We start from the raw sequence: 1,048,477 nt of genomic DNA on the forward strand, positions 1-1,048,477 counted from the left end.
GTCATAATGTACTAGGAGAACAGGCCACACTGACTGTGACTGGCTGTTATGCTGTTGTGTGCCCTAGTGCTTTCCTCTCTGAACTTATCTTCTCTTTAGTTCATCTGCTGGCTGCGGAGTTAACTTCTTCCTTTTCATGTGTTGCTTTGTTCCTGTTTTGTAGCTTATCTATTGCACTGATTGCCATCATAACCAAGTATTGCAGAAGACAGTGATCATCTCCCACATATACTTCATAGTATATTTATGTTTCATCCGGTCAAACACATAAATACAGTCATGGTGCATTCCCTGTATCCATTCAGTCACTGGATTGTAGTGGGACATACTTCAGCTTCAGGTCTCTTACCTCATCCAGAATTTCACAGTGAGCCTGGTTTATTATGCCCACTAATGCTTCCTTGTGTTGTAGCTTCTTAGATAGATGAACAGAAGTGAAGAATTGTCTATAGTCACTTTTCTTTTTTGAGTTATAGACGACTCTGTGAGATGCAAGATGAGTTACTCTCCCAACAGCTGGTTTGCTCAATTTGCAGTTTTCTTACCAATGTATAGAAATGAATTGCATGCATTCTTCATCTCTCTGTCAGCAGCAATCAGGTGTATTATGTCATAGTTGTCTGTTTTATTGGGCATATGTGAATGTGCACCCGGTTTTGCTGTATTATTTATGGGGGATATCAGGCAAGGCAATTTCCAGCAGTCTTCTAAATTTCAGACAGAACAATGATCTTACCAGGTTACTGACAGGGTGTGGTTTTTTTTTTTATTTTTTTTATTTTATTTTATTTTTTTTTTTTTTATTATATAAAAGAGAAATCTGAACTCTAGTTCTTCCCCTCATGTCCTCCCTAACTGTAGTCTCCAAAGCATACGACTACAGATCATCTGCTTATGTTCCTCCTGTGCAGGTGGCACCCTGAACATACATCATGGCAGTAGTTTATTCTATTTGCCAAATGACACAGTTCAACTGTTGTTCTTTAGTCTTTCTTTGAATATTTGACTCTACATTTTTTCATAAGTCGAAGAACTGATTCATTGACAAGAATTCAAAGAGCACTGGTAACAGAATGACCAAGTTATTAGGTGTAACTAATTTTTCCTCGGCACACATTTAGGATGTTCATATCAGACTGTTTTCCAGTTGATGACTATGGCGAGTCTGACACTTATCATGTTGTCCCATCTGTAGGTACCGTCAGTGCTAAATCAATTAAGTGAACCTGTTCAAATTACTGGAGTATGTCATGAATTGGACTTGCACCTGCATTCTCCTCCACCATAATTTGTTCATCCAGTCTGTGATTATTACTTCAGGCCCGGTTTGAGGCCCAAGCAACATAAGCTGCTACTAGGGGCACCAAGCTATGATGCAAGATTTCGGTATAGGACATTGAACAATTAGTAGTGGCTGCTTGGGGTGCCAAGCTGAGAGGGGCACCAGTGGTGACCAATTTGTAATGGAAACTGACATGGGTGAAAGTGTACGTGGGAAAAGGGGAGGAAAAAGTGGCACCAAATGCTAATTCGCTTGTGTGGAAAAATGTTCTTGAACATGCCCTGCATTTGTCTCTGATACAAAACTACATCCATTATGGAAGCAATTGGTTTTGGATACAGCACCTGAATTCTCTGAAATATGAAAGATTTCTTGTCAGAAAGTTTGTGCTGGAAATACAGGATTCAATAGTCTTTCTGGTGTCGTCTGAAACTTACATACCAAGGGTAGCAACAATGAAGGTTTTTTTACTGGCTGTGGATATCAACTACTGTTATCTCATTGTTGTATTATTTACTGCACTTGCCAATTTATTGTTAGAATGTTTACCACTAAATAATATTTATACTGTAGCACAGAGAGTAGAAATGATGGGAAGTCTAATTGACCCTTTTTGCTGTTCAAAGTTTCATTGAAAACATCGAATTTTGTATTTTTTAAGTTGCAATACATTATCGTAATGAGGGTAGAACATCATGAAAAAGTCATATAATGTGCTTTAAATAACTGAAAACTGAACAGATTATAACAAAAATATGTAGGCTAGGGATCATTTTGACCCCTTGTTCCAGAGTAAGTAGTACATTATTTTAATTTTAGGATGTTATTTTGGTTTTAGCTTTTCTGATGTATGTAAATGATATGTTGTGTTTATATGTCCGGTGGTGTGCCTGCGGGAATTTCCATGTCCAGAGTCTCTAAGGTGGTCATTGATACCAAGTGCTTTTGATTTTTGTATTTTCCACTTGACAAATTTCAATGAAATGGTTTCCTCTCTCATTATGAAGTCCTGGACCAAATAGGTCTATTATATCTTCGTAATTTCTGCATTAGTCTTAAAACTGTCCATGACTGCATTCAATTCTTTCTTGCCAGTTTTAATGGTGCTTTGATATCTTCATAAAATTAATCAATTTTTGTTAGATTTTTGGGGTGGAATATACAGCGAAACTTCTGAGTTTTTCTGATATGATTCCAACTCCTTACCTATAAATTCTACCGTGATAACCCTAACTGGGAAACAACATTTTTCACACCCAAACCATCAAGTTTCTGCAGCACCCAATTTATCCACTTGAAGCTTGTCAATTTCTTACATAAAATTTGAGCTTTTGCCTCAAATGAAATATTTATGTTGATCATACCAATGTTAATCTTCTTCTTTTCATCTATGAAGTGGTTCCATTTGAGCAAGTCTGCCCGCCCCCACCTATTCCTCAAAGGCGTGACTCAAAAACTATTTGTGGAACGTTTTGTCTCAAAAAACTCAGTGGATCTATGTAGTTCTTTGTTGCCATTTTCGTTGCCATTCCATTCCATATAACAGTGGTTCTTTTATTTTTTAGGGCAATTTCTCACCCCAGTGACAAATAGAAGTTTTAACAAATGCTTATCCTTGCATTTATTCAGTTCATCCTTATGTTAGTCACTGTATGACATTACTGTCCTCTACCACTGGGATGTACAGATAGGATTTTTTTCATGATTAAGCTTAGGAATTTGCTTTTAGAGGACTAATTGGTTCAGAAGTACTGTTTTGTTAAATGTGGTGGCTTGATAGATTTCCCTCCATAATTTTTGTCTTTGCAAAAAATGGGTGCTGTCATTCACTATACACAGAGTTTGTATAGGCTACTTTGATAACTTGATGAGAACAGACCAGACTGAATAGTATATTTTATAATGTAACATATATATCTCAAATGTCCCAAGGTAATATTAATGTGAGCAGTATATGCGGCCATAATGTGATGATTATATCAATAGTTAGAAAATGTACACCACGTGTTAGTGATTCCTGATGGCTGTACTGCTTGTAAGAATTTAAGTTTATGAAAATATAATAAAATTTTAGTATAGGAACACTTGACCCAGGAGAAGCTATGTAATTTTCAGATTTTCACACACAACCTTTTGTGTTCTGGTGAAACATTTTGTCAAAATCTTTGTGTATTTTATTTATGTAATTGAGGGCTCCCTGTCCCCTTTTTCAAGTTAGTTCATCACAACTGGAATAAGGTACAGGTGTGTTTCACCAAGTGATGTGTTTTGAGTGAAAGCTTTTCATTTAATTTTTCCTTTGGCCTTTACTCATTATTGACAGTCTTCAATCATTTACCAGTGGTGATCATAATGATATGAAGTGTGCTCTCTGAATATAATTTTGTAATACTGTATTTTTCCCCCAAATTTCTTCAATATTATGTTAGTCTCAGATAGTATCTGTCCTTTTGGTCATCATAAGTGGCATACATTATACTCTAGCAAAGCTTGTGTGCTACATGTACTAATTACCTTTCAGAACCACTTCCTGCATTTTCAACACTTGTGTCCACATTGGCAGAATGGATTTGTGACATAACGGCCTCCTAATGGTCTTAAAGTTTTCAGTCTTCCTGTATAAATGTGAAAATTTTATTAATATTAAAGGTGAAACCAGTGTAATTTGTTGCTGTAGTTGTCAAAGCAGCAATCTCATTTGAATCGTAAAACTAATCTTTCATGAAAGAACCACACTTGTAATCTCCAGGTCAAAGTTTAAAGCTTTGGCTGTGCTTTTTGTGGGTTGTAGGAGTTATTTATACACTCAAATAAATCCTTACCAAATAACACTGTAATTGCAAACAGGTCCTGCTGATTTTTCATTCACTTCTTGTTTTGTGTTCACTTTGTAGTGGTGTATTATTTGCATTATTATACTTGAATGCTATGAAGGTAGCTTAAATTGTTGTTAGTTTTCTGATAAACTCCAAACTGTGGAATACAAGTTTTGAAATAAACTGGAGTGTGGTGACTAAAGTCACTGCTTTGGCTTTTGGGATGAGTATGTAGTTGAACTTTTTGAATGCAGAATTTTGTTTGCTGTAAAATAAAGATCAAAATCCAACTGCAGAAATGTACTTGATGAGAACGGACAAGATTGAAAAGTATATTTTATAATGTAATGAATATATATCTCAAATGTCCAAAGATAATACGAATGTGGGCAGTATGTACAGCCAATATTTGATGATTATATCAATAGTTAGAAAGTTTACACCATATGTTAGTGATTTCTGATGGTTGTTTTGCTTCTAAGAATTTGTTAAGTTTATGAACATATAATAAAGTTTCACTTTATTTATGGGCTAATATTTTTTGACCGGACATCTGCTCTGTCCAAATTTCTGAGATGCCATTATCTCTGTTAAGAAAGTATTTTGTGCATATTATTTACTAAATGCAGATCAGTATTGCATTTTATCATTGTTTTATAGTTGTTGCTTGACTCTTGCCAGTTATTAGGATCTGTTACACATGCTGAAGCATATTTTTGAGAGATTAGAATACTAAATATGTCATAAAGAGAACTGTCTATATGTTATCAGAAGTGTGAGAAAACTCATTCTACTTTCCTCAGAAAGTTGGTACTGTACAGTTTTTTTAATGTTTTGACTATGTATTGCAGTATATTAAAAAGTATTTCAGTTTGGAAATAATTTACATTTTTCAAGTGTAAATTGTAAGACCCTGAATTCATAAGGGTACCACAAATATTGTTTTGTTACAGATGTTAACATTGTCAGTTCTATCTTTTCAACATGCATTAACTGCAGTAATGTTTCATTACTCAAACTGAAAACACAATCAAAGAGAATGTGATATTTTTTCTGGACTTATATCTGGAATAAGTATATTATACAGTATTATTAATGTACTCAGAGAAGTATGTAGATTTCATTTGCAAATTCCTTTCATCCTTACATGTAGATGTGCAGATATTTTAAAATGGTATGCTGGATGCTGTTTTAAAATGAATTTCTGTACCAAGTTAACTTTATTACTACCAGCTGTCTTTTTATGTTTCTGTTGAGAGGTAAGGGGAAAAATATCAAATGTGGTAACTGCCATTGACATTAAGCATTTTGAGATGTGTCATTGATAGTGCAATTGCAGTTTTATAAAGCATTTGATGGATGTGTAGTGAACTGAATATATTGTTACTGTGTATCTTTTTGATCTGAGAATATTTCTGAGTTAAATAAAAGATTTTTATCTGAAAATTGGGTATTATTTTGTAAACAGCTGGATTATATGCAACTATGTAGTGTGTTCTAAAATATCACTAAGTACCATTTTCAGTATGTTTTAAGTCATACGGTACTCCTAATGAAAGGAAAACACTTGTGACGTCTACAAACATCCTTTTCCCATTCACTTTCATGCATACATATGAAATGTGAATAGTCACTACATGTTAGTAAAATTGTCATTAATGCAATATTTGCACTCTGTTTGTGTGCATCTTCTTCTCAATACATTCAAATTACTTTGCAGTCAAATGACTAATTTTAATTGCAGTGATCTTGTTTTAAATTGAGTTTCTCCCGATTTGTTCATATGCTGAAACGTATCTACATCTACATCTACATCCATACTCCGCAAGCCACCTGACGGTGTGTGGCGGAGGGTACCTTCAGTACCTCTATCGGTTCTCCCTTCTATTCCAGTCTCGTATTGTTCGTGGAAAGAAGGATTGTCGGTATGCCTCTGTGTGGGCTCTAATCTCTCTGATTTTATCCTCATGGTCTCTTCGTGAGATATACGTAGGAGGGAGCAATATACTGCTTGACTCTTCGGTGAAGGTATGTTCTCGAAACTTTGACAAAAGCCCGTACCGAGCTACTGAGCGTCTCTCCTGCAGAGTCTTCCACTGGAGTTTATCTATCATCTCCGTAACGCTTTCGCGATTACTAAATGATCCTGTAACGAAGCGCGCTGCTCTCCGTTGGATCTTCTCTCTGTCTTGTATCAACCCTATCTGGTACGGATCCCACACTGCTGAGCAGTATTCAAGCAGTGGGCAAACAAGCGTACTGTAACCTACTTCCTTTGTTTTCGGATTGCATTTCCTTAGGATTCTTCCAATGAATCTCAGTCTGGCATCTGCTTTACCGACAATCAACATTATATGATCATTCCATTTTAAATCACTCCTAATGCGTACTCCCAGATAATTTATGGTATTAACTGCTTCCAGTTGCTGACCTGCTATTTTGTAGCTAAATGATAAAGGATCTATCTTTCTGTGTATTCGCAGCACATTACACTTGTCTACATTGAGATTCAATTGCCATTCCCTGCACCATGCGTCAATTCGCTGCAGATCCTCCTGCATTTCAGTACAATTTTCCATTGTTACAACCTCTCGATGCACCACAGCATCATCTGCAAAAAGCCTCAGTGAACTTCCGATGTCATCCACCAGGTCATTTATGTACATTGTGAATAGCAACGGTCCTATGACACTCCCCTGCGGCACACCTGAAATTACTCTTACTTCGGAAGACTTCTCTCCATTGAGAATAACATGCTGCGTCCTGTTATCTAGGAACTCCTCAATCCAATCACACAATTGGTCTGATAGTCCATATGCTCTTACTTTGTTCAATAAACGACTGTGGGGAACTGTATCGAACGCCTTGCGGAAGTCAAGAAACACGGCATCTACCTGTGAACCCGTGTCTATGGCCCTCTGAGTCTCGTGGACGAATAGCGCGAGCTGGGTTTCACATGACCGTCTTTTTCGAAACCCATGCTGATTCCTACAGAGTAGATTTCTAGTCTCCAGAAAAGTCATTATACTCGAACACAATACGTGTTCCAAAATTCTACAACTGATCGACGTTAGAGATATAGGTCTATAGTTCTGCACATCTGTTCGACGTCCCTTCTTGAAAACGGGGATGACCTGTGCCCTTTTCCAATCCATGAGTACTACAGTGTGCCCACACATGAGATACAGATGGTTCACAAACTCACCAAAGTGACATAGCAAGTGATCTGGTGTGTGGTGTGGCATAAGGAACAAACACAGTCTAACAAAGCAATGCATACTGAACTCATGCAATGTAACTGAGACATGTCGTGTCACATCACTGCAGATGAATGTGGCATGCTCCACTTTTACCACACACATTTGCGAGCGGTGACAGTTTATCAACATTTCTGCTTTGATTGTGTGATTGTCTCTCTACCCAGAAAAATGAGAGACTCCAGCATTCACCATTTGTTTTGTTAGTTTTGTGGAAAAAATCTATGTATTTACTATCACTGCAGTATTTACTATCACAGGAATATCTGAGATAAAATGTGGGAAAGGATTGCAAGTGAAATATGAGCAACTGGTATTGTAATTGAAACTCATTTAATTTATTTGTGGAAGAGGAAAAAGATGCGGAACTAAACAGAAATGCATAATGTGCTGTTCTATAAAACAGATCTACAAACATTTTTAGTTGTGCTGGGTGTAACATAATATTAGATCCTTTTGGTAAAACAGAGATACATAATGTGCTTTTTTATAAAATAGACCTACAAACATTTTTACTGTTTCGCCGGATGTAACATAATATCAGATCCTTTCGGTATGTAGCTACATATATACTTCATGTCAAGACAAGTCTCCACTTGGACTATGAAAGGAATTTCAGAGCCATTTTCTGAAGTGCATAGCATTTTTATAGGTCTCTGTTGGTTTCCCGAGTTTTGATGTGAGTTCTCATTCTGTACTGTCCTGCACAAGTGGCAGAAAATACACCATGATGAATCTGCATAAAGTTACGTAACATACAAATAACTTGAAATATCATATCAGTTTTATTCACTTTACAATTTACTGAAGTATCCAACACCTGAAACCTCTTCACTAACATACCAACAGAGCATTCTACACGTATTAACAAAGGTACAAGCGTATGGAATTGGTTCCCATATATGTGAGTGGCCACCATAGGGGACTTACCAATCTTTGGCAAGTTCGTGCTTGGCTACCATGGGGCTGTAGCCTTCGCAGCATCTTTTCCCTTCTGTGCTGCATGTCTATTCTCTTGCTATTCTTTTTCCCTCCTTTCGGCAACATGTCTGGGATGTTTTAGGGAATGTGTTCTGCATTTTCAGTGGCCTGGCACCACAACAGTCTCTCCACTGTGTTTTTTTTTTTTTTTCTTCCGATTCTCCTATCCTTCCTTCGCTTTGGCATTTGAGGTTCTTCTTTTTCTTCTTCCTCCCTGTTCGCTCCTGAAGGCCAGCCCACACATCTGACATGTAACAGGTGACTGGGTAATGTGTAATTCCCAGCCCCTGGTCGACAGGTAGGGTTTGCTCATACCCCCTGGTACAGGCCAGGCCCAGGAAAGGGTCATTGCCTGAGCTGTTACATTCTCAAATTGCCAATTAGACCTCCTGTCAGGTGTTCGGGAGGTGTGATACACAATTAAGGTGGTGCACCCCCTTTGAGGGGCATCCCCAGTTGGGAGGAGTGCAACATCCGAGACACTGGCAATCATGCAGGATTTTCTCGGTATCAGCCAATCATCTCTTCATTGTCTATGTCTACTAAACATGAACAGAATGAGGCTAACTATTAGAAGAACCTCTCAGTTGCACTATGGTTCCTCATGGCTTCACGTAATGAAGACTCTCAATCCTTTACTACAATAAATCTATTTATTATTCAGAAAGGTGCTGATGAAATTGCCGGCCGTGTGAAATCCTGCTCTCGTTTATGGAATGGGACTTTGCTTTTTGAGACTACGTCTGATTCTCAAGCACAATAAATGCTCGCAGTTTCACTCCTCAATGGCTATTCTGTTCGTGTTGAGGCCCATTGAATGCTGATTTGTTCATGTGTTGTCTTTTACACTAGGCTGCTCAATGCTCTGACCGAGGCAGAAATCCAAACTTAACTCCCTCATCACGGAAGTATTGCAGTCCATGGGGTGATGGAAAAGGTAGATGTATTCTAAGTGCCCACACACACTTTTTTCCTTATGTTTGATAGAGTAGTGCTCCTCTCAGAGTTCAGAGCAGGCTGTGTAGTTATCACAGTCAGACTGTACATTCCGAACCCAATGTGCTGCTACCATTGTCATCATTACAACCACACTTGAATATCCTGTTGACACTCACCCAAATGTGTAACCTGTGGTAGGGATGCTCACAAGGGTGATTATCCAGCTCCTCCTCTCCACTGTATCAATTATAATGGTGACCATGCAGCCTCCTCCTGAGATTGTCCAGGAGATCTGGGTAAAGGAAAACGTGACTTACCCTGTCGCTTGCAAGTTGTTGGCTAGTTGGAAAACCTGTGTTCTACCAACCTGCACTTATAGTACTGTTCTTGCTGCATCTCGCTCCACGAAGGAGAGAGCCATGCAGACATGCAACCTCAAATTCAGAACAGCAGATGTAAAATTGCCCATTGTCATGGTAACATCCCTCTCTCCTTGTCCTCCTCCTCCAGTTGTGCAACAAGCCTCCAAACTTTCAACTCTCGGGATGAAGTCTCTTGCTATACAACTGGCAGGCCAGAAAGGACAAAAATATTACTTCCGTGAAGACTTTTCACATCCCTCCAGCTAAAAAATGTCTGATTCTTCCTCTGCCAACTGGAAAGGCTCCAAGAAATCAAGCAGAGGCAAATGGTCTTCTCCTTCGCCGACTCTGAGATCCTCTTTAATGGTGTCGCCATGTGATACTCTCACCCGGCCGACCTCCGTCTTGTCGGTGCTCACCGCCAACCATTTTTTTGTTGGGGACTTCCCTTTCCCTGTCATGACTCTCCTCCACTGGAATGTTTGCGGCCTTAGATCCAACAAGGAGAAATTACAGTTGCTCTTGGAATTGCAGGATCCACTTGTTCCCTGCCCCCCAGGGAATAAGATTGTGTCCTCACAACTACTTTTATGACTCACATTTCTTTTTGATTCGCTTTGACCTTACAAATGTTATCCTTATTGTCACAGGACGTTCCATTCCTCGCACTTCATAATTACCACGCAGTGTCCTGGCTCCTTGGTGGACTGAGGCATGCTGCAACGCAATTTGCGTGCAGAGACATGCTCTACATGTTTTTAATTGTCATCCTACTATGACAAACTTTATTTGCTATATATTTATTCAGTATAGAAAACAAGCTAGCTGGGTTTCATTCACTAGTTCTTTTAAAAGTTCCACTCCCTCTTACGTCGTGTGGACCAACCTTTGACGGCTCCTTGGGACCAAGGTCCATTCTCCAGTTTCTGGCCTGACCATAGCAGATGATGTCATAGTGGACCCTATTGCTATCTCCAACACCTTGGGCTGCTATTTTGCGGAGATTTCGAACTCCACCCACTATCATTCTGCCTTCCTCCATTGGAAATGATTGGAGGAGGCTCAGGTTATGCCCTTCTCTTCTCAGAATCATGAGTGCTACAATGTCACTTTTACTACGAGTGAGCCAGATCATGCTCTCACTTCATCCCAGTCCTATGCCCCTGGCTGCCCAATGTTCACATTCAGGTGTTCCAGCACCTTTCTCTTGTGGGCAGGCGCTTCCTCCTTCACACATACAATCACATCTTGGCAGAGGGTATATTTCCCAGATGCTGACATGAAGCCACTGTCATACCCATACCTAAGCCAGGTAAGGACAAACACCTTCCTTCTAATCTAGCTACCACCCCATTTCTCTCACCAGCTGAGTTTGCAAGGTGATGGAACATGTGATTCATGCCCGGCTGATGTGGTGGCTTGTGTCTCACAATTTACTAACCACTGCACATTGTGGATTTCGAGCACGTAGTTCTGCAGTTGACCATCTTGTCACTTTGTCAACCCATGTCATGAATGGTTTTCTGTGGAAATACCAGACTGTGGCCGTGTTTTCTGATTTGGACAAAGCCTACATCATCTGCTGGAGGACTGGTATCCTCTGTGCTGTCTACATGTTGGGCTTACAAGGCCACCTACCTTGTTTCCTTCATCAGTTTTCAAGGTATATGTGGGTTCTGCCTTTTTGGACACCTTCACCCAGGAAAACGGTGTGCCTCAGGATTCCGTCCTGAGCATTTTTCTCTTTGCTATTGCCATTAACCCTGTTATGGCCTGTTTCCTGCTGGGCATCTCCGGCTCCCTTTTTGTCAATGATTTTGCAAAATAATGCAGTTCTCCACACCCGCTGTAACTGGTTCCCCAGTGTCCTACATGTCCTTAGCAGTACTTCATGGGGAGCAGATCGAATCACCCTCCTCAGTTTGTACGGATCTCTTGTCCGTTCGAAACTAGACTATGGGTGTTTCGTTTATGCATCTGCATGTCCGTCTATCTTATACCATCTCAATACAATCCACTATCATGACATCCTTTTGGCCGTTGCTCCCTTTTACACTAGCCGTTTTGAGAGTCTGTATGCAGAAGCTGCCAAACTACCACTGTCATACCTATGTGATGTTCTCCTCAACAGATACTCATACTGCCTTCTTCGATGACTCCTTTAACTGCCAGTACGGGGCATGTCCCTCTTCTCTGTTACCTCCTGGAGTTCACTTTTGCCCATTACTCCTGCAGCTTACCTTCATGCTACTTGCCACTTTTCCGATGGGTGTGAACCCTTAACCACCTTGGCTTTGTGTGGCAGACTGTGTTCACCTTGGACTTCATTCGCTTCCTAAGGAAACTACCCCAGACTTGCTCTATTGCTGTAAGTTTGACTTTCACTTGGAACTTCTCTACAGTACCTTTGTGGCTCTCGGACTGACCATGATGTCGGATGTGCCTTCATCATTGGCACCAACAATTTTTGATATCAGCTTCTGGAACTCTGCTCAGTATTTACAGCAGGGCTCTTTGCCACGTACCAGGGCATGCAGTACATCTGGTGACACAGACTTTCCAATTGTGTCATTTGCTCCAACTCTTTCAGAGCCATTCAGAGCCTGTGTGTGCTCTGCACCAATCATCCCTTAGTGCAATGGATCCAGGAAAGCTTTTGCTGGCTCTCTCTTGATGGAGCCTCTGTGATGTTTATGTGGGTCGCTGGTCATGTCCATGTGACGGGAAACAAGGCCACTGACCTGCTGCTTAGGCTTTAGTCCTCCTATCTCGGCCTGCTAGTTCTTCCATTGCCTCCAATAATCTTTGTCTTGCCATCTGTCAGCAAGTGGTATCAGTTTGGCATCACCACTGGTTTTCCCTTCATGGGAACAAGCTACGGGAAATGAAACCTCTCCCAGTGGCTTGGCCAACCTCCTTTCGGCCATCTCGCTGTGCGGAGATCAGTTTAGCTTGGTTGCATATTGGGCACTGTCTTCTTAGCCATAGCCATTTGTTAAGTGGTGATCCGCCACCACTTTATGCTCATTGTCCTCAATCTTTGACAGTTTGCCATTTCCTGATGGAATGCCCTTTTTTTAACCATTTATGTTCTAATATATGTTTACCATCTGAGTTATCAGCCATTTTAGCGAATGATGCACTGGTTGTTGACCACGTTTTATTTTTTATCTGCCATAGCAATATGGCCTAGAAAATTTAATCTTTAGTTCAGGACTTCCATTATCTCTATGGTGTATTTTATGGGTGTTTCTCCAAGTCCCTGTTTTTAGCTGTCTTTCCTTCTGTCAATTGGGCTTAATGTGTAGTTGCTTTTAACTTCTTTTTTGTCTTCATGCTTTATGGTCCTGACATAGGTGCATATGACTTTACTTGTTTTTGCACCCTTAGACAAAACAAATGAAAGAAAACGTACATGTGAGTGGCTTCAAGACTTCTTAAGTAATAGAACCCAATGCGTTGTCATCAATCGTGAGTGTTCATCAGAGACAAGGATATTGTCAGGAGTGCTCCAAGGATATGTGTGATAGAGCCACAGTTATTTTCTATATACATAAGTGAATTGCCAGACAGGCCGAGCAGCAATATGCGGCTGTTTGCTGATCTTGCTGTGGTGTATGGGAAGGTGTCGTCAAGTGACTGTAGGAGGAGGCAAGATGACTTGACAAAATTTATAGTTGGTGTGATGAATGGCATCTAGCTCTAGATGTAGAAAAATCGAAATTAATGCAAATGAGTAGGAAAAAGAAACCTGTAATGTCTGAATACAGCATTTGCAGTGTGCTGCTTGTCACATTGACCAAATTTCTAGGTCTGACATTACAAAGTGATATGAAGTGGTACAAGTATGTAAGGATTGTAGTAAGGAAGGCAAATGGTAGACTTTGGTTTATTGGGAGAATTCTGGGATAGTGTGATTAATCTGTCATAGGAGATCGCACACAAGACATTAGTGTGTACCATTCTTGAGTACTGTTTGAGTGTTTGGAATCCACACCAGGTTGGATTAATGGAAGACTTTGAAGCAACTCAGAGGTGGGCTGCTAAATGGGTTGCTGGTAGGTCCAAACAACACACATATATTACAGAGATGCTTTGGGAATTCAAGGGAAATCCTTGGAGGGAAGGTGATGGTCTTTTCGAGGAACACTGTTGAGAAAATTTAGAAAACCAGCAATTGAAGGTAATTGCAGAATGGTTCTCCTGCCACCAATTCACATTTTGTATAAGGACCATGGAGATAAGAGAAATTATGGCTTGTATGGGGGCATAGAGATAGAATTTTTCCCTTGCTCTGCTCACGAGTGTAACAGGAAAGGAAATGACTAATAGTGGTTCAGGGGTACACTCTGCCATGCACCCCTAGATCATCTGTTATTAAATATGCATCATTCATTAGGTGATTGTTTAAAATCACATGGACTCAATATTTGTTTTGTGTGGGGAAAAGCAACATCCACAGCAAAATAATAAGGAAGTTTGCAGTCTTCTTGTGGCAGTGGTGCAGGTTCTAGAAGTGAGAGCTCATCCCCATATAATATACTACTGACATGACTGTAATAATTTCCATCACTGATACAGCTGTATTCCACAGTATTTGATAAAAGTAGTCCATCTACATATGAAACAGCTGATAAGACTTTGAAAGTAAAACCTGTGTTATTATACAATGTTGACCCAGATTTAGCAGGAGCTTTAACTCTGATGTGCTTTCTGTCTAAGATACCAATACAGTTCGGTAAATTCCATAGTTTCCAATAACAATTAGAAGTCTTCTTTCAGATTCCTTGAGCTGGTGGTGTTAAATATTCAATCTACTGATGTTCTCGTATTGCTTTGCACATTTCACCCACAGTTATTCAAATTGTAGTGTGTCCTCGGAAAGAATTAAAGAAGAGCGTGAAGCGTATTCAACTCTGTAAATACTATTAGCACCTTGTTCAGTCACATTAGTATCCTAGTAAGGATGTACGAAACATCTTCTTTTAGACTTTCACTGATTAACATTAAGTTGATTAAAACCAGAACATTGTCAGAAGAAAACATTGTGCCATGTTATTAACAGTGAATCACTTCTATTGGTGTTGAGTCACATGCATACCACACTACTACCATGTATGTGTCACATCATGTGTTACACCACATCCACAGGCACCTTGCCTTAGGCTCATATACAATGAATGTGGTGTTAGAGAGAGAGAGAGAGAGTACTGAACATGGAAAGGACCCACATTCTTTTAACAAAATGAAGTCGGTCATAATTGTTATTGTTCATTGGTTACTTGCTGACATACTTCTACGTGATGAACATTACAGAGAGATGCAGTACAGTTCTGAATCTAATTTTAGGAGTGGTCTAATAACCCTTAGCCAGATACTAATTGATTTGGGTATGTCTTTTTCTATTTGGTTCTTTCCTTTATCTCTCTAGAATGTAATAAAGTAGTTACAATTTACGCATTTCACACCAAGTCTTTGTGGAGACAAGTTGACATACTTTGATGGTAAAGAACTCTTCACACCAATAAATAATTTAGAGTAATGAAATTTCAGGAATACATTTGACTAGGTTACATACTTAAGTGATTAATGTTGCAAGACCACAGGATTATGTAAGTGTGAGAAAAGCCACTGCAAATTTGAAATGCTGGTACATAAATAACCTGTGTAATTGTGAGAATGTTGAATGCAGGCATGCAAACATGCATGTATTGTAATACAGGTGCCAAATACCAGTTTGTGGGCTGGAATTCAATGCCTGTTCCACTTGGTTGGTCAATCCAGGGACAGCTACTGTTGTTTGTGGATGACACTAGAGTTGTCATCCAATGTTGTCCCATACGATATTGATTGCAGACAGATTTGGTTATCAAGCAGGCCAAGGCAACATGTTGACAATCTGTAGTGTGTGTTGGGTTACCACAGCAGTATGTGGATTAGTGTGGTTGGTTGGTTTGAAAGGGGGGGGGGGGGGGGTAAGGGACCAAACTGTGAGGTCATCTGTCTCTGGCACAACAAGTTCAATGACCAGACTGACGACCACATTTTTCAGTCTGGATGCGTGGAGTCACTCCTTTTGTTTTACGAAATTGTGCCCCAGACACTAACCCCAGGTGTATATCTAGTGTGTCTAGGCTGTAGACAAGTTGCTGCTTGCAGGCACTCAACTTGCCTCCTCTTAACCAACACATTGCCATTATTGGCACCAATGCAGAACTGGTTTTCATCAGAAAACACAACATACCTCCTCTCTGCCCTTCAGTGAGGTGTCGCATGACACCACGGAAGTTGAAAACTGCTATGGTTTGTGGTCAGTGGATTGAATGCTACAGGGTGTCTGGCTTTGAGCTGTCCTTGACTTGAAGTAACTGATTTGTAATGGCTCATTGTGTCATTACAGTGCCAACTGCTGCTGCAGACACAATATGATGTGCCACAGCTATACACCGAACACAACAGTCTTCCATCTAGGTGTTGCCACATGGTCATATGAAGCCAATCTTGTTGTGACCATACCTTCCCATGACCACTGTTGCCAGCAGTCATGTGTAGTTGCTACATTCCTACCAAGTCTCTCTGCAATACTGTGGGAGGAACATCCAACTTCTCATAACCATATTACACAATCTCGTTCAAACTCAGTGAGCTGTTAATAATGGCATCTTCATCGCTTTAAAGACATTTTTGACTAACATCAACTCTCTGTCCAATCTCAAAGGTAAGTAATGGTTATGACCTGTACAGTGCATTTTTAAAGCAAAGTTGATTTGCATCCTCATAGAGTTGCTGAAGTACCACTTTGATGCAGCTGGTGCAAAATTTGAATAGACATCAACCTCAAGGTGTAGAAACATGCCTACCAACTTTCATTTACCTCGCACAACTCCTTGTTGGGAAATTTTTTTCTGTCTGCATACAATGCAATCACCTAAAGATAGCAGTTACAGTTGACATTATTGTTATATTATACAGTATACACTTTATCTAAGCATTTAGTACACATTGTTCACAATTTTTAATCCTGTTACTAGCAGTATTTCTGTAGAAGACAGAATTTTCAAACATGCTGGTGAATGTGAGTGAACTCCAGATTTAGGTACTGTGTATATTCTTTAAATGGTTTTGAAATCTGCATTACATTCTGAAATGCCTTGCATTAACAGAAAACATATTTCAAACAGACTTGTTGCAAAACTGTCCTGCAGGTCAGCTGCTTTCTGATTTAGCATACTACTTATTAATTTAGACAGGTCTGCTTCAGTTTTATACAGATATTTTGGCATTCATTTGTGCAATATGTGTTGTTTGTTATCATATTGAATAAACAACTCAAAAGATCTTTGAAGCTAATAAGAAACTAAAAGGGTGTTTGACTCCAAAACCTTGAAAAATTTTCTTCCTGCAGTGTTCCACTGATTAATACTTACAAATGATGGGTGCATCTCTGGTGCATAAATAGAAAATTCTCCTGCTTTGATCGTCATACAAAATAAGGCATTAAATACTAACATAGAAGGAAGAATAAAACAAGGAAATTTGTTACTTAATAGTGGTTCTTAATTGCCCAGTGAATTATCTCAAAATGACATTAATCCCCCCTCTAAAAGAAAGCTAGAAGGTTCTGCATTTCCACAAGGGATATTCAGAAAGTAAGGTCTGAATTGCCGTAGCTAATCAAGTGTCACGTGAACATTGAAACACACATGCCTCCCTCATCAAATGATGCCATTTGCATTGATATTGTCACAGTGTGCTATTTATAGTGTTAGTTCAAAATGTTTAAACAACTGACCAGCCTGCCGACTGTGAATTAAGGTCAGTGATTCGTTTTTTGACAGCAAGGAACATTGCAGCAGTGGAAATTCATCAGCAGGTAAGTTAGGGGTGTGCCCCATTGTGACGAGTGACAGCAAAGTGTGTAAGTGGGTGAGAGCTTTCAAGGACGAATAGGAAAATGTCCATGATGAACCACGACCAGACTGACCATCAGTGATCTGGGAATATTTGTTCATAGGCGTGAAAGGAAAGATTTGTGAAAAGTAGCATTTTTCACAATTTCAGCTTAAGTGTTGAAATTTCTGAACATGGACAGAAAAACTCTGCACAAAATTGTCTTTCTTAATTTGCAATTCTACAAATTGTGTACATGTTCGGTTCCCAGGCTGCTTACTGAGGAAACAAAATGGGAAGAATGGCTTGTGCTCCTGATGTTTCTGGAGCAATGTCATAAGGAAGGTAATCTGTTTCTAGAGAAAATTGTCACATGGGGTGAGATGTGTGTTTCTCGTATGACCCCAGAGTCTAAACGTCAGTTAGTGGACTGGTGTCGCACAATATCACCAGTCAAAGTGAATGCTAAGCAAACAATCCCAACACACAGGGTTATGGCATCTGTGCTTCAAGATGGATATGGAGTCTTGTTAATCGAATTTATGCAGCAAGAGACAACAATAAATGCAGCTGCTTATTGCACTTCCCTGACAAAACTAAAGCATGCAATACAGAATAAGTGACGTGGCATTCTGACATCTGCAGCTTTGTTGCTGCATGATAATACCAGACTCCATTCTGCTATTCAGAAACAAAATATGATGAGGTCTTTTGGATGCAAACAGATTGTCCACCGACTGCACAGTCTAGACTTGGCACTGAGCTATTTAACTTGTTCCACTACCTAAAGGAGTTTCTTGATGGCAAGTGCTTCGCAACAGATGAAAAGGTGAAATGAGACAGCTTATCCTCACAGATGGCAGACATCTATGCTTAGGGATACAAAAGCTTGTATAACATTATGACAAACGTGTAAAAAAATATGGAACCTATGTAGAAAAATAGAGAAACATGTAAGGAATTAAATATGAACAGTTCTTTGAAAAATCTGTGACTGTTTATGTCTTATAAGAAACTACGCCTTGCTTTCTTAATAACATCCTTCTTGTGAGTGGTTGTGGTTGTAGTAGTAGTAGTAGTAGTAGTAGTAGTAGTAGTAATGATGATGATGATGATGATGATGATGATGATGATGATGACTGTCACTCAGAGGCATTTTGATATGACAGCTTGTCTACATCTACATACATAATCCACTAGCCACCATATGGTGCAAGGTGAAGGGTACCTTGTTACACTGCTAATCATTTCCTTTCCTGTTCGACTTGCAAATAGAGTGATGGGAAAACAACTGTGTATTGCCATCATGCAAGCCTTAATTTCTCATAGCTTATGTTTGTGGCCCTTATATGAAGTGTACATTGGTAGCAGAAGAACTGTTCTGCAATCGGCTTCAAATGCTGAGTCTCTAAAACTTCTTAACTGTGTCCTGCAAAATGACTGTTGCCTTACCTATAGGGATCCCCACTTGAGTTCATGAAGAAACCTCCATAATAATTGCATGTTTATCAGACCTACCAGTAACAAATCTAGCAGCCCACCTCTGAATTGCTTTAATGTCTTCTTTTAATCTGACCTGGTTGAAATCCCAAACACTTGAGCAATAATCAAGAATGAGTCACACTAGTGTTGTGTACACTATCTCCTTTACAGATGAACCACAGTTTCCCAATAAACCAAAGTCAACCATTCACCTTCCTTACTATCATTCTTATGTGCTTGTCCCATTTCATATCACGTTTCAGTGTTTTGCCTAGATATTTAATCAACATGACTGTGTTGATTAATATACTACTAATGGTGTATTTGAACATTATGGGATTGTTTTTCTTACTCATCTACATTAACATAATTTTTGTACATTTACAGCTAGCTGCCATTCATCACACCAACTAGAAATTTTGTCATCTTGTATTCTCCTACAGTCACTCAATTACAACACTTTTCTGTATGTCACATCATGAACAAACAGCCACAGATGCCACAGATTACTGCTCACCTTGTCTTGTCAGATCATGTATATAGAGAATAAGAGCAGTCCTATCACACTTCCCTGTAGCACTCCTTATGGTATCTTGTCTCTAATGGAGACGTGCTGTCGAGAACAACATACAGGGTTCTATTACTTAGGAAGTCTTCGATCCACTTGCATGTCTGGGAACCTTCTTTATCAGTGTACAGGGGCACCGTGTCAAATGCTTCTCTGAAATCTATGTATTATATTTGAACTGAGAATACATTCCAGAATTATGCAGCATACCAATGTTAAGGATATTGGTCTGTAATTTTGCAGGTCCATTTGTTTACCCTTCTCATATACAGGAATTACCTGTACTTTTTACCATTCACTTGGGACTTTGCACTGAGCAAGAGATAGGCAATAAATTTAAGCTAAGTAAGGGGCCAGTGCTGTAGAGTATGTCAGCCATCTACATGGAAGTTTACATCCTTATCTGTGACACTACAATGAATTACGGTAGTTATCAAGCTGAGGAATATAATGTATTTAGAAAACCAATAATTAATTTTCGATATTGTACATTACAGTTTCTTTAACATGTCATAATCTTATATGATACATTGTACAATGAACACTTGTTATGAAATACTGATATCTGTTGTATTTTTCAGAGGTAACATCAACAGCATACTTTTTATGTAAGTTTTTCATGTTTCTCCAAAATAAGAATTCAGTGTTGTAAACACTGCACTATCTTGTTCTGCTGTGTGATATGATAATTTCATACTTTATTATCAGTGATATTGTAATGAAGAAGCACTCTGTTTTTATGGCAGTGTTTCAGAATTGACAGAGCAGCTGAAGAGAAGTATTTCACTGGAACTCTTAATGGAAAGAGTGCTAGTATTATGAGGTACATATTACTTTCAAGTCCAAGAGGTATTAATACATTGCATGGGAAAGAAATGAAGCACCCAACAGTGGAGGAGGAAACAAAATGAAATGTCGTGGGTTGAGAGGGTGCGAGATGTTATTTCAGTGATTACAAACTTGAGTTAAATTTATGAAAAACTTTGCAATATAAGCCCATTTACCAGTGTGATGTTGCATCCCCCTCTGACCAGGATGCATGCACTGATTCAGTTGAAAAGAGAGTTGTAAAACTGTTTTATCCTCTCCTGAGGCAAGATGTCCCACAAGAGTTATAACTGGTCCTTGATATCCCGGATATTGACATTGAGGTAGAGCTGACGTATGAGCTGGTCCAACATGTTCTGTCATGGATGGATATGGTGATCTCTCTGGCCTCGGAGTGCCTCAGCGTCACACAATTAGTTCATAGAGACACATGCCATGTGTGTACAAGCATTGTCCTGTTGCAAAATAGGACAAAGATACTGTCGCATAAGAATTAACACATGAGGACACAGGATGTTCTTGACATACAATTGTGCCAACAGAGTTCCGTGAATCACTAACAACTGTAACCTGAATTCACACCCTATAGTCCCCCCACAGCATGACACCATGAGTAACACCACTGTGTCTCTTCAGAACATTGGAAGAATGGGACCTCTCTGCCACCATACTTGCCAACAGTGGTCATCCAGGGTAGTGCAGAATCACAGTTCATCAGTGAACACAGTGCAAGACTGTCCATCAGCAATCCATGCTTCCCAGTCATGACACCACTCCAAACACAGTCATTTGTGTTGTGATGTTAACAGAAGCCTATGTGTGGAAAGGTGATTTCCTAATCTGGCCTAATCCAACCAATGGTATGGGATGGCACAGAATGTTGCAGGGTGTCCATTACATGTTCTCAGATGACAGGTGCAGGCATGAAGGGGTTATGAGTTACTTGCCACACAATTCAGTGAGTCTTTCGTCTGATAGTCAAACGTGGTCGACCAGAACCAGAATGATGGGTATGCCTGCTGCCGCGTTTCCATGCAGTCCAGCAATGGGCTACTGTTAGATCAGAATGCCCTATATATATATATCTCAATATCACACCTCTCAACCAGTTGCCCAAATGGAAACCCACAATGAGACCCATTTCAAAGTATGTCGGGTGCTGATAACATAGCCTCACCTATGTATATGGCATTTCTTTGTCCTTCACAGTGATCACTCAGCGTGTGATTCTGTTCATACCCCTTATATACCCTTCCATGCCTGGTAACAACACTAAATATGAAAAACCTAATGCACCCTAGTGGCCATTCTGTCACAGAGAATCACAACTCTAATTATTTGCATACATGCTAATGTTTTGTACATTTATGGAGTTATGTTAGTATCTGATAATTTCTTTTGTATGCTTCATTTTCTTTGTCTGGGGTGTATTCATTTATTGAGTAACAAGGGGGAAAACCACCTAACATAAATTCTAAACAGATTTTCTCATCAAGTGGAGTACATCTTTTAGAAAAGAATGTCAACTATTAACCTGACATGATCTTTTTGAAACAAAGAAAGCAAGAATATTTTATTCCAAGAATACAGCTCTGAGAGATGTTATTAGAGGTTGACAGGCTGCAAGTGAGCAGAAACTTGTGTGGAACAAATATATGAGAAAAGCTATAGTTGGGTCCATTCCACAGGATCTACATGTTATGTTCAAATACCAGATGATCCAAAATAGCCAGTACACAGTATTACTCAAAATGGAAGGTGTGGACCAAGGTAGAAGAATAGAACCACACACTTTTTTTTTGACATTGTAAGAAAGGCAGTGAAAGGAATCCAGGCACAAATAGTCTGATGAAATCAGAAAATAATACAGTAAGGACTGCTACTTAATCTCTAGATCAGTTGGATATGTTGCAGATTAATATACTTGTAATGGGTTCTTTGACCAAATATCATACTACTTTAATGTCCTTGTATGCTGAAACAAAAATGAAGGCAAAAAAGCAGATTGAGTCTAGGATTGGTGTGCAGTTAATGATTGAGAGCTATGTGATGCCATTTTCCTGTCTTGCTATCCATATACAGTGATGATAAAATTCCTTCCACAGAAAAGATTGTAACTGGCTATCTACCAAATGAGTGCAGCTGTGAAAACATAATTTAGTGACTATGTTCAAGAAGACAGAGAAATAACACAAGCAATAATATTGTCACAAATTCATTTATTAAATATAAATATCAATAACAATTTCATTAATATACATAACTAAGTGAAATTTGAGTCTCTTCCAGAATATAAAATGTTCAAACAAATGGGGAATGCAGCTATGTGATGTCTTTGACAAATGCTAGTATTTCAGCAGGTGAACACCCTATCATTTTCAAGACACAAATGCAATGAGAGAGCACTGGCAAGAAGTTAAAACCTTCTGGAGGCCAGGCTATGATGACCAAGAACCATAATATGGCATGTACAGTAAGACAAAACACACAACTTAAACAACTAGCACCACCACAGAACCAAAGATGAGCAATGCCAGCAGTTATCAGTAATGAATATTAATTAACAGTAGTTGTGCAAATAGCATAAGCTTGGTCCCTCCGTTGTTTGACCAAGGAGAGAGCAGGATTCCAATCAAAAACCTCTGTGTTTGTTTATAAGATTCATTGTGGTTAACTGAATTAAGTTTGGTGTTGAATTACCTAACATATTTTGGCATATGTTGACTTCCACTTGCATTTTATGCAATGACAAGTTCTATGAGCAGGCAGATGTAGTAGTGATGTAGAGCCCTTTTTCTTCTATTATTGCCAATCCCTTTATGGAAGATTTTGAGGAATGTGCCCTGGAGTTGATGGTATTGCAACCTCCATGTTTTTTTAGATATGTGGTTGAATCTGTTATTCCTTGGTCCCATGTCAGTGAGAATTTGCACAGTGTTTTACAGGGCCAGTCACATTAATTTGATCATCACCTATGTGTGACATCAACATGCAATAACCACTCGCAGACAGCAGGTGACAGCACTAGCATGTAAGTGGATGCGGAAAACAGTGCACTCATTGCCGTAATGTGGAAACGGAGTCATTTATCTGACATCCAAAAGGGCACAATCATTGACTTTTGGGACAAGGGTGGAAGCATTTCTGAAATGGCAAAGTTTTTAAACTGTTCACATGCCACCATGGTTGAAACATACTTTGCGTATTGATAAGCTGCTATCCAAAACCAGTGTTGAGGCAAGTGTGGTACGCCATGGGCCATAGATGTCGGGTGGCTGCAGAGATGTGCAACTATTGAGCAACTGACCACCCAGATGAACCAAGGGGCTACCAACAATGTCCTTTCAATGACTGTTCAGTGAACATTGCTGCATATGGGTCACTGCAACAGGCACCTGATTCATGCACCTGTGCTGCCTGATCGCAACAATGGCTGGAATTTGCATGCCAATACCATAACAAGACATCAATAGGCCTTTTCAGATGACACATGGTTGTTGGCATGTACAGCATGAAATGTGTGAAAGATAACATCCTGCAACAATTGTCAGAAGGGTCCAGGCTGGAGGAGGGAGTGTTACGATCTAAGGAATGTTTTCATGGCATTCCCTGGGTAATCTCATAATTCTGGAAGGCACAGTGGATCAACAAAAGTATACATCTATCCTCGGCGACCATGTCCACCTCTACATGCAGTTAGTTTTTCCTCAGCACGATGACTTCTACCAGCAGGACAATGCAATGTGTTACACAGCTTGCTTTGAAGAGCACCTGGGTGAGGTTACTGTACTGCCCTGGCCACCAAACTCCTTGGATATAAATCCAATTAAGAATCTGTGGGACCAGCTGTTCGCACCACAGATTCTCACTCTACAAACCTAGTGAATCTGGCTGCAGCACAGGAGTCAGCATGGCTCCAAAGTGCTGTCAGTACTTTCAGAACATCACTGACACTCTTCCTGCATGTCTTGCAGCAGTTCATACTGCAATAGGTGATTATTCAGGCTTTTGGCAGGTGATCACATTTATGTGACTGGACAGTGCAGAACACATAATTGAATCCACCCGAACATTCACTTTACTGTGGAGATGGAAAAAGATATTTGCCTTTACTTCCTTGGTGTGTTGATCAAGAAGAAGGTTGATGGTACCTTGGGACATATAATTTATAGGAAGCCAATCCACATCGATTTTGTATCTTCAAGTTAATAGTTTTGACCATCCAATTCAGTGTGAAGGGATAATTTGTATCTTGGTTCATAGGGGTCATGTCATTTAAGACTCTGAAAATTTCTCAGGTGAGTTAGCCCACATCAAAGTCCTCTTTTACCAGAATGGTTATAGTGAAAGACAGAACAAATGTGTGTTGCACTATCAGCCAAGGTGGCACTTAAGTCTATAACCTTTTTGCCTTACACAACTAGCATTTCCTACAGATTTGGTCATATGCTGGGGAAACACTATAAGAACTGTGTTTTTGACCATAATAGAGACCTTTTAAGGTCTTTAATTGAGGACCTTGGTTTGTGTCAAATGGTGTCTACCATACACCACATCCAATGCAGTTGTGACATGTCTTACATTAGTCAGATCATGGAGGACCAGTGTGTAGAGCATTAGAACCAAACACACTTACAGGAGCCAAGCAAATGTGCTATTCCAGAACATTGCATGGAATATAACAACATAAGTGATTCCGGTGTGCACTTCCTGCTATTGGGAATTTGTTATCAAGGAAGCAGTTGAGATTAAATTAGCAAATTACCTTAATAATATAAATGGAAGTTTCCACTTAAATTCTGCTTGAAATCCTGTTCTCTTGTGGTCAGACAACAGAGGTAGAGAATTAATGCTACTTGCTCACTCATTGGTATTTATATCTATACGCTGCAAGCCACAGTGCATAGCAGAGGGTACTTTTGGTGCCACTATCTTCCTGTTACCTGTTCCATTCACAAATTGGAAATGAGAAAAATGACTGTTGCTAAACCTCTGTATCGGCTCTAATTTCTCTGATTTTTTCATTGTGGTCATTTCACAAGGCATATGTAGGAGGAAGCAATATGCTGCCCAATGCTTCCCAGAACATGCTCTCTTGGAAATTTCAACAGTAAACATCTCCAAGATGCAAAACGTTATAGACTTAAGTGCCACCTAGGCTGATAGTGCAACACACATTTGTTCTGTCTTTCACACCTGTGACTGGAGTTTATTAAATGTCTCCATGGTGATCTTGTGCTAACTCAATGATTCCATGATGAAATGCACTGCTCTTCTTTGCATCTTCTCAGTCCCTTCTACTAATCCAAAATGATGAGGGTCCCACACTGTTGAGTAATAGTTAAGTGTTTCATTAGCCACTTCTTTTGTGGATGAATTACATTTCCTTAATATATTTCCAATGAACCTCATCGTTGAATCTGCTTTTCCTTCAGTTAATTGTATGTGGTTATTCCACTTTCAGTTCTCCAGGTGGTTATTCCTAGGTATTTAATTTTTATGATAGTTACTGTGTTGGGAATTAATATTGACTATTGATAACTTCTGATGTTAGTTGTTTTCACTTCTGTGGTGACATTAGTTGTTTATTGTGTGTGTGTGTGTGTGTGTGTGTGTGTGTGTGTGTGTGTGTGTGTGTGTGAAACATTGGTGTTTTCAGAGATGTCACCCAACTGCATTTCCATAAGTTGTTTGAACGTACATACATATGTTCAAATTATTTATGTAGAGTCCAGAGTAAATGAAAACTTTCAGCAATGATTGATGGAACATCTCTTTCTCTTGAGCCATTCTGACGCAATAGCAGAATACTTCAGTTTCAGATTTGTATGATGTTAGTTTAGCAACAGTTTTCCACAAAGCAGAATTTCATAAACAGATTTCCATGTTATGTGACTTTCACATTACTTAGACCATGTGACAAGATTGGCTTGTGTCTATGAATGAAAAGTTGCAATAATGATCCCAGCCAGCTCTGCAGCAATGAATACCTGTCATTTTAGCTTCCAAATTTTTCTGGTGGAACTCATTCTGGAAAGAAAACTGTGTCCAGTATGGATAGTTACTGGCACTGATGACTGCTGTTTAAGCAGACCAAGTAATGTGGTGCAGGGGTTAAGACAGATGAAATCCCCATCTGGCCATACAGATTTAGATTTCCCACAATTTCTCTAACTCACTGAAGGCATTTGGTGATATTGTTTCTTTTAAAAGGGCACAGCCAATTTCCTCCCTGCAATGCAAGCTTATTCTCAGTCTCAGATGAAATTGTCATCAGTGGAACTTAAAACTGAGACTTCCTTCCTTCTCTGTGAATAGATTCTATTAGTGAAGTGTGGTTCTGCCATACATAACCTCCCCCAAATATTTTCCAGCTAAAGATTCTTTAAACATAGACATACATGAAGTCAGATGGTGCCAGCTACAAACTAGTTCACAAAATCAGTTGTATTCTTTCTCAAACTGTCAATAAATTGCTAGAAGTTTTTTTTGTTTTTGATTTTTTCAGCATTCAATAAATCCGGTGTTAGGTCATCTCAGTGGTGGATGCCAAGGAGTTGCTGTATTCTGAGACAGAGAGGAAAAATAATGAGATTTACGGGCAGTGTTTAAGTCATATTCCTTTTCTTAGTTTGATTAACAACAAGTCCAGAATACAATCCACTGTCTGTCCATGAGATAGGCCAGTTCATCATACACCATAGCAACAGAGCCTGGAATCAAATGTTCACGAAATTTCCTTACAGATTAAAGCTTAGTTATTACCCATATTTCTCTTTTTTCAAAACCTAATGCAAAGTATCAGTACAATATCTCTTCAAAGACTTAAAGGTCTGAACAGTGTTACAGAAAGGAATCAGATACAGTGAGATACATGGGTATACAAGTATTGAACAACAAGTCAGAGAATATTAAATATCTTGTGGATAAACATGTGAAGTTTAAGACTGAATTAAAGAACTTTGTCTTTCCTTGACATGTTGCCTGTTGGCTTCTGTCTTGTATTCTTCAGCCAGTGTTTGTCTGGTGATTTTTCTGACATTTTGCTAGCACAAGTGACTGACTGGAGTTGAACTTGCAGCCATTGATTATATGTACGTATCACACTAATATCTGAGGGCTATTCCCCGATCATCACCAATGTGTTTCTGCTCTAGCTAACAGAATTGTCGTGCTCCACTGTGGCTGATTTCTCCATATACTCTGACTGCCATACAATTTATGTTCAGTGATCCTTGTGTTCATTAATCATCCAGTTATTGCCACATAGAGATTTTCAAGGTACAGGGTGTACAGTATATTTCCGACTTTGCAAGTGCATCCCTTTTGTCCTTTGATGATCAGAGACACTCTGTAATCTTCTCAGTCAGTTTGTAAATAGGCTTTATGCTGTGTTTGCACAATAAATGGACAACTCTGTCCATCATCCTGGGGATGTACGGCAAAAGGGCCAAACCCAAGATTTCTTCCTCCAACTTGTCACTTCACCAAGTGTTAGATTTCTGACAATTCTTATACAACTGGTGGAGTATACACTGCTCTTCAGAATGCTTTACAGATGTTGCCTCTCATATCTGAGTTCTGTGGCTCATATATTTGTGTTGCACATATTACGAGCATATTAATCATTCCTATTTTCTGGCTCAGGTGATGATTTGACAGTTTATGCAGGTTGGTCCTTTTCTACTTCCACAGTACATTTTATGTTGGGATGGAGACTGTTCAGATGTCTTATGAAGTCACTGAGCTGTTCCTCACAGTGGCTCCAGGTGACAAAAGTGTCACTGATGTACCAGTACCACATGTTAGGTCAATAAGGTGCTAAGTCCAGTGTGTGCCTTTCAAAATGGTCCATGAAGAAATTGGCCACTAAGTGGACAACTTATGGTGATGCCTTCCAGCTCTTTGTAGAAATTTCCATTTCACATGAAGTAACTTATTGTGAGAAATGTATGAAAGAGCTTGGTGATATCACATGAGAATATGAAACAGATATATTTCAGAGAATCATTGAGTGGCACTTTGGTGATCAAAGAAACAATATTGGAGCTGACCAGCATGTTGTTTGGTCCAAGTTTTAGTTTCTTTAGCTTCCCAATGAAATGACAAGTCCTTTATGTGTGTGGCAGTCTTTTCCACATGAAGCTGAAGCAGACATACCAAGTTTTTTGCCAGTTTATGTGTTAGTGAGCCAGTAGCAGTTACGATCAGCGTTGGTGGTACATCATGTTTACAGATTTTTGGTAATCCACACCAGCCAGGAAGTAGGGGCTTCTGTGTTGTGAAGGTTCCTCTGTATGACCACAAAAGAAAAGATGCTTTGATTAATCAATTCATATTCCATATGAAATGCTGTGTTGGATGTGTGCGTAGCTTTTGGATCTAATAGTCTCAGATCTTCTGCTCATAATCTTCAGTCTTCATTACAACAGCCATATTTCCCTTGTCAGCAGGCAGAAACCAATATACTCTTTTTGGCGCTGAGGTACTTGATAGCTTGTAACGCACTCTCTTTTCAGGTTGCAAGCTGGTGGTTTTACTAAGTGCAGTATTGTGACAGTTTTAAAACTTTTTCACAAAGAATGGTTCAGATTGCTGTTTTGGTGTTAGCAATGATATCCTCTATAGGCAAAGTTTTAGGAATGATTGCAAAATTCCCTCATTTTTGAATGACAGACTGTTCATCTCAGGTCAATGTTCATTCACTGAGGTTGACCACTGTGCATGGTGTGTTGGGAATCGACTTGTCGATCTGCTCTCTACATCTCCCAAACTTTTTCTTCCAAACTTTTTCTTCTGTCACTCTGTGCAGCAGTTGAGTTCATTCTGCATGCACTTGTGAGTGATGTTGTTGATCTTATACCAACTGTCTCTGTGCATGCTGCCACTTTACTGTTATAAAATGTTCCAAAGTTCCTCATCAGATCTTACCAAGTCTCTACGTGTTGCATGAATTTGCTCATGAAGAAAATCCCATTCCATTCTGTCATAGATATGATGTGCCTGAAAGATGGTGATTAGGTGTTTACATTTCAGAAACTTTGGGGTGTCCCCTTTATCCTTCACCATGAAAGAAAGGTGAGAGGGGAGAGCAAATGGGATTTCTTCTTCCATCATTTATCAAAGCTTTCGTACAAGCTTATATTGTCCTTCCCACAGAGGCATAGTACAATATTGTTGAGGCTTTTGCTGCCACTTGTTGACATATTGCCTGCTGGCTTCTGACTTGGCTTCTGCGGCTGATGTTTGTTTGACAATCTTTCTGAGGTTCCACCAGCATGACTGGCTGCCATTGTTAAAGCTTCACTTTCCATTGCTGGTGGCAGACTGGAGTTGAGCTCATGACTGGAGATTATATATACCTATTGTGTCAACGTCTGTGGGCTTTTCCTTGGTCATTGGGGCTGTGGGTATCCCCTTGATACATGTAATAGTAATTTGCTGCAGCATGGGCAGTCTGGATCCATGTAGCTTGAGGCTTTCCTTTTTATTGTTGAAGCTATTGTCAAATTTGTAGATTTCTATGCCTTCCCTGAACAAGCAGGTGTGGTTGCTCTCCTCCACAGAAATAACTTCCATGTCGGCAAGTTTTATTATGTGGTTGGTCTCAGACTGCATGAGTTCTGCCACAGCTGATTTCTCTACCTGTACCAACCTGCAATACTGTTTATGTTTGGTGATCTTGGTAGTGATGGATTGTCCAGTCATTCTCACATAGACTTTCCCACATGTACTGTATATGCAATATATTCCAAGCATTGCAAGTGAGTCCCTTTTGTCTTCTCCATCAGCAGACATACAGAGGAACCTGTGCAACACAAAAGTTCTATTTCCTCACCTGTATTGATTACCAAAGATCTATAAGCATGATGTAACACTAAGACTGATTGTAAGCACCTCTAGTTCACTGACATATAAACTGGAAGAACATTTGACTTCTCCGCTTCAACCACATGTGGGAAAGACCAACACAAACTTAAAGGTCTCAGGAAATTTCATTGAGAAGTTCAAGAAACTAAAACTTGGATCAGATTATGTCCTCTGGTCAGCTTTGATGTTGTTTCTTTGATTACCAAAGTGTCACTCAGTGATTCTCTGGACCATATGGTTACATTTTCCCAAATGATATCACCAAGCTCTTTCATACATGCCTTAACATGAGCTACTCTATGTGAAATTGCGATATGTATAAACAGCTGTAAATCATTGCCACTTCGTTCAGTGGTGCCCAATTTCTTCATGGAGCATTTTGGAAGACAGGTGCTGGACCTTGAAGATCTAAGGTGTTGTACAGGTATACCAATGACACCTTTGTCATATGGAGTCATGGTGATGAACAGCTCAGTGACTTTCTAAGACATCTGAACTGTCTCAATGCCAACATAAAAATTTACTATGGAAGTTCTAGACATGCTTGTTATGATGAGTGGTGAGAAACTGGGACACAGCATGTATCAAAAACCAACACTCACAGACTGATAACTCCACAAGCTCTCAAACATTGCCAAACCTGAAAAAAGTAATGATAAATATGCTCATTATGCACATGAGATGAATATGTAAGCTGCAGCACCTCAGACATGAGATGCAACATCTGGAAAGCATTCTGAGGTTCAACGGGCTGTATAAGAAGTGTCACAAAATCTGACAATCAGCAAAGTGTCATGTTGGGAGAAGAGATATGTGGTCTGCCCTTTTTGCCACACATCCCCATGGTGATGGGACAGAACTAACCACATATTATGCAGACACAGTGTAAAGACTATTTACAAATTGACCAAGAAGATCAAAAGAGTGTCTAATATCAGCAAAGGATGAAAGGGGCCTACTTGCAATGTCGGAAGTATGCCACATGCCCTGTACCTGTTGAAAAGTCTATGTGGGAATGACTAGATGATTCATCAACACCAGGATCACTGAACATAAATGGTATTGCAGCATGGGACAGATGGAGAAATCAGCCACAACACAGAATGCAGTGTGTGTGACTGACCCCATAGTAAAATTTGCCAAGATGGAAATTATTTCAGTGTGGCTGCTTGTTCTGGAGAGCTGTAGAAATTCAGAAACATGACAATAGCTTCCACAAGAAAGAGGAAAGCCTCACAGTAAAAGGGTCCTGGATTCCAGTGCGGCAGCGAATGACAATTACAGGTAGAAAGGGGAAAAACACAGTAGTACTGACCAGTAAAAAGCTCTCAGACATTGGCTTAATAGATACATGTAAATGATAGTTATGAGCTTGGTCCAGTCCACCACTAGCAGCAGAGGGCAAAGCTTTGACAACACGAGCCATTTGTGCTGGTGAAACAGCAGAAAGATCATCAAACATTAGCTAAAGAAACTGATACAGAAGCCAACAGATAAGCTTTGGCCACAAAAGCCTAAAAAATTTTTGTTTTCTGCTCCAATGAAGAACATCTTTATAATCTTAAAATTAATGTTTAGTCTATTTTGTAATTATTAGCATCACTGCAGAACAAAATTACTTCATTGTGTAAAGTATACCCTGGAATACTTTCCTATGTAAAGGGTGTGGCAGGTGTTCTCTGGTGGAGAATGGTGGGTCGAGGTGAGTGATAAGCAGTTCATTGTCAGTAGTAATCCTTGTTTCTGTCCAAACAAGAGACCTGTTTCCACATCAGGTGGATGCTTGAATGGCAGGCGTCATGTTCTCTGTTGCCTATACATGAAGTGTAGTAGTGACAGCCTGGCTGTTGCTACATCTTCATCATGCTCAGCACAGAGGTATAGTGACCTTGCAATGTCTACTGCTGGAAGTGCTGGCTCAGCTGTGATGCAAGGTGACTCTGCTGGTCTCAGCTGTAAGGAAAGGTGGCTGCCTGGTGATGTCAGGTGCTGGTGGGTGCCCAGTGACTTGGTGGCTTAGATGGTTTCATACGCCCCTTGGCCCATTGATGCTGCCTCAGCCCATCAATGCTGCAACTGATACCCCTGGCATGTGGTCCTGTCAACATATCGTCAGAGCGTTAGTGTCCTCAAAGCTGAAACCAATACTACTGCAGATGCTGACTTGATGACCAACCTGGCCAGATGACCGGTATTTATATGCACCAAAGTGGGTTTGTTGTGGTGTGACTTTCACAAATGTCATGTATGCAACATGCCAAAGCGTCCCTGTTTTCTGTAACCAACTAGTCAACAGTCAACAGGAGGACTATAGTACCTAAGCTCGTACCATGGTGCAATGCTGCACCATCATCTTACAGTGAGTGGCTGCCTGTGGCAATGAATCCTCTTGCATTAGGCTCATGCCATTAATTTGAACTTCTGAATTGTCTCTGCTGCTGTACCTGGATGTAGTTTATTTTTCACCATTCATCTTCTTTGGCTCACTTTATTTTTAGAAGCCATTTTTGCAACCCAACCAGATACTTTTAAAACCTGTCTATGGTTTGTATAGTTCAAGTTACTAGCTGGCCCTGAGAACTAGCATTAGTCTTGTCAACAAATATCAGGATAGCTCATATGTAATATCACACTTCAAATTTTGTGTACAAAATACACACTTATGTCCACTTTTAGGTAATTCACTCACTCCTTGCTTACTGCAGCAGTCTCCATGCTGTCACACTGAGGTGTCCATAAGCTACTTACCATCTATGACTTTGACTTTTCCCTTTGGAAGTAGGGTCAAATCATCTCATAGGGATAGGGTTGCGAATTCTTGGAGGTGTCATACAACAGTGTTCCTGCTTGACTTGTCTAACATTACTGAATTATCTACTTGCTATTCCCTGTGAATTATCCTCCTTAAATCTACACCTAGCATCATCAACCTATGACTCATCATCATCAACATAGTCAACCTGTTCCTCATATTACATATTATCCTAAGAGCCTATTACATATTATCACATCACAAAAAAGGACAAAAATTTGACAAGAATAATTTAACATAAAATTTTACATAAAAAGGAGTCCGTGGTAAAGTCACTGCTGTCACATTTCTGAACATGTCTGTAGATTATTGCTTAAATCTTCAAAACTCATTCCTTTATGTCAAAGAGACTCATTCAGTGTATCGTGCTTCATGAGCTCTGTGATAACTCTCTGGCACTCTACCAGCTACACCGTGTACAGCCTTATTTCAACTCCTATTACTCAACTAACACTTTCTGATCATATTTTGCTGGAACCTGATACATTCTTCCATTACTTCTCACACTGATTCTGACAGTTATCTTAGGTAGATTCCCTGCTACCATGACAACTAGTCTTTGAAGGACCAGGAGTGGTATAATGGTGATATCATGGCCAGTGACTCATCTTGCATTTGTGGTATCTCATTACCTTGCTACAATATACTGAGTCATAGTTGCATGATGAGAAGGCAAAAAAACCTGAACCATAAGACACTGTTGTGACACTGATCTAGTTTTAGCACTGTATCATTGTTTACAACTACCTCACTAGAGTGTGTCACTGCTTACCTTACTAGAGAAATAATCGAAGGAGAAGGAGTACTGCACAGAAACATAAATAAAGAGGACAAGCTCTGTACATGATTCTACTAGTACTCTATGGACATCAAACTACATATCTACTAGTATAGACCCTTGGACATAACTCACATGACAACAATATTTACAATAAATTATGCCTTCACTCACCACTATTTACATTCCCCTAAACTTTCCTGATACCCACAGTCTACCATGTCTCAGCCATGCACTTTTCTGGCATTATGACCTCTTTGCCATCATGTCTAACATATCCCACCATGAGAGTTGGTAAATGGAGTCACATGACTTCATAAGTTTCACTGCATGCATATAACAGGTGTCATCGGTTTGCCACTTGGACACTCCCCAGATAACACAATCAAATACATTCCTCACATAATCAAGACATGTCAATAGGACATCAGGAAGATGATGTTTAAAAACTAAGGAACAGCAGACATGATGAGCCCATGGGGAATTACAGTATACACGCAATGCTATTTACTCTCGAGTGCACTGATGATGATGATGATGATTATGATGATGAAGACAGCACCTCCACCAATCCCACTTCTGACATCATTTACAAATGTTGTTGTAGGTGTTCTCTAATAGAGGATGGTGGGTCGGTGTGTCATAAGCAGCTTGTTGTCAGCAGTAACCTTCATGTCCATAGTGTTTACAGGAGGCTCTTGCCCATGTCAAGCTGGTGCTAGGGCAGTGGGCAGCATGCTCTCAGTCACTGGTGCATGAAGCATAGTGGTGACACAGCCTGGCTTTTGCTATGTCTAGCTCAGTATGGCAGTGCAGGGACCTTGCAGTATCTGCACACTAAGGCTGCCAGTAGTGCTGGCTCAGCTATGGTGCAAGGTGGCATGGCTGTGCTTCACCATAGGTGGGTTTGTTTTGGTGTGACTACTGCAGATATCATATACACTGTCTGCTGAAGTGTTTCTGGATTTGGTAACCAGCTGGTCATCACCTGATGGTAGGCTGTGGTGCCTAAGTGTATGCCATGGCACAATGCCATGCCAGCGCATTGGAGCAACTGGCTGCCTGCAGTAATGAATCATGTTGTTAGGTTTGCACTTTTACACCACATAACAGAGACTCCTTTCCATGGGATCCATAGATTACAACTAATATAATCTGATGACTTGCCTCCTCAGCTTCAGTTCTGCCAGTTCAATTCTCTCTCAGTTTCTGAACTTCACACAGTAGCTCTCCTACATACGTTGCAGGAGTATCACCTCTGCAAATATGCTTATTATTAAATTCAGCAACAGTTTAACAGTTTTCTTATTTATTGTCCACCTCCATAGCTGAATGGTTGGCACAGCTGACTGCCATGTGCAGGACTTGGGTTTGATTCCCCATACTGCCATGGATTTTTCCTCAGTGAGAGGACTGGTGCAAGGTGCACTCAGCCTCACGAGACCAACTGAGGAGCTACTTGACTGATTAGTTGTGGTTCTGAGGTTGAGAAACCTGACAGTGAACAGGAGAGCAGTGTGCTGAACAAGTGCCCTTCATACTGCATCCAGTGATGTCACTGACAGATTATGACATGGCAGTTGGTTGGGCACAATTGGCATGCCTATGACCAGAATGTGGAACTTTACCTTTATGTTTTTTTCCTGTTTATTGAGAACTGTGTTTTAGTAACAATACTCACGTGTAAAAAGGCATTCTGATGCTCTGTATGTGGCAGTCATGCATACAATCACTGACATTACTCATTGCCAATGAAGTGGTTTCCATGAGCATAAGAATTGAGTAACAGGAAAAGAAGGCTGGAATGGAAGATGTATGGGTGCAGTCATTTTTTTAAGAGTTTGATGAAAACTGCATAGTGATCAGAGTTATGGATTATGAGATGGTTCAGTTTTAATTAAATACTGAAATCAGAATTCACGGCAGCATGTAAAAGCCAAAGGCAACCGCAGTCATGAGTTGGGGTGAATAATGCATTGTTTAGAATTCACTGATGGCAATTTTTTGGAAGGCTAATGTAAGAATATGAAGGGCACAAGTCAAAAGTTAGATGCAATTCCTGGGGGCAGACATCCATTGGTAACAAGAAGGTGGAATGGATGACCAAGGAAAGAAAAATAGTTCATCTAAAAACACATTTCATAAGAGTAAGAATTAAGTGAGAATTATTTCTGATAGTGTGCCAGAAGAGTTTCTACTGGAGGAACTGATTAAGGACACTACAGTTTTGCTAACAAAATTAATGATAAAATGGCTTGACTGACATTGCAGAAGTCGCAAAAGTTAGAAGTGTGAGTGGCAGACCATTGTGTGGAAGAGAATGCATAGGGGCTTGGCTGAGGTCTGACCTACATTGCATAGCAGTTCACCTTAGTTACATCATAAACTTTAAACTTCTTCATTTATGTTAACTAAGTCTGTATATATAAAGTCATGTTGACAGTGTTTTAGTTGATGTTTTAAAGTATATTTTTGATGGAGACCACATCTACAGACTTAGATGGTGTTAGATTTACTGGACCAAGCTTATTGCACATCAACTAAATGTCAGTATGTTGGACAAGACCACTTATCTAATTGTGTACTGGTTCAGTGTTGCTATAGATTGTTGCTGATGGTCATCTGGTTTTGACCATGGGATTAAGATATTTTGTGTCTAGGAGAATTCATGTGACTTACCGTCAGCAATTTGAAAAGTATACTGATGGTTTGTGTCTATGTCCTGTATGATCATGATGTTTAGTTTGTGGGGCACTCAACTGAGGGGTCATCAGCGCCCATACAAAGTCCTAATTTTTACACAGTTCAATTTTTACACAATAAAATATGGCCACTGTCATGAATGATGATAATGAATATGAAATGATGAGGAAAACATAAACACCAAGTCCCTGGGCAGAGAAAACCCAGCCGTGAATAGAACCAGGGACCCTGTGACCCAGAGGCAGCAGCAGTAGCCATTAGACCTAGATAGACCTAGAGCTGTCGACTGTATGTCCTATATGACAGGACAGCAAAGTGATTGTAATGGTATGTGTGATTAGCTAATTTGGTAGGATGAAATTATCTTGTGAATCAGAATTAGTTTCAGTCTTGCAAGAACCTTGAATTCTAATGAGTCCTGTAGTCAACTTTGCATAAATGTTGTAATATATGCACCTCAACTCAAGTGGAGGAAAAAGGGCCTCAGTTATATATTTGAATTTACCAGATTAGCTGTTCTGTATTTAATAGTGTACCAATCCTATCTGGGGTATTGTGGTATTTATGCAAAGTTCCATCCGGTTCACATGTGGGAGTGCAGCGCATGAACAGCTGCATCACAGGTAAGGGCAGGTAGATTAACAGGTCAAGAATGTGTGGGTGGATTTGAAGTATGCAGAATCTGAAGTTAGTTCTGTGTTTTAACTTACTCACACACCTCTTTAGACCACTGCTCAACATCCCAAGCAGTTTATTTGATATTACGTGGCAGAAGTGAGTTTTTGACTGGTTCTTTCTCTTAAAGTAAACTCATGTATGTTGTTGTTGTTGTGGTCTTCAGTCCTGAGACTGGTTTGATGCAGCTCTCCATGCTACTCTATCCTGTGCAAGCTTCTTCATCTCCCAGTACCTTCTGCAGCCTACATCCTTCTGAATCTGCTTAGTGTACTCATCTCTTGGTCTCCCTCTACAATTTTTACCCTCCACGCTGCCCTCCAGTACTAAATTGGTGATCTCTTGATGCCTCAGAACATGTCCTACCAACCGATCCCTTCTTCTAGTCAAGTTGCACCACAAACTCCTCTTCTCCCCAATTCTATTTAATACCTCTTCATTAGTTATGTGATCTACCCATCTAATCTTCAGCATTCTTCTGTAGCACCACATTTTGAAAGCTTCTATTCTCTTCTTGTCTAAACTATTTATTGTCCACGTTTCACTTCCATACATGGCTACACTCCATACAAATACTTTCAGAAATGACTTTCTAACACTTAAATCAATACTCGATGTTAACAAATTTCTGTTCTTCAGAAACGCTTTTCTTGCCATTACCAGTCTACATTTTATATCCTCTCTACTTCGACCATCATCAGTTATTTTGCTCCCCAAATAGCAAAACTCCTTTACTACTTTAAGTGTTTCATTCCCTAATCTAATTCCCTCAGCATCACCTGACTTAATTCGACTACATTCCATTATCCTCGTTTTGATTTTGTTGATGTTCATCTTATATCCTCCTTTCAAGACACTGTCCATTTCTTTCAACTGCTCTTGCAAGTCCTTTGCTGTCTCTGACAGAATTACAATGTCATCGGCAAACCTCAAAGTTTTTATTTCTTCTCCATGGATTTTAATACCTACTCCAAATTTTTCTTTTGTTTCCTTTACTGCTTGCTCAATATACAGATTGAATAGCATTGGGGATATGCTACAACCCTGTCTCACTCCCTTCCCAACCACTGCTTCCCTTTCATGCCCCTCGACTCTTATAACTGCCATCTGGTTTCTGTACAAATTGTAAATAGCCTTTCGCTCCCTGTATTTTACCCCTGCCACCTTCAGAATTTGATAGGAGTATTCCAGTCAACATTGTCAAAAGCTTTCTCTAAGTCTACAAATGCTAAAATTGTAGGTTTGCCTTTCCTTAATCTTTCTTCTAAGATAAGTCGTAGGGTCAGTATTGCCTCACGTGTTCCAACATTTCTACGGAATACAAACTGATCTTCCCTGAGGTCGGCTTCTACCAGTTTTTCCATTCGTCTGGAAAGAATTCACATTAGTATTTTGCAGCTGTGACTTATTAAACTGATAGTTTGGTAATTTTCACACCTGTCAACACCTGCTTTCTTTGGGATTGGAATTATTATATTCTTCTTGAAGTCTGAGGGTATTTCACCTGTCTCATAAATCTTGCTCACCAGATGGTAGAGTTTTGTCAGGACTGTCTCTCCCAAGGCTGTTAGTAGTTCTAATGGAATGTTGTCTACTCCGGGGGCCTTGTTTCGACTCAGGTCTTTCAGTGCTCTGTCAAACTCTTCAAGCAATATCATATCATCTTCATCTACATCCTCTTCCATTTCCATAATATTGTCCTCAAGTACATTGCCCTTGTATAGACCCTCTATATACTCCTTCCACCTTTCTGCTTTCCCTTCTTTGCTTAGAACTGGGTTTCCATCAAAGCTCTTGATATTCATGCAAGTGGTTCTCCTTTCTCCAAAGGTCTCTTTAATTTTCCTTTAGGCAGTATCTATCTTATCCCTTGTGAGATAAGCCTCTACATCCTTACATTTTTCCTCTAGCCATCCTTGCTTAGCCAATTCTGCACTTCCTGTCGATCTCATTTTTGAGACGTTTGTATTCCTTTTTGCCTGCTTCACTTACTGCATTTTTGTATTTTCTCCTTTTATCAATTAAATACAGTATCTCTTCTGTTACCCAAACTCATGTATGTATGATGCTGGAATAATTAATCTGCGAAGTTGTGTACGGCAAGTTTTTATTCTAATTAGCATCAGGTTGGTAAAAAACGTTAATTAAATAATGAATGGGAAGTAAACTATCTTCTGACTCTATATTACACTTTCAAATGTGTTGGACGCTGTTTATCATAAAATGTTATTAATATGGAAATGCAAAATCTTAAGCAGAATATAAATAATATAGGGAGGAAGTTCAACAACTCGCTATACTTTTGGGGGTTGAATCATCACAAGGCACATCAACAAGTTATGAAATGTTTTGTTATAATGTCTAGATTGCTAGACCTTCTTCATTTGACATGACTACTTTCAACTGTACTTCACAGTCATATCCAGATCTATTTATAACAAAGAAAAATAATCAGAAAAGGCCAGTGGGTTAAAATACTACTTAGAATAAAAGATGCTGAGATGACAACAGTCATGGGATGCCTCCTAACAATGTACTGGACTTTCTTTTGCCCAGTGCAGTGTAGCAGCTTAATTTGACATGGACTCAACAAGTCATTGGAAGTCCCCTGAGAAATATATCAGACTTGCTGCCTCTGTAGCTATTCATAATTGTGAACGTATTGCCGAGTAGAATTTTGAACATGAACTGACCTCTTATTTATGTCACATAAATGTTCAATAGGGTTTGTACTGGGCAGTCTGGATGGCCAAATCATTTGCTCAAATGGTCCAGAAGCTCTTCAAACTAGTTGAGAACAATAATTGTGGCCGGGTGACGTGGCAAATCATCATCAATAAAAATTCCATCATTGTTTGGAAACATGAAGTCCTTGAATGGCTGCAAATGGTCTCCAATTAGCCGAACATGACCATTTCCAGTCAATGATTGGTTCAGTTGGACCAAAGGACCCAGTCCATTTCATGTAAACATGTCCCACACCATTACAGAACCACCATCAGCTAGCCAGCTAGCACAGTGCCTTGTTGACAACTTGAGTCCACAGCTTCATGGGGTCTGCATCACACTTGAACCCTACCATCAGCTCTTACCAGCTGAAATTGTGACTCATCTGATCATGTCACAGTTTTACAGTTGTCTGGAGTCCAACTGATACAATCACAAGCCCAGGAAAGGTGCTGCAGGCAATGTCATGCTGATAGCAAAGGCACTCACGTCAGTTGCCTGCTGCCTCAGCCGATTAATGACAAATTTAGCTGTTCTGTCCTAACAGATGCATTCATTATACATTCCACATTGATTTCTGTGATCATTTCATGGAATGTTGCTTGTGTGTTAGCACTGACAGCTCTACTCAAATGCCGCTCTTGATCATTAAGTGAAGAGAGGTAATGCCTGAAATTTGGTATTCTCGCCACAGTCTTGGCACTTTGGATCTCAGAATATTGAATTCCCTAAAGATTTTCAAAATGGGATATCCCATGTATCTGGCTACAACTACCATTCTGCACTCAAAGTCAGTTAATTCCCATCATGCATCCATAATCACATGAGAAACCTTCCTACATGAATCACCTGTTATATGTGCATATTGCATTCCCATGACTTTTGTCACCTCAGTGTATACACAAAATACCATATAGATATTACTACAATATCTCATTACTTCTCTAAATTGCAGTTTACCATACTGAATTCTGTGCAAACTTTGTACGTTAATATAGGGTCATGGACCCACATGATGTCACACAGGCTAGAGCAGATTACAGCCACAACTACAGATATGTTTGTCAAATTTGTTTGGCATGAACTGAGCCTTTTTACCTCCTACCATCTATACCGATGAGCTGCACCCTAGACATTGGTGCAGCGGAGAAATGTGTTGCAGTGTCTTGACATAAGACTTTTTTTTCTTTTTTTTTTAAATACTGACTCATGCATGCAGCCTGGAAGTTTGGTGGAGCCGTACTTCCTTCCTGCAGTGTGAGGCAAGTATCTGGATCTCAGAAAATGACGGATGCTGAAGACATTATCAGCCAACTTGGATGGTGTCTGCTGATTGTAATTGAGTGGCAACTGTCATAGTAATATGGTGCTGTCTACTATTGTATGACTTTTGTTCTTTGTGGTTTTCAGTAAGATATGCCTTCAGCAAGTTTTCATGAACATTGCTATATTAGTAGCAGTATTACTTATGTATGTCTGACTCATACTTGTGCTGTGACTTTATTCTCTTGCTACTGATTTCAGGGAACTGTTTACACACTCAGCCTTTCTTTACAAATTAATTTATCTTGTACTTTAACTATTGTTTTTATTTTTATCATTTGGAATGAGTTATGGTTGTAAGATGCTCATACATGTGCACCACCATGCAGATGCAATTTTCTATATTAATGTGTGAGGTTATTACAGCATTCAGTAAGTCAAAATGTTGTTTAGTGAACTAAGAAGTTACTGCTGTAATGACTATATAGGATCTTGTGTGCATTATATTCTATGTAGGTTTTCCATAGTTTACTTAAACCACTCAAGGAGAGGGCAAGGACAGCCCCTTCAGAAAGGTCATCAGCTATTTCCTTCTCCATCTGTACTGACACTGACCTCTTGGTCAATGTATAATAATGTAATACTAAGACCTTAATGTATTGGACATTTACAAAAGTCATCACATTGATGAAACAAAAACCTTAATAAATAACTAAACATCATGGTTTAACACATATTAAACCACAATCTTCCTTTGTATCTGTTGTTTCTCACAGAGTGAGAGCTTGTGACATTTTCAGTGGTACTTTGTCTATTTGATACAGACATTAAGCTCGGCAATTCCCTTGACACCATTTGAGAAGAGTTAGGTTCTCTCTATCTTTCTTTCTGCACTCACACAAAAAAAATAAAATATTTTAGTAATTTTACATGAGCCCATTATTGTCTAGTCTGAGCGTACTTTTCAACATTTTTAGTGGCCTGCCAAGGAAAAATGTTATTTTTAAATAACATTCCCTATTAGGTAACACAGTGAATTAGTAGACACTTGACATTTAACAAGATTGCAGTTTATTTCATAAATCTTAGTCTATTAAAAGCTTTCTCTCATAGAAACCTCAATATACAATAATGAGCAGGAGAGTACAGCATTCTCTGTTGAAAAAGTGCTGTATAGTAAACAGGCACTAAAAATTAGTCGTGGCAAGTTATTTCAACTTTTTAAGCCTTGTCTTTCTTCAGAGCAGGATCCTGAAATGCTTAAATCTAGACAAACAAGGAGTAGCCATAAAACTTAATTGGTCATGTAAAAAAGAGGTCGCATAGGATTTTTTATTTTATATACATATTTTTATTTTTTTAATTAATTAATTTGTTTTTAATTTTAATTTAATTTTATTTTATTTTTCTGTACATACGTCTGCAGTTCTGGTACACGCTGAAATCCCCATGCCACAGTACCATAGGATGCCACCAGAAGAGCGAAACAAAATGGCCCAGCCCATGGATAAACTGTGCTGTTTTGTCTTGCTGCATCTTGTGTCTTGCTACTTATTTTTAGGAAACAATATTTACCATGTGTATGACACAAGAAACAAAGAGAATTTAATACTTTTTTCAAACACATTAGAATTATATATGCAAACTGCACAATATATGTTAATGAAAACCCATAAAAAAATTAAAAGAGAGAGACTTCCACAGCACAGATTAGCTGTAGTATTGATCCTTGTGCAGGAATGCTATTATTCACCAAAGAATTTTTAACTGTTAGCATTATGTTATTAGGATTTAGAGCCAAAAATTTGTGCCGATAATGTAGGCGTCCTCGAGGGAGGGAGGGTAGGGGCGAGTAGGGGCATTTGTCCCCTTCCTCATGGAATCTGGAGTACAGGGTTTTTATTTGTGTACTGAGCAGATAACCACCACTTCTCTGGGGTATAATAAGTTTTTAGTTCTTATGGCATGACATGTCTCAAAATGGAGCAACTCAATTATAACCTAAAATAGCAATTTTAAAGCCTCATCACTACCCCCCCCCCCTTCCTCCCTCCTCTGAAATGTTTCTGCAGACTCTCATTGTTGGTAACTATAAATTTGATTAATGAAGGTATTTAAAGTTTTGGAAAAAGTGTGTGTGCTATATTATCTACATTTTAAAATAATGTAACTTATCACATTATGCACCTCACTGTTTGTACTTGTTGAGCCACCATTCATCAAACCATAATTTAAGTTTCAAATTTCTGAATGTGAAATAAAAGTAGGAACATTAAAATATTTAACTACTACATTGTTACTAATCTGCATATTCTATAGATCATAATTAACTACTACATTGTTACTAATCTGCATATTCTATAGATCATAATATCATAATTGTGATTTTTTGTCATGGCACAGAATAAGTCAGATTTACATTTATACAGCAATTTCTCAATGAAAATGTGGCAACTTGGTAACCATTTAGATGAGTGTCTTTTGCAGCTGAAGTTAATTTTGATAACTATTAAATTCTCTGCATCACTAGGTAAGTGGTCATAGTGTGGAGTCACCGCCAGACACCACACTTGCTAGGTGGTAGCCTTTAAATTGGGTGTGGTCCGTTAGTATACGTCGGACCCGCGTGTCGCCACTATCAGTGATTGCAGACCGAGCGCCGCCACACAGCAGGTCTAGTCTAGAGAGACTCCCTAGCAATTGCCCCAATTGTACAGCTGACTTTGATAGTGATGGTTCACTGTCTACATACGCTTTCATTTGCAGAGACGACAGTTTAGCATAGCCTTCAGCTACGTCATTTGCTATGACCTAGCAAGGCACAATATTCAGTTACTATAATTGCTATCTTCAAGAATGTATTCTGAACAGATAATATATTGTGAATCATGTACCGTCAAGAGCGATGTTCATCATTAATGGATTAAAGTTAAGTATCAAACTAATTACGTCCGCTTCCTGAATTCTCATTCCTAGTCATGTTCCAGACCTCACGTCAGTATAGTTCGTCCCTCCTCATGCCAGCCTGCATGAGCTAAAATGCGTGCATTTTGGCCTCCACTCATAACACAATGTTGGCTCTTCTGCTAACACAAAACATAGATTTTTGTGACTGAATGCCTCACTCAATTCTTTCTCTATTACTCATACAAAGAGGCTGAGTGACTGTCATTTCTCTTTCAAGTATAATGTTTATGAGTGTAGTTTTGTTTTCAAATTGCAATTGATTTTTGACAACAAAATTATAAATATAGTGAGGCATTTGTCAGTATGGCCAATAATTTAAAGAGTTATCTCCAAGAGGTTTTAGAAAGGACATCACATATTAGGATTTGTCCTTCCTACATGTTTCTTGCAATAAACTCTTCCTTCCTCAGTGATGAGTTACCTCTGAATATAATGTCGAAAGCCATTAGTGAATGAAAATGGGAAAATGTTGTCAACTTTCTGACATTTTTATCTGCAAAATCTACTATTATTTGTAAGGCAAAAGTTGCAGAGATTAGAGGATTAACAAGAGCCACATGTGACTTCCAGTTTAGGTTCTTATCAATATAAACACATAAGGATTTGGAATACTTTGTTTTACTTATTGTTTACCCCTCAAAAATTTCTTCTAATAGTGTGGTTGGCCCTTGTGTAGTATCAAATTGCATGCATTGTGTTTCATCTAAGTTTTGTGAGAGCTCATAGTGAGGAGATCCCCAAGGGTGTAGTATATGCCATAAAAAAGAATACATAACCCATATTTATAATGAAAAGAAAAAGATATGCTAATGCGCCTTCCACAGACCATAAATGGTCCTTGTGGATGTAGAATACATAAAAAAAGTCTTGAATGTGTTTTCATTTAAGAGGCAGTGGCAAATTTCATAAAACATTTAACTGTACACTATATTGACAAGCATATGATCACTATTAAGCGATCGTGACAATGCATCAGCACAAATAAATCAATTAGAAATACTTATTAACAGTAATCACATTACTGTACTGAAGATGTGGAAAAGTCAGATTTTGTGCATCACTTACATTATTTGGTATTGTTAATAATGTATACATTTATTGGTCCTACTAAGAAATTTATCAGTGAAGTAGCAGTTACGCACTCCTCTTAGTTTGAACTTTATTAACAGTTACACTTTTTTCATTTGTTAATTTGGTTGATATCCTATAGTATTTTCTCAATTGTTCTAATTTTATATATATACTCAGAGTTTGAATTTACAATATCAACCTAACATTATTGGAATATTAATAAAGTTTTGTGATTATTTTCAAGCTATGTTTTATAGCTCACTGTATGCCCTGAATTTAATCTTACGCGGATATAACTTCAAATCACTGAATCAAAAATTGGCATATTAATATAGAATGATGTAGACTTAAAATTATCCCAGTGTGTAGACTGTAGATTAATGAACTTGAGGCATACATGCTGCAGGAAGTTTTTACTCAAAAAACTGTTATCACCTTGACATAATGGAAACCTTTGTATGATGTGATGTGTCTGTGATGAGCATAAGTTTTAACTTTGCTCCTACACCAGTTTCACCATCACTAGTGGATTTTGTTTGCTCCATCAAAGAGGCTGTGTCATCTCTTGCAAGAGATGGAGCACAGGAAAAGTCTTGCTGTGTGCTGACAGAGAGATCTTGCAATTTCTAAACTCCATACTTGAAAACATGAAATATACTATGAAGATGGAGAAATGAGGTTGTTCGCCATTTTTGGACATCTTAGTGCAATACTACACTTGGACATTCAGTATTTCAAAAGCCCAGTCATACAGATCTGTAGTTACTGGCAACTAGATGCCACCGTTCGACACAAACAATGGGTATTCTGAAGATTTGACTAATCAAGCCCATACCATCCCTATAACAAGCAAATGGAATTGGAACATCTCCAAATGGTGTTCCTGGAAAATGGATGTTCATCTCAGCAGATATGGAGAGCACTAAGACATATAGTTGGCAGAATAAGGAAGACCTTCAAAATGACAGCCTCTGTACCATATATTGAAAATGTTTCTGCAAAAATAGGCAGAGTACTTAAAAAACATAAAGCTAAAGTGACATTTTGTCCTCCATGAATAATTTCAGAGCTCTGGGATTAGTTAAAGGCAACTTAGAGTTGGGCAAACAAGTTTTTATAAGATTCTGTGTGGGTGCAGCAAATCACATACAGGACAAATAACATGCACTGTTCAGGAGCACATTGTGGAACAACATCACCATGCCCACCTTGTCAAAGCCACAAAATTTGCTATCATAAAACATGGTATTTCTGGTGGTCATTTGATGAAATGCAATGCAATGAACATTGTGGCCCATACTTCAAATTACTTTACCTCCATTTCAGTTAATCAGTAGGAATACATTGTCTGAGACTGTAGTCAATTGGTATTGTGGTTTCCAGTTGAATTCTGCAGGAATCCTGTCATAGAAAAACTTTGTGCTTTGCTTAGCTGGTGCCATTCTGTGACTTTACCATGTGAAGATGATTGATCTGACGTGAATGAGACAAGTTTCTGTCATGAAGTGTGCTCTAAGCAGCACACAGACATGCAACAGAAGTGTATGCACTCAAAGAATGCATGCACATTTACAACTACAGGGTGTTTCAAAAATGACCGGTATATTTGAAACGGCAATAAAAACTAAACGAGCAGTGATAGAAATACACCGTTTGTTGCAATATGCTTGGGACAACAGTACATTTTCAGGCAGACAAACTTTCGAAATTACAGTAGTTACAATTTTCAACAACAGATGGCGCTGCGGTCTGGGAAACTCTATAGTACGATATTTTCCACATATCCACCATGCGTAGCAATAATATGGCATAGTCTCTGAATGAAATTACCCGAAACCTTTGACAACGTGTCTGGCGGAATGGCTTCACAAGCAGATGAGATGTACTGCTTCAGCTGTTCAATTGTTTCTGGATTCTGGCGGTACACCTGGTCTTCCAAGTGTCCCCACAGAAAGAAGTCACAGGGGTTCATGTCTGGCGAATAGGGAGGCCAATCCACACCGCCTCCTGTATGTTTTGGATAGCCCAAAGCAATCACACGATCATCGAAATATTCATTCAGGAAATTAAAGACGTCGGCCGTGCGATGTGGCCAGGCACCATCTTGCATAAACCACGAGGTGTTCGCAGTGTCGTCTAAGGCAGTTTGTACCACCACAAATTCACGAAGAATGTCCAGATAGCGTGATGCAGTAATCGTTTCGGATCTGAAAAATGGGCCAATGATTCCTTTGGAAGAAATGGCGGCCCAGACCAGTACTTTTTGAGGATGCAGGGACGATGGGACTGCAACATGGGGCTTTTCGGTTCCCCATATGTGCCAGTTCTGTTTATTGATGAAGCCGTCCAGGTAAAAATAAGCTTCATCAGTAAACCAAATGCTGCCCACATGCATATTGACGTCATCAATCCTGTGCACTATATCGTTAGCGAATGTCTCTCGTGCAGCAATGGTAGCGGCGCTGAGGGGTTGCCGCGTTTGAATTTTGTATGGATAGAGGTGTAAACTCTGGCGCATGAGACGATACGTGGACGTTGGCGTCATTTGAACCGCAGCTGCAACACGGCGAACGGAAACCCGAGGCCGCTGTTGGATCTCCTGCTGCACTAGCTGCGCGTTGCCCTCTGTGGTTGCCGTACGTGGTCGCCCTACCTTTCCAGCATGTTCATCCGTCACGTTCCCAGTCCGTTGAAATTTTTCAAACAGATCCTTTATTGTATCGCTTTTCGGTCCTTTGGTTACATTAAACCTCCATTGAAAACTTCGTCTTGTTGCAACAACACTGTGTTCTAGGCGGTGGAATTCCAACACCAGAAAAATCCTCTGTTCTAAGGAATAAACCATGTTGTCTACAGCACACTTGCACATTGTGAACAGCACACGCTTACAGCAGAAAGACGACATACAGAATGGCGCACCCACAGACTGCGTTGTCTTCTATATCTTTCACATCACTTGCAGCGCCATCTGTTGTTGAAAATTGTAACTACTGTAATTTCAAAAGTTTGTCCGCCTGAAAATGTACTGTTGTCCCAAGCATATTGCAACAAACGGTGTATTTCTATCGCTGCTCGTTTAGTTTTTATTGCCGTTTCAAATATACCGGTCATTTTTGAAACACCCTGTATGTGCACCACACATGTATTTGCGATGTTTTTTTTCAAAAAGGGGATCTCAGTCTACTGTAACTAGTGTTCACCTGAAGATGGCCAGAAGACTCTGCACTGATATACTGTGTCAGCAAGTTACTGACAACTGACAGTGTGCTCAAAATTTTATACAGTGATGTACTTTGCAAACACTATCAAAATGTGCTTACTGATTAGGTATTAAAGTAATATCCCAGTATCTTAAAAATATTAATAGGGTAACACCCAATCATATAAGATGTAATAAGTTTGGTATAAGGCCTGTGAAATTTAGTTCTTTAGGCATGACACATTCTCAAACTCACTCAATCATATATATTAAAAAGACCAGTTATAGTATCTCCTCTCCTTTTGGATAAATTTATGTGGACACCAATGTCTACATCACTCATCTTTGTAGCAGTGTGAGAATTATACTGAGGATGTAGTTCTGGATTTTGCTTGTAAAGTAACATTTGAAAATGGAGTTCAGCATTTATGCTTTTGCTTTACTACCATCAATTTAACTTCCTGTATCATCCAAGAGTTTTTAACAAGTTTAGTACCACTGAGAGCCTTTACATACAACCAGAATTTCTTTGGGTTTTGTGATGGGTCTTTCAGTAAGATCCTGGTATGGTGGTTACAGAAGCCTTTGCACATTGCCTTTCCAATAGCCAAATGTAATTTCTTTAGCCATCTCTAGCTATAGCCCTATGCTTTGTTTTATATGTATTGTGCAGTTTAAAAGTTTCTTTGCAGAGAGTATATACCGTGGAGGGTCCCTCCCAACATGAACATCTTTCCTAAGTATATACATCTATCCAATGTTTTGTAAATTATTTTTCTAAATATGATTCACAGAGCCTCTAAATGCTCCTGCTCAGAGTTAAATTTTCAAATTCCTCCTTAATGTATGACACTACCGCTTTTTTAATCTAGTTTACTGAACACAGAAATCTTACTACTTGGTTTAGTTGCCTCCTTGCATGTCAATTATTGTTTTCCCAGCTAACTCATGGTTACTGATACGAGTTTCAACATTGAAATCTTCAAAGAGGTTAATGTATTATTTGCCATTAGAGCCAGCCGGCCGGTGTGGCCAAGCAGTTCTAGGCGCTTCAGTCTGGAACCATGTGACCGCTACGGTCGCAGGTTCGAATCCTGCCTTGGGTATGGATGTGTGTGCTGTCCTTAGGTTAGTCAGGTTTAAGTAGTTCTAAGTTCAAGGGGACTGATGACCTCAGATCTTAAGTCCCATAGTGGTCAGAGCCATTTGAGCCATTAGAGCCAATATATTTTCATCATGTGTGGGATTCTGAACTATCTATTCTAGGTAAGTTTCAGAGAGGGCATGTAGTATTGTTTTGCATGATATCTTGCCATACATCACTTACAAAATTGTAATTTTCTCAGTGACATGTACGATCTAAGTGTCCTTCAGTAATGATTGAGGAACAGATGTATGAGTGAGTTGAGGTTTCCCTGAAAATTTTCAGTTATATCTTTGGGTTAATGTGGTGGAAAATAGAAGGATCCAACTGTAAATTTGTGGCCATCCTTGATACTGAGTCCTGACTGAATAATCTCACATGCAGCTTGAATTTTTATCTCCTAGGATTTGAGTTTCTTGCCTACTGCAATGAATAAAACCATCGCCATTTATCATTACCCTCTTCTTGCAATATGTGTTTAGATTTACTACAAAAATTTAACTGCTGCTAATTACTGGATTTAGCGAGTTTGCTATACGTAGTATTAAGTGAGTTCTACTGCTTTTTAGGGATATGGGACTTCGTTGTGAATGCTCTGTCAGTTTATCACTAGTACATTAATTTTCTCATCTCTTGGGCCCCTTCCTTAGATCTTCTATCTTTTGATCTCGGTGTCCTCTATAACTATTATTTCTGGACAGGACAAAGGGTCACCTAATACAGAAAAATGTGTGTGCACCACACATGCACATGCAGCTATCTTGGCAGCAGACGCTGATGTCTAGTGTACCTTTGACCCACTTAGAAGGACCTAAGAGTTCTTAAATCCCTGATGCAATTCTAAGATGTCACAGCCTAGCTTATCACAGAACATTTGAAGTTTCTGATTCAAGCCTTCCATTTGACTCAGAAACACAAGGGCTATGATAAATGGTGGAGCAGTGCTGTTTATTGTGAGTTTCACTGAAATTCCATGAGTGAGGCTCTTTTCTCAACATTTTGAAAGATCAAAGAATAACCTCAGAGTCCAGATGACTGGCATGATTTGTCCTAATGTGTGCCACAATCTACAGCTGGTTGTACTCTGATCTGTCAATGGCTACCAAAAAAGCTTCTTCAGCATGATGAATGAGACCTTCAGGCATACAAATACATAAGATGGTCCTTCCCGTTCCTTATTATTATTTCTCTATAGGGTACCATTATTCACTGCACATTCAAATTGTCAGTGCTTGCTCCTTTCTGGTCACATTAAGGTTAAACATTGCCACTAAAGAGAAACTGTAGACAAATAAATGTACAGGCTGTTGTGTGTCTCATGATTATGATGTGTTCAAAATACATAAATATGTTTTAGCAGATAATTTAAAAAAAATGTGGACAGTGCTCAGTATGAGAAACATTTGTGTCTAAAATGCTTCAAAGAGTGAACACTATTCAAAGTTTTGTAGTTATACTATTCTGTTACTGAGATTATGAGTGTTATTAGAGAACAGAATCCACTGTGATGAGTGTAGCCTCTTTTTGACTTCCCTTGTTAGCTACAATAGGCTATTGTGGAAAATGAACTATAAGGCTGTAGTGTCACAAATTTTCTCTTTGGTTTGACTATTTATTGTAGACTTGTCACATGCTCAAAAATAATTCTCAAAATTATTCATAAAGTACTTTGTGAGTATGTTGTGCTTAGCTGCATGTTGTGCCACTGGGTGGTCAACTTTGTTCTTGGACACAGTTTGGGAGTGGCCATTCATTCTGGTGGACAGCTGGTTGCTAGTCATGCAAAGATAAAAATCTGTGCAGTGATTGCAGCAGGGTTGGTATATGATACGGCTGCTTTCACAGGTGGCCCTGTATCTTCTAAGATAGGATAAGCCTGTGACAGATCTGGAGTAGGAAGTGCTGAATGGATGGATTTGACTAATCTTAAATCTGGGTGTTCCACAGGGATATGAGCCCTGGGAGTAGGAGTGGCATAAATATGGACCAGGATACTGTGTAGTTGGGTGGGTGATGGAATACCACTCCAGGATGGGTGAGAAGGGTCTTGAGTAGGATGTTCCTCATTTCCAGGCATGATGTTAGATAATTGAAGCCCTGGTGAAGGATATGGTTTAGTTGTTCCTGTCCAGGGTGATACTGGGTGATGAGAGGTGAGCGGGAGGTGTTCCTTTGTAACTGATTCTTTGGGTTGGTGAGAGGATTAAGGGTTTGTGAGAAATACCATGGGGAATCTTTTTATGGGCTACATTTGGGTGGGGGGAGAGGGGGGGTAGTGTCTCTCTGCCTATCTGAGACTTTCAGAATACTGGGCTAGGGAGTTCTCATCAATAAAATTGTATATGATTATTGGAAAAAATTGTCAGTTAATAAAATATTTGAAGTTTAAGATTTTGTTTCTAGAGTAATGTTGGTAAGTGTTAACTGAAGACATGGGAGAAATTTGTGCTCTAAAAACTCTGCTCATAAAAGTAGAACCAAATTTTAAGTCTATTTAAATAATGCTTAGTCAATAGTAATACAAACTAACTTCATATCTAAATGTGTGTAAGTATTGCCTATAATTCCAGTCTTTAAGGTTCTTATCAAATATGCAATTAATCTGTACAGTGATATTATGTAAATCATTTGTAGAAGATTTCCTACAAGATTCTCTAAACAAGCATTATGGACAATACTACAGCAGTTTCCACCAAATTGCACTCATGTTCAATTAGTTGAGATCAGTTAGTCTTCACTAAGCATTCTATCATGAATATTCACTGTTAGTTTCTGTTAAATAGTTCGCATCAATAATGCCACTCATAGAGTTAGGTTAGACTTGGTATGAGCCTATGTAAGCTACTGACCTCCTTTTGTAAGGTTAGTGGATAATGTGAACTGCAAGCTGAGCTTCATTTCAGAGAGATTGTTAAAGTAAATTGATATTGACTGTAATTTAAACTTTCAAAGTGTAACCTCGTTTACTGCAAATTCCTATCACCAGTTATTATATCACAGAGAGAGAGAGAGAGAGAGAGAGAGAGAGAGAGAGAGAGAGAGGGGGAGAGAGAGAGAGAGAGGGGGGGGGTTGGTGGGGAGGGGAGGGGGACTACTACATATGTGATAAAATGAGTGAATTTATGAAGAAGCTGAAAATATCTATATATAAGTATAGTTTTCATCTAGCACTGGTTGTTCTTACTTGTTATTTAAGTTCATGCTCTTACTGAGGTCTTGATTTCATTCCTGTGCAGGAGACTCCCAGAGAGGGAGATTCTCAGTGCTGTGTAACAGGTAATTAGAAGATGTCCATAAGGTTTAGCTATGGCTGAAACGTCCTGTCAGATTAAAACTGTGTGCCGGACCGAGACTCGAACTCAGGACCTTTGCCTTTCGCAAAGGTCCTGTTACTCTTAGGCAGTGTAACAGGATGTGAACAGCTTGGAATATTACTTGAAGGTTATAGTTGTTTACATGATCCATCTTATGAAACCACTGATAAGGATCAAATATCTATCATCACAAGTGAAGTCATTATGTTCCAGTTTCTACAGCATATGAAAGGTATAGAATGAATTTTCATTTTGCAGCAGGGTGTGAACTGATATGAAACTTTCTGGCAGATTAGATCTGTGTGCTAGACCAATACTCAAACTCAAGACCTTCACCTTTTGTGGACAAGTATAGCACTTGCCCACACAAGGCAAAGGTCCAAGTTTGAGTCTTGGTCTGGCACACACTTTTAAACTTCCAGTAAGTTTCTTATGAAAGACATGTTGATGTGAATGAAACCAGAGCCATAAGTACCACCTTCTCCTGTAGATGTCCGATAGATGGAATACATTTTTAGACATGAATGAGTAGCAATTCACAACTGATGTGGGATTGGTGGGCAGCCTGTCACTATACTACAGACATAGTTTGGTCACACTAGCTTACTGAAGGAAGTGTGTGAGCATCTTGCTGGTACTGACACTGAGTTAAAGTGACTTCTTCTAGAATATTCATATTTCTAAACTTTCTATCCAAGTTTGATGATCATGTTTCAATTCTTCATAGTAAAAAATAAGACTTATTCTGGTCATTACTAAGAATAGCATGGAATTCTGGTAACTTTATATCAGTTTTGTGAATGCAAGATAATTTACTTATCAGCTGTAGGAACATACCTCCTACACATCTAAAGAACATCTGAATACTGCTCTGCTCAGGCAGAAGGACAAGGAGGATGTTCTTGTAGACACAGTTAAGTGAGGAGTCAAACTTCAGTTCAAGTAACTGTCCATTTCACATTCTTTCATGGTTTCTGTGTTAATGTTATTAAGAAGACAACTAAAATCAGAATATAGGTAAACCTCACTAACCAAACTGAATGGGAGATCCATAGTATGCATGGAAGGTGGTTCTAGAAGTCACTATGGTGAGAAAACTGTAACTGTGAGAAATTTGTAACTGTTGCGGCTATGGGTACAAGACAAAGTACGATGGCTATTTGAATTTTGATACTAGTCAATCAGCATGTGCAAACTCAGCACTAGCCAGTGAAGAGCCATTAGGAACTTCCAAAGCACCTGTAAATAGTGACATGTTTGATAATATCAGCTTTTCCTTTATGGGCAGAGAAAGAAATCTTAGTGTTCAAGAATGAGTACCTCAATTGAGATTACACGATTAGAAAGGTGATAATATTTAAAAGCAATTATAAATCACAAAAGTTCCTGTTTGCCAGTAATATATAACTTGCATGTATGTTTTACTAAAAGAAGACAGGAGCTGTTACTAAATATCAAATTAATTAGATGTGAAGAACTTGCATTATACAATTGTTTAATTACACAATTCTGATGATGCAAAAACGCTTCTAGCAACTAATTAAAGTGTATAAATGGGAAAATAAGAATTTTGTTTGATAAGAACATAGACTCATATCAAATGCAGTTCTGAATAGTACCCTACTTATTGATACATACAGTTCAATCATCTCATCAAGTTTATCATTTATGCCATTTTGGTCAGAGGATCAACTGTGTCCATTTACTTAAAAATGGGAGTCAGCCATACATCACAACAGAAATGTGTACACATTTTACTATGTTTATATTTGTGGAGAGCAACAGCAGTTTACAAAATTTTTTACCTTTCAGTTTTGTGGCCTCTAAAACAGAATTTAAATCAATGACAGGTTAATTTCCATGATAGATTGTTATCATTTTTTTTTTGTGAATCTGACAAATCCAAGAAAAAAACTGCATTTAAAACAATGGAGCTGTCAGTAAGATATCCAGAGGTAACAAAAATTTAGCACATGTGAAACAATGAACAACTTATAGTAATATTCATTATTGAATTTCAAACTGAAAAGTATTTAATGAAACTAAAGATTAAGTAAAATTTTTTATTATCTTCTTAAAATGTCAACTGTATAGAGAGTATGTATTACTATTGCCTATATTGGTGTGGAATGTTGTCATGAGAGCAATAGATGTTTTCATCAAGAATACTCTGTCAGGAGGAACTATTTGTGAATTTTGCAATCTTAGCTTGTGATTAACATTCAACTGACTGTCCTTCAGTTCAGCTGATTAGAGTCATGGATGTTCCTAGGCAAGAACCAAAACTATCTGCATCAACTGATTTAAGAAACAGCAGAAAGTCTGGTAACTAAAACATCCACATTTTACTAGTATGTGTTTGTCTTCTGTGAAGCCAGCTTTGACTTATCCATTTAGTTTATCAACACTGCATTAGGTTCCTGTCCTTTAACCATTTCCTATATCAACAAGAATGAATAACATGTAGAAAGTTATTAATGCCATTTGTTGTAAAGCCAATTGACACATTACTTTAATTCACTGTTTTAGTTTATCATAACTGCTGCATGTACGATAGATAGTTGTGACAATGTCTTATAACTCTTCTTAGGCTTTTATCATTGGTGGTCATTCACAAAATTTCTCATAATCACTGTTCTTAATCGTTTTGCACTGCTTCAAAGTGTTTTGGTTATTGTCTCAAGGGATTTCATTGCCTCAGCATCTTGTTGTGCCCACTGCAGCACCTGTAACAGCAAATTACATCCAGTGTAAGAACAACATAAAAAATTGGCTCCCTGAAATAACTGAAACAAACATTAAAGCAAAATGAACTAATATTTTGAAAACAACCAGACATAAGATCTGTTAAGAACATGTTTTATGCCGTGTCATCCAAACACAACACAACCAGGGCAAAAGCACCACATGCACAAAGATACGAGATGGTGCCAGCACCAGAGAGATTCACCACTTGTGCGAGTTCCATCTGCACCACGGGCAGCACTAAGGGTGAAGATATCGACCTTGCCTCGGCCAGTTGCCAGCCGAGTACAATCCGCCAATGACCCATCAACAGCAGACAGAAATGTACTCGGAAGATATAAAAGCAGCTCTCGCCCACTTGGTAATAGATCATCATCCAGGGCTGACTTAGACAGGGAACGTCGCTTAGTGAACTCATAAAACTGAATAGACAATTGCTGTAAATTGCATTTGCTATTAACTGTACAATTTCCCTATGATTATTTGCACTTAGCCATTGAGGGCCTTTTATGTGTTATATTACAAGTAGTGTTGCAGGCTTCTTATTTGTCAAAACACAAAGATAAGTAAACCTTTTAACTCATTTGTGTGACTTGGTTACTAATCTGTTGGAGTGCTATAGAACCTTTGTTCTCCTATCCTGTTACCTGGCCCTGGGGCATAGCTATGTAACAGTGGGAGGCAGAAATTGTATTAGCAGTATACTGCACCAGAAGCCATTTCATGATCTCACAAACTCAGCCTCCACAGCAGTAGTGATGAGGCCTTTACAAAACTGACGATGAGGGTTTACAAAATTTTATAGTCATTAAAATAGTTATTAAAAACTGACTGGGTCTTTCTGTGACATGCATTTAACTTACTTGAAGCTAGAACAAAAAATTAGTGGAAAGCACAAAATTGGCTTAAGACTCTTTTATTCTTAACTGTTTGAGCAATGGTGTTCCAGACACTTACCTTGTTCTCTGTTTGTGGAGTGCTGACAGCTCTAGCAACTGTTAGTTCAAGTTTTTCTCCTGCTGATGCAATAAGAGGTACAGTTAAACAGCAGTCAAAGTCATTGGTCTGTGTATTATTTACCTGCAACAGAGTTTGAAATCATTAAGTATTCTTTGAGTCAAAGTTGCATTAATTGTGTAAGTATTGACAGATTTCATATCAGTAGTTTCAATCATGCTTTGTGAATACAAATGGGAATCTTTGGTGAGAAGATGGTGTTCTTTTCATGAGGCACTGCTCAGGAAATCTAGAGAAGCACCATTTGAGGCTGACTGCAGAATGATTCTACTCCTGCCACTGTACATTTCACATGAGGACCATGAAGATAATATGAGAGAAATGAGGGCTTATAGCAGGCCTATAGACAAATGTTTTTCCCTCAGTTTGTTTGCAAGTGGAACAGGAGAGGAAGTGATTAGTAGTGGCATGTGGTACCCTCCACCATACTCTACATGATGGCTCATGGAGGATGTATGTAGATGTAGGTGTAGATACAAACAACTGGGAACCAGGGACTGCTGATGAATGTCACTACCCTAGATGATTTGTCGGTGGGTATGGTGGTGACGTGGGCAGAGGTCCCATTCTCCCCTCAATCTGAGAGGGTGAGATTTCAGTTCACATGGAAAGAAAATGATTAACTGTCTAGTAGTCTTCTGAAGATCAATAAGAGGTAATGAAAGGAAAAGTGCTAAGAGGTGTTTAACTCTGTCCACTACCTCTCTAAGATCAAGGTAAATTTCATCCTTCTCAAGGTGGCTCAGGTAAGCAACAATAATTTCTGCAGGTGTGAAATTTCAGAACTGAAGATAAATGACGATATTTCGAAATTATGTCAATAACAAGTGCTACTTGTAGCCAAGAAATAAACTAATGTTACGTCTGACAATCCAGAAGTAGCTAGTACTAGAATCTTACCCACTACAAAATGTGAACACTGATGGTGGAGTGATGAATGTAAACAAGCATTCACTTGCAGAATAAATGCCTGGGAAAAGTGGAACTTCATGATGAAACAGGGATACTTTGGCACGTTTCATAAAACTGTAAAGGATACCGCCAATGCATTTCAGCAAACTGAATGATTGTATGTGAAACAGCATATGAAACAGAGTGATGGTGACTTCCATAAAACTGTGTGTGAGATTTTTTACCAGACTTTCAAGACCAACCTGAAAGGGTGTCAGGTCCACAGCATGTATTTTACAGAGGAAAATGAGAACCTAGGTCTAGATAGTAAAAAGAACTGTACCAAGTTGGCTTAGTGTTTTGATAGATTACTTAACTATGATCCACCCTTAAGCCAACCATCTCAGAAACTACAAAGTCACATACATCAAAATAATTAACAGATTGTTAGCAGCCTAAAAAGTAATAAAGCAGATATATAAGACCTGATAGTTACAGAAAATCTAAATATTGTGAACAAAGGTCATATACACATGACAGTTAACTCTTTAAGGTGTTTGAAGGTCTGGTAAGATAGCATCTAAATGGCAGTCAGTACTGATCTGTACACTACACAAGGAAAGAGATATGAAAAATGTAAATCATTCATTCATGCATCATCTTCTTTAAATACTGTCAAGAAGGAGGATCTACTCTCAGTGTTTCATTTAATGTTTAAACATTACTGTCTACTTGTGATACTTGTAAATCACTTTTGCTTGTATGAAATTCCATAATATGTCTTTGTGAATTAATAGTTAAATTGTTTGCTGTGGACCAATTGTAGTCATTCCCAGTTATCATCTAGCTGTGTCTACTAAGGTTGAATTTGGACCCTTGACTAGAACACTTGCATCAATGTTTGAACCATCTTTTAAAGTCAATGTCATTGGATGAGTAATTTTACACAGAGATGTACACAACTGAATAATGTAGATGTAGAAATGTGGAATAACTCCATTTATTATAATTTCACTCATTAGGTACCCAATTTTATTCCTCTTGTAGAGGTGTAGATATACCACATTTACTTAGGATATCAAAATTCTTATCTATGTGATGTTTCATTAAAATTATTTGTTCACTAAATCATTTGAACTGTGCTGATTTGGTTAATCATAAAAAATTTCTGTTAAGAGAAATCTGTAATTTATAATGTTCAGAAACCATGCACTCATGAGCTAATGATTGTTTATTTCCAATAAGACGCAGATCATTTGAAAGCTATAATTTCACTATTTAAAGTAAACAGTTTACTTTTTCTGAGAAGAATGGAAAAAATATTTGGAATTAAAGTTTCCATCCATCCACCAGAAAAGACTTGAGTTATTTTTACATTTACGCATGTTTAATTTGAAGAACTGGTGTCATGATTTTGTTGCCCTAATTTTTCCGAGCTGGGAAATATATTTAGTTATCATAATACTTAATTAAGAAATTAAGCAAATTATAAAAATTATGAACTAGAGAATTTTCCATGAATAGAAGGTATATATGCTGTTAATAAAAATTTCATCTGATTTTGTTAATTTTACAGTTACCTAACACACAGATCAGTCCAGTGACATCTATATGTAAAGGTGAGTGCCCAAGAGTTAGTATGTGAAAATATCTGTGTAAAAGTACTCATCCAGTTACACTTATGCAAATAAGTATGTGCAAATATTAACATATGACAGTCACTACAAGTCATAATGTGCAGTTATATTTTGTGTTGGAACCAATGTTCTTTGTTAATACTAATGAAGTTACACACACATATGAATTGCATCAACCAGTCTCCATTTGATATTTATGTTTTTAACTTAGCCTTGTTAAATTTTTATGACTTTTCTGACTACAAGAAACTTAATAATGAACACAATACTTTATCACTTCAAGTATTTAGTACACTAAAAACACTTGCCACAATGTGACTGCTGTACTAGGCCTAATCACATTGACTGAAGTAAATATCAGACTGTGCTTGAGGATGGTCAGGCCCGACTCTATAAGCCATCGACCAACCAGTACAGTATGAAAAGGCTGTGTGCATATCTGAGAGCAGCGGGCCTCTGCTGGTGCTGGCATCTTGGGACTTCTGTATTGCACCATATAGTTGCATGCCCAGATTGCAGCTGTGGAAATTTAGGTGGGTCACTACAGCCCTTCCCCTTTGGAGGCAGAGCATCACTGATTGCCTGGGCCAGGAGTGAATGGCCACAATGGGGAAATGGTGCCCCTGACCATGGAGGCCTTGAAGGCATGAAGGAAGAGCAACTCCTGGTTGGTGGAGCCTTTGGAATATGGGCAAACGTGAACAGCAAGAAGAGTGCCCCAACACCTCCCCTGTGGGAGCATGAGATGACAGGACCAGCAATGGAAAATCTGAGCTGGGATCTATGGTGAGTTCCAGCAGCATTGTGGAAGGTGGAAGTGACTCTGCCATAGGTTGAGACCATGCAGGAGATATCGAACCAGCAAGGGGTATGTACAGGATGCTCACCCAGACTTGGACCTGATTTTGATGGCTCCAGACCTCCAGGTACCCATTCACAGAGTGTGGACACGGTGGCTGTTCTGTCACATAATGGTTGCCAGTATCTAGCAGGGGCACCAACCAAAACTGTGATCCCTTTTGGTAAGCGCAGTTCAGGGGAACATGATGGTGGGTGAGAACCTGGATGGAGGAGGTGGAGCAGCATTGATGGCTGGTGGCTGTGGAGGAGCTCAGCAGGGCTACTGGAATCAATAGGAGTTGTCCAGTAGGCCTTCAGAAAAAAACAGGAATACCTCTTTGGTGGGAAAGTCTGCAGATATTTCTTCATCTGTTGTGAACCATTTGCTCAGCCTTCTTCTTAGATTGAAAGAACATGGAAAATGTCCAACCACACACAGATATCACAAAATGGCAGTAAAAGAAAATGAGGCCCATTGTCAGAAACAGGAGTAACTAGGAGACCTTCCACAGAAAAAGTTTTTGAAAGAGCCTGATTAGTAAGCTTGGCTGTGGCTGAGGAGCACCAGACCATGTATGGAAATTGCAAAAATGCGTCAATAACAATCAGCCAAAACACAGAAAGAAACTGACCTGCGAAATGCATATGGAGGCATTCCCAGGGCTGGGTCACTGGAGTCCATGGGGAAAACGGTGCCTTGAGAGCCGCCTGCTGACTAGTGCACTGGGGACAGCAGCCAACAAATTCTCCAGCTCCTGTTCAATGCCAGGCCATTACACGTATCTGCCAGCCAAGGCTTTGGTGTGGGAAACACCTCAGTGACCATTATGCAACAGTTGTAAGATCTCCCACTGCAAACTCCGGGGAATGACAACCTTGGGGGTTGCATCATCTGTGGAGAGCAGGAGGACCCTGTCTAAGACCAAGAGACAATGGCCCAAGACAAAATGGTTACAAAGCAGATTAGAAGCACAACCCAGGGCATGAGATGACCAACTCTGCAGGATGAGGTGGACAAGCTGCTTGAGGACAGGATCAGACTCTGTGGTCCTGGCAGCCCGGGTACTAGTGACTGGAAAGCCATCTACCACATGGCAGGAGACAACGTCTATGTGGAAACACATGAGGCCATGGGGAAAATGGTGCCTTGAGAGCCACCTGCTGACTAGTGCCCTGGTGGGGCACAAATGGATGTCATAGTGGTATTTGGAGAGGAACAATGCCCACCACTGCAACTTGTGGGCCGCCTTATCAGGGACCCAACCAGACAGACTGAATAATGAGACTAATGGCTTATGGTCCATAATGAGTTGGAATTTAGTGCAATTTAAGAATATGTGACTGCATACACAATAACCAAAGCTTCCTTCTTGACCTGAGAGTAATGGTCCTGTACTGGATTGAGAGCTTTGGATCCAAATGCCACTGGCTGCTCTGAGCGCCTGCATTACAATGGGCAAAGACAGCCCCCATGCCATACTGCGAGGTGCCCGTAGCAAAAACTGATGGTTTGCTAGGATCAAAAGTATTCAGACACAACTCTGACCTGAGGCAGGCTTTCAGCATGGAAATGGTGTGGTCACAAACTGGAGACCACACAAACGAAGCACCCTCATGGAACAGAAGGTGGAGAGGGTCCACAATGGTGGATGCCCTGAGAACGAACTGATGGTAATAAGCAATTTTTGCTATGAAAGCCTGCAATTTATGCAACAACAAGTGATGCAGCAGGTCAGTGATGCCTGCAGCCAGACATGCCAGGGGTTGGACAGTCTACCATTTCCTTCAGAAATATCAAGCTTGGAGAAGAATTGACCCCTGCTACACATGTAAACAGCTCTTCTGCACACGGAAATGGGTATGTATCAACCATGGGCTGTGAATTCATGGTGATCTTAAAATTACCACAAAGCTGCAGTTTCATCACAATAACAAGGGGAGAGGCCCACTCACTACAGGAAATGGGAACCACAATCCAACTCTGCCTTGTCTTGGGTGCAGAGGGCTACTGTAATCTGCTGAACGTGAAAAAATCTATGAAAAGCTGACTGCCTCAAGGTTATGTGGACTTTAAAATCTGTTGTGCACCCTAGGCCTTCCACAAAAATATCATGAAATTCAGAGCACAGAAATTCCAGTGATTGACAGGGGATATTGGTAGATACCATCTGTATGGAGTCCATGACTGAAAAGCCGAAGGCCTGAAAGGCATCAAACATAGAAAGGTTTGCTCACCTAACATTGTGAACAACAATAAAGGTAATAGGCCAAGTTACTGACCTATAGGTACCATCAGCTGTATATTGACCAAGCAAAGCAAGGGGATTTACTGTCTACCATATCTTCATAACCACCTGTTTAGTGGTGACAGCAGTGGAGAACCAAGGTCTGAATATGTTTGGGCTTTAAACAGGGAAACTGCCATGCTGGTGCCCACCTGCAGGTGCAGCTGTCATGAGAGAACCAAGAAAAAAAAACTTGTTAGACATCTGATCAGGAACCAGTCCTGATGATAACACTTCCAGATATCCATATCCATGCCCTCTGGTTCTGCATTCTGTGCCATTGATTGGCAGATTACCACAATGTGGCCTTTATTCTGGCACTTATGACAGATGGCCCAAATTCTGGGGACACACTGATCTATCATGATATATCATGATGCACACAACAGCAACAGGAAGTGGCACTTGGAATGCTCTTTACATGTTGCATGGAAGCTGCTGGATCTGCTGGCTTGCACCACCACTATATTGCCCTCCTCAGAGACAGTGGACACAGCTGTGCCACTCTGAACTGCAGTGAAATTACACCATGCTTCCATCTGCCAACCAGTGGCATGTGAGACCTCATAAAACTGGACAATGGACAACACCTCATTGAGTGAAGGGTTTTATAATTGGAGGGCCCATTTCAGGCATGATAAGACTGATAGATCTGTTTCTTGCATTGGTAGAGTGGCCAAAACCTGAGTGCGGTGGTGATAATAGGAAGACACCAATGAGCATAAACTGTCAAAAGACAACAAAGAAGGTTCCTGTAATGGGCAAACTGCCACAACAGAGAGGAGAAATCAAGGACAAAAACAGTGTATGACATATATCTGCATCTACCATGTAGAAATATTGCCATAGGTAGTGTTTGTATGCTTTCCAATCTTCCACTGCCTCATCAAGTGATGGCAGTGGAGGAGGAAACATAGCTGGAGATGAAGGGGGAGAGAGAAACATCAGCAAAGCCTAGTGCAGGACAGTAAGAAGTTCTGTCTGCTGTTGCACCAATGTTTGAAGCAGAGCTTCCATGCCATAACAAGGAAAATGTCACAACTGAAAGCAAAAATCAACTGCACAGTGTAACACATGAAAAATAACACTACTCATCACTACTGTGGTCTAACTACAAATATTGCTCTGTCAAATATTTGACAGAGGAAAAACAATTGGCACAGAGCAGCTGCCCTTACTAATCCTAGTCACATCAGCTGAAGTAAACATCAGACTGTGCACAAGGCTGGCTGAGCCGGACTCTGTAAGCCACTGGTTATATATTGAATCACATATCTGAAATGTTATCCATATGGTAGAATGTTTAGAGTAACAACAGATCACACAGCATTAACATGGTTGTTGGTGTTAAAGAATCCTTCTAGTAGATTGACACAATGAGCTACTTACACATCAAGACAACTAAATTCTGCAGAAAGAAATTAGACCACTATGGAGAAAGAAATGTTAAGTCTTATTTATGGAATCACATACCTGAAATGTTATCTGTATGGTAAAAAGTTTAGAGTAATAACACAGGAAAAATTTGAAGTGGATGATATGTCAAGAAAACTGATACAACAGACTTTCACAAACACTCTGTCAAAATTAAAATTCATGAATGACATCTCAGAAGCATTTGAGATCAAGACTGGTTTCATACTAGGTCATGAACTTTTCCACTGTTCTTTACAAAATTACATCTGACAGTGGAGAAAGATACTGCGCCAAGAAGAAGAAGGTAACCAACTCATATGAAACCCAAATGTGAAGGAGTTTTGCCAGTGTAACAGAGAGTTAACAATGAGTTTATTCACCTTCAAACATGTTACATGGCTTTGGTGTAAACATTTACATATAAAGCCAAGAGACATGAGGTACATAAAATTTCATGATATTTACATCAGTGACACATTGTTACATATAATCTGAAGATTATATGTGCAGGAACCTTTTGACTAATCATTTGTCCCAACTTAGTTTAACAGTAATTAGTCAGAACTTTATGTCATTTAAGTGAGCCCTCATACTCTTTTTATGGAGTAGTATGCCTTCTTCTTTGACCACTCTTCAAAAACAATTTTAAATATACTGTAGGGAATGGAATGGGTAGCTTTTGGAAGTCTACTGAAAAATCTGGGGCCTGCCAGTAACTTTAAAAGCCTTTGGGATAGTGACAACCCTATTATAATCCACTTTCATGTCTTGAGTCTTCATATGAACACATAATTGTAGCCAGATATATGAACATCAATTTTCTAACCAATAATCCTTCTGCTCACACTTTATACTGATTTGACTTGGGTCCACTCATACAGCTGAATCTCATATGTTTATCGATATTTTTGAAACTGAATCTCCAAATAGAGTTCACACAGATTGGATATCTACTTCTGGCTTGTCTGCTCATGATGTAATTCATGACAGTTTCACTACAATGCCCAAAGAAAAAACTGCAAGTGGCAACTGTTACAGATTTTAAGTGTATGAATATATCAGAACTCACATCCGATGCCTACGATACATTCACTGAGAGCTTTAATAATTTATATGATAAACACACTTTTCTTCAAACAGTAATAGTAAGAAGAAAGCCTGCACCATGGCATACAGAGCACCCAGACACCTTATGAGTGTCAGTGATGCAGCACACAGGCCACACAAATGGCACCCAACCTCTGATATCCATCACACCTACAAGCAATTACTTAACTGAGCTAGTCATTCTGTGAGGAATACAAAATTCAGGTATACTAGCTCGCAAACTGAAGATTTTCACAGACCCACCATCTTGTGAAAAAATCACTGAGGTCTACAAAGAGGTAAATCTAAATCTGCAACTCAACCACTGTTTCCTTTTGAGGATCTAAATGACTGTTTTGCCATGGCAAAATCTTTGCTTTGCAAATGCATAAGGTCACAAATCATAGACTCCCTTCAACTATCAGTGGTTGCTATGAATGACATTTTTTTTTCTGCACCCAATAAGTCCTGACATAGACTGGAAGTTCATTGTGTGTATTTGTCTGGCAACTAGAGGAAATGACACTATAACAGTGGAAATGATCAGTATTCTTTTTGATCCTCTACTGTCCAAAATAATGGACATTTTCAATTATTCTGTGACCTCCAGCAACCTCCCAGTGTCCTGGAAGCAGGAATTCATAAAGCCGCATAAAGTGCACCACATGACCTTCTGACCACAGGCCCATTTGCATTCTACCAGCATTATTCAAGGCTTTAGAACACATAGTCCATGAACAGCTTACCAATTATTTAACATCAGTTAATGTTTTATATGAATTCCAGTTGGGTTTCTGGCAAAATCACAGCATGATGACTGGTCTTATAAAAGTGAATGATAAACCAAAACAAGCTATGGACAAACTCCAGGTGACTATTATGTGCTTTTTGGATTTGACACTGATCGTTTCGACATTCTGCTTGCTAACCTCACAAATCAAATTTTTTCTTCTAGTGCTGTACAATGATTCCACTCATACCTGACATCCTGTCAACAGTGTGTAACAATTGAAACTAAAAAGTTGCAATGGACAAATGTAGTACCAGGGGTCCCACAAAGATCATTATTGTGCTCATTACTTTTCCCATTATATGTTAATGATTTGTCGATTATTCTCACATATTGTAAATATCACTTATATGCTGGCAGCCTTCAGTTATACCTATGTGCAAGTCCAAAACATTTGTGCACAGCCACCCAGCATGTACATGCTGGTCTACTTGCTTTATCTGAGTGGGCACAGAGTATATGTTTGGAACTTGACCCATCTAAATTGCCAGAAATCTTAGTCACTCACATGGTTCAGAGAATCTCTTCCACCCTTAATTCTAAATGGCACAGAAGTAACCTCTTCTTTTTCTGCAAAGAACTTGGACTTAATTCTAGACAATAATGTAGACTGGACTAAAAACATACACTATGTGATCAAAAGTATCTGGACACATGGCTGAAAATGACTAAGAAGTTCAACGTGCCCTCCATTGGTAATGCTGGAATTCAATATGGTGTAGGTCCACCCTTAGCCTTGATGATAGCTTCCACTCACAGGCATATGTTCAATCAGGTGCTGGAAGGTTTCTTGGGGAATGGCTGCCCATTCTTCACGGAGTGCTGCACTAAGGAGAGGTATTGATGTCGCTCAGTGAGGCCTGGTGCGAAGTCAGCATTCCAAAACATCCCAAAGGTGTTCTATAGGATTCAGGTCAGGAACCTGTGCAGACCAGTCCATTACAGGGATGTTATTCTCGTGTAACCACTCTGCCATGGACCATGCATTATGAACAGGTGCTCAGTCATGTTGAAAGATGCACTCACCATCCCCAAATTTCTATTCAACATTGGGCTGCAAGAAGGTTCTTAAAACATTAATGTAGGCCTGTACTGTGATAGTGCCACATAAAACAACAAGGGGTGCAAGCCCCCTCCATGAAAAACATGACCACTCCATAACACCACTGCCTCCGAATTTTACTGTTTGCACTACACACGCTGGCAGATGACAGTCACCGGACATTCCCCATACCCGCACCCTGCCATTGGATTGCCACATTGTGTACCATGGTTCATCTTTACACACAACATTTTTCAACTGTTCATTTGTCCAATGTTTACACTCCTTACATTAACCGAGGCATAGTTTGGCATTTACCCGCGTGATGTGTGGCATATGAGCAGTCGCTCGACCATGAAATCCATGTTTTCTCACCTTCCACCTAACAGTCATAGTACTTGCAGTGGATCCTGAAGCGGTTTGGAATTCCTGTGTGACAGTCTGGATAGATGTCTGCCTATTATACATTATGACCCTCTTCAGCTGTCGGCGGTCTCTGTCAGTCAACAGATGAATTCGGCTTGTATGCTTTTGTGCTGTACATGTTCCTTACTGTTTCCACTTCACTATCACATTGGAAACAGTGGACCTAGGAATGTTTAGGAGTGTGGAAATCTCATGTACAGACGCATGACACAAGTAACACCCAATCACCTGAGCGCGTTCGATGTCCGTGATTTCCGTGGAGTGCCCCATTCTGCTCTCTCACGATGCCTCATAACTAATGAGGTCGCTGATATGGAGTACCTGGCAATAGGTGTCAGCACAGTGCACCTAATATGAAAAATGCATGTTTTAGGGGGTGTCCAGATACTTTTGATCATGTAGTGTAACTGCAGTCTGTGAGAAGGTGTCAGTGTCATTTCATTCACTACAGAAATATAGGAAAGTGTTTCCTTTCAAGCTTAGGAGGAAGCTCATAGACTCACAAATACTCTCTATACTTGACTATGGTGATGGTATTCTTGAAGGACTTTAATATGAAAGGTCATGCAGGCTAGAACTGGGGATGAATGCTTGTGTTCGATACATTGGTAATGTATGCTATTTTGATCATGTCACTTCTGCCTGTGAATAATTATCATGGCTGTGTGCCAATAAGCATAGAGAATGTCATACTCTGTATCTGTTCAATTTTCTTCTCAATCATGGCACTCACTCTTATTTAACTTCAGCTCTAACACTACATGTTTTCAATGCAATAGAGTAGTATGCCACTGCAATGAATTTTTTGAAAGATTTTGTGATGCCTTCAGCTGACATTCTCTTTATTTCATGTAAGGTTGTACAGTTTTGGCATTATGCCATATTCAAGTATTTAAAACAGAGGCATTTTACATTGGATACATTACTACTGACACTATTGTTTGAACAGCATAGCAGAAATACTAATTCTCAACAAAGTAAAATCCTCTCTGTACCATCACATAATTATGTCATGTTCTCTAAATCATTTTCTGTATCAGGAACCCAACTTTGGAACAATCTTCCTAAAAAAAAATCAAAGCAATTAAAATCCTTCCAAACGTTAAAAGACAGTTCATTGCCCATGTTTTACCACAATAACCGTCGCTCTCATATACATGTCTGCAGCTCACTCTCATGAGTCTTCTCCTCCCCACAACTTTTCCCTCCACCATGTTGGCAGAGTCCTTTATTTAAATTCTGTTCTTTCTAACAGCCACTGTCACTGTCATTTTAATCTTCTCATCTTTCTTTACCTCGTCCACTTATATAATACTAAACATGTATTCAAATGTGCTAAACTAATCTAAATCATTCTTCAAGCCCCTTTCTCTTATTATCTTTATTGTTATTAGTATCAAGTACTATTGTCATTATTATTATTGTTATTGGCAATTATTGTTATGATTATTAATGTAAATTACACTGAAAAGCGAAAGAAACTAGTAACCTGCCTGATATCATGTAGGGACACCATGAGCATGCAGAAGTGCCACAATATGACATGAAATGGACTGGACTAATGTCTGAAGTAATGCTGGAGGAATTGACACCATGAATCCTGCAGGGCTTTTCGTAAGCTCATAAGAGTATGAGGGGGTGGAGATCTTTGCTGAACAGCACGCTGCAAGCCATCCTAGATATACTCAATAATGTCCACGTCTGGGGAGTTTGGTAGCCAGTGGTAAATGTTTAAAGTCAGAAGAGTGTTCCTGGAGACACTCTGTAGCAATTCTGGATGTGTGGGGTGTCCTGTTGTCCTGCTGGAATTGTCCAAGTCTGTAGGAATGCACAATGGACATGAATGGATGCAGGTGATCAGACAGGATGATTATGTACATGTCACCTGTCAGAAGTCGTATCTAGACATATCAGGGGTCCCATATCACTCCAGCTGCATATGCCCAACACAATTACAGAGCCTCCACCAGCTTGAACAGCCCTCCACTGACATGCAGGGTCCATGGATACATGAGGTTGTCTCCATACCTGTACACGTCCATCCGCTCGATACAATTTGAAACAAGATTCGTCTGACCAGGCAACATGTTTTCAGTCATCAACAGTCCAGTGTCAGTGTTGATGGGCCCAGGTGAGGTGTAATGCTTTGTGACCTGCAATCATCAAGAGTAGATGACTGTGCCTTCGACTTCAAAAGCCCATATTGATGATGTTTCATTCAATGGTTCACATGCTGACACTTGTTGATTACCCAGCATTGAAATCTGCAGCAACTTGCGGAAAGATTGCACTTCTGCCACACTGAATGATTCTCTTCTGTCATATTTGGTCACATTCTTGCAGGATCTTTTTCTGGCCGCAGGAATGTCAGAGATTTGATGTTTTACCAGATTCCTGGTATTCATGGTACGTTTATGAAATGGTCATATGGGAAAATCCCTACTTCATTGTTACCTTTTTAAATGGTGCATCCTATTGCTCATAAACCAACTATAACACCACATGAAAACTCATTTAAATCTTGATAACCTGCCATTGTAGCAGCAGTAACTGATCTAACAACTGCGTTAGACCATTGTTGTCTTACATTGACAATGCCGACCGCACCATCATATTCTGCCTGTTTACATTTCTGTGTATTTGAATACATATGCCTATACCAGTTTCTTTGGTGCTTCACTGTTTTATTAATGTTATTATTATTATTATTATTATTATTATTGCTGTGAATGTTTTTGTGATTTTTTGGTATGTATTGTTCCCAGTCAGATGTACGAGAGGACCTTATGACCCTAATCTAGTCAAGCTAAATAAGCAATAAAGAAATAGTAACCTACATATGGGTATGGTTTGTTCTCCATGAAAGTGAAGAAGTACCATACCAGTCACAACCCAGCATTAGCTGGATAAAGGGCACAAGAAAGAAAGGAAGTTTGTGTAAATATAGCAGCGTAATGACAAAATTTTTGTAAATGTGTTTCCCTATTTCTTGATAATTTAATTTGTTACTCTTGCTTAATAATTATTCACCATGAGTAAAATGGGGTTGTCTTGCCACAGAATGTTTTATTCTGGGGTATTATGTGATGGATGCTGTAGTTTTTTCCCCCTTAGGTCAACTGTAGTGATGTATGTATTTGAGAAGTAAATGGGGTTCTTCAGTGGATGCAGAATATGCAATAAGATTATATGTTGATGAAACAGAAAGAGAAAACTGCTGCCTTTTAGTCTGAATTAAGTGAGACTAGAAAGATCTAGACAGGTTAATGCTGGAGAAGGGTAATTAGAGGTGTGCAGTGGTGACAGGCTTCTGACAGCTTTGTGGTAAATGTGAAAATAAGTTTGAGCTGTTTCTTCAGCTAAGAATGGATGTTCCTCAAGAAGATATAGGTGTAGACAGGACACAACAAACTTTCATGAAGCAACTGAAAAGGAAGAATATGGGAAAGTCAGTAAAGATGCAGGAAATTTTGCTAGCTAGTTGTCATGCTAGATATGTGGGCCAACTGTTGCAGGACAATCAGAAATAGGATCAGAATATTGAGTCACAATTTTTCTAGCCCTAGTAATTGTCTGGGCAGGATGACAGAGAATTTAGAATCAGTTTTTAAGGATTTCACTAAAGAGGATATCATGGTTACAGTTGATGGGCAAGGCAATAGTATTGACAGAGAACCTGAGTACAATGTAAAGTGTTGCCCAAAACAGCATCAATATCTTTACATACTAGTGATGAATTTGTATCTGTTCTAAGATGCCATTTGAGCTCTTCTATCAAGAGAGTTAATTTAGTTTTCGAACAGTTGCTTATGTTGAATTAAGTGCCACACTTTGGTGTGGTTCCTATTGATTCTACCAGTAGATGGAATTATGCTGGAAACAGCATTTATATCAACAGAGTATAAACTGAGGATAAACTGGGCAGGATAACTGAGTGGACTGACAGCATAAACTGAGGATAAACTGAGTGGACTGACAGCAGAAAACCTAAGAGAGTGGGGAAGGCATTCTATTGAGTGGTAAAATACCATTGGTTACTTGTGACCAAGCAGCACCAGTTTTAGGGTTGGGAGAACAGAAGGAAACCAAATTTTAAGTGAGGTTAGAATTTAAACAAACATTCAGTTTAAGAAAGAAACTAAACTGCATAATTCTAGCAAACTACATCAGTACAAATATCCTTTATTTGAAAATTCTCAGCAATCATCACAAATTTATTTTCATCCAATTGTATCACAATTGGTCTGAAATTTGGGCTACTATTATTATAAATTGTAGTTTACTAGCTGCATAACATATATAATCTAAATACAGGAGACATGTCAAAATTGTAGCAAGATTTCATGAGCATAATAATTTTGTTATACTTCATTACCCCTTGATCAAATTATCATTTATCCTCCTGTACTGTATAGTAACATTTCTCCTGCAGTATCTGCTGAAGCCTTGGTTTTAGAATCTCTGGCTTCATATTAAATATGTTTTTGCCCATTAACTTGTTATATATTGTTATTACCATATACTGTGGTGTCCCATATACTGTGGAGTTCATGAGTATTATTTCAATTGATACATGAATAGCATAAAATTCTCTTTATTTTCTGTGTGCTTAATATCCAGGGACTGTGGGATAAAATTGATGAATTACTTACCTGCATTGATGAATTTAGTTCTGATGATGAACTTAATTTCAACTGTAAACTTCACTACTAGGGTAGACAACAGATCAAAAACAGGTCTTGGTAATATCTTATAGAAAGTTCTAGTGAACATAATTATATTACAAAACGAACAGTTAATGGCCTCTCAGACCATGGCATGCAGTTCCCTATGCTAAATGTTACTACTGACTAGCATACAAAATCTACTACATCTGAGTTCAGGATGGTAGTCAGTAAGCCAAAAATTGATTTTAGGGAACTCCTCAAAGACACAAACTGGAATGACATATAGAATCCTCGTGTCATATATGATAAATAAAATAAAAGTTTTAATAGTTGTGATGAAATATCAGCAAATTTAACTCAAGAGTATTTAGTCAGTCATTTGTCACTGGAACATTTCTCAATTAGCTGAAATATGTTAAAGTTAACCCTCTATATAAGAAAGGAGATGAAGAAATGTCAACAAACTTCCATTCAGTTTTACTTTTACTAATATTCTCTAAATTCTATAAATGATAATATACAAGGTGCTTTTTAAATGTCTGATGACAAATAATGTTTTGTCAAAGTCACAGTCTGGATTTCTACAGGGTTCCAATATTGTGAAGGTTATTTACATATGCAGCAAAAATGTATCATACTTAATTAATTAGATCATAAATTAAAGGCTACTTGTATTTTTTGTCATTTGTGTAAGGCATTTCTGTGTAAATCACTATATCCATTTAAGTAATTAGAATATTATGGTGTAACAAGAAATGCTGCAAAATAGTTTAGATAGTATATTTTTGACAGGAAACAAAGGCTGTCAACAGGAAAGCATTTTGTATTAAACTATCAGTTTTCACTATATCAAAACTAATGTCATGTGATATCAAATGATGTTTCATCTCAGAGCCCATATGTTTTCTTGTGTATATTAATGACCTTTCATTAACATTATCAGATGCCAAATTTGTTTTGTTTGCAGATGATACAAATGTTTCCATAAATATCAAATCAAGCATAATTTTACGAAAATTGATTAATGAAATTTCAATGGAATAAATGATTTCTAGTCACTATTTTGTCACTAAACTTTGGGAAGAGACATTATATGCTGCTCAGAATGTATGAAGTTTCCTCCCAGTATATGTATAAAATATGATGACAAGCACATGGAAGTGGTTGACAATGTTAACATCTTGCGATTACAAATTGATAAAAAATTCAGTTTGGAGAACTGCTGAAGTTCCTAAACAAATCTACATTTGCCATATGAACACTGCCAGACATAAGCGATTTTAAAATAAAGAAGGTTACGTACTTGGCTTTCTACCATTCCATATAATAGGATCATTTTTGAAGTAACTCATTAAGCCAAGCTAAAGTTTTTGGAGTTGAAAAGCATGTAATATGAATTATTTGTGGTATGAACTCAAGAACATCCTGCAGATTTCTAGTCAATGAAATGGGGTTATTAACTACTGATTCTCCACATATGTATTCCTAAATGACATTTCTCATAAGTGATATATCTCCTTTCAAAACCAACAGCTCAGAACAATGAATCAATAATAGAAATAAGAATTATGTTCATAAATGTTTAAATTCAGGTACTGTAGTCCAGAAAGGCATCTATTATCAAGGAACACAATTGTAGTAACTTACCAGCAGTCATAAACAGTTAAACTAATAACAAAATTCAGTGTAAGTGGAGCCTGAAAACTTATTTGTTCTCAACTCCTTCCATAAATCTGTTAGTAGAAAACACTGAAGTGTAAATCATCAGTAATACCATGTAACAAGAGTGTTACATACAATATGAGGAACATTATTGGAATATTCCATCTGTACAGGAATACTGACATATTAAAAACAGAAACACACTGTATTAAGGCTCCACAACTGTTGTGGAATGTTAATAGTGTGTGTTTAAGTTTTTAATAAAAATCTGACTTCTGCATATCTTTGGTGAAGTAATGTATTTAATGTAAATAATTATTACATACAACTTTCTATTTGATGATGTATGGCACAATAACCTAATGATAACCATAGGTACCACATAGTACTGTACAACTGTGTGTTTTGTGACAAGTTTGCCATTACCACTTGAATGGAAATAAATTGAAGATTATTTTATGTATTCCACATCCTTAAAGACCATTGGATTCAGAACCTGTGGAAAGGGATTAGTATATCTCCTTTTTTGTTGTAAATATTAATTATGTGTGTTCACATTTTGTGACAAATTTACATCACTAATGATCTCCTCACTATGGATCATATAGTATGTAACACAGCAACAACAGCATCTGTGCCAGGACAATGCAATGCTGCTTGCATGTGTCTGGGTCTATGAGAATCTAAACATTTAATACAACAGCGATCAATCTGATAACATGTCTGTGAAGACTATATGCTGTAAATTTGTGCATTATGTTATTCCTGCTAACCCCTAATGCATAATATGCACCTCACAAAATAAAGTGAGTCACTTGTAATAAGGATTAGAAAAAGTCTGTTGGTCTGGCAAATTATAGTTTTCAGTCACCTCCATTAATGGGTATGAGTGTGTTTCATATCGATGCCTGGAATACCCAATGTTTGTATAAATAGCAGAACTCTCCCTCCAGGAGTGCAGTTCTGATTTGTCTGTACATTGGAATTCATAATAAACATGCTTTCAGTGCCAATTGTTGTACTTCATTGACAACGAGCTTTTTGATTTGGACTTGACAGTGGTTACAACATGACATTGTTTGATGGATATGCTGGGTATACTCAAAACACCTTCATCACCATGGCTCCATCAGGCAATGTAAACACTGGCACTTGCAACAAGAACCAGAATACAAGCAGTACATCATTTCCAAAGTCCATATATTCAGGAAACCAATAGATTCTGAAACAGAAAACACTTCAGCTACACATCAGGTATCCATCTGTGTTTCCCACAATCAGTGAAATGGCAGATTTTGATAAATACAGCAAGTGGGATAATGTGACCTGTTCTGCAAATGTGTCCTTTTACTTGGATGGCACAGCCCAGCAGTGGTCTGAGATCAACAAAGAGAAGCTCGATAGTTAGGATACATTCTAAGTCAAACTGAAGAACACATTTGGTGACAATCAGCAGCAAGTCCGTTTAGTAGAAGAACAATTGAAGAACATGACATGGGGAAATAACACTGTCACACATACTGAATGTTTTGGTCCTATGTCACATTGTGAATTCAAACATGACAGAAGCTGACAAAATCACACACACTATGAAACGAGTCACAGAAGACATGTAAAAGTTCTTTTGATAAATGATGTCATAAAAACCAAAGCATTCATCAAGTATCAAGGAAATGCAATTGGAAAGAGCTGGCTAAAAGAAACATGACTGACTCCTGAATATGGTCCCAATGGCAGCTCTGGAAGAACACCATGACCACACCTCTCTCAAACACCAGCTAGTAATAGAAGAGATACAGCAGTTTATGGGAGCATCAAGTGTCATACCAAATAAGCAAAACCTATCAGCCATGAATGTTGATCTCAGCCATCAAAAGACAACCCAGCACCCTATCAATGAAGCTACAATTAACTGCTCCACCAGATATAATGCCCCACAGAAGGATAGACATTTAGAGGACAACATACCAATATGTTTTCACTATGGATGCCCTGAACACATACACTGCTGCAAAGGAAGAAGATGAGTGTGCAATGACTATTACACTGCAATATATCAATCATCACAACAGTATTATTGATTCCAGACAACTGCAGATGATTATAGTTGACCTGTGGGACAACGCCCATAACTGAATCCTGGACAAGGTCACTCCCCAATGTGCTTTAGCTGTTCCCATCCCCATACAGATGTACCAGCCACTTGCCTAGCTATCACAATCAGGGAAACTAGGTGAGGAGACCAACATGGAAGTACGGCCACCACAGATGGGAATCCTCCATGAGCAACAACTACAAAGATATCAGGAAACCTCACTGGTATCATCCTCAGCAGCCACCATGTTCAGGCTGTAGTCAACTCAGGGCCTTCCTTTTCAATTATGTCAAATTTTTATCAACACCAGCTATGGAATAATTACGATATTATGAAAAGGTGAGACTGCTACTCACCATATGGTGGAGATGATGACCACACACACACACACACACACACACACACACACACACACACACACACACACATACATGATAACATGATAGTGGTCATGTGTGTCTGATACTTGCATGTGTGTGTGTGTGTGTGTGTGTGTGTGTGTGTGTGTTGTGCTTATCATGAGTAGTGCTCTAACCTTTTCATAATAATGTCATTTTCCATCTTGGATTTTCTATTGGGTGATTCCACCCACAGAATACTATGTTCTGTGACATAAAACCTACTGTGCTGAAACTCAAATTGAAAATGTGTCCATACAACAAGAAAATGTATGTCAAGAATAACTATCAATGACAGAACACAGTCTTTTAAATAAGTCATTTTAACAGAATATTATTCTTGGATGGGACTTTTTGTAGACATCAAGGAGTCATAGACTGTGGAACATTAGAGCTTCAGATTCGTGGAGTTATTCCAACAAGCACACATTACAAAGATTGTTCCTGGTGGTGTTTTGTCATTGAAGATGTTATCCCACCATCATCAATGAGATAAGATCCAGTTTTCAATTGAGAGAGCTGAAATGTGAGATGAACTACTCAACAACTGAGAAAGACTGCCTTCCAGTTGTTTGGGCTATCAACAAGTTGCAGCAGTATGTATTTGGCAAACCCTGGATCACCATTATCTATGATGGCTGAGTAGCCTAGAGGATCCATTGGGTTGACTGGTGAGATGGGCACTGAGGTTTCAGCAGTACGACATCACAGTGTATACTAATATGGACACAAACAGAAGGACACTGACTGCTTTTCAAAGAATCCTTTGGTGGAACATAGTAGTGTAGATGAAATCTCAATCATCACTTCATTAAATGACATTGCTGCTGAAGAGAGGCAAGATCCAGCATTGCTAAAAACCAAAGAACCCTTGAAGGAGGAACCAACAGAATGAGAATTCCAATTAATGAACAAGAGGAACAAGAGGAACTATAATCCATTATGGTGGGAATAGCTGCTTGTCATCCCAGCTCATTTTCAACCAGCTATTCTGAAGTTTTACCATTACACACCAATGTCTAGTCACCTGGGATTCATGAAGACTCTAGACGAATCACAAACACATACCACTGGCTAGGTCTCTACTGACCTGTTAGACACTATGTGAGCCACCATAAGCACTGCCAGTGATGGAAACATGTGCCACAATTACCTTTGGGGGCATCAGGCATCAATTCTGCCTGCAGCAGCACCATTCCACCAACTGGAATCAGTCTCTTGGGGATATTCCTGAAATTAACAAATGGGAATTGATGGATAATAGTCTGCACTTACTACCACACTCACTATGCTGTTGCCAAAGCTGTGCTGGCTACCAAAGCTCTGGAAGCTGCAAGGTTACTTGTGCCATATGTCATTCTGAAGCATGGAGCACACTGTATGATGATCTCTGATTGTGGAAAAGTTTTCCAGTCGATACTACTATCACAGGTAATTTCACTATGTGCCATCACATGAAGGATGACAACTGCTTACTATCCACAGATGAATGGCCTCGCAGAACCCCTTAATAAGATGTTGGCGTATATGCTCTCATTGTACCCTGAATTAGAACACTGAAACTGGGATACATCACTGCTTGTCATGAGATTCACATGTAACACAGTGAAGCAAGACACTACAGACTTCACACTATTCTTTTGGCTCCACAATTGTGGTGCCAAAATGACAAATGGTATACTGTTCCCATTGCAACTGGATGATACTCAGGATGACTATGTGAAACACCTCATTACCAGGATTAAATAAGGAAGACAGCTGGCTTGCATAAAGATGTTGGATGACTAGGAGAAGGACAGAGAGTGCTATAATGCAAAGCATCAGCCAGTGAGATACAAACTGGGAGACTTGGTATGAATTTCTATGCCAGTGCAGAAAGTGGGACTATTGGAAAAGTTATTGAAGCCCTACTTTGAGCCATATTGTATTGTTCATCATTTGTTGGATATCACATATGAAGTTGAGGATTATGACGATTCACCAAAAAGAAAAAAGAGAAATGTGCCATCCAAGTCCTACATATGAAGCCCTACTACAGTATTGAAGTTGCGATAAATGGTGGATGCTTCTTGTTCTAGGAGACTGAAAGACCTGCTATTGACCATTCTGAAGTTCTGACACATTTCATGTGCATCATAGTGAAGAGCAAGTGATAACATACTAGAACATGAGGAAGTGCCAATGCTGCCTTACAGAGCAGCACTGGTGAGATCTAGGTGTAAGATGCTGTAGTCAGCTCCAACCAGTCCATCTAAAACAGTGCATCATTGTTTCTCCAAGAGAATGAGCTATGTCGTAAGGATTACTGCATGCAGGAGTTCCCATGACTGGCTGGCAGGCCATGGGTTGCTATTTCAGACCTGATCACCAGCAATTATTTGTTATTTAGTATTTACCATTTCTAGAATATTTGATGTTTGTATAAACAACAGCACTCTCCACCCAGGTATTAAGTTCTAATCTGTCTCTATGCTGATGTATGTGCTTTGTGTGCTAAGTGTTGTACTTTGCTGATGACATTATTTCCATACTGGGAGTTGATTGTAGCTATGATGTCACAATATAATTTACATGAGGCTATACACTGGCTGTGTGTGATAACCAAATGAACACAGTTGTGTTTTTATGGTGTGAACCATGTTTACCTGCCAAGAATCAGTAACTTAGTGCCCATGTATATACAGAGGAACACAAATCTAGTTTTGCAGTAGATCCAACCAGATGGCACTTCCTTCAGTGAAAAGAGTCATTTTTAAAAATGCAATACACCTAACCAACATGTGTCATATGCACAAAAATTTCAGTATGAAGCTGTGTCTTACTTAGTCATTCCACAGTTTATTACATGTCAATCCTGTTGAAAAATTGTGGCACATGTGGGTAAGACACAAACAGTCACTAAAATATCACTCAGCTCCACATTGACAATAAAGACTATGATTTGTGGTTGATCATACAACAAAAACATAAGTGACATTTCACAAAACACTAACATGTTGTGTGATTCCTGTATGGAATGTAAAAGGAGGGCTACATAGTATTACTGATCATAATTACTCATTTGTTTCTTATGTTAGCAGCTGATATCACTTATATTAGTAACACAAACATTTTTATTGATCTAATATCATTCAGCAACATCGTACCTGAAGTATCCTATCATATGGTTTCAAAACACCACACAAATCTGCTGGGCCTCTCTTTCTCATTCTGTTGATATAAACACCACGCTCATATAATCCGTCTGACACACTGAAGCCGAAATCCTCATATACAGGGTCCTTTATCAGTGTGACCTGAAACAAGTCATTTAGTTTCCATTTAAGAGTGTTAAGACAGTTAATATATTATATTACATGATAGTCTCATCTTTGGTGCACTGTGTTAGTGATATGTTCACACACAATAAAAACGTAAAAATTTTTAAAAAAGGTATATTTCCAAAAAATATCTCTGTCCTTGCATTTTGTGTTCTTCATAGGCATCAGTAGAAGGCAGAATTATGGAAGGTTTCATGACCTTTTATTTTGTACACAATCAGTGATGGTAGGTCAGGAAGTAAGTTTGAGAGTTTCAGTGTGAACACTGCACTGAACAATGCAGCAGGTACACACAGAACGCAATTAGCGCTCAACTAGTGACAAGCAGAACAAATCTAAATTCTATCTGACAGTTTGGTTACAACAGGCAATATTGCAATGAATACTTCATAGTGGAATATACCAGATTTACAGAACAGAAAAGAATTTTTTTTGAGACCTCAAATAACTGGTTTATGCTATAAGTAGTTTGGTTGTATTTTGTGTCTTAGTAGTGCAGAATGCTTTTATTTAACTTGATTGTTTTTTGCAAACAACATTTCAGATAAAAATATGCCATTGGAATTGTGTTCCTTGATGGTATCCTTTATTTAAGGGAAATATGGTATCCAAACAACCAAATATTTCTGGGAAATTACTGGCAACAGGCAATAGCAAAATTAAATAATTATTATTGAAGCATAAGTATAATACAAAAGGTCATGTTATGTTCCATATGAATATTGCACAAAATAACACTGAGTTTTATGCCCATCAGTCATTCTATATTGCTACATGTATTTTAAGTCAGATTGCATATAATTTATGTTAGAACTTCAAGTTTAACACATATATTTCGGAACGACTCAACAACACATATAAGTCACAGAGTAAGTTGACAAGTATGACATGTGTACACGTTAGCATTCGAATGAGCACTGAGTCCCAGTCTAGCGGCCGCTGCTCAGCTGGCTGCTTAGGTGGCGCAGCTGCTGCATGGCTGGCAGACAGCGCCGGATGTAGAGGATGCGCGTAATTGCGCGGCGGCACTTTGAATGATCGGCAAGTCACAACACTTTTCCCCCCTTTGAAATTGTTGCACTGGTCTTGATGGAGGTGTCCTGGAGATGGCTAACATCAATAGGCATTGTTTGACACGCCGTAAAGTCTCGAGGAGGAGGCTTCCCGTATGGACGGAAGTGTCCCCGATGACAGGAGACGTAGGCGTCGAATCTGCTGGGGCCCCATGCACCAATCTGCCCGTTGCAGCAAGTCCAGTTGATATGACAGGAGACATGGACATTGTGTCGGCGTCCGTTGGAGGAGGAGGCGAGTAGATTTTCTCTGACAGAGGGTGGTCCTCCGGTTCCTGCATGGGCACGTCTCCTGGTTGCGTCCGTTCTTGTGCTGGCATCGCGATGACGGTGAGAGGGCTGCGTTGTGAGTATTGAGAGATACCAAGATCCCGAGCGTCAGGAAGAGCCAAAGGTGGTGTGGCGGCATTCGGAACAGGTGTTGCTGGCACCCGAGGCCGAAGCTGGTCCGAATGACGCACTGCAACACCCGTGTCCGTCTGGATTTCATACAGGTGTCTGCCACGGTGTCTTAAGATGCGGCCCGGGCTCCATTTTGGCCACCTGCCATATCCCCGTACCCAGACGAGGTCGTCGGTGGTGAACCGGCCAAGTGAAGGCACCTGTGGCCCTGAGGTGGGAGGCCGCAGAAGATGAAGTAGTGTACGGGGCTGTCGGCCATGTAAGAGCTCAGTCGGGCTGTGGTCGCCCATGGGGGTGAAATGGTAAAACGCCAGAAACTGGAGAAGCGCATCATCAGCAGCAGAAGAAGAAGTCAGAAGTTTCCGCATCTGAGCCTTAAATGTGCGGACCAGTCGTTCAGCCTCACCGTTGGATTGTGGATGGAACGGCGGGGCCGTGACATGCGTAACGCAGTGATGAGCACAAAAATCCGCAAATTCAGAAGAGGCAAATTGCGGACCATTATCAGTAACAAGAGTAGATGGGAGGCGTTCCAAAGAAAAAATGCAGGCGAGAGCACTGGTGGTTGCCGCGGTGGTAGGTGACGTGCAACGGACAATGAAAGGAAAGTTAGAGTAGGTGTCAATTACGAGGAGCCAATAAGTACCTAAAAAGGGTCCTGCAAAGTCAGCATGAATGCGCTCCCAGGGCTTTTCAGGCGAAGGCCACGGTGACAAAGATGACTTCGGGGCAGCGGCCTGTGACGCACAAGGGCCGCAGGCAGCGACCATGTGTGCTATTTCAGAGTCGATGCCAGGCCAATACACATGACGGTGCGCCAGAGATTTTGTGCGAGACACACCACAGTGCCCTTGGTGAAGGAGGGGCAAGACCGAAGCACGCAAAGACACAGGTACCACAACACGTGGCAAAGCATTGTCAGTGGAGAGGAGGATAACACCATCCCTAGCCGTGAGGCGGTAGCGCAAAGTGTAGTAGTTCCGCAACGGATCAGAAGTCTTAGCGGATGGGCGATCTGGCCAACCCTTCTGAATACAGCGTAAAACCTGGGAGAGGGTAGGGTCAGAACCCGTAACAGCCGCCAGCCTGTCCCCAGTGATGAGGAACCCATCCACAACCTGCTGCTTGGCAACATCCAGGTGGAAACACAAAAGTTCATCCCTATCGATTGCCTGATCAGGACCCATGGGAAGGCGAGACAGAGCATCAGCATTCACATGTTGAGCTGTTGGCCGGAAATGAATCTCATAATTGAAACGGGACAAGTAAAGAGCCAAACGCTGGAGGTCGTGTGCAGCCTTGTAGGGAAGTGATGTTGATGGATGAAACAAGGAAACAAGTGGTTTGTGATCCGTAACAAGATGAAATTTTGAGCCATAGAGAAAAACACCAAACTCATGAAGAGCATAAATGATGGCCAAAGCTTCTTTCTCAATTTGAGAATACTTTTGTTGGGCATCCGTGAGCGTTATGGAGGCATAAGCAATGGATTGTTCCGAACCGTCAGAAAAACTGTGCGCAAGGACTGCACCGACCCCGTATTGAGAGGCATCTGTGGCAAGAACAAGATGTTGCCCAGGTTGATAAGTAACTAGGCACGGGGCCTGTTTCAGCATAGTCTTCAACTTCTTGAAAGCCGCTTCACATGACGCGGACCAGTGAAAAGTCATGTTTTTATGCAACAGGCGATGCAACAGCAGAGCCACCGAAGCCGCAGATGGTAAAAACTTGTGATAGTATGCTATTTTCCCCAAGAAGGCCTGCAGTTCCTTAACAGATGTAGGGTGAGGAAGGGCATCGATCGCAGCGACAGTTTGTTGAAGCAGACGAATAACATCCCGAGAGAGTTGAAACCCCAAATACATGATAGATGCCTGAAAAAGGTACATGATAGATGCCTGAAAAAATTGTGATTTCTGAAGATTACACTTAAGACCGGCAGTCTGTAACACATGAAAAAGTGTGTGGAGATTTTGAAGATGTTCTGCAGTGGTGGAGCCAGTGACAACAATGTTGTCCATGTAATTGATACACCCAGGGACAGGGAGCAATAATTGTCCCAAGAATCACAGAAAGAGAGCAGGGGCGCTAGCAACCCTGAATGGCAAGCGTTGGTATTGATAGAGGCGGAAAGGCATGTTAAGGACCAGAAACTGCTGGGAAGCAGCGTCGAGAGGAAATTGATGATAAGCTTCTGACAGGTCAATTTTAGAAAAGTACTGGCCTCCAGCAAGTTTAATGAACAGTTCTTCAGGACGGGGCATAAGGTAAGTGTCGATGAGGCATTGAGCATTTACAGTGGCTTTGAAATCGCCACAGAGATGAATATCACCATTTGGCTTAGCAACTACAATGACAGGAGAGGACCACTCACTGGAAGTGACAGGAAGCAAGACCCCTGAAGCAGTGAGATGATCCAACTCCTGTTTTACCCGATCACGAAGGGCCACAGGAATGGGCCAAGCCCGAAAAAACTTAGGCCAAGCAGTGGGTTTGAGCTTGATATGAGCTTCAAAGTCGTTTGCATGGCCTAACCCAGGAGAAAAAAGGGACAAAAATGTTGTCGACAAGGAATCCAGTTGAGCATAAGGAATAGCATCAGAGACAATATTGACAGAGTCATCTATGGAGGACCCAAAAATGCGAAAGGCATCAAAACAAAAAAGATTTTCTGCATTGCTCTGGTCAACCACAAATATGGGAATAGTGCGAATGATGGATTTGTAAGATACCTCAGCATTAAACTGTCCCAAGAGAGAAATCCTCTGTTTATTGTACATCCGTAATTGCCAAGTGACAGGGGACAGGAGTGGAGAACCCAGCTGAAGATACATCTGAGAATTAATTATAGTGGCAGCAGAACCGGTATCCACTTGCATGCGAACATCTCGACCAAGGATTTGGACAGTGAGGAATAACTTCCCTGAAAGGGAAGAAGTGCAATTGACAGACAACACAGAATCAGAATCAGCGTCATGTTCATGAACATCATGTATGCGGTCGGACTTGCAAACGGAAGACACACGACCTCTATTTTCGCAATTGTGACACACAGCCCAACATTGGGGACAATCCTCGCATGAATGTTTCATAAAACACCACGGACATGAAGGAGGTTGCTGGGGGTTTTGCTGCAGTTTCTTAGCGGGTTGTTTATGGCTAGGCCGAGGCTGCGCGTGGGAGCACACTGCGGCCATGTCGGCCGGCGGGGATGCGCCGCATGCATCAACAGCGCACAGAGGTTGTATTTCCCCGACATCACCCCACGCCTCTATTTGCGCCCCAGCGGCGCGAGAAATTTCAAAAGACTGCGCAATGGAGAGAACTTCATCTAGAGTCGGATTCGCCAACTGAAGGGCACGTTGCCGAACTTCTTTGTCGGGTGCCGACCAGATAATAGCATCCCATACCATGGAATCGGCATAGGATTCTTTGTGAACGTCAGTAACAAATTGACACTTTCGACTGAGGCCGTGAAGTTCAGCAGCCCAAGTGCAACAGGATTGATTTGGTTGTTTTTGACAATGATAAAAGGCAACACGAGAGGCTACCACATGCGTTTGCTTTTGAAAATAGACAGACAGAAGTGAGCACATTTCAGCAAAGGACAGACGCAGGATCCTTCGAAGGAGCCAATTGTGACAACAACCGATACATTTGAGGTGAAATCCAGGAAAGGAACAGAGACTTACATGGTTGTTCATCCGTGACATGAAATGCCAAGAAGTGCTTTCGAAGACGTTTTTCATAATCAGACCAGTCTTCCGTCGTCTCGTTGTAAAGAGGAAAAGGAGGTATAGCCAACGACAAGAAATGCCCCGCATTTGACGCCGCGACGTAATCGCGAGTCACTGCTGTTAGAAGCGTTTGCTGTTCAAGGAGATTTTGCAATAGTTGCTCGACAGTAGCCATGGAACCCTGTGAGTCAACTGTGAAAAGGAAAAATCCACTACCTCGTCGCCAATTGTTAGAACTTCAAGTTTAACAAATATATTTCGGAACGACTCAACAACACATGTAAGTCACAGAGTAAATTGACAAGTACGACATGTGTACATGTTAGCATTCGAATGAGCGCTGAGTCCCAGTCTAGCAGTCGCTGCTCGACTGGCCGCTTAGGTGGCACAGCTGCTGCATGGCTGGCAGACAGCGCCGCACGTAGAAGACGCGCGTAATTGCACGGCTGCACTTTGAATGACTGGCAAGTCACAACAATTTATTTCTGAAGTCGTTGAACAACATAAAATTTCTTAATTTTTATTTGTTTATTGGATGTAGATTTGAATTTATTAACTGGTATTTTCTTAAGTTGCTTAAAGTTATTTACTAAAGCAGATGAAATCTAAATATTTGAGAATACTGCGAGATAATGCTTGACTGGATTGGAGGATGTAGACTGGATGTCAAGCCTACCAATTTCTCTCACATTTATAAGGCAGGTTCTGATTTAATAAATAATAACTATCATATTATAATGTTACTGGTTGTACTTCTTAATGTTTCTAGTGTATATAGTTCAATATTACTTTTGGGTGCCTTTCCTTGTAAGTTGAATACAGGTTGTTAATAACAGAAACAAGCCAAGAGAAGAAGTTCATGAGTTATATATGGATAAAAAAGAGAATTTCAGTAACATAGAAGCCAGAAACAGCAAGAGAATTAAGTTATGGAATTATGCTATTACCAAGCACCATATAAAAGACTGCCGGGAATAGGGCCTATGGGTGGATGAAAACTTGAGGCGTGAAAACATCAAGAATTTTTTAAAATAAAAAACGAAGTAAAAGTTGTTATGTTTCAGCAATTTTTTGGCATTAAATCATCATAATATGCCTATTATGCATGTATGAACAGTTTGCTTAGATATGGTGTGATCTAGGGAAGCCCAGGTATGGAAAAAAAACATACTTTCGTACTTCAAAAAGGGTTATTATGATTATGAAAGGAGTCTTTCATAGATCACTAAAGAAAATTAAAGAAATCCATACACTCAAAGTAGAACAAAACACTTTCCAACAACATAAAGAATCTATAATAGTGAAGAATACCTGAGCCTGTGAATGTAAAAGGGAAACTTTTTACGCACATCCAAGTGAAATGATTGTATTTATATGTAAACTATTTAATAACATAAATATAAGAAGTTTTATTTCAACTAGCCTTGGCTATGAAACTGAATTGAAAGGCAGTCACACAAATAGGTTTGGTGTATAATTTACCTGCGGGTGAAACACAATTTAAATAATGATCAGTGTGAAATAAGGAATTTAACTGTCCTACTTTCTTAGTCTTATACATATAGATTAGAAATAAGGCATTTAGTTTCACTTCTGATTTGATGTTCAAACTTCTACATATTGTTACTGCTATATTACATAACAATTAATTTGGTTAATATTATAATTTATCAGTTTACTCTATGGCATAGCAAATATCCAAGAAAGCCATCAACATAAAAAGTGAAGCATCTTATGTTCAGACCTATTGAAATAGAAGAAGGAAGGCTAGAGTACATCATCTCACCAACAGAATGATCAGTACACAACATTGTTTAGGCAAAGATGGGGGATGGGCATGTCTATGCCATTTTTTAGAGAATTGTTCTGAAACTTCCTGAAATGATAAAGGAAATAATAAGATTTATATTAGAATCATGTTGGAAGCTTGACCCTACTTCTCCTGAATCCAAGTTAAATTTCTTGGGGACTGGTAGGCTATATAACTATTGTGATAATTGTGTATTGACTCTTTTTTTTTCAGGATAAATTTCAGTCATCAGCTCCAAAATGACTCAAATTTATCTTGAAAAAATAATACTACAGTTGCTGAAAATTACAGCCATGTATAGATTCTATTGTAAACTGTTTGGATATTTACCGTAGTGTCTAAGAGTACTGTACGTAAGTCCAATCAAGTCCAGTAGATGACATTCTTCTTCCAGGCAAAATTATCTGTCAGTATAATATGAAGGCTACTCAAAAATAGAGATACTATGGCACTGATATGGTAAAAAGTACATTAACACAGATGACTTCTTTTGAACTAAGTTTTCTGTCACATGGAGTGGCCGTATGTTTTGAGGTGCCATGTCATGGATTGTGCGGCCCCTCCCACCAGAGGTTTGAGTCCTCCCTCAGGCAAAGGTGTGTGTGTTGTTCTTAGCATCATTTACTTTAAGTAGTATAAGTCTAGGGACCGATGATCTCAGCAGTTTGGTCCCTTAGGAATTCACAAACACACTAAGTTTTCTTGACTAAAGGCAAATGAAACATCTAATCACCAAACAAAAAACGTAATAATACAAATAGCTCATGGACATTCCTTCAAAAAGGTATTCTGTATTTTATGAATTTAATTTCAATTGTAATGGAGTCTTACATAAATGGCTTTAGCAACCAATAAAAAGTATTCATAGCGCAGCACACTGATTGTGGCTCCACACTTGAGTAACTCAGCAAGCAGTGGGCCTCTGCAGTCAAAGAAGGAGATCTTTATTATGTTACCAGAACTTGTGTGAATAGCTTTGGATTTCTTTGGGGTGGGGGGCAGGAGGGAAAATGTGGGGTGTTTCCACTGTTGGCTTTGCCCTCCAGCTCGAAATAGTGGCACCACGTAAGGCCATGATGACCTTGCTTGGATGCCATTGTTGGAATCATCTGTGTACTGAATAATGGAATTACTACCCAAATACAAAAATAAAGAGTTGTGAAACAAACCAATGAAGGATTCGTTTAGTTTATAGTATTTATTTATAATATTTTCAGAACTTAATGCTCTGCTGTCACCATAATATTTAGAGATTACACACTCCCTCAATGTTTGACAGGAATTTCTAAGGTGTCATCTATATGTTTCTTGAACAAACTATCACATAGCATGTAATGATCTGCCCATTGTGCTGCTCCCTTTCTGTGGTGCTCTGATTAGTAAAATAGTAAGGTCCAGAGCAGATTTATTGTATTTTCCATCCACCCAAGATGACTGAAATGATTCTGTCCCATTAAGGACATAAGGCACAGTCAAATGAAAACCTACCACCCACCCACCCACCACATCAGGACCACAGAATGGTTCCATTCAAAAGTAATCACCACATGCATAAGACATTTATCCCACTGGCAGATGAGATGATCAATTCCTGTTTTGCAGAATGCAGTCAGCCACTTGTGGAATTCAAATACTGTGTTCATCTCTCCCAGCCAACCTGGGAGAGGCCTGTCTTCTCAGAGGACAAAATTCATTAATTATTACAAGACAGGCATTCTATTCACGATAAAGAAAACTCCAATACACATCAGAAGAAAGCAAAATTACAAACTGGTACCTTTAGCCATGGTTTGCTGCAGAATTTATGAGCATATTCTAAGTTCAACTATAATAAATTTCCTTGGGACACAAAATCTTCTGTCTACAGATCAGCACAGATTTATAAAGCTTCACTCATGTGAAACTCAGCTTGCTTGTTTCTCACACAATATCTTGCAAACCATAGATGAAGGACAATAGGTAGATTCTGTATTCCTAGATTTCTGGAAAGCATTTAATACAGTGGCCCACTGCACAATGTTAATGAAGGTCTGAGGAAAAGGAATGGGATCTCAGACATGAGAGTGGCTCAAACATATTTAAAGTAATAGAACTCAGTACATTGTCCTGGACAGCAAGTATTCATTAGAGACTAAGGTATCATCAAGAGTGCCACATGGAAGTGTGATAGGACTGCCTGTGTTCTCTATATACATCAGTGATCTGATGGATAGAGTGAGCAGCAATCTGCACTGTTCACATGATGCTACAGTGTATGGAAAAGTGTAGTGTATGTGTGACAGTAGAAGGATACAGAATGACACAGACAGAATCTCTGTTCAGTGGGATAAATGGCAGCTTGCTATAAGTGTAGAAAAATGTAAGTTAATGCAAATGAATATGGAAACTAATGCTGTACTTTTTGAATACAGAATTAGTGATGTGCTGCTTGACACAGTTACATTGATTAAACATCTGGGGATAACGTGCAAAGTGATAAGAAATGGAACAAGCACATACGGATGGTAGTAGGGAAGGCAAATGGTTGAACTTTTCAGTTTATTGGGAGAATTAGGAAAGTGCACCTACCTGTAAATGAGACCACATATAGAATAACAGTGCAATTCAATCTTGAGTACTGCTCAGTTGTTTCGGACCCCCCACAGAGGGAAAGCAGTGTGTAAAGTTCTGTGCTTGCACACAGCCTAGTCCTCTTGAGTACCACAAAAGGGGGAGCCCACTGATCTTAATATTCTCATGTGATGGTGAATAACAGTCAAAAGTATTGCATGCCCTTGACCCATCACCTACTGTGGAAATGTTTAAGGCTTAGCACTGGGCATTGAATATATTATGGTGATCAGTAACTTCCCAGCACCACATTTCCTATCAATGACAATTAACACATCAATGACAAAACTGTCAGGATACAAACAGTTTATCTTCAGGATGGCAGCACTGTAATGATAGTGCTAGCAACCACAGCTACACTGTTGTTGTTAGTGTTGAATTCTGGTGATAACTTGCAAGTGATGTATGACATAAGATGGAAATTTGGACTCAGTTTATCATAAGGCTCTCACCTTTCCCATTTAAGTAGCTGTTTTGCTCCTAAATTTATATTGCTTCTCTGAATAGACATGAATAGTAATTCTTCACTATAGTTAGAATTTGTGTTTCATTACACAGTACTATCTAGTATTGCATTAATAAACAACAAGGAAAGGATCTCTGTCAAAGTCTGGGCCATTATATAATTTCCTGCCAGTATAGCCCTTACTACCTCTGACAACAGAAATGGAAGGGTTACTAATCATGATAAAATGTTAGAAATTATTTTTCAGTCATTAGCTGAAGAACAAAAAACAAATTAATGGATATAATGTATATTATTAACAGTTCAGCTCTTTTAATGAAAATAAGCAGCAACATTTTGATAGCTATATTTCTTTATTTCTTATATGACAAGTGCTTCATTGTTGTTGGAGTGGTCTTGTATTGTATATTGGTTTCTTCAGATACTGATGCATGCATGCATGTGTGTGTGTGTGTGTCCCTGCAGGAAACTATCAATCTAGAATTATTGTAAACAATAGTACTTTGCCATTACTGATCTCAGGCAACGGTTTGCTTGCTGACTGATTCCAATAAACAGATACTGATGACATTAGAATTTCTTGTAACTGATAAATTAAGCAGAAATTTTAAAAGTTAGTAGTGACTCAGCAGCAAATGCATCATCTAACATAAGGAAAATGCTCTGGTCAGTGGCACTGCTGCTCCAGAGGACTTTATTGGAGTCAGTTCACTCCAAGCCCTTGTAATACGCACATGCATTTTGTTGTTGTTGTTGTTGTTGTTGTTGTTGTTGTTGTGGTCTTCAGTCCTGAGACTGGTTTGATGCAGCTCTCCATGCTACTCTATCCTGTGCAAGCTTCTTCATTTCCCAGTACCTACTGCAACCTACATCCTTCTGAATCTGCTTAGTGTATTCATCTCTTGGTCTCCCTCTATGATTTTTACCCTCCATGCTGCCCTCCAATACTAAATTGGTGATCCCTTGATGCTTCAGAACATGTCCTAGCAACCGATCCCTTCTTCTAGTCAAGTTGTGCCACAAACTCCTCTTCTCCCCAATTCTATTCAAATGGTTCAAATGGCTCTGAGCACTATGCGACTTAACTTCTGAGGTCATCAGTCACCTAGAACTTAGAACTAGTTAAACCTAACTAACCTAAGGACATCACAAACATCCATGCCCGAGGCAGGATTCAAACCTGTGACCGGAGTGGTCACTCGGTTCCAGACTGTAGCACCTAGAACCACACGGTCACTCCGGCCGGCCCCAATTCTATTCAATACCTCCTCATTAGTTACGTGATCCACCTGTCTAACCTTCACCATTCTTCTGTAGCACCACATTTCAAAAGCTTCTATTCTCTTCTTGTCCAAACTATTTATCATCCATGTTTCACTTCCATACATGGCTACGCTCCATACAAATACTTACAGAAACGGCTTCCTGACACTTAAATCTATACTCGATGTTAACAAATTTATCTTCTTCAGAAACGATTTCCTTGCCATTGCCAGTCTACATTTTATATCCTCTCTACTTCAACCATCATCAGTTATTTTGCTCCCCAAATAGCAAAACTCCTTTACTACTTTAAGTGTCTCATTTCCTAATGTAATTCCCTCAGCATCACCAGACTTAATTTGACTATATTCCATTATCCTCGTTTTGCTTTTGTTGATGTTCATCTTATACCCTCCTTTCAAGACACTGTCCATTCCTTTCAACTGCTCTTCCAAGTTCTTTGCTGTCTCTGACAGAATTACAATGTCATCAGGAAACTCAAAGTTTTCATTTCTTCTGCATGGATTGTAATACCTACTCCAAATTTTTCTTTTGTTTACTTTACTGCTTGCTCAATATACAGATTTAATAACATTGGGGAGAGGCGACAACCCTGTCTCACTCCCTTCCCAAACACTGCTTCCCTTTCATGTCCCTCGACTCTTATAACTGCCATCTGGTTTCTCTACAAATTGTAAATAGCCTTTTGCTCCCTGTATTTTACCCCCGCCACCTTCAGAACTTGAAAAAGTGTATTCCAGTCAACATTGTCAAAAGCTTTCTTTAAGTGTACAAATGCTAGAAATGTAGGTTTGCCTGTCCTTAATCTTTCTTCTAAGATAAGTCATAGGGTCAGTATTGTCTCACATGTTCCAATATTTCTGCAGAATCCAAACTGATCTTCCCCGAGGTCAGCTTCTACCAGTTTTTCCATCCATCTGTAAAGAATTCGTGTTAGTATTTTGCAGCTGCGATTTATTAAACTGATAGTTTGGAAATTTTCACATCTATCAACACCTGCTTTCTTTGGGATTGGAATTCTTGAAGTCTGAGGGTATTTCACCTGTCTCATACATCTTGCCCACCAGATGGTGGAGTTTTGTCAGGACTGGTTCTCCCAAGGTTGTCAGTAGTTCTAATGGAATGTTGTCTACTCCCAGGGCCTTGTTTTGACTCAGGTCTTTCAGTGCTCTGTCAAACTTTTCACGCAGTATCATATCTCCCATTTCATCTACATCTACATCCTCTTCCATTTCCATAATATTGTCCTCAAGTACGTCGCCCATGTATAGACCCTTTATATACTCCTTCCACCTTTCTGCTTTCCCTTCTTTTCTTAGAACTGGGTTTCCATCTGAGCTCTTGATATTCATACAATTGGTTCTCCTTTCTCCAAAGGTCTCTTTACTTTTCCTGTAGGCAGTATCTATCTTACCCCTAGTGAGATAACCCTCTACATCCTTACATTTGTCCTCTAGCCATCCCTGCTTAGCCATTTTGCACTTCCTGTCAACCTCATTTTTGAGACATTTGTATTCCTTTTTGCCTGCTTCATTTATTGCATTTTTATATTTTCTCCTTTTATCAATTAAATTCAATATTTCTTCTGTTATCCAAGGATTTCTACTAGCCCATGTCTTTTTACCTACATGATCCTCTGCTGCCTTCACTACTTCATCCCTCAAAGCTACTCATTCTTCTTCTACTGTATTTCTTTCTCTCATTCCTGTCAATTGTTCCCTTATGCTCTCCCTGAAACTCTGTACAACCTCTGGTTTAGGCAGTATTTCCATGTCCCATCTCCTTAAATTCCCACCATTTTGTATACTGCTGGAAAACCAATAAAGTGTTCTATTATGCACTTGCAATCTCAGTCATCTTACCTGCAGTATCCTCACCTTAATCCTCTCCACAGTTGGTGACCCTCACTATGAATATCAGTACCTACTATGGATTATTCTGCATTCTTTATCCCATCTGATATTGCAAAACAATGGAACTGTTTCATGGCTTTAGTGCTGGAAAAGTATTAACACATGACAGTGGCTTATATAGTATTCTGCTTAGTACTTTGCATCAACAGGAACAACTTTCACCCTTCACAAAACATAAAAATGATAGTTTCTTGTCCAGTGGCAATGGTGTCAACTATGCCCCCCCCCCTCCTCCCCATGTGTCTGAACAATGTGCACTCACTACCAGTCTTTTGGCTGACTTTGCTAATGAATGCGATTAATATGCGTGCAGTGGAATTTTGCTCCATTCTGCTACATCTACCACACAGTGTGTAGTTCCAACCAAACCATTTTTACCAACATGTTGAGTCTATCCAGTAGTGCCACAAAAAAAACTTTTTCAGGATTTCCTTCTGTGTCATGACCATCTCATGAGAGTTCATATGTCATTGTTCTCTGACCAACTGAGATACCACTCACTGAGTGCATCCTCTAAATTTGTGATGACAGTTCCAAGTTTGTCATGTTACTGAGCCATCTGGACAAGAACACCAACATTATTAGTGACATTTTTTTGTCACACTGAGCTACCAGAAAGTACAGCAGAGCAAAGACAGGATTGCTCCAATGCCTTGGCAGAACACCAGATCAGCAGTAATGCAAAGTTATTTATGATGAATATTTAGGCACCAAAATGCCCTCTCAATTGTGGAGACACTTTTGAACATTATCTGACATCACACACATTCCAGATCACAACTTGTGGACACTATGGATAGTGAAGTTACTCTCCCAGTTACGACTAGCAATGATATCACAGGAGCATCAGTAATTAAAATGGAAACTAATGTTAGCAGACAGACTTCTAGCTGCATTGCAACACCAAAAATGCATTAATTTAGCAGACAACAATGACTAGCTACACCTCAGTCAGGGATCATGCCCTGACATATGACAGAATGCAGAAAAGTGGAATTGAGTATGCATGGATGCTGCTGAGGATTACATCACTTGCACTCTCATGGGCAGCGACCTCCAGCAGTCAAAACAAACAAGCAGCCAGCTCCCAACAGTACCCCACAAACCAACAAGAAGTCTCAGTTGTGCTTTTGTTGGTTTCATCAAGTTTTGGCGATAAAGCATGCAACTATACAGCACACTGCAATCATTCGAATGGGAAGAATGACCTGCAGGTGCTCCAGATCATTGAACTACTACAAGTCACTTACCTACACAGCATGTGAGCTAGTCAAGTTATATGTTGTTTTCATGTGTATGGTTATGAAGACAACCTCATTAATCTGTGGACCCTGCATGTCAGCAAGGGACTGTTCAAGCTGGCGGAGGATCTGTAATGGTGTGGGGGGTGTGCAGTTGGAGTGATATGGGACCCCTGAAATGTCTAGATATGATTCTGACAGGTGACACATATGTAAGCATCCTGTTGTGATCACCTGCATTCATTCATGTCCATTGTGCATTCTGACAGACTTGGGCAACTCCAGCAGGACAATGAGATACATCACATATCCAGAATTGCTACAGAGTGGCTTCAGGAACACTCTTCTGACTTTAAACACTTCTGCTGGCCACCAATCTCCCCAGACATGAACATTATTGAGCATACCTGGGATGGCTTGCAATGTGTTGTTCAGAAGAGATCTCCACCCCCTCATACTCTTATGGATTTATCGATACCCTGCAGGATTCATGGTGTTAGTTCCCTCCAGCACTACTTCAGGCATTAGTCGAGTCCATTTCATGTCATATTGGGCACTTTTGCATGCTCACTGTGTCCCTAAACAATATTATACAGGTGTACCAGTTTCTTTGGCCCTTCAGTGTTAGTCTTCTATACTTCTCAACACGATCACGATGAGCATCTCAAACTAGTTTGCAGCATCTTGCATAAACTTGGCATCATAGTCCATGATGATAAATGTCAACTGTCACAGTCAGTAGTTACCTTCCTTGTTCATTCAGTCAGTTGAAGGCATACAACCTACAATACAATGGATTGAGATCATGCTGTTTTGGTGGCATGGGAAATTATTATTGCAAACATTCACCTCATGCAGCTACCATCCATGCACCATTCATGAACATGTTCACAGGCAATCACATGATTAGATTAGATTAGATTCAGTTTTTGTTCCATAGACTAAAAAATGAGATGAAACTCATGGGTGTGGAAAATGTCAGAAAGTATAACATAAAAAACATAGAAAATTAGAATGTAGTACTCAATTCTCTGGTCATTTGTCAGGAGATTGTCAAGGTATGTGAATACATTAAAGGAAACTGGAACTGTTAATATTTACAGAATTCATACTTTGTGAGAATGAAACACAGTTGTGTACTTTTAAAAATTTACCATACACAAAATACCTAATCTTGTTTGTTGTGACCAAGTGTTGTCGAAAGTGAAATGTAACAGACATTTTTGTTTAAGCAGTCCCTGTTAATAAACTGCGCATTATCTGAAACCAAGCTTTTAATGGTCATTGGAAACTTATTGAAAATGTGTGTTCTTGAATATTGGAACCCTTTTTGGACCAAGGCCAGTGATTTTTGATCTTTATGTAGATTGTTCTTATTCCTAGTATTGATACAATGTATTGATCTATTGGCTGGAAATAAAGGAGTATTATTTGCAACAAATTACATTAAGGGATTAATATACTGAGAACCAGTGGTTAGAATACCCAGTTCCTTGAACAGGTTTCTACACGATGTTGTTGAATTTACACCACAAACAATTCTTATTAGGTGCACTTGCACACTAACAGCTTTTACTTGGTTTCACGAGTTACTCGAGAATGTGATCCCATATGACATAATAAAATGAAAGTAAGCTAAGTATGCAAGTTTTTTTATATTTTATCTCCTACATCTGACATCATTCACACTGTAAATATAGACTTGTTTAAGTGCATCAGCAATTCTGTGGTATATCTTTCGCAACTGAATTTATTATTGAGTTGTTCTCCTAGAAAATTAACACTGTCAATGTCCACTGTCCACATGTCTTCATGTGTTGTACACATGCTGGAAGAAAATCTCTTACAGGTTCTGAACTGCATACAGTGGATCTTTTCAAAGTTTAATGACAGTGGATTAGCTTTAAACCATTTATTAATGTCAGCCATTTCTAAATATGTATTTGACTTGCTATTTATTGCAATGTTTTTATCATCTGTAAACAAAGAAACTTAGCACCTGACAATGTAACAGACAATAGGTCATTAATGTACACAATAAAAAGCAATGGACCCAAGATGGAGCTTTGAAGAACACCACATGTAATTAATTCCCAATCTGATGAAGACTGATTGCTTAGTCCAGAGGTATTTTGCTATGCCACTCTGTTAGTTAGGTAATTCTTGAACCATTTTGCAGCATTGCAAATGACACCATAACATTCTTTTTATTTATTTATTTACATTTTATTTGTGTGGAGCCATCATAATGATGGCTTTTGCAAACGTCCGACTTAATAGTGTGGTTATATTTACCCTTAGAAAATACACTATATTCTCTAGCTGTTGCTTCTTATGTTTATTTTTTACATTTATCACATTACAACTAATATGCTTATGCCTCATGTTAAATCACTATCTTAAAATTCATTGAAAGAATATAAACACTTTTCTATTAGAAAAGATTTTAACTTTGTTTTAAAAACATTTCCCGTGTACATTCTTAGAGAGTTTGGTAGCTTGTTATACCAAATCTAAGCACTGATATATGATAATAAAGGTTTTTATAATAATAATACAGATTTTATTGTCTTTAGGCCATTACAGCAATTGACAACGTTAAATGAAGTTAGAATTTATAATACAGTGTGATAAGGTATTGACTACTGAAATATTTTAGCTTATATTACAATAAATGTACAGTGGGTCATCTGTTGGATTACTGCATTTTACAGTTGAAGAACTCATTGATATCATAGAATGGGTGGGCAATAAACCATTAATGTAGTCTTTCTTTGAATGTATGTTCAGGAAGATCCTGTATAGCATGTGGCAGCTTATTAAAAAGTTTGTGCCCTGTGACTTCATAGCTATTTATTGATTTTGATAATCTGTAGTAAGGCGTGTATATGTGTTTGATGCTTCTTGTGTTGTAACAATGTACATTTTCTCTATGTTTCACATCTTGTAGGTTCTTCTTCATAAAGATTAAGACATTGTATATACAGAGGTTTATTACTGTCATAATTTTTTGTTTAGTAAATAATGGTTTGCAGTGAGCCTTATGTCAAGAATTTGTAATTATCCTAATGGTTTTCTTCTGCAATAATAGGATGTCATGTATATGACTACAGTTACCCCACAAGATAATGCAATAGGATATTATACTTTGGAAAAATGCAAAATAAGATGATCTGATATATGTTTCAAGTACACAATTTCTGAGTTGTCTTAATAATATGTAACCCTAGTAAGTAAGGCTCTGTCTTATCCAGAAGACTGGAACAAAACCTTTTTTGTAATCAGTTGATGTTGGATCAAAATAAATAAATAATAAATAAATTACTCTAGATAGCTTACTACTAATATAGTTTACATGTTGGCCCCAGGATAACTTCTCGTCTAAATAAACTCCCAGGAATTTAACAGAGCTAGGGTCATCAGACAGTGGGTTGTCTCTTAGAGTGAAGATTATATGCTGAGTTTTATTTTCATTTAGCAGGAAACCATTTGCTCTGAACCAATATGCTGTGTGAGAGAGTGTATTTTCAGCACAGGTATTAAGATCATTAAGACTGTTACTGCTATGAAAAAAAGTAATATCATCTGCATACAATACAGTGGTGGATCTAATAAACGAGGGGAGGTCGTTGATCATTATCAGAAACAGGAAGGGGCCCAGTACAGATCCATGAAGCATACCTACTTTAACATTTTCTATGTTTGACATTTGCTTACCAACACAAACTACCTGTTTACAGTTGTCGAGATAAGCTTTTAATAGTCTGAGACTGTTTCCTTTGATGCCGTAGAATTCTAGTTTCTCTAGTAGTGGCGTGTGCTCAACACATTCGAAGGACTTGCTTAGGTCACAGAATGAGACCTGAACAAAGCCTTTGTTCTCAAAAACTTTGAGGATGTAACTGACTACCGTGTTGATTGCATCAATGGTTGACAGATTCTTCCTAAACCCATATTGTGTAGCATTAATTATTCCTAGATTCTCAAAGTGAGATGATAATTGTTGGTACATGATGCATTCTATTACCTTGTAGAGAGCGGGTACTATTGAAATAGGCCTGTAACTAGATGGACAGTCTTTATGTCCCTTTTTGTATACTGGGACAATCCTAGACAGTTTTAACTCATCAGAAAAATATCCCTCAAGTAAGCACTTGCTTATGCAAGATTTTTTTTTTCAAGAATTTCAAGAATTTTATTCACCATAGATCATTTTACAATGATATTGGCTTCGTTATACAAGATGTACTAGTACATACAGAATAACAAAATAAACTTCTGTCAATACATTATAAATACATTTGAAGCATGGCAGTGTACCAAATTACAAAGGATAGTTTTTAAAAGCTAATGCAACAAGCTGTCTTATAATCTAATATAATAAGGTATTTTATTGTTTATAGTATAAACTTTGTAATTACCCATGATTAACCACAGCACAAAATAATATGTTTAACTACAGACAACTTTTAAATGCTTATATTCTCCTCAGGCATCTCAAAGAATTCTTTAATGTCATAGAATGGATGATCTGACAGTCAGCTGTACCACTTAATTTTAAAAGAATTTGTATCCATAGACTTAACATGAATTGGCAGTTTATTGAACATTTTGAGTGGGTTAACTTTGTGGGAATTTCCTGTTCTCACTAATCTGTGGTGCGGTATGTCTAAATTACCGTTTGCCCTGGTGTTGTGTTCGTGTATTTCCTTTCTGGCAATAAATTCTGAAATATTATTTTTAATATAGAGTACAGACACATAGATGTATAAATTTATAATTGTAAGTATTCTGAGTCTGGAGAAAAGAGAACGACAGTGCTCCCTATGACCTCTTTTACATATTATACGTATGACTTTTTTTTTGTAATTTCAATACGTTTTTGATGTGAGGGGAGTGCCCCCATATAATAAGACCATATGAAATATGTGACTGGAATAGCCCAAAGTATGTCACCCTGAGGTACTCCAAGCTCACTACCTCTCTTAGTTTCAAGAGAAGGTATGCCACCCGAGATATTTTTTCACATACATGATTGACATGTTCCTCCCAATATAGTTTTGAGTCAATGTGAATACCTAAGAGTTTTACCGACTTATTGCCTACTTCATTTGATGTTCCCATTAAAAGTTGTTGTGTTTTGTCAGGGTTGCATAGGAGCTTATTGGCTGCAAACAAGTCCAGGGCCTTATCTAGTGTTTCTTTTGTTAGGTTATTCAGATCTGAAATGCTCTGATGTGTGGTAAGTAGTGTTGTATTGTCAGCATAACACACAACAGGGTGAGCTATATTTTTAGGCAAACCATTAATAGCGACAATGAAGAAGAAGGGTCCAAGGATAGACCCTTGTGGTACACCTGTGCTGATTTCCATGATGGAAGAATTTAAATTTCTGACTGAAACGAATTGTTTTCAGTTACTTAAATAAGAATTTATCACAGATAAAGTGCTCCCTCTCACCCCATAAAACTCTAGTTTCCCCAGTAGTATGTCAACAGGAATGCAATCGAAAGCTTTGCTTAGGTCACATAATACCAGTGATACCATGTTATTATTTTCAAAAGCTGTTAAGGTTTGGTCAATGATTTCCAAGATGGCCCCTGTTGTGTTCTTCCCCTTTCGAAAGCCAAACTAATTGTTACATAGGATATTGTGTTTTTCAAAGATGTTGCTTATTTGTGTGTGTATCAGTGCCTCAAATACCTTTGAGAATATTGGAACAATGGAGACTGGTCTGTAGCTTTGGGGGAGATGTTTGTCTCCTTTTTTAAAAACTGGGACAACTTTTGATACCTTGAGTGCATCTGGAAAAACTCCAAATTCTACACATTTATTAAAAATATAAGCTAATGGTTTGGCGATTGAGTGTATTGTCTTTTTAATTATGTTATTTGATAACCAATAACAGTCCATACTTTTAGAACCTGAAAATTTGGATACAGCTTTTATAACATCATCAGGTGTGACAGCCCTCCATTGAAATGCCAGGTTAACAGGCAGTGGTGTTCCAACAAGGTTCATTGCAGATGAATTTGTTGCTTTGATACTGTTACTTATTTCTTTAACTGAGTTTAAGAAGTACTCGTTTAATTCTTCAGGATCAAGCAGAACTGTTTCTGTGTGTTTCAGTGTATTCTCTTGTTTTATTATTTGCCAGACTGCCTTGCATTTATTGGGAGCTCTTTCTATATAGTTCTCCACTGCTTGCTTTTTTGCCAGAAGAAGTTTAGCTTTATAGTATTTTTTGCATTTCAGATATGACCTATGAATGTTCACACTCTGTTCTGCCCCTTGGTCAGAGGCTTGTTTATGCATCTGGTACAGCATATGCAAGTTTCCTCTAATTTCTACTAGCTCTTGTGTGAACCAGTTCAGACTTTTCTTTTTCATTTTATTTGGATATCTAATTTTTTTTACTGGTGAGCAAGAATACCATAAATCTGTGTACTTTTTGAAGAAGTTACCAAAGCTAATTTCAGCTTCCCTTTTCCAGATTGACAATTATATATAAAGTCCCAATCTGCACTTCCTAATCTATCAACAAACATATTTGTGTACTCTTCCTTCTGTCTTCGTACCACTACTACTTTAGATTCTTCAGTTTTAACTGGCTGCCTCTTACAGAGGGTAAGGAGTAGTGGCTCATGATCTGCAAGTCCACTTTGTACAAATGTAGGTGATACTTCGGAGAAGGTTAGCATGATTGTATTTAGTGACTGTCTACCCCAATTTTGGGAGAATAACTCTGATGGACTAATGTCTGGTTTGATAACTGCATCTCCTATTTCTTTCACTGAATTAATAAAAAAATTCAGTGAGTGTTTGAGGTGGGATATTAATTTTGTCTTTTTTAATATCTGTGGCAGCACTGTTAATTACTTTCCAAGTGATTTTGCATTTATTGGTGGAATTATGTATGCTGTTGGCATTGTAGGTGTTTTTGACTTGCAGGATGGCTTTTTTGTATTCATTGCTGCATTCCACATATGCTGATGTGGCATAGTCAGACTTCATACTATTGTATATGTTGTACAGTAACAAAACTTGTTTCCTTAGATCTATCAGCTGTTTAGTGTACCATATATTTCGTCTGTTTTGAGATCTGGATTTGTGGATGCTGTCCATTATTTTGATTTTCTTTATGGGAATACTGTGGTTAAAAAATCTATCAAATATTATTTTGGCTGGCACGTCATTACTTGATGTGTAATGTCCATCGACACTACAATGGCCAAACCAGTCTCTGTCAGCAAGGGAATTACGAAATGTGTTAATTTTATCCTCAGTTACAGGTCTGGTAATCACAACTGTTGGGACAGGTCTGTTTGCACTGCTCCTATTGAGGGGAATTTTACTTGCATAATTTAGAGATTAATGGTCAGAGAATGGGAACACTACAACTTCACATGTGTTTTCAGTGGTCTTGAAGTTTACAAAGATGTTATCTATACATGATTTGTTTCTTGTGGGCCTGTTATTGACTTGATGTAAATTGTATTGTCTTAGTAAGTTTTCCAGATCTGCAACACTACCCTTACATTTAGTAACATCAAAATCAGCATTCAAATCACCTCCTATTGCAATATCATAGTGTAGCCATTTAATATTACTTAATTCACTCAATAGCATGTCCATTTTTTTCTAAAAATATGTTAATGCTTCCCTTTGGTGATCTGTACATGGATACTACTCTTAGCTTATGACTATTAATGATTATACCCGTAACTTCAAAGTGCTGTTCATCACACAAGGAATTTAGGTCTAGTTTGGTTATTGTACAATTGAGTGACTGGTTGGAATAAATTGCCACACCACCTCTAATGTGCCCTTTCCTACAGTAGCTATTTACTATACTAATATTGTCAAATTTGGTAACTGCAAGTTCATTCTCATTAGCCCAGTGTTCACTCAGACAAAAAATATCAAACTGGTTATCAAGACCAAACTCATTTATGATAAGTTCTTTATCTTTCAGTCCTTGAACATTAAGGTAACATATTTTAAGATCCATGCTCTTATTGCTTACACGCTGAACACTATGGTGATTGGTTTTCAAACCTTTTACAAGGCTTAACTTTTGGATTTCTGCCTCTTGTTGCCTTTTACTAAAAAATTGTTCACTTGGAGTGGTAGCACATCTACTGTTGTATGCCTATTCTTCCCTCCTTGTGATGACTTCTATCAGTCATTTTTAATGTTGTTCTGTTATGGAAATAGTTACACTTAGATCTAGTGTTGTGATCATGTACATCACTGCCCTTGATAGCTTCTGTTGGTTGACTTATAAAAAATACAACTATTTTGAAGATGTAAAGAGAATATATTGTCAGATATTTGTGCTGCACAAACACTTCACGACATGAATCTCTATGTCCCATCTCATGTATATGTCTTATTGCTCTTTCCTGTAGTAGTAGTATTCTTTTTAAATGTACATCAGCTGCACAGCCCCATAGTTCAGTCCCATAGTTGAGAAAGAGGTGCAGTGTTCCATAATATACTAATTTCAGTGCTTGGCTAGGAACTATCTTTGTGAGCTGGCTGAGGAGATATATGGCACTACCGACTTTTCTGCATACAAAATTAATGTGATATGTCCACCACAAATTTTCATCAACATACACACCCAGGAATTCAGTTACCATTTTCTGTTGCAGAGATATTACACACACTATTCATATTGTTGTGGTGTGAATTGCCTGTTTTAAATGCCAGTAGTTGAGATTTGGTGACATTCACCTTGAGTCCCTGATCATTGAAGTATTTTATAACTTCTGTTACACCACTAGTAGCAAGAGATTCTAGCTCATTTGTTTCACTTCCATAGAATAAGATTGATGTGTCATCTGCATAGCTTACAATATGGGAGTTAATGGGTTATGCAATGTTGTTAATATAGAATATTATATAATATAGAAAGGGTCCAAGGATTGAGCCCTGTGGTACACCTTGTAATATAGGTTCACTAGTGGATTGGGAGTTCATGATTTTATTATCTAGTTTGTATGACAATTTAGTGCTTTGCTTATGATTCAGCAGGTACTTGGTTAGAAGATTCATGGTTTGATCCCCAATACTATAAGATTTTAGCTTTTTAAGAAGTACCCTATGGTTTACCATATCAAATGCTCTTGTCAGGTCCAAAAATATACCTGCAGTCTGCATCTTCTGGTCCAACAGACAGTAAACTTCATGGATGAACTGTGTAACTGCTGTGGTTGTACTTAGCTCTTTTCTGAAGCCATGCTGTGAATCTACAAGCAGTTTATGCTTCTGAATATCTTTTTAAAAGTGGGAATTAATGATATTGGTCTATAGTAGGAGACATCTTCCTTACATCCCTTTTTATACACTGGTTTCACTACACTCATTTTTAGAACCGTTGGATACATGTTTTCTCTAATGCTGCAATTAATCAGGTGAGTAAGAGGTTTAGATATTTCTTTTAAGCACACTTTAGTAATAGTATCCCATTCAGATGAAAATTTTTTCTTTAGCATGTATATTGCCCTGCAAACCTTCTGCTCATTCACTTCCCCAAATTCATATTTGGTACACTGGCTGAGATGGCATCAGGTCTCTACCTGTGAATCTGAATATGTTTGCCAGAAATGTAGTAGTTATTAAAATTATTACATATAGTATCTGGGTTCTTTATAATGTTACCATCATGTCTTATGCTGAGTGGTTCCATGTTCATCTTGTTGCCAATTTACTTAAGAGAATGCTGTGGTTCACACAGTCATAGGCTGTTGACAGTTCACAGAAAATACCAGTAGCCTCTAATTTGTTATCTAACGAATGAAGTACATTCTCACTGATGATATAAATAGCATTCTCTATATCAAAGCCTTTAAGAAACCAAATTTGTGACTTGGATAACATATTATTTCAACTCAAATGCTTATGAAGATGTTTGAACACAAGCTTTTAAATGTTTAGGAAAAAACCAGCAAAACTGAAATTGGTCAATAGTTTTATGGTATCTCGTTATCCCCCTTCTTGTTGAGATATTTGACTTCAATGTATTTTTTCAAGTCTTGAATTGATATGCTGGTAAGAGGTTCATTACACAAATAACCTAAGATAGAACTCAAATTACATGAAGACTCTTTCATTTACTTCATTGATATGTTATCATAACCACTAGAACACTGATTTTAAGGATTTTTTGATGGATGCTACTTGTCTGGGAAGAGTGACTGTAATTTCCATTTTACTGGAGTTATCTGTAGAGACTGCTCTCAGATATTCCACTGCACTGTTTAGTGAACCTGATAATCCCAAGCTGTCAGTAAAAGAATCAAAGTTTACTTGTCTAAAAGGTTTGCAACAATACATGCACTTACTCCAAATGTCACATTTATTTTTAGAGATATTTGTTCGTTTTCCTATCTGACCCCACTTGTCTCTGTCTTCAATATATCTCATATAGTTTTTATTTTATTGCCTGATATAATAATTTTTTACTCGTAATAAAACTGCTTAGATTCCTAGATTACTTGCTTCAATATTTTGTAGTATTCTTTGTAATGCATTACAATACTAACATCAGAGCTGTTCCTAAATAGTAGATACAGTTTCCTTTTCATCACTCATGATACCTTTATTCCTTGTGTAATCCATAGTTTGTTTTTAGACTTCTGTTTGATATGAGTTACCTTTAGGGGAAGACAATTTTCAAATGAGAAAGTAACTTTACTAATGAATGATTTCTATGTTACATTTGACTCAGAAGTATTGTAAAACTCTATACAGTTCACGTCTACAAACAGTCTGCTAAAATTATCAATTTTTGCCTGCTTTATTACCCTCCTATACTCAGATTTAATAGTTTTTATATTCTGGCAAATTTCAACATTTAATGTAAGATGCTGCATCTCATGATCAGATAGCCCATTTACTATTGGTTTTGTAGAAGTATTGTAACACTCTATACAGTTCATGTCTTCAAACAATCTCCTAAAATTATCTTTTTTTCCCTGCTTTATTACCCTCCTGTACTCAGATTTAATAGTTTTTATACCCTGGCAAGTTTTAACATTTAATGTCAGATGCTGCATGTCATGATCAGATAGTCCATTTACTATTGGTTTTGTGATATGACTTTTATCCCTAGATTTGTCTACAAAGATATTATCAATAGCAGTCTCAGAGCATTTACATACCCTTGTGGCAAAGATCACAGTAGGAATGAAATTGAACGACAGTGTTACTGATTGCAGTAATTGTCACTGATGGAGCTTTTCAATAAATCCACATTAAAATCACCAGTGACCCCTATTTCCTTGTTTTTCACTATGAGACTGATAATGGGAAAAAGAGTCATTCAATAGAGTCCACAGATGCAACAGGCATTAGAGAAAATTGAATAAGTTATGTAAGGTACACATGAAAGATTACCCTATAGCAGCTTACTCATGAGAACTAATGAGGGAAAAGGAGGAGTTGTTACATATACTAAGATGGTACAAAAGTTCAAAACATTAAGATAAGTAGATTTTGTAGTGATCTGGACATAGAAATATGTGCTTGTGCATTAACACTGCAAAATAGTTCACTTTTAATTGTAACTGTATATAGATTCCAACAAGGAAATTTGGAACTCTTTATGAGGGATCAGGATTCTTTAATGTGCTATCTGTCAGACAGCATTAAGTAGTTAATAGTCAGTGGTGACTTCAAAGTGGATTTTCTGCAGGATTCTGACAGGAAAAACGATCTGGAACCCTTATTTGGATCCTACAATTTGATATCATTAATAAACTTTCCAAAATGGGTGGATAAAGACAGTAGGACTCTAATTTATAATATTTTCTTTGATAAAGCTCAAAGCAAGAAAATAACTGTTTACACAGTAACAAATTATCCCTCTGATCATGATGCACACTTAGGATAAATAACATAGAGCCTCACAGTATGGGTGCTCCTCAGTGGAAATCAAGCAGAATAATTAATGTTTGTTTTTTGTTTAATTTATGTTTTGTATGAAGTGTTCTTCTGTATGGTGCTGAAATGTGGACTTTGAGGAAGAAAGACAGAGAAAGGCTTGAGGCTTTTGAGATGTGGACATGGCGGAGGATGGAAAGAATAAGTTGGATGGACAGAGTAAAAAATGAAGAGGTACTGAGAAGAGAGAAAAGACAGTTACCAAATGTAATAAAAAGAAGGTAAAGAATTTGGATTGAGTATATATCAAGAAGAATGATGGACTGGTAAAAACATTTTAGAAGGTTATGCAGAAGGGAAAAGGAAGTGAGGAAGGAAGAGATTTCAGATACTGGATGATGTGATGGACAGTACAAAATACAGCAGTCTTAAGAAGGAAGCAATGGCTCACAAAAGATGTAGAGGCAGAGAACCTGCTAATATAGCAGAAAACTGATGATGATGATGAATTAATGACTCCAGGACAAATGTTTTTAACAATAGTTTACAGGAGATGACCTAGAATGAAATTTATAATGAGCCAAATGCTAACATAAAATTTAATCTAGTCCATGATATATTCATATTAATATTTGAAAAATGTTTTCTCTGTAAGCTAATCAGAAGGGACACTAAACAGCCATGTAAAAAACATGTATCACTAGAGGGGTTAAAGTATCTTGTAAAAGCGAAATTGAAATGTATCTCTTAGCAAGAACCAGTAGTTGCACACTACAAAAACTAATTAGAATTACTAAGAAAGATTATTAAAAAATGAAGAAAGATGCACATGTCAGAAATCAGTAACTCCAACAACAGACTGAAGGCTATATGCAATGTAGTGAAATGAGAGACAGGCAACCAGCCACAGAACAAGATAACATAACTATTGAACTGAATGGAAGGCTATAGATGATGAATCACAGATAGTAAATGTATTTAGTAATCATTTCTTAAGTATAATATAAAACACAGCAACAAGCAGTTCAAGAGAAAAATCACAACAGTATGATGAAAAAGTGACTCTCATAAAAGTCAATCATATGAATGTATCACCAAATTCTCCTTTTGAATTTAAGAAAATTATAAATCCTCTCAAAAATAAAAGCTCATCTGGCTTTGATGGTGTTTCCAGTAGAGTATTAAAGATTTATTTCCATATAATAATCCCAGTTTTATCAGAAAAATGTAACGCATCATTAACACAAGGCATTTTTCCAGAGACTGAAATATGTCATTGTTAAACCACTCTTTAAAAAAAGTGATAAGAGAGATGTAAATAACTATTAATCTGTTCCACTACTGATATTGTTTTCCAAAATTTTGAGAAGGTGGTGTATTGTAGTATAGTATCTCACTTTAGCAACAATAATATCCTCAAAAAATCACAGTTCGGTTTTCAGAAGTGTTGCTCTCCTGAGAATGCCATTTACATGGTCACCCACCAAATTTTACAAGCATTAAATAATTAAATAGTGCTGGTTGGTATCTTCTGTGACCTATCTAAGACATTTGATGTGTGAAACACAGAATTCTTACAGCTAAATTGAAGTTTTATGGGATTGACGGTATAACCAATAGATAATGTCATATCTAACCAAAGGAATGAAGAAAGTTGAATGTACTAATTTAAACAACATAGTCTGAGGACATAAATCTGACTGGGGAGAACTCATGTATGAGGTTCTCTAAGGCTCAATCTAAGGTCCACTATTCTTCCTCAGATATGTACACACTCTTCCATCTACTGTGCAACAAGCAGAACTAGTTCTTATTGCAGATTACACTAGTACTGTAATAAACCATAGCATAAATACAGAAACACAAGAAATAGTAAACAAAGTTCTTAAAACTATCATTGATTGGCTTTCTGTAAATGGTCTCACCTTCAATTTTAAAAGGATACAACATATTCAGTTCTGCGCATCTAGGGGTACTATACCAATCATACATGGCAAGGAAATAATAAATAGGGTGGAAACTTCTGAATTCTTGGGTGTTCATATTTATTAGAATTTAAGTTGGAAAAAACACGTTTTGGAACTCCTAAAACAACTTTGTAAAGGCACATTTGCACTTAGAATCATTGTAAATCTTGAGGAGAGACAAATCAGTAAGTTGACATAATTTGTACATTTTCATTCAGTAATACCATGTGGCATAATGTTCTGGGATAATTCATCTTGAAGAAAGACAGTCTTCATTGTGCAAAAACATGCTGTACAAGTAATATATGATGCTCATCCAGGATCGTCTTGTAGGTATCTATTTAAGGACTTGGGTGTTCTGACTAGTGCTTTACTATACATTTATTCTGTCATGAAGTCTGTTATAAATAATCCACAACAGATCAAAAGTAACACTGATGTACATAATTGCAACACAGGAACAAAAAAATGACATTTATTACTTCAAATTAAGTTTGTCATTAGCACAAAAAGGGGTGCATAATGGTGCAACAAAAATTTTTGATCACTTACCAGCCATATAAAAGTGTCTGACAGACAGCAAAGAAAAATTTGAAAACAAACTGAGAAAGTGTCACAGTAACAACATCATCTAATCTGTAGAAGAATTACTGTAATGTGTAAAAGATGGTGGGCAGGAATTACCAACTGACATCTTGTATATCTTTCTTCTTTTTGGAAAAGAAAGCAATTTCAAACTGTTGAGAATATAACCATATATACAAATTAATTTCTTATGTGAATATAAAATAACTCATTCTACATCACTATGATCTATTGTGCCAAATGATCCATGGAACATGAAACTAACAAACTAACAAAAGAGTGCCCTTCTCAGGCTATGACACTGGCACATCCACTGCCCCCTACAAATTTTCCATCAACTAATATGTGAGTGATTTGGAAATTGGAATGGTTCTCGGACCATTGGTAGCAGAAACATGACAACAACTATGCTTCTTCTCCAAAAAGATGGCTGACTCCCAGAGTAAGTGGTTGGCTTATGTTAGGGAGGTGTATGAAACAGTACAGAATTTTAAAGATGATGTGAACAGTGGGCCTCTGACCATCTACACTGATCATTGGCCTATGACAGATTTCATACAGAATCCTTGTATATATTCTCAGTTCAAATATAATAAATTTTCTTGAGGCCAATTTCATATGTTCATGAATCAGCGTGGTTTTAGAAAGTGTCACTCATGCAAAACTAAGCTTGCCCTTTTCTCACACAATATACTGCAAATTACAGATGAAGGGCAACAGACATATACCATATTTCTAGATTTCCGGAAAGCGTTTGACACGATGCTCCACTGCAAGCTGTTAAAGAAGATAGAAGCACATGGAGTAGGTTCACAGATATGTTAGTGGCTTAAAGAATTCTTAAGTTATAGAAACCAGTATGTTGTCCTAGACAAAGAGTGTTCATGAGAGACAAGGGTTGAAGTGTCCCGGCTTGGGGCACTTTCACAGTGAGTCAGCTGATTACACTAAAAAATCAATTTATTGAGACAGTCAGTTTATGTCCACAAATATAAGCTCTGCAATCTGTTAGCAGTTCAAAACAAATAAGAAGAGCCCTTCTTAAAAATAAAGGAATGACTTCTTTGACAACTTAAAATTCATGAAAAACAACACAAGTAAATCGGTGTGTGAGACTATCTTCTGCAAAGTTCTCATGCAAACAAAACAGACTATCTTCTTAGATGTCAACAGTAGGCAGAAAATTAAATCCCATCTCATGAGCAGTGCAAGGAGTTCCAGCATTAGAGTCCATGGCCAGACCAGCAGGTCATGACGCGTTTTGGTCCCGGGTCGCAAGGGCAACATCGAGCAGCATGGTATTGGCAATCTTCTGATTCTACTGGTGGAGACAGAACTCCCTGGTGCTAGCTGGACAAGGGCAGTTATATCAGGATGGTGGATGACTACCCGTCTGGGTCTAGTGATGTGAGCTAGGATTGGCAGAGGAAAATGGTGAGGCAGATGCAGCAAAAGGTCTGTAGGTGTGGCAGCCTCTACTGTTCTTGTGCATGTCCTCTAAACTAGGCTGCTTCCTGCAGATCAAGTGAAGTTTGTCTGACTTTGGATGGTGTGCCTGTGGAGTCGGAGTGATGACCTACAAAGTGGCATGTAATGAGTCACCCTCCCCTAACATTACCTTTTTTTATATAGCGATAACTGGTACCATGTATACTACCGATTCTTGCATAGGTTAAAATTATCTCAGCTGTTTCACTAAAAGAATGCATATGATTTTGTATATGATGTATTATATTTCAGGCTAAAATGTATAAAAAAGAAATTAATGTGTTACAATTGATATGTACTAACAGTTAAAATTACTCTTCTTTTAAAAATAACTGAAATTACAAAATTTCTGGCATACTTAAAATTCTTATTATTAATTGCACAATCTAATGCTAATTATTAAATTTGTTTCTGGATTTATTTATGAAGTAATCATATAATTTGGTAAAGATTCTTCTCCTGTCAAGAAAGTTTGTAAACTATTTTGCTTTGTAAACTCTTTGGAAATTGTGAGTACCGCAGAATGTCAGTAGTGGTGAGCATGCCTCTGATGGAAGTAGACATTTTTCTAAACTATCAACAACAATGTAATTTTTGGTGTGATAAAAGTGAAAATTGTAAAGTTGTTGTGATTTAGAAGAATGGGATAAAAATAAAAGAAAATCATAGGAACAGGCAAATCTTTATCTGTTATTTCATCTGCAGGAACCTGATAAATCAAAATTTTCAGCAGCAAGAATGTATTCCTAGACACAACAAGATTTTGAGACAGTAACAACAACAAAAAGATAAGCAAAAAAGTTCTTTTGTAATCTTACTCCTCTCAAAGTTTTCAAAATTTGTGCAAAGAGTGAGAATTTTAATGGTGATGTGTGGGAGGGTAAGGTTTCAGGTGCTACGTTGCACGTTGGCTGCATTGCAGAAGACCCTGGAAACATGCCAAGGTTATCATCAGGAATGCCCCACTGAAGTGTGATATGACTTGCGTCATTCTCTACATACATTAATGATTTGGCAGACAGGGTGGGCAGCAATCTGTGATTGCTTGGTGATGATGCTGTGGTGTACAGTAAGAAGTCAAAGCTGTTGACTGTAGGAGGTACAAGATAACATAGACAAAATTTCTACTTGGTGATATGGATGGCAGCTAGCTTTAAATGTAGAAAAATGTAAGTTAAAAATGCATGAGTAGGAGAAACAAACCTGTAATGTTCAGATACAGTGTTGGTAGTGTTCTGCTCAGTACAGTCACATCATTTAAATATGTGGTCATAATGCTGCAAAGTGATATGAAATGGAAAGAGCATGTGAGGACTGTGATAGGAAAGATGAATGGTCAACTTTGGTTTATTGGTGGAATTCTGAGAAAGTACAGTTCATCCATAAAGGAGATCACATATTGATTGTCAGAGTGACCTATTCTTGAGTACTGCTCAAGTGTTTGGGATCCGTACCAGATTGGGTTAAAGGAAGACATGCAAGCAGTTCAGAGGTGGGTTGCTAGGTTTGTTACAGGTAGGTCTGAACAACATGCAAGTGTTACGGAGATGCTTCGAGAATTAAAATGGGAATCCCTGGAGGGAAGGTGACATTCTTTTGAGGAACACTACTGAGAAAACTTACAAAACCAGCATTTGGAGCTGACTGCAAAATGATTCTGCTGCCTCAAACATACATTGCACATAAGGACCATGAAGATATATGAGAAATTAGGGCTCATACGGAGGCATACAGAGAGTTGTTTTCCCATTGTTCTGTTTGTGAGGAGAACAGGAAAGAAGATGACTAGTAGTGATATGGGGTACACTCTGCCATGTGCCATACAGTGAATTCTGGAGTACTGAAGTAGATTTAGATTCTATTTGCAGTCCAGCAAAAACTTTTTGCCTATGGAACTTTCACCATTTCAATTATATTGTGCAATTCACAACTTGTACTCAACATCTTCATGGTGCTGACACTGCCATAGCAGATTATCTCTTTAGGACCAATGCACTCTCAGTAGATACTGATTATGACAAACTAATAGAAGAACAAGTGCAGGGCATTCAATTTTATGAATTCTTGCGTGACACCATAACCAGTTTGCACACGGAATGCCACACTGTTCCCATTCCCACGAAACAAGTACTGTGTGATGTTTCATAGGATCATCTTCAGCCACTAATACCTCTCAGCATGCAAAGACTCATCTTCAATAAACTACATAGGCCATCCTATCCAAGGGTATTTCCAATAATAAAACATGTAACACACTGCTTCATGTGGCCAAATGTCACAAAACATTGTAGAACTTGGATGCAGACATCTGCTGCCTGCCAATGATCTAAAATAGGATGGCATGTGCAACCACAATATGGTTATATACAGTTCCTAAGAGCAGTTGTTAGCATATCCATCTAGACCTTCTTGGGTCCCTCGCCCACCCAGGTTGTATTTATTATATGCTTTAAGCAATTAACTTGGTAATCTGCTGGATTTAGCCCATATCAACACGTGATATCACTGCAGAATGTATGGCAAAAAGCATCTATCAATTTATGGGTTTGCATATCTGGTTGCTCGTCCTCAGTTATGACCAATCAAGGCAAACAATCTGAATCAGCACTTTCACCAAACTCTACCACTTGTGTGGTGTTCAGTGCTTCCAAATCACAGCTTACCACCCTCAAAGTAATGGAGCACTGGAGTTCTGTAATTGCACACTAAAAACAGCCCTCGTGTGTGATGGAGGAAGTGGATGGAAGCCCTACAATGTGTGCTTTATTCATTTGTTTGGAGTATAAAAAAGACCGCCACGTGTCTATAGTGGAAATCCTTTACTGGCAGACTTCACAGAGTCATCCCTACTACCAACAGAGAAAGAACTATTTCTGCTCATCTCCCTCCCTTTGCACATGACTCACATCAGACCCTAAAGGACTGCAACTACATAATGCTGAAAGATGATACTATCCCCCAGCATTGCAACCACTGTACTCAGGCCTGCACAGAGTGATTAGATGGAACAGTAACATATTTGACATCAAACTGAAGGGGAAACTGATAACTGTTACCATCAATAGAATCAAGCCTGCATGGAACCTACAGGATATGTCTGAGGTGACAGTAAATAGCACCACCTCCAGGAACGACATTAGTCACACTGGTCATGATGGCAAGATAGTTATAGTACAAGTAGACACACAACAGTCTCAACCTGAGGAGAACTCTGGTTGGCTCGCTGATGGCCTTCTTGTAGTGGAAGGACAGCACTGCAAACAGCATAGCAATGAAGTGACACCTCTGGGAATATACCCTTGCCATTACAAACTTCCACAGGATGTTGACCCTGACACCATCTTTTCTCTGTTGTTAGTTGACAGAACACTCATGGTCACAGCAGCTAAGAAACAACCACAGCCTGATACTTTGCAAATCAAACAGGATACACCTGTAGCCACAATTTCCCCACCTCCATCAATCATGGCTGCCCGCCCCCCCCCACTCCATTATTGATCAGAAATCCTGCTACAGATGACCACATCAACTTCCCCTTCACTTCATGCACTCTACTGACTGGTAGCACACATCTAGCTTCATCCACTTGTCATGCAAAAAAATGGTCCAGCTGTGCCTGACATAGGCAACCTGCCACAATACTGATCGTCATGCATGCTTATAAAAAGAGGAGGTAAATGGCAGTGTCACACACTCTCCAGTGCTCCACATAACCTGGGGTGGGGTCTCTCTAGTGATTCAGCAGCAACGGCATCAGCTAACATATGGAAAACTCTCTGGTTAGTGGCACAGTGGTTCCATAGGACTACCTCTGGAGTCAGTTCATTCTGGACCTTGGTAATATGTGCACACATTTTGTGTACTGCTGTCAAACAACACATGTGGTCTCAGGCATCTTACGTGGAGTACCCTCACCTGGGTCCTTTCCACAAGTATCAATGTAACTGAGTCATTTGATCACCCAGATAAAACACTTTTGTGATGTTGCATAGCTGGGCCATAATTAAACAACTTTAATTTGTAGAGCACATGCCAAATAACTTGGTCCATGCACAGAAACACATTCTCATCCTGAGCACTGTGTGAGTATATGCTTTTGTGCTGAAGGGATTGATACCCTGGCTGCCTGACACATGCTGTACTGTGTGCTTTGTCCATTAGTAGCAGCAACCTCAATTGTTTCTTATTTTTTCTGTTTCTTGGTGGTATAGACACGTACTACTGATTTTGAACATCTGTATTTCAATATTAAGAAAAGGACAGTGATCAGTCACAAAATCCATTGTTATTGGAGGAGATCTAGATTTTGGTTATTACATAGTCTTCAACAGTGCAGTTACCAACAGGTGACATAGGTCCCAATGTGTCAGAGTATAAACTCTAATAAATGACAGGGGCATGCATGTCATTTATTAGTGTTTATATTCCAACACATTGGGGCCTATTTCACCTGTTGGCAACTGCACCAATGATGAATAAGAATAGTCAAAATCTAGATCTGCTTCAAGAAATGATAGATTTTGTCACTGATTGCTATGTTTTTCTTAATACTGAAATTCTAATGGCTGCTGCACAGAAAGGGATCTAATGGATTCCAGTTTTGTCAAACATCTGTATTTGTCAAATTAATAGTCAATTAGTTACACTGACATAACTTGTTCTTACAATCAGTTTCAGTCTTATTAGCTGTATCTTAGAAGTTGTGTGAGATCAGCATATGTGTGAAAGTTTCAGCAACCACACTGCACTTGCCCTACTGTGCAGTGGCCCCACCATTACAGCTGTTACCTCCCATGCCACACTGTTCATGCATGTAGGGAGCAAGATTTTTTGTGCACACTCTAAAACAGTAACACTGGAAATTAAAATTTTATTTTTGATAAAATCATAATTATCTAGCTGAGGCAATGTGATTGACTGATGATAATGATGTGGTAGATTTGAGAAAAGAAAGTTGCTGCAAGAGTTGTGGAGACAATATTTGCCACCTATTAATAGCATTTATTTTAATTTTATATAGTATTTTACATTGTGGTGATCTGCGGTTAGCACACAAATGTACTTATTTCATTTTTTTATAATTTTAAAATACATATATTCAGAATATTGGTTAAGTACCATACATAGTCAACATACCTGATAGATTTCAACTAGCTGTGGAGAGTCATGCCAGAGAGAATCTGATAAACCACACTCATTTTTCAAGTTGCTGTTTTCAACAAGATTTTCATTACCACATAAATAATGTGGTAGGGGTAAAGGAGAATCCTGAGGTCTGTGTAAAGTTGTTCTCAGAGGGCTACCAACACAAGAGAAAACTGTCTCCCGTCCAGATAGAGTAGGATCTGGGAACAAAAATTCTTGTGAGAATAAATCCAGAATCCAGAGTCATTGGCTTCAGATAATCATGAGTATACATAAAGGTACATGATGAATTAAGATATTGAAACCACAGTAATATAAACTAAATGTTTGCTAATGAAGTAATAAATGCTACCTTTTGGGTTTAATTCTCTTCAGCAAACAGTTGTGCAATCAGTTCATCACAGATTACGAGTTAGCTTCTCCTTGAGCTAAAAATTAGTTTAATAATAATAATCATTAATTATGTGACATGCAGATAGCATTTTCTTATTTAACTTGTCAACTTCTGTGTACCATTCACTGAGAAGCACAAAATGAGTCATGACCTCTTCAAAGTATGTGATGGTGTAATTTTTATAACACTGGTCAACAATTCATTTAAGTAACTGGTTTAGGAAACAACTGATAGAAATTATTCCCTGAGTGCAAATGTTTATGATTTGTCTGAAATCACAGACAAGATAATGTGTCATAGGGAAGGTGAAGCACACTAAATGAATAATAAGCTTTCCCGCTCTACTAAGAGCAGTATTCTAGGAAATGTTCACATGACACTATGCCTTTAGGAAATTTAATATAATCCTTTTGAGTTATTTGATAGAGAAATGTAAGAACATCTTAATTTAAAGAAAAAGTGCTTGGCAGGTTGTTCATGATTGTAAAAGTCAACTCTCAGTGGTAGGAAGTACTTTGGAGCCAAATCTAGAACATACAATCTCCATAACTATCTTCAGAAGTTTCAGGGAATAAGGTCAAATGAAATTTTAGCTTGTGTTCTATTTTTTCAGTAGGTTCTCCAAAGAAGGATCAGTAATCTTTCCTTTTTTAGTGATTACTCATGTTGGATAGGCACTTCAAGAACACAGATAGTTACAACTGGGTTAATGACAACCATCTTACAGTATTTGTTACACTCCAGCTACAAATGTTTTTGTCAATCAACAGGGTTGGAAACGTTGTTCACTCCAGCTACAAATGTTTTTGTCAATCAACAGGGTTGGAAACATTGATTACAACAGACTTGGAGCAGTTATTGTGACATCTCATTTCAATGGAGAATCTTACTTTGATATGATTTTGATGTATTTACTTCATAATTTGTAGCTACTGACTATATGTTCTCCTTGTGCTGTGAGGAAACATATGGTATTAGGATAATGGGAATGTACTTCAGTTCAGCTTGATTTTATGAATATGTCTGAACAATGGTAAGTATTTGGTAGGTACAGCATTGTTTGTAGTATGGTCAGTGTGATCACCTATTTCAATGCCTAAACATTTCTGTTTGGGGGGATGGGAAAAGGGTGAGGTGCATCTTGTTTGCCAGCTGATGCACCAAGTATCAAATGAAATAGATATATTGTCAAACAACAATCATTTTGTGAGATTAATCATCTTCTGAGACTGTAGCAGTGGTCCTAATTTACTTCATTTGTAATTGCACAAAAAATGGTTCAAATGGCTCTGAGCACTATGGGACTTAACATCTGAGGTCATCAGTCCCCTAGAACTTAGAACAAATTAAACCAAACTAACCTAAGAACATCACACACATCCATGCCCAAGGCAGGATTCGAACCTGCAACCGTAGTGATCACGCGGTTCCAGACTGAAGTGCCTAGAACCGCTCTGCCACACCAGCCGGCTGTAATTGCACAACTGATAGTGAAATTATATCATGGAAAATGAAGCCTACAAAACAATCAAACTTGAAGGACATCAAAAACACAGTCTTGTGTGAAAATGATTAGAAGCGCAGAAAGAGATCATTTGCATGGGCTGAAGAGTAACTTTGGAGCCACTGAGTTGTGTATTTATATCAAAGGGCTATAGAAGAGCAGTCTATCAACATTAGAGGGTACATGTAAGATTGTTTGGATTCTTTGACAGCAGACTTTAAAGCTGCTGAGTCTGAATAGGCTGAAGGGTCAGCCTTTTTGAGTTTAGTTTGTTGTTTCATGAAACTATGGACCTGAGTTATAAAAACACAGAATTAAGTGCTTTGATTTTAACAATAATTTTTATGATTAAAACATAATTTATTGTTGTGGAAAAGTGTACAAAAACATTGAAAAACAAAAGATGGCAATTTACTCCTTACCTCTCCATTAGTTTTCTTCTTTTTACATGCGTGCTAGTGACTTTCTTCCCACATTGAGAACACATTTTTCAGTAACAAACTGCATTTATGTATTTTTCACAGGTATTATCTTCTTTAGAAAATGAAATGTAAATCCCCTTCCTTTTTCAAGCAATTTATTTCCCACTGTCATCATAAAGTCAAGTAGGCATACATTTTACCCTGTGTTTCCTTAATGTGAAATAAAGCTGTTTACACTGTGTACAATTAATAAATGGATCAAAGTTTCATTTACCACTTCAAAGTCTTTAACACAAATGGCTAACAGCTATAAACCTAATTTGCTTTGTCAATACCAGTGTCATAGATACTATAGTCAATAATCAAATCTAGTTTCACAATTTTTGTTATCCATCCTTTTGTCTTTATTGGAACTGACATAGTCATTGCTTTTCTTGATTTATTTAGCAGTTATTGGTGAGATATCCCTATCTTCATCCTCAGCTCTTAATCCATGTTTGTATTATACTCATTCAGACTTATTACACTAAAAAATGTAGTGTCTACATTTTGTGTTCTCATAGTGTTCAGGAGATTATGGCCACTCATATATTTTTTCTCATTTTTCTTAAGACCTTTATCCAGTTTAGTTCCCAACAACTTCTTATGTGCTATCTTTTTCTCTTCTTCTACATATTCTATGGTCTCATTCCACATTCCACATCAACTTTGTTTTCCTTAAAATTTAGGTAATATTTTTTACCAAGCACTTCAAAAATTACTCAGCTGATTTGTTTGTATTATTTGCAGAGCCATCCTGACTTGTACTCAATAAATTGTGACTGAACAGTCCATGAGTGCACTGCCAGTTCATAATGTGCAACAAGCTCAGTATTTTGGTGATCAGACATATTGCCATCTTCAGATGTGCTGACAAAGTGAGCTCCTGGGAGCATGTTGCTGATTTATATCCTGTTTCCCACCAGCCATTCTCTATGCAATCTATGCCTGTGGGCAATGGCATCAGTATCTGTGGTAGCATAGGTGTAGTTATTCTGTCAACCCTGGCCACTGGATCATTGTGTTTGCTGAGTGTCATCTTAATTAGACCCAGTGCTGGTTCCCAAGTCTTGCTGAGATTGTAGCAGCAGTCTTTGTTGATGAGATTGATAAGATGGTCCCTGGTGTGAATGTCAATGGCCTCTCAAATGATATGGTCCCAGTAGTTTGAAGGTTGTGCTACAATTCTGATACATTCATATTCCATTGTATGTTTTCAAGACAAACAGTGCTCTGTGACTATTGACTTGTTGGGCTGCAATAGTAGAGTGTACCACAGGTGTTCTCAGCATTGATCTTCAATAGATCACACTGTTTCTCCAATGTGTGTCTTGCTACATTGGCGTGGAATCTGATTTACCCTGGTCTTCTATAAGATGAGGTCATCTTTCACACTCCTCAATAATGTCCGTGTTTACTGAATGGGCAAAAGCCAGATTTTACTCAGTGCTTTTCAGTGTGTATCTGTTTCTTCCAGACAGTGTATGGTATAAAGGCAGTGGCCACATTTTCCTCTGTGACTTTTTCCATCTCCACAAGTTGTACTGTAGTGGCAGGGCAGAGTAATCTGAGTAATTCTGAGTACTCATTTTTTTAAACACAGTTTTCAGGTGGTCTAGTTCTTAGGGTGTGATCTCTATATCTGAGATGGTTTGTGCCCTGTGCATGTGTTTTTAATAGCCCATTCCTGTGTGCAGGGTAGCAGTGGCTGTATGCATGTAAATACAGGTCAGTGTGGGATTTCTTCCAAAGTCAATGAGTCTGTCCTTTCCATGGGGCCAGATGACAAATGTGGCATCCAAATAACACAAAAAGCAAGTGTGTTTCCATTTGGGTGACATCTTTCACACTCCTCAATAATGTCCGTGTTTACTGAATGGGCAAAAGCCAGATTTCACTCAGTGCTTTTCAGTGTGTATCTGATTCTTCCAGACAGTGTATGGTAAAAAGGCAGTGGCCACATTTTCCTCTGTGACTTTTTCCATCTCCACACATTGTACTGTAGTGGCAGGGCAGAGTAATCTGAGTACTCATTTTTTTAAACACAGTTTTCAGGTGGTCTAGTTCTTAGGGTGCAATCTCTATATCTGAGATGGTTTGTGCCCTGTGCATGTGTTTGGGTGACATCAGGGCTTCTTCCTGCCTTGGGAAGTGAGAGGGAACACTTTACTTGCCGGAGCATTGAGTACAACTTTCATGAACTATTTAAACCAGATTTACCTCTGGCCAACCATTTTAACCTCTGGATGTGGGACAGGATTGGTGGTGTTACCTGGGTGGCAGTTGATTCTGCACATAGGAAGGCTACAAGATGTAAAACATTAAAAAAAATTTACATCTTGTTGACAAATCATCACTGGAGGCCCTGTGAAATACTGCCATCTATCTGACCTACATGCAGCTGAGTGCCAATGTGGTTTCAGTTCTGGAGAGGGGACTGAACTTTGCCCATGTCCTTAAGTTCACACTGGTCATGGACATTGTCAGTGCAATTGAACAGTTTGCAGTGTAACTACCATCTGAAGCAGCTGAAGAAGTATGTTGTGTATCTTGTCATCCTATGACAAGTACTAAGCCTATGAAATCAAACATTACCAGCAGAGATAGGATGGCCAATGAATACTTGAGAGAATGCCTTGAAACTGTTGTTTTACCCATTGACAAAGATAATTCTACTGTTGTTCCCTCCCACAAGGACTACACTGAGGATCTCTCCCACAAGGACTACACTGAAGAGCTGGAGAACCTGTTCAATGATGACTCCTACAGGAAGATCAACACTGACACCTCCAAGAAGGTGGAGCACAAGACCAGGGTGTTTCTCAAGGGCCCAGATTTACAAGAAGTTCTTATCACAAGTGTTTGAATGCATGGTGTCATCCCACAAGAACAGACACCACATATTCATATAAATGATTCACCTTGATGGGCAATGAATCTACAACCTCCAGTGTGGATGCACATTTACATTCAATCTCCGGTGGGAATCTAAAATTAGTGAGCATAGAGGACATGTATGAGGACTGCAGATAGGTGGTGCTAGATGGGAATGTGGGTTTTCTGGGGAGAGTACCAAGATAGTCTGTGCATTTGTGATAAACACTGTGTCTGGGCGGTGCAGTGATTAGCACAACTGCCTAGTAAGCAGGAGATCCCAAGTTCGAATCCCAGTCCAGCACACGTTTTCACTCATTGCCACTTATTCCATACAACGTCCAGATGTGGCTGGTATCATTAGTTCCTTTCCTTTTCTTTCCTGTCACCCCCCTCCCCTTCAATTTAGATAATATTTTACCACAAGAATGTGACTGTCAAGATTTTATGGACTCCCTAAGCTCCAAAAAAGTGGGTTGCCGTTATGCCCAGTTGTCAGCAACACAATGGCTCCTACATATTTTCTGGCAAAATATGTGACAGAAATACCAAGCCCTTTTGTAGTTAAGTGCCCATATCACATATACAGTTCTGTGGATTTTGTGGCATGTCACAATAACTGCAGACTGAAAGATGCAGATATCTTTTTCAGCTTTGACATCACCCTGTTATTTACCAGGGAGTGTCTACAAGAGTCACCAGGACTCATTGGTCAGAGGTTTGATGGGAATACCACTGAACTTTTCAGCCACATACTGACTTCCACATATTTTCCATTTAATGGAGAATAGTATGACTAAACAGAGGAAGTTGCAACGGGCAGCTTACTCTTCCCTTGGTTGCAAATTTGTACATTAAAGGAAGAAACCCAGACATCATTTAAATTGAAACCCACTTACTGTTTCTGTAATGTGGCTAACACATTTGTCATCTGACCCTCTGGGATGGACAAACTCCTTGGCTTCCTTGCACATCTGAACTCCATACATCCCAGCACCAGATTCATTATGGAGACTGAAGCAGAAGGAAGACTATCATTTACAGAGATAATGGTCAAGGAAAGAGTTGATGGCACACTGGGCCAGTTGTGTATTTGATGAAAATCACCATGGAACTGTATATGCATGGAGCCATCTACCACCACTCTGTGTAGAGTAATGGGATATTAAAACCACTAGCACACAGAGTGTGCACCATATCAGATACAGAGTGTCTACCCAGGAACTCGGACACCTCAGAAATGTGTTCTGAAAAAAATGGTTAATCAGAATGGCAGATTTGGTGTGCTCTCTCTCCAAGCTCTATAATACACTCCTGGAAATGGAAAAAAGAACACATTGACACCGGTGTGTCAGACCCACCACACTTGCTCCAGACACGGCGAGAGGGCTGTACAAGCAATGATCACACGCACGGCACAGCGGACACACCAGGAACCACGGTGTTGGCTGTCGAATGGCGCTAGCTGCGCAGCATTTGTGCACCGCTGCCGTCGGTGTCAGCCAGTTTGCCGTGGCATACGGAGCTCCATCGCAGTCTTTAACACTGGTAGCATGCCGCGAAAGCGTGGACGTGAACCGTATGTGCAGTTGACAGACTTTGAGCGAGGGCGTATAGTGGACATGCGGGAGGCCGGGTGGACGTACTGCCGAATTGCTCAACACGTGGGGCGTGAGGTCTCCACAGTACATCGATGTTGTCGCCAGTGGTCGGCGGAAGGTGCACGTGCCCGTCGACCTGGGACCGGACCGCAGCGACGCTCGGATTCACGCCAAGACCGTAGGATCCTACGCAGTGCCGTAGGGAACCGCACCGCCACTTCCCAGCAAATTAGGGACACTGTTGCTCCTGGGGTATCGGCGAGGACCATTCGCAAGCATCTCCATGAAGCTGGGCTACGGTCCCGCACACCGTTAGGCCGTCTTCCGCTCACGCCCCAACATTGTGCAGCCCGCCTCCAGTGGTGTCGCGACAGGCGTGAATGGAGGGACGAATGGAGACGTGTCGTCTTCAGCGATGAGAGTCGCTTCTGCCTTGGTGCCAATGATGGTCGTATGCGTGTTTGGCGCCGTGCAGGTGAGCGCCACAATCAGGACTGCATACGACCGAGGCACACAGGGCCAACACCCGGCATCATGGTGTGGGGAGCTATCTCCTACACTGGCCGTACACCACTGGTGATCGTCGAGGGGACACTGAATAGTGCACGGTACATCCAAACCGTCATCGAACCCATCATTCTACCATTCCTAGACCGGCAAGGGAACTTGCTGTTCCAACAGGACAATGCACGTCCGCATGTATCCCGTGCCACCCAACGTGCTCTAGAAGGTGTAAGTCAACTACCCTGGCCAGCAAGATCTCCGGATCTGTCCCCCATTGAGCATGTTTGGGACTGGATGAAGCGTCGTCTCACGCGGTCTGCACGTCCAGCACGAACGCTGGTCCAACTGAGGCGCCAGGTGGAAATGGCATGGCAAGCCATTCCACAGGACTACATCCAGCATCTCTACGATCGTCTCCATGGGAGAATAGCAGCCTGCATTGCTGCGAAAGGTGGATATACACTGTACTAGTGCCGACATTGTGCATGCTCTGTTGCCTGTGTCTATGTGCCTGTGGTTCTGTCAGTGTGATCATGTGATGTATCTGACCCCAGGAATGTGTCAATAAAGTTTCCCCTTCCTGGGACAATGAATTCACGGTGTTCTTATTTCAATTTCCAGGAGTGTATATCTGTGGAGATGGAAGGTATCACTGGGGAAGAGGCTGCCACCGCCCTTATGCCACACATGGGGACACAGTTGGGAAAAATCAGGTGCTTACTGGAAAAGCATGAAGTAAGAACTGTCTTTTTCCCTCCCAATAAAACATGGGCATTATTGGGGAGTGTGGAAGGTGACCTCAGTTTGCAAGAGGCTGGATATATCAGACTCTGTGCTAATGTGATAAGACATATATTCAACAAACAGTGGGAGCCATGGAAGATACCTGTTGAGAACACCAGTAACACACTCTACTAATGTATCTCAACAACTGAGATGTCACAGAGTGCTGTATGTCTAAAAATCATGCAATGGAGTATGAATGTATACTGGGACAGTGTCATTAGAGAGTCAATCAAAATCTGCATCAGGGGCAATCACATCAACTGGGACTGCAGCTATAACCTCAGAGAAAGTTGGGAACCAGCACTGGGTCTAATCAAGAACACACTCAGCAACCACAATGATCTGATGGCAAGAGTGGACAGAGTAACTACACCTCTGGTACCACAAATGCTGCTGCCACTTCCTCTGCACCATTGGCTCGGGCATGTACAACATAGAAAATGGCTGGTGGGGGGAAGCTGTGCACCCCCAGGAGGTCAGTTTGTCAGTGCACCTGATGATGGCAACATGTTTAGCTACTCAAGTAATGTGCCTGTTGGACGTTATGAACTAGCAGCACATCCGTGGACTTTTGCTCAAGAAATAAGTGGCGTCAACAAGTACGAACAACATATCTCCATCATCACAAGATCTTTAACTCTTTAACCTAACGGTCTGCACCATCTTGCTTATTCAGTTCACTGTAAGACTTGCTGTAATGTGGATGTTTGTATTTACCAATGTGAAATATATCAAGTCTTACAGTATTAAGTGTGTTTTCCTTGGACTACAACCCAACCGAAATCCCACAGTGGTGATTCCCTAAGGAATATGGACTGGTAGAATGGCAGTATCACACTTTCAAGATAACACTGCAGTGTCAAAACAATCTTTGGATCAAGGCCCTCCCATGAGTACTCCTTGGCCTGCAGCCACCGTACAGGGCACCACGAGTGTGTTTGTCTATGGTGAAAACCCTGTCCTCCCTGTGGAGCTGTTCCAACCTACCCCCCACCCCCCCCCCACCCCACCCCCTGACACTCCCACTACCCTTCCTAACTCAGTAAGCCAGATCCAAACACATTTTGCAATGTGCATACTTTCACCATCTTCTAAATGCCCTCTGATCTCCTTTCATGCAAGTTTGTTTTTCTATGTGACAACACTGTTTGGGCCCCACTCCCCACCGCCATATTCAGGCCCATATGAGATCATAAACTGCAATGCTAACATGATGGACATCTGGGTTAAAGGTTCGCCACTCACCGTTTCTCTCCACCGCAAGAAGCCAGCACACCTCGACCCAGCATCTTTTGTGCCAGTAAATGTTATGCAGCCTCCCAGCCCTGAGGACTTGCGCTCAAGCTATGATGCCTCAGAGCTGCTGCTGCAGCCCTCACCTGAACATGTGCCTGCATCACCATCAACGTCGTTCCTGGGGTTCTCCTCCTCTCTCTCTACTCCCTCCCGGCTACCCCTTCTAGTGGTTCTGAAAACCAATGTCCCACCCGAATGTATGGAGGATGTCACCATCCTCATTGACAACAACCACATCTTCATCCTGCTGCAAGACAATTCGCCTGACACAACAGGGTCCCCAGTTCATCAGTCGATCACGGCTCCCGCCCCCTCCCATGAGGGGTTGACCACATGCTCTTTCGAGCTACGGTGATCCACCTAGGGAGGGCTACACTTTGGATGCTGCCAGCCGACCACATGGTGGACACAGTCCCTCCACACACTGCTCCATCCTCACACGTGGGCCGAAGCCTCGTCCACCCCCACCATATACAGGAGTTCCACGTCAGCCTCCCAGTGTAGACCCTTGAAGCTCACCACATTTGCTGGCAGTGTGGCTGATTGGCAGCATGGCTGCAAACAGATTGAGCCCTGTATACAAAAGCACAACACACCCCAGATGCCCTCTGGTGGAAACAGCATGTACTCTGTGTTTTAGTTCAATATTTTATTTTATTCACAAATTTCAACAAGATGTGTCATGTATAAACATCATGCGGTCTTTCTATTTTGCTTCTTAAGATCAAATTATTTGTACTGCTCTTTTAGACAGTTGTGTGTAATAGTTTAAGATGCATATGTCAGTAATTTATCTTGCCTTCCACCTCCCTCCCTCCCATAGCCATCATTTATGATGTATGGATTTTCATGCTGCATAGTGAGTTCAGTATAAAGCTAGATGCCACGGAATGTGCTCAAATGCACGCTTTTGTACCATCACCCTTATTCTACAACTCTGGCTGTGTTTTTCATTTAGTAGATGGTGATAGTTCATAATTCATGACAAATCAGGTACTATTTTATGTGCCCAGAATGAGATTTTCACTCTGTAGCGGAGTGTGCGCTGATATGAAACTTCCTGGCAGATTAAAACTGTGTGCCCGACCCAGACTCAAACTAGGGACCTTTGCCTTTCACGGGCAAGTGCTCTACCATCTGAGCTACCGAAGCATAACTCATGCCCGGTCTCACAGCTTCACTTCTGCCAGTATCTCGTCTCCTACCTTCCAAACTTTACAGAAGCTCTCCTGCGAACCTTGCAGAACTAGCACTCCTGAAAGAAAGGATACTGCGGAGACATGGCTTAGCCACAGCCTGGGGGATGTTTCCAGAATGAGATTTTCACTCTGCAGTGGAGTGTGCGCTGATATGGAACTTCCTGGCAGATTAAAACTGTGTGCCTGACCCAGACTTCGAACTCGGGACCTTTGCCTTTTCCGGGCAAGTGCTGTACCATCTGAGCTACCGAAGCATGACTCACGCCCGGTCTCACAGCTTCACTTCTGCCAGTATCTCATCTCCTACCTTCCAAACTTTACAGAAGCTCTCCTGCTAACCTTGCAGAACTAGCACGACTGAAAGAAAGGATACTGCGGAGACATGGATTAGCCACAGCCTGGGGGATGTTTCGAGAGTGAGATTTTCACTCTGCAGTGGAGTGTGCGCTGATATGAAACTTCCTGGCAGATTAAAACTGTGTGCCCGACCCAGACTCAAACTCGGGACCTTTGCCTTTCGAGGGCAAGTGCTCTACCATCTGAGCTACTGAAGCACGACTCACTCCTGGTCTCCCAGCTTCACTTCTGCCAGTATCTCGTCTCCTACCTTCCAAACTTTACAGAAGCTCTCCTGCGAAACTTGCAGAACTAGCACTCCTGAAAGAAAGGATACTGTGGAGACATGGCTTAGCCACAGCCTGGGGGATGTTTTCAGAATGAGATTTTCACTCTGCAGTGGAGTGTGCACTTTTTGTAGCTATTGCTTTGTCCAAGGCTTTGTTGCCCAACACCAGATCTAGATTTACATTTTGATTTATTTTCCCACATTGCATGTCATGTGTTTCTCTTATGTTTGATATTAGCCTGGTTGTGCTGAACTAATGGTGGACATGCTTGATGATTTTACGTGCAGTTTATGCAGCAATTGCTTTGGTGCACTTATTATCACATTTGTATCATCTGCAAACAGCATGACATTGGCCACATTATCTGATGTGTGTACGACACGTTCATTAGTTGGATATACTGTCATGACACAAGTTACTTTCAGAAAATATGATTTTTCCTTGATTTGTGGATTTAGAGCTTATTGACAGTGTTTCATTTGTGAAGTAAATGCATATCTAGTTTGGTAAATCTTCTTTTTTAATATTAAGATTTTATGCATTTTGGAGAACGATGTCCTCTTCTTCACATCTCTTCCCTATTTTGGTTTTCACATTACCCACATAGCTTTTGGCTTTTGACTTTGATGAATAATTAAAGTTTAGCAAAAGAACTTTAGATTGAGAGTTTGACTCTCTGAGGTGCACCATACAATATACCTAATCATGAGCTTGATGTTTTAAAATACTTTTTGCTTATGCAATTAGCTGCACGTTACACTATTTTGATATTTTAATAATTTTTGAAAAAATGTGAATTCACCACTTTTTCTGGCAATCATAGTTGTTCGAGGTGATCACCACCAGATCACTCTAATGTGATGTTCCAACTCTATTGCAATATATGTGGATGGGTTCAATATTCTTTTAAAAAAGTTCTTTAAAAAGCCATCTGCATGCATCAACATACAGGATGTTTATTTTAATTTCTGCATTTATTGTGATCTAGGAATGTTTTGATTTTGGCAAGTTCTCTTGCCTCTCACCTTTGAGGTGCTAGATTTCTGTGAGTATCCATGGCAGGTGCACCTGACTATCATTTCATGGACATGTTATCTTATTACAGTGGTTGTGGTTTTTATTCTCCCAATACTTACACAGTGACCAGTGCAAGAGCTAAGGTGGCTGGCACACAACAAAATCAGTCACCCTGATAGCAGGATTCCAGGGCAACATAAAAAATCATGCATTCTGATGGCTTGCAGACTCACTACAACCAACCCCATAGGGAACAGAAAACTAAGTTATCATACAAGTAGCTTATTTTCCAGAAATGTCAATGTCTAGCCATATTATTTGTAATGTAAAATCTCATTTGCAACACTCAAGCAACATTTGATCATAAATTCAACTGTTAGAACACAAAGGTTAACATTTACATCATAACTGAAATGCAAAATCAAATGCGCCAGTTTTTAATTGCAAAACCAGGCACAGGTAATATTTGTCAATTACAGCACCACCTACCATGAAGGGAAAACAATGGTATGGTAAATCATATGTATTACTTGTCATAGGATCCGAATATATAATAGAAATGGGGGATTCCCCTTTGAAAGTACTAAGTTGACCCCATCCAGTCCCTTTTACTAATAGTAACTTTTTACCTAGAATTTTTTTCATATGATGCAACATTTTGGAGATATTTAGTCGTCTAAAGTTAAAACAAATACTGTGTATATAAATATTTTTCTCTATAAGTCCTTCTGTAGTTTGTGAATGTAGAGCCATTTATGTGGTTAAAAGTAACATTGAAAGTAATCCTTAAACATAAAATGTCAACATCCTGATGTAAACTGCCAGCAGACACAGTTTGTTATGCTTGTGGACATTAGAGAGTATCTAAATAAGTGAAACATAAAATTGTTCCCAGTACAAAGTTCTGTGAGGCATACCACACTTATTTTGGTGTGCATGTTGAAGACAAACATGTAACATTGGCTCACCACATTATTTGTGGCAGTTGCTGGTCTACTTTAGAGGGTTGGCTATGTAGAACAAGAAGATAAATGCCACCTGAAATTCCCTGAATATAGCTAGAGCCTGCAAATCATCATGGAAACTGCTATTTTTGTTTGGTGGAGATTGCACATTACAAAAGTACCAAGAGCAGAGCAAATAAGCTGTACCCTAGCATACCATCATCTATTGCTCCAGTTCCACATAATGAAGACTTTCCAATTCCATCACTGCCAATATGGAATACTAGTGAAAAGGACATAGAGACAAATTCAAGTGATGACAGTGATTTTTGTTTTACTGGTGACTGCAATTTGGAACCACAGCTCTTTACTCAGCTGAAACTGAATAACTTTGTTAGGGATCTGTAACTAAATGAATCAAAGGCTGAACTTCTTGTATCCCATATGAAGCAATGTACTTGATAAATCCTGTAAAATAACAAAATATAAGGTAAGGCATGAAGATTTTGCATGTTTCTACCAGATGTAAGAAATCTTTGTTTTTATGGTGACGTCAATGGTCTCTTTGAACATACTAAGATTCCACATGAACCAGATCAATGGCATCTATTTATAGATATTTCCAGTATAAGCCTCAAAGCTGTCTTATTGCATAATGGGAACAAATTTCCTTCAATACCAGCACCTCATTCTTCATAACTTAAGGAGACTTAAGAAAATATAAAGCTGCTCTTGGAAAAACTAAAATATGGATGTTAAAAATGGGATGTTTGTGATGATTTTAAAATTTTGGGATTTCCTCTAGGGCTGAAGATGGCTACGCCAAATACTCTTGCTTCCTCTGCCTGTGAGACAGCAGATAAGATAATCAACATTACACTAAGAAAATATGGCCAACAAGAAAATAACTTGTTTCAGGTGCACAACATGTAAGCAATGAGCTTCTTGTGTCCAGGGAGCAGATTCTGTTACCACCACCCCATATCAGACTTGGCCTTGCTAAACAATACAGCAAAGGCTTAGGTAACAACAGTGAGGCACCCCGCCTAATCAGACAACCCAACATTATCTGAAGCAAAAACCATAGGGTGAATTTTCACTGCACCTCAGATTTCTGCAATGTTAAAATCAAAAGGAGCTTCCAAATATAATGACTCTTGATGAATAAAATTCTTGGCACACTTTTAGTATGACAGTGTAACAGTTTTGGGTAACAACAGTAGTGAGAATTACATGCAACTGATGGATAATTTGATACAGAGATATCATGTACTTGTATGTAGAATGTCAGAGAAAATGCAGGACTTATTTTCCCATATTGATTTCCTTAGTCCAGATTTAAGAGTTAAAAGTGAAGAACATGGTGAATGTTTTCACCAAGACATTCACTGCATGGAAGGAAGGTATCAGGGACATTTGAACTGTGTTATGATAGGGGACTATGAATGGGTTATAATATGACTGGAGGAGTCAGAAGAACATAAGAGGACCAGCCATTCTAATGCACATTATAGAATGTAACCATTATTGTATGAAGGTTCAGTGTTATTCAATATTTCTGAATTTATTTTAACCACTTCTTGAGGTACTTTATGTTACGTTTTTGTTATAGGACTCTAGTTGTATTACATAAGCATGCAATATTAGTAGCTTTTAAGAAAACAGAAAAAAAATCATCATGTCCAAAATAATGACACTTAGGAAAAACTACTTATATACTCATAATCAGCATGACCAAATTAAGCAATAACATAAAAAATATGATAATTTATTTATTTATTTATTTTATTTATTTATTATCTTTTTTGCATATAGTCACCAACTGGCGACTTTTGCAAACATGATAGCATTTTTGTGCAATTTTTGTACAAACAGTAGGAATTTGCAATTCACATGCACAAGAAGCCACTTATGGGTGATGCACTTGGCAATATATGGCACAGTACTTCATAATGTAACATACAGTTGTTACATAGTATAGGTATTTGAATTTACAGCATGCTGTTACAAAAATAATACACAGGGCGATCAAAAAGTCAGTATAAATTTGAAAACTGAATAAATCACGGAATAATGTAGATGGAGAGGTACAAATTGACACACATGCTTGGAATGACATGGGGTTTTATTATAACCAAAAAAATACAAAAGTTCAAAAAATGTCCAACAGATGGCACTTCATCTGATCAGAATAGCAATAATTAATGTAACAAAGTAAGACAAAGCAAAGATGATGTTTTTTACAGGAAATGCTCAATATGTCCACCATCATTCCTCAACAATAGCTCTAGTTGAGGAATAATGTTGTGAACAGCACTGTAAACCATGTCCAGAGTTATGGTGAGGCATTGGCATCGGATGTTGTCTTTCAGCATCCCTAGAGATGTCGGTCGATCATGATACACTTGTGACTTCAGGTAACCCCAAAGACAATAATCGCACGGACTGAGGTCTGGGGACCTGGGAGGCCAAGCATGACGAAAGTGGTGGCTGAGCACATGATCATCACCAAATGACGCGTGCAAGAGATCTTTCATGCATCTAGCAATATGGGGTGGAGCATCATCCTGCATAAACATCGTACGTCCCAGCAGGCATTTATCAGCCAGGCTGGGGACGATGCGATTCTGTAACATATTGGCGTACCTCTAACCTGTCATGGTAGCAGTTGCAAAACCAGAATCACGCATTTCCTTGAAGAAAAAAGGCCCAATAACGGTAGATGTGGTAAATCCAACCCATACCATGACTTTCTTGTCGTGCAATGGATTTTCCGCAACATTTCTAGGATTTTAGCTAGTCAAATTCTGCAGTTGTGGGCACTGACAAACCCTCAGAGTGTGAAATGAGCTTTGTCGGTCCACAACACGTTACTCAACCAATCGTCATCTTCCGCCATCATTTGAAACGCCCACACCGCAAATGCCCTCCACTTCACTATATCACTAGGTAACAGTTCATGATGCTGATGGATTTTGTATGGATAGCATCAGAGGGTACACCTCAGTGCCAACCAAACAGTAGTGTATTGAATGCCTGTGCGATGTGCGACTGCGCGAGTGCTGACTTCCCCGTGCATAGAGGAACCCGCTACAGTCTCCATTTCTTCCTGAACTGTCTCAGCAGCATTATGCCTTGTGCTCGGTTGGCCACTACGGGGTCTATCGTCTAAACAACCCATGGCTTCGAACTTCAAAATCATTCTCATCACAGCTGCATTTGTCAACGGACCTTTACCCGTTCGAATCCCCCTCCTATGGCGATAGGGTTGTAATGCTGAACTAGCACATTCCCCATTCTGATAATACAGCTTCAATAAAAGTGCCTTTTCAGGTAACGTCAACATGCTGCGACTGCTGGCGCATCTGATTCTCTCTCTCATTACGACTCCTTTTATACATGATTGTCATGCGCAGCCACTGACGTTTTGCTGTCAAGCACCATCTGTCAGACATTTTGTGAACTTTTTTTTTTTTTTTTTTTTGTTCTAATAAAACCCAACCCCATGTCATTCTAAGCATGTGTGTCAATTTTTACCTCTCTATCTACATTATTCCGTGGTTTATGAAGTTTTCAAATTTATACTGACTTTTTGATCACCTGGTATATTACAATCACCTGAGAATAGTACATCATATAGATAGGCCTACATTTAACAATAGCTACATTTTAATATCAGTATTCATTCAGTGAGTACAAACATTTGAGAGTTAAGAATGATTTTAATTCCCTTTTGAATACTTTACCTCTGTGGCATCTTATAGCACCTGGCAGTTTGTTAAACCATATCAGGCCATTAATCCAAGGACTATGATCTGCTGTCTTTAGTTTAGTTCTGTTTCTGAAGAAGCAATCTTTCTGTCTTGCGTTATGGGTATGCACATCAGAGCACTTAGTTTCATTATTTTTGTGGTCCACAGAGAATGTTATTAATTTGTACAGATACAAGGAATATACTGTTAGATATTTACGTTGTGCAAAGGTTTCCCTACATGAACCTCTGTATGCTAGTCTGTACATGGTCCTGATTGCTATTTTCTGCAGTGTTAGGATTCTGTTCATGTTTCTGTCAGCAGCACATCCGCATACCTCTATTCCATAATTAATATATGCAAATATTGTCCCATAATAATCAGTTTTTAATGTTTGTTCAGAGACTGATTTTGACAGTTTGCTAATTAAGTGCAGTGAACTGCTGATTTTATTGCATACAAAATTGATATGATCTACCCATCTAAGATTTTCATCTAGGAATATCCCCAAAAATTTACATTTGTCAGTCTCTACTTTTTTGATGCCACTTATATTATCAATACAGGCTTGCTATGAATTACCAAGTTTAAATGTAATAGCAGGGATTTGCTAATATTGACTTTTAGACTTGATCATGGAAGGAAGTAGTTATTTGACTTAAGCCATCAGTTGCAGTCAATGTCAAGCCATTAGTTTGTTTGCAAAAGAACAAAAGAGAGGTATCATCTGCATAACTTACTAATTGGGAGTACAGAGGTAAATCATTAATGTAGACCAGGAAAAGGAAAGGGCCCAATACGGAGCCCTGAGGTACACCCTGGTTTACTCTATCATAGCTGGATTGGAAATGTTTGCTCTGATGATTAATTTCTAACTGAGCTTTGTACACTGCTTATGATTGGTTAGATAAGTGATCAGTAGTTGTATGGATGTGGCATTTGTATTGTAAGTTTCCAGTTTGCTTAGTAGTAGTTCATGGTTCACTCAGTCAAATGCTTCAGTAAGGTCTAGAAATATCCCTGCTGTCTGCATTCCCTCATCTAGGGCATCATACACCTTGTGGAGAAATTTTGTAATTGCCGTAATGGTACTGTGATGCTTTCTGAAGCCGTGTTTCTGCTAGTTAATTATTCTTTGTGAAATAATCAATATGTTGTGTCAACAAAACAATTTAAAATATTTTATCAAAAATTGGTATTAGTGATATGGGCCTGAAGTTTGATAGCTCTTCTTTTGCTCCTTTTTTATGCACATGTTTACCTGTACTTTTCTCCAATAAATTTGGAAATGTGTGCTCGCTGATACTACTGTTGATCATATGGGTAATTATTCCAACTAATTCCTTATTGCATTTTTTAATTATAATACTACTCAGTCCATCACAGCGAGATGAGGTCTTATTCTGTAAGTTATTTTTTGTTTTTCCTGTTTCCTACACACACACTTCCTTAAATTCAAAAGCAGTTTCCAGCCTAGGGTAAGGCTTTACCATCAGATTCAGACCTGTGCTATTAACTGGATTCACAGCTGAAGATATAAAATATTAATTAAATACATTGCAGATATTATCTGGATCATTAATAAGGTTTCCTTCATGTTGGATTCTGTCAATTTGAGCATCTAACTTAGCAGTGGGTTTGCGATATCTATTTATTATAGTCCATGAAGTCTTCCCTATATTTGTCGACAGCTATTTCCTTATCTAGGATCAGTTTTCTTAAATTTGAGAGCTGTTTCTGAAACTGTTTTTTAGCTTGATTGTACTTATCCTCTAATATTTGCAATTTAGTTGACTTATGTAGCACACTTAGATCCTCAATATTTTGCCTGAGTTTAATAATGTAAGCTGGAAGAGTCAGTCTGGTGTTTTTTACATTTTGGTTGTGAGTTACTACTTTCTTAATTTCTTTCACTGGGCAGCAAAAATTAAGATAGTGTAAAATAATATCATAAAATTTGGCCCATTTGTATTCAGACTCTTTTTGCTGAAGAACTAGTTGCCATTCCTCAGATGCTAGTTTACTTTTAAAAGCATCATTTTTTTTCTCTTTAAGCATTCTTTTATGTTCTATGACCTGAGTCCTTTCTTGGGTGCTTGTGTGTTCATAGTCTACAAATTGAAATTTGTGGTCTGCATAGTGGAAGTCCACATTACAGCATCTAATACTATTTTTTACCTCTTTACTTAGTATTATGTATTCTTTTCTACTAGAAGTAGACTGAGTTACTCTTGTATCTGAATTTACTGCATTCACAAGATTATATGAGTTAAGGGTATCTATTAGCCTGCTGTTATGTTTATTGCAAGATGTTGCCTGCATATTCAAGTCACCAAGTATTATTACCTCGTTTGGATCACAGTGTTCCACTATTCTACTAAAAATATCTATGAAATGCCTTACCTCTGATTTTGGTGGACGGTAAATTCCAATAATTTTCTGTTTCACCATGTCCTTTCCGCAACCTTTGTACGGAGTTCAATGCCTGTCACTTCAGTCAAGCCTTCATTATTAGACAGATCTAGATGGTTTAATTTATTTACTTTGAGATGCTCTCTAACAAATACTGCTACACCTCCACCTTTATGATGCTGTCTACAGTAGCTGTTTCCTAGGAAATAGCCATCTAGTTTAAAGTAAATAATTTCCTCAGATTTTGGTCCATGCTTGGTTAACAGAACTACATGAGGTGAATGATCATTTACAAAAGTCTGCAAAACATTGAGCTTATTTCTAAGATATTGTATATTTAAGTGCATTAGCCTTAGTGGTACTTTTAGTTTGTCACTTTGAATTTCCTCCTGTTCTGGATTGTTTATATTGTGCCAAATCCAGTTGGAGTTGGCCCTTTCCACTAATTTCCCTGCATGTTGTGATTTAGGGCAATAGCCCATCTGTTTTCACAGCTGTTTTCATGAATTATTATGTCAACAGCTTTGTTTATGTCTGATGCAAGTCTTTTTTTACCAGATAGATTTAAATGTTGACCATGCATTGTGAAACTAGTGTTTTTGTAGCAGTTGATGTCAAGAAGTCTTACATTTTTAAACTTGTAGCAGAAATGTTTTAATTTTTGATTTGTTCATCGAATTTCACTATTTACACAAGACCAGTCTGCCAGATCAAATCTCAGAGCTAAATTCACTACTATCACATTTGTAGTCAATAGCAACTGCAAGATAACGATCAGATTTCTTATAAATGTACTAGCTTAACTGCAGTAAACATCATTTGATCCCACTATGAGAACAACACAGTCACTTTTAGTGGAACTGGCACATTCTTTTTGTATATTGCTGGTTACATTTCCGAATTTCGCTCCAGGCTTAACAACAGCAGATACACTCACATTCTCATTAGCAGAGTTTGATACAAAGTTTGAAACATTGCATGCATGGCTGTCTCTGAATATTTTTAATTTGAATCCATAATGTATTTGTTTTTGCATGGTTGAAGATAAACAAAACTTAATCAAATTTTGTTACATAGCGTTATATTCACCTGAAATTTATGACACTTATTTGTTTCGGGCAACTGTGCAACACAATCTACATTCCATTGTTGTAACAAGAATTGACCAATTCAGTACAGAATAGGCCAATCAATCATCATCAGGGAAGCCACCATGCCAATCACATAATGATACAGACTCATCAGACTTGTGAGAAGGGGGGAGGGGCTCTTGGAGAGGCCCTCACTGAACGGATTTCTCTTCAGTTCCAAGTCAGTGACCAGAGCAGACTTTAGTCCTCAAACTTTACCCTTTCATTTCTCTCCTGCAAGGAGAGACTGGATCTATTACAGTTATCTTCTCTCACCTTCTGGCAATCCTCATTGTCAGAAAATAAATCTGTATGGTTTCCTTTTATTAAACATGGGTATTTTATTTACAAGCCCACACCACTCAAAATTCCTGACTACAACCTTCCTGACCATGTGGTTTTACCATGAGATACAAAACTTGAGGTTTGTGTATGATCATGGTGTCAAATGTGAGGTAACTGTATTAATTGGAGAACATAAAAATGTTGACCTTATCTGAAAACTGTGCCTTTTTAGAGGTTTCCTATAGGTACCACATTTTCAACTTAGCAGCTGCTATGGTGTCATATACAACACATTTGTAACAGAGGATGGAAAGGAAGGTGAGGCATATTTTCAGTGTAATCATCATCATCAGTGTTCTGCAATATGGCAGGTCCCCACATGTAGTTTTCCATGCAGTCCTGTCATTTACTACCCTCTTTGTTTTCTCATAATTGTTTTCTATCCCTGCACTACCCACCATATGGTATCTTCTTCTTCCATTCACTGCTCCTTTCATAGCATCCATCAGTAAATAATCTCTTCTCATCCATTGTCCAAGCCAATTGTATTTCCTCTTCCTGATTACCCTTAAAATTTCTCTCTCTTCCCCATTCTTCTGAACTCTTCTCTGAACCTCCTCATTTCTCACTTTGTCTTCCCAGTTTATCCCTCCCATCCTCCTCCAGCTCCACAGCTCAAATGATTCTGTTCTTCTTTCTTCCTTCCTCTATTCTCAGTGTCCAGGTCTCAGCTCTGTATAACACTGTGCTCCATATGAAGCTCTTTGTCAGTCTCTTCCTGAGATCCCTGTCCATGCACTCACATAGAAGCCCCTTCTTCTTTTTGAATGCTTTCTTGGCAATTGCTATATATTTCACCTCCTCATTACATGTCATGTTGTCCATAATAATGCTTTCCAGATGTTTGAAAGCATTAACTTCTTCTATATCTTCCTATTCTAACTTTATACTCATCCTTACTTTTCTTGCACTTATCACTGTACATTTTATCTTTTTACTATTATTAATTTTCATTCTGAATAATGAAAAGAGTGCTAAAACCCCATTGTATTGCAATGAGGATGTATCAATCTGATAGTAACTTGCCCAATAACATATCAGTTGACAAGTACTTTCTGAATGTAATGACAATGTGCTGTATGTATTAGCATTGGCAGCTACTTATAGCACACTGCTCCCAGAAGTGCAGTTCTTCTTGAATCATCTCATGGACTTAGTTTTGGATACTGAAAGCTGTGATAAACACATTAAGCCTGTCTGTTAGGATGACATCCACTGAGGCATCCAGAAAATAAATGAATATTAAAATCAGTGTGCACAATTATCATTGGAGTTCTTCTTGAAGCATCTCATGGTCTTAGTTTTGAATACTGAAAGCTGTGGTACACACATTAAGCCTGTCTGTTAGGATGACATCCACTGAGGCATCCAGAAAATAAATGAATATTAAAATCAGTGTGCACAATTAAAAGTAATATACACCAATATTCAAGAATATTTCATGCAAGTCCTTTTTGTAATGTGCCATATATATTGTTCCATGGATAATATATACTGGGAATAGATTTATCAGCTGACAGCCGCTGTTAAGTTTTTGAGGTATGACTTACACTTATTGGAAAATATTCCCTCATGCTTTGTTAAGGAATTAGCATTTCATTTAATAATGTAACAGCTGATAAAGTTTAATAATGTCCACTGTCTGGGAAAGTGATAATAGGTTTAATATAAAAGTTATACTTTCAGTAATTATGATGTTGGTTTACTGTTGTTTACATTCATATCTGAATTTTATTGATTGGCATGCAGTGAAATTTATCACCTACCTACAGGGGTGCAGAGTTCATCATTGGAGCTCTTCATTAAATAATGGATGCTTTGCTCAGGTTCTGCTTTCAGATTTTTGCTATACAACAGCTTTTCTTCTTCTTCTGATAAAGCTCCTATGGAAAACAAGTACTTCCTAAGCTTACAAAACACTGTCAGTGAACATTTGAATGCATAAAAGTGAAGTTGTACCACACCGTTTGCTGTGTGGAATCAATGCTGACAGGAATTGTAGGTATTCTGATACAAAACTCTTTTAACTGCACAACAAATAATAACACAATTAAACTCTACCTGAACTATCGTTTGTGTCACATGCTTCAAGTAATTCAATGTTAATTTATAGCCCAATTTTTCATTTCATTTTAATATCAATACTTTTCAAATTTTCTACCCTACAGAGATTTTTTCCTTGTGTGAATCATTCCACATATTTCTTTTTGTGACTGAGATTAAAGCAGGTAAACATTCTCACACTTCGATGTAAACTGTTTATTATTAATTTATCAGAAGCCCCATTTTGTCCCATCTCCATTGCTCCTCTGCCCCTCTTGCTATTTTTTGGAAGTTCATTCTAAGGTTCATATTCTATAGCAATTTTATGTACACTATTTGTGATTTTAAGAAATTAATTAGTCTTATGTTAAAGCTGTGGAAAGTATGGAGAATTATGGTTTTCTCTATTAAGAGTATCAAGTGTGAAGTTCCTGTAACTTACTTTGGAAGAAATTTTAGAGAGATTTTTCTCATTTGTTTTATTTATTGGTAGTTTATTAAATATAATTAGATAAGATTATAGTTTTCATCCCTGTAAATCCCTGGATACGGAGTCTTCAATAGTTGTCATACGTACAATGTAGTTCCATCAACTGTTCAGTGTCTTTCATTTCTACATTTTTCTTGTTCTTTTCCCCAGAATACATCATTGCTCATAGAATTCTCATCACATTCTTTACTCAGTCCATACAAACTTTCCAAATATATGATCATCTATTTCAACTTTCTTACTTAATGACAGAATTGTCACTTTTGTTCTGTCAAAAATCTCTATCCAATGCTCATGCAATGTTCAAAGGAATTAACATATTTTAAGTTTAAAGATGCTTACGTGGATTCATAACAGTAGTTCCAATTCAAAGAGGTTAAATGTATTCATTACAAAGAAGTTAGATATACTAATGACTAGCCACTCTACATTTATGAGGATGCAAAGCTTGTTCTTTTTGCTTATAATACAGGTATAGCAATCACACAAAACAAACAAGAATCAGCTGAGGAAGTTAGGGAAGTAGCAGCTCTGGCAGTCACCCCTCCCTGGGCCTGGCCTATACCAGTGAGTACGTGCGAACCCTACCTGTCAACCCTGGGTTGGGAAGTATGTATTACTCAGTCACTTGTTACACGTAAGACATGTGGGCCATCCCTTAGGAGCACACAGGGAGGAAGCAGAAAAAGGGAACCTCAAACACCAAAGCAGAGGAATGATAGGAGAAGGTGAATGAAGAAAGGAAAAGGGAACAAAAAACAGTTGTGAGACTGTTCTTATGTCAGCTACAGACAATGTGGAACATTCTCAAAAAAATTTAGACATGTTCCCCAAGGGAGGGGAAAAAGAATAGCAAGAGGATAGACATGCAGCACAGAAGGGAATAGGTGCTGCAAAGGATGAGTCTCCATGGTAGCCAAGCACGAACCTACCAAATAGGGGGACAGAGAGGGGGGGGGGGGGGGTTTACCACAATGAAAACACTAATCCTAAAGATAAATTAATATCATTTGTATTATGGAATGTTTCGGATATCAATTATTAATACACAGTATTCTTATTATGTTTCTTATATTAGCTGACAAATCTTTTGCATTGTGATTACGTTGTGCATACCATGCTACTTCTTTTTCACCTAATTACAATTCAAACCTGCATTGATGTTAAATTATTTAATGGAAGATAGGAAATCTGAATTATAGATTCTACAGTAAGTTTGTACAAATAAGTCACTAATGACTGAGAAACCCTTCTGGGGAAAGCACAGAAGTTCTGTTAAAATTGTTGTGAGAACTTGTCATGGTAATATTCTTTAAGAAGTATCACATTCATATTTAGAAAATATTTGCAAAATTGGGAAAAATTTCATTGCAAGTCAGATCACATAATGTGAAAATTGTAACCTTTAAATGAAGTAAGCTATGAGTGTTCTTGTCGTGATTTGGTGATTGTGAAGTAGAATATTCAGAAGCAGTAATATTTATGGTTTTCTAGAGTTGATGGTTATGTAGTAAATATTAATCTAATACCTTCATGATGTTCTCACATAACTGTGAGATGTTACGAATATAAGGGAATGTAGGGATATTTCATGAATTATTATGTATTAGGGCTCTAGGAAGGTGAAGAAGTGGGGAAGATTAATGTTTAACATCCTTTTGACAATGAGATTATCAGAGCTGGGAGTAAGATGATGAGGATGATGGTGATGTTTATACTGATAATTTCATATGGAGGAGACCTGTGAGTAGGGTTGTAATATGGTGAAGTATATGATGAGGATAGGGATTCAAAGTCATGAAATGTAGTATACTTTAGCCATTAAATCATGAGATGCAATTATGGAGGTGATTGTAAGAAAGTAAAGAGAAATTATACTATCTTAATAGTGGTTCTGAAGATACTGCAATGTAATGGAATTGTAGTGCAAGGAAAAGGTTGATAATTTCACTATGGCAAACATATGGGATACTGTGTTGACAACTATTCAAATAATACCTTAACATGCAATAAGTTGCTGACTAGTATTAATTAAACCTGACAAATATAAATGATGATTACAATGAAGAATGCATAAAAAGGTGTGTGTGTGTGTGTGTGTGTGTGTGTGTGTGTGTGTGTGTGTGTGTGTGTGTGGAGGGGAGGGTGATCAGTATTACTGAAAAAATAACAAAAAGCTCTGCCGCGTTAAACTTATTTTGCATGAAAAGATTACCCAGATGTTGAGAAATGCACTTAAATGATTAGTATTTATTTTCTTACTTATTTATATACACTATTGTGGCTCTTACTACTTATCCATTTATATAAACACCAACTTATGACATTTCATGACGTTATGCTTGTTGTACATAGAAATTAAGGTGTACTCATAATAGTTCAGTCATAATTTGAACATGCTATGCATTGTAGTTGAATGAGAGCTTATGGTTGATAGATGTAGGTACTTATGGATACTGATTGACATTGACATCTGTACTCTTATTGAAACTATAGTATATAACTAGTGGTATGCTATACGGTGAGGATTTTGAGTTTACAACTGAATTTATGGTTACTCTTGAATGCTGTATTGCACAGACTGAAGTTATCTGTTGCATCATAAACAATTTAACAGAAATGTAAACCTAACATTGTGCATAAAGGAAAGTTAGTTATAATTGATAGAAGAGTTAACTTCAAACTTGAAACTTGTTTTAGTGTAATAATAGTTTATAACAATGCTTCTCTTGCTGTTGATTAAGTTAACTGCTAAGAAATGTAACCTCAAATTCTTTGATTTATTTGTCTGACAATTTTAACACTTTCATTTCAGCTGCTCAGTTTTTAGAAAATGGGAGTTTTTTTGTCATGTGTAGAAAAAGCTGGTTCTGCATACTAATTGTAGGATTGTACTTTGTAAGACAATTTGTTGGTGACTCAATAAGACGAAATATCACCACCATTATACTTGAACAGATGGACACTATGATGTAGTTACAATGAAGGGGAAGGACAACATACTACAAAGTAATGATCATGAATGTTGGTAAAGGAATAATCAGAACATATTGTGAGTAAAGACAAGAAGAGAAGATCACATCTGTCAGAATCTTTCTAATTTTCACCTCTGAAAAAATTTCCTATTTTTCCATTTGTAAATGAAAAAAGATGTGATTAATATCTACTTGTTAGCAGAATCCCAACAACAAATGTTTATGTGCAGAATTCTAGGGGGATATTGTAATGTAACTCTCAAATATCAATGTGTATAAATAATTTCAACTGTGCGGCAGTTGTCATTTCGAAAAGAGCAAACTTGTCACACACCACTCTCTATCCAAATAAAACTTCCCTATGCAGAAAATATGTCTGATCTTTCCTGCATATCCCCACCAGTAACCTGCAGCAAAGCTGCAACACAACAGGCGGGGATGCCGGCTGTTCCCGCCAGCGTTTCCGTCTCACTTTCCACCTTCCAAGAGGCAGTTGCCTCAAAGGACCAGCAGATTGCAGATCAGCAACAGCTGATCGAACTGCTGATGGGGAGTGAACACTCACAAACACAGACACACATTCCACACACACAAGCACCTGCTGCAAACATGAGAGATATGTCCTCACTCTCAGCTCTGGTGGCTCAGGCACCGATGGAATCAGAGCCAGAGCCAACAGAAGACACTAACAACTCTGAAGACGGACCGTGGCAGCAGGTCGGTCTACGACGCAAACAGCCAACAAACACACAAACAAGTGAGCCCACAAACTCATGAGGCAACCACCGAGTGCTGCTGCCAACTCCGACAACATCACAAATTAGCAACACCAGCAACACAGGTACCAATACAAACAACCCTGCGACTGCACCACATGCACACATAGAAGAAACTATGCAGAACCCCAACAAATCCTCGGCTGGCTTCCCACCAGTCATTATACACAACTATGGAGACCTCAGTATTCTAAACAAAGAGTTTAATAAAAAACACAACCCCACAACATTCTACTCAAAACTCACTGCGGACCACGCAGCACTGTATGTGGCAAACAAAACAGACTACTTGAATCTGCTGGGCTTTCTGAAAGAAAGAAAGGTAGAACATTTCACGTACAGGACAGTCCTAGAAAAAACACAGCTGTACGTGATCAATGGGATAGATTCACGAACCCCAATCGAGATGGTACATGAGGAACACACTGCTCTCAGATGGGATCACATTCATGTAAACCAAATGACGGAGTTCAGCACAGCCAGACCATCTCACAACTACCTGGTGGAGGTGGCCAACATGGCCAAGTCCTGCGACCTGTTGAAGTTAAAATTATTTCTTCATGTGGTGATCAGTGCAGAAGTCTACAACACGCTGTGCACCCCCAACAATGCCACAGCTGCCAGCGCTCTACGCACGCGAGTATCCGATGTGGTATCTCTCCCCGATGCCACAAATGCACATGACACAACAGTGCAAACTCCCCAACACAGCAGCACACAAATGCGCCAACTGTGGTGTGGCTCAACTACAGGGGGTGCATTGCATACAAAGAAGCGCTGATGTGCAAAATAGCAAAACACACCAAAACTAACGCCATCACAGCTCCAAAACCGCCCCCACACCGAGTAAGAAGTGGAATATCCTTCGCTGGAGTGTTCGCTGGGAGCCCCAGCAGCACGGGATGGTCAGAGGAGCCTCAGAGCTCAGGACACACACACTTAACACCCCCAACAACAGACACACAACTGATACACAAACACCCAACACCACACCTGCATCACATACACCACACAACACCAATAACAACACCACCCTACCACCTGAGATTGTGGACCGTAGCCCACCACAGGCTGCAGAAGATGCACCAACACAGGAATGACCACAATGCCAGAGAAGGAGAAGGAGAAACAATCAGAACAGGAGGAACATGACCACACCACAACAGGCACACAGACAACAGGACACCAATCCTCATAAACACAAATTGGACACCAACACAACGACCCATACAACACACTTGCTCACCACAGAGTCCATACAGGCACCCACAACTGTTATCAAACATCTGACACACAAGCCAGCACTCACCAGATGCCAACACAGGCAGCAGCAGCCACCAACACAAGCAACAACTCACAGGCCAACACGCCCATCATTATCTCAACATTCCAGAGAATAACGGAGACATTATTCCCCACATTCATGGCCACCAAAGTAGTCATGAAGATTATGGGGTGTGTCACACAACTCTTCACGCAGTTCATGTCAGGCTTGCTCAACTGGACTAGCATCCAAGCCATTATCACACCACTTTTTACACTACTACATACACACCACACTATCCCCGAAACACAGATGCTAACACAAACTCACAGATCCTGTTTTGGAATGCCAATGGGATCACAAACAAAAGAGCTGAAATGATCATGTTCATGGAGTGAAAGGGTATCTGAATCACCCTATGAATGAAACACTGCTTAAGCCTTGCAAACAGCTAAACATCCCAGGCTATTGCATTTATTGTACCGACTGAGCAGATGACAGGAAGGGAGGTGGCACAGCAATCATCATACACAAAGACATAGAACACACGAACATCTAGCTCCCTGAACTTGAGAGACTAGAGACCACAGCCATCAGGGTCAAGTTCAACAGAGCCAACATCACATTGGTATTGCTGTACAATCCTCCTAGAGACATAATAATACGTGATATTAGCACAGTTCTCAACATTGCACCGCGAGTAATCTCTTACTGCTGGCATCCAAGATGCAATGACTGATGCCATTCCACATTCAACACCACAACAACACTCAATGGCCCTGCCCCAGGAGATCCTGGGCCTTATCTCAATGAGGAAGTGCCTCAGGAGATACTGGCAGTGTACCAGGTGCCTGTTCTATAAACTGCATGTCAACAGACTCCAGGGTTTAATACAGGACAAAATACAAACATTTAGAAATGAACAATGGGGACAGAAACCTGCTGGGCTAGATACCACATGTCTTGGTGTGTGGAAGCTAGCCAGACACTTCACCAGGGAGAAACATTGCATTCCCACTCTATGAGGACCAGACGGCCCAGCTTACTCCAAGACGGAGAAGGCAGACATTATGGCCACAACACTTGCAGCATCTTTCAAGCCGAATCTGGCTGCTTCAGATCCAGTATTCACACTTGAAATGGACCAAGAGGTTACAAAACTTGTAGCCCAGCCCATGCATGATGAAATTAGCCACACTAGCACAATTGAAATTACATGGGCTATCAAGCATACCAACACTAGGAAAGCCCCTGGGCCTGATGGCATTCAAAACCGTGTCCTCCAGGAGCTCACAGATAGAGCCATAGGATACCTTACATACATAAAGAATGCCACCCTAAAACACCAACACTTCCCTGACTTTTGTAAGGCGGCCAAGGTCTTTATGTTCAGGAAGCCAGGGAAAGACTATTCCCTCTCACAAAATTACCGATCCATCAATCTGCTGTGCTCACTCAGCAAGATCGTTGAGAAGGTAATATTAAAATGCATCACTAGGCACTGCATTACCAGTAACACCCTAAGACCAGAGCAATTCATCTTTAGGAATCACCACTCAATAACACAACAACTCCTCCATGTAGTTGAACATATAACACATGGCTAGAATGTGAACAAAGCTACAGGGGCCGTGTTCCTGGACATTGAAAAAGCTTTCAACCATCTTTGGCACAATGGCCTTATATGCAAACTAAAGCAAAGCTGGTTTCCTGGATGGACTCATATGTCTCATACACTCATATCTCACAACAGATGTTTCAACACTGATGTGCAGGGCAAACAATCAACACAACACAGTATCCAAGCTGGAGTGCCCCAGGGAAGCATCATAGGGTCCATCTTGTTCAAACTGTACATTAATGACTTCCCAGAAACACAAAACATGATGTTAGCCATCTACACAGATCACACAGCCATCCTTGTGTAAGATTGGAAACCGTCAAACATTAATTCATGAATACAGACAGCACTCAGAACTGCCAAGCCTTGATTGGAACACTGGCATATTAAAGTAAACATTGACAAGTGTGAAGCAGTTCTGTTTACATGCAGACCAAAACTGCTGTGCAAAAATCAACACAGTAGACAGATAACACTATGTACACACCCAATATGTTTTTGAGAGAAAGTCAGATATCTTGGTGTCTGGCTGGACTGGAAACTTACATGGGGGAACCACATCGACTACATTGCCAACAGAGTGCACACGAGGCTCAAACAACTGTAACCAATGCTCAAGAGGGAAATCATACTGAATAGGAGGGTGTCCCCCCCTCCCCCCTCCCCCCTCCCCCCTCCCCCATGAACCACAGACCTTGGTGTTGGTGGGGAGGCTTGCGTGCCTCAATGATACAGATAGCCGTACCATAGGTGCAACCACAACGGAGGGGTATCTGTTGAGAGGCCAGACAAACGTGTGGTTCCTGAAGAGGGGCAGCAGCCTTTTCAATAGTTGCAGGGGCAACAGTCTGGATGATTGACTGATCTGACCTTGTAACACTAACCAAAATAGCCTTGCTGTTCTGGTACTGCGAACGGCTGAAAGCAAGGGGAAACTACAGCCGTAATTTTTCCCGATGGCATGCAGCTTTACTGTATGGTTAAATGATGATGGTGTCCTCTTGGGTAAAATATTCCAGAGGTAAAATAGTCCCCCCATTTCGATCTCTGGGTAGGGACTACAAAGGAGGATGTTGTTATCAGGAGAAAGAAAACTGGCATTTACGGATCGGAGTGTGGAATGTCAGATCCCCTTAATCGGGCAGGTAGGTTAGAAAATTTAAAAATGGAAATGGATAGGTTAAAGTTAGATGAAGTGGGAATTAGTGAAGTTCAGTGGCAGAAGGAACAAGAATTCTGGTCAAGTGAATACAGGGCTATAAATACAAAATCAGATAGGGGTAATGCAGGAGTAGGTTTAATAATTAATAGGAAAATAGGAATACTGGTAAGCTACTACAAACAGCATAGTGAACACATTATTGTGGCCAAGATAGATACAAAGCCCACGCCTACCACAGTAGTACAAGTTTATATGCCAACTAGCTCTGCAGATGATGAAGAGATTGATGAAATGTATGATGAGATAAAAGAAATTATTCAGGTAGTGAAGGGAGACGAAAATTTAATAGTCATGGGTGACTGGAATTCAAGCGTAGGAAAAGGGAGAGAAGGAAACATAGTAGGTGAATATGGATTGGGGCTAAGAAATGAAAGAGGAAGCCGCCTGGTAGAATTCTGCACAGAGCATAACTTAATCATAGCTAACACTTGGTTTAAGAATCATGAAAGAAGGTTGTATACATGGAAGAACCCTGGAGATACTAAATGTATCAGATAGATTATATAATGGTAAGACAGAGATTTAGGAACCAGGTTTTTAATTGTAAGACGTTCCCAGGGGCAGATGTGGACTCTGACCACAATCTATTGGTTATGAACTGTAGATTAAAACTGAAGAAACTGAAGAAACTGCAAAAACGTGGCAATTTAAGGAGATGGGACCTGGATAAAATGACTAAACCAGAGGTTGTACAGAGTTTCATGGAGAGCATAAGGGAACAATTGACAGCAATGGGGGAAAGAAATACAGTAGAAGAAGAATGGGTAGCTCTGAGGGATGGAATAGTGAAGGCAGCAAAGGATCAAATAGGTAAAAAGACGAGGGCTAGTAGAAACCCTTGGGTAACAGAAGAAATATTGAATTTAATTGATGAAAGGAGAAAATATAAAAATGCAGTAAATGAAGCAGGCAAAAAGGAATGCAAACGCCTCAAAAATGATCTTGACAGGAATTGCAAAATGGCTAAGCAGGGATGGCTAGAGGACAAATGTAAGGATGTAGAGGCTTATCTCGCTAGGGGTAAAATAGATACTGCATACAGGAAAATTAAAGAGACCTTTGGAGAAAGGAGAACCACTTGCATGAATATCAAGACCTTTGATGGAAACCCAGTTCTAATCAAAGAAGGGAAAGCAAAAAGGTGGAAGGAGTATATAGAGGGTCTATACAAGGGCGATGTACTTGAGGACAATATTATGGAAATGGAAGAGGATGTAGATGAAGATGAAATGGGAGATATGATACTGCATGAAGAGTTTGACAGAGCACTGAAAGACCTAAGTCAAAACAAGGCCCCCGGAGAAGACAACATTCCATTAGAACTACTGACAGCCTTGGGAGAGACAGTCCTGACAAAACTCTACCATCTGGTGGGCAAGATGTATGAGACAGGCGAAATACCCTCAGACTTCATGAAGAATATAATAATTCCAATCCCAAAGAAAGCAGGTGTTGGCATATGTGAAAATTACTGAACTATCAGTTTAATAAGTCACAGCTGCAAAATACTAACGCAAATTCTTTACAGACAAATGGAGAAACTGGTGGAAGCCGACCTTGGGGAAGATCAGTTTGGATTCCGTAGAAATGTTGGAACACGTGAGGCAATACTGACCCTACAACTTATCTTAGAAGATTGATTAAGGAAAGGCAAACCTATGTTTCTAGCATTTGTAGACTTAGAAAAAGCTTTTGACAATGTTGACTGGAATACTCTCTTTCAAATTCTGAAGGTGGCAGGGGTAAAATACAGGGAGCAAAAGGCTATTTACAATTTGTACAGAAACCAGATGGCAGTTATAAGAGTTGAGGGCCATGAAAGGGAAGCAGTGGTTGGGAAGGGAGTAAGACAGGGTTGTAGCCTCTCCCCGATGTTATTCAATCTGTATATTGAGCAAGCAGTAAAGGAAACAAAAGAAAAGTTTGGAGTAGGTATTAAAATCCATGGAGAAGAAATAAAAACTTCGAGGTTTGCCGATGACATTGTAATTCTGTCAGAGACAGCAAATGACTTGGAAGAGCAGTTGAACGGAATGGACAGTGTCTTGAAAGGAGGGTATAAGATGAACATCAACAAATGCAAAACAAGGATAATGGAATGTAGTTGAATTAAGTCTGGTGATGCTGAGGGAATTACATTAGGAAATGAGACACTTAAAGTAGTGAAGGAGTTTTGCTATTTGGGGAGCAAAATAACTGATGATGGTCGAAGTAGAGAGGATATAAAATGTAGACTGGCAATGGCAAGGAAAGTGTTTCTGAATAAGAGCAATTTGTTAACATCGAGTATAGATTTAAGTGTCAGGAAGTCGTTTCTGAAAGTATTTGTATGGAGTGTAGCCAAGTATGGAAGTGAAACGTGAACGATAAATAATTTAAACAAGAAGAGAATAGAAGCTTTCGAAATGTGGTGCTACAGAAGAATGCTGAAGATTAGATGGGTAGATCACATAACTAATGAGGAGGTATTGAATAGAATTGGGGAGAAGAGGAGCTTGTGGCACAACCTGACTAGAAGAAGGGATCGGTTGGTAGGACATGTTCTGAGACATCGAGGGATCACCAATTTAGTATTGGAGGGCAATGTGGAGGGTAAAAGTCATAGAGGGAGACCAAGAGATGAATACACTAAGCAGATTCAGAAGGATGTAGGCTGCAGTAGGTACTGGGAGGTAAAGAAGCTTGCACAGGATAGATGACGTACGCAGCTCCCGTCTGGGGATATGAAGTTCCTACATGACTGTGCCGCCTGCAGATCATACAGAACAAAATGCTATGAGTCATTGGCAATGCTCCATGCTTCACACACACCATGGATCTTCACAATGAATACTGAGCTGAAACCCTCAAGGGAGTATTCAAAAAAACATGCCACATGACTATACAGGAACTCAAGACACTCGAACAATTCTTTCATCCTTACTCTGGGAAACTATGATCACAACCATAGGTGGAAGCATAAGTGGCCAAAGACACTGCTAGCTAGGGCATAACCACCTATGGCAAGATAACACACACCAACAAGTGACAAACTTCGGCAAGCCCCTGCATATCAGCAATGTTGACTGGAAATACCAGCTGCTACTAAAGCCGACCAAAAGGCTACAGCAGGGAAACTGGCAAGCTCACCAACTGACGCAAAAACAAATTGCCAACATCACCCTACACTGTTCATATGATATATGACCTATCGGACACAAATCGATGACGAACATAACTGTTACAGGTTTGCTGATGCTGACTGAGAGATCAACACCGGCACCCAGTGGCAGCCTCTGAGTAACAGCACTGCACAATGTCAAAGGTATCGACATGCATGATACCCACTACTAACAAAGCCTATCTTTGCATGACCCGTCGCAGGCAGGAAGACATCCGCTGCTGCTCTTACCACCTGACCTAACTATTGCAGATGTTTTTTTCTCTTTGCTCTTGCCTTAGCACTTTTTTTCCTCTGCCCTTCAAGCCGCTACCCTTCATTCGACTTTTGACCCAATCTATCTCCAGATGAGCACATATTACTGGTTAACCTTAACCAGACATATGCAAACATCACAGTACCCACATCCTGTGACACCTCCCTTTAGTGAAAACTAACCCTTATGCAGAGATGACAGTAGACCTTTTGAGTTGGCCATCATGCTGGTGTGGGTGTGGAGGGGCTCCACCTCTGTTGTAAAAAGACGGTATCCTCATACAAAAATATTACCATCAGCTGTAGCACATGCAGTGTTGCATAGTGGTTAATGTCACTGGCTTGTGTGCTGCAGGTCATCAGTTCAAAACCAATCACCAGAAATTATTAGGATTTATCATTTATGGATGGTACTTGAAATATCTTACATTTGTTATGTTTGTACATTCTGGAATACAAACATTCTGGAATATTTGATGTTTGTATAAATTGCTGCACACTCTATCCAGGAGGTCAGTGCTGCTCTGGTTGTAAGGTGGTGTCAGCAATAAAAATGTTTTCAGATTAAGTGTTAAGCTTCATTTATGACCCTGCCTTTGGGTTTGGAGTTGATTGTGGTTTTGGTGTGACACTGTGGTGGAAACGCCAGATACTTCAAAACATGTGCATTACCATGACTTTTATTATGCAACATAAAAGCTGTTGTCTACATGGGCAGAAACCAGATACAAGCAGCACACTGTTCCTATTATCAGCATACTGAGAAGACAGATGGATTTCAAAACCATAGTAAGTCAGATGCATATCAATATTCCATTAGTGTTTTCTGGGGATTCTAGTCAGAACTTGATGAAAATGCTGAAAGGATTTGATCATGTCGTCAAATACAAAAAGTGAAATGACATGATGTACATAGGAAATGTGTACTTTTACTTGGATGGCACAGCCCAGCAGTGGCTTGTGAACAATGAAGAGAAGCTCAGTAGCTGGGACAAATTTCAAGATGAACTGAAGGAAATTTCGTGTCAATCAGGAGCAAGTCAGCTTCATGGAGGAACAACTGAAGAACAGGAGGAAATGACACAGTCATATATACATAATGTATTGGTCCTATGCCACATTGTGAATCCTAACATAGCAGAGACCAACAAAATCTCACACTTGATGAAATTTACTGAGCTCTTCTGATAAAGGATGTCACATCACAGAGGAATTCATCAAGTGGTGCCAGTGCACCAAGGAAATGCAACAGAAAAATAGTCAGCTGGAAGAAGAATTACTGACTCTAGAATATAGTCCCCATGATAGTTGTGGAACAACACCATGACCTCACTTCTCTCATATACCAATTAGTAATAGAAGAGATATAGCAGTTTATGGCAGCCACAGGTGTCAGATGAAGTAAGCAAAAGATATAAGCAGTGACTGACAATTACATACATCAAAAGGTAATAGAGAATATTGAAGAAGATGTGTACTAGGCTTTAGCCTGAAGTTCTGCTACCATCAAAGTGCACCAAGAAAAATGGACTCAGCCTACTCAGATATATCCAGCCTCCATCAAATGATAACATAGCATCTGACCAATGCAGGTACAACCAACTCTTCTACCAAGTGAAATGTCCAATAGAATAACAGACATTTGGAGGAAGGAGGACAATATGCCAGTCTATTTTCACTAGCATACATGTTGTGTGCTACTGCAGAGCTAGAATAAAACTGTCTGATGACTATTACACTGCAAGATATCAACCATCACAAAAGCCCTATTCATGTCAGTCAACTGCAAATGATTATAGTTGACTTGCCATCTGAAAGTCATTGCTTAATCTTGGTCAAGATGACTCCTTAATATGCCAGTCATTCCCTGTTACCATATACAGGTAATATCTGCTTACCACCCTTACAGTTCAAGAAAACTAAGAAAGTCAACCATGTATGGAGGTGAGGCAATCACAGATGAAAAGCCTCCATCGATGACCATTATCAAGATGGCAGTAAATCTCATCAATCTCATCATGAAAGGCCAGCCAGTCTATGTAATAGCCACTTCAGGGGTTTCGTTTTCTTTAATGTTGAATGCTTATCATCACCAGATAAAGAATTTTGTGCTCTATGATACAAAAGAAACTGTGCTGAAAGTTGCAAATTGGGAATACATCCATCTGACAGTAATGTACATTACAAGGATAATTACCAAAGTCAGAACACAGCCCTTTGAATTTGTCATTTTAACAGAATGTAGTCATAATGTTATTTTTGGATGAGACTTATTGTAGGTATTACAGGCAATTGTAGACTGTGGAAGATCAGACTTCCAGATTGACAATGAAAATAAGAATTACACAAAACAAAGAATGCTCTGGCCAGTTGTTTGCCACTGGAGTCATTGTTTCCCACCATCATCAGTGATACAAGTGCCAGTTGTCAATCAAAATGCTCAGTTAAACTGTCAACATTTTCGTGATGGCAGGAAGATACTCAGACACACAAAACAAATCTACATGCTAGCAATGTTCATAAAATTTGTAGCTGGTCAAGGAGAAATTTGGAGCAGTAATTGTCATGAGCAGCCACAACTCACCTCCTAAGGTATGTGGGTAGAGACAGTTGAACCAGTCAGAAAGACAGCTTAGTGTCACCAACAAAGAATCAAGCTCCATTCTCAGTACAGACAATGCAGGGGAGGAAGCTACTATCAAAATGCAAAAGGATCTGGCCTGATCAAGAATAACATCAGTGAGTGATAGCCATTCTTCATCAGTTTTAGGGTGCCTTGAAAACCAGAGTAGAGAAAAGACAGACCTAGCATCCCATGATGAGGCACCACATCAACACTGAGGATCATCCACCAATTAGTGAGCACTCATCAAGAGTGTTGCCACATGAATGACAGATTATCTGAGAGAAAAGAGAAAAGGTACTGCAAGATGACACCACTGAAACTTCAGAGAGTGTGTGAAGAAGAAGGGTGCACTGACTACTGACAACTGAACAGAACCATGAAGAAAGATGTCTATCCTTTTCCAAGCACACATAACACCCCAGTGCATTTGAGAGGAGCAAAGTATTTCTCAACTATGGACATGCAGATAGGTTACTGACAAAACAAGGTTGAAGAGGCTGACCAGCAAAAGCCTGCCTTCATAACTGCTAATGGCTCTATGAATTCTTTCTTCAAAGCCATTTGAAAAACATGTAAGTTGACCAACAACTGTGTTGAAGTGCATTTAGGCTGCATGTCTCTGTATGAATAAAAAAAGTGCCTCTTCATTGGCCAAGAAACAAAAGTCCTGGAATGTCTAGTGAATGGTGATGGAGTCAATCCAGGTGAACAGAAAATAAGAGCAGTCACAGATTTTCTGATACTTTGGCACATCTGTGATGTAAGAAGTTTGCTTAGAGTGTACTCATACCACCAGTTATTCATAAAGAACTTCTGTACCAAGGTACTTCCTTGCAAGAACTACTGCAGGAAGATATCAGATTCTCCTGAAAAAAAAGTGCAAGGAAGATCTTCCTGTGTTGTTAAAGGGATGCTAACATCTGTGTTTTTAGCATTTTATGATGAGAATGCAATGACAGAACTTCATGCCAATGCTAGCAGCTTCAGGATAGGGGCTGTTCCAGTAAAAATTCAGGTAGGTGCTGGAAAGGTGATAGCCTATGCTTTCACAGTACTCTCCAAATCTGAGAATACCTACTCTACAACTGACAACGAGGGCCTTGCACTTGCTTGGGCCACCAGCATGTTCCAGCAGTATTTGCTTAGTACCCATTCACTATTGTGATGGATCATAATTCTCTACAGTGGCTGACTAGCCTGAATGAGCCATTGGGTGGACCCGTGAGATGGGCACTGAGGCTTCAGGGGTACAATGTCACAATGGTTTATAAAAAAACAAATGCAAACATAAGGATGCTCACTGGCTTTTGAGGAATCCTTTGATGGATCACAGCAGTGTGGACCAAATCTCTGTTATCACTGCATTAAATAACATTGCTGCTGAAATGAGGGAAGATTCAACATTGCTGGAAACCACAGAAGCATTGAAATATAAGGAACCAGCAACAGGAACATTGTACAGGGGGAAATATGATCCAATGGGGTGGAAATGGTTGCTTGTCATTCAATCTCAACTACAGGCAGTAATTCTGATGTATTTCCATGATGCTGAAACGTCTGGTCAACAAGGATTTGTGAAGACTGTAGGCTGAAACAGATGCAAGCATCACTGTTAGGTCTCCAGTGACCCATTAGATAGTATATGAGCCACTGTAAGGAATTTCAATGATGGAAGCACATGGCAGACTTGTCTCTGGAGCATCTGGTACAAATTCTGCCTGCAGCATTGCTATTCCACCATACTGGAATCGACCTCTTGGGGATGCTGCTGGAGTTGACAAACAGGAATCAATGGACAATATTTCACACTAACTGGCGCACCTGATATGCTGTCATCAAGTCTGTGCTTACTAGCAAAGCTCCAGAAATGCCGAGTTCCTTGTAAAAGGCATAACTTGAAGCACAGAGCACCCTGTGTGATGATCTCTTTTTGCGGAAAAGTGTTCCAATCAAGACTAGTATCAGGTGTAATTTCACCTTGTCCACAGCTGAATGGTCTCAATAATGTTTTAATTGGAGTTTAGCAGATATATTCTCAATGTATGTTGATGTTGAACAGAGAGACTGGGGTACTATACCATTTACCATGACAGTCATGTACAACACAGTGAAGCAAGACACTACAGGCTTCAAACCACTGTTTGTGCTCTGCAGTCAAGAGACCAAAATGACAGTGAATACACTGTTCTCATTTCAAATGGATGACACTCAGGACGACTAGTTGAGGCACTTCATCGCCAGAACTGAAGAAGCAAGGCAGCTGGCTCACATACAGAACCTCGATGCCCCTGGAAAGACTGAGGGAACTATAATGTCAACCACAGCCCTGGAGACTTGGTATGGGTTTTTACACCTGTGCTGAAACTGGGGCTACTGCAAAAGTTAATAAAGTGCTAGTTTGGGCTGTATCATAGCCTTTGTTGCTTGATAGATGTCACATATGAAGTCAAGAATTATGACCCTTCATCAAGAAGGCAAAAGCAAATAGACTTCACACATGTTCTCCATATGAAGCCCAACTACAGTCTAGAGGTGCAAATCGACAATGCGTCTAGAGGTGCAAATTGACAATGGGAGGTTCAAGGAAATTGAAGACCCACTTGGTGATTGCAAAGCTTTAATAGAGGGACTACCTTTGATATTCATAACAGTGAAGAGGATGTAACAACATGAACCAAATCTGAGAACCCCACCAGCACCACCATACAGAGGGCCATTGTCAAGATTTACATCCAGTGTGCTGCAATCAGCTCCAATGAGAACTTCTGAAACAGCAGTTCACTGTTTCTTCAGGAGAGTGAGCAATGCTATGAGCTGTGGTGTATCTAATGTAGCCTAGTTATTAGCATCATTGACTGATGTGCTGCAGGTAGTTAGTTCAAACCCAACCAGTTACTTGTATTTAGGATTTATCATTTCTGGAAAGTTCTTGAATTATCAGGTATCTGTAATGTTTGTGTATTTGATGTTTTTGGACTTGACTGTGGTTCCAACATGACAGTATGTGTAAAAATATGATGTATTTCATATGAATACATTGCTGTTTTCATTTCATATGATCAGATTAATTTTGAAGTTACTTGACATGAAATTATGTAAATCTTATTTTATGCCAATTTTGTTAAGCTTAAGTAAAGAATATGTATCGTAAAATCTAAATAATGTATTTGCCAGTGATGTTCTTCAAATATAATCACTGATCTCTCTCTCTCTTGCATTTGGTAGGAAGATTAATCATCAATGAGAGTTTTTTGAAGTTAGTTGTAAAGCTACAACATGTTCCTCTGAGGACATAATGAATACTTAGAATTATGTAACCTATGTGAGCAGTTAAATATCATATTAATGTGCAAGTTGTGTAATATTTGTGATCCAGTTGTCTGAGCATTCTAAAATGCAGAGGTGTAAATGAACAAATTATTATTATTTTGTAGCTGAGGTGACCCAACAAATCAGAACATCCATAAAAATTACAGATTTAGTCATACAGGAAAATTCAAGACCATCATACCCCAGAGATGGACACAATGAATCCAAAATAAAAACCAGATAATTAACAAAATTCTACATTTAACAAAGTGGGTATGTTGTTCAATTATACACTCCTGGAAATGGAAAAAAGAACACATTGACACTGGTGTGTCAGACCCACCATACTTGCTCTGGACACTGCGAGAGGGCTGTACAAGCAATGATCACACGCACGGCACAGCGGACACACCAGGAACCGCGGTGTTGGCCGTCGAATGACGCTAGCTGCGCAGCATTTGTGCACCGCCGCCGTCAGTGTCAGCCAGTTTGCCGTGTCGTACGGAGCTCCATCGCAGTCTTTAACACTGGTAGCATGCCGCGAAAGCGTGGACGTGAACCGTATGTGCAGTTGACGGACTTTGAGCGAGGGCGTATAGTGGGCATGCGGGAGGCCGGGTGGACGTACCGCCGAATTGCTCAACACGTGGGGCGTGAGGTCTCCACAGTACATCGATGTTGTCGCCAGTGGTCTGCGGAAGGTGCACGTGCCCGTTGACCTGGGACCGGACTGCAGCGACGCACGGATGCACGCCAAGACTGTAGGATCCTACGCAGTGCCGTAGGGGACCGCACCGCCACTTCCCAGCAAATTAGGGACACTGTTGCTCCTGGGGTATCGGCGAGGACCATTCGCAACCATCTCCATGAAGCTGGGCTACGGTCCCGCACACCGTTAGGCCGTCTTCCGCTCACGCCCCAACATCGTGCAGCCCGCCTCCAGTGGTGTCGCGACTGGCGTGAATGGAGGGACGAATGGAGACGTGTCGTCTTCAGCGATGAGAGTCGCTTCTGCCTTGGTGCCAATGATGGCCGTATGCGTGTTTGGCGCCGTGCAGGTGAGCGCCACAATCAGGACTGCATACGACCGAGGCACACAGGGCGAACACCCGGCATCATGGTGTGGGGAGCGATCTCCTACACTGGCCGTACACCACTGGTGATCATCGAGGGGACACTGAATAGTGCACGGTACATCCAAACCGTCATCGAACCCATCGTTCTACCATTCCTAGACTGGCAAGGGAACTTGCTGTTCCAACAGGACAATGCACATCCACATGTATCCCGTGCCACCCAACGTGCTCTAGAAGGTGTAAGTCAACTACCCTGGCCAGCAAGATCTCCGGATCTGTCCCCCATTGAGCATGTTTGGGACTGGATGAAGCGTCGTCTCACGCGGTCTGCACGTCCAGCACAAACGCTGGTCCAACTGAGGCGCCAGGTGGAAATGGCATGGCAAGCCGTTCCACAGGACTACATCCAGCATCTCTACGATCGTCTCCATGGAAGAATAGCAGCCTGCATTGCTGCGAAAGGTGGATATACACTGTACTAGTGCCGACATTGTGCATGCTCTGTTGCCTGTGTCTATGTGCCTGTGGTTCTGTCAGTGTGATCATGTGATGTATCTGACCCCAGGAATGTGTCAATAAAGTTTCCCCTTCCTGGGACAATGAATTCACGGTGTTCTTATTTCAATTTCCAGGAGTGTATTTGAAACTGAGAAACATCCATGCAGTGAATATGTCATGAGATAGATATTCATTAGTGAAAGAGCATATTAAAGAGTGCAACAAATTTTGACACAGGAAAGGGTATTCATTGCACACATATAGAAATCTATGAGACTCTGCACTACAGAAATGCTGCAACTATCAAGTTTTCTCATCACTGAAATAACATATAATATTCTTACCAGACTGCCCACTGTCTATACTGTGTGAACTCTGTGAAGTTCCATCCCAGTGAGAGGTAGAATTATGTATAACAGTACTTCTGTGTTTCCTCTTCACTGAGCTGCTCTCTAGAAATAAATAAATAAATAAATTGTGAAACATGTTATGCTGCAAGAATTAATACCTATTGTATCATATGTAATGCTTCTCACTAAAAATAACAGTATTTAGTTGATTATGTAATCAATGCAATAATTAATAAAGTATTTTGACACTGTTTTTCTAGTTAAAACTTATTTAAACCTTTTGTTCAAACTCCAGTGTTTTGAGAATTACTCATCTTTCCTCATGTGCTTGTGTTTGTTTGAAGAAGGGTGAAATAAAAAGGAGAAGATAAAAAATATGCATGCAGATACACCCATCCATACTTGATTTCTCAAAATTAACAATTTGTTTCACAAAAGAATGCAATTCTTGATCAATCTAACAATATATATTCTGTATGTAATAGCTGGTCAATTTGGGGTGCAGGGAGACATCACGCAGTGCCAATCGAGCAGCCTAAAATTCCAAATTACTTTATTATGGCCCTCAGTACAGGAAGTGGCAGCATGACTGAGGCATCCAGCAGCCTCCTGCATATTGTCACCTCACAACGCTGACAGAGTGCAGCATCAGGTAGGGAGTGGCTCATGACACAACTGCTCCATGCATTCATGACCAGCAATGGCCACTTATGTTGTGGCATGGCTCATGCATCCTATGCTATCCAGCAGATGGGAAACAGGTGACATTATGGCAGTGACCCATTATTGTATACTAATGGCTGGCAACCTGCTTTCCAGATCTGAAGCCAAATGCGGTGATGGCTCCAGGTCCTGTGGTTTCAGGGTAATTTGCCCTTGATGCAGAGTTAAACTGTAGAGCCCAAACATCACAGTATCATGGTGATATGCTACTAACAGAAGTGACTTAAGTGTTAAATTGCTAGGTATTTATATGCATCCGAGCTGTGCCTGCTTAGGCTTTGCTGTGCCTTATGGCACATATCTAAACATTTTGGTGGCCACTGCTGTGGGAGGGCTTCTGCTTAGGTACTTCTGTGTCAACTGTTTCTACACCTCCCTGGGTTGGCCCATCTCACAATGTTACAATGGCTATGTTATATTTTGTAAAGCATTGTGTAGTTCTGCAAGGTCCACAGGAGAGCTTCTGTAAAGTTTGGAAGGTAGGAGACAAGGCACTGGCAGAAGTAAAGCTGTGAGGATGGGGTGTGAGTCATTCTTGGGTAGCTCAGATGGTAGAGCACTTGCTCACAACAGGCAAAGGTCCTGAGTTCAAGTCTCGGTCTGGCATACAGTTTTAATCTGCCAGGAAGTTTCATAACACTGATGCTTGTCTGCAGTTGGCACTACTGCTAAACACTTCCTACTTTGCGTGTTTCTAACCAAATATCATCATAATACATTTAGATTCCCTTTGTGGCTCTCATTAGAAATATAGTTTAAAAGGCAATAGAAAAGTTAATACTTTCAAGAAACAATTTCTAAAATGGTTTTGATAATGAATTTTCTTATGTGTTTACCTGTTGTTAATGTGCCTTTACTTCAGGAATCTGATGTCTTACTCGAGTTTTCTTCTATTATATTAACACAAAAAATCCTTTGCCCAGCAAAAAAAGTGAAGACTTAGAAGGGGAAGAGGAAATGAAATGAAACTTCACAGGTTGAGAGGATATGTGATGTCATGTCAGTGATTACAAAACTGAGTCAAATTTACAAAGAACTTGGCAGTATCAGCCCCCTTATCAGTTTAATGTTGTGCCCACTGTGGCCTGGATGTATACACTGACACAGGTGGGAAGGATGTCATAAGGCCATCGTATTCTCTCCTGAGGTGAGCTGGCCCACAACACTGGTCCTTGATATCATGGATACTGGTACTGGGAAAGAGTTGACATCTGTAGTGGACCCACACATGTTCTAATGGGGACAGTTCTGAGGACCTTGCTGGCTACAGAAGTACCTCAACATCACACAGACAGTTCATAGAGACACATATGATGAGGATGAGGATTTTCCTGAGAAAAAGGTCACCACAATACTTTCACCTGAGAGTTAATAAATGAGTATGCCAGAGTTCTGTGACATACTGTTGTTCTATCAGAGTACCCTCAACCACCAGCCACAGCCAAAAATCATACCCAACAGCTTCCCACATCATGATGCCAGGAGTAACACTAATGTGCCTCTTCAAAACATTGTAAGAATGGGACCTCTCCCAACATCGCTGCCATACACACTGACAATCATCCAGGGCAGTGCAGTGCTGAACACAGTGGTCATTTGGGGTTAAGAACTGCAATTCATCACTAAACACAATGTGAAGCCATTCATCAGCAGTCCTTGGGTCCCAGTCATCTACATCTACAAACATCTCTGCAGGCTACCATACTGTGCATGGTGAAGGGCACCATGTATCACTACAAGTCATTTTATATCCTGTTCCACTTGTAAATAGAGTGAGGGGAAAATGGCTGTCTATAAGTCTCCATACAAGCTCTAATTACTCTCATCTTATTTTGTTAGTCCTTACACAAAATGTATGGCACTAAAATCGATATGGGGTCAGCCTCAAAAGCTGGTTCTCTAAATTTCCACAGCAGTGCATCATGAAAAAGAGTGTTGTCTTCCCTTCAGGGACTCCCATTTGAGTTCACTAAGCATTTACAAAATACTTGTGTGGTGACCAAACCTACAGGTAACAATTCTAGCAGCACATCTCTGAATTCCTTCATATCTTCCCTTAATTTGTCCTGGTGGGGGATACTTGGGCAGTACTCAAGGGTGGGTCTCACTAGTGTTTTATATGCCATCTATTTTACCAATAAGCAACACTTCCCAGAAGCCTCTCAATTGAATGAAGTTGAGCATTCATCTTCCCGACTATGAACCTGATGTATTCATTCCATTTTGTATTACTCTGAATATTATACCTAGATATTTTGTCAATGTGACTGTGTCACATAGCACATTACTAATGCTATATTTGAGCATTACAGGATTGTTTTTCCTACTCACCTGCATTAATTAATATTTTTCTACCTTTAGAACAAAATGCATAGCACCAATTCAAATGCAGCCATTTGTGTTGTGGTGTTAATGGGAAACTACACATGTGATGATAATTCCCTGGTTGGACTGCTCCTAGCATCTGACCAATGGTGCAGTTGTTGTTGTGGTCTTCAGTCCAAAGACTGGTTTGATGCAGCTCTCCATGCTACTCTATCCTGTGCTAGCCTCTTAATCTCTGAGCAACAACTGCAACCTACATCAATCTGAATCTGCTTACTGTATTGATCTCTCGGTCTCCCTCTATGATTTTTATCCCACACGCTTCCCTCCAACATTAAACTGGTGATCCCTTGATGCTTAGAATGTGTCCTACCAACCAATCCCTTCTTTTGGTCAGATTGTACCACAAACTTCTCTTCTCCCCAATTCTATTCAGTACCAGTGGTGTGGCATGACACATAATACTGCAGGCAGGCCACCTCTCTTGTGTTGGTCCAACGTAGCTGACTGGAACCTTGATGATGCATATGCCTGCCCTCACTTTCGCATGCAGTCCAACAATAGGGCACTATCACACCTGAATGCCTCACAAATCTGGATATTGCATGATTTGACCAGCTGGACAATTGGGGACCCACAATGAGGACCATTTCAAACTCTTTCAGGTGCTGATAACACTGTCTAAGATGAGTACATGGCTTCTCTATGGCCTTTACAGTAATTACGCAACATCTGACACTGTTTATGCATCTTATATACCTTACCATGTCCAATAACAACACTAAACATGAACAGTTCTAATGTACTTCTGTGGCCATTTTAGTGTCTGAGATAATTACAGCTCTAATGATTTACTTATGTGCCAATAAGGTGTATGTGTACAAAGTTACATTGAAATCCTACCATTTCTTCTGGGTGCTTAACTTTTTGTCAGGATGTGTAGTGTACATTTTAATTTATAAAACTGTAACTTCATCATTGCCCCTAAGCAGGAGGGAATCCAGTGATTTTCAGACTGTAAATTACAAGAATTTATGTGCACATGTAACTAGTAGGAAACAAGTGTCATCATTTGTGTGTTTTATATGGATGCGTTGCTTGTGTTCTCAGCCAGGACCATTAGACCAGTGTGAGTAATTATAGTTGTATTATGCAAGTCACTTTTGTATTTTGGACAACAGTCTGTTTAGGCTCATTAACTTTTATCAGAACAAATATTTTTATGGGAACAGTAGTCACATAACATCCAGCTTTTTCCTAGTAGGCAGTAATTATTAACAATTAGCTGCATATTGAACTTCTGGTCAGCTTCTAATACAATTCTACACAGTCTTAAGAAACAATATATGCATTTGTGGAATATATTACATTATAGAGGACTGGAACAATGGGAAGTCCAGGATGGAATAACAACAATATTATGAAAATACTAGACTGTTACTCGCCATGTAGAGGAGATGTCGAGTCACAGACAGGCTCAACAACAAGACCACTATACATTTAAGTTTTCGACCAAAAGGCCTTCTTCCAAAATAGGGAACACACACATTCACACAATCACAACTCACACACATATGACCATTGTCTCTGGCTGCAGCTGCACCTGATGGAAGAATTAATACGTGGGTGGTGGGGGTAAGGAGGATGCTGGGACCAGGAGGGAAAGGGATAGAACAGTAGGGGTGGGGGAAGGTGGGGGCATGAGATGATACACCAGTTACCAGTACAGTCATGTAGCTGGGTGTTGCAGGCAATACAGATGATACAGTGTGGCTGGTAAGTCAGAGCAGGTGCAATTTGGAAGGTGACAGGTAAAACACAGGAAAGAAAAGGACGGACACTAAGTATTTAGGACATAACAGAAAAGTCCGCTTTTACAGTCAGTGTTTGGGACATAGATTGACCACAGGAGGAGAGAATGAGAGTATGGTACTACAGATACAGATGCTGTACCATGTTACACACATAAAATGGTGTTTGAGGGAAGGGGTGCAAGTTGAGGGCATGGGGATTCATAAAGCTATACAGGGTGTTGCACAAGGAATGCTCAATATTCAGGGATAAGACAGGAATGATCATTTGAAGCAAAAAAGTCAAGTAAATATGGGCTCTAAATTGCATTCTTAAGAGCTATGAGCACTTGTTCATATTCACTACTGTGAAACACATCTCTTCTATGGAATGAGTGCTCATAGCAAGATCATCTTGAAGACATCAGGAACTGAAGTTTCTGATAGAATGGTCAGACAAAGACTTTGTGAAAATAGTTTATGAGTGAGAATTCCAAGAATGAATTTTTATCTCAACAAAATACAGAAGGAGAAATGTGTGTTAAGGACTTTAGCACACAGAGAGTGTACACACAGCCAACAGGCTAGAAACATTTATTGTGATGAGATTAAGATAAACATCTTTGGAGGTGTTGAAATTAAGTTTGTTCATCATCAAACAGGCGAAGACTTATTGCCTGAGTGGACTACTACCACTATGAAGCAACCCATCAGTGTCATTTTATGGGTCTGCATGGAAAGATAGGGCATTAGGTGCTTGCAAATATTTAGTGGACAACATTAATGCAAGACCAATGATTTGTCTAAACGTAACAATAATTGGTGCATCTTTCAGCAAGACAGTGCACTATGTCACAGCACTAGAATCAATAAGAACTGGTTAGCTTACCATCACATTAGTGTGTTGACTTAGCCTGGCAACAGTCCTGACCTCAGTCACATTGAGAACTTGTGGTCAAAGTTGAAACTTACAGTTTCACAATGGAATCCTAGTAATGAAGAGCTGCTGGAGGCCCTTGTCAATTCATGGTTCAGTGTGATCAAATCAGAAGAGCTCTGACATTTGGTAGACTCAAAGCCACACACCATCTAGGTAGTGATTAAATCAAAAAGACATAACATGAAATACTGAGACATTTAAAACTTCCTGGCAGATTAAAACTGTGTGCCCGACCGAGACTCGAATTTGGGACCTTTGCCTTTCGCGGGCAAGTGCTCTACCATCTGAGCTACCAAAGCACAACTCACACCCGGTACTCACAGCTTTACTTCTGCCAGTATCTCGTCTCCTACCTTCCAAACTTTACAGAAGCTCTCCTGCGAACCTTGCAGAACTAGCACTCCTGAAAGAAAGGATATAGTGGAGACATGGCTTTGCCACAGCCTGGGGGATGTTTCCAGAATGAGATTTTCACTCTGCAGCGGAGTGTGCGCTGATATGAAACTTCCTGACAGATTAAAACTGTGTGCCCGACCGAGACTCAAACTCGGGACCTTTGCCTTTCGCGGGTAAGTGCTCTACCAGAGCATTTGCCCCAGGGTAGAGCAGCACTGAACGCAATGTGATAACATTCATGAGCAGTCCATATTTCCCAGTCATTGCACCATGCCAAATACAGCCACTTGTGTTGTCTTGTGGTGGTAAAGGAAGCCTAAATATTGAATGGTAATATCCTATTCCAGCTACTATTAGTCTCTGACCAATAGTGCAGTATCACAAAGAAAGTGGCAGGGAGTCCATTACTTTTCTCAAATGACAATTCAGATGTGAAGGGGCTACAATATGCTTGGTGCACAGTACAGTTTCCTCTCCCAAGGTAATCTGATGTAGTTGACGAGAACCTTGACGGTGAGTATGCCTGCCCTCAAGTTTTCATGCCACCCAACATTGGGGTGATGCCACATCAAAATGTCCCACAAATCTGGATATTCCATGATTGTACCAGTTGAGCAAATGGAGACCCACAATGAAGCTCATTCCAAACTGTCAGGTGCTGATAATGCTGTCTCACATGTGTATGCAGCATCTATATGTTCTTTACTGTGCCCACTGAAAATCTGATACTGTTCACACCCATTAAATGCCCTGCTAGGCCTGGTAATAATGCCAAACATGAATAACACTAATGCACTCCTCTGGTAAATCTACCTGTCACAGAGAACTGCTGTTCTAACAATTTACATACCCACCAATGGTATGTAAATATACAAAATTACATTGTCATCTGACTATGTCTTCTGGGAGCCTCACAACTTTGTCTGGCATTGTACATGTATCTGGACTCTGAAAACTTTAACTTGGCTTGATGAGTTATGCCAAAGATAATCCCACATGAAATTATGGAATGGGATGCTAACTTGTTTTACTTTCAAATTACTTACATATGACTACTTGTGCAGTGAAAATAAAGATTTTCTTAGGTACTTTAGTAGGTCTGTTGTATGCTCCTCCAAACTGAATTTACTGTCAAGTTGCAGACCAAAGAATTTAACAGTGTAAATCTCTTCTATCTGCTTGTCATTTGCATTTATGACACTGTGGGAAGCCGGCCGGAGTGGCTGTGCGGTTCTAGGCGCTACAGTCTGGAACCGAGCAACCGCTACAGTCGCAGGTTCGAATCCCGCCTCGGACATGGATGTGTGTGCTGTCCTTAGGTTAGTTAGGTTTAATTAGTTCTAAGTTCTAGGAGACTGATGACCTCAGAAGTTAAGTCGCATAGTGCTCACAGCCATTTGAACCATTTGAACACTGTGGGAGGAAACCTCCTAAAAGCCCTGAACTGCATATAATGTCTCTTTCCAAAGTTTAGTGAAAAAAATATTGGCTAGGAACCATTTGTTAATCTCAATTTAAATTTTATTAACTTATTTTTCAAAAACTGTTATTGTTTTGATGTTAATTGCAATGTTTATATCCCCTAAAAACAAAACGGACTTGGCATCTGGTAATGTTATTGGTAAAATGTCAAATCTTTACAAGACCACATGTAATTAGTTACCCAGTGGATGCTGATGGATAGCTCAATACAGGATATGACACTTTCTTATTGACATACTACTGGTATGTTTCCCACCAATTTGCGTCATTTCCTGTTACACCATAATATTCTAATATGCTTAAATGTATATTGTGATTTACACATTAAAATGCTTTTCACATATAAAAAGAAGTACCACTAGCCTGTAATTTATGGTCTAGTCCATTATGTACATTCTTGCTGTATGTGTAAATAGCTTTCTCAATATTGGAAACCCTTAGAAATCTAAACAGTGACATTATATTATTTGTTGTCTGAGGGTTAGTTGTATGTCACCTTTTTTAAAATTTTAATGGCTATGGTAAAAGTGGAACTGTACAGGAATTTGATGATATCTCTTTATCTTATTTCTTATTCTGAGGCTCAACTTCTTCAGCATATTTAAGCCAGTTGGGAAACATTCCAGTGATAGACAACTGGTTACACAAATAGCCTAATATGATGACCATAGCTACAGTAACTTTCGATTTTAAAGATTTTATGATGGAAATTACTAGTTCTGGTGTACTCACATTACTGAATGGTCTGAATAGTCCATGGCAGTGAATACTGAACCCAACAATCCCATAGTTTCAGTAATAGTTATGGAATGCTTGTTGAAAAGGTTCACAACACTGCACACATCTATTTCCAGTGTATCATTTACTCTTAGATCTAGCTGCTACTCCACATCTCTGGTTTTACCAGTCTCCTCCCTCATTGTATGCCATATTGTCCCTCTTTTGCTATCTGATGTGACCATCTGTATTTCATTATGCATTTGCTTTGATTACTATCTTCAATATTTTGCAATACTCTTTTTAATAAGATATAGTGTTAATATCAAAGCTGTTTCTGACTGGGCTTTTTGTAGACTTTGATCTACTCTGTGTTGCCTTTGAAGGAGAATTGTTTTCAGAGAAGATAATGCCATCAGTAATAAATGTGTTGTATTTTTCACTCATCTCATGAGCAATGTATATGTCACTTCAGTTCATGTCTTTGAGGAGTTTGCTGCACTAATTAATTTTTATCTTAGTAGATTTTTGTCCAGATAAATACCAACATTTAACATATGGGACCACACTACATGGTACAAATAGTCATTTTATACTGGTTTTGAAACATAATTTTATTCATTAGACCTTTCTATAAATACATTATCAAAGGCTGTTTTGGAGCTATTAGCTACTGTAGTTGGGAAGTTCACTGTAGGAATGAAGCTGATTGACAATGCTACTGGCTGTAATAAATTATTACTGAAATAATTTCTACAACAGTAGATTAAAATCACCTGCAACCACTAATTCTTTCTTTTCTTTAATTTTTACTGATAAATAGGCCAATAGATCCTCAATGTGATTTAAAAGCAGATTAAAATTATATGCAGGTGCTCAGGATACACTTACTACTATAAAGCATTTATTATGAAATTAAATTTCTGTTGAACATACTTACATATGCTGTTACAAGTAAAAATTATTTATTTCTATACTCTTAAGAATATGAACATTCCTGATGAATGTGCCACTCCTTCTTCACTTGTGCTTTACATTAGTGAGATGCTAACCTAAATTCTGGAACACTTGACACATCTATACCAGTGGCCATATGAAGTTCAGAATGGCAGTTTATGTAAACTGAGTTTGATGATTCTAAATCATCAGTGCAAGTAAGTATGTCATTGTTTTTTGATCCTCAGTCATAGAATATTCTGATGCAAGCACTAACAGAGATATAAATGGATCAAAATAAAATTTGCAATGATTGATGAAAAGTTTCAAATAATGTCTGATTGTACTGATGGAGTATGCTAGAATTATCCTGTCTGACTTCTTTCTCAAGCTGAATGTTTGTTTCAGTTCAAATCTCTATTAAAATATGGTTTTTCTCTTGACCTCCCTATCCTAAAAATATGCTACTCTGACACCTGTAACAACTGGTATTTTACTACTCACGACCCTGCCTCCCATCCTCCTTAGGTTTTCTGCTATTAGCACAGTCAGTTCACCCTTTCCTTTCCTGTTGGTGCAAAAGCTATTTCTAGTATAATGGCATCTCCTGACAGAATTAACAGGAACCACACAAATGTGTAATCGTACACTCAACATAAGCAGCTGTTCCGACTCAAAATTAGCTCCTCTGGCAGAAGAGTTCATATGAGATCGATCATGATATCTCAGGCCAGATACAAATTAAACACTGGTATCTCTTTACACTGATGCTGTCTTTATCAGGTCACACTCAATACTGTACTCAGGATATCTGTCAGTACTATTACCCAGCCCATCTGCTATAACCATGGCATTTTCTTTGGTGAACTCTTACAGAGTGATCCTATATCCTCTGTCACCTGAGACAGACCAACACTAGGTTGAATAAAATTGTTGACCTAGTATTCTGATAATAGTTCATCCTTTAGCAGTTGGCAGGTGCAGGAAATGAAGATTTAAGTGGTAGAAATAAAGATGAATAGAGACTTTTCCAAGCAAGCAACCACCAACAAAAAGTGATAAGTGATACACTCAACTATAAGAATACATTATGCCAGTTTTTCCCAGTTTGTTCAGCATACAGAATGATTTTTTATAGTCCTCTCACCTTTCAACTCAACCTCAGTCCCTATCTATAATAATTAATGTAATATAACATTAAATTAGGAGAGGGAGAAACTGACCTTTTTAAATGATATAAATAATTTGTTAAACTGTAACACTCCCACTTACCTCCACAGTAGTCATCGTGTGCAGTCTGAGGAGGAGTGTTGCCTCTTATACTACTTTCCCATGATGCCACTGCACTATCAACAGATGGCAAAGCTGAACAAAACTGTCTTCCATGGATCAAACCATCTGCTTGAATTTCAATAAGAGGACTTTCTGAAAAAGTATTCTATATATTACTATTTTAACCAACAGGTAAACAATTATTTTGTATTACATTGATAAAAATAATGCTCCTAAAATAGTTGAAGAAAACTTTTAAAAATAAATTATCTGGCTCTATTTATAAGTTTAGATGTTTGAAATGATTCATCTGTTAAATGTGACTCAAAATTTTTATCATCATTAGCAAGCAGTTCTGTTTATTTGATTCAATATTTAACAATGCATATTTACACAAAGATACTCACTACATCTGTAGATTCTAGATATGTGGGGTAATAGACAAATAAATCCAAATAATCAAAATAAAAGTCACTATTAACACTGGTGAGAAATTAAAATTTTGCAGTAGTCTGGGATTTGTATGTGAGCACCTACATGCAAAGAGAATTCTCTTCTAACAATGGATACTCCAGGTTGGAAGGTCAACAATACTAGGAAAAGGATAGATTGCTTCTCACTGTACAAATGAGCTGTTCACTTACAGACAGGCACAACAAAATGTGTGTGTTTTTTTGCTGAGGAAGGCTATGGCTAAAGCCATAAAGTGTAACAGTCTTTTTGTTGTACCTGTCTGCAACTCAATAGATTATCTCTATGGTGAGTAGCAATCTACTCTTTTCCTAATATTGTTCTGATGGACCTATTCCAGCATGTATAATAGATCAGCTCAAAGCTATAAATTGTCACTTGTTTCTCTCTACCTCTGTCAGCTATATATAAATTAATAAATTGTTCCAATTAGATTTAAGACTGAATCCAGTGCATTATTTTAAATTATTACAATTCCAATGTTGTGAGTACTCTTGTAAAAAGTGCAACATCTCATTTTGCTTACAATCCTGAGATGCTGATTAAGTCAGATTCTCCGTCACTGATTTATTTGAGAGATCTTATTCCTACTGCATTATAGGATAGCCCATGAAGATTTTCATAAGAATGACAAATATTAGTTTGAGTTGATTTGTGATGGCTCATTTGGAATTGTTCTGACTACTTAAGTCAGATTTATTTGTTATAGCCTTGATTGAGCCTGCACTTTTAACTGCTCACCATCATTCAGCAGAACATGTTCGTATTTACAATGTAAGAAAACTTATTTACAAAGTCATTATCTTGTGAATCATACTACTGAACCTCAAATGTGGTCATTTTAGCTCTGTACAACAAACATTTTATCAAACAGAATCAAGTCTGAAACACCATACAGTGACACCATGTGAACATGGAACATTACTCATAACTAATGCCACTTTATTGAAAGTAAACAGTAGTACTGTATTTCTGTGAAGATAACATAGAAAACATTACATGCCAGCAATAACTCCAATAACTGAAATCCTGATGAAATTAGTGTAAATATTTTAAGGATGATAAATGTTGTTTGGACAACAGAAGAAATCATATCACAGACAAATGGTGTCAATAACTCCTGCATTCCTAGGGAAAATAAATAATATTTTCTACATAGTTTACCAGCATGCCAAGTGAATACAGGACTTCAAAGCAGTTCCAGTGCTAATAAATGAGGCTGCATTTGAGAGGAGTTCTGCCATCTTGTTTTTGGTTTTATGTGATTTTCCTAGATCATGTATGCCAGGATGACTTCTTTGAAAGACTATGACTGTGATCCCACTCTATTCTTGTCTATACTGAGTTTATGTTCTGTAATGACCTTGTCATTAATGGAACATCTAGTCAGTTAAAAAATGTAGTTCATCATGATTAACATGATATCTATTCAAGGGTCTCCAGAAGATGTCTCCATGTTTCTTTAACTTGTTAACTTGTAGCAATAAAAATTTAGAGAAGAAATCCAGTTCAGTGCACCATAGCATTAAAACTGAAATTTCACTATTAATTGCATACCAATATACTATTTAATGTGCTATACCAGTTTTTATTTTAGATTGCTGCTTCTTTAATACACAAGTACTGACATTTTTTTCTCTGTAAGTAACAACACTTTGATTAAATAAAATAGTTTGTAACACAAACTATCTATTTTGTCTTTTACATGAAAGAAATAGTTTATTTAACTTCATAACTTAATATTGGATTTAACATGCTCACTTACGCGTAATACTCCTTTCCACTTTCAGAGTCACAGTATCTCCAGAACTCTGAAGAAGGGCAATTCCTTCTGATAGCGGTTTCCCTTGTAGTGACTGACCATTGATGGCTAATAAACGGTCACCAACATGCAATGCTCCTGTTTGTTGTGCTAGGCCACCTACCAACATAAATGAAGCAATGCAAAAGTCAATCCGGGAGGAATATATCTTTCAGTAATGTGGAGTAACATGTAATAAAAGTTGCTGCACAACAATATACAAATTTATACAAGGAGAGAACCCAAACTCCACTGAAAAAATTTTGGCCGTTGTTCAAGGGTACTTTATGAGTATTGTGGTATGAAGGGCTATAAAAAATAATATTACTATGCAATAAAAACAATAACAAAAATAAAAACAATCGCTTTGGAAGTGTTGATCTCTGTATATTTGTGAAATAAAAATTTGGTTGTGTGTAGCATTGAATACTTTGTTGCTCCACACCATTCACTGTAACGTGCTTGCTCAATTCTTAGAACACTGTCCACAAAGTTGTCATGATGTTGCTGCTCCAACTAGCTCCACTCTTCAATGGTGGGCCATCTGAGGTCATCAAGTGTGTGAGGAGGATTTCCAGTAACTATGTACTGCAAGTTTCAACTGGTCCCCGTTGTACTCAGCTGAGTATATGCCAACAGATGTCAAAGGCCACTCTATTTGAATCATTTTTATATTTGCCTTTTCCTCGTATCTCACCATGTCAAGCTTCTCCTTTTGTCACCACTAAAAGTCTAAAACTTTAATAGTAGTGGTGCATCAGAATATGGAACTGTATTAGTGGTAATTGAAAACATTGGCACATGATATTACTGAGTATGTTCAGTTTATTTCCACAAAACACACATAATGTCGATAATGCCAGTTACAATTCACAAAGCAAGTCTTGGGGTAAATGTATGAGAATAAATACTTAATACTTGCTTAAATACACATACAATGATATTAGTTCAGTATCTGATTATTTCTATAGTATTCCTACATAACACACTTTACAATGTTCAAATAGTGTTTTACCACTGTGAGTAACATAATCCGTGCTCTCATGTATACACTGGCCGATTGCCCTGTCCAACTTCACCTTTTGGCAGCAGCTTGCAACTTCACATTTCTTTTTTCAATTACAAGAAACTGATAAACAGAATAATAATGATAATAAAGAGTGAATATAGAGGCAACCACACTATATTTTTATGACTAATCATTTCATGTACGAACAACAATATTATGAAAATGATAGATTGCTACTCACCATGTGGAGTAGATGTTGAGTCACAGACATGAAGAACAAAAAGTCTGATTTACATTTGAGCTTTTAGGCATTATTCCAAAGTAGAAAACACCCACACATTCACACAAGCAGAACTCACACACGCATGACCACCTTCTCTGACCATTGAAGCCGGACTGCAAACAGCAACTACACCTGATGGGAGAAGCCATCTGTGGGTGGTGGGTGTAGGAGGCTGGGGTGGGGAGGGGAGGGATAGAAGGGTAGGGGGAAGGGGGGAGTAGCTGTTGGATGTAAGGTACTGCTCCAATGATCAGTGTGATCATGGTTGATACAGTGTGGCTCATAAGTAAGAGTGTGTGCAGTTTGGAACATGAGAGGTAAAACACAGGAAAGAAGAGAAAGAAAAGGTTGGACTCTGAATAAAGTAATACCTCAGAGAATAGTAACAAAGGAAAACAGCACTGGGTTGTAGGATGGAAGGAAAATCTCTAGAAAAAATAAAAAATGGAAAATCCAGGTGGGAATAATGACAATATTATGGAAAGGACAGATTGCTGCTCATCATGTAGAGGAGACATTAATTTAGAAGAAGGACTTTTGGCTGCGAGCTCAAATGTATAGTTACTCTTTTGTTGTGCCAGTCTACAACTCAGTGTCTCCTCTATATGGTGAGTAGTGATCTATCCTTTTCATAATATTGTTGTTATTCCATCATGGATTTTCCATCATTCAATTTTGTCTAGAGGATTTTCTTCCACCCCAAAACCTAATCCTGTTTTCCTTTGTTGCTGTTCTCTAACACATTACTGTACTGTATTTTGCCTGTCGCCTTCCAAAACACACACACCCTGACTTACGAGCCACACTGTATCAACCTTCTCACCCATGCACAACACAAAGCTATGTGACTGCACTGACTGTTGCTGCAGCATATCACATCCCCCCCCCCTCCCTCCCCAAAGCAGTAGTCCCTGCAGTCACACTATCCTTTGTGCCCTTGGTGGCTCAAATGGATAGAGAATCTGCCATGCCATGTAAGCAGGAGATCCCAGGTTTGAGTCCTGGCCAGGGCACACATTTTCACCTGTCCCCGTTGATATATATCAATGCCCATCAGCAGCTGAAGGTATTAATATATAATTCTAATTTCATTTTAGACAGCTGCAGATCATCAATGGTGTCTGTTCTTCTGGACATGTCTGAAAGAACAGACACCATATCCATATAAGTATATAGTTCTGGCAATACCAGCCATGACCTTATTCTAATGTGCAGATGCACACATATTACCCGAACTCTTATAGGACTTGGTAAGAATGTCTTCCATGAGTAATGAGTAGATTAGAATAGATTAATACTTGTTCCATAGATCATGAATACGACACTTCGTAATGATGTGGAACGTGTCAGGTTAATAAAAGATGTCTGTACAAGATATTACATTACACAAAATATCACATGACACTAATGTTTAAGTTGCTGTTCCCCCCCCCCCCCCCCCTTAATTTATATCTAAAAATTCAGCCAATGAGTAGAAGGAGTTGTCATCTAGAAATTCTTTTAATTTATTTTTAAATTTTGGTTGGCTATCTGTCAGGCTTTTGATGCTGTTTGGTAGGTGACCAAAGACTTTTGTGGCAGCATAATTTACCCCTTTCTGTGCCAAGGTCAGATTTAACCCTGCATAGTGAAGATCATCCTTTCTCCTGGTGTTATAGCTATGCACACTGCTATTACTTTTGAACTGGGTTGGATTATTAACAACAAATTTCATAAGTGAATATATATACTGTGAGGTTACTGTGAGGATCCCTAGATCCTTAAATAGATGTCTGCAGGATGACCGTGGGTGGGCTCCAGCAATTATTCTGATTACACGTTTTTGAGCAATGAATACTTTTCTACTCAATGATGAATTACCCCAGAATATGATGCCATATGAAAGCAGTGAATGAAAGTAGGCATAGTAAGCTAATTTACTGAGATTCTTGTTGCCAAAATTTGCAATAACCCTAATAGCATACGTAGCTGAACTCAGACGTTTCAGCAGACCATCAATGTGTTGCTTCCAGTTTAACCTCTCATCAATGGACACACCTAAAAATTTTGAAAATTCTACCTTAGCTACAGACTTCTGTTCAAAGTCTATATTTATTACTGGAGTTGTGCCATTTACTGTATGGAACTGTATATACTGTGTTTTATCAAAATATAAAGAGAGTCCATTTGCTGAGAACCACTTAATAATTTTGTGAAAAACATAATTTACAATTACATCACTTAGTTCTTGGTTTTTGGATGTTATTACTATACTTGTATCATCAGCAAATAGAACTAACTTTGCATCTTCATCAATGTGGAATGGTAAGTCATTAATGTATATTGAGAACAGTAAAGCACCTAAGACCAAACCCTGTGGGACACCGTACTTGATAGCCCCCCAGTTTGAGGAATCAGCTGTTTTTTTTTAACATTACATGAACCACTTATTTCAACTTTCTGCATTCTTCCAGTTAAGTATGAATTAAACCATTTGTGCACTGCCCCCCCTCAAACCATAATGAATTAGCTTATCTAAAAGAATTCCATGATTGTGTTGGGTAGGAATACTACGAATGTTGTGTGTGGACATATAAGGTGAGAATGTGGGTCTCACAGGAGGCATGTGCAAGATAGTCCCTGCAGTTGCACTATCCTCTGTGCCCTCAGTGGCTCAAATGGATAGAGCATCTGCCATGTAAGCAGGGGATCCCGGGTTTGAGTCCCAGTCGGGGCACACATTTTCACCTGTCCCTGTCGATATATATCAATACTCATCAGCAACTGAAGGTATTAATATTTAATTCTAATTTTGTTCTAGATGGCTGCAGGTCATCAAGGGTGTCTGTTCTCTTGGACATGTCTGAAAGAACAGACACCATATCCATATAAGTATATGTTCAATAAAAGGTTAAATTTTGAATATTTTCTGTAACTCCAAAAAATGGGAAATCTAAGAACATCACTGTGATCAGAAAAGTTTGGGCTGCAATATTATCAAAATAGATTTTAGAAACATGACATGGTTCAAAAATGGATGGTTCCTTTAGACTAGATATTAATTAATAACTTTTGAGCTATTGAGTTTTGAGATTAACCAATTAATTACACTGAATCAGAAACAGCTGGTTTACAGAAGTGACTAAGTGTTGGTGCTTAAACTGCAATTTTGACACATGTATTTTTCCGTAGCAATGAACTGACAATATCCTCAAATCATCATATCTCATGAAGTAAATTTAAGTGAAAACTTTTGCTTCATAATATTCAGAATTGAAGAAATTATACCTGTAATTATGGGAATTCAAAATGCAAAACAGAAAAGTTGACAAATACATGTAAACTTATTATGCATTCACAATTTTTGTATATATATATATATATATATATATATATATATATATATATATATATATATATATATATATGGTGTCTGTTCTTTCCAGAAGGACAGACTCCATTTTGAACCTGTAGCCATTATGAATCAAGACACAAAGGAATTTATGACATTTAACTCCTAGTGGACATTGATTTACATCAATGGGGAAAGTTGAAATTCTGTTCTGGACCAGAATTCAAACCTGAGTCTCCTGCTCACTAGGTAACTGCTTTGACCATTAAGCCAAGCAGACAAAGTGGTCAACACAACTGCACAGACTACCTAAGCATGCCTCCTATTACACCCAAATCTTCAACGTATGCACACATTACTGACATAGTGCCCCTATCCATAATCCTCATAACTCACCGTGTTTCATCAGTTCCTGAAAGAGTTCATGCATAGTGTGCAGCTGCACTGAAGGGATCATTAGCCAGTCTTACCTTTATTATATATGTGGTACCTGCTTTTTCAGACATGTTCAAAAGAACAGACACCATTCTGATCCTGCACCCATTATAAATCAAGACACAGAGGAATTAATGACATTTATCTGCTAGTGAGTATTGGTTTATATCAGTGGGGAAATTGAAAATTGGTGCCAGACTGGGATTTGAACCCTCATCTCCTGATCACTATGTGCAGAGGCTCTGTTCACCAAGCCATGCACACATAGTGATCATCACAACTGCACGGACTACCGTAGCATGCCTCCCGTCAGACCAAAATTCTCAACATATCCACATACTACTGATGTAGTACCCCTGCCCAATATACTCATTACTCACAGTGTCCCACCAATTCCTGTAAGAGTTCATGCATGGTGTACATTTGCACAGAAGGAATCATTAGCCAACCTCACCTTAATTATGTGTCTGGTGTCTGTTTCGACTCAAACTCTTATGAGAATCAGTGAAATGCTGCGAGTAATGAGGATAGTGGGCAGGGGCACCATATTAGTACTCTGAGGATAACTTGGAATTTGGGTCCAACAGGAGTCATACTAAGGTAGTGCATGCAGTTGTGATGACCATTGTATCTGGATGGCTTAGTGGTCAGAGCATCTGCCTAGTGAATAGGAGACCAAGGTTCGAATCCTAGTCTGTCACAAATTTTCAACCTCCCGGTTAATGTAAATCAATGGCCACTAGCAGCTAAATGTCATTAATTCCTTTGTGTTGACAATTTTTGGTAGTTATGATAAAGGCTTAGTGAGAGGTGTCAATGGCATGCCCGTAGTTGAATTAAGCATGCTACACTCTGTATTCAAAAGTATCCGGACACCTGGCTGAAAATGACTTATAAATTTGTGGCACCCTCCATCGTTAATGCTGGAATTCAATATGGTGTTGGCCCACCCTTAGCCTTGATGACACCTTCCACTCTTGCAGGCATATGTTCAATCATTTGCTGGAAGGTTTCTCAGGGAATGGCAGCCCATTCTTCACAGAGTGCTGCACTGAGGAGAGGCATTAATGTCAGTCAGTGAGGCCTAGCACGAAGTTGGCTTGCCAAAACATCCCAAAGGTGTTCTATAGGATTCAGGTGAGAACTCTGTGCAGATCAGTCTATTACAGGGATGTTATTGTAATGTAAAGACTCTGCCACAGGCTGTGCATTATTAACAGGTGCTCGATTATGTTGAAAGATGCAGTCGCCGTCCCCGAATTGCTCTACAACAGTGGGAAGTAAGAAGGTGGTTAAAACATCAATGTAAGCCTGTGCTGTGATAGTACCATGCAAAACAATGAGGGGTGCAAACTGCCTCCATGAAAAACACGACAAGATCATAACACCACCACCTCCGAATTTTATTGTTGGCACTACACACACTGGCACATGATGTTCACCAGGCATTTGTCATACCCACACCTTGCCATCAGATCGCCACATTGTGTACCATTATTTGTCACTCCACACAACTGTTTTACACTGTTAAATCATCCAATGTTTATGCTCCTTGCACCAAGTGAGGTGCCATCTGGCATTTACTGGCATGATGTGTGGCTTATGAGTAGTCCCTCGACCATGAAATCCAAGTTTTCTCACCTCCCGCCTAACTGTCATAGCACTTGCAGTGGATCCTGACGCAGTTTGGAGTTCCTGTGTGATGGTCTGGATAGATGTCTTCCTAGTACATATTACGAATCTCTTCAATTGGTGGCGGTCTCAGTCAGTCAACAGACAAGGTCAGCCTGTACGCTTTTGTGCTGTATGCGTCCCTTCACATTTCCACTTCACTATCACATCAGAAACAGTGGACCCAGGGATGTTTAGGAGTGTGGAAATCTTGCATACAGATATATAACACAAGTGACACTCAGTCACCTGACCACGTTTGAAGTCCGCGAGTTCCGTGGAGCACCCCATTCTGCTCTCTCACGGTGTCTAATGACTACTGAGGTCGCAGATATGGAGTACATGGCAGTAGGTGGCAGCACAATGCACCTAATATGAAAACCATATCTTTTTGGGGGTGTACAGATACTTTTTATCACAAATTGATACAATACTGCATAACCCTCAAATTATCCTAGATAGTGATGAGAAGCAGCTAACATCTTTAGACAATACTGACCCAAAACATCACTGATCTACATTGTTTCCATACCCTTGGGACTGCGCATCTAAGATATACATAGGTCTGTTAACCTCCATTCTTCAATGATGATTATAGACATTTGCACTTATCAATGAAGAGAAATTAATGGCATTGATCGAATTTCAATCCTGGATGATCCCTTACCCACTTTCTTCATACATCACAGTGGTGGGAGGTTTGTACCATTGTTTATGATGGGTGTGTATAGGATAAATTGATTGTGAGGAGCCAGCTACATACAGTAAAGGCTGGCACAGCCCTCCCATCTGCCATTGAAAAGGTAGTGTGCAGTTCATCTGCAGATATCGGTAATGTGCTGGTGTTGTCAACCATAAGTGACCGCTGTGAGAAAGCACTTCATTGTTTTATGTCTCACAATAACAGTTGAGTATTTGAATGATATTGCTGTTGTGTATACCAATCTCACAGGCAGCTTCCCAGGTAGACAACCTTCTAGCCCTAAAGTGACAACATGTATTTGATTTAAGGTTGAAGTCAACCTTTGTAGAATGTTGGCAGACTGAGCAGTGAAAACCCAATGTGTATCATCCCAGTCAAGCTGGAGACACAGCAAACTACTGATCTGCAGTGGGGAAGGAGAGAGGGTGGGGGCTACTATGCAAACATGAGGGTGGTGCAAAAGCTTTTTCAGCAGTTTATGTATGACAGAGATGGGGAATTCTGAAGAGCACGTGTACATCTGTCAGTGTGTAAATGGGTGTGTGTACACAAAAGCATACATGTGCTTGCATGAGAATGCATACTGTAACTAATTAAACAGATTAAGGCAATAAAAAAGCATTAAACAATAATGAAGTTATTTGTATGTTCAAACAATTAACATAGTATCACTAGAAAACAGAACTTCAGTAAGATTTGTAATGTCAAGGTTAGTAAGCCTTCGTATCTTCACATAGTCTGACAAAGCCACATTGGACAAGAACTACATTATAAAGTAAGGTAATAGCATAGGCCAAACTATTTTTAACCTGAGCTACTACTGAACATCAAAAGATATGCAAATTTTGCAACACATCATATTTGACACATGCCCAGATAAGAGGGACATATTATTTCACTGATGACACAATTAATGCAGTAAGGAAATCAGGAACTGTGTTTTCACTCACCAGCACTAAGGGCAGATATTGTTATTGGATCAAGCGGCTCTTCACTGCCAGCTATAGTTATTCCAAGAGGTCCTCCATGTCTCACTAACTCAACAGTATAAACAACGCTCTTGGTGTCTGCAATATCTGACAACAATCATTATTCTCTTTCTGAACTGTACTATACATAACAGACAGAAGATTCATAGTAATAACAACTGTTTTATCTAACAGGAAACATTTTATCTAACAGAAAACATGATCTGAATCCAATTACTTTAATGTCATTACAGAACATTACTGTGTTTACATAATTTAATATAATTGATGCTAGATTTGATTTGTAATAAAAATTCCTGTAAGCAACAAATACAAAATGCTAAGAGTTCTTAAACACTAATTATTATGAAGAATCAGCATTAACAGATCTTTCAACATTTTAAGAGCAACAGCTTTCTTTTCAGGTGGCCTTATATACAGTTAAAATGTTTTCTGTCTAATGCAGTCTGAAGGTGAGAAAGAGTTTTGAAGTACTCCTACTGTCAATGCAATAAAAGAAAAAATAATCAACAAAATGCAGCAACAATAGACTTTAATTTGAATCAGAAACATAGCAAAAAATGTACCAAAACTATTAAAAAAGTGGTAGTTGATAGTAAGACCATACAGAAATTTCAATCTAGAGCAACAATCTGCTACTGCAAATAAAACTTTAGGCAAGCAATATAAAACCATAGGCAATCAAAATCCTAACAATAACAAAGCTATAAACCTCTAATCCTTCATATCTCTGTAAAGGGATGTCAACATTCACACCTTAAGCTGTGCCTGAAATATTACTTAATCTTTAGAATGGAAAATCCAATACATTTAGTAATGTGTAACTCCAGAATTAGGTGTACATGTTGTCATGGTAATCAATCTAAAAACTGGTTCCTTGCAACCCTCTAAACTAGTCTTTTCTGTGCAAGGCCTCTGCATAACTACTGCAGCTTATAGACATTTGAACCTGCTTACTATACTCAAATCATGGCCTCCCTCTACAGTCTTAACTCCCACATCCAGAACTCTCTTCCACGAGGAATTTGATAGTTCATTGATGCCTCAGAATGTGTCTCATCAATTGGTTCCTTCCTTTACTCAAGTTGTGCCACAAATTTCTTTCCTTACCAGTCAGTTATGCACCTTCTCATTAGTCATTTGATCTACCGATATCATTTCTAACATTCTTCTGCAACATTTCAAAAGCTTCAATTCTCACCTGATGTCCACTTTTACCAGTTTTTCAATTCTTCTGTAAATTATTATAGTCAGTAATTTGCAACCACGACTTATTAAACTGCTGGTTCAATAATATTTGCACCTGGCAGCACCTGATTTCTTTGGAATAGGCATTATTACATTCTTCTCGAAGAAAAAGGATATTTTGCTTGTTCTATACAAGGTGACCATTAATAGAACTGACAGAATGCAGTGACAGATTTCTGACTGGAAATGGAGGCATAAAGGTCCTATGAACTTGTGTCTGGAAACACACTGTTGTAACAGTAGATGACACTGATGAATAAAACTTCCTCTGACAATATGCTGTGTGTTCCATGTGTGTTGGAGCCTGTATGATTGATGCATCATCCTGTAATCAGCAGAATAATCCAGTATTCATGTCAGGAACAAGCCAAGACTGTCTTTGTGTATGGCCAAGTAGATGGAAATGGTCAAGAGGCAGCACAGCTATACCAAAACAAGTACCCTGACAGACACCAACTGCATCACATAGCATTTCAAGCCCTTTTTAGGCATTTGTGTGACCATAGGTCCTTTCAGACAGACAAATGTGCAGGGAGGTGCTGGACTGAGCATACAGCAGATTTGGAGGACCAGGTTCAACAGGATATTGAGACAAACCCTAGTACAAGTTCCAGGGAACTGGTCCACCAACATGATGTAAGTCAAAGTACAATTCTATCGGCTTGTTCCCGACATGAATGTTGGACCATTCTGATGCCTACAGTACAGTGTGTCAGTCACACAGTCTACAACACAGAAGGAGACATGGCATGTAGTCAGAGAAACTTTCACCAGTCAGCATCAGAGCCATCTACCATAGCAACGATGCACTTCTGGACACATGCTCATAGGACCTTTCTTCCTCCATTTCCAGTCAGGAATCTGTCCCTGGACTGATGACCTCAGATGTTAAGTCCCATAGTACTCAGAGCCATTGGAACCATTTGAACCAATCTGTCCCTGCAGTTAGTTGGTTTTATTAATGTTCACCCTATATATCTTGCATATGATACAGAATAGTGTCATCATGGCTCTCTCAATGATCTTAATTATTCTAAAGGAATTTTGTATACACAAGGGGTCTGGTTTTGACTTAGGTGTTTCAGTCCTCTGTCAAACTCTTCTCACTGTATCATATTTCTCATACCATCTTCATCGACTTCCACTTCTATTTCTATAACATTGTCTTCACATTTCCTTTCTTTGTACAACTCTTCTATATATCCATTCCACCTTTCACCCTTCCCTTCTTTGCCCTGTACTGGCTTGCCATCTGTGCTTTTAGTATACACACAGTTGCCTCCCTTTTCACTACAGGTTTCTTTAATTTTACTATAGGTGGCATCTACCTTTCTGCAAGTCATGCAGGCTTCTACAGCCTTTCATTTCTCTTCTAGCCAATCCTGCTTTGCCATTTTGCACTTCCGGTCAACCTAATTTTTTAGACACCTGTGTTCCCTTCATTTGCTGCATTTTGTGTTGTCCAAAGATTTCCAATGGGCCTATATCTTTTTGGCTATTTGACTTTCTGTCACCTTTAGTATTTTGTCACTCAAACCTACCTAGTCTGCTTTTGTCACATTTCTTTCCCCTGTTTCAGAAAATCCTCATCTAATGCTCACTGAAATATTTCACTATCAGTGATCCTTTCAATTTATCCAGGTCCTACCTTCCTACAGTTTCTTCAGTTTTAATCTGCAATTAGTAAGCAATAAATTACAGTTAGAGTCCACATGTATCCCTGGAAATATTTTGCAATTTAAAATCTGGTTTCAGAATTTCTGATTACCACTGTATAATCTATCTGAAACCTTCCAGTGTCTCTAGGTCTCTTACACTTATATAACCTTGTTCCATGATATTTCAGTCAACTATCAGCAAGAATTAAATCATGCTCTGTGCAACATTCAACCAGGCAGTTTCCCCTTTCATTCCTCTCCCCCAGTCCATGTTCCCCTATTTTTCCTTCTCATCCTTTTCCTACTATCAAATTCCAATCCCACATTACATTTTACTTTTGTTTCCCTTAACAATTTGAATAATTTCTTTTATCTCATCATATATTTCTTCATCATCCACAGAGCTGTTCACCATATAAACTTGTACTAATACCTCCCCTCAGACTCAAATTCTCAACTTATACTACACTCTGCTGATGTAGTGGCCCTGTTCATGAACGTCATTACCACAGCATCTGCTGTGCATTTGCAACCATGCATTTCCTGTAAGAGTTCAAGCTTGGTGTGGATTTGCATTGTAGGGATCATTGGCTGTCAAATAGGACACTCCCTGAGGCTTCATGAAATTGTCTATTTTGTAATAGAGTAAAATTACTTGGGGGTAGTAAGAATCCTAGTGAAAAACCAAGGCTTGACTCCAATAAGGAAGTTTAAGTGAATGTAGGTTGTAATAGTTATGAAGGGATGAAGATGCTTTCACAGGAAAGACTAGAATGAAGAACTGCAACAAACCAGTCTTTAGAATGAAGACATCAACAGCAGCAACACACAGAACATTTTATGTCTTAATAGACCTACATATTAGTCCCACAAAGTGTGTAAAGGTAGTCTGATTTGTTCCATATATGAGTACATGAGATAACGAATGTGAAAGTTAAAGAAAATCTATAGTCCTCACAATATATCAATTACAAAAGCAAAGGCCTGATTAGCTGCACAGGTGATTATGTGTGTGTGCATGTGTGTATGAACTCTAGCACATTAAAGGATTTGTCCAAAAGATAGCAAAGTTTCTGTTCTTTTTTGGGTGCCTGTCAATGATTCAGCACCATATTTAAAGATGTGATTAATATCTTGACATGGAATTAAATGCATTTTCAGAGAAGTTGAACATAAGAAGGCTTCCAGTAATTTACAGTGTTCAGCTGCTTACTAAAATTGTAAAGGATGATTGGGAGGTTATTTTTAATATTATTTCAATATTTATGAGACTGACACAAGTCTAGTGAACCACTTCATGATCATTACTAGAAATAAATTATGAATATAATGCAGTTATTCAAAGTTGTCATTTAAATTCTGCACTTTTCTCCAAGCAAGATGTTGCTATTAATATTTTGAAGTAAACAAAAATGCAATTTTACCTGTAAGAATTTGTATGAATCATAGCAACAGGATACAATGCATCTGCCAATGTTACTGTAACTGGTCAGAAAATGTAGAGCAATATTCTTGAAGAAATATCACACATATTATGATAATTGTGTCACACTGAGAGAAAGAGAAGGTTTTGTAGGAAAACCAAATAAGTCCATAATTTCAGAAAGGAAACATGTCAGAAGGAAACCTCTACAACTAAACACATGTACTTCTTGTTCCAAGAGCATTGTTATTTCCTTAATAAATGCAACTTGTGGATGAATTGTTCATTCCACTCACTGAACTATACAAGTGTAGATAGTTATCAATAATTTGAAACAAGGCTCCACCACTAGAAGTAGGCATTTCCTTCTTCAGTTTTGCTATGACCACTGTTATCAGGTATGTGACTCCTTTAATTACCTTTTACACAGTCAGATTTCTTGATACGTAAAGTTACAATGTCAGCTGAATTTTTTAGTATGTTTTGTGTTTCCTCTAGTGTATAATGCTCCAAAGAAACACCATCTATTGCCAGAAGATGATCACCAGGCTGTAATGTGCCTGTTCTGTGTGCAACTGAACCTCTTCGAATATCAGATATGAGTAAAGAATCTCCCGGGAGGCGATTTTTTGAAGCTGCAAAAGAAGGGTATGATTACAGGAAGATTGTGTATATACTTTTAAACAAATAGTGTACTTATTTTTCTGCAAGGAGACTTAATGCTAGATAGTAGAAACCATTATAAAATATTAACTGTGAGAAATATTAAAGTTAGATATTAAAATTTTGTAGCTGACAATGGCTTCCATGCCTTCAAGATTATGTCACTGTAAGGGAAATTTCAGTACACTCATATCCCTGTGGCCAAATAGTTCTGTTTGCCTGCTTCCCTATTCCCATGTTAAGATTTTTTTATGAGGAGGTATCAGCTAACACACTTTCTGCTTCTCAGATTTCTTAATGTAGTTTTCCTTTGAGTTTTTTTAAATTTTTTTACATTCTTTGCTTCACATGACTGACTACAACGTATGTAAAATTAGACTTTATTTGCCTGTGTTAGACAATACATTAGCAATTTGCATGTTCCATGGATCATAATTGGAATGTCTCATTATGTTGTAAAATATGTCAGTTAGTTTCCAATTATAAGACACTCCCTCATTAAAAATATATAAATATGTTGTTTTTCATATGATGATTGATGATGTAAGCATAGCTCTGACCACGCGTACAACCTCTCTCTCTCTCTCTCTCTCTCTCTCTCTCTCTCTCTCTCTCTCAGACAGAGTTGTGAAACAGATAAGATGTCAGTTTCTGTTTGAAGTCAATTTTATTATCTATTGGATTCTTTACATGATGTAAAGACTAAATAAATAAACCACTGAGAAAGTGATCAAACAAAGATTTTTATGGCTGAATACCTTGGCCCTTTCTGTGCTGCACTAAGGCTGACTGATGGATGGTGTAAGTCATTTCTCCTTCTGGTATTGTATTTATAAATGTTACTGTTGTTTTTGACCTGTGACTAATTGTTGACAACAAACTTCATAAGGAAGGGAAATTACTATGAGGCTATTGCCAGTATGCCCAACTGTTTAAAAAGAAATTTTCTTCATGCAAGTCCTTAGTGTTGTACTCCCAAGTAATCCTGTCATGATCAATGCAGATTCTAGAGGGGATTATTACACATTTCTAGGAAACAAACACTTCTTCTTCTTCAATGAAGAGTTTTTCCTATAATGTAATCCAATAAGAGACTAGTTCCTCCATAAATTGTGGACCCATGAAGCTGGATTGCTTATCTGTCTCAACAACACAAATAGCTAAACCATATGATCTACAGCCATTATGTTTCCTGATGACATACAGCTCTATTAAATGGTTTAATTGCAGTGGCATGTTTGTGCAGAAACTATTCTGCAAGTAAGTTGGCCTGTCTATGGATCTTCAGATAAGAAATACTCAGGAGGATGTTGTTACCAGGCATAAATCTGTCATTCTACAGGTCATAGCATACAATATTAAATCTCTTAATTGCAGGGCTGCATTTAGGATGTGTACACTTCTATGGTTAACCTGTGGTCAGGGAAAATTTTGTGACAACTATCCCATAAACTTGGCATTTTAGAGCAGTTTCATTATTTAATAGTATAAAATTTTACTATTCAATTTATGATTTAAGTAAACTGTTAAGATTAAAAATGAAAGTAATTTAAATCATTAAAGTATTTGACATGATTTATTAACATTACTATGAACTACTATTTTTAATAAAGAACAAAACATGTAAAATCAAAATTTCAGTTTTAAAAGTAACACACTATACGGGTAACTAAAAGGAAACATATTTATTAGGAAAATTTAAGATAACAAAAAGAGTTTAACAGCCATGCAAATCTTACTTATGTGTAATTCAAAGAAGATACTTTCTGAAATAATCAGACTTAAAATGAAACTTTCAAATAATCTTATTGGCTAATTGGTTTGCTCCTACACTTCATTCTTATGATGCTATTCATAATATCTTCCCAGATAAGTTGTGTTGTGTACCAGCTCAACAAGTATAATACTATGATATGCTGCCACCACATAAACACAACCACTTCTCTGGCATCTTCTCAGTTTCAACCAGAGGTACTCAAAAACTTTCACTGATGAAATGTCACATAAATGCCATAATTATTGTCAATAATAAGTCTGTCTCTGTAACTCTTCAAGTTAATAAAGTGGCAATCAAGTTTCAAATTGACATAAAGTTGTCAGTTTCAATCATTAATCTACTGGCATACTGAAAATTAGGGTTATTCGAGCTGACAGATTTTGAAAGTTCACTGTTCTGTTACAGCAATCTGAAGAGTCCAGCGAAAGGACCATTTTCAAGAGATGTTTCTTAGAAACAGGCTGTGTTCATAGTAGTAAATTCAAGTAGGCCTAAAGGAAAAAGTTTACTAGGACTGAATGTCTTCAGTGTTTTGGGCTTCATCATTCATGAGGGAGTGAATAAAATATAACCTAAAATTCTGAATGGAAAGTTAAATCAGCTGTTGCAACAATATCAGGAGGTTCTTACAGAATGAGGATGTAGAAGACATAACCAGTAGCCGGTGAGTGATGCTGATTCTAGTTGTATAGAAACTGAATGTCTCACTATGCATTTGCGGAGATTTCAAAGCATTGGTTAATACTCAGTCATTGAATCATATCCAATTCCCAAGCCAGAAGAACTGATGTCAAAATTAGCCAGTGTCATGTACTTCACTGAGCTGAATATTAAAGAAGCATACTTGCAAATCCCTTTGGATGAAGACACACAGAGATTTATGGTGCCAAATACTCCATTTGATCTCTACCATTACAAAAGGTTACTCTTTGGCTTAATCAATGCATAGAGTTTGTTCAAGCAGTATTTAGAACAATTAATTCAGGACTCTCAGAATGCTATGTAGTACTTTGAGGATGTAACTGTCTCAGACAAGACCCCACAGGAAGTCTTATAGAATTTGGAATCTGTTTCCAAATTTGATATGCAACAAAGTAAGTGGATCTCCTTTCAGTATGAAGTGCAGTGCTTGGGATACATATTGTCTGCACAGGGCATTAAGCCTATGCTGTAACATGCCAACAAAATTAAAAACGTTCTGGTTCCAAAGAACTTCAAGCAATTCAGTGCCGTATTAGGATAAATAAATTATTATAAGAAGTTTCTCCCTCATGCATCATCTATCAGTGAACCACTGGACACATTGTTATGTGCAATGGACACATTGTTATGTAAAGACACTTCATGGAACTGGAACAGTGAATGCCAGTGCACATTTAACAACTCAAAATAGTGTTTGCTTGATGCCAAACATCTCACAACATACAGGAGTTTGACAAAAAATGGAAACATAAAAATCACAACATATTACCATTCCTAATATGGTGTAGGAAACCCTTTGGCATTCAAAACAGCTTCCAGTTGTCTCAGCATGGATAAACACAGGTCATGCATGGTTTTCAAGGGAATCTTATACCATTCTTCCTACAAAATAAATGAAAAATATATCTATTTAAAACAGCAGATAAAAATTTGCTTGATGTGATCCTGAGAGGAAATCTCCACTCCTTCCAAATTAAGAATGTAAGTGTAGACCAGATGTGGCTTGAATTCAAAGAAATGGTATCAACAGCAACTGAAAGATTTACACCAAATAAATTAACAAGTAATGGAGCTGATCCCCTTTGGTACACAAAACAAGTAAGAACACTATTGCAGAAACAACAACAAAAGCATGCCAAATTTAAATGAATGCTAAATCCCCAAAATTGCTGATCTTCCACAGGAGCTCAAAATTTTGCACGGACTTGAATGTGAGATGCTTACAGTAGTTTCCACAATGAAACTTTGTTTTGAAACCTGGCAGAAAATCTAAAGAGATTCTGGTTGTATGTAAAGTATGTTAGTGGCTTGACACAATCAATGCCTTCTCTATGTGATACTTATGGAAATACTATTGGTGACAGTGCTGCTAAAGCAGAGTTACTAAACACAGCCTTCCAAAATTCTTTCACCAAAGAAGATGAAATAAATATTCCAGAATTCAAATCAAGAACAGCTACCAATATGAGTAGCTTAGAAGTAGGTACTCTTGGAGTAGTGACACAACTTAAATCACTTAATAAAAGCAAGTCTTCTGGTCCATAGTGTATACCAAACAGATTCATTCAGAGTAAGCTGGTGCAATAGCTCCATGTGTAACAACCATGTTCATCAGCTCACCTAATGAAAGATCAGTACCCAAAGAGTGGAAAGTTGCACAGGTCACATCAACACTGAAGATAGGTAGTTACAGGTCCATATCATTAACATCAATATACAACACGATTTTGGAACATATATTGTGTTTGAACAATATGAATTACCTCAAAGAGAGTGGTCTGTTGACACACAGTCAACGTCGATTTAGAAAAAATCATTCTCATCAGACACAACTAGCTACACTCCTGGAAATTGAAATAAGAACACCGTGAATTCATTGTCCCAGGAAGGGGAAACTTTATTGACACATTCCTGGGGTCAGATACATCACATGATCACACTGACAGAACCACAGGCACATAGACACAGGCAACAGAGCATGCACAATGTCGGCACTAGTACAGTGTATATCCACCTTTCGCAGCAATGCAGGCTGCTATTCTCCCATGGAGACGATCGTAGAGATGCTGGATGTAGTCCTGTGGAACGGCTTGCCATGCCATTTCCACCTGGCGCCTCAGTTGGACCAGCGTTCGTGCTGGACGTGCAGACCGCGTGAGACGACGCTTCATCCAGTCCCAAACATGCTCAATGGGGGACAGATCCGGAGATCTTGCTGGCCAGGGTAGTTGACTTACACCTTCTAGAGCACGTTGGGTGGCACGGGATACATGCGGACGTGCATTGTCCTGTTGGAACAGCAAGTTCCCTTGCCGGTCTAGGAATGGTAGAACGATGGGTTCGATGATGGTTTGGATGTACCGTGCACTATTCAGTGTCCCCTCGACGATCACCAGTGGTGTACTGCCAGTGTAGGAGATCGCTCCCCACACCCTGATGCCGGGTGTTGGCCCTGTGTGCCTCGGTCGTATGCAGTCCTGATTGTGGCGCTCACCTGCACGGCGCCAAACACGCATACGACCATCATTGACACCAAGGCAGAAGCGACTCTCATCGCTGAAGACGACACGTCTCCATTCGTCCCTCAATTCACGCCTGTCGCGACACCACTGGAGGCGGGCTGCATGATGTTGGGGCGTGAGCAGAAGACGGCCTAATGATGTGCGGGACCGTAGCCCAGCTTCATGGAGACGGTTGCGAATGGTCCTCGCCGATACCCCAGGAGCAACAGTGTCCCTAATTTGCTGGGAAGTGGCGGTGCGGTCCCCAACGGCACTGCGTAGGATCCTACGGTCTTGGCGTGCATCCGTGCGTCACTGCGGTCCGGTCCCAGGTCGACGGGCACGTGCACCTTCCGCCGACCACTGGCGACAACATCGATGTACTGTGGAGACCTCACGCCCCACGTGTTGAGCAATTCGGCGGTACGTCCACCCGGCCTCCCGCATGCCCACTATATGCCCTCACTCAAAGTTCGTCAACTGCACATACGGTTCACGTCCACGCTGTCGCAGCATGCTACCAGTGTTAAAGACTGCGCTGGAGCTCTGTATGCCACGGCAAACTGGCTGACACTGACGGCGGCGGTGCACAAATGCTGCGCAGCTAGCGCCATTCGACGGCCAACACCGCGGTTCCTGGTGTGTCCGCTGTGCCGTGCGTGTGATCATTGCTTGTACAGCCCTCTCGCAGTGTCCGGAGCAAGTATGGTGGGTCTGACACACCGGTGTCAATGTGTTCTTTTTTCCATTTCCAGGAGTGTATTTACTCACATGAAATGTTGAGCACTATCGACAAGGGATTTCAAATAGATTCCATATTTATAGATTTCCCAAAGGCTTTTGACATCTCACAAGCAGCCTGTAATCAGACTGCATGCTTATGGAATACTGAATCAGTCAAGTGACTGGATTTGTGATTTCCTGTCAGAGAGGTCACTGTTCGTAGTAACTGATGGAAAGTCATTGAGTAGAACAGAATTGATTTCTGGCATTCCCCAAGGTAGTGTTATAGGTCCTCTGATTTCTTTATCTATATAAACAATTTTGGAGATGATATGAGCAGCTGTTTTAGGTTGTTTGCAGGTGATGCTGTGATTGATCATCTAGTAAAGTTATCAGAAGATCAAGACCAATCGCAAAAGGATTTAGAGAAGATACCTGTATGGTGCAAAAATTGGTAAGTGACCCTAAATAATAATAAGAGTGAGGTCATCCACGTGTATGCTGAAAGAAATCCAATAAATTGCAGCACTGGGCTGTACTTTACTGAGCAGAACACTTAGAAGGTGCAACAGATCTACTAAAGAGACTGCCTACACTATGCTTGTCTGCCCTCTTTTGGAGTACTGCTGCATGGTGTGGGATCCTTACCAAATAGTATTAATGGAGTACATCAAGAAAGTTCAAAGAAGAACAGTATGTTTGATATTATCGAGATATAGGGGAGAGGGTGTCACAGACATGATGCAGGTTTTGGGGCTGACATCATTAAAACAAAGGCATTTCTTGTTGTGGTGGAATCTTCTCACGAAATTTTAATCACCAACTTTCTCCTCTGAGTGTAAAAATATCCTGTTGATACCAACCTACATAGGAGAAATGGAGATCATAATAAAATAAGGGAAATTAGAGCTTGCATGGAAAGATATAGGTGTTAATTTTTCCAAATAGTGAAGGTGGTTCAGTGAACCATCTGCCAGGCATTTGAGTGTAATTTGCAGAGTATCAATGTAAATGTAGACAATAGTGGTAAGTTCAGGTATGCTGATGTAGGTGGATAGTGATCAAACATCCTTCTCTCCACAGAATACCATAAAGGTTCAATAATATTGAGACCACATAGCTATGGTGGCCAAGTGAGATGTAAAAATTCGTTCATGCACTCACAAAACTAGTCCTGAATGATGCAAGCTGTGGAAACAGGGGCCCTGTCATCTTGGAACACAGCATTACCACTGGGGGACAAACATTATACTGTGGGATGAACCTGATCAGCCAAAATGGTTACATGACGATTGACAGTAATATGACCTTGCAAAGTAACCACAGTGACCATGAAATACCATGATACAGCTGTCCAAATCATCACTGAACCACTGCCATGTTTCACTCTTGAAATGGCCAGCAGTTGGAAACAGTGTGAAACATCTCATCCACCCAAATGACTTTCTTCTGTTTCTCTGTAGTCCAGGTTTTGTGGCTTCAGCCCCAAATTTTCCAGGTGCAGCCATTCAAATTTCTGATGTGTGGTTTAAGAATTCCTGATTGCCCTGAAATTCCCTGAGTGTGGAGCTACCTTCATGCTGTTTTGGTGCTGACAGAGTTCGTGAATGTGACATTTGATTCTGCAATGACTTCTGTTATCTTCGTCCTTTTATTTTTTGTCACAGTCTGCATCGATGGCCGTCTGCCATGATCACTCAACACACAGTTTCATCCATGCTGTCACTTAGCAGGTGACTTTTTCTGGTTTCCCTGTAAGTGATATAAATCTTCAAGATGGTGCCTCTTGTAACACTAAACATTTCATCTCCTTTGGCCATGGAAGTGCCCACCACCTGAGCACCAAGAATTTGCTTACATTTGAATTCGCTTAGCTCTGACATAACACACTCACAACTATGCAGAACACCATTCTGACCATAACTAACACTTACAAAATATTGAGGACATAGCACAGGTGCCATTTATGGTCAAATACAACAGCAAAACTTACAGGCTTGGTGAGAATCTGAATTTATGTTCAAGTACACATTTATTATGATGGTAGAGCACTTGCCCGCGAAAGCCAAAGGTCCCAAGTTCGAGTCTCGGTCGGGCACACAGTTTTAATCTGCCAGGAAGTTTCATATCAGCGTACACTCCACTGCAGAGTGAAAATCTCATTCTGGATTTATTATGATGTTTCCATATTTTTGTCTAACCCATGTACAATCCAAACAAAATGATCACAACTGCTATGGATGCTTCAGACTATGGCACAGGCACTGTTCTGTCAGATTGATGTCATAGTTTTGAATGACCAGTTGTGTTCAGTTCAAAGACCAACAGTGGAACATAGAAATTATAGTCAGATCAAGAAGGAGGCTCTTGTGATTATATTTGCACTCAATAAATTTCATTATTACATTTACAAGCATAAATTTATCCTCCTCATAGACCAAAAACCTTCAGTGACTGTGTTTTGACCAAAAAATAGTGTTTTTACATGGACAGTTCAAAATTTGGAAACTTGGGTGCTACTTGTGTTCAATTATGAGTATGAAATTATATTCAAGTTCAAACCATAACTTGTGAATGCAGATTTGCTTTCACATTTGCCAATAGGACAAGACAGAAAGTTTGATTCATAAGTTGATGTTTGTTTTTCAATAGATATCAGTTATCAGGGCCCTGTAGGACATCTCCCAGTAAATTCCAATTTAAATGTCAAACTTGTGGCTAAGGATTCCATTTTGTCTAAGATCAAACAATATATTTAATCAATGTGGCAGAATGATAAGAAGTTACTTAATCAGTGAGAGACTAAATCTTATTGGAATGCACTTACAGTTTACAAAAGCACCATTCAGGTACATTCAGAATCAAGTAACATGTGAGTGCTTACTCTGTGGGCTTAAATCTAGGGCGCTAGAGATGCTACACCAATCCCTCTGGGGCATAGCTCACTGGCTATGGGTGTCCGCCGCTCGTGGTCTCGCGGTAGCGTTCTCGCTTCCCGAGCACGGGGTCCCGGGTTCGATTCCCGGCGGGGTCAGGGATTTTCACCTGCCTCAAGATGACTGGGTGTTTGTGTTGTCCTCATCATTTCATCATCATTCAAGAAAGTGGCGAAATTGGACTGAGCAAAGGTTGGGAAATTGTACGGGCGCTGATAACCACGCAGTTGAGCGCCCCAAGAACCAAACATCATCATCAAAAAACTGGCTATGGGCAGTGGTCTCTACAGGCTGCTGCCTTGGGGTGTAGAAGTTGAAGAGAATCTGGAGCATTGCATGAGACACCTCAGGTGTCACTTGTTTTGCCAATGGGCTGTGCTACAGAGGCACCTCACAGAGTATCCATCATGGTGGGTCTGGTCTCACAGTTGGATGAGTGGTGGCTGGTAATGCAGTTGCATTGCTCAAGACGGAGGGCCAATATAGACGCTGGCCATCTGATTTCACCCATTCTCCCTGTGAGCGAACAGGTGGCTGCTCCTTCAGCAGGGTCCAAGCAGTCACATGGGGGGAGGGGTTTAGTAGTTATCGGGAGCTCCAAAATTACGTGCGTTAAGGAGTCACTTAGGCAGATACCGTTCATGGCAGGAAAGAACGCTAACGTTCACTCAATATGTCTGCTGGGTGGCCTCATCTGAGATGTGGAGGAGGCCTCGCCTGCAGCTATCAAGTGTGATGGATGTAATCGCCTGTAAGTTGTTACTCACAACAACGATGCCTGTCACTTGGCTTCTGAGACCATCTTCAGTTCATACAGGTAGCTGGCACAGGTGGTGAAGGCTGCTGGCCTCATACAGGGGGTGCAAGAGGAACTCCCAATTTGCAGCCCCCAGGGTCATCCTGCTTTCTTCACTTTGAAGCCATGTGGAGGGTCTCAACTAAAGGCTTTATTGACTCTGAGACAGACTTGGCTGCAGATTTCTGGACGTGCTTTATTGGGTGGGGTATTGTAAGACACTCCTTGATAGTTCAGGTGTGCTACTTAGGTAGCAGAGTACGTGCGAAGTGCACATGGGGTTTTTTAGGCTGGACGGGAGGCTGAGGTTCTCTGATGAACACTCATTAGACAAAAAAATGGTTCAAATGGCTCTGAGCACTATGGGACTCAACATCTTAGGTCATAAGTCCCCTAGAACTTAGAACTACTTAAACCTAACTAACCTAAGGACATCACACACACCCATGCCCGAGGCAGGATTCGAACCTGCGACCGTAGCAGTCCCGCGGTTCCGGACTACAGCGCCAGAACCGCTAGACCACCGCGGCCGGCACTCATTAGACAACTCACAGATAGTGAAATCAGACTGCGTTCGGTGTAAAGATACTTTGACTGTCAAAATTTTATCAATAAATTGTTTAAGTATTCACAACAAAGTTCTCAAACTGACTGCCCTCCAGAAACTACTTGCACTTAAATTATTCTTGGGACCGAGAACCACTTGAAACACTAAGTAAAAAGCTCTGAAATATGTAGCAATTCATGGAACGTATATTGAAAAGACAGATTAGATGCCATACGAGGGGATGTGTTCATTGCAGCTGACAAGAATATTGTCGCAGAAGAAGCTGAGTAGCACTGTGGTGTAGTGGTTATGATACTGAACTGTTGCATGACAGGTCCTGAGTTCAATATTTACTTGGGCTGTACAATTTTAATTTATATATTCGGTTTGAGTACATTTTAGAAGTATCCACAAATGTCAAGAATCATTGTACTGGAATGTTCTGTAGCTGTATATACACTGTATGTGTTCCGACCGGAGGCAGTTTGCTCTGTGCTCTTGTATGTTCAAGTGCTGAATAAACCTTCTTCTATGTGGCATTATTCTGGTGGAGGTGCTGGATATAGAAACTTGTGATAGTGCACATTATCAATGACACAGTGGCTCCCATCAGGCCATGGCAGAGCCACCATTTACGTGGCAAGAAACCTGAGTTCGAGCCATCTGCAGCACATCACAATCTATCGGAGACAGAAGAAGCATACCACTGAAGAATAACTTGGTCATCTCAGCATCTGCTGTGTCATTTAAGAACAGATTTGGTGCTTTGTGGATAGTTAACTGTCGCCAAGAACTACAGATCCTTCCAAGATGCATGCGCATAGCGAATGCTGAGGTGTTAATTGCAGAACAGCTGAGAAACCTCCCGTGCTAAGTCTGTGGGCAAAATTAGCACTACCACTATGAGACAATATCTTCTGTCTTGACTATCACCAGATCTCACTAAGGAGCAACTGAAGAAGCTGCTTGCCATTCTTCAAGAGTTCTCTGAGTGCTTCAATCCACTGGCGAAGAGCAAATTAGACAAATTGACAGTGAAGCACTGGAGACCATCAACCAATAAGACAGAGAACATGCTGTGTGTCAGCAACGGAACATCAAATAATTTGCGACAAGGTAGAGAAAATGGTGAAGAATGACATCATTCAGCCTTCGCAGAGCCCATGATCATCATCAGTGGTTCTCGTCAGGAAGAAGGATGGCAGTTGGCGCTTTTGTGTTGATTACAGGAAACTTAATAATATAACTAAAAAGGATGTTTACCCTCTTCCACGAATTGATGATACACTAGATTGTCTGAAGGGGGATAAGTTTTTCTCAACCATGGACATGTACTCAGGATACTGGCAAGTTGAAGTAAATGATGCTGATTGTGAGAAAACTGCATTCATCACCCCTGAGTTGAAGGTAATGCCGTTTGGTTTGTGTAATGCAACAGCAACTTTTGAATGGATGATGGACAATCTTATAAGCCACCTGAAATGGACAATATAATGTTCTCAGAGACATTTGATGAACACATAAAAAGACTGAGGAGCCATTCCTAAGTATCTCCAACAAGGTGGACTGAAACTTCATCCAAGAAAGTGTCTCTTTGGAGAAAAAGAAATCAAGATACTTGGACACATTGCGTCAAATGAAGGTGTGTGGCCAGAGCCAGAAAAGGTGAGATGTATAATGGAATTTCCTATTCCTAAAAGTATTAGAGATGTGAGAAGCTTCCTCGGATTATGTTCTTATTACCATTGGTTTATCAAAGGCTTTTTTATCAAAGCCAGGCCACTCCAATAGTTGTTAAAAGCCAATGCTAAATTTATCTGGGGTGGTGCTCAACAAGATTCTTTCAATGTGCTGTGGAAAGCTCTGATGACTGACCCTGTACTTGGTCTGTATGAGGGAGCAACCACAGAACTACACACAGATGCCAGTGGGTATGAGACCGATGCTGTTCTGGTGCAAATTTCGGATGGAAAATAGAAAGAAATGCTTCTAGGACAATTACAAAAGCCGAGAGAAACGTGGTTAGACACTGGACTTGCATTCGGGAGGACGACGGTTCAATCCCGCGTCCGGCCATCCTGATTTAGGTTTTCCGTGATTTCCCTAAATCACTCCAGGCAAATGCCGGGATGGTTCCTCTGAAAGGGCACGGCTGACTTCCTTCCCAATCCTTCCCTAATCCGATGAGACCGATGACCACGCTGTCTGGTCTCCTTCCCCAAACCAACCAACCAACCGAGAGAAACTACTCAACTACAGAAAGAGAATGTCTTGCTGTGATCTGGGCCATGTGCAAATTTCGACAGTATCTCTATGGGAGGCCATTCACAATTGTTACAGGCCATCATTCACTTTGTTGTTTGACAGGTCTTAAGGATCCAACCAGACAACTTGCTTGGTGGGCACCTATTACTTCAAGAGCATGTCATTACCATAGTGTACAAAAGTGGAAGAAAACACCAAGATGCTTACTGTCTCTCAAGAAACCCTGTACAAGACCATCACAACTTTGATGAAGATAGTGACTGTCTCACTGTACTCTTGGATCTCTCTTCTGAGCAGAAGAAGGACACCAAGGTATCTCAAATTATGCTTGCCCTAAATTGGTCAAAGGATGTGAAAGGACAATTTAAGGTAGTTAATGGATTACTTTGCAAGAAAAACTTTGATCTGTTTGGAAAGAGGTGGCTACCAGTGATTCCTTAACACATGCACTTAGATGTTCTACAGAAATTCCATGAAACACCTGAGGCTGGACATTTAGGATTTATTAAGACATATAATAGGACCTGTAAGAGATTTTTCTGGCCAGGTTTATTTAGGAGTGTCCATCACTATGTGTTGGACTGTCAAGAGTGCCAGAGGAGAAAAAGACAGTTCTTCAGAGACCACCTGACCGACTCATACCAATTCCACCAGCTGAAACACCTTTCCAGCATGTTGGGATTGACCTCCTCAGATGATTTCCAATGTCTGCTAGTGGCAATAGACTGATTATTGTTTGCACTGATTATCTGACACACTATGCCATTACAAAAGCCGCGAAAACAGCTGAAGCATTCAAGGCAGCAAAATTCATTGTGGAAGACAATGTAGTAAAACACAGTGCCCAAAGGTCATTAATTACAGATCAAGGGAAAGGTTTTCAATTGAATCTTGTGACAGAGATAAACCATCAGTGCAACATTACTCATCATACAACAACTGCGTGCCATCTGAAAACTTACGGGCTTAGTGAATGCCTAAATAAGGCCTTAGCTGACATGCTATCAATGTTCATCAATGCTGAGCAGAGCAACTGGGATGAGGTGCTACCTTTCGTAATGTTTGAGTGCAACATTGCCAAACAATACACCACAGGATTTATGCCATTTTTCCTGGTGCATGGATGTGAGGTGACAACGATGATGGACACTGTGTTTCTGTTACATGCTGATGGCATGGACAATGACTACATTGGCCAGGTGTTAACCAGAGCTGAGGAAGCTTGGCAGTTAGCTCGATTCCGCACGCTACAGGCTCGAGAAAACGATTGTTGAAGGTATGACATGAGCCACCGCCCTGTTGTCTACCAGCCTGGTGACCTCGTCTGGATATTCACTCCTGTTCAGAAGGTTGGTCTCCCTGAGAATCTCCTCAGCTGCTACTTTGGGCCTTATAGGGTTGTAAGACAGTTGTATGATGTTACTTATGGAGCTGAAGATTTCAACCCCAACACAAGATGACAAAAGGTCAGAGATACAATCCATGTACTTTGAATGAATCCTTATAAGGATCCTGCAACCCAGGGTAAATATGAAGCTCCAGCAACAGGCAACAAGCTGAAAGGTGACAAAGAGCATAGTGGCAAAAGAAGTTCTAAGAAGATCACCGCCAGGGTGAGAATCAGTCATTAGGAGTCGGAGTATGCAGGACCGATGACTCATTCCCAGACTAGGAGGAGTAACACCAAGACTCTGTTCTCCTAAGGAGGGAGCAATGTCAGAGAAGAACCCGAGTAGCATTGTGGTGTAGTGGTTATGATCCTAAACTGATGCAAGAAGAGTTGTGAGTGCAAAACTCACCTGGACTGTACAATTTTAATTTCTATATTCAGTTCAAGTATATTCTAGAAGTATCCACAAATGTCAAGAATCATTGTACTGGAATGTTCTGTAGCTGTATATATACTGTATGTGTTCTGGATGGAGGCAGTTTGCTCCACACTCTTGTATGTGCAACTGCTGAATAAACATTTTTCTATGTGACAATATTGTCTTTACTGAGGTCAAATTTGAGTGTGACACTGAAGTTATCTGGCCATGTATAACACGTCTAGATGAAATACAGTTAATTTTTGGATGTTTTTATCAACCACATGAGTCACCTGTGATGGTTTTAAAGTTATTGAGAGAAAGTCTATGGTCAGTAGTGCAGAAATAACCAGATCTTGCAATATTAGTTGGAGGTGACTGAGCCATGCTGGCTTGTATCGATATCTGCTTCACAGCCTACTGTCATTACTTCACCATTCTGGCACACCGTGAGGTGGCGTGACTGCAGCTGCAAGTTTTGCAGTGATCTCTGAATCAGGTGCAAGAACAGTCTCTCCTGGGAGAGGTAGAGGAGAAGAGATGGCTGCTGGGACATGAGGTGGTGCCTATGTCGAAATCGTGTGCACTCTCATTTCAAATGATAATAGACAAATGATGATGGGCAAAAGTTAAAGAAATTCTTGAGTCTGTAGAAAGATGATGCACGAAGTTTACAACACATGCCATTGTCATACCTTAGCAACAGTTCTTGCTGACAAACCAAGAAAATTCTGGTCCTACAGAAAATTGCTAAGTGGGTCTAGGGCTTCTATCCAGTCACTCACTGACCAGTCTGGTGTGGCAGTAGAAGATAGCAAAACTAAAGCCAAAGTTTTAATTTTTTCATATAAGAAATTGTTCACACAGTGGAATCATACAAACATACCACCATTTTCAGAATGAGATTTTTCACTTTGCAGCAGAGTGTGCACTGATATGAAACTTCCTGGCAGATGGAAACTGTGTGGTGGACCGAGACTCGAACTTGGGACCTTTGCCTTTTGCAGGCAAGTGCTCTACCAACTGAGCTACCAAAGCACAACTCATGCCCCATCCTCACAGCTTTACTTCTGCCAGTACCTTGTCTCCTACCTTCCAAACTTTACAGAAGCTCTCCTGCGAACCTTGCAAGAGTAGCACTCCTGAAAAAAAAGAAGGATATTGCAGAGACATGACTTAGCCACAGCCTAGGGGATGTTTCCAGAATGAGATTTTTCACTCTGCAGTGGAATGTGCACTGATATGAAACTTCCTGGCAGATTGAAACTGTGCCGGACTGAGACTCGAACTCGGGACCTTCCTTTCTTTCAGGAGTGTTAGTCCTGTAAGGTTCGTAGGAGAGCTTCTATAAAGTTTGGAAGGTAGGAGTCGAAGTTCTGGTGGAAGTAAAGCTGTGAGGATGGGGTGTGAGTCGTGCTTGGGTAGCTGAGATGGTAGAGCACTTGCCTGCGAAAGGCAAAGGTCCTGAGCTCGAGTCTCGGTCCGTCACACAGTTTTAATCTGCCAGGAAGTTTCATACCATTGTTTGACCATCACACAGAGTTGAAAGCAAATACGTCACCAGGTACTGATGCAATCCCAAATTGGTTTTACAAAGAGTACTTTACAGCATTGGCCCCTGACAAATCTCTCACTCAGCATGAAGTCCCAAGTGAATGGAAAATAGTGCAGATGATGCCTGCATACAAGAAAGGTAAAAGAATGGATCAATATCTTTAACATCAGTTTGCTGTAAAATTCTTGAACCTAGTCTCAGTTTGAATATAATAAATTTCCTTAAGAGGAAAAAACTTGCTGTGGAATTCTTGAACCTAGTCTCAGTTTGAATATAATAAATTTCCTTAAGAGGGAAAAGCTTCTTTCCACAAATGAGCATAGTTTCAGAAAGTATTGCTCATGCAAAACTCAGCTTGACCTTTTCTCACGTGAGAGTTAACAAAGGTACAAACATACAGAATAGATTTCCAGGTATGGGAGTGGCTTGAAGACTTCTCAAGTAACAGAACTTAGTATGCTGACCCTGACAGCTAGTGTCCATCAGAGACAAGGGTATCAGGAGTGCCCCAGGGATGTGTGACAGAATGGTTGCTATTTTCTACATACATAAATGATCCAGTGGACAGTGTAATCAGCAATCCCTAGTTGTTTGCTGCTGATGTTGCAGTGTATGGAAAAGTGCTGTCATTGAGTGTCAGTAGAAAGATATAAGATGACTTAGACAAAATTTCTAGTGAGTGTGATGAATGACAGCTGGCTCTAAACATAGAAAAATTTAAGTTAATGCAAAAGCGTAGGAAAAACAAGCCCATAATGTTTGAGTACAGAATTAGTAGTGTGCTGCTTGACACAGTGAATCAAATATATAGGCATAACATTGTAAAGCAATACAAAATGGAATGAGCATGTAGAGATTGTAGTAGGGAAGGTAAATGGTTGATGTTGGTTTATTAGGAGAATTGTAGGAAAGTGTGATTTATCTGGGAAGGCGACCACATATAGGACATTAGTGTGACCCATTGTTTAGTAATGTTTGACTGCTTGGGATCTGCACCAGGTTGAAGTATGTGGAGTATGTGTATAGATGCAGGTATGTAAAGAGCACTGGTAATAGAAAAATACTGAGAAAAAAAATACTGGCTAAATCCCACTTATGTCAGAAGTACCAGTGAACTCTGCCTCTACAATATTTTCCATGGCCATGGGCATCAGAACCTTGGTCATGTCTGTATATTGATTTTGTAGGACTATTTCTCAGAAGCTACTGCCTTATCCTCATCTATGCTCTCTTCAAATTTCCATCTTTGATACAGAGGATATTTATATCTTCAACCAATACCATTCAGGCCCTGTCAGAGGTCTTCTCTATTGAAGGACTGCTGAAATCCATTGTCACTGACAATGACACACAATTTTCTGTTATGTGTTACTGTGCTCCAAGCATTGATCCACTGTAGGTGAGTGGTTGCCTTTCCCTTATTTTAAATATAATAGAATAATCATTAGGGTAAAACTGATAGTGAGGTAATTTTATTGATACAGAAGTGCAGAATATTAATAATATGCTGATATTCTATCCATTATAAATCTAAACATTTCTGAATGAAACAGAATGTCAAATGACTAAAATTTCTGGATCTATATGTGTGAATTCTGTACCATAATCACTGTGGTTGCCAGAAATAGTAAAACATATTTGGAGCAATGTCTTTCTATTTCATTATATGAAGATACTTATGTTGCTTGTTTGTTCGCATATTTCCTACAAAATTCATCTGTAATGTGGAAACTTGGAAGCAGATTTCTCTTTTCATTGTCTTGTAACAAAAGTACACTAGCTGTTTAAGTCTAAAGGCATTTCATCCACAATTTTTTTCTAAAACAGAACAATAAATGATCTACTATTGGCATCTACTTGACAAAATAAGGATTGATTCCTGAATATCTATCAGCAAACTGATGTTTCTTCATACATTGTTCAAACATCCCATTTCTTTCTGATTTGATGTATTGGTTCTTATATTTCAGTTGCCAGTAGAGCACTCCAAATGCAGTACAGGAGGATGTATAAAAGTTAAAGTGGAAACCCCTCATTTACTTGCATGTGAGTGATAAACTTTAGTTTTATTTGTCATGGCATCTCCTTTAACTACAGAAACAAGAGATGATTTAAAGTCACTATTCATGAGTACAAAAAGGATCTAATGAATAATCTAATGATTAGTATATTTCATTTTATAATTCATTTTCCACTCAGTTTATTCTGTGCAGCTTTTACATCTTTGAGCATTTAATATGCTACTGATGTCACAGCATATACAAAGCAAGAGATGCCACAACAATCACCATGGACACCAGTCAATGAACTGATTATAGTAGCTTCACATAAAAACATATTTTCACTGTACAATTGCACACTTTTGCAGTATTCAGTAAGTGCACTTTTTTCCAAGCCACTGTGTGGAAGGTGTAGTGCATTACAAAACTGTTGCAGTGAACGTTATGAAAAAGTTTATTTGCTAATCATTGTAAACAGGTCATGGGCATGTGAGAAACATTAAGTAGAAATGGGTTGACAAATTATGAGTTTCAAGGGAGTGTCTCGTTTAATTGAATTACCTGATCATAGGCTTAACTATTAAGTGGTCTTGGCTTTGCAAATTTGTTGATTGCTCTTCCTGTGGATCATCACCAATGGAAGTTTGAATAATATACACTTCATAGATGCTAATAACATTATACTAAACACTGAATCACACATATTTTCTAATTTCCATAATTCAGTACAATATGTGTTGACTAAAAGAGAGATGGTTCAAATGGCTCTGAGCACTATGGGACTTAACATCTGAGGTCATCAGTCCCCTAGAACTTAGAACTACTTATACCTAACTAACCTAAGGACATCACACACATCCATGCCCAAGGCAGGATTCGAACCTGTGACCGTAGCAGTCATGCAGTTCCCGACAGGAGTGCCTAGAACCGCTCGGTCACTGCGGCTGGCCCAAAAGAGAGAAATAAATGTCAATTGCAGGGCAGGTATGCCATGAGACAAAAAATCTGTTTTCCCATGATATAATTAAGTGCAAGGAATCTGCCATACTCAGTAGTTTAACAAAGATTCACACAGGAATGTTTTAAAAACAGTAAGCAGACTTCTTCTTTTTTTCTTTTTCTTTTTTTAAAAAAAAAATGGGTGAAGTAGCTGTTGGATCACATCCCCAGGTTTAATTTTCTGCAATACTGACTCAGCTTGTAGCCAGTATCATATAATATAAATATGTATCTATATGCAGGAGTATTTTACATAATGCATAAACCACTTTGAAAATATATCTGTGAACAATTAGATGCTTGCACAAGGAAACTGTCAAATTTTAACTCTATTTTATTGTTAAGTTTTACACTTTATAGTTGTATCAGGGTGACTTAATTCTAATGTAACAGTAGAAAGATGAGTGGATGAATAATTAACTAATTAATTAATTAACTGACTAACTAACATTTCCTTCACACTCTTTATGACTTGATATAGAATTATGCTTAACACTTGACATACATCATACCTGTGATGGTAATTCCCAGTCCATTGCCTCTCTTTGCCAGTTTTATTGAAAAAACACCACTTGATGGTACAACTGAATCTGCAACATCAAATTCTAGTTGCAGAGACAGAAGAGAACCTTCACACGCATCCTGTAGTATCTGAGTAACAGCTTCAGCAGGCAGCTGTTCTTGGTCAACCATCCTCCCATTCACAAACAGCAAACGGTCACCTATCTGGATGCATCCACATCTATAAACATTGTATAGCAAGAAAGTTTTTCAATTTTTAATAATTTAGAATAAAATAATTGATAAAATACATCAAAAATTAAAATCCAATATTAGTACCCACTTATCATTAGTAAACTAGACAGTAACAAAGAGAAGGTTCATTCAAGTTGTACCTTAGGCATACTTGGGATTTTAGCACCTATATCCACTGTCTATCTACTTCAATATTGTCAGTAGTGGTCATATGCAGAGATTATTTCATGATTCCAATGCCTTCCACAATGCTAAAGTGCAGTAAAAATATTAGACAACAAATACATTTTAACAAAAAAATCCTGCTTGTTTTTTAGAATGAGATTCTTTTTTTGAATTGGGAACTGACTAACCCTAATGAATATTGAGAGCATTGACTTAATGAGTTAAAATTTAGCATTCAAATTAAATTTACATTAATAAGTTATTATTATATTTGGATACTACACGAACCCTTTAAGCAACAAAACTGTGGACATAATCCAAACCTGAGGCAATATATCTGATTTCTTGATGTCTATATTATTGCATAACACTCATAAGCATTGTGAGTGTAGTGACAAGACTGATGTCCAAGCAAACCCTCTTCTCAGTTGGTCAATGTTGGCAAAACAGTTTACTCTGCTGGTAGTGTTACTGTCAATGAAAATTATTTCCTAGTTGTCAATATGTCTCAGCACAGCCTGGATATGTCATTTCTGCTGTACCACAATCATTTTGCATTCCCTTCCCATCACCTTTGCCTGAAGCTATAATTATTGTCTCTACATAACAGCAGATTTTATAAGGCAAATTACAGAGTTGGAAACTCTTTGCCACTCTTTCTTCTTGATTTTGTTTATTATATAACATCACATTACACTTATGACCTTTGAGATGGGAGGTTATCTTGATTGTAAGTGGTTAATGATAGTATATGATCCTGTTATGACATTCAGCTTCAGATTCAGATTCAGATTCTTTATTAGTCATTCAGCATTATTACATGCAATAGACTTCGTCAGTTCACTTAACCTATTAATTTTATAAAATAAATTTTTACATATTTAAGTTGATATTGGGCATTTCTAAAAATTCTTCTAATGAATAGAATGGATTAGTTAACAAGAAGTTATGAACATTGTCTTTAAATAATTTGTCAGGCTTGATTGACCCATTTTTAGACAATTTGTTATATATTTTAATTGCCATATACTTATGACTATTGTTAGTTTTAGCTAACCTATTTTGTGGCAACAGCAGAGAAGTACACGTTCTTGTATAGTAGCCATGCCTTTCATTTGTTACACTTAAATTAGGTAGTTCAACAAGTATGTAGTTAACACTGTCAAGAATATATAAATTAATTACTGTTAAAATTCTATATTTAATGAACAATGGTTTACAATGTGTTCTATTATCTACCTTAGCCATTACTCTGATTGCTTTCTTTTGGATCACCATAATTTCATTTATTTTTCTGCTGTTTCCCCAGAGTATTAACCCATACCTTAAAACAGATTGAAAAAAGGCAAAGTACGCTGTCCTTACATACTCAAATGTCACACAACACATCAGTCTCTTCAACAAATATATAACTCTTGACAACCTAACCACTATGTGATCAACATGAGAGTTCCATGTTAGACTGTTGTCAAGTACGATACCTAAAAACTTTGTCTTTTGTTTTTCTATTTTTGTAGTCTTTGATAGACTGAACCACATATTCTGGGTCTTTTCCTCATTTAATAGCAGACCATTGGCATTAAACCATGATGTTGCATTTTCTTTTGCCAATTTCATATCACTTACAAGGTTATCAAGTACATGGTTTACAGATAGAAAAGTTGTGTCATCTGCATACATATATGTCTTTACATCTATATTTCCTGGTAAGTCATTTATGTGTACCAGGAAAAGAAGTGGTCCCAATTTAGATCCCTGTGGCACACCGTGATGAACCTCGAGTATGTTTGACAGATGACTTCCTGAACTCACCACCTGCTTTCTTTTATTGAGGTATGATTTGATGAGTTTTAAACTTTTATCACATATTCCGTAGTCCTCAAGTTTAGAGAGCAGAAGTGAGTGGTCAACACAGTCAAAAGCTTTGCTCAGATCACATAAGGTTACCTGTGCATGCGCATGGTCCTCAAATGCTGCTAGAATGTCTCTGACTAAGAGCTCTATGGCATGTATAGCTGACCTTCCTTTTCTGTAACCAAACTGTGATGCACTTAACATACCATTTAGTTCTAGGTACTCATACATCTGCTTATATATTATGCCTTCAAAGACTTTTCCTAGTACTGGAATTAGTGAAATTGGTCTGTAGTTTGCAGGATCTGATTTGACACCCTTCTTAAAGACTGGAGTTACCTTGGATAGTTTGAGAGGATCAGGAAAAAACCCTTCTATGAGACACAGGTTTATGGAATATGTTAATGGTGCTGCAATGTAATGTATGATTTCTTTCAATAGATTGTTTGACATATTAAAAATATCTGTACTGTATGAATTTTTCATTTCTTGGACTATTTTAAGAACTTCATGTTGGCATACCTCTTTGAAGTGTTTCAATGATGATCTGGCCCTATTATGATTTAGGTTTGCTCTCTTCAGATAATCTATACATGTTACATTGGGTTTACTGATTAGCTTTTTGATATCATCAGCACAGCTTACAAAATATTTATTGAATGTATCTGCTGGTATTGGGACTGTCTTGTCAAAGTTTCTGACTTCACCTTTAACAGTATTAATTACTGACCAGGCTGTTTTGCATTGGTTTCTACTATTTTTTATGAAATTTGTGTTGTATCTTAGTTTCGCCAATTGCAACTCTTTCTTATACAGTTTCTTAGTGATTTTTTCGAGATCCTTAATTTCATTAGAATTGTTTACTTTGGCAAGGCGCTTCAACAGCAGTAGCTTATTTTTTAGATTCTCCAGTTCTTTGGTGTACCAAAATTTACCCTTTCTTGTTTTATGGTATTTCTTTTGAACAAGATGGTCTTTTAAAATACCTGTTAAGTAATTGTGGAATGTTTCATAAACTGTTTGGGCACAGGAATCACAGTTTTGAAATAATTTGTCCCAGTTTGTTATGCTCAGCTGGTGTGTTAGTTTTATGAGATTGTGTTTTGTTAATATTAAGGTATTAGATTTTGTTAACTTTTGTGCAGCCTTGCTCTCATCCCCTTTTATAAAGTGTCTTAACTCTACTGTTAACATGGAGTGGTCTGAGAAAACAAATTCCTTTACCTTGGTGGAGTACATATCACGTGCACAGTTGACAAAAGCATTATCCAAGCACGCTTGTAGTCTTGTTGGTTCTGAATTTACATGATGGAAGTTGTGCTGCCTTAGCATATTCAGTAACTTATTTACACTGGGTTTGTTACATGTTACATCAAAGCTTGAATTAAAGTCTCCCCCAATTACAGTTACATACTGTTTCCATTTCGTTATGTAGCAGAGTACACTGTCTAAATTATCTAAAAAAGTTTTATCATCTGAGTCAGGGGAATGGTAGATACATACTATGATAAGTTTCATTATATCACATATGATTCCGGTAGTTTCAAAGTGTTTCTCTACACATGCCCAACTAAGATCTAGTTCTCTACACTCTATTTCATTTGAAACATAGATAACAGTACCACCATTACGGTACTGAGATCTGCAAAAACTGTTTCCATATTTATAACCTTCTGGTACATAGTATTGTATTTGTTCTGGTTTAAGCCAATGTTCTGATAGACATAAGAAAGAATACTTATTCTGTGGCAATGACTCCTCCAGAATTTCAACTTTATTTTCAAGACCCTGAATGTTTAAAAATAGGATGTTGTTGTGACTTATCTGTGAGTTAACAGGTTGGTTTTTCACATTTTTATTTTCTTCTTGGCTTGAAACCATAAAAAATTATCACTGAATGACACAGATGTATTTTTCCTTTGGCTCCTCCTTAAGCGTTGCTGTGTTGCTGCTCCAGTCGTTGTCGGTTCTGCTGCTGTTGCTGCTTCTGCTGATAATGATGGTGCTGCTGCTGTTTCACTTATTTCTGGTGTTTGTTGTTCCATAACTGCTGTGCCTTTCTGTGAATTATTAACATTTGGAGTGTTCACTTGCATTAATAAAATTTCACATTTGTCTTGGAGAGGTGTAGCTTCACTGACAGCAGATTTCACATTGGAGTCTACAGGATACACACACTTCCTGTCCATGAGAGGTATGACTTTTCTATTTTCACACTGCACATTTGAGATTTTATTTACAAGTTCTAAAATTTTTGTTACTACTACGTTTTTTCCAAGTACATTTAGATGAGAACCATGTGTTGTGTGAAATCTTTTCCCTAAATTGCTGATGTTCACAAATGTTACATTTTCAAACCGCTTGCAAATATTTTGCATCTCTTTATTTGCAGTTTCAATTTCTTTATTTACACAGGACCATTCTATCAAGTCGTAACGGTGTGGCACTGAAAAAACAATAACATTTGTTCCTCTCAGCTCATACAGTTTTCTTTTTAGCGAGATTAAGAGATCGTTTTTTTCGTTCCTAGCTATATCATTTGATCCCGCCAGGAAGATGGAAAAGTCCTTTTTGCTCAGTGAGGAAATTTTTTCTTGACTCATTGACGTAGCAGCACTGAATTTTGCTCCTGGTTTTATTGTACAGCTAAAACTAAAATTCTGACTACTTGTACGCCGAAATTCAGCGGCTGTATTTCGTCCTTGGCTGTCGGCATACAGTTCAATTTTACCGGTACTTGCTGTTCCGAGATTACCTGTTTTCTGCCTATCTTTGCAGTAAGCGAAGTCTTGTTTGGCACTATTTATTATGTCTTTTTTGCTAACACATGTCGATATTGTCTCAGTTATTCACAAAGTCGTTTGGTTTTCCACATGGTACACTCGCACTGTTAACTTCACTTTCACAATCCGTAGTCGAAAGAGCTTGAAAGTAATTTTCGTTCACTATATTTATGTTTCTTTTGCCGTTTTCTGTATCTTGTATTATCTGTTTGCGTCTTTTGTACTTCACTTCCGTCCAATTCTCCGACATATTCGTATTTTCATGGCGCGAGTTTTTCATGTTCCGTTCACTTTTTTCTTCTTTAAGTTTCTTGATATCCATCTTCAAGGAACTGATAATAAATTGTAAACTAGACACCCGTTCGCTGAGCTTTGTAATTTCATCCTTACAACTGTCACAATTTTTCTTTTTCACGGCAAAATTCGCACTTTTTCTCGGACACGCACAACGAATTTTCACACTAGCCGCCATCTTGAATCTATTCATTGTTATATCAAATGATAGGCTACATTTTAAGCTCATCTGATGTTTTATAAATGGCTGAACAAGTGGAGGGATAGGCCAAGCTTTATAATTCCATGTCTAATCTTACAGCATATCTCACTGTTCAAACAGAATCAATTACTTGCTCAAGATCCAGTTTGATTTTATCAATTACCATTTCAGCACTGGCCAGTGTGGCCAAGCGGTTCTAGGCGCTTCAGCCTGGAACTGCTTGACCGCTACAGTTGCAGGTTCAAATCCTGCCTCAGGCATGGATGCATGTGTTGTCCTTAGGTTAGTTAGGTTTAAGTAGTTCTAAGTACTAGGGGACTTATGAGCTCAGATGTTGAGTCTCATAGTGCTCAGAGCCATTTAAACCAACCATTTCAGCACATTCCTCCTCACCAAAGACCTTTGTCTGATATGAAAATTCAGAGAGAGAAATTGTCAGTATAGACTATTTCCTACACAGCATCATTGCAAGCAGCATCTGAGAGGAAAGTATTTCTAAGAAATCAGAGAATGGCTCGAAGTAGTGTTCCACAGGCTGCTTTACTCCAGGTCTACAAGAAATTTCTTCTACTAAAGTAGGGCTCTAAATCATGTAAATTCTATGGCATGTCGCATATGTGAAAATTAACAAGAGAGAAAAATGAATGAGGGAATTGTGGGATAATATTAATTAAAGTCCTTTTGTTTACAGATTCATACAGTGTATGTGTGGTTTGGTGACTCAGTGGAAAAGTTATTGTTGATATTTGTTTTATGGGCATCAGGCCATGGTCCAAAGTAGAATTCTCTGGCTAACATTTTGTCTTCCCATTCTGGAGACACCACCAGAGGCTTTAAAGACTCAGAAAGCAGTTACAGCCTCAAACAAGCTCAGCAAGCTGAACTCTTTATATGTATCCATGCAACAGTCAATTTGCAATGTTATCAGACTGCAGCCCCATTGAGGAGTCATGCCAACACACAGGATGTTCATTTGAACTGACTTTGCCGGATTTCTTTCTGTGAGGATATTTAAAACATAAGGTTTAGCAGCAATTGCCAACAGGCCATGAAGACATGGTTGAATGCACCAGAAATGCCTTTGCTGACATTCCTGCAGATATGCTTCTGTCCTGTGTATGGTCATTTGAAAAGCAGATCACTAAGTGTATTGAAATTGTTGGTACTATGTTCAAACACTTACTCTAACTGGAAAAGTAGAGCAGCATTTTCCATGAGCCATGGCCACAGTGACACTTCAAGTAGTCCCCTGTTTGATATACTGGAGGAATACAACACTGCAAATTGAGTTTCCAATTAGAAGGTATAGAATACTGGCCTGTCTTACCCTCACAGCATGGAGGTGGGGTCCCACATGCCACAGGATATTGCAAGGCCATTGAGTAGCATGTTGAAAATTATGATTGTGTACCCATTTCTATTACAGCACCATCTGTGTCAAAACAAAGAAAATGCTTCAAACAAAAGTACATATATTTTGCCCTAGAATCGAAATCTGCAATAAAAAATGGAGTTTAAGATTTCAAAATTGTGCCCTCACCACCCACACACAGGGTGGAATGACGGGTCGAGTGTGGCATTATTGCATGTCCTCCTCCGAGACAAACAAATTTGAATTATAACTTTTTTTTCATCCGATGTGTAGTTCCTGAGATATTTCAATGTCTTCAGTTAAAATGAACACCCTTTACATTATGGTGCTTGCAGTGGAAAAGAGTTGGCACTGTTGTTTTATTTAGCACTAAAGCCCACAACTTGTCTAATTTCAGTCATTCTTCTTTTCTTTTAAAGTTGTTTTTGTGCTTTTGCATTTCTATGGTCTCCCTGTATATTCTTGCACAGTAATGATTGGATCTTACTAAAACAACACTGTCAGAGAAATGAATCTGGTGGTCCCGTGGTCCAGTGCATGATCATCTGTATGTTTACTGTAACTTAACATCACAGTTCACTAATTTTTTCCAGTATGTGAGTCATATGATCACCAACTCTTACTTTGCATACCTTCTTTTTTGGTATCATGAGATTAAATAGGCATAATTTTAGACTTCTGCACTCCACTGAAGGCTCATGAATTTATATAATCTTACATTGTATACTATGAATGATAATTATAAAACACAGTAGTCATATAACAGGGGAAGTTTTGTTGTCAGCAAGTTTCTTTATGTATTTGAAACTAGATTAGATGCTTTCATTGTTTTCCCTTTCATACTGATTTCTACCTTATCCAATGTACTAATGAAGCCTGTAATTGAACAAAACTGAGCAACAAATAATAGTGATGATGATGATGATGATGATGATGATGATATGATTACATTCACAGGCAAAGAGTTTGACTACATACTGAAGTCTGTTGGCAAAGAATTTTACACAGTTGTAATTTCAGTAGATGGTAAATATGATATCAATTACAGTACCTATTAGAAGTATTTGTCTCACATTTTACACCTTTTCTCCTCACCATCACTTACACAGCCAGAAAAAATAGTAGTACACCCTTTTAGATGCTACAATTCACTTAAGATTGTAACAGTGTGCACAGAGAACATGAAATGATTACAAATCAATAGCACAAGTTGTTCTGAGGTACCAGGTATCTACCAATGCCAAAACGCTCATATTAGTACGTGATGTGACCTCCGGGGTTGGCAATACAGGCACTGATGCTGGCATCTAGTTGATTGTACAGATGGTGAATACTGTCCTGGGTTATGTTATGCCATAACTGCTTGTCACATTCATGTAGTTCTGTAAGACTTGTTGGTTGATGAGTCACACAAGTCATTTCTTGTTCCATCATATCCCACACATGCTCAACTGGAGACAAGTCCAGGGATAATGATGGCCAGGGGTGTTGCTGCATGTCTTGCAGACCACATTGAGTTTCACAGGCAGTGTGTCAGTGTGCATTATCCTGTTGGAACAACACATCACCTTCCTGTTGCAAGAATGGCAAAAGAACAGGTCTAACAACTTTCTGCAGGTTCTGAGTGCTGGTTAGCATCCCCCTCAGAAACAACAAAGGTGAAGAAGAGTTTTAGCTTCTCGTACCCCAGACAGTTAAGCCTGGAGGGTGCCAGTGTGCCTTGGACGATTGCTCTCTATGAGTCAGTGCTCACCAGGTCTACATCATATGCAGAAACAATCATCACTTGCATGTAGGCAGAATCTACTTTCACTGATGAAGACCACAGACCACAGATCATCCTCCAAGAGATCATCTGATGGCACTAGTTGAGCTGTGCAGGTCAACACTGTGCTGTGAGTGGAAGACAGGCTAGAGGTGTGCATGCCCATTGTCCCACTCCTAATAACTGGTTCACAACAGTTTGTGTTGGCACATTTTGGTTCACAAGCCCTCTTATCTGTACAGTGGTAGCTGTACAATCTGCCACAGCTACCCTTGCAATATAATGACCCTGGCAGGTGTCTGCGCTGCGTGGGTGTCCAGAAACTTGTCTACAGGTGTGAGAATATTAATGTGACTGCTGATGCCAGCATCGTTGCACAACTGGTGCATCATTTCCAACTTGTGTGGTAATTCTCTGAAAGGACCATCCCGTTACTCAGAAGGCCACAAATTGACCCCTTTCAAACTCTCTCAGTTGGCTGTAGGAAGCGCAAATGCATCCAGCAGCAGGATTGTCTGATTGCTTGCTTCACGTGTTTACACCACACTGAGCCTTCTGGCTGTGAGCATTCCCTATTAAAGGGTAGACACACATGGTGCTCTGATAGCTATGCCACTATGCCGTATACTGGCAGATGATGCTGAAACCATTATTAGTACATCTACTACTCCCACATGGCATATGCCATCGTTGGATAAAAATTGATGTCAGCTTTCGAATTGTACTAATTTTTTCCAGTAGTGTATATGTTAGTTTTATTGTTTTTAGTGCAAGGACAACACTTCTGCATTAATTACACTGACTGCAGTTTGTAACTATGTTGATAATATAACAAATGAAATATAGCTTAAAGAAGTTCATAACCCTTTAACTGTAATTAAAACTATATTACTAAATGTTTCTGAGTAAAAGTTAGTTGAACTGAAGTCAGGTCCTGACCTCTATTCAAGCAGCACCAGGAGTGTGGATCACTTGTTTGTCTGTTACATTACAAGCTTCTAAGTAGAAGTGAGTTACTTATTTAAGTTTGCCTGTGTGCTTTTGTACTTTAATCTTAAATTTCTTGTATGGCTATTTCTTACCATGTGTAGTCTTGTATTTTAGTAGCTGTGTAGTGTATATTTATGCCACCTGCACTGTCACTGTATTTTGTTTTGAACAGGCCAGTGGGCTGGTGACCATTGTAGACAGCTCAGTAAGCCACTCACCTCTTTTCTAGCACCACAGATTTCCACAGTCTTTGTTATGGTTAGGAAATGCAAATGCTGTGTTTGAATATCAGGTGAGTTGGAATACCTTTGCTCACAGCTCCAGACAGTGCTGACTTCAGTCATGCAGCTTGTGGCTGTTGCCAGTTGGCATCACATCACTGTGGGAAACTGGAGGTGGGGATCAAAGGGATGTCCATGTGCTCCCCAATCAGTACACTGCTGTGGTCTGCCTATTTACTGCCGACATTGTGGTTGAACTGCACCTGTGGCCAAGTGGGAGGTTGTTTCTAGGTGTGGCAGGCAACAAAAGGCTTTTTGCGGAACCAATCAATAGGCCTCCCCAGTCTGTCTAACAAAAAGGTTTCAGGCTCTATCTGTGGCTGATGAAGATCCTGAGACAGTTGAAACCATGGTTTCAGAGGAAAATTCTCAGCCTCTAAGGTCCAAGCACATGCAGGGGGTGGCATTACTGGCAGCTGGAAGTTCCTATGTTAAATGTGTGTTGAAGCCTCTTAGAGACATGGCTGCTGAAGAAGAGAAGAAATCCAGTGGGTGCTCTGTGTGTGAATGTTAAGGGCAGCCATCCCAGATGTGGAATAGGTCCTTCCAGGTGCCACAAACAGCACAGGGTGCAGCCAGCTGAAGATAGTGGTTCATGTCAGTACAAATTATGTGTGTTACTTTGAGCTGGAAGAGATTCTCTCTGGTTTCCAGCAGCTATCTAAAGTGATAAAGACAGCAAGTCTTGCCTGCAAAATGAAAGAGAGTATCATTGACAGGACTCAGTGTGGATGTTTGTTACAGGGCTAATTGGAGGTTCTGAATCAGAGGCTCAAACAATTCTATGACCATATAGGCTGCAGATTCTGTGATATGTTCCATATGGTGAAGAGAATCTGCTTAATAGATCAGGGGCCCATTACATACAGAGGCACCTACATGTGTAGTGGGGGCTGTATGAAGTGAACTGGGCAGCTTTTTATGTTATAGGGTCTCAGAAAAGTAGAAATAGGGGTTCAGTCTCAAAGCTTGTAGGTCAAACACAGGATGAGCTTAGACCTACGAAACACTGGTGTTATATTTGTAAATTGTCACAGCTGTGCTGAGAAAGAACCAGAGCTCCAAGCACTCATAGAAAGTACTCAAGCAGAAATTGTTATAGGCACTGAAAGCTGACTAAAGTCAGAGATAAGTTCAGCTAAAGTTCTTACCAAGGACCTAATGGTGTTCAGAAAGGATAGATTGAATTAAGCTCATGGTGATGTGCTTGTTGCTGTTGAAAGTGGTTTATCTTGTAGTGAAACTGAACTAGATATTTGCTGTGAATATGGGTAGAGATTATAGTCAACAACCAGAATAAGTTAATAACTGCTTCCTCTTATCGACCACGCAAATCAGCTGAATGATGATATACTTGAAAGGTTCAAGAAATATTTCCATCTCATTTTGAATTGATATCTGACTCATACAGGTATACAGGTATGCCCAGTTTCAAAAGTAACTAATCTCACAACCCTTACTGCATGTATTTAAAGCAAATCTCATTTACATTTTCATAGTATTGCTACTACCACCACTAGTGTGAAATTGGAATAAACATCATCTTTCAGGTGTAGAAACGTGCCTACTAACTTTTGTTTATTTTGCACAACTCCTTCTTGCTGTTGTGATTTTTTTTTCGTCACTGTATGTTTAAAGTGATAGGCAATAAACTTAACCAAAGTTGTACTAAAAGCTTACTCCAAAAACGTTTTTGAGCAATTAGTTCAGGAGCCCATACAAAGCCATAACATAAGCTCACTGCAGTGAGACTCAGTACCATAACACCCAAATCGGCCAAAAATAAATGCAAAATAGATTTGTTTAAAAAAGCAGATACAATTTTGCTTGACACCTTCCTAAAACAGAGTCTCCATTCCTTCCAAATTATCTATGTAAGTGGTGACCAGGTAATGCTTAAACTTGTAGTGTTGGTGGTAACTAAGAGTTTCGTGAAGTAAATTAGCAAGAGATGAAGCAGATACCCCATGGTACACAACAAACATCAGGGCATTGTTGCAGAAGCAATGGAAAAATCATGCCAGATTTAAATGTATACAAAACCTGCGAGGTTGGCAATGTTTCACAGAAGCATGAAACTTAGATCAGACTTGAATGTAAGATACTTTTACTAGTTTCCATGACTAAACTCTGAACTCTGGCAGAGAATCCACAGAAATTCTTATTGTAAGTAAAGTATAGCAGTGCCAAGACACAATCAACACCTTCACTCCATGATGACAGAACCACTGAAACAGAGTTACAATACATGGTTTCCTAACATTCTTTCACTAAAGAAGATACTGTAAATATTCCAGAATTCAGATCAAGAGGAGCTGACAACAAAAGTGATCTATATGTAGATACTCTCTGTATAGCAAAGTCCAGATTCTATACCAGTTATGTTCCTTTCAGAGCATGCTGATAAAATAGCTCTGTTTTTAGCAATCATATACAACTACTCAGTCGATAAAGATCCATACTTAAGGACTAGAAAGTTGTGCAAGTCACACCAATACACAAAAAAGGAAATAGAAGTAATCTTCTGTCATTTATGTCAATATGCAGTCGGAATTTGGAGCATATACTATGTTCCGACATTATGAATTACTTTAAAGAAAACCATTTACTGACACATAATGAGCACAAGTTCAGATTTTTTTTCAGCTGGGTTTTGATTCACATTAAGTGAAGACTGCTATTGACAGGGATCTCAAGTTTATCCCATTTATAGATTTCTAAAAGGCTTCTGACACCATTCCTCACAAGCAGTTTCTAATCAAATTGTCCACATGTAGAGTATCACCTCAGTTGAGCGATTGGATCTGTGACTTCCTGTCACAAAAGTCACAGTTTGTTTTAACTGACAGAAAGTCATCGAGTAAAACAGATGTGGTATCTGGGGTTTCCCACAGAAGTATTATGGGCTGTCTGATGTTCTTAATCTATATAATTAATTTAGAAAACAATCTGAGCACACCTCTTAAACTGTTTTGCTGATGATGCTGCTGTTTACCACCTAGTTAAGCCATCAGAAGATCAAAACCAATCGCAAAATGATTTAGACATGTTATCTCCATGGTGCAAAAAGTGACTATTGGCCCTGTACTATTAAAAGTGTGAGGTCATCCACATGATTACTAAAAATCATTTAAATTTTGGCAACATATAAATCATGCAAATTTAAAGAGTGTCAATGCAACTAAATACTTGGTGACTGTAATTGGGAACAACTAAAAATTGGAAACATCATATAGAAAACATTGCATGAAAGGCAATACAAATTCTTTGTTTTATTGGCAGAACATTTAGAAGATGTAACAAATTTATTGAAGAAACTACCTACACTACACTTGTCTGTTCTCATCTGGAGTATTACAGAACAATATTTAATCTTTACCAGGTTTGATGGACATCAAAAAAGTTCAAACAAGGGCAGCTCTTGTGTATTATGATGAGGTAGGGAAGAGAGTGTAATGCGTATGATACATAAGATGCAGTGGAATTAATTAAAACAATTTTTTTTCTGAGGTGATATATTTTTATGAACTTTCAGTCACAATTCCACAAAGGGAGGAATGACCATCATACCAATGAAGGGTCCCTGAGAGCATGCGGAAATGCCACAACACAACATGGCATGGACTCAACTAATGTCTGAAGTAGTGCTGGAGGGAATTGACAACATGAATCCAGCAGAGCTGTCAAAAATCTGTACAAGTATGAGAGGGTGAAGATCGCTTCTAAATGGCATATTGCAAGGCATCCCAGATATGCTCAGTAATGTTCATGTCTGGAAAGTTTGGTGGCCAGTGGAAGTGTTTAAACTCAGAAGAGTGTTCCTGGATCCACTCTGTAGCAATTCTGGATGTGTGGGGTGTCACATTGTTCAGCTGGAATTGCCCAAGGCTGTTGGAATGCACAATTGACATGAATGGATGCAGGTGATCAGACAGGATGCTTATGTTCATGTCATCTGTCAGAGGCATATCTAGACATATTGGGATCACATATCACTCCAAATGCACATGCCTCACACCATTACAGCACCTCTACTGGCTTGAACAGTCCCCTGTTGACATGTAGGGTTCATGGATTCATAAGGTTGTCTTCACAACTGTACATGTCCATCTGCTTGATACAATTTGAAACAAGACTCATCCGAGCAGGCAACATGTTTCCAGTCATCAACAATTCAATGTCAGTGTTGATGGGCCCAGACAAGGCATAAAGCTGTGTGTCGTGCAGTCATCAAGGGTACACAGGTGGGCCTTCAGCTCCAAAAGCCCATGTAAATGATGTTTCATTGAATGGTTCACAAGCTGACACCTGCTGATGACCCAGCATTGAAATCTGCAGCAATTTGCAAAAGGGTTGCAGTTCTGCCACATTGAATGATTCTCTTCAGTCATCGTTGGTCCTGTTCTTGCAGGATCTATTTCCAGCCACAGCAATGTTGGAGACTTGATGTTTTACCAGATTCCTGATATTCACACTACACTCATGAAATGATCATACAGGAAAATCCCCACTTCATCTCTACCTTGAAGATGCTGTGTCCCATTGCTTGTGTGCCGACTATGAAACCATGTTCAAACTCATTAAATCTTGATAATCTGCCATTGCAACAGCAGTAACGAATCTAACAACTGCACCACACACTTGTTGTCTTTTATAGACATTGCTGACCACAGCACCGTGTTTTACCTGTTTACATATCTCTGTAATTGAATACGCATGCCTGTACCAGTTTCTTTGGTGCTTCAGTGTAGGATCTGTCTGTAATAAGGAAGTAATGTCATTGCAAATCTGCAGAACACTCACAGGCAAACCCTACTCCATACCATGATCACATGTAGATTGATGACAAAAATCATGGCCTGTGAATCTGAGTGCTCACTCCTTAGGTATTCTTACTATCATCTGGTGTCAAGACAATGACACATTAAACATGAATATTTTTACCAGTGTTAATAACATTATGAAGCTACAGATGCTACATTTGTAATGCAGGCCACAAAAACCCTTGTTAAACATCTTTAAATCCCTATGCTTTTTACTTTTCATCAATATTGTACCCTTTTCCTGATTTTATCTGTAATGTGCTCCAGCAGTGTCTGATATTTTCAGTTTCAATTTGTACAATCAAAGGCTGTAACAGCTAATTTAAGCTAATGGATTTTTGTGAAGAACAGATGGTAATTTACATGCTGTAATTTATAATACAAAAAATTATTTGCAAATGAGGTTGATAGAATATTCCTCTTATCAGCCTTTTAGCAGCTTACCTGTCAGCAGGACTATCTTTATCAATACCAGAGACAACAACCTCCCCTGCAGAAGTTCCTTGTACAGCTATTCCATAACCATGCAAATCAGACTGAAGAGTTAGGTACACCGTCTCTGAGTGGCATACACCAGTACAGCCAGCACTAGTCACTGAACCTATAAGAAAATAAAATTTACATTAATTTTATAAAATTTATGCAGCAGTTATTATCCAAATAATATTCAAATTACATATTGTGGAAGTTTAATATGTTTCCCTATGTTTCCCTTTTGACAGGTGTACAAGTTTCCCATAGAGCTATCTGTCTACAGACTGGAAAAAACTTAAATGAATGAGGTTTACAAAATATTTAACTTTGTAGCTTATTCCAAGATCATTTTAAAGTGTTGTAGCCTGTTGTTCATGGGAATAGGAGAAAATTTACTTATAAACTATTTTTACTCCTGCAGCTACTTCCAGGATATGTTGGACATTTCCTATGGAAGACACACACACGCACACACACACACACACACACACACACACACACACACACACACACACACACACACAGAGAGAGAGAGAGAGAGAGAGAGAGAGAGAGAGAGAGAGAGAGAGAGAGAGAAATACAGTTTGGGATGTAAGAATATATTAGAAATATATATTTGGGAGGACTAAAGCAGCTATCACAAACCGCTACTGAATGTTGCATTAACTACCCATCAATAATGACAAGCTTGTATATTTCCTCTTTCCAGTTGCAGTGTGCTACCAAGGTCTTGGAGGAAGATTTGTATATAAACACCCTGATAAATCTTATTGATAAATTAGTGCTACTCTAGCAACTAGCATAAAAGTACACACTGTTTTATGTCACAACACTAATAGTAAAAAGATATATATATATAATATGTTGCCCATTGAAAATATATGTAGAAGTATTAACTGAGGTTTTTTTTGTTGTATGTTATCATGTAATTTGTAGGAGCAGGAGAAATAAGGTACTGTAAACACATCAATAAAGATTTGAGTTTTTGTAGAAAAGTTGTTTTCTCTATAGTATACAAATTACTTAAGGACAATGGGAAATAAAGTGGGCATTATGGTTGAACTTTAAAATTTACAGCAAGACCACATCTTGACATTTTTAGGAGCAGTAATATCAGTCATAACAGTAAAATTAGAGGGAAGAGCTAAAACATAGGAAGTATTGATGTAATAGAATTATCACTGGAGGAAGAAAACTGGAGGCTGCCATGGAGTGGAGAAAAGGATTTAACAATACTATGATGGTTTTTCATAGAGAAATACAATTATGTCAAATGTATTTGTTGTTGGACACTGGTAGACACAGAATAGCCAGAGGCTGAAAAATGTAATGATGCAAACATATTGCACAGAAATTTTCAGGGAAAACATACCATATTTTATGCACTGTAAGGCACTACGGGCTATAAGATGCACCTTAATTTTTAAACAGTTAAAAAAAATAATATTTTTACTATTTTTATTATTAGATTGCAAAGTCAGAATAAAAAAAATTCGTAGTTTATGAAACCAAACTGACCTTTAAAATCTCTTAAAATCACCATCTTCAAGCTCTGGCCATTTTGAATCCAGCCCTCTATTTGCACATTTAGTCTTCTTCATTTTTTCAGTTCTTCTTTACTAGCCCACTAATCATGAATGGTTTTTTTCTGTTGGTGAAGGGCTGAAATGCCATTCAGCTGCTCTGTTTCCATGCTTTTGCATATGCTACTACTTTCAATTTATAGGTCACATCATATGAATACCATTTATTTTTTGGCCTTTAAAAACCTACCTACTAACAAAAATATTGTACTGTTGCCAATAATACAAATCAGCTTCAGTTCAAGTTCACTTGTGTAGACTGCAGTAATTTGGATTTGTGATGGCAGGGTGGGTGGGAGACAGTGTTAGTGAGCTCGTGAATCCCTGCAACTCATGTTAATCGCTTTAGTGCACTGCTGCTGCCAGTTGAATCCAATGTTACCAGACAGAGGTAGGTTTCCTGCAGTATGGAATATATTGCCATTTTTAAACCTACATCAAACACTGGACATTTTTGTATTAATTTCGAGTATAAGACACACCTGAATTTTGGAGACAATTTTTCGAAGAAAAGAGTGTGTCTCATAGTCTGTAAAATATGGTAGCTCCCATGATTGTAGGATATTGGAAAACTAATAAAGTAAGCAGAAAGATCACAATTTTTTTTATAAAATCAAATGAATAACATCACTTAAGAATACAAATTTCCCTTGACTAATTATGATGATTGCATTAGTGTTGGCAGTTCATGGATGGATATGGAACTAGAAACTTTTCCTCAATGGGTTGGTTTGGGAGTTTCAATGATATGGATCATTGGACCATAGGTGCAACCACATTGGAAGAATATCTGAGGAGAGACCAGACTAAAATATGGTTCCTGAAAAGGAATGACAGCATTTTCAATGACTGCAGGGGCAACAGTGTGGATGCCTTGCTGATCTGGCCCTGTAACATAAGCCAACATGGCCTTACTATGTTGGTACCGTAAAGGCTAAAATCATGGAGAAATGATAGTTGTTACATATGTCAAGGACATGCAGTTTACTGTATGGTTTAGTGACAATTGAGACTATAAAAAATATGTTGTAAGTCTTACTCCCATTTATGAATTTCAGAGAAGCTGGAAGTCATTAATGTGTTTTGCCATTGGGTGATCAACTTTTACTGATCTTACACACATTTTGGCAGTAACAATTCATTCAGATGGGCTAGCTGGTTAGTACTTATGTACACATAAAAGGCTGTGTGAAAGTTGTAAGGTATGACTTGTTTCACCAGCTGACCAGATTCTGATAGGGCAGGATATGTCTGATACAGAACTGAAACAGGGTGTGTATGGCACCTGGCTCTCCATCAGGAACATGACGCATGTAGCAAGGCTTTAGTAGTAGATGTGGCATAATGATCAAGCAAGATATTTTGTAGATTGGGGATGCAGTGTATGTATAGTACCAAGAATCTGACATGGCTGGGAGACACTGGCTAACAGACTGAAGGTGTTTATGGTGAGTCACTGAAAACCACAAAAGACAACAGTGGTGGACAAACAACAAGAAATCATGACAGAATGACAAATCTGGAGTGTAAACCATATCAAGAGCCTATATTAGCAATATCTGAAACCAAGCAACATTGCTTACAAGAGATGATATGAGAGCACAGTTGGAACATGACTGAGGTCCAGCCCCCATGCTGCTAACTTTATAGCACAGCTGCAGGAGCCAACAGGCTGGCACATGAGTCCTGGTCTATGTCTATTGCTGAAGCAGTGATAGCAACACTTGCAAAGATTAGGAGCATCACCTAGCAGCTGTCATCTACTTCCAGGCATTCTGGTGAGCTTTTGAACTTGTCAGATTGGGATACCAGATTCCCCTCTTCCAAATGGGTGCATATGGCCTGAAGCACCCTGTATGACATTTCAGAAGGTGAACCAGCAGCACAATTGGCATCCCGGTGGAGAAGCGTGACAGCTGGGAGAAGGAACATGGGATGCCAGACAATGCACTGGAGACTGGCGATGTGGGAGATGACTATTGAGGTTAAGAATGCTGCAGTATGTGCTCAACCTCCAAACCTATATCCATGCGAACCATCAGTGGGGTCCCTTGGAGTGCAAATTGTACCTCTGCAGTTGGGGGGTTTGCAAGGGGGCCATTCTCAGTCTGAGTGACCCACTGATGGTGGCGCAGTCAGTAGGTGGTGACGGAGTTGGTTGGTGTATCGACACTCCAAACCCCATGGAGTATCAACCAGCACAAGGTACCATCAATGGCTGCTCATCACTGTAGCCAGCATCGATGAAGGTTTTTCTCCATAGGAACACGTGCAGATGATTGAACCTGATGGGCATCATCCAACGTGGTGGATACAGGTTCTGAGGTCTGTTATGCCAGGAAGTGGAGGAGAGTACATGGCTGTTGCCCATGAAGGAGCTCTGCCGGGTTGTGGTTATGGACAGGGGTGGTCCTGTAGGTGCTCAGGAACATCATGAGCACTGATGTGGAGGAGGATTTGCCCATTGCTTTCAACACTTGTAGTTATTATTTACATACCATCTGATCCACTTCACCATTGGAGGATGGGTCAAACAGTTGGCTAAACAGATTTTAATTCCACTGGTATTGCAGAACTGTTCAAAGGCTGTTGCCATGAACTGGGGCCGGTTGTCAGACAGGGGGGTGTAGGGAAGCCCTTCGATGATGAGAATCTGGGTAAGTGCATTGAGTGTGGTGGTTGTAGTGGCAGATGCCATGCTAACCACATGGGGTAGCTGGAATAAGAGTCTACAACAATGAGCCATATGGAGCCCAGAAAGGGACCAATCCACTCCAGATGACTGCAGTTGCAGGAATGATATGGAGTGGACCAGGGGGTGAATGACTAAGGAGAAGCAGCCTGATGGTGGGTGCATGCAGAACAGCTGCCCTACATGGCCTTCATCTCTTTGTTCAGACCTGACCAGTAGGCATGTTGTCTGGCAAGAACTTTCATCTGTAACATAACACAAGGCTCACAATAGGAGAGTTCCAAGATATGAGGATATAAGGTAGTCAGAATGACAACATGGTGGGAATCTGCATCTGCATTCAGCAGAAGAACGTCAGAGACAACAGACAAATGATGAGCAAGGTGGTCCCAGGCCTGGAGTTCTGAATCAGTAGATTTGAAAAAATAAATGGGCAAGCCATTTAACACCTTCCAAGGCATGTTTTCATTCTATGTCAATGTTGAAACAAGATACCTCCTGTTGGTCAAATGCCAGGTCTTGTCCTGAGGGTTGACAAGGGAGCGCATCCACATTTGCATGTTGTGTGGTAGGATTCTACTTAATGGTGTAACTGTAAGAACTAAGGAAAAGAGTCGAATGCTGGAGCCTTTGAGTCATTCACTCTAGAAGCTGAGAGTATGGTCCAAAGAGTGCTACCAGTGATTTTTAGTCAGCAATGAGGGTAAACCCAGTCGCAAAGAGGTACACATGGAATTTCTTAATGGTAACGATGATTGCCAAAGCCTCTTTCTCGATCTGCAAGTAGTTTCTTTGAGCATGTGTCAGGGTATTTGATGCACTGGTGATGAGTTTCTTAGTACCATCATTGTTGTGGAACACAAGCACTTCACTAATGCCATAGGGGAAATGGCAGTAGCAAAAACGAGTTGATGTGATGGAGGAAAGGACATAAGGCAGAGTGCCAAGAGTAACATGTCCTTCAGCTGGGTGAAAGCATGTTCACAGACAGCCCACAACTGGAAATTAATGCCCTTCTTCTGCAACTGGTTAAGTGGGTGCATAATGTTTGCTGTTTGTGAAAGGAACTTCACTTTACCCAAAAATGCCTTCAGTTTCTTTAGCTTCTGAGGACATAGGAGAGGGTCAATAGCTGAGATGTTGTGATCAGTGGAGTGAGTCTCATCTTTGTTGAGTAAGTGTCCAAAGTATTCCACTTGCTCCTGAAGGAACTGACATTTTTGTAGGCAGCACTTGCATATGGCATCATGCAACATAGTAAAGAGGGTGCAGAGGTTATGCTGGTGGTCTTGGCACATGGAACCTGTAACTATTATGTCACCTAGGTAATTGGTACAAGAGGAAATGGACATGGTTAACTGCCCTAGTGATCTCTGGAAGATTGCCAGAGTGGAAGTGATCCCAAAGGGCAAAAGATTGTGTTTGTACAAGCCAAAGGGTGTATTGATGACCATAATGCATTGCAATTCCTCATGTGGAGGTCTGTAATTAAGCATTGGCAAGGTTTATCTCAGAAAAATATTCACTGCTAACAAGTTTTGTAAGAAGATCCTGTGGATATGGTATGGGGTAGGTTTCCTCATGTGTCTGGAACTAGCTGTTGACCCAAAATCTCCAAATAGCGCCAGAGGGAGCCATTTTGTTTCTTAACCTCCACTAGGGGCACAGCCCAAGCAGTAGTTTGGACATGTTCAATTACCCCTGCTTCATAAAAGCAATCAAGTTCAAGCTTAACTGCTGTCTGTACAGAGGCTGGAAGTGAATGTGCCAAAAAGAAATGGGGCACTGCATCAGGGTGTAGAGAAATATGCACCTTAAAATCGGTGGCACACCCCTGGCCAAGTTTGAACAGAGACATGAAAGATACACAAAGTCATTAAATTCCTGAACTGAACTTCATCCATGATGGAGAACCAAAACAGTGAGAAAAAATCTACACCAAAAATGTTGCCAGACAAGTGCCTATTGACAACAAACAGCTTTATTGGCCATGTAACTTTCTTGTACACTGCTGTATTTGTGAACTGACCTCTGAGAGGAATTGAGCTGTCACAATATGCAACCAACTTGCAGAGGTCGGTCCAATGCTGGGTAGCACAGACAAGCATATGTTGGGAGGTTCACCAGGGAAACCATTGCTCCTGTGCCTGCTTGGAAACAAATGTCCTGATGTGCAAAAATTAGATCAATAAACAACTTGTGGTAGGAGGATTGCCCTGGAGAACAATGGTCTGGAGTTCATGCAATGTCTCTCTGCAAGTATGGAGTGGGGTTTGACTGTCCTGATGCTTAGTGGCAAACATTTTGGAGATGTCAATCCTTTCCACAATGGGTGCAGTGTGCCTAGTGATCTGGACAGTCTGTATGGTTGTACATTGTGAAAGAGTCAGGACAAGATGGGAGACACCCACTGCATATGCTGATTTAGTGTAACTGGCTGCTCAGAGGTCACTGACATGTCAAAAAGTGATGAATCACAGCACCACCATCAGGAAAAGGACTTATGAGAATTTTGACCCCTTGGTAGTGGTTGAACCACTGCCACCTGGGTACAAGCCACAAAGTGTTTATTTTCTGCCTGCACAACCTTGAAAGAGTTTGTGATTTTTAAAATGTCTCCGAGGAAGGTTTGTTCAGATTGAGGGCTGAAATGTGAGCTCCAGGACTGGGGGCCAACTGGACCAGCACTCTCAAATCAAGCTATCCACATATGAGATTTTGCAAGACAGATCTGTGCAAGTGAAATCACAACATTTACTCAGCCCTTGCAAATCCATCACCCATGAGCAGTATGACTGACCCAATTACTTGTGGTATTGATGGACCTCAAGACATGATGGAACCACATGGAAACATTGTGAAAATGGTTCAACAGCAATGAGCACATCTCTCAGAATGTGTGTGCAAGTGGATTTGAGAGGGGAGGCAACTTCTTTAGTAAGAAAAATGTCTCTGGAGAATCCCAAGAGAGGAAGAAAGACTGTTGAAGAGTGTCATGAGAAACCTGAAATGTAGCAAAATGCTGTTTCAGCCACTGCAAATATGTGTTTTAATCATCTTTGGTGTCATTAAATGGCAGAAATGCGGGTGGGTGGGACTCTGCCCAGAAAGTGACCACAGCCCAAATAGGCTGTGAACCCTGAATCTGCAAGCATTCTGACAAAAGCTGAATTTTGTGATGTAACATGTCAGTGTACTGCTTCAATTGCTGCTGGAACTGCTGCTTCACGTGGAACTGCTGCTGTTGCTGTTCCACAAGTTGCACAAATTTCATGTCCATAAGACACTGTTAACCGTTTTCCTCATCACCAATTACAGTAACCAGAATCTGACATGGTTAGGAGACACTGTTCAACCAGCCAAGGGCATCAACAATTAGTTGAGACACAAACAGCAGTGGATGAACAACAAGACAACATGACAGAATGACAAGCCTGGAATGTGAACCAAATCAAGAGCCTAGAGGTAGCAGTATTTGAAACCAAGCAATGTTTCATGAGAAGAACAATACGAGAGTGCAGACAGAACATGAAAGCGGTCTGGGCCTCTGTGCTGCTAGCTGTATAGCACAGCTGCAGGTGCAAATAGGCTCTCATGTGGAGAGTGGCCTGCATGTAGTGCTGAGGCAGTGATATCAGCAATATCAAATATTGGGAGTACCTCAAAGACTTCTTAAATAATAGAACCCAGTATGTTGTTATCGATGGTGAGTGTTGATTAGAGACAGGGGTTTTGTCAGGAGTGCCCCAGTGAAATGCGATAGCACTGCTGTTGTTCTCTATATACATAAATGATTTGGCTGACAGGGTGGGCAGCAGTCTGCAGTTGTTTGCTGATGATGCCATGGTGTACAGTAAGGTGTCAAAGTTGAGTGGCTGCACAAAGATACAAAGTGACTTAAACAAAATTTCCAGTTGGTGTGATTAATGGCAGCTAGCCCTAAATGTGGAGAAATGTAAGTTAATGTGGAGGAGTAGAAAGATCACACCTCTAACGTTTGGATACAGTATTACTAGTGTTCTACTTGACACACTCAAGTCATTTAAATTTCTGGACATAACATTGCAAAGCGATATGAGGTGGAATGAGCATGTGAACTGTGAGAACTGTTGTAGGGAAAGCAAATGGTCGCCTTTGGTTTATTGGGGGAATTTTAGGAAACAGGAGACCACATATAGGATGCTGATGAGACCTATTCTTGAGTACTGCTCGAGTGTTTTGGGACCCCTGCTTGGTTGGATTGAAGGAAGACATCAAAGCAATTTGGAGGCAGGCTGCTAGATTTGTTACCAGTAGGTTTGAACAACATGTAAGTGTTACAGAGATGCTCCAGGAACTCAAATGGGAATCCCTGGAAAGAAGGCAATGATCTTTTTGAGAAACATTAGTGAGAAAATTTAGAGAACACATTTGAAGCTGACTGCTGAATAATTCTACTGTCGCCAACATACATTGTGCATAAGGACCATGAAGGTAAGATATGAGAAATTAGGGCTCATACAGAGGCATACAGACAGCCGTTTTCTGCTCACTCTATTTGCAAGTGGAACAGGAAAGGAAATGACAATCAGCAGTACAGGGTACCCTCTGTCACACACACTATGGTGGGTTGCAGAGTATCTATTTAGATGTTGATCTTCTGAGATATCAATAGCATTGGATGCACAGCAGTTGTTGAATCTTTTCATAAGAAATTCACTTGAAATTCTGCCCCAGCAGTAAGGATCCACTGGCCCAGCATGGGTACTGAGGGTTTCTTTAACTCTGCCCCCCTCAGTACGGGCATGGTCTCCTTGAAGAAACCACTCACTATAAAGCTGTTGCAGGGGAACCTTGAAAGGTCTACTCACAACAACATCTATTACTTGAAGTTGTGAAGTCATGCCACCAGGAATTATTACCAGGCCTGCATTTTTCTTTGCTATCAGATCCTTAATTTTCTGCATGAGGTGTCCCCTGAAAGAATCCGACACCATCTTTGTCCTTCTGGAAAGCACAGAAAATGGTATTCTGTTTCAAACAACCTTCAACCAATCTAGCTTCAGGTCATCTGACATCCACCCATTTACTTGGCATCTACAGATAAGCCCTGCAGGCAGTTTTTCTTCCAGTATCATTTTCCTGTGAAGGATCACATATGGGGGGAGCTTCCTTCCATCTGCTAGGCACCCATTATTATTGTTATTCTGGCCACTTCATTGCTAGAAGTCCTTACAGGGACACTTTTAATGCCATTAACATCAACAGTAACATCTGATAGCATATACAAGTAAACAGAACTGATCAATATTGCCCATATGACCTAGCAAACAGTTAGGCTGTTTCCTAAGAGTGATTATATGATGCTGATATGCAAATAGTTTTTTTGTCACACACTGTGGGAAACTGCTAGGCTAGCATAGTTCTGCACTGTAATGTAAACTCCACCCTTTTTATCATCCTCATTCACCAACCAAAACTTGCTCTGAATTTCACAATGCATGCAGTTGGAAATGCTTCTTCATCTCCAGTGCTTTCATTCAGATAATTTATCTAGTAATCACAAAGCCTTCATTGTGTTTCTCTTGAACATGCTGCCCCAAATTGTGAGAGCTTCACTGCTTTGCTACCATGAAAGTTTGGCATGTGGAACTGGTGTGCTTTAATTTAATCTTCATCTGACACCACTGATGAACACTCACCTCTGCAATTTCAGTGATACACTACATTAAAGATATTTCCAAAATGCACCATTTTTAGTATGGTTTTGTTGTGCTAAACTGGCAGGAAGTGCTACTTTGGTATATAAAACCCATAACTAATCAATTACACAACATAAAAGCAATGAGCTTAGCAGCAGTAGTTATGTCTGTGGCACACATGCTTGCTAATATGATACCACATTTAAAAGAATATTACTAAATTTGAAGCTTAAATATTGTAGCAGCTTGCAAAGCATATTTTGCCACTTATTTATGGGAGCATACTCTTGCCTGGCTTCATGAGGCTGATAGGAACTGATTACAGACCTTTCCAGCTACTGGAATATAGACCATGGCGCAATTTAACATTTTTTACACAAAAACATGCTTAAGGTGAAAGAAGTGAGGCATGTATTTAATCAGCAGAAATGCAAGACCAATTATCAGTTAATAATCACACACAAAAAATAAAAGATGACAGGTACTGAAGACATGTTAAGAAAAATGACAGCTAATATTCACTTTTAATGGCCTCATTGTCAATGGATACTGAAATTAACTAGCATGTTCCCAAATAAAATATCATGTGAGTCTGTCAAGTGGTGCAGCATTCACATAAAATAGTGCTACTTGACAAGACAGAGGCTAAATAAACAGCTTAAAAATTGTGATTTAAGTTTCGTGTCAGTTTCCAAAAACATTGAATGGAATGCCAGGATAGTCTTTCAGAGTGATCCTGTATGATTTTCCCCTACATCCTTTCTGAGCTGAAAATAAGAAAGACATAGGCCCTACTGCAGGACCAATATGGTGAAAAACTTAAATAAAACTAATATGACACAAATATTGGAACATACTGCCTACAGAAAACTTAATAACAAGGTAGTGTTGATGTTTCATATGAATTCAGTGAGATAATAATGTCAGTGTAATTATGTTGCTGTTGAAATCACTGTTGATACAACGAGTGATGTTTTTCAACAAACTGATCAGATAACATCTTACTTCCTTTTTCAATTCATACTGAAAGTAGTAGGAAATATTAAAGGTGCAAATGACAAAAAAATTGTTGAAATGTGAGCTCGGACTTTAAAAACACAATATCTGAGTAATAAATTGTCAAGTGTATGACACATGCCAAATTATAATATGAATATATGTAAGAGCAGTGAAGTATTACACACCAAAGTCCACAAAAATTCACCTGATTCATGATTGCTTGCCTCATTTTGCTGTCGACGTGCACGTGAATACTGTTTACTTTGATGACGGAAATCAAGAGTACTGAAAGAAGAGGAACAGGGACTAATTGTTGGCACTAAAGCAGTTCTTGCCTCTGGGGTCCCTGAAAGCATGTCCATGAAGCATGAACATCACAAAACTGATAAACAAACAGCAAAACATTTCATAGACTTACATGACACAATAATTATTGGTAAACTCTTCGGGTTTGCTGTCAGATCCAGTAATCAACATGCCTCAATATTTTTGTGAAAAACAATCTGCAATCATCAGAAGAATGCTGCTGTTGCTGAGACCTGCTGAAAAATGAAGCCAAGCCATGGCTACATAGGCACGCAGTGTATCTGTCCCCCACCACAGTTCCTGCCTCCAAGGCTGGGCTGATGGTGCTGCACCTGGTGGAACACCAGTATCAATGATGTATAGCACTCAAGGACTATCTTCAAACACTCAAGCCAGCTGCACCAAAAAAATGTGTTTTGATTTGAGATAGTTCAAGATTCTACATTATGTCCTACTAAGAGAAAAATCCTTATCTTTATTAATCAAATCATCCACCAAACTAATTTCAATTTCCTTTTTATAAAATCTGTTCAAAAATCCAGATGTACTGGCAACTATCAGGGTTCCATTAAATTACATCCTGTGTCCCTTATTTAAACAATGTTCTGCTACTGCCAATTTTTCTGGTTTTTGTAGCCTCATGTGATGACGATGTTCCATGCCCTGTCTCGAACTCTGTGAATTAAATGGCTGATGTAAGCCTTCCCATGTTGACATGACACTTTGTTTATTCCAGGCTTCCTAAGTCCCAAATCATCATTTACAGAGCTGAGTAGTGTCTGAATCTTGGAAGGTGGGCGGAATAAACTCTTAATCTTAAGACTCTTTGAAATTCTTCCAATATTGAACAACTTGCCTCCAGCCTGAGGATAAAGGCCACACAAATACACTGAAGCAACAAAGAAACTGGTTTAGGCATGCATATTCAAATACAGAGGTATGTTAACAGGCAGGATACGGTGCAGCAGTTGGCAATGCCTCTATAAGATGACTGTCTGGAGCAGTTGTCAGATTGGGTACTGCTACTACAATGGCAGGTTGTCAATACTTAACTGAGTCTGAATGTGGTGTTATAGTCAGTCCATGAGTGATGGCATACAACATCTCCGAGGTAGCGATGAAGTGAGGATTTTCCTGTACGATGGTCTCATGAGTGTACTGTGAATATTGGAAATCTGGTAAAACATCAAATCTCTGACATCGCTGTGGCTGGAAATAGATCCTGCAAGAATGGGACCAACAATGACTGAAGAGAATTATTCAATGTGACAGAAGTGCAATCCTTCTGCAGATTGCTGCAGATTTCAATGCTGGGCCATCAACAAGTGTCAGTGTGTGAACCATTCAACAAAACATCATCGATATGGGCTTTCAGAGCCAAAGGCCCACTTGTATACCCTTGATGACTGCATGACACAAAGCTTTATGCCTCACATGGGGCCATCAACACTGTCATTGGACTGCTGATGATTGGAAACATGTTGCCTGGTTGGATGAGTCTCGTTTAAAATTGTATCAAGTGGATGGGTGTGTATGGTTATGGAGACAACCTCATGAATCCATGGACCCTACAGGTCAGCAGAAGACTGTTCAAGCTGGTGGAGGCTCTGTTATGGTGTGAGGCATGTGCAGCTGAAGTGATATGGAACTCGTGATATGTCTAGATATGACTCTGACAAGTGACATTTAAGTAAGCCTCCTGTATGATCACCTGCATCCATTCCTGTCCCTTGTGCACTTCAATGGACTTGGGAAATTCCAGCAGGACAATGCAAGACCCCACGCATCCATTATTACTACACAGTGGCTCTAGGAACACTCCTCTGAGTTTAAACACTTTCGCTGGCCACCAAACTCCCCAGACATGAACATTATTGAGCATATCTGGGATACCTTGTGATGTGCTGTCCAGAAGAGATCTCCACCTCCTCATAGTCTTATGGATTTATGGACAGCCCTGCAAGATTCATGGTGTCAGTTCCCTCCAGCACTACTTCAGACATTAGTCAAGTCCATGCCACATCACGTTGCGGGACTTTTGCATGCTCGTAGGGGCTCTACATGATATTAGGCAGGTGTACCTATTTCTTTGGCTCTTCATCATATATTTATTTTCAAGCACTTCTGGGGATGGTCCAGTCTCCATAGCATGATGGACTTGCTTCTCAGAGTATCCATTTTCCTTAAGCCCAGTTGCAAAATGTGCAAGTTACTGTGTTAAACTACCCATGTTGGAAATAGCATTTGCTTTATATATCAGATTCCTAAGGACGTCATTGTGTTGGCTTGGTGGATGGCAAACTTTAGCATGCAGGTACCAACTGGTATGTACCAGGGTACCATCAGGTTTTTTTTGTAAAACATGATGTCCAAAAAAAGGAAGCTTCCCATCAGTTTCCTCCTCTATAATATATTTAATGTTGGGATGAAGACAGCTGAAGCAGTCCAAAAGTGAGTTAAGTGTATCATAAGCATAAGGCCAGATAAAAAATTTATCGTCAGCTTATCTCCAGAAGCACATTGATTTTATAGCTAAAGTTCTCAGTGCTCTTTCCTCAAAGTCTTCCATGAATAAATTGGGGACTATGTGTGATAATGGGCTACCCACTGCCACTCCATCATTCTGCTCAAAAATGTTGCCATTAAATGAAAAATAAATGGATGTCAGCACGTGATGACAAAGCTTCACCAAATCTATGTCCAGTTTGTTGCTAATCAAACTCGATGATTCTTTCAGGGAGACTTACGTGAACAGGGATAACACATCAAAACTCACAAGTAAATATGAAGCATCCATCCTTGTGCTACTGTTTCTCCTAGGTTATAGAGTCTACCAAAGATATATAAGGAAAGGGTAGCTTTACACCATATAATTAGTAATTTAGGTGCACCTACTTACAATCTGGTGAAGCACTAAACATCTGTCGTTAGCCCATATGTTGGCAAGTGTGAACACAATATTTCCTGTATGGTGGATACTGCTTGAGGGCTGAAATCTTTGAGACTGGACCCTTGAGATTTACTTGTGAGTTTCGCTGTGGTATCCCTATTCACACAAGTCCTTCTGGAAGAATCATTCAGTTTGATTAATGACAAACTGGATGAAGAGCTAGTGAACCTCTGTCATCATGCGTGACATCAATGTATTTTTCGTTTAATTGCAACATTTTTTAGCAGAATGAGAGAATAGCTATGGGTAGCCCTTTATCATACATAGTCACCAACTTATTCCTGGAAGACTTTGAGAATAGGGCACTGAGGACTTGAGCTTCACACCCAGTTTACTTCTGGAGATACACTGATGATACCTTTTTTGTTTGGCCTCATGGACATAATGCACTTAACTGATCTTTGATCACTTCAGTTGTCCTCATTCCAGCATTAATTTTGCCACAGAGATAAAAAATAATGGGAGGCTTCTTTTTTTGTATGTCATGATTTACAAAAAACCTAACGGTACACTGAGACATAGCATTCACTGAAGCCAACACATACTGATTGGTACCTGCATTCTAAGAGTTGCCATCCACTGTACCAAAGCAATGGCATATTTAAGACTCTGGTATGCAAAGCGTATGCGATTTTTGATGTGGAGAGTTTTACCCAAGAACTTGCACATATGATGGCTGGGTTTAAGGGAACCTGGGAAGCAGATTCATCAGGTTATGGAGTTTCGACCATTCCCAGAGGTGCATGAAGACAAGCATAGATCTGTGGCCTCTATTACTTATGTTGGGTGCTTATCATTCAAGATTAGAATAATTTTAAGTAGTTTTAACATTGAGAGTGTATTCTGCAAGATTAGGGCACTACTTGGCTCTATCAAATACGATTTGGGGCTTAGGAAGCATGGCATATAAAAATTCTGTCAATGTGGGAAGGCTGTTTGATTCACATACATCAGGTCAGGTGCTTGGAACATCACCATTACACAAGGCTTTAACAGCCAGAAAAATCAGTGGTAGTAGAACACTGTTTAAATGAGGGGCACAGGATGAAATCTGATGAGACTCTGATAGTTACCAGTATTTCTGGTTTTTGGAACAGTGTTTATAAAGAGGCAATTGAAATTATGTTGTTGGAAAGTTTGATTAATAAAGATAAGGGTTTTCCTCTCAGCAGGATGTAGAACCCATACTATTTCAATCAAAAGACAGCTTTCTTTGGTGCAGCCAGTCTGAGTGTTTGAAGGTAATCCTTGAGTGAGATATATTGTTGGTGTTGGTGTTCTACCAGAGGCAGCACCACCAGCCAAATCTTGGAGGCAGCAACAGTGATGGGCGGAGCATGCACTGTGTACTGTATGGATGCCTGTATAGGACTACAATTTGCGGCCTTGGCATCACTTTTCTGTGGCACTCAGCAGCAGCAGCATTCTCTTGAAGATGGATCACTGAAATATTGAGTCACATTGATTTTAGGGTCTGGCAGCAAACCTTAAGAGACTACCAAACAGCAGAACACATTATAGTAGTTAGTGTACATCCACCTTATGATACGTACTGGGACAGCAGCTTCATATTTATGTGCAATAATGATAATTCTTTCAGATATATGCATGAGTTTTTATTTACTTGAGACGAGTTTTGGTGGTACAATAAAACACCTTCAGGCCCCTAGATACAGCTGTGTTTCGGTTTTAAGCAACTTAAATATAAATTTCTGTTATTCGTTTACATCCCACCTCTTGATGCACTGTGCACCACAGCATTTGACAGTTTTATGTGACTGAAACAAGTGGAATACAGTCCTCTTCCTAAGGTTATTACAGCCTAATAGGTTTCAGACCTTATTGAACAACTTTAAGTACCTACAGTTTAGTGCATTTGGTCTTCCAATAATTACTGCTAATTTGTTACAGTAGAGGCACTATCCATAATTCATGTCTTTATAGTTTTAATGCTATACTCTTCACATACACATATACAGGGTGTCCCAGAAACTGCACCAAACTGAGGAACAAATCGAGGGTTGGAACCTGTGTCCAGAAATGTCATCTAGTGACACTGTAGAGTGTTGAAGTTATAGGCACCAGAACCTGCGACTAGGCCACCCCTTCAGCACAAATGTGACTTTTGTATGCTGATGGACTGTAGGCAGAATGTCTTACAAAGTCAGTGATTGCAACTGATTGCCATGATCACCGGCGATAAAGATGGAGCTAGCTTCGGTATAGAAAGACCTTGTCTTCTATGAATGTGATGCTCTGTTGCCTTAGTGGATGATGGTTCCAGACATACGTTTCCATTTACAGTTTAATTTTCTCCTGGACCCTCTAAAGCCCCAAAAATTTTCTGGTATACAGGAGAAAAGTAAACTGCAGGTGGAAACCACTGCCTGACACCATCATTCACCAAGGAAGCAGGGGATCACATACATAAGATACAAGGCCTGCCTACATGGCAGCTAGCTTCATTTTCTCCAGTGGCAATTGTGACAGTTGGTCATGATTACTGAATAACAAAGAACATTGTGAAATGTTCCATGTACAGTCTGTCAGCATAAAAAGTCAGATTTGCCTGGGGGTGGCCTAGTGGCAGTTGCTGGTGCCTACAACTTCAGAGCTCTGTAGTGTCATTGGATGATGTTTTTGGACATGGGTTCCTTTCCTCAATTTCTTCTGCAAGACACCCCTACAACACCTCGAAGTTTTTTGAAACATTTCTAGGACATCCTGTATAATGTAAATTGGTTCAGTCTAATATAGTTAACTTTTTATCATTTAAAAAAGTAAATATTGATATTATGATGTTGTCTATTGTATAGTATGATAAATAATATATTTGCTTTATCTAGAGACCTGAAGATGGTTGACCGTATCTCCGAAACTGGTTGCAAATATAGCTGAAGGTGTTTCATTATAGCTCAGTACAATAATGATATCATCATATTTGCAATAGTAAGAATAAATTTTGCTATATACTGGTGGGACAAAAATTTTCATAGTTTATTTCATGAGCATATAAAATTTGAAATGGATTTCACAGCTTCTTAAGTACAGACTATCTGAATATGTTACTCAATGCTCACAGAGACGGGCAGTAAGTGAAATCAAATTGTAAATTTAAAGAACTGCATTGACAGATCTGAATACACTCTTGCAACTGTTTGTGTAGAAGTACTTTCAATAATATAATTTTTTAAACAGAACAAGTGCTCTCATAACTTAAATGTCACTTATCTGAGGAGCTGTCATGTACTGATTTTTATACAACACAAATTTACTTCCTCTTGGTGGAACACTCACAACTGTTATTCATCATTATTGATAAAATCTGCTACAGGTGTGAAAATTATTTATTTCTGAAAAGGAAAATACAACCCAGTTTCAGGACATGAAGTTTTCTCTAAGAATTTTTGTTGGTTCTGTTTAGCTTTGATTATCTCAACCATGTTGAGAGGTATTATTATTGATTTACAATTTTGCAGATGCAGCTGAACATGGGATACATGTACTGAAACTGGGTTGTGCTTTTCTTTTCATATTTTTTACAACTGTAGTGGACTGTAACATTGATGACTAATTTACTTTCATGACAAAACTTTTTTTGTAATGATTCTTTTCCATTTTTGTACCTTTTCTTGTGTTTAATTAAACTAATGTGTCTTGATTTTATCAAGCAGGCTGTGAGCAGATTTTTTCCCAATTTTTTATCATGCACCTACATTACATATAGGCCTACTCTGTAGCTCACTATGCAGTGCAGAGTGGAAGGTACTAGTTACACCCTGTCCAGTTCCATTTGCAAATTCAGTGAGGGAAAAATGACAGTTTCTTATTAGTCATTACATTCCAGCTTTTTTTTGGATAATGATGGACGAAGTACATTCAGTTCTTGCATTGGTACACAAATTATGTGCTGGATTGCAAAAGAATCAATAGAAAAACTGTAAATGTTATTTACACAATGAAATTAAGTGAATTGTTATACAAAAACAATAATAATGAAAAACTTATGTGCTCATTATACACCATTTTGTTCAATTCATATCCCACTTCTTTTCCATTCTGTCATATTATCATATTAAAATTGAAATTTCAGTAAATTATATTTTATTATGACATTCCTTTTGCAATGTGTAAAGCAGATATTTCAACAAGTAAATGTAGAAACCTCTCTTACTACTTTTAGTGAAATAATTTAGAATGTTATCTGAGATTGGGAAACCTTACTACCAAATCCAAAATTGAGCACACTTTTGTAAGAGAGTTAAAATTCCTGTTTTCATATTGCTTGAATATTTTTATACTATGCTCATCTTCTTGAGAGTGTGTGTCTATTCAGTAAAATGCATGTATATATATTTATCTGGAAATTACAGTAGAAAATTACCTTTCATTTGGAGCAATTAATTTTCCATAATCATACAGTATTAAAAAAAGGAGCATTTTTCCATAAATTTAGTTCATCATTTATTTAAATTATAAAAGGACTTACACTGTAGGAACAAACAAAAAAAAACTATATGTCTTGTTAATAAAAGTTCAGATCAGATGTACACATATCCTCAATTTCAGTATTACCATGTATTTTGTTTTGCCATAGATCTGCACCTTTTTGAAATTATTGTAGCAAAAAGTTTCTGGTAGAAAGTAAATACTTTTGGATTAAAGGAAACCATTCACTGTAAAGCAGAAGCATTGAGCGATTGATAGGCACACACAAAACAAAGATTTCAATCCTTTTTTGAACTAGAGTAAAATACACACACACACACACACACACACACACACACACACATGTTCACATGACTATGCTCCTATGTATCCTATGTAGTGCTGGTTGCACATACAGTGCCAGTGCTTGCATTTTGGCAAAAGGACTAGACTGTATTTGGGGTTGTGTTGGGTAGGGTGAGCAGATGGAGAGAGAGGGACTGTGGCAGGTGGCTAGTGGCTTAGAGGGAGGCAGCCAGTATTCCAGCTATGAATGCAGGAGTGAAAGATGGCAGGTACATAGGCTTGGCATGTGATGTGTAGTTATCAGAGCCAGTGTAGGGCGATGCATGCTGAAGGTGATGTAGGGAAGTTTGACGGCTGCCATCCCTTCCATACTAAAAAATCCCTTCCATGCATCCTAACCACCTGTGGACAGTGAATCCATACTGACAAGAAATCCCTCAACCAGTATGCTGAAAGTCTCTCAAAGGCCTCGGTCACTAACCCCAAATCAAATCCACAAACAGATCTTCTGTGCCATATTCCCACACACGCCCAATCCTCTTGCCACACCCAAGAGTCAGCTACAAAGGAGCACCCCATCTTCACCCACTATCACCCTGGACTGGAAGAACAGAACCATATCCTTCATCAGGGCTTGGATTATTTCTCATTATGCCTTGATGTGAGAGACATTCTACCCAAGACCATTCCCACCACTCCTACAGTGGTATTCTGTCACCAACCCAACCTACACAGCATCCTAGTCCATACCTATGTCGCTCATACACCTAACCTCTTGCCACAAGGATCATATACCTGCAGTAGACCAAGGTCCAAGATCTGTCCAGTTCACTCACTAAAACTTCATACTCCTTTCCTGTCACAGGTTTATCCTATCCCATCAGATGCTGGACCACCTGTGAAACTAGCCATGTCATATAACAACTCTGCTGCAAACAATGCACAACTTTTAATGTTGGGATGACTACCAACCAGCTGTCTGGCAGGATGAATGGCCACTACCAAACTATTCCGAAGAACATGGTTGACCATCTGGTGTCACAAAATGCAGTTGAGCACAACATGTTCAATTTTGATGGCTGCTTCAAGACCCAAACCATCTCGATCCTTCCCTCCACCACCAGCTTCTCTGAACCTAACAGATGAGAGTTACCCTTACAACAGATCCTCCACCCCTGTGATTGCCTGGGCCTTGATCTCCAGTAAATCACTGTCCTCACACCCTTCACTCAACAGTTTCTCCTTCCCCCACGCTGTCACATTCTCCCACTTCATGTCCCCACATCAGGTTCAGCATGCGCTGCTCCCCACTGGCTTCAGCAATCGTGCATCACAAGCCTAGCCTATGTACCTGTCACCCCTCCCTCCCACAGTCCTAGCAGCCAGAAAACTGGATGCCTCCCTGTGAGGTGCTAGCCACTCACCACAATCCGTCTCCCTGCCTCCTGCCTCTCTCCCCCTCTACCCACCCAACCAGACACAACCCGCTGCACAACCTATCATGTGTGTGTGTGTGTGTGTGTGTGTGTGTGTGTGTGTGTGTGTGTGTGTGTGTGTGTGTGCCTCAGAAAAGGATTACTTTGAAAGCTTGCAAGTTGTGTTCCTTTGCTTGCACCTATAGATAACTCGATGCTTCTGCTTTTCAGTGAGTGGTCTCCTCTAATCCAAAAGTATTTTTGAAATCATTACTATTTTAAAAGTTTTATTATGGATATCCTTTGTTAAATATTACACTACTGGCCATTAAAATTGCTACACCAAGAAGATATGCAGATGATAAACCAGTATTCATTGGACAAATATATTATAGTAGAACTGACACGTGATTACGTTTTCACGCAATTTGAGTGCATAGATCCTGAGAAATCAATACCCAGAACAACCACCTCTGGCTGTAATAACGGCCTTGATATGCCTGGGCATTGAGTCAAACAGAGCTTGGATGGCATGTACAGGTGCAGCTGCCCATGCAGCTTCAACACGATACCACAGCTCATCAAGGGTAGTGACTGCCATATTGTGACACGCCAGTTGCTCAGCCACCATTGACCAGACGTTTTAAATTGGTGAGAGATCTGGAGAATGTGCTGGCCAGGGCACCAGTCAAACATTTTCTGTATCCAGAAAGGCCCATACAGGACCTGCAACATGCGGTAGTGCATTATCCTGCTGAAATGTAGGGTTTCGCAGGGATCGAATGAAGGGTAGAGCCACGGGTCGTAACACATCTGAAATTTAATGTCCACTGTTCAAAGTGCCATCAATGTGAACAAGAGGTGACCGAGACGTGTAACCAATGGCACCCCATACCATCATGCCGGTTGATACACCAGTATTATGGCGATGACGAATACACGCTTCCAATGTGCGTTCACCGCGATGTTGCCAGACATGGATGTGACCATCATGATGCTGTAAACAGAACCTGGATTCATCCAAAAAAATGACGTTTTGCCATTCGTGCACCCAGGTTTGTTTTTGAGTACACCATCGCTGGTGGTCCTGTCTGTGATGCACCGTCAAGGGTAACTGCAGCCTAGGTCTCTGATCTGATAGTCCATACTGCTGCAAACATTGTCGAACTGTTCGTGCAGATGGTTGTTGTCTTGAAAACTTCCCCATCTGTTGACTCTGAGATCGAGACGTGTCTGCATGATCCATTACAGCCATGCGGATAAGATGCCTGTCATCTGGACTACTACTGATATGAGGCCACTGGGATCCAGCACGGTGTTCCGTATTATCCTCCTGAACCCACTGATTCCATATTCTGCTAACAGTCATTGGATCCCGACCAACGGGAGCAGCAATGTTGCGATACGATAAACAGCAATCGCGATAGGCTACAATCTGACCTTTATCATAGTCGGAAATGTGATGGTACGCATTTCTCCTCCTTACATGAGGCATCACAACAACGTTTCACCTGCTGTTTGCGTATGAGAAATCGGTTGGAAACTTTCCTCATGTCAACATGTTGTAGGTATCACCACTGGCGCCAAACTTGTGTGAATGCTCTGAAAAGCTAATCATTTGCGTATCACAGCATCTTCTTCCTGTCGGCTAAATTTCGCATCTGTAGCATGTCATCTTCGTTGTGTAGCAATTTTAATGGCCAGTAGTGTATGTGTTTTGGGTTCAGGTTAATTATTGCATCACTAAACTTTCTAATTAATAAAAAGACTAGTCTAAAGTTGCATGTTAGTTGTTATTGAGACACCAACAAAATAATGGTGTATGAGTAACCACATTTGCACACACAATCTGTTATTCAATTAAGATTCAGTTTATAGCTAGTGAATGAGTTAGTCTGTGATACTTAACTCCTTTATGCATTTGATGCACTTGGATCTTCTCTGATAATGGAACATTACAATAGACTGCATCATTACACATCTTGCACTTAAAAGCTAAATATAAGAATAATACAACAATGAACTATTAACTGCTGGAACATTACACTCTGATAATAATAATAAACATACAACAAGACTATTTAATTCATTTTGGAAAGTTTAATAATGTACTAGGGAATATATATTGACCATACTGTTATTTAAGAGATGAAAAAACTGTAAACCAGAAATCACAATGCTTGTATTGGGAAGACTGCTCCAGTAACCATGCTAAATGCAATAGTATCACATGAAAATTGGGTGCAGGATGGGGTCAACTAACAATATCAGTAGATCTGGTGATGAAGAAAATGTGGGTGCTTGTTGCATGGGAACTCCACCTTTGAGGTCATTCAGGCACTGATAATTTCTTACATCATCATGTCAAGGATGTATCATGATTATATCCACTGCAAAACAACTACCACCATCAAAATCAATAGCCACAGGCAACAACCTGGTAATGAGGCTCACCACTGAATATCACAAATCACAGCAGCAGATGGATGGGCCACAGAGCTGCAAGTCATTTCAAAATTAAATCCTGGCCTATGACAACCTATGAGCAGCCATATCATACAGAACCATGGTCTCACTATGGCATACAGAAGCCATCACTCCAGTTCTATAAATCTGCTCACCACTCCAGAGCACAGAGATTTTCAGGAATGAATTAACACCATCAGTGGACACTCAAAGGGTGGAAAGAGGATTTGGAGTGATGTTTCATAGTATACACTGGTACATCTGATGGTATGTTACTGATATGTTTGAAACTACATGAGATCATAGATTCTGTTTGACAAGAGAGAACATTTCAGGCAGAGGGTGTGTTTATTTTCTTGTAAGTGTTTGCACTGGATGATGACTCCAACTGTGGTGCGGGTGAGTGTGAACACACTGAGTGTAGTGTTGCCACATGCATGTACTGCCAACTGTGTCAGCACAGGCCTACCACTAGTGGCCACTTGTAGGAAGCAAGCACATGGCACAGTCTTGACTGCTCCATCTAATGGTGACTCACACCTACACAGCTGCAGAGCAGTGCTGACTCATCCTCACTACATTCTTTTAGGTTTTACCACTCACACCAGTTGTTCTGTGTATTGCTTATGTTGCACCTTCTGTATGATTCTTTTATATTGTTATGTATGGAGTCAAGAGGCTTATTTCCATTATTATTCAGAGGTTTATGAATAAAACCATATTTGTAGTACTTCAATTGGTTTTGTGTATTACTTGGTTACTATGTGATTGATAAAGAATTTGAAACAGTTTCCGAGTACGCAGTCTTTAAGTGCAGTTTCATTAGGTTTAGTGATTATGGATGCCATGGTACTGGCCCTGATTGAAAAACTTATTTTGGTAGTGACCACTTTGTTGACTTCCATTAACAGACAAGTCCATCCAACCACTTTTCCTCCATACAATGATTCAGCCAAGGATTGGGAAGCTTACTAAAAACAACATTTTTTGGCTTTCGGTGAGACGAAATCAAATTTATGCAAATCCATTATTCCTCTTGTGGATTCCACCCAACGTGTATCAATTACTGTGTCTGCTTGCCCCTTTACAAGAACTGGCAGCTCTTAGTTCTGATCACATGTCCAGTTTATTGTCCAACTACTATTGCAAGTGAATGCATGTCATAGTGGTGCAAGCTGAATTCCACCAATGCTGCAAGAAACCAAACCAGTCATACAGAGCCTGGGCAGCTGAACCTCACAGCCTTAGCCATAACTGCCAATTTGTTACTGATGCCCATAATGACTCTTATGCAGATGCTATGGTTTGTGATGCAATTACACTCCTGGAAATGGAAAAAAGAACACATTGACACCGGTGTGTCAGACCCACCATACTTGCTCCGGACACTGCGAGAGGGCTGTACAAGCAATGATCACACGCACGGCACAGCGGACACACCAGGAACCGCGGTGTTGGCCGTCGAATGGCGCTAGCTGCGCAGCATTTGTGCACCGCCGCCGTCAGTGTCAGCCAGTTTGCCGTGGCATACCGAGCTCCATCGCAGTCTTTAACACTGGTAGCATGCCGCGACAGCGTGGACGTGAACCGTATGTGCAGTTGACGGGCTTTGAGCGAGGGTGTATAGTGGGCATGCGCGAGGCCGGGTGGACGTACCGCCGAATTGCTCAACACGTGGGGCGTGAGGTCTCCACAGTACATCGATGTTGTCGCCAGTGGTCGGCGGAAGGTGCACGTGCCTGTCGACCTGGGACCGGACCGCAGCGACGCACGGATGCACGCCAAGACCGTAGGATCCTACGCAGTGCCGTAGGGGACTGCACCGCCACTTCCCAGCAAATTAGGGACACTGTTGCTCCTGGGGTATCGGCGAGGACCATTCGCAACCGTCTTCATGAAGCTGGGCTACGGTCCCGCACACCGTTAGGCCGTCTTCCGCTCACGCCCCAACATCGTGCAGCCCGCCTCCAGTGGTGTCGCGACAGGCGTGAATGGAGGGACAAATGGAGACGTGTCGTCTTCAGCGATGAGAGTCACTTCTGCCTTGGTGCCAATGATGGTCGTATGCGTGTTTGGCGCCGTGCAGGTGAGCGCCACAATCAGGACTGCATATGACCAAGGCACACAGGGCCAACACCCGGCATCATGGTGTGGGGAGCAATCTCCTACACTGGCCGTACACCACTGGTGATCGTCGAGGGGACACTGAATAGTGCACGGTACATCCAAACCGTCATCGAACCCATCGTTCTACCATTCCTAGACCGGCAAGGGAACTTGCTGTTCCAACAGGACAATGCACGTCCGCATGTATCCCGTGCCACCCAACATGCTCTAGAAGGTGTAAGTCAACTACCCTGGCCAGCAAGATCTCCGGATCTGTCCGCCATTGAGCATGTTTGGGACTGGATGAAGCGTCGTCTCACGCGGTCTGCACGTCCAGCACGAACGCTGGTCCAACTGAGGCGCCAGGTGGAAATGGCATGGCAAGCCGTTCCACAGGACTACATCCAGCATCTCTACGATCGTCTCCATGGGAGAATAGCAGCCTGCATTGCTGCGAAAGGTGGATATACACTGTACTAGTGCCGACATTGTGCATGCTCTGTTGCCTGTGTCTATGTGCCTGTGGTTCTGTCAGTGTGATCATGTGATGTATCTGACCCCAGGAATGTGTCAATAAAGTTTCCCCTTCCTGGGACAATGAATTCACGGTGTTCTTATTTCAATTTCCAGGAGTGTATCTGTCTAGCTATGGACAAGGAAGTGCGCCAGAAGGCTTTACTGTGTGAAAAAGCCCTGTTGGCAGAAGTTTTGCAAATAGCAGAATTTTTTGTGGTTTCTTGGGCAGCAGGTGACCAAATTGAAGCATGAGGCAATGTGGCAGTAGTGTCACAAGATGTGCCCACTAGGACAACAGATGACTTGCACAAGGATGTGGCAGTGGTGACCAGTAAACATGTTGGCCCAGTGTCCAGCAGACCAAGGCCAGCACAAGAAGCTGCAACAACCACTGTGTTCTCTGTTTCCATTTTGTCCTTTTTGTTTTGTACAGCATGAATGTTTGGCATGCCATAAGTGTTAGGCTAGTTTTAATGCTTGCCAAAAGAAAGGCCAAATTGTCTTTGTGCATTGTTTGCTGAAGGTTGCTCAGGATATGGATGTGGATGTAAACTGTGTGACTCCAGTGCTTCTGACTTCTCCTAAGTTGTTTACAGAGCAAAGTGTTTTTTTTGCAAAGTGCTCCGGTTACAGGTTGACACAGGTGCTGCAGTGATGCTATTGAATTATAAAACCTGTGTGACTTTAGGCTCACTGCCCTTGACACCAGTCACACAGAAGCTGGTCCGTTATAGCAAACATAACATTGCACTGTTGGGACAATTTATGATGTCTGCCTCTTACAAGTCAGTGGTTTGTTCCATTACACGTTTGGTGGTTGTTGATACCGATGTTGAGAACTTGTTTGGGATGGAAGCATTTCAGACTTTTCGATTTTCTATCACCAATGCAGTTCACCTTGTATCCAATCAAGTATCATATTCTCAACTGAAAACACTGTGTGGGAAGTTTTCATACTTGTTTTCTGAAGGTATATGATGTGCTTCAAATTTTTCTGCTCATATTTCTTTGAAATCCATGGCTTGGCCTTGTTTTTGTTGAGCACATCCTAATTCCTGTTGCTCCAAAGGATCAAGTGAAAGCAGAATTAGACAGACTTCAGACTCTAGAGGTGGTGCAACCTGTTAATGGCTAGTGAATGGTCATCTCCACTGGTTGTAGTTTGGAAACTGTTGTAGAAACTTTGCCTCTGTGGCAACTTCAGTACTGCTGTCAACACATAGTCAATTACGAATGTGTATTCTCTCCCACACCAGGAGGAACTGTTGCCAAAAATATCAGGTGGCCAGTACTTCTCTAAAATGATTTGTCTGAAGCTTATCTGAAGGTTCTAGTGGTGGGTGAAGAGTCTCAAAGAGTGCTGGTTTTGAATACTTCTTTTGGTCTTTATGAATACTGACATCTTCCTTTTGGTGTGGCTAGCACCCCTACTAGTTTCCAACAATTTTTAGAGCAACTGATTATGTCTGTCCCATGTTAAATTAATTATCTGGATAATATTGTTGTCACGGGCTCCTCCATGGCTGAGCACTTGAAAAATTTGCAAACTTTGGTTTCTGTCTTACAGTCCGCAGGCTTATGGTGGAACCTTATGAAATCTGTTTTCTCAACCTTCTATTGTTTATATGGGGTTTAAGGTCTTGTGGGATGGGGTTTGCCCTCTGCCAGACCACATCTCCAGTGTTAGATCTGTGCCTCGCTACTTCTCCACAAAAGAGCTTCAGGCTTTCCTAGGGAAGACAGGTTGCTACCAAAAAGTGCTGCCAGGGTGGCCTCATTGGCCCACTCATAGCATGCCTTGTTACACAAGAATGTACCTTTTTGCTGGAGCCCGAACTGTGAACGTGCTGTTCAAACATTGAAATCCAAACTACTCTCAGCCCCTCATTTAGCTATGTTCTCTTTGGACCAGCATATAGTTTTGGTGATTGACACCTCATAGCATGGCATCAGTGTGGCCCTAACTCACCAATATGCTGATGGCTCTGAACGACCTATTGCTTTTGCCTTTAAATCTCTCACTTCAACCCAGAGGTGTTACTCTCAGGTAGAAAACGAGGCTCTTGCAATAGATATTTCGAGTTTTTGTGTATTGCGCAAAGTTTCACTTATTACTGATCATAAACCCTTGATTTCCTCATTTAACCTCACACTTCCTTGCCTGATAAGGCACCACATTGCCCACAATGGTGGACACTGTTCTTGTCTAACTACAATTATGAAATCGTTTTTCAACCTACATTGAAACATGCTAATGCAGATGCCTTGTCCTGCCTTTGTCCCAACTTTGATCATGAAGAATTGCTTTTCTTCCATCTTGATACTGAAATGCAAGCCACAGTTGAGGGTTTCCCAATTACTAGCTCATGAATAGCTGCTGCCATTGCCACTGGCCCAGTTCTCACCCAGGTGGTTTAGTTTTTTTCAACAGGGTTGTCAAGATAAACTGCCGGGTCAGGAATCGGATCCCTGTATAACTATCTTCCCTTGTGATATCGTCTCTCTAGTTTTGCTGTCATCCATGGAAAACCTTTCTCCCAGGGTAGTCATTCCCACCACATTCTGGCATGAAGTTCACCAGGGCCATTGGGGAATTTTGCACACTACACTTTTAGCTAGGAACATGTTTTTGGGCCAGGGATTGACTATTGACCTTTGGTTGTGGATGTATTTTCCTGCTTTCCTTACATTCTCTGGAGTGCGTTAACATTGGCTGAGGTCACAGTTCATAAGATTTTGAGGCTTTTTCTATTGATAGGTTGCCTTGTACCTTAGATTCTGATAATAGGCCCCAGTTTACTTCTTACACCTTCCAATTGTTTTGTTCCAGTCTTGGCATTCGTCATGTTACGGCTCCACCATTCCACCCCCAATCAAATGGCGAGTTGGAATGACATTCAAAGCCAAAAATCAAAAAGTCTGTTATGAATTCTCCACCAGATGATGCCCTTCACCATTTTCTGAGCACATATTGCTTTACACCTATGGGGACCAGGGCCCGGTTGAGTTGCTTCATGGCCAGCAGCCACATACAGTCCTCCATCTCCTGTGGGCTGTGCTGCACCTGCCATGACTGGGTTCATCAGGACCCTTCATGCTGAGATTGCTGGTGTGGGCTCGAGGGGTTGGTTGATGATATCTTTGTGATGTTCATATAGCCAACAGGCTGGTGGTGCACCACTTTCATCAGTTGTGTCCCCACTTACCCCCATGGCTGCAGCTCACCCCACCACCCTCCACCTCAAGCCTGTTATTGCCTGCTGTGGAGGCACCCCTGTCCTGTTGGTTGCCTCCTCCAGGTGTGGTGTCCTGGGGTACCAGCTTTCCAGCACTGGGTGCTGGTCTGTCTCTGGGCCTCCAGCCCATTGAAGCAAGCTGCTGTTCCAGTCAGGCCACCTCCACCAGCCCCCTAAAAAGCATCACCTCAGCCATTTTCACCAGTGGATTCAGCCCCATCCTCTCCACACTGGGACCTGCCTGCTGATGATGATGGAGAGATGGCGATGGCACCCTCCTCCCAGGTGCTGTTGTCGGGCACCGTGCGGGCACGATGCTCTTGGGCATGCCCACATCTCTGCACATTCCAGCCCTATGCTCTGGTGCCTGCCCAGCACATTGTCCCACCCCCGACATTGGCACCAGATGCCAGTGCTCTTTATCTGATTGAAGTGTCTCTCATTGGGCCACTGTCACTTCCTCTGTTGCCTGGGCACCCTCTTTGCCGAAGAGGTGCACATCTCTCTGCTTGGGAAGCATGCACACAGCAAGATCTCTGCTGCTCCATATACTGGCAACTCACACATATATACACACGGAGCAGTGCTGACTCACCCTAATTATGTTCTGTGCATCACTTGTTGCGTTGCACCATCTGCATGATTCTTTTGTCTTGTTACGTGGAAAGCCATATTCAAGTTACTTGGATTGGTTTTGTGTATTACTTGGTTACTACAGATATATCTTCCATCATGTCTCACTAGTGATGTCATGCATGTTGTTGACTACAGGCAGAGACTCACCAGTTTTGTTGTACCAGTCTCCACAGCCTATCCGGGACACAGGCAGTATCTCGAGGACAATTGTGTTTCCATGCAGCAAATCTGAAACTTCAGCTGCTGTCATGCTGCTGCCTTCGATTCGTGTGTCTGCGACGGCCAATATCCTGTCCCCCACATGCAGAGCTCCACACCTGAGAACAGACAACAGCTATGTGTACTGCAACCATGTGGAAATATACATTTACCATACCCACAGTTGGTGCAAATTACAGTACTGTACTTGAAGGTTTAATCAGAAATGATTGAGTTTTATTTCATATTTTACCTACTGTGATATAAAGCAATGGTCAAATGCACAGGATAATAAAATAATATCATGAGGGGTGGTCCCACCACAATGGGACCATGGAATGGCTCCATTCAAAAGTACTCACTATTAGAGATGGGGGATCCGCTCTTGAACTAATTCATAGAGTTCAATCTTTCAAAGGAGTGAACAATCAGTGATTCAGAAAAAAAGAACGGTAGCTCCAAACGTTTCCCACGGCAGAGAGAGAGAGAGAGAGAGAGAGAGAGAGAGAGAGAGAGAGAGAGTGAGACGGAGCATATCAGCGGCGCCTCTGCTGGTCACAGCACAGTGCACGCCACACAACACACCCAGCGCCGGCCTCTGCCCTGCTTCTACCTTGGCTGCCTGCATTGCGCAGTGCCCCATTGGATTTTGTGTTTCACATATGCGGTGGCGTCTCTGTGCGTCGTCTGCCGCGCTGTGTCTGGCGCAGCGTAACTTCGCATCGCACTCTGTCGGCGATCGTTTCAGTCGCACGTCCTGCCCTCTGGGCAGTTGATGCGAGCAACAGGACAGCGAGCCACCTAGCGGATAACATAGGAACTACTTGCAAAAACCCGCTCGCAAGGGAACGAACTATTTGTCTCGGAGCGGGTGAGTTCACCGCTACCCCCTCCCTCGGAACTCGCCCGCTCAACGCTCGCCCCACCGTCTCGACTCTAGCCAGAGCGTCGAGCAAAGCGACTCAGGTGTCACTGTGGTCTCTGCGGTCTCAGCTCACGCAGTAATACAGCTCGCGGCTCGACCTGCTCGACTCAGCGCCTCTGCATCGGAGTTCGTCCCCACTGGATATTGTTCTTCGTAGTAATGCCGCTATGTATATTACATTATTATGTTATGTATACATCAATTGTTTTTATTTTATTTTTATTTGTTTAAACTGATTAGATTAGGTTCCTGATGACTCCTCTTACTATAGGATTTTTATTATAGACACTCGAATTTACGCTTTAATTATGAGCGAACCGATAAACGTATCGCAAAATGTGATACACCAATATTTTCCTTGTTTTATTCTGCGTAAGGCTATATGCAGCACTTTCGTTTTACAGTCAAATTTATATTTTTTTTTCTTATTCTGGTACGGATTTTGCGATTTTAGGCGTCTTCGAAAGGAAACGTTCACTTTAAAAATATATGGCTTGCGATGTATTTGTATGAGGTTAATGAAATTTTAATACGTTATAGCCAAATATATTGTTAATGTAAATCTCAAGTTACAACATTTTCCGATCACCCAAAAAACCACGATAGTGCAAAATAAATCAATAATCAAAAACTTTGTCATATCGTGGAAATTTCAATAAACAATACAAAATTCTTACTCATTATCTGTGTTACTTCAAAATAGGATCAAATAAGATCAAAATACAGGTACAGTACTGGAATAAACCAAGTTTAAAGGGCAATGTGCCTTCCATTTATTTTATATTGTAAATGAGTGGTGAGTCATGAAAAAGAGCTAATTCATTTCAGGGAGTGAACAGTTCTGATCCAATCTCTGAAAAGAACAGTTTTGCCCATCTCTACTCACTATATGTGTTAAGAAATTTACCCCACTGGGAAAGAGATGATCAGTTCCTGTTTCATAGAGCATGGTCGGCTGCTGCCAGATCGACACTTCCTCATCTGACTAAAACCAATGTCCATGCACATCTTTCTTCATGTTGCCAAAGATGTGAAAATCACAGATTTGGACTGTGTGCAGTGTTTCCAATCAAATTGCTGAAGTGTAGCCTTCAATTATCATTGTGGGGTCAGACATTATTGTGCAACAGGATGATTCATCTGACAGCAATCTTGGGAGTTCTGACTTCATGGCACATCACAGCATCTGCAAAGAGTCTTCATAGTGCTGTGCACTGATTGTGGTTCTGTGCTCAAGGAACTTGATAAGCAGAGGGCCCCTGCAGTTGAAGAGGTTCATCTTGATGTTACCAGAACTTGTATGAGCAGCTTTGGATTTTTTGGTGGGGAGAAATGTGGGATGTTTCCACTTTTGGCTCTGCTGTTTGAATTCAGGCTGTCAGAAGGCTGTCAGACAGAATCATCCTGTTGCACAATATTGCCTGTCCCCACATTATTGCTTATTGGATGAATGGTATGCTTCAGCGGTTGGATTCAGAAACAGTGCAACATCTTCAGTACAGCCCAGATCTTTCACCATGTGATTTTCACATCTTCAGCAACCTGAAGAAAGATGTAGATCAATGTCAATTTCAGTCAGACAAGTACGTGCAAGAGTAGGTGTGGTTGTGGATCTGTCAGTGGCTGACCATATCCTACAGAACAGGGACTGATCATCTGGTCCCATTGCGGCAGGTGTTCAGTTTTCATTTGACTGCCCCTTATGTGTATCCATTTAGTGAAGTCATAAAGGGCTGCAATAAAAACCTCAACATTTTGTTACATTGAATGAAACAAACTCTGAACATCCATGACAAAGATATTTCCACTAAGTTTTTTCTGAGTTCAGAATGCATCTGTATTAGCAAATAGATGTGTGTTATGAGTGAGTCATAATTTGACAGCTTGAACAAGCTCCATAATTTAGACCATCTGTGATGCTCAATGGCACCAATACCACATGAGATGAATCTTTACAGCACACCACTGACATGACAATGAAATCAGTTTGTGCTGATGTCACAAATCATTTTCAGAGGCAGTTTTTCCACATAACATGTATTGTATGGGCTCTGTGATGTCAGGGTCTGAACAAACAGTTCTGAGTTTTTCAGGGAAAACCAAACAATTAGCAGTTTTTTTTACTGAAAATAGTAATACTGTTTAGGATTATGTTTGCACAACTGGGCGGTATTTTTAAGCACTGGAAATAACAGATCACTGACATGAAATAGCGAGTATTTTAGAATTTTGAAGAATACATTGCTGGTAATTGTGCTCCATTAAACTGCATTTAATGTACAACAGATTAACACAAGATTTTTATTTATTCATAGGTGTTCCAGCCTACTCTGATATGCTGTGTATTATTATGAAGTTCATACTATTGTTAACACAGATTGCTTCTTTCATACTGTTGAGAAAAAACAAGCCCAAAAGTCATTTGTTTACAGAACCTTGCACCTATTAAATTAGGCCATTAAAAACAGTTATTTAACCAGAATACTCCCAAAAATGGACAGCTATTCCTTTACAGAATGAATTTTCCCTCTACAATGGATTGTGCACTGATATGAAATTTCCTGGTGGATTAAAACAGTGAGCTGGACTGAGATTTGAAATCAGGACCTTTACCTTTGATGGACAAGAGCTCTACCAAGAGCTCCCTCTCTCTACATTTAATGTATAACAAATTAACACAAGATTTTTATTTACTCATAGATGTTCCATTCTACTCCGATATGCTGTATATTATTATGAAGTTGCACTGTACTATATTGTCAACACAGATTGCTTCTTTCATACTGTTGACAAAAAACAAACCTAGAAGCCATTTTTAGAGAACCTTGCACCTATTAAATTAGGGCATTAAAAAAGAAACAGTTATTTAACCAGAATGCTGAACTTCGGTGATCTGACGGGAACACTGTGGCAAGGCCATTGCCATCTCGATGTATCACTGCCCAGCAGCAAGCTGCCGCAGAACAACAGCAGGCTCTCACCACCACTCTAAATCGAGTGGCACCTTTGTGTTCGCTGCAGGTTACTCTACCATCAGCATTTATCATACGCTTTCCAGCATATGATAAATTGGCTGAAGATTGAGACTCCTACAAGACACGATTATGCCAACGTTTTCAGGTTTTTCACATGGGCGATGCGAACCTGTGTAGGGTTTTCTTTCTTTTCTGGCTTTCGCTGCGCACTTACCAGTTGTTGTGCCAACTTGCGCCTTTGCAAGGACCGATCAGCTTATCATTTGATGAAATGTACAAGCTTTTCTCAACCTATTACCGTGACAGAACACATGTTCTTGCAACGTGTGTAGAATTTCACCGTTGTCAGAAATTCCTAGTCCAATCTTACAAATCCTGGACTGCAGAATTGCACAGGTTGAACCATCATTGTAAATTTGTCAGTAGTGCCCATCACGAATCCTATGCTGATCACATGGTATTTGATGTTATAATTCATCTGGCCCCAGACAGGGAAGTCTGCGAAAAGGCACTTCAATGTGAGAATCCGAAGTTTACAGAGTTGCTCAATATAGCACAGTCCTTTGAAGTGTCACGGGCTACAGGCGATCAGATTTCTGCGGGGGTGGGGGGACAGCGTCGGGGGGAGGGGGGTGTGGAGGTATTAGAAGCTGCTCAGTCAACCCGTGCTAGGCACGCTGTAAGTGTTCAGGATGACAAGCCGTTGCAGCAGTACAACCTTCGACTCAGTATCATGTGGAGCAGTGACGGATACGGCCACAGCTCCAGCAGGTCATGTCACAACAATCTTTCTATCTTGCTCGTACTGCTTCGTCCAACACGAGCGTGCTGTGTGCGCTGAGAGTTGGTCTGTTTGCAACACATGCCAAATGAATTACCAAATTGCATTAGTGTGTAACTCCTTTTCAAACGTGGCGGATACAGTAGTACCAATGAACATAAACTGTATTTCTACAATGATTGTTTCCCTGAACAAATTGACTCGCGTGTGTTTAACAAACCGCTAAAAATGCAAGTGACCACGGGAGCTGCAGTGATTTTGGGAGTGCTTTTTTTTTTCTAAAAAAAAGTTTGAGGGTACTCCGACATTGAATATAATGTAGCGTGTGCTTTTAGCCATGACGTCATCAACATCATCATGGTAACGGGACCGTAGAGACATCTATCGGTAGCTCGGCGTTTGAGCGTACGCATATCCGTTTAGTACTACCATCGTCCACTATTAGCGGGCGAGGGTACTACATGATTGTCGAACTGGCTGGCAGCGATTCAGTTGTTGAGAACAGTTGCCGCAGCTGCAAATGCTTGAAACAGTCAATGGCATCGCTTTTCCCACCAAAAACTGCAGTGGTATCGTTTGTATTGCTATTACCAACACGAAAAAATGAAATAAAAAATTTACGTCCGTGAAATAAATCTTTTGCACTCTTCCAAGTTCTCAACATCGTAAAAAATTACTTTGTCAACGAAAAAGTTTAGGGGTACGCATCCCCCAGCGTTCCCCCAGAAAAAACAGCACTGGATTTTAGTAAACACACCAACGTACGTGCACTTGGGCTCCCCTCCCTTCACACTGGATTCATGGAAGCTGGTTATTTACAATAAACAGGCGATTTCAATTCTAGGTCAATTCTCCGCTCCTGTCCCCGACAAATCTGTTGTTCACCATCTCACCTTTCTTGTTGTGGATCATTCCCATACCGCAGACCTGTTTGGGTTAGATGCATTTAAAACTTTCGATTTCTCCTTTGCTAGTGACATAAAATTAGTGTCAGATGAATTCTGTAACAGCAACTGGAGGCCCTCTGCTCTGAGTTTTCGTCCCTGTTTTCCCCTGGGCTCGGATGTGCTACCAGTTTTCAGGCCCACATTACCATCAAAGAGTCAGCCCGCCCTCGTTTTTTTCGGGCGCGGCAGGTGCTTGTCGTATTGCACGACTCTTTCAAGGCCGAATTAGACCGTTTGACGTAGCTCGATGTCATTCGGCCTCTTTCTTCCAGTGAATTGGCTATACCGCTGGTCACCTTTAAGAAGCCGACAGGTGAGCTTCGCCTCTGTGACGACGTCAGGGTCACGATTAACACTTTCGCTGCGGCTGACGCTGATAATACGACAAACCACGAGCCAGTGCGGCTGACGCTTATAACCGTCCGCGCACACTGTCGGATTACTCAGTCTAGTTGCAGCGTCTAAGCTAGCATCAAAGCGTGTAAACTTTTATTTTGCGTGGTCAGTTATCGAATGTACACTCCTGGAAATGGAAAAAGGAACACATTGACACCGGTGTGTCAGACCCACCATACTTGCTCCGGACACTGCGAGAGGGCTGTACAAGCAATGATCACACGCACGGCGCAACGGAGACACCAGGAACCGCGGTGTTGGCCGACGAATGGCGCTAGCTGCGCAGAATTTGTGCACCGCCGCCGTCAGTGTCAGCCAGTTTGCCGTGGCATACCGAGCTCCATCGCAGTCTTTAACACTGGTAGCATGCCGCGACAGCGTGGACGTGAACCGTATGTGCAGTTGACGGACTTTGAGCGAGGGCGTATAGTGGGCATGCGGGAGGCCGGGTGGACGTACCGCCGAATTTCTCAACACGTGGGGCGTGAGGTCTCCACAGTACATCGATGTTGTCGCCAGTGGTCGGTGGAAGGTGCACGTGCCCGTCGACCTGGGACCGGACCGCAGCGACGCACGGATGCACGCCAAGACCGTAGGATCCTACGCAGTGCCGTAGGGGACCGCACCGCCACTTCCCAGCCAATTAGGGACACTGTTGCTCCTGGGGTATCGGCGAGGACCATTCGCAACCGTCTCCATGAAGCTGGGCTACTGTCCCGCACACCGTTAGGCCGTCTTCCGCTCACGCCCCAACATCGTGCAGCCCGCCTCCAGTGGTGTCGCGACAGGCGTGAATGGAGGGACGAATGGAGACGTGTCGTCTTGAGCGATGAGAGTCGCATCTGCCTTGGTGCCAATGATGGTCGTATGCGTGTTTGGCGCCGTGCAGGTGAGCGCCACAATCAGGACTGCATACGACCGAGGCACACAGGGCCAACACCCGGCATCATGGTGTGGGGAGCGATCTCCTACTCTGGCCGTACACCACTGGTGATCGTCGAGGGACACTGAATAATGCACGGTACATCCAAACCGTCATCGAACCCATCGTTCTACCATTCCTAGACCGGCAAGAGAACTTGCTGTTCCAACAGGACAATGCACGTCCGCATGTATCCCGTGCCACCCAATGTGCTCTAGAAGGTGTAAGTCAACTACCCTGGCCAGCAAGATCTCCGGATCTGTCCCCCATTGAGCATGTTTGGGACTGGATGAAGCGTCGTCTCACGCGGTCTGCACGTCCAGCACGAACGTTGGTCCAACTGAGGCGCCAGGTGGAAATGGCATGGCAAGCCGTTCCACAGGACTACATCCAGCATCTCTACGATCGTCTCCATGGGAGAATAGCAGCCTGCATTGCTGCGAAAGGTGGATATACACTGTACTAGTGCCGACATTGTGCATGCTCTGTTGCCTGTGTCTATGTGCCTGTGGTTCTGTCAGTGTGATCATGTGATGTATCTGACCCCAGGAATGTGTCAATAAAGTTTCCCCTTCCTGGGACAATGAATTCACGGTGTTCTTATTTCAATTTCCAGGAGTGTATATTACTCGTAATGGCGGCTAATGAAACGACACCTGGACGTTCCAATGTGAAACGGAGCAGGAAAAGTGTCAAATTGACAGAGGAACAGTTACTTAGTGTACTAGACGACAGCGATTTTCTGTGTAGTGCGGAGATTGTCATTTAGAGGCTGCAGAAGAATTGCAGAGTGATGATAGCGTGGCAGCACAGCTTTCGAATCTGTTTCGTGACGGTTCCGAATCTGACGATACACGACGATTGTGTGGAAATCGACGGCGAAAAAGAGTCCGACCTGTCACACGGAGATAATACAGGTGATCCCTGGCATAAAGAACCACATAATATGCAAGCGCACTGATACACCATACGAGTGAACCTGCCCAGACAAACCTGGATACTGCTTGAACTGCTATATAATTTCCCATAAGTAGCAAAAACGCGATAATATCGGGGAAATTCCGATTATCAAAGACAACTTCTTTTATTTCTTTTGACATTGCACAGTTTCTTTTTATGACGTGAAAGTTTTTTTCACGAGTACTCAGAAAATGAGGTTTCCTTTTGCGTTAAGTCGACTTATTTCTTATTGCGTTGTAAAGCGTTCACTTCAGTTTTTTTGCGAAAGAATTTGTTGTACTAAATTTGTTTTAATAGCACGGCAATTGAAGTGATAGGGGACACGAGAGAAGCCTCCACGTAGGGTGTGTTTCACTTACTAATTTCTACACATCCGGGCGTCCCCTGGGCGTCTATGATAAATGTAGACAGCTAATTCTCTCATACCAGGAGCAAACATGCTACTAAATTGACGACCTCTATCAGAGTCAATCTTAAAAATGCGCATTTGAAGTAAATATAATTTCAAATGAATCCAGTTTCCTTTTTCCTTTTTTTTCCCTCTTAAGGATTTGCGTTTTAGAATCCAAATTTTTCCTGAATGCAGTGGATTTGTTGCTTGTTTGAATTGCATTTTTTTGTTACATTATCAACAAATCACGAACATTTGAATGACGCCTGTGACCCCTATAAGTGTCAGACAGCAAACAGACTTTAAAACATGACCACAGTACAGTCGAAGCTTATTTGAAGTAATGCATCTAACAAGGGAACCTCCCCATCGCACCCCCCTCAGATTTAGTTATAAGTTGACACAGTAGATAGGCCTTGAAAAACTTAACACAGATCAATCGAGAAAACAGGATGAAGTCGTGTGGAACTATGAAAAAAATAAGCAAAGCATACAAACTGAGAAGTCCATGTGCAACATAGCCAACATCAAGGAGAGCATGAGCTCAGGAGAGCCGTGGTCCCGTGGTTATCGTGAGCAGCTGCGGAACGAGAGGTCTTTGGTTCAAGTCTTCCCTCGAGTGAAAATTTTACTTTCTTTATTTTCGCAAAGTTATGATCTGTCCGTTAGTTCATTGACGACTCTGTTCACTGTAATAAATTTAGTGTCTGTGTTTTGCGATCGCACCGCAAAACCGTGCGATTAGTAGACGAAAGGACGTGCCTCTCAATGGGAACCGAAAACATTTGATCGCAAGGTCATAGGTCAACCGATTCCTCCACAGGAAAACACGTCTGATATATTATATACGACACTGGTGACGGCATGTGCGTCACATGACAGGAATATGTTGTCGACCCACCTAACTTGTACACGTGGCGAATGGGTAAAAAGATTCTTCTACCTTTCGATGTTTGTTTAGGTGTAGCGTCCCCATATTGCGGCGCGGTTAGCTCGCATCGGACGGACGGACAGATAATAATTGTCTGAAAATAAAAAATTAAACTTTTCACTCGAGGGAAGACTGGAACTAAGGACCTCTCGTTCCGCAGTTGCTCACGCTAACCACGGGACCACGGCTCTCCTGAGCGCGCACGTTCCTTGATGTCGCCTATCTTGCACATGGACTACTCAGTTTGTATATTTTGCTTATTTTTTTCATAGTTCCTCACAACTTCTTCCTGTTTTCTCGATTGATCTGTGTTCAGTTTTTCAAGGACTATCCACTGTGCCAACTTATAACTAAATCTGAGGGGGGTGCGATGGGGAGGTTCCCTTGTAAGGTGTCATCATTAAGTCAGTATAGAACATGATCCTACAGACCTTACAAGGTCTTGACGTCAGCATATAGCTCAGGTGTGCTTAGGAGCGTCGGCTCCGAGCGGTACCTGCCGTTTCAGTGTTACCGGTCCGCACTCACACGTTGCCCAGCCGCACTGGAGAGTTGCGCGCCTGCACCGATGCCGCAGCGAAAGTGTTAATGCACAGTCTGTGACAGATACATACCCTTTGCGCTGCCCTGACGAGTTGCTCGCAAATTTACCAGGCAGCCTCTACTTTTCCAAGACCGATTTGTTGGAAGCGTACCTCCAGCTGCCCTTGGATAAGGCCATTAGGCGCCTTCTCATTGTCAAAACCCCCTTCGGCCTATGCCAATATCAGTGCTTGTCTTTTGGCATCGCTAGCGTGCCCGCAATTTTTCAGCGTTTTTTAGAACAGCTGACAGCCTCTGTGCCTGGCTGCATTCAGTATCTCGACGATATCATTGCTTCGCGCTCTTTCACCGAGGACCGCCTTAGAAATCTCCGATCGTTGTTTTGTGTTTTGCAGTCTCTGGGTCTCAAGTGCAATCTTGCCAAATCTCAATTTTTTTCAGCTGTCAATTGATTACCCTGGTTTCGTGGTTTCTCACACAGGAGTCCAGCCGTTGCGTCACCATATTCAGGTGATTGTGGCTTTGCCGTGGCCGACCTCCGTTAAGGAACTGCATGCATTTCAAGGTAAATTTGCGTACTTCCATAACTTTTTACCTGACACGTCCACAGTTGCTCAGCCCCCGCACGCGCTTTTGCCTTTTTCCTCGTCCCCATTTTGTGACAGAGCGCTTGCTTTGCTTAAATCTAAGCTTCAATCTGGCCGGTGTGTGGCCACTTATTAGCCGGGTCAGCATTTCATGTTGTCTACAGGTGCCTTTCAGCATGGTCTTGGCGCGGTGTTGGCGCACAAATACATGGACGGGTCTGAATGACCCACTGCTTATGCTTCTAAGACCTTAACTCCCTCTCAGCAGCGGTATTCTCAGATTGAAAAGGTGGATTTAACGATTGTGTTCGTTCTCAAGAAATTTCATGTCGTCTTGTATGTTTCTAAGTTAAATTTAATCACGAATCACAAGCCATTGGTTGCTCTTTTTAACCATTTGGTTTCTGTGCCGGACAAGGCAGCACGACTTTTGCAGCAGAGGTTCTCTTCCTCTCCTGTTATCATTATTAGATCAATTACTGGCCGACAGCACAACCCGCCAGTGCCAATGCCTTATCTCGCCTTCTGATCGAGCCGGACCCGGCGCTCAGTCTGGACGGGTTGCTTTGTTTGTATTTAGATATGTAGAACCAGAATGCGGTCGATGGTTTTTCCATCACTAAGTGCCATGATAGCATCGGCCACATCCGCGGATCTTGTATTTAGTCGGATCCTCTCTTGTGCAGCACGGTTTGGTGGAAAAACTCCAGGCCAGATCCTTTGCATAATTACTTCTCCCTCCAACACCACCTTTCTCCGTTTGACAGGATTCTTTTGTTAGATACAGATAATGGTGCTCCCTGGGTTGTGATTCCCACTTCCTTACGCCCTAATGTACTGCAACTTCCGCATGTCAGTCATTGGGGGACTTCTGGCACCAAAGCTGATGCTCACCAGCATATGTATGGGCCGGGCATAGATGGGAACATTACATGAATTGCACTCACTGTGTTCAGCAACATGTAGCCTTACGGGCATCTTTTTTCCCCTAGCCAACGCCCCAGCACCTGTGGGAGCATCTACATGTCGATTTTGCTGGGACCTTCCTAAATCAGTATTCTCTCATTGTAGTGGACGTCTGTTCCAAGTTTCCCTGCATGGTGCATTGTCAGTCCACATCCATGGTGGACTCTGTTTGAGCCCTGTGTAAGATGTTTGCAATTGAGGGACTTCCGTATACCGTGGTTGCCGATAATGGCCCCCAGTTTGTTTCTCAATAATTTGAATCTTTCTGTCAGGGTTGTCGTTTTTGCCATCTCACAGCTCCCCCATTTCATCCTTGACCCAATGGTGGTGCCGAATGCATGGTTCGGACATTTAAAACTCAGATGTGGAGGTCTGTATCTGACAGGTCCTCTGAAGCTGCTTTAGACCATTTTTTGAGTTCGTATAGTTTCATTCCGGTGAGAAACAAGAGCCCGGTGGAGCTGTTACATTGACGCCAACCACGTAACCCCCTTCACCTGCTGCATCCTATGCCACATCCACTGGCACTGCCACCTCCATGACAGTTCTGGCCATGTGCGCCTGTCTGGGCTCATGATTTCGGCCACTGACCGAACTGGGTTCACTAAGCATCAATGGGGTTGGTGCTTGTGCACTGTCCGCACTCCTGATGAGCGGATGTTGTGTCGCTTCGACCAGCTGAGGCTGTGGACTGTGGAGTCTGTTCCAGAGGGCCCACCACATCCTTTCTACTGCCGCCCCCAATGCCTGTGCCTGTGTCGCAGATGGTCTGGTTTGTACCACAGCACTGCCTGGCATATCACTGTCTGGGGTTCCTGCCTCCACCCCCACTCCCCAACAACTGTCGCCAGTGGAGCTCCCACTCATCTGAAGTCACAACCACTGCTGCCTCCATTGCTAAATCCTGTGCAGTTGTTGTCCCTGATGTCCCCGCTGATGCCTCCAGCTCCAACTGCTGACCTCGATTTGGACAAGGCTATGGAGACTCCATCCCCCGTCCTGCCCTATGGCCTCTCACAAGAGGGGGGATGGCCCACCACATGCTGCAGCAGCCGCCATCATTGGGCAATGAAACTGACTCAGTGGTGTCACTGGTGTTTTCTGTTACTCGTAATATATCTTTTTCTGTACCTAGAGTTTATATATGTAAGTGGTTTTCCCACCCCCTACAAGGGAGGAGTGATGTACCTTTATCGTGATGCATGTGATTGCAGAGATCATGTGTCCATACATTACACAGGCGCGCTTATAGAGGCCACCTGAGTCGGCCCCCTGGTGCACTCTGGTGACTTGCCAAAGAAACAGTATTACGAGGTGCATTCAAGTTCTAAGTCCTCCGATTTTTTTTCTAATTAACTACTCACCCGAAATCGATGAAACTGGCGTTACTTCTCGACGTAATCGCCCTGCAGACGTACACATTTTTCACAACGCTGACGCCATGATTCCATGGCAGCGGCGAAGGCTTCTTTAGGAGTCTGTTTTGACCACTGGAAAATCGCTGAGGCAATAGCAGCACGGCTGGTGAATGTGCAACCACGGAGAGTGTCTTTCATTGTTGGAAAAAGCCAAAAGTCACTAGGAGCCAGGTCAGGTGAGTAGGGAGCATGAGGAATCACTTCAAAGTTGTTATCACGAAGAAACTGTTGCGTAACTTTAGCTTGATGTGCAGGTGCGTTGTCTTGGTGAAACAGCACACGCGTATCCCTTCCCGGACGTTTTTGTTGCAGTGCAGGAAGGAATTTGTCTTCAAAACATTTTCGTAGGATGCACCTGTTACCGTAGTGCCCTTTGGAACGCACTGGGTAAGGATTACGCCCTCGCTGTCCCAGAACATGGACACCATCATTTTTTCAGCACTGGCGGTTACCCGAAATTTTTTTGGTGGCGGTGAATCTGTGTGCTTCCATTGAGCTGACTGGCGCTTTGTTTCTGGATTGAAAAATGGCATCCACGTCTCATCCATTGTCACAACCGACGAAAAGAAAGTCCCATTCATGCTGTCGTTGCGCGTCAACATTGCTTGGCAACATGCCACACGGGCAGCCGTGTGGTCGTCCGTCAGCATTCATGGCACCCACCTGGATGACACTTTTCGCATTTTCAGGTCGTCATGCAGGATTGTGTGCACAGAACCCACAGAAATGCCAACTCTGGAGGCGTTCTGTTCAACAGTCATTCGGCGATCCCCAAAAACAATTCTCTCCACTTTCTCGATCATGTCGTCAGACCGGCTTGTGCGAGCCCGAGGTTGTTTTGGTTTGTTGTCACACGATGTTCTGCCTTCATTAAACTGTCGCACCCACAAACGCACTTTCAACACATCCGTAACTCCATCACCACCTGTCTCCTTGAACTGTCGATGAATTTCAATTGGTTTCACACCACGCAAATTCAGAAAACGAATGATTGCACGCTGTTCAAGTGAGGAAAACATCGCCATTTTAAGTATTTAAAACAGTTCTCATTTTCGCCGCTGGCTGTAAAATTCCATCTGCCGTACGGTGCTGCCATCTCTGGGATGTATTGACAATGAACGCGGCCTCATTTTAAAACAATGCACATGTTTCTATCTCTTTTCAGTCCGGAGAAAAAAAATCGGAGGCCTTAGGACTTGAATGCACCTCGTATTTAAGTGCTTGCACACGAATGCTTGGGCTATTATGTAACCTGTATAACTGTTGTCCAGTCAATGTGTTCAGTGCTATGCACGACCTGTACTTCATTGTATTTACATATTGCTCTATAAAATACTATGTTCCATAAATCGTGTTTATTCTTGCTATAGTAAAATAATTTTTTATGTCTTTAGTGTTTTCTTTGAAAACGGTAGCCTGCAAAACGTAATTGCCAATGCAACATCAAGTTCAACAATGGAATTAGTGAGACTGTGGAAAATTCTTGGATTTGATGAGTCATTGCGTCATTGTGAGCATGAAGTGTGGCCTAAGAATGAGTTTAACCCATAACTCGAGAGGTGACTTTTCTATAACATATACCATGATGTGTGGTCTCTGGGACCCCTATGTTTAAACCGAGATTTAAGGCAAAAATCATTTAAAATTTTTAATTTATGCTATATCATTTATTTTTACAATTATTTAAATGTTGTTTAAATGCTTTTAGTTTACTTTATTGGACTAAACAAAGCCTGCACCATTTTACTACACACATCAAAACAAGTTTTGCATCACTCCTGTTCCCAGAACTCCTGAAGATAGACGTTGACTGTGGATATTGCATCACAGACACAGTCCCTTTGCCTGTTCAGAGATGTCACTAAACCCGCCCAAAGATGTAATCAACCATGCATGAGCAGCGCCTATTAGACGGAGGGAGTCCGACAACCGATCAGTTCGTCATTCCACCAGGAAGGAGGTACACGGCTCGTGTTGTCTGTAGTTCAACCATGCCTAGACGGTCAATAACGCGATTCGATTGCGCCTGTATTGTTACAATGTGCCAGGAAGGGTTCTCAACAAGGGAAGTGTGCAGGTGTCTCGGAGTGAGCCGAAGCAAGGTTTTTCGGAGATGCAGGAGATACAGAGAGACAGGAACTGTCGATGACATGCCTCGCTCAGGCCGCCCAAGGGCTACTACTGCAGTGGATAACCGCTGCCTACGGATTAAGGCTCGGAGGAACCTTGACAGCAACGCTACCATGTTGAATAATGCTTTTCGTGCAGCCACAGGACGTCGTGTTACGACTCAAACTGTGCACAATAGGCTGCATGATGCGCAACTTCACTCCCGACGTCCATGGAGAGGTCCACCTTTGCAACCACGACACCATGCAGCGCGGTACAGATGGGCCCAACAACATGCCAAATGGGCCGCTCAGGATTGGCATCACGTTCTTTTCACCGATGAGTGTCGCATGTGCCTTCAACCAGACAATCGTCGGAGACGTGTTTGGAGGCAACCCGGTCAGGCTGAACTCCTTCGTCACACTGGCCAGCTATTGCAGCAAGGTGGAGGTTCCCTACTGTTTTGGGGTGGCGTTATGTGAGGCCGACGTACCGCATTGATGGTCATGGAAGGCGCCATAACGGCTCTATGATACGTGAATACCATCGTCCGACAGATAGTGCAACCATATCGGCAGCATATTGGCGAGGCCTTCGTCTTCATGGACGACAATTCGCGCCCTCAGCGTGCACATCTTGTGAATGACTTCCTTCAGGATAACGACATCGCTCGACTAGAGTGGCCAGCATGTTCTCTAGGCATGAACCCTATCGGACATGCCTGGGATAGATTGAAAAGGGCTGTTTATGGACGACACGCATCAATACAAGAGGACGTGCTACTGGGTGTTAGAGGTACCGGTGTGTACTGTAATCTGGACCACCACCTCTGAAGGTCTCGCTGTATGGTGGTACAACACGCAGTGTGTAGTTTTCATGAGCAATAAAAAGGGCGGAAATGATGTTTATGTTGATCTCTATTCCAATTTTCTGTACAGGTTACGGAACTCTTGGAACCGAGGTGATGCAAAACTTTTTTTGATGTGTGTATTTATCAGAAAAAAGCACATAATTTTGTGCGGCTCTTTTAAATGGTACACATAAATAGAGAATGTAAAATTCAGTACTCTAACAATCTCTGTAGCAAATAAATTTTCAAGTAAAACTAAATTCCAAGTTTTAAATTTGTGCATAAAAATTCCACCTGATCGGTCCAAAAAGAAAGTCTGTCAGATTGACACTGATTGCTGGGAACTACATTTTTATCACCACTCAGAACACATTCGATTTTAACAGACAGTGCAAGAATTTCATTTAAGAAACATACAGATCCCTATCACAACTTTCCTGAAGTTCTTCCTCGCAATGATACTCCTGTTCGATAGCAGAACTGTGATCACTGGGTAATGTAAAGTAGTCGTCTTTTTGTTTTTTCTTGATCTTTGTCACTGACACCTTCCTCCATAGACCGACTAACAATTTCATCAAACTCGCAAAGTTAAAAATGCCGCATTCGTGCCGACACATTTTGAACTATGTGGTACGGTACTGAAGAGAACAGGCACGCAGTTCACGAGCCGCGGTCTAGGACACTCCAACACCTATCACTAACACATGTCAAAAATAAACACAGAAGGCGATAACGCTACCGACAACAAAACATCGTAGGCCTGGCAATTTAAGGAGGGTAGAGGGAGTATAGAAGCATTCCGCCACAACTGGCCTTGGAGGGCCAGTTCGAAAATTTTCGCGCGGTCTGAGCGACCACACCTCGTGAGTTAAGGGTTAAAACATGCATAAGTGTTGTTCCACTTACGCAGTTCGTTCCCAGAAGTAGTTTGCAGGAGCCTTTTAGCGCAACAATGAAAGTCCTGAAAGTGAGTGTTGCCACCAGGTCCGACGGATCTCGCAGGGCTCAGTGCACAAATATCACATTGCTACTGTGAAGCAAATGTTGCATCATATTGGATTTTAGAAAATGTCCAAAGATGGCCACATGCATTAGTCGTCGGTTCATAATTCTCAAGCCAGCACAATTACAGTTACACCACCACCAAAATAACCTTGCGTGTGGCAGTTCACTTTTGCGTTCGTTGTTCTACGATCGTGCCCTGTAATGTGCTAGTCTAAGTACATGGACGCCACATGGCGACAGCCACATTGTTATCTCAGTAATGCTGTAGCACTCCTACTGTCATGTGACTGTTTCTTGGGATTGTCATCAAACGAGCACTGCTTGCTTTACTTTGTTTAGTAATCCAGTATTTGAAACCGATGGAAAATTTACCATCATCATTTAGAAACTTCAAACTTTAGCACCACTGATCAGACAAGTCGAATTTTCGCCTGTTTTCTTGCCCCAGACATCAGTCCATTTTTAAAAAGCGATTATAACTGAAACCAATAAACAACCGAAAAAACTGATTTATCGTTTCTGTTGACGTTAGCGGCAGATAGCATCTGCCAATGCTGAGGTAAAGAATTACTATAATTACACCGTCTCCGGGATTCCCTTTGCTATTCCTCAAAAAACCTTTGCTTTCCTCAAAATATCACCGTTTTCGCAAACGCCTGATATCCGTCACCTGCACCCAGAACAGGAGAACTACCAGGTAGTAGTAATTTTGTAAGGAATGCACTTTGGTACATAACGGCACCAAGACCTGACCACTGTGTACCCCCACCTCGTCTCGAGACCTTTGAGTTTGCAACACTGACAATGAGTTGGCTCAATGGCTCTGAGCACTATGCGACAGCTTCTGAGGTCATCAGTCGCCTAGAACTTAGAACTAATTAAACCTAACTAACCTAAGGACATCACACACATCCATGCCCGTGGCAGGATTCGAACCTGCGACCGGAGCGGGCGCTCGGCTGCAGGCTGTAGCGCCCAGAACCGCACGGCCACTCCGGCCGGCGACAGTGAGTTGGTTTACAAACTTTTAACGATTATGAGTTTGAAGAGTGAAACCTGGATTTAACCCTTAACTCACGAGGTGTGGTCTTTGTGACCTTGCGAGAATTTTCAAACTCGCTCTCCAAGGTAATTTATACACTATGTGATCAAAAGTATCTGTACAGCACCAAAAACATGCGTTTTTCATATTAGGTCTATTGTGCTGCCACCTACTGCCAGGTACTCCATATCAGCGACCTCTGTAGTCATTAGACATCGTGAGAGAGCAGAATGGGGCGCTCCGCGGATCTAACGGGCTTCGAACGCGGTCAGGTGACTGGGTGTCACTTGTGTCATGCGTCTGTACGTGAGATTTCCACACTCTTAAACTCCCCTACGTCCACTGTTTTCGATGTGATAATGAAGTGAAAACCTAGGGGCACGTACAGCACAAATGCGTACAGGCCGACCTCGTCTGTTGATTGACAGAGGCCAACGACAGTTGAAGAGGGTCGTAATGTGTAATAGGCAGACAGCTATCCAGACCATAACACAGGAATTCAAAAAAAAATGGTTCAAATGGCTCTGAGCACTACGGGACTTAACATCTATGGTCATCAGTCCCCTAGAACTTAGAACTACTTAAACCTAACTAACCTAAGGACAGCACACAACACCCAGCCATCACGAGGCAGAGAAAATCCCGGACCCCGCCGGGAATCGAACTCGGGAACCCGGGCGTGGGAAGCGAGAACGCTACCGCACGACCACGAGATGCGGGCCACAGGAATTCCAAAATTCATCAGGATCCCCTGCAAATACTATGACAGTTAGGCGGCAGGTGAGAAAACTTGGATTTCATGTTCGAGCGGCTGCTCATAAGCAACACATTGCGCTGGTAAATGCCAAACGACGCCTCGCTTGATGTAGGGAGAGTAAACATTAGACGATTGAACAGTGGAAAAACGTTGTGTGGAGTGACGAATCACGGTATACAATGTGGCGATCCGATGCCAGGGTGTGGGTATGGCGAATGTCCAGTGAACGTTATCTGCCAGCTTCTGTTGTGCTAACACTAAAATTCGGAGGTGGTGATGTTATGGTCTTGTCGTGTTTCCCATGAAGGGGGCTTGCACCCGTTGTTGTTTTGCGTGGCACTAATACAGCACAGGCCTACATTGATGTTTTAAGCACCTTCTTCCCTCCCACTGTTGAAGAGCAATTCGGGGATGGCGATTGCATCTTTCAACACCACAGAGCACCTGTTCATAATGTACGGCCTGTGGCGGAGTGGTTACACGACAATAACATCCCTGTAATGGACTGGCCTGCACAGAGTCCTGACCTGAATCCTATGGAACACCTTTGGGATATTTTGGAACGCAGACTTCATGCCAGGCCTCACCGACCGATATCGATACCTCTCCTCAGTGCAGCACTCCGTAAAGAATGGGCTGACATTCCCGAAGAAACCTACCAGCACCTGACTGAACATATGCCTGCGAGATCGGAAGCTGTCATCAAGGCTAAGGGTGTGCAAACACCATATTGAATTCCAGCATTACCGATGGAGGGCGGCACGAACTTGTAAGTCATTTTCAGCCAGGTGTCCGGATGCTTTGGATCACATAGCGTAGCAAAGTAAGCACATACTTCACTTAATCTCGTTAAATCACCCATTCTATAAGGTTTTACAAAAAAATGGTTCAAATGGCTCTGAGCACTATGGGACTTAACATCTATGGTCATCAGTCCCCTAGAACTTAGAACTACTTAAACCTAACTAACCTAAGGACAGCACACAACACCCAGCCATCACGAGGCAGAGAAAATCCCTGACCCCGCCGGGAATCGAACCCGGGAACCCGGGCGTGGGAAGCGAGAACGCTACCGCACGACCACGAGATGCGGGCTATAAGGTTTTACAGTCGGTTGCATTATCGCCTTCTTTATTTCTTGCTAACACGTGTTGTTGACACATTCTGGGGTCTCCTAGACCACGCCTTGTGAACTACATACCTGTTTTCTTAGTATAGCACGAAATGTATTCTCAGAAATTTGTCGGTTTTATCGATCCTAAGTTTGAGGAAGATAGAAGTCAGTGAATAGAGTAACATGTCAGTGATATACAGGGCGATTATAATTAAACTTTCAAAACGCTTTAGAAATAACACCACTGGTCAGAATGACGTCAAATTGCAACGGAATATTATCGGAGAAGGGGGAAAACATATGCAGAAGAAAAAAAAATAGTGTGAAAATTGATCAACAGATGGCGCTTTATGTTTCAGAATACGTAAATGAAAACGCCCATCATCCGCACGACCCATTAAAGTCGGTATAAACATGCCGGGTACACGGCTTTTCCTGCTTTCGCGTCTGCGACATTCGCCATGACTGTCTCAAAGCAGGATCGCGCTCTGCTTGTAAAGCTATACTACAAAAATGATGACTGTGCACACGTCGCTCTGGAGAAGCTTCGGACACTGAAGGGTTTGAAGAAAGGCGTTGGTCCGATGACTGCCGTGGGTCTGGAGAATATGATTCGGAAATTCGAAGAGACGGGTTCTTTTGGTGCGCAGCCTGGGAGAGGGAAGAAACGAATTAATTCGGCGTCAGTGAAAGCAGTGGCCACAGCAATGCAGGAGGGGACGAGTGGTGGTGTGCAAACGTGTAGTGCACGGAGGATTGCCCGAACATTGGACATACCCATAAGCAAGGTGTGTAAAATCCTACGAAACATCCTTCTTTGCTATCCATTCAAAATGCCCATCTGCACGAGTTGCTTCCTGTTGACCCGCCAGCAAGAGAGACCTTTGATTTAGAATTTCTTGCTCGCATTGAAGTGGACAACGATTGGCCGTAGAAGATTTTGTGGACAGACGAAGCCCACTTCCATCTGGCAGGATATGTCAATACACAGAATTGTCGAATGTGGACAACTAAAAATCCACATGCAAATCAATCAGTACCACTTGATCCTGAAAAGGTCACTGTGTGGTGCGGATTGACGGCGTCCCGATCTCCTGATCTTAATCCGTGTGACTTCTGGCTGTGGGGCTATCTGTAAGGTGTGTTCAGTGTTCCGATTGCAAACTTAGCTGCATTGAAGGCACGCATTGCGCAACACATTCTGAACGTGACCTCGGTAACACTTCGACCAGTTGTGGAACATGCTGTTTTTCGTTTTAAACTTGTTGCAGAAAACGGTGGACAGCATATTGAACACGCTCTGCCGGCCGCGGTGGTCTAGCGGTTCTGGCGCTGCAGTCCGGAACCGCGGGACTGCTACGGTCGCAGGTTCGAATCCTGCCTCGGGCATGGGTGTGTGTGGTGTCCTTAGGTTAGTTAGGTTTAAGTAGTTCTAAGTTCTAGGGGACTTATGACCTAAGATGTTGAGTCCCATAGTGCTCAGAGCCATTTGAACCATTTTTTTTTTTAACACGTTTGGCGCCAGCCACACGGAAATTAATACTCCGATTTGATTTTGATTGACGCTTTTGATGCGGTTTTTGGCCACAGGACAATTAAAAACCGATGTGACTGATGCTTTTTATGCGGTTTTTGGCCTCAAAACAATTAAAAACCGATGTGAGTGATGCTTTTTTATGCGGTTTTTGGCATCAGTACAATGAAAAATCGATCTTTCTCATCTGATGTGATATGACCTTGCCGTGGTGGATGGAATTACGTAACTAACAGTATCACACATCTACACCAATTCACACTGAATAGTGCAGTTTGTTTAACGTCAAACGTACACCTTATGCATTGTTGTATGATTCATTTGTCATTTGTAGTCGACCACTATTAAATTATGATGCTTACAGCGCCATCTATTGCTACATTTTGTAACTATTTAGTGGCCGAGCGGTTCTAGGCGCTACAGTCTGGAACCGCGCGACCGCTACGGTCGCAGGTTCGAATCCTGCCTTGGGCATGGATGAGTGTGCTGTCCTTAGGTTAGTTAGGTTTAAGTAGTTCTAAGTTCTGGGGACTGATGACCTCAGAAGTTAAGTCCAATAGTGCTCAGAGCCATTTGAACCATTTGTAACTATTTTTCTTCTGCCATTCGTTTCCCCCTTCTCCGATAATATTCCGTTGCTATTTAACGTCATTCTGACCAGTGGTGTTATTTCTAAAGCTGTCTGGAAGCTTAATTTTAATTATAATCACCCTATATATCAAGAAATAGACGAAAAGGACGATGATTTTCCAATAGCCAGTGGCCACAGTTCTGCTAGCGAGCGAGAGTATCATTCACAGGAAGAACTTCAAGACAATTGTGCTGGACACCTTCCTCTTTAATGAAATACTTAAAGTGCTAGTTAAAATCAGACATGTTCTGAGTGGTGGTAAAGGAAATGTAGATCCCAGTAGTGAATGTCCGGTCTACAGACTTTCTTTTTGTCCAATGTTTATGTCCAAATTTAAACCCTGGAATTTAGTTTTGTGCGAAAATTTACCTGCTACGCAAAGGTACTATAATTTTTCAGAATGTACAAAAAAATGGTTCAAATGGCTCTGAACACTATGGGACTTAACATCTGAGGTCATCAGTCCCTTAGAACGTAGAACTACTTAAACCTAACTAACCTAAGGACATCACACACATCCATACCCGAGGCAGGATGTAGCTGTCGCGCGTCTCCAGACTGTAGCGCTTAGCACCGCTCGGCCACCCGGCCGGCCCTTTACTTTTCGAATAGCCCTCGTAGATAACATGCATGTGACAACTGACCTTAGACACTATACTAAAACTATACTCAATTTCAAAACAGAAAATATGATAAGAGAGTCAATGAAGTTAACGAGGAACTTCTGCTAGTGTGTATCTCAGATCGTTTTGTAGCATACACTGAGACTACAAATGTCGTGAGATACGCCGTAACATCATGTTGAAACTCAGATGTAAACGCATTCCCACTGCATTCTTATTGTTGCAGTGGGAATGCATTTACATCTGTTGGACGAATGTTATGAAAACAAACACTCCAAACCGACTGTTCACGTAAGTCACATGCAACGAAAATCTGTAACGCAACCATCTGTGGGTGGCGTGTGTATAATTATGTATTATTTATATTTTAGGACAATTAATCTGTAAAAAACACACCACATGTCATAAAGAAAGCGTATAAACCGTCTGAGGATGAATCACAACGATTCGAAACCGGTAACGGTACCCTTTGAATAAAGGAACTGAAAATAAATTGGTGGCTGGTTGCTGTCCTAACACCATCAACATTTGTCTTCAAACAACAGCCACGGTCTCTATCATGTCATCATATGACAAAATTACATTAACCCAAATATGTTTGCACTGTTTTCAGAATTGAGTATATGAAAACTTTGTCACCCCATGAAAAGTTGCTGGCAAACTATACATGTCATGGACTGGAATTTCTTGTGCATTGTAGGCAGACAAAGTAGAAGTAGGCTGCTTTATTGTTGGGCTACCGATTCTGGCATAAGTGCCTTTCTTTATAAGGGAAAGAGAACCACGAGTGTCCAACACAAACTTGTCTTTTGATCCACTTTTAAAAGGACAAAAAGTTTGTTCTCCTGCCTGTGTATTGCAGTGGAAGCTTTCTGTTACGCGAAAGTGCTCGGTTCGGTTCGCCTGTTAGTGAGTGGCATCGCCTGCATCGTGAACACTTGTTGACAAAGAAGCTGTGTCCGCCGGTCGCTAGCCGAAACTCTTACCGAGAAAGTCCGGCACGAGCGAAGAATATTTAATAGCAGGCCCGCAAGGAGACGAAAATCAGTGGAAGGCGCGGGTTGTACGTAAACATCTGAATTCAGAGCTTTAAATAAGGCACTGTATTGCAATACTTGCAATGTTGATTTTTATCGTTCAAGATATGTGCGTGTTACACAATGTTATCCGGAACTGTGGCGGAGAATTATTAGTACTTGAATGCACCAATACCATAATGTTAAACCAAATGAGCTGTGAATTACAACCACATCGAACAACTCCCCAATATACTGTATTGGACTGATTTCTTAGTTGATTGATTTGGGGAGGGGACCAAACAGCGAGTCATCGGTCCCATCGGATTAGGGAAGGACGGGGAAGGAAGTCGGCCGTGTCCTTTCAAAGGAACCATCCCGGCATTTGCCTGGAGCGACTTAGGGAAATCACGGAAAACCTAAATCAATGTGGCCGTACGCGGGTTTGAACCGTCGTCCTCCCGAATGCGCGTGCAGTGTGCTAACCACTTCGCCACATCTCTCGGTACCGTATTACAGAATATCTTTGAACACACGTTGTAGAACACCGTCCTATTCCATTTCAGGATAGTCATCGCATTCGCTAAACACTCCTAATTGGAATAACATCACAAAGCTAGTCGCGCTACATATCCACTTTATAGCTTTCACGTCCCATGTGATGCCAGAATAAGCAATAACTGTCACTTAGAGTCATTCTAGTAGGTAAGCAGCCCATTCCGGTGTGGCCACCACACCCACACTGCTGCTTGCGGATGCAGCTCTCTCCAAGACACAGCAAGGACATTACATGGTGTGTGATTAAGCAGCAGGCCGTCTGGTTATGAGATACACTAAAGCACTAACGTAAAATTCTGTCAGCCATTGTTCCAAACTAACGTCCAGGAAGGCAACCCTGTGATAATTATTAATGCAGTTGTCTATTTAGTTTTCCTTTAGTCTTAGTATGTGTAGGAAAGATGATAACTGTTTCATAAAACAATTTATATAGGATAGTTTGCAATCAGTCTAGTTGTGGAAATAAAAACCATTATATGCAGTCCAGTCACGTTAATGGAACCACCAACAATGTTTCAAAATGGTTCAAATGGCTCTGAGCACTAATGGGACCTAACATCCAAGGACATCAGTCCCCTAGAACTTAGAACTACTTAAACCTAACTAACCTAAGGACATCACACACATCCATGCCTGAGGCAGGATTCGAACCTGCGACCGTGGTAGTTGCGCGGTTCCAGACTGAAGTGCGTAGAACCGCTCGGTCACAGCGGCCGGCTCACCCCCAATGATTGACGTCTATGTGCAATAACTACTCACAGACGGCAGATGGCAGCAGTAGCAGTGCAGAGTATATCAAGCCTGTCAGGGGTATTCGGACAACAGTATATTATTTTCTCGCAATGCGGCAACTGAGTAATTTATCTGACGTCATAAAAGGGCAAGATCATTGGTGTTGTGTACATAGTTCCGCGTAGTCAGCGCGTACACAACTTTCCCACTAGAGCGCGCTCCGCTAAGCACAACAGCGCAGGCGCAGCGTCGTCCGTCTCCTCACTACGAGATGGCGCTGCCATAGAGACGGACCAAATTCTGCTTCCGCCGATCCGCGTATTAATATGTAACGCAGCCAGTGAGATTACTGCTAACGTAGAACCTCTTCTCCTCGCGGATTACACTCGCACAGCGATACATGAATGCGCACGGTATTATAACGAGTGTACAGACCTCCGATTAGTCAGTCTGCATTTGTCTGCACCAGTCTGTATGAGTTCTACATTTGTCTCTACCAGTCTATAGTCAAGTTGCAGTCTGTGCCTAATAAGATTACCATATTCCAGTACATAGCCATGAAGATAAATGTATAGACACTTTTGTCAAGTATCAGAGATATATGTGAGAATAAGATTAACATACCAATATCAAAAGAACTTCAGATTGTCAATTGTAAATAGCATCCTGAACCAAGTTAAGTAATTTTTATGCTTGTTATTATTTTAATAAATGTGTGTGAAAATTAATCAAGTACTGTTTAAAGATGGTCACCGTCAATCTGCTACTCTAAGCGTGCAAGTGGCATTTCTATCGTCTGACCTAATGGCAGTAGATAAATACGCCACGATAAGACCATGAGACATATTGCTGACACTCGCCTACTTCGTTAGAATGACAAGTCAAATAATATGATGGTGTGTGTACTGAAGGTCTTACAGTACGCACACCACAATTGGCTTTCGGGCCAAGGGTGAAATCATTTCCGGAACGGCTAAGTTTGAAAATTGTTCGCGTGCCGCCGTGGTTAAAGTATACCGTGCATGGGAAAATGGCGCTATCCAAAAGAGACGGCGAGGCACCTGTGGGGCACCATGGACCATAGATGCAGGGCTGAACGAAGCCTGCGAAGATGTGCACGGACGAATAGACGTACAACTGTTGAGAAACTGACCATTCAGATAAACCTAGAAGTTACCAACAGCGTCTCCTCAAAGACCTTTCAGCGAACGTTGCTGCGTATGGATCTGAGCAGCAGGGGTTATACACCCATGATGACTCACGTTCATAGGCGACGAAAGTTGGAATTTGCACGCCAGTACTGCAACTGGGTGTCCACTGACTAGCGAGAGGTGGCCTTTCAGATGAATCACGTTTTATGTTCCCTCGAACAAATGGCCGTTAGCGTATACGGCGTGAAACGTCTGAAAGCACACACCCTGCAACAATCTATCCTGGGGGACCATGTCCACCCCTACATGAAATTTTTTTTTTTTTTTTTTTTTTTTTTTTTTTTTTGCACTTGCCCGATGGCGCCCATCAGCAGGACAACGCAACGTGCCACATAGCTCGCAGTGTACATGCGTGGTTAGAAGAGCACCAGTATGAGTTTACCGTACTTCCCTGGACAACAATTTCTCCGGATTTAAACTCAATTAAGAATCCGTGGGATCAGCTCGATCGGGCTGTTTGCACCATGGATCCTCAACAGAGAAATCTAGCGCACTGGAGTCGGCATGGCTGCATATCCCTGTCGGTACCTTGCAGAACTTCACTGACTCTCTTCCTGCACGTCTCGCAGCGGTCTGCGTTGCAAAAGTCAGGCTTTTGGCAGATGGTCACAGTAGTGCGACTGGACAGTGTAATGTCGTCCGCATTACACCAAAACAATAAATCTGCATTACACTAGAACTGAAATACAGGTGATTCAAATCAACAATGGTAATTTGAGATATCGATTATCTTGTGATATGTTGTTCCCATATTTACACAAGTTAGAATATGAAATTCATAATCGTACCCCACTTCTATTTGGACCGGGGGGAGGGGAGTGAAACTGCACATTCGTTGTTCCGGAATTACCAATACATAATGATTTTTTGCACACATACTAAAACTAAATCATACAATCAGCTGCCAATTCCTATTGTATTGCTTCAAAAAGCTGAAAAACAAAGCTTAAGTCACCCACAAAACAGACAATCTAGTCCTCAGAAGACTTTACGCTGCATCACAGTCCTCCTCAATATATGGTTGCGGTAATGCTTCACGTACAGTTTCCTCGCTCAACACTCTGTGTTGATATTCTCGATATCACGTAATCATCTGTTTTTCACACATTATGAGCAGATCCTTAAGTTTTGCTGCTGGTACTGGAAATTTTTTTGAGTATGCTTGTGGAACAGACATATTTGCCAAAGATGTGTTAAAGGTCACTTCACTAAAAGCACTCCGTCTTCAGGCCACAAGTGACCATCCGACCGCTGTGTCATCCTCAGATGAGTATGCAGATAGGAAGGGCGTGTGGTCAGCACACCGCTCTCCCAGTCGTTATGATGGTTTTCTTTCACCGGAGCCGCTACTATTCGGTCGAGTAGCTTCTCAATTGGCATCACGAGGCTGAGTGCACCCCGAAAAATGGCAACAGCGCATGGTGGCCCGAACGGTCACCCATCCAAGTGCCGGCCATACCTGACAGCGCTTAACTTCGATGATCTGACGGGAACAAGTGTATCCACTGGGGTAAGGCCGTTACCTCACTTCACTAAAGCCCTTTCAAATTTTGTCTCATAAAACATTGAAAAACGTTTGTTTCTTTCATAGCAGTATAGGCAAATATTGTACTCTTGTGAGCAAACATGAAGGACAGAAGTAACTTTCGCATTATGTGTCACTACCAATGCTCAATGGAACTTAAACCATACATTGGAAGAACTGCTAGAGTACAGTACAGTACAGTACAAGGCCTTAATTGAAAGAAACACGCAGCGAGACGATTAGAAATGACACTTTTATTACACTGAAGTCAATGCGGTTTATTATGGCTCCTGGACATTAGAAATGGCGGGACACGTTTGTTAATGGGTGTGTGATCGTCATGGACAACAATGTGGGGTCTGCAAAGTCTCCCTTACTAGTCACAAGGTTGGTAAAGGAGTTCTAGTGGTATGGAGTTCCTTTTCTCCACTAGCGCGGTAAACAACTGCTGGATGATGGTTAGTGAATGTGGGCGCACGACAATACGTCTCCCCAACGCATCCTACACGTGAACGACGGGATTTAAGTCACGGGAAGCACCTTCGCTGAATATCCTTACATTTCAAAAGCTCCTCCACCTACAAAGTTCAATGCGGTCGCGCATTGATATACATAAAAAATGAAATCGCGGCCGAATGCATTCCTTAAAAGACGCACATGAGGAAGGAGTACAGTGTCACAAGAAAGCTGACTGTTAGGGTACCGTGGTCCATGATTTGGAAGTCAGTAGGTCCATACAACATTATTCCTAGTCAATTGACTAAATTTGGATGTTTATTGGACAGAGGTATACACATAGACACACACGTAGATTTGTTCCGCTGACCCCCCCCCCCCCCCCCCAACATTTATCTGACATCTTCCTCACCTATTTTTGGTACCGCCATGACGTAAACACAGACACATCTTACACTACTGGCCACTAAAATTGCTACACCAACAAGAAATGCAGATGATAAACGGGTATTCATTGGACAAATATATTATACTAGAACTGACATGTGATTACATTTTCACGCAATGTGGGTGCATAGATCCTGAGAAATCAGTACCCAGAACAACCAACTCTGGCCGTAATAACGGCCTTGATACGCCTGGGCATTGAGTCCAACAGAGCTTGGATGGCGTGTACAGGTACAGCTACCCATGCAGCTTCAACACGATACCACAGTTCATCACGAGTAGTGACTGCCATATTGTGACGAGCCAGTTGCTCGGCCACCATTGACCACAAGTTTTCAATTGGTGAGAGATCTGGAGAACGTGCTGGCCAGGGCAGCAGTCGAACATTTTCTGTATCCAGAAAGGCCCGTACAGGACCTGCAACATGAGGTCGTGCATTATCCTGCTGAAATGTAGGGTTTCGCAGGGATCGAATGAAGGGTAGAGCCACGGGTCGTAACACATCTGAAATGTAACGTCCACTGTTCAAAGCGCCGTCAGTGCGAACAAGAGGTGACCGAGACGTGTAACCAATGGCACCCCATACCATCACGCCGGGTGATACGCCAGTATGACAATCACGAATACACGCTTCCAATGTGCGTTCATTGCGATGTCGCCAAACACGGATGCAACCATCCTGATGCTGTAAACAGAACCTGGATTCTTCCGAAAAAGTGATGTTTTGCCATTCGTGCACCCAGGTTCGTCGTTGAGTACACCATTGAGGGCGCTCCTGTCTGTGATGCAGCGTCGAGGGTAACCGCAGCCATGGTCTCCGAGCTGATAGTCCATGCTGCTGCAAACGTCGTCGAACTGTTCGTGCAGATGGTTGTTGTCTTGCAAACGTCCCCATCTGTTGACTCAGAGATCGAGACGTGGCTGCACGATCCGTTACAGCCATGCGGATAAGATGCCTGCCACTTCGACTGCTAATGATACGAGACCGTTGGGATCCAGCACGGTGGTCCGTATTACCCTCCTGAACCCACGGATTCCATGTTCTACTAACATTCATTGGATCTCGACCAACGCGAGCATCAATGTCGCGATACGATAAACCGCAGTCGCGAAAGGCTACTATCCGAACTTTATCAAAGTCGGAAACGTGATGGTACGCATTTCTCCTCCTTACACGAGGCATCACAACAACGTTTCACCAGGCAACGCCGGTCAACTGCTGTTTGTGTATGAGAAATCGGTTGGAAACTTTTCTCATGTCAGCACGTTGTAGGTGTCGCCACCAGCGCCAATCTTGTGTGAATGCTGTGAAAAGCTAATCATTTGCATATCACAGCATCTTCTTCCTGGCGGTTAAATTTCGCATCTGTAGCACGTCATCTTCGTGGTGTAGCAATTTTAATGGCCAGTAGTGTAAATGAAGAGCTGTGTGCGTTATGTCATATTGTCACGCACGAAGTGGCGTAAGTAATGATGGAATATTTGATTGAAAAAAATTTGTAAGGATATCTGATGTATGTACATGGTTACAACAGAGCACCAAAATCATGAATGTTGCACATACCCTAAGATGCCATATCAAATACGCTGATTTTACACACTCGTGATTATGGGCCTTACATTTCTTCCTACACTGCGAAGGCAACTCATTCGAGATTTTGCTATAACAAAGAGCACAGAAAAATAAAACTCGCCAATCCATATGCGTCAAAATCACCGTTATTGTATATTCGTGGTTTTGCCGTAAGAACGACGATATACCTTCCTGCAGCTGATCCACCCAAGGCCGTACCAAAGGGGTGGCGAGATGGGACCCAGCCAAGGGCGCAGACACAGAAGAGTGCAAAGACTGACCGCAAAAACAGCAAGAAATAAAGACGGTTTAATAATTAACCGGGAAAGGCAAATGAGTTCTCGTACCCCTCCTGCCTACGAGAAGAAGCCTTTCTCTCGGTCCGTGTCTATAAACGCTCGCTGTTGTCACCATGTCATTTGTACAATGTTATTTCGTCTGTACGACGAAATAAAGGAGCGACTAATACTGAACATAAGTGTGTCGTTAATATGGTTTGTGTGGCAGCAGTGCATTTGGTTCACGTAATTGCCGCGTACATAGTTCACTCGTTTCCAGCAATGGAGTTCTTGTTGGTACTTCGCTACGGTGTTGTAGGAGCTTGAAAATCGGCGAGCGGTAGCTGAAGCAAGTACAAGGTTATCCGGAAGTGTTTCTGTGGTTTCAAAATACGAACGCGTGAAAAATGCAACATCCACAGAAAAATGACACAAGTGGACAGTGCATCTCTCCAAGTTTCGATTCGTAGTGCGCGTCGTAATATAGATGCAGAACGCGCCACTACGGAGCAGGCGTGTCAGATTATGATGAAAAATCATCCATTCCGTATTGCTACATCGAATTACACACATGTTCAGAAAAAAATGGAACACCTTGAACAACTAGAGATGTTGTTGTTGTTGTGGTCTTCAGTCCTTAGACTGGTTTGATGCAGCTCTCCATGCTACTCTATCCTGTGCAAGCTTCTTCATCTCCCAGTACCTACTGCAACCTACATCCTTCTGAATCTGCTTAGTGTATTCATCTCTTGGTCTCCCCCTACGATTTTTACCCTCCACGCTGCCCTCCAATACTAAATTGGTGATCCCTTAATGCCTCAGAACATGTCCTACCAACCGATCCCTTCTTCTGGTCAAGTTGTGCCACAAACTTCTCTTCTCCCCAATCCTATTCAATACTTCCTCATTAGTTACGTGATCTACCCATCTAATCTTCAGCATTCTTCTGTAGCACCACATTTCAAAAGCTTCTATTCTCTTCTTGTCCAAACTATTTACCGTCCATGTTTCACTTCCTTACATGGCTACACTCCACACAAATACTTTCAGAAATGACTTCCTGACACTTAAATCTATACTCGATGTTAACAAATTTCTCTTCTTCAGAAACGCTTTCCTTGCCATTGCCAGTCTACATTTAATATCCTCTCTACTTCGACCATCATCAGTTATTTTGCTCCCCAAATAGCAAAACTCCTTTACTACTTTAAGTGTCTCATTTTCTAATCTAATTCCCTCAGCATCACCCGACTCAATTCGACTACATTCCATTATCCTTGTTTTGCTTTTGTTGATGTTCATCTTATATCCTCCCTTCAAGACACCATCCATTCCGTTCAACTGCTCTTCCAAGTCCTTTGCTGTCTCTGACAAAATTACAATGTCATCGGCGAACCTCAAAGTTTTTATTTCTTCTCCATGGATTTTAATACCTACTCAAAATTTTTCTTTTGTTTCCTTTACTGCTTGCTCAATATACAGATTGAATAACATCGGGGAGAGGCTACAACCCTGTCTTACTCCCTTCCCAACCACTGCTTCCCTTTCATGTCCCTCGACTCTTATAAATGCCATCTGGTTTCTGTACAAATTGTATATAGCCTTTCGCTCCCTGTATTTTACCCCTGCCACCTTTAGAATTTGAAATAGAGTATTCCAGTCAACATTGTCAAAAGCTTTCTCTAAGTCTACAAATGCTAGAAACGTAGGTTTGCCTTTCCTTAATCTTTCTTCTAAGATAAGTCGTAAGGTCAGTATTGCCTCACGTGTTCCAGTATTTCTACGGAATCCAAACTGATCTTCCCGGAGGTCGGCTTCTACTAGTTTTTCCATTCGTCTGTAAAGAATTCGTGTTAGTACTTTGCAGCTGTGGCTTATTAAGCTGATTGTTCGGTAATTTTCACATCTGTCAACACCTGCCGTCTTTGGGATTGGAATTATTATATTCTTCTTGAAGTCTGAGGGTATTTCGCCTGTTTCATACATCTTGCTCACCAGTTGGTAGAGTTTTGTCCGGACTGGCTCTCCCAAGGCTGTCAGTAGTTCCAATGGAATGTTGTCTACTCCGGGGGCCTTGTTTCGACTCAGGTCTTTCAGTGCTCTGTCAAACTCTTCACGCAGTATCGTATCTCCCATTTCATCTTCATCTACATCCTCTTCCATTTCCATAATATTGTCCTCAAGTGCATCGCCCTTGTATAGACCCTCTATATACTCCTTCCACCTTTCTGCTTTCCCTTCTTTGCTTAGAACTGGGTTTCCATCTGAGCTCTTGATGTTCATACAAGTGGTTCTCTTATCTCCAAAGGTCTCTTTAATTTTCCTGTAGGCAGTATCTATCTTACCCCTAGTGAGATAAGCCTCTACATCCTTACATTTGTCTTCTAGCCATCCCTGCTTAGCCATTTTGCACTTCCTGTCGATCTCATTTTTGAGACGTTTGTATTCTTTTTTGCCTGCTTCATTTACTGCATTTTTATATTTTCTCCTTTCATCAATTAAATTCAATATTTCTTCTGTTACCCAAGGATTTCTACTAGCCCTCGTCTTTTTACCTACTTGATCCTCTGCTGCCTTCACTACTTCATCCCTCAAAGCTACCCATTCTTCTTCTACTGTATTTCTTTCCCCCATTCCTGTCAATTGTTCCCTTATGCTCTCCCTGAAACTCTGTACAACCTCTGGTTCTTTGAGTTTATCCAGGTCCCATCTCCTTAAATTCCCACTTTTTTGCAGTTTCTTCAGTTTTAATCTACAGGTCATAACCAATAGATTGTGGTCAGAGTCCACATCTGCCCCTGGAAATGTCTTACAATTTAAAACCTGGTTCCTAAATCTCTGTCTTACCATTATATAATCTGTCTGATACCTTTTAGTATCTCCAGGGTTCCTCCATGTATACAACCTTCTATCATGATTCTTAAACCAAGTGTTAGCTATGATTAAGTTATGCTCTGTGCAAGATTCTACCAGGCGGCTTCCTCTTTCATTTCTTAGCGCCAATCCATATTCACCTATTACGTTTCCTTCTCTCCCTTTTCCTACGCTTGAATTCCAGTCACCCATGACTATTAAATTTTCGTCTCCCTTCATTATCTGAATAATTTCTTTTATTTCATCATACATTTCTTCAATTTCTTCGTCATCTGCAGAGCTAGTTGGCATTTAAACTTGTACTACTGTAGTAGGTGTGGGCTTCGTATCTATCTTGGCCACAATAATGCGTTCACTATGCTGTTTGTAGTAGCTTACCCGCATTCCTATTTTACTATTCATTATTAAACCTACTCCTGCATTACCCCTATTTGACTTTGTGTTTATAACCCTGTAGTCACCTGACCAGAAGTCTTGTTCCTCCTGCCACCGAACTTCACTAATTCCCACTATATCTAACTTTAACATATCCATTTCCCTTTTTAAATTTTCTAACCTACCTGCCCGATTAAGGGATCTGACATTCCACGCTCCGATCCGTAGAACGCCAGTTTTCTTTCTCCTGATAACGACATTCTCTTGAGTAGTCCCCGCCCGGAGATCCGAATGGGGGACTATTTTACTTCCGGAATATTTTACCCAAGAGGACGCCATCATCATTTAATCATACAGTAAAGCTGCATGCCCTCGGGAAAAATTACGGCCGTAGTTTCCCCTTGCTTTCAGCCGTTCGCAGTACCAGCACAGCAAGGCCGATTTGGTTATTGTTACAAGGCCAGATCAGTCAATCATCCAGACTGTTGCCCTTGCAACTACTGAAAAGGCTGCTGCCCCTCTTCAGGAACCACACGTTTGTCTGGCCTCTCAACAGATACCCCTCCGTTGTGGTTGTACCTACGGTACGGCTATCTGTATCGCTGAGGCACGCAAGCCTCCCCACCAACGGCAAGGTCCATGGTTCATGGGGAGAGAGATAGAACGCTCATATTCAAAAGATTAGTATGTTCTGCAGAAATGATCAGCATTTGAACCATGTCAGCCGGCCTGTGTGGCCGAGCGGTTCTAGGCGCTTCAGTCTGTAACCGCGAGACCGCTACGGTCGCAGGTTCGAATCCTGCCTCGGGCATGGATGTGTGTGATGTCCTTAGGTTAGTTAGGTTTAAGTAGTTCTAAGTTCTAGGGGACTGATGACCTCAGGTGTTAAGTCCCATAGTGCTCAGAGCCATTTTAACCATTTTTGAACCATGTCAGCCTGCGGGTTCAAGGTCAATATCGATATCGGAGCGCAACACCACCTACCGGGTGTCGGGAGGAGGGCGCAACCTCCTATCAAATGTGTGTGTGTGTGTTGGGGGGGGGGGGTGAAAAAGAAGTGTAGCCCACGACTAACGAATAGCCTGACTTTATTCATCCAGTATCTGATAATGAGAGCACATGAGAGCACTTCATGGTTTGCAACAAACTTTACACAGAATTTCAAACCTTTACGAAACTACTTCTCGCTGACAACTCTTGCAAAGTGATGAAATCAAAACAAGTTCATCGGTTTGAACATTTTCGCTGTTCAAGCAGTAAAGCTGCCGCATGGGACATGACGTTTTAATTTATTACTTCTTTCCAACTAACTGCATTCGCCACACATTTTGCAGACAGTATTCGCATAATACCACTGAACCCGCCAGGATAACCGAGAGCGCTAACGGCCCCGGATCGAATTCGCCCGGCGGATTGACGACGACGGCCGGTGAGCCGGCCAGCCGGGATGTGGTTTTTAGGCGGTTTTCCACATCCTACTGGGTGAATACTGGGCTGGTCCCCACGTCCCGCCTCAGTTACACGACTCGCAGACATCTGAAACACATTCGCACTATTTCAAGATTTACACTAGACGCAGACAGCTGTGGTACACTAATTCCGTCCCAGGGAGTGTGGGGTGGCGGCAGGAAGGGCATCCAGCCACCCCTTAAAATTAACCATGCCAAATTCGTACTTAACCATGCCGACCCTGCGCCCAATGTGGGATAAAGGCAGTAACAAAAGAAAGAAAGAAAGAATTCGCATAATACCACTGAAGCATGTACCTGCAAAAATTATATCATTCTGCGACTCAGAGTTGTTCAGCAGATATCATATCATAAATACTGAGCCTGAGCTGTGTGAAAGACTGCCGCATTATGCAAGGCGTTTAAATTTATTACTTCACTGCTAGTAACTCCATTCGCAATGAATTTGGTAGACAGTATCTGCATATGCCCCTGAGTTTACCTACAAAATTATATCATTCTACGGGATATAGTTCAGGAAATATGACGTCATAAAATTTGAGCTGCAAGGAAACGGGACATCAGTGTCGCCGAGCGGTTCTAGGATCTTCAGTCTGGAACCGCGCGACCGCTACGGTCGCAGGTTCGAATCCTCCCTCGGGTATGGATGTGTGTGATGTCCTTAGGTTAGTTAGGTTTAAGTAGTTCTAAGTTCTAGGGGACTGATGACCTCAGATGTTAAGTCCCATAGTGTTCAGAGCCATTTGAACCATTTTAAACACTCGTCCACCTCCGGTGTTCAACCTACTTTTGCGATGTATATTCCTACCAGATTTTTTTTTTTTGCTATTAATATTTGGTTTCATCTAGCTAGCCCATAGTGCTCAGAGCCATTTGAGCCAAATAGGCGAACAAATATATTTGAAATGTGTGAAATATATGTAACATATACGTACTCTGGCAAAGCTGCGGTTAAACAGCTCCTCCTAAATCCCTGCATCAATTTCATCAAAAGCTTGTTGCATACATTACTTACTATCTGGTAACAATACTGTGGGTGTAAGAACAAGCAGGTTGCTATTGGGGTGCGTTTGATAAATTGGTGTTAGAGTGATATATATATATATATATATATATATATATATATATATATATATATGAGAGAGAGAGAGAGAGAGAGAGAGAGAGAGATAGATAGAGATAGAGAGAGAGAAAGAGATGATGGGGAGGAGAAGATACACAGAGAGGGGTAAGGAGGAGGTGGATACAGGTATGAGGTAGGAGGAGGAGAACAGAGAGAGAGGGTGGAGGGGAACGGCAGAGAAAGGGAAGAGGATGAGATGAACGGAGAGAGGGGAGAGGAGATAAGAGGGGGAGGAGATGGACAGGAAGGTGGGGATGAGGAAATTTACAGAGAAAAGGGGAGGATGAGATGGACGGACGTAGAGGGAACGACCAAATGGACAGATAGAAGGGCACGAGGAGACGGACATAGAATGGTAGGAGAAGGAGATGGACAGAGGGGAGAGTAGGAGACAGGGTAACAGAAGATCAGAATAAATACGTACCTGGGCAACGCTGGGTACTCAGCTTGTTATGAATATGTGAGAAGTAAGTAAAATCTATTTTTATTATACACAGCACTAAAACTAACGTACAGTAGCTGCCATTAACAATAAGATATAGAGTTTGTTTTAGTTACAATTTTTTAGCAATATTATAAAAATAAAAATTCACTTTGTTGGGTGTAGTATTTTAAACACTGCATATTCCTCAATGTCCGTGGCTCGCGGTCTTGCGGTAGCGTTCTCGCTTCCCGCGCACGGGGTCCCGGTTTCGATTCCCGGTGGGGTCAGGGATTTTCTCTGCCTCCAGATGACTGGGTGTTGTGTGTCTTTCATCATCATTTCATCCCCATTCACTCACAAGTCGCCGTAGTGGCGTTAAAGAACCGCTCCGCGAGGGGTCTCCCGGACACCAATGCCATACGCTCATTATTATTCATTCTTCAGTAATGTTTCGTTCTTATTAAACCTAATTGCGAGCGTACAAAATCTACTAAATATGCGTAGAGAAGATTGCAGTAACGTAGCTTTACGTCGAGGGGGAGGACAGGTTCGTAAGAGGCAGAGGCGCAGCTCTCTCGGTCCTGCCACGGCCGCAGGATGACCTCGGTACGCTCCGGACTTTTATTTGTTGCCAACTCGCAAACATCACAGTCGAGTGAAAATTTTATTACCGATAAGAGTAATTACTATAAATTAGAGTGTGGAGTGGTGTAGCGAACAAATGCGTGAGCGGTGTGAAGGGTGCGGCGCGTACCTGTCGGCGAGGCTGGCGGGCCGCACGGCGCTGACGACGACGGCGCGGCCGCGGTCGGCGAGCGCGAGGCCCAGGCTGCGGCCGGCGCCGGCCGCGTGCCGCAGCTCGACGCGCAGCGGGCCGCTGGCGCAGTGCAGCTCCCGCACGCGCGCCACGTCGTACTCGATGAGCAGCGACACGGCGGCGCCGCCCGCCACCAGCAGCGCGTGCGCCTCGCACAGCGACGCGCCGCGCACCGACTGCCCGTCCACCGCCACCAGCCGGTCCCCGGGACACAGGCTGCCCTCCCTGCGCAACGCCCCTTCCCTTACTCACACTCCCCTTACCTCTACACATTATTCCAAGTCAAACATCAGTCCGAAGAATGGCCCGATGCACCTCTACGCTAGTCTATCCTGTGCGAGCCTCTTCATCTCTGCCTAAATACTGGACTTCAGTTTCTTTTTTCTTTGTTGAATTTCGATTCCCCCGAAGAGGGCGGGCTGGCAGCAGCTTATTACGCTGCTCTGCAGCCTACAAACTTTTTAAAACGTAAGAAGAAGTTAAGAAACAATAAAAGCCGGCGATAAAACGGGAACTTAAATTGTAAAACGACGGAAAATTGTGGAAAGTTAAAACACAAAGCAAAGGGTTGGCAAAGCGAATAAAATACACAGGAAGCAGACAGGTAACATAGTAGACAAACAATTAAAAAACATGGCGACAGTCTGGGTTCTGTTTGCAGGAGATATAAAATCACACCCAGTGACAGTATGATGGCCGTTCGAATCACTTCCGAAAAGATACACAACACTGAACACTCACTGTAAACACTGCACTAAAATGGCGGCACAAACTGGACACACCATAGCCTGGGGCAGATGGGGGGTGGACCTGGACAAATGAGGGGGAAAACAAGGGAGCAGAGGAAAACGAAAGGGGGGGGGGGACCAAAGGAGGGAGAGGACTCATAAGGGGGGGGGCTGGACTTCAGTCTCCCCCGACAATTTTTATTCCTCGCACTTGCTTCCATTACCGAGCTTACGATTCCTCGATGTCTCAGAATGTGTCCTATCAACCGAGCCGTCCTTTTTTCGAGTTCTGTCACGAATTTCTTTTTCTTTCCAGTTCGATTTAGTACCTCTTCATTTGTCAGTCGAGCTACCCATCTAATTTTCAACATCCTATTGTAGCACCAAATTTCAAAAGCTTCTATTCTGTTCTCGGTTTGAGGCGTAGCGCCGCATACCGATCCTGCCTTGAAGGCGGTTAAGTGGGAGATGTGTCTCAGAGCTGGGTAGTGACAGATGGTGACGCGAGACTGGACGCGCACGTAGTTTATGTACCAGCCGATAGAGGACAATATTGGATAGGGGGACTGTGATTTTAGTTTCGATTCTACCTACTAGAGTGCACTAAAGTCATAGAATGTTTTTCATAAACAGTTCTAGTATTTTCATAAAGTGTTATTATGTCTTTTTGTGTATGTAAATGCTATATATGTGTTTTAGGAGTATGAATGATGCGTGAGTGTGGTTTAAGGTTAATATGAAGATAATTGTTTAACGAGTTATGTAGTACGATTTAGTGTGGGAACTTTTGGAAGAAGTATGGATGTAGACAAAGGGGATTTTTGTGCAATAGATTTGTAAAGTAAGTTTATGGTAAAGGGAAAGTTAGTTCAGGTATAAATAACAATAGTAAATAACGTTGTGCATAAACAAAACTTCAGCATATTAGAAATTACGTCGGTAAAAAGTGCAGTCGTTAGGTTTACTATTTCGCGATTGGTTATTGATGAAAAGCGCGGACTGACGCGGGAGAATGTTGTTTTGCTATTGGCTGTTGAGTAAACTGACCAATGGTAAGGCAGTATTCTTCGCGCGCCTTTCTCTGCTGGTAGAGAAGACTTAGAGTATTCTAGAGAAGAGTCGGAGCCTAGCCATGAAACAGTTCGGACGTGTGTAGTAGTAGTTCCGATGGAAATGATAAGCTGCCGGATCTAGCAGTGTTGCATACATCAAAAGTGTGGTAAAATAACGGCATAATTATTCCGATGGGCGTGTAGAAATTTCGGAAGTTTTAAGTGAATTTTGTGACGAAACAATACATATATTCCGCGTGACGTATTGAGCAGGTCGGTGGCTAAAAACTGTGACTGCATTTGGTACCGACAGACTTAATATTTGGCGAGCATTATCAATGAAAAACAATCAGTATTTTTGTAGTTATTAGTCACTTGCTAACGTGAGTGAAAGGGATTATGAGTGACTGTGTTAAGACTAGCACGGGCTTGGCAGTGATACTTGTTCACCTAAGTTTCAGAATATATTAACTGAGAACAAAATTTCCAACCTTTCATTTGTGTGAAAACTTACTCCCGAAACTTAGATTACTGATTTAAATTGCAGCCTGGTTCACGTCGAAGTACAGTAGGTTTCACTCTGCTTTCCTACTGATGATCTGCTGAGACAATGTTCACAGGTAGGTGCAGGTCCGTCGTAAAGGGACGGAAAGAACTGCGCCGCCGCAGGTTGAGCTGTTCGTAAGCCATACAGTAGAGCTGCCTGCCCTCGGGAAATATAACGGCTGTAGTTATTCCGCGCTTTCAGCTGTTTACAGTACCGATATAGCGAGGCAATGATGGCTAATATTACGAGGCCAGATCGGTCAGTTACCCAAACCGTTGCTCCTGCAAATATTGAAAATGCTGCTGCTTTTCCTCAGGCAGCACACATTTGTCTGGTCTCTCCGTAGACACCTCTCCGATATGGTCGCATCCACTGTACAGCTATCCGTACCGTAGAGGTACATCAGGTACCCCACTGCGCAAGGGCCACGGTTCCGAGTGTTCGTGCTAAACCATTTTCGTGCTTTATAAATGAAAAGCGCAAAAATGTGGATATCCTACAGTGTTACCGAAGCCATCGACATTTTCGTTCTTTTCATTTATAAATATGAAGTTACTCTTACAAGCAGCTACAGCGGAATCAGTTAACATCATTTTCACGGTGTTCGTGGGTTATGATAAAAAACGGCGACGAGGTGAGTCTGTAACGTATCGTTTCTGACCACGGCTGTCGACTCATGAAGTTTTCGATTTCTGACCCCACAGGCAGTTTTTTTTTTTTTTACTTTTTAATTTTATGGTTTCCTTTAGAGCTACTCCCTCTATTTAGAAATAGTTACTGTTTTTCACAATCTTAAGTTGTTACATGTTTGGCTTGATTATAAAGTTATGTCTCAGCAAACGAAACAGTTTCCGGTATCTGGGGAAGGGCGTTTCCTTCAGTCTTTCTTTCTACATTATTGTAAATGGCTTGAGTTCTGACTTATAACTAACGGGCTTGTAGGTAGATGCTTCCCAGCACCCATTGGAAAGAAACTTCTGAAAGTAATGACAGGAACTAGTACTTTACACAATAGCGCTATTAATGGGAGCGGTAAATTGTCAATGCGAATGCCTGAATCCTGCATCTGAGAGTGACTATCTGAAAGAGCTAAATGTTAAATAATTTCGTGAAGCAGTTTGGTGCTCGTGAAATTAAAGAGTCGTCAGGCATCCCTCGGCAGAGTCAGAAGCGAGACTCATGCCCTATAGGGTGGAGGTGGTACTTTATAGGTTGCGTTTATGAAGTCAGGAGTGAGTAATCCTCATCGATCAATAAAGTTATACTGCCAGTACGGACAGCTCTGAAAAGTTTTGCCAGTAGATTCTTTTATACTGGCATAGAACTCTACTTACTCACTTTCTTGTCATCTCGGCGAGCGTTTCAGTTTCGTGATCGTGGATGTGCGCGAGAGGCATAGACATAGAGTCAAATCGTGCAGCCTCTAGCTTTTCGACTTTTGAACAATCTGAACTGTATTCCTGTTTTGTATTTGTGTACCTAATCGGCGGAAGTTGTTAGGAGGGAACTGGTGGAGGACCTGTTGGCAATGCAGATATTACACTCCAGTGGTCGGATCTCGGAATCTTCCTAAGACTGGTTACGTAATTATATGGCTTCAGTTATTGATGTTGTAGTACTGAGAATTTAACTCTGCCTGCTGTGTCAGTACAAGGCTGGTGATCCTTATTTAGACTGATTTTATATGCATAGCAATGGAGGAACTAGTACTTTACACAATAGCGCTATTAATGGGAGCGGTAAATTGTCAATGCGAATGCCTGAATCCTGCATCTGAGAGTGACTATCTGGGTCCAACAGTTAACATTTCTGTGAGTAGTGGGATAAAGTTCGTTCTACGCCACTCTGTTAGTGCGGGTTTACCACATCAGGGGCAAGCATACATTCAGGTGTAAACCTATTGTTCTGCTCGATGTCATCCCTTAACCTATTGTTCTCTTTTGAGTGACAGGTATTTAACCTATATGCCGCTTTTGATACCAAATTGATACGCAAATTAATGAAAATGTGACAGCTGATTGATTTAGGACCCCCTCCCTCTCCCCTTAACCTGCTGTTCTGCTAAGTGGTTTGCGACCCCCTGTGGATGATCTGTCCTTCTGAGAAGCCTCCCCGCCCTTCCCCCTCCTCTCACCACCCCTCTGGGAACTCCCCTCGCCAATAAAAGCACACTTTCAGGCCTGGGTTACTTGAACAGCCCCCTCCAATTCTATCAATTTGATTGAGTAATTAATGAAATCGATAAATTAATTAACTCCTCTCCCTTGTGGAAACCCCCAGGTCTCCTCCTTTCCTCCCCCACACAGAAATTGCTAAGGAAGAGACTCAGTTGATTGGCTATTTGGAAGAGAATCGATTGCAGTGTATGGAATATTGTTTAAAAAATTTCTGGTAGACAAGGCTATGTGTGGAATATTGTTTATTTAAACAATTTATTGGATAAAAGGCAGTGTATATAACATAGTTTATTTATTTATTTGAAGAATTTGGTGGGAAATCGGTTGCAGTGTATAGATTACAGTTTAAACAATTCTTGGTAGACAAAGAAATGTGTGAAATATTGTTTATTTAAACAATTTGTGGGATACAAGGCAGTGTCTGGGATATATTTTATATATTTATTTAAATAATTTGTCGGGAACTTAACTACAGTATAGGGAATACTGTTTATTTAAACATTTTGAGAGTGACGAGGCAGTATGGAATATTTAAACAACTGTAGCGCTCTTTTACTCCAGTTGTGCAAGGAATACTGTCAACATAGCTCACCACACATAATTACACTGTTAAAAATCTTCCGATCGCAAAGCACGAGCCGTCCGCAGTCCACCGAACCGACTACTTTGTTTATTCCCGCACGCACAGGCAGCATTATGCCCCTTGGGCCCCGCAAGTGGCAGACTTTATGTCGCGCTAATCCCCAAATAAAAGCTTCAGGTGGTGGCAGCTTTCGACGTTTGATACCTGAGAAATTCCAGTCGAAACGTACGCTCTCTCTCCCTCACTTTCTCTCTCTAGCGGTCACACCTGTCATGTCTCACTTACAGGCCTGCATGTGTTGTTGGCTGTAGCAAGATCGAACCACAAACAAAGAAGAGATGGGCAAACTGAAACACGTAACTGTTTCGAAACAAATGAAACAGTACAATGCAATGTTTCGATACGCTGTTTCGAAACAGTGAAACAGTTTGTGTTTTGTTATCTAATAAACCTACACATTTTATCATCTTTACTGTCTACTGTATAAGTATATCCACAAACACAAATGAGGTGCGAGAGCGCTAATCATATGGCAGAAAGTATGAAATTATCACTTAGGCGTCTTGGCAGTTTCGTATTTCTGCAGCAAATGCGCTGCTTTCGTGTCGTGTGACTTTCATACTTTTCAATTGGCTGAGGACAGCCATAGCTGAAGACAGAAGAGCCACCACGGACGGAACTGGAGGTGGGAGCAAACTGCAGAAACAACGGATATGCTACTGGGATTCCCACATTCCGTTAGTATGGGTAATATACCGATCCTGCTAATTTCCATGCACACAAAGGGAATCATTGAGGATAATAGGCACAGTGACTATAGAGTCACAAATAACGCCAAATAATTCGAATAAATAACAAAATATAACAGAAAAAAATTTTGTCTTTCAAGGTGTTTCGAACCGTTACTATAAATTCACCATGCTTCCTAGTCCTTCCCGTTCACCATTACACTATCAGTGATATGTCAAACAGATTGCTTGCAATTATACCTACATCAAATTTATGTATATATCTAATAACTGTCACTCTCCGCCTTTTTTTAATTAAAAATGTTGTAGGCTTACTTACGTTTCTTAATATGATTATCGTACATGAACAGAGAAGCGCATGTTATCAAAAAGTGTTATTTAACTGAATGATTTTCACATATTTATTATTTTGAATGTGAATAGTATGCGTTGTTTTATTGCTTGGTTAGTGTTTATAAAGCAGATGTTACCCCATTTCGGAATATGACAGTCAACTAGAAACGAAGTTTTATTTTCGGATATCTTAAGCTTCATGCTATTGCTTGTCAAAAAGATTTCGACACTCTTGAAAGTGTTTCATGAAGTGGTATGTTAAATGTGTTTCAGTACCTGTGCCGAGCCCGAATCTCGTCCGACAGAGAGGGGAATGAAACATCACTGTTTCGATACAATTAGTCCGTTCCAAGCACTGGTGGACTGAAACAGCCTTATTTTGAAACTATGATACAGTTTCTGTGTCTGGCTCGAGACCGAATCTGGTCCAGTTATCCGAGACAGGGGTGGAATGAAACACCACTGTTTCGAAACAGTGAACCGTAGCCGTTCCGAAACACTGAAACAGTTCCACGTATCGATACACTGTATCGAAACATAGAAACAGTGGCCAAGTCTAAAACAAAGCAGAGTTTACCTGGTAAACCCAACCACTTGTGGATTTCTTGTAAATATTCCCTCACTGTATCAGATTGATTGGCTAATTAATTCAATCGATATTCCTTGCATGGGACAGTTTCTCCTTGCTTCCTACTGGCGGACTCTAGGATTGGAATATTTGGTGGTAGCCAATGGCTACAATCCAGTTCTTATTGACCACATCTTGCACAGGAAACAAAAACGGAAAATTATACCCCTCCTCTATGCCCCACCTGCTTCCCCATCCACTGTCTGCAAGAAATGGTGTACTGTACCATTTCTAGGTCAGGTATCACAGACTATAGCCAAAGCACTGAAATCCTGCAAGTATAGGGTTTCCTACTATGTCAGGAACACTACAGCCCAGTGTGTTTTTAATAGCAAAGATAAGATCCAGTTATTAGCCAACAGTGGGGTATACAAAATCACCTGTTCTGATTGTGACAAATTTTACATTGGTCAGTCAGGCAGAGACATATCAACTAGGCTGGCTGAACATGAACGCAGCTGGAGGTTGCAGAATTCAGACTCTACATTTGCTGAGCATGTACTGAGTGAGGGTCACAACTACCAGCCAGTGTCCCATGTACTTCACTTAGCAAACAAAGGCCATAAACTCAACCTACTGGAAGCCCTGGAAATTAACAAACATCTTGCTCACAGTCCAGATCTCATCCTAAATGACCAGACACAACTCAACACTTCCCCTCTCCTAAACTTCATATAATCATCTTTGTTGTTCATTACTTCCCACACTCTCTCTTCCTACATATTCCCATTTTCCTGTAGTCATTAAGTTGTTTTATTTGTTGCAGTTGTCTTTGTATTCCACATATGCTGTAGTTTCAATAGTTAAGGGTTTGCTTTTAACTTGTATTACTGTCCATGTTTAACTCCCCATGTAGTTGTCTCATCGAATACTGTTCATACTTTACTTTGCTCATTTATTTAATGTAAACTGGTATACAGCCACTGCTTTGATTATAATGTTAATGTTAAAATGCAGTACCACCACACTCTCAAACTGTAGGTTCCCTCAAACACCTCAATTTTCCTGCATTTATTAATTTCTGTTTATTGTATTGATATGGCTTAAGTTCCTCGTGTATTCTGTATTTACATTGACAACTGTCTCTTCTTTTTTTAATTGGTTGTGTATTACTCTCCATGATTCATACCTCTTGATGCAGCCTTGCCTAGTACTAATTTGATCTTATTTCAATAGTTTTGTTTATCAATAGAAACAGTTATGTAGGCATGCTATTCTTATTTTGCGCAAAAGGTTTTGCTGTCAACTCCATTGTTATTTATGTACTGTTCAGTTTTTACTATTTCATTGCAAAGATGTTACTCACTGTATGTTTCTACTTCACTCTAGATGTGTTACTTCTCTTCCAATGTTGTCTGCTAACATTTAACTTCTTTGGTGATAATACTCAGTAAATGCCTGAAGATGGCCTTGTAAGCCGAAAACCGGTTAGCAATAAAAATAATATTGTAGAACAAAAGCAAACTGGTACTTTTCATTTATTATTATAAATTTGTTCTACCAAGAACCGACGGAATATTCTGTTAATATGAGAAAAGTATTGGAAATACATCCATCTGGCGGCTGTTGCTCTGGAAATATCAATACTGACATAATTTTCCATGTAAAATCCTCCATACCCCTTACGGCTATCAGTGCACTGAAATCGCAAACTCCCACGTCAAATCCATACTTCCCTTATGAATGGACATAGCCATTTTCTTTGCACATGTCGGAATACTGACCATAGCAACTTTACGTCCCAACACAAACTTTATAAGGTTGCCGATCACAGCGAGTCTGTCATGCATCGCTTACTAAGTATAATACACTCCTGGAAATGGAAAAAAGAACACATTGACACCGGTGTGTCAGACCCACCATACTTGCTCCGGACACTGCGAGAGGGCTGTACAAGCAATGATCACACGCACGGCACAGCGGACACACCAGGAACCGCGGTGTTGGCCGTCGAATGGCGCTAGCTGCGCAGCATTTGTGCACCGCCGCCGTCAGTGTCAGCCAGTTTGCCGTGGCATACGGAGCTCCATCGCAGTCTTTAACAATGGTAGCATGCCGCGACAGCGTGGACGTGAACCGTATGTGCAGTTGACGGACTTTGAGCGAGGGCGTATAGTGGGCATGCGGGAGGCCGGGTGGACGTACCGCCGAATTTTTCAACACGTGGGGCGTGAGGTCTCCACAGTACATCGATGTTGTCGCCAGTGGTCGGCGGAAGGTGCACGTGCCCGTCGACCTGGGACCGGACCGCAGCGACGCACGGATGCACGCCAAGACCGTAGGATCCTACGCAGTGCCGTAGGGGACCGCACCGCCACTTCCCAGCAAATTAGGGACACTGTTGCTCCTGGGGCATCGGCGAGGACCATTCGCAACCGTCTCCATGAAGCTGGGCTACGGTTCCGCACACCGTTAGGCCGTCTTCCGCTCACGCCCCAACATCGTGCAGCCTGCCTCCAGTGGTGTCGCGACAGGCGTGAATGGAGGGACGAATGGAGACGTGTCGTCTTCAGCGATGAGAGTCGCTTCTGCCTTGGTGCCAATGATGGTCATATGCGTGTTTGGCGCCGTGCAGGTGAGCGCCACAATCAGGACTGCATACGACCGAGGCACACAGGGCTAACACCCGGCATCATGGTGTGGGGAGCGATCTCCTACACTGGCCGTACACCACTGGTGATCGTCGAGGGGACACTGAATAGTGCACGGTACATCCAAACCGTCATCGAACCCATCGTTCTACCATTCCTAGACCGGCAAGGGAACTTGCTGTTCCAACAGGACAATGCACGTCCGCATGTATCCCGTGCCACCCAACGTGCTCTAGAAGGTGTAAGTCAACTACCCTGGCCAGCAAGATCTCCGGATCTGTCCGCCATTGAGCATGTTTGGGACTGGATGAAGCGTCGTCTCACGCGGTCTGCACGTCCAGCACGAACGCTGGTCCAACTGAGGCGCCAGGTGGAAATGGCATGGCAAGCCGTTCCACAGGACTACATCCAGCATCTCTACGATCGTCTCCATGGGAGAATAGCAGCCTGCATTGCTGCGAAAGGTGGATATACACTGTACTAGTGCCGACATTGTGCATGCTCTGTTGCCTGTGTCTATGTGCCTGTGGTTCTGTCAGTGTGATCATGTGATGTATCTGACCCCAGGAATGTGTCAATAAAGTTTCCCCTTCCTGGGACAATGAATTCACGGTGTTCTTATTTCAATTTCCAGGAGTGTACTTCGCCAGTAACTGAATGCTGGTGGCATCAAGCAATACTGAGAGAGAATCCGCGATGGGTGGACAGGCCTCATTTGTTTTTTATGCCAGTGGCATCAGTATGTCTTAGGAAGAGAGACGTAATCGTCTTATAAGCGACCAGATGTTAAAGACACGATCGCAATGACCATGTTACTGTAACCCTGCATAAAAAAGGCGGTCTAAGTTCTACAGGCACTCAGAAGTTACGCTAACAATATCCATGTTAAAAACTATACATGCGTGGTATAGATGTGCTTCCAAATGAAGTGGTCTTCCACACAAATTCACAAATAGACGGTGATCAGGGGGTGTGTATTAACAGACTGAAAGTGCAGATGCACGTCGCTATGTGGTACAAGCTTGTAATAAAATACTCTTATCACCAAATTTAGAAAGTGATTTAGCTAAGCCGGCCGCGGTGGCCGTGCGGTTCTAGGCGCTCCAGTCCGGAGCCGCGCTGCTGCTACGGTCGCAGGTTCGAATCCTGCCTCGGGCATGGGTGTGTGTGATGTCCTTAGGTTAGTTAGGTTTAAGTAGTTCTAAGTTCTAGGGGACTAATGACCACAGCAGTTGAGTCCCATAGTGCTCAGAGCCATTTTTTTTATTTATCTAAAGAACGTGGTATTAATCTGGTATTTGCAAATCCCTCTTGCCACTGGTAGATATTTGTCACGCTAAGAAGCTGTATATGTAGCGCATTCCATCTCAGTACCATGTAGACAGTGTAACAGTGGTTCTCCGATATATCCACAGGGTTAGAGGCGAGGGAGGATGATGGTTGATTGAGAATGATCACACACAATAGATGGTATGCTATGTGAGGAACCAGTTACAAAATGAAACGCTAGATTAAAGTCATAAGAAATGTACAAAATCCAGTGACCAATATACTGGCTTTTCAGCTCTATAGTGTTACACTTTCTAGTTTAAATGCTGTCTGGGATTGGAATCAGGTCTACCCATTCAACCACATACTTGTCTTGGATCCTATGGAGACGTCTTCTAATAATTACGGTCACTGGTGAGTCATATTCGTGGTACTCCGATATCTTGAAACGAGTCACCTTTTCTGAACCTATGTGCTAAACCGCAATACTCCAGCGTGGTTTTATACAGTCCCTCTGCATCTTGTAACGGTTTCTCAGTCTCTGCCCCATCTTCCCTGCAGCTTTGTCCATGTGATTATTACAATTTAAGTTGTAACTGAGTGAAAGTTGGAGAGGACTATGTCGAAGACCTTCTGCATGCCGTGGAGAAACAGGGTGAGCTGAGTTAATATGACAGGACCATGTTTTGACCACTCGCAGGGAGTGCCCTACTTTCTTTGCAGCGGTTCACGACAGAAGAATGTATGGAAATGAGCAAATGAAGACAGGTCTGACTATCCGAAGAAAATGCGTCGCTTCAAGTTAGCTGCACACGAATCTATATAACTTCTCTGAGCTATAAGAATGTCGAAGTCGAAAAGAGACTTAAAGAATTGTAATGCCTTTTTCTTAGAGATAACTTTGTCGGAGGTTGTCGAAACACAGTAGCTTACTTGTGCACGGCTGTTCCTTCCACATCATCGATACGTTTACCTATCAGACACGAACTTATCATGCATATTAGGTAACGACAAATTATAGTTTACAACTTAGTTCGCAAGTACTCGCAAGATTTATTGCTGGCTAATTAACGAACTATTTGTCGCGGGGATTAAGACACACCATTCACATTCGGGAGGAGGCTGTGGCGGCGCGGTTTCGTTCTTGCTCACTGCTTGCCTACCGGAGATGGAGAAAAATGTGGAAGTACCGCGAGCAATGCACTCTTGAACTAAATGCGGGAGCTAGACAAACCTGCACGTGACGCTGTTGTATTTGACCATGAATGGCACCTTTGCAATGCTCTCAATACATTACAAGTGTTGCGTGTAATTGTGAGTCCGTTATTTCGGAGCTAAGTGAATTCGACCGTGGGAAATTTGTTGGTACGCATAGGGTGGTGCTTCCGTAACCAACAGAGACGAAGTGTCTGGTGCTTCAAAAGGCACCGTATTGAAGATTTATGGTGCATACAGGGAAAGCCGAGAAACATCATCCGCTAAGTCAGAACGTGGACGAACGTGTGTGTTAAGTGACGAAAAGTAAGAGTACGACAACTAGGAAAGTCACTGCACAACTGAGTGTCACACAGTCAGCGCAATGCAACACCTAGGGAGCTCCATAAGCAGGGAATTACAGGGCGAGCTGAATTCTAAAACTAATCATCAGTGATGCAAATGCCTGCAACAGGAAATCGTGATGACGAAGCTATGAAACCTGGACTATGGAGCAACCTGGACTTTGGAGCAATGGAAGAAAGTCATTTGTTCCGACGAGTCTTGTTTCACACTGTTTCCAACTTTTGGCCGGGTTTACGTCGCAAGAGTGAAACATTACGAGGGTTCGGTGATAATTTGGACAGTCATATCATGGTATTCCCGTCGCCCCATTGGTATTCTGAAAAATCGCATTTCTGCCATTTTGGCTGATCGGACCCATCCCGTTGTACAATGTATGTTTCCTAGCGATAATGCTGTGTTCCACTGACCCCTGTTCGCACAGCTTGCATCGTCCAGAACTGGTCTGTGAGTACGAGGAAGAACTGTCGCATTTCCGACGGCCATACAGCCACCAGATTTGAATGTTATTGAGCCTTTGTGGTATACTTTAGAGAGAAGGGCGAGAATCGCTATCTACCTCCATCAACGTTATCTGGTCTTGTCATTACTTTGCAGAAAGAATGGCATAAGATTTCCTAGCAAACCATACAGGAGCTATATTTATCAATTCCGAGGCGAATGGAAGCTGTTTTGAATGCCAACGTGTTTCCTATACCGTATTAGGCATGCTAATGTGTTGTGTTTTGGGTGTCACAATATTTTAGTCCAACCTCTTCCTCAGTAAACTCCACGCGTCCTGTGCCTGGCCACGGCAATATAAATTGTACCTCAACCGAGAAGCTGCTAAAACTTCATCGCATGTGTCGCTACAGTGCATTCTCTGCGCCGGTGATTTTCTGAAATTTCTTTCTACATATGAGGTCTAGGTAGAGTAATTAAATGAAAAATAATTGTGCTTTGTTTTCAAATATAAAAATCACAAAAAGCTACCATCAAGTTCGTACTAAGGCAACAAGTGCACATCTCTAACTGTCAGTTCATTGATTTAAAATTAATTATTATTTTCTCCAAATTTGGAGAGCGTTTCCGTTCAGCCGCTGTGTACTGAACTGATGAATAATCGCTCCAAAGTTCTTTATTTTACTACACTGCCGGTTTCGACATCTATATTGGAATTTTCTTTAGTGGAATCTGGTACTGATATTTTAAATGTAACCAAAAGTTGTACATAATGATATAATGAATATTGAAATAATTTACATAATTAGAAATACAGGAGATTCGACATGAAAAACTTTAAATTTGACCATGTACAATACAGGCACAGGAAAAAGAAAAAACAAACTAAAGATATAGCTTACATTGAATTGTGGTGAAGCAAAGTGAGACTATGGTGACGGTACTCACGACTCCAGAGAGTACCGCACCACAATCGGTAAGCCGCGCTCGAAATACTCGTAACGCAGCAGCTGTACAGGTTGGCTGTACCAACTATACCGTGGTCCGCCAGTAGCCGCAGCTGTCAATGCATGGGCATGACGTGTGCGGATAGTGATTGGTCGATGCCTCATTAAATACCAGAGCATTGAGCTACGGCGGACAGTTCTTGTCAGTCCGCCGAGTCGTGTACAGTGTCCAGTTACTGCCGAGTCTACAAGCTGCAGTGTTCGTTTATCGTCTCCGAGACTTACGCTCCGTAACCTTCGTAGGCCAGCTCTGTACTCTACATAGGCATGACTCAGAGGCACTGTTACAGGACTTTAATACACTACTGGCCATTAAAATTGCTACACCACGAATATGACGTGCTACAGACGCAAAATTTAACCGACAGGAAGAAGATGCTGTGATATGCAAATGATTAGCTTTACACACCACTCACACAAAGTTGGCGCCGGTGGCGTCACCTACAACGTGCTGACATGGGGGAAGTTTCCAACCGATTTCTCATACACAAACAGCAGTTGACCGGCGTTGCCTGGTGAAACGTTGTTGTGATGCCTCGTGTAAGGAGGAGAAATGCGTACCATCACATTTACGACTTTGATAAAGGTCGGATTGTAGCCTATCACGACTGCAGTTTATCGTATCGCGACATTGCTGCTCACGTTGGTCGAGATCCAATGCCTGTTAGCAGAATATGGAATCGGTGGGTTTTGGAGGGTAATACGAAACGCCGTGCTGGATCCCAACGGCCTCGAATCACTAGCAGTCGAGACGACACGCATCTTACCCACATGGCTGTAACGGATCGTGCAGCCACGTCTCGATCTCTGAGTCAACAGATGAGGACGTTTGCAAGACAACAACCATCTGCACGAACAGTTCGACGACGTTTGCAGCAGTATGGACTATCAGCTCGGACCATTTCTGCGGTTACCCTCGACGCTGCATCACAGACAGAAGCGCCTGCGATGGTTTACTCGACGACGAACCTGGGTGCACGAATGGCAAAACGTCATTTTTTCCGATGAATCCAGGTTCTGTTTACAGCATCATGATGGTCGCATCCGTGTTTGGCGACCTCGCCGTGAATGCACATTGGAAGCGTGTATTCGTCATCGCCATACTGGCGTATCACTCCGCGTGATGGTATGGGGTGCCATTGGTTACACGTCTCGGTCACCACTTGTTCGCACTGACGTCACTTTGAACAATGGACGTTACATTTCAGATGTGTTACGACCCGTGTCTCTACCCTTCATTCGAACCTGCGAAATCCTACATTTCAGCAGGATAATGCACGACCCCATGCTTCAGGTCCTGTACGGGCCTTTCTGGATACAGAAAATGTTCGACTGCTGCCCTGGCCAGAACGTTCTCCAGATCTCTCACCAATTGAAAACGTCTGGTCAATGGTGGTCTAGCAACTGGGTCGTCACAATACGCGTCACTACTCTTGATGAACTGTGGTATCGTGTTGAAGCTGCATGGGCAGCTGTACCTGTACACGCCATCCAAGCTCTGTTTGACTCAATGCCCAGGCGTATCAAGGCCGTTATTACGACCAGAGGTGGTTGTTCTGGGTACTGATTTCTCAGGATCTATACACTCAAATTGCGTGAAAATGTTATCACATGTCAGTTGTAGTATAATATATTTGTCCAATGAATACCCGTTTGTCATCTGCATTTCTTGTTGGTGTAGCAAATTTAATGGCCAGTAGTGTATTTATAGGACTTGTAAGAATATTGAACGTCGAATTGTAATTGTCCTGGACATTTTACAAGAAGAAGCATCATTTGAGTTGAGTATTTCTTCATATTTAATATATGTTATTTTATTACTAATTGTTGGGTATCTTTCTGATTGAAGATAACCTACGCCGTTCTCCCGCAGTCCCAACACAAATCATTAAGGAAGTAAAAGACGGGTAGATGTAAAAGTGATACGTTGAATTATATTGCAGGAAATATGGATATGTGATGATTATAAAAACTGTACATACTGAAGTTTAAAATATTGTCATGTTTTGACATTAAAAAGAATTTTATTTGACATGTCAGAAATTTTAAATTGTCTGCTTTAGCAATGAAAAGTTAAAGGTACCCAACAGTAAATAACTTTTTCATAAATGGTGCGGTTATTAATCAGTTCAGTAAAAAATAATGTTTATCTGTTTCTTAGCTCTTCAGTTCATTCACAAGAAACAGTTTCACTAACATTCAATGTATTTGCTGTTACGACTATGAGGAACCATCAACTGTATACTGGAATGATGACAGTGAAAATTTGTGCCAGAGCGGGACTCGAACCCGGATTTCCCGCTTATCGGGAGCGGTCGCCTTATCATTTTGCTATCCGAGCACAACTCAAGGCAGATCCAAACTTCCATGTGTCTCCATCCTGCACTTGTACATCCATTATGTGTATTACTGTACAGAGAGACATTTTACTTCAAAGGCGCTTGTCCGGTCTTGAAGGCTAAATTCGATATTGCAGTGCCTGTGTTATTCAGAAACACGGCAAAGCTCCATCGGACATGCGTACACTTTAACTACAAAACTTTACGTCAATCTGGTGATTCGACCTGTTGTGCTGCCATCAGTCCACGGGGTGTTTTCCAACAGGACAACGCTCGCCCACAAACCGCTGTTGTGACCCATGTGGACATGTTGCCTTGACCTGCTCAATCACCAGATCTGTCTCCAATCGAACACATGTGAGACAACACTGGACGATAACTCCAACGTCATCCACAATCAGCATTAATTGTCCCTGCGACAGGCATGGAACTCTCTCACAAATTGACTTCCGGCATGTGTACCACACAATACATGCACGTTTGCATACTTGTATTCAACATTCAACATTAATGTACCAACATTTCACATTTGCAATGGCTTATCTCGCACCTACATGAAGCTGTGATCTTGCAATGTTTGTCACTTAAATATTGTACCTACGCATATACAGGGTGTTACAAAAAGGTACGGCCAAACTTTCAGGAAACATTGCTCACACACAAAGAAAGAAAGTATGTTATGTGGACATGTGTCCAGAAACGCTTACTTTCCATGTTAGAGCTCATTTTATTACTTCTCTTCAAATCACATTAATCATGGAATGGAAACACACAGCAACAAAACGTACCAGCGTGACTTCAAACACTTTGTTACAGGAAATGTTCAAAATGTCCTCCGTTAGCGAGGATACATGCATCCACCCTCCGTCGCATGGAATCCCTGATGCGCTCATGCAGCCCTGGAGAATGGCGTATTGTATCACAGCCGTCCACAATACGAGCACGAAGAGTCTCTACATTTGGTACCGGGATTGCGTAGACAAGAGCTTTCAAATGCCTCCATAAATGAAAGTCAAGAGGGTTGAGGTCAGGAGAGCGTGGAGGCCATGGAATTGGTCCGCCTCTACCAATCCATCGGTCACCGAATCTGTTGTTGAGAAGCGTACGAACACTTCGACTGCAGGAGCTCCATCGTGCATGAACCACATGTTGTGTCGTACTTGTAAAGGCACATGTTCCAGGTAGAGTATCCCGTATGAAATCATGATAACGTGCTCCACTTAGCGTAGATGGAAGAACATACTGACGAAACTAAAATGAGCTCTAACATGGAAATTAAACATTTCCGGACACATGTCCACATAACATCTTTTCTTTATTTGTGTGTGAGGAATGTTTCCTGAAAGTTTGGCCGTACCTTTTTGTAACACCCTGTATATTGCCGAAATTTCATTACTCTATATTATTTATTTTTTGGTGTTGCGATTTTTCTTCCGCCAGTGTATATTCTCATAAATTGCGAAACAGACTGATCTTGAAAGTCTGCACGTTACTGAGCATCTTCTACACGTCGCGACAACATAAAAACACAGATAACACGGGTGTCAGATCACACACAGACACACACACACTCATACATGCAGAGGGAGAGGGGGAGAGAGAGAGGGGGAGAGAGAGAGAGAGAGGGAGAGAGAGAGAGAGAGAGAGAGAGAGAGAGAGAGAGAGAGAGGCAATGTAATAAGCCAACGAACTCCAGCCCGAGCTTCCTTGTGAAAGGACGAACAGTTATTTGGGGAGTCTGGTTGGTAGAGGCCGCTGCATGCCTGTACGGACGAGCAGGAGGTGACGGACCGTGAGAACCAGCTCTTGGTGGAACTAATTGCCTGGGAACACATCTACTGGCCGCTCTTGGAGTCAGACACAGAACAGGGAGAGAGCAGTTTGTGTACCCTCAAACATTTCTTCCTGAGATCAAGTTGTGAGATGTAAAATAATATACTTATGCTGTTCACTTTGACTTGAATACTCGTCAGTCAGCTGATATAACACAGTCTAAATTCATAAAAAAATCTTATTTGAATTCGTTTCTCGGTTATTATGCCGTAAACAAAGGAGGAGGAGGTAGTAAGTTGTTGATTTACTAATTTTAAGCTACATATAATAATGAATTCACCAATATCATTTTACTAACAGCTTTCTGCACTCGCGTAAACAGCGAAATGAACTTTTTTGTGCCTATACTCTTCATGCCTACAGAAGAAATAATAAAAAAGCTAAGTATGAAATTTAGTTTGCAGATAAGAGAATCTTTATATACTGACATGATTAGCTTTTAAACCAAGCGACAGAAAAATATAACTTGTTTATGATGGATAAATACGGTAGTGAGGTACTTTGATTTTACTGTTGGGCAGCATCAGTATTGCGCCAGGAAATATAGCACTATACTCAAGACGATTGGAACTGATGTCAGCGCTCATACATTTAGTACAATAATCATTTGTGAGAGAGAAGTAACAGATTTTTTTATATGTCCACAATTTTTGAAATATGTTTCTTCATAAAGACTGCCTTACAAACGTATCGAGCGAAGTGAGGCAATCGTTAAGACACTGAACTGAAGAGATGACATATTTTTACTTTTACTCAGAATATACTTTGCAATGAATACTTGCGATAAGTTCGTTTTGTGTTCTTGTATTCGCTGGGAATGGAACACAAAATCCTGCCCCCCTGCTCCTTCGATTAACGATATTGTCAAACTGAGCTAGTACTCCGCCTCTAATAACATGGACGTCGATGAGATGGTGAGTCTGACCTTTATTTTTTCCGTATGAAAATGCATATGCAGATAATTTTATTGTCCACTGATATTAGATCATTCTCAGTTACTGTAATTTTTTTAAATATTTAGACTGATCGACCACCAAGTAAGATGTTTTCATTGTAGTTAATACTTACCTGAGCCTAAATTTGGTATACGAAAATAAAAGCGACTGTTGCTACTTTATTAAGGACTTACGCCTACCATACCAGCAACACACAGTACAGCCAAGTTATGCGGACAATCGGCTTCGTTATAGACGACACTTGAGGGTTGCCACACTACACACACCAATCAGACAGCGACCGAAGCACCAGCAGAGGTCGCTGGTTCCACGGACCTCTTTCCCACACTGGTCACGCGATAGGAAGCAAGACAGAGTGTATCAAGTGCGTAGGCCCTGAGAGGCCAGTTCACTCCGAGTGAACTTCCTGGGCCAGGCGCCGAATGTTTATGCATGACTTCAATCAGGAACTCAATCTGGAGCCGCCGCAACGACAACGCAAAGCTTCATGTTAGTGGTTCTGTGAGTGGACTTGTATGAATTCTGGACTGTTTTAATTTCATCATACTGGAAACTTAATATTGCACTGTTCTTCATGGACTTTAACTTGAACTAAGTCTGACATCTCAAAATTTTAACACGGGACTGTCCTTTGCGACTCTGAACTTTTTTCTAGCGTGATGCTTTGTGGAATTAACAGTAAGTAACATTTTCTAACGGTGTTCGCTTTCGCTCTAGAGACCTTCTGCCTTTGGATTATACGTGGTGGTCAGAAACAGCCCAACAAGCTTGCAAGAGTGTTGCAGGATAGTTTGTGCTAAAAAAAAGGTCTTAAGGAATAAGTTCGATACGTAGCTCCGTTTCCGAATTAATTAGCATTGAAGTTAGCCAGTCAGGCCATATTCAAGTCGCCTGCCAGATACAATTAGTCTCAGTTGTTCTCATAGCGTAAATGATAGCAGAGACTGCTCAGCCGTTGCCTTCGGTTCGATCCTTACTATGATCCCTTGTCCAACTTTTGTGTCGCTCTCTTGTTTGGTTTTAGCGAACTACATGAAGAATACATTTGGCGATACTGCCTCTGGCGGGCCGCTTGAACCTGCACACGCAGCCGCCTGCTTGGCTACCTTCAGTGCTAACGAACTCTTACATGAATGTGTGGTGTCTGTTCTTTTGGAAATGTCCAAAAGAAAGGACATCACACATTCATACAATTGACTCGCCTATATGGTCAACGAACCCACCTTCTTCAGTGCAGATGCACAATGACCTCCTGTGGTAATCTCTGACTAGCGAGCATGGAGTCCGTAGGCACGGACTGTGGATAGGTGTCGCTATATTGGTGTGTGGGTCGGCCGAGAAATGTACTGAGATACTCCGCACATTTGCAATAAACACTTTGTCCGGATGGCGCAGCTGTTAACGCAACTGCCTAGTAAGCAGCAGATTCCAGGTTCGGGTTCCGGTTCGGCACACATTTTCAGTCGATGACACTGATTCCACGTCATGCCCTCACCTTCAATTTACATATAATGCTAATTATCTCGGAAGTGGTGCAACGTATCGAATTTTTTTCTTGACAATTATTTCTCATCACAACATACGTGCAGCACCCTTACAAGCTTTTCAGACTGTTTCTGACCATCCTGTATTTAAGTCAAATCTTACTTGTCACCGGCTGCACTACACCCAAACCTCCAAATGTCAGACACGCAGATCGGTACCATTGAGTGTCGATAGTGTGTCAACCAAAACACCGATTTAGTTCGTGCTGTGTGCTGTCGTCCACCAGAACATGCATAAAAGGTGCTTAAAAGCATCAGCAGAACTACAGAGTATAGGAAAAGCGTATCTGTGAACTGCTAACGTAATGATCTGTGGTAGGTGAATTGGTGAAGCGTCAGATTGTACTACTAAAGGACCGTAGCTCGAAAACTACTGATGGTGATTGTTTTAACAGTTTACGCGACAAATTGTTATATGGGAGGACATTTTTCTGCCATGTAAAAGGACGTTTCGGAATTTCTAGCCATGTTCCTTTGACAGTCTGGTTTTGCTTCGTTAGCTGATTATAGCAAAACTATATAGTACATTTGTATAGATGATACGATACCTATCTATACAAATGTACTCTACAGGTTTTTTACGTTCAGCTAACGAAGCGAAAGCGGACTGTCAAAAGAACATTGCCACAAACTCCGAAAGTCCTTTTACATGACAGAAAAATGTTCTCCCATGTAAAAATTTCACGTGTAAACTGTTAAAAAACTGTCAGTGGGTTTCAAACTCGGAACCTTTAGTACTACGATCTGAAGCTCTACCAACTCACCTACCAGAGATCATCACGATACGATAAAAGCTCACAGATACGCTTTCCCTATACTCTATAGTTCTGGTGTTACTTTGAAGTACCATTTATGCAAGTTATACTGGACGACGGCACACAGTGGAAACTAAATCGGTGTTTTGGTTGGCACTCTATCGACACACAACGTTTGGTACCGATCTGAGTGTCTGATATCAGGAGATTTGGGTGTTACATCTGAACTGAGATTTTGCTAGTTGTTATACCAGTGCCAAGGTAGCCCCTGAGGGCCGGCAACCCATATTACACCAAAGAGGACGAGGTTTTCTATGTCCAAGGCGTACCAAAAGTACCATGGTAAACACCAGCTATTTACATACAAGATAATGGGAACAGACATTCCGAGCACTACTTCCTGCAGGGGGAGCTCGAGCCACGGCCTGCAGGAAGTATCACTAAGCCAAAACCTGATTGGATGGAGACAGCTATTTAGGGCCCAGAACCAGCCCTGAAGTTTCTTTTCGCCATGTTACTCTTTAAATCTCCGATTTTATCCCCTGTTTTTATTATTTATTCTCTTCATCTTTCTCACAAAGTCTGTAGGCTGAAGAGCGGCATACTAAGCTGCTGCCAGCCCACCCCCTTCGGGGGGAATTGAAATTCAATAAAGAAAAAATCAAACCCTGAAGTTCAGTTCACCCCGGATGCTGACATCGTTATTGTTACCTTTCGTTCGTTGTACAGTCATCAACCTTGTGAACTTACATCAACAAAAGGTGTGTTTGTGAAAAACTGCGAATTGTCAGTCACAACACTAGTCCCTGCTGGACTCTAACTACTGTACCTTGTGCGAAGACTTCAGTTCCGAAACTTTGACTATTTACGAATAATAGGGAATCTGCCTCAAGTATTGCCTGTGTTCAAACCAGAAAAGTTAATTTTCCAAGGAGAACTGTGTTCTCTTAATTAAATACCCTTGGTATTCATCGTATATCTGGGCCTTCATTTTTTGACCGCCTTTGGCAGATGCTTTAACTGGTGACGGTTGTTTGTGGTTTTTCTGATGGGTGGTTCAGATGGCTCTGAGCACTATGGGACTTAACATCTATGGTCATCAGTCCCCTAGAAATTAGAACTACTTAAACCTAACTAACCTAAGGACAGCACACAACACCCAGCCATCACGAGGCAGAGAAAATCCCTGACCCCGCCGGGAATCGAACCCGGGAACCCGGGCGTGGGAAGCGAGAACGCTACCGCACGACCACGAGATGCGGGCGGTTTTTCTGAATCAGTGCTTACACATGTGCTTGCATCCCAGATAGACAGTGCTTTTGCGTGTGTTTTCGTTTCCTTCTGTTGCTTTGTGGCTGATGAGCCATATCCCATAGATATTGGTAATGAGCTATTCGTGGAATTTCATTTTTCATGCACATCCTTCGCACACAGTGGACGTTTTCTGGTGCACCTCTTTTCATTTGTGTGACTTTCGGTCTGTTTCTCAGACACTAGCTTCCATCTCCGTTCTTCAGCGTTTGCGCCTGATCTCTCCGTACCATGAATTGTATACAGTGTATCTTATGCCTTCTTCAATATGTCTACAGTAGCACAGCAACCTTCTATATTATCTAATTGTGCAACTACTGGCAGATTCAACACTGCCTTATAGAACTGCTGGCGAATATACCAAACCATTGGAGTTACACTACGGGGTTACCCTTTTGCAGACTTCACCATGGTTTTCAGTCTCTGGCACAGCCCTCATCTTCACAGTTCCAGAGGTAACCAGCCACCGTAGCGTCAGGGCTGGCCACCGCTACCACTGCCTCCTGCTTTTGGTGGGACACCAGACCCTATGGGTGACGTCATCAGGGCACCAGACACTTCCCGCCTCCATTCCTATCAAATGGTTCAAATGGTTCTGAGCACTATGGGACTTAACATCTGAGGTCATCAGTCCCCTAGAACTTAGAACTACTTAAACCTAACCAACCTAAAAACATCACATACATCCATGCCCGAGGCAGGATTCGAACCTGCGACTGTAACAGTCGCGTGGTTCCGGACTGAAGCGCCTAGAACGGCTCGGCCACTGCGGCCGGCGCCATTCCCATAAGTCCACCAAGGTCTACCACAGACAGTCTACACCACTGCTGCTTCCACCTCTGGACGCAGCACCGACATCTTTGTCTACTCTGCCCCAACTTCGTGGTTCTTCCTCAGCCTGTTTCCAGAACACATCATTGCGCCTCTTCTCTCTCCAACGTGGCACAGCCCCTTATCTAATCCACAAACGCACTTTTTGCTCCTTTTGGTGCATCATCCTTTCACTTGTCTTCCACTTTACCTTTTTGTGCCTCATACACACACTCGGGATCTTACTTTGTCGCCAGTGCTTTCACACAACAACAGTCTATCTCCATTGCTTTCAATGGCCAATTTCCCTCCCAAATGCTTCTGTGAAACAATTTTTTGTGCTACATACTTTCGCAGTACACAATTTCATCCCATGTGCTTCGCACAAGGAATTTTTATCACTACTACTTCTGCACACTCATTCTTTGATCTTATTTTCCACTTATTTCGACCCTCTGTGTCCAGTCCGTCACTTACATTGTGTGATCTCCTTACATAGTGACTCCAGGCTTCCAGTATTGCTGGTCACTCCAGGTCCACCCACATCAGCCCCAGAGGAATGGCTGCTGGATGTTGCAGATGACGCCGTCTGCGGTCAGTACTGGGGGTGGGGTGGAGGTGGGTGCTCTCAGCTTCTTCACGGGCTGCCAGCTGGGATTCTACTTCTCCACAGCTGTCGAGACGGGTCCCCACCATTCCGTGGCGGGAAACACCTCCAGAGGTATTGCCCGGAGACACCTCAGCGCTGCCAACTCCAACGCCCGTGTAAGTTGACTTCACACCCTCAGCCTCCTCTACAGTCAGCTCGAACCCACCACTGCCTCAGGTCATGACATGGGTCTCCAACCTCTCACCCTGGTTGGGGCTTGGTGTGCAGTAGAGAGGTATACTGTGTCGTAGGTTTACACATACTCTGTCAGCAACACATATTACATCCAGTTCACAAGGCAGCCAACTTCCTTACAGACAGCATTCGAGAGCTGCCACACTACACACCGCCACGGGACAGCAACTGAAGTGCCAACTGTCGTCGCCAGTCCTCTGGTCCTCTTCCCTATGCCGGCCACGCTACACTAAGCAAGACAGACTACATCCTTGCGCTAAGGTCTGTACCTAGGCCGACGCACGAGCTGTAATAGGCTAGTTCACTCCGTGTGAGCTTCGTGGGCCAAGCTCTGAATGCCTGTGCACGTATTCAATCAGGAACTCGCTTTGGAGCAGACGCAACAAAGATACAAAGCTTCGTGTTAGTGCTTTCGAGAGAGGGCTTGTATGAATTCTGGGCTTTGTTTCCAGCTGTGATACATGGGACTTGACTATGTTTTCGTCATATTGGAACCTTAATATTGGACTGTCCTGCGGGGGCTTCAACTTCAACTAATCCTCAGTTCTCAACATTTTAAATTGGGGCTGTCCTGTCGGGATTTGAACTTTTTTCTGTCGTAGTGATTTGTGCAATTAATAGCTAGTATTGTTTTCTAACAGTTATTTTTCGTTCTAGAGGCCTTGTGCCATTGGATTACATTTATGTCAATTCTTTATTGTCACTGATTCTAGGCACTACAGTCTGGAACCGCGCGACCGCTACGGTCGCAGGTTCGACTCCTGCCTCGGGCATGGATATGTGTGATGTCCTTAGGTTAGTTAGGTTTAAGTAGTTCTAAGTTCTAGGGGACTGATGAGCTCAGAATTTAAGTCCCATAGTGCTCAGAGCCATTTGAACCATTTTTATTGTCACTGGCTGCATCGAATTTACTTCTGAAATGAAATTTTGGTAGTCCTTGCTGGACTCTAAGTCTGATACCTTTTACGAAGACTTCAGTTCTGAAACTTTGTTTATTTACAAATAATAGGCACTCACCATCATGTACCGTCTGTGTTCAAACCAGACGGATTAATTTTGTTCGCGACTGTTTCAAGAGTTGTTTCCAAGAAACAAAATTGTGTACTCTTAATTTGGTAAGCTTGGTGTTCATCGTACATCTGGGACTTAACTTTTCTGACCGCCTGCGGTGGATACTTTAGTAGCAGATCCATCGTTCTTAATAGCACCAGTGTGGACAGTAATTTTTTCTCGTTAATAACTGTGCAAATTTTAAAAAGTATAGCCGTGAATGGTTGTATCTTATTAAATATATTCACAGAGTCTAATTCATCAGATGATTAGATATGTGCCTAATTTATTGCCGAAAAATTTATGGCTCAATGGAATACAGCAATTTGGCTACACACTAAGTGGTTTCATGACCTTTAGAGCACTGTTGAATACAAAAATTCTTGGTTTATGTTGTCTGTACCATACCTAAATCATGTCGTCAGTTCAAAATGGCCGATAATATAATTCATGTGGCCAAGTTACGAATTTCCGGATTTCCTTTATACTAGATAGGACTTCAGCATTGTAGCCGAGTTGTAATCTTTTTTTACTGCTGCATAAACGAAGGCTCTTTAGTGCACCTTTTGCTCTCGTTTCTCAAGAAACAACCCACTGCTCTACCGGAAACACATCTAGTAGTTCCGTCCGCAGCTCGTGGTCTAGTGGCTAGCGTTGCTGCCTCTGGATCACGGGGTCTCGGGTTCGATTCCCGGCCGGGTTGTCGATTTTCTCTGCCCGGGGATTGGGAGTTTGTGTTGTCCTCATCATTTCATCCTCATCATCATCATTCGTGACAGTGGCTAGATTAGACTGTGTAAAAATTGGACTGCATAAAAATTGGGACTTTGCACGGGCGCTGATGACCGCACAGTTGAGCGCCTCACACACCAAACATCATCATCATCATCATCATCATCATTATCATCTAGTAGCTCCTGATCTGCTATCTGATGTCCCTCTGACCAGTGTAGCTTATCGAGTGCCCGGAATTTTCTTGCGTGGTGTCACTGGCCATCATCATGAACTAGCCACGTTCTGCCATTGCACACCAAACCTTCATGGAGACACGGCTGATTAGAGAATGCTGAATGACTGCTTAACTTTGGAGATCGAGTTCTCCCGACATTTGACACTAGTAACTACTGTTCAAACGTTTCCAGTTGAAGATAAGTTTTCGTTTAGGTCACACGATTGCGTCTCTTTCAACTTTGAGACGAGTACTCTAAAGTTTATTATTAAAATAATAAAAGCCTATGAAAGCACAGAATTAAGTTAGAAAGTAAAAGCTGAAGCCATCGAAAATGTAAACAGATAGATGTGACAGGTAGAGCACTGACTATCAAGGGATAAATCGGCCATTCCGATACATATTAAAACATTCTACACAATAATTACTGCAGGAGCCCAGACAACACAAAAAACCTTAAAAAACCCCAGACTCATGTCATTTTTACCTAAAATGGAGGGTAGGCAGAAAATTTTACATGAAATTATGGATAAATTTGACGAACACTGGTTCGGCGAAGGGCTAGACCCCGAACTTCAACCAAGTATTAATCATGCTTTGCAAACTTCCACCATACGTTCGGACTTAGAGCAAATCGACTCCGTTAGTTCCAGGTTGCCGACAAAAGGAGAGTCTTCCACTTCTGTTGCGGTTCTACATATATTCCGAAAATCTGGCGGATGCTTGCACTTGTGTCAATGTCCATGGAGGTTTCTCACATCACAGTTATGCCGGTAAAACTATTCTACGAATTAAAACACTGATTAAATAGGAACACCTTCAATGACTCGTCACTAAAGGCTTGGAAACTACACATTGGAAGAGATGACTTTCTTTCCCCTATGTTCACACTTCACATTAACACCCGTAATTTATGAGCTGGACACATGTAACTCATAAATTATCTCTGACAGAAGGGCTGAATATGAAGACTCTTGCAGTAATGCCATTTTGGAACACATTTAATTCTTTCCATTGACTCATCCTGACACGGAAAGCACCTAAAGTTGTGATACATTATGCTTGCGTTACGACAGGCTGATTTTGAGCAATGGGGAAAGAGTATCGGGGTCATTCTTGAGAGGAAAAAAATGCAACTAAAGTCTAACGATCGCATGTCCATAAATGAAGGTCGTTCATGTTAAAGGTCATTTTGCTCATACCATATAGCACCTTGCACGATCATTTCAATCAACAACATTGTACACCTAGCCTAGATATGTTTTCGAAGAACCTCCCCTACCAAGTCCCCCACGGTCAGTGAGGCATATAGGAATGCGCCGCAATATGAACTGGCGAACTCGTTAAAACGCACGAATGTATGGACAAAACCTGGATACTTCACGACATAATTATGATAATTACACAATTAGTTCCTTTTTTTGTCACAGATCGCCTCTGCTATACCTCATCGTGCAAAATGTTTCACTATATCACTGTGTGAATAGCAAGACTTTGGACAGTTGAGATAGCGGTGTAGTGAGAATACCACACTAGAAGAGTTTGGACATTTGGTACCAGAAATACCGTGGAGGTCGTCCGCAGTAGGAACATCGCTGCTCGCAAATCAACCACTATGCCCGCGAGTATCACTTCCCCTGGGGCGGCAGCGCCACCAGGAAGATTCGCGCGCTTAAGTAACCAAGCACGAGCAGAAGTTGGAGTTACAAGTTGTAAGTCAGTCAGAGTATTGCTAGGGAGTTCCTGCAGAACGTTCGTCGTGTCTTCAACTCCTCAAATCGTCGAGTGAGATTGAAACAGTGATCGATAGATAGACAGTTGTTAGCCTTCAGTAGAAACGGAACAGCATATAGAATTATTGTGTATGGACACAGACCACCTGCGTAGAGATTTAGCTGGGTACTGTTAGTTTGGAACTGTTCTTCGAATAGTACATTAAGACAGAAAATTAGTTTTCTTCCAATTTTAGTTCACAGAACATTATTTAGTTTATGTTCATGGAACTGTAGTCAACGCAGGACAGATAGGCTGAACCTGCATTGTACAATTGCTGTGACCAAAGTCGATTACTATATTTTACTATTCACTATTCCGTGTTACTTTCATTGTGTGTGCGCTGCTCTAGAACCGACGCATCCATCCTACCAGGAACCTTTATTAGTCTTTTTCAGCGGCAACAAGATTTTCATCAAAGTGGACGCCCCCTCTCCTACAACAAAAATGGTTCAAATGGCTCTGAGCACTATGCGACTTAACTTCTGAGGTCATCAGTCGCCTAGAACTTAGAACTAATTAAACCTAACTAACCTAAGGATATCACACACATCCATGCCCGAGGCAGGATTCGAACCTGCGACCGCAGCGGTTACGCGGTTCCAGACTGAAGCGCCTTTAACCGCACGGCCACACCGGCCGGCTGTCCTATAACAGATATGGCTTGGAGATTGTTTTCTTTACACACAGCGTAGGTCATATGTGAAGTAAATTTAAGTTATTTTTAAAGATACATTCATGGCGACGAATTTTTTTGCGAATAGCAGCCTGTAGTGCACTGCCCAACACAACAATCTCGTGGGTGAGAGACGATACAAATTCTCCAACAACGCAGGTGCATCGACATTCGAGCGGAGAAATAGTTTCGTAGGTCACTAGCATCCGCGGTTTAAACTGGCACCTCAGCAGTTACCCTCCACAAGCAAGCACACTTTACACTCTTCTTTTAGTTCTAAAGAATCATACAGTATTTATGTTTTGGCAATGTTTATTCCTTTGCTTGTTTTTACAGTCTATTCACGTGTTCACTATATCGTCTTTGTTCTGTCCTTCATCTAACAATAATGTCGTCATGTTACAGCCTCATCTCCTGTCCAGACGGGCTGCTAGCCACTTATAACGGTGCCTACCGCCTTTTCTTCTCACGAACTGGATTATGAATTAGCTCTCAGGTCTTCTCGACCGTTCGTAGAGCTGTTCGTAGCTGTTGTTAAATATTCTCGCCACTTCCAGTTCTTCTGTGACGTCACGCAGATATCTTTGCGAAATTTACTGATAAGTGGTATATTCGGCGTAGCGGCTTATTTTTCAGTGTTTGCAGTTTTTGTAGGTGTATTTTCGCTGCATTTCCCAACAATATGGAAGCATAACTGTAAGCTCTCATCTCTTTATTGTTAGACCTCTGACAGTGATCCTAATGGCTGGTTATCGGACTACAGGGAGAGATACTAACTTCAACCCGATCGCACAGAAAAACTAAACTTTAGCCCAATAGGTTCCTCTGAAATAAAATATGACGTCCTTTAACTCAATTTATTCATCTAAAAACAATGGAAACTGCTCCTAACTTTCACACACGCATTCCTTAGATGATATCGAAAAAAAAGAAAAAAAAAACACGGACGATTCCATATTCCTATTTTAAAGAAATATTTCCCTCAGTGCACTACTAAACACTTAATAATTCAACTTCGCGTGTTTCTGGCTCACAGCTCTTTCACTACATGCCCACTCGACCGAATGTGCCCAACTACTGCTTCCCTGACACCCGCGCTCGCTATTAGCTCGCACTGTCAACGCAGTCCAACAATGCCCTGCCCGCCGTGGAAAGCGGGAGTTTCTTGGAGGATAAGCTCGCCAGCTAGCGTCTGCTGCTACATAGCTCACTGTTAAGTATTTAGAACACGGTATCTTTTCACAAATACAGAACCGAACTGACGAAAATCCGGTAAGGGCTGAGGGCATATTCTCCCGATAGTTCCGAGCTGTTGAGCAGGTAGAGTGCGCCGAATCACTGTGAGATATTGTTGCGTATTCGGCTATGTGATTGCCAGGTGAGCTTAACATCGAGGAAACCTCGAGTCATTTGGCCGTTGGAGTCCTGTCACAATCTAGAACCCTGAGCAACTCAATGACGTGTTGGTTTTAATGCCAGAAAGGCAAAAGCCAGCGCTACCTGCTATCCAGATTTTGTCGATATATGTATGCCAGAATGTTAGTTGTAGTTAATTCGGTAAAACCAAAATTTGTGGCTTTCCACTGTGACGTAACTTCTGAAGTCGTCACAACTGCTGGAAAGTTACATCATCTGTGCCATTCTCCACTTTCCCTACAGTTATATTTTTAAAATTCAATTAGAAATTTGAATTACTGTGCAAACAAGCGAGCGGTTAATATTCTAGATAAAAAATAAAGTAACTTGTTGTGCTAGTGTCAATTTCCAGAACATAGTACGTTGATAATTATTACTTTAGATACGTCTAAACACAACTGAATAAACCAATTTTTTCTTGTCATATGCACTTCGCTTTTAGTACCTGCAAGGCTCCGCCAGTGGCCTGGAATATATTCATATTTATGTTCAAAATATTTTGCTTTGCATTTTGGACATTATACACTCCAGGAAATGGAAAAAAGAACACATTGACACCGGTGTGTCAGACCCACCATACTTGCTCCGGACACTGCGAGAGGGCTGTACAAGCAATGATCACACGCACGGCACAGCGGACACACCAGGAACCGCGGTGTTAGCCGTCGAATGGCGCTAGCTGCGCAGCATTTGTGCACCGCCGCCGTCAGTGTCAGCCAGTTTGCCGTGGCATACGGAGCTCCATCGTAGTCTTTAACACTGGTAGCATGCCGCGACAGCGTGGACGTGAACCATATGTACAGTTGACGGACTTTCAGCGAGGGCGTATAGTGGGCATGCGGAAGGCCGGGTGGACGTACCGCCGAATTGCTCAACACGTGGGGCGTCAGGTCTCCACAGTACATCGATGTTGTCGCCAGTGGTCGGCGGAAGGTGCACGTGCCCGTCGACCTGGGACCGGACCGCAGCGACGCACGGATGCACGCCAAGACCGTAGGATACTACGCAGTACCGTAGGGGACCGCACCGCCACTTCCCAGCAAATTAGGGACACTGTTGCTCCTGGGGTATCGGCGAGGACCATTCGCAACCGTCTCCATGAAGCTGGGCTACGGTCCCGCACACCGTTAGGCCGTCTTCCGCTCACGCCCCAACATCGTGCAGCCCGCCTCCAGTGGTGTCGCGACAGGCGTGAATGGAGGGACGAATGGAGACGTGTCGTCTTCAGCGATGAGAGTCGCTTCTGCCTTGGTGCCAATGATGGTCGTATGCGTGTTTGGCGCCGTGCAGGTGAGCGCCACAATCAGGACTGCATACGACCGAGGCACACAGGGCCAACACCCGGCATCATGGTGTGGGGAGCGATCTCCTACACTGGCCGTACACCACTGGTGATCGTCGAGGGGACACTGAATAGTGCACGGTACATCCAAACCGTCATCGAACCCATCGTTCTACCATTCCTAGACCGGCAAGGGAACTTGCTGTTCCAACAGGACAATGCACGTCCGCATGTATCCCGTGCCACCCAACGTGCTCTAGAAGGTGTAAGTCAACTACCCTGGCCAGCAAGATCTCCGGATCTGTCCCCCATTGAGCATGTTTGGGACTGGATGAAGCGTCGTCTCACGCGGTCTGCACGTCCAGCACGAACGCTGGTCCAACTGAGGCGCCAGGTGGAAATGGCATGGCAAGCCATTCCACAGGACTACATCCAGCATCTCTACGATCGTCTCCATGGGAGAATAGCAGCCTGCATTGCTGCGAAAGGTGGATATACACTGTACTAGTGCCGACATTGTGCATGCTCTGTTGCCTGTGTCTATGTGCCTGTGGTTCTGTCAGTGTGATCATGTGATGTATCTGACCCCAGGAATGTGTCAATAAAGTTTCCCCTTCCTGGGACAATGAATTCACGGTGTTCTTATTTCAATTTCCAGGAGTGTATATTGAGGTTACAGCAGTTCTGGTACTTTCTGATTATTTATGATGCAGTGATAGTATAAATTTCTACTTACAAATTTCGTAGACTCTGGTCGACATGTGTTCTGTTTTCAGCTATTATTCTTCTGCTTTCTGCCATACGAAATTTTATTTTCATAGCACTAGGAAAAGACTATACATTTACGTGTTGTCGTGTTTTGGATGGTGTTGCCAACTGTTGAATGGTATTACCAACTCTTGTGTGTGTGTGTTTGTGGTTATACAAATGTTTTTCAACAGGTGATAATAACATTCAACAGATGGCGTCACCATCCAAAGCATAATACCAAGTAAACACACGTACATTTCCTAGTGTTGTGAAAACAAATTTTCGTATGTCAGAAAGCAGAAGAAGAACAGCTGCATGCCGGCCGGGGTGGCCGAGCGTTTCTAGGCGCTACAGTCTGGAACCGCGCGACCGCTACGGTCGCAGGTTCGAATCCTACCTCGAGCATGGATATGTGTGTTGTCCTTAGGTTAGCTAGGTTTAAGTAGTTCTAAGTTCTAGGGGACTGATGACCTTAGTGCTGAGAGCCATTTCTGAACAGCTGCAAAACACGAAAATAACACATATAGACCAACACCTACGAAATTTGTAAGTAAATATTTATACTGTCACTACGTCATCGATAAACAGGAAGTTCCAGAACTGTTCATGACATGAATATATAATGTTCAAAACGTACAACAAAATAGTTTAAACGCAAGTGTGTATATAGTCCAGGCGACTGAATATACTTTGCAAATAATAAAGGCGAAACGCGTATGGCAAGAAAAATAGTTGTATTCAATTGTGATCAGACAGATCTTAAATAATAATAAAATATCAGGATAATATTACATGCAAACTGTGGACGACAGGATAACAAATAGTTAATGATGTTCCACAACATAGCTCACTGTGTTGTAAATTAAGGAACAAGATTATAGAGATGCACTACATTGAAAAGCTCTGACAAAAATTAAACAGGTTTAGACCCTAGTATAAACTAGCGTAGGACTACGCATTTCGAAGGCTGTGAGGTAGTTCTCGTAAAGATGCTGGCACAATGTAAATCTTGAGATTTTAGCCCTTCTCGTTGTGCATTTAGAGTTACTGAACAGTTGTAGTGCAATACAGTCATGAATGTTGTTGATTCAAAAATTTAGGAAGCCACTTTTGACTTTGCTCGACGTCGTTGTCAGTTTAAAACCTTTAACTAGACACGTCGATATACATGATGGTTGATCGTTGCTTCTTTGTTGGTTTACATTCTTTGTTAGAACTAGTAATAGGCTTCTGGAGCCAATAACGTAAGATACCGTGAACTACCGAGCACATCGATAGATATCGCTTCAGTCACGCTACAGTGATATCTTACTGATTAATTACACCAGCAGCTTAAGAATACAGGTTAAGCCTTTCAGATTTCCGAAGTGTGCCTTTTGCTCTAGAATATATACGCATACAGTTTGAAAATATATTAATGTATTTTGCAATTTGTAACAAGAGGCATGTTTTGAGAAGGTAGCATTTATTTGTTTCGAGATCTGCGTTTGAGGATTTGTGAAGTAATTCAGATTCATTTCAATTCCAAACTTCTCTGTTATGTTTCCTGTGCCTACAATTACTTTAAAATTATAGGTACCTAGTGGCGGTATATTGCAGTGTTGAATATTCTTCCTCCTGAGAAATTTGTTTCGATTGCGGTCTTGTATTCTGTACTGATGCCTTACACATGCAGCTTGAATAGTTCTCGCCATGTAATTTTCACAGATTAAATGCTCGTCGTTTCGCGAGATTAATTGAAGCATTCGATACCACGTTCAGCTAAACAGGGGGCATAAATGCTGCTTCGACTGCAACATTCGTAGCCATAGCAATAATTACAATAGTTCTCTTGGCAACACCTTCGTTAACTACCCGAACATTCACCTTTTAGCCCAACCTAGACTTCGGGCTATTCTACATATTTATCTGCAAAATTTATAACCAGAAAATAATATTCACTCAAAACTAATGTCCGTATTCTATCTGCGCACGTATGTAACACGCCATAGCTTCCTTACGTCAAAGTACTTAAGATGCAAATACAACTATGTGATGAGAATGTTGTAATCTATAATCTTAACAATACAAAAATGGCTCTGAGCACTATGGGACTTAACATCTTAGGTCATCAGTCCCCTAGAACTTAGAACTACTTAAACCTAACTAACCTAAGGACATCACACACATCCATGCCCGAGGCAGGATTCGAAACTGCGACCGTAGCAGTCCCGCGGTTCCGGACTGCAGCGCCTAGAACCGCACGGCCACCGCGGACGGCCTTAACAATACAGCTGTATCTCTAAGTCCGTGGTTGAATTGTTACTGAGCAATTAACAGTTGTATATATCTGCAGTATTTGGAATGTGGAATACTAAACACCTTCGTTGTATGCAACTACTACTAATGCTATGAAAGATCACCGAAGAGTGAAGTCTGAGTAAATAGGCACCATGGAATCGCAAAGGATCATGGTAACGTGACCATAGCGACATCTATTAGCACCCCCTAATATTCAGGGGGTGCTGCATCTATCGATTTTCTCGGTATTTGAGGCTCCCTTACGCTGTTGGCTCCAGATGCCTGTGAACTTGTATATAGATGGAAGTGCTTCACGATGTCGGTGGATGTAATAGCGAGCGGTGAGAATAATATATGGTGTTTACCCACGGACGTGATGTACGCACCTCTTCAAAGGACTAGGCATTTTAACTGCGCCGTCACAGTACATAAATATTCGACGATGAAATTCGTCATTAACACTTTGCTGTCCGCTCGTACAAATTTATTCGCTTGGCGCCGGCAGCGTTAAGTCGTATTACTTGGCTTGTCGCCGGCCGCTTGTCACCTTTCCGTTGATGATAAGCTTCAAACACATTGACTTTTGCGCCCTTTAATTTTCCTGAAATCCTCTGTTTTGCCGTATCGTTCCACAAACTAGAAATTTCATTTCAAGTAACTTCTGCGCAAGTTCTACACTGTTATAATAATTATCCATGCAGAGGTGATGCCACTTTCCATCAGAAGGTGTCAACAGTTCCATCACTGTTTTTGCTAAAGGCTGCCCACCGCCGGAATATATCTTGAATGAGGAAATGTATCCCGTACTCGAATCACACAGCATCCGAATGAGTATGCCGTATTTCGTAATTTTCGACGGATTGTAAACTTTAAATTTTAACCGTCCACGCCACGGTATCATTCCTTCATCAACTGAGATTTTTTGACTTAGATTAGCCGGCCGCGGTGGCCGAGAGGTTCTAGGCGCTTCAGTCCGGAACCGCGCGACCGCTACGGTCGCAGGTTCGAATCCTGCCTCGAGCATGGATGTGTGTGATGTCCTTAGGTTAGTTAGGTTTAAGTAGTTCTAAGTTCTAGGGGACTGATGACCTCAGAAGTTAAGTCCCATAGTGCTCAGAGCCATTTGACTTAGATTAAACGTTTCTTTAAACTTTTAGGAAAAATTTTTTTACTCCAGTTTCCTTCTATTGCAATTTTGACTGTACTACTTTTTGGTTCCGTTGCTGTTATATGCAAATAGATCGTTCGCAATATATAATTGTACATTTGGACCCAGGGATCCTTCAAAATTTATTGTAGCGTTTGCCGAATTCTTCTTTGGCGTATTTCACATCTTCCTACGATTCTGCTTCACTTTCATTTTTTTTATATCCAATGTCTTCTTCCCAATCGGTCAAATCGTACGGAACGTCAGACAAGACGTCCGCCCATTCATCTTAAATAATCCTATTGTCTCTTTCGTCCGCCATGATGAAAGGGCACAAGTACTTTTAAAAACAAAACACTTGTTGACGTGTGTAACTTATTGTTACCTAAACAAAACACTAACAGAATGCAAAAGATACTAACGTGCTGTCGCCGGCCACTGAGCGATACCATGAAGGCGACACCACTGTGGTGTCCGGACGGCATAGTGTTAATAATCCAACACAGTTTGAAAAGAACAATGATGTTCATACGTACAACACAAGCGGGAAAAATGACCTTTATTACCCATTCTTAAAGCTGTCAGTGGCTCAGAGAGAATTTAAATATGCAGCAACAAAATTTTTTTATGATTTACCCATTAACATAAAGTATCTTGATAGGTAGCGAAGCAAGTTTAAATCTAATTTAAAATCATTACGCCTAGACAACTCCAATTCCACCGCGGAATTTCTGCTTAAAAACTGGTAAAAGAAGCAAGTTTTAAACCTAATTTAAAATCATTTCTCCCCAATTCCACCGCAGAATTTCTGCTTAAATACTGGTAACGAGTAAAAAACAAAACAAAACAAAAATTAGAAATTTAAGTGTATTTGGATTAGAAGGACAAAAAATTATGATGTGTGCAAAAATGTTAATACTAATCATGTGTACACATCCTGAAAACTGACTACACTCCTGGAAATGGAAAAAAGAACACATTGACACCGGTGTGTCAGACCCACCATACTTGCTCCAGACACTGGGAGAGGGCTGTACAAGCAATGATCACACGCACGGCACAGCGGACACACCAGGAACCGCGGTGTTGGCCGTCGAATGGCGCTAGCTGCGCAGCATTTGTGCACCGCCGCCGTCAGTGTCAGCCAGTTTGCCGTGGCATACGGAGCTCCATCGCAGTCTTTAACACTGGTAGCATGCCGCGACAGCGTGGACGTGAACCGTATGTGCAGTTGACGGACTTTGAGCGAGGGCGTATAGTGGGCATGCGGGAGGCCGGGTGGACGTACCACCGAATTGCTCAACACGTGGGGCGTGAGGTCTCCACAGTACATCGATGTTGTCGCCAGTGGTCGGCGGAAGGTGCACGTGCCCGTCGACCTGGGACCGGACCGCAGCGACGCACGGATGCACGCCAAGACCGTAGGATCCTACGCAGTGCCGTAGGGGACCGCACCGCCACTTCCCAGCAAATTTGGGACACTGTTGCTCCTGGGGTATCGGCGAGGACCATTCGCAACCGTCTCCATGAAGCTGGGCTACGGTCCCGCACACCGTTAGGCCGTCTTCCGCTCACGCCCCAACATCGTGCAGCCCGCCTCCAGTGGTGTCGCGACAGGCGTGAATGGAGGGACGAATGGAGACGTGTCGTCTTCAGCGATGAGAGTCGCTTCTGCCTTGGTGCCAATGATGGTCGTATGCGTGTTTGGCGCCGTGCAGGTGAGCGCCACAATCAGGACTGCATACGACCCAGGCACACAGGGCCAACACCCGGCATCATGGTGTGGGGAGCGATCTCCTACACTGGCCGTACACCACTGGTGATCGTCGAGGGGACACTGAATAGTGCACGGTACATCCAAACCGTCATCGAACCCATCGTTCTACCATTCCTAGACCGGCAAGGGAACTTGCTGTTCCAACAGGACAATGCACGTCTGCATGTATCCCGTGCCACCCAACGTGCTCTAGAAGGTGTAAGTCAACTACCCTGGCCAGCAAGATCTCCGGACCTGTCCCCCATTGAGCATGTTTGGGACTGGATGAAGCGTCGTCTCACACGGTCTGCACGTCCAGCACGAACGCTGGTCCAACTGAGGCGCCAGGTGGAAATGGCATGGCAAGCCGTTCCACAGGACTACATCCAGCATCTCTACGATCGTCTCCATGGGAGAATAGCAGCCTGCATTGCTGCGAAAGGTGGATATACACTGTACTAGTGCCGACATTGTGCATGCTCTGTTGCCTGTGTCTATGTGCCTGTGGTTCTGTCAGTGTGATCACGTGATGTATCTGACCCCAGGAATGTGTCAATAAAGTTTCCCCTTCCTGGGACAATGAATTCACGGTGTTCTTATTTCAATTTCCAGGAGTGTATTTTCGCATAATTGCGATAAAATAATCGCTAAATAATCCCTCGAATGATCTATGGAATATGTAGCCAAGAATTTAAAAAAATTAATAAAAATAAAAGACGATAAGCATATTCCTTCCTGAAAATTGCTCTTGGGATTTTCTACGTTGGTGTTCGTGAGGCGTTAAGCATCTATACTACTGGCCATTAAAATTGCTACACCAAGAAGAAATGCAGATGTCAAACGGGTATTCATTGGACAAATATATTATACTAGAACTGACATGTGATTACATTTTCACGCAATTTGGGTGCACAGATCCTGAGAAAAAAATGGCTCTGAGCACTATGGGACGCAACTGCTGTGGTCATCAGTCCCCTAGAACTTAGAACTAATTAAACCTAACTAACCTAAGGACATCACACACATCGATGCTCGAGGCAGGATTCGAACCTGCGACCGTAGCAGCAGCGCGGCTCCGGACTGGAGCGCCTAGAACCGCACGACCACCGCGGCCGGCCAGATCCTGAGAAATCAGTACCCAGAACAACCACCTCTGGCCGTAATAACGGCCATGATACGCCTGGGCATTGAGTCAAACAGAGCTTGGATGGCGTGTACAGGTACAACTGCCCATGCACCTTCAACACGATACCACAGTTCATCAAGAGTAGCGACTGGCGTATTGTGACGAGCCAGTTGCTCGACCACCAGTGACCAGACGTTTGCAATTGGTGAGACATCTGGAGAAGAACATTTTCTGTATCCAGAAAGGCCCGTACAGGACCTGCAACATGCGGTCGTGCGTTATCCTGCTGAAATGTAGGGTTTCGCAGGGATCGAATGAAGGATAGAACCACGGGTCGTAACACATCTGAAATGTAACGTCCACTGTTCAAAGTGCCGTCAATGCGAACAAGAGGTGACCGAGACATGTAACCAATGGCACCACATACCATCACCCCGGGTGATACGCCAGTATGGCAGGGCGAATACACGCTTCCAATGTGTGTTCACCGCGATGTCGCCAAACACGGATGCGACCATCATGATGCTGTAAACAGAACCTGGATTCATCCGAAAAAATGACATGCAGCGTCAAGGGTAACCGCAGCCATGGTCTCCGAGCTGATAGTCCATACTGCTGCAAACGTCGTCGAACTGTTCGTGCAGACGGTTGTTGTCTTGCAAACGTCCCCATCTGTTGACTCAGGGATCGAGACGTGGCTGCACGATCAGTTACAGCCATGCGGATAAGATCCCTGCCATCTCGACTGCTAGTGATACGAGGCCGTTGGGATCCAGCTCGGCGTTCTGTATAACGCTCCTGAACCCACCGATTCCATATTCTGCTAACAGTCATTGGATCTCGAGGAACACGAGCAGCAATGTCGCGATACGATAAACCGCAATCGCGATAGGCTACAATCCGACCTTTATCAAAGTTGGAAACGTGATGGTGCGCATTTCTTCTCTTTACACGAGGCATCCCAACAACGTTTCACCAGGCAACGCCGGTCAACTGGTGTTTGTGTATGAGAAATCGGTTGGAAACTTTCCTCATGTCAGCACGTTGTAGGTGTCGCCACCGGCGCCAACCTTGTGTGAATGCTCTGAAAAGCTAATCATTTGCATATCACAACATCTTCATGGTGTAGCAATTTTAATGACCAGTAGTGTACCTTCAAAAGTCTACCATTTGGGACTTTACACGTTTCTTGCGAGATATTCAATTCTGTCAATACCTGGACCGCATTTCTTCGAATAGATTCGATGTCTCCAGATATGGAACCCACAAAATTGAGCAGCATGGCATGGAGAAGGGCTTTGTAAGCAATCCATTTGTTCAGCATGTGGAGTTTTCCACTATCTTACCAGTAAACTACAACTTGCCATTTCTTTTACATATGTCTATGTGTTTGTTTCTCTTCATATCCTCTTCAAAATATTACTCTCTCATATTTGTACCACATAACAGGTTACAATTATAAAACTCGAAGGTTACTGCATTTTTTTCATGTATATTTTTTTGCATTAATGACTAGAGGCGTGTTCTTGCATCAAGATAATGTTTTTTTTATGATGAGCGTAGGTATAACTGCATTTTCTAACTGATATCATTTCTTCGTAGAGGAAGAAGTCCGAGACTTGAATTGTTTCCTTTCCGTAGATAGTGACGTAGAACAAGTAAAAAGAGAATGACTTCATTTCCATAGCAATATACACTCCTGGAAATGGAAAAAAGAACACATTGACACCGGTGTGTCAGACCCACCATACTTGCTCCGGACACTGCGAGAGGGCTGTACAAGCAATGATCACACGCACGGCACAGCGGACACACCAGGAACCGCGGTGTTGGCCGTCGAATGGCGCTAGCTGCGCAGCATTTGTGCACCGCCGCCGTCAGTGTCAGCCAGTTTGCCGTGGCATACGGAGCTCCATCGCAGTCTTTAACACTGGTAGCATGCCGCGACAGCGTGGATGTGAACCGTATGTGCAGTTGACGGACTTTGAGCGAGGGCGTATAGTGGGCATGCGGGAGGCCGGGTGGACGTACCGCCGAATTGCTCAACACGTGGGGCGTGAGGTTTCCACAGTACATAGATGTTGTCGCCAGTGGTCGGCGGAAGGTGCACGTGCCCGTCGACCTGGGACCGGACCGCAGCGACGCACGGATGCACGCCAAGACCGTAGGATCCTACGCAGTGCCGTAGGGGACCGCACCGCCACTTCCCAGCAAATTAGGGACACTTGCTCCTGGGGTATCGGCGAGGACCATTCGCAACCGTCTCCATGAAGCTGGGCTACGGTCCCGCACACCGTTAGGCCGTCTTCCGCTCACGCCCCAACATCGTGCAGCCCGCCTCCAGTGGTGTCGCGACAGGCGTGAATGGAGGGACGAATGGAGACGTGTCGTCTTCAGCGATGAGAGTCGCTTCTGCCTTGGTGCCAATGATGGTCGTATGCGTGTTTGGCGCCGTGCAGGTGAGCGCCACAATCAGGACTGCATACGACCGAGGCACACAGGGCCAACACCCGGCATCATGGTGTGGGGAGCGATCTCCTACACTGGCCGTACACCACTGGTGATCGTCGAGGGGACACTGAATAGTGCACGGTACATCCAAACCGTCATCGAACCCATCGTTCTATCATTCCTAGACCGGCAAGGGAACTTGCTGTTCCAACAGGACAATGCACGTCCGCATGTATCCCGTGCCACCCAACGTGCTCTAGAAGGTGTAAGTCAACTACCCTGGCCAGCAAGATCTCCGGATCTGTCCCCCATTGAGCATGTTTGGGACTGGATGAAGCGTCGTCTCACGCGGTCTGCACGTCCAGCACGAACGCTGGTCCAACTGAGGCGCCAGGTGGAAATGGCATGGCAAGCCATTCCACAGGACTACATCCAGCATCTCTACGATCGTCTCCATGGGAGAATAGCAGCCTGCATTGCTGCGAAAGGTGGATATACACTGTACTAGTGCCGACATTGTGCATGCTCTGTTGCCTGTGTCTATGTGCCTGTGGTTCTGTCAGTGTGATCATGTGATGTATCTGACCCCAGGAATGTGTCAATAAAGTTTCCCCTTCCTGGGACAATGAATTCACGGTGTTCTTATTTCAATTTCCAGGAGTGTAGTAGTTACCTTAGACAAGAAGAGGGGCGATTTCGTCACGGGTTCGTTTAGTAGGTGCCATGGATGTACCTATCAAATTCCAGTGGTGGAAGTGATAAAAGAGGTGTAGTGTGCAACGGACAGGCACAAGTAGTGGGATGATGTTCGTTTTGGCACACTTTTGACATCATATTTATGTGCAAATCAGTTAAATTGTGGCAGCTGATTGATTTATGACTTCGATCTATTGTTCTGCTAAGTGATTTTTTATGTAACCCCTCTCCCTCCACAACACCTCAAACTATCGTTCTGTTAATTGATTTATGGCCCCCTGAGGGTTGAATTATGACTCTCTGGGGATAATCCATTATGAGAAACTCCCACCCATTGTAAGGTGGCGTGGTCTCCTGACCTCCATTTCTGTCGTATTCTGTCCTCACAATCGTATTCTGCACATCAAGACGTTTCATTCGAACCCAAACTCGATAAGGTAGAGTCAATTTTGTATGAATTCATGTAAGCGATATGCAGATCTAATAAGTAAATCGCAAGTGCACACTGACGTTGAAAAAGTCGAGGCTGGCATACACAACATGACGGCCACAGGAATTTTCATTCTAGGGAGGCGGCCGGCCCACTGGGAGGCCCGTCCCTTCAGAGGGGTGGGTCGGCACACACCTACTTCGGCCGGAGCGACTGCCCAGAGAGAGGACAGCTTTTGCCAGAGGGAAGGGATAACGACCCCCATGTTCGACTTAAAGGCAAATTCCGCTACATTGTGTGGGAGCACCCAGAAGACGCATTTTTTGATGGACCGACTGCGTAGTTACAGAGTTCTCACAGGACAGTATACACCTAATGGAGATGCTACATATTTCTGCATTGGTTGACTTAAACGAAACGTCATTCTCCCATTTAAAAGAGCAACGCTGATAGGCGGAATATTTCTGATGCAAAGAGCCAGAGAAGTGAAGGAAGACAGCAAATGATATACCTCTGCAATTTTTCCAGAAAAAGAGGCTGTTCCGTTGTCGCTCTTGTAGCGGTAACACGTAACGAGAGCGAGTGCACTCATATGTGTACGCAAAGAGCAAGGAACAAAGTCTCTCCTCAGTACTTCACTGGGAAAGCATCTCTGTCATTAGCGAATCGGAGTGATACTCTATATTGAGTCACTCGCGATTAAGTGTTGTTCACTGTGTTGGCCTCCACACTTATTGTGCGCTGTGAACACGGACAGAGTACTAGTTAAACGCCTGCAAGCGAATATTGAATGGCATCGCGGTGGACTGGTTATCTGACTGGTGTACCACGGCAATAGTTAGACTAGGGGCGGATAGCAGTCCTTGACTTCATCAAGGTGTAGGGAGAGTTTCATTGGCGAAGGTCAATCCAGATAGAAAGAGATAGTTGTGTTATTTGTCAGCAGTGAGCGACGCAGCTAGCAGTCGTCACAGCTCACGGTATTGTGCGCTACAGCATATGCGAGCCCCATCTTTCCTCTCTAACAGTACACTCCATTACATTTCTCACACGGCAGTCTTGACTGTACCTAGAAAAGTTATTCAAGTTGTGTAGGCGCGGCTCTCAGCCATTCTGCTGAGTAAATAACCTTCTTAAAGAAAAGGGATAAAAGAACCTTTCCATACTTTGTAAAATAATAGCATTCCAATCCATGAGAGGCAATCTATTGTTCCAAAAAGAACCCAGAAATTTATTAATTTATAATAAAAAGTTTCACTTGATTTCTCAGAAATTTTTTGCAATAAATAATATTTTTCGCTCATTTAATGTTTATCTTACACTAACTAGCAATACTCCAGTACCCAAGTAATCCACTAGTTAGGTAAGAATATAGAATATTTTTGTGTCTTTTCCTTACAGTGGATGACTCCAGAAGATATTTATTGCTGAATGTTTTTCGAGCAGTTCTTGTTGGAGGTGGAAATTGTTTCTTGCAGGAGCCAAAGGGTACTTGTTGGATCAATCCATTGTGCAACTTGACAAAATAAAACCCACACACTCACACCACGTCCCTCCACCTCCTCTTCCCTGACTCCTCTAGAAAAGCCCCTCACCAATAGAAGCAAACCTTTGATATCAAATTAATTGACTAATTAATTAAACTGATCTATTAATTAACCTCTCCACCTCTGAAAAATCCCCCCAGTCCCACCTGTCCTCGCCCACCGCCCCTCCTCTCCCTCACCTGGAAATTGGTGGGAAAAAGGCGCAGTTGACTGGCTATTTGGCAGGAAATCGATTGCATTGGCCACAGGAGGAGATATTTTCTATACTTCGCTCATTGTGGAATGTCACCAGAGTGGTACTATGATCATAATATTTAAATGTAATCACACTGACAAATATGTGGCTCTTTTCCTAGCATGATTGTGCCTTTCATCCGGGTTCGTGCTGCAGGTAGTCGGTGATCAGAACGAATTGACATTTCCGTCTTACACTGTGAGCCGCCATCTCCGAGCATTATGAACTGGTCAGGCAGGTTACAACTGTGTCACCCCTTCCGCATTGCGAATTGCAACTAATACTCGGTATACGTTAGGCAGCTGACCTGGCGCAATCGCTGAGATGCGCATACACGGCGGCAAAGCAATCACGTGTTAGACCCTTCCTTCTCCTCCTCCTCCTCCTCCTCTCCATTGTTCGTCCTGATGTAACTGAGAGACCCAACGTAGGGATTATATAGTCCTTTAAAAAACTAATTGCAAAATCAAATTTCCGATTGATCAATTTATTGTTTCTGATAGTTGTACCACAAGGTCACACATCAATCCAACCCCTCTGCAGATTGTTTAAGGACATAGCATGCAGTTGAGCTGAAATCTGAAACTCTCAGATACCTACAGCGTAATGGACTTCCTACCAAATGACATAACTGTGCCAGTATCCACCAATAGGAGTCAAAGGAAAAAGAAGTTCAGAATGGTTTGGAAACAGGGCAGTTATGGGATACCAGTCCTAGTATCAACCAGTAGGATTCAACGAAAAACTGCCCACACACAAAATGTATTGATTTAATTAATTAGTCAATCAATCTGATAGAGTGAGGGAATATTTCCAAGACATCCACAGCTGGGTATCTACCAGGTATCCACTACTTTGTTTAGGAGAAAAGAAGAGTTAGCGCGGTACACGATGGGCGCTACCTATTTCTTTTTTGAATGTCTCTGTTCCATCCCAACAAGTTTCCCTAGATGTGGGAGTGTGAGAACAAAGGAATATGCCGACTACAAGCGCCAGATCTCCATGAGTGGCGAGGAAAGCAGGGGATTGGAATGGAAGGGAGGAGGAGTGGGAAGGACATTTGGTCTGTATGTGTTTGCATATATTGGTTCACATAAATAGGAAGTAACCGCTTGAGATATATAGAGGGAGGGAGAGAGAGGGGGAGAGAGAGGGAGGTAGGGAGGGAGGGAGGGGGAGGGATAGAGAGAGAGAGAGAGAGAGAGAGAGAGGCAGAAAGTGAGTCTGGTATCAAATTTCAGAGGGATGACGCTACCTGAAGTTTTGTTTGTGCAGATTAGCACAGTCCAGCAGCTGTGGCGGTCCCTGACCGGTGGCATGCGCTGTGCAGTGCGATTGGTCCGGCAGTCGGCAACGATATGTTTAGCGCTATCTGTGACTGTGTAATTACGTGTGATGAGTGTTTCATGGTGGTTATCCTTGCGTGATCGGAATAAAAAAGCGCCACAATTTTTAAATATTCCTGAACACCTTGTCACCCACAAATTGTTTAAGTAAACAGTATTCTATACACCGCAGTCAATTTCCTGACAAATTCTTTAAATAAATAAATGAACTATATTCCAGACACTGCCTTGTATCCAATAAATTTTTTAAATAAATAATATTAAACATTTCGTTTTGTCTACCAGAAATTGTCTAAACAATAATCCATACACTGCAAGCGATTTCCCGCCAAATTCTTTAAATAAATCAATAAACTATACTGTGTACACCATATTGTATCTCATAAACTGTTTAAATAAACAATATTCCACACATTGCCTTGTCTAACAGAAATTGTTTAAATAATATTCCATACACCGCAGTCGATTTCCCACCAAATAGCCAATCAACTGAGTCTTTTTCCCACCAATTTCCATGTGGGGGAGGGGCGTGGGAGTGGGGGAGGGAGTAGGGCTATGGATTTCCCAGAGGGGATGGGATGATTAATTGACCAATTTAATTTACTAGTCAATTTTAAATCAGAGGTGTACTTCTATCAGTGAGGGTATTTCCTCCCAGAGGAGTGGGGGAGGGGTAGGGGGGATGGCAGAGTGGGGGTTTCTCGGAAGGACAGATTATCCACAGGGAGTCATTAATTCATCTCGCTAAATGTGACTGACGGGAGAATCAGAGAAATTCGAGATCACGCGGAGAGTTATCGATAGTCGTTATTTCCGTAAACCACGCGTAAATGGAACAGAGGAGGTTTGAAACGACAGTTATTATGTATAATAATCATCTTACTGCATAGATTAGATGTGCAGAAGTTAGACATTACACAGCAGTCACATTTAGGAATATTATCAATAATATACAGGGTGAAGCCGATCTCCATCGACAAATTTCCAAGGTTTTCCAGGGTATATTCGGCATACTTTTGTATAAGAGACCTACGATTTCCGGTACCTCGCAGTACTTGCTCTTAACAAAACGATAGCAACAAGAAAAATCAACATATGGTAAATAATCGCTGAAGAAACAGGTTTCAAATATCTTACGCAAAAACAGAATATATGAAAAATATAAGAGATGCTCTTAATTACATGAACACAGATTACAGAAAAATTAAAAGAGTCAAATTTAAATACTATATTGAGGTAAAGCAGAAGAATGATGGTGGCGGCGATGATGATAAACCCAGGGCAAGGAAAATGGAAATGGCCTTTCAGTCGACTCAAAATGTGCTCAGTAAGATATCTACACTGGGTAACACAATTAAATGGTTCAAATGGCTCTAAGCACTATGGGACTTAACATCTGAGGTCATCAGTCCCCTAGACTTAGAACTACGTAAACTTAACTAACCTAAGGACATCACACACATCCATGCCCCAGGCAGGATTCGAACCGTAGCGGTCGCGTGGTTCCGAACTGAAGCGCCAAGAACCGCTCGGCCACAACGGCCGGATAACACAATTAAAGTGTTGCTTTTTCATAACGCTGTGGGTGTCCTCATAGCAACGCAGAAGTTTGAAATTTGGCTCAAAGGGACCTACAAACTTCCTCTGTAACGCTGCAAAAGGGTGGTGCCCTGCGACTTCACCCTCGAACTCGGCAACGCTTAAAGTAGCAAGGTGTCGACACATACGCAAAAAATACCAGAGCTCAGAAGTTGATGTGAGGTGTAAGGTGGGTAAATGGTGTCATATTGGCACCAAATTTCGCCACAGTTCTGCCCAATGTCGGCAATGTCAAAGGTTGTCAAGAATGTCGTCCTGTTGCTCATCGCACTGTGAGGCGTTATTTTCGATTGCGAAAGCCATGCGATCACGCGGTGGGAAGGTCGTCACACCCCCTGTTACCTTCATTTCACCCCTTCTTTTGATGCGTCCGCAATGCAGGCCAGAACCGCAATGCTCAGCGTTGAAATCACTCGGTTTCCTTATGGGTAGCCAAGCAAAACATTTCAGATGTGCCACCGCTCAGAACCGACATAAAGATCCTCAGGGGATGGCATTAAAGGGCTTCAATGAAATCACCTTTCATTTGGAGTGTTGATTCTCACGCGGAGGGATGAGCACCACGAGACATTTTGAAAAACTTTGACACTGTTGACACCACTCAGACGATTAAACCCTTCTTCTCTAAGTACATCGTAGGGCGGAGTGACAATGAACGTGACGTTGTCCCTTTGAGGTGTAGCACTACCTCAGTTTTTGCTCTGGCATACGGTATGGAACCACTGTTTGACGAAATTTGAACGTGATCTGAAGCAGAAAATGGTGTTTATGCTTTTTAAAATCTCATGCGTGGCGTTGCGACAGTGACACACACGTGAATAAAACAGCAAACGGGCACCTCTAAAACGCGCTCGGTACGGAAAAGCCCTTTGTTGGGCACTTTAAAATTATTGCGGTTCAGAGACAACCATTCACGGATACCTAGGCGACGACGTGAGTAGCATCCTTTTTGACACCCGTTATATTTCGAAAGCGACCAGCAGGCGCTACTTTAGTGATGTAGTCACTCAGCTGAACAATGCCGAAATGGTATCCTGTCACACCGACGCATAGTAATCAGTGAATGGCTGTTTATGTACAGAAACATTTTTAAAGTGCCCTACAAAGGGGCGTAGGTAGCACCAAGGGCGTCGCCGAATGGGATGAGCCGGCCGGTGTGGCCGAGCGGTTCTAGACGCTTCAGTCTGAAACCGCGTGACCGCTACGGTCGCAGGTTCGAATCCTGCCTCGGGCATGGATGTGTGTGTTGTCCTTAGTTTAGCTAGGTTTAAGTAGTTCTAAGTTCTAGGGGACTGATGATCTTAGATGTTAAGTCCCATAGTGCTCAGAGCGATTTGAACCATTTGAATTTGAATGGGATGTGGGCTGGGGATATTAGGGGACCAACACCCTTTGCTGCTTCGGATAACGTTCAGACTATGTTGAATGGTTCTGAACGATCCCTAGTGGCTCCACCCTGTACACCAGAGGAACCATTGTCGCTGCCATACACCCCAACGGGATCAGATCAAGTTCAAGGGATTGCAAACCCACGACGTCCGTAGAAAAGGACTGAATCGTCTTGGGGCTGGCAGCAGCACCAGAAATTATCAAGAACGTCGTCCTCTTAGTCATCGGACCGTGAGCTGTCGTTTTCGACCCCAAAACGTATGCGAATGAACGTCCTCAGGAAAGGGGTGGTTTCATTGACGGCCTCTAATACCAGCCTGTGAGGCTTCTTCGTATTGGTTATGAGCGGTGGTGTGTCTGAAATGTTTTCCTTGGCCACACATAAGGAAACAGCGTGATTTCAACTCTGAGCGTCGCGGTCATGGCCTCCAATGCCGATGCGTCAAAAGAAGGAGTGAAATGTGGGTAAGAGAGGGTGTGACTAACTTCACATCGTGTGATACGTCCACAGTGGTTTTGGGCTGAATTATGGTGAAATCTGGCGCGAATATAGCGCGTTAACCAACCTTACACTTCACATGTACTCCTGAGCTCTGGCCTTTTTTTCGTATGTATCGACACTTTGCCTTTTTAAGCTTCGCCGAGCCAGAGGGTGACGCCGCAGTGCGCCACACTTTGGTCACATTACAGAAGAAAGTTTAGGCTCCTTTGGGCTAAATTTCAAACTTGTGCGTCGCAATGGGAGACAATTACGGGGATACGAAAAAGTGACCCTTTAACTGTGTTGTGCATTGTATTTTCTCTCAGGTAATGTTACAGCACTTTATTAGTAATAAAACTAAAATTTTATACGCAGCTGGATATGACCAAGACAGTATAAACAGAAAACATGCGAGAGGAAAGAGGAAAATCTTAAGAAAGATAGTGAGGGCCAAAAAATAAATAAATAAATAAATAAATAAAAAATAAAAAACAAACAAACACGACGATGAATACAGGAACGAGAGCATAGAAGATCAGTACAACTAAATGTAACAATGAAATAACGAATAACAAAATAACGAAATATGTGAGGAGTATTTTTGAACATGCCAGTCGCAAAAAATCTCCTGGTGGAAATGGCTGCAAGAATTCAGAAATGATGTGAAAGAGACGAAGACCGTAGAACACGAAATTCGGATCAGGGATATGTTCCAAAAGAAGGTTTTAGATTCTGATCTCTACATCTACATCTACATCCATACTCAGCAAGCCATCTCTCTAATATCTCTGATTTTATCCTTATGGTCTCTTCGCGAGATATACGTAGGAGGGAGCAATATACTGCTTGACTCCTCGGTGAAGGTATGTTCTCGAAACTTCAACAAAAGCCCGCACCGAGTTACTGAGCGTCTCTCCTGCAGAGTCTTCCACTGGAGTTTATCTATCATCTACGTAACGCTTTCGCGATTACTAAATGATCCTGTAACGAAGCGCGCTCCTCTCCGTTGGATCTTCTCTATCTCTTCTATCAACCCTATCTGGTACGGATCCCACACTGCTGAGCAGTATTCAAGCAGTGGGCGAACAAGCGTACTGTAGCCTACTTCCTTTGTTTTCGGATTGCATTTCCTTAGGATTCTTCCAATGAATCTCAGTCTGGCATCTGCTTTACCGACGATCAACTTTATATGATCATTCCATTTTAAATCACTCCTAATGCGTACTCCCATATAATTTATGGAATTAACTGCTTCCAGTTGCTGACCAGCTATATTGTAGCTAAATGATAAGGGATCTTTCTTTCTATGTATTCGCAGCACATTACACTTGTCTACATTGAGATTCAATTGCCACTCCCTGCACCATGAGTCAATTCGCTGCAGATCCTACTGCATTTCAGAACAATTTTCCATTGTTACAACCTCTCGATATACCACAGCATCATCCGTAAAAAGCCTCAGTGAACTTCCGATGTCATCCACAAGATCAGTTATGTATATTGTGAATAGCGACGGTCCTACGACACTCCCCTGCGGCACACCTGAAATCACTCTTACCGTGGTGTGAAAGAGACAAAGACCGTAGAACACGAAATTCTGATCAGGGATATGTTCCAAAAGAAGGTTCTAGATTCTGATCACCAGAGACAACCGGAAAAGACTACTGGAGCAAAGTAGACAGACGCTCGGAAACAACGTCACTCTGATCGCACGACAAATTACTGAGGAATCGGAAGTTAAATCACTGTCCGTAGGGGGCTCAAATCGAGTGAAGAAATGAAACAAGCCTTACGCAAAGTACCTGTTTGTGATTAAAATCACGTCAAACTTTATACGGAGCTGCGGGCTTGCAGCCTGTCGTGCATGGAGAGTGTACCGACCTGTCTGCGGGCCCCCCGGGCCGCACGGTGGTGACGAGCAGCGGCCGGCAGACGGGCGGCTCCCCTGCGCGGCCGCCACGCAGCGTCACCCCCAGGCTGCCCGTCTCCGCGTCTCGCTCCAGCACCACCTGCGCCGTCTTCTGCACCGGCCTCTCCTCGCCGCCTGCAACAACAAACCTCCCGTCCTCACGCCGCCCCCTAATATTTTTTTTCTTTATTGTGATTTTAATACCCGTATAACAGGTAGGCTGGCAGCAGCACAATACGCCGCTCTTCAGCCAAAGATGGTACAATGATAAAACAGAGAAGACACACGAGTTGGAACAAAACGACGGGGAAAAACAGTAGACACACGAACATAAAAAACATGAAGCCGTTCACACTCGATGACAAGCCACACTACAAACTGTTACACGAAGCACAAACACTGAAGATGTCAATGGCACTGGTGAATGATAGAGTGTGACGGTGAACACTAAACACTAAACACGACGACACACACGAGACACTAATGGCGATGATCTCCGGCGCGCGAATGTCCACGTAGCGTGTGCGAGTCCGGGGACCTGCCAAGTGCGGAAGAAGGGTGAGGGGGGGGGAGGGGAGAACAAAGATGTCAATGGCTGAGGAGATAGGAGGAGGAGTAGAGGGACAGGGGAGGGGAAGCCCAGGGGAGGAGTGGGGAGAAATGGAGGAGGGAGGGAAGGGGGGGAGAGAAGTGAGGGAGGATGCCAAAAGGAGCAAACACAGGAAGAGGGAGGGAGGATCAAAGTTGGTAGGAGGGGTAGATGGAGGGAGGAGGGCATCATTAGGAAGAGGGAGCTGGCGGAAGCCACCTTGGGAGAGGGTAAGGGGGGTGGAGAGATGGAGACCGGGTGGGACATGGGAATACAGGCGCGGCATCGGGCGGGGGAGGGAGAGGATGGGGGAGACAAGCGGGTGAGGAGGATCGAGTTTTTGGGAGGTGTACAGGATCCGTATCCATTCAAGGAAAAGGTGGAGGTGGGGGAACGGAATGAGGTCTTACAGGATCCGCGTGGGGGAGGGGAGACGGATGCGACAGGCGAGGCGGAGAACATGGCGTTCGAGGATCTGAAGGAATTGGTAAAAGGTAGGGGGGCCAGATCAAGGCAGGATGGGCCGTCCCCTAATACTCAGCCACTCCACTTCATCAGACCGTAGCCGCAATCGAAAATCAGACTGTGGTACTTTCCCCACCCGTATGCTGTACCAGCAGATAAATTTTCCACCTCTCCTCAAACATCTTAACAAAAAAAAACTAATAACTTAGCTTTAAACCTTCAACAAAAAGTACAAAGTCAAAAACTCGAGTAATTTGGCAAGAAATTTAAAAGATATACAGGGTGGTCCAGTGATCGTGACCCGGTGTTGTGTACGTAGTTCCGCGTAGTCAGCGCGTACACAACTTTCCCACTAGAGCGCGGCCTGCTAAGCACAACAGCGCAGGCGCAGTGCTCGTCCATCTACGCACAATGAGATGGCGCTGCCTTAGAGACGGACCAAATTCTGCTTCTGCCGATCCGCGTATTAATATATAACGCAGCCAATGAGACTGCTGCTAACGTAGAACCTTTTCTCCTCACGGATCACACTCGGGCAGTGATACCTGAACGCGCGAGCTACACTCCTGGAAATGGAAAAAAGAACACATTGACACCGGTGTGTCAGACCCACCATACTTGCTCCGGACACTGCGAGAGGGCTGTACAAGCAATGATCACACGCACGGCACAGCGGACGCACCAGGAACCGCGGTGTTGGCCGTCGAATGGCGCTAGCTGCGCAGCATTTGTGCACCGCCGCCGTCAGTGTCAGCCAGTTTGCCGTGGCATACGGAGCTCCATCGCAGTCTTTAACACTGGTAGCATGCCGCGACAGCGTGGACGTGAACCGTATGTGCAGTTCACGGACTTTGAGCGAGGGCATATAGTGGGCATGCGGGAGGCCGGGTGGACGTACCGCCGAATTGCTCAACACGTGGGGCGTGAGGTCTCCACAGTACATCGATGTTGTCGCCAGTGGTCGGCGGAAGGTGCACGTGCCCGTCGACCTGGGACCGGACCGCAGCGACGCACGGATGCACGCCAAGACCGTAGGATCCTACGCAGTGCCGTAGGGGACCGCACCGCCACTTCCCAGCAAATTAGGGACACTGTTGCTCCTGGGGTATCGGCGAGGACCATTCGCAACCGTCTCCATGAAGCTGGGCTACGGTCCCGCACACCGTTAGGCCGTCTTCCGCTCACGCCCCAACATCGTGCAGCCCGCCTCCAGTGGTGTCGCGACAGGCGTGAATGGAGGGACGAATGGAGACGTGTCGTCTTCAGCGATGAGAGTCGCTTCTGCCTTGGTGCCAATGATGGTCGTATGCGTGTTTGGCGCCGTACAGCTGAGCGCCACAATCAGGACTGCATACGACCGAGGCACACAGGGCCAACACCCGGCATCATGGTGTGGGGAGCGATCTCCTGCACTGGCCGTACACCACTGGTGATCGTCGAGGGGACACTGAATAGTGCACGGTACATCCAAACCGTCATCGAACCCATCGTTCTACCATTCCTAGACCGGCAAGGGAACTTGCTGTTCCAACAGGACAATGCACGTCCGCATGTATCCCGTGCCACCCAACGTGCTCTAGAAGGTTTAAGTCAACTACCCTGGCCAGCAAGATCTCCGGATCTGTCCCCCATTGAGCATGTTTGGGACTGGATGAAGCGTCGTCTCACGCGGTCTGCACGTCCAGCACGAACGCTGGTCCAACTGAGGCGCCAGGTGGAAATGGCATGGCAAGCCGTTCCACAGGACTACATCCAGCATCTCTACGATCGTCTCCATGGGAGAATAGCAGCCTGCATTGCTGCGAAAGGTGGATATACACTGTACTAGTGCCGACATTGTGCATGCTCTGTTGCCTGTGTCTATGTGCCTGTGGTTCTGTCAGTGTGATCATGTGATGTATCTGACCCCAGGAATGTGTCAATAAAGTTTCCCCTTCCTGGGACAATGAATTCACGGTGTTCTTATTTCAATTTCCAGGAGTGTATGAACAGACACTTTGTCACATATCAGAGATATGTGAGAATAAGATTAACGTACCAAGACCAAAGGAACTTCAGATTGTCAATTGTAAACAGCATCCAGAATCAAGTTGCGTAATGTCTATGCTTTTTATTATTTTAATAAATGTGTGTGAAATTTAATCAAGTTCTGTTTAAAGTTGGTCACCGTAAATCTGCTACTCTAAGCGTGCAAGTGGCATTTCTGTCGTCTGACCTAATGGCAGAAGATAAACACGCCACAATAAGACCACGAGACATGTTGCTCACACTCGCCTGCTTCGTTAGAGCGACAAGTCAAATAATCTTGATGGTGTGTGTACCGAAGGTCTTACAGTACGGACACCACACCGGGCCAAATATCTCACGAAATAAGCGTCAAACGAAAAAACTACAAAGAACGAAACTTGTCTAGCTTGAAGGGGGAAACCAGATGGCGCTATGATTGGCCCGCTAGATGGCGCTGCCATAGTTCAAACGGATATCAACTGCGTTTTTTTGAATAGGAACTCCCCATTTTTATTACATATTTGTGTAGTACGTAAAGAAATATGAATGTTTTAGTTGGACCACTTTCTTCGCTTTGTGATAAATGGCGCTGTAATAGTCACAAACATATGGCTCACAATTTTAGACGAACAGTCGGTAACAGGTAAGTTTATTAAATTAAAATACAGAATGTATGTATGTACCAACATCTTATTTCGGTTGTTCCAATGTGATACATGTACCTCTGTGAACTTATCATTTCTGAGAACGCATGCTGTTACAGCAGTGGATGACACGCTTAAAGCTGAAATACTAAACACCTTTTGCAAAGTTGTTTCATAGAGGAAGACCGCACTGCAGTTCCTTCTCTAAATCCTCACACGAACGAAAAAATGGATCACATCGAAATAAGTGTCCAAGGAATAGAAAAGCAACTGGAATCACTCAACAGAGGAAAGTCCACTGGACCTGATGGAATACCAATTCGATTCTATACAGAGTATGCGAAAGAACTTGCCCCCCTTCTAACAGCCGTGTACCACAAGTCTCTAGAGGAACGGAAGGTTCCAAATGATTGGAAAAGAGCACAGGTAGTTCCAGTTTTCAAGAAGGGTCATCAAGCAGATGCGCAAAACTATAGGCCTATTATGTCTGGCATCGATCCGTTGTAGAATTTTAGAATATGTTTTTTGCTAACATATCGTGTCATTTCTGGAAACCCAGAATCTACTCTGTAGGAATCAACATGGATTCCAGAAACAGTGATTGTGTGACACCCAACTCGCATTATTTGTTCATGAGACCCAGAAAATATTGGATACGGGCTCCCAGGTAGATGCTATTTTCCTTGACTTCCGGAAGGCGTTCAATACAGTTCCGCACTGTCGCCTGATAAACAAAGTAAGAGCCTACGGAATATCATACTAGCTATGTTGCTGGATTGAAGAGTTTTTAGCAAACAGAACACAGTATGTTGTTCTCAATGGAGAGACGTCTACAAACGTTAAAGTAACCTCTGGCGTGCCACAGGGGATTTTTATGGGACCACTGCTTTTCACAATATATATAAATGACCTAGTAGATAGTGTCTGAAGTTCCATGCGGCTTTTCGCGGATGATGCTGTAGTATACAGAGAAGTTGCAGCATTAGAAAACTGTAGCGAAATGCAGGAAGATCTGAAGGGATAGGCACTTGGTGCAGGGCGTGGCAACTGACCCTTAACATAGAAAAATGTAATGTATTGCGAATACATAGAAAGAAGGATCCTTTATTGTATGATTATATGTAGCGGAACAAACACTGGTAGCAGTTACTTCTGTAAAATATCTGGGAGTATGCGTGCGGAACGATTTGAAGTGGAATGATCATATAAAATTAATTGTTGGGAAGGCAGGTACCAGGTTGAGATTCATTGGGAGAGTCCTTAGAAAATGTAGTCCATCAACAAAGGAGGTGGCTTACAAAACGCTCGTTCGACCTATACTCGAATATTGCTCATCGGTGTGGGATCCGTACCAGATCGGGTTGATGGAGGAGATATAGAAGATCCAAAGAAGATCGGCGCGTTTCGTCACAGGGTTATTTGGTAATCGTGATAGCGTTACGGAGATGTTTAGCAAACTCAAGTGGCAGACTCTGCAAGAGAGGCGCTCTGCATCGCGGTGTAGCTTGCTGACCAGGTTTCAAGAGGGTGCGTTTCTGGATGGGGTATCGAATATATTGCTTCCCCCTACTTATACCTCCAGTGGAGATCATGAATGTAAAATTAGAGAAATTCGAGCGTGCACGGAGGCTTTCCGGCAGTCGTTCTTCCCTCGAACCATACGCGACTGGAACAGGAAAGGGAGGTAATGACAGTGGCACGTAAAGTGCCCTCCGCCACACACCGTTGGGTGGCTTGTGGAGGATAAATGTAGATGTAGATTACCTGCAAATACCACATTAATGCAATACATGCTCAAAATGATGTCCGTCGACCTCAATGCTTTTGGTAATATGTGTAACGACATTCCTCTAAACAGCGAGTAGTTCGCCTCCCGTAATGTTCACACATGCATTGAAAATGCGCTGACACATGTTGTCAGGCATTGTCGATGGATCACGATAGCAAATATCCTTCGACTTTCCCCACAGAAAGAAATCCGGGGACGCCAGATCCGGTGAACGTGCGGGCCATGGTATGGTGCTTCGACGACCAATCCACCTGTCATTAAATCTGCTATTCAATACCGCTTCAACCGCACGCGAGCTATGTGCCGGACATCCATCATGTTGGAAGTACATTGCCATTCTTTCATGCAGTGAAACATCTTTTAGTAACATCGGTAGAACATTGCGTAGGAAATAAGCATACATCGCACCATTTAGATTGCCATCGATAAAATGGGGGCCAATTATCCTTCCTCCCATAATGCCGCACCGTACATTAACCCGCCAAGGTCGCTGATGTTCCACTTGTCGCAGCCATTTTCCGTTGTCCAATAGTGCATATTATGCCGGTTTACGTTACCGCTGTTGAATCACGCTTCGTCGCTAAATAGAACGCGTGCAAAAAAGCTGTCATCCTCCCGTAGTTTCTCTTGTGCCCAGTGGCAGAACTGTACACGACGTTCAAAGTCGTCGCTATGCATTTCCTGGTGCATAGAAATATGGTACGGGTGCAGTCGATGTTGATGTAGCATTCTCAACACCGACGTTTTTGAGATTCCCGATTCTCGCGCAATTTGTCTGCTACTGATGTTCAGATTAGCCGCGACAGCAGCTAAAACACCTAGTTGTGCATCATCATTTGTTGCAGGTCGTGGTTGACGTTTCACATGTGGCTGAACACTTCCTGTTTCCTTAAATATCCTAACTATCCGGCGAACTGTTCGGACACTTGGACGATGTCCCCCAGGATACCGAGCAGCATACATAGCACACGTCCGTTGGGCATTTTGATCACAAGCCGGCCGGAGTGGCCGAGCGGTTAAAGGCGCAACAGTATGGAACCGCACGACCGCTACGGTCGCAGGTTCGAATCCTGCCTCGGGCATGGATGTGTGTGATGTCCTTAGGTTAGTTAGGTTTAAGTAGTTCTAAGTTCTAGGGGACTTATGACCACAGCAGTTGAGTCCCATAGTGCTCAGAGCCATTTGAACCATTTTGATCACAATAGCCATACATCAACACGATATCGACCTTTTCCGCAATTGGTAAACGGTCCATTTTAACACGGGTAATGTATCACGAAGCAAATACCGTCCGCACTGGCGGAATGTTACGTGATACCACGTACTTATACGTTTGTGACTATTACAGCGCCATCCGTCACAAAGCGAAAAAAGTGGTTCGACTAAAACATTCATATTTCTTTACGTACTACACGAATATGTAATACAAAATGGGGGTTCCTATTTTAAAAAACGCAGTTGATATCCGTTTGACCTATGGCAACGCCATCTAGCGGGCCAACCATAGCGCCATCTGGTTTTCCCCTTCAAGCTAGACGAGTTTCGTTCGTCGTAGTTTTTTCGTTTGATTCTTATTTCGTGAGATATTTGGCCCGGTCACCCTATACAAATACTACCCACTGGTAAATTTATTTCATTTGCTGTCACCAATCTACGTACTAGTATAGGAAACTATCCAAACTATAATATATAACCTGTTACAATACAGGAAAATATCCTTGACTGGAACTCTGGAAATCATATATCATTTGGAATTAGCACTATCACAATTTTTTTAATTTATCAACAAAATTTATATCCAAGCAGATGGAGTATCCGTAGCTAATAGTGCAGCAGGCACATTATCCGATATTTTCCTAAATTCTCTCGAAGAGAAATTTTTTAACTCAAATTGGCCTACTCTCAAAAAATTGGGTACTATTTTAGGTATGTAGATGGTATCCTCATGTTGATTGGTAGCAACGATGCAGATATCGAAAACATCCACCAAAAACTCAGCCAACACTTTATAATTGATTTCGCTATGGAAATTGAGAAAGACAGTACCATTAACTATCTATATCTCACAATTAGCAAAAATAATAATCACCATACGTTTGATATCTATAGAAAAAATACCATTTCTGACAACATTATAAAGGCCAGTTTCTGTCATCCAATGTCGCATAAACTAGCAATTTTTCATTCAGTTATTAGTAGATGAAATAACCTACCACCAGAAGAACCATAAATTCAAAAAGAACTTAACATACTTCGTTATACAGCGCATATAAATGACTTTGACCCCAACATAATCATAAAATTATACTGTAAGTGTAAAACAGCAAAGCAGAACACAATACACAGCGAGATATGCCTGACTCGAGAAACATCACCTAAATAAAAAATAAGGTACGTACCAACTCTGTACTTTGCTAGAATTTCCAACAAAATTAATGTACTTTTTGAAGCCACAAGTATTCAACTAGCCTTTCCATTCAATAACGATTTTTCAAGAAAAATGCGTTCTGTCCCCATTAGAACATCCGAATATGGTAATGCAGGTATGTATAAAATCACACGTGGCAGTTGTAATAGCCTTTAAATTAGTCAAACGGGAATAAATTTTTACGTCAGATATAAGGAACACATCAGAGGCAGCGAGAATAATCAGTCGAGCTTCTTTCTACATTTGAAATATCAAAACCACACTGTTGATAAATCGAAAATACGCTCCAAATTCTGCCCAGAATGCCAAAAGGTTTTACAATAAACGTTCGTGAAGAATTGTAAAGCTATATACGCACGAGAAAATACCCACAAGAAATTTTAAAGGAGCATACAGAAGTTAGACACAAGTGCTACCTGAAATACAGACATCAAAAAAATTTTGCATCACCTCGGTTCCGAGAGTTCCGGAACCTGTACAGGAAATTGGAGTAGAGATCAACATAAACATCATTTCCACTCTTTTTATTGCTCATGAAAAACACAAATTGCATGTTGTACCACCATACAGCGAGACTTCCAGTGGTGGTGGTCCAGATTTGCTGTACACACCAGTACCTCTAATACCCACTAGCACGTCCTCTTGCATTTATGCATGCCTGTATTCGTGGTGGCATACTATCCACAAGTTCATCAAGGCACTGTTGGTCCAGATTGTCCCACTCCTGAACGGTGATTCGGCGTAGATTCCTCTGGAGAACATGCTGGCCACTCTAGTCGAGCGATGTCGTTATCCTGAAGGAACTCATTCACAAAATGTGCACGATGGGGGCGCGAATTTTCGTCTACGAAAAGAAGTGCCTCGCCAATAGGCTGCCGATATGGTTGCACTATCGGTCCGAGGATGGCATTCACGTATCGTACAATCGCTACGGCACCTTCCATGACCACCAGCGGCATACGTCGGCCCCACATAATGCCACCCCAACACAGCAGGGAACCTCCACCTTGTTGCACTCGCTGGACAGTGTGTCTAAGGCGTTCAGCCTTACCGGGTTGCCTCCAAACACGTCGCCGACGATTGTCTGGTGGAAGGCATATGAGACACTCATCGGTGAAGAGAACGTGATGCCAATCCTGGGAGGTCTAGTCTTCATGTTGTCGGGCCCATCTGCACCGCACTGCATGGTGTCGTGGTTGCAAAGGTGGACCTCGCCATGGACGTCGGAAGTGAAGCTGCGCATCATGGAGCCTATTTTGCACAGTTTGAGTCGTAACACGACGGCCTGTGGCTGCACGAAAAGCTTTATTCACCATTGTGATTTTGATGCCAGGGTTCCTCCGGGCCATAATCCGTAGGTAGCGCTCATCCGCTGCAGTAGTTGCCCTTGGGTGGCCTGAGCGAGGCATGTCATCGACATTTCCTGTCTCTCTATATCTCCTCCATGTTCGAACAAAATCGCTTTGGTTCACTTCGAGACGCCTGGACACTTCCCTTGTTGAGAGACCTTCCCGGCACAAAGTAACAATGCGTACGCGATCGAACCGCGGAATTGAGCTTCTAGGCATGGTTGAACTACAGACAGCACGAGCCGTGAACCTCCTTCCTGGTGGAATGACTGGAAAAGATCGGCTGTCGAACCCCCTCCGTCTAATAGGCGCTGCCCATGCATGGTTGTTTACATCTTTGGGCGGGTTTAATGACATCTCTGAGCAGTCAAAGGGATTGCGTCTGTGATACAATATCCACAGCCAACGTCTATCTTCAGGAGTGATGAAAACTTTTTTTGACGTGTGTACTTGATTGAACTATTAGAATACGGAAATGGATAAATCGGAAGTAACAACAACCAAAGATAATCGTGAAAAACTTTAGTTAGTAAAATAATATCGCTCTTCGTCTGCATAATCTTTGTAAACATATAACGCCGTAAGAGCTGAGTTGTCAAACTACTGCCAGATCACACCCAACGTATAATATTCAATATATTTACGTCATTTACCATCTTATCAAAATAGTGACAGTTATAAGACGGTTCGCTAATGACATAACATGAACGTCACATCAGTCTGCACGTTAGTACAATATATTCACTTTAATATAAATGACATTCACATTTACACACGTTCTCACCAAAATTGTATTGGTAGGTACTTGACAGTGGCAATAAATGTCAGAACAGTCTGTCGTGAATAAAGATTAGTTATTATAAGCAGCTAATATGGTGCATCTTTCTAACAATCTAATAACCTTAAATACTTTCGCCATTCCTGTTATCGAATTCCGACATCATATTGTATCCCCTATTGCCTGTATCAATACAAAATTTGCAAAAAAGTATGGCCAAACTTTAAGGAAACATATCTCACAGACAGAGGAATAAAATGTGTTAAACGGACACGGATAACGAAACGCAGTATTTCCATGTCAAACTCATTTACTACTTCTAATTATAATCATATTAATGATGGGAAACGACTGGTTTGACTCACACTTAATAAACAGAATGCGAGAAGTTCTGCTGAATAATTCAAACTGTTGGAAGGAAAAAAAAAATGTTAGTGATAAGGGAGAAAGTAGAAAGGGAGTCCCACAAGGTTCAATTTTGGGTCAACTCCTAGTCTTTATGATGCGTCATCGAGGATCCTCACGCGGTTGTGCAATCACGTCGTCATAAAAAAAAATGTTCTGTGAACGTTTGGGTCGGCATTGTTGGTATATGGTTCAAATGGCTCTGAGCACTATGCGACTTAACTTCTGAGGTCATCAGTCGCCTAGGACTTAGAACTAATTAAACCTAACTAACCTAAGGACATCACACACATCCATGCCCGAGGCAGGATTCGAGCCTGCGACCGTAGCGGTCGCTCGGCTCCAGACTGTAGCGCCTAGAACCGCACGACCATTTCGGCCGGCCCATTGTAGGTGTATGTTTCTTAGAAAATTGACCACGCTTTTTTAAAGAATGCTCTACCTGTTTCACAAAATTTCGGGAGAACTGCCGGATGTTTGTAACTTCTTCCCACAATATTTCGGCACGTGTCTTATGGTCATCTTCAGGTGGTACTGGCGAAAACGCACTGAGCTCTGCTATTTACGGCCCCGCTGGCACATGGCGTGGTGGATTCACTTGGCGTTTCGCGTGCGCTACTTGAGTGCGTTTGATTCTACTGCGCCGCGTGCCCTCCGCGGTGAAAACTCGCTGCATCGATATCAATTAGATTGACTTCCCGCGTTTCCCTCACAGAACTACGCCGGCTACAGTGGACACGAAGTTTTTCAATGACTGGATTTTATGCCGAATTCAATTCAAAACCGCCGTCTCGGTTAATAAGAAATTCACTGTCAGACATTCGTATTTAAACGGATTCATTAATAATAGAACACCAAAAGTTAGCCATATGGGCCACAATTTTCGTCTCACTGTAATTCATTATATGACCAGTGGAAATAACAGGGTTTGGTGATGGCAGACTTACAAGGCTGAAGGAGGTGAGTATGTCGCTGATGTTCTACTATGCGATCCTGCACGGAACTCGTCGTTTCCGCTATATAAGATCTGCTGCATTCGCACAGAATCCTGTAAACACCTGCATTGCGCAGCTCTAGGTCGTCTTTGACAGATCCCAACAGCGGCGAAACTTTTGCAGGAGGGCGAAAGATTGTTTTTACTTTATATTTTCTTAGTATTCTGCCTATTTGTGCTGAAATATTAGCAGTCTATGGTAAATAGTCAGTCGTTTTAAACGCCTCTTTCTCTTCTTTGCTCTGTCACTTACAGGTCTCCACTGCTCTCTCCACTTATTGGGACGAATACCCATTCTTCAGAAATACAGTCTGCAGGTGCTCCAGTTTCGTTTGCAAACTATCGGTGTCAGAGATGACGTGGGTTCGGTGAATCAAGGTCTTCAGAATATCCATCGTTTGTGCCGGATGGTGGCAACTAGCGGCTTGCAAGTAAAGGTCTGTGTGAGTGGGCTTTTTATATACTGAATGATCAAGTGTGCCATCTCTTCTACGTCTCACCAAGACGTTACAAACATCAGGCAGTTCTCCTGTAATCTTGTAGAACAATGTGTACGCCGTGAAAGTTTTAAATCTCACATAAAGCAGTTCTACGGGGAGGAACTGGTGCAGTGTATTCGAATATTCGATACGTTACGTGAAAAAAACAGCAAGGTTTCTTATCTCTCTGATATTCTTATTAAGTTGCAGAGACAAGGGTATTATTCCAAAGTTCGTAAAAACTGTGCATTTTATTAATAGCGCCGCTGTAAATAACATCAAACGTAAAACAAGTATGGCATTAGTGAGAGAAAGGATTCGTTGCAGTCTTGTGACAGATGAAACTAGGGAAGTGCGCCGGGGGTCTTGTGGTGTGTTGAGATGAGTTACACCGCCGAATAGCAACATCTCGCCTAAGGAGAAGGCAGCCCTCCGGAACTTGGGTGCAGACCCGGATAGAGTGGTGCTTAAATCGAACAAAGCTAATTCTACTGTTTTAATGCTACAAGAGAACTACATTAATAATATCAATGTTTTATTAAGCAATTCAAGATATCGCAAAATTGATAAGGATCCTACTACCCGAGTGGTGCGGGGAACAGCAGAACTTCTGCCTAACAGTTCCTTAACAAAGGAGGTAATTAACAGGCTGAAACCAAATAGTCCAGTTCTACCTAGGCTACATGGATTGCCTAAGATCCACAAAGATAACGTGCCATTACGTCCAATTGTGAGTAATATTGGAGCAGTCACCTACGACTTTGCAAAGTACTTCGCGTTTTTCCTCAAACCAATGATAGGAAAATGTCCACATCACAGAGAGAATCTAGTGATTTCATCGGCAGACCCAAGTTATTGCAGCTGCAAGGTAATGACTTGTTGGTCAGTTCTGATGTGGTTTCACTTTTTACAATTATACCTCTTGTGGACTCACCACAAATGGCTCTGAGCACTATGGGATTTAACTTCTAAGGTCATCAGTCCCCTAGAACTTAGAACCACTTAAACCTAACTAACCTAAGGACATCACACACATCGATGCCCGAGGCAGGATTCGAACCTGCGACCGTAGCGGTCGCGCGGTTCCAGGCTGTAGCGCCTTTAACCGCTTGGCCGCCCCAGCCGGCGACTCAGCACATCTCACTGGCAAAAGGTTTGGAGCTGGTATTACAGCACACCCTCTACTCTACATATTTTTTACTTAACAATGAGTTTTAGGAGCAATCATAGGGTGTCACCACGGGGAGTCCTTTGTCTCCCCTGGTGGCCAATCTTTTTCTGGAAGATTTTGAGGAGCGAGTACTCGCCTCAGCCACTTTTAAACCAACAGTATTTTGGCGATACGTTGACGATACTTTTATAGTTTGACCTCATGATTTGGATCGTCTGCGAGAGTTCCTACAACATCTGAACTCCATAAAATTTACTATGGAGTTGGAGAAGGAGGGTTGCCTGTTGCCTGCGTTTTTAGACGTCTTGGTGCGACGTAAAAGAGATGGCTCACTTGATCATTCAGTATATAGAAATCCCACTCACGCAGATCTTTACTTGCAAGCCGCTAGTTGCCACCAATCCGGCACAAACGATGGGTATTTTGAAGACCTAGATTCACCGAGCCCGCGTCATCTCTGACACCGACAGTCTGCAAACGGAATAGGAGCATCTGCAGACTGCATTTCTGAAGAATGGGTATTCGTCCCAGTAAGTGGAGAGAGCGCTTCAGACCTATAAGCGACAGAGCAAAGAGCAAGGGCAAACGACGCGTACTGTGCAGGATCGCGTAGTAGAACATCAGTGGCATGCTCGCCTCCTTCAGCTTTGTAAGTGCCATCGCCAAACGCTGTATTTCCACTGGTCATGTAATGAATTACAGTGAGACGAAAATTGTGGCCCATATGGCTAACTTTTGGAGTTCTATTATTAATGAAATCGTGGAAATACGACTGTCTGACAGTGAGTTTCTTATTAATCGAGACAGCGGTTTTCAATTGAATTCGGCATAGAATCCAGTCATTGAAATACTTCGTGTCCACTGTAGCCGGCGTAGTTCTGTGATGGAACCACTGGAAGACAATCGAATTGATATCGATGCAGCGAGTTTTCACCACGGAGGGCGTGCGGCGCAGCAGAATCGAATGCGCTCAAGTAGCGCACGCGCAACGCCAAGGGAATCAACCACGCATGTACCGGCGGGGCCTTAAAACCATAGCTCAGTGCGTTTTTATGAGTATCACCTGAAGATGGCCAGAAGACACTGCGCAGAAATATTGTGGCAGAAAGTCACAAACATCTGGCAGTTCTCCCGAAATTTTGTGGAACAATATGGACGCCGGGAAAGTTTTAAATCTCAAATGCTCTACATGTTCTGATGCTATATGTGCCGTTGTCAGCGCAACAAAACAAGCACTACATGCACAGTGGAGATCCTCCTCATTTTAGTGTTACTGTAATGTTCGTAGGCTTCAAAATGAGAGATTCAAATGGTTCAAATGGCTCTGAGCACTATGGGACTTAACATCTATGGTCATCAGTCCCCTAGAACTTAGAACTACTTAAACCTAACTAACCTAAGGACAGCACACAACACCCAGCCATCACGAGGCAGAGAAAATCCCTGACCCCGCCGGAAATCGAACCTGGGAACCCGGGCGTGGGAAGCGAGAACGCTACCGCACGACCACGAGATGCGGGCAAATGAGAGATTCAGTGACAAATGGATAAGTAGAGGTGGGCAAATTTCCTGGCCTTCACGCTCTCCGGACCGAAACCCATTAGACCTATTTGTGGGAGCGTTTGAAATGCTCTTATGCCTGGAACACCGATACAAGATATACAGAGTCTTCATGCTCGTATTGTGAAAGGGTGCGAAACATTACGTAATCTTCCAGGGATACATCAGCACATCAGGGATTCATTGCGGTGGCAGGTTGATGCAAGTGTCCTAAATGAGGGCACTTTGAACATGTAATTTGAACATGTAATTGCCCTGATATGTTCTTTTTGTATGTGCTTCCCATGATTAATGTGTCGAAGAGTTGCAGAAAATGAGCTCTATTGTTGAATATGGAAATAAAGCGTATTTTCTACCTTTATATGTGAGGAGTGTTTCCTGAAAATTTTGTCATAACTTTTTCTTACACCCTGTATCCAACATCCTTACATCTCCAAATACTCCATGACCTTTTCCAGGGTAGTATCAACCAGCTTGCCCTCCTAGACCATGATATCATTCCTGAAATCTACTCATCCTATCAACTATAAACAACCCTACTTCTTCCATTCCAAATGAAGGTTCTATCCAATCCTTTCCTTGTAAAACTGCATCCCACCTCATGACCCTTCACGATAATCATCCTACATACTTTCTCATGTCATTACGCCTCCGATCCCATCTACATTCAATTCCCTAGCCGAGGAAATTGTATCATTTCTGGCTCGTGGATGTTTCACTTCTCAACGTTCAATCGCGATTGTATTTTTATGTTTGCGAGGCTCGCCATAAAATGTTGCTATGAGCCCACAGCACCATCATCCTAACAGGAGATATATTACGATAAAGGTCTTTATTCTTATAAATGCGTCCTTATTTACACTGATAAGCCAAAACATTATGACCACAGTCCACCGCGACGTTGGATGCCGCCTGGTGGCGTTGCGGGCACGTGACGCGATAACAAAAGCATGTAAGCGGAGCAGAAACGGACAGGAGATCACTCAGCGAAGATATGGGGTGCAAATGGGGAAATCCATTGAGATAAACAACTTTGCCAAAGGTCAGATTATTATTACGGAGTGCATGTGAACGGCGAAACTGGTCAAATGTTGAGTTGCTATTGTCGTGAGCATCTACGGAAAGAGGTAGCAGGACAGTGAAACTACCACTAGGCGCTAAACGGTAGGACGTTCACGACTCTTCACAGCTCGTGGAGTCCGGAGAGTTGTCTGCTCTGTACAGTTGGGTAGATAGTGGTCTGTGTCATCTCTGCCGAAAGAGGACAATGCTGGTGTACACAGGAGTGTTCGGAGCACACCGTTCATCGCACGTTGTGTTCACATTTTGCTCCCAACGACTTTGTCAGTTACGACTGCAGTGAGCACGAGACCATTGCGATTCGACCGTCAATCAATGGAAACGTGTCTGTTTGTAACACCACAGCTCTTATGCTGTATGGATTTATTTTGTTTTTGTTTTATTTAATGTTATAACATTGAGTATCTGTAAATGTGTGATTGAATCGATAACATAAAATTGTATACTCCTTTCTTTGTAAAAACTTTGGTGTCTTGATTTGATTCTATGCAAAGTAGTGTATCTGTAATTTATATTCTTTGTCCCATTTGGAGGGAACAAAACTTACTGTATATGATTGTAATTTTGTGTGAATAATTTTTTGTAGAGATGTCAATATGTGTAAATGTTTTGTTTTATTTCATGTATTTGGTTGCTGTTTTGTAAATTGCTGATCCTCACTTAGGGCTCTTAGTTATTCTGTATGTAAAAGGTGTAGTGGTTCCCCTCGGGAACGGAACTGTGTAGCGCGCGCAAATTGTGATTGGCCTAGGTGGAAAAGGTGGAACTGATAGTCAGTCGGGGACGAACCAGCAGTCGGAGACGAGCTACGAGTCCGTGCACTGCCATGTAATAGATGCATATTGTGCTGATTCCGAGAGAGGCTTTTCCTGCTTCTTTCCAAGGCCTCGGATGGATGGATAAATAGCTGGAAATATTCTGGGATTGGTATCAATCATCGCCACCAAGAAATGACAGAGTCCAGCAATTCTACCTGCAATTCCACCTAACAACATGCAGTTGCCACCACATTGCGCAATCATTACATCGGAATACTACAATGATGTACAGTGAAGGATCAGCTTAATGGATGGGTTAGTGTGCTCAAATATAAGGTAATTTATATCTGAATTTATGTACCTACCCTGATTTTTCTCCTCACCATAGCACCTCTCAGGTTCCTCTCCGTTTGAGCTAAAGTGATATCCGAGTGTCCTTATTAAAAGAACATTAAAGCCCAGTATTTTGATCATTAATGCCTCTTGAACTTAGTAAAAAGAAAATTAAAGTTAATGTGGCAAGAGAGTGAGTTAAAGTAAATGTTGTTTGCTGAAAATATTCCTATTAAAACTGCTTATTAAAGTGCTGTTGCCAACTTCAAAATTAAAAGTTCTTAAGACTGAGGCTTATAAAGTAAATGATCACATTGTTGTCTGTAGTAAACTCTAAAAGGTGAGTCAGTTCTTGCAATTTTGGTCAACATTGTGCTTCGCTGTAGTAAAAGTGGGAAACTGCAATAGTAGAAAACTATATGTTCATGATTACTAAGTGTTTGTCTCTCTTGTGTATTAGAAGTGCATGTTAATAGTAATATTATAATGACCATTCACTTTATGTAAGCCTGAAAGTAACAGGGTGTTTCGGAATCTCTTATAATTTTGCAAATAGTTTGTGCTGCTCCAGTTGTTAGCTTCAATCTTAAAACATATGTGTGTCAGAGTTCATTGCACTCGCGCGTGGTTAAGTCTAGGTTGTGTTTGTCCATTATAGTTACTTATACCTACTTTCTTAAACGAGAACATTAATCTTTCTCTTGCCTAATTAGGCTGGCGATCGTTTCCCTCATTCTATAAACAGGATAGCTAGGCAATATTTTGTTTGCTACTGTTCAAATATTTACGTAATTCTCACTTTCACTTCCGATAAGCCACCTCCGTTAGGTACAACACGGTCAACCTAGCAAAATTCCTCTCAGAGGGTAACACGGCTCTGTTGCGTTGTAGCATAAATGCTTTAATAAAAAAGTTTGATTACATAACCTACTTCCAGCTTTAAGGTTATGGTACAGTAGTAGCAGACAGGAGTGTTATATGTTCTTCGGGCGAATCACATTTTTGCTACACCAGGTCGATGGCCGTTTCCAAAACGCCGTCATAGAGGTGAAAGGTGACTCGAAACGTGCAACGCGCCACGGACGCAGGCTGGTGGGAGCAGTATTATGATATGGGAGACAGCCTCCTGCGCTCGCGTGGGAGCTGTGGTAGAAATCGAAGACACGCTGACAGCTGCGAACCACCTTAATCCCTTCGTGCTTTGTCGCTGATAACCTCATGATTGGCTTCTTCCCCAAGGGCGATGTCATCTTTCAGTAGTGTAATTGTCGGTGTCTGGGAGCCACAACAGTGCTACAGTGGTTTGAGGAGCAGTATAGTGAACTCACGTTGACGTCTCGGCGACCAAATTCGCCTGGTGTAAATCCTGTGGAACTCATCTGCGTCGCCGGCCGGGGTGGCCGAGCCGTTCTAGGCGCTACAGTCTGGAACCGCGCGACCGCTGCGGTCGCAGGTTCGAATCCTGCCTCGGGCATGTATGTGTGTAATGTCCTTAGGTTAGCTAGGTTTAAGTAGTTCTAAGTTCTAGGGGACTGATGACCTCAGAAGTTAAGTCCCATAGTGCTCAGAGCCATTTGAACCAATGTTATTGAACCATCTGCGTCGCTATCGGGCGTATCACCGCGTACGCGAATCAGCGGCCCGTTATTTACGCGAATTATATTTCGTGTGCGCAGATATCTAACGCCACATACCTCCAGAAACCTACCAAAAAACTGTATCGGTGATGTATTCCGTTCCAAAGACGAACAAACAAACTATTAAGCAGTTGATCATAATGTCTTAGTTCATCAGTGTATTTGTTTTAATGAAAGCTGAAGAGCTGTGAAAGCACCCGCTCCACCGCCTTAGTGGCAAATGTAAATAACAGTTTAAATTGGTAGAGAGTTCTTTTTGTTCAAATTACGGTAATGTTCCCTGCCGATTTAATCACGGATGCGTCGTGTGAAGAATGTTATTTATTTTTTATCCCATAGAATCGCTTTTACACTCTCATAGTTTAAGGAATACATTATTTTATTCCCATCAGTTTGAAAGGTACAAGAAATGGACTGGTGGAGGTAAGACTATGTTGGGGAGGTCGTTAATTGTGCTTGGTATGCGTTCTGCTGGCCGTCGGACGTGTGACGCGCTCGTGCCATGTCGGGTATGCGGAGGACGTTTGCAAGAACGCCCATTCACTGTGCTTTTGGGTGACAAGATTATAGCCTCATGATCCATGTGTATAGCTGACCACATGGAAGTTTGGAAATGGACTCACTTTCTCGCTCGAAAAATATGCAGTGGTGATATTGACAAGAAAACGACGCAGTTACTTCTCATCTGAACTTCAACTTGGTCTGTACAAACGTCCTGTTTGTTACTTGGCGTCTGCTTTCACAGCAAACGGATGTGGCACGTCATGTTGCGTACCTCATAGACAAGGTGGAACACAATGCAAATATACGCGGATGCTCGCTAGAGTTTGGTGAGGAGTTTGTAGAAGGTCTTGATCCGCTCTGTCTTCGATTACGGCGGCATCGTCTATGGCCACGCGACGAAATCTACTTTTCTTAAACTAGATATCCTTTATTACAGGGTGCTTCGTTTTGCTCTTGGAGCCATGAAATCAACTCCATCGACGTTCTGTTAGTGGAAGCGTCTGCAGTGCCACTCACCATATGTCGGCAGATGTTGCCCAGTAATTTTCTCTTTAGTCGGTCTTACATACTTGATAGTGCCTCTCTCAAGGCGGTGGTTGAGTTCTGAGGGTCACGAGGACAGCTCACAGATGATGGGCGAACTGAACTCCCTTACTAATTCTCAGTTAAGAGAAATGGCGATATTTTTACCGTTCGTCCTACAAGATTCGAAATTCCTTTTCTTTCGTTCTCTGTTTGGTACTTCCTTCTCCTCAGCCCGGGTGTCGGACTTGCCATCCGATTTCAGAACGGGAACGAATATTAATTACGACCTGGAGCCCTTCCTTACTCGAAATTGGCCACAGTATTCTTGCAACTATACGGATGACACTAAAAGTGATGCAGTTGTGGATTACGCCTTCTTAAGCCACTCTAGAGACACATACCAAACGTTTGTACAGCCGCCTAAATTATCCGTCTACACGGAGGGGTTACGGAAGTGTTACAGAGATACTTCCGGAACTGAAATAGGGATCCCTGGAGGTGTTTTTGGAGAAACACTATTGAGAAAATTTAGAGAACCGACATTAGAAGCTGACTGCCGAACGATTCTACTGCCGCCATCATACATCGCTTGTAAGGACCGCGAAGGTAAGATATGAGAAATTAGGGCTCACACGGAGGTGCTCTACTTGCGAGTGAAACAGAAGGGGAAATGACAAGTAGTGGCACAGGGTACCCTCCGCCATGCACCGTGCGGTGCCTTGTGGAGTATCAATGTAGATGTAGATGTAGATGTAGATCCGGGAGGCTGCTTAGTGTGGCATGCAGACTTTCTGACTCGTACTGATCCTTAAACTATGGTTCAAATGGCTCTGAGTACTATGGGACTTAACTTCTAAGGTCATCAGTCCCCTAGAACTTAGAACTACTTAAACCTAACTAACCTAAGGACATCACACACATCCATGCCCGAGGCAGGATTCGAACCTGCGACCGTAGCGGTCGCGCGGTTCCAGACTGTAGCGCCTTTAACCGCTTGGCCACCACGGCCGGCCCTTAAACTATAACATTCGACGTTTGATAAAAAGATAACAGATGTATGTTGGATGTCTTGGAGGCCATAACAGATGCGCGGACATTGGGCAGTGACGTTCGCTGGCTTTGGATTAAAGGGCACTAAGGCATACTCCATAATGAAACTATTGACCACCTCGCTATGAGGAGCATTACAGAAGGACAGTTCCGTCCAACACTGATTCCCTATACGGATTTCAGTTCGACTGTTAAGAAAGCGGCTTATCACGACTGGAACTATGAATCGGAAGTATCCCAGCGCTGCAAGGGTGGCCATACACCGAATGTCTCTTCCTGGCCATAGTTCACTTCAGTGAAGCTTAGTAGACATCATGCGACGTCTCTCATCCACATGTGGCTGGGACACGGATGTTACCTTGCCCACTTACACCGGTTGAAAATCATCGCTTTGTACACTGTGATCACGACACAATGGCGGTGGCGGATCTGAACCACGTCATATTGTCGTGTACAAAGTACTCGGCTGCATACCGGTATGAGTCTGCACTCTGAAAAGGTGTAAAACTTGCCCTTTGAGAATCAGTCCCATCTTTTGTTATGCCAGCATTGCTTGGATTTCCGCCAGTCCCAGGTTCTATAACGCCCTCCAAATCCTCGAGCATCGTGCACTCCTCCTCGCCTTCCGTATCCGCCTTCCATCCCCCACGTGCATCCTCTACAACCTCATCCCCTTTCCCCAACTTCCCCTTTTCCCTGAACACATTCGCACCCTGTATGTAGTCTGCCGACTCGATCCCCCCCACCCCCCACCCCAGTGTCCCCCTTCCTCTCCACCCCCAGCCCATTGCCGCGCCTTTAACGTTGTGTCCCGCCGTCTCTGCATCTTCACACCCTCCACCTCATTTCCCAATGCAACTTCCAGCACCTACCCCTCCTGGAAGATGAGCTTTGCTCTGACGTCTACCCCTCCTACCAACTCCAACCCCACCTTCCTCCTGCCTCCTCCTCAGGGCTCCCTCTCCTCCCCCTCCCTTCTCCTGAGCAGCTTTCCCCCTCCTACACCCCCTCCCTCTCCCTTGTTCCCCTTCGGGGTCTCTGTAGTCCCTCCTGCGTTGTCTTCCCTCTAGATCTCTCGCCCCATCTGTCTCCTGCCTCTTAGTGCACCCCCCTGCCCCCTATTCTTTTCATCCCACCCCCTCCTCCTCTGTACCTTGCTCTCCCCTCCTTTTCCATTCTCTCAGGCCTCTCCCTCGGCAGGTCCCTCGTGGCAGTTTTTATTTCTTTGTCATGTGTGCTTCATCTCTTAAAGTGGTTTTAAGGTGTATTTGTTCTGGAGTGTTTTAATACTGTGGACAACTTTTAACCCGTGCATGTGATTTCAGTGTCTTTTTTGTGCTCTATGAATTGCCAACTGTGTTTTTTAACTTCATGTATACTTTTTTAATTGTCCCCCTATGAACATCTCCATGTGAGTGCATATTTCACATCCATTGTCTCTCCTTACTCTGTTTTTATGCCCCCCCTTTTATCGCCTTGATGTGTATAATTTTCTCCCTTTTACTAGCTGTCATGTCACTCGGCTGACAAGCGGCGGATTGTGCCGCTGACCATATGAGGCAGGGGAATGAAATCACAATAAAGGAAAAAAAAACCTTTGAGACATCCAATGAGGCTATAAAACAGTCTCTAGCATGCTGCAGAGAACTGTTCTGCAAAAACAGTAGGAAAAATTGTCTGTGAACAAACATTTCAATGTATATAATATTGTGTGAGCTGTGCACATAGATCTGAAGCAGCATAAACACTCATACTTGATCTTAAATGGTCGCAAGGCTCTGATTATATACGAGGAACAGCTCTGCTCCTGCATGACATGTGGTGGCTCGGAACATCTCTGCGCCCAGTGCCCGGCTACCACTGTAGCCAGTTCTCGCGACAACCTACGAAATCAAACTTCGCAGGCAGACTCCTAAACATATCGCTTCCTTAACGCCTGCCCTGTATCACCAGTGATGAATGGTTCACAGCAGCTGGTCGCACCCATATGAGGGATCGAATCCACCACCAAGTCAACAGGAGCCCTGTTGCCACATCAGCCATTTCGTCTATTACATTCAAAAAATGTAGTAGGAGTAATCCACCAAATTACAGGCCCATATCGTTAACGTCGATATGCAGCAGGATTTTAGAACATATATTGTGTTCGAACATTATGAATTACCTCGAAGGAAACTGTCTATTGACACACAGTCAACATGGGTTTAGAAAACATCGTTCCTGTGAAACACAACTAGCTCTTTATTCACATGATGTGCTGAGTGCTCTTGACAAGGGATTTCAGATCGATTCTGTATTCCTGGATTTCCGGAAGGCTTTTAACACTGTACCACACAAGCGGCTTGTAGTAAAATTGCGTGCTTATGGAATATCGTCTCAGTTATGTGACTGGATTTGCGATTTCCTGTCAGAGAGGTCACAGTTCGTAGTAATTGAAGGAAAGTCATCGAGTAAAACAGAAGTTATTTCAGGCGTTCCCCAAGGTAGTGTTATAGGCCCTTTGCTGTTCCTTATCTATATAAACGATTTGGGAGACAATCTGAGCAACCGTCTCCGGTTGTTTGCAGATGATGCTGTCGTTTATCGACTAATAAAGTCATCAGGAGATCAAAACAAACGGCAAAACGATTTAGAAAAAATATCTGAATGGTGCGAAAAGTGTCAGTTGACCCTAAATAACGAAAAGTGTGAGGTCATCCACATGAGTGCGAAAAGGACCTCGTTAAACTTCTGTTACATGATAAATCAATCAAATCTAAAAGCCGTAAATTCAACTAAATAGAAAATGTAACAGACCTACTAAGGAGACTACCTACACTACGCTTGTCCGTCATCTTTTAGAATACTGCTGCGCGGTGTGGGATCCTTACCAGGTAGGACTGACGGAGTACATCGAAAAAGTTCAAAGAAAGGTAGCACGTTTTGTATTATCGTGAAGTATGGGAGAGAGTGTCACAGAAATAATACAGGATTTGGGCTGGAAACCATTAAAAGAAAGGCGTTTTTCGTTGCGACGGAATCTTCTCACGAATTTCCAATCACCAACTTTCTCCTCCGAATGAGAAAATATTTTGTTGACACTGACCTACATAGGGCGGAACGATCACCACGATAAAATAAGGGAAATCAGAGTTCGTACAGAAAGATATAGGTGTTCATTCTTTCCGCGCGCTATACGAGATTGGAATAATAGAGAATTGTGAAGGTGGTTCGATGAACCCTCTGCCAGGCACTTAAATGTGATTTGCAGAGTATCCTTGTAGATGTAGATGTAGAAAAGGACATACAAAATCGTCAGTGATCTTAAAAAGAGCGTTATTAAATACCTCTACGCCTTCTTTCACCAGGAGATTGATTCATCACTGCCTACGGACGTCACTGCTATTGTTGTACCAGAATACGTTGCCATCTACTACCAAGCACTTAACCAATTGGGCGAGGGAGTACTTCCAAGCTCCACATCATTTATGTACTACACGCGTATTTTGCTTAGACCTCTTCCGCCGCACCCCCTAGTAGACAAGTTTAAAAAAAAAGTTCACATGTGTGTGAAATCTTATGGGACTTAACTGCTAAGGTCATCAGTCCCCAAGCTTACACACTACTTAACCTAAATTATCCTAAGGACAAACATACACACCCATGCCCGAGGGAGGACTCGAACCTCCGCCGGGACCAGCCGCACAGTCCATGACTGCAGCGCCTGAGACCGCTCGGCTAATCCCGCGCGGCAGCCAAATTCCCACAGCTCAATTTGCCCAGGGTTTGGAGCAATGTCTTTCCTCTGTGTACAGGCAATGTGGTATTATGCGGCCGCCAACGCCGAGCCTACGCGTGAAAAGTTGATCCAGTCAAATTTGCACGGAACCCACTCTGCAACCGTTGTCAAATTCTCGAAACCATCGAACATCGATTTCTGTGTCGGGAACAGAACGTCATTTGGAGTAAGATTCGAAAGAAACTGGCTCTCATCACCAGGATGGCGCTTCACACAACATCACGTTTGTTACAACCGGATTGGGAGTTTTTCTCGACCGGTAAACATTGCAGCTACGCGTGGCTGGGTGGGCACTCCGTGTACTATGTCCTACAGATTGCACATCCCGAACTTGAAGACTTCAAGGTGCACCTTGAAAGTCATCACTGGTATCTAATAAAGCGACTGCGAGCGAGATACAGACCTGCGTTTCATAACTTCATCCACATTATAATGTCCACATCTTAACTCTGGACCAGACCCCTTTCGTCGCCATCCCCTGCCCTACACGCACTTCCCCACACTCGTTTAACGAAATTCAAAAGAGAATTAGCGACTTTAACTTTCTGTGTTATTATTCGTTTCGCTATACAAAGCTTTCGGTTTGTGAGAGAGGCCAGTGATTGGTGTAGCAATAGGTGTAGCTTATATTCATGTATTCAACTTATTAAGATATGTGGGTGTTACTTTGTATCATTTTATAGCCAGCAGATGTGGCCGAGCGGTTCTAGGCACTTCAGTCTGGAACCGCACGATCGCTACGGTCGCAGGTTCGAATCCTGCCTCGGGCATGGATGTGAGTGATGTTCTTAGGTTATTTTGGTTTAAGTAGTTCTAGGGGACTGATGACCTCAGATGTTAAGTCCCATAGTGCTCATAGCCATTTGAACCATTTTTTATCATTTTATGAGAAGAGTCCTTTCAGTTCAATAATATCAAATTCCGTCGACATTTGTGGAATCCCATTCGTGCGGATGACGGATGTGCCTTACAACCACCTGTATGGGATAACGATGGAAAGTGTAGAGCACTATCCCTTGAAAGGCAAAGAGTCGAATATTGGTCTGGCATACAGTTTTAATCTGTAAGGAAATTTAATGTCTCTTAATGATTGGTAGAATCAAGAATTTTTGCTCTCGAGAATAAAAAGTAGTCGAATGTACAGGGTGGATGTGATCAAACTTTCGCTGCTTGAGAGAGTCCCTACAGAAAAATCAGTGATCCTAGAACAAAGAAACTTTGCGGAAACGCTTATAAGAACATGCGGAAGAGAAATAACGAATAAACCATTGAAAGGAACACATTTTAATTTGCACATGAGAGGGTAACATTTATTAACTGAGTGCCACGTTTACGTTCCAGGTGAAAACCATTGTTCAATGTGACCACCATCTGCATCCACGACAGCCTGAAACCGCCCTAGAGGCTGTTCTACTGGAGGGATGTTGGCTACCTCCCTCATTATGCTCATCTTCAACCTCCAACATGTGTTAGTGTCTCTTTGATAAACCCTGTCTTTCAGGTAACCGAACAGCCAGAAATCACACGGTTTGGTGGTCTCCCGATGGCCACGCGATTTGGAATGATGGCCAATGGTTCAGTTTTCTCCAAATGTGTTACTTAGTGACCAAGAGACCTCATGAGCTGTGTGAGATGGAGCTCCATCGCGCATCAAAACAGCTGACTCCAAAGCACCTTCCTCCCATACAGCAGGGTATCACATGTTGGTGAAGCGTATCACAGTAACGTGTGCCGTTATTGCTACATGTTCTTGATTGTTGGAGTCTGAGTTCCCCAAAGGAAAAAGGACCAACCATAAGCTTTACGGAAAAGCCACACCACACAGTGAGGCGTCCACCAAGCAAGGGAACTTCGTCGGCAGTGGCGATCCTCAAATGCGACAACTGCGAGTTTTCACTGCCACAGTGAGCGTAAAGTGTGCTTCATCAATCCACAGAGTGTTCCAAGCCCACATGTCGTCACCTTCAAGAAATCTAAGAGCAAAGTATGCTAGAATGTCTGCGTCACGTGGCAAAAGTTGGTAATGTGAAATTTGTTTGGATACCACTTCACAGTTGTTCTTAGCGCTTTTAGAACAGTGGACCATGGAATGTTCAGTTGTCAGAACACAGCCCGTACACTACATGAAACTCGCACACTGCTCAGCCATGGCAACAGTGACTTCATCAACAATTTGTGACGCAGGTGGTCGTTCGCCTCTCCCAGGAGCAATTCCCAAATCGGTAACTGATTCGAACTTCCGAATCATGTAATTTCCGGATCATGTTCTTCAACGCCTATGCGGAAAGAGGACCTCCCCGTATTCCTTTAATGCGTCAATGCTTCCGAAGAGTAGCAACACTATTGCTGTTGTTTTGATAAAACAGATTTATAATAAAGCCCTGCTCACATTGTCCAGACCCATGATAACTGTCTGTACCTGTAATGCACATTGATGCAACTGTTTCTGTTGTGGACTGGCAAGACAGCCAATCCACTAGGAGGAAGCCGAAAGGCACGCGTTTAAGCTCACGCAGGCTGGCGTGAGGTCTGGAACTGGACAAGGAATTTAGACTTTAGCAAAAAAGGTCGTGGCTGTTGGAATACTTAACTTTAATCCATAATTGGTGAACATCGCTCTTGACGGTACATGTTTTACAGCATCAATAGTAACTGGTAATGGCGCCTTGCTAGGTCGTAGCAAATGACGTAGCTAAAGGCTATGCTAACTATCGTCTCGGCAAATGAGAGCGTATTTTGTCACTGAACCATCGCTAGCAAAGTCGGCTGTACAACTGGGGCGAGTGCTAGGAAGTCTCTCTAGACCTGCCGTGTGGCGGCGCTCGGTCTGCAATCACTGATAGTGGCGACATGCGGGTCCGACGTATACTAACGGACCGCGGCCGATTTAAAGGCTACCACCTAGCAAGTGTGATGTCTGGCGGTGACACCACAGTTTCAACTGGACGTCGCCGTACCAGTACCGGCGCCTAACGACAAGTCACGACGCCAACACTGCTGACAATGCTAATCCTGCAGCGCACAATCTCAACACCCAATGAGGTATAAAATTGTATGTACGTATGTATGTACATACAGGGTGACAATTATTGAACTATGTGAAATAAAATTGTCATAATTTCTGAACGGTTTGCGTTAGGACGTCAAAATTGCACGGTTGACCGCAGGGCATGATGGGAATCAATATGCACGTGTGGTTTAGCGAAGAAGCCCAATTTCATTTGGATGGGTTCGTCAATAATCAAAATTGGCGCATTTGCGGGACGGATTCTCATTTCGCGATTGAGAAATCTCTTCACCCTCAACGAGTGCCTGTGTGGTGTGCAATGTCCAGTCACGGAATAATCGGTGCGATATTTCTTGATGGTACGGTTTTGGATGATATTTTATCCCCTTTGTCCAAAGTGACCCTGATTTCGACAATATGTGGCGGACGGAGCTCGACCCCACCGAAGCAGGAAGTATATCATGTCCTGGAGGAGCTCTCGGGACCGCAATCTTCTCCGGAACTGAACAGATGTGACTCCTTTTTGTGGACCTATATCAAAGACAAGCCGTACAGAAATAAACACAAAACCATTGCTGAACTGAAAACAGCCGTTAAGGAGGTATTCGATGTTTCGACACTTCAGTAGGTCATGCAGAATTTCGGTATTCGTCTGTGCCACACCATCGCCAATGATGGCAGCCATATCGAACATGTCATAACCTAAATCCGAATACCTGTAGTGACATTTATATGTTGAATAAAGTGTGTGCACACCGTAGTTTGTAATTAATTTACGTTTCTTGTCTTATACACTGAAGTCCATAATAAACTGGTATAGGCATGCGTACTCGAATACAGAGAAATTTAAACAGGCAGAATACCGCCCTACGATCGGAAACGCCTATGTAAGACAAAGTGGTTGAAATGGCTCTGAGCACTATGGGACTCAACATCTGAGGTCATCAGTCCCTTAGAACTTAGAACTACTTAAACCTAACTAACCTAAGAACATCACACACATCCATACCCGAGGCAGGATTCGAACCTGCGACCGTAGCAGTCCCGCGGTTCCCGACTGAAGCGCCTAGAACTGCTCGTCCACACCGGCTGGCTATGTAAGACAACAACTGTCTGGCGCAGTTGTGACATCGGTTACTACTCCTACAATGGCACCTTGAGTTTGAATGTGGTGTTATAGTCGGGGCACGAGCGATGGGCCACATAATCTCCTAGGGAGCGATGAAGTGGTGATTTTCCCGTACGACCATTTCACGAGTGTATCGTGAATATTAGGAATCCGGTAAAACATCAAATCTCCGTCATCGCTGCGTCCGTGAAAAGATCCTGCAAGAACGGTACCAACGGCGACTGAAGAGAATCGTTCATCGTTACAGAAGTGCAAACTGTTGTGACTTGGCAAGACAGCCAAGCCACTATGATTGGTAGCCGAAAAGCACGCGTTAAGCTCACGCAGGCTGGCGTGAGGTCTGGAACATTTAAGGAAGTTAGTCTTTAGCAAAAAAGGTCGTAGCTGTTGGAATACTTAACTTTAATACATAATTGTTGAACATCGGTCTGACGGTACATGCATCACAAGATAAATAGCAAATGATAATGGCGCCTTGCTAGGTCGTAGCAAATGACGTAGCTGAAGGCTATGCTAACTATCGTCTCGGCAAATGAGAGCGTAATTTGTCAGTGAACCATCGCTAGCAAAGTCGGCTGTACAACAGGGGCGAGTGCTAGGAAGTCTCTCTAGATCTGCCGTGTGGCGGCGCTCGGTCTGCAATCACTGACAGTGGCGACACGCGGGTCCGTCGTATACTAACGGACCGCGGCCGATTTAAAGGCTACCACATAGCAAGTGTGGTGTCTGGCAGTGACACCACACAAACCTTCCACAAATTGCTGCAAATCGCAATGCTGGGCTATCAACAAGTGTCCGCATGCGAACGATTCAACGAAACATCATGGGAATCGGAGCCGAAGGCCCACCCGTGAACACTTGATGACTGCACGACACAATGCTTTACACTTCTTATGGGCCCATCAACATCGACATTGGACTGTTAGTGGTTGGAAACATGTTGCCTGGTCGGACGAGTCTCATTTCAAATTGTTTCGAGCGTCTGGACGTGTACGGGTGTGGAGACAACCTTATGAATTCGTGGACCCTGCATGTCAGCAGGGGACTGTTCAAGCTGGTGGAGGCTCTGTAATGGTGTGGGGCGCGTGCAGTTGGAGTGATACGCGACCGCTGATACGTCTAGATACGACTCTGACAGGTGACACGTAAGTAAGCATCCTGTCTGATCACGTGCATCCATTCATGTCCATTGTGCATTCCGACGGACTTGGGCAATTCCAGCAGGACAATGCGACACCCCAAACGTCCAGACTTGCTACTGAGTGGCTCCAGCAACACTCTTCTGAGTTTAAACACTTTCCCTGGCCACTAAACTCCCAAGATATGAACATTATTGAGCATATGTGGGATGCCTTGGAACGTGCTGTTCAGAAGAGATCACCACTCTCTCATACCGTTACGGATTTATGGACAGCTCTGCAGGATTCATGGTATCAGTTCCCTCCAGCGTTACTTCAGCCATCAGTCGAGTTCATGCCACGTTGTGTTGCAACACTTCTGCGTGCTCGCTGGGGACCTACACGGTATTAAGCAGGTGTACCAGTTTCTTTTACTCTTTAGTGTAGTTCAATAATTGTCACCCTGTATGAATGTATGTATGTGTGATCCACATCCCCTCCTAAGCCACTGGACCGATTTCAATCAAACATGGTACACATGAAGGGCTTACTTCAATAGTGGTACAAGTCCATTTTTGATATATTGAGATACAGAGTCCTAAAGTTAAATGAGCGCTGAAAAATCTGCAGTTGATGTACCAGAAATATTCAAGCATATGGCTTTTTGCTAGAGATGAACCTTTCTTTCTATTTGTTTGGCTCATTAATTTCAGAAGCGTTATATACAGAAAAGTGGAGGTAATGGACTTGTACCATATTGAAATAAGCCCTTCACATATCATTTACTATCTGGAAAGAACCATTTTGGGGGTAAGAACCGCCCACCTATCAAAGGTTGGAATCGCCCAAGTCCGTCGGAATGCACAATGGACATGAATAGATGCAGGTGATCAGACAGGATGCTTACGTAGTTGGGTTGAAAAAGCAGTGTAGTCCAGGACGCGAGAATACCCATACTTTAGTCATCCAGTATTTGAGAATGTTAGCACTTAGAGACCTGCAGCCAACTTTACACATAATTTCAAACCTTTACGAAACCTTTTCTCTCTGACGACCCCCACAAAATGATGGAACGAAAGAAGTTTATCGCTTACTACATTTTACTCGTTCATGCCGTAAAATTGGCACATGAGTCATGGCGTTTTAATTTATCACTTCTTTACTACTACATGTATTCATGACATATTTAGCATATTCATATATGCCAGTGAACGTACCCGAACGGTTACATCATTGTACGACATTTAGTTCAGGAGATACGACGTCATAAATTCTGAATGCGTGAAAAACTGCCACGTTTCGCAAGACGTTTAAATTTATTACGTAGTTGCTACTAACTCTATTCACAATACTTTTCGCAGTCAGCATCCACATTTGCCGCTTAGAACAATATATCATTGTACGACATATTGTTCAGGAGTAATGTCATAAACACTGCCGCAGCATGATTGACTTTTTAGTTTACTACTTCTTTACTACTGACTCTATTCGCTACAAATTTCGCCGATGGTATCCACATATGCGGTGAATTTACAAACAAAAATATATCACTGTACGACACATACTCAGGAGATATGACATCAAATACTGAGATGCGTGAAAAATTGTCGCATCATGCATGACGTTTTAATTTATTACTTGTCTGCTTCTAACAATATTCGCAACACATTCTGCAGACAGTATCCTCGTATGCCGCTGAATGCAGCTAGAAAATATATCATTGTACGACTGATAGTTCAGAAGATTCGACATCATAAACATTGATCTACGTGAAAATAAAACTGCAGGGCGAAATTCACTGGACATGCAGGTGAAATATATGTAAAAATTCCTGTGAAATATGTTAAATATGTGTGAAACATAGTTGACACGTGCTTTTGCGATTAAAGCTACTGGTAAAAAACTCATACTAAACCCCTGGAACGATTTCAATGGAATTTAGCACATATATTAGTTACAATCTGGAAAGGAATACAGTAGGGGCAAGGACCACCAGCCTCCTTTTGGGGTGAATGTGATAATGGGAAGAGAGGAATGAGGATGAGGAGATGGACATACAATGAGTGAGAAGGAGGAGATAATCACAGATAGGTGGAGAAGGAGATGGACAGAGATAGAGGAGGGGAAAACAGAGAGAGGGGAGAAGAGGAGATGGGCAAAGAAAGGAAGGAGGAAGAGATGGACAGAAAATGGAAAGAAGAGGAGATGGACAAAGTCAGGGTGACGAAGAGATAGGCAGAGAGATGGGGGAGGAGGAGATGAACAGATGGAGAGGGAGGAGGAAATGAACAGAGAAAGGGAAGAGGAGGAGATGGGCAGAGAGAGGTCAGGGGAGTAGATGGACACAGAAAGTAAAGGATAGGTAATGAGCAAGGAGAGAGGCGAGGAGGAGGTGGACATAGAGAGTCGAGGAGGAGATAGAAAGAAGGGCAGCAGGAGCTTGACAAACAGAGTGGGAGGAGAAGATGAAATTAGAGGGGAAGGGGGAGATGGTCAGAGGGGGAAGGTGCAGATGGAGAGAGGAGGGAGGAGAAGACTGACAGAGAGAAAGGGGACGAGGAGACAAAGAGAGAGGGGGTAGGGCAGGAAGAGATGGACAGTGAGTGGGGCTGGAGGAGGTGGACAGAGAGAAGGTGTGGTGGAGATGGACTGAGAGGGCGAGAAGGAGGAAATGTACTAACAGAAGACTGGAATAAATACGTACTTAGGCAATGCCAGGTACTCAGCTAGTCATACCTATTAAGTTGGGTGCCCATATGGTAACTAGTTTTCCACCTACACTGGCTCAAGTAGCGAAAGTTTAATTATAGCCACCCTGCATAACCGAGTTCAAAAAAGAGTGCAACCAACCCCAACCCTAGCAACTGATATATTTTATATTTAGTGTTATATGTATCTTTATCAACAGTTCTAGGCACAGTAAATCAGTAGGAAAATATAAGTGTCTTTTTCCTCATTGTTAAGTCATCCTCGTCGCCCATATAACTAAAACTGATATCTTACACTGATGTTTGGCGTTATTGGTGATGGCATTGGAGCACAAATTTGAACTGTTGGGGTGCTGGGGAGGATAAAAAATGGGATTTGTTGATTTTACAAATAAGTGAATAAGAAGGGATGAATTTTTTGTGTGAGAGTGTTTCGGAAAAATGTGGGATGAAAATGATAGGGAAGAGGATCCCAAACCAACCTCTTGAAAAGGAAGGGATGACAGTGGTTGGAAAAGGAGCCGCAGCATCAAGAGGAGAAGTATTCTGTTAAAGCTGGAAGAATGTGTAGGGAGAGCCTGTTGGTGTACGGCTGGGAGGATTGCACGGCAGATTACGTGTGTTGGTAATCGGAGATGAAACGATAGGGTGGTTGGCGTCAAGTCTGTGGGAACTGTAGCAGCAGCGAAAGTTGAGGGAGTAATTAGTAGCTGCATATGGGATTCTAGTGGGGAAGGGTGGACGGACTTGAAAGACGAGGCGAAGGGCACGGCGTTCGAGGATTTGGAGGGAGTAACAGAATTTCTGTGGAGTGGAAATCCATATGACTTTGGCATAAGAGGGGACATGCCGGATTAAGGCTTTGAGTGTGTGGAATGTGGAGGAGCTATGAAATATACTGTACGATATGATACGATATTGGAGTTTCTGTGTTATTCCGAATACGATGCAAAGTTCCTCCGAACATGCATGCATGTCCATCGAGCAAGTGACTTTCAAGTAAAACTTTTTTGTATGTCCATCCTTGTGACTGAAGGTCTGGGAGACTTCGGCCATATGTATGCAGAAGTATGCAGTAGTTGCTAATTGATGGTTGGAGAGACAACATCGTGGTTACTGGTAGTCTGCAAAAACCAGTTTTAGATGTTGGCCACTGACACATCGTATATACAGCTTATGTTAAGCCCCTTAGCATCAGCTAAGCCCTGAAGATGGTGCACTGAAGCACCGAATTTTGTAGCCAAACAATAAATGGCATCATAAGGACGACTGTAGGAAAGTGGCTCGCCTGTATGGGAATATACATAACGGCTGTACGAGTACAGGTTGTGGACACATGGTTGACGACATCTGGAAGTTTGGGTCTAGCCGTATGTCGTGCACGGATAGCCAAATGGTAAGGCGACCGCTCGCGATAAGCGGGAATTCCGGATTTGAGTCCCGGTCCGACATAACTTGTGATTGTCGTCATTCCATTCTACAGGTGATGGTTGCCCATATTCGCAGTTGTGAAAACATTTAATACACACCATAAATAGAAGAACTCCTAATTATCAAACGGAAGTTGCAGCGGCGTCACCGCAATGGACGTATAGCAAGTGAAAATGACCTTTACTCGCGGCTGTACAAACAGCTTCCAGACAGCTTCAGGATGTTTTCCTGTTCACATTCCAACAGTATTTCTGTAATTCCATGCACAGTGACTGAGTCCGTGGCTGATAGGTGATGGAATTGATTCTAGCAAATCCCAAATATTTTCAATGCTGGTTAACAAATAAAGTCCACACGTTTTGGAAATTACTAAACGTAATGATTCATCATCCATATCAATATATTTGTAGCATTTTGTTGTAGGTGTTATAAAACTTACTTGATTTATCATATGTGTTTGTTCTGTATGTTATTATATAAAATGAATCCAACCTGAGTATGTTATTTATAATGTGTAGGCTTATTCTGATAAGACTGTTGCACGAATATAGGGTTGTGTTTCGTGTGAACAGCACTGTAATTCTAATTTTAATGATTAATATTTCAAAAGCAGTGACAAAAAATCGTATGAATTTTCTTTGTGTAATTCTTGTTTAGTAAAAAGTAAAGTCAGTGGCGTTTAACCTGTGAACAGGATTTTGGTTTGACTGCAGCCTTTCGGTCGCCGCGGCACTAGAGGTGGAAGGACTCACTGCCCTGGCCGCTTTTACCCGCGGGGAAGTTCGTCCTCGGTACCGGTACTCTATTTGATAGCAGATTGAGTCGACCAGCGGCCAACCTGGAACGTTCGGAACAAGGTACAATGCCTATTCTTGCCGGGACTGACTCTAGTGCTCTATCTGATAGACTACCGCGCACTCTATCCTTGTTTAACAGCAAAATTAATTTCTTAGGAAGAAAACCTGTCCCTTCTGCATAGTACGATTCCTCGTCACTGATGCGTCGCCGTCCAGTGTGGCCGAGCGGTTCTAGGCGCTTCAGTCTGGAATCGCGCGACCGCTACGGTCTCAGGTTCGAATCCTGCCTCGGGCATGGATGTGTATGATGTCCTTAGGTTAGTTAGGTTTAAGTAGTTCTAAGTTCTAGGGGACTTATGACCTAAGATGTTAAGTCCCATAGTGCTCAGAGCCATTTGAACCATTTTGAACCACTGATGCGTCACTCGGCGAGTCACAATCAGGAAAGGCTCGTACTGTGTTATATGGCCATTCTCATTTCATTTTTCGTGCTGACGACGTCTGATCGAAGTGGACAACGGAGGAATCCTGCGACACGCATGAACACAATAAATTACATTCACAATTAAACGAAGGTTGCCCAGAAAGTAATGCACCGCACTTTTTTCTCAGTCGAAAACAATGCTACGAATGCGAAACGTTAGGTGTATATTATTTGAAGTCTCCTGAGTGAGAACGCGAAGTTTCCGCCACTTGCGAATAGCTGCAGGGCAGTTTCAAAATGGTGTCTGTAGGTGATATACGTTACAAGTAACGTGCCGTCATTGAATTTCTCACTGCAGGGAAAGAAACTGTGGGGAATATTCACAAACGCTTGTGCAAAGTCTATGGAGCATCTGCTGTCGATAGTAGTACAGTTAGTCGCTGGGCATGGAGGGTGAGGCCATCACGGCCGGAGTGGCCGAGCGGTTCTAGGCGCTTCAGTCTGGAACCGCGCGACCGCTACGGTCACAGGTTGGAATCCTGCCTTGGGCATGGATGTGTGTAATGTCCTTAGGTTAGTAAGGTTTAAGTAGTTCTAAGTTATAGGGGACTGATGACCTCGGCTGTTAAGTCCCACAGTGCTCAGAGCCATTTGAACCATTTTTGAGGCCATCAGAAGGTGATTTGGCGGAGCTCCACGATTTGCAGCGGTCGGGGAAACCATCCACGGCTGTCACATCTGACACGTTGCGGTAAGCTGATGTTGCCATTCACGGAAGACAGACGCATTACGACTCGGCACTTGGGGCTGAATCCGTCAATCAGAAAAAGAAGTGTGGATGCAATTATCTGCACTGTTAGATATTCAAAATTGTGTGCAAGACGGGTCCCGCGGTGTCTAACGATGGATCACAAATCGCACAAAAAAACCACATTTGTCTTGATTTGTTGCAACGTTTTGAAGCTGAATGAGAGACCTTCTTGTCCCGGACTGTGACAGGTGATGAAACCAAGGTTCACCATTTTGATCCCGAAACAAAATGACAGTCGATGGAATGGCGCCGTTCCCACTCCCCAGAAGAAAAAATTCAAAGCAGCTGCTTCCGCCGGTAAGGTCATTATGAGAGGCGGTACCATTAATTCAGAAGCATACGTCGACCTATTAACAAAACTCAAGAAGCGCTTCCGCCGATTTCGCCGCCACAACAACCCAGGAGATGGTTTGCTGCCACAATATAACGCTCAGCCCCACACACGTCTGGGGACTGCTGAACACATCACAAAACAGGGTTGGACAGTGTTATCCCATCCGCCCTACAGCCCTGACCTATCCTCCTCGGACCTCTACTTGTTTGGGCCATTAAAGGATGCCATTCGTTGAAGACATTTTGAGGAGGATTTGGAGATGATTCACACAGTGAATCACTGGCTCCGCCAGCAGGACAAGGACTGGTACTGACAGGGAATAAGTGCCCTTGTTTCGCGCTGGAAGAAGGCCATAGAACAGGATGGAGATTGCATGGAAAATAGGGTGTGTAGATAAAATACCATTCTTTCGTGTGTGTAGTTGTCATTATGTTCAATAAAGAACTGGTAAAGAAAAAATTGCGGTGCATTACTTTCTTGGTAACCCTAGTATTAAGAGACATCAGGCATTTGTTGTGCCAACAGTTGTGGGACTCGATGTGCCCAACTCCCTCCGGTATAATACGTGTCGCGCCTAACGCCAATATGCACCAACAGAAAGTAATTTTCCATGGAATTTGACGCCCAGGGAACTCAACCTGATGTACCACGATCTTGTAGCCGACACATGCGGCAATGGTCGGCTGAGGTCTAGTCCTTTGTTAGGCAGCGAGGCACACACCACAGCATGAGGAGTTAAAAGTACTAATCACGAGTTCTGCCGCCTGTCATATCTCATTTGTAGGGAGGCGACAGTTCCATGTCCCTACGATCATTTACATTTTGCAGGTAGTTTTATGTCTAGGGATGATATGACTTTCGGCAGATGGCTTCTTATTTGTGCAAAAATGGCTCTGAGCACTATGGGATTTAACATTTGAGGTCAGTCTGCCGAGTGCTGTTGGGAAGTGGGGTGCACTCAGCCCTTTTGAGGCAAACTGAGGAGCTACTTGATTGACAAGTAGCGGCTCCGGTCTCGTAAACTGACAAAACGGCCAGGACAGCGGTGTGCTAGCCAAATGCCTCTCCATATTCGCATCAAGTGACGCCTATGGTCTGAGGATGACATGGTGGCCGGTCGGTACCTTTGGGCCTTCATGGCCTGTTAGGGTGGAGTAAGTAGAACTATTTTCTAAAGTACATATGACAGTCTAGAATACTTAACTGGAGTGGTAAATATGTTACAGAATAATAAACATTGTCTTTTTAATGGTACTTCTCTTATTCAGACCACTATCACTCCCTGGTTTTTGAAAAAAGCAAATATTACTCCGCACTTTGAAAGAACTACTTGACTGTATTAAGTCGATAGCGATGTTAAGAAACTGCTACCACGCTGTAAATATGAGGTGCCTCTGTAGTAAGAAAGCCGGCCGCGGTGGTCTAGCGGTTCTGGCGCTGCAGTCTGGAACCGCGGGTCTGCTACGGTCGCAGGTTCGAATCCTGCCTCGGGCATGGGTGTGTGTGATGTCCTTAGGTTAGTTAGGTTTAAGTAGTTCTAAGTTCTAGGGGACTTATGACCTAAGATGTTGAGTCCCATAGTGCTCAGAGCCATTTGAACCATTTTTTTGTAGTAAGAAATAACAAGAAGACAGAAAGAAATGTGAATTGGAGGAAAAAAGAAAATTCATATTTAAACACACTGGTATTGTCAGACCACAAAAGAAGTTACTTTTGAGGAAATTGAATAACTTTTTATTTCGTCTGTCTCAGTTCCATTGATATAAAATTCTGCTGCACTAATTACCGAATTTTATATCAATGCAACTGAGACGGACGAAATAAAAAATTATCCAATTTCCTCTGTGCTGAACAGCTGCGGACCCGTGGCAGCATGCCTCGAATAAGTAACTGAGTTTCGTCATTTTTTTAAAGCAAGGTCCTATGTGCCAATTTCGCTGTAGGTTTGAACTATCAGAATCATATTAATATTGCGAGCAACGGTAGAGATAAATGTGGGAAATACGGGGAAGCCGCGTAACAATAAGAAACATATCGTTCTTGCAGTTAGCTGGTCTAGAGTGAAAAATGCTGTCTTCAACTCTGTTCATTATATTCACGAATGACCAACCTATAGTACCGCGTAGCAGGAGCTTCTTGTACGCCGATGACCTAGTTGTAGCCACCCGTAGCACAGATTTTGAATCAGTGGAGAACACCGTCACGAATGCCCTTGAACAACTTTCGAGATACTTCAACACCAACCGGTTTAAACCCATTCCCACAAACACACAAGTGCGTACTTTTCATATGAGAAACAGGAAAGTTAATCGCAAATTGGAGATAGTATGGTCAGATGTCAAACTGGAACACTGTGAGACCCCAAAATATCTAGGAGTGCCACTTGATAGATGTCTTATATTCAAGAAGAACTGCATGAACTGCTAGTCAAAAGTTTTCACCAGGAACAATCTTCTACTGAAACTGGTCGGATCACAGTGGGGTACTCAACCTGAAACTCTATGAACTTCTGCACTGGCACTATGCTATTCTGCGGCAGAGAGTGCATGTCCTATTTGGTATAATTCAGCTCGTGCCAAACAGGTGGACATAGCTATCAATAAATCCACTTCAGTCGAATGGCTTTGCCAACTCACAGGAACAACACCAACTGCTGTTCGAAGAGAAATAGCAGCGAATGAAGAAAAAGTAGAGCAGGGGATAACGCATCCTCTACATGGGCACGAACCGCACCCGCAACGACTGAAGTCAAGGAGGAATTTTCTTAGAATATCAACGGCACTTAGAATCACTGCTGAACAGGCTAGTTTGCAACTGTAGAGCGCTACGACCTACCTTACCCATGACTGGAAAAGAGTCTGAGAAACTCTGCCTCCTGGCTATGATGAGAAATGTCCTCTTGAAAGTCCTTGAATAGACTGAAGTCTGGAGTTGGCAGATCAAAAGTTAATTTAGCAAGAGAGAGCTACGCTGATCAAGACGATTTTCGGCGTGCCTGTGGAGAAGACCAGACTGTTCATCATATGCTTCAAGGACTACTGTGTCCAAGAACAGATAATGCTTTGGAAGTGGCCAAATTTTGGCCAAAGTAATATAGTCATAACTATGTAAAATACGTGTGTTTCTGATACGAGAATAAATAAATAAATCACAGAGAGATCTATGAAGAAATTAACAGTCGTCAGTGAGATCTTATGAAGAATACAAGAAAAAATTAGATATTCAAACATCTTTAGCCTTATTATTCAGAAGAAACTCACTATGTTTACATATTGTAATTAACAATCGCCGGTAGAGACGTCTTTCACAGTTGAGAACCTAAATCAGATCAACGTCATTAGAAACTGCTTTGTGCGGATCCCAAAAAGCCTAATTATTTGTGGAAGTTTTATAAAAATTAAATATGTTGGTCCACTATGTAAATTCAGTGTTAGTGGAACAATCAATACGGTGTGGACACAACACAAAAAGAGAAGTCGGTGTCGAATTGAAAGACAGGGTTCAGCAGCCTCAACATACAGGTTAGTGTGTGGTTAGTTTCATAAACTATAGTAGTCAAACGAAAACACTCATGGCGTAGACCGTCATTTGAAGTACTTTGCCTTCACTGACCCATGAGCCTTCCATGCCTAATAATGTGGAGAACAAATTCATGTATTTTGAAATTTGACAAAACACTGTTCCGAAAGATTTGGGGCTCAATTACTCACCACCGATTCCCTGTTAACGCCACAGCAGTCAAGACATGCTACTACTAAGCTGGAGATATACGAGTGAAAAAATTTTGGCTTTGTCACGCTGTTAGGGGTATTAGATGTTTACAAGTCCTTCTCCAATTAATTTCCGTCTAATACTAATAATTAACGTAAAAACATAAGTTGTGAGCAACTTTCATAGGAGTTCGTGGTATATACTAAAGAAGGGCGTTGGATCACCCTCCCTTTCCCAACCTATTGTGTCAAATGTGTTCTTGTGTCATTTGGATGAATGTGGTGATTGAGATGAAGATAATAGAGTGTGACCGAAACTCAAACTCGTGGGTAAGTGTTCTACCAACTGAGCTACCCAAGCACTCCTGATGACCAATCCTCACAGTTTCAGTTCTGCCAGTACCTCGTCTCCTACCTTCCAAACTTCACAGAAGCTCTTCTACGAACCTTGCAAAAGCTGTGACGACGGGTCGTAAGACGTGCCTGGGTAGCTCAGTTTAGTCGTGCTTGGGTAGCTCAGATCGTAGAGCACTTGCCCGTGAAAGGCAAAGGTCCCGAGTTCGAGTCTCGGTCTGGCACCCAGTTTTAATCTGTCAAGAAGTTTCACACCCTGCATCGCCGGCACGGTAGCTCAGCGTGTTCGGTCAGAGAGGCTCTGTAATAAAAAAAACTGAGTAAAGGAAAGAACGATCAACTTGAAAGGATGTCCTGTGACGTCCGCCCAGACCAAACGCAACGAACGATACCGAACAAAATTAAAAAAAAAAAGTTGGCAGAGCACTTGCCTGCGAATGGCAAAGGCTCCGAGTTCGAGTCTCTGTCCTTCACACAGTTTTAATCTGCCTGGAAGTTTCATATCAGCGCAAACTCCGCGGTTGAAGGAAAATCTCTTCTGGTACTAGACTGCTGTTTTAGTGGACTATTATCTATACTTATTTCCGTAAAGGAAGCTCACCTCACAAGCTGGGTGGTCAGTATGTGCTGTTATCTCACGGAGGACCTGAGCTGTCTTCTCGATGCCGCCAACGTCCATTGATTGGTGAAGAACTGGAAGTGAATTTTCTAGCCTCGCAGGAATATTTATTATTATGTTTTTATTGGTACACTTGTCTGTTTTGTACAGCACACTGCTAGAGTGGCATAGCTTTGAAAAATAAGCTACGACAGCGCTAACAGTCCATACAGGGTGTTTCACAATTTCTATTGCAGGCCTCTGGGGCTGTAGATGAGGCTTAGCAGATAAAGTGATAAGGAAGCCATGTCCGGAAATGTATCGTTTGGATATAAAATAAATTTGAAGATCGCATGCTTTGAAGAGGACGTCCTTCGTCACATAGAAGAGAACCCGCCGACGAGTACTAGAAACATTGCCCATGCATGGGCTCCTGTACAGCACAAAAGTCGGAGCTTATTGTCTCCGCTGTGTACTTAGCCTCAAGCGGGAGATTTGAAAATTATCCGATCTTCAAACTTATTTTACACCCAAACGGTACATTTCTGGACATGGGTTCCCTATCAAAACATTATCTACTCAGTTCCCTCTACAGTCTTTAGAAGCCTGTAGTAGGAATTGTGAAACACACAGCATATTTCTAAATATAGAATTTAACTTTAATGGAAGTGTCTTTTCTGTGTAAACTATTTCACTTGTGTCCATACAGAACTTTTATTCAAAATGGCTCTGAGCACTATGGGACTTAACATCTGAGGTCATCAGTCCCCTAGAACTTAGAACTACTTAAACCGAACTAACCTAAGGATATCCCACACATCCATGCCCGAGGCTGGACTCGAACCTGCGACCTTAGTGGTCGCGCGGTTCTAGACTGAAGCGCCTAGAACCGCTCGGTCACACGGGCCGGCGAACTTTTATTCCTCTGGTTCTCAGGAAGCTAAAATTCCTAATCGAGAGAAGTCCCATCTCCCTTACACTCAAAGTAAGAAGCATTTCTGATAATTAGTACGCAGTTGATATCCGATACAACTATTAAAGAGCTACTTGTGAATAAGTAGCTATTCAAATATTGGAAGCCTGCAGTAAACAAGAAGAGAGCGGAGTGTCCACCTATACTACTCTCTAATGATGGGGCAACGTCCTACGTTGGTGGTAGCGCAAACGAATAAGAGTATATTGTTACGTTCACAAATAACGTACAAACATATAATGAATTGTTATATTAAAAATATAGTTTAAACAGCTAGACCGCATAAAACATTTTATTTTAAAGAACGGTGACCGGTTTCGGTCAGTGTTTGATCACCCTCAGACCGTTACATAGTCCTTTCTTGACTGCTGGAGCTGGTGGCATGGATCACCAACTGTTCTACGCTGAGGATGATCAGACTCTGATCGAAACCGGCCACCGTTTTTTGAAATAAAATATTTTATGCGTTCAAGAATGTTTTTATTATACTTTTAAAAGTAAATTATGACCACTGATCTTTCCTAAAACTACGTTTCAAAAAATTTTGAATTATTTTATACCTAATAAACTGAAATGGTGAACCAGGGAAAAATTCTCATAGATATACGTACAAATTCGCCCCAGAATTCTTAAGTCATTCATTACAGGCGTCCAGATAAAATCAGTCACTCATCAGGTGACCATATTAAGGACCTTAAATTTGAAGTATCTTTTAGTTATTTAGTATTAGACCGCGGTCTGAGATAATTTAGGGCAATAGCGGATAATTAAAGTTACATTGGTCAGATTGGGATTTGAAACTCAGTTCCCTACTCCTCCGGATTATCAGTCTTATGACGAAAGCGTTGCGCCAGTTCGCTCGTCTAGAACCACTGTAAGAATTAGTTGATTATTAAACCAGTTCTTGAAAGCGTAATTATATTAAAAAAAGGCCTATGTTGCACAGTGCTCTTTATTGGTTCAAAAACAACGCGTTTCGCCCGGGTTGGGGACCATCAGGTTATATCAAGCGATGTGAATCATTCATAGCACCGTAGAATAACACCACGCTCATAAACTTTGAACATGGCAACTGTAAACAGGGTCGATCAGCGCTGACGGAGTGTATATGTAGTAACTATCAGTATCGCTCTACATGGGATCTTCTTTTAATCCTACTGGTAGAGGTTTCACACTTTGACAGAAAATCTGGATTAATTTCAGGCTGTTGTTACAAAGCACGATATGTTTCAACTCGACGTTCCTTTTGATTGTCAGTCAGAACCCAAGGAACAAACTCGGCAGCAACCCTTTTCATTCCTAAATCTTCCGTTAAAATTCGCTGAACCGAGCTCCAAGGTAAACCACTCTCCTCTGACAGTTAATCAATTGTCTGTCGACGGTCACTGAGCACAAGCTCCCGAATTTTTTCTATATTTTCGTCGAGTCGGGCAGTTGATAGACGTCCAGAAAGAGGTTTGTCATCAATAGGCATGTCGCTATTTTTAAATGGAGTAAACCGCTCGTACAATTGAGGTTTTCTCATAGCGTCAGCTTGGTAAGCTCTTTTAACATTAAAACAGTTTCAGCAGCATTTTTACCGAGTAGAAAACAAAATTTCACAGCTGCACGTTGTTCACGTTAACTTGTCATAATAAAAAACGAAAGAACGACAAAACGGCGCTAGGAATAACAATCACTGCAGGTGAATAGAACAAGCCAGGTCGATAACACACGCGACATCGAACTGGCACTGAGTTGCGTTATACACGCCTAGCGGCAGAAATGCGTATTGCACACGCTCCGCCCACGGCAGTGCAGTGTTATTCCGTTTTTTTCCTTTCTTTTTTTTGGGTGGTCCCTCGTATGTGGTACATTATATTCATTAACTCCAGTCTCTGTACTAGCTGTCGATATTCTGCAATTCACTACTGTCCTGCGAACAACCTAGGTCTACATCTAAATATATACTCTGCTCGGCAATGTATAGTGCCTGGCGGACGTTGTAACATTATCAGTTTCCTCTCAAGTGCTGGCAGAGGAAAAACTGATTGCCTGTATGCCTCTGTACATACCTTAATCTCTCTTATGATCATTATGTGAGATATATGATGCTACCGTGGTCTTCCCTGAGTGCAATTTCTTAAATTTGTACAGTGGAAATTAGTAACGGGCTAAGTGCCAAATATTTTTTTTTTTAGTTAGACCCGAAAATACAAGCTAAGTGCCGTTGCCAACAACTTGAAAACGGGCTAAGCGCTACAATAATTTCTAGTAGGCACGAAGGATACCATGAGTGGCATGTGCCGGCCCGGCCCACTGGTGAGGCTAAAGCGGGCTAAGTGCCATAAAACTTTGTTATTGTTTGCAGCGTGTGACGGAGATTTTGCCCAGGTTGAAACATGTAAGAGGCTGGAAGAATGTGAGAGAGTCGGGTATCTAAAGACCTTGTAAAACGTATGGTGACTACGACACCTGACAGTCTACCTGGGGTTACTGTGCCCCAGCCTGGTAATGAATACACTCCTGGAAATGGAAAAAAGAACACATTGACACCGGTGTGTCAGACCCACCATACTTGCTCCGGACACTGCGAGAGGGCTGTACAAGCAATGATCACACGCACGGCACAGCGGACACACCAGGAACCGCGGTGTTGACCGTCGAATGGCGCTAGCTGCGCAGCATTTGTGCACCGCCGCCGTCAGTGTCAGCCAGTTTGCCGTGGCATACGGAGCTCCATCGCAGTCTTTAACACTGGTAGCATGCCGCGACAGCGTGGACGTGAACCGTATGTGCAGTTGACGGACTTTGAGCGAGGGCGTATAGTGGGCATGCGGGAGGCCGGGTGGACGTACCGCCGAATTGCTCAACACGTGGGGCGTGAGGTATCCACAGTACATCGATGTTGTCGCCAGTGGTCAGCGGAAGGTGCACGTGCCCGTCGACCTGGGACCGGACCGCAGCGACGCACGGATGCACGCCAAGACCGTAGGATCCTACGCAGTGCCGTAGGGGACCGCACCGCCACTTCCCAGCAAATTAGGGACACTGTTGCTCCTGGGGTATCGGCGAGGACCATTCGCAACCGTCTCCATGAAGCTGGGCTACGGTCCCGCACACCGTTAGGCCGTCTTCCGCTCACGCCCCAACATCGTGCAGCCCGCCTCCAGTGGTGTCGCGACAGGCGTGAATGGAGGGACGAATGGAGACGTGTCGTCTTCAGCGATGAGAGTCGCTTCTGCCTTGGTGCCAATGATGGTCGTATGCGTGTTTGGCGCCGTGCAGGTGAGCGCCACAATCAGGACTGCATACGACCGAGGCACACAGGGCCAACACCCGGTCCAACTGAGGCGCCAGGTGGAAATGGCATGGCAAGCCGTTCCACAGGACTACATCCAGCATCTCTACGATCGTCTCCATGGGAGAATAGCAGCCTGCATTGCTGCGAAAGGTGGATATACACTGTACTAGTGCCGACATTGTGCATGCTCTGTTGCCTGTGTCTATGTTCCTGTGGTTCTGTCAGTGTGATCATGTGATGTATCTGACCCCAGGAATGTGTCAATAAAGTTTCCCCTTCCTGGGACAATGAATTCACGGTGTTCTTATTTCAATTTCCAGGAGTGTATTTCCAAATTTAATTGCATTCAGGTGAATATCGTCAAGACGATAACAGTGTTTACCAACTTGAAGATGAGCAGCTGCAAGACTTTCAAGAAAAATAAACATAATAAAGAACTTTGTTTTACCATCACAACAATGTGAAAGCAACTTGTCAGCTGAAGAGAAAAAGGATCAGCAACAGATACTGCTGTATTCTAAAGCAGCTAATAGAACATATAGAACATATTTCGAACAGTTAATCAGCTCAAACTACTCTGTGCACTATAAAATTAAAAGAAGGATTAAAAATAATTTAATCAGAGGATATTGTAGCTGTAAAATGTGTTGGAAAAATCTTTCTTATTAAAAAAAAATGATAAATGCTTACCCAGTTTTTGCCGACACTTGTGTCGCATTTACCACGTTCTGCGTTTTTCAGAATAAAATATTTATTTTCATTGACAAAACGAAGGAAACTTAAAAAAAAGTGGAATAGTTGTGTAACTATTACTGTAGACGAGGTTTTATTCATTAAAATATTTTTGTCAAAATAAAAAAGACTGAATAACTCGGAATCAGTTTATGACACTTAGTCCATTATTGATTTCCACTCCACAGTTCATGAGAAATACATCGTATTTTTTTCGAGCTTTTCTGTTACTTTTTCGAATGGGGTATACCAACATGAGACGATCCTTGCAGTCCTCCTGGAGTTTTTGATTTTATTCACAGGATCATTTATATTGACACACATGCTTTGCGGGTCAGCCAGAACCAAATCAATTACATAACACGACTTTATTCACGATCATAGATCTGTAATTTTACTTGTTTATTACAATAAGCAACATATGTAGGCTTTGTACACAACAGGTACTCTCCACCACAAAACATGTACATAGGGAAGAAATTTAGTGGTGTATATATATTAAAATGTGGCAGTTATAATGCGTCTTTGAGCAGTAAAGCGATACATACTGCAAAACGCCAATCCGTTTGCATTATTGATGACTGCAATCCCATGACAGAATCACTGACTGACTAGTGAAGTGCCCCTGGACAGTGCTCTCATTACAAAATTCATGCTGTTTGGAGTTCTACGTCGCGGATGCGTGTTTGGTATGTGTAGCACATTAAACAAAGTATGTGGTAGAATTCCGTCTACTTAGAAGAAGTCCAGCCTGGACTGACTGGTTTCATATTAATATCTCATCCCATCACTCTTGACCAACAGGTTTCAGCAAGCTCCAATTCATCCACCCTGGACCTACTGCTTTCAATTTCTGAGCCTTCCCCATCACTGCAGACTGATGTGCTCCACCATGATGGACTGACATCAACTGATCAACTGGTGTGGGGAGATGCTGCACGTAAATGAAACCCACCAGTTCTTGAATCTAGTTGGCTGTCAAAGTATAGTTGTCATTCACTTGTACATTTTATTTTACTGCTTGCACATCGAAATGCATCAGATTTGGAATAGAGCCGTACCTCGAGTTTGCCATTGTAGTTCAACTAGGGAGTGTAGAACAATGTAAGAGTATTCGATTTGATGAAACAGTGTGGAGGTACTTGTGTGAAAATCTGCCATACATCGAAAGTTATCTGACCACAAAACAGAACATATACAACAAAACAGAACCCGAACAAGATAGACATCAAAGTTTTCTCAAGCATAGGTGTCAACACCAGCAGTGGTCATGTTACCTCTTCAATAGTGACAGTGTTTAGTGGTAGAGCACTGAAACTACTGGACAGTGAGACTGCACATAGTGTATGTTTTGAAAAAAAAATATTTCAACGATACAAAGTGTAACTGAGGCTGTGTATTTTGCTGTAGACAGACTATGCCAGTTAACCAATGGCATAAAAAATTGAGTGATGTGATGGAATGAATAATGCAACATAAAGCTTGTATGAGCGTTGAATTGGATGGCTGCATATCTGAATGTGAACATGATCAGCCCGCATCTCGTGGTCGTGCGGTAGCGTTCTCGCTTCCCACGCCCGGGTTCCCGGGTTCGATTCCCGGCGGGGTCAGGGATTTTCTCTGCCTCGTGATGGCTGAGTGTTGTGTGCTGTCCTTAGGTTAGTTAGGTTTAAGTAGTTCTAAGTTCTAGGGGACTGATGACCATAGATGTTAAGTCCCATAGTGCTCAGAGCCATTTGAACCATTTTTTTGAACATGATCAGATATGCACAGACATTAACAAGTACAAGACAATTATTTGCTAAATATTGCCGTATGGCGAATGGTTGTGATGAAAGAAGAAGAATAACCATGTATTAACAATTTTATATGTGTGAGAGCAACAAGATTAAATTGTTTTCTTAAAAGAAGTTACAACATGTGTTTAATTTCCAATCATTCATATTACTATGTTCTCACATATTACTTTTATATGAGAGATATAATTCCAAGGTATCATCACAGTGTGTTTTGACTTAAAGCATGAGAGTAGCTGTGTTCAATATTCGTAGCGATCTGTAGTACGAACATCAAATAATCCTGTCGATAAGTGCTGCTTAACCCACGAGTGATGCTGGTAGTGCCACTACGTATATTTTTCTGCTGCTGTAGAACAATAAAGTTACAACAGTAGAGCTACAAATATGATTTATAGTCGAAATCCTTAATAGGGAATGGTTGATTCTTTTACTTAAGACCTGTGGAATAACATTGTCTGTAGGAACCAGTTCTTATTTGGCAATATCTCTATCTGACAGTATTGTGGAGAACATTGTCTTGGATTGAGAAAAAATATGTTTCACGAGCTTTAATATAACACCTCTGTATAATATTTATAATGTCTTTGTTGTAGTCTGCATTATCAATCTCCACACAATTTGCATATAATTAGAACTAAAACTGTAGGCAGGCAGAACATAGTTTATAATCTTTCATTAGTCTTGATTGTCCAGTATGTTTACTTCCACATCATTGAATTTCCATGTGTTCTTATTGATCCCAGCAGAAATATTCCAGAGTGTTGTTAAACACAGTAGCTGACTTCTAACTTACCTAATAATTTACACAGCATGGAAGCGATTGGTACATATTGCACCACAGAACGTTTTAAAAAATTCTGTTCCTTTGCATTAAACCGTCCTTCACATGGTCAAACACACACAATCCATCTCATAGCTATAAATCATAGCTTTTAGTGTGATAATACCATGCCCTTTAGCCAGGGAATATGTAAAAGTTTCTACGAGGTGCAGATAAGACTAGTTCATAAAAATTGATGATATGGTTACCAGTAACTATGCTCCCTCCTTGGTTTGTGGTTTGACATATAAATTTGTTGTGTGTCTTTACTCTACAATTGGAGCTTATCTACATTATCTTATCGTCTTATCGTTGATTAGAACAACATTACCGTTTCTGTGGTAGTCTTCTTCTTGCACACAGAACTCATGGTTTGATGTTAGGTAGTCACACATCTCTATTTTGTTAAAAAACCGAAGAAAATCTTGCGTGATATCCACATCCATAAGCCACTAGTCGTCTACATGAAACTTTTGCAATAGTAATGGCAGCTGGCCCATTAGAACATCCATGCTAATGCTGACCAATTCCATTCTATTTGGAGTAGCCACATGATTTTTATATTTCCACGAAATTTTTCCCAGTGCTCCCTTTGCTAATTTTTTCCAGTATGTGTCTGACTGGCATAGTATTGTTCCTGTGTAGGAGAAATGGCAGTTTAGTGTTGAGATCATGTTTATAGAATTATAGTCTTTCCTCTATTAAGATACATATATGTGGTGTCATCCCACACTGCACAAGAGAATTAAAGGGTCACTTTTAAGAAATCGCGTAATTGTCACCCATTCCGACGTATAAGTTTAAAATTTGGTTCAAAGGTGCCTACAACCTTCCTCTGTAATGGTGAAAAGGCGTGGAGCCTTGCGACGTCACCTTCGGGCTCGACGACACTTCCGACACTAAGGTGTCGACACGTGCGGAAAAAGGGAAGGAATCTGAAGTTCGTGTGACGTATAAAGTGGCTTAATGATGTCACATTGACATCAAATTTCACCAAAATTATGCCCAACGTCTCGGTGGACGTGCCACATGATGGGAAGGTCGTTAGAGCCCCTGTCAGAATTGTGGTGTGCAGCTTTTGAAGCATGCGGTTTTCTTATGGGTGGCCGAAGAAAGCATTTCGGACATACCACCGCTCAGAATAGAAACGAAAAGGCCTCAGGTGTGGTATAAAGGGCGTCAATGGAACCATCCCCTTCCTTGGGACACTGATTCCCACACATCTCGCGGTCAAAAACGACAATTTGCAGTGCAATGTGCAACAGGAAGACGTTCTTGACAAGCTTGGACACTACTGCCACCCTGGGACTTTTCAACCCTTCTCTAAGGAACTTGTGGGGCTGTGTCCCCATTGAACAAGATCATGCAGTATGACCTCAACTCTTGCTATCGTCTACAGCAGTGGTTCCCAACAGGTGGTCCGCGGACCCCCAGGGGTCCGCGAGCTATGCCAGAGGGGTCCGCAAGATGCTATTAGAATAAAAAATATATTAAATTTTTTTCGTATGATAACATATTTTTTGTTTTGGCTGCTCAATATTTTTTTCAATAATGAATATTTCAATGTTTTTTCTAAGTGCCAAAAATAGAAAACGTATAAAAAGACTCTTAATTTGCCTTTTTTAGGTACTTGAAACGGTGATATGACAAGGTACCAATCATGCTCGATGAGAGGGTCTTCGAGAAAATTTTGTTGGGAACCCCTGGTCTACAGGTTGTACCAGTAAGGACCATTCTAAACCATTCGACGGAACTGGAACGTGATAGGAAGCAGCAAAGGGTCCTTATAATTTTTTAGGACTCCTGTTTCATCTCTCTTGTGATGTGATCACGGAGGGGTGCGACATCGAGACATGCGAGAGTAAAATGACAAAGGGTCTCTCTAATCCCCCCCCCTTTCCCCCAATCAAACCAACCCTCGGTGACATCCTACCGCGTTTATTGAGAATTTTGAAAATGTACCTTGCAGAGAAAACCTTCAAAGTAGCCCAAGGCGCCTGCAGATAGGCAGCCACTTTACACACCTCTGAGGCCAGTTGCATAGGTCCAGGAGCCTAGAAGTATTTTGCTGGTTTTCATTGTAAAGGCAAATTTTTAACACACTCAGTAACGCAACAGGTTTGGAAATCAATGTCTCAAGGAAGGGATGTTTCCATTGACGCCATTTTTACAACACCTGAGGCCTTTTCGTTTCGATTCTGAGTGTCGTCGTCAAAAGAAGAGGTAAAATGTGGGTAAGAGGGGCTGTGGCGACCTTCCTATCGTGTGACTCATCCACAGTGCCACCAGCCAGAAATGTGAAATTTGGTGTAAATGTGACATCATTAACGTACTATACACGTCATATGAACATCAAGCTCTGGCCTCTTACCCGCATGTGTCGACGCTTTGGCGTCTGAAGTGTTGTTCAGTCTGAGGGTGACACCACAGGGCACCACGCTCTTGCACCATTACTGTTCTGCAGAATATATAAAGAATGAGACGTGCGAAAATGACACTGTTATTCAAAGACAATAATTAAATTACACTGAAGTCACCATGCTTCATGATGGCGCCCTGGATATTACAACAGGTGGGACGTGGTTCTTAATAGTGTGTCATCACTACAGAATGCAATACATGCTCTGCAACATGCTCATATGCTGGCCATAAGTTTGGCAAGGAGTTCTTGTGGTAGGGCGTCCACTTCTCCACCACCACAACTGACAGTTGCTGGATGGTCGTTGATTTGTGGACATGACGCAGTACGCCTCCGCAATGCATCCCATAAATGCCCGATGAGAAAAGGCTGGCAAGTCCATTCACCGAATACCCTCTTGTACCAAGAGCGCTTCCAACTGTCCTGTTCAAAACGAGCATGCGAAAGAAGCACAGTGTCGTAGTATACCATGTTCAAAGATTTGGAGGTCAGTACGACCATGCAAAATTATGCCTCTTGACACCATAAAACCTATACCACCAAAATGATCATGTTTGTCAAAGTTCCTAGGTGTATTGCGTGTTCCCACCCCTCGCCATATGAGGGTACTTAATGTACTCAGGAAGATTGTCGAATATGATCGTTTTGATGGTCCAATTGTTATGGTGTACAGAGTTATATTGTTGCATGGGCGCAGTGACTTCCATATCTTTGAACACAGTACACTCACTAGTCAATGTTACTGTTTTGTACACCAGAGTATATCTAGTGCTCACAGCTTTTGTCACAAATTCCGATTATGCCCTCTATATACTGGTTTGTTAAGTATGGGCAGGTTTTTTGCAATATGCTTTACTTGGATTTGAATGGTCCACATTTCTCACATCACAAAGTACTTGTTAACAGATATGCAGAACTGTATTGTACATACATAAATGTGTTAACACTAGTACTATGCAGGGGATAAAATTTTGTTTTCCGACCCTGCAGAAGACTGTCTAAATCGACAGATTCTTGTCTGAAGATCGTATGACAAATAGTAAATTCATGGTTCTTTAGTGTTGGTCACTATTTTCGAAGCATGTGTGAATATCATGATGTAATCAAAGCTATGGTATTGAGTCAACATAAGTGTGGTTAATGTAGGAAAAAAGAGAATGACTGTATTTTAATCTCCAGAATGTATATTATGAATGTATAAAAAATATAATAAAACAATAATAATTTTTACAAAATTGTTTTTCCCCCAATCCTGTCTTTCTTTTATTCAAATGTGATTTAAAGGTTTATATTGATGCTCAATCACTTTACTTCAGTCTGTAAGGTAAGTACAGGGTCTTATATCAAATAAAGTATTCTCATCACTATCCTATCCCAACTAACTAAACACGCAACATAATACAATGAATTTTTTAGTTGTCCACATTTTACAACACTCACAGCACAAATTAAAATAGTTAATTCTGTAATACAGGTTATATAAAAATGATCTTCCTGTAGCAGATTTGCAATGCACAGAACCTGAGGAAAGGGGAGGTGCACATTTAATGCAAGCATAAATATGACAACATGGAAGGAAGAGCATCCCCATCTATTCCTGAAAGAAAGTTTTACACAGGTGAGCATTTTCGAAAGCTCTCACAGTCAAATGCCATTCTCATGGACATTTAATATTAGTCGCATCCTTTGCAGTAATTATTGCATCTTTGTTCTGACAAATACTTCCTATGAAATCTTTACCCTTCGCTAGAATCATAAACAAAAGCTGGGTTAAACCACACAGCATATTCAACACATGGATTGAGCATTCCTGTCCTAGTTTTCAACCCTCCACCACAATGGAAACACAGTCTCACCTTCTCTATCAGTATAAAGGAATCCAGTTCCACATAGTTTCTATTGACATTGTTTAATAGATAATGACCAGCCATCGCAGCATGCTAACCTCACCTCATATGTTCTATACTTAGTGTGATCTAACCCACTGTCTGGCAGATTGTGTGTTGAACTGCACAATGGCGTTGATTCAGGAGATGAATGCAGATGTATTTCCATCCTGTACATGTTATGAATATCATTCATAAAACAGCTTGAGACATAATATCTGACTCATCACAGGCCTCTTTTCACAGGTTTACCTTCCCTAAACCCGAGAGACCGATTATGTTACAGGAGTCTACTTTCAAAACTTCTTATACACTCTAATTATCAACAATGGAGACACTTCTTGTCACATGATCGCTACATTACTTCTGGTCATGCCTGCTACATTTGCTAGTAGATGAAATCCAACCACATGTCCAGTCTAGTGTTCAGTGGAGAATCCACCTGCATAAGGTCCTAGGTTGGGTCTGTGGGTAGATCCACTAGTATCCCATCTGGAATAGTGGTCAGAGGTGGATCCACCAGTGTTATGTCCAGCATAGCATTTGGAAACGGATTCACTGGTGTTATACACTCCTGGAAATTGAAATAAGAACACCGTGAATTCATTGCCCCAGGAAGGGGAAACTTTACACATTCCTGGGGTCAGATACATCACATGATCACACTGACAGAACCACAGGCACATAGACACAGGCAACAGAGCATGCACAATGTCGGCACTAGTACAGTGTATATCCACCTTTCGCAGCAATGCAGGCTGCTATTCTCCCATGGAGACGATCGTAGAGACGCTGGATGTAGTCCTGTGGAACGGCTTGCCATGCCATTTCCACCTGGCGCCTCAGTTGGACCAGCGTTCGTGCTGGACGTGCAGACCGCGTGAGAAGACGCTTCATCCAGTCCCAAACATGCTCAATGGGGGACAGATCCGGAGATCTTGCTGGCCAGGGTAGTTGACTTACACCTTCTAGAGCACGTTGGGTGGCACGGGATACATGCGGACGTGCATTGTCCTGTTGGAACAGCAAGTTCCCTTGCTGGTCTAGGAATGGTAGAACGATGGGTTCGATGACGGTTTGGATGTACCGTGCACTATTCAGTGTCCCCTCGACGATCACCAGTGGTGTACGGCCAGTGTAGGAGATCGCTCCCCACACCATGATGCCGGGTGTTGGCCCTGTGTGCCTCGGTCGTATGCAGTCCTGATTGTGGCGCTCACCTGCACGGCGCCAAACACGCATACGACCATCATTGGCACCAAGGCAGAAGCGACTCTCATCGCTGAAGACGACACGTCTCCATTCGTCCCTCCATTCACGCCTGTCGCGACACCACTGGAGGCGGGCTGCACGATGTTGGGGCGTGAGCGGAAGACGGCGTAACGGTGTGCGGGACCGTAGCCCAGCTTCATGGAGACGGTTGCGAATGGTCCTCGCCGATACCCCAGGAACAACAGTGTCCCTAATTTGCTGGGAAGTCGCGGTGCGGTCCCCTACGGCACTGCGTAGGATCCTACGGTCTTGGCGTGCATCCGTGCGTCGCTGCGGTCCGGTCCCAGGTCGACGCGCACGTGCACCTTCCGCCGACCACTGGCGACAACATCGATGTACTGTGGATACCTCACGCCCCACGTGTTGAGCAATTCGGCGGTACGTCCACCCGGCCTCCCGCATGCCCACTATACGCCCTCGCTCAAAGTCCGTCAACTGCACATACGGTTCACGTCCACGCTGTCGCGGCATGCTACCAGTGTTAAAGACTGCGATGGAGCTCCGTATGCCACGGCAAACTGGCTGACACTGACGGCGGCGGTGCACAAATGCTGCGCAGCTAGCGCCATTGGACGGCCAACACCGCGGTTCCTGGTGTGTCCGCTGTGCCGTGCGTGTGATCATTGCTTGTACAGCCCTCTCGCAGTGTCCGGAGCAAGTATGGTGGGTCTGACACACCGGTGTCAATGTGTTCTTTTTTCCATTTCCAGGAGTGTATTTGTATTGTGTTTGAAGGTGGATCACCAATGTTAGGTCTGAGGTATGGTCTGAGGCCCTCCTCCCCCAGAACAAACACTTACCCAAAATAATGTAATTTGGCTGGTGTTCATGGCTGGATTGCATCTACAACCAAATGTTTAAGGAATGACCAGACACATCATGAACATGTATTCATGAAATGCCACTGTGTTGTATCACAAGAATTTGTAAGCAAGTCTCTCTACCATAGAAAATCTCTCAGCCATTGGGGAGGTAAATTTGTGTAAGTAGGTCTCTGATGAGTCATATGTTATACTTCAAATTGTTTTTTTGCAGGATATTTGTAACCTGCACAGAATGGTAATACATCTGCATTCAGGTATTTCATCATTGCCATTGTGCAATTGAATGCATAATGTGCATCTAGATAAACTACGTGAAGCTTGATTCATTTATAATGGTGAGTGCAATGTGCTATGTGATATGTCAAGTGTTTATTTATGACTGTTGCACAGGATAAAGATTTCGTGGGCAATATTTGTTGGAACCAAGGTGCAACTGTTATTCGATATGATGCAACTAATATCAAACTTCCATCAGAATGTCATGTGACTGTAAGAGCTTTCGACAATGGTCACCCATGTAAAATTTGCTTTTAGGAAGAGATGGGAGTGCTATACCTTCCATGCAGGCATATTGCTACTTGCATGAAATGCGCATCTCACCTTTTTCTCAGTTGTTACATGTTTGAAACCTGTTTCAGCAACAGTTGGCATTTTTGATGTAATAAATCCGACATTGCTGAATCATCTATTTCAAACTACAATGTGATTGTTGTAAAAGGGGGAACAAATAAATTTTTTTTGAGTGTAGTATGTGTGTGTTTTTTCTTCTTACGAAGTATATGCAGTCATCAAAGCTTAGCCAGTTGGGGGCAGGATAGTAATGGCAATACCCTTTTTATAAGCCTCTGCAATCAACATTCTGGCTCAGCTACAATGTCTGTGTATCTCTATATAGTTTTAAATCAAATTAATTTAAAAAAGAGACAGAATTGGGGAGGGGTGGATGAGCAATACTGGAGAAACATTATTTTAACATTTTTTTATGTATTGTTAGTATATGGCCACCAGACTACCATGACTACAATATAGAAGTTCCGTTTATTTCCTAAATAGATGAAGTCTTAATATGATAGTTATAATTACATGATGACCTGAGCACTTGCTTCAGAAAACAGCCCAAAATTACAGAACCATGAGTCAGTACAATACCAGCATTTGTCAATGCAACACCTACATGTAGACATCTAGCAGATTATGGATGTGGATACAATTCAAGTTTTTATTAGGATTTTTAACAAAATGGAGATGTGTGACAACCTAACATTGAACAAAGAGTTCTGTTTGCAACAAAAGGTCAGCCAGGGAAACAGTAATTCTCCCTGGCTAAAGCACATTGTGTTAGCAGACTAAAACCTACGATTTATAACTACAGAATGGGCTGTGCTTGTTTGACCTTGTGGAGCACTAAGAACACAATTTTTAAAAATACTCTATGAAGTGATCTGTGCTAATCACTTCCAAGCAGTGCAAATTATTAGACTGCTTATAAATCAGCTTCTGTGCTGTGTTCAGCAGTGTTCTACAATATCCACACGTCTTAAGTATAAGAACCAAGGTGTTGTTCAGACTTAAACTGTTTCCTATTAAAGATTTTGAGTATAAACATATATGTAGCTCTACTGTTATAACTTAATGGTTGTGTAGCTGCAGAAAAATACACTGGCATAACTTGCAGACTAAGCAGCACTTATCAACAGGCTTATTTTGTTGTTTGCACCACACATAACTACTAACACAGAACATAGCCATTCTCATACTTTGAGCTGTAATACTTTTATGCATCTCTCACACCATAATGATGATATTACGTTATGTCTCAGATATGAAAGTAATAAATGAGACTACAGTAATAAATATGATTGGAAATTATAGATACATTGTAGCATTTTAAAGAAAAAAATATTAATCTTCTTACTCTTACACATACAAACTTCTTAAAAATAGAGGACAAGCATAGTTGTCAATTAACTTTTCATTAGATTTTCCATCATATATAGAGCAAACTGAATTATCAGTTTGAATCACAAAAACATAAGACATAAAACATATTGTTTTTGACTGCATATGTATATGTTATGCATTGTGTTTAATGCTTATATTTAATGTTTTCAACCAGTCAAAAATATGTTTCATGTTTTTATAATCTTACACCTTTATTATTTTATGTTTATTATGGTTCTGTAAATTTTGTTTAATGTTTTATGGTATCTTAAGGACTTTTATTTTCACTTTAATCGAGTTTCCAACAAAAAACTCTATTTTTTTAATTAAAAACTTTTGCTTTAATTAAAAAAGATTTGACTTCAAGTCTGCAGCCTTATGGGCAACTTTTTGTTACCCATATGTAAACTTTTTCTGATGTCTTTCTGGGCATAGCAGTATGAATATTTTTCAGACATTGATGTTTTACTGCAGTTGTCAATTTCATACATGTTACAATATTTTTACAATATTTTACCTGCCAAAAAATAAGAAGCTAAAAAATTAAGGTCAGCCAGTGACAGTAGTAACTATTACAAATTATAGATGAAGAGAAATTAAATTAAAAAGAAAAAAATTAGAAAGAGAGAAAAGAAAAACTATAGAAGAATAATAAAATCCGTTTTCTGCAAATCTGACCAAATTTGTAGACTTCTTGTCTTTAAAAATCGTCTTCATAATATTTATCATTATTTATTTCACTTTCTTTGCTAGAATTTGAACCATTTCCTTCCAAGTAACATTTGTTAATTGCGATATGAATTTTTGTTATATATTTTCCTCTAGTGCATATATTTAAATCTTTTCACTCTAGAAATAAATCTTTTTTCTTATTGTAAACAGTAATTGTAACACAAACAGTTTTGAGTAAAATTATGTCTAAGCACTGTACTTAGTATTTTGCTCTCATATTTTGGCAATGCTTTTTATTCATGTAAAAAAACCTATTATCATACTATTAATATTAAAGTCTTCCTACATTATAGCTACAGATTTTCCAGTAAATAAATAACATCAGTTAAAACAAATGGATAACTAACTACTCCTCAATATATTACATCTTGTGAAAAGGATGTAGATATTTCTATAACCAAGGATACTATAAAAATAGAAAGGTTTCTGTTATTAGATAGTTATTTAGGGTATAATGTTTTCAGTACCGCATTATCATGCAGAGGAAGAAAATTTAACTAATCCCTGGTATTTGTTTGGAGATTCTTATATTAATAAATGTACATAGATTTCAGTTGTGACTAATAACCAATATCTGAAATTAATGTTAAATAATTTTAAAGAAAATAATATAGTTATCCCAAAAATATTCGAAACAACTGAAATAAATTTTGATATTTAGACTACTGCCAATAATTCCTAGTATTTACTTCATGTTGTTTCAATTTTGTCTAATTCAACTTTGATCTTGTAATTTAGATTAATTTTTGGTTTGAATTTCTTCTTTCAATCAATAACTGGAACAAAAGCAATGCTGAGTTTAAAACTATATCTTTCTTTTCATGGTAATTTTCAATAATAATGCTGGATAATTGGTTATAAGCCATCTTGTAGAGTTTCTAGTCGTTTACAATTTTTTATTCTTATCTTTACTATTTTTCTCCTATTCTTATATTATCGATTATGTCTTCATATTCAACTTTATCCAATAAATCATCTTTGCTATCGAGAATAGATAGTTTATTAATCAATTAGTCTGGGGAAAGAATTTCCATTAAAAGCAGGAAATCCATCTGCTTTTATTACAATAGTAAAATATTTCTAATTCATATTTAAAATTCTTATGTGGAATAGAAATAAAACAATCATTTTAAGAATATTTTTAAGTTGATTAATTTCGGTAACTTTATTTTTATTGCGAGCTTTAACAATATATGCAAATTTTTTTACCATTACTTTCATCAAAACGCCAAAAAATTGAAATTTATTTTTATCATTTACAACAAAGTCATAAATTTTATGAACATCACATGTGTCAAGGTCTATCCATTGTCATCAAGGTCTATCCATAGTCATCAATGTTTATCTATTGCCACTTGAGTTAGTTTTTTAAATTTTTTCTTTGGTACTTCTTATTTTTTACTCCTTATATAAAATATTTTTCTGTTCTTCTAGTAAAATATTCTAGTTTTCTTTCTTATATACTGAAGTATACTTGTTCTCATTGTTATTAGATTGTAAATATGGTACATCAATTGTTTTAATTTCTTTAATTGTATATCAGTAATGTTCATTGGAAATCTTTATTTTTTGTAGACAAAAATATAATAGTATTCACTATTTTTTATTAATTTAAATTCTTTGATGTTTGTATCTTTTGTTATTTTAGACAATGAACTATTAGGTTTATAAAAATTATGTTTCCTTTCATTTTATAATGCATGCTCGTTTTACAGAAATTATGTCATTTATCTCTTTGTACATTTCTATGAATTAATAAGCAAATAGTTGAAACTAAAATCAGGTGACAGACTTTTAATGAACTTTTCTTTTTCTTCTTTATTATCTGTTATAATTCTTATGCATATTCCTGTGATTTTTTTGTGTTATTGTTACATCAATAAACATATTTCAAGATTTTTTGTAAATAAGAAACAATTATTATGAATTTGTTAATTTTTACCACATTTTACTTGGCGGAACAGAATAAACAGGAGCTTTCAGAAAATACTTGCCATTTTTTATGAATTCTAAACAATCTGTGTATGGATCAAATTATTTTTTTATTTGGAAGTCTGGGTGAATATAATTATAAATTGTTAACTCTAATCTTGTAAATCCATTTTCTGTAGCTAATTTCGAAGAAAATATTTCCTTTGATGTTTTGTTTGGACAGCTTAGAAATATTACAATATGGATTCATTATTTGGCAAATAAATTCACTTTAAAATTTTACTCTAGAATTAGAATATATCCAAGTTAAACAGTCTTCTCCAATTGAATTATTGTTGTTTAGTATTCTGTTACTTTCTCTTTTATATTCTCCATGCATCTAAAAATTATAATTATTTGTTAAATATTCGCACATTTATTCTTTGTTAAAAATAGCTGCAAAATCTTGTCTTGTCTGAATCTAATGAATAGTAATGTTCTTCTAAACTCTCTGATAAATCTCTTAGAAGAGTATATAAATTAACATCAGCTTATTCTATTTTGTAACGAATAGCAATAGGGTTTTTATATTTTTTAATAATTTTTATATCTATGGTAATTTGTTTAATACCTTAAATATTTGTACATCAGAATCTAATAAACAAGAAATTTTTGCTTTCACTCCATGTTTTGCTAGAATAAGTTTAGAAACTCTCGATCTTAAGAACCTGTTACAACTTTCACAAGTTTCTTTTGCAGAAGAAGTTGTCAACTTTTCTTTTTTCTTCAAAATGTATAAAATATGTAATTTTCTATCATAATATTGTCAGAAAGTGGTTCTGTAATTGGTTTAAATTTTTCTTATCTTTTTCTTTCCTCTTGTGCAAATAATATTGCCAATATCTGTAACAAGACTATTATCATTTGATGTTTTTGTACATGACCATAAGCCAAATGTTTCGTTAGTTTTGTTTTACTTCTAAAATGTTTTGATACAGAATGTTTCTTACTTGTAGCACACATTTTAATTTCAGCTTTCATTTATATAGGAAAATTTTCATTAGATTTGTGGGAAAATAGGAGGGATTGCCAATGTAAAATTTTTATTAAAATCCATAAAACATTCATAAAAATCTCATAAAAATTCATTAAAAATTGCTAAAATTAATAGAAATTAATTAATTTGAGGAGGTAGCAGAAAGTAAAGTACTAATTTAATTAACCTGATGATTTAGATTTAGCTACATATGATGAAAAATCTAATAAATTGCAAATTTATTCGATTTTGTCACTATAAAAATGGAAAATAATATTTTATCTAAAACAGTTCAGCCTTTTACTTCTTTGTCAGTTTTATTAAATTTAACTTTGTTTCTTTCTGATAAAATTTATATGTAAGGACATATGTTTAAGAATTGTAAAATAAAAAGAAATGAATAACCTTACCCTATAGAAATATTTGAAGGATTTTTTAAAAGATTATAAATATTTTTAGGAAGGAGATTTAACTATAATTTTCACAAAATCTTCAAGTGCTGAAGCTTCTCTACTGGGATGAGCTCAATATAAAGAAAAGTAAACCTGTTGCAGAAATCATGGATGTCAGAGTTCCTATTCTTAAATATGAAGCTGAATATGAACTTGAATTAGAACAAGAAAAAAACCCTAAAAAACCTATATCTTTCCATACAAACTATAGAAATCGCATTCAGGAAAGTTTCATATGTCGTATTTTATTTTTACAATTTTTTAAAGAAAGCAAAAAAAATGATCAGTTGGTTGATTCTACATTACTTGATGTTAAAATGCAAAATATTTATTTAAAAATGGAAGGAATGAAATTTTCCCTTAAGTGATGTGGAATTTAGACCCAGCAAATAACTTTTTCACAGCTTATGATTCATTCTATGATTTTAAACGAGTAATGCAATTAAAAGGATATTTTGACATAAACCTATATAATTATTAGAACTTTTCCTGTTTATATCGTAAATATGATTAGAAAAAGGTGTCAACACAAAAAATAACCATGAAATTAGGTGCTACTCCCAATAATATAAATTCCTAATTGTACTTTAGGTGATATAATTTTATGGCAAAAGAACTTAATTTACGGTGCTCAGCATAGAATATTATCAAAGAATTTTTTAAATATTTAGATTTTTGTGTTTATTGAGTAAGAAACTTTTAATAATACTGTATAAACACACACACACACACACACACACACACACACACACACACACACACACACACACACACACATATATATATATATATATATATATATATATATATATATATATCATAATGTCATAAGTTATCATAATGATGATATAGTTAATGATCATGATTTACATAATAAATCACAAATCCTTTCAAAGTCAAAAAAGGAGAGAATTTAACTTTTCTATTTCTTCCCAAATATCTGTATTGTTTATCAAATGTGTCATTATTATTTTGGTTTAAAATAATAATTGCAAGTATTACATGTAACTTGTTCCACTCTTGGTTTATTATTTCTCTCAACCAAAATATTTTTATCAGATTTGAATTCATCCCATATGTTAGTCATATTTTACTTATTCTACTTTATAAGATAGAATTTTGTTACATTTTAAAAAAGGATAAAAACTAGTTTATATTTTTTAAAAATTATTATGTCTAGTTTTTATATTTATTTTCAAAATTTTTTTGAGTTAAAAATTTTTCATTAACTGCTATTATTCATTTTCGTATTTAGTTAAAATTGATAATTTTGTCGATTTTCAAATGATTTTCATAGTGGATTAAAGTTATAATTTGATTCGTTTATTGTTTAGTTTTATTCATGAATTTCGATGAAATTTATTTTTTAATCGTTTGAAAAAAATTTAGTTATAGTGGGTGGGGGTGGGGGGTTGATCCATAGGAGGAGGTGGAAACTGTGGTCCTTCCCCACAGTTGGGTGAGTGGCCCAAATTTTCATCTTCTTTCATACGTAGTTATTCTCGTTCTTTCATCACAAGCTTTCGCCATAAGGCAATATTTAGCAGATAATTGTCTTTTGTAAATGTTAAAGTTTTTGTGTATGTGATCATGCTCATATGTAGTCATCCAGTTCAATACCCTCACAAGCTTTATGTCACATTATACATGCCACCTCGCAATTCAATATTTTTTACACTATTGCTTAACTAGTGTAGTCTGTCTGTGACAAAATACATAGTATCATATACGCTTTGTATGTCTGAAGCACTTTGCTTTTCAAAACATACAGTATGTGCAGTCCAACTATTCAGTAGTTTCAGTGCTGTGCCACTGAACATTGTCACTATTCAGGTGGTAACATGATCACTGCTGGTGTTGACACCTCTGCTGGAGATAACATTGATGACTATCTTATATGGGTTTTATTTTGTGGTGAGATAATTTTCGATGTGTGACAGATTTTCACACAGGTGCATCTACTCTATTTGATTAATATTTCTTTGTTTTTGTACAGTCTCTAGTTCAACTACAATGGCAAACTCGAGGTATGACCCTATTCAAACACAGGTGCACTTTTATGTTCAAACAGTATAATAAAATGTACTAGTGAACGACGACTATACTTTAACAGCTAACTAGATTCATGAATTGGTTTATATACACACAGCACCTCCCAACACCAGTTGATTTCTATGACTCGTCACAGCCCATAGCAGTCTTCAATGGTGGGAAGGACTATCAATTTAAAACCAGTAGGTCCAGAGTGGATAAGCTGGAGCTTGCTCAATCCTGTTCATAGAGGTTAATGGAATGGGGCTATTGAGTTAAAACCAGTTGGTCCGTTGTGGACAGGTTTGATGGAATGGTGAAGCAGACCTACTATTTCGAATTTTGAGGATCTACATCTACATCTACATCCATACTCCGCAAGCCACCTGACGGTGTGTGGCGGAGGGTACCCTGAGCACCTCTATCGGTTCTCCCTTCTATTCCAGTCTCGTATTGTTCGTGGAAAGAAGGATTGTCGGTATGCTTCTGTGTGGGCTCTAATCTCTCTGATTTTATTCTCATGGTCTCTTCGCGAGATATACGTAGGAGGGAGCAATATACTGCTTGGCTCTTCGGTGAAACTTTAACAAAAGCCCGTACCGAAATACTGAGCGTCTCTCCTGCACAGTCTCCGTAACGCTTTCGCGATTACTAAATGATCCTGTAACGAAGCGCGCTGCTCTCCGTTGGATCTTCTCTATCTCTTCTGTCAACCCTATCTGGTATGGATCCCACACTGCTGCACAGTATTCAAGCAGTGGGCGAACAAGCGTACTGTAGCCTACTTCCTTCGTTTTCGGATTGCATTTCCTTAGGTTTCTTCCAATGAATCTCAGTCTGGCATCTGCTTTACGGACGATCAACTTTATATGATCATTCCATCACTCCTAATGCGTACTCCCAGATAATTTATGGAATTAACTGCTTCCAGTTGCTGACCTGCTATTTTGTAGCTAAATGATAAGGGAACTATCTTTCTATGTATTCGCAGCACATTACACTTGTCTACATTGAGATTCAATTGCCATTCCCTGCACCATGCGTCAATTCGCACAGATCCTCCTGCATTTCAGTACAATTTTCCATTGTTACAACCTCTCGATACACCACAGCATCATCCGCAAAAAGCCTCAGTGAAATTCCGATGTCATCCACAAGGTCATTTATGTATATTTTGAATAGCAACGGTCCTACGACACTCCCCTGTGGCACACCTGAAATCACTCTTACTTCGGAAGGCTTCTCTCCATTGAGAATGACATGCTGCGTTCTGTTATCTAGGAACTCTTCAATCCAATCACACAATTGGTCTGATAGTCCATATGCTCTTACTTTGTTCATTAAACGACTGTGGGGAACTGTATCGAACGCCTTGCGAAAGTCAAGAAACACGGCATCTACCTGTGAACCCGTTTCTATGGCCCTCTGAGTCTCGTGGACGAATAGCGCGAGCTGGGTTTCACACGACCGTCTTTTTCGAAACCCATGCTGATTCTTACAGAGTAGATTTCTAGTCTCCAGAAAAGTCATTATACTCCAACGTAATACGTGTTCCAAAATTCTACAACTGATAGACGTTAGAGATATGGGTGTATAGTTCTGCACATCTGTTCGACGTCCCTTCTTTAAAACTGGGATGACCTGCGCCCTTTTCCAATCCTTTGGAACGCTACGTTCTTCTAGAGACCTACGGTACACCGCTGCAAGAAGGGGGGCAAGTTCCTTCGCGTACTCTGTGTAAAATCGAACCAGGTCCAGCGGCCTTTCCTCTTTTGAGCGATTGTAATTGTTTCTCTATCCATCTGTCGTCTATTTCGATATCTACCATTTTGTCATCTGTGCGACAATCTAGAGAAGGAACTACAGTGCAGTCTTCCTCAGTGAAACAGCTTTGGAAAAAGACATTTAGTATTTCGGCCTTTAGTCTGTCATCCTCTGTTTCAGTACCATTTTGGTCACAGAGTGTCTGAACATTTTGTTTTGATCCCCCTACCGCTTTGACATAAGATCAAAATTTCTTAGGATTTTCTGCCAAGTCAGTACATAGAACTTTACTTTCGAATTCATTGAACGACTCTCGCATAGCCCTCCTCACACTACATTTGGCTTCGCGTAATTTTTGTTTGTCTGCAAGGCTTTGACTATGTTTATGCTTGCTGTGAAGTTCCCTTTGCTTCCGCAGCAGTTTCCTAACTCGGTTGTTGTACCATGGTGGCTCTTTTCCATCTCTTACGATCTTGCTTGGCACATACTCATCTAATGCATATTGTACGATGGTTTTGAACTTTGTCCACTGATCCTCAACTCTATCTGTACTTGAGACAAAACTTTTGTGTTGAGCCGTCAGGTACTCTGTAATCTGCTTTTTGTCACTTTTGCTAAACAGAAAAATCTTCCTACCTTTTTTAATATTTCTATTTACGGCTGAAATCATCGATGCAGTAACCGCTTTATGATCGCTGGTTCCCTGTTCTGCGTTAACTGTTTCAAATAGTTCGGGTCTGTCACCAGAAGGTCTAATATGTTATCGCCACGAGTCGGTTCTCTGTTTAACTGCTCAAGGTAGTTTTCAGATTAAGCACTTAAAAAAATTTCGCTGGATTCTTTGTCCCTGCCACCCGTTATGAACGTTTGAGTCTCCCAGTCTATATCCGGCAAATTAAAATCTCCACCCAGAACTATAACATGGTGGGGAAACCTACTCGAAATATTTTCCAAATTATCCTTCAGGTGCTCAGCCACAACAGCTGCTGAGCCAGGGGGCCTATAGAGACATCCAATTACCATGTCTGAGCCTGCTTTAACCGTGACCTTCACCCAAATTATTTCACATTTCGGATCTCCGTCAATTTCCTTCGATACTATTGCACTTCTTATCGCTATAAACACGCCTCCCCCTTCACTGTCCAGCCTGTCTCTGCGGTATACATTCCAATCTGAGTTTAGGATTTCATTACTGTTTACGTCTGGTTTCAGCTAACTTTCTGTCCCTAGTACTGTATGGGCGTTGTGACCGTTTATTAATGAGAGCAGTTCTGGGACCTTTCTATAGACGCTCCTGCAGTTTACTATTAGCACATTAATATTGTTATTCCCTGTTGCATTTTGCCTACTCCTACCTTGCCGCGTCTCAGGAGGCGTCTTGTCAGGCCTAGGGAGGGAATTCTCTAACCTAAAAAACCCCCATGTGCACTCCACACGTACTCCGCTACCCTTGTAGCCGCTTCCGGCGTGTAGTGCACGCCTGACCTATTCAGGGGGACCCTACATTTCTCCACCCGATAGCGGAGGTCGAGAAATTTGCACCCCAGATCTCCGCAGAATCGTCTGAGCCTCTGGCTTAAGCCTTCCACTCGGCTGCAAACCAGAGGACCGCGATCGGTTCTGGGAACGATACTACAAATAGTTAGCTCTGATTCCACCTCGCGAGCGAGGCTTTCCGCCTTCACCAATTCCGCCAACCACCTGTACGAATTGAGGATGACCTCTGAACCCAGACAGCAGGAGTCAATGGCACCGACATGAGCAACAATTTGCAGTCGGGTGCACCCAGTGCTCTCTATCGCCGCCGGCAGGGCCTCCTCCACATCTCGGATGAGACCCCCCGGCAAGCAGACAGAGTGAACACTGGCCTTCTTCCCCGATCTAGGTTCTGTCACAGGAAAAAAAAGTAAGTCATAGGCTAAAAACAGAGCTGAAATTAGATCATGAACTTCTTTTATTAAATAGGGAAATGGAAGGATGTGGGGCAATGCTCTGTTAATAATAAATATGGTGTGTTTTATTTAGATTCTTGTAAGATAGGCCATTCTATAGTATAATCCTTTTAATGTGCTACAAGCAAGGAAAACAGTGGGACGAGGGGGCAATACTTCATAAATAATGAAGTGGTTGTGGTTCATTTCGATTCTTGTCAAGAAAGGGCATTCTTCAATAGATGGGTCTTTTAAAGATGACCGCACATGCGTCTGTGACTTGGGACTCAACACGTTGTGTGTTTTGTAATGAGGGCACTGTCAGTGGGCACTTCACCAGCCAATCATTGATTCTTGTATGCAGTCACAATTATCAAAAACGTTGGAGTTAGCAGTATGTATCGTTTTACTGTGCAAGGATGCAATATAGGTGCAACATTGAAGTACATACACAGGGCCAAATTTCCCCCCTCGGTACGTGTTTTGGGGTGGAGAGTAATGGCATGTCTGCAAAGCCTTCACGTCTTGCTTACTGTAATACACAAGTGACATTACCCATCTCTGATCGTGAATAAAAGCACGTTGTGTTTACATGTTCATCTACATCTAAATCTGTATTCCGTAAGCCAACTTATGGTGTTTCTCAGAGGGTATTTATGTACCAGTGTCGCTTCTGTTCCTGTTCTCGTCAAGAATTTTTCGCAGGAAGAACGATTGCTGGTAATCCTCTGATGGGCTCTGATGTCTGTAATTTTATCTTCATGGTGTTTCTCTACATATATATATATATATATATATATATAGCAGGTAGCAATATATTAGTTGCCTCTTCGTGGTACATAATCTCTCGGAACTTCAACAGTAGACGACACTGTAATGGAGAAAGTCTCTTACACAGAGCCTGCTACTAGAGTTGGCAGAGCATTGATGTGATGCTTTCACAGTTACTAAAGGAACCTGAAACAGAATATGCTGCTTTTCTTTGGATCTTCTTTGTTTCTTCTATCAGTCCTACCTGGTATGGATTCCAAACTCACGAGCAATGTGTGTTGATTTGGTTGTGGCTGACGCATAAGCAGGTGTATCAATATAAATGATTCAATCGCTAATATTGGAAGCTCTATGAGGACAGCTAGATTGGTTTCAGGTTGATATACCTCACTCGTAAATTGACGCTAAAAAGATCAGAAAAAATCGATGTATTTCTTGTGAAACGCTATTGCGAAAATTTTAAGAAACTGCATTCAACGAGGAGTGAGGTACCATCGTATATCTAACACAGTGACTATAAGAGGGACTGGGGCATGTACAGATACATATAGACAATCAGTTTTTCCTCTATTTTTGCGTGAGAGAAAATCGATGATACTGGTACAACGTACCGTATGCCATGCACTATACAGTGGCTTGCAGAGTATTTGTTTCGATGAAGATAGACGCTGTTCTTTGAGGATGGTTATGTAGTACCAGCACTGTGCAGTCACTCCATAGGTCTTAAGAAGGAAGCAGCATAAGCTGGTATTGTTCTCACAAAAACGGTTATACCACAGCTATTAAGAAAATTATCCAGTGTATGAAGTAGACTTCGCTCACAGCAAGATCAGTACGTAAAGACTGGAAAATTGCTCAAGTCACACCAGTACCCAAAAACGGAAGTAGGAGTAATCCGCTGAATTACAGGCCCATATCTAAGATCGATTTTCAGTAGGGTTTTGGAACATATACTCTGTTCGAACATTATGAAGTACCTCGAAGAAAACGATTTATTGACACATAGTCAGCATGGATTCAGAAAATATCGTTCTTGTGAAACACAACTAGCTCTTTATACTCATGAAGTAATAAGTGCTATCGACAGGGAACGTCAAATTGATTCCATATTTTTAGATACTCAGAAGGCTTTCGACACCGTTTCTCACAAGCGTCTTCTAACCAGACTGCGTGCCTATGGAATATCGCCTGTTGTGCGACTGGATTCGTGATTTCCTGTCAGAAAGGTCACAGTTCGTAGTAATAGACGGAAAGTCATCGAGTAGAACAGGAGAAATATCCGGCGTACCCCAAGGTAGTGTTGTAGGCCTTCTGTTGTTCTTGATCTATATTAACGATATAGGAGACAATCTAAGTAGCCGTCTTAATTGTTTGCAGACGATGCAGTCATTTGCCGTCTTGTAAAGTAATCAGATGACCAAAACGAATTGCAAAATGATTTAGATAAGATATTTATATAGTGCGAAAAGTGGCAATTGCCCCGGAATAAAAAAAAGTGCGAAGTTATTCACATGAGTACTAAAAGAAATCCACTACATTTCGATTACGTCGTAAGTCACACAAAACTGAAGGCGGTAATTGCAACTAAATACTTAGGAATTACAATTAAAAATAACCTAAATTGGAACGATCACATAGATAATGTTATCGGTAGAGCAGACCAAAGACTGCGATTCATTGACAGAACACTTAGAAGGTGCAACACGTCTACTAAAGAGACAGCATACATCACGCTTGGCCGCCCTATTTTGGAGTACTGATGTGCGGTGTGGGGTCCTCATCACGTCGGACTCACGGATGACATCGAACAATACAAAGAAGGGCAGCTCGTTTTGTATTACAGTGAAATAGAAGAGATAGTGCCACGGACATGACCCGTGAATTGGAGTGGCAATCATTAAAACAAAAGCGTTTTTCGTTGCGACGGGATCTTGTCATGAAATTTAAATCACCAGTTTTCTCCTCCGATTGGGAAAACATTCTGTTGGCTCCCACCTACATAGGGAGAAGTGATCATCACGATAAAATAAGAGAAAGCACGGCTCACACAGAAAAATTTAAGTGCTCGTTTTTCTCGTGCGTCGTTCGAGAGTGGAAAGGTAGAGACCAGTTGAAGGTGGTTCATTGAACCGTCTGCCAGGCACTTAATTGTGAATAGCAGAGTAATTACATAGATGTAGATGTAGAAGCAAGTCTCTATTAAAAAATTACTTCTAGGTTCCTGCAAGAGATGATGAATGTATGTTACACTACCAAAAATCCAATATCCAAGTCGTTCCACTCTCGAACAGCACATGGAGAAAATGAGCAATGTCTGCATTAAACCTTTAAATCTTTTACATATCCCATTTTCATGTGTGTAATTTTGCTATGCGATGCATATCTCGAAGTATTAAATCCACTTATCGAACACATATGCATCAATGTATGTACCACATATCAGTGTTCATGGCAGAAGGTGGTAAGTAGGAATTTAAGATGTTCTCCATCCAATACGCAGAATAGTGATTATATCCATGTCCTCTAATCTCACTTATCTTAATGCCCATGGCCTCTATGTGAGATATTCGATGGTGGTGGTAGTATTATCATGCAGTCTACTTCAAATGCCCATTCTCTTAAATTACCCAATAGAGGTTCCTGAGACCTAAGTCGTTGTTCTTCGATGGAACCCATTTACTGTGGAGATCAGGAACCAGCCCAGCGATCCATATGCAAATGTCCAGAGAACTCACACACTGACTTGCATAACAGACAAAAGGTCACAAATCCCTCAATTATAAGTAAAATATACGATGTGTGATTTGCTGGTAGGCACTCCTCGTGTTAATGTATGCTAATAGATATCCAGAATGTAGGTGCATATCGTTTAGATGGAAGCAACATCTCCAATAGGTTTTGTTAAGCATGATACATCGTTCTTGGAGTATTGGCATTCGTTTTAGATGCTGCCTCAGGCTGGTCCCTGCAGCAGCTTGCATGGCAGAGTACAACAAAAGCGTATCTGTCCCTGCTGCCAATGGATGGAGACCTGTTTATGCAGTGGCCTCTCTGTGGTTCCTCCTTTCACGCTATTAAAATCATTCCAGACTCCATCACCAACTTGTGCAGACACAATGTCTGCAGTGGCTGCTGGTTGTCATAGCCGACACAGCAGCAGCATTGGCGGTGGCAGTGGCGTCCTGACTCTGCACGAACTGATGTCTATACGGGTCGCGTCAGATGGTGCAGACGGAGAAGACCACACAAGGTACCTTCCCGATATTGTTACTGTCTTATCCGAGTGGAGGCGTTAGTGGTACAAGTACGGCGACTTGTTTAAACATGGGATATTAGTGAATCTAGTGATGTCTTTTGTGTGTTTTTACATGCTTACATCCCTGCAGAAACGTTCCTGCTTGGGTTTTATTGGATTTTGCGCCATTACTTACAAGCCTATTATAAGCTTATAGTGTCAGACTCCTCTGAGACAGCCTGATAATGATATCATAGTGTGAAGGCCATTTGTTTTGAGTAATAAATTCTAGTAAGTGCAGTGCGACGTGTTTTAACTAACTGATAATGTGAGCACCATTTACTTCGAATGTGACAGTCGGTTTTTATCTGTCTCGAACTGATAGCTGATCTCTGATGATGCTTCACGATGATGTTGATAGGTCCACGTGCAGAGCATGAATTCCAAGTCCATCTCATGACGGCTACCATTCGCAAATGAGTTGTAGGGGTAAGCCACCACTATTTTGGAGTAGTGGGTAAACGTCTTAGGTAGCTATTCAGTAATTCAGTCTGCAGCCATTAGCCAATTGGCCTAGAGGGGTGAGGAGGGTTGGGGGTAGTAAATTAAGACGTTTCAGATTAGGCTAAAAGTATCTGGTCATGAATTAGACTTAAATCAACATAACTTAAGAGAAATGTGACTGGTCATCAATTACACTGATGTAAACATCACTCCGCAATTGTACTGTTTGTTTACATAACGAGGTTTAGTCCAAGTGTGAGGTTTGTATACATTGAGAGAACAATGGACCTATTGTTCTTGGACCTGTTCAGCATTACTACTCGTGAGCTGTACCATACTTACTTTTAAATTAATCTCAGATCTGTGCAAGATGTCTAACTTCTTCTGTTTACAGTATTTTGTCTTGCTCTTGTTCCATTATGTTACAAGTGTTTATTATAAAGGGGGGAGGGGGAGGCTCATGAGAGCGATGACTGTCTCCCGAAGAACATTTGAGTAAAGGCGTTTATATTTTCAGATATATCGATTTCCAAATTTCTCAGCTAAATTTCAAACAATATGGAAGCATTTAATGTGTTTCGAAAATGGCAAGATATTTTAGCACTTATAAAAAAAATACCTAAGTGGGGATAGTTTTGAGCTGTTTTCTTGTGGGTTTGGCCGCTTGCATGGGCAGCCAGGTAAAGGCACTCATTCACAGACTGCCTGCTCCCGCTGCGATCTCCTGAATGTAGGTGGAGAGACGAAAAGAAACAACTAATCGAAATACTGATACTTGTAGGTGCATCCTTCGATTCTGTGTTCTTCAACTTATAATGTCAAAACTGGATGAGTTTATTGCTATTAGAGTTCTTAAATCTCTTACAAGATACAAGTACTTCTATAATTTTCGAAAGAATGTTTTTCAAATCCTGTATTTCTCTGGACCGCAACATCTTGGAAGCTATGCTAACGCCAGTAGTAATCCTGAGTAAACAAATTACTGTTGTATGACATTATGATATATATTTATATATTTTATTATTGTTATTATAAAATTTCTAAGCATCTGTGGCATTTTAAAAGTGGAGTGCCAGAAGATTATATTGCGTGGTTGAGGAGGGGTAGACAGTAACAAACTGTGACTCCCCAAAAAAAAAACTGAACCTTGGAGCTGCATCTGTTTTGATGCTATAGGTTCTTTCAGTTGATACCGTTGATACTGCACGATACATCTGAATGTCTGTTTCTAGTTTGCAATTCCATGCTGGTAAAAACTACAATGCAATGAAAGAGTATATAGAAAATCTTATGATTAAAAGAGTTACGAATAACAACGGTTAAAAGTAAACATATCGCATCCATTCCACTGTAGTACAGTCGCAAAACCTGCATTTGGTGAAGCCGCCACGAGGTGCAATATCAACTTTATACGTCATGGCGTAGAACATTACAGGCATTGAATGTTTTCTAGAATTAGTAAAGAGCTGCTGTGTGGGAGCTGATAGTTTCAGAACATTATTCTAGCTAATACAATGTATTTGCCTTACATGCTGATCTGACCAGAGAACATCATGCACTGGTACCTAAGGGGAATGCACCTTTCATTTGTTTGCCGAGAGACCATACAACATTCGTGTTCAGTCGGCGATGCGTCTTACGTACGAGCAGGCCAAGGAAGAAGCACGAGGAGTTACGTGGGGCAAAAGCCTTCTATCTTTCAGAGACTCGCCGCTAGAATGTGGTTCCGTTAAGAAGGTCACTGCTGATTCCTTCAGCAATACATGTCTAACTGAGCTCTAGCGTTATCTAATGACCTCGCCATCGATGGGACGTTAATCAAACTCCCCCGTTCCTCACCTTCAATGTAAGATTTCTGTTCTTATCACAAATGTTTCCTCTTCGTTATCAATAATGGTAAGAGAGAGCGTAATTATAGGTTACGTTTACGGTGAGCCACATTTTATGTTATCTGTTACATGATATACTGAAATCACTATCTATGTGAAACACCCTTACAAGACAAACTTAAACTTAACTTTTTCTGTTTCTAGGCTCAACGATATAACATTGTCGAAGTCTTCAGACTCCGTTAATGCTGAAGGCGCTCGCTGTGCTGGGTTTGGGCATACTACCACCTTTCAGTCTAACCAACAGCTCGAACTACCACCGTTCAGAGACCTAAGGTGATGAGATAAACGAAGGGAAGGGAAGACACCGCGAATGAACGGACCTCACACCACAATATCAAGTGTGTGACATGACGTTAGATCTCCTTGTGAGGTAAATAATGATTTGCAGTAGACAATTTTGTTGCCGATATTTGATAATCTATGTCAGTAGCCATTACGCTGCAATAAACATACCAGTCATTTATTACGTACGCTGGTACGGGATACTATGGCCATAATTATACAAGAGGCTTCTGATCATTTTAAACTACTGAAATTTTGTCTTTTTTAATTTTGGACAGAAATTTAGGCCATTGTTATTATTTACTAGTTAACATTAAACGCATTAAACTCTTTCTGGATACAGTGCCTTCCTTGTTTTGGGATATGAACGTCTTTCTAGATGAGTGGAGGAAGCAGGGAGCCATCTAAGGCCAGATACACTGCGGCCAGTTTAGCTGCTCGAATAATGTAACTTGTTACCGTCAATGAGTACGACACAAATCCTAAAATACCCAATAAAGTATGGTTCATATTTTAGAAAGGACTCATTTTGATGTCGATAATGTTTTACACAGTTTAGGTTCTTCAAATTACTCAGGTACTTGACGCGGTCTGTGCTGTAAGTGATATAACTTATTTCATCTGCAAATAAAGTATGTGCTACACACAGACAAATTATGCATAGTTTTACACATTAGACAATGTATTTGGGACCCTTTGAGTTCTTCTTCAGGCGTTACCCGCCCACTTGCACATGTTTTGGGGCTCTTATGTAGATCGGATTCGTGGAACTAAGCATTACGGTTACGAAAACTTTATGTATTTAATCTTAGAAAACGAGAATAGTGATTAAAACCAAACAAAAAGACATGAGAAGAAATACACTTCTTACGTGTGCGAAGGTGGACTGAATCATATGTAGCACTCTCATACACCATACTCAAAATGCGGAAGTTTATTTTCCTAGTCAAATAGTTCACAGTCTATATTACGACAGAAATGTCAATTTTCACTCGATATTAAATTTCTGTATGTGTTAATAAACTCATGGCTACATCTCTTACAAATGGAACAATGAAGTTACTTCCTATTATTGAAGAATTACTAATTTCCCGCTTCTCTCATAGTTTACGTTGGTGCTGAGTAATCGGTTTTACTACTGTAAATAAACTGATCTATTTATTTCGCTTTAATTACATCTGAAGCTCACTGTGACCTCCATGGCGTCTGAGAAGCAAGTGAGTGGGAATCACGCCTCCGGAATAGGTAGAAGTTGTTTCCTATGTTTGTACTCCATAGTTGTTGGGTACCAAGACATGTCTTATGAAGTAAATGTGACAAAAAAATTGCATTCAAACAATTAATGCACATGCAGTAGTACTATGTGACATTCGAACAGTACGGTAGCTGAGAGTTCGAAAACGGCTGAGCTAGTTTTATGGCCTAGCAGCCAAATTACAGGTGAAAATGTTTCATTTAAATAGGTTGAACAAAATCATCTCCTGCAAAAGAAAACTGTTTTATTCGGGATTTACCTACTTATCAGGTACATGTCAACTGCAGAATTTACTTCATTATGGACAGCAAGGCAACAGTGAACTCATTTTCCGGTGGAGTTCGTTTCTTTTACCTAATCACTAAACCAGGGACGGATTCTTATCCGCCTTGCTGCTAATACAATATTGCCGAAACTCGCGCCCCGCCCGCTACCGAAGGCAAGGGAGCGGCTGGGAGCGCTCGACAGCTTGGCGCGAAAGCGCAAAAGCAGCTTGAGTCGCGCCGGCCAATCACCGAACTTTTCGGGGCGGACGTCTCTCCCACAAAAACAAGTACACTGAAGATCACACTACACTCAGCTATCACTGGACAGTCATGTACCATTCTCCCACCCACGCCGCAGCCTCAAGATATCGAGGCTGCGACGGCGGATGAGGACACAGAAAACTACTACACAGAGCCCTGGCAGGTGGAGGGCCCAAAACGCAGACCAAAAAAAACACCGGCACAAACAAGCGAGCAACCAAACTCGCTAGGCAACCGAAAGGCGCTGTTGCCTACACCCACTAGCACACCTCAGGCTAGCAACATGAACATACAACCAAACGCAAACACAGTTGTTGCGAACAACAACAAAGCACACAAAGCCACAACAGTGCCCACACAACACAAGACTGGTTTCCCCCCAGTTGTTATACAAAACTATGGGAACCTTAGTGCCCTTAACACTGCATTCGCAGAAAGGCACATAAACAGCACATTACATGCAAAGTACTCGGGGGATAGGGCCTCACTGTACGTTGCCACAGACACAGAATATAAAGATCTTCTGACCTTCCTCAAAGATCGGAAGATCGAACACTATACGTACAGGACGCTGGACGAGAGAACCCAGCAGTACGTGATCAAGGGAGTGGATCCCAGCACCCCCAACGAGACAGTACATGCGGCCCTTTGTTATTTGGGATTTGACTGTAAAAGTGCCTCCCGGATGACAGGGTTCCGTACACACGCACCGTTACCACACTACATGGTTGAGTTAGCCGACACGGCTGATTCCCGCGCCATCCTGCAGATAAAGAGCTTTCTGCGGATGGACGTGCGTGTAGAACTCTACGAACCACCCAACGTCCCCCAACAATGCAACAACTGCCAGCGGTTCGGCCACTCGGCCCTCCGCTGCGGCCTGGCAACTCGCTGCCGCGGATGCGCTGGCAACCACAGATCCAACACCTGCACACAAACACAGCCAAACCAGCGACGTTGTGCCAACTGCGGTGGGCCCCATGCGGCAAACTTCAGGCAGTGCAACTCATACAAACAGGCGCTGAAGCGAAAACAAGATAGAAGTAGGGTACTGTACGACATACCACGCCCAAGGCCAGCGCCGAACCCAGTAAGGAACGGCGTAACGTTTGCCACGGTTACACGCCCTGGCGGAACGGCACAGGCTGCGGAACCTCAGCGCCCTACACACACACGTGAAACAACCGCTGCAACAGCCACACAACAGCCACAGACAACACCTGAAACCCAACAAGCATCGGTACCAACACCTATGCCCCCAAACAACACGACCCCACTCCCGGAAATCACGAGCTGCGTAGAAACGCACCATATACAAGAAAACACATCCACACAAGAACCCCCCGAACCCCAAGCCCAGAGGAGGAATAGACGTACACGCAAACACAGGGCGGGGAACACGAAATCACCACAACAGGCCACGCAGCAACAACAGAACAGCAACACACAGGAAAACAGTCAACAAGACACCGAGACTGTAACTCACACTACCATCCCCCTCACCACAGAAGTAACTCAGGCGCCACAACCTCTACCACGAAACACAAATGCCGCCCCAAACAACACACCAATACCTGCACAAGCGGCCGCTAACACCACAACAGCACCTCAGGCTGCCACACCTAACACCAACACATCATCTGGGGGAATACTGGAAACACTATTCCCCCGACACACGACCATTGAAATCCTTACCAAGGTGCTGATGGCCGTCACTACACTTATCACCCAGCTCATGAGCGCCGAACCCGGGCAATACTGGGCTGTCATACACACTGCCATCACAACACTCTTTCACACTCTTACATGAATAATACGCCACACCCGGCCCATAACGCAGACCCGCACACACTATCACGGATCCTGTTCTGGAATGCAGACTCGATCCACAACAAAAGGGCAGAATTTGCCGCGTTCATGGAGCGCAAGGGAATCCTTGTCGCGCTACTGAGCGAGACTAAACTCAAACCGCACAAACAATTAAACTTTCCTGGCTACTGTGTCTATCGTACCGACCGACCGGGCGGCGCCGTGGCAGGTGGAACTGCAATCGTCATACACAAAGACATTGAGCACACAAACATAGAGCTCCCTGAACTGGAAAAAATCGAGGCTACGGCCGTCAGAGTCAAGTTCAACGGAGCCTACACCACACTGATATCGGTATACAACAGCCCTGTAGGCATTTCAACACGCGATATCAGCACACTACTCAACATTTCACCGCGAGTAATAGTCGCTGGAGATCTGAACGCAAAACACCCAGAATGGAATTCACGCATACGAAATCCCAACGGCAAAAAACTGTACGAACATTCACTTGGCAGAAACTACATCATACTAGCGCCGACTGAACCGACGCACATTCCCTATCAGAGGGGACACAGGCCAGACGTGATAGACATGGCCCTCATCAAGGGCATTACATCGACACTCAACGTTTCCGTTGAAAACGATCTGCCCTCAAACCACCAACCTGTAATACTATACATTGAGGAAACACTGCAGCACATGGAACAACGTAAGATGTTGGACTACGGGCGTGCGGATTGGACAAGGTTCAAGCAAACGCTCGATAGCCACATCCCACCTATACACGAAATTAATGAAACAACACAAATCGACGAGGCAGTAGAAACCCTCACTAACGCCGTCCAGGACGCAATGGCAGGCACCATACCTGATCGCACCTCACAACAACGTAGTGCGGCCCTGCCCCAGGAAATCCTGGGCCTAATCTCGATGAGGAATCGCCTCAGGAGACAATGGCAGCGCACCAGGCGTCCGTACTTCAAACGGCACATTAACAGACTACAGGGCATCATACACGATAAAATACAAACACACAGAACACAACAGTGGAACCACACACTCGAAGGGCTGGACACCACACGACCTGGCGTGTGGCAACTAGCCCGACACTTCACCAGGGAGAAAATATACACGCCAACACTTCAAGGGCCCGACGGACCTGCATACTCAGCGGAAGAGAAAGCAGAACTAATGGCCCGAACACTCGCAGCGTCATTCACACCGAACCTGGTACCATCAGATCCAGCGTTCACACTTGCTACTGACCAAGAGGTTACACGCATTCTAGCCCAACCATCGCGCGACGACATTCGACATGCTAGCACAGCCGAAGTCTCCTGGGCCATAATGCATTCCGCTGCTAGGAAAGCCCCTGGTCATGATGGCATTCAAAACCGTGTCCTCCAGGAGTTCAAGGATAAAGCAACTGAATACCTAACACACATAACGAATGCCATACTAAAACACCAACACTTCCCCGCCTTTTCCAAAAGGCCAAGGTCCTGATGATCAGGAAGCCGGGGAAAGACCACAGCCTCCCACAAAATTACCGACCCATCAGCCTTCTGAGCTCGCTCAGTAAGATTGTTGAGAAGGTGATTCTCAAACGCATCACTAGGCACTGCATAACAAATGACATCCTGAGACCGGAGCAATTCGGCTTCAGAAATCACCACTCCACAACACAACAACTCCTACGGGTCGTTGAACACATAACACATGGCTTCAACATAAACAAAGCTACAGGGGCAGTGTTCCTGGACATCGAAAAGGCTTTCGACCGTCTATGGCACAACGGCCTCATCCGCAAACTCAGCGACGCGGGATTCCCCGACGGGCTGCTGCGTCTAATACACTCATACCTCACAGACAGGAGTTTCAACACTGACGTGCAGGGAAAACAGTCAACACGACATGGTATACACGCGGGAGTACCCCAGGGAAGCATCCTAGGGCCCCTACTGTTTAACCTCTACATAAACGATCTCCCAACCACACACAACACAATGATGGCAATCTACGCGGATGACACAGCCATCCTTGCGCAAGATTGGAAACCATCAAATATTACGTCACGCCTACAGACTGCACTCAGAGTGGCTGAGCCTTGGTTGGAGAAATGGCGTGTTAGAGTAAACGTCGACAAGTGCGAAGCCGTTCTGTTCACGAGAAGACCGAAGCAACTGCGCAAACACCGCTACTGCAGACCAATAACTCTACATGCACGCCCAATACGTTTCCGCGAGAAAGTCAAATACCTCGGTGTCTGGCTGGACCGGAAATTACTCTGGGGGGACCACATACAACACATGACCAACCGAGCTAGCGCGAGGCTCAAACAGCTTTATCCTATGCTCAACAGGCGTAGCACACTGAACAGAAGGGTGTCGAGGTCCATGTACATGACACTTATCCGACCCCTGATGACGTACGCAGCTCCCGTCTGGGGATACGCTGCGCCTACACGCCTGCGCCGTCTGCAGCTCATACAAAACAAGGTACTCAAAATCACAAGCAATGCTCCACGATACACACGCATCGCGGACCTTCACCGGGAATACCGACTTGAGACTCTCACGGAGGTAATCCACAAACTCACCACAAGACTATACAGAAACTCCAGACATTCGCAGAACCCGTTTATTCTGAATCTGGGGAACTACGACCACAACCATAGATGGAAACATAAAAGACCAAAAGACATACTTGCAAGGACATAACATCTATGGCCAAGCTTACGCAAACATAACGGCACAGGCGAGCCCCTGTTAATCAGACGCATTTACTGGATATCCAGCTGAAATACACTGCCGAATAACTGGCACCATACAGGGAAGCCGTACCGTACACTGCATGCAAACAAGCTCCACACATCCCCCACACAGTGAGATGATCTATGGCCGATCTCCCACTACTGTATAACGATATTGATTGTTCCAGGAAAGTAGCAGCCGCAGCAACTGGGACACATCGCCATCGCCTGTCACGGTAATGATGCATGATACCTATACTAACAAATCCAACCTTGCATGAACTATCGCAGCTAGTAAGCCACTACTGCTCTTACTACCCATCCCACTGTCGCAGAGGTTTTTTTCCCACGGCACGAGCCATGGCACTTTTTTCCCTCTGCTCTTCAAATCGCTACCCTCACTCGCGTTTCGTCCACTATCTATCACCTGATGGACCGTGTTAATGCGTAGCCTTACCCAGACGCACGGACAACATCACAGCCCAGCATCCTGTGATCCACCCACTAGATAACTAACATGTTTACGGAGGTGACAGTAGAACTTTTGGTTTGGTCACCACGTTGGTGCGGGCGTGGAGGGGCCCCATCTCTATTTTTTTTAACAATATTGCGTAAGTGTTCAAATGGGTTATTTGATGTTATCTCTAAAAAAGAACAATCAAAATCATCATAAATCTTCACTTCTTACGTATCGACGACTGTCTTATTTTTAGTAACGATACATACTTGTCTTTGCTATGAAAGTTATAAGACAGCCATAGTTCCAGTTTCCTCATTCAAAGATATGGGAACTTGATTCAGCACTGACGGAAAAAAATTCCAGTACCAAGAAATAATTAATATAGAGTAAAAACATTTCGTGATTATATTTTTCTAGCTAACATATTTAAGTGATTAACGTTACAAGTTCACAGCTTAATGTAAGCGTGAGAAAAGCCATTGCAAATGTGAAATTCTGATACATTAATAACTGGTGTGAACACCAGAATGTTGAATGTAAACATGCAAATATGCATGCCTTGTGTCGTACAGGTGCCAGATGTCAGATTGTGTGTTGGAGTTCCATGCCTGTTGCACTTGGTCGGTCAGTACAGGGATGGTTGATACACTACTGGCCATTAAAATTGCTACACCAAGAAGAAATGCAGATAATAAACGGGTATTTATTGGACAAATATAGTATACTAGAACTGACATTTGATTACATTTTCACGCAACTTGGGTGCATAGATCCTGAGAAATCAGTACCCAGAACAACTACCTCTGGCCGTAATAACGGCCTTGATGCGCTTGGACATTGAGTCAAACAGAGCTTGGATGGCGTGTACAGGTACAGCTGCCCATGCCGCTTCAACACGATAACACAGTTCATCGAGAGTAGTGACTCGCGTATTGAGACGAGCCAGTTGTTCGGCAACCATTGACCAGAAGTTTTCAATTGGTTAGAGATCTGGAGGATGTGCTGGCCAGAGCAGTAGTCGAACATTTTCTGTATCCAGAAAGGCCCATACAGGACCTGCAACATGCGGTCGAGCATTATCCTGCTGAAATGTAGGGTTTCGCAGGGATCGAATGAAGGGTAGAGCCACGGGCCGTAACACGTCTGAAATGTAATGTCAATGCGAACAAGTGGTGACCGAGACGTGTAGCCAATGGCACCCCATACCGTCACGCCGGGTGATACGCCAGTATGGCGATGACGAATACGCGCTTCCAATGTGCGTTCACCGCGATGTCGCCAAACACGGATGCGACCACCATGCTGCTGTAAACAGAACCTGGATTCATCCGAAAAAATGACGTTTTGCCATTCGTGCACCCAGGCTCGTCGTTGAGTACAACATTGCAGGCGCTCCTGTCTGTGATGCAGAGTCAAGGGTAATCGCAGCCATGGTCTCCGAGCTGATAGTCCATGCTGCTGCAAACGTCGTCGAACTGTTCGTGCAGATGGTTGTTGTCTTGCAAACGTCCCCATCTGTTGACTCAGGGATCGAGACGTGGCTGCACGATCCGTTACAGCCATGCGGATAAGATGCCTGTCATCTCGACTGCTAGTGATACGAGGCCGTTGGGATCCAGCACGGCGATCCGTATTACCCTCCTGAACCCACCGATTCCATATTCTGCTAACAGTCATTGGATCTCGACCAACGCGAGCAGCAATGTTGCGATACGATAAACCGCAATCGCGATAGGCTACAATCCGACCTTTATCAAAGTCGGAAACGTGATGGTACGCATTCCTCCTCCTTACACGAGGTATCACAACAAAGTTTCACCAGGCAATGCCGGTCAACTGCTGTTTGTGTATGAGAAATCGGTTGGAAACTTTCCTCATGTCAGCACGTTATAGGTGTCGCCATCGGCGCCAACCTTATGTGAATGCCCTGAAAAGCTAATCATTTGCATATCACAGCATCTTCTTCCTGTTGGTAAAATTTCGCGTCTGTAGCACGTCATCTTCGTGGTGTAGCAATTTTAATGGCCAATAGTGTACTTGTTGTGGATGACGCTGGAGTTGTCGCCCGAAGATTTCCCGTGCGTGCTGAATTGGTGACAGATCTGGTGATCAAGTAGGGTAAGGCATGTCGACTCTCTGTAGAGAATGTTCGGTTACAACAGAAGTATGTGGGTGAGTGTTATCCAGTTGGAAGACGCTCACTGGAATCGTGTTCATGAACTTCACTACAACAGGTAGAACCACCAGACTAAGTCACACATTTGCAGTCAGGGTGTGTGGGATAACCACGTGAGTGTTCCTACTGTCATACGAAATCACACCCCAGGCCGTAACTTCTGGTGTAGGTTCAGTGTGTCTAGGCTGTAGGCAGTTTGGCTGTAGGCACTCACATGGTCTCCTCCTCAACAACACACGGCCAATACTGGTGTGGTGTCATCTGCTGATACCACCTCATGGGCCTCAAAAAGTCTGCAGCAGAACTGCAAGCTCCTGTTAGACACCAGCAGTCAAGAGCGATTTGCTGGAACCAAAGGTGCATGCCCACTGAGCCACACTTTCAGTGGTTTCGTACCATGAGCGCACCCTGCTGCCTTGATATAGGATGGCCGGTGGCAGCCACATAGCACACTCACACTTGGAGACATTTTGCTACGTGACACTGTAAAGACGTCACCTAGTAGTGGTTCTGACACCATTGTTCGTGTTTTAGTTCATAGAGACTCTTTCTTTTTGACACTGAGTGCTGGGATTTTGTTTCATGCTGCATTTTTTGTAATGAGTCTTTGTACACTCGGACAAACACAAGATAGGTAAATCTTCTGCTTACAGTGTTAACTTGTTCGTATCATTTCTGCTCATGTAAGCTTTCGTTAGACGACAGTTGTCGCACCACTGTGACGCCCAGCTCTGCTTACCGTTGTCTACGAAGCTGAACACAACAACTGGAACTGAGGCAGAATCGACTTTCATTAGAAAACACAACAGACCTCAACTGCGCCCTATAATGAGCTCTCACTTGACACCACTGAAGCCGCGAACGGCGGTGGTTTGGCGTCAGTGAAATGCACGCTACAGGGCGTCTGGCTCGGAGCTATCCTTGAAGTAACCGATTTGTAACACTTCGTTGTATCACTGTGGTGCCAATTGCTGCTCGGACTGCTGTTAGAGATGCAGTACGATACACCACAGCCATATGCCGAACATGACAGTCTTCCCTCTCTGTAGAACCACGTGGTCATCCAGAGCCCTGTCTTCTTGTGACCGTACATCCCCATGACCACCGGTGCTAGCTGTCATGTACAGTGGCTACATTCCTGCCAGGTCTTTCTGCAGTATCGTCGACGGAATCTCTTATTCCTGTTACACGACCTCGTTCTAAGTCAATGAGCTGTTGATAATGGCATATTCGTCATCTCAAAGGTAACTAACGCTCACGACCGTTACAGTTTGTATTTAACGGCAACGTGATTTGTATCCTCATAGTGCCCCTACCAGCGATACTTTTATGCGACTGGTGCGCAATTTCAATAGACGTCATCTCTGGTATGTAGAAACACGCCTACCAACCTTCGTTTACCTCGCACACCACCTTCTTGGTGTTGGGATTTTTTTCCGTCAATGTATATTTTACATGTTGTTTTCAGTACTTAGTAAAACATATTAACCATCCCTTAACGGAACGAGTCTGTTCATTTGACTACAGTATATACACTTACCTCTTGAGTAGTCTAAGTCAACTTCTTCTACACTGCCGATTTCTGCTGTGCCATTGTTCATACCTCCGCACAGTACTGGTTCCACTCCACCTGTAAATGAACACATACCACTGCAGAGGCGGTACTGTTCTTTTTTCCATTTATGTAAAATAATTGTTAATTTACGTCAGAACATACATTGAAGGCAGACTCATGCTTACGAATGAGGGTCGGAGGCAATGCGAGAATCTCATATTTTTGTCCTGGGCAAGACTGATCGAGATGGTTTCCCCTATGCCTTCTTCCGCCCTCTTGTGAATGTTTGGATAATTAGAGTGAGTTGTTGAGCAGTTTACTGTGGTGTTATTGTGGATCATTACGGAATGAAAGAAAGGGAGCGGGTCACATCTGATGACAGGATATAACTAGCTTCTCGGGAACAGCAACAATGTAGCCGCTTAACTTAACGGACGAATCACCAATAATAATGAAACGTGCCCTCATTCCACGTGTCATTACGGAGAGATATTGAATTTAAAGCAAGAAATAGTTGCACAATCTGTTGGACAAGAGCTGTACATTACAACCACAGGTTACCTTCCTGGGAAAATACTTGTAATACTGCGAATAAAAATTGCTTCCAGCCCCAGGTTTGAAACACTTACCTTCAGACCGAGAACCACTGCAAAGGGATGCGTTAGTGAACTTGGTTGTGAAGGAAACAAGTTCTCAATTATCCGTTTCTAATCAGCAGCTTCATTAGAACAATATCTAAAGTGAATACAGTTCCTGATTAAATGGTGCACAAACCTATCTCCGTCGTTATACGGACACAAAGAGGACGTATTATTAGTTTTATGATTTTTTTGTTGACGTTAAGCAACACGCATGGCTTTGCTTCTGTATTTTTTTTATCACTGGTAGTTCATACACATCTACGCACAAAAAATATTACAGTCTTCAAATGGTGCGACACCATAACGTAGTTTAGAAAGCTATCAATAGTGCACATGCGACCAGAAGGTCAACCGTCGGTTACTCACAGTGTCTTGTGAGTTGCTACTGCTTCAGATAATAGACACGTTGTTAGTCGTCTGTCTTATGAGAAGAACAATAATACAGCTATCACAAGGACCGACCTGAAGACATATTTCTTACGTTGAAAATAAACTTCTGTCTCCGTCATCGGAGCACCGAAGTGGACGGAGGTGATGAGATGTATTGCAAGGGCTTGTGTTTGGAGCGACCTATCGCATCTGCGACCTCTCGTCGCCTCGTCTTTGAAGTCTGTACGCCACTCTTATTTGCGTCTACTCATAACGCAGTCTGAAAAATCTGTCAAACTGACGTTAGACACAAACCAACACTTTATGCAGAACAGAGGAAGAGGAATGCCTTTAGGCTGCTCAGTGTTTCAGGCGAATCATGTTTTCATTGGTAGTGTTTGAAGCATTATTACGGTCACTGGTCGAAAGATACTACTGAAAATATTTGCCGTATTCAATATTTCAGCTCTGTCTTATGTGTACATTGCTCAGTGATTACTCTGTCTTCGTAAACGCTTCCTGGACTTGGTCTGCTGGTTGGAAACTACTGACATAGCCTGGGAGCAAATACTCATCAGCTAGAGTGAAGACATTTAGTCCATGAGATGCGGAAAGATATGTTCGTAAAAGGCGATTGGGATACGGAGATATCAGAAGGTATTTTATATTCTGGCATCTGCAACTGTTGAAAGGCATGATGTTAAGAAGAATTCCGTTGACAGCTGGTAAAAGTGTTGTTTTATTGATACACAAACGGTTTCGTGGTCTAAAGCCGCATCATCTGCTGAAGCCTACATGGTAATGAGTGATAAATAGTGTCTCAAATTGCTGGATGTTAAAATTAATAAAGGTCATATCTAAAATATAATACAGTGTTAGAAGGTCATAAGTGTACCCACTGTTCTCAGTCAAGATATATTATTCAATGAATATTGACTACTTTACATTGGTGAATGTAGGGAGACGAAGACGTGATCCACAAATTTCGTAAAAATTGCTAGTGGGTGGATTATGTAGTTGTAGATCTATTTGTAAAACAAATGGATTTTAAATGAAAAAATGCACGCTACTAACGTGATTAGTCGGGGCACAATGAAGATTACTGTGTCTAATGGTATAAGGTGGCACTTTCTTACCCATGTGACAGCTTGGCAAATCGTTTTTGGGAAGAGTAGATGTGGCCCGCAGAAACGGTTAAGTCGCTCGAAAAGCTGGTGGACAGTGTGATGTCATGTCCTCATACCTAGGACTGCTGGATCGCCACCTTAACAAGCCTGAATAATACTGAATTTTACTACGTACTGATACTTAATTGTACAAACAATCGAAATTAGCCAGAATGCTATGATGCTTTAATTTCACGTGATTATTCAGCATGAACTGTGCATTTTCTTTTTTATATGTAAAAATTTCTCCTTCCTCTAATATATTCAAAATACTGCTTTTCTTTCTTTTCAGGAAGTATTTTTAAATTTGCTGAAGGCTGGCTCTGAGCACTATGGGACTTAACTTCTGAGGTCATCAGTCGCCTAGAACTTAGAACTACTTAAACCTAACTAACCTAAGGACATCACACACATCCACGCCCGAGGCAGGATTCGAACCTGCAACCGTAGCGCCTAGAACCGCTCGGACACCCCGAGCGGCAAATTTGCTGAAGCCCTTGTGGTGCTGCGTCACGATTTGCGTAAGTCTGTTGTACATGCAGATTGGGTATTATGTAAGTTAAGGTGTTCCTGAAATCTTTTTCAAAATGACCTGCCGGACTCCCGTATGTATTTCTCAGGGAAATCGTTGAATGTAATGCAGTATACACCCACTTAATAATATTTATTTACCACAGCTTTTTCCTTATGCCTCAGTTTACCACCTAGATCCGAATGAGTACCATACGCTGGAATGATGTTTATACGTCTCATACATCAAACAACTGACAGATGTATGGGGCTTAGAAACATCATTCCAACGTATTTTACGTATTCGGATCTAGATAGTAAACTCGGTCATAAGAAAAAAAGCTGTGGTACTTAAATATAATGAAGCGGGTGTATACTGCATTGGATGGAATGATTACCCTAAGAAATACATGGGGAAAACCAATACGTCATTTCAAAAAACATTTCAAGAACATCGTAACTTGAATAACCCTCGATCTGTATTAACAACACTCTTCCGCGAATTGGGGCACGTCACCACAATCCCTTCAGAAAATTTAAAAATCCTCCATAAAAAAGAGAAAAAAGCCTTATTTTGAATGGATAGGAGGAAGTAGAAATTTTTAGATACAAGAAAGAAAATGAACAGTTCACGTTGAGTAATCAATTAGAATTAAAGCACCATAGCATTCTGGCTAAATTAGATTCTTTACGCAGTTAAGTATTAGAATGTAATAAAATTCATTAGCGCTCCTAGTCATGAGTACATGATGTCACACTGTCCACAAGCGAGGCCACGAGAAAGACGGGCATGGCACTTAACGTCACAGTAGGTCTTAAAGAGCGCCAGTAACCGCCACCGAAGAACTATTTCGGACGAGTTTCATAATACTTGAATATGCGTTTAAATGTATGCAAGCTCTCAACATCACACAACAAAGTTAAGATCTTTGTGGGTACCTTTTCAATTGCATATTGATTTCTCGTAGGCCCTGCTCGGAGCCGAGCCACTGTTGAGGAATTTTGAGAAAATATGTGCTTTCTCACTTTCCTTCTTTCAATGCCAACAACAGTTTCTCTTGCAGTTATGAGTCTCCCTGAATTGCAATGACTGTTGATGACTAATGTAATATGCAGATGTGACGTAATTATCCACCCAGTTAGCATGGCACAATTTTCTAAGTACAAAATGTTTCTTTGGATTTTTTTGGTTAATTTCCGTGATGAGGTATATTTTCGTTGTGTACAGACGTGTTATATTACTAAAAATATTTTAATTTTTCATCCATATGACAGTTTTTTTTTGTGCAACAGGTTTCTGAGCATTTTGTGATGAATTTTAATAATACTTTTTACTTATCTTTGATCCTTTTATAAAGGCACATAATTATAGAATTTCATTTTTTTACTACTGTAGGACTAACCAGCTACTTTTTGTTTAACAGATGATAAAACGTTCAAAAAGAAATACGTTAATAATAAAAATTTTCTTGTTGTTTGTCTACACATTTAAGGAATGTGTTGAATAAAAATCAGAAACTCAAAGTACCACAGAAATAAAACAAGAAAAAAGAGGAACAGTAAAATGACAGAAGATGATCATACAGTAATGAAGGAGTAGCAAAGATCATCAACAAATATTTTGAACACCGTCATCTAATTTTTATCCAGATTTTTCTATTACAGTAACTTTTTTCAATGGCAATAGCATAGATTTTATTATGAATGATTAGTCTTATATAGCTCAGGAGTTTATCTGTTCGCAATTGTCTGTAATTCATTTGTTCTTACATTTTCTTACAATTTTCAGCATGAGGAAATGATATTTTCTTTTCAGATCACAATCATGTTGTACAGATCATAACATATAATTTGGTTGACAATTTTATCTATTTTGTTTTCTGTTGTTATACTAAAATGTGTTACAATAGAGATTTCAGTGTACTGATCCATTTGTGTTGTTGTACAGCAGTAGCGAGAGTATGCCATTAAAATATTTATTAATTATATGTCTTTACACATCTTCAGTGTTATGACTAGACGGCCTATGTGACTGAATTTGGCAAACCGCCCCACAAAGTGCGTTCAACCCCTTTCTGTATTTATGTTACACTCTTATTTGACCTTTGTTTCTTATTCCTTGTTGTTAAAGTGTTTATATTTTCTCCTGAAAATGTGTTTATGCTTCCCTCATTGGTGTGTGTTTCCCATCCTTGTGTGTTTATGCTTATGCATATTTGTAGTTAGTAATTGGAGATGGTATAGATTCTAGTTAATTAGGAAGCTAAGCTTTTTCTGTTGTATTATGCAAAAAATGTTGTAAGCCATGATTTGCTATTCTTCAGTAACTCTAATGTTATTATCACATGATGTATTTGCTATTTTTATCTATTTGTCTGTCACAGAATTATATACTTTGCTATAAGAGTATCATATTTTTAAACATCCACGTTTTGTTTTCCTCTATGTAGCAAAGTTATACTGCATGTGCAGTACCTCCTTTTGTTATTATTCCTGCCCTTCATATTACTTCTTGTTGTACAGTGGCAGCATTATAGATTGCAATCTTTTCTATCCTTTGTTTCATAACACACAATATTCATAAGTGGGATCTGCCCGGGAGAGACTTATCACTTACTGCACAAGCACTTTCCATACATGCTTCGGATATTACGCTGAATTCCAAGGACATGAAATGAAGGTATGACGTTTTTCACGGCTGTACAAAATATATTACATTTATCAGCATTTTCTTCCAGAAACGAGTGGGTTATCAGTTGAGAACATCAGGATATTTCACTAAGTCTGTCTCTCATTCGTTCACCAAAAAGGAATATTACATTCAGCCATGGTAGTGAGTTGTTAGTGTGAACAAATAGACACTGAGTCTGCTTAGTATGATTATATACAACAAGAATTGTTAAGGAATTAACTTTTTACAGTGCTGTGTGTGCTCAAATATCCAGTGAAGTACTTGCTTTACCCATGTGCAGAATAACATTTATACATTTTTCGCATTTATAGATTTTCCCCATGTGATACAAAACAGTGCTATATGAATCTTTATGTTGGATATTGCAAAATGGACAAACTATAGAAAGAATATTAGATTTCATTCACCCTGTGGCTACACCGAATGACACTTGTACACGTGTTACTTGTTATATATGTTGTCTTCCACGTAGGTTTTTCATTGTCACGCTGTTTCCTGTAACGTCATATTACGTAGCACCCATCAAAATCTTTAAGTTATTTCTTCATGCTATTCTGAAATTATACTTTTATAATTAATTTTTTTAAATTTTCTTTCGGAATTTTTTGAGGCTCACTCGCCATTTGCAAATAAGCCGCTAACAAATTCTGATTTGGGAAAGGGCAGACACTGTGTGTGCACGTTATCTTGGTCATTACAGAACACATCCATATATCGATATGCAGACATCTGAGAGCAATAGTTGTTCATCCGCAATCTTTGGTTGTGTTGTTACACCATCTCTGCCTGAGGGCTCTCTCAGAGAGAGCATTATTGTTAGTTAAAGTATGTTAGGAAGCAGATGTGGAACTGAATGGCCAGGAAATTTTTATCTGGAAATGAGCGGCTAAACAGGACATTCAGATTTGCTCGAAATGATTGAATAAGATGATGATAAGTGTATTTACGAATTTTGTGAAGATTTGTGAATCAAGGAAAATCCGACGCTCTGCATACTTGCGCGTACTTAGAATTTTGTTGTAAAATTAATTGCCATCCCGAAATTTGGTTGAAACACATCTCATCGATTGCTCACAGTAAGGGTAGTTCTCCTGTCCAACATATACATTTTGTGCAAGAGTAGAGATGATTTTGGGCAGGTCAGTCTTTTGTGTAATCTTAATTTTTTATATAATGACCTGTTAAAAAAGAGTCAATTTTGTATAAAGTCAATATTGTTCACGATCTTGAAAGTCAAGCTATAAAGTAATTTCTTGCTATAAAATTGTTTGAGAAAAATCACTTGTAGAACATTAGCACACAAAATTTTTCCCACGCAAGAAACATTATATTGCTCGCGTCTGCATTTCACGTGGTGGTACACACGCTTTTGAATGTCATTTTTAGCTTACCACTTTAATTTAGCTTTGTTGCGGTGCTACTTGCCGTGCTCAGCTTTCGAAAGAAAACGTTTACTGCACCGATGTGAATGCAAGAATAGTCCAGGGCCATAGTCGTACAGTTACACTATACTTACAGAACAATGTTATTACACTGTTAATCAGTGATTATGTTGGATAGCTTACATTCAGTTTGGAAATTATTTTCTTCTTATACAAAGAACATTTCACTGAACAGTGTGGTAAATCGGTGCGTTAAACATTTTTCATATTATGACTTTCGTTTCACTAGTTAGCTAAGGAAATCAGCAGTGGAGTTTTCTTAAAGTAACTTGGATAAATTATTGTGACTAAATTTCGTAGTTCATTTAATGTGTAATTTTTATTAACAGTGGACTTCTATTAAAAAAGCTTGGATAAATTATTATGCTCAAAGTTAGTCGTTCATTTGATGTATAGTTTTTATTGGTTTTATTTTGGCGTATCTTTCAGGTGTTGAAAACTGTCCACTCTGACGTCAGCAACACCACTGTTCATTCGACTGCACACTATAGGGCTTAAGTAATCACATTTTTCGGTAATTAGTTTAGTGTTATAAAACAGAAATGTTACGCTTGGTGAGCCCTTTGCCTACGATGCGACGTTTTAGGAACGTGTCATAATTTTGCAGTCAGATCAATATATTGTCTCTACAGTGTAGCATTCCCTGCTTTGCTGGCTAATACTAGTGTCAAAATTTTGTGTATTTTTCTTTATGTATTGTCATTTCTATTTCATGGTGTGTGCTATTTTACGGAATTTGCTGGTACCGGTATCTGTGTGACATTTTCGCGATGTTGGTGAATAGTAATTGTTCTAACTGAGGTCATTGTATTGGTGAGCTATGTGTTTCGATTGGATTATGCAACATTTTTATTAGTGACTCATTACTTGGAAGAATTTGTGTGTCATTGTAAGTGAAAGTTTTGTGGGTGATATGAAAATTTTCATTCTTATTACAAACTAGCACTACCGCGAGCAATGATAGATCCAGTCGTCAAGCGAGAGAAATGAGAGAAATTCAAAATAAAGATTCTACATCGTGCGAAATTAGGTTTGTCGAAGATTTATCACAAATTAGTAACACGATCGAAAATCTTGAAAACAGCACTGAGTAGCAGGTTACGATTAATCCACTATCAAATCAAAGGGCTGAACAGAACATTGTTAGTGGATACTTAGGTTTCGAAGAAGAACCTGTGTGAGACGAGACACAAAAAAACAATGAATTTTCCAACAAACGCGAATAAGAACGGCAGGTTTCGGTTTTGAATCCATCTTTTGTGCAAATTGTATACGCATCACCTTCTGTTCGCACAAATGTTGTGTCTAGTAAAGTGAACATCGTAGAACGTTTGCAACCTATGCAAAGATCACGCAAAAAGGCACAGGAAGAGATGAAATAATATATTAAGGCAGAAAATAATAGGTCACAGGAAGAGAGAAAAAAGAAACTGGAAGAAAATACCAAATCAAAGGAAAAGGAATTGCAAAAGATAACAGCACATATGCATAATCTGTCAGTTCAAATTAATGATGATTTTCAGCCAATAATAAATTACATAGAGAATAGACTCTGTAACGCTGAGACACGTCAGCATCTGAACGAAACGCGTTTAGAAACAGACGAAAAGGGTAGATGAGAGGATTTCAAATACTGAAACAAGTCTACTTCAGGATAGAGAGGCATTGCTAGCAGCAATAAATAGTGTAACGCCGAGCGCTATGATCGCCCAAGTAAAACGGCTCAATGAACAACTCGATGCCACTGTTCGTGAAATAGGTGAAAAAATAAGAGCACTAAAATTACTCTTAGAAACACAGAAAGAACAGCTGTGTGCTGTTTCTGAAAAGGCCGATGAACTCAACACAAAAGTGTCAAATTTGTCAACTGACACAGATAGGGATTTTAACGACACTTTACACATTAATTTTTCTCAAACAAGTAAATACCAAGATATGAAACGATTTGCAGACGCACAAATGCAAATCAACCAGCAACAGAAACAAGAAGTAAACACGATACGTGATAAGCTCACAAAAAACGAAAGATAAATAACAAGAGGTGACAATGCTAACGATTTCACTCATTCTCATTCAGACAATGTTGAGTAACATGCAGATTTATGGATTTTTGGTGATTATCCCAGAGAACAAAATTACTTTCGTAGACAAGATACTGAGCAACCAATGTGGTGCGGGAAGGAACAGTTTAAAACACGGTAGAGTGATAATTTCGACCTACAAACATTACTTGAGAGTTAAAAAATTCAAGGTGTTTCGAAACTTCGGGAACGAGATTCGGCCCCAAGCTTGTCTTCCTCAACTTCAGTTCCCATTACTTCATAATTGGCCACTTGTTCATGAATTACAATTCATGTGCTGATGCCTAGAAAATGAACCGGCTACAAGGATGAACTATATAGCGAGAGAATGTCGAAGTTACACAGAATTATTTCATGTATTTTTGTCACCATACTGGTCACGGGCTACGCAAAATCGCATAACACAAGGAAACATTACGCTTAAAAACTTTTATCAGCCAGAACGTTCAAGCCCTGACGTTATTTTGAAGACATGGCGCGGCATGCCAAAAGCAAGCCATTAAACCAAGCATAATACGAAATTCACCTTCAGCTAGCAAAAAAAAAAAAAAAAAAAAAAATCCTGTTATTTTCGCTTCCATTGTGGAAAAAGTCGAAGGCTGCACAAGCAGCAGGTATAAACGAAATGCGACGAAAGCATAACAAGAAAACTGAAAATTTCAAATTGCGCCGGCCGGAGTGGCCGAGCTGTTCGAGGCGCTACAGTTCGGAACCGCCGACCGTAACGGTCGCAGGTTCGAATCCTGCCTCGGGCATGGATGTGTGTTATGTCCTTAGGTTAGGACATACAAAACTCGAGCCCAAATTGACATTATGACAAAAATCGATTTAATCATAATAAACAAGGTAACTGCAGATAAAATTCGGGTCCAAACCACCTATCTCTCGCGATAACACGTAGAACTAACGTCCATCGGAACAACGACTTGCAATACCGTCAGCAAACAATAGTCTAGATCACATAGAAAATACCACTACCAGAAAGTTAAATTTTGACAGAAGAGGTACCTTACTAGAAGAATACGATAACGATGAAAATTCTGTTATCCACCCGGTTATCACCACTCCGATAGAAAATAGTACTCTCTCTGTGTTTTAGGTTCAGGTAGTAAATGTAAAAAAGCAACTGACTGTCCAGCTTTACCGTTACAGAAGACAAGTCTGTAAGGTGGGATTCCTTGAGAAAGTGTAGATGTCAAACAACAGGCCTGCTTAGAATTTGAGTGTCAAGGTTATATTATTATTCTACGCCTTTTTTCCACAGGGATAATTTTAGGAGTAGACCTTTTGAGTGGCTATAAAGCTACTATACATGGAATTTTAATGATGGTGAAATAGGATTAGAAGAGGAACGTAACTAAATATGTTTAAAGTTTGATGATTAGATGTCTAGGCAGGAAGAAAAAGTGAATTGTTTATGTTTTTTGATTGAGCACACATCGCATTTTTCACACGAAATTTTTCGTAGCGATTGAGGTTGTGTATATACCATCTGCGACGACACAGATCATGTCACTGACATACAAAACTTGATACAGGAGAAAGTAGGTGGAGCGGAAGAGTGTTCTAAATATGACAAAGAGAATGTTTCCTATATTTTGCAGTTCCATTGCCTTGTTTTCACTCAACTTTCAGAAACCATTAAAGGTTTTCGATATCAATTCCGAGTTAAGGAACACAATAAATTTCGCGTTCAGCCATATATTATTTTAGTACACTACAGAGAACAAGTCAAAGCAGAAATTCACACAATGTTGGAGCATGGAATAATTGAACTGGCAGTTATTTTGTACAACAGCCCCCTTCGCACTGTAAGAGGAAAGACGGATCTATCAAACTTGTCCTTGACACAAGAAAAATCAACGCTATTATTTTTGCTGAGACTGACAGATCACAAACTTCAGACGAAATTCTTCAAAACTTCTTTGGTGTGGAGGTACAATCTTCTGCTGATTTACGTGCAAGTGTTTCATAGATTGAATTCACATCCGGATTGTAGAAAATATACTGGATTTCTATGATTTGGACAATGTTACCAGTTTTGTAAGTTGCCTTTTGGTCTGAACGTTTCTTCAGCCGTCTTCATTCATGGTTTGAACACCATCCTCCCTGATTATTTAACGGAGCATATTACATGTTATGTTGACGATACAAGAACACAATCGTACTTTGAACTTTCTCTTACCAATTTTTCTGCAGTCTGGTATTACAGTCAATCTTAAGATGTCAGAGTTTGGTAGATCGAAAGTAAAATTTCTTGGACATATTATTTCTTCAGGAGGTATCGAACCCGATCCAGGGAAATTAGACGCTTTGGATAATTTCTCCTCCTACTACTAAAGGCCAAGTTCGCAGTTTCCTAGGTTAAATAAATTCCTATCGTTGTTTCCTATATTTGAAAATTCTTTCGACTCAGAGATTATATGAAATTACTGGAAAGAGTACTGCGTGGAACGGGTATGAACAAGCTAAAATGGAATTTTAAAGTTTAAAAGAAGCATCATTGTTCACTCCGAAGTCAAGCAACACACCACTGTTCACTTGATTGCCCATTACATAGCTTACATAATCACATTTTTCAGTAATTAGTTTTGTGTACCTACCCCGTGAACCATGAACCTTGCCGTTGGTAGGGAGGCTTGCGTGCCTCAGCAATACAGATAGCCGTACCGTAGGTGCAACCACAACGGAGGGGTATCTGTTGAGAGGCCAGACAAAAGTGTGGTTCCTGAAGAGGGGCAGCAGCCTTTGCAGTAGTTGCAGGGGCAACAGTTTGGATGATTGACTGATCTGGCCTTGTAACACTAACCAAAACGGCCTTGCTGTGCTGGTACTGCGAACGGCTGAAAGCAAGGGGAAACTACAGCCGTAATTTTTCCCGAGGGCATGCAGCTTTACTGTATGGTTAAATGATGATGGCGTCCTCTTGGGTAAAATATTCCGGAGGTAAAATAGTCCCCCATTCGGATCTCCGGGCGGGGACTACTCAAGAGGATGTCGTTATCAGGAGAAAGAAAACTGGCGTTCTACGGATCGGAGCGTGGAATGTCAGATCCCTTAATCGGGCAGGTAGGTTAGAAAATTTAAAAAGGGAAATGGATAGGTTAAAGTTAGATATAGTGGGAATTAACGAAATTCGGTGGCAAGAGGAACAAGACTTTTGGTCAGGTGACTACAGGGTTATAAACACAAAATCAAATAGGGGTAGTGCAGGAGTGGGTTTAATAATGAATAAAAAAATAGGAGTACGGGTAAGCTACTACAAACAGCATAGTGAACGCATTATTGTGGCCAAGATGGATACAAAGCCCACGCTTACCACAGTAGTACAAGTTTATATGCCAACTAGCTCTGCAGATGACGAAGAAATTGAGGAAATGTATGATGAAATAAAAGAAATTATTCAGATAGTGAAGGCAGACGAAATTTAATAGTCATGGGTGACTGGAATTCGGCAGTAGGAAAAGGGAGAGAAGGAAACGTAGAAGGTGAATATGGATTAGGGGTAAGAAATGAAAGAGGAAGCCGCCTGATAGAATTTTGCACAGAGCACAACTTAATCATAGCTAACATTAGGTTCAAGAATCATAAAAGAAGGTTGTATACATGGAAGAAGCCTGGAGATACTGACAGGTTTAAGATAGATTATATAATGGTAAGACAGAGATTTAGGAACCAGGTTTTAAATTGTAAGACATTTCCAGGGGCAGATGTGGACTCTGACCACAATCTGTTGGTTATGAACTGTAGATTAAAACTGAAGAAACTGCAAAAAGGTGGGAATTTAAGGAGATGGGACCTGGATAAACTGACTAAATCAGAGGATGTACAGAGTTTCAGGGAGAGCATAAGGGAACAATTGACAAGAATGGGGGAAAGAAATGCAGTAGAAGAACAATGGGTAGCTTTGAGGAACGAAGTAGTGAAGACAGCAGAGGATCAAGTAGGTAAAAAGACGAGGGCTAGTAGAAATCCTTGGGTAACAGAAGAAATATTGAATTTAATTGATGAAAGGAGAAAATATAAAAATGCAGTAAATGAAGCAGGCAAAAAGGAATACAAACGTCTCAAAAATGAGATCGACAGGAAGCGCAAAACGGCTAGGAAGGGATGGCTAGAGGACAAATGTAAGGAGGTAGAGGCATATCTCTGTAGGGGTAAGATAGATACTGCCTACAGGAAAATTAGAGAGACCTTTGGAGAAAAGGGAACTACTCGTATGAATATCAAGAGCTCAGATGGAAACCCAGTTCTGAGCAAAGAGGGGAAAGCAGAAAGGTGGAAGGAGTATATAGAGGGTCTATACAAGGACGATGTAATTGAGGACAATATTATGGAGACGGAAGAGGATGTAGATGAAGATGAAATGGGAGATATGATACTGCGTGAAAAGTTAGACAGAGCACTGAAAGACATAAGTCGAAACAAGGCCCCGGGAGTAGACAACATTCCATTAGAACTAGTGACAGCCTTGGGAGAGCCAATCCTGACAAAACTCTACCATCTGGTGAGCAAAATGTATGAGACAGGCGAAATACCCTCAGACTTCAAGAAGAATATAATAATTCCAATCCCAAAGAAAGCAGGTGTTGACAGATGTGAAAATTGCCAAACTATCAGTTCAGTAAGTCACAGCTGCAAAATACTAAAGCGAATTCTATAAGACGGATGGAAAAACTGGTAGAAGCTGACCTCGGGGAAGATTAGTTTGGATTCCGCAGAAATATTGGAACACGTGAGGCAATACTGACCCTACGACTTATCTTAGAAGCTAGATTAAGGAAAGGCAAACCTACGTTTCTAGCATTTATAGACTTAGAGAAAGCATTTGACAATGTTGACTGGAATACTCTTTTTCAAATTCTGAAGGTGGCAGGGGTGAAATACAGGGAGCGAAAGGCTATTTACAGTTTGTACAGAAAGCAGATGGCAGTTATGAGAGTCGGGGAACATGAAAGGGAAGCAGGGGTTGGGAAGGGAGTGAGACAGGATTGTAGCCTCTCCCCGATGTTATTCAATCTGTATATTGAGCAAGCAGTGAAGGAAACAAAAGAAAAATTTGGAGTAGGTATTAAAATCCATGGAGAAGAAATAAAAACTTTGAGGTTCACCGATGACATTGTAATTCTGTCAGAGACAGCAAGGACGTGGAAGAGCAGTTGAACGTAATGGATAGTGTCTTGAAAGGAGGATATAAGATGAACATCAACAAAAGCAAAACGAGGATGATGGAATGTAGTCGAATTAAGTCGAGTGATGCTGAGGGAATTAGATTAGGAAATGAGACACTTAAAGTAGTAAAGGAGTTTTGCTATTTGGGGAGGAAAGTAACTGATGATGGTCGAAGTAGAGAGGATATAAAATGTAGACTGGCAATGGCAAGGAAAGCGTTTCTGAAGAAGAGAAATTTGTTAACATCGAGTATAGATTTAAGTGTCAGGAAGCCGTTTCTGAAAGCATTTGTATGGAGTGTAGCCATGTATGGAAGTGAAACATGGACAATAAATAGTTTGGACAAGAAGAGAATAGAAGCTTTCGAAATGTGGTGCTACAGAAGAATGCTGAAGATTAGATGGGTAGATCACATAACTAATGAGGACGTATTGAATAGGATTGGGGAGAAGAGAAGTTTGTGGCACAACTTGACTAGAAGAAGGGATCAGTTGGCAAACATGTTCTGAGACATCAAGGGATCGCCAATTTAGTATTGGAGGGCAGCGTGGAGGGTAAAAATCGTAGAGGGAGACCAAGAGATGAATACACTAAGCAGATTCAGAAGGATGTAGGTTGCACGAGGTACTGGGAGATGAAGAAGCTTGCACAGGATAGAGTAGCATGGAGAGCTGCATCAAACCAGTCTCAGGACTGAAGACCACAACAACAACAGTTTTGTGTACATATACTCTGCGCTACACACAAACAGAGTTTAGAAACAGAAAAGTTACGAGTTCTTGGATGGCCAATTTAGACAATTTTAATTAGCCTGTCGCTCGCCGTATGGTGAATAATTTCTATATTAAACACACGGGAAAGTTACAGTGTTTAATAAATTTTGAATGAAGTATAAATACATTTCGTAAAATTCTTCGCACTCTCGGACTTACGTGGAAGAAGACGGTGAATAACACGAAAGTTCGCGAGGAACAACTCAGAATCAGGGCAAAAGGAATTCCTTATTTAAAATGTATCAAAGAGGACAGACGTGACTGCCACCCACCTCTCCAGTTGCCTATATGGACGAGACATGTTCACAACAGTCACGCAGCATCGAACCGATAGAGTGACAATTCACTACAGGGTTTGCTGAAATCTGTTTCGAAAGGATGCAGAATTATCATCATCCATGCTGACGTAGGGGACGGTTTTTTACCGAAAGCCTATAAAATTTTTAAATTCGGCCTGAAACCTGGAGATTATCACAATGAAATGAACTTCTCAACTTATGAAAAGTGGCTCAGGGAGAGATTAATACCTAATTTCTACCTCATACTTTCCACGTCATAGATAACGCACATTATCACAATAAGCAACTGACTCGTGCTCCAAAATCTAACTACACGGGGGGGAGGGGGGAGGGGGAGGAGGGAGGGGGGAGGGGGGCTAGGGGTGAATAATGTCCTGGTTAACAGAAAAGGAAATTCCTTTCCACAAGGACATATTGAGGCCCGAGCAGTATTAATTCATCAAAATGAACAAACAATGCTATATCACTTACAAAATAGTATTTTAATCGAAAAGAGCCATAGTGTGTGAAGACTCCCTCCATACAATCCAGAATCGAATCATACAGATCTCCTACAAGCAAGAGTCTAGAACGGCGTTTCTGAACGTAATATGACTTTGAGAATGGATACATTATTAACACTTATAGATAAACAAATTGTTTCTCCATAGCAAAAGAAGACTAGAAGAAACGCTCCCAGCGCGTAAAAAAGAAAATTGAAGAACGGCGTACTAAAGGTGAAGGTTTACTGGAAAGCGCTAGAGATGACCATAAATGTAGGAAGTGGTACAGACTCGAACAGTGATAGTCATAATGATGGAAGAAATACTGATTCCGCAAGTGAAGATAAAAGTGAACCAACTGACACTGCCAGTTGAAGTGTACCAGGCATGGCTATTGAAAAGAAAGAAACATAGGTTGGAACATTTTCTAACTGTGTTTTGTGTGTGGAAACATTGACAGAGGAAGACCTATGCTATTATATCAAACGATGAACTGTATTATTTGTAATGTGCAGTTGTGTCTGCAGTTATTCTAAAGATCTGTGAACGCTTTCTTAAAAGTGAAACTATTGCGTACAACCTAATTGTACGTTTCACGTAGCTACGCTTGTAAAATACAACCTTTTGCAGATTCTTATGTATCCTCGTGCAGCCTGTAACTCCTTTGGTCGTCCGCTACACTGTAATACCTCTTCCCCTCCCTTGCAGTTCCCCTTCTGCGTATTCGAGTGCTCTCCTCTATTTGCATGAAGTTTACATTGCTTATCAGATTGTACCGGAACCCTTTCCCGCGCTGTATACTTGCTGAAGACAGATTTAAGGTTTTTAATGACAAAAATAGAAAATGCTGTGTCTTGAATATGACGGAAGAGCAGTGGATATTCCTACATGGTGGTGTAATCTCATTGTCGGCTATGGCTGCACATGTGCATATGTTAGAGTAGTGCCATCACTCCCAAACCATCATGCCTCTTTGCATGAGGACATGTTATTCAATATCTACACTAGACTGCAGGTCCATTAGGTCAGCCTAGCAAGCGAGACGTTTTAGAAAGTATATTGTACTCGAAATATTCACAGTCAACAGCGTCAGAAACCTAGAAAATTGCGACTTCTTAACGAATAAATTCTGGAAACTGAACTTTTATGACCGATGTTTCTGAATAAGCTCTTAGAATGAAATTATTTATTTCGTGACACTATCGAGTAGACTGCGCTTGAGAACATGTAGCACAGATTTTGTTACCAACAGTTGCCTGAAGGCCAAGGTTGTCTGTAAGCGTGCTTTGCGCTTATGTAAGTGCATTATAACTGGAAGAAGTTGCTGATGCCAGAAGTGGAAGCATATGAACTAGAAGGAGAGCGAATGAGGCGATATTTAGCACACTTCACTGTAAATGTGTCACGTTGTGACGAGTGATCAAAGGATGAGACGCTACGGGCTCGCCACAAAGCACTAGGGTAAGTGTCGCCCGTCCCCACTTCAGTGTCCATCATGTTTCGACACTTTTAAAACTGGGTGTACCAGAACACCAGATACAATCTTCCACGAGGAAAACTTTTCAGCCTGGCACAAAGATGGTGTTGATATCAGTGACATTTAATTTTGATATATCAAAGTAAGAACAGTAGTCAGCATGGGACGCAACTTAAGTCCCTTAATAAAGGTAGGTCTTCCGGTCCAGATTGTATACCATTTAGGTTCCTAGCGAAGTATTCTGATGAAGGAGCTTCAGTTTTAGCAGTAATATATAATTGCTCTTCCCAAGATCCGTACCCAAAGACTGGAAAGTTGCACAGGTCACACCAATACATGAGAAACAGAATGGAAGTAATCCGCTGAGTTATAGATCTACATCAGTGACAGAGATTTGCAGTAGGATTTTACAGCATATACTATGTTCAAAAATTATGAAACACTTCATTGAAAACTATCTATTGACACGTTACCCACACGGATTCAGAAAATATTGGTCTTGAGAAAGAGAGCACCTCATACCATATAATGAATGCTATCGACAGAGGGTGTACAGTTGGTTTCATACTCCTAGATTTTTAAAAGGCTTCTGACGCCGCTCTTCACAAGCACCTTTTAATCAAATTGATTGCATATGGAGTATCTCCTCAATTGACCGACTGGATTCGTGATTTTCTGTCAGAAACGTCACAGTTTGCGGTGACTAACAAGAAGCCAGTAAAACAGAAGTGATATCTGGGGTTTCCCAAAACACTTTTATACGTCATCTGTATACAAAGGATTTAGGAGAAAATATGAATACTCCTTTCAGATTGTTTGCTAATGACATGGTCGTTTACCGACTAGTGAAGGATTTAGGAGAAAATATGAATACTCCTTTCAGATTGTTTGCTAATGACATGGTCGTTTACCGACTAGTGAAGCCATCAAAAGATCTAAACGAATTGCTAAATGATATAGACAAGATATCTGCATGCTGTGAGAAATGGAAATTGAATCTAAACAATAAAATGTGTAAGGTTCTCCACGTAAGTACTAAAAAACCGTTAAATTTTCGTTGTATGATAAAAAACATATTGTAAAAGTTGACGTTTTAACTAAATAACTAGGGAATACAATTACGAACAACGTAGATTGGAACCATCAAATGGAAAATAATAAGGGCAAGCCGAAACACAAACTGAGTTTTATTGGCAGAACACTTAGAAGAGGCAAGAAATGTACTAAATAGACTGCCCACGTTACATTTGTCAGTTGTCTTCTGGAGTACTGCTGCGTGGTATAGGATTCTCACCGGTTAAGATTGACGGACGGCATCAAAAAAGTTCAAGAAGGCCAGCTCGTTTTGTATTATCACGAAATAGTAGGGAGTGTCACGGATATGATACTCTTGTTGGGGTGGCAGTTTTTCGTAAGGAGAGATAGTTGCACTAAATTGCAATTACCAACTTTCTCCGCCGAATGCGAAAATATTTTGTTGCCTCGCACCTACGTATGGTGAAACACCCACAGTAATAAAGTAAGAGACATTAGAGCTCACGGGAAGAGATTTACGTGTTCATTCATCCCACGTGCTATTCGAGACTGGACAGTTGTGTGATGAACTCACGCCCTCCATATCGAACCCAGTGACGGCCAGAGTGGCCGTGCGGTTCTAGGCGCTACAGTCAGGAACCGAGCGACCGCTATGGTCGCAGGGTTCGAATCCTGCCTCGGGCATGGATGTGTGTGATGTCCTTAGGTTAGTTAGGTTTAATTAGTTCTAAGTTCTAGGCTACGGATGACCTCAGAAGTTAAGTCCCATAGTGCTCAGAGCCATTTTTTTTAACCGAACCCAATGACGCCACTGGCGGAGAATGACAGTGCGAGCAGTCGATACCAATAGCCCCGCCAGGGCAGTGGAGGGAGTTTATTCGAGAACGCAAAGGCCCAGAAAAAATCTGAAAGTCGTTCTATGAACCCTCTGCCAAACATCTAAGTGTGAGTTGGAGAGTACTCATGTAGATGTAAATATAAATGTTGCGGAGTAACCTAAGTGTGAACTTGAGGTCCAGAATGGTATTGTTTATAAGTCCATGTAAAGTAGTTGTGAATGTATCATAACGACGAATACAATTCTGTCATGATTCTTCAGCCTGGAATCTCACTGACTGGGGTAAAATTGTCTTTAGTGATGAGTCCCGCTTGGAACTGAGCCCCGATGACCAGTGAAGATGTGTCTGGAGTCGCCCTGGACAGCAGTACCGCTCTGACTGTCGTCCGCCATAGGGCCCGACAGCAACGAGTGGTAATCTGGGGTGCCATTTCTTTTCGTAACAGGACGCATTTCGTTGTCATCCGCGGCTCCCTTACAGCACAGCAAGTCATCCTGGACTTACACTTTAGCAAGATAATGTCCGCCCGCAAACGGCGAGGGTTTCGACTCTTTGTCTTCATGCTTGCCAAATTCTAACTTGGTCAGCAAGGTCGCCGGATCTCTCTCCATTTGAGAAAGTTTGGATCATTATGTGCACGGCCATGCAACCAGCTCGTGATTTTAACGACCCATCGCGCCAGTTGGACAAAATTTGGCACGACATCCTTCACGTGGACATTCAGCAACTCTATCAGTCAATGCCAAGCCGAATAATTGCGTGCATAAGTATCAAAGGTGGACCAACGAGTTTCTGACTTGCTCAATTTGCGATGCTCTTTCTCTGGTATAAATCATTCATTTTTTCTGAAATTGTAATCATTTGCTTGTCGGTATATGTATATGTATATGCATATCATATCTACTGGTTTCCATCCCATTCTGATACTTTTTTCGTGGTACGTCATTTTTTTAATCTTAGAGTGTACATATAATATACAGGGGATTCTTTTCGACAGTGTACATACTCTATATGGATAGATCGGTGAGAGGATACGGAACAAAAAAAGGTCTACTGAACTTATGTCTGGAAATGCTTGGTTACCATGCTAGAAACCATTTATCCAATCATACATTGTTACAGAGACAACGGTCTAATACGTGCTGTACCATGCAGCCACAGTTACAGTATGTGTTGGAAATGGTTTCCATGTGTCTCAAGGCATGCGTGTAGAATGTTCTGTCTCACACGTTAACATCGGCCAGGCTGCGTCCGAACAGCGTCAAAGGCAGCATGAATACGCTGCTCCAGTGTCTTCACATCTGGAATGGGCTCTCCATACACGATGTAAGTAGGCTGTTTATGTTTTCTTATTGGCAACGTTACGTAGCGCTTTGTACGAAAATCACTGGCTGTGCTGTGTGCAGTCTGTGGCTAGTTTGCATTGTTGTCTGCCATTGTAGTGTTGGGCAGCTGGATGTGAACAGCGCGTAGCGTTGCGCAGTTGGAGGTGAGCCGCCAGCAGTGGTGGATGTGGGGAGAGAAATGGCGGAGTTTCGAAATTTGTAAGACTGGATGTCATGAACTGCTATGTATATTATGATTTTTCAACACTATTAAGGTAAATACATTGTTTGTTCTCTATTAAAATCTTTCATTTGCTAACTATGCCTATCAGTAGTTAGTGCCTTCCGTAGTTTGAATCTTTTGTTTAGCTGGCAGTAGTGGCACTCGCTGTATTGCAGTAGTTCGAGTAACCAAGATTTTTGTGAGGTAAGTGATTTGTGAAAGGTATAGGTTAATGTTAGTCAGGGCCATTCTTTTGTAGGGATTATTGAAAGTCAGATTGCGTTGCGCTAAAAATATTGTGTGTCAGTTTAAGCACAGTCATGTATAATTTTTCTAAGGGGACCTTTCAACGATACTTTTGAGATGGCCTCATAACCAGCATGCAACTGGATCCCCTCGTCCGATCCATCGGCCAGGAAAGACACGATTGAGATGCGTCCGGACGTTAATGGCGAAATGAGCTGGAGCACCATCATCTAGCAACCACATAACCCTTCGAATCATCAATGGCAGGTCTTCCAACAGGAGAGGCAGAGTCACCCGCAAGAAACACTGACAGTTCGGCCTGTTAGGCGACTGGTCCCAAAACACGCTCGCCAATTATCCCGGCACACGCATTCCGGCTGCGGTTCTGCATACTATCCCACAGATGACTATTATGAAAATTGAAGATACCACACCGCGTAAAGGTGGCCTCATATGAGAATAGGCTGGATGACACAGACCCCGGAATGGTGGTTGCCTGGTGAATAAACGAGTGACAAAACTTCTCCCGATGTGGGAAGTCTGTGGCTCGTAAGCCCTGCACACACTGCAAGTGATAAGGGTACTAACAATTGTCATGGAGAAAATTCCACACGGTCGTCTGGCTTACGCTGTACTGGCGGGCCAAATGCCTGGTGAAGACACGGCGGTGGCTTTCCACAGTGTTTTCGTGGTACGCCACTTTTTTTTAAATCTTGGAGTGTACATATAAAATACAGGGTGATTTTTTCGACAGTGTACATACTCTATGGATTGATCGGTGAGAGGATACGGAACAAAAAAAGGTCTACTGAACTTATGTTCGGAAATGCTTGGTTTCCATGCTAGAAACCATTTATCCAATCATACATTGTTACAGAGACAATAGGGCATTTTCCTGCAAGTCTGCCGTCCGAACATTTCGTGTATGTCCTTCTGATACAACCTTGCTGCCAGCCGCCCATTGCCATTTGCCTTTCCGTAAGTAAACACCATGTCGGCAAGCTCTCGATTCGAATACGGAACCATTGTGTACAACGCTGTGTCACATCCTCTACAAGATGAGTCAGCAAGAGAAGTGAATCGGACACAACATTAACAATTACTATGGCAGGAGAGGCATGACGTGTGGGGAACAGTACCACCCTCTAGGAGGAAACCATGCATACTGTAACTGTAGCTACATGGTACAGCGCGTATTAGATCGCAATCTCTGTAACAAAGTATGACTGAGTAAATGGTCTCTAACATGGAAACCATGCATTTACCGACATATTTTCATTAGACCTTTTTTGTTCCGTATCCTCTCATCGATCAATCCATAGAGATTTTAAACGGTGGAAAAAAATCACCCTGTATAATAGGGAGAAGTTGTTGCAAAAATCTCAAAAAGTTCTTTACAGACTTGCTTCATAGCCTGTATATTTATTTACAAACAACGGTATTAAAACTGCCTGCGAGACAGAAATTGAAGTGCTATGCTCTCCTATGAAAACGTGCGGTTTCAGTCTCTTTTTCACAGTTAGTTTGAACGACTTTAGCACGGCATTTAAACCATTAGAAAAATTGTTTCTGCCATACACATTCTTTCTCCTAACATTTTAATTTAAAACAAAAACAAAAATTAAATACACCACTATGTGCTGTATTGATTTCTTCCCCGCAGTCGGTTTTAACAGAAACCAGGAAGCCGTATTTACAGCTTATCTCTTTACAATCAAAATACTTAATAAACGTGTACATGGTCCGTAGTAGGCTGTAATTCTATGTTTATTTCATCGTGCGATTAGCTAATTTCGTCTAAGCGTCATTGTCAAGCACCTGTAAAACCAACATGGAATAGTACTACATTTTCTGCATGCATAACACTTTACACGCCTCAGATTAAGGCAAAACATTAGTGTACAAATTTCTAACTTACATTTGTAACAGCTGTATTTCATGACATTTTCCAATTGAGCACTGCAAATTCCTCTCAGACAAACAGAAGCTAAACTATGTCAAAGTTAGCGTAAGGAGGGCTATGCGTGAAGCGTTCAGTGAATCCGAAAGTAAAATTCTATGTACCGACTTGACAGAAAATCCTAGGAAGTTCTGGTCTTACGTTAAATCAGTAAGTGGATCGAAACAGCATATCCAGACACTCTGGGATAATAATGGCATTGAAACAGAGGATAAAACGCATAAAGCTGAAATACCGTACACCTTTTTCCAAACCTGTTTCGCAGAGGAAGACCGCACTGCAGTTCCTTCTCTAAATCCTCGCACGAACGAAAAAATGCCTGACATCGAAATAAGTGTCCAATCAATAGAAAAGCAACTGAAATCACTCAACAGAGGAAAGTCCACTGGACCTGACGGGATTGCAATTCGATTCTACACAGAGTAAGCGAAACAACTTGCCCCCTTCTAACAGCCGTGTACCGCAAGTCTCTAGAGGAACGGAAGGTTCCAAATGATTTGAAAAGAGCACAGGTAGTTCCAGTTTTCAAGAATGGTCGTCGAGCAGATGCCCAAAACTATAGGCCTATATCTCTGACATCGATATGTTGTACAATTTTAGAACATGTTTTTTGCTCGCGTATCATGTCATTTCTGGAAACCCAGAATCTACTCTGTAGGAACCAACATGGATTCCGGAAACAGCGATCGTGTGAGGCTGAACTCGTTTTGTTTGTTCATGAGGCCCAGAAAATATTAGATACAGGCTCCCAGGTAGATGCCATTTTCCTTGACTTCCGGAAGGCGTTCGATACAGTTCCGCCCTGTCGCCTGATAAACAAAGTAAGAGCCTACGGAATATCATACCAGCTGTGTGGCTGGATTAAAGAGTTTTTAGCAAACGGAACACAGCATGTTGTTCTCAATGGAGAGACGTCTACAGACATTAAAGTAACCTCTGGCGTGCCACAGGGGAGTGTCATGGGGCCATTGATTTTCACAATATATACAGGGTGTTACAAAAAGTTACGGTCAAACTTTCAGGAAACATTCCTCACACACAAAGAAAGAAAATATGTTATGTGGGCATGTGTCCGGAAACGCTTACTTTCCATGTTAGAGCTCATTTTATTACTTCTCTTCAAATCACATTAATCATGGAATGGAAACACACAGCAACAGAACGTACCAGCGTAACTTCAAACACTTTGTTACAGGAAATGTTCAAAATGTCCTCTGTTAGCGAGGATACATGCATCCACCCTCCGTCGCACGGAATCCCTGATGCGATGATGCAGCCCTGGAGAATGGCGTATTGTATCACAGCCGTCCACAATACGAGCACGAAGAGTCTCTACTCTACATTTGGTACCGGGGTTGCGTAGACAAGAGCTTTCAAATGCCCCCGTAAGTGAAAGTCAAGAGGGTTGAGGTCAGGAGAGCGTGGAGGCCATGGAATTGGTCCGCCTCTACCAATCCATCGGTCGCCGAATCTGTTGCTGAGAAGCGTAAGAACACTTCAACTGAAATCTGCAGGAGCTACATCGTGCATGAACCACATGTTGTGTCGTACTTGTAAAGGCACATGTTCAAGCGGCAGAAGGTAGAGTATCCCGTATGAAATCATGATAACGTGCTCCATTGAGCGTAGGTGGAAGAACATGGGGCCCAATCAAGACATCACCAACAATGCCTGCCCAAACGTTCACAGTAAACCTGTGTTGATGACGTGATTGCACAATTGTGTGTGGATTCTCGTCAGCCCACACATGGTGATGGTGAAAATTTACAATTTGATCACGTTGGAATGAAGCCTCATCAGTAAAGAGAACATTTGCACTCAAATGAGGACTGACACATTGTTGGATGAACCATTCGCAGAAGTGTACCCGTGGAGGCCAATCAGCTGCTGATAGTGCCTGCACACGCTGCACATGGTACGAAAACAACTGGTTCTCCCGTAGCACTCTCAATACAGTGACGTGGTCAACGTTATCTTGTACAGCAGCAACTTCTCTGACGCTGACATTAAGGTTATCGTCAACTGCACGAAGAATTGCCTCGTCCATTGCAGGTGTCCTCGTCGTTCTAGGTCTCCCCAGTCGCGAGTCATAGGCTGGAATGTTCCGTGCTCCCTAAGCCGCCGATCAATTGCTTCGAACGTCTTCCTGTAGGGGCACCTTCGTTCTGGAAATCTGTCTCGATACAAACGTACCGCGCCACGGCTACTGCCCCGTCGCAAATCCATACATCAAATGGGCATCTGCGAACTCCGCATTTGTAAACATTGCAGTGACTGCAAAACGGCGTTCATGATGAACACTAACCTGTTGATGCTACGTACTGATGTGCTTGATGCTAGTACTGTAGAGCAATGAGTCGCATGTCAACACAAGCACCGAAGTCAACATTACTTTCCTTCAATTGGGCCAACTGGCGGTGAATCGAGGAAGTACAGTACATACTGACGAAACTAAAATGAGCTCTAACGTGAAAATTAAGCGTTTACGGACACATGTCCACATAACATCTTTTCTTTATTTGTGTGTGACGAATGTTTCCTGAAAGTTTAGCCTTACCTTTTTGTAACACCCTGTATAAATGACCTAGTAGATAATGTCGGGAGTTGCATGCGGCTTTTCGCGGGTGATGCTGTAGTATACAGAGAAGTTGCAGCGTTAGTAAATTACAGCGAAATGCAGGAAGATCTGCAGCGGATAGGCACTTGGTGCAGGGAGTGACAACTGACCCTTAACATAGACAAATGTAATGTATTGCGAATACATAGAAAGAAGGATCCTTTATTGTATGGTTATATGATAGCGGAACAAACACTGGTAGCAGTTACTTCTGTAAAATATCTGGGAATTTGCGTACGGAACGATTTGAAGTGGAATGATCATATAAAAGTAATTGTTGGTAAGGCGGGCACCAGGTTGAGATTCATTGGGAGAGTCCTTAGAAAATGTAGTCCATCAAAAAGGAGGTGGCTTACAAAACACTCGTTCGACTTATACTTGAGTATTGCTCATTAGTGTGGGATCCGTACCAGGTCGGGTTGACAGAGGAGGTAGAGAAGATCCAACGAAGATCGGCGCGTTTCGTCACAGGGTTATTTGGTAAGCGTGATAGCGTTACGGAGATGTTTAGCAAACTCAAATGGCAGACTGCAAGAGCGGCGCTCTGCATCGCGGTTTAGCTTGCTGTCCAGGTTTCGAGAGGGTGCGTTTCTGGATGAGGTATCGAATATATTGCTTCCCCCTGCATATACCTCCCGAGGAGATCACGAATGTAAAATTAGAGAGATTCGAGCGTGCACGGAGGCTTTCCGGCAGTCGTTCTTCCCGCGAACCATACGCGACTGGAACAGGAAAGGGAAGTAATGACAGTGGCACGTAAAGTGCCCTCCGCCACACACCGTTGGGTCGCTTGCGGAGTATAAATGTAGATTTAGATATGTTGCACGACTGTTTTGCAAGTATTCTCCTTTTGTAGGCTGACTGCAATTTCATCAGTATCCTACCAACGAGCCGAATTCTGCCATATGCTTTACCTACGACTGGGCCTGTAGCATAGTTCCATTTCATATCGCCACAAATTGTTACACCCCATTCTTGGATGAACTGCCTGATTTCACTTGTGATTCAGTAATATTGTGGGTATAAGATACTATCATCTGCGTTTTGTGAAATGCATAATTTCACATTTCAGTACTTTTAAAGCAAACTGCCAATGTTTTTGCTGCACAGATGTCTGATCAAAAACTCAATGCATATTTGTGCAGTTTTTCTCGGACAGTATTTCATCACAGATAACTGAATCATCTTCAATGAGTCTGACGTAATTAGTAATATTATGTGCGAGGCCATTAACATACAACATGCACTGCAAGTTACCCAACACACTTTCCGGGGGCACGCCAGAAGTTCCTACATTTGTTGATAACTCTCCATCCAAGATAGCGTGCTGCTTCCTTCCTATGAAGGAAACGTCAAGCTGGTCACAAATTTAGTTTGATAATAAATATTGATTGGTCCGCGGGAAAAACGGTAATGTTCCGTGTAAACTCTAATCTCTCTAATTTTACCTTCACGATACTTTCGCGAGATATGTATAGGAGAAAGTAATATATTGGTTGAGTCTTCTAGGACTGCACGCTCTCAGAATTTTAAGAGTAAACCACTCCGTGATGCAGAACGCCTCTCTTGTAACGTCTGTCACTAGAGTTAAGTGATCATCTCTGTGATGCTTTCGCGCTTACTAAATGAACATGTAAAGACAAGCTCTGCTCTTCTTTGGATCTTGCATATCTGCCATCTCGAATTTGAAGGAGAAACCGCAGTTCGATCTCAGTGAAATAGTTTTGGAAAAAGAGTTTAGTAACTCGGCCATCTCTCTGTCATCCTCCGTGTCGATGTGATTGTGGTCACAAAATGTCTGGACAAATGGCTTGGATCCGTTTACTGATTTAACGTAAGACCAAAACTTCTTAGTATTTTCTGTCAGACAGGAGATAGCATATTACACTACTGGCCATTAAAATTGCTACACCAAGAAGAAATGCAGATGATAAACGGCTATTCATTGGACAAATATATAATACTAGAACTGACGTGTGATTACATTTTCACGCAGTTTAGGTTCATAGATCCTGAGAAATCAGTACCCAGAACAACCACCTCTGGCCGTAATAACGGCCTTGATACGCCTGGGCATTGAGTCAAACAGAGCTTGGATGGCGTGTACAGGTACAGCTGCCCATGCAGCTTCAACACCATATCACAGTACATCAAGAGTAGTGACTGGCGTATTGTGACGAGCCAGTTGCTCGGCCACCATTGACCAGACGTTTTCAATTGGTGAGAGATCTGGAGAATGGCCAGGGCAGCAGTTGAACATTTTCTGTATCCAAGAAGGCGCGTACAGGACCTGCAACACGCGGTCGAGCATTATCCTGCTGAAATGTAGGGTTTCGCAGGGATCGAGTGAAGGGTAGAGCCACGGGTCGTAACTCATCTGAAATTTAATGTCCACTGTTCAAAGTGCCATCAATGCGAACAAGAGGTGACTGAGACGTGTAACCAATGGCACCCCATACCATCATGCCGGGTGATACGCCAGTATGGCGATGACGAATACACGCTTCCAATGTGCGTTCACCGCGATGTTGCCAGACATGGAAGCGACCATCATGATGCTGTAAGCAGAACCTGGATTCATCCGAAAAAGTGACTTTTTGCCATTCGTGCACCCAAGTTCGTTGTTGTGTACACCATCGCTGGCGCTCCAGTCTGTGATGCAGCGTCAAGGGTAACCGCAGCCATGGTCTCCGAGCTGATAGTCCATGCTGCTGCAAACGTCGTCGAACTGTTCGTGGAGATGGTTGTTGTCTTGCAAACGTCCCCATCTGTTGACTCAGGGATCGAGACGTGGCTGCACGATCCGTTACAGCCACGCGGATAAGGTGCCTGCCATCTCGACTGCTAGTGATACGAGGCCGTTCGGATCCAGCACGGCGTTCCGTATTACCCTCCTGACCCCACCGATTCCATATTCTGCTAACAGTCATTGGATCTCGACGAACGCGAGCAGCAATGTCGCGATACGATAAACTACAATCGCGATAGGCTACAACCCGACCTTTATCAAAGTCGGAAACGTGATGGTACGCATTTCTCCTCCTTACACGAGGCATCGCACCAACGTTTTACCAGGCAACGCCGGTCAACTGCTGTTTGTGTATGAGAAATCGGTTGGAAACTTTCCTCATGTCAGCACGTTGTAGGTGTCGCCACCGGCGCCAACCTTGTGTGAATGCTCTGAAAAGCTAATGATTTGCATATCACAGCATCTTCTTCCTGTCGGTTAAATTTCGCGTCTGTAGCACGTCAACTTCGTGGTGTAGCAATTTTAATGGCCAGTAGTGTACTTTAGAATTCGCTGAACACATCACGCGTAGCTCGCCTTGAGCTACTTTTGGCTTCGTTCGGTTTTTGTTTGTCTTCAAAGCTCTGTCAACGTTTAAATCTGTAGTGAAGCTCTCTTTGGTTTCGGAGCAGCTTTCTAACTCGGCTGCCGAACAAAGACGGGTCTCCCCCGCAGCTTGCAACTTTGCTCGGCACATACTTGCCGAAGGCGTACTGTACAATACTCCTGAACTTTGGCCGTTTGTGTTCAACATACTCAGTCCTGGAGATGAATGTTTCATGCCGCTCAGGTAATCTGAAAGTCTTTCTTGTCGCACTTGCTAATCAGAAATATCTTCCTAACCTTCTTTACATTCCTATTCATAGCGGTATTCAATGATGCTGTAACGTCCTTGTTATCATTGAATCCCTGTTACACGTTAACCAAATCGAAATATGGAGGCCTGTTGGTAACCACAGCTAAGACGTTATCTTCACAGTCGAGAATCAACAGCTTAAGGTATTTTTTGGATAAGGCATTTAGAACGATTTTATACTTTCCCCCTCCATAATACCCACCCCACTTGAGCCGCCAGTTTTGGGAAGCCGAAATCTCACCCAGGTGAGGCCCTTAAATTCACGTGTATCCTTCTCCTCATTGTCCCTAAAATGTTGCACCACTACTGCTCCTACAGCAGAGAGTCTACAAAAGCATTCCATTACCACATTTGACGCACATTTAGCACTTCTCTTCGCCCAAATTATTTAGCTTTCGGAATCTGTACTACCCTCTTTAGATACTGTATTATTTACAGATGTAAACACTCGTCCACCACCGGTGTTCAACCTACCTTTGCGATGTGTATTCCTACCAGAATTCTTTTTTTTTTTTTTTTTTTTTTTTGCTATTGATATTTGGTTTAATCTAGCTGTTTGTTCCTAGTACTAGGCGGGCAAATGGTTCAAATGGCTCTGAGCACTATGGGACTCAACTGCTGAGGTCATTAGTCCCCTAGAACTTAGAACCAGTTAAACCTAACTAACATAAGGACATCACAAACATCCATGCCCGAGGCAGGATTCGAACCTGCGACCGTAGCGGTCTTGCGGTTCCAGACTGCAGCGCCTTTAACCGCACGGCCACTTCGGCCGGCCTAGGCGGGCATATTATTCGCATACGAAGCAGTAATCATATGAAAATAAGTATTAAAGCGGGGGGGGGGTAAATATAGAGAATGTTTTGTGCAAAACGCAGTAATTTTAATACGGTAGTGACAACGAGACAAGAGCCAAGCACCGCATGTCAAGCCAGACAGTACTCTACAGGAACTGTGGAGGTTTCCACTGTCGCCTTACAGACGAACATGTTAAATTAAAGAAAGCCGCTTGGAGAGAAGAGATGGCTGGTGTCAGCAGCAGCAGCAGGAATAGAGGCGGCCACGTGGGTCATTTCCTCCCCGTTATGAGCTGACGACGGCTCACGGCAGTCGCTCCAAGTGACTCATACGAACTGGCAGTGGCTCCGACCAGCCGCAGCACTAACCACACCCAGGGTTGCCAGCCCTATGTCGCTCACAGCGGATAGCTTTTCGTATGCATGGCGAACATATGCAGCTCTCTCCCTTATTTCAGTATTGTTTTCTCCACTCTATTAACTACAAGAGTAATACAAAAAAGAAAACGTCAATAACGTGAAACGTTTAGGTTATAGGCCAATGATGTAGAAATAAACAAACGACTTGAAAATTATGTTTAATAACGAAAACTTTATTTCACAATGATTAATAATAATTGGCGCTTTAACAGTGTAAATAGGTTGTGTACTAGCGAAATAAGTTCTCGGTCTGGTTCAAATGGTTCAAATGGCTCTCAGCACTATGGGACTTAACATCTGAGGTCATCACTCCCCTAGAACTTAGAACTTCTTCAACCTAACTAACCCAAGGACATCACACACATCCACGCCCCAGGCAGGATTCGAGCCTGCGACCGTAGCAGTCGCGCGGTTCCGGACTGAAGCGCCTAGAACCGCTCGGCCACCGCGGCCGGCCTCGGTCTGGTACACAAATGGTGTAGATACGAAAGATTTTTTGTTTATGAGCAGTATAATTCAAGTTTGAAGTTGATCAGAGGGCTAGCTTTGATCATACTGCTTGTAACGTAGTGGTATTCTGCGTGTTACGTTCAAACAGATTTACAGAAATATCGCACAATCGTAAAATCCTTGGTTATGGGCCGTTTATCACCAACGGAAATTCATCCAAAGTTGTGAAGGTTTATAAGCAAGGTACTCCTTACTTTGCAACAGTTAAGATAAGAATGACTGAATGCAAATGTGCCGTATTTCTCTCTGTAATTAATGCAAAGTACTCAGGAGGACGTCGTCATCAGGAGAAACAAAACTGGCGTTCTACGTATCGGACTGTGGAATGTCACATTCCTTAATCGAGCCAGTACGTTACAAAAATTTTAAAAGGGAAATGGATAGGTTGAAGTTAGATATACTGGAAATTAGTGGTATTCGGTGGCAGGAGGAACAGGACTTCTCGTTAGATGATTACAGGGTTGTAAATACAAAATGAAACAGGGGTAATGCAGGATTGGATTTAATAATGAATAAGATGAATGCGGATAAGCTTCTGTGAACAGCACAGCGAACACATTATTGTAGCCGAGATAGTCACGAAGCCCACGCCTACCACAGTAGTACTAGTTTATATGCCAACTAGGACCGCAGATGATGAAGGGATTGATGAAATGTATGATAAGATAAAAGAAATTATTCAGATATCTGAAGGAGACGAAAATTTGATTGTGATGGGGGATTGGAACTCGGTAGTAGGAAAAGTAAGAGAAGGAAAAATAGTAATGGTCTATGGACTCGTGGAAAGGAATGAAAGACGAAGACGCTTGGTAGAATTTTACACAGAGCAAAATTTATTCACCACTAAAACGTGGTCTAAGAATCATAAAATATGAATGCGTATGTGGAAGAAACCTGGAGACACCGGAAGGTTTCAGATTGATTATGCAACAGTGAGACAGAGATTTTGGAACCAGATTTTAAACTGCAAGACATTTCCAGGGGCTGGACTCTGACCAAAATGTATTGATTATGAACTGTAGATTAAAACTGAAGAAATTGGAAAAAAAGGTAGGAAATCAAGAAGATGGGACCTGGATAAGTTGAAAGAACCAGAGGTTACTGAGAGTTTCAGAGTGAGCATTAGACAAAGGTTAACTAGAACAGGGGAAAGGAATACAGTAGTAGACGAATGATGAGTTTTAAGACATGAAATAACGAAGGCAGCAGAGGATAAAATAGGTGAAAAGACAACGCCTAGAACAAATCTTTGGATAACACAAGAGTTATTGAATTTAACTGATGAAAGGAGAAAATGTAAAAATGCAGAAAATGCAGCAGGTGAAAGGGAATACCAACGTTTAAAAAATGAAATGAACAGATAGTGCAAAATGGCTAAGCAGGAGTGGCTATAGGACAAATGTAAGGATTTAGGAGCATATTTCGCTAGGATATAGATAGATAGCGCCCACAGGAAAATTAAAAAGGCCTTAGGGGAAAGAGAAGCAGCTGTACAAATATCAAGAGCTCAGATGGAAAACCAGTCCTAAGCAAAGAAGGGAAAAGTGGAAGGAGTATACTGCATAGAGGGTCTGCACAAGGGAGATGCACTTGAAGGTAATATTATAGAAAGAGAAGCGGACGGACAGGAAAATGTGATGGGAGATATGATACTGCGAGAAGAATTTGCCAGAGCTCCGAAAGTTCTAAGCCGAAACAAGGCCCCGGGAGTAGACGATATTCCATCAGAACTACTGATAGCCTTGGGAGAGCCAGCCACGACAAAACTCTTTCATCTGGTGTGCAAGATGTATGAGATAGGCGAAATACCCTCAGACTTAAAGAAGAATGTAATAATTCCAATTCCAATGAAAGCAGTTGCTGACAGGTGTGGAAATCACCGAATTATCCGTTTTATAAGTCTGGTTGTCAAATACTAACACGAACTACTTACATAAGGCTGGGAAAACTGGTAAAAGCCGACCTTGGTGAAGATTCCAGAGAAAGATTCCAGAGACTGGTTAAGGAAAGGGAAGCCTACATTTATAGCACTTGTAGACTTAGAAAAACCTTTTGACAATGTTGGCCCCAGTACTCTCTTTGAAATTCTGAATACAGAAGGGGTAAAATACAGGGAGCGAAAGGCTATTGAAACCAGACCGCAGTTATAAGAGTCTAGGGGCATGAATGGGAAGCTGTGGTTGAGAAGAGAGAGAGACAGGGTTGTAGCCTGTCCCCGATTTTGTACAATCTGTTTACTGGACAAGCTGTAAAGGAAACCAAAGAAAAAAATTGGAGTAGGAATTAAAGTTCAGGAAAAGGAAACAAAAACTTTGAGGGTTTCCAATGACACTGTAATTCTGTCAAAGACAGCAAAGGACTCGGAAGTGCGGTTGAAGGAGGACATTAGATGAATATCAACAAAAGCGAAAGAAGGATAATGGAATGTAGTCGAATTAAATCAGGCGATGCTAAGGGAATTAAATTAGGAAACAAGACAGTTACAGTAGTAGATGAGATTTGCTGTTGAGGCAGCAAAATAACTGATGATGGCCGAAGTAGAGAGGGTATAAAATGTAGACAGGCAATGGCAAGAGAAACATTTCTTAAATAGAGAAATTTGCTAACATGGAATATAGATTTACGTTTTAGGAAGTCTTTTCTGAAAGTAAGTATTTGGCGTGTAGCGATTTATGGAAGTGAAACATTGACGCTAAACAGCTTAAACAAAAAGAGAATTCTGTGGTGTTTACAGAATAATGTTGAAGATTAGATGGGTAGATCACGTAACTAATGAGGAGGCACTGAATAGAATTGAGGAGGAAAGAAATTTGTGGTACAACTTGACCAAAAGAAGGGGTTGGTTGATAGAACACTTTCCGAGACGTCAAGGGATTACCAGTTTAATATTTGAGGGAAATGTTGGGGGTAAAAATCGTAGCGGGAGACCAAGAGATGAATATAGTAAGCAGGTTGAGAAGGATGTAGGTTGCAGTAGTTATTCGAAGATGAAGAGGCTCGGACCGAATAGAGTAGCATAGAGACTTCGGACTGAAGACCACAACAACAGGAACGTCCAGAAACTACATCGATGGAAATATTAAGCCTGTCTGGAATATCTGATTATGTAGGTGTATAATGTGAAACTGTACAGTATATTCTCCATGAAGATTGAATTACGGGCAAGTTTATTGCAAGACGAATTCCGTATTTTTTGAATAGTGAACGAAAGAAAATTTAGGAATGGATTTCTCAGCAATATTTTATCATTTTAAAAAGCATCCAAATGTTTTGTTCACCGACTTGTTACTGAAGAGAAGACGAGAGTGAAGTAAGTACTCAATAAAAGACGCGTAACAGTAATCAAAGCAGTGAGTTAAAGTTGGCCTCCCTACACTAAAAAATTTAAGTCGATTTTACGTAGCAGGTTGATTATATGTGTCAAGGTTAACTGTGTAGACTCGAAACGAGGCACCCACCCTTCTCGCTATCCCAGCGCGCGTCGTGGATCCTCTAGAAGCTTGAACAGACTGAGTAGGAGGCTTGATTATCATAAAACTGACTGTTTCATTACTTGTGTTTCCAGTTACCTCTTCGTGTCATTATTCTTATCCATAATACCATGCGCCTATTTAAATATATGACGATAGAAGCATGTATGGTATTGTCAAGGTTATGTCTAACGTGTCAACATCGAACTGTTCGTATAAACACGCTCCCGCTAGCACAGAACATTCACTCAACACCCCTGTCCAGCACCTGGAAATGTGGCGACAGAAATCGGTTTTCTTTTTGCGATGTTACACTGGAAATTTCGAAACTGTTATAATTAGTAGAATATTCTACGACTTTACGAAGTATCTGAGAAATAATGCGGGGTATTAGCGAGTAGACATTAATCAAAATTAATTGCGTCATTAATGAAATAAATATTTGGACACCACAGGTTAGGAGAACTGTTCAAAAAAATTGATATACGATAACCTGATTAAACATGAAGTTTAAGAGCCAAAGTGAGAACAGAATACTTGTATGCATTTAAATATTTAACGAAGAAACAAATATGTATTGGCAGACACTTATAGGCGGTATCCTGTTGCATGTACGAGTAACAAAACCATCCACAAGTGGAGGCGCTACTTCGCATGGTGGTCTTCCACAGAATTCCTATTACTTCTCTTTTCAGATTCTCCTTGGCAGAGTGTACCATGTTTAACAGAGGCTGTGACTCACTTCGTCGCCGTCTAGTAACTTCAGATATTTATTTCTCTGGTAAATGTTTAAGTTGATAACGTCATTGTAGGCATTATAAAAACATTCAACTGTCAATTGCTCCACCGATTTCAGTCTCTTGTTACACTTGAAAAAATTTACTTTTTGATGATCCTCGCGCTGTTTTTGAGAATAATAAATCTAGATTATGGTCATCATATCTACACTCCTGGAAATGAAAAAAAGAACACATTGACACCGGTGTGTCAGACCCACCATACTTGCTCCGGACACTGCGAGAGGGCTGTACAAGCAATGATCACACGCACGGCACAGCGGACACACCAGGAACCGCGGTGTTGGCCGTCGAATGGCGCTAGCTGTGCAGCATTTGTGCACCGCCGCCGTCAGTGTCAGCCAGTTTGCCGTGGTATACGGAGCTCCATCGCAGTCTTTAACTCTGGTAGCATGCCGCGACAGCGTGGACGTGAACCGTATGTGCAGTTGACGGACTTTGAGCGAGGGCGTATAGTGGGCATGCGGGAGGCCGGGTGGACGTACCGCCGAATTGCTCAACACGTGGGGCGTGAGGTCTCCACAGTACATCGATGTTGTCGCCAGTGGTCGGCGGAAGGTGCACGTGCCCGTCGACCTGGGACCGGACCGCAGCGACGCACGGATGCACGCCAAGACAGTAGGATCCTACGCAGTGCCGTAGGGGACCGCACCGCCACTTCCCAGCAAATTAGGGACACTGTTGCTCCTGGGGTATCGGCGAGGACCATTCGCAACCGTCTCCATGAAGCTGGGCTACGGTCCCGCACACCGTTAGGCCGTCTTCCGCTCACGCCCCAACATCGTGCAGCCCGCCTCCGGTGGTGTCGCGACAGGCGTGAATGGAGGGACGAATGGAGACGTGTCGTCTTCAGCGATGAGAGTCGCTTCTGCCTTGGTGCCAATGATGGTCGTATGCGTGTTTGGCGCCGTGCAGGTGAGCGCCACAATCAGGACTGCATACGACCGAGGCACACAGGGCCAACACCCGGCATCATGGTGTGGGGAGCGATCTCCTACACTGGCCGTACACCACTGGTGATCGTCGAGGGGACACTGAATAGTGCACGGTACATCCAAACCGTCATCGAACCCATCGTTCTACCATTCCTAGACCGGCAAGGGAACTTGCTGTTCCAACAGGACAATGCACGTCCGCATGTATCCCGTGCCACCCAACGTGCTCTAGAAGGTGTAAGTCAACTACCCTGGCCAGCAAGATCTCCGGATCTGTCCCCCATTGAGCATGTTTGGGACTGGATGAAGCGTCGTCTCACGCGGTCTGCACGTCCAGCACGAACGCTGGTCCAACTGAGGCGCCAGGTGGAAATGGCATGGCAAGCCGTTCCACAGGACTACATCCAGCATCTCTACGATCGTCTCCATGGGAGAATAGCAGCCTGCAATGCTGCGAAAGGTGGATATACACTGTACTAGTGCCGACATTGTGCATGCTCTGTTGCCTGTGTCTATGTGCCTGTGGTTCTGTCAGTGTGATCATGTGATGTATCTGACCCCAGGAATGTGTCAATAAAGTTTCCCCTTCCTGGGACAATGAATTCACGGTGTTCTTATTTCAATTTCCAGGAGTGTAGTTTTAAAATCAGCTTCATGACAAATGTACCTATCAAATTTTCAGACAAATGTTTTTGAAATGCTGAATTTCTTTGATCTTCCATTTCTTGGAAGTAACGCTAAAGGCATGTTCTAAACACCGATATGAACAAATTATTATTCACTAGAACATCTTAAATATTTATTATTATTATTATTATTATTATTATTATTATTATTATTATTATCTTAGACAGCTGTGTCACATTAAAATTGGGGTTGGAGTGTTTGCAAGTTGAATTTGGGGGGAGGGGGGGAGCGGGAGAAGATAGACTAGCGAACTGTGAACCACCGCCTCCTTGAAGCGACCTACCACAGCCTCATTGGTTCCATGCCGCGACGCGACGCTGCTGTCATCAATGCCAGATATAGACATACTGGCTACTATGTAGGTGGTCATAATGTTCTGGCTGATCAGTGTATGCTGCTACGCACTGGAAGCAACAATGACATCGACGCCACACCAGTTACTGTCTTTGAGCAGAAGATGTCATAAATGTCGTGTATACAGGGTGTTACAAAAAGGTACGGCCAAACTTTCAGGAAACATTCCTCACACACAAAGAAAGAAAATATGTTATGTGGACATGTGTCCGGAAACGCTTACTTTCCATGTTAGAGCTCATTTTATTACTTCTCTTCAAATCACATTAATCATGGAATGGAAACACATAGCAACAGAACGTACCAGCGTGGCTTCAAACACTTTGTTACAGGAAATGTTCAAAATGTCCTCCGTTAGCGAGGATACATGCATCCACCCTCCGTCGCTTGGAATCCCTGGTACGCTGATGCAGCCCTGGAGAATGGCGTATTGTATCACAGCCGTCCACAATACGAGCACGAAGAGTCTCTACATTTGGTACCGGTGTTGCGTAGACAAGAGCTTTCAAATGCCCCCGTAAATGAAAGTCAAGAGAGTTGAGGTCAGGAGAGCGTGGAGGCCATGGAATTGGTCCGCCTCTACCAATCCATCGGTCGCCGAATATGTTGTTGAGAAGCGTACGAACACTTCGACTGAAATGTGCAGGAGCTCCATCGTGCATGAACCACATGTTGTGTCGTACTTGTAAAGGCACGTGTTCAAGCAGCACAGGTAGAGTATCCCGTATGAAATCATGATAACGTGCTCCATTGAGCGTAGGTGGAAGAACATGGGGCCCAATCAAACCATCACCAACAATGCCTGCCAAAACGTTCACAGAAAATCTGTGTTGATGACGTGATTGCACAATTGCGTGCAGATTCTCTTCAGCCCACACATGGTGATTGTGAAAATTTACAATTTGATCACGTTGGAATGAAGCCTCATCCGTAAAGAGAACATTTGCACTGAAATGAGGATTGACACATTGTTGGATGAACCATTCGCAGAAGTGTACCCGTGGAGGCCAATCAGCTGCTGATAGTGCCTGCACACGCTGCACATGGTACGAAAACAACTGGTTCTCCCGTAGCACTCTCCATACAGTGACGTGGTAACGTTACCTTGTACAGCAGCAACTTCTCTGACGCTGACATTAGGGTTATCGTCAACTGCACGAAGAATTGCCTCGTCCATTGCAGGTGTCCTCGTCGTTGTAGGTCTTCCCCAGTCGCGAGTCATAGGCTGGAATGTTCCGTGCTCCCTAAGACGCCGATCATTTGCTTCGAACGTCTTCCTGTTGGGACACCTTCGTTCTGGAAATCTGTCTCGATACAAACGTACCGCGCCACGGCTATTGCCCCGTGCTAATCCATACATCAAATGGGCATCTGCCAACTCCGCATTTGTAAACATTGCACGGACTGCAAAAAGAAGTTCGTGATGAACACTAACCTGTTGATGCTACGTACTGATGTGCTTGATGCTAGTACTGTAGAGCAATGAGTCGCATGTCAACACAAGCACCGAAGTCAACATTACTTTCCTTCAATTGGGCCAACTGGCGGTGAATCGAGGAAGTGCAGTACATACTGACGAATGAACTCTAACATGAAAATTAAGCGCTTCCGGACACATGTCCACATAACATCTTTTCTTTATTTGTGTGTGAGGAATGTTTCCTGCAAGTTTGGCCGTACCTTTCTGTAACACCCTGTATATAGGTCAACGAGCCCCGTGTTTACCAGTAATCACTCTTCAAAAATGGCTCTGACCACTATGTGACTTAACATCTGAGGTCATCAGTCCCCTAGAACTTAGAACTACTTAAACCTAACTAACCTAAGGACATCACACACAGCCATGCCCGAGGCAGGATTCGAACCTGCGACCGTAGTGGTCGCGCGGTTCCAGACTGAAGCGCCTAGAACTGGTCGGCCACACAGGCCGGCCATCACTCTTCGCAGTAGAAAATAGTGACATCTGTCGTTCCACTCGAGCTCTCCGTGAATGAGTGCCAGTGAAGTTACACAGTGAGATCAGAGGCGTTTTGATTTGACAGAGAAGACAAACCTTATAAACTTCATAAAAACATCTGTAAAAGTCATGTTTTCCGTTAGATGAACACAATCACCATCATAGCGTTGAGAATTCTTTGTTTAGTGCATCAACGAGAAGCAGCGTGGGGTTCTGTCTTATACTGTACTCACTCAGCGTGCTAATGAGACAGTATTTAACACTCGAAAAACATCACGAGAAAAGACAGTCATCGCTATTGACATTGACAAACGAAAAGTTAATACATCTTCCAGCAACAGCAACATCGTTAAGTAAAAGAGAAGTAAAAAACGAAGATTTGAATATGAAATCTTCCACTAGCATATACAGGCAAGGGATTGTTAGAATTTTTTTTTATAAAATGCTTCAGTACCGATTATAGGCTGAAGTCTACCTCGTTTTTCAATAACTGAATCTCGCTAATTTTCCCTCCTACTATCGTTCAGTATAATTCTTGAGGACGACTAGAGAGCGACGGTCTTCTGGTTTAAGTGACAGTAATAACAACTGTGGTGTCTTCAAATCAAGATAGTTGACTAGTGTTGGATATATGTCATCAGTACTGGACATATTTCTGAGCTACTGTGTAAATATCCAAAGTGCTAATAACAAAATGAACTCAGTTAAGGAAAGCGGCTATGAGAGAGTTATAATATTTGCGCTTGCTGTTCACAGTCAGTCACTAGCGAGGCGAAGGGCAACAAGACCGCGATGGAAACTTCGACTTTCGGTGAACTCCAAGTAAATATCTTAACGAAGACATATTTTTGTTTCTTCCACCTCTACTTTTAAACAGTTTCCCCAGCTGCCATGGGAGAATCTAATGCTTTACACTGCAAGCAGATATTTTTCATAAATGAAATTTGCCCAGCTGGAAAAGATCGCGTCAGTATTATTTAAATAACTCGAAACTTAGACAGGAATCGAATAAACTACCTCCACAATTCCGCTGTGATTCGTTAGCCTCTTAGATGCGAGGCAATGACAGTAAGTGAAATGGTACGAATACCACGATGCAAATGAAAAATGGCAAGTTTCGCAATTAAAAACAAACAGAAACCAGCACTTTTTCTTACAGCAATGAACAGCAAACCAGAGTTGTGAAATACATTCGTATTCAGAACACCTTGAACTACTGGAGATAGTACGTTTGTATTTACAGGACATATACATTAGTATGTCCTGCAGAAATGATCAGCATTTCAGTCATTTTGTCATATACTGAAAACATAATGACTTGAATGTTGACAAGCTTAAGGCTGTTGGGAGCCACCAAGGGCACCCGAAGGTATCAAACCAGAGACGCATTGCGGAGAGCAGGCAAAAGTGATAGCGTTTAGGTTATTGGAGATAAATAATAACACCGGAACCCTACAAATTGCAGACACTCTGGGCAGCTGTCCCAGGGGAGAAGTTTCACTTCAGAGAATTAACTGGTAATTCCATCCACAATCTAGCCGCTTTTATAAGGCATCACTATAGATGGTGGCCACGAAAAGGCACGTCTTTGTAGAGGCAGCAAACTTGGTACTTGCTCCTGAGAACTGCAACGTCAGCGGGTTTACACAGGTTAGAGTAGTACAACAGTAGTCCCCACCCACTGAAGGAAGGAGGGCGGGGCCAGGTGACGTAAAACACAGTTGTTGCTGGCCATAATAGGAGTGGCAGTGACGTTTAGCTTTCAGCTGAATGCTGTTGATACCAGACTTGGTGTATGTTAATGTAAAATACAGAAGCATTCCTACCTACCGAGTAGGAGTAGGGGAGGAATCTAAATGTGGTTGGCCAGGGGCGCCCTGGAGGTGCAGCGAATCGCCAGATTGGCCGACGCTTGTTAAGTGCCGGTGGATTGGCGGCTCGACTATAGGAAGGGACAAATGGTGTGCCACCACGATTCTTTAAAAACCGATGTTTTTGTATTCAGAGGGAGTTCTCAGATCCCTGGGACGCTGACTCCGTGTCGCTCGTGGCCAGCCTCGGTAAGCTCCGACATTTCTATTTTTGTCACTTGGAGTGCTGCTCTCAAGTTTGTACTTAACGTGTTGATAGTGTTGGCTGCTTCTGTTGTCACCCACCCCGTGGCTTCAGACACTGACTTTTGTTGTACAACCAATTGCCTCCTTCACTTTTTCTAATGTTCAAAATTAGCCTTCACTGTATTAGTTAGGCTGATCGCAAATAAATAGTGATAATCAGGCCCCTGAATGCTATGAGTCTGTTGCTGCAAGCATCCTGTCGAGTCCCAGAATCTGCGTCTCTCGTAGGTGCCCTGTGGCAGTGTGTGGCGCTGATCCAATCATCAGCTTGCCTTCACTGGGAATTGGTCTTTCTGCATTTGCTCATCACCGGTCGGAAATTGCAGACTTAACACAAACTACCTGTCTTCCCTTTGTCGTGTGTCAGGACACGACCACCTCGGTTCGGCATGTGTGCTGTTGCCTGGAAGGAACAGGATCCGCCATGGGCCCTGATAAGTTGTTCGATGCGTGATGGAATCGACGTGTATAAGGCGCGAATGGCCTCGTGTGGTATAGCCATCCATGCTGCGTTCAACTGGTTTCAAAGCTCATCTGTGGTGGTTGGCGTTGGGTCACAGCATTGCACTCGTCGTTTCACCATATGCCACACATTTCCGATTGGCGGCAAGTCTGGTGATCTGCCTGGCCAGGGCCAAAGGCTATCATCCAGTGACACCAAGAAGGCACGTGCTTGTGCAGCAACATGTGGTCGTGCATTGTCTTGCTGAAAAATGGCTTCAGAGGTTTTGTGCAGAAAGGGTATGGCTACGTGTCGCAGGTCATGCTGGACACAGCGTCTTGGATACGTACCAACTGTGATTCGTGGTTTTACCCAATAGCACCCCGCACCATAAGGCCTTGAGTTCTCACTGTATGTCTTGTGCGAATGCAGTCACTGTGATGCCACTCCCCTGTCTGCGGCGAACCAAAATGCGGCCATTATTTTCAAACAAACAGAACCTCGATTCGTCCGAAAACACTATCTGATGCCATTCCCGCCCCAGTGACATCGTTCCATACACCACTGCCGTCCAGCATCATACTGCACATTTGTCAAAGGTAGGGGAGAAGTGGACGACGCGCACGTAACGTATGGTGTAATAAACTGTGAAGGACTATCAGCCCTGACATTGTACGATGTGTTACACTGTTCCACAGTTGCGTCAGAGCCGAGGAGGACGCAAATCTGTCCTGCAATGCCATTCGGATGAAGTGTCGATCTTCTCGGGTTGTGGTCTGGATGGTGCAATGTGACCCATCTCGTCTGGTTCTACGACCTTCCGTGCACGATTCTGCACACACCAGTTGCACTGCCGAAAACCGTCCCACACGAGCAGCAATTTCCCGGATGGATGCATCACATTCTCTCATGCTGATAACGCGCCCTCTTTCAAACACACTGATTTGAAGGTGCGGTTCGCGCATACGTCTGCGAGGCATCCTGTGTGTGTGCTCTAGTCACACTGATCCATTACAGCGACAACGAGAGCCGCAGGTACATATGACGGGTAGGTGGTGCTGCGCCACGATATCCATGTTGTCCTTGAACCGGCGGGCCGACGTGTTTCAAATGCTAATCATTTCTGCAGAACATACTAATGTCCTTCTCCTGTGAATATGAACGTCCTGTCTATAGTCGTTCAATATGTTCTGTTTTTTCTGAACATGACATGTACATCTGACGTAGTCATTCAAAGATTAGTAACTTATTACCGATATTGACATGTAGGAGCAAAAATGAGATAAACAATGGAAATCCAAGAATTACGGTCTGGTGACTAAGAGAAGACTAACAAAAATCGACATATTGTAATATTCCTTCTGTCTTTCAGATTAACGCCAGAATCACGAACGATAATCAGTTAGTCAGTGGGGGAAAAAGTATTCAACGTATTAAGTCTCTTCTGTGGGTGCCACTAAATTAAAACCAAACTAAACTCTGTCCGAACAGGCCTCGGGAGGCCCAACAGTACTGAACAGCCGCCCCGTCACCCTGAGCCTGTTGGCGTCACTGTATGCGGATAGGGAGGGGCATGTGGTCAGCACACCACTCTCCCCTCCGTTGTCAATTTTCGTGACCGGAGCCGCTACTTGTCAACCAAGTAGCTCCTCAATTTGCTTCACAAGGGCTGAGTGCACTCCGCTTGCCTGCAGCTGTCAGCAGCCGGAAGGTCGCACATTCAAGTTTTTGCCAAGCCCAACAGCGCTTAACTTCGGTGATCTGACGGGAACCGGTGTTATCATTGCGGCAGTGTGAGTGCCACTAGAGTTGTATGAAATGTTCGGTAAAAGGTTCCTGTCAAATACTGGCACATTAATAGTGAACTATGCAGAAGTGTTACAGTGACTGTTCCCAGTCAGTTACGTCTCATGGTGTCAGTGTACAACACTTAAGAGTAGACTCATATAGGCTTGCTGAAATTTCAAGTAGAGTTAGAAGATCATTGGACAATACATTAATGTTAAACTTCGTCACTCACGGAATGCATCTTTTAGATGCGATCAGTTTTCAGGCTGATAATACATGCGTTAGTTAAAGTATTTCGTTGAAAGAGACACGAATGTAATATACGCAATTACAAGTTTAATTCCTAACCACCTGTGCTTTCTAAAGTTTTTCAGAAGGCCGTGAATACAGGAGTGTTGAAGGGAAGGCGAATGATCGACTTCTGATTATTGGGAGAATTTTAGGCAAATGTGATTCATCTGTAAAAGAAACGGTGTATGGAACGCGAGTGCGACCCATTCTTGTGTACTGTCGGCGTGTTTGGGATCCCCACCACGTCGGATTAAAGAAAGACATCGAAGAAAGTCAGATGTGGGCTGCTAGATTTGTTATCGGTAGGTTAGGTCAACACGCAAATATTACGGAGATACTTCGGGAATTCAAAATGGAATTCCTGAAAGGAAGGCGACGTTCTTTTCGAGGAACACTATTGAGAAACTTTTGAGAATCGGCATTTGAACCTGACTGCAGAACGATTCGACTGCCACCAGCGTGCAATTCCCATAAGGATCACCAAGTCATGGTAAGAGAAATTAGGACTCGAACGGTGGCATATAGACAATTGTTTGTCCCTAGCTCTGTTTGCGTATGCAAGAGGAAAGGAAGTTACTAGTAATGTAATATATCGTTACCCTCAAACATCAATGGATTGTTGACAACAAATATCGTTTGTAGATGAATGTACTATGAGGCGGTGGTTAATATTCGCAATTGCGTAAACATGTGCTTGCCAGATGAACTTGTGTTAATCCCAAATATATCAATTATTTCTTTCGTATGCAATAAGCAGGAAGCCGAAGGCTGTCCTCCTGTGTCAACAACCAGAGTAGATACATGAACCTGAGGTACTTCGGTTTTATGAACTGAACCTAGTTCAGTTTTAATGTTAGATCTTGAGGACGGTGACTTATTCACCCAGACTGGTCACTTCGACGTTCGAGTAGCTGTTTCTTAAAATTTACATCGTTTACAAATGGTTCAAATGGCTCTGAGCATTATGGGACATAACATCTGAGGTCATCCGTCCCCTAGAACGTAGAACTACTTAAAGCTAACTAACCTAAGGACATCACACACTTCCATGCCCGAGGCAGGATTCGAACCTGCGACCGTAGCAGCCACGTGGTTCCGAACTGAAGCGCCTAGAACCGCTCGGCCACAGCGGCCAGCCTACATCGTTTACTTTACTCATGAATTTTTCGGAAATTGTATACTGACATACATCTCACAAGCAGTTTGTGTTATAAATATAGTAAGTAGAAAAGTTAGTGCTAAGTTGAATTGTCTCTACTGTTCCTTATGGCGACGAAAGCAATGTCCTAATAGAAAAAGTTATATGATTATGACATTATAACTGTTATTTACCGCATGAATGTCATACTTGACGGAGAAAACTGTATGCCCTTTTACACCAGCCACAAATAAGTAAAATAATTCCATATGGTCCGCAGCTCGTGGTCTTACGGTAGCGTTCTCGCTTCCCGCGCACGGGGTCCCGGGTTCGATTCCCAGCGGGCTCAGGGATTTCCCCTGCCTCGAAATGACTGGTTGTTGTTGTGTCGTCTTCATCATCATCATTCACCCCCATTACGGTCGGAGGATGGCAATGGCAAACCACCTCCACTAGAACCTTGCCTAGTCGGCGGTGCGAGCCCCTACGCTCCTCGGAGTATGGGACTTCATCATCATCATCAGTTCCATATGACAAAATACGAACTATAAATTTCTCCTTGATGTAGAGAGTGCTGTAACGTGGCGTAACTCTGGAATTCGATACTAGAAAGGGCTTTTTAGTATTCTCAAATAGTTCAAATGGCTCTGAGCACTATGGGACTTAACTTCCGAGGTCATCAGTCCCCTAGAACTTAGAACTGCTTAAACCTAACTAACCTAGGGACATCCAAACTGTAGCGCCTAGAACCGCTCGGCCACGCCGGCCGGCTTAGTATTCTCAGTGTTTATAGTTTTTTTTACATTTCGCTAAACTACGAGTGTTTCTTTGTGACTAATACATTTCCTCGGCTGAAATTAAAGACCATTTCACTTCGGACAGTACCTTGTAAGTAAATTACCCAACCAGTTTTACGCTGACTTTATGCAGACGACTGAAAGACTCTTTCCAGTCCGAATAAAAATATGTTAATGATGGAGAGCTCAATCTGATCACTGGTTTCCTACGATAGAGCTCTCCCTGATAGCAAACACCATTTCTCGTATCCTACTTACTTCAAGCAACTCGTGTAGTGCACTGTTTAGGCAGAACCCTATGACCGTCCATCTTACAGCGGCAGTGTGCATGGATAGATCACCAAGATGGCACGTGACTACGATACGAAAGGTCTGTAACAGATGCCGAGGGTATGGACAAATTATTCAATCCTAACTGTGAGCACTTTGTAATCGCCCAACGTCCATATAAGTGTGTGATGCGAACAGTCGATGTCTATTTCCGGACGTCGTCGTTAAGCGAATGGCTGACAGCGTCAACTAGCTGTGATTGATGCAGCGTCCAGAAAATTGAGTATAGGAGCTTTCCCCTTAATGTTTAGTACTCTGCGGTGCAGCGAAATGCTTCAAAGGGAGGTGCGAGTAATCTAGAGCAAACGGATTGTTTCAGTGTTTCGCAGCAGATTGCTTTGTCATATGCACTTGATCGCCCGACGAGAGTGTCAGTTTTGATAGCTGGGGCACAGAGTCTATGTGGGATTTCCGACCGTTGTGTTTCTGACCCTTTTGTAGGTACTGCATGTACCGTGAGATTTTCGATCAAACAGTTTTGCCCAGGGGGTTTTCCGATCCCACTGTCGATTTACGTCACTCGTTCACTAACACTGGATGTGTGATCTTAGTCAGTCAGTGCCCTCAACGACAACCTTCATTTCCTTATCGTTTCGTAGGCCTGAATTACTTGAGTTCTCTACATAGTGAGTAGTGGAAAATAGTTACAACAACGAAAGGGAAGCCGTATCTTCTTATAGATGGTAGCATATTGAGGTAGCAAGTTGAGACGAAAAGTTTGATGCGGGACAGTTGTGATCTATCAAGTCAGGAAACTACCTCAGAGTTTAGACAAGAAGAGAACAGAAGCTTTTGAGATGTGGTTTTACAAAAGGATACTGAAGATTAGATGGGGGGTATCGAATAGAGTTGGGGATAAAAGAAATTTATGGGGCAACTTGACCAAAAGGAGGGAACTTTTGACATGACACATCCTCAGACATCAAGGAATCATCAGTTTAGTATTGGAGGGAAGCGTGTGTGTGTGGGGGGGGGGGGTAAAAGTTTCAGTCGGAGAGCAAGAGACGAGTTTCAAATGGATGTGGATTGCAGTAGTTCTTCGAAGATCAAGAGGCTTGCAACGGTTAAAGTAGCGTGAAGAGCTGTATAAACCAGACTTCGGACTGAAGACCGCAACACCACCATGTTGACTTTACAGGTCACAAATCCCCTGGTCGGATAGCCCACGACACCGTCAGGGACACACTGTGACTGAGTCATGGAAGAATGTGAACGAATACTTGGGCATATGAGCCTTGCTTTCCATTAAATTACAGCCATGAACGAGTCAGCAGACACTGTGTTGTAGGAGAATGGTTGCTGTATCCATGAGTGGGTAGCCATCTTAGCCACAGAGGACAGTCCCCTGGGTCTACCTTGACCTTACCACCTCCTGTGGCACTTTACAATAGAGTGGCTACATGTGTCACATGTTCAGAATCATCCTATAGTAGTGTGACGAGTGTAATTATGAATTTCAGTTGATGTCCTGGATCACAAACACTCCATATATCACATCTATCGACTACACCTGAGATATCTTCGACCACTAGCTTAAAATGGACACCTAGTACCTCCTGCCTCTAGTTACTTATCGATCAGTCGCATAAGCCATTTTCCGACTAACTGCGGCTAGTATGCTTCCTAAGAAATGGATCAGAACACATACTTATGTGGTCACAATCTTCTAGCTGATTTAACTATACTGATCATATATTATTTGCTATCAGTGCTGAGATTCAAGACACGCTCCCATTGCATGTTTTCTGAATCACTAAAGTAGAATAGCACTGAAAGTTTTTTGTGGTTTTTCCGTATTTTCAAACATGCCCCTCATGTAACGACACACTATGCATGCGGGAAATACACTCAATGTAAATAACAATCCTAATGAGTCTTTGGCAAAGTTTCTAAATTCTGGGCGCTTAGTGGTTCAAATGGCTCTGAGCACTATGCGACTTAACTTCTGAGGTCATCAGTCGCCTAGAACTTAGAACTAATTAAACCTAACTAACCTAAGGACATCACTCACATCCATGCCCGAGGCAGGATTCGAACCGGCGACCGTAGCGGTCGCCCGGCTCCAGACTGTAGCGCCTAGAACCGCACGGCCACTCCGGCCGGCCTGGTCGCTTAGTACCAACTGATCACAAGATATGCGGTTCGGATCGTGTAGTTAGGAGAAATATCTTCTACTCTAACTTGGGAAGAAAGCTCACCTACATGTGTACGGCAGAAATTAGCTACATAAATTTGTCAACTAACATGTTTTAATAAATCATACGGTCATAAAACTATGTGTTTTGGACATTCGCCCATTTATGGTATGTTATTATGTGTAACTTCTGCGTAAAGCATATTTATACACTACAAAATATAGTTGACCTTACCCCAAACTGCACCATTGTAATAGTCTGTCTGTTGCTTTTGTGTGCAACCATCACGGCCACGAATTCTACATATCCAAAGCGATTAAAGGAAGCTGTATCCAAGGCCTTTGTCCAGAAAGCCTCTAAATTCACACTGAATACAGAAGAGTTCAATAAATAAACGAACATAATCAGTAAGATGACTATAGATAATGGGTAGAGCCAAATAAAATTTTAATCTGTCCACCAGAAGGTTAAGCAAAACGCATATCAACATACACATTCTCCATATCAGCATTAAGAAATAGCCAAAAAGCTGCTGCAATAGTGTAAGTTAGGATAAATTAATCATTCGTGTGGCAATAGTATCAGTAGTTGCTGCACAATAATTAAAGGTATTTAAAATCAGCCTTTGTAAATACAAAAAAATTGCGTGTTTATAATACCGTACTCGATTTAAAACATAGTCAGTGATAGAATTTTGGTCTGATTTTCACCTGTATCTGGAAGTGTTACCTGCTTGCTGATTCTTCTGCTATTCCTAGGTTTGGCACGAATTTTTTTTTTTTGCCAAATTTCAGTTTTGTTTGCATCACTACACATTTTTTGACTTGAATCACGGCAAAATACTGTGCCGTTAGTGTTCGTGTAAGATATTCTGGGTAAATGTTCAACCAGATGTGAGCAGAAATCAGACAAAAATGATATTAAATGTTTTAAGTAAATGAAAGAAAATGTGTAAGGTAAAATAAATATGCATTTTTCAGAAATTGTGAAGACGAATTTTAAATACTTGTAATACGTTAAGATAGGTTTTATATTATCTGATAGTGTATAGTGTCATATAAACGTAATAAGACACTAGGTGATGGACAGAAGTCAGAAACACATAGTTCTGTGACCAGAGCACCGATAAAAACATGTGAAGCAGTTGTGTTTTGTGGCTGGTTGCGGGCATTAGTATAGAGCAACATTTTCGTCACTTTCACCGACAATCAGGAGTCAATAATGCTCACAGTCGTGGGAATCCAGGGCCATCTGTTATGCAAACAACTGTTGTTTGTAAATCCTCAAACATGATTCAGCACCTTTGTGCCATAATCTGTTGCGTAAAATGCAAACATGTATTAAGCAATAATTATTGTACCGAAATTACGTCTAAAACCAGTCTACTGTGGTTATTACCTTATTTTATAGGACCCGCTTTACATTACTGTATGCCGGTCGTTTGTTATCTGCAACAAAATTATGTTACTTTCAGTTGGTTGCCTAGTTAATAATTCACTTTGTCTATAAACGTAATTTTGTTGCGTGATTACATACAATATTTTTCACGCAACAAAATTACGTTTACAGACAAAGTGAACTGTTAACCCACCATTTAAAGTAACAGTAACATAATTTGTTTGGTGATTACAAGCTGCCAGTATACAAGAAGGTAAAGAGGGTAGTACAGAACTCAACAAACTGCTTTTAGATATAATTTTGTTATAATAATTAGTACTTAAAACGTGACTGCATGTAGCTGAACTAAATAAATGCAACCAATGATGATGGAACAAAGGTGCTGAAACGTGTGGGTATTCGTAAACAACAGTTGTTCCCACGATAGAGGAACCTGAATTGCAATAATATGGTGTAAAAACACGGCTACTGCTAGAATTTCGAAACCAAAAACCAAATGATGATGACAGTTCACAATGTTTGGGAAGGTAAGTGATGTCCTGTCTTTTCTGGTCAAGTTTTGAGACCATGTTTTGGGTTAAATATCAAGTATGCTGTGTCCTACAGTACCAGGATACAATACACTATGGATTGCGATTGAGTGGGTATTTAAGGATCGCCAATTTGTTCTTCAGTAGGAACAGGCTGTGTTCCAGCCCTGAGCTTCACCTACTTTTTCATTTCCATTCGGAGCAATAGATACAGTACCCTGCACACGGAAAGTACTCGCTACAGTAATTCCCGCTACACAGGTACGCACGTCGAAAAAAGGCAACGGGAAACCATCTGCACCAGGAGTTTGTAACTAAGCAGGCAGAGCCACGAGGTAGGTTAGTGCATGACTTACAGGTGGAGCCGCGGCGCGCACGGCCTTCCGCCTTCTGCTTCAGCCTGAGAGAGGAGAACATGGCCACTGCGCCGCCGCACGGCATCGGAGTCTCCCGCACAGCCCGTTCCCCAGCCAGCACGCGCCGAAGTATGTGGCCGCGCCGAGTCTCACATGTGTCTGCTCAGCTCCCAGTCACACAGCTTCACATCGACTCAGCTTCGACACTCGTATCACCACGAATTATTTCCCAATTCGCTACACACTACAGTTCTAAGTCAGTTCTCGTGCTGCAGATGCCTGCTAGTTCTCGTGGCTGAACGTTACACGACCTCCTGCTCTATCCTTAATGCGGTGATACTCCACTATATTTGTTCACTGCTACTGAAGATAGAATATCATATTAGTCCCATATCACCAAGTCCGCTCGAGTATCCGTTAAATCACTCTCCTACCCCCAGAACAGAATATTCCTATGCTAAAGTCTTTGGCTACTGTAGTCGGTCATGCCAATCCCTCGTGAGCTGTACCGACAAAAAACAAATTGAGCCGATATTACTTCTAACTGCGCCACAGATTTTCCACCCTATATAAAGATGATAACATTGCCGTAGGGGAGAAAATTACGAAAACAGCGTGCGAAGAAATGTTTGCTGTGCGTGATTACAGAAAAGGGGCAGCCAGTGACTTGTCACGGTTTAGCACACACTTATAACGGCAGGGAGGAACGGGCTCTCCTGCCTGGAGTTGGTGTACGGGAGCGCGCGTCAGCCGGTGCGGAACTTTTTATGTGAGGCAGTGCGCTAACACGAAAGCCGGCGGCGGCTGCGGACAAAGGCAGCGAGCAGCGTCGTGGCGACGGGTCGGCGCCCAACTGCGGCCTCGCCGGCCGAGCGCGCGCCGCCACCGCTAAATATAGACGCCTAATTCGGGACGCCGCCCACCGCACACCGAGCTGTGCGTGTCCCACGGCGCGCGACAGCTGCTCCCCTGACGACTTCCTTTATTCCACCCTTCGCGGCGCCCCACGCCTTCGGCCTGTCACGTTGTCGTCGGCCCGACGCTCTCGCCCCGCGCCGGAATGAGGTGGTGCCGAGGCGTAATGTTGGCCTCGTACCTCGCGGGAACGCAGTACATTCTCGTGATAGGTTGTGCCGGAAGAAGGAAGGAAGGGTACAGTCGCCAAGTGGCTCGAAATAACTGATTATGGAGCAAGCAGGGACACTTCCGTTAGCGCCGCTTTCGGAAGCTAGTTTATTTAGCGATGGATATTTTCCAAACCTGTTTATGTTCATTACACAAATTAATTGTAAACAATATGCTATATGGATCCGAAATTAATATAACAATCTTCAGGAATGTAATTAAAGTATACTGTAATTGTTTCTTTTCCATAAAATTTATTCATTTTGGCTAAACTGATTGTGATTACTCTTACAAAGTTGCTTAATATGTAAGTTTCCCTGAAACAATTAATATTTTTCTATGATGTAACAACTCATAGTCCAACGGAAATTTGGCAGGTCCCCTTTTCTAAGGTACAATAGTCTATTTAAGTATCATGCACTATAATTTCCTGAAGCAAAGCTGAGTCTGACAACAAACTATATGTACCAATATGTATAATTACTGTTTTATGCACAACACTTGTGATATGACATTTTGTGACATTAATAATCTATACAAATTATTTTCGTAACCATACAATAATGATTTGGGTTTTATAAATTTTTAAATAACAAATTTGTATTAAAATCATTTAATAATTAAAATTGGGTAACGACCATGCCACAGTGGATACAACGGTTTCCGTCAGATCACCGAAGTACTGTCGGGTGTGGCTGGCACTTGGATTGGTGACCATCCGAGCCACCATGCGCTGTTGCCGTTTTTCGGGGTGCACACAGCCTCGTGATGCCAACTGAGGAGCTACTTGACTGAATAGTAGTGGCTCCAGTCACAGAAAACCATCGTAATGACTGGGAGAGTGGTGTGCTGACCACAAGCCCCTTCTATCCCTATCCTCAGATGAGGTTGACACGACGGTCGGATGGTCCCGATGGGCCGCTTGTGGCCTGAAGACAGAGTGAGTGATAATAATTAAAATTGCTGGTTTAGTCAATTTCAACATTGTATCCCACCATAACACTGGTGTTACATAACACTATATAGGATTCACGAAGTTTTCCACAAGAGTCTTTAAAATTTTGAACTATATTTGTTAATAATAAAACACCAGCCTCCTACATGAAACTTTAATGTACTGTAAGATATTAAATATTGAATTTTCTCAAACATGCTGTGAATAATTATAATGTTCATCAATTATGTTACATTCATCTAATTCAATAAAAAATATTTCCCAAGGGCAGGTATGTTCCATCAAATCTTTTCACATTATCTAACTAATTAGAAACTCCCTTTTTAGAAAATAAGCTAATTATATGTAGACAGGAAATGTTCTTAAGATTCTTCAATTCATTTTTAAGTAACTTTGATTTTCATTAAATAGATGAATCCAAAATCTAAATTAAATAACCTTAACTTTCTCTTTCCATTTGTTTCCTGAATCTTCTGTATTCCTATTTATTGTTTGTAACTTCAAATATATGTTATCACATTATACATGGATAGGTTCCAACAAAACACTGAAAAATGGATTCTTCAATGTAACATCAAAGTTGTAATGTGGGGATAAAAAATTTTCAGATAAATTAAGTTATGGATATTTCAGTATTATTTTATAAGGGATGATTTAATTATGAGCATTTATATAAATGTATATGTCCTTCATAATATTTCGAACTTACAGAATTCATTGATTCTGTTTTTTTTTTAAGAGTAACCTATATATCATGACTACACTTTCAATCATCATGAAGAATATTCCTCTTTATCATTTCTGTCATGAACAATGAGAGTCTAGTAATTTCTAGGAATATACGTGAATCTATCATAAGCCATATTGTTCATTTTATCATTATTTCATTGTGTAGTTTCATCAGGAAATTTTGTTTTTAGAAATTTGTGGTAAGTTCCTATGGGACCAAACAGCTGAGGTCATTGGTCCCTAGGTTTACACACTACTTAATCTAACTTAAAATAACTTATGCTAAGGACAACAGACACACCCATGCCCGAGAGAGAATTCGAACCTGTGATGGGGAGGGGGGCGGGAGGGGAGGGGAGCTGTGCAAAACATGGCAAGAGGCCTCAGACAGCGTGGTTACCCCACGTGGCTTAAATGTTCTAATATGTGTGATTCCCTAAGGGACCAAACTGCTGAGGTTATCGGTCCCTACACTTACACACAACTTTAACTAAGTTATGCTAAGAACAACACACCCATGCCCGAGGGAGGACTCAAACCTCCAGTGAGAGGGGCTGTGCAATCCATGACATGGTGCCTCAAATTGCATGGCCACTCCATGTGGTAGTTTCATCTGGATCACACTGAAATTTATGGTCTTAAAACTAGTCATCTCTTAATTTCTGTATAAGTAATAAATGGGACCTTTATTTTATTTTTATATATCTGAATATATTTATGGATTCTTCCATTACTTCTTGGTAGCACAGTTCCATATTCAAAGTTGACAAAGAAGTACACTGTTTTTGTTCTACTGATTATACTGAATGTAATTGTTTCTTTTCTGTTTGAAATTTAAATACGACCAGATATACTCTTTGAATCAGTATTTACATGTTTCTACCACTTTTATTGTGAATTCACTGTAGTAATCACACATAACAGGAAATAATTATTACTGCATTTTATCTCTTGTAATCTGCATAGCTATCAATGTAGGCAGACCCTTATTTAACAGTAAGAAGCTTCTTTCTTTCCTTTAAGTTTAATAGGTTATTCTTTATTTATATAGTGATACCAGGAATCAGCCTTTAATAAAGATCATAATGCAAAACCGATATAATATAAACTCTGAATAACAAAAATTGTACATTTTTTGCACATTAAACGTAATATTCCTCTAAAATAAAGAAATCAATAGTGATAGTTATCTGCTTAAATATATTTTAGTGAAAGTGGATCTGTAATGTTGATTGTGTTTTTAATGTTAAATTGTCTCTTAAATACTAAACTTTGGACTTCCTGTTTTAAATGGCGACATATCACACCTTAAAACATCAAGAATGCACAGAAAAATCTAACTGCATGAATTTTAAGAAAATCATAGTCTGTCTGAAAGTAATTGTTATCACAACTCTGACTATGAACTTTGATGAAAAAGAACTGATTAATTTGAAACTAAAGATAGACCATTTGAATTTTTTTTCTACTCTATTTGGCTTACCTTGGTCGCATTGGATAACAGTATGCAAACTGCTCCCACAGCTACAGCATATTCCAGTAAAAAGAGATGCAAAATCTAATTACTGAGATACACAAAGGTGCGATGTCTTCTCTAAAAAACATTGCTACCATTCTTGGTTCTTAATTTTTGATAATGATTTTAAATAAATTGAAAATTAATCGACCCTTGAGATGTGGACAATGAATGTGGGTTGAAGGAACTCCATAGCAATCTCATATAATTTGAGTTAAGAACATTTACAAAACTTCAGTAATAGTTAACTTTTCCCTGAAATCATGTAACTGTAATCCTAGAATTACAAAAATTAAACTTTGCACATATAATCTTTCCTTAAAAAAATTTCCAAAATCTAATTCTTAAAATCCACTCTCACAGTGATCGAAAAATCCTAACAAAAAATTGAAAGCAAAAATATTTCTGATCTGTATATATGACGAATCAAGTGTGCTGCATTGCCAAATCGCTGACACAAATAAAAAAATAATCATAATCTGTAGTCCATTTTTCATAAAGTGTGTAATTTTAGCAACGTATATTCTTTTTCTCTCCATGGTAAATCTTCCATTAAATCATAATATAGTTCCCAAAAATCTCTATTGTTGTCTGTCTCCTCTCCTCTCCTTGCAATCAACAGATGAATCTGACGCGCATCTTGATAGAGCAAAGATCACCTCTGACCCATCTCTGTGGAGCATAACTTCTCTGCTAAGGCTGTGCGCACATGTCTCAGCAATTCAAACCTTACAAACGCGATTCCAGATATACAAAACAAGAAAAATAGGTAAGAAAATTTACAGACATACCTTTCACTTTCCCTCGACTCCACTGTTCGAACATATTTAAAGGACAGAATGACTACTTATGTCGATGGCACACTTGTTGCTGAGGAAACCTGGTACCAGCATAACAACGTCTTGAACTCGTTATTGGAAACATTTTCAAATCGTGGAATTACGGTCAATTTAAGCAAATCTGAGTTTGGAAAATAGCCTATTAAATTTTTAGGGCATATCATTTCAGCTTCTGGTATTGAACCCGATTCAGACAAATTTCTGACCATTTGTGACATTGCAGTTCCTACTACAAAACACGAAGTTAGCAATTCTTTAGGCCTCGTCAATTTTATTCACCATATCATTCACTACAAAGCTCCAAATTTGTGTTAATTAAGTGATAAAAATTCAAATTTGTTTTGGGGCGGAGAAGTATAAATGGGACTTCATAAATTGAAACAAGCGTTACTAAATGCACCTTTACTTTCTCACTAGTACATTTGGCGTAATTTTTGCATCACGTTTGACAGCCGCGAGACAGCCCTTGGCGTTCAAGTGTTTCAAGAAATAGAAAAAGAGTGTTATTGTCACTAAGAGCACTGAATTTGCCAGCCGTGTTATTTCAGATTTTCGACGAAATTATACAGTCATAGAACCTAAGGCATTAGCTGTCGTTTGGGCTTTTACAAAATTTCTATATTTTTTACTTGACAATGAACAGATCACCGTGTATTACAATTTCCTACGAGCACCAAACTATCTCATGATCTCTTGGGGAGATGGCCATTATATTTACAGGAATTTGATTTCACGGTTATACACATTCCTCAAAAAGAAAATATTGTTTATGATTCCTTTTCACGATCTCTTGGTGGCTCACAAGTTGGTTCATCCACAGAATTCTGTCAGTCCAGTTTTAGTCTTCTATACATACAATAGGTCGTTTTCGAAAATTATGTTTCTTCTGGTTTAGGACGTCGCGAAAGAACAAGATAAAAATCCCATATGGATGAATTTCAAGCAACTGTGGCGAGACGCAAACAACTCGACAATTAGGCGTTATTATTTGATTGCGAACAACTTTCCTTTTAAACCCTGACAGTGATCCGTGGCTTGTTTGCATTCCACATAATTTGGTCGACAAGTTAGTTTGCTGCATTCATCTTAGTTACGCTAGTTCGAACGACCAGACAAAGTTTTTCATATATTTTTATGGCATTGGAACTCACATCAAAATTTGTCTCTTTTACACCGATTCATAAAGCGGCTACGAGAATTGTTTTTGCGCTATTTATCAAGGATTTTTAAGATTAGTTTTATGTGTTGACAAAGCTATCTCCGACAATGGACTTCATTTTCATTTCAGCTCTTTGAATACATACACTGAAAAATAGAAACATTACACAATTTTAATTTTCCAGTACCACGCTTCTTCCAAGCCATCGGACGGAATCATGAAAGAAACAGGAAAATTATGCAGACTGCACTGTCATAAAAAGCACACCGAATGGTTTAGGTATATTCAAATCTTTCAGGATACATAAATTCTTCACCTAATGTTCCCACTCTACTCTCCCCACATTTGATACTGAAAAATAAATAACAACCACACAAAATCAGAGAAGCTGTACCATTTCCAAAGTCACAGTGCTTAAGATATCATTATGTCACTGAAATAGCTGTTAAAAACATAAAACAGGCAGTAGAGAAGAGATAACAGCTGCAGGAGCGGAGATGCAACAATAAAGAATTTAAAGCTGATCAGAAGGTTTTAGTTCACTCTCACCAGTTATCATACAAATGAAAGAAAAAGTTTCAGAAATTCTTCATAATCTACAATATACCATTCCATATTCGCTAAATAGCTCACCTAAATGCGATTAAAGCCGAAGCACTGTGCACAAATAGAATTTATGGTTTAAACCCCACTTCTAATGCAAAACATTTTGTGGAGTAATTTTTTTTTTTTCTTTTTTGTTAGTCAGTACACAGCCCCCTCAGATTGGTGGACAGTCTGTCAATATGTAGAAGTTACATCATGAGGCGTTTTATCCTATAAGTGTAGATCGTAATTATTTTCTTTCACTTATGTAAGGTAGAAGAGGTTGACCATTTCTTTCACTTTACGTACTTTTGTTAATATAATGTACTTTACTGTTACAGATATAAATTGCAGTGACACTGATAGTAAAATTTTCTAGTGGTATGTGTCACACAAAGATTCTGGCAAAACTAGAATGCTAAAAAGAAGCAGCAACTTTTAGTCGAGTAGAACTGTGTTATGGCACAAAACCATGAGTGTTGGATGATACCATCGGGTACTGTGGAAAGTTATGGATTTTTTTCTGCAGGCTGACAGACACACACAATTATACAGTTGGATCGTATTTGGCAAATATTATACAGTATGCAGTTAGGGAACAAATAAAGAATTTTTGGTTGGATTTAACAACTTTTGTTACTAATCGGAGGGAGGTCCTTATTATTAGCACAGAGCAATGAACATAATAATATGGAGCAAGCACTATGAGTACAATGTCATATGAGATTTTTTAAGTAACATATAGTATGTGATGAAAGTAATTATAAGTTTATGGCGATTTTTGAATGACATGATGAAATTGATGATTTTGTCAATTTATGGATATCATGTTTGAGGAGATATATTTTAAGGTTTCAGAATGCAATGAGGTTAGGGACTGTTAGGGAAACATGGAGATTTGCTTGTAGTGGACACTTTGAGTTGTGGTTTAATGATTTTTGTCTGGGGTAGGAGATTTCTTATGAACGGAGACAAGATATGTCGGGAATTTTCCTACTTTATTTGATACACTGTGATGCAAACGTTTTCACCTGTCAACATTTTTCTGTGAGGATAGTGATATTTATGAGAGATGACACTTCTGTTTTCGTGGTTGATTTGACAACTGTTTGGTTTTGCTTGTCCCAACAACTTTTTTTCCTTGCTTAAGAGGTTAATGACATTTTTTACATTTTCAGCTCAGCTACAGATAAATTTGTTTTCTAGCCATTTACCACAACTGTTCATTATCTTATTACTGTACAGCTGTATGGAATTTTTTTGGTGCAATTTGTCTTTTTTGCATTTGGTACATGCAACGCATTTTTTTAGATGATGAAGATTAGCTAGCACATCCATAAAATAAGCATCTGTGGCCACATATTTACTTTCATTATGCTTTGTGATGGACTGATGGCTGGTGCTTTAATATAATTAATTTCTTCTGACAGGTACAACAATAATTTTGTGCACAAATCTTTATTCCCTTGATTCATCCACTTACCTTCTGAATAGTTTCTCGATCTAGAAATTCTTGTAGGAAATAGTTTTGTGTTTCATAGCTACTATATACCATAAGCAAAACAATCTTAAGGAAGTTTTTAATTTTGTTTGTGTATTTTGACTCATGTGTAAGATAACGCTGTGATTTTTATTCTCAATTCATTTCTTGTATGCATATAATGTTTTATTCACGTTTTCTTACTGAGAATACTGTGTAACACTGATATAAAGAAATTCATTTATATGTAACTATGCAACCTTTATGGTAATTTGTCAATTTTACCTATATATTGTGGGCTGGTCGCAACTGCCACGACCAAACTCATTCTCTTATGGAAATTTACTCAAGATATTTGCATAACCATATGGTAACACATACACATTTCATAAAATCTGATGTATTTACTTATTTGTAAAAGTGTTTGTCTATTATGTATTATGCTCTCAGAACAATCATGGAAATATATAAGCATACTATTTAGCACTTGAGACACTTGTGCAACGAATTGAATTTTTTTCACAGAAACGCTATATTAGGTCAATTAAACTAGATTGTGCAATTAGTTTACAGGCATTTGGTGAACTATTGCTACATTTCCACCTTACTATGAAACTTAACAGTAATGTTGTGAGTGACATTGGCTCAGAGACGTCAATGGAATATTTATGGATCATTACTGCATCCCGTGAGCCTGCTCTAAGGCTCCTCATAAATAAACCAATACAATGACACAAGTCAACAATGTTTATGCACTGGATCGTCGACAAAACATATTACCCTTAACGATACAGGGTACTTTCTCAGCTCAATATTATGTAAAAATCAGCACCTATTTCTCTCAGGCACTGTTTATAATGTATAAGTTTTACAGATTTTTGTTGATATCAGGTAATGTAGCACACTTTCTAAAGAAATTAGAAGTATTTTGAATATTTTTGAACCTGGTTAGGGTTTTTACAAAATTACAAAGAAATTGATACATTTTTTCCCCAAAATGCTTCCTCAAATTGAGGTACCATTTAATCCAATGTTATAATTCGAGGGGGACCAAATTTTTACCAGATATGCATGACTTGATGTCTGAGGTACTAGACCTGTCTAATTCCACCTATTATGTATATTACAAGGATTACAAAGATATCACACCTTACATTTTTATTTTTATAACTTTTTCCTAATAAAAATGTTATTTTTTTATAATTTAGTTGATTCTGAAATAAAGCTTAAGTATACTACATAAGTGTGGACTATTGCAAGTTACAGAAAAAAATTTCAGCAAAGCTTTATAAACTTTAGGGAATATTTTTAACAGAATTCTGAAAAATACAGCTTTTGGGAAATTGCAAATGAAGATACGAGTGCAATTAAACTGAGCCTTAGACCATTTCTGAAGCATAGTCTTCATCCTGCAGCATTCCTTAATCTTCAAAGCTTCCTCTTGGCATTCCTTTTAGCACTTCCTGCTTCTTTGGTAACTTGAAGAACGAATCTATCAGCTTCATGCTCTTGTTGTGTCACATGCAAGCAATTTATCTTCCATATTAGAGCCACATTTTATGCCTAAATTTCTCAGGACTTCCAACCTTACTATCACTTCATCATTGAAACATATCAGTGCATCTAATACACCAACATTTAATGTATTCACTCCTACAAAAACATTCTTAGGTAATCTTTCCCATATGCAATTGTTGAAACTTTCATTTGTAGTCTGATAGAGACGATAACCTCAATTAAGATGGCGGATTTTGGCGGAAAGTTTAAATTTTGGTGGGATAGTGCCACGCCCCTCTTGCCCACAAAAAATGGCGCGAAGTTCAAATTCCACCATGATAATGCATCACACCACTGTTATCTCAACTAAGCAAAGAAAATGGCGGGAAAAAAGGACTTGTCTACATTAATTAACCAATTTCAAGCATGTATGTTCTCCACTGGGTCTGGACTCCAACTGACTTAGTTCATATCAGTGCCACCAGAGGGCGCTCTCCTGACGTCAGATCAGGACACAAGTACAGGTATTCAAGATGACGGCACCCACTGTGTTCATCGAGAGCAGCATACCCCAACTGCCTTAGTTCATATTGTGCCCACCAGAGGGCGCTACCATGAAGTCGCGTGATGACACAAGGTCGTCGGCTCCCTCTCGCACACACGATTTATAACTGGACACACACCGTGCCACAGGCCCGCGGGCGTCCGACTGCTTACGTCACACACCCTCGGCCACCGATTCCATACACGCGCTGGACATAGTCTTCTGTAAATATGCTAACTAAAGTAACACCCACATCGCGCATCTAAACTATCAATTACCTAACTACTTAATACCATTTCAATTGTAATCATACTCATAAATTCAATTTACAATTTCAGCCCAGTGTACATTCATGACCCAGCACCCTCCCCCCCCCCCCCTAGAATGCTCCACTTCTATTGGCTACTGCATTAGTTACGTGATTCGACTTCATATAGAATAGAAAAGGGTTTGCTACACTTTCAATTACCTAGTTTCAACTACTTTTCATATACACTCCTGGAAATTGAAATAAGAACACCGTGAATTCATTGTCCCAGGAAGGGGAAACTTTACTGCCACATTCCTGGGGTCAGATACATCACATGATCACACTGACAGAACCACAGGCACATAGACACAGGCAACAGAGCATGCACAATGTCGGCACTAGTACAGTGTATATCCACCTTTCGCAGCAATGCAGGCTGCTGTTCTCCCATGGAGACGATCGTAGAGATGCTGGATGTAGTCCTGTGGAACGGCTTGCCATGCCATTTCCACCTGGCGCCTCAGTTGGACCAGCCTTCGTGCTGTACGTGCAGACCGCGTGAGACGTCGCTTCATCCAGTCCCAAACATGCTCAATGGGGGACAGATCCGGAGATCTTGCTGGCCAGGGTAGTTGACTTACACCTTCTAGAGCACGTTGGGTGGCACGGGATACATGCGGACGTGCATTGTCCTGTTGGAACAGCAAGTTCCCTTGCCGGTCTAGGAATGGTAGAACGATGGGTTCGATGACGGTTTGGATGTACCGTGCACTATTCAGTGTCCCCTCGACGATCACCAGTGGTGTACGGCCAGTGTAGGAGATCGCTCCCCACACCATGATGCCGGGTGTTGGCCCTGTGTGCCTCGGTCGTATGCAGTCCTGATTGTGGCGCTCACCTGCACGGCGCCAAACACGCATACGACCATCATTGGCACCAAGGCAGAAGCGACTCTCAACGCTGAAGACGACACGTCTCCATTCGTCCCTTCATTCACGCCTGTCGCGACACCACTGGAGGCGGGCTGCACGATGTTGGGGCGTGAGCGGAAGACGGCCTAACGGTGTGCGGGACCGTAGCCCAGCTTCATGGAGACGGTTACGAATGGTCCTCGCCGATACCCCAGGAGCAACAGTGTCCCTAATTTGCTGGGAAGTGGCGGTGCGGTCCCCTACGGCACTGCGTAGGATCCTACGGTCTTGGCGTGCATCCGTGCGTCGCTGCGGTCCGGTCTACATCTACATCTACATCCATACTCCACAAGCCACCTGACGGTGTGTGGCGGAGGGTACCTTCAGTACCTCTATCGGTTCTCCCTTCTATTCCAGTCTCGTATTGTTCGTGGAAAGAAGGATTGTCGGTATGCCTCTGTATGGGCTCTAATCTCTCTGATTTTATCCTCATGGTCTCTTCGCGAGATATACGTAGGAGGGAGCAATATACTGCTTGACTCTTCAGTGAAGGTATGTTCTCGAAACTTTGACAAAAGCCCGTACCGAGCTACTGAGCGTCTCTCCTGCAGAGTCTTCCATCATCTCCGTAACGCTTTCGCGATTACTAAATGCTCCTGTAACGAAGCGCGCTGCTCTCCGTTGGATCTTCTCTATGTCTTGTATCAACCCTATCTGGTACGGATCCCACACTGCTGAGCAGTATTCAAGCAGTGGGCGAACAAGCGTACTGTAACCTACTTCCTTTGTTTTCGGATTGCATTTCCTTAGGATTCTTCCAATGAATCTCAGTCTGGCATCTGCTTTACCGACGATCAACATTATATGATCATTCCATTTTAAATCACTCCTAATGCGTACTCCCAGGTCGACGGGCACGTGCACCTTCCGCCGACTACTGGCGACAACATCGATGTACTGTGGAGACCTCACGCCCCACGTGTTGAGCAATTCGGCGGTACGTCCACCCGGCCTCCCGCATGCCCACTATACGCCCTCGCTCAAAGTCCATCAGCTGCACATACGGTTCACGTCCACGCTGTCGCGGCATGCTACCAGTGTTAAAGACTGCTATGGAGCTCCGTATGCCACGGCAAACTGGCTGACACTGACGGCGGCGGTGCACAAATGCTGCGCAGCTAGCGCCATTCGACGGCCAACACCGCGGTTCCTGGTGTGTCCGCTGTGCCGTGCGTGTGATCATTGCTTGTACAGCCCTCTCGCAGTGTCCGGAGCAAGTATGGTGGGTCTGACACACCGGTGTCAATGTGTTCTTTTTTCCATTTCCAGGAGTGTAGATAAGAAAAGGGATTCACTATAGTTTCAACTACCTAGTTTCAACTACTTTTCAAGGTCCAGACCGCCACCTCTTCCAAGGAACCACCGCCGAGTTTGAATTCTGGCAGTAAAGAAAGGTCACTTGGGTTTTCTCTACCAACCTAAGAAAATTGTTGCAAACGAAGCTCACCACCACTAACCTAAGCCTCCAGGCAGCAACCTCTTCATAGCGGTTGCTGGTAAAAGGACACAGCCCACATTAGGCTGATGGAGAGAGGAAGGTATGTACTTTATTTATTTGGGGGCAATTTATTTAGGGATAGAGTATATGTATAACAGAACACATGCTCTGACATGCTCCACAGCATACAGACCTGCAAACTACTCGTACATAACTCATGTATAAGGCTCTACACACACGCTTGCTAATTGTAAACCGTCAAAAATAACGCACTGGGCAGCCTACAGACATGCGAACCACTAGTAAATAATGCAATACATTTACGTCCAGATAACCAAACAACTCGTAATTTGTCAAAAGAATAATCCATCTAAAACACTCACCTTCCTAATCGTCAACTGTCTAAATCATTCACCACTCTATATTTAAACAATTAGAGGTAGCAGCACTATCAAGCGAATTCGCCACCGAGTCCATAGCCCAGCTGACTTAGTTCATATCGATGCCACTAGAGTACGCTGTAGTAACGTCAGGTGATGACGCAAGTACCGTAATTTAAGATGGCGCCATCTAGTGGCTTCACCACGAGCTCCCGACCCCAACGGTCTTAGTACATTTCGTCGCCGCCAGAGGACGCCTCCGTGACACCAGCTGATGACACAAGTACAGTTATCCATGATGGCGGCAAACAGTGTGTTCTCCACGATGTCTAGTGCTCGGTACCACTAGCAGAGGACGCTTTCGTCCTTTTCGTGACGTAAACCAAGATGGTGAGGGAAAATGGTAGGAAAACGTCACCAACTCTGCAAACAGCACATCAGTCGGGCAAATCTGTACACAGGGATTGCAGCACATCATAAGCTCTTACCGCTAAGTTAGTTATGACCCTGAAGTCTCGATTTTATACCCAGGATGCGGCAGGGGGATCGCATAAAATCAAAATTCGTTTAGAGGAATGTATCAAGTTTCATCACACATGAGACGGAAGTCCTCTGATGACCATGAGATTTACCGTTAACGATCGCAAGTAGACACTGCTTTAAACCACATACAGAACACGTAGCTGGATACCAGTAGAACGCAGTCTATGTCACGTGACTCATGCATCTGGATAGAACAGTGGAGAAAAAAAATTGACCAGCACCAACTTTTCCTCCTCAACCTTTTAATCGTACCTCGTTGCAGCTCTTTCTCAATCGAACAACCCCTCCACTCTCTGTTAACTTATAACGCAGATGCAAGTAAATTTAAAGGTGAAACGATCTCTATACTCCTCAAAAGCACGAAATACAGTAGTCAACTCGCGTGTATCACTGATTCCTCAACAGACATACAGTATAATACTAACTCAACGGGAAAAAATGACTACCTCCCTCATTCCCCTTCGTTACGATGTCAACGTTTTCTCGCATTCCTCTTCTTGGCGCCTACTTGATCACATGTACAAATTTTTCGGCGCGAACCAGAACCTACACAAGTACTTCCTCAAAAGAGAGTGAGTTGGTTTCGCTGATGTAAAGGGGATGATTTGGTATGGGGGGGAGGGGGATATGAATCGCGTGTTTAGTAGATCGAGAGAGTACTCGGTGATATATTCCCTGGTTGGAGACCGGTTTGATGCTCCAATATTCTTGCGAGTATGGTATGTATTAGATGACCTGTAGACAACTTTGCAATGTTTAATTGTCGGTGCAAAATGGTGATCAGTGTAAAATAGTTTATTACCACTGATTGTAGCGTCTGTAGAAAGAAAGAACAGGTTGGGGGTGTATAGATTGACGGAACGGTCGGTGCAATTTAGCAATCTTTGCAAAATAACAGACAGAAAGCCCCAGAAAGAAAACACTCGATTGACTGTAATGGAGCCGGCCGGAGTGGCCGAGCGGTTAAAGGCGCTACAGTCTGGAACCGCACGACCGCTACGGTCGCAGGTTCGAATCCTGCCTCGGGTATGGATGTGTGTGATGTCCTTAGGTTAGTTAGGTTTAAGTAGTTCTAAGTTCTAGGGGACTTATGACCACAGCAGTTGAGTCCCATAGTGCTCAGAGCCATTTGAACCATTTTTGACTGTAATGGTATATAGGAGCGGTGAGAACATTTGCGTATGTTGAGAGCAAGAAGGCTATCACGATATGTCTGGGAGGAAGACTGGATTCGGCGATATGTTGGTAAACAGGTTCTATTAGGGCAGGAATTTTGGCGCATGCAAGCTGAGACAACAAGAAAGCGAGCGTTAACTATGTCTGGGGGGCTATGGAATTTAGTAGAGTTAGACTTGGTTATTATTTTAGATAGTAATAAGACTTGACTATAAGATTGATAACGTTGCTAGATGCGTTTGCGATGGTATGTAGCTATGCGCGGTGGAGCGTGAGTCAAACGTCATGTATGGTCCGTTAGAATCGCTAAGGAGAAAGCAGGTTCTGCTATTGTGGAACGGAATTCTGCAGCGTCTTCGCCGGACCGCAGTTACAGTGAGGGTAGCGAGGAACGCAGAACGGGCGCGGCTCTGCTTGGAGTGCGTGCTCTGTAAATAAGCCCGCGGTAATTAACGGAGCCTACATACAACTTTGGCCTGCGTTCGGCTCCCGCCCGATCACATCAGCACGTGTGTGTAGGTGAACACGTATTTGTACAGGAATTTCTCTCGTGTTACATATGAATGGGGATGCCGCCACCTCATGATTTTGGAACCCTGGCGTGGGGTCTGTGCGTGGTTTGACAGCTGACGGCTGCGTCGACTGTGCATGGGGTAGCAGCATCAGCGGTGTCTAGTGGGTAGGAATTTCTCATGTGTTATGTATGAATGGGGGTGCCACCACCTCATGCTTGCAGCAGCCGAGCAAGGGCTGTGCGTGGTTTTTACATCTGACGGATGTGTCACTTACTGCTACCTCCTGTGTATTCTACTGGACAGGGGGCGGTGGACTGTGCTTGCGTGCGTTGATCGCATCATTTTGCGAGCGGCTCTGTAGGCCCTGCTATGCGCTATTTGGACAGTTCACGAGTACTGAGCCTGTCTACACATCAGTATGAAGAATTATTTAGGAGCAGTTTGCTATTGTGTATTGAAATTACGAGTTGGTTGCACGTCTGTGGGCTGTGCAACATAACCCCAGGCACATCAGGGTGGATGTTTCGTGTGAGTGTGATAAATATACTCTATCCTTAAATAGTTCTTTGAAAATAAATAGAGTGCACTCCATCCTTACTCTCCCCAGCAGCCCAGAGCAGGCTGCGTCGTTTTCCCACCATTTTCCCCCACCATCTTGGTTTACGTCACGAAAAGGACGATAGTATCCTCTGCTAGTGGTACTGAGTACTACACCCTTGTAGAGAACACACTGTTTGCCGCCATCATGGATAACTGTACTTGTGCCATCAGTTGGTGTCACGGAGGCGTCCTCTGGCGCCGACGAAATGTACTAAGACCGTTGGGGTCGGGAGCTCGTGGTGAAGCCACTAGGTGGCGCCATCTTAAATTACGGTACTAGCGCCATCACCCGACGTCACTGCAGCGTCCTCTAGTGGCATCGATATGAACTAAGTCAGTTGGGCTATGGACTCAGTGGCGAATACACTTGGTGGTGGTGCTACCTCTAATTGTTTAAATAAAGAGTGGTATATGATTTTGACAGTTGACGATTAGGAAGGAGAGTGTTTTAGATGGATTATTATTTTGACAATTTGCGAGTTGTTTGGCTATTTGGACGTAAATGTTTTGCATTATTTATGAGTGGTTCGCATGTCTATAGGCTGCCCAGTGCGTTATTTTTGACGGTTTACAATTAGCAAGCGTGTGTGTAGAGCCTTATACATGAGTTATGTACGAGTAGTTTGCAGGTCTGTATGCTGTGGAGCATGTCAGAGCATGTGTTCTGTTATACATATACTCCATCCTTAAATAAATTGCCCCCAAATAAATAAAGTACATTCCTTCCTCTCTCCATCAGCCTAGTGCGTGCTGAGTCCTTTTACCAGCAACCGCTATGAAGAGGTTGCTGCCTGGAGGGTTAGGTTGGTAGGGAAAGCCCAAGTGACCTATCTTTAATGCCAGAATTCAAACTCGGCAGTAATTCCTAGGAAGAGGTGGCGGTCTGGACCTTGAAAAGTAGTTGAAACTAGGTAGTTGAAAGTATAATGAACCCCTTTTCTCATCTATATGAAAAGTAGTTGAAACTAGGTAGTTGAAAGTGTAGCGAACCCCTTTTCTTACCTATATGAATTCTCATGAATGAACACTGCGCTGATAGTGGCAAAATGTGGAACTTCTCATTTGTTCATTGAAAATAGAAATTGTAAATTGAATTATTGAATAAGATTAAAATTGAAATGTAATGAAGTAGTTAGGTAATTGATAGGTTAGATGCACGATGTGGATGTTACTTTAGGTAGCATATTTACAAAAGACTATGTCCAGCGCGTGTATGAAGGTGGTGGCTGGGGTGAGTGACGTAAGCGGTCAGACGCCCGCGGGCCGGTGGCGCGGTGCGTATCCAGATATAACGTGTGAGCGCGAGAGAGAGCAGACGATCTTATGCCATCATGCAACTTCACGGTAGCGCCCTCTGGTGGGCATGATATGAGCTAAGTCAGTTGGGCTATGGAGCTCCCGGTGAACACAGTGGGTGCCATCATCTTGAATACCGGTACTTGCGTCATGATCTGATGTCAGGAGAGCGTCTTCTGATTGCACCTACATGAACTAAGCCAGTTGGGCTCTGGAGCTCGCGGTGAACACGCTGGATGCAGCCATCCTGAATGAAGGTACTTGCGTCATCAGCTGACGTCAGCAGAACGCTCTCTGGTGGCACCAATATGAAATATGCCAGTTGGAGTCCAGACCCAGTGGAGAACACACATGGTTGAAATTGGTTGGATAATAAAGACAAGTCCTTTTTTCCCGCCATTTTCTTTGCTTAATTGAGATAACAGGGGTGTGATGCATTATCATGGTGGAATTTGAATTTCGTGCCATTTCTTCTGAGGGAGGGGGAGTGGCACTTTCCCGCCAAAATTCACACTTCACGCCGAAATCCGCCATCTTTATTGACGTCATCGCCGCCATCTTGGATAACAGTACTTTGGGGTGGTACTGGCCTAGCCCCAATACTGTCAAGCACATCCCACGTGACCCCCAATCGGTCCACTGCTGTGGCCTCAGCGGGTACTGCCTGCACTGAGGTTGATTACTCATCTGTGGTCGAGTGAGAGATCATTCCAAAGTCTGGAAGGCCGATTCTAGAACCTCCACGGTTCGCTTGACCAACAGGTTTCAGGCGTTGTCTGTGGCTGACGAATTCTCTGATCTGGATGTAGTCGTCCGCTCTGTTCCAGAGCAAGCTTCTCGGCCCTCAAAGTCTGGGTATTCACAGAGGGTGGGTTTGCTGGTAGTTGGGAGCTCCAACGTTAAGCGCATATTGGGGTCCCTTAAGAACATGGCTGCCAAGGAGACGTTCAAGTGGTTCAAATGGCTCTGAGCACTATGGGACTTAACTTCTGAGGTCATCAGTCCCCTAGAACTTAGAACTACTTAAACCTAACTAACCTAAGGACATCACACACATCCATGTCCGAGGTAGAATTCGAACCTGCGACCGTAGCGGTAGCGCGGTTCCAGACTGTAGCGCCTAGAACCGCTCGGCCACCCCGGCGGCCCAAGGAGGGGAAGGAAGCCAGTGTGCACTCCGTGTGCATACTGGGGTGAGTCATTCTGTATGTGGAAAGGGTGCTCCCGGATGCCATGAAGAGTACTGGGTGCAGCCAACTGCAGGTGGTGGTGCATGTCGGTACCAATGACTTGTGTTGCTTTGGATCAGAGGAGATTGTCTCTGGTTTCGGGCGTTTAGCGGAAGTGGTAAAGACTGCCAGTCTTGCTTGCGAGATTAAGGCGGAGCTCACCATCTGCAGCATTGTCGATAGTACCGACTGTGGTACCTTGGTGCAGAGCCGAGTGGAGGGTCTGAATAAGAGGCTCAGATGGTTCTGTGACCCTGTAGGCTGCAGATTCCTTGGCTTGTGTCATCGGGTGGTGGTTTTCTGGGTTCCGTATAATAAGTTAAGAGTCCATTACACACAAGAAGCGGCTACACGGGTAGCGAGGGCTGTGTGGAAGGGACTGGGCGGTTTTTTTAGGTTAGAGGGTCTCAGGAAACCACAGAAAAGGCGTCCGTTTTGATTAGATTAGAGGTTAGATTAGATTAGTACTTGTTCCATAGATCATGAATACGACACTTCGTAATGATGTGGAATGTGTCAGGTTAATAAAAGGTGTCTAGACAAGATATTACATTACACAAAATATTACATGACACTCAATTTGTTTTGTCTTTTTAGTGGGCGTTGGGAAATTACCCACTTACTATATCAAAAAATTTATCTAATGAGTAGAAGGAGTTGCCATTAAGAAATTCTTTTAATTTCCTTTTAAATGCAATATGGCTATCTGTAGACTTTTGATGCTATGAGGTAAGTGACCAAAGACTTTTGTGACAGCATAATTTAGCCCCTTCTGAGCCAAAGTTAGATTTAACCTTGAGTAGTGAAGATCATCCTTCCTCCTAGTGTTATAGCCATGTACACTGCTATTACTTTTGAATTCGTTCGGATTGTTAATAACAAATTTCGTAAGTGAATATATATATATATATATATATATATATATATATATATATATATATATATATATATATATTGTGAGGCTACAGTGAAGATCTCTAGCTCTTTAAATAAGTGTCTGCAGGATGATCGTGGATGAGCTCCAGCAATTGTTCTGATTACACGCTTTTGTGCAATGAACACTCTTTTACTCAATGATGAGTTACCCCAGAATATGACGCCATACGAAAGCAGAGAATGAAAATAGGCGTGGTAAGCTAATTTACTCAGATGTATGTCGCCAAAATTTGCAATGACCCTAATAGCATAAGTAGCTGCACTCAAACGTTTCAGCAGATCCTCAATGTGCTTTTTCCAGTTCAAACCCTCATCAATGCATACACCCACAAATTTTGAATATTTTACCTTAACTACCGGTTTCTGATCGAAGTCTATGTTTATTAATGGTGTCATTCCATTTACTGTGTGGAACTGTATATACTGTGTTTTGTAAAAGTTTAATGAGAGCCCATTTGCAGAGAACCACTTAACGATTTTCTGAAAAACATCGTTTACAATTTCACCAGTTAATTCTTGTCTGTTGGGTGTGATAGCTATACTTCGTGAACATAGAATGGCGAGTCATTAAATATATTAAGAACAGCAGAGGACCCAAGACCGAACCTTGCTGCACCCCATTCTTGATTGTTCCCCAGTTTGAGAAATCACCTGTGAAATGACCTGTTTATTTCAACTTTTTGCATTCTTCCAGTTGGGTATGATTTAAACCATTTGAGAACTGTTCCATTCATGGAGCAGGTAAAACACAGTATGGTAGTTGTAGAAACAATCGGTATTGTAGTTGTAAATTGTCTTAGTGTGTTGGGAAAGAAACAGAGTTACAAGCCCTAATAGAAAGCACTGAAGGTAGAATATTTATAGGTACGGAAAGCTGGATAAAGCCGGAAATAAGTTCAGTCCAAATTTTTCAAACGTCCTAACAGTGTTCAGGAAGGATAGATTAAATACAGTTGGTGGTGGAGTATTTATTGCTGTCAGAATTAGTTTACCTTGTAGTGAAATTGAACTAGATAGTTACTTCAAAATAGTATGGGTAGATGTTATACTTGACAATCTGACTAAACTATTAATTTGATCGTTTTACCGACACCTCGCCTCAGAAGATATAGTTGCTGAACAGTTCAAAGAAATCTTGAGTCTCATTTCAAATAGGTACTCCATTCATACAATTATAGTCGGTGGTGACATCAATCTATCCTCTATATGCTGGAAAACTAATACGTTTAAAGCCGGCGGCAGGCATAAAACGTCATCCGAAGTTGTACTGAATGCTTTCACAGAACATTTTTTGCACAATTACTTCATGAGCCCACTTGAAGCGTAAATGGTAGCGAAAGCATACTTGACCTCATAGCAACAAATAATTATGGACAAATAGGGAGTATATGACGAATACACGGGTTAGCGACCACAAGGCAGTTGCTTCTAGGCTGAATAACGTAACACCTACAACCATCAAAAAGAAACGCAAAGTACATCTATTTAAAAAGTTGATAAAAATAATAAGTGATGGTACTGATCCCACATGGTACACAAAACGGTTCAGATCGGTGTTGCAGAAGCAACGAAAAAAGCATGCCATATTTAAAAGAACGCAAAATCCCCTAGATCGGTAAAGTTTTGCAGATGTTCGAAATATAGCGCGTATTTCAATGAGAGACGCTTTTAATAATTTACACAACAAATATCTGTCTCGGAATCTGACAGAAAACCCAAATAGGTTCTGATCATACATAAACCACACCAGTGGCAAGACGCAGTCAATACCTAAACCTCCCGATAACAACGGTGAAGTCACTGATGACAGTGCCACTAAAGCAAAGTAATTAAACATGATTTTCTGAAACTCCTTCCCCAAAGAGGCTGAAGTAAATATTCCTGAATTCCAATCAAGAACAAAAGCCAAGATGAGAAACATAGAAGTAGATATCCTCGGAGTAGCAAAGCAGCTTAAATGGCCTCAGTTCTGCTACTGCATACGTGATTTCTTGTCAGAAAGGTCACAGTTCACAGTAATAGACGGAAATTCATAGAGTAAAACAGAAGTAATACCCGGAGTTCCCCAAGGAAGTGTTATGGGTCCTCAATTTTGTTCCTCATCTATATTAACGACATAGGAGACAATCTGAGTAGCGTTATTAGATTGTTTCCAGATGATGCTGTCATTTGGCGTCTACTAAAGTCATCAGATGACCAAAACGAATTGCGAAATGATTTAGATAATATATCTCTATGGTGGGAAAAGTGGCAATTGACCCTGAATAAAGAAAAGTGTGAAGTTATTCACATGAGTACTAAAATAAATCCGCTAGATTTCGAATGTTTCAAATGGCTCTAAGCACTATGGGACTTAACATCTAAGGTCATCAGTCCCCTAGACGTAGAACTATTTAAACCCAACTAACCTAAGGACATCACACACATCCATGTCCGAGGCAGGATTCGATCCTGCGACCGTAGCAGCAGTGCGGTTTCGGACTGAAGCGCCTAGAACCGCTCGGCCAAGTGGCTGGCACTAAATTTCGATTACGCGATAAGTGACACAAATATGAAGGCCTTAAATTCAACTAAGTACTTAGGGATTACAATTACAAATAACCTAAATTGGAACGATCACATAGATAATGTTGTGGGTACAGCAGACCAAAGACTGTGATCCATTGACAGATCACTTAGAAGGTGCAACATTTCTACTAGAGAGACTGCTTACACCACGCTTGTCCGCCCTATTCTGGAATATTGCTGTGCGGTGTGGGGCCCGCGTCACGTGGGACTGACGGATGACATCGAAAGAGTTCAAAGAAGGGTGGCTCGTTTTGTGCTATCGCGAAATAGGCGAGATAGTGCCGCAGACATGATGCAAGAATTGGAGTGGCAATCATTAAAACAAAGGCGTTTTTCGTTGCGACGGGATCTTGTCATGAAATTTCAATCACCAGTTTTCTCTATTTAGGAGGACCCCCACATACATGACACTACTAAGAGATTTCCTGTAATCTTTTTATTGGAATTCAGAGAACTGACCCTGTATTGGATGTAGGGTAATTTTCTCGAATCACTCAGAAACTGAGCTGCCTCACGATATCGCACCATTAAAACCCTTTGATTGTATGGTGGAGTTTCTGGAGACACCCTTCTTAAGTGGGAGGGTGAACTCACTGCATATGGTGGCGCTACACTGAATGATGGGATACAGTGGATCATTTACCGACTTGGAAACTTTCCTTTCCAAAATGGATAGTGGTATGAGGAATAGGGCCAAATTATCAATGTGATCAAATAATATCCTACCCCAAGTGCACCTCTAGTAATTGAGTATCGAAATGCTTTGTGACATACCTAATCATCATCACCTTAACCACCAGAATGGACAGAGGGGCTGCTGCTGTGTAACTATCATCACTAAAAGCATGATGACCCCATCCACATGTCAGTGGTCACAATGGTCTCGGTATCAGCGGTGGTGCTGCAGCCCGCAATGGCTTGGGTGTTTGCTTCAGCAATGTCGACACTTGCACTCACAGTAGTCTGGGCATTGACTGTGTCATGACTGCTGGCGATGCCGCTGGTGGTGTGAAGGCTGTCGGTGCAGGCTTGGTTGGTGCAGTCAATCGTGAAGGTCTGGGTGTAGACAATGGGAATGGCAGGTCCAATTCATCTAACATTTCCGAAAAAGAAAACAGCACAACAGCTGTATCATGCAAAAATGTAAACACACGAGTGGAGTGACAGACAGCTACTTACATGAAAACACAGCCTTGGACGAATCACTCTATTTCACCTGTGACTTGCAATCCTCCAACTCCTTCTCTAGCATACACATACTCTTGTGAGCACTATCAAGTATCACAGACCTGAGCCAAATGTGCTGCCTGCTCTACACTGGAGCATTGTGCTCACTAGGACAGCACTTCCTGAGCATACATGCACACATGAAAAGAACAGCACTTGTCATGTATACATGGACAGATGTATGTTACATACCATCATTATCAGTTTATGGGATTCCATGACCAACACCTCTATGCATCGATTCACACCAGGGCTCCAGCTCACTAATGCTTGTGAGGCTGAGAATGCAATGCACTGCATTAATAATTCAAGGGTATCATCATGAAACAGAAGGCATGGCATGTATCATCTTCCTCATCCTCAAGAGAGGACATCTGTTCTCATTAATATCGCTGCTGCTAGAGCTCTTCATAATAATGAAGATGCTGTTGATGCTGAAGACACAAATATCACGACCAGGATGGAATAGCACAGAGCTTTCCAGACTGTCTTACATACGCTATGTGATCAAAAGTATCCGGACGCCGCAAAAACATACGTTTTCCACATTAGGTGCGTTGTGCTGCACTCTACTGCCAGATACTCCATGTCAGCGACCTCAGTAGTCATAAGAGATTGTGAGAGCAGAATGGGGCACTCTGCCGAACTCACGGACTTCGAACGTGGTCAGGTGATTAGGTGTCACTTGTGTCATACATCTGTACGCAAGATTTCCAGACTCATAAACATCACTAGGTCCACTGTTTCCGATGTGATAGTAAAGTGGAAACGTGAAAGGACACGTACAGCTCAAAAGTGTACAGGCTGAGGTCATCTGTTTACTGACAGAGACCGCCGAATTTGAAGAGGTTCGGAATGTGTAATAGGCAGACATCTATCCAGACCATCAACCAGTTATTCCAAACTGCATCAGGGTCCCCTGAAAGTCTGAAAGTACTATGACAGTTAGGGGGTAGGTGAGAAAACTTTGATTTCATGGTCGAGTGGCTGCTCATTAGCCACACATCACGCCAGTAAATGCCAAACGACGCCTCGCTTGGGGAAAGGAGCGTAAACATTGGACGATTGAACAGTGGAAAAACGTTGTGTGAAGTGACGAGCCACGGTACACAATGTGGCGATCCGATGGCAGGGTGTGGGTATGGCGAATGTTGTGTGAATGTCGTCTGCCAGCGTGCGTAGAGCCAACAGTAAAATCGGAGGCGGTGGTGTAATGGTGTTGTCGTTTTATACATGAAGGGGGCTTGGACTCGTTGTTTTGTGTGGCACAGGCCTACATTGATGTTTTAAGTACCTTCTTGCTTCCCACTGTTGAAGAGCAATTCGGGGATGGCGATTGCACCTTTCAACACGATCGTGCCTCTGTTCATAATGCATGGCCTATGGCGGAGTGGTTACACGACAATAACGTCCTTGAAATGGACCGCTCTGCACAGAGTCCTGACCTGAATCCTATAGAATACCTTTGGGAGGTTTTGGAACGCCGACTTCGTGCCAGACCTCACCGACCAACATCGATACCTCTCCTCAGTGCAGCACTCCGTGAAGAATGGGCTGCCATTCCCAAAGAAACCTTTCAGCACCTGATTGAACGTATGCCTGCAAGAGTGGAAGTTGTCAGCAAGGATAGGGGTGGGCCAACACCATATTGAATTCCAGCATTACCGATTCAGGGCGCCACGAACTTGTAAGTCATTTTCAGCCAGGTTTCCGGATACTTTTGATCAGATAGTGTAGTTGCGGTGGGGGTTGTGGTCGTGGGAATAAATTTCAGCCATTACCATCGCAGCTTCCAATGGGGGTGGACATAGATCTCTACAGCTGCTGGGATGAGAGTGTGGTGCTCAGGGCATGTTTGTGAAATGATAAAACATGACACATTGTTTTAAGATAAAAATCATTTATTTATCATTCAATTTAATAGTAGTTTTACATTACATAATGCACAGATATAGCTATTCTTCTTCTTCTTCATCCTAAGGTGATGTAGTGGAGGACATCTATGTTCTCTAGGTTTCTAATAGCAACATTGTTGTAAATATTATGAATTCATAATGATTTTTCACTACCTTTTACATAAGCAATCGAGTCAGTAAATCGAAACTTTGAAGAGATGTCACCATATCTTGAAAAGTCATCTCGTCTTCCTCTCAGTTACTCCATGGTAATCCCTATTTAACCAGTTTATATGTTTAGAAGTCTTTGTGCATTTAACGTCTCTGATAGCTTTTCTTGAACTGACGATTGTACAAAATTTTGCAGTAATTCGCTCATCCTTTTGCGAAAGCGTTAAAAATGATGTCATTAAATATGGACTGTCCATATTAATTGGCAAATCCTTATCTGTCGATTATGATATTAGCTGTTTGATATGCCATCGCAAAAAGGTTTGGATGTGATACCGCACCTATCTCATAGATATTATAAATGCGAATGTTTGTGTGTGTAAGTGCGTTAATAGCGTGTGTTAGTATGTATGTTACTCCTTCACGTTGAAACAGCATGACAGCTTTGGTTGAATTTTGGAATGAAGATAGCTTATACCTTGATTTAACACATAAGCCGTCTTATACATACCTACCTATCAAAGAGGTTAGGGTAAAAAAGAAGCGAAACCCACGAAATGCGAATACCCGTACTTTATTAATCGAGTATTTGAGAATGAGAGCACTTAGTGACTCGCGACCAACATTACTCATATCAGACCTTTAAGGAACTTTTTATCGCTGAAAATTACCACAAAAGGTGAAAGGAAAAATGTTTACTGCTTACTACCTTTTCGCTGTTCATGCAGTACAACTGTCTTATGAAGTACGTCATTTTAATTTATTGCTTCTTTACAACTTAATATATTCGTAACACATTTCACAGACAGTATTCACGTATACCACTGAATGTACCATCAAAATTAAATCACTGTACGACTCAGAGTTGAGGAGATATTATATCATAAACACTGAGATGCGTGATAAACTGCTGCATTGTGTGTGACTTTTAAATGTATTACTTCTTTGCTGCTGACTCCCTGTGCAATACATTTTGCAAACAGTATCCACATATGTCGTTGAATACACTTAAAAAATTTATCACTGTACGACATACAGTTCATATAGTTTTTGAGTTAAGAAGTCAAATACTGAGATGCATAAAAAACTGTCACATCACGCACAACGTTCTGATTTATTACTTCTTTACTGCTAACTCTATTCACAACACAACACAACATTCAGCTACGTGAAAATGAATGTTCAGGGTGAAATTCGCTAGAGATACAGATGAAATACGTGTATAAAACAGTGTGAAATGTGTTAAATACTTTTGAAATATATTTGACATGTGCTTTACAGGTAAAGCCACAGACAATAAGCTCATTTTAAGCCTCTGGAACGATTTCAATAGATTGGTTACATAAATTAGTTACTATCTGGAAAGGAATACAATGGGGGTGAGACCCGCCAGTCGCCTGTTGGGATGAGGGTGATAATGTGATGAGAGAAGGTGGAGAAGGAGATGGACAGTTAGAGAGGGAAAGAGAATATATGCAGAGAGAGAGAGAGAGGGAGTAGGATATGAACAGAGAATGGGAAGAGGAGAAGATGGCGAGGGACAGGAGAGAGGAAGAAGTGGACAGAAGGAGGGGAGTGAGGAGATCGACTGGCTGAATAGTTGGCGTGTATGGTTTTCCCCTGCATACTCCATATATTCTGTCGTCCTGATTATTGCGTCAATGTTTAATGGAATTGCCAGTGGCATTTCTCTTTGAGAGTTGTTTGGTGGAATTAGTAACAGGCCTAAACAGTTCTCTGACAAGGGAACCTCCCCATCGCACCCCCCTCAGATTTAGTTATGAGTTGGCACAGTGGATAGGCCTTGAAAACCTGAACACAGATCAATCGAGAAAACAGGAAGAAGTTGTGTGGAACTATGAAAAAAATAAGCAAAATGTACAATCTGAGTAGTCTATCCACAAGATAGGCAACATCAAGGGCAATACTTCAGGAGCGCCGTGGTCCCGTGGTTAGCGTGAGCAGCTGAGCAACGATAGGTCCTAGGTTCAAGCCTTTCGTAGAGCGAAAATTTTACTTTTTTTATTTTCACAAAGTTATTATCTGTGCGTTCGTTCAACCGATTCCTCCACAGGAAAACACGTCTGATATATTCTATACGACACTGGTGACGGCATATGCGTCACATGACAGGAATATGTTGTCGACTCACCTAACTTGTACGGGGCCGGCCGTGGTGGCCGAGCGGTTCTAGGCGCTTCAGTCTGGAACCGCGCTACTGCTACGCTCGCAGGTTCGAATCCTGCCTCGGGCATGGATGTGTGTGATGTCCTTAGGTTAGTTAGGTTTAAGTAGTTCTAAGTTCTAGGCGACTGATGACCTCAGAAGTTAAGTCGCATAGTGCTCAGAGCCATTTGAACCATTTGTACACTTGGCGAATGAGTAAAAAAGATTCTTCTACCTTGCCCGATTTAGGTTTTCTTGTGGATGTGATAATCACTCCGAAAAAAGTGGTGAAAACATAAGAGTTTGTCACATAAACTGCAACAAATGAATGCAACAGTTTCACAGTCCCACAGTTTTCCTTGTGGTCTGTCAAAACCTGTGTTTTTAACGTTTTCAAAATTTCCGTGTGTAGACCGTCAAGTCCTGCATATGTCCAAGCAAATCTGAACATGTTCTGGAATTTTGGAGAGCGAAGTTGATTGCATAAAAAATTAAACTTTTCACTCGAGGGATTGTCTTGAACCAAGGACCTCTCGTTCCGCAGCTGTTCATGCTAACCACGGAACCACGGCGCTCCGGAGCTTACAGTATCCCTGATGTTGCCTATGTTAGGCATGGACAACTCAGTTTGTATATTTTGGTTTTTTTTCATAGTTCCACACTACTTCTTCCTGTTTTCTCGATTGATCTGTGTTCAGTTTTTCAATGCCTATCCACCGTGCCAACTTATAACTAAATCTGAGGGGGGTGCGATGGGGAGGTTCCCTTGTGAGTTATAGATCTCTTTTTGAACGCCCTAACTTCAATACCTCATTTCTTTCGAATAAACTTGTGCTTCAGAAACTTTACATTTTGTCGATATATTATAATACACTACACAAACTTTGGAGCAATATACAACTTATATATATTCTTATTTGCGTTCTTTTCAGTCACATCAACCATTGCATTCAATTCACTGATTAACATCTAAATGGCCTGAGAGTGAGTATTTGCTTCCCTGATACTTTTGCTGTGTGGTTCGTGTCTAGTAGTACAATATTTGATATCATTGTCATGCATCTTAATTATCGCGACAGTACACAGACAAATGTTCTGCCTCCCTTTCTCAGACTTATTATGTGTTGATGTACATGCAAATTTATCCTTTATGTAGCGTCCCATAACATAATTAACCCACTGTTTCACTACATGTATATGTCATTATCTTTTAAAAAGCTCCTGAATGTTGTGCCAACATTGGCCATCATTCAAGTGCCTTTTTGTGTCATTAATTCTATACTGCGAATGATTCCAGTAATCTCCACATAAACTTGTAAAATCGTCAAATGTCAAGTCGGATTCCAATGTGCCTTGTAAATGTGTTATAAATCATATTATCTTATTTGAAACCTATGGTAAGGTTTGCATTGTAATGTACGATTTGGGATCCTAGAGTATATCTGACTCAGGTAAAAGACATCAGTGTGTATATAGTGACCAAAGCAGAACTATTTTCGAATTTGATCTTGATTTTCTATCACCACGTCATCAGATATCAAGACAGTATTTGGATCTACTCCTCCACCCAGTCGAGCATCAACACTTTTGGTGAAAGTTCTGTATGTAACACTGTCAGTGACTGAATTTATCTCTTCCAGTAGTTGATATTTGAGCTGGAATAGTGTTTTTGAAAATCCAGGTGTGTGTTTGAAGTGCACACTGTCAGGATGTATTAGCAGAGGCATGAGGATATTTGTCTTACCACAGTCTGATGGACCTACAATTATTGGTCTGACGCTGTCTGGAAGTAGTCATACTTTCTTCTTTTTATTCTATTTTTTCTGTGGTATTCTCAGGCCATCCAGTTACCTTAGAGCCCATGTGAAGGGAGTGTTTCAACATATTGCCCAGTCAACTAAGGAAAATTAGAGGAAAATGGTGTAGTTGCAAATTTCTAAACAATGCTAGGCGGGAGTGTCCTGAGAAACATATTAAAAGTCCTGGCTTGTCGGGTGTGTACGTTGGAGAGGGGGAAGGGGCGTTTCGATGTCACTTTTTTACGTTTTTCTTGAATAACTCGAAAACCGGGGCACCTAACAAAAAAAAAATTTCCCAGTACAAAATTAAAGTACTTTAATTCTTAACTCATGAGATGATGTCTCTCAGACTATGTGACAATATTTGGTCGTGCTCTTCAGCATAAATTCTGGAGGAGTGCTTTTATACTCCACTTATCCTCCTCAGATCGCCAACTCCGTAGTGTTTTATTGTCGGTTGCGTTATCGCCTTCTTTGTTTATTGCTGACAAGTGTTGTTGGCACATGTTGGGGCCTCCTAGACTGCACCTTGTGAACTGCATACCTGTTTTCTTAGTACAGCATTAAATATGTTCTCAGGAATGTGTCATTTTTAACCATCCTAAGTTAGATGGAGTTGTTGGTTAGTGAACAGAGGTCCACAAATAGACGAAAAAGTCGTTGTTTTAGTAATAGCCAGTGATCACAATTATTCTGGCAAACAAGGGTATTATTCAGAGGAAGGACCCCATGACAATGATGTTGGGAATTTTCTTGTTTTCTTAACGTGGGCTTTCCATGACAGTTTACTATCTACCTGAACACCTAGAAATCTGAACTGTTCAGTTTCACTAATCGTATCCCCATTCTGTGAAATTAAAACACTAGGTTTTGTTGAATTGCATGTTAGAAACCGTAAAAACTGAGTTTTTACTGTGGTTTAGTGTTAGTTTCTTTTCTACAAACCATTAATTTATGACATGAACTGCACTGACTGAAACAGACCCAATGTCGCACACAACATCCTTTACTACCAAGCTAGTGTCATCAGCAAACAGTAATACTTCAGAATTACCTGTAATACTAGAGGGCAGATCATTTATGTAAATAAGGAACAGGAGTGGCCCAAACACTGATCCCTGGGGCGGCCCCCATTTAACCATACCCCACTCAGACTCCACATCACAGCCATTCTCAACACTGTGAACCTTTTATTGTCTCTTGTTAAAGTAAGAGTTGAACCAATTGTGAGCTACTCCCTGTATTCTGTAATGGTCCAACTTCTGGAGCAACATTTTGTGATCAACTGAATCAAAAGCCTTAGTTAAACCAAAAAAATAAACCTTTGGTTTAATCCATCCAGTACCTCAGAGAGAAAAGAGAATATAGCATTTCCAGTTGTTAAACGACTTCCAAAGCTGAACTGTACATTTGATAGCAAATTATGTGATATAAAATGTTCAATTATCCTTTCATACACAATCTTTTCAATAACTTTAGCAAACAATGATGGTATAGAAATAGGTCTTAAATTGTCTACATTATCCCTTTCTTCCTTTTTATAAAACGGCTTTACTAATGACTACATGGACGATAAATAGTTTGGACAAGAAGAGAATAGAAGCTTTCGAAATGTGGTGCTACAGAAGAATGCTGAAGATTAGATGGGTAGATCACATAACTAATGAGGAAGTATTGAATAGAATTGGGGAGAAGAGGAGTTTGTAGCACAACTTGAAAAAAAGAAGGGACCAGTTAGTAGGACATGTTCTGAGGCATCAAGGGATCACAAATTTAGCATTGTAGGGCAGCGTGGAGGATAAAAATCGTAGAGGGAGACCAAGAGATGAATACACTAAGCAGATTCAGAAGGATGTAGGTTGCAGTAAGTACTGGGAGATGAAGAAGCTTGCACAGGATAGGGTAGCATGGAGAGCTGCATCAAACCAGTCTCAGGATTGAAGACCACAACAACAACAACAACAATGAGTACTTTAATCGTTCAGGAAACTGACCATTCTTAAAGGAAAATTTACAAATATGGCTAAGTACAGGGCTAACATATGTAGCACAGAACTTTAATATTCTTCTGGGCATTCACTCGTATACATGAGAGTCCTTAGTCTTCAGTTATTTAATTATTGACTCAATCTCCCCCTTGTCAGTATTACAGAGGAGTATTTCAGACAGCAGTCTCGGAAAGGCATATTCCAAGAGAGTTATGTGATTCCCTGTAAAAACTAAGTTTTTATTTAATTCACCGGAAATGCTCAGAAAATGATTGTACATATATCTGACTTATCAGTAACAGAAATATTTTTACTACGAACCGACTTTATATCGTCGCCCTTGTGCTGCTGACCAGACACTTCCTTCACAACTGACGTATGGTTTTACTTTTATCCTGTGAATTAGCTATTCTATTTGCGTACCACATACTCTTTGCCTTCCTAATAATATTTTTAAGCACCTTACAATAAAAACACATATGAAAGGATAAATAGCCCATAGTTACACAAGCCTAATTCTGTTTTCTCTGCACATAACGGACTCGAAACACCAGTACTTGGCGTGTGAAGTTTGCCAGCAACTTTTCATGAAGTTACGAAATATGTTCTGTTTTACGTACTCAGTTCTAGGAACATTGAAGACATTTTTGATTTAGACTTGTTCCATTTGTTAAACCTGTGCGTACAAGGCAGTGTGTAACAAGTTAACGTCTCAGTGCTTCACACTAACGTTTCTGACTTGTGCAAAATGTACAGTTAACTGTTTGAATCAGGCTGAGGAGGGTCTAAAGATTTTGAAGCTCACGTTACTGTTAAAGACAATGTACAGCCATGACTTTTTCACACAAGGCCCGTTCCCCTTGCAACAGGTGAGCAATTTGTTCAGGAACTACAAAGATGGAAAGGCAGTGGGATTACCCAATCTGTTTCTGTAAGTCAATGGGCATCACCTTTGGTCATTCTCAAAAAGCCATCAGGAGGTTTGCGCCTGTGTGCTGATTTTAAACTACCAATATACCCACAAACCGTCGTGAATTTTTCTTTTCTACCATGACTAGGACAGGGCAGATACTCTTCCAAGGTTGACTTATGTGAGGCGTACTTACAGTTTCTGCTGGACGAGAGTCTAAGTAATAATTTGTGGCCAACACTCACTTGGGTTTGATCCAGGTTCAGAGACTACTGCTTGGAAGTGATTCAGGACCTGCGATTGTTCAAGAATTAACAGCAAATATCCCTTCATGTAGAAACTATTTAGATGATATTGTCGTGGGTCATACACCTGCTGAACATTTGGCAAATTTAGACAGTTCGTTTCATGTTCTTTCTGTGGCTGGCTTATCTGCCACAAGGAAAGGTGCCTCATCTTCCAAGACGAACTTGAGTAATTGCGACGTGTTATAAATGCACAGAGTTTTCATCATGCTGATTCGCACCGGACTTGTCTATGATTAATGATGTTCATCCTGAAACATTTAGGAGCTCCAAGCTGTTGTGGGGAAGCTTACTTATTACGTTAAACACATTGCAAGCGCTGTGCAAAATACTTCTCCGCTGAACCGGCTGCGCTGGAAAGATATTCCCCTTGTGTGGTTCCAAGGATGTCTGGACTCATTTGAGCAATTAAAGGATATATTATTAAGTCGTCGTTGTTTGATTTATTTTGATCCAGATAATCCTGTGGTGTATGCTATGGATGCATCTTCGTATGGGATTGGAGTTGTAGTCTCCCACAGAATTTGTTCTACTGACAGGCCTATTGCTTTTGTCTCAAAATCTCTCAACAAAGCCAGTGTAATTACACGCAGCTTGAAAAAGAGGTGCTGTCATTGTGTTAGCGAGTTCCATCAGTACCTGTACGGTAGGAAGTTTTATTTGATTACAGATCATTCGCCTTTAACGGCCTTGTTCAATCCTTCCAAGCCTATCCAATCACACATAGTGCAAAATTGGGCTCTCATATTGTTTAATTAACAGTTTGAGTTGTTGTACATGTCCACTTCCCAACATTCTAATGCTGACTTGTCTCGTTTATTGGTCGGTACCCCTACAGTGTTTGATTAATCTGAGGAATCATGTTATCAGATCAATACTCAGGATTTCGAAAGTCTTCAAAATTTTCCTCGCGGTTTTCGAGTACTGCCACAGCAACTACTTCTGATGAAATAAATTCTCCCCCCAGTGGCACATCGCCACTTTTCGTATTGTCATGTACGATCCATGAGGACAGCTGTTCTACTGTTGCATACAATCACGATTGTGATTCCGTATTCCCTCCAGTGAGAAGTTTTCCATTTATTGCATCAACATCATTGGGGTGTAGTTCACACAACCGAACTCACCTGACATCATTTTACTTGACAGGGGATGGACACTCAGAATGAGTAAATGACCTCTTCTTGTGATGCTTGTGTGGGACATCAACCAGCTCTGCTGCAATGCTTTTTTGAATTTCCATGTCCATCCAGACCGTGGCGACATATCCATATTGTTGTTGGTGGTAGAAGTATACAGAAAATTTCCTTTTGTTGTGCCAATGACATCCACCACCATTGCAAATAAGTTATTTGCCTTGTCTTCTTTTTTTTTATCTTGAAGGTCTTTCTTAAGTCCTTGTGTCAGGCAACAGACCACAATTCACGTCAGCCAATTTTTGACACTTTAGTGCCACCAACAGCATACACCAAGTGACTATTATTCCTTTTAACCCTCAGTCTTATGGTGAAGCTCAACGATTTATTCAAATCTTCAAAAGTCACATGGAGAAACTCTGTTCCTCCTACAGACAGGAGCAAGCCTTAAAGATTTTTATTCCTCCTACGGCTCCATGCCACATGACAAGAGGTCACCAGCACAGTTATTATATGGTTTTCGCCATAATACCTTGTTGCATTTATTATGGCCACCTTGGAAACAATTTGTTTCGCTTGGCGAGATGAAATTTCAGTCACAGGATGAAGTCTTCTTTAAAGATTTTGGCAAGTAACCCCGTTAGCAACAGGGTGTCATACCAGAAGTATTAGGATGTTCTTCTTTTGTAGTACAAGGTTTCACGGGATTGCAATGGCGTCACCAGAATCAGCTGCAGCGCTGTTATAAATAAGTCAGTGATTCTGCCACAGACTTTTTGCCCACATACTAAACATGACACTGAGGTTTGCAACAGCAGTCATCTTCACCTCTCTGCCAGCTGTGGCCAGCATCATCCTGACACCCATGGAGATCGACGGGATGCCACCGCTGTTGCAGTCTGCCTGACCGCAGTGTCTGTGTCAGTGGATGCGGATGCGCACCTAGTCGCCAGTTTTTAGGCGCTGTTCTCGGTCACTTGCAGGGTTGATACCGCAGGATACTGTCAGGAACGTGCCACTGGCTGTCATTCCACGCCTTGTCTCCTCATCTATGTCTGCATCCAGGTTTTCCTCCTGCCCCCTCCCCCACGATCGTCATATGACACAGCACTAAACAATGACATTGCAAAGTTTTTTTTTTTGGGGGGGGGGGGAGGGGATGGGGGAGAAATGTCGTGTCATATGAAGAGAAAGGCAAGGTGCCAAAGCACGGTTCGTACCTTGAGATGAAACCCCAAGTAAACGAAGACGCTGCCAGAAGCAGCAACATATGAGATGGTGGTGTAGATATGCCCAGAAGATTTTCCATATGCAACTGCAACAGCTCGTTTACTTATGTCTGGCTGCAGTGCCACTCATCCTGGTCAGCAGTCATCACCAAAGATGACAGCATCCTATCTCTAATGAGCCAGCAGCACGGCAATTGTATTAGGCAGAACTCTACATAAAAGCTTATAGTCAATTGTTCTCTGTGAGAAGAGGCTAGTAACTTGCTGTGTATCAAGTGATATTTTAATTTTCTGTGACAGTAATAAATACTCATGTCATTCCTGTGGACATGGATTGTAACAAAGTTAAGTATTTCATCTTGCTGAAGTTGTAATAAAGTGATCTAATATTTTATTTGTTGTAGTATACCCGTCGGCACCTCCAGGAGTAAAGCTGAGACTACACCACTGTACAGACGAGAGTTAATTCGGCTGGTACAACATTTCCAACTAATTCTCGAATTTCCCACCGTCTCATCTGTAGGGCAACTGCCCTATCAATTAGCCTATGAGGTCACAGGCGTGAGGGAGGGGAAATCTGGCAACAACGAACAGTGGAGGGGGCAAAGGGAGGGGGGAGTGGGGAAATCTGGCAACAATGCAGTGTAGGTTCGAACCTCCACAGCTGTACAAGTGACGCAATGTGCTTAATTTGCAGATCTCTACATTGTCGAACAATCGAACAAGAAAACGTGTTTATACATTTGCTAGTACAGAGGACGGGTTACTTATTCTTGTATTTGTTTGCAACATCCTCATTGTGGTATCTCGAGAGTCCACAGCAATGTCTAGGGCGAAACCTAGCGACACGTAAACATACGGACCTAAGCATGCATGCAATCCACCAACGTAATGTAGACTTCCTGTGACCAGGAATCCCTCTTATGTGCTGGAAAGCATCTAAACATTAGGAAACATTCGTCACAAAAATATAGAAAGTCTCGTAGAAAAGATAATTTTTTCGGCATACACAGCTACAATTTCACAAAAGAGCGTTAAAATTATGCAAAAATCGTCATTCCAGATGGCAGAATAGCGCTGTACACTGAACGGATCTATTTTACAGTGTATGGAACCACGGGTGCTGAGAAGAGAGTTGCAGAACCGAGGTAAGAGCGGACGAGTTTACTGCTAAGACTTAACGAAGCTTTCAGGACATCGTCAAAACCATTGTAATCTTGATAGCGGAAAATATGGAGGAGACATGCGAAGTGAAAGCAATTACATACTAGTTTAAATCTTAATTACACTCCAGGAAATGGAAAAAAGAACACATTGACACCGGTGTGTCAGACCCACCATACTTGCTCCGGACGCTGCGAGAGGGCTGTACAAGCAATGATCACACGCACGGCACAGCGGACACACCAGGAACCGCGGTGTTGGCCGTCGAATGGCGCTAGCTGCGCAGCATTTGTGCACCGCCGCCGTCAGTGTCAGCCAGTTTGCCGTGGCATACAGAGCTCCATCGCAGTATTTAACACTGGTAGCATGCCGCGACAGCGTGGACGTGAACCGTATGTGCAGTTGACGGACTTTGAGCGAGGGCGTATAGTGGGCATGCGGGAGGCCGGGTGCTCTAAAAGGTGTAAGTCAACTACCCTGGCCAGCAAGATCTCCGGATCTGTCCCCCATTGAGAATGTTTGGGACTGGATGAAGCGTCGTCTCACGCGGTCTGCACGTCCAGCACGAACGCTGGTCCAACTGAGGCGCCAGGTGGAAATGGCATGGCAAGCCGTTCCACAGGACTACATCCAGCATCTCTACGATCGTCTCCATGGGAGAATAGCAGCCTGCATTGCTGCGAAAGGTGGATATACACTGTACTAGTGCCGACATTGTGCATGCTCTGTTGCCTGTGTCTATGTGCCTGTGGTTCTGTAAGTATGATCATGTGATGTATCTGACCCCAGGAATGTGTCAATAAAGTTTCCCCTTCCTGGGACAATGAATTCACGGTGTTCTTATTTCAATTTCCAGGAGTGTATATGATAGTTTTTCACTTTAAGTTTCAGATAGCAAATGTAGATAAATGGTAATGTACTGGGTAATCCAAAAGCATCAAAAAATTAAAAATCATGAACACAAAATTAATGTATAGCAGCTCAAGGCAGTTGTCACGAAAATTCACAAAAGGGCATGAGACCTGTAACGAAGAAATGGCTAGAATAATTATAGTTTCCACCAAAAAAGGGGATGAGCTGAGTCGGTAGTTTTATAGTGGTGTAGTATAGCCCCATGTGTGTGCTTTGCATGAAAAATGTAACTCGTTCGCCCATTAGACTTTTAATCACCAGCCCTCATATCCTTATTTCTGTCAGACAGCAACTCTATTTAAATTACGAGGAGTAACTTTAGAACTGCTGTGGTATCCCGTGTCGAAGAAAAATATAACATCCCAATGTAGGATTTTTGTTCATTGTGACAGAATTTCGTTCTTTCTATGTGTTTGTATGGAAGCCACACTACTTTTGACAGTACTTTTTAAGTTATTTTATTTTTCTCATTTTCTTTTATCTCTGGGTCTCTCAGTATATGTAAATGTTGTCTGTACGTTTTATCAGTGTCACCAGATCGGCTAGTCTGTCTGTCAATGGAAGAAACTGCTGTATCACATTAAGAAGAAAGGATGGTTAAGATTTAAAGCCCTGTCGACGACTGGGGAAGGATAGAATAGGAAATCGTCCCTGTCGTTTGCAAAGAACAACCCCACCACTCGCCTTAAACGATTTAGGGAATCGAGGGGAAACCTAAATCTGGACAGTCAAACGGGGATTTGAACCGCTGCTCTCCCAAATACAAGTTCAGTATCCCACCACTGCACCGCCCTGTCTGATGCATCCCATTCAGCTAACTGTACACGCGCACTCAGTTTGCTATTTATATCACTGTATTTGGAGATTCAAAAGTGGTCGGAAATCCGTAGTTTTTGTAACACTCGCACAGGATAACTGTATAGGTGATTAATTATGAGTTGGAACATCCGTTTTCTGCACAGGCGGATCCTGTTTCATTGTAGATAGCGATTCTGTTGAAACTGGAGAGACCAAAAATTACGACACAATCTATTCAATATCCTTGTATGATACCAGTAAGCCGATGCAGCAAACTGTTTGCCTGAGCTAACTAACTTCTTTGAGGATGGACAGAACCCTATGTGCTTCCCCCTCCCCCCTCCCCGCCCCCCTCTACTCCTGTGGATTTATGTCCCATCAGAAACATTTAGTAGTAGTAGTAGGCTTCTAAGGGACTCGAAGCTCCCGTACTGATCTCACATGACTCCTCCAGATGCTCTTGTCTTGTGCAGCCTCTTGCCAATTATTTATTCCCAATCTTTTACATATGCAATCATTTTCATTGCGCCAAGTACTCCTGAATCACCCCCTTGCTCTTTTTCCATATGGCTTCTCCCTGAATATTCTTAACACAATTTGGTCTTCTCTCATTATCAGCAGATGTCCAGCCCATTGCAGTCTTCTAGCATTTATTATGTTTACTATCGTTGGTTGTTGTGATAGCTCGTGGATTTCTATGTTGTGTCTTCTCTTCCAGCATTGTGATTCATTATCATAATAAGGACCAAAGATTTTTCTATAAACTTTATTCTCAAATACTTGTAAATTGTGGTGTTCTGTTTTCGTTACGCTCCATGTTTCTGCCCCATACATTAGAACTGGTCTGATGATTGTATTACAAAACTTTATTTTAGTTTTCCTGGTCAGCAGTGTGGACCCTAAGAGATTTTGTATCGCATACTAGGCTCGGTTAGCATTTTGCAGTCTCGCTTTTACTTCTATCTGTCTCTGATTTTATTCATCTATCACTTATCCCAGAAATTTGAACTGTTCAACACGCTGGAATTTGTGTTCACCAACTATTAAATGTGACTGGTTATCCCATTGATCTCTATATCTTTGAAATGTCATGTATTTCGTTTTCTCGTCATTTACCTTCAGACCAAGTCTTGATGCTTGTTTCCAATGAGCACTATGTCATCTGCATATGCTAACAGATTAATTTTGCTTTCTTGGAGGATCCCAGCAGGTACCATTTTAAGTTTCCTCACAACTCTTTCTAAAGCTAAATTGAAGAGATGGGGGCATAAATCATCTCCTTTTCTTAACCCAATTTTATTTTAAGAAGGTCAGACTTTAATCCATTTAGTAAAACCCTGCTTGTATTTTCATCCATGCATACTTTGCAGAAATTTATCAATTTAATTGGGAAACCAAATTCAAGCATTACATTCCACAAGCTTTGTCTATGGATGTAGTCATAAGCTTTCATGAAATCGATGAACAGATAATGTATTTTTTGTTTATATTCCCAAACTTTTTCATTTATTGATTTGATTGCAAATACGTTGTCAATGGTGGATCTCTTTTTGCGAAAGCCATTTTGATAATCCCTAGTTATATTTTCTGCATATGGTTTCAAGCGGCATAGCAATAAACAAGATAAGATCTTAAAACCTGTATTGACTAATGGTATTCCCCTATAGTTTCCGAGATCTTCCCTGTCTCCTTTTTATGTATAGGGGCTATTAATGATTCTTTCCACTCTGTTGGAAAGTTCTCTGTTTTCCAGATTATCTATATAAGATGAAATAAACGTCTGTGCAATACTTCTCCTACATATTTTAGTATCTCGGCTGGGATGCTGTGACTGCCAGTTGCTTTACCATTTTTAAGGCGTTTGATATACTCTACCACCTCCTCATATGTGGGTTCTGGAATTTCCTCACAGTTGTGAGGAAACATGGCGATAATATTTTGAACCATCACATGGAAGTTGCTTATCACAATGACAACTTTCGGCACTATTATTTCTTTCTTGTATTCTGCATCGCAAGCATACTGCAAAGATGTACTGTACCAAGCGATCGATTACTGAAGGTATCATTTCTTCGATTAGCTAAGGAGGGATATCTGAAGTGAGACACTTTGGCAAATTGTAGCGGTAACCAATGGGATACAAGCGCGGGTCTGTGTTTCTCTGTCTGCGGGCCATTTGAACCATAAAAATCTCTTGTCTTATCTAGTTTCTCTGTCATCGGTTCAGGGTGCTGCGGCTCTGCTATGGACGAGTAATGTATTACCTTGCTTTGACGTTGCTTTCTGTTGGTCATTTTCAAGTTATGAGCTACAAATGTATGGTGGGATTCTGCCACACACCATGCAGCTTGGTGTAATAATCTTTGCAGCATTTTGAGGTCGTTATTGTGCATTCACTTATGTTCAAACTTAACGTTACTTATCCAGTGCGGCGGACAGTTTCCAGGTACATGGTGCAGCACCGGGTTATCATTAGTTCATAAAAAAAATTAAAAAAATTGTTGAACTCATCGCCCTCTCGTTTAGGTAAATGTATATATAATCAATGGATATATAATTTTTTGATGAACAGTTCTTTCTGTGGTATCGATAGCTACGATGTCACAGCGTAGGTGGGCTCTGCTAGGTTGGCACCACGACACCGACCCCGACGGCAGCGGCCTCTAGCCGGTGTTGGGCAGTTCTACGAGCGCCGCTCCAGATTCCGAGCCGCCGACCAAGCAACTTAGCTTCTACTTCATAGGGGGCTAACCATTACAGACTTTGTTACTTCAATGATAGTTTGTCCAACTACTAGTAGCTGTTAGCGTTGATTGATGTACGGCTTCGCACCTACGTTCTCATCTCAGCCAAAGTTAAGTATTATCAGTTGTATATGTTCATACACCAGTCTCAGGTAGCACCTGAAGAAGACAGCGAGGCACGCTGTTGAAATATCGTGCGAGAACGACGCGAACATCCGGCTGGATTCCCGAATATCCAAGATGTCAACAGATCGCCGGGAAAGCATGAAAGAATTACACCAGTAAAAGAGTTAAAATCTACCTGCAGTACCGAAGCTTTTCACCATTTCCTGCTCCCACTCACTTCGTACCTTCGGCCTACCCTTCAGTTTACAGGAGTAGACCCACGCACCCCCTTCCAGGCGTGAGACAAAGCTTTCTTTTTTGATGGTCCAATATGCCATATGTTTCACATTCAGACGATTGTGTGCATTCTTGTATTAATGATTATGTTTTAGACGAAATAATTACGAAATTAGCTGAAGCTTGTGACATTTATTCATATTCCTGTGTCACTGATAAACTCATGTTTAAGAGTTCTATTACTTTCTTGGTAATGCGTGCGCACTGTAATCTGCGTTTCACAGCAATATCTTCTCTTCCTGCAGCAGGAATACTAGTCAAAGTCAGCTGCTACTGCAGTCAGTATACACATTTTAAGAACTGCAATCAGCAGAACGCTTTATCCATTATTTGCATGCTTTTCAGGTCGTACGGCAAGTGACGTCGTCAGGCTTACAAGACAGACTGCCGCGTATCCTTTTATGTTCCACGTGACTGCTACTAATCCAGCTTTCTAGGTAGAAAGTGTTAGGTTAACAGACTGAGCCACGTATGCTCATTGCAGATAACTCGCCTGTAAGGTGGGTTATTTACATGTTCTTGGAATCAGATTTTGAACTTCATTAGAAGTGAGGGTGATAGTAAAATTCACTGAAATATTCATTTATTCCTGCTTTTCTTTCCGTTGAGCAAAGTAAGCTTTAATTACCCTTAAATATGTCCCCTTTGAAATTCAGTCAGATTGGGTTATAAATCATTTCTTGGGTTTAAACTTCAGGTAGCAAAGGGAATTTATTAAGGGCATGTTTCTGAAGACATATTTTCAAGTATTCAAGTAAGAAGCTAAGGGTAGTTACCTTACACACGTTAGGTGGTTTGCACAAGCACAAGCAATGTTAGGTGGACAATATTCGGAGGTGGACAATATTCGGAGGTGAACAGTATTCGGAGGCACGGTGTTGCTTTCGGTGACACCAGGTCTCTCCCTCCCTCTTCCGACTCCCTGTCCTCCTTCCAGTCAAAGAACCCGTATGACAGTGATCGAGGGCCCCAAGAGGACAACTGATTCACGTAAGTATCTACCAAGCAAGCTATCACTTTTATATTCACACAGTTATATGTAATTCATGTGTGCTAGAATTTTTAATCTATTCTGTACTCTGACTTAGATTTTCTCTTTAATGTGCAACGAGCAGCGCGCCATGCAGAGATTTAGAGATATCTGCGATTAATGTTTTCACTTAGATGACTGAAGCCAGCCGGTGTGGCCGAGCGGTTCTAAGCGCTTCAGTTTGGAACCGCGTGTCCGCTACGGTCGCAGGTTCGAATCCTGCCTCGGGCATGGATGTGTGTGATGTCCTTAGGTTAGTTAGGTTTAAGTAGTTCTAAGTTCTAGGGGACTGATGACCTCAGAAGTTAAGTTCCATAGTGCCCAGAGCCATTTGAGCCATTTGATTTAGGTGACTGAAGGTCACGCACCAGCAGACGCAAATCTGTTAGATTTTTAAAACATGTCCTCATTTATTGCACAACCACTCGTGTCATTATTCCATGTAATGTCTTCTGGAACGAGGGCGTTTGGTGCTACTGGCACGCACACCAAGGATCTATGTAGATTGAGACAGCCATCACAAGGACAACTGCTACTGATTTGAGTTGATACACTTCTTATTGTTGATGTTTACAAAGCTGTTTGCAGGTGTGTCGCAGCCTTCCACTTACACCTTTGCGATGCCCTCGATAACGACCATATTACGATTTTCTTGAAATACGTCCAATTGTTTGAAAAGGATCCCATAGCATACATTTGATACACTAACAGCATTTTTTACTTAATGCAATGACCTATGAGCTACTGTCGTTCTAGGGGATCCAAATGCTGAAAACTCCCGTAAAATACCTTGCTGACATACTTACAGGTTTATTTGTGCCGAAGGGAATATTAACACTAAAAAGTGACGAGTTTCGGAGCCCTAACACTTCAGAAATACCCTACTAGGCAGTCAGGTGTGTAAGTGGGCGGAATGGCGTTTCTCGTCTTTCTGTAGTACACTGAGCCACTATTCTCCACTATTTCCCGAGATAAAGCATTGTCTTCGTACCAACATGTACTCACTGATACTATAATTTTGAGTAAAATTATTGTGGCCATCTGGCTGCATCATGATGTTGTGCTAATGATCACATACGCAGAATTCTTTTCCCCATTGGCTGGCATTGCTGGTTATGTAACTCTATTCGAATTCAAGAGAAGTGGAGCTGAAATCCCTAGATTTTCCGTGGGTTACCTTAATCGATTAAAACGATTGCAGGGATAGCTTCTTTGTAAAGGAAATGTACGATTTACTTCCCCTTCCTTGTCGTAAATGAGCTTGTGCTGCGTCACTTACGACAACACTGTCGACGGGGAGTGAATCTCGCGTTTTCCATAGTTCTTATGAGGAAGAGAACTATGTAGTGCGACTGAGTACAGAACATGCATTGTACAGGGCGACACAGAATAACGGGAATGTTTGAAATGAATAGTGGCAGCCATGGGAAGATGGCAGGACTGCGGGTTCGTGACAGCGAGTAAACAAGTCCGCCATTTCAGTAATCATCGATCAGTGGAACGGACAACAGCGTGCGTTAGCCATAAAAATGTTTTATAAAAACAATGATAGTTTGGTAGCGGCGCAGAGGGAGTTTCGACGTTTTTATATTTTAGGATGTCATGATGCTGTTCCGCCGAAGCACGCGATTGAATGTTGGATTAACAACTTTAAAGAGACTGGATCTGTACTCAAGAAGAAACCAACAGGACGACCAAGATGTGTGCGTCCTCCAGTGAACATCGATGTTGTACGCGAATCTGTCATATGGAGCCCACGGCGTTCAATTCGTAAGCAAACAGCAGTAGTTGGAATGTCCCGGAAGAGTGTTTGCAGAGTTCTTCATCTTGATTCAAAATTTCATCCGTACAAAGTACAGATGGTGAAACAATTGAAGGACAACGATTACCGGTTATCATTAGGATTCTGTCAACATGGATGTGTGTGTTGTCCTTAGGTTAGTTAGGTTTAAGTAGTTCTAAGTTCTAGGGGACTGATGAGCTGAGAAGTTAAGTCCCATAGTGCTCAGAGCCACTGCACGGCAATCAGTGGTCTCGTATGTGTAAGAATTGTTTGGCAAACGTGTGATCTCACGATTCGGTAACATTCCCTGGCCCCCTAGTTCGCCAGATTTATCCATTTGTGATTTTTTCTTGTGGGGCTACCTCAACAGCAAAGTCTACACGGCTCGACCAAGAACCCTGGATGAGTTAAAACAGAAAATTCGTGATGCAATTCACAGTATCCCAGCAGAGATGTTGCAGGAATCTCAACAGCAGATTTCACGAGTGTATTCGTACATTAGGACGCCATCTAAAGGACGTAATTTTTTAAAAAATTATAAATGCTGTCAATGTTTCGTAAATGGCAAAGTTGTAAGGTTTGAATTACTATGAATGCAATTTCTTTCCTTCATCACTTAGAGTTTTATTGGATTGTGGAAATGTTCCCGATTTTCTGTATCACCCTGTATATTTAGGGGAAAGAATTTTGGTCACACAGAGACTTGTATCTAGTAGTAAGGAAAACAGTATTATGTCTACAAACGTAGCTGACTTAAGCAGTAGTTTTAGAATGTGCAAGAAGACTGCAACTTGACTTTAGCTGTAACTTACAATATAAAAAAAACGTATTAGTTGGTCAAATCACGAATGCTGCAGTGTATTTGTAAACATAAAAATGTTTGTGCTGTGTGTATAAACAAGGAAAAGGGAATCATAAATTACAGAACAAAAGTAAGTGTACCTAAGGAAACTCGGGAAACGCAGCAGCTAAAAGAAGTGTTATTCTGCTTGTGGCAACTGCAGGGTTCAAAAGAAGAAAATTATACTGATAATGATCCAAAAGCGTTATTCAAGTACAGGATGGATGAAATCCGAAACGCGTTCGTGCGTAAAATAAAGCCATAAAAAAGCTACTGGTTACTGTATTTTTTCAATAAGTTTCTTGCTACATTTTTTTCCTATGTATATGTGGGATAGTGATGTTGTTACTTTTCAGTAACGGTCCATACAGAAGACTATATCAAATTCATGTGTGCGTTTCCGCGACATATCATTCTGATTTTCGCTGCGTAACGTTCTTGTTCGGAGCAGAAATTATGCCGAAGAACCTTTCGAGAAAAGTCGAGGGATGCGTAAGATCTGCGCGTCGTACTTAAGACGGAGCATGGGACAACAAAAGCAAACATGGAAGCTCAAAATGATTTGACTGAGACTACTTGCTGGTCTAGCGTAACTTCTGCTGTAAAAGTGAAGTAAGATTGCGGTTTAATGTCCTGTCGACGATGAGAGCGTAAGAGACGGAGCACTAGCTCGAAATGGGGAAGGGAGAGAGGAAGATTAGAGTTTAACGTCCCGTCGACATCGACGTTGTTAGAGACGAAAATAATGGGTAAGGAAATCAGCCGTATCCTTTTTAAAGGACCCATGCCGGCATTTGCCTCGAATTATTTAGGGAAACCACGGATAGACTAGATCCGGATGGCGGAACGGAGTTTGAGCCGGCGTCTTTCCAGTGTGTTGCCACGGCGAGCCAGTTGGCTGCAGCAGTGTGGCGCCACGGCGGCCGGGACGCGTCACTGTTTTTACCCATGACGCTCGCAGGTCCCTGCTACAACCTCCTCTGCCCCGCGCAGTAGGCAGACATTGTTATTTTATGCTATGTCTGTGGGTACGCGTTGGTTTCGTCTGTGATCTCCTCTGTGTCGTCGGAGCGTTACATCCTTCTCTTCTAAGTTTCCCGCTATATGTAGCGGCAAGAGAAATCTCACTTAAAATGTTTTATCGTTGCCATTGCAATGGGACCTATAGGCTCTAAAACACATAAATATTTTTGTAATGAACGACTTCAGCAGAATCTGCAGCCAGTTGTGTTTAATGTTTTTAAATTATTTAATATCGCATTAGCCGGCTTCAGAGCTTCTCCACCGATCGAGGCGGCGCCGTATTTGCCTCGCATTCGTGGCGTGAGGACCTGAAGACCCCAGCCGGGCATTCCAAACTGAGGTTTACCGTGGCCTAAAAATGGCTCTGAGCACTATGGGACTTAACTTCTAAGGTCATCAGTCCCCTAGAACTTAAAACTACTTAAACCTAACTAACCTAAGGACATCACACACATCCATGCCCGAGGCAGGATTCGAACCTGCGACCGTAGCGGCCACGCGGTTCTTACCGTGGTCTCCTAAATGGCGTAAGACAAACGTGAGGCATTTCCTTTGGAAAGGACACCGCCGATATGTGACCAGGCAAAGTCGTTTGAGAGCTTGTGTTCTGTCTCTAAGACTTTGTCGTCGATGCGATGATAATACTTTATTTTCTTTTTTGTCACGGTTAATTTTATTTTTGCAGTCTTTTTGCGACTTGCCGTGGAGAGTAGGTTCTGAGAAACACACCATGACAATAGCTATTTTAACTAGCATGTGAAGACCCAAAGTTGACTATTTGCACATAATCTATAAAGTTATGTACTCGTAGACACTAAGGTTTCACAGTGGCGAAAACTGATACGATTAAGCCATATTTCTCAGAACTTCTTGAAACCTGAGGTATCACCATCACTTTAGTGACTATATGCACACAGTCTGTTAAACACAAAGTGTATTGATACTGTTTACACTCACTGTCCAGAGAGTAATCGGCCTACATATTTAACAGTACACCTTGCTGCAATTTCTTACCAAGACATCTTAAATTAACACCGTATCAGCGTTCTACAGCCAGAAAGGATAAGAGGCAAATACTTTGGTAGTTGAAAGTATGGTACGTTTTGTACTGCGTGACGCTTCCTTCTCTCGTCAAACTAGTCGCAGTTTGCACTGGGTAGACCACACCCATATATCCTTTCAGCAGTCCTTACTATCAAAGAGATCAAAATAACTCTGGACGAATGCTTCTTTAAGAATAATATGTACAAAGGAGATAGGAGACTATTGGAGAGTTGAAGCAAAAGGATTAGAAACGTCTGAGTGGGTAAGTCGCTCTGTCAGACAACAAGAGTTCGATTGGAAGTACACCAGTTGAAACCATGGCGAAGAAAGATGTATTATAGAAGTTTGACAGACTTTTAAGTGGAAAAACCTGAGACAAATGGCTATTTGAAATATCATTTACTGTGATTTAACAATAAAAGACGTTTTAATTAACGAATGAGGCGGAAAATTCATGGGAGACCTCCTAATATCGTGTCGTACCTCCTCTTGCCCGACACAGTACGGCAACGTGGCGTGAACTCCACAAGCTGTTGGACGTCCCTTGCAGAAATATTGAGCCACGCTGTCTCTATAGCCGTCCATAACTGCGCAAGTGTTGTCGGCGCAGTATTTTGTGTACGAACTGAACTCTCGATTACGTCCCATAATTGCTCGATGGGATTCATATCGGGGATCTGGATGGCCAGATCATTCGCACGAATTCTCCACGATGTCCTTCAAGCCAATCGCGAATAGTTGTGGCTCAGTGACATGGCGCATGGTTGTTTGGGAACATGAGGTCTATAAGTAGTTGCAAATGTCCTCCAAGTAGCCGAACAAAACCATTTGGAGTCAATGATCGGTGAAGTTGGAGTCCATGTAAACACAGCTCACACCATTAGGGAGACACCACAAGCTTGCACAATACCTTGTTGACCACTTGTGTCGATGGCTTCGTGGAGTCTGCGCCATTCTCGAACCCCACCATCAGCCCTTACCATCTGAAATCGAGACACATCTGATAAGGCCACGGTTTTTCCAGTCGTTTAATGTCCAACCGATATGGTCACGAGCCCAGGAGAGGCGCTGCAGAAGGTGTCGTGCTGTTAGCACGACTGAAATTTGATGTTCTCACACACTCTTGACACTGTGGATCTCGGAATACTGAATTTACTGACGATTTCCGAAATGGAACGTCCTATGCATCTAGCTCCAACATTGCGCGTTCAGAGTCTGTTAATTCCCGTCGCGCGGCTCTAATCACGTCGGACACGCTACACATGAATCACCTGAGTACAAATGACAGCTTCGCCTTTGCACTGCCCTTTTGTACGTTGTGTACACGATACTACCACTATCTGTATATGTGCACCTCATTCTATGTTTATCCTTTTAGCCCATCATGGAAACAGGGATTACAGCGACCAATTTATGACTACTAACCTATGCGAAAAGGTCCTCTGTGCTGTGCTTCATGAATTGAGACCCTGACATTATGATGTGTCATTAGAATGGGGATGTTAAGCTGGGGGCTCCGTTAATTCTACTCAAGAGCGGGAAACTCATCACTCACTCTATACGGATAAATAATTTATCAGTATCAGATGCAGTTGCCTATATGTGAATAAACTAAGAGAAATTATCGAAGAAAGATTAGAGCATGAACAGAGGAATCTTGGCAGAATATTTCTTCGAATGACACAGGGCACAGAATTGCTAGAAGTAGTACCTAGTACACCCTGTCACGTTCTGCACAGTGACTTGTGAAGTATGTATTAAAAAAATGTAAAAAAATATCATTACCATATTCATCCAGACGAACGCTGCAAAAGCTCAAAACACAGCCACTGATTCAACTGGGTACTGAGAATACAAACTTTAAAGCCTCTTTCGATTACGCTTTGTTCTAGTCCTCTTAAAATTACCTGATGGTTGACGTCTGTCGCTTGCTGCTACAGTGTTGCCACGTTTGCTGCCGGCAACTGCTCAGTTATAGGGGACACACGAAATTAGTGAATAAGTATTTGTTTTGACTCACCTTTTAACAATAAAACTTACCGAGAACCTACACTTATTCAGTACTCTACCCACTTTCTCAGCTATAGCTCACTATTTTCTTATAAAAATTCGATTTTTTTCTGAAAATATCAACATAAGGATGAAACTTGATGTCTTCGGAAAAAAGTAAATGTAAGGAAAAAATTCTAATTTAAGAAAATAAGGGAAACTAACCCTCTTATTATATACAGAGCCTATTTATGCGAAATTTTCCAAATTCTTTCTTCTCTAGCATCATGAGGCTCTTTATGAACTGATGTCTTTTCATGTTTTTAGTGTACTCTTGACTACTCTTCGAAGACATTCACATGTAAATTTAATTTGCTAGTAATATTTTTTATATTCTTTACATACACTACAATATTCATCTGTTTGATATTTATCTTCATAAATTTTAATTTAATTTCACCACACTGCTTTAGCTGTTTGGTATTGTCCATTTAAAGATTATAAATTTTAGTAGGAAAAAATGAAATTCATAATTATTATTTTAAAGTTTCTTCATTCCTTTATATTTGAATTTAATCTGTTCTCCTTCAAAAAATTGAAAACCCCAACCACTAATTATTTTCAAATATTTGTCTGGAGAAATAACTTTAAATACATTATTGAGTTCCAAACATATTTTTCTCTTCATATCTCCATATCATATCAATATATAAATCAAATACTCACAGCCAGTAACATTATACAAAACACTTACATGTGGCTCATTTATTTCTTTACTCACTTTAGATGCACTTTCGTTGTTGAGATTCTTCAGTAGAGCTTCCATTTAAATTGAAAAAATCTAACAGGATTTTAAATATCATTTATGAAGAAGATGACAATAATGAGTAATAACTGTATGATAATACATCTATTTTAGTTTCCAAAATACATCTTTTATCATCATGAGGAGTCGATACTTTCTATGTTATCTCAATTGGTAAGATTTCGTGTTTTTCACTTTGAACCAAATTAATTCTTCTGTACTGCTCTCTATAGTTCAACAAATAATCTCTGTAATCATCTAGGTTTATTTTAATTGTAACAACATTTCTTCACTCCTTTCGATTTTTCCCCATCCTTCTCACCAATTTTATAAATATACATTCTCCGCTTGAACCACAGAATTCTTCCATAATTTTTCCATTTCATTCGACCTTCATTTTTCCTAAAACGTTCTTGTTTGCTTGTGGAATACCATAATTATTATCTGTTGGATATCACTACTGTCAACTAATCAGGTTCATGTTTTCATAAAAATCTTCAGTTTTTATATTGTAGATGTAACTGTCTGTATCTGGATATCATGACTGAATATGTTCTCCATATTTTGGCTTCGTAATTCTATAGTGAAAATCGTACATCAGTTCTTTTGATAAAACAAGTATACTCATACCCATATAGATGGCTTCACAAAGTTTTTTTTTATATTCATACAGATAGCAACAAGATTTACTTCTTGCTCACTAATATCTTTAAACGAATTAGAGCTGCTTGCATTATTAAGCTTATTCAGTAGTGTATCCATTTCTATAGAATAAAATTTAATAAGTCCATAAATTATTAATATTATAAATATGACTGATGTGTGGAATTAATATAAATTTGTCATTTTTGTTGACAGAAGCAATAAACCAAGAGACAAGCAAGTTCAATGTCATATATGGAAAGAATATTTTAAACCATCTTTAATTATAGAACATTTCAGAAGTTAATACCATTCTGAAAATATTAAAATATTAAAGCAAATTCATGAAGAAGGATAAGAAATGAGATTTAATAGTTATGATGAAACTGTTATTGAAATATGGGAGGAAACAGAAAACTCAGATCCTGTGTTTTTAAGACTGTAAAAAAAGTAGCGAATTATAATTTACCAATAAATAATTATCAAAAATAATACAATAATATATTAAACTCTATGGATTATTTTTAATAGCTTCTCCGTCAATAAGTAGAGATTTAGAAGATAGAGAATACAATTAAAATCAACTAATAAATTTAAATCATTTGTACAACAAATGTGGTGTGACTTTTATTCTTACATTATAAGATACAGAAAATTTATTTTAAAATTTATTAAATAATTAATAATTTTTAATGTCCATAATGCACTCTGTCACAATTTTATAGAACTACTATTTTATGATACTGAAGTATATATTCTTTCTTAGAAAATGTATGAACTAGATTTTTAGTATCAACATTTCTAATGATTTGACAGTATTCTAATTGTATCTTTTCCTTTACTTCACTCTCAATTAATCTTATCACAGATAAGATTCAGCTTTCGAATATTCTTATAATTTAACATGAATCTCTTTAGTTTTATCTCGTTTTTTATCCTTTTTCTCATAATAGTAACTTTTTGGGCCAGTTGATGCTCAATCTGTAATCCAGTTATTTCCTAATTCATCAGTCCATTCGCCTAACATACAACCTGTTTGCACAGTATTTTCACCATCATCAATATACACTACAGAATCGCTAGCAAAATATATAACACATTGTCGTAGTTTATGTCACATATCAAGTAACCTAAGCCTTACTTTTGATGTAGTGAATGCAACTGTAAAAATATTTGTAGCTGTGTTACTTTCCACATAATAATCCTTGAAATTGAACTTCATCTGAACCATATTATCATTAAGAAAATTTATATCTTTTTTATCTAATCGATCATCCAATAGTATCTCATAAAATTTCTGTAAATTTATTACAAATTCTGTCTGACTCACCTTTTTGCCTTTGCCCAAATTGCTCCCATAGTGAATTAAGACATATCTTAGCAACAGCTCGTTTTCCTAGATTTTCCATTATTCTATCAGGATCTAAGTCAATATCTAATTTCTCTTTAACTCTTTTGATATACTCTTCATCAGTTTCAAAATTATGTGGACTGGTTTCTAATTTTATTTTCAGAAAGCCTTTCACATAATTTTTAAACAACATATTGCTTTTATTTCTAAAATCCCACACTACATAGACATTTAAAAATTTTTTATCCATTTTCTAGAGCTTTCTTAGCTTCATTAGTCATCCAAGCTTCAGTAAAACTTCATTTGTCATCACTGTGATTGCATTTACTTATTTTTTTCTTCTCTGCATTTGACACATAAAGGAAACAACAGTGTTCTTACTGGTAAAACAGGGTGGTACAATCCTTTAGGTGGCACTACTTCAACATTTTATTAGACCATACCAATTTTACAATAATATCTTAGTCTATATATTTTTCTCAGATGTTGTTCAGGATGAAAGTCATAAAACTGCACAGCAGGATAAAGACTACATACATCAATATATTTTACTTTTGTGATATCACGATATGTTTTACTCTACTGAGTTAAGCCAATCACATTCCCATATCTCCACTAAATTATATCCAGCATTTCGTATTTCTGCACATCTTGTTAAAATCTCTTGATAATGGTCATCTATTGTTTCCTTATTTTTATTGTTGATCATCTCGCTTTTAAAACATTTTTTAGAACCATGAAAACAATCTTGGTACTGGTAAACAGTATTGGTGTCTTTACCAAAGCGACCTGCTTTAGCACCACTTATTTTTACTTCTCCACTGTCAAGAGGTGTGAGATATTACTATTGTTTAAACTGTTTAACAAGTTACGAATTCTTTACTATAATTCTCTTTCTCTTCTTTATCCAATACAGAAATTGTATTTTCAGGTAAATATTTAGATCTTTATATAGCCATACAAACTCCAGCAATTGTTGAATAACAGAATGGATCAATATTAGCTATCTCTAGAAATTGTTTTCTTAGTTCTAAACACCCTCTTCTCAAAATACTTACAACAGAATTGCAGTATTCAACAGTTTCTTTTTTCATATTGAATACATAATTTTCTTTAAGTCTGGAGCTATGCCATTTGAGAAATGGTTCTCTATCTTTTCGTTTCATAGTATCAGCACAATAATATCAAGTACCTGGAATTAATCCTATGTAATTTACATTTCCTTGTGTATTGAACGAATGTGGGAAGTAACCCTTCTTCAATTCTTTCAAATCAAATGTTTTTAGAAAACTGCTAAGTACCCTTGTACAAAATTACTCCTATCCATAACTTTTAGTTCTAAATGCTTTATCTCGAATAATATTAATTTAGTTCCTATCTAGATGGTATATCGCTTTATTGTATTTTCGACACAGTACTTCAAAATGAACTGTGAATCATAACCTTTAGCATAATGAGCTATGAATGTATAATTCCCATTTTTATCAGATATCATCAAACTGCATAATTCTTCATTTGTCTTAAATCCATAAACAGTATCTCCTTTAAAACAAGATTTGGTATATGTACACCAGCTTCTGGTTAAGCTACATAATCAAACCACAAGTATCTTTCAGTATAGGTACAATTCACTCTCTGAGGGAATCCATCTTCACAACACTCAAACTGTTTACCAGCCACTACTTTACAGCATATGAAGCATTGGCAACAATACAAATCTTTGAATTCTGCATTAATGTAACAATCATCTGTATTAAAACTTGGACTTCTTGGACTATATAATCCTCATCAAATTTTCTTTCACAAATACCACATTTTTTAAAATTTGACTGCATGTAACGTGTCTGATTTCCAATTTTCACAACTTGATTAGAATTTATGCAAAATTGAAAACCACATCTATGTTCTTGTGATGTCAAACAAATCGTTTTACATCCTTTATATTTATAAGCTTTGTTACAAACTTCTTGGTGATTTTTTAAGCATTCTTCATTATAACAATATCTATTACAGTTTTCACAGTATATCTTGTTTTCCAGAGTCTCATGTTTTAGACCTTTTTAAAGTATACATATTATTCTCCTTATTTCGCAATTATGTTTATATTTATTGTTGCATGATTTGGTACAATTATCACAGAAATATGATTATCTTCACACTGTCAATTACATCAAAATGGTTGTGATCTTTATACAGATGTGTATTTCTTTCTGAAAGCCACTATAGATAAAAGAATTGAAATAACATAATCAATAATAAACTAATAAAAATAATAAAATAATATAATAAATATAGTAATATAATAAATAATATAACAAAAATTATTAATAAAATATTTAATAATAAAATATTGTATAAAATAAATAAATAAAGGTAGTATATAGTAATAAATTAGTAGTAATAAATTAGTTAATAAAACATTTTAAATGATGTAATATAATAAGTAATGAAATAAAACACAAATGATAAAAACAAAAACAATAAATATAATCATACAATATTTATTGGAATATCCAACAATTCTTCGACATTTTAATGTCATCTAAAGTAAACCCTTCTTCATTGTATTCTCCCAACTGATTACATAATATGTCTATTAACTCTTTTTGTAATTTGTATTTATCTCCTCTGTAATTTTCTTAATCTCGTTTGTACTTAGTTCTCTGCCCAAAATATTATTTGTATGGTATGTTAATGCAACTATTATTGCAATAGGACAACACAGATTATCATTATTATTAATTATTGTGATACATCTTTTAAATTTTTGTCTTCAGGTACATTCATTATTTTTTTACCTCTACCACCTCTGCCTTTAGGAACTGCTATCATATGGATATTGAAAGAAGTCAACGATAATATTGGAAGCTGAATTTAATCAAACAAAGTATATGATATATCAATATCTCTGATATTGTTACACAAAACGTGAAGAGATTCTCGAGTATTATCTGATTCCTGTAGAAACTGGATAAAACATTTTTCGATTTTTGGATGCTATGTTCAACTTATTTCAGTATCTAAAATTAGTTCTTTTTTCACTACTTCAACTATAGAATTGAGTGATTTTGTTATATAATCTGTTTTCTCACTAACAGTATCGAGTTTAGCAATATTAGCACCATTAAAGTCAATTTTATAGTCAACAGACCAAGCTTGAAATTTTTCCTTAAATCTTGATCTTATTTCTTTTATCAAATAAATGCTTTTTAGATGGCTCAGCCTCATTTCCTTGCTGAAATAGTTCACTACTAAATCGATGGACTGGACATAGTCTCACTATTTTTTCTTGTCTCAGTGGTCGAGTTTTTTCAATATCATCATCATCAGATCTGTAAAAATAATTTATATGAGGTATTAGTTTTGGTCTTAATCTAGTCTTTTGAAATAATTCCAGATGAAATTTAAACACCTGTAACCGAATAGTATTAACTATCTCTGATTTACTGAATTTACTGTATCCTCTAATACAAACATTTTTAGCTCTAGCTTTCAGTTCCATTACTTTCAAATTCTCGAGCATCCTTGTAGGAGCAGGTAAATAATTCGAAACGATTAAATTAATTAAGGTATCTTTTCTAAATCTGCTATACATTTTCCTTCTGCAATAATTATGAAATTGAGTGGCTGTAAACTCTCTCAATGAAGTTTCCATTTTTGAGGAATAAAAACATTAGCTTTGTAAAAAATTGGATCACAAATTAAAGAAGTTAAATTTTTATGCTTGTTTGACAATAAATATCTTTTGAGACCAACTGTAATTATTTCTTTTCCATATTTACACACCATTTGTCTTTTTAGCTTACCTTATAGTTGGCAAATCTTACATTAAATTAAGGGTTTGTTCCTAGATGAAGGGTTAAAGTAAAAACAACTAAAGTCTTTAATTTCTTCACAGCCTGTAAACTTTTTTGTTGATTAAGACAATCATCTTTTTATGGATAACAATATTTTAGAATGCTTCTCACACGAAATCTGTTTGAAACGTTTTTATAATATTCGGATGAAATACACCAATTTTTATGATAATTTTTATATCATTGTTTACAAATATGTGAGTGCTTATCAACTGACTTATCTTCTTCACATTTTTTACACTTCTTGAACATCTCCCTTTATAAAGACAATTCTCATTAGATTAATTAAAATTATTCCTTAGTAAACGAATCCGCATACATGTTGTTGTGGCATAGATAGCTGTATAGTATTTACACTCTTAATTTTGTACTATTACTGGCATTTTACTGTGTTTTTTTTATTTTATTTATGAGTTTGCAGTGATGTTTATGATGGTATCATGGAACATCATAATAAAGAAATAAATGAGACAAAAACAAGTCTTCATCAAACAGTAACTTTACAGCAGTTCTTCTCTCTTTTTTTCTTTTTTGTGCATCAGTTAAAAATGGTAAGAAAATATAATCAATTGAAAAACTATTCATCTATGTAGGTTAACAATTTATAAGGATTAACATTTTTTACACTCCCCAATCACTGTCACCCACACCTAATCCCGTACCTAATTTTCTCTTACTGTACATTATTCGTCTAACTGCAGTTGCTGCTAATTTTTCTCCTACTGAAGCAGCACATGCATGCTTCGTTTCTTTTGCAGCTAATTAAAGTTCTTTATCTGCTTTGTGTATTTTTCTAATTCTTTATTATCTCTATTCATCTAATTTATTTAATCCTGGATTGCTATGTGTTAGTCTTTCTTCAAGCTTAGTAAATGGCCTTCAGTAATTAAATCCTGGTAGATATATCTGTGGTACTGGTAAATTATTTAAAACCCAATTGACTAATTCTTTATGAGGCTTTCCACTTTTCCAAAACGTGTGAGGAAGCATATTCAAAATTCTGATCTAATATGGAATTCCTTTTGGATTGTTGGTAATGAAATCAACAAATTTATTTTTCAACCTCTGCATTATACCTACTTTTAAAAAAATGGTTCAAATGGCTCTGAGCACAATGGGATGTAACAGCTGAGGTCATCAGTCCCCTAGAACTTAGAACTACTTAAACCTAACTAACTTTAGGACATCACACACATCCATACCTGTGGCAGGATTCGAACCTGCGACCATAGTGGTCGCATGGTTCCAGACTGAAGTGCCTAGAACCGCTCGGCCACACTGGCCAGCCGACTTGAAAATAAATTAAAAATTATTTTGCCAGGTAGGTTTAATAAAATAATAACTAACTGTTACTTTAAATTTTTAGACGGTAGTAATATTATGCTAAAGTATAAAGGAATCAAGATAACTAAAAATAATGATATCGAATTTCACAATGTAGAGCTGATTGTGTGAATAAATTTTTATTCACGTAATTTTTTATATTTTATTTTTATAGATGGGTGGGTTTGCTCAGTAAATTATCTTTGAGTTCGCTCAATCTGCCCAGTTACTACTTAGGAGATATTGGCTTGGCTATAGTGTGAACATAAAATGTCTATCTAAAGCAGAACTGGCTGACGCTGAAATTTACCATCACCCTGTACTATCGCAATGGCCCTCTATAGATGACTACCAGCTTATGGATTCCAAGAGTCAGCATGAATATATGCGATTGTATAACGTTTGGGATAAATGTTTACATCTCCTAGGCTAAAAGAACCTGGATTTTAAGCTCTATTTTATAACTATGAAAATGGACTATTCGAGACCGACCTTGTCTAAATGCTCTCGATATGGAAGAGCATTTAAAAAATCAGTATGAGATATACAATGAGGCGCCAAAGAATCTGATATAGGCATGTGTATTTAAATACAGGTAGAATACAGTGATGCGGTTGGCAACGCATATAAAAGACAACTAATTTTAGATTGGTTACTGCTGCTACAATGGCAGGTTATCGACATTTAAATGAGTTTGAATGTGGTGTTACAGTCGGCACATGAGCGATGGGACACAGCGGTACCGATGAAGTGGGGATTTTCCCGTATGACCATTTCATTAGTGTAGCATGAATATCAGGAATCTGATAAAACATCAAATCTATGACATCGCTGTGGCTGGGAAAAGATCCTGCACGAATGGGAACAATGATGAATGAAGAGAATCTTTCAATATGACAGAGGTGCAACCCTTCTACAAGTTGCTGCAGATTTAAGTGCTGCAACATCAACAAGTGTCAGCATGTAAACGATTTAATGAAACATCATTGATATGGGGTTTTGGAGCTGGAGGGCCCCTAGTGTATGCTTGATGACACAAAGCTTTACGCCTCGCCTAGGCCCATCAACTCTGACATTGGACTGTTGATGAATGGAAACATGTTGCCTGGTCAGACGAGTCTCGTTTCAAATAGTATTCACCGAATGGACATGTACAGGTATGGAGACAGCTTCATTAATCCATGGACCCTGCATGTCAGCAGGGGCTGATCAAGCTGGTGGAGCCTCTGTAATGGTGTGGGGTGTGTGCAGTTGAAGTGATGTGGGACCCTTGATACGTCTAGATACAACTGACAGGTGATGCACCTGCATCCATTCATGTCCATCATGTATTCCGATGGACTTGGGCAATTTCAGCAGGACAACACGACATCCCTCACGTCCAGAATTGCTACAGAGTGACTCCAAGAACACTCTTCTGAATTTAAACACTTCTGCTGTGCACCAAACTTCCCAGACATGAACATTATTGAGTATATCTGGGATTCTTTGTGCTGTTCAGAAGAAATCTCCACCCCCTCATACTCTTACGGATTTATGGACAGCCCTGCAGGATTCATGGTGTCAATTCCCTCCAGCACTACTTCAGACATTAGTTGACCCGATGCCACATCATATTGTGGTACTTTCAGGGGCCTACACCATATTAGGCAGGTGTACCAGTTTCTTTGGCTCTTCATTATATATGATGTGGAAGACTGAAGAATTAACAGAACATCTGTTAGTTATGGAAGGGAGTACCATACACAGCATCGCTGTACTTAAATACCCAGACATTCATTTGGGACCTATATCACACAAATATGTTTCCAATGGACTATAGAATTACTGGTTATCTTTTTCTACATACGCTTATTTTATTTCAAAATTAGAATAGGGTCTGCATGCATGTATATGTTATGGAACGTTTCGTATTGGTGGAGCAGAACATGCAGCATCACTTTACTTAAATAGCCCTGGCAAACATTTGGTAAATGTGTTACAGACAACTGATTCCATTGCCTCGCTGGATGGGCTGTATCTTCGTCGTAAGCAGTTTACATATCGAAATCATGATGGAGTCTGACTGCATGTATATTGCAAGGAAGGGTCTAGGTTTAATGGAACATTTATTAATGGTGCGAGGGAGTACCACACACAGCATCACTGTACTTCAATAGCACTGACTGGAGTTTTAAAACAATGCAACAGTACTTTGCAAATAATTGTTTTCTCTGTGCTTTGAATTCGACATGTATTGCACACAAAACCTGTTGATGTATATATACCATCTTGCACTGATCTTTTGTTGATCTTAGAATGATTGAGTGACTGAAATCATGAACAGCATATATTCATCTCAATGCTCGCACTATCTTAAGCAAAACAACACCACATATCTACTCTCCCCCCCCCCCCTGCAACACATATAAATTCGTGTAGACAATGTTTACTCATTGCACTTAGTGTTACTTTAGAAATATGACCTGTCATGACTATCGAACTGAGCGGTCTAATGCACTGCAATCCTGGAGTGTGCGGTTAGTCCCAGCAGCGGTTTGAGTCCTCCCTTGGGCATGTGTGTGTGTGTGTTTGTCCTTAGTATAATTTAGGTTAAGTAGTGTGTAAGCTTAGGGACTGATGTCCTTAGTAGTTAAGTCCCATAAGATTTCACACGCATTTGAACATTTTCTTGTTAATTTTAACCCAGCAACGGCAAGCACAATGAGTAATGATGCGATAATACTGTTGCTGTTGAAGACGGGTTGTCGAGATGGAATATGCCGTACTATGCCATTAACTGCCACTTGACATATGTGTCAGTTTGCTGCACAGCTTCCCGCACTCTATTTGAAGAAGCCCTACATTTGTTCCCACTATAGATTCTCAATTTCCACTATAACTTTGAGCCTATTGTCTGTAATTATCCTTATATGAACATGCATGTGCCCATCTGTGATTACATGATACTGGTGAGCAGTAACACTGTTTCGACTACACACTTCGCAGGCCATCTTATGATGCTTGGCGAAAGGTACCCTGTACCACAACTAGTTATTTCCTTTCCTATTCCACTTGCAAATTAAGTGAGGGAAAAAGAGAGTATCTATATGCCTCTGTATGAGCGCTAATTTCTCGTATCTTATCTTTTTGGACTTTACTCGAAATGAATGTTGGTGGCAGTAGAATCCTGTAGTCAGCTTCAAATGTCAGTTCGCTAAATTTTCTTAGTAGTGTTCCTTGAAAAAAAATGTCGGCTTCCCTCCTAGGATTTCTATTACAGTTTTGAAAGCATCTGCCCACTAGTTTGGCTGCAGATGATGGGAACGCTTCTACTGGTCTGCAGGCTCATATACGTTTGGGATGGGTTGGTCAGCAGACAGGTATTTTGCTATAGTTAACATCTTGGTATTTACTCCATCGACAATTAACCGTACAGTCCCTCAGAGGATAGGACAACTTTTGTGAGTCTGTAACAACTGTTTGGTAAAGTGAGTGATGGCTTTCAGCTGGGAGCAGTACAGCCCCAACAAGTGGGCAAAGGTTCAGGATCTGGTGACAGTGGCTGCAGCTGTTCCTGTGTGATCCAATGTTGATGGCAGGGTTGGGGGTGCAGGCACTGCATAGGTGGAGAAGAGAGTGAAACATTCTACAGCTTCCATAACCAACAGACCTCATCATGATTATTTTGGGAGTAGTATACCAGAACTCTAAGTGCCTTACTTCCAGCAGAATGATGGGCCAACCAACAGGCAGAACGTAATTTATGTTGGATATCTTCAGCTGCTTGACAACAGCTAGCAACCATTTTGGTGTCAGAGGAAGTGACTACCTAGACTGTGGGAAGCCCCATGAGATGTCACACAAGTGTCTGTAACTGTTACCTGATGAGTGTAATCCAACTGCTGGAAAAAATAGCTCACCATGCAAAGGGACTCTCGTGATCAGTTTAATTAACTAGTCAGTCATTTGATATCACTTAGGTGCCACTGGGTGGATGGAAGTGATGGCGAGAGTACCACAGACACGGTTGGCGAGTTGGAGTGGTAATAAGGAGTTTTATCATTACAGTGAGATCTTTTAAAATAATTTCAGTCTCCCTTCTACACAAAGATAGATAGCAGTTGTAGTAATATCAGCTATATTACCGAATTTATAAAGTGATATGTTGTATTAACCTGACACTTCCTTCTCCTCAGTGTTGCTGTTTGGCTACCTTAAGAGACTTCCCAGGTGATGACGCATTTGACAACCATAAGAGAGTTAGAAAGTGAGGATGCACCCTGTGACAGTGGTAGAGCATGCTCTTCGCAGTCCGTCATGTTCCAGATTTGAGTTTAACATTCTAGACCTGTGATGCAGAGCATAACAGATATTAAGCTGCTGGGAAGAGATTTTTTTACCTGATGAGAGAATATTTTGAGGAAATATAGCCTACACTGTACTGTTGTACAGATTTTTCATTAGAAGTAACGATATTTTAGCAATGTGGAAACGCATGTATGCTTCGATTTCTTCTGTCTTCAAAAATAACTCTTATAAAAGGGAGCAATATACATTTTGTGTGAGAAATTCGGGGTGCATCCCCATTTCAAATTGAGTAAAGTGGGTTTTCAAGGCTGGGAAGAGTATGTCGGGGATGGAATTACGATTAGAACTACACATCCAAGCCAGGCCTACTGCTCTCACAGTGTGCGCCCATCCTCGGCCAGCATCGGGAGTGATCATGAGGCTTCAGCTGATTGGAAGCCTGGTGTTAGCCGCTCACGACCAGTGGGTACACAGGAATACTCTGACCTGTCAGCTCCTCATATACACAGCACACTCAATAGATGGCACTGGACTAGACTGGAGGTGACTGGTCAGTTTTTTTTTGTCTTGAGATGCCTTGTTAAAGTAAGCTAATAAGCATTACATTCATAAGAAATATCTTATGATGTATTTCCCATGTTTCTGTTGGCTTGGATGCGACTTGTGACTCATAAACAGGTATAAATGTGTTTCATTCCCCAATGCTGTCGCTACAGGAGTCCTTTACATAGAGGCAGGCGTCTATAGCAGCACTGGGATAGTCGACTGGTGTCCTAATGTTATTACCCATCCTTAAACACCTCTCAGCAGTTATTGAGTTGTAGATCAGCAGGAGGCTACTTCTCTGCATTCCAGCAATAGTTTGCTGTTCTGTTATTATTACCCATACTTCTTATATATATATATATATATATATATATATATATATATATATATATATATATAGGCTAGACTGGCAGTAGCAACTCTCTAGTGCTAGACTAACAGTGAAAACATCCTCTCTCCATCCAGCAGTCATTAATGAGACTAGCAAGAGGTGTTCTCTAGCACACGATCAAGGGCAGCTATCCCTTCGCAAGCCATGCTCCACAATCAGAGAAAACATTTTAATTTTCCCACTAATTTTTGAATTTCCCACCAATTTTTTAATTTACCATCAGCAGGAGGAGGGCAATTAGACAGCTCCAGTATTTTGTGTGGCCACCTTGCATTATAATTTCATAGTCAGACTGTACAGTTATTCAAAGATGATAAGATAAGGAGAGTACCTTACATCCTTCCAAACCAGTGATATGCAATCGAATTCTTACCAATAAAAATATGATCTTATTAATAATTATTATTATTATGTCCTCTGCAATTCAATATAAACAAAAACTACCCAGTGTCCTTCTGCATCAGCATCTAAAGGACAGATTAAGTGATTTTTCCTGCCAGTTTCCAAGCAGGAGTTGGCAAGGGGAGGGCAGGGGCAGATGGGGAGAGGAAGAGAGGGGATGAGAGGGGAAGATACAGGAAGTGTGAGGAGGGGAGGGATGGGAAGGGGAGAGGTGGCGAGGAGAGGGGAGGGGATGTGCAGGGAGGGGGGGAGGGGAGGGAAATGGGAGGTGGGAAATCCCACGACATCACGATTACGATGGCACTCTGGTGGTGGTACTGTAGGCCAGATCAGTCTGGCTCTGCATGTCGAGGGGAGCACACACAAGAAAGTTTTCCTGCAGGTTAGTGCCCCAAAAACCAAAAAGTGATGAAATAATAAAGAGAACATGATACATCCTTCCACACCAACAGCCCAGCACAGTCTGAGCATTTCCCGCTATTTTTCGAGTTGGGGTGGAGAGAGATGTGGGTAGTGGGGAGGTGAAGAGGTGGAGCCAAAGTGGGGAAATAGTAGGGGGGAAACCCATGAAGCCACCAGGTGGCATCATCAGTGTTACATTGCCACATCTGCACCAGCTGGCAGGGATGGTGGAGGATTGGGGATTTCCGAGAGTGAAGAGGGTAATTAATTGATCAATTTAATTAACTAGTCAATTATTTTGATATGAAAAGCGGCACAGAACTTGCTTTGCACCACTACTATTACTACCTATTACCTAAGATGCCAAAGGCCGGCCGAAGTGGCCAAGCCGTTCTAGGCGCTTCAGCCTGGAACCGCGCGACCGCTATGGTCGCAGGTTCGAATCCTGCCTCGGGTATGGATGTGTGTGATGTCCTTAGGTTAGTTAGGGGACTGATGACCTCATATGTTGAGTCCCATAGTGCTCAGAGCCATTTGAACCTTTTTTAAGATGACAAAGTGGCTATTGTCATGGCGTTTTGCAAGCGATAAGGCTATCAAAGACACCGTTGAAGCATATTTAAAGTGTCTGGTGGCATAGTTCTGTGACGAGAGTATACAGAAACTCGTCCATATTTACGTTAAGTGCTCTGAAGTGCCAGTAAACTTTGTTTGAAATGTGCTGTAAGGTTCGGCTCGATGGCCAAATGAACAAGTCTAACTCCATAGATCAAAAGGTTTATGATTCGACCCTCCGATGATTTACTCCATTTACCACTTGTTCCAATTACTTGTGTATGTGAAAAATGTCAAACTGCCCCTCGGTTCAGAGTCTGAACTAAACTCTAGTTGCCACAATAACTTCCTGTGTAAGTCAGCTCAATTGTCAGAGGAAGACAAGGGCATATTATCATGTCGAGTAAAGTAGTGTAGTCTGCAGAGCAACCTTCGGACTGTCGACAACTTTACCTTTCCTCTTTTTTTTTCTTTTTAGCTTAAAGTATTAGAGTTAATAGGTATGAAGTAATAAATCATTATATGTGTCAATGTTTTCATAATATCCGAATAGTAGTTAACTTTAGAATTACCCTGATACCTGTCATACTTACCAGGCTTTCCTGTGAAATAAATAAGAATTAGTTTGGAGCGATGGGCGTCAAACTGAGACTCGTGACCGAGTACGGACCAAGTCAGGTATTCGTGCGATTCGCGATTCTGAGCCGTATTTTATCATAATACGATCAACCAATCAGCAACGAAATCCGAAAACTTCAACTGACGTTAAGAGCTTCTAAAGAGTTTAATTCTCCTGTTCAGTAGCAAACAAAAACATTTACAGATACAATAATACTCTAAGATATGCTTACTTTTAATTACCGTTTGTGTATTCGGGCGTGTACTAAGTCGGACGCTTACGTCAGGGGAGAGGGATAAGTAGCGCGGCCACTGCGGGGTTAGTCGATGTGAGAGAGAGAAGATTTTATTGTTTGTCTTCTAGCACTCATAGCTTACAGCGCTTGCGACTCATATCGATCAGCTGTTATGGTATAAATTTTGAAACGGAAGTAACAGGGTTTCATGAATGCGCTTTACACAGACATTCGTCTTCAAATACTTATTTGTACCGAGGAATATGAAATTAAATTAAGGCTGCTATAATACAACGCAATGAGTAAAAGAAAAATGACATTCAGAATATTCAGTAAACATTTGTGACCGTGTCTCATATTGCTTAATGCACTTAAATATAGGTACAAATATAGTTATTAATCAATTAATCATCAACCAAGACAGGCAAAACGACAACACCCATCAGGCAATTACAAAGTCATAATTTTTCGGTCGCTGAGCGTGGGAGCACTCTGAAACAGAGATCAGTCGACACGAAGTGTTGCAAATGGTGCCGACTTTTAAGGATCACTACTCGGGGGTAGCGGCCAACTTATCTCGCCCGTAATATAGCTTGCCTGTTGGGGGCTGAATTTACGTAGGTTACCAATTAATAGTAAGATCGGTACATATGCGACCCAAGGTGCCATCCCACAATGTCGGCATTGGCTCTTGAGCAAAATAGTTCGACGACCATTTGTTTAGAGGCACAAGACATGATATTCTGCAGCCAAATGAGCACGTAGGCAGTGATTCGTTTATTATTTTATTAATATTTTAATTCAGAGGATGTTGAATCGTTTCAAGGAAGGACAGCACAAATGTCAACAGGTACCTAACGTGAAGGCGTCGCGAAAATTTTGAAAAATTGAACTGGCAGGCCCTTAAAAATAGACTCCGCTTATGCTACTTGCAAAGTTTCAATGGCTCTACAAAAATACTTCAGTCCAAAATGCATCGGTCGGTAGAGGGCGGTAAGACAAGACTATAGCATTACATTCAGAAGCATTTAAGCAAATATCCGCCCCGCGCTTCATACGTGACTAGAACAGGAAAAAAATCATAACATGTACTGCATTGTAAATTACTCTCTCTTATGCACCTGACAGTGGTTTGGACGGTATGGATGTAGGTGTAGATACAGAATTATTCGAATGTGGCAACGGTCGGCAGTAATGATTGAAATAACCTATGGCACGCGTATCACTCCAAGTCATCATTACGAGAGATGTGGATGAGTATCATCCAGATACACTCTTAAGAATTGAGGGTGCAGCAAAAAACAAGCAATATCTACGTAAGTTCATTGCTAATCGTATTGCGGATGTTGTAGAAGGTACGTATTTGGAAGTGATAATACCAACAGAGATTACAGATAATCAGGCAAACTATATGGGACTCCAGTTACCGAAATTGACTATTATAAATATTGCTTTAAATTTTGAGGAAGCTGCTGATCTCATTGAAGATGTGATTACTAGTAGAGGTAAACTTCTTGTCCATTGCCCGATCAGAATGTATCGCTCCACTACACGTGTTCTGACATATTAGATGATTAAAGTAATTACGGATTGGACTTCTTCCCCTTCGTCGAAAAATAAAACCGACGTAAGTCCTGCCTACAAACTAGAGGGGCCGCAGATGTGTCCAGCCTTTGGACGGAAGCGGCTCCGACGCCATCAGTGGCCATGAGCTGCGCCAGGAATTGGCGCGCAAAACAGAGTTCGTGCCAAAAGTTTTATATATCTAAATATATGCGTTCCGAACGTGGCGTTTTAGTTTGTAGCAGTCGCCAGGAATTAGTGCAAAAATCGTGACGTTTCTTGTGAAATATTTAGAGTACTCGTCACGAAACCTAAGAGAACTATATGCCCTCCTTTGTAAACGTTTATATTCGAGGCGGAGAAAAAGCGATAAAAGTGCAAACAATTTTGGATAATGAATTAACGTCTACTCAAAGCGTTTGGTTCCTCTGGAATGATGTCGCTGTTTTGATAGATTATGTATAATATCTGATCAAAACTACCCGGACACGCCTATGAAATGTGTGATTGGTCACTATATGTCACGAGAGACGCTCCCGCCCAATATCTACATCTACATCTACATAGACACTCCGCAAGCCACCGTACGGTGCGTGGCAGAGGGTACCCTGTACCACTACTAGTCGTCTCCTCGCCTGTTCCACTTGCAAACAGAGCGAGGGAGAAACGACTGTCTATACATGGTTATTACAAATGACTGAAGCGATTTCACAGCTCTACAATAACTTTATTATTTGAGATATTTTCACAATGCTTTGCACACACATACAAACACTCAAAAAGTTTTTTTAGGCATTCACAAATGTTCGATATGTGCCCGTTTAGTGATTCGGCAGACATCAAGCCGATAATCAAGTTCCTCCCACACTCGGCGCAGCATGTCCCCATCAATGAATTCGAAAGCATCGTTGATGCGAGCTCGCAGTTCTGTCACGTTTCTTGGTAGAGGAGGTTTAAACACTGAATCTTTCACATAACCCCACAGAAAGAAATCGCGTGGGGTTAAGTCGGGAGAGCGTGGAGGCCATGATATGAATTGCTGATCATGATCTCCACCACGACCGATCCATCGGTTTTCCAATCTCCTGTTTAAGAAATGCCGAACATCATGATGGAAGTGCGGTGGAGCACCATCCTGTTGAAAGATGAAGTCGGTGCTGTCGGTCTCCAGTTGTGGCATGAGCCAATTTTCCAGCATGTCCAGATACACGTGTTCTGTAACTTTTTTTTTCGCAGAAGAAAAAGGGGCCGTAAACTTTAAACCGTGAGATTGCACAAAACACGTTAACTTTTGGTGGATTGCGAATTTGCTGCACGAATGCGTGAGGATTCTCTACCATCCAGATTCGCACATTGTGTCTGTTCACTTCACCATTAAGAAAAAATGTTGCTTCATCACTGAAAACAAGTTTCGCACTGAACGCATCCTCTTCCATGAGCTGTTGCAACCGCGCCGAAAATTCAAAGCGTTTGACTTTGTCATCGGGTGTCAGGGCTTGTAGCAATTGTAAACGCTAAGGCTTCTACTTTAGCCTTTTCCGTAAGATTTTCCAAACCGTCGGCTGTGGTACGTTTAGCTCCCTGCTTGCTTTATTCGTCGACTTCCGCGGGCTACGCGTGAAACTTGCCCGCACGCGTTCAACCATTTCTTCGCTCACTGCAGGCCGCCCCATTGATTTCCCCTTACAGAGGCATCCAGAAGCTTTAAACTGCGCATACCATCGCCGAATGGAGTTAGTAGTTGGTGGATCTTTGTTGAACTTCGTCCTGAAGTGTCGTTGCACTGTTATGACTGACTGATGTGAGTGCATTTCAAGCAATACATACGCTTTGTCGGCTCCTGTCGCCATTTTGTCTCACTGCGCTCTCGAGAGCTCTGGCGGCAGAAACCTGAAGTGCGGCTTCAGCCGAACAAAACTTTATGAGTTTTTCTACGTATCTGTAGTGTGTCGTGACCATATGTCAATGAATGGAGCTACAGTGAATTTATGAAATCGCTTCAATCATTTGTAATAGCCCTGTATGTCTCCGTATGAGCCCTGATTTCTTGTATCTTATCTTCGCGGCCCTTACGCGCAGTGCGTGTTGGCGGCAGTAAAATCGTTCGGCAGTCAGCTTCAAATGCTGGTTCTCTAAATTTTATCAATAGTATTTCTCGAAAAGAACGTCACCTTCTCTCCTGGGATTCCCATTTGAGTTCCCGAAGCATCTCCGTGACACTTGCGTGTCGTTAGAACCTATGAATGGAATGACATCATTAATAAATATAAAATTCGATCAGAAATCGGTAGCTAAGGTAGAATATTCAAAATTTCTAGGTGTATGCATTGATGAGGGGTTGAACTGGAAAAAACACACTGAGATCTTCACTGTAGCCTCACAATACATCTACATCTACATCTACATGGTTACTCTGCAATTCACATTTAAGTGCTTGGCAGAGGGTTCATCGAACCACAATCATACTGAATGAGATTATCACTCTGCAGCGGAGTGTGCGCTGATATGAAACTTCCTGGCAGATTAAAACTGTGTGCCCGACCGAGACTCGAACTCGGGACCTTTGCCTTCGCAGGAGAGCTTCTGTAAAGTTTGGAAGGTAGGAGACGAGATACTGGCAGAAGTAAAGCTGGTTCTCTAAATTTTATCAATTGTGTTTCTCGAAAAGCTGTGAGGACCGGGCGTGAGTCGTGCTTCGGCAGCTCAGATGGTAGAGCACTTGCCCGCGAAAGGCAAAGGCCCCGAGTTCGAGTCTCGGTCGGGCACACAGTTTTAATCTGCCAGGAAGTTTCACACAATCATACTATCTCCCTACCATTCCACCCCGGAACAGCGCGCGGGAAAAACGTTTCTCCCTCGCTCTGTTTGCAAGTGGAACAGGCGAGGAAACGACTAGTAGTGGTACAGGGTACCCTCTGCCACGCACCGTACGGTGGCTTGCGGAGTGTCTATATAGATGTAGATATTGGGTGGGAGCGTCTCTCGTGAATAATATATATATATATGTATATATATATATATATATATATATATATATATATATATATATATTCACTTATGAAATTTGTTATTAGCAATCCGAACGAATTCAAAAGTAATAGCAATGTACATAGCTACAACACTAGGAGAAAGGATGATCTTCACTACTGAAGGTTAAATCTAACTTTGGCTCAGAAGGGGGTAAATTATTCTGCCACAAAAATCTTTGGTCACTTACCTAATAGCATCAAAAGTCTGACAGATAGCCATATAGCATTTAAAAGGAAATTAAAAGAATTTCTTAATGGCAACTCCTTCTACTCTTTAGATGAATTTTTGGATATAGTAAGAGGGTAATTTCCCCAACCCCCACAAAATAATTAAAAATTAAAAGTATTGAGTGTCATGTAATATTTTGTGTAATGTAATGTCTTGTATGGACACCTTTTATTAACCTGACACGTTCCACATCATTACGAAGTGTCGTATTCGTGATCTATGGAACAAGTACTAATCTAATCTAATCTAATCTAATCTGGTAACAAATCTAGCAGCCGCCTCTGAATTGCTTCGCAGTCTTCCTTCAATCCCACCTGATACGGACCCCAAACACTCGAGCAGTACTCACGACCAGGTCGCACTAGCATCCTACGCGTGGTCTCCTTTACACGTGTATCACACTTTCCTAAAATTCTCTCAACAAACCGTAGTCAACCATTGGCCTTCCTTACCACAGTTCTCACATTCTCGTTCCATTTCAAATCGCTCTGCAACGTTATGCCCCGATATTTTAACAATTTGATTGTCGCAAGAAGGACACTACTGACGCTGCGTCCAAACGTTACAGTTTTGTTCTTCCTACTCGTCTGCATTAACCTACATTTTTCCACATTCTAGCTGCCATTCATCACACCAACTAGAAATTTTGTCTAGGTCATCTTGTATCTCCCTACAGGCACTGAACTTCTACACATTACCGTACACCGCAGCAGCATCAGCAAAAAAACTGCAGATTGTTGCCCAACGTGTCCGCCAAATCATGTATGTATATAGAGAACAACAGCGGTGCCATCACACTTCCCTGGGGTACTCCTGGCGATGCCCTTGTCTCTGATGAACACTCGCCATCGAGGACAAACTAGTGGGTTCTACTACTTAAAAAGTCTTCGAGCCACTCCATATCTGTGAACTTATTCAATATAGTCGTACCTGCAATAGGGCACCGTGTCAAATGCTTTCCGGAAATCTAGAAATATGGGATCTGCCTGTTGCTGTTCACCCATAGTTCGCGGTATGGCGTGTCAGAAAAGGCTAAGCTGAGTTTTGAAAGAGCGATGCTTTCTAAAACCATGCTGATTCGTGACATAAGTTTCTTAGCCTCAAGATAGGCGGCGGGTAGTATTGTACAGTCAGTACAGAAGTGATAACAGGAGAATGGGTCGGTCTGGAAGGCTCAGTGATTTTCAACATGGACTAGTCATTGGATGTCACCTGAGTAACAAAGCAATCAGGGACGTTTCAACCCTTCTAAAGCCGCGCATGTTGAGTGGCTCTGAGCACTATGGGACTTAACATCTATGGTCATCAGTCCCTTAGAACTTAGAACTACTTAAACCTAACTAACCTAAGGACATCACACAACACCCAGTCATCACGAGGCAGAGAAAATCCCTGACCCCGCCGGGAATCGAAACCGGGAACCCGGGCGCGGTACGGGCATGTTGATTTTTGGTGGTGTGACTGAGAAGTGGAAACAGGAAGAAACGACAGCTTCTCATATACACACATTTCTGTAATGTGCTTAGCGACGATTGAGGTGATGCAAACAGAGACGTCACTGGACAATGGGCGACTGGAATCGAGTGATTTGGAATAATGAATCACATTATATCCTGTGGCAACTGGACGGAAGGCTTTGGGTTTGAGGAATTCCTGGAGAACGTTACGTGCCGTCATGTGTAGTGATTCTGGTGAGGTCCCCTTATTGCGCTATCGGAAAATGCTAACTATGGAAGAATATGAATACATTTTACAACATTGTGTACTGCGTACGGCAGAGGAACAGTTCGGAGACGATGATTGTTTGTATCAGCATGATAATGCGTCCTATCATAAAGCTGCATATGTGAGTCAATTGTTAGTGGACAATAACAGTCGTGAAATGGACTGATCTATCAAGAGTGCCAACCTGAACCAAACTGAACATCTTTGGGATCATTTAGAACGTCGACTTCGCTCCAGGCCAAAGCTTCCAACAACAGTAATTTCCCAGTTTCTGGTCTTGGACGAATAACGGCTTACCTGTCCTTCACAGACATTCAGACAACTCATTGAAAATGTCCCCAGCAAAGTTCAAGCCATGATAGAGTACAATGGTGGACATATCCCATAACATCCACTAACAGACGTCCGAATACTTTTGATCATATTGTATGTGTACCTATAAGTGAAGATACTTAGCTTCCTGTGAACGTGGAGACCAGTAAAAAAGAGAGAAGTGTCCATAATGTGAGGGAGTTTAATCTGTAATTCCGTTAACGGGAGAAATAACTATTCAGAAATGTTATAGAATCTCTGATGATGCTATTGCTTTTGAAAATTTGGCACCTTAGACAACAATGATAGAATTAATTGAAATTAAACTAGAAAAAATTCACTATGTCGTTACCCTGTACTTTATTACATATTTCATCATTGTCGCTCAATTCTTTAGATTTATTTTTATTTCGTGGGTTTTCACAGTTAGTGTTATTTACGATTTGATACATTTCGACGTTCGACTAAAGCGTCAATCGTAATTTTGATGAATCTCCATCTTTCCTATCGTTTATCCCGTCGTACGGTGACCTCTGTTTTCGTGATTTGGCAAGTTCCCACCTTCCTGTCTCACCAGCTTGCGCTTGTATGTTAAGCTATACGAGCAGGTCCGTAAACGTGACGAATCAATAAAATAAAATTTAATGAGGGGTGATGCAGCGGAACAACTATATTAAAACTTGCATCCATTTTTGATATGCCACCATCTAACAGAATACAGATCACACAGGCTGTGCTGGTGCGCAATCACTAAACGTTCTAGCTAAAGTAGCCTAAATAGTGAAGTCTGGTAAATAAAAAGAGTAACATTTCGATAAAGTAAGGAGTTACAAGAAACCCTTTGAGACTGATTAAGGTAATTCTGAGCGTGCAAGTTATAACAATAGGCAGAAACGAGGAAAGAAACTATTAAAATTAACAACGTCCTGATAGTCCATCAGTGTTTTCCTCCATTCCCTCCCCATTGCTGCCCCTCATTCAGGTAGCAGATATATCTAAACCCGCATCGCCCATACGTCCCCTCAAGTACACAACAACACCAGCACCTTCCCATGTACTCAACACTCAAGAAAATTTTCCTTCCTCTGACGAGATCAATATTAGCTCTAGAATTCTTTTTCTGTACAATGAAAATTAATCTTTGTATTTTTCTTACCACGCAACAGTTCAGTCGATTATGAAAAATATAAACACTATAAGACACCTGATGATGGGATAAGACGTACATAATGAACAATGAAATTCAAAACAAAAATAAAATAAAATGACTTTTTGAGGTCATATACAGTGTAAACACGTAAGTACAAAAGTTTAGTGACTATATAAATTCGTGAAATAACAAGAGGTGTGATGATAACGTTGTCTACTAAAAAGTACTCTATCAAAACTGTGACACGTAGCTCAATGATACGATACAACGTAGATATGAAAAGTGGCCAGTAGACGCGCGTGGCCATGAGTGGAGACTGTCTGCTGGTGGCTTTCAGAATCTCAATAAGGAGTGTGTTGCCTTTGCATGGAAAACAGTTTCTCATAATGTGTTCAGCATAGCCTCTCATCCCTTGGACAAGTGTCGTGCTTAGTCAGCAAATATCAGTAGTCGGAGTGTTAGGGATACTAACCTTCCGCCTACCCCAGCGCTCAATAAGTGATCATTTGCATCGGAGTGAGCGAGCTGGTCACTCTAGTTGTATTGTTGGTTACAGTGTGACTCTGCCTGCGTGGTATCCCAATGTTGGACGTACTCGTGACTAGGTCAGAAAGTGTCATCTACGGTATGGAACCCCTTTCGAGCTTCCCGGATAGCCGCGCTTGTTGAAACACCGCTTCCGGGATCGAGTCCGACTGACGAATTAACGACGAGGGACGATGTGCCAGCCGGCCTAGATGTGGTTTATAGGAGCTTTCCCCGTTCCACTAGGTGAATACCAAGCTGGACCCAAGTCCCGCACCAGTTATACGATTCGCAAAAATTTGGAACACTTTCGCTCACTTTTACATGAGTAACACTGCACGCAGACAGTTTGGGGTACACATATTCCGACTCGGGTGGTCGGGTGTCCGTCCACCTCTTAACACTAACCATGCCAAACACGTAAATAACCATGCGGACTCCACGCCGATGAGGGACATTCACACAAGAAAATGAAGAAATGGGACCCTGTTAATATACACTGCGAGAAGTGTCAAAATACTGTTGGATGACGTCATCCCTATAGGGCGCAGACGTCACGTAGACAATTTAAAACTTTTTTGTGTATAAAAGAGCGTAACATGATCCCGGTCCGGACGAGAACAGTGGAAGCATCATAAAAAGTTGTAAATGTGTGGTAAGTTCCTTTGGGACCAAACTGCTGAAGTCATCGGTCCCTAGGCTAACAGACTACTTAATCTAACTTAAACTAACTTACACTAAGAACAACACACATCTGTGCCCGAGGGAAGACTCGAACCTCCGACAGAGGGAGTCGCACGAACCGTGGCAAGGCGCCTTAGACCCGCGCGGCCACTATGCGCGGAGGAAGCATCACATTGACAGCTTTTGACTGTACTCGCAAGACTGTAACAAAGCGCTCTCCAGACAAATCCGCAACTCATTCGTGATGAGGACAGCAACCTGCAGTGCCATTGTGTGAGGGAAATGCATCTAGTTGGTCACCGACCATACGGAGCTACCTCTCGCGGCAGACGATACACGGAATGGTGGCAGGTAACGAACATGGCGCTGAAATTGAGCATATTTCCCATTTTGCCCGCAGTAAAGTTGAATGATTTCACTGTTCTGGGGAGCTCTGCATAGTCGCGAAATTATAGCACAAACGATGTTACACTCGGTGCCCACCTGTCGTTGATATTCGCAGGCAGCTGATCTGACAATAAGCCTGTCACCCATAATGTCAGACAGAAGTATTTTCTGTGCCATTTGGCTTGTCTACGGCTTGAATACTGTGCGAAAAATGTACACAAAATACACTGTCAGAAACACTACAGCCAAAAACTTTGAACGCATATAGTGGTGGAGGCGCACGAAACGGAATCGTTGACTCCATTTGTTTTCTGTAAGGAAAAATAAATGTTAATGCCTATTTGGCGCAGTGGTCAATATAGACGGAATAGTAGCTAAATTTTCCCCTTGTGAAAACTGTCGTTACTCTTCAGAGTAGTGTAAATTTCTTGGGTTCTAAATTTGGATTTTTGTTTCCACATTTTATACCATAGTTACAATAGCATAACAATTAAATTTAATTGAATTCGCTTTCACGTAGTTACAATTGTGGACCAATTATATTCAACTGTTTCCTTAACCTATATGTACTTAGAATAGCGCAGAAATTATGGTCGAACATTATTATATGATTATAATACTTTTCCTGAAATAAAATACAGCGGCTTTCGGGAGATCAAACGTGATTTTACGATATTTTTCCTGAAATAGAACACATGAGCTTCACAGAGATCTTACAATACTTGTCCAAAAATAGAATATATGACATAGTTACAGAAGTTGAGGGTGCACTTGGAGTATGGCTCTCGGTATCACTAGATATGCAAGCCACGCCACCTCTGCCTGGTCGATGGTCCATGGGGCTGGGTTGAACCTTTTATGACACACGCACTAAAGGACCACTCTGACTGTTGTACAATTTATTGTACTATTCCTTTCTATTCTATTGGCACATGGGGAAATGATATTTGCAGGCTCAGTGGGATATTCTATAGTATAATTTCATACCTACCATCTCCATAGGAGTGATAAGCAAATGGCTGTCGTTTCTGCACACTGCACAGTGAAAATATTGTCAGGTGCTATCTGCCGTTTTTTAAAGTTACTGTTGCGCAGTATCAGTCGCTCAGGCTGTTAGTATCTGAGGGTATTAGTGTTAGAACATACTGTGAGCCACCATATATTGTAGTGATTATAGAAGTGGTTGTTTATAACTAGCAGATTATATCTTCTGCATCTCATTATTAGTGCCCGCATCTCGTGGTCGTGCGGTAGCGTTCTCGCTTCCCACGCCCGGGTTCCCGGGTTCGATTCCCGGCGGGGTCAGGGATTTTCTCTGCCTCGTGATGGCTGGGTGTTGTGCGCTGTCCTTAGGTTAGTTAGGTTTAAGTAGTTCTAAGTTCTAGGGGACTGATGACCATAGATGTTAAGTCCCATAGTGCTCAGAGCCATTTGAACCATTTGAACCTCATTATTAGTGCATATTAACCCAGTTAAGTCTTATACTGATTGATGTGCTAACTTCAATACATCAGGAACAAAATAACATGGGCATGATACTGGAAGATGCTATATCGAGTCAGGATATGGAAGCAGAAGAGGGACGATAAACCTAAACCCAAATTAATCCACACAACAGCACCAATATCTCCACGCCAATATTTACCGCGTTTGTGTGTGAATGAGTTAGAGGGACAGAAAGAGAGAATGAGACAGACAGAGAGAGAGAGAGAGAGAGAGAGAGGGGGGGGGGATTAGAGAAAACCGCCACACAGTTTCTGCAGGGCATGCAGAGCAATCACTAGTCATTATCTTACAAAGTAAGGCACAAGTAACATCCACATCTATTCAAGCATTCTAATTTAATATTGTTATTAGTTCCTTGTATAATCTAGTTGAAACTGACACTTTAATTCAACTAATACAACGCAGAATAGGGAGAAACATCAATGTGGAAGACGTTATAGTATGTTTTAAATTGATACAGTTATTTGAGATGAAGAAAAGTACGAGATAAATCAACGAATACGGAAGGGGAGGTCCCTATGGGTGGGACCGACTTTTTGAAACCATGTATAAAGTGCTGTACATTATGATCCCTACAGGGTATGAAATTTGTGATCCTAACCTACATCACCATATAAGTGGTTTCAAAAAGTCGATACTACCCATGGAGTCATCTCTTTTTAAGACACTGTCATCTGATTTGGTAAGATACGTATGGTTCAGCTGTTGAGGGAGTTTGGTGGAAGGACAAATTTTGTTCAGTGAAAGAATTAAAAAAAAAAAGAAACGAAGACGAATCCTACTCTCTAGAATATGTGGCGTCAGTTTCATGCTCTCAATGTGATACCTGCAAAGTGTGCACTGGCCGTAGGTCGACTCCTGCTGGCGGCTTAACGACGTTGGCCGGTGTGCTGGCCAGCCTCGGGGTGGTTTTTAGGCAGTTTCCCACATTGGACTAGGTGAATACCAGGCTGGTACCCAAGTCACGCCTTAGTTACACAATTCGAAAACGATTTGAAAACTTACGCACACTTTCACATGAATAACTTTACACGCAGGCACTTGGAGTAAACACAGTCCATATCAGGGTGGGGGGGGGGGGGGGGGGTTGCAACAGGAAGTTCATCGGACCATCCATTTCAATTATCCTCATACCTACAAAGTGACTATTTCTTTTGTTGTCTCTTGATGGCCTCCAGCTGATGCTTGTCCAGCAGCATGGGATGATTCTGAATGGTGGGATGGCGTAGCTCACACATATAATAAGCTTATAACACTGGAAATGATCTTTTTCACCCTCCACGTGTTGGAACAGACTTTAACGTAGCAGGTTACTTGACTCAGTAGTAGGTTATGTCTCAAGTGCATGGGCCTATAGAATGAATCTCGTGAAACATGTGACGACTGCAAGAAGAGTCCAAAAAATAAATTTCTCAGAAATATTTAGGCGTGTAAAACCACTGTAATTGACACATTAATAGCAATACTGAGATTATGTTCCCTGGCCTTTGTAACTTGGGTTCCAAGTTCATGTTATTATTTAAAGATAGGGACTTCGACAAAAAAGAAGTATTGGGCAATTGGCATTCAGCAAGCACGAAATTTAAAACACACTGACAGAAAGAAATCGCAACACCAAAAAATAATTAATGTAGAATAATGAAGTTTGGGAAATATATTTCTCTAGGTAACACACTGACGCGCCAAAGAAAGTGGTATAGGCATGCGTATTCACATACAGAGATGTGTAAGAATACAGCGCTGCGGTCGGCAGCGTCTATATAAGACAAGAAGTGTCTGGCGCAGTTGTTAGATCGGTTACTGCTACTACAATGGCAGGTTATCAAGACTTAAGTGCTTTTGAACGTGGTGTTATAGTCGGCGCAAGATCGATGAGACACAGCATTTCCAATGTAGCGATGAAGTGGGGATTTTCCCGTACGATTATTTCACGAGTGTGCCGTGAATATCAGGAATCCGGTAAAACATCAAATCTGCGACATCGCTGCGGCCGGAAAAAGATCCTGCAAGTACCTGTTTAACGACGACTGAAGAGAATCGTTCAAATTCCTCAAATTCCTGCAGATTTCAATGCTGGGCCATCAACAGTTGCTGACATAGGCCATACAAGCGAGAACCAGGATCAAAATGACCCGCAAGACGAAATTTCTTTTACCGTGAGCCTGTGTCTATATATTCTCTGATGAATACGTTGTAACATTGGTTCCGTTCTAATATACCCACTCTGTGCAGCGATAAGATCATCGAGGGAACTGTGTATGGTTGTATATAGCGTATTAATCATGTGGATCAGGCTTCTACTTGGCAGTATTTCCAAAGGAGCATTGGGTAAATACAGCAGACCATACGTTAAATTTAGAGCCTTGGCCCTTATTGTGGTTGCTGGAAGCTGGAAAACCATTCCTGAGATCAGACTGCGTTCCAGTCAGTAGTATCCACTGTTCCGTAGTTCTAAGCATTCTGTTACCTAGAGCAGGGGTTCCCAACAAAATTTTCTCGAGGACCCCCTCATCGAGTATGATTCGTACCTTGTCATATCACAGTATCAAGTACCTAAAAAAGCCAAATTAAGAGTCTTTTTATACGTTTCCTGTTTTTGGTACTTAGAAAAAACATTGACATATTCATTATTGAAAAAATATTGAGCTTAAAACTTTTTTCAATTTAGCCATCATTGTTATTGTTAAATTTTTGATTATTGCTCAAAATCTGCTAGACGCAGAAGTTAGCGTTCGCTAAATCTCTGCTCATGCAGGAAGCGGCCAAAACAAAAAAATCTGTTATCATACGAAACATATTTTTTTTTTCTAATAGCATTTTGCGGACCCCTCTGGCATAGCTCGCGGACCCCTGGGGTCCGCGGACCACCTGTTGAAAACCACTGACCTTGAGCGTCTCTGCTCGTTGCAGGTGGTGATAACTACAACTAGGTCATACACTGAGACTACCCAGTGAGGTGCAGTAATCTGAAAATGAGGTTGTGGTGCAATTATGTCCCATGCGCTACCTCCACGGCTGTCAAACCAAGAAATGACCCGTCTCATACGTCCTCAAGATAGTCTGGACTTCCATGGAAGAACTTTCCGTAATCTGCTCCCTTTGACACTGCCGGAGACTGATGTCAACTTAATGATCCAGCAATGCTTTCTTTCAGCCCCACTGTAAATTAAACTTGTGCCAAAATCACTTCACAACAAAACCATTCAACTACATCTGAATGAGACTACAGTGTGTTACCCACTGCATCACCTCACTCTCTATCTTCCTCCAGAATCCCCAAATTGTCGACTATCAGCCCTTTAGAAAGGTCCCCTCTCTTTGGTCCCAGAGTTATCTCCTGGGCACTACCTGCTCATCGTCCAGTTCCTATACATACACCACACCCTTACGTATAAAATACTGTGCCTTATCTAATTCCTCCTTTTCCTTCAGTGGCTCAACCACGCGCAATATGTTTAACGGCAAATCGGCTTCTACACTCACCCATAGTAGTTTTCCTGTAATTTGTGGTAGTTTTTCGCCAAAATTAATCATTAGTGGTCTTTTACACAATCTTATTGGTTCCCCTTCCTGGAGAGATGAACCTTGTGGCAATGTGGTACTGACAGCAATTTCAGCCAGTTGGAACGATGTCCCATCGATTTACACTACATGGGTCTGAGGTCAATTTTAGCATGATGTTCATGTAAGAAATATAATCATAAGATTGTACAGCAACCATCACCTATAGTGAACGTATGCCACTTCCACCCACTCAGCATAACCAGTATTGTAGTGGGCTCAAACTACTTTCCCCATGAGGTCTAAACTTGCCACATTTGCGACACAAGCTACCCTATATCCAATAAAAATTGATGTTCTCTTCCATCCACTAAACCAATTAAGAAAAAGTCTTCCTCTAGACATTTTAGTTGTGCTAAAATTTTCTGGGAGCAGCTGCTCGACGGCCCTAGAATCCCCATTGCCATTTAATGAGGGTTACTATTCTGCTCTTTATGTTGCCCTTCATTAGGATTCTGTCTAGGAAACTCTTCCCACACGTTTCTTGATATATTGGGTGGAATCCCTGCAGAAATGCGACCAATATTCTCTGTTCTGGCTTTAGCAGTAGGACTCTACTGGTGTCATCACTTTCCAGCAACTCTTATGTTTTGACATTACGCTTCTTAATCTTGCCCATAAAATTGTCGATGGAGTCCCCTATTTTGTGACACATTCTTCAACTGCTCCCTGTAACATCTACAACTGTTCTTCCTTCTATATGGCTGCACGAAGCTTGTCCCCATAATTTAAATGTCTGAGCATTTCTCAACTTCTTTTAATGCCGTTACGTGGTAGTTTTTTCTGAAATTATCCTGTGACCTGTTTAACAACCCAATATACATATATGACTAGTAAATCAAACAAAACCACTAACCCTTTCAAAAACTGCAAAACAAATGTCAATGATTGTAATTCTAATTAGCTCCATCTCTTTTTCTTTTGGTATGGTGAAGTAGTCTTGTAATGCGCTGCACCCTGAGCTGGTTGGCAAAAGGCGAGAGTCACTAGGAGGAACTGTAGGGTTCAGAAAGATGTTTCTACTGAAAGTCAAAGTCTCGTGCAGGTAAATGCAGGGAAGAGCGGTTTGCTGGCCAAACGCAGCAGGAGCGACTAGTGAGGATGGCCAGATAGCCACAAAGCTGTATTGTGTGCGAAGCAAAAAGAATCCCTTTTATCAAAAATAAAGATGTGAACGACAGGAGAAAGTATGATGCTGCTAATGTGGGACCAGCCGTTAGGCCCAAAGGTTATCGCCATGAATGTTTGTTCAAACTTTAGTAAGCTGATCTCTGATTGGCTCATAGTAATTATTTTGGTAGTGCGAGAAAGTTCCTGCACTTGTGTACATGGACGCCATCACATTTCCTGTAACTAGAAATCTGTTACATACTCTGGGAGACTTTCTGCCTTCTATCCCACTCCAAAAGAGGAATATACTTCACTGGTCAACCACAGCAAAATCCGTCAGGAAATTTGTCACCATGTTTATTAAATTATCATTACTCAGAACTCACAATGTCTGTCTCAATTAGCCAGCAATATTCCGATGCTGGCAGAACCAGCTAAGTTTTGTAGAAGAGAGTAATTAGGGCAACGTAGAGAACAATTTTTCTTGAGACATCTTAGAGCAAAACTCAGATGCTGCAGCCATCTTCTGCTTTCGTACATCATTAGTGTGCTAAACATGAGCCGTATTTTCACTCAGCGAGACGACGCGAGCACGAAGTCGTTTATATTTTATCAAGTTTGCGGTTTGCTGATCTAATTCTCACAGCCAGCTAGCTGCACACACTATGCAAAATGGTTCAAATGGCTCTGAGCACTATGTTGCCCCTTTGCTGCTAGGGTCGCAAGTCCTGCCTCGGGCATGGATGTGTATGATGTCCTTAGGTTAATTAGGTTTAAGTAGTTCTAAGTCTAGGGGACTGATGACCTCAGATGTTAAGTCCCATAGTGCTTAGAGCCATTTGAACCATCTGTATTTAGGCATCTCCCACCAAACGTAACTTGGCCATTTGCAACAAGTGCATAACTGTGACCAACATCCCACGTCGAGACTAGCAGTAGGTTATCTATAAACGCTAATATATCCTCCCCTGCTTTAACTGCTAACGGTATTAATATCTAGCGTTGTTGCTGATATATGGGGCGAGGATCTATCTTCTCTTAATGAAACTGACTGCATACGCAAGATTGTGTTGTTCTCCTGCATTTGTGCCATTTGATTCATTAAGGTCTGGATCGGCTCTGTAGTGGTTCGAGTCCCGGTCGGGGCACACATTTTCAACTGATGTGTGTTCGGTCAGAGGGTTAGCTGCCCTCTATAGTAAAAAAACTGAGTTAATCGATCAACGACGAACTTAAACGGATGTCTTACGACCTTACGACGTCCGCCCCGAGCAGATGCAACGAACAAAAGCGAACAAAATGAGATAAAAAAAAGATGGATAGAGCGTCAGCCATGTAAGCAGGAGATCCCGGGTTCGAGTCCCGGTCGGAGCACACATTTTCAACTCTCCTCGTTGACTTATATCAACGCCTGTATGCAGCTAGGGGCATTCATTTCATTGTAATTTCATTCTAACGAGCTGCATGGTCACCGATGGTATGTTATTTCGGACATGTCCGAAAGAACAGATACAATCTTTATATATGACAATATGTTGCGAATCTGGGTCTCACGGGAGGCGTGCCACAGATAAGTCCCTGCAGTCGTACTATCCTCTGTGTCCTCGGTGGCTCAGATGGGTGGAGCACCTGCCATGTAAGCAGGAGATCCTGGATTCGAGTCCCGGCTGGGGCACACATTTTCAACTGTCCCCGTTGACTTATATCAACGCCTGTATGCAGCTAGGGGTATTCATTTCGTTGTAATTTAATATGAATGCCAGCCTTGTACTTCTTGCTGTAGATGCTTCTGATCATTAAGCGTGAGTACCAACAATAAGCATTCTATACATTCTCTGGTGCAATAACCAGGCCTCCTAGACTTGAAACAAATTACTGCTGGCAACTGGGCGCTCGGAGCACTGTACCCCAAAAGTTGCACTGCCTACACAAAACTGGGTGCAAACTTTCATACGTTTCCTTAGTGTGCCCAGTGGCGGCGCTAGACGGAAACTGGGCGTTCAACAAATCAGCTTTGCGAAACCTCTTTCATTTTCTAGCCAGGAAGAAAATGTTAAATTAAATGAACTGCTTCGACACTGAAAATGATTATACACCAATTTTATTACTATACAATACAAGTATAACTGCAATGACGAAAATTACAATAAACAAACACAAATTAATACAGACGGAACTTTTCGGCTTTTCGCTTCACAGAATTTTCTTAAGATTATGTCAGTTAATACCACTCGCTATTTCCGCTTAAGTTGGTAGTACTGACAACGCAGATAGTCTTTCTTGGCTCATCCTGCTTCTCAAGTAGTTCTTAATCAATTTAAACTTTGAAAAGCTTCTCTCAGCCGAAGCTCTACCGACCGGATATGCTTCTCCCAAATTACTTTCTAAAATGTACTGAATAAGTTGTTTTGCGTTTTTGATTAAGTCCAGTGGATTGTATTAAGTTAGAAAGGCTATGTGTGTCTTTTTCCGCCTTCTCGAATTACTGTACCTAAATCATTCAGTGCTTGAGAAGGTCCTTCTTGGCTAAAGATTTCAAATAATTAATATCGTACACGAAACCAGATCGTTCTAAATATTCGTTGAGCGCTTTAAATCGACATTCAGTGTCGACTATTATAGCATCTATCGTTGTGTTAAAAAAAAATTCTCTGCCTCGTGATGGCTGGGTGTTGTGTGCTGTCCTTAGGTTAGTTAGGTTTAAGTAATTCTAAGAACTAGGGGACTGATGACCATAGATGTTGAGTCCCATAGTGCTCAGAGCCATTTGAACCATTTGTTAAAAAAGTTAACTCTGGACTGCATTCCAACAGATTGTATAGGTTCATCAATTTTTTCATAACCGAACATTCATTTTTTCTGTGGCGATCTTTTTTTTTAACTGAGACTCAATTCCGTAACTGCTTTTTTATACGAACGATCGAGCTTCTACACCCCTTACTCCACACACGAAATGAACGTAAAGTATCAATAGCGACTTTCAAATTCACTTGAACTGATTGCCATAGTTAACTGATACTGTTCACACATTGTAAAATCTCTTACGACACGTGCATTATAACAAAAAACTTGAAAGTTAACATTTCGTTCAAAATTGCTTCACAGTCGTTAAGAGTTTCGGAGTAATCACTTTTATTTTTCACGCCATTCACGCTTTCGATGGCTTCATCAAATTGTAGAATATCGTTTTTCCTGCTCCGATCCTACTTTCCCATCGTGTTTCAGACAGAGGTTTCAATGACAAATTTAATTTAGTTTTTATAAGATCCCAACGCTTCCTTGACTTTTTAAATAGCACATAAACTGCATCTGTCAAAAGCAAATCGCAACAACGGCATCCGAGAGGCGTGTAAGAAGCTAGTGGATTAATATTGAGTCCCCTTGTTCTGACACCTTTATTAGTGTCATCCACAGTGGCGCCGTTATCATATCCCTGCCACGAACTTTTAGGATATCTAGGCCATTATTTTATAGTTCCTGTAAAATGGCATTTGTTAAATACTCTGCGACGGTAATAAACCAATGAATTGTTCCTCTGTCTCTCCAGTTGAGGAATTACAAAATCTTAATATTATTGGCGATTGTTCCACACTGCTCACATCCCTGGTACAGTCGAGCATGATGGCATGATACTTTACTTGTGTTTGACTGTGTTTATAACTTCGTTAATAACAGCTTTGGATACTAATATAATTAATTTATCTTGGATATCATGATTCAGATAATGTTGACAAAGTTGCTTTTCATTAATACGTTGCAAACACTCTTTTAGTGTTAGATCATACTGGGTAACAATTTAAATAGGTCTATAAAATTTCCACTATTTCCGCTATCTTTCAGGTTAAAGAATGCTCGATGAACTCTAAATTCCAGATTGCTTAAGGGTAAGTAGTCAATAATATCGATCAATCTTTCAGACTAGTTAAACCAATACTTTCGTGATTCCCTAATCAGTATCTCGTTCTCCTTGCCTATTGTTTTTCCGTATTTGATTCTTTACAGAATTCCATCTATTTAATCGCGCAGTCCTTGTGTCTTCGACTTTCTTCATGTCTTTGCAGTATCCTACTCAATCTTTCCAGTCACAACATCCATGTTTTACACAACATCCTACTTTTACCATCTGTGTCTGCAGATGTAAAAAAAAGTCTACGTAAAAAACAATAAACTTTATATTGAGAAATGGAATAAGCTAACAATATCCGAGGTTATTTTTCGCCGTTATTCAATTTTCTAGTAAAATGAAATTTAGTAAATTCCTTTTCTTTGCGTCTTTGGGCTAACTTTCACCAGATTTCTGCAGGTTTCATTGGGGACTATTTTGTCATGACACTGCGTATCTATTACTGGAGATACCCACTTCCCCAGATCTAATTCTACAAAAGAGCCTCTTATATGAAAAGTTTGCTCTTAATTTTCTGAATCACAAATGCTTTCACTTTTTAACTTTTTATTCGGCTCAGAATCTTGGATCACAGCAGTTCCAACCATTGTTGATTCGGTATCAAAAAGTGTAACCGATTCATTCGACCCTGATGATTTTTCTGTTTTTGAAACTAAAGAAACTTGGAGAAGAGAGTAATCAGAGGCCTCTGGAGCATTTACATCTGAAGGAGGTTTCTTAAAGGATTTGATCATACTCGAACTCGTGACCGTCTCATCCTTTCTTCTACTTTTTGACGCACCGGATTCCCATTTCGCCCCTTTTTCTATGTCTCTTGAGGGTCCTCCAGACATGGTGATCTAAAAATATATTTTGTTAAGTAGGTTGATGAGTACAGTACTTAAAGTACTCAGTGTTGTAGTCTAGACAAAACAGGATATGTGATCATTGTGCATGACGGATTTTTTTTATTCTGCCATGTATGATGGCAGAATAAAAAATATTAAAATACAAAAATTATTTACGAAATGCTTATCCAAATTTACGATAGTAAAATAAATAATGATGTACAGACAAATAAATATGTTAAGAAATGTATTTGGATACTGACTTACCTTAAAAATATAAAATAAATCACACCATTGCGATAAATGTATAAATAGATAAGTAATAAATTATTTACGATGAACAAATAACTAATTTTTCACTTAGTAATGAAAAGAAACGTAACCAGAAGTTTTACGAACGCGAGTCTCTGTCTCTTTGAGTTTCGTGCTTTATTTCACGCTCGTGCGCATGCGCAGAGTCGCGACAGGTACACTCCGCGTGTCTCCTGTAATCGATATACCTGAACCAGCCTGCAGTTCCAAACATACACACTTGGGGCGCTGCTACGTATGCGTACACCTTAGCTGCATCGTGTTGTACTGGGTCAACTTTCATAATGTTGCCAGACGACCTTCGATAAATACTACTACACTCGTACGGAGATAAATACGGATAACTAAACTGCTAAATTTTACCAACTTGAATAATTTTTCTGCGAGGCTCAACGACCGTCAACGGTCGCCTACGTCGCCTACGCTTAACGCAGTCACAGAGTGTGCCCCCTAAAGTACTTAAATCACTGATTGAGTCCACTTTCACCAGTCAATCCTTCCATCGAACCCTCCAAACAAGTGGTTAGACATTGTCACTGCAATCACATGAGAAATGCAAAACAGTTCGTTTCCACTCACCATGTTGGAATTATGCTGCTGATCGCTGTCCCACGGTGTCGCCCGTTGTTGCTAGCTTTCTCCCGATACCAAATGAAATGGTAATGTGCGGACTGCATTGTAAGACAGTATGGTCCTGCCTCAGAATAGCGTGTGCAGGAAATGTGGGTCGTGGTCTGCCAGTACCATAGCGGGCACGGAATCAGGAGAGCTTCAAAAATGGCTCTGAGCGCTATGGGACTTAACATCTGAGGTCATCAGTCCTCTAGACTTAGAACTATTTAAACCTAACTAACCTAAGGACATCACATACATCCATGCCCGAGGCAGGATTCGAACCTGCGACCGTAGCGGTCGCGCGGTTCCAGACTGAAGCGCATAGAACCGCTCGACCACACTGGTCGGCAATCAGGAGAGCTCATCCAATTTTAACGTTCTTTATTCTGCAAGACTTACATACAAAGGTTGCTGTCGGCGTCGCGCCTTACAAAGTCCCAGTTTCTCCATATTTCATTTTTTTTACACAGTCCAATCTAGCCACAGCCACAAATGATGATGATGACGGAGATAGGTACTTCAACCCAACATAAACCAGCGTGTGTGGGCCGACGACCACGGGTTTGTATTTTAGGTAGCGGGTGCTGCGTCAGTGGAAGAGCTGTGGCATCAGAGCTAACGCAAGCCGGCCAGCGAGCTTACGTGGTCTAGTTCAAATGGTTCAAATGGCTCTGAGCATTATGGGACTTAACTTCTGAGGTCATCAGGCCCTTAGAACTTAGAACTACTTAGACCTAACTAACCTAAGGAGATCACACACATCCATACCCGAGGCAGAATTCGAACCTGCGACCGTAGCGGTCGCGCAGTTCCAGACTGTAGCGCCTAGAACCGCTCGGGCACACCGGCCGGCTGTGGTCTAGTGGTGGCTGATAACAGTGCCAGGCGAAGTTGAAACTGCTTTGCCCCTCATTGAGTCAATGGCTGGCGTGGAGACTGTCACGGCATTGGCTGTAGTCAGAAGTACCAGACCCAGCAGCAGTACAAATTAAAGTTCTGCTGAGCGCAGTGTGATGAACGCTTGTAGTCGCTGTGGCCAGCTATGTTTTGACAGGAGCCCGTATGTGACCGTGAAAGAGCAGCGTTGTATCACAGCATGTGGAAACTTAGCCCACTCCTAGGGCAGAATACGGTATCGCAGCGTGCTGTGCCGATAGTATTCTATCATCCGGCGGCAGCTTTTAGGCGGCTTAACTGCAGGACTTGTCTGTGGTTGTTGCCGCAACAGTTAGTTCAACAATCGATTTAATCTACTATACAAATGTTGGACACATCACTATCCAAACGCCAACGATATAACCATCATAAGCAGTGTTAATTGTGCAAGGTAATTAGACTACCGGCCATTAAAATTGCTACACCAAGAAGAAATGCAGATGATAAACGGGTATTCATTGTACAAATATATCATACTAGAACTGACATGTGATTACATTTTCACGCAGTTTGGGTGCATAGATCCTGAGAAATCAGTACCCAGAACAACCACCTCTGGCCGTAATAACTGCTTTGATACGCCTGGGCATTGAGACAAACAGAGCTTGGATGGCGTGTACAGGTACAGCTGCCCATGCAGCTTCAACACGATACCACAGTTCATCAAGAGTAGTGACTGGCGTATTGTGACGAGCCAGTTACTCGGCCACCATTGATCAGACGTTTTCAATTGGTGAGAGATCTGGAGAATGTGCTGGCCAGGGCAGCAGTCGTACATTTTTTGTATCCAGAAAGGCCCGTACAGGACCCTCAACACGCAGTCGTGCATTATCCTGCTGAAATGTATGGTTTCGTAGGGATCGAATGAAAGGTAGAGCCACGGGTCGTAACACATCTGAAATGTAACGTCCAATGTTCAAAGTGCCGTCAGTGCGAACAAGAGGTGACCGAGACCTGTACAGGTACAGCTGCCCATGCAGCTTCAACACGATACCACACCATCACGCCGGGTGATACGCCAGTATGGCGATGGCGAATACACGCTTCCAATGTGCGTTCACCCCGATGTCGCCAAACACGGATGCGACCATCATGATGCTGTAAACGGAACCTGGATTCATCCGAAAAACTGACGTTTTGCCATTCGTGCACCCACGTTCGTCGTTAAGTACACCATAGCAGGCGCTCCTGTCTGTTATGCAGCGTCAAGGGTAACCGCAGCCGTGGTCTCCGAGCTGATAGTCCATGCTGCTGCAAACGCCGTCGAACTGTTCGTGCAGATGGTTGTCGTCTTGCAAACGTCCCCATCTGTTGACTCGGGGATCGAGACGTTGCTGCACGATCCGTTGCAGCGATGTGGATAAGATGCCTGTCATCTCGACTACAAGTGATACGAGGCCGTTGGGATCCAGCACGGCGTTCCGTATTACCCTCCTGAATCCACCGATTCCATATTCTGCTAACAGTCATTGGATCTCGACCAAAGCGAGCAGCAATGTCGCGATACGATAAACCGCAATCGCGATAGGCTAGAATCCGACCTTTATCAAAGTCGGAAACGTGATGGTACGCATTTCTCCTCATTACAAGAGGCATCACAACAACGTTTCACCAGGCAACGCCGGTCAACTGCTGTTTGTGTATGAGGAATCGATTGGAAACTTTCCTCATGTCAGCACGTTGTAGGTGTTGCCACCGGCGCCAACCTTGTGGGAATGCTGTGAAAAGCTAATCATTTGCATATCACAGCATCTTCTTCCTGTCGGTTAAATTTCGCGTCTGTAGCACGTCATCTTTGTGCTGTAGCAATTTTAATGGCCAGTAGTGTACAAGGTGTTTCAAAATGATCGTTACGACTCTGATCAAGTATATCCAGAATTGAGGATAGGTAGAAAGATGAGGTGTGGTGCAAATTGTTCACACACACCTATAGCTTTAGTGTCCGTTTAACAGAGTTCAGTGCGTGCGCCATCTGTAGTACGCAGGATATCAAAGCGATATTCTAGTTCCTCCCATGTCCGGCCTAGCGTGTCCTCATTAACGTATGCAATTGCTGCTTTTGTGCACCATTATTGGTGGTAGCTGCAAATGTCGAGACACTTGACAGATTGGTTTGGTTGGGCTCCGGATAAATGCCTATTGCACCCGTTCCACATCGGCATCACTAGTGCTTCTCGTCTTCATGACACTTCCCCGGATTCCTTGAACCTTGCGTGCTATTGTCTGATGGTCGAACGTGATGGTGGTGCGCTTCTGTAACGTGCCCGGAATTTCCGCTGGACCTGGGTCTCTAGCAATATCCCACATCTTGTGCTCCCTCTGTTCGGGAGTGACCGTTTTTATCAATAAGTAACCTAAAAAAAATAGGTGAGTGTGAACATTATACTACCAACCGCACCTTTCTTTCTCTCTGCGTTACTGAAATATACGTCATCAAACTCGTAAAGGTCATTTTGGAGCATCCTGTATTTTCACCAAACAACAAATGTTTATTTGCATACTTTTTCAGTTGCATACTTTTTCGTTGCAAACAGTTCATTTTTCGATGCTTCAGAAATTACACTTTATGTTCATGACGATCGCAGAGACTCATCAAATCCAGTAATTTTACGTGTTAAATGAAATGATCGTATGGCATTGCTGGCTGGGAGGCCCCATCCGGTGAAGTTCGGTTGAAAGTGCGAGTCTTATTTCAGTGGACGCTACATTGGGCGACTCGCGTGCCGGTGATGAGAATGAAATGATGATGAGGACAACACAACACCCACTCCACGAGCGGCGAAAATCTCCAACTCGGCTGGGAATCGAACCCGGGCCCGCTGCATGGGAGGCAAGCACGTTACAGGTCAGGTAAGCAGGCGGACTTTTCCGTGTTATTAAAGCTTTACTGCTAAACTCCATGCTGAGCATAATGATCATCTTTCCAAGGCTACTGCTGCACAAGACACTTCCAAGGATGATATACCATGCCCCAATAGGAAATGAAATTACTGTAGCTGAGTTTGTATCGGTTGTCGCAGATGAGAGCTGATATTATTGCACAGATTGTCGTGGTCCTCACAAGGATAGGACAACTACTCGTAATCGCCGAATTCGTCCAAATTTATGGTACACGCAGGGCGTGGTGAGACATGAAAGTGCCCCAAGTGGGAACTTCAGATGGGCAAGCGTTAAGGAAATAAAAGGAATTTTGATACGGATCTATCACCATGTGCACCTTATCAATTGTCCCTGTGAGAATGTGTTTAGGAAGCGGTGTTTGGCACGGTAGCTCAGCCTGTTCGGTCAGAGAGCTGGGTGGTCTCTGTAATAAGAAAATTGAGTGAACGGATCAACAACGAACTTCAACGGATGTCATATGACGTCCACTACGAACATATAGGTTTGTGCATCTTCAGCTTCTCGCGGCATTATGAATAGTCCATTAAATTTCGGGCATGCAGCCGTGCAAATAAAATTTCCCCCACCGATATTTCGGCCGCGTATTGTCCGGCCATCAGTTAGAGTGAGTCACAACACTGTCGACAAGATGCCAAGCGCGGCCTTATTTGCTCCACCACGGCAGTACTGCGTATGCGGGTCACAGATGGTGGTCGGCGGCAAAGAAATGCGCTTACACATGGCTTACACATGCTTACACAAGCCTGGAATCCGGCCCTTGGGGTAATTAAACTGCAGAGAAGTCGTCATGGTGTCACCGCCGCCGATCATACATCGATAAGCGAATCGAATGTCTGTACGCCTTCCCTACAGGCGGCGCATGTATAAGCGCATTTCTTTGCCTCCAACCAGAATCTGTGACCCACATGCGCAGTACCGCCGCGGTGGAGCGTATAAGGCCGTGCTTGGCATATTGTCGACAGTCTTGTGACTCACTCCGAGGAAGGCTGGAGGATAAGCGGCCGAAATATCAGTGGAGGAAATTTTATTTGCGCGGCTGCATGCCCGAAATTGAATGGACTATCTTATAGGTTATTTTGTATTTCTATGTCCATAACATCAGCGTGGGACGTCAGTCTTTGAAACAAGCGCATTAACTTGCAAACTTGGGCTGTGAATGGTTCATAAGACGCAAACACATATAATCGTATACAGTGAGTTTAATTTGATCTTGGTGGCGCTGTCGGCACGAACAAGACCAGCCCCAAAGACGGGCAGTTATATAAAGGCCGCTACCAGACAGCAGATCACCCGTCACCATACAGTCAGGTTTTTCCGTGTACGTACTGTGCTGCCGATTGTATACTGTGCTACGAGTACTGGACTCTCCCACGCGGATACTCGCTCTGGACATGGTTATTTTCAGGCTTATTATGACCGTGCTTTGAACTGGTATCGCTGCTCGTGTTTGAACTATGCCGTTGACGTGTGCCTTAATCATCTTGTTGTATTGATTTACAATAGTTAAGGGACAACGCTAGCAAGGTAACTCATTCACCTGCTCGCTCTTGATCGTGTAACTTGAATATTGCGAGATTGGTGTGCGAATATTTTGCGAAATATCGCAATCATTGCAGACAAAAAAACTGTACCGTGTGAACACTGGAGGAAAATATTGTGGAAAGGTCGGAAAAAATTAGTGCTTTCCCTGTTTCTTTGATGAATATCACGCCGGTACATGTAATTGACCAATTGCAAAGAATGGAAGTATCGATTTACAGACACGACGTTCCCGTGAGCGCGTTAACTACAATCCCGTTTTAAATGTTTGCAGTCCCGCATTTCATCCAATGCCTATAGTTTTTGTGCTTATATAAATTAATAAAATAACCTATATGATGATGCGGTTAATTCTGATGTCAGCAGTGTACGCTTTGCCAAGGAGCACAAAAATATATGCCCCTGGGTGGAGTCGAACCTGCGAACCTTTCAACGCGAATCCGATCTCTTACTGTTTTTTTTATTTTTTTATTTATTTATTTTTTAAATTAAGGACTTGAGAAAAGAATCGGGGGCAAAGAGGGCTGGGGTCGTCTTCCGAGGCTGAGCCAACCATTGCTTCCTAAACACATTCTCGCAGGGATAATTAATAAGATGCACATGGTGATAGATCCGTATCAAAATTCCTTTTATTTCCTAAACGCTTGCCCATCTGGAGTTTCCACTTCGGACACTTTCATGTCTCACCACGCCCCACATGCACCATAAATTTGGGAGAATTCGGCGATGACGAGTAGGCATCCTCTCCTTGTCAGATAGATTTTGACTGTAGAATGGCTTTGCACTTTCTTTACTCTTCGTGAACAAGACGCAAAAACTAACAGAATCGCTTAAAGAACCTTTATCTACGTATTCATGTACAGCTGTGCTCTGCAAACCACTCAAGTGCATGACAGAGGGTACGTCCAATTGTACAAGTTATTAGGGTTTTCCCCCGTTCCAGTTACGTATGGAGCGAGGAAAGAACGATTGTTTAAATGCCCCGTACGTGCTCTAATTAATCTAACCTTGCCCTCAAGATCCCTACGGGAGCGATAGGTAGAGGGATGTAGTATATTCCAAGAGTCATCATTTAAACCAGGTTCTTGAAACACTGAAGTAAGCATTCTCGAGATAGCAGAAGTTGAAAATACCGCTTCAAATGTAAGGTTCTTTATACTTAACACACCACCGGTTAGGGCCCTTATATGCTCATCATCAGATGTTATATTGAAATAAACAAGAGACCGGAGCTAATAATAGTTTTTACACGCAGTAGGACACATAAAAAAGTAAAAACGGAAGTTCCATGTAACATTTGGAAACCAGTGGTCGGGCTAGGCGCGGTAAAACTTAAGTTAATGGCAAAGTGACACCAGACGAAACTACGGACTGGTGCTGGGTAAAGAAATACAGTTTGTGTTGTGACCCCAAGCGCCGCGGTGGACGAGTACAGGACGCGGTGTATCACCAGCGAGCGCAGAGCACGGAGTACGTAGACGAAGGGGGAAGCGAGCTGGTAACCCAGAGTGGCAAAAGTACTGCCATCTATTGACGGGAAGAAGAACGCAGGGCCAACTAGCCCGGTCGTTCACTATTTAAATTATTGATTTACATTCAAAATGAAAAAAGCGTAACATATAAAGTTACATGAAAAGCGTTAAAAGTACATTATGAGTGGTGAAGGAAAATACTGAACAGGGGTAGTACAGAACTGTAGTAAAACTAACTGTAAGTCGGCGACCTAAAAATTATGTATAAACCGTAAAACACAAGGAAAATGTTTCACAATTCCGCGAGTGGCATGCAAGTTTTTAATTTAGTGGGGATATATATGACGACGTGGAACAACGCGCCACCACCATGAGATAAAAGGACATACACATATGCCATTCCTATTACAAAGCATCTCCCTACTGAACAGGCGCGGCTCGTGGTTTCTATACTGGGGAAGGCTGCGGCATTTATCGATCGGAGCCAACATAGACCTCGGGTTATGCTACAGGTTAGTCTGACATAAACAACTAAGAATTCAGGTGGACGGGGTGGGCAGATCACTCTCTACCCATAATTTTACGTACTGTATCTTCTATAATCAGGTATTAAATATCATTAGAAGCTAACTTCGAGTTAAAATCTTTGGTAAGTGTTTTTATACGTCATCATTACATTTTCTGACACTTTGCAGCAAATCATATAGAAAGACGCGTTTCGGAGACATCTTTAATGCGGGTCTGGATGCACAAAGTTCTTTCACTTTCATTCTATGGCCATGTTCCAAGTTTTTACCAATTAAATTGCACACTGAATTCATATTACGCTTGTTTCACACTCGCGGTATGTCGCAGATATTCTCCAGCAAGTAAAACTCACTAAAATCTTGCAAAATATACTTCGAAAAAGAAACTTGCTAATATTACATGGTATCAACAAAAGCAGTCAGCATCAGCAAGCAAGGAAAGTAAAGTAACGGTATAAATTTCGCGCGCTTTGTCCTCTAACCACTTAGGAAACTCTCGCTAGATGGCAGTACTGGTATGTTACTGTAGTGTAGTGCACTCTGGCGGGATATTTGCAAACTTATTCTAAATGTGGATAAAATAGCCAATGGCTGAAACAAAACAACTATGTAAAACATTATCAAAACAATAATACTAAACGTCGATTAATGACGCATCGAAGCTTAGTAGAGATGTGCAGAGACAGAGATTGGATAGCGAAGTTTCGGCCACTCTACATTCCTTTATTACGTAGATAGTGGAACCTGAAAAATGTGTGGTGGTTGGTATGACACCCTTAGGCTGCAAGCTCTGAGCCTTCGGTTCGCCCATAAAGAGCAATACTATGTAGAAGCCACGCCCCCAAACCGCTACTACATGCAGCTTACGGACGTTCCAAGGCGCAGCCTAAACACTACTAACCGTTCGGAAAACATCTATCGATACAAACAGTTCCAAAAACGTTGACCGCCGTTATTTTAATCGGAATGGGAAATGTGCGAAATTCGTCCTGATAATTTAAATTATGTAATACGTTCTTGCGAAATTTACTTTAACATATATTTTGGGGCGGCTCCGCCTCAGAGCCTTTAATTACGAGCCGCGCCTGCTACTGAACAAAATGGAAGGTAGCAAATCCTTACCGTCCACACTGTCAAAACTATATAACAGCACTAAAGCACTAAAGGGACACATTGAAAGTGGGATCAATTTAAAACCTGCTAACTAAAAGCAGACGACTAAATGATGCTTACATAAGATAAGACCTGAGACTTTCTATGTAAAACTTTTATTTCATTTTAAATATTAATCATTGATTCAAATTGTAAACGGCTGGTCTAGTTGGCCTCGCGTTCTTCTTCCCCTTCAATAGATGGCAGTACTTTTGCCACTCTGATTTACCAGTTTGCTTCCCCCTCCGTTTACGCAACTCCGTGCTCTGCGATGGCAGGTGATACACCGCGTTCTGTACTCGTCTCCGGCGCTCTGGGCCACAGCACAAAGTGTAAGTGTCTTGGTGTTCATTGCATATTTCTTTACCCAGGCAGTAGTCCGCAGTGTTGTCTGGTCTCGCTTTACCATTGACATTGGTTTTACCGTACATAGCCCGACCGCTGATTTCTAAAATGTTATGTGGAACTTTTCTTTTGCTTTTTATGTGTATTACAGTGTGTAAAAAGTGTTATTAGCTCCGGTCTCTTGTTTATTTTCAGTATAACACCTGACGATGAGCATATAGGAGCCCGAAACCGATCATGTTTTAAATATAAAGAAACTTAGAACTGAAGCAGTATTTTCAACCTCTGTTATAATGCTCAGTTGCTGATGTTCTTCCTACAGGATTGTTTCTTGGGATAGTTTACGTCTATCTTCAAGAGTTTGACAGTTCAGTTACTTCTACATCTCTGTAACTCTCTCCCACGGATCAAAAAAGTGTAACAATTCGTGCTTCCCTTCTCTGCATACGTTCAGTATCCTTTGTTAGTCCTGTCTGGTACAGGTCACGCACACTTGAGCAATATTCTAGAATGGATCGCACGAAAGATTTATAAGCTATCTACTTTGTAGACTGACTGCATTTCCCTAGTATTCCACCAATAAACCGAAATCTACCACCTCATTTACCCACGACTGAGTGTGGTATCAATCACTATTAAAACTTGGCACCGATCAGCGGCGCGCTCCATTACTCGCGGCCGAGAAACGCAGCGTTCGCCGCATTTATCCTTGCCCAGCCCGCTAGTAACATCGCAGGCCGCTTCAAACCACAGCGATTGGCCACCCAGAATTTACAGTGACCACTGCCGTCGGCTCCAGTAAATATGGAGCCTTATTTAACGCCGCTACTGAGGTGTACAAGCCAGTTCTCATCGTGCTATGTTCTACTCCACAGATCGGAAGTGCTACGCTGCGGTGGATCTGCTGTTCGATGTTGATTTGGCTGCGCTCTGGACTTAGAATCCGAATGCTATGCTGGAACTCGGACTTCAACATTCACTAGGCTTAGTACTAGTACGTCAACGAACCTGTGATTTCCGCTGGAATTCTGCGTTTCACTTGCCCTTCCTAGACATTGGTATAACCACCATCAATTTATATAATTTTCCATAAAGTATTCATCTCCGACTTGGTGCTTGGTAACAGAATTATTTGTATCAGTATTGTGTCAATTGTGCGTTTCCTGGTTATGATACAAACAACGGCGACGAATCAGCAACCATCTACATTGGAAGATCTACTCACGCACCTTATTCATCAGCAGGACGAGAATAAGAAGCTGCTACTGAACACCCTCCAACCACTTCTTCAAAGCTTACTGCAGACGCAAGCAACACAGCAAGTGCCAGCTTTGCCTTCCTTTGGTGAGGTTTTAGAGGACTGGGAAGCCTACGAATCGATATTACTGGAGCATTCAAGATACTAACACCAGCCTCATGAAATCTTTGTTTTTGCCTTGGTCAGTACCTGAGATTTACCGGCTACTGTGCAGATTGGCCCCCTTATCTAATCCCCCCCCCCCACCCCCATGAACCATGAACCTTGCCGTTGGTGGGGAGGCTCGCGAGCCTCAGCGATACAGATAGCCGTACCGTAGGTGCAACCACAAGGGAAAGATATCTGTTGAGAGGCCAGACAAACGTGTGGTTCCTGAAGAGGGGCAGCAGCCTCTTCAGTAGTTGCAGCGGTGACAGTCTGGATGACTGACTTATCTTGTAATACTAACTAAAACGGCCTTGCTGTGCTGGTACTGCGAACGGCTGAAAGCAAGTGGAAACTACAGCCGTAATTTTTCCCTAGGGCATGCAGCTATACTGCATGGTTAAACGATGATGACATCCTCTTGGGTAAAATATTCCGGAGGTAAAATAGTCCCCCATTCGGATCTCCGGGTGGGGACTACTCAGGAGGACGTCGTTATCCGGAGAAAGAAAACTGGCGTTCTACGGATCGGTGCGTGGAATGTCAAATCCCTTACTCGGGCAGGTAGGTTAGAAAATTTAAAAAGGGAAATGGATAGGTTCAAATTAGATATAGTGGGGATTAGCGAAATTCGGTGGCAGGAGTAATACAGGGTTATAACTACAAAATCAAGTAGGGGTAATGCTGGAGTAGGTTTAATAATGAATAAATAATAGGAGTGAGGGTAAGCTACTACAAACAGCATAGTGAACGTATTATTGTGTCCAAGATAGACATGAAGCCCACGCCTACCACAGTAGTATAAGTTTATATGCCAACTAGCTCTGCATATGACGAAGAGATTGATGAAATGTATGATGAGATAAAAGAAATGATTCAGAAAATTTAATAGTCATGGGTGACTGGAATTCGATAGTAGGAAAAGGAAGAGAAGGAAACGTAGTAGGTGAACAATGAAAGAAATGAAAAAGAAAGCCACCTGGTAGAATTTTGCGCAGAGCATAACTTAATCATAGCTAACACTTTGTTCAAGAATCATGAAAGAAGGTTGTATACATGGAAGAGGCCTGGAGATGCTGGAAGGTTTCAGATAGATTATATAATGGTTAGACAGAGATTTACGAACCAGATTTTAAATTATAAGACATTTCCAGAGGCAGATGTGGATTCTGACCACAATCTATTGGTTATGAACTGCAGACTAAAACTAAAGAAACTGTAAAAAGGTGGGATTTTTATGGCGATGGGATCTTGATAAACTGACAGAACCAGAGGTCGTAGAGAGTTTCAGGGAGAGCATAAGGGAACGATTGACAAGAATGGGTGAAAGAAATACAGTAGAAGAAGAGTGGGTAGCTTTGAGGGATGAAACAGTGAAGGCAGCTGAGGATCAAGTAGGTAAAAAGACGAGGGCTAGTAGAAATCCTTGGGTAACAGAAGAAATATTGAATTTAATTGATGAAAGGAGAAAATATAAAAATGCAGTATATGTAGCAGGCAAAAAGGAATACAAACGTCTCAAAAATGAGATCGACAGGAAGTGCAAAATGGCTAAGCAGGGATGGCTAGAGGACAAATGTAAGGATGTAGAGGCATATATCACTACCGGTAAGATAGATACTGTCTACAGCAAAATTAAAGAGATCTTTGGAGAAAAGAGAACCACTTGTATGAATATCAAGAGCTCTCATGGAGACCCAGTTCTAAGTAAAGAAGGAAAAGCAGAAAGGTAGAAGGAGTATACAGAGGGTCTATACAAGGGCGATGTCCTGGAGGACAATATTATGGAAATGGAAGAGGATGCAGATGAAGATGAAATGAGAGATACGGTACTGCGTCAAAAGTCTGACAGAGCACTGAAAGTCCTAATTCGAAACAAGGCCCCAGGAGTAGACAACAGGAGGGCAGCGTGGAGAGTAAAAATCGTAGAGGAAGACCAAGAGATGAATACACTAAGCAGATTCAGAAGGATGTAGGTTGCAGTAGGTACTGGGAGATGAAGAAGCTTCCAGAGGATAAAGTATCATGGAGAGCTGCATCAAAAAAGTCTCTGGACTGAAGACCGCATCAACAACAACAACATCTAAGCCTTCAGATCTTATCTTCTGAAATATTCGTTCGTTGCTGACTAAATATCACCAGCGGAATACCCATGTTATTTCCTCCCAGGTAGCACGTTACCAGTGCAAGAAACAGTCAAACCAGACTCATAGAGAATGGGCTGCAGAGTTTCAAGGCTTAGAGCGAAAATGCCATTTTGTTACCCCTAAAAGTAAGGAGTTCTGTTTTGAAAAAATGATCAGGGACATGATCATCTGGGGTACTCCAGACATGGATTTCCAGCACGAAGCACTTCAACTCTAAGACCCGTCATTAGACAAAGTTTCTGACTTAGCACAAATCTGCGAAGTGACCCGAGCAGCAGGCAAGAAACTGGAGTCGTGGATCGACATAGCAGCCGTTAATGTAAACACATCCTAGCCAATTATCAGTGGTCACACTAGAGGCGGTTTGGACGTAGTAACAGTACAGACAGGACGCCATACCATTAACCAATAACGTACTCCACCCTGCTCAAGCCTATCAAACCGGTCTTGGGTACCGAAATGATTGGCACCATGTCTGGATTCTTTTAAAAAACATCAACGTGAAGACTGTCCTGAAGATGGGACTATTCCCGAAATTCTTCTGCCAACGGCCATTTACCTTCTGTACGTCGTAAGTCCCGTCAGGAAGACAGCCTCTTTCCCAACAGATGGATGTCAATCTGGTAGCCACTATACACCATCAAGAGACATCCAATAAGCTTTTCGTAGAATTGCAGAGAAGCCAGTTCAATTACAAGTAGACACCGGCGTAGCCGTAAACATTCTGAAGTACGGTACCTATTTCCAACCTGGAGCTCCTTCCTTGCAAGAAACAGACTTCCAATGGTGTATCATAAACATACTATCCCAGTACGTGGTCAAATCCAACTGCCAACGGCGTATCACAATGCCATCTGACACATTGCCTTCTTAGTCGTTAATAGTGATTCCGCTGAGAACTTGTTTGGACTTGACCCTTTTTCAGAAATTTGGATTTTCAATAGATGATTCTGTGAATTTAGTACCCGAAGATGTTCGTACTCGGACCTAGAGACACTTTGCCGGGATTATGAGGGCCTGTTCACCCTGGAACCCATCAGCGCTAAAGATTATGAGGACCACATCGCACTGAAAGATAATACACGGCCTCGGTACTTCCGAGCCCATGCCGTTCCGTTAGCTCTCAGAGACCAAGTAAAGGAAGAATTAGACTTGTGGAACCTATTCCTTCTAGTCAATGGGTTACCCCATTAGTCAGTGCGAAAGCCATCGGGGAAGATCCGCCTGTGCGTCAATTTTAAAGTAACTGCCAATGCCCAATCAGGGAATGAGACATATCCTATTCCGAAGGCGGAAGAGTTACTGTCAAAATTAAAAGTGGGAAACTTCTTTAAAACAGACCTAGCGGATGCATAATTTCAACTTCCCCTTGACGCAGAATCTCAACAGTTTCTTACACAGAACACGCCGCACTGGCTTTATCGTTCGAAACGTCTAATATTTGGTATAGCAAGTGCCCCCGCTATTTTTCAACGGTTTTTGGAACAATTGGTACTCCAACTGGATGGATGCATTAACTATTTAGACGACGACATCATTGTAACAGGGAGAACCACGGAGGAACACCTTCGCAATCTGGAATCTTTATTCAGCGTCTTAAGTGATGTAGGCCTAAAAAGCAGAAAAGAAAAATATTGTTTTTTTCCAGCCTGAGATTGAGTAACTCGGCCACATCATTTCCAGCTCGGGCATTAGTCCTCCGGAGAAACATGTCGAAGCCATAATCAAACTTCCCAGACCAGCAATGCTAAGCAACTTCGTTCCTTTCTGGGGAAGATTTCGCACTACCGAAAGTTCTTGCCCGCAGCAGCAACAGAAACAGCCCTTTGTGTCAGTTATGCTAAAATGGGGTGCCTTTCCAGTGAACACAAGCTTGCGAGCGCGCCTTCCAGAGGTTGAAATCCCTGTTGTTGGCGGCCCCGTGCCTCTTACATTTTGATCCAACAAAGCAGATAGTTCTTGCAACGGACGCATCTGATGACAGACGCCGCCGCGGGATTAGCCGAGCGGTATGCGGCGCTGCAGTCATGGACTGTGCGGCTGGTCGCGGCGGAGGTTCGAGTCCTCCCTCGGGCATGGGTGTGTGTGTATTTGTCCTTAGGATAATTTAGGTTAAGTAGTGTGTAAGCTTAGGGACTGATGACCTTAGCAGTTAAGTCCCATAAGATTTCACATACATGAACATTTTTTTGACAGACGCCGGAGTGGTCCTGGCACACAGGGAGGCGGATATCTCTGAGCCCCCTGTGGCCTATGCATCTGACTGACACCCAACGCAGGTACTCCCAAACAGAAAAAGAAGCACTGGCCATCATCTTCGCATTAAAGAAATTCCACATTTTTTATGGCACAAAGTTTTAAGTCTTCACAGACCGTAAACCGCTGATCTCCTTATTCACTCCGGCAGCAAAAATTCCACACAGGACTGCTCATCGCCTCCAGCGCTGGGCTTTATTTTTGGCGCGCTACCAGTATGAGACTCACTTCCGCAACACGACTGAGCATGCCAGCGCTGATGGCCTCTCTCACCTCTCATGGAGGTCCGATCCAGAGTTCGATAAAGAAGAAATTATGTGTTTTCACATCGAGAAGAAGCAGAAACCGCTGTAGATTCTTTTCCCATTACCAGCTCCCAAGAGGCAGACGCCACCGGTAACAGCTAGGTACTCCAAGTCCAGAGTCACATACTTCATGGATGGCCCGAACGACAACCTCCTAAGGCTTCCACGGCGTACTGTCAATTCTTTAATGTCCACCATAAGCTCATGTTGATCGATGGAGTAATTCTGATCGTTTCCAACGAGGGACGCCCACGAGTAGTCATTCCTTATTTTTTACGTCAGAACATCCTGCAACTATTGCGCCAAGGTCACTGGGTAGTATTCTGAACAAAACTCCTGGCTCGCAGATTCACTTACTGGCCAGACATGAACCACGAGATCGAACTACTCGCTCAAACATCTCTATCCAGCCAAAGCCAGCAGGCAGCCCCAAGACATTCACTTGCTTCTTGGCCACCATGTGCTCGCCCTTGGGGGCGCGTACGCATTGATTTTGCCAGACCGGTGTTTAATGCAATGCTCTTGATAGTGGTTGATACATACTCCAAATTTCCGTACATTGTTCAATTCAATGCCACGTCAACCACCAACACCATCACAGCCTTAGAAAAAAATTTGCGACTGAAGGTCTGCCAGAAGTGCTCGTAACTGACAATGGTCCCCATTTTCGTAGCCAGGAGTTTCGCGCTTTCTGTGCCCAGCATGGCATTCGCCACATTCCAACACCCCCATTCCATCCACAATCTAACGGAGAAGCCGAGAGAATGGTCCATACTTTCAAAACTTAGATGAAGAACTACCTCCGGAATCACTCCACCGATGCATTACTAACATTTTTTTTCTTTTTTGGGGGGCGGGGGAGGGGGGGGGGGGCTTTTGCAGATCCACACCCATCGGGAACAAAAGTCCTGCGAAACTTCTTCATGGACGGCAGCCCCAGACCCTTTGGAGCCCGCTCATGCCGACGCCATGGCCAGCACCGCCACCACCAGCTGCTTCCAAGTTCCGCCCTGGGACCTTGGTGTGGGCGAAAGGATTCGGTAGGCAACCAGCCCTGAAAGTCTTCGGGGTGCAGCTTCTGGACAGGGAGGTTCTGCAGTATGCCAAACAAATTTATCCTTGACTAGTTTCTCAACAGATTTTTCTGTCCCCCTCTCCACACCACCATTAAAAGTCACCTAGTTCCCATTCTACCCCATGCCACCCAGCCAGTGTAACACCAGACTTGTACATGCCTTTTGTACACAGCTGGCTGACCAACACAATACACCGAAAAGAGCGGCTTACCCCAGACGATGCCTAACCCCAGAGGTTTCCCTTCCCAGAGTACGAGATGTCGCTAGGTCACCAACCACGAGTAACTCCGGATGAAGATGTAGACACCCCGCTGGCTCTTCCTGCTCCCCCTGCTACGCTGCCGAGGTCCACACTGTACAACCTTCGGCCCCGGTCGGGGCGTTTTCGTCCATATACTCCTGGGCTCCGAGTCACCAAACCCGCTGACGACTCGGAGGAGGACCCCATGGATGTGGCGTTCATTCGCAGCAGATGCTTCCCCTCCTCCACAAGGGGGAAGCGGCGTGGTATCCACAACTATTAAATCTCCGCACCGAGCAGCGGCGCGTTCTATTACTCACGGCCGAGAAACGCAGCGTTGGCTGCACTTCTCCGTGCGCGGCCCGCTGCTAACATCGTAGGTCGCCTTCGCACGCGCGCGCTTCAAACCACAGTGATTGGCCACACATAACACTCAGCGATTGACCGCCTAGAATATACAGCGACCCCTGCCGCCGGCTCCAGTAACGATGGAGACTTATTTAACGCTACTACTGATGTCTACAAGCCAGTTCTCATCGTGCTATGTTCTACTCCACAACTCGGAAGTGCTACGCTGCAGTGGATCTGTTGTTCGATGTTGATTTGGCTGCGGTCAATCGCTATACTGGAACTTGGACTTCAGCGTTCACTAGGCTTAGCATGTCAACGGACTTGTGATTTCCACCGGAATTCTGAATTTCACTTGGACTTCCTGGAGATTGGTATAACCACCATCAACATATATAATTTTCCATAAGTGTTAATCTGCAACTTGGCGCTTGCTAACAGAATTATTTGTATCAGTGTTGTGTCAATAAACCGTAGAACTGTGATATATTTATTCTGTTATTCCTGCTTATAACACTGAGCCTATGTGCTAATTTCATTTCATATCCCTACAAAGTGTTACACCCAGGCATTTGTCTGAGTTAACCGTTTCCATCTACGACTCGTTAATATTATTCTTGTCGTCGTAGGATACAATGTTCTTGTAAAATCCAGAATTTTACACCTCTGAATATTTAAAACAAGTTGCCAATCTGTACACTACTTCGAGATCTTATCTAGATCTGACTGAATATTTATGCAGCTTCTTTCAGACGGACGGTACGCCATTACAAATAACTGCATCATTTAGAAAAATTTTGACGTTACTATTAATACTGTTCGCAAAATCATTAATACACAAAATTAACAGTATGGCTCCCAAAATACCTTACTGGGGCACACAGGAAGTTAATTCTGCATATATTGATGAGTCTCCATTGAATAAACTGGTTGAGTCCTTCCTGCCAAAAAACGCTCAGGCCACTCACAAATTTCGCTTTAAACCCTCCACTGTGCTTTTGATAATAAGTTTAGATGTGGTATTGTTTCAAATGGCTTTTGGAAATCAATCAATTCTGCATCTACTTGACAGCCTTGATCCAAAGCTTTCAGTGTGTCTTGAGACAAAAGTGCAAGTTGCGTTTCACATGATCGATGTTTTCTGCTGGTTGGCAAGAAGGAGGTCATTCTGTTCGAGATACTCACTATGTTTGAACTCAGAATATGTTTTAAGATTCTACTGGACGTTGTGGATACTTCAGACAAAGTTATTTGTCAGAGTTACTATGATGCAGCTGTTGTGAGGAGTCGTCATTCAGGTATACAGGCTCTTTTGAAAGAACATTTTAGACATGCCTATTCTGTTCAGTGCTACGCTTGTACGTTGTGAATGATTTTGGCCGTAGCTTATTTTTTTGGGAAGCTATGTAGGCGTCTCTTTTATAAACCTATCTGCCTTTCTGACCGAAGTACATCACTAGTAAAACGCAATGCAATGCAGAATAAGAGACAAAAACATAAATAGTTCCTGCTTAGAGTTATTTCCAACTATGAGGCTTCCACGGCCTGGAGCCGTTTGTGTCGGTCTACGCCTTTTGTCAGTTCTGCAGCGATTGTTCAGTTGGTTATAGCAAAAACAGTCAGCGAATATCGTTCGAAAAGCAAAACTGTAATTATTCAAGCCATTGAATACGTGGGTTCTGTTCTCATTATCAAAGAAAGTGTAAAGGGCGGTGAAAAATTTACCGCTTGAGGCCGTTGTTGCAGCGTCTATGAAATGTAGCGCGACTCCGCTGCGGGTATATAAGCACCGACATGTAGCAAAAAATTAATGTGGCGTTCGTGTCTTTTCGATTTGCATGGAGTAAATGTGGAAACGTGAACTATGGCGACGTTATTACCATATGCATCCAAACAAGACCAAAGTGGCGACATTATTTTTTTGGCTGCCGAAAGAGAAACACTGATAGACATTCATCGGAGAATAAAGAATATGTATTGCGAAGCATATCTGTCTAAAAACACCGTTGTGGAATGATGCGCGACAAGGGCTGTTGCTGCTTCATGATAACGCACGTCCCTGTATCGCAAATGTATCACAGAAGTTACGCCAGCACAACTGGGAAACACCCGAGCACCCGTCCTATTGCCCTGATCTCTCACCGTGCGATTACCACGCCTTTGATCCCTTAAAAAAGCCTTGAATGGTCGACGATTGTTGTGTGAGAATGTGCAGCAGGCAATCACGAGCTTTTTAACGCAGCAGGACACAGTAATTTACCAAACGGGTGCATTCAGCCCAGTGTGTCGGTTGGATAATTGCCTCAATGCTCAAAGCGGTGGACTGTACGGCCTTCTAACGCAAACTTTTTGATCGCCCGCTTACACTGTAGTAGCGTGCGTGGTAATAAATGAGGAGCGACTGCACTCCCGAAACTGCCTACTTTTTCAGATATGCTGTGGGGTGAGCTGTGAACAAGAATTCTTTATCTACACGCATAGCTTAAAGAACACTTTCAGCCTATTCCTGACAGAATTAGTGTCGTTACCATCATTTTAAAAACAGGCAGTTGCCATATACCCTCAGACGTACTAAGACGTTGGTTTACGTCTCAAGGATGAAAAGGAGGGGCTACGTTTTACAGATGATTCCCTCTGGTTTTAGTGTCTCCATTGAGTCCATGCACAAAACTCTCTTTCAGTAGACAGTTTCTGTTGACTGCTAGCTCTCATTCCGCCCGCTAAGCTGTAACTCTGATGAAATGCGAGATTTGTGCACCACTTACGGCCGTTTGATGGTTGAGGCATTTCATTGTTAAGTGCAGTGGTGCTCCATGCATCCGAAAAATATTTTTGGTATGTTCTCGCAACCGTGGAAAGAGGCAGATCTGCAACATATTCATATCTATACGTGATTCCTGTAAATGTCTTCTCCGAAGTATCAGTATTGATCCCTTAGTTTTGGAAAATAGCAGAAGTATTAAAGCAAAGTAATGGAAAAAATGTAGGAAAATCTCTATAGGGAAATCACTTGAAGAATTTTTTTAAGTTGACCAATAGAAATGTAACACGCATTTCTGGAAATTGTAAAACACTGTCTTCTAGAATATAAAATCCAATGAGAATGGAAGATTGGTTGGGTGGTTGATTCGGGGGAAGGCGTCCAAACAGCGAGGTTATCGGTCCCATCGGATAAGGGAAGGATGTGGAAGGAAGTCGGCCGTGTCCTTTCAAAGTAACTATCCCGGCATTTGCTTGAAGTGATTTAGGGAAATCACAGAAAACCTAAATCAGGATGGCCGGACGAGGGTTTGAACCGTCGTCCTCCCGAATGCGAGAATGGAAGGTCGATCTGGTTATTCCCATCTGTAAGAAAACGATAGTAAAACGAGAATTTACTTTGGGAGTTACCAGTGATTTTCGGTTATTATCTTAAAAAGACGTAGGGCTGATTCACAGTCAACGTTGTTTACTAGCCTTCCTGATCGCCCAAGACTCGTAAGAGAACTGCCTGGGAATTTAAAACAGGAAGCTGTGTAACGCAGTCTCCAAATAGAGAAGTAGACCAAGGAAGCATTAAGAAAAGTAATTCAGTTGCTAGGCAGGGCTGTTACTTCAAATGCCCTGTCTAATTATAACAAGAAATGAAGCAGCCTGTCAGAGCTACGCGCAAGATGGCTTTTTGCAGAAGATGTGTATTCGACTGAATCTGGGGTACTATCAGTCACACAGACTTAAAAATCTTGATCGCTGTGAAACATTCAGGCAGGACGAGAGAAAATAAAATATCGTCCACTGTATTTACACCATCCACAGACACGGAACTAGTTGCTAAAGTTTAAGGTACATTTCAAGATGTATACATCATACAGAGAGCTTCTATATGCTGCAGCTGTACTAGTGCAGTTACTGAACGCTGTCAGTAACACACGTGTTTAAGCTGCAATTCTTTTAAGATTATTACAAATGTGTCTAAAATTGTTATGTGGCACCCACTACTTATTCTTCAGTTTTGACCTCTCGTTTTATGTCAACCAACGCAGAGTTTTTAATACCAATTTCAGGAGACAAGTGTTCATAGCCGAAGAAATTGAACAGGAAGTAAAATATCATATTGAAATGGTCCAGTTGAAGCCATTTAATAAATGTTAAGAGGACGTCTCGTCCTAACATGTGAACAGTATCTGCTTCTCTGTCACTTTTCCGACCTGCCGCAACGACACAGAGCTCAGGAGAAGGGAAGAGCAACATTTGTTTGTTTATTTACCCGTACACAGCCCATTTTGTACCTGTTTTTCCTTGTACGCGTCTTGTGTGCATTAATATGTGAATGTCGCATGCGGCGCCAGTGTCGAGTGGGTTGCCTATTCCGTCGGCGGGTAGGCATCGATGGATGAGTGTGTCTGTACAGGGACATTTTTAAAGCGAAGTGAAGCTGCGCGGGTAGCACTGAGGGTGTTATCGAACTGGAGAGGCCCTTTGGGGTTTTATTCAAGTGTGTATCAACGTCGCACCCTCCCGTTCATCGCCACAGAATGGTGGGAAGAAGGAGGGATGAGCGAGCATTAATATATTTTTTGCTTTGGATCACGTTCAAATTTCGTCGAATGGTTTTGAATGCTCCCTAGTAGCTATACCCTGTATACCAAAGCACAAACTGCTGCCATGCTACACTCCAAAAGGGGTGACATCGCGTTAAATGGGGTTGCAGTCGCTTGCTGGCTCGCCCAGAGTGCGTCAGCAGTGTCAAAGGTTGTCAAGGATGTCGTCCCGTTGAACATCACCCTGCAAACTGTCGTTTGTGACGGGGTGGTTTCTGTCACACCCTCTGTGACACCTCCAGAGGCCTTTTAAAATCTGTTCTGAGCAACAGTGTGTCAGAAATATTTTCCTCAGCCACCCGTAACAAAACTGCGTGATTTCATCGCTGAGGTATGCGTTACGGACCTCCCGTCTGCCACTGGTGTTTGTTGAGCGCCTCTATAACGAAATCGTCTACAGACGACAACGACAATGTCCAGGCAATGGAGGAACTCAGTCGCAGCAATCACAGATTTTCCAACGATGAAGACGTTCACACAACGGTTCTCGAATGACGCCATGGCCAAGGAGCGAATTTCTATCGTTGACGAATTGAATTATTGTTAGAACGTTTCGTCCGTTGTTTACAGAGACTTAATTACTATTGATAAATAGTGTGTAACTTACCAGTTGTAGTCCCCACGTACACGAGTTTTATATAATATTTTGCTTTCAAGCAAAACCAAATCGAGGACTTGACAGCCAAGTTTTAAGTTACCGATGTAGGAGAGATGACATACAATCGACTACTTCATCAGATTACATGAGGAAGCTTCTCGTGTAAGTTCCCAATAATCTTCAAAACTGTTGGTAATTGGAACACAGAGTGCTGATATTACCTTCTGGGATCATTGCTAATCTGAATGTAATAAGTCTGAGATAAAAGCTTCGTCTTTCTTTACGTTCAGTTGCGTTTTCTCGAGTGTGAAGCCGCCTGCAGAAAGTTTGTTGGTTTGTGATTAGCGATCTACATATTAGATATCAGTAACATCCAGTCATATCGTATTCTTTCATAATCTAGCTTTTTCTACCAACATAACACGCATCAATATGTTTCTTGATGATGTTGAGGATAAACAGATGAAAACTGTAAACTGTTCATACATTACTGATTTTTTTATGCGCTGCAGCAGTTATGCTGTACGTTCTTATGAGAGTGTAGAACGTTTCACTCATGTATTTTTCTAGCCTTCTGTACAACGCAATGCTTTTAGACTTCCCTGTAATGACGATATTCATAATAATAATGTACTGAAAATCAGTGATCACAGGAAGTCTATCTCGGGAAACGAGAAGAAAATTGAGCAAAACGATCTTCTGTTGCAGTCGATATTGAGAGACAAAAGAGACGAAGCGAGCTTTCCAGTATAGCCGTCTCAAGTTACACTTGCTGCCCGAGAAAACTGAAGCTCGTACAAAATTTTCCTTGTGTTGTTTATGTTTTGTCAAATACCAATAGCATTCTCAATAAGCACGGAAATGAATGCTTTTCTTTCGTATACACCACTCAGCTATTTCCGAAGGTAGACATTGGTAATCATGATAACCTGTTTTAATTTCGTATAAGTGTTCAGTGCGGCGGGCAATACAATAAGTTGCTATTCACCTAATTAAGGCTCGCCACATAGCTTCGACAGAATGTTCCACAGTTTCCAAATTCCAAGTTGAATCAGCAACTGGAAACAAGGACTATGCCGTAGCCGCTGTATTTTCTTTTTTCTGGGACTGCTAGTACAGCGAGTTGTGCCTAAGGGCAAGATGAAGATCACAAACGACAGCTGACTGTAGTTACGGAAGAAAACATCGCTCGTATGGAATATTTAGCGAGAAGTGATACTTAAATAAACATACTTGAAGATATAAAACGCTCTGAGCATTCAATCGCTACAAATTTCGAAAATCTTCTAAGTACACTTTTACTTGTACGCCCGCCCGGTTAGCCGTGCCGTCTAACGCACGGCTTTCCGGATTGGGAAGGAGCGCCTGGTCCCCGGCACGAATTCTCCCGGCGGACTTGTGTCGAGGTGCAGTAAGCTGTCCAGTCTGTGGATGGTTTTTAGGTGGTTTTCCATCTGCCTCGGCGAATGCGGGCTGGTTCTCCTTATTCCGCCTCAGCTACACTATGTCGGCGATTGCTGCGCAAACAAGTTCTCTACGTACGCGTACACCACCATTCCTCTAACACGCAAACATAGGGGATACGCTCGTCTGGTGTGAGACGTTCCCTGGGAGGGCGGGGGGGGGGGGGGGGGGATGTCCACCGGGGGCCGAACCGCACAATAACCGTGAAAGAGTGGTTTGGTGTGGGGCGGCGGAGGGGTGAAGTGGACTGCGGTAGTCGTCGTGGGGTTGTGGACCACTGCGGCTGCGGTGGGGACGGAGCCTCTCCGTCGTTTCTAGGCCCCCGGTTGACATACAATACAATACACTCAATACACTTACTTGGTGGCAGCCTCATTATATTACTGTAATGCAGCAAGGGGGGGGGGGGGGGCGGGATGGTTGGCGTTGAGAAATCGTTAAAGTTGCATGATCTTCGAACTGTGTTGTTTAAAAAAAACTGCCACCTACATACTTTATACCATTGAACACACCAATGCTTCGCAATTGCTAAATATGTATTGGTACAGGACTTGGGATATACGTCCTAATATCTTTCTCCTCCTTCTCTCTGTCCATCTCCTCTCCCTCCCTCTCTCTCCCTTTTAACATTTCCTCCTTTGCTCCCACTTCTCTCTCCATCAACTCCTGCCACCACTTACTCTCCACCTCTTCTTCCTCCCTCTTTCTGTCCATCCTCTTCTTCCCCATCTCTATGTCCATTTACTTCCCCCCCCCCCCCTCACTGTTGTGTCTAGGAATCCTGCATACTCGGTTCGCTAGGCAAACAATTAAACAACTCGTATAAATGAGTTTTATTACAAATAGACAAATACAATACTTAACTTTTATAGATCTGGCGCAAGCAAAGGACGACATACAAAATAATCAGTCTTTTTCAGAATAGACAAACACAAGTCTGTGCTACGTAGAGGGTACTAATGAAGAGCTACGATGCGTCACCTAACGAAGTGGCGAACGTTGAAGCTGCTATCGAAGTGGGCTGCCACCAGTAGGGCGCTGCGTTTGTGTCCTCTTCGTCTACGGGCCGCTGCTGTCGCGTTGTCGTCCTGGAGGGAGGTCGATCAGCGAGCGATTGGCTGACTTCTTCTCACAGCCGTCTCTTCTCTGTCGTTCCCGACTGGCGTGCCGGTGCTGACTTCACGCAGTAACACTCCCTGTTCATTTCTTCTTCCCCCTCTCTCTGACACTGAACGCTGTTTTTTGTTATTGCCAACGAAACCTTGATTGTGAGCTAAGGTAACTAAAAATGAATGGATAAATCGGTTGAGATCATTATTATACGGGGTATGAGAGGCCTCTCCTCCTAACTGACTGCCAGGAAGAAAACGAAACCGTACATTTTCACAGAACAGCATTTTCTTTCTCGCAGTCGTTTTTAACAGATAACTGTCAAGAACTTTTCGAGATGATTGTTAATACAGTTAAATAGCGACTTGCCACTTACGGATAGTAGTACAGATTATCTGTTTCGTAAGATCCCCGTGTCTATTTTATGTTTATTGAGCGTGTCAGCTTCTTTTCTGTTTTTCTATGTGACAAGTAACCTGTTAAAATCCAGTGTCTCAGGAGTTTTGAAATGACGATAACCACATTCTTCCCTTAAAGTGTCTGTGATAAAATGGTCACCTCGTAAGAATGCAAACCGACTGCATCAGACTGATACTGCGTTCTACACTGTCTGTGGATTTTTTTTTTTCATATATGGTGAAGAGGAGGATAAAGGCAAGACTCCAGAGCTAGTTGCTGCCTGATGGCTATGTCTCTGTTCACATCGACTTCTGGACAGTACAGTTCATCAAGACGTAAGGGGCTAATTTATCCCCCCTTGCCATCTAGATCGGTCTTCAAATAATTTTCATTTCAAAACTTCATCATAGATGCAGAGATGTAATTTTGTATGTTTAGACAATGCTGTCGCATGTAAGGTTCACATCATAAGCAAATATTGCATACATCAGTTCACAGACGGATTTGGAGACTGCAGTTAGGCAAACCGAGTGGCGGAAGTACTTAGCGCAGTTGTTCACAAAACATTACGCACCTTCAACAGGCATCAGCTCGCCTGTAGTCTTTATAATGACCTCCTGCGACGAAAAGAGCTCCAAGTTTCTTCAGATATACCATATCTATCTGAAGTTACTTACTGATGATTTGATCTGCATCTACATTTATACTCCGCAAGCCAACCAATGGTGTGTGGCGGAGGGCACTTTACGTGCCACTGTCATTACCTCCCTTTCCTGTTCCAGTCGCGTATGGTTCGCGGGAAGAACGACTGCCGGAAAGCCTCCGTGCGCGCTCGAATCTCTCTAATTTTATATTCGTGATCCCCTCGGGAGGTATAAGTAGGAGGAAGCAATATATTCGATACCTTATCCAGAAACGCACTCTCTCGAAACCTGGACAGCGAGCTACATCGCGATGCAGAGCGCCTCTCTTGCAGAGTCTGCCACTTGAGTTTGTTAAACATCTCCGTAACGCTATCACGCTTACCAAATAACCCTGTGACGAAACGCACCGATCTTCTTTGGATCTTCTCTATCTCATCTGTCAACCCGACCTGGTACGGATCCCACACTGATGAGCAATACTCAAGTATAGGTCGAACGATTGTTTTGTGATCGCGTAGAGCAACCAAACTACAGTGATACTGATTGCTACATTTCACGCGTAGTTCCAAATAATCTCAGACAAATTCTGTTCGATTAAGATGGGTGATATAGTGAGCCAATCGAGGCACGCTAAGGTGACTGAGTGTTCGTGAAACCAAGAACGTATTCCTGCAGCGCTGTGAACATAACCGTTACATTGGGATACTTGAGTGCCCATTGCATATTTAGCATGAAGGTGTAGAAGAAAGGGCAACACAAAATGTTGAAATAAATATAATGATTAATGTTCACGGCAACCGGGAGAAGTCAAACGCCACATTAGTCCGTCGAAGGACGTGATGTCTTCGATCATTTGAAACAGGCAAAATCGCAACTTGTCGGACCACACAACACGGCATCAGTCAGTTAATGTAGCTAGGGGGGTATGTTGGAGTTAAGTAATGATGAATCCCAACTTTTTCAACTGGTAGGTCATTGCTGTCCTCACTGTTGATTATCAGTTATTAGCAAACCGTATTTAGAATCAATAAATATGTTCAACAACGATGCACACCGAGAAGAAAAGTGTGAACAAATGAGGACTAAAAGCATGTTTATCACATAGCCTGAAATTTCCATATTTTAAGATTTGTTTACTTTTGTAATGCGTACACTATACAATAAGTAATGTTGCCTAGTACTCCTGCCCATTCATAAATGTGGTCATTATGAATAATTCTGCCGGCTATAGGCAATGAAAATAGAACTCGACAGTTGGATATTAACACCAGTACCGCCCATAGTGTCGCAGTAAATAGAGACATTCGTTTTCCAACATAGCTTGCTGTGTAACTAATACTCAGGGAGGTGAATTAAAGTGTTTTCTATATTCTTGTTACAGAGCTAGTACTTAGCGTCACTCTACAAACAGAAATATGTGATAATCTTTTACGGCAACCATTCGTAGGCTCTTTCATAGTCCGCTTCATACTACACTTCGACAGATTGTTACGTTATGTTGCTTTTACCACTGATCTACGTTGCACTGATGCATGATTATACACTGGAGCGCCAAGTAAACTGGTATAGGCATGCATATTCAAATACAGAGATATGGAAATAGGCAAAATACAGCGCTGCTGTCGGCAACCTCTATATAAGACATCAAGTGTCTGGCGCAGTAGTTAGATCGGTTACTGCTGCTACAATCACGGGTTATCAAGATTTAAATGAGTTTGAACGTGGTGTTATAGTCGGCGCACAAGCAATGGGACACAGCATCTCCGAGATAGCGATGAAGAATGGATTTTCCCTTACGACCATTTCACGAGTGTACTATGAACATCAGGAACCCGGTAAAACATCAAATCTCCGACATCACTGCGGCCAGAAAAAGATCCAGCAAGAACGGGACCAACGACGACTGACTCAAGAGAATCGTTGAATGTAACAGAAGCGTAGCCCTTCCGCGAATAGCTGCAGATTTCAATGCTGGGTCATGAAGTGTCAGCGTGCGAACCATTCTACGAAACATCATATACAGGGTTATTACAAATGATTTGAAGCGATTTCACAGCTCTACAATAACTTTAATACTTGAGATATTTTCACAATACTTTGCACACACATACAAAAACTCAAAAAGTTTTTTTAGGCATTCACAAATGTTCGATTTGTGCCCCTTTAGTGATTCGGCAGACATCAAGCCGATAATCAAGTTCCTCCCACACACGGCGCAGCATGTCCCCATCAATGAGCTCGAAAGCATCGTTGATGCGAGCTCGCAGTTCTGGCACGTTTCCTGGTAGAGGAGGTTTAAACACTGAATCTTTCACATAACGCCACAGAAGGAAATCGCATGGGGTTAAGTCGGGAGAGCGTGGAGGCCATGACATGAATTGCTGATCATGATCTCCACCACGACCGATCCATCGGTTTTCCAATCTCCTGTTTAAGAAATGCCGAACATCATGATGGAAGTGCGGTGGAGCACCATCCTGTTGAAAGATGAAGTCGGCGCTGTCGGTCTCCAGTTGTGGCATGAGCCAATTTTCCAGCATGTCCAGATACACGTGTCCTGTAACGTTTTCTTCGCAGAAGAAAAGGGGGCCGTAAACTTTAAACCGTGAGATTGCACAAAACACGTTAACTTTTGGTGAATTGCGAATTTGCTGCACGAATGCGTGAGGATTCTCTACCGCCCAGATTCGCGCATTGTGTCTGTTCACTTCACCATTAAGAAAAAATGTTGCTTCATCACTGAAAACAATTTTCACACTGAACGCATTCTCTTCCATGAGCTGTTGCAACCGCGCCGAAAATTCAAAGCGTTTGACTTTGTCATCAGGTGTCAGGGCTTGTAGCAATTGTAAACGGTAAGGCTTCTGCTTTAGCCTTTTCCGTAAGATTTTCCAAACCGTCGGCTGTGGTACGTTTAGCTCCCTGCTTGCTTTATTCGTCGACTTCCGCGGGCTACGCGTGAAACTTGGCCGCACGCGTTCAACTGTTTCTTCGCTCACTGCAGGCCGAACCGTTGATTTCCCCTTACAGAGGCATCCAGAAGCTTTAAACTGCGCATACCATCGCCGAATGTAGTTAGCAGTTGGTGGATCTTTGTTGAACTTCGTCCTGAAGTGTCGTTGCACTGTTATGACTGATGTGAGTGCATTTCAAGCACGACATACGCTTTCTCGGCTCCTGTCGCCATTTTGTCTCACTGCGCTCTCGAGCGCTCTGGCGGCAGAAACCTAAAACTTTATGAGTTTTTCTACGTATCTGTAGTGTGTCGTGACCATATGTCAATGAATGGAGCTACAGTGAATTTATGAAATCGCTTCAATCATTTGTAATAGTCCTGTATATGAGTTTTCAGAGTAGAAGACCCACTCGTGTACCCTTGATGACTGTACCACACAAAGCTTTACACCTCGCCAGGGCCCTTCGACACAGACATTGGACCGTTGTTGTCTGGAAATATGTTGCCTGGTTGGACGAGTCTCGTTTCAAATTGTATCAAGCGGATGGACGTGTACCGTTATAGAGACAACCTCATGAATCCTTGGACCCTGCATGTCAGCAGGGGACTGTTCAAGCTGCTGGAGGGTCTGTAATGGTGTGGGGTGTGCATATCTGGAATGCCTTGCAAAGTTCTGTTCAGAAGAGATCTCCGCCCCCTCATACTGATTTATGGACATCCCTGCAGGATTCATGGTGTCAATTCGCTCCAGCACTACTTCAGACATTTTTGAGTCCATGCCACGTCGCGTCCGAAAGAACAGACATCATATCCATATAAGTATATAGTTCTGGCAATACCGGCCTCTCGGTGGCTTAATCTGGATAGAGCGTCTGCCATGTAAGCAGGAGATCCTGGGTTCGAGTTCCGGTCGGGGCACACATTTTCACTTGTCCCCTTTGATATGTACCAACGCCCGTCAGCAGATGAAGGTATTACTATAATTCTAATTTTATTCAATTTATGGAACTCTGGTCTGTTGCTCACAACGCTTCTCTGGATTCAACATTGAGTTCGTCACATAAACTGACAGCCTACGATCTTCATCTTAGGCTTCCATTCTGTTAGTAAATTCGACAGTGTGCCTGCACACATAATGATCGTGTGTGGTGATCATTTTATGGTATAGTTATTCACTGTATGCCAGATATGTTAGTTCTACCTCTGCTAGACACTCTGTGACAATGTTCTCATTCATTCATTGTGACACCTGCAATATATAACCAAGTTTAATATATTTCGACGATGATTTCGTTTACAGAAGTCTGATTATGCTTAAAATGCAAGTAACACAATTTACAATTTCAATAATTTTTAACTTCTAAAAAAAATTACCTTTTTTTATCCTGCGTCATATTGGTATAATGTTACCTACTTTCTGGTTCACTATATTTTTCTCCATTAGGTATATATGTATTTAAAATGGCGGAACTTTCATTTTAACAGAAATCTGTGACTTCTAAAAGTCCTTCCGAAGACGAGCCTGGAAAGCGTCGAAAACTAGTCTACGGAAATTAAAAAATATTCCGTAAGTGATTTGTAGCTATTGACTCTATTAATATACAGTCATGGTGTTCAAAAGTATTCGTAATGGATAAATTTAATAATCTATTTCTTATTTATTTATTTTAAATTACGTTGTGAGCAATTTCATTATACTAATTTATTTCTGGAATTGAAAGAATTTCTCATCACTCAGAAAGCAAAAGGAACCTGCAAGGATACTAATTAATTATGTCTGAGTCAGATACTTGCTGCAGGTGTGTTCTAACACTGAGGATGACGATTGCTCTAAATTATTAATGCAGACTTCGGTGGTTTCCTACACTGTCTTTGCAGCAATGCTATTACAAATTTCGGTTTCCACGATAGTGAGCATGATTTTCTACCTCCAAATTACTATCTGACAAACTCTGCCGCTACACGAGCGTCGCTGTAGTTACGCTGTCGTCTCATATTAATAACAACTGAGACGAGATCAGTTCTATGATTGCAGAACTGAAGTACAAGTCCATCCTTTTACGTCAGCAGATGCAAGTGGGTTTCTGAAAGAGATGTTGGCATTGCAATATATGAATGATAAATCACAGTGGCTGATGTTAGGTGCCTATCTTCAAGCTACAAATACGCATATTTGCTTTGTGTTCAGTCATCAGTTTTGGCCAAAAGCCTTAGTTATTAAAGCAGTTGCTTGTTATTGATATTAACAGACGTTTCGAAGATGCCGTATTAATAACGAACATATCCTTGTTACTTGTTACGTTTTGCTAATACTGAATCTTACAAGTCTCGTATACATCGAAGGTTTATTGCGTCATATCATCAATTAGTCACGTGTGTATCAAATTACTGTTTTCCTGTGGTCACAACTGCAGATTTTCTTTTGTTATATCCTTTTCAAACTTATGTGAGAAACAACTGTTTCACATAGAAACCTGTTTCAATTACCGTGCAGCTCTTAGCAATGAGATGCAGGTCGAATTAGTTTATACATCAAAGTTTGCGTCTCAACGAGAATGATCAGTGAAATGTTTTATGATACATATTCTAGATTAACAAAAACCTAAAGGTTTCGTTGTGCATCTGAGGATCTGTTCGCGTAGAGCAGAAATGCTTCCTTCGACACACACAAAGGATTCGTTCGGTTCATTTCCTCAAAGATATCAATAAACACACTTTGAAGACAGATATAGCACAACTGATATTCTAAAGAAAGCGAAATATTTGGTTCCATACGTTGGCGTCGGCAGTCAATACGGGCGACGCAGCTGGGATCAAGAGAATAAATCCTCCAGCAGGAAGCAGGCGCAGCATCCCTGTTAACAGGGAGTCCTCCTAAAAATAAAACTGCTATAGAATCCCCAAACAGTCTGTAGCTACGACGACGGAAACATTCACGACCTCCGTACACTCGCGGTCAACGAGCTTATGTTCCCGCTTTTTACAAAGTTCGGTGTACGTAAATAAACCTCGAAAATAAATGTTGGGAGTTCACGTAAACTACCATAATTCTTCCACAAGGCCGTTTACTCCGGTATGTCCTTCATAAAATTGCATTTCCTTCGCACGATTTCCATCGTTTCCGCTTTGTGATTCATCCTTGTGTATTGCGAACAAGCCAGAGTTTCAATTACACTAACGATCATTGTTAAAGTACATCGTTCTTTTACTAAGATAAGTGCTTCAGTAGTGTAATTTGTCATTAAAAGTGTGTAATTAAATGCTTGTTGTTGTTTGACAGCAAGGATCAGCTCATATTGAAGCTATGTTGCAGTAAAAGTGTTAAACTGACTTCTAAGTGACCTGATTCAAGATCGTGGAGAGTATTCCACTTTTAAAACTGCAATGACCTGTAACTTTAGAACAGTATATACCATACCGGTAACTCTGATTCAAAACTCTCGCATGCTTAGATTCCCCTTTTTGTTTTTCAGGATAATCTGAATTGGAGAATTTCCGAGGAACTAAAATGCAAGCGTATGGTATGTACAGGGGTGGTACCTAACGCAGGCAGGAGAGCTATGATTTTCGAGGTTCTATCCAGAAGCACTTATCCTAGGAAAGGTATGATGAAATTCATCGCCGATATATAATCTCAAGGAACCAAATGGATGATATCTGAAACAATACGATCTTCCTAAACCAATTCAAGCAGATCTTGGAATGGTTCTTTAAGCAAGATCACCGCTGGTTTCTCCTTTAATTTTTCTGCAACTGAGGTAGTGTTTTCTCCAGTCCATCATCTACCTTTCCTCGAGTGCCACGTGCCTAGGAGACGGGGTTTTGATAACATTCAGTGTCACCCCACTCATCGATCCATGTCTTTGTTGTTTCCAGTGAACTTCGGTTCGTGTTCAGATAAACACGTAGCTTTCCTATAAACTCAGGATAACATGTCAGAGTGTTGAAGATGATTTCATATTCCAACGACCTCAGATTGGTGTTCTTCTTCTTACAGCTTTAAATGATTATCATTCTCGTTTGATTTATATGTAAGTCGCCCATTGTACTATTTTTCCTATTATCGACACATTCGAGTTTATGAATGATTTGGATATTAGAATGTCTTGTAATTGTAATCAGTTTTACTTCTTAAACATAATTTTATATACTATGAATAAAACAGATCTGCTGTACGACACTGCATAGCTGTTTCTCAATTTTTCCAAAAGACTCACAGATTTTGACAGCAAACGCGAATGAGGGAAATGTAATTCGGAAGACGGAACAATTAAAATCTTTGTTTCGAGCCCATTATTGATGCACTTCATTTTCATTTCAGACGAAAATATCATCATCCAGCCTTAAACAGTACACCGAGCGAGGTGACGCAGTGGTTAGCACACTGGACTCGCATTCGGGAGGACGACGGTTCAATCCCGTCTCCAGCCATTCTGATTTAGGTTTTCCGTGATATCCCTAAATCGTTTCAGGCAAATGCCGGGATGGTTCCTTTGAAAGGGCACGGCCAATTTCCTTCCCAATCCTTCCCTAACCCGAGCTTGCGCCCCGTCACTAATGACCTCGTTGTCGACGGGACGTTAAACACTAACCACCACCACCTTAAACAGTACTGTTTGTTATGGTTGGGTACATTAATCTGCTATGCACTTAAATTGTTATTACAGATAAATGCTATTATGATGCCTTACCTGCGCCTGCCGTCTGTGGTTTCCTGAACATCCTCCAGAGCTTCATCATAGGAGAACCCGTGAGTCCTGCAACAAAAGGGGCTGTTACAATTCCTTAGCGCCATACAGGTTTTAGTGCCACGTACTTTAACTTCTGATTAATGGCAACTACGTAGGTTCAATTAGTGGCCCCTTCTTTGTATCAATTTCGAAACACAAGAAGTGCTCTCAGTGGAAACTCACACGCCGTTGGCTCGAAGCCAACAAAAGACACTTCCAGCTCAGAAAGACTGAAAAACAGTGCTGCTTATTTGAAGATCGGTTAGACTGTGGCATAGGAATATCTTCTCTTGCCACCGGCTGCGACAGAAATGTTAATTAGATATAACTGCTGCAAAAGGCTGTATAAGTGACGCGAAAGAGTACGGTGAGCAACAAAACCATGCAGAAAATAAATTTCCAACTGTTGACAATACAACTGTGTCGTTGGTTTACACAGATTGCTCGAGGCAGTATCGTAATAAAGAATTTAACAATTTTATGTTCAAGACGGTCTTTATGAAGTGTTATTATAGCTACGTTTTCAGGAAGCTTAGTTCGCATTTCATAAAAACAAGAAAAAGTTTTCGGCAATTACATAGTCGCCCGAAAAAATGGCTCTGAGCACTATGGGACTTAACTTCTGAGGTCATCAGTTCCCTAGAACTTAGAACTACTTAAACCTTACTAACCTAAGGACATCACACACATCCATGCCCGAGGCAGGATTCGAACCTGCGATCGTAGCGGTCGCGCGGTTCCAGACTGTAGCACCTAGAACCGCTCGGCCACTCCGGCCGGCTAGTCGCCCGACTTATTACATAAGCTACAATGCGTGAAAATGTATATGTTTCATAATACTGATGTTTTTGGAAGGAATGACTTCTGTACATTCAAGGTATACTACCTTTATTACTTAGTGTTCTATGACGCACTGGTTAAGATGTTCGACTCCTATTCGGGACGAGCGGCGTTCCATCCTGCATTTGGTTTTCTGTGGTTCCCCTAAATCACTTTAATCGAATGCCAGGATGGTTTCATCAAGGTGACGTTTGATTCCTTCTCCATCCCGGAATTAGTCCTCTGTTTATGACGTCGATCCACAGCGGATGTTAATCTCTAAGCTTTCTTCCTCTCTCTTTCTCCCTCTCTCTCTCTCTGTCTCTCAACGTAGTGGTTAATCTCATTTGAAGTAAAAAGATAGGCAACGTTCATTCTCCTTGTAGTTTCAAATGCCACATACACCCCGATAATGGGCAGATGGACACGATGCACACAGAAACCCTGATTCGTTGTTGTTTTAGCCGATCTGCACATTGTAATGAAGAAAGTTTCCCTACAAACAGACGTGGAGTTTGAGATACACAACTACCGATACACACCACGCTTATAATGTTAAAGAGATCAATAGCTGTGAAAGATCTGTCCGTATCTGATACTGAACTTGTAAGTAACAAGCGACGATGTTCTTCGGTCATAAATGAGAAAGGTGTTTGTAATTCAGTGCTGGTATGCCGCCATTTATGTGTGGAGCAACTTCCAGCATTGTGATCCCTGTTACTATGAGAATACGGATCTGAAGTTACATTTTATTGAGAGCTGTGTTAATGACGTGGCACCCCTTCTTCTATCAGACGAACCCACATCGAATGTTTGAACTAAAATAATTCTGCATTAACCCTCCCATTTCGGCTGTTTTCATGCATCTTTTGTGTCAAATGCAGTATCTAACTCTCTGATTGATACTGATGTTACATTTGAAACTACAAATGGAACTGGAGCAGCGCGTGTGGGCGTTTTCGTGACACGTGATACAAGCGTAATGGCTGACCCGTCACAGCTCGTCCGACGTGAACGAGTTGCAGTTTATATCAGGCAATCACTTGTGGATCATATACGATATTACGTTCACTGAAACACACGCACAGGGGGAATAATGTGATCTTAAGGTGCAGAATATCTGCTAATTTTAATATCAGCGTTCCAGAAATAATTCGTTAGGGAGACTGAACTAATGTAGCAAGTACATGTAGTGAACTGAACCCGATGCATCTTCTTTAGTTTTACATGTGCGTGTATGCGATGTATGAAGAGTTATTTCACAATTATATCGGTGAATAATATTTGACATTTTGTGATGGTAACTGCTACTAGAATTTCGCGATATTCCGGCACGTATAAGTCACAGATTTTAAACAACGCATAATGTCGATTCCGACAAATGACAAACCAATAAATATGGTCTTGTGGAAGCAGAGCAACAAAGTTGCTCTATTTCAGCTGCTGTAACTGCTACCAACACTGAACTGGGAATGTTAAATTACGCGTAAATCTCATTTTTTAGAAAAAAGTTGTCAATAAGCTGCAAATAAAAACATAGTAAGAATCTTTCATAACAAAAGCTACTTCCACACAGATCAGGAAAACAACAAGAGCACTATCGTTTGAGGTTCTTAATAATTGATATGTATTGAAATGGCTCTTTCGTGACACGTGGTACTTTGGATTTATTTAACCTCTCGGACCTACTGGTGTCTTTCGGTGCTCGAATGCAGGATTGAATCAGTCACTGCAAATTTCGCACTTAAGTCATGTACAATTAAACTTTTATTGTTATTCAGTCTTTTTCTTATGCTGGATTTGTGCCACGCAGTTATCTCAGGACAAAACACAATCTACAGGTACTGAAATATTTAGGAGCTACGTGTCTACTACTTTTCTTGATACTGAATATGTTATGGGAGTGGAAGGGCAGTAACAAACCACACAAATGGATCTTTTAAATCTGCAATGATCGTCGCAATCTTGAACGTAGATGGAGGTACATTTTCCTATTAACCATAGATTCGTCGTCTACGCAGAAGCTACTATGCAAGTGTGTACATCAGACTGCTTCATCTGTCACTTTGATCTTTGCACTGGTGTTCAAGCTGGAAGGACAGTAGACGGTACTTGAATTATCAAATAAGACATCGCGTGACAGCAGTTATCGCTTAATGTCAGTTGATATAAAATTCGTTTGAAGTGTGGTATACTATCGCCGAATATCTTACATTTTCAACTTGAAAAAAACGTTATAGGCATCAAAATTTCGCCTGATGGAACGACCAAGTAACGAAAATATTCAGATATTGAAGGTGATCTGTCTCTGCGCCGTGACGGTCAACACCTCTTTTGGGAGTAGCACTCGCTGCATGTATCTGGTGGTACACTCAGTTCACTGTAACATGTAACAAGCATGTAAGTTAAATATTGAGCGTTGTTGTTTTTCCCTTCGCTCTTAACATGGAACTAGGAGTCTGTTTCGTATTATTGGCTCTTTGGGGTGAAATCTTATTTACTTTCTTTTCTATTACATTACTGGGTCAGTTGTAAATAGCTTTCTAATGTTTACATGCATGGCCTTTTCCGGTACGTAACACTTCCGTCGTGAAGTGATAACTGACATTTCTCTCAATGCTCCGGTAAAAACGTTTATCGGCGATCATATTAACCAGACGGACGCGTGTCAACCACAGCCGCATCTTTATTCTGATTTTAACCGAAAGTCAGATGGTTCAAATGGCTCTGAGCACTATGGGACTCAACTTCTGAGGTCATTAGTCCCCTAGAAGTTAGAACTAGTTAAACCTAACTAACCTAAGGACATCACACACATCCAGGCCCGAGGCAGGATTCGAACCTGCGACAACCGAAAGTCATTCAGCTGCTCAGTTAACACTTCACTGTGCAGCAATTACTTTGCTATCTCTTCTGTCCGACGAAATCTGAGACAACCCCGCCTACCCAAGAAACACATTATTAGCGGGGAACCAAACCTTCAGAGAAATGAGTCGCCAGCTCGAGAAACTCATCAGGGTACGTGCTGGAGAGAACGGGAATGCTAACATTGACGATAACTGTGTGTATGTATCCGAAATGAATTTGGTCTCGCTAATAGGACTCTGTTCAGCAGGAACTTCCGCATTCACTTCGCAAAGTCAAGGCGAAAATGTAAACTGCGCATGACTATACATTATTCAGAGTTGCGGGAAAAGCTGCACGCTACTCTGCAGTACCAATTTTCTCTTGCCTTGCAATGGAAATTGAAAAGAAAGGCGTCGTATTTTCGACCTCGAGTAATTTTTTAAATGACACACTCTCTCTACTCCCTGCAGAAAATCCTCACAACTATTTAGAAACTTCACTAATAATTCAATAACAAAATGAAAAATCTACAGCCGCGTGGGATTAGCTGATCGGTCTAAGGCGCTGCAGTCATGGACTGTGCGGCTGGTCCCGGCGGAGGTTCGAGTCCTCCCTCGGGCATGGGTGTGTGTTTATCCTTAGGATAATGTAAGTTAAGTAGTGTGTGAGCTTAGGGACTGATGACCTTAGCAATTAAGTCCCATAAGATTTCACACACATTTGAACATTTTTGAAAAATCTACAGTAAATACTCTTCAAAATAATATACGACAAGCTGTACGTGGGATTTAATAGTAATTTACCGAGAACCTAGTACGCTTTGTGTAGACTTAAACTGCATATGATGCTGTTACATTGACAGATGCATTATGTGAGCATGATGAATTTCCATTTACGTCGGTTGCTTTTAGTGACGTTGCGCTTTGCTAAGCACGGTCTTATTAGATTGCCTCCTCCAGCCTTAGAACCAAATCGCATGACTATTTAGAGCAGGAACTAGAAGTAAAAGTCGCACAAACTGTAAGAAAAAATCTGAGAACCAACCGAGTGACGGAGTCTGAACATTCGAGCTTGTTATCTGACTCTTCCGAGCGGAACTAACAAACCACAATAGTAATAGCAACGAAACATTGACATGAGAACAGTTGGACAGATAGGCACGTGGTAGAGCGGGAGGAGCAGCTGAGACTCACCGCAGAGCGCAGTCGTGCGAGCGCAGCGTGGGCCCCGCCGCCACTGGGGCGCCGCGCCGCACGCCGGAAGCCGTGACAGCCGCTCTGCCGGCAGCCTTCACAACTACTCCGCTGCCACAAAAACACCACACGTGGCCTGACACACACCTCGCTAATTACACCAACCCGCTACCGGCCTGCCCACAAATTCTTCATTCCGACCCTCACTCTGCGTTTCTTATTGCCGAGACGGGCACGACTGGACTACTGGAAGGATCTTACGGTACGGTTCTAAGCGCGAACTCTGCCAACCGACTTAGACTGAAGGAAGGTTAGGGTTTTAACGTCTATTTGACATCTAGCTCATTAGAGACTGATGAAATGCACCAGTTTGCTTTTGTTCTACAGTATTACTTTTATTGCTAACCGGTTTTCGGCTTACCAGGCCATCTTCAGACATTTACTGAGTATTGTCACCAAATAAGTTAAATGTTAGCAGACAACATTGGAAGGGAAGTAACACATCTAGACTGAAGTAGAAACATACAGTAAGTAACATCTTTGCAATGAACAGTACATAAATAACAATGGAGTAGACAGGAAAACCTTTAGCACAAAATAGGAACAGCATGCCTACATAACAGTTTATATTAATGAACAAAACTAATAAAATAAAATAAAATTAGTACTAGACAAGGCTGCATCAGGAGGTATGAAACATGGAGAGTGATACACAACAAATTAAAAGAAGAGACAGTTATCAATGTAAATACAGAAATCATAAGGAACTTAAACAATATCAATAAGATAAACAGAAATTAATAAATGCAGGAAAATGAAGGTGTTTGAGGGAACCTACAGTTTGAGAGTGTGGTGGTACTGCATTTTAACATTAACATTATAATCAAAGCAGTGGCTGTGTACCAGTTTTCATTAAATAAATGAGCAAAGTAAAATATGAACAGTATTTGATGAGACAACTACAAGGGGTGTTAAACATAGACAGTAATACAAGTACCAGTTAAAAGAAAGCCTTAACTATTGAAACTACATCCTATGTGGAATACAAAGACAACTTCAACAAACAAAACAACTTAATGAATACAGGAAAATGGGAATATGTAGGAAGAGAGAGTGTGGGAAGTAATGAACAACAAAGATGATTATATGAAGTTTAGGAGAGGGGAAGTGTTGAGCTGTGTCTGGTCATTTAGGATGAGATCTGGACTGTGAGCAAGATGTTTGTTAATTTCCAGGGCTTCCAGCAGGTTGAGTTTATGGCCTTTGTTTGCTAAGTGAAGTACATGGGACACTGGCTGGTAGTTGTGACCCTCACTCAGTACATGCTCAGCAAATGCAGAGTCTGAATTCTGCAACCTCCAGCTGCGTTCATGTTCAGCCAGCCTAGTTGATATGTCTCTGCCTGACTGACAAATGTAAAATTTGTCACAATCAGAACAGGTGATTTTGTATACCCCACTGTTGGCTAATAACTGGATCTTCTCTTTGCTATTAAAAACACACTGGGCTGGCGTGTTCCTGTCTACTCCATTGTTATTTATGTACTGTTCAGTTTTTACTTTTTCATTGCAAATATGTTACTTACTGTATGTTTCTACTTCAGTCTAGATGTGTTACTTCTCTTCCAATGTTGTCTGCTAACATTTAACTTATTTGGTGATAATACTCAGTAAATGTCTGAAGATGGCCTTGTAAGCCGAAAACCGTTTAACAATAAAAGTAATATTGTAGAACAAAAGCAAACTGGTACTTTTCATTTATTGAAATCAGTCGAAGAATCCGCGGAAAGCCAAATCACGACGACGAAATGTTTTGGAAATTTGTGCTAAGGTCTTATGGGACCTAACTACTTAGGTCATCGGTCCCTAAGCCTACACAGTACTTAATCTAACTTAAACTAACTCACACCCATGCCAGAGGGAGGACTCGATTCTCCGACTGGGGGAGCCGCACGAACCATGACAAGGCGCTTAAGACTGCGCGGCTACCCCGCGCGGCCGCGATGACGACACGGGGAATTTAATTCCATTTCCCTCAAATATGATTCCAGTAAAGTCTGAGTGTTTTGACGTCAGGAAACTCCCACCTCTCGTATCTTATCCTCGAGTGATCTGATAATTTGTAATATTTATTCTACTTATTCGTCCGTAAGAGGTGGTCGATAACAAATTACGAAGAAAAACTTATATTTAGTGCAAAAAAGAAGAAGTCGACGGAAAAAGTGAAGACCTACAACAGCGTATTTCAAGTTATTACAATTTATATGTTTGGTTAACTTCAAAGGCATGAACATAAATACACTAAGACAAAGAAATTTATGTAGCATACAGGATTCTCTAACGGTACATATGGTATTACTTGTTACCAGCATACTGCGCATTCAAAAACATAAAAGATCAGACTAATTCTTACTTAAATGAAGATTAGCACTTTCTTCCGCCGACCTCTTCCAGTCTCCTGTTATTATGGATGTCGGGATCGGAATCACTGGAGACATTGTTTTGAAGTTTCTGTGAACAGATAATAAATAATGAGTTCACTAGAATTATTTACATTTTTAACATTTTTCTCTACAGCTGGGATTTTCAACGGACGTCACTTCGATCAGAACCAGCTTCTAGATAAAGGGTTCAACTTCTGGTGTTGGCATGTGTTATCACAAAAAATAATAGAGTAAAGGGAGTAGAGGGCGTGACGCACAGTTCCTGATCACCAGACTGTGCACAGTTGACCTTTGCGGTGTATCATGGAATATGAGCACATTATATTGTTGATACTGGAAGATAACAGACACTGGTTGTGTTATAGAAACATCGACGGAGATAATGGCAGTGAGAGAACAAGAGAGGGACACAATGGCAGTGGAGCATAACCACACTACTGGCCATGAAAACTGCTACACCAAGAAGAAATGCAGATGATAAATGGGTATTCATTTAACAAATATATTATACTAGAACTGACATGTGATTGTATTTTCACGCAGTTTGGGTGCATAAACCTGAGAAATCAGTACCCAGGACAACCACCTCTGACCGTAATAACGGCCTTGATACGCCTGCGCATTGAGTCAAACAGAGCTTGGATGGCGTGTACAGGTACAGCTGCCCATGCAGCTTCAACACGATACCACAGTTCATCAAGAGTAGTGACTGGCGTATTGTGATGAGCCAGTTGCTCGGCCACCATTGACCAGACGTTTTCAATTGGAGAGATCTGGAGAATGTGCTGGCCAGGGCAGCAGTCGAACATTTTCTGTGTCCAGAAAGGCCCGTAGAGGACCTGCAACATGCGGTCGTGCATTATCCTGCTGAATTGTAGGGTATCGCAGGGATTGAGTGAAGGGTAGAGCCACGGGTCGTAACAGATTTGAAATGTAACGTCCACTGTTCAAAGTGCTGTCAATGGGAACAAGAGGTGGCCGAGACGTGTAACCAATGGCACACCATACCATCACGCCGGGTGATACGCCAGTATGGCAATGACGAATACACGCTTCCAATGTGCGTTCACCGCGATGTCGCCAAACACGGATGCGAGCATCATGATTCTGTAAACAGAATCTGGATTCATCCGAAAAAAAATGACTTTTTGCCATTCGTGCATGCAGGTTCGTCGTTGAGCACACCATCGCAGGCGCTCCTATCTGTTATACAGCGTCAAGGGTAACCGCAGCCATGGTGTCCGAACTGATAGTCCATGCTGCTACAAACGTCGTCGAACTGTTCGTGCAGATGGCTGTTGTCTTGCAAACGTCCCCATCTGTTGAGTCAGGGATCGAGACGTGGCCGCACGATCCGTTACAGCTATGCGGATAAGATGCCTGTCATCTCGACTGATAGTGATACGAGGCCGTTGGGATCCAGGACGGCGTTCCGTATTACCCTCCTGAACCCACCGATTCCATATTCTGCTAACAGTCTTGGATCTCGACCAACGCGAGCAGAAATGTCGGGTTACGATATACCGCAATCGCGATAGGCTACAATCCGGCCTTCATCAAAGTCGGAAACGTGATGGTATGCAATACTCCTCCTTACACGAGGCATCATAACAACGTTTCACCAGGCAACGCCGATCAATTGCTGTTTGTGTATGAGAAATCGATTGGAAACTTTCCTCATGTCAGCACTTTGTAGGTGTCGCCACCGGCGCCAACCTTGTTGAATGCTCTGAAAAGCTAATCATTTGCATATCACAGCATCTTCTTCCTATCGGTTAAATTTCGCGTCTGTAGCACGTCATCTTCGTGGTGTAGCAATTTTAATGGCCAGTAGTGTATTTTAAGTGTTCTCACAGCACAAAAATGGAAAGAATGCAAGTCAGATGAACGGGTAGGCCACGGATCTGGTCCTCCATTACTCAACCATATCTGAGATAAGGGAAAGAACGGTTAGGGTTTCACGACCCGTCGACGTAGAAGAAAATAAATATGCAAAAACAACTACAGCCTGAATAAAACGTACCATTATCCTTGTCGCAGAGACAGGCGTTGATTCTCTGATCGGTTCCTTCAACTCGTGAATCTGTCTTCCTTCATTCTCTTTAGGTTTTCATAGAATATAACACGCCTTTTCCTGGTATCGCATGTTATTTTAGAGCAGAATGAGCATATTTCCTTACTTGGTATCAAAATCCAATTGCCGTCTTTGTTCCTGATTGGAGCTAATTTTTTTGCAGGATTCATATTTCTTTCTTTTCGAAATCTTCTAATGTCATTTTCCATTCTGATAAAAGTATTGTTTTCGACCCAGGGAGGACATCTAGCATTACAACTGTATTATAATGCCTTAATATAACATCTTTAGAAAAACATTTTTATGGTACAGAAACCTCACTTTTATCTATGCTCTTTTCACTTTTTCAGTTCTGATTTAGTTGTTTCTTTTTTAGCTTTTTGCCCTTGTTTTCATTCGGATATTTAGGGCTGTCTATTTTCTTAATGTTCACATACTTGAGTTTTAAAATTCTTGGTAGTTTTTTTTCACTAGCCATATATTCTGTGTTTTAAAAAGATATTTATGGACCTGTCGCCTTCAGACGCTCTAATCTTTTCTTTGTATTCTCTAAGATTCCATTTGTTGTTACAAAGCGTCTGCAAAGACCAAACAATTTATTGCTTCTTTCGATCTACCCAACTTCATCTAGTTATTAACTTTTATTTTCGTTCCTCTAATTTCCAATTTGTCATAACATTTTCCATTGCACAATTGAATAATAGTGATGAGAAATCATCTCCTTGTCTCCTAATACGATTTGAAAGAGACTAGAAATTTTTCCAAGAAGATTAGCTTTAGACGCTGTGTTTGTAGGAATTTGTTTGGAGTTTTCTTATCTACTGCAAATTCTTCCATGGTTTCGAAGAGAGAGTCTCTGTCTGTCGAAACATAAGACTTTTTAAACTCAACAAATAATGGCAGTATCCTCTTATTTGGTATTTTCGTATCCCTAATTACTTGTTTAAAGTTCAGAATGTGTCCTAGGTAGTAATATGTGGTACCACTAAATCCAGCTCAGTACTCTCCAACTTGTTTATCTAATTCAGGATTTAATATGTCCTCGAAAAGCTTTCGATAAGGCCGCTGGTAGCCGTCGTAGGATACTGGACCGTCTTCCGCAAGCTCCGCCACATGAAAATAACTTCTTACAGAGAAGCCGCGAGTCGACGCGACTCTGATTCCACTCCGAATGTGTCATCAACTATCGAGATTTTAATTAATAGTCGTTGTATTGTTAATTATCTTGCACTTACCCTTATGTTTAATTGTTTTCCCACGCTGAAAGGTTTCGATTTATGGATGTGATGTTACTTTTAAAACTTTTATTCCAACTTTTACACAATCGTGTGTTATTTACTGTAACAGGATACGAGCCACGTAATATCACTCTTCACGCCTTTTAAATGGAGCTTAAGTATGGTTTTTTTCCCACATATTGCATGTCAGTTCATGTTTTATTACCAGACACTCTTTTTGCCATATGAAATAATTTTAGATCATGAAACATACTGCATTTTAACTATTGAATTTAATACACCGGTTACTCATGTATCCTAGCGTTAGTGCTCTCTACTGGCCACTAAGTCTGTTGTAGAAGTTGCTTCGGCTAATTGAACTTAGGTTGGCACACCACTGTTTTTCTGTTTGTGACTAACCTGAAGATTCGTGAAATCTTCTCGGGTGATCAGCCGAGTAAAGGCGTCGTCTTCTCGCAACGTTTCGAAGGGTTTCGTACCCATCATCTTCAAGCGAAGAAGATGATGGGTACGAAACCCTTCGAAACGTTGCGAGAAGACGACGCCTTTACTCGGCTGATCACCCGAGAAGATTTCACGAATGGAATACGCCGAGAAAGTCTCAAATCACATTTAACCTGAAGATGGCAACAGCCGAAACCGGTGATTGTTACTGCTACGGTTTATGTGGTCAAGACGGACCTTTACAAATACAATGACATAACATGATCACGGACTCATTTACTGGAATATTATCACTGAATTTCATTTCTTCGATCGGTTTACCATAGTTAAATAGCTTTTTAAAATATAGTGCCCGTAGCTTGCAACTTTCTTCACTGTTGGCGAGTTTTCCATTTTCTTTCCCGGTGTGCAGTGACTGCGGAACGTACAAAGACGTATTGTTCTTGAATATTTCTTGTGTGTGCTGTTCTGCAGCAAAAAAAAAAAAAAAAAAAAAAAAACAAAACAAAACAAAACTGTATGATATACATTGTAATGATAGTCTACAAATGGCTTCAAAAGGCTCTGAGCACTATGCGACTTAACTTCTGAGGTCATCAGTCGCCTAGAACTTAGAACTAATTAAACCTAACTAACCTAAGGACATCACACACATCCATGCCCGAGGCAGGATTCGAACCTGCGACCGTAGCGGTCACTCGGCTCCAGACTGTAGCGCCTAGAACCGCACGGCCACTCCGGCCGGCAATGATAGTCTACCATAGCTACTTTTTTTATATATGTTTTATTAGGTACTACTGGTTTCGAGCATGGCTCATTTACTATCGCTGGCTTAATATAATCAAGCTATTATCGGTACATACATCTATATGTATACATATAACAGTGTATTATTTCGATGTACTATCATTTTTTACTTACGCAGTAAGACAGTAAATACCATTTTCCAAAATTAGGATTGCCTTTTCTTCTGAATCATCTGTTACCGATAAGAATTATTATTTCTGAGTTTTGTTTGTTCATTTAGGATGTGATTTGAATTTTTTGCCAGATTTCTGTAGATGTATATTTCGTCTACGATGCTCATATAACTCTCTTTTTCGGTTCTATGAAGACTGGTAGGTTTATTGCATACATCTATTGTAGAGAGCTGATTTTCTCGAAATTGCATACCAAATGTGGAGAGGCAGTTTCATTTTTGTTTATGTGTTCTTTGTATCTTACAATAATTTTTCGTCCAGTTTATGCGATGTAGAACATACGACAGTCACTGCATTTAATTTTAGGTACTCCTGATTCGTCTTATTTCATAGGTTTGTCTGTTTTGTGCGTTATCTTCATTATTACTTTATTCATTGTGCAGAAGCTAATTTTAAAATTAATCTTTTGTATTCTTCTACAGTTTCAAATTGCTCTTTTTCAAATTGCTCTGATGTGTCTAATAATTTACTCTGCTTTCTTCTTATTAAACTGATCGGTTTTCCAAGTTCTGCTTGCTTTCCTGCTACACCAGTTGTTCCAAGCTTTCTTTTTTTCTGTCTCAGTGCTCCTTCTGTGCTTTCATTGCTTGTTCTCTATAGCTATTTCAAATGCGATATGTTTAATCGTTTGTGTAAAGCTGTTGGCAGCAGTAGTCACTTCCTTCAGCATCCTTAAAAAACTTCATTCCTTTCCCTTCGAAGTTTCGTTATTAATTCTCTTTTATGTATTGGTTTATTTCTTGAATTTATACTTTGAAATAAATCTCATGTGGATCTTAGTTCGGTAATGATATTAATCAACTTCCATCCTCCTCTTGACTCTAGTATTCTGGATTTCTTGTTAAGAGATGGCGACGTGATCAATTTGAATCTCTCACAATTTGGAGTTTGGTGAGAGCCGTGTTTCTCGCTTTCTAGGCAGTTGTTTTTTTAAGGGTGTTGTCATGATTTTGAGATAAAATGACTCGCATGTAACTATCAATCTTGAATGTTAGTTCCCTTGTGATCTGAAAAATTTTCAGTAAAGTTTCGGAATGATTTCTTATTATACAGTTGGGCATTTAAGTATCATGATTATTATGTTGTTCTTGTAAACTTTCGACAGTTCGTTTTCCTGACCTTCCCAGAAGTTTTGTACTTGGTCTCGGTTCTTCTTGTTGTTTTCACTGATTGTTGTATGATAGTTGAATTTTTAGTAATACTTATTCTTGCATTTAATAGCTAAAACAGAGATTCTTTCGCTGAAGGATTCAAAGTCAGCAACATTCTGGTTTAAGTTTCTGTGAACTGTGAAGGCTGGTTCTAAAATTCTGAGATTTCAGATCGAAAGTCTGTCTGCCGATTTACCTTCAAAAATTCGATAGTTCTCAGTATCCATTGTTAGGTCATCAACATACGTTGATTCTTGAACGGCTGCTAGCAGGATATGGCTGCTGTTCAAAAAGTCTATCATTTGCTTGAGTTTCGGAACGCTGCAGAGGGAGTTAATAGTTACAGTTGCAAATTTATATTTCCTCTGTAATTTCAACTTTAGATTACTAAGGTTTTCAGGATCCCCAAAGTGTTCCTTGTGTAACGATGCAGGCACTCCCGAATACGAACGTCTGCTTTCACTCCTTTCAGGATTGGTGAATTGATCACCTGAAGTAATATTGTTTTTTTCATCACACATCATAGTTATCCTATTTATGTGATGTGGGTAGATATTTGGCTACCAGAGTTAAAAGTAAGATTGTTAGTCTTAGAGTGTTCTTTTACACATGCCCCTAACATCAGGTACAGACGCTGATCAAACACCAGCCAGTCCTGGGAACAGACGTGTTAAGAGTTTAATTTCTAACTTTCGTGTTAACTCTAAAAGCACCACCATTTCTTCCGTTCCAGTGAACTTCGTGTCCGCCTTTACTACCGCTGAGGTCTATTACTACCAGCGAAAAATGCTCTTATGGGAGCACAAAAAGGGCGAATATGCTTCTGCTTAAAAGACTCTCTGAAACCTCACGTACCACCTACGTGATTCTACCTTCTTCAGAATCTTTAAACATTTCCCCAAGAATGTTGGCATGCGAACATATGCGTATTCTTTGTAACATGCAACCAACCTCTCAGTCTCACGAGCTCTGCTAACTGTAATTCGCTCACACCTACTAGTCCGTCGCTGTAAGCTTGTCCACTCTCACTCTCTCTTGCAGCCCAGCTCATTGTCATTATCTCCTTGTGTTGCTGTAACTGTCATTGGCTCCTGTCTCACAGGCACAGGCTCCTTCCTTCTTTCCTACTTCTACTGTCTACTCGACTGCCACTGTCTCCATTTTGCTCTCTCTCACTGCTACTACGTCATTCATTCCTTCCCATTGCTGCTGTCTCTTCTCACAGACACTATCTCTCTATTCCTCGTTGTCATTGTCGTAGATTCTGTCTCTCATTCTCACTGGCTCTGTCCTATTCCTACTTTCTCCTCCTCTTTATTCCTCTCCCATAGACACCGTCTCTTTCACACTTTTCCTAGCACTGTTACACTACTGGCCATTAAAATTGCTACACCAAGAACGCGACGTGCCACAGACGCGAAATTTAATCGACAGGAAGATGATGCTGTGATATGCAAATGATTAGCTTTTCAGAGCATTCACACAAGGTTGACGCCGGTGGCGACACCTACAACGTGTTGACATGAGGAAAGTTTCAAACCGATTTCTCATACACAAATAGCAACTGACCGGCGTTGCCTGGTGAAACATTGTTACGATGCCTCGTGTAAGGAGGAGAAATGCGTACCATCACGTTTCCGACTTTGATAAGGGTCGGATTGTAGCCTATCGCGATTGCGGTTTATCACTAGCAGTCGAGATGACAGGCATCTTATCCGCATGGCTGTAACGGATCGTGCAGCCACGTCTTGATCCCTGAGTCAACAGACGGGGACGTTCGCAAGACAACAACCATCTACACGAGCGGAACGACGACGTTTGCAGCAGCATGGGCTATCAGCTTGGAGACCATGGCTGCGGTTACCGTTGACGCTACATCACAGATAGGAGCGCCTGCGATGGTGTACTCAACGACAAACCTGGGTGCACGAATGGCAAAACGTCAGTTTTTCGGATGAATCCAGGTTTTGTTAACAGCATCATGATCGTTAGATCCGCGTTTGGCGACATAGCGGTGAACGCACATTGGAAGCGTGTATTCGTCATCGCCATACTGGCGTATCATCCGGCGTGATGGTATGGGGTGCCACTGGTTACACGTCTCGGTCTCTTGTTCGCATTGACGGCACTTTGAACAGTAGTCGTTACATTTCAGATGTGTACCGACTCGTGGCTCTACCCTTCATTCGATCCCTGCGAAACCCTACATTTCAGCAGGATAATGCACGACCGCATGTTGCAGGTCCTGTACGGGCCTTTCTGGACACAGAAAATGTTCGACTGCTACCCTGGACAGCACATTCTCCAGATCTCTCACCAATTGAAAACGTCTGGTCAATGGTGGCCGAGCAACTGGCTCGTCACAATACGCCAGTCACTACTCTTGATGAACTGTGGTATCGTGTTGAAGCTGCATGGGCAGCTGTACCTGTACACGCCATCCAAGCTCTGTTTGACTCAATGCGCAGGCGTATCAAGGCCGTTATTACGGTCAGAGGTGGTTGTCCTGGGTACTGATTTCTCAGGTTTATGCACCCAAACTGCGTGAAAATGCAATCACATGTCAGTTCTAGTATAATATATTTGTTAAATGAATACCCATTTATCATCTGCATTTCTTCTTGGTGTAGCAGTTTTCATGGCCAGTAGTGTGGTTATGCTCCACTGCCATTGTGTCCCTCTCTTGTTCTCTCACTGCCATTATCTCCGTCGATGTTTCTATAACACAACCAGTGTCTGTTATCTTCCAGTATTTGTTAGCTTTTCGCCACTTTCCCACTGTCACAGTCTCCTTCTCTCACAGCGTAAAAGACGCGAATATGTTTGCATTCCAAAATTTTTAAAGGTGCTAAGGAAGGTATAACGATGCAGCTGTTACGGAACTTTTCAATCAGAGTCTTTTAAACAGGAGCATGTTCACCTCTTTTGTACTCCGATAGGAGCATTTTCCCACTGGTTCCTTTCTTTTCCCTGCTACAGTAGGGCATGTCACACATATGAAAAGATCTTTATGGGTCACAAAAATTTTGATTGTTTACTTTTGTGAAATTCAAATATCGTAAAACTATGTATAATTTTGCATCTCGTACCGGATTTTATGTGTACAAAAGTTCTGCATATGTTTCAGTACTACAAGAAAATGAGGTTCCCAAAGCCAGAGCCCAGAGACACTTTCGGAATATTTCTCCGTGCTACGTCACTCTGTGAACCATGTTTTCGCTTCTTATCGGATTTTACGTGCGTATTTTAAGTCTAGAATCAAGGTAACTTTGAACCTATTTTCCTCGGAAACGAATGAAGAGATCAAGAAAATTTATTATGTGGTTTGAGACCGGGATCTTAGGAATAGATAGTAAAAATTACAGCCATTTGCTGTGCGTACCCGTCTTGGAATCCACAGCTCGGTTTTGATACCGAAAAACCATATTTTTCGGGCTTTTTCAGGAACCGTAAATGAATACTTCCATAAGTCCCTTTATGGCGCACCATAGATCACATCTAATGCAAAAAGAACCAACCGATTTGTTCTGTTTGCCTAAATTGGAGGAAGTGTCTAATATTCAAACTTTGACCGTGTAGTATAGGATAGTTACAATCCCCCTGTTGGGTATACAAATGGTTCCTAGCCCGAGGGCTATCCAGAACAGTTGACCCTACCTTCCCATCACCAACAAAGACCGGCGTATGAGCCCCGGAAAAATCCAGTTTTTATGCGCGGCGGTTTTGAATTTATTCGGTAGCGCATCCTGGCGCATACGATACGTTCTCGAGGAATATTCTGCGGCGATGTGTAAACACTTCTAGGCAGCCACGAATTGCGTGTCCATGCTAAGCATTATAGGTGCTGCTATCTACTGTACTTGACTGTAAATTTTATGTGTTATTTTATTACTTGATTTGCAGTGGTATGCGAATGCCTTTATTTTGGCAGCCTTTTGAATCAGCAGAAAAAAACATGTGTTAAACTGTTAGTTGTTTAGGGTCGGGAGGTTTCATCGCTAGATTCCATCAGCGAAGAAAGCTGACAACACTAATGCCGGCCGGAGTGGCCGTGCGGTTCTAAGCGCTACAGTCTGGAACCGAGCGACCGCTACGGTCGCAGGTTCGAATCCTGCCTCGGGCATGGATGTGTGTGATGTCCTTAGGTTAGTTAGGTTTAATTAGTTCTAAGTTCTAGGCGACTGATGACCTCAGAAGTTAAGTCGCATAGTGCTCAGAGCCATTTGAACCATTTGGCAACACTAATGTTCAATGTACTCGTCGCCCTCAAGCTTACATTTAGTATCGCTCGCTTCCGTCTCGGGTTTGTTTTTCCGGCAGTGTCAGTCGTACGTTAACAGTGATACAAAGCAGTATGAATAGATTTCCTGATGAAGAGTTGATCAATAAGCACCTCGTGCACGGGTTCCCTGCATGCAACGGAAGAGCGGCACAACGACGCTCTGCTGATCCGTACTGCACCGCAACACAGTACATTCCTGTCTGCAAATTTTCCAAACGTATCCACACTGCTGTGTATCACTGTTAACGAACAACTAACACTGCCGGAAAGGAAACAATTAGACAGTACTGAGCAGAACCCAGTGGGAACTTAAGGGCCAAGAGTAAAGATGGCATTTCTATTTTCAACAGTAATTACGGTGATTGAATGGAACAAGTTTGTTTGCAAGCAATACACACACCGCCTTCCGTCGAAATTTGTATTGTCACACATGTGTTTTTACAGCGATGAGGGCGAGAAATTTGGAAATTTGTGGTATGTTCCTATGGGACCAAACTGCTGAGATCATCGCTCCCTAGGCTTACACACTACTTAATCTAACTTAAACTAACTTACGCTAAGAACAACATACACACCCATGCTCGAATCTCCGGCGGGGGGAACCACGCGAACCGTGGCAAGACGTCTTAGACCGAGCGGCAGGATGAGAAATCAAGCGAAATGCATGTGCTCTGTAATGAGCCAAATGAGATAAAGGGCACCTCATACTGAAATTTTCAGAAAAGTTTCCAGAACAAATTCCGAAATTTTGTCAGTGGAGCTCTGGTTCACCGTGTTTAGTGTCAAAATCTAACCGAATGGGATCCAAAATGACCGTGTTTATAAGTGCAGTACTAGTGTGGGTGGTGTCTGGATTCCGGTGGTAATAACCTCTGGACCGGTGCAAAGGCCGGGGGCGAGTATCGCGTTACGATCGCGCCGCACCTCCCCTCAAAGCCGTCTTTCATGCTGAGGCCCAGCTAAGCGCAAAAACAAACTTCCCGGGCAGCGCGCGGCCGTCTCACATCGCCCTAAAGAACTAAATTACGTCCAAGATTAACATCTTTTGCGTTAACGCGCAGTGCTCCATGACAGTCGGAGCCCAATGGAGCCAGCGCTGATGCCGAGCCACCGTTCGACACACTCATTACAAAACGTTCCCTCACCGTAGGCAGGTCGACAGAAATATGGCAATTAAAGCAAGCAGCCATGTACTACACAAAGAGGCAACAACTTCGATTTCAGCTCAGTGGTCTGTGAGCGAAAACAAATATTTTGTCCGCAGCCTGTCAGGATGCAACTAATGTCTAATACATCAAATTATACAAGGTAAAACTGACGATGCTGGGCGCGAAAGGATTGTGGTGTTGTCCGATATTAGAGAATCGACAGATATTAGAAATAACAAATTGACAGAGTTGAAATTACCTTCGTGAACTGTTAACTTTCCCGGAACTAGACAACTGCAAGTGAAAAAGACCATGTGACTATCGTAGATTCTTCAATTAATTTCACGATTCTCATGCAAAACTTTAAAAGTTAAATACTCATAAAATAATCAATCGTCAGAAATATTAGCAATAAACATACTTTTCTTTCTCTTTCCTTACGGATGGTTTAAGTATGTAAAGAAACGTCCTCTAAGGTTCTGTACGTTATTTTTCTGTATGTGTGAGATGAGCACTAGTAACCAAAAATGTGGAAGATATCAGATACATTCTTTCACAGAGCAGTTTACACCCCACGTGTTTTATTCTTTCTGATTGTCCCCTCTTTCGTTCGTGTCTTTTCTTATAATAATTGTCAGATGACATATTGTGAATCTGAACGACTTATGAGGGTCGTTGGTGCCAGCAGTAACGACGTTACGACGAGAGGAAATGTTGCGTCGCTGCAGGAAAGTCTTTAAGAACAACGCTTATCCAGTATGAGTGAACTGAGGAAGCTATCACAAGTTATTAGTACCAAAGGAAAATTGCTTTCAGAGAGCATATCAGTGAGGGAAAATTAAGAAAATTTTTCCCAGAACTGTGTATGGTAGCGCATATAGTACACTACAAGCAAAGAAGGACATTTTAGAAATGTTTTGTGTCACGTCTATGCAAAATCCTACAGCTATGCGAGAATAATTGTAAAATTTTACCAAACGAAAATCTTGTCATAACGATAAGAATAAGGGTGCTCATTAGAAAACGACAGAACTTATCCTCAGCGTATTTAATAACGGGAAGAATATTCGTCGGAGAAAAACTGAAATGAATGTCATGTGAGACATAAAATCGGCTGTGCAGTGTGTAATGCAAACCGTGTTACGACTCGTCATTTTTCATGTACGGAGAGCCTTGTGAGAGATGGAAGTCTCCTTAATTGCCCGAAGACCCAAAGATTTTAGATTAATACCCAGACAACTAAAAAATTACAACGACATTACTTCACCACCCATTAATGTTTCAATACAGCTTCCTACAGAAATGTAAGTATTACAGTAAATTCAGATAGACTCCCTCACCCGACAGGCGCTCTGCGAAACTAGGGCTTTCGTTTCAATTTCCTAGGCTTCAATCAATCTGCCACTGTTGCTTAAATAAACTTCTCTAATACATATAAGGTCCATCTACAACACAGAAGAGATACCGACAGACTTCCAGAAATGCATCATTGTTCCTATGCCAAAGAAGACAGCAGCCACAAAATTTAAACAGTACCAAACTTTAAGCCTAATATCACATGCATAAAAAATTCCTATTAAAATTATTCTGCCGGCCGGGGTGGCCGAGCGGTTCTGGGCGCTACAGTCTGGAACCGCGCGACCGCTACGGTCGTAGGTTCGAATCCTGCCTCGGGCATGGATATGTGTGATGTCCTTAGGTTGGTTAGGTTTAAGTAGTTCTAAGTTCTAGGGTACTGATGACCTTAGAAGTTAAGTCCCATAGTGCTCAGAGCCATTTGAACCATTTTGAAAATTATTCTGAAGACAATTGAAGAGAAGTTGAAGGATATGCTGAGTGAAGATCAGTTTAGTTTCAGAAGGGGACTGGGAACAAGAGAAGTGAGTCTGGCTCTAGACTCCCTGTCGAAAAGCAATTACAGAAAGATAAACCAACTTATATTGCCTTTGCAGACCTGGAAAAGGCATTTGGTAACGTTTTCTGGGAAGAGATGTTCAGAGTGTTGAGGAAAAGTGGAATGAAATACAAATACATCCGTGTGATACTCTGTTTCTGTATGAATGAGGTGGCAGTGACTAGGAATTGCCACCAGGAACAAGAAGCAAATATTAGAAAAGGGGTAAGAAATGGATGTGCTCCGTCTCCTCTTATATTCAACGCTTACATCCAGGAAGCTATAGACCAAGTTCCAGAAAGTACTGAGGTGGGGATCAAAATTAATGGTCAGAAGATAGACATGCTATGTTATGCAGATGATATTGCTATAGTCACGGAGACAAATGGTTCAAATGGCCCTGAGCACTATGGGACTTAACAGCTGAGGTCATCAGTCCCCTAGAACTTAGAACTACTTAAACCTAACTAACCTAAGGACTTCACACACATCCATGTCCGAGGCAGGATTCGAACCTGCGACCGTAGCGGTCGCGTGGTTCCAGACTGAAGCGCCTAGAACCGCTTTCCACTGCGGCCGGCATTCACGGAGACAAAAAAAGATCTAGAGGAAGTCCTCAGAACAATGGAAAGGATTCTATGCAGTCAGTATGGAATGAGAATAAACAAGAAAAGGACTAAAGAGATGGTATACAGTACGGAAGCAGAATATGAACCTCTGAGAATGAGAATTGTAAGAGAGGAGCTGGAAGTGATAGAGGAATTTACCTACGTGGGACGCAAAATCACAAGGGATGGAAGGAGCCGGAAAGAAACTGCGAGCAGAATACAACAGGCCAAAACTGCATTTAATCTGAGGAGGAACTTACTCATCAGTAAGAACATCAGTCTGAAAATAAGGAAACATATCATGGAAGCTTTCGTTTGAGAGTGGCCCTATACGGATGTGAAACTTCGACAATGGGAAGAGAAGAGAGAAGACGGCTAGAGGCCCTGGAGATGATGAAGAACAGCTGGAGAGACAAAGTAACAAATGAAGAGATGCTTAGAAGAGTACAGGAAACCAAATCTCTGTGGAGGCACATCCAATCAAGAAGAGCCTAACTTGTAGGGCACATCCTAAGACACAACAACTTCATTGTAACAATAGCAGAAGGAGCTATTGAGGGAAGGAATCGGCAGGGGCGACCAAGAATATCATACATGCAACAGATCATGAATGACGTTGGATATAACACGTACGTGGGAATATAGAGGAAGGGAGACAGAGGAGCTGAATGGCGCTCTGCTGCAAACCAACCTCAGGGTTGAACACTGGAAGAAGAAGAAGAAGAATACATATAATCTGACCACAAATGTGACTGCATTAATTGCGTGTCAGTGAGTTATTTCTTTTACTTTGTGACCAATTCCAATATACTTAGACCTTTAATACGATGAAGCGACGAAAGTTCCAGTAGATAACACAAATATAAAATATTTAACACAAAATGTCTACGCAAGATTTGAATGATAACGTACGCTATCATCGCCCTTCCCCTCTCCCCTACCCACCCACAAGTACACACAGATACATAGGTATATGGAGTTAGAAAGAACAAACACTATAAGTAAACCATGGCAACAGTATATAAATCTGGATTGGGAGCGATCAAAAAGTTTCCTTCTGTAGGTCACACTAACCATTTGCGTACATGTCGGTGCTTATATACCCAAATCGGAGTCGCGCTGGGTTGCATACACACTGCAGCAACGCACTCAAACGGAAACTTTTTGATCGCTCCTATACTATATTTACATATTTTATATACATGCAGTATACCTCTGAGAAATGGTATATGTTATGAGAACAGCTGGCAAAACTTCATAGCACAAAAATTATATACTTACATTGCTTTCACATAAAACGAAATATTTTAATGATAAAGCATATTTATTGCATGTTTCCCCATTTTTCTATAACAAACAGCAAATTTCACACCCTTGGAGCGTTTTCTATGACTGACCTTTAACTGTACGTGATATGGGCTACATAGTCCGGTATTTATTTTTTCTGAACGTCACACACCACTTCATTGACCTCGCGCAGAAGAGCGGGGATATGCCAGTATCTAGACGCAATAAATTTCGTAATGCGTCTAATTCAAGAAGGCCGATCGATTTTCGATACTTGTCGCGTGTCACGAGTCACAGAGGTGGTGTTGAGTCCCGCTCCTGTGCACAGTTTATAGCTTTAAACGCGAGCACTGCTAGCACTAAACATCTACGCCAGGACGGTGGTAATAAATTATATACACTAACCTTCCAAGTGAGTCAGTGTATGTTAGTGAAAAATGTATCAAAATCACTAAAACAGTTGGCGAGATACAGACAGAAAAACGCGCCGGGGAACTTTAATTTATAATATAAAGTGATAATGTTTGTAAGTACTGATTTCACCTTGCCTAAAATGCTAATAAAACTCTCTTACAGACGCAACGAATATGCGGTGAAAAATCCGTATGTATTTGGTACTCATGGAAAAGTCTAATTTTATACGCTATGTGACAATTTTTTCGATTTCAATCAACGTTGAAAAGGGCTCGGCACCTTCAAGGACGAAAGCAATAGTCAGCAAAGAGTTCGTCAAATCAGTGGCAATTTCATACAGCAGAAGAATTTAAAATGACTGTATTTTACGGATATGCGCAAAATTTTAATTGAGCCTACATATTTTTGACTAAGCTACAGAAACTTCAGCTAAATGCATTCGGTCCAAATACCTAAGACTGTGCATGCCCAATGAACCAACTACGTGGCAACTATCTGTTTCATGGAAACCATGAAAACAGTTGGCGAAAAATGTCGTTGAGATTTTGGATTGAAGTTTCCAAACCATGTGAATCGAGTGCCCTAAAAATATCGTTACTGATGCAATCATAGAGGACGGAGAGAATTCTCCACCATTACTGTTTAATAGCCATGAGTTGAAAACTGTTTAGCATTACTCAGTTGCTCCCCTGCTGAATGAATTCATGGAATTACCGTGGCCTAAAAGTATTCGCTACAAAAATGTCGTGCTGCTATTAACTGATGGGGCCACACATACGGTAAGAAAAATCAGCCAATGAATTACAGGTAAGCGATGCTAAAATCTTTCACGTCATGTATATAGTTAGTTCACATACTGCATTGTATATTCAAGAAAATCAGACTGTCTTTCTCAGTATTTATGCTCTGACCGCCAATTGGAAATAAGCTTTTATTGAACACCGTCGAGATTTAAATGTGTACGCATGGATACGGGAACACGCTGTCTCCTCGTCCTGTCATTATGACGTTTAGTATGCGATTAACTGCAAATGAACGTTTTGCTGAGGCTTTCGATTTATTTTTAATGTAGTAAGCCGGCTCACTACTACGGATGTTTCTACAATTGACATTTTGTGGCATTTGTATTCTAACACAAATTTCAAATAAGACTTGCTTTACATAAAAATCAAGGTTAACATCTGTAGTGAAGGTAATCGAAAATTTAGAAACTTCTAATCTACCCTTGACTGATGGCGTACACGATGTTCATAAAGCACTTGCGGCGCTCGATAAATACTCAAGATTGACAATGTGTGAGTGAAACGCACTTCTCCGCATTACAAAGCCTTGTTCTCCGACCATAACCTTCTACGTTTGGCTACCTAAGGATTGTGTTCATAACGCAGAAAATGTAATTTAGGGAATTCAGTGTGATTTTTCTAATTTCTTCGATTTTTTTTAAGTTTTATGATTGTACGAGGGTTGGAACTTTAATAGTGGCAACTATTTATTTACAGCTCGTACAAAATAGACACGTGTTTCAAAGTTTTACTGACCTTCAAAGTAGTCACCAGCATTGTGTATAACCCGTTGCCAGCGATGTAGAAGGCGTAGGATACTCCTATCAGCGACAGTTGTGTTGACAGTTCGAGCGGCGCAGTATACTGCCGCACGAATCTGTAGCAATTCTGAAGGGAATGACGTGAAGCGTATCCTTCAGTTTAGAAATCGAGTTGAACTTACGAGGGCTTAAATCAGTGGAGTGCACTAGGCGGTATAGCACTTAGCAGCCCCATCAGTCAAACAAATCAGTAAGAGCTTACACTGTACGTGCTTGAGCATTGCCCTGCAGAATAATGGTCAGGTCCTGCAGAAAGCGTCATCACTTCTGTCTCTAAGCTGTTCACTTTTGGAAAACAACCTACGACCACCTACTGCACTCCCCTGTCTTAAGCCCTAGTGAGTTCAACTCGATTTCTAAACTGAAGGAAACACTTCACGGCGCCGGCCGAAGTGGCCGAGCGGTTAAAGGCGCTACGGTCTGGAACCGCACGACCGCTGCGGTCGCAGGTTCGAATCGTGCCTCGGGCATGGATGTGTGTGATGTCCTTAGGTTAGTTAGGTTTAAGTAGTTCTAAGTTCTAGGGGACTTATGACCACAGCAGTTGAGTCCCATAGTGTTCACAGCCATTTGAACCATTTTTGAAACACTTCACGGCATTCGCTTCAGAACTGCTACAAATTCGTGGGGCAGTGTACTGCGCCGCTCGAACTGTCAACACAACTGGCACTGCTAAGAGTATCCTACGCCTTCCACATCGCTGGCAACGGGTTATACACAATGCTGGTGACTACTTTGAAGGTCAGTAAAACTTTGAAACACGTATCTATTTTGTACGAGCTGTAAATAAATAGACAGCCAGGACGGCCGAGCGGTTCTAGACGCTACAGTCTGGAACCACGCGACCGCTACGGTCGCAGGTTCTAATCCTGCCTCGGCATGGATGTGTGTGATGTCTTTAGGTTAGTTAGGTTTAAGTAGTTCTAGGTTCTAGGGGACTGACGACCTCAGCTGTTAAGTCCCATAGTGCTCAGAGCCACTTGAACCATTTGTAAATAAATAGTTGCCACAATTAAAGTTCCAACCCTCATATATTGTCAATTTTTTGGTGTATAAATAGATAAACAGTTCATAATTTTTTATCCATAAAAATCCGTGTACTCATGATGGCGCCGAAAAGACGCAGAAAAAAGTCACAATCTGCAACCAAGCAATACCGAATCCCACTGCAGCATATTTTGTATCCTTACTGTCAACGTTCCTTGACACTACCTGGAAGGTTCAGCGACCGCTTTCTTGTATAGTGTGATTCACAGCTGATTTTGGTCAACTCTACCTCTCACTTAAAGGTACAAGTAGGAATAAGAAATCTGGCCACGCAGACTGAAGAAGTGAGGATGCAACACCGTCCAAAATAACTTGGTCGCTGAAAAAGAACAGGATTCTGGTCATACACGAGTTTTGCGAATATATAATGTGAAAATACGACAAACATTCTGTCCTACTTCGTGCCACAACAAGCTGCCTCGATAGTGTAGATTTATTTCAGTTACCATGCAACGAATGTGTTCGTGTAAGAAATGCACTATCGACGTCAGTACTAAAGTTATTGATAAAACCGAGTTCAGTAGGGATTGGAACATTCTGCTTTACGAACAAATATAGTACGATTTGAGAAAGGCTTCAGAAAGCAAGCAAAAAATTTTGAAATGCATACATTTTTTCCTGTACTACGTATGTAAAATTAATCTCTGTGGACTGTTTAATTATTTATTGCACACTCTGGAAGACTGGAGTCATTGTATTAAAGGACTTTTAAGGTTTGTGTGGGAATCGTTCTAATTCGATAAACAAGCTCCGTCAGATCAGACGATAGTGTAGCTTGATCCAAAACAACAATGTACTCAATCTATGCACCAAATCTAAGTTTTAAGAGTGATAACTATCTCGATTCCGCCCCAGTTACAGCAGTTTAATTCCCGAATGTAAAAAGCATACTGTGTTCAGCCAAATTCTAAAGTACACAGACAGCATATTATGAGAATGCATCAGTGAAATAAAAATATACGGGATGCTTTAAACCGTATAAATATTTAACCGTAGAGCTCGATCAGATAAAGATATACTGATCACAGTAGAAGAAGAAAGGGGTAGCATCAAGAGATAAAATAGTGAAGGCAGCAGAGCATTAAGTAGGTAAGAAGACGAAGGCTATGAGAATTTCTTGGGTAACACAAGAGATACTGATGTAACTGATGAAAGGAGAAAATATAAAAATGTGGTAAATGAAGCAGGCGAAAGGGAATACAAACGTCTAAAAAATGAGACTGACAGGAAGAGCAAAATGGCTAAGCAGGAATGGCTAGAGGAAAATGTAAGAATTTAGAAGCCTATCTCACTATGGGAAAGACAGATGCCGTCTACGAAAAAATTAAAGAGACCTTTGGAGAAAAGAGAACCACTTATGTGGATACCAAGAGCTCAGATGGAAAACCAGTCCTAAGCTAAGAATGGAAAGCGGAAAGGTGGAGGAGTATCTACATGGTCTATATAAGGGAGATGTACTCGAGGCCAATACTATGGAAATGGAAGAGGACACAGATGAAAATGGAATGGGAAATATAATACTGCGTGAAGAATTTGGGAGAACTCTGTAAGACCTACGTCGAAACAAGTCCCTGGGGGTAGACAACATTCTGTTAGAACTACTGATAGCCTTGGGACAGCCAGCCATGATGAAACTCTTCCATCTGGTTACCAATATGTGTGAGACAGGTGAAATATCCTCAGATTTTAAGATGAATATAATAATTCCAATTTCAAAAGAGGCAGGTGCTAACAGGTCTGAAAATTACGGAACGATCAATTTGATAAGTCACAGTTGCAAAATACGAGAGCTATTTAGAAAGTAAGGTCTGATCGGGAGCAAAATGGAAAGGATAGTGAAAATTCGATGAAGCTTTGCATAGTATGCGCGTCAATTGCGTCAGGTCGCTCTTTTCAGTTCTGCGTGCACAGTGAGCACATAAATCTGCTTTTAAAATAGTGTCCCTGCCAAGTATGAGTGCCGATGAGAGATTTCGCCTGATATCACGCAGCCCACATAACACAACCACCATGCGTTTCCTTCTTCATGACAATTCTTGGCTGCACTCTCCAGGGGCAATGAAGATATTCCAGCAGCGTTTTCGAGGGGAAGTGTTTGGTGACTCACAATAATTGGTTCCCCTGAGTTTCATCTCTGCCCACATCAACCGCTGGCTATAAATTCAACATTTTGGCACAGACAATGAGCTACAGACCAGCGCAGAGAAATGGTGGAAAGCACAGGCGGCTGCCTTCTGTGACGGGGGTATTGGAAAGTTGATACAAAGATATGAAAAATATTTCAGTCAAGGGGCGACTACGTAGAGAAGTAGCTGCTAGATGTAGCTAACTGTTGCAAATAAAACATTTTTGTGTTTTGCAGCTGTTTCCATTTCGCGACCGATCGGACATCACTTTCTGAATAGTCCTCGTACTAGCACTAATTCTTTCCATAGGAATGGAAAAACTGGTAGATGACGACTTCCAGGGAAGATCAGTTCAGATTCCAGAGAAATGTAGGAACACACGAGGTAATATTGTCCCTACGACTTCTCATACAAGCTAGGTTAAGGAAAGGCATTTGTAGACTTAGAGAAAGCTTCTGACAGGGTTAACTGGAATACCCTCTTCCAAATTCTAAAGGTGACGGGGGTAAAATACAGGGAGCGAAAGGCCATTTACAATTTGTACAGAAATCAGATGGCAGGTATAAGAGGCGAGGGGCATGAAAGGGAAGCAGTGGTTGAGATGGGAGTGACACAGGAATGTAGCCTATTACCAATGCTATTCAATCTATATATTGAGCAAGCAGTGAAGGGAACAAGAGAAAAATTTGGTATCAGAATTAAAGACCTGGGAGAAGAAATAAAAACTTTAAGGTTTGCGGATGACATTGTAATTATGTCAGAGACAGCGACGAACTTGGAAGAGCAATTGAATGGAATGGACAGTGTCTTCAAAGGAGTATATAAGATGAATACCAACAAAAGCAAAACGAGGAAAGTTGAATGTAGCAGAATTAAATCAGGAGATGTTGAGGGAATTAGATTAGGAAATGAGATCCTTAAAATTGTAGATGAATTTTGCTATTGGGACAGCAAAATAACCGATGTTGGTCGAAGTAGAGAGGATACAAAATGTAGACTGGCAACGGCAAGAAAGGTGCTTCTGAAGAAGTGAAATGTGTTAACGTCGAGTACAGATTTAAGAGTCAGCAGATCTTTTCGGAAAGCGTTTGTATGGAGTGTAGCCATGTACGGAAGTAAGAAATGGACGATGTACAGTTCAGACAGGAAGAGAATAGAAACTTTTGATATGTGGTGCTACAGAAGAATGCTGACCATTATATGGGTAGATCATGTAAGTAATGAAGAGATACTGAATAGAACTGATGGCTGGGGGGGGGGGGGGAGGAGGGCAGAAATTTGTGGCATAACCTGACTAGAAGAAGGAAACAGCTAGTAGGATAGTAGGACTGATTCAGAGAGGCACATTCTGAGACATCAAAGGATCACCAATTTACTACTGTTGGTAAGTATGGGAAGTGAAAATCGTAGACGGAGACCAAGAGATGAATGCAGTAAGCAGACTGTGAAGGCTATTGGTTGCAGTAGTTACTCGGAGATGAAAAGGCTTGCACAGGATAGAGTAGCATGGAGAGCTGCATCAAACCAGTGTTCGTACTGAACACCACAACAACAACAACAACAACAACAACCACATCTTAAAATATTCAACACTTGTTTTTATATTCTGTATGTGGAGCGCATAGGCAGGACACCGTGAGAGACGGATGTCCTGACTTTATTCCCAAAGTCGTATCTTAAGAATTTCCCTGGTGAAGCGATAGCAGCGGCAGTGGTGTGAGGTTTGAGGAAGTCGTGATCGAGGCGCCAGCTGCAGGCTGTGAGCTGATTCAGAGTCGGCAGCAGCTGTATGTCGGCCGGGGATACAGGAATAACTGCTGTGCTTCTTCCTGTGTTGTGATGGAGTTCAAGTATTTGTGTTGTGGCTTCCGCCTTGGTTTGACGTGAAGTGATGTTGGCCTCACTTTGGATTGTCAGTTGTTTTCGCTCATTAGCTTCCTACGAGTATTAGCTGCACTAGTATTAATACAGAATCACATGTTACATTGTTACGCGTCCTACAATGGCCACATCACATGATATGCATAAATAGTCCTCCATTTATCAGAGTAACGTAAGTGATACTGTTGAGGTATGTATGGCCAAAGCAGTTCAGTAATACCTGGGTCTTAGTTACACTACTGTGAGTGCTGCAATACGTTCTATACCGGAGATGTCGTTAAGCTTCATCACATTTTTCATGGGATCCCATAACCAAATGTTGTGATATGTGATTAAAAAATTATATTCACAGATGAAACTGGAAAGTGTTATATCATGAACACCTGGACCGATCGTTACCAAACTGGTATTTCGGTATTTCCACGCCATTGGGATTCGCTGAACAAAATTGCATTCTTATGTGAACTCATTTCCAGCACCTAAAAAAGTCACTTCTACCGATGAAGAATAGAGTGACAATGTGACGGCCACTGGGTGAGTCAAATGTAACTAGAATTTTCCAGGTGGAGCTGACAACACAGCATACCCAAAGGCCGTACACTTGCGGCTTATCATCATCTTTAGACTTCGAAAAAGGTCGTATCATTGATGTAGTTGATATGGGAGCATCATTATGACAGATCCACTGACTGGCTGTCCACTCCCCTGATCACACATCTACACAGCATATCTGGGAAGTGATAGGAAGACGTACACTCTCAAAGCAGCCTTCAGTCTTCATGAAATAAAAGAGAATGTATTTCTGAAAAGGCAGAAAATTCCTGAATATGACATTCTATGGCTGTCTGTTTCCATGCCACACCGAACAGAAGAATGCATTCGTGGTTGCGGGGGTAACACTTCATACTGATGTTGATGTGGACATCTGTTCCGAATAGAATGCAAGTTTAATGATTTAATACCCGTTATGTGGCGCGAATCTCCACAAAGTTTGATAAATATCGGAGTGATCCTACATGGTGCAAAACTGCCATTTCCGCCTGGTTCGATGAAAGATGGTATAAGTGATTTATCACATGCGACAGTCCCAAAAGGGCCGGTCGTGTGTATGAAGCAACAACAGAAAACAGCAAACAAACAAGACAGAAGGTTTGAGATGTGCAGAACAGGAAATTCAACGCACTGGACCCCGACGCCCGATCCATCGTGTTGGGTAGGTTTCGTCAAAACATCAGTCTACGTCCATACAGAATTGTTTAGGGGCCACATTATGCACGAAAAACATTGGGCATAGAATTGATAGGCTCACGATTCCTAATTGTAAAGGCAGTATACTCCTCATGAAGGTCAAGTACATTGGCTGTGCATCGTTGTATCAGCCATTTGCTAATCGTAGATATCATCACACTACATATGAGATCCACATCAGAGTTGAAGAGCAATTGTAACACGGATGTTTTGTCCATGCATGATTGTTATGCTACTATGGTATGGTCTTATGGAGGAATCATAGGTAGATGTTTTCCTGTGGGTAAAATTTACATACACCTAGCCGTCATACTCTTTGTAAAAGGTATGGATACAAGGAAAAGTCATGTAAAATACATGTCATAGATACTTGACTTACATGCATTTGTTAGTGAGTTATTTAGTTAACTTTTAGTTCATCCGTGCATTATTTACTGTGTATTATCAGAAATTCTTCCGTGACGAACAGTGCAGGAGTAATACCTTTGTCTGAGAGACTATGCTGTGATTTCGTGGGCGTAAATGAAGTCTTTTTTATAAACGTTAACTGTAACATTTAAAGAAACTTTGTCTTTAAATCATACATGAGCGTCCTGTACAGTTAAGTAATTGAAGATCTGCTTACCTGTGGTTTTCGAAATATCGTTTAAAGTTCGCGTTGCATATATGGGTCATTACGGCTAAATTTTTGCTTTCCAGAAATCGATAAATTTCCATATATACCGCTCTATGTGTCTTGTGGCCTGGTAACTGTCCACGTAATGTTGTCCCATGTTCAATTACTTTTTAAATACGATGGGCGTTCAGAGTTCAATAAGTAATGCAACACGTTTTTTTCTGAAAGCACGTTGGTTTTATTCAGGATTTCAATACGCCATATTATTCCCAAATCTTTTGGCTGTAAAACCCTATTTTTCAACATAATCTCCGTTCAATGAGGTGGCCTCCTGTACGTCACTGGGAGGGCCTGTATTCCCACATGGTACCACTCTACTGGTCGATGTTGGAGCCAACGTCTTGCTGCATCAATAGCCTGTTCATTACGTACGTACTGATTCCTGCGGAGTGCATCCTTCATTGGGCCAAACAGATGGAAGTCGGAAGGTGCAAGATCTGGGATGTAGGTTGGATGAGGGAGAACAGTCCAATGAAGTTCTGTGAGCTCCTGTCGGGCGTGTAGACCAACAGAGACGTCCAGCTGAGCAGCTAGGTGTGTGACTGTGATCCGTTGATCATTTCGAATGAGAGTGTCCCCACGTTCTAACATTGTAGAAGTCACACCTGTTTGCGGTTGGCAGGCACGCGGGAGGTTGGACTGGTTTGCGCGACCTTGTTGCGATGGTGAAAAACGCCTCGCCCAACAACTCAGCGTACCATTGTTCACTGCCAGGTCTCCAGAGACATTCTGCAAGCGCTTACGAATATTTGCAATGCTCCAGTTTTCTGCCGAAAGGAACTCAATTATAGCTCTCTACTTGGGACGCACCTCCATTACAGACGCGATCTTGAAGTCTATGTATAATGACACCACCTATCGGAACTTCGTGAACCCATAGGGACTGAAGTCCCGTGACAAATTCTGAATTTTTTTCAACCAAAACTGGCAGAGAAAACAGAAGGGTTGCGTTACTTATTAAACGCCCCTCGTAAGCATAAGGATTTTACTAAAAGTGACTGGTATGACTAGCAGCAAGTGATGAAAACCAAACACACTAACAATGAACTCATTTGTGTATATACACTCCTGGAAATTGAAATAAGAACACCGTGAATTCATTGTCCCAGGAAGGGCAAACTTTATTGACACATTCCTGGGGTCAGATACATCACATGATCACACTGACAGAACCACAGGCACATAGACACAGGCAACAGAGCATGCACAATGTCGGCACTAGTACAGTGTATATCCACCTTTCGCAGCAATGCAGGCCGCTATTCTCCCATGGAGACGATCGTAGAGATGCTGGATGTAGTCCTGTGGAACGGCTTGCCATGCCATTTCCACCTGGCGCCTCAGTTGGACCAGCGTTCGTGCTGGACGTGCAGACCGCGTGAGACGACGCTTCATCCAGTCCCAAACATGCTCAATGGGGGACAGATCCGGAGATCTTGCTGGCCAGGGTAGTTGACTTACACCTTCTAGAGCACGTTGGGTGGCACGGGATACATGCGGACGTGCATTGTCCTGTTGGAACAGCAAGTTCCCTTGCCGGTCTAGGAATGGTAGAACGATGGGTTCGATGACGGTTTGGATGTACGGTGCACTATTCAGTGTCCCCTCGACGATCACCAGTGGTGTACGGCCAGTGTAGGAGATCGCTCCCCACACCATGATGCCGGGTGTTGGCCCTGTGTGCCTCAGTCGTATGCAGTCCTGATTGTGGCGCTCACCTGCACGGCGCCAAACACGCATACGACCATCATTGGCACCAAGGCAGAAGCGACTCTCATCGCTGAAGACGACACGTCTCCATTCGTCCCTCCATTCACGCCTGTCGCGACACCACTGGAGGCGGGCTGCACGATGTTGGGGCGTGAGCGGAAGACGGCCTAACGGTGTGCGGGACCGTAGCCCAGCTTCATGGAGACGGTTGCGAATGGTCCTCGCCGATACCCCAGGAGCAACAGTGTCCCTAATTTGCTGGGAAGTGGCGGTGCGGTCCCCTACGGCACTGCGTAGGATCCTACGGTCTTGGCGTGCATCCGTGCGTCGCTGCGGTCCGGTCCCAGGTCGACGGGCACGTGCACCTTCCGCCGACCACTGGCGACAACATCGATGTACTGTGGAGACCTCACGCCCCACGTGTTGAGCAATTCGGCGGTACGTCCACCCGGCCTCCCGCATGCCCACTATACGCCCTCGCTCAAAGTCCGTCAACTGCACATACGGTTCACGTCCACGCTGTCGCGGCATGCTACCAGTGTTAAAGACTGCGATGGAGCTCCGTATGCCACGGCAAACAGGCTTGCACTGACGGCGGCGGTGCACAAATGCTGCGCAGCTAGCGCCATTCGACGGCCAACACCGCGGTTCCTGGTGTGTCCGCTGTGCCGTGCGTGTGATCATTGCTTGTACAGCCCTCTCGCAGTGTCCGGAGCAAGTATGGTGGGTCTGACACACCGGTGTCAATGTGTTTTTTTTTCCATTTCCAGGAGTGTAGATCAAGAACAATAGAGGGCCTATAACACTTCCTTGGAGAACGCCGGATATTACTTCTGTTTTACTCGATGACTTTCCGTCTGTTACTACGAACTGTGACGTTTCTGACAGGAAATCACGAATCCAGTCGCACAACTGAGGCGATACTCCGAAGGCACACAGTTTGGCTAGAAGAGGCTTGTGAGGAACTGTGTCGAAAGCCTTCTGGAGATCTAAAAATATGGAATCAATTTGACATCCCCTGTCGATAGCACTTATTACTTCATAAGTATAAAGAGCTAGTTGTGTTTCACAAGAACGATATTTTCTGAATCCGTGCTGACTATGTGTCAATAAATCGTTTCGCCGATGTACTTCATAATGTTCGAATACAGTATATGTTCCAAAACCCTACTGCAAATCGACGTTAGTAATATAGGCCTGTAATTCAGCGGATTACTCCTACTTGCCATTTTGGATATTGGTGTGACTTGAGCAATTTTACAGTCTTTAAGTACGGGTCATGGTTGGTTGTATATAATTGCTAATAAATTGTATATAATTGCTGTTGAGTTAATTTATCAGTATACTCTTAGAGGAACCTGACTGGTATACAACCTGGACCGGAGGCCTTGCCTTTATTAAGTGATTTAAGTTGCTTCGTTACTACGAGGATATCTACTTCTATGTTTCTCGTCTTGGTAGTTGTTCTTGATTGGAATTCAGGAATATTTACTTCGTCTTCTTTGGTGAAGGAGTTTCGGAAAACCGTGTTTAATAACTCTGTTTTAGTGGCACCGTCATCAGTGACTTCACCGTATGTACCAATACATAAAAAGTTCTCAAAGCTATCAGAAAATAATGTTGAAGGTTTTTTTCGTCATGGGAGACGTGGAATTTAGATTCTTTCTTTAACAGTATTACTGTAAATATAATCTTTCTCTGTACCTAACAGTATCTCTGTACCTGCTAGTATTAGTGCAAATGTATCTGTGATTTTTCTGTTCAGAGCACAAAAAATAAGAGATTGTAAAAAAACTTTGAAAAACTATTGCTAATAAAAATATAAAAGAGTGTCTGAGTTATTGCTAATAAAACAAAAATATTGACAAAAATGTATTGAAAAACTCTGAAAAAATAGTTGTTAATAAAGCAGACACTAATTTGTCATATTACTGTAATTACTTACAAAGAAAAATTCATGTCCTGATCTCAAACAGACTTGATCCTTTCACTATGTTTAAGGTTAATGTATAATTATTATTATCACCATAACACATTAATTTCACTTCATTTCATTGTTTTGCACTTAAATTAAATTAAATGGACATCTCTGACTTCTTTCCATTTCCAGAGACCACACTCTGTGCCGTCCATCAAATATGGTAAATTTAATGTGATGTAAAAGTAAAAATTGAAAAAGGAATAATGTTTTTAATTAACAAATTAATATATACAACGATATTGTCTTATGTGGGTCTAGATTAGAACGTTTTCTTGATTCCAATATGCTGTGTACAGTATTTTAGGCATACTTTTACGTTATTCATATAAATCACTGATCATAGCCCACACTAAACAGAAACACACACTATGCCATACTACACTGCACTGCACTGGAGTGTACTGCACACACTCACACACACACACACACACACACACACACACACACACACACACACACACACATACATATATATATATATATATATATATATATCTGTGTGTGTACAGTGTGTATATTCATTGCACTCTGACAGATTACTGTAGAATTACTGTAATTACTGTAGATTCAAAGACGTTTGTTACTGAATAAAGTAAATTTTGACGATTCCCTACTTAGTGTTATCCAAATAATCCTTGACTTTGTTGTATGAATTAGTTAAGAGATATGCAGAAACAAACTTTTTAAATTTTGATTTCAACTATCTCTTTAATCTCTTCAATCGCTGTTTTGTATGTTGTGTTTGTTTTTATACATGGTAAATTTAAATGTAGTATGGATATTGATCTATGATCATGAATGGTGCTGTTTGTGAGATAAATGCGGCTCTTCTTTTTGATGTGCTTAAAAAATTATTAGAGGTACTCAGAAGTTGTAGTTAGAATCCTCAGCTCTTTAATCAAACCGTTACAGGGAGCTGAGTTATTACTTTTAGTTATTGTTGTAATGGCCCTAGTCTGTAGTTTGAACACATTTTCCATGTTTGTGCATGGGATCCTCAAAAAATGATTCCGTGGCTAAGAGTTCAGTGAATATAGAAATAGTATGTAACTATTAGGCATCGTCTGTTATATATCTTTGTTAGTGAAAACGGCCTTTTTGAGCCCCCTTTCATGTAACTGTCTTTTATAATACCTTTTTTTACCCTGGAATTAGTTTAGCAGCCTGGTTTTCTGCTACTTTTATTATATTTCTATCATGTACTTGGAGACACAATTCGTTGGGATCAATTTGTTCTGTTTCGTGTTACACGTCACCAAAGTTCCTTTTCAGAAAAAACTGTACTAAGTGGATGAGTGGGTAATTGAATCTTCATTTGTACAAATAGCAATCAGCGTTGTTTTACTTCTTTTCCGCGTAAAATCTTGCGAATTTTCCATTGTGTCCGTTTCAGACATGCACTGTAGCCTATTGTTGTTTAGAGAAACGAACATCCCGCCTTCTTGCATCTTGCGATTGATCAAGAACCCATCATGCAAAGTCGTAGAAATTTTACATTGAATTTCTACTAAAAATTCGCCCAGTAAGCTGACATAATCCAGAACAACTATGTTCTACTTTTTTAGCGTCTTTTCGATTGCGCAAGCATCCGGCGGCTTTTTACTGTTTCCCAGGTTGGTCCACTGTGCCTCCATCCTTAAAGAAGCTGCACACAACGGCGGCTAAAGTACATTGTGGTCCTCGGAATATGCCTAGCACAAGCTTTAGTTTTGGACGGAATTCGTTAAAGTTTTCGAGTTGCGAGTTATCATTGCGTTGACTTAAATTAACAGTCAGGAAATTTAGTCCGAAAAGGCCCCATTTATGTTTCCAGTTTAATATAGATTTAGGTTCAAATGTGTGTGAATTCCTAAGCACCCAAATTGCTGAGGTCATCGGTCCCAAAACTTACGCACTACTTGAACTAACTTATGCTAAGAACAACACACACTCACACACACACACACACACACACACACACACACACACGGTCACTCCGCGCCGCCGGGATTTAGATGTCTTCATACATTGAACTACTTACGGTGCTGTTCCAGTACGATCGTTAACAGTATGAGGAGTTGCTTCCATGTTTGCAAATTGATTAACGCTCTCTTGTGTCGTGAGACCGAATAGATTTCCTGCTTTATTAAAAAACAATGAGTGCGACCACTGTACCAGGTTATCGTCATGTAAAATCCTCAGCCCATTCTGTGTATTGATCACTTTCCTCAACTTATCTATAATTCTGTTTTTAATTTTTATAATTTTAATCGCATTTCTGATTTTTGTTTTGTGTATGACAATGTAGGTTTGACTTGCACATCTATGTAGTACCAACCATCAAGTGGGCCTTGGGAAGATTCTGTTTCCTTCTAGGAGACCGGCCAATCCATAAATCGTCATCTCAAGAGCAAAACGAATAGCTATACGTGTATCTAAATGTGCGTGTGTCAGGCTTTGCCTGTTTTATTCCTTTTTTTTAATGGGACGGTGAGAGACTGGTGTTCACTAGCGGTACGTCCATATAATTCTGTCATACACAATTTTCTAAACAAAATAAGTAGACTTAATCGGACAAGGTTTCGCTAGTTTGGGATTTATTGAAGTTATTAAGAGTTCAGTAAATACGGTGGACTTAAGAGTTTTGTCCCATTGAAGCCGTCCTGTAATAGCAGTGCATGCTGACATGTGAATGATGAATTATTTCCTCCCACAGTTTTTGCTCATATCAGTGAACATGACTGTGTTGTGAGACTCAGAGCTTATTATGCTTTCTGAAGTATCCATTTCTGTCAAAGACCCCATAGTGTTGTTAAATGTAAAGATGGTTTAGTGAAAACCGCGTTTCATCTTACTGGTAAGATGTGTCGCTGTGTTGACGGTGTGTGCTGCCGAGGAAAAAAATCTGCTGTTAATAAACGTCTGCTTCACATAATACGATTCTCTTTTCCTCCACACATATTCGACAGATTTCCTATTTCTCATATGAAATCACTGACAGAAAGAGGATTTCTAGAATGAAATTTCCCTCTACAGCGGAGTGTGCGCTGATATGAAACTTCCTGGCAGATTAAAACTTCTGTGAAGTTTGGAAGGTAGGAGACGAGTTACTGGCGGAATTAAATCTTTGAGGACGTGGCGTGAGTCGTACTTGGGTAGCTCAGTTGGTAGAGCACTTTCCTGCGAAAGGCAAAGGTCCCAAGTTCGAGTCACGGTTCGGCACACAGTTTTAATCAGCCAGGAAGTTTCAGAAAGAGGATTGTTCTTGGAAAATGTGTAACAAACGTACCCTGGTGTGCAAAACTTAAGGACGAAAGTAACTTCCGCACAATGTATCCTGCTTAGAAGCACAGCGCGATGAAACTTGTAACACACACAAAAAGAAAATCTACAGTATAGCACAGAAGGTAAGTGAAATAACTACGAAATGAGACGAACAGAAATAAATTATTGATTCAAAGACAATTATTGCACTTAAGTCGCTTCGATTCATGATGGTCTCTTGAACACTACAAAAGACGGGACATGGTTCTTGATAGTGTGTGCGACCGCCATGGACGGCAGTTCATGGTCTGCATCGTGCTCTAACGCAGGGCCCATGATTGGTAAGGAGTTCATGTCGCAGGGCGTTCCATTTTTTCACCAGCGCAGTTTTCAACACTTGCTTTGCGTTAACAAGGCCGGTCACAGAACTCATTGGTGATAAATCGTCTGAACTTAGCGAGGTTGCTGGTGGAGATACGCACGTCCGTAATATCTCGCTGTAGGTACATGAAATACACTTACCTGTGTCTTTAAGATGATGATGTCCCCTCTGCACAGTAAAAGTGCTGACTGTGGTTTCGCTGGACTCAGTATGTGGATTAATGGCTGTGACGTTGTAGAATGATGTGTAGTCTGACGAGTTAGTGGTCGAGTTATAGCGCGCACGTTTTTTGAAGGGATGCCATTTTTTTTAATTCTAGCAATTTTCTTTGTGGTGGTTTACAAAACATGTTCACACAATCACTTACCAATCATCTATACCATATGCAGATAATAGCTCTCTTACACTCACGTACCACGCCAAAACAATGACAGTTACATTTAACGAACTCTAAATAGTGCCACAGTTTAACTGATAAGGCATATTCTGCGATGATCAGCGGGATCTACGCCCGACAAGCAGCCAGGAAACTGTCAGCACGATGGGTGCTCCGTCAACTGACCCCGACAACATGGAACAACGTATGGCGTTCAGCCAGGAATAGCTCGTGCGTTACCATGAATCTGGCAATGACCTTCTGCTTCGGATTGTGACGGGGGACGAAACGTGGGTCCACCATTACACGCCCGAATCGAAGGCCGCATCCATGGAGTGGAAAAATCCGTCATCACCTGTCCGAAAGAAGTTCTAAAGCACTCCGTCTGCGGGTAAAGTGCTACTCAAAGTTTTCTAGGACGCCAAAGGAGTTTTGCTGCTGGACTTTCTGGAGGATGCAACCATCAATGCTGTTCGGTACTGTTCCACTCTGTCGAAACTGAAAGAGGTGATTCGGAAAAAGCGTCCTGGCCTTCTCAGATCTGGCGTTCTGCTGTTGGATGACAATGCGAGACCACACACGGCGACTGCAACGCAAAACCATATTGCAACTCTTGGTTGGGAGCGCCTACACCATCCGCCTTACAGTCCGGATCTCGCACCAAGTGACTTCCATCTGTTCCCTGCTTTGAAGAAGACCCTCGGTGGAAGGCGCTTTGGCAGCAATGCTGACGTCAAACAAGCTGTGCAACGCTTCTTCCGTATGCAACGCCCTGATTTTTTCCTGGAAGGCTTTTTGAATCTTATAAAGCGTTATGACAAATGTCTCAATGTACTTGGAAATTATGTAGAAAATAAAGATATGTCTTATCTTTAATGTCCCATTCTATTTTTTTTTTCCTTCACACACAACTCTGACCACAGTCGACAGAGGAAACTTATTTTCCAACTCCCCCACGTACAATGCTATCTAAACACTTATTTTTACCAACTACAGCTCATCATACCCACAACCACACTCTGCTACCAATGTGTGCCGCTAGAGGAAGTGGTAGGACTGGGTTCATCTGTGAGTGGTTCTTGCCCTTTGCTAAAATTATTTTTATTTTATTTAAACCAGCTCTCAACATTTATTTTCTCATATATGCAGTACAAAGTAATGCCTCCAATTTTTTTGTGTGAAAACTGTTAAGGCTTATTAAATTAAATAAACTTTATTAACATTCTGCCGGCCGCGGTGCCCGAGTGGTTCTAGGCGCTTCAGTCTGGAACTGAGCGACTGCTAAGGTCGCAGGTTCGAATCCTGCCTCGGGCATGCATGTGTGTGATGCCCTTAGGTTAGTTAGGTTTAAGTAGTTCTAAATTCTAGGGGACTGATGACCTCAGATGTTAAGTGCCATAGTGCTCAGAGCCATTTGAACCATTAACATTCTACAGCTTTATACTTCATGTTTACACATTTATTTTTCAACATAGTCACTCTGATGACGAACAAAAATACTCTAAAATGAGAGACCAGTTTGTTGATACCGTCAGTGTAGAATGTTTAACTTTCTTGCTGCAGCCCCAACTCTGCTATCACCGCATCATCTCTATGAAAGTGAAATTCTCGAAGGTGTACCTAAAGTTGTGGAAACAGATGTAAATTGGATGGTGGCAATTCGGGTCTGTGTGGAGGATGACCGATGACGGTGAACCCAAGGCGACGGATTGCTGCAGATGTCGCAGTTCTCGTGAGTCGTCTAACATTGTCATGCTGAAGTAGAGGGTGTTCCATGTGTGGACTAACTCTTCGACTCTGAAACTCGACTGCAGTGCGCTGTTTCTCAGGCACCGAAATGTTGTAGTTACTTTACACACCGCCATGTTACACGCTACATTTAGGATGTAAAATTTGAAAAATGTTTGTTTTACTTAAAAATCATAAAAAATTCGGAGGCATTACATTTCAGCTCGCCTCGTAATTAAATGGTAAATGAAAAACATGAAGATGATCTGAACTGTGGTTAGAAGGAAAGCTGATATTTACAAGATCTTGTCACTAGAGTGTCAATGAAGTTATGTGATGATTGGGTTGGGTTGGGTTGTTTGGGGGAATAGACCAAACTGCGAGGTCATCGGTCTCATCGGATTAGAGAAGGACAAGGAAGGAAGTCGGCGGTGCCCTTCCAAAGAACCATCCCGACATTTGCCTGGAGCGATTTAGGGAAATCACGGAAAACCTAAATCAGGACGGCCGGACGCGGGATTGAACTGTCGTCCTCCCGAATGCGAGTCCAGTGTGCTAACCACTGCGCCACCTCGCTCGGTATATGTGATGATTGTCTCTCAGTACTATTTGAATACTGAAATGATCATTGTTTATGAGATAATGCATAACTTGATTTTATATGTTTACTGATTCCCTCAAGTGGGAGATGGTGATACATTGTTGTTGTATTCATTAGTTTGTTGATGTGAATTGTGTGTGTGTGTGAGAGAAATCTTATGGGACTTAACTGCTAAGGTCATCAGTCCCTAAGCTTACACACTACTTAACCTAAATTATCCTAAGGACAAACACACACACCCATGCCAGAGGGAGGACTTGAACCTCCGCCGGGACCAGCCGTACAGTCCATGACTGCAGCGCCCCAGACCGCTCGGCTAATCCGCGCGGCTGATGTGAATTGATTAGAGGTGGATTACATTTTCTTGTTTGCTTATAACTAGACCAAGGAATTTCCATGGTAAATTTTGGTTGTGGTTCTCTGGACAGAGTAGGGCTGTAGTCGGATAATATACGTGGTGCTCAAACTTTTTCTGAAGGTGATTTAACTTAATAAGTGAAGTTTGCAGAACTAACGGACTTCGAACGTGGACAGGTGATTCGGTGTAACTTGTGTCATACGTCTGTACACGAAATTTCCACACTCGTGAACATCCCTAGGTCCGCTGTTTCCGATGTGATAGTGAAGTGGAAACGTGAGGGGCACGTACAGCACGTGAGCGTACAGGCCGACCTCGTCTGTTGACTGACAGACACCGCCGACAGTTGAAGAGAGTCGTAATGTGTAATAGGCAGACATCTATCCAGACCATAACACAGGAAGTCCAAACTGCATCAGGATCCACTGCAAGTACTATGACAGTTAGGCGGGAGGTGAGAAAACGGATTTTATGGTCGAGCGGCTGCTCGTAAGCCACACATCATGCCGGTAAATGCCAAACGACGCCTCGCTTGGTGTAAGGAGCGTAAACATTGGACGATTGAACAGTGTAAAAGCATTGTGGGGAATGACGAATCACGTTACACGATCCGATGGTATGGTGTGGGTATGGCGTATACCCTGTGAACGTAGTGCCAACAGTAAAATTCGGAGGCAGTGGTGTTACGATGTGGTCGTGTTTTCCATGGAGGGGGCTTGCACCCGTTGTTGTTTTGCGTGGCACTAATACAGCACAGGCCTACATTGATGTTTTAAGCACCTTCTTCCTTCCCACTGTTGAAGAGCAATTCGGGGATGGCGATTGCACCTTTCAACACCACAGAGCACCTGTTCATAATGTACGGCCTGTGGCGGAGTGGTTGCACGACAATAACATCCCTGTAATGGACTGGCTTGCACAGAATCCTGACCTGAATCCTATAGAACACCTTTGGGATGTTTTGAAACGCCGACTTCGTGCCAGTCCTCAACGACCGACATCGATACCTCTTCTCAGTGCAGTACTCCGTGAAGAATGGGCTGCCATTCCCCAAGAAACCTTCCAGCACCTGACTGAACGTATGCCTGCGAGTGTGGAAGCTCTCATCAGAGCTAAGGGTGGGATAACACCATACCGAATTCCAGCATTACCGATGGAGGGCGCCAGGTGTCCGGATACTTTTGATCACATAGTGTATATCAAAGTTTGCGCAACATGATAACCACATCGCAACATGTAATCGACTTAGTTGTTAAGATCACGATATATAGGAATAGATATAAACTCTCTCCTCGTTCACAGCAGTCCTGTTAACCACATTTATGATTATAGTATATATGTTTCACATTGTGTCAAGGACAGTTGCAAATGTGTTAATATCTCAGTCACTGTTGTGGTCTTAAGTGAACGAGTGCGCTAGGAGATCAGCACAAAATCATGTTTATTTTATATCTGTGATATTTTATGTTTTATGTTTGACGTGCTTATGTTCCTTGCTACCTTTTATTGTGAAACGACTCAGTATCACTGTGTGACTTGCAAGTTTGTAAAAATCGTCCGATGATGACAGGACAGATCTGTCGAAACCGGTAGTCAGTAAAAGGATTTACAAGCGATCTTGGTGTATCTGATATTTCAGAATAATATTTGTGACTAGTTTAAACGTCTACGCAAGACACGAAGGAAATACTATAAATACACAGGTAAGGATGAAAGATTCACTTAGTTTACAAGCACTGATCTTCCCTGTTTAGAGTTCAGGCTGTTCCCTCTGTTTCCACCCCAGATGCGGCCTCTCGGTCTGCAGAGTACGTTAACTGGTGCGATACAAGTGGCAGCTATTAATTGGGAACAGCGTGGTCTGGGCGCTAGACAGCAGACAGCCAGCGTCGCTGATGGCCGGAAACGGCGCCCTGTATGATGTTGCTTCTTCAAGGGCAACTCTGAACGCAGCCGTGCGTGTCTCCGCAAGGACTAACAATAGGCCAGTCGGCCCTCCTGAAACACAACTCATTCAAATATAGCGATCTCATCTGCACCCACGCGGCTCTGTACAAAAGGGACGAATGTTGGTTACTGAAATTTAACGTTTTTATTGTAAAAAAATATCTATTCATAATATCAAGAGGAAAACACTTTCCTGCCGTTTTGCAACCTTCATTTACGTAATCACAAATCGGTTTTCGGCTTGTTATGTCATCGTCAGATAAAACGCTGTGCGACTTACAGAGATATTAGCGAATCAGGGATAGAGATTTTTTACAATGATAAAGGAAATCGTTATATTAAAAAGAGACATGAGTATTAACCCTTTGTTGCCTGACGGTACTTAAAAGTACCAGTAAGTTTCGACTCTCATTATTTTCTCGTGGTGCAGTTTCGTGATCTGAAAGCCTGTCGGTACGTAACAGTAACTCTGCTCTACTGTTTCATAGATGTTATTGTGCAATACATAGACCTCTCTGGCGGTCAGAGCTTGAAATTGTTTTTCGCGCGCTGCTGTGAAAACAGAAGATTGTATGTGCTTGTTTCCATGGTGTTGCCTGAATTTGTGTGCAGTTTATTGAAACTTCCGTTGAGTTTTCCATTGTACGTACTTACCTTCTTTGTTTTTTTATAATAGCTTGAAGCATTACGTTACAAGTGAATGAGATAAAGTGGAAAATATAAGGCGGACTTATTAGTACCGTCAGGTTGTGCGAACAGTTTATTGTAGCAACAATACGTTACCTCTCACTAGTTGTTCTGTCCACTTTTTCTCACACAGAAATCCGTAAATACATTTGCCTGTGGAACCATTAGAACAAACAGGAAAGATTTGCCAGGGAATTTACCTAAAGAAAAATGTCTAAACCGTGGGGAATCAAATCACAGACAGTCATCTTTAGACCTGACAGTATTTCAATGGAGGGAAAATAAAGTAGTGTATTTTGCGTCAAACTTCCATGGCACTGAACAGAGCGTAGTGACAAGAAAACAGAAAGCTTTAACTAGTATGACTATACCATGACCAGTTATTGTATGTGATTACAATAAACACATGGGTAGTGTGGATCATGCAGACAGATTACGTTCAACTTATCATCTTGACAGGCGATCAAAGAAACAGTGGCACCGTCTCTTCTGGGGAGCAATAGAAATTGCTTTTGTCAATGCTTACGTCATTTCCAGTGATCAACATGGGGCACTGCCACTGCTGGAATTCAGGAGTGCTTTGGCACTAGGGTAATGAATGAACAGCAAGTGCCAAATCTCAAAAAGAGAAACTCTGGTAAAGATGAAATAACTCCCCCAAAGAGAAGGAAGGATAACTTTTCTGTTCCGCAGAATGTACGTCTTGGCAACTGAGAAAACCATTTTGTAGAGTTCAGTTGTAAAAGAGGACGATGCGAAATGTGTGCGAAAAATAAAATTCAGTCGACACCACATTCACAATGTAGTACATGTAAAGTGTATTTGTACTACAATGAGAAAAAGAACTATTTCCTACAATTTCATGAGGTATCACTAACACTAAATATGTGATATGTATATACTGTCAAAAATGTATAGTTAAGTTACTATGTATTGTGAAGTTGCTCTAGAATAAATTTATGCGAAATTTTTAAAAAAATTCAGAAATATCATATTTCTGTTAATTAATTTTCTATTGTAATAATATTTAATATTTATGTGGAATAAAGTACAAGTTATAAAAATTGGAGCATTTTTCTGCGCATATTGTGATTCTGTCCATGGAGTCTGACGGTACTTCTGAGTACCAGGAGAGAAAAAAGTTGTGAAAAATAAAATAAAATATTACAAAAAATCTTACCGTCATTTGAGGCCACAATAGCATCAATTCTGCAAAGAAAATGTTAAAAAGTAAATTTTTTCTTATGTCAGGAAATAAATGGTTAAAGTTGATTTTATTTTTGATGTCTAACATTCTCCTTACTGACAGGGGGAGAAGGAAATTGTGTTCTGTCAATGAAAACTAAAGTGACATTATGTTTCATACATTTACTGTTTAAGCTATGAGCTGCGACCTGCAGTGTTACCCACAGTTAAACAATTATTTATAAAAACGACTGGGTATGTATCTATTCCAATTTTCTATTAGCTCATCTCAATCTTCCACCTCTCCGTATCCATCCCGTCCTTCTCCCCTCTCTGTCCATCTCCTCCACTCCTTCTCTCTGTCCAACCCCCACCCCCCTCCATCTCTCTCTGTGCATCTCCCCCTCCCCCATTCACTCTCCACGTTGTCAACCCCCGCCCAACAGGAGGCTGGTGGTTGTCACTCCCGCAGTATTTCTTTGCAGATCCTAATTAATACGTGTACTATCTTTGACTGAAATCATTCCAGGGGTTTAGAAGGAGCTATTCATAGCTTTGAACACGTACTCACATGCCAAATATATTTCACATATATTTAGCATATTTGAGACGTATTTGTACAAATACTTCATCTATATTCTAGCGAATTTCATCCTGAACTTTCATTTTCACTTAGCTCAATCTTTGTGACGTCGTATCTCCCCGACTATATGTAGCACAGTGATATAATATTGCAGGTACATCGAGTGATATATGTGGCTGGCGTTAGCGAAATGCGCTGGATGCAGTATAAAGCTATATACACTCCTGGAAATTGAAATAAGAACACCGTGAATTCATTGTCCCAGGAAGGGGAAACTTTATTGACACATTCCTGGGGTCAGATACATCACATGATCACACTGACAGAACCACAGGCACATAGACACAGGCAACAGAGCATGCACAATGTCGGCACTAGTACAGTGTATATCCACCTTTCGCAGCAATGCAGGCTGCTATTCTCCCATGGAGACGATCGTAGAGATGCTGGATGTAGTCCTGTGGAACGGCTTGCCATGCCATTTCCACCTGGCGCCTCAGTTGGACCAGCGTTCGTGCTGGACGTGCAGACCGCGTGAGACGACGCTTCATCCAGTCCCAAACATGCTCAATGGGGGACAGATCCGGAGATCTTGCTGGCCAGGGTAGTTGACTTACACCTTCTAGAGCACGTTGGGTGGCACGGGATACATGCGGACGTGCATTGTCCTGTTGGAACAGCAAGTTCCCTTGCCGGTCTAGGAATGGTAGAACGATGGGTTCGATGACGGTTTGGATGTACCGTGCACTATTCAGTGTCCCCTCGACGATCACCAGTGGTGTACGGCCAGTGTAGGAGATCGCTCCCCACACCATGATGCCGGGTGTTGGCCCTGTGTGCCTCGGTCGTATGCAGTCCTGATTGTGGCGCTCACCTGCACGGCGCCAAACACGCATACGACCATCATTGGCACCAAGGCAGAAGCGACTCTCATCGCTGAAGACGACACGTCTCCATTCGTCCCTCCGTTCACGCCTGTCGCGACACCACTGGAGGCGGGCTGCACGATGTTGGGGCGTGAGCGGAAGACGGCCTAACGGTGTGCGGGACCGTAGCCCAGCTTCATGGAGACGGTTGCGAATGGTCCTCGCCGATACCCCAGGAGCAACAGTGTCCCTAATTTGCTGGGAAGTGGCGGTGCGGTCCCCTACGGCACTGCGTAGGATCCTACGGTCTTGGCGTGCATCCGTGCGTCGCTGCGGTCCGGTCCCAGGTCGACGGGCACGTGCACCTTCCGCCGACCACTGGCGACAACATCGATGTACTGTGGAGACCTCACGCCCCACGTGTTGAGCAATTCGGCGGTACGTCTACCCGGCCTCCCGCATGCCCACTATACGCCCTCGCTCAAAGTCCGTCAACTGCACATACGGTTCACGTCCACGCTGTCGCGGCATGCTACCAGTGTTAAAGACTGCGATGGAGCTCCGTATGCCACGGCAAACTGGCTGACACTGACGGCGGCGGTGCACAAATGCTGCGCAGCTAGCGCCATTCGACGGCCTACACCGCGGTTCCTGGTGTGTCCGCTGTGCCGTGCGTGTGATCATTGCTTGTACAGCCCTCTCGCAGTGTCCGGAGCAAGTATGGTGGGTCTGACACACCGGTGTCAATGTGTTCTTTTTTCCATTTCCAGGAGTATATATATATATATATATATATATATATATATATATATATATATATATATATATATATAAATATATATGTGGATCACGTATTGACGCAAACATAGATGAAATCACTTAAAGTTTGTCGATAGAGTATAAAAGGGTCTCTGTGCACAACATGGGTAGCATTTTTTTTTCATCTACATGACTCAGATTCGCATCTAATACTACGGTTCGTCATTTGTCTAGTTTTTAAACTGTTTATACTACATTTAACCATTTTTTTTAGATTTTCTCTCCAACAGTGTCCCTTGTGGGAAATTTACTGCTTTCGACATATATACAACTGAGTGTTTTGGAGGAGATTGAACGTACAGTGGAGAGAGAGGGAGATAGTGAAATTTATAGTCAGTGCAGATACTGTTTCATATCTCATCATCAGTCTCGGAGCACTAGGTACGTCTCAGATAAGTCGTCTGGATCGTCTGATTGTTCCATTTATCATCCTGAGATCTCCTATCTCCATCTTCTGGCTAACATTTTCAGTCATACATTACTGTTGTTATTGATATTTAAATAAGCACTTAATCCTTTGCTGGAAAGTGGTGTGGATGTCGGTAAAGTAAATTTCCACCATTGGTATCGTTTTGCGTAGCGTCACACATACAGAGAAAAAATCACATCCACCTGCCCCTGGTCTTGGGGTATTCTTGTTGCAGCACACACGCAGAAGAGTGTAAATACATCCGTACTTAGAGGGTATGGCCAAAAGTGTTGTCTTCTTGAGTGCATGTTACTTGTTCTTGGTGAATCCATGTCCTGTCCATTGGTCCTGGGGTATCCGTGTCACAGCACACACACACACACACACACACACACACACACACACACACACACGAACACTGTATTTTGATTGCAAGTCCATTCACATTTACAAGTTATGACAAATTATGACCAGCGAATCTCATGACTGGTATTGTTGTCATGATGATCTTTATTCGATTTTTTTTTTGCTACTAGGGTGAATAACCATCATTTGTAAAAAGCATATTCTGTTGGTGGTCATACTGCCATGCTAAGATGCATTCCAGAGTCTGTCCTACATTTTCACGGATACTAAGGAAGACTGACATGGGGTCTAAACCGGTATCTTCTACTGAATTAAACTATTGTTGACTTCCGTGGCTATGCTTACATTCCATCTAATCAGGATCGATAACTGGTTATAAATCTATGCTCTGTATGTCTATAGCTTTAATTATTTAGCCTGGAAATCTATGCTGTTGTGCTGATATAAAATAATGTATTCTGACGCGTTTACTACTACTATAAAGACAATAGAAGTGCAGGACTAAGGACCTAAGTCTAGATTATGTGTATTATTTTATCAAAATACTTAAAACGATATCAAAGTCATCCATATATTATGACGACATCCCATGCAAGGGTAGCGTTATCACATTCTTCTATGAGGTTGTCAGGCTTGGCAGCGACATCTCAAATTTTTGTAAACATCTGGGCTGATACTTCAATACATATAAACCTCTAAGTACGAGGTTTTGGTGTGCAGATTAGCACCATGCACGTTGCATGACATGGCTGGACGCAGCGCCCCTTCTCCCCCGCCCCCCACCCCCCACCCCCACCCCATATCCCTTGGTATCCATGTCACAGCACAAACAAAGTAGTGTAATTGGATTGCATACGCAATCACATTTAGAAGGTATGACCAGAAGATCACAGGAGTGAAAGTCTTGTCAAAATGGCCTTTATCCGAAATTTTTGTTGCTAGAGTGAGTGATCATCAGTAAAAAAAGTGCATTTTCTGTAGGTGGTCATATTCCTACACTAAGACACATTCCTGTGTTTTTCCTATACATTTACAATTACTAAGATAGACTGATGTGGGGTCCAAACCATCATTTCCCTGATCATTAAAATAAATACTGTTGACTTGCGTGGATGTGCATGCATTCCATTTAATTGGGACCGATAAATTCTACATATATAAATTCAAGTCGTCAACTCGTGTCCGTTGTATGTACAGGCTGATCTCAAAAACTCCTGTAGGGAATTTGTTCTGGTTTTCACTAACAGATACACTGATTCGCGAGGAAGAATTTTGTATGTAATTTGTAAATATTTTATACAAATTGTCTGAATTATGATCAGTTAAACTCAAGATGTGGAAAGGATGCCATTCTCACCTAGAGTACAGCCGCCATAACTCGAAAGAGTAGCAGTGTCTTGAGACTGCAGAAGGCGTGATCAAATTCGCATCTGATGTGCTGGTCTAGTTGTCAGTCCTCCTTGAGCAGCGACAGCAATCAGATGTGTTTACTCCTTAGTTCCACTGTAGTGCTTCGAGTGCAGCAGTTAGCTCTTGCCGCTGTGTGTGTTCATTTATGAGTGTACTTGAGTCACAGAGTCGTCCTTGTCTATCCTTTTGTGGTGTCTTCAAATGGCTCTGAGCACTATGGGACTCAACTGCTGAGGTCATTAGTCCCCTAGAACTTAGAACTAGTGAAACCTAACTAACCTAAGGACATCACAAACATCCATGCCCGAGGCAGGATTCGAACCTGCGACCGTAGCGGTCTTGCGGTTCCAGACTGCAGCGCCTTTAACCGCACGGCCACTTCGGCCGGCGTGGTGTCTTCTTTTAGTGGCGGATTCGTATGTTTATTCGTGTCCATGATGTCCAGGATGATTCTGTGTGAAGATACAGTCAGTTTTGAGTTTGATAAGTCCACCCATAATGTGCAGCCAAGTTCCTTTAAGCTTCATGATTGGTTAGTGGAAAAGTTTGGTACTTATGAAGATCGCGTTCAGAACACATATTTTGACACTCAGCTTTATGTCTTTTTTGTAAAATTCATGAACGCCTTCCAAGTAGACGTGTTCTTACTTAAACACGACAATCGGGTTTCTTTTCACCATGGCGTTGGGTCAGTTAGTACTGTCCTCTTTGCTAATGTTGATGTTGAATTTACCAATGTATAGGTTTTCAACTTACCGTCACAAGTAGATCATCAGTATCTTAACGATGTCTTGCTTAAATTTGGTGATGCTATGGGCATACGCTGGGAACGGTGGTCGAGTCAGCATTGATACAGTAGTATACACTAAGATGACAAAGATAATGGGATAGCGATATGCACATACAAAGATGGCGGTAGTATCGCGTAACAAGGTACTGTATAAAAGTGCAATGCATTGGCCGAGGTGTTATTTTTACTCAGATGATTCATATGATAAGGTTTCCGACGTGATTATGGCCGAGTGGTAGTTAGTGCTAGACTTAACGACCGAGAGCAGAGGCGCTTGCGTAGCGTTTCAGTGTTACCTAACAAGTGACACTCCGTGAAACAACCGCACAAATGAATGTGGAACGTACGACGAACGTATCTGTAAGAACCGAGCGGCGAGATTTGGCGTTAATGGGCTATGGCAGGAGACGACCAACGCGAGTGCCTTTCTATCAGTACGACATCGTCTGCAGCGCCTGTCCTGAGCTCTTGACCAAGTCGATTGGACCCAAGACGATCGGAAGACCGTGTCCTGGTCAGATGAGCCCAGATTTCAGTTGGTAAGAGCTGATAATAGCGTCCAGGTCTGGTGCAAACCCCTCGAATCCATTGTTTCAAATTGTCAACAAGGCGCTATACAGGCTGAAGGTTGGTGATCGCTCCATTACTGTTGCGGGCTGTGTTTACATGGAATGGACTGGGTCTTCTGGACCCACTCAACCGATAATTGTCAGTAAATGGTTATGTTCAGCTATCTGGAGACCATTTGCACCCATTCACGAACAATGGTGTAATTTTTGTGGACGGCAATGCCCCACGTACCGAGGCCACAATTGTTCGCGAATGGTTTGAAGAACATTCTGGACAACTGGAGAGAATTATATGGCCATCCGAGTCGCCCGCCATGGAACATAATCGAGAGGTCAGTTCGTACACAGAATCCAGCACCGACAACACTGTCGCAGTTATGGACGGTCATAGAGGTAGCATGGCTGAACATTTCTGCGGCGGACTCTCAACGACTTGTGGAGTCCGTGCTATGTCGAGTGGGTACATTAAGCCGGGCAAAATGAATGTCCAACACCATATTAGAAGGTATCACCTCTGATGATGATGATGATGATGTTTGGTTTGTGGGGCGCTCAACAGCGTGGTTATCAGCGCCCGTACAATTACCCAATCTTTGCTCAGTCCAATTGCGCCACTTTCCTGGATGATGATGAAATGATGAGGACAACACGAACACCCAGTCATCTCGAGGCAGGTGAAAATCCCTGACCCCGCCGGGAATCGAACCCGGGACCCCGTGCTCGGGAAGCGAGAACGCTACCGCGAGACCACGAGCGGCGGACAGGTATCACCTCTGTGTACACTCCGTCGAGATGTACAGTCGTGCTCAAAAGTATCCGAACGACCTGAATTGCATTTCGCCTGATTCGCATGAAACCGGCATAACGCAGCTGTCTAGCAGGTTCTCTAATCGCTCCCCGTACAGTCGTTTGACTATTGAAAATGGTTCCAACAAGTCACCACTAGAAAACACTGCTCTGTATCGCAGTAGCTCAAGATGTAAAGTAATATCACGATGCTAAAAGTATCAGGAAACACTTTATCACAGATAAGACAGTCTTTAAGGCTTGTAAGCTCACATTTATTACAATAAGTGACATACCTGAAATGTTACCACTCTCATTATTACGTCAGATAGGTAATGCAAGTAGTAAGTTCGTCGTATTCATGATTTACTCTTCAAAGTAACATACCGTAGTTATTATTTAACACAATATGACATTAAAAATTTAAGTTATTCACGAGCAGTTAGTTGAGAATATGTATGAACTTCAAATGACACAACGAACCGTCTCGTTCTGCATATGGATTCAAACCCAGGTCATGCAGACTAAGCAAAGATCTTGTGGCTGACGCAAACTAACAATCATTCCTGATTAGGCATACAGAGAGTGTTATACCTCGATTTTAGACAGTATCAGTTAGCAAATATCAACTTTAAATTAGATAACGCAAATATGTTTAACGGACGCGAATTCCTACCCAGCATCTATTGTCCCTGTTAACGAACTACGAAAGATGTTAAATATTGCTTCTTCACAAGTAACTTACTTGCGATGCCGTGAGGTAAAGCTTTGTGTTGGACAGGCATTCGAACCCAGAACCCAATCGGATTGACATCGAAGCACAACCAACTGTGACATATCGGATTTTATCGGTAGTAGCAAGATGTTTAAACTGAAATGACGAGACGAAACATTCATTTTTTCCTTCCCAGGACTCCAACCCGACACCTATCGCTGATATATTCTAGAGAAAATTAACGTTAAATATTGGTTTGTTGCACCAGCAGCGACATGTAAGCATGTTTGAACTAGAAATAATATGACGAAGAGTTCGGTGCTCACTCGGAATAAGGCCCCACACATATCTTTATTGATTATACACAAAGAGTCGTCAGCAACCGAATTTTTCTACACCAGCAGCTCGGAATAACATCATGAACTGACAGTGATCTCGCAAATAGTTCCGGGTCTCACTGGGAGTCAAAAACGTCAGATATCGTTAGTATTGACAACGAATGAAAATACATTAAAAATCAAAATTATTATCCACCAGCAGATAGGTGTCCTCGTGTTAGAGCTTCATAATACGTACTGAAATCTTTAGTGCCGGGCAAGGATTATAACCCATTCACGTGTAATATGTGGAGATGTTGAGGAATCTGCAGTTTTGGACAAACAACAAATTGTAGCCGAGCTGTATGTCATTTATTGTAATAAATGTGAGCTTACAAGCCTTAAAGACAGTCTTATCTGTGATAAAGTGTTTCCTGATATTTTTAGCATCGTGGTATTACTTTACATCTTGAGTTACTGCGATACAGAACAGTGTTTTCTAGTGGTGACTTGTTGGAACCATTATCAATAGTCAAACGACTGTACCAAGGAGCGATTAGAGGACCTGCTAGACAGCTGCGTTATGCCGGTTTCATGCGAATCAGGCGAAATGCAATTCAGGTCGTTCGGATACTTTTGAGCATGACTGTACATTAAACAGGACATCCCATCACATCCTCAAACTAGTGGTTATCAAGTCCATGTTGTTTAAAGTGGCCAGGGGAGAACATACTTCTTATGTAATGAGGGTGGTCACCAACGTTTGAATTGTCAGAAGCGGGTTTTTGTTCTCTTCTTTTGAACATAGTCAGGAATTGACGATCTCGTTCCGCCTGGTGTGAATTCAATCGACAGTCGAATTTGAGTTCAGCTGCGGGCAAAGTTCCCCTGTTAAAATCGAAGACGGATTCTGCGGCGCCTGCTCCCCACGCTGATGCTCAGGTGCTGCAGCGAAACTGATGTCGTAGCCAGGATGCAGATGTTCCACATGTGGAATTCCCCTCGTTATTTCCCCCTGCATGAAGTGTCTCTCTTGGTGATATAAACTGCGTAATAACCTCTCGTATTCCTGTGGAGGCTTTGGGGGCGGTGGAATTTGGCGTTCGTCCGGCCTCTGGTGTGAATCATATGGAGTCGTGTCAGGGATCGAATGTGTCTGACCTACCCCCTTCGAATTACTCCCCATCCCTTCTCAGATATCGCAGTCTGGCGACCAGCGACGCCTCCCCGTCTTTGCGTAGACCACCTTGTAGTGCAGAAGTTGCCCCAGGTTCTACTAGTTTTGTCGCCTGCTAAACCTGTTATCCCTTCGCTGTCTGTAATGACAGCGCAGCAGGTAACTTTACTTAGTCCAGTGCTGGCAGATTCAGGCCTTGCGCTTGATCCCTCTACTCTTCCGGCTGCTGAGGCTGAGGGGATTTTGCCTCAGCGCTATCATACACAGCGTGACAAACCAGATCGTGCTGTCTCACGCAAGAAGTCACGAAGTGAATGTTCCTGCAAGGGCGCGGGATTAGTCCCTCTCTCGCTGACTCTTCTGTGGATTGATGCTCGTAATATGGCACAGATGGATTCCACTTTCGTCCCACTTCAGTAGGTGACTCAGGCTTACACCCTTGTTACTTTGAATGTCAACGGCACTGAATCTACATCTACATGACTACTCTGCAATTCACATTTAAGTGCTTGGCAGAGGGTTCATCGAACCACAATCATATTATCTCTCTACCATTCCACTCCCGATCAGCGCGCGGGAAAAACGAATACCTAAACCTTTCTGTTTGAGCTCTGATTTCTCTTATTTTATTTTGATGGTCATTCCTACCTATGTAGGTTGGGCTCAACAAAATATTTTCGCATTCGGAAGAGAAATTTGGTGACTGAAATTTCGTAAGTAGATCTCGCCGCGACGAAAAACGTCTTTGCTTTAATGACTTCCATCTCAACTCGCGTATCATATCTGCCACACTCTCTCCTCTATTACGTGATAATACAAAACGAGCTGCCCCTTTTTTGCACCCTTTCGATGACCTTCGTCAATCCCACCTGCTAAGGATCCCACACCGCGCAGCAATATTCTAACAGAGGACGAACGAGTGTAGTGTAAGCTGTCTCTTTAGTGGACTTGTTGCATCTTCTAAGTGTCCTGCCAATGAAACGCAACCTTTGGCTCGCCTTCCCCACAATATTATCTATGTGGTCTTTCCAACTGAAGTTGTTCGTGATTTTAACACCCATTTACTTAGTTGAATTGACAGCCTTGAGAATTGTACTATTTATCGAGTAATCGAATTCCAACGCATTTCTTTTGGAACTCATGTGGATCATCTCACACTTTTCGTTATTTAGCGTCAACTGCCACCTGCCACACCATACAGAAATCTTTTCTAAATCGCTTTGCAACTGATAATGGTCTTCGGATGACCTTACTAGACGGTAAATTACAGCATCATCTGCGAACAACCTAAGAGAACTGCTCAGATTGTCACCCAGGTCATTTATATAGATCAGGAACAGCAGAGGTCCCAGAACGCTTCCCTGGGGAACACCTGATATCACTTCAGTTTTACTCGATGATTTGCCGTCTATTACTACGAACTGCGACCTTCCTGACTGGAAATCACGAATCCAGTCGCACAACTGAGACGATACCCCATAGGCCCGCAGCTTGATTAGAAGTCGCTTGTGAGGAACGGTGTCAAAAGGTTTCCGGAAATCCAGAAATACGGAATCAACCTGAGATCTCCTGTCGATAGCGGCCATTACTTCGTGCGAATAAAGAGCTAGCTGTGTTGGACAAGAACGATGTTTTCTGAAACCATGCTGATTACGTATCAATAGATCGTTCCCTTCGAGGTGATTCATAATGTTTGAATACAGTATATGCTCCAAAACCCTACTGCAAACCGACCTCAATAATATAGGTCTGTAGTTCGATGGATTACTCCTACTACCCTTCTTAAACACTGATGCGACCTGCGCAATTTTCCAACCTATAGGTACAGATCTATCGGTGAGCGAGCGGTTGTATATGATTGCTAAGTAGGGAGCTGGGTTACACCATGTGATCAAAAGTGTCCGGACATCCCTAAAAACATACGTTTTTCATATTAGGTGCATTGTGCCGCCACCTGCTGCAAGGTACACCATATCAGCGACCTCAGTAGTCATTAGACATCTTGAGAAGACAGAATGGGGCGCTCTGCGGAACTCACGGTCTTCGAACGTGGTCAGGTGATTGGTTATCACTTGTGTCATACGTCTGTACACGAGATCTCTACACTCCTAAGCATCCCTAGGCCCACTGTTTCCGATGTGATAGAGAAGTGGAAACGTAAAGGGACACGTGCAGCACAAAAGCGTACAGGCCGACCTCGTCTGTTGACTGACAGAGGCCGCCGACAGTTGAAGAGGGTCTAATGTGTAGTAGGCAGACATCTATCCAGACCATCACACAGGAATTCCAAACTGCATCAGGATCCACTGTAAGTACTATGACACCTTTGGGATGTTTTGGAACACCGACTTCGTGCCAGGCCTCCCCGACCGACATCGATACCTCTTCTCAGTGCAGCACTCCGTAAAGAATAGGTTGCCATTCCCCAATAAACCTTCCAGCACCTGATTGAACGTATGCCTGCGAGAGTGGAAGTTCTCATCAAGGCTAAGGGTGGGATAACGCCATACTGAATTACAGTATTACCGATGGAGGGCGCCACGAACTTATAAGTCATTTTCAGCCAGGTGTCCGGATACTTTTGATCACATATTGTACGTCTCGCAGCTCTCTGTCACTTTAATTACAATTCCAGTGCAGATATTATATTCTTGCAGGAAGTATGGCTTATCACCTTTACTCTCCCAGCGTTTCAGACTTTTTTTTATATAGCGCCTGAAAATTCGAGGGGTACTGTTTTTCGTGAAGGTATTCCAGTTACTGGCACTGAAGTTCGCATTCTGGTCGCGGGCCTGGTTGCCATCTTTTTGACCTTACCCTGTTTGTGTTTTCTGCACTGTCTGGCACGGGTCGAACAGTTGTGCGCTTGAAATTTTACAGGGAGGAACTCCATTAGCTTTTTCGTGATAATCCTCGGAACCTTATGCTGGGTGGTGACTTCGGTTGAGTGTTGCGTCCTGTTGACCAGTCTCCTCATTTTAATTTTAGTCGTGATCTCCATGAATTGCTTCGTACGATGCATTCAAGGGCTGTTCGGGGAACATAAATTTTCCGAAGCTTGTGAAATTCACGTTTTATAATGTGACATCTCGTAGCAGACTTGACAGATTTTATTTCTCCAATGTTTTTTGTCATCAGATTCTAGCAGTCGACGTGATTCCTGCGCCTTTCACTGATCACTGTGCTGTTGGAATGAGTATCAACCTCGCCTGACAGTCCATAAAATATTATCGTGCTGAGTGGACGCTCAATGTTTCCCATTTGCTGGTGTGTCCGTTGATGCCGTGATTTGAGCTGAGTTGGAGTTTAGCCTCCGCTCGGCAGAGCGTTACCCATCCTTTTTGGGATTGTGGTCTGAGTATGCAAAGCTGCGAATCCGTAAAACACTGATTTGTTATTGTGCTGCAAAGAGGAGAGACTTTCGGAACAGATACGAGATTTATTACACCATTCTTCATGAATTATGTGCACGAGCAGGTGATTCTCCTATGAGGATAGCTGACAAGGATAGTTAATAAGGAACTGACGTCCGTGTACCACCTGCCTCGCCATGACACTCGTAGTCTTTGCTCTCTTATTGCCTCCCTCACCGCACGTGATGGCCGCCAGTGGCTGCTCAAGGTGAGATGACTCAAGATTTACATCAGTACTATGCACATTTGTGCGCAGCGAATGATACCGTGGACCCCCGTTCCTTGCTAGTTTTGCGATCCTCGGTGGGATGATTACGTCTGACCAGAATGTTGAGTTTCTAGGAGATTTTCAGGAGGCTGAAGTGTTTGATTTTATTGCTAATTCTCCCCTTCCATAAACCATCCAGACGGTCTTTCGAAAGTATAGTATTTACATTTTTGCCACCTCATTTTAAATGACAATTTGTGGGGGAGAGCTCTCTCTGCGCGATTTAAAGTGGGGAGAATTATTCTCATTTCGAAGCATCATGGCCGTTTAACAACGGCTGTAAACTGTTGCACGAACTGTGAAAGTCAGATTGTCCTTATTGCGTCGTCGTATGATTGATATACATCAAACTTGCCTGCGTGGCTGTACAATTTTGACTCCGGTGGCAGAATGCAGGGATCTGATCATTATGATTTTGCCTTCTTAGATTTTTCTAAGGCATTTGATCGCGTTAGTCACACGTATCTCGATCGCCTGTTAGATGTTATTGGCTTTGTCTCTCCCGCTCGTGTCGTTCTTTCTAACATCTACAAGAACATTGCGGCATTAGTGGCGGTCAATAGACGGCTGACAACACCAGTTGTTTTCTATCGGTGAGTGCTGCAGGACAGTCCGCTCTCTATGTATTTGTTTGTCCTGTCTCTTGAACCGTCGGTGCGGCAAGCTGCTGCTCGGGTATCAGTTTCAAAACTCTCAGGGGAGAACCTAACAATTCAGGTATATGTCGAGGAAGTGAGAGTCCTCCAAAGTGAGGAAGTTCCCTTGTTAAAAATGATAATCGATGGTTTTTGTGTAGTTCAGGTTCGCGCTTAAATGAAGACAACTGCAAATTCCTCAACCTGTTCGCCTTCAAGGTCGCCTTCCTGGGTACATTCAGTGGATCGGCTTACATCTCTGGAGGGTGTCGTTGATCGTTACCCACTAAAGATGGTGGCTTTGAATTGGAAATTTGTTACTGATAAAATTCAGCGTGCCACACTTGTTTTCACACCACCATTCTAAGCGCCGCTTAATAATCCTTTTCATTACATTCGCCGAACACAATAGTAAGGCGAGAGACCCGTATGACTCGGGTTTATCACATCATTTTCGTGATTTGTGGATGTGGATGACACGAAAAGTTTTTAGCGAGCCGATTTTGATCTTTTGTGTCCATACACTTCCTGCAAATTTGGAGCAGCAGCAGTTCTTATTTGTGAGGGATATGTCGTGGCATTGGGTAGTTAGTATAATCCGGACTAGATGCAGTACCCTTCCCTTGAAAGGGCGCAATCCGGAGTTCTACCAACGAAAACGATTGTGTAGTGACAGTGTTGTCCTCTGTCCTGTCTTCGTTATCCAGAACGTCAGATGGAGCTACCATACACAAGACCGATTCTAAAAGTTCGTCGGATGACGGAGGTTTGAGTATAGCCACTAGCAGACCGGTTTTAATGTTCTGGATTACATTCCAGATCCTGGTTAATGGAGTTTCTTTGCATACTGCAGAGCAGAAATTGTGCCACGATTTTCTTTTTTGTGATTGCATATTTTCTGAGCTGAAGCTTGTGCTTTCTTAAGGGCGGGAAAGTTTATATTATAAGAGATATTTTTGTATTTTCTTAATGCCTCCCATCGTGCCTTGAGGACGGCGTCACATTCTGAATCCCACCTACAGGGCGATGCCTATGTGCAGTCCGCTTATGTCCTTTTTGAGGTATTGAGACTTCCGCTGCTAAAGTGATAAGCGATACCAAGATCTCATAGTCTCTGTCGGGATTTCAACCTTCTACGATCGATTCCAGTTTGGCTTCCAGTGCTGTTTCGTATAGGTTCCAGTTGGTTTTGGTTGTGCTCCTTTTCCGACTGATCGCGTGTTTTACAGTCTCCCTCGGTTGTGAGTTTATTTTAATTTGAGCTGGTAAGTGATCCGAACCTCAAGGGATATTATGCTCAATCTACTGCCGTCGGCGCTTCATTTCTTCGGACAGTTCGTGTGGGTGGGCCATCAATTACTACTATAAGGTTTTCTGAATCTAGTACATCCATAAGTACTTTCCCCATTGCGTAGGCATTTCTACAGCCCCACCGTGCATTGTGGTCGCTCAAGTCACCTAGCAGACCTAGTAGCAGAAATGGTTTTCCGAGGGAGGCAATAACTGCTGTTAACTGTTGCTTGGAAAGCCTATCATTCGGTGGTTTGTATGCTGAGATCAGAGTCACATGGAGGTTCTTAATCCAAAGACGAATATCCACTACTTGCGATGAATCCTGCTGAGTGCAGGTACTGACAACGAAAAAGTGGATATCTTGTTTTACCAACAATGCTACACTGCCGTATCCATCATCTCTATCTTCTCTAATGACAGAGAAGTGGGAACGGTTCGTTCGGTTTTAACCATGTTTCGATGATGGCACAAATGTCTACATAACTTTTGAGCAGAAGGTGTCGAAGCCCATCTTTGTTTGTCTTGAGCGATTTTGCGTTCCATTGGATGATTTTATAGGCTATTTTGGGTTGCAAGGAGTAGGGACAACACATTTTGGATTGACATCCGAATCGATTCTGTTTTTAGTACTGGAGTGGGCTCATTGCTAGCCTAGTGGTACGGTACAGTATTCTCCACTGCCATAATTATACTTAAAATGCTGTTAATGAGGTAGTTTCCAACATCACTCTGTTAGTTGAGTCTGTGAAACTGGCTGGGTAGGTGTTGGGACCCACTGGAGCAAGAGGAAGGCAGAGATCTCGTTGGTGCAATTGGCCCTGCAGGACTACGTTTTGGGTGGGGCCCTCTATGTTCTACAGAATTTACGCTTTTCTGGTAGAATAGTTGTGCATGCTGTATTGTAGGAGGAGGCGACGGTATCTGCGGCGAATCCACTGGGGCCACCGTCCCTGACGTCTGCGGCATTAACGTTATGATATGCTGCGGATCGTAGGTGGTGGTGCTACAGTTGCATTGAGCCGACGGTCGGGCGGGGCGGGAGTTCTGTACCCAGTCTCGTAACGCTTGGGGGAAAAGTAACTGCATATATAGGGATCACCAGCTCGTTCTGAATTGTTTTGGAAAGCCACAAAAATACACTATTATTGGTTTTTTCAATATGTTCCTTCAACCTGGAATCCAGTTCTACCATCAGACTGGCCAAACCCTGAAGAACAGCAGGATTCTCTGAAATATCTGTTCCGTCGTGTGCCTTCAGTGCAACACTGCTTGATAACGACGCAATGATTTTTAAAAATATCTTTATTAAGCTCATTAACCCTCATTCTGTAAACTACGTCCGTCTAACATTTTATACCAGCTTTGCCGAGCATAGCAAACTCGATGCTACTGTCTATGTGTAGCTTACTCATATTCCGCTACACACACACATGTAACAGAAGAAAGCATTTCTTATTTCGCATCCACACGGTCCGTCCGCATGTTTATTTAAAGTAGGAGTTAATTTTCTGGTAAAACTACTTTTGCTTTTGCACGCATTTTGAGCCTGTACAATGTTTAAATCAGGTCTTGGCGATCCTAAGCTTTTCAGTTCCATCTTTTCTCAAAAGTGAGATACTGACTATCAACAGTTAAAATACTGTGTCACAATATACACCATTCATTCTAAACAGGAACACAGCATTTCACTTCGACACTAGGTTATACTTGCAAACAACCCGATGCGGCCGGCCGGTGCGGCCGAGCGGTTCTAGGCGCTTCAGTCTGGAACCGCGCGACCGCTACGGTCGCAGCTTCGAACCCTGCCTCAGGCATGGATGTGTGTGATGTCCTTAGGTTGGTTAGGTTTAAGTAGTTCTAAGTTCTAGGGGACTGTTGACCTCAGAAGTTAAGTCCCATAGTGCTCAGAGCCATTTGAATTTGAATCCGATGCGAAACAACATTATTGAAGCTGTACAAAGAAATGCTTCACTTGTCCTCCCTACTCGCGTACTTTGCCCGCTTCGCACAGACGCCGTCCTAACCAACCGTAACACAACGCACTGCCCACACCCAACTACCAGGGCCCTCACTATTCCACACGTGTCCACTGCTTGCCTTTAAATTAGAGGGACGCTCCGCTGAGAGCCGCCGGCGATTTGTGATTCACGGTTCGCATATAATATAACTTCTCCCGTGACATATTCCTCAAAAAATAGGTGTGCACCACACACACAGTTAGCTACTTGGGTAACTGTTTCTGATGCGTAGTGCATACCTGATCTATTTGGGCGGACCCTACAACTCTCAACCCACTGGCGCAAATATAGGAAGTCACAGCCTAGCTTGTCACAGAACCCTCCGAGTCTCTGGTTAAAGCCTTCCACTCGACTTAGAACCAGGGGGCCACAATCTGTTCGGTGGACAATGCCGCAGAGTGTGATCTTGTTGAAACGCCTTGAGCAAGGCCCTTATTCTCAACCCTCTCTGCTAGTCGCTGGAATGACCGAAATATGACCACGGAGCCTAGACGACAGGCACCGTTTTACGCAACGTGCGCCACAATCTGTAGTTGGATGCACCCTGTTCCCTCAGTGGGTGCCGAACAGCCTTTTCAACATGGAGAATGAGGCCTCCAGGCATATATATTGAGTATACCTGATATTCTTTCCCATCTCTTGCTGCCTTTTTCCTGCTATTATTCGCCGTATGTTGGAGCTGCCGACGACCCCTATCCTTTTGTGTTTGCCTCCTCTTGACACAAGTCAAAGCAGGTTTCGCCAAAACAGATGAAGTGAGTTCCACTCGCTCAGTTTCAGTTTCATTGAAATACAACGCCCGAACTTGTTTGTTAGAGGGATCGGTATAACGCTTTCAGTTCAACTTCGTCCTTGTCTACGCTGTTCAGAACGCCTAGACTCTCCATTGACACGTCATGCACAGTCAAACTTCTGTTTTCTGTAGAATCCTTGAACATATTCTCAGTTCGAATATAATAAACTTTCTTGAGACTGAGAAGCTTATGTCCACGAATCAGTATGGTTTTAGAAAGAATCTCTCTTGCGAAACTAATGATGGGGCTTGTATTCCCTGCAGGAGAGACAGTATCCACAGGAGAGGATAGTACGTAAGGTACTTTTGGTACCAGTAGGGGCCAACTCTTCGCGACCGTCCCACCACATTCTTTCGCAGCAGCTTCCAATCGCTTGACCGTAGCCAGAGCATTTCCAGCTACTTACGACCAACAACCAACTCATCTCTTGCCTGAGAACAGCAAACACAGAGGGTCTGCATTATAACTGGTACAATATTTTACAGGGCAAGTAGAGAGACGTGCTTCTGTGAGAAGACCTATACGCGAAGCATACAACAGCTACCACCTTAGCAAAAGATCTGGAGGAGAACCCGAGAAAATTCTGTTCGTATGTAGAATCGCTATGCGGGCTTAAGGCTTCCATTCAGTCCCTTGTTGACTAGTCTGTTATGGCAGTTGAAGATAGCAAAGCAAAAGCTGAAGTTTTAAGTTTCACGTTCAAGAAATCGTTCACACAAGAGATTCGCACAAACATACCGGTATTTGGCCATCGAACGGACTCCCGTATGGATGACATATACCTGGCGGAGAGACACAACTGGAGCATTTGAAAGCAAATAAATCACCAGATCCGGATGGAATCCTAGTTAGATTTTACATAAGGTACTCTACAGCATTGGCCCCTTACCTAGCTTGCATTTGTCGTGAATCTCTCGCCTAGCGCAAGTTCCAAGCGACTGGAAAAAGCGCACGTGACTCTAGTATACAAGAAAGGTAAAAGGACGGGTCCGCAAGATTGCAGATGAATACACCTAACTTCTGTTTGCTGTAGAATCCTTGAAAATATTCTTAGTTCGAATATAATAAACTTTCTTGACACTGAGAAGCTTATGTCCACGAATCAGTATGCTTTTAGAAAGCATCGCTCGTTCGAAAATCAGCTTGGTCTTTCCTCACGTGATACACTAAGAACTATGGATGAAGGGCAGCAGGCAGATTCCATATTTCTAGATTTCCAGAAAGCATTTGACACGGTGCACCCCACTGCAGGCTGTTAACAAAGGTGCGAGCATATGGAATAAGTTCACAGGTATGTGAGTGGCTCGAAGACTTCTTAAATGGTAGAACCCACTATGGTGTCCTCGGCGGTCAGTATTCCACAGAGACAATGGTAGCGTCAGTATTGCCCCAAGGAAGAGTGTCGGGACAGCTGTTGTTCTCCATATACATAAATGATTTTGTGGACAGTTTGCTAATGGTGCCAGGGTGTACAGTGAGGTGTACAAGTAGAGTGACTGTAGGAAGATAGAAGACGATGTGGGGCGGCGGGTGGAATTAATTGGTTTATAAATAGAATGTAATGTAGAAAAGATGCATTTCCCGGCCGATTAACCATATGTGGGGCGGCAGGTGGAATTAATTGTTGTTAAATGTTCCTATTATTTATGCAGTCTTTTGCCGTTCTCTCAACACTGGCTCTCTAACTAAAATATTGGCAACCAGAAAGTGATTAACAAAACGTGAAGCCTGTAATTAGAATTCCTAGTGCCCACTTCATCTGAGAAATACATTTATAGCTACAGCTCATAGCTCTGAGGAATTAGGAGATTGTCTGGAATTCATAATCAAAAACGATTCTCTATAAAAGGTTCACTATATTCTGAAAGTCACAGACCAAAAAGATTCCACACAAATAATAAATCATCGCTTCCTTTGCTGATGGCCGATGAAGCTCTCAATTTAAATGTGCATTCAGCACACAGGTAAGTAATCATAATAAAAGTCTGACGTGACTAAGTCAAATATTTTGGGCGAGAGAATTAATTTAATTACACTACACGCAGTAGACGAGCTCTGAACTTGCCCTTTGGAGATACGCTATTGCTATAGTTTTATAGTTATTCAATTGAAACTTCTCATATCTTTATGATTATAGCGGATCTCCCTTCTACTTAAATTTAAACATCCTAGCCTTATTTATTCGCCTACTTAATCTATCTTGCTTCCTTAATTTCTAAGACAAAAACCAGAAAAATCATGAATTTCAACTAAAATTTTAATTTGTGAGATCCAGAATACTGTTTCTACTAAATTATTATGCAAAATGAATCCAAATATAAATTTTTAAGTTTCTAGCTCTTTTCTGTTGCGCCAATGATTTTTACAGAAAAACGTCCAAATTTCGAAAATGGTTAAAGTTATGGAACTGACATTCAACACATATTGATTTAGTATTACTCCTGACATGCTAGAAACGTTTCAGGTTATTTACTTGATTTTTGAAGTATTGCGCAACATTTATGACGTCAGAGCTAGCTACAGCGGACTAGTCTGGCACACAATGGAAAGACTGATGTGAATTTTATACAGCGTGACTAGGCTGCTTCCCTACAACGACTTAGGCAAAATTCCCAGTTCGTGTCATGAATGGCAGCCAGCCTAAATGTGGAAAAATGTAAGTTAATATTGATGAGTAGGAACAACAAATCTGTAATGTTCGGATGCAGTATTGCTAGTGTCCTCCTTGACACAGTCAAGTATTTCAAATATTAGGGAATAACGTTGCAAAGCGATTTGCGGTAGAACGAGCATGTGAGAACTATGGTAATGAATGGTCGACTTCAGTTTATTGAGAGAATTTTAGGAAAGAGTGGTTCACCTATAAGGGAGACAGCACACAGGACGCTGGTGCGACCTATTCTTGAGTAGTGATCGAGTTCTTGAGATCCGTACCAGGTCGGATTGAAGGAAGACACCGAATCAGTTCAGAGGCGGACTGCTAGATTTGTTACCAGAAGATTCGAACGACACGTAAGTGTTACGGAGATGCTTCGGGAGCTCAAACGGGAGTCCCTGGAGGGAAAGAGACATTCTTTAAGAGAAACACTACTGAGAAAATTTAGATGACCGACATTTGAAGCTGACTGCCGAACGATTCTACTGCCGCCAACATACAGTGCGCGTGAGGACCACGAAGATAAGATACGAGAAATTAGGGCTCATACGGAGGCATACAGACAGTCGTATTTCCCTCGCTCTTTTTACGTTGGAACAGGAAAGGAAATGAGAAGTAGTGGTACAGGGTACCCTCTGCCACGCACTGTACTGTGACTTGCGGAGTACCTATGTAGATGTAGATGTAGGCAATAAACAATTAACGCCTGGTACAGTATTTTACAGAATAGTGAACAAATAACTTTATACTAACCTTGCTGATTCTCTTTCGGAATTTAAGCAATTTATAACCTAAAATGAGATATCTGTTATAACAACAGAAAACTTTGAACAAGCTTTGCTACTTCTCTGAAGCGTTTTTCAGGTTATGGTTACTAAGAAAGTTCGTCAGTAGCGTTAGTTTACGATAAATGTAGACGATATACACTTCTGTTCAAAGAGGGAACTAATATGTCAGGCTATGTTTCACAGTAACATTAAATCGTTTCTTGAGACTGAGAAGCTTATGTCCACGAATCAGTATGGTTTTAGAAAGCATCGCTCGTGCGAAACTCAGCTTGGTCTTTCCTCACGTGATACACTAAGAACTATGGATGAAGGGCAACAGGCAGATTCCATATTTCTAGATTGCCGGAAAGCATTTGACACGGTGCACCCCACTACAGGCTGTTAACGAAGGTGCGAGCATATGGAATAAGTTCACAGAGATGTAGTACGGGAAGGAACATATCAAGGATTACATACAGGATTTGAATCAATTGGATTACGATGAGGAATAATCCTATTTAATGCATCAGAAGTATTATTCTTTGTATCATTTTTCTGAGCCTTCTTTAGAAGAAGACTAGCACCAACAATTGCTTTGCTACTTCTCTGAAGCGTTTTTCAGGTTATGGTTACTAAGAAAGTTCGTCAGTAGCGTTAGTTTACGATAAATATAGACGATATACACTTCTGTTCAAAGAGGGAACTAATATGTCAGTCTATGTTTCACAGTAACATTAAATAGTAAACACTTATTTATTACGAAATAGGTTATACAAAACACTAGTAAATTGCGAAAGTCTTTTTAAACATCCGAATTTTCTCAAAATATACTTTTGCACCTAAATATATAACAAAATTTAGGAACTGTTCGTTGTGAACGAGTATACTACAACCAAGATTTCTGAAAATTAGTTAACCATACAGCTGACGATATAACACTACACAATATAATACGTTCCTGAAAAGCACGTGTTATTTTTACAATTGACGATTTAATACTACACAATATATGTAGACACCCGCACGGATTTTGTTAAAATCAACACTAAAAACACGTTTAAATTTTTCATCAAGTTTTTGTAGCTGAGTTTTCGAAGTGAATGTATGTAACGTACGTAATTTTACTCTAACAGAAAGAAAATACCGGGAGTCGGCTAATATCGGCTAATACGGAGCTCGACGTGTAAATAAATAAATGAGTAAACATGCTAACTGCACGGATTTTGCCTCTCAGCTGATTTTCCGTCCTCTTTTACACTAGCATGCCAAGGAAAAAGGCTGCAAGTTCAGTATATCTCACAAAAACGACGTGGAAAGTCAGAGCACAATAAATACCCTTCCGCATGGGGCGGCTATAGATTCATTTACGATGGCAAGGCCGCTTAAAGTTTCCACATTAGGTGAACAACGTTCAGTGATAGGTCTTTTTTCCTGAAGGTTAACAACCGATTAAAACCCATGGAAATTTTTGTAAGTGTGTAATACTGTCGAGCAACGTCCTAGCCAGCCAGTGGAAGTGTCACCTCCTTCGCTTGAAGACATTATTCGTGAACATCGTATCACAGCTGAACATGTAGCAAAAACAGTTCCATTAGATGCAGGCATAGTTCATAACGTTATCAGTAAAAAGCTCGAGGACAGCAAAACAAGTACAAGGTGGTTCCCGAAAGAGCTAAGGCAACAACACAATAAATCAAGACTCAAAGTGCAGAGACTTGAAAGAACGCTATGAAAGGGAACGTGAAGCTATTCTAAACAAGATTTTAATGGATGATAAAATTGGGTTCACCATATAGAGCCAGAGTCCAAAAGAAAAAAGCATGGTCCGAAAATTTGTGGGGAAGTGGCTCTAGCAACACGACAAAAACTTATTTGCATTAGGTTTTAAAAGACTAGTTCATCGCTAGGATAAATGTATTAATATTAGTGGGGATTGTGCTAAGAATTAGTAGAAGTTTCATTTTGTAAAAATATACAATTTTTCGTACATAAATTTGTCTCTTTAATTTTTAAATGCCCCTTATATTAAACGTTGTAGACGATTTTAGTAACAAATCATAGGTTCACGTCTCCTGATTTCAATCTTAATTGAGCACCGATGTTAAGATTGAAATTATGTGCCAAGATACTGTGTATTAAGTCTTTTCATATGATATTCTCATGATGAACTATGCCCGAAACTCGTAAACAAATAAATTATTAAGAAATGGGCTGTTGTTGTTAGCAACCGAATAAGTAGTGATAAACTAATATTCATTATACACTTACTGGTCGCATTGTTTCTGTAAGACTTTATGTCGCAACTAATACTTTTGCTTGTTAATCACAGCTGTATGCCGGATGCTTACACCTTTCTGCAAACGATTCCAGATCTTCCACAGCAGATTGTCACTTCGTTGTAGAGGTTACGAAACACGTTATCTCACTGATAAGCACCTCTGCTGTCCGCTCCCCTCCCCCCCCCCCTCCCCCTTCAATATCCACGTTGGATTTACCATAAACTGTGATTGTGAATGTAAATTAATGTTCTGTTACATGAATATATTTCCCACTTTTAGCTTTGGTGAAGAGTAGTGATAAAGAAGGCTTGTCACTGGTAGTTAAACAAGATAACTTGATCTCAGTGCTTGAAGAGTTAGACATGTCCAAAACCAGTAAAAAAAGTCATTAGTGATCAGCTCTTATGTAACTGAAAACACTGGAGCTGCAGAAATAGAGAAAATCATAGCGATAAACAAACTTGCCTCACAGCCCCTTAGTCGTTTATTGAGACTCATTTTGGAAGCTTGAGGTCGCGGCCACGAGTGTCGACGAACTCCTTGTGTATGTGTGGTCCCATTGTTGCAGTGAGGAGACTACCCAGGTGCTGTCCGTTATCGCTGCCAACATCCACAGTTTTTTATCAGTTATGCATACTTATAGATCTTAGTTGCTATTCAGTTTCAATTAAGTAATTACTGTAAATTATTCTATTGAACACAGTCTGCATAGAGACAAACTTTATCTTACAGGTATAGTTTTTCATGCAAATGTTGAATTTATTTACGCACTTTACGTCATAAATAATAATTTTGCGTAATGAATGTCGCAATTAAATATTGCTCACGCTGTAATTAAGTCTTTTACCTTTGCAAAATACTAAAAAAGGTGAATTTCAAAGGACGTCTCTTGAAGGCAGCATCAGTTTGAATAATCTGACTCAACAAATGTAAATTGTGGTAAGTATGTTAAATCGAAAACTTTTTATTTGCCAATATCACAAGGAAGGATACATCTGTTACTAGTGTCAACGAATGAAATGAACATCTTGAGACCACATAACAGAAAATGATGTCCACATCGACTACTGAAGCAAAACGCTTTGTCACATCATGTTTACAGTTCCAAATTCAAAAATTCTAAACTACAGTTTTTGACTTTGGAAGTAGAAACACGATTGTGACAATGGACCTTCCTTCAGTAGTCGATGCAGACGTGTTTTCTATTACATGACCTGAAGATGGACATTTAACTGGTCTAAACTAGTACTCGATGTATCCTTCCTTGCGATCTTAGCAAATAAAAAGTTTTCATAAGGAAGGAAAACCATGTCAGGTAATTTTAATGTATTAAATCTTCAGCTATTTCCAAATTAAATGGTATCGTCTGTTATCAACTGAAATAAGAGTCACTACTCAGGCTGTATGTGTTAAGTTTAGTTATCAGTTTATTGCAATACTTCTTCCGCGACTCTGAATTTTACCGACCAATACTTATCTGAATGAACAGTCAGTTGACTGCAATATTACTTTCATTGTTCTGAATATTATTGGCCAGTAGTTTGAATGAATAGGTGTTGTACTCAGATTCATATTCTTTTACGTAGATAGAGCTGTCACAAAACACTGACTTAAAATACGATGACTTTAATGTCCTCTCACACAGATGTCAGAACTACTGTTTGCAAATTGTCCTAAAGGACAAATAAATTGAGTCACTTGGTGGATTGCAGTTCTCTCTGCCTTTTCTAAATTGAGGCAACTCACATTTGATGATTGTATTGTCTCCAAAGGCGAAGCAATTGTGACATTTGGCGGATTAGAATTCTATCCGCTTCTGCTAAAATGAGGAACTTTTACCTGCTGCAGTAATATGGCAACGGATATATCTCCCCAGCAATTCTTGAGTACCAACGAGTCTACAGCAACCCACATGTTCGTGTTTACACTTCGCTGTTACTTCATATTCTGTAAACTTTTCCAATTGCAAATGCGATTTTTCAGATTACTTTATGTCTGCGGCTCACTTGTGGGCTCTGCCTTACAGGTGTTTCTTAGCAAAGACAGTCAAAACCCAAGATGCGTGTCGCTTTCGACGTTTTACAGTCCTAGAAACGTGGCTTGACTTTCCTTACCATAGGAATGGCTCGTTGCAAAAATTTTACACAAGAGCTTTCGTCTCTGACAATTGTCATCACGCTAATATACGAGGGCAAGTAAAGAATTATCTACACTTTTCATTCTACCGTTTATTAACATGAAGCTAGGGGTATACAACGCACATAATTTTTCTACGTAATCTCCCTCCTTCTCAATACACTTGGCCCAATGGTCAACGAGCTTACGTATTCCTTCCAAATAGAAGGTTTTCGGTTGGCCGTGAAGCCACTTTTGCACCGCATTTCGCACATCCACATCTGAGGCAAATCGGCGACCACGCAAAGCATCCTTGAGTTGGCCAAACAAGTGAAAGTCACTTGGACCAAGGTCTGGGCTGTTGGGAGGGTGTTCCAGTACCTCAAATTTCATCTTGCTGATGGATTCAATAGTGTGACGGGCCTTGTATGGCCCTGCATTGTCATGCAACAACAACACCTTCTTCGACAGCAAACCTCGGCGTTTGGTGCGAATTGCTGGCTTCAGTTTCTTTTCCAACAATTCACAATACCCCGCACTGTTGATAGTCGTTCCCTTTTCCATGAACTCTGCCAGTATGCGCCCCTGAGAGTATCAAAACACGGTTAACATAACCTTTCCTGCGGATGGCCATGTCTTGAATTTTTTCCTCGTCGGCGATCCAGGGCGTTTGCACTGCATACTCTCGCGCTTTGACTCAGGCTCGTAATGATGCACCCACGTTTCATCTCCGGTCACAAGTCTGCTCAAAAATGCATCACCTTCTTTGCTGACAGACCCTAACACGGGTAAGCTTATGGTCGTCGGTAAGCTTTCTTGGTACCCACCGCGCACAGACCTCATGGAAACCGAGCTCGTCGTGGATGATGTGATGGGCGGAGCCATGGCTGATGTTGAGAGCGATGCTACCTCATCGATAGTGATTCTCCTATTCGCCACAACCATCTCTCGAACTTGCTGAATGTTGTCATCTGTAGTGGAGGTTCATGGCCGTCCCACTCCCTCCTCATGCCACTTTTGAACTTCTCGATCCACAAAAACACAGTTTTACGTGATAATACGCTTCTCCCATATTGCGATGATAGTCTGCGATGAATGTCTGCCCTTTTGACACCCTCTGACCAGAGGAATCGGATCACCGCCCGTTGTTCCTCTTTGGTGCACACTTCTAATGAAGCTGCCATGCTATATCGGCAAGAGAAGGAAGAACAATGGCGGAAATGAGATCAAACTGTCACAGCATTACAACAACAGTATAACAACGACACGTGCGAGGACAGAAGACAACGTGCGCAATGTAACAAACGTTGTGGCAAAAGTGTACACAATTTTTGACTTGCCCTCCTATTTTCCTTACACAGTTACGCGTAAATTGCTAATGTTCTAGGAACTAGCGCTTCCCAGCTCTATGATACCGCACTTGTTTGCTGACGCGAATTGAATTTTTATCACACGATCGAGCACAGCTGAAAAAGTGGAATATGTAGAATCATTTGTTTATTTTTCGTTCTCTAATGCAACTGCAGAGGACCAGAATGAAATTCGATAACACAATCTGCAAAAAATCTCTGAGTTCCTATTGCAGTTTTCGTGTAGACAGAACAGGTAACTTTTGACAATCAACTGAATGATGGACTCTGTGAAACTTCCTTGGTTATAGCTATAAAATTATTGTTGCAGTTGTAATTTGTCCGTTCTTAGAAAGTTTCAAGTCGCTTATTTTCGCTATTTTTTAATGATGACTTGGAAAGATGGAAGAAATGGATGCTCCACTCACGCGATATTCTCTTTTACTTTTGCTGTTCACTTAATTTTCAGAGTAAAATTACAACATCCAGCCAGAAAAGCTGATAATAGGGAGCCGTTACTCTGAATATAAATCTACAACTATTTCTGGTGATTTGTCACTGTAACGATAAAATAAATCACGTCAGAGAAGGCGCCCTACAATGAAATGAGTAAATGCGCTGTAACTAGCGGGAAGCCACAAATACGCGCTCATGATTGGACTGGAAGGGTTTTCAGTTGTTTCATCTGTTGGCTTCAGTGAATTAACTGAAAATGGTAGAAAATGTTTCGTGAGGCTGGGATTCTAACGAATGTGTAAAGAAATACGAAACGGTTGAAATACCGTGTTCTTTTGGATTTTGAGGCAAAATCCCAGAGTTATCGGCAAACAGTTATTGGTGTGAGGTATGATACTGAAAATAGTTTATAGGTCCACTGGCAACCGTGACTCAGACTGTTATGTGAGTATCCATATTTGACTGCTTTGGGAATACCGAGCTATTTTGTAAAACTTCGTCTACAATCCTAGAGGAAGAAACTGGTGGAGAAGAAATTTTTCCTGATTAGTTTATTGTTCGTAGCTGAAAAGTGATTTCGCCTAACAACTAGATGAGCTGTGAGAGCTTCATCGAATTAAACAGTCTTGGAGATGAGGGTACACAAGATGGATGCATCCATCTGTATACTTCCATTAATGCTAAGACACTACATTTGTCGCCTGTTCTGCAGTTGATGTAAGTGTTTCCCGTGGTTATTCTAATATTCACGCAGGGGAGTTACTTGAGCTTTGTAGGGCAGTGCTTTTAGTAGCAAAGGCCAATAGGTGATACAAAATGGCAGTGAAACTGTACCTACAGCGCTGATTAGTGAAAATGAATAGACCATAAACAATTCGGGGGCCGTTCTCAAGTCGCGGTTTACCACATCGAGGGTAGAGCAGAAGTCTACCGCCCTGGGGGCCGCAGGACATGGTAATTACTTTTTAGAGTATATCAGTCCCATAAGCCAGAAGTATGAGATATGTAGGGAATTGCCCAACTTATTTCGAGTGCGGAAAGACAACAAAACTTCGTTATGTTTCTGTGTGTGGGATCATAATTTATGGGAAATCCACTATGGAGTTTGTGGGTGGCTGAGTGATGGGGATGTAGGAAGCCTGTGATAGTCTAATAGCCTGGTACTCTTCTTTACTCCCTCCAAACTGAGGCGACTGTCTGCTACGAAGAAATTACATCGTCAACAGAAATCTGTAAGCATAGATTATATTACTATGATTAATTAGACCGTGAGAGGGTTGTATTGTGTGCGGGATACAAAGGTGTTGACGCTGTCCACGCGCTGTCTGTACAGTCTGTATACATTCAAGCTACCCCCTCCCATCTGTACCGTCGCATTCGTATTCCCAGATGTTGCTGTGGGTCGCTGTGTGGAAACACCACTCCGGGCAACTTATTTAATTTCGTTTTATTTAAGGACTTGCTGTCATTGAGCGCTTCATTAGAAAGAGCGATCATTACTTTGCTATTTAAACGTGACCTAAAAGTTTGTTCTAACAATTACTCCTCGATAATTCTCATATGAATATTCTGATAACCTACAGACTAAACCAGAGATAATATAATGACAGCTAAGAAGGGAAGGTCATCTAATTAATTTCCCCTCCTCTTAATTTGTGTTGTTTCTATTCAGTTCTACACATTTGCTTACATCCGTCGTATTTGTGGTATCTGTCAATTTGAACTCAGTTTCACCTGGTTCTTTGATGCGAAAGCTTTACTCCTGGATTCCTCCTGCTCCGAAAACAAACCGGTAGTGAAAATGCATTCCTTCCTACTACGAGGATGATTGGGACTTGGCAACATTGTAGATTAAGTTTGGTTACCCTGAAATAGTCGACTTACTTCCTGGAGTAACACGGAATTATCGTACTAAATTCACTTGATATTTTCTTGGTATTTCAATTAAATATTCTGAACGATTTGGTGTGTCATCTAACTGTGAAATGTATTTCTTTAGTCCAGGATGGTCATTAAACGTAGAAGCTCCAGCTAATTCCTCCTTCATTGCGAATTACCTGTCTTAGCCATGACTAGGACTATGAGGGAGCACTGAATGCTGCAGTAGGTCGCTAGGTCAACGGAAACGTCGTCACATGAAAAAACCGAAGTTTCATTGGTTCTAGGTTCCAATTTCACAGCAGACTAACTTTCTGCCTATTATGGAACAGAGCTACAGCCGTTCGGCTTCGTGACGTGGCAAATAATTCACGCTAGAGTGATACCACATGAGGCGAGAAAGGTATTATCTGACTTGATTGCTGCGATAGCACTCACGCCATACAGGACACAGACGCTCGAGTTTCCTGCGTTTACCTTCATTTCAAACCAAAATCGCCACAAACCTATGCACCAATCTCTTTTCTCCAGGTAAATTTTGCCCTCAGTGGTAGATTACGTACCTCGTGTTCCTCACGTCATATGCTATGCGAGTACTGATAGAAATGTCGTTTTTACTGCATGGGTTACACACAAGTTACAGGAAATATTTCACGCATAAGACCAAACTACAATATTAAATGATCTAATGCTCGCCAGTGTGAGAATAGAGAGGTCCGCTGTAGATCATAGGCTCAATGCACGATTCATCGCAATCACTTGCGCTGACGCCGGCTACCGATGGATTATAAATTGGTGTCATCAGGACGGTGTTTTGCTTTGTTTTATTTGGCCTCCAAAGTTTGTACTCTTCTTAGCCACCGGGAACACATGTTTACACAGAATACATAACTGTACCAAGAAACTACAAAATGCGTATTTACAGAATGGAAATCTCAATCTTGTAGCACAACAAATATTTAACAAATAGACTGATAAGTAAACCAGACATATTTATGTAATCAAGTCACGATATTTCTTAAATTTAATAATAACTGATACACAGAAATGAAAATATGAATCCTAGGGATTTTTCCCTACACTCTAAAGAAAATTGACAATCATAATTGATCAGGACAGACAGCCACGAGCTCTTCTTCGAAACGTTTTTCCAATGGTTCGCTATTACTGGCGGATTAGGAAATGAAGTAAATTATTTAACGACAGTTTGTGGTTTACTAAATTACAGGAGAATCAGGTTCATTATCTCAGATTTTCTTTTGTACTGCGCGAAATTTACCATGAACAGACAGTGCAGCAGATCAGCTGAAGTGAAAGACAACACTTCCTGTGGAAAATAGCGCGCCTTGTAGTGTTGGCAGTTTGCTTGAGTGAATGATACGTGATTTCATTTCAGTAATTACAAAAATCAAGTCAAAAGTATGCACTGGGTAGCTGAGGCAGCTCGTTAATAGCGATTCGATCGAGCAAGAAATAAATCTATTGAACAGAGTGGAATTCACTCCAGGGAGTCAGGAAGTTAGAATTCTCGTCCTGTGTGGCACACCTGTGCTACGACAAAATCATGATACAGCCATATGTGGAGTTCGGTGATCTGAGAACTTGATGCTAAACTGGTATACATTTGGTCAGGGTTTGGTTCCCACTTCAAGTGGTAGTTTTTAATAGGCACTAGTAGATCCTATTTACCTCTCGTTACGTGAAATGAATAATTTACGATTTCGCCGTGGTAGCAAATTCACATGAAACATGACGTCACTTCGCTACCAACTACAGGTTAGGTTGGCCATGAGAGAAGCGTAAGTGGCGACGTGTAGAAAGTTTGTCACCAGTAACCTTCCCAACACTAGTCTCTATTTTTTATTTTAGATAAAGAACCAAACGCCAAGTATGGCACTTATTCTCTCTTTTATTTCAGCTTGAGGTATTAAGTGCATTTGTCCTGGTTTGAGATTCGAACTTGGATCGCCTTCCCTTTCGCGGGATTTTATCCTTCCCTGATGACATAGAGTCATCATTTCGTTGTTTTCTCAAGATTCCGAACTCCTCATGTTCTCCACGTAAAGCGTGTTAGGGTTCGAATCGTGGTTCGACACAAAAATTTTCATGATGTCCTTTCAAGCTGTAGCATGAGCACACCTAATTGTTGGTGGAAAATTATTTTGATTTTTAACGTCTTTCCATTCATTGTCAATAACAATATTTGACTTTTGGACTCCCAGAGAGAGACAAATCTGTTCGTCATATCATTTCAAGTACAAACATGTAACTTCTAGCTACTGGAGGATACAGAAAAACCTCAAAGAGGGGCCGCTAAAGATATCTTGAGCTATCTTTACTTTTACCATAACAAAATAATAATCAGGTCACACGCACATCGAGATCACTAGAATGGCCGCGACTTTTCTTGTAGGTATGTGTTAGCTATCTATGTGCCAGACAGAAACGTATAAAATACGATGACGTGGACGCGCGTGCTACATAGGAAAGTACAACTACTCGATAACTCGATTCAGCGGGTGACAATGCGTGCGGCCCAGCAATGCGCAATGGGGTGGGGGGGGGGGGGGGAGGTGAGGAGAGGCGCAGGCCCTGCGCGCCCCCCATATGTAACCGCCATTGCTGGTGACAGAGAATTTAACAATTAGCGTTTCTTCGTGTGTAGTCAACGACGGTATGTGCGAGGTTCGATTCCCAGTCATCGCTGTATTCTTCGTCACGTCGTTACTAGTTGAAACAGGCGTACCTCTCACTACTGGCAAAAGAAACGTATTGTTAATGTCTATTAGTTGCTAGAAAAGAATGGCAGTAGGTGCCGGCTTCGAGTCTCGGGAAAGCAGAAATTATTGAATTGTCTCATCATTGCAGTTTCAGCCATTTCGCTACAGGTGAGAAATTCGATATTTGATTTGCTTACGTAATAGTCGGATTAGGTGCTGTGTTCGAATCGCCGTTCAACACATACATAACGTCAGTTCAAGTTATTTACTTGAGAATGAAACCATATTTAACTTCCATGGTAAGTTAACAGGAGTCCCAGTCCAGTACAAAAATTTTTTTCGTGTATTTTCGAGTTCAGATTTACTAACTGATACCGGCTAAAAATGTGATATATCACGTCTGTGAATCGTTGCTCAGCTATGACGATAAGCGCTGTAGTTGAGTCTCGCTCATACTGTGCTTACCTTAGTTAGCATTGTGTTTTAGTTCATATCGAGGGAAAAAAACAGTTAATCATGTCGTTAAAAGTTCGAACATATGCACAACTAGCTGCTCACTGGTAACTTTCATCTTTAATCTCACTTTTTGTTAGATGTCGTTGTTGTTGTGTTCTTCAGTCCAGAGACTGGTTTGATGCAGCTCTCCATGCTACTCTATCCTCTGCAAGCATCTTCATCACCCAGTACCTACTGCAACCTACATCCATCTGAATCTGCTTAGTGTATTCATCTCTTGGTCTCCCTCTACGATTTTTACCCTCCAAGCTGTCCTCCAATACTAAATTAGCGATCCCTTGATGCCTCAGAACGTGTCCTACCAACCGCTCCCTTCTTCTAGTCAAGTTGTGCCACAAATTTATCTTCTCCCCAATTCTCTTCAATACCTCCTCATTAGTTTCGGGATCTACCCATTTAATTTTCAGCATTCTTCTGTAGCACCACATATCGAAAGCTTCTATTCTCTTCTTGTCTAAACTATTTATTACCCATGTTTCACTTCCATACATGGCTACACTCCACGCAAATACTTTCAGAAACGACTTCCTGACATTTATATCTATATTCGATGATAACACATTTCTCGTCTTCGGAAACGCTTTCCTTGCCATTGCCAGTCTACATTTTATATCCTCTCTACTTCGACCATCATCAGTTATTTTGCTCCCCAAATAGCAAAACTCCTTTACTAGTTTAAGTGTCTCATATCCCAATCTAATTCCCTCAGCATCACCCGACTTAATTCGACTACATTCCGTTATCCTCGTTTTCCTTTTGTTGATGTTCATCTTATATCCTCCTTTCAAGACACTGTCCATTCCGTTCAACTGCTCTTCCAGATCCTTTGCTATCTCTGACAGAATTACAATGTCATTGGCGAACCTCAAAGGTTTTATTTCTTCTCCGTGAATTTTAATACCTACTACGAATTTTTCTTTTGTTTCCTTTATTGCTTGCTCAATACACAGATTGAATAACATCGAGGATAGGCTACAACCCTGTCTCACTCCCTTCCCAACCACTACTTCCCTTTCATGCTCCTCGACTCATAAATGCCATCTGGATTCTGTACAAATTGTAAGTAGCCTTTCTCTACCTGTGTTTTACCCCTGCCATGCCCGCCGCAGTGGCCGTGCGGTTCTAGGCGCTACAGTCTGGAGCCGCGTGACCGCTACGGTCGCAGGTTCGAATCCTGCCTCGGGCATGGATGTGTGTGATGTCCTTAGGTTAGTTAGGTTTAAGTAGTTATAAGTCCTAGGGGACTGATGACCACAGCAGTTACGTCCCATAATGCTCAGAGCCATTTTGAACCTCTGCCACCTTCAGAATTTGAAAGAGAGTACTCCAGGCAACATTGTCAAAAGCTGTCTCTAAGTCTACAAATGCTAGAAATGTAGGTTTGCTTTTCCTTAATCTATCTTCTAAGATAAGTCGTAGGGTCAGTATTGCCTCATGTTTTCCAACATTTCTACGGAATCCAAACTGATCTTTCCCGAGGTCAGCTTATACCAGTTTCGTCTGTAATGAATTCGTGTTGGTATTTTGCAGCCGTGACTTATTAAACTGATAGTTCGGTAATTTTAACATCTGTCAACACCTGCTTTCTTTGGGATTGGAATTATTATACTCTTCTTGAAGTCTGAGAGTATTTCGCCTGTCTCATACATGTTGTTCACCAGATGGTAGAGTTTTGTCAGTGCTGGCTCTCCGAAGGGCATCAGTAGTTCTAATGGAATGTTGTCTACTCCCGGGGCCTTGTTTCGATTTAGATCTTTCAGTGCTCTGTCATACTCTTCACACAGTATCATATCTCCTATTTCATCTTCATCTACATGCTATTCCATTTCCATAATATTGTTCTCAAGTACATTGTCCTTGTATAGACCCTCTAAATACTCCTTCCACTTTTCTGCTTTCATTTCTTTGCTTACAACTGCATTTCCATCTGAGCTCTTGATATTCATGCAAGTGGTTCTCTTTCCTCCAAAGGTCTCTTTAATTTTCCTGTAGGCAGTATCTATCTTACCCGTAGTGATATATGCTTCTACATCCTTACATTTGTCCTCTAGCCTTCCCTGCTTAGCCATTTTCCACTTCATGTCGATCTCATTTTTGAGACGTTCGTGTACCTTTTTGTTTGCTTCATTTACTGCATTTTTATATTTTCTCCTTTCATTAATTAAATTCAATATTTCTTCTGTTACCCAAGGGTTTCTACTAGCCCTCGTCTTTTTACCTATTTGATCCTTTGCTGCCTTCACTATTCCATCCCTCAGAGCTACCCATTCTTCTTATACTGTATTTCTTTCCCCCATTGCTGTCAATTGTTCCCTTATGCTCTCCCTGAAACTCTGTACAACCTCTCGTTTAGTCATTTTATCCAGGTCCCATCTCCTTAAATTGCCACCTTTTTGCAGTTTCTTCAGTTTTAATCTACAGTTCATAACCAATAGATTGTGGTCAGAGTCCACATCTGCCTCTGGAAATGTCTTACAATTTAAAACCTTGTTCCTTAATCTCTGTCTTACCATTATATAATCTATCTGAAACCTTCCAGTATCTCCAGGCCTCTTCCATGTATACAACCTTCTTTCATGATTCTTGAATCAAGTGTTAGCTATGATTAAGTTATGCTGTGTGCAAAATTCTACCAGGCGGCTTCCTCTTTCATTCCTTACCCCCATTCCATATTCACCTACTACGTTTCCTTCTCTTCCTTTTCCTACTATCAAATTCCAGTCACCCATGACTATTGAATTTTCGTCTCCCTTCATTATCTGAATAATTTCTTTTATCTCATCATACATTTCAACAATGTCTTCGTCATCTGCGGAGCTAGTTGGCATGTAAACTTGTACTACTGTGGTAGGCGTGGGCTTCGTCTTTATCTAGATCACAATAATGCGTTCACTATGCTGTTTGTAGAAGCGTACCCGCGTTCCTATTTTGTGTGTGTGTGAGTGAAATGTTATGGGACTTAACTGCTAAGCTTACACACTACTTAACCTAAATTATCCTAAGGACAAACACTCACACTGAGGGAGGACTCGAACCTCCGCCGGTACCAGCCGCACAGTCCATGAGTGTAGCGCCTGAGACCGCTCGGCTAATCCCGCGCGGCCCTCTTTTTCATTCGTTATTAAACCTACTCCTGCACCACCCCTATTTGATTTTGTATTTATAACCCTGTATTCACCTGACCAAGAGTCTTGTTCCTCCTGCCACCGAACTTCACTAATTCCCACTATATCTAACTGTAACCTATCCATTTCCCTTTTTAAATTTTCTAACCTACCTGCCCGATTAAGGGATTTGACATTCCACGCTCCGATCCGTAGAACGCCAGTTTCCTTTCTCCTGATAACAACGTCCTCCTGAGTAGTCCCCGCCCGGAGATCCGAATGCGGGACTATTTTACCTCCGGAATATTTTTTCCAAGAGGACGCCATCATCATTTAACCATACGGTAAAGCTGCTTGCCCTTGGGAAAAATTATGGCTGTAGTTTCCCCTTGCTTTCAGCCGTTCGCAGTACCAGCACAGCAAGGCCGTTTTGGTTAGTGTTATAAGGCCAGATCAGTCAATCATCTAGATCGTTGCCCCTGCAGCTACTGAAAAGGCTGCTGCCCCTCTTCAGAAACCACAGGTTTGGCTGGCCTCCCAACAGATACCCCTCCGTTGTGGTTGCACCTACGGTACGGCTATCTGTATCGCTGCGGCACGCAAGCCTCCATGTTTCATGGGGGAGTTGTGTTAGATAACAAGTACGATAGTTCGTTTTCGAATAGCTCGTAGAGCAACGTGCCATCATGATAAGTGAAATTATTAGTGCTACGTTGTTGATGGTGAGGTTTCGACAGAGGTCTTGACGCTGTTAATAATGGTTCATCTAAGGGGTTAGTTAGTTAATTAATCAGTTTATTCAAAACCACTCGCTTAGTGAATGACGTTTACTAGGTGGTTGGAAAACCTTTTAGACAGCAGTAATACTTCGAATTATCATAGGGATTTGGGAGTCCAGATATTCTTGAAAAATCTCTTATTCGGAAAAAAAGTTGTTTTGCGTCACTTATTGTAATAAATTTGAGTTTACAAGCGTTAAGGACTGTCTCAGGTGTGCTTTGATATTTGTGGTATCGAGGTTTTAATTTACATCTGAAGTTATTGCCATTCAGAGCGGTGTTTTCTATTGGTCACTCGTGATTAGCATTTTGTATAGTGAAGCGACTGTACCGAAACGAGATTAGAGGACCTGCAAGACAGTTACGTTATATGGTCTGCGCGTAAATCAGGCGCTATGTAATTCAGAACGTTTTGATACTTTCGAGCATCTACACACTTGTAACGAAGAAAGACGAAAGGTTAGAGTATACACCTTTCCGTGAAGAAGTAGATTCTTTCGTTGATCTCCAGAGAAATTATTACAACTTACAGCCAGCTCATTAGCTACAGCGAATGTTGAACTGAATATTTATGTTGAGAAAATGTGGGTGAATTCACCGATTCACAGCACACAGAAAGCTAATAAAGTTGCGACGGAGGCGTTTAATTTCTGATATAAGAGAAGATATGGTAAAGTGAATTCGAAAATATTTTCCTTCGGATCTGACCTCATGTGTTCGCCTGCTTCGTCGTGAAGTAAGGACCAATACGATCTGCTGCTGCTTTCCGAACGTCACATACGTCATTCCTTTATAATTAATTCATTTCACGTGTCGTGCGCCGCTACCTTTCTGTTGCTACACACTTACTTTAACTTTTACAGTGTTGTTTACAAAAAAATTTTGTGTTTACTATTCTTACAATATTGTCCTTTATACCAGTGTTTCTGCAGAAACTATAGTTTCTAAAACTTCAGCACGTCTCACACAAAAGTGACGTGACATTATGATTTCGAAAAAAGTATTTTACCTACCGATTTTAAATCAAAGTCTCCCGAAACTCAAGTAAGAAACAGGGTGTCTTTGTGATATGTTAGCTACACTGAGTGAGACTTTGTTTCTCACACTCATACGTACCCCCCTCCAACATACGCGCTCTTTTTTCGTTTATGTAGTGTCTCCAGCTCACAGAGATGACTTATGCAATATCTGTATCTGACATGCAAATCTGGTGCTAGCTGGCTTCTCTTATAGTGGATTGCAACACCACTTCTGTATAATGACAATAAAACACTTAATATTCGTATAATTTTCTAGTATTTTCAGAAATTGTTGTTGTTTGCATGATTTTACTCCGCTCTCCAGAAACTTGCGTACATAACCAGGAATATTAGTCCAGGTATACAGGTATGTAACTGACTGTAGTTACAACGGACGGAGGAAGTGTACGAGCAGCAGTGATGATTTTTGATGAGGTCTTACGGTTTCTTCTGTAGCTCTCTCTATACTTCTCACAGAGAGATAGTGTAGAAGATAAGGTTAATTTCGGCAGGTAAATAGTCTTTGAGATCTTCGTGGCTACAACGTGCCATTTACAAATGAATGGAAAGCGCAGTTTACCTTAAGGTGCAAAGAAACATATCCTCTGTTACGCATTCGACAACATTATTGAAAGACGTCCAGGTGTTATTCGATTTATAAATGTAGAACGTAGCGTTTATGTGTTTAGATCCAATACTCGTTTCCTGCTGTAAATTAGGATTCCTAATCTCAGTATTTGGTTACTGGTACAGTTAGTCATTGGTCGTTGGTGCGCATTCTGACCTAATATACAGCACGTTTGCTTTTTGGCACACCAGAATTTGTATTGACGATAAACACAGAGATATTTAGAATAGTGTTCGAAATGAACATGATTTCACGATATACCAGGCATATCTAAAAAGTAACATGAATTTTTTGATGTTGCGTTTTGTATTAGTCCCAGTTTTTCGCTGTTCTACTGGTAAACATGTCTCAAACGTATCTGTATAGTGTTAGCCACAGTGAATATTTATTCTGCTGTTAGCTGCAAAAACGTTACATCTGTTCTGGTAGTATCGGTGATTATTTATTTTATATAATAATGAATCAGACAATTTGTATTCAGATTTTCTTATAAGAATGTAAGAAAGTGCAGCAAACATTTAGGAGCGTTAGGTGTCGCTTTTGGTGAGTCTGCTATGAGCAAAACATGGGTTTACGAGCTCTACAATGAGATGACAAAAGTCATGGGATACCTCCTAACTATCATCAAGTCGGACTTTCTTTTGCTCGACGTAGTGCAGCAAATCGACATGACATGGACTCAACAAGTCGTTGAAAGTCCCCTGCAGGAATATCGAGCCATGCTACCTCTGTAGTGGTCCATAATTGTGAAAGAGTTGCCGCTACAGGATTTGTGCACGAAATGGCCTCTCGATTACGTCTCATAAATTCGCGATGCGACCTGGGTGGCCAAACCATTCGCTCCAATTGCTCAGAATGTTCTTCAAACCAATCATGAACAACTGAGCCCAGTGTCAGTCGCCCACAAAGATTCCATCGTTGTGTGGCAACATGAAGTCCATGAATGGTTGCAAATGGTCTCCAACTAGGCGAACATAATCGTTTCCAGTCAATGATCTGTTCAATTGGACCAGAGGATCCAAGCTATCCTATGTAAACACAGCCCACACCATTATGGAGTCACCATCAGCCTGCAGAGCGCCTTGTTGACAACTTGGGTCCATGGCTTCGTGGGGTCTGCGCCACACTCCAGTCTTATCATCTGCTCTTACCAACTGAAATCGAGACTCATCTGACAAGGACGCGGTTTTCCAGTCGTCTAGGGTCCAATCGATATGGTCACGAGCCCAAGAGAGACGCTGCTATTAGCAAAGGCACTCGTGTCGGTCGTCTGCTGCCATAGCCCATTAACGCCAAATTTTGCTTCACTCTCCTAACGGATACGTTCATCGTACGTCCCGCATTGATTTCTGTGGTTGTTTCATGTAGTGCTGCCTGTTTGTTTCCATTGAAAACTCTACGCAAACTCGTTAAGAGAAAGCCGTCGGTCACTACGTTGTTCGTGGTGAGAGTAATGTCTTAAATTTGGTATTCTTGGCACACTCTTGGGACTGTGGATCTCGGACTATTGAATTCCCTATCGATTTCCAACATGCGTCTAACTCTAACTACCATTCCGCGTTCAAAGACTATTAATTCCCGTCATGCGGCCACAGTCACGTCAGAAACCATTTCACATGTATCAGCTGAAACTACACCAATACACTGTTCTTTTATAGCTTGATTACGCGATACTACCGCCATCTTTTTATGTAGATGTTGCTAGCACACGACTTTTGTCACCTCAGTGCATAAGCATTTCTAAGAAGGATGTGAAAACGGTGATAATGACGGGCGCTCCAACACATCATCAGCCGATGAAATAGTGGAAAGAGTGAAAGAAAGAAATATGAAATATAGGCGAATCATAATGAGAGAAGTCGCTGATGAGGCTGGAATATCAACTGAGTCATACCATGAAATGATTTCTGATGTTTTGGGTACGAAACGTGAGACAGTAAAATTTGTTCCAAAATTTTGTATTTCGCACAAATTTTGCAGCAAATGCTAGTTGCTCAGGAGTCGTGAGATGAAGTCAGTGACGATATAGAACTACTGAAAAGTGTCATAACAGGTGATGAATCACGGTTTTACGGATATATCGTCGAAGCTAAGGTTCAGTCACATAAGTGAAGACATTCTGGATCGCCAAACCCGAAAAAAACTTGACAAGTACGATCGAATTGGATGGTTATGTACATATTGTTCTTCAATTTTAAAGGCATAGTGCACCTTAAATTCTTGCCACGATATCAAACAATCATAAAGAGAATTATTTACAAGTTCAATGGCGTTTGCATGACACAATCCGAGGAAAACCGCCCGGATTTGTGGCGAAACAGTTCATGTCTATCACACCACGAAAATGCGTTTCACGCAGACGCCTAGTCGAAGATCCGACCAGCTAGCCTCCATGGTTTCAGATTATCCGCCGTTGCCCTGTCGATTACAGTACCCAGGTGTGAGTTCCAGTACAGGTATGAATGTGGGTTTTAAAAATATCGTTTCTGTCTAAGCCCTGTGTGTATCTTGCAATATAATTTATTATCTGCGCTGTCATTCAATTATATGTGAATTACAAGATAAGAATGATGAAGATAAGGAAATCATTTAACATAACGAAAAACAATGATATTTATTTAAAAGAATTGTAGAAATTTCAAGACTGATGGCCGAAATAACCAAAGAAAAATTAAAACTACAATTTTATGCATAAAAATATTTTCTTATGACCTCATTGTCATAAGTCACACCACATTATTCCGCTCATCGAGGAAACAAAACTGATATATCAGCATTATGTCAGCAATCTTTAGCTCAGTGCCTCATCATTATGCGTCACTTGGATTTCGAAGAACAGAAAACGAAAATCTTGTGTGTAATACGGCCCATGTGAGGAGAGTGGAAATGTATTAAATATCCTATACATACTTTTTCATGTTTTTGCTATCGTCCGTTGTACATCTGGAAGTTTTTACGTATATTTACTCCATACGTATTTTTATTTTTATTTCTATATGTGTAATCAGTGGTGATTATTTCTAAATTCCTACGTTTACACTACTGCCATTTCGTGTATGATTTTCACTCTTTTTTTTATATTGTCTGGTCGCTGTATCCTCCCAGAGTACAGTAGCAGAATTTCGATACTCGAGTGCACTGTCTGAACAGTGTAACACAAAATTGTGACATTCATATTTCCCTGTCAACACACACACACACACACACACACACACACACACACACACACACACACACAACACTAACCACATGTTCACAACAGCTGATGGAACTAACCCAGCGATTTATTGAACACGTAACTGTTTAACCATCAACTGATTAACGTATATAGAATTATGTTTCATTTATGCGCTACTACTCATAAACTTTGAATCAAATGTAAATCACAGCACACAACTAAAAAGCTACTTCTACACACTTACTTTAACAGCGAATCGACGTTATTATTCTGTGGCATAAAGTTCATTTCGGTCACCTGCATCATCCTTGGTACTGTAAGTTTCAGAAATGTTGGGTAGCATTTCATCTTGTGATTGAAACTCACTTTTTGTCCCTGGTTTTTCCATATTTAATTATGGAAACATGGTTCAGCGTTGACCAATCACAATCTTTTTTCTTCTCGGAGATATGATACGTCAACGCATCTAAATGAAAGGTTGTTTGTTTTGTGCCATATGCAATTCGATTCATTTTATTTATGAAGTGTCTTCAGTGACCTGTAGTACGTATTTGTTTTATGTATATGAGTGCATTGCATGACTGTTCCAGATGAGTTACTACTGTATGTAAGAGTATATAATAAGAAAAAAATCTTTCTTGAGCGCAAGTTTAGTAAGGTTAAATAACTGTTTGGTTCTACTTAAGGGTTTGTGAGCTTATTATTCCATATGTGTCGACCTGTAGTTGTACTTAGTAGGTTTCCGTACATGAAGATGACCGATTTTCGACTTTTTCGAACACATTTCAGTTGACCACCTCACTTGCAATAGGCACTGGATGTGTGTGTTTACTGTAGACTGATCAAAAATATCCGGACACCAATACGTAATGCAGACTTCACGAGAAGAAGTCACCACAGGTTTTAGGGAATTGGGCATTCTTTGATCTCTTGCGTAAAATGACATGCAGATTACTAATTATATTGCCCCACTTTGAGAGCCAAAAATTTTTTGGATCCTTCAAAATTCTCTGTGGTGTCACACTGAATGCAAATTAATGACGGGATTGCCCCATCCTGGGAGCCAATAATTATGCAAGATCAATAATTAAGTGAACTCAAACAGCAAAAGGTTATGCGAGGATGGGTTATGCGAGGATGGGATTGATGTAAGAATGGAACAGACTCATAATATGATTAAAACATGAAATGACTGCATTTATTTCAGTACCTTTTACATAAAAAATACTAATCTCAGGGCCGATGTGACTAGGCGTGACCACGACTCAGTTATTAAGGGGAAGGAAGGAGAAATGAATCAACTCACTGTTCTTCGTGGTCATTTGTCGTGTACTGATGTCGGCGGGAAACGCTGAGTCGATAAGGTACGTCGACTCGCAGCGGCAGCGGCGGATCGACAGCTGCCATCGGAGACCCGCGGCATTACGGCGCGGCTCAGGTACGGTCAGTGCGTTGTCGCCGTATGTTGCCGTTGCCGAAGTAGTAATATCACAGTCTCGGGAGACGGATGTTAGGCAAGGAATTGCAATGCTCAGTCAAATGTTTCGATCCCCAACAGTGGACCACAAGGATTCGTCCATTGAACACGGAACAAGAAAAGAATCACAAAGTGACGATTAACATGAGGACAGGAATCAGGATCAGATTCAAAGTCAGTAGTCTAAGTCGGCTCTCTCTTCACTTCTCATCACTCTGCTCAGCTCACTGACAATTCGAATTTTTCGTCCCCACAGCGTTGCCATTGGCAGAATAAATTTGCAATATCACCCAATGACTGATCACCGTTTCATGACCACGCCTCCCAGTGCCGGGTGGAGTTTTCTATATTGTGTGGACTGGTGTGTGACTCGGTAACTGACGTCTTTCTCACGTTTCCACTCACAAGGTTGTTATAGTGTTGGTCGCTCATTGTTCCGATGGTTTCCTGCATTCCTTAGTTGCTATGAAAGTAAACCACACAACACTTCTTTGTAACGACTATCTCTGTGTGAGGATTGACAGTCTCATATTTGTGCTTCAGCTAAGAATCTGCTAGCGTTTATGATTTATAAACAAACTCCTTACTGTCCAGAAAAGATTTTTTCTACAGTTATTTAGTTTCAAATGCCTCCCTGTGTGAATTCTTGGCGCTTTGTCCCTACGCTCCATCCCAAAGCTTGCAGGGGTCCATTAGTTCTCGGCAGGTGTTTCGCTTTTTAAGACACGCTTCCAGGTGTGCAGTCCTGTCGCTTTTCTGTCTACGCTCTATCGTAGTGCCTGCAGAAGCCCACGGTCATCTGCACGCTTCTCATTGTCCGCCAGGCTCTTCGCAAGGTGTCCATTCTTAAGCGAGGCGAGGATATTCGCAACACTGTCCCCCGCGTGGCTGTAGAAAGCTCCCATATCCACGTCTCTCCCGAGCACTGAAAGGGATCTGACTTTCCCCTCGTCCTGGGCTGCAAGCCCTGGAAGTTAGTGAAAGTGGCAACTGACGGAGGTACCACAAGGTGGATCGAGCAGTATAAAAGATGGCTGTCAGTAGAGAAGCAGTTTGGATCAGTCAAGCGAGCTCAGTGACTTCTAATATGGGCTAGTCACTGGATGTCACCTGAGTCACAAATACATCGGGGCATTTCAACACTTCTAAAGTGTCCATGCTAGTATTATGATTGAGGAAACGCGAACAAACAACCAAAGTTAAATCAAGAGCAGGCAGACCTCACGTACTGTCGGACGGGGACCGTCGAGCATTATGGAGTGGGTGGTTGTAAAAGATCTTATGCAATCAGTAGAAAAAAATCATTCGTGCATAGCAAAGTGTTACCAGCCGTCCAGCTAGCACAATGTGTGTACGTAGCTAGTTAAAGAGAATGGGGTATAATGGCCGAGCAGTTCCACATAAGCCACTTGTCTCTATTGTCAATGCGAAGCGACATTTGAGTTGGTGTAAAGAGAGAAGGCACTGCACAGTGGATGGCTGGAAAGGAGTGATATGGACTGGTGAATCACTCGATACTCAGTAGCAATTTTATGGAAGTGTTTTGGTTTGTCGAATGCCTGGAGAATGTTATCTGCCATTACTTGCAGTGGCAACAAATGGTTCAAATGGCTCTGAGCACTATGGGACTTAAATTCTGAGGTCATCAGTGCCCTAGAACTTAGAACTACTTAAACCTAACTAACCTAAGGACATCACACACACCTGTGCCCGAGGCAGGATTCGAACCTGCGACCGTAGCGGTCGCGCGGTTCCAGACTGTAGCGCCTAGAACCGCTTGGCCATCCCGGCCGGCGCAGTGACAACAGTTAAGTGCGGAGGAAGGGGTGTCAGGGTACTGGGGTGTTTTTCTTGGTTACAGTGTGGTTCCCTTCAGGCGCTGAAGAAAACGTTAAATACGAAAGGATATGAAGACATTGTGTATTGCGTACAGTGGAGGAACATTTCGGAGACGATGGTTGTTTGTATCAATATGACAATGCTTCCTCTCATACAGCAGTATCTGTTAAGCAATGGTGTTTTGAAGACAATATTCTTGAAATGGACTGACCTGCCCTGAGCTCCGACCTGAGCCCAGTGAAACATCTTTGGGATGAGTTAGAACATTGACTTCGCTCCAGACAGCAGCGACTAACTTCATTGCCTTCTCTGGTTTCTGCCCTTGAAGAAGAGTGGGCTGCCATTTCTCTACAGATATTAAGACACGTGATTGAATGTGTCCCCAGCAGAGTTTAAGCTATCATAAAAGCGAAAGGTAGACAAACCCCAAATTAATGCCGACTAATGGGTGTCGGGATACTTTTGCCCATGTTGTGCTCCTCAGTACAGAGACTGGATTAATGCAGCTCTTCACATTAGTCTATACTGTGTACCTGTAAGTCTGTTCATCTCTGCATAACTACTGTAACCTACATCCATTCGAACTTGCTTACTGCGTTCAACTTTTAATCTCCCTCTATAATTTTTATTCCTCACATTTCCCTCCAGTACCAAACTGTCGTTTCCTTGATGATTCAGGAAGTGTCCTGTCGACCGATTCCTTTGGTTAGTCAAGTTGTGCCACAGATTTCATTTTTCCTCGATTTGATTCAACACGTCCTCATAAGTTATTCTATATACTCACCTAACTTTCTGCATCCTTCTCCAACACCACATTTCGAAAACTTCTATTCTCTTCTTGTGCGAACTGCTTGCCCTCTGAATTTCCTTTAGTGAAAACTTTCTGACATTAAAAACTGTATTCGATGTTAACAAAGTTCTCTTTCTCAGAAATAATTTTTTCGCTGCCAGTCTGTATTTTATATCCTTTCTATTTCGGTCATCGTCTGTAATTTTGCCGCCTAAACAGCAAAACTCATTGACTAGTTTTAGTGTCTCATTTCTTAATCTAATTCTCTTATAACTTGGTAGAATTAACTTTGTTTTACTTCTGTTGGTGTTCATCTAATAACATCTTTTCAAGACGATCTACTACACTAAACTGCAATTGCAAGTCCTTTAACGCCTCTGACAGAACTACACTGACGCCGGCAAACTGCAAAGTTTGTATTTCTACTCCCCGAGTTATGATTTCCTTTCCAAATTCTCCTTTGTTTCCTTTAATGGTTGCGTGATGTGCAGATTGACTAACACTGGGCAGGGGCTACAACTCTGCCTAACTCCCTTCAGAACTACTGCTTCCGTTTCGTGCCATTCGACTCTTATAACTGCAGTCCGATTTCTATACAAGTAGTAAGTAACTTTTCCTTCTTGTATTTTTCCTCACCTATCTTTAAAATTAAAAAAGGTGTATTCCACTCAATACTGTGAAACATTTTATTAACGCCATAAGCGTAGGATTCCCTTTCTTCGACTTGTCTTCTAAGACAGGTCTAGGGTCCGTATGGCCTCTTGGGTTCCTACATTTCACCCGAACGTAGAACTGATCCCCCCTGGGATTGTCCTGTATCAGTTTTTTCATTCTTCTGTATATAATTCATCTCAGTATTTCGCAACTATGATATATTAAACTGATGGTTCGATGACACACTTGTTAACAAATACCTTCTTTGAAGTATGGATCATTACGTTATTCTTGGTGTCTGAATATATGTGGACTGTCTCATATATTTTGCGTAGAAGGTGGAGTAGTTTTGTCATTACTGTCTCTCACGAGGATCTCAATAATTCTGAGGGACTGTCGTGTACCCTAGGACACCTTTTTCGGCTTCGGTGTTTCAGGGCTTTGTTTGTCAAATTCTTCTCGCGGTATCTTATCTCCCAGCTCGTCTTCATGTACTTCCTCTTCTTTTTCTATAATATTATGTTCAGATTTGTTTCCTTAAATAGACCTTCTACGTATTTCGTCAACCCTTCAGCCTCTCTTCTTTGCTTAATATTCTCTTTCCGCCTGAGTTCTTAATACACACCTGTTCAGAAAAAAAAACAGAACACTTTGAACGACCATAAATATGACATTAATATTCCCAGGACATGTACATTAGTATTCTCTGCATAACTGATTAGAATTCCAGTCACCTTAGTTCAGGATGTGTCCTGTTGCATAGTAGGCACAGGGTCCGCCATGGGTCCTGATAATTTGTTCCATGCGTGATGGTATCGACGCGTAGAAGACACGAATGGCGTCCTGTGATATAAGCATCCCCCCTGCATTCACCTGGTGCTAAAGTTCATCTGTGGTGATTGGCATTGGGTCACAGCACTGCACCCGCTGTTTCACCAGATCCAACACATTTTCGATTCGCGACAAGTCTGGTGAACTGGTGGGCCAGGGCAAAAGGATAACGTCCTGTGACATCAGGAAGGCACGTGTTCGAGCATCTTACTGAACAATGGCGTTAGGGTGTTGTGCAGAAACGGTATGGCTACGGGTCGCAGGATGTCATTCACGTAGGTCACACTAATCACACTACACTGGACATTCGCCAACTGTGATTTGTGATTATACCTAATAGCACCCCACACAACAAGGCCTTTGAGTTGGTGCTGTATCTCCTATGCCGATGCAGTCACTGTGATGCCACACACCTTGTCTGCGGATAACCAAAAGGTGGCCATCATTTTCAAACAAACAGAACCTGGATTTGTCCGAAAACACTATCTGATGCCATACCTGTACCCAGAGACGTCGTTCCATACACCACTGCCGTCTAGAACGTTTCTGCACATTCGTCGAAGGTAGGCGGAGAAGTGGACGACGCACACGTAACGCACGCCGTAATAAACGGTTACAGACCCCTGATAGAGTACGATGTGTTACATTGTTCCACTGTGTGCCAGAGCCGAGGAGGGCGCAGATCTGTCCTGAAATGCCATTCGGATGAGGTGTCGATATTCTCGGGGAGTGGTCTCGATGGTGCGACCTGACCCATGTCGTCCTGTTCTACGGCCTTCCGTGAGCAATTCTGCACACACCCGTTGCACTGCCGAAACACTTGTCCCATACGAGCAGCATTTTCTCGGATGGATGCCTCTCGTTCTCTCATGACAACAATGCGCCCACTTTCAAATTCACCGATTTGACGGTAGTGTTCGGGCATACGTCTCCAAGGCATCCTACACGTCTGGTCAAGTCACACTGATCCATTACCTTCGGTTTATGGCGACAATGGTAGCCTCAGGCATATTTTACCGGTAGGTGGTGTTGCGCTGCGATATCGATGTCGACCTTGAACCCTCGGGCCGACGTAATTCAAATGCTAATCATCTCTGCAGAACGTAGTAATGTACTGTACATGTCCTGTGAATATGAACGTTCTATCTTTAGTCGTTCAGGTTGTTCTGTTATTTCTGAACGTCAGTGTATTTATCCAAATGCTTCTCTTTTCTCTAAAGGTCTCTTTAATTTTCCTATACGTTCAATCTGTCTTTTCCATAGTCATTCTCGCTTCTAAATCCTTGCATTTCTGGGCTAGCCATACCTGTTCTGCCTCTTTCCACTTTCTGTCAATCTTGTTTTTTTACACGTCTGTATTTCTTTCGCCTGTTTCATTTGCTGCAGTTTTACATTTTCTTCTGTCACCAGTTAGAGTCAATTTGTCGTGCATTATCCAAGGACTTCTGCTCTGCCTTGTCTTTTCGCCTATTTGATGATCTGCTGCCTACACTATTTCATCTCTCAAGGCTACCCATTCGTCTTCTACTGTCTTCTTACCCCCCGTTTAAGTCAGTCGTTGCCTAATGCTCCCTTTGAGGCTCTCCCACAGCAGTCAACTTATGTATGCCATATCTCCTTAATTTCCTGCCTTTCTGCCATTTCTTCAGTTCTAAGTTGTAGTTCATCACGAATAAATTATGGGCGCAATCCAAATGTGCCCCTAGAAACGTTCTGCAGTTTAAAATCTGGCTTAGAAATCTTTGTCTTACCCTTACGTAATCTATTTGAAATCTTCCGGTGTCTCCAAATCTCTTCCATGTATACGACCTTCTTTCATCGAGAATGAATTTTTGCCCTGCAGCGGAGTGTGCGCCGATTCGAAACTTCCCGGAATTAAAACTGTGCTAGAACGCGACTCGAACCCGGGACCTTTGCTTCTCGCAGGCAATTGCTCTATCTACAGAGATATCCAAACACGACTCACGATTCACCCTCACAGCTCCACTTCCGCTAGTGCCTCATCTCCTTTCCTCCAGGGGTTCTAGTCCCACAAGGTCTGCAGGAGATTTTCTGTGAAATTTGGAAGGCAGGAGATGAGGTACTGACGGAAGTACAGCTGTGGGTGCGGGTCGTGGGGTCTTGCACGGATAGCTCAATCAGTCGAGCACTTGCTTGCGAAAGGCGAAGGTTCCGGTTTCGTATTCCATTCAGGTACGAAGTTCTAATCTGTCAGGGAGATTCAAGTTTCATGCATGATTTTTAAACCAAGTTTTAACGATTAAATTGTTATCGGTGCAAAATTCTACCAGACGACTACCTGTCTCATTCTTCTCTCCCAGTCCATGTTCTACTACTATTTTCCTTCTCATCCGTTTCCCAATATCAATTTTCAGTCCCCAATCACAATTAAATTTTCGTCTCCTTAACTAATTGAATAATTTATTTTCTCTCATCATGTAGTCCATCAATCCCTTCGTCATCTGCGGAACTAGTAGGCATATAATCTTGTACTACTGTTTTGCGTGTTGGATTTCTGTTTGTCTTAGTTATTATAGTGGGTTCTTTAGTAGCCAAAACCAACTGCAGGAACGCCTTGGACTGCGGATCGGAGCCGCCAGGTGGAGAAGCCGACGGTGGTGGAGCACGCACCACTGGGTAAACACAAGGACGAGTCGGACGACAGACCAACGACAACTGACCACAACCGACCACTACCGACTATGACCGACACAACAAGGAATAGATTAACAACGGAGGCTTGTGGAAACCACTCGGAACAAGAGCCAGGCAAATGTCAACAACGAGCAACGACCAGAACGCAGTACCGCCGAGACAGAAACGAAATCCAGAGCGAGTACCAGACTGACTGGACTAGGTTTTTTTTTTTCCTTTATTGTAATTTAAACACCTATACAGGTGGGCTGGCAGCAGCATGGTTCGCTGCTCTTCAGCCTTTAGTTGAACAATAAACATGATAGAGAGGTGATATACAAAAAAGACGGCGGGCAAAAACATGGAGATACAAAAAAAACAAGAGACAAGAAGCCGTTCACGTTGGACGAAAAAACACTAACACTTGGAAACATGGCGCACAAAACACGGAGAACGGCGACGGCACATGTGAACAGTTGAGTCGGGACTGTACGAAACACAGAACGATGCACACACACTAAACACTGGTGGCGATGGTCTCCGGCGCGCGAATGTTCACTGAGCGTGTACGAGTCCGGGGACCTGCCAAGAGGGGGGGGTGGAGGAGGAGGAAGGGGAGATGGGAGAGGGGAGAGCAGAGATGCCACGGGCAAAGGAGAGAGGGGGAGGGAGGAAGGTGGAGGGGAAGGGGGAGGGGAAGCCCGGAGGAGAGGGTAGGATGGAGGGGGAAAGGAAAGAGAAGGGAAGGGAAAGGGGGGGAGGGAGGGTGCCGAAAGGAAAGGACACAGGAGGGGGGGGGGAAGGATCAAAGTTGATAGGAGGGGTAGATGCAGGGGAGGAGGACATCATCAGGGAGGGGGAGCTGGCGGAAGCCACCTTGGGAGAGGGTATGGAGGGTGGAGAGATGGAGACCAGGTGGGACATGGGAGTACAGGCGCGGCAGCGGGCGGGGGTGGGAGAGGATCGGGGAGACGAGCGGGTGAGGAGGATCGAGTTTACGGGAGGTGTATAGGATTCGTATCCTTTCGAGGAAGAGGAGGAGGTGGGGGAAGGGGATAAGGTCATACAGGATCCGCGTGGGGGAAGGGAGACGGATGCGATAGGCAAGGCGGAGAGCATGGCGTTCAAGGATTTGGAGGGATTTATAAAAGGAAGGGGGGGCGGAGATCCAGGCGGGATGGGCGTAACAGAGGATAGGGCGGATGAGGGACTTATAGGTGTGGAGGATGGTGGAGGGGTCCAGACCCCACGTTCGGCCGGAAAGGAGCTTGAGGAGACGGAGTCGGGAACGTGCCTTGGCTTGGATTGTCTGGAGATGGGGAGTCCAGGAGAGGCGACGGTCGAGGGTGACGCCAAGGTACTTAAGGGTGGGGGTGAGAGCGATGGGACGGCCATAAACGGTGAGATAGAAATCAAGGAGGCGGAAGGAGGGAGTGGTTTTGCCTACAATGATCGCCTGGGTTTTGGAAGGATTGACCTTGAGCAACCACTGGTTGCACCAAGCGGTGAACCGGTCAAGATGGGATTGGAGAAGGTGTTGGGAGCGTCGCAGGGTGGGGGCAAGGGCAAGGAAGGCGGTGTCATCGGCAAACTGGAGAAGGTGGACGGGGGGTGACGGCGGCGGCATGTCCGCCGTGTACAACAAGTACAGAAGGGGGGAGAGGACGGAGCCTTGGGGCACACCGGCGGAGGGGAAAAAGGTGTAGGAATCGGTGTTATGGATGGTGACATGGGAAGGACGGCGGGAGAGAAAGGAACCGATCAGACGAACGTAGTTAATGGGAAGGGCGAAGGTTTGGAGCTTGAAGAGGAGACCGGAATGCCATACGCGGTCATATGCGCGTTCGAGGTCAAGAGAGAGGAAGATTGCGGAGCGACGGGAATTGAGCTGTTCGGAAAGGAGATGAGTGAGGTGAAGGAGAAGATCGTCGGAAGAGAAGGACGGCCGAAAGCCACACTGGGTAACGGGGAGGAGGCGGTGCTGGCGGAGATGCTGGTGGATGCGGCGGGTGAGGATAGATTCCAGGACCTTGCTGAAGACCGAGGTAAGGCTGATGGGACGGTAGGAGGAAACGGCGGACGGCGGTTTGCCAGGTTTGAGGAACATGAGGATACGGGAGGTTTTCCACAGGTCGGGGTAGTAACCAGTGGACAGGACTACATTGTAGAGCCTGGCCAGGGTGGAGAGAAAAGAGACAGGAGCTTCACGAAGGTGACGGTAGGTGACACGATCGTGACCAGGAGCGGTGTTGCGTTTGGTGCGGAGTGTAGTGATGAGATCCTGTGTGGTGATGGGGGCATTAAGGTCTGTGTGTGGAATGTTGTCCAAGTACTGGAAACCAGGAGCGAGGGGAGGGACAGAGGTGTCAGTTCGATCGCGGATATCTGGGAAGAGGGAGTAATCGAACTGGGGATCATCAGGGATGGAAAACACATCGGACAGGTAGGAGGCAAAGTGATTGGCCTTACTAAGGGCGTCAGGGAAGGGGTGATCATCGTGGAGAAGAGGATAGTAGGGGGAGGGTTTGGTTCCGGTAAGGCGACGGAAGGCGGTCCAGAACTTGGACGAGTTTATAGGGAGGGTAGCATTTAAACGGGTGCATGTCTGTCGCCAGTCCCGGCGTTTCTTAGCCGCGAGCAAATTTCGAATGTGTCGCTGTAGTTGCCGGTGGCGTCGTAGTGTGTCCGGGTCACGCGTGCGGAGGAAGGCACGGTAGAGACGACGGGATTCACGGAGGAGGAGGACGGCCTGTGGCGGTAAGGTAGGACGGTGGGGGTGGATGGCAACAGTAGGGACGTGGGCCTCCACGGCCTCAGACAAGGTCTGCTGGAGAAAGGAGGCGGCATGGGTGACATCATCGGGACGGCGGTAGGCGAGAGGGTGGCTATCGACCTGAGTGGAGAGGGTATCCCGGTAGGCATTCCAGTTGGCACGGGAATAGTCATGGATGTACTTAGGGGGAGGGTCATGACGAGGGTCGGGGCGGGGGTGACGGCCGTCTGAAACGGTGAGGAGGACAGGGAGATGGTCGCTACCAATAGGCTCCAGGACATCCACCGTAATGCGACCAAGGAGGTTGGGGGAGGAGAGAATAACATCGGGAGTGGAGTTGGATTCGGGACGGGTGTGCTGGGGGATGGGGATGAGGTCGCCTTGAAGGGAGGAGAGGAACCGATGCCACCGCCGTAACTGGGCAGCGGAGCGACTATGGATGTTGAGGTCGGCGGCGATCACATAGGAGGAGAAGGTACGGTCGATGTGGGAGAGGAAGTCGAAAGGAAGAGGGGCGTTGGGGCGGACATAGATGGTGGCACAGGTAATGGTAAGGCCGGGGAAGAAGAGACTAAGGATCAGGTGTTCGGTGGGGTCGGGAAGGAGAGGTTGGAGCCGAACGGGGATCTGGCGGTGGTGGCCAATGGCAACTCCGCCGCGCGCAACTGGGAGGGGATTATCGGAGCGGTGGAGGAGATAGGGGGAGGTGTGGATGGAGTGGTGGGGTTGGAGGAAGGTTTCATTAAGGAGGAAGGCATCCACACGGTGGGTAGCAAGGGTGTGCAGGAAGAGGTTCTTGTTGGCGGGAAGGGAGCAGATATTGTTGAAAAGGATACGATGCTGTCGCGCCATGATAAGGACTTATACGAGGGTGTCAAGGCGGGAGAAGGTGAAATGGGCCTGGTTATTGGAAAAGGTGGCGTACATTTTAAGGTGGAATATGGAACGGGCGGCGAGGGAGATCTGTTGTAAGGTGTGGGGGCGCTGAAAGGGATGGACGTTTTGGAGGACAATGGTGAGGAACCTGATGATGTCCTCAGCAGTGGGGGGGGGGGGGACGAAGGGAATTGCCAGGAGGGGTGGGGGCGTCCAGGGGACGGACAGGTATGGTGAGTTCAGGAGTGGCGGGAGGGGGTCGGGCTTTACACTTTTGGGAGTAGGTGGGGTGGGGGAGGCTGCAGGTATTACAGGAGGGAGGGGATTGGAGGTTGGGGCACTGCCGGAGGAAGTGCGCTTGCCGACAATGCGGGCAGGTTGGGGCCTCGCGGCACTCTGCTGTTGGATGTGCATTGTAGCGCAGACATCTCTGGCAGCGCAGGGATTGAGGGGGGGAACGGGAGGGGTCGACCTTGTACCGTTGATTGAAGAGGAGGGCACCCTCCTTCAGGAGACGGTCAATGGAGGGGGCGTCCTCAGAGAAAACCCGCATAAGGCGGGTGGGGCCGGTCGCGTTGAAAATGCGGCGGACTGCCCGCACCTCCAGGGTGGGATGGGCCTTCAGCTCCGCCAGCACCTCCTCCTCCGTGATCGACGGGCTAAGCCGAGTGATCACGGCGGTGAGGGTCGGCGGGCGACGCGGGGGTTGGGGTTGGCGGGTAGGAGATGGGGAGGGAGCAGGGGTGAGGGAGGCGTGAGGACCAAAACGGGTGATGGGGAGGCGGGAGAGGATGTCAGTATGGAGGGTTGGGCTGGGGGAGGAGATAAGAACAGAATCCCGTCTGGGAGTAAGGAGAGAGATGGGGGCGCCTGGGAAATGTTGGCGGAGGAGGAGGGAGAGATTCCGGGCCTCGAGGAAGGAAGGATCGGGACGGGACAGGAGATATTTGTAGAGACCGGGTGGGGAGGAGGAGGAGGAGGAGGGAATGGGGCCTGGTGGGGAGACGTCCATGGCATTTTGGGGTGGGGATGGGGGGCGGGGTGGAGCCTTTTTAGGAGTAGAGGAAGTGGAGGCGCCACTAGGGCGTTTGACAGCGGCAGATGGGCGGGTGGTGACAAGAGGGACGGGAACGATGGGGAGGTGGTGGGAAGGGACAGGTCCCGGCACGGACGCAGCAGTCAGCGCCGGAGGAAGTGACTGTGACGGTGCAGGCGAATGTGGCAGTGATGGCGATGGCGACGATGATGATGACGGCGGTGGCGATGGCGATGGCGACGGGGAGAGCTGGGCGTGGGCAGTGGCCCGACGGGCCACCACCCTAGCCGGAGCTGCAGTGACAGGCTGGGGGAGTGGGGGGAAGGGATCAGAACGAGAGGAGGAAGCGGGAGAGGGGGCGACAAAGAGCGAGGGCGAAGGGATAGAGAGGAGGGGAGGGATGGAAGGAGGGGGATGGGACTGGGCACACCAAGTGATTGTGGTGGAGGCGGCGGAAGGGGACGTATACACGATGGCGGTGGTGGTAGTAGTGACGGTGGTGGTGGGGGCGGACATGACGACAAGAAGAAGAAAGAAAAAACACAGCACTAAAAGGACAGGACACACACTGGGAGACGACGGACGGCGGACGGACGGCGGACGGACGTCGACGGCGGCGGCGACGGCGGCAACGGCGGCGGCGACGGCGACGGCGACGGCGAGAGGCAGGGACGCTGCTGCCGCGGACGGGGCCGGGGCGGCGGCGGCGGCGGCTGCTGCTGCTGCTGCTGCTGCTGCTGGCTGGACTGCTGCTGCTGGCTGGACTGCTGCTGCCACCGGAGGGCTGGCAGGCTGGCTGGCTGGCTGACCACTGCTGCAGGCCGGGACCGCGAACTGCTGCTGCTGCTGCTGCTGCTGCTGCTGGCTGGCTGGCTGGCTGGCTGGCTGGCTGGCACCTGGAACCCCTAACACTTCGATTAGCGCGAAGTGCACTATCGAAGGGCGGTAACCTTTCGGTGTACCGCCGGAGATGACTGGACTAGGGAAGAGCGGGTCCCTATATACGAAACCGGAGGGAGCGGCTATTGGCCACTGTCTGCACGTGGCGTAGCGGTGGCGCCCTCGCTGCGCGAGAGCCGCTGCGCGAAATAGCCGCCGCGGAGGCGGAGCCCTCTATCCACTGTGGACGAGCGGTTCTAGGCGCTTCAGTCGGGAACCACACTACTGCTGCGGTCACAGGTTCGAATCCTGCCTTGGGCATGGATGCGTGTAATCTCCTTAGGTTAGTTAGGTTTAAGTAGTTCTAAGTCTAGGGGACTGATGACCTCAGATGTTAAGTCCCATAGTGCTTTGAGCCATTTGAACCATTTGAACCTACTCCTGCATCACCCCTGTTTCATTTTGAGTTGATAACCCTGTACTCACCTGACCAGGAGTCCCGTTCTTCCTGTGATCGCACTTAACTAATTCCCAGTGTACCTAACTTCAACCAGTCAACTCCCCTTCATAATTTTTCTACCCTACGCCTGTGATTTTCGCCGTGGTGATCTAGCGGCTCCCGCCTCGGAGATCCAGAGTTCAAACCCTGGACAGGTAGTGGTGGGGGAATTTTTCTTTGTGCCAGTTCCTTCAGTACAGACCCAGGGCCACTCAGCCTGCTGTCAAATGAGTACTGGTGGCACCGTTCGCGGGGGTAAAAGGAGCCCGGGACGATGGACCCTCCACAGTCCTCCTCCAGGTGTGCAGCTGCGAAGAAAGGCTGCGCTCTGCCTTTAGTCAGACCAATAGCCCGGTCATGAGCTTGCGCCTCCGACTTTATTTACCTTTACCTACTCGAGAAACGGGTGTAACATTCCACGCACAGACTCCTAGAAAGCGAGATTTATGTCTCCTGATATTCTCCTGAGTAATCCACATCCAGAGATCTAAATGTGGGATACTTTATCTCCGGAATATTTTACCCAGAAAGATGTAATCGTCATTAAGCCAAACAGTAGAGCTGCATGCCCTCTGGAAAAATAAACCTATAGTTTCCTCTTGCTTTCAGTCGTTCATAGTCCCAACATAGCAAGGAATTTGTCAGTTAATGTTACAAGGCCATGCCATCAAATCATCCGGATCGTTGCCCCTGCAACTGGGAAGGCTGTTGCCCCTCTCCAGAAATCATATGTTTGTCTAGTCTCTCCATAGGTACCCTTCATATGTGGTTGCACTACAGTATGGCTATATGTATCGTAGAAGCGCGCAAAACACCATACCTTGACAAGTTCCATGGTTCGTGGGGGTCATACCTGCTTAAAATCATCCACAGTGTATGTGTATTGCTTCTGGAGCGACTATAGAAAGCAGATGGGTTCCCTGCTGTTGGAGTCGGTCAGGTTGCCTGCTTCTGTTGTAAGTGCATGCGAACACGAGTTACAAATCGAATCTACATCAGCCAAGAGTAAAGAGGAACATTTTATTGCCTCTATTGGAGGGGGATGGTGTTGACAACTTGAATTAGCTTTTACGTGTTTTCTCAAAGTTGCTTAATGTGAATCTCGGAATATTTCCTTTGAAAAGTGCATGGCCAAAAACCGTGCATATCTTTATCAAATCCCAATGTCTGCTTTGCCTCTTATGAGTTCATAGGTGGCATCACACTTCCTTCAATGGTATTTCAACTGTCATATGTGGGTAACTGACTGGAGTAAAGATAGTGTCATTAACTTCATGAGATCGTATTTAAATACCATACTGGCTGCTGTGAAATCGTGTTTAATACAGATCAACTTGTATGATTGTTGGGTATGGTAGAATTGAAAACAGTCTTCTAAATGAGGAACAACATTACACTCTTTACACTGACATGAACTTTCGCTTCTTTTTCCTCTTGAGTAGCACACAAAACAGCTTTTTGAGACTTTTTTCCATCTTATTTATGGGTATGTGCGTAAAGAAATGAGAGCATGTTTTCGCTTGAAGTCTCTTAGAGGTGATATCAGCTGATGGTCGCATATGCATGTTTTTTTCTCTGTTTTGTCTTACAGAGCCTCCAGTCTCTACAAAGACGTTATGGACGTCATTATCATCAGCTCAGAACTATATTCCGTCTGTACTACTGTTTGCAGTACTTCAAAATCTGAATCACCGAAAGACAAATTACGTCTTTCATTGTCACTGCTGAAAATACTGTCAAAAAGCTTTTATAGGCCCTCCTCATCATCATCAAGAATGGCTCTTTTCGCCATGTTGGTTGTTTATAAAATCGGCTACTACGTGATACACATGGCCTTTGCTTCGTTTTAGAATACATTTAAAAGCTATGTATTAGCTAGAAATTGAAGTCCCAGTTTTATGTAGCATTTGGGATCTGAACTCGTCTTAGAATTTAAATGCCATATCAAATTCATGCGACTTCAGCTCGTCATTTGACGGGACTGGGCTATAATTTTTAACGAAATTAAGAGGCATACAGGGTGAGTCAGGTGGAAAAGTACATGCTTTGAGGGGTAATAGTGCTGGTGATTCTGAATAAAAATCTTCAAATGAACATATTCCTTTTTTTTTTTTTTCACCGTATCGGACATCCAACTATTTGAAAATCACATGCGTCAATCGCATATCCTTCTTCACCAGCGCTCACATATAAATACATTTTACTCTATTAGATTACTGTTTGTGGGGTTGGCTTAAGAGCGAATTCTATAAGCCCAGAGCATACACGAAGGAGGAATTTCTCGCTCGTATGTTACATGGTGTGCTCAAGTAAAGGACCGTAGGTATGAGCTCCGATCAGCAACACACGAGCTGCAAAATGCGTTGCAGTTGACAGTGGAATTTTTGAACTTCTCTTGTGAGGAAACGTACACAGTTAAACAAAACATTAGATCACAGTGTTTCATTTACTATCACCTGAAGTTATCCTGCTCAGCGTTGTTTTTATTACTTTACCAGGAAACTATTAAGAGCAGTACATTTGTTCACATGACGTTTTCTATTCGGAATCACTAATACTATCACCTCTCAAAGCATGTAGCTACCTTTCCTCCTCACTCATCCTGTATAACAGTAAACCCGAATTTCAGTACCGTCCGTTTACCTGTAGACCATAACAGAGATCAAACACTTCACTATGCAATCAAGTACGATGCTTTTAGAAGAACATGTAAACTGCAAAAATGACTGCTTCGCTAAAAAATGGACCTTAAATTGGAATAAAGAGATGGAGAGTATGACCAATCTCCTAGCATGAAACTGTGCTATTCCTCAGATGTCGGAGTTAATTCACATGCGAAGGAAAAGGATGTGTCAGTGAATAAAACAATTTGTATGGAACGCAATTTAATTTTAATGCTAGATTTTTAAGAACAACGGCCTCACGTCCTTTATTAGAAAAAATTGGACTATATTACAAAAACCTTTAAAGGAGAAATATATACTGTACTGCAGTCAGAGAATACATGTGTTTCGACAAACATTGGAATCGCATGTGCAAATGAGCAGTTTTTGAAGCACGCATGGCGTGTCGTTGTAAGGGACAAGCCTGCGCCTCCAGCCGGGCAGCACAATCATAATGTTTATGTTGCGTCACGGCAACTATCACGCAGCCATCGCAGGTATTGGCGCAGCACGCACACACGTGGCTACTCACCGCTCCGCCGTGCTTAGTCGCGTGTTGTGTAGCCGACAGCGATTGCGGCTTCTGGTAAGTTCAGTCTCGGCGACGCTGCCGGAGCCCACTATTTCTAGATTAGTAAAATAAAAATTTTTGCAAACCTCGCCGTAAATCAGTCTAACACTATTTTCAACTCCTTACGAAGACAGTTTGAAATGTTTCCAGAACGGATCCTGCTCTTTGCAACGGGTTGTGCGCTCTTTCCAAACTTCCTGACAAATTAAAACTGCGTGCCGCACCGGAATTGGAACACAGAACCCTGCCTTTCGCAGGTAATATCCTTGCCAACTCAGCTCTCCAAATACGACTCACGATGTAACCTTACAGAGTAAAAGATTGGGATCGAAACAATCCCCAAGGTGTATGAATGCAGAGTCTCGAAGCGACAACATTGAATAAAATTTTCCCGGGTTTCCAACCGCGTCAATTGCTTAAAACTACACAAGCTTTCGGCCAAGCACTCCTTGGCCATTGTCAAGTGGTATGACTGCCAGTGGGCTGTTGGTGCACCCTTATATACACTATCTGCCGCCTGTGACGTCACTGATGCCCGTGACATTACCATATATGGGCATGTTTTGAGTCGGCGTTCGATGTGCCCTCTTCAACCTCGCGATCGCTGGATCCCATGCAGCGCTGAGCTGCAAGCCACCGTCTCTATTCAGGGTGTTTACGGTAATTTTTATTTCAGTCCCAGAAGCCGTTAGTCCGAGCCACGACAGAGGTATAGTCAAATTTTATGCGGTGACCGTTTTCTAACGCATACTCAGCTTACGCAGATTTCTCTGGATAGCGTAGGCGATAATACCTCTCAAGTTCTTTCCTGCGTTGTTCCACAGTGCGCACTGTTTGTCCGATGTGCTTCTGGCCACAATCACAAGGTATCTCGTAGACTACAGGTGTTCTGAGACCTACTGCGTCTTTAACTGGTCTCAGTAATTGACAGATTTTCGTTGGAGGCCTGAAGATTGATTTGATCTTGTGTCTTTTCAACAGGCGGCTTATCTTGCCCGACACAGAGCCACAGAATGGCAGAAAAGCAGTTTCTTTTCCTGCTCTTCATCGGTGGTCTTATTCTGATATTCCCCAGAAATCACTTCTGTCACTTGATGGGCGCTGTAGACGTTATTCCTGAAAACCTTGCGTAGGTGGCTCAGTTCATGGGACAGGTTATCGTCGTCTGATATTACTCTTGCACGATGCACAAATGTTTGTAATACTGTGCGCTTCTGTGCTGGATGATGATGGCTGGTGGCATGCGGGTACAGGTCTGTGTGGGTGGGTTTTCTGTCGACGCTGTGGCCAAGGCATTGCCCTTGTCAGCAGGAAGTACTACAATGCTTTCATCATTACCTAGTGCTCGAAGGCCGTTGCGCTCAGCCCTGGTGATGTTGGATGCTGGTAACTTCACCTTTGTCAGTATACGGCTGGTTTCTCGCCGTATTTCGTCCGCTGTTTCATGTGGGAGCTTGTGGACTGCCTGTTCAACACTGCTTATTATTTCACAGACAGAATGTCCCGCGGTGAAGGTGCGAAATTAAGTCCTTTCTTAAGTGCCGACATTACACCCGCGTCTATATCTCTCGCCGTCAAGTTGATGACGGTGCGTTCTGAATATCTGTGGTCCGCACCATGTTGTTGTTGTGAAAGGCGGCCGAACTTTCCTTTCTGCTTCTCTGAAGTTCGTTTCTGTGCTGACGTCTGTTGAGAAACCGTAGCACCGTCGACCGATTCCCAGTCCAAAACTGTGAATGTTCTTGATAACTGCAGGTCCAAGGCCATAAGAGCACGTCCATTTGCATCCAGCTGTTGCCTTGTGTTGTGAATCCTTTCTCGTAATAATGCAAAGATGGCATTGGCCGCAAAAGGCAATGTAGCTAGTTCGAGTCCCAGGCCGGAACACCGTTTTAATCTGTCGAGAAGTTTCTGTCTGAAGTGTTCTTCGAGGAACAATGTAGAAAACATTGTCTTCTGAGAGGCTATTTCAACCGTTAGAAAAGCCTCAAAATCACAACGTTTGACAATTCCCAGAGAACAGATGAACACCCAGTCAGTTTCGAAGGTCAACTGAAACGAGGGAAACGATGTGGTTCTCATACAGTAGAAGATCCAATGGGCATCGTGCCCCTTTGACCGTGGTACAGATTCTTCATTTGTGTGGAAATATTGTTGTTAGCTGCTTTATAATTATTGAAGATATTTTAAATCCGTTTCTACAACTACCAAAAAATGTGTACGTTTGTCAACAAATGCGTTTCGTTTTATTGAAGTAAAACCTCGCCAATAACGGTATTTTATGCCTGGTTGTCGTTCCCTTCGGGAAAAGCCGTCTCTTTGCACGTTTTTAAGGTATTCCTTCGTTTAGCACTGTTAATTCTAGCCTAATGCGAGACTGTTTTGCCGTGAGACGTATTTCTTGGCTGAAACGCAACATAAAACAGCACTGCTACTCATGGTTTGAATCTTTCAAAGATGTAAAAGCGTTCGGAGATACAAACACTGAGTCTGCGATACAATGGATCAGATAGTAAACACTGCACCATTTGGACATAATCTCCCTTTCTAGCACAACCGTGCTATTTCCCTGGTCCACAGGTAAAATAACAATATTCAGCTCCATTCCCATTAGGTATTTTGCGATGGACGTTCCATAAGTAATGTAACAATTATTTTCCTGAGAACAGGTTGATTCTGTTCAGGATTCCAGTACACCACACGTGTTATTCCCCACTCTTTTTGCTACAAAACTATCTTTTTCAACATAATGTCCGTTCAATGCGACGGTCTTACGCCACCTTACTGGGAAGGCCTGTACGCCCTCATGATACCACTCTGCTGGTCGACGTCAGAGCCAATGCTTCGTTCCATGAATAACGTCCCCACCATCCACGTAGTGTTTCCCATGGAGTGAATCCTTCATTGGGGCAAACAGATGGAAGTCGAAATGTGCTACATCCGGGCTGTAGGGTGGATGAGGGAGAACAGTCCGGTGACGTTTTGTGAACTCCTCTCGGGTGCGTAGACTTACGTGAGGCCTTGCGTTGTCATGGAGAAGGAAAGGTTTATTTGCATTTTGTGACGACGAACATACTCAATCCTTTCTTTAGTTTAGCGCAATACATCCAGAATTGATCATTCCATCATGAGGGAGGACATCAAACAGAATAACACCTTCAGAGTCCCAGAAGACTGTCACAGTGACTTCACCGGATGAGAGTGCGGCTTTGAACTTTTTCTTCGGAGGAGAGGTATTGTGGCGTCACTCCATAGATTGCCGTTTTGTTTCCAGTTCGAAGTGACGAACCTATATTTCATCGCCTGTGACGATGCTCGACAAAAAATTGTCGTTTTCAGCCTCGAAGCACGCAAGCAATTCCGCACGGATGATCCAGCGCTGCTCTTTATGATCTTCTGTTAGGTGGCGTAGAACATGGGGAGCACACACTTTGGATACCCCAACTGGTGGATGAGTGTGTCAGTTCTACTAACAGAGATGTCCAGTTGTGCAGCGATGTGTTTCTCAGTCGGTCACCTCGAATGAGAGTGTCCGCACGTTCCAGTACTGCATGAGTCACAACTGTGTGCGACCGGCCGCCACGGGGGAGATCAGACAGGTTCGTGCGAGTTTTTTTGCTATGATGACAGATGCCTCCCCCAAAGACTGACTCACCCTGCTTTCGTTCATTGCCATGTCTTCGTAGACATTCTGCAAGCTCCAATCACCGAGCGAGGTGGCGCAGTGGTTAGCACACTGGACTCGCATTCACGAGGACGACGGTCCAATCCCGCGTCCGTCCATCCCGATCAGGTTTTCCGTGATTTCTCTAAATCGCTCCTGGCAAATGCCGGGATAGTTCTTTTGAAAGGGCACTGCCGACTGCCTTCCCTAATAAGATGAGACCGATGACCTCGGTGTTTGGTCTCCTCCCACAAAACAACCCAACAACCCAAGCTCCAATGAATATCTTCGATCCGGTGGTTTTCCGCCAAAAGAAACTCTATGACAGCTCTCTGCCTGGATCACGCTTCCGTTACTGACGCCATTTTGAAGGCTACGTATAGCGCCGCCACCTATTGAAACTTCATGAAACTACAGGAGGTGAAGCGAGAATATTCTACGATGTCCCATAACAAATTCTGCAGGAACACGACACGCAAACACGTACAATATTAATACACACAATAATGTTTACTCGCTTCATAGACAGACGGAGACTCGATTCTCCTCCCAAACGGTAACTGACGGCTGTATTGACGAGGAGGTCATCCAGACACAGAATAAAACAAAAGTAGCTTAGAAGTAATGAGCCAATGCCTATGATTATCGACTCTGCCACAGGGGGGACAAATACTAATGAAAAAGAAGGAAATTACAACTTATTACAAAATTTTACACAGCGAGAAAAAAATAAATAAATAAATAAAAGTTGCTACATCTCTTCTGTGTAGACGCAAAAAATCAATGCACACAAGAAAACATACACACGCTTCACATTGTGAAAACCAAAAGAGAACTTCAGAACGTTCGGTACTCGGTGTGTAAGTAAGAGTGTTCAAAATATCTTCCGTCGGATCCAGTGATGTTATAAAGTTCCCAGCTGACTTACAAACAGCATTCAAATAGCCATGAAATCTGCAGTGGACACAATTAGAAATAAGAAAACTGAGGTTGCCAGATGTGTCACTACACTGGCTAAGGAAATGAACTGAGCAGCCAGTCATTCTCCTTAGATTCCAAGTCTTAGCTCCGTCATTTTTCGTTTAATATGTGATTGCAGCATGTGTTCAGTATGTCAACACAGAAAACTGAAATTGTAAGTTTCGTTTGTAGGTGCGGAGACGACACTCAGCATTTCATAATGGAAATAGCTACAAAGCCAAGAAGAAGTACCTACGATCTTCTCAAGACGAGCTGGACGTACCAAACACGACAGTTCTTCGATAAAAGCACTCTTCATGGGGTACGTTACATTAACGAAGAAGGACGACCTTTCTGTGAAAGGTAAGTACCTCACCCAATTTTCGCACTCTCGCCTTTACTACATGTCTATAAACACTGTACGCATGCTTTATCTATGTAAAATTGCTTCAGAAGTCATGTAACTGACTCTAACTTACTACACTATCTCTTTTTTTCGAAAATGGTAGTCTTTTCTTTTTCAGGTGAAATGTGTTTAAAGCAAACCATTATAGACGGAAAGAATTTTGACTCTGCAGCTGAGTGTGCACTGATATGAAACTTCCCAGCAGATTAAAACTATGTGCCAGATAGGGTCTCGAACCTGGAAAATAGGCCCCAGACTGTGGTGAAGCCATGTCTCCGTAATATCCTTTCTTCCAGGAGAGATGGTTCAGCAAGTTTCGTAGGAAAACCTCTGTGAATTCTGGACGACAGATACGAGGTAATAGCAGAAGTGAAACTGTGAGAAGGGGCTGTGAGTCATGTTCGGGTAGCTGAGTTGGTAGATCACTTGCTTGCGAAAGGCAAAGGTCCTGGTTCGAGTCGTGGTTCGACACACAGTTTTAATTAGCCAGGACGTTTCGTTATCACGGACTTAGCGGTGAACTTCTAATAGCATTTTTTCTATAAACTGGGGGGGGGGGGGGGGGGAGGCAGGGCAGCACGTCAGCTTCTGAATTTTAGAAAAGAAAATTGAGCTAAATTCCTAAGGTTGAATACTTCTGTAAAACTAAAAACTTTTTGCCTAGACCTTTTTTGATATTTGACTCGATTCGATCATGCAATCAAAACAATACTGAAACTTTGAATGAACGTAAGGAGCAAAACAGAAGTGTTGTTGGATAATGGACGTGCTTAAAAATTTCCTGTTTTCTGTTGAGGAAAGGACTTCCTATTTCAAATAAATGCTTTGACTTTTGCTGTCTACGCGGTTCAAATTAGTACCGATTACTGAAGATTTTCTGTAGGAGCACATTGTGCTCATGTGGGAGTGATCTAGATGCTTGTAAAACAATAAACTGGTAGCCAAGATCGCAGGAATTATTTTTATTCCATGATTACCGGTTCCAGCGAAACTAAAGCCGCCATCGTTGGATCTTAGGACACAGACAGGTTACAACATCAAGGCAAACAATGGTGATATTAATAGTTGCCTATAACACGCAGACCTTTTGTCGTAAGTAGCACACAGGCGTCCAAGAGAGAGGACGTTATAAATGTTAAGTGTCTCCATCACATACAACCGGACTAACTAGTAGTACTTAGCTTGCGCTTCTATGTGATGGAGACACTTAACATTCATAATCTCGTCTCTCTTGACGCCTATGTGCTACTTACGACAATTTTGTAAGGCCTGCGTGTTATAGGCAACTATTAATATCACCATTGTTTGCCTTGATGTTGTAACCTGTATGTGTCCTAAGATCTGATGACGGTGGCTTTAGTTTTGCCAAAACCGGTAATCATTGAATAAAACGAATTCCTGCGATCTTCGCTACCAGTTTATTATTTTCTATCCCCAATAAATTCTGGTCAGTTGTAAGGTGCATCCTGAAGTAAATTTCAACTCAACCTTTTCAGTTTTTTGTCTCCAGAATATAAACAGTCCAAGGAAACGTCACTGCAGTGGTTTGCTTCTTTTCAATATCTTACAACTAGCTGACCCGGATGCTTTCAAGTCGTCTCCTTCCACTCTTTCGTAAAATGCTTTGATTCTTCTCAATTTTTGACAGCTAACTGACCCGGATGCTTTTAACTTGTCTCCTTCCTCTATTGCATACAGAGGCCCTTTCCACCTCAATTTCGTCCCCATTCCATTAATTTATCTCAGATGCCAAGATCCCAAATAAAAAATTTTACCGAATGATTTCTTCGCAATTGTTACTGAAAACGTGTAGGACTGGCTAAACTCTTCCTCTGCTCGGCATAATCTTCCCTGACAAATGTTGGGGCCCACTAGCCGCAAACCCCAAGTTTTGGTGTTCTTTCGCTGTGACTGAAAACTTTTCTTGACCCTGAGCTAAACCCACTTAGCTCCGTGTGTGTGTGTGTGTGTGTGTGTGTGTGTGTGTGTGTGTGTGTGTGTGTTTTCCCTAAATCTTTGGACTTGTTTATCTACCACACTGCCGGTCTAAACACCAACCTGCACATGGGCTCAACTAATCTGTCGATCCACGACGGCATGCAAACCCACACGTTCTCTTTCAAACTCACCTGCGAAGAAACCCGCCACTCTTCGCTGCCTCTATACCGACTATTCGCTCACAACCACAACAAGGCACTATTTTATTTAGTTCTCTCATCATCTCCTCGAATGAGACATTACAACTAATGTACGCAGTTGTTGGCCGCTTTATAAGAAATTTATGTAGACAGATATTAGTAAACATATCTTGCGAATGTGCTTCGGACTGGAAGCGAACATATGCTAGCTTGATGTGTAAGTATTGTCGAATATGGGCCCTGCACCATGACTATATATCAATCACACGAAAGTTACTACAGGCGTGGATATGGACGACGACATTTAGAACGACAGTACAGTTACCAGACCGAAATGGCAGTCCGTAAATAAGTTCGCAACAATTCGCCGGTAGCACGGTCACAGTCAACACAAATAAGATCCAAGAACATGAACCAGGTAGCGCAAAGTTTGTTGTTAGTAAAGCAGTACGGCGGATAACTTGAGTGAGCAGCGTGAACATCAATGAGTACCGAGTGAATTGCTCGCAGTCTATTTTATCTTAAGGTAGTAGAAGTCCCACCGGGCATAACGTATCTCTGATTCACTTATAAACTGTGTGCTAATGTTATAAGACTGTATTGTTTTTAAATACGTGTGTCAGTCCCTAAAGTGTATTGTCAGGGTTATCTGGGATCTTTTGTACACAGAATTTGGTGATTCTTGGCATAATGTTTTTATATGGTTGTGGAGGGAATAATTTGTTTTAGCATGAAATTTTATGGGTTTCTGTAGGCGTAAAGGTAGTTTTCCGGTTGTCTAAGCCTTGATTGATGTGTGTGTCGGGAGTATTGCAGTCAGCATTGATGACTTACTTGGAAAGCTTTGTTTTGGAAAGTCTGTAGACTATTCCGTGACAGGCAGGCATCATTGACTGAGCGCATCATGAAACACCATATTGTCAGTTTCGCTTCGTTTGATAGTTCATCACTTTCAAAGATCGGGTAAAACAGTGAAATGTGCCAAAATCTTTGTTGACCATACTGGCTATGTGCGATTACCAAGTCAATGTCTTACCATTATGAGGGTAAGGTATTTGTCTGTTTCGTACAAAGTCAAGTCATTGCCTTCAGTAGTGAATTGGCCGTTTGGATGCTTGAGCTTGGTGGTGAACAGAAATTGGTGATTTTATCCATTAGTCTCTGGAGGTGCCTAACATTATAATTTAGGTTGCGACAGAACTTAAGTAACGCTTTACCAGCAACTTACAGGGCAGTTCCCTCTGCTGGCTGTTTGGATATGCCCCTCATGCAGATAGAGTACAGCACGGGTCCAGAACCAAACCTTACGGCACCCTAGTCATAATCGGTTTTACTTGCTGCAATGTAGGCAAGAAGTGCACAGGCCGCGTTGGCAGCTTTTAATGGCTGTATGGCATCACAGGGCACGACAACCGTACGTGATGTGTCGTAACCCACCGTGGCCAGCGATGCGCTGCCTGCTGGCAGCGGACATTTCTACCTCTGGCCAGATATCAGTCTCCCTATTCGACGCTATGCATTAGTACTTTCATTTCAATTTAATCGTTTGCTCACATATTTATGAGAGCTAGGCTCAAATATTCTAATTTTGTAGTTCAACTTCCTGCTGCGATAAACCTACTTCAGTTGTGTATATTGACAACGTTAAGTTGCCTTTGGCAGCAGTCGCAGTACTTTATTTACCCGAAGCACCTAATTGTTTTACTTTATGTCACTTATAGAGATTCTTTCACGTGCCTATTTAGTTGTACCTGGTAGTGAAATATGCGTAGAGACTTGGTTAGCTGTGTGCGGATGAGGTGGGGTTGGCAGCTGTCAGTAAACAGCGAGAAGCTACACTGGCAACGACTGCCTGCTTTCAGGCTGCTGCTACCACAAGCTATAGCTGCTCTTGGGTCTCTGTGGCGACGCCTGGGATCTCTGATGACTTTGCTCCTTCCAGGGCGCTTGATTGTACAGGTTTGTCTACACACAAAGGTAAATGATGACAGTGATGGGATCGAGGATCTCTGGGCGTACGACAAGTGTGGACACAAACTACAAGGCTGCCTCCATACACCATAATAGCGGGTATGTGGAATTGACTGATGCCGGTAAGTTGTCTCTATCACCAGCAGTCATTTCCTCTTTAGGAACTGGGGCTAATCTTCTTCTTTCTGCAAGAGAGCGGGACTGTACTTTGTAGGGACTTCCGATGTTAAGAAGAAGTAACAGCCATTCAGGGAAATATCAGACAGATCGGCAAAGAAGACCACATCTTTGCTGGAGGGTTTCGTGCAAAATATGAAGGAGACTGCCAGCGACTACTGAAGGCCAGCTGCAAATCACCAAGCGATGGGGCGCAGTGATGGGCAGCGAACTCTTGTTCGGGGTAACCAGATCCCAGTCTAGACACCCAGTTTTAGGTTTCCCGTGGTTTCCCTAAAATCTTAAATACAAATGCCGGGATAGTTCCTGTGACAAGAACACTGCCGATTTCCTGAACCATCCTTCTCCTACTAGATTGTGCTTCCTCTCTAACGGCCTCGATGTCTACGAAACGTTAAACCCTAATCTTTCCTTCTTCAGCAGAATGCGCTACAGATGTCGAGAAGAATAGTGACTTGCAGCTGCTGCCCCAAGACGTGAAGATGACTTCTTTGTCTTGTGACCACAGTCACGATTTGCACCGACAGTGGGTTCTGGTTTAGAAGTGAGTACAAAACATTCATCAGAGTTTTCATAGACACTCTGACGATCTCAGACCGGCGTTATCGAGTGTATAATTAGAGAGTCCCCTCTCAATAGAACAGCCACGCATTACTCTCCAGAAGATGTATTACGGCAGCAGTGTACGTGTGACGTACATACGACGGGTTTGAGGTTAGGCTCTGACCACTATGGGACTTAACATCTGAGGTTCTGTAAGTAGGCTGTTTATGTTTTCTTTATGTAAGTTTGCTGTTTATGTTTTCTTATGGGCAACATTACGTAGCGCTCTCTGTATGAAAATCACTGGCTGTGCTGTGTGCAGTATGTGGCTAGTTTGCATTGTTGCCTGCCATTGTTGTCATGAACTGCTATAGCTGGATGTGAACAGCAGATAGCGTTGGGCAGTTGGAGGTGAGCCGCCAGCAGTGAGGGACTGGATAACAGCATTGCTGGGTCTAAGGACAATTCCAAAAAACTTTGTGAGTGCACAAGTGGTGGTTCATGGACTTGCTATATTGTCCGCAAGACTCTTCACTGGTGATTGTGCACCCGCACAGTCGCAACAGATGGCTGCTGGCCGTCTCTACAAGGACTACAGTGGGCTCGTCCACACTTTCTACAAGGACTACAGTGAGTCTACACCTCTGGTGGCCCACCAATACCACAATCTCTACCAGGACTACAGTGGGTCTACTCTGTGATGACCTACCTACCAATATTCGTCAGAACTTCGAATGACTCTGCTGTGGGTTTGCTCTGTTGTGGCCCATTACCTGTCAGCATGTCAAGAGTCAGCACTGTCTTACCGTTGGAAGGACAATACTACTTCTTCAAGACTGCATGGAAATCCACTACTTCCGTGTGCATTGTATTTTACTGCTCAGACTTTGAGCAAACAAACTGATGAATGATCAGGACTGTCTTTATTGACTGTGAAAACATTTTAGCTGTTGACCAACATTGTATCAATAAGTGTGTGCATTTGATATCTTTGCTATTGTAATTATGAAAAATTTTATCAAATCTTTATTGGCCACTGCCCAAAAATATTTTGTAAAATTTTTTTTGGGGAGCATGGGGGCTATGTAAGTAGGCTGTTTATGTTTTCTTTATGTAAGTTTGCTGTTTATGTTTTCTTATGGGCAACATTACGTAGCGCTCTCTGTATGAAAATCACTGGCTGTGCTGTGTGCAGTATGTGGCTAGTTTGCATTGTTGCCTGCCATTGTTGTCATGAACTGCTATAGCTGGATGTGAACAGCAGATAGCGTTGGACAGTTGGAGGTGAGCCGCCAGCAGTGGTGGATGTGGGGAGAGAGATGGCGGAGTTTTGATAATTTGTAATACTGGATGTCAATTATGAATATTAAGGTAAATACATTGTTTGTTCTCTATTAATATCTTTCATTTGCTAACTATCCCTATCAGTAGTTAGTGCCTTCAGTAGTTTGAATCTTTTATTTAGCTGGCAGTAGTGGCGCTCGCTGTATTGCAGTAGTTCCAGTAACGAAGATTTTTGTGAGGTAAGTGATTTGTGAAAGGTATAGGTTAAAGTTAGTCAGGGCCATTGTTTTGTAGGGATTATTGAAAGTCAGATTGCGTTGCGCTAAAAACATTGTGTGTCAGGTTAAGCACAGTCGTGTACAATTGTTATAAGGAGACGTTTCATATATAAATTATTCAAAGGGGACGTTTCAGTTCAAATGGTTCAAATGGCTCTGAGCACTATGGGACTTAACTTCTGAGGTCATCAGTCCCCTAGAACTTAGAACTACTTAAAACTAACTAACCTAAGGACATCACACACATCCATGCCGAGGCAGGATTAGAACCTGCGACCGTAGCGGTTGCGCGGTTCCAGACTGTAGCGTCTAGAACCGCTCGGCCATCCTGGCTGGCTATTTATTTATAGCTCGTACAAAATAGATACGTGTTTCAAAGTTTTACTGACCCGAGGCAGGATTCGAACCTGCGACCTTAGTGGTCGCGCGGTTCCAGACTGTAGCGCCTAGAACCGCTCGGCCACACTGGACGGCGTTTGAGGTCAGAAAAAGCTGTCAGCAGAACCTATCATCTGTTAGGTGTAATATCACCAAACACCAAGAATGGGTTACTTGTGTGGGTCATACAAGATGGTGCACGTCCTTAAAGTCAGAAAAATCAAATTGTATCCTACTACACTCCTGGAAATGGAAAAAAGAACACATTGACACCGGTGTGTCAGACCCATCATACTTGCTCCGGACACTGCGAGAGGGCTGTACAAGCAATGATCACACGCACGGCACAGCGGACACACCAGGAACCGCGGTGTTGGCCGTCGAATGGCGCTAGCTGCGCAGCATTTGTGCACCGCCGCCGTCAGTGTCAGCCAGTTTGCCGTGGCATACGGAGCTCCATCGCAGTATTTAACACTGGTAGCGTGCCGCGACAGCGTGGACGTGAACCGTATGTGCAGTTGACGGACTTTGAGCGAGGGCGTATAGTGGGCATGCGGGAGGCCGGGTGGACGTACCGCCGAAATGATCAACACGTGGGGCGTGAGGTCTCCACAGTACATCGATGTTGTCGCCAGTGGTCGGCGGAAGGTGCACGTGCCCGTCGACCTGGGACCGGACCGCAGCGACGTACGGATGCACGCCAAGACCGTAGGATCCTACGCAGTGCCGTAGGGGACCGCACCGCCACTTCCCAGCAAATTAGGGACACTGTTGCTCCTGGGGTATCGGCGAGGACCATTCGCAACCGACTCCATGAAGCTGGGCTACGGTCCCGCACACCGTTAGGCCGTCTTCCGCTCACGCCCCAACATCGTGCAGCCCGCCTCCAGTGGTGTCGCGACAGGCGTGAATGGAGGGACGAATGGAGACGTGTCGTCTTCAGCGATGAGAGTCGCTTCTGCCTTGGTGCCAATGATGGTCGTATGCGTGTTTGGCGCCGTGCAGGTGAGCGCCACAATCAGGACTGCATACGACCGAGGCACACAGGGCCAACACCCGGCATCATGGTGTGGGGAGCGATCTCCTACACTGGCCGTACACCACTGGTGATCGTCGAGGGGACACTGAATAGTGCACCGTACATCCAAACCGTCATCGAACCCATCGTTCTACCATTCCTAGACCGGCAAGGGAACTTGCTGTTCCAACAGGACAATGCACGTCCGCATGTATCCCGTGCCACCCAACGTGCTCTAGAAGGTGTAAGTCAACTACCCTGGCCAGCAAGATCTCCGGATCTGTCCCCCATTGAGCATGTTTGGGACTGGATGAAGCGTCGTCTCACGCGGTCTGCACGTCCAGCACGAACGCTGGTCCAACTGAGACGCCAGGTGGAAATGGCATGGCAAGCCGTTCCACAGGACTACATCCAGCATCTCTACGATCGTCTCCATGGGAGAATAGCAGCCTGCATTGCTGCGAAAGGTGGATATACACTGTACTAGTGCCGACATTGTGCATGCTCTGTTGCCTGTGTCTATGTGCCTGTGGTTCTGTCAGTGTGATCATGTGATGTATCTGACCCCAGGAATGTGTCAATAAAGTTTCCCCTTCCTGGGACAATGAATTCACGGTGTTCGTATTTCAATTTCCAGGAGTGTATTAGCTAAATGATGAAACGCTCAGATTAAGGTCCAAGAATTACTGTCACATGTTAACAGTAGTGCTCTGCGCATACTAAGAGAAATAGAGAGTTTGTTGAAACGTTGGAACTACATAGGCCCACCTTGGTTCAATAATTATGTTGAAAAGTTGCTGAAAACACAGGGAGAACTGATTAGAACATTCGAAAGATATCGATTCTAACTTAACAAACAAACTAATCATAAGGACAACTGTGCGAGAAACATTTAATGAATTCGGTTATTAGGTCGTATCTTACTAGCTGTCAATAATGCTAAATTCTGTCTCTCCAAATTGCTTCACTAAAGAAGTCCGCAATGCAGTTCCTACTCTCTGTCGTTGCAGACATGCAAAAATGACAAATATAGAGAGGAGTGACAGCGGAATTAAAAAGCAACTGACTGTTTTTATTAGAAGAAAGTCCCTTGACCTGTGAAACTCCCAGGTCGTGGGAATCTTTTCGAAACAAGTACACTCCAGGGCGACGTCATGTAGCAATACCTTCTCCTACTCCTCCTTTACCTTTTCCTTTGTGCTATCCTAACGATCATCGAACGAATCTTTTATAATCCCTGCAGCATGTTTCCTTCTGCCTTGTGGAGCCACCATTTCCTCTATCCTCCATACTCTCTTTAAAGATCCACATTTCTGTGAGACAGCTTTTGGCACTCGTGTGGGGCTCAACAAATGACGAAGGTTGTTAACGTGTGTGGCGCTAGAGTTTCAACTGTTGCCACGTTGTGTGCCCAGTCGATGCCTCAGCACAAGGGTGGAGAGACTGCGTAGCACCTTTCAGAGCTGCCTTCCGTGTATGTTCAGGCTCGAGTTTCTCCTGCATTATAATTTGCTCGTCGTCTGCATTCATAATAATGCACAGTTGCGTCCTTATGACGTCTTCTTCCTGATCATTCCAAAAGTAAGTGTGAAAATAGTAGATACTTTTTACTTTTTTACACTAAATTTTTCGCTCTAGAATAAAATTACGAAACTTCTGTTCTATGAAATGTGTAACGTTCCTAGTAATTTAGTCTCGTGTATAATATTAATTAAAGAAATTTGCGAAGTAGGATAACGTTCTTACGTTTTCATCGTCAATTAGTAGTCTCACGCGGCGCAAAATTCACTGAAATTAAAGTACATAAAATACTAAAGTAGGAAAGGCAGGTTTGAGTTGACCTTTACGTCGGGGTCATTAGAAGTGACAAAATAGCGTAAATCGAAACAACTGGATGAAGGAGTCCGCTGTGGCCTTTCCTAGTAATCATCTCGACGTCAACCTCAACCGAGTCACAAAAAGTTATTCAGAATGACCTGACGGTAACCTGAACCCATCCCTTCTCGAATTAATCTCATGTGGTGTTCTCTGTTCAAATTGTAGCCACAGTGCACAGAGAAATAATTGGAGGGGGAGGATATTAGTGTTTAACGTCCCGTCGACAACGAGGTCATTAGAGACGGAGCACAAGCTCGGATTAGGGAAGGATGGGGAAGGAAATCGGCCGTGCCCTTTCAAAGGAACTATCCAGGCATTTGCCTGGAGTGATTTAGGGAAATCGCGGAAAACCTAAATCAGGAGACAGGAAGCGGGTTTGAACCGTCGTACTCCCGAATGCGAGCCCAGTGTGCTAACCACTACGACACCTCGTTCGGTAATGTTTCCCAGTATAAAACTAAACTACATTAAATTTCCTTCAAAAAAGCTACAATTCTTTTTTGCTCTAGGACTAATAGTTTCCACAGGACATGTGAAAATTGCAGATAATTAAAAATATTGTTCTGATGGTATAAAATTAATGTTTATCTTTAAATGAAGTGGGTGAAAATCGAATATTAAATGTTTGTATCACATCTAAGTGCAGTACAGCCTTCAGCCTTATTAAGGGATAAATTGTGTATCGGGGCTATAAAAGGGTGAAGGGAGGACATGTGGAGTAGAAGCGCGAGGAAACGTAGGTCGCCGGATTGCGTTTATGCACTTGCCTCCTAAGTAACTACGGAGAGTGTCATTAAGTTACACGGGTGATCCACAGCGCGCCTTCTGAATCACAGACGACGCAGTGCGCATACATGCCCGGGGAGTGCCTGTTTTGCACAAAATGCATTAACACAACATGGAATGCAAGGATGACTTACTAATAACACTAACGCAGTTAATACATATGGACAGAATCAACGTAAATCTCTACACACTGTTCTACGCTGCTAGAGGAGAAATTGATTCATAGTCACCCTTCAAGGCAGTGGTATTCTTTCGAGAACCGCAACTTTCCCCACGATGAGCGCTTCTCGCTTTTTAGTTTACAGACAATGTGCCTCCCCAGTTTTTCCAGCCCAATTCTCTTACGCGAATAGACAAAATGACTTCACTGAGATCGCGATTATACAGGGTGGTCCATTGATAATGACCGGGCCAAATATGTCACGAAATAAGCGTCAAACGCAAAAACTACAAAGAACGAAAGTCGTCTATCTTGAAGGGGGAAACCAGATGGCGCTATTGTTGGCCCGCTAGATGGCGCTGCCATAGGTCAAGCGGATATCAACTGCGATTTTTAAAATAGGAACCCCCATTTTTCATTACATATTCTTGTAGTACGTAAAGAAATATGAATGTTTTAGTTGGACAACTTTTTTCGCTTTGTGATAGATGGCGCTGTAATAGTCACAAACGAATAAGTACGTGATATCACGTAACATTCCGCCAGTGAGGAAGCTATTTGCTTCGTGATACATTACCCATGTTAAAATGGAACGTTTACCAATTGCGGAAAAGATCGATATCGTGTTGATGTATGGCTATTGTGATCAAAATGCCCAACGGGCGTGTGCTATATACGCTGCTCGGTATCCTGGACGACATCATCCACGTGTCCGCACCGTTCGACGGATAGTTACGTTATTTAAGGAAACAGGAAGTGTTCAGCCACATGTCAACCATGACCTGCAACAAATGATGTTGCCCAATTAGGTGTTTTAGCTGCTGTTGCGGCTACTCCGCACATCTGTAGCCGACAAATTGCACGAGACTCGGGAATCTCAAAAACGTCGGTGTTGAGAATGCTACATCAACATCGATTGCACCCGTACCATATTTGCATGCACCAGGAATTCCATGGCGACGACTCTGAACGTCGTGTACATTTCTGCCACTAGGCACAAGAGAAATTGGGGGACGATGACAGATTTTTTGCACGCTTTCTATTTAGCGACGAAGCGTCATTCACCAACAGCGGTAACGTAAACCGGCATAATATGCACTATTGGGCAAAGGAAAATCCACGATCGCTGCGACAAGTGGAACATCAGCGACCTTGGCGGGTTAATGTATGGTGCGGCATTATGGGAGGAAGGATAATTGGCCCTCATTTTATCGATGGCAATCTAAATGGTGTAATGTATGCTGATTTCCTACGTAATGTTCTACCGATGTTACTACAAGATGTTTCACTGCATGACAGAATGGCGATGTACTTCCAACATGATGGATGTCTGCCATATGGCTCGCGTGCTGTTGAAGCGGTATTGAATAGCATATTTCATGATAGGTGGATTGGTCGTCGAAGCACCATACCATGGCCCGCACGTTCACTGGATCTGACGTCCCCGGATTTCTTTCTGTGGAAAGTTGAAGGGTATTTGCTATCGTGATCCACCGACAACGCCTGACAACATGCGTCAGCGCATTGTCAATGCATGTGCGAACATTACAGAAGGCGAACTACTCGCTATTGAGAGGAATGTCGTTACACGTATTTCCAATTGCACTGAGGTTGACAGATATCATTTTGAGCATTTATTGCATTAATGTGGTACTTACAGGTAATCACGCTGTAACAGCATGCGTTCTTAGAAATGATAAGTTCACAAAGGTACATGTATCACATTGGAACAACCGAAATAAAATGTTCAAACGTACCTACGTTCTGTATATTAATTTAAAAAACCTACCTGTTACCAACTGTTCGTCTAAAATTGTGAGCCATATGTTTGTGACTATTACAGCGCCTTCTGCCGCCGAGCAGTGTGTTAGCAGTGCGCAAGTAGCAGCATTACTGCATTTACTAGGCAGTCTTATATTTTAATAACCATTTAAATTTTGTTTCGAATTGTTTGTGCTCTCTGCAGATTAGTTCAGGCTTTCTTTGCACAACAGTATTTAGCATGGATAGGGACTGCGACTGCTGCGTTAGGATGCAGGCTGAGTTGGCATCCCATCGCTCCCAGCTTCAGGCAGTGTTGGCTTCGGTCACACAGCTTGAGGCTGTTGCCAATGGGCCTCACTGTGGGGGTCCGGATGGGGGTTTGTCGGGGAAGGCCAGCTCGTCCCCCGATCGGACTATGGCTGTGGCTGCCCAGGATACTGCCTACATTGAGGCTGACCCCTCATCCATGGTAGAGTGGGAGGTCGTGTCGAGGTGTGGCAGGGGCCGAAAGACATTCTGGAGGGCTAAGTGGAAGGCCTCTCCAGTCGGTCTGACAAACCGGTTCCAGGCTCTGTCTCTGGCTGATACTAATCTTCGGACGGACATGGCTGCTTGTCCTGTTCCAGAGGTTGCCCCTCAGTCTGTAAGATCCAGACGGCCACAGAGGGTGGACTTACTGGTAGTTGGGAGCTCCAATGTCAATGGGGCCCCTTAGGGATATGGCTGCAATGGAGGGGAAGAAAACCACAATGTGCACTCCGTGTGTATACCGGGGGGAGTCATTCCACATGTGGAAAGGGTCCTTCTGGAAGCCATGAAGGGTACAGGGTGCACCCATCTGCAGGTGGTCGCCCATGTCGGCACCAATGATGTGTGTCGCTATGGATCGGAGGAAACCCTCTCTGGCTTCCAGCGGCTATCTGATTTGGTGAAGACTGCCGGTCTCGCTAGCGGGATAAAAGCAGAGCTCACCATGTGCAGCATCGTCGACAGGACTGACTGCGGAACTTTGGTACAGAGCTGAGTGGAAGGTCTGGATCAGAGGCTGAGAGGGTTCCGCGACCGTGTGGGCTGCAGATTCCTCGACTTGCGCTGTAGGGTGGTGGGGTTTCGGGTGCCGCTGGATAGGTCAGGAGCCCACTACACACAACAGGCGGCTACACGGGTGGCAGGGGTTGTGTGGCGTGGACTGGGCGATTTTTTTAGGTTAGATGGCCTCGGGCAAGTACAGAAAGGGGAACAGCCTCAAATGGTGCGGGGCAAAGTCAGGACATGCGGGGACCAAGCAGCAATCGGTATTGTCATTGTAAACTGTCGAAGCTGCGTTGGTAAAGTACCGGAACTTCAAGCGCTGATAGAAAGCACCGAAGCTGAAATCTTTATAGGTACGGAAAGCTGGCTGATGCCAGAGATAAATTCTGCCGAAATTTTTACAAAGGCACAGACGGTGTTTAGAAAGGATAGATTGCATGCAACCAGTGGTGGCGTGTTTGTCGCTGTTAGTAGTAGTTTATCCTGTAGTGAAATAGAAGTGGATAGTATCTGTGAATTATTATAGATGGAGGAGGAGGAGGAGGAGATTTAGTGTTTAACGTCCCGTCGACAACGAGGTCATTAGAGACGGAGCGCAAGCTCGGGTTAGGGAAGGATGGGGAAGGAAATCGGCCGTGCCCTTTCAAAGGATCCATCCCGGCATTTGCCTGAAGCGATTTAGGGAAATCACGGAAAACCTAAATCAGGATGGCCGGAGACGGGATTGAACCGTCGTCCTCCCGAATGCGAGTCCAGTGTGCTAACCACTGCACCACCTCGCTCGGTATTATGGGTGGAGGTTATACTCAACAACCGAGCTAGGTTAACAATTGTCTCCTTTTACCGACCTCCCGACTCAGCAGCATTAGTGGCAGAACAACTGATAGAAAATTTGGAATACATTTCACATAAATTTCCTCAGCATGTTACAGTCTTAGGTGGAGATTTCAATTTACCAGATATAGACTGGGACACTCAGATGTTTAGGACTGGTGGTAGGGACAGAGCATCGAGTGACATTACACTGAGGGCACTATCCGAAAATTACCTCGAGCAATTAAACAGAGAACCAACCCGTAGAGATAACATCTTGGACCTACTGATAACAAACAGAACGGAACTTTTCGACTCTGTAAGCGCAGAACAGGGAATCAGTGATCATAAGGCCGTTGCAGCGTCCCTGAATATGGAAGTAAACAGGAAAATAAACAAAGGGAGGAAGGTTTATCAGTTTAGCAAGAGTAATAGCAGGCAGATTTCAGACTACCTAACAGATCAAAACAAAAAATTTCTGTTCCGACACTGACAATGCTGAGTGTTTATGGAAAAAGTTCAAGACAATCGTAAAATGCGTTTTAGACAGGTACGAGCCGAGTAGAACTGTGAGGGACGGGAAAAACCCACCGTGGTTCAGCAACAAAGATAGGAAACTACTGCGAAAGCAAAGAGAGCTCGACTGCAAATCTAAACGGAGCCAAAACCTCTCAGCCAAACAGAAGCAAAACGATGTCAAAGTTAGCGTAAGGAGGGCTATGCGTGAAGCGTTCAGTGAATTCGAAAGTAAAATTCTATGTACCGACTTGATAGAAAATCCTAGGAAGTTCTGGTCTTACGTTAAATCAGTAAGTGGATCGACACAGCATATCCAGACACTCTGGGATGATAATGGCATTGAAACAGAGCATGACACGCGTGAAGCTGAAATACTAAACACCTTTTTCCAAAGCTGTTTCACAGAGGAAGACCGCACTGCAGTTCCTTCTCTAAATCCTCACACGAACGAAAAAATGGCTGACATCGAAACAAGTGTCCAAGGAATAGAAAAGCAACTGAAATCACTCAACAGAGGAAAGCCTACTGGACCTGACGGGATACTCATTCGATTCTACGCGAAAGAACTTGCCCCCCTTCTAACAGCCGTGCACCGCAAGTCTCTAGAGGAACCGAGGGTTCTAAATGATTGGAAAAGAGCACAGATAGTTCCAGTTTTCAAGAAGGGTCGTCGAGCAGATGTGCAAAACTATAGGCCTATATCTCTCACATCGATCTGTTGTAGAATTCTATAACACGTTTTTTGCTCGCGTATCATGTCATTTCTGGAAACCCAGAATCTACTCTGTAGGAATAATCATGGATTCCGGAAACAGCGATCGTGTGAGACCCAACTCGCTTTATTTGGTCATGAGACCCAGAAAATATTAGATACAGGCTCCCAGGTAGATGCCATTTTCCTTGACTTCCGGAAGGCGTTCGATACAGTTCCGCCCTGTCGCCTGATAAACAAAGTAAGAGCCTATGTAATATCAGACCAGCTGTGTGGCTGCATTGAAGAGTTTTGAGCAAACAGAACACACCATGTTGTTCTCAATGGAGAGACGTCTACAGACGTTAAAGTAACCTCTGGTGTGCCACAGGTGAGTGTTATGGGACCATTGCTTTTCACAATATATATAAATGACCTAGTAGATTGTGTCGGAAGTTCCATGCGGCTTGTTGCGGATGATTCCGTAGTATACAGAGAAGTTGCAGCATTAGAAAATTGCAGCGAAATGCAGAAAGATCTGCAGCGGATAGGCACTTGGTGCAGGGAGTGGCAACTGACCCTTAACATGGACAAATGTAATGTATTGCGAATACATAGAAAGAAGGATCCTTTATTGTATGATTATATGATAGCGGAACAAGCACTGGTAGCAGTTACTTCTGTAAAGTATCTGGGAGTATGCGTACAGAACGATTTGTAGTGGGATGATCATATAAAATTAATTGTTGGTAAGGCGGGTGCCAGGTTGAGATTCATTGGGAGAGACCTTAGAAAATGTAGTCCATCAACAAAGGAGGTGGCTTACAAAACACTCGTTCGACCTATACTTGAGTATTGCTCATCAGTGTTGGATCCGTACCAGGTCGGGTTGACAGAGGAGATAGAGAAGATCCAAAGAAGAGCGGCGCGTTTCGTCACAGCGTTATTTGGTAAGGGTGACAGCGTTACGGAGATGTTTAGCAAACTCAAGTGGCAGACTCTGCAAGAGAGGCGCTCTGTATCGCGGTGTAGCTTGCTGTCCAGGTTTCGAGAGGGTGCGTTTCTGGATGAGGTATCGAATATATTGATTTCCCCTACTTATACCTCCCGAGAAAATCACGAATGTAAAATTAGAGAGATTCGAGCGCGCACGGAGGCTTTTTGGCAGTCGTTCTTCCCGCGAACCATTCGCGACTGGAACAGGAAAAGGAGGTAATGACAGTGGCAAGTAAAGTGCCCTCCGCCACACACCGTTGGGTGGCTTGCGGAGTATAAATGTAGATGTAGATGTAGATGTAGATCTATCAAAAAGTGGTCCAAAGTGGTCCAACTAAAACATTCATATTTCTTTACGTACTACACGAATATGTAATAATAAATGGGGGTTCCTATTTAAAAAAACGCAGTTGATATCTGTTTGACCTATGGCAGCGCCATCTAGCGGGCCAACCATAGCGCCATCTGGTTTCCCCCTTCAAGCTAGACAAGTTTCATTCTTTGTAGTTTTTTTGTTTGACGCTTATCTCGTGAGATATTTGGCCCAGTCACGATCAATGGACCACCCTTTATAGTGGCGTTATTTTCAGTTTATTATGTAAGTAATTATTTATAGTTGTTAAAGTGAACTCTTATGTAAAATAAGTTCCTGTAAAAAATGGCTGAGAAGTGCTTAATTTGTATGTGTGATGTTGTCAGTGACCTATGTGAGAAAGAGACTGGACTGGTAAAAGTGGCACCTGTCTGCTGTCTATCACTGACTGCGTATTGTAAAGCCGTGTAATTGTCTAACTGGAATAGTACTGCAAAAATTCTGACTAGGTCACTTAATAAAACGTCATCAGCTGGTGAATGAATAACTTTGATATCCGTGATAGGGGCTAACCCATCATCAGATAGCAGATACATCGAGCTGTAGCTATGAACTGTCAGAGGCAGCCCGTTGTGTATGAATCATATAACTTCAGTTCATCTGTATAACTCTATGTATCTGATATCTGATGATGGGTTATCCCGAAACGCATAATGTTAAAGTCATTCATACCCCAGCTGGTGACGATTTATTACGTGACCTAATCAGCATTTGAGCAGTACTATTCCATGGTCGCATGCCGTGTACTTGTGTTTAGTCACTTTGTGGTGTATTAACGAACGACCTAAAAGTTGCTGCACTTCTCTCACCATTAACAGTGTTACTGATAGTGTGCATAAATGTTTTCATTTAGGAATTGTTGACACTTGTAGAGTGGGTTGTACTGGGTGGAGGCACTTACTACACATCCGCAGTTATCTTCCAACATGACTGTGAGTATGTCTGATGGAATGGGGCTGATCATATTCAAGTCTTGAACAGTAATCTGCTGTAACACATTGCCTGAAATATCTGAAGTTCTACAATATCTAGGTGACCTGCATGTACTACAGATTGAGACAATTTAAGCTTCTGGGCCTCTTTGGATTTTGGGAGTGGTGGGGCTGGTGCATGTTGTACTCCTCACGCTATGAAAAGTGTTCCAGACAGTGATAGTGGAGACAATGAAATCGAGATTGTCGATTACATACTGACAGCATGTTACACATGGAGAAGACGCTTCATTTTCGTAGATGGTTGAGTTTTTTTTACTTAATAGCTCACTTAACAACTACAAAAAAGTACTCAATTAACCGTAGATTACTAAACCCTCATAAAATTTAAGATTGTAAAATGGTTCAAAAATGGTTCAAATGGCTCTGAGCACTATGGGACTTAACTTCTGAGGTCATCAGTCCCCTAGAACTTAGAACTACTTAAGCCTAACTAACCTAAGGACATCTCACACATCCATTCCCGAGGCAGGATTCGAACCTGCCACCGTAGCGGTCGCGCGGTTCCAGACTGTAGCGCCTAGAACCGTTATCTAAACCAAAATGACCAGTGAAACTCTCACGCAGTGCGTAGACATGTCCGGGGAGTGTTTATTTTGCCAAAATTCGTTAACACTAAATGAAATGCAGATATGAGTTACTAATAACATAAACGCATGAATATGGAGAGAATATAGGTAAATCTCTGCACACAGTTCTACACTGCTTGAGGAAAAATTGATTCATGAATACGACACTTCCACATCATTACGAAGGGTCGTATTCATTATCTATGGAACAAGTACTAATCTAATCTAATCTCGGTACGGCAGCTGTAGTATTCTTCCGGAGAAGGCAACCTCCCCCACCATGAGCGCTGCTCCCTTGTCAGTTTTCATACAGTACCTCCCCAGCATTTCCTCTCTAGTTCTCTTATGTGAGTAATCAAAATAACTTCACTGAGCTCGTGTTATGCAGGGCGAAAGTTATCTAAACCAAAAAACTCTGGGAGGCTGTCCGGGACACAAAAACAAATATTTTTCTCTAATGTTATAATTTCCTATGAGGATTTTATAAACCAGTAGAGTGAGTTTTCTCTGGATGAAAATTAATTAAGCTAACAAACTCTGGGAGGCTACATGGGGCAATGAGAACACATTTTCTAATGGGTAACACAAACAAGTTTTAATTCTTTATTAATAGGAAACAACAACATTAACACAACATATTACTTCAATTATAGTAGAGGTTCAAAAATGCCTCAATTGGCCTGTAAACAGAGGTTGCACCGGTGGGTCATGTTGTGTCTAACAAGGTCAAAGGATGCAGGAACGTCCTTAATTCCTACTGCTGCTGCTACTTTCTGGGCAACCAGACCCTTTTCTAATTCAACATGGGTTTTATAAACAAAGTTACACAACTCTTCATACACAAAAAAGTCCAGAGTGGTCAAATCAGGGGATCAAATAGGCCGTAGTACAGGCCACGACTGCCAGTTCCACTTTTCACGAGACTGTCGGTTCAAGAATCGACGCACAGGACGACTAAAATGGGCAGGAGCCTCATGTGGAGTATCGTCTCAGTTGTGTGACTGGATTCGTGATTTCCTCTCAGAGAGGTCACAGTTCGTAGCGATAGACGGTAAACCATCGAGTAGAAAAGAAGTGAGATCTGGCGTTCCGCATGGTAGTGTCATAGGCCCTCTGCTGTTCCTGATTTACATAAATGATCTAGGTGATAATCTGAGCAGCCCCCTTAGATTGTTTGCAGATGACACTGTAATTTACCGTCTAGTAAAATCATCAGACGATCAATTCCAATTACAAAATGATGTAGAGAGAATTTCTGTGTGGTGCGAAACGTGGCAATTTTCAGTAAACAAAGAAAAGTGCGAGGTTATCCACATGGGTACTAAAAGAAATCCTATAAATTTTGGGTATACGATAAATAGTACAAATCTAAGGGCTGTCAATTCGACTAAATACCTATGAATTACAATTACGAGCAACTTAAATGGGAAAGACCACATAGATCATATTGTCGGGAAGGCTAAACAAAGGCCACTTTCTTGGCAGAACACTTAGAAGATGTGACAGACCCATTAAAGAGACAGCCTACATTACACTTGTCCGTCCTCTGCTGTGCCGTGTAGGATCCTTACCAGGTAGGATTAACTGAGGACATCGAAAAAGTTCAAATAATGGCAGCTCGTTTCGTGTTATCGCGCTACTATTTGGTACATGCCCGCTGTTCGACTAACAACGGTCATGTACCAAATAGTTTTATCTTGTGACTTCGGTTTTACATGTGTTATGGAAAGGAATGACCATGAGAGAAGTTGCTTTTTTATTTTTTGTGGCAATGATTTTATATCAGCTAGTCTGCCTCATGTATCGTTATACCCAAATGGTTTATAAATGTTAATCTACATTCAGATCCGATGATGGCACCTTTAGTGTGTTGAAAGCGGTTATCCAGTAAACAGTATTTTATTTCAATTATTTCTACAATTTTATTTATTTTAGATGACCGGCTTCGGAAAGTATAGACCATCTTAAGACCTAAAAACTCGTCGTCGTAATTCTTGCACGTCGTCAGCTCATTCAACACCTAGTTTAGTTTATGGCGCTTAACAGTGTTCAGACAATTTGAATACAAAGATCGCTGTATTTTCTTCACAACAATATAATTCCGTCTCTTAGACTCATGTCAACTGCTCTATGTTTTCTTGGATTACTACAATTTTGTTATTTATTAAAGGTTTATGTAATACACTGCTTCATCTTTGCTCTGAATCACAATCTTTAGAGCGTAAGATCGCACTACCCCTAAGATATACGAGAGCTGTTCGGAAAAGTAAGGTCATATCGAAGTCGAAATGGAAACCACTGTGAAAAACAAAAATGTTTTACTTTCAGCTGTTAGCTACACCTTTTAGCTACTTCTCTACATATTCACCGCTCCGATTGAGACATTTGTCATAGCATTTCACCAACTTCCCAGTACCCTCGTCATAGGAGGCAGCCGACTGTGCTTTCTGCCAATTCTCTACACTGATCTTCAGCTTCTTCTCCGTGGCACGATGTTGTGTTCATAGCCAGCGGTTCATGTGAAAATCAGAGAGAGCCGAGTCCAGGCTGTATGGTGGGTGATCAAACACTTCCCATCGGAAACGCTGCAGAGGCCTCCTCATTGCCCCTGTTGTGTGCGACCGAGTATTATTATGAAACAGGAAATGCATGACAGTTACGTTCTGTGGGCTGCATGGATTCAAGCGAAATCTCTCAAAGGCATACTTGGCGGGAGACAAGCTGCCCTAACAAACTTGAGATAATGTCAAATCTGGCAGGTGATGATGAATATTGAAGTTAATCTGTATGAATCCAGAAACGGAATTAGTAATGCGTGTTAGATCATCGTCATCTTAGATCGGCGAAAATGGTGACTTTTTAAGGAAAAAAAGTCTGTGCCACACAGTATTCTCACCCAATACTGTTGGTAGTCCTTCGAGGTATTCTCAAAGAATGAGAATTAGACCACCTTCTTATTTAACTGTGGGAAACAATTTCCTCCAATGGCTCATACTTGGCGGGAGACAAGCTTGCCCTCAGAAACTTGATAATGTTAAATCTGGCGAATGTAGATGAATATTGAAGTTAATCTGTATGATTCTAGAAACGGTATTAGTAATGGGTATTTGATCCCCGTAATCTTAGATCACCGAAAATGGCGACTTTTTAAGGAAAAAAAGTCTGTGTCACACAGTATTCTCACCCAATACATTTGGTAGTCCTTCGAAGTATTCTCAAAGAATGAGAATTAGACCACCTTCTTATTTAACTGTGGGAAACAATTTCCTCCAATGGCTCATACTTCTGGCAGGTGAAGATGAATATTGAAGTTAATCTGTATGTTTATATAAACGGAATTAGTAATGGGTATTTCATCATCGTCGTCTTAGATCGGCGAAAACGGCGACTTTTTAAGGAAAATGAGTCTGTGCCACACAGTATTCTAACTCACTACTGGTGGTAGTCCTTCGAGGTATTCTCCAAGAATAAGAATTAGACCGACTTCCTATTTAACTGTAAGAAACAATTTCCTCTAATGGCTCATGGCTCATACTTGGCTGGAGACAAGCTGCCCTCAGAAACTTGATAATTTTAGAGATGGCAGGTGGAGATGAATATTGAAGTTAATCTGTGTGATTCTAGAAACCGAATTAGTAATAAGTATTTGATGATCGTCATTTAGATTGGCGAAAACGGCGACTTTTTAAAGAAAAAGTGTCTGTGCCACATAGTATTCTCACCCAACACTGTCGGTACTCCTTCGAGGTATCCTCCAAGAATAAGAATTATACTGCCCTCTTATTTAACTGTGGGAAATTAATTTCCTCTAATGGCTCATGGCTCATACTTGGTGGGAGACAAGCTGCCGTCAGAAACTTGATAATGTCAAAGCTGCCAGGTGAAGATGAATATTGAAGTTAATCTGTGTGATTCTAGAAACCGAATTAGTAATGGGTATTTGATCATTATCATCTTAGATCGGCGAAAACGGTGATTTGGTAAGGAAAAAGAGTCGGTGCCACGCAGTATTCTCACCCAGTACTGTTGGTAGTCCTTCGAGATATTCTACAAGAATAAGAATTAGACCGCCTTCTTATTTAAGTATAAGAATCAATTTCCTCTAATGGCTCATGGCTCATACTTGATGGGAGACAAGCTGCCCTCAGAAACTTGATAATCTTAAAGATGACAGGTTAAGATAAATATTGAAGTTAATCTGTATGATTCTAGAAACCGAATTAGTAATGGGTATTTGATCATCGTCGCCTTAGGTCGGCGAAAACGGAGACTTTTTAAGGAAAAAAAGTCTGTGCCACATAGTATTCTCACTCACTGCTGGTGGTAGTCCTTCGAGGTATTCTCCAAGAAAAAGAATTAGACAGCCTTCTTATTTAACTGTGGGAAACAATTTCTTCCAATGGCTCATACTTCGCGGAAGACAAGCTGCCCTCAGAAACTTGATAATGTTAAAGATGGCAGGTGAAGATAAATATTGAAGTTAATCTGTGTGATTCTAGAAACGGAGTTAGTAATTGGTATTTGATCATTGTCATCTTAGATCGGAGAAAACGGTGAATTTTTAAGGGAAAAAAGTCTGTGCCACACAGTACTCTCACTCACTATTGGTGGTAGCCCTTCGAGGTATTCTCAAAGAATCAGAATTACACCACCTTCTTATTTAAATGTGGGAAACAATTTCCTCCAATGGCTCATACTTCTGGCAGGTGAAGATGAGTATTGAAGTTAATCTGTATGATTTTATAAACGGAATTAGTAATGGGTATTTGATCATTGTCATCTTAGATCGGCAAAAACGGCGACTTTTTAAGGAAAAAAACTCTGTGCCACACAGTATTCTCACCCAATACTGTAGGTAGACCTTCGATTTATTCTCCAAGAATAAGAATTACACCGCCTTCTTATTTAACTGTGGGAAACAATCTCCTCCAATGGCTCATACTTCTGGCAGGTGAAGATGAATATTGAAGTTAATCTCTATGATTCTAGAAACCGAATTAGTAATAAGTATTTGGTCATCGTCATCTTAGATTGGCGAAAACGGCGACTTTTTAAAGAAAAATGTCCGTGCCACATAGTATTCTCACCCAACACTGTCGGTACTCCTTCGAGGTATTCTCCAAGAATAAGAATTATACTGCCTTCTTATTTAACTGTGGGAAACTATTTCTTCCAATGGCTCATACTTGGCGGGAAACAAGCTGCCCTCAGAAACTTGATAATGTTAAAGATGACAGGTGAAGATGAATATTGAAGTTATCCCTATGATTCTAGAAATCGAATTAGTAATAAGTATTTGATCATCGTCATCTTAGATTGGCGAAAACGGCGACTTTTTAAAGAAAAATGTCCGTGCCACACAATATTCTCACTCACTACTGGTGGTAGTCCTTCGAGGTATTCTCCAAGAACAAGAATTAGACGCCCTTCTTATATAACGGTGGGAAACAATTTCCTCCAATGGCTCATACTTGGCGGGAGACAAGCTTGCCCTCAGAAACTTGAGAATGTTAAATCTGGCGGATGTAGATGAATATTGAAGTTAATCTGTATGATTCTAGAAACGGTATTAGTAATGGGTATTTGATGCCCGTAATCTTAGATCACCGAAAATGGCGACTTTTTAAGGAAATAAAAGTCTGTGTCACACAGTATTCTCACCCAATACATTTGGTAGTCCTTCGAGGTATTCTCCAAGAATGAGAATTAAACCGCCTTCTTATTAAACTGTGGGAAACAATTTCCTCCAATGGCTCATACTTGGCGGGAGACAAACTGCCCTCATAAACTTGATAATGTTAAAACTGGCAGGTGAAGATGAATATTGAAGTTAATCTGTATGATTCTTGAAACCGAATTAGTAATGGGTATTTGATCATCGTCATCTTAGATCGGCGAAAACGGTGACTATTTAAGGAAAAAGATGATATGTGTACCAACTTGACACTGTATTCCACAGCTGCATTAACGGTTCGTCGTTTCCGTGTGTTTACACAAACGTGAGTACACTTATACTGCGATAGGTCTGTAATATAATGAAAGTGCTGTTGTACGCAAGGGCAAAACAGCAGCTCTTCGTGCCAGTACGATCTGTTCTTCAATAATCGAACGATCAGTGCTCATAGATTGAGTGGACTTACCACAACGCTCTACTGGGCTACATTAAGATTCACTGGGAATATTACTTGGTCGCACTGCAGTGCTGATAGTGTGGCGAGATGGGCATAATTAAATCATTTCTGAAAATAAAATCAGGATATTACTGCTTCATTTCTATGATGTATGGTGGATTCACTTGGCTAAACTGTAGCTAGCCCGTTGCAAGCGCTGTCTGAAGAAACTTCAGTGAAAACACATAAGTTCACTTACCCGAACGTAACAGTTAGATTTTTTGTGGAACTATAGAAAAACTCTGATATTTTATTAAATTCCTGACGTGATTGGTAACTTTTAAGACCAACTGACATTGAACGTCAACTGAACGTTAGGCAAGTGGAGGGGTTGCAGATGTGACGGCGCTTACCAGCTACCATCGATGGTAGCAGTAGAGATGGGGGATGCGCTCTTGAACTAATTCATAGAGTTGAATCTTTCAAAGGAGTGAACAATCAGTAATTCAGAAAAAAAGAACGGTAGCTCCAAACGTTTCCCACGGCAGAGAGAGAGAGAGAGAGAGAGAGAGAGAGAGAGAGAGACGGAGCATATCAGCGGCGCCTCTGCTGGTCTGAGCACAGTGCACGCCACACAACACAGCCAGCGCCGGCCTCTGCCCTGCTTCTACCTTGGCTGCCTGCATTGTGCAGTGCCCCATTGGATTTTGTGTTTCACATATGCCGTGCCGTCTCTGTGCGTCCTCTGCCGCGTGCAGTGAGTGTCTGGCGCAGCTTAACTTCGCATCGCACTCTGTCGGCGATCGTTTCAGTCGCACGTCCTGCCCTCTGGGCACTTGATGCGAGCAACAGGACAGAGAGCCACCTAGCGGATAACATCGGAACTACTTGCAACAACCTGCTCGCAAGAGAACGGACGATTTGTCTCGGAGCGGGTGAGTTCACCGCTCCCCCCACCCTCGGAACTCGCCCTCTCAACGCTCACCCCACCGTCTCGACTCTAGCCAGAGCATTGAGCAAAGCGAGTCAGGTGTCACTCTGGTCTCTGCGGTCTCAGCTCACGCAGTTATACAGCTCGCGGCTCGACCTGCTCGACTCAGCGCCTCTGCATCGGAGTTCGTCTCTACTGGATATTGTTCTTCGTAGTAATACCGCTACGTATATTACATTATTATGTTATGTATACATCATTTGTTTTTATTTTATTTTTATTTGTTTAAACTGATCAGATTAGGTTCCTGACGACTCCTCTTACTATAGGATTTTTATTATGGACACTCGAATTTACGCTTTAATTACGAGCGAACCGATAAACGTATCGCAAAATGTGATACACCAATATTTTCCTTGTTTTATTCTGCGTAAGGCTATATGCAGCACTTTCGTTTTACAGTCAAATTTATATTTTTTTTCTTATTCTGGTATTGATTTTGCGATTTTAGGCGTCTTCGGTAGGAAACGTTCACTTTAAAAATATATGGCTTGCGATGTATTTGTATGAGGTTAATGAAATTTTAATACATTGTAGCCAAATACACTCCTGGAAATGGAAAAAAGAACACATTGACACCGGTGCGTCAGACCCACCATACTTGCTCCGGACACTGCGAGAGGGCTGTACAAGCAATGATCACACGCACGCCACAGCGGACACACCAGGAACCGCGGTGATGGCCGTCGAATGGCGCTAGCTGCGCAGCATTTGTGCACCGCCGCCGTCAGTGTCAGCCAGTTTGCCGTGGCATACGGAGCTCCATCGCAGTCTTTAACACTGGTAGCATGCCGCGACAGCGTGGACGTGAACCGTATGTGCAGTTGACGGACTTTGAGCGAGGGCGTATAGTGGGCATGCGGGAGGCCGGGTGGACGTACCGCCGAATTGCTCAACACGTGGGGCGTGAGGTCTCCACAGTACATCGATGTTGTCGCCAGTGGTCGGCGGAAGGTGCACATGCCCGTCGACCTGGGACCGGACCGCAGAGACGCATGGATGCACGCCAAGACCGTAGGATCCTACGCAGTGCCGTAGGGGATTGCACCGCCATTTCCCAGCAAATTAGGGACACTTTTGCTCCTGGGGTATCGGCGAGGACCATTCGCAACCGTCTCCATGAAGCTGGGCTACGGTCCCGCACACCGTTAGGCCGTCTTCCGCTCACGCCCCAACATCGTGCAGCCCGCCTCTAGTGGTGTCGCGACAGGCGTGAATGGAGGGACGAATGGAGACGTGTCGTCTTCAGAGATGAGAGTCGCTTCTGCTTTGGTGCCAATGATGGTCGTATGCGTGTTTGGCGCTGTGCAGGTGAGCGCCACAATCAGGACTGCATACGACCGAGGCACACAGGGCCAACACCCGGCATCATGGTGTGGGGAGCGATCTCCTACACTGGCCGTACACCACTGGTGATCGTCGAGGGGACACTGAATAGTCCACGGTACATCCAAACCGTCATCGAACCCATCGTTCTACCATTCCTAGACCGGCAAGGGAACTTGCTGTTCCAACAGGACAATGCACGTCCGCATGTATCCCGTGCCACCCAACGTGCTCTAGAAGGTGTAAGTCAACTACCCTGGCCAGCAAGATCTCCGGATCTGTCCCCCATTGAGCATGTTTGGGACTGGATGAAGCGTCGTCTCACGCGGTCTGCACGTCCAGCACGAACGCTGGTCCAACTGAGGCGCCAGGTGGAAATGGCATGGCAAGCCGTTCCACAGGACTACATCCAGCATCTCTACGATCGTCTCCATGGGAGAATAGCAGCCTGCATTGCTGCGAAAGGTGGATATACACTGTACTAGTGCCGACATTGTGAATGCTCTGTTGCCTGTGTCTATGTGCCTGTGGTTCTGTCAGTGTTATCATGTGATGTATCTGACCCAAGGAATGTGTCAATAAAGTTTCCCCTTCCTGGGACAATGAATTCATGGTGTTCTTATTTCAATTTCCAGGAGTGTATATTGTTAATGTAAATCTCAAGTTACAACATTTCCCAATCACCCAAAAAACCACGATAGTGCAAAATAAATCAATAATCAAAAACTTTGTCATATCGTGGAAATTTCAATAAACAATACAAAATTCTTACTCATTATCTGTGTTACTTCAAAATAGGATCAAATAAGATCAAAATACAGGTATAGTACTGGAATAAACCCAGTTTAAAGGGCAATGTACCTTCCATTTATTTTCTATTGTAAATGAGTGGTGAGTCATGAAAAAGAGCTAATTCATTTCAGGGAGTGAACAGTTCTGATCCGATCTCTGAAAAGAACAGTTTTGCCCATCTCTAGGTAGCAGCCGTCCTCCTGTATTTTTGTTTAAATCTGAAGATGGTCTTCTTCGACAGAAACCAGTAATTACAGTTTCAATAAACGCGATCTACACTGATTTGTTCGTTAAACTTAAAAAAAGTTTGTGTATTCACCCTAGATGGACTTTCAACACCACATATCGTCGCATTGGCTAGTATTGAAAAGTGTAAGTGAGGTTGTGAGGAAGTGTCCGTACTGCAAAAAGTCGTACTACAGAAACAGTATTAAGGAACTAACATCGGAGTGGAATTTATTAATGGCCAAAGGAAAGTTTAAAATAGATATTCCTGAGAAAGATCGTACAGTAAATTCTAAGCACTGCTGCAAACAGAAACGATAGGGGAAACATCAAACTTTTTGAAACATCAGCAATTATTAGCTCAACAAAACATAAACTAACGACCATGGCAGCAAAATTTAGAATGCAATACATTTCAAACTTCTGTGGTATCGTTCTGCGCGTTGTTTTCTTTACAGTTGACAAATAACGTCAATACAACTGTATTTTTCAAGATGATTACGTCCGTTCTTATGCACAGAGTGGGCATTTTCTTTATCCAGATACTTTAAAACTTAAATAACTTTTCACTTCAAATATTGGTGTGTTCACACTACATGGAACGTGAAATACCAAGTATCATCGATCGTGGGAGGCGACCTGTAAGTAAAATGTCAAGTACCCATCCAACCTTCGCAATGCGTCAAGAAGGCAAACCAGATAAAAAAATAAAAATACAAAAACACAAATTCAACTACTATAACATGATTCATTGCAACGAGAACAGGTTAATGTCAGCTGTAAGCAGACAACGTCACCATCACGTCAGCTTAAAAACATTCTTCGAGAGTATCGTTGACGTGACGTCGACATTGGCGTTCCATGCCGTTCCATCGACGATTGAGATGGATGCCGCCATTTGAAATATATTGTAGAATTTTTTTTCGTAGCGTTCCGTAAACGCTCCTTTCGGTGTACAACAGTAGTCCAAGGAATGGCGTGTAATGCCTAACGTCATTAACCTCCTCCCCCCCCCCCCTCCCACCATACTTATACACGATACAAAGAACCGACGGCCATTCCACATCCGATAATACACGAATGCGGCCAGTATAAACCGAAGCTTTCACTAAGGCCCGTGCTTTCAAGCGAGGAAAATAGTCGTCACCTGTGCACTTCACAGCTGTTGCATCGCCCCGAGAATGCGACTGATTTCGAGGAGAAAGAAGGCAGAATACGACTACTTGGTGCAATGAACGCGTGTTATAAAGGAACAATATAAACTGAAACCGTGTCTTTTTGACATCAGAAGTTAAAATTATAATATTTTGTTGTGGTCTGCAGTCTGAAGTCTGGTCTGATTCATTTATCCGCTCTAGCCTTGCTTCCCCTCGATAATTTTTACTCCACTAGAGTTCTTTTCATTATCAAATTGACGATTCCTTTCTCCCCAACGCGGTTCAGTATTTCTTCTTTAGTTATTCGATCAAGCCATTCAGTTTTCAATATTATTCTATGCCAAGGCGTTTCAGAAGCCTTTATTCTCTTCTTGACAGTACTTCTTATCATTCCACTCCATACTAATACGCTCAGAAAAAGACTTCGTAAAAGTTAGACATAGATTCATTGTTAGTAAATTTCTCTTTTACAGAAACGTTTTCTTACTGTTACCGGGTGTATTTCATATCCTCTATACTCTGACCATCATCAGCAATTTTGATACCGAAATAACAGAACTCATCAACTATGTTTAGTGTTTCATTTCCTACTGTCTTAACAGTAGCAAAGTGATACAGCGTTAAATGAAGTGTGCTGTATGTTAAAAGAGTGTAGGCGGCGAAAAACAGTGGAGGAAACTTCCTGACAGATTGAAACTGAGTGCTCAACCTTTGTTCTAGGAGTGTTGGTTCTGCAGGTTCGCAGGAGAGCTTCTGTGAAGTTTGGAAGGTAGGTAACGATACACTGGCACAATTAAAGCTGAGAGGGTGAGTCGTGAGTCGTGCTTGAGTAGCTCAGTCCGTAGAACAGTTGCCCACGAAAGGCAAAGATCCCGAGTTCAAGTGTTGGTCCGGTGCACAGTTTTAAGCGGCCAGGAAGTTTCATATTGCCGCACACTCCACTGCAAAGTGAAAATTTCATTCTGGAAACAATCGAGGAAGTTAAAAAAAGAACGAAAAGGATACTGCCTAGAGGGACATGCCATTGAGGCCTCAAACCGAATTTATCATGGCAGCACACACGGAATGTGATAAAATTTTGTGGTTATGTGGTGAAATCATTAGATCTTAACCATAACTATCCGTATTGTTCACTGCTTATTATGCACAACTGAAGAGAAAGCTAAATTTGTTGATTTCCGTTTAGCAATGGATGCAGTGACAACTCGCTCTCCGTTCGTGTGGTGCTGGCGTACGCTTTGTGCCGTAGTTCGTCTAACCATAGGGGGCTATTACCGGTTGCTTTAGTGAGTGCTTTCTTGTGCACTTTATGGAAGGTGTAAATGGGCACTAACTTGACGGCATGTCCAATGTGGTGCTCACGGATACAGCGCTGTGAGTAGCTGTTCATTTAATACAGAGGCTGAGAACATATCCCTTAAGGGGGTCCAGCAAACACACAGTCTTATGGACTACTTCAAAAAATGATCCCTGCGCTACTCGTTCCTCGCGACGTTCATCAACATAAACGTCTTTTCTGGTGCAAAAGGACTTCCTGCATATCTCAGGTAACACAGTCACACCTCGTATTAAGGCTTTTATATCTGTGAAACTGATAGTGACTTGTTCTCTGAAACAAGGGGAAACATTATAGTTCGTCTTCTGTCACAAAAAGCCCATATATTTTGTAAGGATTCTTCTCACCAGTATCCACAATAACTTCCCCTTGAACGTCTTTCTACAGTTTCCGCAGACATCATATACAAAGCTGTTTATAGGTTAATCTTTCTGTGGCAATTCTTTTAAAGGATCGTGGTTTTCCTGTACTGCACTTGTGGCAATTACGAATGAGATCACATAACTCAATTTCAGGTAAGTGCTTACAATTATGACATGTCGAAGACCGTCCACTGAATTTTAAAGTCTTAGATGGCCGGTCCAATGGTTTCTAGATACAGCTACTTTATCAACAACAAACTTATACTGCTGCTTCAAGTCAAGCAATTCAAAAGCAAAGGTGAATCAGTTTTGGTAGAACATGGGTCCACAGTCGCGACAAACTCGTTATGTGATTCCATCACGCCTGCAACTGTTAGTTTTCCTTATTTGTAGTATATTTTCATCATTAGGCCACTTTCAAGTATCCTGATAAAAAGAATCGATAAGAATTCAGTGCATAAGAAATCTGTTAAAAATTAAACACAGTGATAAACCACAGTGCAATGCTACTTAGTAATTAACATAATTTTAAATTTATGACGTTCATACATACAATAATCAGCCAGAGCATTACGACCACCTACCTAACAGTCGGTATGTCCAATTTGGCACGGATAACAGCGGCGACGCGTTGTGACATTGAAGCCTTGGTAGGTCGCTGGAGGGAGTTGGCACTGCATCTTCACGCACAAGTCATCTAACTCCCGTAAATTCCAGGGAGTGGGCGATGAGCCCTGACGCCACGTTCAATAACATCCCAGATGAGTTCGGTCTGGTTCAGGTCTGGCGAGTTGGGGGGCCAGCACATCAATTGGAACTCACCGCTGCGTTCCTCGAACCACTCCATCACACTCCTGGCCTTGTGAGATGGTGCATTACCTTGTTGAAAAGTGCCACTGCCGTCGAGTAACATGCTCGTCATGAAGAGTGTACGTGATTTGCAACCAGTGTACGATACTTCTTAGCCATCATGATGCCTTGCACGAGCTCCACTGGACCAACGAATGCCCACGTGAATGTTTTCCAGCGCATAATGAAGCCGTTGCGAGCTTGTTTCCGTCCCGCAGTATGGGTGTCAAGGATCTGTTGCCCTGGACGACGACGGATTCGCGCCCTCCAGTCGCCATGATGAAGAAAATATCGGAATTCATCAGACCATGCAACGCTCTGCCACAGCACCAACTTCCAGTGCTGATGGTCACGTGCCCATTTCAGTCGTGTTTGCCGATGTCATGGTGTTAACATTGGCACAGGCATATCATCGGCTGCGGAGGCACAGGCATATCATCGGCTGTGGAGGCCCATCGTTAGAAGTGTTCGGTACACTGTGTGTACAGACGCACTTGTACTCTGCCCAGCGTCAAAATCTGATGCTAGTTCCGCCTCAATTCGCCACCTGTCCTATTTTACCAGTCTACGACGTCCGACATCTGTAGTGATGGGTGGGTGCCGAACCACACGAGATCTGGGCGTGGTTTCACCTTGGTTTCGCCACATGCTGAGGACACTCACCACAGCACTCCTCGAGCACCCGAAAAGTCGTTCAGTTTCGCTAATACTCGTGCCCAGCCTCCGGGCCATCACAATCTGCCCTCGGTCAAACTCAGATAGATCGCGTGCCTTCCCCATTCTACACACGAACAGCACGCTCACTAATACTACATGCACCGTGCGTGTGTCTGACCAGCAGTCATTCCTTGCCAGGTGACGCTGCTATCGCCTGCACGGGTTTATATCGATAGTAGATCGGTGATCATAACATTCTGCCGGCCAGAGTGGCCGAGCGGTTCTAGGCGCTACAGTCTGAAACCGTGCGACCGCCACGCTCGCAGGTTCGAATCCTTCCTGGGCATGGATGTGTGTGATGCCCTTAGGTTAGTTCAAAAATGGTTCAAATGGCTCTGAGCACTGTGGGACTTAAGAGCTGTGGTCATCAGTCCCCTAGAACTTAGAACTACTTAAACCTAACTAACCTAAGAACATCACACACATCCATGCCCGAGGTAGGATTCGAACCTGCGACCGTACCAGTCGCGCGGTTCCGGACTGCGCGCCTAGAACCGCGAGACCACCGCGGCCGGCTTAGGTTAGTTAGGTTTAAGTAGTTCTCAGGTCTAGGGGACTGATGGCCTCAGAAGTTAAGTCCCATAGTGCTCACAGCCATTTGAACCATTTGAACCATTTGAGCCATAACATTCCAGTGCATTAATGGTGCTAATGTTACAAGTTTTTGTTACTACTACGACATTTTCACTCACAAGAAGAGTGCCTGTGGACAGCCCCTTGATACTAGACTGGTATAACATAATGTGACATCGCAGATTTTTTTATAAATCTGATGTCCAGAAGTTTCCACAAATTTCTTATGAATCTTACCATAGTTTATAAATTAGTTTGTCACTGTGTTTAATGTGTAACTGATTTATGATGCAGTGAGTTCTTATCTATTCTTTGATTGTGATACTTGAAAATAGTACAGAAGTACAACAAACAAAGTAAAACTCGCAGTTGTAATCATTTAAATAATTCAGTAGCGCTGTAATTTATGAAGCAATTTCTTCCAAATCATAAGAAACCATTAATGTGACATTAAACATTATTATTTCAAGAAAAATAAAACTATAAGCACCATTAGTAAGAAATTTTATGATACATGGGAGGCAGAAACGACTGCTAGTAACAGAAAATTCCTGAGTCATGCGGCATGAGAAATTTGTTACCTATACAGAGTCAACGTTATGCTCGTCATTTACCATTTATGTAGCTTTAGATGTAAACGTGAATCACTGGAAACGGGAAGAGTAAGACAAGTAAATACTTCTACAAATATTACATTGGTGCATAAGTTCGTAGCGTTTATCCATAAGTTTAATAAACGCAACAGATACACGTAACAGAGAGTTTAGTCGTCAATAATATACTCTCCTTTGTAATTTACAACAGTCTTCCAACGCTCGGGTAACTTTTTGACTGCACGACTGTAGAAATGACGTGATTTTGAGGTGAAGAAATCGTCCAGGCATGTTCGGAGCGCATTTTCCCCCGGCAAGGAAATTCCTCGAAAGTTGTTCGATAGAGAGAGGAAAAGATGAAAATCTGAGGGCACAGGGTCAGGTAAGTAAGGTGGTTGTGGAATGACTTCCCAACGTAACACCTCTACGGTGCTTCTGTCTATCTAGCAAAATATGCGCGGGAGTATCACGGAGTAGCGTCACTTCACACAGTCTTCCTGGTCGTTGTTCTCGGACTGTCTCTGCAAGACGTCTCAGTTGCTGACAATAAATGTCAGCAGTGATTGTTACACCTCGGGGAAGCAATTCGTAGTACACCACACTGTCGCTGTCCCACCAGAGGCATAACGTTATCTTTTGTGGATGCGCACAGGTCTTTGTATGGGATATGCTACTTTCTTTGGGCTCAACCATTTCTTTCTTTTGCTTAGATTAGTACACAGACACCACTTTTCGTCACCATTAACTATACAGAATAGGAATGGCCGGTGTTCTTCATGAGCCAATTGATGACGAACAAGTAAAGATGCCCATATGGCCACCCGCTGAAAAGGTTCAAATGTGTGTGAATTCCTAAGGGACCAAACTGCTGAGGTTATCCGTCTCTAGACTTACACACTGCTTAAACTAGTTTATACTAAGAACAACACACACACACCCATTCCCGAGGGAGGACTCGAACCTCCGGCGGGAGAGGCCGCGCAATCCGTGACACGGCGTCTCAAACCGTGCGGCCACTTGGCGCGGCCACCCGCTGATTTTTGCGTTTTTAGCTTAGAGCGTGCGGCACCCATACATCTACTTTTGAACCTTCCCTATAGCGTGCAAATGTCGCACGGCGGTGGAATGATCACGGTTCATCGCATCTGCCCATTCTCGAGTACACTGACGAGGGTCATTTTGGATTAATGCGTTAAACGATCTTCGTCAGACCCCGAAGGTCTTCCTGAACGTAGATTGTCACTAACGCCAAAACGACCCTCCTTAAAACGAGAAAACCATTTTCTTGCCTTGCTAGTGACATTATCCCCATACAATGCGCAAGTGTTTCTGGCTGCCTGCACTGCTGTCACTCTTTTACTAAACTCAAACAGAAGAATATATTAGAAATGTTCCGATTTCTCCACTAGGTACTTTATTTTGTGGCGCCCACAGCTCCACTATATCTAGATGCCAAAATGACAATACATAAATTCAAATAACAACATTGAACTAAAAGTAAAAAAGCAATTGGAATACCAACATGCAAAACAAAAACGCTGCGAACTTATATACCAACCCAATAGTACAAAAGTTGTCCACGATTTCAGCTTATGTCTTAACTTTTTCTACATCACAGGTTTATGTGGTTTTGCTTCACATCTGTTGGAGCCATAGCAACGCTCATTATCATCGTGTCGTTGTGGGAGAAGTTCCAGACGAATCCTACCATCACAGGCTTGGACACTGATTTTCACAACTGGAAAGTGCCGTTTCCAGCAATATCTGTTTGTTCAGAAAACCCTGTTAACCGACAAGCCGTTGAGAAGTATGTAGCAAAAATTGGTCAAACGTTCACCAGCACGTGAGTACTCTTAGTTTAGCCCATCATTTATAGTTTATTTTTGTATTAACAAGTACGCCAGATATTCCTCTCTGTTTTCCAACACATCGCTACCTGAACGTGGGTTGAAGGACAGAGGACTTTCATGGTATTTCTGTAGTCAATAACAGAAGAATATTAGATGGTTGGATTCGCAGTTAAGTTTGAACATTTGTGTAGAACCACAAAATAAAACTTGATCAAATGTATTATATTATAGTCCCTGTAAGATGTATTCGAAGATGACACAATCAATTTAAAGTATTCGCAAAGTCTTCCTTGGGGTTAAATTGGTTTTAACTATATAAAGTTACATATCTCTTACCATCAAAATGTTCGTAGATATACAGAAATTAAATATCCTACGCTGAATTAACTATTCCAGTGTTCTCAACGTTTGTATAATTTGATAATAGTAGGAACATTATATTAGCAGATAAATGTTACTTATCTTGTTACAGCTGTCTCGTTGTCTAGGGTTCTTGTTTACGCTTTCTTATTAATAGGTCAAAGGTTTCTTGTTACAGTAAAAGTGGCAGGAATATTATTGCTTTTGACATCATCAGTATTTATCCATAAATTCTTGACACTTTCTACAACGCCACTCGTTAAGTAAGTACATTATGCAATATTTCAACCCAACTCAAGGAACTTTGTGGTTACAATGACCAATCTCCACAACAATTGAAACTATTATGGCTCGTTTGGCACCTAAAATTTCTATAAGTATTACCAACATAGTTTCCAGATCCTTCTAGAAAGGGTGTATTTCAAAATAATTAATACTGTCTTAATTGAAATTACTTTTCAGGTATAATTTACGTAATGATTTCTAGAATTAATTATTTAGATAAAGATTTATGCATCTAATTATTAATAATGAAGGTTGAAAATTTTGACAGTATAAAAACTAGCAGCTTCTTGTCTTTATATAACTGTCGGCTGGATTATCGATAATGAAATTAGAAAAATTAAAAATGTTAACAGAAGTTATGTTTACATTAAATCTAAATCATAATAATATTAGCTTCACTGTAAAGTGATTTTTGACTTATTTAAGTTCACAATCGTGATTATTAGTTTTTGTAGTTCGAGATCGATGTTGCTAAATGGATCGATACAAAATAAAATTATATTATCAGAAAAATTGTGTTTTGGTGATCAAATATATGCAAAATTATCTTTAAATATGGAATATATAATTTAAGTATAAATAACTCAAGCCAGGCTGAAATTTATATAGAATAGAACATTTCAATTTAAATAAGAAAGTACTGCGGAGGCAAGATTTATTACAGCTGATGACCATAGTGTAGAGTAATTCTGGATGCGAAGCAGATGATTTTTTTAAAATAAATCATTTCACATCGCATTATGTAACATCATATCATGTGGATTTTTTCATGACAATGGAGGCAGCACTTTAGTTAGTACCATACTGTTGGTCAGCAACAGATCGTTTTTCAAAAGTTCACCCTAGAAATTAATGCTCCATTTCGTATCAATAAGCAAATAAATAAAATGTTATTTACTTGATAGTGAAGCCGATGAACTGACTATATATTTGCTGCGAACTATGCTTTTTAGTTTTTTAGTTTAAACCGACTTTATAATTCCAGACTCTGACTGTTAATTGTTCATTGCTTACAGAGTTAGGTTAGCACTGTTGAGAAGGTTTCGTACAGTATATCTTACCAGTCGAAGAGTGTGTTCCATACACATGCTGAACGATGCTTGGACCAGTCTTATCATCTGCGGCCTATTTCTAAACATTTCTAGATCCAAAATGAAAAATGCGGAGGCCACGTGCTGCAGTGACACCCATCTTGCCACATTTTTGTAATCTGAGTTTCTTACCGTGTTGCCAGCGATATCATAGTTTCAGTATATGTGATCAAGGGGAAGTTTGCTCATTACGGCAGCTAGTGCACTATCCTCTTGATGTACGCTCCAATGAAGATCTTTCGTATGCCACCAGTCTAGATTAGTACACTAAGAAAGATGACGCAGTCAATAGGGCAAATGACTCGCGTTCGGGAGTAGCGACTTTGGTTGCCCAGACTCGGCTTCCCTGAAGCAAAAGCTCAGACAGCTAAATTCAAAGCCATCCTTGCCCAATTCGGTCTAACTCTCCGTTTCTAAATACCTGAATGCCAATGGAATCTTACATTTTAATTGTCTCTCCTTCTGTACTAGTACAGCACTGCCATGGGGCAAGGATAAATAGAGTATTAAAGGTATTCAAATCCTGATGAAGAGTCGCTTAAACAAACGAGCTCTTCATCTGAACAAACTGTGCTGAAAAACGACCTTTGATCATTTAGAATAAGGAAGGTCACACACTTCCTGTGACAATGTTGTCAACTGGGACAATTGGAGCTTCACACAGGCCAATGGGCGTGGTACACCATGATAATTTTTCCGAGTGATAGTAAGCATGTGGCGTACACGTTGGTAATCTGGCTTAATCATCACGCTGAGAGAGTTGGCGCTGTGGTTAGACACTCGAGTCGTATTTTGAAAGAAGTACTTCAAATCCTCTTCCCGCCGTCCAGGTTTAGGTTTTCCCTGTGTAATGAGGCCATTTTTCGTTGAAACTGTCCAGTAACATATTTCAGAGGTTAATATGCAAATTCAACTAGTCGTTCAGTACACTGCTCTGTGATTTCAGATTTAGATTAAAATTGCCAGTGACTCTTTTTCGCTTCACTTCTTCATTTCTTATGTAACTGGTGGTGGTTCCGAAGACTGGAAAGCTCACAAGATGGATACACGAAATTAGAGAGTCTGTCAAGGCAATTTGCCTCAATAAAACTGGAGAGGGTTGGGTTGAGTTGTTTGGGGGAAGAGACCAAACTGCGAGGTCATCGGTCTCATCGGATTAGGGAAGGATGGGGAAGGACGTCGGCCGTGCCCTTTCAAAGGAACCATCCCGGCATTTGCCTGGAGCGATTTAGGGAAATCACGGAAAACCTAAATCAGGATGGCCGGACGCGGGATTGAACCGTCGTCCTCCCGAATGCGAGTCCAGTGTGCTAACCACTGCGCCACGTCGCTCGGTAAAACTGGAGAATTTAAGGCAGTGGCCCGTCGGCTTGTAGCAAGCCTGGCGTTCTCATCCCCCCGGCACGCTCAGCACAAGAGATGAGGAACACACATCCCTTTGTCGAAGGAAACAATGAATTCCTCGCAGTAACCTTTTTAGCTAGATAAGAGATCTTTAAGCAGATATAGATTCTGGCAAGGCGTGCAAATGTTCATTACTATGCTTCGGAATAATGTCCAGTTTAATTCAGAATACCGTCTCTTAATTGCCTCACACTATCATTTTCGGCAGTACTCAAGGTTTTATGCTCTGCTTACCTGCAGAGCTTTTTATTTGTCCATCTCAGAATCACGTAATGGGGTGGGAGGAATTTCTTGGCTCTGGCTGCCTACCTCTGAGCTATTGGCTGAGGTATAATATGACTGAAAAGAGTAGGAGATTGTTTAACACTGTACAGGAGTCCAGTTCCAGATTCCTACAGCCTTCAGGAGAGAGCCAGGAGGGTTGCAGTGGTGAGGACCTAGTGACGCTCGAGAGCGTCAACAAAACACCATCAACAATAACACATTTATTACGCAGTAATATAGGAATGTCTTCTCAATTGCCACCCCACTTCCGGGTTGGCAGAGCAATGCCTCATCAGCAGCAGAAGTTCGGCATGCACTCGATTTGGAGTACCTCCAGTGCAGCAAAGAGTTGGGTGCTGGCTGTTGTGTCACAGGGTGGCCATCAACCAGTGGACTCAGGTAACCTGCAGCTCTCTCTCCAAAGTGCACTCGTTGACGTCGAAGATCTGCATTCAGGAGTCAGACTCCAGGTCCACCTGAAGTATTCGTTGCCTTGCAGGGGTCGGTTCTGAGTCCCCTTTAGGAAACAGTAATCAGCGCATTGGTATCTCCCACAGGAATGGAATAAGCAGCTGCAGTCTGAAAGACGTCACTCATTCATATAACTGAGTCGCCTCAATGGACAATGAATCCATCACCTTCAGTGCGAATGGGCAATCACTTTTGACCCGTGAAAATCTCAAAGTAGCTAGCATGGAGGACATGGGCGGGGACTGTGGATGGGTGGCGCTATATGGGAGTGTAAGTCGTCTGGGGCGCGTGCCAAGATAGTCCCCACAACTGTGATAAATGTTATGTCTGGGTGGTGCAGTGGTTAACGCAACTGCCTAGTAGGCGGGTGATCCTGTCCGGCACACATTTTCATTTGGCACCACTGACTCCGCATAATGTGTTGAGTCCCAGACTCCTACAGTCGTCAGGAGAAAACCAGGGGGGATTCGGTGATGAGGACCTAGTTACGCTCGAGAACGCCAAGAAAATATCGTCAAAAATAACATAGTTACTAGGCAGTAATACAGGATTGTCTACCAAATTGCGGCGCCACCATCAGGCTGGCATAGCAGTGCCTCGTCAGCAGCAAAAGGCTGGCATAGCAGTGCCTCGTCAGCAGCAAAAGGCTGGCATGCGCTCCATTTGCAATACTTTTAGTGCGGCAAAGCGCCGGGCTGCAGCTGTACGTCACAGAGCAGCCGTCGAACCATGGACTCCAGTGGCCTCCAGCTCCATATATTGATCTCCAAACCGCACCCATTGACGTCGAAGATTTTCACGCAGGAGACAGGCCCCATGACCAGCTGACGTACTCGCTGGCTTGCAGGGGTCGGCTTCCTGGCTCCTTTAGGAGACAGGAACCCACAGGATTGTTGCCTGCCACAGGAATGGACTGAGAACAGTGGCCTCCCTCTCAAAGGCAGATGACAGACAGCATCCATGCAGGTCAAGCCTCCAGCAGAATGCAGGGTGATGGTAGCCTCTGCACTCCACCAGCTTTGCCTCTGAAGTTGACGGTGCAGCTGGGAGCATCAGCGGTCTTCCAGCTGGACTCGTAATTCCACATACGATCAAAGACAGCTATGCGTGCTGAGGGTCGACCTCCACAGCCTCCCCTCACACTGGATAGGTGCACAAGGGCTGAGAATACACACTGGGGAGCAATCCGACATTTGTCATGAAGTGGGGGCTATTTATGTTGGCGCTTCCCGTGCGCACTGTAGCGGTGAGGAAGGCTATGAAATCGTGTGTTCCCTTGCTGTCAGCTCTCCTAATGACTTCAGACTTTCGCAACTTCACCTTTCAGAGGCTGTTTTCTGCTGGCTCGGCACCTGAATACTTATTGTTGCTCAAGACACTCTGCTTTGTCACTAACATGACGGTATCTCTAGTTTTCAAGATGTCGTTATGCTTCGCTTGCAGAGATGGGCGCTCAGTCGTTCCCCCGTGCTGCGATAGCTTCCGTGTTTGCCGCAATTCGCTCAGCATTTGCCTCTAGCTGGCAGTCTACTGTTCATTCGCAAAGGCTCGGCTTCTAGGAGCTGTCAAGGTATAACTCGGACGAAATTTTAGTTTCCATTGGGGATACTATCCTGGACGCTTTCATTCGTATCTCAGAATCTCCGCGCTCACTGAGCAGCGATTTCCAGTTCTGGCAGCAAGGCAGACGAGTTTCACACGGCTCTTCGAGAAAACACTTCGCTTTAGGTTTTCGTTCAGTGATGACTTTGCTTTAGGCTTTGGGCAGGAGATACGAGCCTTAATGCCGCTGGGAAGACGTCTGTACTTCAGCTCTAAGTACCCAAATGAGTGCTGAAATCATATATTCTAGTCATTGTTGCCGCCAGCCTGTTTATGTACTCACGGACCTACTAGTAAGATGGCACACATCGTTGCGCCCGCCGAAACAGTTTAGAAAAGAATCTAGCTCGCTCTCTTCAGGAGAGAGGATCTTAAAGTCACCCATCCAGCTTCTTGCTCTCAGTACGCATTTTTGGCAGTCTAATGGTGTTCGCTCTATATCTAATTAACAACTTAACGCAATCACTGGCCTTGTCCGCGAAGTACTAACGTAACTATGTTACATCCTCCCTACCCACCTGTGCCAAGTTAATACTTCGCGTTGCATCCCCTTAACCGATTATTAATGGTTCTTTTTAAGATGTCGATGGGTAACTTTCATGTTCAAAGTCAATAAATCTATTTTTTATAGTGTCCATTTGTTTCTATTCATAGCTAGAAGACCTCTCCTCTCATTAATACGTCTATATGAGTGTGGTACCGATTTTTTTTTTTCATTCTTAACTGGACCATAACTCTTCATATTCATTTAAATAAGACGTTTTCTGTTGTGCGCCAGAATCCTTGTTTTCAGATAATTTGCATGATCATTTTGTGTTATTACTCATTCTGCTGGGCTCCAGAATAATTTTGTGCATCCTAGGGACATGCTCCGATCACAACCGATACCTCACACATGTTGTCACTAATGGCTTAAGGCAAATGCCGGGAAAGTTCCTGTGAAATTGCATAGCCGACTGTCTGCCCCACGCCGCACGGGATTAGCCGAGCGGTCAAAGGCGCTGCAGTCATGGACTGTGCGGCTGGTCCCGGCGGAGGTTCGAGTCCTCCCTCTGGCATGGGTGTGTGTGTTTGTCCTTAGGATAATTTAGGTTAAGTAGTGTGTAAGCTTAGGGACTTATGACCTTAGCAGTTGAGTCCCATAACATTTCACACACATTTGAACATTTTTTTTGTCTTCCCCATGCTGAGCTTGTGCTCCGTCTATAATTACTTTATCGATGACGGGACGCTAAACTCTAATCTTCCTTCCTTAATTATCATTGCAGTTTATGCACAGGGAGAGCATGTACTCGGTCTGTAGTCACGAGACGAAGAACGCACACTAATGGCTGTAATGACTCTACCTCATCAGTCGATCGGTCTTACACGAAAATGTCACCACAAAGCGCACCCAAAATACAAGTGGTGCATTGCTGCACCAAAGTCTTAGTTAGATCCTTAATTTCCGTCCATCTTCTTTCTTTTCTTTTCAGTCGTCCTCCACTCGGCAACGTATCTGAATTATAGCAATGTTTCTTTTCTTTTTTCCATTTATTCAACGTAATTAGATGAGGACTTTCAGGATATCTCTTTCACTGGACCAGGGTTTTCACAAGCAATTATTTTTGCATCATAGTTTATGTAAATAATGATAACAATCTTAGTAGGGGGAAGTGTTGTACTCTGGAACACTTTTCAGACTTTCGCATCTAGCCGGCCTTGTAACAAAAATTTAATATATTTCCTTACTCCATTTTGAAATGATAGCATTCACTATATGTGTGCTACAGTGTTTTTGTGGAACGGCAAGAAATACGTAAGTAAAGTTTTTTCCAAATGTGGAAAAAGCTGTTCCAAGGTACATGCTCATGAACCAAGGGACAAACATTCTATTCAAATTTAAAAGTGTTGCAGTCGATAAAATCTTGTTAACACCGTATTTAATAGTCCATGAATTACGTTGTTTAGTTAGCTAGTTTCATGTACCATGGATCATTTTCTCGATAAATCGTAATGAGGTGGAAAGAGTCATTTTATACTCACATCAAAAATTATTTTGTAAATGTGCAAGTGTTTTTTTTAATCAAACTACGAATGAGAGTTACTAATTCCTACCCAAGACCTTTTACACTTTGCAATGATAGAAATTCTTCTGCGGAATAGAAGAAGTTGTCCAGGAGAAACCTCTTCAGTTTGTTTCAGAATCTTACCTTGCTAACCGTCAGAGGCCTTGCAGTATATCACTGAGTAAGTGATCAAAAATTTTGAATGCAGCATTGTGCACCCCTTTGTGTGCAAAAACAACCTTAATGTGGAAGAAAATAAGTCATTTTTTTCAGTTGGTAATGTAATTATGCACATCTTTGTTCCTTCTGAGCTGTAGTCGATTATTTACAGCAAACTTCCTGGGAGAACACATATACTGTGAAGCAGTATCTATAGGATCCAACTCCTATAACAGACGTCCACAAGACGATCGTGGGCGAGCACCACACATCATTCCCACAGCAGGCTTCCGAGCAATGAGGACCTTCCTTCTTAAAGATGAGCTCCTCGAGACCACTAACCCATAAGACACTATCAAATGAAAATAAACGATATATGTCAATTTACCGATTTCTCTCGCCCCAAGATCTGCAAAGATTCTAAGTGAAAATGCAGCTGAACTAAGCTGTTTTAGGGGTTCCAAAATGTTCTTTTTCCATTTCAGATTCTCATCAATACAAATAACTAAGAATTTTGAAGTTTATCCTTCTTCTTCTCCTTCTTTAGCGATTGTCCCGCCTGGTGGTGGGGTCCATTGACCGAATTCGCTTTCTCCATGTTGTCTGATCGTGGGTCGTCCCTTAGGTCGCGTTCACATGACTTCCACTGCGCAGACTTCCTTTCCTATAGCATCGTCCTCTGCGCACAGCACATGTCTAAACCATTGCAGACGGCGGCCTCGCATTTTCTTCTGGATCAGTGGGACCTCAAAACGTTTCCTGATAGTTTCGTTCTAAACGTGATCCAGTCGAGTGATGGCTCGTGTGCATATAAGCACCTTTGCCTCCAAGACCTCCAGTCGTCGTACTGCCTCTTTTGTAGCTAGCCAGCAGAGCCGTAGAGAGCGGGGGGGGGGGGGGGGGGCAAATGACAGTCCTCTAGATCTTTGACTTCAGATGATCCATCAACCGACTATCGCAGATGACTCGTGTTGTAATTCGCCACTTCATCTAGCCTACCTACCTTCTTGCTTTGACCTCGTCTGTAAATTGGTCATCGCTAGATACTGTAGAACAGAGATCCATGAATTCTGAAGTTTCCGCCCTGTTTATTATTTCCTCACCATGTGTTGCACTTATCACTGCTATAGTGCCTCTAAATGTCCTTTTAAAATTCGCAGAAAACGAGTAGTCAGTGGTACTTTTAAGAACATTGTTTATCATTTCTTCTGCTGCTGCATGCATATTGGGACTGATTGAAATTCTAGCGCCATCCGCAAAAAGAACTGATATTGCTTGTTGTATTTTATACAGAAGATCGTTTACATATACAATGAAGAGCCAAAGAAGCTGGTATATCTGCCTAATATAGTGTAGGACCCCCGCGAGCACGCAGAAGTATCGCAACACGACGTGGCATGGACTCGACTAATGTCTGGAGTAGTGCTGGGGGGAATTCACACCATGAATCCTGCACCGCTGTCCATAAATCCGTCAAAATACGAGGGGTTGGAGAATTCTTCTGAACAGCACGTTGCAAGGCATCCCAGATATGATCAATAATGTTCATATCTGGAGAGTTTGGTGACCAGCGGAAGTGTTTAAACTCAGAAGAGTCACCCAGGAGCCAGTATGTAGTAATTCTGGACATGTGAGGTATCGCATTGTTTTGCTGGAATTGCAAAGTCTGTCTGAATGCACAATAGATAAAAATGAATGCAGGTGATCAGACAGCATGCTTACGTACATGGCACCTGTCAGAGTCGTATCTAGACGTATCAGGAGTCCCATACCAATCCAGATATACACGTCCCACACCATTAAAGAGCCTCCACTAGCTTCTACAGTCCCCTGCTGACATGCATGGCCCATGGATTCATGAGGTTGTCTCCACAGCTGTGCACGACCATCCGCTCGATATAATTTGAAACTAGACTCGTCCGACCAGGCAACATGTTTCCAGTCATGAGAAGTCCAATGTCGGTGTAGACCCAGGTGAGGCGTAAAGCTTTGCGTCGTGCATTCATCAAGGGTACGCGAGCGGGCCTTCGGCTCCGAAAGCCCATATCGATGATGTTTCGTTGAACGGTTCGTATGCTGACACATGTTGATGGACCAGCATTGAAATCTGCAGCAATTTTCGGAAGGGTTTCACTTCTGTCACGTTGAACGATTCTCTTCAGTCGTCGTTGGTCCCGTTCTTGCAGCATTTTTTTTCCGACCTACACTCGTGATATGGTCGTACGGGAAAATCCCCACATCATCGCTACCCCACCGTCACGCTTTATGTACCCTACACTGCTAGTGCGCCACCTGGCGCTGTGAGTGCTTATTGCACGTTGACGTCGAAAGTAGGCGGTGGTCACATTAATGTGAGTGGACTGTGTACTCGTATTTGTTCAGCTCACTCTGAAATTTTCTTCCTCAATGTGAACTTTGAAGACGCTGCATTGATAGAGGACGTGGAGAATAGCTAAAGAAGAGTGACTCGTTTCGTCGTGGATACAGCCTCCACGTTCTCATTGCTGCTAGCATTGGACGTCATATAACAGTATCTCATTCCCAAAAAAGACGAGTAACATCACAAAAAAAACTGGAAGGCAACGTTCACCCCCTAGTGCCTGCTGCTAGGTACGTTGATGGCAAGGGTATCGTATCCTTACAACTGACATGTTTTGCGTACATAAGTTTACACCAGAAGTCCTTGATTAGTCTTTATGTTTGTCTGTGCTCAGATCCACCATACTTATTTCCGCTTACTTCCAGAACTAATAGCAAGCGCCGTCGTGTCAAGTCTCGATCTAAACAGCCTGAAAAACGTTTTTCGGCGCTCTCATGACTTTTGTAGTACACCTCTTTCTCAATACCCTTTTGGTCTTTCGACCACAGGAAATCGCTGTGTACAGATAACTGCATAACGGAGATCAAAATAAAGCTAAATGGCAATCGCAGTTCAGTAGAGAGCACTGTGTCTTGCGTACGTTGTCCAGCCTGCCAATATGGCTCACAGGCCACTTCCACCTCGGAACGTAAGCGCTGTATCACATCCGGCGCCCACTCGTGTACCCTTGATGACTGCACGACAATAAGCTTTACGCCTCGCCTGGTCCCGTCAACACCGACATTGTTGACGATAAACATGTTGCCTAGTCGGACGAGTCTCGTTTCAAATCGTATCGAGCGGATTGACGTGTACGGGTATGGAGAAAACCTCATGAATCCATGAATCCTGCATGTCAGCAGGGGACTGTACAAGCTAGTGGAGGCTCTTTAATGGAGTGGGGCGTGTATATTTAGATTGATATGGGACCCCTGATACGTCTAGATACGACTCTGACAGGTGACACGTACGTAAGCATGCTGTCTGATCACCTGCATCCACTCATATCGATTGTGCATGCCGACAGACTTGGGCAATTGCAGGAGGACAATGCGACACCCCACACGTCCAGAATTGCTACAGAGTCGACCCAGGAACACTCTTCTGAGTTTAAACACTTTCGCTGGCAGCCAAACTCTCCAGACGTGAACATTATTCAGCATATCTGTGATGTCTTGCACCGTACTGTTCAGAAGAGATCTCCACCCCTTCGCACTCTTACGGATTTATGGACAGCCGTGCAGGATTCATGGTGTGAATTCCCTCCAGCACTACTTCAGACATCAGTCGAGTCCATGCCACGTCGTGTTGCGGCACTTCTGCGTGCTCGCGGCAGGTGTGGCAGTTTCTTTGGCTCTTCAGTGTATGTCAGACTATCTTACCTTTGTAGAGGGAAATTTGAAACCTGTGCAGTATCGGGCCATTTTCCTCAAATCTATTGTCAGCTCTGCAGTCAACATTTCAGCAATGACCTCGTCTTGAAGACGGTATCGCACGAACATACCGCGACCATCTCGCGAGCTCCTCCCTCCAGGAGGCAGGAAACAAACCGAACGGGATGGCCAACAGTATGTTTTGACATGAGCCAGGTTGAGAATTGGTGGGACCATTTGCAACCATACAGATTTAGCTTTTTATGAGTATCCGAAAATTCTTAAAGCGAATGGCGGAATGGTTCTTTTAAAAGAACACGGTCGATTTCCTTGCCCGTCCTTATTCCGATCAAGTTGGCATGCAGCCTCTAACGGCCTCGTCGCCGACAGAAGATTAGAACCTAACCGTCCTCCTTTTCCTTTCTGTTGCCAAATCATTCACCCCACAATATTTTTCCATATCGCGTGAAAGTTGGAAATGGAAACTTCAGTGCTAGTGGGTTTGTAAATAAACTTCAGCACCAAATACTTCATTTTATTTACCGTGTTTCATAATGTACTGTGTCGATGGAACACAAAAGTACCTCATATTTACGTGTTATACAGTAAATTCTCTTTTAATAGAATGCAGTTTTGTTGAAGGAACTTCAGAAAATTTTTGTGAGTTATAATGTAATATGTAATCAAAATATAATGAAAAAAATCACACTACACACATCCAACATTAAGGTAGATATATTTACTCTTCTAACAAATTGCTCTTTTCCTTTTATTTGTGTTTCTTGTTTTCAGGTGTAACGAAGAAACTCAGAATTGTACACAAATTCACACCGAATATTTCACACAGATAGCGAACTTATCATACAATAATCTATATATTATAGATGAACTTCTCTCACAACAACGGATAAACCTATCAGAGTCCATAAAAGATACACAGAAACAGGTTAGAAAATTAATTGGCTTCTATTTTTAGTCTACATTCTAGTGAATACTCAATCTCTTGTTATCAGCTACGACTCAAAAGTTTTCTGTGATCTGTTTACATTCTATGTATTGTGTTAAGAATTAGCAAAAAGAGAGAATTTAGTTTTGTTTCAGAAAATAGATTATTCAGCATTTCATAAATTTTGTTCTTCAGAGCCTACGACTGAATTAGTCTTAACTCCATCACATTTTATGTAAGAAGTCTCTTTCTGAGGCAAACCATCCTATTCTGACCGCAATAATATGCTTTATACAAGTTCAGTGTATGTGTCTGCTGTATTACTAGTTCACTAATGATGGGATCAGTTGGTGTTCCATTGGTAAAAGGGCGGGGTAGCCGTGAGGTCTAAGGACGTCTTGCCACGGTTCGCGCGGCTTCCCCCAACAGAGGTTCGAGTCCTCCCTCGGGCATTGTTGTGTGTGTGTGTGTGTGTGTGTGTGTGTGTGTGTGTTGTCCTTAGCGTAAGTTCGTTTAAGTTAGATTAAGTAGTGCGTAAGCCTAGGGACCGATGATCTGAGCAGTTTGGTCCCATAGTCCTTACCACAAATTTCCAAATTTCCATTGGTAAAAAGGACCGGTAACAACAACAAAACTACTAGTAACTGGAACTTTCTAGTTCCGGCATGTCTATGCTCAGTACAGCAAGAGATTCATCTACGTGTGGAATTCTTGAGTCTGTATAATTTTCATTGAATCTCTTTATCTAAAACCCCTTAAAATAGTCTCAAAACTTACAAATGTTCTAGCAAATAGTTTAACTCCTACAGGGTCTTCTTCTGTAAGTCCTCAACTTTCTGGTTTATCTTCCTGTTTTATATAATGCGTGATCTGTCCTTTGTTTCGTTGAGTATTGTGGTGATCTCTTTAACGATGTTATTCTTCAGATGCTGATTATATTGTTAGTAATCCTGACATTTTGTAATGATAGTTCGATGGATTTAGTGTCCTAGTGCCTGATTATGTCGGTTATGGGTGCGAACTACAAGATATGCAGAAAATAGATGCATGTCAGTGGGTAAAGTATCTGTCCAAGTTCTTACAGGTGCTTAATAGGTGCACCTTTTGTGATGTGGCAAACGTCAGTACAAGTGTGCAATGACACGAATTGCCCAGGAAGGCGTGACAACATTCTGCTTTGGAAATCTGCTCTGTTATGTTACCTATCTGCAGGCCCAAACTAATTTAATGTGTCAACACGGAGAAGATGACTCGTCTACGTCATGGTCAGTCACTGATGGCAAAACTTCCCGTGCACGCTTGCGATCCAAGGCTCGGTCTGTCTTCTCGGCTCTGCTCGCTCAATCCTTCTCGGAACTCATCGGTGCAGTGCAACATTTCAATGTTGCAGTGTGATGTGAGACTGCTGCTTCCGGCATTTGGTGCGGCATTTTGTGGTTGTCACGAGTTGCTTCTGTTCTGCAGAATAGTGGTGTCAGCATTGTTTATCCATCGCTATTTATCCTTGGTACAAAGGAAGTTCATAGGTCCAGTGGTTCTTTGTACTAAAAGAGATAGTCTAGCGATCCACTGTCCCAAGCTTAAACAACGAACGGGAATCACAAAAGGGAAGGATGAGAATTCTCAATATCTATTATGCAGTCACATAATCGACAGGTACCGAAAATTTGGTATGGAACGATATTTCAACACCGTACAGAAATAATTTAAAGATTAAGTTGACTATGAAAGATCGAACAGCTACAAAGATCGACGGACGATTTGTATGGGATTCATTGTCTTGTACATCAAGAAGCACTTAGTGACAAATTAGCAGGCGTGGAGCACGATGAAATTGCTGGTACGAACAGTAAATTTTCTGAAGTTTGATGCATTATTGCATCGGCAGTTGCAATAATTTTTTATAGAACTGAATGACGAGTATGGGGACGTTATATATTACTACAAAGAACGTTGATTAAGTCAAGAGGTACGCCTGCAAATTATTTTTAGATTTAAGACACGTTATTGCTGACTTTGTGATGTAAAAAGGAAAGCATGAAAGAAAATTAGAACATCCAAAATGGATAGCAGACCTTTCACTTTAGGTGGACTTCATTGCACACCACCCACAGTAAGACGCTGCAACGTTAAAAACAACTTCTTTCTGATTTAGTGCGGGTGCATTTAAAAATAAAATCGCACTGTAGAAGAGACAACTTCTGAAAAAAGTCCATTTCTCTGAGCTCACAGGCATTAAAGAAAACGCTAATTTTGAAGAATTTATTGTGGCGTTGAAGGAAATTCAGGAATAGTTTCCACATCTCCATAATGAGGTTGCAAACTTGATAGAATGCTTCGATCAACATATGTGTGTAAAAGGCTTTTTTCTGTTAGGAAAGTAATTGAGTTAGAATAATGTGGCAGTCCGAGTGACAAAAATCTGCGAAATTATCTGTCTCTGTGCGTATACCGACAGTTTGTGCCAGACATAAATTTTATTATATCTTCAGTGAGCCAGAAGTAATTAAATAGTTTTTTCCCTTTGTGATGTCTATCGATATGAAATATGAAATCAGACCACATGCAAGGAGTTAATTATTCCTTGCGCAGTTACATTGCCTCTAAATACAGAACATTCGCATTTCCTCTCTCTTTCCCCTCAGACAGGATGGAGTGTTAGTGTTGGGAGGGTGCAGCCAGGAGACAGAAGTTAGCACGCGAACGAGAGCACTGCACCCATGGAGAGTTCTTAGCCCCCCCTGGTCTACACATTCTGACATGCCAGCCCGTTAGCGTGTATTACGATTCTAGACTTGGAGAGATACTCTATCCATTTGCACGTGTCAATTTCCTGTATGTCTCGTAGTTCTCGCACAGCCATCCTTTTAAACTCAGACAGAATAACGCTGTAGAACTGAATGAATCCGCAGAGTTCCCTCACATTACTGCTGCCTACTCCGTTATTTTTCAGAGCAGCAACATGTACATGACGGATCAGAGGTTTCCCAGAAACAATCATGAAGGATTCAGCATCAAATATACTTGTTTCTGTACATGCTGGCACCTCGTTAACCGAATGCCCAATATGACAAAGGTAACCAGCAGTTCTGCTCCATTGTTATAGGAATCAATGAAAGTGTACATGTTGTAGGTTGGCCGGGATATTCCACTTGTTGATGAGAATGGGTTGGCTTTTGTCTATGTTGAACGCCAGGAGCACTTCAAGGACTCGTCAGAGCAGCTGCTTTTAAGCCTACAACACGTTGTGTTTTTTATCTGCATGAACAGTAATGTGTTATGTACAGTGTGTCCATAATAAAAGCTCCATTTTCAAAGAGCTGTAGAAAGAGAACCACTGCTCAGAATGACGTCAAATTTGACCAGCATATTATTGATGCAGTGGGAAACATCATGGAGCAAGAAAAATCAACAAAAATTTTACAATAGATGGAGCTCTAAGCGTCTTAAGGTAAACGGGGTTGGCTACAAATGACAGATGAATCGCACTACGACGGCTATGGTTTAAGGTGCACATTGCAGCATCCGTACTGTTCAATGTGCATGACTGCAGAAGTTCGGCAGTCAACAGTTGTGGCACTGTTAGTCAGGTAAGCCCATCCACCACGGCAATGTCGTACCATATCGAATTGAAAAATCACTTTTAATTGACCTTAGGCCCAAAACCGCATAAAAAGCAAATTGACATTAGTTTCTAATTTTTGTGAGACTGATACAAGATATGTTCAGTATGCTGTTCACAGTTTTCAGCCAAAAGTTGAAATCGAGAAACACCATGCTCCAAATAAGAGCGGAGTGTAGATCAGGCAAAATGTAGATGTCGTGTGACTAGCGCCTCCCGTCGGGTAGACTGTTCGCCGGGTGCAAGTCTTTCGATGTGACGCCATTTCGGTGACTTGCGCGTCGATGGGGCTGAAATGATGATGATTAGGACAACACAAAATCCAGTCCCTGAACGGAAAAAATCTCCAACCCAGCCGGGAATCGAACCCGGGCCCTTAGGAACGACACTCTATCGCGCTGACCACTTTTTTTATTTAATATCAGCTGCAAAAAGAAAATCAACAAATTATTTCCATTACAAACAATAATTAACTTCTGAACGGGAAGACTAGCCCATATCCCACTCTTCTTCTCATTTTCTTTTATGTACATGTGGAAGAGAAAAAGTGACAAAACAAAGCTACAAGGGAGGGGATTCAAGCTCAGGGAAGAAACAGGGATCACAGGGGAACTTAACAAACACCCTGACGGTTAAACACAAGAAAAAGCATATTCGCAAAAAGCGTTCGGTATCGTGGCAACCGCTGCCATGTCCACCGCTCGTGGTCTCGCGGTAGCGTTCTCGCTTCCCGAGCACGGGGTCCCGGGTTCGATTCCCGGCGGGGTCAGGAATTTTCACCTGCCTCGAGATGACTGGGTGTTTGTGTTGTCCTCATCATTTCATCATCATCCAGGAAAAGTGGCGAAATTGGACTGAGCAAAGATTGGGTAATTTTACGGGCGCTGATAACCACGCAGTTGAGCGCCCCACAAACCAAACATCATCATCTCCAACCGCTGCCATTTCCAATGCGCAGTTGTCAGATAATGGTGAAAAACTCGGGAATCTGAGTCATTCCCGCCTTCAAAGACATAGTGAACATAGTAAACCAAGAGCCAGACAATCGTGTTCGTTTTCGTCTGAGGAAAAAAGGATATGTCCGGATGTAGGAAAATGTCGTCTGGGAAAGCGGTTTCAGTCCCTCGAGTAAGGAAAGCTAATTGGCGGCGGACCCAGAGCCAATTATCCCGTCCGCAAGCAACAAGCCTGTGAAGTAAGGTGACAGTTTGATGACATTCCTCACACTGATCAGTCGGACGAAGGCCAATACGAAAAAGACGATCACCAGTAGGTATCAGACGGTGAATGACCATATACCACGTTGAAGCAATCTCCATCGGCAATATAGGAAGACTAAGATGAGACCAGACCGTTTTCCATGACGTTGACTGGGAAGCAAGTTCAACAGAAGAAAGGGAACATGGTGCACCCCAACGGGGTGATAGTATCTTCGTAGTAATATGCGTCATAGAAAGTATATCAGCACCTAGGATACCGATAATTAGAAAGTATTCACGAATGTGCTGCAATTTAGTATTAATCAGCCCAACATCAACAGGAGAGGTCAGGCAGACCTGCCGGAGGCGAGAAAGTAAACGAGAGGTAAAGGTAACTGAATGCGAAGCCCGCGTACAGGTTAAAACATTGTGGCGGGCAAATAAGATGGATGTCTTCACTTTGATATCGGATAGATCCAATCCTCCAAGCATTCGAGGCCTGGCCGCGACTTCATACCGGACATGAAAGATATGGCGGCGCCACAGGAATCAACCAGACAGCTGTTTTAGTCTGCAGGCCATCATCGAGGGAAGCGGGAAGACCTGCGCAACGTAATATTCTTTACTGAAGACATAGGTCTCTAAAACCGGTACCTTGTGAAGGAGGCTGAGGGAACGACGTTCATGTTCAAGGATCGCCCCGTGAACACGACTTGTAACCTCACGCCAATTGAGTGTCGCCATTTTGATCGGATTGCGATTCACTAAGATCCCTAAGGTTTCATGGCGATTGACGACCGTCGCCCAAGGAATGACGACATGATCGAAGCCTCTCAACGGTAGGAACATGCATTTACGATCATAAATGCGAGTGCCAGCAAGACGACAAAATGAATCCAAGGTATCCTTAAGCCTCGGTATGTCTTCGATATGTCGTACTAAAATCATGACGTCATCGGCGTATGCACGGACCGAAAGAAGTTCCCCCAATATAGTCCAGCAACGTAATTGCATGGCGAGGCGCCGAAGTAAGGGCTCTAAGAACAAGACAAAAAGTGACATGGCCGGCCGGTGTGGCCGAGCGGTTCTAGGCGCTTCAGTCTGGAACCGGGCGACTGCTACGGTCGCAGGTTCGAATCCTGCCTCGCGCATGGCTGTGTGTGATGTCCTTAGGTTAGTTAGGTTTAAGTAGTTCTAAGTTCTAAGGGACTGATGACCTCAGATGTTAAGTCCCATAGTGTTCAGAGCCATTTGAACAATTTTTTTGAAAAAGTGACATGGATAGGGGACTTCCCTGGGGGGGGGGGGGGAGGAAGGGGGGGAGGTAGGGTGACCATTCACAATCACCGAGACACTGATACAGGTAAAAAGGCGAGTTAAGACCTGTTGAGCATCATTATTAAAGCCGACAGCGGTGAGCACTCTCGTTAAAAAATCTTGGCTGTCACGATCAAACGCTTTTTGGAAATCAAGAAAAAGCAAAGCCCCTGGGATATCAGCGACAGCCGCCACCGAAATTACATCGTGACATTCGAGAACAGAAGTCAGTATCGTGCGTCCAGGCACACAGCTTTGATGGGCGATAATAACGGTATCGAGCAGCTTAGAGAGACGTAAATTAATTTCTCGAGCGACAATTTTACAATCGAAGTTAAGAAGAGTAATAGGACGAAGGGAATCAATCGCATGGCGACCTGTGGATTTCGGGAGGAGGACCAGTTTACCTTCCTGAAAAGGAGCAGGAAGTGAGACTCCCTGCATCATTTCATTTAACCATCGACGTTAAGGTGTCGCCAATGGATGGCCAAAATTGAACATAAAACTCCTTAGGAATACCGTCTACTCCAGGCGACTTGCGAGACAGAGATCCTGTAACAACATCCTATATATATCATCCTTGTGAAAGGGAGGCAGAAAGGCGTCATTTAATTGAGGAGTGACGACGTGATGCAGCAAGAATGTAAAGTCGTCGATGAGTTTTCAGCCGGGACATGGGTATCGTACAGATCATTTAAATAGTTGTAAATAAAGTCGGAATTGTCACGGTGAGAGGTGAACATGAGGCCGTCAGCGGTTGTGAGGGAGGCAAGGCACACACGTTTCCGGCGTGCCCGTTAACGGACTAGATGGTATAGTGACGTCAATTCGTCTTGTTAAAGGGAACGTGGTTGAGACCTCGTCCGCAGTCCCTCCATTTGAATGCGTTTGACCCGCAGCAATTTGGCTTTGATGCACTGATTATCCGTAACTCGTAGAGGAGCATGCGTAGCACTATCGTACAGTTGACGTAAGACTGTGTAGTAAAATTCTTGCGTTCGTCGATCGTCTGCCACCTTCGCAGCTCCAAAACGCATGAGAGCCCTACGGATTTGTGGTTCAACAGGCTGTGTCCACCATGCCACAAGAGACGAGTACCGGTCCATAGTACGAGAACAACGAACCCATACGTCCTCCAGGACGACACCAAGAGAGGTATCTTGCAAAATAGGCTATATTGAGCATCCAGGGAGGACGAAACAATTTTACTGGTTGCTGCTCGTAATTAAACGTGATGGCTACGGCGCAATGATCAGTAAAACAGGCTGGTATCACATCAACATCCAGAAGTTGCCCACACAAGGAATCGGAAAGGTAAAAGCGATCGAGGCGACTGCTAGACGTGGGAGTAAAGTATGTATGTCGCACAAGTGTAGGATAGTGAGAAACCCATACGTCACGCAGGCGCAAGGAGCGCACCAGGTCGTCGAGTTCTTTACTGAAATTAAAATTAGGAGACTGATCCACCGGCCGTAGAACACAATTGAAGTCCCCACCTAAGATAATCTTTGTCGGGGATTTACGAAACAGGTAAATGATTCTTCTTTATAGAAACTCGAACGTGAATGAGTAAACTGAGAACACAAAACGTACACCCGATCCCACTTCCACTGTCGAGTACTTCGAAATGCATCAACTGAATGCATTCCCTATTAAACAAGGTAATGCGCGTAGAAAGTTCGGAAGCTACATTAAAAAAGGTTGAGAATCCAGGAATGGAAAACTGGTCAAATAAGACTTCCTGTAAAAAAGCAACATCTGCCCCAGACTGATATATAAACTGTCGCAAAGCGGCAAGCCGAAGCTCAGAACATATTCTGTTAATATTCAGAGTAAGAAATGTGTATGCTTGCATGGAACTTCAACCCAGAAAGAAGAACAAAGAACGATAGAGATTCGTCAGTTGACGGAGCAACATACAAGTAACCAAACCAGACTCAGTCGCCGAACCAGAGAGAGAGAAGAACTACGAAACAGAACCCTTGTCTTCCCACTGCTTTTTCTTCGGCCGTGATGCTGTGGCTGTTTACGCGTTCGGTCGCGTGGGAGCATCATGTACGTACTCCGCTTCAGATTGCGAGGGAGAGGCCTCTACATCCCACTCGTCCGCAGAGATGGTTTCACGGAGGGACGGTTGGTGAATAGCAACGGGATTCATTGACTCTTGAGAATCAATCAGTTGTTTCATGGGAAAAGGCTGTGACCCAGAGGAGGCGACAGAAGTCGCAGAAGGGGGATGGGAAACAGAGTCGACAGGAGAAGTGTCCGAGAGAACCGGAGAAGACACGTGGGAACCGGAAGTAGGTTCCTTCACGGGCGTCTCCTAAGGGGCAGCCTCGCCAACAGGAAAAACGCCAGATAAGGTGTCAGGGATCTTCTGCACAGGCGTGAAAGCACCTGTGGCGTCCTCATCCACAATTTCTGACTGGGGAAGAGGGTCCTTTACTGGAGGCCCATCGGAAGGGCGAGCCAGCAGGGAAGGTTCATCAGCCGCACCATCCTGTGTTCGGCGACGCTTGTTGTGAAAAATCATGGCGGGCACATCGGAATTAACGGCATCAACATCCCTACGCAACGACAGCGTGAGAAAATCACGAGCGTTGCGGAAAATTAGTACGGAAATGACCGGTTTGATTACAATAATAACATGTTCCTTCTTGGCCACTGTACGTAATATGGACCCTATAACTACATACCTGTAGATGAGAAGGAGTATGTTTTTTGACCACCATTTCCACCGACCGTATACCACTACAGACCTGTAAGCGGTGCTGAGCAGACCAGCGTTGCTTTCGAATATGACGTATTTCCCCGTAAGGAAGCAAAACGGGCCTCAGAAAACAGTCGTCTACCTCGGGCGGAAGGTTAAAAACCCGGACATTCGTATATATCACTTCTGCATTTGCCAAGAGAACCGTACTAGTGGAACCATCACGGTGCGTGAAGGGTACCTGAGAACCGTGACGAGAAAGTATCCTATCAACCTGGATCGGATCAAGAAACTTAACAAAAGACACATATACTTCGTTGTCAAAATATGCAGTATGCACCTGATCAGTAGTGACTTTAATTGTATCGACTAACCAGTCATGTATCTCCAAAGAACAGGGCTGGACGTGACGCGTGGATTTGTCGAAGGTGAAGCTGACAGTACCTGTATGCAGAATTTTCCTGGGAACCGTGGTGGATATCATGGCGCAAGACAACGCCGCGACAGGAAGGGCCGCACGAACACCGAACACTAGCCTACAACCAGCGGTGCGACGCGCACGGAGACCAACACGACACTAAACGGACACGAGCAAAACACGCAGCGCTACGGTAGACTCTGAGCACTATGGGACTTAACATCTTAGGTCATCAGTCCCCTAGAACTTAGAACTACTTAAACCTAACTAACTTAAGGACTTCACACACATCCATGTCCGAGGCCGGATTCGAACCTGCGACCGTAGCAGTCCAGCGGTTCCGGACTGTAGCCCCTAGAACCGCACGGCCACCGCGGTCGGCGCTACGGTAGAGGCGGAACTAATAGCACAACCTAGTCGCCCGACGCGCGAAGCGGGAATGACCACTCAGATACCGGGGGCGGACATTAAGATCAGGTGATCTGGACTTCCAAGTTGTAGGAAAATGAGTGCTGATAGTTCTAGCATCCACACGTGCACGCTGTCGTAGGATTTGAATGACGTTGGTACGCAAAAGATTCTCATACTGTTTACCAGTTACGGTACAGGTAACAGGATCTGCAGGACTCAACTCCTCGTAAAAACACGGCCCTAGGATAAAAGATGTTGTCAACTCCCACCACATAGTCACATTTGCAGACTGAAGGGGTACCGGTTGATGAGTGTGCGGAATTTTCGTTGTCCATATTCTGCATATTGACATGTTCTTGGAGATGAAAATGTGCTTCGACTGTCTACAGAATGTTCCATGGCCATGTATTGTCCACTTCCAAGCGAGCAAGAAATTCCAGAGCGAATGTTTGTCTTGCTGACAGGTCAACAGGAGGCAACTTCTGAGGATGGGTGTTTCTATAGGGATAGCAAGGCAGAATGATTCTCAGGATTTTATGCACCGTGCACTGCATGTCTGCACACCACGCCTCGACACCTCCTGCACGGCCGTGGCCACCCCATCGAAAGATGTTGGATCAACTGCTTTTCTCCCTCTGCCACATTGCACTTCAAAATAACCTGTCTTTTCGAATTTTGTAATCATTTTCTCCGAATCCGTAGCAGAAACCGAACCCATGTCTTATTTCATACCACTACTGACGCACAATAACCGATCTTGTAAAAGAGCTCTACCAGCAGCGCGAGATCCTTCATGGAGACAGTCATGTGGGGCGTCTCGGACGCAACCTGAGGAACAGCCGCAGCCCGCGCGTCTTCTGGTGTGCATAATCTGACACATACAGTACCACCTTTTGGTCAAATTGTCTTTTTTCTTTCATGACGTTTCCCCCTACACCAATAATATGCTATTCAAATTTGACCTTATTCTGAGCAGTGGTTCTTTCTCTACAGCGTTTTGGAACTATAACTTTAATTAGGTGTTCCCTGTAGTTGAGCGGTTAGATCCGTGATTTTTCGTGTTAAGAGCAGTGCAATAAAACAGTCTATAGTTGTAACTTCCATAAATAACTTTATTTCACTGCTAAATACTCTTTGAAACTGCTAAGAAACCTGCTAAGTTATTTACTTCTTTTTTTTTTCAGCTGGTGAAGAGATGTAAGGATCTACTGCAAAACTGTACATTCAAGTTGTCGCAGAAGTTCGACTGTTGCGAACGATTTTTTCCCATCTACACTGAAGTTGGTTTCTGCTTTTCTTTCAACTCACGTCATGCAACACCGTAAGTAATATTGTTTCATTCAATTACTGTAACATTTATGCCATATTGACCTTTGTATTGTAATGATCGAATTATGTAAGATTGCCAGAAAAAAAAGAAAAGCTCATCCAAGTATGACTACAACTGTAAGTCTTGTAACTTAGGTAGAGACGCACAGTGGAAGCCGCTCTCGTCTGTCCATTAACAGGATACGCACTGAGAAACCGCTGATTTGACGCACACCGAATTGGAGGTAAAATGCGACGCAATCACGTTCAATTTGTAAGCCAACACCATCAAACGCCGTATATAGAGGCCCTCAAACGCCAAGCAAAGTAGAGTTCAAGAGTTCGGCATAGTTCCAGAGTCCTGGTGAACGACGACAGCTTCGGATGGACGAGCCTACAGCAAATATTATTCGTATGTCAGACTCAGTTAACTTCGCGCACAAAGAAGAACTTGAAAAAGCTTGCCTTTACGTACACCTGGGCTAGGGTTATTAGTTTCCGTCGTACATTTGTCTACATGGAGCCTTGTCTTTATGTCCGTTCCTTAGCAACGAGTACTAGAACGTAAAGGTTCAATTAAAGCAACATAAGCTTTCACAATTCGTGGTGTACTGTACCGTACACTGCAGTGTATACCCGAATCTTAAGAAAGTTATAAGCTGGGAAGGTAATTTGTTCTGGCAACTGACTGGAGAATCTAGTAAGCCTCATCTAAGATTCAAGAAACTAGCGGCTGTGCTCTTCTGCATGTTCATTGCTAACACGTGATGAAGCAAGAAAATTCAACGAGTAAGTCAACATAGAGCCTCACTTTTCCTATGTTCTCCATGCCTACCTCCTTTGCCTAACATACAAGTTGGTTGGTTGGTTTGAGGAAGGATACCAGACAGCGTGGTCATCGGTCTCATCGGATTATGGAAGGATGGGGAAGCAAGTCGGCCGTGCCCTTTCAGAGGAACCATCCCGGCATTTGCCTGGAGTGATTTAGGGAAATCACGGAAAACCTAAATCAGGATGGCCGGACGCGGGATTGAATCGTCGTCCTCCCGAATGCGAACATACAAGTAATTGTGTACTGTCTCCAACCACTAAGACCTGAAAATTCTCAGCTTGACACCGTCGCTGTTTCACTCATGTTCGCAGCCGCTCGCGTACCAAGAAACGGATGACCAAAAATCCCGCTTCACCTGTGATCTGAGCGTGAGATTTTACAGTAAGTATGTCGCGACCCACGTCGGGCTACGATATATAAAATTGGTGTCAGGGTTGAGGTCCAGGTTTCGATTCCTGGCTGAGTACTTTCACTAAGAAGTAAGGTGCCATAGATGATAGGGTTTTCTCTTACGAAAACTAGCAAGCTCCGTCTTAGGACGAATAGGCTTGAGCTTTCGAGGTAGTTCAGTTATGGTGCACAGGCAAAACTGTCCTTCATAGTGTACAGCACGAGCGAGGCAAGAATTAGAACGCGTGAAGAAGTCCCGTCCAATGACGAAGAATTCTGAGAGCGCAGCGAGCAGTTCTCAACAGTGAACAACAGGATCCCCTTAGAAGCAGTTATGACACTGGAGGTCGGGGACACCGACACTTGAATCAGTGGCACGTGTATGCTGATCGCACCGAATTCCTACCTTTTGCCTGCATGGGACGACAACAGAGCGCAACGCCTGACCGAGAAACACGGTGAGTGTATAACAGCATAGTATGGAAACGGTGTCTACGCTGCGAAAACGGACGAAAAAACATCTAATATAAAACTGGTAGTGACTTCCCCGTTGAACATGTAGCTTTTTCTGACTCATTTAAGTTACTACCGAGAGCTTTTGACGAAAATGAAGAGTAACTTAGAGAGTTCGTAGACAACTGTGACGCAGCATTCGAATTAACGCCCAGCCATAGTCATAATACACTATTAATACTTTCTAAAACTAGGACTGTGGGCGCATCTCAGAGCAAATTACTTGTACGCGGTTTGACATCTACTTGGGCATATGTGAAAGGAATTTTATTGGAGAACTATGTGACAAAACGGACTTAGGTTACCGTACGTGTTTATTATTCTCTAGTAGGCAGAGCAGGGCCGAAAGTATGACCAAGTGAGCGAATCGTATTGACACATTGCAACACCAGTTTCGAGAATACGTCCGGGGAGTGAGGAGGGAACGAGACGTTCCGGGAAGCCATGCTGTAATTGGGAAGCTGGCGTGACCAGTGTTCATACATGGAATCGAAGATGAAGAGACTAGAACAGGCGTGAGAGCACGAGGAGAGGATTTAACGCCAGCACAAGCAGTAGATCTAGCATTAAGAGAAGCAGCACAGGGGATAGAATACCTCCGAGTTATCAGGGTCGATGTCGGCAACAAGAAGTTTCCACCACACCTTAAAGAAGAGAATGGATGCAGGGTCCTCCGAATAACAGAAACAGATGTGTTCCTGACCGACACGTAAGATTACTTAGCTCAGTACTCCTAGTAGAGAGCCAAGCTGTCAATTTATACGCGGTTCTGCCACTACCCGTAAAGAGAAAGGACAGGTACGTAAATTTGGCTTCATAAATGGAGTATCTTTAAATAGACGATGCCGAACAACAGCCTGCTGCGTTATAACAGGATCAGCTAGATTGCAGAGCAATATTACAAGTCCAAACGATATGCAAACTCACATTTACGATTAAAACAACACGAGAGCACAAGCCCTGTGAGACAAATCTGTTCGAGTAGCCGAAAGAGCTTCCAAATACTGTATCAAGAAAACAGTATCGATCACGAATACCATTTGGACAGCCATGTAATCGAATGAATGGATCTACATAGCGCCTAAAGAGGAAAGATTAACAGTGTTTTGTGGTAGTCACGAACCAATAGACTGTGGAAGAATTGGGTAAACTGATACTCTTAGGAAAGTGTATGGGGTACGGTGAGCAAACTATACTACATATCCGATAGACAACATGAACTGAGTCCTCCTCGACATGCTACCCCATGTTAACATATTTTTGAAGGAGGTCCCACCTGAAACAGAAATACAGACAGAGAATTGCACTTCCTTGCTCTTACACACATACGTCACTCGTAGGACTTAAAAGGGACAGGACAGCAGATGCATGAATTAGAAAACAAGTCAGGGGAGGGGAGGGGAGCGGAGGCGAGGAGTGGGGAAGGGAGGGGGAGGGGGGAGTAGAGGGGAAGGGAGTGTAGGGCCGTGGAAACGAGGGGTTGGGAGGAGGGGAGGGGAGAGGAGAGGAGCGGAGTTGAGCGGAGATGTAGGGAGGAGAGGGGAGAAGAAGGGAGGGGTGCAGAGGGGAGTGGAGGGGAGGTGTTGGGAGGGGAGAGGAGGGGTGGGGAGGGGTGGGGAAGGGAGGGGATTGGTGAGGATCAGGGTGGGGAAGGGAAGGGAAGGGAAGGAGAGGAAAGGGAAGGGAAGGGAAGGGAAATGGATCTCAGAAGGACAGATTATTCGCAGGGGGTCATAAACCACTTAGCAGAACAACAGGTTAAGGTCCAAATGGTCCAAATGGCTCTGAGCACTATGGGACTCAACATCTTAGGTCATAAGTCCCCTAGAACTTAGAACTACTTAAACCTAACTAACCTAAGGACGTCACACACACCCATGCCCGAGGCAGGATTCGAACCTGCGACTGTAGCAGTCCCGCGGTACCGGACTGCAGCGCCAGAACCGCACGGCCACCGCAACAGCTTAAGGACTTTGATCTATCACAATTTAATTAATTTGCATATCAGTTTGATATCAAAGTATATTGGAAACCCTGTTATCTCACTGCTCAAGACGTCTGAACATGATTTCACGTTGGTTTCTCCACATGTTGAATGAACTCACCACAGCACTCCTCGAACAGCTGGCTAGTCGTGCAGTTTCGGAAATGCTCGTGCTGAGGCTCTGGGCCATCACAATCTCCCCTCAGTCAAAATCAGACAGATCGCGCTCCTTCCCCATTTTATACACATACAGCACGCTCATTGATACTACATGCAACTTGTGTGCGTCTGACTAGTCAGGTAACGCTGCCATCGCCTGAACGGGTTTATATCGATAGTATGTCGGTGGCCATAATGTTCTGGCTGATAAATGTACATCTTAAAAGACAGTGACAGTTAAGAAATCACAGGGAACCTCTACACAAAGGAATTACAGGAAATTTCTGAACCGAACGTGTTCCTTGTAGAGCGTGTCATAAGACATGGGGGGAACAGGGCACTGGTGAAATGACTTGGCTTCTCATTAAAGCAGAACAGTTGGGTGAATGCTAGCAGTTTTCTGTATAATAGGAAACGCAAACCTCAAAACACCCGGTAACGTGACATGAGTGCTAGGGAACGTATCAACAGAGTTATGGCTGCATTCTCGAGAATCTACCATTCCAACTCCATATGCCAGGATTCAGTTTTTGTGGACCTGGAACGAAATTGAGAGAGTACCGAGACCTTGGTAACAAGGGAATTGATTTACTAAACAACACACTGAAAGAGCACGACATTGCTTACGCTACACATAAAGATCGTCGCATTGTAGACCAAATATTAGCTGATAAGGCTAGACAGATACATCGACGAAAGGATACTGGTATCAGGTGATGCATTGTTGCATTCGTGGTTGTTAAGGCAGTGCGTGCCAATCTTAAACTGGGTGCTGGAATTATCTTCAAAAATAGCATCAATCAGCGCTGACAGTGGCGAAAGGTGCTTTGAGGCAGAAAAGGGGAAGGAAAAGGCATTTTTCCTAGCGTCCTGCCAGTACCGAAGATATATGGCGGAATAATTCCGTTTCTAATCCCTGGATTTGCAAGGCTGTCAGCCATTGGTTCGTTAGCTGGGGGAACTGCTGCCATAATTCAAGTAGTAAAAATGCCCGAAACGCTGAGAAGCAATTAAAATACGCTCAAAGGCAGAATATGGGCGAGGAGGCCATCGCTATCTTTAAAGTCATATATTTAAAACCATACGGGAAACGGCATGGGTAGAAGGAACAAAAATCCATAGCGATACTACCGGACAGACCGATTACAAACACAGATCTGCTTAAATTCGACAGAAAACTCAAAATCTCGAGTTTCGCAGCGTGTTTATGCGGAATGCATTACCGATGCAATGTGGAATCTAAAGAATGTGGGATCGTTAATTTAGACGTCGTGGGAAGATATGGAACTCACTGGCTTGCGTATGTTGAAAAAACGGAATACCATCTACTACTTTTACTCATTCCACGATTTAAGAGCCGGCCGGTGTGGCCGGGCAGTTCTAGGCGCTTCAGTCTGGAACCGAGCGACCGCTACGGTCGCAGGTTCGAATCCTGCCTCGGGCATGGATCTGTGTGATTCTTCCAGTTCATTGGCTACTTTGTCTCTTAAAGCAATTGGAACGGGGCGGGCCCAGAAACCAGAAAAACTTAGGCTGTGCATTGTCTTTCAGTGTAACATGCGCTGCAAAGTTATTAGCTTTTCCCATTCCGTCTGAAAATACTCCAGGAAATTCTTTATGCGAGCTAGCGACGCTGTCTTTTCGTGCAAAAGCTGAAAGTACATTGTCTTGGATGCTAAGGCCAAACAAATTAAAGGCATCTAAACCTCTGGATTTCAGCACAGTAAAATTCACTGTCTTGGTGTGCGATTTGTAAGTGACAGGCAAATTACACTGTGCAAGCACTGGAATTTCTTGTCCATTGTAAGCAGTGCGGTGCCTGCTAGATTTAGAAAGGCGTGGTGAGCCTGACTGTTCGTACGTGGCACGATTAAGCAAAGTTACTGAGGCACCTGTGTCTAACTGGAAGTTCACACGATGGCCAGCAATTCGTAATGTGACATTTTGTTAGAACGTCGTTGCGTAGCACTAGGGCGAGAGTGAGGCACAACCTTAATCTTACTTTTGTCAGAACCTGTTGTAGGTTTTGAAAACACAGCGTTGACTGCATATGCACAAGCCTGTTTTTTCTGGGAACGGGCAAAATTGGCGTTTTTGTGCCGTTGCAAACAAACTGCTTGGACATGAACTTTTTCGCGCACGTGTAACACGTTGCGTTACGTGACGGGCAATCGTGTCTTTTATGGCGAGCAAAACATCTAGGGCAAATTTGTAGATCTGTTTACATGTACCGAGCGGGGTGGCGCAGTGGTTAGACACTGGACTCGCATTCGGGAGGACGACGGTTCAATCCCGCGTCCGGCCATCCTGATTTAGGTTTTCCGTGATTTCCCTAAATCACTCCAGGCAAATGCCGGGATGGTTCCTCTGAAAGGGCACGGCCGACTTCCTTCCCAATCCTTTCCTAATCCGATGATACCGATGACCACGCTGTCTGGTCTCCTTCCCCCAACCAACCAACCTGTTTACATGTCTATGTGGCTGACCGCGCGACTGTGTACGCGCTCGTTGTTGTGGATCTGCGGCCGACGCCGCTTGTGCAGCCAGTAGTTGTTGTATCGTCGTCAGCAAGGCAGCAGTTTGTTGGTTCTGAAACTGAAAAGCTTGTGTTAGATCCATCGTCTGGGCCTGAGGCGCGTGGCAGTGGGTAGAGGGGGCAGGGTAACCATGGTTCACACAAATACGTTATACCAAAAAGCTAGCAAAGCCTCTGAAAAGAGAAATTTGATTAGCTGTGTGGCTCGCCTCCTGGAATGCACGCACGAACAAACAACAACAGATTCGCAAAATGATCACCCCTACAAGCTAAAACACAAGAGAAGTAACCAAAATCATTGGCCAAGCTGATTAACTTTGATCTGTTCTGAATTACCCTCGTCGCCACTTTGGTGTCGTCATTGCCACTGTAGAGCCTTGTAGCAGGGGAAGCAAGGGAGAGGACATTATTTGGTGGCCAGTATCCTCTTTCTACAACACAACTGCACACGTGTATTAACAGGGTTCTTTATTTACAAGAACAAGAAGCTACTTATGTTTAAGCTTTCATGTGTTGTGGTACAAGCTCTTCTGTAATAGTCCGCATTAGCCTCACTGCTGGTGGAGTACAAATCCCACTATAAATACTAAACTCTTGTAGCCAGTGATGTGAACTGACAGACACCAACTAGAACAGGGACTGAGACTCTGACTCTCTGACTGAGACTGCGACTGACTGGGCGATTCCGGTCCGCGGCGGCGATCTAAATACTTGTGGTCGAAAGAGCGTTGTGGCGCGTTGCTTGCAAGTCTGTCTTTGACCTCCGTCCTAATAGCCGCACTTGCTCCAGCGCCTACTGTCGATCTTCTCACAACCTGTGTGCCAACGGGTGTGCTGGCGACACCTTATGAAAGTGGTGGTGGTGGTGGTTAGTGTTTAACGTCCCGTCGACAACGAGGTCATTAGAGACGGAGCGCAAGCTCGGGTTAGGGAAGGACTGGGAAGGAAATCGGCCGTGCCCTTTCAAAGGAACCATCCCGGCATTTGCCTGAAACGATTTAGGGAAATCACAGAAAACCTAAATCAGGATGGCCGGAGACGGAATTGAACCGTCGTCCTCCCGAATGCGAGTCCAGTGTGCTAACCACCCTTATGAAACCACAGACAAGGCACTTTTGTCGCATATGTCTCAACTCTTTTACTAAGCGTGAGTATTTAGAAAGACATCTGCTTGAATGCTTGAGCCAGGAACTGGTATGTGTGGTAATGCCAACTGAGAATAAAAATTCTTAGAGTTTAGGAAGGGCCATTACCAGGACGGATGTACCTTTGTTGTGTACACTGACTTTGAGTGTTTGCTATTTCCTGTGGTGCATTGTCAAGGAGGTCCCAACGCCTAGCAAACCACTTTCACAGAACATGTACCGTATGCGGAAGCGCATCAGGCCACAAATTTGGGTCATATGTATCAGGGATAATCCTGTGAGAAGGCTTCTCTCTGAGCTCAAAAAGCTTGCGAGGGATGTTGATGACCTATATAGCAAGAACATGCTAATGAGCAGCTGCAGGAGAACGATGCCTTCTACAAGCAGGCGGTTAAATGTCATGTTTGTAACCTGCCTTTGGACAGGAAAATTGAAATTCCATATAGAGACCACTGTCATCTAACGGGGAATTTCCGCTTTGTAGCTTGAAACACATGCAACCTGAAGTACAAAGCACCATGACACATACGCGCCTTCTCCCATAATTTGAGTGAGTGTGATGTTTACTTTCTTGCTGAGCAGTTGAGCACTTGAGCACTTTTGGGTTGGAGTATGATAAGGTGAGTTTCATACCTGACAATGTAGAAAAATACCCTTCATTCTCCAAGCGAATGACGCCAAGACTATTGCTCGGCTTCCTGGTTTCACTCTGATTTATATAGGCGCCTCTTCAGAAACTTGGTGAGACGATGCGTCAACAGATATGCATATCAGTCGATATGCATTTCCCAATGATCGAAAGTTTCACCTAATAACGAAGATGGGGTCATACGAATACCTGAATTCGATGGAAAGACTCCGTGAAACCACATTACCTGATATAACCGCATTCACCAGCAAACTCATTGGCACTGCCATGCGGTTAACGTTTGGCAGGAGTTCAACGTCTCTGATTTAGAAGTTTATGCTAAATTGCACATGGAGGCAGAAGTGCGCTTGCTTGCAGACAGTTTTGAGTAATTCTGTAGTGTATGTCTGGGCACATACATTCTGGATCCTGCCTTCTAAAACACCGCGCCAAGACTTTAGTGGGATGCAGTGTTAAAAAAGACACGTGTCAATCTTGAAATGTTGACTGATGTTGAAATGTTCCTTTCTTTCGAACGTGGGATTCGCAGGGGACTTTGCCAGTGCGGCCACAGGTATTCCAAGGTGAATAACCCGTGACTGAGTAAGTGGGAGTACAGGTCATCTGATGATCTGAGTTACATACGTTACTTGGATGTGAACAGTCTCAACGAACAGGTCATACGCCACTCTGACATGTGGAAGTTTCGGGTGGTTGTCCAAAGAGGAAATCATGAGACTGAAGGAGAATATCCTCGTTGCCGCTGCTGACGTTAGTTGGGTATATGTTCTGGAGGCACACCTGGAATATTCAGCCGATTTGCATGACATGCACAGTGACCTGCCATTGTGTCCTGTGTGTGTTCCAAATGATTCCGTCCCAAAGCTAATGACAACGCTGGGAAATAAGTAGAGATATATTCTACACTATGAAAACCTCTAGCGATGTCTCAAGTTGGGGATGTGACTTCTTAGAATCATCTGCGGCATCTCCTTCGAGCAGCATCCCTGGTTGAAGGAGCATATTGATTTAAACGCTAAAGAGAAGGCTTTTGCAATGAAAAAGATTTTGATAAACTAATGAATAATTCAGTTTTAGGCAAAATCATGGAGAATGTTAGAAACAGTTGCAATATTCTTTTTTGTACCCCTGGGATGGGCGTTATGATGCAAAAGATTACGTCACAAGGCCAAATTTTAAGCAGGCCACAATCTTCAATAAAGGACAAGTCGCTGTGGAGAAGCCTAAGGTTTCAGTTGAGTTCACGAAGCCTGTCTGCATCGATATATGTGTCCTTGGTCTCTCCAAACTTCTCATGTACAGATTCCATCACATGTTTGCCACACCAAAACTCACTGATGTCAAGTTATCTTTGTATGCATACAGAAAGTTTCCTCTGTTGGGTGAAGGGCTGCGATCTATATGAAATAATTAGATGTAATCCCAAGGAACTCGACATGTCTGGATTTACGACCGATAATCCTTATAACATAACACCCCAGAAGAAAAAGGTTATCGGCCTGATGAAGCACAAGGCGAATGGCTCGTATATTGTGGAGTCTGTAGGGCTCATATCGAAGATGTATGCATACCATGTAGATGTAGGTGCCACCCAGGGACGGGGTAAGGATTTAGGTCAAGCAACCTCAGGAGCGAACATGATAGAAGACTATAAGGAGTGTATGGGATCTGATTTTTCTGATGATGATTCTGCTCATATGAAGCAGAAAGTAGTCATTCGGTCATGGGACCATGAGGAACACTGCACTGCAACTGAAAGTCGATACGTCACGTCATGACAACAAATGATTCATCTGTGTGGATTCGCTCAAGTGAGTTAGTGTGTGTGTGTGTGTGTGTGTTTGTGTGTGTGTGTGTGTGTGTGTGTGTGCTGTTCTTCACCTGCTGCTGCTACTCGCTATACACTGTAAATATGGTAAATAATTAAAGAAATCATCTTAACATGCTGAATCTCTGCTACTCGATTACTTGCTGTCATATAAATAAATTCATTCTGCATTTATAAAATCTCCTGTTTAAAAAGAAAAGTATTGTTACTGATTTAACGCATCTCTGCTGCTGTAAAAGCATTGTATAGTTGATCAGTAGCTGCAACGTAAAAAATAAAATCATTGTGTACTTATGCAATCTCTTTTTAAAAAAATGTTTTGTTTCTCATAATAAACCATGAGATTTTATTCCGGATCTGTGTTGTTACTATTATTATTATTAGATGCTTTCACAATTAAAATTATTGTAGGGTAAAAGTAAATAAGAACAACTTTATACAAATTTTTATTGTTTTACACACAATTATTCAGCTTTAGAGTCAGGTCCAGTTAATTGTTTTCTATACGCTTTGCATTCAGCCTGAATCGTGTTCAAGCCTATAGGTGCAATTACACACGTGGGCATTCATTCAGTAAATTCAGCCTCTACTGATGTAATAGTTACAGACTCAATACTTACACTCTTTGGTACAAGAGGAATACAGGCCCTGATGTACTGCTCCACTTGGTCAGTATTTATAGTGTTATTGCACAAGTGCTCAACAAATTCATAGTACACTACTCCCACTTATTGATTCCAATGACACAGTCTATCGGTGACAATTGATAGTGCATAATACAGGTCTTTCTTATAAACAACATTCTGATGTTTTAGATATACAGGGTGACCATAATTAAAGTTAAACTTTCCAAACGCTGTACTAGATATAGCACCACTGGTCAGAATGACGTCAAATTACAACGGGATATTATCAGAGAAGGGGGAAAACGCATGGCAGAAGAAAAAAAAATAGCGTGAAAACTGATCGATAGATGGCGCTGTACGTGTCATAACGCGTAAATGAAACACCTGCCACGCGCACGACCCATTGAAGTTGGTATAAACAAGTCGGGTACACGGCTTTTCCTTCTTTCGCGTCTGCGAAGTTGGCCATGACTGTCTCAACGCACGATCGCGCTCTGCTTGTAGAGCCGTATTACAACAATGATTACTGTGCACACGTCGCTCTGCAGAACGTCCGGCACTGAAGGGTTAGAAAAGAGGCCTTGGTCCGATGACTGCCGTGGGTCTGGAGAAAATGATTCGGGAATTCGAAAAGACGGGTTCTTTTGGTGCGCAACCTGGTAGAGGGAGGAAACGAAATGATTCGACGTCAGTGGAAGCAGTGGCCATAGTTATGCAGGAGGAGACGAGTGGTGGTGTGCAAACATGTAGTGCACGGAGAATTGCCCGAACATTGGACATACCCTTTTCTGCCATCCATTCAAAATTACCCATGTACACGAGTTGCTTCCTGTTGACCTGCCAGCAAGAGTACCTTTGCTTTGGAATTTCTTGCTCACATGGAAGTGGACAATGATTGGCCATGGAAGATTTTGTGGACAGACGAAGCCCACTTCCATCTGACCGGTTATGTCAATACACAGAATTGTCGAATATGGGCAACGGAAAATCCACACTTCATCCTGAAAAGGCCACTGCGTGGTGCGGGCTTACGGCATCATTCATCATAGGGCCATATTTTTTCGAAGAGACAGGTGGTTTCGGTCCTGCTACCTGTACCGTCACTATGAGTGTCTTTTGCGCAACACGTCATTCCAGCTCTCCAACAACGTGGATGTGTGGATGGGATCATTTTTATGCAAGATGGCGCACCTCTGCACATTGCAAATCCAGTTAAGCAGCTGCTGAAGCACCATTTCAGAAATGCTAGAATCATCAGCCGCCATTTCTCTACCGCCTGGCCGTCCCGATCACCCGATCTTAATCCGCGTGACTTCTGGCTGTGGGGCTATCTGAAAAATGTTGTGTTCAGTGTTCCGATTGTAGACTTCGTTGCATTAAAGGCACGCATTGCGCAACACATTCTGAACGTGACCCCAGAAACACTTCGATCAGTTGTGGAACATGCTGTTTCTCGATTTCAACTTGTTGCAGAAAACGGTGGGCAGCATATTGAACATGTCTTGCGCCAAATTAATAATACGATTTGATTTTGATTTACGCTTTTTATGCGGTTTTTGACCTCAGGACAATTAAAAACCGATGTGATTGAAGCTTTTTATGCGGTTTTTGGTCTCAGGACAACTAAGAACCGATGTGATTGATGCTTTTTATGCTGTTTTTGGCCTCAGAACAATTAAAAACCGATTTTTTCCCATCCGATGTGATGTGAAGTTGCCATGGTGGATGGTCTTACGTAACTAACAGTATCACACCTGTACACCCATGCACGATGAGTAGTACAGTTTGTTTAACGTCAAACGTACACCTTAGGCATTGTTGTATGATTCATTTGTCATTTGTAGCCGGCCACCATAAATTACGATGCTTACAGCGCCATCTATTGCTACATTTTGTAACTATTTATTTTTCTTCTGCCATACGTTTTCCCCCTTCTCCGCGATAACCGACTTTAATAACACAGAAGAGAGTCTGTAGAGGTACACTGATGCTATGTGAATCATTATGGAGAAAATTAAGAAACAAGTGTCTCAATTTCGAAATTAAACAGGCTAATGATTGCAGCGACAAACCTTAAAGACAGTGTTTAATGAACTGATGATGCAGTTGATAGCAATTTTCCAAGAATTAAGAGGAGAGTACGAACCGTTATTGGCAGTCATCGTGTATGTACAAAAACGAATATTAGCACTTCGTATCGCGAACCCTACAAGGGGCACCAGTTTTATATGTCGTAACCCGACGTGGGACATGACATACTTAATAGCTCGCACTCAGATCAGAGGTGAAGCGAGATTTTTGGTCATTCGTTTCTTGGTATGTGAGCGGCTGTGTACACGAGTGAAACAGCTACGTGATAAAGCTAAGACTTTTGAGGTATCTGCGATTGGAAACAGTACAGAATGACTTGGATGTTAAGGTAAGGAGATAAATGTGGCCATGATAGAAGTGAAACTCTGTGTTGGCTTACTAATTTGCCTTTTATTGCTTCTTAACGCGTTTGCAGTGAATATAAAGAAGAGCACAGTCACTGGTTCATAAACACTTATTTGAGGCTTACTAGATTCTCTAATCAGATATTAGAACAAATAGTAATCCCAGCTTATATTTTTGTTAAGATTCAGGTCTATACAGCAATGTATGGAACTACAGACCACGAACCATGAAAGTGCCACATTTTGTTACTTTAATCAAACCTTTAGGTTCTAGTACTCGTCGTTATGGAAAGGACATAAAGACAAGGCTGCATGTAAACAAATGTACGATGGAAACAAATAACCCCAGCCCTGAGGTAGGTAAAGGCAACCATTTGCAAGTCCTTCTTAGTGCACAAAATTGAGTGTGACTGCTCACTTACATACAACTAGTATTTGCTGTAGCCTCCTCCATCCGAGGTTGCTGTCTTTCGCTGAAACTCTCGAACTCTGCCGAACTCTTGAACTCTGCGTTGCTTGGCGTATGAGGGTATCTATGTATGGCGTTTCGTGGTGTTTGCTTACACATGGAACGTAACTGCGACGCATTTTACCTCCAACTCGGTGCGCATGACATCAGCGATTTTTCAGTTCGTATGACCTGTTCCCGTCCATGAACCATGGACCTTGCCGTTGGTGGGGAGGCTTGCGTACCTTAGCGATACAGATAGCCGTACCGTAGGTGCAACCACAACGGAGGGGTATCTGTTGAGAGGCCAGATAAACGAGTGGTTCCTGAAGAGGGGCAGCAGCCTTTTCAGTAGTTGCAGGGGCAACAGTCTGGATGATTGACTGATCTGGCCTTGTAACACTAACCAAAACGGCCTTGCTGTGCTGGTACTGCGAACGGCTGAAAGCAAGGGGAAACTACAGCCGTAATTTTTCCGAGGGCAGGCAGCTTTACTGTATGGTTAAATGATGATGGCGTCATCTTGAGTAAAATATTCCGGAGGTAAAATAATCCCCCATTCGGATCTCCGGGCGGGGACTACTCAAGAGGACGTCGTTTTCAGGACAAAGAAAACTGGCGTTCTACGGATCGGAGCGTGGAATGTCAGATCCCTTATCGGGCAGGTAGGTTAGAAAATTTAAAAAGAGAAATGGATAGGTTAAACTCAGATACAGTGGAAAGTAGTGAAGTTCGGCAGCAGGAGGAACAAGACTTTTGGTCAGGTGAATACAGGGTTATAAATACAAAATCAAATAGGGATAATGCTGGAGTAGGTTTAATAATGGATTAAAAAATAGGAGTGCGGGTAAGCTACTACAAACAGCACAGTGAACGCATTATTGTGGCCAGATAGACACGAAGCCCATGCCTTCTACAGTAGTACAAGTTTATATGCCAACTAGCTCTGCAGATGATGAAGAAATTGATGAAATGTATGATGAGATAAAAGAAATTATTCAGGTAGTGAAGGGAGACGAAAATTTAATAGTCATGGGTGACTGTAATTCGAGAGTAGGAAAAGGGAGAGAAAAAACATAGTAGGTGAATATGGATTGGGGCTAAGAAATGAAAGAGGAAGCCGTCTGGTAGAATTTTGCACAGAGCATAAATTAATCATAGCTAACACTTGGTTCAAGAATCATAAAAGAAAGTTGTATACATGGAAGAATCCTGGAGATACTAAAAGGTACCAGATAGATTATATAATGGTAAGACAGAGATTTAGGACCCAGGTTTTAAATTGTAAGACATTTCCAGGGGCAGATGTGGACTCTGACCACAATCATTGGTTAAGAACTGTAGATTAAAACTGCAGAAACTGCAAAAAGGTGGGAATTTAAGGAGATGGGACCTGGATAAAATGACTAAACCAGAGGTTCTACAGAGTTTCAGAGAGAGCATGAGGGAACAATTGACAGGAATGGGGGAAAGAAATACAATATAAGAAGAATGGGTAACTCTGAGGGATGAAGTAGTGAAGGCAGCAGAGGATCAAGTAGGTAAAAAGTCGAGGGATAGTAGAAATCCTTGGGTAACAGAAGAAATATTGAATTTAATTGATGAAAGGAGAAAATATAAAAATGCAGTAAATGAAGCAGGCATAAAGGAATACAAACGTCTCAAAAGTGAGATCGACAAGAAGTGCAAAATGGCTAAGCATGGATGGCTAGAGGACAAATGTAAGGATGTAGAGGCTTCTCTCACTAGGGGTAAGATAGATACTGCCAACAGGAAAATTAAAGAGACCTTTGGATAAAAGAGAGCCACTTGTAATAATATCAAGAGCTCAGGTGGAAACCCAGTTCTAAGCAAAGAAGGGAAAGCAGAAAGGTAGAAGGAGTATATAGAGGGTCCATACAAGGGCGATGTACTTGAGGACAATATTATGGAAATGGGAGAGGATGCAGATGAAGATGAAATGGGAGATACGATACTGCGTAAAGAGTTTGACAGAGCACTGAAAGACCTGAGTCGAAACAAGGCCCCGGGAGTAGACAACAGTCCATTAGAAATACTGACGGCCTTGGGAGAGCCAGTCCTGACAAAACTCTACCATCTGGTGAGCAAGATGTACGAGACAGGCGAAACACCCTCAGACTTCAAGAAGAATATAATAATTCCAATCCCAAAGAAAGCAGGTGTTGACAGATGTTAAAATTACCGAACTATCAATTTAATAAGTCACAGCTGCAAAATACTAACGCGAATTATTTACAGACGAATGGAAAAACTGGTAGTAGCCGACCTCGGGGAAGATCAGTTTGATTCCGTAGAAATGTTGGAACATGTGAGGCAATACTGACCCTACGACTTATCTTAGAAGCAAGATTAAGGAAAGGCAAACCTACGTTTCTAGCATTTGTAGACTTAGAGAAAGCTTTTGACAATGTTGACTGGAATACTCTCTTTTAAATTCTAAAGGTGGCAGGGGTAAAATACAGGGAGCGAAAGGCTATTTACAATTTGTACAGAAACCAGATGGCAGTTATAAGAGTCGAGTGGCATGAAAGGGAAGCAGTGGTTGGGATGTGAGTGAAACAGGGTTGTAGCCTCTCCCCGATGTTATTCAATCTGTATATTGAGCGAGCAGTAAAGGAAACGAAAGAAAAATTTGGAGTAGGTATTAAAATCCATGGAGAAGAAATAAAAACTTTGAGGTTCGCCGATGACATTGTAATTCTGTCAGAGACAGCAAAGGACGTGGAAGAGCAGTTGAACTGAATGGACAGTGTCTTGAAAGGAGGATATAAGATGAACATCAACAAAAACAAAACGAGGATAATGGAATGTAGTCGAATTAAGTCGGGTGATGCTGAGGGAATTAGATTATGAAATGAGACACTTAAAGTAGTAAAGGAATTTTGCTATTTGGGGAGCAAAATAACTGATGATGGTCGAAGTAGAGGGGATATAAAATGTCGACTGGCAATGGCAAAGAGAAATATGTTAACATCGAGTATAAAAAAATGGTTTAGTTGGGTCTGAGGACTATGGGACTTAACTTCTGAGGTCATCAGTCCCCTAGAACTTAGAACTACTTAAACCTAACTAACCTAACGACATCACACACATCCATGCCCGGGGTACGATTTGAACCTGCGACCGTAGCGGTCGCACGGCTCCAGAATGTAGAGCCTAGAACCGCTCGGCCACTTCGGCCGGTGATGCGAGACACAACTTGCACTGTTCGTTATTGTGATCCAGAGTGCGGTAGAAAAAGTCGTCTGATTGATGCATTCCTCGCTTTTTAGAAGGCATTCAACACAGTCTCAAACTGTCGTTTAGTGACCAAAATACGAGCTTACTGTATGTCGGATCAAATTTCTGATTAGGTTCAGGACTTTCATCCAGGCAAAGTCGTTATTACTGGGACGAAATTAACAGACGTAGACGTGGTTTCGTTTGTATCTCAAGAGAGCGTTATAAAGCGAGTGTCATAAAGCCGTTACTGCGTACAGTTCACATAAATAGTCTAGACTCTAGAGGATAGTGTTGGTAAATCTGTTGAGGCTCATCGTGGACGATGCTGTTGTATCCGCTGAGGTGACAACACTCGTGGATACCTCCTAATATCGTGGTGGACCTCGTTTTGCCCGCCTTAGTGCAGCAACTCGACGTAGCACGGATTCAACAAGTCGTTGGAAGTCCCCTGCAGGAATACTGAGCCCTCTGCCTCTACAGCCGTCCATAATTGCGGAAGTGACGCCGGTGCAGGATTTTATGCACGAATTCACCTCTCGATTACGTCTCATAAATGTTCGATGGGATTCATGTCTGGCGATCTGGGTGAGCAAATCATTCGCTCGAAGTGTCAAGAATGTTCTTCAAACCTTCCTACCACTCTCCACATTCATTGTAACCTACGATATCCTCTTGTTTCCTGCAGCAACGGATAGGTACATCAATTGTTCACCTGCCGGATATCGCTTTCTTCCTGTAAATGGCACTGTCAAGTGCTTTCCATCTACGATAATTATAGATAGCCTCGTAATTCCCGAAATCGCCCTTCACTTTGTATTTTTGCAAAAAATCTGCCCCTACCAACATCTCCAGACTTAACCAGAAAATTATCAGAAAGTTCTGGTACAATTGCTCACCCTGAATCTTTATAGGTAATATGACCTCGTGAGTTAGTACTTTCTTACTTTTACCTGAGGTTACTACAATGTTTATTCTGGAGGCGGGCATAACAACTATTTCTTTCCGATTGGAAATAATATCTACAAAATGTTTTGACACTTCACATACATCTGAACCACCATCAAGTAAGCAAGGGAAGTTTTCATAAAACCTGCAACTTCTATTATCGGTTGTTCTGATGATTCTTCAACAGTTTCCGAATCTCGTTCTTCCAATAAATCCCGCGTCTGACGAATTCTATACCTTCTGCGGAAATAACACACTTTCTTATGGGGTCTTCTTCTTCTATAATTGTGGCAGCTTTAATTAATCTGTCTACTAGTGACAGGTCAAAACATTTCTCCAAAAATTCACCTTCCCTCATCTGCTCAGATTCTGCGAGACTTCCTTCTGTGTTGTCAGAACTTTCAAAACAACCACCAGCGTCATCTATTTCTGTAGCTGCATCACTATTCGATGAGCTTTCTTCTACTCCACCTTCTTCGACATCTGAAACTGTTCCTTCACTATCAGGCAGAAGCTCCTCTATTCTACTTAAAATTTCATCTGTCGGTATATCTTCTTCCTCCGCTACACTTTTCCCATATACAGTGCTTTCTTCCACGTTCCCTACAGGATAATCTATAGTATTGCAGTACTCAGTTACACTATGATTCTGCTTCACAATTTTATCAGATAACTCCTGTTCCTTGCTAACCTGGTTCCTAGATTTGCGATTTTCATCCAAACTTTTCACAAAATTCTGCCACGTTTTCCTGATAAGTAAATATTCTCACTTCCTCTCTTTGCTCCGTTATATTTATAGTACCTGTACCACTGTGTTGTTGTGTTGGTTGCTACCTTACAAAGGGCTTTGCTAGCGGTTTAACCTACTTTTGGCAGTCTGCAACGCTAGCACCCTTACAGATGCTATTAGTTTTCCTCGTCGTCTACTCTGCCATTAGCGGTAGCGTTCCGTTCATTCGGCTGTTGATCCCGGTGGATGTTCGAGTCCTCCCTCGGGCATGGGTGTGTGTGTTTGTCCTTCGGATAATTTAGGTTAAGTAGTGTGTAAGCTTAGGGACTGATGACCTTAGCAGTTAAGTCCCATAAGATTTCACACACATTTGAACATTTTGAACATTCGACTGTCTGTAATGCTGTTCTGCTCTCTCAGCTGATTGCAGATTCAGATATGTGTCATTCCTGTTCCTGTCGTAATTTCTAATACCAGTAAAACCCCTCGGCCGCTGGACCTTCATCTGTGATTGTTAGCCCTCTGTACACCTATTCTGTTTACCTGCACTTCATTTTGCCTAGTAGGAGCCCTCTAATCACTATTATTATTTTCCTCTTCTTTCAAAAGATTCTCTACCCTTTACAAGTAACCAACGAACTTGTTAATGTTCTCTCTGGGTGCAGAAATTAGTTTATTTCGCAGGTATAAAAGCAATTTGTTTTCTCGCCCCATTATAATTTGTTCTACTCCTAATTTGGTAGTCATATAAGACAATATAGTTGCCCACGTCTGCACAAACCTCTTCATAGTGTCTTTCTATGGGTTAAACTTTTCACCTGACCAAAAGCTGTTTAATACTTCCATCCGTTTTCTTTTTTCCCAGTATTCCTCAAAGAAGTCTGTTTAAAGCTTTCCACATTGCCATACTTGTCTACAGCTAAATTTGCCCAAACACGAGCTTCTCCCATAAGATTACATACCACAAATCCTATTTTCTGTTTGTCATTTCATGTCCTAGGCAACACAGCCTCAAAATCCCTCCAGAACTCTTTGGGATGCACGCTCTTACTGGGACCAAATCTCAAAAACTGTCTGTGGTTAACATAGGCAATTTCAGATGGTTCTGCAACACTATTTATTATTACATGACCACTACTGTTATGCTCTTGTAGGTAACCATTTACTGCTGTACTAAATTCTGGCAAGTTAGTTTCTAAAGCAGTTATTTGCTCACACTTGCCCTCCAAACAGTTTACATTTGTCACTTTCTTCCTTAATTTTATTACCCAGAATTTTATAATTCTCATTACACTGTTTTTCAGTATGATCTACTTTGGCCTGTACTTTAGTCAAGTCAGGACTAGCTGTTTACTACCTTCAGCAGATTGCTTTATATGGGTAGTTAGTTCACCTATTACTGTTCCAGTATTATTCTTACATTCTTGTTTCGCGTGGCAAATTTTCCCTTCACGCTTTCGTTAAGCTGTGGTATCTCATTTTTTACAGTATCATTTAAACCTAAAATTCTGTGATCGATTTCCCTCTGAATTTCCTCTTTAAAATTTTTCAGTTTATTTTTAAACTCTTCTGACTGTATTATAAACCCCTGATTAATTTCAGAAACTAATCCACTTATTTTATTAACCACATCAGGCCTAAGTTCATTTATTTTTGTATTCCTATTACTCATATCCATACCCAGTCCACTTATTTTACCATTCACCCCATTCATAGTAATGCTAATACCTCCCATTTGTATCATAACCTTTAGGAACATGATTGCAATGCTACATTTCTACTCACCAGCCTCCACTGCTGTCTCTACTTTCGCTTCAGTGACTGTAAATGGTACTAATTTAACATTAGGACCAGGTGTTTGTCCCATTCTTATTTTTTGAGTAGGAGTACTTATATATTTTTTTCCTCAACTTCAGAACTTGACTCCCTTATTATTTCCTTCACAAAATCTGGTGCGAACTTAACATCAGCTTCCACTATGTCTGGTCCATTAATTGACCCTTAAGTATCAGATACTGATTTTGGATAACCACGGTCATTAATTTTACACACATTAAAACTAAAATTTCCTCTCATATTATCATTTGCAAGTACTGAATAATCAAAATCTATAACCTTCTTCCTTTCACTTATTACCGGCACATCCCTTTTCTCCATGTTGGCAAGTTTCTTTCCACACTCACGAACCAAACGAAGCAAAACACTTCTTACCTTTTTCACCACGTTGTGAGCACGGCATGAAGCTACTGCGGATCCGTCCGCCAAAGGCTGCAAGCTCCGGTCCAATTCCTGGGACCCCACAGCACCGTCCACGGCTGCCAACTGCTCCTGTTGCCGATGTGCTACGGACGCTGCTGCCAGCTGCTTCCGTCGGCGTTCCTGTATTTCGCTGTCCTCTGCTTGCTGTGTCCTGTCCCTCCGCTAGTATTGTTCACAGTATCTACACTTTGTTTAAGCCCTTCCTCTATCGCTTCAGTTCAAAAGTTTATCTGCACATGCGTGGGTCTTTCTGTCACGGGTTTTACACCACTGCTTTTAAAGTTCGTTCGACACTGAACTTTACTTTTCCAGGCCGCTAAATGCACCAAATGAGGCAGAGCGGGTTGCACTCTCGCTATTAATTAAACAATCTGTCCATCTACCTGGATAGGTTTCAGGTTGTTCGCCCATTCACTCTGCGATGGTAGATACTGGTTTAGCCGACAAAAGCAGCTTTGATGAAAATTCGACTAAATACCTACCACGCAAAAGGCTCAATAACTCCGTCTATCTAAAAGTTAGTTAAACTTTCGAATTTTCGGGATTCTTGCATGTTGTTGTTGTTGTGGTCTTCAGTCCTGAGACTGGTTTGATGCAATTCTTGCATGAGTAATTCGAAAAAAAGGCAAAAAGTTCCTTTTAGTTGGTTTATTGTCTTTAAAACAAATAAACTGGCTACCGAGTCCGTATCTCGCATCCCGAGATCAATTACGCAATGTTACTGACTGTTTTTGTAACACCCAAAAGCAGCCAGAAGATATTTAGTAAGACCCGATATTTTAAACGTCCTAAATAGCCACTGACCCACGACTACTTGCGAATTAACACGTTCAGTCGTTCAGGCTTCTTGTAAGGAAGTGCTCGCCATGTCTTGTAAGCTGTACGAGTTTACGCGGAGTTTATATACGACATGAACGGTTCACACTCAAATATCTCATAAAATACACCACTCATAATGCTCAAACTTCCCCAAAATACACAATACTATAGTCGCTTTTCGGCAAGGGCACGAGAACCGCTCAGACTCGATAATTTCTTCATTTTCGTACAAATTTTATCAACGCTGTGTAACATAGGTGTTTACCACAAGACGGCTTCCGAGCGACTCTCTCGACTCATAGTTTTAAGGCGAGAAGATATGAATTCCTATTGGCTAGTATGTTAAGCAGTCAATCAGATCATCTCGAGCACTTCTACACTCGCGGTATTTCTTATTTCAGCCAATCAGATCACCACAAGTAATTTAAACTATAAATCTCGTAATTATGAAACTAAATAAAGTATAATGAAAACAAAATACGATTCTTTTCCACAAAAGAAGTTACTAATAAATTTAATACTGAACTCCCCTTCTGGCTGTCTCTTCAAAATCGAGCTCACTCGGACATACGTCACAATGCCCCTACTGCACAGCAGCATTCTCATGCCTACATTTACATAGTTTTAATGTAATATCACATTCTCACTTTACATATGTCCTCCATCCACTCTCTCAGTCTCTCCAAAACACTCATACAACCAAAACACGACGAAATAATACACTCCTGGAAATGGAAAAAAGAACACATTGACACCGGTGTGTCAGACCCACCATACTTGCTCCGGACACTGCGAGAGGGCTGTACAAGCAATGATCACACGCACGGCACAGCGGACACACCAGGAACCGCGGTGTTGGCCGTCGAATGGCGCTAGCTGCGCAGCATTTGTGCACCGCCGCCGTCAGTGTCAGCCAGTTTGCCGTGGCATACGGAGCTCCATCGCAGTCTTTAACACTGGTAGCATGCCGCGACAGCGTGGACGTGAACCGTATGTGCAGTTGACGGACTTTGAGTGAGGGCGTATAGTGGGCATGCGGGAGGCCGGGTGGACGTACCGCCGAATTGCTCAACACGTGGGGCGTGAGGTCTCCACAGTACATCGATGTTGTCGCCAGTGGTCGGCGGAAGGTGCACGTGCCCGTCGACCTGGGACCGGACCGCAGCGACGCACGGATGCACGCCAAGACCGTAGGATCCTACGCAGTGCCGTAGGGGACCGCACCGCCACTTCCCAGCAAATTAGGGACACTGTTGCTCCTGGGGTATCAGCGAGGACCATTCGCAACCGTCTCCATGAAGCTGGGCTACGGTCCCGCACACCGTTAGGCCGTCTTCCGCTCACGCCCCAACATCGTGCAGCCCGCCTCTAGTGGTGTCGCGACAGGCGTGAATGGAGGGACGAATGGAGACGTGTCATCTTCAGCGATGAGAGTCGCTTCTGCCTTGGTGCCAATGATGGTCTTTTGCGTGTTTGGCGCCGTGCAGGTGAGCGCCACAATCAGGACTGGATACGACCGAGGCACACAGGGCCAACACCCGGCATCATGGTGTGGGGAGCGATCTCCTACACTGGCCGTACACCACTGGTGATCGTCGAGGGGACACTGAATAGTGCACGGTACATCCAAACCATCATCGAACCCATCGTTCTACCATTCCTAGACCGGCAAGGGAACTTGCTGTTCCAACAGGACAATGCACGTCCGCATGTATCCCGTGCCACCCAACGTGCTCTAGAAGGTGTAAGTCAACTACCCTGGCCAGCAAGATCTCCGGATCTGTCCCCCATTGAGCATGTTTGGGACTGGATGAAGCGTCGTCTCACGTGGTCTGCACGTCCAGCACGAACGCTGGTCCAACTGAGGCGCCAGGTGGAAATGGCATGGCAAGCCGTTCCACAGGACTACATCCAGCATCTCTACGATCGTCTCCATGGGAGAATAGCAGCCTGCATTGCTGCGAAAGGTGGATATACACTGTACTAGTGCCGACATTGTGCATGCTCTGTTGCCTGTGTCTATGTGCCTGTGGTTCTGTCAGTGTGATCATGTGATGTATCTGACCCCAGGAATGTGTCAATAAAGTTTCCCCTTCCTGGGACAATGAATTCACGGTGTTCTTATTTCAATTTCCAGGAGTGTAACTTCCAAAACTACTTTTAATTATGTCAAAAATCTGTAGTCATTAAACTGAAGAAACTTCCAGAAAATAGGATTATATCAACTTATAGTTTCAATTGATACTATAGATGAATATATTACAGTCCCTAACTCCGTTTCACAATGCCACCACGGTTATTACGTGTTTTAGGCAAATATGTGTATCTCCGAAAGTACTGAAGTTATTGATTTGAAATTTTAGTAGTATGGTTGTGTTAGCCATAAAATTTGGTACACTAAGTATGAAAAAGATCAATTAATATTTAATAGTACTTCTTCAGATTTATAGAGAGTATGTGTAACGTATTGCACGCTGCATTAAGCAAATATATCTCTCGCGCTGCTCGGTAGCCAGCGTCAGCTGTGCCAGCGTGAGAACCAAATGTGCTCTCCTGGCTGCACGGCAAGCTTCACTTCCGATGCAAGATGACAGCTCGTGATTTATTGTCCATCAAATGTACTCTCATTTCTTGATTATGCTTAACTGGTGCACTGGTGCACATAGATGAATTTATTACAAGTAAGAAATGGTGCTATTATGGCGTTTACACCACAAATTCAACTATTGACATACCTCAGGACCAAGCTTTTATATCCTTATCATTCGGCCTAAGTCACTGTCTGTTCTTCTTCAGCAAAGGCGCTTGGCTAAAAGTGCCAGCACGCACCATGCACTGCAGCAGTACATCTACATCTTCATCTACGTGATTACTCTGCTATTCACAATGAAGTGCCTGGCAGAGGGTTCAATGAACCACCTTCAAGCTGTCTCTCTACCGTTCCACTCTCGAACGGCACGCGGGAAAAACGAGCACTTAAATTTTTCTGTGCGAGCCCTGATTTCTCTTATTTTATCGTGATGATCATTTCTTCCTATGTAGGTGGGTGCCAACAGAATGTTTTCGCAATCAGAGGAGAAAACTGGTGATTGAAATTTCATGAGAAGATTCCGTCGCAACTAAAAACGCCTTTGTTTTAATGACTGCCACTCCAATTCACGTATCACATCTATGACACTATCTCCACTATTTCGAGATAATACAAAACGAGCTGCCCTTCTTTGTACTTTTTCGATGTCATCCGTCAGTCCCACCTGATGCGGATCCCACACCGCACAGCAATACTCCAGAATAGGGCGGACAAAAGTGGTGTAAGCAGTCTCTTTAGTAGACCTGTTGCACCTTCTAAGTGTTCTGCCAATGAATGGCAGTCTTTGGTTTGCTCTACCCACAATATTATCTATGTGATCGTTCCAATTTAGGTTATTTGTAATTGTAATTCCTAAGTATTTAGTTGAATTTACAGCCTTCACATTTGTGTGACTTATCGCCTAATCAAAATGTAGCTGATTTCTTTTAGTACTCATGTTAATAACTTCACACTTTTCCTTATTCAGGGTCAATTGCCACTTTTCGCACCATACAGATATCTAATCTAAATCATTTTGCAAGTCGTTTTGATTATCTAATGACGTTACAAGACGGTAAATGACAGCATCATCTGCAAACAAACTTAGACGGCTACTCAGATTGTCTCCTATGTCGTTAATATAGATCAGGAACAATAGAGGGCCTATAACACTTCCTTGGGGAACGCCGGATATTACTTCTGTTTTACTCGATGACTTTCCGTCTATTACTACGAACTGTGCCCTTTCCGACAGGAAATCACGAATCCAGTCGCACAACTGAGGCGATACTCCGTAGGCATGCAGTTTGGTTAGAAGATGCTTGTGAGGAACAGTGTCGAAAGCCTTCTGGAAATCTAAAAATCAATCAATTTGACATCCCCTGTCGATAGCACTTCATGAGTATAAAGAGCTAGTTGTGTTTCACAAGAACGATATTTTCTGAAACCCTGCTGACTGTGTGTCAATAAATCGTTTTCTTCGAGGTACTTCATAAAGTTCGAATACAGTATATGTCCCAAAACCCTACTGCAAATCGACGTTATTGATATAGGCCTGTAATTCAGCGGATTACTCCTACTTCCCTTTTTGGGTATTGGTGTGACTTGAGCAATTTTCCAGTCTTTAGGTGCGGATCTTTCTGGGAGCGAGTGGTTGTATATAATTACTAAATATGGAGCTATTTTATCAGCATACTCTGAGAGGAACCTGACTGGTATACAATGTGGACCGGAGGCCTTGCTTTCATTAAGTGATTTAAGCTGATTCGTTACTCCGAGGATATCTACTTCTATGTTTCTCATCTTGGCAGTTGTTCTTCATTGGAATTCAGGAATATGTTCTTCGTCTTTTTTGGTAAAGGAGTTTCGGGAAACCGTGTTTAATAACTCTGCTTTAGTGGCACTGTCATCAGTGACTTCACCGTTGTTATCGTGCAGTGAAGGTATTGATTGCGTCTTGCCACTGGTGTGCTTTATGTATGACCAGAATCTCTTTGGGTTTTCTGTGAGAATTCCGTTGTGGAAATTATTAAAAGCGTCTCGCATTGAAGTACGCGTCATATTTCGAACTTCTGTAAAACTTTGCCGATCTTGGGGATTTTGCGTTCTTTTAAATTTGGCATGCTTTTTTCGGTGCTTCTGCAACAACGATCTGACTCGTTTTGTGTACCATGGGGGATCAGTACCATCACTTATTAATTTATGTGGTATATATCCCTCAATTGCTGTCGATACTATCTCTTTGAAAACATTCCACAACTTTTCTACAGTACATGTGTGGAAACAGCTGATATAGCAGTCAGTAAGCGAAGAAAGGCAGAAGCCTTTCCACACCGGCAGTTTCTGCAGTGTCTAGAACGCATGCCACAAGACACAACAAAGCCCAAGCAAGAGCAGCCATTTTGTACTAAGGGCTCTCGTGTTAGTATCGTATCTCTACTACCACCGGGCTGTGTCGCTTGGGGCACCATCCGGAACGCTGTTCGTGGACCACAGTTCGGTTCTGTGACAGGGCAGTCCGTTCTGAGACCACTGGAGTTAAGGCCACCCTCACATCGAGCCAGCAGGGTCTGAGATGCAATTTGCTTGCCATCAACGCTGGGCAGTGGCTCACTGCCGTCAAGTCACCTACTGGACAGCGCCGGCAGCTAGAGTCGTGCCACCGAACTTGCAGCCGTAGTTGCCGAAGCCGCCAGGACTAGAGTCGTCACTGCCAGAGGCGGTTGTGTCATGTGCTGCTGCTGGGGTCAGTGTTACTGGATGAGGCCGGAGCCTCAGCACTGTTTCACAGTGGGGAGCCGCAGTGAAACAATCTAGAAAATTACCACTGTTTGCCTGGCTCTGCACAGCGTCCCCCCTGCACCCCAATTCGTCATCAGTCTTCTTCATATCATACCACAGTCCGTAAGTATAAGCTTATAAAGATACAAAAGGAACTGTCATTCTAATCTCCACAGACTGATCAAGGAATAATGAAAGATGCTCGTATTCGTTATGAGAAAGAAAATCTAACCACAATTTTTCCTCTGATTTGAATTACTTCGAAAGAAGTAGTCTAAGACACAAATAACACATATGATGCTACATATATTCTGCATATCGTTACGCTCTATTATTCTATCTTTAAAATTCACTGTACCTTTTTTATCAGTAATGTATTTTAAGAAATCTACTCATAATCTATATGCTTCATATTATTTGTTCCTCTTTGCAGAGGCAGTTTTGAACTTGAGACTATCAGAGAAACAGATGAAAAATGGGCCCTTGACTTTGCAATCAGCGTTGATGAAGGAGAAATAGTGAAGGTGAGCCATGTCTCCATTATTACAATTTCGTACCGTTTCACGACGGTAACGACCAGATTAGCACCGCTATTTCAGCTTGGTGTTGCTGATGATTTCTTTGGTATATGTGATGCTAGTGATATGGAATAAGGAAATCTAAAAACAGATGAATTTACTTTTGGCCGCATCTCCTTAGGAATTTCAGTTCTCACCGCCAGCAGTTTCCTCAGTAAGAGATGCTACCAAAAAAATTTTCAGTTACAATATTTGCGGCCTTTGTAGAACTATTTTGCAATTAGATGTTTCATGACTCTGGAAGCCTGATTTACTTCTCTCTGTAGGCCGGGTTGTTTTCTCAGGTAAGCCGGCCGGAGTGGCCGAGCGGTTCTAAGCGCTACAGTCTGGAACCGCGCGACCGCTACGGTCGCAGGTTCGAATCCTGCCTCGGGCATGGATGTGTGTGATGTCCTTACGTTAGTTAGGGTTTAATTAGTTTTAAGTTCTAGGGGACTGATGACCTCAGAAGTTAAGTCCCATAGTGCTCAGAGCCATTTGAACCAATTTTTCTCAGGTAAATCTGTCCATTAGATGAAAATGAATTTCTAGAATCGCGAGCCTACCATATTTAGCAGACTTGCTTTTCATATTGTGTCGAAATGGACATTTCCCTCTAAACGTAAAAAGATGTTCGTCAACAGTTACGTCAAAACCTGGACTTTATGTGGAAGTTTCTCAAATTTCTCTAAATGCAACCAGTTTATCATGAATCCTATGAGCTGCCCTTGTTTCCTTATTGTCAACTCTAAGAAAACGTATGAAATCCTTATCTTATTCCTCGTTCCGCTGTTCACTTAAGTCCTCCCTCCCTGACTGTTGGCTCCAGAAGATATAAGCAAACCAATATAGACCTCTAATTCTTCCCCTGCTAGTTACTTCCACACCTTATGTATACTATTAGGACAATCTTCATTCCACTGTACACACGCCTAGCCTCTCTGTTAGGTTCCCTTACCACGACGGATATTATTTCTGGAGTAATTAAGAGGTGTAGGCCTATTTTATTGAACTAGCGGGTGCCGCTTTTGAACCTGGTTTATCCCAAATTATGAGATGGAATTTGGCACTTAGTTGGAGGCTCTTTCTACCAAATCATTCCCTTTTTTCCGATGAAATAATATTTCATAGTGTTATCATTACTAACTATTACATTATGACTATGATCTTCCTCTTTCATTACTTCATTGCTTTCCTCCTCCTCGCTGTCTGTGGGCAAGTATTCATCATCATTCACGTAAAAAATATTTCTGTTAACGACATGAGCGTCATCTTGCATCTGAAGAAGAATCTTATCAGCCTCCTCAGGCCGAACAATCCTAAACAAAAAACTAATCCTATAGTAGATTGATGGGGACTTCACAATGTCTGAGATTTGGCTGATCGACAACTTGTTGCTCAAGACGCTCTAGCACCCACTGTTGATACTTTGTGGGCTTGCATAGAGGTCACTGGAAGTTTGATTCCCTAGTAATATTAGGGACACACCCAGGGCACTTTACATTCCTCGTCTAACGTTTAGGGACTCAATTTGCGAAGTGTCGGCCTCTCGCACCAAATCGGACTGTCGAAGTCAGTGATCGTGTACAGTTCTGTAATCCCCATGATTTGTGTAATCGCACGGTACCTATCATGTGGAATGAAGTCCGATTCGGTCGTGTCTCGCCTTCTTGATGATGCAGTTTTGATAAATGTTAGTGCAGCCCGGGATTAGCCGAGCAGTCTTATGCGCTGCAGTAAGGGACTGTGCGGCTGGTCCCGACGGAGGTTCGAGTCCTCCCTCGGGCATGGGTGTGTTTGTTTGTCCTTAGAATAATTTAGGTTAAGTAGTGTGTAAGCTTAGGGACTGATGACCTTAGCAGTTAAGTCCCATAAGATTTCACACACATTTGAAGGTTTGAAATGTTAGTGTAGTAACAATATCTCGTTTATAGATGTATTGAATGTACTAGCGTAGCTGTGTGCAGAGAGAAAATTTGAGTTTAACCAGGATTGTGTAGTATGGTGGTCTGTCCCACAGCTGTACATCCACAGCAACGACGAGATCCCGGTACTGGACGTGAGCCCTCAGCACGAGTGGACGCAGAAGATCAGCATGATAGCGTTCTCTGCCAAGGAGACGTACACCACAGAGGACGCGCGCCAGTTGTCCATCCGCCAGCGCCGCTGCGTCTTCGCCGACGAGATCAAGCTCGAGACGGACTCCATATACACGTACAGCGCGTGCACCAGCCAGTGCCGCATGCGGCTCGCGTTCACCCTCTGCAACTGCGTACCCACCTTCTACCGGCCCAACAGTCAGTATGACAACCGCCTGCTGGTACACAACCTGCGGAGCACTTCGTCCTACATCCTATTAAGGGGGGTAGGACGTCAAACGGGCCGACTTGGAGCAGGAGAGGCATCACAGGGCATTTTAATTTCTAGTGTCTATACTTTTAAAAATAAATTCATCAAACTTTGTCAGCATCACCAGGAAGGATTCAGGATTCACACCCATTGCAGTGCAAGTTCGAAAACATTACAAAATAAATTTTTTACGTGCAAAATTTCATCATTTTTTCACTTACTAATGGCTGCTATAGGTACACTTTTCTTCATAAGTTAGAGAGATTCTTCGATCAATTTTGCACAGCATACATTCCATACTTACAGGTGTATGAAACTCCAGAATTTATTTTATTTATGAAAAAACGAATGAACTGTTATATTTTAAACTTCATGTTTAGAAAAAACACAAATTTTATACTTAATTACCTCAATTTTTACCACAGTTTTTAATAGATTTGGAAAATTCTAGTTTCACACACCTTTAAGTATGGTTTGTATACTGTGCAAAATTCATCGAAGAATCTCTCTTACTTATGAAGAAAAGTGTACCTACAGCAACAAATGCTGCCATTAGTAAGCGAAAAAAATGAAAAAATTTCACATGTAAAAAAAATTATTTCGTATGTTTTCGAACTTGCACTGCTAAGAGTGTGAATTCTGAACCCTTCCTGGTCATGCTGACAAAGTTTTGTGAATTTACTTGTAAAAGTATAGACAGTGGAAATTAAAATGTTCAGTGGTGCCTCTCCTGCTGCAAGTCGGCTCGTTTGACGTCCTACCCCCCTTAAGTTCACCGGACAAAATATTAGTCGCTCCCTTAAAACAGCACAGTGGTCGATCTGAAGTGCTGCAGTTGGTGCTGAACTGGTGGCAGGCGGCCATGTCACTCTTCACCGCTGACATAAGCCATGATGTTTATGTCCCAGTCGGTACGCTGGAATCAGCGTAGTGAGGCGCTTGGACGTGTCCATGACCAAATGACGTTGTCCGAATGTACGGTATATCAGCTCGGTGTATCCAATGTGTCTACAACGGATGGTGTACCACTAGGAGTTACGGCCACGACTGTCACGCTTTGTCAAAGACAATCGGTTTAAAACACAACTTAATTTGGTGCTGTCAGTCGATGCTGGTCAGTCTCAACCAGTTTCCGAGCGAGTGCTGCGAAGGAAACTGCGTGCCAGGTCATTTGGATTCCAGCATCACGCAAAAGGCCATTTCTCACAGGGTCACATAAAGCTGCACGTCATCAGTGGATCGAACAATACAAAAACTTTACAGTAACTGATTGGAGCCATATAGTGTGGTCAGACGAGTCGCGATTTTGTCTCTTTTCAATTGATGCAAAGCGTCGAGTGCACCGACAGTCCTCGAGGCTTTTAATTCGCAGTATGTGAAGGTTGTAATTCAGACCGGAGGTGGGTCTGTGGTGTTTTCAGTTTCGCCCGCTCGTTCATGTCATCGAGAACATGAAATAACAAAGAGCAACATTTGGTCAGCAAGAATGCTGAAATAGGAATCTTCGTTCATGTTGACAGTAACCTGAACGAGGGTATCTTCTTTGTCGCCGAATTGTAGCAATTTACTGGCTAGAGACGGTATTTGCAAGATGTCTCCTGGAGGGAGGAATGTTTTGTCCGATGTGCTTATCTTACACAAGCTCTTTCATATGTTTCGATACGAGTGACCAGCACTCTAGATACGCAAATGACTGGACGGCGGTTCAAATCTCTGTCCAGTCATCGAAATATGTTTCCCTAGTTTCCTCAAATCTCTTAAGGAGAATGTCGTTACAGTTCCTCTGAAAAACACACGTCCGATTTCACTCCCCTTCCATCCCCAGACCGAGGTTGTGCTGCATCCCTATTAAACTACAGCAACTAAAATTTGCCTCATACTACCTGCGACAGAAGGTTAATATTTCAACTTCAGTCACTTTCGACACACGACAACGGTGCTGTTGAGAACGGGTGGACTTTTTTTTTTGGGCGGTGGTGCTCGGGTGGGGGGAGGAGGGGGGCGATGTAAGTTACGGTACGACTGTCGTATAATCATCGTCTTTCTGGTACCATGGCTCATATAACTGGATGCTGGTAACCAAATCTATACCATGTGGATACATTTGTTTCAAGTGTCTGAAGATGAAACGTTGATCTTCCTAAACCGGTAGTCTTTAATGTAAGAATGTCTGATAGAGCAAATTTTTTACTGGAATTAATAATCTCCACGGACCTGGCTTCTAATCAGTTATTATATATATAACATTAACTTTCCTTAGGCTTGTGAGTTTAGCTTTTAATAAACTTTCTGTTTCAGAGCCATACAAATCCTGTGACGCGGAAGGACTTAAATGTTTAGCTCATCATTACAGTGAGTATGAAATATTGAACATATTAGACTCATATTTCGTTAAATAGCGAGGGAAAGTCATTTAATACCAGGAACTTTGTTATAACTTTTTTACAAAGATACTTACAGAAAAGATTTTCGGCTTATTCAGCTGACATATTCCTCTTGCTACGCCACTTATATGGTAGGCCTGTCTATAAGCTTAATTAAATGTCTTCCAGGAAAAATGAAAACTTGAATGTATCTCTCAGAGCAGCGAAGCGTGTACTGGTTCAAATGGCTCTGAGCACTATGCGACTTAACTTCTGAGGTCATCAGTAGCCTAGAACTTAGAACTAATTAATCCTAACTAACCTAAGGACATCACACACATCCATGCCCGAGGCAGGATTTGAACCTGCGACCGTAGCGGTCACGCGGTTCCTTTAACCGCACGACCACACCGGCCGCGGAAGCGTGTACTGGTTTGAAACTTTCTGGCAGAGAAAACTTTGTATGGGACCTAGAACTTTGTGTTTCACCAGCAATACTGTTATCGGCTGAGCTGTCCTGGTATGACTCACAATTCGCTCACAATACCGCACTTTTGTTGGAAAGTAGGAGATAGATACCGACGCAAGAATGTTTGTGAGGATGTGTCGTGAGTCATGTGTGGATAGCTCAGTTGTGAAGCTAATAGCCCCGGAATGCTGAAAAGTTCAGTGTTCGCGTTTCGCGTTGGTACACAATTTTAATCTTCCCGGAAATTTCGAAACGAATCTCAAGTGTCATCACAGCGCTCCTGTGTCTTGATCCTCATATACCAGCTTCTGATTCGGCAGATTTTCTTTCAGAGGCTGTGAATAATCAGGGCTGTATGTATGGACGTTCACATAAATTTATCCAAGAGGAGGGAAAATGCCACTATTTTGGTTCAACGGTCGAGCAGTACTTCCTTCTTATGATTAAATCCATAGTACTGAACGAGCTATTACAAAAAATGTTTTTGTTCATGAACAAGTAATGTTAGATTACCACCGAAAATAAAAAATAGCAAACAGAAAAAATCTTGATAAAGACTGATAAAATCTTGTTGGATAGGAAAAAAAATAATGAGGGGAAAATATCAAATTATTACTCTCCAAATTACGCTTTAAAAATCACAATTGTGTTAACCTAAACTGTAGAAACAGAATTAAACTTTAAAAATAACATTAATTCCCATCGTGAACGGCAATATTAAATCTGCGATTTAGCAGAACTGCAGGCAATCATTGCTAGAAATATATAAATGTAACGTCTATACCCTCAGATTCCAGATGGGGACAAGAGCTACCTCTCCTCCCCCTCCCCCCTCCCAACCTTGCGGACGCCTATGGTCGTGTGTTGGATGTTTAAACACCCTAGTTCCAGATCACGCATTGTTACTTTTCTAGGGGCAGCCGTGTGAGGACGAACGTGGTCATGGGGCAGCAGTGTATGATTATAGAGAAGTTCCTAGTGTTGTGCTTGCATGACAGAATGTAGCAGTCACAGTTTGACCCCTCTTGTGGAAGTGTGGAACGTCTCTGCCAGCTTCATAGCTGACTCGTTTCATGTAGATCAATTTCGACCACCGTCTAAGATTAACTTCGCCAACAGTTCGATGTAACATTCAGTTATAGCAAAAATAATTGCGATATAACAAATAGATAGTACCCTCATCCCGCCCTTTTCTGTATAGTTTGATGTACATCTTAAAATGGTGATCTAGAAGCAATAATGATTTCACTAATGTGATGCCATGTAGCGACGATAGGATCTGCATGTCATTCCTTTGTCGATTACTTTCGAAATCTCCTGGAGAGTGGCAGCCCTGGAGTGGACCTCCGGCTCAAACCACTCGACGGCATCGGCGCTGTGTCTCCCTTTTGTTGGATACGTGCGAAAATTTCTGGACAAAAGCGACTTTGTAAAGGGGTGTCGCCTCCCACGCATTTAGAAGGTACTGTACGGTGTCTTACCTAGGCATTACGTGTCTGAGGTACGCTTCCAGGCAATGGCTCTGCGACAAATTGGTGCCTTGCATAGTCGTTGCACATTTGCCTCGCCAGCTAGTTCAAATTTTCATTAGAGAGGGGGAACTCGTTAGCGTAGTCTCCACTCGTTCTTAAGAGGAGCACTGGTCGTGGACTTTGATAAGCCGATGTACAGGATGGCGCGTATAGGCAGGCGGTGGGCGTTATGGAATAATAGGGTAATTTTTAGAGAAAGGCCATTTATTGGCTAAAGCATGTTGAAAGGGGCTACATAGGCCTAGGGAGGTGAGGGCGAGCCAGAGCTTATAATTTGGCGAACACTGTTCGCGAAGCTACCGAAAGTTGTTGCCTGCCAAAACTAAGTCTACAGTGCCGCAGCACCGGGAGAAGCGGGAGATGTTCGATGCTACAGGGCGTGCATCCGACTCGCGGGTGAGCAAGAATACAAGAAGAGACCGTGCCCGTCGACGGGCGGCCGGGTATATTCGACGCACCACGCCGCTTCCTCCTCCCTGATTGGTCAGGACCGAGCAAACCGTGCGGGCGGCATGGATCTTTCCAGAGCGTTGCCTGCTAAGCGACGCCTGGGGCAGCGTTACCTCGTTAGCACACGAGAGAGGCGCGTGATCAAGGTGCCCTTCCTCGGTGCTGACTTCCTGTTAGTAGACCGTGGGAAGAAAGAATTTACAGGCAGCTAACACTGCCAGCCGTGGCTTGGCCGCAATGGAAAAAGGAATTTACCGGTTGGAGGCTCATTTAATAAAGTAAAATCCCTTATCGTCTGGCTCATACTTTACACCGATGTCAGTTTGGGTGCGCTGTTTTCTCAGGCACGCCACAATAGAATGGGGTTCGGAAACGGTAATTTTCTCTAATTTGATAGAATGACAACCAGTCACGGGTCTTTATTGGACGATAACTGCTTTGTCGCGCTCCGCTTATTCCATAAGAACGCCAGAAGTCGAAAGAAAGACACTGCTGCATACTCCTCTCTGTTCTGCGGACGCTGCGGCGAGACTGGGTTCAGACTTGGATGGAGACAGTACATGGATCTCTGGCTGCGACTCTGGCGCTCCATAGCTGGGCAACTTCTGCTTCGCTCCGATGTGTCTAAGATGGAGTCGGTCAGGTATCGGGTCTTTTTTACGATCGTCGTGCTAACGTTTTACTTCACTTAGTACCATTTTTCATTATTTTCTTATTCATTTACCGGATGTGTATAAATTATTTGTGCTCGAGTGTCTTCCATTTGAATAATGGATGATCCTGGTGTTTCAGATCACGAGCATCGTGTGTCGAATGGCGACCAGCACCGAACTTGTTGTAATATCCATATCAAAGTCGAGCTGAAAAGGGTAAATAGCTTACAGAAATGTTTGATGCATCACTGAATGCAGCTTATATTCAAGGTTTCTTCCACAATTTTGTGCTTCCACATTTTGTTCATTACAGTGCCAAGTGCCCGTTTTTAGGTTCTTGTATATCTGATTAGTACCCCTCCGTGTAGCGTGGATAAGGCGATTATCTGTGTCATATCGGTGTAAGTTGCTCCCAGCGTAATCCCTGGAGGTAATACTTTTCGCTCCATCTTCCCTTATTCCTCTTGAGCCACCTCGTAGGTGCATAAAGTATGAATTTCATAGGTTACTGCTTTCACGTGTATATTGACAGTTTTTTAGAACGTATCTTTCCTGGAGATGCGATTTGCCCTACTTGTGTACATACATTTGTAGAATAAACAGTGCAGTGACTCAACTTCCTTTTGTTACAAGGGGCGGTCAAAAAGCTTCCGTCTGAGATTGTTGCTGCAGCGTATAAGCAACGCAGCTGACTCTGATATTGCTATATAATTACACTACTGGCCATTAAATTGCTACACCAAGAAGAAATGCAGATGATAAACGGGTATTCATTGGACAAATATATTATAATAGAACTGACATGTCATTACATTTTCACGCAATTTGGGTGCCTAGATCCTGAGAAATCAGTACCCAGAACAACCACCTCTGGCCGTAATAACGGCCTTGATACGCCTGGGCATTGAGTCAAACAGAGCTTGGCCGGCCGGTGTGGCCGAGAAGTTCTAGGCGCTTCAGTCTGGCCGCTACGGTCTCAGGTTCGAAGCCTGCCTCGGGCATGGATGTGTGTGATGTCGTTATGTTAGTTAGGTGTAAGTAGTTCTAAGTTCTAGGGGACTGGTGACCTCAGATGTTAAGTCCCATAGTGCTCAGAGCCATTTGAACCATTTTTTTCAAACAGAGCTTGGATGGCGTGTACAGACACAGCTGCCCATGCAGCTTCAACACGATACCACAGTTCATCAAGAGTAGTGACTGGCATATTGTGACGAGCCAGTTGCTCGGCCACCATTGACCAGACGTTTTCAATTGGTGAGAGATCTGGAGAAAGTGCTGGCCAGGGCAGCAGTCGAACATTTTCTGTATCCAGAAAGGTCCGTACAGGACCTGCAACATGCGGTCGTGCATTATCCTGCTGAAATGTAAGGTTTCGCAAGGATCGAATGAAGGGTACAGCCACGGTTCGTAACATATCTGAAATGTAACGTCCACTGCTCAAAGTGCCGTCAATGCGAACAAGAGGTGACCGAGGCGTGTAACCAATGGCACCCCATACCATCACGCCGGGTGATACGCCAGTATCAGGGAGACAAATAAACGCTTCCAATGTGCGTTCACCGCGATGTCGCCAAACACAGATGCGACCATCATGATGCTGTAATCAGAACCCGGATTCATTCGAAAAAATCACGTTTTGGCATTCGTGCACCCAGGTTCGTCGTTGAGTACATCATCGCAGGCGCTCCTGTCTGTGATGCAGCGTCAAGGGCAACAGCAGCCATGGTCTCCGAGCTGATAGTCCCTGCTGCTGCGAACGTCGTCGAACTGTTCGTGCAGATGGTTGTTGTCTTGAAAACGTCCCCATCTGTTAACACAGGGATCGAGACGTGGCTGCACGATCCGTTATAGCCATGCGGATAAGATGCCTGTCCTCTAGACTGCTAGTGATACGAGGCCGTTGGGATCGAGCACGGCGTTCCGTATTACCCTCCCGAACCCACCGATTCCATATTCTGCTAACAGTCATTGGATCTCGACCAACGCTAGCAGCAATGTCGCGATACGATAAACCGCAATCGCGATAGGCTACAATCCGACATTTATCAAAGTCGGAAACGTGATGGTACGCATTTCTCCTCCTTACACGAGACATCACAACAACGTTTCACCAGGCAACGCCGGTCAACTGTTGTTTGTGGGTGAGAAATCGGTTGGAAACTTTCTGTTGTGTTAGCAGAAGAGCCAACACCGTGTTACGAGTGGAGGCCGAAATGCACGCGTTTTAGCTTACGCAGTCTAGCGTGAGGAGGGAAGAACCATACTGACGTCAGGCCTGGAACATGACAAGAAATGAGAATTCAGAAAGCGGACGTAATTAGTTTGATACTTAACTTTAATCCATTAATGATGAACGTCGCTCTTGACGGTACATGATTCACAATATTATCTGTTCAGAATACATTCTTGAAGATAGTAATTATAGTAACTGAATATGGCGCCTTGCTAGGTCGTAGCAAATGACGTAGGTGAAGGCTATGCTAAACTGTCGTCTCTGAAAATGAGAGCGTATGTAGACGGTGAACCATCGCTAGCAAAATCGGCTGTACAACTGGGGCGCGTGCTAGGGAGTCTCTCTAGACTAGACCTGCCGTGTGGCGGCGCTCGGTCTGCAATCACTGATAGTGGCGATACGCGGGTCCGACGTATAGTAACGGACCGCGGCAGATTGAAAGGCTACCACCTAGCAAGTGTGGTGTCTGACTGTTACACCACACTTTCCTCATGTCAGCACGTTGTAGGTGTCGCCACCGGCGTCAACCTTGTGTGAATGCTCTGAAAAGCTAATCATTTGCATATTACAGCATCTTCTTCCTGTCGGTTAAATTTCCCGTCTGTAGCACGTCATCTTCGTGGTGTAGCGATTTTAATAGCCAGTAGTGTACAACAAGTTCCGTGCTGGTCGCCATTCGACACACGATGCTGGTCCATCTGAAACACCAGGCTCATCCATTACTCAAATGGAAGACACTCGAGCACCCGGCCCACAGCTCTGATCTCTCCTGTGCTATTATCATACTTTTGGTCCCCTAAATAACCCCTCGAAGTGTCGATACCCGTTAGACGAGGATGTGCAGAGAGCAGCTTCGGACTTCTTGATGTAGCGGGACACGGTGTTTTAGAAAACCGGTATCTCCAACCTGGTGCGATGATGGGTTGATTGCCTCGGTGCACACTGTGATTTTGCCCGATTGGCATACCGATTATGGACTGTACAGCTGATGAACCGAAAGTTTTTATTTGCCCCTTATATTACACTGAAGTGTCAAGGAACTGGTATACTTATGATAATTCAAATACAGAGGTATGTAAACAGGCAGAATACGGTGCTGCGATCGACAACACCTATATAAGATAACAACTGGGTGGCGCAGTTGTTAGGTCGGTTACTGCCGCTATAATGGCAGGTTATCAAGATTTAAGTGAATTTAAACGTGGTGTTATAGTTGGCGCACGAGCAATCGGACAGCATATCCAAGGTAGCGATGAAGTGGGGAATTTCCCAAACGACCATGTCACGAGTGTGCCGTGAATATCAGGAATCCAGCAAAACATCAGATCTCCGACATCGCTGCGGCCAGAAAAAGATCCTGCAAGAACATGACCAACGACGACTGAAGTGAATCGTTCATCGTGACAGAAGTGCAGCCCTTACGCAAATTTCTGCACATTTCAATGCTGGGTCATCAACAAGCGTCAACGTGCGAACCATTCAACGAAACATCATTGATATGGGCTTTCTAATCCGAAGGCCCACTCGTGTACAGTTGATAACTGCACGACACAAAACTTTACCCCTCGCCTGGGTCCGTCAACACCGACATTGGACTGTGGATGATTGGAAACATGTTGCCTCCTTGGGCGAGTGTCGTTTCAAATTGTACCGCGTGGATGGGCGTGGATGGGTATGAGACAACCTCATGAACCCATGGACCCTGCATGTCAGCAGGGGACTGTTCATGCTGGTGGAGGCTCTGTAATGGTGTGAGGCGCGTGCAGTTGGTGTGATACGGGACCCCTGATACGCTTTGACAGGTGACACGCACGTAAGCATCCTGTCTCATAACCTGCATCCATCCGTACCCATTGTGCGTTCCGACGGACGTGGGAAATACAGCTGGGCAATGCGACACCCAACACGTCCAGAATTGCTACAGAGTGGATCCAGGAACACTCTTCGGAGTTTAAACACTTCCGCTGACGACCAGACTCTCCAGAATGAACGTTACTGAGAATATCTGGAGTGTCTTGGAACGTGCTGTTCAGAAGAGATCTCCAGCTCCTTGTACACTCTCGTATGTATGCAAATCCCAGTAGGATTCATGGTGTCAATTCCCTCCAGAACTACTTCAGACATTAGTCGAATCCATGCCACGTCGTGTTGCGGCGCTTCTGCGTGCTCGCGGGGGACCTACACAATATTAGGAAGGTGTACCAGTTTCTTTGGCTCTTCAGTGTATTTCTCTAGCTAGGTAATGTCTGCCACTGTTGATTACTGATTATGCCAGATCAATCAGCCATTGTTCATGTGTTGTTGTTGTTGTGGTCTTCAGTCCTGAGACTGGTTTGATGCAGTTCTCCATGCTAATCTATCCTGTGCAAGCTCCTTCATTTCCCAGTAACTACTACAGCCTACATCCTTCTGAATCTGCTTAGTGTATTCATCCCTTGGTCTCCCTCTACGAATTTTACCCTCCAGGCTGCCCTCCAATGCTAAATTTGTGATCCCTTGATGCCTCAGGACATGTCCTACCAATCGATCCCTTCTTCTAGTCAAGTTGTGCCACAAACTTCTCTTCTCCCCAATCCTATTCAATACCTCCTCATTAGTTACATGATCTACCCATCTAATCTTCAACATTATTCTGTAGCACCACATTTCGAAAGCTTCTATCCTCTTCTTGTTCAAACTATTTATTGTCCATGATTCACTTTCATACATGGCTACACTCCATACAAATACTTTCAGAAACGACTTCCTGACACCTAAATCTATACTCGATGTTAACAAATTTCTCTTCTTCAGAAACGCTTTCCTTGCCATTGCCAGTCTACATTTTATATCCTCTCTACTTCGACCATCATCAGTTATTTTGCTCCCCAAATAGCAAAACTCCTTTACTACTTTAAGTGTCTCATTTCCTAATCTAATTCCCTCAGCATCACCAGACTTAATTCGAATACATTCCATTATCCTCGTTTTGCTTTTGTTGATGTTCATCTTATATCCTCCTTTCAAGACACTGTCCATTCCGTTCAACTGCTCTTCCAAGTCCTTTGCTGTCTCTGACAGAATTACAATGTCACCGGCGAATCTCAAAGTTTTTATTTCTTCTCCCTGGATTTTAATACCTACTCCGAATTTTTCTTTTGTTTCCTTTACTGCTTGCTCAATATACAAATTGAATAACATCGGGGAGAGGCTACAACCCCGTCCCACTCCCTTCCCAACCACTGCTTCCCTTTCATGCCCCTCGACTCTTATAACTGCCATCTGGTTTCTGTCCAAATTGTAAATAGCCTTTCGCTCCCTGTATTTTACACCTGCCACCTTTAGAATTTGAAAGAGAGTATTCCAGTCAACATTGTCAAAAGCTTTCTCTAAGTCTACAAATGCTAGAAACGTAGGTTTGCCTTTCCTTAATCTTTCTTCTAAGATAAGTCGTAGCGTCAGTATTGCCTCACGTGTTTCAACATTTCTACGTAATCCAAACTGATCTTCCTCGAGGTCGGCTTCTACCAGTTTTTCCATTCGTCTCTAAATAATTCGCGTTAGTATTTTGCAGCTGTGACTTATTAAACTAATAGTTCGGTAATTTTCACATCTGTCAACACCTGCTTTCTTTGGGATTGGAATTATTATATTCTTCTTGAAGTCTGAGAGTATTTCGCCTGTCTCGTACATCTTGCTCACCAGATGGTAGAGTTTTGTCAGGACTGGCTCTCCCAAGGCCACCAGTAGTTCTAATGGAATGTTGTCTACTCCCGGGGCCTTGTTTAGACTCAGGTCTTTCAGTGCTCTGTCAAACTCTTCACGCAGTATCGTATCGCCCATTTCATCTTCATCTACATCCTCTTCCATTTCCACAATATTGTCCTCAAGTACATCGCCCTTGTATGGACCCTCTATATACTCCTTACACCTTTCTGCTTTCCCCTCTTTGCTTAGAACTGGGTTTCCATCTGAGCTCTTGATATTCATACAAGTGGTTCTCTTTTCTCCAAAGGTCTCTTTAATTTTCCTGTAGGCTGTATCTATCTCACCCCTAGTGAGATGAGCCTCTACATCCTTACATTTGTCGTCTAGCCATCCCTGCTTAGCCATTTTGCACTTCCTGTCGATCTCATTTTTGAGACGTTTGTATTCCTTTTTGCCTGCTTCATTTACTGCATTTTTGTATTTTCTCCTTTCATCAATTAAATTCAATATTTCTTCTGTTACCCAAGGATTTCTACTATCCCTCGACTTTTTACCTACTTGATCCTCTGCTGCCTTCACTGTTTCATCCCTCAGAGCTACCCATTCTTCTTCTACTGTATTTCTTTCCCCCATTCCTGTCAATTGTTCCCTTATGCTCTCCCTCAAACTCTGTACACCCTCTGGTTTAGTCATTTTATCCAGGTCCCATCTCCTTAAATTCCCACCTTTTTGCAGTTTTTTCAGTTTTAATCTACAGTTCATAACCAATAGATTGTGGTCAGAGTCCACATCAGCCCCTGGAAATGTCTTACAATTTAAAACCTGGTTCCTAAATCTCTGTCTTACCATTATATAATCTATCTGATACCTTTTAGTATCTCCAGGATTCTTCCATGTATACAACTTTCTTTTATGATTCTTGAACCAAGTGTTAGCTATGATTAATTTATGCTCTGTGCAAAATTCTACCAGACGGCTTCCTCTTTCATTTCTTAGCCCCAATCCATATTCACCTACTATGTTTCCTTCTCTCCCTTTTCCTACTCTCGAATTACAGTCAGCCATGACTATTAAATTTTCGTCTCCCTTCACTACCTGAATAATTTCTTTTATCTCATCATACATTTCTTCAATTTTTTCGTCATCTGCAGAGCTAGTTGGCATATAAACTTTTACTACTGTAGTAGGCATGGGCTTCGTGTCTATCTTGGCCACTATAATACGTTCACTATGCTGTTTGTAGTAGCTTACCCGCACTCCTATTTTTTGATTCATTATTAAACCTACTCCAGCATTACCCCTATTTGATTTTGTATTTATAACCCTGTATTCACCTGACCAGAAGTATTTTTCCTCTGCCATCGAACTTCACTAATTCCCACTATATCTAACTTTAACCTATCCATTTCCCTTTTTAAATTTTGTAACCTACCTGCCCGATTACGGGATCTGACATTCCACGCTGCGATCCGTAGAATGCCAGTTTTCTTTCTCCTGATAACGACGTCCTCTTGTGTAGTCCCCGCCCGGAGATCCAAATGGGGGACTATTTTACCTCCGGAATATTTTACCTAAGAGGACACCATCATCATTTAACCATACAGTAAAGCTGCATGCGCTCGGGAAAAATTACGGCTGTAGTTTCCCCTTGCTTTCAGCCGTTCGCAGTACCAGCACAGCAAGGCCGTTTTGGTTAGTGTTACAAGGCCAGATCAGTCAATCATCCAGACTGTTGCCCCTGCAACTACTGAAAAGGCTGCTGCCCCTTTTCAGGAACCACACGTTTGTCTGGCCTCTCAACAGATACCCCTCCGTTGTGGTTGCACCTACGGTACGGCTATCTGTATCGTTGAGGCACGTAAGCCTCCCCACCAACGGCAAGGTCCATGGTTCATGGGGGGAGGATTGTTCATGCACGGGGATCATTCTTCTTCAGTTCCATTCCATGAATCTTAATTCACGTATGTGAATAGTGGAGAACGCCGTGATTGCCGAAAAGTCCAGCTAGCATCGGACGTTAACAGTCATGCCGAAGCTCACGACCGACACCTCGCAATTGCAGCAGTGTAGTACCACCTAACCCAACCGAAAATTAACTTTTCAGCCGGCCGGAGTGGCCGAGCGGTTGTAGGCGCTGCTGTCTGGAACCTCGCGACCGCTACGGTCGCAGGTTCGAATCCTGCCTGGGGCATGGATGTGTGTGATGTCCTTATGTTAGTTAGGTTTAAGTAGTTCTAAGTTCTAGGGGGCTGATGACCTCAGAAGTTAAGTCCCGTAGTGCTCAGAGGCAATTAACGTTTTCCTAATTGACACCTGCATCATGAATGTTTTCTCATCGGAGACTATGCGTTGTCGCTTATTCTCTGGTTGGTAAGGATGTACCCATCTCCCGTCACAGTTCGATGGAAAATAACCGTCAACTTCCCGCGCAAAATCGTTCAAGTGCTCCTGAAGCATTCTCTGTTGCGCACATATCTGATCAGCAGACGGCCATCTTCGTACCCTTCAGCGACAAACTTTCCTATACCCAAGGGAATCGTAGATGATACTATGTGTAACCAGATTCTGTTGAATTCTACGGTAATTTGAACACCAGTGACGGATTCTGCGGTCAGTACCTGTTTTCACTGTCTCAGTTGGCACACGATCAGGTGTTCTACGACGCTGTTCGTCGCATCAACTCTGTACCCCATACGCCACCATACTGTGTGTCGAAATTTACTTAGGCTGCTACTATCATTACCCCTCTTTCCAGCGACTAGTGCACTATCCCCTTTCTTTAAATTTTTCTGAATACTGGATCTCCGTTCTATTAAAGATTATAGAGGGTCTCCATCTGACCACAAAAAGCCACTGACACCTCATTCAGTGACGATGTACATACATCGACGATGTAGCGGTCATATTGTTCAAACAACTCCACAAGTGCATACTTCTCGAACACAATACCCATAAGGGGAATTGTTAAGGAAATGCTACTGGTCGCATATTATAATATTCTGTCGTATGAACCTCAGCATTAGTTAGGTTGAAAATCCAGGTAATGAACAATTCAGCATCATAATAAGCGTAATCAGGCAATGACAAAACTACAGACTGTCACTTTAAAGAATTACTTGGTGACAATAACATCCCTCCAAATCTCAAAGGTCGTTGATTTTAAATAGTTAACATATATTTTAAATAACCGTTATCAGATATGGACCGTCTTCTGATGTAGGCGTTTTCACTCTGAATTATTACACAGCTGTGCATGAAAGGCAGTCATGAAAACATCAGGCGGTGGAGATTAGGCAAGTTTCCTGTATTCATTCACTCAGTGATTTTGATGCTAAAGTAGAGAGACGGGATCACAGTTAGAGGGACGATCACTTCAAGAAACACCGTGGTACATTCTTGGACGTTGCGTGATGCTCCATTCGCTGTAACAGTTATTTCATGACCTAACTCATTAGGAAGTGGAACTTATTTAGTCGCAGTAATTTCGGTATTAAAAAGAACAGGACTAGTTAATTAGTTAAGGAATTGGTTACTGATTTACGAGTTCCGTAGCTCAAATTTGCGACAACTCGCTATGATGTGGAGCATGTCAGTAGGTTTTTTGATAAGATTTTTTTTTCTTTCTGAGACCTGACATACGCTTTTCATTAACGTAACAGTATTTTTGCTCCACTCTTAATCTTCATTAAAATTTGATAAATTTAACCTAACCACATCCACAAATGATCTCTTCAGAGGTCGGCCGCGGTGGTCGTGCGGTTCTAGGCGCTTCAGCCCGGAACCGCAGGACTGCTACGGTCGCAAGTTCGAATCCTAGCTCGGGCATGGATGTGTGTGATGTCCTTAGGTTAGTTAGGTTTAAGTAGTTCTAAGTTCTAGGGGACTGATGACCTAAGATGTTAAGTCCCATAGTGCTCAGAGCCATTTTTTGATCTCTTCAGAAGATCGTCTATGAATAAGGAAATATCAACTACAAATGATTTCAGTCTAGTGTTAAGACATTATTTTAAATAGTAAGCAGATTTACCACCATTGAGAAAAAGGTGCTAATGTGAGTTCAAGTAATTCGTCTGTTGCAACGTAACAGTGCTATCCGTTTTAAGTTGAATCTGCATGGTAAATATCAGTTCATTAACTCATTCCAGAACAACATATGGTTTCAGTGTCCTTTAATTGCAGAAAAGTTCCTGGACAAGAATAGACACTGCCACTGCGAACTGGGCTGCAAGAACACCGTCTATGAAGTAGAAAAACTTCAGGACCAAACGTAAGTATCGCATAAGTTGCCTTTATATTTTTCATTGCGACGTAGTTATACGAAGAAAACCAAAATACACTCCTGGAAATGGAAAAAAGAACACATTGACACCGGTGTGTCAGACCCACCATACTTGCTCCGGACACTGCGAGAGGGCTGTACAAGCAATGATCACACGCACGGCACAGCGGACACACCAGGAACCGCGGTGTTGGCCGTCGAATGGCGCTAGCTGCGCAGCATTTGTGCACCGCCGCCGTCAGTGTCAGCCAGTTTGCCGTGGCATACGGAGCTCCATAGCAGTCTTTAACACTGGTAGCATGCCGCGACAGCGTGGACGTGAACCGTATGTGCAGTTGACGGACTTTGAGCGAGGGCGTATAGTGGGCATGCGGGAGGCCGGGTGGACGTACCGCCGAATTGCTCAACACGTGGGGCGTGAGGTCTCCACAGTACATCGATGTTGTCGCCAGTGGTCGGCGGAAGGTGCACGTGCCCGTCGACCTGGGACCGGACCGCAGTGACGCACGGATGCACGCCAAGACCGCAGGATCCTACGCAGTGCCGTAGGGGACCGCACCGCCACTTCCCGGCAAATTAGGGACACTGTTGCTCCTGGGGTATCGGCGAGGACCATTCGCAACTGTCTCCATGAAGCTGGGCTACGGTCCCGCACACCGTTAGGCCGTCTTCCGCTCACGCCCCAACATCGTGCAGCCCGCCTCCAGTGGTGTCGCGACAGGCGTGAATGGAGGGACGAATGGAGACGTGTCGTCTTCAGCGATGAGAGTCGCTTCTGCCTTGGTGCCAATGATGGTCGTATGCGTGTTTGGCGCCGTGCAGGTGAGCGCCACAATCAGGACTGCATACGACCGAGGCACACAGGGCCAACACCTGGCATCGTGGTGTGGGGAGCGATCTCCTACACTGGCCGTACACCACTGGTGATCGTCGAGGGGACACTGAATAGTGCACGGTACATCCAAACCGTCATCGAACCCATCGTTCTACCATTCCTAGACCGGCAAAGGAACTTGCTGTTCCAACAGGACAATGCACGTCCGCATGTATCCCGTGCCACCCAACGTGCTCTAGAAGGTGTAAGTCAACTACCCTGGCCAGCAAGATCTCCGGATCTGTCCCCCATTGAGCATGTTTGGCACTGGATGAAGCGTCGTCTCACGCGGTCTGCACGTCCAGCACGAACGCTGGTCCAACTGAGGCGCCAGGTGGAAATGGCATGGCAAGCCGTTCCACAGGACTACATCCAGCATCTCTACGATCGTCTCCATGGGAGAATAGCAGCCTGCATTGCTGCGAAAGGTGGATATACACTGTACTAGTGCCGACATTGTGCATGCTCTGTTGCCTGTGTCTATGTGCCTGTGGTTCTGTCAGTGTGATCATGTGATGTATCTGACCCCAGGAATGTGTCAATAAAGTTTCCCCTTCCTGGGACAATGAATTCACGGTGTTCTTATTTCAATTTCCAGGAGTGTATAAAATCAAGTTTTGTAATAACTCTTTGCTGATCTAAGATAAATGAGAAATGGAACGAAATCTCTTTCTCTACACAAACACTTTTTCTGCGTTACCCATAATGTTTTAGTAGCTTCATAAAAAATTTTATAGTCACCTTCACACACGAAACGTGTACCTTATCGCCATTTTCCTATCCTTCTGTAAGCTTCTGTATTTCGTGAACGAAATGTGATTTTGATGATGAGATACCCACTTCTATGTGCTCTCACGTCTCTATCTTTCTATCATGTTTTTACGAGTAAGAGGTCATCAACGGTGATGTGATCGTTTCATGGCTAATTAGGTCATCCAATCTGCAGAGATAGTAGCTGTGCAGATTTTTAGCGTTTTGTTGAATTAGTTTGATTATACCTCCTGTTGTGGTTACTGACATGAATTATAATTCCTGTCACCCACTTCTTCAGAGGAACTGAATAGTAATGAGGAATAGAACTGCAGTGGCCCATAGGGAATTTTTAAATCATTGTCATAGATGTTTACTTACTGAACTACTAGTTCGGGGTTAAATATTTCTCTATGAAAAACTCAGTTATCTTCAAGATATTATTAAATTAGTTGCTCACGTGTTATCCCTACTTGTCATGATGAATTAGTGGCAAACATACAGCTGACTGAACTCATAAACGCCGTGATACAGTTGTACTGTCGTGAACTGACTCAGTGAGAAACAGTTGACTATATAACTGACGAACAGCGAAGATTTTGCAAATAATAATATCTTAATTTGTCTGCTTTATACTCAGTTTATAGATACGCTTATGTAATTAAATATTTTGTCATGTGCCCGGAATCGGCACGGAACTCATCTCACAAATGTATGCTCAACTCGCAACTTTTCTTTACTGTAAGAACATATAACACTAGGAAGACAAAAGTGTTTAGTAAAAGATGTTTAGTAACGACCATAATGAAAAGACTTAGACGTTGAAATTTACCTTTTCATTTTATAATAGAAAAATTGCTCTCTCACATTGAAAATATCAATCTGTATACATAAGCTTCTATCCATGGCCAATTTTACAATACAATACGATAAAAAGATTATTTAACACATATAACCCAGGTCGGTCACATAGGAATGTCTGCACCCTAGCACACCTAAAACAAAATAGAAACCATGTAAACTCGCTATGCGCTGTCGGAAGGACAAATCAGACGAGAGTCGCAAATAGTTTAAATCAGGCAGAGATAAGAAAACTGAGTCTGTATCTCTCTACTTGCGTCGTATTACTTATTTTCTTTGGTTGCTACTATACATAGTCTATTCATATCAATGTTCGGGGCAAAGAGGATTGTCACATTTTTTTATTTTTTGTAGACACGTTAAAAAATAATTTACACTATTTGCAAAATCTTCGCTGTTCGTCAGTTATACAGTCAACTGTTTCTCACTGAGTCAACTGTATCACGGCGTTTATGAGTTCAGTCAGCTGTATGTTTGCCACATACATGACAACTAGAGATAACACCGTTGCAACTAATTTAATAAAATCTTGAAGATAACTGAGTTTTTCATAGAGAAAGATTCAACCCTGAACTAGTAGTTCAGTAAGTAAACATCTATGACAGTCATTTAAAAATTCCCTATGGGCCACTGCAGCAGAAGAAACGTTTAAAATAAATATATATTCATTACAGAATAGTTTCAAAATTTTTACGAGAAATGTTACAAAAATTTTTAGTTCTGAAATGCTTTGTGTTTTACACCGTTTTTGACGCCAGTTTGCTCAGCCAACATTTATGTTCATTAGTGTTCGTTCATTTCTGTTTTTTTTTTTTCGTCATATGCGCTCTAGAATTAATTGCCTTTCAGATTGGAAGTGGTACAAGCACATCTCGGCATTCACCCGTTGTCTCGAAAGAAACCTACTTAAACTTCGAGTATGAGGTTTTTCATTGCCGCATTGCTTGCTATGTTAATCAGGGCGATTTGGTGGACCACAAGATGGATTGGTAAGCCGACGAATATTTGGTTTCAAAGACGCAGTCCGCACACAGCAGGTTAAGTGTAAGTGAAGCCTCCAAAATGAGGTAGACTCAAGAGGATGAAAGGGTTCAAAACCAGATCGTACGACAAGCACTAGTAAAGAAAACACACTGCTTTTCCTGCAAGAGTATGTAATTAGTACAGATTTATAACTGAGGGCCTGGTACGGCCAGAGGTACTGCGTGGAACAAAATATGCGAGAAGAGGTAATACAACTCAAACAAATACAACTGTGCCCTTGCGATATTCAATCCTGATTCTTTCGATAGTCCTGTAGTTTCAGTGTGAAATTTAATCACAATAATTCACACAGCTAGAAGTTGAGTCAAGTGTCCCTCAATCGTTGCGTACACGCAGTTTTGAAATAGTGTCATCATTCAATTCATGCAGCTACCAGTTCAAACCATTTTCAATTTCACCATGGTGCGACTCTTGGAGGTGTGGTTGTGACGCAACATCTTCGTTCATTTCTCATAAAAGACCGATTAGAGAGTGGAAACAGTGGAGACACCCAGTGGCAGCAACGCGAAGTCCATGCAGTCACATGAGACGTCTCAAGATGACTGTCGTCCCCATGTCACGGCTAAGTCATGGCAACATTAAGACCAGCCAGCAGATGGGTCAGGTGACACCACTCAGCCACTCGTCTCCTGATATTTACGTTATCCACACCCGTCTCGCGATATCAACAGAATTCACTAAGGGTGGCACCCTTTGACCAGCAGCGTCGCGTATCTGGCGGGTCGACTGACGTACAACTACCAGTCAACAATGTACTCACTCGATTTTCTACACAATTAAGTGGTCTAGTTCATTTTTTAGGCTTTCTTCATAGGAGATCACACGGGCTCTGTGGACCAACGTGTTAAGCACTCCTGCCCCAGAGGCGTGAAGATAATGGTCGGTGTGGGGTTTCTTCCAATAGATGTTGTGTCCCGGTGTTCCATCCAGTTTTCTCCGTACCAGAACATTCAAGAATGGCAGCTGACAGTTTGTTTCACCTTCACTTGAAATGAATTTGGTGTGAATAGAGTTCAGGTGTTGCAAGAAAACTTTAAGCTCATCAAATGTATTGTCAACATATCTGTAAAAGACTGTCAGTTTTAATGGTCTGTAAAAGACTGTCAGTTTTAATGGTGCTGAGTCTAGTGCCTTATCCTCAAAGTGTTCCAGGTACATAGCGGCCACCACAGGGTCAGAGCACTACCCATAGGCACGCCATCAGTCTGTTCATAGTAATGTCCGTCAAAAACAAAATATGTGGATATGACCACGACACTGAAAAGTTTGATGAATGAGGGCCCAAATTTCTTTTTGAGTGAGTTCCAGCGACTCCTTGAGCAAGGTTCTTGATTTGGTGCTCACATTTGCCAACCTACGGAATCAAAACTAATGTAGAGTGTTAGGCAAGTTGGTACGTTGGCACTCATATTGTGCTCACTATTGGTCTCAGAGGTGTGACCTCGTTGTGTACCTCTGGAAGCCCATAGAGCTTAGGTTGTGCAGCAACACATGGCTGAAGTTTATTTTCTGTCTCTTCTGTAAAATACTTCGGAGAAGTTTATTCGTCTTGTCTGCATTCGACTCGTTGGATCCATCGTCATGAGATTGGAAGCTGCAACGTCTAAGAGTTTGTACATTTGCTCTTTGTGCGGGGAGGACAACAACGTCTGGATCGTCATGCAGAGAACGCAGAGCTGCTCTTTCCCATCTGGACATGTTACGCCTCGGCGTCGCAGACCTGGCGAGAGTACGACACGTTTCTTGCGGTATCTCCTGCACCGTTTTGGGTGGTAGAGTGTAGGCAACATGCTCCATTCCGCTTATGAATTCTGCTGCAGGTAGTGCCGCTGGTGTTGGGGCAATGTTTAAGCATTTCTCAAGGACACACAACGCAGTATCATCAATGGTTTTCTCCTTAAGACCCATGACAATTCGTCTAGTCTCTTTTTTTTCTGTTTGATTGAATTTTGAAGAGTGTTTCATAGATTCATTTCATTGTGCCATGTCTGATTGCGCCCAGGTCGAACATTCAACCCACTCCCAGTAACTGGGGCGAGCAAGGACACCAATTCTGGATGCAAGTCAAAGTTTTAACGTCCTATAGAGCCCAGCTAGCGGCGTGTGTCTCTGATGATGGCATGTTATACCATCGGAAATTCGTTCTATAACGATTATTTAATACAGTTGCGTGCCCAAGAGGCTTTCAAGCAATATATTCGAAAGTAAAACCTACAAAAACACATAAGTACAGCTTGCGAAACTTTTTTTCTCCCAGTACACTATTCAACTAGGGATCTTTGGTATTTGTTTTCTGGTACTCCAAGCATAAGTTTCCGTGGTACACAATTATTACATATATGACATAGGCTATTCATAGCTTCCTCAAGATTGAACACATATGGAAATCATGAACTGTGTCTACTATCACAATAAATTCCGATTAATCTTCTGCATTTACAGACGATCTGTGCAGCGAGATTGGTTTCTGGGTGGTATTTTGAAATTAGCACAGGGTTAATGTCTTGTTTTTGCAAGAATTGTTTCTCTTTATGGCTTGTGAATGTACGTACTTCCATTGCGTGATAAAATGGATCTGTGATAACTGACTTGGGATATATCATTCAATATATGTTTGACAACGATCTCCATTGTAGTTGTACGAGTACCATGCATCCTTACACATAATAAGAAGTACTACGTACTTTACACCTGTTCTACTTTGCGGCAAAGACCGCAAACATCAATGGGCATAAGCTGTAGTGCATTGGTCAGTGTAATAGGGTGTAACTCTCCTGTCATGAAGATATTCTGCGACTTGGTGTTCTGACACATGAGACACATGCACAAGAGCTTTTTTACTTTCATGCAGATCTTTGGAACGTAACAACACTCTCCCAGTTTCTTCACACATTTTACCACACTGAACTGTCCATAAGCATAATTGGTTTATGAGATCAACATTCTTAAGCCGTAGCTGGAATGCAGACACATCACGTACCTGGTCCTGGGTGATTCTGATGTTGCAAGAATAATACACCACTGTGTGTCTGATAGAGTGCTGTCAGGGCTTCTGTCGGGTTGTGTAGCAATGGTCCTTTATTCCCTGCCAACGTTCGTCAGCGTCTTGCATATCTGCCATATTCTAGCACAAGTTCAGGAAATACCGGTGGTTAATGTCTACTTTCATAAGCTATATTTTGACATGACATGGGCGCTTGATCGAGGTTCTCAGACAGTCGTGAAACTGCATTAGCTACTACTTTAAATTTGCCTGACATGTGAAAGATAGTGAAGTTATATTCCTGTACACTAATGACCAACGTTCTAAACATGCATAGAGTAATTTAGTGTTTAACAGTAAGATTAAGGTTTGGTGCTTACAGTATACAATTGAATGATGCCCATACAGTTAATAGTGGAACCTCTTAAAGGTCCACACAATTTCAAGTACTTCAATCTCAGTAATGTAATATGACCACTACCAGTTGGTTACTAAGCGACTGACGAAACCTATGATATGTATCACTGGTCTGCTTCAGTCTTACTAATCTGCAACGAAGATGCATCACAGCCAAGATTTGACACATCTGTCGACAGACAGAAGTCTCTGTTCATGTCAGGATAACCAAGAGTGTTTCAGCTACATGAAGTTTGCTTTATGCAGTCAAAGTCCTTCTGACAATCATGTCACCAGCACCTGTGTGCATACTTCTTAAGCAAACTGCACTACTGAGTAGATGATTTGGCAAAAACCTCCAATAGAAGGATACAAGACCGACAAATGACTTAAAGTGTTTCATTGTGTTGCCAACAGGAATGCTCTTAACAGCACTCAGTTTGCTTTGGTCAGGTTGTATATCCTCCGGTGAAATAATATGTCCCAAATAGTTGATATTGCATGTAGCAAATTTTGACTTCTGAAGATTGACGGTAATTCCAAAGTCCTTGAATCATAGCAGAACATTACACAATAATGCGAGATGTTCCCGTCACATAGCCATTGCAATAAGCATATCATCTATAAAGACTCTGATTAGTTCTTGTAAGTCAGGGCCAATGACAGTGTCCAAGGTAGCTGTAAACACACTAATAATAATATTTAAGCCAAACAGCAGCGCCTTGAATTTGTAACTGTGGCGAGCGAATAAGAAAGCAATATATTTGTGACTCCTTTTCCAAGTAAATCTGCCTGTATGACAAAAGCAAGTCAACTCTGGTTAACAATTTGACACCATAGGAACTCTGAATCTTTTCTTTGATGTTTCCTGGGTGGATCCATACAGGAACAAGGATTTTCTTCATTTCTGTGCCATCTAGAACAAGTCTGACACTTCTGCCAGGTTTCAAAACTATTAATACTGGACTAGAGTATGCGTTCTGTGAGAAATCCTAAATTTCCCAAAATATCATCTTCCTGATCTCCTTAGTAACAGACAGCCACTTGGTGCGGGGGACACTATAAGAACCTGAAAATATGTTTTTTGAAGACAGGCATCCAGTTTAGATTCATATCTGCACATGACTCCAGGTGGTTCTTCAAATACTACTTCAGATTCTTCCAAAACATTTATGAACTCACTTCTCTGAGTGTCAGATTCAGTAGCTTTCTACAAAATGGCTTGATTCATGGCAAGTGGTTTCAGTGCATTCAGCAGTTTATCGTAAGTGAGCTTGCCAATGTATTGTATTTTTACTGTTTGGCAAACAGGCCCATGGCTCACACCACCATGATTCAAATTGGTGATGATGTGGTCATAACTTTCATACGTAGGTGACCAGCACAGAGGTCGACCCTAGAATTTTTCTGGCCTAATTCTTACCAAACATTTTTGCCGTCAAACTATTTACTACCAGGAACGAGTGCTCTAACTTAAAGTCCTGCGACTTCACTGGCTTAGGTCTGGGGCTGGCATCCATTCACCAGGAATGTTGATACCTTTCACAATTTCTTCTAAGGAAACCCGCCAACAGGGCACTTAATTAAATGTGTGTTTCTATGACTGTAATTACAGATATTCTTGCAACCATGACATATACAGCAGATTGTACTTCAGATTCATAAGTCTTTGTACAACTGTTGTCTTCGACACACAATGAATCATGCTGATCTGAACCATGACCATACTGTACTAAATTGACTGTTGAGTCAGTCATGCCTCTACCATCGTCTATGACCTGTCTGGCAGGGCTAGATCCAGTGACAACTAGTTTTCCTATCTGGTTTCGGTTCACAATGCAGCTCTACTATTCCCATGCCCTGGTTCAGTCATTTGATCGATGTCAGTTCTCATTTACTATTCTGATGATTTTGATAAGCAGGTGAGTAATGACCATTATAGCTATTTCTCCATGGATGATTTGGTGATCTAGGAGGACAGTTAACATCTTGCTGGTTGGCAACAGTGTTGCCGAAATGCAACACGTGGTGTGGGCTACTAGAGAATGAGCAGAAGACTATGTTTTGAGAATTCCCCTCACAGCAGTGGTGATCGTTGGATATGTTACAGTGTTCCCGGTGCTGTAATGCAATTCATTATGGTAACGAGAATTATCATTGTGCTGTGGGTGAACACTTGCCATGATGTGTGTATCTTCCTGAATTAGATCAATATTAACGATGACAGACAAAAAGTTATCTGTGTCATCTTCTGGTGCATCAAGAAGTTTTTCTCCAATATGCATGGGAAGTTTAGCCTTGAGTATTCTTATGATTTTCTGGCAGATATTGCCTCATCACAGTATTTTCTTTTGTATGTACTTTCCAAAATAGTTAGACTACCTTGTCTCTCGCTATATGTCTCAGGATTGAAAACTTCTTTTCTTAGCCTTTCTTGGATGCCTCACGACCAGTACTTCGCCAGCAAAGTTTATTCGAATTCGTCTAAGTAAGGCATTGTTATATAGCTTCTGTGCTCCATAACGCCACACTTGCCTGTATATGTCTGCTGACAAAAAAGATGCATTTTTGTCCATTCCAGGATCCTGATAGTGTACCACGGAAAGCGCTTACGAAAATAACAGGATGAACCAATTATTTGACAGGTAGGAATGCATTAAATTGCCTACTCTGCAGAATGTTCTCCACCAATAATTTATGTACTAGTAAGGGTTGTGTATTGAGAGCGTACGCCACATTATTGGTGGGGGCAAGTGCATTTTCTGTCCGTCTACTTGGTCTAGCCTGCAGTACTTTTGCACAGTTTGGGCCATTAATTGATGCTGAATCAATTGATGATGTATCATCATTGATTTTATGTACGTCCTGCTGAAGTGCGGTAATTTTTGTGCTGTCGAGTCAAGCCAAGTCTCTGTCTCTTTCTTTATGGGTTTCTGTAATCAGATAATTTATGGTCTACGTGCTTAGTGAAGCCGTTATGTTATTTCATTTCAAAACTTGGATTTTGTTGTTCGCCATCTCCCCAATGGATCTATATATGTATCCCTGGAAGGAGGTGAATTTATCTTCTTTGTCTTGAGGATTTTAGATTCTTTTTCATGAGCTATCCACTACAGATTTTCGGTAAATGTGTTGTATTTTGCTGCTTCTTGACTGATGGACTGTTGCTGTTGATCTGCTACGTGTTTAATTCTTTCAGACAGTTCCTTATGGGAAGCTGTCTCTTCTTCCGACATCCGCTTTAAAGTAATTTCTGTTTCACACCGAGCTGCTGTAATAGACATAACTGAGGAATGCAATTGGTACGACTGGCATGAAGCTTTTCTTGAGCGGAATACAATTTGGTCCGACTGGCAGAAAGCTTTCCTTGATTTTTAACAACGTGTTAAACCATTGTTTTAGTTTTAGTATTGGATTTTTCGATTTTTGTCATAATGAGCGTTATATACTGCAATTTTTAGAACAACAAATCTATTTCATTAACTGGATTAGCAGCTGCTGTATTTTCAAAAGAACCTGAAGTAGGCTGCTCCTTGATGTTTCGTACTGTTCAGTTTCACTATCAGAATTTCGATCACTGTTTGCGCTGACGTCATCAGCAAGCTGATAATTTTCAACTTCAGTGAGCTCTGTGTCCACATGCATAGCATTTCTCTCAGCAGGAGAGCGAATATTAACTGGCATTTTTAAGGTAATAATGCCTTAATCCACACACTCAGAAAGATATCGTATAACGATATAACAATTTTGTAGCAGTAAGTTAATGGTTATGTTAAGTCCAAGCAGTCTACAACAATGAGAATAAGGCACGTAAGACAAACTCGCATCTACTGAAGCTATGTGTCATGTCAATAAAGAAAGCAATAATAAATCTAGTTACTTTAATTATCCGAAAATTTGTGTGGGCAAGTGGCGAGAAAAAATTTTGAATGAAAAAGTATTTCTGTTTTCTTGACTGTAAAGAGTGCTCAAAATTGCAAACGTATGAATTAGCACAAGGAACAGACTGCCTTTTCTGCTGAGGTCCCTCACCAGGAGTCACCTTAATTTTGGTTATTCGGCGTCTGGCTTGTGATTTCCTTGTGGTATTCCTCATCTCTGACCCAGTATTTTATTTGAGCGTACCAAACAGGAAAACAATAAAGCATTATCTTGTGAAAAAATTCATTAATACAATATTTCTAGATAAACAAGAACTATTTCCTAGAACAATTAAACAAGCTCTTTGGCAATTCATACTTAATTGACTGATAGCTGCTTCATCTAACAACTTTCACACTGTTTCTTAACCCATCTTTTTTATACTAAATTTATAGATACTTTTATGTTATGAAATATTTTGCTGTTTGCCCGCAATTGGCAGAGACGCCATTTCACAAATGCAGGTGCAACTCGTGGATTTTCCTAAATACAGGAAAATATTAAAACAAGGAATAGAAAAATGTTTAGTAAATCATGTTCAATAATGACCATAATGCAAATACTTCAGGAAACAACTGACTAGCGTCTGTAAGAGACACTAGTTCTTATGTAGCCACATACACTCCTGGAAATTGAAATAAGAACACCGTGAATTCATTGTCCCAGGAAGGGGAAACTTTATTGACACATTCCTGGGGTCAGATACATCACATGATCACACTGACAGAACCACAGGCACATAGACACAGGCAACAGAGCATGCACAATGTCGGCACTAGTACAGTGTATATCCACCTTTCGCAGCAATGCAGGCTGCTATTCTACCATGGAGACGATCGTAGAGATGCTGGATGTAGTCCTGTGGAACGGCTTGCCATGCCATTTCCACCTGGCGCCTCAGTTGGACCAGCGTTCGTGCTGGACGTGCAGACCGCGTGAGACGACGCTTCATTCAGTCCCAAACATGCTCAATGGGGGACAGATCCGGAGATCTTGCTGGCCAGGGTAGTTGACTTACACCTTCTAGAGCACGTTGGGTGGCACGGGATACATGCGGACGTGCATTGTCCTGTTGGAACAGCAAGTTCCCTTGCCGGTCTAGGAATGGTAGAACAATGGGTTCGATGACGGTTTGGATGTACCGTGCACTATTCAGTGTCCCCTCGACGATCACCAGTGGTGTACGGCCAGTGTAGGAGATCGCTCCCCACACCATGATGCCGGGTGTTGGGCCTGTGTGCCTCGGTCCTGCAGTCCTGATTGTGGCGCTCACCTGCACGGCGCCAAACACGCATACGACCATCATTGGCACCAAGGCAGAAGCGACTCTCATCGCTGAAGACGACACGTCTCCATTCGTCCCTCCATTCACGCCTGTCGCGACACCACTGGAGGCGGGCTGCACGATGTTGGGGCGTGAGCGGAAGACGGCCTAACGGTGTGCGGGACCGTAGCCCAGCTTCATGGAGACGGTTGCGAATGGTCCTCGCCGATACCCCAGGAGCAACAGTGTCCCTAATTTGCTGGGAAGTGGCGGTGTGGTCCCCTACGGCACTGCGTAGGATCCTACGGTCTTGGCGTGCATCCGTGCGTCGCTGCGGTCCGGTCCCAGGTCGACGGGCACGTTCACCTTCCGCCGACCACTGGCGACAACATCGATGTACTGTGGAGACCTCACGCCCCACGTGTTGAGCAATTCGGCGGTACGTCCACCCGGCCTCCCGCATGTCCACTATACGCCCTCGCTCAAAGTCCGTCAACTGCACATACGGTTCACGTCCACGCTGTCGCGGCATGCTACCAGTGTTAAAGACTGCGATGGAGCTCCGTATGCCACGGCAAACTGGCTGACACTGACGGCGGCGGTGCACAAATGCTGCGCAACTAGCGCCATTCGACGGCCAACACCGCGGTTCCTGGTGTGTCCGCTGTGCCGTGCGTGTGATCATTGCTTGTACAGCCCTCTCGGAGTGTCCGGAGCAAGTATGGTGGGTCTGACACACCGGTGTCAATGTGTTCTTTTTTCCATTTCCAGGAGTGTATTATAAGCTAAGATACAATCCACATGAAGAAAATGTGATGCCCCAAACTCGTTTTCTATCGTTGCAAATTACGCTTTACACAGTGGACAGTAACGAAACATAACAAAAAATTAAACTGCACGTTGTTACAAGTAATGGAACTCATATGATTATGACGTTTGTGCAGTCGTGACATTGGTTAATAACTGACTGAACACTAGTGACTTACGTTGTGCAACAAACGTGTTGCACATTGTAAGTTACAGTTTATGCAATACACAATATTAAACACAGCACACGATTAAAATACACAATATTACAGTATTACAAATTACATTGTTATTATGTTGAAGTTTTTGAGATAAGCACGGTAAGGAATGTGAAATTGTATTGTGTTTTTATTTTTGTGTAGCAATATGTATCATTGTGACAGTTTGTGTGTATGTAACTGGTTGTGTGCATCATGTGAAACTTAAAAGTAGGGATGTGCGCAGCTGTATTTGGTCATTTAAAACCAGCTGGGAATTTTTAGCTGAATTTCTATTTACCTCAAGTTCTTCTAACAGGCTTAGTTTTCTTCCTTTGTTGGCTATATGTATCACTTCTGTTTGGACTTGATAGCTGTGTCCTTCATTCAACATATGTATGTAAAAGGTGAATCTGACTTAAGTAATTTCCATCTGTGTTCATATTCAATCAGTCTAGTTGTTATATCCCTGCCTGTTTGACCAATATACAGTTAGTTTCAGTCATTTCAAGTTATTTTGTATGCGTCACTGTTACATAACAAATCTGTTTTGTCCTTGCTGTTGAATAAGATATGAGCAGTAGCCCCCCTTACATAAAATGAAATTTCATAACTACAGGATATGATAGTTTGGGCTTATTTGTCCGATAGCTTTTCTAAACAGAGGATAGTACACCAGTTTCTTTTAGATATGAACGTTGCTGTATACACATAGTGCAAAATTTTTCTTCTTTGTTTCTTGTGTAGAATGTTCTAAGTTAAGTCAGGGATATAGCCATTGTTGGATGCAATACATTTAATGGTGTCTAATTCTGTCTGAAAATTCAGTATGACATTGGTACGGATGTAAGACGATGTACTTATGTAATGGAAGACAGCATTTCTGTGTGTTATTGGGTGTTTTGAACATAAGGGTATTACCGCATCTGTTGTTGTGGGTTTTCTGTAAATTTTTAAACTATACAACAACAGATATGGTAATACCCTCATGTTCACAACATCCAGTAACACAAGAACATGCTACCTTCGATTCCATGGTGTATCGTCTTACATCAATAACAATGTCAAAACAGAATTTTCAAACAGAATCGTACACCATAATACGTATTGTATCTAACAATGGCTACACTCCTGACTTAATTGACAACATTGTACACAAAGAACAAAGAAGAAAAATGTTGCCCCGCATGTATGCCCCCTCTGCAGCAACAGTCATATCTATAACAAACTCGTGTACTATCCTATATTTAGGAAAGCTGTCCAACAAATTAGCTAAAAGTCTCAAATCCTGCAGTTATAAAATATCATGTTATGTTAGAGGCACTACAGCTCATATCTTATTCAACAGCAAGGACAAAATGGATTTATCATGAACAGTGGTGCATATAAAATAACTTGCAATGACTGTAACAAACTGTATATTGGTCAAACAGCCAGGGCTATAACAACTAAACTAACTGTACATGAACACAGCTGGAGATTACATAAGTCAGACTCTGCCTTTGTCAGACATGTGTTCAAGGAAGGACACAAATAGTAAGTCCATACGGAAGTGCAACATATAGTCCATAAAGGAGGAAACCTAAGACTGATGGAATCACTTGGGGTAAACAAAAATTTAGCTAATAATCCCCAGCTGGCTCTAAATGATAAATTACAGCTGAGAACATCCCCATTTGTAAGATTCACGTTACGCAGTCAACCAGCCACATACCCACAGCCTGTCACACTGACACATACTGCTACACGAGAATAAACACACAATAGAATTTCATATTTCTTAGCTTGCTTACCTCACAAACTACAACATGATAACAATATAATTTGTAATACTGTAATATTGTGTATTTTAATCAAGTACTCTATTTAATATTGATCATTGTGTAAACTGTAATTTACAATGTAAAGCATATTTGTTGCACAATGTAACTGAGTAGAGCTAAGTTAGACAGTTATCAACTAAGGTCACGACCTCAGAAACAACAGCATTATCACTATATAACCGGAGATACTGTAATATTGTACATTTTAGCCATTTATTGTGTTCAGTATTGTCCATTGGGTTTAGCAAAATTTACAATGCTAAAAACATGTTTGGTGCATAACATAAATGAACAGTGCTCAGTTTGACAGTTTCGCAACCAATATCACGACCTCACAAACTTTAGCGTAATAACCATATAGCATGCAATACTCTAATAGTGTGTAGTTTAATTATTTATTGCGTTTATTACTGTCCATTGCGTAAAGTGTAATTTACAACCGTAGAAAACAAGTTTGGTGCACATCATTCTGTGCGAGTGAATTGTATCTTTGCTTACAATATTTGCTCACCTAAGAACTATTGGTCCTTAAGGAAGCTAGTCAGTTGTTTCCTAAAGATGGCCCAATAAACCGAAAACTAGTTAGAAATAAACAAAAACAGTTCACTCATTACTGAGCGTTGTAGAATAGATTATTTAACACACATAACCAAGGTCGACTACGTAGGCATGTCAATACCAGAGCACAGCTGAAATGGGAGAGAGAAACCACATGAACTCACTGTACGCTGCCAAGAGAGATTAGATGAGCGTCGAAAAGAATTGAAATCAGACAGCGATAAGAAACTGAGCATGTATCTTTCTACTTGCGGCATATTACTTATTGGCTTTGGGTGCTACTAGATATAGCTTATTCATATCGATGATTAGGGCGAAGAGTGTACTACGGTGGGTATCAGTACACCAGTTATTTCAATGAAAAATAACTTTTTTTCATAAACATAAATCGCTTTCTTTATAAGCATTTTAACATCTAATAATAACTGTTAATCGCTTTACGCAATTAAATACTATAAGAACACAGGAGATGTTCAAATATCGGAGATATAGGTATAGGTGAAGAGTTAAAGCGAAACCACCCATAAGGAAATATATGACAAGTCCAACTAACGGCATAAACCACTGTAAAGTACATATCGTATACCTCTGGTTACAATAACATCAAAAATCTTTTAAAGAGTATAAGGAACAATTCTGAATAGAACTGAAATTAATATGAACTGCACATACATTTTTAGAGATATATATGTATAAAATCAAGCAGTTACTTAATTTTATTAAATTGGGCACATGATGGTATTTATACTGGCGAGGTACGATATGAGGAAGACCCATCACAAACAGCTGTACTAACGAACAAATCCAAATGCGGTTTTTATTAATTATTGAAGCGTGGGAATAGGCCTCGTCAGTATAAACATGAGAACGCCCTAAGGAACCTTCAACGTATAAATTTTTTCAGCGTTTCCTCCCAGTAGATTCATTTATGGTAATTTGTTTTGGTTTAAAGGTATGACAAGCATGCCAAACGTCACATGACATAACTCATTTCAAAAAGCTATCTTTTTAGTTAAGAGCAGTAATCCTCGATTCTGTATTTAACAAAAACTGCCTGAACACTTACTGGTTCGTAATTCGAGAGAAATAACCTGCAACCTGCAAGACAAATGACGCCGCTGTTTCAAAAGAAAACTGGTATACAGCCTAATTATGCCATATTAATCGTTCATGTGACAGCATTGTGACTGGCTGCATTTCTCGTCTAGTATCTGCTTTCTTCACTGTAATTCCTTCATTCCTTTAACTGTTGATCGATATTAAAAGATGTTTTAAAGGTTTTGCATCTTTTCCATCGAGTATAATTTGCTTATTGTTGTCATCGTGTAATTAAAATGATAATTGTTATGTTTCAAAGTTGTGATACTTTGCCCACAGTATTTCGTAATCTTATATTTAACAAAGAAGATGAAGCAGTTGACGTCATGACCTAAACACCATTTGTCACGTTAGATATATTGATAATCTGCTTTCCCGTAAAACAAGGGGTTTACAAAATCATGACTAGCATGTTCCATAATCTTGTTGACCACTGAGGTACAGAACACAAATTTGTTTTTCAAAACAAATTAAGCTTTTTGCCACGAGAACATCAAAGTAAATAAAATATTTATTTTTGTATATGATAAAAATTATTCCAGAAGACTGCATTTACTGTTAAGTTTTCTTTTTTTGCGTCTATCCCTTCCTCGGAGATAAAATAGTTGTAGGAGTTACTTGAAAAGTTGTGAACTGCTCTTCGGAAGATTTGATGTGTACGTAGATCATGTCGGTTGGTAGATAATGCAGTATATTGTTCGGTTGTTGGTACAAGATATTTCATTACTGAATAATTATTACTCCGTACATCATTCAGTTTTACAACGATTTTACCCAACGAAGGATTTGTTTACAAGGTGTTAAATCATGTATATGTAAACTAAATATACCGTGAACTGTAGAACTAGATGAAATATGGTCTGCAAGAAAATGCTGTCCATTTCGCCCCAGCTGCGTCAATACTGTCAAAAAGTTTCGACATACTGCAAATTTTGCCCCTTAAAAACGAGTACAAAGTTATAATGCCAATGGCGTAGCAGAAGTAACTATTCTTGCCACACAATCCTCACCGCAGATCTCTTTAAATCAAAGTGACTTACTCCTTCCCCACCCTAAGCAGACCTGTTGTACCAACACACTGAATTATTCGGAATGTTAAACCAAAACTCATTAAGAATTTCCTCCTTGGGTTAAGCATTTTGTAGTTGTGAGTGGCATTAGTTTACACATCGCAACAATAATTTCTTAAACCTAAATTTTAAATGCATCTTTTCTCCATAATTTCATCTCAGACCTCCAGACTACTGCATTTTTACCATACAGAACTGCTAATCGGAAGCCGATAGACAACAGAGTTTGAAAAACTCTAATGTCTTTGGTCTAACTTAATTTCATCCATGAGTTGTCATGTTGCTTCCGTGACTGTATTACTTTCTTAAAATAAAAAAACAAGCAACCTTTCTTTACAAATTGTGATCTTTATTTCAATCACGAAACAGTTTCGAACCCTGGGTGATCATCTTCAGTTGCTTCAATAGTCAACATCTTGTTTCAGTTTTACCTTAATTCTGGTCCTGTTATGATTACGTAAATATGTTACAAAGTGGCACATTGTGAAATCAAGTTTTATGATACTACAACATTGAAAAAATGGTTGCTGTTTCCAGTAGTGGTTACATCTAAGTAACCAATACTAGTACAGTATGAGTAATATATGTCTACAAATATTTCAACTTATCTTGTGCTTCAAAACTGCGTGACCACTACTGGAACCAGTGAGTAATTTTTCGATGTCGTCTTAGTTTCATAAAAAAACGTATTCATGGTGTGCCACTTTGTAACATACTTATGTATCCAGAATGAGACTCTGCAGCGGAGTGTGCGCTGATATGAAACTTCCTGGCAGATTAAAACTGTGTGCCCGACCGAGACTCGAACTCGGGACCTTTGCCTTTCGCGGGCAAGTGCTCTACCAACTGAGCTACCGAAGCACGACTCACGCCCGGTACTCACAGCTTTACTTCTGCCAGTACCTCGTCTCCTACCTTCCAAACTTTACAGAAGCTCTCCTGCGAAACTTGCAGAACTAGCACTCCTGAAAGAAAGGATATTGCGGTGACATGGCTTAGCCACAGCCTAGGGGATGTTTCCAGAATGAGAAACATCCCCTAGGCTGTGGCTAAGCCATGTCACCGCAATATCCTTTCTTTCAGGAGTGCTAGTTCTGCAAGTTTCGCAGGAGAGCTTCTGTAAAGTTTGGAAGGTAGGAGACGAGGTACTGGCAGAAGTAAAGCTGTGAGTACCGGGCGTGAGTCGTGCTTCGGTAGCTCAGTTGGTAGAGCACTTGCCCGCGAAAGGCAAAGGTCCCGAGTTCGAGTCTCGGTCGGGCACACAGTTTTAATCTGCCAGGAAGTTTCATACTTATGTAATCTTAAGAAGCCCAGTATTAACCTAAAATTTGAAACTGATACAGAATGATCAATCACCTGGAGATGAACCCACAGGCCTCGAAATGCGTCATTTACTGAAATAAAAACAACGATTTGTGACTGAAGTCGGTTTTTCTTTATTTGTGAATAATGATACAATATTTCTGAAACCCTTGAGATAATTTGCGTGAATGAAAACAAATTCCCACCAGAGGTAAGAGGTCAAAATGATTTTAAGGTATACTGTACAAGTATGATTTAACCGTGAAGTTGCATTTCACCAGCTAACATCACTAATCATACAGCAGGAGTAACATGTCAGATGGGTCAACCACAGTAATTATATAATTACGAACTTTTGTTTTCATTTTTGCAGTGGAGCTGCACCAGGGCATATAGACATAGGATTTGTGTCCTGGCCAATGGTGAGATATAAGAGGGAAGTGCTCTTCGGGTGGGTGGATCTTCTAGGTAAGTTTCTATGGTAGCAACATGTGAGATTATCTTAGTTATGAAGAGATATTGTTCTCCCACTATTATATTAGTGACAAACTTTGTCACACTCTTCAAGATGCGCCATATTAATATATTTTGTAATTAATGTAAAATAGCACTATGTATTCATTCTCTCATACTTCATATACTTAACACAATTTCTTCTTTTTTTATTGTTCAACGCCTTGCCATTCCAGGGATCATTTAGTACAGGTGCCGTGACGCACATTTAGACCAGCTGCTAACTACATTTCTTTTGAACTGTTTAAGTGCCAGAATGACAATACTTCTGCACCTAATGTTTACTCTTCTCTCTTTTTATCATAAGAATTATGGCATTCTTAATACCGTCTTTCACATGGTTACCTTTCCTCGAGACGTGTGGAATTCTCTACAACAGTAGACAGCACAAATCATGTTGTTTGTGTTCTAAATTTATTTTGTACATTAATACAGGGAGGCTAGGAGAGGTCATAGGAAATATGTCCATAACAAGTACATATATCGAGATGCGGTTTCGCTAAGTTTCAATGCACAAAGTGGGGAATTTCCTAAGGTAACCTAGCTATTTTCAGCGGTCATAGTTGCCGGATTCTGACATCGACTTTTTAAAATTGAAAACGATACTTTTTCTTCGTACTTGGAAACAGCCTTCGAAGAGGATTGAGTACATAACATATGTGGTACTTGATCAAACAATCAACAAGATAACAGCGCCAAAAAATAAATGTCCTGCCATCAGATGAAGTGGCCGCATAAACGCCTTCCTTACTGCACAAAATGTGAGCAAATAGGTAACTCAGGTACGGTCCTGTTTTTATAAATATGATTTTCATATCAAGTTCTCAAAAAGTGGATCGTACTAACCTTGAGTCCCACCAATAAAACAGCACTATTGCGAGTCTTGAAAAGTCCTCACCGCATCACTTCACGGTTTTTTTAAAGGTGAGTCAGATAACTATATTCGATTTTGAAAGTCATGGCTGTTGATGGACTGAAATCTGGGAACGACGAAATATGTTGAAATTTAATATTCGCCGATCACTCCTTTGACGAATTCGACTCGTAAATCCAAGCTGACTCGTAGGGACATGTGGGTTGTGTGTTACCGTTACTAAAAAATGTTTACTGCGTTTCTCTAACCAGTTTCTGTTCGTTTCCCTTGAGTGTTTTATTCTTCACAAGTCCAGTTTTTTTTATTTTTTTTATTTTGAGATGTTTGTAAATAGAGGTTACGAGGGTTTGATATCGTCAGGATACCTTCCAGCATACAATCTTACTGCTACACTAACAGTACAGCGATATTGTAGACAGATTAAAACAATTTTCTCTTTTTGGACTGTCATATACATTGTGGAAGCCTAAATAGCTTCACAAGCAGGTTTCCCGATCGCTGCAACAGCAGAGCAATGATTGAGAGTCTACAAGCATACTGATAAACACACCAACTGTACACTTCATGCAAACAGTGAAAGTCACACGCATACGCAGTACGGGAAATCCATGGAAGGTGAAGAGGTATTGCTGTGCAGTGGATGATCAAAGGGGATAGAGACAGCACTGTTGGCGACTTTATTTTACAAGCATACCAATGTGAAACGTACTGTTTGGTCTTAAACAATAGCTTCACTGTTAAGAAGACGTTTAAGATCTTGAGAATAATAGCAGACACAACTACACATTAAAAATAATACAGTTCATCGTTTGACATAATACTACGGATCTTTCACGGTCACAATTTCCATACACAAAACACGTGTAGAAAAAGCTCCACCTTACGTTTCGTTTTCAGTACCTGCATATGTTTCATTTCAGGTGGCAATGCCAGCTGACTCACTTTCATCTTCACTTGCGGGATTAGTATTCCTTCCATCATTATGACTATCACTTTACGAGTCTCTACCACTTCCCATTTTCATGGTCATCTCCAGCGCTTGGTCCAGTAAACCTTCACTTGAGATATACTACCATCAGATTTTATTTACAAGCTGAGAGTATTTCTTCTGGTCTTCTTTTGCTATGGGGAAGCAACTTGTTTATCTGTAAGTGTTTATAACGTATCCATTCTGAACGTCATATTAACGTTCAGAAACGTTCTTCTTGACTCTTGCCCATATCATCTCTATATGATTCAGTTCTGGGTGGTATGGAGGAAGTCTTGACACGGTATGCCCATTCTCGGCTAAAATACTGTCTATTTTATAAGTGATACTTGAGTATTGCTCATCAGTGTGGGATCCGTACCCGTTCGGGTTGACAGAGGAGATAGGGAAGATCCAAAGAAGAGCGGCGCGTTTCGTCACAGGGTTATTTGGTAAGCGTGATAGCGTTACGGAGATGTTTAGCAAACTCAAGTGGCAGACTCTGCAAGAGAGGCGCTGTGCATCCCGGTGTAGCTTGCTGTCCAGGTTTCGAGAGGGTGCGTTTCTGGACGAGGTATCGAATATGTTGCTTCCCTCTACTTATACCTCCCGAGGAGATCGCGAACGTAAAATTAGAGAGATTCGAGCGGGCACGGAGGCTTTCCGGCAGTTGTTCTTCCCGCGAACCATACGCGACTGGAACAGGAAAGGGAGGTAATGACAGTGGCACGTAAAGTGCCCTCCGCCACACATCGTTGGGTGGCTTGCGGAGTATAAATGTAGATGTAGATGTAGATGATGTAGCCTGGTTTGTTCATTTTGATGAGTGAATACTACTGGGGCCTCAGCATGTTCTTTTGGAAAGGAATTCTCATTTATGTTAACCAGGAGATCACTTCTGCCCTCGTGGAATTGGATTTTGGAGCACGAGACAGTTGCTAATTGTGGCAAGCGGCGTTATTTATAACGAGGACAGCATAAGGTAATAGATTAGGTATTAATCTTTTCCTGAGCCGCTTTTCACGATTTGAGAAGCCCATGTTGTGATAATCCCTCCTTTTCTGGCCATATTAAAACCTTTCGTGGGCATTCGGCACAAAACCGTCCTCCTCGTCAGCATGAGTAGCGACAATTCTATTACCTTTCGAAACTGGTTCCAACAGACATTTTCGTGAATTCTCACGTCATCCATACCCTGGTGTGTGACAAGTCTGAATATGTGTTTCATCCATGTAGACAACTGGGCGGCATTCGCGTATGTACTCTCGGATACTTTTAAGTAAGCAGTTCATTTTGCCGTGATATTAATTTGTTCCTGGAGAACTTATTCGTTGGCTTCTTCCACCCAAATCCTTGAGTGTGAAATAATTTACGAAGTGTGTTTACACATCCTTTAAAATTTGTTAAACCCTGTTACTTTGTATGAATTTCCTCTAAATTGGTTCTTCTTTTATACGTAACGTAGAAATTATTCACCACACGGCGAATGACTTGCTCATTAAAATTGCCTAAACTGGCCTTCCAAGATCTTCTGTGCCTTTCCTTATGAGGAGTTGAAAATATAGAGGATTCACGTGCCTGGAGTCTTTCCAGTACTCTCTTAATACGCCGAACAGAAGTAAACGATACACCAGTTACTTCGGCCACTCATTTCAATGTAGCAAAGTTTCAATGGAACACCTAGTACAGCTTCTTTCTTCATAAAGTGGTAGACTTTTGCAGCCACACCGAGAGAGGTGGCGCAGTGGTTAGCACACTGGACTCGCATTCGGAAGGACGACGGTTCAATCCCGCGTCCGGCCATCCTCATTTAGGTTTTCCGTGATTTCCCTAATTCGCCCCAGGCAAATGCCGGAATGGTTCCTTTGAAAGGGCACGGCCGACTTCCTTCCCCATCCTTCCCTAACCCTATGGGACCGATAACCTCGCTGTTTGGTCTCTTCCCCTAAACACCCAACCCAACTTTGCAGCCACGTCACGTGAGTGACTGTGAAGAACTTTGCCCATTAACTTGCTTTGTGCTGGTCGTATCTTTAAATTTGAATGTGTTATTCTTCTACTCGTTAGTGGAGCGTCCCGCCAGACTCTATGGCAACACGCCCGACACTGCCGATCTACTGAGCGGGGCTACTGCGCATCTTGTTTGCGGTGTTCACGACTGTTTGGACCAACTGTACCTGAGTTGGATATTTACTTATATTGGGTAGCGAGCGAGCTGGCACAGTGGGTAGCACGATGGACTCGTATTCGGGAGGACGACGGTTCAAACCCGCGTCCGGTCACCCTGAATTAGATTATCTGTGATTTCTCTAAATCGCTTCAGGCAATTTCCGCAATTACTCCTTTAAAGGGCACAGCTGACTTCCTTCCCCACCCTTCCCCAATTCGATGGGACCGATGACCTCACTCTTTGGTCCGCTCCCCCAAATCAACCAACCAACCTTACGTTCGGTACAACAGGGCAGACATTTGCCGGACTTCTTCTCGTGATGGTGATACTGTGGTTTACGATGCTGTTGTTGTGGTCGTCAGTCCGAGGACTGATGAGATACAGTTCTCCACACTACGCTGTTTCACGCAAGCGTTTTCATCTCTTCATAATTCACCCACTTTAACCAGCTTGTTGCACTCAACCATTGGTCACCCTCCACTGTTTATACCTCCTACACTCATTCCTACTACCAAAATCACGATTCTTTGATCCTCCGCATGTGTACTGTCAACCAGTCCCTTCTTTTAGTCAGGCTGAGCCATAAACTGTTTCTCATACTATTTTGATTCAGTACTTCCTTATTAGTTATTCCATCTACACACCAAATATTCACCATTCTTGTGTAGCATCACATTTCAAAATATTCTGTTTCTTACTGAGTGAAATTTTAGTAGTCCACTTTTCGCTTTCGTACAAGGCTACTTTCCAGATTAACACCTTTGGAAAAGTCTTCGTAACACTAACATTTTTATTGGACGTTAACATATTTCAATTATATTCACACCTGTCAGCAACTGCCTTCTTTGGAATAGGAATTATTACATTCTTCATTATGTGTGAGGGTACTTCTCCTGTTTCATGTATCTTACATACCAGGAGGATTAGTTTCTGTCATGGTTGGCCCTCACAAGGGTCTTACTCATCCTGAGAGAATATCATTTACTCCAGGAGCCTTTTCTTCACATAGGCTTTTCACTGCTCTGTCAGACTCATCAGGAAGTATGTCTCCCATCTCATCGGCATCTACTTACGCTTCTTTCTATTTAACACAGTAATTGTCTTGAAGTTCTTTTCCCTTCCACATACCTTCTATATATTCCTTCCAGCCGGCCGGGGTGGCCGAGCGGTTCTAGGCGCTACAGTCTAGTACCGCGCGAACGCAACGGTCGCAGGTTCGAATCCTGCCTCGGGATGGGTGTGTGTAATGTCCTTAGGTTAGTTAGGTTTAAGTAGTTCTAAGTTCTAGGGAACTGATAACCTCAGAAGGTAAGTCCCATAGTGCTCAGAGCCATTTTTTTTATTCCTTCCACCCTTCTGCCTCGCCTTCTTTTCTTACTGCAGACTGGCCACCTGAGTTCTTAATATTTATGTGGATGTTCCTCTGTTCTCCAAAAGTATCATCCTCAGCATACATGTGTTACTAGATGCGGATATGGAGAGGTATATGGTCAGCACACCACTCTCCCGGCCGTTTTGTCAGTTTACGATTCTGGAGCCGCTACTTGTTAATCAAGTGGCTCCTCAGTTTGCGTCACAAGGGCTGAGTGTACGCTGCTTGCCAACAGCGCTCGGCAGTCCGGATGGTCACTTATCCTAGTGCTAGCCCAGCCCGACAGCGCTGAACTTCGGTGATCTGATGGGAACCGGTGTTACCACTGCGGCAATGCTGTTGGCTCTAGTCATTCCTGCTTCACCATTTTGCACTCTCCCTCGATCTCATGTTTTAGACATTTGTATGACCTTTTATCTTTTTATTAATTTTTATATTTGCTCCTTTTCTTAGTTAATTTAAATTCTCGTGCTATCCAAGGATTCCTACCGGCCTTTGTCTCTATGCCTACTTCATAGTTTGCTGCCTTCACTATATCGTCTCCCACACCCATTCACCTTCTATTATATTCTTTCCCATAGCTTCAGTTGATCATTGTCTAATGTTCCATTTAAAACCCTCATCCATTCCAGGTTCTTTCAATTTATCCAGATCCCATTTCCTTAATCTCCTATCTTTCTTCCAATTTCTTTAGTTTCAACCTGTAGTTCATAACGAAAAAATATGCTTAGTGTTCGTAAATGTGCCTTTTGTATCTATCTTGGTTATGATATCATAGAGAATGAACAAAAATGTGGAAACAACAAAACACTAGACATTACGTAGCCTAATACAGTGTAGGAAAAATGTCGTCATTCAAAAGAGTTTCCATTCGTCTCGGAACGGATAAATGCGGGTCCTGTATGGTTTTCAAGGGAATCTCATACCATGCTTCCTGTAAAATAGTGCCAAGTTCAGGTAAAAAATAGTCCACAAAAACTCAATAATATTAAGATCTACCGACTATGGATGCTAGTGGAGATGCGACACTTTATCATGGCGCACACAAAACCAGTCCTGGACAAGCTAGTGGAGATGCGACACTTTATCATGGCGCACACAAAACCAGTCCTGGACAATTCGAGCTGTGAGAACAGGGGTCCTATCATCTTGGAAAATACCATCAACTTTGGGGAACAAACACTGTACCATGAGATGGACCTGATCAGCCAAAATGGTCACATAATCCTTAGCAGTAAAGCAACATTTCAGAGTAATTATTGGACACGTGGAATACTACAGTACATCTTCCCAAATTATCATTGCCATATTTCACTTTTGGGAACCTAAAGTCGACCAAAGTGTGAAGCAAGACTCATTCGACCAAATGGCGTTCTTCCATTCCTGCATAGTCCGGGTTTTATGGGATCGGCACCACTTTTTCATGTTACTGTCAGTTGCATCGCTGATGAGTGGATGTCGAACTCCAGTTCGCCATGCAGTTCCCTGCTTATAGAGCTCCCTTCGTGTTGTTTTAGTACTGACAGGGTTCGCGAGCGCGACATTCAGTTCTACAATGACTTTTGCAACTGTCGTCCCTACTATTTTTTCCCACAATCCTCCGTCACGATCACTCAACACACACATTCGTCCGCTTTGTGATTTAGTGAATGATGTTTTCTCGCTTGCCCTGCATTCGGTATACATCTTCGACACGGAGCCTCTTGAAGCACCAAACACTTGGGCTACTTGACGTTGTCTCGAAATCCGCACCTCAATATACACTCCTGGAAATTGAAATAAGAACACCGTGAATTCATTGTCCCAGGAAGGGGAAACTTTATTGACACATTCCTGGGGTCAGATACATCACATGATCACACTGACAGAACCACAGGCACATAGACACAGGCAACAGAGCATGCACAATGTCGGCACTAGTACAGTGTATATCCACCTTTCGCAGCAATGCAGGCTGCTATTCACCCTTGGAGACGATCGTATAGATGCTGGATGTAGTCCTGTGGAACGGCTTGCCATGCCATTTCCACCTGGCGCCTCAGTTGGACCAGCGTTCGTGCTGGACGTGCAGACCGCGTGAGACGACGCTTCATCCAGTCCCAAACATGCTCAATGGGGGACAGATCCGGAGATCTTGCTGGCCAGGGTAGTTGACTTACACCTTCTAGAGCACGTTGGGTGGCACGGGATACATGCGGACGTGCATTGTCCTGTTGGAACAGCAAGTTCCCTTGCCGGTCTAGGAATGGTAGAACGATGGGTTCGATGACGGTTTGGATGTACCGTGCACTATTCAGTGTCCCCTCGACGATCACCAGTGGTGTACGGCCAGTGTAGGAGATCGCTCCCCACACCATGATGCCGGGTGTTGGCCCTGTGTGCCTCGGTCGTATGCAGTCCTGATTGTGGCGCTCACCTGCACGGCGCCAAACACGCATACGACCATCATTGGCACCAAGGCAGAAGCGACTCTCATCGCTGAAGACGACACGTCTCCATTCGTCCCTCCATTCACGCCAGTCGCGACACCACTGGAGGCGGGCTGCACGATGTTGGGGCGTGAGCGGAAGACGGCCTAACGGTGTGCGGGACCGTAGCCCAGCTTCATGGAGACGGTTGCGAATGGTCCTCGCCGATACCCCAGGAGCAACAGTGTCCCTAATTTGCTGGGAAGTGGCGGTGCGGTCCCCTACGGCACTGCGTAGGATCCTACGGTCTTGGCGTGCATCCGTGCGTCGCTGCGGTCCGGTCCCAGGTCGACGGGCACGTGCACCTTCCGCCGACCACTGGCGACAACATCGATGTACTGTGGAGACCTCACGCCCCACGTGTTGAGCAATTCGGCGGTACGTCCACCCGGCCTCCCGCATGCCCACTATACGCCCTCGCTCAAAGTCCGTCAACTGCACATACGGTTCACGTCCACGCTGTCGCGGCATGCTACCAGTGTTAAAGACTGCGATGGAGCTCCGTATGCCACGGCAAACTGGCTGACACTGACGGCGGCGGTGCACAAATGCTGCGCAGCTAGCGCCATTCGACGGCCAACACCGCGGTTCCTGGTGTGTCCGCTGTGCCGTGCGTGTGATCATTGCTTGTACAGCCCTCTCGCAGTGTCCGGAGCAAGTATGATGGGTCTGACACACCGGCGTCAATGTGTTCTTTTTTCCATTTCCAGCAGTGTATTTACTCGTTGTTGATGTATTTGTCGTGCGTTGTCTTAGCTGCTTCATCCTTTATGTCCATATACATACAGTATTGTATCTAAGCAAAAACGAACAAAAACTGCAGTCAAATGAACCAATAATAACGAAAGAAATCATTGTGTGTTGGCTGCTAACCATTAATACAACTGAATAAATCTACAGCAAAGTACAGTCCAGAAAATGTGTGTTTCATTCTGAGACTACTTTCAACGCTTTAGAAAGAAATGTGGTTGAACAGAAATAACTCCAAATGCCCTTTCCTCTAGCTTAATCAGGTAATCCCTAAAATTTTCGTATACATTTCAGTACACTAATATCAGATTTGACACCGAGTGAGATGGCGCACTGCTAAGACATCCGGGAGAACAGCGGTTCAAATCCCCTTCCGGCCATCCAGATTGAAATTTTCCGCTTTTCCACAGATAAATTAAGAAAACTGACCTTATGGCTCTGTCGAAAAGCGTACAACCCATTTCATTTCCAACCCGCTCCAATCTGAGCTTATACTCCTTTTACTTGGACGCGACGTCTAACGCTGATTTCCCTATCATATCAATTTTAATAGCTCCTCCAGAAGTTAAATTAAATTATATAATGAAAATCTAAGTCATCTTGTCTTTTTTCTCTGTGTAGGGCAAACTCGGATAAAAAGTACAGAAAATAAAGTTTAATTGGGAACTATATTTACTTGTCTCTATTTCTTAAGTTAATGTCAAATGTTAGAAATAGTTTGGCTCAAAACAGAATTTATGTTGTAAGTATCGCTTTGTTCAGTGCTACAGGTAGATCATACACTCGAAGTCTAATCGTGATCTCTGATTTAGGCTTTTAGGTCCAGTACTTGAAAATATGGAATAGACCCTTTTCTTACATGTAACACGAATGCATTGCTCTAATAAAAATCAGTTGCATAATGACATATTTGTCACTAATTTTATTGTTTTATTGAGCTGTTTGCCACTAGTAAATAAGCAATGGCACCTAACTCAATTATAAAAATTATGTAAGGTTTCTCCAATTACAGTGTCGTTTGGAGGTATTGCTGGTCTGTTTCTGGGATTCAGTCTGCTTTCTGGAGTGGAGATGATCTACTATTTCACCATGAGAGCCTGCTGCATGGTACTGCGGAATGAGAGCGAACTCTTGGAACTTCAGCGAGAGTATGAAAAGGAGAAGCACGCCGCGGTTGACCTCAGTCTTACGCCTTATTTCATGAAGACGAATCAAAATGGAACCAGCGGTATCACAAAAATATCTCCGGCGAACCAAACGTCTCAAACTGGAAGCACTGGCATCACAAAAGTTCCTCCGGCCAACCGCAGCTTTCCGGACAAGGGAGCTCACGCTGTTCTGCAGAGGATTTATGTCATAGAATTCCTCCCTTAAACAGTATTTCTCACTCTATATAACGTTGTTTCATTTAGTTGTTTAGATGTAACAGGCGTTAAGCGTGAAGTCCTCTTCATGGAGATACATTTTGTATTAAAGTTTTAGTGCAGCTGAAATAGCAGGTCACTCATTGAGACATGATTTTATGTTATCAAGTCTGTATGTTACACTGCGGGCTGTAATAACAGTACTGATTTACACAAAACTTTCTGCTGTGACAGAACGTCTGTGAAACTCTGCTGCTCTTCAGGATATGCAAATATGCAGTCGACAGTTAATGGAATGAAAAAAAAGTGTTCAGTAAGTAAATGAATATTTCCAGTTTAACACTTCATGCCCATTGGACATTACGCTTCTTACTCTACTGCAAAGCCCATTCCTAAAAGTTGTCCATCCCACTTCATGGGTGAGAATCAGTGAGCCAGGTCTCTTTTTGTACATTGGAAATCGCTAGTTTTTCTTGAGGCAGAATGTCAATGATGTTCCGAATGAGTCAGAAATATTAATTACTATTGACAGTTACCTGCCAGTTTTAAAAATTCTGTGTATTTTCCAATTCCAAAATTTGTTTAATTTTCAGCTGTAGAAGAGCTAGAAGAGACAACACTGTAATTTTTCTCACTTTCTGCAACGTGATGTTCAGTTAACAGATGTTCAGAAAACAGATTTTCAGATAACTTGTTCGTCAATTCATTCATATAGTTTTCATTGATTTGTATGGACATTGTTGTAACTATTGAAACTAAAGTATTGCATTACGTAAACCACTACCATAAAATCATCAGGAAACAGATTAATTCTAGGTAAGTAGTACTGTATCTACGTAGATAAAACAGTTGTAAGATGAACTAAATTGTCCCTCATAATAAGATACTCCGACATAAAATGTAAAATATTTGCACTGATGTACACCGAAAATGTAAATATTGAGAGTGGTATAACCAACAGAAGGGCCAACATTATAGTCTGCAGAATGTAAAAAAATTATTCATGTTTAAATATGTCCATGAAAAGTGTAATATTATAAATAATAAAACATGTTCGCAATGCCACAGAAAAAATGTAGTTACTGTGATCGCATTTGAATTTACAGATTTAAAAAACTATTTCTGTTTCACCAATTACCAATACTCGAAAATCTGAGACAGAATACAGGCAGTTCTTAGAACCCCATGAATGAGCGTGAAACATATACTTTGCTCTTCGAGAAATCAAGTGTATGCACTGGTTTCTGATAATATAGGATGACATTGATTCCAACGTCATCAAAAAGAAAAAATAGCGGAAGAAATTAGTAGTTTTGTGTCCTATTCAACTTTATTTCAGGTTTGACATCTTAGCTGGAGCACATAGACGCGTCGTAGAATTCCTACATCCCAAACTGAGCAAGTTCCTAAACTGTCATTTTATTCAACTCGTTCACTATTCAGTGTGCAAAGATGGAACTGGTGTCAGTGCGTTCGTAGAGACTTTTACACTTAGACTTTAATTTTATGTGTTTAAACAAAGTTCATCCAGCTACATGAAAGGTTTACGAAAATGGATTGGAAAATTTTGGAAATTTTTGGTAAGTCCCCATGGGACCAAACTGCTGAGATCATCGTATCCTAGGCTTACACACTACTTAATCTAACTTAAACTCCCGCTAAGAACAACACACACACCCGTACCCTAGGGAGGACTCGAACCTCCTACGGGGGCAGCCGCGCGAACCGTGGCAAGGCGCCATAGACAGCGCTTCTAACTTGCGCGGCTGAAAATGTATTGCCTATTGAAATTACCGAATTTCAATATGCTAGAAATATTACAGTTTATGTTTTTTTGTAAACACAATATGCAAATTTAATCTTAAGAATAAGCCATTTTCAACCCATAATTTCATCAGATATTTATAATACAAAATAATTAGTTACGTTTTGACTCATTCACGTACTACTGTGTACTCTAATATCTTCCAGAACTTCTATAGGACTAGCTGGTTGCCAGTATTTTGTTGCTCTTCTAGCACCATCTAGGAGCCATGTACAGGGTAATGCATTTTATACTGTTTAGAGGCAAAGTGCTATATAGAAACTTCTGCAAGTCACCCAAGGCTAAAAATTGGCAATCTAATCCCTGAAATGTTCAGTAACCAATGTTTACAAGTACTAATAGGTAACAAGATGAGTTCATAGATTGAGCTAAAGAATCTATCCAGGCTCCTCTGGGGCTCAGTTTCTACAATCGGTGACAGAATTCGCGAGACACCTCGCCTAATAGTCATTGTGAACTGCACGGCTGTACTGTCTACTACACAGAATAACATGCAAGGTGACAAAGTCCTACGAATACATTGTCTGCAGACGTGAAGTCGAAAAACTATCGGAGCATTGTCAGACTATTTCAGATAATAAGTGGGACTACATTATTTATTTATCTGTTATGTTGATCCGTTTTGTTCAATAAACTTAGGAAAAAACGCTACTTCTAGTGCAGTATACTAATAAAAATGAATTACAACTTATCACGATAACATTATGAAAAATTCTTTCATAATGAAATAAAGTATCCCAAACTGTCACGAATTAGCAGAATAATACACACTTTCGGCTTCAGAACGGTCTGTGTCTATATTGGGCACAAAGTCATATTACGGGAAGGACTACAATGAAAGTATTCAAATGTGGCAATAGGAGTAGATACATTATGAAATCCAGTTAACAAACCATCCAGTGCACGATTAAGTCAATACAACTGGACAGTAGCAGAAAAGCAAGCCTTAACAAGTGTGCAATTCTGCAGATTTTTACCTTCAGATCTGCAGAAGGAAGTTAGCTAGATAACTGACGGAGGACAAGTTGATTTAATATTTCCTTACTGATTAACGATTAGTCTACTAGTGACTCTTCCACAGAAGAGGTAAAAATCTTGTCTCCAGCAAGATTATAACCGAAAACTAACATCGACTTCTCCTTAAAGGCCGAACACTTTATCGCTGAGCTAGCATACAACTATAGCAGACAGCGATCACTTGTTGCCACAGTGATCGCTACGACAGAGAATTTGCAACGTAACTGGCGAAGTAAGCAGTAGTTTCTGTTGGAGAGAGTTTTCTGAATTCAAAACCATAAATTTACTTCCTCTATGTCATCCCCTATATTTAATCTAAATTACAAGGAAATATCGAGAGAATTTTCCAGGATAATTCTAAACCACTCCATCAAGTAAATCGATAGTCACATAGTGACCAAACGTATTCTATAATGTGGCCAATTTCACATTAGTCTAGTGAAAGGAAGAATTCGTTTGCTCAGCTGATGTGTTTGTCTAGCTGGCTAGCACTAGGGAAGTTCCTTTTTCAAGTGCATGGTGGTACTGGCTGCAGTCACGTTGACATGGAGAAGAAATGACTTTTGTTTGCTTTTCCATAGATACGATTTGGCTCTAAAGCTTGGTTATGAATAACATACTGAAGAGCCAAAGAAACTGGTACACCTGCCTAATATAATGTAGGGCCCCCAAGAGTACGCAGAAGTGCCGCAACACGACGTGACATGGACTCGACTAATGTCTGAAGTAGTGCTGGAGGGATCTGACACCATGAATCCTGCAGGGCTGTCCATAAATGCCTAAGAATACGAGGAAGTGAAGATCTCTACTGAACAACACGTTACAATGCATTCCAGATATGCTCAATAATGTCCATGTCTGGAGAGTTTGGTGGCCAGCAGAAGTGTTTAAACTCAGAAGAGTGACCCTGGAGCCTGTCTGCAAAATTTTGGACGTGTGGGGTGTCGCATTGTCCTGCTGGACTTCCCCAAGCCCGTCGGAATGAACAATAGTCACGAATGGATGCAGGTGATCAGACAGCATGCTTACGTACGTGTCTCCTGTCAGAGTCGTATCTAGACGTATCAGGGGTCCCATATCACTTCAACTGCACATGCCCCACACCATTACAGAGCCCCCACCAGCTTTAACACTCCCCTGTCTGACATGCAGGGTCCATGGATTCATGAGGTTGTCTCCATACCCTTACACGTCCATCCGCTCGATACAATTTGAAACGAGACATGTCCGACCAGGCAACGTGTTTCCAGTCATCAACATTCCAATGTCGGTGATGACGGGTCCAGGCGAGGCGTAAAGCTTTGTGTCGTGCAGTCATCAAGGGTACATGAGTGGGCATTCGGCTTTGAAAGCCCATATCGATAACGTTTCGTTGAATAGTTCGCACGCTTACACTTGCTGATGGCGCAGAACTGAAATCTGCTACAATTTCCGGAAGGGTTGCACTTCTGTCACGTTGAACGATTCTCTTCAGTCGTCGTTGGCCCGTTCATGCAAGATCTTTTTCCGAGCTCAGCGATGTCAGAGATTTGATGTTTTACCGGATTAATGATATTCACGGTACACTCGTGAAATGGTCTTACGTGAAAATCCCCCCTTCGCCGTTACCTTCTGGGTCCCATCGCTCGTGCGTGTCCAAGTTCAAACTCACTTAAATCTTGATAACCTGCCATTGTAGCAGCAGTAACAGATCTAACAATAGCGCTAGACACTTGTCTTATATAGGTGTTGCTGACCGCAGCGCTTTATTCTGCCTGTTTGCATATCTCTGTATTTGAATTCACATGCCTATACCAATTTCTTTGGCGCTTCAGTGTATATACGTACACCGACACCAATTCAGTCATCATAAATAAAGAGCATGGGCCGGCCGCGGTGGTCTCGCGGTTCTAGGCGCTCAGTCCGGAACCGTGTGACTGCTACGGTCGCAGGTTCGAATCCTGCCTCGGGCATGGATGTGTATGATGTCCTTAGGTTAGTTAGGTTTAAGTAGTTCTAAGTTCTAGGGGACTAATGACCACAGCAGTTAAGTCCCATAGTGCTCAGAGCCATTTGAACCATTTTTTTTAAAGAGCATGGGAAATTATTTTGGCGACTCTCCTCTTCCGTTGTTGCTTAGCTATTTCTGCTTTTCTGCTTTAAACGAAAAAAAAAAACTCAATTCACTGGAAGTGGTTTACTTCCACTGAATAACATTTCATTAAGTAACATTCATTTAAATATTACACACTTGAAAAGAGTTTCCTTTGTGAATGTTTTCATTTTCACCTCCTCCACCGTATAATAACATCGAAGGGGGTCGTCTTAAATGAAATGCTCTGATTACATGGTATAGCTTGTGTGGTCGTGCTGCTTCTACTGCAGCAGGCAAAGCATAAATGTTCTAGCATTTAATCTGGCCACTGATGCGGAGGATAACAAAAGTATCCTAGATTACCTTTATCGTACCTAACCAGTAAAGCTATAAGACAAGTTAAGACTATTATAATAGTAATTCGGTCGGCTGTTGCGGGTGAAAAAACGCTTGAGAGACGTTCACAACATCACTGTAGTGGGTTCTAACATGCCTATATTTACTTCTCGAGGAGGTCGAGTGGGTAGTTCAACACACACAAAATATTAGATCACTTTATTGAACTTTGAACAGTGTAAAATATTTAACTTGCAAATAATCCGTGTCCACAAGGATGTCTGTATATTTGTTACTGTCACTGTACTCCATAACTTATCACTTGGCACAATACTGAATGTCAGTTTCATCTTGTAATGTACATTGACTATAAATTTTGGCCGGCCGCGGTGGCCGTGCGGTTCTAGGCGCTCCAGTCCGGAGCCGCGCTGCTGCTACGGTCGCAGGTTCGAATCCTGCCTCGGGCATGGATGTGTGTGATGTCCTTAGGTTAGGTAGGTTTAAGTAGTTCTAAGTTCTAGGGGACTGATGACCACATCAGTTGAGTCCCATAGTGCACAGAGCCATTTGAACCATTTTATAAATTTTGATACAGTTGTGAATTCACAACTCTCACTGCTGGATCTGAAGTAAGACGAAGCTGAAGTGCTGTGCTCTGATGTAAGTAATCTGTCAGCAGTGGCGCCGTTTGGAACCTCTTGAGGATGCCTACTCTTACGTTTCTCAATCGCTGCTGCATCAAACTGCGACTATCGTTACTTGTGGTTTCATTGTCCGGTACCAACGTTCTTAGGACAACACGACATACCACAACCCCCCCCCCTCCCCAACCCATTTTCAGGTAGTGCTATGTCGCGTGAAGACGGCAAGGCGGAGGCCTGAATGCCAGACGTAGATGAGGAGACAGGGAGGGTAATGAAGGTTGGTGGCAGCTCCTGTCTGCACCCTGGTATCCACATTCCGAGTGACTGGGAACACCAGCCGAAAACCCAGCCACCGGTTACGCGCCCTCGTCGCAGACACTGTGGTCAGTTGAGGAACCCCAGCGGTATCATGATGGCTGCCCCTGGGGCGGCGTCTCCACAGACATAGGCTCAGGCTGCAGAGCTGTCAACGGCGTCGGCACCACTCCGCGATGGGTGGACAGGCGGAGATGACCGCTGCTGAGGACACCAGTAGCGTGTTGAATCTGTAGGCAAAAATTCTGTGCCAGAGTCATTGACATAAGAGCGCCGCCCTTGACTCTGGTGACGTCGGTGCAACCGAGAGGAACGTTGAAGCACGTAAGACGAACAACCTAAGACTCGTATCATAACACAGTGCTCCAACGCTGTTTCTTGCCAAAAACTTTAAAGGAAACTTAACCTGCGACTGAAACTTTATCTGAGCCGGCGAAATAAACTGTATCCTCAACGGCCGCAACATATGCAACGAGATGCGGCCACGACGACCGTGTAATAAATCTGCCAGCGACTTTCCATCACAGGACAAAGAGTTGTTGAATGACAGAAAAATGTTAATGGCATGCTCCCGTATGTGGGAGGAACGGAGTTTCTCCATCTGACTTCTGAGAGTATGAACGAACCGTTCAGCTTTACTGTTTGACTGAGGGTGAGAAGGACCGGTAGTTACTTGGTGTATGTCATTGTCGGCACGAATCTGCTGACATGGATAGCTGTTCATTGTGCCAGATAAAGACCGTAGAAGACCTTCAGGACAAAAAGTAGAAGATAAAACCGATACAGCGCTAGCAGTAGTGGTGGATTTTATGGAGGCTACTAAACGAAATTTACTGTATGCCTCAATCACCAACAACCATCACGTGCTCCAGAACGAACCTGCGAAATCAGTGTGTATAGACTGCCACGGGCTGGACAGACGTGGCTACTGAAAAAAGCATTGTGGTAGAGCGGATTGATGCTCCGCACAAACATCGCAATGAGAGGTCATTTGCTGAATCTGGGCGTCCATGACCTGCCAAGTACAGTGACGTCGGGTAAGTTGCTTTGTGGGAACTACGTCCCATTGAATTTCATGCAACAAAGACATAACTTTAACATTTTCAACATTTCGCGGCCCTGTCAGCAACTCTATAAATATTAATTTTAAGTCAACAACAGCCTCAGTTGCAATGTTTACCTAGATTTACCTAGGTTTCAGTTGGGATAACCCAACCTTCTTCAGAATAAAAGGAACTAAGATTTGTCCATAATGGACAACGTCAAAAACTAAAAACTATAATATAGCAATACATCGTCATATAGCAATAACCTATCTGGGTATCTTGCATTGCATTGCGAAGTGAAGGGTGCGAGGTTGGATATTTTGGAAGAAATGCAAATTTTTAAACAATTAATATATGACAAAAATAACCTTCTTAACGACCAGCTGCAGCTGCAAAACAAAAACTTTTTTGAAGGTTTTCAACCATTATTCCATCCTACATAATTTTGGGGAGTAATCTTTATACCCTTGCCAACATGTTTTTAGCACTCCCGTTTGCCGAATAGCTGGGATTATCTGGTTTTCAAACCCGTAGTTATCCTCATGCGGTCAAGTTCGATGATTAGTCCGAATATGCTAGGTTGGCTTAAAATAGTAAACGCATTGCTTCCTTCACTTTTGACGTCCAACAAATTATTACAAATGTTAAGACAGTCGATATATCTTTGTTCCTTACAGGATAACGTATACGTCAATTTCGTTAGCCGCACCTGGTTATTCATAAAATTTTAAGTTTAGGAGCACATGTTGGTACCAGTGTTAAGAAGTACGCATGACACACTATCGCGCATGCGCTCTCGAGGCTATAGCCAGTTCCAGTACAACATCCGTTGCTGCCGAACTGCGGTCGCGAAGTGGGGCCGAGGCTGTTTCCCAGATAAGTTATTGCATTATGACGATGTATTACTATGTTATCGTTTTTAGTTTTTGACTTGTCCATTATGGACAAATCGTAGTTCCTTTTATTCTGAAGAAGATTGGGTTATCCCAGCTGAAACCTATGTAAATCTAGGCAAACATTGCAACTGAGGCTGTTGTTAATTTAAAATTAAAGACATAACATCCCACTGAAAGGAATGAGGAAACACAACCCGTGTATCGTCATTCTCTGTACGCAGAAACAGAGCACCTGACAACAAGAATAGCGCGTGACAACGTGGAAAATAACGACACACCACTGGCTGGCTAATTCCTTTCAAACTACGTGGCCGCTCATGGCGCATGTACTGCAAAATTACCTGAAAAGGTGGGTCAAAAGCAGTTGCTCCAGCTATACGCCGAAAGTCAAGAGGAAACGGTTGATGATTTTCAAAATCCTCAGTATCGATGTGATACCATGATTCCTCAGACGAAGTATATACTGTGTCGGTACCAGCCGTAACCGGGACAAGCCAGTATTCGAATATTGTGCAGTGGGCCTGTAGTACAACTAGTAGGTTGATTGGTTGATCTGGGGGAGAGGCCCAAACAGCGAGGTCATTGGTCCCATCGGATTAGGAAAAGATGGGGAAGAAAGTCGGCCGTGTCCTTTGAAAGGAACCACTCCGGCATTTGCCTGAAGTGATTTGGGGAAATCACAGAAAACCTAAATCAGGATGACAGGACGCGGGTTCGAACCATCGTCCTCCTGAATGCGAATCCAGTGTGCTAACCACTTCGCCATTTCGCTCGGTCAGTAAAACTACACTGAAGCGCCAAAGAAACTGCCAACTGGTATAGGTATGGGTATTCAAATACAGAGGTGTGTAAACAGGCAGAATACGGCGCTACGATCGGCAACATCTATATAAGACAAGTGTCTGGCGCAGTTGTTGGATCAGTTACTGCTGCTGCAATGACGGGTTATCAAGATTTAAATGAATTTGAACGTAGTGTTATAGTCGGCGCACGAGCGATGGGACACAGTGTCTCCGAGGTAGCGATGAAGTGGGGATTTTCCCGTAAGACCATTTCACGATAGTACTGTGAATATCAGGAATCGGGTAAAACATCAAATCTCCGACTTGGCTGCGGCCGAACGAAGATCCTGCAAGAACGGGACGAACGATGACTTAAGAGAATAGTTCAACGTGACAGAAGTGCAATCCTCCCGTAAGTTGCTGCTGATTTCAATGCTGGGTCATCAACAAGTGTCAGCGTGCGAACCATTCACGGAAACATCACCGATATGGGCTTTCGGAACCAAAGGCCCACTCTTATACCCTTGATGACTGCACGACACAAAGCCTTACGCCTCGCCCTGGGAACATGTTGCATGGTCGGAAGAGTCTCGTTTCAAATTATATTGAGCGGATGGACGTGTGCGGCTATGGAGACAACCTCATGAACCCATGGACCCTGCATATCAGCAGGGGACTGTTCAAGCTGGTGGAGGCTCTGTAATGGTGTGGGGCGTGTGCAGCTGGAGTGATATTGGACCCATGATACGTCTAGGTACGACTCTGACAGGAGACACGTACGTAAGCATCCAACGGACTTGGGCAATTCCAGCAGGACAATGCGACGTCCCACACATCGTAATTTGCTACAGAGAGGCTCCAGGAACACTCTTTGAGTTTAAACACTTCCGCTCGCCAGTAAACTCCCCAGACAAGAACATTATTGAACATATCTGGGATGCCTTGCAACGTGCTTTTCAGAAGAGATCTCTACTCCCTCGTACTCTTACGTATTTATGGACAGCCCTGCATAATTAATGGTGTCATTCGCTCCAGCACTACATCAGACATTAGTCGAGTCCACGCCATGTCGTGTTGCGGCACTTCTGCGTGATCGCTCGGGCCGTAGACGATATTAAGCAGGTGTTCCAGTTTCTTTGGCTCTTCAGTGTAGTATTGATAATTAGACTGCAAAAGAGCCCAACGTCGCAATTTTTGCGCTGTCTATTGTGGGACAGGCTTCGAAGGATTGAACAAAGCTGTTAAAGGCCAATGATCCGTAATCAAATAGCGTACAAATACTGGTGGATCTTGGTAACACCGTAGATAATAGCAAGCGCCTCTTTTTCGAGTAGACTATCGCACTGCGCATTGGTTAAAGTCTTCGATGTAAATGCGATGAGCCTATCAGGAAAAAACCAATTCTATGGGAGACCACAGCTTCATCCCTGTAAGAAACTGCATCCTCAGCTAACATAACAGGCTTAGGTGGATCAAAATGAATCAGACAATGACGACTTCGCAATGCGTGTTCCAACTGCTGAAAGGCGTCCAAACAATCGTGAAACCGCACAAAGGGAATACCATTCCAGTGCAGCCTGTGCAATGGAACAGAGTTTGCAATAAACGTATTGTAATATGTGAGCTTGCCCGTGACGGCCTGTAGTTCCTCGACGACACGGAGAGCCAGCAGATCTGTAATCGCAGACAATTGCGAATAAGCAGGATGAATACATTGGACGTTCATGACGTCCTAAATATTCGAGTTCTTCGTGGAAGAAGGAGTACTTGTTAAACTTTAAGCCAGCTACAACAAGAACTTTAAGCAAATATTCTAAATTAGTCAAATGTTCAGCAGGTGTATGATCCGCAACAAAAATGTTGCACAGATAGTACATGAAGGGACTTTGGCTGTTAATTGTTCCAAGAAGCGTTAAAAAATAGCTGTTGCTGAAGCACTTCTGAACGGTAGTCTTTGCTACTGGAACAAACTCAGGTGAGTGTTAATCACAAAATATTGCTTGGATTACTAGTCTTGCGGTAACAGTTTGTATGACTCATGTAAATCAATCTTGGAAGAGAATCTGCCATGTCCCAGTCTGTTCATTAATTACTCCAGCCGTGTGAGAGAAAATAATCCATGACAGTTTGTGGGTCAACTGTTGCTTTGAAATCAACACAGAGACATAAACCCCTAACGACTTTTTAATATGACCAAGAGTGATGCCTACTGATTTACAGAAATTGTTTTTCCATTGTTGCAGTTCCTAAGCAGCCTGTCTTGTGTTACATGGGAGACAGACCGAGCACGAGAAAATCGTGGTTGGGCCTTGTCTTTTAACAGTAATGTGAGCCTAAAAATCTCTAATCTTTCTTAATCCTGATTCAAAAGACTTATTGCATAAGTCGTATTGCATAATTTTTGTATGCAAAGGCTGAACAAATCAAACAAGTATAAATCAAAGATGTTTGCACTGTTTCTAGAACTGTGTACATGAAATGAAACACTGTTTATAATATCAAAAAAAGTTACGGGCAATCTGCACCTTACAAGCACTGGAATTTAATGTTTGTTATATGCAAACAAAACAAAAGTATGCTTTTGTAACCGTAGACTACAGATCATTTCTTAGGTGCCCTTATTGATAAGGGTCAGGGATTTTCTCTGCCTCGTGATGACTGGGTGTTGTGTGATGTCCTTAGGTTAGTTAATTTTAAGTAGTTCTAAGTTCTAGGGGACTGATGACCATAGATGTTAAGTCCCATAGTGCTCAGAGCCATTTGAACCATTTTTTTCTTCTGTCTGCGAACTACAGAAGAAGATTTCCACGAAGCAGAAAAGCTAGCGTTCGATGGTGCAGCCTGTAATGTTTGTGCCAACACGACATTCATTCCCTGAAAGTTATGCTGTAGCCGGACTCTCGAGTTGTGCCTGCCCTAGCTACTTTGTAAGAAGGATGTCTGGATATGACCTTGTTTACCATACTGGAAACACTTTGCATCACGAAAGGACAAGCTTTTCTATCATGATTTTAAAAATACCGAGCACAAGACTTCTTCACCTTATTTTGAAATACACCTCATGTACCACATGACTGAAAGATTTTGTCTTTAAGTTTATTGTTAATCTGAGTCCTGTTTTTATTCACTTTAACATTATCATGAACTGGAGACTAAGTGTCTTCTGCACTATGAACGAGACAAACAGACGTAGCCACAAATTCAACTTCAGTTGCGTCCACCGTACTTTGAGATTCTACAACTGACGAAACTGTTTTCAGATGCAGATCAGGCAACTTTTTTAACAACAGCACGAATGCACGTGTCTGACACATTTTGCGTGATTTCATCATGTAACATAACATCACTATAACTTTATCCATAACAACATTTGAATTAAAAATGTCTAGTTAGCCCTCTAAGTTCAGCAGTCTACTGTTTTAATGACTGTTCAAGCTGCTGTTTAGAAAAAGAGCTAAATCTCGCCACAGCGACACGAATCTGTGATTTATAACGTTCACTGTGATTGCAAACGAGTTCCTTATATGTAGGCAGACCAGTCCGGGCGACAGTCAGGACACAGTTTAAGAGTCTGTAAACGTCGACTCCGACAGTTGACAAAACATATCAATGTGTGCCATACCTGTAATGTTGTATACAGTGATCGGAATTTGGGAGCAGCAACAGGCTCCGAAGTTGCATGCTGCAACAGAAGAGTTGTCATAAGTTACACGCAGAGCAGCAGTCGATCAACCTGCTGCGCCTGAAACTGAACAGCTTCGTTCAGAGACATTTCCCGTGCTGGTTGAAACATACTTAAACTCATTATAGTAGACATAAAAATATATTAATATGAATTTGGCTTCTGTGACTAGGGAAATTTAAAACATTCACAGGACAGACCAGAGCGAAATTCAATGCTCTGGAATACGGCAGCAACCATCCTTGTCACCACTGTAATGTCGGACGGGAAAACACTTGAGACATTCGTTACTGCACAGTGGGTTCCAGCAAGCCTAGATTTACTTCTGGAGGAAGTCGAGTGGGTACTACAACACACGCAAAATATTGGCTCACTTCATCAAACTTTGAACAACGTAAACTATACCAATATCTATGTACACTCCTGGAAATGGAAAAAAGAACACATTGACACCGGTGTGTCAGACCCAACATACTTGCTCCGGACACTGCGAGAGGGCTGTACAAGCAATGATCACACGCACGGCACAGCGGACACACCAGGAACCGCGGTGTTCGCCGTCGAATGGCGCTAACTGCGCAGCATTTGTGCACCGCCGTCGTCAGTGTCAGCCAGTTTGCCGTGCATACGGAGCTCCATCGCAGTCTTTAACACTGCTAGCATGCCGCGACAGCGTGGACGTGAACCGTATGTGCAGTTGACGGACTTTGAGCGAGGACGTATAGTGGGCATGCGGGAGGCCGGGTGGACGTACCGCCGAATTGCTCAACACGTGGGGCGTGAGGTCTCCACAGTACATCGATGTTGTCGCCAGTGGTCGGCGGAAGGTGCACGTGCCCGTCGACCTGGGACCGGACCGCAGCGACGCACGGATGCACGCCAAGACCGTAGGATCCTACGCAGTGCCGTAGGGGACCGCACCGCCACTTCCCAGCAAATTAGGGACACTGTTGCTCCTGGGGTATCGGCGAGGACCATTCGCAACCGTCTCCATGAAGCTGGGCTACGGTCCCGCACACCGTTAGGCCGTCTTCCGCTCACGCCCCAACATCGTGCAGCCCGCCTCCAGTGGTGTCGCGACAGGCGTGAATGGAGGGACGAATGGAGACGTGTCGTCTTCAGCGATGAGAGTCGCTTCTGCCTTGGTGCCAATGATGGTCGTATGCGTTTTTGGCGCCATGCAGGTGAGCGCCACAATCAGGACTGAATACGACCGAGGCACACAGGGCCAACACCCAGCATCATGGTGTGGGGAGCGATCTCCTACACTGGCCGTACACCACTGGTGATCGTCGAGGGGACACTGAATAGTGCACGGTACATCCAAACCGTCATCGAACCCATCGTTCTACCATTCCTAGACCGGCAAGGGAACTTGCTGTTCCAACAGGACAATGCACGTCCGCATGTATCCCGTGCCACCCAACGTGCTCTAGAAGGTGTAAGTCAATTACCCTGGCCAGCAAGATCTCCGGATCTGTCCCCCATTGAGCATGTTTGGGACTGGATGAAGCGTCGTCTCACGCGGTCTGCACGTCCAGCACGAACGCTGGTCCAACTGAGGCGCCAGGTGGAAATGGCATGGCAAGCCGTTCCACAGGACTACATCCAGCATCTCTACGATCGTCTCCATGGGAGAATAGCAGCCTGCATTGCTGCGAAAGGTGGATATACACTGTACTAGTGCCGACATTGTGCATGCTCTGTTGCCTGTGTCTATGTGCCTGTGGTTCTGTCAGTGTGGTCATGTGATGTATCTGACCCCAGGAATGTGTCAATAAAGTTTCCTCTTCCTGGGACAATGAATTCACGGTGTTCTTATTTCAATTTCCAGGAGTGTATTTTATACTGTTGGCTGTACTCCATACCTTATCACCTGACACAATACTGAATGATAGTATTATCTCTTAATGTAGAACTGACTATAAACTTCGATACAGTTGTAACTCTTAATACAATCTCGCACCTGGATCTGAAGTAAGACGATGCAGCGGCGCTGTGCTCTGACGTAAGTAACCTACCAGTAGCGGTGCCGTATGGAACCTCTTAAGCGTGTGTCTATGGCTACGTTTCTCACTCGTTGCTGCATCAGGCAGCGACTGTCCGCCCCTGGTAGCTGAGTGGTGAGCGCGACGGAATGTCATACCTAACCGCCCGGATCCGATTCGCGGCTGGGTCGGAGATTTTGTCCGCCCAGGGACTGGGTATTGTGATGTCCTTATCATCATCATTTCATTCCTATCGACACGCAAGTCGCCAAAGTGGCGTCAACTCGAAAGAGTTGCACCAGGCGAACGGTCTACCCGACTGGAGGCCCTAGCCACACGGCATTTCCATTTCCATCAGGCAGCGACTATTCTGACTTGCAGTTCCGTCGTGAGGTACCACCTTTGACGTGGAACCTCGTTCTTCGAAAGACATGACAGGATCCGCTTTTAACAAAATTTTTGTTTATTCTAAATTTGAAAGAGAGTAATAAGCTATTTGCCTTTAACCGAATTTTTAATTTGTTTCTTTAAATAAAACATGAATACATCACAATAAATTAATTTTTAGCAGAAACTTATATGTGCAACGATGATCGTAACAGAGGTAAACAATGAAATGAAGCCAATTCAATTTTGAATTAGGTTAACACATTGGTTGAGATTAAGGCTGTGAGAGGAACACTGTGGAAGGAAGACTGCATGGGAGTTATATGACAAAGATAATCTTATCTGTGCAGCTCGTGGATACAAGATTAAAGAACCTAAATTCAAGATAGAGTTAAGTCAGCAACGTGGATTGCACATCCAAAATATACGAGAAGACAGTTTCTCAGACTGCGGAACGCGCTACCGTTAATTTCAAAAACCTATCTCTGTTCCAAGTCAGCAGAGTGGTGCAAAACAGCCACAGATGGCCAGTCGCTCTCACCTCTGGCGATCAGCGCCCACGTCACTTGACAGTGTTTTCACGACTCTGCTGAAAAATTCCTTCCTCTTGCCCAACTTCTAACGTCTCAAAAATCGCAGGTGGAGGGGTATCTCTATGCTACTGCCAACATGCCAGATGACAAATACCACAAAATTCTCGAGAAATTGGGGAAAAGACAACAAACTTTGGTATCTTTGCGTATACGAAGCATATTTAACCTTCATGAAGTTGGTACTGGATTTAAACCAAATTATTGTCGATTGGCCGGTTCGTCCCTGTCTAATGATAGGAACTGACGACAAGTCTTTGGCTCAATTAAAGTTTCGGAGCGGTCCTCAAAATGCATGCACAGAGAAGCGTGATTACTGAAGTCCCTAATCTCCAGGGAGAGGCGGGGCAGACAACGGCCGCTGCCCCTTGGCGCCGCTCGCCAACACAAAGAAGGCGATGGTGCGAGGCTTTCAGACTGATGCCAAGCTTCTGCCACCTACCATGGGAGCGTGGTTCACGCAATGAGATTTAACGACTGCTCTCTGTTGCTACAATAGGACCCTCAGCCGAATTCGAAGCTTTTTTTCCAACATACAGTCCACAAACCAATAATGACAAAGGAAAAATATCATGGCCCTGAAACGAATACGTATTGCATAGAAATGTGTGTCAGTACATCTACATCTACATCTACATTTATACTCCGCAAGCCACCCAACGGTGTGTGGCGGAGGGCACTTTACGTGCCACTGTCATTACCTCCCTTTCCTGTTCCAGTCGCGTATGGTTCGCGGGAAGAACGACTGTCTGAAAGCCTCCGTGCGCGCTCTAATCTCTCTAATTTTACATTCGTGATCTTCTCGGGAGGTATAAGTAGGGGGAAGCAATATATTCGATACCTCATCCAGAAACGCACCCTCTCGAAACCTGGCGAGCAAGCTACACCGCGATGCAGAGCGCCTCTCTTGCAGAGTCTGCCACTTGAGTTTGTTAAACATCTCCGTAACGCTATCACGGTTACCAAATAACCCTGTGACGAAACGCGCCGCTCTTCTTTGGATCTTCTCTATCTCCTCCGTCAACCCGATCTGGTACGGATCCCACACTGACGAGCAATACTCAAGTATAGGTCGAACGAGTGTTTTGTAAGCCACCTCCTTTGTTGATGGACTACATTTTCTAAGGACTCTCCCAATGAATCTCAACCTGGTACCCGCCTTACCAACAATTAATTTTATATGATCATTCCACTTCAAATCGTTCCGCACGCATACTCCCAGATATTTTACAGAAGTAACTGCTACCAGTGTTTGTTCCGCTATCATATAATCATACAATAAAGGATCCTTCTTTCTATGTATTCGCAATACATTACATTTGTCTATGTTAAGGGTCAGTTGCCACTCCCTGCACCAAGTGCCTATCCGCTGCAGATCTTCCTGCATTTCGCTACAATTTTCTAATGCTGCAACTTCTCTGTATACTACAGCATCATCCGCGAAAAGCCGCATGGAACTTCCGACACTATCGACTAGGTCATTTATATATATTGTGAAAAGCAATGGTCCCATAACACTCCCCTGTGGCACGCCAGAGGTTACTTTAACGTCTGTAGACGCCTCTCCATTGATAACAACATGCTGTGTTCTGTTTGCTAAAAACTCTTCAATCCAGTCACACAGCTGGTCTGATATTCCGTAGGCTCTTACTTTGTTTATCAGGCGACAGTGCGGAACTGTATCGAACGCCTTCCGGAAGTCAAGAAAAATAGCATCTACCTTGGAGCCTGTATCTAATATTTTCTGGGTCTCATGAACAAATAAAGCGAGTTGGGTCTCACACGATCGCTGTTTCCGGAATCCATGTTGATTCCTACATAGTAGATTCTGGGTTTCAAAAAACGACATGATACTCGAGCAAAAAACATGTTCTAAAATCCTACAACAGATCGACGTCAGAGATATAGGTCTATAGTTTTGCGCATCTGCTCGACGACCCTTCTTGAAGACTGGGACTACCTGTGCTCTTTTCCAATCATTTGGAACCTTCCGTTCCTCTAGAGACTTGCGGTACACGGCTGTTAGAAGGGGGGCAAGTTCTTTCGCGTACTCTGTGTAGAATCGAATTGGTATCCCGTCAGGTCCAGTAGACTTTCCTCTGTTGAGTGATTCCAGTTGCTTTTCTATTCCTTGGACACTTATTTCGATGTCAGCCATTTTTTCGTTTGTGCGAGGATCTAGAGAAGGAACTGCAGTGCGGTCTTCCTCTGTGAAACAGCTTTGGAAAAAGGTGTTTAGTATTTCAGCTTTACGTGTGTCATCCTCTGTTTCAATGCCTTCATCATCCCGGAGTGTCTGGATATGCTGTTTCGAGCCACTTACTGATTTAACGTAAGACCAGAACTTCCTAGGATTTTCTGTCAAGTCGGTATATAGAATTTTACTTTCGAATTCTCTGAACGCTTCTCGCATAGCCCTCCTTACGCTAATTTTGACATCGTTTAGCTTCTGTTTGTCTGAGAGGTTTTGGCTGCGTTTAAACTTGGAGTGAAGCTCTCTTTGCTTTCGCAGTAGTTTCCTAACTTTGTTGTTGTACCACGGTGGGTTTTTCCCGTCCCTCACAGTTTTACTCGGCACGTACCTGTCTAAAACGCATTTTACGATTGCCTTGAACTTTTTCCATAAACACTCAACATTGTCAGAGTCGGAACAGAAATTTTCGTTTTGATCTGTTAGGTAGTCTGAAATCTGCCTTCTATTACTCTTGCTAAACAGATAAACCTTCCTCCCTTTTTTTATATTCCTATTAATTTCCATATTCAGGGATGCTGCAACGTCCTTATGATCACAGCACAAATGAAAAGACAACATAACACTGATTACAAATTGCGAACATATACAAAGAAATTTCATAAGCTATAAATAACACAGTTTCATATCAGGAAAGCAAACTGTGATAGGAAACCTTTCGTAATGAGCGAAAAATGAGAAACAAAAACTGTGAAGAAAATTAACTAGTGAATGGCTGTAGTGTAAGTTCGATTCCAGCTCTGATTACGTGAAAGGAGAAGCACTTCTGATGAGAAAGTGAAACTAGCAGGGAGAAGAGCCGACAGTAACGCCTCGAATAAATCATTCTTAAGCAAGAATGTCACTCATTTTATAAAAACCAAAGGGACGGAAAGTATGGTTACTTGTAACGATCGCAATATACACTCATCAGCCAGAACATTATGACCACAGACGTACTATCGACATCAATCTATCCAAGGGATAACAGCGTCACCTAGGGAGGAATGACTGCTTGTCAGACGCACGAACGGTGCATGTACGAGTAGTATCAGTGAGCGTGCTGTCCGTATGTAGATTGGGGAAGGCTTGCGATGTATCTCAGTTTGACCAAGGGCACATTGTGGTAGCCCGGAGGTTCGGCACAATCATTTCGGAAACTGCACGACTTGTCGGGTGTTCGATGAGTGCTAGGTGAGTGTCTTCAACACGTGACGAAACCAAGGTGAAACCACGTCCAGACGTCGTGGGGTTGGGCAGCCACCCTTCATTACAGATGTTAGACATCGTAGGCTGTGCAGACTCGTAAAACAGGACAGGCGGCGAACTGTGGCGGAAATGACATCAGACTTCAATGCTGGGCAGAGTTCAAGTGTGTCTCAACACACAGATCACCGAACACTCCTAACAACGGGCCTCCGCAGCCGTCGATTCATCCATGTGTCAGTGTTAACACCACGACATCGGCAACTACGCCTGAATTGGGCAGGAGACGATCAGCACTGGACGTTGGCGCAGTGGCACAGCGTTGCACGGTCTGATTAATCCCGATACCTTCTTCATCATGCCTATGGGAAGGCGCAAATCTTCCTCTTCCAGGGGAACATCTCCTTGACACTTATACTACGAGATGGTTCCATTATGCTCTGGGGAACATTCACGTGTGCGTCGATGGGTCCAGTGGAGCTCGTGCAAGGCACCATGACGGCCAAGGAGTATAGTACACTGGTTGCAGGTCACGTACATCCGTTCATGATGATATTGCCTCCCGACGGCAGTGGCATTTTTTAACAACATAATGGGCCATCTCACAAGGCCAGGAGGCCAGGAGTGTGATGCAGAGATTCAAGGAACACAGTGACGAGTTCTAATTTATGTGCTGGCCACCCAGCTCGCCAAATCTGAACGCGATCGAATACATCTGAGATGTGACTGAACGTGGCGTCAGAGCTCATCGCCCCCTCCCCCCCCCCCCCTCCAGAAGTTACAGAAGTTATGGGAATTAGGTGACCTGAGTGTGCAGATGTGGTGCCAACTCCCTCCAGCGACCTACCAAGGCTTCACTGCTTCCATGCCACAACGCATCGCCGCTGTCATCCGTGCCAAAGGTGGATATACCGGCCATTAGGCAGGTGGTCATAATGTTCTGGCTGATCAGTGTATCTGATTGTGATACTTTCCCAATAAAAGCGAAAAGCGCCTGATAAATCAGCTTTCTAATTTTCAGACAATTTAAGATGGAGAAAGACCAAAGAAATAACAAGATGTTACCTTAGATGAGCGGGCTTGGAATTTTTATGCAGTGCCTCCCAGCTGGCGCATTTTGCTCATAGTTTACTAACTTGTTGTTTCACACTAATGACGTCCCTAAGCTATCGCAACATCCATAAGAGAATTATCGAAGTATAATTGTTAAAACAGGCTGCTATGTTAAATTTTACGGTGCTTGTGGCTACCTGTAATTTCGTTTCTTCTTCTACACTCCTAGAAAGTCTTAGTAATGCTTTAAAGATAGATCCTGTGCTCGTCGATTTGACTTCTGATGCAACTGATCATCACCTCACTCTTGCATACATAAAAAGATGAGGCTCGCCATAACTAGGGCAAAAGCAGAAGGACAAATGCACATGGAGACTAGACATCTCACTCTTTACATCAGCATGGTAAAACTTGAAAATTTTGTAGCGTTAGTAAAACGATGAACGTAGATGAATTGAGATTAATTAAATAAATTAAACATTTTGAGATGCAACGTAAACCAGTTCTTTCTTAAATATTACAATTTGCACTACACAGCTAACAATCGCCAGATACAAATCACTGATGTTGCCTTCAAGTCAACACTTTGATAAATCAAAGTGAGGAGTGTGCATCCCCTGATACTATAGCCATCCAGTCCTGGTGCAATGCAACCCCAACTGGCATCTGCAATTTCATCAGAAAGATCAGCAATGAGATAGTTTCTGGAACAGAGTATAAGTAAAGATTAAAAAAGACACGCAGATCCCAAGAGATGAAACCAGATAGCTTCCAAGGTGTCAATACGGCTTAATCCTACTTTAAGAAGCCTAATATAATCATAGTAGTCCCGAGTGATGGAGAATGTGGTGATTAATTTCGATAGTGTACTAATTTGTCGATGGCCATTGTGGCCGAGCAGTTCTAGGGGCTTCAATCTGTAACAACGCAACCGCTACGGTCGCAGGTTCGAATCCTGCCTGGGGTGTGGATGTGTGTGATGTCCTTATGTTAGTTAGGTTTAAGTAGTTCTAAGTTCTAGGGGACTGCAGACCTCACATGTTTAGTCCCATAGTGCTCAGAGCCATTTGAACCATTTGAACTAATTTGTCAAGAGAGATAAACCATAGGGATTGGTCGACCTATGTTTCTGGTGTGGAAATGCTGCAAGCACTCCAAGTTTCATGTGAGTAGATATGCCAGCTCTAGGACAATAGGACAACATAAAACTAAATTCTGTATTTTATTAGTAACTTAACTAATTGTTTTTAAATTTGGTATATTTAATTAACTTAACCGATTTTAAAACATTAACTAAATACCTAATTTTTACAACAAGACAACTAATTATAATAAATAAATAACTTTATTATTTCATTTACAAACGATTTTAACACAATAACATGTATTAGTTGAAAAAGTAAGTTATTTTTTAAAAATTTTACATTGTGAATGTAGGATAAATTAATTAAAATGTATTAGTTAACGAAGTACATTATTTTTAAAAATCAAATTATGAAGATAATTAAATTATTTTAAATGTATTAGTTAACAATAGTAAATTATACTCAAATTTTCAGTTTTTATTTTTTCTGTCCTTAAAATGTTTCAAAAATGTATAGAAGCATGAAGTTAACATTTTTATAATTTTTTTAAGTTTTTCATTCAGTTATCTAGAAGCAAATATTAATAATTAAGAAGTAAAAATTTTCAGTAAGTAATCTATGTTCTGCATCATATGTGAGATACTTTTCTCCATACATAACTATACAAACAAGTGTATCATTTGGAATTTTATCACTAAAAGTTGCACAAAGTTTCATATTTCTTTATTGTGAAGTTATAACATTTTTTCTACATATCATATTGATTACATAAATTGGATAATTAGTTATAAAACTAAATGAATTATTATCAATATCTGATTTTAGTAAAGTAAGTCTTTTAAAATCTAGAAATGATCATATACTTCTAGAAAATTATTTGGTGGATTAATTTTCCTCATTTCTTACGGAAGAACTTCATTTTTACTATTTTTTAAAAATATATTCTGTAGTTTAACAGGTTCAAATAATGATGAATCAACTAATTGGATATTGTTACGATTTGTCTGAAATACAACAAAAACAAAATTCTGTAGAGTTATAGTAATCTGTTGTATCTAGTTCAAAATTGTTTTTACCAGATAATCCAGCAACTTCTGCTGATTGAAGTTCATAAAAAGAAATAGGAATTTTACGATTTTTAAAAATATTTTCACATTGTTCAAGTTCATAATTTGGTTCATATTTAACAACTGGTACACTTATTTCCATATATTCTATAACTATTTTACCTTCGTTAGGAAGCGTATCTTTTATTTCAACACCAGCATCATTTTTATAAAACCAGCATAAAATTGCATCTCCAGAAGATGAACTACATGTAAAAACTACAGTAAATTTTCCTTCAAAGATAATATCTTTAAAATCTTTAAATAATCCACCAAGCTTTGACAATAGATACAGTACTTCATTTTCTACTATTTATTTTTCCTGTATTAAGAATATGTCCTTCTAAACTTATTTTGTCAGTAACAGATGTAGTTAGATTTGGTAAAACTGTTGATGAACTAAAAGGATGATGAATTCTAAATAATATATTATTTCATTTTTTATTGTTATAAAGTCAAACAATTTAGTTACATAATAATCAATTAATTTTTTGTTTGATTTTAGATTTTGGATCATCTGTACCACCATTTCCAATAATACTAAAATTCATGTATAACTGTGCATGATTTGGATGAAGCCAACCATCACCAATATTTATTTCAATTTCTGTATCTTTATTAGAAACATTTAAATTATTTTTAGTTTTTTCATTAACTGGAAATGAACAAAACTGATAACTTACAATGTTATTCATGACACGGTCTAAGACAGATTTGCTGTCACTTATTGTTTTAGCAATAACTTATTTATTAAGAAAAAATTTTATTAAGATATTTCTAAAACAACTGTTACAGTAGCACCATTAAAGTCAACTAAATTATCATTTTCATCAGCTATAGTAACTTCTGAATCTTGAATTGCATTAAAATAGGAACATTTACAGCATAATTTGGTTCATAAAGTAATGGTCCACCAAACTCTGCATGTTTGAATGAAGAAATAATATTAGTTTCTTTATGAAAATGATCACTATGCTTTGCATATATTCCATTGGCAAGATTAAAATTTATATCGATTGATTTAATAGGAATTATTTTAGAAACATCTTTAGGTAGACCTTTTTCATTAGCTTGAACAACTTGGTTATTAACACCAAGCAAACTTCCAAAACTACCTGCTATATCCAAATACAATTCTACAGCACTTTCAATAACAATTCTATTTAATATTTCATCTGCTTTAATGTGTATGTTCGTTCAAACTTTTTAACTATATTGACCTACAGGAATTTCTATCGTTTGTTGGAATATTTGGTTTTAAAAAAGTTAATCATTTTCTAAGTATAGAAGCTTTATCACTAAATTGAAATAATCTACTCATTTACTATTGAAAAAATTATTCACAAATGAAAAAATTATTAATAAATGATAAATATTAATTAATGAAAAAATTATTAATAAATGAAACAAATTATTAATTAATGAAAAATTTTTAATAAATAAAAAAAATTATTAATAAATGAACAAAACAAGTTGGGAACCTAAAGTACGAATTCCAGAAAATAAGCTAAAAAATACAACATTGTAAACTTCTACCAAATTCTATACAATGTGCAATAATTGGACAAAGTCGTTGTGGTAAAACAATATTAATGATTGATAATTATATTTTACCTAAATGATGATTGAATTGGGATGAATTAAACATTTGTATGTTTATTCAAACAGTTTAGAACACCCAAAATTTCAAGAATTTAGAAAACAATGTATAAAAATTTAAAATAAAATTAATGAAAAAATTGATAGTTTAATTGAAAATAATGAAGAAATTATTCCATTAGATGAATGTGTAAAAATTCAGTTTGTTGTATTTGATGACTTTATTCTAGAAAGTCAAGATATTCTTAGAAATTATTTTACTGGAGGTAGACATAAGAGCTTTTATTTTTTTTCTTCATCAATAAATGTTTGTAAAGTATGATGAAAAAGATGTTAACCACACTAAACGAAATGGAAAGAAATTTGAAGAACTAAAAGAACAATTTTAAAAAAAAAGAACCAAGAACTGAATAAGAGATATATCAAAAGGAAGATCAACCTGTTACTGATGCTATTGAAAACATAAAACAAGGTATTGCAGGCTTAGGTGATAACATTTTAAAAGCAACTGAAGAAAATAGGGAAGTTGTATAACAAATAATTCCTTACAGTCATCATATAGAAGATTTTGGAGATTTATCACCAATTAAAAAATTAACAAATTCGTCTGATGATATTCCTGGAAAATATGATTATACACTAAGTGGAACAGAAATGAAAGATCTATTAAATAAATACCAAGAAGAAAATGTATGTAAAAAGATAAATTGAACTAAAAACATAAATTTTAGTGATAAAATGTTAAAGTATATTAATCATAGTGAAGATAAAGTATTTGGTTTAAAACCTGTTGGAATGTTTAAATATGTTGGTAATTTACATGTAGAGTTCAATGGTGATAAATGAATAATTGGTAAAAAACATATGAATGTACAAATGGATTAATGACTCATTTAACTGAAAAACAAATTACTATGCATGATTTAAGCGATAAGTTCAATGGTGTAGATTTATCAAATTATGCAGATATATTGTTAAATTCAGCAGCATTCTGATAATAATCCAAACAAAATAGGATCAAGTAGAGGAAAAAATTTAAATATTTAATAAAACCAACATGTTATGATTACTTTCCAAACTTAAGATGAATAACTATAGATGATTCAAATATCAGTTCTCCTGAAAAAAAGAAAAGAGGTAAAGGTTCAGTTAAAAATATACAGATAAAGTAAACGAATATGTTTGGTTGATTGAAGGACTTGGTTAATTGATATACTAGCACTAATTATTGCTGAAGAACTAGCTGGAAACAAAGATTATCATAATGAAAAACTTAGTATTGCACAAATGTTAAAAAATAAATTTAATGATTTTATAATAGACAATCCAAAAGGAATTACTTATTTAATTAGATTTTTGAATAATATTCCATCTACATTTTGGAAAAGTGGCAAATATAGAAAAGGATTAGTAAATATTATAATTAACAAATTGCCATTTGAAATGCATTTTCCAGGATATAAATTTTGTGGTCTAGGTACAAAATTAGAAGAAATATTAGCTGAAGGTGATAAAGGTATAAATCCATTAATGAATCCTGTTAAAAACATGATATGGACTATAGAGATAATAAAGATTTGGAAAAAGACACATAGCTGATAAAGAACTTCACTTAGCTGCAAAAGAAAAAATGTATGGAAAAGAAGCTTCCTTTGGTTAAACGTTGCAGCAACAGCTGTTACAGGAATAATATATGCAAAAAGAAAATTAAGTATGAGAATTAATGATAATATTGTTGAAAATGGTGTGTGATTATAAAAATCTTTGTAAATTTTTAAACTATATAAAAAACTTAATGAATTTTTAAACTACATAAAAATAAAAAAATTTTAAAAATACATAATTTTTTATAAAATTTTAAACTAATAAAAAATTTATAATTTTTTATCTATATAAAAAACCTTGATAAATTTTTAATATATAAAAAATCTTTATTAAATTTTTAGCGGTATGAATGAGTAGATTTACAATTGACTATACTTTGCTATATAGTGGTAAAACTAAACCAAAATCAATTAAATTAAAGTTAAATAATGAACAACTAAATACAATTGAACCATTATTATCAGAACCACAAACACGTAAGAAAGAGAAAAAAAGTTGGTGAAAATTTATTTATTACATTAGGGATTACTGTTGTAAGACAAATTATTGAATATTTAACAAGAAAGGAAGATGGTAAAGGACTAGCCCAACATGACGAAGGATTTTTACCATTTTAATTAGCTGCATTACCATATTTAACAACAATAGGTTCATTAGCTGGAGGATTTGCAGCAACTGCAAATGCAGTATCAAACAAAAACATGATCAAGAATGAGAGAACAAAAAAGATATTATTTAGAAATGGAAAAGAGAGTGGGAAATGGAACAAAGAAAAATAAAATTTCAGGAAGTAATCGATAAATATACTAATGCTTTGAGTAATTTTGATATAGAAAAACGTACTAAACAATTAAAAATTAAACACTTTAGTGGTGTATGCATGACTGATGAATTAGTAAAAAACCATAAAAAATAGAAGTTAGTATAGTATATATAGACACATGTGATAATCCTGGTACTCATTTGATTTGTTGTAATAAAAATAATGATAAAAAAATTGTTTTTGATTCATTTGGTGGTAATGTACCAAAACAATTAGGTAACTATTTAGAAAGAAATAAACTATACTACAATACAGAAGGAATACAAAATTTTGGCTGTCATATCTGGTCTTTTATGTTTATTTGTTTTAAAGTTGCTACGTGACAATTATAATTGTAATGATATTTTAGATTTAATAAATGGAAATTTTTGGAAAGAACATACATCTAACAAGTACTGAATACACCTACATTAAATTTAGAAAAAATTGAAAAAATTAAAAATATTTTAAAACATCTTCAATCATCAATAGATCTAAAGATAACTAACGCAATTAAACATTTTCAAAATATATTAATGCTATTTTTAAAGCAACTTAAGGTTATATTGGTTTTAAAAATAGAAGACTTGCTAATTTAAATGATCCAATTGATGCAAAAGATGTAGTTGTTAAATAATACTTAGAAAAATTATATGTTACAAAACAAGAATACACAACCATTTCAATACAATAACTATGTTACCAACATATAATTTCATGAAAGAATTAACCAGATTCATCAAGATGACTACAAGGATTTCTATACTAAAAAGGGAAATAGAGAAAGCTTTTTCATATTACTTCTCAAAAACTGATTTAATCCATTCTGAGGACACTTAAGTGATCTTAAGGAAATAATATATGATAAACAAATAATTGAATTTATTTTTATAACAGGTAGTGAACAAAAAATGAACAATTTTTGTTTTTAAAAAAGGTATGATTATTGGTCAGAATATAATTAAAGAATTACCATTTGATGATTTCAATATATTTGTAAGTACTCATTGTAAACTTTATGAAGTAAATTCTATTCATCAGTCATTAATACTAGTAGATAAGTCATGTTTTCTAGCTATAACTTTGAAAGATTCTGCTAAAACTTTTCCAGTTATGTAAAGACAATTAATTTGGTGAAATATTTTAAATTATACAAATTTTTTAACTATATAATTTTTTATCTGTATAAATTTTTAAATCTATTTAAATACTTCAATCTATATAATTTTTAAATATAAAGGAAAGTCATAATTCACATTTAGTTTGTAAAGACTATGATATATAGTGTTTAAAGTGTAAACAATTTACAGAAACATATAATCCACATAGAATAACAACTAAGACAAAGAATTAAAGGTATTTGTACAATTAGTAAATCTAAAAAAAGATCCTAAAAAAATTCTATGAATAATTTTGTAAATGGAGAAAAATTGAATACTATTTGTGAAATATAATTAATGAATTACATAAACCAATTAGAAAGTTTTTCAAAACAAGACATTTTGTTTCTCTTGGTATAGATGAATTATGGCAAGCTGATCTGGTTGAAATTGCATTGTATTTGCTGTTCTTTTATAAAGATAAAACACCTAAAAATATAGTTGACGCTTTTCAAAAAATTGTATAGTTAGAAAGTCAAAAATTTACAATCAGATAATGCTAAAGATTTCTACAACAATGATTTTCCATACTTAATGAAGAAATATAGCATTAATCTTTATTCGACTTTTCAGGATTAAAAGCATTTGTTGTTAAACGGTTTATCATAACACTTAAAGAAAATATTTGGACAAAATTAGCTTTACAAGCAATTTGTAAATGGTTAAATTTAGTTAAAAATCTAATTGATCAATACAATAATACAAAACATTATACAATAAAAATGAAACCAATAGAAATAAGTGAAAAAATTTAAAAATAAGTAACATTATATCTAATGAAAATAATAATTAAAAAAGGCGATAAAGTTAGAAATATTTTTAGGAAAGGATGTACAGTTAATTAGTCACAGAAATTTTTGAAATAGGAGATATTATTTATTCTAATCCAATTACATATCCAGATGTCTTAAGAAAGGAGAGTAATCAAATCATGTTAAATGGTTAAGTTTTGATAATTCATACAACAGTTATAAATAAAGATAAAGTATTTTTATAAAGGAATACTTTACTATTTAGTTTAATAATCAATTAGTATTTAAATAAGTATCAAATATTTCCAACAAATTTTGGATTTGAAAATCTTTTGATTTAATTATTTTTAACTTTTACTATAATTCTTTTATCTTTTAGGTTAATACATTCATCTTTTTGTTTAACACTTTCATCTTTAATTTTAATTCTATCACCTTTTATTTAAATTATTTCGTTGCTGATTTCATTAAATGATTGCAGTTTTCGTATAGAAAAATTTTAGTGTTTTATTTGATCTTAGTAAAAAGTTACCATTTACATAGAAAAATTTTATATATAAAAAGTTTATTTCATTTTTAATAACTTATAATGACCATATGGTAATGTATCTATTTTATTTTCCAGTACATATCTTTTATTAGCCTGAGGACTTTTCTGTATTGTTCTATATTGTTAAACAAACAATCTTTGTAATCTTCTAAATTTATTTTGTTTTTTAGAAACACATTTTGTTATTCCTTTAGATTATTTTTTCTATATTGTCACCTACTTTGTAAGTGTAAATTTTTGCTCTTAAACCACAAAATTCTTCAATTACTTTTCCATTACATTCATCTTTCATTATAGCAACAACTACTTTTTTTACTTCTGGAGTATTATTTATATTATCTGTTAGATGATCCCATGTATCAAAGAAACCAATAATAGATTTTATTTCTTCTTAGAATTCTTCTGTTTTAATATTGTAAATATAACCATCTATATCTTCATAACATAATTCAATTTTATCTCCATATTTAGGTTTCATAATTCTATAGTGACAAACAACATCAATTTTTTAGATATATCAAGCATACTCAATCCAACATCAATATGTTTATCGAATGTAATTTTTGTTTTATATATATGAATTGCAGCAAGACTTTCATTAAATACAATTCTACATTTAAAGTTTCGTTTAGCTACAAGTTCATCATGTGCATTGCTACTTAAAAGTAATTTACCTGTTCCTTATATTCTCCACTGTTTTTCTAAATACAGAATTATTCATTAATTTATAGAAATCTTCTTCATAATAATTTGTAGCTTTAGTTTTTAACTGTGTGTTTAAATCTATATACTTATTTAACCAAATTGTTTGTTTAAATTTTAAAACTTTATGTATTTTTGTAAGTTGCATTCCTAAAGATTAATGTTGTTTAAGATTTCTATAATGTACTACATTATTATGCTTGTTATCCAAATTAGTTATTAATTTACCTTAATTTTTACCTGGTACAAGTTTTGATTCAGAAGCTGATGGTAAATCTTTATGTAAATCATGTAATTGTTTTGAATATTCAAAATCTGCTTCAAATATACAACCATTATCACAATTCTTTGAAATTTCATTTATTTTTGTACAATTAAAATAAGTTGGTTCATCCCATTGGAATCCATCATATGGTAAATATTGGTTCATAGCATCACCATATAAGTTATTTCCAACTAGGTATGTTAAATAATTTGAAATTTCTTTCTTATTAACATGTTTTGGACATTTATTATTTACTTTTCATATTGTGAAATACCTTGTCTTATTCCTTTTTCAGCCATTAGTACAATATCATAATCATATAAAAATGCAAAGTGTTGTTCATTAATTTATAACATTGTATCCATAGATAAACAAAGTGCTGTAAAATACCAATAAGGTATATGTTTGTGTACATGTTTTTCTAAATTTTCAAATACATCACTTAACAATAGTACACCAGTTTTAAGATACAAATCATGATATTCACCTAAATTTTTCGTATTGAATTTTTCAGTAACTAATTTTGCATGTTCATAATCTCCATCATTATATTATTTTATTTATTGTAAAATTTTTCTGTTATTGGTAATTGTGTTTCTTTAAATTTCTCCCAAGAAACCATTAATCATATGGATAAAGAACTTTTCTAATTACTAAATTTAATAATTCTGGAGAAAAGTACATTTTTAATATTTTTTAATTGATATTTCTTTTAATTTGTTGGAAGTTTATCAATTGAAGAAGCCATAATTCAAAATGTATCAACAACTTTTAATTTTAAATTTTTGTATGTTTACCAAAACTACGTATTTATTTTCGTTGTTTGGTATTAGTTCTATTTCTTTATAATCATAATAAAGTTCTTTTACAAAAAGATGTGAACCATACCAAATAAATTTTGTAAATAAATAGTTATAAAATCAGGTTGTTGTAGATTTAAATTGCAATTATTGCACAATCAAGCAATATATTTTCCAGTTCGATGATCATAATGACGAACGTTTTTAATACTTTTTCTATAATGATATTTACACAATGTACAAAATTTAAATTTTTATGTATTTTGTTATCTTCAAATGTAAGTGTTTTTCATTTCTCCAATTTCACAATAATTTTTTTCAATTTAATCAACTTCTTGTTATATACATTCAAAAAATTTTTATGGCAATTTGGTCCTATACACAACAGGATCTTTATAATTTCCAAATATATATTTTATGTAGTAACAAAATCCTCTTGGTTCACGTTTTAGATATTTCAGTGTATAGTGTTTTGTGGATTTGGTTCAAAATTGTCCATATTTAAAAATAAGCTTTTAAAATCAGCATAAACAGTAAATGGAACTTTTTGTGTACATTGTTAATTTTTAAAAAATACACGTGTTCCTTTATTTGACATTTCAACTTTTAAAGGTTTTTTTAGTTAAACAATTTGGTGTATGATTGTCTACTGTTTCTTTAATATTGAAATGTAGCAAACATAAATCAAAATATATTTTCCTTTTTCATGTATATTGATTTGACTTGATACACGTCTAGATAAATTATTTATGTAACAATAGTGTGAGTTACCATTTTTCGTAACAAAATTTAGATCTATTTGTTTCTCCTTTTTACATTTTGCAATTTTTGTTTGAAACACTTGATATTTTTCATCATCATCAAATGAATAAAAAATTAATAGATACATTAATTACATTTTCTGTTCTTGGAATTTAATCAGGTAATTCAGGAGATTCAATTTTTTCAAGTTTTTTATAAAGATCAAGACCAACATTTTTATATTTCGTTATTCTTTCAGAATGTTCATGTACAGGAAAATAAGCTGCTTTAATAGACCATAGAAAACATTTTTCATCATTCTTTTTTACATTAATACAAGCTTTTTTGCATTTTATTTCTTTAGGAAAATCAATGAAAGATGATAGATTTAATAGAAGATATTTATTAAATGCTAGCTGCAAACCAATAATTCTATTTAATGTGCTTGAAAATATTTTTTTCTAAAATATCTCTTAACCTTTTCGAAATTTTTTACTAAAGTATTTTTCTGTGGTAAAGGTATAGTTTCGTGTTTGTTGTCCAAATTCTTGATCTTTTTCATTTATTTCATTTGTTTGTAGTTTCTATTCACAATATAAATTAAAAGTTTATTCAAATAGTCTTTAACAATTTTTAATTTTTTTGTTTTTACTGCAGTTAAGAAATGATTACATTCAACTACAGTATATCTATACTATTTTCAAAATTTATAGTTTGTAATCTGTTTTCAAATGCTTTTAAAACTAAATAAAGTGTAATTATATTTCTGTCTCTTGGTTTCAGTTTCAGAAAAAATCTGAGAAAATGGAAAATATCCTTTTAATTGGTTTATCTTCTTTAGTTAGGAAAACATCATCAATATTACAATATGGTACTTTTTTTCAAAAATTTACACTTACTGCAGGACAGCTGTAGCAGTCTTAGATCTGCATTCATGTGAATTACTTTTAACAATATTATAAATCTTCCGTTTGGGAAATCATTATGAAATTCAGTAGTCCGAGATATACTGTCGAAAGAATGTGCCGAGAATACCAAATTTCACGCATTACTACTCACCACGAACAACACAGTAGCCAAAAGCCTCCACTAAACAAGCAAGAGCAGCGGATTTTCCGTAGAGTTCTCAGTGATAACAGACAAGCAACACTACGTGAAACAACCACAGAAATCGATGTGGGATGTACGACGCACTTATCCATTAGTACAGTGTGGCGAAATTTGACGTTGCTGGGTTACGGCAGTAGACAACTCACACGAATGCGTTTGCTACCAGCTCAACATCGCTTGCAGCGCCCCTCCCAAGACCCTGACCATGGATGGTCCCTAGACAACTGGAAAACCGTGGCCTGGTAGTATGAGTCCCGATTTCATTTGGTAAGCGTCAATGGTAAAGTTCGTGTGTGGGGTAGACCATACGTGCCATGGACCGAAGTTATCAACAAGGCACTGTACAGCTGGTAGTGGTTGCATAAAGCTGTAGGCTGTGTTTGCATAGAATGAACTGGGTGTTCTGATCGAACTCAACCAATAATTGACTGGAAATGGTTATTTTTTACTGCTTAGAGGCCATTTACAGCCGTGCCATTTATGGATGACAATACACAATGTGACTGGGTCACAATTGTTCGTGACCGATTTGAAGAACATTCAGGACAATGCGAGCGAATTATTTAGCGGCACAGATAACTTGACATGAATCACATCAAATAACAAATATTTATGAGACATAATTGAGACCGCAGTTCATGCACAAAACCCTCCTCTTGCAACATGGGTGGCTATAGAGGCCGCATGACTATATTTCTGCAGGGTATTTCCAAGGTCTGTCACGGTATTAGGAGTTAGCCCAATGGACAATGTGAGCAAATTATTTAGTGGCACAGATAACTTGACATGAATCACATCAAATAATCGAATATTTATGAGACATAATCGAGAGCACAGTTCATGCACAAAACCCTCCTCTTGCAACATGGGTGGCTATAGAGGCCGCATGACTCCATATTTCTGCAGGGGATTTCCAAGGTCTGTCACGGTATTAGGAGTTAGCCCATGGGCTTTCTCACCTCAGTGTATGTGTTCCACTATTTTCACCCTTCTTTCACAAAGTGATGTTTCGACTGTGTCAGAGAGCGACACACAGTGTTCTCATTGTAACACATAGTTCCAGGAAACTGCTGAAGACACTCCTTGCTCGCAAATGAGTAGATACATTTTGCCGGTGCTAGGACACTTTTACAACATAAAAGTAAGTTCTGTATTTTATATGTAACTTAATGATTTTTAAAAAATTTAGTATATTTCATTAACTAAACAGATTTTAGAACATTAACTATATACATACTTTTCACAATAACACAACTAACTACACTAATGAACTGATTTCAAACTCCATTTATTTCATTTACAACACGATTTAACGCAATAATATGTATTAGTTAACAAAAGTAAGTTATTTTTTTATAAAAGTTACACTTTGAATGTAAGTGAATTAATTACAATGTATTAGTTAACAAAGCACATTATTTAAAAATCACAGTGTATGTAAGTAAATTAATTAAAAGGTATTAGTTAACAAAAGTACATTATTTTAAAAGTTTTTCATTGTGAACTCAGTATCATGAAATTCATTATTTCTATTTTTAAGTTTCTTCTTTCCTTTATATTTCAATTTCATTTGCCCTTTTTCAATTATTTCAAAATCAAAATCATCAATTATTTAGAAAATCTATTTGGTAAAATAACTTTAAAATCATTATTGGGTTCTAGACAAAGTTGTTCTCATATCTAGTATTTAAATATTCACACTTCTTAATAGTGTATAAAACTTTTATCACAAGCTCAGTTAGTTTTTTAATTTCTTTAGAAATACATATATTGTGTAGTTTCTTGATTAAAGTAAATTCTAATTATATAGAAAAAAATTTTATAGTTTTACAAAATTAAATTTGTAGTTTGTATTCTTTAAAAAATTGTAATTTTGAACTTATACCTAAATGATTCTTTTTTATTTTTTATAGATATAATAAAAATTATGTCTTATAAATGGAGAACTTAAACGAAAATCAAACTAAACTAAAAGAAACTTATTAACTAATTGAGATATCTGAAAAAGATATTGATTTTGCTATTTGTTTAAGTAATGAAAATAATAATCAATTTGTTAAAACCATACCACATTTTTTCAAAAAAAAGTATTGATGAATGGTTAAAGGAAAAATAAAATTGTCCACTTTGTAGAACCAGTATCAAAAATAAAGAACCAGAAAAATTGAAATAACTGAAATTTATTCTATCTTTGGTGCTGAAGATGAAGCTGCTATCTTTGAATCTATTGATGACTGAAATTGTAAACATTATAAAAATTTACTTTTTCACAAATCTAATAAATTTTTATATATAAATGGAGCAAGTTCAACAAATGTCTTCTGCGACTTCTAGATTTTGTAAATATTCTAATACAGAGAAATCAATTGCAAATTTTACTTTGAAGAAATATACAAAAGATGGTTACAGAACTATATGTAGACCATTTATAATTAAATATCATGTAAAAAATTATAATAAAAATCTAATTCCTTGTGTATGTAGTGATAGTGTTGCTAAATATTATTTTAAGGAAGATTTAAGACGATATCCAAAATGAAGAAGATGCAACAACATTATTAACAATGAATAATGAAGAAAAATCTACACCTACAATGAAAAATGAAGAAGTTGTAACTGAAGAAACATCTACATCTACAATGAAACGTAAGAGTTGTCAAGAGATTTTAATTTTTCTGTATAAATACTTCACATAAAGATAAATCTTATGGAATCCATCGGTCTCACTATCGGGCGCCATCATCTCGTACGCAAATCAGCTCCCCGTTATTTATACGAATTACCTAACCACTGCGTAGACATCTAATGCCACATAGCTCCACACAGCCATCAACAAACCATCTGATCCCTGATACGCAGCTTCAGTGATGTCTTTCGTTCCAAAGACGACAAAGAATCTATTTGGCAGGTGCTCATAATGTTTTGGCTGATCAGTGTATCTCTCTAGCAAAAATAATCTTAAACTCGTTACTAAGCTCCAACAAATTTTTTCTCCATATCTAGTATGCAAATATACACATCCATGAATGTTCTATAAAACTTTTGCTTCTAACTGAATAATTTTTTAAACAATTACAATAACTTGCAATATTGACCATTTTCAGTAGAGCGTCGATTTATAGAGAAAAATTATTTAATCAAATGAAGAGAAATTATTCGAAACAGCTAATCGTTCCCTAATGAATACATCCCATTCGGTGATCACCTGTAGACCGAGCTTCTGGCATTCAACCTCCTGTATGTCAGCGCATCACATACACTAAGTTCTTAGTTAATAGAAGTGCTCCACTTATTCAGACTGTAGCACACCACCCCTACTTTAGGACAAATGTCAAATCCACCCAGGGGTTGATAATGAGTCGTACAGAAGCGAGGATAGAAAAAATTTAGCAAATGGCTAACTCTCCTTACACATAAGATGCACTATATCAGTGCTGCAAAAAAGTCATTTAATGACAAAGTAAGATATAATGCAGAGAATAAAAGCAAAGCAGTCTGGGATGTTATAAAAAAGGAAAGGGGGAGAGGCAAACAAATGCAGAATAACATACTGCTAAGGGAGAGAGATAAGGTAACAAATGATCCACTACACTTAGCAAACTATGTAAATGAGCATTTTTGAAGTACTGCAGAGAAGTTACAGCAAAAATTCCTCAAAACAAATATAAAACCTGTAAATAATGTTGCACTAATTACAATGACGTTACTTCCAACTACAGAGAATGAAGTCAATAAAACTGTTCAAAAACTAAAAAATAAAAAGTCATTAGTCTTAGATGAAGTACCAATGTGTGTACTGAAACAATGGATAGAGATTATACAAGGCCCATTAACAAATATAATAAATGAATATAATAAATGAATCCTTCACATCAGGGAGATTTCCAGAGCAGCTAAAACAGCAAGAGTTGTACCTTTGCTTAAGAAAAGTAATCCATAAGACGTAGAAAATTACTGACCCACTTCCCTGCTGTCACCATTCTAAAAAATAGTAGAAGCAATTATGAAAGACAGATTAATGAATTACCTGAACAAATACAATATTTTAAGCGAATCACTATTTGGTTACTGAAGTGGCAAAAGTACTGAGTCAGCCACGGTAGAATTCACAAAAGTTGTACTTGATGCTCTTAACAAAGATGCATGTATCACAGGCATGTTAATGGATCTTTCTAAGGCTTTTAATATAGACTACCACAAGAGTCTATTAAATACATTAGAAGCATTAGGAATAAGAGGGGTAGCTAATGATTAGTTTTGATCACACCTAGCAGATAGGGTACAAAGAGTAGAGATAACACATACTTCAAATTGAAACGTCCCCTTAGAACAATTGTACAAGACTATGCTTAAACTGACACACAATATTTTTTAGCGCAACACAATCTGACTATCAAAGATTCCTGCAAAAGAATGGCCCTGAGTAACATTAAACTATACCTTTCACAAATAACTTACCTCACAAAAATCTTCATTACTCGAACTACTGCAATACAGCGAGTGCCACTATTGCCAGCTAAATAAAAGATTCAAACTACGGAAGGCACTAACTACTGATAGGGGTAGTTTGCAAATGAAAGATATTAATAGAGAACAAACAATGTATTTACCTTAATAGTCATAATATATATAGCAGTTCATGACAAATTACAAAACTCCGCCATCTCTCTCCCCACATCCACCACTGCTGGCGGCTCACCTCCAACTGCGCAACGCTACACGCTGTTCACATCCAGCTGCCACTGCCCAACACTACAATGGCAGACAACAATGCAAACTAGCCACAGACTGCACACAGCACAGCCAGTGACTTTCGTACAGAGCGCTATGTAACGAAAACATAAACAGCCTACTTACATAAAGAAAACATAAACAGCCTACTTACATAGCCCCCACGCTCCCCACAAAAAATTTTACAAAATATTTTTGGGCAGTGGCCAATAATGATTTGAAAAAAATTTTTGATAATTACAGTAACAGAGATATCAAATGCACACACTTATTTATACAATGTTGGTCAAAAGCTAAAATTTTCTCACAGTCCATAAAGACGGTCCAGATTGTTCATCACAGTAAAACTGCCGTTTCTTTTATCAAAGTCTGAGCAGTAAAAGACAATGCACATGGAAGTAATGGATGTTCATGCAGTTTTGAAGAAGTAGTGTTGTCCTTCCAACAGAAAGACAGTGCTGACTCTTGACATGCTGACAGGTAATGGGCTTCAACAGAGCAAACCCACAGCAGAGTCAGTCGAAGTTGATGAATATTAGTAGGTAGGTCATCACAGAGTAGACACACTGTAGTCCTGGTAGAGATTGTGGTATTGGTGGGCCACCAGAGGTGCAGACCCACTGCAGTCCTTGTAGAGATAATGGTCTTGGTGAGTCATCAAAGGTGTAGACCCACTGTAGTCCTTGTAGAGATGGCCAGCAGCCATCTGTTGTGACTGTGTAGGTGCACAATCACCACTGAAGAGTCTTGCAGATAATATAGCAAGTCCATAACCACCACTTGTGCACTCACAAAGTTTTTGGAATTGTCCTTAGAACCAGCAATGCTGTTATCCAGTCCCTTGCTGAATTATTAACACACATGCAAACACAATCAGTCCCTACTTCTCACATATTGTCCATATACTATGACCAACAGAAACGTGTGCAGTGAAATGGAACTTACAAGTTACTTAATTTGATGAACTGCTGTCAATTACAATTTTATAACATAAGAATACAATTACAAAGGCACAAAATACATCATTAAAAACATAACAATACAGATAACATTTGTAGTACAAGCTTTACAAAAGAATAGAAATAAACATATACATCAGTGTTACAGGAACTATAACATAAGTTCATACATAAAAGATCAGAATAACTTTCGAAACAACAACTTTACACATGAGCAGTAAAACAAAACAGAATAAATAATGTCTAAGCATATTTACAAGATAAATAACATATTATTAATGCCAATTATATTTGAGGATAACAGTATTCCTCATCATAGTGAATGTAGCTTAGTATTAGAAGAAGAAAAAATTCTATGAAACTACACAGAGACAGGAAGAAAACAAATACACAAGGGTACACAAACATATAGTGGGATAACACAAAAGGAAAGGACAGGGTTTGTTTCATTGCAGTATTTTGCAAACAAAACTTTCTTTGCTTCTTGGAGATCTCCCTTCATTCATCATTATTCCCAAAAGTTCTATCTAAGCCTGCCTTCTGTATTCTGTTCACATCCTCTGTCAAAAATAGTTTTTCTCCACTGTACAGTATTCTTTTTTTTTGCCCAAAATTAGCAACGCAATTGTAATATTACAACTAATATAAGGCAATGTGCAGCAAACAATAAAAATAAATTAGTAGTAAACTGGCTTAACAGCGTAATACAAAGTCAAATTCAGTAACACTAAGCCTGGCAAACAGCAGCAACTTATACCTAAACATGACATAGCTCAAGCAAAAAACAATATTACAGTAAAAACAACAATGCAGATAAGGGAAATGTATATTCACATCTTAATGTAATTAAAGTGGTGCACCACAACTAATTCTACAAAAGAAATTACCAAGTACTTGAAAAGAAAATGATATATGCAGTTACTGTTATTAGTCCCTTCTTATTGTTCTTTCCATTCCAAGAGCTCCTTTTTCGAAGAATGTGGGTCATAAAATAATTATGTAATAGATCTGTTGACAGAAAGTGTTCACATTAGCAAATGCATTTAATTTTATTTTATGAAACCAATGCTGCAAGACAGCTGGAAACCAGATATCAAATGAAATAAGCCACTATGTACAAATTAACGCATAAGAACATCGGTTTTGCGTCATTCAGATTATCATCTATCTTCGTAGATAAATTATTTAGCTGATCCGAAAGTTCAACTACTTTCTCTGATAATGAACTAATTTCCTCCATGTATCTTTCTACTGTGTCCTTTAAGTTTTCCTGAGTTTTTGCAAGTTGCGTAACCGAATCGGTAGATGCAACTGAGTCAATTTTAGCCCACTTACTCTTTACTTACATAAAGAAAACATAAACAGCCTACTTACAAAATAGATCTAAACATTTAGTAAAACACTTATCTGAACCAAAATACATTAAGATAGGGGTTGCACAAGGTAGCATATTATGACCAATACTATTCCTGATATACATCAATGACTTTTCTGGTAGTGTTACTCATGGTGAAAAAATTCTCTTTGGTGATGACAGCAATATTATAGTCACCGAGAAAACAAGAGGAAACTTGCAGAGAAAGCAAGTGAAACTAATAAGGAAGTTTATGATTCATCAATAAGCAATAAAGTGACATTGAACATAACGAAAAGTAATGCCATGAATTTCAGTTTGAAGAGGGAAAATAACAACATTTAATTAAATGTAGGTGGCACCCCTATAGACTGTGTAACAAACGCAAAATTTCTAGGAATGAATATTGATACTCAGTTGAAGTGGTGTGAACACACAGAGGTACTTGGAAACAGAATGTCATCAACATATTATGCCCTTAGAATTCTATCATCAGTGTGCCAAATGCAGTGTCTTTTAGTTACATACTATTCATATGTACACTCAATTAGCTATGGTATTTTTTGGGGAACAAATGCACAAAATATGAATACAATTTTCAAACTCCAGAAAAGAGCCATAAGAATAATAACCAAAAATAATATTCGAGCTCTTTGTAAATATCTGTTCAAAACACTGGGGATTTTAACTGCTCCATGTGAATATATTTACCATTCAGTTGTACACATCAAAAATAAAATTGGTGATTACTGCACAAACAGATCTGTCCATGACCATAGAACAAGAGCTGGACTCAACTTCCACTTTGCCAAGAAAAAATGAAAATTAAACTCACAACAGCGTGCTCTGTTGGACCTGTTCAGTCATACACTGACATCCACGTATTTCCTGTACAGAAACCAATATTACGAGCAAACTGAAGGTGTAGCTATGGGCAGCCCACTGTCCCCTGTCGTTGACAACATGTTTATGGAGAGTTTTGAGGAGAGGGCATTGGAGACAGTCACATTTAAACCCACATGGTTCTTTAGGTATATGGATGATACCTTCGTAATCTGGCCACATGGGATGGACAGGCTCAATGAGTTTCTTGAACATCTTCACTCATGCCACCCTAATATCGAGTTCACCATGGAACTGGAGAAGAATGGCCAGCTACCATTTCTGGATGTACTGGTCCAGAGGAAAGCAGATGGATCAATTGGCCACAGTGTGTACCGAAAACCAACACACACTGATTTATATCTGCAGGCCAACAGCTGTCACCACCCTGCACAGAAGAATGGGGTTCTGAAGACTTTGGTCCACAGAGCACATACCCTGTCAGACCAAGAGAATCTACCTATAGAGATAGAACGTCTCAAAACAGTTTTCTCCAAGAATGGATACACGGACAGACAAATTGAGAGGGCACTCCAACCAGCCACTATACCACAGGTTCCTGAAGAAGACCAAGATGAAGCAAAGAAGGTGGCATATCTGCCCTATGCTGGCTCTATTTCTGCCAGAATCAGTAGGATCCTCCGTAAACCCAATATCAAGTGTGTTTTCTGTCCATCCAACAAGATCGGGGGACTGCTGGGGAGTGTCAAAGACGACCTGGGGTTACGAAAACCAGGGATTTACAATATACCTTGTCAATGTGGCATGTCCTACATTGGCCAGACGACAAGAACTGTGGAGATCAGGTGCAAAGAACATCAGAGTCACACTAGATTAAGACAGGTAACTAAGTCAGCCATTGCTGAACACTGTCTAGAACTAGATCATGGCATGAAGTATGAGGATACCAAGATCATAGCACAAACACCCAGATTTTGGGAGAGTGTTATAAGAGAATCGATAGAAATTAAAATGGCTGACGATCTTATGAACCGTGACACAGGGTACCAGCTAAGCAGAGCCTGGGATCCGGTTCTGGAATTGTTAAAGGAGCAATGGGGCCAGCTGCGACATTACACAAACAGAAGAACCAGAGACATGGAGATGGAAAACGAGCCCCTGACGGACTGCCAGGCGCACCAGACCGAAGATGGAACACCCAGAAGTGGGACTGGTGGGCGCGGACCGCAGAGGGAACATCCAGAGCCGCAGCGGATGAAAAACGGAGCGGCAACGCTCCGCCAGGTCGTGGTGAGCGGGCGCGGACCGCAAGAGGAACGCTTGGTACCCCAGACCGTAGATGAAACCCCCAGGAGCGGGTTTGGTGGGCGCGGACCGCAGAGGGAACTCCTAGAACCGCAGCGGACGGAAAACGGAGCAGCAACGCTCCAGCAGGTCGCAGGGAATGGGCGCAGACCACAGAGGAAGCGCCTGCAGCCGTTGGTGGAGGACCAGGTCCACTCGAGGAGCAGTCTCAGGTCGCACCTGATGAAGGTCACGAGCTACATGACCGAAATATCGTGCAAGTACGACGCTGATATCCGGCAGAACACCCGACAACCCAAGATCTAATTAAAAGTATATCAAAAACATATAATAATTCAAATTTGTGTTCAGTAATTTTTAACATTGCATCTCAAGATAAACCTGGAGCTGCAAAATCCCAAGAAGGATCCAGATTATATGTTTGTATACATGTTTTTCTAAGATTTTCAAATACATCACTTAACAATAGTACATCAGTTTTAAGATACAAATCATGACATTCATCAAGATTTTTTATATTGAATTTTCCCAAACTAATTTTGCAGGTACTAATGAACTTCATAATTTATATTACAATTATTTTATTTCTCCTAAGAATCCATTAATCATATAAATAAACACCTTCTATAATAACTAAATTAAATAATTCTGGAGAAAAAATCTATTTAATATTTTTTAATTGATTTTTCTTTAAATTTGTTGAAAATTTGTCATGTGAAGCAGCCAAATATTTAATGTATCAACAAATCTCATTTTAAAAATTTTTTGTGTTAACCAAAACAAATGTATTTATTTTCATTGTTTGGTATTAGTTCTATTTCTTCATAATCATAACCAATATCTTTTACAAAAAGAAAAGTATCATGACCAGAAAAATGATGTAAATAAATTGGTACAAAGTCAGGTTGTCCTAATTTTAAATTACAATTATTACACAATAGAGCGGTATATTTTGCAGTTAGATGATCATCATGAACTTTTTTTATTACTTTTTGTATAATGATATTTACACAATGTACAATATTTAAAAGTATTATGTATTTTGTTTTCTTCTAATGTAAGTGGTTTCATTTCTTCAAATTTCAGAATAAATTTTTCCAATTTCTTCAATGTCTTGTTTTATACACTCAATAAATTTTGTATGACAATTTGGTCCTCTATAAACAATAGGATCTTTCTAACTTCCATATATATATATATATATATATATATATATATATATATATATATACTCTATAGTAACAAAATCCACTTGGTTCATGTTTTTGATATTTCATTGTATATGTTTCTTCTGGATTTGGTTCACAATTGATCATATTTAGAAGTAAACTTTCAAAATCAGCCTAAATAACAAATGCAAGGTTTTGTGTATATTGATAATTTTTTAAATATACACATTTTCCTACACTTGGCATTTCAACTTTTAATAGTATTTTAGTTAAACAATTTGGTGTATTATTATCTAATTTTTCTTTACTATTGAAATGTAGTAAACATAAATCACAAGTAAATTTTACTTTTTCATGTATATTAATTTGACATGATAAAATACAAGTCTAGATAAATTTTTCATATAACAATTGTGTGAATTGTTATCTTTCTTGAAATAAAGTAGATTTACATTTTTTCCTTTTTGCATTTAGTAATTTTTTATCGATACACTTAATATTTTTATCTTATCGTCATCAATTGAATAAACCTTAATAGATACAATAATAATACTTTCTATTTTTGGAATATGATCAACTACTACATGGAATTCAATATTTTCAAGTTTATCGAGATCAAGGCCAACATCTTTATATTTTCTTAGTCTTTCAGAATTTTTTTCTAAGGGAAACAAAGCTGATTTTATAAACCATAGAATACACTTTTGATCGATACATTTCCCATTATCACATGGTTATTTATTTTTAATTTTATCTGGTAAGTTAATGGAAGATGATCTTTTTAGTGGAATATATTTATAATTGCAAGTTGCAAACCAATAATTTTATTTAATGACAGTCCTGATCCTTGTGATTGAAAATTAGATATTTTTTATAAAAAGTCTCTTTTACCTCGTGAAATTTTTACTAATATTTTTTTGTGTCATAATAGTGTAGTTTCATGTTTGTTGGCCAAATTCTTGAAGTTTTTCATTTCTTTCACTTGTTTGTAGTTTATATTCACAATATAAATTAAAATTTATCTTTAAACCATTATGTACTTTCAAGTTGTCTTTAACAAATTAAAAAGTTTTTGTTTTTACTGCAGTTAAAAAATGATTCGGATCAAGTGTATCTCTACTATTTTCAAAATTTATAGTTTGTATCTTGTTTTAAAATGCTTTTTCAACTAAGTAATTATATTTCTATCTCTTGTTTTCAGTTTTACAAATATATTTGTTAAAAATTGAAAATTTTTTAATGGTTTATCTTCTTTAGTTAGAAAAACATCATCAACATTGTAATATGGTATCTCTTTCCAAAGATTTTCACTTACTTCAGTGGCAGCTGTAGCGGTCTTAGAACTGTGTTCAGGGTTATAATTTCTAACAATATTTGGTAACGGTTTCCAAAAATTCTCATTTAGTTCAGATGTAAAATTACTAACAATATTTGTATTATTTTCATTTGCTTCTAGTGTATAATTTTTAACAGTATTTGGTAACTGTTTCCAAAAATTGTCATTTACTTCAGATGTATAATTTTAATAAAATTTGTATTATTTTCATTTACTTCAGGTATGTAAATTTTAAAAATATTTGTATAATTTTTACTTACTTCAGTTACATAATTTTTAAAAATAGTAGTATGATTTTCACTTCAGATGTATTATTTTCAACAATATTTGTATTATTTTCTCTTACTTCATGTCTATAATTTCTAGCGATAATTGAACTATTTCTAATAATAAATGTTATTAAATCAGCTTTAAAAATTCGAATATTTACTTTACAAAAGACTTGCTACAGTAAATTGTTATAGTTGATACGCAGTGAATGTTTACATTTTGATCTTTTATGTATTACAAAAAAATTCATTAGATTACTTGAAATAATTTTTTAACAAAATGATAATTAGTTTACAATATAGTTTAACAATCAATTAGTTTACTGAAACTTCCTGGCAGATTAAAACTGTGTGCCCGACCGAGACTCGAACTCGGGACCTTTGCCGCTAATATTTCAATGACCAGATGGACAAAGTTCGTCCTCCCCCTCTTCATTGTTGCCAAATTTATTCAAGATGGTGGATCCAATATGGCGATGACAGATGTGGCAATGTCGCAATGACATCATGGCAGGAAATTCAATTTTGGCAGGGCTACCTCCACTAACATAACACCCTCTCCTCCCCCTCCCCTGCCCCCTCCCCACGCTACCGAAGTGGTGGGGAAATTCTGGCAGGGAAAAGCTCACTTGGGCTACCTCCACTAACCTAAGAAAGTGGCAGGAAAATTTTGGGAGAAAACAGGTTAGTTGGGCTACCTCCACTAACCTAAGTCATCCAACCAACACCTCTTCCTTGGAATTGGCTGGGAAAGGCCACAGTCTGTGCTGGGTTGCTGGATAGGATGGATGTAAGTATTTATTTTGCATGCATTGTTTATTTAAACAATTTGAGTTGCATAAGCAGTAGCTCCATCCTGTGTGTTCACCATGAGGACCAGAGTCGAACTGACCCAGTACACAGTACTACCACCAGAGGGCACTGTCGTCCTTTCAAGAAATAGCCTACTCACCTGCAAACTGCTCGTAAATTACTGGAATAATGCAGTACACTGATGTACAGACATGTAAAAAAGTTGTAAATTGTCAAAATAATTCATTAAAATACTCTTCAAACACAATCACTAATTGTTAAATGTCAAAACAAAGCACTGCACAGCCTACAAACATGTTCACAAAATAATGCAGTACACTGATACACAGACATGTACTCTACACATAAAATTGGCAAAATAATACATATATAACACTCTACAGACATGCTCACAACGCTTAAACAGCCGAAATAATGCAGTACACAGCACTCATTGCTTGTAAAAACGCTTTCGAACTGTCGTTAAGAAATTCGACCAGGACATGTCAGTGAACTGTTCCCTACAGAGGTCCAAGGCAGAATGATGAGCGGATGTGTCTGGCGTACACACCAGTCCAGCCTGCCCCACATGCAGGATACGTCTAGCTGTGCATGTGTTTACCTGCCCACCATTGCTGGTGCACTGACACATCATCTTTGTACCTGCGGGTCCAGTGCCAGCCTAATTGCTGAGCGAGATGTTTGCCTAGCGACGCACCCTCAGAAGCACAGCCAAAAGGTTGTCAGTATTATACTGACGTCTCAAGTCTATGTAAATAACAGCCACGTCTCCCTCTGGACACGCTATAGAAATCTTTTGCAATGCTTTCAGAAACTTTTTACGAAAATATCCCATAAAAACACAGGATGCACTCTTCGCAACAATCCTAATGGGACAGCCTGTGCATTACGTATCAACCCTTCCTGGAAATCATAAGTGCCGCAAAAATAGTTAATGGTCACTTTTGTTATTGTAGGAGCTTGTCTGCATGGAAATTCTTGTCCTAATAGGGTCTCTTTACGAAAATATCCCAGAATAACATTGAATCCATTCTTCCTGGTGGTCCTAAAGAGGCACCCCGCCCATCACATGTTACCCTTCCCAGAAATCATAATGCCCTGCTTTCAACATATTTCTCAGAAATGGTAGACGTTCGCTCATGTTCTCACCTCTAAAAGCCTTCATTATGTCTGTGCATGCTTGAGAAAACACTGTTAATCATAAAAGCATTCTTTTCGTTTGGAAAGAGAGCACTGTCAAGCACAGACTGGAAAATCAGATTAATTATGAAAACAGAATTCGAAATACTGTCCTACAGAAGAGAAAATGGCTGGAATTTTCGGTGTCCTACAGCTACTGGTCTGGAGATGTTCTAATGCCACAATGTCTGATGAGAGACAGCATCCAGCCAGAGATGGACGGTCTTCTCCAGCTTGTATTTGAACACTTGAACAAAGAAGACATCACATTACTCTCAGACCTTTCCGTAGATACCTCGAGCCCATCTTGTTCAAACCAGTCTGTGGAGGCTTCTATGCCACAGCACAAAGGATGTATTGTGAATGAATGGAGCATTCTGATTGGCTCTTACAGAATTTACCTGTCAAACTGCTGCTGCAGCTGGTGTGTGAGCACTGTCCGCCACTTGTCTGCAGATGATACTTTCAGCAGCAAAAATATTTCGTATAGATCGCTATGTTGCACTGACAGAATACACTGCAAAAGTGGTCAACAGCTCATGAAATACAGAAAATCACTTCCTCAATTTCGCTGCTCTGCTACTGTCGAAGAAAGCTTGAATATTTCAGCGTGAAGTTGATCTCCAACCCCACTATATCACCACATACCATATCGATGTAGTAAACACAAAATTCGTATCCTGCGCCATACAAAATCATACTTCTGCATCCTGCATATAGCTATCGACCGCCAGCCACTCATACATACACCACGAAGACAGATAGCATAAGCACATGTACCGTGTATACTCCTTGCAGCACTAGATATTTCCCGCGAGGTCAGGCAGACATCCACCGCAGCCGACGGTCACAAGTCATCTGCCTCCGCACACAAACTGGCCCGACACATGATCAGAACACCCTCAGCAGACCAAGGTCACTCTCTGAACTGCTGTACAAAGGCTTGGTCGGTTCTGGCCCCGACCTGCTTGCTTGCTTTCTACACCCATCTCCAGACTCTGGGATTACGAGAACATATGAACACTACTGGCCATTAAAGTTGCTACACCAAGAAAAAATGCAGATGATAAACGGGTATACATTGGACATATATATTATACTAGAACTGACATGTGATTACATTTTCACGCAATTTGGGTGCACAGATCCTGAGAAATCAGTACCCAGAACAACCACCTCTGGCCGTAATAACGGCCTTGATACGCCTGGGCATTGAGCCAAACAGAGCTTGGATGGCGTGTGCAGGTATAGTTGCCCATGCAGTTTCAACACGATACCACAGTTCATCAAGAGTAGTGACAGGCGTATTGAGACGAGCCAGTTGCTCGGCCACCACTGACCATACGTTTTCAGTTGGTGAGATATCTGGAGAATGTGCTGGCCAGGGGAGCAGTAGAACATTTTCTGTATCCAGAAAGGCCCGTACAGCACCTGCAACATGCGGTCGTGCATTATCCTGCCGAAATGTAGGGTTTCGCAGAGATCGAATGAAGGGTAGAGCCACGGGTCGTAACACATCTTAAATGTAACGTCCACTGTTCAAAGTGCCGTCAATGCGACCAAGAGGTGACCGAGACGTGTAAGCAATGGCACCCCTTACCATATTGCCGGGTGATACGCCAGTATGGCGATGATGAATACACGCTTCCAATGTGCGTACACCGCGATGTCGCCAAATACGGATGCGACTATCATGATGCTGTAAACAGAACCTGGATTCATCCGAAAAAATGACGTTTTGCCATTTGTGCACCCAGGTTTATCGTTGAGTACTCAACTGCATGCGCTCCTGTCTGTGATGCAGCGTCAAGGGTAACCGCAGCCATGGTCTCCGAGCTGATGGTCCATGCTGCTGCAAACGTCGTCGAACTGTTCGTGCAGATGGTTGTTGTCTTGCAAACGTCCCCATCTGGTGACTCAGGGATGGAGACGTGGCTGCACGATCCGTTTAGCCATGCGGATAAGATGCCTGTAATTTCGACTGCTAGTGATACGAGACCGTTTGGATCCAGCACGGCGTTCCGTATAACCCTCCTGAACCCACCGATTCCATATTCTGCCAGCAGTCATTGGATCTCGAGCAACGCGAGCAGCAATGTCGCGATACGATAAACCGCAATCGCGATAGGCTAAAATCCGCCCTTTATCAAAGTCGGAAACGTGATGGTACGCATTTCTCCTCCTTACACGAGGCATCACAACAATGTTTCACCAGGCAACAATCAGTTGGAAACTTTCCTCATGTCAGCACGTTGTAGGTCTCGCTACCGGCGCCAACCTTGTGTGAATGCGCTGAAAAGCTAATCATTTGCATATCACAACATCTTCTTCCTGTCGGTTAAATTTCGCGTCTGTAGCACGCCATCTTCGTGGTGTAGCAATTTTAATGGCCAGTAGTGTATTTGCACATGGTTTACCAGAATATCATACCATTTACGAGATACTTCTCGATCTCAAGCACATAGCAACATCGCTTGCATATCAATATCGCTTACAAAGTATAATTCCGAATATATAGGCTGGAAATTATTTCTCTGAAATCCAAAAACTTAAGCGAGATGCAGCAGGGTGCAACACGCTATAAACCATGGAGAACGACTAACTTATCTCGTCTGTGAAGACCTTTACTTGAAATCTTGGGTATTAATAATCGCTTCAGCTGTCTTTTGGTCCTTTATTACTGTACCACTACCAGGTTCGTGGCGTTAAAGCCACATCTTCAGGTGGCAGATGATGAAAACATTAGAGCAGAAAAGCTCGGAATCTTTTTCCGAACATTCGTTGTCTCTCAAATACAAAACACCGCTAGAACACGATATGTCATAGATTAAAAACTGTCAAATTGGTGATACAACAGATTCCAAATCATCCTTATAATTTACAAAGTCAGCTAAGGTGTTTCTCATATCTAGAGAACCAGCAAACGCGTCTTCCACCTGTCTTTCATCTTCTAGATGCACACACCACAATCGATGTTCTCTCAACCAAATAAAGACGGGAAGTGTGCAGAAGCAGTCAAGAGGACAGTTTACATGGGAGGGAATAATGCTCCAGTGCAAACACACGTCCATATAGAATCTTCACAAACATCCACGGAGAACACACACGATCACGAAGGCTGTCCATCATATACGGAGTATCAGTTCGCTATTCAGCCGTTTAGAGGGCGAAACGGTTAAGTATGTTATATTCCTGTACCCCAACTGGCCTTTCCATTCGGTCAGCTCCAGCCATAAGCCAGAAACGTGAATAGTCCCCGCCACAGGCCACCGCCGCCATGCACCACGCACCCCAGACAGAATGGTCCTAGGAAACTGGCCACATGTATATTTGATCGCTGTATTTACAATTTAATACTACGATTGCAGCCTCAATAAGACGACATTCGACAATGAGTGAAGTATCGGAAATATCCCTCCTGACGACTGTGGCTCTGGAAATAGAAAAAAACTTTCATTCCCTTTGCGTCTGTGGCAGTTTTCCACGTCAAATCAACACCTTCCCTTACGACAGGACGTATCCAATTTCTTTTAACAAGTCGGAACACACGAACATACTTTATAAGCCTGATGCTCAATCCGAGTCTTTCACACTCCCCCTACTACTAAGTATAATACTTCGCCAATAACTGATTGCTGGCGATACGAAACAATACTGAGCGAAAATCAGCGATGGGTGGACATGTCTCGTACGCTTTACTTGCGACTGGTACCACTGTATCTTGAAAGAAAAAAGTAATCGTCTTACAAGCCGACAGATGTTAAAAACATGATCGCATCTACTACGCTACTGTCACAATCGGTCTTGGTTCTACAGGTGCTCACAAGTATCGCTAACGATATCCATGTTAAAACTATACAAGCCTTATAAATCGAGGTATGGCATTACGTGCGAATGAAGTGGTTTTTTCACACAAATACCGCGACACTGAATACAGACGGTGATCGTCGGAGTGTGTATTAACAGGACAAAAGTGCGGTTATACGCCACCGACGGTGTAAGCTCGTAACAAAATGGCCGAATTTAGGAAGTGATTCGGCTAAGGAACGTGGTATAAAGCCAGTATTTGCAACTCTCTCATGTCGCCACTAGATATTCCTCCAGTATTTCTAACACATTCTCTCTCAGTGCCATATAATACAGGGTTTCCAAACTGCTGTCCGAAGGTGATTGATGGCCTCTACATTTAAACTCATCTTTCACAGTGATGGAATAGCTGACGGCTCTGTGTTCCATTTCAATTGATTCCTCGCATTGTAGTTATGCACGCGAGCACTGTATCGGGCTAGCCATTCCCGGAAGGTGTTGCCCCTCCACCAAGACTCTTTCTCCATCTCAAACAAGCGATGTCAGTGAATCATTATGTGGTAGCCAACAGCCTACCAGTGGACTGATGGGATGGAAAAGACACCACCGATGTACTGTAATAATAAGCATCACAGTTGATAGTGCGAACGATTTTAGCAATTTTACCATAATTTCGACACTGACCAATGACACGGCAGCATGCTTTCCAGAATCTGTATCATCGCTGAACCACCCCTCCTCTACTTTGCGAGTACCACTGAGAATGTGGATAGATGACTGTGCAGTACGTCCATTCATTGTTAATTCTAAAACATATATAGGGTAATTATAATTACTGTTAAACTTTCAAACCACTGTGGGAATAACACCACTGGTCAGAATGACGTCCAATTGCAACGAAATATTATCGGAGAAGGGGACAAACGTATGGCAGAAGAGAAATATATAGTTATAAAATAAGCAATAGATGGCACTTTAAGCATCATAATTTAATAGTGGTCGACAACAAATGACAAATGAATCTTACAACAATGCCTAAGGTGTATGTTTGACATTAGAACAATTGTACTACTCAGTGCGCATGGGTGTACAGATGTGACACTGTTAGTTATGTAAGCACATCCACCACAGCAAGGTCATATCACATCGGATGGGAAAAATCGGTTTTTAATTGTCCTGAGGTCAAAAACCGCACAAAAAGCATCAACCAAAATTAAATCGGATTATTAATATCCGTGTGAATGGCGCAAAATATGTTCAATATGCTGTCCACCGTTTCTGCAACAAGCTGAATTCGAGAAACAGCATGTTCCGCAAATGATCGAAGCGTTTCTGGAGTCACGTTCAGAATGTGTTGCGCAGTGAGTGCTTTCAATGCAGCTAAATTTGCAATCGGAACACTGAACACAACATCTTCCACATAGCCTCACAGCCAGAAGCCACACGGATTAAGATCAGGTGATTGGGACGACCAGGCTGTAGAGAAATGACGGCTGATAATTCTAGCATTTCCGAAATGGCGCTTCAGCAGCTGCTTAACTGGATGTGCAAAGTGCGGAGGTGCGTCATCTTGCATAAAAATGATCCCATCCACACATCTACGCTGTTGGAAAGCTGGAATGACGTGATTGCGCGAAAGAGACTCATAGCGCTTACCAGTGACGGTACAGGTAACAGGACTGGAAGCACCAGTCTCTTCGAAAAAATATGGCCTATGATAAATGATGCCGTAAACCCGCACTACACAGTGACCTTTTCAGGATGAAGTGTACTGGTTGATTTGCATGTGAATCTTCCGTAGCCCATATTCGACAATTCCGTGTATTGACATATCTTGTCAGACGTAAGTGGGCTTCGTCTGTCCACAAAATCTTCCACGACCAATCACTGTCCACTTCCATGCCAGCAAGAAATTCTAAAGCAAAGGTCCCTCTTGCTGGCAGGTCAAAAGTTTGGACACCACCATTCGTCTGCTCCTGCATCGCTGTGGCCATTGCTTCCACTGACGCCGAATCAATTCATTTCCTCCCTTTACTAGGCTGCACGCCAAAAGAACCCGTCTTTTCGAATTTCCGAATCTTCTCCAGACCTACGGCAGTCATCGGACCAACGCCTTTTTTCAAACCCTTCAGTGTCCGGACGTTCTGCAGAGCGACGTGTGCACAGTCATTTCTTGTAATACAGCTTTAAAAGTAGAGTGCGATCCTGCATTGATACAGTCATGGCGAACGTCGCAGACGCGAAAGGAGGAAAAGCCGTGTACCCAGGGTGTTTATACCAACTACAATGGGTTCAAATGGCTCTGAGCACTATGGGACTTAACTTCTGAGGTCATCAGTCCCCTAGAACTCAGAACTACTTAAACCTAACCAACCTAAGGACATCACTCACATCCATGCCCGAGGCAGAATTCGAACCTGCGACCGTAGCGGTCGCGCGGTTCCAGACTTTAGCGCCTAGAACCGCTCGGCCACTCCGGCCGGCAACTACAATGGGTCGTGCGCATGACAAGTGTCTTCATTTACGTATTCTGACACATACAGCGCCATGAATTGATCAATTTCCACACTATCTTTTTTCTTCTGCCCTACGTTTTCCCCTCCTCCGATAATATTCCATTGCAATTTGACGTCAGTCTGATCAATGGTGTTTTGAAAGTTTAATTACAATCACCCTGTATCTAAAATAGTAGATAAAACCATGTGGAAAGTAAGTGAGCCTTTTCCATCCTTCCCCCTCTCACCCAGCCCCCCCCCCCCTGCCCAAAAAAATTCATTTTCCTTCTTGCTCTTTGCCTTTTCCTCCAGCTCACTCACCCTGACACTACTATGCACTTATGTCCACTCACTTTTGCTTTTGCTTCTCCCTCCTACACCTAATAAAGAAAACAGTCCGTCACTTTTCCTTCATTACTCTTAGACAGTATATAAATACACAACCACATATTTAAACAGAATGACACACATTGTATTGTATTGTATTCTAAGGAACTGGGGACCTAGAAACGACGGAGAGGCTTCATCCCCGCCGTAGCCCGCAGTGGTACACAACCACACAACAGACCACAGCAGTCTACTCACCCCACCACTGCCCCACAACGAACCCAGGGTTACTGTGCGGTCCGGCCCCCAGTGAACCCCCCCCCCCCCCCCCCCAGTAACGTCTCACACCAGACGAGCGTAACCCCAATGTTTGCGTGGTAGAGTAATTATGGTGTACGCGTACATGGAGAAAGTGCGCAGCAATCGTCGACACAGTGTAACTGAGGCGGAATAAGGGGAACCGGCCCGCATTCGCCGATGTAGATGGAAAACCGCCTTAAAAACCATCCGTAGACTGGAGGCGCACCGGACCTTAACACTAATCCGCCGGGCGGATTCGTGCCGGGGACACGCACGCCTTCCCGCCCGGATAGCCGTGCGTTGGAAAGCGCGGCTAACCGGGTGGGCATGACACACATACAATTAACTAAAAAAGAGGAATATCAAAGCGAACTAGTGGCAATGATATGTTGACAACCCTACAAAACATAATACACATTTAGAAGCGTATAAATAATTAGTAAACAGTGGTGCACGAAAAAGTGTGCTGTGTACAACGTAAGAAATGCATGAATCTGCAGAGCAATGAAAAATTAGACTACATGTATCAGCGTCTAATGAAGAAAGACGTCAAAGACGTGTTGGCAGATGGCATTTCCTGATATAGGCGAGAAACTAAGCAGAAATCACCGTAAGTCAACGAAATTTTTTTCGATCTTAAAAACAAATCAAACTGTAAATATCTTTAATTATAGGCCACTGATGAAGCTTTACGTCAATAATGCGAAATGCGTCTGGTGAGAAAAACACGTATTTTCTGGTAGTTGTAACGACGGAACGAAAATAGCCTCAGGTACTGCCCTATTGCACTTAGACCTGTCGTTACTATATCTTCGGTGACCACCATTTGTCTGTATTGTGTTACTATCAATTAGTCATCAGCATAACCACACTCCCTGGACTGAGTGGCTGTCATATCTGTTATCTCCAAGCTAAATAGTAGCGCAGCCAGAACGGAGTCCATTATTCGGGATCTCCTGGTTAGCAGTGGTATTGCCTATAATTACCTGGAATGGTCTGGCAGACAAAACAATAACTACAGCAGAGGTCTTGGAACCCACCTTCTATGAAAGTTTTCATTGAAAGTACTTGATCCATACAGCTACTGTTTGGTTAGAATCCAATCTTTTTGATAGGATTCTTTCCAAGTACACTACTGGCCATTAAAATTGCTACACCACGAAGATGACGTGCTACAGACGCGAAATTTAACCGACAGGAAGTAGATGCGGTGATATGCAAATTATTAGCTTTTCAGATCATTCACACAAGGCTGGCGCCGGTGGCGACACCTACGACGTGCTGACATTAGGAAATTTTCCAACCGATTTCTCATACACAAACAGCAATTGACCGGCGTTGCCTGGTGAAAAGTTGTTGTGATGCCTCGCATAAGGAGGAGAGATGCGTACCAAGGTCGGATCGTAGCCTATCACGATTGCAGATTATCGTATCGCGACATTGCTGCTCGCGTTGGTCGCGATCCAATGACTGTTAGCAGATTATGGACTCGGTGGGTTTAGGAGGGTAATACGGCACGCCGTGCTAGATCCAAACGGCCCCGTATCACTAGCAGTCGAGATGACAGGCATCTTATACGCATGGCTGTAACGGATCATGCAGCCACGTCTCGATCCCTGAGTCAACAGATGGGGACGTTTGCAAGACAACAACCATCTGCACGAACAGTTCGACGACTTTTGCAGCAGCATGGACTATCAGCTCGGAGACCATGGCTGCGGTTCCCATGACGCTGCATCACAGACAGGAGCGCCTGCGAAAGTGTACTCAACGACGAACCTGGGTGCACGAAAGGCAAAACGTCATTTTTTCAGATGACTCCAGGTTCTGTTTACAGCATCATGATGGTCGCATCCGTGTTTGTCGACATCGCGGTGAACGCACATTGGAAGCGTTTATTCGTCATCGCCATACCGGCGTATCACCCGTCGTGATGGTATGGGGTGCCATTGGTTACACGTCTCGGTCACCTCTTGCTCGCCTTGACGGCACTTTGAACAGTGGACGTTACATTTAAGATGTGTTACGACCCGTGGCTCTACCCTTCATTCGATCCCTGCGAAACCGTACATTTCAGCAGGATAATGCACGACCGCATGTTGCAGGTGCTGTACGGGCCTTTCTGGATACAGAAAATGTTCGACTGCTGTCCTGGCCAGCACATTCTCCAGATCTCTCACCAATTGAAAACGTCTGGTCAATGGTGGCTGAGCAACTGGCTCGTCACAATACGCCAGTCACTACTCTTGATGAGCTGTGGTATCGTGTTGAAGCTGCATGGGCAGCTGTACCTGTACACGTCATCCAAGCTGTGTTTGACTCAATGCCCAGGCATATCAAGGCCGTTATTACGGCCAGAGGTGGTTGTTCTGGGTACTTGTTTCTCAGGATCTATGCACCCAAATTGCGTGAAAATGTAATCAGATGTCAGTTCTAGGAATATATATGTGTCCAATGAATACCCCTTTATCATCTGCATTTTTTCTTGGTGTAGCAATTTTAATGGCCAGTAGTGTATTTCAATACCTACTCTACCATGCAGCAGCCTCTCAAGTGCTTTGCATTTCATATTCAAAAGTGCAATAGGATGATAACTTGAGACTGTCTGATTTTTAAGATACCAATGATCTCCATCTGTTTTGTAAGTTGTGGAATGGGTCCTGTTTGAAGAATTTCGGAGAAATTTTTAGAATATTTTCTACAGTGCAGAAGGATTCTGGATGTATGCCATCAACCTGGAGCTTTAGCTAGTAAAGCCATTGAAATATCTCCAGGTGTGAATGGGAGAAGCTCTGGGCTATGATGCGAATATTCTGCTATCATGGTTCTCCTTTCACTTGTGTGGCATGAGATCGGGGAATAGATGGTGTAGATGTAGAGACGATGTGTAATGCATCAGCAACTGATTTTATGAAGCTTTTGTTGTGTAGTATTAGATTTGTACCTCCCAAGTCACGTAACAGATACCAGGCTTTTCTACTCGAATGTCTGAAGTCAAGTTTTTCAACAGTGTCCATCCATTTATAGCAGCATGTGACGTGAAGAGTACGCAGCAGCTCGTCTGCTATTTCTTGTTCTCCAGTTGAGAGGAAGTCTTCATACAGTTTCTCGGCGACCTCATATTATCCAGCCATGTACTCCTATCGATAAGCTCTGGGAATAAAGTTTCTTTCTGTGCTTAATACTGTACCCACAAATCTTTCATAGTTGCTGCTCATGGAAGAAATCCATCCAGAGATTTTGTCACGGTTTTTAGAGAAGTCGGACAAGTTCTATTTCTGATAGTTACAGAATGGACGGGGAATGGAATCCAGTGGGATCTGCAAGCCTGATTCCAGTATTAATGGGTGATGCTGACTGAGTAGTAGGTCAGACAGAACTATTCATGTGACTGCTAATGACTGGAGGTTATTGTCTGACGATACCAAACATAGATCAGGATTGTGTTCTTGCTGCATGCAGATGATCTAAATGTATATCGGTCTTTGGCATTAAAAATTAGATGGAGATTGTGTTGTTCTGCCTATAAAATTAAAGCTTCTCCATTGGAGTTATACTTTCGTTTCTCGTGGTGGCTGTTCAAGTCACCGATGTAAATATTTAGATGGGTGTGCATGTTCGGTCGCTACACTCGGCCGAGTCACTGGGGAGTGCTGCCCTCTCTCGATTTATTTGCACCTGAGGGATACTGGCCTGGACGCTATCCCACCAAGGGCGAGAGGGAGAGACAGTTGTAAATGGCCACTCGGCCGGGCGGCGGTCGTAGATCGGGGCCCGAGCGCCTCGTATGCTAAAAGGCGAATATGTATATTTTCTTCGTGGGTGATTGTTGCCAATAATAAGTGATTTTCTACATATGTTGTCATTCATTGCAATCTGAATGGATTCGAAACATTATACAGTCCTTTAAATTCCTGGTCCTCTGGTAAAACTGACGATTCAAATTTACGTCTGTGGACGCTGACATTTTGCTTCGTCCGAGCGGGATTTTGATGGACTCGACGAAGAAGCGTGCAGCGGCAGCCATCCATGGGTGCAACGGCAGTAGCAAGCTTCAACGGAGCAGCACAGGGACGCAGCCAATGATATCGACACAGCGCATCTAGAAGCTAAGTACCTGGTCTGGTTATCCTGCTTCCTGTAAATATCCACTCATCCTAACAGGTGCTTCTGCTCATGCATGCCACTGATAATCTTTCATGGTGGATGAAGTGTTAAGAAGGAAACTTGTTACTACACGTTTGGTGGTGAAAGCAAGCCTCTTGCTGTCGTTAACGTTTGCAAACACATTTGAGGTAAAAGAGAAAACGGACACTTTGGATAAATCTGTCAGACTAGAACAGTTGCAAAAGTATGAAGATGCCCAGTCACATCTCGAATTGTTTGAATTGTTTCTTAATTGGAAATCTATTTGTTGTCGTGCTTGACGAAAACGACACCACACGCTACTGCACGCAGAAATACAACACGCACAAGCAAAATTGCATACATTCGTCAAGTACATCGAGTTATCGCTCATTGGAAGTCAGTCCTGGCAAACGAGTGTCGCTTACGACAATGAGAATGAGGCAATAAGATAGCAGTGGCAAAAGGAAACTTGTCATGCTCTCTTGGATTCTGGGTCAAAGTCATGCTTTATATCGGAAGCATGCGCGCAACGCCTCAGACTTCAAAGATGGCACAGCAGAGTACCGATTCAAGGAATAGGCGCAGCCCTCTCAGGAACAAAACACTGCGTCTCTGTTCAAGTCGGCTCCTGTATAAACATCTTCATGTTATCTGGCAAAGATAACTGACTTCTTGCCGGAACAAACAATTGATACCAGTAGATGGCACTTGTCAAGTAGGCAACTCTCTGATTTAGAATTTTGGTCAGTAGTAGTAGGCGGATCCAAGATGGGAGCTGTAGATGTGGCAACTTCGCAGTGACTTCATGGCGGGAAGTCCAAATTTTGGCGAGAAAATAGGTCAACTGGGCTACCTCCACTAACCTAGCCCCACCCCCTTTCCTCCCCTCCCCCTTCCCCTTCCCGCCCCTCGCCCATCTGGAAATTGGTGGGAAAAGGCCTCAATATGTGCTGGGCTTCTGGAGGGGATGGATGTAAGTCTTTTTTATTATGCATTGTTTATTTACATAATTTGAGTTGTCATAGACAGTAGCTCCATCCAGTGTGTTCACCTTGAGACCTTCGCCGTTGAACATGAACTGCTTTAGGAGTTATTACATAAGGTGTTTAAGCAATATGCGGAATCTGTCACATACATAACTTTAAGATGTCACAGGAACTAAATGTAGCACTGCACAAAGAGAGACAGTGAGAGAGTGCTTTGCAGATGCAAGAACATTTAAACAATTTTCGATGTAATTACACATTTTATTCCGAGGAATACCACCACCACACTTGAACACGGACTCTAAAAGAAGATCGCGACACACATGTGAAACCATCCCTGAGTCACTTCTCGCCCTTTTGTGGGAAATACCCTTGTCTTTGAGCACGAGATGCTTCAGAGGTTACTAAATCCAGTTGAATATGTCTCTAAATACACTTTCAAAAAGATCACTGCACAATAGTTTGCTTCAATTTTGCAATGTATACCACCTCACTTGAACACAGGTTCTAACAAAAAGATTGTGTCACTTTTGTGGAACCTCTCAGTCTTCCTCCACTAATCTGGAATATTTATGTGCACAAAAGAATTAGGTAAACTGTTTAATGCCTCAATACGTTTCCAAATATTGCTTTAAACAATTTATTCCAAATACACTCGCACCCACAACACTGCACTGTCTTCCCAGGTGCATGTGGAACAGAAATACATTACGCCAAATACACTCGAAAATTCATCGCGTGGGAATATTGTTTACATATTGAAACTAGAGTAAATGAGCGCAAATACACCACGCCGAAACTCTGAAGACGATCCTATACCACGTATAAAAATATTGTTAAATACACTATCTCAGTAATTTGCTACACGAGGCACGCTTTAACTTGGGACCCGCAAAGCGGCAGCACGTCCGTCAGCGGCCGCAATTCACCACAGAGTGAAGCAGCGACCGAAAGGAGAGTTTTCTGGCCGGATCCACGAGCGCGTGAAACCGAGGCGGCAGACCAGCACCAACTGCTGGTGGGGTAGAATGCTGCACTGCTACTGGCTACTGTAACTTTAGTATCCCTCACAGCACTTGTTTAGGCCGTGGTCGGTAGATGCATACCTAAGTACTACCAAGTTTTTGAACGGCTCGTTATTGTAATTTCTAGTGGGTGTGACGAATTTATTTATTCCGTAGGTGGTATTTCGGTCCTTCTTTTCTTGTCGTTGTAGCCTCCATTCCTGAGATGTTGGCTGATCTAGATCGTCAGCTGGAGGGTGAAAGGCTACAGTAGCAACAGCCTCCAGCAATAATAACAGAGTCGGAGCAGCAAGAACGTAAGTGCATTTATTTTTCATTTTATTATTTTTATATGGCTCTCAGAGAAAATATTTGTTTTGTTCACGTAATGTGCTGTGGTTCTAATTATGAGGACTGGGGAATGTATATACATTTATTTTTGGAAACGTGATGCATTCAGTTGTCTCAGACAAAAAAAAAAGGCTCCGAGCACTATGGGACATAACTTCCAAGATCATCAGTCCCCTAGAACTTAGAACTACTTAAACCTAACTAACCTAAGGACATCACACACACCCATGCCCGAGGCAGGATTCGAACCTGCGACCGTAGCGGTCACACAGTTCCAGACTGCAGCGCCTAGAACCGCTTCGCCACACCGGCCGGCTGTCTCAGACATATTCTTTGCTTTTCTAGGTGTTCTATGGATGAGGAAGAAGAAGTAGTTACATGTGGTGAAGCTGAGAGCCAGGAGTAATCGATTCAGTCTTGTAATTAGCAGAGAATGATTTTCAAATTCAGTGTGTTTCGTATATAAGTAATTTCAGTGAACTGAAGAATACGATTTTCTGTTTATATTTCAATTAGTTAAGCAAAGCGATTTTAAGTACAATTTTCTGTGTGTATGTCTCTAAAATTCCCAAGAAATAATTACATTCAATATCTTATTGTTGTAGGTAGCGTCTGTAAGCAAGATAAACGGCCCCAAGGCGGCGGTTAAATACCAGAGTGGGTACATGAGATGGCGGCTGCTGCAGAGGAAGCTGAAAGGCAGCACCATCTCGCCCTTTTGGGGAAGTATGAGGAAATACTGGGTTGGATTGGAGAGCGACTGGAAAACCCAACTGAAATGCTCAATCCTTGGACCCACAGTGGAAAAGGTGATCATAATGCAACCGCCGTCGTTACAGCATATATTCGTTACTATTCTGAAATGTTGTTGTTTGTTTACACCTTTTTTTTTTAAATCTTGAGCGTTGTACTTAATTTTTTTCGTTAGTCATATGTTATAGGGGCACCACAGTCACCACCAGCACCACAACAGCTAGCCGTGGCAACAGTGGATAGAGCAGTGGTTATTGTGGCAGGAATGAAACATGCACCTGAACGGCATGCACCACTGGTGGTTGTACGAGAGGCGGCAGCAACAGCTGTGGCCATAGCGGTGTCTGCCCCGCACCATCGCATAGCCCCTGGCGCCAATCGATGGTTCACTCAGAAGAAGAATAGCAACGATCTCCCACTTCCAGGCTGCTGGTGATGAAGGCTCCAGCATGCAGCAACAGCAGCATCGCTGGACATTGTTGCTGCAACCAGGGTGTTCCCAATGGCCCTCAGTGCCGCCACCTCATCGTACTCCGCCTCTGACTGGCCACCCTTGCCAGCAACAGAAGGTAAGTATGCCTCGACACACACCCCTTTGTACCTTGCCGACTCCATCATCGATAGGATGGACATCATCATCCTGCAGTAGTAGTATTATTAGTAATAGCGGTGATCCTGTGGCTAGCAGCAGTTCCCTCTCACGCAATTTTAGTGAAGGACACAGGGTGAGTGATACCATACTGCAATTAGAATACTCGGTGTATACAGACGCCTTTGAGGAGCGAATCTCGTTTACAAGGATCGAAAATCCAGCAGGAAAGTACCGCGACCCTGTTGTGTTTCTAAAGGCGTGCCTTCCTGTCATGAAAACGCAGCTCCTCGAAGTAGTCAGTGATTGATGGTATCCCACCATTAAATACCGTGCGGTGCTCTGCGTCGAACTATTGCACCCTCCCCAAAGTTGCTTCTGGGATTGAAAAGAGAAGTCTTTATTATCTTTGGGGGGGGGGGGGGACTGTCGTGATAACATGGAGCACGTCAACCACAGAGTAATCTCGTAAATCCACCTTGAATGCTATACTGGCCTGGTTTTCCGAGATGGAAGTAAGTGTCAGCTACAGCACTCAGACGAATTATTTGTGTGTGTGTGTGTGTGTGTGTGTGTGTGTGTGTGTGTGTGTGTGTGTGTGTGAAAGGATCAGGCTTGTTTTGCATGGTCAATCCTGGCTTGAGAGAGAAATTACAATAATGGAGATCATTCTGACCGTCCTGCTACAGAACATGTAGGTGATAATATTCTTAGATATTGATGGTCCCGAGTTCCCCGTCATTATTTTAGGCGCAGAATACCAGAATATTGGTTCATGTTCATGGCTTGGAGAAGAAAAGCAAGTCAGATGAGCAGGACAAGCATATAGTCTTTGGTCCCCCCCCCCCCCCCCGCCATTTCTCAAAATTTGTCGGTGAGTGTGAGATGCATGTAATAATGCTACTCTTTCCTGAAGGTGATAATTATCATTATATTTGGATCAAAGACATGTCTCGATCCTATTCTCTCAACTGAATAACTACACGTGTAAAAAGCATATTTGCATAAGGCGCCTGATTTGTTTTTACTTGGACAAGTTATTAGCAGAGCATCTAGTAGATTGTGCCTCCAAGAACCCAGTATGTATTATTATGAGTAATGAGGAGGACAAATTCATAAAGATTTAAAACGCTCACAACCAAGAGCGACGCCCCTTTGTAGTGTATGCCAACGTTGAATGCCTCCTCGCTCCTGTGACCTGTTGTGAAGGTGACCCCACGACCATACATATGACCTTCACAGAAAAACATGTACCATATGTAGCATCATACCAAATTGCATCATCCTGTGATTTGAGTCTTAACGGATACAAATCTTCTGACGGGGATAATCCTGCTGTTTGGCTACTCACTGAGCTCGAAAAACGTTCATGGTAGGTTGATAAGCTTTACAGCAACAATGTTCCTATGACCAAATCGAAGGATAATGAACATGTGTACACTTGACCGTCATATTTGTGGCCTGCCATTAGATAGAAAAGTGGAAACTCTTTGTAGGAACAATTGCCATCTTACGGGGAAGTCCTGTGACACAGCTCACAATACATTCAATTTGAACTACCAGTTACCAAGGCATATACCCATTTCCTTCCATAATTTAAGTGGATATGTCGCTCGCTTTCTAGTTGAGCACTTGACTGATTTCTATTGGGAGAATAATCAGGTCAGTGTCCAACCTGAGAGAGTTGAGAAATAGTTTTCATTCTCCAACTGAATGACGCCAATAATTAGGAGCCACTTCCATGAAACGCTACATTTTGTGCAGTCGTCACTCCAGAAGCTCGTTGAAAAATCCATATCACTTGAACTGCACTTCCTTATGAGGGAAAGTTTCAAATTGTGACTAGGAAGGGGGTTTCCCATACAAGTATATGGATAGTATGGCAAAACTCAACGAAACCAGGCTACCCAACATAACTGCATTCTCCAGCAACCTCACAATCTATGCCATAATGGATGCAGAGTACAAGCATGCCATGAATGTCATGTGGGACATCTGCTTGCTTGCTGACATTTTCTAGAAATTCCAGAGTCTATGCATGACCACATGTTCTCTGAATCCCGTCTCTTATTACACAGTACCTGGGTTCTCTTGGGATGCAATACTCAAGTAAACAAAGTGCAACATCGAATTATTGACAAATGTGGATGTGGTTCTTTTTTTGAATGAGAAATCCATGGAGGATTTTAGTAGAATAATTTTGTATGTTCTGGCTCACTAACTCAATGTTAAAATAAATTCTGTATTTTATATATGAAACAACCGATATTTAAAAATTAAATTAAAAATTCAGTATAGTTAATTAAATCAACCGATTTCATTAACATTAACTAAATACCCATTTTTTACAATAACATAACTAAATACGAAAAACAACTGATTTCTAACCTCATTATTTAATTTACTACATGATTGTAGCATAATAACATATATTAGTTAATAAAAGTAAGTTATTTTTTTAAAAATCTCATTGTAAATGAAAGTAAATAAGTAAAATAAATTAGTTAAATTAGTTAACACTTTTATAATTTTTTAGGTTTTTCATTCATTTATATAGATGCAAATATTAATAATTAAAAGTTTTCTGTAAGTTATCTATGTTGTACATAATTATATAAGCAAGTGTATCATTTGGAATTTTATCATTAAAAGTTGCTCAGTTTTATATTTCTTTTTGTATAGTTATAACATTTTTTCTGTGTCATATTGATTAATTAAATTGGATAATTAGTTATAAAACTAAATGGATTAATATAAATATCTCATTTTAGTAAAGTAATTCTTTTAATTTCTAGAAATGCATCATATGCTTTTAGAAAATTATTTGGTGAATTAATATTCCACATGTCTTGAGAAAAAACGTCATTTTTACTGTTTTTAAGTATATGTTCTGTAGTTTAACATGATCAAATAATGATGAATCAACTAACTGATTATTTTTTCGATTTGTCTGAAATACAACAAAAATAAAATATGTCATACCAGATTCTGTAGAGATAGAAATTTGTTATATCTAGTTCAAAACAATTTTTACTAGATAAACCAGCAATTTCGTCTGTTCATAAAAAGAAATACGAAATTTAGGATTTTTTAAAATATTTTCACATTGTTGAAGTTCATAATTTGGTTCATATTTAACAACTGATACACGAATTTCCATAGATTCCTTAATAACTTTAACTTCTTTAGGAAGAGTATCTTTTATTTCGACAACAGCATCATTATAATATGACCAACGAAGAATTGCATCTCCAGATGATGAACTACATGTAAAAATTACAGTTAAGTTTCCTTCAAATATAATTTCTTTATAATATTTTTAAAAATCCACAAAGCATTAACAAAGGATAAAGTACTTAATTTTTTACCACTTATTTTCACAGTATTAAGAATATATCCTTCTAAACTTATTTTGTCAGTAACAGATGAAGACAAAAGCAGTAAAACCGTTGATGAAATAAAAGGAAGTTCCATTCTAGATAATATATTATTTCCTTTTTATCGTTATAAAGTCAAACAATTTAGATACATAATTATTAATTAATTTTAATTGATTTTCCATCATAAGTTGGATAATCTGTACCATCATATCTAATAATACTAAAATTCATGAATACGTGTGCATGATTTGGATGTAGCCAAACGTCAGCAATATTTATTTCAATTAATGTATCTTTGTTAGGAAAATTTAAATTATTTTTAGTATTTTCAGTAACAGGAAATGAACAAAACTGTTGACTTTCAATTTTATTGATGATTTATTAAGGACAAAATTCATTCAGATATTTTTAAAATAACTGTTACAGTACCACCATTGAAGTCTATTAAATTATCATTTTCATCAGTTATAGTAACTTCTACATCTTCAATTGTATTAAAAAGAAGAACATACACAGGATAATTTGGTTCATAAATTATTGGTCAACCAAATTCTGCAGTATGTTTAAATGAAGCAATAATATTAGTTTCTTTATGAAAATGATCATTATGTTTTACATACATTCCATCAGCAAGATTAAAATTTATGTTTATTAATTGAAGAGAAATTATTTTAGGAACATCTTTAGCTACAGATTTTTCATTAGCTTCAACAACTTGATTATTAAAACCAAGTAAACTTCCAAAATTATCTGCTATATCCATATACAATTTTACATAACTTTCAATAGCAATTCTGTTTAAAATTTCATCTGCTTTAATGTGTATATTGGGTTTCTTCAAATGTATAAACCTTTTTCAATTTATTAATCTATATTGGCCAACAGGAAATTCTATTGTTTCTCCATCACAATAAAGTTTATTAATCATTGTTGTAATATTTGGTGTTAAAAAAGTTGAATAAAAACCAACTAATGAAACATAATTGTCATGAATTGGAAGAGTTTAACTTTTTCTACAAATAGAAGATTTATCAGTAAGTTGAAATAATCTACTTATTTACTACTGAAAAAAATTATTAATACATGAAAAATTATTAGTAAATGAAAAACATAAACAAATGAAAAAATTATTAATAAATGAACAAAATTAATCATATTCATCAAGACAATCACAACACTATAAAACATTTCTTCACAAAAAGGGAAATAGAAAAAGGTTTTGAAGATTATTTTTAAAGACAGAATTAATGCAATATCTAAGTCAAATAAGTGATCTCCAGAAAAAGAATGTATGACAAACATAGAGTGAAATTTGACTTTAATACTGGTACAGAAATATTCAAGTAAAAATTTGAGGATGATGTAAAAATCGAGAGAAATATTTTATTTCGAGCCAATGTAAACCGTGGTCTGTCATATACTGATTTTAAAATAGATAAAAAAGATTCAATGTTGATGAACTGCAAATTCTATATCCAACACAGTTTAATAATCCATCACTTGAAATGAAAAACAAAGATAAAATAATTATATCTCTAAATTAATTAGTTAAGACTCCCTATTTCAGGTGAATTAATCATGTTTCGTGAATTACCTTTAGAATATTAAGATGATAACAGTGGAAGCTAAAATTATTTTATTATATTATTATTAATATTATATTTTTAATGTATTTAAATATTTTATATATGCAAATGGAAAATCATAGTTCACATTTAGTTCTTAAAGATGATCACATTTATAGTTTATAGTGTAAAAAGTTTACTGATACACATAGAGTAACTACTAAAAATGGAAAACAAAGAATTGAAGGTATTTGTACAATCTGTAAACATAAAAAAAAGTAAATTTCTTAAAAAAAATTGTAGATGAACGAAGTTCTAAGATTGATGAAGCAGTCGCTGCTGAAAGTTGAAATAACATTCTTGAAACTATAATTAATGAATTATATAAACCGATTAGAGAGAATTTTAAAAGACGAAATGTTGTTTCTTTTGGTATGGCAAGCTGCTCCTGTTGGAATGGATTCTGGTAATTTTAAAAGGAATTTCAAAAATAAATAATGGTAATAAATATTTACTAACAATAATTGATGTTTTTTCAAAATATGCATTTGGTGTTCCTATTAAAGATAAAACAGCTAAAAATATAGTTGATGCTTTTCAGAAACTTTAATTATCAAAAAGCCAAGTAATTTACAAACAGCTAATGGTAAAGAATTCTATAACAAAGAATTTAAAGAATGAATGAAGAAATATAACATTAATCATTATTCAACATTTTCATAATTAAAAGCATCTGTTGTTGAACGATTTAACAGAACACTTAAAGAAAAAACGTGGAAGAAATTTGGTTTACAAGGAAATTATAAATGGTTAAATTTAAATTAAGTTCGAATTGATGAATACAATATCACAAATCATTCAACAAAAAGAATGAAACCAATAGAAGTTACTGAAAAAAATGAGAAAGCTAAATTTAATAAAGGTGATAAGTGAGAACTAGAAAACTTAAGGGACTTTTTGAAAAAGGATATACTGGTAATTGGTCAACAGAAATTTTTGAAATTGAGGATGTTACTCATTCTAATCTAATTACATATAACTTGATACATGTAAAAGGAAATTTTTATGAACAAGAACTACAGAAAACGAAATATCCAGATGTATACTTAGTTGAAAAACTTTTAAGAAAGATAGAAGATAATGTTTATGTTAAATGGTTAAGTTTTGATTATTCACACAACAGTTGGGTAAATAAAGACAATGTCATTTTATATTAGTTCAGTCTGATGAAGCATTTTATTATCATTAATCAATTATCCTTGTGTATAGTTAATCAAAATATTGAAATTGTTCATATGACAGACAATCATCAAATTTTCTTTCATTCTTTGACACAGATTTATTGAATTAGGATTATAATTCAATCTTAACATTTGACTTCAATTTGAAACTCTATCTTCCATTTTATATAGTTGTTTCGGTAAATTTTTTCATTGTGTCCTACATCTACATCTACATCTACATCCATACTCCGCAAGTCACCTGACGGTGTGTGGCGGAGGGTACCTTGAGTACCTGTATCGGTTATCCTTTCTATTCCAGTCTCATATTATTCGTGGAAAGAAGGATTGTCGGTATGCCTCTGTGTGGGCTCTAATCTCTCTGACCTTATCCTCATGTTCTCGAAACTTTGACAAAACCCCGTACCGAGCTACTGAGCATCTCTCCTGCAGTCTTCCACTGGAGTTTATCTATCATCTCCGTAACGCTTTCGCGATTACTAAATGATCCTGTAACAAAGCGCGCTGCTCTCCATTGGATCTTCTCTATATCTTCTATCAACTCTATCTGGTACAGATCCCACACTGCTGAGCAGTATTCAAGCAGTGGGCGAACAAGCGTACTGTAACCTACTTCCTTTGTTTTCGGATTGCATTTCCTTAGGATTCTTCCAATGAATTTCAGTCTGGCATCTGCTTTACCGACGATCAACATCATATGATCATTCCATTTTAATCACTCCTAATGCGTACTCCCAGATAATTTATGGTATTAACTGCTTCCAGTTGCTGACCTGCTATTTTGTAGCTAAATGATAAAGGATCTATCTTTCTGTGTATTCGCAGCACATTACACTTGTCTACATTGAGATTCAATTGCCATTCCCTGCACCATGCGTCAATTCGCTGCAGATCCTCCTGCATTTCAGTACAATTTCCCATTGTTACCTCTCGATACACCACAGCATCATCTGCAAAAAGCCTCAGTGAACTTCCGATGTCATCCACCAGGTCATTTATGTATATTGCGAACAGCAACGGTCCTATGACACTCCCCTGCAGCACACCTGAAATCACTCTTACTTCGGAGGACTTCTCTCCATTGAGAATGACATGCTGCGTTCTGTTATCTAGGAATTCCTCAATCCAATCACACAATTGGTCTGATAGTCCATATGCTCTTACTTTGTTCATTAAACGACTGTGGGGAACTATATCGAACACCTTGACGACGTCAAGAAACACAGCATCTACCTGGGAACCCATGTCTATGGCCCTCATAGTCTCGTGGACGAATAGCGCGAGCTGGGTTTCACATGACCGTCTTTTTCGAAACCCATGCTGATTCCTACAGAGTAGATTTCTAGTCTCCAGAAAAGTCATTATACTCGAACACAATACGTGTTCCAAAATTCTACAACTCATCGACGTCAGAGATATAGGTCTATAGTTCTGCACATCTGTTCGACGTCCCTTCTTGAAAACGGGGATGACCTGTGCCCTTTTCCAATCCTTTGGAATGCTACGCTCTTCTAGAGACCTACGGTACACCGCTGCAAGAAGGGGGGCAAGTACCTTCGCGTACTCTGTGTAAAATCGAACTGGTATCCCATCAGGTCCAGAGGCCTTTCCTCTTTTGAGCGATTTTAATTGTTTCTCTATCCCTCTGTCGTCTATTTCGATATCTACCATTTTGTCATCTGTGCGACAATCTAGAGAAGGAACTACAGTGCAATCTTCCTCTGTGAAACAACTTTGGAAAAAGACATTTAGTATTTCGGCCTTTAGTCTGTCATCCTCTGTTTCAGTACCATTTTGGTCACAGAGTGTCTGGACATTTTGTTTTGATCCACCTACCGCTTTGACACAAGACCAAAATTTCTTAGGATTTTCTGCCAAGTCAGTACATAGAACTTTACTTTCGAATTCATTGAACGCCTCTCGCATAGCCCTCCTCACACTACATTTCGCTTCGCGTAATTTTTGTTTGTCTGCAAGGCTTTGGCTATGTTTTTGTTTGCTGTGAAGTTTCCTTTGCTTCCGCAGCAGTTTTCTAACTCGGTTGTTGTAGCACAGTGGCTCTTTTACATCTCTTACGATCTTCCTTGGCACATACTCATCTAACGCATTATGTACGATGGTTTTGAACTTTGTCCACTGATCCTCAACACTATCGGTACTTGAGACAAAACTTTTGTGTTGAGCCAACAGGTACTCTGAAATCCGCTTTTTGTCACTTTTTCTAAACAGAAATATCTTCCTACCCTTTTCAATATTCCTATTTACGGCTGAAATCATCGATGCCGTAACCGCTTTATGATCGCTTATTCCCTGTTCTGCGTTAACTTTTTCAAATAGTTCGGGTCTGTTTGTCACCAGAAGGTCTAATATGTTATCGCCACGAGTCGGTTCTCTGTTTAACTGCTCAAGGTAGTTAACAGATAAAGCACTTAAAAAAATTTCACTGGATTCTTTGTCCCTGCCACCCGCTATGAACGTCTGAGTCTCCCAGTCTATATCCGGCAAATTAAAATCTCCACCCAGAACTATAAGATGGTAGGGAAATCTCCTCAAAATATTTTCCAAATTATCCTTCAGGTGCTCAGCCACAACAGCTGCTGAGCCAGGGGGCCTATAGAGACATCCAATTAACATGTCTGAGCCTGCTTTAACTGTGACCTAATGACATAATAGTCATATTCACATTCATCATCAACAAATTTAAAAGAATCAATGATGGTCTTAATTTTTCATAGTTTTTGGAACTAAATGTGGTAATAAACTATTTATTTCTTCATTTCTTTTACCTATTATTTTTGAAGCAGCATTAACTGTTTCTCCCAAATTTTTTATATGATCACCTTTCATTTTAATTCTATCATCTATTAATTGAATTATTCCTGTGTTTAATTTATCCAATTCTTGTAGTTAATGTATACAATAATCTTTGTGTTTTATTTGATCTTTGTTAAAAGTTTTAATTTTATATTCTCTATTTTTTTCTAATTAATGGGAGAACATCATCAGTAACAAATCTTTTGTATTGTTTAGCTTCTTCTTTATTTGATTTTAAAATTAAAGAATATAATCCAGATGCAGTGATCAAAATAGTTGGTTTATCAATTATTGATGAGATCTAACAAAAACTCGAGCCCAAAAAAATTAGCAAAATTTGCTTTATCTTTTCAATCACCATGTTCAATTTTTGCATCATTGTTGTTTTTGTATGCTAAAATCTCAACAACATTTTTTTGCTTTAAACCATGGATTATTTTCATCATCAATAATCATTAAAACTTGCTTTTAGTTGTAAGTAAGCTTGTTGTTGATGAGATCTACAATTGCTTCCATTTAAGAGAAATTTTTTATTAGTTTTGCAAAAATAAACAGTAGCTAAAATTTGTAGTTTGTATTTCTTTATGATAATGATAACATTAAATTGTAAATGAAAATAACTTTATAGATTATATTATTTTAATTCTATTGAACTGAAGATACGTCTATTATTACTGTTTGTGAAAATAGTAGTAGGTGCACCAGGCTTAGAACTGCAAATGAACAAGGTATCTAAATATTTAATAGGGTTTGGTTACTTAGATATTTCACCAAAAACTCAAATAACCCCAGTTAGTGATGAATTACTGAGAAGATCATTAATGTTATTTCAACTAACACCCAATTTTATGGTTACTGGGGACTTAAGTGAAAAAACTTTTATGAACAAACCTAGATGTGGTGTAAAAGATTCATTAGATAGTTATAGAAGTAGTATGTATAAATGGAAGGAGAAGACTATAACATGGTATTATAAAGAAGGAAATAAAAGAGTATTGGAATTAACAGATGTAGCTTCTAGTTTATGGCAGTAATATAGTGTTATTCAGTTTATTCACAACATCAATGATCCCGATATTTTAATTACTGCTAAAAATGAATACATTTAAATGAATTTAATCGTCAACATTGTCCAAAGGAGTTAGATGGAAATGTGTTAGATCATGCTTATTTTCCTAATAGGAATAATGATCCATTAGAAATACATATGGATAAAGATGAAAACTGGTACTTGTAAATTGATAAAAATACACCAAAATATCAAACAAATCTATTTGAAGTTTTAGTACATGAAATTGGTCATGTATTAGGTTTACAACATTAGGATGCATCCATACTATAATGGTTCACATTTAGAATATCTCAAGATGACATTGATGCTATTCAAAGTTTACATGGAACACAAACAACAACAACTATGTCCACTACTACTACTACTACCACCACTACTATGTCACCTACATCAACTGAACCATGTGAATTAGTTAGAGCCGTTATAACTGATTTATCTTTATTTAGTATTGATTGTCACAAAACATCAAAACTAGTTCCTAAAGTAATAAATATATTGAAAGATACAGTACAAAAATTAGAGAATTTAAATTTTTCACAAATAATATTAATTTTTTCTATATAAAAGGAGAGCACACAGCAATCTTCAGAAAACATCAAATCTAAGTTATGTAAATATTGTAATACAGAGAAATCAATTCATAATTTTACTTTACAGAAATACACAAATGAAGGTTATAGGTCTATGTGTAGACTATGTATACATAAATATCTTGTAAAAAACTACAATAAAAATATAATTCCATGTGTATGTGGAAAAAGTGTTGCTAAATATTATTTCAAGGAACATGTACGACGATATCCAAGTGAAGAACATTCAAGTATGTTACTATCGATGAATAATAATGAAGAACCCATTGATTCATCTACAAAGAATTATAAAAGTTGTCAGGAGATTAAAGATTTATATTGTTTTTACATAAATCCTTCCCATAAAGATAAACATAATATTAAATGTAAGAAGTGTAGTTTATGTTATATTAAGAATAAAAAAGCAAAATCTGAGCAAGCATCTTGAATTTTATGTTTCATTATCTATAAATAATAATCCTTTTCAATTAATTAACTACTAAATAATAATCCTCATCCATTAATTAAATAATTATTCTTATTCTAATTAATCTACTAAATTATCATTTTGTTAAAAAAAGTTTTTTTAAATATAATGATTTTTTTTTGTAATAAATAGAGGAGCTAAATGAAAAGATATATTGCTGCTCAACTAGAACAATTCACTGTTGATATACTTCATGAAATTTGAAAAATAAAAAATTTACATGGATATTCAGATTTACATAAAGCTGATTTAATCATTTATATTAATAGAAATAACAAAAATATTATTAGAAATTATACACCAGAAGTGAGTGACAATATTTGGAACAGTTACCATATTACAATGTTGAGGATGTTTTCCTAACTACAGAAGATAAACCCATTTTCTACAGATATATTTACAAAACCAAAAACTAGAACGATTAAAGAAATATTATTTCCTTTCTATAATGATTTTTTGAGAAACCAAAAACTAGAACCATTAATGAAGAATTATTTCCTTTTTATAACGATTTATTTGAGAAACCAAAAGATAGAAATGCAACTGAATATACATAGTTGAAAAAGCATTTGCAGGCACATTAAAACTATATATTTTGAAAATAATACTGATACACTTGACCCTGATCATTTTGTAACCACAGTAAAACCGAAAATTTGGAAATTTGTTAGATATAATTTGAAAGTCCATCATGATTTAAATATAAATTTTAATTTATTTTATGGATATAAACAAGAAACAAATGATAACAACATCCTAGAATTTGGACAACAAACACAAAACTATACTATTTTGACAGAAAAAGTTTTAAGTAAAAGATTGACCAAGGTAAAAGAGATTTTTAACAACAATATCTATCTGTCAAGCACAACAATCAAGATGAACATTAAATAGAATTATTGGTTTACAGCTAGCAATTAACAAATAAGTGATATTAAGAAAATCGTCATACATTCAACTACCAGATAAAATTGAAAACAAGAAAGCATGTGCTACTCTGAAAAATAAAGATCAAAGGTGTTTTTTGCGGTCTATAAAATCAGCTATTTATCCTGCATATAAACATGCTGAAACAGTAACAAAATATAAAGATGTTGGTCTTGATCCTGATTAAAAAAACTTCAAACTATTGAATTTTTAGTATTAGCTGATCATATTCCAAAAATAGATAATATAATTAGTGTATATATTAATCATTATTCACTTGATGATGTAAAATATCAAGTGTAACCATTACAAATTACAAAATCTTAAAAGGAAAAATATGTAGATCTACTTTATTTCAAGAAATATAATAATTCACACTATTGTCATACAAAAAATTTATCTTGACTTGTTTCAAATCAAATGACCAAACATACTGAAGTAAAATTTACTTGTGATTGATGTTACATTTCAATAGCAAAGAAAAATTAGAAAATCATATAACATAGTGTTGCACTAAAAATCCATTAAAAGTTGAAATTCCAAGTGAAGGAACATCTGTATATTTTACAAATTACCAATATACACAAAAAGTTCCATTTGTTATCTATATTGATTTTGAAAGTTTACTTTTAAATACGGAGAATTGTGAACCACATCCAGAAACACCATATACAACGAAATATCAAAAACATGAACCAAGTGCTTTTACTACTAGATCAAACACGTAAATGGACATTACAATGATACTGTTTTCTATATAGGAGCAAATTGCCATAAAAAATTTATAGAGTGCATGAAGCAAGAAATTGAAGAAATTGGAACAATTTATTCTGAAATGGATGAATCGAGACCACTTACACCTGAAGAATACAGAATATATAATAAATTTTAAGTTTGTATACTATGTATATATCATTATACAAAATGTAATAAAAAGGTTCATCATCATGATCATCTAACTGGAAATTATATTGCTCCATTGTGCTATAATTGTAACTTAAAACTACAACAGCCTGATTTTGTACATATTTATTTACATAATTTATCTGGTTATAATTCTCATCTTTTTGTAAAAGAACTTGGTTATGACAATAAAGAACTAATACCAAAAAATGAAAACAAATACATTAGTTTCAGTAGATTTACAAAAAAAATGTAAAATAAGATTTATTGATACATTTAGATTTATGGCTTCGTCACTTCACAAACTTTCATCAAATTTGAAGGAATATCAATCAAATAATATTAAGAAGTTTTCCAAGACAGAATTATTGCATCTACTAATTATAAAAGGTGTTTATCCATATGATTACATGGATTCTTGTATGAAATTTCAAGAAACACAATTACCAACAACAGCAAAGTTTTGCAACAAATTGAATGATTGTGACATAAGTGATGAAGATTATGAACATCAAATTAGTTTGGGAAAAATTCAATATTAAAAATCTTGGTGAATATCATTATTTGTATGTTAAAACTGGCGTACTATACTTATGTGATGTTTTTGAAAATTTTAGAAAAACATGTATACAAACATATAATCTAGATCATTCTTGGTATTATACAGCTCCAGGTTTATCTTGGGATGCAATGTTAAAAATTACTGAACAAAAACCTGAATTATTCTATGATTATGATACGCTTTTAATGGTTGAAAATGGTATAAGAGGTGGAATTTCACAATGTTGTAAAATATATGTTTAGAAGATTTTAATAACTAAAATTGCAACCAAGACTGTTTTTACCCAATATAGATTTTAATAATAAAGAAATATCAAATTATATAACATATTTAGATGCAAATAATTTACATGGTTATGCTATGAACCAATATTTACTATATGGTGGATTTCAATGGGATGAACCAAATAATTTTAATTGTACAAAAATAAATGAAATTTCAAACAATTGTGAAAATGGTTATATATTTGTAGTAGATTTGGAATATCCAAAAGAATTAGATTATTTACATAAAGATTTTCCATTAGCTCCTAAATGAAAACTTGTTTCAGCTACAAATTAAAGTAAATTAATAACTACTTTATTTAAAAAGTGAAACTAAGTAGTACAATATAGAAATCTTAAACAATATCTATCTCTTGGAATGACACTCACAAAAATACATAGTTTTAAAATTTAAACAATATGTTTGGTTAAAGAAGTATTTAGATCTAAACACACAGTTAAGAACTAAAGCTACAAATGATTCTGGAAAAGATTTCTATAAATCAGTGAATAATTCTGTATTTGATATAACAATGGAGAATATAAGAAACATACAAGACATAAGATTAGTTACAGAAGGTAAAATGTGTGATAAACTTTTAGCTAACCAAAACTTTAAATGTAGAACTTCATTTAATGAAAATCTTGGTGCAATCCATATGAATAAAACTAAAATTAGATTTAATAAACCTATTTATGTATGAATGAGTATACTTGATATATCTAAAGAATTTATATATGATTTTCACTATAGAGTTATGAAACCTAAATATGGAGAAAATATTGAATTATGTTATCAAGATACAGATAGTTATATATACAATATTAAAACTGTAGTTTTCTATGAAGATATGAAATCGATGATTGATTACTTTGATACAAGTGATTACCCAACAGATAATATTTATGGTATTCCACAAGTAGACAAGAAAATTGTTGGAAAAATGAAAGATGAATGTAATGGAAAAATAATGGAAGAATTTTGTGGTTTAAGAGCAAAAATGTATCCGTATAAAGTTGGTGACAAAACAGAGAAAAAATCTTAAGGAGTTAAGAAATGTGTTGCTAAAAACAGAATAAGTTCAGAAAATTACAAAGATTGATTGTTTAACAATATAGAACAATACAGAAAAATTAATTTTATTAGAAGTAAAAACATGAAATCTATGCAACTCAAGTAAACAAAAAAGCACTATGACAATAAAAGGTAAGTCTTAGAAATTAGTATACATACATTATCATATGGTCATTACTCATTATTGAAAATCTAATAAAAAATTATTAAATAAAAATCTAATAAATTTTTTTCTATACACATGGACACTTTAATCAAGAAGCTCAATGATGTTAGTGTCTCAAAAGAGATTAAAAATATCTGAGTTGGAGATTAATGTTTTATATAATGTTACTGACTGTGAATATTTAAATACTGGATATGGAGAAAAAATTTGTATGGAGCTTAATAATGATTTTAAAGTTATTTTAACAAATAGATATTACAAATTGATTGATCATTGGTATTTTGATATAATTAGAAAAGGGCAAATAAAAGTGAAATATAAAGGAATGAAGAAACTTAAAAACAGAAATAATGAATTTCATGACTTAGAATTCATTATATGAAAATTTTTAAAAAAATTATTTTTCTCATTAATTTTACATTCTTTAAATGGACTGCACTTAGCCACAGTTAAGACAGTGTAGTGAATGTATGAATAAAAAAACTATTGAGGAATTTCATAAAGATAAATACTGAACAGGTGGACATCGTTATGTTATGAGGTAGAACTGTAAATAAGTCTTGTCTCAAAAAACATTTACAAACAAAAAATCATAGTAATCTTATGGATACTGAAGCAGAAAGTAAATAATTTTATATATTCCCTTTATAATTTCTTACACTCACTTAAGTAAATAAGTTATTAACTTTTTAATTTATTTTATACATTTAATTTCTTATGTATTATATGACAATAATTATAACATAATTATAATAATCTTATATATTATACATATTTCTTATATATGTTTCATATATTTAATTTACTACAGTCACTTATGGGAAATGTATGTAAAATTAGTGACTATTTAGTACTTTAATAAAGTTATTCTACTTATTAAAGTACTTAGTAAAGGTTATACTTAGTAAATAAAGTAGAATGGCTAATTAGTTCAATTTTATATAAAATAAGAAAAAATTGTGAGTGTTAAAGAGTATTTTTTTATTTTCTATAAACTTGAGCTAGTGAGCCAGAATATACATTAATATTCTACTAACTTTGCCAGTGTGTCGATAGGCATGCGAAGGCAAATAATCCACAGATGGGGGACCAGTTCAACCCATCTCTTGATTCGTGTTACTTGGATGTAAATAACTTATACGGGCATGCCATGCTACAATCACAGCCAGTTGGTGACTTTTGATGTGTGTAAAAAGACGAATGCATGGTATTAGGGGCAAAAATCATGGGGCATATTTCAACTGACTGATGTGGGGTATGTGGTGGAGGCAGAACTCACATACGTTATTAGGTTGCTAGTCACACACGCCGATTTGCCACTGTGTCCAGAGCAACTAGTTCCACAAGGAGGCTCCACCCCAAAACTGATGACACTGCTGAGGAATAAGTGGAGATACTGTAAGTAGGCTGTTTAGGTTTTTATGTTGGTAACGCCACATAGCGCTCTGTATGAAAATCACTGACTCTGCTGTGTAAAGTCTGTGGCTGGTTTGCATTGTTGGAATATTTACTATTGTAGTGGTGGGCAGTTGGATGTGAACAGCACGTAGCGTTGCACAGTTGGAGTTGAGCCGCCGGCAGTGCTGGATGTGGGAAGACAGATGGCAGAATCTTGAGAGCGTATGATCTGGACATCAGAAAGAGTAAATTTGTAATATTGGGTATCATAAACTGATATATATATGATGACTTTGGAACATTATTAAGGTAAATAAATTGTTTGTTCTCTATCAAAATCTTTCATTTGCTGACTATTTCTATCAGTAGTTAGTGCCTTCAGTAGTTAGAATCTTTTATTTAGCTGGCAGAAGTGGCGCTCGCTGTATTGCAGTAGTTCGAGTAACGAAGATTTTTGTGAGGTAAGTGATTCACGAAAGGTTGTTGTTAGTCAGGGCCATTCTTTTGTAGGGATTTTTGAAAGTCAGATTGCGTTGTGCTAAAAATACTGTGTGTCAGGTTTATCAGCACAGTCATTCATAAATTTTTTCTAAGGGGACATTTCAATACATTGTTCATTATAGTAATCTTCAGCAGTGTCTCAGCTTGGCACGGCGTTAGAATAATCCAGGCTACCTCTTTCAAACAATCCCACTAGTTGAAGGAGTATATTGATTTGAATATGAGACAGAGAACTTCCGCATTATGTGGCTTTGAGAAAGATTTTTATTAATCAATGAATAATTCAGTTTTCGGCAAAACAAACGAGAATTTGAGGAACGACGTGAAATTCTGATTAGAAGCGAATGGGATGGGCCGTATGGCGTAAGAAAATGCATTTCCAGACCAAATTTTAAAAAGATCAGCATATTCAAAAAGAACTTTGTTGCTGTGGAGATGGCGAAGATTGCAGTAGAGTTTACGAAACCTATTTATGTGATGATGTCCATATTAGACATATCCAAACTCCACATGTACTGCTTTCATTATGAGTTCGCGAAAACTCATTTCACAGATCCTAAATTACTTTATATAGATACCGATAGATTCATCTATTGGGTAAAGACCTGTGATCCATATGAAGTACCACAGTAATGAATTCAACACGTCCTCATAAATGGCCAATAATCCTCATGGTATTGTTCCACAGAACAAGAAGGTTATCAGCTTTATGAAAGACGAGGCGAATGAATTGCCGATTGTGGAATTTTTTGGTCTGCGATCAAGAATGTATGAGTATCACAGATTAGGAGATGCCACCCAGAGGTGGGCTAAGGATGTGCGTCATATGGTATCGAGCGCCCTCTCTTTCAAAGACTATTTGTGTTGCCTGTACAGCGGTGTTCCTGGTCTGCACCACAGGTGCCTCATATGGTACAGCTAACTGGTATTCGATCGAGAGTACACGAGGTGTCCACTGTTCTGCAGTCTAAAATCGGCCTGTCGCCTCACGACGATAAACGTGTCATTTGTGATGGAGGAAGTGAAACTCTCCAGTACTCATACTACTCACTTGTAGCTAGATAAGGAATGGGGGTTCCGACTGAGTGACACGGAGGGAATGAGTGAGAGAGGGAGAGAGAGAGGGAGAAAGATAGAGAGAGCGTCTGCAGAGTGGTAGTATGACCCTTTTATTGTAGTGTAAGTAATTGTGTATGTGGTGTAAATATTTATTTATTTATTTATTTATTTATATGTTCAAAAAACAAGTTCAAATGTGTGTGAAATCTTGTGGGACTTACCTGCTAAGGTCATCAGTCCCTAAGCTTACACTCTACTTAACCTAAATTATCCTAATGACAAACACACATACCCATGCCTGAGGGAGGACTCGAACCTCTGACGGGACCAGCCACACAGTCCATGACTGCAGCACCTTAGACCGCTCGGCTAAGCCCTTGTGGCTATTTATATATACTATGTACAGGTGTACACACACACACACACACACACACACAATAGGTGTGCGGAAAAAAATTAAAATAAGAAAAATGTAATATGTATGCGAAAAAAGTTAAAAAGTTAAAAAAGCGTAAACAAACAAAAAATATATTTATAGTTATTAAAAAACATAAACAGAAAAAATGTTTGTATACTTATTTATTCATATGTAATGGAATTGAATATATATATATATATATATATATATATATATATATATATATATATATATATATATATATATGCAGGGAGGTTCATTGATAGTGGCTAGGTCAAATATCTCACGAAATAAGCATCAAACGAAAAAACTACAAAGAACGAAACTTGTCTAGCTTGAAGGGGGAAACCAGATGGCGCTACGGTTCGCCTGCTTCATGGCGCTGCCATAGGTCAAAAGGATATAAACTGCGTTTTTTTAAAATGGACACCAGCTTTTTTATTACATATTCGTGTAGTACGTAAAGAAATATGAATGTTTTAGTTGGACCACTTCTTTCGCTTTATGATAGATGGCGCTGTAATAGTCACAAACGTATAAGTACGTGGTATCACGTAACATCCCACCAGTGCGGACGGTATTTGCTTCGTGATACGTGTTTCGGGAGGAAAGGTCAATGTTTTAAACAGTGATAGTATAAATAATTCTGAACAAAAAATGTTATATGAACAGAGGTCCGCAAATGCTTCGTTACAGAGTAGGGAGGTATGGGTACTGAAAGGAACTTTAATTCTGCATAACTGATGTTCACAACGTAAATGTATACGCAATACAACTAGACCGTAACGTGATTTTCTTGCAAACAATGCACGGGTACATGCCACGTTAACGTTATGCAACCTACCAAGTATTATGGTCATGTGACGTTTGTAGTACAATCACCCATTGTTTGCGCAGTTGTACCGTGTAAGCTGCATTGTGTAGTGTACCGGCGACAGTTCGGTTAGCTGTGTAGTGTATGGTGTTAACTGTGTTCGTACAAGCGCTGCTAACAATGCCACACGTCTACAGAAATGAGGAATATGCAGATATGGTGTATATTTTTGGCTTCTGCGACGGTAGTGCTACCGCTGCAAGAGGAGAATACCACAGGCGCTTGCCGACTCGACGATTACCTGATCACAGGGTGTTTACCAAACTGTTTATCACTTTGCATGCAACAGTCTCTCTTCCAAGCAGACGTTTTTCGGCCGAGCGTGCACGTCAAAAAACTATGCAAGAACAGGAAGAAATTATCGCAAGTGTTGAGTGAAGTCACGGTACGAACGTATGAAGAATGTCTCTGCATATGAATGTGCCACAGACACATGTATGGGAAACATTACATGTGGAACACCTGTATCATTTCACGTATATCATGTCCAAAATCTCCACGTTGGCGACAATGCCCAACGACTTCAATTCTGTCACTGTGTAACTGAGAATAGTCATTTGCCTCCATGCATACTATTAATTGATGAAGCCCAGTTTTCACGACATGGAATAAACAACACACGCAATGATCATCGACGATCATGGCAAAATACACATGCTTCAGTGTATAGCAATTTCCAATTTCGTTTTGCCATAAATTTTTGATGTGGCATGACCAGTAACCTTTTGAGAGGTTCATTTATCATCAGTTAGCGATTGATGGGAGAGACGTACCGGCATTTTTTTGGAAAATTCACTTTTTGAACTATTGGAAGACGTTCCTGTAGCCAAGCAAACTGGAATGTGCTTTCAACATGACGGTGCCCCTCCACATGTTACCTTACGTGTGAGGGACCATCTTAACCGCACCTACCATAATATATGGATTGGCTATGGCGGTGTTATTAACTGGCCTCCAAGATCATCTTACCTTACACCTTTAGTTTTCTGTTTATGGGGTTGGAGGAAATCAGAGGTGCACAAAGTGAAGGTAAATACACGAGATGAACTGCTTCATTGCAATATGGACACTGCTGAAGTGCTTAGGAACCAACCACAGGCAACTGAGCAAGCAACACAACATGTTACCGCTAGAGCACAAAAGTGCATTGACGTTCATGGTGGAATATTCGAACCTGTTCTGTGAACTGTACAACGTGGTACGTCTTTTTCAACTGAATATATGTAACGTGCATGTTTTAATGCATTATGCACTAAATGCAAAGTAAATAAATATGTAAAAATTTGTAACATAACTGTACTTCTCTGTAACGTTGTTTTCAAGAAAATCACGTTACGGCACAGTTGTATTGCTTATATGTTCATGTTGTGCACCTGTTGCTAGCCGTCTAAATCAGATTATTTTTATGTGTATATACCTGTATAGCTCACACTCCATCAGAATTATTATTGTAAAAACCTTTGGTACTGAGGCTGTGGAAATTAGTTTCTACGTGCACACAGTCCATCACAATTATTGTAGAAACTATGCTATTGGGCCTGTGGAATTTAGTTGTAGTAGTAGAAAAAGCATCTCTGCATTAGTTTTTAGGATGGATTTTTACCTCTCAAAAAATTGTAAACATTCTCATGCATTGCTGCATCATCTGTGTACGTTACGAATGCAATATCTTTAAATATGTTCTGTCTATGCTCATCATCATAGAATCCCTGAGCATCTGGAATGGTGTTTACACCTTGAGATGCCATTGTGGAATGCACTGGGTATGGTACAGCACCTGTTCATTCATACAGCTCATTGCACAACACCAGTGAGTGGGCAGTAATTAATCACATGCTCATGTAGAACTAGAGCATATGCCGCAGTGTGTTCCCGGAAACTCTGGCATTAGTTAATTTGCAATTGTCGAATACAGTGCAATTATTTGCTATATTCCCTCTTCTATCAGTCTGAAAAGCAAGTATGATGAATGTAGCCATCTCCAGCTGCAATGAGGTTTTAATAGCCCATGTTTGACAGCCTGCAGTTGGTGGTACTGAGTACTCGAAAACCTCCCAAGAGCAGAATGTTAGTGATAGATATGTAGCGGAATTCAGAACTTCTAAAAGCTTCAAACGCGCCTCGTCTGATACGCTGATGTGAGACATTTTCCGCACTATCCTGCTAATTGTGATCGTATTTACCTCTTGAACTCCTTGAATGTATGAGCTATTATCTGTCATTCTCTGTACCAGGATGAGTTCCTGGTTACCATTCATAATAATCTGCTTCATGTCCTGAAAGTAGCACATAAGCATTTTTAAGGGTATGCATGCAGCAGATCGTTTTACTCTGCAACTGCTCTATCCGCCGGATCGTATATAAACATTCCGCATTTTATAAACCATTCAAACCCATGGATGATGCAGAGAGGTATGTTTTAATGGTTGATGTTATGTTGACATCGCGTGTACATTCGATCTCAGACCCATCGTGTTCACAGCGTATCTCTTGAAACAGGAATGCTTAAGGTTATTTGTAAGCTTAGATCCCACTGTCGAGCTGCAATCAGTTGTCTTGAATTATCCTTCCAATTATATGAAACTCTTGCATGGAAGTGTCAGCACGTCCTGAGTGCTGACGTCATCCAAGATGGTTGCATGTAGACATGGCAACAGCGCATGACGTCATCCAAGGTGGCGGATTTGGCGGGAAAATAGGTCAATTGATCTATGTCCACTAACCAAACCCTCCAGAAAAAAGGCGGGAAATTTGAATTTTGGCGGAAAAATAGGTCAATTGGGCTACATCCACTAACCTAATCATCCAGAAAAATGGCGCGAAATTCAAGTTCCAGCAGGATAATGCATGCAAAACTGTACTTCTATTTATTATTATTCATTATTATTCATTATTATTCACTATCATTTATTAGCATTGATTATCCATTATAATCATTTATTATTATTTATTATTATTATTATTTATTCGATGCACGAATGTTGGCTACAAGGTCTGGAGTCCAACAGTATGTTAGTTCATACCCGTGCCACCAGAGAACGCCGCTGTGACGTCATTCAAGATGGCGGATTTTGGTGGGAAGAAAGCCAATTGGGCTACCTCCACTAACCCAACCCCCAAGAAAATTGGGGCCAAATTTGAATTTTGGCGCGAAAATAGGTCAATTGTGCTATGTCTACTAACCTAACTCTCCAGAAAAGTTGACCCCAAATTCAAGTTCCACACGATAATGGCTGCAAAACCGTACTTGCCTTTATTATTATTCATTATTATTCATTATCATTTATAACCATTTATTATTTATATTATTATTATCATTTATTATTATTATTGACCTACCTCCACTAGAAAATTGCACCAAGTTCAAATTCCAACAAGATGATCTCTCGAAAACAGTACTTCTATTTATTATTATTATTATTATTATTATTATTTATTTATTTATTCAAGATGTCCGATTTTGGCGGGAAGAAAGCCATTTCCTTTACATCCATAACAAAAATCTGTCACACGTTCAAATTCTAACACCATAATCGATCACACATACGAAATAGTCCACATCCTGCAGCCTATGACTGTCACTTTTTTTACTGCTAACCTATCAAAATCGCATCAAATAATAAACTGCTCTTTTACTAACGTAAGTCACATCCTCTGATTTCAAGCAGTACAGTCATCACGTGTTCTCCAACAGACTTAGTACACATCCTCGAGATCGCAGCAATGCCCAGTGTGCTCAACACTAGGTGTGAAAGCTGCATTGTTCTTCTCATGTATACCGCCAGTGCCTCAGGTCTGGACCTGCCTTCATGTCTATTGTCAGAATAGCCCATAGCTCGTTGACACACACGATTAACGCCGCCGCGAAAACAGTTATTACTCGCCGGCTCACTAAAAAAACAGCCAAGTCAACCTCTTGGAAATTGTGTAGTCTACCACAAATATGTTAACGCTCCCTTTCTACATGTCTCATCTTCTGCATGCATGGAAATTCACCCCATAGCATAACCTCTTTACCAACATAACGCCTCATCCCAACCCCCCCCCCCCTAACGTTTCAGCTTTCATGCTCTCAACATATGCAGATGACCCCTCCTATATCCCACCACACTGTAGAGGACAAGGGGCTATTTTTAGGAAATATGGTGCGAAATTGTGATTTAGTGTGTTTCAGTGTTTCAGTGTGTTTCACGGCAGCCGGCGGACGAAGGCTGGCCGGCACATTATGCAGGTGACACAGTCTTGCAACGAGCGTCGGTATGTGTGTACGTGCGCGGCAGCCATCAACAGCCAGAAGGCAGCATTAGCATAATTACAAAGGCGCGGTCCGCATGTGGCACGGTTGCATTAGCTAACTCATCAAGAACAATCAAATAAAAACGAGGCCACGTAACCGGCGGATTCAGCAGCGGTCTCCACTATTTAAGGGCATTAAGGACATCAGAGATGGGCATCGGTATCAGTTGGACCGATTCGGCGTTCGGTTGCTGTTAAGTTGTCATCATCAGTGACACTGTCCCCACGGAAGGCATTGCCCGCTGCTGCACCGGCGACTCCCAGCGTCACCATGAGCCACAGCATCTGCAGGAGGCAGGCAAGGCCAGGCCTTGTGCTGCTAACCTCCTACCGCCTGCATAGCCGCTGACTGAGCATGGCGTCGCGTTCCCCAGGCTGCACGCCTCAGCACGTCTCCACCACAACACGAGCGGTCGGGCTGAGCTACCAGAAAAAGTATTGGAAGAGCCAACAATAAAGATGAAGTTTTCTAAAAACAGCCACCTTCTTCTACCCAGCCACGCCCTACAACCCCGACCACATCACCCGCTCCGATCATCCTATTACAAGTGGTGTCAGGTGGGCAACCTGCGCATCACACACTCCTGTTACAATTGGTGACAGTAGTGGTCTTCTCCCTTGATTTGGAGGAAATTATGGCTGGTAATCGATGAGGATCTGTAGCACCTGAGATGGGCAACAGTGGATCAGCAACTCCTGCAACATAACAAGTAAGTGCCAATTTTTCGTTTGGTGGTTTGTCTGAACCTGTAGCATAGTCCGTCTTCCCTTCCTGTTCTTCTTTCTGGGCTTACTGTAGTCTTGCTTCGATAGCTGGTAGTGATGGAGCAGTCTGTGTCAGCCGAGGTTGTTATTCAGCAGCTACTTGAGCGAGTGTCAGAATTAGACATAGAGCTTGCTCGGTCTAAAGAAGCGAGCAAGGAACAGTTTCCTGTTAATGCAGTAATTCTTGACACTAACGCTGCGTCTTTGGTCACCCCTTTCTCGGGAAAAGCTGGGGAGGATATTATGAGTTTTTTGAGAACCTTAGCACGGCCGCTAAATTGGGAAATTGGGGTGCAGAAACACTTCTGCATGTGGCTAAGTTGAAAGTATCTGGGGATGCCAGAGCGTACATTACATCCCATGAAGAAATAAGGGATGCTCGGAGATTTGAAGTATTCAAAAAAGGGTTGCTGGAAAGGTATCAGAGGAAAAATACGTCTGGATATTATCGGGAACAATTGAATAGAATGTATCAAAGGAATGGGGAATCAATAGAAGCTTTTGTAGATCGAATTCGAAAAATTAATGTTAATACCTATGAGCTAACGGATTCCGACAGGGTTAATGAAGCCATGCTGCAGGAAGCTGAGCAGAGGGCACTAGACGCATTTTTGCGGGGAATACAACCCGAAACCTCCCACAAGATTAGAATGGAGTTCCCTAAGAATCGCAATGAGGCAGTCGGAATCACTGTGGCATTAGAGGAAGTTGAAGTAGTAGCAAACATGCGGGACAGGAAAGCAGTGTTAAATCCAGAAATAAAATGTTTCAGATGTGGTCGGATGGGACACATTAGACGCGATTGCAGGGAAGTGCAGTGCAGGAAATGCAGACGTTGGGGTCATCAGGAGCGTAATTGCAATGGGTCCTGGCAGAAACATGATAGTGTAGAGGACAAGGGGTTATTCTTAGGAAATATGGTGCGAAATTGTGATTTAGTGTGTTTCAGTGTGTGATGCGCCAGCCTCACGGCAGACGGCGGACATAGGCTGGCCGGCGCGTTATGTAGGTGACACAGTTTTGCAACGAGCGTCGGTATGTGTGTACGTGTGCGGCAGCGATCAGAACGCAGCATCAGCAGAATTACACAGGCGCGGGCCGCATGTGGCGCGGTTGCGTTAGCCAACTCATCGAGAACCTTCTAACAAACACGCCGCCGCGTAACCAGCGGATTCAGCAGCGGTCTGCACTATTTAAGGGTATCAGAGGTTGGCGACAGCATTTGGCTCGACAGATTGGACGTTCGGTCACTGTCACGCGTCGTCATCAGTGACGCTGTCCCCGAGGACCGGCCAGCGGAGGACGTTGCCCGCTGCTGCACCAGCGACTCCCGGTGTCGTCACGAGCTGCCGCATCTGCAGGGGGGCAAGCCGGGCTGAGCCTCGTGCTGCTAACCTCCTACCGCATGCGCAGCTGCTGACCGAGCCCGGCGTCACGTTCCCCAGATTGCGTGCACCAGCACGTCTCCACCACAACACGTGCTGTGGGGCTGAGCTACCGGAAAATGTATTGAGAGAGCCAACAATAAAGAGGAATTATGTAAGTCTGAAGGTTTTTGTGGGCGTTGTCACTGAAGTTAAAATCTTCTGGGTTATTAGGCCACGTCATGTTCCTTCTAAAATGTTCGACATTTCGACCCCTCTGCTGGGATCTTTTGGTGTCCACTACTGCTAGAACACTGTCAGAGACGAGTACCGCATCCACTTATAAAGGGGGAATTTTCTGGTGTTCATGCTGGAGAAGTGATAGTATTGGTTAAAATACATGTGGCTACCATTGGTGGGCCATAGTCATAGGCTAATACAGAAGAAGGGGCGTTGGTAGCTCATCTCCTGTGGATACCATTGGCGGTCATCGTCACTGGATAGAAAGGTACTGATCCACACTTCTGCTGGAGAAGGGTTATTGGTTGACATGCCTGGTACCGCTATTGGTTGGTTGTCATCAGTGGCTAGATTCGAAACGGACAGAGCAACAGAGGGGGTATGTTTACCCAAAATATTATTGTCCACCGAGGTGACTTGCAGCACGTTGTTTATGCCGCTCACACACCGCGGCCGCGTATTTACTTCCTTGATGGTGGGGAGCCACGATGCCGGAAGCCTATAGCCGTCCTCTCTATTGAAATTAGACGAATTCTTAGAAATTTCAACCGCTTCTCGGACCTTTCTTCTATAAATGTTTGTTTCTTTAGCCAGTACACGTACGTTATTAAAATCGATGTCAGAGACACAGTTCTCGTGATGTTCCGCTACTGCCGATTTTGCATTTTGATTTAGCCGCATGTGCCGTTCGTGTTCCTTAATGCGTTCTTTAACAGTTCTTCCCGTTTCGCCTAAAGACACTTTGCCGCAGCCACATGACACTTGATAGACGCCTGCATTGTGGAGGTAGTCAGGTGCATCCGTTTTCCGCCGGAAAAAGTCTTTTATTTTGTTTTGACTAAAGAAAGATGTCTGAATACCATTTTTCTTTAAAATTCTGCTTTCGCGGTCTGTGACCCCAGAAACGAACGGTAACCTGACGGAGTGAGAAGGCGGTTCCTCGTCATTCTTATTAGCGGTATAAATATTCCGCCTAAAAGCCCTGTAGATTGAATAACTATCATACCCATTTTCCTTCAATGTGCTCTTTAAAAAATTCAACTCAGGTTCTAAGTTGTCGTCATCACTGATACAGAAGGCACGTGAAGACAGAGTGTTGAGTACTGCTTGCTTCTGGGCTGGGTGGTGGTACGAAGTGGCATCTAAATACCTGTTTGTATTAGTCGGCTTTCTGTACACTCTGTGACCTAGAGTGTTATCAGATCTTCTGTATACCAACACATCTAGGAACAGGAGACCGACCTCACTCTCAACTTACAAGGTGAATTTTATTTTGGGGTGAATACCATTTAAGAAATTGTGGAACGCATGAAGTTCTTCTTCGCCATGAGGCCACATAACAAATGTATCGTCCACGTAGCGGAGCCAGCAAGAAGGCTTCAAAGGAGCACTACTTAACACCTGTTGCTCAAAATGTTCCATAAAAATGGGTGGACCGATAGCAAGGCCGTCGGCCTGTTCATAGAATTCACCATTGTACTTAAAATAGCTCAAGCGAAGACATAATTCAATTAAGTCACAAACATCTGGAGCAACATTCTCTCTTATGATCTCCATTGTATCTGATACTGGGACGTTAGTAAATGACGATGTCACGTCGAAGCTAACAAGAATGTCACCCGCAGATATCCTCAGTGGGCGCATAATTTCTAAAAAATGTTTCGAATCTTTTATAAAAGTGTTTGTTTTACCAACGAGATGTCTCAGTTTGCCAGAAAAACGACGTGCTAAAAAATAAGTTAACTTCAATAAAAAGGAAGATTGCTAAAAACAGCCACCTTCTTCTACCCAGCCACGCCCTACAACCGCGACCACATCACCCGCTCCGGTCATCCTATTACAATAGGAAACCGCAAGGTGGCAGGGGGTGGTGTGTCCACTGTGCAACACCCCTGGTAAGGATTAATGCTAGTGCAGAATCAGTGGCAGACTTTTTTGTGACTGGCTTGGTGAGGGGCAGACTGTGCAAATTTTTATTGGATACCGGGTCTCAGGTATCCGTGGCGAGTAGAAATGTACTTGGTAAAGTAGAATTAAAACCACCACTCTTGACGTTAAGTGGTGTGAGTGGGGGACAGGTGAAGTCACTCGGATCAGCGGTGTTAAACTTCCGAGTGGAAACTTCCAGGTGAAGACAGAAGTTCTTCCAGTTGTTAGCAGCGGCTATGATGTCATACTCAGATTGGATTTCCTGGTTGCGCAACACGCAAAAGTTAACCTGGAACGGCGTACAGTAGAACTGGACGTAATACAATTTCGCCTAGGTTCCGCGGCCGAAAAACCATTACTGTCACAAGGAACCGCCAGACGTCGGGTGGGCCACCTAAACTGCGTACAAGGTCCCTTAGGATTAACTCACGGGATACTATACCGAAGGGTACAGGGAAAATAATCTGGGCAGATGGAGCTAGTGTGCCGGAAATTCGTTGTGTGTCATTGAACCTTTGTCCGAGAATGAGCCGCTGAATAAAATGAACTGTTTTATGCGCCGTAGCGTGTCCTATGTGCGAAGGAAAAAAGGTTGTGCCTGTCAGTATTGATAATTTTGGCCTTGAAGAGGTGCAGTTAGCACAGGGTACCGTAATAGCGAATCTGGAGATAATAGGGGAGGATGAACTGGATAAGAATTTCGCAGAAGATTACACAATGCTGGGAGAGTCTGTCAGCTGGTCCACACTGACGGGTAAAGTAGCACATTTAGAAGGGCAAGGCAGAGAAGTCATGGAGAACCTATTGACGGAATATAAAGAGTTATTTAATTCTCATGGTCCACTGCCCGCCACACCGTTAGTTCAGCATTACATCCCCACTGGGAATGAAGCACTGGTGTATAAACGTCCATATCGTGTTCCAAAGCCTGTCATGGAAGAATTTATTAATCAACAGCTTAGGGATGGGATAATAGAAACCAGTAGTAGTCCCTGGTCCGCTCCTGTCGTAACAGTGGGTAAAAAATTACTTGATGGGGGCAAGGCATATCTTTGTGTTGTGATTATCGTTTCCTGAATCAAAAAACTGTGTCAGATGCATACCCAATGCCTAATATCACTGAAACTCTGGATAATGTGAGTCAGTGTCTGTATTTCACGACCTTGGATCTTCGAAGCGGATACCACCAGTTGGAGGTCGCCCCAGAAGACTGACCAAAGACAGCTTTTTCAACACTTACAGGTCAGTATCAGCGAATGCCTTTCGGACTCAAAAATGCTCCAGCAACCTTCCAACGGTTACTAGATAGCGTGTTACGAGGGCTGAAACCTAATCAGTGTATGATATATTTGGACGACATAATTGTTTTCTCAAAGGACGTGCAAAAACATGTGCGACATTTGCACGAAGTTTTCAATCGTCTGAAAGCAGCGCGGTTAACTCTTCATACGGAAAAATGTCATTCTTTGTTGCAAGAAGTCCGTTATTTAGGTCATATTATAGGACAAGAGGGTGTCCGCATGGATCCAAAACTTGTAGAGGCGGTAATGAATTTTCCGATACCTACAAAAGTAAAAGAGTTGCAGTCTTATTTAGGTCTTGCCAATTTTTACAGGAGGTATTTTCCAAAATTTGCGGAAATTGCAAGGCCCCTCACGCTGCTGTTGAAGAAGAGAACAAAATTTCACTGGTCAGCAGAATCCGAAGGGGCTTTTCAGAAGTTAAAAAATTTGTGAACATCTAGTCTTGTTGTGGCTTTTCCAGATTTCAGTAAACAGTTTATATTATCTTGTGACTCTAGCAATTTTGCTTTGGGTATTGTATTATCTCAGGAAATAGATGGGCAGGAACACCCAATAGCATATGGTTCCAGACAGCTAAACAATGCAGAAAAAATTACTAAACAACCAAGAAGGAGTTATTGGTATTAATTTTCGGAATAACCTATTTCCAGTGCTATTTGTATGGACAACGTTTCAAGGTGATTACTGACCATGCGACACTTAAGTGGTTGTTAGGGCTTGAAGACCCAATGAGTAGATTAAGTAAGTGGGCTTTGCATCTTAGTGAGTACGATTTTGAAGTGATTCATCGACCAGGTAAATTGCACGAAAAAGCGAATGGTCTGAGTCGTCAACTATGCACGATGGAATGCACAGGAATAAGTGAGAACGAATGGGAGGAGGCACAAACCGCCGACACAGATTGTCAACGATTTACCTCACAGCGACAGTGCGTCATGGAAGACGGGATATTGTACTGTAAAACTAGGAATGGTCCACGCATAGTCATACCAGAAAAATTGTGAAGCGAAATTTTAAGGCAAGCACATGATTCAATGTTTTCTGGTCATTCGGGTCAAAGAGCAATGGAAAGGAGGGTAGCACAGAGTTATTAGTGGTCAACGTGCAGGCAAGATGTCGATCAGTATGTAAAAAATTGCATTCCATGTGCTCAACAGGAGGAATTGAGTCATCAGAAAATTGTGTTGCAAACTACTACCGGAAGCGGATATACCTCTCCAATTACTACAAACGACTACCGGAAGCGGATATACCTCTCCAATTACTTGGCTTAGACGTCTTGGGACCGTTTGTGCAAGCACCAGTGGGTAATCGCTATGTTTTAACAATAATAGATCATTTTTCGTGCTATGTGTCTATGACAGCTACTCCGGACGAGCGAGCCGCAACAGTGGCTCATGCCATGGTACATCAATGGATACTGAAATTCGGAATACCTGAAACTATAATTACAGATCAACAGACAAACTTTATGTCCAATCTGATGAAACATTTATGCAAGTTGTTGCATGTAAAGAAATTGAGAACGAGAGCGTTACACCCACAGGCTAATGGTCGGACCAAGAGAGTTCATCGTACAATAGCTAAGATGTTAAGTTATTATGTAAATTCACAACACAACAATTGGGATACCGTATTGGCGTTTGTAACCACGGCCTATAACTCATAAGTGCATGAAACTACAGGATTGTCTCCGTATGAAGTACTGTTCGGTCAGAAGATGCCATCTCTGTTTGAATTGCTCAAGACCCCATCAGGACCCGATATTGTAGCTGTTAAGGATTTATCCACAAAGTTGAAAACAATCTGGCTGCAGGTGAAAAAAATTAACACTAAAGCGTTAGAGAGACAGAACAAATTTCACAATAGAAAGGCGGCTTTACCCAAATGTGCCATCCTATTACGACACAGTCAATCAAGTATTCTTATTTTCTCTTATCTAATTTAACCACTGAATTAGTGATCACTCCCGTATCGAAGTACTATCCAGCTTGCTCTTTTCTTTCTGGCGCTCTCTGTTGCTACTTTACAGAGATCGCTAAATTGCACCCACAGTGCTCTCAATCTGTACCTGCCTCACGATGCAACACACACAGTTATCATCTCTACTCATCCCATAACATAAGCAGTATTAACTTTACAATGAAATATATACAAAGGCAACACATTGTAACCCTCATTAACTTTACAATACAATATATACACATTTGACAGAAATAATTGCACTTATCGTGTAAATCTCTACAGCACCCGAAAAAAATTACCCTATTCCTACACTGTTTATATGCCCCAATGCTCTCCATTCCTAGGGAAGCACCGTCAACCTGCTCTTTCTCTCTACAGACTCGACACTCAGCGCTAATATCCCCTTTTACATCAGCAGACCGAACACACTCTCAGAACTGTTCCACAAAATTGGGGATCGCTTCCCCCTCAACACAAACGCGTTACTGTGTCTCCTTCCTTGTGTGTTCGCTTTTCTACAAACATCCCCGCACTCATAGACTACAAGAACACACGTACTTTCTCCATATTACATCATTTTAGCTGTACTTCTCAATATCAGCCATTATGCTACACGCTACCGATCGCTTGTTCATCAAAATTCCCAAGATATATACTTCAAATTAATTCTCTACAAACATCGAACTTTATCCATGTGCAGCATGCTGTAAGCCACTCACTAACTATAAACAAACATACGAAAAATGATATTTCCACTCTCGAATACCGTTGTCAGTCATGTGACGTATTCCAGATCTTCGTTAAATTTACAGGTCAACTAACGTCCTTCCCAGGTCTAGAGAACAGACAAGCGTGTCTCCAACACACCACAATCGATCTTCACTCAACTAAATAAAGGCAGCAAATGTGCAGAAGGAGTCAACCGAACAATCTACATCCCATTGAATAACACTCCAACTCAAATCGATCATCTTCTCAAATTCTGACTTGATCACCAAAGTCATGCCATCTCCATACATACTAACTATTACTTCGTTATTCGGTCGTCTATAGGAATGCAAAGTTAACTCTTACAGATAGCTACACTCCAACAGGTCTCTGCATTCAGACAGCTGCTCCAGTTATTTATTATCATTTATTATTTATTATTATTTATATCATGCACATGTGTTTGCCATGAGGTCCGGAGTCCAACTGGGGTAGATCACATCGCTGCCAGCAGAGGGTGTCGTTCAAGTTGTCCGATTTTGGTGGGGAGTTTGAATTATGGTGGAAGATAATACAATTCGTTTACCTAACAAAAATGGCTCCAAGTTCAACTGTGTTTAGCTCCTATCACAGCCACTAGAGCACTCTGTCATCGCGTCATTTGGTTACACAATTACCGTTATTCAAGATGGCTGCATCCAGTGCGAAACATGTCACAGTAACTGCATGCTACAGTAACATTCCAACTTGGCTTTAGTCACACCCTACACATCGTTCAGCTGATCCCATTTCCAGATCTCTGCGCATTTGATCTCTGCAATTTAAGTCAGAGAAAGACATATCCATTACTTTCTGCAGCCTGTCTAGAAACAGAACGATCTCACTTACTGCAACAGGACCTTGTTTTGGCCATTCGCCGGAAATGCGAGCAATGTTGTATGTCCCAAACTAGATACAAATACAACAGATCATCAACATCCTATCATCTTTATCCTCTACCATCAAACAGTAAAAAAATTTACCTACTCATCCTATTTACAAGTCACAGAGGCACCAATGTGATCCACCTCCAGCATGGACAAATGGAATTCACAATACTCTCCCCGAATAACTCAGAGCGCGGCCATCCACGAATTTCTAACAGCTCACCAAGTCTAACATCTCAAACTGCAGCTGCCTATGTGGACAAGATCATATTAAATATTCAGACGCTGCAGAGACCACTTGAAAATTTGATCACCCATACTCTAAGCGAATGAGAAGCTACCTCTAAACCTTGTTCAAACACTGTTTTCTAACACGCTTTTGCACACTGCCGAACATTTCGTCTTTCTGCCATGACTTCAAAGTCCGTGTCTGATTCTAAACATACAATAACACGGACTGATGCATGGCCTCTCACAGGAAACTATACCTTGCTCCTTGTAAATCATATTCTTATGCTCGATAGCATAACACTGGATGATTTTAAATAAAGGACAGCTACAACACAAGGAAATTAGAAGAGTCTGGTGGCGTTGTCGCGAGTATCTAAACTACTCCCCGAAAGTGATTGACGGCCTCTACATTTAAACTCATATGTTGCAGTGACCGAACAGTTGATAACTCTGCGTTCCATTTCTAGTGATTGCTCATTTTGCACACAAGTACCGGATGACCGTTTTCAGTGCTAGCAACCCTCCGAGAAGTTGTGGTCCATCAACAAAAATTTGTTCCCCAACTCAAACAAGCGTGATCACTCAATCGCTATGTGGTACCCAATGCACGGATGGGATGGAGAAGACACCACCAATCAACTGTAATACTATCCATCACAGCTGATATAGCAAAAAATTTTACGTTAAGTCCAACACTGGTCAATCATGTGACAGCATGTTTTTCCTAATTTCAGTATCATAGCTCAACCATAACTCCTCTACTTTGCAAGTATCATTGCGAGCATTGATAGATGACTGCTCAGTATATCCATTCACACTTAATTCTCGAACACATAAAAATGGTCAAATTATACGAGACAATGATATATATATTTCTAAGACCTCGCGCATAGTACTCGATCAACCTCTCTGTGTATGGTGATGACACAGAGAATTCTCGCCATCTTACATTAAAAGACCATACTCACCTGGGCATTGACCAACTTACCCTGCAACATCGCTACCCAAGTAATCATCAACCAAGCAGACGAATACAGCTACACTCCAGCTCTCTTGACTGAATAGAGCTTTCCTAGTCCTAACCCGCCCCAAGTGAGCCACATTTCTCGAGATGTGACCAAGTCTTGGAGCTTTGCACACCATATCGATCTATAGTAACAGATTTCAAAGTGCCTTAATGTAATAGCATACACTTAAGAAGAACAAGAACACAGTGATATTTATTCGCAACATAGTTAGACACATTTTTACATAAATAATCCAATCTATCATGTGTAAAGTATTGTTCTAGAGTCTAGGATCGGTGCCTCGAAGGTTCTGAGAGAGAAAGAGAGAGAGAGAGAGAGAGAGAGAGAGAGAGAGAGAGAGAGAGAGAGAACATAAACACACGCACTCCTAAGACTAGAACGTTCAGCACTTAAAAACAGGCGATAATCTTAGATCGCCTACAATTGACCTATTTTCCCGCCAAAATTCAAATTTGGCGCCAAATTTCTTGGGGGTTAGGTTAGTGTAGGTAGCCCAATTGGCTTTCTTCCCACCAAAATCCGCCATCTTGAATGACATCACAGCAGCGCTCTCTGGTAGCAGGGGTATGAACAACACACAGTTGGACTCCAGAGCTCATAGCAAACACATGTGCATTGTATAAATAATAATAATAATGAATAATAATAAATGATAATAATTGATAATGAATGATAATAAATGATAATGAATAATAATAGAGACAAGTACAGTTTTGCATGCATTATCCTGCTAGAATTTGAATTTCGCGCCATTTTTCTGGAGGGTTAGGTTAGTGGACATAGCCCAGTTGACCTATTTTCCCGCCAAAATTCAAATTTCCCGTCATTTTTCTGGAGGGTTAGGTTAGTGGAGATAAACCAATTGACCTATTTTCCCGCCAAAAGCCGCCATCTTGGATGACGTCATGCGCTGTTGCCAAGTCTACATGCCGCCATCTTGGATGACGTCAGCGCCGCCATCTTGAATAAATTTGGCAACAATGGAGAGTGGGGCAGAACAAAGGTTGCTCTACTACTCGTGTTATCATTTTCCGGTTCGGCAGTGAAGTGACGTGCTGTGGATTGCGTGCACTGGTTTTATACCATACGGCCAAGCTGCCTTAGATGTTACTGTACAATGATTTCCTCAACACAAAAGTCAACAAGATGATTATCATGGACCACAATATGCAACTCCAAATAGTCCAATGTCTAAACTGTCACTGGAAGGTATATTGCATTGGTGGGAGTCTCAATAATCTTATGCCCTGTTGCAACTGAGGGGAAGACTCCTTAAATAGTATGAATCAGACTGTCGTTGAAATAGGAGTTCGTTGCCATATTTCACTCGACTCAGATTGTGCTGACAGACAGTATTTCCACAGACTGATCGGTGTTTTAAAATTTACTAGGATTCTTCTTCAAAACCTGTCCCTTTATGGAACCCAGAAGGCGTCCTATTGTACCTTAAAATCAATCGTTGCATTCACAGTCCTTATTTCTATTTAAGTTTATTGATGTTTGCAGGTAGCTCAATACCTTTTCCAGGCTGTTTTAAGACTACGTTTAAATCATCAATATCGTATGCACCAGGTTCTACTTCCATGTCTTTTTCTCCATTCATATCCAGATGCAGTTTGTTGTTATCCATGGTGATATATGGGATGCTGTTGTATGTCTCCAGTCCACTCACTAATGGTTAAATCAATTGCTGGGAAGTAATTTGTACCTAATACAGACACTCGTTCTTTTAAAGTCATAGTGTACGACATAGCACCTGAACCTCAACTGATTAAGGAATGTTTAAAGCTCTCCCTTCTACATTCTTCTTCTTCTTTGTAAACTTCAAGAGAAACACGATGCACAGATGTCCGCAGAGGTGTGTATTAAAGTCCTGATAGTGCAGAAAATTGTAGAACACACGTCTTCTGCGAGTGAAGTATCGTTGCAATTCTTCTGGCGGTCGCAGATCACCAAATGAGTCGAAATAGTAGAAGATATTTGCTTTTTCCATAAAATATGACATCCAGTGCAGTGGGTGCCGGGACCTCCAGCAACATCTAAATTCATAATACCACATTCACAGATTTCCACATAGTCTTCGTTAATGTATCCTGCGTAAACGCACCACAGAATCTTGGAACGTTGAATTATTCCTAATAAACTTAAGATCAGTATTTGTGAGTGACCAATCTGGCAGGACTCCAATGAGTCTTTTTTTTTTTGTTTATAAATAAACCAAGCCTTTTCCTGTACGGTTTCAAGTATAGTCCTATTCCGATTGCTTCTTCTAACTGTGATTGGGAATTTTGCGCGTTCTTTACTGTTCGAGCAGTACTTGCAGCACCACCAGCGAGGGACACTACCGCCGAGAGAACGGAGGGTGATGGGATGAGTAATGGAAGAAAACCACCAGACGTCTTGAGTACTGGTAGAACTCGAGGTGCTTTAACCGATCCTCTTTTTCTTCATCCCTCACCCTTCTGCTTCAGATCGTGTTTAGCTGCATACATCGCTGTCAAGCTACAGTTCATCATACACCTTTGCTTCCCACCCTTCTTCTTCTTCTTCTTCTTCTTCTTTGGTGCTCAACGTTAGCATTTATAAGTCGCGTGAAATTCATCACTCCTAAATCCAACATAATTCTTCCGCCCATGGTTTTATCAACTGCAAATGCTGCAGTGCGTTGACTTATACCAATATCCTTTCTTCTGCGTATCGCCTTAGCCTTATCAGCCAAAGTCCTGTCTGCAATGTGGCGACTTCGGAGATCTTTCTTTGCAGCGTGTGCAATGTCGTGTTCCATATACGCTTCGTCGAGCAGATTAATCCCCATATCACCTTGGGCCAAGCGTTTTTGAAGCTTTGCTTTGGGTCCACATAGCTGTATCCCAGAATGTGTAATTCTACTGGCAGTTTATCTAGAATACCACTATCTCCTCTAATGCGTCTCCTAGCAAGCATGTTATGCTACTGTGGTGGTTGTGGACTGCGAACCCCATTATATAGCAAATCGTTAGCATCAACAGAACTGTTTTGTGCTGCAAGAAACCAAATCATTTGACTATCGCTATATTTCCCCGACGTCTTATGACTCACTCCCACCGAGCGGGGTGGCGCAGTGGTTAGACACTGGACTCGCATTCGGGAGGACGACGGTTCAATCCCGCGTCCGGCCATCCTGATTTAGGTTTTCCGTGATTTCCCTAAATCACTCCAGGCAAATGCCGGGATGGTTCCTCTGAAAGGGCAAGGCCGACTTCCTTCCCAATCCTTCCCTAACCCGAGCTTGCGCTCCGTCTCTAATGACCTCGTTGTCGACGGGACGTTAAACACTAACCACCACTACCACACTCACTCCACGAGAAACACATCCGGTTCTGAGCTTTTCTCAAACTCCTCGATGTTGAAGCAACCCTCAATTTCCTCACTTTTACTGTCCTTCAAATATAAGTTCTACGATTCGTTCATTGCACCTTTGAAACCGTAAATATCTCTGTTGACCAGTTTCGTCGGTACGATTTCTCGAACGCTGTCTTGTGTTTTGAGATATGTGCCCTCTCACCTATATTAAATTTCTGTTTGCGTGGATCCAGCATTTTAATGCGATAGTACATGGTATCCATGAGTCCATTATCACGAACATCGATTGGCTCGTTTTTATTGAGCTATGTTTGGTTTGATTATACTGAACAATTATCTCTGGGAGGATATCTGTCCATTTGTAAGAGCTGCGAAGATTAAAATGCATCCACATTTGACCTTTTATTGTTCTGATCAGATGTTCTACGATACTCGCCTTCAGGTGGGTGAACGTTTATTAGTATTCCATACCACCGCATCACGGTCTTGAAATACCTCTCCACCATGATCAGTTTAAAGGTTGTCCAGGTATCGATTCGTCCCTGTCTGCAGAAAACGCTCAAACCCATCAGCAACATTCCTCACCATTTTTGTTTTAACAGGTAATAATAAATTCGTAGAGTAGGAGGGGGTGGAGATCTCTTCTGAACAGCACGTTGCGAGGCATCCCACATATGCTCAACAATGTTCATGTCTGGCCAGAGGAAGTGTTCAAACTCAGAAGAGTGTTCCTGGGGCCACTCTGTAGCTATTCTGGATGTGTGGGGTATCACATTGTCCTGCTGGAATTGCCCGTCCCAATGCACAATGGACATGAATGGATGTAGGTGATCAGACAAGATGCTTACGTACGTGTCACCTGTCAGAGTCGTACCTCCAGCTGCACGGAGTGGCCGCACGGTTTGAGGCGTCATCTCACGGACTGCGAGGCCCCTCCCACTGGAGGTTCGAGTCCTCCCTCAAGCATGGGTGTATGTGTTGTTCTTAGCATAAGTTAGTTTAAGCAGTGTGTAAGTCTAGGGACCGATGATCTAGGCAGTTTGGTCCCTTGGGAATTCACACACAACATTAGAGTCGCATCTAAACGTATCAGGGGTCCCATATCACTCCAACTTCACACGCCTCGCACCGTTACAGATCCTCCACCAGCTTGAACAGCCCTCTACTGACATGCAGGGTCCATGGACTCGTAAGGTTGTCTCCATACCCTTACCCGTCCATCTGCTCGATACAATTTGAAACGAGACTCGTCCGACCAGGCAACATGTTTCTAGTCATCAACAGTCCAATGTCGGTATTGATGGACCCAGGCGAGACGTAAAGCTTTGTGTCATGCTGTCATCAAGGGTACACGAGTGAGCCATCGGCTCCGAAAGCCCATATCGATGATGTTTCGTTGAATGGTTCGCACGCTGACACTTGCTGATGGCCCAGCACTGAAAACTGCAGCAATTTACGGATGGGGTGCACTTCTGTAACGTTAAACCGATTTTCTCCAATCGTCGTTGGTCCCATTCTTGCAGGATCTTTTTCAGTGCGCAGCGATGTCTGAGATTTGATGTTTTTCCGCATTCCTGATATTCGCAGTACACTTGTGAAATGGTCGTGCGGGAAAAGCTCCACTTTATCGCTAGCTCGAAGATGCTATGTCCCATCGCTCGTGAGCCAACTACAACACCACGTTCAAACTCACTTATATCTTGATAACCTGCCATTGTAGCAGCAGTAACCGATCTAACAACTGCGCCAGACACATGTTGTTTTATGTACGCATTGCTGACTGCAGTGCCGTATTCTGCCTGTTTGCATATCTCTGTATGTGAATACGCGTGCCTATACCAGTTTCTGCGGCGCATCAGTGTATATACTGCGGGATTTGATTGTTCACTGCGTTATGCTGAATGTCAATACCATCACTGCTGCTGCTGTTGTTGTTTTCATCGTTACATATTGATTTTGTAATGATTTTATATTTGTTGTTGCTCTGGTTTTTTGAGATCTTATATACAACAGTCAAACGCAGTATTTCACGGTACATTTCCCCATCGTTAATTGAATAATTTACAGGTTAGTTTCGTGGGTCTTAGGAAACTAAGATTCATTAAGCCAGGTGTTCTCTCAAACCGCCTATCACCAATGTGTATTGTGTCATCTGTTACAATTATAGGCTGTGTACCCAGCATGTACGCTCTTCCCCAGCTGACGGCGAATGTCCTGTCTGTCTGACCAGGGACGTGATGGATAAGGAATTCGTCAATGGCAACACCATCGTTATCGTGTGGTTTTGTTTTTTCTGAGAGCTGCTTGAAAGTTTTAGAAACTGGCTTAGAGGTCTCTCTTAGTGTTTGCCCTAACCTAAGCAACCGTAATTTCTCTCTAACGGCTTTCTGCACCTGAATGGCTTTCTGCTTCATTGACATTTTGGTGCATACAAATCAGACGTCTCTGGAGCGTAAGGCTTTATATATCTGCTCTTCTTCCTCTTATTATGTACCTGCTCCCCCTTCTCAACAACAAGGGCCTCTACATCTATCTTCTCCTCAATAGCCTCAATTTTTCAGTTAAGTCGGTTTCTTTCTTATCAATTTCATTAACTAACACATTTAATGCGTTGATCATTCTCAGAAGAGTCTGGTAATACGTCTACAGCTCCCTGCCCATACCCTCAACTTTATGACGATAGCCTGAATTTTTGCATCCATGTGCAAGTGAATGTTCTCTCGGGTTGAGAGGTAGACATGACCTCGAATTTGTCCATGGTGCGGTGTATACTGATGTATACACCTCTCTTACTGGGCTATATATACAGAGTGGTCCATTGATCGTGACCGGGCCAAATATCTCACGAAATAAGCATCAAACGAAAAAACTACAAAGAGCGAAAATCGTCTAGCTTCAAGGGGGAAACCAGACAGCGCTATGGTTGGCCCGCTAGATGGCGCTGCCATAGGTCAAACGGATATCAACTGCGTTTTCTCTAATAGGAACCTCCATTTTTTATTACATATTCGTGTATTACGTAAAGAAATATGAATATTTCAGTTGGACCACTTTTTTCGCTTTGTGATAGATGGCGCTGTAACACTCACAAACGTATAAGTACGTGGTATCACGTAACATTCCGCCAGTGCGGACGGTATTTGCTTCGTGATACATTACCCATGTTGAAATGGACTATTTACCAATTGCGGAAAAGGTCGATATCGTGTTGATGTATGGCTATTGTGATCAAAATGCCCAACGGGCGTGTGCTATGTATGCTGCTCGGTATCCTGGACGACATCATCCAAGTGTCCGGACCGTTCGCCGGATAATTACATTATTTAAGGAAACAGGAAGTGTTCAGCCACATGTGAAACGTCAACCACGACCTGCAACAAATGATGATACCCATGTAGGTGTTTAGCTGCTGTCGCGGCTAATACGCACATCAGTAGCAGACAAACTGCCCGAGAATCGGGAATCTCAAAAACGTCGTTGTTGAGAATGTTACATCAACATCGATTGCACCCGTACCATATTTCTATGCACCAGGAATTTGAACGTCGTGTACACTTCTGCCACTCGGCACAAGAGAAATTACGGGACGATGACAGATTTTTTGCACGCCTCCTACACTCCTGGAAATGGAAAAAAGAACACATTGACACCGGTGTGTCAGACCCACCATACTTGCTCCGGACACTGCGAGAGGGCTGTACAAGCAATGATCACACGCACGGCACAGCGGACACACCAGGAACCGCGGTGTTGGCCGTCGAATGGCGCTAGCTGCGCAGCATTTGTGCACCGCCGCCGTCAGTGTCAGCCAGTTTGCCGTGGCATACGGAGCTCCATCGCAGTCTTTAACACTGGTAGCTTGCCGCGACAGCGTGGACGTGAACCGTATGTGCAGTTGACGGACTTTGAGCGAGGGCGTATAGTGGGCATGCGGGAGGCCGGGTGGACGTACCGCCGAATTGCTCAACACGTGGGGCGTGAGGTCTCCACAGTACATCGATGTTGTCGCCAGTGGTCGGCGGAAGGTGCACGTGCCCGTCGACCTGGGACCGGACCGCAGCGACGCACGGATGCACGCCAAGACCGTAGGATCCTACGCAGTGCCGTAGGGGACCGCACCGCCACTTCCCAGCAAATTAGGGACACTGTTGCTCCTGGGGTATCGGCGAGGACAATTCGCAACCGTCTCCATGAAGCTAGGCTACGGTCCCGCACACCGTTAGGCCGTCTTCCGCTCACGTCCCAACACTGAATAGTGCACGGTACATCCAAACCGTCATCGAACCCATCGTTCTACCATTCCTAGACCGGCAAGGGAACTTGCTGTTCCAACAGGACAATGCACGTCCGCATGTATCCCGTGCCACCCAACGTGCTCTAGAAGGTGTAAGTCAACTACCCTGGCCAGCAAGATCTCCGGATCTGTCCCCCATTGAGCATGTTTGGGACTGGATGAAGCGTCGTCTCACGCGGTCTGCACGTCCAGCACGAACGCTGGTCCAACTGAGGCGCCAGGTGGAAATGGCATGGCAAGCCGTTCCACAGGACTACATCCAGCATCTCTACGACCGTCTCCATGGGAGAATAGCAGCCTGCATTGCTGCGAAAGGTGGATATACACTGTACTAGTGCCGACATTGTGCATGCTCTGTTGCCTGTGTCTATGTGCCTGTGGTTCTGTCAGTGTGATCATGTGATGTATGTGACCCCAGGAATGTGTCAATAAAGTTTCCCCTTCCTGGGACAATGAATTCACGGTGTTCTTATTTCAATTTCCAGGAGTGTATTTAGCGACGAAGCGCCATTCACCAACAGCGGTAACGTAAACCTTCATAATATGCACTATTGGGTAACGGAAAATCCACGATGGCTGCGACAAGTGGAACATCAGCGACTTTGGCGGGTTAATGTAGGGTATGCATTATGGGAGGAAGGATAATTGGCCCCCATTTTATCGATGGCAATTTAAATGGTGCAATGTATGCTGATTTCCTACATAATGTTCTACCGATGTTACTAAAAGATGTTTCACTGCATGACAGAATGGCGATGTACTTCCAACATGATGGATGTCCAGCACATAGCTCGCGTGTGGTTGAAGCAGTATTGAATAGCATGTTTCATGACAGGTGGATTGGTCGTCCAAGCACCATAACATGGGCCGCACTTTCACCAGATCTGACGTCCCCGGATTTGTTTCTGTGAGGAAAGTTGAAGGATATTTGCTATCGTGATCCACCGACAACGCCTGACAACATGCGTCAGCGTATTGTCAGTGTATGTGCGAACATTACGGAAGGTAACTACTCGCTGTTGAGAGGAATGTCGTTACACGTATTTCCAAATGCATTGAGGTTGACAGACATCATTTTGAGCATTTATTGCATTAATGTGGTATTTACAGGTATTCATGCTGTAACAGCATGCGTTCTCAGAAATGATAAGTTCACAAAGGTACACGTATCACATTGGAACAACCGAAATAAAATGTTCAAACGTACGTACATTCTGTATTTTAATTTAAAAAACCTACCTGTTTCCAACTGTTCGTATAAAATTGTGAGCCATATGTTTGTGACTATTACAGCGCCATCTACCACAAAGCGAAAAAAGTGGTCCAGCTAAAACATTCACATTTCTTTACGTACTACACGAATATGTAATAAAAATGGGGGCTCCTATTTAAAAAAAACGCAGTTGATATTCGTTTGACCTATTGCAGCGTCATCTAGCAGGCCAACCATAGTGCCATCTGGTTTCCCCCTTCAAGCTAGACAAGTTTCGTTCTTTGTAGTTTTTTTGTTTGACGCTTATTTCGTGAGATATTTGGACCAGTCACGATCAATGGACCACCCTGTATATACAGAAATGCTCGGAAGTTTGGCCTGTACCTACCATCATTTAGTTTTCTTGTTTTATCAGTAACAAGAAACTCATACTTTGAATGATTAAAGCAATCGACACATATCCTTACAAAATCATTGAATTACGTGTGAGTTCATACATGTGCTTGGTAAATGTTTTAAATTCAGATTGTCTTGTTTGAATGCTGTAATGATCTTAGCATTATCCGTAATCAACTGTTTCGGGATTCTGGTGTATGTTTGGATTAGATAAAATACATCAGCAAACATACGACGACCGAAACAGAAACACTTTCTAATTTGGTCTTTGTTTCCCACAGCAACATTGTCAAATATGAACACAGTGTTTGGCATTAATTTTTCAATTGGGGATATATCACCACTTTTAGTGACCATCGTGTATATTACGCCTTTCACACAGCACAGTATCTACTGTAATAGGTGATACTTGGGTTGAAACAGTGTTTTTGAAAACACACAAACATTTCAAATCAGACTCCATCTATGTGTGTTAGCAGTGTCATGAGGACATTAGTCTTGCCGCAGTTGGATGGACCTACAATAATTGCTTGTATATTATCAGGAAGGAGTATTCCATTCTTCATCTTCTTCCATCCTCACAGGACCAATCACCAACAACAAAGTCCAGATGACGAGGATACCAACTATGTCAGGTACCAAAAAGTAATGGGAATATATAGAAAGGCACACTTGTAGGGATATTAATAGTATGTGTAGCCAATATACCTCCATGAATTCACCAACTGAACTATATTGGCTACACAGAGAATTACCTTCTTTGCACCTGTACAGTATTTCCCAAATAAAGTTTTCTGATATGCAATAAATTCTGTGTGTATCTCCTTCAGACTGATGGACACCCCACAGTACTCTGGTTTTTCACACTCACATTTAACCTGTCTCTCTTTTGGCTCTCATTTCATGTGCACACAAAGGTACTGCTCCAAATGAACAATGTGTACACTATGCCCATATAGAAAGTTTACATCAACATTTTATGTGGAGTCTATACTGGGCAGCCAACGGCTCAGTCTCTCCAATGCAAGGCATAGCACAGTATCCACATTGCATAAGTTCATGGCTGAGGCATGCCATAGCTAAACACTCTTGTCACCCGATTTCACACAAAGTGCAGAGTCATCATATACTGTTGTAATAGATAGTGTCACACCAGTAAGGCAAATGTACAGGGGGAGGGGGTGTAAGTTGGATAATACTTTGTGATCATCTGTTGATTGATGTAGCGCTCTGAACGACGTGTTTAGTCCTAGTCTCACTCAGAAATGAGCACTTGAACACCATTTGATGCATTTTCAATTTCTATCCTCACATGCAAGCCCCAGTCATGATGTGCTTCTATACCCACATTTACATGTTTCATTCTGCTAGGAGTTAAATTGTATGTAGAACTAAAAAGCATGGGCACACTTGATACCTTCTTAGCCACAGCACCTACACTCTGTCGCTGCACAAACACAGAGATGTTCTGATAGGATGGCTCACATGTCAGTGACCAGTACTGGCCTCCATCTTACTGTTGTTTAGCACCGCCAGCAGCATTTGGAATGTTAGGAACAGACTGGGTGTCCTCATCGCCCAAATCGATGGGTGGGACAGACAATAACAGTTTTTTGTCCTGCTCCAGTAAGTGTGCTATGTGCACTACAGGATCCCACATGGTCGCTTCAGGTTCAGACATGCTGGAGGTTGTTGCTGCCTCAGGTCCAAAGGTTGGTGCAGGTCTTGACAGGATGGCGGCTGAGGTTGCTGCAGGTCCAGACACAGCAGAGTCCGACGTGTTTGTGTTCGCCCCTGCAGGCCTTGACATGTCGAAGACTACTGCTGAACAAAGAGGAGGAGGAAGTGTTACATACAGTCCAAAACACGAAGATAACAAATAATAATAATAATAATGCTAACTACAGACAAAGATGTGATATGGAATACTTAATTTTCCGTTTCTCCTCCTCTGCAGTGCTGTGCTAGATTTCGACTGCTTCTGCTGATTCTTCATAGATCGTCTTCTGCTGCTGCTGCTGCTGCTGCTGCTGCTGCCTGACTGACTGAATGAGACTGACGCTGCAGAGCTGCTGAACCTGCCCTATATTCCCTCTGACGATGTCACCAGATACTGCCATCCTATTGGACGAAGCCCATCATGTAACTGGATTCAGGGTACCTATTGGTTCCTGCCCTTTTTTTCTGGATGGCAGTCTTGGATTACATCACAGGAGGGGAGTGGGTGAGGGCCGATAGTGCACTCTGGTAGCAGTGTTGCGAACTAGGCCAGCTGGTCTCTAAACTTCAAGGTAAACACCTATGGTTCATTGTGGAATAGGGAAAGTTGGTGTGGGGTGTTCGGCAATTTCAAAAAAGGTAGGCAGTTCTAGCACAAGCCTCTATCTGCGTGGGTACTGAAATGCATCTTCACGCCATCCCACTGCACTGCCATTATTTGTTGGAAAGTATTCACCACACACTCATCCATTATCTTTTCTTTCCACTGACTGTGTAGGAGGCTATGGATACAACCCTCAGCTTTATGCTTGCATGTAGCAGACTTATTAAATTCGTCCCTGCTCATCACCAGCATTTCCTGCATTGTACATACTGATGCTTGTCCTGGAGTGGGTGAACATCTTGCTTCTTGCACTTCAGAAGACTGACTGGACTGTTATCAAATGATCTACAGTTACAGCACATGTATTTGTCAGGATGAGTTGCGAAGTGTAACTTAGCCCCATCCTGCTGTATCTTCATTATTTGATGAAGCATATTCGTCTTCTTCATACATTCATCAAATATCATTGCTTTCCATACTCTGTGCAGGGTGGCTATTGACACAGCCCACAACTGCATGATTACAGCTGATATACCTGTTAAACTCCTCCTTCTCCAGCATAGACATCTCATCCATTGAACACACAGTATACAGAGTAAACAATTATGTCTGTCCTCCCAGTCCAGCAGCTAGGCACAGACGGAGCGAATTTCCCACCATTTTCCCCAGACCACCATCTTGGATTATGTCATGGGAAGCGAGGGGAGAGCGCCCTCTGGTAGTGCTACTGTGAACTACATCTACATCCATACTCCGAAAGCCACCTGACGGTGTGTGGCGGAGGGTACTTTAAGTACCAGTTGGACTCCAGACCTAAAGGTAAACACACTGGATGGAGCTACTGTCTATGACAACTCAAATTATTTAAATAAACAATGCATAAAAAGTAAAGGCTTACGTCCATCCTATCCAGCAACTCAGCACAGACTGAGTTCTTTTCCCGCCAGTTTTTTGATGAGGGAAGTTGGCAGGGTTAGGTAGCCCAGTTCACCTGTTTTCCCACCAAAATTTGAACTTCCCGCCCTGATGTCACTGAATGTTGCCACAGCTATGGCCGCCATCTTGGATCCGCCATCTTGAATAAATTTGGCAACTATAGAGAGTGGGGTGGCAACCCTGTTGGGCTACTACTTTGCCCACTTGGCAAGATAGACATGTTGCTGGGAGCAGAAGTTTGCCCATACATTCAGAAGGCAAGGACTACCTTCATAGAAACTGATCATCCTGTGTTCAAGAGACAGAACAGGTTGGATTATATCATGGCAGTATCAAATGGTAGAGTACAACATCTAGTCAAGGCGGCCGGTCGTGTCGGACTTCGTAAAAATCGACACTAATGTTCGAATATTCTTGAAGAAATTCTTGGAGATAGAAAATAAAATCGTGTAGTAATGACGAAAGAAGAGGAGCAAGGCGAAACACACTTTGTGGAACACACAACTAAAGATTCCACAGGGAGATTCATTGTTTGTCTCCCACTTCACGAAGACCTGAGTCAATTAGGCAATTCTTTTCACACTGCAGCAAAACCCTTCTCTCAGCTTGAATAGGAACTAGCGAGACAACCGAAGCTTAAGGAAAGCTACACAGAGGTTATGAGGGAGTACGAAGACTTAGGACATATGGAACCATCAGTCACAACAGCTGACATTTCATATAACATGCCACATCTTGCTGTTCTTGAGAAAGCCAGCTCGACTACAAAAATATGAGTAGTGTTTGTTCCGCCAAAACAAATACGAATTTGTCACTAAACAGTTTGCTAATGATAGGTCCAAGCATTCAACAGGATTTGAGCTCCATAATATTACGCTTCCTCATGCTTTGCATTGCCTTCACAACACAAATAGAAAAGATGTATGGACAAGTCCTGGTAGCGGATGAATATCGTGCTTGCCAACGAATATTGTGCAGGAGTGATAGATCTGCGCCACTGCAAGAATACAAATTAAAGACAGTCACGTATGGAATGGTTTGTGCACACTGTCATGCAGTACGGTGTCTGTCAGAATAATCTCGTAAAGAGGATGAGTAGAGCGAGGCAGCAAACATTCTTGTTAATGATTTCTATCTGGACGATTGTATCTCAGTCTGCGATATGGTATAGACTGCAGTCAAGGTCCAGCAAGATCTCACAAAGCTATTGAAGAAAAGTAGGTTATAATTACGGAATGGTGCAGCAACAATGTGGAACTACTCGAACATGTTTCCTCAGAGTTGCCAGAAACAATTACCTTTATGGCTTGATACCGACAAGGATGTCAAAACTTTAGGTTTACTTTGACATCCAGCAGCCAATCAGTTTCAAATTATGGACAATGTCAAACCAGCGCATAATGTCTACAATTTCACAAAACGCACTGTACTGTCTGTTAAATCATCCATTTTTGACCTGCTGGGATTAATTAGCCCTATTGTGATCACATTCAAGATAGTTTTGAAACATCTATGGCAGCATTCGTTAACGTGGGACGAGCCCTTGCCTCCAGAATTGGAGGCACTATACAGCGAAATTCGCATGACAAACAACATTTGTGTTGATTGTAGAGTCACTGGAGGAGGCACACCCATCAGCATACAACTGCATGGATTCTGCGATGCTCCGAAAAAGGTCTATGCCTGTTGTATCTGTTGTAACTGCGACCAGGATCGTCGCGGGGTAGCAATGACGGAAAGCGCGGCGGGACCCGCGGAGGGGCCCGCGAACAGCAACACAATGGGACAGGATGGACACGAACAACGAAGGGCAGAACGAATACAACAAGATCGAACAACAGAGTCACCAGGAAACACACACGTCCACTAGTACACAGAACAAGGAAGTAAGCTGTCTAGCGCGAAGCGATGTGTGAACCGACGTACGCGAGATTAGACTGGCTGGGTGAACGCGAGGCGCTATTTGAGGCGCCGCTATTGGGCGCTGGGACCACGTGTTCCACTGTGGCGCCTCTATTGCGCGATAACACGAAGCGAGCTCCTGTTATTCGCTCTCTGGGTGTAAACATCAAGTGAACTTACCTGTGGACTCATTCATCGCTCGCAGCTCCACCCACGCGGTCAAAGACGTTCGTGGGAAACTGTGTTTATGAGATACAGGTCACCACAGAAGCTGCGGTGTGGAGCCACGTATCTACAATGGAAAACCCAGCTGATCTGACTTTGCGAGGAGTGTCTCCTGCAGACCTGCAAGAAAACAAAAAATGGCTCTGAGCGCTATGGGACTTAACTTCTGAGGTCATCAGTCCCCTAGAACTTAGAACTACTTAAACCTAACTAACCTAAGGACATCACACACATCCATGCCTGAGGCAGGATTCGAACCTGGGACTGTAGCGGTCGCGCGGTTCCAGACTGTAGCGCCTAGAATCGCTCGGGCACTCTGGCCCGCTGCAAGAAAACAGCCTATGGTAGGAAGGACCAGTCTGGATTAAGGAAGATGTCACTTCACGGCCGTTATTAGATGCCTGTAGCACCTCAGAAGTTGCCAGAAAGAAAAGCCAAAGCCCTCTGTCACATCAACAAAGTAATCCACAGTGATCTCATTTGTCGATTCTCGAACTTGTCACGATTACAGCAGATAATGTCATAGTGTATCAGATTTATTAATTACTGCACAAATACAAGGGAAACAAGAGTAACTGCTGACTTGTTTCGCAATGAACTGCACGGTGCCTTGCTATGGAAGGCAGAATAGCACAAAAAGCTACAGATCCAACAGGAATCTACCAATTGGAGATTAATAAGCTAGTAGAACACAATAGCCAGCTCGAATCATTGCATCCTATCCTTGATGACACAAGATTACTATGGGTTTGTGGCAGGCTACGAAATACTGATCTGTCATATGAGGCAAAGCATCAAATTATAGCGCAACCTCATCGTCATCTCACAACACTAATGGTGGAAAGTGAAAATCGTCATCTTTCCCATGCTGGATGTCAACTGTTGCTTACATCTGTCACGAAGCAATACTGGATACCTAATGGACGAAATATCTTTGCTATGGTTAATACTCATTAACATTCTTTCACTCTTATTTATTTTTTTAACATCACTCTCTCTATACCCTTCATTCTGAATTTTTTTTTACTTTTTCTCTTCTTCATAGTTATTCAGTGCAGCCTGTACTTCTAATTCACTTAATGTGATGTAATTATCTGACATCTTAGTAATTTTAACATTTTACACACATCATCATTTACACATAAATACATAAACTTCGTACTAATCATAAGATTTCAGTAATAATCGTTATGTAGTTTACATTCAAGAATTAATTCCACAGTTTTACATATATAGTTAATTATAGTTACAGTATTTCATTGTTTATACATTCCTTCCAAATTACTTCCAAGATATTCTCCAATTGAGTAGCAGGATTTATTTTTAAGCCATGTGTCTAATACCTCCTTTAATTCAAAGAGGGTGAGCGTTTTGATTGATTGTGGCAGTTCATTATATAACTTTCTACTTACATGTTTGTGACTGTTGTGTGTCACTGATGGCCTAGTTTGCGGTATATCAAGTATGCATTTATTAATAGTGGTGTGCAAATGTAAATTCATTCTCTGTGTATATTGTTGTATATTTTATTGGGCTTATATTAAGCAGTTATACATGTAGAGACTTGGGAGGGTCATTTTGTTTAATAAGCTGAAGTGTTCCTAAAGAATTCTCATGGACCCAATCCTCATATACATATAATTGCTTTTTTTGTCATTTGAATACACACTTTGTGCCTCTTGAATTGACCCATAACAGAATCCCACATTGTTGCTGTGACTGAAAGAACGCATAGTAGCAAAGCATCAGTAAACTTTTACTGACAGAATATCTTACTTTATACAGCAGCAATATCACGCTTGTAAGTTCGCCTGTCAGATAGCTTATATGGTTATCCCATGAAAGCCTTTGGTCTATTTTTAGTCCCAGTAGTATGACACTGTGATTATCTTCTTTCTGCACCTTCAGATTATAATAAATTTCCATTGTTTTTGTGTTGTTTATACATAACTGGTTAGCAATGCACCACAACCTACATTTTTCAAAAAGTTCATTATTTTTGTTTACCATCTCTTGCATACTCTCACTTGTGGAGATCATGATCATATCATCACCATATATGACATTTTTGCAGGCTATATAGTTTGAGAAGTCATTAAAATAGACAATAAAGAGGAAGGATCCAAGAACAGAACCCTGTGGAATTTCTCTCTTAATCTTCATTGGTTCTGGCTTTTCAGTGTTCACATACACTAACTGTTGCCTGTTATTTAGGTATTATTTAATCAATATAAGTGGTTTGTCTACAATAACATAATATTATAATTTTTTTAACTATTATCTCATGCAATACTGAATCAAATGCTTTGCTTAAGTCTAAGAGTGTTGCACAGGTGGTCCGTTTCCTTTCAAAAACATTGTGGATTTCAATTATCAGGCTTTCAATAGCTTTTATGGTTGACTGATTAGTTCTAAATCCAAACTGGCTGTCATTAAGTAATTTATTGCTCTCAAAATGCATGTAAATCTGTGTGTGGGAACAGCTCTCTATGATTTTGGCCAGTATAGGGACAACTGATATTGGTCTATAGTTATCTGGTATTTTCTGTCGCCTTTTTTGTATATGGAAAATGTATCTGTAATTTTAAGGTAATCAGGCAAAATGCCATCATCAAGGGTTTTATTTGCAAGGTAGATTAGAGTAGTTTTAATTTCCTTAATTATAACCTTTATTACAAAGTTACTGAATCCATAGTAGTCTTCTGTTCTAGAGTTGTTCAGCTTGTTTGTAAAGTTATTTATATCTGTAGCAGTTATTCTACTCCAGTTAAATATTTTATCCGTTTTATTCTGTGATTACAAAAGAAAAGCTGCTGCATCAGTTAAATCACCACTTTTTGGTGCATAGGCATTTACCGAATTTATGCAGTGTTTGTTGAGAGTGTTACAATTAATTGGTTTACTGATTTTTCCCTTTCCCATGTTTATCTGTACTTTTAACTATGGTCCAGGCACCTTTACATTTTTTTAGAATTTAAAATATATTCTTCATTTGCTTTCATTTTTGCTGTTTAATTTCAGATTTGTATATGTTCTTGTTTTCTTGAATGTCTTTAATTTTGTTCTTCAGCATGAGTAAAAGAGGTCTAATTTTATTGAGGTGTGGGGTGTACTACTTTTTTAATAATAAGTTTATTGCAGCCAAATAGTCATACAAATTCAATGTACAGTGATAATAATAAGATAAATTAGAAATTTCACATATTGTGATTTGCATAGTCACTTATTGTTCATGTCCTTTTGGTACAGAGCCCTATTTGGTATCGTTTGCAAATTTGGTGTCACAGTTTACACTCACACATTTCGTTTGGTTCATGATATGACGTGTTGTTGCAAATAAGGTGGTGGAAATCATGGACTGTCAACCTGGTATGTAGTTAGAATCCTAGTATCATCAAGTGTCAGATTTCCAATTTAGCAAATCGAAAATGTATCCAACAATCACACTAATCCATAGAATTCCGTTTCTCATGTTTCTATTAACCTTTTTACACATTAGGCAACTCAAAGTTCTACTATTGTTAGGAGCTGTCTCAACTGTAAACATCCTGCTTGCCACCAAATTACATATTTATCAATACTATCTCATAGCAGTTACTTATTTTACATACAGAAACTAAATCCCTAATTAGACTGTGCAAATTCTCAAAGCAGTAACTTGTGATACGCTTTTGACCTCAAAAAAGACAGTCTGCTTGTAGTTTCTATTCCACGTTTTCAATTAATCTTTGCAGCAAGGTGTTGTCCCAGAGATATTAAAATTTCGTATTGTAAAACAAGGAAAACATTAGAGAAACTGATGTATAAAAAACTATAGCCAACCTCAAGATTCACAGCATCGTCAACAAAAACCAATTTGGTTTCCAAAATATATCAACAGAGCAGGCTATTTCCTCCCTCACAACTGAGGTTTTTGAATCAATAAATGACAAAATGTCACCTATTGGAATTTTTTGTGACTTGTCAGGAGCCTTAGACTGGGCAACCCACAAAATTTTTTAAAGAAGGCTGATTTGTATGATTTGAATGGTAGAACAGGTAGGTAGACTGAATCATATCTACTCAATAGAAAGCAAAATGTGATACTTAATGGTACTGATGGCTGTTCTGTTTCAACTGACTGGGACACATTAAGATATGGACTGCGACAAGTATCCATTTTGAAAACTTTACTGGTTCTTATCTTCATCAATGATCTCCCACTTTGTGCAAAAAGTGAGAGTAAATTTACAATTTTGCTGATTACACTACTACTCTGTCTGGAGCAAACTAGAAAATAAATTTAATGCTGTGCTTGTAGACATTTTACACTGGTTTCAATCTAATTTATTGACACTAATTATTGAAAAAAACTTGATATATGAAAGTTCATGCAGCGCAACAAGAAAATGAAGTAATCCAGTTGAGCTGTGATAATCAAAATATATTACATTATGAAGTTTCAAAGTTCCTGGGCACTGTGATTGATGGAAAGTTAAATTGGTCTGGGTATAGTCCAGACCTTAAAAAAAAGACTCTGTGTGCCAATATATTCCCTGCCTGTAATTACCCATGTTGGCTATATGAATGCTATCAAAGCTGCTTATTTTGGCTATTTTCACTCTATCATGTGGAATGGTAAAATTTTTGGGGGTAATCAAACTAGCCATTAAAATCTTTGTTGTACAGAAGAGAGCAGATAGAATCACCTAGCTCTAAATGTAGAAAAATGTCAGCTAATGGAGATGAGTAGGGAAACAAACCCATAATGTTCAAATATGGCACTAGTAGTGTGCTGCTTGAGACAGTCATATCCATTAAATACCTGGGCGCATCGCTGAAAAGTGATATGAACTGGACAAGCATGTGAGGTTTGTGGCAGGGAGGGTGAATGGTCGACTACAGTTTATTGGGAGAATTTCGGAAAAGTGCGGTTCATCTGTAAAGGATGCCACATATAGGATGCTACTATGACGTTTTCTCGAGTACTACTCAAGTGGCTGGTGTCTACACCAGATTACATTAAAGTAAGACATTGAAGCACTTCACCATGTTAATTTCACTTCAACTTCTAATCTTACTCACCAGTTTGCTGCATTTTCGTTATTGTTCATGATGTTTATTGTATCAGTATAATGATGTAAAACTGACTCCTACCACATCCTTGTGATTCATCACAACAAGGATCAGTGGAATGTGGAATAAATAAATAAATAAATAAAAACAACCAACCTTATCACATTGACTAGTTGAATAGTGAGTGCCCATGTCTTGATGACAGTTGCTGAGATTCTGTCAATGCTAACTGAATAAGAAATTTTTTAACCCACTAAAGGCTTTTACTACACCATATTTAGTGACTACAATAACGAATATTGACCCTGTACACATGTCATTTTCCTAATTTAGTGTTAGATATTTTTTAGCTGGTTATTTTTGACCAGATCATTGGCTATATTTATAAATAATTTGCTGGAAGTGGTTACAGCAGCTTCTGGATTAATTATCATTTATTGTGTTTCATTTCTATGTTTGTGTACTTTTTATAATATTTGACGTTTCTTTCATCTTTTTTGTTAGATTTGTGAATGTACTCATCATTGTGCATCCTTTTATCCTGTCTCATCACTGTTCTTGGGATGAATGTGTAGTTTTATAGTACTTAAGTAGTTGAGGAGACATTGCTTTGTATACATAACTTATGGAGTATTCTTTCATTTTACAGGAGGTCTTTATAACTGGTGGTAATACAATTTGTATGTCTCTGGGCGTTATTTAGCATTGCTTTTTTGTGGAAACGCCTCTTCAAAATTATGGACCATTTCATCAAGAAAAATGTTAAATTTCTTGTTGACATCACTGACATACTTCTCTGTCCACTTTTCTTTACTTAGGAGGCCATTTAGATTACCTAAGTTAACTTCAGTGTAATCCTTTCATAAAGTTTTAGGTGGGTTAGGTTTCAGCTAACTTTATTTGCATTGACATTTAGTGTGAGAACTTGGTGGTCACTGAATCCTACATTGTATACTTGCAGTGCTTTGCTGATTTATTTCTGTTTACAACAATTTGATCTAGGGTAGCCTTCGATGTGTGTGTTGTTCTGCTGTACCATTTACAATGCCATGTAGATTATGCAATTTTTCAAGATTGAACAATGTCATCCTGTTTCTATTTTGGTAGAAAGTAAATCTTAAACGCTTCACATATAATTAAATATGTTTCCACAGGGTTAATTTGCTTAAAAACAATTCCAATCTGTGCAGGAAACCATTACGATGACTCGAGGAGGAGGGGAGGGGGAGATGATAAATTGTATCTACAATGAGATGTAGTTTTTAAATTCTATGTCTGCACTTTATAAGATTTTGTCTCCTCTATTCCTATTAGTGTAGGTAATTGATTAGGTTCAACACGTTGCTTGTGAAGGTGGCTACCCACCTTTTATCTTTGGCCCTCGGAATAGTGATCACACAACTTGAAGTTTACAGTGAAATCAACTTCATTAAACTGGTGCAGAGCTAGTGCTCTGTAAGGAAAACTACTGAAATATCACTACGCTTACTGGTTAGTAGAATATTTAATTCTTCAGTTTTGTTGGGTAAAAGTTGAACATTGTGACACTAAATTTTCAGATTTATAATTGAGCTTATGAGAGAGGTGTGAAGTTATATTTACTGTGTCACTCACATTTAATTTAAATTTTGCAGTTTCCATATTCATTGGTTAGTCCTGGAACTGAGGCTAGGTATCAAAAATTCTGTAGAGTTGAACATTTTCTGGTTCTTGCACTTTTTCTGCTTCCCTCTGATACTGCTGTTGGTGGTGGAGGCACATCATGTGATCAGAGGTCTTGATTTGCTGGTGATTGTGGAGGGCTCAGTACTTGGGCTACTGATGAAAGAGCAAAAGTTAATGAATTTAATTTAGTGTTTAAGTTTAATTATACTTTTTTTACAATATTCCAGATTTCTTTCAGTCATATATTGTTTACAGAAGCTGTTCAGATGAAGTCTATGTGCTGTGTGGAATATCCCCCTAATCTACCTATGTCCACAAATAGTATGTTTGTCTGTTTCTTATAAGTATTAAACATATCTTCAGTTTGCATTTCTAACTTCTACATTGACACAGAATCATATAGGCGAATTATGTCGGTTTGGAACTGAGAAATCTAAGACATTAGTGTTTCATAAACAACGCAATATGTTGCTAACAGAGTGCTGAAGTTTTCTCATTTCATTTCTAGCCTCATCGTTTGCGCTGGCCTAGAACATGGTAACACAACCGGGACCCAGATTATCCGTCTTAGGGTTTATTGCTGCCACATACTGGAAAGAAACATATAGCTTAATTGGAGCTGCTTTTCTCTCGTCACTCACGCAATGTTTCTTCCTTGTCTATTCGCATACATGCATATGCACACTGCTTAGGTTTTGCGTGAATCCGGCCTGAATTGGTTGTTAAATAACGGCTCTACGCTATTAGTTTCTGTTCCTTCGTGCAAATCAGACAAGGGTCCAAGAGAATTATTTAGTGTCAGAGTTTCCTTTCTGTTCTTTCAAAACAACAGTTTTTCTGTCGTTGCTTTTTAAAACAGTTCTCCATCCTGACTAGTCTAGTCGGTTTGTACATGGAATAGTTTAAGTCCATCACATGAAATAGTTGAAGTCCATATATAGGCAACTGGAGAAATTGAAATTGTCGTTGTACAACATCTACTCACAGTTTCACCATATTTACCTTCTTCCTGGCTTTATCCCGCAATCGTACAAGTGGCCCTTACGTGATCCTGAAGGTTTCCATCGTGTAAAGGTGGTGGTAGAGAGCTAGGCCACGGCCGCGAGGCCGTGGTTGAGCTTCTATATATCTGCAAGTTTCCATTGCCTACAGAAACAAGGATTATCGGTACATAACAAAGGCTGTGGGATTGTTGGCATGTTACCTTTGACATAGCGGTGAGTTGTTCTTCGTATTCATGTAGTTCGAATTGCTTTGTGAATATTACTGTGGAGCGTAAACGAAAGTGACTGTGAAGTTTGTGTGTCCGATGTCTAGACTGTCAGTGGTTTCTAGTGAGGTGGATCTCCCTGCTAAGAGGCGCAAAATTGACTCCAAATATACAGCTGTTGTAAAAACTGTTTCAAGTTATACGAACATGGCGGTGAACGGAGTTAACGGTGTTGCTGAAATAGATGAGGGGCTATATTCCAGACAGCTCTATGTCTTGGGACACGAAGCAATGCGTCGTATGGCTACATCAGACGTTCTAATTTCAGGACTTGGTGGTTTGGGCGTTGAAATTGCGAAGAATGTAATTTTAGGCGGCGTTAAATCTGTGACGTTGCATGACACTGTTGCTTGTGAAATAGCAGATTTGAATTCACAGTTTTACCTTACTGAAGAAGATATTGGCAAAAATAGGGCTGAAGCGTGTCACAGTCAGCTGGCAGCCCTTAATAACTATGTCCCTACCAGTGTCCACACAGATAGCTTGACAGAGAGTTTCATAAAGCAATTTAAAGTGGTTGTTTTGACAGAAAGCACGCTAGAAGAGCAGCTGCGAGTTTCAGAAGTCACTCATTCCAATGATATTGCTCTAATCGTGGCAGATGTGCGTGGTTTATTTACACAAGTGTTTTGTGATTTTGGTGAAAACTTTACAGTCGTTGACGTGAATGGTGAAAGCCCTGTGTCGGCTATGATTGCGAGTATTTCCAAGGATGCAGAAGGATTGGTGGCTTGCGTGGACGACGCACGTCATGGCTTCGAAGACGGCGACTTCGTGAAGTTCTCGGAGATCGAAGGTATGACAGAACTGAATACTTGTGAACCACGAAAAATACGTGTCCTTGGACCATACACTTTCTCAATTGGTGATACAAGTAATTTCAGCGATTATATTCATGGTGGAATTGTTACCCAAGTAAAGATGCCGAAAACTGTGAACTTCAAACCGTTGAATGAGTCTCTGAAGAGTCCAGAATTCGTTGTGACAGACTGGGCAAAATTTGATCGAGCAATGCAGATCCATTTGGCGTTCTTGGCACTCCATGAATTTGTTAAACAACACAAAAAGTTTCCCCGAGCGTGGAACTCGGAGGATTCTGAAGAATTTTTAAGGTTGGCGGAGAAAATAAGGGAAGATAATTCAATTGACGCTGAATTGCAAGTTGATATCCTTTCCTTATTTTCAAAAATTTGCAGGGGAGATGTAGCCCCACTTGATGCTGCTATAGGTGGCATTGTTGCACAGGAAGTCATGAAAGCATGCAGTGGAAAATTTAACCCAATTTTTCAGTGGTTATATTTTGATGCTCTGGAATGTTTACCTCTTGATTTGTCTGACATGACTGAAGAATGCTGTGCTCCATTGGGGAGTCGACATGATAGACAGATAGCGGTGTTCGGGAAAGATTTCCAAGATCGTTTAGGTAAATTGAAGTACTTCATAGTAGGTGCCGGAGCGATAGGGTGCGAACTGCTGAAAAACTTCGCGATGATGGGTGTTGGCACCAAGGATGATGGGAAACTTATAGTTACAGATATGGATTTGATTGAAAAGTCCAATCTGAATAGACAATTCTTGTTCAGATCTACAGATGTGCAAAAGCCAAAATCGGCGGTAGCCGCACGTGCTGTTAAGATCATGAATCCATCTTTAAATATAATTGCTTATGAAACAAGGGTTGGTCTTGAAACTGAAAAAATATATGACGACCAATTTTTTGAAGAATTGGACGGTGTTGCAAATGCTCTGGATAATATTGACGCTCGTATTTATGTAGATCGCCGTTGTGTTTACTACCGAAAGCCTCTGCTCGAATCGGGCACGTTAGGGACTAAGGGTAATACACAAGTGGTTGTGCCATTTCTGACAGAATCATACAGTTCATCTCAAGATCCGCCAGAAAAGAGCATTCCAATTTGTACGCTAAAAAATTTTCCAAATGCAATTGAGCATACATTACAGTGGGCTCGTGATGTATTTGAAGGTCTCTTTTGCCACAGTGCTCAGAATGCTGCTAAGTATTTGGAAGATCCATCATTTGCTGAAAAGATGCTGAAATTACCAGGTGTTCAGCCAGTAGAGGTATTGGAGTCTGTAAAACAAGCTCTTGTTGATCAGCGCCCTTTTAGTTTTGAAGACTGTGTAAAGTGGGCCAGATGCCATTGGCAGGAGCAGTACAACAATCAAATACGCCAGCTACTCTTCAATTTTCCACCAGATCAGTTGACCTCCACTGGACAACCATTCTGGTCTGGACCTAAACGTCGACCAGAACCTTTAGAATTTTCTGTTGATGATCCATTACATTTGGATTATATTATTGCTGCCGCTAATCTGAAAGCTGAAGTGTATGGTATACCTCAAAACAGAGATCGTGGAGCTATAGCAAGTATGGTGGAGACTGTAGAGGTACCTGAATTTGTTCCAAAGTCTGGGGTTAAAATAGCTGTAAATGATTCTCAGGTTCTGTTAGCAGAGGCTTCTGGTAATGGGGCTGTAGATCATGATCGAGTTAACTCTTTGATGAAGGCACTGCCAACTTGGGAGAATCTTAAAGAACTTACTATAAAGCCACTAGAGTTCGAAAAGGATGATGACACCAATTTCCATATGGACTTTATTGTGGCAGCTTCAAATCTTAGGGCTCTAAACTACAGAATTCCACTTGCCGATCGCCATAAAAGCAAGCTCATAGCAGGCAAAATAATTCCTGCCATTGCCACTACTACTTCAGTTGTGGCTGGTTTTATTTGTCTTGAACTATACAAACTGACCCAGGGTTTCAAAGTATTAAATCGCTACAAAAATGGATTTATTAATTTGGCTTTGCCTCTCTTTGCATTTTCAGAGCCTATTGCTGCACCAACAATGAAATATTATGATAATGAATGGAGTCTGTGGGATCGTTTTGAAGTTTCCGGTGAACTAACCCTTCAAGAATTTCTTAATTACTTTAAAGAGAACCATAAGTTGGAAATTACAATGCTATCTCAAGGAGTCTGTATGTTGTATTCATTCTTTATGCCAAAAGCAAAAGCGTTAGAGCGAATGTCTCTTCCTATGTCAGAAATTGTTAAAAAGGTGTCGAAGAAGAAGTTGGAACCCCATGTTAGGGCTTTGGTTTTCGAGTTGTGCTGCAATGATGATGAGGGTAATGACATTGAGGTACCGTATGTGCGGTACACTCTCCCATGACAGCATTAATTCAGTGTCATGCTTTACAGTATTACAATTTTAAGCCCTCCTCTAATTTTATGTGCTTATTGTGCTCTGAAGTTCATGCAATTATTGTTCAGGAGTGTTTCCCATAAGGGGGAACAGTTTCGTTGTTAATCCTTATGAAATTTTATGTCATCTTTGTGTTTCTTGGAAATGTCTGTAGGTTTTTGTTAATACAGTGATTGAGTGACTGTGTGTGTGTGTGTGTGTGTGTGTGTGTGTGTGTGTGTGTGTGTGTGTTAGAATTTTTAATTTATTGCCACCATATCTTTTATCAGAACAGTTTCTAGTCTTGATCTCAGTATTGAAATTTTAAGATAAACATCCAGTTTTATAAGTCCAAAGGACAAAAAAATTATGGAAGTGAAGTACTTACATTTTTATGTTTTGTAGTTTCTTGCCGTGTTTAATCATGTGGTGATATTTTTAGTGTTTAATTAAATTTCATGCAAAACTTGCTAGCCTACTTATATCCTGGAAGGTTAAGGGATTAGCCCTTTATTGTATATTGTGCATCAGTATTTAATATTTTGTGATATTGTCTTCCTAGAATAGGCCTATGTAACTGCAATGCTGAAATATTAATTTTGGTGTAACATTTCGATTTGTTTTACCATCTTCAGTGGAAATAATGCTTAGGTTATACATTTTTGTCATAATTTGTTGGAAGGCTTTTGATCTCTACATGCTTCACTTCAAAATTGTGGTGCTCATGTCTTAAGACATCCTATTCATATTTATTTTTCTGTTAAGATTATCACATATTTTTAAATACTTCAAATTCTGAAGTGTAGTACAAATGTGAAAGTCTGAAACAGTTCTGAGAGATCCATTACCACTTGTATACATTGTTGACCACCCACAACTGCAGTATTATGTGGTATTGTTGCTGGAGCAATTTTATTTATCTAAAGATTTAAATAGCTAGTCAAGTCCTGCAATGTTTCTCATTCCTAGGATACTTTACTCAGTGCTGTATTTAAAATGCTCATTTTTAACAAAACATTTGATATCTTAGTACTTGTGAAACTACAAAGTTGAATGGCATAATTTTTCACTAATGCATTTTTGAAGCTTGCTAATGTGTGTACATCAACATACTCTTCAGAAGTGATAAAAAAATACAAAAGTTCTCATGTAATATAGTTTATTACACTCCACACTAGTGGTTTGTATGTGTGCAGTTGTAAAGTACTGCCTCTATTTTGTTAATGATTGAAAGATACCAAGTGCTTTGCAAATGATGTGTGCAGATATTTTCTGTGTAAGTCCAGCTGTTTCATGGCCTTCAGTTTAATGCCTACATTGGAATGAAAATTCTTGAAAATCTTCAGCACTGTATGTAATGAGAACCTTGGTATATAAGCTTAGATACTGAATAAAGCTTCATTGCAGCAAGCAAATGATCAGTTCAGTTGAAATCAGATGATTGGTAATATAGGGAAACTTTGAGATAACATTTTACATAATGTGTTGAATATTTAGATGTGGTGATGCATATTATTTTCATACAGAAATGTATAAATTGTGAAATTTCTAAAGGCTATACTTGAATAACTGCTGACCTGTGAAGAGCATCATTTTTGTCAATAACAGAACATATTTTAAATGCAATTTTGCATATTGTGCAGTACTTTCTGGCTGGGATTTTTATTTAGGCACAGTGTTAGGAAAAATATATTTTCATGAAATTCATTTTTTTCTTTTTTAATTATAATAGCACTGAAACTTAATGAAGTTTGATTACAGAATGAAACATTCACTCTGGAAGCATCACATAGTGCTAAATTACCTATGTGAGAAAGGGTCAAAAACTAAAATTTTTGGCATATGTGGGAGACTGACGGTTCGCTGGGCTTATTGATAGTGCACATATTCAACTGCCTGTGATGATGCCATTCCTAATATATGTGCATTTTCAAAATGTGCAGCTGTTGCATACAGTTTTTGTATCACTGCAACACTGTTTTAGAAGATTTAAAGCATCTCTTTCTGTGTGCATTTTGTATTAATATTGTTTTTTATTTCTTATCAGTCTTGTTGAATATCTGTGCTGTGTCCATATTTTTTTATTTAACATGGTAGTGTGTTCTGTGAGCAAATTATTGTTTAGTGCTCTTTGAGAACAGCATAGGAATATTGAATGTAGTGTTTATGCTCACATAAATTATGTTTTTAATGGGGGTGCATTTTTGTTGTCAGTCCTGGCTTTGTATATCAAAGAAGTATGTGTAATGTGTCCTTAGAATTGGGTAAAATGGTATCTGTACTACCTTTTTGAACTGTGTGTTTCACATGTAGACAGAATTGTGCATCTGATTGTCCTGCATGATTTACTGTATTGGGTGCACTAAAATAAATCTTATTTAATCATTTACTTAATCTTTTTTTTTTTAAAAAAGAAAGAAAACAGAACCTTTGTCCCTTCTCAGTAATAACTGTAACAGTTGAGTGCCGTGTGCACTCATGATTCGGATTTACTGCTAGTGACAAAGACAATGAGACAGAATGAAATGTCACCCTGAAGCAGTGTGTACACTGATTAGAAATGTCCTGACGTATTACAATTGATTGACAGACTGGAACTTGAACTTTCCTCCCAGGAGCATAAGTCCTGCAAAGTATACGGGAGAATTCAGGAGTTTGGAAGGTAGGAAAAGAAGAGGTACTGGTGGAAGTGAAGCTGAGAGAGCAGTTCATGAGTTGTGCTTGAATAACTGTTGGTATAGCAGTTGGTTCCAGGGGGCAAAAGTCCCAGGTTGGAGTTTTGGTCTAGCACTGGAAGCTCCACAGTGAGGCAGATTTTACAGCAGTGAAATGACCACTTAGAATTACTTTCTTTCCATCAGTCCACAGTAGATGAATCAGCATATGTGAAAATTAGGCAGTAAAATGTGACTAATGTGCCGAAGGGTATGAACAGCAGAACTTGTGGAGTAAACATCAGTTTTAGAATTTTCATTGTTCTGTAGTTCGATTTTGGGGCGTAAATGTCATTTGCAGTTTAGTTAATGGAGAGCAGGTGCTGTGTATTTCCTGCTGTAATAACATTTTTTATTTAATGTTGTATAAACAAGTCAGATATGTTCAGGTATATGTTTCTAGTTCTCTGAATACTGTCTCAGGTTTTCCAAGTATGGTTGTAGCTTACATGTTCAGTAAGTGGCAGTGACTTGGTGCAATGTGTTTCAGTAGAGCTCCAGTTGAAATGTTAACTTGTTCAGTGGAAATAATTTATATGTGCTGTACTGTAGTGGACCTGTACACTATCTTTACATTTTTATATTTTACATGTTCCAAAAGTGATTCAGAAATTTTGAAGATCGCTACAATTTTGACACACACTTGAGAAACAAATCAAAGAACAACACATGTATCTAGTGCAGATTAACAGATTATGCAGCTGTCTTCAGTACTGCTTAGTGTGGCCAAATGGAAGGAGGAAACTGAAGGTTTTCTGTAGAATTTACATTTACAGTTAACAATGTGAGTTCTGAAGTTTAAAAGTCATTGTCTTTCAAGAACATCAGATCTGTAATAGTGGCAAAGTATTCCAGTCCAAATTTTATGTCTTTGAAAGCAGCATATTGATTTGTCAGTGATACACTACCCAAACATGTTATTCACACTTAGACACATTTCTACATGTCACACCAACAGCTGTAAATTGCACACCCTGCCTATTCAGAAGACACATATAACCTAAAGAGTAAATCTTAATATTAAATTTATGCATGTTAAATGGATTTTTGTTGTTTACCTCCTTGTTTACTATTGACATTTCACTTGATCTTGCAGATTATATTACTTAATTCTGAAATGTGTAAGAGGGTTGTGTATATTGAATTTCTTCAGAACGCTTGCATATAAACTGTATACACACATGTAAATATATTTGTGGCTAATTGGTTTGATTTGATATAAATAAATTCTTGAAATGAGAACTTTATTTTTCCTTTGTTTCTGCAGTGGTATGTAATTACAGGTTATGCATTTTATTGTAGGTACCTATTGTTTTATTGATAGTCATTATTTTTTGGGACAGAGATACAAATTTATATAGGCCTAGGCAAGTCAGTTATGAGAAAAAATGAATTCACGTGATTATAAACTTTGCATGGTTACTCTTCATAAGAACGCAAAAAAGCAGTAGGATGTTTACCATTCATACAGCATCACTTGTTCATAGTTTACATCGTATTTCTTGTATAGACGAGACAAAAAAATTTACATGATCATAGTCTGCTTAAGAATTTACTATCAATTTGGTTTAAAACAAAGTTCAGTTTTTACAGTATCTTTGTGACCATAGTTTACGTCTGGAGCTTATTTATATAAGACATATATTTGAAAACGAAAAGGTGTTTACAATTTATATGATATGATGGAAATGTGCTGTGTATTTATACTTAAGAACATTTACTGAGGAGGTAGGTGTGCACAGGTGACTTGAATTTTGCAATCTGTTTTACTGCTTCAAACTTAACCAGATGTACACAGATTTTCTCCTATCCCTATATTACAATATCCAGCTATGCCATAGTAACACTTAGGCAGTAGGTAGGCATGAACAGCCGTTTAAATGCTCAGATATCTGTGATCATTTTGATGTTGCCAGGTAGTGTTGTACAGCTCATTTCCTGCTCGGAGTGGTTCCTTTTGTTTGTGTTTTAATATATTGGACATGTATATCCTGGTTCCATCTTATGATATATTGAGTGAATTTGCTGGTTCGTAACTACAAGCTTGTATCAGATTCTAAGAACTGCCCTTTCCATGGCTCATACAACTCTCTTGAGCTGTGAAACAACTTTTGCTAGCACTAGTTTCCTCAGAAGACAACGTCATATTGCAGTAGATTTTTTTATTGTGGTGAAAACAAGTCTCGGTTGCAAAACTGATTTAGTTGCTTTACTTATTCATGAAGTGGGTTCTGCCTGATGCAAGGCATCTGCAGATTGATCTATATTAGTTACAATTTTATGAGAAAGGCTTGATCCTAACTTGTAACTAAAAAAAATTACAAATTTAAAACATATATATATTTTTTACTAGTGGATTTTGGGTGCCGCCATTAGGGCATTGGCAAAAATAGACTGCCTTTGTCAAATATAGTAAAATAAAATTAAACAAGTATGTGCTCACACCATATGTTAAAGCATAACAATAGATAACCTATGGATGAATTATGTTAGTTAAAAATATGGAAAAAAATATTGGAGTTGGCTATACGATAGCTGTGGTCCTTATAGGTAAGAAAACGAAAGAAGTGTACCCTGTCACTTGGTGTAAATACACTGTAGGCCCCATTCTTTGCTCTCTGGCCTGATACACTACACTGAGTGCTGCAGCACATTGTGCTGCCAACTTAGTGTCCATTTCACATGGTAAGTGGTGTTGGTACACCATTAGTTAAATTGCGTACTTTTCCAATTCTTGTTTTGAAACTGTTTTAGATAACATTCATTTTGTATGTGGGCAGTAGCATAGGAATTCTGCAACCAAGACTGTTGTATTCACCACATTCTGCTTACTGGCTGCTGTACCAGTGTGTCACATAATGGAAATCCTCCATTTTTTGTTTCCTTTAATTAGTAGCTGGAAATAATTTTTATACATTAACAGATGTTCAGTTTATTGGTTACATATTTTATATGTTGGCCCGTCTTCAGTCCTCCTTGATCCATACTCAAAAAGTTTTGTAGCATTTTTATTTTCGAAGTTTATGATGATTAACTCTACAGGTGGCACTAATGGATGCTTATTCTGTACTGTGCGTAGTTTCATAATAACTTTTTTTAATATATATTATTAGATAGTTGCTTATTTTGATTTAATTCTGCACCTCTTGTTTAGTCAATCCTTTGACTAACAGATTTATGCCATCAGAAAATTTATTGTATTTGTGATGTGGGCTGATAGGTTCCTGAGCTTTTACAAAAACGAAACTTGTCCCAGAATGGAGCCATGTGGTACACCATACTTTATATAGTTTTTCTGAGTGACAGGTCTTCTTGGAATACGACTTCAACTGCATGCCACGCGGGGTAGCTGCTCGGTCTCAGGCGCCTTGCCACGGTCCGCATGGTTACCCCCATCGGAGGTTTGAGTCCTCCCTCGGGCATGGGTGTGTGTTTTGTCATTAGCATAAGTTAGTTCAAGTTAGATTAAGTAGTGTGTAAGCTTAGGGATCGATGACCTCTGCAGTTTGGTCCCATAAGACGTTACCACAAATTTCCAATTTCAACTGCAATGGTGTCCAAAATTAAAGCAGTAAACCACTGTTTCCCAATCCTGTGTCTAAGTACTGATATAATCATACAGAATGTCAGCAAATGTCCGTATTGTCGTGTTCCACACGTAAGATGACATTTCAGTCAATGAACAACCACACCAGTGGTGACGTCAGGCCACACATCAAACAGGGTAATATTGGTCAGGTACTTCCACATCCACAATTGCTGTGTACACAATTGCAGATGGTGCAGTATGGCACAGAGAAGATGTCTACCAGACACTCTGCAGTGTAGAGCCATAGGAAGAACAGAAGCAGGACAGTCAGAAACTGATGTGGCCCAACGGCTTAACGTGAGTTGTTCTGTCGTTTCTCGGATGCGGCAATAGTTGATAGAGACCGAAACTGTATCCCAAAGACCAGAGCAGGGTCAACCACATGTGACATCAGAGAGAGAAAACAGTTATTTGACCGAGGTCACAGCGGAACTGCCTTAGTACTGCATGGCAACTGGTATCTAACCTCACAGCATCCACTGGACATGTTATATCAAGGCAAATGCTGTACAGAAGGGTTCAGCAGAGTGGCCTTTATTGTTGGAGATTTGTATGTGCACCTCTGACGTGGCTTCACAGGAGGGAACGTCTAGAGTGGGGTCACCAATATGCCACCTGGAGGCTCCAACTGTGGGCCAATGTTCTCACAGATGAATCCCGAATTGGTGTGGAAAGTGAGTCTCGATGGATTTGCATCTTGAGCACGGTTTTGGGACACAAACATTGTGGAAAGAGACCGATATCGAGGAGGATCCCTAGTGATGGAGACAGGGATTATGTTGACCATTCAGACAGCTCTTCATGAAACTGTACAGCTGAATCAGCAAGATTTAACTGCTGTCAGGTATCATGATATCTTGAGGTCTCGTGTGATTGTGGCAAGGTTCTATGGGCTCGGACTTCGTACTGTAGGACAATAATGCTTGACCTCATAGAGCACAGTTGCTTGATGTTTTCTTGGAAACAGAAGATACTGCATGTGTGATGTGACTTGCTCGCCCTTCTGCTTTGAATCCCATAGAGCATGTCTGGTATCACTATGGAGGTGGGCTGCATCACATCAGCATCCTCCAACCATTTCTCAAGCCTGTGAGCAGCTCTGCATGAAGAATGGGCTTTATTGCCTCAACATTAGATTGATGACATCATTCACAGCATGCTCCATCATTGTCAGGTCTGTATTGCTTCGAGAGGTGGTCACACCCCATGCCGAGCGCAGTAATCGGTTGTTGGAATGCGTGTGCGAATCCGTTAAGTTGGGAAAAACGAACAACATTTTTGTCTACTATTATGCACTTTGCAGTTGTTTATGTTCTGTATACTTTATATTGTTTCTACTTTACTATCACCTGTTTGTACTGTTCTGTGGAAAAGTAAATGCAACCTTGCAAAATTTCCATTTGTTGCTTTAATTTTGGACTTTGTGCATTTGCTCTCTCTTTTGTAGTTGAGATTTCAACCATTCTTTAGCTGTCCCCTAATACCCACACACTCAAGTTTCATAAGCAAGATGTGGCTTATGACCTCAAATGCCTTTGGAAGATCTAGAAAAATTGCAGAAATATGCTCTGTATCGTCAATTGCATTTAAAGCTTCATCTGAGAATACAAAGATGGGAGCCTCAATAGATCTGGATTTACAAAAACCATGCTAACAATCTGAGGAGCAGTTATTTTTTTCTATAAAGTTTATTAATCTCTTATAGCTGATTTTTCCCCATTATTTTGAGAAAACCAGGTAGGAGTGATGTGGGCCTTTAGTTGAATACATCTGTTTTATCCCTTTTTTGGCTGTTTTCAACTTTGTTGGGAATTGTGTACACCAAAGGAATATTTTTACTCAAGTTCCATATTTGTGTCTAATCCTTGTTAAGAGTCTGGTGTAAGAGGGCTACTGGTGGGTACAGCAGAGGTTCACACCTAATGCTGTGTGCCCTCTGGTGGCCACAAACTCGACTCTGTGTAGTACACCGTATCTTTCGGTGTTGTGTGAAGTTGAAAAAAAACAAAGTTCAAAACACTGAACAAGACCGTTTTACCTACATCTGAACTGATTCATTACTGCACACAGTTTTGCTGTATGTGCATGTGTTGTGAAGTACGAATTAAATTTTATTTTCAATTATCCTGGGGTCTAATAATACAGCTGACCTTTCTGAGACATTAATATTTTGGAATTGTGGATGTTTTGCTGCTGTTTTCCTTCTTATAATATTTCACATTGCTTTTATTTTATGTTTGGAGTTTTTTATGTATCTGTCATTTGCTACGTTTTATGCCTGTTTTATTATCCTGCTGAGAATTTTCTTGTGGGATTTGAAATACATATCAAACTCAGCATCATTATGGAAGTATTCATGAAGTGTTTGTGCATTATTAATTAAAATGTTGTTCATTTTACAAATAGATAAACATTGATGGAGATGCATTAATATAGCACAATCTGTTTCATACTTGTTAAAGTAAAGTAAAAATATTAGATGATGATGTTTATTAGTTAAGTGCTACAATACGCTTAGTAAGAAACCTGGGAAAAGGAAAAAGTGAGATCCCATATTTCACCTGCGAAACTGGTTGGGGTTTGGTTCCTGTTGAAAAGGGCTATTTTTCTGTAGTTTTTTGAGGCTTTCTATGTTGCTATTCAGTTACACACAATTTTAGTTAACCTGTTTAAACATTTTGATTGTACAGATTGCTCAGGTATTGGCTTGTTACTGTTATCATGCTCAGTATTTGCACAACATACTTTTGTAAGCATTCCTTTACTGAAGTAGTACTTGACTGAATTGATGGGATTCTCACTTGTCAGTTTTTATGTACTGTTATGTTACATTTTGTTACTACATTGTTCCAAAAAATTAAGTATTTCACAAGGAACCTATATGATGAGAAAAACTGGATTTTGAGACTTCCTGTTGCATTCCATCATACATTGCAGTCCATCATACAGTGATATAAATTTTTGTAACCCAGATATTTAAATACTTGTGCATCACCATAAATAATCTTAGAAGTAAAGTGTTACTTTCTTTTTACTCTAGAGCATTATTAAAAATTACACCAACTACATTATTACAAATTTTTTAAGATGCTCTATTGTTTTCCCACCTTGTGCTTTCATTGAAGACTGAAATCAGCAGGATTCTTCAGATGAACTTTTGCATTGTATATTAAACCTTTCATTAAGCCCAACTCTCTTGAAGTCTGTTTTGTGGACGTTGCATATTGCAGCAAAACATATAGAAAAATGAAGGTGCCCACTAAAGGCTAGCTATAGGTAAGTTTCTAACACACCAACTGCTGGGGGCTACCGGTGGACACAGCAGAGTTTCACACCTGATGCCATTTGCCCACCAGCGGCCACACTCACCATTCTGTTTAGTAAAGCATATCTTTTGGTGGTGTGTGAAGTTGCAGATAAACAATGTTCAAACTACAGAACAAGATATTTACCCAATTTCCTGTATGCCAATATCAACCCAATCAAGAAGTAAAAGTTAATGCTCTGTACTGTATTATGCACTGTGCTAAGCATAGAGGGGTGTGTGGCCACCAGCGAGCACATGCCATCAGGTGTGGACCTCTGCTGTGTCCTCTGGTGGCAGCATGACAGTCCATAGGTTAATCCAGTGTGTGTGTGTGGGGGGGGACATCATCATGTTTGTCTTTCATGATTTTGAGTTCATCCGTTTGTGTTATTCTCATGAGCTTTATAACCACAGACTGTACCATTTTTGGGTCACTGCTTATACATCAGCAGTTCAATAAACTCAAACGATGAATAAATATTCATTGTTACCACAAAACATTTCACAGCATGTTCCAGTTAATATTAACCGAGCAAAATCAAAAATTTGAATAAACATTGAAATTCTTGGTACTAGTCTGACTGTTAGTAGACTGATGAAAAGACATTTCAGACACTGTTTCTGGAAAGTGATAATCGTGTCTAGTGCCTCTGGTATTGCAGACGTATTGTAGAATGACAGTTCGTCAAATAGAAAAATGGTTAGGTGTAACAGAAATTGAGCAAATTTGAATTGCCATATTGGTAATATTAACATATTAACAAAATAACAACATTAGATTGTAGTGCAGTTTTTAGATTTCCCATCAAAGAAACCCCATAACATTGGGATTTATGTTAAAAAGTAATTTTTTCTTCATGCATAGGGACTTTCACAGGTACAGAGACATCACTAAGATGGCAGAGGTATCTATTACCAGCATGTTATCCACATTGGCACATGGCTTAGTTAAGAAACACTAGGCATTAACATGGTATGGTATCACTGTGCATGAGAGCTGATTATGTTGACTGCCTCTGGTTAACACATGGTGTTCACAAATTAGAACACGTCATTCAATATGGGGGGGTCAGCTATTTAATTAAAGTTGCAGTTAGAGCACTGAGTTCAAGGCCTTGCCGAAAATGACAATTCACCCCCCCCCCCCCCAAACTTGAATAGTGGTGACAGTCTATTATTTATGTATCATGAATGAGACCCATGGCAACCAATGTGAAATGTGATTTTAAATGTTGTTAATGTGTCAGCTCCCTCATTGTCCGGTGTAGAGGCTAAAGTATGTGATCTTAGTTTGAAATAGTACCACAGATGGATCCACGGCCCTTGTGTCTCTTTCATGTTTCTTAACTTCTTTAATTGAGGTTATTTGTGCTGTAAATGTGTGTTAAGCTTACATTGAGGTACATACAGGGTGAGTCAAAAAGGACCTTACAACTTTTGAATGATATAGAAATGTACTGAGATAAATTACAGAATCAGTAGTGTGTCATATTGTACCAAACAACCTCAGATTTGTGGTACTCATGCACTATGTGAATCAAACTTGAGGTTTGCTACAAAATGACACAGCTACCGATTCTATAAGTTATCTCAATAAATTTCTTTATCATTCCAAAGTTGTAAAGGCTTTTTTGACTTACTCTGTATATTTTCTGACAAAACAGAAAACTGAAATGTCAGTGAATCAGGTCCATAAAGTGCAATGGATAGTGTTGAATTTTCGTTTTTACAGCAAAAAGTTATTTCTTCACTTTTCTTTCACATAATAACACTTGTCATTCATAAATGAATATAGACACTTTTTGGTTGCCCATAAGCTAAAGCATCATACTTACTTTAATTTTTTGCACGTTTTGAAATAGATTCCCTTTTAACATTGTCTTTAATTTAGGGGACAGCTACAAATTGAATAGTGTAGACTGTAGAATGATGCTAAACCCTGTTTGGTGTTTTGCCCAAAAAATACGGTGTGTTGTGAGCCAGTCAGTGGTCCAGTTTCAACAATCAATACAGCAATCTGCCACAGCTGTGGGTATTTTGGCTATTTTCTCCTCATTTTTATCTTAAATTGTCCAACTCCACCCCCCTCCAAATCATTGGTTTTCACAATCCAATAGGGAGTACTTAAACCACTTTCAGTACAGACATGACACACATTGTGCATTGCACTCACTTGAAATTTGTGTGGGTAGTCTGTTAGCACTGTTAAGGTTACTAACCAGACACAGCAAAGTACTCTGTAAAGAGTCACTGGCAACCAAGCGTTACTTGTGTAAAAACTGACAGACAGCTTCTGAAATCCTGTCAGTAGAGTCCACACTCACATTGTACATTTCTACTAACTTGTCATAGCAGTGCAGTTTGTCAATGAAATGATGGCACACTCAGAAGTCATGGTGAAGTGAAGAGATTAATTCTCAGAATATCACCATATCCTTGATTTTACATGTTGCCTTAGTTCCCTCCACAAACCATGGACCTAGCTGCAATTATGTGGCTTGTGTGCCTCAACTATACAGATAACTTGACTGATCTGACTTTGTAACACTTGCCAACATGACCTAACCATGTAGGTACTGCAGGCGATTAAAATCAAGAAGAAACTTTAGCCACTTTATTTTCTCAAGGACATGCAGGTCTACTGTATGGCTTAATGATGGCAACCTATTGGGTAAAATATTCCAGAGGTAAAATAGTCAACCATTCTGATCAGGTGGGGATTACTCAGAAGGATGTTAAAACAAAACCAGCATTATACACGTTTGAGTGTAGAATGTGTTTTAATTAGGTAGAGAGATAGGTTGCAGAATTTGCAAAGAGGAATGGATGTGATGAATTTAGATATTGTGGGAATTAGTGAAACACAGTGGAAGGAAAAACATGATTTATGGTCAAATTAGTACAGAATTACAAATACAGAATGAACTAGGGGCAGTATAGGAATCAGTCAAATAATTAATAAGAAAATAATGTGGCAAATTTCTGTGAACAGCATAGTGAATGCATTATTGTAGCCAGGAGTGATATAAAGCAGACACTCACTTCAGTATTTCTATTAGATCTGCAAATGATGAAGATATTGGAAAAAAAGTGCGTTCAGATAAAATAAATCATTCAAGTAATTAAGGGAGATGATAATTTACTTATGATGGGATACTGCAATTGGATAGTAGGAAAAGGAATCAAACGAAAAATTGTAGAATGTGGACTGGGTAGAAGGAATGAAAGGGGAAGCCACCTGGTAGAATTTGTAAAAAAAAAATTAATCATTATTAACAATCATGAAAAAGTAGTGTATATGTGGAAGAGACCTGGAGAAACGAGTGGTTTCAGATAGATTATACAGGGTTAGTCGTAAGTATGTCTGTGATTTCAGAAGGCGACTAGATGAAATCTACAGGTAACATTACAAAAAAAAAAAAAAATATACCCATACGAGTATCAGTAGATACCTGCAGATAGGCAGTGTAATGAAAAGCTTTCTGAAGTATACTGCTGTCATGATGCCTTTTCAGGGGACTTCAGTAAACTGCATTAACTCTTCCACCCTTATTAATGTTTGCCATGTCACAAACTTTGCCCATATCGGACATCTGTATTGTGAGTTATAAAGTGGGAAAGATGCTCTACCCACCAATATGTGACTATTTTCTGTGTCTTGTAGTTTTGCACAGTCATCTTTGCAAACCACAGAGGTACATATGAATAATCCTTTATTACCATAAAATCAAGATTTCAAAACCAGATTTTGAACTACAGAAACATTTCCAGGGACTGATGTGGACTCTGGTCATATTTTATTGATTATGAACTGCAGATTAAAATTAGAAATTTCAGGATGGTAGAAATGAAGTGAATGGGACCTGGATAAGTTAAAATGATAGAGATTGTTGATTGTTTTGAAGGAACTATTGGGCAATGATAAATGGAAACAGGTAAAGGAATACAATAGACAGTAAGATGTAGTGAAGGCAGCAGAATATCAAATAGGTAAAAGTCAAGGCCAAGTAAAAATCCTTAGATAAGACCTGACTTTAACTGATCAAGTGGAAATACAAAAATTAAGTAGGGAAAGGGGAATACAGACAGCTAATATTTTGGAAGACTAATGGTGACTTGCAAGTACCCATAAAGAGATATCAATTCCAAGTCTCTTAAAACCTGTATAATACTGACTTTTAAATATTTCATTGAAAGAACTCCTGACTGCATTATATTTTTTCCTCTTCCCCCCTCCCCCCTCCTTACCCCTGAGTGTGGGTGCCTTTGGTGCAAAATGGTCAATCAGAAATGGCTACAGCTGAGTCAGCGGAAACTGATGTCTGACAATTGCAGTGGGCTGGGCATGGCAGCTTCACACATATACCTCAATCAGTCATGTAACACAATTTTGTAAATGTTTCTATGGTAATGCCTCAGTGTTGTCACAGCAACAATGCTGCAAGCTGACAGGTATCACTTTATGCCGTCTCGACTATAGAAAAGAAATGCAGAGCTCTAGGTGCATGCATGACTAATGGAAAGATATATGCCACCAATAGGAAAAATAGAGTGACTTATGGAGAAAACAGAAGCAACTGTATAAATATAAAGAGAAAAGATACAGTACTGAACAAAGAAGGGAAAGTTCAAAGGTAGAAGGAATATATAGAAGGGCTATCCAATGGAAAGAAACTTGAAGACCATTATGGACAGATAATAAAAAGTAAATGAAGGTGAGATAGATATGATACTGCAGGAAGAATTTGGCGGAACACTGAAAGGCCTAAGAAGAAACCAGGCCCTTGGAGTAGAAGTCATTCCATCAGTATAAGTCAGGTCCTTGAGAGAGCCATGAGAAAATTAATCTACCTGGTGCACAAGATATATGAGACAGGCAAAACATCATCAGACTGCAAGAAGAATGCATTAATTCCAACTCCAAAGAAGGTAAGTGCTGACAGGTGTGCATATTGCTGAACATCAGTTTAGTAAGTCATGGATACAAAAATTATTTACAGAAAATGGAAAAAATGTCCACGGGGAAATAAGTTTATCTTCCAGATAAACATAGGAGCATAAAAGACAAAACCTACACTATGACTTACCTTAGAATACAGATTGAAGAAAGACAAACCTATGTTTATAGCACTTGTAGGTTTATTGAAAGATTTAAAAAGTGTTGAGTGGGCTGCCCTCTTTGAAATTTTGAAGGTACCAGGGCTATAATACAAGGAACAAAAGGTTACTTACAGAAACCAGACTGAAGTTCTAAGAGTCAAAAGGCAGGAAAGGGAAGTTATAGTTGAGAAGGGACTGAGACAATGTTATGCAGTCCCCAGTGTTGAACAATTTGCACTTTGCAGAAACAGTGAAGGAAACCAAGGAGAAATTTGGAAAGGGAATTAAAGTTCAGAAAGAAGAAATGACAAACTTGGGGTTTTCTGACAACATGGCAAGTCTATCAGAGATAGACTAGAACTTGTAAGATAAGTTGAATGTAATGGACAGTGCTTTGAAAAGAGGTTATAAGAGGAGCATCAACAAAAACAAAACAGTGGTAAGGGAAGGTAGTTGAATCAAATCAGATGATGCTGAAGGAATTAGATTAAGGAATGAGACACTGAAAATAGTTGAAAAGTTTTGCTACATGGCCTTAAAAGTAAGTGACAATGCCAAATCAGAGAGGATGTAACATGCAGACTGGCAATAGTAAGAAAAATGTTTCTGAAAATGAAAAAAATGTTAAACAGTGAATGTAAATGTAGACATTAGGAAATAGAGCATTATAAGTGAAATGTGGATGTTCAGACTAGAAGAGAATAGAAAAAAAAGGGTAGATCAGATAACTAACTGAAACTGGGGCAAAAATAAATTATGCCACAACTTGACTAAAAGAAGGGATTTGTTAACAAGATGCAGCCTGAGGCCTCAAGGAATAGTCAATATATTAGTGGAAAGTGAAAACTGTGAAGGGAGATCAAGAGACTAATACAATACGGTAAGTAGCTTCAAGTGGTTGTAGGTCATAGTAGTTATACAGAGATGAAGAATTTTCTGCTGAGTTGTCGTAGCCTGAAGAGCTGCATCAAATCAGTATTTGGACTGAAGAGTACAACAGTATAAACAGTTTTCCGCTACTTCCTCAATGAACCAGCACTTTCTGAAAAATACAATCTTTATTGGTGTATCATTCTTCTCCATGTATAACTTTGTTTTACTTTTCCCCATATCTGAGCTCTATTTTGCTGAAGACTTGCAGAAGAAACAGTTTTTCCTGTAACTGAGCACTGTTTCGCTTAAGACCTGCAGAAGAAATAGTAGCATATACTCTCTTTTATAACTAAGTATCTTCATTTTTCTGACTTTTTCCGTGTACTTCAAGATCGCTTCACTGTGGATCCACAGTAACTATAGTATAGTTAATCGAATTGTGGTTGGCAGCTGCGGTTTTCACCGTAAAGGCTAAGCAGTCAGCAGCAAAGGGAATATCAACATGCACACTTAGTGAGCTTTACCCTAAAATCCAAGGAATAGGTGCCAGCAGTTCACCTCTTCTGAAGTGAGTGAATCTGGACATTGTCAAGAATTTAATCTTATAGATGATGGAATCCTTAAATAAATTTATAAACTGCAATGATTCAAGAAAAAATGGTAGAGCAATTCCAAGCATACCGAAATAATCACCACAGTGCAATGTGTCTAATAAAATGTCAACCACAGTTTCATCAATAAAAACATAGAAGGTAGAAATTACAGCAAAACTAATAACATTTCTACAAACATTAAAAATATTAAGTAGTAAACGAAGTAGTGAAGCACGATCAACCAGGCGTTGGATAATAAAATACCACCATAGCTATTATCACAACAAGCAGAATAACAATACATTTTTCAGCTCCTGCATATTTAGTAGCCTGAAGTATTTTATTATGTAAATGTGTCAAACCAGAAGAGTCCTCCACATTCACTCAACAAAATAGAGCAGCATAGCATTATTTATGTTAATTATTTCATTTATTCTAACATAACTGTTGTTTTATTAGAAGTGCGTGTGCTCTACATTCATATAGAATTATTTAAATCAAAGTATTGATTTGAAGAAAATTAGGTTTAGTATCATTGGAAATGTTCTATTTCAAGGCGTTATTGGTGGCAGCAGTAGCTCGCTGAAGAATATTGGAGAGTGAGGGTGTTCTTGGGCACAAGGGAAAGGCAAGGAGGACACTTTTGTATGGACCATTGGAGGAGGTGGTAGCAAAGTGATGTCATGTTATAGGACTTAGTAATGTGTTGGGTGTCCATAATTAAAATTCCAGTTTCAAAACACTATAGAAAGAGAACCCCTGCTCAGAGTGATGTCAAATTTGAACAGCATGTTAATGACATGGGAGGAAACTGTTGTGTCCAACTTCTTGAACTCTTACATGGCTAGTAATAATACAGCTAACAGGAACACTCTGAATAAATAATACTCCATTAATTACAACAAAACTTATCTTTGCTCATCAGGCTCAGCTGTAGCAACAAAACTGGGCGTGCTTTTCAGAACATACTAAATGAGTCACGATTACTGAGTAGCAAATTGATACAAGTTCAGAATGGCAGTACTGTGGCTTCACTACAGTCAATTAAAAACACACGTTCATAGACATTTGTCGACACAGCATTGGTGCGTTGGCACAGTTCACCCGAGAGGGAAGTCTCTTCACTCCACAATGGTTGACATGGTCTGTGGCATGCAAGTGGGCAGCACAATGATGTTACTCTGATAGGAACTTCCTGGAAGTGATCAGGATCCGACCTCAAACAAAACTGCCCTCCTTGCCTCTGGTGATGCCATTTCAGGACAGAGGCACAGTTCAGAACCTCAGAACAACAGGAGGCACAGCTTCTTCCTCGCATCTCACTGGTGCATCATGATACCGCTTTGCTGTGCAGTGTCTCTGTGATGGTCGGTACTTCTTGCGCTGCTCTCAATACTCTATGACACCACATGCCTCCCCCCCCCCTCCCCAGACATCCACCCTAGCATCGGATATGGAGATAGGGAGGATGGAGCAGTAATGCAATGGCAGAAGTAGATGCCAAAACTTGAGATGGCGTCGAAAACCCACTGGCACCCCGGTATCCACTATGCATGGATAGGCCATCCTTGAAACCCAACCACAGGGTGTGCCTTGGCAGCCATATGCACAGAGGCAGACAATGTAACAGGCGGGCCACTTTCCACTATGCATGAATAGACCATCCGTGAAACCCAACCACAGGCTGTGCCTTGGCAGCCATAGGCACAGAGACAGACAATGCAACAGGCGGGCCACTGGCGACAATGTCTGAGCCATCCAGGTTCAAAAATGGCTCTGAGCACTTTGGGACATAACATCTCAGGTCATCAGTCCCCTAGAACTTAGAACTACTTAAACCTAACTAACCTAAGGACATCACACACATCCATGCCTGAGACAGGATTCAAACCTGCGACCGTAGCGGTTGTGCAGTTCCAGACTGTAGCGCCTAGAACCGCTCGGCCACTCTGGCTGGCGAGAGCCATCCAGGGCGTCCAGCTGGGTGACTAGGCATGACTCTGTTGCTTGCTGCATCACAGCCACTAGCATGAATGTGGTGCTGCTGGCAGTGCCAGGTCAATGTCCATGAGCATCTCCCTCTGTGGAGGTGACTGCGCTGCCAGAGGCAGTGTCTGCGACTCTGACGGCGGCTGCTGCATACCCTTGCTGTTTGTTAGATCTGTGAACAAAAACGGGGTTGCAGAGTCGCAGCCTGTGCAGTCCCATCGGACTGTGGATGATGTAGGTGGAACAGGGCAACACATCAGACACTACACCCTGTTCCTGTCTGCAACCCCTACCAAACACACAAAAGGACATTGGTTGTTGAGGCTGAGACTGCGACTCAGGAGCGACATAAGGTGTCTGGGTTGGATGTAACACATTTCTGTGACAACAACCATGCTGGTGCTCTGCTGGTGACTTTCCATCTATGGGCAGGGAGCAATACAATGACAGAAAATCTTTCAAAGTCTGGTCCCATGTGTGTGTGGCTCACAACTTGCCCAGTTGTGCCTTGAAGGTCCTTATGAGGTGTTTGTCTTCATCATTCAACTGTGGATGAAAGGGTGTTGTAAGGACATGTTGAATACCACTGTCTGCACAAAACTGTTCAAACTCCCAAGATGTGAACTGCAGCCCATTGTCCAACACTATCAGCTCAGTTAAGTACTAAATGCAGAAGATCAACGTAACAGCTGGTACTGTGCTGAGTGATATGGTAGACTTCATTAGAATGATGAAGGGAAACTTGCTGTACACATCAACAACCACTAGCCAGCGTATGTCCCAATAAGCCCAGCAAAATCTTTGTGCAGGCATTGCCAAGGTTGGACAGGATGTGGCCGCTCAAAGTATGGGGGTGGGGATTGACACACTGCACACATTGCATACTGTGAAATCACAGCGTCTATTTGTTCATCCATTCCTGGCCATGTACAATGGTGACAGGAAAATCTTCAAATGCTGGATTTATTTTGGATCAGTGTGATGACAGGAGTCCTTGAAGGAATAAATCATAGCATTGGAGCCAATAGGGAGTCTCAACAGGAATTCAGCATTGGAGTGTTTGGTAGTGGGCTCATAAGCCAACTTGTAATGGTAATTGGACAAGAGAAGGGCCCACCATTGTAACTTCAACACTGTGTGTGCTGGGACAGACTGCGAGGACTCAAACAGAGCCATCAATGGTTTGTGATCAAAAACTGGAGAAATGTGGCAGCTGTACAGGTATTGATGGAAGTGCGTGACCCCATAAACAATAGCCTACACCTCCTTTTCAAGTTGGGTGTAGCTGCATTGAACCTTGGTCAGTGACTTTGATGCAAATGCAGTCGGCCTGTCATTGGAGCCCATTCGGTGTGACAACACTGCACCAGTGCCATAAGATGAGGAATCTACTGCAAGGATGACAGGCTTGCTGTGCTTGAAGTGGACCAAACACCCATCACTTAGTAGTGTGTATTTCAGCTGCTGGAAAGCAGTCTGACATTTGGCCATACAAATGGAATGCCCTTGCAATACAACCAATTTAGAGGCACCATAATTTGAGTGGCATTCAGTATAAAACAGATTTAATAGCTCAACTTCCCCATTTCAGCTTGCAATTTTGATACACTGGTTGGTGCAGTCAGTCACCAATGGCCATTAAGTGCAAAACATTGTTAATATTGTATGTAACTGATAAAGGATATACTGTAAGATTTATGTCTTTCTAATTTATGTCTTACATCTAATTTAATATGTGTTTATTAATTTATTATGTTCTATGTATAATTTATGTCTTATATCTAATTTATGTCTCTAATATTTATGTCTTTCTAATTTAAAACTGTTGTTTCAGTATAATTAATCCTCAACCATATTTCACAGCAATAATAAAGAAGACTATGTTTTATGCTGGCAGGAAACTTGACCGGAGAGGATTACCTCTCACATAAAGTCATGTAAATGATTGATTTTTATTTTGTCCAATTTGATTACATTACATCCAGTATGTGTACTTGTAATATAGGACAGGTCAACTGAACCTAACATCTTAAAATATGTAACCTACATATTGCACTATAAAACAACGCACTACTAGTTATGCACATATATCATACAATATTTTCAGTTTATTACAGTACATATACTTCTGTACTCTATAAAATTCTTTATTCAAGAAGTAATCCTTTAGAAGTTTCTGGAATGTTCCTTCACTCATACTGTCCTTAGACTCTTAGGAAGATGCTTTATCAGTTGTTCAACTGAGTATCGAGGACCTTCATCAGCAGCTATCAGTCTGGGTGATATACACCTCAGTTGGCCTTTATTTCTTGTGTCTTACAAATGAACATGTGCCTTTTTTCTAGTAATGTATTGCCTTTAATTAAGGAAATTATTGTTCAGTACATTTACATGAATGGAGAAGTCAATATTTTTAGATTACAGAAGGCAGCTCTGTATATTTTTTTTTTTTTAATATTCAAAATTGTCCTTTTTGCAATACAAAAATTATTTTTGTATTACTGGTCTGTAATTTCCCCAAACAGTAATTCCATACTGTAAGTATAGTCCAAATAGAGTGGTACACTGTACATAGAAGTTTTTTGCTAGCACAGGGTGCAAGCTGTTTCCCAATAAATATTACAGTGCTTAATTTAAAACAGATATTGTCTATATGTTGTCTTCATTGGAGCTCATCGTCAGCTGTAACTCGCAAAAAATTCATATAGGTAACTCCTTCCAATCCTGTTTTATCTATGAACATACCTATGCGATCTTGTTTTGTCTTTTTTAGATTTATAATTAAGTCATTCTGTAACAGCCAGTGTATTGGGTTATTTCTTGACATAAATGCACTTCTTTCTAGTGTTTCCAGATTTTCTTGTACATTCACTAATGTCATGTCATCATCATACTGTATTTTTTGGTCCTTACTTGTGCTTTGTGCTGGCCTTGGTTCAGTCCAGTCTTCTTTCCTCAGCCTTATTTTAAAAATGTGAATGTTTTGTAGATTTATAATCCTTACTTCTCTCCTGACTTGCTTTATTTCTGTTTTTGAACTCCTGTTTTCATAGGTACAAAACATTCATTCACCCATGATGATCATAGATTGTTGTTCGCAGAACTTTTTCTTCATATTCACAATTTTCAATATTTGTGGTTATGTTACCAGTGACTGGCTGACTCTAATCAGTCATGTGTATTGTTATTACACTGTAATAATGTTTCTTTTAATTCTTGTTTTGCTTTTGATTATTTACCCATATCTATGTTTTAGTGTCCACATATTATAACATACTTCATTTAAAACTCCAGTAATAATTTGCTAGGTTTTTTTCAGAAATGTTGCAATACTACCACCTGGAGACCTGTATACAAAGAAAATTCTTAGTTCTTCACTCATTATGCCAACAATTTCAAAATTTTTTCAATGCATGATGGAGGATTTATACAGTTTACAGTATTCAATATCTTCCAATTTTCTTGTTGTCTATAGCAACACCTCCACCTTTATGTTTTGATCTACATAAGTAATTCATCAGATCATAGTCTCTTATTATTAGATTGCCAAGTTGTGCCTGATTTAGCCCATGCTCATTAAGTCATAATACAGGGTATCCAGTGAAGGCGTCCATGATTTCAAAATTAAATATGTTGAAAAACTAAGACTGATAGACAAGTACAACAAACAGTATGTTTATTGTGAAAACTGTAAGAATTTTATACAGAAGTTTCAAAATAGTTTGAAAAGCTGCTAACATGTGGTGCTGCAATTGCAATAATTAGTGCCTATAAATAGTGCACCACAGCTCAGAGTGATCAGTTGAATGCTGAAATGTGAAAGGAGGTTAGCATAGGTTGAAATCTTGTATTCCATTGAACAACATGGTTTTTTTCTGGTATTGGAATACCAGAGGTTAGAACAGTCCTACAGCAACAAAGTGTAGTTTTTAAGCATGATTTAATGTTCCAAAAGAACCTGATGCTAAAACCATTTGCAAGTTCTTCACCAAATTCCAATGGACAGGTAGTGTGACTGATGATCTAGTGGGGAAAGTTTTCCCTCAGGCAAACTGTACTTACCCCTAAAAATGTTACCATGGTTTCTGGAATTATTAAGCAAAATCCAAGGAGATCTGTTCAAAGAATTGTGGCAGAGACTGTTTTGAAGCATTCCAGTACACAGGAAATACTGAGACAGGGCCTACTCATGTTTCCATTCAAAATCCAAAGTCAGCAGGCCATATTTATATGAGCTGTGTGACAGAGGGTTGATTTTACAAGCCAGATTGTCACAATGATTGATGATGAAGAATTTGATTTTTAGTGCATCTACTTCATAAATGAAACTCACTTCCACCTCAATTGTGTCTTGAAAGCCAGAAATTGCCAGTTTTGTATATTCATAAGTCCCCATTTGTGTGAAGCAAAACCACTGTATTCTTCCAATGTTACTGTTTGGTCTGCAATATGCAGCAGATGCATTACTAGCCTTTTTTTGTGTGAGAAACAATCAATAGTTAATGTTATACTGCAGTTTTGGAACAATTTGTTGCCACACAGCTAGTATTGGAGGATTGATCAGCCACCAAGTGATTCATGCAGAATGGGGCCAGACCGCATTGCACCAAACTGGTTTTTTGCTTTCTTGATGAATACTTCAGGAATAGAGTAATTGTAATACTTCAGGAATAGAGTAATTGTGTTGGATTATCACAAATTTACTGGTGCTTGATTAGATTGGTCTCCATATTCACTCGCTCAGACTCCTTGTGACTGCTTTTTGTAGGATACATTGAAAGTCACTGTCTACTGGAACGATCCCACAATGCTGGATGAGCTTGAATTGGCAGCCTGTGTGGCATCTGGATCCATTTCCATTGAGACACAAGAGGATATGATGGCAGTTTTCATTATTTGTTTGTGCCACCTCCATACTGCAAGTGGTGGTCATTTCGAAAATATTGTGATCTGATTGCAAAGACTAGTTTCAGAGGATGGGTTTAATTATGCATGCTGGTATCGTACAAGCTACTCAGTGTAAAGCGCCACCTTCTAGCAGCTTTTTGAATGATTAGAAGCAGATTTTGGAAATATTTTGAAACTTCTGTATAAGAATCTTACTGCTTTCACAATAAACAAACCTTTTGTTGCACTCATCTGTTGATATTAGTTTTCAAGATATCTAGTTTTGAAATTAGGGTCTCCTTTGCTGGACATCCTGTACATCTGGTTGTGTTTTACTCAGGAGCAATCCTCCTCCCAAGTTTTCGTTCTTTTTATTTTGTAGGAAATTTTTCTTCTTATATCATAATGGTTTTTCCAGTGTTATTCTGCATTAGTGTGGTCGTCATTTTGGTTATTATTGTACAGTGAAATTCTCTGCATAATTTTTTTCCCATTTGTTTGTCTCCAGTCCTTGCCATGTGGAATCCTATCTTCCTAGGAATGGATTATTGGTGTATACAGTTATTTCACTCATTTGGCTTCATAGACCTTACTGATCCTGCAGCCTGGACTGCTGACAGGGCTCATGACAATTGGCAAGGTGCTCAGACAACATGCAGTGAACCCTTTTTTAAAATGTGGATATAAGAAAGGTGAGTTTAATTAATAGAAGTTTCTGTTTAGGGGAAGAAGAATACAACCTAAGAAATTTATGATAAAGGATAACACCATACACAAGACTATAAATTATTGGTTCCCTGTGTTTGTGATGCCTTCTCCTTTTCACATTATTGAGCTCACTAGAATGCAGAAAAAGCACCCCTTTGTGTTGTGCCAATTTTCTTTATTGTCTTCTTCTACATATAGTTGTCAAGTTTTCTACAAAATGTATCCCCAGTGCTGAACTGAGCAAAATCCCTATCTTAATCTTCTTACATACAACTGAGCTGACTGTCACTGTAACTTAGGTGTCATCATGACGAGCTTGTTTTTGTGACTTAAACATCCAAAGAACGAAAGCTGTCTTCTGAGCTTAACAAGCTATTATTTATTTAGATGCTTTATATTCCTTCAAAATGTCAAAACATTGCACACTGTACAGTAGCATCTTACATCGTACAATGAATGAAGAATTGTGTATCACTAAATTGTATTATGAAATGTAGCTACATTCTACATGCTTTTCTAATGTGTCAATTGTTTCTTGTGCTCTTATGACAAAAAATAACTGTTTCATAACCCACGTCAAACAGTAAAGCTGTTGTCAATCTGATAGTTGTTTTTAATATCACAGTGCTTTAATAGGCAGTGTCCTATTGCAGGTGGTACATACTTGTTGTCTTCTCTGACTGTTGAACTGAGTTACCCAGCCAGTTGTACAGGACCTACATTTTAACATGGAGCCTGAACTACAGTGAAAGTTGGCATAACAAATGAATTCCAGGTGTGAAAAAAAGACGATAGAAAAAAATTATTGGAATTATTAGGTTTCAAAAACTAACAAAAAACAAAACAAAAAGTAATAAAGATGGAGAGTATTTTCAGCAGTGAAGTCAGAGGGTCCAATTAGGCCTACCCCAAAGCTCTTTCTGGCTATCTACAGGCCTGTTTAGGACCACTGTCAATGGATTCTGAGGCTTAATGCATGGGGTCTAATATTTTATATGTAGTTTGTGGCTCAAGTGGAGGGAGAGCCATTAACTCTTGGTGTTGTCTCATAAACATGTTAGTTTATAAGTCAAATTATGTTTGGTGAGAAATATTGGTAATGTCATGGTCTTCACGTAGCCTCGTTCTAAGGATCTATGGGGGAGGGGGGAGGAGGAGGGGGGGGGGAGGTGGAGAGAGAGAGAGAGAGAGAGAGAGAGAGAGAGTGTGTGTGTGTGTGTGTGTGTGTGTGTGTGAACACAAACTAAATAATGTTCTCCAAACTAAAGTCAGAAGAAAACTAATCTTCTGTCTTGAAGTACTATTTGAAGAACAGTTCCAAACTAACAGTACTCAGTCAAATCTCAAGGCAGGTGGTCTCTGTCCTTACATGATAATTCAATTCACTGTTCGTTTTCCATTGAAGACTAAACATTGTCTTTCTATTACCCACTGTTTGAAGACATGATGAACATTCTGCGGCCGGCCGGTGTGGCCGTGCGGTTCTAGGCGCTTCAGTCTGGAACCGTGTGACCGCTACGGTCGCAGGTTCGAATCCTGCCTCAGGCATGGATGTGTGTGATGTCCTTAGGTTAGTTAGGTTTTAGTAGTTCTAAGTTCCAGGGGACTGATGACCACAGATGTTAAGTCCCATAGTGCTCAGAGCCATTTGAACCATTTTTTTGAACATTCTGCAGGAACTCCCTAGCAAGACTCAGACTGAGTTACAACTTGCACAGTTACTTCAATGTGCACCTCTCTTCCTGGTGGTGCTGCTGGTCCAGGCACATGATTCTCATGGGTGGTTTGATTGGTTTGCATGCAGTGATGTTCCTGCTGTGCATGGATGTCCACAGTACTTCTTGTACCAGCTGTCACAAACTGTCCTTGTGTGGTATCTCAGTACCCCACATTAAGCAGTATAGTGAAGTTAAATGTCAACCCTAGTCAGTGAGAAAGTCCCAATATGGTGTGAGCAAAAATGTGCAGTCATTGGATGAGCACTTCTTGCACCTGTTAGGAAGAGTGAGAGCTAGCAGGTGCAGTGTTGATCATATAACGTAGCTATGACAGTATTTAGTGAAACAAAGAGCATAAAAGCTAAATCAACTCCTTTTTTCAGCTGAAGTAAAGGCTGAGAAGGTGCAGTTCACAATTCCCACCTTATTTGTGTCAGTACTGTAACGAACCTTACAGTCAGAAGTAATGTAAACATTCTTATGTTTAGAACCTCCCATTTTCAATACACCAACAAACTTAAATACAGTTACAAGCATAAGATGCTAAATTGCTTCCTAGTCCAACTCAAAGGATAATGCCATAGAGCCATGAGATAATGCTAATGCATGGCAACTGTAGATAGCACTTTCAGTACTGTGTTGCTTGCACTTGACTTGATGATCACACAGAAAGACCATAAGGCCACCACAATGAGATAAAGAGCAACCAACCACATTTGTGTAAAGCCATTGTAATATATATTGTTGAACAATCTATAACACCTATGTGTACATTGTGCCAAATATGACTTTAACATACAATGAGCATTACCCTCTGGGAGGAATTTTGAGGTTTGACCGTGTGTTTACCTAATGGACAGAAGGTATCGAACATGAATTTCGTATAAATGGAAATTAGTAGAAAAACTTTAATTTTGGAAATAATGGAAGTAATGAAAGTTTTCGTGAATGGGATAATAAACGGTGGCCAGCCTAATTAGGCGTAATACTTTGAAACATCAAGTTTAAAGGAAAATGAACATGGATTGCTGAAGAGACTTCCATTAATGCTCCTTTTAAACAGTGCAATGGATTCACACAACTAATGAACGAACTACATGGTGGTTAGCAGTGGATAGCTTTTTACACAAACCAGCAAACATAGAGAACTAAATAATACTTCACTCATAGCAATAAAAGTTACTGTTGCAGTCATTAATTAATTCAGTACTAATTTAACATCAAGATGTCACTAAAGGCATACTGGACTGAAATTGGACATGGAAACAGTTCTGATTTCAGTTAACACATACATATCACTAATGAAATTAAAGGATCATACACCTATACTTATTATGCCTTCATTATTAGCAATGTCACAGATTTCTTTTAATAGCAACAAAAAAAGAGAAAAAAAAAACAATCTTTAGTTTGACTTTCTCATAGTGGAAAAGAATATAGTGGGGGCCCATAAATTGCCATTTATGCTACAGGTAAATTCTGTAACTATTTCAGAGACAGTCACATTGTACTAATGTGAATTTTTAACCATACTTGAATTTGTTTATATTTCAACACTATATAGCAATTTACTCAATTAATACTTTCAAATAAAACTTCTGAAATTAGTTCCTAGTAATAGTCACAACAAAGTTAAGTTTCATGAAAGTTCAAATTATATGCCTCTTTCATTACCTGTGAAGCAGGTGGTTTAACTAGCATCATTTATACACTTTAGCACTGCAACTTTGGCACATTCAAAGTAGAAACAAATCACTGATTATTCAGAAACAGGATACTTGGTCTTTAGCACGTTTAGGATAGGACCCTGCCTAGGTTTCATGATCAGGGCAATTTCAAAGTTCAGACACATATTTTGTATCAATGAAATTATTATTGAAAAAAAAACACACACACAAAAACATACTGGTCCATACTAAAATACATATCCGATTTCCTGAAGTTAGCTGCGCAGCAGCACAATAGTGGTGGCAAGCACGTGGCAGCTATCTGGCCTCACTTCTTGCAGTTCTAGGCTCTTTTCAAATTTTGTCTTGGCAATGTATTAATCATTTTAGAGCCATTCCATAATACAAGAGCACCATATTACAGCCGAAAACACATCCAAGGCAATTTCAACATAAATCGGCTTCCGAATGCCTCACTTGGCACCTACGCTGTTGACTGTACAACTGCTGGCCACTGACTGCGTAATGTTCTCTCCCTCTTGCCACCCTGATTGACCACCAAATCCACCTTTTCCCACGCGCCCTGCCCCTTCTGCAGCGAAGGGGGCTCCCTATACCTTTTCCTTTATACAGGGTGTTACAAAAAGGTAAGGCCAAACTTTCAGGAAACGTTCCTCACACACAAATAAAGAAAAGATGTTATGTGGACATGTGTCCGGAAATGTTTAATTTCCATGTTAGAGCTCATTTTAGTTTCGTCAGTATGTTCTTCCACCTACGCTAAGTGGAGCACGTTATCATGATTTCATATGGGATACTCTACCTAGAACATGTGCCTTTACATGTACGACACAACATGTGGTTCATGCACGATGGAGCTCATGCACATTTCAGTCGAAGTGTTCGTACGCTTCTCAACAACAGTTTCGGTGACTGATGGATTGGTAGAGGCGGACGAATTCCATTGCCTCCACGCTCTTTCACTTATGGTGGCATTTGAAAGCTCGTATTGTGGACGGCTGTGATATAATACACCATTCTCCAGGGCTGCATCAGCGCATCATGGATTCCATGCGACGGAGGGTGGATGTATGTATCCTCACTAACGGAGGACATTTTGAACACTTCCTGTAACAAAGTGTTTGAAGTCACGCTGGTACATTCTGTTGCTGTGTGTTTCCATTCCATGATTAATGTGATTTGAAGAGAAGTAATGAAATGAGCTCTAACATGGAAAGTAAGCGTTTCTGGACACATGTCCACATAACATATTTTCTTTCTTTGTGTGTGAGGAATGTTTCCTGAAAGTTTGGCCGTACCTTTTTGTAACACCCTGTATAATACAACTTCCTTAAGTATGAACCAGTATTCAAAGTACAATTTCTCTTTTATCAGCATACATATTTTAGTAAGTTTCAATATTTTTAAACATCTTTACAATATATACATCATAACTTTCCACTTTCAAAGATTTTAACTAGTACTGAGCAGTCACTCCATAGTTACCTTCACATAATAACACTGTATAAACTACTTGAATCAATAATGGTGTTACAGACCATTCCTGTTATTATTCAGTTGCCTTTAAACTTGAGTTTGAATATGATGTAATTGTCGGTGCCTGAGCGATGAAACACAGCATCTCCGAGGTAGCGACGAAGTGGGGATTTTCCCATTCGACAATTTCAAAGTGTACCGTGAATAGCTGGAATCTGGTAAAACATTCAATCTCCAACATTACTGCAGCTGAAAAAAAGACCCTGCAAGAATGAGACCAACGATGACTGAAGAGAATTGTTCAACATGACAGAAGTGCAACCCTTACACAAATTGCTGCAAATTTCAATGGTGTGCCATCAATAAGCACCAGCATGTGAACCATTCAACGAAACGTCATCGATATGAGCTTTTGAAGCCAAAGGCCCACTCACTTACCCTTGATGACGGCCTGGCACAAAGCTTTACACCTCGCCAGGGCCCGTCAACACCAACTGTGGACTGTTGATGATTGGAAACATGTTGCCTGATCGGACAAGTCTCATTTCTGAATTGTATCGAGCAGATGGATGTGTATGGGCATGGAGACAACCTCATGAATCCATGGACCCTGCATGTCAGTAGGTGACTATTCAAGCTGGTGGAGACTGTAATGGTGTGGGGCATGTGCAGTTGGAGTGATATGGGACCCCTGATATGTCTAGATACAACTGTGACAGGTGACACATAAGTAAGGATTCTGTCTGATCACCTGCATCCATTCATGTCCATTGTGCCTTGCGAGGGACTTGGGCAATTCCAGCAGAACAATGCGACACTCCATACGTCCAGAATTGCTACAGAATGGCTCCACGAACGTTCTTCTGAGTTTAAAAGCTTCCACTGGCCACCAAACTCCCCAGATATGAACATTATTTTGTGTATCTGGAATGCCTTGCAACGAGCTTTTCAGAAGATATCTCTACCCCCCCCCCTCCCCCTACTCTTACTGATTTATGGTCAGCCCTGTAGGATTCATGGTGTTAATTCCCTCCAGCACTACTTCAGACATCAGCTGAGTCCATGCTACGTCATGTTGCAGCACTTCTGCATGCTCGCGGGGGCCCAATATGATATAAGGTAGGTTTACCAGGTTTTTTGGCTTTTTAGTGTATGTCTGTCAGCAGTACTGAAATACCTCCTCCTGAAAGTAACTGATTGTTAGCAATTCTGACTCATAATTTAATAGTTTACTTCATCTTATGTTCATTTCATAAATTTAATCCTCTGGTAGAGTCTAGTTTACTTGCCTTTTAGATATCTGAAACATGCTTTATGCATATTATGAAAGTGAAACAAATGTAGTGGAAAATTTCTTTGAGCAGCAGGAAACAGTGGACACTGGTTGCCTACAGGGAGGGTATAGTTCACAACATGCAGGCCTACTGCCTGGATTATGCTAAATGGTGGTTATGGGTATGGTGAACCTAGTGTTCAGAGTTTGGTAACTGCTGAGCACTACCAGTTCTCTATAAACTTTAAGCATTCTTCACTGACCTCTGTGCAGTGTTGCAGTGGGACATTTTGTGTCATAGGAAATGGAGATATGTTTAACTGCCCAGACTGCAGGGATGGTGCAAAGCCTATTTAAAAAGATAACTATTTCAAGGTTTGCTATGTGTGATTGGGCAAATGGCTATTGAGACAAAATAGTTATTAGCAAGCAACCCCTGGAGTACTTGCTACACCTCAGTTGTATTAGGCTTGTCTCAGTCTGAAGTAGCCTTTATTTCATAGGAACTATGGTTTCCACTTCTTCAAATAAAAACCATCTTAAATGGAATGGATGTATTGTGTGTGAGCAATAACACCAACTCAACTAAGAGTCCTTTGTATAGCCCATCAAATAATTTAAAAAAAGGAGAGTAAATAACTAGCTGGAAATTATGCTGCATTTACATTGACATTTGAGTCACATAATCCACCCCTCATATAACAGTAAGTTTCTTTAGCCTTGGTATGAGGTCATACTGTCGTAATCACTTGCATTGTTTTCAGTGTAAATGCTATGGCTTCACCATCATTGCATCAGATGGATTGACTGTATGTGGAAAGTGCAATCGAGCTACACAGGAGAGTGCTTGTACAGCATCAAGCAAGTGTGTAGACTATTGTGATCATCCATTGTGGAGTTGATAATGTACGACATTGATCGAGGAAAATGAAGGAGATACAAAGGTCATGAAGCGAATTTTGTGTTCTGAAATGAAGCAAATTTATCTCCATCAGAAACCTCCTGTGTTTACTGTATCATTCACTTTTGATACCATAAAATGATATGAGAAGTAATGTTCATTGACCCAAGCCTTGTCATCATAAGCTTAAATGAACATACAAGTGTAGTTACAAGTATTCATGCAGAGGTTTAAGTAAGCTAAAGTTTATAATCACCTCTCACCACCAAGAAGATGACAGAAATGGTTTCAAGAATGCCTTCTATCTCAGCGGGAAACTGATGATGTCAAAATGAACATAGTTCTGGAGGAAGCCTACAAAATAACTGAGGGGAATGCTGATACATGTTTATGGGTGGAGTGCTACACATGGAGATGGTTCCAGAATAAGCCAACCACCACCACCACCACTACAACAACAACAACAACAACAGTGCCTCCAACTTAATGCGTGAACCTGCACTATGTGACACAGCTTAGAAGGCATAAAAGAGTTTCACATGGTCCCCAAATGTGTCCTGCAGTTGAAAGCAGCTATGAGTACTTTCTTGGCTAATCTTCACCATACCTTATCTGGTTGAAGTATTATATACACACTGTCACTGGTATTGATGTGACCTAGAATTGCATTCAGATCTGAACTCTGCTGATGATCATACCATGAGAGGCTGTGTTGTGATGCTTGTCTTTAGACTTGCCTCTCTTCTGACTGTACCTACATCAGCAGTAATGATAGCCATGCTTGTATTTGCATGTGGGTACAGTTATCATCACCTGTACTGCCTTCAGAGTGCTTCAATAAACACACTAGCTGTGGCTAGAAGACATTGCTCAATACTCTACAATTCACAAGGCAGATTAGCAAGTTACTTCCAACTACAAAAACAGAATCATATCCAAATGAAAAGAAATTTAATGGCAAGCTACATCTCATAAAAATCCAGTTTCAAAGACCTCATACTTTATGTCACTGGTCTGAATTGAGTCATAAGCAGAATACCTGGCAGACGACATGGATTTTGAAGTCTTTTGAAGGGATCAAAGTGTTCATATACCAGACCCCTAAGTGTCTCTATATTCCATTCACAGAGAAAGATAATACATGTAAGAATAACTTGAAATCTCAGAGGTAAGGTGGCGTCCACCCAGCAGTGGAATGGAGATGGGTCTTGGATAAATGTGGGGTAGTGAAACTTCTGATGTTTGGTAGACTCCTGTGTTTGTGTCATAAGTGTGAAGTGAGAGGAGGTGTTGTGTACTGACTGTACACCCTACAGACCAGAAGTCCTCACAGCATTGATTTAGCAGTGGCTTAACCACAAAGTGGCTACATCAACAGATGACAGAGTTTCAGTCATACAGCAACTGGCATAGCAAGTGCTGCAAAAGATCTCTGGTCCCACAGACCTGTTTGCCTCCATAGGCCACATGATCACAAATAATTCATCTAATATCCCTACATGGCCTGAGTATTTAAGGCAGTGCAAAGACACTCTGAGGCACCTTCTTTCGAGGTGTGGGTAAGGTGCCAAGTGCACCTGGAGTTCTTCAGTCAGAGCCTCACTGAGAACCTTCACTACGTACAATGCCTTGTTGCACTAGCCACTGCCGACTGAGGGAGCTGCCATTGTTTGCTTTCACCATCTCCAGGACTTGGCCCCTGTGTCAGAGACAACCAGGAACTTGGTGTCTGTCGACCTTCTCTGCATTATTTTGTTCTACTTCCGAGTGAATATTAAAGTTCGACTGTTTCATCATTACAGACCTGTGTAAATTCAGTGCTAATCACGAACTTTCGCAAACTATTGTAATGATTAACTTTCCTCTGAAGAAGGAGTATTGTTTATGTACTTTCCATTAAAATTCTTCGATATTGTTTTCCTGAGCGTTCTCATTGTGTCTCAACTAGCACAAGACTTAGCTAGTGGTGACGAGAAAATTCTCTGTGAACCAATTTTTCACGCATGTTTTACATCCAAGTGGACAGTGTCAGCGTGGGTGTGAACCCTACGTTATGAGCACATTGATAGTGAATTTTTGCCTCATGTCTTACCCTTTGTATGTTACCAGCAAAGTGTTACTGCTACTCCAAAACATGCAACAGTCCATACACATGATGGCAGACAAGATGGCAGTCATCACCACATCAGGCCCAGAGCTGTCCACCCACTGTTCTGCATCAATTCACTGGTGAAAGGATTCAGACACTCGTTCCAGGTGTTTGACCAGAAGATCAGTCCCTGGGCAAACTATGTGGCGAGAATGGAGCAACAGTTCCTGTCCCAAGATATCACAGGTGACACCCAGCAGTGCACATTCTTCTTGGCTCGTGCAGGCTTGGATGTTTATCACTTAATGCAGCAACTCAACGCCAAAGTGGAGTCCATGCCCTGCCGTATGATCTTTTGAAGACTTATTTACCAGAACATTTAAACTCTCAAGCACACATTGCTGCTGCCCACCATAAGCTTACTGACAATCTTACACACAGTGGAAGGCCAAATCACAGGTTTTGTCCTGTGACTGTTAGTTTAGGTGTACTAACTCTCAATGTTAACATTCAAACACAATCTCTTACCAGAGACATGTTTCTTGTGCACTCACCAGATGAAGGGCTCCATAATGACCTCCTCAAACTCAAGACTCCCACGTTACAGACTTACCTCCCCATCAATAGGTCTTTTGAACAGTCTTTATGGTCATCAGCGACATTACACGACCTTTCGGTTTCCAACCTGTCCAACTCGCCCGCCTCAACTCCAGCTGCAGTCTTGACAGCATTCTGATTTGCTTGCAGCTAGCAAGCCTTTGACCAGTGAATGTCACCTGCAGTGATTACCCTCAAGCAGCAATTGTTTTATCACTCACCCACAGCAACAGTCTAAATTTTCTTCCTGGAGCAAGACAGAACACAAGGAAGAAGTATGCCAATCTTTCATTATTATGAATGTAAATTATACCCAAATGAACCCCCCTTCACCTAGAGTTGAGGAGGCTTCGATACCTACGTTCCAGATGTTTAACATGTCCATACTGTGCTTCCTATACAACAGACTCTTAACGCTCATGGTGGAAGGCTACAGGAACTCTCCATACACCTGTGCAGCTACAGCAATGATACTATCGAAGTGAAAGGACAATTCACGACCCATATTCAGTATCGTTCTACTATTTTCATGGCACAAATCTTGGAGTAAACATTGAAGGAGCACAAACATCCTTGATTTGGAGGTTTTTAATGCTTTGTGCTTGGAAGTGCATGACTCCAACAACAGCATTCAGCTGTCAGGGGCTAGCTCCGACTTAAGGCCGGCATTACACTATCCTATTTCTTTGTCAAAGTAGATATGTCAGATATTTAGGTCAAAAAAATTTGATAGTGTAATAGGGAACTTTGTCAAATCTCGCCTGTCGTCAAATAAATATTATCAAATCTAGGGCCTCGCCTTAAAGTCGTTCGTCTTCTCTTCACTGCAATGTGAAATGTAAGCGCTTGGAGCACTGGCGTCACTACAGCTATTTGACATATCTACATCTACATCGTACTCCGCAATCCACCTTTTGGTGTGTGGAGGAGGGTACTTTCAGTACCACTACCTGATCCCTCCAAGCCTGTTCCACTCGCGAATAGTGCGTGGGAAGAACGATTGTCGCTAAGCCTCTGTACTGGTTCTAATTTGTCGAATTTTCTCCACATGATCAATACACGAGATGGATGTAGGGGATTAATATGTTGTCTGACTCCTCCTAAAAAGTGCTGTCCCGAAATTTCAGTAGTAAATCTCTCCATGATGCACAACGTCTCTCTTGTAACGTCTGCGCCGGCCGATGTGGCCGAGCGGTTCTAGGCGCTTCAGTCTGGAACCACGCGGCTGCTACAGTCGCAGGTTCTAATCCTGCCACGGGCGTGGATGTGTGAGATGTCCTTACGTTAGTTAGGTTTAAGTAGTTCGAAGTCTAGGGGACTGATGACCTCAGATGTTAAGTCCCATAGTGCTTAGAGCCATTTGAATCATTTGTAACGTCTGCCAGTGGAGTTTGTGTAGCATATCCGTAACGCTCTCGTGCCAGCTAAACGATCCCGTGACGAAACGCGCCACGTTGGTTCTCCTCTATCAGTCCTACCTGATAGGGATCCCAGATAGATGAACAATACTCAAGAATCGGGCGAACAAGCGCCTTATAAGCTACTTCTTTCGTGGATGAGTTACATTTCCTTAAGATTCTTCTGATGAATCTGAGCCTTGTGTCTGCTTTTCCCACTATCTTTTTTATATGGTCATCCCACTTCAGCTCGCTCTGGATAGTTACGCCTAGATATTTTATGGCAGATGATATCTCCAGCTTCATTAATAGTGTAGCTGTACAGTAGTTGATTTCTTTTTCTATGTAATGTGTTTGTGAACATGGCTTCAAATTTCGTGTGTTACTTCGACTTTTTTCTTTTTTAATAAACTTTCTTCCACTAGGGTGTGGGATGAGCAAGGGGCACAGTGCATGCTATTAACTTGTGTTATTGGGCAAGTGGAATATGCTGCAGACGACTTGATGTCCAAAACTACAGCTACAGCCATCAACATCTACATCCGTAAACATCCAGGCAGCTTTTCAGCAAGCCGGAATAGAGGATGTGATCACACTCGAAAATAAAAGTTCTTTCTTAGCTTTCCATTCTACTTTGTTTGTTTTTGAAATCTGGATGCCACAAGTTAAAAAGCGATTCATCTGTTTCGTACTTTTTACTAATTTTGTAGTTGTTGCAACACTAATTCCATTAATTAAATTATTGAAAAATAAAAATAGTTCTTGTTGCCCATATAGTGTCTACACATTTATTTACCTTCACATATCCCCCCTTCAGTGCTTTTATAAATAGCTGCACACGGTTCTGAAATTATTTTGGTTAATGTGCAATGTTATATTCCAGCGTTGTGTTGTGAACTGGAGCTCTCTCCTGTATCAAGAAATCGCAGTGTCTGCGGTGTGCCTGTCTTCTGCGTATATAGCATTTCTCAAGAGAGTATTCTGTTTTGTAATATGAGAAGTCAATTTACAGAGCAAATACTGAAATACACTCTCATCCATTCGTAACTAATTTATACACAAGACTTGATCAGGGCCGGCGCAAGCCCAAATGCTGCTAAATTGCTCCCCCCCCCCCCTCCGTTTTTTTTTTTCAAAACGTTTGTGGGATTTTATTTAAACAAATCTGTAGGAAACGTCAGCAATCAATCGCATTTTTTTATTTTTATTTTTTTTTTTACCTAGGTTTTGGCCATTGAGTGGTCAGTCTCAGAGCTTTTAATATGTGCTTACATCCAAACCGTCATGTTGACAGTTAACATTCAGCATGACGGTATAGATGTAAACATAATTCAAAGCGTTGAGAATAGCCACACTGTGCCCGAAATCTATGTAGATCTGGAAAATAAAAACAAAAATTGGTGACATTCTCTACAGTTTTGTACAAAACAGTCGCTGGGCACCAATCAGTTCAAAACAGGAGTCAAACCTAATTGAAGAAATCTAGCTAATTTTAATAAGCCTTATCAATTTACAAAAACGTTCAAATGTGTGTGAAATCTTATGGGACTTAACTGTTAAGATCATCAAGCGTACACACTCCTTAACCTAAATCGAATAGGTGAGTTGAAAAAGGTACACATTCCACAAATTTCACAAATTAAACTGAGACAGCCATTTTCTTCTTTTGATGTATCGACATCCATTGAGCATAAAAAAGAACATCTTCCTCTACTTCAAATGCGCTTGCCAACAATAGTTAGATACGAGTGTTTGGTGTGTAATGTAGCAGATGAGCGAGATGTTTAAGGTTATGCTGGTTATGTTTACAATGTAAAGTGATAAGATCAGTGCAAAATTAGTTTAGTGAAGTTTATTAGCTTTTGGTTTACTTTAACCAAGTAACAATGTCAGTGACAGCAGTGAACCGAGACGTAAAAAGGGAAGATATCACAAGAAAAACATGTACGGGAGATGGAAAAGTTACAATGCGTCATGGTGAGGAGTTTGTAACTTCAGCAGGTGTTCATGTTCCAGCCAAAACAAATGGCCCTAACTGTAAGTGTAGGAAGAAATGCATGGATAGTTTCTGTATTGAGGAAAAGGAAAACATTATTAAAACTCTATATAGTGGCAGACCTAAGAACGAGCACTTCATCTTCAAGAGTGATGTAAAAGGGTTTGTTGAAACATCCACCTATATTGACAACCCCGTAAAATGGACCTTCAAGCTGAAGAAAACAAACACTATTGAACTTCCTGACACCAAGGTATATCCAATGGGAAAGGTTCCCATAAAGAAAGAAAAACTGCAGGATCACCAGAAAGTTAAACACTACATCCCAGATGAGCATTGGCCTTTTTTGATGAAAGTCTCTCTTGGCCAACCAGAGATACAAGAGACGTTAATGAAGATGATGTTGATGACTAACTGTTCCACCTACAAGGTAAGAGGAATAAAAACATATTTTAAAGTAACACTTATGGGCTATGTATCGCATACTACTAAATAAAACTAAAAATAATGATAGTAAAAATAAAAAAGAATATTTTTATACTGTTTTTCAAACAAGGCTTTTTTCAGCTGCTGATCGACTATAATAAGAAGATTGACGACTGTCTACTATGAAAAGTCCAACAATGAAAAATGTTTAATCGGAAAACATTATTTTTTTGTAAATATATGTAGCCAACAGTTTTGAAATATATTTTTTTGCCTTTTTACAAAGATTGAATAATTTTATTTACTTATTTCTTAAACCTTTTTAGCATAATCCACAAATTCGGATAAAGTTTGTGCATTTAAAAAATTTGAGCTGAAAAAGGTACATATTCCTGAACATATTTATGCAGTTACATGGTATATAATAAATATTTATACATAGGTACAATGTGCAATGTTTTTGCTACACTTAATTGTACACATTCACAATAGTAAATTTTTCTGTATAACAACCAGTTTTCTCACAAAACAGTTTTTTTTATTTGCAAAAAGTTTATGTTTTTGGAATGTGTACTTTTTTTAACTCACCCATTCAATTATCTTAAGGACAAACACACACACCCATGACCGAGGGAGGACTCGAACCTCTGCTGGGACCAGCTCCAAAGTCCATGACTGCAGCGCCTTAGACTGCTCGCCTAATCCCGTGCAGCATGAACTTACACTTAACGTAAATAAACATTTTTCATTGGTTGTGAACAGATGTGTTCAATGGAGAAAAAAAATATTTACAATTTACCGATAATTTTGCTTGAATAATAATATTTACAATAACTATTTAATGTTAAATAAAATAAGAAACAACACAGTAAATAACCAAAAATTTTGAAAAATACTAGAGAAATCGAAGCTTCCTGGCTTCTGCTTGTGCAAACTCTTTCACATGATCTGTGTAATTTAAGTCCTCTGCAAGCTCGTGCTCAGTCGATATTGTTGCAAGATATTCAAACGAGTTTGGCTCATCGTTGATCGGAGGTATGTCTTTATCGATTTCAGTTTTGAGAAACTCCTCTCTCCACTCGCAACTGTCACTGGTAGTGTTAGGAGAATTCTCCGAGCAATGTTAACATTAGGGCAAAAATTATCTTCTTATAAACTTCAGAGTCTCTTTTGGACCTATTCCAGGTTTCAAAACGTTGAAAGCACTTAGTTCTTCCCTCAACTCCAGTGCATCAATGTCGCTTGACTCATGATATTGCAAAATCGCTGCGAGTTTTCTACACTTTGTGTCCAGGCTGTCAGAAGGTGCATTCTTCAGCTCGTCGATGTTGTAGAGAAAATCAAAATAATCACAGTGAGATTTCAATTTATTGAATCTCTCATCCAAAGATGTGGTTACTATATCTAAAAGATAATAGTAGAATTCAATCTTGTAACGTTTTGTTGGGTCATCTATTGTCTCATTCCTTCCTTCATAGGTAAAGTGTATTGGCTTCTTACTTCGTCGCCGGGAAACACTTATCTGTGGTAATGTTAGATCTTCTAGCTCTAATTCTGCAGCCAATTCCCTGGAATCCGTCAAGAAAGACATAAAGTTTTCTTCTGTGCTGCAGGTCTCAAAATATGCTTTCGTTTTTTCAAGCATTTCCACGGCCTCAGAAACATTTATGTCAATGGTCTGGAGGGTCTTACTAACTACACTGATGTGAAGCATAACGTCGTACCATATTACCAGAGAAGTGAGAAAGGTGTAATTTTTTATTTGATTCGCAAGTGATTTGCTTCGTGAGCGGTCATGCCAGCGAATTCTTCTGATATCTGAACCACTGCATCATAAACGCCTCCAATGTGAAACCTCGGGGGTTTAAGTGCATCGATGCGACTTTCCCAACTAGTATCGCTCAGTGGCATCAGCGACAGGTTAGGCAAATACTTCTTCAAGAGATCCCAACGTCGAACGGAGGATGAGAAGAAGTCATACACGCTTTTCACTGTCGAAAACATGGAAACAGCAAATTTAGAAGACATAGCGGCATCGTTTATAACAAGGTTCAATGCTCTTTTGTTCATATCTGAAATTCTTTTCTGGAGACCAGACTTCTCTCCTTTCATGTTTGCACCATTGTCATAGCCTTGCCCTCTCATATTACACAATAGAATTTTTCTATCTTCCAAGAACTTGAGTACGACCTGCGTCAAAGTGGAGCTTGAAGAATCGGGCACTGGAAGAAATCCCAGGAAATGCTCCCGAATTCGGACATCGTACCCCGTCGAGTCTTTGTCTCCTGGACGAAACGTACCACAACTGTTAACTACTGAAATATCTGGTGTGCAGTCCAGAATAATACTGTAATACTTTGCAGATTTCATCGTTAATAGAATGTTGTTTGATGTAGATGATCCAATAAGATGAATTATTTCATTCTGTGTTTCATTTCCAAGATAATGATGACCCTTGTTCTCACCTTGCTTTGTTTTGTGCAGGTGCTCCATCACCACAGTGTCGAACTTTCCAAATAATTCAACGAGTTTCAAGAAGTTTCCGTTGTCAGGCTGAAAGAGTGTATCTGTACTTCCTCTCAAAGGCAGACATTGCCGACCCAGGAAATGAATTATTGCTATTAAGCGCTTAAGAACATTTTTCCGATGTTCGCTTTCAGTATTCAGAAGCCTTTGATGATAGGCGTCGACAGTTCGTGACTTTTTCAGTCCCTCGGAAAACGCGATTCACTTTTTATGTGAATTCAAATGCTCGGTAGACTTCCCGTGACTTTCGAGATACGAAGCAAGGTGCCGCCAGTCGCTTATACCGTTCTTTGCAATTTTTACTGTAGATGACGAAAAAATTTTGCAACAAATGTAGAACACAGTGTCCTTGCTCTTTGAGTACACCAAGCAATGTCTATCTGCTTCTTCTAAATTCTTCAAAGAATAGCTACAGTGCACAGGGCTGAAACGCCGGTTGTCCGCGTTTTTAGGGCGTTCTTCAGCTTCCTTAATGCGCTCGGGAGGACCTTGCATGGCCAAAGTCGTTCGAATGCAATCGGTAATAATTTCCGGCCATCTTCTGGGATCTGAGTCAATTGTGTCTTCCAGTTTAGGCTCGCCTTCAATCCCTTCTCCGGTGGTGAGTACCTCGGCTGATGTTTCTCCGGTATTTTCCGAATCGGGTCGCCTAATTTCAGTTCTGCCTGATGTTTCAATCTCGGAGCTTTCGTCACAAAGCAGGTCTTGAGTCCAGACGACGTCTGTTGAACATGTTGTGGATGGCCCACCGTCAGCATTGCTACTGTATGCGGTGGGCCCAGTACTGTGTTCGTCAACTTTCTGGTCATGTCCTGAAGATAAAGATGTAGCTGCAGTAGCTCCACTAGTTTCTGTACTTTCAGGATCTATTTTTCCACCCTCGCCTCTGCTAGGTCGTTCTCTCTTTGGCTTGAAATATCGCTGTGGTGCATGCTTTTGCTTCTTATCGTCATCTTCTTTCAGCGCCCGTCTTTTCCTATATTCACTGCCAGACAGTCTTTTGCTACCGTCGGACTTGTTTCGATCCAGCCTGTAAAGAACGATTACGTGAAACTTAACTGTTGATGTCAGTATACTAACTTTATTTGCATCACACTTCACAGACAATTTCCTGCTATTCCACTGCACGTAAACGGAAAATTATATTACTATAGGATACCCTGTTCAGGAGATGAAGTCATAAGAACTGAGCCACGTGAAATTGAATTTCAGGCCGAATTTCACTACAGACGCAGGTGAAACGGTCAAAGAGTGGGACGGAAGACGATGGAGAGAGGAAGAATAAGGAGATGGAGTAACATAATAATGCAATAAATACACACCAGGGCATCGACGGGTACTAATGCTAGTCGAAATATATTAACTCACTGCACTCCGGTTGTTCATTACAAAGAACTGACACTCGACATCTGTCGTAGTTTCCATGTGTCACTTCTTTCGTGTCTGATTATGGAATAAGGGGTAACAAATTAGTCATCGCCGTATCACTTCACTTTTCTTCGCTTTATTTTCATCCTAGCTATTGGGACGACGCGTGCTTATTTGCCAACTTGTCAATTTTTGAAGTAACAGATCATAAGAAAAATAAATTTTCCTATTCTGCGATCTTGAAGGAGAAAAATTCTAACTTATGAGTAACGTGCATGTGCAATACTAATTGTACGTTGTATGAAAAGCACATACCTATTACGTCCCAAGTTGCGAGAAATTCGGATGCACCAATTCTTCTGTTCTTACGAAACGCAATGAAAGTGCTTCTGACCTATCTTGACTCCCTCGGCCAACTACCGAAACGAATTCTGTAGTTTTCGTTGTAGAGAACGCAACAATACCTATTGCCTAGAAAGGCGAAGTGGTGACGCGGCAGGAACTAGGTCGCGTGACGATGTACAGCGAGGCTACGGCTAACTAGCGCTCGAGAAGAAGAAACAAGAAGCTCACAATAAGTATGTGACCGATGATATGGATAAATGTATTATCAGGCAGCAATTTCTATGGCATTACGAACAATAGAAAGAAATACGAACTTTGCGAAAACTGCACAACTTTTGTCGAACAGAAATGAGCTTCAAAGCTAGCAAGGAAACCCTTAGAAGCAATGTTCTGTCAATGGATTTTCGTTTTAGAAGGTGTCAAAATTAACGTTTTGTTTTGTGCAGACGAGAGGGCATTGTTGCTAAAAGACCATACTTTCTCAGGTTTTCATCAAAATCAAAGCGACCAGTAGTTTACTAAGACGAAACATGGATTCACACCCATTATACAGTAAATAAATGTTGGCAAAGCGATAGTGTGCGAGCAGTATTGTCAACAAAAGTGCCGGTCAGAGTTTAATTGTTGTTCATGCAGGCAGAGACACGTATTTCATGGTTCAAAAATCAAAACGTCCGACTATCACTCAGAAACGGATAACAAAAATTTTCAAAAATACGTCGAAACCCAACTTATGCCAGGCTTATTAGCAATGTCTTTATCCCTTGTAATTACTTTCAGCGTATTTACCCATTTGGAATACTTCTAGCCATTGTAGGTGTTGGATATGTGTGACTGTAGTAGTAATGTTCAACCATTTCTTCCATAACGCGGGAAGAATAAAACACTCGGAAACTGCCATTGAAGGGCTTAGCAAAATTGCTTCAGTCTTAACATGCAACCGCAGTATCGAACATTGCATTCTAATTTCCAAATTAGATTTCGTCTTCTGCAAAATTAGTTGTGAGTTAACGCATGGCGTGCTCCACTCATAAGAATACTCATACTGGCGTGTAGAGGTGGCAAAAAATAACGTAACTGATAGAAATAACCGGTTACTGAGAAGTAACGGTTACTGCGATAACAGTTCCTCTGATTCTGGCAGTTATTTCAATAACTGTTTAGTGTCAACAGTGCCTCGCGCCATCTGTTGACCGAAGATCGTACTGCGCATTTGGAAGGCGTTCTATAGACCATGGGAATAACTGTAAGACTGCGCGCCATCTGTTGATAAGAAATGTGTACTATTTCGTGGGCCTTCGTTACTTTTAGCATAAACAATTAAATAAAGTTAATGTCCGAGCCGTGGCTGATACCGAGCGGGGTGGCGCAGTGGTTAGACACTGGACTCGCATTCGGGAGGACGACGGTTCAATCCCGCGTCCGGCCATCCTGATTTAGGTTTTCCGTGATTTCCCTAAATCACTCCAGGCAAATGCCGGGATGGTTCCTCTGAAAGGGCACGGCCGACTTCCTTCCCAATCCTGCCCTAATCCGATGAGACCGATGACCACGCTGTCTGGTCTCCTTCCCCAAACCAACCAACCAACCGTGGCTGATAGGAGCTGCAGTACAGGCATTAACAAGTACGGTCGTTCCCTTAAGCCACCGCCTTACGTGTTAATTTAGCTTGGACAGGTAGTACAAGGAAAGTTACTAAGGAATTCGAGCGACTATGGAAATAACTGTCAGAGACCGGTATTCTCCTCTGGCAGTTATCGTTATTGGCTCGTAGTTCTAGTTCTCTGGTAGTTATCGGGCTACCACCACAGATAACGTGGAAGCTGGTAACGGAATAACTGTGTGTCTAGACGTTCCTGACTCGGTGACTCCAGTTAAAGGTCGTAGTTCCAGGTGATATTTCCAGAGAGGATAGTAACTGGAGCGAACAAATATTTTCGTACTGCTACGGAAATAGCTGCTGGCCATCGCGAATGACAAATAACATGTCAGAAAGTATAATACAGTGGAATATAATAATTATTATCCTCATCATTTGTCAGGAGATTGTCAAAATACGTGAATATATCACAGTAACTGCTAATATTTACAGAATTGGTACACTGACAGAATAAAACACAGTTACGTACTTTTAATAAATTTATCGTACACAGAATACCCGATCTTAACTGTTGCAACCAAGTGCTGTCAAAACTGAAATATAGCAGAATTTTTACCTAAGCTGGTCTATCAGTCTCTGTTACGATATTCATCTACAGAGTAGAAGGAGGGGTCAATGGAAGCGTCTGATTCCACCCGTCTGCTTCGACGTAAAGGTGTTGTGGTGTGTGAATGTCATTACGGCACGGTGTTTATGAGTTGGTTTGTGTGTGTGTGTGGGGGGGGGGGGGGGGGCTGTCGATCTAGGTTGCAGTGCCGGAATTTGCTGGTGGTAATTAATTTTTTTTTTTCTAGCTGTGATGTTTTGTGTATTTATGAAGTATTGAATGTGATTTAATTTATGTAGGGATGATTGATTTGTGGACTTTTGGGATTGTGGTTTTATTTTTCGCAGTTGTAGGTGTTGGTTTCTTGGCATCAGTAGCTGTGGTGGAACTATATAGGTCACCGGAAATGACCGATTCCCATTTTCATAGTTTGTGTGTGTTGATGTTTTAGTATCGTCATCTGAGGTTGACCTATGTAGGTCAAGGGAAATGTCTGATTCCAGTTTTCGTACTTTTAGTTGTGAGTATTGGTGTTTTGGTATGGTCACCTATAGTTGACCTATATTGTTCAAGGGAAGTGTCCGATTCCTGCAGATTTTTGTTGGTGTAGCAGAATGCTGTATTTTTTTTCTTTGTGTTCTTCATTTTGTGTTTGGGATCATGGTGTGTTTTTTTTACTAGCCTGTCCTTACCCTAAAACCCCCAACTTCCCGCAGTTGTCCCATTGGTTTGATTGTATTTTTGGTGGGAAATGTTATTGTATTATTTATATGTATCTTCGTGTTTGTTGCCATGTGTATGTAGTGACGTCATAGACACACTTAAAATAGACATTTCCGGCATATTGATGACGGGTGGAATCAGACACTTCTGTATCAAATAGTCATTCAAACACACTGTAAACCGTGCCTTATCTGAAACCGAGTTTTTAATGGTTGCTGACTTGCTGGCAGTTTATTGAAAATGCATGTTCCTGAATATTGGACCCCTTTTGGACCAAGGTAAGTAATTTTAGGTCTTTATGTAGATTGCTGTTCCCATTTCTAGTACTGATATTATGTATTAAGCTATTGGTTGGAAATACTTGTAACAAATTTTATTAAGGAATAAATATACTAGGAAGCAGTGGTTAGAATACAAAGTTCCTTGAACAGGTTCCTACATGATGTTCTTGAATTGATACCACAAACGATTTTTATTACACGCTTTTACATGCGAAAAACTTTTGCTACGTTTGATAAGTTACCACAGAATATGCTCCCTTATGAAATAATAGAATGAAAAAATGTGGTATGCCCTTCCCAACTGAATTTATTATCGAGTTGTAGTCCCAGAAACGTAACACTGTCAACCTTTTCGATCTGCATGTCTTCATATGTTATAAACATGCTGTCGCTGGAGAAATCGAGCAGTTTGCAAATCTGACATAAAACTTGGATTAGCGTACTCACACTTTCCCCAATAGGACTAGCTTTTACAGCACAGGAGTAAACGAATCTGTCACATTACGTATATTTTTTGTTGTATTATAAGGCTGTACACTTTATTCTATTATGTGAGCAGCACAAGAAATTAAGCTTCGAATTTAACCTACAGTACTCAGTTTACATATTACTTCATACTTAAAAACGCACGTTGTTAACATTTTACTTAAACAGTGCTTTGGCGAAGTTCCGCGTACTTTCTGTCGCAGCTGCGAAGATAATATTTCTAATAGCGACCGATAACCTACAAACATATAATATGAAACACTAATAACCGTTCTAACATCAACTAAAATGTACCCGGAGTTAATAAGCTAAGGTTATGACACGATTCATACGACATTCCTGCTATTTCACACTACTCGCAGTTATACTGATAACTAAATTGATGGATTCCAACTATGTCGTTATTTAACTGTCGGAGTTATCGTTATTCGCTAGCGAAAAATAACTTGGCAGTTATTAATAACGGTTAACGATAACGGTTATCAAAGAATAACTGGAACTGTGATAACGGTTACTCCAGAATAACCGTTTGGCCCACCTCTACTGGCGTGTAAGCCAGACTGCTTCTCCCTCTCTGTTCCTCCAGCGTAAACACGACGGTGCTGCCACAGTGGCGAAGGAGAAATCAGTCCTCCTTCCCCTTGTTCAATAGGGTCGGCCAGCAGGTAGTAGAGGCGCCATGCCACAGTTCCCGAAGCCGCTCCCTCCGAGGTTTGGTTTCGAATCCCCTCTTGTGCATGAATGTTGAGATTTTCCTAAAGAAAAAAAAGGGGGGAGGTGGCGGCAGATTTGCCGCCCCGTGCGGCCGCACGTTTCGCACGTGCCTTGCGCCGGCGCTGGACTTGATGTCCTTCACTCGCAGCTCTTGTAACAAATCTTGCTGAATGCTTTTATTATCTCGACGTAATGCCTAAAGCTTCATCCAAGTATGTTTCCTTTTTTTCTGTCGCTTTTCTTCCAAATACACACACAGTGCAATTGCGGTACTAGCAACTTCACTGCAATATGAGTTGTAGTCCACCATCTTGAAATTCGATGAAAAATATGACGGCAGTGTAATATCCATTTTTAGCGTCATGTCAAAGATCTTTGTAAAAGAAATTTGACGAATATTTGATCATATTTCTTTGTCAAAGAAATATGATAGTGTAATACAGGCCTAAGCGACCTATGCTGTCAGTACAAGTCAGTTTTTTCTCATCCTACCTCTGGCATCACTGATTTTGAGGCTCATGTCACCTTCCTTCCAACAGCCATTCCCCAGTTTTTCAAAGCAAGGAATAGTCCACTCAGTCTCAGGATTAACCTACAGTCAGACCTCAAGGCTACAATCAACAGACAGTCCACCATTGACGCCTACCCAATTCCAAAAGCAGACGACATCATGTCATGACTTGCAAGAGGCAAGAATTTTGTCAAGATTGATTTGCAGGTTGCTTACCTTCAGCTTCCTTTGGACAAGGCATCTCAGAGCATTCTGTTTGGACTATTCCACTATAGCAGGCTTCCATTCTGCTTTGCTAGTGTCCTGGCCATTTTTCAGTGGTACTTGGAACTGCTGACATGGTATGTACCCGGCACAGCGAACTATTTGGATGACATTCTAGTCACTGGTATAAAGACAGTGGAATTGGTGGCTGCCTTTGATACCCTTTTTGCTGTTCTTCAATACGCAAATCTCAAGTGTAACATAGACAAATTCCGTTTTTTTACCTTCTTATGTTTGTACCTGACAGAACAAAATCAGTTTTGTTTCCTATTGATAATAAAGCAATATACAAACTTTTTTACCAATATAATTAATAAATTAGATCACTTCCACTAGACTTTTTTTATTATTGTTGTAACTATGATGTGGGAAGACTACTTTACCATATACCATATAAGAAAAATGCTGTCATATTATACATATGACTGAATAATACTGGAAGTTCTATCCTCAGGGCTTCAGGCCAAAGTAAACATACTAATCTCAGTATTTACCACAGTTAACGTTCTACTTTCATGAGTCTTTGCCACAACATTTCTAATCTATCCAGTTCTCTGAGAATGCTAATATTTAGCTTTAGTTCATGTGAACAAATTACCTACTTCTACATATGATAGTATTTGTTTTATCATTTACATATTTCACAAAAAATCTTATACATCTGTTTACTCATCCAACATTTTCCTGATGGATGGTCGATTCATTCGTTCCTTCCTAGATTCCATCATTCCAACCAAAGTGCATTTAACTATCTATTAGAGCCATGTAATTATACAGCGATTCCGCTTAGTGAACCTAACGCAATATTACAGTGGTCTAGCATATTTCTTCACTCACCGTATAAAGTGCATTCCCGCTGATGTATCCAAGTTACTTATTAAAAATAATAAAATGCACACTGGAAAACAGAGCTGAAGCATCTCGGATACAGAAATAGGATGTTACGTATGAAAGCAGAGTATTTGCTTTTACTTCATTGTAGTTCATTTATGGTCTGAAAGTACTGAATGGTACAAGTAATAATTATGACATTACATAAAGAATTACGATTCCTCAGCCTTGCATGGATCTTTCACATCCATTAATTGCTTCCGAGCAGTAAGAAAAGTTTTTTTTTTATTTTTTTTCCTTGTCCCTGTGGGAATACAATCCTTTAATTTTCTTGCTAGATGGTTATGCTAAAAGATTACTTCTCTCGTATTAGTTGTTGGACCTAAACTGGGCTGACTCTTCAGCCAGTTCACGCTAGAAGTACTGCATCATACTGAAATTCCGAGTACTGTGTATAATTTACATTTTGGTCTGTGTTATTGTGTCATGATCAGAGCATTGTCCTAAATCGGGATGACAGTAACCCACTGTAGTTCCGTCACATCATATCTTACGGCGGGTTGCGTTCTGTGTGTCAGGTGTTACACAACGGCGGCGTCATCACATGGGCCCCCAGATTGACGTTTTTCTCTTGTGACGAACCGCGACACTAAAACTTTCATTGCAACGACGAGAAGGACCCGTGCCGCAAGTGTTGTAGTTTTTGTCAGTATTATTATTTATCATAGCTGTGAATATCTGAAACTCCCTGCGTTTTGTACATTTTCGTCTAAAAAGAACTGAAGAAGTAGTGGGTTCTGCCCCCATATTCCTAGCTGCAAGGTTTCGTGATAATCGATTACTACCATGTACTTCCGTCAATATACATGTTTTCAGGAGACTGCGACAGACATCACTATTCCCAACCACATGTGATGTATCATTCCTTACTTGTTCCTTAACAGCATTCTATTCCTTTTCTATACTATCTATTTGAGCACTAATCTGAGGTTGTCGTTGTCTTGCCACTGATACAAATCTTGGGTCAAAGTCTTCCGTATGTGATCTAACTTATTTTTAGCCGTCCGCACTGAAGTGTTTTGCTCTGCATATACTTCAGAAATAATTTGTTGTATCGCCCTTTCTAACGTTGAATCTAACTTTTCTGTGATATTGCCATCTTTCTCTCTTAAAAACCCACCTACCTCCTCTTCGTGTTTGGTAGATACATCTTCCACTTGTTTACTACTTGCAGAAGTGTTGATTTTAAAGTGTTTTATTCTAATTGTAGAGTATTAAAGTTTTCAGTGAATTCTTTTACCGATTCGGGGATACACTTAATAGCTTTTTATTTTTTCGGTTTTCATATTTTCAAGATCTCCTCGTAACAACCTGGTTACGTGATTAGCAACTTCGGTTTTCAACTGCTCGGTTTGATTTTTAACCTGTTCAGTGATTTGCACACATTCACTAGCCAGATCATCTTCCTTGCTAGCCATACTATCTATCTGTTTTTATTTATTTTTTGCCATAACATCTATCATAGTTTCTACTCGTTGTAACATTTGCATAATAGGATCTGGTGTCGTAGCAATAGATTCGGCAATAGCTTCGTTCATAATGAGTGTTGTTACCTCACTTACTGAAACGGGAAGATATGTACATTTTCAGTGACGAATTCGCCTTGTGGTACTTGATCTGATAGTCTCTCTATCTGACGATTCCGCTGTGGTAACCTGGAGTCTAGTTTTAACGATAGAAAAACCACAAGACTAACTGGACAAAGCTACAGCTGAATGTATTGCGATTAACACATAAACAAATCACTGATACTGATCGCGTGCAGCATAATGTTTTTGATGAAAAATATTTCTTTGAAAACAACAGTACAATCGCTACTACAAACTACGCACGCCTTATCGTGGACATCCGATATCTTGTGGCTTTCTTACGAAGTATAAAAAACGGTAATAATAATTACAAGACAACGATAAATTTTGAAGTAACAAAATCTCTAGCTAGGATAGGACTCATTTAAACAGATTGTACCACTACAGAATGCTACACTACCATTTACGATAGTATGAGTGTAACAGTGCCTTACCTTGTGCTATTGTACTGTAGATGAGGATACCGTATTTGCAAAAATTTTTTTAGTCCTTACGTTACTAGTTTTTATCGCAGTATTGTGTTTTGTTGCTTGTCAAAGCATATGTATTCTTCATTCATCTAACAGTTATTTTTAACTACATGCGTGTTGTATGATTACATGAAAAACAATCAGTCATGAAATATACATTGGTCCCGGCGGAGGTTCGAGTCCTCCCCTGGGCATGGGTGTGTGTGTGTTTGTTCTTAGGATAATTTAGGTTATGTAGTGTGTAAGCTTAGGGACTGATGATCTTAGCAGTTAAGTCTCATAGGATTTCACACACATTTGAACGTTTTTTTGAAATATACATATTTTTGAACAAAACTGCATATTCAGTAGAATAATATTTCTACAGTTGCAGCCCCTTGTAGGGTAGCTAAGGTAGCGCGTTTTTTATGACATATGTTAAACTGTCTGTTCTGACCAAATACTGAGAACACGAAATATTACGATTTAGAAGTGGCTGGCTTGGTTAATTATTTTCCGACCGTGAGTTTTAAATATTTCAAGTGCACCAGTCTCACTCGCGTTGGCGAGTCGGACTTCGCATGTAACAGAGCAAGCAGGCTCTATACAGGGTGTTTTTGTAGGTGCGTGCAAAAATTTAAGAGGACATAGACGATGCTCCACTGAACAATTTGAGATAGGGAAGCCGGCCGCCGTGGCCGAGCGGTTCTAGACACTTCAGTCCGGAATCGTGCGACTGCTATGGTCGCAGGTTCGAATCCTACCTCGGACATGGATGTGTGTAATGTCCTTAGTTTAGTTAGGTTTAAGTAGTTCCAAATTCTAGGGGACTGATGACCTCAGATGTTAAGTCCCATAGTGCTCAGAGCCATTTGAACCATTTTTTTGAGATAGGGAACCTGGGGTCCGAGAAGACATTAAGGAAATAATAGGAATAAAATCACATCACTGTGTACCTTTTTATTTAAATTAGTTACAGTTAACTGCAAATACCATCATTGACACAATGAACGTACCATCTGTACTGTATCTTACAAAATGTGGTGAAACTGACGGCCATCAGCCTCAATGCAAGCATGATATCGGCGAACAAGATTCTGACAAATACCCCTGGTGTGTTTCGAATCACATCACAGGCAGCTACAATTCTGGCAACTAATTCCATCCCCATAATCACTGGGGTCTCATACACAAATGAGTTTAGATATCCCCATAGGAAATAATCAACGGGATTCGGGTCAGGTGAACTCACAGGGCCGGCCGGTGTGGCCGAGCGGTTCTAGGCGCTTCAGTCTGGAACCGCGCGACCGCTACAGTCACAGGTTCGAATCCTGCTTCGGGCATGGATGTGCGTGATGTCCTTAGGTTAGTTAGGTTCAAGTAGTTCTAAGTTCTAGGGGACTCTGATGACCTCAGATGTTAAGTCCCATAGTGCTCAGAGCCATTTGAACCATTTGATCTCTCAGGCCACGGAATAGGACCTCCCCTTCCAATCCAGGTCAGTACTGAGATGGTTGTGGACATCCACACTGAAGTGAGGCGGTTCGCCGTCATATTGTATCCACCTCCTCTCACGAAGAGCCAAGGGTACGTTCTCCAGCAACTCAGGTAGAGCTCTTTGTACCAACCTCAAGTGCCGTTGGCCATTCGGACAGCTAGGTAGAAGATATGGTCCAATGACATTGCCGTCTACAATGCCAGTCCAGATATTAATAGCAAATCGTACTAGATGTTGTGACGCTACTACAGCGTGAGGATTTTCCTCATCCCACACATGGCTATTCCTGCTGTTCGAAATACCATCACGATCGAATAAGCATGATTTGGAGAAAATTTGGTCGATCAATCCATTCTTGGCGCAACCACTTGTAACACTACCGCCCTGTCGGACGTGCGTTAGCTCTATAAAGCCTGTACTGTAATAAGTTCACGGGCTTCACCTTGTAAACAAGGATTTTAGTACATAAATTGACCGCGTGTACCTAATGGAAGCAATTCGGACTTATATCCAGTCAGTAACTACATTGATGCGTCAAGTAAATGTAAAGTATAATTACGCGTTCGCATGGACAAGAAGTACACACAGTAGATATTACCAATGATTAATAATTCGGTCGCCAGCCTAATTAGGCATTGAGTGAGTTTTTCCCTGTACAAGTGGGTGCATGTACAAGCATAATAACACGTAGTACTGTTGCGTTATAAGACAAAGTTTGTTATAGGAAAAATCCACTGAACTAAAGTTCTCTCCTTTTGTATTAGTTTGGACGAGCTAAATTTACACAACACCACACAGCAATGATTACTACGAACTGCATTTGTATATTGGTCAGACTGAAATCGGGCATAGATTACCCTAGAATTAGCAATTTTGAAAGTACACATACAATGTCACTATTAAAATTGGAAAAAACACTAATACACTTAGGTTTAATATAGAACTTAACTTTGCTGTTCAAATCTGATCAGTACACTTCAAAATGTGCAAGAATGGGCAAGAGAAGGGGGGGGGGGCCTGAAACTGTTATGGTCGTTATACTGAAACTAGTAAGTCCTGGAGGTAAATTAACACTCAAAATTATCAATCTGTGGATAACTACTCTTTTGTCTTATTTTTGAATTAATTAGTTATCATTATTTCAGTCACACATTAATTAAATAACATCGCTAGCTCAATTCAAACTTTATCTTTCAATTTAATCACACTGTTTTTCTTTACTAACATTTGCTTTAACACTCCTAACTTTAAGCTTCTTTATAACATAGATTGGTCTGCAGATAATTTAATACTGATAATTTTCGTTAATACTATCTTTGAACTTTCAGTTCGGGATACTCGGGTTGCACAATATGTGGTAAGGACCCTATCTAGGTCAGTGATAAGGATAAGTAATGGCTAAGGCAATTCTGATAAAAGTCACGTTATTATTGAACAGTCAAAACAGTTTCGACACTGGTCCACACAGATACACTTCTAAAGATGAAATAAATGTTTGACCTGTGCACGTCGGTGCGGCGGATGGCGGGCAGCGAGATAGCAGGCAGCACAGCACACATACAAGCACGGCTAAGGCTCTCACAGTATCGGCACTTTCCTTCTTCTTAGCGTCGTAATCTTTCCAATTTTGTGCCTAAGGAAATAGCCATGCCAAGTAGTCGTTGGAATCGGCTCATCCGAGGCTCAATGGAATCCACTTTTCCCAGATAGCCTCCTCGGTACAGTACATGTTCCTCTGACCGATGCCCAACTCCGACTGTGTTACTGAGCCCGTTGTGCCGAACCGCGCCAGTGTGCGTTTTTCCGCGCTCGCCTGCATCCACCTTTTCCCGCTCCCCTACAGGTAGGGTATTCACCACAGGTTTTCTACTACACATATCCTAATGCATTACCTACGTATGGACCAAGTGTTTAAATTACAATTTTCACATCATACAATAGTATTTAACATTAAATACACTTTCCTTTGGTTATCAAATTTCTTGAAATCTAACATAAATAATAACATTCATTTCAAAAGTTGTTTACAGTTTCTTTAACATGACACGAAAAGAAAAAGAAATTCACAACATTACTTACATTATTTTACATAAATTCAGAAAGAAAATTTTATCTAAATTCATAAAGAAAAAAATTATTACAGGTTATTATTGTTACACACTGACACAATGCGACCCTTGGGGCGAAGTCAGTCATAAGGATTGCATGGACTCGTGGGTGATATGGGTGTAATTGTCATTCGTGGATTACTCGCCTCACGCTAGTATGTGCAGCGCCCATTTCACATGCAATACGACGAGTACTTGCTGTGGGGTCCGCTGAGACACGTTTCAGCACCTTCTCTTCAAAATCGGGTGTGCGAGTGGTCCCGATGTTGCCAGATCCCTTGTTTCTTCTTTCCAATGAACTAATAAACACTTGTCGTGACGGATGATGCCTATTAGGAAATAGTTTCCTGTACAGCCTTTCAGCAGCGAGAATATTGCAACGTACTTATCCACACACAAGGTGCATGTCACTGAGTTCTGCGAAACCGTACCGGTGTTGCTCCATTGTATTGCACTGTACGTCTCTGAATATACTGAGTAATGAATGGGTCTGTCATTGATTCATAGCACGTTGTGTCATGTAACAATGTGCGAGGGTTGACTGAAATGTAATGCCTCCACCTTCGTAACTCTTCAACAGTTGGCAGCATTGGTATGTGGCAGGTACTGGCTTGTTCCGTAGCCTCAGTGAACGGTTGTAATGTTACAGTGTGAAGTATGGAATCCTGCGCAGACGGTCGGTCAGTGCGATTTAAGCAACGTGCAGTCATTGAATTCTTGACAGCAGAAGGTGTCACCCCAAAGGAGAATCATCAGAGAATGAAAGCAGTTTATGGTGATTGTGTTGATATGAGTACTGTGCGTCGTTGGGTGAGTAAGTTTAAACATGTTGAGGCGAGAACATCTGACCTGCGTGACATACAAAGAGTTGGACGTCCTGTGACAGCAACCACCAAGTTTCTCAAGCAAAATGTTGACAGATAGATTCAGGACGATTGTCGTATGATTCAGAGGGAAATTGCAAGCACATTCGGCATTTTACAAGTACCTGTGGGTCACATTATTGCTTTGCTTGGCAAACCACACACTTCACAGCAGAACTTCAGAGACTGAATCTCACCACCGTACGGCATCTTCCATACAGTCCAGATTTAGCACCGTCTAACTTCTATCTGTTCCCGATAATGAAAGAAAATCTGCGGGGACATCGTTATGCTTCTGATGAAGATGTTGAGAGAACTGTGAGACTGTGGTTGCGAAACCAGAGTGTCGACTTCTTCTGTGATGATGATGATGATGTTTGGTTTGTGGGGCGCTCAACTGCGTGGTTATCAGCGCCCGTACAATTACCCAATCTTTGCTCAGTCCAATTTCGCCACTTTCCTGGATGATGATGAAATGATGAGGACAACACAAACACCCAGTCATCTCGAGGCAGGTGAAAATCCCTGACCCCGCCGGGATTCTTCTGTGATGGCTTCAGAAAACTTGTTCATCGTTGGCAGAAATGTATCCAATTGGCTGGTGATTATGTGGAAAAGTGAATATTGGGAATTAAAGATCACATTCTAAGGAATATTTCTGCGTTTTATTTATTACAATATTCCCACCCAAACCCAATTAACGAAGGTGGAGGCTTTACTTTTCATTCAACCCTCGTAAATACAACAGCACACCTTATGGGCAAGTAAAGTAAACAAAACCTGCATCATGACCTCTGAGTAATTAGGCTCGTCCTCCTTGTTTCCTTGCAGGAAATTACGAATGTACATGTAAATAAACGGTACAGTATGAGTAAACTTGTACGCATGTTAATTGTAAATATGTAGGAAAACAGCAATGTTAGACAAAGCGGCAGACAAGTTTACTTCCGTATCTCCTTAAGCTGGCTCCTCCGACCCAAGTTTCCCTACCTCAAAATCTTCAGTGGAGCACACTTTATGTCCTGTTACATTTTTGCACGCTCCTATGGAAAACACCTGTATAATTACTGCAATTAGTAGATCTCTCAATTATACAGCCATAATGGCAGCTAAACATATCTCATCCAACCCGGATAACTCTGATCACGAAATAAAACTCACCAATACTTCCAAAGGATGAGCTGTTAAAAACACATACATAGCATTCGCGCCAGAATAAAATGAAAAGTGCAATGCGATATGTCCATTTCATAGTATTTATCATCGTAAATAACTTACACAATCACATACGTTCGTACAGACAGACGCTACGAGGAGAACAGATGAGGAAGTAACAAGAGAAGGAAGAAAGGCAGAAGCAAAATATTTGACAGTGATATTTTCTTTGCATAGCATCAGTATTTCAAGTTCATATACAGGGTGAGTCACCTAACATTACCGCTAGATATATTTCGTAACCCACATCAAATACTGACGAATCGATTCCACAGACCGAACGTGGGGAGAGGGGCTAGTGTAATTGGTTAATATAAACCATAAAAAAATGCACGGAAGTATGTTTAACACAAACCTAGTTTTTTTTAAATGAAACCCCGTTAGTTTTGTTAGCACATCTCAACATATAAACATATACCTAATCAGTGCCGTTTGTTGAATTGTAAAATGTTAATTACATCCGGAGATATTGTAACCTAAAGTTGACGCTTGAGTACCACTCCTCCGCTGTTCGATCGTGTGTATCGGAGAGCACCGAATTACGTAGGGATCCAAAGGGAACGGTGATGGACCTTAGGTACAGAAGAGACTGGAACAGCACATTACGTCCACATGCTAACACCTTTTTATTGGTCTTTTTCACTGACGCACATGTACATTACCATGAGGGGCGAGGTACACGTTCGACGGGCGTCTCGTAGGACGTGGAGGACGCATAAATTGGCCAGTCCGTTCTCCTGATCTTACACCTCTGGACTTCTTTCTGTGGGGTACGTTAAAGGAGAATGTGTACTGTGATGGGCCTACAACCCCAGAGGATATGAAACAACGTATTGTGGCAGCCTGCGGCTACACTACACCAGATATACTGCGGCGTGTACGACATTCATTACGCCAGAGATTGCATTTGTGTGCAGCAAATGATGGCCACCACATTGAACATCTATTGGCCTGACATGTCGGGACACACTCTATTCCACTCCGTAATTGAAAACGGAAACCACGTGTGTACGTGTACCTCGCCCCTCATGGTAATGTACATGTGCGTCAGTGAAAAAGACCAATAAAAAGGTGTTTGCATGTGGACGTAATGTGCTGTTCCAGTCTCTTCTGTACCTAAGGTCCATCACCGTTCCCTTTGGATCCCTACGTAATTCGGTGCTCTCCGATACACACGATCGAACGGCAGAGGAGTGGTACTCAAGCGTCAACTTTACGTTACATTATCTCTGGATGTAATTAACATTTTACAATGCAACAAGCGGCACTGATTACGTATATGTTTATATGTTCAGATGTGCTAACAAAACTAAAGGGGTTCCATTTAAAAAAACGTAGGTTTGTGTTAAAAAACATACTTCCGTGCATTTTTTTATGGTTTGTATTAACCAATTACACTAGCCCCTCTCCTCACGTTCGGTCTGTGGAATCGATTCGTCAGTATTTGATGTGGGTTACGAAAATCCAGAGGTAACGTTAGGTGACTCACCCTGTATTATGTGAGCCTCCCCCTTATCACAAACTAAAATGTGATGTTCGAGCAAACTATTACAACTGTCCATGTAAAATAGCTCACAAAAAATTATTGTGTCTCTTTAGTCCGGACATCCAAACTAGCAGGAGACACTTTGCGTTCCAAATTTGAAATATTTGGTCTGGCCAGCCTGCCTATAAACAGCAGAAAAGCGAATAATACACCCAACCAGTGGTATTCCCATTTCTGTGTCTCTGATCAAGGGTAGTGATTGGCTAGCGATAATATTTATATGTACCGCCAAAACAACTTACGCCACTAAATTACTCACAAATACTTCCAGTAAGGGCTTCATGATGCTCAAATTTATGTTTGATGTTAGCACGTATATCTTTAGGGAAAAGCAGTTCTTGCTGTTGCCAGTCTGCTGTTTGTATGTGTTTTACTTCTGCTGCCATCAGGCAGTTTGCTGCCTACAAATCAAAACTACCTCTGAATCGTCTGACTTAATTCGACTACAGTTTATTGTCCTTCTGTTTATGTCTATGCATTAAAAGAACGAAAAGGAACAGCTGCATGTAATGTTTACTATGTGGTCACCCAGGAAGCTTTGCCAATAGATGCTAACGAGCTTTTCAATTTGCGGTACACTTAAGACAAACTAATAATAAGAAGAAGAAGGAGGAGGAGGAGGAGAAGAAGAACAGCATGTTTACCATCTTGAGCGTGCGCAAGGTTGACGCAGTGCCCTGAAGTTGGTAAAATTTCCTCCCAATTTACTAACTGATAGCTCCTAAAGGGTTGTTAGTATAAAGATATCGCATATTCGTAAGGAAGGTAGAATGGCCATGTAATCGGTAGAACACCTTGATACGTTAGACAGCATTCAAGTTCCGGTTAAACCTAAATTCTTGATGACGTACTGACTGGAATCCGAACTCTTCTCACAGTTGCCTGTCTCGTTGATTTCGTAAAGTATAACATCGGCTTGCAGTTATAACTTAATGCAATCAAGCAAAAACCTCTTTATTGCTGCATAGTCTCACGTAGTTTTGGCTAGAAGTTGTTCCGTACATCGATTCTAAAATAAAGAATAGCTGAAATCAGGAGAGCACAGTGCCTCGTGCTAGACTGGATGTCCAGACTGAAGAGACACAATAATTTTTTGTGAGCTATTTTACGTGGACAGTTGTAATGGTTTTCTCTAACATGACGTTTTATTTTGTGATAAGGGGGAGACTCACATAACGCATGAACTAGACATACTACACATACTGATGATTGAGAGTTGGAAGTTGTACAAAGGAAATACCACTGTCAAATATTTTTATGACCGGATCTGATCATTTCAGCTACGAAAACTATTCCTCCTTTTCATTAACAAAGTCAAAACTTGGCAACGTTGTAGGCATTGTTTGACAACTCTGTTGACGTAATGTGCGGTTGCTCCCGGCGGAGGTTCGAGTCCTCCCTCGGGCATGGGTGTGTGTGTTTGCCCTTAGGATAATTTAGGTTAAGTAGTGTATAAGCTTAGGGATTGATGACCATAGCAGTTAAGTACTATAAGATTTCACACACATTTGAACATTTTTTTGTTGACGTAATAGTGATGTGGGTGTGGGACTGGTTTATCCTGCTACATTCGCTTCACTATTTTTGCCATCTCGATGAAATATTCTGAATAATTCCCTCTTAAGATATCACATTTCATGCATAAGCTACCCAGGCCCAGATCTGGGGCGGGGTGGGGGGACATTTCTGCCCCGGGTGGCAATCTCAGGGGGCGCCAAATTCATATTCTTGAAGAGAAGAAACCTTGTTTGAAAAAGCGCCTAGCATCCAGCGCACGGTTGTCTATCGATTATACATACGAATTTGAAGAGCATCCCCATTGGTTTCTGAACATATTCTAACTTGATTTATGAACGAATGATAAGTTGATTTTTGACTGTGTGCATAATGTAAGCAATGTCATTGCATCTGCCGTCGCATCTATATATAAAAAATACTTTCCTCCAGATAAAAGGGGATGGGGCTACGCGAGCTGAGCCTAATAAACCTGAATGCGTGAATGCCAATTTGTTTATGTGGTTGATTGCATGTGCGAATGGTCAGTGTTGTTATAATTATTAGTGAAATCCACAAAGTCACACTACCAGAGTGGAAATCAACAGCTTATAGGAATAAGAGGTTAGAAAGATTACGTATTATCTTCTCGGTGTATCCAGAAAATGAAATTTCGACAAAAAAATTTTGCCAGCTCGCAACACCAGTTGTACAGTCCCGGTTAGCAGCCGCTTAAGTTCAGTTCTCGGAATAGCGCGGAAAACGCGTTGTACGGAGTATAAACGCGGGATAGCTAAACCCGCGGTTCTGGCAGGGTGAGTGAAGTTAACCGGAGAAAAAGTTTTGACAATGGTAGGAATAGTTACAGGATTAGTGACGGCAAGGTTGTTTCTTAGAACGAGGAAGCAGAAGAAATGGGGACATCACACAAATTGTATGTAAGAATATGACGATTCCAAATTTGTATACATGGAAGAACCCTGGAGATACTAAAAGGTATCAGATAGACTATATAATGGTAAGACAAAGATTTAGAAACCAGGTTTTAAATTGTAAGACATTGCCAGGGGCAGATGTGGACTCTGACCACAATCTATTGGTTATGACCTGTAGATTAAAACTGAAGAAACTGCAAAAAGGTGGGAATTTAAGGAGATGGGACCTGGATAAACTGAAAGAACCAGAGGTTGTACAGAGTTTCAGTAAGAGCATAAGGGAACAATTGACAGGAATGGGGGAAAGAAATACAGTAGAAGAAGAATGGGTAGCTTTGAGGGGTGAAGTAGTGAAGGCAGCAGAGGATCAAGTAAGTAAAAAGACGAGGGCTAGTAGAAATCCTTGGGTAACAGAAGAAATAGTGAATTTAATTGATGAAAGGAGAAAATATAAAAATGCAGTAAATGAAGCAGGCAAAAAGGAATACAAACGTCTCAAAAATGAGATCGACAGGAAGTGCAAAATGGCTAAGTAGGGATGGCTAGAGGACAAATGTAAGGATGTAGAGGCTTATCTCACTAGGGGTAAGATAGATACTGCCTACAGGAAAATTAAAGAGACCTTTGGAGATAAGAGAACCACGTGTATGAACATCAAGAGCTCAGATGGAAACCCAGTGCTAAGCAAAGAAGGGAAAGCAGAAAGGTGGAAGGAGTATATAGAGGGTCTATACAAGGGCGATGTCCTCAAGGACAATATTATGGAAATGGAAGAGGATGCAGATGAAGATGAAATGGGAGATACGATACTGCGTGAAGAGTTTGACAGAGCATTGAAAGACCTGAGTCGAAACAAGGCCCCCGGAGTAGGCAACATTCCAGTAGAACTACTGACGGCCTTGGGAGAGCCAGTCCTGACAAAACTCTACCATCTGGTGAGCAAGATGTATGAAACAGCCGAAATACCCTCAGACTTCAAGAAGAATATAATAATTCCAATCCCAAAGAAAGCAGGTGTTGACAGATGTGAAAATTACCGAACAATCAGTTTAATAAGCCACAGCTGCAAAATACTAACACGAATTCTTTACAGACGAATGGAAAAACTAGTAGAAGCCGACCTCGGGGAAGATCAGTTTGGATTCCGTAGAAATACTGGAACACGTGAGCCAATACTGACCTTACGACTTATCTTAGAAGAAAGATTAAGGAAAGGCAAACCTACGTTTCTAGCATTTGTAGACTTAGAGAAAGCTTTTGACAATGTTGACTGGAATACTCTCTTTCAAATTCTAAAGGTGGCAGGGGTAAAATACAGGGAGCGAATGGCTATTTACAATTTGCACAGAAACCAGATGGCAGTTATAAGAGTCGAGGGGCATGAGAGGGAAGCAGCGGTTGGGAAGGGAGTGAGACAGGGTTGCAGCCTCTCCCCAATGTTATTCAATCTGTATATTGAGCAAGCAGTAAAGGAAACAAAAGAAAAATTTGGAGTAGGTATTAAAATCCGTGGAGAAGAAATAAAAACTTTGAGGTTCGCCGATGACATTGTAATTCTGTCAGAGACAGCAAAGGACTTGGAAGAGCAGTTGAACGGAATGGATGGTGTCTTGAAGGGAGGATATAAGATGAACATCAACAAAAGCAAAACGCGGATAATGGAATGTAGTCGAATTAAGTCGGTTGATGCTGTGGGTGTTAGACTAGGAAATGAGACACTTAAAGTAGTAAAGGAGTTTTGCTATTTGGGGAGCAAAATAACTGATGATGGTCGAAGTAGAGAGGATATAAAATGTAGACTGGCAATGGCAAGGAAAGCGTTTCTGAAGAAGAGAAATTTGTTAACATCGAGTATAGATTTAAGTGTCAGGAAGTCATTTCTGAAAGTATTTGTATGGAGTGTAGCCATGTATGGAAGTGAAACATGGACGGTAAATAGTTTGGACAAGAAGAGAATAGAAGCTTTTGAAATGTGGTGCTACAGAAGAATGCTGAAGATTAGATGGGTAGATCACATAACTAATGAGGAAATATTGAATAGGATTGGGGAGAAGAGAAGTTTGTGGCATAACTTGACCAGAAGAAGGGATCGGTTGGTAGGACATGTTCTGAGGCATCAAGGGATCACCAATTTAGTATTGGAAGGCAGCGTGGAGGGTAAAAATCGTAGGGGGAGACCAAGAGATGAATACACTAAGCAGATTCAGAAGGATGTAGGTTGCAGTAGGTACTGGGAGATGAAGAAGCTTGCACAGGATAGAGTAGCATGGAGAGCTGCATCAAACCAGTCTCAGGACTGAAGACAACAACAACAACAAATTTGTATAAAAATTTTGTACTACTTCTTTTCGATCTCACGATTGAGGAATTGGAGCGTATGTATGAAATGTGGCACTATTTTCTAACATAAAACTTTTTGTAAACATAGGCTTCCGCGGCTGTTGTCAGTCAAGAGAATTCTTCTGGGTTTGGGACCGCATTGTCAGCTATAATATTCCGACGTTTCAGCAACTGTTGCAAGACGCCTTCCTCAAGGTCTATTCCCAACAACTGAATGGGTGTTCCTTTTTTTTCCTTTATTGTATTTTCAACCCCCCTTCCGGGGCGGGCTGGCAGCAACATAGGCGCTGCTCTTCAGTCTACAGATGCTACAAGTGTTGAAACGTCGCCTTAGAAAAATTATACAAGACTGTGCTTAAACTGACACACAATATTTTTAGCGCAACGCAATCTGACTTTCAGAAATCCCTACAAAAGAATGGCCCTGACTAACATTAACCTATGCGTTTCACAAATCGCTTACCTCACAAAAATCTTGGTTACTCGAACTACTGCAATACAGCGAGCGCCACTACTGCCAGCTAAATAAAAGATTCAAACTACGGAAGGCACTAACTACTGATAGGGATAGTTAGCAAATGAAAGATTTTAATAGAGAACAAACAATGTATTTACCTTAATATCATCAAAAGTCATAATATATGTAATTTCAAAACTCCGCCATTTCCTTCCACACATCCACCACTGCTGGCGGCTCACCTCCAACTGCGCAACGCTACGCGCTGTTCACATCCAGCTGCCGCTGCCCAACACTACAATGGCAGACAACAATGCAAACTAGCCACAGACTGCACACAGCACAGCCAGTGATTTTCATATAGAGCGCTACGTGGCATTACCAATAAGGAAACATTAACAGCCTACTTACATAGCCCCCATGCTCCCCACAAAAAATTTTACAAATTGTTTTGGGCAGTGGGCAATACATATTTGTTAAAATTTTTCATAATCGTAATTACAATAACAAAGAAATCAAATGCACACACTTATTGATACAATATTGGTCAAAAGCTAAAATTTTCTCACAGTCCATAAAGATAGTCCTGATCATTCATCACAGTAAAACTGCCGTTTCTTTTCTCAAAGTCTGAGCAGTAAAAGACAATGCACACGGAAGTAGTGGATTTCCATGCAGTCTTGAAGAAGTAGTGTTGTCCTTCCAACAGAAAGACAGTGTTGACTCTTGACATGCAGACAGGTATTGGTCCACAACAGAGCAAGCCTACAGCAGAGTCATTCGACGTTTTGAAGAATATTGGTAGGTAGGTCATCACAGAGCAGACCCACTGTAGTCCTGGTAGAGATTGCGGTATTGGTGGGCCACCAGAGGTGCAGACCCGCTGCAGTCCTTGTAGAAATAATGGTGTTGGTGAGTCATCAAAGGTGTAGACCCACTGTAGTCCTTGTAGAAATAATGGTATTGGTGGGTCATCAAATATGCAGACCCACTGTAGTCCTTGTAGAGATGGCCAGTAGCCATCTGCTGCGACTGTGCAGGTGCACAGTCACCATCGAAGAGTCTTGCAGAGAAGATAGCAAGTCCATAAACCATCACTTGTACACGCACAAAGTTTTTGGAATTGTCCTTAGAACCGGCAATGCTGTTATCTAGTCCCTTGCTGAATTATTAACACACATGCAACCACTAACAGTCCCAACTTCTCACATATTGTCCATATACTATGACCAACAGAAAAGTGTGCAGTGAAATGTAACTAACAAGTTAATAATATGATGAACTGGTGTCAGTTACAATTTTATAACATAAGAATACAATCACAAATGTACAAAATACACTCCTGGAAATTGAAATAAGAACACCGTGAATTCATTGTCCCAGGAAGGGGAAACTTTATTGACACATTCCTGGGGTCAGATACATCACATGATCACACTGACAGAACCACAGGCACATAGACACAGGCAACAGAGCATGCGCAATGTCGGCACTAGTACAGTGTATATCCACCTTTCGCAGCAATGCAGGCTGCAATTCTCCCATGGAGACGATCGTAGAGATGCTGGATGTAGTCCTGTGGAACGGCTTGCCGTGCCATTTCCACCTGGCGCCTCAGTTGGACCAGCGTTCGTGCTGGACGTGCAGACCGCGTGAGACGACGCTTCATCCAGTCCCAAACATGCTCAATGGGGGACAGATCCGGAGATCTTGCTGGCCAGGGTAGTTGACTTACACCTTCTAGAGCACGTTGGGTGGCACGGGATACATGCGGACGTGCATTGTCCTGTTGGAACAGCACGTTCCCTTGCCGGTCTAGGAATGGTAGAACGATGGGTTCGATGACGGTTTGGATGTACCGTGCACTATTCAGTGTCCCCTCGACGATCACCAGTGGTGTACGGCCAGTGTAGGAGATCGCTCCCCACACCATGATGCCGGGTGTTGGCCCTGTGTGCCTCGGTCGTATGCAGTCCTGATTGTGGCGCTCACCTGCACGGCGCCAAACACGCATACGACCATCATTGGCACCAAGGCAGAAGCGACTCTCATCGCTAAAGACGACACGTCTCCATTCGTCCCTCCATTCACGCCTGTCGCGACACCACTGGAGGCGGGCTGCACGATGTTGGGGCGTGAGCGGAAGACGGCCTAACGGTGTGCGGGACCGTAGCCCAGCTTCATGGAGACGGTTGCGAATGGTCCTCGCCGATACCCCAGGAGCAACAGTGTCCCTAATTTGCTGGGAAGTGGCGGTGCGGTCCCCTACGGCACTGCGTAGGATCCTACGATCTTGGCGTGCATCCGTGCGTCGCTGCGGTCCGGTCCCAGGTCGACGGGCACGTGCACCTTCCGCCGACCACTGGCGACAACATCGATGTACTGTGGAGACCTCACGCCCCACGTGTTGAGCAATTCGGCGGTACGTCCACCCGGCCTCCCGCATGCCCACTATACGCCCTCGCTCAAAGTCCGTCAACTGCACATACGGTTCACATCCACGCTGTCGCGGCATGCTACCAGTGTTAAAGACTGCGATGGAGCTCCGAATGCCATGGCAAACTGGCTGACACTGACGGCGGCGGTGCACAAATGCTGCGCAGCTAGCGCCATTCGACGGCCAACACCGCGGTTCCTGGTGTGTCCGCTGTGCTGTGCGTGTGATCATTGCTTGTACAGCCCTCTCGCAGTGTCCGGAGCAAGTATGGTGGGTCTGACACACCGGTGTCAATGTGTTCTTTTTTCCATTTCCAGGAGTGTACATCATTAAAGAACATAACAATACAGGTGACATTTGTACTACAAGCTTTACAAAAGAATCGAAATAACTTATACATCAGTGTTACAGGAATTATGACATGAGTACATAAATAAAAGATCAGAATCACTTTCGAAACATCAACTTCACACATGAGCATTAAAACAGAACAGAATACATAAAGTCTAAGCATATTTACAAGGTAAATAACATATTATTAATGCCAATTATATTTGAGGATAACAGTATTCCTCATCACAGTGAATGTAGCTTAGTATTAGAAGAAGAAAAAATTCTATGAAACTACACAGAGTCAGGAAGAAAACAAATACACAAGGGTACACAAACACATAGTGGGATAACACAAAAGGAAAGGACAGGGTTTGTTTTCAGTGTAACATTTGGTACTGCAGTCCAACCCAAAACTTCATTCCATAGATCTTTCGTCTTATTTCAACATTTGTTTCCACCAAAACATCCTATCCGAGCATGCTTTCTGTATTAATATGGTCACATATTTCTTACCTCATTATTTATTTTCCATTATCTTACCTCATCATTTATTTCCAAGAAAATCCTACCTATACCTGCTTTCTGTACTTTTTTGTATAACTTCTCAATGCATTTCTTCCAATTCATCGCAACTCATTCTCTTATAGTCTACCCCCTCTTAATCTAACTTAAATCTACTGAGCTCAGATGCTAAACTAAGGGACGAGGCAATGCAGCAGCACAAAACAATTAACATGAACAGCAATGACAAAAAAATTCAAATTGGCAAAGTAAGCAACAATATTACAACTAATATAAGGCAATGAGCAGCAAACAAGAAAGATAAATCAGTAGTAAACTGGCTTAGCAGAGTAACTCAAAGTCAAATTCAGTACCACTATGCCTGGCAAACAGCAGTAACTTATACCTAAACATGACAAAGCTCAAGCAGAAGAAATATTACAGTAAAAACAACAATGCAGAAAAGGGAAATGTCTATTCACATCTTAATGTCTATGTAATTAAAGTGGTGCACCACAACTTATTCTACGAAAAAAATTACCAAGTACTTGAAAAGAAAATTATATATGCAGTTACTGTTATTAGTTCCTTCTTATTGTTCTTTCCATTCCAAGAGCTCCTTTTTCGAAGAATGTGGATCATAAAATAATTATTTAATAGATCTGTTGACAGAAAGTGTTCACATTAGCAAATGCATATAAGTTTATTTTATAAAACGAATGCTGCAACACAGCTGGAGAACAGATATCAAATGAAATAAGCAGTTATGAAAAGCAAAGCATAAAAATATCATTCAATAGTCATGTGACATTTGATAAGTTAGTAGAAATTCTCTCAACTCTCGTAGAAAGACGCTTGTCATAATCAGGTGTGCAGATGTAAGTATTTTTCCAAGTAATGAGCGTGTCGTATTTGCGATGCTTTCTCTAAAGGAATGTCAATAGCGAGCTTAATAGCCTCCCTTTTTTTCTGCCTGTGCCTCTGAAAGCCTTTTTTTTTTCGGGCGTCTGTCGCACAGCTGGGTGCCCATGACGCATTACGTGCAGGTGGTCACTTAACTTTCTTACGGAAATATTTACGACAGCAGTTTCCGCTACAGTGACAGTCTCATATGAAAATTTCACAGGTCAAAAATTTACGTTGCAAATGTGTAGAAACAAAATCCTATAAATATAACAATGTCCAAAAAATTTTCGCCTGCATTGTGATACATTCACGCATTTATACACATTTCATAACTCTTAAAGTACGGTTCTCGGTTTCCAACATCCTTTATCACAAGTCAGAGTCCCTAACCACTACTCATTACTCCTTACCTTATTACACATATATATATTCGTCGACACTTCTTCAATATTTCACCATAATAAATACGTAGCATAATCAGATTCCTCATATAACATCAGCTTATTTGTCATAAACATACCTCAACAGCATAATACACATCGTCGTCGTAATAATATCATAACATCTCAGTCAATTCTCAAAATCGTCGTAGCTTCCTCCAATAATTAAAAAAATTCTCTGCTCATGTCAAAAGTGTCATCTGCCTCAACCGTACTTTAAAAATCATGATCTCATACCAAATATATCATTCAAAGCTCTCATAATATCACAATGGGTCCGAAAAAATATGAACAGTTCACAAGGTACAAACAAAATACAATTCCGTAAGTGTGAAGTTATCCAACGGTGTAATTACGTAAACATCTGTCACTGACGTAGTAAAAATATGTTTGTTTCTCTGTTAAATAATCAGATAGCTGTGTGATTTTGTGTTGGAGAAATATGGTACCGATGTGTAAAGTTGTATAAGCAAATACGATATTAGCTAGGGCTCCTTGTGCTTTCCAAACACATGGTACACAAAGTAAGCGTGTACCCCCCTGAGGATTAATGTAATTATACCCTAAGGTGTTACAGATTACAGCAATGGAATGAAATGTATCATGGAAAACTTTCTTTGTAATTCAAAAATCTTTAAAAATAAATGTTTAAGTACAAAATTAATCACTGAAATGCGTGTCCTGTAGCACTAAATGTGCATCTTGTTGTAAGATAATCTCTGTGGAAGTGTCGTAGTTATTGTCATCCAAAAGCTAAGTTTTGCAGAAGTCAATGTACTTACCTCATGATAAACAAAAGTGAAATGCTTTGCGTATAGATATCTTCGTTATTACGCTTATTGCAGTGATGAAGAAAGTACTGTGCTGTAATGTATTGTTGTGCTACGAAAGAGGCTGTCTCATTGTAGCTATACCAAAAAAGTTATTACAAAAACATGTTTTACTTTCCAGAATAATACAGAAAAACTGTGCAGATATGAAACAGAAACACCGCAAACAGATTCTAAGTCTGACAAAGCATACTAGTTATGTAAAGTGAAAAGTTATATGGCAAAGACAAAGTAAAAAAAGCAGATTATCTTTCAATAAACGGTTGTACATGAGAAACGTGGTGCTTTACTCTTCCTAGTACTCAGAGTTACAACTTGAATGCAATTATCATGCGGTATTCGTCCGTAAAGAATACTGGAATTTTGCTCAAGGTTAGTGTCTATGTTATTTTTCTCTGAGCCAGCCGGCGCACACGGCAGCCTGCGGTGTGAGTCATTGTCTGTTCCTTTGTTGGCGCGCGTCGTTATTGGAATTTGGAGACCTAACTTCTACAAATTCACCATGACGAGAGTGCGCTGCTCTGTTTGAATCCAGCCAGTTCTGATGCAGTTCAGGTCTGTCGTTACGATCATATCGTCTGTCGTCATGTCGGTAGATTCCATAGTTTCTTTCTTGTCGTTCACGTGGTGGAGAATTTCTCCCTGAGTCGTAACTGCGCACTGGACCGTTGCGTCTAAAGGTATTCTGTCTCCCTTGATAATAATTATTTTGGTTCCCATATTGTCTGTTTCTCTGATTGTCTCTGTGATAGTCATTACCGCGGAGAGGTGATATTTCCCTGTAATTATTACTACTCTGCCAACGGTTGTCATACGGGTGGTGTCTGTTTCGGTCACGATTTACGTTGTAAGAATAGCCTTGTTGTGTCCATTTATTATTTCTGTCATTGCGGAATTGTGACAGATGTGACCTGTAATTGTTGTACTCCTGTTTTCGCGTTCCGCGATTGTCAGTGTCAATTTCCAGTTCTTGTAACAGTCCCTGAAAAGCTTCAATGTCGTCTTTGCAACGTCCTGCTAAAATAATATGTCGTAAATGTTCAGGCAGTTTGATTAAGCAAATGCAGATGAGTTCTGAGGGGCTGTATGGGTTTGACAGGTACTGATTCTTGTGCAACATGTCTTCAAAATATTTCACAAGGCTGGAAAATTCAGATTGTTCGAAATGTTTCATCGTTATGATGCCATGTTTTACTCGGTATTGTGTGGCTTGAGACCAATATGCTGAGAGGAAGGCATGGTAAAATTCTCCTTCACTGCAGCAATCGTGAATGACCGATCGCATTCTTACAGCTGGTTCATTCTCCAAGTAGCCACACATAAATTCTAACCTGTGCTCCAATGACCAGTTGGGAGGAAAACAATGAGAGAATTGATGGAGCCATGCTTGTGGATGAATGTTGTTGCCAGAATTCTTAAATTTTTTGAATTTACGTGTAGTAATGAACAGCTCATAGTCAAAATCATCGTGTCGGTGAGTAGCATATCGGTCATTGTTACGTCGTGTCGGCGGTTCCATCTCAAAATTCGGTGTACCTTGCCAATTTCTTTCATAATTTCCGAAGTGCCCTGAGTTATTATTTTGTGGCTGTTCCGTATTTATAAGTCCCTCTTCCCGTGTTGGAGCGCGAGTGTCCTCTGAAATATGTAATATTTGTATTACTTGTGCCAACTGATCTTGTACTTCCCGGATTTCTCTTTTGTGTTGCGTATTAATTTGATTCTGATTTTGTTTGAATTTTTTAATTTGTTCATACTCTTCTGTGTCAGTGAAGGCTACAGGTCTTGTGTCATTCAGATCATCATCTACCTTTGTAGATAAGTTAGTGACCTGATCCGAAAGTTCGGCTACTTTCTCCGATAGTGAACACATTTCCTCAGTGTGTTTTTCTGAACCAAGTTTCAGAGTGTCCATTTGTGTTGAAATCGAATCTACTGTGTCCTTTAAGTTTTCCTGAGTTTTTGCAAGTTGCGTAACCGAATCGGTAGATGCAACTGAGTCAATTTTAGCCCACAAGGTCTCATGATTTTCATGAACAATGGTTTGCAGTTCTTTTATGGCTGCTTCGTGATTCTGTAATGCATTTTCATGCCGCGAAAAAATAGGTTGAAAATGCTCACAAATTTGTGTTTTTACGTCATTACAGACCTTTTGACATTTCGATTCAATGTTATGTAACTCAGTAGTTAAATCTTCACGTGTTTGTTCAAGCGTGGTGTGAAGATTTTGTTCCCTTGCGTCTAACTTGCTGTGTTTGTCTCTGATTTTGTTCCATTGTGTCTAACTTTTGAAGATTTTGTCCCATTTGTCTCTGATTTTGTTCCATTTGTTGCATTAATTGCAATACTAATGTATTAGTGTCTGGAATCTGTTTCTCTATGCTTTTTGGCAGTGCATTTTCACCGGTAACATTCACATTTTGACAAGCTGAAAATGTGTCTTGACTCATTTGAGAAAACGGTGAGGACCCAAAACCAAAGTCTACAGTATTTGCAATATTGTGTTCTGTCATTTCGGATTCCTGAGGCGAGCTGTTGCCAACCGATCGATCGATAATGCTTCCCTGTTCACTAATTGTTTCACTGTCTACACCATTGTTTGCAGCCCGCTCCATTTCCCTATGTACAATTACCAAATTACTACTTCCAATGTCTGTTAATTCACTACACAGTGGTGCTGATAAGCTACGCTCGTCGTCACTATTATTTCTCAGTTTACTTTGAAGCCTAGTGTTACGTTTTTCACACGCCATTATTGTCACAATATTTCACACGATAACACAGAAAAGCACAATTTGAAGAGCAAAAATAAGAGAACACATTAACATAGCACTGAAAATAATATCTAGTTAATTGCAAGCGCAGCTGCGAAATACTTGGTGCAAATCTAAATGCATGCCACAACTGTGTACAACAATGAAAAACTACAACTACAAAGGAAATTCTCTCTATAATTACGCGCTAGCAATAAACAAAAGCTACACTAATTACACAAACTACAAGAAAAAATCAGAAGATTCCAGTGTGGTATCCTAGGCTAAGGGTCGCCATATGAAACGTCCCCTTAGAAAAATTATACAAGACTGTGCTTAAACTGACACACAATATTTTTAGCGCAACGCAATCTGACTTTCAGAAATCCCTACAAAAGAATGGCCCTGACTAACATTAACCTATGCGTTTCACAAATCGCTTACCTCACAAAAATCTTGGTTACTCGAACTACTGCAATACAGCGAGCGCCACTACTGCCAGCTAAATAAAAGATTCAAACTACAGAAGGCACTAACTACTGATAGGGATAGTTAGCAAATGAAAGATTTTAATAGAGAACAAACAATGTATTTACCTTAATATCATCAAAAGTCATAATATATGTAATTTCAAAACTCCGCCATTTCCTTCCACACATCCACCACTGCTGGCGGCTCACCTCCAACTGCGCAACGCTACGCGCTGTTCACATCCAGCTGCCGCTGCCCAACACTACAATGGCAGACAACAATGCAAACTAGCCACAGACTGCACACAGCACAGCCAGTGATTTTCATATAGAGCGCTACGTGGCATTACCAATAAGAAAACATAAACAGCCTACTTACAGTGTACAGGGGGACATTTAAAACAAAAGAGGAGAAAACACGGTGGAACAGAGATATAAACAAGGGGGAACATAATGGAAGAAAGCATACAGAAAAGGGGTGACTATAAAATGGAGATAAACAAAGAGCAAGAGATCTGCTAGGAGACGAAGATTTTCAGATAGTTTTACTATTGGTGTTTACAATAGATATGACCAACTGTCAGAGTCTAGTGGAGAGGAATCTCTAGTAGCTGTAGATGTAGGAAGTATGCAGCAGACCTCAGTAGTTAATGTGGCTAGAACAGTTGCAAAATCGAAGAGGAAGAAGAGGGTTCTGCTATTAGGTAGTTCTCATGGCAGAGGTGTAGGCCAGCAGTTGCAGGAAGTGCTGGGGAGTGAGTACCAGGTCACCAGCATTGTGAAGCCTAGTGCAGGATTGGCTCAGGTGACTGTTAACATAAGGGGGTTATGTAGGGATTTTACTAAAGAGGATCAGGTAGTGATTGTAGGTGGGGCTGGTAACAGTATTGATAGGGATGGGGAGTATGACATAGATGGTGACCTGGAAAAGATAGCCACTCAGACTGGCAACACGAATGTGAATTTCGTGGAACTGTTTCAGCGTCACGATCGGCCTCATCTTAATACAGCCGTCAGGCGTAATAACATGAGACTTGGGGGTGCGCTGATGACAGAAAGCATGGGTCACATTTCAGTGGTGTCGGTGGAGTCTATCAGCAGGTCGGGTTTCACTAGACATGGCCTGCACCTCAACAGGTGTGGGAAGGGGAGGTTGGCAAAGCTTATAGGTGACAGCATAGGTGGGGTTGGTGGGATCACTCATGGGAAAATTCCTACAGTAGTGGGTGTTAGAGCTGCACCTTTTTTAGATTGAAGTCAGCTGATATGTATACCTGCTTAAGGGAAGTCTCTCTAACAAAGGAACCACTTTTGACAAAGCTTAGGTATCCGAGTAATGAGGGAATTAGTATATTTCATCAAAATATGCAAGGTATTAGAGATAAAGTTAGTGAACTGCTTATAGATGTTGACTCTGAAATTATTGGTATATCTGAACACTTCTTAAATAAGGAGATGATTCAGAGGCTTCCTTTACCAGGATACAGGTTGGCTGGCAGCTTTTCGAGGAGCTCTTTGCGGTGTGGGGGAGTAGCCATGTATGTGAAAAACGGCATCCCATTTGAGTCAATTGATGTTTCAAAGAACTGCACTGAAAAGGTGTTTGAATGTCGTGCAGGTGTGGTTAAATTTAACGGAGCTAAACTTCTAACTGTTGTTATTTATAGATCCCCAGACTCCAATTTCACAACATTTTGCTAAAGCTAGAGGAGGTTCTTGGTTCACTTTATAGGAAATACAAAAAGTTAGTTATATGTGGTGTCTTCAGTATTAATTGTATAAGTGATTGTGCAAGGAAGAGGATGCTGGTAGACCTCTTTCATTCATATAATCTTATGCAAACCGTATTCTTTCCAACAAGAGTGCAAGGGAACAGTAGAACAAACATAGACAACATTTTTGTTCATTCCTCATTACTAGAAGGGCATTCTGTTAGCAAAAAGGTGAATGGCCTTTCAGATCATGATGCACAAATTTTAACTCTAAAAGATTTTTGTGCTGCAACACGTGTTAAATATAGTCATCAGCTGTTTAGGAAAGCTGATCCAGTTGCTGTAGAGGCCTTTGTAAACCTTATCAAGGAACAAGAGTGGCAAGATGTTTATAGCGCTGATACAGTAGACGATAAATATAATGTTTTTCTCAAGACTTTTCTCGTGCTCTTTGAAAGTTGCCTTCCGTTAGAACGTTCAAAACAGGGTACTAGCACAAACAGGCAGCCTGGGTGGCTGACTAGAGGGATAAGAATATCTTGTAGAACAAACTGGCAATTACATCAAAACGTTAGAAACAGTCAAAATCTAAATGCAGCAGCCCATTACAAACAGTATTGTAAGGTGCTTAAAAATGTTATTAGGAAGGCAAAAAGTATGTGGTATGCAGATAGAATAGCTAAGTCTCAGGATAAAATTAAAACCATATGGTCAGTTGTAAAGGAAGTGGCTGGTCTGCAGAGACAGGTCGAGGATATAGAATCAGTGCGTAGTGGGAATGTCCGTGTTACTGATAAGTCACATATATGTACAGTATTTAATAATCACTTTCTGAATATAGCAGGTGAACTAAATAGAAACCTGATCCCGACAGGGAATCATATAGCGCTCTTAGAAAAAAGTGTTCCGAGACTGTTACCTGAAATGCACCTCCATGATACTGACAAGAGGGAGATTGAGTTAATAATTAAATCACTGCAGACCAAGAACTCTCATGGATATGACGGGGTATCTAGCAGAATACTGAAGTATTGTTCTATGTATGTTAGCCCAGTACTTAGCCACATATGTAACTTTTCCTTTAGGAGTGGTCAGTTTCCTGACCGATTAAAGTACTTGGTAGTGAAGCCACTTTATAAAAAGGGAGACAGAGATAATGTTGACAATTATAGACCTATTTCTATGCCATCGGTGTTTGCTAAAGTTATCGAGAAGGTTGTATATGCAAGGTTACTGGAGCATTTAAATTCACATAATTTGCTGTCAAATGTTCAGTTTGGTTTTAGAAATGGTTTAACAACTGAAAATGCTATATTCTCTTTTCTCTGTGAGGTTTTGGACGGATTAAATAAAAGGTTGCGAACGCTAGGTGTTTTCTTTGATTTAACGAAGGCTTTTGACTGTGTTGACCACAAAATGTTACTGCAGAAGTTGGACCATTATGGAGTAAGGGGAGTAGCTTACAATTGGTTCGCCTCTTACCTTAAGAACAGAAAGCAGAAGGTAATTCTCCGCAATATTGAGAGTGGTAGTGATGTTCGGTCCCAATGGGGCACTGTTAAGTGGGGCGTTCCCCAAGGGTCAGTGCTGGGGCCACTGATGTTTCTTATTTATATAAAAGATATGCCTTCTAGTATTACAGGTGATTCAAAAATATTTCTGTTTGCTGATGACACAAGCTTGACAGTGAAGGATCTTGTGTGTAATATTGAATCAGTATCAAATAACGTAGTTCATGAAATAAGTTCATGGCTTGTGGAAAATAATTTGATGCTAAATCACAGTAAGACTCAGTTTTTACAGTTTCTAACACACAATTCAACAAGAACCGATATTTTGATCAGACAGAATGGGCATATTATAAGCGAGACGGAACAGTTCAAGTTCCTAGGAGTTCGGATAGATAGTAAGCTGTTGTGGAAAGCCCATGTTCAGGATCTTGTTCAGAAACTAAATGCTGCTTTATTTACCATTAGAACGGTATCTGAAATAAGTGATACTTCAACACGAAAAGTAGTCTACTTCGCATGTTTCCATACGCTTATGTCATATGGTATTATTTTTTGGGGTAATTCTTCTGATTCAAAAAGGGTATTTTTGGCTCAAAAACGGGCTGTTCGAGCCATATGTGGTGTAAGTTCGAGAACCTCTTGTCGACCCCTATTCAATAGTCTGGGAATTCTGACATTGCCCTCACAGTATGTATTTTCTTTAATGTCGTTTGTTGTTAGCAATATTAGCCTATTCCCAAGAGTTAGCAGCTTTCATTCAGTTAATACTAGGCAGAAATCCAATCTGCATGTGGAATGCACTTCCTTGACTCTTGTGCAGAAAGGAGTGCAGTATTCTGCTGCATCCATTTACAATAAGCTACCACAAGAACTCAAAAATCTTAGCAGTACCCCAAACACTTTTAAGTCTAAACTGAAGAGGTTCCTCATGGCTCACTCCTTCTATTCTGTCGAGGAGCTCCTGGAAGAGCTAAAAAATTAAGCAAATTCCACTGTTACATTGTTGATTTTCTTTATTTAAATTTACGACTTGTCACCTGAATATGTTTTTTTTATATTTAATTTTATCTGTTTCTAATATCGTGTTATAATTTCATGTATTGACTCGTTCCATGACCATGGAGACTTCTCCTTATTTTGGTCCCACGGAACAATAAATAAATAAATAAATAAACAAAGAAGTATTTTACACAAAAAACCACACACTGTAAGAATAAAAAGTATGGCCAGAGCATAAAAAGTCGCAGACCGATTAAAATGGCCACGTGATGCGCATTGTAGCACGACACAACCACGTACAGCAAATCTATATACAAGTCGAGCACATGATTAAAATCCACACCACTTGATGGCACTGTAGAACTGCACCGAACACAACACTGACACAGCACACTCGATGATGGATAAAAAACTGGCAGGATCTGCCAGGGGTGGGGATATGAGGAAGAAGGGAAGATAGGGGGGCAAGAAGTGGTGCTAGAAGGGGGAAAGAAGGGGGAAGTGAGGTGGGGAATGGGATGGGAGGCGCGCCGAAGGGGGACAGGGAGGGAAGGATGGGAGAGGAAAATAGCTGAGGAGGGAGTGCAGAGACTCAGAGGGGGGAGGAGGAAAAACTGCTCAGAAGGCAGTAGGGGATGGGAAAGGGGGGAGGGGCTTGGGAGGGGGGAAACAAGGCCTGGCTACAGTTGGTAAGAAGGGTAGACGTCACAGCAAAGTTCATCGTCCAGAAGGGGGAGGTGCTGGAAATTGCCCTGATGAAGGAGATGGAGGGTGTGGAGGTGGTTTAAGAGTAGTCGAATCATAGCTGATAAGGAAAAGCTGAACGAAGCGAAAAAGAGCGTAAAGAGAGCAATGAGAGAAGCATTCAACGAATTCGAACATAAAACATTGGCAAACAATCTAAACAAGAACCCTAAAAAGTTTTGGTCATATGTAAAATCGGTAAGCGGATCTAAATCCCCTATTCAGTCACTCGTTGACCACGATGGCACCGAAACAGAGGACGACCGAAGAAAGGCAGAAATACTGAATTCAGTGTTCCGAAACTGTTTCACTGCGGAAAATCGTAACACGGTCCCTGACTTCAGCCGTCGCACGGACGCCAAAATGGAAAATATTGAAATAAACGATATCGGAATTGAAAAACAACTGCTATCACTTAGTAGCGGGAAAGCATCCGGACCAGACGAGATACCCTTAAGATTCTACAGTGATTATGCTAAAGAACTTGCCCCCTTTCTATCAGCAATTTATCGTAGATCGCTGGAAGAACGTAAAGTACCTAGCGACTGGAAGAAAGCGCAGGTCGTTCCCATTTTCAAGAAGGGTCATAAATCAGATGCGAATAATTATAGGCCTATTTCGCTTACGTCAATCTGTTGTAGAATAATGGAACATGTTTTGTGTTCTCGTATTATGACGTTCTTAGATAATACAAATCTCCTTCATCATAACCAACATGGATTCCGCAAACAGAGATCATGTGAAACTCAGCTCGCCCTATTTGCCCAAGAAATTCACAGTGCCGTAGACACTGGCGAGCAGATTGATGCCGTATTCCTGGACTTCAGGAAGGCATTTGATACGGTTCCGCACTTACGTTTAATGAAAAAAATACGAGCTTACGGAATATCGGACCAGGTTTGTGATTGGATTCAGGATTTCCTAGAAGAAAGAACTCAACATGTCATTCTTAACGGTTCAAAATCTGCAGATGTAGAGGTAATTTCGGGAGTACCGCAAGGAAGCGTGATAGGACCTTTATTGTTTACAATATACATAAATGACTTAGTTGACAACATCGGTAGCTCCGTGAGGCTATTTGCAGATGACACGGTTGTCTACAAGAAAGTAGCAACATCAGAAGACTCGTACGTACTCCAGGAAGACCTGCAGAGGATTAATGCATGGTGCGACAGCTGGCAGCTTTCCCTAAACGTAGATAAATGTAATATAATGCGCATACATAGGGGCAGAAATCCATTCCAGTACGATTATGCCATAGGTGGTAAATCATTGGAAGCGGTAACGACCGTAAAATACTTAGGAGTTACTATCCGGAGCGATCTGAAGTGGAATGATCACATAAAACAAATAGTGGGAAAAGCAGGCGCCAGGTTGAGATTCATAGGAAGAATTCTAAGAAAATGTGACTCATCGACGAAAGAAGTAGCTTACAAAACGCTTGTTCGTCCGATTCTTGAGTATTGCTCATCAGTATGGGACCCTTACCAGGTTGGATTAATAGAAGAGATAGACATGATCCAGCGAAAAGCAGCGCGATTCGTCATGGGGACATTTAGTCAGCGCGAGAGCGTTACGGAGATGCTGAACAAGCTCCAGTGGCGGACACTTCAAGAAAGGCGTTACGCAATACGGAGAGGTTTATTATCGAAATTACGAGAGAGCACATTCCGGGAAGAGATGGGCAACATATTACTACCGCCCACATATATCTCGCGTAATGATCACAACGAAAAGATCCGAGAAATTAGAGCAAATACGGAGACTTACAAGCAGTCGTTCTTCCCACACACAATTCGTGAATGGAACAGGGAAGGGGGGATCAGATAGTGGTACAATAAGTACCCTCCGCCACACACCGTAAGGTGGCTCGCGGAGTATAGATGTAGATGTAGATGTAGATGTGGAGAGAGGGTGGGATACAGTGAAGTAGGCACAGCAATTGATGGGGGACTGGAGAGAAAGGAGGACACCAGGGGCTGGAGGGGATCAAGCCTGTGGACAGTGTAAAGGATACGGATATTTTGGAGGAAAAGGAGGAGGAGGGGGAAGGGGATGAGTTTGTACAGGAGCTGTGTGAGGGATAGAAGGTGGATACAGAAGGCAAAGTGGAGTGCCTGGCGTTCAAGGATTTGGATGATCTTATAAAAGTGGAGAGGGGGCAGAGATCCAGGCAACACTGACATAACAGAGGATGAGACCGATTAGGGATTTGTAAACGTGTGTGAAATCTTATAGGACTTAACTGCTAAGGTCATCAGTCCCTAAGCTAACACACTAATTAACCTAAGTTATCCTAAGGATGAGCACACACACCCATGCCTGAGGGAGGGCTCGAACCTCTGCCGGGACCAGCCGCACAGTCCATTACTGCAGCGCCCTAGACCGCTTGGCTAATCCTGTGTGGCAGGGATTTGTAGGTGTGGAGGATGGTGGAAGGATGCAATCTCCATGTCTGTCTCTACAGGAGTTTCAGGAAACAGAGACGAGTATGGGCTTTCTGCTAGATGGTTAGGAGATGAGGGGTCCACGTGAGGTGACAGTCGAGGGTGAGACCAAGGTACCACACAGTAGGGGTGAGCTGAATAGGACGACCATAAATGGTGGGGTAGAAATCATAGGAATTGAAGGAGCAGGAGGTGCGGCCTATGATGGTTGCCTGCATCTTGGAAGGGTTGATACAAAGGAACCACTGGTTGTACCAAGTGGTGATCTGGTCAAGATGGGTTTGGAGGGTTCGTTGGAATTGTTGATATGTAGGATAGAGCCAGGAAGGTGGTGTGATCAGCATATTGGAGTAGGTGTACAGGTGGGGGTGGCTTATACATATCAGCGGTGTACAGGAGATAGAGGAGAGGGAAGAGGGTGGAGCCTTGGGGGACGCCAGCAGCTGTGTGGTAAAAGATACAGGAGTTGGTATTGTTGTTGGTGACATATGAAGGACGGCGCGAGGGGAAGGAAGCGACCAGACAGACAAGATTGATAGGCAGGGTGTAGGTTTGGAGTTTAAAGAGGAGACCACGATGCCATACATGGTTGTAAGCATTTTGGAGGTTGAGGGAAACAAAAGTGGCGGAGCGATGGGATTTGAATTGGAGGGAGAGAAGGTGGACGAGATTAAGGAGTTGGTCTTCGGTGAAGGAGGAGGGTCAGAAGCCATACTGGCTAAGGAGGAGGAGGTGGTGTTGATTAATGAGGTGATGGGTACCAAGGGAGAGGATGGATTCGAAGACCTTACTGAAGACAGAGGTGAGGCATATGGGACAATAGGAAGAGGCAGAGTAAGGGGGTTTCTTGGATTTGAGGAACTGGAGGATGTGGGAAGTCTTCCAAAGGTTGGGGTGAAAGCCGGTGGAAAGGGTGACATTGTATAAAGCGGCGAGGACAGTCAGGAAGCAGAAGGGGCATTCATTGAGGTGGCGGTAGGTGATACACTCGTGACCAAGGGTCGTGTTGCGTTTTCAGCAGAGGACAAGTTTAATGTCTGTGCTGTGATTGGAGTGTTGATGTCAGGGGGGGGGGGGGGTAACTGCCCCAAGTACTGGAGAGTGGGATCGAGTGGAGCGACAGAGGTTTCTACGCATTCCATGACAGTGGGGAAAAGGGAATAATGAAAGTAGGGATAGTTACTGATGGAGAAGACCTCGGAAAGGTGGGAAGCAAAGTGGTTGACCTTACCGAGGTTGTCGGGAAAGGGCAGTCGTTATGGAGAAGGGGGTAATCGGGGGCGGAATGGGAACCAGTAATGAAATGGAATGCAGTCCAGTACTTGGAATAGTTTATAAGGAGAGTCGTGTTGAGTCGTGTACAAGTCTGGCGCCAGTCCCAGCGTTTCTTTGCTGTAATGAGGTTCTGAACGTCTCGCCGTTGCCTGTGGTGGTAGAGTGTATCCCTGTCACGAGTGTGCAGGAAGAAGCGACAGAGGCGGTGGGATCCGCAGAGGAGGAGGAGGACAGCCGGAGGAGAGAAAATGGGACGGTGAGGGTGGGTGGTTTTAGTAGGGACATGGGCTTCCACAGCGTCAGTAATGGTACTCTGGAGAAAGGACAAGGCATGGGTGATGTCGTCAAGATGGTGATAGGTAAGAGGGTGGCTTTCCACGTGGGTGGCGATGCATAAATGGGCGATAGTTTGATTATTTATATACTATGGAGGAGTGCTGTCATTGCTTATGAGGGTGAGGAGGAATGGTATTAGGTGTTCTTTTATTGGTCTTCGCATTTCGTGTTGTCATTGGTGGAAATAGGCGTTTTCCATTTTAGTTTCCTTTGTTGCTTGCCATTGGTCGAAATCGGCGAATAGGAAATTGAGCGGCGACTGCCTAGTATCGACTAGGGTGCGTCAGCACTCTGTGTACCCTCGACCGCTGTGGCCTGCCACATGCCTCTTGCTTTTCAAGAGCTGTCCTTCCGCAAAGCTGTCACTGCTGGCAGCCAAGACGCTGGGAGTCGGTACCCGTCTTCTGTATTCATGTTGTGTCGCTTGGCTATTTCTATAGCCTCTCTGATCTTCCTCCTCAAGCTAAACGGCTGTTTCGCCAGTACGCGGGGCTCTCGAAATTCAATCTTCATCCTGCACTGTTCCTGGTGTTCTGCCACCGCTGATTTGTTGTATTGTTTGAGACAGATATATCTCTCGTGTTCAGATAACCTTGTGCTTATTTGACGCCCAGTTTCGTCTAGATACATCATTCCACATTCGCACGCGATTTCATAAACTCTGGCGGCCTGAAACTTGTCAATTGTATCTTTCGTCGAGCCCAGAACGTCTTTTATTTCGTTGTTGCTACGAAAAATCGGCTTAATACCTGCACGACGGAGAATTTTGCCCAGATGTTCACTGCGACCTTGTACGTATGGTAGCAGGACGGTGTTCCGTGCTTCGTTCTGCATTTCCGTATTTCCCCCTCCTTTGGCGCCATAGTTTTATGTATCATCCTCATGTCGTAGCAATTAGCTCTAAAAATGGACCTGAGGTTCTGTAGTTCAGCTTTGAGATTGTGTTCATTGCTGATCCTGTAGTCTCTTTTAGTTAAAGTTTCCAGGGCCAATTTATTTTGCGTACGATGGTGGTGGGAGGATGCATGCAAGTACCTTTCCGTGTTGGTGCACTTTCTATAAACTCTGTGTCCAAGCTTCCTATCAGGCTTACGGTAAACTTCCACGACGTTCTTTTTTATCTCCATGTGAAGTGAATGTTACTGTGCTGCGGCGGAGGGTACACAGAGTGCTGACGCGCCCTAGTCGATACTAGGCAGTTAGTAAACAGCGCTACGCTGCAGTCGCCGCTCGATTTCCTATTAGCCGATTTCAACCAATGGCAAGCAATAAGGGAAACTCCGATGGAAAATGCCTATTTCCGCCAATGACAACACGCAGTACAAAGACTAATAAAAGAACACATAATATCCTTATTCTTCACCCTCATATCCAATGACAGCACTCCCCCATAGTGTATAAGTAATCAAACCAGCGCCCATTCATCTGTTAGTAATACACCCTGAGGAAGGCGTCTTGCAATAGTCGCCGAAACGTCGGGATTTTATAGTTGACAATGAGGTCCCAAACTCAGAAGAATTTTATTGACTATAAAATTTTTTGCTTGTAGTAGGTGTAATAGGCATTTGATATTGATGCTTCGTGAATTATATTCTGACGTGTTATTTATGCAAATGAGGTACATAAAATAACTATCTGCTGCATATTAGAAAGGCCTATTTCGTTTTATCTAACAGTCAGTGACAAAATAGACGAAATCAGATCGAGAAACCACACCAGTCGTGACTACCATTCATATTGACAGCTTTTTCATTATTATACAACGACATTTTGATTTTTAATGTAGCGAAACGTTTGACAGACTTCGATGAGGTAACCAATTCTTTCGCAGAAAGGAGAGCATGCCGTGTAAAGCTGTAACAAGATTAGAGAGAAAAAAACGTGGGACCTAAGGACTGAAGAAAGTGTATTGTCTTGCTTGTCTCTTGTCTTTACTGGTTTTATGTTTCCTGTATTTAATATTGTGTCACATGAAAGAGGAAGTTATTAGTTAATAGGCAACAAAGAGTGCTAATTTTCTGAAGAGTTCTTATTCTCCTATTCCTACAGTAGTGGGTGTTAGAGCTGCACCTTTTTTAGATTGAAGTCAGCTGATATGTATTCGTGCTTAAGGGAAGTCTCTCTAACAAAGGAACCACTTTTGACAAAGCTTAGGTATCCGAGTAATGAGGGAATTAGTATATTTCATCAAAATATGCGAGGTATTAGAGATAAAGTTAGTGAACTGCTTATAGATGTTGACTCTGAAATTATTGGTATATCTGAACACTTCTTAAATAAGGAGATGATTCAGAGGCTTCCTTTACCAGGATACAGGTTGGCTGGCAGCTTTTCGAGGAGCTCTTTGCGGTGTGGGGGAGTAGCCATGTATGTGAAAAACGGCATCCCATTTGAGTCAATTGATGTTTCAAAGAACTGCACTGAAAAGGTGTTTGAATGTTGTGCAGGTGTGGTTAAATTTAACGGAGCTAAACTTCTAACTGTTGTTATTTATAGATCCCCAGACTCCAATTTCACAACATTTTTGCTAAAGCTAGAGGAGGTTCTTGGTTCACTTTATAGGAGATACAAAAAGTTAGTTATATGTGGTGACTTCAATATTAATTGTATAAGTGATTGTGCAAGGAAGAGGATGCTGGTAGACCTCCTTAATTCATATAATCTTATGCAAACCGTATTCTTTCCAACGAGAGTGGAAGGGAACAGTAGAACGACCATAGACAACATTTTTGTTCATTCCTCATTACTAGAAGGGCATTCTGTTAGCAAAAAGGTGAATGGCCTTTCAGATCATGATGCACAAATTTTAACTCTAAAAGATTTTTGTGCTGCAACACGTGTTAAATATAGTCATCAGCTGTTTAGGAAAGCTGATCCAGTTGCTGTAGAGACCTTTGTAAACCTTATCAAGGAACAAGAGTGGCAAGATGTTTATAGCGCTGATACAGTAGACGATAAATATAATGCTTTTCTCAAGACTTTTCTCGTGCTCTTTGAAAGTTGCCTTCCGTTAGAACGTTCAAAACAGGGTACTAGCACAAACAGGTAGCCTGGGTGGCTGACTAGAGGGATAAGAATATCTTGTAGAACAAAGTGGCAATTATATCAAAACGTTAGAAACAGTCAAAACCTAAATGCAGCAGCCCATTACAAACAGTATTGTAAGGTGCTTAAAATGTTATTAGGAAGGCAAAAAGTATGTGGTATGCAGATAGAATAGCTAAGTCTCAGGATAAAATTAAAACCGTATGGTCAGTCGTAAAGGAAGTGGCTGGTCTGCAGAGACAGGTCGAGGATATAGAATCAGTGTGTAGTGGGAATGTCTGTGTTACTGATAAGTCGCATATATGTACAGTATTTAATCATCACTTTCCGAATATAGCAAGTGAACTAAATAGAAACCTGGTCCCGACAGGGAATCATAAAGTACTTGGTAGTGAAGCCACTTTATAAAAAGGGAGACAGGGATAATGTTGACAATTATAGACCTATTTCTATGCCATCGGTGTTTGCTAAAGTTATCGAGAAGGTTGTATATGCAAGGTTACTGGAGCATTTAAATTCACATAATTTGCTGTCAAATGTTCAGTTTGGTTTTAGAAATGGTTTAACAACTGAAAATGCTATATTCTCTTTTCTCTGTGAGGTTTTGGACGGATTAAATAAAAGGTTGCGAACGCTAGGTGTTTTCTTTGATTTAACGAAGGCTTTTGACTGTGTTGACCACAAAATGTTACTGCAGAAGTTGGACCATTATGGAGTAAGGGGAGTAGCTTACAATTGGTTCGCCTCTTACCTTAAGAACAGAAAGCAGAAGGTAATTCTCCTCAATATTGAGAGTGGTAGTGATATTCAGTCCCAATGGGGCACTGTTAAGTGGGGCATACCCAAGGGTCGGTGCTGGGGCCACTGCTGTTTCTTATTTATATAAATGATATGCCTTCTAGTATTACAGGTGATTCAAAAATATTTCTGTTTGCTGATGACACCAGCTTGATAGTGAAGGATCTTGTGTGTAATACTGAAACAGTATCAAATAACGTAGTTCATGAAATAAGTTCGTGGCTTGTGGAAAATAATTTGATGGTAAATCACAGTAAGACTCAGTTTTTACAGTTTCTGACACACAATTCAACAAGAACCGATATTTTGATCAGACAGAATGGGCATATTATAAGCGAGACAGAACAGTTCAAGTTCCTAGGAGTTCGGATAGATAGTAAGCTGTTGTGGAAAGCCCATGTTCAGGATCTTGTTCAGAAACTAAATGCTGCTTTATTTACCATTAGAACAGTATCTGAAATAAGTGACACTTCAACACGAAAAGTAGTCTACTTCGCATATTTCCATACGCTTATGTCGTATGGTATTATTTTTTGGGGTAATTCTTCTGATTCAAAAAGGGTATTTTTGGCTCAAAAACGGGCTGTTCGAGCTATATGTGGTGTAAGTTCGAGAACCTCTTGTCGACCCCTATTCAATAGTCTGGGAATTCTGACATTGCCCTCACAGTATATATTTTCTTTAATGTCGTTTGTTGTTAGCAATATTAGCCTATTCCCAAGAGTTAGCAGCTTTCACTCAGTTAATACTAGGCAGAAATCCAATCTGCATGTGGAATGCACTTCCTTGACTCTTGTGCAGAAAGGAGTGCAGTATTGTGCTGCATCCATTTTCAATAAGCTACCACAAGAACTCAAAAATCTTAGCAGTACTCCAAACACTTTTAAGTCTAAACTGTAGACTTTCCTCATGGCTCACTCCTTCTATTCTGTCGAGGAGCTCCTGGAAGAGCTAAAAAATTAAGCAAATTTCAGTGTTACATTGTTGATTTTCTTTATTTAAATTTACGAATTGTCACCTGAATATGTTTTTTTGTATTTCATTTTATCTGTTTCTAATATCGTGTTATAATTTCATGTATTGACTCGTTCCATTACCATGGAGACTTCTCCTTAATTTGGTCCCACGGAACAATAAATAAATAAATAAATAAACAAAGAAGTATTTTACACAAAAAACCACACACTGTAAGAATAAAAAGTATGGCCAGAGCATAAAAAGTCGCAGACCGATTAAAATGGCCACGTGATGCGCATTGTAGCACGACACAACCACGTACAGCAAATCTATATACAAGTCGAGCACATGATTAAAATCCACACCACTTGATGACACTGTAGAACTGCACCGAACACAACACTGACACAGCACACTCGATGATGGATAAAAAACTGGCAGGATCTGCCAGGGGTGGGGATATGAGGAAGAAGGGGGGGGGGGGAATTAGTGTTTAACGTCCCGCCGACAACGAGGTCATTAGAGACGGAGCGCAAGCTCGGGTGAGGGAAGGATGGGGAAGGAAATCGGCCGTGCCCTTTCAAAGGAACCATCCCGGCATTTGCCTGAAGCGATTTAGGGAAATCACGGAAAACCTAAATCAGGATGGCCGGAGACGGGATTGAACCGTCGTCCTCCTGAATGCGAGTCCAGTGTGCTAACCACTGCGCCACCTCGCTCGGTATGAGGAAGAAGGGAAGATAGGGGGGCAAGAAGTGGTGCTAGAAGGGGGAGAGAAGGGGGAAGTGAGGTGGGGAATGGGGTGGGAGGCGCGCCGAAGGGGGACAGGGAGGGAAGGATGGGAGAGGAAAATAGCTGAGGAGGAAGTGTAGAGACTCAGAGGGAGGAGGAGGAAAAACTGCTCAGAGGGCAGTAGGGGATGGGAAAGGGGGGAGGGGCTTGGGATGGGGGAAACAAGGCCTGGCTACAGTTGGTAAGAAGGGTAGACGTCACAGCAAAGTTCATCGTCCAGAAGGGGGAGGTGCTGGAAATTGCCCTGATGAAGGAGATGGAGGGTGTGGTATTCTCTTTGTTACAAATCATCCCATCCAAACCGGCCAACTGGGAGCATGAGAGGCACCACAGAACATTTTAATTTACACTGTCCTGAATATAGGTTTGATGGCTTCCACACGTTTGAATTCCACTGAGCGAAATAGCGATGTGCGATAGATAAATGCTGTGTGAAGAGGCATGGCACTGCACTTTGGCACATTTAAGACCAAGTAACATGTCTTACATTTCCTCGAACATGTTCTGGCGTAACCACAAACGCCAGAACGAAGAGGCGTAACGCTAGAGCAGAGAAGGCGGTGAGGAAACGGCGGCCAATGGTGAGTGGAATTGGACCGCGCCGCGCCAGGCTCGCCCCATGGAAGTCGTGAATAAAAGCGACGCTCCTGCCAGCCTCGGCCACTCATGTAGGCCCTAGTCTGCAACGTGATTAGTGCTATACTGTCAGACTGTCGTGATTTGTATCAAGTGTTTCCTTGGACGCTCTATATAGCAAGAACTGTACTATTTTCATGTCGCCTCTCGCTAGCACCATTTGCTCTAGTAAAGTTATGTATTGTCAATTGCTTCCTAGAAATAAAACTGCTAATGTTATTTGTTTGAGTTGTTGCATAGCATTCTGAGAACGCTGCATCCTGTAGGGATCCTATTAGCGACGAGTGGGCAAAACCCCACAGAAAATATAGATTTCATACATTAGACTCATCAGAAAGATGTGGGCTACAAAATGAACATATTTTTGAAAAGTCGATTCTCTTAAAATTTTTGACGTCCTATCTAAAACGCTTGAAAGGGTGGAGGGGGCGCCACTGTCAAGGTTTTGCCCCAGTTCGGCAATATCGTAGATCCAGTGCTGAAGCTACCCCTACTCTTATCTTCCACGTTGTGAGCTATGTGCCTCAACTATGATTATGGCAGCGAGAGACAACAATGTCTTGTACACATAGTTGTAAACTGCTCACTTTCAAAAACGGTGACCGGTTTAGGAATCAGTTCCAGTTTTGCTGCAAAAGCTGTATCTAATCACATCGTTTCACTACTACTTTAACTGAGTTACTAATTGTCACAAGTAAGTGACGAATCCTAACCCTCCCTGTCATATATGCCCTGGCAACTGTGCTGGAATAGCCATAGTCGTCAAGAAAGTCTCTGAACAGATTCCAAGAAACTGTCAGTGACACGAATCTTTATTTTGTTCATCATCTCAGTACCGACAACATGGGGAAAAGTACAGAAGCCGTGAACAAGCTTGTTAATATGCATACCTATGGTAGGTCTGGAAGTGAAAAACGTATGAAAGTGCTCAGCTGCACATTTACCTATTTCTTCTGTTTTGTTTCTGCTTCAGTTGTCATACATAAATTTTTTACTTGTGAATAATTTCATTTATTATTTCGTGGCATCAGTGTACTCCTCTATTATCCACAATATCACCACATTTTGATGGTATTCCTGATATTCTAGTTGTGTATAACACGAGACCAGACATAGATACAGACTGTATGAGGTCATCACTGTGTAGTATGTTACTGTTCCTTGACATTATGGAGAAGGTCGTTTGGCACACGTTTTCATTTTTGTTAAAATAAGCTTTCGCCTCTAGCCGAACGGGATAGGTCTGCAACTCATGTATATTTTTCAGTGTTGCAACTTCTTGTCAGTTTGAAGCCATCTATTAGACCGGCGTCTGGTACTGCAGCTCCACAGAGGGCTGGCTGGTGCAAATTGTGAATAGCAGTGAGGACGTTGTGAGCTGTCCATAAATTCTAGTGCATTTGAGACTTGGTAATATTGGTCGAACACTTACTTTCGGTATTGGTGCTGAGTGATCCTGATAAATTGTCGTAATATTCTACTGATGAAGTAATCTAAATAGTCATCGCATTCACATGACATCGAGATCGTAAATTTAATTTTTCGACCGCAGGAACGTCATTCCATGCTTAAATTTGAGCTGGTTTTGTATTTCGTGTAGTGAACTGTTTGCATTTACTGCCACCAGAGCTACTACAAGAGCTAAAGGAAACAGTGCCATGTTTGCTTTGTGGCGCCATACTCGACTTGTGACGTATAAGGCAAGGACAGTTGCTGGATCAGACCTCGTTGGACTACACTGCGTATAGATTCCGTTTTTTTTTTTCTTTGCAAATAGCCAGAGCGGAATTTAGTTATAAAAATTTTAAGAAAACTTTTGCATTGCACCATCTGAACGATCAGTCCGTTTTTATTTCTAATCGTCAACCGTCTTCTGTAAGGCAATATAAGTCATTCATCATTAGTTTGTTATTGTTAGAATTACTACTGTTATTCGCTCACTCATAAGAGCTTTCCTGTCCATTGTTGGTACCGATGCACATGACCAGTGAATCTGGAAGAATGGAATGTTGCATGTTTCACCACGTAGAATATGCACATTTACATCGGCGTCCCATTTCCAAGGCAGCAGAAAAAGCCCAGTGAAAAAACGTGGCAAACGGAGGCCGGTGACGCAGGCAGAACTCTGCAACAATTTCTGTTGATTTAACAGCGTGGCGATAGATTCCGTGTCGCCGTATATTAATATCCTCAACAATTGAATATGTAGTGTGGACTCTGCCACTGCTATAGGTAGCTATGAATTTGTGACCACAACCATGGTTTACCATTGGCTCAGCTGCTGGTTCTAGTGTTACGACAGTAAATAGAAGACTGTGTCTAGTAATTTAGCTGCTGTTCGAATGAATGGTGCCAGTGAATAAATTAGGGTTTTATCTTCGTTTTATTTACACAGCTGCATAAACTAACTTCTGGGTAATAAAGTGCACGTTTAACTTGTGACATTCAATTTCGAATAAAATTTGTAAGCCTTGTGGCAACCTTGTGGCAGGAGGTATATTGGTATGCTTTACTAACACCAAGAACACCACACAAAAAAGTCGCTGGCAAGAGTCGAAGTGTTCTGGCGTAACGACAATGGCCAGAACGAAGATGAAGAATGCAAGAGCAGAGAAGGCTGTGAGGCGACATCAGCCAATAGCCCGCTGACAAGGACCGCACTACGACATGAGTGGCCTCTATTCGAAGAGAATACACTACTGGCCATTAAAATTGCTACACCACGAAGATGACGTGCTACAGACGCGAAATTTAACCGACAAGAAGAAGATGCTGTGATATGCAAATGATTAGCTTTTCAAAGCATTCACACAAGGTTGGTGCCGGTGGCGACACCTACAACGTGCTGACATGAGGAAAGTTTCCAACCGATTTCTCATACACAAACAGCAGTTGACCGGCGTTGCCTGGTGAAACGTTGTTGTGATGCCTCGTGTAAGGAGGAGAAATGCGTACCATTACGTTTCCGACTTTGATAAAGGTCAGATTGTAGCCTGTCGCGATTGCGGTTTATCGTATCGCGACATTGCTGCTCGCGTTGGTCGAGATCCAATGACTGTTAGCAGAATATGGAATCGGTGGGTTCAGGAGGGTAATACGGAACGCCGTGCTGGATCCCAACAGCCTCGTATCACTAGCAGTCGACATGACAGGCATCTTATCCGCATGGCTGTAACAGATCGTTCAGCCAAGTCTCGATCCCTGAGTCAACAGATGGGAACGTTTGCAAGACACCAACCATCTGCACTAACAGTTCGACGACGTTTGCAGCAGCATGGGCTATCAGCTCGGAGACCATGGCTGCGGTTACCCTTGACGCTGCATCAGACAGGAGCGCCTACGATGGTGCACTCAACGATGAACCTGGGTGCACGAACGGCAAAACGTCATTTTTTCGGGTGAATCCAGTTTCTGTTTACAGCATCATGATGGTCGCATCCGTGTTTGGCGACATCTCGGTGAACGCACATTGGAAGCGTGTATTCGTCATCGCTATACTGGTGTATCACCCGGCGTGATGGTATGGGGTGCCATTGGTTACGCGTCTCGGTCACCTCTTGTTCGCATTGATGGCACTTTTTGAACAGTGGACGTTACATTTCAGATGTGCGACGACCCGTGGCTCTACCCTTCATTCGATCCCTGCGGAACCCTACATTTCAGCAGGATAATGCACGACCGCATGTTGCAGGTCCTGTACGGGCCTTTCTGGATACAGAAAATGTTTGACTGCTGCCCTGGCCAGCACATTCTCCAGATCTCTCACCAATTGAAAACGTCTGGTCAATGGTGGCCGAGCAACTGGCTCGTCACAATACGCCAATCACTACTCTTGATGAACTGTGGTATCGTGTTGAAGCTGCATGGGCAGCTGTATCTGTACACGCCATCCAAGCTCTGTTTGACTCAATGCCCAGTCGTATCAAGGCCGCTATTACGGCCAGAGGTGGTTGTTCCGGGATCTATCTTAGGATCTATGCACCCAAATTGCGTCAAAATGTAATCACAAGTCAGTTCTAGTATAATATATTTGTCCAATGAATACCCGTTTATGATCTGCATTTCTTCTTGGCGTAGCAATTTTAATGGCCAGTAGTGTATAAGCGCTACTCCTGCAAGCCTTGGTGAAGAGTAGAAGACGGACACTGGCAGAAAGGCCTAGATGAGCAGTGATATTAACGATAGCAGTTACTTACGAGCGAGTGTGAGTGCTTACATGGACATTGTACATAGTGAAGGACACTGTTTGCATGTCGTCCATCACTTGCGACAACTCGTTGTAAATCCAAAGTTAGGTCTTGTCAATCTTCTTTATTGTAATAAAAACCATTCATGTGATTTGTTTGAATTGTTGTATAGCTATCCGAGAAAGCAACATCCTTTAGGCACCCTATAAGAGACGAGTGGGCAGGACCTCACACGAAGCGACCATCACTGACATGGACTTGGATTCTTCCCATCAGTTAGGGATTAAACATGAGGGGAACATTACGAAAGCATTGAACACGCTACTTAGTATGCATTGTATGTATAGATCTCGAGGTTGCACATTGCCTGCATTTACGTTTTAGTTTCTGTGCTAATGAACATAATTTTCAGGTTCCTCCCCCTCTGAATCCTCAATTGAGTTGATTATTGCATGGCATCGATAATCATTTAAGTGCGTTTCTTCTTGCTTTTATCCCCTCCAGCATACTTCAGCATTCTCATGGTAATCGTGAAATTCTATTCGTATGTGTCACAAGACTGCACGTAGACACAATAGACCTCAAGGTGCAAAGTGTTTGATATCTTACTGTTCGTGACGTGTGGGGCAAGGTTCATTTCCAATTACTTTTTATTCCATTGAAGTAAGTTTTGGTTGCAAAGTATCAAAGTAAGTATCTTATTTGTTTGTATTTTGGGAAAATTGTAGTCGTGATGGAAAATTATATATCTCAATATTTTACTTGTCGTATGCTGCATTAAGCGGAAATTAATATCACTAGCTTTGCCAATCCTGCGCTGAAATTATATAAAACCGGCATGAACAGCCCCCTCCAACGCCGGAAATATTAAAAAATGAGGAATTTTTTATTACACTAATTGAAGGCCTTAAATATAGGCAGCTTAAGAGACAATGTTGAAAGTATCAGAAGATAAAGCTGCTTACAAATCAAACGTGTTCGCACCTCCCCTATAAGAACCCGTATAAGACGAGCGTGGCTACATAGCTGCTCCTCACACAGCTAAGAACTGCAAATATTTGGCAGTTGTATGATAGTGTACTTTCTTTCGCATATGGTCCTGAATTGTTCGAAGAATTTTGTTTTTGGTCTCCAGGAATGTCGTCTAACTATTGTTATCCTAAATGTTAAAAAGTATGTTGTGAGTTGTCAGTTCTAATCGCGGCGCAGACCCGGGCACACCAGGTTTCTATTTTGCGTTTTATTTAATGTCCGAAAGATCAGACACATTGCATTCGTATACATGTTAACTGTCCCGTATCGCGATCGGCGCGGACTTATACTCTGCGGCGGTCACGCTAATTCGCGGTATAGGGTGGATTTTGTGCTTTTGTGTCATTTAAGTCTTAGTTTTATTATTTGCTTTGTTTTCGTGACATATTGTGAATATTCTGAGACGATAGGTATGTGAAAGCTAAAACTGATTTAGATTTGTATAATTTCTGGACAAAGACAAAGCCTGCACTGCGCACGAATTGTTCAAAAATGTTCAAATGTGTGTGAAATTTTATGGGACTTACCTGCTAAGGTCATCAGTCCCTAAGCTTACACACTACTTAACCTAAATTATCCTAAGGACAAACACACACACCCATGCCCGATGGAGGATTCGAACCTCCGCCTGAATCAGCCGCACAGTCCATGACTGCAGCACCTTAGACCGCTCGGCTACGCACGAATTGATGAAACAATTTTCATTAAATAATTTTTTTCAAAAACTGAATAAATCTGCTGCATTGAAGAAGAAAAATAAATTTTGTTTTAAGTTTCTTTGGTAGAAAGTGAGGAAAAACATAACAGCTAAAGTAAAATGGTTTATTTATTGCCTTGTAAATACTGTTTCATGTATTTTTAAACATATATTTTCTCTATAAAATAAATGTCGATGTAAATATCTTTTCTCTTTTGAATAATTGTTGATCGAAGTAATAGCGCTCGAGAAACATTATTAAAAATGTTAATTATTGGGTTGGTGCATAAGTTCGTGGCGTTTTTCCATATGTTTAATAAACACAATAGATACACATTGCAGAACCCACCTCCGTGGCAAAGGTCGCTAACGCACTATTGTGAGGTGGCGCTCGATCCGAAGGTAGGACGGTTCTTATCATAGTGATTGAAAAAATTTTGACTACATGTATTTGGCTAGCAAAGAAGAAGTGGTGGCTTAAATTTCCTTATCACCAGACTTTGCGTCAGTGTCCTGCTTTAAATACAAAACCTCTCCGCAGCGTCTCACGAAGTAAGGGCATGTGACACTGTGGATGGCGATGTTAGCCACCTTGGTGCTATTTGCGAGGAGTAGTCTATGTGCCTGCACCGGGTTTCACCCTCTCCCTTCGCTCATCATGCAATACAAACATTATACTCACTCCTCGCAAAAGACATACATGTAGCATTACAAAAACTTGCAATGGAGCATTCTGCAAATAAACAAACACATAACAGGGACTTTAGTCACCAATAATACTTTCTCCTTCACTACTTACAACAATTTGCCAACACTGGGATAGCTTTTCGATTCCGCGAATGTAGAAATCACGTGGTTTTAAGGCGAAGAACTCCTCCAGCATGTTCGGAGCGCGTTTTCATCCGGAAAGGAAATTCCTTGAAGGTTGTTCGATAGAGAACGGAAAGGGTGAAAATCTGAGGGCCCGCATCTCGTGGTCGTGCGGTAGCGTACTCGCTTCCCACGCCCGGGTTCCCGGGTTCGATTCCCGGCGGGGTCAGGGATTTTCTCTGCCTCGTGATGGCTGGGTGTTGTGTACTGTCCTTTGGTTAGTTAGGTTTAAGTAGTTCTAAGTTCTAGGGGACTGATGACCATAGATGTTAAGTCCCATAGTGCTCGGAGCCATTTTTTTTTGAAAATCTGAGGGCACGAGATCAGATGAGTAAGACGGGAGCGGAATGTCTTCCCAACCCAATTCCTTGTATAGTGTTTTCTGTCAGTCTAGCACCCACTATCGTGGATAGCATCACTGCACGCAGTATTTCTGGTCGTTCTTGGACTGCGTCTGCAAGACGTCTCAGTTGTTGACAAAACATATCAGCAGTGATGGTTACTCCTTGGGGAAGCACCGTCGCTGTTCCACCAGATGCATAACATTATCTTTTGCAGAAGCGCGCAAGCCTTTTGTATGGGGAGTTGCTGCTTTGTTTGGGCTCAGCCATTTCTTTCTTTTCCTTACATTAGCGTAAAGACACCATTCCTCATCAGCAGTAATGATACAGGACAAAATGGTTCAAATGGCTCTGAGCACTATGGGACTTAACATCTGTGGTCATCAGTCCCCTAGAACTTAGAACTACTTAAACCTAACTAACCTAAGGACATCACACACATCCATGCCCTAGGCAGGATTCGAACCTGCGACCGTAGCGGTCACGCGGTTCCAGACTGAAGCGCCTAGAACCGCACGGCCACACCGGCCGGCGACACAGGATAGGAATGGTCGGTGTTATTCACGAACCAATTGATGACGTGGAAGCAGAGGTGGCCTTATGGTCACCCACTATTTTTTGGGATTTTTGGCTTAGACCATGCGGTATCCATACACCCGATTTTTGAACCTTTCGCATTGCATGTAAATGTTGCACGATGGTGGAATGATCAGTGTTCATCATATCTGCCAGTTCTCGAGTACACTGACGTGCATCATTGTGGATTAATACCTTTAAAGATTTTCATCAAACCCCGAATATCCTTTTGGACGTGGAGAGTCACTAATTCAAAATGATCCTCCTTAAAACGAGAAAACCATCTCCTTGCCGTGCTGTGTGTGTGAATTCCTAAGGGACATCGGTCATCGGTCCCTAGACTTACACACTACTTAAACTAACTTACGCTAAGAACAACACACACACACACACACGCACACCCATGCCCGAGGGAGGACTCGAGCCTCCGGCGGGAGGGGTTGCGGAATCCGTGACATGGCGCCTTAAACCGCACGGCCTCTCCTCGCGGCCCTAGCCGTGCTCTGTCCAGTGGCATTAACCTATTACACGGTGTAAATGTTTCTGGCTTCCTCTGCTGCTGTCACCCCTCTGTTGAACTCAAACAGAAGAATATGTCGAAATGTCCCGATTTCTCCTCTTGGCACTCCATTTCCTAGCGTGCACATCTGGGCTCAATGTCTCCAAATGACAATATACAGACTCAAATAGCAACAGTGAGCTACAAATAAAAAATGACAGTTGATAAATAAACCCATAGTAACCGGAATACCAACATGCAAAACTAGAATGCTACGAACTTATGCACCAACCTAATAGAAAACATATTTGACCGCTAAAATAATTTATTTTCATTTTAAAAGTAGACCGGTTTAGATCTGTATGAAATCATCTTCAGACTACTTACTCCATGATGACTGTTGGAAACGGTGGTATGGAGCAGAAACCACTCCGGGAACTGCAAGGGCAGTTGATCTCCATGCCTTCCCAGAGCGGTTCCTGCCCCATGCCACCGGCTCCAACACTCATTATGGAGTAACTGCTCTGAAGATGATCTCACACAGATCGAAACCAGTAACCTTTCAAAATAAAAATAAATTATTTTAGCGGTCAAGACTGTTTTTAATTAAAATTTTTAAATGTCGATGTTTTGAAATATTTGGTTGAGACTTTTCCTAACGTCCGTCCCTAATGACCCCGCTGTCGACAGGGCGTTATACTGTAATTTTCCTTCCTTTCTTTTCCTCTCTTTTCACTTCTCAGGAATTAACCATACAAAATTTGTCAAGGACAACTATTATTACTTCTTATTTGTCCATTAATAAACTTTATCATTGCTAGTTCTTTAATTATGATATTCAACCCTTTTTCTACCGCACAGTTCGTTGATATTTTTCTAGGGCGTTCACTGGAATATGGAGTAGGAAGTCCCAAATAACTAACACAAAAAGGATAAAAAATAACAAAATAAATTGTTAAGATAAAAGTTTGTATGAAAAATCCATTCTCCACTCCTTGAAAGCAGAGAAACTGTCAATGGCGCATTCATTGAAACCTGTGTACGAAGTCTTTCTCGATGCTCAGTACTGCTAGTTCTATTATCCACTCTTGACTCTTATCACTTCGCAGAATACATTTTACTCTCTACAGGGTAGAGAACGATCGCTCAGCCCCAGACGTTGTCATCGGTATGGTAACAATTAGTTTCAGGAATTTCATCGATTCACTAAAAGATTCCTGTAAAATGTTTTCTAACAGGAGATGCAGAAGTGGAACAGTACCTGTAAGAGTTCTAAGTTCCTTCCTTGTGTGTAGTATATGTTACCGCGTTCAAGGGAAGCATACCGTATATTTTGGAAGGCCACTGCACCAAAGTTTGCAGAAATTGACTTGCATATGAAACAAGTTTTTCAGAATTAAATAAATTTGCAGTGATAAGGTGCCATGCGAAGTCGAAGTATTCAGTTACTAAAACAATTATTGCGGTTCTAGGCACTTCCGTCTGGAACCGCGCGACCGCTACGGTCGCAGGTTCGAATCCTGCCTCGGGCATGGATGTGTGTGATGTCATTAGGTTAGTTAGGTTTAAGTAGTTCTAAGTCTAGGGGACTAATGACCGCAGATGTTAAGTCCCATAGTGCTTACAGCCATTTGAACCATTTTTAATTTCCGGGGAAAGATGTTAGCGGACGAAGAACTGTCATTGGTTTGGTTGATTCCCAGAAAGGCGTTGTTCATCGCACTACATTGAAATTTATAACCGTGGCGCGTGTCATACAAGGCGAAATGTGGCAGGTGTTTTACATGATAAAATTTCTTTCACAGAGGGCAAACATTCTAGTGAAATAATTCAAAAATATTTGGGATTCAGGTTCAGAAAATGCAACAATGGGAGACGTATTTTGATGAAGAGATCCGGTAGGGAAACTTTTCAGAGAAAAAGGCACAATATTAGAAAAGAAAATCATCGATGCCCTATTAGTCATCTCGATGTGGCTCAATTAAAATCATGCCAAAAAGCACATCTGACAGGATTCGAAATTTGATTCGGTTTGAAAGTACCGACTTCCAAAGGAAACGGACTTATTGTCTGTCACAGAGGATCATCTGAATACGTCTTTATGAAAACAGCAAAGCTAATATTTACATCGTGGCATTTGGAGCGACCAAGTACAATCTCGACGCCGAAAGTACTCTTGTCCCGTCAGGATGTTGCATGAGTTCTGTGACAGTAATGAAAAGAATAAGCGAACACAATCACTGATATAAATGTTGTAATATACTGAAGTTTGGTACAAAATCCATATACAAGTCCTTGTCGAAATCCATATAGAAGTCCTCGGCGAAGCCGGAATACGTTAAACACTTCAATTGCTCACAAACCAGACATAAACAAAAACCTTGAGGCCAGTTCTGATGAAGTACTTCCGTGGAGAAAGTTGTTCCTGCACTATGACAATTCTCGACTGCTGCTAACTGGAGCAGCTCGACAACTGGACGAGATTCTGCCGTCGGGCGGTTTGTTATTCAGTAATCCGTGGCGCTGGTGGCGCCTCAGCTCAGGGGGCGCGGCACTCCTGCGGCGCCGATCGCGAAACCTCTAGCGCCAACGTCTGTACACGGTGTGGTATCTGGCTACGATGCCACACAAATGCTATGATTATCATGTATTTGAACATAGATTTTTATATTTATTACGTGATTTAGAAGAGGGTTGTGTTGTCACCATGGGTAACGCCAGTTATCACTCAAGGGGAAAAAAAGAGACTTGCTAAATCAGATTCAAAAGAGCAAGAAATTGCACAGTGACTAGAAGGGATAACTATTTCAATTTTGGGATGCTATGCTAAAGCGGATGTGTTGGAGGAAGACAGGCGCCACAAACACTTTTGCAGTCATTTTGGAGTTGACTCCTTGGCAGCAGGAAAGGGTCACGACGTCGTGTTGTTGTCCCCTTGTCTGCCAGCACAGTCCTATAGAAAAGTTATGGACCCTAGTGAAAGAATA

General features: G+C 41.4%; 3 protein-coding genes, 1 non-coding gene and 1 pseudogene across 4 annotated transcripts; 2 read left to right on the top strand and 3 right to left on the bottom strand.

Annotated features, from left to right (window-relative positions):
* Nucleotides 1-54,500: 54,500 nt before the first annotated feature.
* LOC126184530 (glutamate receptor-interacting protein 1) lies at nt 54,501-592,919 on the bottom strand. Its single transcript, XM_049926935.1, has 19 exons — nt 592,889-592,919; nt 587,991-588,056; nt 418,901-418,990; nt 335,117-335,279; nt 284,740-285,027; nt 247,467-247,636; nt 229,160-229,300; nt 217,970-218,126; nt 202,753-202,982; nt 183,388-183,603; nt 178,601-178,726; nt 170,183-170,338; nt 167,947-168,099; nt 157,360-157,467; nt 137,467-137,583; nt 114,847-115,055; nt 79,072-79,221; nt 56,631-56,753; nt 54,501-55,654 (listed from the first exon to the last, which is right to left on the bottom strand). Exons 2-19 carry the CDS (start codon nt 588,037-588,039, stop codon nt 55,586-55,588), a joined length of 2,715 nt encoding a protein of 904 aa, XP_049782892.1. The 5' UTR covers nt 588,040-588,056; nt 592,889-592,919; the 3' UTR covers nt 54,501-55,585.
* A 98,881-nt stretch (nt 592,920-691,800) lies between these two features.
* On the top strand, nt 691,801-830,985 carry LOC126183814 (sodium channel protein Nach-like). Its single transcript, XM_049926064.1, has 11 exons — nt 691,801-691,839; nt 696,641-696,811; nt 731,864-732,088; nt 744,304-744,457; nt 755,319-755,455; nt 782,767-782,857; nt 784,911-785,187; nt 787,538-787,591; nt 800,806-800,893; nt 820,227-820,321; nt 829,980-830,985. Exons 2-11 carry the CDS (start codon nt 696,669-696,671, stop codon nt 830,339-830,341), a joined length of 1,626 nt encoding a protein of 541 aa, XP_049782021.1. The 5' UTR covers nt 691,801-691,839; nt 696,641-696,668; the 3' UTR covers nt 830,342-830,985.
* Trnaa-cgc (transfer RNA alanine (anticodon CGC)) lies at nt 710,971-711,043 on the bottom strand. Its single transcript has one exon. It is a non-coding gene; the product is annotated as a tRNA-Ala (tRNA).
* LOC126186018 (5S ribosomal RNA) lies at nt 825,976-826,093 on the bottom strand (annotated as a pseudogene).
* Nucleotides 830,986-947,968: 116,983 nt separating the features above from the next.
* Nucleotides 947,969-953,624, top strand: LOC126183411 (ubiquitin-like modifier-activating enzyme 1). The gene has a single exon (XM_049925360.1). It carries the CDS (start codon nt 948,068-948,070, stop codon nt 951,221-951,223), a length of 3,156 nt encoding a protein of 1,051 aa, XP_049781317.1. The 5' UTR covers nt 947,969-948,067; the 3' UTR covers nt 951,224-953,624.
* Nucleotides 953,625-1,048,477: the final 94,853 nt, after the last annotated feature.

Source organism: Schistocerca cancellata, chromosome 4 (assembly GCF_023864275.1).
Source record: "Schistocerca cancellata isolate TAMUIC-IGC-003103 chromosome 4, iqSchCanc2.1, whole genome shotgun sequence".
NCBI classification, from domain to species: Eukaryota; Metazoa; Arthropoda; class Insecta; order Orthoptera; family Acrididae; genus Schistocerca; species Schistocerca cancellata.

Excerpts from the sequence above, each read along its gene's own strand:
- LOC126184530 (XM_049926935.1), bottom strand. The coding sequence starts at position 588,039 with ATGATGAAGCTCTGGAGGATGTTCAGGAAACCACAGACGGCAGGCGCA. Across the intron at positions 137,584-157,359 it reads TATAGACAGTGGGCAGTCTG|GAGCTTTATCAGAAGAAGAA; the intron begins GTAAGAATATTA and ends TGTTTTCCATAG. Across the intron at positions 55,655-56,630 it reads CTCCACAAACAGAGAACAAG|GTGCTGCAGTGGGCACAACA; the intron begins GTAAGTGTCTGG and ends TTGCTGTTACAG.
- LOC126183814 (XM_049926064.1), top strand. The coding sequence starts at position 696,669 with ATGGAAATAGCTACAAAGCCAAGAAGAAGTACCTACGATCTTCTCAAG. Across the intron at positions 755,456-782,766 it reads AACTCACGTCATGCAACACC|AGGCAGTTTTGAACTTGAGA; the intron begins GTAAGTAATATT and ends TCCTCTTTGCAG. Across the intron at positions 782,858-784,910 it reads ATGAAGGAGAAATAGTGAAG|CTGTACATCCACAGCAACGA; the intron begins GTGAGCCATGTC and ends TCTGTCCCACAG.
- LOC126183411 (XM_049925360.1), top strand. The coding sequence starts at position 948,068 with ATGTCTAGACTGTCAGTGGTTTCTAGTGAGGTGGATCTCCCTGCTAAG.